Source organism: Myotis nattereri (assembly GCF_964212035.1).
Source record: "Myotis nattereri genome assembly, chromosome: 1".
Classification (NCBI taxonomy): domain Eukaryota; kingdom Metazoa; phylum Chordata; class Mammalia; order Chiroptera; family Vespertilionidae; genus Myotis; species Myotis nattereri.
Window position 1 is genome coordinate 103,564,076 of NC_138075.1, and position 1,153,433 is coordinate 104,717,508.

The following is a 1,153,433-nucleotide window of genomic DNA, read 5'->3' on the forward strand; positions in this document are numbered from 1 at the left end:
CTCTCCATAGTACTAAAAGCAGTCAACACTGTCTTTCCCACTGTTTTCTCTTGGCATCTGGGTTCTGGCATTCTGCTGGCTTCCCTCTTCCATCCTGGCGGGATCATTTCCTGAGTCCTTTTCTTCCTGCTCACACCCACTGAGCATGAGCGCACTCCAAGGTCTGGTCCACAGCCGGCTCTGTACCTATCCCCACTCCCTCTCTTCTCCCAACCACCTCTACTTCTCACTCTCACTCTTCCTGTCCTCTGCCTCTCTCCTCTCTATCTCCATTCCTCCTCCCTCCCTCTCTATCTCTGGCAATTACTAGAGTGCCTGAACCCACAACCACACTATTACCTGTGTACTTTGCTTCTGTAACTTCATCAACTGAAAATATATTAAATTTAAGATGATCCAACTCAACTCTTCACCAACCTGCCCCTTCCCCACCTCCTAATTCTTCTATTCCTTCATTTCCCTATTTTAAAACAGGAGGATAATTTTTTTTTACTTCTCTTTTGCTTCCTGCATTCAATCTGTTGAGAAAACACATCTACCTTATCTCCTCAATTTTGCTCACAACTTTCCCTGCCTTTGAGTACATACCCACCATTCTACTTTGGGCCATTCTTATTCTTTTTCAACACTAATACAGATTTCTGATCAATCATTTACATTCTGCCTCTTGAACATGCTTTATAATTGGGCCTCCCCATTGCCTATTAAAATAAGTGCAAACTTCTCTGATGTTCTTTTAGAGCTCTTCATAACATGATTTTTATACAATACCTTTCTAATTTATTGTTCCTTTCTCAGCTATAAGTCCCAAGCAAACTAGACTGCTCCCCTTTAGCAAATTAAAGTTACATTTTTCACTTGGCTTCTGTCCATCATTTTCCTCTCTGGAAAACCTTCCATTCCACGAGGCCCATCTCCAATGCCATCCCTGCCCACTACCAGCAACACACCCTCCCCCCTCAATAAAAGTTCTAATAGCATTTTTATGGTACTTTTTTGTGGCACTTACTATTTCTAGTTTAATTACAATTATTTAAGTCTTGAAATTACCACCCACTACTATAATCCAACATCTCTATAAGCCAAATCCATGTCTGCTAACCCAGGGCTTTTGGTGAGCAGGGATTGCCTATTGGCCCAAACTAATGAGATTCAATTGCCCATATGTAAGCATTTGTTAATAAGAGTTAATTTTTCCTTTTCTAGTAGAACAGAGGTCCCAAATTGGCAGCTGGAGGCTGAAGCTGGCCCACAGATGTATTTTGTTGAATCCAGTTTTTTTTGTATTGAGTCAACATTTTAAAATGGATTATTTTACATAAAATGCCAGATTATGAGCTTCTTTTAATGTAGAGAGTTCTTGCATCAGTGAGCTCATATTTACTTCTGACAGTAAATAACTGGGACCTGCATACTCCTTTTGGATGGAGAGAGTACTCCTCAGTTCATCTCAGCCCCCAGCTCTCCATACAGCCTCCTTGGTATACCTCCATCCTGATGTTACCAATACATCTCCTACAGGCATTAGAATTTGCAACCCCTGGTCTAAACTCCTTATGAAGGCAGTGTGTAGAATCTATGTTGACCCATGTTTCTAGCTTAGGACTGTTCCTAGAATAAAATTTGAAGTAAACAAACTGGATTATGGTATTCCTTTCCCTTCTTTCAACGACAGGCCTGAACCACCCCAATACCACATAATGTCCTCAGGTCTCCAGCTGAAAAACCATTTTGCATAATGAGCTGTGCTCCTTACTATCAAAATGTACCTGCTTTCTAATGCAAGTTGGATGATTAATATGTGTTCCAATATTAATGAATTAATAGTGATAATATTTCCTGCATGGGTATAATAAGTATGAAAAATCTGTGTCAAGAACAATGAGTATATGCACACATGCACACGCACCATGGCAGATGTCATAAATCAATCATAATTCTCTTTCCAACTCGGTGCAGATAGGCACTCAGAAACCATCTCAATATAATGCCATTGGAAGCTACCACCAATGGCTCGGAGCTGGCATGAACACAAGTACCCTGCATTCCCTCACATATATCTTCTCTTCATTCACTCAGCAGGAATGGGTGGTAGATAGAAGAGAAAATCAAATAACATATAGTAATAATAATAATCATTTTGAAGATGAAAAAGCTGATTGTGAAAAATCTGTCACTTGCTCAACATTGAGTAAAATAAAGGTATTTGAGATAAATTTAAAATCCTGCCCTGGGCCTCAAAATGTGCTCCTCTATGGGAAGGGAGGTTATAATAGCTTTCCAGGAAAAAAATTAGAAACTTTAGTTGATTTTAACTAAAAAGAAATGAAAATAGGATGGGGTCCCTAAATGTTAATGCAAAATTGGGCTTTCATATGTCAAAAGCAGTGATGTGCCTGCCCTCTCTATGCTTCTTAGGGCATGAGGAGAATGGTTGAAGGGGTTGAGAGTGTTTGAGTTGGAAAAGAGAAGAGGTGGCCATCACATGAAAGATACCAGAAAACTGATTTGCACTCAGTAAAGGCCATTTAAAGGAATACTGTTGCCCACTTTGTGACCCCTGTCATTGGAAACATTTGAGGAAGTTTTAGGGGAATTTCATACACGGGGTAGAAAGAATTACTATATGCCTCTAAGATCCCTTTTATTGCCCTAGTATTCTGTGCTTCCATATAAAGGTCAATTTGAGGAGGGGTTGAAGCCAAATTTGCTGATACCACTCTGGCACACTTTCATCGACATTAGGAACTTTCTCTGATAATATATTTGTATTTTAATAAATAATGTCAATGCCTTAGAGGAAAGAAATATTTAATTTAGTGAACTAGAACAACATAGCATGCCAGAGCAATACAATTTCAGCTTATTGTATGGGGTAAGTTATTGCTAGTCCTTATATCACACCTCATAGCATTGCTATCTTAACCCATACATAATATTAATCCTGCCAACAAAACTCTGTAAAATGCCGTGAGATATTTGCCTTCCAAAAGACTCCCAGACTATCTGGGCAAATCTTGCTAATAATCTGTATGAACTGCAACTTTTGAATGTTTGGTCCTGAGTTTTGTGTCACTAAATAACTCACCTTGGGAGATCTGCTCCACCTTTGTGGTTCCTGGGATTTGGAGGAGTAAAGTCCAGGGACTAGATGGGCTGTGCAGGTGGTATGACAAAATCAGATAACACACAGTAATAATAGAAAATGGCACCTTGGACAGTGCAGCAAGCCAAGGCCTCGCCCCAGATGGACAGGACTGAATTTGAAAAGAGCCGAGCCAAAGGGCAAAGAAAAGAACAGATCACCAGCAGTACCAATAACAATGCAGATTTTTTGTCTATTTTTCTATAAGTTGTTCCAATTGGCCATTTTATTGAGATATAACACAGTTTAAGATATACAACACAATTATTTAATATATAATTAAATAGATAGACAGAGAGAGAGAAAGAGAGAGAGAGATGATAGATAGATGATAGATAGATAGATAGATAGATAGATAGATAGATAGATAATAGATGGATGTATAAAAGATTACCACAGGTTTAGTTAACACCCATCATTTCACATAGTTACACATTTTTTCTTGTGATAAGAACTTTTAATATTTATTCTGTTAGCAACTTTCAATTATACAATATAATACAATTGAGCCTTAAACAACATAGGTGCACTCATCACGCCCACAGTCAAAAATCCAGGAATAACTGAAGCCAGCTCTCCACATATGCCATTCACAACCACGGAGAGAAAATACAGTTGACCCTTGGGCAATACAGGTTTGAACTGTGTGGGTCCACGTACATCACCAGCACTTATTTATCTTATAATTGAAAGTTTATACCTTTTGACCACCTTTACCCATTTCTTCCACCCCCAAACCCCACTTCTGGGAACCACCAATTTTTATTCTTTTCTTTTTAAATTTTTATTGAATTTACTAGAGGCCTGGTGCACAAAAAATTGTGCACTCGAGGGGGAGGGGGGCTCCTCAGCCCAGCCTGTGCCCTCTCACAGTCTGGGACCCCTCGGGAGATAACGACCTGCTGGCTTAGGCCTGCTCCTGGGTGGCAGAGGGCAGGCCCAAGCCCTAGGTGCAGCCCCTGGTCGGGCTCAGAGCAGGGCTGATTGGGGAGTTGGGGCGCTGCCCCCTGTCATACACCAAGCAGGGCAGATTGGGAGGTTGCGATGACACCCTCAGTCACGCTCAGGGTAAGGCCGATTGGGGGGTTGGGGCACTGCCCCCTGTCACACTCAAGGCAGGGTCGATGGGTTGCGGCACCCCCCCGTCACACACAGAGAAGGGCCAATCCGGGGGTTGGGGTGCTGCCCCCTGTCACTCACAGAGCAGGGCCCATCAGGGAGCTTGGGGCTCTGTACCCTGTCACACACAGAGCAGGGCCGATCAGGGGGTTGAGGAGCTCCCCCCTGCCACACACAGAGCAGGGCGGATCAGGGGGTTGGGGTGCCGCACCCTGTCACACTCAGGGCAGGGCCGATGAGGAGGTTATGGCTCTACCCCGTCACACACAGAGCAGGGCCTGTGGGGGGCGGTTGGGTCGTCGCCCTCTATCACCCACAGAGCAAGGCCGATCAGGGGGTTGGGGTGCCGCACCCTGTCACACACAGAGCCACAGGGCGATCAGGGGGTTTGGGCACTGCCCCCTGTCACACTGATCCCGGTGCCGGGAGGCCTCGCGGCTCCGCTGATCCCGGTGCTGGGAGGCATATTACCCTTTTACTATATAGAATAGAGGCCTGGTGCACTGGTGGGGGCCGGCTGGTTTGCCCTGAAGGGTGTCCTGGATCAAGGTGGGGGTCCCCACTGGGGTGCCTGGCCAGTCTGGGTGAGGTGCTGAGGGCTGTTTTCAGGCTGGCGGGTGACTGAAGCTCCCAACCGCTCCTTTTTTTCTTTTATTTTTTTATTCTGGGCCAGCTTTAGCTCTGAGGCTTAGCTCCAGTTCTTAGGCCTCCACTGCTGAAAGCAGGTATCTGGTTTGTTTGGGTTCTATAATCAAAACACTGTTTCAACTCCAGCTCTGAGATCCCGGCTGGCTGAAAGCAGGTTTCTGGGGTTTTGTTTAGCTTCTATATTTGTAACAATGTTTCAAACTGCAAGCTCAGAGGCCGGCAGTGGCAGGCGGGGAACGTTGGCTTCCTCCGTCACTGAAGCAAGCAAGCCTTATGTTCGCTTCAAGCTGCCTGGCTGCCGGCCACCATCTTGGCTGGCAGTTAATTTGCATATTGCCCTGATTAGCCCATGGGAAGGGTAGCGGAGGTACGGCTAATTACCATTTTTCTCTTTTATTAGATAGGATTGGGGTGACATTGCTTAATAAAATTATATAGGTTTTCAGATATACAATTCTATGATACATCATCTGTATATTGTATTGTATATTCACTACCCCAGGTCAAGTCTCCTTCCATCATCATTTATCCTCCATTTACCCTCTGGTAATCACCATACTATTGTCTGTGTCTGAGCTGTTGTTTTATCTTTGCCCTGTTCTCCATTTCTATGAGTATGTGGTGTTTTTATTTTTAGATTCCACATCATTAGTGAGATAATGCAGTATTTATCTTTCCCTGTCTGATTTATTTCATTTATTCCATTAAGGTTCATTCATGCTAACAAAATAGCAGGATTTCCTCCTTTTGTGGCTAAATAATATTCCATTGTATATATATGCCATATCTTGCTTTCCGTTCATAGGTCAATAGAAAAGTTTCCAAGTCTTGGCTATCCTATCTAATAAAAGAGTAATATGCAAATTAACCATCACTCGGCAACAAAGATGGTAGCGCCCATAGCAGTGGCATCACCCTGGCAATGTGAGCCCAGCAGGCATTACCTTGGCGACCCGCAAGCAGGTCATGCGGCCCTCGAGCAGGCAAGCATGGCCCGCAGGCAGCACCCAGCAGGGCCTGCTCACAGGTTGCCCTGATGATCCGCGAGCAGGAAAGCGCGTCCCACAGGCAGCCCCCAGCAGGCAAGTGTGGCCCGCAGGCAGCCCCCAGCAGGAAAGCGCGGCCCACAGGCAGCACCCCACCCTGGCCACAGCTCAAGGGAGAGAACAACATGCAGGCGAGGCCAAGAGCCTGAGAGATCAACACAGAGGGGCTCTTACTCCAAGCCTCCGTGGTGTGGCTAGGGGCAGACCCCCAGCAGACACACACACACATACAGGGCAACTGCTTCGAGCCTACGTGGTGCGGCTGGGGGCAGGCTCCCAGCAGGGACACACACACACACACACACACAATCACATACACAGACACACACACAGGGTGCCTGCTCCGAGCCTCCGATGAGGCTCGGGGCAGGCCCCCAGTGGACACACACACACACACACACAGGGCGCCTGCTCCAAGCCTCCATGGTGTGGCTGGAGGCAGGCCCCCAGCAGACGCACAGACACACACACACAAACACACACACACACAGGACACCTGCTCTGAGCCTCTGCTGCCAGACTGTGGCTGTCACTAGGATATCCACTGAGGGCTCCCGGACTGTGAGAGGGGGTAGGCTGGGCTGAGGGACTCCCATCCCCCAGTGCACAAATTTCGTGCACCAGGCCTCTAGTCCTATATAATAAAAGGCTAATATGCAAATCAACCAAACGGCAGAACAACTGGTCGCTATGATGCACACTGACCACCAGGGGGCAGACACTCAATGCAGAAGCTTCCCCCTGGTGGTCAGTGCACTCCCACAGGGGGAGTGTCACTCAGCCAGAAGCCAGGCTCACAGCTGGTGAATGCAGCAGCCATGGCAGGAGCCTCTCCTGCCTCCACAGCAGTGCTAAGGATGTCCAACTTAGGCCCAGGGAGCAGGCCTACTAGTAAGCTGTCAGTTGGATATCCCCCAAGGGCTCCCAGACTGTGAGAGGATGCAGGCTGGGCTGAGGGACACCCCCTCCCCCAGTGCATGAATTTGCTGCACCGGGCCTCTAGTAGTAAAAAAATCTGTGCTGAATGTGAGGATGCAGATAGTGACTTCATTTGCATGAGATACAGATCCAGAAATGAAATTGCTGGATTAAATGGTAATTCTATTCTTAATTTTTTAAGGAACTATTGTACTGTTTTTCATAGTGGCTATACCAATTTATATTTCCAACAGTGCACAAGAGTTCCCTTTTCTCCACATCCTCACTAACACTTGTGACCTCTTGTCTTTTTAATGGCAGCCATTCTAACAGGTGTAAGGTAATATATCTTTGTGATTTTGATTTGAATTTTCCTGATTAGTGATGTTGAGCACGTTTTCATGGACCTGTTGGCCATCTGTATATCTTCTTTGTAAATAATGTTTGTTCAGATTCTCTGCCCATTTTTAATCGGATTATTTGTTTGTTTGTTTTTTGCTATTAGGTTGTATCAATTTTTACATATTTTGGATATTGATTCCTTATTGGATATATAATTTACAAATATTTTCTATTACTCTATACTTTTCATTTTGTTGATGGTTTACTTTTCTATGAAGATCTTTTTAATTTGATGTAGCCCCATTTATATATTTTTGCTTTTCTTGCTGCTGCTTTTGGTGTCAAATTCAATAAATCATTGCTAAAACCAATGATTTCTTCTAGAAGTTATTATGGTTTTAGGTCTTATGTTCCAGTTTTTAATCCATTTTGAGTTTTTTGTATGGTATAAAATAGGGGTCCCTATTCTTTATTTTGCACGTGGCTTTCTAGTTTTTCCAATACCATTTAGTGAAGAGACTATCTTTTCTCCATTTTATATTCTTGGCTTCTTTGTTGTAAATTAATTGACCATATATGCATACGTTTATTTCTGTGCTCTCTGTTATCTTCCATTGATCTGTGGGTCTCCTTTTACATCAATATCATCAATATCATACTGTTTTAATTACTATAGCTTCATAATATGGTTTGAAATAAAGAAGTCAGATAAATAAGCCAGTCAGAGAATTACAAGAATCACATGATGTCACTCATATGTGGAATCTAAAGAACAAAATAAACTGATAAACAAAATAGATCAGAGACATAGAAACATGGAACAGACTGATCAATCTCAGAGGGAAGGCATGGGTGGGTGGGTGGGAAGAGATTAACTAAAGTACTTACATGCATTTATGCCTAAGTGGTTCTCAACCTTCCTAACTCCACGACTCTTTAATACAGTTCCTCATGTTGTGGTGACCCCCAACCATAAAATTATTTTTGTTGCTCCTTCATAACTGTAATTTTGCTACTGTTATGAATCATAATGTAAATATCTGATATGCAGGATGTATTTTCAGGGGTCGCGACCCACAGGTTGAGAACCGCTGGGACACAGACAATAGTGTGATCAAGGTCTGGGGCAGGGAGCCAGGCGTGGACTAGGAAGGGTCAATGGGAGAAAAAAGTTTACATCTGTATTACTTTCAGCAATAAAGATAAATTATTTAAAAGTGAGGTGCTTTCAGCATTGTTTTTCTTTTTCAAGATTGCTATGGCTATCTGTGGGATCTTTTATGGTTTCATACAAATTTTAGAATTCTTTTCTATATCTGTGAACAATGCCATTGGAATTTTGATAGGGTTGCATTGAAACTGTAGACAGTATGGACATTTGACAGTATGGACATTGGAAGTCTTCCAATTCATGAATAAAAATATCTTTCCATTTATTTGTGTCTTTAATTTTTTCATCAATAATTTGTACAGATCTTATTTAATCCTTGGTTAAATTTATTCCCGAGTATTTTATTCTTTCTGATGCAGCTGTAAATGGGAATGTTTTTTTTTAAATTTTCTTTCTGATAGTTTGTGGTTAGTACATAGAAATGCAACTGGCTTTTGCATCAGGATTTGGTATCTGGAAAATTTACTGAATTTATTAGTTCTAACAGTTTTTTGTGGAATCGTTAGGACTTTTTAAAATATATAATATCATGTCATCTGTAAATAGAGAAGTTTTACTTCTTCTCTCCTATTTTGGATGCTGATGCCTTTCTTTTTCTTGCTTAAATGCTCTGCCTAGGACTTCCAGTATGATGTTGAATAAATGTGGTAAGAGTGGGCCTCCTTATCTTGTTCTTGATCTCAGATAAAAAGCTTTCAGATTTTCACCACTGAGTATGATATTACTGTGGGTTTGTCATATATGGCCTTTATTATGTTGAAGTATGTTTCCTCTATACTTTTTTAAAGAGTTTTCATCATGAAAGGATGTTGAATTTTGTCAAATGTTTTTTCAGCATCTATTGAAATAATCATAAGATTTTAGCCTTCATTTTGTTAACATGGTGCATTACATTAATTGATTTGTAGGTGTTGTATTCCTTAAATAAAACCTACTTAATCATGGTGTATGATCTTTTTAATATATTGTTGAATTCAGTTTGCTAATGTTTTGTTGAGGATTGCTAATGTTGAATTCAGTTTGCTAATGTTTTGTTGAGGATTGCTAATGTTGAATTCAGTTTGCTAATGTTTTGTCTGGAGCACTCCAGGCCCACCCCTGTGTTAGTTGTGTGCACTGTCAAGTTTTCTGTCATTATTTTTTCAAATAGGTTTTCAATTCCTTGCTCCCTCTTTTCTCCTTTTGGTATGCCCATAATGTGAATACTGGTACACTTGAAATTGTCCCAGAGGCTCCTTACATTATCTTCATATTTTTAGATTCCTTTTTCTTTATTTTGTTCTGATTGGGTGTTTTGCTTCCTCATATTCCAAATCGCTGATTTGATTCTCTGCATCTTTTGCTTTACTGTTTGATTCCCTGTAAATTATTGTTTATTTCATTTAGTGTATGCTTCATTTCTGACCAGTCCTTTTTCTTCAGTCATTAATGTTCTCACTAAGTTCTCTAAAATTCTCATTAAGTTCCTTGAAGATCTGATTAAGTTCCTTGAGTATCTTTATGACCATTGTTTTGAACTCTGTATCTGGTAATTTTCTTGCTTTCATTTCACTTAGTTCTTTTTCTGGAGATTTCTCCTCTTCTTTCATTTGTGACATGTTTCTTTGTCTCTTCATTTTGGCTGCTTCCCTGTGTTCATTTCTATGTATTAGGTAGACCTGCTTTGTCTCCTGGTCTTGATAGAATTGCTTTGTGTAGTAAGTGTTCTTTAGGGCCAAGTCTCATCCTCCCCAGTTACCTGAGCTGGCACTCCAGGCCCGCCCCTGTGTTGGCTGTGTGCACTGTCATGTTGTAGTTGAGCCTTGATTTGTTGGCATCATTGGTAGGGATTGACCCCCAGGCTAATGGGCTGTGCAGACCAGCTGTGAATACAGCTGTTGGAAGAGCTGTTGTTCAGGAGATGCCCCTATGGAGCAGGACTTGCTTCAGTGGGGCTTTGGTGGTCACCAAGTTTGCCCTTTCAGTGTGTTGCTAGTGAATGTGGTAGGATTGTAAACTGGCATGCTCTGAAACTGACTACCAGGTATACTGGCTCAGTCTGGACCTCCCAGGAAGTGCAAAGTCAGTCTCTGCCCGTGCCCTGCCTGGGGCCACACAGTATGAGCTACAAAGCAATCTGCAACTGGCTGCTACTTCTGTTGATGTTGGATTTTCCCAGGATAGGCCAAACTGTGAATCAGAGAAGGCTTCTGCTAATGCTGGGCCTGGGGCCTTATGGAGAGGCACAGGGCACATTGATGCCAGTTGTTGCTTGTTTGAGAGATTTTAGGAAAGTCCAAAGCATGAGACAAGAAAAACCAGTTGTATGGAAAAACCACTGGAAATGGCTTGGATGAGCCTGCAAGTAGGGAGGGGTGGGGTCCCAGGGAGTCACCAGAGTAGTGTGAAAAGTGTGAATCAGGTTGATGGAAATTCAGATATGGCAAAGCCTGTCAATTCTGTGGTAGGGAGGGCTCAGTAAAGTAACACTGGCATCTGCCAGCACTTCTGTCTTGGAGAAAGCTGCCCCACCAGCTGTTGCCCTGATCCAGACAATCCATTTTGTCCCCTCCCTGAAATGTCCCAGGTTTCTTTTCAAGCTGCCACCCCAGTGTGGGAGCTGAAAGGGAATGAGTCTGAGTAAGTACATGTGTGGGCCTTTTAAGAGAAACTCCCTGGGACTCTCACAACATCATGTCACTCATCCACAATCTCTGCTTGTTTCATGCATTGTTCTCTTGACTTTGGTGAACATTTGTATGACCATTCTTTCTAATGCATTATCAGGAGGTCAAAAATTATCTATCTCCACTTCATTAAGATCTGTTTCTGGAATTTTATCTTGTTATTTTATTTGGAACACTAGGGGCCCGGTGCACAAAATTCGTGCACTGGGTGTGTATGTGTGTGTGTGGGGGGGGGGGTGTCCCTCAGCCCAGCCTGCCCCCTCTCACATACTGGGAGCCCTCAGGCGTTGACCCCCATCACCCACCAATCGCAGAATCGGCCCCTTGCCCAGGCCTGACGCCTCCGCCAGAGGTGTCAGGCTTGGACAGGGTACCCCCATCTCCCCCCAATCACTGGCTCTGGCCCCCACCCAGGCCTGAGGCCTCTGGCCCAGGAATCATGCCTGGGCAGGGGACCCCCATCTCCCTCTGATCGCTTGCTCCACCCCCCCGCCCAAGCCTGACGCCTCTGACCCAGGCTTCAGGCCTGGGCAAGGGGACCATCATATCCCCCCAATCCCCGGCTCCACCCCCCACCCAGGCCTGATGACTCTGGCCCAGGCATCAGGCCTGGGCAGGGGACCCCCATCCCCCCGCCCAGGCCTGATGCCTCGGCCAGAGGAGTTGACCCTCATCACCCTCTGGTCACCAATCACCGGATCGGCCCCTTGACCAGGCCTAAGGCCTCCGGCAGAGGTGTCAGGCCTGGGCAGGGGACCCCAGCTCCCTGCGGCTGCAGGCTCTGCCCCTGCCCAGGCCTAACGCCTCTGGCCTAGGTGTCAGGCCCGGGCAGCGGGGACCTGCAGTGGCAGCGGGGGGGCGCCACGATCACTCGGGCTCCACCCCTGCCCCTGCAGGACGCCTCTGGCTGAGGTGTCCGTCCCGGGCAGCGGGGACCCGCAGCTGCAGTGGCCCCACAATCGTAGGCTTCGCTGTAGGCCTAGGCAAGAGACCCCTAGCTCCTGGGACTGCCAGCTTTGACCGTGCCCAGCTCCCATCGCTGGCTCCACCCCTACTTCCTGCTATCACTGGCCAGGGCGGCAAAGGCGCCTGATTCTCCTATCATGGCTGGGGGGCAGGGCAACGGCGGCTCTTAGCTCCCCCCTGGGTTTCCGATCACTGTCAGTGGCAGGGGGCTTCTTCCTGCTTTCCCTTTCGCCTCCCTACATTGTGCCTCCATATGCAAATTAACTGCCATCTTGTTGGCAGTTAACTGCCAATCTTAGTTGGCAGTTAATTTTCATATAGCCCTGATTAGCCAATGAAAAGGGTAGCGTCGTACGCCAATTACCATTTTTCTCTTTTATTAGTGTAGATAATCCTTTGTTTCTACACTTTCCTTAACTCTCTATATTGTGTTCTGCACCTTAGATAGAAGTCATCTTTCCAGTCTTTTTGGAGTGGTGTCTTGTAGGAGATGAATCTTATCATGCAGTTTAGTTTTATCTTTTGGTTGCCTCTCACACATTTGTCATTGTCCAAGCCACCTTCTTTGGGGTTCCAGCAGTTGAGGGTATGCCAGTGTCCCAAAGGGGAAGATCTCAGTCAGCACCTAGATACAGGCTGATTGGAAACAAGATCCTCAGGTAGCAGCATTTGAAGTATGCAAATATACTTTTTTCAGGAGAAGACTTGGATATGGGAATTCTGTCTATTCGCTCTTCACTGAGCCTCGGTGGGGTTGTGGGTGCTCCCTTAACTGTTTCTTTGTTTGCTATAGTCCTGTAAGACCTGAAAACACAAACCCAACTGGCCAGCAGAAGCAGGTGATCTCAGGTACTGTGTACCTTGGATGGTAGCCACAAAAGTTGGAACACAAGATAGATGCACAAGCTCCTTTCAAGGAGATACCAGTAACCTGGAGCAGGGCAGGGGGAGAACAAGGAAGGAGGTAATGTGATAGCTCAAGGACAATTCTGACTCATTGTCATGAAGGCCATCCCCAAGATTCAGGGAACTTTTTTGCAGGTACCTAGTCACACAAAGTGTTGTCTAAGATTTTCAGAACTTAGTTTGGAGAATAGCAATTACTTTGTACCATTCTAAAGTTAAGACATAGTATGTTCATCATGACTACCGTATATGCACATGTTCGTGTGAGTCCCCATGCAGGTGTCTGCACACATATGGCTCAGCTATATAGCTTGAGAAGAACACAAATAGGAGAAATAGAAACAGAATATTCCTGCATATTACTATATGGCAATACCAATCTTACTCCAGTCTACCTCTCACCATCTGCTAGCTTTTTAAACGTGATTAAACAAAGCAAACATCCCCAAAGAGCAAATATTTCTCTGCTTCTTACATGGCCACATCATGAAAAGCCACACCATACCAAATTGGCTGCCTATTAAGTATCTTTTAATGATTCTGATGAGATACCAAGAATTATATAATCAACACAGAAACAAGGTGTGTGATAAGATGTATTGAATTCCTTTAGCACTGAAGGCTAAATCCGAGGGAGAGAAACGGTTTATAGCATCTACGTCCACTTAAATAGTTAACCAAGTAACTTTCTTCAAAGAAAAACTATAACTATAAATAAAAGAAAAACTTTGGTTGTAAAAAATTTTTAAATAGTGATTAATGGATATATTTAACAGGGTATTGCTTACATCCATCTCTGTCATAAGTTGCCTTGATAGCTTTTGGAGACCATTATCTGTTAATTTTGAAAGAGATTATTACAAGAACTATGTCTCAAGATGTCATCTTTCATTTTTAGGACTGGGTGGTGGGCTCTCTAAGAATGTGGCCTGGAGCTTAATGAGGGTGCCTCCTCTGTGCCACTTTAGCACAAAATATTGCCTGCTTCTCTCTGAATAGAAAATGCCTCTGTTTCTTTGAGTGCCACATTCAGGGGCAAGATCAATGTTTATTTCTATGAATGAAGCTGGGGTAATAACTCAATATTAAATGCTTGACTGAATGGGGTTCTTTCTAATCAGCTGTAGTAAATAATAATCTAAATCCACTTGATGGGAATACAGAGTCAGAAATAAAGAACAGTGTCCCAAATAATCTATACACTATGTAAGAAGGGATGTGAGGTTTTTATTAATAATATGGTTGGATTAGCTCTGCATGACCCTAAAGCCCTAATGAAGTTCTGCCATAATTTGGAGAAACTGCTAGTAAATGATAGGAGACTCTTACAGAAATGGAAAATTTTTATTTTCTAACTGAATATATTCTAAAGTAATAGAAATTTTGATATACTACAATTTAACTGCTAATATATAAGTAATCTTTTTTAAAAAATATGTTTTTATTGATTGTTTAGAGAGACAGGAGGGAGAGAGATAAAAATAAAGAGATATCAATCAGCTGCCTCCTGCATGCCCCCTTACTGGGGATCAAGCCTGCAACCCAGGCATGTGTTCTGACCAGGAATCAAACCATGACCTCCTGTTTCATAGGTCAATGCTCAACTGCTGAGCCACACCAGCCAGGCTATATTAGTGATCTTATTAAATAAAGGGCTCAGTTGAGATTCACTGGCCCACTTACAATCTATAAGGAAGTTACACAAGACAAGATACAATTTTAAAGAAAGAACTAAAAGAAAAGGAAAAATTAAGCATGTCTGGTGCCTTCCTGATGCTTGGCATTAGCGTCTGCCTCCACAGTACTCTGTGGTTTATGGAAAAGCTTGCAGTAAGTCTATCCACACACATCCGTCACCACACTGGTGGTCACTGTGCTGCTCAATCCAGATTCCTGGGTCATAGTCTAAGGCTGGCTTTGTAGAAATCAAGACAGATCCTTTTCCTGAATAGGACATTTTGAAAATGGTGTTTTCCACCCAAACAGCAAATGGCTATTATACAACTACTAGAGGCCCAGTGCACAAAAATTTGTGCAATTAGGAGGGTCCCTCAGCCCAGCCTGTGCCCTCTCGCAGTCTGGGACCCCTTGGGGGATGACCACCTGCTGGCTTAGACCCACTCCCTGGGAGATTGGGCCTAAGCTGGCAGTCAGACATCCCTCTGGCAGCCCGGGAGCCCTCTGGGGATGTCCATTTGCCAGCGGGGAGCAGGCCTAAGCCGCAGTAGGACATCTTTAGTGCTTCTGAGGAAGCAGAAGAAGCTCCCACCACCACCGCTGAACTGGCAGCCATCAGCCTGGCTTGTGGCTGAGCAGAGCTCCCCCTGTGGGAGCGCACTGACCACCAGGGGGCAGCTCCTGCATTGAGCGTCTGCCCCCTGGTGGTCAGTGTGTGTCATAGTGACCAGTCATTCCCAGTTGTTCTGCTGTTAGGGTCAACTTGCATATTACCCTTTTATTATATAGGATAGAGGCCTGGTGCATGGGTAGGGGACTGACTGGTTTGCCCTGAAGGGTGTCCTGGATCAAGGTGGGGGTCCTGCTGGGGTGCCTGGCCAGCCTGGGTGAGGGGCTAATGGCTGTTTGCAGGATGGTTACAGCCCCTTCAGGATAGGGTTCCCCGCTGGGGTGCCTGGCCAGCCTGGGTGAGGGGCTAATGGCTGTTTGCAGGATGGTTACAGCCCCTTCAGGATAGGGTTCCCCGCTGGGGTGCCTGGCCAGCCTGGGTGAGGGGCTGATGACTCTTTGCAGGCTGGCCACACCCCCTTCAGGGTGGGGGGTCCTGCTGGAGTGCCTGGCCAGCCTGGGTGAGTGGCTGATGGCTTTTTTCAGGCTGGCCAAGCCCCCCAGCAGGGACCCTCACCCCAAGGATGTGTGGCCATTCTGGGTGAGGGGCTGATGGCTGTTTGAAGGCTGGCTACAGCCCCCAGCCACCCAAGCTCCCAGTGGAGGCTGGCTGGAAGCAGGTATCTGGGATTTATTTATCTTCTATAATTGAAACTTTGTTGCCTTGAGCAGAGGCAACAGCCAGCCATAGCAGGCGGGAAGCTTGGCTTCCTCAATCGCCGGGCAACCAAGCGTCCTGCTTGCTCCAGCTCTGTGGCTGTCGGCCGCCATCTTGGTTTTGTTAATTTGCATATAGTCGCTCTGATTGGCTGGTGGTGTGGCTGGTGGGTGTGGCTTGTGAGTGTAGTAGAGGTACAGTCAATTTGCATGTTTCTCTTTTATTAGATAAGATTGCTTTAATTTAGATAACATCATAGTTATCTTTTCACTGTTGGTTCACAGTCAAGCCTGCTATGACATTTTATCAATTATTGATCCAATCCCTTAATGGAAAGCCCTGGTTGTATGTTGTTTACCACATGCAAGGAGCACCTACGAGCACTATAATGAAACTAAAGTTTTGTGATTTTACCTATGAAAGACCTGGGGCTCAAAGGGGTTAAGTATCATACCCAGTGCCCTAGGCAAGTAAATGGCTGAGCTTAAGAATGAAATTCTGATCTCCATGTTTGCAAAGCTCATGCTCTTTCCACATAGTGCTCATTGCCTTTAATTCTAAGTTGCTTGCTCTGAGTGGGGAAAGGGCTGGGAAAGAGAATGGAGAAGGGGAAGGAAACTTGGGCAGCAATGTATTTGGAGACTGAATAAGCAAAAAATGTTCAAGATAACAGGAAAATCAAAGCCAGAAATACAAAGGTCAAACAAAGATTGTCAGGGAAACAGACCATTGTCAGCAGTCCACATCCCTACAGGGAGAGCAAGGGCCAAATTAGCTGGGAACTCAAACAAGGGAGAGACAGAACTCTGACGCTGAGACAATGGACTGCCCCCAAGACCATATGCTTTTATTCTCTTCTCATCTTGGTTATGCCAATCCTCAGTAAGTCTGGCCTAATGCCCTACAGGTGAGGCAAATGGGAAACAGCTGGCATCCTAGTGCATGTGAGAGCAAGGGCAGATCCTCTTCTTTGGCAAAGGCATTCCCCTGACGGGTGGCAAGAGGAGACCTGTTCCTAATCAAACTGAGATGGGTGAAAAAAGCTAAGATTAAAAACAAACTCCATGCCATCCCTTCCACATTTCCACATTCAGTAAGAAGTGACTGATGAGCTGGACATTGCTGAGGGAGAAGGAAGCCTTCCCAGATGAGAAAGGACATAAATGCCTGTGGCCAGCTCCTGGCAGGCAGCAGAGTCCTAGATCCAGATGAAATCCTGACTCACAGTAACAGTCGTGATAATAACAGCAACAACATTGAAAACTCCTTCTGATAAAACACTCGGCACACATTTCCTTGTTTCATCACCCCCATCATCCTGGAGTTTCCCCATTTTACAGGTGAGAACTCAGTAATCCCTATTGGTTAAGTGACTCACCCACTGTGAACAGAAACACACACTCCTGTAGAAGAATGTCCCAAAGTCTCAATAGATTGTCATGTCCCAAAGCCTGTGTCCTTCTACTGCTACCTATGAAAGTATTCTTCCCCAACACAAACACCAGAACCTGGGCACAGGACTAGAGAGCATAGGACTCATGGGGACATCTGTCTATCCTCTGGGAAGGGACACACACTGCCTGTATCAAACTTTGCAGGTTTCAAAGGCACTCCCAGATATTTTTATTTTTAAAATGACTATAATCATTCCTTTTCCTCCCAGAGATATATCTTAAGCACATTTAAATGAAAATATAAATTTTAAACAAGAATATAAAGTAGTTTTTTCACATCCCTCTTAAGAGCAATTTGCTTGAAGATCTTTTTCCAGGATTTAACTTTTTAAAAAATGGAAGTCACTTTTTTAAATTCAAAAGAATTATATGTCCATTTAAAAAATTTTAAATACAATAGTATTTAAATTTCCTAGATACAATTTTTCTAATTTAATGTTTTTAAATTATCCAGCTGAATTCTGTAATAGTTAAGGGACTTGTGTGAATTTCTAACCACTCTGTATCTTTAGAAAATCAGTTTTATGGAAGTTGGTTTAAGTGCACATACTTATTAATAGTTGGCTGTTCTTATCTGTGATTTTACTACTTACCCCAACAAGACACTCCAAAGAAAATTCCCAGGGACTAGCTTGTCTAAAAGAGGTCTGTTTACTAACTTGTACTGTCCTTGTTCCCAAATGGGCTCTTCCTAACAAGCACAGAAGCTGAAAGAACACCAGAAAAATATTCTGGAAAAAATGTTGTCCAACATTCTAATGGGTTACAGATGGGTTGTGAACCTTCCTGCCATTTGTTATTGTTTGCTAGCTTCCTTTTTTTCTGTTCAGAGTTTTATTACTTGCTTTCCTTGTTAGCCTCCTGGATCCTTGATTTACCCCACTGAATCATTTCACACTCGTGGATGGGACCAATAGCCCTTTGCCATGAAGGTCTCCCTCTAGCTGTCTGAGAGGATCCTCAGGCTTTGGAGTGTATTTCCACACATTCTGTAACAGAAGATGCTCATATTAGTCAGGTCCAGCATGATGATTGGAAAGTATATTTCTGTAAATATATTAAACCTACTTTAATAAAAAAAAAATTTAATCCACACAGTTAGAATAACTCCTTGAGACCAGAGAAGCTTAACCAGGCCAGCTTTATTAGGTCAAATATAAGTTAGTAGAGCTCAGGCTGCCAGAGGATTATTATGCTCTGAAAGTAAGTCAGCATGTTAATGGTTCTGCCTGTTAGCAGTGTTAACTTGTTCACAAGACTGAGAAGAATTATTACCCAACACTGTATCCTTGCAGAACTTGGAATTAGACAGCTTAAATCCAACTAAAATTAACTATGTCAGACATCACTGATGTGAAAACCAAGATGGACTGAGACAAACAACAGAGAAAAAAGATGGAACTTGGGAAGTATAGTGGATCAGAAGTCAAAAAACTTGAATCAGTACTCAGCATCCACCCCCTGGTCTACAGGAGGCACCTGCTATATTTGCCTAGACTTCTCCCCTCTTCTTTCCCACTCCAGGAAGATCTGCCAGTGGGGCTGCCCAGCACATGGTTTACTTGCACATGACTCAAGCTTGCCAATCAGAACCTTACCCTAGGAATTTCTGACTTTGAGCTAAGAGAAAATAGGTCACTGTGCTCTGAAGTGGAATCTGGGTACCACCAGTGGCCATGGTTCCCACCCTGTAGAAGTAGCAGGTTTATAGAAGGAAAATAGGATGCTGACACACCAAGAGCAGCAGAGACAGGAGAATCAGATAACCCAGCAACTGTCCAGCTCCAATTCCATCATTCCAAGGCCCAGGTCCAACTTTGCCTTTCCCATAGTTTGGGTCCACTAGCCATTATGTCCCCCTTGTGCCTGAGCTTACTTGATGTGGGTTTCTCTCACTTGGCATAAAAAAAATTCCTGATGGACAAGAATGTTATGGATGAATCTCTCTTGGCTTCAGAATTTTTGAAAAAACTTTTAAAAGCACTGTATTTCTTGGGATATAGGTTTCTCTAATGTCTAAGGGACCTGAAATAACAGTTTCTTATTCACAAGTGAAATGTCAATGCTGGTTTGTCCCTCCACTCGGTGAATTTGTCAGGGTCTGAGTCTCCTTCTCACCAGGGGCTCTCAAGGGTGTTTACCAAGGAAATGACTGCATATCAGGGTAGGAGTTATTGCTATTTCTGCCTGGGGCGATTTGATCCTTGCTGTGGACCAATAATCATTGTATGTTTCCTGTTCTTCTCTGAATAGGGTTTTGTTTTGTTTTTTATCTTGATTTTATTGAGGTGACAGTGGTTAATAAAACCATACAGGTTTCAAGTGTACAACTCAACAGAACACCATCTGCATCCTTCATTGTGTGCCCATCGCTCAAAGTGAAGTCCTTATTCCTCTCCATTTATCCCCCTTTGCCCTCTTCCCTCTTCCTCCACTCTCTTTTCCCTCTAGCTATCATCATACTGTTGCCTGTGTCTATGTGTTATATATTTTTTCTTAATTCCTTCACCTTTTTTTTACTATCATCAAGTGAGTGTGCTCAATCCCACCCAAAGCATGATGACCTTATTAATGGTAGGCCCTCAGTATGTGTTTATGGAATCAGTGAATGAATGAGCACATGAATTAATTATGGTGCCAATCCATTGTTTACTAAATACTTTAAGTGAAGACCTGTCCCAGTTGATGTGGGACATGCACAGAATTGATAAGCATGTTGGCTTTTCCCAAAGAGTCTCCATTCTCTGTCCCTCAATATGATTGTTAGAAAGGACAGTATGACTCACTTGACACATCATCTCTTCACATCCACACTCCCAATAAAAACTATAGGAAGAGAATAACCATGAAGAAAGTTCATGTTTGCTTCTGAATTCCTGGGATTCACCCAATTCTAACACCATGGTGGCCTCTGAGGTAGACATGAGTCAGTTGAAGCAATCTGTGCTCCCTCTCCCACTGCGGGGCTGTCACTGTATGCACCTATGGAGGCCCACCCATTGCAAGCCAATCAGCAGGACAGAAAGGAGGTAATAAGAATGTGAGTGCCATCTCTCAAGTTCTCCTGCTAGGAAGGAATTTCCAGGACCTAGCATAGAACCCAGGAGCAGCTGCTTATACCCTGGGAACAGCACTGGCCTCTGCATAATAAAACTGAAGAAATATCAGAAAGGGAAAACTTCCCTGTCTACTGGGCCTATAAACATGCCTCCTCCCATGAACTATCACCTCAGAGCCTTGCCCGTTGGTAGTGTCAATGGGTTTAGAATAAAGAACAATGACTACAAGGCTATGCTCCAATGAACACCTTAGCCTTCCTTGCCTTGGGGTCCTGGGTACACAGATGAAAACCATCTCTGTTCCCTTTGTTGTTCTTTATTCTCAAGTATAAATATCAAGTCCTGAAAAATAGTGCCATCATTTTAAAAAGGGATGGGGATGAAAATAATGTTAGGAAGGGCTGGGGTAACAAAGAAAAAGCAAACAATTTGATGAAAGAAGGGTGAAGATCATGATATATGGAGGAAAAGCAAAAATTAATCCTGAAAGAACCAGCTGGTGATTTACACAACCAGAAACACACACCCAGCTGAGCTTATAATTGCAAGAAACTATTCACCTATAAACCAGCAAGTGACACAGATGATGGAACATAGAGTTTGAGTACATCATGGCAGTCAGAAACTTTATTCAAATATGTCACAATAATTTTCCTCTTACTGTTCATCCCATTACATCAGTAGCTACAAGCACAAGTAGTGTCCGCAGAGAGCTTCTGACCCATCAGGTGTGTGGCTGCTGCACTGCAGATTTTCCTCATGGACACCCTCTCCTTATATTTCTCTCCCAAATCTCTGGGCTTTGCCCTGGGAAGAGCAGATGTTACCACAGGACTATGTCCAGCAACATGGCCCTGACGATCTGATCAAGAGGGCAGCTGAGGCTAGTGGGCAGATAGGTTAGTTGTGGCTTAAGAATGTAGGCCTCCCTTGGGCTCTTGTTACCCAGGCCTGGATTTCCATATATTCCACAAGCCAAGCAAGTGATAGGAAGGAGGAAAGGACAGCCATTTATTTTGGCACTTAACTTGATTCATTGTGGTAGTTTATTAATTGCTGGTGCATATTAGCCTTTTTATCTGCATCAGTTATATAGACTCTTTAAGGATAAGGACCATGTTCTAGTCATGGTGTCAAGCAGGGTGCCAGCTATATGTTGGAACAGAGAGAGTCTGAAGGTAGACACCCAGGCTTTGAGTCTCTGTTTTTGAGCTTAGTTCACCTTTCTAACTGTCCTCTAGCTATACAAGTATGACTTTCATTTGCACCAAAGGAGCATGAAAATTTGCCATTTTTTCCTGCTGCAGAGTTTCTCTCTGGCCAAAAATGACTCAATCAGTTCTTAAGCAAAAGACCTGGAATGTGTGTCACTTCTAGAGGACTCATACCAAACATGGGATGTAAAAGCTCACTTCTTACCTTCGCTGGCCACTTCTTTTTCTGTAACATACAAATTTTCTCTCCACTCTCATATGACCTTCTTCACAGAAGCACAGGCACTAGCTCACTTTCGGCTTAGCTTTGCCAACAGTTACAGATTTCTGCACCATGGTGCTTTCTCTCTTTTTCTGGAGAACATCCCAAATTTCCTCTCACCTTGGAATATTTTGGGCACTGGTAACTCAATAAGAATGGCAAAAAGAAGGGTTCAGAGTAGTTGAGCTTCCTACATTCTGTTTTTCACTTCCTTGTTACCCCCTAACCTCTCTTTAACACAGTGGAAGAAGAACCAAAGGTAATCATGGGCAGTTTCTGGTGCAAACATGATGCTCTATAAATGGCTATTGAAATATTTGGCACAAAAACACAAACTGTGATGGATTTTCAAGCATCACTGAAAGACTGTTAGGGAAATACCTTCCCTATAGAATAGTTTCTGAAATCTTGTTAAAGAATACAATAAGTATCTCATATGTTATATATACCCATATAGGTTAGTAACCATCAAAGATTTATTTTCCTATCATTTAAATTAACTCAACAAACACCAATTGAGTGATAGCTATATGCAAATCTCTGTGACAGGTGCAAGACCAGAATGAGAAAGACATAGTGTCTGCTCTCTGGTATCACAACTCTACTGTGAGAAGGATAGATTTACAATTCATAAAGATGTTTGGAGACCCAAGTACTATAACACCCACTAGCATGATTCTCCCTGGAGGTGGGGTTGGTGAATGGAGGCAGGACAAGGCTGAATTAGAAAGTGTTGTTTCCCTAGGCTTTAAATGAAGGCTAAGATTTTCCTAACTATCAGATTAGGTGTGGTGAGATTGGAGGGTGTTGGGTGGGTGTGAGTAGGACAAATGAGAATAAGGAAGAACTGGCATTCCTGGCAGAGGAAGATCATGAGGAAAGGCATTGAAGGGTGAACTCTTGGGGAGCACTTTAATGTGCCTTCATGGAGGGTTTATAGGTGGTGACAAGTTACTAGAATGATACAGTGGGCCCAACTGTAAATGGCATTGCACTCCGTGCTTTAGCCATGTCCTGGAAACTCCTAAATGATTTTAAATTGGAAATGACTGATTAAATCTGCCTTTTTAGAAAAGCTAACCCTGGCGGAGAGATTTATTTTACCTGTTAATGAACTACAAGAGTGTGAATATCCACTATCTCATCTCTAACACTAAACTATTGATACAAAAATGACATCATGGTGAGAGAGGATCAAGAGGGCCATGTAGGTAAACAAGGCATTCACCTCCTCCCACACCACATCAAAATTACAACTAAAATACAGAACAACCATCATTTAGAACCACCTGAAATCTGACTGAATGGAAGCCTTACAACTAGAAAATTAAAGTAGTAGCCACATTGAGACTACTAGGAGAGGCAGAGGCATAGAATGAGCTGGTCTGACACCACATGTGCCATATTTTTCATCAGGAGAGATATTTTGATGGCAGAGGTCCCTCATGAAGAGCAAAGAGTACTAGCCCCACACCAGATCCCTCAGCCCAGGGTTTCAGTACTGGGAAGAGAAGTATCCATAACTTTGGACTATAAAAACCAGAGGGGATTGAGGCTGAGGGAGACAGAGGGCTGCTAAGATTCCCAGGCATTTCTCTTTAGTGCCCATGCACAGACGTACTCATACTCACTCCCTCTGATCTCCAGCACTGGGGCAGCAGCTTGAAAAGATCCAGGACATATGGGGAGGAAATAAATTGTCTAGCATCAGGGCAAGAACTGGGGAATAGCTTTCTCCCAGACAAAAGAGCTAACAGGGGTTATTGTTCCTTTTCTGAGACCTCCCCACGATAGAGCCAACTGGCAGGCACCATATCTGAGTCTCCATTAAGCCGGCCTACACTGTTCACCTGGTGATTCCCTGAGTCATCGCCCCACCCAACTTGCAGCCCCACCCAAGCTGTGACTTTTTCATATGAATGGCCTGCCCAGCCAAGTACAGGTGTGAAGAATGGCCTGTTCCCTTTTGCTGCTGGCTAAGTTAGGTGTTCAGAGCCCCATGTCTCTCTTAGATATTTTCAGGGATATTTTAAGGGAAGTTCTCCACCTGGAGTTAATCAGATTGGTGGACATCTGTGAAGACACAGCTAGTCCCCATCAGCTAAGTACTATGGGAGCAGTGCTGGCTGTACCTCATTCAAGGGGAGGCTGGGCAGTGTATGCATCAATCTCAGTCCCTTCTCCTTGTGAGCCCTCCAGCCTCTCACTCTGTCCCTTTCTATTAGTTTGGACATCTGTCCTCCTGCAGGAGGCCAAGGGAGAGGAAGGATAAGGTTAGGAGATAAGCGTAGTCGTGAGGTTCTCTCACAATATTGCTTAAGTTGAGTTTTTTTCTTTCCCATTAAAAGAAAAATAAATCCAAAAAGAGGTCTTTTTCTCTGCTTTCTACTCTCATTTCCCCTTCAAGAGCCAATGGTCACAAAATAGTCTAACAACCTGAATGGGAAACAGGACAAAAATGAAAAATGGGAAAACAGGGGGAAATTGCTTCATTGTTTCATATCTCAAAAACTATTATCCTGGGCAATGGAAACTAAGGAGAAAATAAACAAATGGGACTACGTCAAAATAAAAAGCTTCTGCACAGCAAAAGAAACCATCAACAAAACAATAAGAAAGCCCACTGCATGGGAGGACATATTTACCAATGTTATCTCTGATAAGGGTTTAATTTCCAGAATTTATAGGGAACTCATAGAAGTTAGCAAAAAGAAGGTACTAGTAAACAATCCAATAAAAAAATGGGCAAAGGACCTAAATAGATACTTTTCGAAAGAAGACATACAGAAGGCCATGAGACATATGAAAACATGCTCAAAGTCACTAATCATCTGAGAGATGCAAAAGAAAACAAGTTAACATCTCACACCTGTCAGAATGGCTATCATCAACAAATAACAAGTGCTGGCAAGGATGCGGAGAAAAAGGGACCCTCTTGCACTGCTGGTGGGAATGCAGACTGGTGCAGCCACTATGGAAAACAGTGTGAAGTTTCCTCAAAAAATTAAAAATGGAACTTCCATTTGACCCAGTAATCCCACTTCTAGGAATATATCCCAAGAAACCAAAAACACCAATCAGAAAGGATATATGTATCCCTATGTTCATAGCAGCACAATTTACAATAGCTAAGATTTGGAAACAGCCTAAGTGCCCATCAGCAAATGAGTGGATTAGAAAACTGTGGTACATCTACATAATGGAATACCATGTTGCTGTAAAAAAGAAGGAATTCTTAGCATTTGCAACAGCATGGATGGAGCTGGAGAGCATTATGCTAAGCGAAATAAGCCAGTCAGAGAAAGATAAATATCACATGATCTCACTCATTTGTGGAATATAATGAAAAACATAAACTGATGGACAAAAATAGAACCAGAGTCATAGAAACATCAAACAGACTGTCCAACCTATGAGGGAAGGTGGGGGGTAAGGGGGTAAGAGGTCAACCAAAGGACTTGTATGCATGCATATGAGCATAACCAATAGATACAGATGGCTGGGGGTGGACGTGTGTGGTGGTGAGGGCATGTGCTGGGGTTGGGGGTGGCCAGGGAGTGGTCAATCAGAGAAAAAGGGGACTTATGTAATACTTTAAACAATAAAGAATTTAAATTTATTCCTATATATTTTCTAAAGCAAAGGGATTCTTTTGGTGTTACTGGGCTTTACATCAAATTTTTAAAATTCATCAAATATTTTCCTACAGGCTTTTAAATGTATTCAAGCCACCAGAGCACAGGTATTTATGGACTGCTGGATATTACTTAATGCACAAATCTGAATTAATACAGTTATATTTCCACACAGACAAAACTTCAGATTGCTCATTACTATCATTCATCCAGCTGGCCAGTTCCTCCCAATGATATCACTATTCTGAGTAATTGTACATAGAAAATATTTTAGTAAATCATTTCTTTTTAAAAAAAGAACTCAAGATACAGAGATAATTCACTTCATCCCTCAACCATAAATTCTAATCTAGTCTAAGTATATTAATATCTCTTTTAAATAGTCTCTTTAGGTTCCTTAAGATTTCTAATCTCTTCTTCAAAAAAATACCTCAGTTCTGAAAAAATGTCTCTCCTGGCATAATACCTGCCCTATGTATCCTGCCGTAAATTCCTTCCAACTCTGAGAGCCTCACCACTGGGAAACCATATCTGTGAGATGCCGAATTTGTTGGAAAAGTCCTTGGGATCCAATAATACTGTTTTTGCACCATATTTCACCCCTGAAAAAGTGCTAAAAGGTTTTGTTTCTGTTCTGCAAGATGACATGGTCCAATATGTTTGAACAGGATCACTCTAAAGACAATATACCCAGGAATACCCAATGACACAAAAGCTGGTCTGTCTCAAGATACCCTCACAGCAGGGTAGACTATTGTTTCCAGCTTTAGGCAGCATTTTTATAAAGACCATGGAACCTTGTTAGGTCCAGAAAAAGCTTTTCCAGGAGTAACTGGGAGCCACTCAGTAGTCTATTAAATGTCCTTTCAAATTATATAAATATTAGAGGTCTGGTGCACAAAATTTGTGCATGGGGTGGAGGTCCCCTCAGCCCAGCCTGCACCCTCTCCAATCCGGGACTCCTCGGGGGATGTCCAACTGCCGGTTTAGGCCCAATCCCAGGGATCGGGCCTAAACCTGCAGTCAGACATGCCTCTCACAATCTGGGACTGCTGGCTCCTAACTGCTCACCTTCCTGCCTGCCTTGTTGCCCCTAACTGCCCTCCCTGCCAGCCTGGTCACCCCAACTGCCCCCCCACCAGCCTGGTCACCCCTAAATGCCCCCTCCTTTGGCCTGGTCACCCCCAACTGTCCCCCCTGCCAGCCTGGTCACCCCCAACTTCTCCCCCCAGCCGTCCTGGTTGCCCCCAACTGCTCCCCTTGCCAGTCTGGTCACCCCACACAGCCTGCTGTTCAGTCATCCATCCGGTTGTTTCAGTCATGATGGTCCCTGGCTTTTTATATATTAGGATATCCTATATCATAAAAGCCTAATATGCTAAGTGTCTGGTTGGCTGGTTGGCCATTCAGCCAATCAAAGCATAATATGCTAAGGACGCTCAACCGCTCACTATGACATTCACTGACCACCAGGGGGCAGATGCTCTGACTAGTAGGTTAGCTTGCTGCTGGAGTCTGGCCGATCTGGACTGAGCGAGATGGGCTGGACACGCCCTGGAGCCCTCTTGCAGCCCCTCCCCAGCTGGCCAACTTCCTGCATCCCTCCCCGGTGCCTATTGTGCACTGGTGGGGTCCCTTGGCCTGGCCTGCTCCCTGTTGCAATCTGGGACCCCTTGGGGGATGTTGGAGAGCTGGTTTCGGCCCAACGGCGGAATGACCAGTCATTATGACCGCACTGACCACCAGGGGCAGATGCTCAATGCTGGAGCTGCCCCCTGGTAGTCAGTGCGCTCCCACAGGGAGAACGCCACCTCAGCCAGAAGCCAGGCTCATGGCTGGCGAGTGCAGCGGCAGTGGTGGGAGCCTCTCCTGCCTCTGCAGTGGCGCTAAGGATGTCTGACTGACAACTAAGCCATCAGTCGGACATCCCCCAAAAGCTCCTGGACTGCAAGAGGGTGCAGGCCAGGCTGAGGGATCCCCCGAGTGCACAAATTTTGTGCACTGGGCCTCTAGTCCTATACTAATAAAAGACAAACATGCAAATTGACCATACTTTCGCTACGCCCACCAGCCAATCAGAGCGACTATATGCAAATTAACCCAAACAAGATGGCGGCCGGCAGCCATGGAGCTGGAGCAAACAGGAGGCTTGCTTGCTCCAGTGATGGAGGAAGCCAAAGTTTCCCGACTTCCACGGCCTGGCTCTGAGCTCCACTGAAAGCAACAAAGTTTCAATTATAGAAGGTAAACAAACCCCAGATACCTGCTTTCAGCCAGCCGTGGCCATAGAGCTGGAGCGAGCAGGAGTGGGTTGCCCCTGGCGATGGAGGAAGCCAAGCTTTCTGCAGGCCGCCGCTAAAGGCAACAAAGTTTTAATTATAGAAGGTAAATAAATCACAGAATAAAAAAGAAAAAAAGGAAAGGCTGGGAGCTTACGTCACCAGGATGCTTGGCCAGCCTGAAAACGGCCCTCACCCCTCACCCAGACTGGCCAGGCACCCCAGTGGGGACCCCCCACCCTAAAGGGGGTGTGGCCAGCCTGAAAACAGCCATCAGCCCCTCACCCAGGCTGGCCAAACCTCCATTTGGTGAGGGTCCCAACTGGGGTGGACATCCTCCGAGGGGTCCCACACTGCAAGAGGGCATAGGTTGGGCTGAGGGACCCCCCAAATGCACAAATTTTTGTGCACCGGGTCTCTAGTATATATAATAAAAGTGTAATATGCTAATTAGACTGGATAGCCAAACAACCTTCCGGACGACTTTCTGGACAATGCCAGGGCTACTGTGAAGCCTGAGGCAAGCCTCTGCAGCTGTGAGAGCCGAGCCCCTTACATGTATTTCATGCATCGAGCCTCTAGTATATATTTGAAAACTTTTCCTCTGCCTGATCATCCAGTCCAGATTTTTTCTGGTAATCAAAAGAGAGTGATCTTAGAAAGACAATCGTAACTTGGGCTTCTTTCATTCTCTTTTCATTAACTGAAATTAAAGAAGTCCATATTCCTTATTATTTTTCAGTATGTATGCTTGATTTTCATCTCACAGTGTAATTTCCAAAAGTATATGTAAGTGGAGCAGTTATTCACATAGTATTGTACAGGTAGGAAAGCCCTTAATCACTTTAAAACATTATCTCTGCAGAAGTGAGCAAGTGCCTGTGTATGTGTGTGTGTGTGAGAGAGAGAGAGAGAGAGAGAGAGAGCGAGAGAACAATTTTTTGCCTAAAAGCCCATCACTGGTGAATCACTCACTTGGAATTTAAAAATGTACATTCTTGACTGTGAAGGAATTATTTTTTAAGTATATCTCTAACAAGCCTGATCAGGTCATTCTTTCTTAAGTTTCAAAATCCCCTGAAATGTTCTTTAAAACTGCAGCTTTCTGAGCCTGACCAGTGTGCTTCAGTAATTGAGCATTGACCTATGAACTAGGAGGTCAGGTTAGATTCCAAGTCAGGGGTACATGTTCTGGTTTCCGGATCAATCCCCAGTAGTAGGTAAACAGGAGGCAGCCAATCAAGGATTCCCTCTCATCATTGATGTCTCTCTCTTTCTCTCTCTCTCTCTCTCTTCCTTCCTCTCTGAAATGAATAAAAATATATACTTTTAAAATTCTATTAAAAAAATAAAAGTATGCCCTAGCTGATTTGGCTCAGTGGATAGAACATCTGCCTGCAGACTGAAAGGTCCCAGGTTCGATTCAGACCAAGGGCACGTGCCTGGGTTGCGGGCTCAATTCCCAATGAGAGGCATGCAGGAAGCAGCCAATCAATGTTTCTCTCTCATTGTTGATGTTTCTATCTCTCTATCCCTCTCCCTTTCTCTCTGAAATACATATATTATTATTATTATTATTATTATTATTATTATTATTTTTAAAGTGCAGCTTTCTAGGCCCTTCTGAAGCAGGCCAGTGAAATCAGAATCACTTGGTGGGAGAGGCCAAAGATCTGTGCTTTTAACGAACATTTTAAGTCAGCGGTTCTCAACCTGTGGGTCGCGACCCCTTTGGGGGTCAAACGACCCTTTCACAGGGGTCGCCTAAGACCATCGGAAAACACATATATAATTACATATTGTTTTTGTGATTAATCACTATGCTTTAATTATGTTCAATTTGTAACAATGAAAATACATCCTGCATATCAGATATTTACATTATGATTCATAACAGTAGCAAAATTACAGTTATGAAGGAGCAATGAAAATAATTTTATGGTTGGGAGTCACCACAACATGAGGAACTGTATTAAAGGGTCGCGGCATTAGGAAGGTTGAGAACCACTGCTTTAAGTGATTCTTAAGAACCCTAAAGTCTGAGATCCACTAAATTAAATATAAAGAATAGCTACTATTATCCTAGCCTATGTAATCTCCCCACCAAAAAATAAGATGCTGGGATTTCTCGAGTCTTTATGTGGACTTGCTTTCAAAGAAACAGTCTGATGCTAGAATCCATAAAAATAATTTACAACAGATATCATCATAATATGACTCTCAGAATAATTTACACCAAAAGTATTCCCAATAATCTTCTTCAGGCATCTATCTCTCCCACTCCTTCAATTTTGCTACTCTCAAATTTATATATATATATATATATATATATATATATATATATATATATCTTCCTTATGCATACAAACTACAAAAGAAATCAGAAATCTTTGGAGAGTTGGAGAAATGAAAATATGAGCTATATATTAAATGTTATTATAGAATTATTAGTTTAGTTAGGTGAGTTAATAGTAGTATGGTCATTTAAGTGAATGTCCTTAGTCTCATGAGATGAATAAAGTATTTAGGGGTGACATGTCATGACATCTTTAACTTACTTTCAAATGTTTCAGTGGGAAAAAAGCAAATGTATGTGTATTTGTATTTATATACACATATATACATATAAGTACACACATGTATGTGTATACATACACCTGTGTGTGTGAGTGAAAGCAAATGTGGCTAAATTATGATAGCTGGTCAATCTAAATTATTTATTATATTATGTTCTAACTCTACTATAGATTTAATTTTCTCAAAATAAAGTGGGGTAGAAACAAGGTCCCTTCTGTTTTCTTGTGTTTTGTTGCTGCTCTCTCTCTACCTTCCATACCCATTGCAGGCTGCCCACATCCCAGCTGGAAGTGACCACCACCTCCTTGACCACAGCAAACTACCATACTTCCCAGGTTTCCCTTGCCAGCTGTGGAAGTAACTAGAATAACAGTTTTCAGGTCTCACTCTAATTTTCTTTCAAGAAATTCCAGCCTATATAATTCTCCACACTGTATTACATGGGTATGCTTATCACTTGGTTTCCAACTAACAGTTAACTGAAAAACTCCAGGATGGCTCACAGTTCTCGTGGCCTGGAGAAATAGAACCTTGCAGATGGTCCAAGGCACTGGTGGGTGTGTAGAGGGCACATTGGTATCTTTGGTCTGGACTGGCCATGGGAACCCTCAAGAACAAACATTTTTTACTTACCACTAAACCTGCTCATCACTGAAATTCTTTCTCCTCTAACCATTGTTGTCTAGTAAATTCTTAGTGCTGAATTATCTCCCAAAATCCTTTGCATGATAGGACCATCCTTGAATGGCCAGAGAGGAGATTTAACAATGTTCTAGGAAGTGTCATGTCTTTTGTATCTGCCACTGAAGGTCCCAACCTCCCTGCACTCACAGCACTTTAGAGATCTTAGGGATGACAGGTCCAGAGCCATCAGAATGAAAATGAAACTTGAGATGCTGCATCCAGCAGACATTCTGGGATATTAAGTAAAGCAGGCAGCTGGAATTTTGTAGAGCTTATTGGAGCTAAGCCAAGCCTCATTAGCAATACCATGATAAATGTCATTTCAGTTAAATGCACTCTGATTATGTGTGTAACACCCAGAAACCAACCCCTCAGTGTAGAGTCTCATTGAAGAGATTGGGTCAGGGAGCAGGGAGGCTGAGAATACTCCACTGAAGGACAGAAGGAAGAATCAAGATGCGACACAAAACCTAAAAGGGATGCTGGACCTGAGTATAACTTCTCTTAGCTGCATTGTGTTGACAGAATTGTCCACTGCCTTGGTAAGGAGAAAATTAGAAGTGAATATCAAAAAGTAACTGTGGCAAGCTGAACGATTACCCCTGAAGATAGCCAAATCCTAATCTCAGGATCTGTGATTATTACTCTATATGGCAAAAGAGACTTTGAAGATGTGATAAAATAAGGATCATGATATGGGAGGATGGGCCCTAAGTGTAATCTTGTAAGACAGAGGCTAGAGGATCAAAAGAAAGAGCAGGTCATGTGACAATGGAAGTAGAGATTGGAATGATGTGGCCACAGACCAAGAAGCTGGAAGCGACAAGGAACAGAGTCTCCCCTGGATCCTCCGGAAGGAACCAGCCTGCTCAAACCTTGATGTTAGTCTCTGGAGCTATAAAAGACTAAACTTGTGTGTTTTAAGTCACTAAATTTGTGGTGATTTGTTACAGGGGCAGCAGGGAACTAATATATCAATCATAGAAATGTTTATTGTATATGGTTATGCTTAAGTTAGCTAAACAGAAAACTGCAGCTCTCATTTCTCAGTGTAGATTCAGTATTACTCATTAACTCCCACTTTTAGTATCTTCATAAAATTTTAGATCAACAAATTCTATCTAGATTTATAGTAGAGTATAGACATCTATGGAGGATATAACCCTACCCACTGTAGCAGTCAAGGCCAACCCTGCTGACAAGAGGATGAAAGAGCACTGTCAGAACCTTTTCTATAAGGGTCACCAACGGGACAGCAGAGCCCAGTCCCTTTCCCAGCTCCCGTCTGACCACACCACCAAGGATGTCATGGGACCCTGGAACTTAGAAGCTGTTTAACAAAAGTCCCAAAGAGGCCAGCAGTGAGAGGCAGTTCAATGTAATAGGACAATAGCAGGCGCACAGGCATTTGATTCCTCGCTCCACAATGACCCACTATATATTCTGAGCTTCCATTTCATTTTAAAATTATAAATTATAACATTTGTTACTGAATAGCTTTCTTATGTGGATAAAATCAGATTATGGAAGTAAGACCCTAGCATGGTAACTATGACTGTTGTTATTAACAAAAAATTAATTTCCCAAGCCCATATAGAATGCTACTGTCAGGAAGAGGACTATTTCCCATGTCTATATATGATGCCTCTTCAGTTCACCAAACCTGTCACCATTTCAGGATTTCCCTGGGGCTCCTATGCATGTCACTTTCTGTCAGTTTTTCTGGCCGTTCCCCACAACTGCTGCCTGGACAGACCTCAGTTCATTGTGCCAACATTTGCACGACACCAGCTGCATGACATGTGGGGGATGACTCCAGCTGGGCTAGGGGAGGGAGGCACTAGGTGAGCCAAACAATGCCCCTTCCACAAGGAAATTATATTTTAGTGTGTCTAGACAAGAACAATAATGACACTTATGGTGTAGAGTAAGTGGAGAGCCATAAGAGGGGCAAAGCAAGGCCACAACACCGGTTCACAGGCAGATGAAAGCTTCAGTAGAGGTCCCTAAAGAGAGCTGTGATTTACACAGGCCCTGGAGATGCCTAGGGCCGTGACAGATGGTAAAGGGATGAGGAAGAAGTGGGAACATCTGGGGCCTGCTTAGACAAGGGCAAGCAGTCTGCCATTGTGGCACTTAGGGACACGGTAGAGATGCTTAAAGCTACTTGCCTCAAAATGCAAACACCATTCCTCATTCAGCAGAGTGCTGCTTTATTCTTTATAGCCAATGCAGGGTACTGAGAACCAATGCTCAGCTCCTTCTCTTCCCCTAGGTATAACCAACAAGTAAATTTAGAGCTGATTTTTACTATTATGAGGAATACCTTTGGCTGCTTTTCTTAGTTAAACAATTGTAGAGCCAGTAGGTGTCCGCTGGCATGAAGAAAATCCAGGAGAGACACTTTTCAGACTGAAGGAAGGCAGCCCCAGGATTCTCTTGGTGTAGTTCTGCAGCGGGGGCATGCCAATTTCAGGGAAGCCTGGACCCTTGCTCCCCAATTCTGGAAATCAGAGAAGCAGATCAATGTAGGATAGGGGACTCTGTGCTTTGTTGCCAGGAAAGAAGCCAAGGACTCCAACAGTAAGTTTACAAGAGTGGATGGGGTTTGTGCTGGTCATCAGAGCTCAGCCAAGGGCCTGGGGGTCATGGGAAAGGACTTGTCCCAGCAAAACAGTGGCCTACTGCTCAAGGCCCCTCCAGACCCACAAAGCCAGTGCAGTGCAGCATTCGGCACAAATACTTGGGGATGTGCCCATGATATTTCATTGAGATGTAACCAGGGAGTCCAGGCTGGGAGTCCCACCAGCAGAGGAGAAGCATCCATCAGACAGTGTGGGACCACTCTTCTGGGGGACAACTACTTTATTCTGAGTATAGAAGCAGCTGTGCTGGGCAGCTTGGAGAAACAGAAGAGTATCTATCACTTTGGTGCCAGCTGGCCAAAAAGGTCCTGCCATTGTCACAGGTGTTCATTGTTCAATCACAGATTTGGTTATGCCGATACATATGTGCATGCCAGTATCAATGTCATCATTTCACAGGGGGAATTCCTAGCAGAGACCCTGGCTGCTAAGCATGCATGTCCAGCCACCCAGCTCTGACATGCTTTCTGATGAGGACATTGATGAACAAGTACTTGTTAAAGATCATAAAAATCTATGTAGATTATATTAAATTTGTAAGTAAAGGCCTTGTCAATTTATCTCATTTATATTCAATTTTAGATAGCAGTCCCTTTCCTCCACAGTTTCCTGTCACATATTATTTTTTAATCAGGTAATTTCACATCAAATGACACAGATGTGGAAGAAAGCAGATGAATGTAAGGGAAAGAGGCTAACTGCAGTTGGTCTTCCGGAATTCAGCCAGGCAGTGGATGGAGCATCTGCTTACACTCATTGGAGTCTCGAATTCTCTGAGATCAATAACTACACTTTCTCACTAGCCCTCCAATCTGTCTCCCCGACTGCACCCTTAGTGTGCCCGCAGAGTGAAGGGTAGCTTCCCAGACCTAACAGTAAGGTGTTCTGAGTTTCTACTTTGCACCTTGCTGTCAGAAGGAAGTATGGATATATTGGGGGGAGGGGGGTGGTAATGGGTGTGACAATGACCGGGGCTGCTGACCTAGGGGGCCCTGTCTCCCATGCTGCCAGGGACAAGAACAGACAGCTGCCCAGGGCATGTTTGGGTATGTAAATATCCACATGTGAGCCCAAACTTGAGAGCAGTCTGGCCATCTGCCACACAGTCTATGTGCAAGGCCTCCACTGCAGTCAGTGTGGCAGATGGAGACGTGCAAGCATGGGCATCTCAAGCATTTATACATTCCCAGAGCTGAATTTCTGAGCTTTAGAGGTTTTCCCATCACTATTGCAATAAATAGAGAGCACAAGTCAAATAAAACATTGTGTTACTGTTTCATTGTTCTAAAATGATCCAGAAAAGGCCAAAGTGTTATTAACAAGATAAGGTTGAAAATGTCCAGATAATAGGATATCCAAGCATCCTTTCCTTCTCTTATCCAAGGTTGTTCTCTAAACATGACCAATAATGCTCTCACCCAGGTCCAAATCTACAGCCTGTTGAAAAAGTTCCTCCTTCAGATCACAGACATGAAAGTGAAGAGCCAAGTATAATCCCAAATAAACCCCGTTCTGCCTCCTCCTGCTCTCCTTCCCCACCTCAAAGCTGCACTGTCTTCCCTGTTCTTTCACTGGATTCTCAGCACTGCTGCCTTGTTGCCACAGAATCACAGAGCTCAAAGTTAAAAAAGACTGCATGGTTTTCCCTTCACATGAAGCCCCAAGGGCAAAATGTTATCAAACTCTTACTCATAGATCCACAACAAACTTTCCTGCTGGCAGCTAGCCTGAGCACAGAAAGTCACACATGTTTATTGAGTCCTGTCATACACATCAGAGAACGGCATTGGGCTTGGCAGGTATATGACAGCTTCGGTAACATTTTACCCTTCCAAAAGAGCATTCATCCCTCTACTCAGCTTTCATTTCCTGCTCAGGACTAGAAGCCCCAAGTTCATGTGTATTTTTAAGCTCTCTCATTATGCACTCAATCACTTCCATGCAGTCCATATGCCAAACCAAGCAGTATTCAGAGAGATGGGTGGGGCATGGAGGGGGGAGGCTGAGAATCAGGAGGGGGGAAGAAGGCAAACTTCGTGAAACTTTGTCTTGTCTATAGAAATGTAACCTGGGTGGAGGGCTGGGGGAGTGTTCTGGTTGCAGTGCAAGCAAGAAACTACCTGTTCCAATGACAATACTTCAAAGCATCTGCCTCTGAGGGTTGGCCTTCTATGACCCAGCTATAGGTTTTCTCTTCCTTTTCCACCCTGAAAGTGCCTGTCCCCTGAACCATTCTGTTGGGGCCTGCTTAAGCTGGCTTTACAGGGTTACTAAAGTATCAATATTTGATACATGACTCAGGTTTCATTTTAACATCAATATCTTAACATTAAAAATGTTACCTAATGATAGAAATATAAGGTATTGACAGCTAGCCAATGCTAGGAACATTTGTGAACACAAAACAATGATGGTAGATGACTATCAACTGCTTGGTGAGTTCTTGTGTTTATTCTGAAGCAATAGAATCGGGAATATTAAACTGATTTTCCACAAGTCTTCCCATTACATTATTTTCCCATCACAAATAGGAATGATAAAGCTCTAGGAGGTAAATCAACTAAGTGGGCAATAGGGATTTAAAAAAAAAAAATGTTCCTAGACCTTTCAGTCAGTCTGGAGATGTGTATATGTCACATGGCCAAGGATAAATTCTTCCTACTGACCAATTCACTAGGGCAGCTTGGTCCACTGGCCCTGTCCAACTACAGGGAGCAGGAGAATGACCACTTAATCATAAGCTATAGGAGTTTGCTCTCCACACCAGTCTGAAAATCCCCTGTTAAAAGTCATCATCAGATCATATTGATCACTTCTCTAAGCACCTCTTCAAAGGGTTCTCTAGATACACTTGACTGAGCTGGATTTAATTTAAGCACTTTACTATACATAGATTCTATCAGTTTAGCTTTGTGAAAATTATGATGTTAAGAACCCAGCTTCCCTGAGGAGGTCTGAGCACTGATGTTCTTGATGTCTTGCATCTCCCAACTTGAGGAAGGATTTGGGTAAGTCTGCCCCTTGTTTCCAGGTAAACCTGGCATTACTGTCACTTTCCTCACACTATCAGCTATGACATCTTGCCTCCCAGATCTCTCTCTCTGACAAACAGTGGCTTATAGAGTGACTCCTAAGACCACACCCCAATACAAACATCCCACCCAACTGGGAAAAGTGACTTTCCTATCTACATAGACAGAAGAATGAAGCATTTTGAAGGAACCACATTCCTCTCCTACCATGTTTTTAAAAAATCATCTTTGACAGTTACAGAGAAGGTCATTTCCTCTCAGGTCTGCTGGCCAGATTCTTTCATTCTGTGACAGTGGGGCAGAGTGGGAATTACAGGTGTGCAGAGAAGATAGATTTTTTAAACCCTTATTTTCTTGAAACTGTTTCCTCTCATAGTGTGAATGGAATTTTAAAATGATATCTAAAGCACAGCATGAACATAATGTAAATCTAGTGCTGAGAAATTCTTCCCTCTAGGCCAGCCGTAGGCAAACTATGGCCTGCGGGCCGGATCCGGCCCGTTTGAAATGAATAAAACTAAAAAAAAAAAAGACCGTACCCTTTTATGTAGTGATGTTTACTTTGAATTTATATTAGTTCACACAAACACTCCATCCATGCTTTTGTTCCTGCCCTCCGGTCCAGTTTAAGAACCCATTGTGGCCCTCGAGTCAAAAGTTTGCCCACCCCTGCTCTAGGCACTATTCAAAAGCCAAACTCATTTGAGAGAAGTTCCAGGGGTTCGGAACAGCTGGGAGGGCACTTGTTGGCCTTGCCTGATTACATAAAGGAGACAGAGGGGAGTGTGTAGGGAAGGCACGCGGAGCCCCTGAGTATAGAGCAGGGCGTGAGCATTCAGACATGTCAGGATGCTAATCTAGAGGCATGTGTAGGTGGATCTCGTGTTTCAGAGGCTTTCAAAGTATTTTGTCATGTCATTTGTTCCATTAAGATTTGTTTAAAAGAAAAAAGAAAAAAAACACAGGAAACTAACATTCACAACTAAGGATTTTGCAAATACCATTCCTCCCACTGCATGCAGTATTGCCTACATCAACATTTACCATGCATCAGTAATGCTTTTGAAAGAAATTATTAGAAAAATAAAAGTTCCTAATATTTCAGGAACCTTTTACCAAACATCTACTTTTATTTCACACTTCTGAACACAGTAGCCATGACCATACTTCCTAGTGGAAGCTCTGTCCTGAAATAAATGAGTGATGTTGCCATGAAACAAGAAGCTGGTGAGCAGAAAAGCACAAAGGTGACCTAGGAGAGTGCCTTCTGTCAGAGGTCATCCTCACACTCACTTAGTATGTAATGTGGGCCTAGCTGGAAGCTAATGTTACCCAACCAAAGGGGTGCAAACCTCTTAAATAGCAACAGCGGCCAGATGTTTCCCTAAGGATGGGCTGGTTGTAGTAATACGTAGAAAACACCAGAGATGAAGGTGAAGTTGAGTGAAATGGTAGTCTTTTGGGTAACACTCCAATTGAAAAAGGACTTTGGTGGGTTGTTGTTTTTTTACCTAATACCATAGGGTTATAATCCTTTCCCACTGCATCAGCAGAAGGCTTTAAAGATTGTGAAAGTTTTGTTTGTTGGATTTAGAAGCAAAAGCAAAGAACAGAGAACAGTGACAAGAGCAGTAGAAATGCAATTGATGAAAAATATGAAGATGGGGAAGGAAACCTTTGCTCCCAATGGTCAACTCAGTGGAAATGCAGAGCATGCTGTCCACTAGTACCACAACAAGACAATCCCAGAGCAACACTGAGTACCACCTTAATCTGGGGATGAGGTTGGAGCCAGCTCAACTTTGGACTGATTCAAACTAATCTTTCAGACAAAGAAAAGCTTTTATTCCAAATCATAATAACCTGGTATGGTCCTTCCTATTCCTTTCCTTTCCTGAACTCTTCAGTCCTAGAGCTACTGGGTGAGCAGAATAAGGGATAGAAGGAAGGGGCCACAGTATCTCCAAGTCGGATGAAGAAGCCAGGGAAGATGAAGGGGATATCCCCAAAGGAGGGTTGCTTGCCTATGGTGCCAGAGTTCAAGCAGGGCAAGGAAATTATCTACATGGGGTGAGGGTCGGAGCGCAGCAGTGGTCCAGCCCAGGGGATTGGAGCCCAAGTAGGGTGAAAGGGTGTCATGTGGGGATTGCTTCACTGGGGACTAGATACATACAAAAGAATCGAGTGAATAAGCAAACAGGCAAAGGCAATAGAGTTTAGGTTTTTCACTGTGTGAGAAGGGAGTTTCAGTAGGGAAAGAGAAAGAAACTAGAATGAACCCCATGGTATTATATTGGAATTGGAGGTACCAATATGATTCTTTGAGGTTTTCAAAACAGATGTCTAGCTAAAATAGACATAAATATTGATAGAGAGGTAAATGTGTGTGTATACAATGTATGTATTTCTATATATGTATGCATTAGTATATGGATATACATTTATTGCCTACACATATTTATACCCTATCTCTGTCCACTGACAAGGCAACTTTCTAGAAGCAATACATACACTTAGAAGCCAGATATTGGCTTCTATATACCCTTATCCACTGAAAGGAACCTGGGCTTCCTCAACACATTAATGATTCCATGTCTGGGGCAGGAAAAGCAATAGTCAGGCTAGAACATCTAGTTATTCCAGAAAAGAAGGAAGTGCTCAAGTAAGGATTGAATAGATGTCAAAGTGTCACAGAAACAAGTTGAAGGAGCTTCTGCTGACCAAATCTAGGAAAATTGGATAATCAAAGTAAATAATGTCAACAATAGATCATAACCCAATAAATTAAAAAGAAAAACATGAGTTCATATTGATATACATATACATAAATTGAAAGTTTATAGAGTAACCAGATATTTACATAGTTTCAAATTACACCCCCCCCCCTTAAAATGCATATGAATTACAAAGAGTAGAGGAATAAATTTAGTATGGAGAAGGCTGGCAGACACCATAATCAAGTGTCTAAGTGAATATCATCAGTGGAAGAAATTAAAGTTGTGTTCCACTTGGTAGGATAAATTGAGAAAAACACAGCATTACCTCAATATTTCTGTCAAAAGTACATGACTAAAATCTTATGAAAACCCATCCAAGAAACCCAAATGAAAAAGAGTCTATAAGACTTCAATCTTCAAAAGTGTCAAGATCTAGAGCAGGAAGCAAAGACTGAGAAAATGTTTCAGATGTGTGGCCTGACAAGCAAATGGGATGCATCATTTTGGAGTGGATCTTTTTGCTATACAGGCCACTACTGGGACAATTGGTAAAGTGGAATGAGATTACAAGATTAAATTACACACATGTACCATTGTTGATATCCTACTTTTGATGGTTGCATTGTGGTTATACAGGAGAATGTCCTTGTTTACTGGAAATACACACTAAAGTATTCACAAATGATTGCATCTTAAGTTGGCAATTTTATCTCAAAAAAGCTCCAGAAAAATAACAGCATTTGCCACTCTTCTTTAAGTTCAAGATTCATTCAAAAAATTGTTTACATCATGTAGGGAAGGTAAATTCTACAAAAACTTTGCATAAATTAATACAGCAATGGGTCTTTCTGAATAGTGATTCTAAGCCAAGAAGCAACAGAACTACCTAGGGAATTTTTGAAAACACACACATACATATGCATACACACATGTACATACATTCACATACACATAGAGAATCATCCCAGATTTAGCCACCAATACTACCTAAGTGGGCTCTAGAAAGGAGGCATTGATGCTGAACCACAGAACTGGCCTGTGGTTATATGTGCCTATTATTATAACACAACTGAAGTGTTCACAAGAAAGTTGGGTTAGTGCAAAGAAGTATGTTTTGTATCTCCTTCAATTGATATGATGCCAAGATAAGTACATAATGATGTTAACTCTCTTTGTAACCTATATGGTTAATTCCCAAAGTTTAGGTCAGAATCATAAGATGCTCAATAAATGACTATAATTGTCATTACTGTATGCCTGAAGTTGCTGTCCCGAATATTCACAATAACACAGTAAGGTGCATATCAAGGAAAATAAAATTACCCCGTAAGTGATAATATCTGTCCACCTGTGACTCAGAGAAGCTGAGGTTCTTGCTCAAGTTCACACAGCCAGAAACGTCCTTAGTGCTTTTTCTTCCTATCCCTGGATGGAGGCCAGAGCTGCATCCCTCCCAGGGACCCTTTACTCAGTTAGACAAGCCCCACTCCCTTAGTTGGAAAGTCCTAGAGAAAAAATATAGAGTTTTCAGTGGCCCGAGGATCAAAAAGAAATTCTTTCTCTCATCAGAGCACTAAATTGAGCATAGTCCCTTTGGTATCAAGACACATCGTTACTATCCCAACCTAGGAAGTAGATGAGGGTGTATCTCTCCACTTCCCTGCTAATGGAATCACACCATTACTCTGAGTCCTGCCTGCTTCCTAGCCTGTGTGCATCAGAAAAAGACACACTTGTCCCCACTGGCCTTACTGGATGCACTCTACCTTCTCTCTAACTCCTGCAAACAGTTCTAGCTACTGTCTCTGTTCCAGAGTTAAGTGTGACTGAGCAGAATTTGAGGCACTTGCCTTCTTATGTCTTCCTTATCCAAGCAATTCTAAAACCTCTTCACATAAGTCTTTATATAGCACATAAGCAGTGCTGAAAAGCTCTGTTAAATTGTGTGCAATTTCGTGAGATGTACTTATACTTACATTAAGTCTTAGCAAATTTCCAAAATAAAATGCCTAATAGCTATTGTTTAAAAGAAGTCTGTAAACTGCTTATAACTGGATTTCAGTTTCTATTTTTGTGTCCTGATTTGAAATACAAGCAATGACCCTTAACACAAGCATTAGTTTTGGATCAGCTCAGGTGTTGGAATGACCCCATCAAGTAAGCGGAGTAAAGAAGAATAGGGACTTGTAAGCAGTTTAAAATTAGCTGGTTTGGCTCAGTTGATACAGAATTTACCAGGCGACCGAAAAATACACAGGAGTACTCAGAGATTCAGGATAAGCCCATTTATTTTCAGATGTTTCACATGTACTAGTACAGTGACTCAGGAGAGCCTATTTCCAAATCCTGAGCCCATGGATATAGCACAAGTTCTCCTTTATACCCTTTGGTTTCCTTTATACCCTTTGTTCCCCAAATATGGATCAGACTTCTGGACCTTTCGCAGGCTTTGCAAAAAGCCCCGTGTGTCGGGATGGGGGACATGAGACCACACCTAAAGGTCTGGCCTGGTGCCAGCACTGATAACCCCCTCTTGGGGGGGTGTATGGTTCATGGTTTATGGCCTTTGTAAAATAGGAGTATTTAGGTAAATAGGTCTTGCAAGACCAGATAATTAAGGAAGGGGCAGTGACTTGATTATAGGCTAACAAGAATGTGCATTAGGGATACTGATTAACTAGGTACAGAGTCAGGCTGCTAGCCCCTTCCTCCCCTCCAAATGTATTTTTATGTTCCACATCACAGTGGACAGAGCATCAGTTTGATTCAGTCAAGGGCACATGCTTGGGTTGCGGGCTCGATCCCCAGTGGGGGGCATGCAGGAGGCAGCTGATCAATGATTCTCTATCGTACTTGATGTTTCTATCTCTCTCTCCCTCTCCCTTTCTCTCTGAAATAAAAAAATATATATATATTTTAAAATGAACAGAAATGCAAAAGGTTAAGTAAGCAAAATGGACTCGTTTCAACAGTTACCTCCCAGAGCTCCAATGGTTATTGAGAATCTGCTACATATCAGGCATTGGTCTTGCCTTTGAGTATACAGAGATGAGCATGACAAATAAATCTCTGTCCTTGTGGAGAGTCAATTGCTCAGTCATTCATTCAACACATGGTTATTTGCTCATACAATATTCCAAGCACTAGGCTGATGTAGTTTGTTCAAAGCCCCAGTTCTATCCAGCTCCTTCACTTTTCAGGCTGTGTGGGCCACCCACTCACCCCCTCCAGTCTATGAAAAGAAAACAGTGTGAGCCTCCCATCTTTCTTCCTCTTCCCCACCAATACAGAAGAACTAATCATCAGGGTTACCATTGCAGAGAGAAGCACAATAATATTGGGCTCTAGCCATGTAAATCTCTGGAAAGCTTTTTCACAAAGGGCAACTACAGAGGAGTTGTTCGGGTTCATTAATGGAAATTGGTCTGTCTCCTTTACTCTAGATGAAGACTAGCATGACCTAAATGTAAAGCTTTAAATGTCCTAAAAGTGAAGCTAAGTTTGGCCTCCCTCCTGCAGTTTGAGCAGAGGGAAACACACCACCCAGTGGTTCCCATGGCCAATTAACAGGCCAGCCTGTATCATGACTCGCTGCAGTGAGGCAGCTCTCAATGAATTCTACTATATTTATGGCGAAGACAAACTTCTAAGGTTGTCTGGGATTTATTTCAGGCCCTCTTTATGATGGGAAAGTAAAGCCTCTCTATTTGTACAAGCCACTGCGTGTTTACAGAGGGATTCTCAAAACACTGCCAACTGGATAGCGTGGCGCTGGCCTACTTTTGAAGAGAATCTTAATTAGTAACACCAGCAAAAACCCCATTTGGACAAAAATTTCATGTTCCAAAAGTTTTCATCTCAACTGCCTATGGCTTATGAATGACTATTTCTGGAACTGTCTAGTAAAGAGGGAGTAAGAGACTCCAACACCATATATTCATCTCATTATATCAAAGTGTAAAACTCAGGCAACTCTGAGGATGAGAATGAGTCCATAGAAACACCGTTGGATCCAGAGCTTTGGATTTTTTTGAGACGTTCTTCTGTCTTAGGAAAGAGCTTACCAAGAGCCTTTGTCTGCTTTCCTGGCCAGGGCACAGGGTGTTATCCAAAACTTGGTTGAGAAAGGAAATCTTACATTAGAATTACTTATCTGCTTTATAAGTTGGCATTTCTCAAACATTAATGTGCATATGAAGCACCAGGGGATCTTGTTAAAATTCAGATCTTGATTCAGGAGGTGTGGGGTGAGGCCTGAAAACCTTCATTCCTAAGAAGTCCCAGATGATGCTGATGCTGATGCTGATGCTGATGCTCACAGACCACACTTAGAGTGGCAAGGTTCTCTGTGAGTGTGACAACTTGGCACTGCCTCACTTAGAAGTGGCTCCCAAACAGGTTAGAGGGAGGGTGCAGTTCTGGAGAGCAGAGTGATAAAGTTCAGCAGCCAGGAAAAGGAATGCACTCTGGCTCCTGCAGCACTTAGCCTACCTCTGGCTTCTTCCAGACTTTCATGAGAGATGTCCCTCAACAACATGCCACCTAATCCCCAGAAGCACCATTTTCAACATCTTTTCTCGATGCTCACCCAAATCGTAGGCTGCTATAGGATGGAGAATCCCATGTATGGCTTCGATGTACTATTTAGAATCTCACTTTGGGTTTTCTTCACTGGTACAATTTGAGGAAGTGTGCCTATGTGTCACCAGTGTAGCAGAGCCTGTTAGGAAGAGTCTTCACCTAAGTCTTGAGGCTGCTGGAGTTATGGTTCTGAGATTTCCAGTATCTTTCCTGTTCTCCATATGTTATTGACTTGTACATCACTGATTGATTGGTCAGACCTGCAAATGATAGATCTAATTTTATATAGGAAGGAACCCCTCTTCAACCCTACCCCACACTCTCCTCCCCATCTAATTCTTAGGAGGAGGAGTTATAAAATGTTTATTACTAGCTAATTTAAAGCTGCTCATTCTTTTCTTTTTTCTCAGGGTCCACATGCTCTGCAAGATATACCTAGCATGCTCTTGCCCAGGGTTTTAAATAACAGAAGTGAAAAGATACTAAACCACTAAGCAAAATGCTCTCTTGCTTATTAAGATGCAGAAACAACCTAGAATGAAAATGAAGTATCGTTTTAGACCCAAGTCCAACTCTTCAGATGTGGCTATGGTTTGAGAACTAAAGCCACACACATCTGCACAGTCTAATGCCCAGACCTAGTAACCAAGCAAACACAGTTGTTTCATGTGAGTCTATTGAATGGTGTCAGTTCCTCTTCTCACACTAGCTCCACTTTCCTGAATCAGTTTCTCCTTCTAACTCTTTCCTTAACTACAAGATAAAGTTTTTCAAATGAACATCTTTTCTTAAGGAAGCAAGGATTGAAATGGAGAGTGTTGATTAAAATGAAAACAATAAAAGAAAAACAATAAAAATAACCATTCACTAGTATGTTCAATGAAAATAAAATGTGAAAACTACTGACTAATTTTGGTTTGAGATTGTGCTTCCATAGAGGATCATACTGCATTCTGCTTTATCCACATCCAGGCCTCAAGGAGATAATCCTGTGAGGAGAAAGGCCTGCTGTGCAGCTATAAACACTTAATTGCCAGTTGAGATGGCTCCTCTCTTGACATTTAAATTCTTATTAAATTCAATGAATTTTCTGTGCATAGGAAAGCCTGATATGGGGAATGAACAGAGATCCAGGTTCACTGAGGAATGTTCTGAGATATAGACCAGCTACTCAAACTGTGTTTTGGGAACTGTTGTAGGAGACCAAAGAAACCCAAGTGACACTTAGAGAAATGGAGTTACACAGCTTTATTACTCCAACGATCTTAGAGGAGTTGCTTCCAAAGTCTAAGCAAACCAATATGGTGGAAGCTCTTCTTTTATCCCCTTTGGTTTCTTTGTCCCCCAAATATGGATGATGCTTCTGGACCTTTCATGAGCTTTGCAAAAAGCCCCATGTGTTGGGATGGGGACCTTGAGGCCATATCTAAGGGCCTGGTGTGGTACCAGCACTGATAACCCCCTCTGGGGATTGTGTATTGTTCATGGTTTATGGCCTCTGTAAAATGTGAGCATTTAGTTAACAGGTCTTGCAAGACCAGATTGTGGAGAAAGGGGCAGTGACTTAATTATAGGTTATCAAGTCACTGCCCCCTCTGGCACAGATTTAGATTGCTAGCCCCCCAAACATCAGGGTTACATTGGAATTAGCCTTTTAGCCTTATTTCCCCCTCTTCTCCGCAAGATTTTCTTAGCCTTGTGGTACAATGACTACAGGATGTTACAATGAACTGGGACTGAAGTCACTCTTAACTGCTTCCTGCTAATAAGGGATGATGACCAAGGGGTTAGCATCCCGTTTCTTCCTCTCAGAGGGGTTTGTAGGACCATCTGAAGTTTAAAGGCATCTAGGCAAGATGAGTTAAAGTGAGTTAAGAAATTTAGAAGACATGGTCCTAATGTTACAGCTATTAACAGTGGTAGCATTAACTGTGGTCCTGCCAATGGGTGAAGCCATTTCCAAACCCCCTTCCCCTCAACGCCCCCCGCCCCCCCCCCCCTGCCCCCCGCCCACACTCAGGCAGCTCAAGACTCGGATAGCTCCTGTCTTCTTTTTGTTGCTCATCGATTAGATCCTTAGCCTTATCCCTGACAATGCCTGACTGGTTGGCATAAAAGCAGCACTCTTCTCCTAAGAAGGGGCAGATTCCACCTTTCTCTGCCGTTAGTAAGTCTAATCTCCTTCTATTATGTAGTACTACTGTGGCTAAGGAATCAACTTGATCCTGTAAGGCAATTAGAGTCTCAGCTACTCTCTCTATGTCTTCTGAAAATTCTTGGGTCATAACTTGATAAGAGGAGACAGAGTTAGCTATTCCCCCTATCCCAGCTCCTATGCTACCAGCAATTCTGAGCGCTATTAGAAGGGGGATTACTTGCAGAGCCCTCTTATATCCAGTTATTGCTTTAAGGGGGGTCTCAAGGGATTGGTTGTTGGGTACAATAGACATATCTGGGTTTAAGTAGGCAGGCGTGCACACTCCCGTCCAGTTTGCAGACAGGCAGACCATTTTAAGCAGTGGTCCCACACACGTAAAATGTTCCTGCAGGGGGGCACCAGGGGTAGGTGTTTTCAGCCTTGAGGGTAGAGTTGCATAGTTCATCTGAGAGATGACCTGTTGGATGTTGGCCCTGGATACTTCCACTCAGACTGATCGCTGCTTGGCTGATGAGCTGCCTTCACACGCAAGTGGTGGATCCAGGTGCTCAATCCTGCAACCTTGAGAGTTGTGGGTGTGGTTAATATGACTGGATAGGGTCCCTTCCAGGTAGGCTTGAGGGGTTCCTTTTTCCAATCCTTTACCCAAACCTGGTCTCCAGGTTTATAAGGATGTACAGCTGTTCCTAGAGAGATAGGTAGTCAATCAATAACCCACCTGTGGACCTCAAAGGCAGTTTTTCCAAGTCCTTGTAGTTGCTTCTGGGTTTCTAAGTTCCCTATTTCCCGCAAATCTCCCTTTGGCCGAATTAAGAAAGGAGGTCTGCCATATAGAATTTCAAAGGGAGAGAAACCTACCCTAGCCTTTGGGTCACAGCATACCCACAGGAGTACAAGAGGACAGATATCTGTCCAGGGTAAGGTTGCCTCTTGGCATAGCTTAGCAATAGGCTGCTTGAGAGTCCGGTTCATGCGTTCTACTTTCCCTGAACTCTGAGACCTGTAAGTTGTATGTAGGTTCCATTTAATTCCTAAAGCCTTATCTACCTATTGTATTATTTTTGCTACAAAGACCATTATCAGACCCTATGGACAGAGGCATTCCATACCGCGGAATTATGTCCTTCAGCAATGCCTTAGTGACTTTTCTTGCCTTTTCCGTGAGAGTGGGATATGTCTTGATCCAGCCTGAAAAGGTGCATACAAAGACTAGTAGGTATTTATTTCATCTGCCAGACCCTATTTCTGTAAAATCTACTTCTAAGTCCTCAAAGGGAGCTTTCCCACAGTACTGAACTTCTATCAGTCCTACAGGACCCTGTTTGGCATTGTTCTGTGCACAGAGGAGGTAATGCTGAGAGATTGAGGCACACAAGGAGGGAAGATGAGCAATTAGGTAGTATCTGCCTAACAGAGCTTCTAGGGCAGTCTTCCCTAAATGAGTAAGTTCATGCTGCTGGAGGACTACCTTATAGGCTAACTGTTCTGGGACATATACCCAATGATCTGGGAGTACCCACCAGCCTTCCATTGTTCTCTTGCCCCCTTCTTTCTGGGTCCATTCCTCTTCCTGAGGAGAGTATTTGGAGGTTCAGGTAATTCAGGGGCCAACATGATCCGTGACAGTGCTACTTGTTCTTTAGTAACCAGCTTGGCTGCAGCATCAGTACATTGATTTCCTTCTGACACAGTCTTTCCCCTTCTGGTGACCTGTACAATGGATGATGACTATTTTCTTGGGCTCCCAGACTGATTCTAGTAACTTTAAGGTCTCATTCTGATTTTTGATTCCTTTCCTCCAGCTGTCAGGAGCCCCCTTTCCTTGTATATAGTCCCGTGGATATGCAGGGTAGTGAAGGCATAGCACGAATCAGTGTAGATGTTGGCACGCTTATCTTTACCGAGTTCTAGGGCTCTGACTAGGGCCCAAAGTTCTGCCCTCTGTACTGACCATCCTTCAGACAGGGCCTGTGCCTCGATTGTCTCAAAGTTTGATACCACTGCATATCCGGCTCATCTTTTTCCTTCTTCTAAGAAGCTACTGCTTCTATGAACAATACCAAGTCTGGATTCTGTAGAGGCCTGTCTGTTAGACCTGGTTGGTTGGAGTAAACCTCCTTTAGGACTTCTAGGCAATCATGCTCAGGGGCTCCCTCATCAATGGGTAAAAAAGTGGCAGGTTTAAGAGTTCTCACTGCTTCTAGTCGTACCCGTGGATTTTCACATAGGAGCCCCTGATACTGGGTCATCTGAGCATGAGTCAGCCAGTGCTGCCCCCTAGCTTCCATTAGGGTAACAACAAAATGAGGTACTTTTACATTTAAGTTTTGTCCAAGGGTAAGCTTATCCACTTCTTTGACAAATAATGCCATGGGTGCAAAGGCCCTGAGACACAGGGGCCACCTGGAGGCAACTGGGTCAATCTGCTTGGAGAGATAGGCTACTGGTCTTTGCCAGGGTCCAAGTTCCTGGGTTAGAACTCCTAGGGCTACCCCGCTGGTCTCATGAATGAAGAGGTTAAAGTCCCATGTCACATCTGGTAGCCCTAGTGCTGGGGCCTCAGTTAGCTTTGCCTTTATGGTGATGAAGGCTTTCTCCTGCTTGGGACCCCAGTCGATGGGTGCCTTCTTTTCCCCTTTTAAAGCTTAATAGAGAGGCTTGGCCAGGTCTGAAAACCCTGGGATCCAAATTCAACAGAACCCTGCTGCTCCCAGGAATTCCCGAATCTTCCACCAGGTGCTAGGGACTGGGATGGCACATACCACCTGCTTTCTTTCAGTCCCTAGCCTTTGTTTCCCTTGGGTGATTCGGAAGCCTAGATACTGGACTTCTTTCTGACAGATTTGTGCCTTTTTCTTGGACATCCGGTAACCTGTTTTAGTTAAGAGTCTCAGAAAGGCTCATGTTCCTTTCCAGCACTGAGCTCGTGTGGAGCTAGCCAGTAGGACAGTGATGGCGAACCTATGACACGCGTGTCAGAGGTGACACGGGAACTCATTTTTTTGGTTGATTTTTCTTTGTTAAATGGCATTTAAATATATAAAATAGCCGAAACCGGTTTGGCTCAGTGGATAGAGCGTCGGTCTGTGGACTGAGAGGTCCCAGGTTCGATTCCGGTCAAGGGCATGTACCTGGGTTGCGGGCACATCCCCAGTAGGAGATGTGCAGGAGGCAGCTGATTGATGTTTCTCTCTCATCGATGTTTCTAACTCTCTATCTCTCTCCCTTCCTCTCTGTAAAAAATCAATAAAATATATAAAAAAAAATTATAAAAAATAAATATATAAAATAAATATCAAAAATATAAGTCTTTGTTTTACTATGGTTGCAAATATCAAAAAATTTCTATATGTGGCACGGTACCGGAGTTAAGTTAGGGTTTTTCAAAATGCTGACACGCCGAGCTCAAAAGGTTCGCCATCACTGCAGTAGGTCGTCTACATATTGAAGTAGAATGCATTCCAAGTCCTGTCCTGGGAACTTAGGTCATATGCTAGTGCTCCACTAAAAAGAGTAGAGGAGTTCTTTAATCCTTGTGGCAGTCTGTTCCAGGTGAACTTATCCTTGGTCCCCTAGTTGGGTTTTCCCACTCAAAGGTGAACAGGGGCTGACTGGAGGGTGCCAGCTGAAGGCAGAAAAAGGCATCTTTCAGATCTAGACATGTAAACCATTCTGCCTCTGATAGAATGCGTCTCAGAAGAGTGTAGGGTTTCGGTAGCGTAGAATGCAGGGTTATAACAGCCTCATTAACAGCCCATAGGTCAGGTGGCTCTGGTTGATAGCAACTAGGTGGAAAAGGGGACTCTGTTTTCTTACTTTGCCATTTGGGACATTCATTTTTCCAGTGTCTTGTTTCCTTACAATAGGCACACTGGTCTCGTCTCAGGCTCGCTCTTCCTTTTCCCCCTGATCTGTATTTTTGCTTCCCTTTCTGATCTGTCTAGGAGCCCGAACCTCTAAAAGTCATTACTATTATATTGGCCCTTCTTTGTATTCTCTTTTCTTCCTCCTTCCTTGCTGCCCTGTCTTGGTTGATGAAAACCTTGTTTGCGATTTCTACCAGCTTGCATTTTTCCCTGCAAATCCTTCCAGCTTCTGTAATTTTCTCCTGATGTCAGGCTGGGCTTGGCCTACAAGGGCTGCATTTACCATGGTTTGATTTTCTGGGGCCTCAGGGTTAAATGGGGTGTAGACCCAGTATGCCTCACATAATCTCTCAAAGAAAGCCGCTGGACTTTCATAAGGCTTCTGGAAGACCTCGGAGATTTTAGCCATAGTGGTTGGCTTCTTGGCTCCAGCCTTGAGTCCCTGGAGGAAGACTAGCCTATATCTTTCCAGCCTGACCCTCCCATCTTCTGAGTTCAGGGCCCAGTTGTGTTCTTCTTCTGGGAGGGCCTCCCTGGCCCACCTGTCTGTGTCTAAAATTCCAGCCAGGGCCTGGGTCTGGAGCCATTTCTGAGCTTTTATTACTATTCTCATGTGCTCCTCGGTGTTGAAGAGCAAGATAAGGAGCTGCTTACAGTCTCCCCAGGTGGGCTTGTGTGTTTGGAAGATCATTTCTAGGAGGTCTATCATGGCCTGAGGTTTCTCAGAATAAGCTGGGGTGTGATGTTTCCAATTCAGGATATCACTTGTGGTAAAGGGCTGATAATAATAGGCAGACCCTCCCTCCTGCAAGGTCCCATTCGCCAAGTACTTGGACACCCCGAATCTCCCTGAGGGGCATCTGACATGCCGGTTGTGGTTTGGGCCCTTGGTCGGCTGAATGCAAGTGCCACCCAACTGACTCTGGAGACCCCCATTGAGGAGAGATTGAGGGGGCAGTGTTTCTAGACTTTCTGGACCTTCCAGACCAGCGGGGGGAGCACTCGGTGCCACCTGTGGCACATATGGAGGTGGTAAAACTGGAAGGGCTTACTCAGGAGGTCCTTGCAGAACAGCAGGTTGGGTTCCCTTCTTCTCTGGCATCTGCTCCCTTCTTCCTATTACTAAAACCTTACACTGTCCCTTTTTATGGACGTAGAACCAGACCCAAGGCAGCAAGGTTTGAGCAATTTCTAACCGCTGTCTATGTAGGGAAACTGATCTGGGTGTCCGGGGTCTCCTGTGACTACATTCCAGACCACCCTGACCAGTCCTTCATCCAAAGAGCCTTCTGAAGGCCAGCCAACCCCAAAGGTTGGCCATTCTAATTCACGGAATTTCTTCAGTGTTTTGGGATCCATTTTAATACCATAATCCCTACTGAAACCCTTTTTAAAATTATTCAACATGCAATTGAGGACAGTGGCTTTACTTTGTCCCGACCCCATGATGATCGGTGGCAAGAAACAGACAAGGGAGGAGGTGACCTGTTTTCACAGATCCACTCAGATGCCCACCTGGCCATGTCCCTTGTGGGAGTCTTGATTCGTCTTAGCTAAGGTGCACCTGTATAAACCCTGGGCCTGGTTACCTCCAAGTGAGTCACCATTATGCCTTATGACGCATCATGGAACTGCAGGTGAGGGCCCACTCGGACTCCATAACCAGGGTCGTGGAGCCACACAATGGATAGGAGAGCACAAGCCCTCTCCTTCCACACACACACACACACTTTCACCAGACATTCACTCAGAGCTTAAATAGTCCACCTGATGCCTGACTAATTTACCTGACAAAATTGTATGACTTCCCAGGAGGTGATCAAGCTCCCCTTTCACTCTCTTGGAGTGGGCCTAACTTCATGGGACCCCTACCTTACCATTTCTGTCGACAGGTCCAGGTGTGTCGGTCCACTTTCTCCAGATGCTGGTCGGGTCCTAGGCTGAGGTCCGGTAGCGCCTGGAGTCCCCCGGTTCAATTCTGCTAAAATCAGCAGGGCACACCTTCCAGAGGCCTATCCCACGTCCCCAGGCCCCAAATCCAGTCCACTCACTGGAGGCCAAAAAGACCAGTGTGGTTGGGCTTCTCGGTCAGGGAACAGATGTTGTAGAAGACCAAAGAAACCCAAGTGATACTTAGAGAAATGGAGTTACACAGCTTTATTACGCCAGTGGTCTCAAAGGAGTTGCCTCCAAAGTCTGAGCAAACTGATATGGTGGAAACTCTTCTTTTATCCCCTTTGGTTTCTTTGTCCCCCAAATATGGATGACGCTTCTGGACCTTTTATGGGCTTTGCAAAAAACCCCATGTATTGGGATGGGGACCTTGAGGCCATATCTAAGGGCCTGGTGTGGTATCAGCACTGATAACCCCCTCCGGGGACTGTGTATTGTTCATGGTTTATGGCCTCTGTAAAATGTGAGCATTTAGTTAACAGGTCTTGCAAGACCAGATTGTGGAGAAAGGGGCAGTGACTTAATTATAGTTTATCAAGAATGTACATTAGGTTACTGGCACAGATTCAGATTGCTAGCCCCCCAAACATCAGGGTTACATTGGAATTAGCCTTTTAGCCTTTTCAGAACCAGAAGCCCCAGGACCATCTAGGAGCTTGTTAAAAAAGCAGAATCTCCTGCCCCACCCCTCACCTATGGAATCATAATCTGCATTTTAGCAAGGTCTCCATGGGATTCATAAGTGCATATTAACCTTTAAGAAACACAGCTGTAGGGTGCTTGTGTTTATGTAATATAACATTTTGGCAACTCCCATTTGAGCAAGTGTATTTGCTCAAGGAACCAAAGCTGGAATTGCAAATGAATTGGCCACATAGCTTGCAATGGCAGCTCACAGTCTCTAGTGTGGGAAATAAGACTAGGTGCCCCTCTTTTTGATAGAGTCTTTTAAAGAAAATGAGGGTTTGGTTTAATGGCCATGGAAATTCTACATTGTTTTTTAAATATTTTCTAGGACAAACTGAAAAATGTCTACAAATTCTCCTAGATGGACTGATGGATTGAATTTAACCCCATCTCATATTGCATTTGTAGCATGATGCTCAAGTGGCCCAAAGAGTCATGGGTAAGTAAAATTCCTCACTGCCTTTAGGGTCTTACTCCAATGAACTTTCTCTCTTACTGAAGATTCCTAAAGCACTTCTTAGACCAGTGATTTTCATGTTACAAATTAAGAATATTTTGAGGAATGGTAGGGCAGGTATTTGGACTATTCAGCCTGCTGAAAACAGCCAAAATTCACTAACTAAGTTTTTTAAAAAAACAACAAAATCCTACCTTCATAAAAATGTGATTAGAAAGGAATCTGCATAAGGGCACATATGTAATAACTTAATCAATAAAGAAATTAAAAAAAATAAAAATAAATAAATAAATAAAAGAAAGGAATCTGCAGTACAGCGAGGTAGGCAAACACAGAAGTGCTTTTGCCCTGAGAGCACTTGCCTATCTGGGCAAATATGAAATCTCATTCTGATAAGTTTGTGATGGAGGAAGACACAAATCATAGTCCAGAGTTTGCAAAAGGTGTGGGTGGCCCCCTAATTAACTGGTGCCCAAAAGAGGCACTGTCTTAGGGTAAGAGTCACCCAGAAGTATCCAAAACCTAAAGATTTGCACCAGGTTTATACTATCTCAAGTCTTACATTTGCTTCAAGTGTCTGAGAGAGGTGATACACACAAGCATTTAGAAGAAACAAACATAAACTCTTTGTGCAGAAAGGTACCTTCAGTCTAGACCGCAAATGATTCCCAAAAATAATTTTCATAAGCATGAAAATTTCATAAGCGGTCAGTCAAAGTTAACCAAGCAAATAAGGCAGCAAGATACCAGGAGCAGGAAATAAGAGGAGCAAGAGACATCAGCAAGAGACTTCAGATATTGAAATTATCAGACAATAATTATCAACATAGTATATTCATATGTTAAAAATTAGAAAGCATTATCCAGAATATAGCACAGGAAAACAAAAAGACGGGAAATACAGAAGTAAGGTTAAGAGACATAGTGAACAGACATAATATCTAATATACATTTTATTTGACATTTTAAAAGGGGAGAAGATTGGATTATTTGTCTTCCTTTTATTAAGTTGCATGGGTACTTTATATATTTTTGATATTAACCCCTTGCCAGATGTTTCATTGGCAAATATGTTCTCCCATACAGTGGGTTCTCTTTCCATTTTGATGCCAGTTTCTTTTGCTGTACAGAATCTTTTTCGTTTGATGTAGTCCCATTTGTTTATTTTTCCCTTTGTTTCTCTTGCCCTAGGCAATGTCAAAATTTTGCTACATGAAATGTCTGAGATTTTGCTACCTATGTTTTCTTCTGGGATTTTTATGGTTTCATGACTTACATTTAATTTTTTTATCCATTTTGAGTTTATTGTTGTGTATGGTGTAAGTTAGTGGTCTAGTTTCATTTTTTGGCATGTATCTGTCCAATTTCCCAGCAGCATTTGTTGAAGAGACTGTCTTGACTCCGCTGCATGCTGTTGCCTTCTCTGTCAAATACTAATTGAGCATAATGGCTTGGGTCAGTTTCTAGGTTCTCTGTTCTGTTCTATAGATCTGTGTGCCTGTTCTTGTGCCAATACCAGGCTGTTTGGGTTATAGTGGCTTTGTAACACCGATCAGAAAGAATATATGCACCCCTATGTTCATAGCAGTGTTATTTACAGAAGCCAAGATTTGGAAACAGCCCAAGTGTACATCAGTAGATGAATAGATAAAAACACTGTGGTATATTTGCACAATGGAATACTATGCAGCTGTAAAAAAGCTGGGTCTATTACCCTTTGAGATAGAATTAAGGGACCTGGAGATGATTGTGCTAAGCAAAATGAGTTGATCAGAGAAAGAAAAATATCACACAATCTCACTTATATGTGGAATTTAATGAACACAATAAATAAAATAGAACCAGAGGCATGGAAACACAGAACAGACTGACAAATCTCAAAGATAAGGGGTAGAGATTAACCAAAGAATTTATATGCATACTAGGAGCTGGGTGCACAAATTCATGCATGGGTGGGGTCCAGCTGGCCCTCCCCGATCACGGTTGCGGGGGCTGATTGGGGGCAGGACCAGCTGCAGGGAGGGGCTGCAGGTGGTTGGCAGGCTGGCCCCGCCCCCTGGTCAAACTCCTGATAGAACCCCCAGTTGAGGGGACAATTTGCATATTAGCCTTTTATGATATAGGATATGCATTACCCATGAACACAGACAATAGAGTGGTGAAGGCCTGAGGCAGGGTAGGAGCCAGGTGGTGGGGTCAAGGGGGAAAAAAGGGGCGAGACATGTGTAATACTCTCAACAATAAAGATTTTAAAAAATTAAATTTTAAAGGGAGGAGAAGAAAGAAGGGGAAGAACCAATATTATAATAAATAATAACTAAATAGCTTCCCAAATAATGAAAGATGTCAAATTATAGATATAAAGAGTACAACAAATCCCATGTAGAGCTAATAAAAGGACTCACAATGCCATACATCATGTGTGAAACTGTAGAAAACTAAAGGTAAAAATAAAATCTAAAAACAATCAGAAAAGAAAAAGGGTACAGTTAGACTGACAGTTGACTTTTCAAAAGTAACACTAAAAGCTAAACATCAATGGAAAATATTTTTCATGTACTGAAGAAAATTATCATCAACGTAGAATTCTATAGTGTGCATCAATACTCAAAATATGCAAGTAAAATAAAAAGAAAGAGATTGTCCACAGCATACTTTCAGTTATTCTAAAGCAGTACTTCTCAAACAAGAACTTCTGTGCTAAAGGACCAGAATTTTTATTCTGTATTTTTAAAAATTTCCAATCTGTCATGTCCTGGACCTTTGGTTTACACCTTGTTCATCAAGTTCAGTACTCTGATCATACACTTGGATATTACAGCAATGTCAAATTGCTGTACAAGGTTTAGATACTCACTTTCAGTACTTATTTTGTGGTGGACTGATAACTAACAGTTTATAGACTGGCAACAATTCTGTGGACCACACTTATAGTAGCACAGCTTTAAAGAATGCACTTTAGGCAGAAGAAAAGTAATCCCATATGGATTGTCTGAGATGCAAGAAAGAATAAAGAGCCAAGAAAGTTATTGATGTTGTTGAAGACACACTAGTAAAAAATCTGAATGTCAAATTTTACATGGGAACAATTTCACATCTCCTTTTAAATTAAGTGAAGCTAAATTAGCTGATGTGACTCATTAAGGAAGTTTTGCAATACAGCTTTTCCTATGGGGCAGGAGAGAGTGAATCTCATTACAAAGAGAATTTTTCTCCTGTTTTAAAAAATCAAATATATTGTGTAATGATGCACAGTCTTTTAAGGATTATTACACTTCCCTGATGATATAGGTAATTGTGAAAAAAAATTTGAGAAAATTGTTCCAGGAAAACCAACTAAGACAAATTTAAAAATCAACTATGTTTTCTCTTATACTACAATGAAGAGCAAGCTAAAACAAACTGTGGCTATATAGTGATGTAACTTCTGGAGTTCTCAGGTAGAGATCCACTTGGGACATTGGAGAATCAGAAGCAATGCTTCTGATTTTATTGCTTTAATAAATAATAATGTCTCCATATAAAAGAAACCTTTATTATTTAGTATTAGTATTCTTCAAAAATAATGAGTTTAAAATAGTTTAATATTAGTAGTCTTCAAAATAATGAGAGTTTAAAAATAAGATTCCTACTGCTGACTACCAGCTCATTCAGAAACTGGCATTCCACTATCTCCTGGAATATCCCCCTCCTAGTTCAGGGGACTCGGGCACGGAGCCCACGCCCTCTTGAAGGTGAGAGCGGCCGTCTAGGAACTCATCAACACCACAACCGAGACAGCCCTTGGACACTGCCCTCCAGCAGCCACTCCAGCCAAAATCCTGCAGCCACACCCGCAGACTCACAGACCCTAGGACCTCCATCTCCAAAGGAGCACCACTGCTGCAGCACTAAGTGCATCTCCCCCCTCCCCAGTGGCAGAACTCCGGGCACCACATTCGCGCGTTTCCAGCGTGCAAGCCTCTGGAGCCCACCACCCCACAGGCAGCCCCTGGGAGCCACTGCAAGTGCCCGCTGAGTGTGATATTGTGCAAACGGGGGTGCACTACCCCACAGTAAAAATTCTGAATTCACTCTTCCTGAATAACTGCCCACAGACACTGTCACACAATTTCAATGCCAGGGCCCTTTAAGGTGCATCAGAGCTCTGCGCACACGCCACAAACACTCTGCCAGAGTCGCACATTTCCAGCTGGCGGGTGTCCGGAGCCCACCACCCCACAGGCAGCCCCTGGGAGCCACTGCGAGCCCCCCACTCAGTGCGATATTGTACAGACAGTGGTGCACTGCCCCACCGTAGAAATTCTGAATTCACTCTCCTGAATAACTGCCAATAGACACTGTCGCACAACTTCAGCCCCAGGGCCTCTCAAGGTGCGTCAAAGCTCCGAGCCACAAACAGGGGTTTCCAGCAGGCAGGCATCTGGAGCCCAACCACCCCACAGGCAGATCTGGGGAGCCACTGCGAGCCTCGCTGAGTGTGATATTGTGCAAACGGGGGTGCACTGCCTCGCAGCAGAAATTCTGAATTCACTCTCCTGAATAACTGCCAATAGACACTGTGGCACAACTTCAGCCCCAGGGCCCCTCAGAGTACCTCGGAGCTCCCTCCGCAAATGCACCACGGGTACCCCTGTGAGCTGCCACTGGGAGCATGTGTATCCATCCACAGGCACAGCAGCAAAAACTGAGTCTTCCCACTCTACAGCTGCTGAACTCTGGACACTACAGTCATGCTTTTCCAGCGCTCAGGCCCCCTGAGCCCACTGCTCCACAGGCGTGTTCTTATCCTAACAAGGGTGCACTGCCCCAGCAGTAGAAATTATGAATACCCTCGTCCTGGATACCTGCCCACAGATGCCTCGATTGCTTGGCTTCCAGAAATAATTAAAATGTTAGAGCAAAACATGGGGAGACAAAAAAGTAATCCACAAAGGAAAGAAAAAGAGGATCACCAGAGAAGGCGTTAAATGAAACCGAGGCAAGTAACTTCTCAGCAAAAGAATACAGAGTAATGGTTATAATGCTCAAATGGCTGGATGACAAATACATGCAACTCAATGACAAATACACACAGCTCAATGAGAATTATAAGGAGCTGAATGAGAACATCACCAATATGAAAAGGAACCAAGAGGGAACCGAAGAATGACATAGCTGCAATAAAGAACACAATGGAAGGCTTAAACAGTAGACTAGAAGAGGCTGAGGACTGCATCAGCAAGCTAGAAGACAAGGTCGGAAAAAACACACAAACACAGCAGCACCTGAAAAGAAAAATTAAGAAGCAAGAGGAGAACCTAAGGGAGCTTTGGGACAACACAAAATGAAGCAACATCCACATAATACGGGTACCAGGAGTAGAGGAAGAGAAGCAAGGAATAGAAAACCAGTTTGGAGAAATAATGACAGAAAACTTCCCCGATATTGGCAAGAAAAAAACTACGCAAATCCAAGAAGCACATAGAGTCCCAAACAAGATGAACCCAAAAAGAGCAACACCAAGACACATCATAATTAAATTGGCAAACATCAACAACAAAGTATGAATCTTAAAAGCTGCCAGAGAGAGACAGAAAGTTACATACAAGGAATCTCCCATATGAATATCGACAGATTTCTCAACAGAAACACACCAGGCTAGAAGGGAATGGAATGAAATATACAAAGTGATGCAAACCAAGGGACTGAATCCCAGAATACTATATCCAGCAAGGTTATCATTCAAAATTGAAGGTGGAATCAGAAGCTTCACAGACAAAAAAGGACTAAGAGAGTTTATTACCACCAAGCCAGCAATGCAAGAAATGCTAAAGGGACTGGTGTAAAAAAAAGAAACAGAAAGGCAAGAAGAAACACAAATATTAAGAATAAAAATGACAAGAAAACAAGTACTTATCAATAATAACATTAAACGTAAATGGATTAAATGCACCAATCAAAACACATAGGGTAGGTGAATGGATAAGAAAACACGACCCATGTATCTGCTGTCTACAAGAGACCCACTGAAAACAAAGGATTCACACAGATGGATAGTGAAGGGATGGAAAAAATTTTTCAGGCAAATGGAAATGAGAAAAAAGCTGGGGTTGCAATACTTATATCTGACAAAATAGACCTTAAAGTAAAGGCCTTAACAAGAGATAAGGAAGGCCACTACATAATACTAAAGGGAGCAATCCAACAAGAAGATATAACTCTGGTAAACATATATGCACCCAATACAGGAGCACCCAAATACATAAAACAACTTCTAGGAGATATCAAGGGAGAGATCCATAGCAATACAGTCATAGTAGGGGACTTTAATACCCCACTGACATCACTAGATAAATCCTCTAAACAAAAAATCAGCAAGGAAACAGCAATCCTAAATGACTCACTAGATCAGAAGGAATTATTTGACATCTTCAGAACATTTCACTTCAAAGCAACAGAATATGCATTCTTCTCCAGTGCACACTGGACATTTTCAAAAATAGACCACATATTAGAACATAGGCAAAGTCTTTTCAAATTCAAAAGGATAGAAATCATAACAAGCATCTTCTCAGATCACAGTGGCATTAAACTAGAAATCAACTACGATAAAACAATGGAAAAAAATCAAACACTTGGAGGCTAAATAGCATGCTATTAAACAATGATTGGGTTACCAAAGAGATCAAAGAAGAAATAAAAAAGCATCCTGTAAACAAATGACAATGAAAACAGAACAATCCAAAATCTATGGGAAAAAATGAAAGCAGTCCTGAGAGGGAAGTTTATAGCTCTACAAGCCTACCTTAAAAAACAAGAAAAAATGATAATAAATTACCTGACCCTACAACTTAAAGAATTAGAAAGAGAGCAAAAGGAAAAGCCCACAGTGTCCAGAAGGAAGGAGATAATAAAGATCAGAGCAGAAATAAATGACATAGAGACCAAAAAAAAAATACAAAACATCAATGAAACCAAGAGCTGGTTCTTTGAAAGGATAAACAAAATTGATGAACCTCTAGCCAGGCTCACCAAGAAACAAAGAGAGAGGACCCAAATAAACAAAATCAGAAATGAAAGAGGTGAAGTAACAACTGATCCCACTGATATATAAAGGATTGTAAAAAAAAATACCACGAACACCTCTACTCCAACAAACTGGACAACCTCGACAAAATGGACACATTCCTAGAAAAATACAAGCTTCCAAAACTCAACCAGGAAGAATAAAAAAACCTGAATAGGCCGATAACTACTGATGAAATTGAAACAGTAATCAAAAAGTTTCCAGCAAACAAAAGCCCTGGACCAGATGGCTTCACAGGGGAGTTTTGCAGAACATTCAAAGAAGAACTAAAACCAATACTTCTCAGACTATTCCAAAAAATTCAAGAGGAAAGCAAACTTCCAAGTTCTGGCTTTACCCTAATCCCAAAACCAGATAAAGACACCACAAAGAAAGAGAATTACAGGCCAATATCCCTGATGAACATAGATGCTAAAATCCTCAACAAAATTCTAGCAAACCGGATCCAACATTACATTAGAAAGATCATACACCATGACCAAGTGGGATTTATTCCAGGAATGCAAGGCTGGTACAATATCTGCAAATCAATAAGTGTGATACATCACATAAACAAGTTGAGAGACAAAAATCACATAATCATATCAACTGATGCAGAAAAGGCATTTGACAAAGTCCAACACCCTTTTCTGATAAAAATGCTCAGCAAAGTGGGAATAGAGGGATCATACCTCAACATAATAAAAGCCTTATATGACAAACCTACAGCCAACATCATACTCAATGGGCAAAAACTAAAACCATTTCCCTTAAGAACAGGAACAAGACAGGGATGCCCACTTTCACCACTTCTGGGCTCCAGGGGCATGTCTGGCCCATCTCGCTCAGTTCCGATTGGCCGAACCCCAGCAGCAAGCTAACCTACTGGTCAGAGCATCTGCCTCCAGGTGGTCAGGGCACGTCATAGCAACTGGTCGACCAGTTGACTCTCTGCCTTCTGATGGTCAGTGCATGTCACAGCGAGCAGTTGAGCAGCCTTACCATATCATTAGCATATTATGCTTGATTGGTTGTTCGGTTGTTCTGCCATTCAGTCTATTTGCATATTACCCCTTTATTATATAGGACTAGAGGCCCGGTGCACAAAAATTTGTGCACTCGGAGGGAATGGGGGGTCCCTCAGCCCGGCCTGTGCCCTCTCGCAGTCTGGGACCCCTCGGGAGATAATGACCTGCTGGCTCAGGCCTGCTCCTGGGTGGCAGAGGGCAGGCCCAATCCCTAGGTGCAGCCCCTGGTGGGGCTCAGAGCAGGGCCGATTGGGGATTTGGGGCGCTGCCCCATCATGCATAGAGCAGGGCAGATTGGGAGGTTGTGATGCCACCCTCAGTCACACTCAGGGCAGGGCCAATGGGGAGGTTATGGCTCTACCCCATCACACACAGAGCAGGGCCCATGGCGGGGGGGTGGGGGTTGGGGAGCTCCCCCCTATCAGGCACAGAGCAGGGCTGATCAGGGGGTTAGGGCCCCGCCCCCTGTCACACACAGAGCCGCAGGGCGATCAGGGGGTTTGGGCACTGCCCCCTGTCATGCTGATCCCGGTGCCGGGAGGCATATTACCCTTTTACTATATAGGGTAGAGGCCTGGTGCATGGGTGGGGCTGGCTGGTTTGCCCTGAAGGGTGTCCTGGATCAGGGTGGGGGTCCCCACTGGGGTGTCTGGCCAGCCTGGATGAGGGGATGATGGCTGTTTGCAGCTGGTCACACACCCTTCAGGGTTGGGGTCCCCACTGGGGTTCCTGGCCAGTCTGGGTGAGGGGCTGAGGGCTGTTTTCAGGTGGGGGTGACTGAAGTTCCCAACCACTCCTTTTTTTCTTTTTTTTTTTTTTATTCTGGGCCAGCTTTACCTTGAGGCTTGGCTCCAGCTCTTAGGCCTCCGCGGCTGAAAGTAGGTTTCTGGCCTTTGCTTACAATGTTGCGAATCTGCTGGCTGAAGTCCGGCGGTATTTGTTACAATGTTTCTTAAACTGCCCGCTCAGAGGCCTGCAGCCGCAGGCGGGGAACGTTGGTTTCCTCCAATGATCCTCCGTCACTGAGGCAAGCAAGCCTCATGTTAGTTTCAAGCTGCCTGGCTGCCGGCCGCCATCTTGGCTGACAGTTAATTTGCATATCTCGCTGATTAGCCAATGAAAAGGGTAGCGGTCGGACGCCAATTACATGTTTCTCTTTTATTAGTGTAGATACCAAAAATTCATGTATTTGAATCTCATCTTTTTCTTTCCTCTGGCTCAACTAATTAATATAGTTATTTCTCTTTATTCTCATATACTATTCCTAGTTCCTAAGTCATTCAACTGCATTTAATGTGTATGTAATCTTACAAAATAGAGTTTCATAAATGCATACTATTTTATGCACGAGTATTTTTATTACATGCAAATAGTGTTGTATTATATGTTTTAAAAATATGAATATTCCTGTTTAATAAACTCACAGATTCATGTAGTTAAACTGACTTTTGATGTTAAATCCATCCTTCCTTCCAGGCTGGCTTTGCCCTTACATCATCCATGTGACAGACAAGGCTGGCTGCACACTCTGAGTAATGAGAATCTCAGTCTTGTAAAGGGGCCAAGGCCATGGTGTAGGTCAAATCTATAAGAGGACTTTTCATTCTCCTGAGCTAACATGCCACCTTCTATGCCATCCATCTTATTAACTCTGCACCAGGACTCATGGCAGCACTCTGACACAGTGGATGTCTTATTAGGGATGGTTCTGCCATCCAGTTTCCCAGGCTGAGACTTAGGAATTGGGTTTTTATGACCTACTGCTTTTAAAATCTCTGACATTTTTCTTAGCAATATTTTCTCTGATATATCTCCTTGGGCAAAGGAAACAAAAAACAAAATAAACAAGTGGGATCAAACTAAAAAGTTTTTGCACAGCAAAGGAAATCATCAACAAAACAAAAAGGCAACCTACTAAATGGAAGAACATATTCACCAATAATACATCTCATAAGGGGTTAAAATCCAAAATTTATTTATTTTTATCTTTATTGTTGAAAGTATTACATATGTCCCCTTTTTTCTCCCATGACCCCTTATAACTCATCCCTGCCCTCCACCCCAGGCCTTCACCCTATTGTCTGTGTCCATGAGTTATGCACATGTGTATACAAGTTCTTTGTTTGAAGAACCCATTCTATTCAACAGCCAGTAAAACAAACAATCCAATTAAAAAATGGGCAGAAGAACTGAATAGACACTTTTCCAAAGAAGATATACAGATGGCCAATAGACATGAAAAGACCCTCAATAATACTGTCAGAGAAATGCAAATTAAAATCACATGAGATATCACCTCACACCTGTCAGAATCAATAAATCAACAAGCAACAGTGTTTGGTGAGAATGTGAAGAAAAGGGAAGCTTCATACCCTGTTGTTGGAAATGCAGATTGGTGCAGCCACTGTGGAAAGTAGTATAGAGGTATCTCAGGGAATTATAAATGGAACTGCCTTTTATAGTCCAGCAATTCCACTTCTGGGAATATATCTGAAATCCAAAACACTAATTTGAAAGAATATATGCACCCTTATGTTCATTGCAGCATTATTTACCACTAGTGATCCAGTGCATGGATTCGTGCACATTGAAAGGATATTACTTAGAAGGTGGCCAGCAGAGCGGGACTGGGCAAGATGGACCGAACACACCCTGGAGCCAACCTCCCGTGGTCCCTCCCTGGAGTCTGCAGAGTGAACAAGGTCCCTCCAAGCAGGTGGGGTCCCTTGGCCTGGCTTGTGGGGATCGGGCTGAAACCATAATCCCCTGAGGGATCCTGAAGTACGAGAGGGCACTCTGCAATGTTGCTGTTGTATAGGGTGTGGAACGCAAACACAAGTGTGCAGTAAACCAGATTCAGGGCCAACCGTGTCCCAGCAATAACATAACCCAGGGCCAATGGTGGAATCACGCAGCACCACAAGGAATCGGGCTCCTTGCTCTCTAGTTTCAGAGTGCATCACCCGAGAACCACCACTGACAAGTCACTGCAGCTCAGCAGCTCCTGTGTTGAGTATCTGCCCCCTGGTGGTCAGTGAGTGTCATAGCGATTGGTCGGATGGTCAGACACTTAGCATATTAGCCTTTTAAATATATAGATAGCCAAAATATGAAAGCAACTCAAGTGCCCACAAATAGACAAGTGGAATATATATATATATATATATATATATATATATATATATATATCCTAAGTAACAGCTCAACCAGTTGACTGGTCGCTATGACATGCACTGACCATCAGGGGGCAGACACTCAATGCAGGAGCTGCCCCCTGGTGGTCAATGCTCTCCCACAGCAGGAGCGCTGCTCAGCTGACCAATGGACACCAGACACCGGGCTCACAGCTGGCAAGTGCGAGCCTCTCCCACCTCCACGGCAGCGCTACCAAGTGGCAGTGGAGGCAGGCACCGTGGGGCCAGGATGAGTGGGACCGGCGTGGCGCCTGGCCTGGGCTCAGGCTCCTCCCTGGCCACCTGCCACTTCACGCACTATTACATCCCCTGAGGGGTCCCAGAGTGTGAGAGGGCATAGGCCAGGCTGAGGTGAGGGACCCCACCAGTGTATGAATGCGTGCACTCGGCCTCTAATATATATATATATATATATATATATATATATATATATATATATATACACACACTATATATATACTATATATATAGTTATATATATAGTTATATATATAGTACTGGGGGCGGGGAGGGTTCCCTCAGCCCAGCCTGTGCCCTCTTGCAGTCCAGGACCACTTGCTCCTTACCATCTGCCCGCTCACTCCTTACCACTCATCTTGCTGTTCCTTAGCACTGCCACAGAGGTGGGAGAGGCTCTTTCCACAGCCAGTGCGCTTGCTAGCTGTGAGCCCAGCTTCTGGCTGAGTGGCACTCCCCCTGTGGGAGTGCACTGACCATGAGGGGGCAGCTCCTGCATTGATCGTCTGTCCCCTAGTTGTCAGTGCGAATCATAGTGACCAGTCAGTCTGGTTGTTCCACCGTAATGGTCGCTTAGGCATTTATTATATAGTTGGAACTACCTGACAGTCCATGTGCCCCCCTGAGGGGTCCTGGATTGCAAGAGGGCGCAGGCCAGGCCAAGGGACCCCACCAGTGCATGATCGGGGCCGGGGAAGGATGTGGGAGGTTGGCCAACTGGGGAGGGACCGTGGGAGGGCTCCAGGGCATGTCTGGCCCATCTCTCTCAGTCCTGATTGGCCGGACCCCAGCAGCAAGCTAAGCTACCAGTTGGAGCGTCTACACGCTGGTGGTCGGTGCACATCACAGTGAGCGGTTGAGCGGCCTTAGCATATCATTAGCATATTACACTTTGATTGGTTGAATGGATGACCGGACAACCTGACACTTAGCATATTAGGCTTTTATTATATAGGACTAGAGGCCCGGTGCACAAAAATTTGTGCACTCAGGCGGGAGGGCGGCCCCTCAGCCCGGCCTGTGCCCTCTCGCAGTCTGGGACCCCTCGGGAGATAATGACCTGCTGGCTTAGTCCTGCTCCTGGGTGGCGGAGGGCAGGCCCAATCCCTAGGTGCAGCCCCTGGTCGGGCTCAGAGCAGGGCTGATTGGGGAGTTGGGGCGCCGCCCCTGTCATGCACAGAGCAGGGCGGATCGGGAGGTTGTGATGCCACCTTCAGTCATGCTCAGGGTAGGGCCGATTGGGGGGTTGGGGCACCACCCCCTGTCAAACTCAAGGCAGGGTCGATGGGAAGGTTGGGGCACCGCCCCCTGTCATGCACAGAGCAGGGCCAATCAGGGGGTTGGGGCGCTGCCCCCTGTCACTCACAGAGCAGGGCCCATCAGGGGGTTGGGGAGCTTCCCCTGTCACTCACAGAGCAGGGTCAATCTGGGGGTTGGGGAGCTCCCCCCTGTCACACACAGAGCAGGGCGTATCAGGGGGTTGGGGCGCCGCCACTCTCACACTCAGGGCAGGGCTGATGGGGAGGCTATGGCTCTACCCCATCACACACAGAGCCGCAGGGCGATCAGGGGGTCGGGGAGCTCCCCCCCATCAGGCACAGAGCAGGGCTGATCAGGGGGTTGGGGCGCCTTCCCCTGTCATGAACAGAGCAGGACGGATAGGGAGGTTGTTGCCCCGCCCCCTGTCACACACAAAGCCGCAGGGTGATCAGGGGGTTTGGGCGCTGCCCCCTGTCACGCTGATCCTGGTGCCGGGAGACCTCTCGGCTCCACTGATCCCGGTGCTGGGAGGCCTCACGGCTCCGCTGATCCCGGTGCTGGGAGGCATATTACCCTTTTACTATATAGGATAGAGGCCTGGTACATGGGTGGGGGCCGGCTGGTTTACCCTGAAGGGTGTCCTGGATCAGGGTGGCAGTCCCGCTTGGGTGCATGGCCAGCCTGGGTGAGGGGATGATGGCTGTTTGCAGCTGGTCACACATCCTTCAGGGTGGGGGTCCCCACTGGGGTTCCTGGCTAGTCTGGATGAGGGGCTGAGGGCTGTTTTCAGGCTGGCGGGTGACTGAAGCTCCCAACTGCTCCTTTTTTTCTTTTTTTTTTTATTCTGGGCCAGCTTTAGCTCTGGCTCCAGCTCTGAGGCCTCTGCTGCTGAAAGCAGGTATCTGGTTTGTTTGGGTTCTATAATCGAAACACTGTATCAACTCCAGCTCTGAGATCCCGGCTGGCTGAAAGCAGGTTTCTGGGGTTTTGTTTAGCTTCTATATTTGTAACAATGTTTCAAACTGCAAGCTCAGAGGCCGGCAGCAGCAGGCGGGGAACGTTGGAGTCCTCCATCACTGAAGCAAGCAAGCCTCATGTTCACTTCAAGCTGCCTGGCTGCCGGCCGCCATCTTGGCTGGCAGTTAATTTGCATATCTCCTTGATTAGCCAATGGGAAGGGTAGTGGACATACAGCTAATTACCATGTTTCTCTTTTATTAGATAGGATAGTTTCATATATATATATATAAAACTTGGCCATAAAAAGGAATAAAATGTTACCATTTGAGATAGCATAAATGGACCTAGAGGGTAAAGTAAGTCAGAAGTCAGTCAGAAAGAGACAAATACCATATGACTTCCACTTATATGTGGAATCAAAAAAACAACATAAATAAAACATAAATAGGCTCATAAATGCAGAGAACAGACTGGATGTTGTCATAGGGAAGAGGTTTGGGGAACTAGGTGAAAAAGGTAAAGGAATTAAGAAGTACAAATTGGTAGTTATAAAGCAGTCCTGGGGATGCAAAGTAAAGCATAAGGAATATAGTCAATAATCCAGTGACGGCGAACCTATGACATGCGTGTCAGAGGTGACACGCAAACTCATTTTTTTGGTTGATTTTTCTTTGTTAAATGGCATTTAAATATATAAAATAAATATCAAAAATATACATCTTTGTTTTACTATGGTTGCAAATATCAAAAAATTTCTATATGTGATACCGCACCAGAGTTAAGTTAGGGTTTTCAAAATGCTGACACACTGAGCTCAAAAGGTTCGCCATCACTGCAAAAATCTATATATATAAAAGCCCAGCGACCATTATGGTGGAACAACCAGAATGACCGGGACAACCGGTGGCTATGACATCCACTGTGGCAGCCAACCAGCCTGATCCGGGTCCCAATTGCCACCCCAACTCCCACCCACCCCCAACCCCACTCCCCCACCAAACCCCACCCCCACCCCCATTCCTCCATCCCCCCACCCCCAACCTCTCTCAGCCCCCACTCCCTCACCCCTCTCACCCCCCCATCTCCAGCTAGCCTGGCCCAATCAGACCCCAACAGGAGGAGGAACTGAAGCAAGAAGCATGGCAGGCAGTAGCTTGGCCAGAGTTGTGGCAGCGGTGGCAGCAATGGCAGCAGCAGTGGCGCATACACAACAGCCTCCCAAGCCCTGAGTCTGGTGGGGATGGGCGGGGGGGGGGGGGGGGGGAGGGAGCAGCAGGGAGTGCCAGCCAGTCCAGCCACTGCACCTCCATACCCCAGCCACCATCGCTGTGGCCAGGGAACCGCCAGCCATGGCTGTGCCGCCCAATACCCAAGAAGAGCTGCTGCCACTGGCCGGCCCCAGGTCCCAGTGGTTTGGGGACCAGGAGGAAGGGGAGGATGAAGTGGTGACACCAAAAGGGGCGAGGCCAGCGCTGCAGGCAGAGGAGTCTGACTGGGCGCTGGGAGCAGGGGCCGCGGAAGCAGGGCCCTGGGAACTGGGCTTGGACCCCGCCTGGCCATTGCCCCATTGTCATGGAAACTGCATCCACAGGTGAGGCGGCCAGGTGGGTGCCACAGCCCCACAAATGGCATCAGGGACCTGGGTCCCCAGACTGCCCCTCCCTGCAGCGTGCCTCTGCACCTTCCTTGCACTGTCCACCTTGAGCACCAATCTCCCCCCAGCCCCCACACACACCACGCTTTGCCACAGGCAACTATAAATGTTAGTGGATCACTTAAAAACCTGAGTTTCATTTTCCCAAATATTTGGAAGAAAACAAAATATTATTAATTCTTTTATTTAATGATCATCATTATTCTGGCTTTTAAAATGGTCCTCAGAGGCAAATACAGCACTTGGTGCTGGGGTGCCTGTGTACAAGTTTCTTTCTTCTGCCAAGGGATTGGGGCTGTTAGGGGGCTGTTAGGGGTCTCTTGGTTGGTTGCAATGATTTTGAAGGGTGTGTTTGTGCGCAACATGCGCGACAGTGACTGGGACGCTGACAAAAAAGGGACAGGCAGGCCTGCTGCCCCTAAACCCGGCTCTGTCTCAGGCAGAAAGGTGACTTTAACCAGCCCTTACCCATTCCCTCCACAAATCGCCACAACCTACTCCCTTGCAGTCCCCCCCTGCCATCCTCCATTTCTCTCTCTCTCCACACAGGAAACAGAAATCCCAGGGTGTGAATGTCTAATTCAGAAGGTACAGAATTACCAGAGGGATGGGGGTTGCCTTTTGTTCCCAGCTGCCAGGACGCAGGGAATATCAACTCTGGCAGGGAGCACTGAAACTTGCAACCCCTTCAAGAGGCTGGCCTGGCTGTGGTGTTACAGGACATGGCTGGTGAGTGGGCAAGGTTCAGCTTACCAGCAGTATGGACTCTCCAGAGTGTTTGGGTACCCAGAGGGGACCAGGGGGTCTTAGGCACCCTGGCCCACAGTTGCAGGAGGCACATTCAGGGAGTAGCCACCGGCCTGGTAGTGTTGTCTTTCTAGGAACTTGGGAAGAGGATGCTGCATTGTGTGTTCCAAGAAAGCTTTGTTGTGGTGGAATGGGAGTGTGTAGTTTTGGAAATGTAGTTTTCCAAGGCCTAGGGTGGGGGGCACTTCCAGCAGAGGGGAAAGGCAGCAGGACTGGCCCTTGCACTCTTGGCAGCTGATTTGGGAGAACCCCTTTCTTAAGCCACCGCCTCTTACTGGCCATGTGGCATGGTCTTAAGCAGCTTTAACTCTGCTCCAGTACAAGATTTGAACTGAGAGAAGAAGGCTTGGGGAATGCATTGACTAAAATGGCAACATTCTGAAGGGAAGAGAAAAAGCAATCATCTTACAAGCAAAAATAGGAAAGAAAGACTTAAATCTGAAAAACCCATTTGTCCTATGTTAATTATTATATGAGAGGTTGGGGGTGGGGTTGGGGGGATGAGGGGGTAGGATAAGTCTAAGATGGCTGCCTAGCCTGTCTTTCAACTTCTTCATCTAAGTAAAATGAAAACAAAACTCTTTATCATTGCACATTAAGATAGCAGAAGATAATAGGAAATAAGGTACCTTTTTTTGTTGGATTACCATCACCATTCATTGATGAGGGTAGTTTATGGTTTAGAACCTTTAACCACCATCATCAAAGTAAATTATTTCTTTACTAGAGGCCCGGTGCACAAAAATTCATGCACTCATGGGGAGGGGGGAGTCCCTTAGCCTGGCCTTCACCCTCTCACAGTCTGGGAGCCCTCAGGGGATGTCCTATTGACAGCTTAGGCCCACAGTGATCAGGCAGGCAGATCAGGGGATGGCGCCACCCCCATCACCCTGCTGCTACTGCTGCTGCCAGCCTCCCTCTGTGGGAGGTGACTGGGCCAATCAGGGGAAGGCACCACCCCCATAACCCCTCTGCAGCTTGCTGGTCGCTGCCGCCTCCCCCCATCCCCATCGCCGTCCCCTCCCTCTGCCCGCTGGCATGCATGTTCGCTGGCCTGGTACCACCTGCTCACCGGTCCCGCGCCCCCCCCCCCCCACACCCGCCAACTGGTTGTTCCACCGTTTGGTCGATTTGCATATTACACTTTTATTGTATAGGATAGAGATGGCCTACCTCCCATTAGTGTCACCAGGGTCAAGTGGATTAGGGAAAGGAAGCCAAGTGCCCAGTGTTCAGTAATACTATTCACTAAAATGAGTTGCTATTTATACAAAGTTTACAACAACTCTGGCTGTCACAAAGCAGGCACTTGCAATTTTTAACATCATCATCATCATTATTATTTTAGAAATATTGTACCTTGTTAGCTATCATAGGGGTTTTCTATCCTAGGCAAAAAATCCTATCTAATAAAAGAGTAATATGCAAATTAACTGTCACTCCCTCACTCCGTCACAAAAATGGCTGTAGCCACAGAGCTGGAGCGAGCAGGAGGCTTGGGTTGCCCTGGCAATGGAGAAAGCCAAGCTTCCCACCTGCCCTGGCCAGCCCTGAGCTCTGCTCAAGGCTACAAAGTTTCAATTACAGAAGATAAATAAATCCCAGATACCTGCTTCCAGCCCATGGGTGTGGCCAGCCTGAAAATGGCCATCAGCCCCTCACCCAGACTGGCCAGGCACCCCAATAGGGCCCCCCCCCACACACTGAAGGGGCTGTGGGAAGCCTGAAAATGGCCCTCAGCCCCTAACCCAGGCTGGCCACACCCCCATGGGGTGAGGGTCCCCACTGGGGGGCTTCAACAGCCTGGAAACAGCCATCAGACCCTCACCCAGTATGGCCAGGCACCCCAGCAGGACCCCCACACACACACCCTGAAGGGGTTGTGGCCAGCCTGAAAATGGCCCTCAGCCCCTCATCCAGGCTGGCCAGGCATCCCAGTGGGGAACCCCACCCTGAAGGGGTTGTGACCAGCCTGCAAACAGCCATCAGCCCCTCACCCAGGCTGGCCAGGCACCCCAGCAGGACCCCCATCCTGATCTGGGACACCCTTCAGGGTAAACCAGCTGGCCCCCACCTGTGTACCAGGCCTCTATCCTGTATAATAAAAGGGTAATATGAAAATTTACCCTAACAGCAGAACTATTGGGAATCACTGGTCACTATGACACACACTGACCACCAGGGGGCAGATGCCCAATGCAGGAGTTGCCCCCTTGTGGTCAGTGCGCTCCCACAGGGGGAGTTCTGCTCAGCCACAAGCCAGGCTGATGGCTGCCAGCACAGCGGCGGTGGCGGGAGCCTCTACTGCCTCCTCAGCAGTGTTCAGAATGTCCAACTGCAGCTTAGGTCTGCTCCCCACTGGTAAGTGGACATCCCCCAAGGGGAGCAGTTAGGGGGTGATCAGGCTGGCAGGCAGAAGCAGTTAGGGGCAATCAGGCAGACAGGCAGGTGAGTGGTTAGGACTCAGCGGTCCCAGATTGTGAGAGGGATGTCCGACTGCCAGTTTAGGCCTGACCCCTGTGGGATTGGGCCTAAACCGGCAGTTGGACATCAGCTGAGGGGTCCCAGATTAGAGCAGGTGCAGGCCGGGCTGAGGGACACCCCCCACACATACGCACGAATTTCGTGCACTGGGCCTCTAGTACAAAATAATATTACATGTAAACTGTAATTAAAAAATGAAAAATAGGGATTCCAAAATGGCGACCAACAAGAAGGTAGGGAGGGAAAGAGTGTGAGAGCGCAAGGCAGTGATAGAGGAGTGTGTGGACTTGTGTGGTGTGTGTGTATGAGCTAGGGACAGTTAGATTCTGCAGGTCTTCTAAGGGGCTGCTAAACCGGGCAGTCTTAGGCAGCGGAGTCCCGCTCCCTGCGCAGACACTCCTGGGCGGCCAGCACAGGCACGGTGACCATGCCATCTTGGGAAACAAAGCTGCTTGAGACTGGGATCCTGGCCTCAGGACCACCCAGTCTGATCTCGGACGCACACCAGGACCCAGCAGCCACTGGGGACAGAGACCTGTGACCACAGCTACAGACCTGCGGACACCAAAAGTTCAGAAATCCCCGCGGCAGATCCCTGAGTAACAGAGCCCATCCCCCCTTCCCACAGGCTTGTGGGCAGCACCAGAGTAACTAACTGATAGACCACCCCTTGCCAGGGCCTTAGCGCTCCAGGAACTTTAGCCTGGAAGTGCTCAAGCACCTTGGAACGGATCCCGCCTAGGGCCGGCTTCTGAGCCCTGGTCAGGGAGCAAACTCGCGAACCCCAGGTACTGAGCCTGCATGCACTGCCGGCTTCCTAGCCCTGGGCTGGGAGCAACCCCACGAACACCTGGAATTTGTCCCGCGTAGCACAGGCCCTGAGACCCCGATTCTCTGGGCAGGAGGCAGCACCAAGCACCAGTGACTTGACTGTGTTTCTTTTCACCTGCGCCTGAGATCCTGATTTCCTCTGCATTCATACTAAGAGCCAGTGACTCCAATTCCTGGTGCAAGGGCACACAGGGACCCTGATTCTCAAGGCAAGGTCACGCGAAGCAACAGAGACTCTGATACTGGATTCTGGGGAACTCTGACTCCTGGCGCACGCTAGGAGGCTGTGATTTTCAACACGCTTCAGGGGGGTCTCTGTTTCAGCAAGGTGCAGGCAGGGTCCCTGGTTCTAAGGGCGCTTACAAGGCCACATTGAGCGCTGACAACACTGACTCTGAGCGAGCCTGGTTCCCACCAACCCACAACAACCACACATCTTACTGTCAGAGCTCTTCAGTGACACTAGGGTGGTCGGAGGCTCCCACTGCACACGGCCCAGGCCCACACAACTCGACATTTGAACCATCAGGAGATAATCAGAATGAAGAGACGACACAACACCCAGAGGAAAGACAATGACGAGTCACCAAGAAAGGACATTAATGAAGTTGAAGCATGCAACATGACAGAAAAAGAATTCAGAATAATGGTTGTACAATTCATTCACCGGATGGATGAGAAAATCAACAACCAATGCAAGAAACAGGAAGAAATGAAAAGTGATAACAGCTACAATCAAAAACAACATGGAAAGTTTCAACAGCAGACTAGAAGAAGCAGAGGACCGAATTAGTGAGTTAGAAGATAAGGCAGAGAAACAAGCTCAATCTGAACAGCAACTGGAGAAAAAAATTAAAAAGCAGGAGGAGAGCCTAAGGGAGCTTCGGGACAACATGAAACAAAGTAACGTACGCATAATAGGGCTGCAAGAAGGACAAGAAGAGCAGCAAGGATTAGAAAATCTATTTGAAGAAATAATGTCAGAAAACTTCCCAGATATGGGAAAGAAAAAAGTTACACAAGTATAGAGAGTCCCAGGCAAGATGAACCCCAAAAGACCAACACCACAACACGTCATAATAACGATGGCAAATGTACAAGACAAAGACAGAATCTTAAAGGCTGCAAGAGAGAAACAGAGAGTTACCTACAAAGGATCCCCCACCAGATTATCAAATGATTTCTCAACAGAAACACATCAGGCCAGAAAAGAATGGACAGAAATTTACAAAGTGATGCAAAGCAAAGGACTGAATCCAAGAATACTCTATCCAGCAAGGCTATCATTCAAAATTGAAGGGGAAATAAGAAGCTTCACAGACAAAAAAAGGCTAAGGGAGTTTATCACCACCAAGCCAGCATTGCAAGGAATGCTAAAGGGACGGGTGTAAAAAGAAGAACTAAAAAGCCCAGAAAGAAAACAGCCACACAAAAAAATAGAAATGGCTACAAACAAGTACCTTTCAATAATAACTTTAAACGTAAATGGACAAAATGGTCCAATCAAAAGACATCGAGTGGCTGAATGGATAAAAAAAACATGACCCATATATTTGCTGTCTACAAGAGACCCACCTCATTAGAAGGGACTCACACAGACTGAAAGTGAAAGGATGGAAAAATATCTTTCAGGCAAATGGAAATGAAAAAAAAGCTGGGGTAGCAATGCTTATATCAGACAAAATAGACCTCAAAGTGAAGGCCATAACAAGAGATAAGAAAGGCCACTTCATAATACTAAAGGGATCAATACAACAAGAGGATATAACCCTGATAAACATATATGCACCCAATGCAGGAGCACCCATATACATAAGAAAACTCCTGGAATATATAAAAGGAGAGATCGACAACAATACAATCTAGTAGGGGACTTTAATACACCACTGACATCACTGGATAAATCCGCTAGACAAAAACTCAGCAAAGAAACAGCAATCCTAAATGACTCACTAGATCAGATGGACTTAATTGACATCTTCAGAACACTTCACCCCAAAGCCACAAAATATACGTTCATCTCAAGTGCTCATGGGACATCTTAAAAAATAGACCACATATTGGGTCACAAACAAAATCTCCCCAAATTCAAGAAGATTGAAATCATACCAAGCATCTTCTCAGACCACAAGGCCGTAATATTAGAAATAAACTACAACAAAAACAGCTCAAAATACTCAAACACTTGGAAGCTGAATAGCACATTATTAAATATTGATTGGGTTAACAATGAGATCAAAGAAGAAATTAAAAACATCCTGGAAACTAATGACAATGAAAACACAACAATCCAAAACCTATGGGACACAATAAAAGCAGTCCTGAGAGGGAAGTTTATAGCTCTACAGGCCTATCTCAACAAACAAGAAAAAATGGTAGTAAATCATCTAAATCTACAGCTCAAAGAATTAGTAAGAGAGCAAGAAGAAAACCCCAGAGTGAGCAGAAGGAAGGAGCTAATAAGGATTAGAGCAGAAATAAATGACATAGAGACCAAAAAAACAATACAGAAAATCAATGAAACCAAGAGCTGGTTCTTTGAAAGGATAAACAAGATAGACAAACCTCTAGCCAGGCTCACCAAGAAGCAAAGAAAAAGGACCCAAATCAACAAAATCAGAAATGATAGAGGCGAAATAACAACAGATCCCACAGAAATACAAATGATTGTTAATAAATACTATGGACAACTCTACTCCAACAAACTAGACAACCTGGAGGAAATGGACATATTCCTAGAAAAATACAACATTCCAAAACTTAATCAGGAAGAATCTAAAAATCTCAATAGGCAAATAACTATGGAAGAAATTGAAGCAGTCATCAAAAACCTTCCAGCAAACAAAAGCCCAGGACCAGATGGCTTCACAGGGGAGTTTTACCAAACATTCAAGGAAGAACTAAAACCTACCCTCCTCAGACTACTAAAAAAAATCCAAGAGGAAGGAACACTTCCAAGCTCATTCTATGAAGCCAGCATCACCCTAACACCAAAACCAGGTAAAGACAACACAATGAAAGTGAATTACAGGCCAATATCCCTCATGAACATAGATGCCAAAATCCTCAACAAAATCTTAGCAAATCGGATCCAGCAGTACATCAGAAAGATCATACACCATGACCAAGTAGGATTTATCCCAGGGATGCAAGGATGGTACAATATCCGCAAATCAATAAATGTGATACATCACATAAACAAATTGAAAGAAAAAACCACATAGTCATATCAACTGATGCAGAAAAAGCGTTTGACAAAATTCAACACCCATTTTTGATAAAAACTCTCAGCAAGGTGGGAATTGAAGGATCATACCTCAACATAATAAAAGTCATATATGACAAACCCACAGCCAACATCATACTCAATGGACAAAAACTAACACCATTTCCCCTAAGAACAGGAACAAGACAGGGATGCCCACTCTCACCACTCCTGTTCGACATAGTACTGGAAGTATTAGCCATTGCAATTAGACAAGAAGAAGAAATAAAAGGCATCCAAATTGGAAAAGAAGAAGTAAAACTGTCCTTATTTGCAGATGACATGATATTATACTTAAAAAACCCTAAAGACTCCATCAATAAACTATTAGACTTAATAAAAGAATTCGGCAATGTAGCAGGATACAAAATTAATGCCAAGAAATCTATGGCATTTCTATACACCAATAGTGAATGTGCAGAAAGAGAGACTGAAAAAGCAATCCCATTTACCATCGCACCAAAAAAATTAAGCTACCTAGGAATAAACTTAACTAAAGAGGTAAAAGACCTCTTCTCAGAAAACTACAGGACGTTGAAAAAAGAGATAGAGGAAGACATAAAGAGATGGAAGAACATACCATGTTCTTGGATTGGTAGAATCAACATCATTAAAATGTCCATACTGCCCAAAGCAATCTATAAATTCAACGCACTTTCCATTAAAATACCAATGGCATATTTCACAGACCTAGAACGTACTCTCCAAAAATTCATCTGGAATAAAAAACGACCCCGAATAGCTGCAGCGATCCTGAGAAAGAACAAAGTAGGTGGGATCTCAATACCAGATATTAAGCTGTATTACAAAGCCACTGTTCTCAAGACTGCCTGGTACTGGCACAAGAATAGGCATATAGATCAATGGAATAGAATAGAGAGCCCAGAAATCAGCCCCAACCAATACTCTCAATTAATATTTGACAAAGGAGGCAAGAACATACAATGGAGTCAAGATAGTCTCTTCAATAAATGGTGTTGGGAAAATTGGACAGATACATGCAAGAAAATGAAACTAGACCACCAACTTACACCATACACAAAAATAAACTCAAAATGGATAAAGGACTTAAATATACGAGGGGAAACCATACAAATACTAGAAGAATCCAAAGGCAACAAAATCTCAGACATATGCCGAAGCAATTTCTTCACCGATACAGCTCCTAGGGCATTGGAAACTAAAGAGAAAATGAACAGCCGAAACCGGTTTGGCTCTGTGGATAGAGCGTCGGCCTGCGGACTGAAAGGTCCCAGGTTCGATTCCGGTCAAGGGCATGTACCTTGGTTGCGGGCACATCCCCAGTGGGGAGTGTGCCGGAGGCAGCTGGTCGATGTTTCTCTCTCATCGATGTTTCTAACTCTCTAGCTCTCTCCTTTCCTCTCTGTAAAAACTCAATAAAATATATAAAAAAATTAAAAAAAAATTTAAAAAGAAAATGAACAAATGGGACTACATCAAAATATAAAGCTTCTGCACAGCAAAAGAAACCATCAACAAAACAACAAGAAAACCCACTGCGTGGGAAAACATATTTGCCAATGTCATATCTGATAAGGGCCTAATTTCCAAAATTTATAGGGAACTCATACAACTTAACAAAAGGAAGATAAACAATCCAATCAAAAAATGGGCAAAGGATCTAAATAGACACCTTTCAAAAGAGGACATTCAGAAAGCCAAGAGACATATGAAAACATGCTCAAAGTCACTAATCATCTGAGAGATGCAAATCAAAACAACAATGAGGTACCATCTCACACCTATCAGACTGGCTATCAAAAACAAATCAACAAACGACAAGTGCTGGAGAGGATGTGGAGAAAAAGGAACACTTGTGCACTGCTGGTGGGAATGCAGACTGGTGCAGCCATTATGGAAGACAGTATGGAGTTTCCTCAAAAAACTACAAATGGACAGAAGCTCTCCCACTGCAGACACAGCTAACTCTCATAGCCAGTTAGCCTGGAGGTCAAATCACCCCCCATATTGCCGACAACAATCAAGGCTTAACTACAACAAGACTGCACACAAAGACCACTAGGGGGTGAACCAAGAAAAGATAAAAAATGCGGAGATTGACTGTCTAGGGCGGGGGGATAAAATGGACACCTATGTAATACCCTTTGTAATACTTTAAGCAATAAATTAAAAATAAAAAATAAAAAAGGGAAAAAAAATGCGGAGACAAAGAAACAGGACGCAAATGTCAGAAGAATGGAAGATATAGAGCTCAAAACCACACTTTTAAGGTCTCTCAAGAACTGTCTAGAAGCTGCCGATAAACTTAGTAAGGCCCTCGAAAAGACTGGTGAGACCGCCGATAAATGTAGTGAGATCCTCAAGAAATCTAATGAGACCCTCGATATTGTGATAAAGAACCAACTAGAAATTAAGCATACACGGACTGAAATAAAGAATATTGTACAGACACCCAACAGCAGACCAGAGGAGCACAAGAATCAAGTCAAAGATTTGAAATGCGAAGAAGTAAAAAACACCCAACTGGAAAAGCAAAATGAAAAAAGAATCCGGAAATACGAACATAGTGTAAGGAGCCTCTGGGACAGCTTCAAGCGTACCAACATCAGAATTATAGGGGTGCCAGAAGATGAGAGAGAGCAAGATATTGAAAACCTATTTGAAGAAATAATGACAGAAAACTTCCCTCACCTGGTGAAAGAAATAGACTTACAGGTCCAGGAAGCGCAGAGAACCCCAAACAAAAGGAATCCAAAGAGGACCACACCAAGACACATCATAATTAAAATGCCAAGAGCAAAAGACAAAGAGAAAATCCTAAAAGCAGCAAGAGAAAGAAACTCAGTTACCTACAAGGGAATACCCATACGACTGTCAGCTGATTTCTCAACAGAAACTTTGCAGGCCAGAAGGAAATGGCAAGAAATATTCAAAGTGATGAATACCAAGAACCTACAACCAAGATTACTTTATCCAGCAAAGCTATCATTCAGAAGTGAAGGTCAGATAAAGAGCTTCACAGATAAGGAAAAGCTAAAGGAGTTCATCACCACCAAACCAGTATTATATGAAATGCTGAAAGGTATCCTTTAAGAAGAGGAAAAAGAATCAAGTGAACAAATAATCTGGTGATCATCATAGAATCAGGGACATAGAAAGGGAATGGACTGACTATTCTTGGGGGGGGATAGGGGTGTGAGAGATGCGGGAAGAGACTGGACAAAAATCGTGCACCTATGGATGAGGACAGTGGGTGGGGAGTGAGGGCAGAGGGTGGGGCGGGAACTGGGAGGAGGGGAGTTATGGGGGGAAAAAAGAGGAACAAATGTAATAATCTGAACAATAAAGATTTAATTTAAAAAAATAAATAAAATTAAATTAAATTTTAAAAAAGTATGTCAACATTATATTAAATGCGAATAACTCTGAAAAAAAAAAAAAAAACTACAAATGGAACTCCCATTTGACCCTGTGATCCCACTTCTAGGAATATATCCCAGGAAACCAGAAACACCAATCAGAAAGGATATATGCACCCCTATGTTCATAGCAGCACAATTCACCATAGCTAAGATCTGGAAACAGCCTAAGTGCCCATCTGTAGATGAATGGATTAGAAAACTGTGGTATATCTACATGATGGAATACTATGCTGCTGTAAAAAAGAAGGAACTCTTACCATTTGCAACAGCATGGATGGAACTGGAGAGCATTATGCTAAGTGAAATAAGCCAGTCAATGAAGGAAAAATACCACATGATCTCACTCATTTCTGAATAATAAAGACCATTATAAACTTATGAACAAAAATAGATGCAGAGGCAGAGCTGCCTCGAACAGACTGTCAAACTACAGCAGGAAGGCCGGGGAGGGTGGGAGGACAGGAGGGGCATGGGGAAGAGATCAACCAAATGACTTGTATGCATGCATATAAGCATAACCAATGGACATAAGACACTGGGGGGTAGGGGAGGCCAGGGGAATGTCAAGGGCGGGGGGGGAAAAAGGAGACATATGTAATACTCTTTGTAATACTTTAAGCAATAAAAAATAAATAAATAAATAAATAAATAGATAAATAAATAAATAAATGGTTCAAACAAAAAAAAAATGAAAAATAACTTACTGCCTAACTTATTTATTAGTTTTGCTTCCCTCGGGTTATTTTCCCATTTAGAAATCTTCTTGGGCTCCTCAGTTTCTGCTGCTGTTTCTCTCCTGGCCACTTAGACACCCATCCCTCTTTTTCATACCCCCATCACCTGTCACTCACCTTGCCGGTTCCTGCCATCATGGCTTTGTTCACACTGCTTTTTTTTTCCTGACACCTTTCCCCTGTGTCCCCCAAGACCATGAGCAACTTTCACTTCCTCTAAGAAGTGTTAGAAACTAGCTCATGGTGAGAGAGGAACACAGTCCATGGTGAAGAGCAGCTGAGGAAGAAAATAGTCCCAATATAAAAACCCTAATGACAGTTTTTAGTTGCAAAGAACATATCAACTTTAGCTCATTTAAGCTCTAAAGGGATTTGATATAAGGCTACCAAAAAGTTCATGGACTCTGTAAACAAAACTAGAAAATAAGGTTTAGCAAATGGACTGTAAGGGAACAGAGGCAAGTACACCACAGGGCCTCTCCCATCACCCCTGCAGCACCACCAGAAGTGACACAGCACCATTTCTGGCTCTGTCGTGAGGCCAGTGCCACTGGACTCCTACCAGCATAGGTACTTTTTCAGTTCTTTCCCTGTGTTTGACTTGATTCCTCAAAGTTTGAAGCAAGAGTGCCTGATATCCAGGCCTGGGTCCTATAACTGCATGCATTTTCCAGGAAGTGGGGGAAAGGGAATAAATGGCCTTGAAACATTCTTAGTCAGAAATGAAGCCCTACCTCCCACCCAGCCTCTCAGGATTTGGAGGTTGGGAGTCTAGATAGTGAGGAACAAAATGTTTACTAGAAGTAGTTAGAAAATGAACTAATTCTTTTTTAACTAGATCCAATTTCCCAGCCCAATGTACTGCACATTGAAAACAATTTCAATCAGGATTCTTGGTGACAGATAAAGGACAGAGATACTAAGAGCTGTCTTGGTCAAACAGCCAGTGGCCAGCCCAATGAGCTGCTGTTCGAGAGGTGGCTTAGGATGGGACTGGACCCTGGAACTAGGTCTTTCCACTGCAGTGAGACAGGCTCAGGAGGTCACATTACCAACTGGAAAGGTGGAAGAGGAAAGAAAGCAGCTGGCACAGGGCCCCCAGGGTACAACTAGAGAGCACAGGTGGGCCTCCTGCCAGCGGGTCGGCATCAGTCTCAACAGGTGAGAAGAGTAAGATGCCACAGAGACTGCTGTGTGCTTACTCAACATCCAATCTCCCCTCTTCCCTGGTAACAGCACTCTAACCCTATTCAGTTAGGAGTTAGGAGTTGGCAGAGGAGCTATAAATGAAAACCATTGAATGGGATTTCTGGGAGTCCTTCTACAGCTGCTTGTCCTTTCCATTCTTCTTCTTGGCTAGAATATGGACATAATGGCTAGAGTTCCTGCAGCCATCTGAGAAAGCTGAAGACCTCAGAATCATCCTAAAGCCAAACAGACAGATAGATGGAACTTGAATCCTCCATGACTCTGAAAACACCATAGGAGTCCTGGACTGCTTATCTCCAAGCATTTCTTTAAGTGAGTGAACAAACTCTTATTCTTTTAATGTCATTTATTTAGGTCTGTCTGCCCAACAATCCTCACACACACCATGGACCAAAAGGAGCAGAGGGACAAGTGAAATTGAGAAGCCCAAGCAGAGAAGCATGTGCAGCTGTCAGAGGAGGTAAGAAGGTAAGTAAGAAGTTGGTTTTAGCCATCACCCTGAATGCAGCATAGGACTCCCCAGCCAAGCTCCCAGGGAACTGGGCTGCCAATCATGTTGCCCAGATGGAACTTGGTCTAGTTTTGAGAAATACACAACCAGAACTGAGTCTCAAGAACAATAAATGCACAGTTATCAGGACCAGATGTGTCCCAAGGTCAAAACTGCATGGATAGCAAAAGGGAGTTAATGCCAAGTCCTTAAATCCCTCCTGCCTGAGGTCAGGACTGGCCCAGAGACCAGGTTGAGGGCCAGTGTGAAGGCAGATGAGGAGTGGCTTTAGCTGTAGTGAAAGGTTATGAAGGACCTGAGACTGAAGGATAGGCCAAGCCAAAGAGTTGTATTTCTCCCACCCCACCCTCTGGGACAATGAGAAAGTAGTTCTACACAAAGGGACCAACTCACAATATCTCCTCCCATGAGAAACTCCTTCAACCCCCATTCCCAACTGGACCCTTCCTTCCAAGAGGTTTAGAACAGAGGAGAGATGCAACAAGAAGCTTCCAATTGCTCAGGGATAGTCAGAGTGTCCTGGAGGAAGAGGAGACTGCTGACTGTTCCTGGCCCTTGCTCTTGGGAGACCCATGGAGGAACCTCCATCTGTGAACCTTGTCTTCCTCTTGTACTTTATTTTTGCAACATTTATATTAAGATGCTTCAGCTGCACAAAAAGCTATACCTAATTAAAATGACTTAAATGTGAAGGGTATTTATTATTCCACTTAGCAAAAGGCCTAGAGATCTGTTTGTTTCCGGTTTAGTAAATTCAGCAGGACGATAAGTCACCAAGGACTTAAATCTTCCATGCTCAGCTCACTGACTCTCCAGTTCAGCCTTATCCCCACGACCCCAAAAGTGCCACACAGTTTACAGCATCATACCTATAGTATACTGAAGCCTTTCTCAAACTTCCCTTGTGTTTACTTGGCCAGAGTTAGATCATATAACTTGGCTTCAGGAAAGAATGCTGAAATAAATATTCAGCTTTTTTTTTTAAGTCTTTTGTGAGGAGTGGCTTCTGCCAGCAGAGAAGGGGTTGGAAATGGATATTGAACGACAATCAATGGTATTGCCATTGAGACAGCAGGCACTGCTTTAGATTAAAGGAATAGCTATAATTTGAGGCCCCAGAAACTGTCTAGAGACTTGAATGATGAGAATTTACCAAAACGCTTAACAAAGGTGGGACAGAAAGAATCTGTGTTCCCCTTTTTCCAAACTTGAAGGAATCATCGGTCAAGGTTCACTGTATTACCATGTGGGCATATAGTCTTGGCAGTGAGAAGTAACTTTGGGCGTTACAAGTCACTCAAAAACTCATCAGTCCCCTCACATCACCCCTCCACAAAATCACTGCAAGCTATGTGCTGCCCTAGAACATTCTGACCATATCACCCCATAAGTTCCTCCTACATATAAATTCTAGAGCATCTCTTAGAGCAACTAAACTGAAATTTGAAGCTTAAATGAAGTAATAAAAATACAGGAAGTGATTGAAGCTACTGGATTCAGATTTAGGTGTCCCATAAGGTACTTTAGTCCATGTTCTTCTGGATCCCTGGTTGTTCAAATGCTTTGATTGTTTTTTAGATATGAGCCCCTCAATATAATTTCAATAAACTCCTTTTTATATGAAGATCAGCAGAGCTTCTATTGCTTGCAGTCAAAGAATTCTGCCACAGATGGAATACCACCTGTTTGCAGGGGAACAGAGAGAAGATATAACTCTAATTTAAAAAAAAAAAAAAAAAAAAAAAAAAAAAAACCACACACACAAAAACAGATCTATTTCTATCCACTAAAATATTTTTAAATGCCAACTTTTGAATTACTTTCATGTTATTCAGGCCACATTTTAAACACTAAAATAAGCCCATCAGGGTGAAAAATAAATAGCTACTTAAAGCCTTGCACTAATAGACACCCTCAACTCAACCTGGGCCTATAGCCGACTTCTTAGTAAACAGATATGTACCCCATCTTCCAGCCCACTACATTAGTGTGCTATAAAATTGCCTAGCAAGCAATGTATAAGCCTCCTTCTGTGTCTAAGTAAAGGAGCACATTAATTTTATCAAGGCATTCAGAGCTGGGGTTATTTGCCTGCTTGTCTCACCTCCCTCTAGAGATACAGGGAAACAATGTCTCTCAATTGTGAAAAACAAAATGGAAAGCAATTACTATTAGGAATATTAAACTTTAATCTTAGCTTTCTAAATGACACTAAAGTCCTTTTTCCAAAGAGGTCTTCAATCAGGTGCTCACTCTTTATTACAGAAGAAACCAAGGGTGCCTCTGTTAAGAAGGGATTATGAGATCAGGTCCATAATCGACAGCCAGCCCTATTGAAGTAACAATATTTTATTACCCTGCATCAAGCTAATGCACATTACAATGATCTGATCATTAGGATAGTGGTTCATTCAAACTAATAACCCACAAAATATCAGCCTCTAAAACAAAGCTGAGTTTTGTTATAGGCACAGAAAGCACAGTGCAGGGCCATGTCACAGACCTGGGGAGGAAATCTTGCATTTGCAATTAAATATCAATGCCTCATCACCCTGTGAGGGAAATATGGAAATATACTTGTATATTATGACAAGCTCATTATGAAAAAGGTCCTGATTGTCACTGGGGACTGTGCTATTCTCCTGACATCTGCATGTGAATTATTGTAGTATAGCCACTCAACCCAATGTTCAATAAAAGAGGGTTTCTTAGCAACCAAAACAATATGATTGTGCAGCCAGAGAAAAAAACATTAGATTAGCAGAAAACCCAGATCCAAGTTCTGAATCAGGTCTTCCCTCCAGATACATGCTCTGCCCTTGACATGCTCTGCCCATGATAGGCTCTCCTCCTGGCCACTGAATGGCCAGCATCCCACAGGGGTGGGTGCTAGGAGTAGCACCACCACCAATGCTGGAAGAGAGCCTAAGGCAAGGTAGTGTAGGGAGTCCAGAAGGCATTGCTCCAGAAGGACCTGCAGCACTGTCATTGGCACAGAGCAACTTAAGGGCCCAGACTCCCTGACCCAATTTCTGGCCTTTTTGTACTTTCTCTGTTTCTGGAGCCACCTCCCACTTATGCTTCTAGACATCACTTTAGTGGGTATAACATGGTGTCTTCCGATTCTGCTCTTTCCACAGCTTGAGTCCCTGCCCTGGGGAGCTGGTGTTGAATTTGGGAATGACTCTGTCTAGGAGGAGGGACTTAGACTGGGATACTGCACGAGGACCCGTGGAAGCTCTGGGTGGGCTCTGCATGGAGGGGAAGGCTGCTGAGGAGTCCTTGCTTCCCTCCCTCCACCGCCACTTTTCAAAGTGTGTCCTTGCCCTCTTAGAGCGTGCAATCTAGGGAAAATGGATTATGGCCCAGAGTGAGGCAGGGACTCGGGATACTGTGCCCAGGGAGGAAAAGTGTCAACATGTTTATTGAAAGAATGAAGGGAGCAGGGAGGTAGAGTTGGGCTCATAGCAAGGCAAGTTCTGAAGAAGTGGGAACTAAAATGTACAGAGCAAGTGGACAACAAGGAAGCTCCACTCCAAAGTCAGCTCACCATGCTGGGCTCACGAAAATGCTGTGGCCGCTACTCAGACCGTGGGGAAATTGTCAGAGCTTTCCTTTTGGGCAGTGTGGTCTGTTGGCCCAAATGTGTCACATTTTGCTTTGATGGTGGATTTGCTCTTACCTCAGAGTTATTTGTGGCCAAATCTTATGAACATAATTTGTGAATCAACCACCTAAAGAAAATGGATGAACCTGTCACTGGGGTTGTTTTCAGATCTGTAGATCCCGGATTTGAAAAGACCTCCCTGAGGTCTTTTCAAGTGTTAACATTCTGTCACCATGATTTTCACATGTGCCTTTTCTTCCTCATTCCATCCAGACATGAAGAAATACAGGAACACTTTCCAGGAGGATGAGATCTCTTAAGAGACAGCTCTTGGAAAACTTGATGAAAACATACAATTTAGAGATAGCGTCTACTCCCTATGGCAATATAAGCCGATTTTGTCCCTTGGTCTCCCTGCCCCACCTCAGCTCTGCTCTTGACCCTGCATTGCAGGCTGCCCTTCTCTAGTGTCCCTGGCTCTCTTCTGGGCAAGGATGGTGAAGTTACTTTCCCCAGCATTTCCATGTGGGCTGTGAGACCAACATACCAAATTTCAAAGGGATACTGCACCAGGCAAACATCACTTTCAATTTTCTGATTTCCTCTGTTAGCCCATTTCCCCTAAGTGTAATCCCTGGAGATCCATGGATACAAAGACAAAAGCACAGATTGAACCAAAATTCCCCAGAAGGAAGCCAGGAAACTGTGGCTAGAATACCAAGAAAGTGATATGGGTTGCTCTGGGCAGTTGTGAAAAGAGAAAATAGAACACTGCTCCTGGGTCAACGCTTGGAAAACTCGTGCCCAGTTAGTTGGCAAATCCGACCAAGGCATTTTCTGGACAGACACATCCGGCATTGCTGTGTTTTCTTTTTAATCTTTGGTATTAGCTGTTCCCTCCTTTAAAGTTGGGGCTAAGAGTGGGGATTAGATATAATAATCTACTTTTTTGGAGGTATATTGTAGAGCACACATTTGTTCTCTCAATCACTACATTTTTAAATCTGGTAGGAAATGACAGGAAGAATTAGGTTAAAAAGGTTTCTGAAGTGAAGGCTGGTCAAAGAGAAACAGCAGGAGTCCTTTATTTGCCTGTCTGCTCTGCAAGACCACGGGAGTGTGATTATACAATTGGATCCAGGACAAAGAAAGGTGGGTGGCTGGCCAGCTTAAAGAGGAAAATGTATGCAAGGCAGGCTTTGGGACTTGTGAGCTATTTTCTGTAATCCTCCACAATGACAGTCGCATACATTTGGGAAGGATTTGAGTCCTGCAAGGTAGATGGAATTGAAACCTCTCCCGAGGAAAAATGATAAAGGGGCAGTGTCTATAGTTCTTCTTTTCTAGGAAGGGCTGTTTAACAAGATTACCAGCCTGGGCCCTACACTGTGACCGCATGGCCGCCAATGAACTCAGTAAGGCTGTCAGCACTAGCTCTCAAGTCTGCTCTTATTCTGCGGCCACCCAGCTGAACTGAGAGGAAGCCAGGTGGCCTGGTGGCCAGGCAGAGGCTTCAGTGACTGACTGCTCCAGTGACTCTGCTCTTGGAATCTTGGGTTCCCTCACGTCAAGTGCCAGACAGAAAATATATGCCCTTTACAAGGATGTAGAACTGTAATTCCCCTACATTGCTGGTAGGATGTAAAATTAGACAGCTGTTAGGGTCACCAAAGGAGGAATGCATGAGGCCAAAAAGGGTGAAGAATTATGAATTTATTAGGTCATCTGGATACCCAGATGGGCTGAGCCCTAAAATGGCACCAGCCTCCAAAGACGGAGAATCAGTTTTTTTAAAGAACCCTAGGTGGGCTTTCTCTGGGCAGAGGATTCTCTGTGCAGGTCCGGATTCTGGGAAACTCCAGAGGGGAGAGATAATGGTCTTAGCAAGTGGAATGTAGTCTAAGCAAGTGGAATGTCCATTGTGAAATGGACTAAAGGTCAAGGTCAGTTCCCAGGGGAGGGGGTATTGATTCAATTCTTTGATCAGACATAACAACTGCCATTTCGGAAACAATTTAGCAGTTTCTTAAAAAGTTAAACACCCACCTACTATAAAATACAGTCATTTCACTTCCAGATTGTTACTCAAGAGAAAAGAAAGCTACTTCCATGCAAAGATTTGTACATGAATGTTTATAGCAGCTTTATTTATAATAGCCCAAACCTGGAAATATCTCAATTGTCCATTAACAACTAAGTAAGCAAGTAATGAAATATTCATGCAATGTAGTAGTAGTCAACCAAAAAAAAAATGAACTATTGATACATACAACATGTAAGAATCACAAAATAATTATACTAAGTGAAAGAAGCCAGACTAGAAAAAGAATCCATACTATATAATTTAATTTATATAAAACTAGAGGCCCGGTGCACGAAATTAATGCGGGGTGGGGGGGCGGTCCCTTAGCCCAGCCTGCACCCTCTCTTCACAATCCAGGACCACTGGCTCCTAACCGCTCACCTGCCTGCCTGATTGCCCCTAACTGCTCCCCTGCTGGCCTGATTGATGCCTAACTGCCCCCCTGCTGGCCTGATGGACCCCCAACTGCCCTTCCCTGCCACAACCCACCTCCGCCACCAGGACCCACCTCCTCCGTGTGAGGCAACCGAGATGCCGGGACCTGCCTCCTCTGCGTTGCACAGAGCCGCGGGACCCCCAGACCTCACCACATGGAGCGGCCGCCGGGCCCCACCTCCACTGTGCGTGCAGCCATCTTGTGACAGCCATCTTGTGATGACGTGAGGGTGTGACGGCCACCTGGGCTATTATTAGTATAGATTCTAGAAAATGCATACTAGTCTATAATGACAGAAAGTATATCATTGCCTCAGGATGGCAAGATTACAAAGGGGCATGAGAAAACTTCTGGGGGTGATGGACATGTCTGCTGTAGGCAGTCAAACAGACATGAGCAGAGCAAGAATGCTGCACCAGATACAAAAGGCCACCAGGTTGTAAAGTCCCACCCAGATTCCTAGCAATAGACAATCAATTGTAGGGTGAGACCTTGCCCCTATGGTGACTTTTCATGCCTTTCCAAATCAATAATTGACTTGGAGAATATTCTATTTTGTTATGGTGCTGAATGGGGAAAAGTGGGATAAATTATTCCAGTCTGATGCCTTCTTTTCTTTCTAATAAACCCCAGTTTCCCAAATTATAATTAAAAGGAAAATATTAGAGCACAAACAGCATTTTAACATTGAATTATGATATTTGGTCGAGTTTCCTCTCTAAATCCATATCAATAGGCAATTTAACAAACAGGAATCTCAGTGGGAGTTCAGCAGATGAGATTAACACAACACACAGCTCTGGACTAAAATATTTCTTTGCCCATATAATTGCTTGCAGCCACCCTTGTGTAAAAAACCCATCAGATTACAGGATTTGTTGTGTGTAAGTTGAAGACTAAATGGTTGGTAACACCTTTCTGCTCTGCAATGATGGAAATTAGTTTTTTAATAGGAAATTACGTTAGTAATATTTTAGTCAACAAAAATGTGGGAAAATTCTGCATAAAGATGAAAAAAATCAATCATGCAATGAAACTTTTAGAACTAAGAGTGAACAATTGGCCCTGGTCAGTGTGCTTAGTGGTTAGTGTTGCCCCAAGCACCAGAAGGTCTCAGGTTTGATTCCAAGTCAAGGGCACGTACCTTAGTTGGAGGTTCCATCCCCGTTACAGGAGGCAACAAATGGATGTGTCTCTCTCACATCAATGTTTCTCTCTCTCTCCCTCTCCTCTCTCTCTCTCTCTCTCTCTCTCTCTCTCTCTCTCTCTCTCTCTCTCTCCTCCTACCTTGTCCCCTTCCACTCTCTCTAAAAAAATCAATGGAAAAAATATCTTTAGGTAAGGATTAACAAAACAAACAAAAAAAGTGAACAATTGTTGAAAATTTGTGAATGATTATTCACAAAACAATTTCTCTATACTTCTCCTAGCCAAAGTCCAGGGCAGAAAATATTTTAAATACCTTTAAGACAGAATTCAGCACCATCTGTGTCCTAGATCATGCCGTAGTAGTTTCTTCCTCCATAGAGACTTATAGTTTGTGTGCAACCTGGATCCTTAAATCAGCTGCAGAGCAATTAAACATTCTAATAATGCATGGATGTGTCTTAAGAACTTAGTACATGATCCCTAGAAGGCTGGGTAGGGGTAGGGGTATGGGGTGGAGAGAGTGGCAGGGAGAGGGAGGTGGAATCTGGGTGTCTGGCCTCCTTGTTCCAGCAAATGAACCTGGCTGAGTTCTAGGAACCAGAGCCAGGCAGGCTGTACCCGTTGTTCTAGGCCACAAGTAAAGGAAATTTGACACCTAGGTCTCATTCTCAACCCAGGAAAAGTGGTTTGGGAATACAGTCCAGAGCACACAGTCCTGGTGAAGAGGAGAGAACTAGGGCAGAGAGATAACCCATCACAGAGCCCTCAGTACAATGCTAATGAGGAAGTAGACTAGAGGTTTCATTATTGGAGGCAAGAAGGATTTCTTGGGCAAATCTAGGTCTTACTGCATGTGAAACTCATACAATTAGGGGAGCTCTCTATGAAAATAGACAATTATGAATATCCCACTGGGCAGAAAGTATTAGAAGGAGTGTTGCAAGGGAGGGGCCCTTGAACTTAAGCTTCATGAGCCTGCAAAAGAGGGGGAGCTGTTAACAAGCCTGAGACCCATGGCTGAGGAGAAAGACACCAAGGGACAGGTGCTGTGGAGGGAATGGGCAGAGTACTGGTGTCTCCAGCCAGTTCCAGACAAGGAACATAAAATCTGGTATAGGTGTCTTATCCAGCCCTCCTATCAAAGAAGGGGATAGGTGTTGTGTGCACTGCCATTGGGCACAGGCTTGTGAAAGCTGTGACACTCCCTCCACAATGGCTGTACAGAGAGCTGCATTGAGGCAGCAGGTAGAATTAGGTAGAAGCAAGGCCCTTTGCGAAAGGTTTCTTCGGGCCCTCCTGCTTCAGTTGTGCAACTCTTTAGCAATTGTTCTGCCCTGCATCCAAAGCTGAAATGGCTGAAAGGGGATAGAGGTGCCTAGTGGGACAGCCCAGGAGAGGGAATTTTAGCAACCAGAGCCAGTGATTAGACCTTGCGAGACACTCAACTAGTTTTCAGACTGTCCTGGTTTAGTACCTAATTTTGTCATAGTTCAGAGCACCAACTCTATGGAGCCACACTGCCTACATCTGAATCCTGGCCCTACCATTTTCTAGCTGTGTCCTTGGACAAAATAACAAATCTCTGTGTGCTTGGTTTTCACATCTGTAACATCTACCTCACAGGGTTGTTGTGCATTAATGTACATAAAGCACTTAGAACAATGTAATAGTGAATATTAGCTATTATTATTATCTACACCTTTTAAATGATAATTATACAGACTGATGAATCTTACCATGGTGTACTGTAGTATCAACTGACAAAATTTTTTTTCCTGGCAACACCTTGTAAAGTAAGCTTTTTATTGCTATACTAGAGGCCCAGTGCACAAAATTTGTGCACTTCAGGGGTGTCCCTCAGTCCAGATTGCAAGAGGGTGCAGGCCAGGCCAAGAGACCCGAAAAGTGCATGATCGGGGCCCAGGAGGGACATGGGAGGTTGGCCAGCCAGGGAGGAACTGTGGGAGGGCTCCAGGGTGTGTCCAGCCCATCTCATTCAGTCCTGATCTGCCAGACCCCAGCAGCAAGCTAACTTACCAGTCAGAGTGTCTGCCCCCCGGTGGTCAGTGCATGTCATAGTGAGTGGTTGAACAGCCTTAGCATATCATTAGTATATTACGTTTTGATTGGTTGAATGGCCGAACACATGACCATACACTTAGCATATTAGGCTTTTATTATATAGGATAATGTACATGTAGAAAAGTATTTAAATACTAGAGGCCAAGTGCATGAAAATTCATGCACTCAGAGGGGTCCCTCAGCCAGGCCTGCACTCTCTCACAGTCTGGGAGCCTTTGGGGAATGTCCACCAACCGGCTTAGGCCCATTCCCTGGGGGATCAGGCATAAGCTGGCAGTCAGACATCCTTCTGGCAGCCCGGGAACCCTCAGGGAATGTCTGATTTACAGCTTAGGCCCACTCCCCATGGGACATCCTTAGCACTGCTGAGGAGGTGGGAGAGGCTCCCGCCACCGCTGCTGCACTCACAGATGTCAGCCCAGCTTGTGCCTGAACGGAGCTCACCCTGTGGGCGCACACTGACCACCAGGGGGCAGCTACTGCGTTGAGTGTTTGTCCCCTGGTGGTCAGTGTGCATCATAGAGACCAGTCGTTCCTGGTTATTCCACCTTTAGGGCCAATTTGCATATTACCCTTTTATTATATAGGATTACTCCATAACATATTATTGCTGAACAATATTTATTACCTCCATTCCTGTAGGTTAGGAATCTAAGTAAGACTTAGCTGGGTTCTCTATTTCAGGGTCTCACGAGGCTGCCCTGGTGATGTCAGCAGAAGCTGTGCTAGCACCTGAGAGCAAACCTGGGGCAGGACCTGCTTCCTCACACACTGCCAGCAGTGTACAGTTCCTCAGATGCTGTACTGAGGAGGCCCTCCATTACTTGCTATGTGGGCCCCTCTATATGGAAGCTTATCATATCAGAGCAAATGTGGAAAGTGAGCCAGAGAGAGAGTACCAGCAAGTGGAAGTCACTATTATAACCTCACTAGAGGCCCAGTGCACAGGATTTCTGCACTGGTGGGGGGTGTGGCCTGCAGGGATCGGCCTGCTGTGGCAGCGCCACTCATCCCGGTCAGCTGAGCAGCTGTGGGCCCGTCCTCTGAGCTGCTGCTCCCTGGTCCGGCATCTTCCGTGGAGCCAGAGCACTTGCCTCTCCAGGGAACCTGGTTAGGGCCAGGCCCAGGGACAATAGCACTGAGAGGCAGCGGAGTAGGCCTCAGTCCCGTGGCAGTCATGAACCCGCCTCCCAGCCTCCAGGGTCAGCTCTGAGAGCCCACTGGCACTGCACAGCCTGCAGGCAACCAGAGGAGGTGGCAGGGAGCAAGGAGGAAGAGCCTGGGGCAAGGAAGTGATGATTACAGCCCGGTTCCTGCCTGTCGGCCCAGGGTTCACAGCAGGAGCAGCCACTCATCCTGATCAGCCAAGTGGTGCTCCCGCTGTGGTAGCGCACTGACCACCAGGGGCAGCTCCTGCATTGAGCATCTGCCCCCTGGTGGTCAGTGCACATCATAGTGACTGGTTGACTAGTTGTTCTGTTCGTTCCACCATTTGGTCGCTGGGCTTTTATTATATAGGACTAAAGGCCTGGTGCACAACATTTGTGCACAGAGAGGCAGTTCCTCACCCTTTCGCAATCCCGGACGCCTTGGGGGATGTCCGACTGCTGGTTTAGGCCCGATCCTGTTCGGGCCTAAATCGGCAGTCAGACAACCCTCTTGCAAACCATGACCACTGGCTCCTAACCACTTGCCTGCCTGCCTGCCTGATCGCCCCTAACCACTCACCTGCCTGCCTGATTTCTCCTAACTGCCTCTACCTGCCTGTCTGATCACCCCTAACCACTCGCCTGCCTGCCTGATTGCCTCTAACCACTCGCCTACCTGCCTGATCGCCCCTAACTGCTTGCCTGCCTGCCTGATCAACCCTAACCACCTCTGCCTTGGCCCCCACCACCATGGCTTCATCTGGAAGGATGTCCAAATGACCTTCATCTAAAAGGTCATTTGGCTGTCCGGTCTCATTAGCATATCATGCTTTTATTATTATAGACTAGTAGCCCAGTGCACGAAATTAGTGCACATTAAAAAGGAATTAATTGCGCTAACCGGTTTGGCTCAGTGGATAGAGCATCGGCCTGCAGACTCAAGAGTCCCAGGTTTGATTCCAGTTAAGGGCATATACCTTGGTTGTGGGCACATCCCCAGTAGGGAGTGTGCAGGAGGCAGCTGATTGATGTTTCTTTCTCATCGATGTTTCTAACTCTTTATCCCTCTCCCTTCCTCTCTGTAAAAAATCAATAAAATATATTTTTTTAAAAAAGGGAATTAATTAGCGAAGATATTTTAATATTGCTATTTTCCCTTTCTCTATAATAGAAGTGTGAGAAGTGAAAGGATATTAGTAAAATGAATATGAAAATAATATATAAATTTATTAATAAATAAACAGCAACAAAAGGATATAACAACAATAGAGGCATGATATAAAAACGACAAAAACATGATATGAAAACAAAAAAATATGATGTGAAAACAACAAAAACATGATATAAAAACAACAGTGATGCAATGACTGATAAAATGATTAAACGTATTTTAATATCTCCCTGTACACCACAGTAAGAGTGAAAACACTTTCAGAGTGCTTGACTAATTTCCCTTGTGATGAAGTATTTAGAACTTAAACTGTAATGTCACATGCTCTTCAAACTCGAGAGAAAGCAACATATAACTGACCATGTGCGAAAACGGGTTCAGGTAGGAATATGCCTACTCTGTCTAGAATTTGTCCTTGTGATTTATTAATAGTCATCACAAATGCTGGCATCACAGGAAACCATCATTGAATCAATTGAAATGGGAGGCCAGTGTCAGATGGGGACAAATTAATTCTTGGAATCAGAACAACCTCTCCCTCTGCAGATCCTGTTAATACTTCAGCTTCAATAATGTTAGGTAGTAATCTTTTGATAATAAATCTGGTACCCTTACAAAGACCCCATTTACTATTGAGATTTCTCAATAGCATGATGATTGCACCCACTTTCAATTTTAATTTATGACACGGCATTCCCAAAGGAGTAACACTATTCAGAAATTCGATGGGAAAATTTTCCTTTTCAGCATTATCTGTGGAATCAATGGAATCATCACTCAAATATGTGTGAAAATCTCCATTGAGTATATCCAAATTTTCTTCATTTAATTTTTGAACATGCTCATTTTTTGGACAAAGAATTGCATATTTAGATATATTTTTAATATTATCTATAGCAGTGGTTCTCAAACTTGGCTGCACATTAGAATCACCTGGGAATCTTTTTAAAATCCTGATTCCTGGGCCTCATCCTCCAGAAATTGTTTCTTTGTTATGGGGTGGGGCCACAACATTAGTAACAAAGAAACAGAATTAAAACTTTATTGTGGGGAGTCACTACAGTGTTTTGGACAGGTTCAAGCCTTGGACTGAGGAGAGGGCACAGTCCTCTCATTGCCACGTGCAAGTCCCAGCATGGAGGGCAGGGCCCTCCCAGCACAATTACAGCCAACAACTGTGGTTGTAAGCTTGAACCTGTGGTCCGAACACGTGGCCCCACATGCCTGAGTGATGTAGGCTTGATAGAGTTCAGGTGCATGTAGTTGAGTAAGATTGAAACCCAGGAGAATGTTGTAAACATCTTGGTCACACCCTTACTTTGCCTTGTAGCATCTGCTATAAAATAAAGGCATGGCTGTGGGCATGGTCGCTGTCTCTCAGAAGCAGCATCCCACCGAGACCTGGCTTTCATTCTCTTGTCTGTGTTTTCTAAGCCTTTCAGCCACCCCCACTCAGGTTTACCCCTGACTGTGCTGGCACAGCACACTTTAGAAAGATATGCCTCCACGCTCCCAAGGCGGGTTCCTGCCTCAAACCCCACCCTTACAGGAAACAGCTCAGGAGAGGGGGCAGCTTTTGCCAAGACAACCCCTGCAGGACTGAATTCCTCCCGCTTGGTCGTGGTGGTTGTGGTCGTGATGAACACCACCCATGGTTTTTATATAAGTAGATAGTGGAAGAAATATCCTTCACATTTATCCATCAGAAACAGCTCACTAGATGCAATCTGCAGACAAGAGGAGAGGGCCACATGGGGAGTGAATACTAGGATCAGGGCAGGCCATTGTAGGAGCAACTAAAACAGGTCTCATTTCTAAGTTGAACACCTTCTTCCTAAACTGCATCTTAGGAGAAGAGAAGAGTGAGTCCTGCCACCTGGGGCTGTTTCAATATAAGCATTCTCTCTCAGTTCGGCCTTCACAGGGCCCAGTGATGGGCAGTACACAGGCTGGGTTTGGAACCTGTGTGTTGAGCAAGTTGCTTAACCTCTCTTATTGAGCCTTCCTCTGTGTTAGGAAGATAAAGTTTGCTTTGCAGGGACTGCAAAGCATAGATGAGTTGGAAATATAATGCCTGATCAATAACTGACACTTAATCATTTCATTTTCCTTACTCATGTTTGAGGTATTTGTTGTTTCTCTGACAGAAAGCATTGCCGTCCTGTCTCTTCCCTAAAGCCATTTTGGGCTTGTAACCCCCTTCCTGACCTACCCCTCATCTTGGAACCCACTCACTTCTTATCTGTTCCACACATCTTGATGTTGGAGTTCAATCAATTTAGCACTTTAATGGGTATGGCCTTTTGTTTGGGCTTGTTTCCTAACTCTTTCATGTTGAAAATAACATCTCCTAAACAGTTAGTTGTTTGAAGGTAGAAACTGTGCCTGAGATATTTTCTTTTCTTAAACATCTGGCCTAGTGTTCAGCCTGTAGTACCTGCTCAATACTTACTGAATGGATTTAAACTAGTTCTTATCCCTTAATCAGAATGAAATTGATTCTATTATGTCTTTCTGCACTACTGTTAGCAGGAAATTACAGGATTGACAAGCTGACTGGTTCCCAAAGAGTCTGGACTTGCTTTCAATTAACCAATGAGTAAAGGACACTTCAGAGAAGCTACCATGAGGAAAGCACCATGGAAATATGAAGAGACACAAAGTACAATTTTTTCCACTAGGCAGCTGACAGACCAATGGCACCAATAAGATGTGAGCACACGAAAACATTTCCAATAATGAAAAACCAAGTAGGAGAGTTCTCGATGGATAGAATATATAACGGAAGAGCTCTGCATGGAGAGAAGTCACAACATTGGAGTGGCCCAGGAGAGCTCTACAGGAGGGAGATAGAAATTGAGTCAGACTTCAAAGGGTGAATGGGCTTCAGGCTGAGGGTGAGAAGAATGGAGAGAGAAACCTTTCAGCCCAGAGTAATGTTAGGGACCCAAGAATCAGACAGGAATGAAGGATATGATTTTCTAGAAGTTTAGAGATGGGACATGACAAAGAAAAGGCTGGAAGGTAGTCTGGGTCATGGAGAGCCTCAAAGCCAAGCAAAGGAAGTCGGACATTTTGCCATAGATCACCAAGACCTGAGAGACTCTTGAGCTGCAGAATGACTTGAGAATGTTGGCTCTAAGGCAGGTTGGTCTTGCTTCATGAAAGAGCCCAAACTGGAAAATCCAGTGCAGACAGCACTGGACAGCCGGGTTCTGACCACCAGGGATTGTTCAGAGTCAGTGTGGCTGTGTTCCTCAGTCCTTATGTGTCACCTGCACTGAACACTCCTCACGCATAGTTTGGCATTGCTTCTACATGCTGTTTTCATGGAGGGGGCCCTTCTTGTTGCAAAAGAAACAAAGTAAAAACAAAATTAAGGAGTCATTTGGGAATTCCTATAACATCTGTGCAAGCTGGTAATGGACCAATTTTCTCATACCTGGATCCACAGCCTCATTGAACTGTAGAATCAGGAAAATTAAAGAATAAATTAATAGGGTTTTTGTAGTGTGTCCCCCCAGACCGTTCCCAATTGTTCCCCACAGGTTGGAATTAAATTACTCTAAAACACTTCTTCCCAAGAAGCCAGATAATTTTCATAATTTATGAAACTTAAAGAGAATAATATGCTTCAAAAATAAATTATGATTTTGAAGTGACTTAAGCAACTACCATATAAATATGCTGGGAAATTCCCTCAGAAACAACAAAACTAAAAATGAGTAAAGATCCTAACCATGTCCCCCTGGTCCTCAAGGAGCAATGGTGCTAGCAGTCATCCACAGGCTGGCAAAGTGAGAGGCTCTTCTGGGAGCAAGGGTGGTCTCTGCTCATGAAGAAAAATTGAAATCCACAATACCGGAAAGATAGTTGGTTATAGCATCCCAGCTGGGTTCAGGAGCTCTGAGTATGTGATGAATTAGAGGCCAAAGCACTGAACAGTCAATTTACATAAAAGGCTTTTGCTGGAGAAAAGGGAACGGGAAAGCAGGGCCAATGGGTTGGAGATGAAGAGCACAGTGACTGTCTGTTTAGAATCTAGTTTTTCTGAACATTTCTATCAACTCCCTTCTGAGCCGAATGCTAAAAGAACTTAAGGAGATGCTTTTAAAAAGGAATCTGTAAGGAAGAAAAACAACTAACATTTTCAGTGTACTTATTTTGTTCTAAGCATGGAATCAAACAGTTGCTTTATCAAATTAATTATCTTAACTCTATGAGATAGATACAATTATGGTCTCCATTTCACAGATGAGGTTACTGAGGCTTGGAAGAGTTAAAATCCAAGATTACCCAGTGAGGAGGTGGCAAAGCTGGGATTCAAACTAAGGTCAGCTGACTTAAACCCATGCTCTTTGACACCATACTAAATTGTGTCATAAGCAAGGCTGAGAACAATACTACCCAGAACATTGGGCAATGGGAGGGACACAATGAGCTCCAGTGAGGCCCTTAGGGTTCTAGAAAATCAAGGCTTTGGCACAGAAGGCAGCAGTAACAGAGACAGTGACTCCTTGGCCCATAAAGAGGAGCAAGACAGGCCAGACCAAAGACCAAGAGAAAATTGAGGGAGCCAGAGACATTGGGGATGGAAGTCTTTAACATGTAGATGGCAGTGGAAAAAAACTGTGCAGAAAGGGGACAGAGAGAAGAGAAGATGGGCCAGGACAGATCCCAGAGGGACACCAACATTTCTGGATTAACAAAGGGGTCTCAAAATCAAACCCAAGAGGGAGGGGGTCAAGATTTCATCAAACCAATATTATTAAAACATGTTGAATTTCATTAGGGATAATTCCCAAATAAAATCATCTACAAGTATTTGTCTTTTTAAAGTTTTTCTACTTCAAACTCACATTAACATCTTTTTTACCCACCCCCCTTGTAGCCCCCCTCTCATTGTTTATAGAAAATTCAAGTAGAATATGATTTCGCTCATATGTGAAATCTAATGAACAAAGTGAACCAACAAGCAAAATAGAGACAGACTCCAGATAGAGAGCAGGCAAACAGCTGTTGGGGTCAGGATGGAGGGATTGAGCAAAAAAGAAAAGAAAAAACTCAGGGACACAGATAACAGTGTGGTGATGCAGGATTGGGGGAGGTAGAGGAGGGCATGGGGGACAAATGGTGATGGACAGAAACTTGACTTGGGATGGTGAACACATAATAGTGTGTACAGATTATGTGTTGTAGAATTGTGCACCTGAAACCTGACTAATTTTGTTAAACTGTGTCAGCTCAATAAATTCAATAAAAAAGAAGAAAAAAAGGAAAATTAGAAAGAAAATACAGCAAAAAAGTTTGATTCCTTTAAATAAAGTTTCACACAAAACATTCACTCAATAAACATTTATGGGTGCCTACTATGAGAAAAGAAACAAACAGGAGGAGCCAGTTTAATTTCATGGTCAACTATTTTCACAAAGTTAACCTATCAGAGTGATAGGTGTAGTATCTCTGGGGACAGCAGAGTGTGATCCAAACTTGGAGTACATTTGGAAAGATAAAGCTGAGATCTTTGATCAAACCAAATTGTAGTGGAGCATAAAGTAACCAAAGAAAGACTTGTTTAGGGTAGAAGTAAAACCAAAGGCAGAAATAAGCCTAAATCAAAATACTGGGATTAAACAAATCCTTGAGGTTAACTGGTTGTGGGAACCACACCAGAGATGCTGGACAGTCAGGGCCTTGCTCTTAATATGCTGGATGGCCAAGGCCACTCTGAACATGGGAATCTTAATCAGAATGTTCAAGGCTAAGATACCATAAGCAGATGCAAGGCCATAGCAATCTCATGGTATACTGTGCCCTTCTATGACCCAAATGATTAATGTCACTGTTGGCAATTGCCCTCTTTTGTCTAAGGGGTATAGTACATTACTGACCAGCCAGTGTATGGCTGCTGCTGTGAGAGGAGTTCAGGAGTGCAGGAAAAGCTGGAGAGGGGAGAGGCCAGAGAGGCAAGAGTAGAGAGCTCAGGTGCTACTACTATATGAGGCAGGGAGTCTAGGGGCACCCTGTGGCTGCTCAGGTAATAGCTATCGGTACAAAGACTAACACTGCTTATGGGAAAGATGTATTAGTTTATTAGCCGGTGTGCGGCTTCTTATATGGGACTTTGCTGTGAAGACTGTTTTGTCTGATAGCTATCTGGCCACTAATCTTCTACAATAAAGGCTTTCTTATATACACCCACAACTTCTCATGGGTTCTCCATCTACCACCTGGCATCTAAGAAGGTCCAGTCCCTGGCAGAGGGGTTTGGCCCTGACAGTGCAATGGGCAGGATTTGAGAAGGAACCTGCTCTGACAGTTGGTGTAGTCAAGCAGAATTCAGAAGAATATATGGACTCAGAGCAACAGCTCTGGCTGTTCTGACACTGGTGAAAGGATTAATATGCATATTAAACACCAGAATTGTGCCATACGGCTGAGATTAGGGATTCAGGGTGCACTAATGGTATTTTTTTTCTTAATCCTCACCTGAGGATATATTCATTGATTTTACAGAAAGAGGAAGGGAGAAGGAGAGAGAGAGAAACATCAGTGTGAGAGAGAAACATCAATTTGGTATCTCCCATACCTGCCCTGACTAGGTATGTTCCTGACCTGGTATCAAACCCACAACCCTTCTGGTTGGTGCATAGGATGATACGCTAAACAACTGAGCCACCCAACCATGGTAAGGACTCCAATTATTTTTTAAACACTTACTAATAGTCCTGCAGCATGTGGATGAGTCACTTTGGAAGGTGCTGCAATCTCACTTTCAGTTTCACCAAAATGGGACTTAACATGTGTGTTCCTAAAAATCCTAGTATTCATGGTGTGTTTTTTTTCCAGCTGATGGTTCAATTTTCAAAGTAAAAACCAAAGAAAAGTTGGGCAAAGAAAAGTTTATAAAGAAAATGGCCAAGAGAAGATGAATGATGATTAAGTTGGCCTAAAGAAGGAAAAGAAGAACAATAGTGGATCCATTGAAGTTCCACTGTGGTGACAATCACAATGTGCAATCCTTAATGTAAAGATTTCTTTAATGTAGGCTGTTAACCATGCCCACCACTTTAGGCCTTTGTTCTCCTTTGTAAGAAACTTTTAATCAGAGATGGAGCAGCATTTCCCTCCCTTCAAGGGTGATCAATACTCCCACATTTGCCAAAAGGCCATCAGCCTGAGCCAGCATTATTGCTAGTCTCTCTAATGCTCAACAAAAGGAAAGTTGGCACTTCTTAGCAGAACATGAATCTTTGATGGTCCCCTAATAGCCAATATTATTAAATAGTAAGCATATTGCTCTAGACTTTTCAGCTTCTTGTCATCTCTAGAACCAAAAGACTGCATAGGACCCCCAGTCCTCCCTTCTCTCTTATCCCCTCAAGGAGGAACTTAAAAATGTGTATCCCAAATCTCAGTATGTTACATGAGTTATCTTTGTCTCTGGCTCACCATCAATTTTAGCTCTAGTGAAAAATAGTCATCTTTTAGGCACATTCTGAAAAAGTTGTGATTTGGGCCAAAAAAGGTGGGAAGAGAGAGCTTGGGGTGGTCTCTGTGCTGCAGAGAACCACTGTCCTCACTGCTGTTTTTCCCCTAGAATCCTATTATCCATCCTAGAGGTTCCCAGCAGGTAACTGAGACCTCTTAATTCCGGTATTTGCAAATGCTGAGCTTTTAAACAATTCTCCTGCTAATCAAACTTTAAAAATCTTTCCATATGGCCAGTCAGAAATATAAGGCCAAGAGTTTATCATTGTAAGAAAAATTGTCCTACCTACTCTATCAATTATTAAGAAAAGAGGCAAACAGGATGTAAGACTTTTGTTTCTGAATCAACCTGAGGGTTTTAAAAACTTCTTGGGTTCTTTTGAAAACAAGAAAAAAAAAAGAACTCTTTCAAACCTATCACATGCACTGAGTGGCAGGTAGTTTATCTGTTACCTTCTCTAGTTTAAGTCACTGGTAAATACAAACAAACTGCCACTGAGCAAATAGATTTGCAGAGCAATCAAAGCAAATTTGGTTAATTTTACTTACCCATAGGACACAGAATGGTTACTAATAAGAAGAGATTACATTATTCCTAGATAGAAACTAATAGGCAATAACCTGGGGTGGGAAGGAGCACTGAGGAGAGCTATTTCACGTACAGAGTAAATGAAACTATTACTGTAAATCTATAAGTAAGAAAACTCAAAGTTTTGTCAAAGGTCACCCATTTGGGGATAGTATTAATACTCATCTTTCTTTGGGGCTTCTTATAACCTACCACAGTATAATATGACCCTTAAGAAAAGGAACTGATTAAAATATGATACATTTTTACCCTGGCCAGCTTTGCTCAGTGGTTAGAATGTTGGCCTGTGAACTGAAGGATCATGGGTTCAATTACAGGTCAAGGGCATGTAGCTCAGTTGCAGGTTCAATCACAGCCCCAGTTGGGGCACACATGGGAGGCAATCAATTGATGTATCTCTCTTATATTAATGTTTCTCTCTCTCTCTCTCTCTCTCTCTCTCTCTCTCTCTCTCTCTCTCTCTTTCTCTCTCCCCCTTCTTCCCTGCCTTCCACTCTCTCTAAAATAATCAATGGAAAAAAATAGCTTTGGATGAGGATTAGAAAAGGAAATAAAATAAAATATGACACATTATTATTCTACATCAATAATATTCCCAACTTTGATTATTACTCCTAATATTAAGTGGCATATTAAAGTGAATCAGAGAAGAAAAAAATGGCAACCAGCAGGAAGGTAGGGAGGGAGAGAGTGTGAGAGTGCAAGGAAGTGATAGAGGAGTGTGTGGATGTGTGTGGTGTGTGTGTGTATGAGCTGCAGGGGTGGGCAAACTTTTTGACTCGAGGGCCACAATGGGTTCTTAAACTGGACCGGAGGGCCGGAACAAAAGCATGGATGGAGTGTTTGTGTGAACTAATATAAATTCAAAGTAAGCATCATTACATAAAAGGGTACGGTCTTTTTTTTCAATAGTTTTATTCATTTCAAACAGGTCGGATCCGGCCCGCGAGCCGTAGTTTGCCCACGGCTAACTAGGGACAGTTAGATTCTGCAGGTCTTCTAAGGGGCTGCTAATCCAGGCAGTCTTAGGTGGCGGAGCCCCGCTCCCTAAGCGGACACTGCTGGGCGGCCAGCACAGGCACAGCGACCACGCCATCTTGGGAAACAGAGCTGCTTGAGACTAGGATCCTGGCCTCAGCACCACCCAGTCTGATCTCAGATGCATACCAGGACCCTGCAGCCACTGGGGACAGAGACCTGTGACCACAGCTACAGACCTGCAGACACCAAGAGTTCAGAAATCCCCGCGGCAGATCCATGAGTAACAGAGCCCATCCCCGTCCCTGCAGGCACGCAGGCGGCGCCATAGTAACTGATAGACCCAACCCTTGCCCCGGCCTCAGTGCAGCCACAGGAACGATAGCCTGAAAGTGTGCGAGCACCTTGGAACTGGTCCCGCATAGTGCCCGCTTCAGGAGTCCTAGGCTGGGAGCAAACGCGTGAACACCGGGAACTGGTCCTGCACGCACTGCCTGCTTCAGGAGCCCTCGGCTGGGAGCAATCGCGCGAACACTGGGAATTTGTCCCGAGTAGCTCGGGGCCCAGGGACCCCGATTCTCTGGGCAGGAGGCAGCACCAAGCACCAGTGACTTGACTGTGTTTCTTATCACCTGTGCCTGAGATCCCTGACTCCCTGTGCATTCATACTAAGAGCCAGTGACTCCAATTCGGGATGCAAGGGCACACAGGGACCTTGATTCTCAATGCGAGGTCCCATGAAGCACCAGAGACTCTGATACTGGGATCTGGGGAACTCTGACTCCTGGTGCACGCTAGGGGGCGCTGATATTCAACACGCTCCAGGGGGATCTCTGTTTCAGCAAGGTGCAGGCAGGGTCCCTGATTCTAAGGGCATGCACGAGGCCACATTGCATGCTGGCAACACTGACTCTGAGCGAGCCTGGTTCCCACCAACCCACAACAACAACACATCTTAGTGTCAGAGCTCTTCAGTGACACTAGGGTGGTCGGAGGCTCCCACTGCACACGGCCCAGGCTCACGCAACTCGACATTTGAACCATCAGGAGATAATCAGAATGAAGAGACGACACAACACCCAGAGGAAAGACAATGACGAGTCACCAAGAAAGGACATTAATGAAGTTGAAGCATGCAACATGACAGAAAAAGAATTCAGAATAATGGTTGTACAATTCATTCACCAGATGGATGAGAAAATCAACAACCTATGCAAGAATAAGGAAGAAATGAAAAATGATATAGCTACAATCAAAAACAACATGGAAAGTTTCAACAGCAGACTAGAAGAAGCAGAGGACCAAATTAGTGAGTAAGAAGATAAGGCATAGAAACAAGCTCAAACTGAACAGCAACTGGAGAAAAAAATTAAAAAGCAGGAGGAGAGACTAAGGGAGCTTTGGGACAACATGAAATGAAGTAACATACGCATAATAGGGCTGCAAGAAGGACAAGAAGAGCAGCAAGGATTAGAAAACCTATTTGAAGAAATAATGATAGAAAACTTCCCAGATATGGCCGAAACTGGTATGGCTCAGTGGATAGAGCATTGGCCTGTGGACTGAAAGGTCCTAGGTTTGATTCCGGTCAAGGGCATATACCTGGGTTGCGGGAACATCCCCAGTAGGAGATGTGCAGGAGGCGGCTGATCGATGTCTCTCTCATCAATGTTTCTAACTCTCTATCTCTCTCCCTTCCTTTCTGTAAGAAATCAATAAAATATATTTAAAAAAAGAGAAAGCTTCGCAGATATGGGGAAGAAAAAAGTTACACAAGTACAGAGAGTCCCAAGCAAGATGAACCCCAAAAGATCCACACCAAGACATGTCATAATAACGATGGAAAATGTACAAGACAAAGAGAGAATCTTAAAGGCTGCAAGAGAGAAACAGAGAGTTACCTACAAAAGGATCCCCCATCAGATTATCAAATGATTTCTCAGCAGAAACACATCAAGCTAGAAGGGAATGGAAGGAGGTATACAAAGTGTTGCAAAGCAAAGGACTGAATCCAAGAATACTATATCCAGCAAGACTATCAATCAAAATTGAAGGGGAAATCAGGAGCTTTGCAGACAAAAAAAAGGCTAAGGGAGTTTAACACTACCAAGCCAGCACTGCAAGAAATGCTAAAAGGAATGCTGTAAAAAGAAGAAATATAAAGGTAAGAAAGAACACAGGCACGAAAATAGAAATGAATCCAAGCACGTACCTTTCAATAATAACTTTAAATGTAAATGGATTAAACGCTCCAATCAAAAGACATCGAGTGGCTGAATGGATAAAAAGACATGACCCATATATATGCTGTCTACAAGAGACCCACCTCAGAAAAAGGGACTAACACAGACTGAGAGTGAAGGGATGGAAAAATATCTTTCAGGCAACTGGAAATGAAAAAAAAGCTGGGGTAGCAATAGTTATATCTGATAAAATAGACCTCAAAGTGAAGGCCATAATAAGAGATAAGGAAGGCCACTTCATAATATTAAAGGGATTGATACAACAAGAGGATATAACTCTTATAAACATATATGCATCCAAGGCAGGAGCACCCAAATACATAAAAAACCTCCTGGAAAATAACAAGGGAGAGATCAACAACACAATCATAGTAGGGGACTTCAACACACCACTGACATCACTGGACAAATCCTCTAGACAAAAAATCAGCAAAGAGGAGATGGAAGATGGCGGTGATATAGGCAGACGCATCCCAGGTCGTGTCCCGGAGCAAATGGAGTGAGCAGCTGAAACTAATAACACCCACCCCAAATTGGCAAAATTACTCAGCTGGTGAGACGGTTTGCAGCCGGGAAGGGCAGAACTCCCCTAGAAAGCAGACCCAAGCAACAGCAGCCTCCTGAGCACCACACCCTCTGTCTGAGGAACAGTAGCTGTACGTGAAGCCTCCCCCCACCAGCCAGAAGAGCCACCACAGCTGTGAACAGCACCCACCAGAGCAGCTGCTGCCAACTGAGGAGCAGCTGCTACCACAACCGCCCGAGGAGCAACCACAGCCCAAGGAGCCACTGCCACCCAGGGAGCAGCCACTGAATGACACAACGTCTAGATAAGTCAGTGAGATCAAACATGGGTAGACAAAGAAACCCCCAAAGGAAAGAGAAGGAGGACTCTCCAGAAAAACAGCTAAGTAATACAGAGGCATGCAACATGACAGAAAAAGAATTCAGAATAAGGGTCCTAGAGTGCATAAACCGGATGGAGGAAAAAATCAACAACCTCTGCAAGAAGCTAGAAGAAACACATGAAAAAGTCAACTACCTATGCAAGAAGCAAGAAGAAACAGATGAAAAAATCAATAACATATGGAAGAAGCTAGAAGAAACAGATGAAAAAATCAACAACTTAAGTAAGACCCAAGAAGAAATGAAGAGTGATATAGCTGCAATAAAAAACACTATTGAAAGTATCAACAGTAGACTAGGAGAAGTGGAGGACCGAATTAGTGGATTAGAAGACAAGGAAGCAAAACACACCCAAAATGTACTGCAATTGGAGAAAAAAATTAGAAGACAGGAGGAGAGCCTAAGGGAGCTTTGGGACAACATGAAACGAAACAACATACGAATAATAGGGGTGCCAGAAAAACAGAAAGATGAACAAGGATTAGAAAACCTATTTGAAGAAATAATATCAGAAAACTTCCCTGAGGTGGGGAAGAAAAAAGTCACACAAGCCCAGAGAGTCCCAAAAAGGTGAACCTGAAAAGAGGCACACCAATACACATCATAATTACCATGGCAAATGTTCGGGACAAAGAGAGAATCTTACAGGATGCAAGAGAGAGACGGAAAGTTACATACAAGGGATCTCCCATTAGATTATCAACTGATTTCTCAACAGAAACACATCAGGCCAGAAAAGAATGGACGGAAATTTACAAAGTTATGCAAAGCAAAGGACTGAATCCAAGAATACTCTATCCAGCCAGGCTATCATTCAAACTTGAAGGGGAAATAAGAAGCTTCACAGACAAAAAAGTCTAAGGGAATTTATCACCACCAAGCCAGCAATGCAAGGAATGCTAAAGGGACTGGTGTAAAAAGAAGAAATAAAAAGCTCAGAAAGAAAACAGCCACACACAAAAAGAAATGGCTACAAACAAGTACCTTTCAATAATAACTTTAAATGTAAATGGACTAAATGGTCCAAACAAAAGACATCAAGTGGCTGAATGGATAAAAAAAACATGACCCATACATCTGCTGTCTACAAGAGACCCACCTCATTAGAAGGGACTCACACAGACTGAAAGTGAAAGGATGGAAAAATATCTTTCAGGCAAATGGAAAGGAAAAGAAAGCTGGGGTAGCAATACTTACATCAGACAAAATAGACCTCAAAGTGAAGGCCATAACAAGAGATAAGGAAGGCCACTTCATAATACTAGAGGGATCAATACAAAAAGAAGATATAACCCTGGTAAACATATATGCACCCAATGCAGGAGCACCCATATTCATAAAAAAACTCCTGGAAGATATCAAAGGAGAGATCGACAACAATACAATCATAGTAGGGGACTTTAATACACCACTGACAGCACTGGTAAGTCCTCTAAGCAAACAATCAGCAAAGAAACAGCAATCCTAAATGACTCACTAGATCAGATGGACTTAATAGATTTCTTCAGAACACTTCACCCCAAAGCCACGGAATATACATTCTGCTCAAGTGCTCATATGACATATTCAAAAATAGACCATATATTGGGTCACAAACAAAGTCTCCCCAAATTCAAGAAGATTGAAATCATAAAAAGCATCTTCTCAGACCACGATGGCATAATATTAGAAATAAACTACAATAAAAACAACCCAAAATATTCAAACACCTGGAAGCTGAATAGCATGTTATTAAATATTGATTGGGTTACCAACGAGATCAAAGAAGAAATTAAAAACATCCTGGAAACTAATGACAATGAAAACACAACAATCCAAAACCTATGGGACACAATGAAAGCAGTCCTGAGAGGGAAGTTTATAGCTCTACAGGCCTATCTCAACAAACAAGAAAAAATGGTAGTAAATCAGCTAACTCTACAACTCAAAGAATTAGAAAGAGAGCAAGAAGAAAACCCCAGAGTGAGCAGAAGGAAGGAGATAATAAAGATTAGAGCAGAAATAAATGACATAGAGACCAAAAAAAAAAAAATACAGAAAATCAGTGAAACCAAAATCTGGTTCTTTGAAATGATAAACAAGATGGAAAAACCTCTAGCCAGACTCACCAAGAAGCAAAGAGAGAGTACCCAAATCAACAAAATCAGAAATGATAGAGGCGAAATAACAACAGACCCCACAGAAATACAAATGATTGTTAAAAAATACTTTGGACAACTCTACTCCAACAAACTAGACAACCTGGAGGAAATGGACAAATTCCTAGAAAAATACAACATTCTAAAACTCCATCAGGAAGAATCTAAATATCTCAACAGGCCAATAACTGTGGAAGAAATTGAAGCAGTCATCAAAACCCTTCCAGCAAACAAAAGCCCAGGACCAGATGGCTTCACAGGGGAGTTTTACCAAACATTCAAGGAAGAACTAAAACCTATCCTCCTCAGACTACTACAAAAAATTCAAGAGGAAGGAACACTTCCAAGCTCATTCTATGAAGCCAGCATCACCCTAATACCAAAACCAGGTAAAGACAACACAATGAAAGAGAATTACAGGCAAATATCCCTCATGAACATAGATGCCAAAATCCTCAACAAAATCTTAGCAAATCGGATCCAGCAGTACATCAGAAAGATCATACACCATGACCAAGTAGGATTTATCCCAGGGATACAAGGATGGTACAATATCTGCAAATCAATAAACGTGATACGTCACATAAACAAATTGAAAGAAAAAACCACATGGTCATATCAATTGATGCAGAAAAAGCATTTGACAAAATCCAACACCCATTTTTGATAAAAACTCTCAGTAAGGTGGGAGTAGAAGGATCATACCTCAACATAATAAAAGCCATATATGACAGGCCCACAGCCAACATCATACTCAATGGACAAAAACTTACACCATTTCCCCTAAGAACAGGAACAAGACAGGGATGCCCCCTCTCACCACTCCTGTTCAACATAGTACTGGAAGTGTTAGCCATTGCAATTTGGCAAGAAGAAGAAATAAAAGGCATCCAAATTGGAAAAGAGGAAGTAAAACTGTCCTTATTTGCAGACAACATGATATTATACATGCAAATCCCTAGAGACTCCATCAAAAAGCTAATAGACTTAATACATGAATTTGGCTATGTAGCAGGATAGCAAATTAACCCCAAGAAATCTGAGGCATTTCTATACACCAATAGTGAACTTTCAGAAAGAGAGATTATAAAAACAATCCCGTTTACCATAGCACCAAAAAAAATAAGCTACCTAGGAATAAACTTAACTAAAGAGGTAAAAGACCTCTACTCAGAAAACTACAGGACATTGAAAAAAAATATAGAGGAAGACATAAACAGATGGAAGAACATACTATGTTCATGGATTGGTAGAATCAACATCATTAAAATGTCCATACTGCCCAAAGCAATCTATAAATTCAACGCACTTCCCATTAAAATACCAATGGGATACTTCAGAGATCTAGAACGAACTCTCCAAAAATTCATCTGGAATATAAAAAAAGACCCCGAATAGCTGCAGCAATCCTGAGAAAGAACAAAGTAGGTGGGATCTCAATACCAGATATCAAGTTGTATTACAAAGCCACTGTTCTCAAAACTGCCTGGTACTGGCACAAGAATAGGCATATAGATCAATGGAATAGAAAAGAGAGCCCAGAAATCGGCCCGAACCAATATGCTCAATTAATTTTTGACAAAGGAGGCAAGAACACACAATGGAGCCAAGATAGTCTCTTCAATAAATGGTGCTGGGAAAATTGGACAGATATATGCAAGAAAATGAAACTAGACCACCAACTTACACCATACACAAAAATAAACTCAAAATGGATAAAGGACTTAAATATACGACAGGAAACCATAAAAATTCTAGAAGAATTCAAATGCAACAAAATCTCAGACATATGCTGAAGCAATTTCTTCACTGATACAGCTCCTAGGGCACTTGAAACTAAAGAGAAAATGAACAAATGGGACTACATCAAAATAAAATGCTTCTGCACAGCAAAAGAAACCATCAACAAAACAACGAGAAAACCCATTGTGTGGGAAAACATATTTGCCAGTGTCATATCTGATAAGGGCCTAATCTCCATAATTTATAGGGAACTCATACAACTCAACAAAAGGAAGATAAACAATCCAATCAAAAAATGGGCTAAGGACCTAAATAGACACCTTTCAAAAGAGGACATTCAGAAAGCCAAGAGACATATGAAAACATGCTCAAAGTCACTAATCATCCGAGAGATGCAAATCAAAACAACATTGAGGTACCATCTCACACCTGTCAGACTGGCTATCATCAACAAATCAACAAACGACAAGTGCTGGAGAGGATGTGGAGAAAAAGGAACACTTGTGCACTGCTGGTGGCAATGCAGACTGGTGCAGCCACTATGGAAGACAGTATGGAGTTTCCTTAAAAAACTGAAATTGGAACTCCCATTTGACCCTGTGATTCCACTTCTAGGAATACATCCCAAGAAACCAAAAACACCAATCAGAAAGGATATATGCACCCCTATGTTCATAGCAGCACAATTCACCATAGCTAAGATCTGGAAACTGCCTAAGTGCCCATCAGTTGATGAATGGATTAGAAAACTGTGGTACATCTACACGATGGAATACTATGCTGCTCTAAAAAGGAAGGAACTCTTACCATTTGCAACGTCATGGATGGAACTGGAGAGCATTATGCTAAGTGAAATAAGCCAGTCAATGAAGGAAAAATACCACATGATCTCACTCATTCATAGATAATAGAGACCATTATAAACTTTTGAACAATAATAGATACAGAGGCAGAGCTGCCTCAAACAGATTGTCAAACTGCAGTGGGAAGGCCGGAGAGGGTTGGGGGTCAGGAGGTAGGGGGGTAAGAGATCAACTAAAGGACTTGTATGCATGCATATAAGCATAACCAGTGGACATAAGACATTGCGGGATAGGGGAGGCTAGGGTACTGTCTAGGGCGGGGGGATAAAATGGACACATATGTACTACCCTTTGTAATACTTTAAGCAATAAATTAAAAAACAACAACAACAACAACAACAACAACAAAAACATAAACAAACTGAAGAAAAAAAACCACATGGTCATATCAATTGATGCAGAAAAAGCATTTGACAAAATTCAACAACCATTTTTGGTAAAAACTCTCAGTAAGGTGGGAGTAGAAGGATCATACCTCAACATAATAAATGCCATATATGACAGGCCCACAGCCAACATCATACTCAGTGGACAAACCAACACCATTTCCCCTAAGAACAGGAACAAGACAGGGATGCCCCCTCTTACCACTCTTGTTCAACATAGTACTGGAAGTGTTAGCCATTGCAATTAGGCAAGAAGAACAAATAAAAGGCATCCAGATTGGAAAAGAGGAAGTAAAACTGTCATTTGCAGACGACATGATATTATACCTACAAAACCCTAGAGACTCCATCAAAAAGCTACTAGACTTAATACATGAATTTGGCAGTGTAGCAGGATACAAAATTAACCCCAAGAAATCTGAGGCATTTCTATACACCAATAGTGAACTTTCAAAAAGAGAGATTATAAAAACAATCCCATTTACCATCGCACCAAAAAAATTAAGCTACCTAGGAATAAACTTAACTAAAGAGGTAAAAGACCTCTACTGAGAAAACTACAGTACGTTGAAAAAAGATATAGAGGAAGACATAAACAGATGGAAGAACATACTATGTTCATGGATTGGGAGAATCAACATCATTAAAATGTCCATACTGCCCAAAGCAATCTATAAATTCAACACACTTCCCTATAAATTCCAACGGCATACTTCACAGATCTAGAACGAACTCTCCAAAAATTCATCTGGAATAAAAAAAAGACCCCGAATAGCTGCAGTGATCCTGAGAAAGAACAAAGTAGGTGGGATCTCAATACCAGATATCAAGCTGTATTACACAGCCACTGTTCTCAAAACTGCCTGGTACTGGCACAAGAACAGGCATATAGATCACTGGAATAGAATAGAGAGCCCAGAAATCGGCCTGAACCAATATGCTCAATTAATTTTTGACAAAGGAGGCAAGAACACACAATGGAGCCAAGATAGTCTCTTCAATAAATGGTGCTGGGAAAATTGGACAGATATATGCAAGAAAATGAAACTAGACCACCAACTTACACCATACACAAAAATAAACTCAAAATGGATAAAGGACTTAAATGTACAACAGGAAACCATAAAAATTCTAGAAGAATCCAAAGGCAACAACATCTCAGACATATGCCGAAGCAATTTCTTCACTGATACAGCTCCTAGGGCACTTGAAACTAAAGAGAAAATGAACAAATGGGACTACATCAAAATATAAAGCTTCTGCACAGCAAAAGAAACCATCAACAAAACAACGAGAAAACCCACTGTGTGGGAAAACATATTTGCCAATATCATATCTGATAACGGTCTAATCTCCAAAATTTATAGGGAACTCATAGAACTTAACAAAAGGAAGTTAAACAATCCAATCAAAAAATGGGCAAAGGACCTATATAGACACTTTCAAAAAAGGACATTCAGAAAGCCAAGAGACATATGAAAACATGCTCAAAGTCACTAATCATCCAAGAAATGCAAATCAAAACAACAATGAGGTACCATCTCACACCTGTCAGACTGGCTATCATCAACAAATCAACAAACGACAAGTGCTGGAGAGGATGTGGAGAAAAAGGAACACTTGTGCACTGCTGGTGGGAATGCAGACTGGTGCAGCCACTATGGAAGACAGTATGGAGTTTCCTTAAAAAACTGAAATTGGAACTCCCATTTGACCCTGTGATCCCACTTCTAGGAATATATCCCAAGAAACCAGAAACACCAATCAGAAAGGATATATGCACCCCTATGTTCATAGCAGCACAATTCACCATAGCTAAGATCTGGAAACAGCCTAAGTGCCCATCTGTAGATGAATGGATTAGAAAACTGTGGTTCATCTACACGATGGAATACTATGCTGCTGTAAAAAAGAAGGAACTCTTAGCATTTGCAACAGCATGGATGGAACTGGAGAGCATTATGCTAAGTGAAATAAGCCAGTCAATGAAGGAAAAATAGCACATGACCTCACTCATTCATGGATAATAGAGACTATTATAAACTTTTCAACAATAATAAATACAGAGGCAGAGCTGCCTCAAACAGATTGTCAAACTGCAGTGGGAAGGCCGGGGAGGGTTGGGGGTCAGGAGGTAGGGGGGTAAGAGATCAACCTAAGGACTTGTATGCATGCATATAAGCATAACCAATGGACATAAGACACTGAGGGATAGGGGAAGGGAGGGGACTGTCAAGGGCGGGGGGGTGGGGGGGGGAAGGACACATATGTAATACCCTTTGTAATACTTTAAGCCATAAAAATAAATAAATAAATAAATAAATAAATAAATAAATAAAGAATGAGTAGACCTGAAAAAAAAATCAGCAAAGAAACAGCAATCCTATATGATCCACTAGATCAGATGGACTTAATTGACATCTTCAGAACATTTCACCCCAAAGCCACGGAATATACGCTCTTCTCAAGTGCACATGGGACATCTTCAAAAATAGACCACATATTGGGTCACAAGCAAAGTTTCCCTAAATACAAGAAGATTGAAATCATACCAAGCATCTTCTCAGATCACAAGGGCATAATATTAGAAATAAACCACAATAAAAACAATCCAAAAAACTCAAACACTTGGAAGCTGAATAGCATGTTACTAAATAATGATTGGGTTACCAGTGAGTTCAAAGTAGAAATTAAAAACACCCTGGAAACTAATGACAATAACAGTACAACAACCCAAAATCTATGGGACACAATGAAAGCAGTCCTGATAGGGAAGTTTATAGCAATACAGGCCTACCTCAAAAAACAAGAAAAAATGATAGTAAATCATTTAACTCTACAACTCAAAGAATTAGAAAGAGAACAACAAAAAAAGCCCAGAGTGAGCAGAAGAAAGGAGATAATAAAGATCAGAGCAGAAATAAATGACATAGAGATCAAAAAAAACAATACAAATGATCAATGAAAGCAAGAGCTGGTTCTTTGAAAAGATAAACAACATTGATGAGCCTCTAGCCAGGCTCACCAAAAACAACAGACCCCACAGAAATTCAAAGAATTGTTAAAAAATACTATGAAAAACTCTAACAAACTAGACAACCTGGAGGAAATGGACATATTTCTAGAAAAATACAATCTTCCAAAACTCAATCCAGAGGATTTTAAAAATCTCAACAGGCCAATAATGATGGAAGAAATTGAAGCAGTCATCAAAAAGCTCCCAGCAAACAAAAGCCCGGGGCCAGACGGCTTCACAGGGGAGTTTTACCAAACATTCAAGGAAGAACTAAAACATATCCTCCTCAGACTATTCCAAAAATTTCAAGAAGAAGGAACACTTCCCAGCTCATTCTTTGAAGCCAGCATCACCCTAATATCAAAACCAGATAGAGACAACACAATGAAAGAGAATTACAGGCCAATATCCCTCATGAACGTAGATGCCAAAATCCTCAACAAAATTCTAGAAAATCGGATCCAGCAATACATCAGAAATATCATACACCATGACCAAGTAGGATTTATCCCAGGGATACAAGGATGGTACAATATCCGCAAATCAATAAACGTGATTCATCACATAAACAAATTGAGAGATAAAAAACCACATAGTCCTATCAATTGATGCAGAAAAAGCTTTTGACAAAATTCAACACCCTTTCTTGATAAAAACTCTCAGCAAGGTGGGAATTGAAGGATCATACCTCAACATAATAAAAGCCATATATGACAAGCCCACAGTGAACATCATAATCAATGGACAAAAACTAAATTCATTTCCCCTGAGAACAGGAGCAAGACAGGAATGCCCCCTCTCACCACTCCTGTTCAACATAGTACTGGAATTACTAGCCATTGTGATCAGACAAGAAGAAGAAATAAAATGCATCCAAATTGGAAAAGAAGAAGTAAAACTGTCCTTATTTGCAGATGACATGATACTGTACATAGAAAACCCTAAAGACTCCATCAAAAAATTATTAGAGTTAATAAATGAATTTGGCAATGTAGCATGATACAAAATTAATGCCAAGAAATCTAAGGCATTTCTTTACACCAATAGTGAACTTACAGAAAAGGAGACTAAAAAAGCAATCCCATTTACCATCACACCAAAAAAATTAAGATACCTAGGAATAAACTTAACTAAGGAGGTAAAAGACTTATATGCGAAAAACTACAGGACACTGAAAAAAGAGATAGAGGAAGACATAAACAGATAGAAGAACATACTGTTTTCATGGATTGGTAGAATCAACATCATCAAAATGTCCATACTACTCAAAGCAATCTATAGATTCAATACAATCCCCATTAAATTTCCAATGGCATAGTTCACAGATCTAGAACGAATGTTCCAAAAATTCATCTGGAATAAAAAAAGACCTCAAATAGCTGCAGCAATCCTGAAAAAGAAGAACAAAGTAGGTGGGATCTCAATACCAGATATCAAACTGTATTACAAAGCCACTGTTCTTAAAACAGCTTGGTACTGGCACAAGAACAGACATATAGATCAATGGAATAGAATAGAGACCCCAGAAATCGACCCAAACCACTATGCCCAATTAATATTCGACAAAGGAGGCAAGAGCATTCAATGGAGTCAAGACAGTCTTTTCAATAAATGGTGTTGGGAAAATTGGACAGATACATGCAAAAGGATGAAACTAGATCACCAACTCACACCATACACAAAAATAAACTCAAAATGGATAAAAGACTTAAACGTAAGACGGGAAACCATAAAAATACTAGAGGAATCCATAGGCAGCAAAATAGCAAACATATGTCGAAGGAATTTCTTCTCTGATAATGCTCCTAGGGCAATGGAAACTAAAGAGAAAATAAACAAATGGGACTACATTAAAATAAAAAGCTTTTGCACAGCAAAGGAAACCATCAACAAAACAACAAGAAGACCCACTGCATGGGAGAACATATTTGCCAATGATATCACCGATAAGGGTTTAATCTCCAACATTTACAAGGAACTCATGAAACTTAATAATAGGAAGATAAACAATCCAATCAACAAATGGGCAATGGACCTAGATAGACACTTTTCGAAAGAGGATATACAGAGGGCTGAAAGACATATGAAAACATGCTCAAAGTCACTAATTATACAAGAAATGCAAATCAAAACGACTATGCGGTATCACCTCACACCTATCAGAATGGCTATCATCAACAAATCAACAAACAACAAGTGTTGGAGAGGATGTGGAGAAAAAGGAACCCTTCTGCACTGCTGGTGGGAATGCAGACTGGTGCAGTCACTGTGGAGAACAGTATGGAGCTTCCTCAAAAAACTAAAAATGGAACTCCCATTTGACTCAGTGATCCCACTTCTAGGAATATATCCCAAGAAGCCAGAAACACCAATCAGAAAGGATATATGCACCCCTATGTTCATAGCAGCACAATTCACCATAGCTAAGATTTGGAAACAGTCGAAGTGCCCATCAGCAGATGAGTGGATTAAAAAACTGTGGTACATCTACACAATGGGATACTATGCTGCTGTAAAAAAGAAGGAACCGTTGCCTTTTGCAACAGCTTGGATGGAAATGGAGAGCATTATGCTAAGTGAAATAAGCCAGTCAGAGAAAGATAAATACCACATGATCTCACTCATTTGTGGACTATAGAGAACAACATAGACTGATGAATGAAAGGACAAAGCAGAAACATACTTCCCTCCCTCTCCCCTATCTTGCCTTGTAGGGCTGGGCCCTCAGCCCAAGCCCCCTCCTTTTCTGAGTGACCACAAGAATGCCGGTATTGACCTAACTCCCCCAACCACCAGCTGAGTGGACCAATGAAGCTCCAGGAATGCAGCTAACATCCTGATAAGGCTATAGTGAAGGACGGCCCAAGCCTCAGAATGTGCTGGTCACTTCCTGACCTTTGTGCTGTAAGACCCTGATGAAAAACCCTGACCTAAATGACCAATCTCTGTAACCCACGTCACCCCCTAAGCCCACCCAAATGACTAGCCCTATAAATTCTTTGTTCTCTTGGGACTCGGGGCTCTCTCTTGCATCCAGTAATGGAGGCGGGGGGGGGGGGGAGACCAAGAGATCTTATATAAAAGACTCTCTGCTTTTGTATCGGACTGACTGGCTCCCTGGTGTGGTCTTTTGGGGATCTTGAAATCTGGGCATAACAATGAACAGGGACAGAGAAACAGCAATCAGACTATTAATCCCCAGAGAGAAAGTAGGGGAGGGTGAGGGTAATGGGAAGAGATCAACCAAAGCATTTGTATGCATGCATATAAGCCAAACCAATGGACATGGACAACAGGGGGATGAGAGCATGAGTGGGGGGGGTGGGGGGGGAGGATGGGGGTTAATATGGGGGAATGAGGACACATTTGTAATTCCTTAACTAATAAAGAATTTAAAGATAAAAAAAATAAAGTGTATCAGAGAAAAGATCCTCACTTGTAAGAAACTTCATGATCTGTATGGTATGATTCAGTAAGGAAAAAATTAAGCAAGATCCCAACATGGTGGCCAGTAGAATGGCAATGTGGGAGAGTGTGAGGGAGTAAAGGAGTGAGAGGGGAATGTGTAGACATGTGATGTGTGTGTGTGTGTGTGTGTGTGTGTGTGTGTGTGTGTGACAGTTAGATCTCACAGGAGTCTCAGGGACTGGCAGATCGGACTCTCATGGAAGGGGAGCCCCTGCTACTGCCACAGGCACTCCCAGGCCAGTGTGGCTCAGGTACAGAGCCCATGCCATCTTGAAGGGGGTGAAGTGGAGGCCAGGAGCACAGCCACACCAACACCCAGACTGCCCTCAGACACCACCCTGAACCCACTCAGTGAGCTGCTCACCAGCTATAACTGGTGAGGGACCACCACATCCCCCTGCAGTGAGTGGTGCCCTACCTCACCGCTGGCTCCCAGATACCTGCAGTGACCACAGGCCAGAGAGACCTCCTGCATCCTGCCTCCCCACCCAGGCTCCTGGACCCCATGATCCTGGATCCCGTGCTTCTGGACCACTCACTCCAGGATCCAGTGCTTTGAGTGCAAGCCAGAGGGACCCCAAACCCCTCCCTTCCCAGGCTGCAGGAATGCAACAATAGGTGAAAGCCAGGAAAACCTAGAGCAGTGACCTTCTCAGCCCCCAGGACCAGGCTGACCTGCTCAGCCCCCAGGACCAGACTGATAGAGAAAGCAAGAGGGTCCGAGGGAACCACCCTGTTGCGGACACTGGGGCACACAGTCAATTGCATGCCAGAGGGCTCTGGGACCTCACAGGGAGTTGAAAACCAGAGGAAGTGTGCACATGCCCCTGCTGATCCTGAGCTCCTTCAGCAGATAATTGAAGGAACATATCCATGGGGGAAAGAAATACAACTCAGCAGAGACAATAAAGGTGTGAAACACAAGGCAGATCAGCCTCTGGGCTAAAGATTCCTGGACCATTGGACTGCTAGGGGTCTCAACTTCTTTGACCTCTAGCAGGTTGCCCAGGGCCAGATGCTGACAGTAACTCACATTACATAGAAACAAATACAAAGGGACAGCAAAAATGGGGAGACAAAGTAAAATCCCCAAGGAAAGAAAAGAAGGCATCTCAAGAAAAGGAACTAAATGAAATGGAGACAAGCAATTTGTCACAGAAAGAATTCAGATTGATGGTTATAAAAATGCTTGTGTCTGGATAAGAAATTCACCAACATGTGTAAGAATCAAGAGTAAATGAAGAATGACATAGCTGCAATAAAGAACACAATGGAAGGTTTCAACAGTAGATGAGAAGAAGCTGAGGACCAAATCAGCAAGTTAGAAGACAGGGTAGTAAAAACACCCAATCTGAACAGCAATTAGAAAAAAATTAAAATTCAGGAGGAGAGTTTAAAGGAGTTTTGGGATAATATAAAAAGAAGCAAAATCTGCATAATAGGGGTGCCAGAAGGAGTAGAAGTTGAACTATTTGAAGAAATAATGACAGAAAACTTCCCTGACTTGGGAGGCAGTGACACAAGCACAGAGAGCCACAAACAAGATGAACCCAAAAAGATCCACACCAAGACACGTCATAATTACAATGTCAAACATTAATGACAAATTCCCTAATCCCAAAACCAGGTAAAGATACCACAAAAAAAGAGAACAACAGGCCAATATCCTTGATGAACATAGATGCGAAAATCCTCAACAAAATCCTAGCAAATCAGATTCAGCAATATATTAGAAAGATCATACACCATGACTAAGTGGGATTTATTCCAGGGATGCAAGGATGGTACAATATCCACACATGAATAAATGTGATACATCACATAAACAAAATCAGAGACAAAAATCACATAGTCATATCAATTGATGCAGAAAAAGCATTTGACAAAATCCAACACCATTTCTTGATAAAAACACTCAGCAAAGTGGGAATAGAGGGATCATACCTCAACATAATAAAAGCCCTATATGACAAACCTACAGCCAACATCATACTCAATGGGCAAAAACTAAATCCATTTCCCCTAAGAACAGGAACAAGACAAAGATGCCGACTTTCACCACTCCTGTTGGACATAGTACTAGAAGTACTAGCCATTGCAATCAGACAAGAAGAAAAAATAAAAGGCATCCAAATTGGAAAAGAAGAAGTAAAACTATCTTATTTGCAGATGATATGTTATTATACATAGAAAACCTCAAAGACTCCATCAAAAAACTATTAGATCTAAAAAATAAATTAGGCAATGTAGCAGGATACAAAATTAACACCCAGAAATCAATGGCCTTTTTATACACCAATAATGAACTCACAGAAAGAGAAATGAAAAAAAATCCCATTTACCATTGCATGAAAAAAATTAAGATACCTAGGAATAAACTTAACCAAGGACGTAAAAGACCTGTACTCAAAACATTAGAGGACATTGAAAAAAGAGATAGAGGAAGGCATAAACAAATGGAAGAACATACCATGTTCATGAATTGGTAGAATCAACATTATTAAAATGTCCATACTACCTAAAGCAATCTATAAATTCAATGCAATACCTATTTAAATACCAATGGCTATTTCAAAGATCTAAAACAACTCTCCAAAAATTCATCTGGAATAAATAAAGACCCCGAATAGCCATAGCTATCCTGAGAAAGAAGAACAAAGTTGGAGGGATAACAATACCAGACATCAAACTATATTACCAAGCCACGGTTCTCAAAACTGCCTGATACTGGCACAAGAACACACATATAGACCAATGGAACAGAATAGAGGACCCAGAAATTGACCCAAGACATTATACTCAATTAATATTCAACAAAGGAGGCAAGAGCATACAATGGAGTCAAAACAGCCTCTTTAATAAATGGTGCTGGGAAATTTGGTCAGATACATGCAAAAAAAAAAAAAAATGAAACTAGATCACCAACTTACACCATACACAAAATAAACCTAAAAATGGCTAAAGGACTTGAATGTAAGATGGGAAACCATAAAAATCCTATAAGACTCCATAGGCAAAAATTGCAGACATATGTTATAGCAATATCTTTACAGACACAGATCCTAGGGCAAAAGAGACTAAGGAGAAAATAAACAAATGGGATTACATCAAAATAAAAAGCTTCTGCACAGCAAAAGAAACCATCAACCAAACGACAAGAAAGCCCACTGCATGGGAGAACATATTTTCCAATGTTATCTCTGATAAGGGTTTAATCTCCAACATTTACAGGGAACTCATACAACTCAATAAAAGGAAATAAACAATCCAATCAAAAAAAGGCGCAAAGGACCTAAATAGAATCTTTTCGAAAGAGGATACTCAGAAAGCCAAGAGACACATGAAAACATGCTCAAAGTCACTAATCATCCAAGAGATGCAAATCAAAACGACAATGAGGTACCACCTCGGACCTGTCAGAATGGCTATCATCAACAAATCAACAAATGACAAGTTCTGGAGAGGATGCAGAGAAAAAGGAACCCTCCTTCACTGCTGGTGGGAATGCAGACTGGTGCAGCCAGTGTGGAAAACAGTATGGCATTTCCTCAAAAATTAAAAAATGGAACTGCCATTTGATCCAGTAATACCACTTCTAGGACTATTTCCCAAGAAACCAGAAACACCAATCAGAAAGGATATATGCATCCCTATGTTCATAGCAGCACAATTTACAATAGGTAAGATTTGGAAACAGCCTAAGTGCCCATCAGCAGATGAATGGATTAGGAACTATGGTACATCTACACAATGGAATACTACGCTGTTATGAAAAAAACCTAAACAAAAAAAACGGAATTCTTACCATTTGCAGCAGCATGGATGGAACTGGAGAACATTATGCTAAGTGAAGTAAGCCAGGAAGTGAAAGAAAAACGCCACCTGATCTCACTCATTTATGAATAATAAAGAACATTATAACCTGATGAACAAAAAGATAGATAAAGAGGTAGAGAAGCATGGAACAGACTGTCAAATTACAGTGGGAAGGCTGGGAGTGTTGGGGACGGGGGGTGGGGGGGCAGTAAGAGATCAACCAAAGGACTTGTATGCATGCATATAAGCATAACCAATGGACACAAGACACTGAGGGAGGGGAGATTGAGGGCATGTGCCAGGGAGTAGGGGAGGCCAGGGGAAGGTCAATGATGGGGGGAAAGGAGACATATGTACTACTATCTTTAATACTTTAAACAATAAAATTTTAAAAAAATTAATGACAAAGAAAGAATCTTAAGGGGTGCAAGAGAGAGACAGAAAGTTACCTGCAAAAGATCTCCCATTAGATTATCAGATTATTTCTCAACAGAAACACATCAGGACAGTAGGGAATGGAATGAAATATACAAAGTAATGAAAAGCAAGGGACTGAATCCAAGAATATTCTGTCCAGCAAGGCTACCATTCAACATTGAAGGTGAAATTAGGAGCTTCAGAGTCAAAAACAGGCTACAGTAGTTTATTGCCACCAAACCAGTAATGCAAGAAATCCTAAAGGGGCTGGTATAAGGAGTAGCAATAGAAACAGAAAGAGAAACACAGACATAAAGGATAAAAATGGCAACAAACAAGTACCTACCAATAATAACCTTAAATGTAAATGGATTAAATGTCCCAATCAAAAGACATAGGGTGACTGAATGGATAAGAAAACATGACCCATATATATGCTGTCTACAAGACCTCAGAAAAAAGGGCTCACACAGATTGAAAGTGAAGGGCTGGAAAAAAAATTCAGGCAAATGGAAAGGGAAAAAAGCTGGGGTAACAATACTTATATCTGACAAAATTGACCTGAAAGTGACGGACATAATAAGACATAAGGAAAGCCATTTCATAATATTAAAGGGATTGATTCAACAAGAGGATATAACTCTGGTAAACGTATATGCACCCAATACAGGAGCACCCAAATACATTAAAAAAAAAAAAACAACTTCTGAAAGATATCAAGAGAAAGACCGACAGCAATACAACCATAGTAGGGGACTTTAATACTCCATTGACATCATTGGATAAATCTTCTAGACAAAAATCAACAAAGAAACAGCAATCCTATATGATCCACTAGATCAGATGGAACTGACATCTTCAGAACATTTCAACCCAAAGCTATAGGATATGCATTCTTCTAAAGTGCACATGGGACATTTTCAAAGATAAAACACATATTAGGACACAGGTTAGATCTCTTTAAATTCAAGAAGATTGAAATAATATCAAACATCTTCTTAGGTCACAATGACATAAAATTAGAAATCAACTACAATAAAAACAATAAAAACCAATCAAACATGTGCAGGCTAAATAGCATGCTATTAAACAATGATTGGGTTACCAAAGAGATCAAAGAAGAAATATGAAACATCCTAGAAACAAATGACAATGAAAACACAACAATCCAAAATCTCTGGGACACAGTGAAAGCAGTCCTGAAAGGGAAGTTCATAGCACTACAGGTCTACTTCAAAAAATAAGAAAAACTGGTAGTAAGTTATCTAACTCTACAACTAAAGAATTAGAAAGAGAGCAACAAGAAAAGCCCAAAGTATATAGAAGGAAGGAAATAATAAAGATCAGAGTAGCAATAAATGACAAAGAGACCCCAAAAACCCACACACACAAAAAAAATACAAAAGATCAATAGAACCAAGAGCTGGTTCTTTGAAAGAATAAACAAGATTGATGAACCTCTAGTCAGGCTCAACAAGAAGCAAAGACAGAGTACCCAAATAAAAAAAAAATCAGAAATGAAAGAGGTGAAGGAACAACCAACCCCACAGAAATACAAAGGATTGTAAAAAAAAATAAATAAATACTATGAACAACTCTATTCCATCAAACTGGACAATCTAGATAAAATGAACATATCCTTAAAAAAATAAAATCTTCCAAAAATCAATCAGGAAGAATAAAAAAACCTGTATAGGCAGATAACTACTGATGAAATTGAAGCAGTAATCAAAAAACTTCCAGCAAACAAAATCCCTGGTCCGGACAGCTTCACAGGGGAGTTTTACCAAACATTCACAGAAGAACTAAAAACCTACCCTCCTCAAACTATTCAAAAAATTCAAGAGGAAGGAAAACTTTCAAGCTCTTTCTAGGAAGCCAGCATTACTCTAATCCCAAAGCCAGATAAAGACACTACAAAGAAAGAGAATTACAGGCCAATATCCCTAATGAAAATAGATGCTAAAATCCTCAACAAAATATTAGCAAATCACATCCAGCAATACATTAAAAAGCTCATACACCATGACCAAGTGGGATTTATTCCAGGAATGCAAGGCTGGTACAATATTCAAAAATAAATAAATGTGATACATCACATAAAAAAATTGAAAGATAAAAATCACATGATCTTATCAATTGATGTAGAAAAAGCATTCAACAAAATCCAACACCATTTTTTGATTAAAACTCTCAGAAAATTGGGAATAGATGGATCTTACCTCAACATAATAAAACCATTATATGACAAACCTCCAGCCAATATCATACTTAATGGGCAAATACTAAAACTATTTCCTCTAAGAACAGGAGCAAGATAGGGATGCTCATTTTCACCACTCCTCTTTGACATAGTACTGGAAGTGCTAGCCATAGTGATCAGTCAAGAAAAAGAAATAAAAGGCATCCAAATTGGAAAAGAAGAAGTAAAACTGTCATTATTCACATTAAAACTGACATGATATTGTACATAGAAAACCACAAAGACTCCATCAGAAAACTACTAGATTTAATAAATGAATTCAATAACATTGCAGGATACAAAATTAACTCCTAGAAATCTATACATCAATAATGAACTCACAGAAAGAGAAACTAAAACAAAACAAAACAAAGAAATCCCATTTACCATTCCAAAAAAAATAATTAAGATACATAGGAATAAACTTAACTAAGGAGATGAAAAACTTATATTCAATAAACTACAGGATATTGGAAAATGAGATAGCAGAAGATATAAACAAGTGGAAGAATATACCATGTTCATGGATTGGTAGAATCAACATCATTAAAATGTCATTGATTCAACACAATCCCCATTAAAGTACCAACAGCATATTTCAAAGACCTAGAAAAAACTCTCCAAAAATTCCTATGGAATAAAAAAAGACCCCAAATAGCTGCAGCAATCCTGAGAAAAAAGAACAATGTTGGAGGGATCACAATGCCAGATATCAAGTTATATTACAAAGCCACTGTTCTAAAAACAGCCTAATACTGGCATAAGAACAGACATGTAGACCAATGGAACAGAATAGAGAACCCAGAATTCGACCTAAGCCATTATTCTCAATTAATATTTGACAAAGGAGGCAAGAGCATATAATGGAGTCAAGATAGTCTCTTCAATAAATGGTGCTGGGAAAATTGGACAGATACATGTCAAAAATGAAACTAGACCACCAACTTATACCATACACAAGAATAAACTCAAAATGGATAAAAGACTTCCATGTAAAATGGGAAACCATAAATATCTTATAAGAATCCATAGGCAGCAAAATATCAGACATATCTCCTAGCAATATATTTACCGTTACATCTCCTGGGACAATGGAAATTAAGGAGAAAATAAACAAATTGGATTACATCAAAATAAAAAGCTTCTGCAGAACAAAAGAAACCATCAACAGAATAACAAGAGAGCCCACTGCATGGGAGGACATATTTGCCAATGTGACATCTGATAAGGGTTTAATCTCCAAAATTTATAGGGAACTCATACAACTTAACGAAAGGAAGATAAACAATTCAATAAAAAATGGGCAAAGGACCTAAACAGACACTTCTCAAAAGCAGACATACAGAAGACCAAGAGGCACATGAAAAAATGCTCAAAATCACTAATCATTTAAAAGATGCAAATCAAAACAACAATGAGGTACCACCTCACACCAGTCAGAATGGCTATCATCAACAAATCAACAAATGACAAGTGCTGGTGAGGATGTGGAGAAAAGGGAGGCCTAGTACACTGCTGGTGGGAATGCAGACTGGTGCAGCCACTGTGGAGAACAGTATGGAGTTTTCTCAAAAAAATTAAAAATGGAACTGCTATTTAACCCAGTAATCCCACTTATAGGAATATATCCCAAAAAAACAGAAACACCAATCAGAAAGGACATATGCACCCCTATGTTCATAGCAGTACAATTTCCAATAGCTAAGATTTGAAAACAGCCTACATTCCCATCAACAGATGAGTGGATTAAAAAACCATGGTACATCTACACAATGGAATATTACACTGCTGTAAAAAAAAGAAAAGAAAGAAAGAACTCATTTGCAACAGCATGGATGGACCTGGAGGTATTATGCTAAGTGAAATAAGCCAGTCAGAGAAGGATAAGTATCACATGATCTCACTCATTTGTGGAATATAATGAACGTAAATTGATGAACAAAAATAGATCCAGAGACATAGAAGTATCAAATAGACCCTCAAACCTCAGAGGGAAGGCAGGGGAGGGTTGGTGGTGGTGGGCTGGGGGGGATAAGAGATCAACCAAAGAACTTGCACACATATAAGCATAATCAATGGACACAGACAATGGTTTGGGGGGAGGTGGGGGAAGGCCAGGGCTGGGGGGTTGGGGTTGGGGGTAGGCTGGGAGAGGACAATGGAGGGGGGAAGGGGACATATGTAATACTTTCAAAAATAAACAATTTAGTTTTGTTTGTTTTTTTGCTTGTTTGTTTGTTTTTAAATATATTTTATTGATTTTTTACAGAGAGGAAGGGAGAGAGATAGAGAGCTAGAAACATCAATGAGAGAGAAACATCGATCAGCTGCCTCCTGCACATCCCCTACTGGGGATATGCCCGCAACCCAGGTACATGCCCTTGACCGGAATCGAACCTGGGACCTTTCAGTCCGCAGGCCGACGCTCTATCCACTGAGCCAAACTGGTTTCGGCCAATTTAGTTTTTAAAAAAGAAAAGAAAAACATGAAGGCCAGCCAGCATGGCTCAGTGGTTGAGTGACAACCTATGAACCAGGAGATTGTGGTTCAATTCCTAGTCTGGGCACATGCCCATGTTTTAGCCTCCATCCCTGGTGGGGGGTATGCAGGAGACATCCTACCAATGATTCTCCCTCTCCCTTCCTCTCTGAAATCAATATATATATATATATTTTAAAGAAAAAAATTAAGCTTCTATACACAGTACATTTAAAGTTTATTTATTGTACTGTTGAGGTATTGCTATACTATAAAATTTATAATGAATATTTTTAAAAAATCTTAAGTCACACATGATAACATAGTATCCTATCCCTATGTCCTGTAGGCAGTCCCAACGATGTTCTAAGATGTGTGGACCTAACCAGGCATGAGGGCTTGGTTAAGTCCACACAGTCTATTGGGTGATAGACAAAATGCCCATGGTCCAGGCAATCATCCTGAATGGAGAGTTAACCTAAGACCTGGGTACTATAAAGGGGAGCCTCTAGGATCCTCTACAGAGTGAGTGTAGTTGACTGAGAGTCCTGACTGCTGCATTCTGAAGTTCATCCCTGTCCTTGTATCAAGGCAGTATTTTCCATGATCTTCTCTCAGGCAGCAAGGCAGCAGGATACTAGGGCAGACTTGTTCCCGGGCTCTTCTGAGGGGTGACTTTGACTCAAAGCCTCCCTACGGGCCTTATCAAGCTTTTTTAGATTCATTTTAGTCTGTGGCTTTTCTTCCTTTCCTCTCTCTGCATAGCAAGTAGAAATACATGATCAGATGTCTCTTCTAGATTCCTCTGGCTCCATCCCTATTATACCTCACCAGCTCTCCCCAATTAATCTAACATACATCCAATCTCATCTTGGTGTGTGCTTCTCAGAGACCTAGACTAATGCACATATTATTCCACTGAGAAAAGATGAAAAGATCATGTCCACATATCCAAGACAAAGTGCACAAAGGCTTTGTTACCACCACCAAATAGCTTCAGCAGGTAATTCCTTAAATCTCGAGATAAACCAAGTTGTCTTCCAAGAACTGCAGTGGAATTTCTTAGGGTTTGTGCACTTCCTGATACTGTATGGCCTCCCAACTTTTAGCTACTCTTCCTATCCTTTCCATCTGCATATGTAGTATAGTTAATTTTCCTGAAATGCTGCTCTTATCCTATCTCTCCCTTGTTTGATCCTTGAGAGCAGTGGTTCTCAACCTTCCTAATGCCGCGACCCTTTAATACAGTTCCTCATGTTGTGGTGACCCCCAATTTCATTGTTATAAGTTGAACATAATTAAAGCATAGTGATTAATCACAAAAACAATATGTAATTATATATGTGTTTTCCGATGGTCTTAGGTGACCCCTCTGTGAAAGGGTTGTTCGACCCCCAAAGGGTCACAACCCACAGGTTGAGAACCGCTGCTTTATGCCCTTCCATAATCTTAGTTTCTACATGGCTCACCAACCTGCTTTCTAGTCTTTGCACAAATGAGGTATTAATGAGGCACCCCCAGGACTAGCCTATTCAATACTGCAACCAGCCCCTGGCCTTCATTTAATACTCCTGCGCATTCTTACTTTGCTTGCTTCTTCCCAGCAAAGCATCACTTTTAAATGTTATACTACCAGTATAACATTTACTAATTGAGCTGGTTGCTTATTGTCTGTCTCCCTACACTCCCCCAACACATACTCAAATGTAAGCTTGATGAGGGCAGGGATTTTTATCTGATTTGCTCACTAGTATATCCCAAGCACCCCAAACAATGCCCGATCCAGTCAATGAGCAGGCAGTGAATGAATGAATAAATGAATGTTCAGGAGCCTGACCCTTGGGATGGTGATTACTAAAGGCTGGGGTAGCTGTGGCAATTTCTTAAAATAAGACAACAATGAAGCTTGCTGCATTGATGGACTCTTCCTTTCACAAATGACTTCTTTGTAGCATGTGATGCTGTTTGATAGCATTTTACCCACAGTGGAGCTTCTTTAAAATTGGACTCATTCCTTTCAAACCCTGCCACTGCTTTATTTTTACAACTTGGTTAATTGTTTGGCACACAGGGCCTAGTCTTTGGCCTGCCTTGGCTTTCAACACACCTTGTTCACTAAGCTTGATCATTTCTAGCTTTTGATTTAAGGGAAGGTGTGAGACTCTTCCTTTCACTTGAACAGATAGAGGCCAATGTGGGATTCTTAATGAGTCTAATTTCAATATTGTTTTATCTCAGGGAATATGGAGGCCCAAGAAGAGGGAGATAGATGGGAATGGTCAGTTGGTGGAGCAGTCAGAGCACATACAACATTTATCTATTAAGTCTGTTATCTTATATGGGAGTGGTTCATGGCACCCTAGACTAGACCAATTACAATAGTAATGTCAAAGATCAGTGATCACAGGTCACATAACAAATATAATAATAATGAAAAGTGTGAAATATTGTTAAAATTGCCACAGTGTGACATGGAGACATGAAGAGAGCAAATGCTGTTGGAAAGATGGTGCCAATAGACTTGCTCCACACAGGGTTGTCCCAGACCTTCAATCTATAAAAAACACAATATCTGCAAAGTACAATAAATTGTATTCATATATTTATTTAATTAATGTTTGCTTCTGCCTTTGTACTATAATTTTTGTGTGAATGTCAAGGTCTCTAGTTCACATTGAATGAGCAGTGACAGCACATTGTCTGGTCTATATTAGCCCCTGAATGAATGAATGAATGAATGAGCATATGCATATGTCTATCATCAAGACACAGACACACATGGCATGAAGTGGGTTTGGGATATTTGGCTGCTATGATGAAGGAAGTCATAGCAGCCTGTCCCTAGGCAAAGAGTCCCATCGTGCTCCTTGCAAGACTACCTCTCAGCATCTGGGGAGTAGGCAATGGTTAGAACTGAATTTCTGCCTCCCCTTAGAGACCACAGAACTTTATTGTGCTCTGAATCCCTTTGTACTTCAGATCTCAAAAGAAGCCCAAGACTACGAGGTCACCCTCATTTTGTGGCCTGACATCCCTAAAGGGTTTTCCCTATTTCCCACTCATTTCTTGCTCAAAATGCACCCACACCCTTCTCAGGGATGGCTACTTTTCACTCAAACAGCACATATTTCAGTTTTAGAAATGGGGTAGGTGTCTCTCTTACTTCTCTTGCCATCATTCCTCTCTTTTCCCTAACCCCCTCACTTTTTTGAACCTGTTAATTAGCTACAATCTGTATTATTTCACTTTTTGTTGTAATCTTCTGAAGATTATCATTTTGTGAAGATCTTAATACTTGAATAACTGTATTACAACCATGTTGTTGTTGATTTCAATACCCACAAACAAGATCCTCCTAACATACAGGTCTCTCTGTTCCTTAACCACCTACCTCCATTGATCTTGTCTTCCCTCACGTCAAGTCAACCACCTTCTCAACATGGTCACACCTATCAATATCCCCCCATAATGTCTATTTAGAGAACTACTCAGTGACCATTCTATCCCCCAACTCCAACTATTCTTTAACTCCAAATCATTGACCAAAATTGTTTTGTGCCCTTACCTGACTCTTGTCCTCATTTTTTTCCTTATCCAGCTGTGATCATTATGATAATAAACTTTCTTGTTCCTCATTTCCTCAGCCACATTCATCTGACAGAACACTAAGCCTGTCTTCCTTACTATTTGAATAGACCCAGCACACTGCTGCCTCAGGCATCTGCATCTGCCAATCCTTCATCAGTTTTGCTCTTCCTTCAAATAACCACAGGGTACCACCACCCCCCTTCAGATCTCTGCCCAACTTGATCTCTGTCCACTCTGCTTGAAATAGCAGTCCCCTCAGACCTTTTCATTTTATATCCCCTAAACCTACCATGTTTTCTTCATGCCAAGTCTCACCCTCTTACTGTTATATAGCGACTCCCCATTAGAATAAGACTTATTCACTAGAGTATTCCCAGTATCTAGTACACCTGTCATAAAGTGGGAGCTATGAATGAACGAATGATTGAGTGAATGAATATGAGATCCTTATTTTTCCTAAACTGACTCCTCATTTCAGGTCAAACAAAGTGACATCTTCATTAAAAATCAATATTAGCCTCTCCATGGCCTTACAATTACCTTGAACAAATCATACAAACAGGATAGCCATGATTTTCAATTAATCCAGGGGGAAACCTAAGAGGAATGAAGCTAGGCAGCAGAAAAATACCAGCATAGTATATGCAGTAACCAATCAGACATTAGAAGTCCCTGATGAGCCATCCCTAATGAGCGGGAGAACATTTCCTGGCTTACAGGAAGGAGAGCTGGAGCCAAGGGAAGTGCCTCATTCAGCTGGATTTGTTACTGGAAACTCGTTTCCTTAGGCCAGCCAGTTCTTGCAGACACCGAGTCTGTGACTGTCTGTATCTCTTCTCTGGGGGCATGAGATCAGCGAAGAGGGGCCTAGAGCATCAGCTCCTGGCTCCTGACTCACAACTCTGCAGTCCACTTAAAGGAGGGGGGAGGAGATGCACCCATGCCCACAGAAGATAGACACAGCCCTGTGTCAGCCCCTTGAGCTGCCCAAACTCTGCTTGCAGCTCTAAAACACAAACCACACTCAGGAACTGCCAGTGTTTCTCTCTGAGATACTGTAACTGTGTTTGATTAGGATCTTGAGTGAAATAAAACAGTTTTTTCACTGGAAATGTTTTAAAGCTGGGTTTCCTTCCACATATAATTCATATTCTGCCTCTTTGAATTTTATTTATCCAATTCTGCAAATGGATCATTTCCTCTTGGCTAGTACTATGTCATCTCCTGACAAAAAATAAAATACAAAGAAAAATAATAGGTAAAGAAAAAAATCCTCACAAAAAATTATTTACAATTTTTTTCCCAAAGTGAAAAGCTTAAGAGTTTTTTTAATGCATGTCCAGCTTGAAACCTGCTGCAAATGTCTTACAACATTTTGTAACATGGTTTTCCATCTGTGCTAAATACAGCTTATGATTTAATGTAAATTTTATTGTTTCACAATCTACCTGCAGTCATTTCTATTTTGTATTAGCATTTGGTGTCTCTTTTGCATCTGCTTTAGAAATTGACCTACTAGGACTGGTTTTCTTCTTGCTGTGGCCACTCTGCATCCATTGCAAACTACTTTCCTCATGTTATAGATCCTACTCAATTTATATAGTTGTTAATATACAAATGGCTTTCATATAATATGACTCTTTTCTCAACATGAAAGCCTGGCTTAGAAATGAATGCCTTCTTGTCTAAGAGGTTTAAATGATGAAGCAAAGGATCTAAAACATGGAACAGTGGTTACCAACAAGGGACCCACTGGGTCTGCAAATCCACATGGAAGCCTGGCATTGTCAGTTTCAATAGGCATTTTAAATTTACAACACACTGAGCCTAATGTGTGAATAAACCATTACATATATATCATATAACACACATGACATATATATAATATACAAAAGTGTAATTTTCTAGTGTATATAAATAGTACTGTGGTTAATATAATAAAATTTATTTTCAAGGCATTGAAAATTTCATAACTCTTTATTCATTATATTGCATTTATTTTCCCAATCAATATATTACCATCAAATAAGAAATTTAAAATTGTTATAAATGAAAAACTTGTCTTATGATAAAACCTTTAAACCACAAGGGTGGACTGCACTCAGGAAAACAGGTGTGTGTTCTGATTGAGCTGCTCACCAATCGGCAAGTCACAAATTCTTGCAGTCTCAGTTTCCTTGTGTGTGAAACTGGGCTACCGTGGGGAGAGGTTTAAGATGGCAGTGGAGCATGTGGATCTTTCTGGAACTTCCTCCCAGAACCAAACAATGAATTAAAACTAAATTGGGGAATATTCACCCTAAATTACCAGCTGCAGAGGAAACTTTTAAACAAAGAAGGGCAGAAACCACTGGTAGAAGGGTGGGGGTCTCAAGAGGGGCTGGTCCAGCTCCCAGAAACAGCAGGTCAAGGGTGAGGAGGGGTCCCCCTGAAAGAGCGAGGCCTGGACCCCAGACTAGGCACCCTGGCCCAGGTAACCAAAGCCGGGAAAAACCACCCACACAGTAACTAGCCATAGGGCTTCTATCTGCCAAAGAGAGTCTGAGCCTCCTGGAGACAAAGCCATTTCTTATAAAGTGCTCGTGCACAGGATTTTTGTTCCTGACCGCTCACGTGAGGTTTCCACAGAGAGATGGTGGTCAGACTGGAGTCACCTGAGGTAAGACTGGGGTAGAAGGAGTAGGGGAAAGTTGCAGGAGGGGCAGCTGCCAAGATACATGTGCTGGGTTATCGCCCCTCTCCCCCCATGATATCACAGTAGCCATTTTTCCTGAGAGCCTCAAACCCCATTCAGTAACAGAAACCTGGAGAAAGGCAATACTCCACCCTCACCCCTATGGAATACATCTGGACCCACCCTAAGAAATCTCGAATGCCATACCCTCTAAAATCCAGCATGCCCCACCCTGCATCTCAACCCCTGCTAAGAAGACAGCTGTCTCAGGGAGCTTCAGTGACTGGCTTTGGGACAGGCCATTCCCCCCACATTCTGGGGAAGCAGGCTGGAATTTCCCTCTCATGGGAGAACTGATAGAAATTCCTTGTTTCCAGCAAGCCATATTGGCCTGCCTAAGAGGGACTCCACCCTGCCAAGGTCAGGGAAATATTCCAGGACAGACTCAGATGAGTGGTTCTGGGATGGGGACCACACCTACCATCTTCTCTGAAGTCTGAACAGGGTCCCATGCTATTAAAAAGCCAGCCTAGGGGCTTAGCAGCACCACTCTGTAGGCAGCCAAGCCCAGTCGAAGCAGCCAGAAGCTGTGGATCTTCTGAACCTTCAAACAGTGTGCTGAGATACAAACATGGACAGCTTTTGACATTAACTAGCACCAAAGTACCTCCTTAGGAGGTGCAAAATCGGCATATAAAACAGCCTCAGACAACATAACAGCAGGATCCAAAGGGAAATCCTAGCAGGCACTAAAATCCTCCAAGATGAACTTCATTTGGTCTTTTGTTGTTGTTTTGGTTTGGTTTTCCATTATTTTCTTTAACTGCTTTGTTATTATTATTTATTATTTTTTTTCTCTTGCGTTTTTTTTTTCATATCCCTTATTTGCCTCTTTCCTTTTTTTACTCTACTTTTTTCATTTATTTTTTTTAAATATATTTTATTGATTTTTTTACAGAGAGGAAGGGAGAGAGATGGAGAGTTAGAAACATAGATGAGAGAGAAACATCGATCAGCTGCCTCCTGCACATCTCCCACTGGGGTGTGCCCGCAACCCAGGTACATGCCCTTGACCGGAATCGAACCTGGGACCCTTCAGTCCACAGGCTGATGCTCTATCCACTGAGCCAAACCAGTTTCGGCCATTTTTTTTGCTTTATCTTTCTGTCTCTTCTTTTTACCTTTTTCTAATTTTTTCTCTTTCTTCTTTTTTTAAAAAACATTTTCCTTTTCCTATTCTTTATTCTTACTTTTTCTCTCCCTTCTTTCCTTTCATAATCCTTTTTTCCCCTTTTCTCTTCAAGTATTATTTTCATTTTTATTTTATTTTATTTTTCCTTTATTAATCTTGTTTTCTTTTTCCTAACTCTCCTTTCTTTTGTGGTTGTTTTTTGCTATTTCTGTTAAGTTATTTTGTATGTTTTTTATTTGTTTCTTGTTTTGCTTTATTTTTTCCTGTCAGCACATGTACCGCAGCTCACATGATGTGGTTGGGGTCTGAGTTTCACAGTCAGCCAACCTGAGAGGAGACCCCATGTACCAATGGGACGAAAAACATCAACACCCAATTACAATAGGAGAGCCCAAATAACCCAGAAAAGGGATACTCCTAGAGCATAGAGCTCAGGAATTTAAGGAGACTCAGATCTGGGTCCCAAGGACATTTACTACAAAAAGCCACACCATGAAGGCTGGGAGTCATAGCAGTTATATATAATACATAGAAACAAACACAGAGTCAACTAAAATGGGGGGACAAACAAACAACCTCCAAATGAAAGAAAAGAAGGAATCTCCAGAAAAAGACCTAAATGAGATAGAGGTAAGCAATGCATTAACATAGAGTTCAGAGTGATGGTTATAAGGATGCTCAATATACTTACTGAGGGATACATGAAACAATGGGAACTACAAAAAAAAATAATGGAAACTACATCAGCATTAAAAAAATGACATAGAAACAAAGAATAAGAACCAGTCAGCAATGAAGAATACTATATCTGTTATCAATAATACACTGGAAGGAATTATAAGCAGGCTGAATAAAGCAGAGGATTAAATCAGCAATTTGGAAGGCAAGGTAAAAACAACAACAACACGACACTCAATCAGTGCAGCAAAAGAAAAATCACTTTAAAAGCATGAGGAGAGTTTAAGGGAATTTTGAGACAACATAAAACAGAACAACATCTGCATCATAGGGGTAGCAGGGGGAAAAGAAAGTGAGCAAAGGATAAAGAACTTGTTTGAAGAAATAATGACAGAGAATTTCCCTAATCTGGTGATGGAAAAAATCACACATGCTCAGGAAGCACAGAGTCCCAATAAAGATGAACACAAAGAGATCCACACCAAGAAACATCATAATTAAAATGGCAAATGTTAAAGCCAAGAAGAGAATCTTAAGGCAGCAAGAGAAAGAGAGTCAGTTACTAAAAAGGAGCTCTTATAAGGTTATCAGCTGATTTTTTAAAAGAAACACAACATGCCAGAAGGGAATGGAATGAAGTATTCCAAGTAAGAAAAGAAAGGATCTGAAAGCAAGACTACTCTATTCATCAAGGCTATCATTCAAAATTTAAGCTGAAATAAAGAGCTTCTTAGACTAAAAAAGTTTATAGGTGTTTATTACCACCAAACCAGCATTGTAAGAAATGCCAAAGAAACTGCTTTAAGAAGGAAAAGAAGAAGAGAGAGAGAGAGAGAGAGAGAGAGAGAGAGAGAGAGGAATATAGGTGCACAGAATAAAAAGGGCAATAAGTGAGTATGTATCAATAATAACCTTAAATGTAAATGGATTAAATGATCCAATCAAAAGACATAGGATAGCTGAATGGATAAGAAAACATTACCCAACTATATGCTGTCTATAAGAGACCCACCTTAGAATAAAAAACTTGCAGAGGATGAAAGTGAAGGGATGGGAAAAAAAATTTCCATGGAAGTGGAAAGCAAAAAAACGCAGGGAGAGCAATACTTATATATGACAAAAGAGACTTCAAAACAAAGGCCATAAATGAGACAAATATGTTCACTACATAATGCTAAAGGGATCGATCCAACAACGGGCTATAACCCTGGTAAACATATATAGATCCAATATAGGAGCACCTAAATATATTTTTTAAAAAAACTTCTGGAGGCGTTTAAAGGAGAGATCAATAGCAATACAATCATAGTAGGGGACTTAAGCACCCCACTGACTTCACTGGATAGATCTTCTAGACAACAAATCAGCAAGGAAACAGCAACCTTAAGTAACACAGTAGATCAAATGAACTTAATTAATAATTAAGGAACATTTAATCCCAAATCTTCAGAATATACATTATTTTCAAGTTCACTTGTAACATTCTCAAAGATAGATCAGACATTAGGAAACAAAATAAGTATTGACAAGTTCAAGAAGATTGAAATTATATCTAGCATCTTCTAGGATCACAATGGCATGAAATTAGAAATCAACTACAATAAAAATACTCAAAAACATTTAAACACATGAGGCTAAAAGCATGTTATTAAACAATGAATGGGTTACCAATGAGATCAAGGAAGAAATCAAAAACTTCCTGGAAACAAATTAAAATGAATACACAACAACCTAAAATCTCTGGGACACAGCAAATGCAGTCCTGAAAGGGAAGTTCATAGCACTATAGGCCTACCTCAAGAAATGAGAAAAATTTCTAATAAACTATCTAACCCTACAACTGAAAGAATTAGAAAGAGAACAACAAGAAAAGCCCAGAGTAAGTAGGAGGAAATAAAGATCAGAGCAGAAATAAATGACACAGAGACTATGAAAACAATACAAAAGATCAATTAAACCAAGAGCTGCTTCTTTGAAAAGATAAACAAGATTGATGAAACATTAGCCAGACTTATCAAGAAACAATGAAAGAGGACCCAAGTAATTAAAATCAGAATAAAAAAAGTGAATTAACAACAGACACTACAGAAATACAAATGATTATAAAAAAAAAAAATACTACAAACATCTATTTGCCAAGAAGCTGGACAACTGGGTGAATTGGACAAATTCCTGGAAACATACAATCTTCTACTACTGAATCAGGAAGAATTAGAAAACATGAATAGTCTGACAGCAACTAATGAAATTGAAGCAATAATAATAAAATAAAAAAACTCCCAGCAAACAAAAGTGCTGGACCAGATGGATTCATGGGAGAATTTTACCAAATATTCAAAGAAGAATTGACACCTATCCTCCTCAAACTATTCCAAAAAAAATTCAAGAAGAGCAAAAACTTCCCAGCTCTTTTTACAAGTCCAGTAGTATCTTAATTCCAAAACCAGATAAAGGCACTACAAAGAAAGAAAATTATGGGCAATATCCTTGATGAACATAGATGCTAAAATCCTCAACAAGCCCTGGCCAGTTTGGCTCAGTGGATGGAGTGTCGGCCTGCGGACTGAGAGGTACCAGGTTCGATTCCGGTCGGGGGCATGTGCCTTGGTTGCAGGCGCATCCCCGGTAGGGGGTGTGCAGGAGGCAGCTGATCGATGTTTCCCTCTCATCGATGTTTCTAATTCTTTATCCCTCTCCCTTCCTCTCTGTGAAAAATCAATGGAAATATGTTTTTTAAAAAAAACCTCAACAAAATATTTCCTCAAGAAAATTGGACCCAGCAATACATGATAGATTATACACCATGACCAAGTGGGATTTATTCCAAGATGCAAGCTGGTACAATATTTACAAATCAATAAATGTGATACATCATATAAACAAAATGAAAGATAAAAATCACAATATCATATCACTGGACCCAGTGATCCCACTTCTAGGAATATATCCCAAGAAACTAGAAACACCAATCAGAAAGGATATATGCACCCTTATGTTCATAGCAGCATAATTTACCATAGCTAAGATTTGGAAACAGCCTAAGTGTCCATCAGCAGTGAGTGGATTAGAAAACTGTGGTACATCTACATAATGGAATACTACACTGCTAAAAAAGGAAGGAACTCCTACCATTTGCAACAGCATGGATGGAACTGGAGAGCGTTATGCTAAGGGAAATAAGTCAGTCACAGAACAATAAATATCACATGATCTCACTCATTTGTGGAATATAATGAACAACATAAACTGATGAACAAAAACAGATCCAGAGACAGAGAAGCATCGATCAGATGCCCAAACCTCAGTGGGAAGGTAGAGGAGGGTGAGAGTAAGGGGGAGAGGTCAACCAAAGGGCTTGTATGCATGCATATAAGCATAACCAACAGACACAGACAGCAGGGGGGTGAAAGCATGAGTGGAAGGGTGGGGGGGAGTGCAATGGGGGTATAAGGACACATATGTAATACCTTAATCAATAAAGAAAAAAAGAGATAGAGGAAGATATGAATAAGTGGAAGAATATATTGTGTTCAAGGATTGGAAGAATTAGCATCATTAAAATATCCATACTACCCAAAGCAATCTATAGATTCAATGCAAACTCTATTAAAATACCAATGGCATATTTCACAGATTTAGAAAAAATATTCCAAAATTTATATGGAAACAAAAAAGACCCCAAATAGCCCCAGCAAATCTTTAGAAATAAGAACAAAGCTGGAGGTATCATAATACCAGATATCAAGTTATACTACAAAAGCACTGCAATCAAAACAATCCGGTACTGGCACAAGTACAGGCATATAGATCAATGTAACAGAACAGATAACCCAGAAATTGACCCAAATCATTGTGCTCAATTAATATTCAATAAAGGAGGCAAGAGCATACAATGTAGTCCAGTCTCTTCAATAAATATTGTTGGGAAAATTTGACAGATGGATGAAAAAAAAAAAAAAAGGAAATAAGACCACCAACTTACACCACACACTAGAGTAAGCTCAAAATGAATAAAAACCTTACAGGTAAGTTGTGAAACCATAAAAATCATAGACAAACCCATAGGCAGCAAAATCTCAGACATCTCACATTACAGAATTTTCAGATACATCTCCTAGAGCAAGAGAAACAATGGAAAAAATAAACAAGTAGGACTACATCAAACTAAAAAGCTTCTGCACAGCAAATGGAACCAGCATCAAAATGAAAAGGGAGCCCACTTTATGGCAGAACATATTTGCCAAAGATACAGCTGATAAGGGGTTAATTTCCAAAATATATAAAGTACACATACAACTCAACAAAAGGAAGACAACCAATCCAATTAAAAAATGGGCAGAAGAGACCTTAATAGACACTTCTCCAAAGAGTACATACAAATGTCCAAAAGACATGTAAAAATGCTCAACATCACTAATCACAGAGAGATACAAATTAAAACTAAAATGAGGTATTATCATCTCACATGTACCAAAATTGCTACCATGAATAAATCATCAAACAAGTGCTGGCAAGGATGTGGAGAAAAGGGAACCATAGTAGACTGTTGGTAGAATGCAGACTGGTGCAGCCACTGTGGTAAATAATAAGGAGTTTTCTTAAAAAATTAAAAACAGAAAATGCTGTTTGATCCCGTAATCCCTCTTATGGGAATATATTCTAGGAATCCTGAAACACCAATCAGAAAAATATATGCATCCCCATGTTCATAGCAGAGTTATTTAGAATAGCTAAAATCTAGAAACAGTCCAAGTGCCCATCAGTAGATGAGTGGATAAAAAAACTGAGTGAAATGCTTTGTGGCGGTAACAAAACAAAAAAAAAAAAGGACGTCTTACCCTTTGTGACAGCATGGATGGACATGGAGACTATTATGCTAAGCAAAATAAGCCAATCAGAGAAACACAAATTATCACATGATCTAACTTATATGTGGAACCTATTGAATAAAATAAACTGATGAACAAAACAGGTCCAGAGGCATTGAAACATGGAACAGACTGTCAGATTTCAGAGGAAAAGTGGTAGAGGGAGGAGTGATGGGTGGGAAGAGATTAACCAAAGAATTTATATGCATATATGCATAACCCATGGACACAGACAATAGTGTGGGGAAAGCCTAGGGTGGGGCAGGGGCTGGTCGAAGGGGAGCAAAGTGGGGAAAGTGGGTCACATCTGTAATACTGTCAACAATAAAAATAAATTTTGAAAAATTGGACTATCGCTTCTCTATCCAGTTTCACAGGGTTTATTGGTTCAAAAACAAGAAAGAGGGTGTTGTACAAATTGTAAAGTGCTCCATGAATAAAGCAGCCAGGGGCAGCTGTGCAGTCTTATCCCAGATTTTGTGAAAATGCTTTGGGTTCTTGCACCAGAGAGGAGATCTGTGGGCTCAGATGGGAGGCAAGCCAAGCAGACAAAGTTAAGAAAAGTTTGGAAATTGAGTAGCAGGTCAAGGCATGTGCAGGGCAAATTCCCTTTGAGGTTTCACAAGACAAGTTCAAAGGTTTGCAGTATTCCAAAATACCCCACATTCATTGGCTAATCCTAATCTGACCCATCTCTGGGTTGTCGAGCTGATGTTTTCACCCATTTCATCTCAACATTAACAATTGTGATAAGTATGTTGCCACTGACAACTAGAGCTGAATAAAAGCAAGTCCAATATGAACTGAACCCCGAAACCAGATCATTAGCCAAAGTTAATACTGGTTTAGAAATTTGTGATGTTCTCTTGCCTATCACTTGCCAGCAATACGTGGCACTATTCCCCCCTTGTAGCTTGCAGTAGGCTGGGCCCGGAGCCATGTGAGACTGTTTTTAATGGCAAAATCTTCAGAGTTGTACTTAAAATATTTGCATCATAAAACCCCTTATGGAAGCCAAATTTCAATTTCAGGAGGAGCCTCACAGCAAGCAGCAAAGTTACCTCAGAGATGGAGGCTCCTGCCCCCAGCACCCGCTCCAGCAGTTGATCCTCTTGGGCTGGTGACACAAAGGAGACAGCCTCAGTGTCTTGGGACAAAGTCCAAATGAGTTTTATAAGCCAACAAGAGTGTGAGGTGACAGCAATTAGTTGAGCAATTCAGAAAAGCGTGTTTTCACACATTTAATTGATCCTGTGAGCAAATAAGTGCTAAGGAGGAATGATGAGTAATTGTTCAACCTCATGGAAAAAGGACTTTGTCTTGTTTCTTGCACTTTTCTCCTGTGTCCAGGCTAACATGCATATATCTTGCTTTAAAAAATTAAAAATGAAGAAAAATGGATCCTTTAAATCTAAACTCAGAAAGGAAAAAATAACTGTGAGAAAAGGTAATTATCTTCCTTAGCAAAGGATGATTGATCAATAGAACCAAATGGAATCCTTTAAAAATGAAATTTTCTATTACAGGGTTTAACCTGAAGGAACTAGATCTATGGATAAAGGACACCCATAGGTTTTTACTTCGTTGAATGGGATATGAAAGCCAAGAGAAAGGGAAGAGTAGGGAGATGAGCGCAGGCTCAGAAGGTGATGAGTTTTGGAGGGAAGAACACATCTGACAGGAAACAAGTTCCTTCTTTGTGGAGTGCAATGATAACCTTTCCCTTTTCGCCATGAGATTGAAACTAAAATTATCAGTTTCTTGTTAAAAAAAAAAAAAAAGGAAAGAAAAGATTATGCTCAGAATTACACCCTCCTCCTCCACACACTAAAAAAAAAAAAAGTCATTTAATTCAGTGAGCTTTGTGATCTAATCATTACTCAGAGCTGAAGGTGGTTTTCCATTAAAGCACTGCATCACTCTCACTTTCTGACCTGTGAAGGCTCTTATTAGCTGCCTTATTACGATGATATCCTGTCTCTGAAGTAAAAAAAATAAAATTTTCTCCTTACCTGACATGTCATCATTAGAGTAATCTTTGTTAGGGTGATGGGAGAAGGCTGTTAAATAGACATTTAAATTTATGGCGCACTCTGCCATGCAGCAGGACATCAGTGATGGAGTGGACCTAGAGTACACTAGTGCACACTCTCCATGACTAGCAGAGCTAGAAACAAAGGACTACCTGCTTCGTCTAAGTTGGTTCTGACTTGGGCAAAACCTGGGTTTTAAGGACTCAGAGGAAATGAGGAACACATTAAACCAGACAAATACAGACACATAATTATAGAAATACTAGAGGCCCAATGCACGAAATTCATGGAAGAGTAGGCCTTCCTTCCCCCGCTGCCAGCACCGGCTTCCCTCTGGCACCTAGGACCCCGGCTTCCCTCACAGCCCCGGCTTCGTCTGGAAGGTCATCTGGAAGGATGTCCGGAAGGATGCACAGTCTAATTAGCATATTATACTTTTATTATTATGGACTAGAGGCCCAATGCACAAAATTCATGCAAAAGTAGGCCTTCCTTCCCCTGGCTGCCAGCACCAGCTTCCCTCTGGAACCTGGGACCCAGGCTTCCCTCCGGCCCGGCTTGTCAAAAGGACATCTGGTCTAATTAGCATATTACCCTTTTATTATTATAGATGATATATATGTTTCTTATATGTCTATACAAACATGTACTCTCTAACAAAAGCAATTGAAGGAAAGGGAGCAATCCCCAAGATGACCAGGATATCTAGCTAAGTCTCGAGCAATGACATGGACAGAGGAGCCTCAGCAATCTCTAGTCTTACATGGCGACAGTCACTAAGCACACTGCTGATAAAGTGATCAGCTCCATTTGCCTATTTTCTGCCCCCTTTCATACAGGGTTTTCAGAGAAACAAATTTCTCCTTCCTGTTCATGGACAGCAGTGCCATTGTGGGTGCTTTGACCTCTGAGCAGCCTGTGTTCTAACCGACCACAGGGAGAGGGGGTGGGTGGTGTTGCTTAAATTACATATAACATAGATACATTATATAATATTATTTCTATAATTTATATATACATCTTTTAAAGACTATATAGTCTTAATGGACTAAAGTGGTGATAATAGTGAGGCCATCTTTTCTGAGGGACAGTTGAGTGACTCCTCGTCCATCCTCATCCAAGTGTGGCTGCCTGCCCATTTCATGACTTGGGGCATCCCCTGTGGGTATGGGCAGAGCATAGTGCATGTGCAGACCATCCCAGCCTGGCCTTCCATAGCCACACTCTCCCCATGATTCCTGCAAGGCCTGGAGCCACAGGTCATCAGTTCATTTGGACAAGACTGCCTCATAGAGCATAGTCTCATTTCTGTGATGACCCATAACAATGCCTACTTCTCAGTATGGCTCACATTGCCAGTTTTAACCTACAAATTCCTTAGTGATTTTGGTCCCCACAATGTTCAATATTACCTCTCCTGCTCTATTTCTCACTGCCAGTTGAGATAAAGAACCTGCCAGTTTGGGCATTTGCAATGGATGGGCTTCCTGGTCAGTAAGAAAATTAACAAATCTGTCCATCTTGCTTTTCTACTTTCCATGCCTTGCATGCATATAGGAATCAAAAACATGGTATTACTTGGCTTGCTATACATCTCTTATTAGAATCCTGAGGTGATAGAATTTGGATCTGGTGACACAATGAGGGCTGATGTGACAACCAACTAACTGTTGCCAGGCACTCCACAAGAAGGCATTTTTGACAGGATTTAGCAAAACTTGCTCTTTGGGTAGGTACCACATCTACATTTCTGCGTAAGACATACCTAGGATCTACTGCCCTTCATATCATCAAAGCACCATACAAATGTTGACAAGTGTCCATCTGAAAGATTTAGCAAAACCTTATTTCATAATTTGGGAAATATAAAACAGGTTAATATTGGAAGTGAACTAGAATTTGGACATTTCTCTGGGCTCACTGTATACAAGGCTAGAACTTAATCAAAACATTTGGTTTGCTGAAATGATGCAAAGCGAGCAAAGGGCAATAATAGAAATATTTATGTAGTTTTCTGTCTTATTTTTTAAAATTTAGTTCTAATGTATTGGTTCTTTCAATTCAGAATTCCCCAGGCTTCTTTTGGCAGCCTGGGCCTTCCAAGGGATTCATTAAGAAAGTTCCCCCAATAATGCCAAGGTTGTGGGTTCAATCCCTAGACAGAGCACATACGAGAATTAACTAAGGAATGCGTGAATAAGTAGAACAACAGATTGATATCTGTCTGTCTGTCTGTCTCTCCATTCCTCTCCCTCTCTAAAAATCAATTAAAAAAATGTTTTAAAAGAAGGTTCCTTTTTCCTGTGCCCTCTCTCCTCAGGTGTTCAAATTAGCAATCAATCACTCATTTCTGTGTTTGTACAGACAAATATGAGGAAATTTCCAACTTTCACTAAATATGAAAAAACCCATGTCTGCTAATATACAGGGTTCCCCCCCAAAAATGTATACACACTTTAATAGCTGATATCTCAGTTTTGAAAATGAAAAAAAAATTAATAAACACTGCCTGTATAATTATTCAAAGTGTGTGTATACATTTTTTGGGGGACACCCTATATATTAAAAAATAACTCCAGCTAGGAGAGTTTCCACAAGAATACTACAGACACCACAAACAACAGGAAGAAATATGCCTTTTATTTAAAGTTTCATATGTACAGAGAAAGTTCTTTCTCAAGCTCAGGGTATGCTGTGAGAAAGAGCCCTGTCATTCAAGGTCACTGCGTTTACATTGGTAAGAACACTGAAACGTCACTGCACATTATGAACAAATAGAACATTACACAGAAATGCAAAAGAGACATAGGTACATGTATGGACACTTCACACACATTTTCTAAAAACAAGTAGACACAAAATACAATGTGCCAGTAAAAAAAAAAAATAGGCATATCAGTACATGTCTCTTTTTTTCCTTTTTTGTTAATATGCATGTGGAGCTTTCATCTCAAGCGTTTTCACATCGGGATTCGCAGGCACTTTAGCAACTCAGCCATGGTTTATAATACATGAGGTTGAGACCAAAAGATGAAAACATGAGAGCAGATGAGGTCCAGTGACCCACATGTATGTGAAAATATTGGCATGAGAAGCACTTTTGTCACCACTGCTTGCAGACACCAGAATGTTCTCCTTGTGAAGTGTGATGGGTTTTCCCTTATTTGTCTTTTCTGTTTCATAGCAGAATTATTTAGTAACACGGATGGCATCACCAGGCAGACATATAGCATGTGGATGCGCCAGACACATGTCAATTCCTATTGACTTGGGAACGGTAGAAAGCAGATGAGTTTTTAGAATCTCCAAATGAATGACCTATCTTTGTCCCACTCTATGCCCTTCCTGCCAACCTGTCAATCAAAAACTAATTAAAATAATTACTTGGATGTAATGGATCAGAAGCTCATCCTGGGAGAATTGTTTCCTTAGCTACCACTTCCCACACCATGATATACACAGGACGATGGGCAGCTCAGTCCTTCCCTGCCAGGGGTCCCTCCCCTCTCTCGCCTTCCCTACACAGTGTGGTGACTTGACACATGTATTAGGAATATGACCAAACAAAAGCATTTGTAATCTCAGAATAGATGATCACTTTATTGGTAATGTTTAGGTATAAGGCAGTTACAAAAGAAGCCCCATGAAAACTCGACAGTGATGGAATATGGCTTAACTTCTTTATAACATGAAGGAACTTTGCTGTTATGAGGAACAGAGAATGAAAAGGAAAAACCATACCAATTATAAATGACTGTGCTATGAGGTACTATAAAACCCCAATTTCTGGAGTATGTCACTCACTTTCATCCACCAGAAACTGAGAGGTGCCTCACATTGCAGGAAACTTAAAGGGAATAAAGAGAAATCAACATTACCTCAGCTTCAAGGTAATTTGTCACCACTAGTTGTATGGGGCTCTGACACAAAGCCATGAACATCTCTTGAGTCAGGCCAAGAATTCCTGGTCCTCCTGAGAGATGCTGTGACAAATGCTTCGAGCAGATGATTGTCAGAGAGTGGGAAATCCTTCCATGAAATACACTTGAGACATACTGGCAAAGACATTAAGGCCTTCCATTTCTTTGCCCATACTGTTTAAAGGCACTGATACCAACAACAGAAATATTCCATAGTACCATGGAGGTTTTTAAAAAAACTCCCCAAATCAAGTCTCCATAAGAAAATGTCCTTTATTGCATGAATGAAGCATCCGCTCTTCTGCTCAGGAATAGAAGGGTCTCCCTTTTTCAGGAGTCTGGAGTCTGCTCAGCCTAGCGACCTGAGAAGGGGATGGGGGCACATCCTGCCGGAAGGGCCCCTTAGGGGGAGTGTAACTGGGGTCCTGGACTTTCTTATACGAGTCATAGCTGCTGAGCCCCTCGGGAGCAGGCTGCTTCTTCATCTGCTGCTCTTTCCGTCTCTGTTCCTGGCGAAGGAGCTCCTGGGTCTCGAGCATCACCCTGGCATTGAAGCCGTGCCCGCCCAGGTAGCCGTTTCTGGAGCCTTGGTAGCTGGAGTACCTGAGGCTCTCCTTGGCACTCTGGAAGCCTTCCCCAGGCGAGTAGTTCTGCTCCCAGGAATCCTGGGAGACAGAGCTGGCATTTTTCCTGCTTTGTCTAGAAAGCAAAGCCAAAGGTCAGTGTGAGATTAGGAGAAGGGGAGAGCAAAAAAGAGGAGGGGAGGGGTAAGAGGGTATATGCATTTCAATATTTCAACAAATAGTATTGTGCTCCAGGCACTGTGATGGGGGCTGGAGGAAGAAAATGTGACTGTCAGCAAGCTCAAATCTCAGACAAGTGAACAAACAAGGGCTAAACAGGAGAGAGAACTAACTGACAGCTATTCAGAAACAGAGTCCCCTTCTGTGTCTGGGGAGGTACTGTCTATTCTACTTAAGGAACATATATCTCCTGCAATTCAGACACATTGGCAAAATGCTTTAGAGGAGGATTAGAGATTTGGCAGCATCTACTCTAGCAAAAATTGCTTGCTTCAGAACATTACAATTCAATTCTAAACAAGCAAAACAAATACTTTACACAGCTGCCACTATGGTGCCAGAGATGCTAGCTAATAGGAAGTACATGTAATGGATTACAATGTGAGTTCAGCTATGAAAGATTTAAGTCTCGACTCCTTTATGATTAAAAATGCAACAGGCAGTCCCTTACAGCCCTGGCTTTTGAGTTGTATATGTCAGAACACATGCTCATCAAAACTGTAGACCTGGAAGTCTGCAGAGTAAGCACTGCTGTTCCGTGCACTGTGCCCTCACCAAAGGCCAGGACAGCTTACTAAACTCATGTTTGTTCACCACAGGACAGGGGAATAAATCAGTCATACAGAAATTTCAAATTATCATCATTTGTGCAATAAAGTTACACATCATTTTCAGGAAACATTACTGTTTTGAAATATCTTTAATTTATTATCTAGTCTCTAGATGCTTTTATGAATTTGCAATAAGATTGGATATGATAAAGTAAAACAATTTTTTGTTAGAAAGGGAGACAAGCCCTAATATTTAGCCTTGAAAATGGGAGAGAGGGAGAGAGAATCAAGTAATAAAACAAAATCTATTGCTCCATGTATCAATAAGAAAACCATATGGTGACAGTATATATTCCTCAGCCTTTTGCATCAACACACACATGATGGAATGTTCAAAAGGGCCCTGCAGAGGAAAAACAGGGCCTATGCAGTCACTGGGTCTTCCACAGGGATGAAGCAATTTGCATTTTTGAACATTCAAAAGTGTCATTATTAGGGCTTTGGATCAAATCTGCCTATTTTTCCTATGACCTAAAATGTAGTCAGGGATATTTTCAATAAGGAAATGAACTAATAATGATCAGCATCATCTCTGGATATGACTATGATTAATTGAGCAGTCTACAGTATATCTATCTGGTTCTCTTCTAACCAGTTAACTGCCACGCATCCAAAACAAAAACCATCCCCACACGCCATGATATTTTGAATTTAATTTAAAAAATTAATTTGCAGCCGAAACCAGTTTGGCTCAGTGGATAGAGCGTCGGCCTGCTGACTGAAGGGTCCCAGGTTCGATTCCGGTCAAGGGCATGTACCTTGGTTGCGGGCACATCCCCAGTGGGAGATGTGCAGGAGGCGGTTGATCGATGTTTCTCTCTCATCGATGTTTCTAACTCTCTGTCTCTCTCCCTTCCTCTCTGTAAAAAACCAATAAAATATATTTTTTTTAAAAAAATTAATTTGCAATGAATATTATAAAAATAAATATATTATATTACTCATAATTCAGGTGTTCTTGAATATTTTTAGTTGAAAATTCTCACAAAAAAATGATTTTAAAGCACCTAAGACACTTATGGCATACAAAGGGTTAATGGGAATCAGACCATTTGTACAATCAGCCCAAGCAAGAATCCTTCCATTTGGTGGAATAGTTTATTTGCCTAAAGCACTGATTATCTGTCATACATTAATCTGCCCAGAGACAGGAATGTTGGAAAGTGCCCGTATAAACTAGGGATTTGACATTAATCATGAAACTTTAATTAAAACAACAAATTTGTTACTGAAGTTACAGTAACAAAAGTGGCACTCCTTCATAAGTTGGTTATCAATCTAAAGATAATCAGAAATAGGCTGCAGACATTTCACCTCTTTCTCATCCTTGACCTACTGAGACCCATGAACCCTCTTCATCCTGTACTCCCAACTCTGGAAAGCCTGAAGATGTGCTCTGTGGAGGTCATGTACCATAAGCTGAATTTTTAATCAATCCAGGAACACACTGAGAACTCACTAAAGGCTTGTTAGGAATGGAAACTCTGATGATGTGGAAGAATTTCTTTAAAATTTTCTTCAAATTAATCATATATAGAGAGGGAAGCAGACCTCCCTGAGGTTTAAAGTAAGGTATGTGGGGAAAGTACATACATGTAGATACATACACATGTATACACACACACACAGACATATACACACGCTTCCTTGGTAAGAAAGCTAGTGGTACCCACAACTCTTAATTAAGACACAGGAAATGAGCAGGTCACAGAGAAACATAAGAGTGCAGCAGACAATAAGCGTTTCCAACACCAGGAAACTCATCACCTGGGTACTCGGCACAATGGGGGAATGGCTTTGGATCAGACAGACATAGATTCACATCTGGAACCTGCCATTTGCCAGTTGGGGTTGCTGAGAGGGTAATGCTCTCTGGGCCCAACTTGCCTCATCTGTGAAATAGGTATAATAGCTAACCTCATAGGGTTATGAGGCAGAAATGAACAAAATAACGCGTGCAAAATGTTTAGGAAGGTATGGCACAGAGTAAATGGCTGACTAATGGGGGTTGGAGGAGTAGTTTGAAGGCAATGTCACTTTGCCTTCAAAGAATAGGCTCTGGGTTTTGGAAAGCATCTTTCTGACCAAAGAAGAAAAATATTAGCTTTCTTTTCTTTTGTCAGAGAAATTGGGTAGAAACAAAGAGGAGAGAAAGGCACTAGAGAATAACTGAAGAACCCTCACTAAATGAGGGCAAGTCCACCCAATTCCACAGAGATGAGAAGGAAGCTTTCCAATGTCCCATGATTGCCCAAAGGCCACAATAACAACAGCAGCAAGAAAACATCAATGTCCATCAATGTGAATTTCTTTGTAACCAACATGCAGGCTTGTTTGGTCTTGGAATGAGCCCACTAGAGATTTCTGAATCCGCTGAAAGCACACACCCTGCTTTGTCTATGATTACAATTATCTCCAAAGTGGCCTGAAGGCCATCATCATGCAGAGGACTCACACCTTGCGGAAAGCCAGTTAGCCACCGAGATGAGGAGGATGCAGAAGGATGACTAAAGATATAAAGACCAAGGCTAACAAGTTGACAAGCAGCTCAGAGACATAATAAATGGGCCTGGTAGGGAAGACTACGTCAGGGTGTGAAGACATAGTGGAGAAGTGAGACATACAAAGCAGAGAAGTGAGACACCAACAGATGTGAAACCAAGGGAGAGGGAAAAATGAAGAAGAACTGGGGAGACAGCAGGACAATTTTAAAAAATTAATAAAGGATCTTAAGTTTTTCTATCGGTGACTGAACATTCTTTACCGTTTGAGCGTTGCCTTTTGGAAACTAAATGAAGGAACTAATTTAGGACTAAAAATATAGATTTAAAAAAAAAGAAAGTAAAAATGAAAACTGATTTAAGAATTTAAAAAATAAAAAAGAAGTCTTAGTATGATTGAGAATTGAGTGTGGGGTCACTCAGGTCCCCTTTCCTTCAGAACCAGTGTTACTACCTGGCTAATGTTTCCTACTGACATTTCAAAATGAAACTTGAATTCTGCCGTTTGGTTTCCTTAATTACAGTTAGAATTTCAAACTACTCTGGCTCACATATATCCCTCTAATTCAAACCACCTTATCTACTGTGACTGAGAAAAGTCTTGACCATTTGCTTTACTTTATATTCCACTTTGTAGCTGAACTATTTTTGTTTGTGTGTGAAATCTTTTTGGGATCAAATGCCATACCAACTTGTTTAGATAAAACCCTGCTAATTGTCAACATCTGAAAAGCAGAGGTCAGTGTCTCTGAAGAATATCACATGTCAGAGACGTGGACTGGACTCAAGCTCATACAAGCTGCTGCAGTCCTCCTCTGACCTCCTGTTTGGGTTCTTTACTGAGTTCAGGTTTCTGCACACAGCTGCTGTGGAGTGCAGCCGCTCTGCCAGCAAGCCAGTGGGGCACAAGGCTCCGCACTCCTAATCCTCCTCACACGTGTGAAGATTCACACTGGGAATGATTCTCTAAAAGAAGAGCACATGACCACCCCAGTTGCCTAAATGTACACAACTCTTTCATTTTGGGTTTTCTATTTTTTTCTATCTGCGCAGAGTAAAATGGCTAATAATCAGGGAGTCACAATACCCAGATGGAAAGTTTTAGTTATTTAGGGAAACACTAAATGACACCAGTAGTACCAATAGAAGCAATCATCTTCTACATGGAAATACAGATACTTCTACCAGGGTGCTTCAGGAGGACAGGGAGAGAGAGAGAAAGGGAGGCAGGGTGATGTGGTGGAAAAGGACAGGTAGCAAGTGAAGAAGGGGAGAGACATGCCAGGACAAAAAGATATGTTTGGAATACTGAGCTCCTATGGAATGTGACCAGGAGAAATTCCATGGAAGCATTGATCTGTGTCCTCTTTCTGGGGAACAGGGCCCTAGTCTCTCTTCTGCCAGGCAATCCACCCCTCTAGGCCCTCCGGCCACCATCTCTCTCACATCCCTTCCTTAGTTCTGTGCATGTCAACCCACTCCTCTTCTTTATACACTATATGATAGTTCTCTTTCACTTCTTATAAATACTCTCAAACACAAGTAAAATACAGAAAGCCAAACTATTTATCAACAGATTAAGAACCTGGTCCATGCACAGACAATATATACCTAAAGCACGTTGTAGCCACACACACAGGTCTTGATGTGCTACGGGCCACCTACGTGGCTGTGGCAGCAGGACCATACCCGGTGTGTCAATTCATCTATGCTCATCTTTCTGATGACTGCAAGCCAACCGGCTGGGAGAAGGCACTCACATGGAAGAACCTTTATGTATAATCCGCAAGGCGTCCAGCAGCTGATGCACTGGGCTGAGTCATACAGGGGCCTCCTTCCAAATGCTAAGGGCATAGAGCACAGAAGGGGACTTTACACCTACATCTGTCAGTATTCCAAACTTAGGAACAAAAGTTTTGGTGGCAATGATATATGGAAATTAATGATTATAAAGGGCATAGGCAGGTTTGCGTTTGAATTCCGTGCTAGCTGTGTGGTCTTAGGGAAAGCTGCTTAATCTTTCAGAGCTGTTTCCTTGCAAGACAATATGATCTCCAGGTCTTGCCCAGACCTAAACTTCAATGACACTTACTTAGAATGGGCCAAATAACTGTTAGTTATCCTCCTATTTAAAAGAGAAGATAATTCTGTATAAAAGAAAAAACATAATTTATTACTCAAAGGAAATATAATTTTATGAACTGAAAAAAAGAACTGAATGAACAAGTTACTATAGTAATGACACTCACCCCAGTATAGATTCTCATTCACATCCACATTCCCATGGTGACATGGGTCAATATAGTCAAATACCTCACAGTTAATATAGTGATTATTTAACATTTAAAGGGACTCATCTTTATTAGAAATTGAATCAAGATCACTTTTATAATGGTCAGTTAAGTTTACACAGATAAGCATTTGTTCCCTTCCCTCTCCCCAAATAAAAGTTGTTCTGCTCAAATTCGAAACAGTTGATAAAAACAAGGTAAGTGGATTTTTTTTGTACCCAAAATGTTTTTGTTACCTGGTATGAAGTAGAAAAACAAATGCCTGTAAGATTGTGATTACTAGGAGTGACTTATTTTGGGAAGTTGGAAAGCTGAATATTTTAAAATATTTTTATTCTTTACTATGTATATATGAAATACTCAGATGGAAAAATGGTTGTTGTTCCATGTGTGAGGGCTCAGTCACCTGAGCAGTTTCTAGGCCTGACAGAGCCCCCAGAACAGAGGTACCTCCATGTGGTTGTCAGATAATGAGGTTGGCACACTGGAATGCTCTGAGGATCTACACAAGCGAACACAAAGCTGGCAGTAGAGCAATAGGGGGAGATTAGGGACCATGGAGCCCACTTAAGTATAGAGCATGAAGCATTCACTCCACCCATCTACAGAGCTCTAGATATCTGAAGTAGCAGTTATTCTAGTTACCCTAGGAACTAAGCAAAATGAGAGTTATCTTTCCATTTTTCAGAGGAGGAAACTTTCTCCCCATGGCCACATGGGAGGGCAGAACCAATGGTATAACCCAGGTCCAGTCCCTAAGTACTCATCTGTCAATGCACTGCCTTTGCATTATTCAGTATTTAAGTGATAATGTTGGCATGTCCTGAAACAGCTTTCTTTCTAGTCTTCTTGCCACATAGTAAGATGGCCTTGAAGCCAGACAACAACCCCTACCATCCACTGCGGTTCCTCTCTGACCACCGTGGGTAAGGTGGAGAAGCCAGGGCAATTTTGGAAGGACAGAGTGTAAGTGAGTACTGTACCTAGGCAGAGAGCTGTACTGGCGCTGGGCCTGCTGGAAGCTCTCACGCTCCTCTTGCCGCTGGCGCTGCATCTGCACCTCCACGGACACCGAGTGCCTGCCACTCTGCGCCGGAGGTCGGGAGCTGGGCTGCAGGAGGAAAATGCAAAATAATTCATGAGAAGGGAATCACATCATTTCTTATAGACTGACTTAGAAACATTTGGAAAATTCTGTGAAATTAAAATAAAACCAACTGCAATTTTCTCAAGTTTGATAAAAGAGACATTTATCTAATTGCTCTTATGAGCCCCAAATATTGAATCATCTTAAATTTTAATTATGGCTTTAGAATGGTTAGAAATTGAGAGGTCAATCTTTCTAAGTCTTCCTAATGAGGCTTGACAAATTAAATGCCAAGTAAATAAATAAAATTGAAGGTTAGCTATGCTGGCAAATGTTTTCAATGGTTATGTATTTTAGTTTAACAGTAGGACGCAATAAAAGCTGATCCCCCTTTTCCTAAAGAATGACAGTTAAGCCCTGGCTGGTGTTCCTCGGTGGTTAGAGTCTCGGCCCAGCGGACTAAAGGGTTGTAGGTTCGATTCTGGTCAAGGGCACATACTTGGGTTGCAGGCTTGATCCCCAGCCCCCAGTTGGGACACATAAGGGAGGCAACCAATTGATGTTTCTCTCTCTGTGTGTCTCTCTGCCTCCCTTCCACTCAAAAAAAAAAAATCAATGGAAAAAATATCCTTGGGTTAGGATAAAAAAGAGAGAGAGAGAGAGAGAGAGAGAGAGAGAGAGAGAGAGAGAGAGAGAGTTACATTTGAACCAAGTTTATGTGTAACTACCTATTGTTAATCACATACAGGTGTCCTCTAGTCCAGGGATGGTAGCCAAATGGGGAATAAAAATGCTTATCAAATTAATAAACCTAAAAGCTAATAGCTACTTGAATTGGTTATAAGACAAGACATTTTGCCTTAGTGATTAGGAAATGGCATTTTTACCTAGGCAAATTGTATCCTATAGAGCAGTGGTTCTCAACCTTCCTAATGCTGCAACACTTTAATACAGTTCCTCATGTTGTGGTGACCCCCAACCATAAAATTATTTTCATTGTTACTTCATAACTGTAATTTTGCTACTGTTATGAATCATAATGTAAATATCTGATATGCAGAATGTATTTTCATTGTTACAAATTGAACATAATTAAAGCATAGTGATTAATCACAAAAACAATATGTAATTATATATGTGCTTTCCGATGGTCTTAGGCGACCCCTGTGAAAGGGTCGTTCGGCCCCCACAGGGGTCGTGACCCACAGGTTGAGAACCGCTGCTATAGAGAAATGTTCAATCCTGCTGGCTAAATACTTTGGTCAGCAGTCATCTGCTGATTGTGCCTCTTGCTCAAATCAGATACTGGATATATATACTGTGTTGCATAGATCTAGTCCTGTGGATGCTCCGGCTTCTCACTGGTTTGGCTTTTTGAAAAAATAGACAACAATGCCTCTAATGCTACAAACACCCCACGATGGTTTATCATAGCATCAGTGGCTCACACTCTTAAATAATCCTTTTGGTGCATGCTAACCTCTGTTCCCCTTGGCGTCATGCAACAGGCATATTCTGAGTGAAGAATGTCTGTTAAAAACACATTATCAATTTTCTTTTAGAGTTGAAAGCCAATGGCAGACTTTGACTTCATAATAATTTTCTAAAATAATAGAGTTATAGCATTCATTTGGAGACCTGTAAGAAAACATGTGGGCCTGTTACTTAAACAATGTCTCTTGTAGTTGGCTTTTGTATGAACAGAAAGCAAGCATCATCTAGTGTTCGCTCTCTGCCTGGCCAGCATTATCTTATTTATTGGTAAGCAACAATATGGCAATATACAGGACAAAATTTTCAAAGCATATTCGCACAGCCACTGAACATATTAAAAATATCCTGATACCAAAAAATGTGTGAAGATTACCCCAATTTCAACTAGTGGGTATTTACAGCCATACTCATAGGAACAAATGTGTGTCCACGGACCCTCTCCACAACATGGGAGTCAACACATCAATGGTGCCTTTAGCAAGGAAAACACTTCACTGAATGAGTTCTGCTTATGCAAACAAAGCATCAACCAAGTGTTCATCAACTGCATTAAAGAAGACAAATATTTTCTTCCATTGCACTTGAAGAGGCTGGCCAAATAGAAAATCGAGCTGTTCTAGTGTTCACAGGGAATCCTGAGAGAAGCCACTGGACAGAGGGAAAGCAAAGCAAGAAAATACTACACAATATGCCTTCAAAAACATATTTCCCTTTTCTTTTCACTCAGAATAAGTCATATACACATGTCAAGAAGCCTTGAAAGAGTTGGCATTCTGCAGCAAGATTTAGTAACCAGTTTCATAAGCTCATGCTGTTTGTAACACACGGCTGTAGAGATGTGAAAAGAAAATGCAAGGTCTTGTAGAAATTTCAGGTGTATTTTTTTTTTTAATCTTCACCTGAAGATATTTTTCCCCATTAATTTCCAGTGAGAGTGGAAGGGAGGGGAGGGTAGAGGGAGAGAGAGAGAGAGAGAAAGAAATATTAAAGTGAGAGACATATTGATTGATTACCTCCTGTATGCCCCCCAACAGGGGCTTGGGATCAAACCTGAAACCAAGGTACATAACCTTGACCAGGAATTGAACCTACTACCCTTTAGTCTGTGGGCCAATGCTCCAGGGCATCAGGTGTACTTTTAAGTTGTTTCTACCAGAAGCCTGAAAATTTGATTCTGATAGAGGAAAGAAAAAAAAATTGAAGGGCTTTTGTTTCCTCAAATGTGTGTTTTTGATACCATTCATCTCAAACATTATGAGCAGCAAGCATCTAGTTGGATCTTGATGAACTTCAAACTGAAATTATTATGAGATGGGATCTGAAAACTTAAAAAAATGAGTGAATGAGTTTGGTATCAATATATTGACATATTTCATACTATTGTGCTCAGTATGATGAAATATGAATCTCAGGCTTACCATAATGTTTTACTCTATTTCTCTTTTCAGAGTATACAAAAGGGTAGGTTATTAAAAAGAATCACCCATATCTTTAAGATGAAATTTTATTGGGCCAGAGATTTCAAGGAAGATTGTATACATGACCAGCTTAAAGCAACAACTTACTAAGTCCATCTGGAAAGTTTTATACTTGGCCTGAATAAAAAATAACCTCATTCATTATTTCAATGAAGATCTCATAAAAATGTAAATTGTGGGAATAAAAGTACAATCTACAATCCTGATTTTTCAATACTGTAGTTTTCCATGTGTAAGGCAGAAACAGAATAATGTATCGGGAGTCCCAAATTACAAAAACATAGACTAACATGAAGAGATATTTTATAACCCTAGAGAGAAGGGTCTGTGTTCAAAAAAACAGCATTAACAGCTTTAACAAAAAAGTGACATCTATACAGGGAAACATTCAGGTAAAGCATACTTGGAAAAACTCTGGAGATTCATCAGATAACAAGGCAATAACTCTATTTCAAGAGAGCAAATTACAAATAACCCTGGTCTTCTTGCTGATGATATTGATGACAAGGTTGCCAAGACAATATGATAGAGGTTGCAAAATGAGATAATCCATGATTATCTACTACATAGTGTGCTGGAGGAGCATTATATGTGAATCTCTCCATTGCTGCTGTTTAAACCCCAGTGAAACTATGCACATTTTTTTTATAAGTTAGCTCCAAACTATTAGTCTTTATCATGATTATTAAAGAGGTACTATTTATACTATATAAAAATTATATAAAGCTTGAGAAAGCTACATAATTTTGGTGTCACTTACTAGTGTGAAACAAAAAAATATCTTCCATATAGTGTTTCACTAAATTAAGTCATTAACAAAGTATTCCTCTCATTTAAATAAAATCCCATTTTTCAAAATAAAAATAAACAATACAAAAAATTAAAATACAAAATCAAAACTGCTAATTCTTAGCACAAACTTACAATGTAAAATTGATCCTTTTATGACCTGGGCAAGATGGCTATGGATTAAATGTCAGAGCTACACTGACATTTTCCCAGGACCAAACTGGAATTACAATGAAAACATAGAAAAATTATCCTGAATTCTTAACTGGAGACTAGCTGGACAGAACCCCTATTACCAAGGACGTTGTGTGTAAACAGCATAGAGACTGGTAGGAAGTGCAGATGTGCGAGGGCTGGTCAGGCTCCCACAGGCAACACCTGAATTTCTGGAGGGATATCACAGCTGTAGGAGGTTCTCCTTGAGAAGTCTAGGGTCTAAATGCCAAGATGGGCTTTCCAGCTGAGAGCACCAGAACTGAGAAAGGTGACCATGTAACATCTGACTGTGAAAAGTAGCAGGGTTGCTTTCTACCAGGGAGAGACAGCTGGAAATGTAGGCACCCCCTTAAAGGGGCAACATACAAAATTTCATGAGCTGTCATTCAACTTGGGCTCTGGCAGAGTAAGGGAAGAGTGGAGTAGAGCTGTGTGAGGAGAATCCAGGGTGAGTGGCACTGGGGATAGAGCTTGGAGGACAGTTACCTACATTCCTGTGCTGAGTCATTCCCCCATGCTGCAGAGGACGTCATTTTCAGGAACCCCTTTACTATCCATGCAGCTTGTGTGTGTGGAGGCGGGGGGTGGGGAGGGAAGGGGGCGCAACTGCCCTACCCATTGGAAAATGTCTTGCCTCACCATGTGAAGTTTTGGTTCCACTGTGCTCTATAACTTGAAGCTCATTAAATAACTAAGAATAACAATTGCCCTACAGGCAGAGGAGGAATCTCTGGGAGCTTTGAGTCTTTGCCTGATCTGCTTTTGGACCCAGGGATAGGATAAGCAGATCATAATGTACTTCTTGGTCCTTTCCAAATGCAGCCAGCCCCAGCATAAAGAGCCACAAGCTGTAATCCCAAACAGGGTACTCAGGGCCAGTCACAACCAGTGTCTGACATTGTCCTGCACTAGATACCCTCCTAAAAGACCAGGAGTCAAAGCAGATCTACCTAATACATAGAAACAAACCCAAACAGTAGGCCAAAATAGGAAGACAAAGAAACAAGCCCCAAATGAAAGAACAAGAGAATTCTCCAGAAGAAGAGCTAAATGAAATGGAGATAATCAATTTATTAGATATACATTTCAGAGTAATGATTATAAAGATGCTTAACAGCATGAGAAATGATATACAAAGTACGAAAAATACCCAGTTGGAAATGAAGGATGACACAGCAGAAGTAAAGAATACACACTGGAAAAAACAAACAGAAAATTAGAATAAGCTGAGAATCAGATCAGAGAATTAGCAGACATGGCAGAAAAAAAAAAATCATTTTCAATCAGAGAACCAAAAAGGAAAAAAAACACACACACAATTTAAAAACAGGAGCACAGTCTCAGGAAGGAGTGGTATAACATGAAATGTAACAATATGTGCAACACAGGAATACCAGAAGGAGAAGAAGTGAGCAAGGGATAGAGAACCTATATGAGAAAGTAATGGCAGAAACCTTCCCTAACCTGGTGAAGGAAAGTCACACAAGTTCAGGCGATACAGAGAGTCCTAAGAGAGAAGAGCCCAAAAAGATCACACTAAGAAGATACAAAGATTAAAATGCCAAAAAATTAAAGACAAAGAGAGAATTTTAAAGCCAGCAAGAGAAAAGCAAATTGTTCTTACAAAGGAGCTCCCATAAGGCTTTCAGCTGATTTCTCATAAGAAACTCTAGAGGCCAGAAAGGAATGGTATAAAGTATTCAAGGCAATGAAAAGCAAGGATCTGAATCCAATTCAACTCCATCCAGGAAGGCTATCATTCAAAACAGATGGTGGAATAATGATATTCCCAGAAAAAAAAAAGTCTAAAAGAGTTTATAACCACCAGACCAGCATTGCAAGAAATGTTAAAGGGACTGCTATAATAAGATATATATATATATATATATATATATATATATATATATATATATAGAGAGAGAGAGAGAGAGAGAGAGAGAGAGAGAGAGAGAGAGAAATATAGGTAAAAAGAATAAAAATAGCAATAAATAAGAACTTATCAATAATAACCTTAAATGTACATGGATTAAACGCTCCAATAAAAAAACATAATGGGTAAAATAAAATGAGCAATATATATGATGTCTACAAGAGACCCACCTCAGAACAACAGACTCACAGGGGATGAGAGTGAAGGGATGGGAAAAATTTTCCAGACAAATGGAAAAAAAAAAAAAACAAAATGCTGGGGTAGCAATACTCATAATCAGACAAAATAGACTTAAAAATGAAGGCCATAACAAGACATAATAAAGGTCACTACATAATACTGAATGGATCAATACAACAATAGGATAAAACTCTAGTAAACATATATGCACCCAAAATAGAAGCACTTAAACATATATTAAAAAAAAAAATTTCTGGAGGACTTTAAGGGAGTGATTGACAGTAATACAGTCATAGTAGGGAACTTTAATACCCCATGATATTGATGGAATAGAACTTTCAGACCAAAAAAAAAAAAAAAATCAACAAGAAAACAGTGAGTCGCCGAAACCGGTTTGGCTCAGTGGATAGAGCGTCAGCCTGTGGACTGAGAGGTCCCGGGTTTGATTCCGGTCAAGGGCATGTACCTGGGTTGCGGGCACAGGATGTGCAAGAGGCAGCTGATCGATGTTTCTCTCTCATCGATGTTTCTAACTCTATCTCTCTCCCTTCCTCTCTGTGAAAAATCAATAAAATATATTAAAAAAGAAAAAAAAAGAAAACAGTGAGTCTAAATGATACACTAGATCAGATGGATTTGACATTTATAGAACATTTCACCCCAAATCTGCAGGAAATACATTCTTCTCAAGTGAACATGGGACATTCTCAAATATAGATCACATGTAGGACACAAGACAAGTCTCCACACGTCCAAGAAGACTGAAACCATATCAAGCATTTTCTCAGATAACATTGGCATGAACTAAAAATTAACTAAATAAAAATACTCAAAAACATATAAACATATGGAGGCTAAATAGCATGCTATTAACCAATGAATGGGTTACCAATGAGACTAAGGAAGAAATGAATAACTTCCTGGAAACAAATAAAAATGAACACACAACAACAACAAATCTAGGGGACATAGTGAAAGCAGTCCTGAGAGGGCAGTTCATAGCACTATAAACCTACCTCAAAAAAATAAGAAATTAATAATAAACTATCTAACCCTATAAATTAAAGAATTAGAAAAAGAACAATAAAAGCCCAGAATAAGTGTAAGGAAGAAAATAATAATAAAGAGCGGAAATAATTAACATAGAGATAAAAAAAATGCAATACAAAATATCAATAAAACCAAGACTGGTTCTTTGAAAAGTTAAACAAGGTTGATGAACCTTTAGACAGACTCATCAGAAACAAAGAGAGAGGACCCAAATAAATAAAATCAGAAACAAAAGAGGTGAAGTAACAACTGATGCCACAGAAATACAAATGATTGTAAGAAAATACTATGAGCAAATATATGCCAACAAATTGGACAACTTGGATGAAATGGACATATTCCTAGAAAAATACTGTCTTCCAAAACTGAATCAGGAAGAATTAGAAAACCTAAATAGGTCAATAACAACTTAGAAAATTGAAGCAAACAATCCAAGAGAAACACTTCCAAGCTCTTTTTACAAGCACTATAATAATTCCAAAACCAGATAAAGACATTACAAAGAAAGAAAATTACAGGTCAATATCCCTGATGAACACAGATACTAAAATCCTCAACAAAATATTAGAAAATTGGATCTAGCAATACGTTAAAAAGATCACACATCATGACCAAGTAAACTTTATTTCAGGGATGCAAGGCTGGTACAATATTCACAAATCAATAAATGTTGTACATCAAACAAATTGAAAGACAAAAATTCACATGATCATATCAATAGATGCAGAAAAAGCATTCAACTAAATCCAACTGCCATTTTTTTGGTAAAAACTCTCAACTAAGTGGGAATAGAAGGATCAGGCTTCAATATAATAAAGGATATATATGACAAATCTACAGCCAAAGTCATACTCAATGGGCAAAAACTAAAACCATTCCCCCTCAGAACAGGACCAAGACAGGGCTGTGCACTTTCATCACTCTTATTCAACATAGTACTGGAAGTTCTAGCCACAGCGATCAGAAAAGAAGAAAAAATAAAAGGCATCCAAATTGGAAAGGAGGAAGTAAAACTGTCATTATTTGCAGAAGACATGATATTGTACATAGAAAACCCTAAAGACTCCACCAAAAAACTACTAGATTTAATAAATGAATTCAGCAAGGTTGCAGGATACAAAATTAACACCCAGAAATTGACGGCATTTTTATACATTAATAATGAACTCTCAGAAAGAGAAACTGAAAAAAAAATCACATTTACCAGTACAACAAAAAAATTAAGATGCTTAAGAATAAACTTAACTAAGGAGGCAAAAGACTTGTACTTGGAAAACTATAGGATTTTAAAAAAAAGAGATAGAGGAAGATATAAACAAGTGGAAGAATATACCATGTTCATGGATTGGTAGAATTAACATCATTAAAATGTCTATACTACTCAAAGCAATCTATAGCTTCAATTCAATCCTAATTAAAATACCTACCACATATTTCACAGATCTAGAACAAATACTCCACAAATTTATATGGAACTCAAAAAGACCCTGAAGAGCCTTAGCAATCTTGAGAAAAAGGATAAAGTTGGAGGGACTTTAGACTGATCTGAAAAATGGCAGCCAAATAGGCGGACCTGTTTTGTACCTAGTCTCAGAGCCAGATTGGAAATGCAACTGAATTGGAGAACATTCACCTGGAATTACCAACTGAGTTCTAGCTGAGGAGGAGACTTATATCAAGGAAAACAACTGCAGACTGATTGGAAGGTTGAGCTTGCCAGAGGAGCTGACCCAGCTACCAGGGGCAGCAGGCTGGCAGGCTGAGAGGTTGGAGGGAACTCCAGGCTACAGGAGAGTCTGTCCCCTCAGAAAATAGAGGCCCAGAACACAGAGCACCAGAGTCGAGACCCGTAGTTCCTGTAACACCCAGATGTGAAAGGAGGCAGGGCTGCTGGCCACAGAGCCTGTTGGAGAGAAAGCTGCAGTTTTGTTGTTGGTAGTGGTGGTGGTGGTGGTGGTGTGTGTGTGTATGTGTGTGTGTGTGTGTGTGTTTTCTCTAAACCCAGAGCCCAGGATTTTTCATTTGCAACTATTCACCCAAGGCTTTGGTGCAGGGAGGGAGATATGGACCTGAGGTACCTCAGGAGAGGCTGGGATGGGAAGCATTGTGGGGAGACTTGGTAAAACAGCAGCCAGGAGCATTGGATCATAGGCCCCCAAATGGAAAAGGCCACTTTTCCTGAGAGGACCTAGCCTCTCCCAACAGCCGGAAGGAAAGTAAAGAGACAAACCCTAGGTGATACAGCCCGCTCCACCTTCAGGAGCCCTGCATGCCACATCCTGCATTTTGAGCTTTTCAGAGGAAACAAAAGCAGAGGCCATACTTATGGCTTTGAACAGTCTTAGGGAGTCCTCAGTGAGTGAATTGGAGGAGGGGCCATCCACTCCACCATCCTGAGAACTAGACTGATATTTCTATCACACAGAAGAACTAATAAAAACTCCAGGTTTCCAGCTGACCCCATTGGTCTCCATCCAAGGATCCCTGTGCAGCCAAGGGCAGAGTAATATTTTTGGGCCATTTGTGGAGGAGTAGCTCTGGATAGGGAAACACACCCACCATCTTCCCTGAAAGCTAAACAGCACCTCCCCCACCTAAAGCCCTTTCAGAAACAGACTTTTGAGTGATTAAGATTGACAGAGGCAGGCAGAGGTGGAGCTTGGGGAGTCAGGGGAAGTTTGCTGACCCAGCCCTAGCCCCATGCTGCTAACAAACCTACTTAGAGGGCAAATTGGCCCCTCCTGCTTGCACCCAAGTCCTGTGGAGACAGATACAGCAGTGGATCACTTGGATCTTCAAGAAGGTTGCTAAAAGCCAAAAGACAGTGGTTGACAATGGTTAGCACCTAAGTACCTAATAGAAAGCCCAGAATTGGCAGACAACAGAAGAGTGGGATCTAAGCGAACTCCCATGGGGCATTAAACTCGGCTGAAACAAATGCCACTTCACTTTTTTTTTTAACTTAAAAAAAATTTCTCCTTTTTTTCTTTCCTTTTCATCCCCCCCTTCTTTTGCTTTTTCCCACTTTTTAAATTTATCTTCATTATATAGCTGCTTTATTAATTTGTTATTATTCTAGTCTCTGTTGTTTTGTTCATATGTCCCATTTATCACTAAAACAAAAAAAAATTAAGATACTTAGGAATAAACTTAACCAAGAAGGCAAAAGGCTTGTACTTAGAAAACTACAGGACATTGAAAAAGAGACACAGTAAGATATAAACTGGAAAAATATACCATATTCATGGATTGATAGAATTAACATCACTAAAATGTCTGTACTACGCAAAGCAATCTTATAGATTCCCCTATTAAAATACCAACAGCATATTTCACAGATCTAGAACAAAAACTCCAAAATTTTATATAGAATAAAAAAAGACCCCAAATAGCCATAATAATCTTGAGAAAGAAGAATAAAGTTGGAGGAATCAAAATACCAGACATCAACTTATACTACAAAGACACTGTACACAAAACCACCTGGTACTGGCACAAGGACAGGCATATAGACCAATGGAACGGAACAGAGATCCCAGAAATCGACTCAAGCCATTATGCTCAATTAATATTTGACAAAGGAGGCAAGAGCATACAATGGAGTTAAGACAGCCTCTTCAATAAATGTTGTTAGGAAAATTGGACAGATACATGAAAAAAAAATAGAACTAGACCACCAGGTTACACCATACACAAGAAAAAGCCTGAATGTATATCATGAAACCATAAAAATCATAGAATAAGACATAGGCAGCAAAATCTCAGGCATCTCACGTTGCATAATTTTCACAAATAAATCTCCCAGGGCAAGAGAAACAAAGGAAAAAATAAATAAGTGGGACTACATCAAACTAAGAAGCTTCTGCACAGCAAATGAAACCAGCAACAAAGTGAAAAGAGAGCCTACTGTATGGGAGAATATATTTGCCAATGATACATCTGATAAGGGGTTAATTTCCAAAATATATAAAATATACATACAACTCAACAAATATACATACAACTCAACAATCCAATTAATAAATGGACAGAGGACCTGAATAGATACTTCTCCAAAGAGGACATACATGAAAAAATGCTCAGTGTCACTAATCATTAGAGAGATGCAAATTAAAATGACAATGAGGTACCACCTCACACCTGCCGGAATGGCTTCCATCAATAAATCAACAAACAACAAGTGCTGGTGAGAATGTAGAGGAAAAGGAAACCTAAGTACACTGCTGGTGGGAATGCAGACTGGTGCAGCCACAATGGAAAACAGTGTGAAGCTTTCTTAAAAAAATTAAAAATGGAACTGCATCTGACCCAGTGATCCTGTATCTGGGAATGTATCCTAAGAATCCACAAACACCAATCAGAAAGAATATCCACACCGCTATGTTTATAGCAGTGCTATTTACAACTAGTAGCCCGGTGGACGAAATTCGTGCACATTAAAGGGAATTAATTAGAGGAAATATTTTAATATTGGTATTTGCCCTTTCTCTATAATAAAAGTGTCAGAAATGAAAGAAAATTAGTAAAATGTATATGGAAATAATACATAAATTTATTAATAAACAGTAACAAAATGATACAACAACAGAGGCATGATATAAAAACAACAGTGATGCAAACAATGACTGATAAAGTGATTAAACTTATTCTAATATCTCCCTGTACACCACAGTAAAAGTGAAAACACTTTCAGAGTGCTTGACTAATTTCCCTTGTGATTAAGTATTTACAACTTTAACATCACAAGCTCTTCAAACTCGAGAGAAAGCAACATATAACTGACCATGTGCGAAAACGGGTTCAGGTAGGAATATGCCTACTCTGTCTAGAGTTTGTCCTTGTGATTTATTAATAGTCATCACAAATGCTGGCATCACGGGAAACTGTTGTTGAATTAATTTAAATGGGAGGCAGGTGTCAGACGGGGACAAATCAATTCTTGGATTCAGAACAATCTCTCCCTCTGCAGAGCCTGTTAATACTTCAGCTTCAATAATGTTAGGTCGTAATCTTTTGATAATAAATCTAGTACTATTCCAAAGACCCCATTCACTATTAAGATTTCTAAGTAGCATTATGATTGCACCAACTTTCAATTTTAATTTATGACACAGCATTCCCGAAGGAGTAATACTATTAAGAAATTCAATGGGAAAATTTTCCTTTTCAGCATCATCTGTTGAATCAATGGAATCATCACTCAAATGTGTGTGAAAATCTCCATCGAGTATATTCAAATTTTCTTCATTTAATTTTTGATCATGCTCATTTTTTGGACAAAGAATTGCATGTTTAGATATATTTTTAATATTACCTATAGATATAGTATTTCCAAAGGTAGCTTCAATAATAGATCCATTACAAATCATTTCATAGGGGATTTCAATAATATCCATTCCTAAATGAAAATTGCTATCAAGTTTGCCATCTCCAAGTTTTACTAACTATCCACTATAAGCAGAATCCTCTGATCTCATATTTGTTTTAAGAGACAACTTTCTGAAACATCCTCAAACACTACAGTACTTTAAACTCATTTGTACTACAGCATAGCATGCAGTACAATACTGACACATTGTCGAAAATCCCCTCTGAGAAGGAGAACTTTCCCACCAAATGCAACATTCAAATTCACAATTTCTCTTAGTAATCTGTCTATGGCATTTATAGCATGACTGGATGCTATGGTGCATTCATCAATAATGAGAAGTTGGGCCTTTTTAATAGTTTTAGCAACTTCACTCTTTATATCAAACCTAGAAATTGAAGTTTCATTTAATGGAATTAGTAATTTATATTGGGAATGAAAGGTGCTTCCACCGAGAAGTAAATTTGCGGCAATTCCTGTAGGCCCTGTGGGTAAAACAGAACCACCACAACCTCTAATACAATGTATTAAAACTTTATAAAGATATGTTTTTCCACTACCACCTGGACCATCCAAGAAAAAGCATTTGGGTTGTACAGTTTGATCTTTGATGGCTGAAGTTATAGTCTGAAAGGCAGCTTCACCTCAGCACTGGGCAGGCCCGGGAGTGCCTCCGTTGGGGGCAGAAGTCCCCCCGCCCCAGCTCCTGTGCATGCACAAGCCATTGACTGGGCATGACTCGGACACTGTATTGCCTGCTTCACCTCAGCGCTGGGCACGGACACAAGCAGACAGGGTTACGTCCCAGGTCAGGGATGCAGGCAGGCAGGTTCACCTCAGTGCTGGGAGAGACATTAGCATTGGGCAGGCCTGGGCATGCCGCCACTGGGCGCAGAAGTCCCCGCCCCCGCCCCCCAGCTCCTGTGCGTGTGCAACACGTTGATCGTCATGACTCGGACACCATCATGGACAAATTAGCATATTCCCTCTTTATTATATGGGGTAGCTAAATTCTGGGAACAGCCCACGTGGCCATCAGTTGATGAACAGATTTAAAAAGCAATAATACGTTTACACAATGGAATACTGTGCAGCTGCAAAAAGGAAGGATCTCTTATCCTTTGAGACAGCATGGAGGGACCTGGAGGGTATTATGCTAAGGGAAATAAGCTAGTCACTGAAAGACAAGTATCACATGATCTCACTCATATGTGGAATCCAATGAACAAATTAAACTGATGAACAAAATAGATTCAGAGATCTGTGTACATGGAACAGACTGACAAATCTCAGAGGGAAATGGATGGGGGACAGGAAGAGATTAAACAAAGAACTTACATATATGCATGTATGAATAGTCTATGGACAGACATTAGTGTGGGTAAGTTCTGAGGAGGGATGGAAGTGGGGTGGAGGAGGTCAATGTGTTGAAAAAAGGGAACAACTATAATACTTTCAACAATAAAGATAAATTTTTAAAAATCTGCTTACAGTTGATAGATTAAAGAAAGAACAAAAATAAATACAGTACAAAGTTTCAGTACTAATGAGAACTAGGTAATATAAGATTTTTAAAGGTTAATATAAAAGTATACATGTCCCTTATGAAATAAAATCCATTACTGTTTTATTAATATTTACATAAAATATTCAATAATTTTAAAATACTCTGAATAACAAAAGATGTTCAAGTTTCCACATATGTGCAACAGCATGTATAGAAAACAAAAATAGAATACACAGAGTGCATGTGCTTTGCATCAACACCTATTGTGAAGGTGATGATGAGAATGATGAGACTGGCAATAGCAGAAAGAATATTGATATCCCCTTGAGATCCATAATCTTTATTTTAGCAATTCAAATGTGCTGTAACCCTAATATTCTGATATAATAATGGTAATTTAGAGAGGGTAAAAATAATTTTATGCCATTGAATCATATAAAGAGTATAAATAGTTTACTCTGTTTAAAAGTGGGCATTGCTATCATAGGTCATTATTTCCTATAGTAGACTCTTTTTTTTATCATTTTAGTCCAACATTAACTTTTGTCTATCAATCTTATCTTCCCAGCCCACATCTACTCCATTATCCACTATATTTAGACAACTATTGATTGAACTCTTATAGGTTCTGAATGTTGAAAAGCTTATTTGCTACTAATAATGTAATGGTTGAGAAATCTGCAGAGCGTGCCAATTTCCCTCATAACGTTTTTATAAACACATGTTTTGGTTTTAATATAGTACTACTGTCTTCATCTCATCTTTCCCAACCAGTGTTTGGATCTATTTTCCCCCATCTTAAGTAGCAGCTGCATGGAAAACAAAGAGATGGCTCTACACATACAAATATACCCACTCTGGTGCAGCAGGCTCACAGACTAAAGCAGCCTCTGAAGGCTCTGCCACTGGCGTGGCCCACGGGTTTTGGAGGCTTTGCCCAGCTGGATGGGGTCAGGGCTACAAGAAGAGGGGACAGCTTTGCAGCAGCACAGAAATTTGTGCCATGACTAAAGGGTACCCCTTTGCTGCAAGAATGGCTTTCTCCAGGTCAGTTTCCAAGGGAGGTGACTTGCACCCAAACTGAACTAGAGCAATACTACTGCAAAGCTGTCAACCAAAAAGGCATTTTTTGAGTTAAAGTATGGATACTCACTGTAAGGAAATGAGAGCACATACATTTGAAGTCTTAAAAAAGATGAAAACAAAAAGGAAACCATATTTTTTCAAATTCCCCAGGTGTAGGGAAGGCAATCTAGGAGTGCTGGGTGGCTATTGGCTGTGTACTGTAGATTGGCTCTCTAATTTCAGCAGGCAAAACTCTACAATGGTAAGAGAAGCCATTAAAAGTCCAAGAAGATTTTTAAAAATGTATTTAAAGACAGACAGCTAGGAAGAAAGCTTGGGGAGAAGAGGATATTCACATCGCATTGGATCAATTTTCTATCTGAAGGACTAAACTACTCTCAGTCATTACCAACCTGGGATGGGAAGGATTTAGCAACATAGCTATTAAAGGCTCCATTATCCCATCTATCAGTGCTCTCAGCCAGCAAGTCTCCTTGTGGGCAGTACTCAAGTGTCTGCAAAGTTGAACAGCATACTATACTTATGTCTGCAGCCTGGAATTTAATTCTTTTAAAAGCAACACTAAGTCCTGTCCCTATCTGAGCTCTGTGATAATAACCCTAACCTCGGCCACTGTTCCATTAACTTAGAAAAGATTTAAAGCAACTTGCTGCCTTACTTAAGTTGCACCTGGCACTACGTGGGGAAGAAGTTGCTTTTTCTGATCCTTCTCTTACTCAGCTTGGGAGAGAATTCAGTTCAATTATGGAGCTAAGGAAATTTTCTGGGCCTCTGCTCCTCTAAAGACCTTTTGTGCCACAAATCAGCTCCCTCAGGCCCAAACATTATTTTGAACAAAAGCCCAGAAACAGGTGCATTCCATAGAGTTTAGAGAGAACATTTTGAAAATGGTTGAATTGAAAAAGGCTCCTCGGATGAATTTTCCACATATCTCTCTCTGTATGTAAAGTAATCGGCTTGGATATTTTTCTGTGTGACACATCTGGTTGCACTTTGTGTGGGGGCATTTCTAACAAGCATGGCAATTTCAACTAATATGGTTTAAGCTGTACACAGTGTGAAGAAGAGCTTGTGGTTCCTTAAAACTAAAATGACTCTCAACCTTTCCAAACATAGTGACCTGTCAAGGTCAAAACACATACGGGAAAAGAAAAAAGATTCAAAATACTCAAAGCTCAGTTTGTAAAACACATAATAAATACCACATACTAAGCTACATTTAGAATAAGCAAGCAGCTCTTATTAGGGTAACAATGAGAATTGGTATGAAAATTAATACATGAAGTAGAATTATAGTCACTTGAAGCTCATTTATATGACAAGTAAAATGGAGAGTATACTGCAAAATCCCAATTGTTTGAAAACAAAATAAATAAATAAAAAGAAAAGGTTAACTTCTGACCCCACAATTTAGGAAAGTATTCCATTCCTAAAGTAATCAGTCTGTCATCCAAATAATTCCCTTCTCATTAATTACAGGAAGTGATAACTACAAGCCAAATTTTCTGTCTAAAGTTGCTATGGCATTTTCCTATACAATAATTTGACTCATGACTTTCAGTAGTTGCATTTCTAAATCCACAAGATTTTGTCAAACATTTTTCTTAATATGATTGTTCATATTAAGTAGATAATACAGAAACATACTCACAGTCCCCATTCAAACAAATAAAAAAAACAAAATGAATATCAAATCTTTTCCACATCTCCCAGTGAAAAACATCTAGAGCTAAGAGTAGGAAATGTTCCTTTAGCCTAAAACAAACTTGGAGGTGAAGCATTTGGATACAATGTCACCAACCAGAAATAAATCCAATTAATCTTGGTTACCAAAGAGACCTTTCCCTATTTCTCAAAGTTATCCATTTAAAATGTATTCTAACAGCCCAAGTGCCCATCAGCAGATGAGTGGATAGAAAAACTGTGGTACATTTACACAATGGAATGCTACACGGCGGTAAAAAAGAAGGAACTCTTACCATTTGCAACAGCATGGATGGACCTGGAGAGTATTAGGCTAAGCAAAATAAGCCAGTCAGAGAAAGATAAGTATCACATGATCTCACTCATATATGGGCTCTAATGAACAACATAAACTGGTGAACAAAATAGATCTAAAGACATAGAACCATGAACAGACTAATGAATTTCAGAGAGAAGGTGGGGTGGAGAGGACTGGAGGAGGAGAAATTAACAGGATACTTATGTGCAAATATACATGGCCCACAGACATAGACAATAGTGTGGCAAAGGCTTGGGAGTAGTGGGTGCAGGCTGAGGGGGTCAATGGGGACAAAAGAACCACAAAACGGACATCTGTAATACTTTCAACAATAAAGATAAAATTTAAAAAATAAAGTAATTATTGACAGATATGTAAAAAAATAAAACAGCTGAAGAAAGAAAAAAAAAGTATTCTAACTTCAAAGAGGTGTTATTTCAGGTCTCCCTGATCACCCACAACTTATTTGGTGTGGTTGCTCTGTGCTTAATAGTCTGTGCATAACCTTATCACAAACTGAACAAAGAGTTCTAAGGGCATTCTTTTTTCTCATCTTTCTGTTCCAGCACCAAACCCAATGACCAGAACACAGGAAGCACTCAAGAAACTTCATGAATTACATAATCTATCTATATACATATCTATATATCTATATATCTATATATACCTACATCCTATATAATAAAAGGGTAATATGCAAATTGACCATAACAGCAGAGCGATTGGGAATCACTGGTCACTATGACACACACTGACCACCAGGGGGCAGATGCTCAATGCAGGAGCTGCCCCCTCGTGGTCAGTGTGCTCCCACAGGGGGAGCTCTGCTCAGCCACAAGGCAGGCTGACGGCTGCCAGTACAGCGGTGGTGGTGGGAGCCTCTCCCGCATCATCAGCAGTGCTAAGGATGTCCAACTGCACCTAGGCCTGCTCCCCGCTGGGAAGTGGACATCCCCTGAGGGCTCCTGGGCTTCCAGAGGAATGTCTGACTGGCAGCTTAGGCCTGATCCCCCAGGGAGTGGGCCTAAGCCAGCAGGTGGTCATCCCCAGAGGGGATCCCAGACTGTGAGAGGGCACAGGTTGGGCTGAGAGACCTCCCTGAGTGCACACATTTTTGTGCACTGGGCCTCTAGTATATATATAAGAGGTAATATGCTAATAGGTACTAACGGTGTCCCAGTCACGACCATTCAACAGGCTGCACAAACACAGGAGCTGGTGGGTGGGGGCGGGGACTTGCACCATCAGGACATGAGGATGCCTCCAGGGGTGGCCCCCATGGGGGAAGTGCCTGCAGGCCCACCGCACCACCCGCCCAGAGGGGGGCATCAGGACAGGCCATGGTGGCCCCCCTGGCAGAGGCACACGCAGCCCTGCGGCACCACCTGGCCTGGAGGGGGGCGTCAGGATGGGGGCGGGGTCTTGGTGGAGAGCTCTCAGCACTCCTGTGCCTGGGTCTGAAGGCGTGGAGAGGAAGGGAGAGCAGATGGGCAGTTAGGGGGGTTAGGCCAGGAGGGGAGAGCAGATAGGCAGTTAAGGGGATCAGTCAAGGAGGGAAGAGTAGTTAGGGGCATCAGGCAGGCAGGCAGGTGAGCGCTTAGGAGCCAATGGTTCTGGTTTGCAGGAGGGATCCCAGATTGGAGAGGGTGCAGGCCAGGCTGAAGGACACCTCCCCCACCCCCATGAATGAATTTTGTGCACTGGGCTTCTAGTTAAAGAATAACTGATGTGAATGTATTGGTTTGAAATCTGCATTCCAAAGTAAAGTAAAATGGTGTCATACTGCTCCTCATGATATGGGGTGGGGAATGAGAAACCCATGAGGAATTCTGTGAGTTCAAACAGTGTGGGTAAGAACGATTTCCATATGCAGTTGCTGTTTTCTCCTTCAAGTTGTCCTGTTCTCATTATTCTTTTCAAATATACACAGTTAAAGATATTTGAGCAAATATACACAGGTAAGGATGTTTTCCAAATATCACAAAAGAAACCTGCTTTAAGAAACCTAGTAGGAATAGATTGAGTCAATTATGCCAAACATAAATAGATTAAAAAATTCTGCTATGTTGTTACATGGAAATGACTCAATTTACTTGATCAGCTAGAAAAATAAACTATAAACTTTATTAAAAATATCATTAGTAGTAATCTTGTTGTAGAGGACAATTTGAGATTTTCTTAGATATTAGATCAGCTGGACTTTTCGCATAACATCCCAAAATTGGGTTAGGGTTGATTTCAGGAGTTTTTACTAGTGGATGCTGGCCTCATATTGCCAATTGCCTGTTCTAAGGCCCAATCTTCCTCATCTGAGTTACACCAAAGTCCTTCACACTAGTAATGGTCTTCCCATTGTTTGGTCTTGTCCTTGCATTCACAAAATTCATCTTCCACCAACTCCAATTTGATCACTAAATCCCATGATAAAAAAAAAAAAACCTTTATAGCTCTCTGGCCTTGTGTAAGAGCATATTGAAGGTGTTGGGTTTTAGGACAAAAGAGAGATGATATAAACTCTACAGTAGTGCTTCTCAAAGTTAAACATGTTTCAGAAGGACTTGGAGAGCTTGTTAAAATACAGATTCCTGGGCCGCACCTATAGAGGTTCAGATCTAGTAGATCTGAGGCAGAATAGGAAGGTATATTTCTAACAAGCTCCCAGCATCAGGGAAGGTGCTGGTCTGTGGACCACACTTGGAGAAGCTCTACTTCCATCTTCTTTACTTTACACACTCAGTTTCCTCTCAAACAAAGTTTTCATTCAAACAAAGGGTTTATTTAATAACAGACACCCAGTCACCTACTCTAATGCTCTGTCTGGGTCTACAAATAAGAAAACTGACACCTGGAGAACCAGGTCACCTGCTTAGTGGAAGACTGTTCTGTCCATTCTTCTTCAAACCTTCAATCTCACATTAAAGGCTCCCACTATATTTCTACTTTTCTCTCTTCTCTATATCACCAATCTCTCAGTTCTGTGTTAGCTGGGTCATTTATCCTTCCCCAAACAAAACAGAATCATTTTCTTTTTTACTTCAAATCTTTCCTACCACCATTCTTTCTGCCCCCCCCCCCTTCTCAAAAATATCGACTGTAATGATATTTCCAACACTTTGAATTGAACTCATTAACTTTTTTGACCCTAATATCTACTGTACTTCAGGAACTCACATGCATGGATGGCACATCTTGGACCTCAACATCACCCAGAATTGGGCCACCTCCAAGATTCTGGACTCCCAATAACGGATTATCTTGACAATAGCCTCCTAGGTTTTATGACTCCTTACCTGCTGTCCATTCTTGCTTCCTCCTAGGCAATCAAGGTAATCCTTCCTTGAGCTATACTTACCAACCTACCCAGACTGGATGATGCATCCTCACCAGAGTTCTAGAGTGCCTGCCTCGACTTTCTGCCAAGTCTGTCTTGCCAATCTCCTTCACAGAATTAATCTAAAAAATTGTTTTGTTTTCTATTCCTAGTCCTCTAAGCATTGTTGGTTATGGTCACATTACTATGTTGATGGAACCTTACTAATACCCTCAGCTAGATTTTCTTGCCTCAAGCAGACAATTTCTTCACCCCCAATTAACTCTTCATCAAGCTTCCAAAGATATTCCTCAACATTTCCATAATCTTGAACCCCCAAGTCTGCTCCAATACCTCCCATTCCCATTGTCACTAAAGCAAAACACAAGATGGGAGCCCAAGTCTGGGGCAAGACTGAAGAGGGTTTATTAGCATGCCACACTGTGTCTTGTGGGCACTGAGAGGCCATTCAAAGTTTTACTTTAGAAAGATCACTCTGGTGGTCGTGTGGAGGATGAATTAGAACAGGATAGAAGCAGATAAATGAGAGGGATTCAGCAAATACACAAAGAGGCCATGGAAGAATAAAGAAATAAGAATGACTAAACACTGTACTTTCATATAGTAAGTACACTACAGGCATGCGTTGAGCTAATTTATTCTGTCTCTGATTCTGAGGAAAATATGTATAGAAAAACATTTCCTGAACTTAAAAAATGTATAATTGAGACCAAGAATAGTTTTGCTATGCCTTGTCATAAGGCAAATGTAAGCTATTGTGCAATGGACAGATGGTGCAATGAGATGTAAAATGAAATTAGCAATGATGAAACCCACATGGAAATGAGGGGAAGGTCGATATGTTAAAAGTCAAAGGAATTTGGCTCCATCTTGTCTCGCTTCACAAAAGACTGAGGTCATAGTTTAGTGGCTTTTATTGCAGAAAGTTGCAGGACTATCCATTGTGCCAAAGAACCAAATACTCACCCAGGGTTGTTCAAAGCTGTAAGTGCGTCGCCGATCTTCTACATCTTCATCCTGCTTTGCTTGCTGGAACTCCTGTCGTAGACGCTGTATCCGATCATGGTTGCTAGTAGTTGACCTGTTGCTAAAAGAGAGAAAGGGCAACAATGAAAACCCTTCACAAATACAATCTGTGCCTTGCAGTTACTGGAAAAAAGGGCATCTTGCTGGCAGATGACACTATTTAAGAGGAAGTGAATTTTAAAAATAGTATCTGGGCATTTGAAATATATTTTCATTTTGATTAAGACTTATTGAAGTTATTTCAGACAAATATTCAAGAGGGAGAATAGTATTTTTAGACATTCCTTTTCACAGGAATGTAAAACCTCATTTCCTTTCTGTAATCTGGCAAGGTGTCCACAGAAAAACTTTTTGGAGAAAATATTGCTTTAAAAGTCAGAAATATCAGGGTCCATTCCTAGCCCATCCACCTTCTTAGACTAAGGAACTTAATGCTGCTAAGTTGCAGTTTCTTTAAATATATGAAGTGAACATAATAACCATTTTTTTTTGCTCTAAATATCATGCTGTTAAAAATCAAGTGAGATAATACCATACAATGTAGTCTTACAGTATCATTTCATAATGCCATTATATAAAGTTCCTACTTATGCAGTATCAGAGGTCTATGCACAAAATGCAACTCTCAGAGCATAAATGAAAAGCATTTTTAAAAGTAACTTCAGGTGCTAGCTTGATGTGATCAATTAGTTCATAATGATGTTGCCTTCTTTTTTATAGCAATGAATTTGACTTTATTCTCACAAATGCTTATAACATAGGCTCAGAAGGCAGTATTACACCCCTACACATACACACATACCAATGTAGAAACTGTCATTCAAAGAAGACAAGTAACTTTTTAGAAGCCTCCCAGCTGCCCAGTATTGAAAGTAAGACAAGAATCCAGATTTTTCTGGATTCTAGAGTCTAGTCCCCATCCCACTGTGCCATGTCTCACTTAGAAAAACACATATTGTATTCCAAAACCCCTCCTTTACAAAGCCATACAAATTTTAAAAACAGTATTTTGAAAGAGTAATAGAGATGACCAAAAGTAAATCAATCTTACACCTCCTGCCACTTTTGGTTTATTCCATTCCCTGAGCACTATGTTGCATCCTACCAGAAAAGCTATTCAAGCACACTAGGAATATACTGTCTCCCCAACAAGACTTCAGACCTGTTAAGGATAAGGACCAAGTCCTGTATTTATCACATTTACCCTTCAAACTGCTAGCAGAATGGTAAGCGGTAAGTTATTAGGAAGATGAAGTCTCTTCACTGAAAACAGGTTGCCCTGGATACTCAGTGTGTTACTGAGTTCCTTTGGCTGCACACACTCCTGAGTGATGAAATTTATGAGGTAGCTTGGAAAAATAAAAGTCTGTTACGGTAGAGTACATACAATTCTCAAACCAACATGTTTTGTATAATTCCACATATTTTGAAGAACTGCAAAGGCTTAAAAATCTGAAATTGAAAATGTTCATGTATAGGACCAAAGTATTAACATCTTCCATGAATACAAGATAGTCTGTCACCATTTAATCTACTGGGTTGATCCCTATCACCTTTATGTTTTCGTCAATTTCATTAGAGCTTCTGGAATATCTTGCTAATATGTTCAATTTGGTTATTTTCCCAGTCAATAAAAGGTTGTTTTTCTTCTGACAAACCTTTTGAATTGATTAGCCTGAGAACATTAAAGGTGAGTAGGTCTGTAAAATGTGCTACTTGACAACATGAGGCTTCAGCCCATATTTATGTACAGCTTTAAAACTTGAACTCCACACTCTTGAGCCAGGCAGATTACTTTTCCTATTGGCTTTTAAAACATTTGTTTGAACAGATAAATTCTCAGTACTGTCTTCCCAATGTGATGCCCAGTTTCTCTCTGTGAAACTGTGATGGTGTAGGCATGAGAATCATTACACTCACAGACAAAGAGATAGAAAAGTGAACATTCATTAATCTCATTGCCATCTTTCCAGCTGTACCTTTTTCTGTTCTGGGCATACTTCATAGCTTTCATAGGAGGCTTGACCGACAAATATAACTAGAAATATTTCTCTATTATTTTCATGTAGCACAGATAGCTTTAATCCAATAATTATTAGGTTCATGAAGTCCACACCATTGATGAAAATTGACTTCTAACTATTTGCAAATAATTGAAAGTGTATCTCCCAACACGAATTGACCCAGTATTCTTCATTTGAAATTCTGGCAACTTCAGTGTTTTTCATAGTATTAGATGAGTTCTGGAAGTCACCTCACTCTTATTTCTGAATCTGAGCAGCTGGTGAGACCATTGTTGCACATTCTTTTCCTTTTCTCCTATGCCCTAGAGAATGCCAACCAACTTGCCTAACACTAGGAAAGCCCCCCTCTAAGGGTTGAAATTAGAAAGCAGGCTGCAATGGTTTTCATGATTGATGAGGACTTCCAAAGACTGGAAGGCCATTCAGCATCCTTGGGGAATAACATTGGCATCTGAAGGTAAAATCCTGGCTTCAAGCGATGAAACCATTGCAGCTGCTCACTTCTGTTTCTCAGCCTCATCTATAATGATTCAATAATTCATACTTAGACTTCTAATGTTCTCGGTTAGCTCTTCTGCCAAGAAAGCCAAAGGAAATTTTAAATTTTCATTAGTACTGATGGCTACCCAACCCAAACTTATATTTGGGTTCATTGACAACTTAAAGTTGCTCATTATATTTTTGAGAAGAGTAGAATAAATATACCACCTGAGTCAATCTGATGGGTGAGTGAGACAATAAAACTCAATGAGGAGTCAATAAATCATCTATATATATAAAAGCCTAATATGCAAATTGTCCACTTGGGAGTTCAACTGGGAGACGGGAGTTTGACATGTGCTGACTACGAGGGGGCAGCACGGAACGAAGGAAGGCCCCAGCCGGCAGCTGGCAGCAGGGGAAGTGAGGCCCCGGCCGCCAGCCAGGAGGCCCCAATTGGCCCTGATCCCAGGCTGGGCCTAGGGACCCTACCTGCGTACGAATTTCATGCACCAGGCCTCTAGTAACTTAATAATAGTTAACAGAAAGGAAGGGTGAGGACAGTAAGACAGTAGAGTCCAATACTAAACAGTTAGTTTCCCCTTATAATTGGTACTTATAGCCCAACTAAAACTTAATTTTACACACACACACACACACACACACACACACACATACATGTCCCAAAAATAAATACATACTTTAACAGGTGATAGCTCAATTTTGAAAATAAAATGTCTTTTAATTAACACTGCTTTTATAATTATTCAAAATGTGTGTATGTATTTTTTGGGACACCCTATCTGTTAGCTAAATAAAGAGGGTTAGTTTTGGTTCAGAACAGTCTTAGTTAAGAAAGGATACACTGGATCACACACTCTGGAGATTCCTAACCTGGCATGCATGTCAACACCCTGAAATATATGGAACTCTAAGTTTTCCCAGCCGTAATTATCATGGGATGTGTCCTCTCCAGTCAGAGGCAGACCACACAGTGTACTAGGCTTTAGAACCTTCAGATTTGCCTACTGCAATGTACTTCACAAAAGGGGCTGAATGTACCAATTCCTGCTAACTGCAGCCATGGTACCGGTCCTGTATCTGTGCTCCACAGATGGCAATCCAAGCATCTCTTTAGGAAGAGTGAATGGGAAAAAATTTATGGCAGCGGTCCTCACGTACGCACATTATACATGAGAGCCGTCCCGAGTGCTTGTTAAAAAATGCTGACTGACTGAGATTGCCCTGGATATTTTCTGACTCAGTAAGTCCTGTGCAGGGCCCAGGAATCTGCTTATGTTCAAACGCACTGCAGGTGCTATGTGGTGAATACTTTGAAAACAATGCCCACAGTCTTCATAGTCGGGACAAATTCCAATGCTTGCGGGTCATTAACTAAAGAGTGAAGGAGACCTCATTGGAAGCACCAACGTGTATTCTGTGACAAATTTGAGTAATATGCTTGGTCTAGAGGGGAGGCTCTTACTTGGTTCTAGTAAGTTGCTGCCCTGAAGGGATATAGGTCTGGTGATGGGTCCTAATTTTTTTTCAAAAAAGTCAGAACTACAATTTTCGCCCCAAATTTTAAATGTTGGCTTTTTTTAAGATCCTAGATAAGCCCCCACCCCAAAAATGTCTGTTGTGTACTATCTTGCAACTTCTACTTTATATTCTGCAGCTGCTGCTGACTTGATAGTTGCTTTTCTAGGCTATTTACTTTTACTGTATCAAGACAAGGCCAGTGGTCCCCTAGTCACAGTCCCAAAAAACAAATGTTAAAACAATGGGCATTGTAGTATAGTCTTGTCTCTTGTAAAGTGCCTGCTCCCTCTGATCTGTCAAATCCTGATTACACTGACTGCCCTGCAGGCTTGAGTTCTGGCCTATCTTTTCAGACCTGTATGTGCTGAGAGAGAGGAGTTTGTGATGTGACTAATTCTTTATGGAGTAAAAGTACTTTCTTTCTTTTTTTTAATATATTTTTTATTGATTAAGATATTACATATGTGTCCTTGTCCCCACATTAACCTCTACCCTCCCCCCCCAACTCATGCCCTCACCCACCCCCCGCCCCCGTTGTCCGTGTCCATTGGTTAGGCCTATATGCTTGCATGTAAGTCCTTTGGTTGATCTTTCCCCCTTACCCCGACCCTCCCCTACCTTCCCTCCAAGGCCCGACAGTCCAATCAATGCCTCTCCATCTCTGGATCAGTCCTTGTTCATCAGTTTATGTTGTTCATCATATTCCACAAATGAGTGAGATCATGTGGTATTTATCCGCTCTCCAGTTCCATCCATGCTGTGGCAATGGTAAGAGTTCCTTTTTCTTCTTCCTCTTCTTAAAGGATACCTTTCAGCATTTCATATAATGCTGGTTTGGTGGTGATGAACTCCTTTAGCTTTTTCTTATCCGTGAAGCTCTTTATCTGACCTTCCATTCTGAATGATAGCTTTGCTGGATAAAGTAATCTTGGTTGCAGGTTCTTGCTATTCATCTCTTTGAATATTTCTTGCCACTCTCTTCTGGCCTGCATGGTTTCTGTTGAGAAATCAGCTGACAGTCGGATGGGTACTCCCTTGTAGGTAACTGACTGTCTTTCTCTTGCTGCTTTAAAAATTCTCTCTTTGTCTTTTGCTTTTGGCATTTTAATTATGATGTGTCTTGGTGTGGTCCTCTTTGGATTCCTTTTGTTTGGGGTTCTCTGCGCTTCCTGGACTTGTTAGTCTATTTCTTTCACCAGGTAGGGGAAGTTTTCTGTCATTATTTCTTCAAATAGGTTTTCAATATCTTGCCCTCTCTCTTCTTCTGGTACCCCTATAATTCTGATGTTGGTACGCTTGAAGTTGTCCCAGAGGCTCCTTACAGTATCTTCATACTTTTGGAATCTCTTTTCTTTTTTCTTTTTCGGTTGGGTATTTTTTGTTTCTTTGTATTTCAAATCTTTGACTTGATTCTTGGGATCCTCTTGTCTGCTGTTGGATCTCTGTAAATTATTCATTATTTCAGTCAGTGTATGCTTAATTTCTAGTTGGTCCTTTTTCATGTCCTCCAGGGTCTCGCTATACTTATTGAGGGACTCACTAAATTTATCGGCGGTTTCCATAAAATTCTTGAAAAACCTTATAAACGTGGCCTTGAACTCTATATCCAGTTGTTTGCTTTCCTCCATTTCTGCCATTTGTGACCTGTTTCTTTGTCTCCGCATTTTGGCTGCTTCCCTGTGTTGATAGAGTGGCTTTGTGTGTTAGGTGTCCTGTAGGGCCCAGTGTCTCAGCCTCCCCAGTTACCTGAGGTGGACACTCTTGGTGCACCCCCTTGTGGGCTTTGTGCACAGTCTTGTTGCAGTTATGCCTTGGTTGTTGTAGGATCACTGGGAGGAATTGACCTCCAGACCAACTGGCAGTGAGAATCAGCTGTGTCTGCAGTGGGAGAACTTCTGTGCTGGAGACACCCTACTGGGGCAATACTTGCTTCAATGGGGTTTTGGTGCTCACTGAGACTTCACCCTGAGTGTGTCCCTTATGGATCTGAGGAGTTGTGATCTGAATGGTCCACCTATGACCACTGGGTACAGTGGCTCTTGGATCTAAGGAGGTGCTAATTTAGCCTCTGCCTGAGGTTACACAGCAGGAGCTACGAAGAGAACTGCAGATTCTCCTTCCTTTTTTGGAGTTTGGAGGTGCCCTGATGAGGCTCAGCTGTGAAGCAATGCAAGCCGCTGTGGGGCCTTGGGCCTTCTCTTGGAAGTTCTGGGTCTGTCTGGCCTGGCTGCAGTTAGGTAATTATCAGGTTGCAAAGGGCTGGGGCATTCATATGCAAAAGCCTCTGCCACAGCCTGGGTGGGGCGGGGTCTCAAGGAATCAAAGGGCGGAGCAAGCAGCTATGGTGGATCCTTAGCCCTGCCCTAAGGAGTCGCGGGTCTCAGTGTCCCGGTAATGGCTGCAAGCACCTCTGAGGGAAAGCCGCCCTCAAGTTCGCCTGCTGCCAGACAGTCCAGTTTCTCCCAGTATGAGTCCTGGGTCCCCAGAGACTTCCCGGAACCGGAGTTCAGAGCCGTCGGGAGCTTGTGACTCCCTCCGAATTCAAAAAGAAGCCGCGTCCTCAGGTGCCAGCCCCTTTCCGCGCATGCGAGCCCCCGTACCTCTGCACTTTACTTCCGCAGCTCCTCTGGCTCTCAGTGTGCTTTTCTTTCCTTCTAGTTGTAGAATTTACACTCAGCCAGCCTTCCTGTAGTTCTGGATGATGTCCGTTTTGTATTTTTCAATTGTTGTGGGAGGCAGCAATTTCCCGGTGTTTATCTATGCCGCCATCTTAGTTTCTCTGAGTAAAAGTACTTTCAAATATACATTTTTAATTAGGGAAAGGAAATCTGAAAAATTGAACTAGAGGGCATAGCTTTAAGATCCAGAATTCAATGGAAGGGAAAACAGCCACTCATTTTTTTTAAAAGGGAGGTACCATCTTAGAATACACTCTCCTTCCCATGGAAGAAAAAAAGGGGGAGGGAAACAGAGGGAGGTAATAAATCTTGGCAGGCTTTCGATGGTGCTCCTAGGGGGAGATAATTATAATCTCTATAATAAGAGAAGAGAAATTACCAAAGAAAAGGGTAAGATAAATCTGTTCATATCTTTCTGTAATAACCTCTCCTTTTTCTTTCCATTTTTACAATTCTACTAGTAAATCTAAGACATCAAATTCCACTTCCTTAAAGCCTTTCCTAAGGCTTCCTTCCTGTTCTTTTCAATTCGTCAATAATACTAGTAAGTGTCCTCTGACCCGAATACTGTTTAACAGTTTTATAGAACTTACATGTATGTTTCTCTTTCTTAAATTTTTATACCTTTATCACAACCACTTAACATGTATATATTTTGTATGTCGCATCCCTGTGGCAGGGAAAATTGTTCAGCAAATATTTGTGATGGACAGACTGTAAGGTGGGGATGCATGATTTCCACCTCTTGCTATTCACACCTTTGTGCAAAGCCCCACCCTTGAGTGTGGGCAGCCTGTGACTTGCTTCTATGCAGTGAAATGCAACAAAGGTCAAGGAATATACATGATCACATTGCTGTGCTTATATAAGAACAGTGTCCATCTTAATAGTCCATCTCTGTCTTTTCTGGCCTTGAAGATGAAAGCTGCCATGGATCTCACAGCTGCATAAAACAGAATGCTGCCAACAGCTTCAGGAGAAGGAACATTGCTGCCTCCTGGGGCCTCCAGGTGAGAACCCAGCCTGGCTGACACCCTGAATGCACTGGATGAGACTTTGAGCAGAGGATTCAGCTAAGCTGTTGCCAGACTCCAGACCCACAGACACAGATATAATTAACGAGTGTTTTAAGCTGCTAAGAATCTGTTAGTTTGTTATGTAGCAATAGAAAACTGTACCCATTACACAGACAACAGGGGGGTGCGGGCATGAATGGGGGGTAGGGGGTAACGTGGGGATAAGGACACATATGTAATAACTTAATCAATAAAAAATAAAATAAAATAAAACAATGGACAAAAGCCCAACCTGCATGCCAACCTGCAGCTTTATTTGCAATTACTAAAACTTAGAAGCAACCAAGATGTCCTCAAAAGGCTGTCTTCCCAATTGGCAGTACAATTTTGCCAAGATCTGAGCAGAAATTTCGTCAAAGAAGACATATAGATGACAGATAAGTATGAAAAAATGTTTAACACTATTTGTCATTATGGAATTACAAAATGAAACAAAAATGAGATGCCACTATATACCTATTTGAATGGCTAAAATATGGACTTAATAAGAACATGTCATCATCGGTTCACTAACTGTAACAAAGATGCCCTACTAATGTAAGATGTTAACAGGGGTAGCCGGGTATAGGGCATTTGAGAACTTTGTTTTATCTTCACTGATTTTCTGTAAATCTAAAAGTGCTCTAAAAGAAAGTTTACCATAACAAAAAGTAAATAAATCATACCTGGCACATGGTCATGTTATATAATTTAAAAAAAGAAAGAAAAGAAAACTGTAGCCATTGATGCCAATGTCAGCAATGTGACTTGACTTGGCTAATAGGATGTCAGGGGATGTGACACAAATAGGGGTTTAAAATGCAATGGCAAGGTGAGTCTGCTCTCTTGTGTTTCATTACAACAAAAGATATCAAACTCCCTACACCTTCCTCCCTTGAATACACACGTACATCCCCACTACACTACATTACACTACTACCACCACATCGCTTTAAGAAATGTTAGGGAGTTATACATATTACATGAAAGAAAGTAGTCTAGAAGCACACAGACCTATGCCCTACCCACAGTTGCAACCAAATTTTACCTGTTGCAAAAGCATGTTGGCGAGAACGGAATAAGTGAGAGGAACCATATTTGAAGAATAAATTTTACCACTGTCATTTATATAGTTAGTTATGCCAAAGTTCTGGTCTCAGAGAAAAACTGCACAAAGTAAATACAGGGAGGGGCAAAAGTAGGTTTACAGTTTGCATAGAAAATAATACAATGATTAATAAATAATAGTACAAGAATGAACTGTATTTCATGTAGCGGTGACTCCTTTTGTTAATCTCCCAATCACTTCACCTAAAACACACCACTCTGGTTCTGTGATCTCTGAAAATTAGCCTTCATGAGACCAAAGCAGAAATGTGGATGTTTTCCCAGCGTGTGGTGAAACTAGACCTGCCAACCAGGTCATTAGGTAAAACTGAACTCAAGGGCTCACTCCTGGCAGAGACTGGTAACCTGCTAGAATCTCAAAGGAGATATATTCCTGGTTAAAACTGTCTATTAAACATAGGCGCCAATTTAGTGCCAACAGGAATTCACCATTTGGGGTGCAGTGAAGAAGGAACTTTATTCAACCCAAAACAACCTTCTTGGGTTGACAGCTCTGCTCTGCCTTGCACTGCACTGTGCTGTTCTATTCTGGCCTGCACTGCCCTGCTCCAGTGAGGCGGTCTTTGGTGTTTCAGCTCACCCAGGGAAATACAGTCCTAAGTTTTCAGTGGAAAAGGAAAATATGCTCTCAGAGCCAGAGGGGAGCTGGCTTATACAGACAGAAGTCCCCACTTCTGTGTCCCTGACTGGTCTGTCTTCATGCAACTGAGGACTCTAAATCCTGGCAGTTTGAGTGGTCCAAAAGGCACTATCCTGATTGATCAGTGATAATGTTGATGGAGATATAGCTGCACAGCTCTGATTGGATGGAGAAAGCCTCAGTCCTATTGGTTGAAATGCAATTCCAGGACCTCCTCTATACCAGCTAGCTGAGCTAGCAGAAACACAGTGCAGTCAGGCAGTTCAGTGCAGGCTTCTCCCTGAAGAGCAGTTTGCATGAAAGGTCCTTATGCAGAAATGGCTGCTGGGCTCTGTTTTTTTTAAAATTTGAGCCCAGTTAACCATCCGAAGCCCTGCTCTCTCAGAGTCTACAAAACTTAGTTTGGTTTTAAAACTGATTTTACTTATTTTGCCAAGGGTCCAGGCATTAACAGATGTCCTCCAAACCCCCAATTTACAAAAAATTGGTACACAGTAAAGATTTGGGGTAACCATATCAGCTTATATCTTTAGCCTTTTCATTTTTGAGATGTAATTCTCAGCCCAAGTAATTTATTTTTGGACCTAAGTACAAAATTCTATTCCAAATGCTAGTGAATTTTACACCGGCAATTGGCATCCAATTACTGGGGATACAAAAGGGCATTATTCTTTTCCCAATTAAAAAATACAAAAATAAATTTCCGAATTATATCGTGAGATCTTGGAAACAATGAATCTCCACACTTGATGCTTTTTCCTATTGTATTTCTCTTACTCACTCAGGTATTCCCACACAGCCCGGAGGGACAATGCTAGAATTCTGCTAACTGCCAACTTCGCTGCTTAAGGAGCTCTTTCTCCTCCGCTTGCCAGAGCGTCACAGTCCTACGGTCGCAGAGGCTCTGGGATTCCCAATCAAGACTTCTGAACATCAGTACAGTCTATCCCAGCACTCTCAGAAAAGAGAAGGCAGTATACTAAAGCTCCAAGGACTCCATTTACACTCAAGGACTGTGACTTCTCCGCGCCTTGATGATGCATTTAGGTAATGATGCAAACCTGCACAGGAGGTTCCCATGGTTTTTTAGTCACTTATTTGAAGTAAAGATATCTCTTTATTGACTTCCTTGGTAATTACACAAATGGAAGACTAAAGATTCAGCACATTATGTAAACATTCCACCCTAAGATTACTATTCTTTTTGAAAGATTTTCATTGAAAAAAAATTAGAGTACCTTTCCCTTCCTTGTCCAATTACTAATTCTTCTTGCATCCTAAGAAAGAGAAAACACTCAGTCCCTTTATTTAGGCCAATGAAAAATCTAAAATTCAGCTAATTCATAGATATCACTTAAAACAGACACCAGGACTGGATTAGGCAAAAAAGTGACACCAGGAAAACATGTAGGACAGGCCTGTCACCTAGCTTTAGAAACAGGCAGCCAGCAACGACCAAAAATGTCTCAGATCATTAAGCAACGTTTCACTGTGATGTCATGCATGGATGTGCAGAGTTGTAATCCTTTCAAAACAGACAGATTGTCAGCATGATAAAGTGGATACAAACAAGTTCTTGAACAGGGATGACTAAAGCATTGGGAGCAGAATGTCACTGAACTAAAACGTGATTCCAGCACAACCCCCAGGAACTGACACCATTCAGAGACTATAGGTAAACAACACGCTCCTCACTGAGATGCTCTCCTATACTGATGAGCAGTTCCATAAAGTATTCCTGATCCTATAATCACCAAAGAGTTAAAATCCACAGATGTCAGAACTGAGTTTGTAATTGCTATAAATTAGTGAGCGAACACAGGTTTCTCATTTAAAGACATTATAACTGTACGGTAAAATGGAGTACTTGCAACATGTTTTTGTTCCTGGCACTCAAATCAGTAGCATTTTTTGTAAAATCCTGGGTGTGTGACAGGTTCCTCTCTCTGAACATGTGCTTATTCTTGGGGAGAAAAACCGCTAAATGGTAACGAATTTGTCGCCTAAATTGTTTTAGTGAGCTACATTGTGACTTCATCTTTGCTTACTTAAAACAGAGTGAAGTGATGTCACCCTCCCTGAGAAAGCTTTTGCTTCTCTTGGAAGAACCTGGAGTACTTCCCCCGAGAGTGCATGGGTTTGCCTCCTGTCACCTATTCAGGCAAGGAAGCATAAATTGCTAAATTAAAACAGAAAGAAGAAATAGACTCAAATGCTGTGAAAAAGCAAACTGAACTTTCAGATTAGTTAAGCATTAGAGTAGCCTGGCTTAGACTGGGGCTTTCTACTATGGATGGCTCAAACTAGAAGATTTATGAGCAATACGGGGAAGGAGTGGGAAGGTTAAACCAAGAAATGTATCAATTACCAAAGTACAAATAAAAATAGCTCCTCTGCACAAGCTTCATTAAGTTTTATCAGCAAGTTTCTTGGGGTTTTACACTCAAACCACAGGTCATAAATTCACAGTAAATCCCCCATATGTTCACTAAACACCTGAATTCAATTTCTCTTCTGCTTGTGAAGTAGGAATGTGATGCTCAAATTAATTATGCATGCAAAGTTAGTTTCTAACTAGGGCAGCTTTTTCATCAATCTTAGCATTTTTATATTGGTATAGAGGTATAAATTCTCTTTCAAGTTTGAACAGTGAAAAACAAAAGTTAGTAAAAACCTTGTTACAATGTTTGCATTTTTCTATAGACATGTTTGAACTACAACAAATGGTATTCATATTTACTTTAAAGTTTTTAGACAAATATTTCTTTGGATATGTACAAACTACCTTGAATTATAGACAAAGTCTAAACTGAAGCTAAATGCTATATTTATGTGTTTGTATACATGTGAAATTAGCTACTTAGGAAATATGCCATTGTCAGTTTATTTTCACAGTTTTACTCATCATTTATACTAGGAAAAGAATTATGAGAAACTTACACAAATCCCAAAGGCACTCACGTTCCTCAGCTGATAAAATTCATTTTCAGATTCTGACACCCAAGATTTGTTGTCCATTTCACACCAATTTCAGTGTGATAAATCATCACAAATTAAAAACATGCAGCTATGTTCTGGGTTAAAAAGATAGTCTCCACACCGTTAATACTGCATTGCTTCTGATGTGATAAGTAACCGGGATGGTCGCCTGTCTCCTTCAGGAAGACTCAGGACTCGATCTCACCTAGTCCCTCCGTGGTCATTCAGTAACAGGGCCATCATTTTATCAGCAGGAAAATCTCAGGAATGCAACCCTTACCCATTTTTTGAATAATATCATCATTCTTCCTTACTAGCCTGTCATTGGTCTCAGGCAGGAGTGAGACAAATTTAGCTTTACTTTTTTGAGGGGAATTACTTCAGCTACAAAGAACATGTATATGTGCACAGACATACATACTTTCAGGAAGCAACAACAAACACACTCAAAAAAAACATTCTGTTATGAGCCTGTGGTGGCTTTTCCTGACTACAAAATCTCACAGAAATAGTCCAAGTCAGTTTCTAACCAAAAAGATTATAAATCTATTGCAGTCACACCTCCAATGAGGCATTGGCTTAAGATGGCACAAAAGTAATATTACTTAGCAAGCTTTAAAAAACTATCATTACAAAACTAATTATCAAAGTTGTTTCAGAAACTGTATTCTAATAAAAATTTTTAAACAAATGACTTTTGAATATTGTGAGAGTGAATGTTAGAGCTCAAAACCCAAGATAGTGGGAAAATCCAGACTGAACTTCTGCAGGCCCCTGAAGGAGGACAGGTACAGAAGCAGAGTTTTCTGTGCCTCTGTCTTCCCAAATTGCTAGCTGGCTAGCCTGTGTAGCTTTATATGAATAAATGATGAGAGAGAAAATGTTTTCCAGGTATCCCGATGAATTTAAGGGCATTCTTTTTTAAAATTTATTTTTATTGATATTTACAGAGAGAAGAAGGGAGAGAGGGGGAGAGAGAGAGAGAGAGAGAAACATCGATGTGAGAGCATAACATTTGATCAGCTGCCTGCTGCATGCCCCCCACCAGGAACTGAGTCTGCAACCTGGAATTGAACTAGCAACCCTTTGGTGCACAGGCTGACACCCAACCAACTGAGCCACACTGGCCAGGGCTAAATTCTTGAAAATTAAATGTTACTGCCTATAAGAAACTGCATCTGTCGTCTTTTTTAACAATGCGAGAAGCAGTTATAATTTGGGGTTAATGCTTATAGTGTGTGATTTTCATGAACTGTTTAATAAATGGCAAGGATATATAAGATATTCTAATAGGTTAGAGCTGAAGAAAGTTTATGCATTTTACTATTTCTTCAATAATACCACTGGGAATATAAAGGTTAGCCAGTTGTGACTCACAGTTAAAGTCTGTGCTTCAAACAAAAATATACATTTGGGTGTCTGAATAAAGAAGAAAAGGAATTTAATATTACAGGTGAAAATCTTGAAAAACTAAAAGAAGAGCAAAAATCAGGAATACATTATAAAAATTTGAAATAAAAAAACAGTGAAAATTAAATTACAAAACCTGATAGATTTTAATGATAAAATGAAAATGATTACCATGTTCTTTTGTTAATATTAGAGAGGGTTTTTTTGTTTTTTTTCTGGGGGGGGGGTTTAATTTATTTATTGTCTAAAGTTTTACATGTGTCTCCTTTTTCCCCCCAATTGAATATTAGAGAGGTTTTATCATGCAAACATAGAAATATAGAACCATTATTTTAATTCTTTAATCATGAACCAATTATAGAATTCAAGGCTAATATTTTCATTGTTTTTGCAATCTCTGTCTTTAATGATCAGTATAATGCAGTGCTTAATGCTCATGTCATAATTCTAAATCATGGCTAAATTCTATATGGCTTTCCTGAAATGACTTAAAATGGAAAATAATGTACATTTTATGAGTGGCTACCTCTGAAATGTTTTTGAGAACTAGAATAAAAGTTGAAACATACATTGATCAGTTTTTTGTTTTTGTTTTTTAAACCAGAACACTGGATGTGAGAACCCTGAGAAAGGAAATACCTAATAAGAAAGGCTCTCAGTGGCCAACTGGATTCAAACTTAAAAACATACAAAAATACCCCAGAGCCCAGCAGCCATTTCTACACAGAGGCCTGTCACACAAACTGCACTTCAGGGAGAAGCCTGCACTGAACTCCCTGTCTGCACTGTTTCTGCCATCTGAGCCAGCCCTTGGAAAGGAGTTCCCTTTGAAAGGAGTTCCTGGAATTGTCTTTCAACCAATAGGACTGTGACTTTCCCCATCTAATCTTAGCTGTGAGCTATATTAACATCAGCATTTTCACTGACCAATCAGAACAGCTCCATTCTACCAATCAGGACAATGCTCTTTGGACCAATCAAACTGTTAGGATTTGGAGTCCTCATTTGGACAGACTAACCAGGGATTCAGGGGTGGGGACTTCTATCTACATAAGTCAGTTCCCCTCTGGCTTCAAATGTGCACTTTTCCACTCAAGACTGAAGACTGCTTTTCACCAGCTGGAGCTGAAACAACAAAGATAATCTTGTCAGAGGAGAGCAGCACAGGAGCAGGGCTCAGCAGACCAGAGCAGGTGAAGCAGACCGGAGCAGAGCTGTCTAGCGGGAGAGCCTAGGCCACCTGGCCCTGGGAGGCACAGTCATGCTGCCCTGTTTTATAACTGAGCTGAAACACTATTGAGCTGTTACACAGTTGTGCTGTTTTCACAGCCATGCTGTATCACAATTGAGCAGTTTGTACTGAATAAAGTTTCCCTCTTCGCCACAACCCAATTTGGGGATTCCTGTTGGCATTGAAATGATGGCAACTACCACTGGTTGACAAATGTGACCAAATGAAAAACTGGTATGTGTTACTGATTTTTAAACCCTTTTTAGATCATTGAAATATTTTTCTTGACAAATAATTTTTAACCTCCATTTATGCTCCTAAATTCATAATTAGTAGTTAATAATTTTAATTAATAATTTTCTAGGCTTTTCTTCTATTCATAATTTGGCCATGTCCTGATGTACTAATAATCTACCCGGAATGAGGAAATAAAAGAGTTAGAAATGCCAATCAATTTAATTTCTCATTTCATGTTTAGCTGAATTATAATGAGAAAACACAAAAAGTGTGACATATTGGTTTGGAATTATTGATGGATTTGAAAGTGGCTTGCATCATTCTTTTGTAAATTCCATGTTTTCAAAGTAATACCTATTATGTGCAGTTTATATTTTAAAATGCTAACTAAAAGGTTTAAAATAAAAGAATCTCCTGCTTCATCAGGCATTGTCCCAAAAGACCTTTTGCTTTCTCACTGATTTATTTTTACAAACTCCCAACAGCAGTACTTTTGTATGCAACTACCTTTTTCTTCTAAAAGTGTAATTAATTTTCAAACACATTGGTTACCTGTGGGTTTGCTTGTAGTTAATAGAGATTTTACTGTATCAGAGTGCTTCAACATGACTTTAAAATTAAGCTATAGTTAAATAAAATGAGAAAAAAAAACCCTTTACTTATTTTGTGAGCATGATATTCATAACAGAAGAGATTTTTTTCCTCTGGTTTGACATTTTTCTCTCTCAATTTCAAAGATTTTCAAACTTCTAAACAAAAAAATCAACAATACTGAATTCCAGACACAAATTGTTTAAATTTAAAATTTTGATGAAAAACTTTTGACCTTTATAAGTTGATTGATATGGTAAAATTTTCAAATCTCTATGTCTAAAATGTTCAAAGACTTTAATTTGACACTACTAACTTAACTTTCTTTTGGGGGAAAAAAGTCATTTAACATGTTTAGGTTTTAATGAAGATTAGTTTTGCTATAAGAAACACAGGATTCTTGATCTTTCCATTAACAAAGAAGAGCTGGAAAACAGGAAGAGTAGCAGCCAGCCAAGGTGCTACTAAACCAAGAGAAGAAGCAAAGGTCACAGGAATTCAGGTGCACTTTTCAAAACCGGCCTTCGTGTCTGAAGCTCACCAAGGCCGGATCTGTGCCAGCCTATACCTGACCACAAAGGAGAAAGAATGGAGCAAAGCATCTGTTAAAACTCAGAGTGATCCTTTCCAAGCAGACTGTAACACTGCTTTTCTTGTACTTTTATGTTCAACCAATGTCCAAGTAGTAGTGTACAAGGAAGCTAAGCCAAGATCCATCCCTTTATTCTATTGATGAGGCAACTGAGATCTAGAGAGATAAAATAACATGCCAAGGTCAACAAAGTAGGAGATGGCAGGCTTAGGGCAATGCAAGTATGTGGGTTCTTAGCTCAGGGCTACTCCAGGGGGGCACATGTGTGAACACTCTGTTGTGGGCTACATCTTCCTGATGCATAGACATTGGAGAGAAAGATTTCTCATCTGTGACATACTTGAATTAGGATATATCAAGAGTGTGCACGCCTTCTATCTGTCTGTCTCTCTCAGAATATACTTTTAGTTAAAAATATAAATTTAAAGTAAACATGATACTCTTATTTATTCCACATTAGATCAGCAATTGAAGTCTTTGAAGTACATCATTCCTAAAAGAGTATCATATTTGAGGTATAATAAAAGCAAAAATAAGAAAACCAGCCTTTGGCCGTTTTAATTCATATCCTCCAGAAGTCAGTCAAATTTATATAATTCCTTTGCCCAAGATGTATCTTTTATTAGCAATCAGTTTCATTCAAAGTCTTATAGGAAAGAAGAATTAAATATTAAGGTCCAGAGAATTTTAAGTATCTATTCCATTATCTTAAATATAACTCCAGACAAACCAAAAAGCAAACCTTTTTCTCCCCCTTACCCTTCAACATAAATAAAACTTTTAGTATTTTCCCTTATGGTGTAATTCATACCAAATGATGACAGTATTTACAGTGTCTGCTTTGAAAGGGCATAGTTCCTACTTCAATTAAAGCCCCTGAGCAACTATGTTTTCCAGAAACAATTAACAGAGGAAAACACCATTCCCTTGCTCTAGCCCTTTTAGAGTAGGGTAGCAAGTACCCTTTCTTACCACTAGTGGCATTGAAGTAATTATTTAATGTTAAGGTTCACTTCCTCTGGTGTAAATTTTGGGTTTAGTTGACAGTAAAAAGAAATATCAATTTATTAGAAGATAAACTTGTTCTCCAGTAATGGAGCAGCTATTACATAAATTTATTGCAGTTTAATGTTCTCACATATAAAGCAATTGGAGTTTTCTGACAAACATGCTTGCCACTGAAATGACAGTGTGTATCTTGTGGGATGATCTGTTGATGGGAGACTATAATGGGAGGCTTCAATGAAAAATTATCTATGGGAACATAATAATTTGTGTTGGGCAAATACAAGTGAAACTTTCTCCTCGGTGAGTTTGAAAGAAAAGAAATGCTGTAAACTCTATAGCCACGTGAACCCCCTTAGTACCCACAGGGTGGCCTTCCTAGCAATGGACTCAATGAGAGATGCCTGGATTCTGAGCAAGGAATGATGTAGACAATCCCAGATGGGCATCACTTGATTCTCCTCATCAATAAGGAACAATAGTAGACAAATGAGCAGGTACAATTATTTTCAAAGGCCCGGGCCACACTTGCCTTGTGGAAACTAAAGCACATTTACTCAAGAGATTGTTTATTCCCAGACAGTGCCCCCATCTTCCATAACTCCTCTCATTCCTAATGAGAGAGAAAGAGTGGCTAAGGCGGCAGGAGATGGTAGCTTATTTCTTTGTATCCCCTCCCCCCTCCCCCCCCCCCCCCGCCACCCCACCCATCCCACAACACACATAGCACCATGCCTGCTGTTGAAGTAGCTTCCATCAGGGTTGGTACTCATTACTTGTGCTTGAAAATGTTTTTCTCCAATTCATATGGGAAGATTAGTTGAGACTTAAAACTGGTATAAAATATTTCTTTAATTTGTAATATGTAGCCACAACTACCGTCATTATTTATTAAGCACCTATTAAGTGACAGGTACTACCACTTAAATTGTTCAGAATACAAAGATGTGATAAGTGGTTCCTATACTCAACAGTCAGGTAACATAAAAATAGATAAGATCTTAAGTGATACAGGTAAAGCATACTTTTTTTGTGAAAATAAGAGGAGGGGGTGATCAATTCTTAAGGTGGTCTTGGAGTGAGGAATAGGTATCAGCCAGGCTGAGATATGGGACCACATGTATGTGAGGCAGGTTTAAGAAGCAGTCAGGGGTTCTGGGTCCCTGTGTGGATGCTGATTATTCCTAAAAAGGGGCTGCTGAGACCTCCAATCAAACACAACATATTGACCAATTAAAAAATGGGCAAAAGACTTGAATAGACACTTCTCCAAAGAGGACATAGAGATGGCCCATAGACATATAAAAAGATGCTCAATGTCAGTAATCATAAAAAAAATGCAATTAAAACCACAATGAGATACACCTCACACCTGTTAGAATGGCTATCACCAATAAATCAACAAACAATGTGTTGGTGAGGATGTGGAGAAAAGGGAACCCTCATGCACTTTTGGTAGGAATGCACATTGGAGCAGCCACTATGAAAAGCAGTATGGAGTTTCCTCAAAAATTAAAAATGGAACTGTCTTATGCCCCATAGAAATCCAAAACACTAATCCAAAAGAATGATGCCCCTCTATGTTCATTGCACTGTTATTTACAATAGCCAAGATTTGGAAGCAGCCCCAGTGCCCATCAGTAGATGAGTGGATAAAAAAAAAAAAAGAAGCCAGTCAGAGAAAGACAAATACCATATGATTTCATTTATATGTGGAATCTAATTGAAAAAGAATATAGAAAGGCTAGCATCCTGACTTTGTTAATCAGTATCCTAGTGTACATTCTTGGTAGCATATGATTAAGTCAGTGCCCTTTCTTAACAAGCTGGTCTTGCAAGACCTGTTTTCCTAATTACTCCCAATTTACAAAGGGCCATAAACAAAGAATGTAACAGCTTAGCTGGAGGCACTACCCAGAAGAGGCATTTAGATACAATCTAACTTCCCCATTCTAACTGACTCAGGAGGGGCTGTGAAGCCCACCACAAAAGCCCGGTAGTTAGGAAACAGATAGAAAACAAAGAAACCTAGGAATATACATATAGGGCAATCTCATTGTATCATTTGTTCAGGCTTTGGATCTTCGAATTCCCTGAGCCAGCAGTGCTGCTTGAATAAAGGTCTCTCCTGATACCTCAAGAGCTAAACTGTTGCTTTTCTGTGCCAATTCCACAACATAATAAACAAAATAAACAAACAAATAGAAACAGACTCATAGATACAGAGAACAGACTGATAGCTGTTAGAGATTGGGAGGCTGGATAAAAAAGGTCAAAAGATTAAGCAAAAAATCCCCTCACAGACACAACAGTATGGTGATTATCAGAGGGAAAGAGGGGTGGGAGAGGTAAAGGATAAAGGGGAATAAATGGTGAAGTAAAGATATCTGACTTTGGGTTGTGAACACACAATACAATATACAGATGATGTACTATAGATTGTACACTTGAAACCTATATAATTTTTTGAAACCTATATAATTTTATTAATCAATGTCACTCCAATAAATTCAACATTTTTTTAAAAAGACTACCAGAAGAAAAGAAATCAGACTGAATACATGTATATGACTCAGCTAACTTCTAAAACCCTGCTAAAGCATGAACAAAGAAATAATGAGCCTTAAAACTACAAAGATAAAGAGAATGACAAGAAGAGACCACAGTAAATGAAAGACAAGACTTTAGAAGCTGGAAGGTTAAGGAATGAGACTCGGCATACTGGAAAAGGCAGAACCTAAGCCTGCATCAGGGAAAATGCTGAGAGGCAGTTTCAGTTCTGCAGGGCTCAGGAACTGAAAGGGTTAACTTGAGAACACAAGCCTTGAGCATTACAAAAATCTAACAAATGTCAAAGGGAAACTCATTCTGTAAGCCCGAGCCTTGTAAAAACATGTTCCCCTTGAGTGAATATCTTACAGGAAATTCTAAGACCACAACTCTTGCAAAGCCCAGATACATGCTCAGCAGAAGCTGCCTGCAGCCCAGCCCAGATACTACGTCAACAGAAGCCTCCTGAAGCCCAGCCCAGATACAGTACATGCATTAACATGAAGCCACCTACAGCATGGTCCAGATACCAGTGTCAGCCGAGCCTGCAGCTTTCCCTAGGCACAGAAAAAGCCTGCTTCCTCCGCATTTGCCACTGACTCCTTTCTCAGATTCAGTCCACCTGCACCCAGGTGCCTTGAATAAATACCACTTTGATTACCCTGAATCTTGAGTCAGTTCTCTGTGACCCTGGCCTAACCTGGAACATTTCAGAACAACTCGGGAACTGAGACACAGGAACCTCTGAACACCCACAGCCAGATACACATGGGCTAGAGCAGATGAATCTTTGGGCATTTTTTAAAAAATATATATTTTTTATTGATTTCAGAGAGGAAGGGAGAGGGAGAGAGAGATAGAAACATCCACACTAATAAAAGACAAACATGCAAATTGACCTTCCCTTCCCTATGCCTTAAGCCACGCCCACCAGCCAATCAGAGCGACTATATGCAAATTAACCCAACCAAGATGGAGGCCGGCAGCCACGGAGCTGGAACAAGCAGGAGGCTCGGTTGCTCCAGTGATGGAGGAAGCAAAGCTTCCCGCCTGCTGCGGCTGGCTCTGAGCTCCACTCAAGGCAACAAAGTTTCAATTATAGAAGATAAATAAACCCCAGATACCTGCTTTCAGCCGGCCCTGGCCACGGAGCTGGAGCAAACAGGAGGCTTGGATTTCCCCTGGTGATGGAGAAAGCTAAGCTTCCTGCCCTCCCTGGCCAGCTCTGAGCTCCACTAAAGGCTACAAAGTTTCAATTATAGAAGGTAAATAAATCCCAGAATAAAAGAAAAAAAAGAAAAAAAGGAGAGACTGGGAGCCTCCATTGCCGGGGGGCTTGGCCAGCCTGAAAACGGCCCTCAGCCCCTCACCCAGACTGGCCAGGCACCCCAGTTGGGACCCCCACCCTGAAGGGGGTGTGACCAGCCTGCAAACAGCCATCAGCCCCTCACCCAGACTGGCCAGGCACCCCATTGGGGACTCCCACCCTGATCCGGGACACCCTTCAGGGCAAACCAGCCAGCCCCCACTGGTGCACCAGGCCTCTATCCTATATAATAAAAGGATAATATGCAAATTGACCCTAACAGCAGAATTACTGGTCACTATGACACATACTGACCACCAGGGGGCAGATGCTCAATGCAGGAGCTGTCCCCTGGTGGTCAGTGCATTCCTACAGGGGGAGCTCTGCTCAGCCACAAGCCAGGCTGATGGATGCCAGCACAGCGGTGGTGGTGGGAGCCTCTCCTGCCTCCTCAGCAGCACTAAGGATGTCCGACTGCAGCTTAGGTCTGCTCCCTGCTGGTAAGTGGACATCCCCCGAGGGCTGCGGGCTGCCCGATCCCCCAGTGAGTGGGCCTAAGCCAGCAGGTGGACATCCTCTGAGGGGTCCCAGACTGCAAGAGGGCACAGGCCAGGCTGAGGGACCCCCCTGAGTGCAAAAATTTTTGTGCACCGGGCCTCTAGTCAATGATAAGAGAGTATCACTGATTGGTTGCTTCCTGCACACTCCACACTGGGGATTGAGCCCGCAACTGGGGCATATGCCCTTGAGCAGAATTGAACAAGGACCTTTCAGTCCACAGGCTGACTCTCTATCCACAGAGCCAAACCGGGCATTTTTGCTTCACACAGTCTTTCCCCTTCTCGATCTTAAGAAACCCTTTAAGAACATGTATGTGTGTGTGTGTGTGTGTATACACATATATACATATATTATATATACATATATATACATATATTATATATATATAAAATAAAGAGGTAATATGCAAATTGACCATCACTCCAACACACAAGATGACCACCCTCATGTGGACACAAGATGGCTGCCACAAGATGGCCAGCAGGGGAGGGCAGTTGTGGACGATCAGGCATGCAGGGGAGGGCAGTTGGGGGCAATCAGGCTTGCAGGGGAGGATAGTTGGGGGTGATTAGGCTGGCATGGGAGGGCAGTTGGGGGTGATCAGGCCGGCAGGGGAGGAGAGTTAGGGGTGACCAGGCTGGCAGGGGAGGGCAGTTGGGGGTGATCAGGCCGGCAGGGGAGGAGAGTTAGGGGTGACCAGGCTGGCAGGGGAGGGCAGTTAGGGGCAATCAGGCTGGCAGGGGAGCAGTTAGGCATCGATCAGGCTGGCAGGGGAGTGGTTAGGGGGGATCAGGCTGGCAGGTAGAAGCCACTAGGGACAATCAGGCAGGCAGGCAGGTAGGCAGGCGAGTGGTTGGGAGCCAGCAGTGCTGGATTGTGAGAGGGATGTCCAATTGCCTATTTAGGCCTGATCCCACTGGGCCTAAACGGGTAGTCGGACAACCCTTAAGGGGTCCCAGATTGGAGAGGGTGCAGACTGGGCTGAGGGACATACCCCCCCCCCACACACACACACACACTGTGCACGAATTTCATGCACCAGGCCTCTAATTATATATATATATATATATATATATATATATATATAGAGAGAGAGAGAGAGAGAGAGAGAGAGAGAGAGAGAGAGAGAGAGGAACTTTAGGAGAATATAGGCAGGCTAAGACAATTTTAGAATTGGGGTCCATGGAGAAACACAGGGGTACAGATTGGGAGAAGGTATATCTCCATAACACAAGGAAGCCAGGTGTAGCTACATTTCCATAAGACAAGGGAACTGGGAATAGCCAAGAAAGGTCTATATTTACAAATAAAGAAGGAGGAAGAAAGCCCAGAAGGAATGGAAGGACTGAGGGAGGAGGGCCTCAGGAATAACAAAAATAACCAATTCAAAAGGGAATATTGATCAATCAGAAGGGATATCAGGACACAGAATCTGCAGCCTTTATAAACCATGGAAACAGGAAGTCTGTGGGACTCTTTCCCTCTCCCCACGTGGGAGTCTGTACTTGTTCTTCAATAAATCTCCACCTTTGCTATACTACCCTCTGTCCGTGGATTCATTCTTTGACTCTGGCAGACAAAGAATCCGGGTTCCAGTCCAAAAATTCCATTTCATATGTATTCTTTACATATTAATTTTGGGGGTTCTCATGGCAGCAGTAACAGGGCCCATGAAAGGAGCTCAGTGGAGAAGCCGGGCACCTGTGGACACACAGGCCCTGTGAGAACTGAACGTGTGCTGCTGGGACAATGTACTAACCATGATGCTCACAAGCAGGAGCAGAGGCTACACCGCTCATTCACAATGAGCACTTGGCTGTGGAACAAACAGCAGTTTAGCAGAGTCCAAGAGGGCTCTGGCTCACACTTGGGACCTGGAAGCTGCTTTCCACTCTGATAATGGTGAAAGAGTACTTTGAACAGGAGGGGGGGCAAGGCTATGCAAGCCACATGACCTAGGAGCAACAAATAAGTATTAAATGGAATGATTAAATTTCATATTTTTATAGAATAGTCACAAGTCCTGGATTTTGCTGGATATCCACACTTTCAAATAGCCTATAACTATGACAGGCTGCTCATAGTGAAGCTACATGTCCTAATTTTTAAGTTGGAATTAAATGGTCAACATGAGGGAAGGAGTTAAAAGGGAAGGACTTAGCTGCAGGCGCTCCCTCAAGAAAACTCAGAAGTGACAGAAGAGAGTTGCCAGTTAAGGTTTCTGCTTAAGAAGGTCCTACAGGCTTCCAGCCCCACACAACTCCTGGGCTGGAATGCAGCTGCTGGAATTGGCTGCTTCCATTTGGGTGCAGAGCAGCCTCCCAGGACAGTGTAGGCAAGGCTCAGCCAGGCTCCAGCTCCCCAGGAAGCCATTAGTAAACAAAAGCACCACCTAGGTACTTACTAAATTCCAAATGCCTTTGGTTTACATGAATGAGAAGAACACCTCCTGCACATTTAATCCTCTTACTATAAATACCTAAGTGACAAAAGGTGACAATAAAGTCTCATCCCACTCAATTTATTCCTGTTAGCATTCTTTCAGTGGAAAAAGGGAGGTGAAAAACAACAACACCCACCACCACCAGCCTTTCAGTATGAATCCAACATAAAAAAAAAAACCTGTGCTGAATAATGAACATAATTATAATATGAAAAGACTCAAACTGAATTTTAAAATCTCATTTTATAGCTACTTATAAATTCTGTGAATGTCATTGATCTCAGTGGCAGGACTTGGTTGGGACAGTGAGGGTGATGTGGTAAGAAGGCTAACAAGCTAATTCCAATGTAATCCTGATGTTTGGGGGGCTAGCAATCTGAATCTGTGCCAGTAACCTATTGTACATTCTTGATAACCTATAATTAAGTCACTGCCCCTTTCTCCACAATCTGGTCTTGCAATACCTGTTAACTAAATGCTCACATTTTACAGAGGCCATAAACCATGAACAATACACAACCCCCAGAGGGGGTTGTCAGCACTGGTGCCAGGCCAGGCCTTTAGATGTGATCTCACAGCCCCCATCCCAACCCCCCGGGGCTTTTTGCAAAGCCTGAAAAAGGTCCGGAAGTATAATCCATATTTGGGAGACAAAGAAACCAAAGGGGATAAAAGAAGAGCTTCCACCATATTGGTTTGCTCGGATTTTGGAGGCAACTCCTCTGAGACCTCTGGTGTAATAAAGCTGTGTAACTCCATTTCTCTAAGCGTCGCTTGGGTTTCTTCGTTCTTCTGCAATATCAGGGCATCAGATTCTGGGTTTGACAAAGCAAAGTCTCCAAGATGAAAATACCCTTCTGTCTTATGCTCATGCTCTTTTATAAGTATAGGTAGGTGGATTTGTCTCTCTCTCGGCAAACTTTTTGAGGGGAGGGACCTTGTCATATTCATCTTTGTTTCCTTAACCTTAATCCCAAGGCAAGGCAAATAAGTATTACATGAATTTGTTGAATGAATGAAAATTTCTGATCACTTTCCAGGCATTTCCTCCAATTAAAAAAATTTTCTTTTACAAAAATTTATATTCTATGTCTGCACTTCACAACACAGAACATCAGGAAGGATTCCCTTTACTCAAATCTACAAAGTTCATTATAAAATTCTTTCTACTATATATTTCCAAGATTTCCAAACTCATGACTCATGTTTAAAGATTTGAGACCATCATCTTCTTCCTATCCAGTGTTCTCCCTCCTAAATACACATACCAAAATGAAGCACTAATTTTTCAAGGTTCTGATACCCATACAAGGATGACCTAAAACAAATGACAAAGTTTAATACTATGAAGGACATAGGCATTGGGAAATTAGAAAAAGAATTCTATTTATTGTGTTAACTATAATTCTAACCAGTATTAGTCAGACTTGACCACAACCCATGATAAAAAGTACATTTTGCATAGCAACCAGTACAAATGCACATAAATATATAACTGAAATAGAGACTATAAAATGAAACTATTTGTACTCTAACATTTTCTATTCTATTCTATAATATTCTCTTTAAAAATTGTAGATGCCAACCTACTAAGATGATTGCATAACCTGATGGGAGGTGGTTCATGGTTTATAACCTCAAAGTTTCCATCTCTCATTTCATTTCAAAGAGAAGTTTTGCTGTGATTCAAAGGCAAAATTTAGTCATTAAATTCCATAAGGTTGGAAATAACTTTCATGAAAGAAGCTAAAGAACTTAGAACCTCTGGGGAAATCCCTCTCAGGTTTATTCTCTCTTTGCATCTCCACCTCTATGGCTTTTGTTTGTTTGACTCTTCCTTCTCTTCCATTTCATGTTGCCTGCATGGTAAGAACATCAGGAAGCAGGCAGGATCCAGGAGAAACAGAAGGGTAGGTCCTGCTCAGCCCGGACTCTGGTCAGTCCAGGCTTTACTGTGAAAGGGCAGAGGAAGCCTTGAAGCTCACCTGGGATCCTGTCTTGTGCACAACAGTGCACCAACAAACAATGAAGCCCCAAACCTTAGCTAGTCACAGTGTGTGTGTGCCATGGGTCTCTGTGAATGTATATTTCACTGTCCCACAGATCTTCCTGCTATGCTGGAAATGTTCGACATGTGTGTTACAGTATGGCCACCACTAGCTTACATGTGTCGACTGAACACTTGACATGTGGCTAATTTAATGGAGAAACTGAATTTTAAATTTGGTTTAATTTTAATTAATTGAAAGTTAAAGAGCCAAATGTGTCTGGTGGCTTTCATACTGAACAGTACAGCCCTTATACCTATTAAAGATGATAGAGACATGAGGTCAGAAAGCTTAGGAACAGATAAGAATTTGGAGATACTTATTCTGGCTCTTTTATTCCACCAGGTATTTCCAAGATTCAGGATTGAATTGAGGCATTTGGCATTCTCAAAGCTTGAAAGAGAAATAGTTTATGGAACAAAAAAAAAAAAACAAAAAAACAAAACATACTAGTAGAGTTTTACTGCGGGATTCAATCATTGGTAATTAGCAATCTCTTCCAACTAGGTCTGCAGTGAAGGGTGTTGTTACAAACAGCTGAATGTTCTTTGAGGGGAAGAGGAGGCAAGAATCTAGTTAAACTGTAAGGTTTGGAAAGGCCTAAGCTGAGATTGGCTGTAAGACCTGGAGTGAATTACAAATGATCTTTTTAGCCTTCCCAACTACTGATGAGCTCCTCTAAGAAGCAAATGAGCAGGTGGAAGGGAAGCACTCAGTGCTGAGGCTTAGGGTAGGTATATGTGCAGTATTCACAATACTCGATAGTGTGTGCACAGGCAGATGTGCAAACAATTCTTACTCTAGTTCAGGATAACTATGGATTTAAATCACACAACGAGAGAAAGCTGACTTTACATATGTGTAACTCCTAGGAAAGGGTAGGGAAATCTAGAAATTCAGGAGATAAAATAATTTCAATAGCAAATTTCCAGTTTACAATCTGTGCTCTTGGTAAACCCCAAACCTAGAACATGGCAGGCCTAAATCAGGCCTGTGAGCTAGCTCATTCATTAGTGTAGCCACCACACATTAGTGTAGCCACCACAAAACAGCTGGCACAGCTACTTGGCACTGTGCTATGCACCTAATCCACACAATTCTAGAAAGTGAGTACTAGTATGCCCATTCACTAGGTGAAGTAAGTGAGGAGAGAAATGGAAAAATTAAGAACCGTCCAAGACTCTGTCAGTGCAGAAATAAGCTTGTGCTCTTACAGATGTGCATGAGTTTGTGCTTTTCACATTGCTGTAGACTAATTCCAATGCCTCTGTGAGTATTAGGTAATTGTTATGTTTTTAATTTAGTAACAAGTGTTTTATCACCCACTAGACTGAAGATGGGGATTTAAGCCCAACATCCAAGACCAGCAGCCAGTAGGAAGCAGAACTTAAATTAAAACAAGTGCACATTTTAATCGCTACACACATTGCCTATATACAAGTAGTAGGTCTACATGGAATATACTCATCTTAACAGACTCACCCAGAAACTTGTATATGAAATGAGGTAGCATATTAAACAACATCAAGGGCACAACAGCAGCAGTTGAAAAATCATAGATGACTACAGAGAAGTTTCATAAAAACAGACTAAAGTATTTTAACTATCTTAAGTTAGTTAATATAGGTGCAATCAGTCCTTTATAACTTCATAACCCAAGAAAATGATCAATGCAAATACAGGGCTTAGAGCCATCAAATAAAGTTCAATTATCATTTGAACATACCGCTGAAGAAGTTAGGGAGTCATTAGATAGGCTTTAAGAGAATCCCCATTAAATACTAAAGATAATATAGGAAGAAATGTTGGTTCTTAAAAGTAGTAAGCCTTGGGTATTTGGAAGACTCACTACACTGAACATATGACATAGTTATGTAGAACTAATAAGGCTACAATCAACACAACAGATTGACTCAGTGTCCTGTAAGTGCTTATGATGAAAAAAGAATATACAGGTTGGTACAACAAGAAGGCACCAGATCAACAACTTCAAGAGAACTGCAACTTCAACACTGCTTTTGGGTACATTTTAAAAAATGTGCTAAAATAACGGGCAAGTGAGGTGTTCTTAAATTAGATCTAACAAGGTGCATAATTGCTGTGCAAGTCACACTACATTTTAGAGATCGTGTTCTTATACTGAACAAGATGCAGAGATTGCCTTTAAAAGTATAATCGCCTGTAATCATGTTTTGGTGTTCAAAGCAATTGCTTTCCAATAGAAAAAGAAAGCAAGAGAACATGCTGGGTAGCCCTGATTTCTTGCCAACATGCAAACTCTGACTATTCACAGTGTGTGGTTACTGACCAGCTGGACTAAAAGACAGGGGAACCAGTAACTTACTGCTACACTCATCGGAAAAGGAGTCAAGTGCCTTTGAGGCCTGTTTCTAGTACATAGGCTCAACTGAAGGAGAATAAGGAGGAAGATTTCATCATCCCACGGTAGGTTCAGTCTTAGGCCATTGCAAACGAGGGAGGAGCATCATGAAAGAGAGACTAGAGTGAGCATGAATTGAGAGGAGTATTTAATTGAAATTCAATGCCAAGAGGGGAGAAATGGGTTTACTCAAACATTTCTACAGTGTAGTGAGTGAAAGGCACTATGAAACACTTATTGGTAATAAAGAGATGAATAAGATAGTCACTAAAGTAGGAGAGACATGAGATTACAAATTCATACATATGTTTTGGCATGCCTTTTGGCAGAGCCTATTATGTTATATGCTGGGCATAAAGTGATGACTAGAACAGGCATGTTTCCTGTCCTCATGGAGCAATTGTGCTGATGATAAATTTTAACTATAACTGTGTTATGTGCTAGGATGGAGAAAAATGAGGTGTACCTGGATTGAGTTAAGCTTACAACATTGACCCGAATTCTTGAAATAAATTAAAATGATAGTAGAGAAATTTCACTGAAAGTTGACCTGATAGACTAGGCAGTCCTACAAGCAACGAATGTGCCCTTTGATGGGCATTTAAAGTGACCAGCCTGGACACACATTTGTGACAAGAGTATGAGGATTCAAACTCATCCCCCAAACTCTGGAGTGAGTTGCTTGCATAGAGGCACTATCACATGGGAACCCCATAATTTCAGAGCTAGAAACACTTCCAAAATCTGGCAAGCATAGTCCTAAGGGAACGCACAGCACACATAGCTAAGAACTGTCCAAGACTCTGTCAGTGCAGAAATAAGCTCATGCTCTTACAGATGTGCACGAGTTTGTGCTTTTCACATTGCTGTAGACTAATTTCAATGCCTCTGTGAGTATCAAGTAATTGTTAGGCTTTTAATTTAGAAACAAGTATTTTTATCACCCACTAGACCAAGGGTGGGCAAACTTCTTGACTCGAGGGCCACAATGGGTTCTTAAACTGCACCGGAGGGCCAGAACAAAAGCATGGATGGAGTGTTTGTGTGAACTAATATAAATTCAAAGTAAACATCATTACCTAAAAGGGTACGGTCTTTTTTTTTTTAGTTTTATTCATTTCAAAAGGGCCGAATCCGGCCCGCGGGCCGTAGTTTGCCCACGGCTGCACTAGACTGAAGATGGGGATTTAAGCCCAATACCCAAGCTGGGACTCAGAGCAGCCACGCCAGTGAGGGGCTGAGCCCTTATCTGGAAAGTTAAGTCTAAAGGAGAGACCCATGCTTCTAGACAATCTAGACCAGGATAGAAAGTACCCACAAAATGCAGAATAGAAAATTGGATCGAAAGTAGAGAAATTCTGCCCTAGCTGGTTTGGTTCAGTGGATAGAGCATCGACCTGTGGATGGAAAGGTCCCGGGTTTGGTTCCAGTCAAGGGCACATGCCCAAGTTGTGGGCTCAATCCCCAGTGGGGTGTGTGCAGGAGGCAGCCAGTCAATGATTCTCTCTCATCATTGATGATTCTCTCTCTCTCTCTCTCTCTCTCTCTCTCTCTCTCTCTCTCTCTCTCTCTCCTTCCTCTCTGAAATCAATAAAAATATATTTTTTAAAAAGCAGAGAAATTCATGCTGGCGGAATTAGGTAAGACTTCTTAGGTGAGGAAGCATGTGTGTTAGATCTTAAAACAGAAGTAGAATTTGAAAAGATAAAGAAAGGGCAGGAGATGAAAGATAGCATAGGCAAGATGTTGTGGTTAGATTTTTAAAAAAAGTAAGATCACTTTGGCTGGGACACAGGATGCCCTACTGAAGAGTGGGAGATGAAATTATAAAGAAATGGGAGTCAAATAATACACAGTGGGATGAAGAACCACTAGTAAACTTTTTCCATAAAGGGCCAACTAGAAAATATTTCTGTTTCAACTGTTCAGCTCTGTCTCTGTAGTTCAAAAGCAGGCACAGGCAATACCTAAACAAAGTTTAGTTTGCACACCCCTGTGTGCAGACCCCACAGTTTACAAACCCCTGCTTTAGTGGATTTCAGGAATATATGATCTGCTTAAGCACTGTGGTCCGATAGCTACTTGGACAGTAGAATCAGAATCAAGGGTCTGGAAGAGAGTAGTCCAATGAATAACATTAACACTCTGGAGGAATGGATTCTCGTTATTTATACCAAAGGGTTCCAAAAACAATAAATACCCAAGGGAAAGAAGTAACAAGGGGTAAAGTAACTAAACTGAATTATTATTCCATTTTTAATTTATATACTTATTATTTTCTTAATACATAATGAGTAAACATAGGCCAAAAAATGGCTCAATTACACACACACAGTGGTCAACTATGGAGGGCAATGAAGCAAATCACTAACACAGCCTCTGCCTAAAGCAGCCAAGTACCATGGACGGCTGGGAATTTGAAACAAAGAGCTACCAAATAAAAAAAATAAATGACCATAAAAATTTCCTTTTGACTCACTCATGAGAGATTAGTAGAATAGTCACCGTTTTTCTTAAATGTGGACTTTTTTTCACTGAGCTGTTAACATTATTAAATATGTCAAAGATGATCACAATATACTTTTGCAACAGGCAAATGCATACTACTTCTGCATGCAACTGTTGTAATTCCTGTAATCTCTAGGAATTAACCAAAAATGGATAATTTCAGGTCATTCTATACTATAATAATACACTTCTTGCTAATATATTCTATAATGCAGCTGTATATTCGAGAAAATAATATTTCAAAGCTTTCATGGAAGAATAGTACTTGTTGGATTATTCTTATCAGACCAGTAGCCCTGCGCATGAATCCATGCGCCAGTAGCTCTCTGCGGGGCCTGGCCGCTCCGCGCCCGCTGCCCAGAGGCTCTCCGTGGCCCGAAGGTCCTCTGTGGCCAGGGTGGAATGCTTGCCTCATCGCCACGATGACAAAGCAAGCATTCCGCCAGGCCGCTAACGCTACCCACTCTCAGCAGCCGCTCCCCCCTCCCCCGGGCCTGGGGGACTTCAGCGGGGCTGAGAGGACTGAGCACTGCCATCTTGTGGCTATGGGCGCCACCATCTTTGTGACAGAGTGATGGTTAATTTGCATATTACCCTTTTATTAGATAGGATCATAAAACAGTGAAAGACAACAGAGGCATGGTCAGAAGCAAAGGTCTGGAGAAACAAGAACCAGTACTTTTTTGTTTACTTTGAGAAACATTTAAGCAAATTCCAATGACTAGTTTTGCACACTCTTTCTATAGCGACTGCCAAAGATGACTTGTAGTTTTACTGTGTGCAATTTAAAACTGACTTACACTTAAAGATGTTGCTCCTTTTTCAAAATTTAGAAAATACTACTTTTAGTTTCCCTCCTAGTTGGATGGACACACACAGTAATTATCTTCATAGTCCCTTGTTTGAGTTTTAAAAAGCAAGTAGTAGCATTTCTGAAACAAACTGACTGAATTAATCCATAGACGTTATCAAGTCACTAACAGGAAAATTTTCAAGAAGTCACCTGCCCTTGATCCTGACTTCAGCCAACTGAACATAAGTTATTTAAAACAGTTTTTTTTTTTAAGTTCATTATAGCCCCTATTAGAATACTTTCCTAATATTTTCATGAAATTCTTTTTAAACCACAGACAAAAAAAGTCTTCTTTAATTTAAACTCATTTCCCCTTGTTTGGCTCCAGAAGAGTAGGGGAAAAACTGGTCAGACTCCTCTTCATAAAACCCTTTGTGTTTCAAAGAATAAGAACTAGGTCTCCAACCAGTTTTATGTTTTACAAGCTGAGTGAATCTCAATTCTCTAACTTTCCCATAGAGCCTCTCTTCCATCTCTCAGCACTGCTTGTTAAGCTTGCCAGATTCTCCACTTCCCTTTCTATATACAGATACCAAATTTTACCAATATTTAAATCAGGAAAATTTAGAAATTTTAAAAGCCACTCTTGTGTGTGCTGAAATATTACTGAATATGTAGCACTTTGCAAGGTGATATATGGGGACAAACACCATCATGGCCCAAAAGGAAACACTGTTCTTGCTTTTTCTCAAGGATAACTCTATCTTTGTGTCTCCACCCACCTCCCCCTCTATCCTTACTCATTTTGGATGAGTCATTAGGACTTTACTGCCTGAGTTATTTTCCCCTGATACCATCAATGCCTCTTTCGTTGCTGGTTGATTTAGCTCAGGTTGATTAATCTTTCCTTGAGTTTCCTATTCAATCGAGTTATAAATACTAACTTCTATATCTACTCCCTTATACCCAACATTGCATGAGTCCTCACACACCCCTCCCTCACTTCACACTGTCTTCTCAACATCCAGGAATTTGGCTTCAGGAGCTCCCTCTGCATTCTCAAATGAGTTTTTAAGACCGTAAGGCAGTGAGTGGCTTCTTTCTGGTCTTCCTATTTCTTGCAAAAAGTGACCCTGCTGACTCTCCGTTGGCTAAAACATGAATTCTTTGTGTTTGCCAAGGAGTATCCCCAAACTGTTAATCATCTTTAATCTCTCTCTGTTTGTTGCATCTATAGGCTAGCCCATCAGTAATCATTTTCATGCAGTGAAACCTACAAATCCAGCTCTGACCTTTCTTCTAAAGACCACATTCATTATTCTAATTGCCTGGATATCAATCTCACCTGGATATGCTGGCAACATTGTGAACCTTATATACAAAAATAAAATCTCTCTCCCTTAAACTTCCCCTATTTCTTTTTTCTTATATTGGTTAATGCTATAACCATTCTGTCTTTACTTTATTTTTAAATATGTTGTTCTTGATGAGAGAGAGAAAGACAGAGAGAGAGAGAGAGAGAGAGAGAGAGAGAGAGAGAGAGAGAGAGACAGACATTGATGAGACAGACATCAATCATCTGCCTCTTGCATGCCCCCGAATGGGGATCAAGCCCACAACCCTGACATGTGCCCTGATCAGGAATTGAACCAGTGAAACTCTAGGTACAAGGGATGACACTCAACCAACTGAGTCATACTGGCCAGAGCACTGTTCTATCTTTAAAATCTTTAAATTATTTCTCTAATCCCTCCCTCAAATTCAATGAGCTGGACTCAAAGATAATAAGTAGGAATAAGAGAGCTTACTTTATTGTTGATAAAAATTAAGCTCTGAAAAACAGTTGTTCTATTGAATAAAATTAATTAGAAGAAAAAAAATAAATTTAGTAATAAAGCCTGGTGTGTTTGAAAGCATGGACTCTGCTCTTCCTTAGAGTTTTAATGGATGTTAATTCTTCTGGAGTCTCAAGATAAAATTCTATTTGACCCTGACAGATGGAAACACCAGAAATATGGTTGACCCTTGAACAATGCAGGGGTTAGTGGTGTCAACCTCCCCCAGCCTAGTTAAAAATATGCATATGACTTTTGAACCATGCCAAAGTCAACTACTAACAGCCTACTGTTGACCAGAAGCAATATCGATAAAACAGTCCATTAACACACATTTTGTAAGTTATATGTGTTATACGCTGTATTCTTATAATAATGTAAGCTGAAGAAACTGTTATTAAGAAAATCATAAGGAAGAGAAAATAAATTTATTATATTCATTGAAAAATTCCACATATAATTGGACACACACAAAAAAATGTGGTTTTTTTCCTGCAAAATTATGTTAGTATAAAACATGCCATAGTAGACACTAATTTTAAAGTGAGTTTCTGGCCCTAACCAGTTTGGCTCAGTGGATAGAGCGTCGGCCTGCGGACTCACAGGTCCCAGGTTCGATTCTGGTTAAGGGCATGTACCTTGGTTGCGGGCGCATCCCCAGTGGGGAGTGTGCAGGAGGCAGCTGATCAATGTTTCTCTCTCATCAATGTTTCTAACTCTCTGTCCCTCTCCCTTCTTCTCTGTAAAAAAAATCAATAAAATATATTTTTAAAAAAGGATAAGGAAGTGTCGGGACATTTTTAAAAATAATAGTAAAAAAATAAAATGAGTTTCTGATTTTTTTATTTACTTTTCCTTCATCTGCATAATGAAGAGCATGTTTTGAGGTATGCCAACACAACTTGCCAAAGCTTGATTTTGATGTTACACATTCAGGCTCACACATAGCTAGCTTTGTGGTTTCACGTAGTCTTAGACTTTCTGAGACATTGGGGGACATCTCCAGGACAGGCATGCGATCTGGTAAGTCACTGTGAGGGCAACACACTCTTCTCAGATTGTCCTGACAGGCTTTCCCTGCACAGGGTTCCCTGGCTCTGAGGTAGTTACCAAAAAGAGCATCTATTACCAACAGCTGTGTCCTGATGTCCTGACAATCTGTGCTCATAAAACGTGATGTTTGGTAACTTCTTTCAAACACAGTTTGCTTTTGTCTTTTCAACACCAAATCTCCCACTTCTGTGTCTTCTTTCATCTAAGAATTTCTCAATAGTTGGAGGGCATTAATTATGTCATACAAAATCCTTTCACAGTAATTATTGGTGTCACTGTTATCCTAATTATCTGTAATACTAATGAATCCACTTTCTATATTGAATTGCACCATGGAAATGCACTTAATGGAATATGCTTTAATGCTACCTAGAATGTCTGCTGCCTGTTAATGAATATAGAACTCTGGAATGTATACTGCAGAATTTTCTCTGTTCCATATTGTGTTTTTCATACTCAATTTTGGTGAACTTCCTTTCCTAAAATGCCTCTTCTTTCTACAAACTTTCCCCTAAGAGTAGGAATTAAGTTTACCAGCTCCATTTTGTGAATAATTTTAGGCAAACTGGGGTTGGTTGCAGCTGTTGAAAATTCCATTTCTAAGTACCATGCTTTGCAGGAAATACAAAGAAGAGTCATGAATCTTTGCTTTCAAGAAGCTTATGAGCTGCAGAGGAAGACCAAATGCAAACAGAATACAGTTGGGTTCCCATGACAATGACAAAAGCAAACAGAACGTAGCCTGGGAGAAGACGCAGAGCAGGAGGCGACAAAGGGAGCTGGATTTTCTAATGATAAACTTGAAGTTGAACATCCGAGTCTTTATTTTTACTAACAGACATAATGAGAAATTTTGGAAACCCTAAGGAAATGATACATAATCCAAGAGATGGATAGAGAAGAAAACTTTGAGGGGCCAGCTGTTCCTCCGCCCTACTGGGGACTGAATGGAGGAAAATGGGCATTTGGGGATTTAGATAAGAGAAAAAGAATACAGTTCTGACAGTGAGACTCAGTAAACAAATAATAGAATAGGATATAGAAGGAAAATAAAAATGTCATCTGTGAAAGTCTTTAAAACTGGGATGTATTTTCAACAGCTTAAAAAATGGAGCAGGTGAGGTATACTAGCCTAATGGAAACCTCAGAGCATGAACTTCCAAGGACTGAACAAAGTACATCTTGGTATATCTGCTTCTTGGTACATCTGCTTGGGATTCTTTTTTCTGGCCTTGATGGTCATAGTGAACCATCCTGTTCCTTCACAAAGCCTCGCTGACCCACAGTGGGTATCTGTGGGGTGGCCAGCGAAGAGGAGCCCAGACTAAACTCCGAGAAGCAAAGCTTCCTTGTGACAAGAAACTACAACATTAGATTCATTTACACAGTCCTTAACAGACTCAATCCACAAGCTTAGATTTTAAGTCTGGCATCATTAGAAAATGTTCATCTTTTAGAGCTGGCTTAGACTATTATGTAAGTCACAGGTTTATTCACTCAACCGCTCACTGAGGGCTTCCTCTTGTGTTTGGTGGTAGGCATACAGCTACACGAGACAGAGTCACTTACCCTGGGGAAGACAGGCACATAACCAGTTATTCATGCACCAGAGGAACAAATGTTAGGACAGAGGTAAGCCCAGAATGTGTGGGAAGCACAGATGGTGGACACTGACCCTAGACAGGGGGTACAGAGAAGGCTCACAGACTGATTTTGGGTGAGGCTGGAGGGTAAGAGTCAGGCAGCTGATGACAGAGGAGAAAGGCTTTCTCTCTAAAGAGTGGGAAGGGCATGTTTGAATGCATTACATGCCACAAAAAAAGATAATCATGCAAAGCCCATAGCAGGGGAAAACTGGCAAAATCATAATCTCCACTAGCATTCTATTTGCCTTCTAGCATGAAGGCTGCTTTTTTAAAATACTTAAGACCTTCAGCCTTGATTAGAGCATCTGTCATATGAATATGTATTTGTTGGCTGCCTGGGATAATGTGTTAGACATGGAATTCAAATGCCCTTTGATTTACCAACGGCTACTAAGAACTGTAATCAAGCCAAGTTCTCTTACTTAAACAAACGCATGAAATGTAGGGATAGATGTCTAAATAGAAAACATGATTAATTTGATCACTGTTTTCTTCCACCATAAACACTCACTATATATTCATAACATATATTCTCATATGTATACACATGCATTTATACATTCTATCCATCAATCAATAAAAAATGTCACATTGAGTGTACAATTTGACAAGCTAGAATTCAAGCTTTATCGAGAGGCAAAAAGAAGCTTAATGAATTTTTCCAATTCTCTGGTTATACATCAGATCAAATTATAACACTCAAAGTAAAGACAGTGAAGGTTGCTTTTTTAAGTTCGTCCCCCACCGAGGTTCCCAGCAGCTATATGCAGCACTTGGTCCTCTCGCCTGTCAGCATCGTTAAGAGGATGGCTGTTACTAAATATGGACAAGGTCTTTGAAGGGGTCAAAATACAGAACTTTCACGAAGTGATATAAATATAAGTTATAGAAGAAAGGAAGAGAAACATTAATGTGTGGTTAAAAAAATATGGCTTTTGTCTCTGCTGCATGAGCTACACATCTTCCTGTTTCTTTTCAGCACATGAGACTCTATATTGCCCTCTCCTACCCCTGCCAAAGGTGTGTACAACAGAAGCTGTCCACAGATGGAATCTTTACAGACCTGTTTCCAGGTTCAGAGTCCTGAACTCAAATCCCAATTTCTCTGGGTCTTTCCAATGTCTTCTCCTCATTTCTCTTTCCCCCATCTCTCTGCCCCTATGAAGGATTTACTAAAAGACTAAGATTTTTTTGGACAGGCAATTGCTGTTGTAACAAACACAAGCTTCTCAAGGGTTAAGTACAAATGAATCAGAAACATGTGGCTTAAATTTCCCACAAAATTGAATTCATATGGACTTAGATATAAAAGGGAAAATAGTGTTTTCCAAAACATGGTTTGAATTTTTAAAAACTCCAAGTGCTGGGAAAATAGTTTGGGTATTCACTTAACCTTTAACTATGGCCAGGATCATTCATCCCTAATGCTACCAAACTTTATTCTGTTAAAGAATGTATCCGTCTCAGGGGAGACTACATACGTAGTGATTAAACACCCACTTTCACAATTGGTAAAGAGTGTCAACAGAATCAGATGAGAACGGAACACTAAATGCCCAGTGTGAAGAGCTGAGAAAAATGCTTCCCACCACTGAATGTGTACATGTGTTATTTGGGGATCTTGTGAAAATGAGATCGGATTCAGCAGGTCTCAGGTGGGGCCTGCGATTCTACTGTGCTTATAACAAGCTCCCAGGTGATGCTACTGCTGCTGGTCCACAGGCCACATCTGAGCAGCCAGAATCGATCTAGATCACCCGTCACCACTCAACACATGTAATTTATACTGTTAGATATCTCTGAGCTTTCTGAGATTCCAATTGAATTGACCAGAGAAAAAAAAATCTAAGTAAAATGACATCAATGGGAATTAAAATATTCTGCTAAACAGGTATAGATAATTGCTATGGAATTTACATAACAATATCTACTGATTAGAAGTAATGAGTAATGTATTCATTATTACACATGAACAATGAAAAAAAAACACAAATAAAAAACAACAAATATTCATCATCACCAGCTCTGCTACTGTTTTATATCCTACTGCACTGGGAATCCTTTCAGAAAACCTTCCAAATCAATCCAGACTTCAGAGATATGGCCTGTTTTGAATTCAAGCACTTTTTGTTTACCACATGACTAACTAGTCAGGAATGGTTAGTCCTATTGCACACATTAATTTTTTCACCACAAGATTTTAATCTCTGTGATGGTGTGTACTATGTCTTCTTCCTTCTGAATTCCCAAGAGTCCCTCAACATGCTTTCTTAGTTGACTATGAAATAAACTGCATGTCCTATAAAATCAGTACTGGCAAACCGAGGCCATACAACCAGCCATACTCATTTACACAATGTAAGAATTCATGCTGTTCTAATTGTAACAAATCCAGTTATATTTGTCACCTGGAATTAGGGGTTGATGGCAGGGGATGGATGTCGAAGCTAGGTAAGGAAACCTCCAATGTTCTGAGCAAACATTCAATACATAACTACAAGGCTTGATAAAAAACCTGGAATTTCTTTCTTTCCCAGGGGCTGAATGGACCCACTTTTTATTCACACAACTTCACAGGAAACTTGTTAAGATGAAGAATGCTGTCATTTTCTTCTGGGTAAACTAAAGCAGAGAAGCAGCTTACCAGCATAATAGCAAAGCTATGAGAAGTGTTTATCAAACCCTCCAACTTCCACACCATTATTCTCACTCTTCTGGCAGGAAAACATATATTTGATTGCCTCTCTAAGGGCAACGTCATTCCCAGGTTCTGAAAAGCCCCTTCACACAGCTGCCCAGTCACTGCCGTCCCCTCCCCCACCCCAGCTATTTCCACATTTGAACTCCTGGGAAAAGAGACACAGAAGGTTTTCTTATCACAGCCAATGGAGTCCTACTAAGATTCTGCTCACTCCCTCTCAGGCAAGGAAAGGAAGCCTTTCCTTCTATAACCATGCTACATAACTGGTCCTGGAGCAATGTCATATGTCCTGGTTGGGTGGGCTGACCAGAAATGTCACCAAGCATAATAATGCTCTCCACGAAAATGTATCCAGGCTTACCTATGGACAAATAGAAATAAACTTAGGTGCTATGTATTTGAGTAGGACTGCTCAAAATAGATTTTGAAAGATATGACTGCCATAAATTCACTCTTCAATATTAAACAGTGACTAGCACAGCATCATGCTAGGCTAAGTCTGGGAACAGTGCAGGGTCCCCCCGCCCCCTTTATTTTTAAAGCAAAGAAATTTGCAATCTACTTGGGAATACAAGACATGCACATATAAGCAGATAAGTGACTTTACAGAGCTAAGGGTGTCAATACAAGTGGTGTTTTGCAATGGCACCAACTATAAGCAAGAAATGCTTAAACTATATCCTGAAGGTCAGGAAACTGTGTAAAGAGAGGAGAGGAATAGCATTCCAGCTAGGGACATGCTATCAGGAAACCCTGATGCTCAGGGCAAGTGAGGCAACCTGTCTGGCTGGTGCAAAAAGGACAGGCAGAAATTTAGGTTGTGGATAAAGTAAGAAAATCACCAAATCAAAGAGCTTGGATACCATCCAGCAGATGGATGTTTTTCAAACAATGTTTCTCAGAAAGCTAAGATGCTACAGAGATGACTCAATATTCTTAAAAATGTATATTAAGAATAAAGAAATGTAATACCTTTGACCTTAAAACTAAGTTTATTCTAATAAAATTGTTTTGATCAGTTTTATTAAGAAAAAAGAATGACACAGATGATGGAAAGCTACCTTCTTAGTTATCACAGGAAAGAGCAGTATTGATTAATTTAAAGCATCTTATTTTCTTTTAAATACAAGTTCACTTCAAAATTAATTTAAATATCACAGTCTTGTTAAAACAATGTAAATACTTAACTTGAAACCCGGAGTTTCTAGTATCTATAATGGCAAAGTTCTTGTCAGCACCATCATTGTTAATTACATCAGTCTGGCTGCATCACATTATATGAGAACTAATTAAATCATAGCATGCACCATTATGGATTTAACTGCGCATGGTCAAAGGAATTGCTTGCGTCCCCTGGTCATGTGCCCTTATGTACAAAATCCACATTAACTTCATGGAGAGTTAAGCATCAGGCAGGGATAATAGATGATGGGCTTTGTCCTTGATGACTCTAAAGAAAGATATTAATTTCAGTTTCGCAGCTCATTCAGAAAATTGCCTTGATAGCCTGGAAAAGCCCTGTTTATGCTTTCTGCATGTGTGTTTATGTATGTGTGTGTGTACGCACACATTTATACAAGTGAATATGCATAAAGTGTCTGAATCAAAAGAAACCATGACCAATCATAAAAGAAATAAAAAATAAATTTAAGTATACTTCCATATGCCAGTGCATGGGCCAAGACTTGATCATAAACTTGTACATTTAAATTGTCTACAAGAATTTTTGATTCAAAAGTATACTAAGCAATTTCATCACCACAATCACATAGAACATTTGCACTTGAGAAAAAATATTCCTCAGGCAAACAATGGGATATTTTATTTAGACATTCAAGTATCAGACAATTTATAATAAATGAACACTCTGAATTTTAAGAACGTTAATAAAGCTACTACTTTCTCTTGAATTAGAAAGTAATAGAGTGAATAATATAGGAGATAATAAGAAAGGGTATTTAAAACAGTGAAGGCCTGCGGTGAGGACGGGCTAGAAGGGGTTAATGGGGAAAAGGGGGGATATATGTAATACTTTCAACAATAAAGATTTAAAAAATCAGTTTTAAGGGATGATTAAAATTTTTTAAATAAAATTATTTTAACATTTTAAGTGTTAAATCTCTCCATATCAATTCATTTAAAACACCTTATATTGCTAAACAGAAAACAGGGGTTTAAGTTCTGAGACTATATTTTTCATACTTATAGCATTCTCTTCCTCTCAATGTATTAAGATGATTTCCAAATAGTGATTTCAGTTACTAAGTATCATTCATACACTGGTTGAAAACATTCCAGAAATAATTAGTAGGTAATTCAAATACTTAACAAATATGTTTCTCTGAAACTTTGTTTCCTATCTTTGAACTAGAAGTAATCATTGTAATCTGATAATTTTAAAATAAGCTGTGATTATTAAAAAGGAGGCTATTGACTTGCTCTTAAAATGACTAGGTTTACATGCCCATGGGCTGCAGTGACTGCCACTTCCCTTCCTTGATTTATTACAGCCAAGAAAATAAAATGAGTTGAATCGATTTAATATTAATTCCAATTTAAAAAACAACTGTGCCATGCAATCAAATGACAGTCATGGACTTTAAGTCAAGAGGATGCAAAAATAGGGATACAGTATTAAGTATTACTAAGATGTAATGTAATTTTAAATAATTTCAGTGAGCCATGGCCTGTGCCTTTCAGTGGTTAGAGCCTCAGCTGTGCACCCAGGGGTCACAGGCTCAATTCCAAGTCAAGGGCACATATCTGGGTTGCAGGTTTGATACCCAGTCCTGGCCGGGGTGTATGTGGGAGGCATCCAATCAATGTGTCTTTCTCACATCCATGTTTCTCTCCTCCCCCCTCCCCTTTCTTCCTGCCACTCTCTCTAAAAATTAATGAAAAAAATATCCTTGGGTGAGGATTAACAAAAAAAAATACAGACAAAAAAATTTTCAGTGAGAATAAGTAAGTAAAATGGGGGGAAGGCAGAAGAGCACTGGAGGTTAAATTCACAAAAGTATTTGTTAGTAGAAAATCCACTTGTTTATTGAGAGACAGTTTCAATTAGCTGATTGTGGAAGTGGATAATTTGTTTATTGTTTCTACTTTGAGGAAAGGTTTTCTTACGTATTTCCAACCAAAATAATGGGCCCAGTGGTGTTGTATTTTGTCTCTGGTGCACCTTCTGCCACCTGTACCAGTCTCTGCAATTCCCTCCTGCCCCCATTCAAGCTTGCCAATCACTCTCCAGCACCATCAGAAGCCATGAAGAAAGCCTGGACTTCTGGGGTAAGGGACTTGGGTGTTCCAAAGGCTGGCGCAATCAGATTCGAAAATGACTACAATAAACACACACACACACACACACACACACACACACACACACTTGCAAATGGTAAGCCCTGCTACAGGTATTAGTAAAGTCAACCAATATAAAACTCTAAATGACAAAGCAACACAATTCAAAGGGCTTTCCTGGGTTAAAAGACTGTCAACGGGAAGTGACTTGCAATTGTGTACAAGTTGTTTTTCTGTAAAAATCCTTCCTTAGGAGGAGTGGGGTTGAAGGAACCAGTTTACTATTTGTTTTTATTATAAATATCTTGATCTTAAAATCGAAGGCTGGCATATATAGACATGCTGAAGGCAAGAAAGTAGCAAAAGGTCTTGTAATTTTTAAAGAATATACCAGATATTTAAAATCGCACGCTAGCACAGCAGATGATGTTGGAGGCAGCAGCAGGAAATACCACAAGCCCCAACCGCACAGCTTGGCCCTGTGCCCTTCCTCTCACCCACTCCCCGCCCTTCATAGCTCCTGTGCTCTTTATTACCCCTTTTGTGGAACAATCCTTGGTCTCAACCTCTTTTGGAGCTGTGATTTTCATTAATGATCTGACAGAATAAGATAAAAGGTAAGACAAACACTCCCCCCCCCCCATCAATTTGACAAGTATTCATCAAGCAGATTTCAAAATGTTTAAGAAAGAAAACCTCTATCTTAGACAAAATAATTTTTTTAAAGAGTCATCCTCCATTCTCTCTGATTTGGTCTGCTCACTGGGTTGCCAGCTTTCAAAGCTGACCCTTCCTTGGTATCCACTTATTGTCCCCAAACTTCAACCCACTGGGCAATTAGAACACAAGAACTGCTTTCCAACTGCCTCCTTTTAGTCTAATGCATGATCAAGGAGTCCCCTTGAAAGGACAGGAAGCCGGCACCAGTCTCTGGAACATCACAGATGCTTTAAAGATCCTGTGACATCCGCCCTCACAGTTAACACAGCAACACCAGAAAAGAGTGCTAGCTTCCTTGGCGCTCACCCCTTAATCTGTGCCTGCCGTGTGTTTCTTTTCTGAAGGGAATTTCTAGCCCTCAGCCATTCAGACCTTATGAAGTTAATTTACACAAATTATTATCATTGTCCTGAGATATATTATAATAATGAAACATAACCTTAAGTATACATATCCATGTCTACAGAGTATTTTGTACTGTCTTTGCTATAAAAAATAACATATAAGTGAAATTTTTATGTTTGATAAAAGGGATCTAATTAGAACACATTTTTGGCTGCAAATCTGTAAACTGCATTGATAGAGATGGGGGATAAAAGATGCATTGTGAATAAGCTGAGCCTTCTCTAATGAAATGAACAGTGACACTAGTAAACTCTCTTCTAACATAATTACCTACAGCAAAGTTGGTTTCTTTTATTTATATTCCCAGTTCAGCAAATGGAAATCCTAAGATTTCAGCACTGAAAGGGGAGATTAATTTAAGTCAAGACATTCTGAGAACAAGTCACCTAGGTCAACAACAGCTCACACAGCCCTCAAAGATGCTGTTTACCAACATTTTTTTTCCTTAAGATAAGACAATGAATTTTAATATCCATGTAAAAGAAAAAAAGCACGCTTCACAAACACTGACCTTTATTGTGAGAATTTCTCCTAAAGAAAAAAAGGGATAAGTAGACCCTATGGATCCTTCTGACTAAATGGCCTCTCTTGTATTACCTGCAATCACAACAGACCAGCTCTGCACTCATCCTGAAACACTGGGCCTTGAGGCACGGGGGTTGGAGTCTACAAAGAAATGAACATTTGCCAACTCCAAAAAAAGAATGGTTTGTGGTAAAATGAGGGGGAAAATTTTTTAGTGATAATGGATATATAATAATTTTAACTTCCCATAATTTGCATAGTGATCAGCTAATACAATGCTTTTATAATTTAAAGAAGAGCCCAGTGTATTATCCTGTATAATAAAACCCTAATATGCAAATTGACCAAATGGCGGAATTACCGACAGAACAACTTCTTGCTATGATGCACACTGACCACCAGGGGGCAGATGCTCAATGCAGGAGCTGCCCCCAGCCCACAGGCCCCGACCAGCGGCGGTGGCAGGGGGCGATGCCAGGCTGCCAGCCAAGGGGGGGTCCTGTGGGGTGCCCCCACCCCCTCCATTGTCCCGCAGTGGGAGGCCACCGGTGGCAGTGGTGGGGGGTAGGGCTGGCAAGAGGGCATGCCAGGCTAGCCAAGGTTGGTGCCAGCGGGGACCCTGGTCACCCCACAGATCAGCCCTGATTATCGGCCAAGCCTAGGGATCCTACCCATGTAGGAATTTCGTGCACTGAGCCTCTAGTTATAAATGTTTTACTAATAATGGAATTGAAGTTCAAAAAAGATAATGATTTGGTGAGGATGTGATAGGAAACAAGCAGCAGAGTCCAGACTCCATGCCTGTGCCTGAGGCTGGTCAGTGGCTGATGGCTTCTGCATACCACTCAGACAGTCAGGCAAACACACACTGCTGCCCCCGAGCCTCATCTCTCAGGGGAACTGGTAGAGAGGTAAATGGAGGGAAAACACCAAGATGGGGCAGGAGTGTTGTGGGAGATGTCAATATTTCTCCCTGCCCTTCTAACACAGAAATAAGGCAAAGGAAATTCATGTGCAGTAAGCACACTGCGCGCACACGCACAGACACACACAAACACACACACACACACACACACACAGATAAAGACTGTATTTTACAATTTACTGCAGGTCACAGAGGTCTTAAGCAGAGGTATCTATAAGTAGTATGAAGATCTGGAGGATAGCCCTCTGGTGGAACATTTCGGCTCTGTGACTGCTGCCGCTTCGCAAAAATATGGGTGAACACATTACCATTCTTCAACTGGGAAAGCCTTTGAATGCAGAAGGCATGGAGCAGAGAGAATGATTTCTATGACTGGAGTAACGAAAAACCTGAGTATCTTAGTGGTGAAAAAGCAAAACTTCATATAAATCAATTCAAAATGCAAACATACCACTTAAATATCAATCACAGTAATTATAAAAAAAAAGAGTCCAGAAAAACTCTAACAATCCAAGATAAATAAATGTCCCACATTAGAAAGAAACTCAGAACTCATTTGTTCATAATGAAACTTGACTTTCTTCACATAATGCATACCAAATGCCATATGCTTGGCTATACCTGTTCTAAATAAAATTATCTTCTAGTTGATATCTAGTTCTAATCCAACAAACCTGCACAAAACACATATTTAAGGCTTCTGAAAAGGGAAGGATAAATCTAAGGTAAAAGCAATGAGAAAGCAATATTCATCAAACAGAACCACATTACATTTTTAATAGGGCCTGTTTCTCAATTGTTTCCTTGAGGAATATGTAAAATGGGGGTGGGGAATCATTCTTCTGCCAAGGGCCATTTGGATATTTATACCATCATTTGCAGGTCATACAAAATTATTAACTTAAAAGTTAGCCTGCTAGCCCTAACTGGTTTGGCTCAGGGGATAGAGCATCGGCCTGCGGACTGAAGGGTCCCAGGTTCGATTCCAGTCAAGGGCATGTACGTTGGTTGTGGGCACATCCCCAGTAGGGGTTGTGCAGGAGGCAGCTGATCGATGTTTCTCTCATCGGTGTTTCTAACCTCTCTATCCCTCTCCCTTCCTCTCTGTAAAAAATCAATAAAAATATATTTTAAAAAAAGTTAGCCTGCTATATTTGGTCAAACATGTAATTAACTCACCCCTAATGCCTTGGGAGGGCCAGATCAAATGATTTTTCTGGTCTTATACAGCCTGTGGGTCAGATGTTCCCCATCCCTGATGTAAAGGAGAAGAAGAGGCACATGTGCAGGGTAGGTATATACAGGCCAGATTGATTAATAATCAGGATGCCAATAATTCAGGGAGATAGAGAAGTAAGAGAGGCTAGTTCTCAGTATCTGCAGGGAGTCGAGTCTCTCTTGAGTGGTTTGAGATATAATTTTGTTGAGGCAATGTGATTAGATGGGCTCTCTAAGGAAGAGGGGGTTGAGTTCAAAGTGACAAGTAGTACTTCAATATTATATGGTGATCTGGAGAAACAGGATTGTAGACAGAAGAAATACTAAGTTCAAAGGCCCTGAGGCAACAACAATGTATTTGTCGACCAGAAGAAAAGCCTTCGTGGTGCAAAGGGGATTATGATTAGCCCAGTGCATGGTAAATCACTCTGCATGTTCAAGGATATTAGCTTCCTTTCTATCCTCTGAGCAATTTAGAATATGGAGGAGGGGCTAGGCTAAGAAATCCAAGGTTACTACCTACGCTCCAATACATTTTTGGTTACCAGGGAAGCAACTAACATAGGCACTTACTAGCTGTGCAACTTGGAGCCAGGGGCTTTACCTCTGAGCCTCAGTGTAAAATGGGGATAATTACTACCATATTGATAGGATTATTGTGCTGGAATATAATAGGTGTGCAACATTACTGCTGGCACAATATAAATAGTCCTGGCTTTTATCAGTCTCTTTAAGAAAAACTTTCTCATTAACTTCAAGTTAAAGTGCTAAGACCAATGACAACAGCCAACTAATTATAAACACTGATTGGTCAGCTCTGAAGTCTTAACTCAGTGGGGTCTGTATACTGCTGCTCAAAGGTATGAATCTGTGTGGTGGCAATTTTGGAAGTTAAAAACCATTCATATGCTTAACTCAGAGGTACAATTAAATTAAGCTTCAGTCTTGAAATTTCTCTACCAAGTCATGTAAAATGGGGCAGAAGAAACGGGCTACAAAATCATAAAGGATGCTTTCAAAGGGTAAATGCAACCACGAGTCCCAGCACCATAATTTGCACCTGTTTTTCAGTCTGTATCTAGTAGATAAGAATGGCTTTTCTATTATTTACACATTTTCTTTTCTTTATTTCCTCAGAAATCAGTTAACACTAGACATCTAATGCTCTTAACAGCAACAGGTCACAAGTCCTTTTTGGAACCTGCTGACATCTGGTTACATGGGATTGCTCTGAATCTTCCTCATTCAGGAAGTTCCTACAGGAAACATTGTGTGTGACCTCTATGCAAATAACTTGGTACCTTCAGACATCACTACTGACATTGCATTTGAAAGCCCCAAATAAAGGTTTATGTCCATATTTTAAAATGAAGATTCTTCCAAAGGCAGAGTAAGGATAGATGATGACAATATTCATCCTCAGAAATTGCCCCAACTTATTACATTTAAGTCAAGTAAATATGTCAGATAAGAATTTGGAGAATTTATTTTGGCTAATACTGCTCTCTTGCTGGGTACACAAGGCCAATGAAAAACCAGGTGTTTTCAATCTATAAAGGTTAACACTACCCACAGCAAAACCAGCTGGTAACAGTCTAAAAGAAAGTGTGTGTCTTGCTGGGAGCAGTTCAGCCTGGTGTGTTTGATCTCTCACACACACACCACACAGAGCACTCCCTTCCTGAGGCCATGCCTGGGTAGCTGTCCTGACAGCCAGCTCCAGCTAAGACTTTGGGAGCAATTGCATAATCTCATTCTTTTTCCTAGTGTTCCAAATTATTTGAAAGAAATAATACACATTGTTTTCCCAAGTAGATCTCTCCCTAGTTAACCTGAAAGTAACATCTTATCTGACTTGCACCACAGTATGTGAACATAGAGTACATCCCAAGAATTCACATACCACTAATTCTTATAACTTGGGAAGAGCTAGGTTGAAGTTGGCTTTTGAACTGATCTGTAAAAGGTTATTGTGCAAATTACTTGAATTTTTAAAAAAATCTAACACAATGGGAATCTATTATAGGAAACGACTGCTATCAGTTCTCAACACCTCAGAACGACCACCCATTCCACATGACACTAGCCAAATCATGCACAAATCTTACCTATTCAGCACAAGCAAATTCCCTAAGTACCACCAGTAAGTAGCACTTTGTTGGTCTAGCACAGGGGTGGGCAAACTTTTTGACTCGAGGGCCACAATGGGTTCTTAAACTGGACCGGAGGGCCGGAACAAAAGCATGGATGGAGTGTTTGTGTGAACTAATATAAATTCAAAGTAAACATCATTACATAAAAGGGTACGGTCTTTTTTTTTTTTTTAGTTTTATTCATTTCAAAGGGGCCGGATCCGGCCCGCAGGCCGTAGTTTGCCCACGGCTGGTCTAGCAACAAACTATCTATAATAATAAAAGTGTAATATGCTAATTAGACCAAACGTCCTTCCAGACAACCTTCCGGACGAAGCCGGGGCTACAAGGAAAGCCCAAGTCCCAGGTGCCAGAGGGAAGCCAGAGCCGGCAGTGGGAGGAAGGAAGGCCTACTCTTGCATGAATTTTATGCATTGGGCCTCTAGTACTTCATAAAAAACACACACACTTTCTTTAAAAAAAAAAAAGTTAATATTTGAACTTTTCACAAATTCCAACAGGCCTTCTAACAGGTGGTGAGATTTAAGTACAGAGAGAAGTGGGTTATTTTATGCCACATCATTACAATTTTCTATGCAGTATCTCTTTCTCATAAGAAATTAAAGTACATAATGTTCACTGGTAAATTACATCCAAAGTGCAAAAACATTCCAATGATCCTAACACCTATATCAGATACAAACTGGGGAAACGGAAATGCTTCCGTAACATGAAGAGAATAAAGAAAATAGCTCTGAGCCCTACACCAGGAGCAGAGAAATGCTTTTCTCACATATAAGTTCTTGGGGTACCTCAATGTCTAAAGGGGAGCAAACTCAAAAACCTGTGCTTGTCAAATAAAGTAGCGATTGAGTAAATAAGTCAATCAATGAATGAATCTTTGAATTCACCGTTAAAACAGCTATAAAAATGCTGATTTCCAGTATGGTCCGGCTGCTGCTCATCCTCATATACTGGGCCCAGATCTTTACACTGGGGTTTGAAACCCTGTACAAGCAGAGCTTTGGAAATGAAGAGAGAAAGACCAGAGACAAAAGAGTCACAAAGCACACTTCATGACAAATGCCTGGTATCAAAGGAGAGAAACTAAATAATTAGATGTTAGAACTTCATCCATGGTCATAGTATCCAGGTTTATTACCCACATAGGCTGATCAACATTCAACCTTTGTTGTTTTTTTCCTCATAAAAATTCCACTCACCCTCCTGGCTTCTGGAGCCTGTGGTGTTTTCTAAGTGCATATCCACTCTGGCTAGGATCACTGGCCTGCCTTCCTGAGAGTTACCTATGACACTCCTGCCTCACAGGGGGTTTAGAGAATTAATTAACGTTTGCAAAGTTCTTGTAGAGTCACAAGCCAAGGGGTATTATATAAATGCAAATTATCAGCCTTATTCTGTTTTCCAGTGGGGCAAACTGCCCAGAGCATTTACTCCTGCCTTATAAAAACACCAGTCTCTTTAAACCAGATCTTCCTCTGTTAACAGAATTGTCGATTTACAACCCCAGATCACCGTTGTCTGCACATCAGCCGGTGTTCCAGGCCTCTGGGGTTTTGTTTTGTTTTGTTTCCCTCAAGGAGCTATTTTTGAACTCCTGGTTCTATGCTCAAAGCCTGCAAAAGAGATCAGAACCTATCATTAAAAACAAATACCACCTCCAGAAAAGGGCTTCACATCTCACTTTTTCATCTTCGGGAGGAGATAAGACAGAGGTCTTTGACTTTTTAGAAAGTGCACTGTGTCCTAATGGGACTCAGGAGGCCCTGGCCAAATTCCACTTTGAGTGATTGCATTCTGCTCACCTCCAGGTCCTGCTGCTCCAACTGCATATCCTACCCATTGCCACTTCCTGCCCTTGAATATTTTATAGTCTTCCTTTGTTTAAACAAGTGCTGTGTTTCACCACCACAGCCCTATTCTCTGGAATAAAGGTGAACAGGATATTTGATGCCATGGCTATCACTTTTAGGGCCTAGAACCCTGGTTTGTTTTGTTATGTAGATTGAATCAGCTATTAATATGTCATGTTTAGACATGTTGTTTCGGCCTTTATTTTCACTATAAACCTGGGAAAACAGTTGAGAGGTTATGTAAGCATTGCCCTGAGTCCTGATCCACATGTCTTTGGCAATTTTTACTGGTCTTTGAAATTCCATTCCTTTGTCCTAAAGAACATTGTCTTTCATATGCTGTCATTAGTATGACACTAGGTTAGGAGCAAAATTGTCATATAGGTTTCTAAACATATTTAGAAGGAGAAATATTTTAAATTAGTTTTCTTGTATATAAAAAAACTGAAACAAAAACAAAAAACAAAAGGAAAAGAAGGAACCATTTTAAATAATCCCTTCATTTACTAGGTATTTGTTGAAATACTATATGCAACAAAGACATGGAATTTATTTTTAGGATGTTTTTACCTCTCATACTTCAGCTCTAGAACATTTAAGTCACTTTGGATAGAAAAGGATAGGGCAAACAGTGACCAGAACAACTAAGGGCTCCATCTCTGAACTAAAACAATTACAGGAATGTTGATGGGCCCCAGAGTAGGCAGTGGGTAAGGAGGAATAATAACATTGAAAAAGTAAAATAAACTTACTAATCATGTTACATATGTGTATACATATTATATATTATACTGCAGGGTTTTATAGTTTATTTAGAAAGTTCTTTAAAATTTGCCTCAAAGAATTTTCACAACCATCCCATGAGTAAAGTATTATATCCATTTTACAGACAGGAAAACTTTGCCTCAAAGTAGTTGCGTGACATGTCCAAGATTCACACTTCCAATCAAGGTGCACAACCTGCACTTGAGCCTAGGGAACAGCCAATCCATGGAGAAGGTTAGCCTTCTCAACACTTGCTCAACTTATGAGCAAGGTGGGAGGCGACTGGTGAGGGAAGAAATACAGGAGGAGTGGGGTGGGAGGAATGTTCTAGGAAAGGTGACACACCAGCTTCCAAAGTGCCCACTGGTCAGAAAAATTTCCAAACACTGTGATTTGCATCTACGAGCTGGAATATGAGTTATTCCCCAATGGTTCTGACACTCCGTCTCTACTCTCTGTTACAAGGTCCCCTGGACTCCGTCTGCAACTCAAAGACAGTCACTTGAGAAGTCATCACAAAGACCATGGCTGGCCCCAGGTTTTATGCCGCAAGTTCCTTCTGATCAGCCTGGAGTTAGCTGCTATTCCCAGAGAACAGAGAGGGGGACAGGGAGAGGGAGGAGGAGACACCGCAGCGGTGCCCTCGGGGCTCCTGGGTGGTATCAGCCAGTCTTGTCCATCAGCCTCTCCTTCTCCGGACATCAGGGCCTGTCCACCTGGTATCAGCCCCTTCTCTACTGTATTCTTAGGGTCTGATGTCTCACTTCTCCACTCCAACCCTCCCTAACAGGACTGTGACTTCCTATAGACAGAAGCAGGACCTCATATTTCCTGGTCTTCCCTGCAGTTCTAATTCCAAGCCAGACATCCTCTGAATTAGCTCTGTTAAACCCCAAGTGTTGAGTAAGACTCCCTCCACGTTCTGTGTGGAGTAGGGTTCGGTATCTGGAAGAGGAGCCGCACAATAAATGAGAGAAAAAGACAGGAGATAATTTTGCAATATTGGGGGACCAGGCGGCAAGTCCTGAAGGACTTCCTCTGTGCTCAGGCCTCACGGAGCTTTTATCGATCTGGGATGCACCCATAGCATAGCCCTTAGGCAGGTGACCCCCTAGTAACAAGCAGACTAGCCCATCAGCAAGGATTTACATAATAATAAATGGGGGAGTAGTTTCAGCTACCACTGTCTGGACAAACAGAGGTGGCGCCTAGCTCTGACCTTTGCTAGGGCTTCAAAGGCACCCAGCCTTGGGGGGAGGAGGGGAGGTTTCGGGGAGTTCTGTCTATGCTTATCAGATAGTGAAGGCAATAAACAGTTTCCCACACCAAGTCTGTTCAGAACCCACCTTCCCTCTCTCTCATTGTTTAATTGATACTATAAGCTCTATTCCAGTGATGGCGAACCTATGACAAGCGTGTCAGGGGTGACACGCGAACTCATTTTTTTGGTTGATTTTTCTTTGTTAAATGGCATTTAAATATATAAAATAAATATCAAAAATATAAGTCTTTGTTTTACTATGGTTGCAAATATCAAAAAATTCCTATATGTGACATGGCACCAGAGTTAAGTTAGGGTTTTTCAAAATGCTGACACGCCAAGCTCAAAAGATTCGCCTTCACTGCTCTATTCAATGCTTAAGAACATTACCTTTGGAGACATGACACCAGGTCAGCTGTTAACAAAGAGTTGGAATTTTAGTTTATTGGTATGTGAGGCTTTGGGCCCAAGCTTTGGGTGTCCCAGAAGTGCATGGGGGTAGGGAGTGGAGGCACTGAAGAACTGACCTTGAAGGCTGCTGGACACCTTAATGTTTTGCCATTTTATCTGCTGCAATAGCAAGAAGCACAGTATTGGTCAAGAGGTGCGACAGAGCATCTCAATGCTGGTTGAAGTGCTTCTACAATGACAATTCAGGGAACTGACGTTTAGAATTCCCATCTGTTAAAATCATGCCTGGACGTCTCCGGTCAAGGCCCACACATTCCTGTACCCTCCACAAGTACAATAAGAACAGATGCTTGGACACTCCACTCAGGGACAAATGCAGGCTCATTCTTTGTGCTGATTATTTTCTTCTGCATCTTTTCTCACAAAAGAAAAAAAATCAAACTACAACTTTCAAGACATTTCCTGGCAAAACACCAACTCCCAGGTGAGAACGCCTTACCATAAGGAAGCCACAAGCATCTTCAACAAAAGCAACAATGTGGCGAGTACTATACGCTTAGCCTATAAAATGCTTCCTACCTTAATTTCCTGTGATTCTGGTCTCCCTGTGTTTTCAGGGTAAACTGACTTCCACAACACTCACTATTTACACTAGTAAACTGCTTTCCAATGGGCAATTTGTTCCTTCTTTTTCCAGGGCAAAGCTAACTGTACTCTCCAAAGCAATGCCACACAACACTTTGTTTTTAAGACATTTAACTAAATCACTATAAATCAACTTAGTCAATCAAAGATGAACTATATATTATCTTTCCATCATGGCAATAAAAACCTTCCTGTCACCCTTGCCAGAAAGTGACAGCAAGCTACCTGGGTAAATATGGCTGAGAAAGGAATAAGGAACTACAGATAATTAAAGTGCTTTAGACCACTTGCCAATTGATTTTCCTCTTGTAAAGTTAGCTCAAGTGAAATGTTCAGAATAAATCATGTGTTAGAATTATCTCCTGAAGTAAGAGCTGAGAGCATATTGATTAATAATTATTTGCACTAACAGACTCAACTAAGGCAAAACCATCAATTACCTTAAAAATTGGCTCAGATCAATCACAATGAAATCAGCTGAGCTTGAAGATTCATTGTCTTTGCTTAGTATCAACAGAGAGGCAAGGGTCCTGAATGGAGTTCTAAGCAAGTACTGCTAGCCGGTCAGAATGATTTGTGATTACTTCTGAATATCATATAGACCTAGACCTTGTAACTAATGAGTTTCCCCCACTTCTACTGAGTGGGAGGTCTCCATGGTAAATAAATGTTTTCCACATATGATCTGTGTATCATCCAGGAAATGTGTTGATGATAAAGCACAACGACAAACTGGGGCTAGAAAATAGCAACCTGGGAGGCCAATGAGCCAACGATGCACATCCAAACTTCATGTACATACATGTGTACACATGCCTGAGATTCATCCCTGAATACCCCACAGAGTAGAAATAAGAATACCAAGAAATATCTTCAACTTACTATATGCATACAGTTAAATGTGTTTAAGAGTTTGTGGCTTACTCAATCTTATACAGTCATCTGGCAACACACAAAAAAACATGGCTAGTTTTTGGCAATGATGTCCAGTTCCAATTTCCAACTTCTTTCCCAGAATGCGTTCCACTTTGCTGCTACCACTGTCACCCTAAGGTACAAATCTTAACATGCCACTCCTTCCACACCCTCCCTGGCCCACCACGGACTAACTCTAAAGCCTCGGACAAAGGGCCTCTGCCTGGCTCTCGAGTCCTCTTGCACTCAAAGTGTGTTCTGTGGACTCCTGGAGGTCTCCAAGATCTTTAAAGGGTTCCCCAGATCAGAACTGTTTTATAGTAACATTAAAACATTACTTGCCTTTTTCACTAGATTAACATTTGCAGTGATAGTGAAAAGACACTTTGACCCCAAACAATACTGGTGGTCACTACTTTTCCCCTCCAAGCATGTGAAGGAAAATAAAGTCAGTTTCACCTCAGCACACCACTGTAAGGCCATAAACATCAACTTTAATAAATCTTGACCCTGAGTACACTTCTTTATAATATTCTGTCACAAGAAAGCAAGTATACATCAAGCAACTCTGTACACACCCAAGTCTGATGTTTGTCTCAAGGAAAAGCACTGGTGTGATTGGGTTGTAGCTGAACCAGTCATTTTTCCCCCGCGTAACATCGTTTTTACTTAAGAAGAACGACTGGCAAAACATGTTATCAGACTTAAGTATTCAAAAGGCATTTTCTTGAAAATGAACAAAAGGGAACTGTTCTTCTGAGGAAAGCTACTGACAATATTTGTTGCCAATGATAAAATTTGAGCTATCAAGTAAATATTAGAACTTTGGAAAACTTATATCTACCACCATGAGTTTGATAGCTTCTTAACACTTAGAGGTCTCTGTTGTCTTTTTTATTTTTTGTATAAATGTATCATCATTTGGAAAATCTTTACAACTCAGTGGACCCATATATTCCCAGTGACCAATGCTTGGTATAACTCAATCACATGGATAAAAAGATTTTCAAGCAGGAGATTTCATAGTTTAAAGGTAAAGATAAGTGGTTTCAATATAATAGCAGGTAAGAAACTATCACTCATCAAGTCTTGAGACAGAAAACTAGTCCTAACTGAGGTGCATCATCTTCATATACTGAAAACAAAACAACCCACTGAAACCAGAGTAAATGTAGAGGCAGTTATGAGAATCTAGCTGTCTTCTTAATAAGCCAGATACTAAAGAGCTTCTTAAAAATGTAGATCTTCTGACTCCCCATATCAGACACAGACAGAGGAATTGCAGATGAGGGAACCCAAGTCTAAGAGAGTTTTGTACACTACATGTGGTCAAAACTGTTTCATCTCTGAAGCCATGAAATAGATACTTTGGGCTAAAACATGGGCTCTGTTGAAATCAGAAAACCCAGTCTGAACACCAATTTGGTAGAAAACAACAACTCTCCCCATGTGAAGTGGAACTTTGTGGACACTTTCAAAGTTGAGCATTTGGAAAACTAGCATAAACCACTTTCCTGTCTGTTTTTCTGTCTGGGGGCGGAAATAGCACCAATCTTATAAGATAGTTTACATCTTCTGAACAGAGATCTTAAATTATTCAATAATTTCCTTGTTGCTTTATGCCTTGCAAAAATGTTTTCCATTTATTTAAACTAAAGGCCAAGTTGCTCTTCTTCTGTCCCTGGCAGGGCTGGCAAATGCCCAATGCTGCCCTGAGAGTGAGGTGTCTGCCTGGATGGAGGGTGGCAGGTGCTGTCAATGGCGTGGGTGGAGTCCTTCCGGTATCGCACAGAAAACCTTCTTAGGGTCTAAGGTTAACTAGCTGGCTGTGGTCTGAGTATGAAGGTTTTCTATGAACCCATTACATGGGAGAACCATGGGAATGGGATAGAAAATGATCCCTATTCCCACCATCCTCACTCTCAAATGATCACTTCTGAATCCCTTGTATGTGCTGATGGTATAAGCATTAAAACTAGAATGTATTTTTATTGCATTCTAACTCTTAGGTTAAACTCAATTTTTAGTTTAATGGAGCCAGCGCAAGCTCCTAAAACTGATTTTTAAAGAAAATGGAAACACTACTGAGGACAAGTCTTCCTTAAATTATATAAAACACCTTTTGAATTAAACAGCTAATATTTTCCACTGAAGTATCTAATTTGAATTTAAACATTTCTTTACATGCTACCTTAATTAGATGCATGTTTCTCTCAGCATCTTAATTTTATGCATCTTATACTTCTCAGAAGCTTGGTAGTGAAAATTGCTTATTTGCATTCATTTACATACAATTTGCAAGAAATGCTGAAAAATAGAGAAAGGGAGATACTGTAAATTCAAAGATTTTTTCTCCCTAAATAAAAATGTCATTTCTATGAGGAAACAAACAGGGCATTTTTCCTTGCTTACCTATACTACTTTCAAGACTATTTCTAATATTTGTATATACAGAGAGCAATAGGAAGTCTTTCCCCTGCATGTTAATAATGATGATGAAAAAGGCTTCAAACTTCTGATCATCTTCTTAATAAGAAATGAAATACCCTTAAGCAGATGATGCTTCCTGAAAAATATTACTTGCAAAGCGCATCTTTCTTATGCAATAAGGACATTTTATCAATTCTAATCTAAATATTCATCTACTTTAAATACTATTTCTTTTAGTGATGAGTAGTTCATTCTGTATGACCTTCACTGTTAATTGGATTTTCTCCACATCCCTCTCTTCTCGAGCATGAATTTATATGAGGATAATTCCTCCATCCCTACAAGAGCACTGTCTGAAGCTGGAGAACGAGCAGGGGCCATTCTTTGTTGCTTTGTTGTAGTTCTACTTACAACACAGAATACGGGTGCTCCTCTCCCTGGGACCTTGAGCCTGGGCTCAGACAGGGTTCTGGGAATAGGTTTCCTGCAGCAGCCATTTCTGCAAGGACTGCAGAGGGAGCAGTGGTAGAAAACACTTAAAATATTAGTGCTTTCAACATTAACATTTTATCTCTCTAATTTCATTGGAAAATGGCAAGGGACTTCACCCATCATTCACGCTTCACAAATAACCATTGCTCTTACAGAAAGCGGTCCGCTCTACAAATTGAAAGTAATTTTAGGTTGATGTTCTGAGTTTCACAGAAGAAAGCTGCTCGTTGAAAATTAGACAAACCTAAGCAAAATTAGAGTTTTGACATTCTTTTAGTTGTAAAATAATCTTATCTGGCAGATTGAGTTTATCTTTGCTAGACAGCTGAAAAGCTAGATATAAACTTAAGGGAGGCCAAGGCACCATTCTTTGAAGGAAGTTCCCAACACAGCACTTAGAGGAGCTTCCTATGTGGGCCCAAGCTAGTCACGCGGCTTGCCTGTGCCTCAGTTCTACCAATATAAAACCAAGATTTCACAGAAAAAGCAAAAACAGATGCTGAGCTTGAGCTGATCTCTCTAAAGTAAACAAATTAGAGAATTTATGTATCAACTCTGGTCTCTGGAAATCAGTGAGAACTGAGTTTCCTAAAATAATTCATGAGATCACTATTTTTATTTTATTTTGTTTTTTTTTCTTTGTTTTACTGTATTATTATTTTTTCCATCACCATTTATCCCCCATATGCTCTCTTCCACCTCCCCCACCCTCTTCCCCAACAAATACTTTTCTCCCTCTATTGCCAAGGCACTATTAGGTGGATTGTGAAGGATGGACTTTGGATTAAAGATTACATGCATCTAAATTATTACCTTTAGTTCCTGAAGAATACCATGGAATTGTAGCAAAAGACAAACATCTAAGTGCTTAAGAAAACTTTGTCTTTGTACACTTAAATTTTACTGCAGGTGTGGTCACATGAATTAAAGACACTAAAATTTGATGAGCTAATCTATTGAGTTAAAATTTCCACATATGCTAATTTGTTAAACAGATTTGCTACTTTTGGTCTAGCAGAATAATGGTATGATAAGTTAACAGGAGAATCCAAATTGTTTTATTTTACAAGTAAATATGCTGAACAATGTCTCTTAAGGGAAAGCATATTGATAATTAATCAGATGTAATAAGTTGCAAAAAAGTTAAATAATTTATCCAATGTTTGTGGTTCCCTCCTTAAATTTTCATCATAAAGGAACTTAATATTTTGTGTCTATTTTCACACTCAGGCAAATAATAAAATCCTTGGCATTGACAGTGGACATCCTTCACCACATTGAACAAGGTGTCTGCTCTTTTCTTTGCTGTTCAAGAAGTGTCTGGCACTTAGAACAGGCATTCTGTGAATATAACATATAACACACACATTCACAGAATGCCTGCTGTGAATACACACACACACACACTAAAGTCCTAAAATGAACATTAACTGAGAGTACACAGCAATATGCTAGGTTCTTGTCAGAGAAAAGTTGTTTAAAACAGACAAATCATAAATACACACATCAAAAACAAACATTTATAGAATATGGATTGAGACAGAAGTCACATTTATCACTCCCAAGAAATTAGCTTTAGCTTATGAGACAAGATATATTTATATAGCTGAGAATATAAAGCATTGTATGTTACATGAAATCCAAGAAGGGTCAGAAAGTACCATAAGAAGCATCACTTAAAATGTATTTAAGAGTCATGTAGATGGCTCAGACATCCCAAACAAAATGTTAGGAAGAGTGCATGGTGCTGGCAAACAATGCGAGAGATTCTTAAGGTACAAAGAGGAAAGCTGGCTACTCACTAGCTATGGAACCTTGGTAAGCTCATTTACCCTCTCTCTAAACCTATTCCTGATGTATTAAATGTGGACAAGAATAGGAACTCACAGAGTTGTGAAATGTTGCAAAACCTGACTGGATCCACGTAAAGTGCTTATGTAGTGCCTGGTGAACAGATTACACTTTCAAGTGATATGAGCTATAATAGAACTAATCTACATTAAAGGTACCTCACTCTTCTTTTTAGCCCAGTTACTCATTCTTACATCATTTAATTTGTCCTCATCACAACTCTTCCCATCTCCTTAATCAATCTGGTTCTGGTCTGGAAGGCCCCCTCCTGTTGTCTACACTTTCTAGAAATAAGTGACCCAGACAGAGTCCGTTGCCACAGTGCCCCAGGGCTGACACTGTGTGCAATGGTTACATCTCAGCTTTTGGGGCATAATGCTTTGTACAGAGTCACTGAATTGTTCTAGTGTATACCCTACAAAATCTAATGAAAGTCACTTTTTATCACCTTTATTCTTAATATCTCTGTATCTCTTTGTATCATGGGCTAGTTCTTGTGTTTATGACAATTTTTGATAAATAGAGGTATGACCCTACCTCCCATCTTAAACCAAACAATGTGAAACAAACAGATTATTCAAGGAAGCGCAGAACTTATTCTGTCAGAGATTTTCATGATTGTGACTTTTCTTGTTATTTACTTTTGAAAGTTATTATCCTATAAGTTACAAATACTTTGTACTCTTTCTGTTCTGGTTAATAAAGAAATTAAGAGGAAGACCAGAACTAAAACCAATATCTGCCTGCCACCCTATGTGGTGCCTCCCTAGGCTAATTCTGCTGTTACTGATGTTACAGGGTGGGCTTTGTATGTCCATGTTTATAAAATGGCTGGCTGTGTCTGGAAGCAGAAGGATATTACTTTTTATCACCTATGCTTTCCCATCTGCACTCCATAGATGAGAAAATTCTCAGTTCCAAACTAAGTTAAATTAACTTAAATAGTTCAAGGTCTTGAAACAATGTATTTTGTTCCAACATTAAAAGAATATGCATGTACACACAGAGACATCTAGCTCATAATCTTAAACAACTTATTATAGTTACCAAACACTATGTATGTATTCTTAGGAAAAACACTTGTTTTTAAGATTTAGTTGGCTTCTGAGTATTCACAGATGGTCTTAGTGTTTTAATTACTCAGTCTGAAGAACTGATTAGACAAGAAGTGGGAGGAAACCTTCAACCTTCCAGTTTTTGTCCCATTGGTGCTCAGTTAAGACTGAACTCCTATTATTTTCCTCCAAGAAAAAACACAGACCACCTGCCCACCTCCACCAACCAAATCAAACCAAACCAAACCCCTCTCCAACCTCCAAGTTCCTGCCATATATTCCGTCGTCCAACCTTCAACGATGCAAAGCAAACACTGTTAATTTGTGTTTAATGACTTTGGGACATAAAAATCTCTCTTACTAGGTGTATACTGAGTGAACTAGCAAATTCAGGACTTCAGGTTAACACATAAAAGTATTTTCTAACAAATTAACTAGTTATTTGCTTGAATTCTCCATTATAGTTTACTGTGTAACCTTAACTCCAACTTTAGAATATGAATCTGTTATTAGTATTTTAAAAAAAGATGAGAAATGCTCTTAGACCTCAACATTCACAATACAGCTCTTAACATTAGTAATGATAGCAGCAAGTTTTTAGAAGATGGTGCAGTAAATATAACTGTGAAAAAATTATATCTATAAGCCAAATGCATGCATAATTTCTAATCAACTTAAAATTTAAAGCCATTGTATTTTTAAATTAACTTTTAAAATTATGTTTTTATTGATTTTAGAGAGAGAGGAAGGGAAAGAAAGATTGAAACATTGATGAGAGAGAAATATTGATCGGCTGCCTTCTGCATGCCCCTTACTGGGGATTGAGCCTGCAACCTGGGTATAAGCCCTGACCAGGAATCAAACCAGTAACCTCTTAGAACACGGGGTGACACTCAACCAACTCCGACACACCAACCAGGGCTGTTTTCTTCTTTTTACATAGTTGTATTATCTAAATTTATTGTAGTTCTTTGATAATAAAAAAATAAAATGGTTTTTGGCTCAGTGGTTGAGCATGGACCCATGAACCAAGAGGTCCCCAGTTTGATTCCCAGTCAGGGAACACAGGTTGTGGGCTCGATCCCCAGTATGGAGGTAACCAATCAATGTTTTTCTTTTTTTCCTCTTTCTTTTTTTCTAAAAATCAACACACACATATTAAAAAGAAATTCATTGATAATCCTGGCAATTATGACTTTGTTTTGGTCTTTTTTCCCCCTCATAGTTAACATTCAATTAGTGATCTAGTGAAAGATTTATCTTAGTAAGTTCTACATGAATATTGATTTTAACTCAAATTAATTTAAAATCTAGAAAAATGCCCATTTGAAACCACTGACTGGCATGTGTATATCCACACGAAGAGCTATTTGGAGAAAGATCCTAGAAGGCTACTGGTAGGACATGGAATCATCTTTTCTTCTTTATCTGTAGTTTTGACTTTTTATAATTAACACTATTCCTTTTATCATTAAAAAAGAAAAATTATTCTATTTTGATTGAAAATATTCATTGGCTGCCATTTTGCTTTACAACAGGCAACTGAACCACATAATCACCCCTGACATCTCTTTACAGATTACACAATTGTCAACAGCAGTTAATTCCTTCATAAAATAGGCAATATAAAGGGAAAGCACAATTGCCAGATTAAATCTCAGACTTTGAATTGATTTGGACTGTGACTTGATAGCTATACAGGTTGGTGAAAAAGTAGGTTTACCATTGTTTGTATGAAAAATAGTACAGTAATGAATAAGTAATCTCATATAAAAGGCCCGTGGCCATCATGACCAAATGAGCAGCGGCTCTTGCGGCGGGCGGGGTGGGGGTGCGAGCTACTAGCGGCAGAGAGCTAGGAGCAGCAATGGTCGGGCGTCCAGCTGAGGCAAGCGGAAGCGAGCTACTCGCGCTGGGCCTCTAGTAATACAATAATAAACTCTTTGTTTTGCTCACAACTGTAAACCTACTTTTGCCCACTCTGTATAATGTGTGTGTCTCTGCTCCATGTGCAGGGGGATGGCTTAAATTAAGTAAGAACTGACTTAAGCCTGGAGAAGTCACAGACACACCACACACAGAACTGGAGGAAGGACCATCCCAGGAGTACTGGTGTGAGGACCAAGCGATAATAGCTGACAATCCCCTGTGGCTGGTTAGCGCAGGCAGAGCCCAGAGTTAATGAGGCCAAGGCCAGGGTTTCCAACTGGTGACTAGGGAGTTTTGCTCTGCTCTGAAACCATTGAAAGTGCCCCTAACTCCAGTTCACTGTCAGCAAGGCTGGTCTGTTATGTTGAGGAAACATTAATAAAACAAAACAATTAGGGTGTTAAAAATTCACCTTTCTGCCAAGTGTATAGCCATCGCTTCTCCCTCCCACTTTCAAGAATAAGGATGCAGCCTTCTACTTCTGCACAACTAATCAGCTGGGCCAGAAGTAAGGAATGAGTGCTTACTTCTAGCTTCATTCTACTTGGCACTCTCCTAGGTGCTTTAACAGCAAAGCCTATTCTTGAAACATGAGTAGCAACTGCATAGCCCAACAAAGGGCAGAATACGACATCCAGTGATTCCAGGATTTTGTTGAGCCATGAAATGGGATTGCTAAATAAAGGCCTGCTCAGAAAAAGTGGAATTGTGTATGAACTATCTTTGGAAAGGGACTATCTTTGAGGTTATGATTATATGGGTTTTTGTTACAAATAGTGAGAATAAAGTACTGATCTCTAACTATGGTAAGCAGTTTATATTTATTGTGTCAATTCCAAAACCATCCCCATGAGAGAGGGAGCACCACGACTCTTCTTTTGCAGAAAAGTACAGCTTAGAGACGGAAAGTAACTGGACTAATGTCACCCCGCAAGTTAGAGTTAGGATGAGCAAGACCCCAAAAGTTTTGATTTCCAAAACCTCTTAACAACAGAGAAAGTAAATAAATTTTCTGCTGACAGTTAACTTACTTAGGGATGTGTGATAGTCGCTAAGTATGAGAGGAGGTTAAAGGAAGACGGCTGCTGCCCTGTGGAGAAACTGAGGGAGTTAAAACCTCCCGGGAGGGAAGAAACATGTCAGGAAATGAATGTGTGGCAGCGCATAGGACCAATCCACCTACTGCTCATCTGCAGTGGAGGAGTCAGTCTGTATCAGAAAAAGAAACTTAATTGCTCTCTGCCCATCCATCACAAGGGTTAGTACTTACTCAATTCTGATAAGGTATCGATAGCTCATGGTGCTGGGACTTGCTGTGGACTGAGCATCAGTGGACACAAGGAGTGACAATAGGAAGGAAGGGACAAAGTTTTAGTCGCTAGGCTATCACTCTTCTCACACTGGGCTATTGCTGCAGCATGGATGGCAAGCTCCCACAGGACACCAGAACTACAAGAGCAGGTGGTTTGTTGGCTGACTCAGGTGGTCAGCACAGGCATCTAGAGGAGAGTGGCTTGTCCCTACATCAGCCTTCACCATTTCAGAAACAGGGGCAACTCAAACAAAATCTTTGGCACAGTCTTGGCAAACCTCTCCTTTTACCCCCTCCAGGGTATCTATGAGCGCCTTGTGTACATGGGATTTGGAGACAGAGAGCGCTGGGTTCCACAGTCCTGTCTCTGTCCCCATGCACGGCCCTCTCTGTGGCTGCTCTGTCTCTCATTTCTCATTTTTCCAAGAGGGTACGCCCACCTCCTTCAAGGGAGTTCTGAGGATGAAGTACAGTAACCCAGGCTACAGGACCAGCAGTCTAGACTTGAGACACTCAGTGAATGCCATTCACTAACACTATTAGTAGCTGCTTCTCAGGAAAGACCGATAAACCGTATTTAATTTCCACACTGAGACCCTTGGAAGGAAACAGTATTCTCTCATTATTTAAAAACAATATTTTCTAACAAGAAAGATCCTTATCTCAGCATAAACAAAAGCTTACTTAAAAATTATTAGAAAAACCAAAGAGAAATATAATTAAAAAATGGAAAGAAATGAAATGCCATTTATATTAGAAAAGCTAGCATATTTGGGAGAGAAATTCCAGTTGCTAGTCCATCTCTTCAGTGTGCCAACAGTGATTCTTTCAAAAGGGGAGACTTAAAAATTTTTTTTAAATCAACATAGAGTAAACTTGACTTTTTTTGTGGTTCTGTATGTTAAAATCCATAGAGCTGTACAACAAATATGTCCATTTTACTCTTAATAAATAATAACAAGTGTTGGAGAGGTTGTGGAAAAAGGGGAACCCTCATTCACTGCTAGTGGGAATGTAGACTGGTACAACCACTGTGGAAAGCAGCCTGTTGATTCCTCAAAAAATTAAGAATAGAGCTGCTACCTTATGAATCAGCAATCCCTCTCCTGGGTATATACCTTGAAACCATGTATTCGCAAAGATATATGCACCCCTATGTTCATTGCAGCATTATCCATGGTGGTCAAGACATAGAAACAACCAAAGAGTCCTGTGATAGAGGACCGGATAAAGAAGATGTGGTACATATACACAATGGAGTACTACTCAGCCATAAGAAAGGATGAAATGACGCCATTTGCAAGAGCATGGATGGACCTTGAGAACATTATGCTAAGTGAAATAAGTCAGTCAGAAAAAGGTAAGAACCATATGATATCACTCATATGTGGGATATAAAACTGAAACTCGTGAATTCAATCAGCAGTGTGGTGGTTGCCAGAGGGAAGGGGGTGGGGGAAGAAGGGAGTTTTAATATGAGGTGACAGGAAAAGATTTGACTTTGGGTGGTGGGCACACACGGTGCAATATACAGATCTTGTAACATAGAAACCCACACCTGAAACCTATATGATTATATTAGCCAATGTCACCCCAATAAATTTAATAAAAATAAAATAAATTTTAATATATCTAAAATAATTTTTTTAAAGAACAAATGAATTTTAATACATCAAAAGACTCATGTAAGTATCTTACAACCAGGATGCAGAGCTTCCATTATCCCAAAAAACAAAGCGAGAAGTGCAGTTCCATTTAACAAACACTCACTGAGTGCTTATTTATGCCGATGGGCATACTGGGCAGCAGGGAGACAAAGCTGGAGGCCAAGATCCCCACCCCAGAACCTGGATGTTATTGGAGAGAAGGATCAGAGAGCTTCCAACATATTTTTAAAGACTTTTAAGCATATTCATTGCATATCCCTTTACCATTTTACTGATGAGAAGTGTGAAAGAGCTCACTAAAATGGAGATCTGTCTTTTGGAAGAAGAAAGCATCATTTCTTATGCAAACACCACATTGTATATGAAGAATACAACAGGTACAGAGAAGCCCAGTAACTTCACCATATTGCACAGCAGACCCAGAACCAGGGCCAGAGCAGGCGACCAAAACTATTTCCCAATAGATCTGGAAACTCAATGAGAAACTCTCTCTGTTGGTCCAAGTGATGTTTTTCTTGCATGTGGTGGCATTCCTTATCAATTAAATTACATTGTAGAATTTGTTCTTTTTATGAGTTTGTCTCTAAGTTAATAACAGAAGGAAAAAGAAAAATAGGTCTAAATTGTGTTTAATGTTATTTTTCCTGGCAATATTTAAGGCACAACATGAATCTATTTCTCTTACTATGATATACAAATGAAAGATAAGTGGCTTAGATCCAGGAAACAATAAAATAGTAATCCACTCTGTAACAATGGCCATCCTGAGCTGGCTGTCCTGAGAATGGCTGGTATCTGAGGGGACAGAGCTTGGATCCCTGAGGTCTGCATTTGAATATAACTGAGTGGGCATGATAACCTTTTGCTAACATTGACTTCCCCACCATCCAGAACCTGCTGCCAGCTGCAGTCCCAGTGTACACATGTTATTTCTTCCTCTGCCTATGCCAAGACATCATGACAGTTTAATTCTGAAGATCATTTTTTGGGGGGGGAGGCGGGTGGTTATAATGCAAAAGAGCTATGTTTCTCTCTACTTTTATCATGAGATAGGATAACATAACACTTCCATGTATAAACCAAGCAACTTAAGAATGAAGGCAAATGGATGAATCACCAATAGCGCCTATAAAGAAATTCTCATTCCAGACACAGATGAGTACTAGCCTTCTGCTAAGCTTCTGAAGAGCATCCCCAAATATAGTCGGAGAAATCACCTCCTGAATTCCCACACTTGAGTTCTGCTGCTGATATGTCAATAACTGGTTTTGCTAGAAAATATTCTCAAGTTATGAAATCAGAATGATGTGAAACATTTTATTCATGTGCAAGAGAAGTCTGAGAGATGTCTGAATGAGTCCAAAGATGTCTCTTAAGTTATGATTAAAAACAGTGGTACCTAGATTGTAGTTAGGATATTCATAAGAGTTCTCCAGCAGTCACCAACCTTTCAGACCTCACAGACCACCAGTGGTCTGAGGACCACCGGTTGGCAACCGCTCTATCCCTTCATTAGAGGTTTCTGAGTAGTAAATGTATTGACTAAGTCTAGATATCAGAAAATGGAAGGTATACAGTATATAAACATATCAACATTTATTAATAGTACTGTTTCAATGATGATGTTACCTTTTCAATGAAAGTTACAAGAGGATATGAATTAATTTTTAAATTATATTTCTTTCTTTTAAAAAATAGTTTAAAATTGATTTTAGAAGAAAAAAAAAAGGAGAAGGAGAGAGAAAGAAACATTGATTGGTTGGTTCCCATATGCATCCTGACTGGGGACCGAACTGGAAAACCTGGGCACAAGCCCTGACCAGGAATGGGACCAGCAACCTTTTGGTATATGGGATGACATTCAACCAACTGAGCCACACTGGCCAGGGCTCAAATTATATTTCTTGATGTGGACATTAGCCAGAATAAGATTTTTCAATGCATGCCATCTCTGTTATGGTTTCATGGTCAGTTGTAACTTTAATAAGTAGAACAATTATTGGGCAAATTTTGGATTTGCTTCTCTGAAATCTAATTATAAGCCTATTAATTTTTATAATCATACCAAAGAACTCCAATAAAACTTTCCTATGACTCAAGGAAAAGGCAGTTTTAGACAGTCAACCATAATTAAGCAAAATAATTATACTGGCATTAATACAGCAAATGTAAGGTATAATTTGAGTCTGGGGACAATCATCTTTAAAAAATTGGAAAACAACACACTGTAAACCTTTGCATCATAAGCACATTTCATCAACAGCAGCCTCAGGGCTCCAGTGAAATCAATTAGGTGTGTTAGTTAACAATGGAAAAAAAATCTTTGATTTTGTGTTTCTCAACTAAGAAACAGCTGATGCTGAAGTCATTGGAATTTTCAGGTGAGAATTAGCAAAAGCTGATATCTTAACACCTGATGTTAAACTTGCCTAATCTGACTATATTTAGTCTGTTGTTGATATCTGAACTCAATTTTAAAATATCCCTATGTTGGCCTAAAGTCTCTGAAAATGCTACTCAGGTGTTGGAAGCACAGCTCCTCGGATGCCGGGTATGAGAGGAAGACAGGAGAAGTCGTAGGCACATATAGGAGAGACTTTATTGTAGACCAAATAGCCATCACACAAAGTAGTTCTTCAAAGTAGCCCCACAAAAGCAGCTGCATAAAGCGGCTGGGCACCGGCTGGTCACTGGCAACTTATATATACACTCAAACAAAAGGGGCCTGGTGCCAGTTAGTGACACACGCTCGTGCTATAGTAACATAAACAGGTTACATAAGGGTGAGCTTGCCCTCATACCTGCTGTGTCCTCGCCTGCAAGCATGCATATGGCAAATTGGCCTTGATGATTCGGCATACTCTGATTAGGGTTCCTACAATAGGCCAGGTGTAAAGAGAAAACTTTTCAATGTATTAGAAAACAAATTAATTTAAAGTATTGAAATTTTTTGTAGTATTTTTAAAAATTAAAAAAAAACACATTCTTCCAAATTTATTCTCTTGATCAATTTTCAGAAGTGAATCTTGAGGTGTCAAACACAAAGGCAAGCAGAGGGGCCTCGATGTGGGAGAGGGTGCCCAGTCCACCGCAGTGAGTGGGGAGGAGAGGGGAGGAAAAGAGGGCGCAGTTTCAGAGAAGATGAAAGCCCGGCGATGAAGGAAGCAGAGGCCAGATCTTTCTATATATATATTTGATTTCAGAAGGGAGAGGGAGAGAGAAATAGAAATATCATTGATACAAATCATTAATTGGCTGCCACTTGCACACGCCCCCACTGGGGATTGAGCCCACAATCAACCTGGGTATGTGCCCTGACTGGGAATCAAACTCTGATCTGGTTTCTAAGTTGACGCTCAACCACTGAGCCATGCCAGTTGGGCAAGGTCTTAATGAGAACCAAGGGTCAGCTCCTGAGGCTATTCCTCAGGGCTCTTCACTTTTCAAACCTCATCTGGGGTCCAATAAACACAACAGATCCCAAGGATGCTATGGCTTGCTTCAGCAGTGGCTATTTTGACTGGGAGCAGGCAGCACACGGTGGTGGTGTGTGCTCTTCATAGGGTCCCTCCAGCCCCTGGAGCTTGGCATCTGTGAGCTGCTGTCACCATGACCCAGTGGGTCATGGCTGAAGACTAATGCTGAAGGTGGAAGAAGGAGCAGCTACATTGTGGAGGGAGGGTTGAGAGGGAGGGATGAATGATGTAAAGAACTCTTGCACAGGTATGCAATTTGGTGGTCAACACATGCATTATTTCACCGGACCTAACTTCAGTCTCATGGAAGAGAGAACGAGGGTGGGAGGCTCCAGAGCAGATGTGACAGGTGGCTGCTGGGTGAGCTGGAGCCAGAACTGTGCCTGACAAGACGGCACAGAGACAGGGAGTGAAAGAGCACATGGTGGCTGGTCAAGAGCTCTATTGCGCACTGGCTACTAATTCCAGTCTTTAGCACATTGGGGTATCAAAATAGTCGACAGGTCTCATGTGTCTGTCATGAGAGAGTCCCAGCAAATCCAGTGCTCTCAGTAAACAGAAAATAGGTGACCTTTACCTTGAGTGAACTCCCAAGTCCCCTTTTATGGTCCTCCTTTTGCTATCGAGACTTGTCAAGCCCCTGCTGGATCTAGGCTTGTCCCATTTGTATGTTTCTGGAGCAAGTTTTCTTGAATATAGTTAGAGAAAAACAGTGTACTCTCCCTACAATTCAAAAGGGATAATATAGTTTCATCAACCAACAGTCATCTGGTTGTCAGTTACCCAGTGCCTAGCCTTAAGCCACTACCTTCCACAGTGTGTGCACGCCTTCAGTACAGTAGCCTGTGTGTTTGGTGCACTGGGGCAGGAATGTCTCCCGGTTTACAATTTAACCAGAGAAACAAGACTTATTAAGCTTACAGTATGAATTCCCTCCTAAAATATATTCTCCCTTTATCTTATAGAGGGACACATGATTCAGTAAGATTCAGTCTTCTAATTATCTCTCATTCAAATGCCTGGTTGCTTTCCAAATCTTGGGTAAATAAAAAACAGCGATGAAATAAATAAAAATAAGCACAGCAGCAAGTGTTTTCAATAAGCACTCCTTTCACTAACTGCTGGGAGATATCGCTGTTCTCCTGCAAGCTAACTTAATGTAAACAAGTTAGGAGGAAGAAAAGTGAAGCCCCAGACGTGGGGCTCCTGGTAAAAACATTTCCAAAGTGTGTGGAGCACAACTGCCCTTGGTCCTCAGATGGAGGGTCAGAGGTCACTGCAGGCTAGAACACCAAGGATTGAGTTTCATTCACTCCTGACAAAAGGCTAGTTACATAAATACGGCCTAGAGTCACTGAAGGTTAAATGCATATACCACCTTTTTTTTTTTTTTACCAAGAAAAGATGATTTCCCCCCTTTTTACAAATCTCCCCCACAAAATACACACTAGTAAAAACACAGTAAATCTTATGAGATTCCCAGTTGATATTTACCAAATAGGTTTCATGTTAAATTTCTCAATCTCAACTTTAAATAGAAATAACCAGTATGATTCTACTTTTTATGGTGGACATTGACACTTTATTAGAAAAGTTTAAATGGCTGATTTTAAACAAAAAAAAGTATGCCTCCTGTCCTTTTTCAAAAATAGAAATTTTATGTCAAAAGAGGCAGTGATCTAATTTTTTGTAAGAGAGGAAAAAGTAATCAGCTCTCTCTGAATAAAATATGCCTGAGATTCTCATGCAAAGAATATACTTTTTCAGTTTTTCAAAGCTTGGATATTCTCTCTACTATAAAACAACTAGAGGCCTGGTGTACCAATTCGTGCACCAGTGGGGTCCCTTGGCCTGGCCTGCGAAATCAGGCCAAAACTGGCTCTCCGACATCCCCCGAGGGATCTCGGATTGCAAGAGGGTGCAGGCTAGGCCAAGGGCCCCCATCGGTGCATGATCGGGGCCAGGGAGGGATGTGGGAGGTTGGCCAGCTGTGGGGGTGTGTGTGGGGGGGAGGGAGAGGACCACAGGAGGGCTCCAGGGTGTGACCAGCCCATCTCACTCAGTCCTGATAGGCAAGCTAACCTACCGGTCGGAGCATCTGCCCCCTGGTGGTCATTGCATATCATAGTGAGTGGTTGAATAGCCTTAGCATATCATTAGCATATTATGCTTTGATTGGTTGAACGGCGGACCAGACAACCAGACACTTAGCACATTAGGCTTTTATTATATAGGATTGTAAGTACTTTTGCTAATTAATAAGCTGGCTTTTAGCCATAAATCAACAGAATTGCATTTTCTAGAGACACATAACCATGAACATAAGATTTATTTTTTTTCTCATATGTATCATTTAAAAAAATCAGTCTGTCATGTCAAATCAAGTGCAAATAATAGAATTCATTAAAGAAGAACTATTTTAGCAAAGAAAAGTTACTGATAGTAAGGTTAATTCATAAGGCAGATTGCCTATAGGTGGCCTGAATTCAGAAAGCTGAACTAAATGGCACAGATTTTGCATGACTATTTATTCAGTTGTTGAAGATGAGAACTCCAATATTAGTGAGCTCTCATCTAACATTACTATAATATCCCTTCTGTCTTGAATCTTCAAAATCCTTGCCACACCACCAGGGGAATCAGAGCCCTTTAATACATTTCTTGTTTGTTTGTTTGTTTTTTCTTACTTTTAAAACTTCACCCAAGGGTATGTTTTTTATTGATTTTTAGAGAGGAAAGGAGAGAGAGAAACATCTTTCGGATGCCTCCCATAAATGCCCTGACCAGGAAATGAACCTGCAACCGTCGGTGCATGGAATGACAATCCAACCAACTGAGCTGCCTGGCCACGGCCCTTTAAATGGGTTTTTAACAAAGCTGTTGACAATATAGCACCCCTCATGCCCTAGGCACATCTATAACTGATTTCTTGTGAATCTTACTTTGCACAGTGTAAAAGATAACAGTGAAGGCAGGGAAGAGAGGCAGCCAATGTGTGATGCATGACAGGATGGTTCCCTGGTTCCTCAGTCATGCCAACAGCATGCTGAGTAGGAGCTGTGTACCCACCTTCAACAATGGCCACATCAGACTATGTGCACAAAGCTGAAAAGACAATGGCTATCAGAATCTGCAGATGCTCTGAGAGTTCAGGACATGGTCTCTAAGGACCCTGCAGACACTTACTCATAGGTTTTGATATATTAAAATAATAGTATAAAGGGAGCCCACAATTCTTTAATAAATGCTGAACATTGGAAACCTCTATAAAAAACAGACATTTTAAAACTTCCTCCCCAAATTTAAATATCTCAAGTTCTTTAAACGTTCAGAAATATACTTGTCTGATTCATATATGAATATTCTGACTAGAAGGGAAAAGTAATATCATTTGAGGATAACCATTTTAATGCAAATTAAATTTTCACAAATGATATTTTGATAAAAAATAGAACAAAATAAGCTTTAATCCTGTGGTTTAAAATTAGATAGAAGGAAAAAAATGACTTTATATTTTTCTACTTTTTTAACCTAACAATTCCCAGTTCCTTTAAATTCCATTTCTTGGGCCGAGAGATGAACAACATATTAATGCATTAGCTGTTTTAATGAGAAACAAACTTCATTTCACAGGAAACATATCTTCTCATCAAAAATCTAGCAGAACATTTAGTAGGAGAATTATTTGGTTTTCAGGAACCCAAATAATTCAATAGTATTTAACTTCTTTTCATATCATACCACTAAATATTCTAGATGAAAGAGGGGTAGAATTGACATGGAGACATCATCAGGGCCAGTATTAGAATTCGGGCAGTAAGAGAAGTGTTCTAAGAAACAAAGCATAGTGGATTCTGTTCTTTGTGAGATAAAAGATATTAAAATTACTGTAAAATATTAATGTGCTGTGGAAAAACTACTACCAAAGTAAAAATTTAACGTCTTTTATAAACAGGGAAATATTTCTTAATTCAGTTTTCTTAACCAAGAGCCAAGAAAATGGAGTCTGAGAGATAGGGGTTCAAATGCTGGTTCCACCACTTCTTAGCTCTGGGATCTTGGCTGAGGAAATCTCTAAGTCTCTGTAAGCTCTGAGTACTGTAAAGTGGTTTAAAAAAATGCCCACTTTACAGAGATGCAATGAAAACGAAGAGAGAAAATGCAAATTCTTGCAAGAGAAAGTACTTAAATGTCAGCTATTATTGGTTATCATTAACATTATTATTTTTATAACTATTGTGCAATGATAAAGCTATTCAGGTAAGATATTTATGGATAGAAATAAAAAATAGGTATCCAGTTTGATTATCACTAGTATGTAAACTTCATCCTCAGTTACCAAAAATCCTACCAAGAAATATTAAATTCATTGCATTTTTAACATATATTTTTCTAAAATTATCCACAGAGGTGTAGTAAACACGATACTCAAACCTCCTACAACTACATCAAAATTACAACTAAATTACAGAACAACAATCATTGAGAGCCACTGAAATCTAGGAGAATAGAAGTCCTACAACTAGGAAATTAAAGAAGAAGCCACAACGTGACTGGTAGGAGGGGCGGAGATGCAGAAGGAGCTGGTCCCACACCTACATGTGGCAGATAAAAATTAGGAGGGATATCTTGGCTGTGGAGGTCTTCCCTGAGGACCAAGGGGTCCCAGCTCTGCACTAGGCCCCCCAGCCCAGGGTTCCAGAACCAGGAAAATATGTCACCATAACTTGCGGCTATAAAAAACCAGCAGGGATTGTGGCTGAGTGAGACAGAGGCTGCTGGAGTCCGATGCATTCCTCTTAAAGAACCTGCACAGACCTACTCAAACTCACTTGCTCTGAGCTCCAGCAACTGGGACAGTAGCTTGAAAGGCACCAGGGACATATGGGGAGGAAATGAGTTGTCTGGCATCAGGGTGAGAGCTGGAGGGGCAGCTTTTGCCCAGACAGAAGTGCCTGCAGAGGCCACTATTCTTTTCCTGAGCCCTCCCCCACAGAGCTGGCAGGAGGACACACCATCCGAGTCTCCATCAACCTGGCTAACTAACACTGTTCACTGAACCCTGGTGTTTCCCTGTTACCCCACTCCATCCAACTTTCAAGCCCACCAAAGCCCTTTCCAGTGGCTTTTTCATTTAAGCAGTCTGTATTGGCTCATGCTTCAAGCTTTCCTGAATTTCTCAAACAAATAGCATCTAGCCTCAGTGCGCCCTACACCTCTTGCTGAGTGGCCTCAGGCTCGACATTAGCAGCAGCACACCTTGGGTTACAGCTTGGCCTCTCCTCCAGTCCATCTGCAGATCTCTTTGCAGCTCATGCTGGGAAGCCTGGGCAGGGCAAAGGTGGCAACTGAGTTTGGCCTGCACCTTCCAAGAGTCCCAAAGCCAGTGCAACTAGTGGCCAGCTTCAGACCATGTTGAAACACCACCCAACCACCTCCACAAGTAACACACTCAAGGGGCAAACTCAGCAGGCACCAGAGCCCCACTAAAGTTAAGTCCTGCTCCATAGGGTCAGCCCCTGCACAGTTGATCCACATTGGTTGTCTAGTGCTTGCAACCAATCAGCCTGGGGATAAAGCCCTCCCATTGAGGTGCCAACAACAATCAAGGCACCACTATAATAGGAGGGTGAACATAGCCCACATGAGGGTGCACCTGGAGGATGTACCACTGGACCCCATAGGACAACTATTATCTAAGTCCAATGTACCAAGTCTGAGAGAGGTAGCAGCTGTTCCTAATACATAGAAACAAATACAGGGAGGCAGTCAAAATGAGGGGACAAAGACATATGTCCCAAATGAAAGAACAGAATAAAACTCCAGAAAAAGAAGTAAACAAAATGGAGACAAAGCAATCTATTAGATGCAGAGTTCAAAACACTGGTTATAAAGATGCTCAAACGAACTTAAGGGAAGAACAGATGAACCTAGTGAGAACTTGAACAAAGAGATAGAAAACATAAAAACAGGTCTAGAAAACAAAAAAGAACTAGTCAGAATTGAAGACTACATTAACTGAAATGAAGAATACATTACAGGAAATCAACAGTGGAGTAGATAAAGCAGAGGATCAAATCAGAGACTTGGAAGATATAGAAGCAAAGAACACCCAATCAACATAGCAAAAAGAGAAGAGAATAAAAAGGAATTAGAATAGTATAAGGAGCCTCAGGACAACTTTAAGTGTACCAACATTCACATCATGGAAGTGTCAGAAGAAGAGAGGGAGCAAAGAATTGAAAACCCATGTGAAAAAATAATGACAAAAAAAGCTTCCCTAACCTGGGGAAGGAAATAAACATACAAGTCCTGGAAGTGCAGAGTTCCACACAAGATCAACCCAAAGAGTCCCACACCAAGACACAAATTTTAAGAGAATCTTATAAGCAGCAAGAGAAAAGCAGTTAGTTACTGACAAGGGAGCTCCCATAAGACTGTGAGAAAATTTCTCAACATAAACTTTGCAGGCCAGAAGGTATTGGCAAGAAATATTCAAGGTGATGAAAAGCACAGACCTCCAACTCTACCAAGCAAATCAAGAATTGAAGGACAAATAAAGAGTTTCTCAGACAAGAAAAAGCTAAAGGAGTTCATCTCCATCAAACCAATAATACAAGAAATGTTGAAGTGTCTTGTTTAAAAAGAAGAAAAAAGGTAAAAATCTTACCTAATAATAGACAAACATGCAAATTGACCATATCTTTGCTATGCCCCAAGCCACGCCCACCAGCCAATCAGAGTGACTATATGCAAATTAACCCAACCAACATGGCAGCCGGCAGCCAAGCAGCTGGAGCAAACAGGAGGCTTGGTTGCCCCGGCGATGGAAGAAGCCAAGCTTCCCAGCCAGCTGCTGCCTCCTCTCAAGGCAACGAAGTTTCAATTAGAGATGGTAAATAAACCACAGATACCTGCTTCCAGTCGCCATGGCCACGGAGCTGGAGCGAATAAAAAAAAAAAGGAAAGGCTGGGAGTTTCGGTCGCTGGGGGGCTTGGTCAATCTGAAAACAGCCATCAACCCCTCACCCATTCTGGCCAGGCACCCCATGGCGGCCCCCACCCTGATCCAGGACACCCTTCAGGGCAAACCAGTCTGCCCCACCTGTGCACCAGGCCTCTATTCTATATAATAAAAGGGTAATATGCAAATTGACCCTAACAGCAGAATGACTGGGAATCACTGGTCACTATGACACACACTGACCACCAGGGGCAGATGCTCAATGCAGGAGCTGCCCCCTGGTGGTCAGTACGCTCCCATAGGGGGAGCTCTGCTCAGCCACAAGCCAGGCTGATGGCTGCCAGCACAGCGGTGGTGGCAGAAGTCTCTCCCACCTCCTCAGCAGCACTAAGGATGTCCGACTGCAGCTGAGGTCTGCTCCCCGCTGGCAAGTGGACATCCCCCAAGAGCTGCCGGACTGCCAGAGGGATGTCTGACTGCCAGCTTGGGTCCGATCCCCCAGGGAGCAGGCCTAAGCCAGCAGGTGGACATCCTCCGAGGGGTCCCAGACTGTAAGAGGGCATAGGCTGGGCTGAGGGACCCCCCCCACCAAGTGCACAAATTTTTGTGCACCGGGCCTCTAGTATGAATAATAAAAGGGCAATACATATCTATCAATAATTAAGTGCTAATAGATTAAATGTTTCAATCAAAACACATGTGAAGGCTGAATGGATAACAAAACAAGACCCTTATATATGTTGTCTAGAAAGACACAAACTGAAAGTAAATGGATGAAAAAAGTATTTCATGAAAATGGAAATAAATGAACAAAAGCTATGTGTAGCATGCTATACTTACACTGGACAAAACAGACTTTAAAACAAAGGATATATATATATGTAATATATATATATATATATATATATATATATATATATATATACATACACACACACACACACACACACACACACAAAGAAGGATCAGTAATTCCACTTCTGGGTATTTATCTGAAGAAATCCAAAACACTAAATGGAAGATACATATAATACATCCATCCATATGTTCATTGCAGCATTATTTATAATAGCCAAGATATGGAAGCAACCTAAGTGTCAATCAATAGATAAATGGAAAAAGAAATGGTGCATATATACATATATACAATGGAATATGATTCAGCCACACACACACAATAAATCTTGCCATTTGCAACAACTTGGATGGACCTAGAACATATTGTGCTGAGGGAAAAAATAAGTCAGACAGAGAGAAAGACACATGCCAGATGATTTCACTTATATGTGGAATCTAAAAAGCAAAATAAATGAACAAACAGAACAGAAACATGCTCATAGGTACAGAGAACATTTTGATGGTTGGCAGAGATGGGGGGCATATTTAGGGGGATGGCTGAAAAAGGTGAAGGAATCAGATTAAGAAGTACAAATTGGTAGTTACAGAATAGTCATGGGGATGTAAATTATAGAATAGAGAATATAGTCAATAATGTTGTAATAACTATGTATGGTGTCAGATGGGTACTAGAGTTATCAAGGTGATAAATTAGTTATATAATGTCTAATCACTGGGTTGTACACTCAAAACTAATATAATATTGTACACACAAAACTAATATAACATTGTATGTTAACTATAATAAAAAATTTTTTAAAATTATTTAAAGTAGATTGAAAATCTGATTTGGGGAAACCAAGATGGTGGCATAGGTTAATGCCGGAGTTTGTTGCCTCGAAGAACCACTTCAAAAATACAACTAAAAGACGGAACGGACATCATCCAGAACCACAGGAAGGCTGGCTGAGTGGAAATTCTACAACTAGGAGGAAAGAGAATATCATACCCAGACTCAGAGGAGGCGCAGTGTTGAAGTGAAATACTAAGGTGTGGAGTGCATGCTGAGCGGGCTGGCGGCAGAGGGCGCGGTTGTTGTTTTCAATCAGGAGGGAGTTTCAGACTCTGAGCTCCAGATCCGGGCAAGTCTCTAGGGACCCAGACTCAAACTGGAGAAGCGGGACTGTCTGGCTTCGGTCAGAACTCGAAGGCAGCTTTCTCTCTGAGGTTTGCAAAGGTTGCTGGGACTCTGTGAGGCAGAGCCCCTGGGGACGGAACTGAGAGAAGCCATAACTGCTCGCTCCGCCCACCCTGTAGATCCCCGGGGACCCGCCCCACCCAAGCCCTGCACTGAGGCATTTGCCGGATAGCCTCAGGCAAATGCTAGATTAGCGCCGCCCTAGAGATCCAGCACAGAAGCTCTCCCACTGCAGACACAGCTGACTCTCATAGCAAGTTAGCCTGGAGGTCAAATCACCCCCGGTATTGCCGACAACAATCAAGGCTTAACTACAACAAGACTGCGCACAAAGACCACAAGGGGGTGCACCAAGAAAGCATAAATAATGTGGAGACAAAGAAACATGACAGAAATGGAGGATATAGAGCTAAAAAACGCACTTTTAAGGTCTTTCAATAATTTGCTAGAAACTGCCGATAAATGTAGTGAGATCCTCAAGAAATCTAATGAGACCCTCGATGTTGTGATAAAGAACCAACTAGAAATTAAGCATACACTGACTGAAATAAAGAATATTATACAGACACCCAACAGCAGACCAGAGGAGCGCAAGAATCAAGTCAAAGATTTGAAATGTGAAGAAGCAAAAAACACCCAACTGGAAAAGCAAAATGAAAAAAGAATCCGAAAATACGAAGAGAGTGTAAGGAGCCTCTGGGACAGCTTCAAGCGAATCAACATCAGAATTATAGGGGTGCCAGAAGATGAGAGACACCAAGATATTGAAAACCTATTTGAAGAAATAATGACAGAAAACTTCCCCCACCTGGTGAAAGAAATAGACTTACAAGTCCAGAGGCGCAGAGAACCCCAAACAAAAGGAATCCAAAGAGGACCACACCAAGACACATCATAATTAAAATGCCAAGAGCAAAAGACAAAGAGAGAATCTTAAAAGCAGCAAGAGAAAGAAACTCAGTTACCTACAAGGGAATACCCATACGACTGTCAGCTGATTTCTCAACAGAAACTTTGCAGGCCAGAAGGGAATGGCAAGAAATAGTCAAAGTGATGAGTACCAAGAACCTACAACCAAGATTACTTTATCCAGCAAAGCTATCATTCAGAAGTGAAGGTCAGATAAAGAGCTTCACAGATAAGGAAAGCTAAAGGAGTTCATCACCACCAAATCAGTATTATATGAAATGCTGAAAGGTATCCTTTAAGAAGAGGAAGAAGAAGAAAAAGGTAAAGATACAAATTATGAACAACAAACATGCATCTATCAACAAGTGAATCTAAGAATCAAGTGAATAAATAATCTGATGTACAGAATGAACTGGTGATCATAATAGAATCAGGGACATAGAAAGGGAATGGACTGACTATTCTTGGGGGGGAAAGGGGTGTGGGAGATGCCGGAAGAGACTGGACAAAAATCGTGCACCTATGGATGAGGACAGTGGGTGGGGAGTGAGGGCGGAGGGTGGGGCGGGAACTGGGAGGAGGGGAGTTATGGGGAGAAAAAAGAGGAACAAATGTAATAATCTGAACAATAAAGATTTAATAATAATAAAAAATAATAATAAAGTTAAAAAAATATCCACAGATTGCAAGGATAGAAAGATTTTCTTAGAATTCATATCAAAATGTAAACATTTGCATGATATAGTCTTTTTGTGATATGTGCAAGGCCAGGACTAAGGATTTCCCAACATATAAGAAAATATCTCATATATCTCCTCTGTTACCATAAATGTAAAAATGAGTCATGGGTGTGTGCACTCATCTGTGTTGTGCATTTGTGAACATGTTGTGCATATGTGAGTGTTGTATGTGGTGGAGAGAAGAGCAATTGGAAGAATATGAGGGGCATTTAGGTTTTATTTCTTTCCTCTGTTCAATAAGGTCATGGGTTAATTCTTCCATGACATATTAACACACATCACAACTGCTCTTTCACAGGAATATTGCCCCAACATATTTTGTGTTTGAGTATTGGATGAGCATTTGAAGAGACCAGTAGAGATGAAAAGTATTTCTTGTAGGACATACCTCTGCATTGAAGTCGAATGCCCTTGTAGCACCTGAACTCAAATTGTTATGCCTCTTATATATACAACAAGAAAAGGATATACCAGTGGTACGAAGTGGAAATAATTTATCATTCTCTCTTGACTGTCATAATAGATATTAATTACCACCAATTTGCTACCTGTAAAAATGCCTCAACTTTAAAACATTGCCATCCCTGTTACAACTTAGATTCACTTCTCAGGGCATGTGGTGGTCTGGGATTATCTCAACCATCTAATTCCTAAGAAAACTAGAATTCAGTCCACAGTGGCCATTCATAGACAATTTTTTATTGACTTAATTCTTCAACGTAGTGTGCTAGTAAAGAGTACGGTGTCATACCCTGTTGTGATTCCCTCTCCCAATATTAGGAGAAGGTGACAATGTACTGCTTCTTATGTACTGTATCAAGCTATTTATGGGTGCTGTCTCATTTAATCACACCTACTTCACTGGGTTGTCATAAGAACTGATACACAGCCCTATAGCTTGTGACTGGTGCATTATAAACACTGACAAATGTTGGTTCTCTTCCCTTAACCTTTAATTCTTACATTTCTCTGAGGTCAATGTAATCACCCCCAACCAATAGATGCAGAAACATGTCTTGAGTAAGAATACAGGCCAATACAGCCCTTTCCTCTCTGCCATTCACCTCCTACAAAGTGTGTTTCCTCTATAGAATCAGTCATGGTAACAGGGGAGGACTATAGACTAGAAATGCTCAGCATATGGGGAGGGCGTAAGCAGAGAGGAGAGAGACAAAGGCAAAGACAGAGGTCAAAATAAGGAAAAGGAGCAGGAAGCAAAGTGCCAGTTGGAAAACTCAGTACAGATGTCTGTCCCTTTCGCTGAGAGCCTCATTCTCTGTCGGTGTGAGTGTTGCTACTCTTCGTCTTTCGTCAACACTCTCCCATGGCTTCTGCTGTCAGGCACTTGGAGACACTGCCTTTCCTCCTTCCATCAACAGAAAAGGCTTTTTTTTTTTTTTTTTTTAGTGTACCATGTAATATCTCATTTATTCAGAATCTGACTACCTTTCTTTTTTGCTCCCATAATTTCTGCTCTATATATTGCCCTCATGTGTATTTCTGCCCATTCCTCCCATTCTTGTTTCTACTTACTTAAGTATGTTCAGTTCACTATTATCCAAACTAAATATATGATGGTATCAGATGAGTCATATTGGGAAATCTGACACTCATTATTATTATTCCTCCCCTCATGCTTTTATTTTCTATATTCCCACAACTTTGCCAATATATATTTTAAAACATCTCTAATAAACTCATGATAGAATTTGAAGTCCTGCTATCTAGTCCCATTCTTCTGGATGCTGTGGATGTCAATACCTCCCTAAGCAGCCTTCCATCTTCCATACTGTCTTAGCCTGATCCCTGATGGCAATATCTTTTAGCCCAAAGTAGCACCATTATTTTGTTTTCTCCTTTTTTTCCCCCAGCTTTATTTCCATCACTCCGAAGTCAGAATACTCTAATATAATAGGCTGTGATAGCTACTGAGAGAGATATTCAGAAAAGGGCCTCACTTAGGGAAATAATTTCCAATGTGTAACCATAAATATTACAAATATAAGGAGAGAAGACCAAAACATGTTTTGTTAGTCTTTTAGCCTCTCATGGGGTACAGAATGATGGGAAGGTTGATGGGAGACTTTGGATGGGGTGCAAGATGATGCTGTGGGGGGACTAGGAGTTAGGCTGCAGCAGTGGGATGAGAGGATAATGGATGGATCCCAGTTCATTGTAAGATTGTAAGATGCCTGGATATAACCATTTAGCTAATGGGAGGGGGTGTATATTAAGAAATGATGTTAATAAATCAGGAGTGTGACCTCATTTGAAACCATCCTATTGAGAATGGATTGGAAAAAGGAGAAAGCTGTGGAAAAAACAACAACAAAACAAAACAAAACAAAAAAACAGCTAGGAAGCTCTTGCAAGAGTCCAGAAAAGATTAAAAAAAAAAAAAAAAACTCACCTGAGGATGTTTTTATTGATTTTTGAGAGAGAGAGAAAAAAACAGAGAGAGAGATGTAAGAGTTATGTTGCCTCCCATATGCACCCCGACTAGGAATAGAACCCCCAACATAGGTTTGGTATACAGGACATACTTTAAGCAACTGAGCTACCCAGCCAGGGCCAGGAAAGAGATGTTTTAACTTCATCAACACTTCCACCAACCCTCAGGCTCATAAGAATAATCAAGACATGCTTCTTGAAAGCTCCTTAATCTCCAACATCTTTCTTATCCTATTCCACTCTTAAAATCATCTTAATGAACTTCAAACTTCACTGGCTTTTCTTTGTTGTTCATACTACCTCAGGTCTTCACAAACTCCTTGAGTCTTCTCTCCAATGAAACCAACCTTTATTTCATCCTCACTCCCTACATCTCACTCAGTCCTAGAAAACCTATTGGCCTAACTTGATTCAGTCACAAGTTTACTGAGGATTGCAAGTGTATGGCTTTCTATGCCATTCAGTTGTGTGGGGGATGTAAAGAGAGAGGCCCTCAAAATGTTTACCATCTGGTAGCAGAGATCGGATGTTACTAAGTAACAGGGATGAGGGGCAAACAAGCGCCCAGGATGGCAGGTGAGGCAGCCAATGCTGCTTCCATTTTATAACTATTACATTTGATGACAAAACAAAAACCAAAAAAAAAAAACAAAAAAAACACACCTGACTTTTATTCTGTTACACATTTTTCAACTATTCTGATTTTTTTAACGGGGTAACTTTTCATGTTAATTTTTATATGTGGGCTCTTTTGATTAAGTAGAGTACCTTAATTTATAGCTCTTCAGGGTCCACATATTGGGAGCAGATGGATCTTTGTGGTTTCAGAGAACTGTCCTGAAGTCACTGTCATTATTAATCTGGCTATACATGCAATTCTTATGAAAGAATTCAGTACTTCTTCCTTTCACATCATCAATGACAAGGTAAACAGACCTCAAAGGCCTTACAGTTTCAAGCACTGTTCTGTGACTGTTCTGTGCACAGAGTAGAGAAGAACAGCCATGGGTCTCCCATTGGCCCTTTTTTCTGGTTGCCACCACTTCTATGTAAATAGGGGAAAGCATGGTTGTTTATATTGAACTTGTCGTATAAGGAATGCCTGAAAGTATCATATAGAAAGGGGACTTTAACAACTCTTTCTCAGGAGAAGTCTAACATCATAAAGTGACAATTTGAAGACAAAAACTTTACTAGAGGGAAAAAGGGATGGGGGAAGGTAGAAGAGGATATAGGGAGGATAAATGGTGATAGAAAGAGACTTGTCTTGGGGTGGTGAACACACAATACACTATACAGATGATGTATTATAGAATTGTATACCTGAAACCCATATAATTTTATTAACCAGTGTCACCCCAATAAATTCAATAAAAAGTAAAGAATAAAAATTAAAAATAAAAAACTTTACAAAGTCAGGACTTTTTAGTAAAGGAAGACTATGAAATGAGTTTTCAGCACTTCAGAGAGTAGACCACTTGAAAAGCTTAAAATGATCAGGTCTTGTTTCCTTTAGAATCAGACCTAGTCAGGAAGTTAACATGCTAGCTTTGCTAACAGATGCCATATTAGCATTAATTGTAATGGCCCATTTTACTTATTAGGTCTCTCTTGTCTACTTGTGTTCCAGGCACCTGGTATAAATTCTTCAAAAAAAATCAATTAAAATCTCATTAAAAGATAAAACCTAAAACTAAGCCAATAAATGCTAAATACACTTTGAATACATTCATTTTGCATCACTTTTAGGAAATAGAATAGTGTGAATGTTGCAAAGCCTTATTGAGGATGGTATCAATCTCAGCAGGTCAATCTGGAAAATATGATTAAATGAATAAAATGTACTCAGACTTGCCAAATTTCCAGGTCTGGTTTCCATCAGTACTATATTTAAGGGATTTTCTAAGTTTTATAAGAAGCTCTGTTTCTACCTGCACTAAAGGAATGTATCTCTAAGATAAATGTGTATTGAAAAATACATAAAATGTCATGACAGGCAAGCTGAAATGTCACTTTCAAAAATTTATCCTTTTATCCATAGCACATTTGTCTCATCAGAAAACATGGAATTTACTCTGTGAACATTTTTTATAGGAATAAAAGGAGTTACATTTTAAGCATGAAACTTAACAATTTGTGTGAACAGACCTAAATAGTGGATGCACCAAGAATTTTTTAGGAGTTCCAACTCCATGGATTATAATACTGCCTTTCTGATAGTCTCTACAGAAGTATATCAATACAGGCTCAACTTCCATCCTTTCTGTCAAGTGTGAAGCAAGGTAAATAGTAAAAACTGTCTAAGGAAAGGCATATTTTCTTTAACCAAAAATAAATAAACAAGTTATATTCACAATTAAATGAGCGTTTAGTAAAGAATAAGAATGTACACATGTGTGTATACAGGGGTGGTGGAGAGATACATATTTAAAATAATACCTGAATTACCTGTTTCCAAAAACACATAATAATTATCATTGGGTGGTGACATCTGTTTTTCTCATTGTGCTTTCCTGTATTCCCTATGGTTTTTGCATTAAAGATGTAGTATTTTGCATTTAGTAAAATAGTGGTCTCTAAGAACATATGAGTGAGTATTAGCACAATAAAGATGGCAGTTGACTGAATCTATTCAATCGGTCTCAGAAGAAAAGAAATCAAAATATCCAAATCAAATGGCTGACATTATTTAGTCTAAGGTGGCTCTGCAATATTCATGATGTCCTGACACCCAGTTCAGTATCTTTACACAAATACTTAAGAAACAGGCATGAAAGTGAGGAAGTGGGTTATACTGTTTTAACAATAAGCATTCATAAAGTTATTTGTATTTCTGCTTGCAGAGAGTAATAGTGGATGATCTCTTTTATAAATGGAACACTGTCAAATTTATAAGCAACATTTTAGACAGCAAATATGTTGGTTGGATTTTAGTAGTTTTAAACACTGTGAGCAGCTTAGCCTTATCTCCCAGTGCCACTGCCTTCCTGGAGTAATTGATGCTGGAGTCCCTCCACATAAACCAGGCCACTGTTATTGCATACAGCAACCCGACTGCTGGCACAGACAGGAAGCTGCTCTGAACCCGGATCAATAGACACGTCAACAGGAAGCTGCTTAATCTAATTCAGCCTATCTCATCTCGGGAACACAGTTTGCAATTTTGCTGTTGTGCCCCCCAAACCCACCCCCCCCCCCCGCCAGGAAATAGTTTGGGAAGTTTAATCTTAAGAAGTTTGAGTGGTATGCTTATCCTTCAGACTTCTGAATGTTTATTCAGCAGAAGAGCTGTTTAAATGTTTTATAAAGGGCAGTAATGTAAACAAGGCCTGTTTAACTTCCCTCATATATGAAAACTACAATGGTGATTTCCTTAACTATGGTCATAGAGATTAACACTATAGCCACTTACACTTTAGAAGAAATTGTTTTGATACACATGTTTTGAGCACTGTTATCTTTAAATGGGGGATAGCCACCCCCATGCAATGGCATCCTTCTGAAAAAAAAAAAAAAAGAAAAGAACAGAAACTATTCATTTCAAATATATTGATTCTTGTTTAACTATATTTTGAACAAATGGCTTCTTTATTTGTGACACCTTAAATGAGTACCCATCAAGACATCATTCTTCTTCCTCAGACCAGTGTGGGTGATACGAATTGGTGGGCTGGAGGAAAGGTAACTATTTCTAGCACGGAAGATTAGAGACTAAAATCCATGAATTCTGGCGCTGCGAGATATCACCTTCAGGCGGGGTAAGTTGCCTCACTGCCAGCCTGTCCCTGAGCCTTTGCTTACTTCTCTCCAGGAAGGCAGAACCAAATACTGTCCTTACTTGGAAGATAGGACCTAATACCACCCACAGTACTGATGCTAGTTGTCCTTTAATTATGAAAAAGGAAGGTCACAGATCCTTCTCCATTTGTAAAAGTCTCCATACATTTGTAAGCCTTTGGAAAGGACAATTCATTATCATTCATTCTTAAAAGGACCTTTAACAGAGGTGTAACAAGTGATTTAATCCCACCTTATGGGTGGAGAGGGCAGCGGAGGCAGATGAAGGCAGAGGGCCTGGAGGACATGGAGGGAGGAAGGCATGGAGGAGTAGGATGCAGAAGGACACAGAGGAAGGGGAGGGGCAAAAATGTATTTGTTCTGCAATCAGTGGCACGAGAATGACAAACATAAGGGTATTTTAAGATCAGGTCTGCTTTTGGAAATTAAATTAGATCTCCTCTGCTTAACTGAAACTAGCCCAGCATTTTCTAAAGCAAGAGAGCGAGAAAAATGTGCCAAATATAGGCAAAAAAAGGAAGCTCACAGAAGAACCAAAGCATCCAAGAAATTTCCAACCAAAAGACCTAAGAGCCCAGCTGGAAGAACTGGAGTCAGTGCTGGTGCCCAGTGGCAAGAGCACCAAGAAACAACTGTTAGGGACCGACTTTGACTCAACAGCACTGCATGAGGGCCCGCAGTGTGCGAACAGAAGACAGAAAACACAGGGGACCTGTGAACAATCTATTTCCCAAATCATAGTCCTCAGATGCCTCATTCGGAGCTTACGCTGACACACAAGGCTATGCCTTCCCTGAACACATCCCAGCCCACTGGTGATAGAATGACTCTTAAATCATGGACACTAATACTAAAGAGTTTTGCCTGAATTTCAATATTTTAAGATGGATATTTATCAAAATTTCACATGTTTAACATCACTTTTATTAATCTTAAAAGAATATGGTGGCAAGCTAGGATTAACAATGACAAATTTTCTTACAGGAAGAACTCAGAATAACAACAAAAACCCCTTATATTAGAGATATCAATAGAAAAAATATAAAAAAGAAATGGTCATTTTCAATGGAGACCATCACAACCTGAGGTGGTTCTTTATCCACTCAGGAATACAAGCATGACAAAGTTCATGAAGTATGTTGAAAACGACAGAAAAGACAGAAACTAATATCACTCTGTGTGTGTGGCACTGTACACACCTGACAGGAAAGTTCTGTTCTTATTCCTAACAGACAAGGAAACAGTGTCAGAGTTCGGATAGTTTGCTCAAGGCCATGTGACTGGTGAGTGGCAGAGCCATGACTGATACTGAAGCCTTTCTCACAATCCCTCGGGTTTTCCTCACACAGCTGCCCAGGCTGCACAGTGCATACACGGGCTATGACTGTGTGGGCACCACTGCAACAATGTCAAACTAATTGTGATGACAATTTTATGGCAAGTGACAGTAAGTGTCCCATGTTACTAAAATGCCACAGAGAGAGAAAACAATGAGACTGGAGAAAGGGGTGCCTTTTCTAACTGGTGAAAAAGTGCTATATTGGCTACTGGCGGTTCTGACTACAGGTGCATCCCATTCAGAAGGTGAAAGAACAGAACTGGCCCAGGGAACCCAGGGTGAAGCTGTGGCTGCCACCCCATTCTCAGTCCAGCTCAGCTTGTCAGAGTGTGCACTCCCGAGTCCACCCACTAACACTGAGTAAGCAGTTCAGACACGGCGGGAGGAAACTGCGGGCATGGGCCAACAGTACTCTGGTATTCAAAGGCCAGGAGAAGGAGGAAGAGCCCATTTTCAATGTTCACCTTAAAAATCAAAATCCATTGATGCCTTAGGAATTATGAGTTCCCCTCTTCAATTGGGTCTGCCAATTTAAATTATTAAAATCAAAATGAAATCAAGTAACCTTCCTTCTGGATTTCTAGATAACCATCGCCTCTCTTGCTTTTCAAGATTATTCCCTCCCAGCTGCAGGAAGGGCCCAACAAGAGGAAGTGTTGCTCAATACTTCCTGAGAAACTGAGCAACAAATACAGCAGGTCCTCGAATAACACCACTCAGATCAACACTGATGAGATGCCCTAGGGGAACTTCACTCTTATTTCTATCAATTAGCTTGCAGTAAAACTGCTTCCTTATATGTATGTTGTTTTGCTTTGAGTCACAGAACCCATTGACAACATTAAGCAAGGACTTACTACACTGACAAACCCCAATACCAGAAATAAAATAAAAATTCTAGAAAAAAACTGGTTCCATTTATTATGGTACATATTCTTAATTAAAGACAAGGAAGATTCCCAAAGAATTGTTCCATTACCACTTTCACCTTAGCTGGAATATGTACCCCCCGGCCCCCCACTCCCCTGCCAATCATGAAACAAAGCCTTTATGCACCTGGTGATTTTCTACGCAATGGTGTAGTATAATGCTCAACAGGGATTGTTTTAATAGGGTTGGTAATGAAATCTGGGTGATAAACCTCTCTGTTAATTTAGCCATCCTTCTGAGATGTTAAAATTCCACTTTGCAAGTGTTTTAAAGTTCCTCACCAAGCATGGCCCCAGCATGCCCCCTAGTTTTGACATTAGGTTTTAAATATCACCTGTAAGTCTTGTTCCCACCAAAAATCACCTCTGTGTTCTCCTTGCCTCTATGCCAGCATAAGTTTTTTCTGATTTGCTCAGAACTAGAACATTATTAAATTAATAATTTGACACCATAATAATCCATAAATTTTGAAAACAAGCCTCTACAACATTTAAACTTTAAGATCTTTCCCATCAAAGGCAGAGCAACCTCAAAGAAGCAGAATGGAAGCCAGTGCTGCTGACCTCTATGTGAAGGGACACATCAGGCCCCACAAGCGGACTTAAAGAAATCACTTGCAAATTAAAAGAAACACTTTTATGATTCACTGCAGTAGCTTGCTTTTGGGGATGATACAAGGTTAAAACTGAACAGTAAACCTTTTAAGGTTATTGAAACTAAATTATTAACACTGCATTTCACCTTCCCTGTGTCCTTTGTGTGGCATTCTCCCTGATTACTCACTGCAACTCCACTCCTACAAGTTGTAAATCAAATGAAAAATCTTTAAAGCACAAAACAGCTGATTAAAATGTTAAACCACAGGGGAACTACAGAGATGATGGGGAGTGACACATTGCTTTTTAAAAAATATGAGGTTTCTGATAGCTTTTGAAAAAATATGTTGAGAGAATTGTGCACTTTCATTTCCAGAAGTAAGCAAAAGGGACAGTCCCACTTTTGAAATCCATTTGCAACCTTCAAAATAATGAGTACTTTCCTCCACTTGAATGGCACCTTGCACCTCCTAGTGTGCATTTTACCCATACAGTTTTATGCTCAAACATGAACTACTTCAGAGAGGACTGATGACTCTTGGCAGAAATGGAGTTTCCTTTAGCCCTCTGATCAGGGAATGATTGACAAAGCTCTGGAATCAGAACCTGGGGGACTGTAATGTGGCTGAGGAATGCCAAAATCCACCCTACCTACTTGGGGCTTCAATCTCATCAGCTCTTAAATGGGCTGACGATAGCTTCTTCTTAGGTCACAGCTGTGAATATTCTTTGCCCCTCCAAGCACATATTCAATAAAATATTCATTATGTAATTAATGTTTTATACATTTGATAAAATTATAGTTATTTGGTTCACAAAACATTTTGAATTAGTTAAATGTATTCTGATGGATAAAGCAAAGCCAACTGCACCTCTTGCTGCATTAGTTCTGGGTTACCAGGGAAACGAAAGAGGGTGGGAGCAGGATGTAAAGTGGTGAGACTGAAGGGGCTCCCCAAAGTCGTGTGGTCTCCAGTTCCTTCCCTTCCTGCAATGCTGTGCAAAGTATCTCCCATGAGCAAGGCCAGCTTCACAGATGCGACCTGGGCAATCAGTCACATAGGCAGCCATGTACAGAGGCCTCTGCTGTCGCCGTCTTGAAGTCTAATTTATCCAGGAGTCAATGACGGCTGACAGGACAATGGAGGTGGCGTGAGGAGAGGAGGTCCTGGCACTGTCCCTGCGCACCCTGCTCCTAGTCCTCCATCAGCACTGTCCAGCCTCGATGCCCATAGCACAGGGTTCAGGAGGGCCCACTTCATGTGCGGGTGCAGCAGAGCTGCTGACAGCCCCAGTGGCCACTCTTTCCATTCTAACCAGAACTAGCTTTGAAAGCAGAAAGAGGGCAATGGCATTCCAAGAAATAGGAATGACCAAGGAGCCCTGTGGTACTCTTTTTTATTCATGTCAATTCTCATAAATAGTCCAACACACAATGTAAAGGATGGAATAGAAGCAAAGGGAAAGATAGGACTACACCAAGTTCCTTCTCTTTTGAGTCCTTACTCATTGGAAAGACAAAACTAGAGAATGCTGGTAGAAACTGCAACTATCAAGAGATGAAATAAAAACAGTAGAGCTAATTCTGTACAGTTTTCACTACTCTACTGACAATGCAACACATACGGATATATGAGCTGCTACGAATTATGAATGAGTTAAATACTCTTATATTTGAATTTCAAACTGGCATTGATCACAACAATGTGAATGTACTTAGCACTACTGAGCTTAAAAATGGTTAAGATGAGCCAAAACCGGTTTGGCTCAGTGGATGGAGCATCGGCCTGCGGACTGAAGGGTCCCGGGTTCGATTCCGGTCAGGGGTATGTGCCTGGGTTGTGGGCACATCCCCAGTTGGGGATGTGCAGGAGCAGCTGATCGATGTTTCTCTCTCATCAATGTTTCTAGCTCTCCGTCTATCTCCCTTCCTCTCTGTAAAAAATCAATAAAAATAAAAAATAAAATGGTTAAGATGGGAAATTTTATGTAGTTTTTACCACAATAAAAGACTGGCATTGCACAATCTAAAAATGAACAGTAAAATTCATGTTAATAATTTAAAGTTTCAATGTTTATTGACTTAAGACAACATTAAAAGAAAATGAAAAACATCATGACAGATGAGAAAAGAGACCACAGAAGAAAAAAAACAAGCTTTTCATTTTTGTAGCTTTAATGGCACTTTTCTTGCATTTTGCACAAGAGCCAGCATCTCCACTTTGTACTGGGCCAAGTCTCTGTCCTTGGTGTGACCTAAGAAAACCTGAGGCTTGTCCAAGGAGGACTAAGAGCTGGCCTTCTCGCAGAAAGCAGCATGAATAACAGGGATCCTAGGGACCAATGACTTGAAGCTCCAAATGGGAAGACACTTTAAAGATTTAGGAACCCTCCATATACCCTACTGCTTTTGCAATAAATGTGCTAACAGAAGCAACACTCACAGCACCAGCTTCCTGGCAGCACCAGCCTGACAACACACTGAGAGGCAGAGATCCATCTGGAGGTGGTGAAGGGAGACAATGGGCTTCTCGGCCGCATTTCAGCTCGGGCACACCAGCAAGGTCTTTACTACCTTCCACCTTCAAAGGGGGCTCTTCTGCTCTAGCAGCCCCTCAGTCTCCTGGTCTAAAGCCTCAGCTTCACTGCTCCTTTTGGACCCCACGTCACAGCGGGATAAATGCCAGAAAGGAAAACAAAAACCCCAAGCCTCTCAGATATTTGTTGGTGCTGTCATTTAGGATGTGCTTTGTCTACTCCCATCCTCTCCAGGCCTGGGGGCCTCGCTCTCACTGATACCTTCTGCTACCTGGCTGCCTCTTTGCGGGTTGACCATGTACCTGCATTAGGCCTTTCCATAAATCACCTCATTTGGAACTCATGACCATCTTCTGTGGTGTACACCATGTTTTAGATGAGAAGCAGGTTCTGAGAGGTCAGTAGTACATGTGGCCTTGCAGATGAAGCAAGGGCAGAGTGGGGAATGCACCTGCATCTGCAGACCACACGTGCCAGTCCTGTCACAACACTCCTGGGCACGAGGAAACAACCAGGCACACCGCAATACGGGACAGCATAGGAGACAAATGGCCTGCACTCTGCACAATGGCACCGTCAAGAAAGATATGCAAAGGGGATGAGGGGAGAGAGAGAATGTTCCAGATGAGAAGAAGCTAAAAAAGACATTGCAACCAAATGCAGTACATAAAACTCATTTGGATCGTGGATCAAAAACAAACTATACCAATAGGGAAATTGACTATGGATTATACATTAGATACCACTGAATCAATTTTAATTTATTAGGACTGAGTATTTTTTAAAATTAAATGGATTGGGGTGACATTGGTTAATAGGATCATATAGGTTTCAGGTGTGGGTTTCTACATTGCAAAATCTGTGTATTGCACTGTATGCTCACCACCCAGCCAAATCATCTGTCACCATATATCAGGAAGGGCTGAGTATTTATTTAAAAATGGACTAAGAGACAAAGACAAACTTCAAGAGACAGCTTACCTCTTTGAGGAGGGAAGGTGAATGGAATGGGAGATAAATTTGACCACATCTGTAATATGTGATTTCTTTAATAAGAAATCTAAAGCATAAAAAACAAACAAACAAAAAACCCCCACAAAGCAAGGACACTATTTAAGGCACAGAATGCTATGAAGAGATGATACAGACTTAACATAAAATTCATGTCAGCACAGAAATAGTTTAAAACTTTAGTAATGACAGCCATTTATTAAGAACTTATGTGTGAGGCTTAGATCTACACACCATCTATATATTCCTTAGTTAACCTTTATAATCTCTTTGTGAGATAGGTGTGAACACCATTTTTAACGAACAGGAAACTGGGGCTCAGAGAGGCCATGTAATATGTCAGGGACACACAGCCCAAGATTCCAACCCAGGTCTTTATAATTCCAAGTCCCAGCCTAATTATTATCCTAAACTCTATGCTTTAAACTGGATGAGCGGTAAGGAAATAAAAGTGGATATTAAGTGCTTGTTGTTAAACCTTGAGAATATATTTGATCCCTACAGTTTGATATGGTGCAACTCCTGCACAGGTCAGCCTCAGGAGGAACAAGTCTCATTCTGAGAGCCTATGCCAAATCCTGATCATTACTGTTTCAAAACAATGAACCTTAAGAGATTGACTTAAAAGCTTTCCATAAGACATAGTTAAGAAGATCAATATCCAAATAGATCACTCATTGAATCCTGCTTAAGTTGACAATATGGAAAGATTATTTCTCAGTCAGATTTGGGAAAATCTCACAAGATTTTACAGAGGCACATAGGGGAATTGGGGCAATGTTTCTTTCTCTTTCATTAATGCTCTAAACTTATTGAACCATGCCCTGCCTTGGGGGAAGGGCCAGATCTCACTCAAGTAAGTGTTTATGCAGGGCACGGGGCAAAAAGCTTAGTACATACTAAATCCTCAATAAATAGGTATGGAAAAAATAAGCTGAACTTTCTCTCATCTGATTATAAAGAAATACTATAACAAATCTTTGTTGGTACGAGTTTAAAATAAATCCCAAGGTACTGGTTGTTGTCTCACCTTGTGGACTAAGACAATGGTGTCTCAAAGCCACAGCAGGAAGTGTGATGGGATGGGGAGAAAGAAAAGGGCATGTCTTTGTGATCAACAGGGACAAAGAAAGTCCTGAGCAGAACAGAGCACAGAAAGACTGCAAGTAAATCATAGAGAGAGAACTGTGTGCATGTCTGCTGTCATCCGAGGGCTTCCAGGTTTCCTTAGCTGTGCTATTTCATTAGGACTGTGGCAGCTATCCATCACCATGTTCAAGTCCCATCAAATCACTGTCTCTTTTCATATGTCTCTCTCAGAAAGCTACCAAGCAGCTCTGCAGAAATCTGGGTACTGTCAGCTAGAATGACTAATTCCTTTTCCTGAATAAGCTGGTTCCCTGGACTATTGTCATTGTTGCTGTTGTTTCTAATGCTAGCCTGTTTTACATTTTGAAGAGAGAGAGAGAGAGAGAGAGAGAGAGAGAGAGAGAGAGAGAGAGAGAGAGAGAAAGAGAGAGGGATTTTCAAGGATCATAGAGGTTGAAATTTACCAAAATTAAACCAGAAATATTTTGGGTCCAAATATGTTTCAAACACTGAAAATACAGAGATGAAGAAGTTCATATTCTGACAAGAAAGACAGACATAAACATATCATGACAATACAGGGTCTTACATTCAACAGTAGTATAAAGAGATAGGAAAGGAGTAAGTTCTATCAGAATGGAGAAGAGAGGACATGGAAAACATCATGGAGAACTTAAATATCCAAGATGGGTTATGAAGGATGAATGGAATGTTGTCAGGCAGACTCTTGTCTATCTTTTATGTAATTATTGGTTAGGATATCCACATTCAAACAAAATAACTTCAGTTCCTTACACACACACACACACACACACACACACACACACACACACACAATGAATCAAAGACCTAAACAAAGAGCTAAAAATAAAACTTCTAGAAGAAAACATGAGAAAATATACATGGCCGTGGGTTAGGGAAAGAATTCTTAGATATGACACCAAAATCATGATCAAGAAAAGAAAAATTGATCAATTGGAATAATTAAAATTAAGAACTTTTGCACTTCAAAACACATCATTAAGAAAATTGACAAGCTGGATTGTGAGAAATATTGTATCATATATCTGTTAAAGCAGTGGTCGGCAAACTGCGGCTCTTTGGCTCCTTGAGTGTGGCTCTTCCACAAAATACCACGTGTGGGCACGCACGTACAGTGCGATTGAAACTTCGTGGCCCATGTGCAGAAGTCGGTATTTCGTGGAAGAGCCACACTCAAGGGGCCAACGAGCCACATGTGGCTCGTGAGCCGCAGTTTGCAGACCACTGTATTAAAGTATTTATATCCAGAATATGCAAAGGACTTTTATAACTCCGTAATAACAAGATAACCAATCTTATCAAACTATAGGCAAAATGTATGAATAGTTTACCAAAAAGATATGTAGATGGCTAAGTACATGAAAATTTGTTCAACATCATTAGTCATTAGGGAAATACAAATTAAAATAATAAGATATTACTTTACACCCAAAAGGATGGTTATAATAAAAAAGACCATAACAAGTTTTGGTGAGGATGTGAATAAAATAGAAAAAACTCTCATATTGCTGGTAAAAATATAAAATTGTACAGCCACTCTGAAAAACTGTGGCAATTTCTTGAAACATTAAATATACAGTAAGTGTATGACCCAGCAATCCCACTCCTGGGTATCTGCCCAAAAGAAATGAAACATGTCCACACAAAATCTTGTATGTAAAAGTTCTTAGCATTATTCATAATAGCTCCACACTGTAAAAATCTAAATATTCATCTACTGGTGACTGAACAAACAAAATAGAGTGTATCTACACAGTGGAATACTATGAAGGAATAAAAATAAGCTATTAATATATGCTATAACATGGATGAACCAAAAAACATTAAGTTAAAGAAACCAAATGCAAAATATCATGTATTATAGTTCAAGTTATATGAAATGTCCAGAAAAGGCAAACATATAAAGACAGAAAGCAGATAAGTAGTTGTCTGAGGTTGGGGCTGAGCACAGAGAATAACTGCCAATAGGCATAAGGGATCTTTTGAAGAAGATGAAAATTGTCTAAAACTGGATTGTAGTTGTTCAATGCTATAAATTAACTAAAAATAATTCAATTATACACTTAAAACAAGTGAATTTTATGGCATATAAATTATATCTCAATAAAACTGTTAAAATTGTTGGTTAGGATAAAAATAGGAGGGAAAGATAAGAATTTTTAGGCAGCATGGTAGCTGAATTAGTCTAGTGCATGATAAAATTTTTGAAACAAATGCATAAAGAATGAACATCATGCCCCCAACATATGCTGATAAATATCTTCAATTGTGCAGAACTCTTTTCACATGTACTTTTGTGCTTGAAGAGTAACTGAGAGTTATTTGGAATTCTCTCTCCTTCATTTCTATAGTCACCTTATCTTGCCTGTGACTGCTTTCTTGCTCTTTGTATCTAAACTAGAGGCCCGGTGTATGAATTCCTGGTTGAACTCCTGGTCGAGGGGACAATTTGCATATTAGCCTTTTATTAAAGAGGACTAGAGGCCCAGTGCACAAAATTCATGCACTGGGGGGGGGTGTCCCTCAGCCCAGCCTCCACCCTCTCCAATCTGGGACCCCTTGGGGGATGTCCGACTGCTAGCTCCCAACCGCTCGCCCGCCTGCCTGCCTGCCTGATTGCCACTAACCACTTCTCCCTGCAGCCTGGTCACCCCCTAACCACTCCCCTGCTGGCCTGATTGACGCCTAACTGTTCCCCTGCCGTCCCGGTAGCTCCCAACTGCCCTCCCCTGCTGACCAGCTTGTGGCAGCCATCGTGTGACCACATGGGGGTGGCCATCTTGTGTGGGGGCATGACAGTCCATTTGCCTATTACCTCTTTATTAAAGAGGATTACTTAAGTCCCCTGGTCCCTGTTTCTTATGAAACAGAAGAGATGAAGTGTTTCCTGATAATTCTCCTCAGCCTTAAAACCTCCAGCAACCAGCTCTTCTGTATCATTTGGTTTAAAGCTGCATCCCCCCAAACAGCTACTCCATTTCACTAACACACCTGGCAAGTGGGCTCTCAAGCTCAGCTTCTCGGCATCAGCCACAGGACTCTCTCTACCTGGACCACCCCTCCTAGTTTCCAGAGCACCTATGTCTGTTTCTCCAAATGTGGCTTAACACTCTTCTTTCAGAACATATCTCACAACTATTAAGCCAAAAATGCCTCTTTAATTTTGCTCTTATTCATATGTCCCATTGTCGTTATTTTCTAGTTGGTGTGTGTGTGTGTGTGTGTGTGTGTGTGTCTACAACCAGATTAAAAACTAAAGATCATAAACAATGCCCTGCACATAATGCATTTTTGTTATTTGGAAATAAATGAACAAATGACCAAAGGAATGAATAAATGAACTGCTGATGCAACAAGAAACATTTCTTTCTTTTTAAATGATTAATCCAATTTGTCTGTTTAAATACTTTTAGTTACATAAGAAAAGTCTTCAGTGCAAACTATTCATCTACTAGTCCTTTCTTATGTGGCTCTAATGTTAACTATTTACATTTGGGTAGTTTGAAAACAACATAGCTTTAGTTCATATTTATGCCTTTGGTCAGCTATGAGGTGAGACAGAAAACTCATATACATTAATGTCAAATATGAATAACTTTTCCTTGCTCAGCTCAGGGTAGGCCCTGAGCTGATGAAACAACTTGGCCTTTTGGCTCTATTTAATACATTGCACAACCACAAATCAAAGACTGCAACCAGTAAAGAAATACATACAATAGAACATAAACAAACCCAAACACAGAAACCAGGAAAGCCTCAAGCTGTCAATTTCCAGACCAAAGAAAAATACAGCAGGCACTGCCCAGCCCATTCCACAGCCCCAGCTGGCCTTTAAGTGCTGCACACCCATCCATTCTTGCCCACTCCTTCCACCCCATGCTGCTATCTGAAGACAGGTTTCCTTCTAAATTCATGTTGGTAAGGCTAAGCATTCTGTTACATTTATCACATTCTGTTTACATTTATCAAAAAGCAATAGTAAAACAACATTTCAATATAGCCAATATCTAGATGTTGGTTTAGGGAAGAAACAGACTGGAAGCTTTCCATGCTTAGCAAATCCCTCTAAACACTTAGAGAACTGGAATGGCTCTATTAATTCCAAGTGATGCATCTTTCAGTCAACTTAATACTGGGGATGTCTTGCTCCATTTTGGCCTTTTACAATGCAAACCAGTCACCTGGAACACAAGAACTCTTTCTCTATTCTCCTAAAAATGACAAGGTCAGAAAGGAAAGTGTACAAGCAATAACTTAAAAGAAAACACCAATTTCCCCTAGGGTTCCTTTCATTATTAAGTTACTCTAGCTGTCCCCAAAAGGCTCATCCAGCCACGAAAATCCGACAAGACTTGTCCAATTAGATTAGATATCCACATATACACAAACAAACGACATTTCTTGAAATGAAATTATAAACTCCATGCTTATGGGGAAGTATACACTGAGTGGCAAGATTATTATGACCAGCCAGATTATTATGACCACCCATCAGTACTTCGTTGGGCCACCTTTTGCCTTCAATACTGCAGCAATTCTTCTTGACATTGACTCCACAAGATGTTGAAAGGTGATGCGAGGAATCTGACACCATGCCTGATGTCAGATAGCACTGTCCAGTTTTGTGAGATTTGATGGTTGTGGAACCAGCTGCCGGATGGCTCTTTTAACTTCGTCCCACAAATGCTCAATTGGATTGAGATCTGGTGATTGTGGGGGCCACCTAAGCAAGGTAAAGTCTCCCTCATGTTCTTGAAACCACTCCTGCACAATAGGAGCACCGTGGCATGGTGCATTGTCTTGTTGGAAGAAGCCATCTCCATTGGGATATGCCATTAACATGATAGGATGAACTTTATCAGCAATGATACTTAGTTATGTTTTGTTATTCAGACGTTTATAATGATCTGGCCCTCTAGCAACTTCAGCACAAAATTATAGCTAATTTACCTACAAACATCAGGTGGTTGAAATAATCTGGCCACTCAGTGTATATATTATATGAGTTTTTTTTTTCCCTTTTGATACATATTTTAGTGTTATAAAACAAAAGAACTGCATTCATGTACTATTTGCTGTGAAGAATCAACTTTTGTTGGCTGAACTTTATTATTTCCAGAAGTCACACTAGCTGGAAATATATTAGTTACCTCTGAAGGTCATAAAATTTCAATCAGTTTTAGAATGTCAGGGCTGTCTGCAGCATATTCCGAAACCCCACATTCATAGTGGCAGCTGTGGCTTAAAGAGGCATCTTCAGGTCCATCACTGTCTTACACAAGTTTAACACGGCAGAGATGCACAGAAAACATGTCTGAGGCAAATGCGTTTCCTGGAAAGTCTCCACCACTCTCCTCTAAACAGTCGCCAATTGTCCTCTGACAAGGACAGACTTTGCTTTAAATCTTCATCTTTTTTCTGAGGCTCTCTTGCTTATTAATGCCCTGACCCAGGCATCTGTGCTTGAATGACAGCTAATGTGATCTGCTCCAACAATGCAGACTATTGGCAAGGAACATGAGCACGCTCGCTGATGTCATTGAACTCATTAGGGATAGATTTGACATTTTGGTCCAACAGAACATACTTATTAAACACAACCTTAGTGAATAGCAGTGTGGCCTGGTGATAAGTAAAGTAAAACAATGCATGTTTTGTCCTGCTATAAAAATAGCACTTTGATTAAGAAATAGGATTTCTGCTCTCATCCCTCTAATTATGGTAGCAAAGCAAAATGAAAGATAACTTATGCAAGAAGAGGTAATAGTCCAGACCTCTCAGTGCTATGTCAGGCATTCCATGGAAATCTAATAAAGGTTCAAATATTAATCAATCATTTAGAACAATCCCTTTTCCAATGCTGGCTCCCAGAGCAGAGGCAGATGCTACTGTCACTGACACAATGTTACTAGAAAAAAAGTCTTATATGTAGACAATAGCAACACCTAAGGCAGGGATGGCGAACCTATGACACGCATGTCAGAGGTGACACGCGAACTCATTTCTTTTGATTTTTCTTTGTTAAATGGCATTTAAATATATAATTGCAATCCCTGATCCCCATCACGAATGGGGTTCAACGGGTTACCCACGCCTGCCAGCGTAGGGTAGGCACACGCTGAGCCAGTCAGTGTAGCGCGCGTGCAGCCCTGGACATCCTCGTTCATGGGGAATAATTGCAATCCCCGAGAAATAGATAAAATAAATATCAAAAATATACATCTTTGTTTTACTATGGTTGCAAATATCAAAAAATTTCTATATGTGACACGGCACCAGGGTTAAGTTAGGGTTTTTCAAAATGCTGACACACCGAGCTCAAAAGGTTTGCCATCACTGACCTAAGGTATGTTTTTAGTCCAGATGGGATATTTGAGGACTGAATAAAGTTGACAAAATATTGATTTCCAAAGACTCCAATCAACTGCAGTTTTATCACCCTCTCTTTTCAGTTGAGATGGCTTGACCTGGATATGACAGATAGGAAGAAAAGCTTAGAAAGATTACAGTAGCACTGATCTTTGGCATCCAGAGAAGACCTACAGAATTCCAAAAACATGCAAATGCTGCAGTGTGACTTCACTTTGGCACTTAGAAAAGGCAAGCCTCTCATTAGACTTAATTTCCAGTCCATATGTCATATTTGAAAATTAATACTCTGTTAATTTTTAAATGCTTTTAACCAAGATTTGCTTATAATTAAATCAGCAGGTTATTTTTTGTTATTAATTCACTATTATTTTTAACAAATTTTAGCAAATAGTTCATATGTTGGAAAAAACACTGTAATTTTGCCAACATAAATAAACAATATATATCGACAACTATAGTCTACATATTGAAATCCAAGAGTTACCCCTTTTAAACAATGTTTGGTGAATTACTAGCATGTGTTCACACTGAATTGCACTCAGTACTTGGTTCTATGGTCTGTGGGTGACTTTCTGCAGCAGTTTTATTAATTTATTTTTATTTTTTGATGTCTGTCTTTTTTATCTTTATTGTTGAAAGTATTACATTACCTAAGTCCCCCCTTTTCCCCCATTGACTTCTTCCAGCCTGCTCCCACTCCCCACCCCTCACCACCCCATTGTCTGTGTCCATGGGTTATGCATATGCATACAAGTTCATTGGTTGATCTCTTCTCACCCACCCTCCCCTACCTTCCCTCTGAGGTGTGACTTTCTGTAGCAGTTTTAAGGCATGCAGGCCAAGATTCTGATATGTGCTGAGCCACGCCCCAGAGGTGCACATTTGTTTCCTCATGGTGACTGATGAATACATGCATTTACTAGACCTATTCAGTATAAATTAAACATTATAGTAATACATATAGAAAACTTTTCTATAAAACTAAACTTTTCATACATACCTAATTTTAATTATGCAAATGTGCCTACATAAGTAAAAACAGGTAAGCTAGCTAATTTGTTGATTTTTAAACATATGCATTTGGAAAACCTACTTTATTACATACTGTACTTTCAGCTTTAACGAATACCCCCTCGCCCGAAATAGTCTGTTATATGGAGGTTTTTCTGTAATGGATGCTGTGTAGTGTAAATAACCACTTGGTCCCCAGATTATAATGTAGAGGCAGCGACCTGGAAGAGTAGATGGGATCTCTGACTGATAGCAGGTATAGAATTCATGCTAGGGACACTATCAGAATGCAACACATCAGGGTCAAATATGAATAACATTTTTTCCCCAGCTCTGGCTGGGACCTAAGCTGAAGATACAATTTGGCTTTTACATCCTCTAGGACTCTTGTGTCAGGATGGAGTGCCCCTGACTTCTGTAAACTCTTCCACCTTCCACCTCATCAGGAATGTAGCCAAATTTCGTGTTTCTAAATGTAGTCACATCCTGTCCACATCTTATTCCACTTTCTGAGCACAATTAGAAACTGTGAGAATAAACAAGTCATCTTTTCTGTGGAATCGTTTAGACAGCCGCTATTTTGGCCTGCGTGACTTGCAGCTCCCCTGGGGGCTGCCATCTTGAAACAGCAAAGGCCAACCCCTCCCTTTGAATTAGCCAATCAGAAAGACTGTGCGCCTGAGCTCCAATCAAGAGTGAGGGACAGGTCATGTGCATCAGAATTAAAAAGCCCAGCAGACCAGCTGCTTGGTGTGCACACCCTTCTACTTAGAAGTAAAGATATTTGCCTTGCTGCCTGGCTCCTGAGTATGCTTTGTGTTCTACCAGGACCCCTGAATTTGGGGACTCGCCTTATTTCTTACAGAAACACTGACCACTGCACCCCTCCTGTCGTGGTTTCCACAGTCCCATACTTTCTTGACTTCCCTCCTATCATCTTTCTATCCTGTGTTGGTTCCTTTTGCTCCCTCCCACTCCTGCATTGACCTCTCAACACAGGCGATTCACAGCACTCAGAAATAGCCCCTCTCTTCATCTTCTCCCTAGATGCTATCAGCATTTCCATCGTTTTCAGTACCATCTGCAAGTTGATGATTTTCACACTTGTATCTCGGCCTACACATCCTGACATCCATACTCACATATCAAATGATTCACTTGACATCTCACACTTCCCATGTTCTAAACTCACCACTAAATTTCCCATACCTGCTCCTCATGGTTTCCCCACTTCAATAAGCAGTACCACCATACATTCAGTTGTTAAAGTCAATCTTGATTTCCTACTCAATTACACCAATTGTCACAGCAGGTCCTCTTGAGTCTATCTCCAAAATCTCTTTCAAATCTATTAATTTTCCATCCCACCACCTAGTCCCAGCTTGCCTTGTTTCGTCTCTAGACCAAGTGCAACAGTTTTCCTGTGCCTGCTACTGTCCACAGAGCTGGTATTTATCTATCATCTCTGGGCTCCAAAGCCACCCTTTCCTACTCTGCTCTGTGTTGTTGGAGCTGCTTCCTACACTTATTATCTCTAGATACTTCTGTCCTACCTTTTCCCTCTCACAACACCTTGGTAACCAAGCCCCTATACTAAGTCCCACCTGTCAAAATACCTAGTGTAGTTTCTGTTCTCCTGGCTGACATAGCCACCTTATAATCTATTTCCCACCCAGCAGTCATTGGGATATTTTAAAATTATAAACCAGACTGTGCTTATAATCTACAGAATACTATAATGGCTCCTCCATGACACCCTGAATAAAACTCATTTTGTAAGCTTTGCCCAGGTAGGTTCAATGTACACATTTCTCTCCGATTTCATCCCATACAAACTGGTTTCTTCTAATTTCTGGAACATGCTGAATTTTCCCTTGCCTGTCACTTAGTTCATGCAGCTCCTCTGCCTAAAATGCTCCCCCCGCCCCCATCTGACTTCTACACATCCTTCAGAGGCCAGTCCAAATAGAACTTTCTTTTAAAAATCTCCTTCCTATTAAAGTATTTCTGTATATTGTTTACATTCTTATCATAACTTGCAATTAAATGTTTATTCATTTTTTAAATGTTCATTAAACACCAACCCCAGGATACAAGAGGCAGGGACTTTGTTGAACTTACTACCGTGTGCCCAGTAAAATGACCTCTGCATATAAAAAAGGGCATGAATGAATAAATAAATGAATGACTACCATTCCTAAGTTTCTGTAAATGAATGACTTCCAAACACCACAAATAATCTAAAAGTTAGAAATATTTCTCCTTATTTCTTATAAAGAAAGATTTTGCAAGGCCAATTAATAACATACTTACACTCCAGGGAGGAAACCACTTAAAAATACTAGTCCTTGGTGGATTCTATAGAAATATTGCTTTATTTACCAACTGAAATGCTGTTTTTCTTATCTACTTACCAAAGCAATTTCTCCAAGGAACTCCACGAATTGGAAAGTCATTCAATTACTATTAATTTCTTTTAAGATTCTATAATTCAGGCCAATAATTTAGTTAGGTCTTGCTCCTACTTAATGTGACTATATTAACTTTTGCTGTATTTCTTGCATTCATTTTTTAAAGTAAGATTATTATGTTATAGAACTATAAACACTCCTTCAATTCCATAGGTTGGAATGTCACACAAGTTCTCCTGAAAATATAAAATGTGTTGTTTTGTGAGAGAGGGAAGGAGCATATGAGAGCTCTGCAGTGTCAGCCCACTGCTCTTGCTGGGCACAAACGAGCTGGTTCAGAACTGGCTCAGGGACCGGAAAGGTTCTAGGCATCCTTCTAGAGTCTACACTTTGACTTTCTGTAAACCCTCACTCAAATTGTTCACCTTTGTCATGTTTTCTCCTACTTACAGATGTTGTTCTGATGGATAAGGCATTATTTACAACTGTTCACTATTTACTACGTCTAATTCATCTACAGTGTTTATGCCACATTTACTACCACTGCCATTTACTGGATTCTGATGACTGACATAAAGGAACGTGTGTGTGTGTGTGTGTGTGTGTGTGAATGTGACTGGCATAAAGTCAGGTTTTGCCAAGTTCTGACTAATGATATTCACTTGAGGTTTTGTTGGTCTAAGTATCAATTAGTTATGCCTATTTACACAATTGAGGGTTACAATAATTGCATCTGTTTGTGCATGTCTTTGATATTTTACATAGTATTAAATGATTTTTATTTGTTCTAAGAAAATGTCTTACAATATTTACTGCAATGCATTTTCCAGCTGAAATTCTTCCAAACACAATATTTTCTTCCAAAAGTATGCAACCAGATATGAACATTCATATATTTTTTATGGTGTCTGTATCATGGAGACAGAAGATATCAAGAAAATCCTGCACAACTAAAGGGTGCCAGTATGACAATGTCATCTGTTCCATAATTGGTGAATACTCAACATGAGAGTCAGAGTTAGAAAAACTTTGAAGACTGTGTCCAATCCAACCATCTACAAAAAGTGCAGGGCTGGTGTCAGGGTCTGTGATGGCGAGCATATAAATAATCCATGGTTTATGTTCTAGAGAAATGGAGAGAGAGCACTTTCTGGAAGGTTAATGATTAGATTCCACATCTAGACAGCCTGTGGTCCAGTTACAGAATGTCAATCAAAGAAAAGTATCCAGTAATAGATATTACACTGAGTGGCCAGATTATTATGACCACCCCATCAGTACTTTGTTGGGCCACCTTTTGCCTTCAATAGTGCAGCGATTCTTCTTGACATTGACTTCACAAGATGTTGAAAGGTGATGTGAGGAATCTGACACCATGCCTGATGAATAGCACTCTCCAGTTCTGTGAGATTTGATGGTTGTGGAACCAGCTGCCGGATGGCTCTTTTAACTTCGTCCCACAAATGCTCAATTGGATTGAGATCTGGTGGTTGTAGGGGCCACCTAAGCAAGGTAAAGTCTCCCTCATGTTCTTGAAACCACTCCTGCACAATAGGAGCACCGTGGCATGGTGCATTGTCTTGTTGGAAGAAGCCATCTCCATTGGGATATGCCATTAACATGATAGGATGAACTTTATCAGCAACGATACTTAGGTATGTTGTGCTATTCAGACATTGTTCCACACGAATTAAAGGGCCCAAATCATGCCAGGAAAACATGCCCCAAACCATAACACTGCCCCCACCAGCTTGAGGGGTTGTACTCATGCATGTGGGGTACATGCTTTCATGCTGTTTCCGCCAAATTCTCACTCTGCCATCTGCATGATGCAACTGGAAACATGATTCATCAGACCACATGACTTTTTTCTAATGCGCTACTGTCCAAACCTTGTGTTTCTGTGTGAATTGGAGACGTTTTTTCTTGGTAACTGCAGACAGCAAAGGTGTTCGAACAGGCCTTTGGCTTCCATATCCCATACAGTGCAGTGTATGGCTAATTTGCCTACAAACGTCAGGTGGTCATAATAATCTGGCCACTCAGTGTATATTTATTTTTCCACTCAGACACTGAAAGTTACTTTTACTCCCCACCCCCACCCCCCTTCAGTTTCCAGGGCTGCCTGGTCAGTACAGTTGTATTGCCATTTTTACTAGAATTTTTGCATAATTATAATAAAGAACAAATAATTTACTTAACTATGTCAAATATAAGACTAAAAATAATGGCATTTTCCTACAATGAGTATCTATACTAATAATAGTCTAGGTCAGTGGTCGGCAAACTGTGGCTCGTGAGCGACATACGGCTCTTTGGCCCCTTGAGTGTGGCCACGAAGTTTCAATCACACTGTACGTGCACGCCCGCATGTGGTGTTTTGTGGAAGAGCCACACTCAAGGGGCCGTAGTTTGCCAACCACCGGTCTAGGTCAGAGGTTCTCAACCTTCCTAATGCTGCGAACCTTTAATACAGTTCCTCATGTTGTGGTGACCCTCAATTTCATTGTTACAAATTGAACATAATTAATGCATAGTGATTAATCACAAAAACAATATGTAATTATATATGTGTTTTCTGATGGTCTTAGGAGACCCCTGTGAAAGGGTTGTTCGACCCCCCAAAGGGGTCGCGACCCACAGGTTGAGAACCGCTGGTCTAGGTGGTCATCACGCCCTCATGCATCACGCCCTAACGTCATCACAAGATGGCCGTCACAAGATGGCCATCAAAGATGGCCGTGTGCACAGTGGAGGTGGGGCCCGGCAGAGGAGGCGGGTTGCAGCAGGGGAGGGCAGTTGTGGGTTATCAGACTGGCAGGGAAGGGCAGTTGGGGGCAATCAGGCTGGCAGGGGAGTGGTTAGGTGTCAATTAGGACGGCAGGGGAGTGGTTAGGGGGCAATCAGGCTCTCAGGCAGAAGCGGTTAGGGGCAATCAGGCAGGCAGGTGAGCAGTTAGGAGCCAGCGGTCCCGGATTGTGAGAGGGATGTCCGACTGCTGGTTTAAACCAGCAGTCAGACATCCCACGAGGGGTCCCAGATTGGAGAGGGTGCAGGCTGGGCTGAGGGACAGACCTTTTCTGTGCAAGAATTTCATCCACCGTGCCTCTAATATGATAAATAATGAAAAGCTTTAATTATGGAAAATATAATTTCACCTCTAGTAAAGAAGGTGCCTTTGTTGCTGTTTTCCTGGTTAGTGTTATATAGAAGTTGTCTTGCAGCACTTGTTGACAAGAAGTGGCTCTATCCCATGCTGATGCTCTAACTGCCAATGTTCCTGAATGACAAAATCTTTGAGCCAAGGTTAAATTTTCAAAAGTTTTAGAGGGATTTAAGAAGGAATAATGTGGGATAAAGGCCTTCACCATTCTCTTAGCACCAATCAAGTCTATTCTCCAATAAGGCTCACAGACTCCAATTGTGCCAATAGGTCACTGGCACCTATCTGTGGTTCCTTTCATCACGCAGGCAGTGGGTGGGCTGAGAAGTATGATTCTCAAAGCATTTGGAAACTTTAAGAATAATTTACCTCTTAAAATATTATTGCCAATATTTATAACAGTTTGTGTTAAAAATAACAGAGATTTAGATGTTTTATGAAAAGAATTTTTAAAACCCTACCAAGAGCAGAGAAGCTGTAATTGACAGATGCTGAGGTCAAGCCATATCACCTTTTACTAGTACAGCTAATACAAAACTATTACAGCACCAGGAGCCCTGTGCTGGTTGTCAGAAGGAGCATGTGTCTTTAAACTCTTAACCACAGATTAGAGGCTTACTTCCTGAAGGTTTTTAGTTTCTTTTAAACAGATGGTCCAAAGTGAGAATGAAGGAAGCTGTTTTGATCCATTGTGTAGGTACAGAATGTTATCTTTGTTTTGTTGAAAGCATTACACTGCCTAGAGTTAAATAATTGGGTGAAAATTCTCAGCTTTACTTTGAAGCTGGAGTACCACATGGAGAAAAAGTGTTTGATAATCTTTCTTAGTATATTTGTATAAATGTTTACTCTCCTGTAAATATGACCACAAATACAACCATTCTTAGTGCTTATATAGCTATTTAAAGGATAGACATACTTTTATGTACACTGTTTATTTATATATAGATGATATAGATATAGATATATTTTAAGCAAATAGAATCCTCTTTTGTAGAAATAGAAGAAATGCTGCTGTTTAACAAAGTTTAACTAAAGACAGGAGGATATAGCCTAGTTTAAGTTGCCATATAATATCTCAAACAGCTTCCACATGCAGAAAGCAAATCTTCCTGACACATCTTTTGATTTTGCAAACTATGAACATATCCATGTTCTGAACTGAACTCTGAAATTTTTATTTACTTAGGAGCATTTGCAAACGGCATTACTCTGATGTACACTGAAATCCATGGCTAAAATAACATGGCTCAGACTAGTGCTCCTCCGCATACACGGGACTGGGAAGGAATAACACTGCCTTTTTATGCTTAGCATTTGAATGTGGTTTTATATGCCTCTCCTGGCTTGGCTTCATTCTGGTAAATGGTGTTTCATCAGCCCAACTAATTGGGAAGATGGTCCATGAGTTTAGTTTATGAATACTGACACATTTCAACCACAAATAGGGATGCAACACTGCAGCAAATGGAGCTAAAAGAGGACAAAGGCTACAGTATCCAATAAGAAAATCCAGATGAACTTAACAAAGCCACTTAATTTAATAATAAAAACCACTTCAACCTACAATGTACTGTACTATACCTCTAGCCATTCCATTATTAAAATAAATGCATATTCAGATGTTTCCCAAAGATACTTTCCTTCTCTTTCAGATTCAAAAGAATGCCTTTCTAATCCAATACAATTCTTTTCACGCTGCATTTCAGCAGCTGTCTTTCGTGATTTCTAATCAAAGCTGATGATAACTGGCTTTGGCAACAGACTGCAGTATCCCGAATGAATAATTAAAGCTATAAATGTGCTCACTTCTTCAAAACCCAGGGTGCATTTCAGAGCCTAACAGATTCAGGCTTAACAAGATTCTCCTGGATTATAAATTTGGTCAAGATCTTTAATGCATGAATAAAGGAATGGATGAGGTTTTGTGTTAGCATTTTTCAATAGCCATTTCCACTTAGATAATACAAATGTTCATAGGGCTAACAAACTCCTACAATCTCACATATCTCCCAAACATAGGGGCCCAGGAGCTGGTAGCCAATAATTGGTTTAGAATGATTAAGAAAGAGAAATATGAAAAAGATGATATGGCATTTTAAAGAGAAACATAAGAAAATATTTTCCAAAGCAGGGAAAATGCTTTTAAGAAAAACCTATGCAGTGCAGAACACATTAAATCCCTGAGAAACAGTCATCAAGGGTAGAGACGCTCACTTTACTGGCTCTACTGTGAAGGAATATATCTCTCTACCCTACCTTAGCCTCTTCTAGAAAGATTTGAGTAATTCATAAAAATGGAGAAAAAGTAACAGATATACTGTGTCAACTTAAAACCTAAATAACACTTTCTTTCCAGTTCTTTATAACTGTATCATGAAACTATGAAGATAGATTTTTAATATATATAAATTCAGACCAAAATTTAACTTTGACATATTTTAAAAGGGAAATAGATCTTTATTAGAAATAGAGATGGGTATTTTTTAAAATAATGCAAAATAACAGAAACAGTTCAACATTTCTAAATTTGTTTACTTATATGCTTAACCCAATGATAAAAAAGATTCAAATAAGAAGGTTCACTTTAAATAAAATCAAACAACTTTTTAGTTACGGTCACATGCACTCTTAAAGACTGTTGGTGAATTACTCACACTAACAGACAATGTTTTAGTCTAATCCCACTCTGAGGCTGGAGCCTAGAGAGGGGATAAGAAATAAGAGAACTAAGGAGGAGAACCACTGAGCTAAAGGGAGAAACCAAGATGGCGGCATAGGTAAACACCTGAAATTGCTGCCTCGCACAACCATTTCAAAAATACAACTAAAAGAGAAGACAGAAATCATCCAGAACCACAGGGAGGCTGGCTGAGTAGAAATTCTACAGCTAGAAGGAAAGAGAAAAGCACACTGAGACTCAGAGGAGGTGCAGAAGTAAAGTGCAGAGGTACGGAGGCACACGCGGAAAGGGATGGCAACTGAGGACGCAGTAGTCTTTTTCAACTGGGAGGGAGACACAAGCTCCCAATGGCTCTGAACTCCAGTTCTGGGCGAGTCTCTGGGGGCCCAGACTCATACCGGGAGAAACTGGACTCTCTGGCAGTAGGTGGAACTCGAGGGCAACTTTCTCTCAGAGGAGCTTGCAGCGATTACCTCGAGACACTGAGACCTGGGAACTCTTAGGGTAGGACTGAGGATCAGCCATAGCTGTTTGCTCCACCCTGTTGATTCCCTGAGACCCCACCTCACCCAAGCTGTGCACAGAAGCTTTTGCATATGAATGGCCTGGCCCTTTGCAATCTAAAATTACCTAACAAACTGCACCTGGGTCAGAGAGACCCAGAACATCCAAAAGAAGGCCCAAAGCCCCCCCAGCAGCCTGCATTGCTACATAGCTGGGCCTCATCTGGGCACCTCCAAACCCCAAACAAAAAAGAGGAATCTGCAGATCTCTCCGTAGCTCCTGCTCGGTAGCCTCAGACAGAGGCTAAATTAGCACCTCCTTAGAGATCCAAGTGCCAGTGTAACCAGTGGTCAGAGTGGGACCATCCAGATTACAACTCCTCAGATCCATAAGGGACACACTCAGGGGGCAGACTCAGTGAGCACCAAAGCCCCACTGAAGCAAATCTTGCCCCAGAAGGGTGTCTCCAGCACAGAAGATCTCCCACTGTAGACATAGCTGATTCTCACAGCCAATTGGCCTGGAGATCAATTCCTCCCAGTGATACCAACTACAATCAAGGCTTAACTACAACAAGACTGTGCACACAGCCCACAAAGGGGTAAACAAGAGTGTCCACCTCAGGTAATTAGGGAGGCTGAGCCACTGGGCCTTATAGGATACCTAGCACAGAAAGCCACTCTATCAACACAGGGAAGAAGCCAAAATGAGGAGACAAGGAAACGGGTCACAAATGATAGAAATGGAGGAAAGCAAACGACTGGATATAGAGTTCAAACCACGGTTATAAGGTTTTTCAAGAATTTTCTAGAAACTGCCAATAAATTTAGTAAGACTCTCGATAAATCTAGTGAGACCCTTGAGGATTTGAAAAAGGACCAATAAGAAATTAAGCATACACTGACTGAAATAAAGAATAATATACAGAGATCCAACAGCAGACTAGAGGATCCCAAGAATCAAGTCAAAGATTTGAAATACGAAGAAGTAAAAAACACCCAACCAGAAAAGCAAAAAGAAAAAAAAGAATCCAAAAATATGAAGATAATATAAGGAGCCTCTGGGGCAACTTCAGGTGTACCAACATCCGAATTATGGGGGTGCCAGAAGAAGAGAGAGAGCAAGATATTGAAAACCTATTTAAAGAAATAATGACAGAAAACTTCCCCCACCTGGTGAAAGAAATAGACTTACAAGTCCAGGAAGCGCAGAGAACCCCAAACAAGAGGAATCCAAAGAGGACCACACCAAGACACATCATAATTAAAATGCCAAGAGCAAAAGACAAAAAGAGAATCTTAAAGGCACCAAGAGAAAAAAAGTCAGTTACCTACAAGGGAGTACCCATACGATTGTCAGCTGATTTCTCAACAGAAACTATGCAGGCCAGAGGGAGTGGCAAGAAATATTCAAAGTGATGAATAGCAAGAACCTACAACCAAAATTACTTTACCCAGCAAAGCTATCATTCAGAATTGAAGGTCAGATAACGAGCTTCACAGATAAGAAAAAGCTAAAGGAGTTCATCACCACCAAACCAGTATTATATGAAATGCTGAAGGGTATTCTTTAAGAAGAAGAAGAAGAAGAAAAAGGTAAAGATAACAATTATGAACAACAAATACATATCTATCAACAAGTGAATCTAAAAATCAAGTGAAAAAAAATCTGACAAACAGAATAAACTGGTGAATATAAAGAATTAGGGGCATAGAAAGGGAGTGGACTGACAATTCTTGGGGGGAAAGGGGTGTGGGAAGAGACTGGACAAAAATCGTACACCTATGGATGAGGACAGTGCCGGGGTGGGGGAGGGTAAGGGCAGAGGGTGAGGTGGGAACCGGGTGGAGGGGAGTTATGGGGGGGAAAAAGAGGAACAACTGTAATGATCTGAACAATAAAGATTTAATTTTAAAAAAAGGGTAAAAAAAAGAGAACTAAGGAGAAGATCATGTTGAGCCATCGTGGAGGGCCCAGAGCTGTGTTCTGAACCGGCCTGGTGGGAATCTGCAGTGAATTGGCAACTAACCTGTAGCTGGAGGTCAAAGGTCAAAGTTTGGGTGGAAGAGGCAGCAGAAGCCAAGGATGAGAGAGGATGAGGGAAGTGGGAGGACCTTCTACTCGCTGATGGAAACCCTGGAGGCAATCCTTTCTATAAAACCAAAGTATTTTAAATTTGGGATTAGCTTTCATTGAAAATGCTCTATCATTTTTGATAATATTATTTGAAAATAAAGAAAATTTTTATTTTTAGAGTTTAAAATATTTTACTGATAAAATACAAGTAAACATTTGGATGTATAAGAAACAGTAGGCTTGATGAAATGCATTTCAAGTTGTAAAAGATAGTAGAAAATGAATCAATAGAAACCACAGGGACTGATCACTGAGCACTTACTATGTGACAGGCACTGTTCTCAGTGCTTTATATGCACTTTCTCCTTTAATTCCCTGAGACTACTGAAGGCACGATCATTAAGCCCTCTAGGCTAGAAAACTGGTTAAGCATTTAAGCAAGATAAAGCCATAAAATAAATATCACAGCCATTTAAAAAATACTTTTGTAAGAGAATGCTTACTGGTATGAAAAGATGTCTGTGGCATATTAAGTAAAATGGCAGGTTACTGAAGGACTATGTACAGTACAATGCTATTTTAGTTTTGAATAAGCTCACTATACAAATATCAACCTGTGTGTTCGTGTAAGAATATACTTTAAAATGTTAACAGTTATTATTTTGGGGTGGGATTGAAAGGGCGAGTCATCGCGGGGCCTACGTGGGCCGGCCGCCAGGCCCCATGAGGCACAGCCTGGCCACGCTGCTGGCGGCCTCGGGCACCGACGCCCCAGCCTGCAGCGAGAGCCCCGCGCAGGCCGCCACCCGCCCGCCGCCCTCGGACCGGACCAGTGCGACAGCGGCGGAGGAAGAGCCGGCGACCTCCAGGTCTCCCTGCCGGGAGCAGCCGCGGCAGCGGTGGTGCGCGCCTGTAGTCCCAGCTACTCGGGAGGCTGAGGCTGGAGGATCACTTGAGCCCAGGAGTTCTGGGCTGTAGTGCACTATGCCGATCGGGTGTCCGCACTAAGGTCGGCATCAATATGGTGACCTCCCGGGAGCAGGGGGCCACCAGGTTGCCTAAGGAGGCAATCGCCGGCGCCCGCGGGGATGAGACGGAGGACATGGACTTCCTGTCTAGGCTGGAACTGGCCGATCTGCTGGACCCCCGGCAACCGGACTGGCCCCTGGAGCCCGGGCTCAGCTCGCCCTGGGGGGGGGGGCCCTAGGACTGCGCCCTCCATCTTGCCCTGGGTTCCGTTTTTAGACAGAGCCATGTGCTCGGCAGGGCTTTTTCCCGGAAGAAGCCTCTGCTAGCCACACCCAGGATTTCTCTGGACTAGCCAATGATAATCAAGGGAACTGCACGCCATCACTATGACAACATCCTGTGTAATGAAACACCGACTAGCGCCTGGCCAATTGGCGGGGCCCACAGTCCCCTCTCCTGCCCTTACTACACCCCCCTATAAAACCCACAGTCCCATCAGGCTTCGCTCTCTGCCACTGGGCTTACCGTTGCATTGGTGAGTGTGGTCGGGGAGCCGAACTAGTTCGAAACGAAGGACTCTTTGCTTTTGCATAGGACTCACTGGCTCCCTGGTGGGCTCTTGGGAATCTTGAAATCTGGGCATAACAGGATGATCATTTCCTTTTCTATATTTTCTGTTTTATTTTAAAAGCATGACTTTAATACTAAGTTAATTTTAAGGTTTAGTTAAAGGAGTCATACTAATAATGTATGTTAATTAAATGACAACAAATTCCAGAAGCTCTCCACTAAATGTGACCCAGGAATTTTTTTAGAAGGCACTCATGAAGGGTTTAAAGCAAAATCTTTGATGAATAGGCAGATAGCTAGATAGATGATAGATAGATAGATGGATGGATAGATAGATAGATAGATAGATAGATAGATAGATAGATATATCTGCCTTAAGGCTTGTAGAATTTTGGACTTGGTGAAAAGGAAGTACTCTAAAAACAAGGAATGGAAAGCACCATAGAGGTGTTTTGCTTTTGGTAGGGGTATCTTCTTGGTGGCACACCCAAGAGTCAGCCAATCCCACCCAGCAGTGTTTTCTGAGGATAGACAAATAGTCCCTCCCACCAGGCAGTGTTCAAAACTGTAAACTGAGGAACTAGAGCAGACAGCACAGAGGACTGCCTGAGAGAGCTTACCCAACAAGGAAAGGAAAGGGTGCACGGGCTGGAAGCCCACACCCCACAGACATATATGTACACATACACCACACATACAAACACACACACACTTGCAAACACACAGAGATACATACAAACATATATACATACATGCAAGTATATACACAGAAACATACAAATATACATATGTACAACAAACATCCATCCATATAAAATATACATGCAAATATAAGCATACACGCATTCATGAGAGTATGCAAACATGCAAACATACAGATATGAACACATACATATGTACACAAACATCCATAAATACAGACACACACACATACATACATACATTCATACATAAACAAATATCAAGTAGCACCTACTGCTTGCCAGCCACTGTTACGTTTACAGACACACATGTAGACAGGACAGATGGGGTCTCTGCTCTTGTAGACTAATAGTCAAGAGGGCAGAATTAGACATAATAAAACACATGAATGAAGAGGGCAATGTGAGATAGTGATACACGTATGCAAAGAATTGAAGAAAGGAACAGACTAGAGAGGGTTGAGAGGAGGGCAGCCTGCTGCTTTAGACTGGGTGCCAACAAGCCTGCTCCGCAAAGGGAACTCTGAGCCAAGCCTGGCTGACAGAAGAAGCCATCATGTCAAGATCCAAGGCAGGCCATCCAGCAGATGAAAAGACTCTTGCAAGTGACCACTCCTCTTGGCCTGGTCCAGGAGCCCTGAGGAGGCTATTATTGCTGGATAAAGAGAGTGCTGGGGAGCAGTGGCCCAGGACAGGGCAGTGGGTGGCCCGGGCCAGAGCAAAGAAAGCAGGAAAAGTGAGCACTTAATGGAGAACAGGGTTAACACGTCAGTAACACTGCAATGAAGGGACATGGGGATGTTTCACAAGAATCTGTAACAACCTGAAAAATGGCAACAGCAAAGGGTCCCACAACCACATGGGCCAGTGGAAGAGTCAGGATGACATGGAGTTCAGAGGAAATGGACCCAGACATCCCAAGCCAGAGCATCCTTACCAAGTTCAAATGAGAAAGGATGGCAAACATTGAAATCACACTGCATTGTTTACTCACAAATAGTTCTGTTGATTTAACTTTGAACTAAATCTGGTTATAACTACCTATATTGTGCATTTTAAGTTCTTTTTTAAAAAATCCCTTCTCATTTGAAGTTCATTAAGACCCTTGCCTGGGTATTACTTATTACAGAAACATCTAGTATTCCAATAACCTGCTGGCATGGGAAGGCATCCTCTAATTCTTAAAGTTGCTATCACGTACATCTACTCTTTGAATCAACTCGCTCCACAATTCCAGAGGTCTGGGAAGAGGTCAATCGGCAGGGTAATTATAATAGCATATTTTATATTTTTAAGTATGCTCTCACACAAACTTTATTTGATCAGTATTCCCTTCCTTGTGTGATCATTCCTATTTGATAAATGTGTAAAGAGGTGACTCACACAAGGCAGCACACCTATTTGAAGCCCCGAGGTTTCCTGACTCCAGGTCAGGTATTCTTTCTTGCTGTGGTACCAATACTTCCTTAAAAGTAAACACAACATAAGCAGCAACCACCTTCATCTGCACCCCCATCCCTCTGCTCCCACTTCTGTAAGATAAGGCCTGTTAGATCAGGTTCCTTCCAGCTATAACAAGGTAAAAATCTCTGATTCTAAATAAGTTTTTAACATAAAATTTAATGAAAACAAATATTTTATCACCAACAAAAGCTGTCAAAGCATTGTTACTCCGCAATGGTGGAATTCAGGAAATGATTACCACTTTAAGGACCTTGTTAAAAAATGTGCACATTAAAAATAATTTACAGAACCAATTCTCCATTTGCAGCACAGTTAAAGAAACAAGGAAATGTATTCGCATTTCTATCTTGCTAATTCCTGTGTTACACTGATGTTACTAATAACATAAAATATTTAAAATTTATGTTACACACAGAGCTGACTATAATTATCTAATGAGAAAACAATTTTATATGGGAATCTAAAAATAATCTATTTTACCACTAGAACAGATCATACACATGAAATAAATTCTAGTGCCAATTAATGTTATAGTGGTTCATCTACAGACAGAAGTTTGAAATGCTCTCATTCAGCTGATGCCCACATTCACAACAGTATCTGGATAACATTACAATAGGTAGATACAAAGTGTTATTATGCATGTGCAGTACAGAGTAAGTATGTTGCAAAATATGTCATGTTCATAGATTACTTCATTTTGCTTACACACAATTTGGCCAGGAGTTTGCATAGATTAAATTGCATTTAAAATTAAGTCCAAGACCAGCGGCATGGACAAATGGAACAGACTGACAGATCTCAGAGGTGAGGAGTGTGGGGAGGTTGGAAAGAGTTCATCCAAAGAACATACATGCATATATGCATAACCCATGGGCACAGACAATAAAGTGGTGAAGGGCTGCGGGGGAGCAGGGACTGGGTGGAGAGAGAATGGGGGACGCCTGTAATAGAGTCAACAATAAAAATTTTTAAAAAGGAAAAAATTAAGTCCACAAAGTTGTCCAAAATTTTACAATGTGCTAAAACTGAATGCTGCTTCAAGTAAATATGCTACTTATTGAATTTTCAAGATCTACTCATTAGAAGGATTTTTTTATCATAAAATAATTTTGTTCTGAGACTTGAACTGCACCACAAGTAAATATATTTATGATACTGTAAGCAGGCACTATGCCAAATACTTTACCTATATTATCTCATCTATCCTATACAATGCTACAAGATAGTGATTTTTATTTATTCATATATAGTATTTCATTTTACAGATGACAAAATGGAGGTGTTAAGCTTCCCAAATTCAGTGTTTCAGAGGGGAAAAAAAATCCTTATGTCAGCATATAGTCCTTGTATGTGGTTGATCAATTAAATTGATAAGCGTGCTAATAAGCTTAATATTATTTCTACTGCACCTCAACTTCAATATTGCAGTACACTAACAAGATGTTCCATCAGATAATGTTTAATTACCAGAGCTTTTGCTTAGAACTTGAAACTAATTGGAATAGGATTTTGTTTAGTGTAAACAGATATCTCAAAAGATACTGATTAAATAATGTTTCTTTTCAGGAAACATTTAAAGAAAATCAGCAAAATGTTGTGTCTAGTTAAACATAGTGCCCAATAATATCTTAATATCTGCACAGAAAGAAAACATAGACAAGAGTGAAGATATTGGAGGATCTCCAAATAACATACACTCTTTGTTTCCTTCTGATGCCTGGTCTTTAATCAACATTATCAGTGAAGGATATATCATGATCACTGGCTTAAGAAATTTACACATATCTATAATAATAAAATTATTCAAATAATCTAAAAAGCTTTCCATTTCCAGCAATGAGAAAATAATGTAGTTTAGAGTTACTTTCTTACAATAAGCAAATAGAAAAATACAGGATAAAACTACTTTCAGGAATAGGGGGTGAGAAAGCCTAGAAATGAAATATCTGAGAAAAGGAAACAAAGGAGTGATCCATACCATCACCGAGGCTTCTTTCTGGTGGTACTTTCCAAACTGTGTGCAGGGAGGTGAACACAAAACAGCATTGCAGTCACATGGGGGTGAGGAGACAGAACTCTGAATTTGGGAAGGCTAAGGTGGTCAGAATTTGTGGGACAGATTACCTGAAAGGAAGTATCTACAGAGAAAGATCCAGAAACCTGTAAGGATCCTCTTTAGTCTTTAACACCAAAGTGCATGTGAGTAAAACTCAACCAGCCCAGACAGGAACAGCTTCTGTGAAAAAATAACTTCCAGGCAGCAGTAAGAGGAAAAATTGTAGGCACTTACAGTGCCAGAACTGGGCACGTTTGTTCCAATCAGAAGAGGAGACCTCATGGAACAGGTACGCTGAGCACACCGGGCATTCATTCAGTCAAGAAGGGCACATTTTGGAAATGGGACTAAACGAGGCCTTTGCATGAAGGCTACTCTGGACCTCGCCTCAAAGAGATTAAAAAGCCCCCTAATAATAAAAATAAGTGTCCTGTACACCACAGGGTCTCGGGTTCGATCCCCAGTTGGGCTTTTGGGAGGCAACCGATCAATGTTTCTCTCTCACATCAATGTTCTCTCTCTCTCTGTCTCTCTATCCCTCCCTCTCTCTCCTCACTCTAACCCCCCCCCCTTTTCTCTCTGTCTCTCTCCCTGTCCGTTCCTCTCTCTCTCAAGTCAATAAAAGCATATCCTTGGCGGAGGATTTAAAAAAAAAATAGCAACACAGAAAAATAAGAAACAATCAGCCCGTAATTAACCAGTAATTTAATGGCCTGCCAGGAAAGATACAACACTCTTACAAAACACAACAAAACCCAGCCTCAACATCATAAAATTCAAAATGTCTGACATCATATAAAAAAATATCAGATATAAGAAGGAGAAAAAAATGTGATCCACAACCAGAAGAAAAATAAGACAATAGGAAAGATTCAGGAAGGGTCATTATGATGGAATTAGAGGGAAAATGACATTTTAGAAGGGACTTTAGATTCAGTATATATGCTAAAGGATGTAAAGGAATACATCAACATGAGGAGATAAATGAAAGGTACATATACTGTGATTGTACCAAAGAGGCTAGGGATGCAATGAATACTTAAGAACTGATTAGGTTAGAAGACAACCTAATGCTGCTATAGTATTTCAATACTATACACAGGAATTAGTGGTGTTCTGATTCAGAATGATTTGTCTACCGAGCCCATTGTAAAAATGAGAAAAAAAGTCTTTCTGCTTTAAACTTTAATTATCTTTTAAAAAATGTTACTGTAAGTACTTCTCAACTCTCATGTTTTACATTCTTCAAGTGTTACAACACCATTTAAAGAAAGCAGTCTGTCCTGCATACTCACAATCAACTGATTTCAGGTAGTTTTATTACACTTGTAGTCACCCCAACTACATTCATTTCTAGCTCATTTCACATACTGGTTGCCTACAGTTCTTTGGTGCAACAAATTTCCGACAACTGATGAATGGTAATCTGCATTTTATCTCTTAAGTTGGGTGCTTATATCACCAAGAGCATGGATCAATTCAAAATAAAACATTTTGCTAACAATTTTCATGGTTCGTTGTCAGAGAAAAGAAGGCTTATTAGCTTGGCACTCTAGATATGGCCTTGTCCATATGGTAAAAAAAATACCAGATTTTTAAAAAGTCAATCAAACCATTCTGGTCTAGCTATTAAAATAAACAGCATGGTCAATAAAACTGGTTGTGCTATTTAAGTCCATCTGTTATTCTCCCAAAAGACTGGAAGAGCATTACTATCAGAGATTGGATCTGGGTTTCTCTTTTCAGCCCCAATACTTTCTAACACAGATCATGAAGCATAGTTATAAAGAACATATTTTCTGCATATAAAACACAGCTGACATATGGTCTAACAATGGGGCAAAAAATTTAAAATACAGATGAGTTTAATGAAGCTCACAGAAGTTAAATAACTTGCCAAACATCCAAGTAAGTGTCAGAGCCAAGACATGAATATAAAGCCACATGGGTCTCCTTGATCACCTGGCTGCACTTGCTCCTACACCGGAACAAAGGCTGCTGAGATCACAAAGATAAAGGAGAAGTCCAGAAAAGAAATATTATACACTGTCTTAAAACTTCTTCCTGGAAACCTGAAAAGTATCGTAAGCAAAGAACAGAATTATTGAGACACAAGCAAGCAAGTCACAGTAATGCTAATATGTAACAAAATGTATGTATTTTATGGAAAGAGTTATCAACACAGATTCCAAAGCTAAGCAAAATGTAAAGAGTAGCTCTGGGTGAACAAGGACTTATAAATTTTAAGGGTGGCTAATATTTCCTCACACACATTAGTGTTCTTTTAATTCTCCATAAGTAGATATTTATATATCTACCGGTGGTTTACTAATTTCTTAAACATGTTTCTGGGATAAAAATCTGGGACATGAGGAAAGTAAGCATTGAGTTTTCTGGGAAATATTAAACAGGGAAGAAAGGTTCCTGTCCAATGAAAGTATGTATAGTTCTGATCATATACACATTTTCCAAATGTTTAAGTGTACACATTTTTATTTCTTAATGTTTAGCAATTTTTACCCAGCATCAATACTGGTATAGCTAGTGAAAATTAATAATATGTACTTTATACAAACTGTCAAACATGGCTGTATAAAATACAGACATGGTAGTTTATAATCTAGAAAAAAGAAAATATCTATCTTACTCTATTCATTTTTTTTTTCATTGCCAGCGTTAGATGTCAGGATCGCAGTCTGTACTGGGTGTGTTTCCAGGTTCTAGATTAGTTACTTCTAAAAACCTAGACTAAATCTGTGCATTTAAGGAGAGGTGCTTGGAATTTTGGTTTTGCAAAGGTTCCAATCAGATTCCCTACCCTGCCTGGGCTATCTCTAGCTGTGGTCATTCACATCCAACCAGTGGACAGTCTAAGAAGAGAAATGGCTCTTTTCTGCACATGCATCATATGAAAGTGAGGGCAGGCTCTGGACTTCACTGTGATGAGCAGCGCTCCCTAGGTGGCAGCACAGAAGCCCAGGACAGTGACGCTACCTGAGGATACACAGGCACAATGAACATCTGAGGGCAAATGTGAGGCTGTGTCTGCAGCAGCCAGAGAAAGGCTGTGTCTGCAGCAGCCAGAGAAAGGTTTTGAAAATGAGGTACATGCACAGATATGATCTCATCTGCTGGTATGCCACACACAAGATGCTTTGTTCTTGTAAATTGATGGCATACTCTAAGAATATGACCAAACTATTTACTTCCTGACTTTTGCATATGATAAATCAGTACATACTCTCAGAACTTATGAAACAGGAAGTGTGCACCTTACTACCAGTTGTTCAAATGATGAAAGAAAATTGCCTGGACACACACACACACACACACATACACACACACACACACACACATTTCTACAGCCTAGAACTCCTAATTTTAAGTACAATTTTTAAAAAGTTGGATCATTAGCAATCCTGTGAATGTTAGAAACATCTTAACAGTGTCTCAGAGGCAAAAGGGTATAATACAGAATGAGAAAAAGAGGGAAAGTTAAATTATGTCTGCCATTATAATAAATCTAAACCCAGAAGGAGGTCTGCAAATCAGCGGGTTCTAATGAAATATTAAGGTAAGTGATTATTGATGAAAAATGAATAAGCCTTTTTTATTTCAGCAACCTTTAAATCACACCTAGCTACTTAAAACAACTCAAACGCATTCATTTATTCCTTGACGGGCATTTAGCTGTCCTTGGGTATAATGAGACTTCATTTTGTGAAGTATGTATATAGTTGATCCCAAGTGATGGACAAAATGTGCCAGAAAAAGATATATTATATAAGAGAAAAGTCTAGCATCTTTCAAATATTGGATGTATCATGTCCAAGCTGGGAATTAAAAAACCAAAAACAAACAAAAAAACCCCACTTGAGCTATTTGTTGTTTACCATAAATATAACATCAATAATACTCTGTACTATATATTTATTAACAATGACCCTTATTTTAATTAATTATCATATAATGCAGTGATTTTTCAACCAGTGTGCTGTAAGAATTTTTAAAACATGCAATATCAGACTATTTAGTCAGGGGCATTAACCTCTTTTTCCTTAGATTGCCAACTTAAAAATGACAACAGCCAACACAATAATAGCCATCCAGTGTGAATGAATCAAAATCATCATATATATATAATTTATATATTTCAAACCCTCACCTGAGGATATGGTTGTTGTTTTTATCTTCACCTGAGGATGTTTATTGATTTTAGAGCAGTGGTTCTCAACCTGTGGGTCGCCACCCCTTTGGGGGTCAAACGACCCTTTCACAGGGGTCACCTAAGACCATCGGAAAACACATATATAATTACATATTGTTTTTGTGATTAATCACTATGCTTTAATTATGTTCAATTTGTAACAATGAAAATACATCCTGCATATCAGATATTTACATTACGATTCATAACAGTAGCAAAATTACAGTTATGAAGTAGCAACAAAAATAATTTTATGGTTGGGGGTCACCACAACATGAGGAACTATATTAAAGGGTCATGGCATTAGGAAGGTTGAGAACCACTGTTTTAGAGAGAGAGGAAGGAAGGGAGGGAGAGAAACATCAATGTAAGAGAGAAAACATTGATTGGTTGCTTCCAATATGTGCCCTGACCAGGGATCAAACCCAGAACCTGAGTATGTGCCCTAACTAGGAACTGACCCTGAAACCTTTTGGTGTACAAGACAATGTTCCAACCAAATGAGTCATCTGGCCAGGGCTAATATATTTTTTGGTGTGCTGCAGAATTTTGGTAATTAGTTTATGTGTGCCATGAGATGAAAAGGGTTGAAATTTGTTGAGATAATGGATACAAGGCATTTATAATACTAACTAGAGGCCCGGTGCACTGGGGGGTGGGGTTCCCTCAGCCCAGCCTGCCCCTCTTACAGTCCAGGAGCACTCAGTGGATGTCCTACTGATGGCCACAGTCTGGCAGCAGAGGTTTGGAGCAGGCGTCCCGTGTGTGTGTGTGTGTGTGTGTGTGTGTGTGTGTGTGTGTGTGTGTCTGTCTGTCTGCTAGGGCCTGCCCCCAGCCGCGCCACATAGGCTCGAAGCAGTTGCCGTGTGTGTGTGTGTTTGTGTGTGTGTGTGTGTCCACTGGGAATCTTCCCCCAGCCACATTGGAGGCTCAGAGCAGGCAGTGTGTGTGTGTGTGTGTGTGTGTGTGTGTGTGTGTGTCTGCTGGGGGCCTGCCCCCAGCCACACCATGGAGGCTTGGAGCAGGAGCCCTTCTGTGTTGATCTCTCAGGCTCCTGGTCTCCACTGCATGTTGTACTCTCCCTTGAGCTATGGCCAGGATGGGGGTGCTGCCCACGGGCTGGGCTTTCCTGCCCCCAGGTCTCCATAGCAACTGGGGAGCAGGCCCAGCTTGGGGCTGCCCACAGGCCAGGCTTGCTTTCCTGCTCCCGGATCACCATGGCGACCGGGGAGCAGGGAAAGTTTGGGGCTGCCCGCACACCAGGCTTGCTTTCCTGCTCACAGATCCTCATGGTGACCAGGGAGAAGGCGCAGCTGGGGGCTGCCTGCAGGCCGGGCTTGCTTTCCTGCTCCCGGATCAGGCCCAGCTGTGGGCTGCTCTCAGGCCAGGCTTGCTTTCCTGCTCCCAGATCACCATGGCAATTGGGGAGCAGGAAAAGTTTGGGGCTGCCCACAGGCCAGGCTTGCTTTCCTGCTCCCGAATCCTCATGGTGACCAGGGAGAAGGCGCAGCTGGGGGCTGCTCGCAGGCCGCACTTTTCTACTTACCGATGGCCGGATCACCACAGTGACCCAGGGCCCAGCGGCACTTTCCGGCTCTCCAATAGTCATAGGGTCCCAGCTGGGGGCAGGACTTAGCAGTGTGGGGCTTAGGCAGCACGGGGGTCCCGGCTGGGAGCTCAGGTGGCACACAGGAGTCCCGGCTGGGGGTGGGGCTTATGCCCCGCTGCCCAGGGCTGCACATGGGGCCCGGTTGGCAGCTCGCACTGTCCCGCCCTGCCTGTAGTATAGGATAGAGGCCTGGTGCATGGGTGGGGGCCGGCTGGTTTGCCCTGAAAGTGTTCCGGATCAGGGTGGGCGTCCCGCTTCGGTGCCTGGCCAGCCTAGATGATGGGCTGAAGGCTGTTTGTAGCTGGTCACACCCCCTTCAGGGTGGGTGTCCCCACTGGGGTGCCTGGCCAGTCTGGGTGAGGGCCTGAGAGCCGTTTTCAGGCTGGAGGGCAACTTAAGCTCCCAGCCTCTCCTTTTTTTCTTTTTTTTTTATTCTGGGATTTATTTACCTTCTATAGCTGTCATTGGAGCTGAGAGCTGGCTCCAGCTCTGAGGGCTGAAAGCAGATTTCTGGGTCTGTTTGGCTTCTATAATTGAAACTCCGTTGCCATCACAGCAGCTCTAAGCTCTGAGGCTGAAGCTGGCTGAAAGCAGGTCTCTGGAGCTTGTTTAGCTTCTATGATTGCAACATAGTTGCTTAGAGTGCAGCTCAGAGGCCGGCAGCGGCAGGCCAGGAACATTGGCTTCCTCCATCACTGGAGCAAGCAAGCCTCCTGTTCGCTTCAGCTGTGTGGCTGCCGGCTGCCATCTTGGTTGGCAGTTAATTTGCATATCTCACTGATTAGCCAATGGGAAGGGTGTTGGGTTATGGTCAATTTGCATGTTTCTCTTTTATTAGATAGGATATTACACAATTACATGGTAGTTTTTATTTCAATATATCAAAGAGCTATCAATTTATTTTTGTGTGTATTTTATTTTAATTTTTTAAAGTTTATCTTTATTGTCATTATTCCACCACAGGCCTCCCAGAGGGAAGCAGCAAATAGTTCCTCCCAAGGTGGGAACATGCACAGGCTGCATCGCAGGCTGTGGCAAAACCGACTGCAGCCTGGGCCTGCACCAGCTTCATCCGTCCTCTAATGCCACAGCCCTCATTCACCTTAGTCTCCTGCTCTGAAACAAATCTATGGCTGTTCAAGTTAAACACTCCATCAAATCCCTGTAGATTACAGGGGAGGGCAGTTGGGGGTGACCAGACCGGCAGGGGAGGGCAGTTAGGGGTGACCAGGCTTGCAGGGGAAGGCAGTTGGGGGTGACCAGGCCTGCAGGGGAGAGCAGTTGGGGGTGACCAGGCCTGCAGGAGAGGGCAGTTGGGGGTGACCAGGCCTGTAGGGGAGGGCAGTTAGGGGCAATCAGGCCAGCAGGGGAGCAGCTAGGCATCGATCAGGCTGGCAGGGGAGTGGTTAGGGGGTGATCAGGCTGGCAGGCAGGTCAGCGATTGGGAGCCAGCAGTCCTGGATTGTGAGAGGGATGTCTGACTGCTGGTTTAAGTGGTATTGGGCCTAAATGGGCAGTTGGAAATCCCTCGAGGGGTCCCAGATTGGAGAGGGTGCAGGCTGGGCTGAGGGACACCCCTCCCCCAAGCACAAATTTCATAAACTGGGCCTCTAGTCATCATATAAAATATATCATTCACATGCAACAAACTGAAATTTCCAAATGTCCTGGAGCTCAAGAATATAGATGATGATGATGGTGGTGGTGGTATCCTATATAATAAAGAGGTAATATGCAAATTGACCCTCACGCCATCGCATCACAAGATGGCTGCCCCACGTCATCACAAGACGGCTGTCCCCATGTTGTCACAAGATGACCGCCCCCACATCATCACAAGATGGCCATCACAAGATGGCCACCCCCATGTTGTCACAAGATGGCCAGCAGGGGAGGGCAGTTGGGGGTGACCAGGCCTGCAAGGGAAGGCAGTTGGGGGGGTGGGGGACCAGGTCTACAGAGGACACAGTTGGAGGCGATTGGGCCAGCAGGGGAGCAGTTAGGGGGCAATCAGGCAGGCAGGCAAGGGAGTGGTTAGGAGCCAGCAGTCCTGGATTGTGAGATCGGGCCCTAAACAGGCCCCTGTGGGATCGGGCCTGAACCGGCAGTCAGATATCCCCCAAGGGGTCCCAGATTGGAGAGGGTGTAGGCTGGGCTGAGGGACACTCTCCCCCCGACACAAATTTCGTGCACTGGGCCTCTAGTAATAATAATAATAATAATAATAATAATAATAATAGTAATGGCAGTCACTAATACCTCCTGACCTCTCCCTATATGTAAGACAGTATTCAAAGTGACTTATATGTAGTTGTTCATTTAATCCTTACATAAAACCCGATGAAGTAAGTACTACTATTATCCCCATTTACAGATTCAAAAAGTGGAGCACAGAAGGTTTATTGGCAGAGCTGGGCTGTGAACTCAGGCTGGCTCCAGAACCTGTGTTCTTAACCATACTTACATCACATCCTATTAGCATGTCATGTTGTATGGTACCCTATCACATCTCTCTCCCTCTCTCTTTCTCAAAATTATATAAATTTCAAGAAATCTATAAGAATCATGGACTTGACCTGTAAGTGAAGGGGATTTAAACAATGAAAATGTTTAACAATATTTTGCTGAAATTCCACATTTCTTTTCTAAAGCAGGCACTCTGTACTTAAATACAGATTCCAGGGAGGAACCAAGATGGTGGCATAGGTAAACACTTGAACTTGCTGCCTCGCACAACCACATAAAAACTACAACTAAAAAACAAAACAAATATCATCCAGAACCATGGGAAGGCTGGCTGAGTGGAGTTATATAACTAGAAGGAAAGAGAAAATTGCACTGAGACTGGGAGGACGTGTGGAGGTACGGAAGTGTGGAGGTATGGAGGGGTGCGTAAATGGGCTGGCAATTGGGTACACTGTTGTCTTTTTCAATTGGGAGGGAGATACAAGCCCCTGACTGCTCTGAACTCCAGTTCCGGGTGAGACTCTGGGGACCCAGACTCATATGGGGAGAAACTGGACTGTCTGGCATCAGGCTGGAACATGAGGGCGGCTTTCTCTCAGAAGTGCTTGCAGCGATCATTGTTCCTGCATGGTGCTGCAGGACACAGAGACCCAGGGACCTCTTCGGGGTAGGGCTGACAGGCAGCCATTGCTGTTTGCTCCGCCTTGGTGATTCCCTGAAACCCCGCCCCACCCAATTTATGATCCCACCCAAGCAGTGCACAGAGGCTTTTGCATATGAATCGCCTGGCCTTTTGCAATCTAAAACCTAACAAACTGCACCTGGGTCAGAGAGCACCAGAGCTTTCAAAAGTAGCCCCAAGGCTCAACAGTAGCCTGCATTGCTTCACAGCTGGGCCTCATCTGGGCACCTCCAAACCCCAACAAAGAGGAGGAATCTGAAGATCTCTCTGTAGCTCCTGCTGGGTGGCTACAGGCAGTGGCTGACTTTGCACCTCCTTGGAGATCCAAGAGCCAGTGTACCCAGTGGTCAGAGTGAGACCATACCAGATTACAACTCTTTACATCCATAAGAGACACACTCAGGGGGCAGACTCAGTGAGCACCAAAGCCCCACTGAAGCAAGTCCTGCCCCATAAGGGTGTCTCCAGCACAGCAATTCTCCCATTGTAGACACAGCTGATTCTCACAGCCAGTTGGCCTGGAGGTCAATTCCTCCCAGTGATACGAACAGCAATCAAGGCTTAACTAAAACTACAATTTTGTGTGCACACAGCCCACAAAGGGGTGCAACAAGAGTGTCCACCTCAGGTAATTAGGTAGGCTGAGCCACTGGGCCCTATAGGAAACCTACTACACAAAGCCACTCTATCAACACAGGGAAGCAGCCAAAATGTGGAGACAAAGAAACAGGTCACAAATGAAAGAAATGGAGGAAAGCAAACTACTGGATATAGAGTTCAAAACCACGATTATAAAGTTACTCAGGAATCTTCTAGATACCTCTGAGAAATATAGTGAGACCTTCAAGGATATGAAAAAGGACCAATAAGAAATTAAGCATACACTGACTGAAATAAAGAATAATATACAGAGATCCAACAGCAGACTAGAGGATCCCAAGAATCAAGTCAAAGATTTGAAATACGAAGAAGTAAAAAACACCCAACCAGAAAAGCAAAAAGAAAAAAGAATCCAAAAATATGAAGATAATATAAGGAGCCTCTGGGACAACTTCAGGTGTACCAACATCCGAATTATGGGGGTGCCAGAAGAAGAGAGAGAGCAAGATATTGAAAACCTATTTAAAGAAATAATGACAGAAAACTTCCCCCACCTGGTGAAAGAAATAGACTTACAAATCCAGGAAGCGCAGAGAACCCCAAACAAGAGGAATCCAAAGAGGACCAAACCACGACACATCATAATTAAAATGCCAAGGGCAAAAGACAAAAACAGAATATTAAAAGCACCAAGAGAAAAACAGTTAGTTACCTACAAGGGAGTACCCATACGATTGTCAGCTGATTTCTCAACAGAAACTATGCAGGCCAGAAGCGAGTGGCAAGAAATATTCAAAGTGATGAATAGCAAGGACCTACAACTAAGATTACTCTACCCAGCAAAGCTATCATTTAGAATTGAAGGTCAGATAAAGAGCTTCACAGATAAAAGAAAAAGCTAAAGGAGTTCATCACCACCAAACCAGTATTCTTTAAGAAGAGGAAGAAGAGGAAAAAGGTAAAGATAAAAATTATGAACTACAAAGTGACAACAAATACATATCTATCAACAAGTGAATCTAAAAATCAAGTGAATAAAAAATCTGGTGAATATAATAGAATCAGGGGCATAGAAAGGGAGTGGACTGACAATTCTCAGGGGAAGGGGGTGTGGAGGGTGCGGGAAGAGACTGGACAAAAATTGTACACCTATGGATGAGGACAGTGGGGGGCGGGGGGTAAGGGCATGGGCTAGGTACCGGGTGGAGGGGAGCTATGGGAGGAAAAAAGAGTAACAACTGTAATAATCTGAACAATAAAGATTTATTTAAAAAAAATAAAAAATAAATAAATACAGCTTCCATTTTTCTTTATCATATACTACACTCCATAAACGGTGTTTGCTATGCTGATGAAGACTTGGGTTTACACATTTGTTCATATAATTAACATAATTGAATACCTATGTGTCAGGCTCTGGAATATAGCTATGGATGAGAGACAAAAAGTCCTACATTAAAATGGAACTTCCTTCTAGTTGTTGGAGATGACTGGCAAACAAAACTTTAAAGTGTGAAGATGCCACACCATCACATCATAAGCACTAGTAAGAAACATAGCAGGAAAGGCAGTTAGAGAGTTCAAGGAGAAGGAAGGCAAAGTTGAGATTTTAAATTATTTGTATTTCCTCATATCAATTAGCTTTAGTCACTGCTGGTGGCATTGCCTGCACCACCCTCCCCCACAGCTGCTGTGAGGACAAAGCCAGGTCCCCTCAGAGGCAGCTGGGCTCTTCCAAGGTGAGTGCTCCAGACAGCATGGCATTCCACCTAGAAGCATTGTGACTCTCCCTCCTAACGGCTGAGGCTCCTGCAATAGTTGGCCCAGAATTTGCTTGGAATGCAAACCAACTTGTCACCGGGCCCATCTTCCTCTCCCTAACCAACCATCTTCTCTGCTGCCCTCCTTCCCACTGTTGGTAGAGAAGGGGAAAGCAGGAAGCCCACATAAGAAAAGTCACCCTGGTGGCCATGTGCAAGCATGGCCCAGAGCCCTGAACGCACTAAAGAAGGGCCTCAGTTTGTAAAAATAAGAGACACCTGACTCCACATACCTGTCCTGTGATAGGAAAGTGGCAGAGCCCTGGCTTGTATCTGTCTCAGGCCCAAGTTCTCCCTTGATGGTGGAGCTTATCACCAGTGCCTACAGGAAACTTTGCTACTTTTTACCACAGTTTCTATCTCTTAGGAATGCAATCTCATCCAACCCATTTGTACATACATGTGAACTGTATTGGCATTGTGACTTTACTTTTAAACATTTTCAAAATCTCTCTCTCTCTCTCTCTCTCTCTCTCTCTCTCTCTCTCTCTCTCTCTCTCTCTCTCTCTCTCTCCTGTGTGTGTGATGCACATGCCATTTAGTCAGCTCTGATTCCCGGAGACTCTATGAATGAGTGACATCCACAATGTCTAATCTCAGCAGCCCTGATCAGCTCCTGTAGACTTATGCCTGTGGCTTCTTTTATGGATTGAATCCATCTCTTATTTGTTGTTCCTCTTTTCCTGCTGCCTTCTATTTTTTTCCCCCAGTATCACCATCTGTCCCAAAGAACCCTACCTTCTCAGGAAATGCCTGAAGTAGGACAGTTCCATTTTTGTCATTTTTGCCTCCAGAGATGTTTCAGGCTTAATTTGCTCTAGGACCCACTTGTTTGTCTTTCTAGTATCCACAGAACTACCCTCCAACAACATATTTCAAGTGAATCCATTTTTTCCCTCTCAGCCTTCTTTACTGCCAGCTTTCGCATCTGTACACAGTAATTAGAAATAGGAGGGTGGATGATCTTAGTCTTGGTTTCTAATAACACATCTTTGCTCTCGGTGATCTTTCCTAATTCTTCATTTACTGCCTTTCCAAGTCTCAGCCTTCTTTTCATTTCTTGGCTGCAGTCTCCACTGACATTGATGACTGAGCCAAGGTAAAATCTTTAACAATGTCAATATCTTCACTGTCTGGGTTAAAGGGTGTATTTCTTCTGTAGTCATGATTTTTCTCTTTTTCATGTTCAAATGCAGCCCTGCTTTGGCACTTTCTTCTTTCACTTTCATCAGAAGTTTCAAATTACTTACTTTCCACAAGTAAGATGATGTCATCCCATATCTTAAATTATTGCTATTCCACCAATTTTCACTCCTCCTTTCTCTGAGTCTAGCCTAGTTTTTCCTATGATATGGTCTGTGTACAGATAAACAGATAGGGAGATAAAATGCACCCTTGCCTGACACCTTTGCCTATAGGAAACCATTCTGTTTCCATATTCTGTGACAGCAACTTCCTGTCCACAGTACAGGTTACACATTAGGACAATCAAGTGCTGAGGCACGCCCATTGCTTTCAGAGCAGCCCAGAGCTTTTCATGATGGTCATAGTCAAAGGCTTTACTATAGTCTACAAAGCATAGACTAACCTTTTTCTGAGAGTCTTTGCGGCACTCCATTATCCAGTGAATGCTCACAATTAGATCTCAAGTGCTTTTTCCTTCTCTGAATGCAGCTTGACTGTCCAGCATTTCTGGCTCTCTCTAAGGCAGAAGCCTTTGTTGCATCACTTCAAGCGTCACTTCACTTGTGTGGGAAACTAGAGCAATGGTCCTATAGTTACTGCACTCCTTAGCACCTTAGCATCTTTTTTTGAAAATCAGGATGTATATTGGAAAGTTTTATGGGATTTCAGCAAGTAAGGCACGCTCAGCTTCTAGAGCTCTTGGTGTCTTGAATCCTCCAGCAGGCCATATTCTTGTTACAAGATTTATCCAGATATAAAAGTGGGAAAGTAATACCCTCACACAATAATAGTAAACAATCAGAGCACTGCCTGCCCTTTGAAAGTCAACCAACATACTGTGTCAACTATAAGTATGCCAGGATTATTGGACAGTGTAAAGCCACTCAGTCAGCAAGGCCACACTACGCCTACAACCAGTTTGCCTTGATCTAATATAAAAGCTCTCTTCTATAACAACCACCACAATTCAGATGTTCTGACTTTATAAGAAAATAGGATGGTGCTCTTTGAATTCACCCATTACAAAGAAGATTAATGGGACTCTCCCAGAAGCAAATGAGATTCTTTAGAATTAACATTAGAAAGAAGAGGTTGACTAAATCATGACTTTATGAGTTCCACCAAGGTTTCTGAACTGGCGTGGTGAGTAGGTTGTGTCTAGCAGATGCTCAACTGATAACTGCCAGTGACCCATGTAGTTCCCTCTCCCTCTCTGCTCCAGGGAAGCCTGCAGGCCATAGCAATGCTGCAATTCGCATGTCATTTATAGTCATGAATACCCAAAACAAGAATTTTAACAAGAATTTTAAATTCCTCAAATGCTTAAAGTGATACCATATTAAAGACATTAATATTCTCACATCCCTACTTTGGAACTGATCCATAAAGACAGTATCACCAACTACAGCTGTCACTTATGGCACCTGAATCCTGGACACACGGTACCCCCCAGCCCAAACCAGATGCTACCTAATGGGGTTGTAGCATCTCCTTGTGTCTGCCCCACTTGCTTGAGGGTTTAAGACACCAAGAGCTTCAGAGGCTGAGCATGCCTTACTTGCTGAAATCCCATAAAACTTTTCAAAATATCAGACACTCAAGAAAAGTCATACCAGTTCTGCCAATGACTTAGGGGCTGGAGGTATTAAGGAATTTACAGAGTAAAGTGTTCACCATAATTTAATAATCACCAGCAGTACATAAATCCAGCACCTTAATCAAACTATACTGTGAGTTCAAGTCAAAAACTAGGCATATTATATATAGTATACAAAACACAGCTCTGACCCTTTTAGCTCAAGCACAGTACCTCTTAGAAGCCCCTTCTTCTCTGAGTCAATATTCTCAGAATCCTATTTCATTCCTATTATTCTTTGTACAACATATTGCATGTGATCTGTCATGTGGCACCAAGTGAGTGGAACTTGGGAGGTGAATCAGATCTTGTTCATTCTGTGACCCAGACACCTTCTGCAGCAGCCGCCGAATACCTCCCAGGACAGTCACAGAGGCTAGAATACAAACATGCACAAGAACTTTGGCCTTGTTGAAAGAGTTTAAGCCTTTGGTTATTTCACAAAGCTTAAATATACAAACTGTAGAAAAGAAGGAAATGGAAGAAAAAGAGAACAATTAGAAATAAGTATCCTCAGTTTTATTTTGTTACAAAGTAGGTGCTTTTTAAAAATTTTGCAACTGCAGCTTGCAAAAACAAACAAACAAACAAAAAAGGTCTTCTGTGCCTGAATTATAAGTATATAGAATTTAAGTCACTTATCTAGGTCCTCCTCCTTTCCCCCACAGACCACACAATGACTTGGTGAAATTTAAAGAAAACCCTCACTGACTTCCATCTGACACAAAAATCACCATAACTGTCCAAATTCATAATAATTAGTAGTTCTATGGAAATCCCTAGAGTTGTGTAGTCCATAACTTGTTCCACTGATAGCCTATGTTCCCCAGCATTCCCCAATTCCATTTGCATGCCACCCACCCTCTCTTGCAAACTTCTTTAAGAATTCAAAGTGACACTAGAATTTAAAGCAAACTTGGAGTTAAAATTTTACTTTACTACTCTAAGTGACTGATTCAGGTCCAGTTTATTAAGGTAATATTTTCCGTTTCGTGAGGATAGCCAGGGTTTCATTATGAGCTGTACTAGTATTCTGTGGCCTATTGCTCTTTGGTTGTTACAGGCTCAGTCGGGCTCCACCTTGGGAAGGTTCATATCACCTGAGGCTGAGCCAGGTGGGCCTCTTGGGGAGGTAAACAAGATTTCAGTTAATACAAGGGAGATAAAGCAGCACAAATTCAGGCCAAGATTTTTTTTTTTTTTTTACCCAATGATATCTGTTTAACTTTTAAAATTATTGTAAATTTATTTTATTTTTTAAAAATATTATGATTCTTTTAATAACATTTTTTAAACATCAATTTTTTGTTCCACTTACTTATGCACTCATTGGTTACTTCTTGTATGTGCCCTGACCAGGATCAAACCCACAATCATGGAGTATGAGGAGGATGCTCTAACCAACTGAGCTATGGGCTTAATAACTTTTCTGATTACCAAATACAGATATAACACCCGGAAGATACAGAAAGTATAAATTAAAACACTTAAAAAATAAATAAAAGAGAAACACTGTTTTTTATCCAAGCTCTTATATTGTACTCCCGTATGACAAAAGGAATCTATCGATTGTGTATGAGACTGTTTTAAATGAGCCAATTCCTTCAGTTAGAAGTAACCTAATCCAATTTTGAGTCACATTTTTTTATTTTTATAAGGGCATAAAAAATAACTAATTTAAACGCCTAAGTAACACGTATTCAAACAAAACGCAAAAGTCCCATTTCCTTCAAATGGCGTTTGGGCACCAATAATGCAAGTAAACTTTGATTAGGATCAACCTGCCCCCCATGCCCCACCAAGAAATAAGTACCATTAAAATCTCAACAGTCAATCAAAACATTTAAATTATCCTCACTTACAGAGCTATTTTTAAATTCCTTTTGATTTAACCCCTTGGCCATTTCTTAACCACCTGAAATGCCAAAGACACTAAATCTAACATCATTCAGTTTTTCTCCGAGTTTTGCAAGCACAACACAAACCTACTGGCCTCCTCATTCTCTTAATAACTCAGTTTGACACTTGGAATACCCGATTTAACAAACCTTGAATCTATAAGCTTTTATCTCTTTACTCAGCCTGGTTGCCAAAGCAAATGAACTTACTGAATACTCCTGAAATGGCTAGTATTTCCAATAGTTTAAGTTGGTGTTGAGACCTACAAAAATATTACCTAAGCTTTACAATGAATTTATATTCATTCTTACTAGCTTTGGGGAACCTGAAGAAATGATTTTCCCACCCTTTTGGCTTTCCTTTAATTAGAGACTCATACAAAAGGTAAAGTGAAAAAGAAGGTAGTGACACCCTTAAGACAATTTCAAATTTTGAACCTAAACAACATGAAAGTGCAAAAGAATTGGGGGTGTCTCCCAGCAGAGTCCAAAACCATCGCCCCGTTGCCCAGCTCCTCCAAAGCTTCAGCAGGGCTAAGAGGCTCAGGATCCCACTGAATGGTGATGCCCGGTGACTGGAGAGGCTTGACAGTTGCTGCTTCACACACAGCAGCTCTCAGGAAAGCAGAGCCACCACCAAAGGCCTCAGCTAGCACCCAGAGCCCCAAGGAGCCATCAGCATCCCATCCTGTCATACTCCTCCCAAACATTTCCCTTCCAAGGAGGGACACTGGGCAATCACTAGGCAAAGCCCAACCAGTCTCCAATAAGCCCACCCTAGCTCCTGTGGGGAAAATGGTGATAGTCACCCCTTCTACCTCCCTCCCAGTTAGTCACTGTAGTAAATTAATTTGTAAAACAGTTAAGCTCAAAGAGCTAGCCACCTACCCTGCCCCTTGCCAAAGGAATCATCTTGGAGACAATTATCTGGCCCCAAAGTATTTTGAGAACATATATTTTTAAAACTCTGCATTCCTAAGGATTCCACAATATAACCCCTATATAGTTTATTGGGTAGAACTAATAAGGAAAGGCATAAATTGGTACTGAAAATTAAAAATACTTGTGAGTACGACCGGCATGGCTCAGTGGTTGAGCATCAACCTATGAACCAGGAGGTCACAGTTGGATTCCTGGTCAGGGCACATGCCCGGGTTGTGGGCTTGATCCCCAGTAGGGGACATGCAGGAGGCAGCACATCAACGATTGTCTCTCAACATTGATGTTTCTATCTCCCTCTCCCTCTACCTTTCTCTCTGAAATCAATAAAAATATTTAAAATAAACAAACGGCCTGAGGAATGAAGGGTCGTGGGTTTGATTCGCAGTCAAGGGCACATACCTGGGTTGCAGGTTTGATCCAATGCCCTGGTCGGGGCTCAAGCAGGAGGCTACCAATTGATGTGCCTCTCTCACATTGATATATATTCATCTATCTTTTTCTCTTTCTCTCTCTTCCCCTCCCCCTCTTCCATTCTCTATAAAAATCAATGGAAAAAATATCCTCGAGTGGGGATTAACAAAATAAAAATAAAAATGGATTTTAGATTCAAGTCTTGACAAAGTCTCCCAAGAAGTTGAAAATACATCTCACAACGGGGCTTCACATAAATCCTCAGGAATTTAAATTTGTACTTGATTGATATTTCATCCTTGTGCAGGAGTAAGAAAGAAAATAACACCAACCTAAGACCACTATACCAGTAAGATTGGTACTTGAATCTATGGGTTTGGCCTGTGTAATGGAAGAACCAGGTGGTTGGGTCAGATAATAATAAGATGAGTTATCATGCCAAGCTTCAGATAAGCAGGATCTTGGCATGTCTGTTAGAGGCTAAAGTCAAATGAAATACCAAGCAGCTGAAGGAGACTTTGATCACAGTGTGGTCAGCTCATCATCAAATACCCAAAAGTTCAGTGCCCTGAAGAGGAAAAGACTCTAAAACAAAAACTAAAACTCTCTGCTGGAAGACTATTTGCCTGATGACTGCTATCAAGGTCTAAAGTAGTTTGCTGTTATTCTCATATTTCTACAGAACATTTAAACTTTCCCTAAGGTTAAAATAAATATATAAAAAAAACAACCCCATTACACATTTCTTCTACAAACAAATTGTGGTTTTAGGCAATGTTAATCAACAAAAAGAATTAAACAAGAAGGCTTTACAATTATCCATGACCTTATTAATGGTGTCATTACTTTTAAGATTTCATTTGTTGGGTTGCTTATGTCACCTCAGCCTTTAATTTCACTGATGCATCTCTAACTATATTAGAATAGCTTAATGAATGGTGATTACTTGTTTTTACTCACCAAGATTTAACATTTGCAGAACATATAACACCAGAGCCATTTAATTCACACATGTATAGATTTACACTTTAAAACTGAGCCTTTATTAGAAAAGTACGACATGAACCAATATGACATAGTCTGATATAATTAGGGCTGACTCTGAAAAGGGGTGTCTTAGAGCCCACAAACACCATGCTGAGGGCTTAGACTGCATCGTGGAGACAATAAACTACCATAGGGAAATTTAAAACTAGGGAATCAGATGTCATATCTCTATTTTAGATAGAAAGTTTCAGCTATTGGGTGAAGTAGGGATTTGAGGAGAGCAGGGATAAAGGCAGGGAGGAAAATTAGGAGACTACTTCCAGTATCCATGTGTGGTGGTATGAAGGAGAGAAAAGATTTGGAGTGATTTAGAATGTAAAATTGGTAAGCCTTGTCACTGACTGATCCTGTGGGGGGGAGGGGGAAAGCCGGATGCAAATAAAGGCTTATGGCTTGAGCAGATGTGTAGGTGGTGATAGCATTCTCTGACATTAGGCTCATAAAACTACAGGAGGTTTGGAAAGAAAATGATGACTCTGGCTTAGAATTAAGTTTGGTTTAGGCATTCAGGTGCCTGAGAGACACAGGAAGCACACTTTCCCAGCTGGTCCTTAGCTCCAGGAACCTGGGGCTTCAAGGAGAGGGCTAGGATAGTATCAGTGCCACCTGGAAGCTAAACCAACCCAAAAGAACACCTAGGGCAGTGGTCGACAAACTGCGGATCTGCAAACTGCAGCTCACAAGCCACATGTGGCTCTTTGGCCCCCTGAGCGTGGCTCTCCCACAAATACTGGCTCTTCCACAAAATACTGTCTTCTTCACATGGGCCACAAAGTTTCAATCACACTGTACGTGCGTGCCCGCACATGGTATTTTGTGGAAGACCCACACTCAAGGGGCCAAAGAGTGGCATGTGGCTCGCGAGCCACAGTTTGCCAACCACAGACCTAGGGTATAGCAGTAGTATGCAGCTATTTTCCTAGGGAATTCAACATTAGGGGGCAAGTGGAAGAGAATTTTAAAGAAATGGTTAAGAAATAATCAGAATGGAAGGCAGAAGCAAGAGAGGGCAGTAGCACCCACGGAAGCTAAGAGAACAGTTTCAAGAATGCCAAAGAGAGATCTGGAATGAAAAGAATGGCAGTGCTTACTGAATTAGGAATCAAGGGAGCATTAGGAAACTAACTGCTATAACCAGCTCCCACAAACTAGTGCCTTATGATAATACACATTTATTATATTACAAGGGGCCCAGTGCATGAATTCGTGCACCTTGAAAGGAACTGTGGGCCACGAGGCTGCGGTGAGCACAGGGCGGGTCTTGGCCCATCTTCCATGCCCCCGCCAGGCCCCTACCCCCATGGCCACTGGTCCCCTGTCTTCCTGCAGCCCAGCTCCTGCCACTGCTCCCACGTGCTGACGGCACCTGTCCCGCTCACACCCGCTGACAGCGTGGGGTGACTGGGGCCAGTACCAGCACTGGGTGCAAGCAGTGGCTCCAGCACCAGCTGCAGGTGCGAGAGGTGGCTGCAGGCCCCAATCACTTCTCAGGAGCAGGGGGAGGTGGAGAAGCCCTGAGGGGTGATTGGTGCCAGCAGCTGCCGCTTGCACCCGCTGATGGCTCTAGCAATCAGGGCCAGCGCCGGGCACCGGCAGTGAGTGTGAGCAGCAGCTCTGGCACTGGCAGCCGGTCAGAGTGGGGCCGGTGCTGGCAGCAGGTGCGAGTGCTGGGCGGGACCATGGTACATGAGAGCAAAAAATGTTCAGTAACCACCAGAGGCTTGGCCCAATGACACTGGCGCCCTGCCTTGGTCTGGCGCCCCTGCTTATCTGCTCTATCATTCCACCACAGCCGATGCCCACCATGTTCCGTGCTCTGCCACCTGCTGCTGATGCCCGCCATGTTCTGCACGCACCCCCTGGTGGTCAGTGCATGTCATAGCAACTGGTTGTTTGGTTGTTCCACTGTTCGGTCTATTTGCATATTAGCCTTTTATTATATAGGATAGTTCTGGAGATTGAAGTCTAAAATGGGTTTCTCTAGGACCAATCAAAGTGTGGGCAGGGCTGAGTTCCTTCTGCAGGCTCTGGGAATCCAGGCCTTTTCTAGTTTCTAGAATCCACTTGCATCCTTGTCTCAAAGCTAGCAGCTACCTCGCATCTCCAAACCCTCTCTGACTTTGACTCTCCTGGCCCCTTATTCACTTACAAAGATTCCAATGGTCCCATCTGGATATTCCAGGAAAATCTCCCCATTTTAAGACCTTTAACTTAATCAGATCTGCAATGTCCTTTTTGCTATACAAAGTAACACATTCACAATTACAGGGATAAAGGTGTGGGCATCTCTGGGGAACTATCATTCTGCCTACCAAAGTAAACAAGATGTGGGAAAGAAGATGCAGCAGTCAATATCAAATCTAGATTAATCTTTCAAGAAGTTTGGATTATAAGTGAAGAGGAAAAATTGGAGGAAAATAGAGGATAAAAAAGGATTTTCTTAACATGATAAAGACATTAGCATGTTTACCAGCTATGTGGAAGTGTCAGCAGAGAGGCACAGGCTGAAGGAAGGGCTGAGAGGCAGGAATAGGGTTGAAATCTGGCAGTGTTCACAGAGCTGGTTCTGAAGCAGGGAAAGATGTAGCCCAGGTGCAGATGTTGGTGGGTGGTAGGTGTGAAGATGCGACGTATATTGAAAGGAACAACAAAGTTTGGAACATTTGCTGAGGTGAATGGAGCTGGCCACGATAAGAAATGGACAGCTAAGGATCTGGACAGGGGCCAAGGTAGAGTACGTTGATCAGCAATGGCAATAGCTCCAACATGCAAACCTCATGCAACAATGAGATTGACTACATTGAGAATTACTTTCTTACATTTCAAGAAAAGCAGAGATAAATAATACCAAGTAAATATAAGTAAATAAAGTGGTATTTGACTTTTTGAATAGCAAATACAACTTTGTTATATGACCCAACATTTTAAAAGAGCACGCATTTAATAGCTGTCTGTATCTAAGGAAAGTAATTTTGTTCTGTGTTTGGCAGAATTCCTTTTGACACAGCTGAATTCCAGTTTTAATGATGGAAAAACAAGTTCACAAAGGTCTTTTCATTTAAAATCATCATTTTTCTCTTTAGTGGTAAAAAGACATGTAAAAAGCATATGATTATGGTATTTACGTTTCCATTAAGGTGCCCTCAACAAGCAGGGGGAGTGTAGCCTACTATTTTCCTGCTCTTTAAATTTATAGCAGCACAGTACCTATTTCAATTATATGTGAGGACAATGCACTCTTGGTGGCATACGATTGTATAGTGACAGTTAGCAAATGTCTACTAGAGCTGTCTTTCTGTGAGGTTTTTAACTACACACTCTGGTATTTGGATATAAAAATATGAATTACATGGTATCCTCAAGTAAAAAAAAAAAAAGCATTATTAACCAAAATTTATTTCATCATTTCTTTGTTAGAATTCAAAGCATACTAAAATTTTTAATTGAAATTGTATAACTCATATGAAAAGAAATTTTTTGGTGTCAAGAAATACTCAATAGCCCTGCCTAGTTTTGTTCAGTGGTTAAAGCATTGACCCACAGACTGAAGAGTTGTGGGTTCAATTCCCAGTCAAGGGCACATACTTCGGTTGCAGGTTCGATCCCAGTTAGAACACAAGCAGGAGGCAACCAAGCCATGTGTCTCTCTCACGTTGATGTTTCTCTCTCTCTCTCTCTGCCCCTCCTCCCTCCATTCTACTCTCTCTAAAAAATCAATATCCTCAGGTGAGGATTAAAAATAAACTAATTAATTTAAAAAAGGAAATACTCAATAATGTTTACAAATATTACGACAGGCTGATCTTTTAAATAAAATAATTATGAAGTCATAGGTGAACAATGGAAATTTATTAATGCCAAGATAAAGCTGTGTCCAATATGGAAATTATAATTTACTAGAGGCCTGGTGCACAAAATTCGTGCATGGGTGCAGTTCCTAGGCCTGGCTGGCAATCGAAATGCGAGCATCTAGCATGGAAGGACAGGTCCCAGTTGACCTCTGGGCCCTGGACAGCCCTGGGTCCCCAGACCCTCACGTGCGCCCCCCCCCCCCCTCGGCTGAGTCATTGTGCCCCCACCTGGCTCCCTCAGCACCTGGGAGCTGGGCGGTGGCCCTGTCCCCCTCCGCAGCTGCTGGTCGCCATCTGTGGGGCAATGGGGCCCCGTTCGTACCAGCCTTGGCCTGGCACTGCCCACTCACCTGCTCCACCATTCTTCTGCAGTCCTGCTCTCATCAGGGCCCATTGGGACCAGCAGCACTTCCACTGCCCCCTGCTGCCAGCTCCGCATCGCGGACGCCCGCCATATTTTGTGCCACCTCCTGGTGGTCAGCACATGTCATATTGAGCGGTCAAACTCCTGGTTGAACTCCCAGTCGAGGGGACAATTTGCATTTTAGACTTTTATTATATAGGATTTAACAGCTTCACTATTAAAAGACCTTAATAAACTAACTTACTTTGGAGTCCCAATTTATTTTTTCATTAGCCCAAGAGCAGTGCTTTTCAAAGGGTGTATGGGCTGGCGGTATCACGATCAGTTGAGGAGCTTGTTGAAAAGGTGGGTTCTAATAAGAAGATATAACTCTGGTAAACATATATGCACCCAATATAAGAGCATCCAAATACATAAAAAAAACTTCTGGATGATATCAAGGGAGATATCGACAGCAATACAGTCATAGTATGGGACTTTAATACTCCACTAACACCACTGGATAAATCCTCTAAACAAAAAATCAGCAAAGAAACATCAATCCTAAATTGACTCACTAGATCAGATGGAATTAATTGACATCTTCAGAACATTTCACCCCAAAGCCACAGAATCTACATTCTTCTCAAGTGCACATGGGTCATTTTCAAAGACAGACCACATATTGGAATAGAGGCAAAGTCTCTTCCAATTCAAGAAGATAGAAATTATATCAAGTATCTTCTCAGATCACAATGGCATAAAATTAGAAATCAACTACAGTAAATACAATGAAAAAAATCAAACACTTGGAGGATAAATAGCATGCTATTAAACAATGATTGGGTTAAGAAAAAGATCAAAGTAAAAAACATCCTGGTAAAAAAAGACAATGAAATCACAACAATCCAAAATCTATGGGACATAAGCAAGTGGAAGAACATACCATGTTCATGGATTGGTAGAATCAACATCATTAAAATATCCATATTACTCAAAGCAATCTACAGATTCAATGCAATCCCCACTAAAATACCAATGGCATATTTCAAAGACCTAGAACAAACACTCCAAAAATTCATATGGAATGAAAAAAGACCCCAAATATCTGCAGCAATCCTGAGAAAGAAGAACAAAGTTGGAGGGGTTACAATACCAGATACGAAGCTATATTACCAAGCCACAGTTCTCAAAACTGCCTGGTACTGGCACAAGAACAGACATATAGACCAATGGAATAGTACAGAGAACCCAGAAATCAACCCAAGCCATTACGCTCAATTAATATTTGATAAAGGCGGAAAGAGGGTACAAAGGAGTCAAGATAGTCTCTTCAATAAATGGTGTTGGAAAATTTGGTCAGATACATGCAGAAAAAATGAAACTAGATCACCAACTTACACCATACACAAAAACAAACTCAAAATGGCTAAAAGACCTAAATGTAAGACAGGAAACCATAAAAATCCTAGAAGAATCCATAGGTAGCAAAATAGGATACATATGCTGTAGCAATATCTTTACAGACACAGCACCTAGGGCAATGGAGACTAAAGAGAAAATAAACAAATGGGACTACATCAAAATAAAAAGCTTCTGCACAGCAAAAGAAACCATCAATAAAACAACAAGAAAGCTCACTGCATGGAAGAACATATTTGCCAATGTTATCTACAATAAGGGTTTAATCTCCAAAAGTTATAGGGAACTCATACAACTTAACAAAAAGAAGAGAAACAATCCAATCAAAAAATGGGCAAAGGACCTAAATAGACACTTTTCTAAAGAGGACATACAGAAAGCTGAGAGGCATATGAAAACATGCTCAAGTCACTAATCATCTGGGAGATGCAAATCAAAACAACAATGAGGTACCATCTCACACCTGTCAGAATGGCTATCATCAACAAATCAAGAAAAGACAAGTGTTGGCCAGGACGCAGAGAAAAAGGAACCCTTGTGCACTGCTGGTGGGAATGCAGACTGGTGCAGCCACTGTGGAAAACAGTATGGCGTTTCCTCAAAAAATTAAAAATGGAACTCCCATTTGACCCAGTAATCCCACTTCTAGGACTATATCCCAAGAAACCAGAAACACCAATCAGAAAGGATATATGCACCCCTATGTTCATAGCAGCACAATTCACCATAGCTAAGATTTGGAAATAGCCTAAGTGCCCATCAGCAGATGAGTGGATTAAAAAACTGTGGAAGATCTACACAATGGAATACTATGCTGCTATAAAAAAGAAGGAACTTTTACCATTTGCAACAGCATGGATGGAACTGGAGAGCATTATGCTAAGTGAAATAAGTCAGTGGGAGAAAGATAAATATCACATGATCTCACTCATATGTGGGATATAATGATCAACATAAACTGATGAACAGAAATAGATCCAGAGACAAATGGCAGGGGATGGGAGGGGAGTTAGAGAGCAACCAAAGGACTTGTATACATGTATATTAGCATAACCAATCGACACAGACACTGGGGCAGCAGTGGGGGCTTCCACTTGGGGGTGGGAGTGAATGGGCGGGGGTCAATGGTGGAGGGGGGGGGGCAGGGAAAGGAGATATATGTAATACTTTAAACAAAAAAAAAAAAAGAAAAGAAGAATGTCCTGACTGGTTTGGCTCAGTGGATAGAGCATTGGCCTGTGAACTCAAGGATCCCAGGTTCCATTCCAGTCACGGGCACCAAAAATAAATAAATTTAAAAAAAGAAAAGAAAAGGTGGGTTCTTAGCCCCCAAGCAGATCTACTGAATCAGAATACTTCTTCTGAGAGGAGGTCAACAAAACTGCATCTGTGCAAAGCATGTCATCCAGGTCCTTTGTATACGTGCTAAAATTTGAAAAGTCACTATTTTGGAACACTGTCTGTGACAATTCTTAAGATCGTGATTCCCGCCAAGGCAATAGTTTTGGTTATAAGACCTCTGTAATATAGTGTGAAGTCAGGGAATGTGTTCCCTCCATCTTTATTCTTTTTCCTCAGGATTGCTTTGGCTATTCAGGGTCTTCTGTGGTTCCATACAAATTTGAGGATTTTTTGTTGTTTTTGTTCTATTTCTGTGGAAAATGCCATTAGGATTTTGACAGGGATTGCATTAAATCTGTATATTGCTTTATAGATATGACCATGTTAACAATGTTTTTTCTTCTAATCCATGAGCATAGAATATATTTCCATTTCTTTGTGTCTTCAATTTCTTTCTACAATGTCTTATAGTTTTCAGTATACAGGTCTCACTTCCTTTGTTAAGTTTATGCCTAGGTGTTTTATCCTTTTTGTTGCAATTGTAAATGGGATCATTTTCTTCAGTTCTTTTTCTGGTATTTCATTTTTAGTACATGGAAACACAATGGATTTTTATAAACTGATTTTGTATCCTGCAACTTTACTATATTTGTTTATTGTTTCTAATAGTCCTTTAGTGGAGCATTTAGGGTTTTCTATATATACAATCATATTATCTGTAAAAAGTGAGTTTTACTTCTTCATTCCCTACATGGATACTTTTCATTTCTTTTTCTTGACTGCCCTGGCTAGGACTTCTAGTACTATGTTGAACAACAGTAGTGAGAATGGACATCCTTGTCTTATTCCTGAGAGGAAAAGCTTTCATTTTTTTCACCACTGAGTATGATATTGGCAGAGAGTTTGTTATAGATGGCCTTTATTACATTGAGGTACTTTCCTTTTATCCCCATTTTATTAAATGTTTTAATCACAAATGGATGTTGTCAAATGCTCTTTCTGTATCTATTGATATAAATCATATAATTTTTATCTTTTATTTTGTTAAGGTGGGGTATACATTGATTAATTTTTGTATGCTGAACCATCTTTTCATCCCTGGCATGAACCCCACTAGATAGTGATGTATTATTATCTTTTTAATTTATTGTTGTATTTGATTTTGCCAGTACTTTGTTTAGGATTTTTGCATCTGTATTCATCAGAGATACTGGCCTATAATTGTCTTTCTTTGTGTTGTCCTTGCCAGGTTTTAGTATCAGGATAACGTTGACCTTGTAAAATGAATTGGAAGTATTGCCTCCTCTTTAATATTTTGGAAAAATTTGAGATGGATAGGTATTACATCTTTTAATGTTTGGTAGAATCTGAGCCCAGAAATAAACCTACACATATATAGGTAACTAATTTTTGAAAAAGGAGGCAGAGAAAACAATGGAGGCAAGAAAGCCTCTTGAATAAATGGTGCTGGGAAAACTGGAAAGTCAAAGCAAAAGAATGAAACTAGACTACTGTCTGACACCATACACAATAATTAACTCAAAATGGATAAAAGACTTGAACATAAGACCTAAAACAATTAAATACGTAAAAGGAAATATAGGCACTAAACTTATGAACTTTGGTCTCAGAGGGGTTTTTGTTAACTTGACCCCAAAGGCAATGGATGTAAAAGAAAAATAAATGAATGGAACTACATCAAACTAAAAAGCTTCTGCACAGCAAATGAAAAATAAACAAAACAAAAAAGCAGCCCTGGCCAGTGTGGCTCAGTTGGTTGGAATGCAGTCCCATGCATCAAAAGGTTTTGGGTTTGATTCTTAGTTGGGGCATGTTTGGGAGGCAATTGATCGATGTTTCTCTCTCTCTCTCTCTCTCTCTCTCTCTCTCTCTCTCTCTCTCCTTCCCTCCCTCCCTCCCTCCCTCCCTTCTTCCCTCCCTCCCTCATATCAATGAGAGCATATCTTTTGTGGAGATTTTTAAAAAGCAACTAACTAAATGGAAAAAGATATATGCAAATGATACCTCTGATAAGGGGCTAATATCCAGAATATATAAAGAACAAATACAATGCAACAACAAAAACACAAACAATCCAATTTAAAAAATGGGCAGAGGACCTGAATAGAGAATTTTCCAAGGAAGACATAGAGACAGCCAGCAGATAAATGAAAATATGTTTAACATCACTAGTTCTATGGGAAACCCTAATCAAAACTTCAATGCGATACCACCTAACATCTGTTACAATGGCTATTATCAATAAAACAAGAAATAAAAAGCATTGGAGAGGAATATAAACTGGTGCAGTCACTATGGAAAACAGTATAGAAGCTACTCAAAAAAAGAAAAAAAGAAATAGAGATATCATAGGGCCCAGCAATCCCTCTTATGGTTACCCGCAAAATTTGAAAATACTTATTCATAAAGAAAATATGTATCCCTATGTTCATTCAGCATTATTCACAATAACCAAAACATGAAAATAACTGAAGTATCCTTTGATGGATAATTGGATAAAGATATGGTACATATATACAAGGAATACTACCCAGCCAAAAAAAGATGAAATACTGCTATTTGTGACAACATGAATGGATCGTGAGAGTGTCATAAGTAAAATAAGTCAGATAGAAAAGGACAAGAACTATATGATTTTACTTATGTGGGATATAAGACAAAAAGCAACAAGTGAACAAACTCATAGACACAGACAACAGAATGGCAGAAGGATGGTTACCAGGGGGTAGGGATAGGACAAAGAGGGTAAAAGGGGTCAAACATATGGAAGGTTATTAGATTTTAAGTGATGGGAGACACAGTGGAGTGGATGTTGTGTGATAAAGTTGTACACCTGAAACTTATATAATATTAACCAATATTATCCAAATATATTTAATTTTTAAAAATCAAGATTCCTGCCTGCCTGCCCTGCCTAGAGATAATGATATAAATAGGAATATCAACATTTTAGACAAGGTTTGAGCTGTTTAAGCCTCCATATCTCCATTGAGCATTACAAGCTTGGAATCAACAAGAATTTTATGAAAGTAGAATATGAAGAACTTCAAATAATTCCATAAAAGTACAAAATGGAGACTTCCAAATTGTCAAAGGACAGATGGACATTGATTGAGATCATGTTTTTACACCACTATCCCCTTAGTCACTCTCCGATAAGCCATTTGCAGCACTTTTATTCCAAACATTTATACTGTCAAGGCATTTGTTCTACCGAACTCAGTAACTCCTAAGTTAAAGAGAAAACTGTTCAAGATATGATGTGATTTATGGAGAACACTTAGAGGTCAAGCTATTTAATGACTGAAGAGGTATCCACTGAGTTGCATCCCCAAACTTTGTAAAGTATAAGGAATAAAACCTATTTTTATTCATTTCTGTTTTATTCCTTGCTTGTTTCTGCATCCAGATAAGAGTGCAGTGCTTTCCTGAGACCAAATGCCTGTTTCTTAAGTAACAATAGCAACATCAAACACTTCAACAGTGCTTACTGTGGACAAGGTACTATGCTATGCTTTATGCGTGCTAACACACTCAGTCCTCCCTAAGCTCGAGAGGCCTGAGTCTGTTATTATCCCATTTTGCAGATGAGGAAAATAAAGCATAGAGTTCACACAGCTGATGGTGGAAAAGCCCAGAATCAAATGCAGGAAGTGTGGCTTCATAGTTCATGCTCTTGTACTTCACACTCAGCTGTCTCCTACTTTAGAACAGAATTGTTGCTAGCGGGAGGAGTTGCCTGCAGATAGTAGTATATCAGAGTTAAGGATCTATGCTAGTAAACCTGATTTATAACACTTCTTTAAGTAAAAGCTAAACAAAAAAACGAAAAATTGAGCAGCAATGGAGAGTTCTGACCATTATTTGATTTTACAAAATACTGTGGAGATGTTTTGACCAGGGCATAGTTCTCCAATATGTAGACAATTCTTTTTATCTAAAAATGATAATTTCCTTTGAGCTCCTATGTGCATGATTCACTGCACTCAGATTGGTTTTGGCTCCATGAAACAGTTAGCTAATGGAGGGTGATTTAAAAAGTAAGGGGCTCATATCCAGCAGGTGTGGCTCAGTTAGTTGAGCATCATCCCATGAGCCAGGAGGTTGCCAGTTTGATTCCCAGTCAGGGCACATGCCTGGGTTGTGGGCCTGATACCCAGTTGGGGATATCATGTTTCTTTCTCATTGATGTTTCTGTCTCTCTCTCCTTCTCCCCTCCTGTCTCTGAAATCAATAAAGACATACTTTAAAAAAAGTAAGGGGCTCAGTTCCAAAGATAATAAGGAATAGAGGCTGCACCTGCCAGGAATAGATGAGGCTGTTTATTTCTTGCTCCATGTGGCCTTCATGTGAACCCCACCTTGGAGCACCCATCAAAATTCCAGGAAGGGAGAAGGAAGAATGGCGAAGGGAAAAAGCTGAATCGGAGCCACTTTAATCAGAAAAAAAGCTTTGTAAGGAAGTCCAATCCTAGACCCACTTCTAACTCATTAGTCACATGGTCACCTTTTACTACAGGGGAGCCTGGGATATTGAAATTTTTAGCTGGGCACATTGCCAGCCTGAACAAAATTAGGATTCTATTAAGTAAGGAAGAAAAGAGAAGAGGTATAAGATAGGCAACTAGAAGTGTCTTCCACAGTGGAGGAGAAAGAGGGGAAAAGAGAGAGTACCGTATCAGACTGCTTCTCACCAGCTGAAGACACAAAAACGAAATAGAAAATGCACTCTTGCCAAAGAAATACAGAATTATGAATTATTTACAATAGCTAAATCTTTGAGATCTCTGGTTATGAGCAAGATAAAAGATAAGTACACCAACAATTCTGTGAGTTTCAGCCTTGTTATTCATATACAACAGAAGGGCAGGGTCAGCTTCTCTTGGAAAAATCAAAATGTTATCAAGGGCATGAAAAATACAAAATACTGGCAACAGTGACATTGTGACCAAAGCATACAGTCAGATAATAGCTCATGAGTCAATCAGATTAAACAGGCATGAAAATATTTCTAGACATCGTATGAAGCTTTCCTATAAAAAGTATTTTATAAATAACACATGAAATCAAGAGAGTGTCCTATTTCAACATTAAATTCATAGTATTTAATACATTATCCCTGGCTATTTCCATGTGGGGCTACCAGGTCCACATTTCTGACTATAAGATTAATCAAATTGATTAAGCAATGAAATTCAGAATACTGCTTTCTCACCGAACAAGGAAAATCTCAGAACAAATTCAGGCTATGCTTCAGATTGTCAACTGACTGCCTAGACTCCCATAAAATAAAAAAATCTGAATTATAAAGTTCATCAGACACCAATTGCAAATTTGGGTGAAATTTAGTTAATTGATAGGAATTTCTTTGTCATGTATATTCTTCATATAAGCTATACTCTCTGAGGACCTTTCAGTTTTATTTTCCATTTAAATAATTATTTTTTAAAGAGTTAACAGAAGCATATTCTAGGTCATCTTATTGGTATGTTATTTCACTGTCTCCATTTGAGTTTACAAATATGAGGCATCAAGAAATGTTACTTTCACTGTCTATTCACTTCTACATCTTTTAATGAAAATAGAAGCAAGTTGGACTTGCTGCATAAACGATGCATTGATGAAGCATACACAGGTCGAAGATCACCACATACAGACCTGCAAAGGAACTGCAAGACCGGACTAAGAAAAGTAGAGGCAGCCCCTGGCTTGTAGATTCAGGCAAATAATCTCAAAGGAACCTGCCACACAGCAGCCACCATATTTACGATTTGTGAAAGAGTTTAGATTAAAAACACGCACATTATTGACCATATTAAATTAATGTCGCTCATTTGGATGTAATGGTTTTGCTGTTATGTTTATATTTAACTTGTAAAGATGTTTGGTTTTACAGTTGTACAATGGCTGTAAGCAGAATGAGTTTAGTCCTATTTTATTTTTATACATTTAAGTAACATTTTAATCAAAACAACTGAATTCTATACGGCAGTATCGAAAGACTTTCCTTTTAAGAGTCTCTACACTACTCAAGTCTAAGAAACACTTTTCTACAGTTTTCTCTCTGACAGAAAAAGACAACAGAGGTGATGCCATTATTTCTAAGTCAAATTTATATTAAATTCCCAGTTTGTGAAGAAGTACTTCACAGATGCACTAAGTCCCCACTTTTTGGATTAGAAATATAACCATTTAATGGCATCTTACTCTCTGCAAACAAACAAACAAACCTAAATGTACATTTCTCTGATCCTTTTTTTAAAAAATTATCTCTCCCTTGAGTTGTAAATGTCTTAGAAATGCTCTAGGATACAATTGCAGGAGGGAGAGGCAGGGTGGATGGAAGCTGAAAGTGTATAGAGGGAATGAATAGTGATGGAAAAAAATAAAATGAAAAAAAGTGTGTATTTTTTAAAAATAAAAGAAATGCTCTAGACCAAATACCTTTTGGGTGGACAAATGCATAGAAGTGTACAATCCCAACCACTCGCCTGCCTGCCTGATTGCCCCTAACTGCTTCTGCCTGCCAGCCTGATCACCCCTAACCACTCCCCTGCCAGCATGACTGATGCCTAACTGCTCCCCTGCTGGCCCAATCACCCCTAACTGCCCTCCCCTGCTGGCCCGGTTGCTCCTAACTGCCCTCCCCTGAAGGCCTGGTTGCCCCCAATGGCACTCCCCTGCAGGCCTGGTCCCGCAACTACCCTCCGCTGAAGGCCTGGTTGCCCCCAACTTCCCTCCCCTGCCAGCCATCTTCTGGCTGTGGGTGCCACCATCTTTGAGGATGTGGCAGTCAATTAGCATATTTCCTCTTTATTGGCTGTGGGCGCTGCCATCTTTGTGACAGTGAGGGTCAATTAGCATAATCCCTCTTTATTAGATAGGATGAATGAGTTAGCAATGAGATCAAGAAATAAATAAAAAACTTCCTGGAAACAAATGAAAATGAACACAGAACAACCCAAAATCTCTGGGACACAGCAAAAGCAGTCCTGAGAGGGAAGTTATTAGCACTACAGGCATTCCTCAAAAAACAAGAAAAATCAGCAATAAACTATTTAATCCTACAAATTAAAGAACTAGAAAGAGAACAACAACAACAAAAAGCCCAGAGTAAGTAGAAGGAAGGAGTTTTACCAAACATTCAAAGAAGAACTAACACCTATACTCCTCAAACTATTTCAGAAAATCCAAGAGGCAGGACACTTCCAAACTCTTTTTATGAGGCCAGCATTAGCCTCATTCCAAAACCAGATAAAGACACTAAAAAGAAAGAGAATTATAGGCCAATATCTCTGGTAAACATACATGCCAAAATCCTCAACAGAATTTAGCAAATCATATCCAGCAATACATTAAAAAGATCATACACCATGATCAAGTGGGATTTATTCCAGGGATGCAAGGCTAGTACAATATTTGCAAATTAATAAATGTGACACATAACAAACAAATTGAAAGACAAAAATCACATGATCATATCAATAGATGCAGAGAAAAATTTCAACAAAATCCAACACCCATTTTCGATAAAAACTCTCAGCAAAGTGGGAATAGAGGGAGCATATATCAACATGACGAAGGACATAAATGACATACAGCCAACATTATACTCAATGGGCAAAAACTAAAACCATTTCCCCTATATCCCCTAAGAACAGAAACAAGACAGGATGCCCACTTTCACCACTCCTGTTCAACATAGTACTGGAAGTGCTAGCCATAGCGATCAGACAAGAAGAAAAAATAAAAGACATCCAAATTGGAAAAGAAGAAGTAAAAGTGACATGATATTGTACATCGAAAACCCTAAAGACTCCATCAAAAAACTACCAGATGTTATAAATGAATTTGGCAATGTAGCAGGATACAAAATTAACATCCAGAAATCTACGCCTTTTTTATACACCAACTAGAGGCCTGGTGCACAAATTCATGCACTAGTGAGGTCCCTCAGCCTGGCCTGCAGGATTGGGTTGAAACTGGCTCTCTGACATCCCTGAGGGGTCCTGGATTGTGAGAGGGAGCAGGCCATGCCGAGGGACTACACCAGTGCACAATTGGGGCCAGGAAGGGATGCAAGAGATTGGCCAGCTGGGGAGGGATCACTGGAGGGCTCCAGGGCATATCCGGCCCATCTTGTCAGTCCTGATCGGCCAGATTCTAGCAGTAAGCTAACCTACCAGTTGGAGTGTCTTCCCCATGGTAGTCAGTGCACATCATAGTGACTGGTTGACTGTCTGCCCCCTGGTGGTCAGTGCATGTCATAGCAAGCAGTTGAGCAGCCTTAGCATATCATTAGCATATTATGCTTTGATTGGTTGAATGGATGACTAGATGACTGGACACTTAGTATATGAGGCTTTTAGTATATAGGACTAGAGGCCCATTGCACAAAGAGATTCGTGCAATAGGACTTCCCTTCCCTTGGCTGCCAGCACCGGTTTTCCTCCGGCACCCGGGACCCAGGCCTTCACTCCAGCCAGAGCCTTCAGTCTTCGTGGCTCCAGACGGAGCCTTCAGTCTCCACTCCGCTGCTTCGCCCCTATGTATGCAAATTAACCGCCACCTTTGTTGGGTTAATTTGCACACTCACCTGATTGGCTGGTGAGTGTAGTGGAAGAATGGTTAATTTACATGTTTGTCTATTATTAGGTAAGATATTGAACTCACAGAAAAAGAAAGTAAAAAAACAATCCTGTTTACCATTGCACCAAAAAAATTAAGATACCTGGAATAAACTTATCTAAGGAGGTAAAAGACCTGTACTAAGAAAACTACATGATGTTGAAAAAATAGATAGATGAAGACATAAACAAATGAGAGAATATAGCGTGTTCATGGATTGATAGAATCTACATCATTAAAATGTCCATATTACCCAAAGGAATCTATAGATTCAATGCAATCCCCATTAAAATACCAACAGAGTATTTCACAGACCTAGAACAAACTCTCCAAAAATTCATCTGGAATTTCAAAAAACCCAAATAGCTGCAGCAGTCCTGAGAAAAAAAGAATAAAGTTGGAGGAATCACAATACCAGATATCAAGCTATATTAAAAAGCCACTGTTTTCAAAACTGCCTGGTACTGGCACAAGGAAATACATATAGACCAATGAAACAGAAGAGACAACTTAGAAGTCGACCCAAGCCATTATACTCAATTAATATTTGACAAAGGAGGCAAGAGCATACAATGGAGTCAAGATAGTCACTTCAATAAATGGTATCAGGAAAATTGGACAGATACATGCAAAAAAATGAAACTAGACCACCAACTTACAACATACACAAAAATAAACTCAAAATGAATAAAGGACTGAAACGTAAGACAGGAAAGCATAAATATCTTAGAAGAAGCCATAGGGAGCAAAGTAGCAGACATATGTCATAGCAATATCTTTACTGATACAGCTCCTAGGATAATGGAAACTAAGGAGAAAATAAACAAATGGGACTACATAAAAAAAAAATCTTCTGCACAGCAAAAGAAACCATCAACAAAATAACAGGAAAGCCCACTGCAAGGGAGAACACATTTGCCAATGTCACTCCCGATAAGGGTTTAATCTCCAAAATTTACAGGGAACTTATACAACCTAACAAAAGGAAGAAAAACAATCCAATCAGAAAATGGGCAAAGGACCTAAATAGAATCTTTTCGAAAGAGGACATACAGAAGGCCAAGAGACATATGAAAACATGCTCAAAGTCACTAATCATCTGAGAGATGCAAATCAAAACAACAATGAGGTACCATCTCACACCTGTCAGACTGGCTATCATCAACAAATCAACAAACAAGTGCTGGCCAGGATGCAGAGAATAAGGAACCCTTGTGCACTGCTGGTGGGAATGCAGACTGGTGCAGCCACTGTGGAAAACAGTATAGTGTTTCCTCAAAAAATTAAAAATGGAACTTCCATTTGACCCAGTAATCCCACTTCTAGGACTATATCCCAAGAAACCAGAAACACCAATCAGAAAGGATATATGCACCCCTATGTTCATAGCAGCACAATTTACAATAGCTAAGATTTGCAAACAGCCTAAGTGCCCATCAGCATATGAGTGGATTAGAAAACTGTGGTACATCTACACAATGGAATATTACACTGCTGTAAATAAGAAAGAACTCTTACCATTTTCAACTGCATGGATAGACATGGAAAGTATTGTGCTAAGCGAAATTAGCCAGTTGGAGAAAGATATATATCACATGATGTCACTCACTTGTGGAATATAATGAATAACATAAACTGATGAACAAAAATGGAGTCACAGGAAAAAAAATATTTTAGAATATAATACAAGTAATCCTGTATTTGTAGATTTTTAATATTTCCTACAACTTTTGTAATATTATACTATGTTAGTACAGTTTGGTAACATTATTATATTTAAATTATTTTTCTTGAAATATTAATGTTTATTATATATAATACTAGAGGCCTGGTGCACAAAAATTTGTGAACTCAGGGGGAAGAGGGGGGTCCCTCAGCCTGGCCTGTGCCCTCTCGCAGTCTGGGACCCCTCGGGAGATAACGCCCTGCTGGCTTAGGCCTGCTCCCGGGTGGCAGAGGGCAGGCCCAATCCCTAGGTGCAGCCCCTGTTTGGGCTCAGAGCAGGGCCGATTGGGGAGTTGTCGTGCCACCCACTGTCATGCACAGAGCAGGGCAGATTGGGAGGTTGCGATGCCACCCTCAGTCACGCTCAGGGTAGGGCCAATTGGGGGGTTGGGGCACCGCCCTCTGTCACACTCAAGGCAGGGTCGATGGGGAGGTTGCGGCGCCACTCCCTGTCACGCATAGAGCAGGGCCAATCGGGGGTTGGGGTGCTGCCCCCTGTCACATACAGAGCAGGGCCCATCAGGGGGGTTGGGGCTCCTTACCCTGTCTTGCACAGAGCAGGGTCGATCAGGGGGTTGGGGAGCTCCCCCCATCACGCACAGAGCAGGGTCCATCAGGGGGTTGGGGAGTTCCCCCCTGTCATGCACAGAGCAAGGCCCATCAGGGGGTTGAGGAGCTCCTCCCTGTCACTCACAGAGTAGAGCCGATAGGGGAGTTGGGGCACCGCCCCCTGTCACACACAGAGCAGGGTGGATCAGGGGGTTGGGGCGCTGCCACTCTCACACTCAGGGCAGGGCCGATGGGGAGGTTATGGCTCTACCCTGTCACACACAGAGCAGGGTCTGTGGGCAGGGTGGCGGATTGGGGCACCGCACCCTGTTACACACAGAGCAGGGCCGATCAGGGGGTTGGGGCGCTGCACCCTGTCACACACAGAGCCGCAGGGCGATCAAGGGGTTGGGGAGCTCCCCCCTATCAGGCACAGAGCAGGGCTGATCAGGAGGTTGGGGCGCCTTCCCCTGTCACGAACAGAGCAGGGCAGATAGGGAGGTTGTGGCCCTGACCCTGTCACACACAGAGCCACAGGGCGATCAGGGGGTTTGGGCACGGCCCCCTGTCACACTGATCCTGGTCCCGGGAGGCCTCTCGGCTCCGCTGATCCCGGTGCTGGGAGGCATATTACCCTTTTACTATATAGGATAGAGGGCTGGTGCACGGGTGGGGCTGGCTGGTTTGCCCTGAAGGGTGTCCTGGATCAGAGTGGGGGTCCCCACTGGGGTGCCTGGCCAGCCTGGGTGAGGGGATGATGGCTGTTTGCAGCTGGTCACATACCCTTCAGGGTGGGGGTCCCCACTGGGGTGCCTGGCCAGTCTGGGTGAGGGGCTGAGGGCTGAAGCTCCCAACTGCTCCTTTTTTTCTTTTTCTTTTTTATTCTGGGCCAGCTTTAGCTCTGGCTCCAGCTCTGAGGCCTCTGCTGCTGCTGAAAGCAGGTATCTGGTTTGTTTGGGTTCTATAATCAAAACAATGTATAACTCCAGCTCTGAGATCCCGGCTGGCTGAAAGCAGGTTTCTGGGGTTTTGTTTAGCTTCTATATTTGTTACAATGTTTCAAACTGCAGGCTCAGAGGCCGGCAAGGCAGGCGGGGAACGTTGGTTTCCTCCATCACTGAAGCAAGCAATCCTCATGTCAGTTTTAAGCTGCCTGGCTGCCGGCCACCATCTTGGCTGGCAGTTAATTTGCATATTGCCCTGATTAGCCAATGGGAAGGGTAGCGGTCGTACGCTAATTACCATGTTTCTCTTTTATTAGATAGGATTATTATATTTAAAATTGGTGGTTTTTTTTGGAAAAAATAGCTGGCAGTAAATAAATAAAACAGACTCCTTGCAAAATGCAACAGCTAAATAACACATAGATGCTATAGATGACATAACTGCAGTACATGTGTCATCTTACACGGGTATTGTAGACCAACTGTACCAGTGTGAGACATGGAAACTTATTAGAAATGCAAATTGTAGGCTCCACTCCAGACCCACTGTATCAAAATGTGGGGGAGGGTTAATCAATCTGTGTTCAGGTGATTCTGATGCACGCTAAAGCTTCAGAAACACTAATTTTAAACTTGTTCCAAGTCCAGCTTCCATATAGATCAATGATGATATAAAACCATTATAAGCAAAAGCAGTAACAAGAGGGAAATTTATTACAGGCAATCTCAAGAAACAAGAGAATTCCAAGTAAATAACTTAACATTACATCTTAAAGAACTAGAAAAAGAAGACATCCCAAGTCAGCAGAAGAAAGGAAATAATAAAAATTACAGCAGAATTGAATGAAATAGAGAACAAAAAGACTATACAAAATATTAATAAAACAAAGATCTGGTTCTTTGAAAAAGATTATTAAAATTGACAAACCCCGGCTAGACTAAGAAAAAAATGTGTAAAGTCCCATATAAACAAAATCAGAAATGAGAGAGAAGTCACTACAGACATACAAAGGGTCATACTAAAATATTATGAAAGACTATATGTCACCAAATTCAATAACCTAGAAGAAATTGGTAACTTTTAGAAATATATAACCTTCCTAGACTAAATCATGAAAAATTGGAAAATCTAAATAGACTGATCAGCAGTGAGGAAACTGAAACAACCATCAAAAACTTCCCAAAAAATAAAAGTTCAGGAACAGATGGCTTCACCAGTGAATTCTACCAAATGTTCAAAAAGATTTGAAACCTATCTTTCTCAAACTCTTCCAAAAAATTGAACAAGAGGCAATGCTTTCTAACACATTTTATGTGGCCAATGTAACCCTGATACCAAAACCTAGCAAGGATAACATAAAAAAATGAAAACTACAGACCAATATCTCTGATGAGTACAGATGAAAGAAATCCTAAACAAAATACTAGCAAATCAAATACAACAGTACATTCAAAAAATAATACATCATGATCAAGTGGGGTTCATTCCAGGGGCAAAAGAATGGTTCAACATATACAAATTAATTAATATAACATACCACATTAACAAAAGGAAAGATGAAAATAATATGATCTTATCAATAGATGAAGAAAAAGCATCTAATAAGATAAAACATCCATTTATGATTCAAACACTCAGCAAAATAGGAATAGAAGGAAAGTACCTCAACATAATAAAGGCCATAAACCCTCAGCTAATATTATATACAATGGTGAAAAACTGAAAGCTTTCCTCTTAGATCAGGAACAAGATAAGGATGTCCACTCTCACCACTCTTATTCAACATAGTTCTGGAAGTCCTAGCCAGAGCAATAAGGCAAGAGAAAAAAATAAAAGGCATGCAAATAGGGAAGGAAGAAGTAAAACTGTCACTTTTTGCAGATGATGTGATTCTGTATACAGAAAACTCCAAAACTTACCAATAAAACACAACTATTAGAAATAATAAACAAGTACAGTAAAGTTGCAAGTTACAGAATCAATGTACTGCCTTTCTATATAGTAACAACAAAATTTTAGAAAAAGAAGGGGGAAAAATTCATTTTGCAATTGCAACCAAAATAATAAAATACCTAGGAGTAAACTTAACAAAGAACATGAAAGACCCATATACTGAAAATTACAAAGCATTATTAAGAGATTGAAAAAGACACAACAAATGGAAAAATGTCCTGTGTTCATGGATTGGAATAATCAGCCCAGTTAAAATGGCCATATTACCCAAAGCAAAATACAGATTTAATGCAATCCCCATCAAAATCCCAATGTCATGTTTAAAAGAAATAAAAAGAGAAATAATCAGATTTGTTGGAACCATAAAAAAAACCCAAATAGCCAAAGAAATCCTGAGAAAAAAAGAATGAAGGTGGAAGTATCATACTACTTGACTTCAAATTATACTACAGAGCTACGATAATCAAAACAGCATGTTATTGGCAAAGAAACAGACACACAGAGCAATGGAACAGAATAGAACCAAATGTATATGGACAAATAATTTTCAACAAAGGAGCCAGAAATACACAAAGGAGTAAAGATAGTCTCTTCAATAAATGGTGCTGGGAAAACTGGAAAGCTACATGCAAATGAATGAAACTGAATTACAGTTTGTCCCCATGTTCAAAAATTAATTCAAAATGGATCAAAGACCTAACTATAAGACAGGAAACAATAAGTTACATAGAAGAAAATATAGGTACCAAACTTATGCACCAGGTAATAGAGAACATTTTATGAATTTGACCTCAAAGGCAAGGGAAGTAAAAGCAAAATTAAATGAATGGGACTATATCAAACTAAAAAGCTTCTGCACAGCAAAAGAAACTGAAAACAAAACAAAGAGGCAGCCAACCAGATGGGAGATGATATTTGCAAACAGAAACTCTAACAAAGGTTTAATTTCCAAAATATCTAAAGAACTCATAAAACTCAACACCAAACAAACAACCAAATCAAAAAGTGGGCAGAGGACCTGAAAATACACCTCTCCCAGGATGTGGAGAAAAAGGAACCCTTCTGCACTGCTGGTGGGAATGCAGACTGGTGCAGCCACTGTGGAGAACAGTATGGAGCTACCTCAAAAAACTAAAAATGGAACTCCCATTTTACCCAGTGATCCCACTACTAGGAATATATCCCAAGAAACCAGACATGCCAATCAGAAAGGATATATGCACCTCTATGTTCATAGCAGCACAATTCACCATAGCTAAGATTTGGAAACAGCCTAAGTGCCCATCAGCAGATGAGTGGATTAGAAAACTGTGGTACATCTACACAATGGAATACTATGCTGCGGTAAAAAAAAAAAGGAACCCTTGCCTTTTGCAACAGCATGGATGGAATTGGAGAGCATTATGCTAAGTGAAATAAGCCAGTCAGAGAAAGATAAATACTACATGATCTTACTCATTTGTGGATTATAGAGAACAACATAGACTGATGAAAAGAAACAGATCCAAAGACTGAGAAACAGTGATCAGGCTATCAATCCCCAGAAGGAAAGTAGGGGAGGGCGGGGGTAAGGGGAAGAAATCAACCGAAGGACTTGTATACATGTATATAAGCCAAACCAATGGACATGGACAACAGGGGGATGGGAGCATGAGTGTGTGGGGCGGGGGAGCGGGGAGGTTGGGGGCTAATGGGGGGGGATGAGGACACATTTGTAATACCTTAACTAATAATAATAAAAAAATAATAATAAAAATTAAAAAAAGTACACGCGCTAAAAAAAAAATACACCTCTCCCAAGAAGACACAAGGACAGCCAATCCTATCTAATAAGGATGGAATATGCAAATTGACCATCACTTCACAACAAAGATGGTGACGCCCACAGGCAATAAGGAGGGAATATGCAAATTGACGCAACAAAGATGGTGGCAGCTGGGTCGGGAAGCTTGCATTGTTGCTATGGTGACAATGCAGGCATTCCACCTTGCCCCAGCTACTCTGGGCCTCTGGGCAGCGCACGAAGGCAGAAGGTGGCTCCAGCCAGAGCAAAGGTGGTGCCCGCAGCCAGGGGAAGGAAGGCCTATTCTTGCATGAATTTTCGTGTGTTGGGCTTCTGGTAGATATATGAAAAGATGTTCAACCTCACTGGTAATTAGGAAAATGCAAATCAACACTGCAATGAGATACCACCTCGCACTTGTTAGAGTGGCCATTATCAACAAAATATGCAATAACTAGTGTTGGAGAGGTTGTGGAAAAAGGGGAACCCTCATTCACTGCTAGTGGGAATGTAGATTGGTGCAACCACTATGGAAAGCAGTCTTGCAATTCCTCAAAAAATTAAGAATAGAGCTACCATACAATCCAGTAATTCCTCTCCTGGGTATATACCCAAAAAACTCAAAAACATGAATGTGAAAAGATATACCCCTATGTTCATTGTAGCATTATTCACGGAGTTTAAGACATGGGAACAACCAAAGTGTCCCGTGACAGAGGACTGAACAAAGAAGATGTGGTACATATACGCAAGGGAATACTAGTCAGCCATAAGAAAAGATGAAATGGCGCCATTTACAACAACATGGATGGACCCTGAGAATATTATGCTAAGTGAAATCAGTCATGAAAAGCTAAGAATCACATGATTTCACTCATGTGGGATATAAAACTGAAACTCACGAAAACAAACAGCAGTGTGGTGGTTGCCAGAGTGAAGGGGATAGGAGGTCCCAATATATACGGATAGGAGAAGATTTGACTTTGGGTGGTGGGCACATAGAGCAATATACAGATCTTGTAACACAGAAACCCATACCTGAAATCTATATGATCATATTAACCAATGTCACCTCAATAAGTGTAATAAAAAAAGGAAAAATAAAATAAAACCATTATAAGATGTGATGGGATTAGCACATTATTTATGACAATAACATGCATATGCATAATGGAAAAGAAATTAAGATTATTTTCTTTGTGAACTAAACGTTATATGGTGTTTGAATATATAACTGAAGGGTGTTTAAATATATAAATGAAGGAATTTAAAAAGATCTGTGTTTAAACTATTTCAGATAAAATCTGAAATAAGTATATAGCCATTAACATGTAGTCAGCATTATACTACTTTGAGATACACTGATACATAAACAGACATGCATCTGTGGCTATTAACAAACAAGTTGAAAATTGGCTATACTGTACACCTCATTCACTAATTGTTTCATCATATAAAATCATGTCACCAAAAAAAGTGGCCCTTCTAAACAAATCATAATTAGAACAAGTCATGTCAGTCACCATCTATTTAATTACCACAACTAGAGGCTCTCCTAATAATAAAGGCAAATACAGCTTTAGTACAAGAGCCATCATTTCAAGTTTGCTTTTTATTTGAGTTATAAACTAAAGGTTAGTTCTCTGGTCTAAAACCATTTTAAGAACAAGATGAAATATGTTGGCATTATTAGAAAGCTATCAAAATCTCTGCTGCTCTTTCCACTAGGCTTCAATTTGTGTAAAAATACTTTCAGACACAACAGCTTTTTTAAGGTCATTAATAAAAGGCAGTCCTGATTTAGGAACTGATGAGCAATCTACTCCCTTGTCAAAACTGTATCAGATTGATTTGAAAGCAATATCCTGATTGCTCCTAGAACCTACCTGTCTACAAGTGAAGGTTTGGAATTCCGCGACTTCTTTACTTGGGCATACAAAGCATCCATCATATGTCCTTCTCTTGGGCTTTGGGGTCTGGCATTGAGAGCCATGGAACCCTCATAGGAAGAAATTCCCCCATACATCAACTCATCATCACAGCCAAGTGTCCGATGATAATCTTGAATTTCAGCATAGTCACGTTCCCGAGCTTGCCGTTCTCTAAATTCTCGAGTTTTGGCTTGAATCCTGTAAAATTAGAGCAAAGTTGAAATAAGAAAAGTTATGTCTTCTCTAAGAACTGCATATAGAAACATTCATCAAACTATGTTGTAAAATACATTTTATTTTATGAAGTATATGAAAATTTATGGTATAAACAGTGTTATATTCATTTCAGACTATCATGGATGTTCAAAAATAATGTTAGATAGCTTTTGTTAATGTGAGTACTGTATAGTCATGATGTGCACCTTAATTTAAATTGTCCCTTATTAAGAAGATTTAAAAATCCACAAAGAACAGAGAGTTTTAGGCATCTAATTAGGTTTTTCCTCATGAACTTCTGTAAGGCAAGAAGTGATTCTTCAAAAGTTACTGCCCCTGCCACAAACACAAACTATCCTATCTAACAAAGAGGGAATATGAAAATTGACTGTCACTCTGTCACAAAGATGGTGGTGCCCAAGGCCACAAGATGCTGTGGTGTCCAGGCCCCTCAGCCCTGCCAGAGTCCCCCAGTCCTTTCAGCCCCACCTGGGGGGGGGTGGCAGGCACACGGTGTGGGCATACCCAACCTCAGCCCCCCAGCCGCCCAGGACCAGCCTGAGGTGCAGGCAAGCCTTGGATGGAGGCTGCCCAGCTGCCCAGGATGGGTCCAAGGCACAGGCAAGCCTTGGATGGCAGTTGCCCAGCTTCCCAGGGCCGCCCGAGGCTCAGGTAACCAGGGCCGGCCAAGGCTTGCGCTGCCAGCAGTGGCAGCAGCAGAGGTGTGATTGGGGGCGTTGCCATCCCCTGATCGCTGGGTTGCCTCCCCCGCTAAGGGTTACTGGACTGTGAGAGGGCGCAGGCCAGGCGGGACCCCCCTCCAGTGCATGAATTTTCATGCACTGGGCCTCTAGTACACACACACACACACACACACACACACACACACACTAGGGGCACGGTGCACAATATTTGTGCATTGGGGTGGGGTCCCTCAGCCTGGCCTGTGCTCTCTCACAGTCCAGGACCCCTTGGGAGATGTCCGACTGTCGGGGAGCAGGCCTAAGCCAGCAGTCGGACATCCCCCGAGGGGTCCTCAGTGCTGCTATGGAGGTGGGAGAGGCTCCCGCCATGTTGCTGTGTTCACCAGCTGTGAGCTCCGCTTCTGGCTGAGCAATGCTCCCACAGGAGGAGCTCCTGAGTTGAGCATCTGTGCCCTGGTGGTCAGTGCATGTCATAGCAACTGGTTGTTCCACTGTTCGGTTGATTTGTATATTAGCCTTTTATTATATAGGAGATATATACATATATATATATATGTATGTATATATATATATACATATATATATATGGACATATATATATGCATACATTTATGTCTGAGCACAATAATGTATATGTCTTACTCATAAATATATCATGCACATTCAATATAGTGATAGGAGCTTAAACATGAATCTACAACATGATTATTAGGAGCAAAAGATCAATAAAATTTGGCTGTGTTATAACTACGAAAGTGACCTTAAATGACTATTTCCATTTAGAATGAATTAAAATATTTCCTAAGATTTTATTAAGCTACTTGGTATAAAGTTCTCTTCAACTAAGGAGATATTGATATAAGTTATTCTAAGTCAATCTTACTTAGCTAAAAATAGAATTTTGATAATTTTTCATTATTTTTGCTGCAAAAATATTTGATAATGTTTAATGGGGAAAACACAAATGTAAAACTATATTTTAAAATGATCTCATTTAATAAAACAATATTTTAGACTGAGTTTAATGTTTTATTGCAAAATTATTTACTTCTTTCATATCTGAAATAAACCACTGCTTGCATAAATGACACATAAATATATACTCAAAATAATACAGAAAAGATATAAACATGAGATAAAGACAGTACATAAAAGAAAAAAGGAAATCACAGGAGAGAACCCTGATACCTGAGGTCTGAAAATGGAGACTGCATAGAGACTGGTAGGAGGGGCAGGGGTGCAAAAGGGCTGGCCAGGTGCCCACAGACAGCAAGTGAAATCCCAGAGAGATCTCAGCTGTGTGTGTGTGGGCGGGGGGGTGGGGGGGTGCCACTGAGAACTCTGGGATTTAATCCCCAAGCTGGGCTCCCCAGCAGAGCACCAAATCTGAGGAGGGTACCCACATAACATCTAGCTGCAAAAAGCAGCAGAATGCTGTCTGCCAGGGAGTGGCAGCTGAAAGTTCAGGCACCCTCTTGAAGAGCCAACGCACAAAAATGCCCTGTGGAGCCACCCACCTTGTGCTCTGACAGAGGGAGGGTAAAGTGAACTGGAGCTGTGACAGCAGAACCCAGAACTGGGGAATCCAGGAATAGAGCTCAGAAGGCAGACACACCAAGTTTCCTGGGCTAAGTCATTCCCTCATGCAGCGGAGGACATCTTTCCCACATCGACATTTGCCTTGTTGGGGGAAGACAGTTGACAAACCCTACTGGAAAACACCTTGCCCTGAGGCTACTTAAGAGATTAAAAATAACAATTATCCTCCAGTCAGAAGCAACTGTGTCACTCTGTTGAAAAAACTCTAGGATGATTGCCTAAGGGAACTCAAGTCAGGATCCTATTTGTCTGTAAACAGAGGCAAGCTGTTTACAGGCAAGCTTGGAGGTTTTGAGTCTTTGCCTGATCCAATTAGTCAGCAATAGTCTTTAACACTGTCCTGCACTAGAGATTGAGAGGTGTAGAGGATGTACCTAAAACAGTGACGGCGAACCTATGACACGCATGTAAGAGGTGACACACGAAATCATTTTTTTGGTTGATTTTTCTTTGTTAAATGGCATTTAAATACATAAAATAAATATAAAAAATATAAGTCTTTGTTTTACTATGGTTGCAAATATCAAAAAATTTCTATATGTGACACGGCACCAGAGTTAAGTTAGGGTTTTTCAAAATGCTGACACGCCGAGCTCAAAAGGTTCGCCATCACTGACCTAAAACATAGTCACAAACCCAAAAAGACAACCAAAATAAGGAGACAAAGAAATGACCCCCAAGTGAAAGAACTAGAGACCTCTCCAGAAGAAGAGATAAATGAAGCAGAAATAAGAAATTTATCTGAAACAGAGTTCAGAGTAATGATAGTAAAAATGCTCAACAGTATGAAAAAAGATATAGTAACTATGAAAAAGAACAGTCTGAGATAAAAAAAAATGACATAACACAAATAAAGAATACATTGGAAGGAATACACAGCAAATTAGGGGAAACTGAGCACAGACTCAGTGTGTTAGAACACAGAGTTGAAAATATCACTCAATCAGAGAACCAAAAAGAAGAAATAATTTAAAAAAACAGGAGGACAGCTGAAGGGAGCTGTGGAACAACATGAAACATAACAATATTAGAATAGCAGTGGGTCAGAAGAGGTAGAAAGGGAGAAAGGAATAAAGAACATGTTTGAAGAAATAATGGCAGAAAGCTTCCCTACCCTGGTAAAGAAAAAAGTCACACAAGTTCAGGAGGCACAGAGAACCCCAAACAGACCCATGCCCAGACACATCATAATTAAGATGCCAAAAATTAAAGACAAAGAGAGAATCGTAAAGGCAGCAAGAGAAAAGAAAACTGTTACCTACAAAGGAGTTCCCATAAGGCTGACACCTGATTTCTCATCAAAAATTCTACAGGCCAGAAGGAAATGGCATGAAGTACTCAAGGTAATGAAAAGCAAGGATCTGAAACCAAGATCACTATATCCAGCAAGGCTATCATTCAAAATAGACAGTCAAATAAAGAGCTTCCCAGACAAAAAAAAAAAAAGAAAAAAGAAAAGAAAAGGCTAAAGGAGTTCATCACCACCAAGCATCATCACAAGAAATGCTAAAGGGATTGCTGTAAGGGGTTGCTGAGAAGAAGAAACAGAGAGCAAAACCTAGCCATACAGAATTAAAATGGCAATAAATAAGTACCTCTTAATAGTAACCCTAAATGTAAATGGATTAAATGCTCCAATCAAAAGGCATAGAGTAGCTGAATGGACACAAAAACATGACCCAACTATATGCTGTCTACAAGAGACCCACCTCAAAACAAAAAAAAATACCCACAGGATGAAAGTGAAGGATGGGAAAAATATTTTCCATGCAAATTGAAAAGGTAAAAAAAAAAAAAAAAAAAAAAAAAAAGCTGGAGTAGCAATCCTTATCTGACAAAATAGACTTTAAAATGAAGGCCAACACAAGTGACAACAAAGGTCACTACATAATACTGAAGGGATTGGTACAACAAGAGGATATACCCTGGGTAAACATATATGCACCCAATATAGGAGCACCTAAATATATAAAACACTTCTAGAGTGTTTTAATGGAGAGGTTGACAACAATACAGCCACAGTAGGGGATTTTCACACCCCATTGACTTCACTGGAAAGATCTTCCAGACAAAAACTTAGCAAGGAAACAGAGACTCTAAAGGACACACAGGATCAGATGGATCTAATAGACATTTATAGAATATTTCTCCCAACACAGCAGAATATACAATCTTCTGAAGTGCACATGTATCATTCACAAAGATAGACCACATGTTAGGACACAAAACAAGTCTCTACAAGTTCAAGAAGATTGAAATCATCACAAGCATCTTCACAAATCACAGTAGAATGAAATTAGAAATCAACTACAATAAAAACACCCAACAACATACAAACACATGAAGGCTAAATAGCATGTTATTAAACAATGAATAGGTTAGCAACAAGATCAAGAAAGAAATAAAAAAAATTCCTGGAAACAAATGAAAATGAACACACAGCAACCCAAAATCTCTGGGACAAAACAAAAGCAGTCCTGAGAGGGAAGTTCATAGCACTACAGGCCTACCTCAAAAAACAAGAAAAATCAGCAATAAACTATTTAACCCTACAACTTAAAGAACTAGAAAGAGAACAACAAGAAAAGCCCAGAGTCACGAGAAGGAAGGAAATAATAAAGATTAGAGCATAAATAAATAACATAGAAACTAAAAAAGAAAAAAAAAATCAATGAACCCATGAGCTGGTTCTTTGAAAGGATGAACAAAATTGAAGAACAGTTAGACAGACTCATCAAAAAACGAAGAAAGAGGACCCAAATAAATAAAATCAGAAATGAAAGTAGAGAAGCAATCATAGACACCACATAAATACAAAGGATTGTACGAAAATCCTATGAACAACTACATGCCAACAAGCTGGACAATGTGGATGAAATAGACAAATACCTAGAAAAATACAATCTCCCAAAACTGAATAAGGAAGAATCAAAAAACCTGAATAGGCCAATAACAACTGATGAAATAGAAGCAGTAATAAAAACAAACAAACACTCCCACAAAAAAAAGCCCAGGTCCGGACAGCTTCATAGGGAAGTTTTTCCAAACATTCAAAGAAGAACTAACACCTATACTCCTCAAGGTATTTCAGAAAATCCAAGAGGAAGGAACACTTTCAAACCCTTTTTATGAGGCCAGCATTATCCTAATTCCAAAACCAGATAAAGACACTAAAAAGAAAAAGAATTACAGGGCAATATCCCTGATGAACATAGATGCTAAAATCCTCAACAAAATATTAGCAAATCATAACCAGCAATTTATTAAAAAGATTGTACACCATGATCAAGTCGGATTTCTTCCAGGAATGCAAGGCTGGTACAATATTCATAAAACAATAAATGTGATACATCACATAAACAAATTGAAAGACAAAAGTCACATGATCATATCAATAGACTTAAAAAAAGCATTCAACAAAATCCAACACCCATTTTTGATAAAAACTATTAGCAAAGTGGGAATAGAGGGCGCATATCTCAACATAATAAAAGCCTTGTATGACAAACCTACAGCCAACATCATACTCAATGGGCAAAACCAGAAATCATTTCCCCTAAGAACAGGAACAAGACAGGGATGCCCACTATTACCACTCCTGTTCAACATAGTACTGGAAGTGCTAGCCATAGTGGTCAGACAAGAAGAAGAAATAAAAGGCATCCAAATTGGAACAGAAGAAGTAAAATTGTCATTATTCCCAGATGACGTAATATTGTGCATAGAAAACCCCAAATACTCCATCAAACCTACTAGACTTAATAAATGAATTCGGCAATGTAGCAGAATACAAAAGTAATACCCAGAAATCTACAGCTTTTTTTTATACACCAACCAGAGGCCAGGTGCACGAAATTTGTACACTCAGGGCGGGGGGTCCCTCAGCCCGGACTGTACCTTCATGCAGTCCAGGAGCATTCAGGGGATGTCCGATTGATTGCTATCAGTCAGACGTCCTTAGCGCTGTCGCAGAGGCGGGAGAGGCTCCCACCACTGCTGCTGTGCTAGCCAGCCATGAGCCTGGCTTCTGTCTGAGCGGCGCTCCCCCTGTGGAAGTACACTGACCATCAGGGGACAGCTCCTGCATTAAGCATCTGCCCCCTGGTGGTCAGTGTGTCATAGTGAACAGTCATTCTGCTGTTTGGTCAATTTGCATATTAGCCTTTTATTATATAGGATAATGTCTTATTATGGGCAAGGTCTCTAATACAATTTTTTTTAGGTAGTTAAAGTAAGGGGCAGAATTTTCACTTGAGCCTGAAGCTAAAATTCCCTTTAGCTCAAAAATCTACATACCACTGAGACACATCTTGGTGAGACTCATTCTGAACCCCCACAGTGTTCTATTATGTGTATAAGTATTGGGAACCATCTTATCTCTTTAGTGAAAGGAACCTTTTGTTATGTTACAATGACTAATTTTATCTCATGAGTTGTGTTTTGGCTTCAAGCCTGTATCCAGTATTCATGCAGCAACTTCAGCTCTTCTGTTCAATATTTACCTGGCATATCTTTTATCTTCTTTTCTCTAAATCTTTCTAAATTTTTATGTATTAGATAGGAATAGCCCATGGACACAGACAATAGTCTGGCAAAGGCCTGGAAGAGGCGGGTGCAGGGTGGAGGAGATCAATGGGGGAAAAAAAACTAAAACAAAGGGACATCTATAATACTTTCAACAATAAAGTGCCCATCAATGGATGAGTGAATTAAAAACCTGTGGTACATCTATACAATGGAATAGTACGCTACTATAAAAAAGAAGGAACTCTTACCATTTTCAACAGCATGGAATTACCTGGAGAAGATCGTGCTGAAATAAGCCAGTTGGAGGAAGATAAATATCACATGATCTCACTCATTTGTGGAATATAATGAACAAAATAAATTGATGAACAAAAATAGAGCCAGAAATAAAAAAATTAGAATATAATAGAAGTAATCCTGTTATTTGCAGATTTTTAATATTTCCTACAACTTTTGTGATATCATACTATGTTAGTACAGTTTTGGTAATATTATTATACTAAAATTCTTCTTTCTTGAAATATTAATGTTTATTTTATTTATTTATTTATTTATTTATTTTTAAATATATATATTTTATTGATTTTTTACAGAGAGGAAGGGAGAGAGATAGAGAGTTAGAAACATCGATCAGCTGCCTCCTGCACACCTCCTACTGGGGATGTGCCCGCAACCCAGGTACATGCCCTTGACTGGAATCGAACCTGGGACCCTTCAGTCCACAGGCCGATGCTCCATCCACTGAGCCAAACCGGTTTCGGCATATTAATGTCTATTACATGTAATATTATTATAATTAAGATAATTTTTCTTTAATAATTGGTGTTTATTGCATGTAACATTATTATATTTAAAATAGCTTTTCTTGAGATATTAAAAAAAAAAATAAAGAATAAAGCCCCAGCCGTTGTTGCTCAGTGGTGGAGCATTGACCTATGAAGCAGGAGGTCATGGTTTAATTCCCGGCCAGAGCACATGCCCAGGTTGGGGTAGATTACAGTGTGGGGTATGTGGGAGGCAGCCAAGCAATGATTCTCTCTCATCATTGATGTTTGATGTTTCTATCTCTCTTTCCCTCTCCTTTCCTCTCTGAAATCCATAAAAATATATTTAAAAAGAAAAGAAAACTACAGGATGATATTCCTCATGAATATGTTAAGGATGTAAAAATCCTTAACTAAATATGAGCAAATATAATTTAGTAATATATAAAAAGAATTATACAGCATGACCAAGTGATGCTTATGTAGGGATGTAGGGTTCAATATTCAAGAATCAATCAATATAATAGGATAAAGAAGAAAATCACATGCTTTATTAGTTGATGCAGAAAGAAGTATTTAATAAAATTCAACACTCATCATGACAGAAACTCTCAAAAAAATTAGAAATAGAAAAGGACTTCCTAATCTTGATAATAAGCATCTACAAAAAACCTTTGGTAATATCATACACATTAGAGAAAGATTGAATGTTTTCTCTTAAGATTAGAAAAAAGATAGGAATATCTGTCCATACCACTGTAATCCAGCAATAGCACTGGAAACTCTAGAAAACGCCATAAGCTAGAAAAGGAAATAAATGGCATACAGATTGGATAGGAAGAAATAAAACCATTTTATTTACAGATGCCACGATTATCTATACAGAAAATCCTCAGGAATCTATAAAAATTTCCTAGTACTAAAAAGCAAATTCAGTAAGATAACAGGATAGAACTTCAATGTACAAAAATCTACTGAATTTCTATAAGCTGACAGAAGCTGAAATGAAAAATACACTGCAATTTATAATCACTTATAATGAAACATATAGATACATAAATATAAAGGCTGATATATATATATGAATCTAACAAAACCTGTACAGGACTTGCATGCTGAAAACCACACAATACTGATGAAAGAATCAAACACCAAAAAAGGAGAGAGGCCCTAACTGGTTTGGCTCAGTGGGTAGAGCGTCAGCCTGCGGACTCAAGGGTCCCAGGTTCGATTCCAGTCAAGGGCATGTTCCTTGGTTGTGGGCACATCCCCAGTAGGAGGTGTGCAGGAGGCAGCTGATCGATGTTTCTCTCGCATCGATGTTTCTAACTCTCTATCTCTCTCCCTTCCTCTCTGTAAAAAATCAATAAAATATATTTTTAAAAAAGGAGAGACACATATTGTGATCAAGGATGACTCAACATAGTAAAGAAGTCAATTCTCCCCAAGTTGATATATAGGTTTAATGTAATTCCTATAACAACCCCAGCAAGATTCTTGTAACTATAGACAAGATGATTGTTAAATTTAAATGAAAAGGCAAAGAATAGAATAGCTAAACAACTGTGAAAAAGAACTGTGAAAATAAAGTGGGAGGAAACAAACTCATGATTGAAAGACTGTAATACATCTGTAGTAATCAAGACTGTGTGGAGGATAGACACATAGATCAATGAAACAGAATTAAGAACCCAGAAACAGCCAACAAGTACAAGCAACTGATTTCTCACAAGTGTGCCAAAGCAATGCATGTGATAAGATGACACAGAATTATATACACAGATGGTGCCTGGCTATGATATTGTATTATTGTCACGTAAGTTGAGGAAAACTGAATGAAGAGCACACAAGACCAATCTGTACCATCTTTGCAACGTCCTGTGAACCTAAATTATTACAAAATAAAACGTTTGTGTGTTTTTATTAAATGGTGAAAAATTGTCCCATAGCACTGCAAGCAAAATTTGCATTTTTCTACCTTTTTTCTTTTATCACCATCATGACAGGCTTGCTTTCTCAATTTTGGACCTACAGGGTCAAATTTCTCTAATTTCCCAGCTATAAAATAGAAGTACTTAAATTCATTTAGCTCAGAGTATCTCAGCAGGGGTCCAGTGACATTTGAGAAAGAGCAATTTGTTGTGTAGAACTCCTTGCACAACTGGTTTCAGCCACCTCCCATCCATCAGTGTACCCAGTGGTACACAGGTACCCAAAATTTCCCTGGGAGAACTTATTTCCTGAGTTGAGAACCAATGACTTTCTTAATAAGAGAATGTTGGGAAATTTCAATTTTTTATCAGGAGAGTCCTACATTCTAATAAATATAAGTCCCATAGAAACAATATTTGTAACAGAAATATCAATTCAAAATCTAATGTCAAATTAGCTAAATTTATAGATTTTTTTTATTATAGTCTACTTATTTAGGAGCATGATGACAGCCACGGATATTATATAAGCTGATTACCACTAAATACTATCTATCCATATGAAATGTTTATAAAAGTTAGATAATTTTATTCTTTGCACTATACTTTTTGACTTTGTATTCAGCCAGAAAAACTACAGAGAAAGAGAAATGATTTCTTCAACACAATGGGATATTAATTTGAAGCTCAATTATGATCACTTATCTGACAACCCACTTTACTACTATATTCGGTTATATCAGATAATCACCTAATATTATAGGTGTTAAGAGTAACTGGACATTCACATAAGTCTTGAAATTTGGGAACCTGAAGAAACATGAAGGACTATAATAGAAATAAAGCCAAAAGCTCTGAATTTGTAGAGAACACCCTGAAATCAAAGGGAGTAACTTAGATTGGTTTATAAATGAGTGAACTATATGGTGCTCACTTCATTAAAAGTGTGACAATCTAGTTTATGTTGGAAAGTGCAGTCCTGTTAACACATTGTTTGCGGGTAGTTTTTATCGCGCACTAACAGGTGGCGTGGGCCATTTTTGCTAATTTTTTGCGCAAATGGCAACGTTCAGTAAAATTACGATAACTTTAGTTTACGTACTTATATGTTACCCGCATTCTACCGCTAGTCTATAAAAAATGTATTAATACGTGTCCCGCGCTCTACTACCAGTCAACATAAAACGTATAAATATGTTTCCCGCATACAATGTGTTAAGAAAGGAAGCCATCAGAAAAAGAAAATATGGATATTCTCTTCTCAAGGGAAACATGAACTAAATAATCTACCCAAATTTACTGGCAAATCTACACTAATAAAAGACAAACATGCAAATTGACCATACCTTCGCTATGCCTTAAGCCACATCCACCAGCCAATCAAAGCGACTATATGCAAATTAACCAAACCAAGATGGCGGCCAGCAGCCACAGAACTGGAGCAAGCAGGAGGTTTGGTTGCCCCAGTAATGGAGGAAGCCAAGCTTTCCGGCCGGCTGCTGCCTCCTCTCAAGGCAACAAAGTTTCAATTATAGAAGGTAAATAAACCCCAGATACCTGCTTCCAGTTGCCATGGCCACGGAGCTGGAGCGAATTAAAAAAAAAGGAAAGGCTGGGAGGTTCGGTCGCCGGGGGGCTTGGTCAGTCTGAAAACAGCCATCAGCCCCTCACCCAGGCTGGCCAGGCACCCCATGGGGGCCCCCACCCTGAAGGGGGTGTGGGCAGCCTGAAAATGGCCCTCAGCCCCTCACCCAGGCTGGCCAGGCACCCCAGTGGGGACCCCCACCCTGACGGGGGTGTGACCAGCCTGCAAACAGCCATCAGCCCCTCACCCAGGCTGGCCAGGCACCCCAGTTGAAACCCCCATCCTGAAGGGGGTATGACCAGCCTGCAAACACCCATCAGCCCCTCACCCAGGCTGGCAAGTCACCCCAGTGGGACCGCCACCCTGATCCAGGACACCCTTCAGGACAAACCAATCAGCCCCCATCCGTGCACCAGGCCTCCATTCTATATAATAAAAGGGTAATATGCAAATTGACCCTAACAGCAGAATGATTGGGAATGACTGGTCACTGTGACATACACTGACCACCAGGGGGCAGACACTCAATGCAGGAGCTGCCCCCTGGTCGTCAGTGCGCTCCCACATGGGGGAGCTCTGCTCAGCCACAAGCCAGGCTGATGGCTGCCAGCACAGCAGTGGTGGTGGGCGTCTCTCCTGCCCCCTCAGCAGCACTAAGGATGTTTGCCTGCAGCTTAGGTCTGCTCCCTGCTGGCAAGTGGACATCCCCCAAGGGGTCCCAGACTGCAAGAGGGCATAGGCCGGGCTGAGGGAACGCCCCCCCATCCCCCAAGTGCACAAATTTTTGTGCACCGGGCCTCTAGTCTATATAATAAAAGCCCAGCAACCAAACAGCTGAATGACCAGAATGACCAGTCAACCTGTCGCTATGACGCACACTGATCACTAGGGGGCAGATGCTCAACACAGGAGCTGCCCCCTGGTAGTCAGTACGCTACTTGCAGAGCTGACCCTGAAGGTTGGGAGGTGGATTCGTGGCTGCCATGGGACTGAGGCGTACTCCACCGCCTCTCAGTGCTATTGTCCCTGGGCCCAGCCCCAACTGGATCTTCTGGAGCGGTGAGTGCTTCAGCTCCATGGAAGATGCTGGACCATGGAGCAGATGCTCAGAGGGTGGATCCATAGCAGCTCGGCAAACCGGGATGAATGGCGCTCCCACAGCAGGCCAATCTCCACAGGCCAAACCCCCCACCAGTGTATGAATCCCATGCACCGGGCCTCTAGTGTCATTATATTATTGACGAGTTCTGGATTTGAATGTTCCTTTGTGCCAAATCACTCAGAAACAAATGTTCATTGGTGGGTCAATTTCTACCAAGTCAATTGCTCAGAAGAAATGCTCAGCAGCATGAAATACTATTCATAAAGCTCTGTTCTTAATTGTTTTCTCTTACTCAAATTGACATAATATTACCAATTGCTACTAATCATCGAATCCAATAAACATTACAGTCACATCTATAGTAGATTCCAATAAACTCTGATTTTTTATAAGCTCCAATAACGAAAGAAATTATATTTTTATTGTTAACATTGTCATCACCAATGAATTTAGTTATAAATTTAGTTATAAAAGTTGTATGCACCCCTCCTTTACCCTGGTGGCTCATACTTGTAATGAAAACATTAAACTAAAACTATAGCATGCCTGCAGCCCACAAAGGTGAGAGAAGTGTTGCATAAGGCTACCAAATCTGATGGTTAGCCTGAATTACTGTACATTTTAAACTTCACTGTAGAAGGAAACACTAAGGAAGCTTGCTCTGCAAATGTCACTCAAAAGTAGATTTTAAAAACTAGGAATGTATTGTAGATTGGGGAATTTTAGTGACAATTAAGTCAAAGTAACAAAATACACAAATGGTTTTATTATATACTTTTATATTTGAATGTCTTGCTTATTATGATTTGATTTGAGAAAATAAACTTTGTAACCCAACCAGAGTTTTATTTACATGTTATATATTTCCCTTCTTTGTGGAGAAACTTACTTCAGGAAAGCAATAATTGGTTGAGGGAAGAAAATATTTTTGGGACCTAATAAAAAATAGTATAGTTCCTTAAGGAAACTTTTAAAAAAGATAGTGTCTTACGGTTGAGCCCACAATGGTTCCAGATGGTCAATAACATAAACAAACAGTCCCATCTTTTTTTGTGTGTGTGTGACCCTGAAGTCACAAATTATCTCTAAGATATGAGAGTCATTTCTTTTTCTGAAGTGTCAGGTTACTGTTTAGCATTCATCTTATTTATCTGAGGCCAAACCTCAACAATGACAGAAGAAACTGATTAGCCCAAAACTTAGCAAAGGAAATAAATATATATTGCTTTCAGAAACTCCTTCCTACTTATAAACAACAGAGCTATTCTGAGATTTAAATGATCACAGATAGCTATACTGACTAATGTTGCTGGGCAGCACCATCATGGACTATTTCCCGAGCCTTGAAAGGTAAAGAGAGAAAGAGAGAAAAGAAGGAAGGAAGGAAGGAAGGAAGGAAGGAAGGAAGGAAGGAAGGAAGGAAGGAAGGAAGGGAGGGAGGGAGGGAGGGAGGGAGGGAGGGAAGGAGGGAGGGAGGGAGGGAGGGAGGAAGAAAGCTTAAAACCTTTAATGTTTTTACTAAAATTTAAAAGAATTTATCATTTCAATTTGTAATTGGAAAAAAAAAGAGTCTTTTCCATGATGGTAATGAAGTGGCCTTGAACCTGCATAGAAAATAATACACAAAATAATGTAATATGCTAAATAAAGTAATAAGGTTAATTTCTGCCCCGCTGTCACTAAATTTGTACTAACAGTCTCTCCTGCTTGACATCAATTAATGACTTTCATTCCAGACTCTTGTCACAGTGTTCACCACCCTTTTTCTCTAATTAAGATGGATGATGCATGATGAAGATAAAACACACAAGACTTCTGTTCCTGTAACATTTCTATTCATGAGGATTTTTGCTTTTATAATAAACTAGAGGCCTGATGCATGAAATTCGTATAGGAGTAGGCCTTCCTCACCCTGGCTGCCGGTACTGGTTTCTCTCTGGCACCCAGGACCTGGGTTTCCCTCACAGCCCTGGCTTAGTCTGGAAGGACGTCTGGTCTAATTAGCATATTACTCTTTTATTATTATAGATGGTTTTATCACTAATTGCAATGGAGTAAGATAAGAATAGCTATTTTATGACTATGAAGTAAAATCTTTTTATGTCCAAAAAAGGAATGATCAACTCCTAAGGATGGAAAATCAATTGCATACTTAAATTACCCCATTATACCCCAAATACTTCAATCTCTAAAGCTTAAGAAGCTTCAATACATAAAACTATCAATGTTACATTTTTTCGAAAGACTCAAAAAGAGAGAAATTGACCTTAAATGATTTTAATTTTTAAAAATGCTGTTAATGTCTACAGAAGATAAAATGTACTAATATTAGTGTACCAAAAATTTTAAAGATAAATTTCAGATTGCTACATATTAGATATTTGTTAATCAATCACCTTCAAAACGATGTTGAAGATCGTACAATCAACTCTTTTGGAAAACATTTTACCCAAACTTATTGTACTGCCACCCAGAAACAATAAGAAAGTTCCTGTTGTTTCCTGTGTGTAAAAATCAGTATTACAAAAATTCATTAAATAAAACCTAAATTCATAGCAGAATGAATTTTATGCTACAAGACAACTGGAAAAAACAGTTCAATATAGTTTTTAGTCAACTAGTTAAATACTCTATATGCTCCTCAAAACACTTCTGCAAATGACAGAAATACTGTGGCTCAACCCATCAAAGCTTTAGCTTACCCTGCTAGGGAAATCTAAACAACGCCATCCACCAATATGCAAGCTGCCAACTTGGTGTCTATACTGAATTCCCAAATGAGGGACAATATTTCACTAAATTTCTTACTTTAAAAATATGTACAATATGCCATTTCAGTAGCAATAACAGTAAAAACCATCAATAGAAAAAAAGTCATAATTTTAAGTGAGATTTTTATTATTTTTGTATTATTGGAGTAAAAGCTCATTGAAAAGACTTACATAGTATTCAAAATGGGTCCTAAAATTTTTTTCTCAAGTAGGAACAACTGTTTTAAAGACACATTTCCAATTCAAGGGATGAACACACATTGAAATCAATAGTGCTACCTGTTAAAGAGAAAACCACAGGCCCCAAATGGAGGTCCTATCATGCTAAAGCCCATAACACCAAACCTAGACTTGATTCACCTTGATACCAACTGCGGTTTCGAACCTTCTCTGGAAATGTAGTCTCAATCAGTGAGTCTGAATTTTCTGGTCAACACTAATGAGGTAATCTGTCCTGTGGGCCTCTCCATCTCCCCCAAAGGAAGCTGAGACCATCTGCCTGAGAAGACCCCAACCTTCTTTAGGGAAGGTGACCTTGCCTAAAACAATCCTTTCTTTTCTTTCACTAATGGCTTTCTTGTCCAGCCTAGTTTCCTACAAAAACCTTCTATTTTTCATGGTTCCTCAGAGTACCTGTTTACTTGCTAGATGAGATGCTGTCTGATTCATGAATTGTTCAATAGGGATAATTAGATCTTCAAATTTCTATGATTGAAGTTTTGCTCTTTAACCTATCTTATAGATATGAGGAAAAGTTGTTTCATCCCTTAATGCTAAAATGAGGTGATACCAGATAAAATAATTAAAATTTTTAAAGAAATAGAAGAAAAGCATTCATAGAGATTCTACTAACCACTAATACAACCAAAATGTTTAAAGAATATAAGCATTTAAAAGATTGCCCACTCTCCAGGACCCTTGTGTGGTGTGAAGGATAGGGAGGAACTGGCTGTGGGTACAGAATTTTTCCATTTTTCTAAATGCATAAGCTCTTGGGAGCTAAACCTAGATCCAAATAACCATTTCTATAAAGCACTTATTATTAACTTTAGCCCCACCAATCTCTTCCCTTCCCCAAACTCTACAGTCACCTATTTTCACAATTGATTAATTGTCTTATATCAATTTGTTAATGTTAAAAGCTTTTCCTTTTCTTAACAAAGGTAAGAGATTCCTGAGAAAGGGAATGTTATAAAAATAAACATTTTATATTATACTAGAGGCCAAGTGCACAAAACTGGTGCACTGGCAGGGTCCCTAGTGGCTGGCGGCAGCCGGCTGGGGCCTCCCTCCCTTCCCCTGGCTGCCTGCTGGCACCAGGGCCTCCCTCCCTTCCCCTGGCCGGCCGTGCCCCCTGGTTGAACTCCCGGAAGAACTCCCGGTAAAGGGGGCAATTTGCATGCTACTCTTTTATTATATAGGATTCTGTATTTAATATATGGTGAAACAACAAAAACTTCCTTTTTACACTTACTAATAAAATACTAGAATAATATTTAATTAACCAAAATACAGGCGTGAGCACACATACACACACACACACACACACACACACACACACTCATGGACACTCATTTGTGTCCATGTTATGTTTGGGCTTTCACAAGCATCAAAGCACCTAGTTTTTTCCAACTCAGAGATGGTACAATTCCAAATACACCTAAATCAGCTCTCATGAAAAATAAGGCTGAATTGGCTCAAGTAAATAGTAAATGCTTAAAAATTTTTGTTACTCTTCATGATAAACATATACATTCGTGTGTGTGTGTGTGTGTGTGTGTGTGTGTGTATAAAATGCTTGATGAAACTAATCCCATTTAGATTTGCTTCTTCTGATTGAAGAGGTCAGAGGAAATATGAAAAACTCTGCTATAAAAAAATATATTTTTCTATAAAAAGATTAATTTTTAAAAGTCAAGCTGTTTCAATGACAATGTGTGACCTAAATGCAAAGGTTACCTGAATTACATGGATTCTGATTCTGATGTCAGAATTCTGGGAACTTGAACACTAAATTTGAAGCCAACTGAGTAAACACTCTTTATTTCTTCCAGATGCAAGCATGTAATGCCTTACTACTTCCTGTGCAAAATGGCTTAACTAAAACCAATAAAATCAATTTTAATACCCTAAAAAAAAGTGTAAGTTTTTCTTTCATTTGAACCTTTTTTGCATTGTATTCATCCCATAACCATCAGTATTTGGATTCATGCAGAAAAAATAAAAATCAATTGAATGTAAATTCTTTATAATTATTATTTTTTAAAAAAATTATAGATTTTAGAAAGAGGAAGGGAGAAAGAGAGAGAGAGAGAGAGAGAGAGAGAGAGAGAGAGAGAGAGAGAGAACAATATTGATCAGCTGCCTCCCGCACAGACCCCCACATATATCAAGGAGTGAACCCACAACCTGGGTATGTGCCCTGACTGGGAATCAAACCGGCCACCTTTTGGTATATGGGACAACGCTCTAACCAACTAAGCCACACCAGCCAGGGCCAAATTCTTTATACTTAAAAAAAATAAGAAAGAGTAGAAAGAAAAGAAGAACCTCTATCTAATGAGGTTTAATCAAATAACTGATGTCTACCTCTCCTGCTCCTGCTTCATTCGTATTCTCTCCTCTTCTGAAGTAAGGGAGTCCTGTATTTTTATTTTACTCATTTTCTCAATCTTGTCATCTTTTCGATGTTTGCCAAACCTGTTGACAACAAAAAATTCTAACTTGTCAATATATCCAAAACGAGTTCTTCTTTTGTGATAAAGACATATGTACCCAACAAATGTGAGCTCCCTAAAAATCAGGGCCAAACTGTCTCCTGTGGTTTGCTAGTTTTGCCCAGTATTAACATATTTAACTTGATTATTTTATTACTTATTCATTAAAACTTCCCCGGGAAAACCATTTTGGAAAATGGCCTCAATACCGATTTTTCTTTTGCAAAACAAAAATAAACAACAACACAATAATAGAACCCTTAAGTTCATCCTTATTAAACAAATAATTAATAAATGTGTAGAACTGAGTGCCCAATACTTCAGATAATGGAGGATAAAAGTCTGCATTGGAGTGGGTTTTTCTTAGGATAAGAGAATGATAATGCACAATCATCTGTTTAATAACCTCTCCATAACAAAAGTTCTTTATTTTCATAATCAGGTTTATTGGAAACATTCATCATGGTTTAAAAACTGACGAACCAGACCATGTTTGCAAAGTTTAAAGTACAAAGGATAACTTACAGTGCTAAAATACTTTTAGCTTACAAAACTGAAAGCTTTAAGGCATTCTCAACAAATTCTTTTCCTAAATCTGATGGAAAGCAATTGCTGAAGGTGGACTCTTTAACTTGGAAATCTATATCTGATAAAAAACAACACACATGCATGATTCAAAACAGTCCAAACAAACTTCCACAGATAGACATTGAGCTTGAGGCTCTCTAAGAAAACACTAAGAGACATCAGACTTGGAATCAGTTTTTTTTCCTGCTCTGTTATTTTCTCCAATAAAAGACATGTTGTCTGAAACACATGTGCTCCATACCCTCAGATAATCTTCATCTATAGTGACTTGCTCTCCAGATGTTTCAGAAAAGAAATATTTTAGAGACAGTTACTCATAAGCATTCATAAATATGTAAACTGTACTGATATTTCTATCTGAGGACAATGTAGAAACCTGGTTTTGGTGACAATCATATGAAAAAGAGAGGAGTGAAGGGTAGGTCCAAATTTGAAATAAAAGAGAGAAAAATATTTCAATTAATGCATTGGTTAGTAGAATAGGTCATTATTTTATTAACTAGAGGCCCGATTCATGAAATTTCTGCAAGAGTAGGCCTTCCTTCCCCCGGCTGCCGGCACCTGTTTCCCTCTGGCACCTGGGACCCGGGATTCCCTCGTAGCCATGGCTTCATCTGGAAGGTTGTCTGGAAGGACGTCCGGTCTAATTAGCATATTATGCTTTTATTATTATAGCTATAAATGTGATGTCAAATATTGGTTGATGTGTGAAGTGTGCATGACAATATCTCATACGTTAATTGAAGTAACATTCTGCAAAGGTATGTAAGGAAGAGAAAGCATCCTTAAAGTGTTAAAATAGAAAAGTTAAAACAACGCCACCACCATTATTTAAAAAGTATGTAAAGTACTAGATAGCACAAAAATGGCTGTAAAATTAACTTCTATAAAATATATCTACACTTAAATGTTAATGTTATTTAGAAATTAGAAGATCATTTCAACTGAAAAGAAAAAAATAATCCCAATAACTTAAGTCCAGCATCTAACCAATTCTAACAAGGGATAAAATATACTTTTGAAAGTATTAAATTAAAAGCATTTTTTAGCTTTAAAATATATTTTATTACAGTAATGTAACTAAATTGGAATATATCAAATACTAGTATTTTAGGATGACTAGCAAGTTTGCCCCATTTACTCCTTATCCCCAGTTATATTTCCTGGTTAGTTTCTCTATTAACTTTTTTTTCTTTATTAATTAAGGTATTACATATGTGTCCTTACTCCCCCATTGCCCCCACCACCCCACTCATGCCCTCACCTCCCCCCACCCTCCCCCCGTGACTGTGTCCTTTGGTTAGGCTTATATGCATGCATACAAGTCCTTTGGTTGATCTCTCCTCCTTACCCCTACCCTTCCCTCTGAGGTTTGACGGTCTGATAGATCCTTCCCTGTCTTTGGATCTGTTTTTGTTCATCAGTTTATGTTGTTCATTATATTCCACAAATGAGTGAGATCATGTGATATTTATCTTTCTCTGTCTTATTTCGCTTAGTATAATGCTCTCCAGTTTCATCCATGCTGTTGCAAATGGTAAGAGTTCCTTCTTTTTCATAGCGGCATAGTATTCCATTGTGTAGATGTACCAGTTTTTTAATCCACTCATCTGCTGATGGGCACTTAAGCTATTTCCAAATCTTAGCTATGGTGAATTGTGCTGCTATAAACATAGGGGTGCATATATCCTTTCTAATTGGTGTTTCTAGTTTCTTGGAATCTATTCCTAAAGAAAAACTTTCTCTTTCTTTAATTTTTGTTTTATTAATAATGTTTACAAGTTAAGCATAACGATTGAGTTTCTAAATTAATGAATATTTTAAAATGTATACATCTAGTACAAGTCAATATCTAAAACACAATGTATGTTCATTTGACAAAAATTTATTGAACATCCACAGAGCATTAAAGAGAAAAACTTTATTTTTAAAAAATAGTTCATGGGAGAGGATAGGGCTAGAGAGATTAACTCCAGTGTCATCAACATGTAGACAGTATTTAAAGCCCATGTGAATTCCCATCCTAAAAATTCTGCAACAATGAGGCATCCAGAAATATATAATGTATTAATTTCTTGGATTTTTTGTCAAGTCAAGATGGCGGAGTAAGTAAAGGAGGTGTTCACCTCCTCCCAGTCCTATAATCACACCAAAATTACAATTAAGCTACAGAACAACTATCATTCAGAACTGGCTAAAATCTGGCTGAATGTAAGTCCTACAACTAGGGAATTAAAAAAGAGCCACATGGAGACTGGTAGGGGGGGGTGGGAGTGAGGGCAGAGAACAGGCTGGCCCCACACCCACTTTTGGCAATTTTTAGTCAGGAGGGATATCTTGGCTGCGGAGGTTCCCTGAAAAGGAAGGGGTCCCAACTCCTCATCAGCCCCTTCATCAGCCCAGGGTTCCAGTACCAGGAAGTGAAGCCCTTGTATCTTTATACAAAAGGTTAAAGTGTCTTCTTTAAGAAGAAGAAGAAAAAATAAGATAAAAAATAAGAAAAGAACTTATATGCATATATGCATACCCCTTGGAAACAGATAATAGTGTGGTGAAGGCTTGGGGGGAACATTGGGTGTGGATGGAGAGAATCAATGGGGGGTAAAAAAGGAAAAATCTGTAATACTTTCAGCAATAGATATAAATTTTAAAAATATGAAAAATAAATGGCAATAAATACATGTATCAAAATTGAATCTAGCCTGGCCACTGTGCTCAGTGGTTGAGTTTCCACTCATGAACCAGAAGACCACGATTGGATTCCCAGTCAGGGCACATCCCCAATAGGGGGCGTGCAGGAGGCAGTCAATCAATTATTCTCTCTCTTCATTGATGTTTCTAGCTCTCTCTCCCTTTCCATTCCTCTCTCTGAAATCAATAAAAACATTTTAAAAAATTAAAAAATCAAAATAAATGAGCAAGCAGAACCGAAATAGCTCAGAGATACAGAGAACATTTTTTTTAAATTTACCTTTATTGTTGAAAGTATTACAGATGTTCCCTTTTCCACCCCCACTGACCCCTTCCATTCCACTTCCGTCCCCTCAGCAGGCCTTTCCTGTACTAATGTAAGTTTTTTTTTAATCTACCCCCCCACCCCCACCCGCCGCCTCCCTTCCTTCTATGTCAGTCTGTTGCATGCTTCAATGTCTCTGGATCTTTTTTGTTCATCTGTTTATTTTGTTCATTAGCTTCTACATATAGTTAAGATCTTGTGATACTTGTCTTTCTCTGACTGGCTTATTATATATATAATGCTCTCCAGGTCCTCCATGCTGTCTCATAGGGTAAGAGATCCTTCTTTTTTACAGCTGCATTGTATTCCATTGAGTAAATGTACCGCTTATTTAATCCATTCATCTACTCATGAACACTTGGGCTGTTTCTAGATCTTAGATATTATAAATAATTCTGCTATGAACATAAGGGTGCATATATTCTTTCTGATTGGTGTTTCTGGCTTCTTAGGATATATTCCTAGAAGTGGGATCACTGGGTCAAATGGCAGTTCCATTTTTAATTTTTTTGAGGAAACTCCACACTGATTTCCATAGTGGCTGAACCAGTCTGCATTCCCACCTGCAGTGTACTAGGATTCCCTTTTCTCCACATCCTTGCCAGCACTTGTTTGTTGATTTGTTGATGGTAGTCATTCTGACAGGTGTGACACAGAATACATTATATATCCGTACCAAAGGTATAATTTCATCTACAAGAAGATCATGAGTTAATAATAAAATGAAAATCTGAGAGTGAATTTTCCATGTATCAAAACAGTTTATATATTTTCAGCTGTAAATCTAACAGTGAGTTTAATTAGCTGCATTACATTTCTTTTATAGTGGTCTTGGTTGTACTGTAAACAAAGTTTTAGTTTTATATCTAAGTCTGCCAACTTTCAGCCTTTTATCTTAGAGACACATGATTAAAAAGAAAAAAAAATAGAATCCTGACTCACATTTAAGAATCACATTTTTCTCATTGTATTGTATTAAAATATTAGTTTGCTAGACTGTTCCATAATCTATTTTATTATTTGTAAATTTGTTATCAAACTGTTACAATATACTTTCCTTTTTCAAATTATAAAGTCAAGATTATTGTATGAAAAAGTAAAGAAATTATTACATACAAAATGTTTATACATTGGCACTGGGGCATTTCCCTTAGTACCACTTTAATTAATAAATTATGTAATTTCTTTAAGCATACTATGAAATCACAGAATATTACTTTAAAATTGTGATAAAAATGAATCCCTCAGCTATAATTTTTTTGAAAAAGTGAAAAAAGACTAAGTTAAAAAATATACCAACCATTCTAGAATATGAAAAGGAGAAATTATATAGCTATACCCTCATTCACTCTATTTCCCAATATATTCTAGTGCTCTTCTTAATTTATAGTTGCTTAACTCTTCCTGAAAAAAAAAAGGGGTGGGGTCATTGAAAATTTTCAGCTGCACATACTCAAAAAGTCAGTTTCACAGCTGAAATCAGTAACCAACCTCTGAAGACAATCACTTAATACCAAGGATACTTAGAAGATATCATTTATATTTATTTTATCTTGTAAAAGCCACTGGTGAATTTCAAATGAGTCACTTCCCAAGGAACAGAATAGCTGAAAAATACTTAACTAATAGTATGTCCAGGAAGCAAACCCATTCTCAGCAGAGAATCAGTTTCATGAATTGCCTTCTGACTAACCCACACAAATGTTCACATGGGAAACCACCATCTAGCACAGGGGTCCTCAAACTATGGCCCGCGGGCCACATGCAAATACAAATATTGTATTTGTTCCCATTTTGTTTTTTTACTTCAAAATAAGATATGTGCAGTGTGCACAGGAATTTGTTCATAGTTTTTTTTTTAAGCTATAATCTGGCCCTCCAATGGTCTGAGGGACAGTGAACTGGCCCCCTGTTTAAAAAGTTTGAGGACCCCTGATCTAGCAGGTATGATGCTGAAATAGAAAGTGGTCACATATGCCCCATGACTTTTTTTTTTTCAAATAAAGAAAAACAGCTTGTAAAAAAAGTTGATAGAAAAAAAATGCTTTAGAGGTACTGCTGCATAAAGAGAGAAGGTTCACTGAAAAAATGCCAAAAAGCCACTAAAGACAGTAACAGAAAGATACAGATGAGCCATGTATCATCAGAAGAGAACTGATTGTAACATCTCATAACTGTATGGCTTTCTTAATAGAGAATACAGCAATGTTTTATTCAGCCAAAGTGTCTCAAAGTAATTTGTTAAAGGGGTTGTATTGTGATGCCTCACAACTGAGATCACTGCCATCTGCCAGATCAGCCACAGACTGAACAGTACAGGATGATGGGTAAATGTGCACGGGTGCATGGGAAAAGCAAACACACAGCAGCAACAAAGGACTGGAACGAAATCCTATTGCTTTTATATAGAGAGAACTTTTAGTAAAAATTAACTATTGATAAGAGTTTCATGCTATTAAACAATCATTTTGGTTTTTAGTAAGCCTAATTCTCTCTGCAGTGTAAATGACATTAAAATGTTTTACCATATTTAATAAAATTAGAGATCTTTAGAAAAAATATGCTAATGATAACATAAAAATGCAATTGATTTCATAATGAAAGGACTTTTCTTAATATCACATTTAAAAACAACGCAGCAAAAGAAAAGTCTTGGAGAAACTAAGATGGCGACATAGATAAACACCGGGAAATAGTCGCCTCCCACAACAATTGAAAATTAGCCCAAAGGACGGAGCAAACATCGTCCAAAACAACAGGAAGGCTGGCTGAGTGTAATTTCTACAACTAGAAGAAAAGAAAAGCACGCTGAGAGCCAGAGGAGCTGCGGAGGCTGAGTGCAGAGGTACGCGGCGGCTCGCGCGCGCGGAAAGGGGGTGGCACCTGAGGACGCGGCTGTCTTTTTGAATCACAAGCTCCCGACTGCTCTGATCTCCGGTTCCGGGAAGTCTCTGGGGACCCAGGTCTCATACGGGGAGAGGCTGCTCTCTCAGGCGGCAGCGGGCGAACTTGGGGGCAGATTTCCCTCGGAGGTGCTTGCAGCCATTGCCGGGACACTGAGACGCGCGACTCCGGGTGCGGAGAATCAGCCATAGCTTCTTTCTCCGGCCTTTTGCCTCCCTGAGACCCCGCCCCACCCGGGCTGCTGCAGAGGCTTTTGCATGTGAATGCCCCAGAACTTTGCAACCTGATAATTACCTAACTGCAGCCAGGCCAGCCAGACCCGGAACTTCCAAGAGAAGGCCCAAGGCCCCGCAGCGGCTTGCATTGCTTCACAGCTGAGCCTCTTCATAGCTCCTGCTGTGTGGCCTCAGGCAGGGGCTGAATTAGCACCTCCTTAGATCCAGGAGCCACTGTACCCAGTGGTCAGAGGGGGACCATTCTCCCACTTCAGACACAGCTGCTTCCCACAGCCAATTGGCCTGGAGGTCAATTCCTCCCAGTGATCCTACAACAAGCGAGGCACCAAGAGTGCACCAAGAGTGTCCACCCCGGGTAACTGGGGAGGCTGAGCCACTGGGCCCTACAGGACACCTGGCGCGCAGGCCACTCTATCAACACAGGGAAGCAGCCAAAATGCGGAGACAAAGAAACAGGTCACAATTGGCAGAAACGGAGGAGGCCAGACGACTGGATATAGAGTTCAAGGCCACGTTTATAAGGTTTGTCAAGAATTTTATGGAAACCGCCGATAAATTTAATGAATCCCTCAAGGAGTATGGTGAGACCATGGAGGTCATGAAAAAGGACCAATTAGAAATTATGCATACACTGACTGAAATAAAGAATACTTTACAGAGCTCCAACAGCAGACAAGAGGATCCCAAGAATCAAGTCAAAGATTTGAAATGCAAAGAAACAAAAAATACCCAACCGAAAAAGAAAAAAGAAAAGAGATTCAAAAAATATGAAGATAGTGTAAGGAACCTCTGGGACAACTTCAAGCGTACCAACATCAGAATTATAGGGGTACCAGAAGGAGAGAGAGGGCAAGATATTGAAAACCTTTTTGAAGAAATAATGACAGAAAACTTCCCCCACCTGGTGAAAGAAATGGACTTACAAGTCCAGGAAGCGCAGAGAACCCCAAACAAAAGGAATCCAAAGAGGACCACACCAAGACACATCATAATTAAAATGCCAAGAGCAAAAGATAAAGAGAGAATCTTAAAAGCAGCAAGAGAAAGACAGTCAGTTACCTACAAGGGAGTACCCATCCGACTGTCAGCTGATTTCTCAACAGAAACCATGCAGGCCAGAAGAGAGTGGCAAGAAATATTCAAAGAGATGAATAGCAAGAACCTGCAACCAAGATTACTTTATCCAGCAAAGCTATCATTCAGAATGGAAGGTCAGATAAAGAGCTTCATGGATAAGAATAAGCTAAAGGAGTTCATCACCACCAAACCAGCATTATATGAAAAGCTGAAAGGTATTCTTTAAGAAGAGGAAGAAGAAAAAGGAACTCTTACCATTTGCCACAGCATGGATGGAACTGGAGAGCGGATAAATACCACAAGATCTCACTTATTTGTGGAATATAATGAACAACATAAACTGATGAACAAGGACTGATCCAGAGACAGAGAGGCATTGATTGGACTGTCGGGCCTTGGAGGGAAGGTAGGGGAGGGTGGGGGCAAGGGGGAAAAATCAACCAAAGGACTTATATGCAAGCATATAGGCCTAACCAATGGACACGGACAACGGGGGGGTGAGGGGGTCAGCGGGGAGAGGGGGGGTAGAGGGTACACATATGTAATATCTTAATCAATAAAAAATATTAAAAAAAAAAAAGAAAAGTCTTAAAAACCTGCGGTCATATTTAAAAGTAGATGAAGAGACTATCCAGAACTAAATATCTTAGAAGTTCTGAGTAATAATATTTAAAATTGAGATTTAAAAAACCAACCAAAAACACACACAAAATGTCACCTAGAAATCTGTATTACCGAGGTCTTCATGTGCAACAAAGGCTTTTCTACAATACTTGTCTTACTATTTATTCTAAGATGTATAGGTTCAGTGATACTACTTGGCTGAGGAAGGGGACTGAATATGGGTCAAATGTAAATTCATGTCATCTACCAGAAGCCATCTATCTTTCCCCCAAATCCAGCTCCAGCCTTGAAGTAGTCAACATAGTCATTTAACTCAATGCCCTGCCCTGAATGTTGCCCATTTCTGCATATTTGATCATCACATGATTCAATCGCTGCCATTCTCCATTTTTCTTATCTCTTTCTGTAACCTTCCAGTTACTTTTGGTGGACACACATGTGTGAAAGCCACTGTGCTAATCTGTCTTTGACTACTGCCTGCTGTGATAATTCTGTCATTTGCCCTAAGGATCCTTGAGAGATACTAGCTGCCCAATGAGCTGAGTTCAAGACCTTGTACAGCAAAATCCCATACTCTGTATTGTGTCTGTCCTGTGTCCTAACCCCTCTGCATGCCTTGGGAGCACACTGTCCACTCAAATCAAAGCAATACCATGAGCTTTTAACATCATTATTCTCTAGTCCTTTGAGTCCTACTTTTTCTAAATGGCATTAGATCCAATTTTCTCTAGAAAATCTTTTTCAATTCCACATCTTGGTGTGAGCTTTCACTCTCCTCAACCCATCACTCTGATTTCTAATGCAATTATGAACTTACCTTTGTCTTAAAGCTCTAAAAGGTAATTGCTCTAAATTTTATATAAAGAAAAAAAAATTTGCCCTAGTTGGTTTGGCTCAGTGGATAAAGCGTCAGCCTGTGGACTAAAGGGTCCTGGGTTCAATTCTGGTCAAGGGCACATGCCTGGGTTGTGGGCTTGATCGCCAGTAGGGGCCATGCAGGAGGCAGCCAATCAATGATTCTCTCTCATCATTGATGTTTCTCTCTCTCTCTCCCTCTCCCTTCCTCTCTGAAATCAATAAAAATATATTTAAATCAATCTAGCCATATATCTTTTTTTTTAAATCTTTACCCAAGGCTGGTGCCATTCTGGGGCTCAGACCATCTGGTTTTCCAGATGATGCAATAGATTCATAATCCTTTAAATAAATAAATAAAATTAATCCTCACTCAAAGATTATTTTTTCATTGATTTCCATAGAGTGGGAAAGATGAAGGGAGGGAGGGAGATAGGGAGAGAGAGACAGACAGACAGAGAGAGAAACATCAATGTGAAATACATTGATTGGTTGCCTCCTGCATGAGCCCTGACAGGGTCTTGGGATCAAGCCTATAACTGAGGCATGTGTCCTTAACAGGGAATCAAACCCTTTGGTCCAGGGGCTGATACTCTAAACACTGAGCAACTGGACAGAGCTAACCTTAAATCTTTGTAGCTTGTTCTATTGTACTTTTGTCCATGTGCATTGAAGGTATAAGTACGCAAGTTACAGAAAATCAAAGTCTAGAGAATAGTCACCTTGTCCAATGTCTTTGGCAAACAAGGGAATGAGGCCCAGGAGGTATGCAGAGGTGCCCAAAGTCACAATGTGAGCTACAAATTGCACTCGGGTCACCTCACAGCTAGTTTAGATATCTCAGAGGCTCTGAACTTGGATCCTCCTAGAGGAAATAAAATTCTCCGACCTCTGAAGTTCACTTTCTGTAAATCCTGAGACATATAATTGAGCACTTACTGAATGCCCTTTTGATTATTTAATTACACTTAACCAGAATTTATTGAATTCTTATTATAGACTTCATCTCACTGATTCCCACAAACACTGTGTGAAGTGGGCACTATCATCCTTCTATTTAAGGGCCACCTCAAGAATTAGAGGGCAATTTAATAATCTAACAGGTTCTTACAGCAAGAAATCACAAATGTAGATTTCAGACCCAAGACTCTCTTTACCACACCCAGACACCTCAAAAACCAAAACCTTTAGGAACCAAAACAGTCAGCCACTCTGTTCTTTTTACTGAAAGCAGATGGTTAAAACATCTTGGTTGAAGTAAATGAGATAAATCTTGCACTGCCTGTAGCAATGAGATCCAGGGGACATTGTTCCCAAATGGAATTTATCTATAAAGGCCAGCAACTGTATGCAACCAATCCTACCATTGGAAAGAATAGTAAAATCTGTCCACAACACCATTCCAAGGCATGGCCAATATTCCTAAATGCAATGACACTCTAAAAGTCAAAACTGTCTTTACTGACATATGCAAATACTGCCAGGTAATAGCAGAAACATGTTAAACTGCCAAACCCAATCACAGGATAAGAAAGCAAAAATTCACTGCATGCATTTATCTGTTATAATGATATGCTCATGGTTTCTGGCCATATCTTTTTTTGTTGTTGTTGTTCCTCAGACTCCATTTCATAAGGGAGACAAAGAAAAAAATAAGCAATGTCTAATATGTTCTTCCCATACAGAATCTTACATATTTTAGTAACGTTTTAAGAAATCATGGCCATGATTGAATACTAATGTGCTTAGCAATACATTGTGGCAATGCTGGGTGAATCAGGGAAGAGCAGGCTGATTATAAAGAGCAGAGAGCTCCCATTTAGATAAAAAAGAAAACTCCAACAACTTGGTAATCAACAGTATGAGAAGGGAGCCTTAGAAAAAGGTACATGACAACTCAGTAGTGCTTTTGCAAAATGGGATGCAGTTCTAAATTGACAGAGTTTAGCAGGGGTTCTCTTTAAACAAAAATTCACAAACCTGAGAATCATTGATTGTGTGCAGTTTTCATCAGTGCTAGTCTGATTAGATTTAATAAATTAAATTTCTGTTGATTGGCATTCAGGGAAAAGGAAGTGATTTTTCTTTTTCTTTAAAAATATATTTTTATTGACTTGAGAGAGAGAAAGGGAGAGGGAGAAAGGGATAGAAGCATTGATAATGAGAGAGAATCATTGATTGGCTGCCTTTTGCATGCCTCACACTGGGGATTGAGCCCACAACCCGGGCATGTGCCCCAACCAGAAATTGAACCATGACCTATCGGTTCACAGGAGGATGCTCAACCACTGAGCCATACCAGCCTGGTGGAAGTGACTTTTTCTAAAGAAAATATTGCTTCTACACAGCCAAGCTAGAACAGCCTTTAGAGGTATAATGTACCCTTTAAAATTTTTTCTAATTGATTTCAGAGAGGAAAAGAGAGGTAGAAACATCAATGATGCCCCGACCAGGAATTGAACCGTGACCTCCTGGCTCAACCACTAAGCAACACCGACAAGGTGGTACAATGTACCCTTAATGAACATATTCTTCTCAGGACTCCCATTAAATGTCCATATAAGTGCACTTGTCCCCTTGCAGCCTGTCATATCTAAACAAAGGTGCACTGACATGCCTACTCACTCTCCACTTTAGTAGCCCTAGAAGGATACAAAACAATAAAATATTTAAAAATCAAATTTAACTGAACCAGCACATTATCAGTTTTTCTTTACAAGAATTATGATAAACTCCAAAGATCTCAAAAACAAAATAAAAAACACACACACACACACAAACACACCTGTGGGATCTAGGTATAAAGAAAAGAAAAACAAACCCAAGCAAACACAGTAATCCTTCACAACACAAGATATATACCTAAGTAATTCTAGAAATAACATTTATAATATATACTTAGAACTATTCAAGTAAAATGACAGAAAACTAGTGGAGGTATATCTTACTTATACTGTTATAGTTTTTCAGGCATCAGCTAGTTCACAGATCACATGACATATTTTCTGCACAATTAAATTCCCTCTTTGTAAAAAGGGGTCAATTAGTAACTACTGCTCTATACAAGATTTTTTATAAGGCTTGGTATACCTTATTTTTTTCACAAATAATCAAACCACACTAATAACCCTATAAAGCCAAACATACAAATGCAAGTAAATTGCAAATTATATTTTCTGTTTCCCCTCTACACTGACTTTATAATAAATAATATATATTATATGTAAAATTAAATATGTGTCTATACACATTTAAACACAGTTAAAACAACACGTAACTCTGATTTTTCTACATGTTCAATTTGGCACTGAAATCAGAGACGTCCACTTAAAATGATGCTGAGAGCGCCTTTCGCACAGCTCTTCTGGGTCCTTCTTTACCACCAACTCTTGCTCTGCTCATTTTACTACATAATTGTTTCAAAATATAATACTACAAATTGCAATTACAGTTGACTCAAGGAATGATTATGAAAAATACTATCACTACTGCCTTTGCTCAAATAACTCTGATAATAATGAGAGACTGATTGAGCTCTTAGCCCAAGTGATGAGAAGGGTCCATTTGAACATTTCTATTAAGCTTCTTTTATTAAACCCTGACTTTGTCAGGTCAGAGGCAAATAATCACACCCTGCATCTGGTTACCATGGTTTTCCTTTTCCTAAAGCATCACAACAATTTAGTAAGCAGTACTGGCAAAGGCAATCTCTGTGTGATATGCTAATGAGACCGAAGTAAAAAAACAACAACACATCATTTAAAAGGACAGTTGAAAGAAGAAAAAGTAAAAAGGTAGAACAATATTTTACACCACAGCTTCTTTCCTTTTAGGAAAAAGAATCAAGGGTATTTAGTAGCAATGATAATTATTCTAAAAAATTTCTGTTACCAGTTGCCTATCTGATAATCAAATTGGCCTCCAGTTTGTAAATGCTTATGAGGAAATTAATACATGCATACATTTGTTTAAAAATATATCTATTTTATTGATTTCAGAGATGAGGGGAGAGGGAGGGAGGGAAGGAGGGAGAGAGGGAGGGAGGGAGGAGAGAGAGAGAGAGAGAGAGAGAGAGAGAGAGAGAGAGAGAGAGAGGAAAACATCAATGATGAGAGAGAGTCATTGATTGGCTGCCTCCTATATGCCCTCCACTGGTGACCAACCCAGCCTTGTGCCCTTGACTGAATCAAACCTGGTACCCTTCAGTCCACAGGCCGACACTCTATCCACTGAGCCAAACCAGACAGGGCTATATGCATATCTTTTCGAGTTAGAAATATTTACCCTCAATTAAATACACATTGGGAATCAACATTCTAAGTACCTCTGTGAGACCTACTTACAAGCACAGCTAAAACACCCTCAAGTATGTTCTCATGCTTCTGTTTACAGAGTAAATGAAAATGATAAAGGCAGGTGGAAAATGGTCATTGACGTGGGAAGGGAGGGGAACAGATTATTTGTAAAGCTCCTGGAAACTAAAGATTAAAACTTCCCCAAAGACCTCATTATCTGTAAAGTTAAGGTGTTAGCACTTTTTTTTTCTGTAGATGACAGGAAACAAGTTTCTGTTGATTCCCATTTCTTGGAGAATGCTCTCTACAGAGTAAATTAAGAGGTGCAGATTTCCATGTTTTATCTTTCAGTTGATTCACATATTGGGCTCTGGGGGCAAGCTGCCCAGAGCTGGAGGCCACGCCTAATACTCAGAATAGGGAAGAGAGCAGATTCCTGCAGAGGCTGCAGACTCCCAGGCCTCCTTGCCAACACCACTGCCTATCTGAGTCACAGCAGCCTCTTGAAGAATGAGGGACTAAAGGGCACACACAGTTGGTTAAATTTTGTGTTTTCGCAGCACACCTGGGTCCTGGTAAATTTGATCGTGTGGCATTAAATATGGCAACCTCTCTTTTCCAGAAGATTCTTTACGCTTCTTTGCTGCAGTTTCACTAGACCAGGATGCACAGCTCTGCAGATTATTTATGACTCAACCGTGGTTAGAACCCAGCTGGTAACAAGGACCTGAAATATTGGGATGGTTTCAGGGACTGAGTGACAAGGCTTAGAACAAGGAGACCTGCTTAGTATCTCAGCTCCATTCAGCACACTCCTCATGTCAAGGGAAACACGAAATTCGATAAATGGTAAACCACCATATTCTTCCTTATCTGACTAAATAGTTCAGCAAGCATTCAAATATAGAACTTGTTGATCTGTGTACTGGCCTGGAATTCCTCTCATCCCAACTCATTCCCATCTCCTAAGAACTGTCACATCTGCACAGCCTGCTGTGTGGTCTGAGGCTCATGGACATGCTGGCAAAAAGTGGAACTCTGGAAGAGCAGACGTGTTTGTCCAATAAGCTGTCCTGCAACTGGAGCCAATACCACCAATATCAGTTTAAATCCTCAAGTCTCCCCAGTTATGGCTGCTTTTACAAGATATCATTATGTTGTTTTTCCTTGGCTAAAGTTTGAAGCTGTCTGGCTCAAGCTAGTATATATAATCATGGTGTATTAGCAAACCTCACTTCATTGAGGACAGTATGTCTATGTATCTATTTATAGATTTATATCCCAAAAGGTAGAAATAACCCACATATAATCTTTTATCAAAGCATAAAGAATACCTATCTACAAACTAATGCAGAAATAATTAAGAAAAGAAAGCTCATGTGACAAGAACTTAAATAAGAAGCTGACAGATGTACAATACTTTCAATTTCAAAAGCTTTACATACACATTATTTTAGTTCTTAAAATGAAATATGAAGAACATGAAAATGAGAAAACTGAGGCTGTCAGATTAAATGCCAGAGGTGTGGAGGTGGGTTGAGAGGCGAGAACTTCAAAGTCTAAATCCCAAATTCCTTCTATGACAGAACACTGTTCTCCCTCTCAGATTGGCCTCAATTTCTTCACATGCCTCATAGGTTCTTCATGTTACTTTACATGTTAAGAGTTCATGAATTAGTAAAATCCTTATTTATTACACTGAAATCATATTAAAAATAAACTTTAAAGAAGATCACTATGGCGAGAAACCAAGATGGCAGCATAGGTAAACACCTGAAATTGTTGCCTCGAACAACCACTTCAAAAATACAACTAAAAGACAAAACAGACATCATCCAGAACCACAGGAAGGTTGGCTGAGTGGAAATTCTACAACTAGAAGGAAAGAGAAAAGCACACTGAGACTCAGAGGAGGTGCGGAAGTAAAGTGCAGAGGTACGGAGGTGCACGCGGAAAGGGCTGGCAACTGAGGATGCAACGCATGTGGAAATGGCTGGCAACTGAGGACACTGTTCTCTTTTTCAATCGGGAGGGAGTCTCAAGCTCCCGACTGCTCGGAACTCCAGTTCTGGGCGAGTCTCTGGGGAACCAGACTCATATGGGGAGAACTGACTGTCTGGCAGTGGGCAGAACTCAAGGGCGGCTTTCTCTCAGAGGTGCTTGCAGCGATTACCACAGGACACTGAGACGGGACACTGAGACCTGGGGGTCTCTTAGGACAGGGCTGAGGATCAGACATAGCTGCTTGCTCCACTCTGTTGATTCCTTGAGCCCCACCCAAGCTGCTAGCAGAGGCTTTGGCATATGAATGGCCTAGCCCTTTGAGATCTAAAATTACCTAACAAATTGCAGCTGGGTCAGAGATACCCAGAACACCCAAAAGAAGGCCCAAGGCCCCACAACAGCTGGCATTGCTTCACAGCTGGGCCTCATCTGGGCACCTCCAAACCCCAAACAATGGAGAGGAATCTGCAGATCTCTTTGTAGCTCCTGCTGGGTAGCCTCAGGCAGAGGCTAAATTAGCACCTCCTTAGAGATCCAAGAGCCTGTGTACCCACTGGTCAGAGTGAGACCATCCAGATTACATCTGAGGAGTTGTAATACTCAGATCCATAAGGGACACACTCAGGGGGCAGACTCAGTGAGCACAAAAGCCCCACTGAAGCAAGTCTTGCCCCAGAAGGATGTCTCCAGTACAGAAGTTCTCCCACTGTAGACACAGCTGATTCTCACAGACAATTGGCCTGAAGGTAAATTCCTCCCAGTGATACCAAAAAAAATCATGGCTTAACTACAACAAGACTGTGCACACAGCCCACAAAGGGGTGCAACAAGAGTGTTCACCTCAGGTAATTGGGGAGGCTGAGCCACTGGGCCCTATAGGACACCTAGCACAAAAAGCCATTCTATCAACACAGGGAAGCATAAAAAATGCGGAGACAAAGAAAAAGGACACAAATGACAGAAATGGAGGAAAGCAAACTACTGGATATAGAGTTCAAAACCACAGTTATAAGGGTTTTCAAGAATTTTCTAGAAACTGCCGATAAATTTAGTGAGACCCTTGAGGATATGAAAAAGGACCAATAAGAAATTAAGCATACACTGACTGAAATAAAGAATAATATACAGAGATCCAACAGCAGACAAGAGGATCCCAAGAATCAAGTCAAAGATTTGAAATATGAAGAAGCAAAAAATACCTAACAGGAAAAGCAAAAAGAAAAAAGAATCCAAAAATGTGAAGATAGTGTAAGGAGCCTCTGGGACAGCTTCAAGCGTACGAACATCCGAATTATAGGGGTGCCAGAAGAAGAGAGATAGCAAGATATTGAAAGTCTATTTGAAGAAATAATGACAGAAAACTTCCCCTACCTGATGAAAGAAATAGACTTACAAGTCCAGGAAGCACAGAGAACCCCAAACAAAAGGAATCCAAAGAGGACCACACCAAGACACATCATAATTAAAATGCCAAGGGCAAAAGACAAAGAGAGAATCTTAAAAGCAGCAAGAGAAAAAAAGTCAGTTACCTACAAGGGAGTACCCATACAATTGTCAGCTAATTTCTCAACAGAAACTATGCAGGCCAGGAGGGAGTGGCAAGAAATATTCAAAGTGACAAATAGCGAGAGACCAAGATGGCGGGATAGGTAAACACCGGAGTTTGCTACCTCGCACAACCACTTCAAAAATACAACTAAAAGACGGAACGGACACCATCCAGAAGCACAGGAAGGCTGGCTGAGTGGAAATTCTACCACTAGAAGGAAAGAGAAAAGCATTCCGAGACTCAGAGGAGGAGTGGTGCAGAAGTAAAATAGTAATGTGAGGAGGTGCATGCGGAGCAGGCTGGTGGCTGATGGTGTGGTTGTCTTTTGCAATCAGGAGGGAATCTCAGGTTCTGAGCTCCAGTTCCAGGCGCGTCTTTGGGGACCCAGATTCATACGGGAGAAGTAGGACTGTCTGGCACCAGTCGGAACTCAAGGGCAGCTTTCTCTCGGAGGTGCTTGCAGTGATTACTGGGACACTGAGAAGCAGAGCCTCTGAGGACAGGACTGAGAGCAGCCATAACTGCTAGCCCTTCCCTGTGGATCCCGTGGGACCCGCCCCACCACGCCCAAGCCCTGCATGGAGGGTTTTGCTGGATAGCCTCAGGCAAAGGCTAGATTAGCACCTCCCTAGTGATCCAGGAGCGAGTGTCCCCAGAGGGCAGAGTGGGACCATCCAGTTTTCAGCTCCTTGGACCTTTAAAGGACACACTCAGGGGGCAGACTCAGTGAGCACTAAAGCCCCATTGAAGCAAGTCTTGCCCTGGAGGGGTGTCTCCAGCACAGAAATTCTCCCACTGCAGACACAGCTGATTCTCACAGCCAATTGGCCTGGAGGTCATTCCCTCCCAGTGTTAACTACAACAATCAAGGCTTAACTACAACAAGACTGTGCACAAAGACCACAAAGTGGTGCACCAAGAGTGTCCTCCTCAGGTAATTGGGGAGGCTGAACCACTGGGCCCTAGAGGACACCTAGCACAGAAAACCATTTTATCAACACAGTGAAGCATAAAAAATGCAGAGACAAAGAAACAGGACACAAATGACAGAAATGGAGGAAAGCAAACTGCTGGATATAGAGTTCAAAACCACACTTTTAAGGTTTTTCAAGAACTTTCTAGAAGCCAGCGATAAATTTAGTAAGAACCTCGAAAAGACTTGTGAGACCGCCAATAAATATAGTGAGGTCCTCAAGAAATCTAGTGAGACCCTCGAGGATATGAAAAAGGACCAATAAGAAATTAAGCATACACTGACTGAAATAAAGAATAATATACAGAGATCCAACAGCAGACTAGAGGATCGCAAGAATCAAATCAACAATTTGAAATACGAAGAAGCAAAAAACACCCAGCCGGAAAAGCAAAATGAAAAAAGAATCCAAAAATACAAAGATAGTGTAAGAAGCCTCTAGGACAGCTTCAAGCGTACCAACATCAGAATTATAGGGGTGTCAGAAGAGAGAGAGCAAGATATTGAAAACCTATTTGAAGAAATAATGACAGAAAACTTCCCCTACCTGGTGAAAGAAATAAACTTACAAGTCCAGGAAGCACAGAGAGTCCCAAACAAGAGGAACCCAAAGAGGACCACACCAAGACACATCATAATTAAAATGCCAAGAGCAAAAGACAAAGAGAGAATATTAAAAGCAGCAAGAGAAAAAAAGTCAGTTACCTACAAGGGAGTACCCATACGACTGTCCGCTGACTTCTCAACAGAAACTTTGCAGGCCAAAAGGGAATGGCAAGAAATATTCAAAGTGGTGAATGCCAAGAACCTACAACCAAGATTACTTTATCCAGCAAAGCTATAATTCAGAATTGAAGGTCAGATAAAGAGCTTCACAGATAAGAAAAAGCTAAAGGAATTCATCACCACCAAACCAGTATTATACGAAATGCTGAAAGGTATCCTTTAAGAAGAGAAAGAAGAAGAAAAAGGTAAAGATAAAAATTATGAACAAGAAATACACATTTATCAACAAGTGAATCTAAAAATCAAGTGAATAAAAAATCTGATGAACAGAATAAACTGGCGAATATAATAGAATCAGGGGCATAGAAAGGGAGTGGACTGACAATTCTCAGGGGGGAAGGGGGTGTGGGGGGTGCTGGAAGAGACTGGACAAAAATCGTACACCTATGGATAAGGACAGTGGGGGGTGGGGGTAAGGGCAGAGGGTGGGGTGAGAACTGAGTGGAGGGGAGCTATGGGGGGAAAAAAGAGGAACAACTGTAATAATCTGAACAATAAAGATTTATTTTAAAAAGGTTCAAAAAAAAAGAAAAAGAAGATCACTGTGGAAGCATCCTAAATGGTATTAATACTAACCAGACTGTAAAATACTTGAAAGTGGGCTATGTAATTTTAACTCTTAAGCGCTCACCCAAACGCATGGTGCAATATTCCTCCACACAGAATAATGATGGAGATGTGCTGCTGGTTGATGGACCTGAGGACAAGTAGGCATAAAATACTGAAAATTCAGATAACTTATGTGAAGATGAACAAAATTACATATCACACGGCAGCTGAGATGGAAAGGGCAGGGTTTTTCAACCTTGGCATCATTGACATTTTGGGACAGATAATCCTGTGTAGTGAGGGGAGAGCGGGGCTCTATAGTGCATCATAGAATATTTAGCAGCATCCCTGATCTGTAGCAACTACATGAGAGCAGTACCCCCTCACCACTGTGACAACTAAATAAATCACCGAAGACTACCAAAGGCAAAACCCTGATGGGTTGAGTACCACTGGGTTAGCGTTTAAGACAACTACGTTCAATGAGATATCGTCCATATTTTCAAAGAAGAAGAAGAACAGAATTCAAAGGACAGTGGGAGGTTTATTGGTCTTCACCCTCAATGCTCCAACTATTACTTTCTAAAAGCTGAAGAAGCAAGACTCTACTGAAATGGATAAAGCTGAATGCAAATGACCAGCTAAGTCTTAGATGACAAGCTCTAGCATACTGTAACCTAAGAATATATTTGGGGAATGTAGCCATAAAAACCAGTACATTAAAAAGGCATCAAAGTCAGTACATTAGAACACTGATTAAGAGCTTATACTAAAAAATCAGAAAGACAACAGTTATTTGATGTGTAACAACTGTCAATATTAAATACTAATAAAATATCTATAAAATAGTGGTATAAAAGATTAAATATGAGCATGTTTTTAAACATGAAGCACACTGCAGAAATCCTAACTCTAAGAAAAAAAGATACACTTTTCTAATAAAAATATCTATATAGTCATCCCTTCCCTCCTCCATTTTCAGGTAGCTCCTCTAGGTTCCCAAAGTTGGAAAGATCATGGACATTTTAAGTGGTAGATATGTTTCAGTACTGGTGGTCTATTCCCCATCTTTTTGGTTAAGCCAAAATGATCTGGCCAGTAGTGGTTGGTCTTGGCCAGCACAATAGAGTGTGCTATGAAGCAGTTACAATGTCAGAAGCCTGAGGCTACATGGCTTCAGAAACAGTGAGTTGGAGAGTCAGTTCCCAGGAGGAGGCACTCCACAACGGGAGCTCCTAGTTGCCTACCCAATATACTAGTACATTCTCCCCCTCTTCTTAGAAGTGGAGCCTTGATTTGGTAGAGAGAGGAAATATGCCTGGTTGAGATAAAACTACTCTTCCAGGTTCCTCTGAAAACAGGAAGAGAAGACAGAGCCAGATTCCTGAATCAAAATCCTAGCTTTGCCCCTTCTAGCTAAGTGATGTACAGACATGTGAATCACTGTACTCAGACAACTCATCCTCTTTGAGCCTCAATTTCTCTTTGATAAAACATAGCCATCACCATATCACAGGTTTATTTTGAGAATTAAATGAATTATACATTTACTGGGTGTTAGCACATATAGGCTTTCCATAAATATTAACTATTTTATTATCATTGTTATTCTTTACTTCTGGTTCATAAAAAATGATGATGGGACTCCTAGGAAAGATCCTAAAAAAGGGGGCCAACTCCACTAGAAGTTGCCATTTCCCCTTTCTGCTTAGAATTCTGACAAGATGGATAGAACTGTAACCATGAAGTGACAGTGAGGACAGAAATACATGTGAGGATACTTGTGTTCATAGTAGTAGTATTCACAATAGCCAAAAGGTAGAAGCAAACTAAGCGTCCATCAATGGATGAATGGATAAACAAAATATGGCATATACATACAATGGAATACAACATGGATGAACTTTGAGGACATTGTAAGTGATATAAGCCAATGACAAAAAAAGATAATTATTGTATGATTCCACTTACATGAAGTTTCTAGAGTACTCACATTCAGAGAGACAGAAGATAGAAGGGGGAATGGGTCTAGTGTTTAAAAGGCACAGTTTCTATTTTGCCAAATGAAAAGAGTTCTGGAGATGAATACACAACGATGTGAATGTACTTAATGCCACTGAACTGAACACTTAAAAATGGCAAAGGTGATGAATGTTATGTAAATTTTACCATGATTTTAAAAAAATAAAGGAATACATTTTAAGCATGGTTGAATCAAAAGGAGGCTCTAGGACAGTGATGGTGAAACTTTTGAGCTCGACGTGTCAGCATTTTGAAAAACCCTAACTTAACTCTGGTGCCGTGTCACATATAGAAATTTTTTGATATTTGCAACCATAGTAAAACAAAGACTTATATTTTTTATATTTATTTTATATATTTAAATGCCATTTAACAAAGAAAAATGAACCAAAAAAATGATTTCGGGTGTCATAGGTTCGCCATCACTGCTCTAGGACCACCACATAGCCTTGGAGTACCATCTCCAGATTTCTTTTAAATTAGAAAAAAAAAAAAAATAAGTGCTGTCATGTTTAAACCGTAATTACTTGGGTCTGTATTACAACTAAACAATTTTTCACAGATAAAATCACAGAGCTAAAAAGGCAAGAAAAAGTTATTTCCTTTTACATATTTGAACTCCCAGACAGAGAAAAGGAAAATATATTATTTATAACATCTTTGTAAGTGATTCCATCTTCACACCAATACTTCACTGGCTCAGTCCTATAGTCAAAACGTTATGCTCAAAGTCAATTTATGTGGCCAACAGGGGGCAAGATGGCACCTACAGCATTCCTGGAGTATAAGAGGACTAATTGATAAAGTAACCACGCACATGCAGCCCCACCTATTCAGCACAAGGTGCCATTCCAGCTGACAAAGCCTTCCAGTCTGAAGACAAGAAGAAAACAACATTACATGAGCCAGAAATGATTTTAATTTTATCTCCATTGTTTCTGATGCCAGTTAGTGAGTAGAGATGGCTTCACACACTTTCTTTTATTTTGGCTGTCAATGGGGTTTTTTCTCTAATTAGATGGCTGCCCATCAGCTGTATGTATACAGAACAGCAGAAGACATGTCTAATAGAAAGGTTCTTTTCTACTGCTGACAAGACTAATTGGAAATAGTATGAAAATTCTGCTTTAGTGAATTATATGACTTTTATCTCATAGGAGTTTGGCTCAACTAAATAGACTGGGGTCTACTCCATGAGTAAAACTGTAGAACTTTGACAGTAAAGGTAATAAGACCCATATGGATAAAACTATATTTAAATATGGGACTGTTCCAAAAAATAGTTACACAGAAAAAATGTTTTATAACTTATTTCTATTTGTCTATTAAAATTGAAAAGGCAGATCTAAAATCAGTAATAACCTATTTCTGTAATGGTATCTGACTAGGACCAAACAATTCTTAACTAATTATGTTTTCTACATTTTAAAAATCCAAAGTGTGTCACAGCAGGAAAAATATGTAATTCTACACTTTCCTGGGAAATATATTTCCAGGAAGAAAACTAGTTGAAATCTTTTTTAATGCAACAATTACCATAAAGTATATAATACATAGAATGATTCATGTTTAAAATGCATGTAAAAAGAGCAAAACGATTCTTTAAAATTATGCAGGTATGCAGAGCACAGCTAGGAACCCTTCTAAAAGGGCTGACTAACTAAAATCTTGGGCATGCTCAATAAACCAGTTTCAATAGCCTATTTGTAAAGCATTAATAGCTTGGACACACCCAACATTTTATACCCACTTCAACAGAACATAAAAAGTGCACAGTGTTGCCTTGAAAAACAACAACATCTGCAAAGCACAAATCATTCTTTTTCTTTTTCTTTTCTTTTCTTTCTTCCTTTCTTTCTTTCTTTTTTTTTTTTAGCCATGAGAATGAAAATACCCACAAACCTTGGGAAAACATAGTCTGAAATGTATGCAAGTATAGAGTGAGGACTCCTGATAAGGTATTATAATGGTTAAATGCAATAATTTTAAAAACATTTTTTTCAATGAAAGTAATTTTAAACAGTAATTTTGATGAAACAAGCTATACAGCTGACCTAAGTACTTATTTTATAAATATAAGCGAAAATTGGAACTAAGTATTATTCTAACTTAGAGTAGCTGATGTCATCAGGATCCACACCAACTCTGGTCAATACCACAACCGCCACCACATAAGACAAAAGAGAAACAGATAGGGGATGGATGATAGATTTTCTTGTCACTGAAGGTAAGAAGTAATCCCATATCAGTAAAAATAATCATTAAATTTATTTTCCCTCCAACTTATATTTTGGTAATAATTTACTTTAAAAAATTGCACCCTAATTTCTATAATCCTTTGTAAAAAACTACAATTGGGATTAATGTTATTTAAATTCCATTTAAGTAACAAATGTCTCAAAAATATGGGAATCTGGCACAGGTTTCTGTAGGGAGTGTTGTGGCGGGGGCGGTTGGGGGCGGGGAGGGAAGAGCTTTGCTTCTTAAAATAGGAATTAATATATGATATCCTTAACTTGGAAGAAACACTAGCATCAAGAAATTGTCTGTACTGGCATCATGCAGAAACAGTAAAGTGTATCACATAACAAGGAGTAACCATTCACAACTGGTCCAGTGATTCCTACTGGCATCGATAATTCCAATGCAGCTGAGACCATGAGTACCTTTTGACCTCTCTGCAGGAACACCATTGACCATATACTTAATTAATAAAAACATACCCTAGGGTTGGCTTTAATGACCATATTCTTGTCATTTTCTACCTCTCTCTACAGAAGCCTCTTCTCAATAATCAACATCTTCCACCAGCCCAGTCCACTCCTTACCCTGAGCTGCCCCCTATATTTGAAGAATCCTCAGAACTCTGGCCTCAGCCTGCTCCTCTTCCCCTGCACAGGCTTCTCAGACAACCCTCCACTAGTACTGCCATGGTGTCAATTATCAGCTTTTCGGGCCAGCCCCTACCCCTCTTCTGCCCATCAGGCACCTCCACTTGGGCAGACTGCAAACAAGTGAAAGTCAGATTCAACATATCATGATTCTCCAAATATGACCCTCCTTCCGTGTTTTCTAGTCAGTGTATTACTATCCAACCAGTTGATCAGGTCAAAACTGTGAGAATTACTTCTTACTCTTCCTTCTTTCTCATTTTCTTACATCTGTGGCTAAAAGGAGCCGTATGCTAATTTGAGAAGCTCAGGGGAGGCCTGTGTGGCAGTCTTGCAAACTCAGAGACCTAAAATAACCACAAAAGATGGTCTGAAAATTAAATATTTAACTACAAACAGGTTATAGTGGGTAATCATGTCCTAGGCCAGTATTTTCCCTAACAAAGATCAACTTAGATCTTTACTGAGCCCATCTGCCTCTAAGATAACATATCTGTGAGATGTCTGGGTAACTTGTAACTTCTTCCCCCCCCAATTCCCCACCCCTCAGGGCACAACAAATGGCACCAGGACATTCCCTCATTGTTATTGTTATCAAGTTAATTGTCAACTCTTATGTTAAACTATCCTCTATCCATCTATGTAAAAGAAGCACATGTCCATCAGTTCACTTTTTATCCTATCCCAGAGGTTTCCTCACTTTGCTTTATCCCACCTCCTTAATCTATCACCAATGGATTTCATGTAACCCACCTATGTCCCTCCTTTGATTGCAATGTATAAATACAGATGTAACCCGCCATTCTCCAGAGCATTATCTCAATTCATTGAGTTTCTGCTTCCTGGCATATGTCGACAGTTTGGCTCAACTAAACTCACAAAAATTCTTTATACGTCTGAATTCTTTTTTTGTGTTAACACATCTAACCAAATAACCAACACTCCTAGATTCCTCCTGAGAAATATATATGGAATCTCTGTACCCATAGCCACTACCATTTCTGGCCATGATTTTTACAATAACTACCCTAACAAAGTTCCTGGCATTCACTCTGGTTCAGCCCTTTAATTTATTCCACACACTGTAGTTACAGTAATCTTTTAATTTTCTAAAAAGTGTAAATTTTATCAAGTCATTCTTTTGAATGGCTTTCAATTGGCCTTAATATTAGGCCACTCTGCCTTTCAGGCCCATCCAGGCTCCTTCATTCTACCCTTGGCAAATCTAGAGGACTTCCACCACCTAAACAGTATATTTCAAACTGTGTGTTGCAGCCCACTATTTGCAACTAGTAATACAAATTACTCATATTTTTTTAAATGAATTACAGAATAATAATGGTAACAAATCCAGCAGCTAACATTTCACACAGTGCATTCTTTGTACCAGGAGGGGTTCTAAAGTGCTTTGTACATATTAACTCACTGTAGCTTCAAAACAACCCTGTGAAGCAGGCACCATGACTATTCATACTTTACAATTGAGAAAAGTAAAACAAAAGGATGTTTGTTAACTTGCCCAAACACACGGCTGATTAGTGTGCAGCTGGGATTTGGAGCTAGGTGACCTAACTTCAGAGTCCAGGCCTTTTTTAACCCACTGCCTCTCAGCAATACCCATCACAGCGCGTCACAGAGAGGAAGAACAAGAATTAACTTTGTGCAATGTTTTAGTTACTTGTGTATGTATGTGTACATAGGGTTGCAAGGTGGAAGTGATTTCTTACTGCAGATCATATCAAAAGAGTCTGAATACTCCCTTCCCCCAGAGCCCTCCTCAGACAGAGAACTCAAAACACCTTTTGGGTCTCAGTTTCAATAGCAGCTTCCAGAGGGAGGCTGACTCTCCTAGTCTGGGCACGGCCTTCACACAACCATGACCACAGGCCCTTTCTCAGCACCTGCTTGCTGAGTTACACCCACCACTAAAGTCCTCTCACTTAGCATGAGGCCTAGCATTTAGTAGGCCTCTGCTAAATATTGGTAGAATGTGTAAATTAATGGTTTTACCTTACAATTACTAAAGAATCATATACATTCCACAACCAGAATTGAAAAAATTCCACCTACTCATCACCAGAAACAATTTTTGCCAGGTGAACAGTAAAATCCTTAATTTACTTCACTGCCCAAGTGATTCTTTGTGTAAGACACATGCATGTATATACTCCCTGTGCTTGTCTTGGAGTCACATAGCCCTACAGTGGACAGGGGAACAGAAGCGGAGTTTGCATATGGTAAGGCAACGAAGCTGTTCCCTTGAGAGGTAACCAGGGCCACAAGTCCACACCCTCCCCACAGCAGGTTACTGGCCTTTCCCACGAGAAGCACCGAGTGGCCAACACGCTCATCAGGCTTCACTTCACAAACTGTAGATTTCTTTACCTCCAGATCTGCAGCTCTCACCTGCCAATTGGCAAAGGAGTAGTGCAAGCTAATCTTTAATAGGATACTTATCATTAAGTGCTGAAATATGATTGCCCATCAGGAGGTTTACTACTCATTTATACTTACCTGGGTGTTGAGACACGGCAGACCAAGTTTATGTCAGGGCAATAGCCTTCCCCCCAGTGTGTCTAGGACAATTCAGGTGTGCAGCAGAGAGTGTCCTGCGTGGATGATTACCCATGCTTCCCACTGTGCTCTAAGTAACACCAGGAACTGGCTGCTGCTGTGCTCTAGAAAAAACGCCAGAGGGAAATGTCCTTCCCGTGAGAGTGCCTACTGACACCTGGCCTAAAGTTCACTGTCTTCCAGTTGTTTCAGAATCAACCTATACTGAGGAAAAGCATGTAGATTATATCACTTACTCAATATAAAAAATGTTTTTATGACTATATTCTAAAAGGAAATAAAAAAGAAAGAAATGAAATCTGAAATTCTAGGAATTCACAAGTAAACTAACTGGAAATGCTTTCCTCATGACTAAAATCAGTTATAAAAACAGAAGTTAGATAGGAAGTTATTTTCCTATAAGCAGCAGTGGAAATTCACCAAGTCCAGGTCTGAGGATCCCAGACAGACATGTGAACAGAGGAGATCCCTAGAGGCAGGCAACTCCTACTGAGCCCCAGAGTGAGCTGGCCTCAGAGTCATCTGTAGGGTCAGGCAGGATTGCTGGTCTGGGCAGCGCTGACAGGGTTCAAGGGCGAGGAGACACAAGAAGCTCCAGACGGTTAGCAGGCAAAGCACAGACTTCCAACACAGCCTGAGGAAAAGAAGCGTGGCTTCACAATTATTTTAATGGGGGACGATAAAAGTACAGGAGCAGTGGAGCAAAGTTGAGGTACAAGAAGGTGTGTAGAAAGGGAAGGGAAGTGAGCTATCAAAACAGGCAAGGAGTCAGAGAATTTACAACAGCCACCTGAGAAAAGAGCAGGAGGAACGCTAGACTTGGCTGTTTCATCTCCCTTAGGGTTCCTGATCCTGTCTAGGCAGGTCTGTCAATCAGTTGTTGGTGAGGGAATATGGCAGTTGGTAGTTTTAAAATTAACAGTAAAATCCTGAGTCCTTAGGAATGATTTTGGCATAAGAAAGGACTCAGACACAGAAAGCTACAGAAATTAAATAGGACAGGAACACAAACAAAAAGTCAGCTTCAAAGGATACTAACTTCCTCACTTCCCAGCTAGCAAGCAGGATTTATATTTTTCCTAGCACACAGAAGCAATGCTGCCTCACATGCTTAACTGCATAGCAATCTTGGCTCCCACACAGGTTTAGGAGCAGCAAAACACAGTGGAAAAGGCTAAGAAGGCTCGGCTGTTTCAGCAGAGGGGGCCTGCATGTGCCTCAGAGGTGGACCAGTATTCCGAACCCAGAAGTGGGTTCAGTGTGGCTCCACATGCACCACTGTGTGAGCTTGGTAATTAGTTTACCTCTCTGAACCTTTGTGTTCAGTCTCTTCATCCATAAAATGGGACTAAAAGAGCACCTACCTGAGGGATATTACATGGATTGAGTGATTATTGCAAACGATAGTTTTAGCAGACTGTTCGGTAGTGTTAACTTTCAGTAAGTGCCAACCAGCAGCCCTAGTATTGAGGGGAATCACTGCATGCTTTTCTCCTTAGGGAAGAAATAATGACCAGCAGTTACCCAAAACATTCAGAAATGAGAACTGGTGACTTAGAAGTCACCTAGAGAAGCAGGCACTCCAGTACAGAAAGAAGGGACATTTTGCAGTTAGTTTGTGTTAGTTTAGTTCATTTCAAAGTCTCTATTTCTTTGTGTGGACAGAGAATGTAAAGTTATTCCTTTGTTTTCTTTTTTAAAGAACTGGAACTGTTAAATAACCAGAGAGAGAGAAATAATGTTTACAGAAGAAATACAAGTTATAATATAAATATTATAGGTGTTATGGAAGGAGAAGTTAAGGAGGTGAGGTTGTCTCTACCCCCAGTGAAGCCACACCTAAGAATCAGGAGGATTCCAGGCCCCAGGTGCTCAGCAATGCACGGGGCTGATGGGAGGAACGGGAAAGCTCCAAAGTATCAGTGAGGATGAGGATGAGCAGTCTGCTAACTGCCCAGCCTGGCCTCCAGAGGAGGAGTCCATTCTCCATGCAGCAGCTGCTCACAAAGCTTGTGAAGAATAAAGTCAAGGTTCTGACTTTTTAGAGACAGAATCTTACACCATCTCCTGGAGACTGGCATTGTGAGGCTTACAAATACATCAATAGGGAAAATTTAACATGTATTCCAGGTGTGACCCCTCAACTTAAACAACTCGCAGCCTGAAAGATGGCAACTGCTCGAAATAAATTTAACCTTGAAATCAAGATTTGCAAATCTGCTGTAATAGAAAATAATTAAATCATTTATGGCTACTAAGAGCCAAGAAAAAGGTAGCTTCAACAACAAACCAAATAACAAGCTGTGAATCTGTAGAGCAAGCATGTCAAACTCGCGGCCCACACGGCCCACAACAAATATTCTTGTGGCCCAGTCAATATCACGGTACATAAGAAACATTTTAATAAAAATTTCATAACTTAATTTTTACAATATCCTGTTATACATAACTATTAATAACAAACTACAACATGCACTAATGACTGATTACTATAATCGTGTTGCATTCATTTGCCTTATATGCAGGCCACATCATTAGTCTTGTACTGACTTGTTTAGTGTGCGCACCAGGATATATTTCGCTTTCGGAGTACAAGAAAAATAGGTTTATTTGCGTTATGCTTATTAATTTGTGCAGTTATTCAGTGTCAGGTAAGTTAATGTTCAAGAAAAAAAATATTAATTTTTATTAAAATGTTCTATTATTTCATGTTAATGACTAGAGGCCTGGTGCATGAAATTCATGCATGGGTAGGGTCCCTAGGCCTGGCTGGCAATCAGGGCCAATCTGCAGGTGACCGGTAGGGCGATGGGGGGGTTAGGGAGGGTAACCTGCTGGCACCTGCCTTGGCTGGCCTGGCACCGCCCACTTGCCAGCCTCGCCCCCCACTGCCGCCTCCACCGGTAGGGGCCTGCGGCCTGGGGGCAGCTCTTGCTGTTGAGTGTCTGCCCCTTGGTGATCAGTGCGCATCATAGTGACTGGTTGTTCTGCCGTTCAATTTGCATATTAGGCTTTTATTATACAGTGGGGCCTTGACTTACGAGTGCCCCGACTAATGAGTTTTTCGAGATATGAGCCGTCTCTCGGTCGATATTTTGCTTTGAGTTGCAAGCTAAAATTCGGGTTACGAGCCAGCTTCAGATACCCCACCGCTAGTTGGCGCAGTGAACGTCACAGTGAATGCCACAACATCAGCCCAGCATCACGTGTCTCACTCGTTCACTTTAAGATTTGACATACGAGTAATTTGAGTTATAAGCTCAGTCACGGAACGAATTAAACTAGTAAGTCAAGGCCCCACTGTATAGGATTACTTATTTATTTCAGCCCTTTGTATTCAACATGTCTCTATCAAAATAAACCTATGTTTCTATGAAAATTGAAGCTTTTGCTTTTTGTGGCCCACATAAACTTAAACCTTGTGTATTTGGCCCGTGTTAGCCTTTGAGTTTGACGTGCTTGCTATAGAGCATGACAAGGCCTGCTCTCCAGGAGATTACTTCTCCTTAGACAAGGCTGACTCTGGAAGTGCATCATCTTTCAAAGATGAGAACAAACACCAGCACTAGCACTGCCCAGGAGTGACAACTTGTCATAACTTATAAAATTACACCAGGTAGAAAATCCTCACATACAGGACCCCTCACTCTAGAAATTTTATTTATTTATTCATTTGCTTAAACAACACTTATCTTAGTCTGGATCTCGTGAGAAGGCAATCTTGAGACAGAGATTTAGGGCAGAGGTTTTATGAAAGCTGCAAGAATCATGGTAGGGAAGTAGAGATGTGACAGAGGGCAGAAAGGCAACCCAGAGGAAGTGTTCTCAAGCCAGCTACCACCGTGGGCCAGGAGAGCTCAACCCCACAGGCCAGCTCTCCACCTGTAACGTTCACAGACATACCCAGGGTTGTTACACTGTAGGTTCTGATGACAGTAGGTCTGGAGAGAGGCCTGCGTTTCTTCACCTCTGACAGGCTCCAGGTCCTTCCATGTTCCTAGTCGAAGGACCCACTTTCAGGGCTAAGGGTACAGACTTAAGCCCTAGCATTATATTCTGAGGGGCCACAGGGAATGGAGTAAGTACCTGGTTTTACACTGTTTTTCTTGGGTCATTGTTTGAGGACTGCTCTGTAAAGGTGTCATTCCCGGGCATACTGGCAGTCCTGCACAGAGAAGCAGAGCTTCCTTCTTAGGCTCCAAAGAGTTCTCGGGCACAGAAGCAGAAACTGGCCTTTGGAAGTCAGAGGATGCACTGAAGGGGTGCTGGTGACTTAGCATCTGTTACACTACTAGGTACTGACTATGCACCAGGGAGTTTGCTAGGGATACCGTAGGGGAAAAAGGGTTAACAAGCCCTGCCACTCTTGGCTTATTATTAACCTAAGTCAGGGGAATATAAGTATATGTTACCTGGTAATGAATGCAGAGGAGACAAACAATGCCAAAAAGTGGAGGCAGGAAGTATCAAAGTGGGAGGGAGCAAAGTCTGTGATGTTGGCTTGACTTCCAAAAGGCTGACATTTGAGTAAAGATGTTAAAGGCACAAGAGAGAACATGTGGTTATCTGAGAAAAGATTATTCTTAGCAGAGAGTGAGCAAGGACAAAGTCTCTAGTGGACCTGACAGATTTAGAAAAGAGGAGGCCAGTGTAGTTAGAGTGAAGTCAGCTAAGGAAAGAGTAGAAGGAATGAGGTCAGAGAGGATGGGGGCAAATCCTATAGGGTCCAACAGGTGACTCTAAAGATTTCAACTTTTACTCTGACTCAGAAAGCTACTAGGGAGTTGAAGAGAGGCAGGAAGTAATGTGTCCTCTAGCTGGTGTGTTAAGTTTCTGTTTGAAATCAGGGAGATTAAGGAGGATGAGGGCTTCATCAATGGTGGCAGCAGTGGGGGCACAAAAATGCTAAGATCAGAGATATGTACTGAAACCAGATCAAATGGGCTTTGGCTTTTGAACATTATTAATAAATTAAATGTGGGGTGTAAGTGAAAGTAGGAGTCTACGATTACTCCAAGGTTTTGGACCTAACCAACTGAAAACACAGCTGCCATTTTCTGAGACAGGGAAGACTGACAGAAGTTTGTGGGAAAATGTCTGGAACTGAGCTGGGAACATGTTAAGTTCCAGATGCCTGGTTGACATATGAGTGAATATATTAAGATGGTTGGACCTCCAAATCTAGAGTTCACAGTGGTTTCCCGCATGGGAGTCATCTGTTCATAAGCTGTATTTAGAGCCCTGAGGCTCTCTTTCCTAGGAGTATAAAAATTCTGTGTTACTGAAAGGAGAAAAAGAGATGAGACTAAGGACTGAGTCCTGAGGCACTCCAATATCAGGAGAACACAGCTAGACACAGAATTGGCAAAGGGGACGAAACAATGTGCAGAGAGGAAGAAGGAGAAACAGTAAGGGTGATCTCCAAGGAAAGTAACAGCTGATGTGCCAAGTGCACCTGCAGTCCTGGGGTTGAGGATGTACAGGGAAGACTCACCCAAGAAGGGGCCATGGGTGATCTAGATGAGAACAGGTTTTATGAAACCATGGAGGATGAAGGTTTCATTGCAGGGAGTTTAAGAGAGAACTGGAAATGAAGACAACAAGTACAAATGTATCCAAAGGTTTGCTCTGAAGAGTGGAAGAGAAAATGAGGTAGCAGTTGAAAGGGTAGGTAGGGGAAGAGAGACTTGTCTCTGAGATAGAGAAAATAACAGCTGAGTGTAGGACAACGTGAAAATAGTCTAGTAGAGAAGGGCAATCCCTGATGATGTGGGAGAGAGAAGAATGAACTGTGGATAGGCACAAGTTCTGGAATAGGCAAGAAAGGATCAGAATGGGTTTGGGGGCATGGCCTTAGCGTAGAACAGAAATTTTCAATTGGTACGCCACAAGAATTTTTAAAATGAGCAATACCTGACTATTTAGTCAGGGGCACTGAACTCTTTTCCCTTAGATTGTCAAATAAAAAATGATAACAGCCAACACAACAATAGCTGTCCAGTATGAATGAATTAAAATTATACCTATTGTTTGTCAGATTGGCAAAATATATATATTTTTGGTATGTCACATGATTTTAGTAATTAGTCTATGTGTGCCATGAGTTGAAAAAGTTGAAAATTGCTGGCATAAAGCATGGTGGCTCACCCATCTATAATAATAAAAGGGTAATATGCTAATTAGATCGGACGTCTTCTTCCGGACATCCTTCCTGAAGAAGCTGGGACCGGAGGGAAGCCAGTGCCGGCAGCCAGGGGAAGGAAGGCCTACTCTTGCACGAATTTTCATGCATTGGGCCTCTAGTCCTAAAATAAAATGTTAAGCAGAAATGTTAATAGGAGACATGGTTATTTTGCTATGATATGAAATTTAATCCAATTTGTCTTCTGTTTCTAAATTGGCTATTATTAAAGATAGGTCAAAAGAAAACCATCTTATATTTAATTATGAAAGAGGTCACTTCCCCAGTGAATTCTTCAAAAAACTATTTGGAAGGATCAAACAATTACCTTTATATAATAACTAGGTGCCCGGTGAACAAAGATTCGTGCACTGGGGGTGGGTCCCTCAGCCCGACCTGCACCCTCTCCAATCTGGGAGTCCTTAGGGGAGCCTTCTTCAATCTGGGAATTTCTGTCTGTCTTTGCAATCATATGAGCAAATTGTCTGAGACCCCCAACCCAGTTTGGTTTGTTACTCACAGAATAATAGAGGCATTTTTTTTTTCCTTTGCTTCATTGGTGGAGATTTCCTGGAAGTTTTAGGATATCTTCCCTTTAATTTTTCCTAGGCATTCTGATTTTACTTATGTCTCTCACCTTTGCTTTCCCTCCATCCCCCATGGCAACAGTAACTTGCTCCAGGTTCACTTTGCTCTAGTCCAGTGATGGCAAACCTATGACACGCGTGTCAGAGGTGACATGCGAACTCATTTTTTTGGTTGATTTTTCTTTGTTAAATGGCATTTAAATATATAAAATAAATATTAAAAATATAAGTCTTTGTTTTACTATGGTTGCAAATATCAAAAAATTTCTATATGTGACATGGCACCAGAGTTAAGTTAGGGTTTTTCAAAATGCTGGCACGCCGAGCTCAAAAGGTTCGCCATCACTGCTCTAGTGTCTAGGACACTGGAGGTGACACGCGTGTCATAGGTTCTCCATCACTGGTCTAGGAGATCCGTCTGCCACCAGAACTACGATTCCCAGCATTCCTGGTGCTGCCCCCCCCCCCCCGGGCTTCCGCTTCAGGTCCTAGGGCTGCCACCAGAACTACTCTTCCAAAAATTCCTGGTGCTCCCCGCGCTCTTGGTTTTCTCTTCCTGCTCTGTCTCTGTCCCACGGCCTCCCACTCTGCCAAGTCCTCCAAGCTGCCAGCTCTCCCTCTCTGCTCTCTGTCTGGCTGCTTGGGAAGTCAAGTTCCCCAAGCTGCTCCACCCTCTGCCGGCTGTCCTGCTCTGCTCTCTGCCCAGTGGCTTTGGGGGGGCGTGGCTCCCTCGGTCACTGGGAGCGACTGAAGGAGCCATGTCCCTCAAGCTCTGGCTCTCCTCTCCACCCAGCGGCTTGGGGGAGCGACCAAGGGAGCCATGTCCCCCCCAAGCTACTGGCTCTCCCACTCTGCTCTTCGCCCAGCACCTGTGTATGCAAATTAACCCACCATCCTTGTTGGGTTAATTTACATACTCACTCCTGATTGGCTGGTGAGTGTAGTGGAGGGACAGTCAATTTACATGTCTCTCTCTTATTATATCAGATTTGTGCCATGATAAAAATACATTTAGAAATAACATGTTTTTGATCTATTATTTGTAATGTAAAAGATATAGAACTTCTAATGGTAACAAATAAAAAACATCAGATATAATATTGCCAATATATGTTGTGGTAAATGTCATTAGCCAAGCCTGTCTTCTAGTACATTTTTCAATGGTGTGATAGTATTTATTTACCCTGTGCTATTAGAGAGTGAATAGTCACTAGCCTTTGATTTTCACATCAGTTGCAAAAAAAAAAAAAAAAAAAAAGAATTCTATATTTTATCCAGTCTGAAATTGAAATTGACTTAGCATCTCAGAACTGTCAAAAATTTCTTTTACAAGAAGGTTTGCTTTGCAGAAACTATAAAGTAAGTGTCATTCATGATACTTGCAATCTATATTCATGCTGCAGGTCTATGGAAAAGAAACGTTAAAAAGCGTCAGGAAGGCCTCAGAAAGGCCTAGCTGTCATGCTCTGTGCCCCTCCGGCTCCCTTTGCAGTCAGCTTCAGTGCTGTAGAAGTCAGAGGCTCTCTGGTTAAAACTGCCAACAAGGAAAAGAAGAATACTTGAAGAGTAGAATATCAGCTACTCTAGAACTTGTCTTTGCTAACAGGTCAGGCTGACACTTATTTTCCTGTGTTAAAAAAAGGGAACCTCTGTTTACATTCAAATTAAAAGAAGCATACAGTAAGTACTTGGGATTTACAAATTTGGAACTTATTCCAAGGAAACCTCCCAATAGGTGTACTTATAGAACAATATGTGTTCTATTCCAGATGAAATAAGAAAACAAGTAAGATTATGCAGAATCATTCCCTTAGAGTTCAGTCTTTTCCATGACACAGTATTGCTTCTGTACCTCATTTGGATGAATTAAACTGCATTCCCTACATCCCAGCAGGTTGTACCAGATGCCAATTGATTTTACCAACACGAAACTGGTCATATTAATCCACAAGGCCTGAGTCATAAAAAACTACAAGTCCCAACACTTCTGACACAAACAAATAAACCCTGTTTTGTGTGTGTTCTTCCTATAATATAGGTAAATTCCACTTGGCAGAGTGGGGCGAGGGTGGGGTAGCAAGCTGCTACTATGTCTGCAGAGTGAAATCCTTCTCACGGCACACAACCCAATTCTCCAATACCCTTTTATTAAATGGTTTTCTTTTTCATCATCACAGTCATTTCTAAGTGGAATATAGTAACCATAAGGTTTTCAGACAAACAGAGCTAGCTAAATGCAATCTGTGTGTGAAATCCTGAGAGGCCATGAAAAACAAAGCCTTCTTCCCAGTAGAAAACTTCATTCTAAAGTAAGGACACTGATCTACCTGGGCCGGCACTTGGATCTGTGATTGGAGCACTTACCCAGGCAGACTCCAGAAACATTTAAATCACTCCAGAAACATTTCTATAGAAGTGTGTGCCTCCATTCCCTATGGTCTCAGCAAACCTTGGGATTACTGGTCAAAGTATCTCTACTTTTCCCATTGGAAGTACTTGCTGGCTCAGCCATCCCTGAACACAGATATTTATTTTCTTAACCCTTCATTTTTTATCTAAATTCCGTAACCCATGAAGGCACTTTTCTTTGCCCAAAAGTCACTTTCTAACTGGCCCACTTGGTCATCAACTGATGAGTGACTATCCCAATGGACACACCTCCTTGACCTTGAACTGTTCATCCGCTGCCTGCCTGTGTCCCTAGCCACTGACCTATATAATGAAACCAAATCGGTACATTGCATACTCTTGAAAGCATTGATTCTTACATCTGATTAGTGTGTTCTGATGATCACTGAATACGCCAGCAGCTAGGACTATGGTTTTCCACTATGAAAAGGGGCTAATAAAAATGATAGGAAAGAAAAACACTTCTCTGCCTTTCCAAGCAGTGATTTAAACACCAAGATTGAAATCAAAATAAAAAAGTTCCAAATTAACTAATATGGAAATTACTAAACCATCAACACTGCTGATGTCGTAAACAAAATTTGTCAACAGCCACTAAGAATTCATTAAAAGTAAATTTATTGTTTAAAAACAACTGTGCAACATGTGCTTTTCAAGCCATTTTTGAATCTGGTTTGTTGTTCATCTCTTCTCAGGCTTCAGTTTGGCAAGGCTGAACAAGAAACACGGTATAGACACACAGTTAGTACGCACAGATAAGGGAAGAAGCAATAGTAAATTGTGTTTTTTATTCTCTCAACAGTCTAAAAGGTATAATCCAACTACAACATTAACTTTTTTAAAATATATTTTTTAATTGATTTCAGAGAGGAAGGGAGAGAGAGATAGAAACATCAGGGCATGTGCCCTGACTAGGAATCAAACAGTGACTTCCTGTTTCATAGGTTGATGTTCAACCACTGAGCCAATACCAGCTGGTGTAACATTAACTTTTAAAATCTGATCATGTTCACTGTGTTCTGAAAACAATTATATTCTAAACCAAACAAGATTTTAAACTAAATGATCTATTTCTTCTTACAGAACTGAATAAACAATGCCACAGGGACTCAGGTCATCATTTTAAATGTAATTGGAGGATTCTATTTTAATAATGTGAATATTGCAACATTACTTTTGCTTGAGCTTCCATTGACATAGCTATAGCTATCACAAAAGGACAACAGCACAAATAACCTCATACGTGCACAGTAAGGTCAGCTCTAAGAACCTTCAGTGTATGCAATTCTTGGACATTCAAATTATAATAATTCTGAGTTTTCAAGAAAAGCAATATCAAATTGCACTTACTCTAGGGTTGAAAAAAAAGTATTTTTAAATGCTTAATATCTTGTTGATTATTCAAGTTGGAGATGGAAACAGGCAAAAACATGTTGCTCGATAATGCTGTTATTGGAGGTCAAGGTTTGACCTCAGTCTGGGCACATGCCCGGGTTGCAAACTTGATCGCCAGTGTGGGGCATCCAGGAGGCAGCCAGTCAATGATTTCTCTCATCATTGATATTTCTATTTCTCTCTCTCTCTCTCTCCCTTCTTCTCTGAAATCAATTTAAAAAATAATAATGCTATTATTTTCATTTAAAAAGGAACGCATTTAAAACATTACACAATAGATACTTGTCCCTCTTTGGTGCCAATTTCATAAAATTGCAGAATTCTCAGAAATATTTTAGAGTATTAAATTTGAATAGCCAAACATCTGAGAATCAAACATATACAGACTCAACAGTACAGCTGGTCCCCCCACTCTGTACTTTGCACTCAGAATGATTGCATTAAAAAATCATGTTACCTGTTCAGTAAGTACACACAGCTTTCTGAGCTACTAAGCCTCTTTAATTAAGGCAATAGGAGCTCCATACATGCAAAAGAAGATGTTATATATTCAAGGAGAAATTCATACAAACATGACACACTTTATATTTGTTATTTGATTCCTTATAGATTTAAAACTTGCATTAGGGCAACTTTGCACTTTATATACTCCATAATTTATAGACAGAATTCATATGACACAACATTCTTTCCCAAAGTTATCAATAATTAAATCCTTTTTGCCCCGGCCATATGGCTCAATGGGTTGGAATGTTGTCCTGTACAACCAAAAGGTTGGGGATTTGATTCCCAGTCAGGGCACCTAGGTTGCCAGTTCAATCCCTGGTCAGGGCATGTACAGGAGGCAATCAACTGATGTTTCTCTCTGTCTTCTCTCTTATCAATAAAAAAATATCCTCAGATGAAGATGAAAAATATTTTAGACTAAAAACAAAAATAATTAAATCATTTTTGTGAGTATCATTCAGTGTGTGAAACAGAAAACAACGTCATTTGTATATACAAATGAACTAAAATACCTGCTCCATGTTCCACAGCTTCCTCTCGTAGATAGTTTTAAAAATATGGTCCATCTATTAGGCCCTCATCAAATTTAACCAAAAATCATACATACACCCTATAGGGGTAGGAACAGAGTGTGTGGTTTGTTTGTTTTTTTCCAAGAGGTGTAGGGTGGGGGTGGGGTTGAGGCGGGGGGGGGGGGGGGGGGGGGGGGAGAAAAGCCTGTGAGCCAATCTTCGAAGGAAAACACATTATTATTTTCTCAAGCAACTAAAGAAAAAACAAACAAACCTTTTTCTATTATCTGAACCAAAACGCAGAAACAAAATCATAACACACACACACACACACACACACACACACTCCTGCTTTGTAGTTTAGGCCAACTATGAGCAAGCTATACTTGAATCTCCTTACAAACTATTCTAAAAAATCTATAGGCACATACACATTTTTATTAAGCTATTTAAAACCAACCTTGCTAAGGAAATCACATACTATTTAAAAGAACAAAGAGAAGGGAAGCGACTAATTTTAAAATCTTACTATTTTCCCTATGTTATTAAAAACACATAAAAGCATCAATCTGAGAGTCTATTAGTCTAAATAATTAGATCCAGTAGGTATAAAAGGCAGTAAAAAATATTTTAAAAAAACTAATAATGCTTTAAAAGTCTTCTGAAATACTATGGTGATATAATAATGGTATAAAGAAATGACTGAGAGCCAATAGTAAAACAAAAAGCTTATTTTATGTTTAATAAATTATTCTCAACTCATTTCCAAGGAGAGTGTTTGGTAAGCTTCAACCATTTCCCAGACAGATGAAGCACTGGTTTGCAGTCAGAAAGAAGACAGTCACGATCAAGAAAAGTAGACAAGATAGAAGAACTCTGCTTAAGTCATATTTACATTCTCCATGGTGAGGGGAAGCCAAGTTTGCCACCCCAAAATATGCCCCTTTTTAAGACATTATTTTAAGCTAGTTATTTTTAAGGAATGACAGAATCAGGAAAAACCTTTGGTCTTCCCTCTAACTGTCTAAAAGAATTTAGATAGAGGACTTGCTCTAAAGGAGCAATTATCACAGATAACTATATTTTAATATGAACTAGTGTGATAGGGAGGAACCTATCAAGAGCCATTTAGTTAGTCCTTTCTGTGTCCCACTGTTAAAGAGGCAGGTTCCATGTTCTTAGGGACCTCATATGTGTATAGGTAATAAATCTGGTCATTTTCTCTTATTAATCTGTCTCATGTTAATTTTGTTCATTTCTCCAACTGGAAGAACTTAGAAGGGTAGCAGAGAATTTATTTTTCTTCCCCATGTGGTGTGGTGCTCTCCTGGGAGAAAAAGCTCAGTTTTGTGGAATTCACATACTTCCATGGTGTAAGTCCTCCCACAAGCTGGCAGCATGATGTCCCAGAGCTGAAGCCGAGAAGAGCACACCATATAGTACTAGCACCATGCCGACACAATCAGTGTAAATAACCTCAGAAGCAGAGATTATAGTAAAATGTAATAAAATAATTAGGAAGTGACAGTTTTTGAGTATTTTATAGAACTTATTTTTTTTGTAATGGTTGTATTTAACAACTGGCTGGCAAAAATCCCTAAAAATTGAACAACTGGCTTTCACAAGCCAATGTAGGCTGACTCTAGCAGACCATTTATATGTTATATACCCAGAAAAGTATAGACATCTCTCATTTTCTTAACAGCCATTCTTAAATACTGGAAGAACACAAACTTAATTCTTAGAAAAAACTCTCAGCCCTGGCACCTAAACACAGAAGTTGATTTTCAAGAATACCCAAGCCTTCAGAGTATAAATGGGTCCACTTCCTCATCACAAAGCTGGTTACAGGTATAAGCTATAATATTTGATCTAAAAAAAACATCGTATAGTATTTCACAGAACTTGCAGCAAAAAGAAGGTTGAACTGTGTTGTACTTCAGGGTCCCTTTGAAACAATATATATTTCCCCACGGCCCTGACACTCTCCACTCCTCTGGCCCTCAGAAGAAAACTCTACTATAAGGTCTCTCTGATTCTGGAGTTACAAGTTAAAAAAAAAAAAAGCATTTATAATTAAAATAATTTATAAACAAACTAAAAGTTTGCTTATTCTCTATTCCATGAGAATAACAGAGCACTGTGTCTATTAGATAAATGTTAGCTGATGAATAAAAACTAACAAGCCATTAGCTTTCAATAAGACTTAGGGATGAAACCCTGGAAATGTGACTGGGCTCTAAGTGGGCTCTGTAAGTCTAAGGGGAGACTTGCTCCCCTTTCATATTCTCTAATTTGAAGACAGTAGTATAAAATCCTCCATTTTTAATTGATAGGCACCACCTTATTTCTGTGTGTTATGTAGGTGACCATTTATGAGCTGTCAGTTTGCATATAAGGAATGAAAAAACCCCTGGCTAACGAAGAAACTGAAATAAAGTGGCAATTAAGGCAACTTCACCCCAAGTGTTCTTGGACATGGAATATAATGAAAAATGATGATCTGACTGAAAATGGATTCAGAAGAATCAGTATATAAGCAAGAAAAACTAATGTAAAACTAAGAAAAACCCAGTGTTATGAGGCACTGGAGATGGAAATCCAACTGTATTTAAATTAAAACTGACAGGGCGAATAGACCAGGTTTTGTGTTATCTCCATCTATAGCTTACTTCTTTCATGCAATTAACTTAATCAGACATCTACAGAACATATCTATTGTGAAGGCAGGATCCTAAGTCCTCAATTTTGTAGGCTTGACATATCTATAATTCCTTGAGTTACTGAGGGCAACTTCAGGATCATCAATAAAAAATTTCTGTGAAAAGAAAAGCTCATTCACATTTTCAATTAAAAAAGGAAGGGATTCATAATGTAGGATAACTACTTTTTGAAGAGTTGAATGATTATGCTGTATGTTTTCAAATTTAAAATATCATCATATGTTTAAGGGTTTAATTTATGCAACAATCAACTAATCTTTATATTGCACATTAAAGACCTGAATATTATTGTTCACATTAGATGAACAATTATGGAAGAGTTGCAGTGCAACTTAAGAAAAACTTGTCACTTTTATTGTGTGGCAATGATTTGTAAAGCATGATATGCTAAGTAATCCTATGATATAATTTAGGGACACAAAAACTTCTGTCAGAAAACAGCTAGAGACTACATTTAATTAAACTTTTACTATTGAAATAACATAAATTAATCAACACATTTTAATTAAACCTTTATTTGTAAGATTTTTTATTAGACTTGTTATTAATGAACGTTAAATGCTACCTCTAACTTGAACTCTATGTTAAATTTAAATAATGAACCATTGTTCATACTCACAAAAGAACAAACACTACTTTAACAGTCTTTTTTCTCAATGGGGCTGTTACTCTTATGCATAGCTAAGATATAGACTTGTCCCTCCTTCCTCTCTATAGTCATTTCCATAGTTGGCAAGATATCATCTTTAAGGTTGATAAAATGGTTTAAAATAACGAAAGTGAAACCATTAAGAATATAGCAATGAAGTAGCTAAGACTGAAAAGAATTTTGGTTAACCTCAAACAATGTTTTCAAATTTGTGTTTTAGTATTTCTTATTAACCTCATATATATATCTTGAGGAATGATCCAATTTGGGTTGGTAAAGACTTACCTGAACATGTCTCCTAGACCTTTCAGCATTCCCTTCTTGGCTTTCATTTTATCCTTTTCCTTATCTCTATCTTTTTTCTTCTCTTTTCCAGTTTTATCCTTTCTCCTATTAATCTTATCTCCTTTCTCTTGGTTTCCATTCATTTGTCTTTCCAGAGAATATGAAGGCTGGTCACTGGCTGTGGACACAGACTCTCTCCCTGATCTTGAGCTTTCTTCTGTGTCTTCTTCCACTTGGAAGGAAACAAAAACAAAAACAGATAAGGAATACCATGAACCAAAGGAACAAAAATAAGGAAGCTAAAATATATGTGAGGATTTTATTTTCCCACATGTTGTACTGTACAGTCCTGCTATTAACATGGGTTGCAGTGCTGTTTACTTTTGCATGGAATTAAAACTGAATATGTGATGTGGATGACTTCTATGCACATGTGTATCCCTACGGGAAAATGATGTGCCAATAGAGCTGCTTTTCAGTCAGGTGCTGATTTCCCTGGAGTAACATCTTACTTGACACAGAACATGTATTGCTGTGGGAACTGGCTGGTCCTCAGCACAGATCCGTAATGGTCCTTTTTACATATTTGCAAAATGAAAATAAGCAGTCCTTCCCCAAGTGCTTACACTCCTCCTGGGTAAGGATGAAGTGGATCCACTCTGGCCCCTCATTAATGGATTATACCACTCTCTAATTAGCACACCAATGGTAGCACAAGAAATTGTTTCCTCAGGCTCCCAAACATGTCTATTTGTCATTTCTACAAACAGGCTGGATCTTCATAGCCTCTGCAGCTTTTATTTATGTTTTTATTAAAAAGGCAACATCACAAGGAAATGGTACTACATCTTCTAATCCTAAATAATTTTGCATGTGAGTCTACACAAAGACAGGTAAACAATTGGATAGAGTCATGAAAAGGTGTGATTCAATAACCTCTTACTCCTCTGAACTTTGTAGATAAAAGCTGTACTTATAACAAGATTCCAATCTTTGAACCAACATTTCATAAGAATATGGTCCAATACCCCAAACTGTTTGCATTTGAAAGAATGACAAGTAACTCAGAGTGGGTTTCCACCTACCAAAAAACCTTTCAGAATTTAAGTTGGGAAGCAATAGATACACATATTCAGCCATTCTCATTAGATCTTTTCTGAGATTAATTGCCTATGGTTTGGGGCTTTGTGTTACCCCTTGAATTCAGAGGTCATCTTTTTTTTCTCCAGCAACAAACAAAGTATGAATCAATATTTTTAAGCTTCTTCTAATGTAGAGCCAAATAGAACAGTTAGGCCTCTTCTTTGTCTGTCACAAAGAACAGATCTCTAAATAAAGTTAATATATCTTCAAATAAATTCAGTGAGGGGCACTTAAGTTAGCAATACACAATAACAAGAGTATAATAAGACATATTAAAACAAACTCAATATCTTAGTGTTATGCTACTAAACCCCACACATCTGACAAGAGACTATCAAATGATGACATGAGTACAGCCAACTGATACTTTTATTAATGCCAGCTATTTACCATAATACTAAAATAATTCTTTTTGTTGACACATTTGGTTAAAACATGAGCCAACATATTTCCCATTCCAGCTGGTTATACCCTAGGTCTAGCCAAAGAGTAAGAACATCACCGAGTCTAAATCCAGGCGGTACTCTGGAGGTCATTTAGACCAACTTCTTCCTCTAAATGCTGAGGAAACAGAAAGATCTGGGTCCAGCACACTCCCCGCCTGGGGATCTTTCTATTATGATATCCTTGTACAGTTGTACTTTAGCAAGACCTTCATGAATTTTTAGTCAACTCTGTTTGTAATTGCTAGATTCTATGCTTCATTCAGCATATATTTCAACCAGTCATTACACAGTCTTCCCAGAAGATAATTACAGCAGTCAGAAATATATTTCAGAAACCTGTTGTCAATCCTATGGTAACTGAATACTGTGATTTGTGGCTCACATTGATGAAATCACTCAAGAAGCAAGGTCAATTGTGCAGTGGCTCTAGGATGGGTTAGCAACTGTAAAAATGACTTCAGAAAGATTGACCCTTTTCTGTACTGAGTTATCTAAATGTGAGCCACTCTCTTCTTCCAATGAAAATGGCAGGTTTTTTAAAAAAATTGTTTCTTTAACTCTTTTTCAACTAATGCATAAATAGAAATTGTGCAGATTTATTGGAGGAAGCCAGTTACAATTTTCAGATGGCCAATGCTAGTAAAAATCCATAGCCTTGCAAATAAATGCTGAGCTAAGGCTGTAATTTTTTGTGGTCTACATAGAGGAGGGAAAGAATATTCTGGCCTAGTGTCTCAAGAGCAGTGATGATGAACCTACGACACGCGTGTCAGAGGTGACACGCGAACTCATTTTTTGGTTGATTTTTCTTTGTTAAATGACATTTAAATATATAAAATAAATATCAAAAATATACATCTTTGTTTTACTATGGTTGCAAATATCAAAAAATTTCTATATGTGACACGCACCAGAGTTAAGTTTTTCAAAATGATGACACACCGAGCTCAAAAGATTCCCCATCACTGCTCAAGAGCTTGCTAATCATGTGAAGCTGTTTCAATGACAGCCCCCCAGGAGAATGTAAATATAGCTTTAGTAGGGCTGCAGCACCTTGTCAATACCCTTGATATGGCTATGCTCTGATTGGCAATCACTCCCTCAACCTTTTGGGAAATAGTTGTGGCCTCAACTTTGAGATAATTGACCAAATCACTATAAAACAATTCTCAAACGTTCTTGGGAGCTACAAACCTAGGTCGGTTGTTATACTTAAATTAAACAGATGGATGGTAGTGGATTTTCTAAACTTTACAACTTGCAAAACTCCTTTTACCTATACTTCCATATCTGTAACAAACTTTTATTGTCACACTTCACATATGTCTGTCTCCCACTCTCTAAGCTCCTAAAATGAGGAATGCCAGGCAGACAGCAACTGCTCATAAAAGATTGTTTAAATCAAAGATTACTGGTACCTGACTCATGACTTTATCCCAACCACACAAGCATTTATGCAGTCTCTGGGTATTGCCATTCCTCTCGCTTCAGAACAATGCCCACTCTTCTCTAATAAAGCCTGAAAAAACTGGCCAGACCCCAACTACAGTAACACCGGGAAGGCCCATTATACACTTGATTCTTGAACAACATGGGGTTTAGAGGCACCAACTTCCACACAGTCAAAAATCCACATGTAACTTTCACTCCCCCAAAACTTAACTGCTAATAGACTACTATTGACTGAAGCCTTACTGATACCATAAGCAGTCAATTTACAGCTTTTGTATAGCATATATTACATACTGTGTTACAATAAAGTAAGCTAAAGAAAAGAAAATGTTATTAAGAAAATCATAAGAGAAAATACACTTACAGTACTGTACTTATTTACTGAAAAACACCCATGTGTTAGTGGACCTGGGTAGTTGAAACTTACAATGTTTAAGGGTCAACTGTAATTGCTTCGGCTCTCATCAGTTTCTGGTATATTTTTATGATATTATTGCTAGTGCTGTATGTATTGTCTAATGGATTACACAACCTTCATCAATGTTCGAAACTATAAAAAAATGCGCCCAGTAAATGTAAACGACTTTGTCTTCCACAACAGCCATCACCATAACTCATGAATGCTAGTTCTCAGCCTGATAGTTGGCAGAAGTACAGGGCATATGTCTGCTCTTGGCTTGGTAATAGAATAAAGGCAGAGCCATCACAACTAACTGTGCACTGAAGTTACATTTGTTGCCAATTCTTCTCATAATCACAGTAATTTTCTGGTGTATGTAATACCAATTATTTTATAAATTGGGTGAAACAGAGAAAATTAGTATTAAATCATTTATTAACTTTGGGTTTTATAAACACATTTGATAAAATAAAATATCCTAGCTCAGTTTCCTGCCCCAAGCCAGTGAACTATTTAAGATGATACTTGGACATTTGAGAATTGTTTATACTTAATTTGAACATTCTAATTTTGATAATACATTATCACAGAAATTCTTCTGGGGGTGTACGTATTTCACTAATCCATTTGATGCTAACTAATTAAAAGTATTTAGCAATATGTAGCTTCATATGTACAAACATAAGATGTTCTTTTAAAGTATTGCATTACATATGTTTCAAAGTCTAAATTTATTTGATAGGGGGAAAAATAGGAATATCTCACTTTACCCCATAAGATTACTCTTTTAAAAACTTGAACTGGCTACACATGCTTAATTTATATATATGTGTAAATATATATAATCATACTCAAGGTCCCTGATATACTAGTCAGGTTATTTTAAAGTTTTAAAATTATTTCTGTACATTTAATACTAGCTTTATAATAAGATACAACTCAACATTCATAAAATAAGAAACCATATAAATAATTTTTCAAGTAAGAAAACTACTGAGAATATATTAGCAACAAATGGCTTGATTTATGTGTTCACACAGAAAATTACAGTGCAAGAACTAACCATAAACCTTTATTTAGATAATTTACTATTTTAAGTGGTATATAAATTTTACAATTTTTCTCTTTAATTTTGCTCATCTTTACAGATTATTACCTTTCCTTTTGCAGAGAGCCTACACAAAGAAATATGATCTCCTTCCAAACAAATAGAAATTTCTATTTTTGATGAACATTTATGCCTATTCTAACTAACTCTATGCACTGAACTATCAGCTATTTTCCCATGTGATTACCTATAACAGATATTCTCAAGTTTCTCTTTTTAAAGAAGTTATAATGTGAAGCTGCTTATTTATCTTTAATGCAGCACACTCATTGTACAATTAAGACATTTAATTACCATGTTTTCAACAAATGCAAATAAAGCTCAATTAAAATTCTAGTCTGTGTTACAAATTAAGCTACTCAATTCTGCAAGGTATCCTGTTAGGACTGAGTCACCAAGAAGTTTAGAAAAAACTGTTAATGATTATGGAAAAAATGACTTCAGATTTCAATTGAAACCCAAGGTTCTGTACCTTATGCCATAAATAAATATTTCTATCTAGTCATCACAAGCAGTATATTGTCAAAAGCTGACTATGAGCCACATGGTCAATGATCTTCCCCACACCCTCACCATTAAGAAGCAATGCTATTGTTGATCTCTGCTGGTTGCTTATTCAAAACCCAATTTCCCTTTCTTCTTCCTAATGGGACTCTGACTGTGTTCAGGAATGCAATCTAGCTCCAAAGGGTAAATCCATTATAAAGTTTACATGAGACAAACTTATTGATTTATTAGCCCAGTGTTATTATTACCCAGAATAACCCCATTAATCTGAACGGACATATTACATGCTTGGGAAGATGGCTCACTCCCTTCTGTTGGATATGAACAAGAAAGTAAAACACCTCTGCAGTTACCCTCTGGATTGTGAACAGTACAACCAAAGGGGCAGAAAGATGTTGGTCTTTGATAACAAAGTTAAGGCTGCGGAATCAATAATCCCTGAAACTGCCCAACTAACTCTAGAATTCAGTTATGTAAGACTGTATTTTCTAATGGTGCAAAGTGTTCTGAATTGGATTTTCTATTGAATGCAACTAAAAGCATCCTAATAAGTACATTATATAAATCAGACTTTACAGCAACTTTGAAATATCTACAATGCTATTTATCACAAGTGTAAGATTTAACAGTGCATGTCATTATAGGCAGCTCTGACAATTTTACTATAATTAAATAATTTGTTCAGATTTTTTACTAGAGTTCAATGAATTGTTCAATAGGTATAAACAGAAGAATACAAAATAAAAATGATAGCATTACTTCTTATTCAATAGTAAACAAGTACTCCCCTCTGCAGGCACAGCCCAAAGAAGCATCCTTAAATATTTGTTGAGTGAATGAAAGAGTGAATAAAAAGCCAACCATGTGAAAACTATTCTTTATTACTTCCGATTTATAAAGAACAGTGCATGAAATCCATGCACATTAGAAGGGGATTAATTAAAGGAAATATTTTAATATTGCTATTTGCCCTTTCTCTATAATAGAAGTGTCAGAGATGAAAGAAAATTATCAAAATGTATATGAAAATCTTCCTCCTGTTAGAGTCTGGGGCATGCTGTGGGACCCAAAGTCAAGTCCCCACCCACCCATGGCGCCTCAAAATTGCGTGAGATCCAGACCCAGCCGGCCCCACCCTTGTCAAGCCCTGCCAGGCAGAGGGGCGCAGCCTCAGGTCCCCTGGCCCAGCACCGGGCAGGGGGCACAGTCTCAGGTCCCCCGTCAAGCCCCACTGGGCAGGGGGCACAGCTTCAGGACCCCTGGCACTGGGGTGGGGGGCACGGCCTGAGGTCGCTCGGTCCGGGGTGGGGGGAGCAGCCTGAGGTCCCCCGACCCAGCACCAGGACAAGGGGCGCACCTTTAGGTTCGCTGTCAAGCCCCGCTGAGCAGGGGGCACAGCCTCAGGTCCCCGGCCTGGTGCTGGAGTGGGGGGCACAGTCTGAGGTCCCTTGTCAAGCCCCACTGGGCGGGGGCGCAGCCTCAGGTCCCCTGCCCTGACCCAGCGCCACGCAGCCTCAGGTCCCTATTGATTGCTCATTAAGGCTCGTTAAGGGAACTCGGCCTCTGCTGTGGGTGCAGTTATCTTGTGTTATGGAAACCCCGCCTCCACTGTGGGTACTGCCACCTTTGTGATGGTCAATTTGCATATTCCCTCTTTATTAGATAGAATTACCCCCAATACTGGAAATACTTAATGATAGAAACAAGTATTTTTTGAATAATTTATAATTTACTTTGGAAGACAAAGGATTGAACATAATAATTATAAACAGGATGACACAGTCTTCAGAATCTATCTTCATAAAACAAAACTTAAAATAATTTTAAGTTAAAATAAGACATTAGTAATGGAAAATTTCACTATACTTAGCAAATCCACTGATTACTACTAATTTCTATTGATAAGTGTTAAATAAAACACAATGTAACAAAAATAAGTGAGGACTAGACTTCTGGGCAATGCAAAGTCCTGTGTAGAATTTAAAAACATTGGAGATATATTACTATTTTTTTATTTTAGTTGAATATTTTGACTTTGGAAAAGGAGGAAAGATGTAGAAAATGAACAGCTAGTGATACAGATGGTGTCCGATAACAGGGTCTGCTTTTCTGGACTCTGACTTTTAATATTAGAATGATGAGCTACTGACAATGGAAAAACTCAGCTTTTTTAGAACACTATTAAAAAAAGAACCCATACACACAAACCTGGCATGAAATATGAAGAATTAAGAAGCTTTTCTACTTAAATGTGGGGTAGAAATAATAACTGAAGAACCAAGAGTATGAGCATGAAAGAAAAAAAAAAAGATATGAAAGAACTGGGTGATATTTATCCATTGATAAATATAGAAGAGGTTTCAGCAACTGGAGGAAAGTTCAAAAAAATAATTACTAAGACATTCTATTCTAAAAGTACATTTTATATATCTCAGTTTATGTTGGGGTGGGACTATGTGGGAAGATAAAAACAGTAAGATCACTCTCCCAAAGAATGTTACAGTTATTACCATAAACAATTCTTCACTTCTACTCTACAGTCTAAACTTCTCTATAATGCTTTCTCCAAATGAACCAGGTAAAATGCTCATGAAGATACTGGTAGAATAACACCTCCATTATTTCACCCTTCCCAAGAGAGGGCTGCAGAACAAGTACAATGAGGGTAACACCCTCAATTTTCTGAATCATTGTAAAATTGCTTTTGGTATCCAGCCAATTTTTATACTCAATGAAGGTCCACAATGGATATGGTTTCCAGTCCATGGGGACAATGTACAAGGAAGCTGAAGGCTTTCCTTTCAACAGACAGAATTGACTGGTTACATAATCAAAATGGTAGCATTCATAATAACCCTGCTATTGAAACTGAAATTTTATTTTATCAAAGGAGTGAGCTTGGTGTCAAATTTATGTTTTAACATTATACAAATATTAGTAATAGTGGCAAGGAAAGACATTCCAGGTTACTGCTATGACTTTGTTAAGTGAAAAACAAAACAAAAAATAAATAACAAAAATTTACAAATGTGATAAATAGTAAATGGTTAGCAATACCCTATTTTGATATTTATTGAGAATTCAAAATGGCTGTTCCCCCTAGTCCAATGCTCTTAAATCCCATGCCACCCAATCCATATAGGGCACTCACAAAAATTTCCTAATTAAAAAATGTGTATATAGTAAAATCTCAATATAAGAGACTAATTCTGGGAGGGAGAGTCTATTAAAGCTGAAAGTCCATTGTATAACAAAGTAGGCTTTCTGAATGCATATGTTAAATAATTGACAAGTTAGTATTCCTATTTTTACTTATGTAGACACGTTTGTATAATTAAAATTAAGTATGTATGAAAGTTTAATTTTACAGAATAGTTTTCTATATGTATTACTGTAATTTTTAATTTATACTGAACAATGCGTGCATTTACCAGTCATCATGAGTAAACAAATGCACACAACTGGGGTGTGGCTTAGTGCATGTCAGAACATGGGCCTGCATGCCTTAAAACTGCTACAGAAAATCACACCGACAACAGAACCAACTACCACGTGTGATGTGGTGTGATCACGTGCTAATCATCTGCCGAACATTTATGTATGTAGACTGTAGTTGTAGATATGGAATATTTATTTATGTCGGTGAAATTACTAGTGTTTTATCCCAACACAAGGCCTATTTGCTAAAATATGTTTAAAATAACAGTAATTAATAACAAAAAAAATAACCTGTTAATTTAATTATAAGAAAATCTTGTTTAAAAGCATTTTAAAATTAACAGGGTATTAATTTTCACATATGACATATGGACCAGAAATTTTATTCCTTAAATCTGAAGTTTTTAAAATCAAGATCCACAAAACTGAGGGCTTACTGTACTACTGTTTCAGACACTACATTCTATATAATCACTTAGGGCTTTAGAAAGTCAAGTGAACCCTGGCCAGTGTGGCTCAGCTGGTTGGGCAGTCTCCTGAGCCAGGACACATGCCTAGGTTGCAGCAAGGTCCCTGGTGGGGGCTATGCAGGAGGCAGCCTATCAATGTTACACTCTCACATCCATGTTTATTTCTTGCTCTCCCTCTCTCTAAAAATCAATTTTTAAAAAAGTCAAGGAAAAACTAGGTTATTTAGAAAAAGGTTCCTTGCCTTGAAGAAGAAGGTCTAATGTACACATGAAAGGAGGAAAGTTTGAGGGCAGTAAGAAGATACACCTCACTGAAAGCGCATGGTTTGGGCAAGAATGTGCATGGAAGCTTGGCGGACTGAGAATAAGAATGTGATTATAGCCCTAGCCAGTTTGGCTCAGTGGATGGAGCTTCAGCCTGCAGACCAAAGGGCCCCAGGTTCAATTCCAGTCAAGGGCACATACCTTGGTTGCAGACTCCTTCCTGGCCCAGGCCCAGGGCTCATGCAGGAGGCAACCATGTGTTTCTCTCACATAGATGTTTCTCTCTGTCTTTCCCTCTCTCCTCCACTCTCCCTAAAAAAATCAATGAATATCCGTGGGTGAGGATTAACAAAACAAAACAAAATAAAAAAAAATGTGATTATAGAGCTCACTCAGCAAATCTAAAGACAGTAGAGCCAGTTAGGAGATCCTAACCATAACCTCAGATATTATATAATGAGGAATTGGAGTAGATTGGACAGTAGGAGTGAAATTAGGGGGGAAATTTCAGAAAGCTTGGTAATGGAGTGACTACGCAATGAGATAATTATTCTAAGTTTCTGAGCTTGGAAGTGCTAATGAGAAAAATCACATCATCATCGTCCATCTTCGTATGAGAGATGCTAAGGGTGTAAATGCAGTTTCTCCCTTTCCTCCAGCATTGCGAAGCATCATTACTCACCTGGGTTACTGTATCACTATCATATAACTGATCTTGCCACCAACACTGCTACTTAACATCCCATCCTTGATAACCCATCCTTGATCTCATGGCCCCAACAATCATATTCTTTTACTTGATATTCTTCAAATGCTCTTTATCTTCCTTAGTGTAAAACAAATAATTTAAACTATGCCATCAGAGGTCTGTTCTCCACCTACATGTGAAATCCCATTTCTCACTATGTCTTCACCTGCACTATACACATTAACCTAATAGAACTGCAGAAGTCCAGAGACGCACCCCGTGCACCCTGTTGAAGACCACTCAAGTAACAGCACTCATCTCAGCCAACAACCTCTTCTAGGAAACATTCTCCCCTTACTTCCCTCTCCACTCTAATTCCAGAGGCTGAGCAGGTATGGAACCCTTTGGTGCCATGGTAACTGTGCATTACAATGTTCCTTAATTACACTGCTTCTCAATGTTGGTTTATCCACTGGGTTGAATCACCCCTGACCCCTCAGGAATGTAGAGGCTAAATATCAGATCTTAGAGGCACTTAAGCACATTTAACTAATTTAAAGTGGTTTTAATGTAATTGTCTTTCCCATTTGGAAGTTTAATATTGTAGAAAAATCATAGGACTGAGAATCAGAAGGTGTGCATTCTATGACTTAATTCCTAAGTAAGACCTTGGTCAACTATTTATATATGTTTTTCTTATCAAGAAAATGGTGAAGGTGAGGAGTCTGTAATTCATACACTTCAGATGTGATTTTTCCCTGTACGTTATAGCTTCAGTTACTTTTTACCTGCAAAAGGAATGGAACATACATACTGCATTCAAAAACTTCCCAAAACTAATCAAGGCTGCTTTTCTTAAACTGTAGATGATATCTAAGTATACAAATTGACATCAAAAGATAAAATAGGTTCTCTTATTCCTAACATTTCAGAAAAAAACCTTTTATAGATCAATATCCATCAATACTCATTAAAATAATAACCAAATAGAAAATATTTTACAAAGTTCTTTGACTTTGATACCTATTCCCTGATTTATTCAACATATTTGCTATATCTGAAGGCTCTGCTCAACATAAAATTAGACTTAGCTTACATTATTTTTGCTCAAATAGGTAGTAATCAAAGGTGGCTAGAAGTGTGCAGAACGCTGAGTAGAAAATCCGAGATATCAAATGCAATATGCTATCTTGTAGCTAATAAAACAAACAATAATTCACAAGGAAGCTATCATATTAGCTGATTTACTAATGTAGTAAATTTAATTTCTTGAAATCTCATACTGCTAACCTAAGTTATGTATATTATAGAACAATGCTTTTTCTTTCTCCTAATGAAAGTACCATAAGAAAGTAGGCAAGCTACTCAAAAGTAATTTATCTCTATGTTCTAAGGTATACAGGTTTTCACATTTAAAATTCTAAGATACATATATCTTAAAATCAATAGGTATAATTAATAGGATAGTATTGGGTTTTGTTGTGTTTCACCTCCTTGACCCCAACAAAAACAGTTCCCAATTTTTAATTGAGAAAAAATAGAACTACATATTTTTCTTTTTTAAAAATATATTTTTATTGATTTCAGAGAGGAAGGGAGAGGGAGAGAGAGATAGAAACATCAATGATGAGAGAGAGTCATTGATCAGCTGTCTCCTGGAGGCCCCCTACTGGGCATTGAACCTATAACCCTGGCATGTGCCCTTGACTGGAATCGAACCTGGGACCTTTCAGTCCGCAGGCTGATGCTCTGTCCACTGAGCCAAGCCAGCTAGGGCAGAACTACCTATTTTTCAAAAAGAAAACAAAGAAATGTTATTGCATGCATTTTCTCGGGAGCAACAGAAATTGATTAATTATGGGGGATGCGGAAGCCATTTGCTGAGAGCCAGGCAGGGTATGTAATTTGCATAAAAGAGGGAACAGATTGTATATGCCTTGACCTGTCAAACATGGCCACAGCCTTAGAGATAATGGGTCCCAGGGCACAAAGCTCCATCTTGATTCAGACGAACATACAACATGGAGAGACCAGATGGATTAAATGAGAGATTAAAACACTGACTTCTGCCATCACCACGGGAAGAGCGTAAGTGTTACAGAAGATGACAGATACCAGATACCACATGGATCCTGCCCCTGTCTTTTGGCCCCCCGTGTTGTGCCAATGCCATAATTTCAACACTGCTGAGAAGAGACAAGCCTGTTTAGAGCCATGAAATGTAGCCACCGGGAGATGCACAACCCAAGTGACAAGAGCAATCAATGGTACCCATGCCTAAGATGAAAAGGGCTCAGTGAGGGAAGAAAACAAAGTCTGCCTAACACCACTCAGCCTGGACCCCCTCCTTATGCAGCTTTTCAACAACTGGCCCTCCCCATCCCAATGTTTCCAAGGTGCGCTACCTTCATCCTTACAAGATGTCCTGGATAACAAAAAAATGCTCTGCTCAGACAGTGGTCCTTTCAAAGCAACCTTCAATAGTGATAGCACTTTCATTTCAACAGGTGGTTGCAGCTGTCATACCACCTTATAAGGAAGTACACTCTGCCAGAGTCCTACAGAGCACAGACAATGGCAGGACACTGGGCACACGGCAAGGGTCATGTTGCAAGGCAGGGATGCAGGAGCACAACCAGAAATGGGAACACAGATGGTGGCTAGGCCTAACAACAGGAAGTGTGCTGTGAGACTTTACAAGCCAGGTTCGGAAAAGGAAGAGCTAGCTGAGCTGACTTCTTTCTCATGATTGGAGCCATGAAACACCGTTTTCTTTCTAGTTACATGTGAAGGTGACAGCCTAATGACTACAAGCAGTAAAACAAACCTTGACAGATTATATATATATATATATATATATATATATATATATATATATATATATTTTCTTCTTTTTTAAGAAAAAAAGTTTGCTGAGGTATTGAGGTCAGTGACATGCAGGTCCAGTGTGGGAGCACAAACAGAAACAGCAAAATGTCACGACCATTCCATATACTGCATTCTGAAAGTGCCTCTCTCTCCCTCTCCCTTTCTCTCTCAGGCATACAATGGTGCTAGTTATATAGGAACTCACTTACTGATATAACAAATATGCACCGAATCCTACAATTTCCCAAGCCTTGTGCCTGGTTCTGCAGGAATAAAATAGACATAATGATGTTCTCCTTCATGGACCTTACAGAAGTGAGAGAGGATAGCAGGCAGGACTTAGGGAGGTAACTGACAAGTATACATAGAATCATGAAATGGGAAAACTAGAAGGGTCTTCAGAAACCATCTAAACCAGAGCTTTCCAAAATGTTTATGAATAACAGCAAACTACCTTTTATTAAAATTAAAATTTATAAAGAACCACAGTGTATTAAAAGTGGTTTAAAAAACCCACAACTGTCAAGAGAGAAGTGGTGGCAACAAGGGAGGCATGAAGCCTTAGTGACTTAGTTGTCCAAATCTTCAGTTTCACAAGTGAGAACATTAAAGCTCACGGATTTTAAATGGCTTGACCAAAATTCCAAGCTGGTTAGAAGAATGTAGACTAGGATGCAAATCATCTGAACTACAGGTCAGTGTTTGCACCACTCTATTAATTAAATTTCAAAAATTCAAACTGCAAATATTAGAAATGTATGATAGTTGCCTTTCATTTGCCATCCAAAGTTCAGAAGACTGGTCTGTTCAAATCAGACTTTGGAAAACAGGGTACTTTGTAGTTGTAAGTGCTCATGTTACAAGTATCATTGCCAGCCTTGTCCAGAACTTTACTTTGGGCTCAGAAATTGCAATTAATCTATTTACTTTTTTTGGTATTGATGATAGTTAGATGAATAAGCTTAATATAATATTCAAAAATATGTTATCTCCAATTTAAAAAGGAAATTAAGTTTATATAGGGACAAACTTAGATGTCCACTTTGGTGGGAATCTCTGGAGGCTGTCTCTATAGAATTAAGATTTCATCCCCTGTTGCATTTTAAATGAGTAATATAAATGAAAAAACTTCATTAAACAAGGGAATTTAAATAACATTTTAACAATATGTTCAGAAGCATCATAAATTGTAGATGCTTAAGAAACAAATACTGAGGGGCCAAGTACTACATCTGTTATTAACTATATACCCAGGAGAGACAGAGGCAACATCTACAGATAACACAGTTCCTGCCTTAGAAGAACTGCAAAAGTCATATTTGTTAGGATGCTAAGGAACCATGGTTACAATGGGGAAAAACTCAAGAAGGTTGAAAGCTCATATGACTCAGGATATTGGAGACAAGGCGAGGCAGCAAAAATAAAAAATATGTTCTTCGTCAAGCAAGAATAGGCCGCATAAATTTGAAATCACTGGCTGGGTGAAGTGAAAAAGAAACACCACAAACTGTCCAGATATAGACAGAGAATTGGGAGGGGGACGAGGTGGAGCAATCTTCTGAGTTTTGCTTTGCATGTTACATTATGGCAGCAATATTCATCTTCCAAAACACATTATATGCGACAGGCAAAAATTATATAATTTTGCTTTGAAACATATATATATATATATATATATACACACACACACACACACACACACACACATATATATATATATATATATATATATATACATATATATATACACACACATATATATATACATATATATTTAATCTGTAGTGTTGAGATTATTGTAGATGTCCCTCTTTCCCCCCCATTGCCTCCCTCTACCCAGTTCCTGCCCTGCCCCACGCCTTCACCACCCTATTGTCTGTGTCCATAGGTAGTGCATATAAGATCTTTGTTTAATCTCTTCTCGGCCCCCTAACCCACTTCTATCTGAGAATCGTTAGTCTGTTCCATTTCCATGTCTCAGATTCTATTTTATTCACCAGTTTGCTCTGTTCATTAGATTTCTTATTCATTTATTTTGATATTTAGATTCAATTGTTGATAGGTATGTATTTGTTGCCATTTTGTTGTTCATATTTTTGATCTTTTTCTTTTTCTTCTTCTTCCTCTTCTTAAAGAATACCCTTCAACATTTCATATAATACTGGTTTGGTAGTAATCAGCTCCTTAAGCTTTTTCTTATCTGTGAAGCTCTTTATCTGACCTTCAATTCTACATGATAGCTTTGCTGAGTAAACTTGGTTGTAGGTCCTTGCTATTAATCACTTTGAATATTTCTTGCCACTCCCTTCTGGCCTGCATAGTTTCTGTTGAGAAATCAGCTGACAGTCTATGGACATTCCCTTGTAGGTAATTAACTGTTTTTTCTTGCTACGTTTAATATTCTCTCTTTGTTTTTAGCCCTGGGCATTTTAATTATGATGTGTCTTGGTGTGGTCTTCTTTGGGTTCCTCTTGTTTGGGACTCTCTGTGCTTCCTGGACTTGTAAGTTTATTTCTTTCACCAGGTAGAGGAAGTTTTCTGTCATTATTTCTTCAAAATAGGTTTTCAATATCTTGCTCTCTCTCTTCTTCTGGCATCCCCATAATGCAAATGGCGGTACACTCGAAGTTGTCTCAAAGGCTTCTTACACTATCTTCATATTTTAGGATTCTTTTTTCTTTTTGTTTTTCTGGTTGGGTGTTTTTTGCTTGTTTATATTTCAAATTATTAATTTGATTCTCAGAATCCTCTACTCTACTGTTGAATCTCTGTATATTATTCTTTATTTTAGTCAGTGTATTCTTAATTTCTGAATGGTCCTTTTCCATTTTTTTGAAGGTTTATAGAAGATTCTTGATTAACCTTCTAATCGTGGTTTTGAACTCTATATCCAGTAGTTTTCTTTGTTCCATTTCTTTTATTTGTGACATGTTTCTTTGTCTCTGCATTTTGATTGCTTCCCTGGGTAGAGCTGCTATGTCTCCTTGAGTTGGTAGAGTGGCCTTGTTTAGTAGGTGTTCTATAGGGCCCAGTGGCTCAGCCTCCCTAGTCACCTGAGCTGGAAGATCTAGGTATACCCCTCTGTGGCTGTGTGCACAGTCTTGTTGTAGTTGAGATTAGATTGCTGTTGGTGTCACTGGGAGGAACTGACCTCCAAGCCAATTGGCTGTGGGGACCAGTTGTGACTACAGTGGGAAAACTGCTGTGCAGGAAAACACCCCTATGGAGCACAACTCGCTTCAGTGGGGCTTTAGTGCTCACAGAGTCTGTCCCTTGAGTGTGTCACTTATGGATGTGTAGAATTATAATCTGGTATGGTCTGACACTGACCACTAGGGTGTCCAGGGAGGTGCAAAGCCAGCCACTGCCTGGGGCTACCCGGCAGGAGCTATAGAGAGATCTGCAGATTCCTCCTCTTTGTATTGTGTTTGAAAGTGCCCAGATGAGGCCCAGCTATGAAGCAAGGCAGGCTGGTGCTGGTGTCAGGTCTTGGGCGTTTTATTGATAGGTTTGTGGCTCCCTGACCCAGATGCAGCTTGCTAGAGAGATTTTAGCCTGGGCAAGGACAGGCCATTCATATGCAAAAGCCGCTGCACACAGCATGGGTGGGGTTGTAAACTGGATGAGGTAAATTCTTAGGGAATCACCAGGGTGGAGCAAACAGAAAAGGCTGCCCGTCAGCCCTGCGACCATGGGGTCCCAGCATAGGAACAATGATCCCTGCAAACACCTCCATCAGGGAGAAAGCTGCCCCACTTAATTCATGCCTCAACGTTACACAATCTAGTTCCTGCTTATATGTGTCTGTGTTCCCAAGAGCCTTGCCCTGGTTCTGGAGCTCAGAGGAAACAGGATCTTGTAAGTTCAGTTTGTGGTGCTGGCCTTTTAAGAGGAACAGCTGGGTCTCCAGCAGTCTCTGTGTCACTGAGCCCCAATCCACACTGGTTTTTATAGCCCATAGTTCTTACTGCCCATAGGGACTTCTCTTCCCAGCTCTGGGATTGGGCCAGGGGTCTGGTGTGAGGCTGAGACCCCTTGCTCCTCAGGGCACCCTCCGCATAGATAATATCCCTCCTGATTAAAAAAGCAGCACACATGAGTGCTGGACCAGCCCGTTCTGTGCCTTCATACCGCCTACCAGTCTCAGTGTGCTTTCTTCTTTACTTCTCTAGTTGTAGCACTTCCATTCAGCCAGCTTTCCAGTGGTTCTGAATGATGGTTGGTCTGTATTTTAGTTGTAATTTTGATGTGGTTGTGGGAGGTAGCGAGTACAGGCGTTTGTTTACCTGTGCCACCATCTTCAAAATCAAGAATGTGATTTTTATTCAAAACTCTTCTTTCTTGTCCAGTCAGTGTGGCTCAGTTGATTGAGAACTGACCCATGCACCAAGAGGCTGTCGGTTGGATTTCAGGTGAGGGCATGTGCCTGGGTTGCAGGCTTGATCCCCAGTAGTGGGCATACAGGAGGCAAGCAATCAATGTTTCCTCCGCATTGATATTTTTATCTCCCTCTCCCTCCTTCTCACTCTAAAATCAATAAAAATGTGTTTTTTTGTTTGTTTGATTTTTTTTAATGATTTCAGAGAGGAAAGGAGAGGAAAAGAAAGAGAGAAACATCAATGATGAGAGCGAATTACCAATCAGCTGCCTCCTGCACAACCCCCCCTGGGGATCGAGCCAAAACCTGGGAATGTGTCCTTGACTGGCATCGAACCCGAGACCCTTCAGTCTGCAAGCTGATGCTCTATCCACTGAACCAAACCAGCTAGGACAAAACATGTTGGGGTTTTTTAAAAGAGATTATTACCACTAAGCCAGCAATGCAAGAAATGCTAAAGGGACTGCTGTAAAAACAAGAAATAAAAAGGCCAAAAGGAATATAAGCATAAAGAATTAAAATGGTGATAAGTACTTATCAATAATAACATTAAACGTAAATGGATTAAATGCCCCAATCAAAAGACATAGGGTAGCCGAAACCGGTTTGGCTCAGTGGCTAGAGCGTCGGCCTGTGGACTGAAGGGTCCCAGGTTCGATTCCGGTCAAGGGCATGTACCTGGGTTGCGGGCACATCCCCCATGGGGGGCGTGCAGGAGGCAGCTGATCGATGTTTCTCTCTCATCGATGTTTCTAACTCTCTCTCTCCCTTCCTCTCTGTAAAAAATCAATAAAATGTATTAAAAAAAAAAAGACATAGGGTAGCTGAATGGATAAGAAAACATGACCCATATATTTGCTGTCTACAAGAGACCCACCTCAGAACAAAGGATTCACACAGACTGATAGTGAAGGGATGGAAAAAATTTTTTTAGTCAAATGATAATGAGAAAAAGTTGGGATAGCAATAATTATATCTGACAAAATAGACCTCAAAGTAAAGGTCATAACAAGAGATAAGGAAGGCCACTTCATAATACTAAAGGTAGCAATTCAATAAGAGGATATGACTCTCTTAAACATATATGCACTCAAAGCAGGAGCACCCAAATACATAAAAAAAACTTCTGGAAGATATCAAGGGAGAGATAGACAGCAATACAGTCATAGTAGGAGACTTTAATACCCCACTGGCACCACTGGATAAATCCTCTAAACAAAAAATCAGCAAAGAGACAGCAATCTTAAATGATTCACTAGATCAGAAGGACTTAATTGACATCTTCAGAACATTTCACCACAAAGCTACAGAATATACCTTCTTCTCCAGTACACATGGGACATTTTCAAAGATAGACCACATATTGGACACAGACAAAGTCTCTTTAAATTCAAGAAGACAGAAATCATACCAAGCATCTTCTCAGGTCACAATGGCATAAAATTAGAAATCAACTATAATAAAAACAATGAAAAAAAAAATCAAACACTTGGAGGCTAAATAGCATGCTATTAAATAATGATTGGGCTACAAAAGAGACCAAGAAGAAATAAAAAACCATCTTGGAAACAAATGACAATGAAAACACAACAACCCAAAATCTATGGATACAATGAAAGCAGTCCTGAGAGGGAAGTTCATAGCTCTACAGGCCTACATGTAAAAAAAAAAAAAAGAAAAAGAAAAAGGAAGAAGAAGAAAAAATGGTAATAAATTATTTAACCTTGCAACTTAAAGAATTAGTAAGAAAGCAACAAGAAAAGCCCAGAGTAACCAGAAGGAAGAAAATAATAAAGATCAGAGGAGAAATAAATGACATGGAGATAAAAAAAAAAACAAAAAAAAAAAACAACACAAAAGATCAGTGAAACCAAGAGCTGGTACTTTGAAAGGATAAAGAAGGTTGATGAACCTCTAGCCAGACTCACCAAGAAGCAAAGAGAGAGGACCCAAATAAACAAAATCAGAAATGAAAGAGGTGAAGAAACAACTGACCCCACAGACAATCAAAGGATTGTAAAAAAATACTACAAACATCTCTATTCCAACAAACTGGACAACCTCAATGAAATGGACATATTCCTAGAAAAATACAACCTTTCAAAACTCAATCTGAAAGAATAAAAAAACCTGAATAGGCTGATAACCACGGATGAAATTGAAAGAGTAATCACAAAAGTCCTGGACTGGATGCTTCACAGGGGCGTTTTACCATACATTCAAAGAAGAACTAAAACCTATCCTTCTCCATCTATTCCAAAATATTCAGGAAGAAGGCACAGGGAGAAAAACCAAGATGGCGGCATAGGTTAACACCGGAGATTGCTGCCTCGAACAACCACTTCAAAAAACAACTAAAGACGGAACGGACATCATCCAGAACCACAGGAAGGCTGGCTGAGTGGAAATTCTACAACTAGGAGGAAAGAGAATATCATACCCAGACTCAGAGGAGGCGCAGTACTGAAGTGAAATACTGAGGTGCGGAGTGCTCGTGGAGCGGGCTGGCGGCGGAGGGTGCGGTTGTTGTTTTCAATCGGCAGGGAGTTTCAGACTCTGAGCTCCAGATCCGGGCGAGTCTCTAGGGACCCAGACTGAAACGGGAGAAGTGGGACTGTCTGGCTTCAGTTGGAAATCGAAGGCAGCTTTCTCTCTGAGGTTTGCAGCGGTTGCTGGGACTCTGCGAGGCAGAGCCCCTAGGGACGGAACTAAGAGCAGCCATAACTGCTTGCTCCGCCCGCCCTGTAGATCCCCAGGGACCCACCCCGCCCAAGCCCTGCGCAGAGCCATTTGCCGAATAGCCTCAGGCAAATGCTAGATTAGCACCACCCTAGAGATCCAGCACAGAAGCTCTCCCACTGCAGACACAGCGGACTCTCATAGCCAGTTAGCCTGGAGGTCAAATCACCCCCACTATTGCCGACAACAATCAAGGCTTAACTACAAGACTGCGCACAAAGACCACTAGGGGGTGCACCAAGAAAGCATAAAAAATGCGGAGACAAAAAAACAGGACAAAATTGTCCATGGAGGGTATAGAGTTCAGAACCACACTTTTGAGGTCTCTCAAGAACTGTCTAGAAGCCGCCGATAAATGTAGTGAGATCCTCAAGAAATCTAATGAGACCCTCGATGTTGTGATAAAGAACCAACTAGAAATTAAGCATACACGGACTGAAATAAAGAATATTATACAGACACCCAACAGCAGACCAGAGGAGCGCAAGAATCAAGTCAAAGATTCGAAATGCGAAGAAGCAAAAAACACCCAACTGGAAAAGCAAAATGAAAAAAGAATCCGAAAATACAAAGATAGTGTAAGGAGCCTCTGGGACAGCTTCAAGTGTACCAACATCCGAATTATAGGGGTGCCAGAAGATGAGAGAGAGCAAGATATTGAAAACCTATTTGAAGAAATAATGACAGAAAACTTCTCCCACCTGGTGAGAGAAATAGACTTATAGGTCCAGGAAGCGCAGAGAACCCCAAACAAAAGGAATCCAAAGAGGACCACACCAAGACACATCATCATTAAAATGCCAAGAGCAAAAGACAAAGAGAGAATATTAAAAGCAGCAGGGGAAAGAAACTCAGTTACCTACAAGGGAAAACCCATACGACTGTCAGCTGATTTCTCAACAGAAACTTTGCAGGCCAGAAGGGAATGGCAAGAAATAGTCAAAGTGATGAATACCAAGAACCTACAACCAAGATTACTTTATCCAGCAAAGCTATCATTCAGAAGTGAAGGTCAGATAAAGAGCTTCACAGATAAGGAAAAGCTAAAGGAGTTCACCACCACCAAACCAGTATTATATGAAATGCTGAAAGGTATCCTTTAAGAAGAGGAAGAAGAAGAAAAAGGTAAAGATACAAATTATGAACAACAAACATGCATCTATCAACAAGTGAATCTAAGAATCAAGTGAATAAATAATCTGGTGATCATAATAGAATCAGGGACATAGAAAGGGAATGGACTGACTATTCTTGGGGGGGAAAGGTGTGTGGGGGGTGTGGGAAGAGACTGGACAAAAATCATGCACCTATGGATGAGGACAGTGGGTGGGGAGTGAGGGCGGAGGGTGGGGAGGGAACTGGGAGGAGGGGAGTTATGGGGGGGAAAAAGAGGAACAAATGTAATAATCTGAATAATAAAGATTTAATTAAAAAAAAAAAGAAGAAGAAGGCACAATTCCAAGCTCTTTCTATGAAGCCAGCATTACCCTAACCCCCAAACTAGATAAAGACATTACAAAGAAAGAGAATTATAGGCCAATATCCCTGATGAACATAGATGCCAAGATCCTCAACAAAATTCTAGCAAACAGGATCCAGAACTGCATTAGAAAGATCATACATCATGACCAAGTGGGATTTATACCAGGGATGCAAGGCTGGTACAATATCCGCAAATCAATAAATGTGATACATCACATAAACAACTGAAAGACAAAAATCACATAATCATATCAATTGATGCAGAAAAAGCATTTGACAAAATCCAACACCCTATTCTGATAAAAACTCTCAGCAAAGTGGGAATAGAGGGATCATACCTCAACATAATAAAAGCCTTATATGACAAACCTACAGCCAACATCATACTCAATGGGCAAAAACTAAAAATATTTATCCTAAGAACAGTAACAAGACAGGGATGCCCTCTTTCACCACTCCTGTTTGACATAGTACTAGAAGCCCTAGCTATAGTGATCAGAAAGAAGAAGAAATAAAACGCATCCAAATTGGAAACGAAGAAGTAAGATTGTCATTATTCGCAGATGGCATGATATTGTACATCGAAAACCATAAAGACTCTATCAAAAAACGACTAGACTTAATAAATGAATTCGGAAATGTAGCAGGAACACCCACAAATCTATGGCTTTTTTATACAACAATAATGAACTCAGAGAAAGAGAAACTAAAAAAACAATCCCATTTACAATTACAACAAAAAATTAAGATACCTAGGAATAAATTTAACCAAGGAGGTAAAGGACCTGTACTCAGAAAATACAGGACACTTTAAAAAGAGATAGAGGAAGACATAAACAAATGGAAGAACATACCGTGTTCAAGGATTGGTAGAATCAACATCATTAAAATGTCTATATTACCCCAAGCAATCTATAGATTCCATGCAATCTCCATTAAAATACCAACGGGAAAAACATGCCTTGCGGAGAACCAAGATGGCGGCATAGGTTAACGCTGGAGTTTGCTGCTTTGAACAACTACTTCAAAAGTGAAACTAAAAGACGGAACGGAATCACCCAAAACCACTGGAACGCTGGCTGAATGGAAGTCCTACAACTAGGAGGAAAGAGAAACGCATATGGACACTCAGAGGAGGCGCAGTGCTGAAGTCAAATTCTGAGGTGCGGAGTGCGCGGAGTGGGCTGGCGGCAGAGGGCGCGGTTGGCGTTTTCAATCGGGAGGGAGTCGCAGACTCTGAGCTCCAGATCCGGGCAAGTCTTTAGGGACCCAGACTCAAACGGGAGAAGCGGGTCTGTCTGGCTTCCGTCAGAGCGAGTGCAGCTTTCTCTCCGAGCTTTGCAGCGGGTGCTGGGACTCAAGAGAGGCAGAGCCCCTGGGGACAGGACTGAGAGCCTCCATAACTGCTCTCTCCTGCCCACCCTGTTGATCCTGTGCGACCCGCCCCGCCCAAGCCCTGCACAGAGGCATTTGCTGGATAGCCTCAGGCAAACGCCAGATTAGCATCTCCCTAGAGGACAGAAGTTCTCTCACTGCTGACACAGCTGATTCTCATAGCCACTTGGCCTGGAGGTCAAACCCTCCCTGGAATTAGCTACAACAATCAAGATTTAACTATAAAACCACGAACAAAGACCACTAGGGGGTGCACCAAGGAAGCATAACAAAATGCGGAGACAAAGAAACAGGACAAAATTGTCAATGGAAGATCTAGAGTTCAGAACCACACTTTTAAGGTCTCTCAAGAACTGTTTAGAAGCCGCCGATAAACTTAATGAGATCTACAAGAAAACTAATGAGACCCTCGATGTTATATTGGGGAACCAACTAGAAATTAAGCATACACTGACTGAAATAAAGAATATTATACAGACTCCCAACAGCAGACTAGATGATCGCAAGAATCAAGTCAATGATTTGAAATGCGAGGAAGCAAAAAACACCCAACCGGAAAAGCAAAATGAAAAAAGAATCCAAAAATGCGAGGATAGTGTAAGGAGCCTCTGGGACAGCTTCAGGCGTACCAACATCAGAATTATAGGGGTGCCAGAAGATGAGAGAGAGCAAGATATTGAAAACCTATTTGAAGAAATAATGACAGAAAACTTCCCCCACCTGGTGAAAGAAATGGACTTACAGGTCCAAGAAGCGCGGAGAACCCCAAACAAAAGGAATCCAAAGAGGACCACACCAAGACACATCATCATTAAAATGCCAAGAGCAAAAGATAAAGAGAGAATCTTAAAAACAGCAAGAGAAAGAAACTCAGTTACCTACAAGGGAAAACCCATACGACTGTCAGCTGATTTCTCAACAGAAACTTTGCAGGCCAGAAGGGAGTGGCAAGAAATATTCAAAGTGATGAATACCAAGAACCTACAACCAAGATTACTTTATCCAGCAAAGCTATCATTCAGAATTGAAGGTCAGATAAAGAGCTTCACAGATAAGGAAAAGCTAAAGGAGTTCATCACCACCAAACCAGGATTATATGAAATGCTGAAAGGTATCCTTTAAGAAGAGGAAGAGGAAGAAAAAGGTAAAGATACAAATTATGAACAACAAATATGCATCTATCAACAAGTGAATCTAAGAATCAAGTGAATAAATAATCCGATGAACAGAATGAACTGGTGATTATAATAGAATCAGGGACATAGAAAGGGAATGGACTGACTATTCTTGGGGGGGAAAGGGGTGTGGGAGATGCGGGAAGAGACTGGACAAAAATCGTGCACCTATGGATGAGGACAGTGGGTGGGGAGTGAGGGCGGATGGTGGGGCGGGAACTGGGAGGAGGGGAGTTATGGGGGGAAAAAAGAGGAACAAATGTAATCTGAAAAATAAAGATTTAATTAAAAAATTAAAAAAAACAACAACAACAAAAAAATAAAATAAAATACCAACGGCATATTTCAAAGACCCAGAACAAACTCTCCAAAAATTCATCTGGAGTAAAAAAAGACCCCGAATAGCTGCAGCAATACTGAGAAAGAAGAACAAAGTTGGAGGGATCATAATACCAGATATCAAGCTATATTACAAAGGAACTGTTCTCAAAACTGCCTGGTACTGGCACAAGAACAGACATACAGACCAGTGGAACAGAACAGAGAACCCAGAACCCAACCTAAGCCATTATGCTCAATTATTATTTGACAAAGAAGGCAATAGCATACAATGGAGTAAAGACAGTCTCTTTAATAAATGGTGTTGAGAAAATTGGACAGATACTTGCAAAAAAAAAAAAAGAAAGAAAGAAAAGAAAAGAAACTAGACCACCAACTTACACCATACAAAAAAATAAACTCAAAATGGATAAAGGACTTAAATGTAAGAAGGGAAACTATAAAAATCTTGGAAGACTCCGCCGGCCGCAAAATAGTAGACATGTGTTGTAGCAATATTTTTACTGATACAGCTCCTAGGGCAATGGAAACAAAGGAGAAACTAAACAAATGGGACTATATCAAAATAAAAAGCTCTGCACAGCAAAAGAAACCATCAACAAAACAACAAGAAGACCCACTGCATGGGAGAACATATTTGCCAATGTTATCTTCGATAAGGGTTTAATCTCCAAAATTTATTGGGAATTCATACAACTTAACAAAAGGAAGATAAACACCCAATCAAAAAATGGGCAATGGACCTAAATAGATACTTTTTGAAAGAAGACATACAGAAAGTGAAGAGACATATGAAAACATGTTCAAAGTCACTGATCATCCGAGAGATGCAAATCAAAACAATGAGGTACCATCTCACACCTGTCAGAATGGCTATCATCAACAAATCAACAAACGACAAGTGCTAGAGAGGATGCAGAGAAAAAGAAACTCTTGCGCACTGCTGGTGGGAATGCAGACTGGTGCAGCCACTGTGGAAAACAGTATGGAGGTTCCTCAAAAAATTAAAAATGGAACTCCCATTTTACCTAGTGATTCCACTTCTAGGAATATATCCCAAGAAACCAGAAACACCAATCAGAAAGGATATATGCAAACCCCTATGTTCATAGCAGCACAATTTACAACAGCTAAGATTTGGAAACAGCCTAAGTGCCCATCAACAGATGAATGGATTAAAAAACTGTGGTACATCTACATAATGGAATACTACACTGCTGTAAAAAAGAAGGAATTCTTATCATTTGCAACAGCATGGATGGAACTGGAGAGTATTATGCTAAGTGAAATAAGCCAGTCAGAGAAAGATCAATATCACACGATCTCACTCGTTTGTGGAATATAATGAACAATATAAACTGATGAAAAAAAATAGAACCAGAGACACAGAAGCATCGAACAGACTGTCCAACCTGAGGGAAGGCTGAGGGATAAGGGGGTAAGAGATCAACCAAAGTACTTACATGCATGCATATGAGCAAAACCAATGGACACAGACAGTAGGGGGTGTGAGGGCTTGTGCTTATAGGTGGGAGTGGCGGGGGAGAGGTCAATGGGGGAAAAAGGAGACTCATGTAATACTTTAAACAATAAAGAATTTAAATTAAAAAAACAAAACAAAAAACTCTTCCTCCTCACCACAATTTTCCTTATATATGTATGAGAACGAATTCCATCCAAACATTAAATTGTAAGTAGTTTGCAATCCACTTTAATTATCTCTGGTCTTTGCTTTATCTTCAAGATGTGGTGTCTCCAACTTTTCTTACAATATAAATTAGTAGTTATGAACAATATAAGCTAATCAATAGTTTTTACTATTAAAACTCCTAAGCCCTTTCTTTTCTAAGTAAACTAGTAGAGTTCTTCCCTAACTTTTAAATTGAATGGTTATATTTATAGCATAAATGTTTGATAACTCCCTGAGGCATACGATTGTACATATTTATAAATGTTAATTTTTTTCTCAATATATGATGGAAAACATATTGCTCATTCATATTAACCTTTGACTTTTAATTGTCTTGGCTTAAAATATTTTGTGATTTGAAATACACACTCACAAAAATATCTTGTTAGTTTAGTTCAAGGAAAGCATGAGAAATTCATAAAAACAAAACAAAAATGTTTTTAAAATCATAGATCATTAATATAGTCATTGAAGACATCACATTATACATATACTGTGTTGCAGTGGTTTTCAAACATTTTGGTCTCAATATACCTTTATGATCCTAAAAATTATTATGAACTCAAAATAAAAATATTATGTATTATCAATATTGACTGTATTAAAACAGAAAGCTTAAAAATATTAATTACTTTATAAAAATAAAATTTCATGTTAACAGAAATTATATTTTTACAAAAAATACCTCTTTTTCCAAAAATAATAGTGAGAACAATGGCACTGTTTTATATTTTAGCAAATCTCATTAAAACCTGGCTGAAAAGACAGATTTTTCTACCTGATGTGCATTCATTCTACCACAATGTCACATGACATGTTGCCTCTAGAAAACCCCACTGTATACTTGTGAGAGAATAAGAATAAAAAGATAAACAACTTCTTATTATGAAAGTAGTTTAGACCTCCCTGTGAAGGGTACTGTGAACCCCAGGGTTCCCTGAGGTACACTTTAAAAAACTGCTGCTTTATCGAGCTATTTGCAACTGCTTTTCTTTCTTACATTATAAACTTACATGTCTCCATGCCTTCATCATCATCATCCACTGTGGGTTTATCGTAAGACTTGTCAATGGCAGCTCTGAAGCTCTCATTGCACCCCCTTCCTCTGATTATCCGAGGTCGTGGGCGATGGAAAGGAATATCCCCATTCAAAGTCACCTCAGCCACTGCTGTCTGAAGACTTTCTAATGAGCTTGACTTCTTCAGACCTAGGGAAGGTCCCACATCTCTGCTGGGGGAACCTTGGAGGGTTACAAAAATAAAATGTTAATTAGAATTAGTGGTGGAATTTATATTCCTGAACATTTATAAATTAAGGAAAAAATTAAGTCATTTTTATTTTTCCCAAATAGATATTAAATTTTGTCTATTTTCTTTATTTTCATGAGGTAAAACTTTAAGCTTTAAGTTATTAATTTCCATTTTTAGCCCAAGTGAAATTTTTGTCAAATCATCTGCTCCTAGTTATGTAAATAATCTAAAAGAACCAGAATAACCCAAAGGCTCACTAGTAGAGCACAAATAATGAGAAGGCTAAGGTAAGCAACCAAGAGTACTCTTTTTAACTTCATTGAGATTAGTTTTTGATAGTTCAAAATTTGGAAATATATTTCAAATTTTTAACAGAAGTTACACTTTCATATCAATGAGCTCCATCAAGTACAGTGCATGTTCACAACTTATACTTAAAGAGAGCACAAAAGACTACATGTCACCGATACCATTAGGGCACCCTGACACCAGGCTGAAACCTCGTTCTGGGCAGTATTAACATTCCATGGAAAGAATCAATACAAGACTTGAACAGAAACAAATTACATAAGGGCTCGCCCTAGATAGAGGTAACAAAGGAGAGACTGAAGAGCTGACATGAGGAGTTAAGACTTCCAGGCCTGGAAATAATATCTCCTTGAGAAATAAGTGCTAACCAATTAACAAAAAACTTTTCAGTAAGATGGAGGGAAGAACTCAGAGAATTCACAATTTGCCCCTATGTCTTGAGATCGAGGGCAGAAAGGCCTGAGATAACACCAAGAGTACCATGCTTTAGAAGGCAATCAACACAGATTTCTTTAAGTAGGTAAGCAAGTGTCATCCATCACTGCCTAACCTGGGGTTTAAAAGTAGATAAATTTAGGCTCTAGATTACTGAAGTACCTGCTTTGTACTACCACCTCGGAAATCCAAGTTACAGAATTAGTTCTTCACGTACATGATTAGAAAGACTCATGCAAACAAATGGGCAGGTAGGAGAGACTAGTTTGTCTCTACATGGGTCATCAGCCCCTAGATTGATTAAAAATTCAGGAGTAGCTTTGGTAAGGTATTACTAAAAGACATATGGTAATGACATAGGTTTTTTATGGCTCAGAGTGTAAAGCTGAGAAAAAATTGAATTCAGAGAGTCAAAACAAGAATTATCTTTGTAAGATTCATTTACATTACATATTCACCTAATTTTCACAATGAGATGGCAATTTTAAGTTTAAATATGTTAAAAATGTAACAGGCAGAAAGACAGCCAGATGATTCCAATGAAGAAATATTATCCCATAATTATTGTGCTTGGGAAGAAAAAGATGATTTATTTAACTTTCTCAATGTAGGTTTGCATATATATAGATTATTTTATGACAAAAATTCACATAAACTATTTCTTTCCAGAATGATCAATAATACTTTTTCTCTTGATAACATTAGTATAACTTTTGACAAGTTTGTGTTCTAAATACCCATAAAAGCTATGTCACAGGATGGAAACAAATTTTGTTCCAAGTAACTGAACAAAAAATTAAGAAATCAAGGAACCAAAATGAATAAAGCAAATATTTGGTGATTTCTTGGTTTCAAAAAATAAACTGATGAACATTTATAGATCCAGCGACATACAAGCATAGAACAGACAAGAACTTCAGAGGGAAGGTGTGGGTGGGGGGAGAGATTAACTGGGGAACTTATATGCATGTATGCATAGCCCATGGACACAGACAATTGTGTAGTGAAGGCCTAGGAGGGGCTGGTGTGGGGTTGAGAGGGTCAATGGGAAAAGAAAACAAAGGGGACGCCTGTAATACTTTCAATAATAAAGATAAATTTAAAAAATAAAATAAATAAAAAATAAAAACTTGGAAGAAATATCCTTGGGTGATCGTTAACAAAAAATAAATTTTAAAAATACATAAACGCAGGCAAATCTGGGAAGCAAAACAAAGTATAACTAAACAAGCAATAGATATTTTGTAAGTGTAAATCAGAGGTTATACTGTAGAATAACATTTTAACAAAATGTTGATAATTATCAATGGTGTGTATGGGATATATGACAGATCAATGAACTACTGTCTCTATATTAATATATGGTTAAAAATTTTCACAATAAAATATTATAAAAACAAAGCATCTATAATTTGTGAATCTATAACAGGGATCAGTAGATATGGGCCAAATCTGGAAAAAAATTTTGAAACAAGCCTTGCCTGTTTGTTTACATATATTTTATAGCTGCTTTATGTTACATCAGAATTAAGTAACTGCTATAAAGGCCTATGTAAATATTTACTAGCTGGTCTTTTACAGAAAGAGCTTGCTGATTCTTGATCTGTAACATTGTTATTATTCACCTAAGTATTATATTTGTCAAAGAAACTTTAACAAAGGTTTAGTTAACTAATGTGTTTAAATTCCTGGATGAGGGTTAGTGAGATCCCTAATATTAAAAATTCTACATTTACTAGTAAGGAAAATTGAAAATTTGTTTGGGCAAAGAATTAGTGGTATTTACAAAACACAAAAAAATCAATTATCTTTTCATTTTTAAATAATATTTAAAGCTTCTTATATAAATCTTTTAGTCCATTAGGATACTTTATTTTTTCTATTCAAGGATTAAACTGTTAGCAACCCAATTATCTTCTAATTCCTGTCCTCTCTTTTCTTTCAGAAAGTAAATTTACCTCCCAAATATCACAAAACCTGTAATTCCATGAATTAAATGAAAATAACAATCACACTGTTTTCCCTAGGTCTCGTTTTCTGTTCCTACCCCTCTTGCTGAAGAACAAGTAGAGAATGTCTTTTGCAAGGGCAAAGAGAAATGGAATTCAGTTTTCATTATAAAAGGCTTATGGCTAGACAGACAATCTATGCTAAAAATGTCACTATGACTCTACCAAAAAACTCTGGACTAAACTATAAAATCATGATAATCTTAAAAATTCAAGTGAAGTGAAATGAGAAAAATAACTGAAAATTTGTTGTCTATATAATAATTTATTTTTTGCCCCAGCCCAAGTTTTTCTAATTTAATTTGTAGGATGGACTGCACATCCTATATAATAATAATAAAAGGCTAATATGCACATTGGCTGAACGGCAGAATGACCGGTTGCTATGATGCCCACTGGCCACCAGGGGGCAGACACTCAATGCAGGAGCTGCCCCCTGGTCGTCAATGCACTTCCATATGGGGAGTGCCACTTAGCCAGAAGCTAGCTCATGGAGGGTCAGCGCAATGGTGGTGGCAGGAGCCTCTCCCACCTCCATACAGCACTAAAAATGTCCAACTAGCGGTTTAGACCCGATCCCTTGGGGGCCTAAGCCTTTAGTCGGACATCTCCTGAGGGCTCCCTGGCGGCTAGAAGGATGTCTGACTGCAAGCTTAGGCCTGATCCCCTGGGGAGTGGGCCTAAGTTGACAGGTGGACATCCCCCAAAGGGTCTTGGACTGTGAATGGGTGCAGGCCGGGCTGAGGGACTTGCTACCCACCCCCCCTCCGAGTGCACAAATTTTTGTGCTCCAAGCCTCTAGTAGTAAATAAAGAGAAAAAAAGCTCTTTATATCTAGGATGTTAAAACACTATAAACACGATTCAATTAAGGTGATAAAATTTCCCTTCTCACCATGAAAGTTATTTAATGTTTCCAGTTAAAATCTGAATATCATTATATTTTAATCACAATGAATTGTTCTATTCTTTTTTAGTAGTGGTGAGTTGTTTAAGTATTTTCCTTTACTTTACCTAATTGTCATAATGTAAAAATTCATGGTCTTTATTGAATTTTTTCATTTTGGTATTTATGAACATTAATTTGGACAGAAGTTACTTCCTAAAAGTACTGTAAAATAATATCTCCAAAAACTAATAATTATTTTATATATGGAAACTATCAAAAATGATTTTCTTTCACCTTAGTTCAAAATTTAAATGAATTTTGTTTAATAAAAGAAAAAAACTACTTACGAACAGCTGAGGCTATAGTCAATCACTTTGCACTACAGTGAATCCATGATTTATTGGATATAATTTTTACAATCTATCTTTTACTCTACAGATTGTGAAAACTCCAATTCACAATCATCTTTACATATATATGTGGGATACACATTTTCAAACCAATTACTACTATAGGTTAAAAAGGTGAATTGAACCTAATTAGTAGTAAGTGGTATAACTGCTACATCATACTGGACCTAGAATAATTAAAACATTATTCTCAATTGTACAAAGCACTTTAATTGTAAATAAAAACTTTCCTTTTATTATTTTCATGAAATAACATAAAAAGTAAAATATAATGCAAAATCCCAGTTCAATATAACCAACTGTTTCTATGGAATAATTTAGAAAGCATTTTGAAGTTATCCTAACTAGTTAACAAAACAAAACAACAACAAAAACTTTTATTATTGTATTTATTTATTTACTAGAGGCCCGGTGCACGAAATTCATGCACTTGGGGGGGGGGGGGTTGTTTCTCAGCCTAGCCTGCACCCTCTCCAATCTGGGACCCCTTGGGGGATGTTATTACGTCTTTATTATATAGGATTAATCCTCACCTGAGGATATTTTTCCATTGATTTTTAGAGAGAGTGGAAGAGAGGGAAAGACACAGAGAGAAACACTGGTTGGTTGCTTCCTGTATGCACCATAACCAGGGCCTGGGCCAGGGAGGAGCCTACAACCATGTGACCAGAATCACACCTGGGACCCTTTGGTCTGCAGGCCAAAGCTCTATCCACTGAGCCAAATAGGCTAGAGCACAAAAACTTTTAAACAGGTTCACAAAGTTAAGATAAGGAGCAATATATATTATACAGTCTAATTTCAATGTCAGGTAACTATGAGCTAATTCTTGCATTAGAAAAAAAAGGTTTTCTGAGTGAATAATGATAGCAATTATTAGACATTATCCTTCGATGACAAATATTTATACTTGTGCTATTATTACCCTTCAAATAAAAATCACCACATTGAAAGTATTTCTTTGGATGTTAATCTAGGCAAAAGAAATAACTTAAAAACAAGAATCTACCCAAGAGATCATGTCTTCAGGATTTTGATTTTTCTTAAATTGTTACAAAATATTCTTACACAAATATAATTTAAAAAATCTAGATTGTTTAAGCATTTTTGAAGCACTAAATTACATTTCCATTTAGATGTACTACACTGATAAATTTCTCCTAACAGAAACTTTTTCTTCTTGTATAATTTGATTTCCTACAATGAAAACATCCATGCAAGACTGAAATATTTATGTGTACATACAATATGATTGGCAGCTCTATAATTATGATAAGCTCCTTGGACCACAGTTTCTATGGCAACAGTTTAATGGTCCATTCTTACCTGCTTTCTGGTCATCCACTGTACTGAGTTTAGTCTCGTCAGCTACTGTTAAAAGGTAAATGTATAATGGTTAGCCCAGTTAGTCCCACACCCCAACATGCTTCAACCATTCCCAGATCTTTTCAGTTATGTGATAATTCTTAGGTAATATTTCATGCAAATAATATGAAAACTCAAGCAAATATATATAATCAAAAGGGCGGGGGGAAGCAGTGTCTCCATGCAATATGCCAGTCATTTCATTGCACAGACATGTAATGTTATTTATGTTAGCATATCATAATTAGCCAAAGCAATGTATTGCCAAATTTTTCTTTTATGCATGTAAAATTTAATTAATTTAAATTAATGCTTTTAGTCTTGAAGTATAAAAAGCCACCAAGGAATAGCATAAATAAGTTACAGTTGATGAACAAAGGGTTTAAAAATCATTCAATCAGTTTACAGGCATGATTATTTTATTTATTTGTTTGTTTGTTTGTTTGTTTTGGTAGATTAGAATTTAAAAAGAGACACTACCTGATTGGTGTTTGATTGAATAACTATGGTTATTTTCCTGCTCTCATTTGCTTCAAATACTTTCTACAATAGTCTCTCAAATTCTTATTCAATTAAATGCCTTTCTTATCAACACATGAGAGTTTCTATTAAATAAACCTTAAAGAATAGCATTAAAAGGAAAATATGAAGTACCCAAATTCTAGACATGGATTGAGATAATGATCTTTCTCCAAAACTTTTTTCTTTTAGTTCAGAATGCCAAAACCAAACAAATATTATTTCAATGAAATTGGTTTTAAACAGCCAGTGTTAAAACATTTCATTGCTTCAAATAAAGATACATGCATATATCTTTTCATGTATGATATGCACATGTGTTTGTTTCTTTTCTCATCAGAAAACATAAATATTAACATATTGCACATTATATAAACATGCCATTTATTAGAAATATTTTTATCTCAAACTCAGAGAAAAATTAATTTTTGCCAAATTATCACATTTAACATTTATTTTCGCTATTGCTCCAAGTAAACAACATGTATTTGGGACAATCAATTTTAATATGAAAGCATCTATTTAGATAAAGATTCATGGAGACTGTACTCACTACCTAAATCCATGCTTTTTGATTTTCGTGTTTTAACGATATCCAATTGACTGGCATCTGAAAATTGCTTTGTGCGTTTTTCTGACATACTCTGGCGTCCAAATCCTTCTCGTTGAAAAGCAAGAACTGGATCAACATCTGGACTCAAAGAGCTGGTGTGAAAAGAAAGAAAAACATAAACATATTTACTAAAAATAGAAGACATTCAATTTAGGAAAGTTCATATATACCTGTGTGTATGAGTGTATACATATGTATATTCCTCAAAAATATTTAAACTAAATTACACAAATATAATACATATTTTTTAAAAACTGTGGCTGTATAGTAATAGGAAAATGCAACATTAATTTACATTTAGTAATTCTTTCTCCATGTGAGTTCTCTCCTCTTCTACTTCCCTCTGACATTTTCCTCACTCTACTTGACAACACATTATTATTTTTAAGTGATTATCAAAAATAAGCCTTATATCTTTTAGACATTAAAATGATTGAAAATTTCAGGAAACTTTTCATATATTAATACAAATATTGGCAGCAAACAAGTAACTATATAAATTGAAAATGAATAGATGTTTTAAAAAAGATATATGTATTCTGGTCTTCTTATATATCCTTTATCTGGGGTTACAGAAAAGAAAAAAAAAGCACCTTATGGCATGTAGTTTCATAAGGATGTAGTTTCTCTGCAATACTTAATCAAACTGAGAAGGTCAACTCAACAATCTTTATTAGAACCTATTCTGATTAAGGCATCCTGCTGGGTACAAAAATTAAAAGATCTCTGATCTCACCTCGCCGGCGTGGCTCAGTGGTTGAGCGTTGACCTATGAACCAGGAGGTCATGGTTCGATTCGCAGTCAGGGCACATGCCTGGCTTGCAGGCTCGATCCCCAGTGTGGGGCATGCAGGAGGCAGCTGATTAGTGATTCTCTCTCATCATTGATATTTCAATCTCTCTCTCTCTCCCTTCCTCTCTGAAATCAATAAAAATATATTTTTTAAGAAAGAAAAATATCTCTGATCTCTGAGTTCCTAAGAAAAATACCAAACCAGAAGTATATAGCAGAAGCTGTGACTGCATAGATGAGAGAATGAGGAAGCCAGGAAAAGCATGACTTAGACTAGATGATATTTGATATGGTAATACCAACATAGTGACTGAAGCAGAGATGATGAAGTATATGGCAAACCATTGGAACAGGATACAGTTTGATGTATTTTCCCAATGGAAGTGGCAGGGATAATAGGAAATCACCCCTATTTGTAAAAACTTGTAAAGACTTTAAAAAGCATCTCAGGTTTTCTGAGCACAGTGCATACAATGAAAATCATTTTCCTCTGGGTACACCGAGAAAATAAATAGCTTTCCTATGTCAGTGCTGTGCCACCTTACCTATCTGACCAGGTAGCAGAATGTGCCTCCCCAGTTAACTAATCTACTGGAATGTGAGGGGGTCACTTCCACTATGTCAGCTGGGTTTATAACAACCTTCCTTATGCTCCTGACAGAAGCAAGCTTCACGAGCCTTTTTTGAGAATTATCCTCCATATTGGGAAAAGGATAGTGATCTAGTTTGGATATGTATCAGAAATTAAGTTACAACTTACTGAGCATAAAATAACTGGCTCTTACAGAGTAGCTAAACCAAAACTGATGAAAAGGAAGACATCAAGGAAAATGCTCTGATATCACGCTAAGTGAACTGAAATGTATTGCCCACATGTGAGAATACTAGTTGCTTCATCCATCTCACAAGGCCCATGAAAGAATTCAATGACATAGGTGAAAGCCCTTTGTAAATTGCAAAACCCTATACAAAATAACTTATTATTGCCCAACAAAGACTTTCTCAAATTATAAAGATAATACAAAATATGATAATGGAAATAGGATCCTTAAAAGCCACACAAAGGAATACTCTTTCTCAATCTTTTCCACCAAATACAAAGCAGGCCCGTAGAATGAGGCAAGGTAAGTGCCTAGGGCTCTGGATTTAAGGCAGCACTCAATCTCAGGGCCATGCAAGTTCAGGGTTGGAACCTGCGAGTGAGTGCCTCCTTACATTCTGAACCCTGGGCAACCACCTTGCCTCACCCTAGTCCTGGCCCAGGTACTGAAAAAGGACATACCCAGCGACTGGGAGGTGAGCCCAAGGCAATAACAATGTATTTTTGTTTTTGTTTTGTAAAACACCATCATATATATGCCCTAATGAAGTTATTTTGTTTACATTCTACACTAACTCTTTCCATTTTTAACATATATTTTCCTATAAAACTTTGAATAAATTCTTTTATCTTAAAGCCTTCTGTGCCCATTCACATCCAAGGATGCTTACAGGCACCTGATATTTGAACAACACTGGGGTTACTGGAGCCAACCCACCTCCCCCCGCCACCTAGCAGTCAAACATCCATATGTAATTTTTGAATCCCCCAAAACTTAAGTTGTCCCTCAGTATTCATAAAGATTGGTTCCAGGACCCTCCACAAGTACCAAAAATCCATGGATACTCAACTTCTCAATATAAAATGGTGTACAGCAATTATATTGTCAGCCCTCCATATCTGCAGACTCCCGATCACAGATGGAAAACAGTACAGTATTTATTGAAAAAAAAAAAAAAAACTATGTTAAGTGGACCCATGATGTTCAAGGGTCAACTGTACTGTGTATGTAGGTATGTACAGCAATAGTGAGCATTAGATATATAATTGTATATTATTTATGCATATTTCATAAATATATATGCTTGTATGTTATGCTTACATAGTAGTATTCAGATACTACTATGCCTACAATTTCCAGAGCACATACATCCCAACTTAATTACAGTCTTAGAAGTGAAAAATTAAAACCCATATGATAATTAAAATCCAATCAGTAATGAAAAACTCTAAACAGTACATTTTCAATAAAATTACTTTTTATATGTTGAAAGTTGATCTCTTCAACCATTCTGCATATGTTTGTTTGTTTTAGTATCATGTGGAATATTTTAAAACCTGAACTCCAATAAGGTATCAAATTGGTTAACAGAATGAATTTGAAATACAATTTTAATAAAATTACTAGTAAAAAATTTTTCAAAGAAATACAAATTGTTATTGCTAATGTTATTTGAAAACTACATATTATCATATTTCATAAACTAATTTTATCTCCTCTAAAGTTATGTTGTCATTAAAATTAGAATGTACTTTTTCCCCATATACCATTGTTAATGTTCCCTAAATCAACTAATGGATTGAAAAAAGTATATTCTATTAGTTAACAAATTAAAATTTTAGCCATTTGACATATTTATCCTTCCAGTACAGTGAACTGTAAACACACACAATTTAAAATGTCAAATGAGTTGGTGAATTAATGAGTCTTAATATAACTAAATATTCTTAAACCATGACATATTAATTCTTCCCTATCAATAGACCCATTAAACTACTTTCAGACACAATAAACAGTACAGTAGAATACTTAACAAGTTAGATTTCAGGACTAACAGCTGACTCTTTAAAGAATGTAACCATATCTTGACCCCCAATGTTATTAAAATTCCAGTTATTAATCCTGTCTTATTTCCCTTTTGTTTTCATAACATTTTCATCAAGGATTAGGGAGATATTGTCTGGCTGAAAAGCTTACATTTTCTGCTGTGATTCAGAACAGCTGCCATTCTTGTTTAGATAACCCTTTATTCATATTGTTTTCCTTGCCCCACTTCCCCCACAGAAAAATCATACAAGTCCTTGCCATTTCAGGAATCCCTTTGGGGAAGATAATGCCACAATTAATCCCTGCTAGTTATTTATTTACTTTCACCAACACAAAGCCCCCCATGGATCTATTCCTCTGCCACCTTCACAATTTCTCATCATGGTGGAGATTCAAAGGCTTTTGTCCCTAAGATGAATGCTTTTCCCTGTTGTTGCTCTCACTTCAGAAAGATAAAATCTGCAGCAGCAAATGTAAAGTCATCTGTGGAGTTCAAATGGGAGTTTACTTTACACTGGAATTTCCCCTCCAAGTTGAACCAAAAAACACATTCAGGTAAGTTATTATCATGGGGGCTCAATTGGAGGTCTATTTTTATTGATTTTGTTTTTTCTTAAAAGAGAGGAAGGGAGAGGGATAGGAGAGATAGAAACATCAATGATGAGAATCATTGATCAGCTGCCTCCTGCATGCCCCCTACTGGGAATCCAGACTGCAACCTGGGCATGTACCCTGATGGAGGAATTGAACCAGCGACCTCTTGGTCGATGCTCAACTGCTGAGCCACACTGGCTGGGGTGGAGGTCTATTTTTAAATCCTGTGTTTCAATAAGAGAAGAGAAGAGAAGAGAAGAGAAGAGAAGAGAAGAGAAGAGAAGAGAAGAGAAGAGAAGAGAAGAGAAGAGAAGAGAAGAGAAGAGAAGAGAAGAGAAGAGAAAGAGAAGAGAGAGAGAGAGAGAGAGAGAGAGAGAGAGAGAGAGAGAGAGAGAGAAGAAGAGGGAAAGGGAGGAGAGGAGAAGGGAGGGGAGGGGAGGAAAAAAGATAGATATGGACTTTTCAAGGGTGCAAATAAAAGGTAAGATTGTTCTCAAAGAACACTGACCCATGGAGAACTAACCCATGACCCGGCTGTGTTTTCATGAGCTCATGAGAAGAATGGGGGAAGAGGACTGTGGGGGTTGTTCATTTTGTTAAGGTCATCACTAAAGTGTTAACACAAATAAATGCCAGTCACCAGGACTCCTCCTATCTAATATTTAATGTTGATGCAAGTCTGAGGAAGAGGAGGAAACAGAAATGGTTAAGTGGTGAAGGAACGATACTACAATATTAAAATATAATTTTGCTGATGTATTCCATAAAGATCCCAGAGAAAGGGCAATGAGAAAATTCTGGTATAATGCTTCACACAGTTTGTGTTAATTATCACTACAATCTTACAAGGTCATCGAGAAGCAGCACTTTCCTATTGTTTATTGATTTATATAATTGCCAGGCATGCAAATTAAAACCCAAATCCACATTCATGGGCCACACATTCACTCAATAATATCAAAAGCTTACTTCAATTTTGAAAGATATAGGAGAAAAAAAATAGCATCAGACTGCCCCCAAAGTCACAATGCTACAAGCAAGAACTGGGGGACTGGATGAAAGAAGGTGAAGGGATTAGCCAAAAAATATATTTATACATAGACACAGGCAACAGTGGGAACAGCCAGAGGGAAGTGGGGGTGGAGGTGGGCAAAAGGTGATGGGTGCATGATGCAGTGAGCAGATCATGTTTTATTGAGTTGTACACTTGAAACCTGTATGGTTTTGTAAACCAATGTCACACCAATAAATTCAATTGGAAAGAAAAATAAAAGCCCATGAAAAATGAATAGTATAGCTACAGCACTCTTAAAATAAATCTTCCCATTCTCAGAACATATCAACTATTAATTTGGCCAAAGTAATCTAATTATGACAAATTTTGAGTTACCTTAGAGATTTGCTTAAAATTTATTTACTTAATAGAAAAACAATTCATCAAATTGACACTGATAAAATATAATAAATAGTAAATTAACAAATGAATAGGGTTTTCTGGTTAGTGGTAGTTTTGTTACTGTTTTGGCTAAATTATTATACAGCCCTGCAAAGGCTAAAACAATTGGACAAGTTTATAGGCTTTGAGAAAATTTTTTATTAAAAGAGTGATAATTAATAAGAGTATTCAAACCATGAAAACAGAACACTCCTATAAAAAAAAAAAAAGATTAACTGTGCTCAGTGATAGGGCTTTTAAAAACACAGATAAACTGTGACTGTAATTCACTAATGTCTTCTATTCCATGGAGTGTGAACTCACCAGTCTGCTGAATCACTGATTGCAGCCTTAGCCCAGGGGCCAGGGTCTGTTGTCATGAAGCCCACATCATCATGAGAGCTGGAAGATGACTGGTCAGAGAGATGTGGAGGAAGCACTGGTACCCTGTCATCTTCTATAATGACAGTATCATCTTGGGGCATATTCACTGTGGGGGACAGCTGGTATTTACCTGTCCAGTAAAAAAAAAAAAAGAAAGAAATTGTAGACTCATGTTAAGTGTTAATGTGCATTAATACTTTGCTACATCAGAAAAAAAAAAAAAAAACAACCCTAAATTTCCAAACATCTGTTCAACCTGATAGAACAAAATTTAATTAAGGCAATTTATTTTTCATAGATGAATGTCAAATGGAGACCTCAAGTTTATTCCTTCCTCTACCACCAGAGCTATGTAGCTCTGGTCAGAGTACTCAATTTCTCTGGTTTTAAGTTTCATAAAGCCAGAGATGATCTCCAGAATGTCTTCTAATGTGAAAATGCTACATAGTTTCTACATTATGAAAGTCCTTTGAAATTTTTTACCAGGAAATTTAGAGGGAAGCCCTGCAGACTTACATCAACCATTCACCCATTCATTCATGTAGTAGGTATGTAAGAAAGACTTAATTTCTGCCCCTAAATTGTTCAAACCCTAGAGAAGGAGATAGACATTTAAAAGTTGAGAACTGATTGGTGCTATGAGTGACGTGCCAGAAGTCCTGTGCCATTCTCTAGTGCTGTTACTGCCTGGGTAAGTAGAGACAGAGGATGCTCAGAATCTTAACAAAAGTTAACATCAGAGTTGGGTTTTGAATGATTAATAAGGTCTTTTTCATCGGCAGGATCATCATTCAATGCATGAAGCAGAAATGCCCATGGTACATTCAAGTGATGCTTCAAAGATGAGCACATGCAGAATCAAGGCGTTGGGGGAAGATGGCACAATTGATCTTGAAAACTAAAGGTTTATCTGAGCCCTAGCCGATTTGGCCCAGATAGAGCATAGACCTGAGGACCAAAGGATACCGGGTTCGATTTTGGACAAGGGCAAATACCTTGGTTGCAGGCTCCTCCCCAGCATGGGCCATGGTCGGGGCTCATGCAGGAGGCAACCATTCGATGTGTTTCTCTCACATAGATCTTTCTCTCTGTCTTTCCCTCTCCCTTCCACTCTCCTTAAAAATCAATGGGAAAATATCCTCAGGTAAGAATTTAAAAAAAAAAAAAAAAGAATCTGACTGCCCAGGGATTTTCAGCCCACGGCAGGGGAGACTATAGTTTTGATTTATTCAGTTAGGATATAGTGTTCTTGGTAAGGAAAGACCCAAAACTGTCTACAATGATCAGTCTTTTTCAGGAAAATCTGCTCAGGTTCACACATCAGCATGACAGGTATTTACATTTCTTAGGATAAAATTATGATTCCAGGCTCTAAATCCTTAAAGATAAAGCTAGGGTCCAAATGATGCCATTTTCCTCCCCAAAATGCCTACTTTTCTTCTGGCTAACTACCAAAACCTTGTGCCATAATTATGAGAAAGAACTGTGAACCAAGCTTTGATACACATGAATACTTTGTGGGAGGCCATGCGCACAGAAATCTGTAGCATGGATGATATGGACCCACTGGCCTGGCTTTTCCAACAAAGCAAGGAAAATAGACAATTTCCCTATCACCTTACAAGAGAATGAGAAAACTCTCATTTTAACTCCAATGTCCAAATCTGTTAAATCAGCTATACTAGTTCTTATTACCATTAAAATTGATTAGCCACCATTTTACAGAGAGTACACTTTTCCTGAATTATAAAGCATTGCTTAAAATAGCACAAGAGCAATGTGTAGAAATTCTATTAACATTTTAACATTGATCTTACGATTTAAATTTTAAAGTAAATGATAATTTTTGTTTTAATCGTATTATGGAAATTTTGGGATGACAAATATATGATCTTTAAGGATTTCTAAAATATAAATGATACTGGACATTTCAACAAAGGTGCAAAAATTAAATCACATATACATCTTTTCAGAATAACCCACAAAAGCAACCTTGCTAGAAATTTCAGATGCATTCATTATTTAGCATAAAGTACCCTATTATAGAAATACTACATGTTCACTAAAAGTTCTACTCGGCATTTTATTAAGAAAAACACTCTACTTTGATTTGAAATGCATTCATTTTGACAAACTATAAAAACTAGCAACCTCTTATGAATACTCATAATAAAAATGTAAATCATATTTAGTACTTAATTGTTTGCCTTTCCTGAATTCAAGTCACTCATTTATTCCCACTAGAGTTTTAGGATATTAGCAGAAAGACAGAAATCTGTTCACTAAAATATCATTCATAAATAAGGTCAGACAGTCTAGCACTATTCCCCAAAGAAATATTTCCTTCTCAAGACATACTCCCCCCCCCCCCTCAAAGTGTACAGAATGGCAAAACCAGAATTTTCCCTGACAGCTTGCCATTGACAAGGCATGTGTCAAAGCATTAAACGCCAAAACCCCACACAGGCAAAATACATTGGAAGGAAATATTATGGTGTAATTACAGTACACTCATTTTTAACACAACTGAAACTCCTGGGTTTACACAATATATTCTGAGAGACAGCCTAATAAGCAATATGGAACACTGAATGGTTCTTCAGATGACAATCCTTTTTCATAAGACATTTTTAGTAGCAATATTGTACCTTAGTGATCCAAAAAATACGCATAAATGAATGGCAAGAAATTTCCCTAATAGTGAGATAAGAATTTGGCTATTTTGTCTCACCCATGATTCTGGAGGCTAATATCTTTAAAAAATTGAGAATTCATATTTCCATCAATATTTTACTTTTTAACATGCTTGCTAGGAATATAGTTTTAGACTCTGACTCCAGAAGTATATTGGGGGCAATGGATGACTAAATTATCTAACTCCACATTGTACCAAACTCCACCTAGTCAATACCTCTTAATTACGCTTGCTGTACTTGGCACACCATAAATGTGAAACCTTTGAAGGATGACTTGAGAAGCCTTTGATCTATTTTTTGATGGATTAATATTCCCTTGTCCTCAACTAGTTAACTAACAACTACAAATTAAAATGTCAACCAGTCAATATCCTTAAGAGGAGGAAAACAATGAGATGCAGGATGATTGTTTACTAAACATTTATTCATTGGCACATGTACATAGAAGGCAATGCCATACATGATATTAAAAACAGATGAAATGAGGAAATTTTTCCAGTGATTGACTCACAATAAAATATTAATGTTCCATTTTTCTATATTGAATTTCTAACAAGATGAAATAATATTAACATAATTATTTTTTTAAACTCACCAGAAATGTGTGAAAATAAGATTAAATTCTAAAATGGATACAACAGACTTCGGTTTTACTTTAGATAGAAAAATTCTTCAGATTAAGACATTGTAAAAATTTAAGGTTCAATGCTCCCAAATGTCAGCTTGTAACTTTATGAAATGAATATACTGGTTAAATTAGCTATGCCTAGTACTGTTATTATTAATTAGTTAGGCTGGCCTAACAATTTGTAAAATATTTTTAAGGCTTTTAAAATAAAGAAATCCTATGCAGGCTCACTGCAGATTTCTTTGTGATGAAAGTTCAGGATGACTCTTTTAAAATGCACAATAGTGGAAAGTCAGCCAATACGAATGACGTTTGGAGACATCTTGCCTTTGGTGGCAAATATGGCTGACCCCATCAAAAGCTAAGGAGATGGAACAGGTTTGAGTAATGTGGGACTCATGACTCACAAAAATATACATCGTCATTTTGGTTCAGAAGCACAGAAACTTTGCAGCTTGTCACTAAATTTCTTTGGTCTACAATTCCTTGAACAGAACATAAGGATGTTGAACTACATGATTTCTAACATTGTTTTAAAAGATTAACTTCTTTGATTTTTAAATCACAGTGGTTGCCAAAATGGAATAGATTTTAGAGACTGTCTAATGCTTTTTGCTTAAAGATGTGAGTACTTATAAATTGATGGGAATAAAGAATGAATGTCACAAATTGTGTGATCTCAGTATTCCCCAGAAAATAAATAAAAACAAAATAAAAATCACAATGGTATCTTGGGATTTCATTCCTTTATTTGTTAATTGGGAAAGTGTGGCTGATGACATCTGACATCCTTCCATTTCTAACAATTCTACCTTTTTAAATCTATTTTTTAGTAGCTTCTTTCCTAGGATATGTTCCCATAGATATGAGTCAGAAAGTCTCAAAGCTCATTCTGGTCTAGAGTCAGGCCTACGTGAGAAATATTTTATGTGAAAATTAACCCTGTTTGCATAAAATAAATCATTTCTTAATGTAGTCAGCTGGAATTTCAATACCAAGTTCTAACTGAATCATAATTGATCATGAAGTAAACACCATCACCTCCACTGGTGTCTAACAGGAGTTAATCTAAAAGCATAGGAGACAAGCATTTACTAAGCAAGATCTGAGGAATTTCCATGTACCTAGATACTATGCAAATCAATAAATTCTATTGGAGATGAACAGAAATTGGTGGAGATGAATAGAAATTCAGTGCTCTAATATTTTATATTTGGTATTCTGTTTTGATGTTTTGTTGTAAGGTAACATCTTTTGCAAGATTTCTAATTTTAAGGGGAACTGACTTAAAGTGTATTTGTGTTTTAGGGTCAATAATATTGAAATAGGGGCTGACAAAGACTGAGGAATTCTCAGATTTTCAAAACTAAAAATGAATCACATTAAGTACATGTATTTCTCAGGGTAAAACTATATGGGATCCCTAGATTCCAGTACAACATGTAAAAATATGGTCTTAAGAAAATATCTAATCATTCAACATCAATTGGCCTATCATGCAACGTAAAGAATCTGTCACCCCCAGCCTAAAGGGCATGCACAGTATGTCACAAAGCACAGAGCTGGGAGGGAAGTTACTACCTTGGAGGAAGCATATAGAGTTTTAAAAGTCCATTACATCTCTAGCAGAGGGAAGGAAAAACAACGCCAATGACAAAGCAAAAGTAAGCAAACTAATGAATCCATAGCTAACAAAATCAGGGCAACAGACTATAATGAAAATGAAGGAATCCTCAACCCAAATATACAGCATTTCAAAAGGTTACTAGGTGAATTTTGTTTGGTTTTTGGTTTGTATTCTAGTTTAGTTTTTCGCCTTCCTCTGAAGCATCAGGGATTGGAGGCAGGACGCCGGTTACAGGAACTGGTGGACCAATGGTCTGATTCAGTATGGCAAGTCCTATGTTCCTATAATAGAGGGGAAATTACAGCGTATCACTTTGTATGCACACAGATCCAGGCACACATGCACTCTCTCTCTCAAGGGGTCTGAACTTTTATCAATAAAAAGTATTTAGCAAAGATAAAGTCTTATACCAAATCCAAGAAAGTATGGAAAATCCAACAGCAGTGATAAATTAATGTGATAATTACATGAGATACCTGTCACCTAAAAGGTGCACAATATCTTTACCATCTTCCTCTGCTTTCACTTATGCCAACCATGGGAAAGGAAGAATGGTGACAAAATAAAACTACAGTTAGCATGTCTAAATTCTATTTGTAACAAAATAAATGAGAATTTAGCAATTTTTCTTAACTAGAAAGCTAGAGGAATTAGAGAAAGAACAACAGAAAATTCTAGCAGTCATGTTTATGTATTTTTCCTATCATGCAGCAGAAAGTTCTTTGAAGGCACAGATTGTTTATATTCATCTTTGTATCTATAACAAAAGTGTATATACAATGTCTTGCCAATAAACATCCACTGATGAAGTAAATCCTTCTTCTAATGAAGCTTCATGATGGAAAATTTAAATGTACTAAATCTATACTTATTGTACTCAAAATAGAGTAAAATTTAGGGTTTTACTTTATATTAGCAAAATATACCAGCAATAAAAGTGTTTTATGTCAGTTGCTATTTTAATCAAAACAGCTTGCTGCATTTTAAATTTGAAAACTCCCAAGGTAATACCAAGATGAGCAACTCAGTACATCCAACCAGTCCTGTGGCAAAATAAGTCTTTATTAACTGGGTCTGTTAGTAGAAGCTATACTGCTACAGAGCAAGTGCACAAAACCTCATTACCCACTGTGGGCCTTGCATACAGCTCGGTGTTAAATCTAAACAATGGATGCAAAAACCTTGTTTCAGAATATTAAAATGAAGGCTTTGAAAAAGTAGAGATGCAAGAAAAAAAATGGTACTCTCCAATGAAGTGTAAACCAAATAAATGTGAATATCTTATATACACATACGTATTTTTCCTCTCACTCTGAACAGCGCTACTGCGAAGCCTCCTTGCCATAAATCACTAAATTTTGACCTTTTTAAAAACATGGCTTCATTTATTATCTCAAACAAGCTAAAAACACCTTGATCACTGGGAAACATTTCCATGGTATCCCTTTATTCTTCTTCCCACATCACAGGATCTAAAAGTCACGTTAAAAAAGCAATGTATTGATTTACTCTCTTCACATGAACACTTCCTGAGTGATTATAATGAACCTGCCCTTTTCCTCTTGAAAACATGGCCCTCTTTTACATTAATATTACATTAATAACCTCTGTGTGAACCAGTTAAAGCATAAAAATAAGATGTGATAAACAGCTTTACCTGACTCACCCATTATCCTACTGAGTGCAGAATTTCTTGTGGGGGATTCATCGAGCCTCTCAATCCCACTGTAGAGGGAATGGGAAATTCTTCGTTCTCTATCATCCAACACAGTTTCAATGGGCAGCTCAGGTGCTGAGGGGCTCCCAGGTGACCTCAGCTGTAGAGAAAGGGGACAGAGGAGAGTCAGGACTAGAGGCCTGTTAGTAGCATGGGGATATTATAACAACTTGCCCAAGGCTTGCATCCAATGGGGTACCAAAAAACTATAACTTTTCACCATATACCGTAATAATTTGTGATGGCAGCTCTGCCTAAGGACCAACTTTCTGGGCCACTTTACACTGTGCCTCCTATTAAGTTCTGACAGATTTCAACCACTAGAGGAAAAATATGTATATTAAAAGCTTTTTAAAAAGAACTTATCTTGTTGCTTAAGTTTTTCAGTTTGACCGTTAGTATCTATTTGAAGTCAATTTGTAAAGATTTAATTCAAGGTTTTTCATAAGATGTTGCTTTGCACAAGGCATGCAATATCAGAATGGAAGCTGGAAATTAAACTATACTTTTACACTTACAGTCTGTGTGTATGCTGGTAGAATTACTACTCATGCTATAAGACTTAAAGACCACTTGTCAGCTCATGTGTCTTGAACAATACACTGAGCCTGAATTTCTTCTGCTAGACATTAGGAATAATCATCCTATTCTCTGATTGTAATCTTAAGCATGAGACAGTGAATAACTGAGAAAAGCACTTTAATAGTATACAAATAATATTCTAACGAAATAGGCAAAGATGTGTATTTCACAAACATATACAATGTCCTAAATAAGGAAAACATGAGTCAATTTCTATCACTATGAATAAAATTACATGTGGCATTCTTTAAAACAGCAGTGCCTTGTAAGTCATATTCCCCATAAAGATAATATGAATAAAAAACCTATGTTAGTAAGGCCTTGAAACAAATCTGCTTCAATGAGGAACAAAGCACACTTAACTACACTCCTCCCAATGTGGGCTCTGAGGTTCACCCAGGGACCAATATCTTAGGATGTTTGGGTGCTGGCTGCAGCCAGAGGCAGAGAGTGCTTGGGAGGCAGGGCAGCCCAGCACAACACAGCAAAGCTGGAAGGAGACTGCATTTTCCAAACAGATGAAATCCGACTGTGGCAGTTCTGTTGCCTGAACAAATTATGGTTTCTATAAGAAGATATCATCTGTTTAATATAAATGAGATATTTAATGAAGTTCCGAATTGTAGACTTATCTCTCCCAGTCGGATAAGCAGTGGGGAGATTTAATGCATTGAAGGGTCAATGCAATTACAATTGAGGCACGTCAAACTGCAGGAGAAAAATAAACTCACAGCGCCAGTGAATTAGACTCAATAAGGTTTAAATTGTGAAATGAGCATTTGTTTTATTAGGGTTTTTTTTTTAAGTTGCAGATTACAACTGACAGCGTTTCTGAAAAGTAAATGAAACATTCAAGGTCTCTGATGTATAAGAATAAAAGAATATTTTCTGAAAGAATAATAAGGCTAAACTCCAAGGTACTTTGGGGACATAAAAACAAAAGCAAACGAAACAAATACTGGACAGCTTTAAGAACAAGTACATTTGAATTTTTAAAATGAGCACATACCTTAAAAAGACTTGCTATACAATAGATGCTCTACACATAAGACCCACTTGCTATGCAACAATTTATTTCATCATAAGACATCCTCAAGTTTGCTTAACCAGTATGTTTAATTAAACTATATAACTGCAGTTTTTTAGACGATAAAATCTTTATAAAGCTCTTATGAGAAAGTCCTAAATATACCAAGAGGCTACTTTAGAATTTTACAAAGTCAAATACAAATTAGATTTAAAAAAACTGTCCATGCGGGCTTTTTGAGAAAAACAGTAAGATGCCTGCTCAGATAGAACTTCCAACTTGACCACTTTCCTAGGAAAGAGTAGACACCTCCCCTGCCTCACTAACCATATCTAATTTGCATCTCAAAAGACAGATTTAAATGGAGAAATCAATGAACTACTATATCAATATTTAACAGAAGATACAATGCCTTTTTATTTAAAAAAAATACAAAAAACACAAAACAAAACCTGATTTAAAATCTTTTGATGATTTGTGTGAGCGTACTGGAAAACAAGCTTAAGAACAAGAAGTGTGGCACTCAGCTCTCAGGGGAGGAGGCAGAGCCAGGTGGCCCTGGGAGAGCAGTCCAGGCCTTTCTATAATTCAGGCTGCTCCCAGGCCCTTTCAGACTCCTTATATTAAAACATTATCAAAATTAAGCTTAATTAGAAAAAAAGAGAAATGAACTGCAATTTTCACTTTTTCCTTTGTTGTTTAAAGTGCAAAAATGTTACTCAAGCCAGCTTCATTCAGTACAGAGCTCTATCCCTACAAATGGGAAAGCTCGACAACTGCTGAAAACAAATAAGCTCCAGGTTGAAGCAAGATTAACATAACGTGTAGCAGTGTAAAGTGATGCTGTCTTTTCCTAAAGTATTGTGGAAATGTGTATCACGGTTCAAAAAATACCTTATACGTTTGACCAGGCCAGTTATTTCACTTTGTTTTCACTATCCTTACGAAATAATAAGCAAAGTGAATAATAAAGATTCAAGGGAATCAATATTTCTCAGAACTTTATTTACAAAGGTATAAAAACGGAATGATCTCAAAATCTAAAAATAATATAAATAATATGCTCCTTAAAAAGATATTCAAATGATCATATTTTGCTTTTATAATCAGAAAATAACATGATATTTAATAACAAAAAGCTAGATATTGTCCAATAAATATGCTTTTCTTTTTTTTGGTGCCCTTGACCAGAATCGAACCTAGGACCCTTCAGTCCACAAGCCAATGCTCTATCCACTGAGCCAAACCAGTCAGGGCAAATATTCTTTTCATTATATACTTGCCCTTCTCTTCTTATTAGGAAAAGTTAAAATCTTGGTTTCTTATATAAAACTAATACAATTTCTGTGGGGTTTAGTAAAATTTCATGTTGTTTAAAGTATGCATTAGCAGGTTGAATGTCTTTCACATTTAAAAAATGTATCCCACTATCTTGACTATAAACACTGAAAAGCTGGTATAGATATGGCCCTCACCCCTTTCCACAAATTTAGAAGTGGGTCCTACTTAGTACTTGGAATGATCTCATTATTCGATATTTCAGTCATCATGGACTTGACCTGTATCCCCAATGTCTGGCACAGAGCACACACTGATTGAATAATGAGATGAATAAAGTTAATTCGAAGTCAATGACTCAGAGATTCCTAAAAATGGTTAATAGAGATCTTACATACACTAGGCCACAAAGAAGTAGGCCTTTAAATTTGATGGAGTTCTTTTAATTTGAAATTAAAAGAAACTGACATAGATTTCAATTATACATTGAGAAAATACATCCAAAGAATACGTGAACAGAAAAAGAATAGACAGGGTTTATCTTTGGAGGACAGTGGCAGGACATTTAGGATCCAGATTTAGGTTCTGCTTTCATGCAGGACCAAACGTAATTTCCTTTCAATCCACATGTGGACAACAGCAAGGATCAGAGAGGTGAAGGAATCTCCCCAAGTTATTCTACCGGTATGTGGAAGACCCAGAGTGTAACTGACTCTGTGTGATAATATAGTCTGTGGTTGATGTGGCACAGTGGGTTGAGTGTTGTCCCATATACCAAGAGGACATCAGCTTGATTCCTGGTTGGGGCACATTCCCAAGTTGCAGACTCAATCTCCAGGAGGAGTATGCAGGGGATGTTTCTCTCTTCTCTCTTTTCTCTCTCTCTCTCTCTCTCTCTCTCTCTCTCTCTCTCTCTCTCTCTCTCTCTCTCCCGTCACCCTCTCCCTCTATAATCAATAAAAACATAAATAAAGTCTGTGCTTTCATTGTACACTACATCCCAATACAATCAGAATACAAATTGCCTGAACAACACATTCATAGTCAATTAGACCCACTTACATGCATAAGAGGAAGGAACACTAAATTACTTCATCAGTACTTTGGCCTTACAGCTATTAAATAAATAGTTTGACCTCTCCAGATTTATTCCTTAATACATAAAATGAAGAGAATCATAAATGATGTCTTACACCACTTTACATTTTAATATACACTGAGTGGCCAGATTATTATGACAACCTGACCTTTGTAGGCAAATTAGCTATAATTTCACGCTGAAGTTACTAGAGGGCCAGACCATTATAAATAGGGAAGCAGGTTGTTTACCACAACAGTAGAAGTGATTTTTTTCTGAAGATCTGGGTAAACAATGCGATTTAACAGCCTTTGAACGTGATATATATATATAAAATATATACACTAATAAAAGACAAACATGTAAATTGACTGTACCTTCGCTATGCCTTAAGCCACACCCACCAGACAATCAGAGCGACTATATGCAAATTAACCCAAACAAGATGGCAGCCAACAGCCACGGAGCTGGAGCCAGCAGGAGGCTTGGTTGCTCCAGTGATGGAGGAAGCCAAACCTCCCATGGCCAGCTGTAGCCTCTGCAAAAGGCTACAAAGTCTCAACTATAGAAAGTAAATAAATCCCAGAATAAAGAAAAAAAGAAAAAAAGGAGAGGCTGGGAGCTTCCCTCGCCGGGGGGCTTGGCCAGCCTGAAAATGGCCCTCAGCCCCTCACCCAGACTGGCCAGGCACCCCAGTGTGGACCCCCCACCCTAAAGGGGGTGTGGCCAGCCTAAAAACAGCCATCAGCCCCTCACCCAGGCTGGCCAAACCTCCATGGGGTGAGGGTCCCCATTTGGGGGTGGGGGCTTGACCAGCCTGCAAACAGCCATCAGCCCCTCACCCAGGTTGGCCAGGCACCACAGTGGGGACCCACAGAGGGGGGTGTGACCAGCTGTAAACAGCCATAAGCCCCTCACCCAGGCTGGCCAGGCACCCCAGCGGGAACCCCAACCTGATCTGGGACACCCTTCAGGGCAAACCAGTCTGCCCCCACCCATGCACCAGGCCTCTATCCTATATAATAAAAGAGTAATATGCAAATTGATCCTAACTGCAGAACGACTGGGAATGACTGGTCACTATGACACACACTGACCACCAGGGGGCAGACGTTCAATGCAGGAGCTTCCCCCTGGTTGTCAGTGCACTCCCACAGGGGGAGCTCTGCTCAGCCACAAGCCAGGCTGACGGCTGCCAGCACAGCAGTGATGACGGGAGCCTCTCCTGCCTCCTTAGCAGCACTAAGGATGTCTGACTGCAGCTTAGGTCTGCTCCCTGCTGGCAAGTGGACATCCCCCAAGGGCTGCCAGGCTGCCAGAAGGATGTCTGACTGCCAGCTTGGGCCCGATCCCTCAGGGAGCGGGCTTAAGCCAGCAGGTGAACATCTTCCAAGGGGTCCCAGACTGCAAGAGGGCACAGGCCAGGCTGAAGGAACCCCCTGAGTGCACAAATTTTTGTGCACCGGGCCTCTAGTACTTTCAAATTCTAAGAGGATTAAACCTAGAGAGAGAATTCATTTTAAAACAGTGCTTGACACAACTAAATCCTTCAGTATGGGGTCTAAGACAAAAGTTCACCTACTCATATTCTTTATTGGTACTAAGACAAGACTTTTTATAAAATCATGTCTTGCTCGGCTGGTGTGACTCGGTGATTGAGCGTCAACGCATTAACCAAGAGGTAGCCGTTTCGATTCCCAGTCATGGCTCGAAGCCCAGTTGGGGGAGCTTGCAGGAGGCAGCCTATCAATGATTCGCTTTCCTCATAATGTTTTTATCTCTCTCAAATCAATAAAAATATATATTTTTAAAAAGAGATCATGTCGCCAAAACCAGTTTGGCTCAGTGGATAGAGCGTCAGCCTGCGGACTGAAAGGTCCCAGGTTTGATTCCGGTCAAGGGCATATACCTTGGTTGCGGGCATATCCCCAGTAGGAGATGTGCAGGAGGCAGCTGATCGATGTTTCTCTCTCATCGATGTTTCTGACTATCTATCTATCTCCCTTCCTCTCTGTAAAAAATCAATAAAATATATTTTTTTAAAAAAAGAGATCACGTCTAACAAAGATATAATGAAATGACTAAAAGCTATGTTAACAATAACTTCTACAAATATTAATTTCATTAGAGCATTAAAAAGCATAATTGTGGAGAGGGACAAAATAGTGGTGGAATAAAGGATGTGTTCCAAGCCTTATCCCGGAGCAGAAAGAATGAGCAACTAAATTGAATAACATTCACCCCAAATTGGCAAAGTAGACACAGCTGGTGAGACAATTCACAGACGGGAAAGGAAAAGGACGCCTGGAGAACAGTAAAATCAAGGATATGGGCTGGAGAGAACTGCGAGACCTCGGAGCTCAGACGGTCAGACAGAAACCGCACGGCATCAAGGCCATGTCCCAAGCGTCTGACTATAGAAAGGAGGTCCACAGGACTGCTGGCAGCAGGGGATTCTAGATCTGGGTCCAAAGCCACGAAAGACTGAGCCTAGAGGGGGCTGCCCACGCCACTCTGTGCCAGTGGGAGAAGGGCTTGGAGCTCTTTCCCCTCTTTTTGATCTTTGCTTTTGTTCACTGAACCTAGTTCATAGGACCTTTCAAATACAGACACTCACCCGTGGCTGAGGTGCAGGTGGAGGTGCAGACTTGTGGAGTCTGGGGAGACCCGGGGAAAGGAGAGGGTCAGGAAGAGGTGGCTGCAAGTCTGGCGCTGAGTCATATCTGACATACTGGACCTAGGCAGCCATTTTCTCCTGAGGAGATAGCCCCTCCCTGCTGTCTCCAGGCAACCAATACAGCCTCACCCAGACTACACCGAGTGGCACAAAGGATACAAAAAAATCTGAATAGTTCCTGAGAGCCTACAGGGACTGGCCTAAAGAGAGGCCTTCAGTCCCAGCAAGAGGAAACTGAGAAGTGGCAGACAGTACAGAAGAGTGGGATCTTAAACCAGCCCTCATTTTTATTTTTATTTTATTTTATTATTATTTTGTTTATCTCTTTTTTTATTTTCCTTTTTTTTGTTTGTTTCTTTATTTTCTATTTCTTTTCACATTATTTTTGTCATCATTCTATTTTTTTGTTTTACCCTGCTTTTTAACATTTTTTAAAAAAATTTTAATTTCTTTTTTCCCTCTCTTTCTCTTTATTCTTATCCACTCATCCTCTTCCTACTCCCACTATACTGAACTGAGGTCCTCCCCATATTCATCAAATTCCTTAAACTTACTTTCTGTATATAAGATTCTGCCACCATCCTCTTTACTGGGTATTTGGTATTTGTATGTTTTGGTTTATTTGTTTGTTCTCTGGTGTTTTTCCCCATATATATATATATATGGGCTTTTTTTCCTTTTTCTTCATTTCCTTTTCTCTCATACCATTTTTTCTTTCTGCTATATCATTTGTGCTCTCTTTTCTCTCCCCTATTTCTCTTTTCTCTGGTGGTCGTTTACATTGAGGCTATCGGTGTCGTAAGTACATTCGTGTTTTGTTCCCTTTTGTGATGTGTCTTGTCGAAGTGAATTTTATCCTGTTTGGCCAATGTGGTAGAGAGTGAGCCACATAACCAGTCACCTGGAGAGGAGACTACATCCATGAACGGGTCAATAACACTCTAGACCAGTGATGGTGAACCTTTTGAGCTCGGCATGTCAGCATTTTGAAAAACCCTAACTTAACTCTGGTGCCGTGTCACATATAGAAATTTTTTGATATTTGCAACCATAGTAAAACAAAGATTTATATTTTTGATATTTATTTTATATATTTAAATGCCATTTAACAAAGAAAAATCAACCAAAAAAATGAGTTCGCATGTCACCTCTGACACGCATATCATAGGTTCACCATCACTGCTTTAGACCCAACTACAGAGGCAGGAAGAGGGCAGCAGTGAGGGAGAGAGCATGAGTAAGTGAAAGAGCAAAAGAGGAGTGTATGTACGTGTCACAGTTAGATCCCACAGGACCTTTGGGGGCAGGCTGACTGGGCTCGCCTAACCAGGCAACCTCTGCTTCCACTGCAAACCATCCCGGAGCAGCCAAGTCTTCCACAGAGGCCACACCTTTTTGAAGGGGAGAGCTTCTGTGACTGGGATCCCAGCCTCATCATCACTCAGGGTGCCCTCAGATGACATTCAGGACTCTACAGCCACCTCCACCAGGTACCTGCTACCTCAGCTTTGGTCTCACGGTCACTGAGACTCCAGTGACCATGGGTGCGGGCCCCTGTTACTTCATAAGTGTGCTCCCCTCTGGACAGCCCAACACTTTATCCCAGGGCACCGCGACCGTGCTAGCAGCAGCCATGTGAGCAGCCCGCCCCGGTCTGAGGAGCAGCAGCCTCACACGACCTGCCCCTGTGCAAGGAGCAGAAGCCCCACGAGCAGCCCGCCCCAGTCTGATGAGAGGCAGCCTCACGTGGCCTGCCCATGTCTGAGGAGCAGCAGCCTGCAAGCAGCCCACCCCAGCTGAGGAGTGGCAGTCCTGCACAGCCCACCCCCATCCAAGCAGCAGTAGTCTTGCAAGCAGCCCAACCCTGTCCAAGGGGCAGCAACTAAACAAGCAGCCTGGCCCCGCAGGCCAGAGGAGCCAACACTGCTGCGAGCAGTGCCCACAAGAGGAGCTGCCACCAACTGAGGAGCAGCCGCTGCCGCTACGGCCCAAGGAACAGCTGCCACACGAGGAGCAGCCCCTGCATGACTCGACACCTAGATCCTACAGTGAGAGCAAAAATGGGGACACAAAGAAACACCCAAAGGAAAGAAAAGTAGGAATCGCCAGAAAAGCCGCTAAGTGAAATGGAGGCATGCAATATGTCAGAAAAAGAATTCAGAATAAGGGTCATACAGTTCATAAACCAGATGGACGAAAAAATCACCGACTTATGTAAGAATCAAGAAGAAATAGAGTGGCCCTAACTGGTTTGGCTCCGTGGATACAGTGTCAGCCTGCGGACTGAAGGGTCCCGGGTTCGATTCCAGTCAAGGGCATGTACCTTGGTTGCAGGCACATCCCCAGTACGGGGTGTGCAGGAAGGAGCTGATTGATGTTTCTCTCTCATCGATGTTTCTAACTCTGTCCCTCTCCCGTCCTCTCTGAATAAATCAATAAAAATATATTTTAAAAAAAGAAATGAAGAGTGATATAGCTGCAATTAAAAAACACCATGGAAAATTTCAACAGTAGACTAGGAGAAGCAGAGGATCAAATTATCGAATTAGAAGACAAGAAAGCAAAAGAAACGCAAACTGAACTGCAATTGAAGAAAAAAATTAAAAGCCAAGAGGGGAGCCTAAGGGAGTGTTTGGGCCAACATGAAAAGAAGCAATATATGACTAATAGGGATGCCAGAATGACAGGAAGAGGCACAAGGGTTAGAAAACCTATTTGAAGAAATAATGTCAGAAAACTTCCCTGATATGGGGAAGTAAAAAAAAAATCACACAAGAACAGAGAGTCCCAAACAAGATGAACCCGAAAAAACCTACACCAAGACACATCATAATTATGATGGGAAATGTTCAAGACAAAGAGAGAATCTTAAAGGCTGCAAGAGAGAGACAGAAAGTTACGTACAATGGATCTACCATTAGATTATGAAATGATTTCTCAACAGAAACACATCAGGCCAGAAAGGAATGGAAGGAAATTTACAAAGTGATGCAAAGCAAGGAAGTGAATCCAAAAATACTCTATCCACCAAGGCTATAATTCAAAATTGAAGGGAAAATAAGGAGCTTCGCTGACAAAAAAAGGCTAAGGGAGTTTATAACTACCAAGCCAGCAATGCAAGAAATGCTAAAGGGACTGGTGTAAAAAGAAAAAAGAAAAAAGGAAGAAGGAACACAGACACAAAAAATAAAAATGGCTATAAAAAGTACCTATCAATAATAACTTTAAATGTAAACGGACTAAATGCTCCAATCAAAAGACATCGAGTGGCTGAATGGATAAAAATACATGACCCATATATATATTGTCTACAAGAGACCCACCTCAGAACAAGGGACTCACACAGACTGAAAGTGAAGGGATGGAAAAATATCTTTCAGGCAAATGAAAATAAAAATAAAAAAAAGCTGGGGTAGTAATACTTATATCTGACAAAACAGACCTCAAAGTGAAGGCCATAACAACAGATAAGGAAGGACACTTCATAATACTAAAAGTATCAATACAAGAGGATATAACCCTGATAAACAGATATGCACCCAATGCAGGAGCACCCAAATACATAAAAAAAAACCTCCTGGAAGATATCAAGGGAGAGATTGACAACAATACAATCATACTAGGGGACCTGAATACACCACTTACATCACTGGATGAATCCTCTAGACAAAAAATCAGCAGAGATACAGCAATTCTAAATGACTCACTAGATCAAATGGACTTAATTGATATCTTGAGAACATTTCACCCCAAAGCCATGGAATATACATTCTTCTCAAGTGCACATGGGACATTTTAAAAAATAGACCACATATTGGGTCACAAGCAAAGTCTCCCCAAGTTCAAGAAGATTGAAATCATATCAAGCATTTTCTCAGACCACAATGGCATAATATTAGAAATAAACTACAATAAAAACAATCCAGCCGAAACCGGTTTGGCTCAGCGGATAGAGCGTCGGCCTGCGGACTGAAAGGTCCCAGGTTCGATTCCGGTCAAGGGCATGTACCTGGGTTGCGGGCACATCCCCAGTAGGAGATGTGCAGGAGGCAGCTGATCGATGTTTCTCTCTCATCGATGTTTCTAACTCTCTATCTCTCTCCCTTCCTCTCTGTAAAAAATCAATAAAATATATTTAAAAAAAAAAAAAAAACAATCCAAAAAATTCAAACACTTGGAAGCAGAAAAGCATGCTATTAAACCATGATTGCGTTACCAAAGAGATCAAAGAAGAACTGAAAAACATCCTGGAAATGACAGACAATGAAAACACAACAACCCAAAATCTATGGATACAATGAAAGCAGTCCTGAGAAGGAAGTTTATAGCTCTACATGCTTACCTCAAAATACAAGAAAAAATGTTAATAAATCATCAAACTCTACAACGTAAAGAATTAGAAAGAGAGCAACAAGAAAAGCCCAGAGTAACCAGAAGGAAGAAAAAATAAAGATCAATGGAAAAATAAATGACATAGAGACCAAAAAAAAAAAAAATACAAAAGATCAATGAAACCAAGAACTGGTTCTTTGAAAGGATAAACAAGATTGATGAACCTCTAGCCAGGTTCACCAAGAAGCAAAGAGAGAGGACCTAAATAAACAAAATCAGAAATGAAAGAGGTGAAATAACAACAGACCCCACAGAAATGCAAAGGATTGTAAAAAAAAAAAAAAAATACTATGAATAACTCTATTCCAACAAATTAGACAACCTCAATGAAATGGACATATTCCTAAAAAATACAACTTTCTAAAACTCAATCAGGAAGAATCTAAAATCTCAACAGGCCGATAACTATGGAAAAAAATTGAAGCAGTCATCAAAAAGCTTCCAGCAAACAAAAGCCCGGGGCCAGATAGCTTCAAAGGGGAGTTTAACCAAACATTCAAAGAAGAACTAAAACCTATCCTCCTCAAACTAGTCCAAAAAAATTCAAGATGAAGGAACACTTCCAAGCTCATTCTATGAAGCCAGCATTACCCTAATACCAAAACCAGATAAAGACAACAAAATAAAAGAGAATTACAGGATAATGTCCCTTGTAAACATAGATGCCAAAATCTTCAACAAAATTCTGGCAAATCGTATCCAGCATTACATCAGTAAGATCATATACCATTACCAAGTAGGATTTATCCCGGGGATACAAGGATGGTACAATATCCGCAAATCAATAAATGTGATACATCACATAAACAAATTGAGAGATAAAAATCACAGTCATATCAATTGATGCAGAAAAAGCTTTTGACAAAATTCAACACCCTTTCTTGATAAAAACTCTCAGCAGGGTAGGAATAGAAGGATCATACCTCAACATAATAAACGCCATATATGACAAGCCCACAGCCAACATCATAATCAATGGGCAAAAACTAAAATCATTTCCCCTGAGAACAGGAACAAGACAGGGATGCCCCCTCTCACCACTCCTGTTCAACATAGTACTGGAAGTACTAGCCATTGCGATCAGACAAGAAGAAGAAATAAAAGGCATCCAAACTGGAAAAGAAGACGTACAACTGTTACTACTCGCAGATGACATGATACTGTACATAGAAAACCCTAAAGACTCCATAAAAAAAGTATTAGACTTAATAAATGAATTCGGCAATGTAGCAGGATACAAAATTAACGCCAACATCTCTGGCATTTTTATTACACCAATAGTGAACCTACATAGAGATTAAAAAAAACAATCCCATTTACCATCGCACAAAAAAATTAAGATATCTAGGAATAAATTTAACTAGGGAGGTAAAAGACCTGTGCTCAGAAAACTACAGGACACTGAAAAAGATATAGGAAGACATAAACATCTGGAAGAACAAACCGTGTTAATGGATTGGTAGAATCAACGTCATTAAAATGTCCATAATACCCAAAGCAATCTATAGATTCAATGCACTCCCCATTAAAATACCAATGGCATATTTCACAGAGCTAGAATGAACTCTCTAAAAATTCATCTGGAATATAAAAAAAGACCCCAAATAGCTGCAGCAATCCTGAGAAAGAAGAACGAAGTAGAAGGGATCTCAATACCAGATATCAAGATGTATTACAAAGCCACTGTTCTCAAAACTGCCTGACACTGGCATAATAACAGACATATAAACCAATGGAATAGAGTACCCAGAAATTGACCCAAACCACTATCCTCAATTAATAGTTAACAAAGGAGGCAAGAACATACAATGGATTCAAGACAGTCTCTTCAATAAATGGTGTTGGGAAAATTGGACAGATTCATGCAAAAACATGAAACTCGACCACCAACTTACACCACACACAAAAATAAACTCAAAATGGACAAAGGACTTAAATATAAGACAGGAAACCATTAAAATATTAGAGAAATCCACAGGCAGCAAAATCTCAGTTTCATATGCCAAAGCAATATCTTCACCGATACAGCTCCTAGGGAAATGGAAACTAAAGAGAAAATAAACAAATGGGACTACATCAAAACAAAAAGCTTCTGTACAGCAAAAACACACACAAAAATACCATCAACAAAACAACAAGAAAGCCCACTGCATGGGAGAACGTATTTGCCAATGTTATCACAGATAAGGTTTAATCTCCAACAGCAGGTGGTCATCCCCTAAGAGGTCCCAGACTGCGAGAGGGCACAGGCTGGGCTGAGGAACCCCTCCGAGTACACAAATTTTTGTGCACTGGGCCTCTAGTTGTAAATAATGCTGCAAAAAACATATGGTTTCTTACAATAAATACCCAGAAGTATAATTGGTGGGTCCTTCTTTATCTTTTGTTAGAGCCTTTAACATCTACTTTGTGTGATATGAGTACTGATACCCCACCATTTTTTGTTCTGTTTTTGTTTTCATGAAATATCTCTTTCATTCATTGTGTGTGTATCTTTGGTCTAAAGTAGGTCTTTTATAGGCAGCATATAAATTAATCTTGTTTTCTTATTCATTCAGCCACCTTATGTCTTTTAGTTGAAGCATTTATTCCATTTACATTTAAATAGCAAATACATATGTAATCATTGCCATTTTATTATTCATATTTGTTTATCTTCTTCTACTTAAAGTAGACCATTTAACATTTCTTGTAATGCTTGTTGGGTGATCATGAGCCCCTTTAGCTTTTTCTTGTCTGGAAAGATCTTTATCATCTGTCTTTCAATTCTAAATGACAGCTTTGCTAGGTAGAATAATCTTGGTTGTAGGTCCTTGCTTTTTATCACTTTGAATCTTTCATGCCCATTCCTTCTGGCTTGCAAAGTTTCTGTTCAGAAATCAGCTGGTAAGTCTTATGGAAGCTACCCTGAAGGTAACTAACTGCTTTTCTCCTGCTGCTTTTAAGATTCTCTGCCTTTAACCCTTGACATTTTAATTATGATGTGTCTTGGTGTAGGCTTCTTTTGTTTATCTTGTTTGGAACTCTCTGGACTTCCTGCACTTGTATGTCTATATCCTTCCAAAAGTTAGGGAATATAACAGTCATTAATTCTTCAAATAGGTTTTCAATTCCTTGCTCTCTCTCTTCTACTTCTGGTTCTCTATGATGTGAATATTGGTATGCTTGATGGTGTCCCAGGTGTGCCTTAAACTATCCTCATTTTTTGGATTATTTTTGCTGCCCTGTTTGGGAATATTCTGCTGCTACCTATCTTCCAAATCTGCTTCATCTATATACTATTGATTTTCATTAATATATTCTTCATTTCAGTAATTATATTCTTCATTTCTGGTTTTTTTATGTTTTCTATCTCTACTTTTATGATATCATTGAGCAACCTGATAAACAGTGTTTTGAACTTTGCATCTGGAAAATTGATCATCTCCATTTTGTTTAGTTCTTTTTCTGGAGTTTTGTTCTGTTCTTTCATTAGGGACATATTTGTCTCCTCATTCTAGCTGCCTCCTTCTGCTTGTTTCTATGTACTAGGTAGATCTGCTATGTCTCCCAGACTTCGTAGAGTAGTGGCCTTATGTAGTAGTTGTCCTTTTGGAACTAGTGGTGCAATCTCCCTGGTTACTCACCTAAGCTGTGAGGTCCAGATGTGTCCCTGGTATTTGTTGTATGTGTCCTCCTGCTGTAGTTGAGCCTTGATTGTTGCTGGCATATCAATGGAAAGGATTGACCCTTGGGCTGACTGGTTGAAAGGACTGGCCATGACAGTATAACAGTGGAGGAGCTGTTATAAAGGGGCCAACTCTATGAAGCAGGATTTGTTTTATTGGGGCTCAATGCCTGCTGAATCTACACTTTGGGTGCGTCATTTTTTGAGATGGTTGAGTGGTACTCTGATGTGGTCTGAAACTGGCCACCTGGTGTGCTAGTTCTGGGGCATCATGGGAGGGGCTCTGATGCAGGCCAAAGTCAGATGCCTGTCCTCTGCCTGGGGCCATTCAGCATGAGATATAAAGCAATCTGCAGGTGTCAGCTTCTTGTGCTGGACTTTAAGGTTCCCCAAAGAGGCCAAGTTGCAAACCAAGTCTGGCTGCCCCTCATGCAGGGGTTGGGGTAACTTAACAAGAAGTACAGGGCACGCTGAGGACAGATGCTGATGCATGGGGTTTGTGAGCCTTTGTGAGATTTTAGGAAAATCCTCATCAAGAGCTAAGATAGGTTGCTTGTGTGGAAAAGCCACCAAAAAGGGCCTACAAGTTGGGTGGGGCAGGGTCTCAAGGAATCACCAAGGTAGGTCAAATGTTATTAACCAGGTTATGGAGATTCAGATGTAGCACCCACCTGTGGGCTCTGTGGGGAGAGGGCTCAGCAAAGGAATAATGGCCTTTGCCAGCACTTCTGTCTGGGAAAAAGCTACCCCTCCAACCCAAAGCCATACAATTCAGTTTCTCCTTGCATGTCCCTGGTGACTTTCAAGCTGCCACCCCAGCGAGGTATCTCAGAGAGAGTGAGACCAAGTAAATGAAAGTGTAGGCTTTTCAGAGAAATACCTGGGACTCTGGAAACGCTCTGTCTCACTCAGCCAAAATCGTTGCTGGTTTTTGCAGCCAGAAGTTATTGGGACTTCTCTTTCCAACACTGGAACCCTGGGCTGGGGGTCCTGGTATAGAGCTGGAATCCCTTGCTCTTCAAGGAGAACCTCTGCAGCCAAGATATTTCTCCAGATTTTTAACCACCACAAGAGGTGTATGACTAGCCCATTAGGAGTCTGTCTCTCCTACCAGTCTTCACACAGCTTCTTCTTTAAAACCTCAGTTATAGGACTTTTATTCAGCTAGACTGCAGGTGGTTTTCAATGATACTGTTCTGTAGTTGAGTTGGAATTTTGATGTGGTCATGGCAGGAGGCAAGCAAAGTGTTTTCCTACTCGCCATCTTGACTGGAAGCCTGCTTTTTGTATTCTTTTCAATGAAAAAGAATGCCAGGGCTTAAGAAATTGTTCTTTAAAAAAATTAATCTATCCTTGATGTGCACAAAATAAGGGGAAGCCATTTCTTTCCCTCTCTCTCTCTCTCTTTTTTTTAAGAAACGATGATTGCTTAGAAAATGTTTGATGATATATTTAAGTAAGAGCACTAGATCTGAGGAGCAAAGAAAATCCAAATCTCTGTCACGATATTAATTTTATTACCTGCCTGATGGTTTTCTTAGATCTTCACTCTCTAGCAGTAACTAAGTCATCTTTTTCTTCTAAAATTGCCAGATTCTCTAGGATTGTCTCCTTTATCATTTCGTACAATGAAACGTGTCAGTCCTGGATTGGACACTAGTGACAGAAATACGAACCTGGCCTATGGATGAGGGCCCAGCCATCTCTGAATTTATAGTTCCAGCAAAGGAAAACCAAGAAGAAAATGATGACAGTCCTGAGTGAAGGTAAGTATCCAGAACTAGGGAAATACTTTTGAGAGAGAAAACTGAAATTTACAGGTTATCTTTGCCAGGATAAGAAGCAGGACAAATTCATGGCGAAAACCTGGAGGTAAGATAGAACACAGAACATTTGAGAAAATGCAAGTAGTGTAGAAGAGCTAGAGAAGAGATTGCACAGGGATAGGCTGGAAGGGGTACAGGTTTTACATGCCCTAATAGACATTGGGGAGTAGATTGGCACCAGTCCTAAAGGGTACAGAAAGCTCCTGAAGGGTCCTCAGCCGGGAGTGACATGGCCACTTTGTTTCTGTAGAAAAATCTGCCTGCCAGCAGTGTAAAGAATGGAGTGAGAGAGAACTCCTGACTGCAGGGAAACCCTTCAGGAGCAGCAGCAGTGAGCTCAGGGAAATAGTGGGCACAAATGTGGGCAGTGTCAGAGGAGGGAGAAAAAAATGGATTGAGAAGAGATAGTAAAGGTTTTTGAGAGATAAAGAGTATCCCAAATCTCTAGCTTCAACAACTGAAGGAATGGTGGTGTCATTTATGGGGACGTGGTGACTAGGATGAAGTACCTCAAGGAGGAATTGGTTTTGGAGGAAAAAGCATAAAGTTTGGAGCACCCTGGAATTAGGTGCCTGAGAGACATACCAGTGAATACCTCCATGGTCAGTTGGAACAAGACTAGTTCTGAGCTAGAACAGAGTTATGGAGCACTTATCTAGGTGGTACCTAAAGACCAGGAAGTGGAGATCACCCAGGGAGAATGTGCACAGGAAGAAGAAACAGCCCAGGAAGAGCCTTGAGGAACACTAACAATAAAAGGACAGGCAGAAAGAGGAAAGAGAGAAGAGCTGGAGTAAAGTAGGAGAAGAATAGAGAGAGAGCAGGTAACAAATGATTCAAGAATGAGGTGGTATTAAAGATTCCTGCAATGTCAAGCAAAACAGATTGAGAAATACCTTCCAAAGAAAACCTCCAGTGTGCTGTAGAGGGATAAATACTTGTGAAACACAGGGTAAGTTAATACCTAATATAGAGATGTGACAAATAGTTTATTTTAAAAAATACTAAAATAATATATGTACAGCACTTCCCACATATAAGGGCAAGGAAAGTTGTGACAAAGAAGATTTTCTTTTGCAAATTCTCATCTTCTCTAGCATGAAAGTAAGTATACAAACTCTTGATATAAGGAAGTGTTTATAAAATACAGTTTTATAATATTTCAAAGACTGGACTATATAGCTTTCTAACAGATCCAGAAGGAGAGAACTCAAGCACTTTGTTTAGCTTGAGGTTCATTCATGACAATACACCCTATGTTTATATCAATATTTACTGTAATATAATGTACACATACCCTCCCATTAATTGCAAGGGATGTTTTTCCAAAGGTAATATAATTACAAGAGCAGCAAAATTATGTCTTAAGCCTTATGGGAAGCTGAATGGGGCCCTTCTGTCTTTGCATAATGTTTTAGTTTAACCCTGTCGGTATAAAAGGCTTCTCCAGGACACTGACCTTAGTGTTTTTAAGTTTCCCTATAACACTCAACGTTTTTCTCTGATGGAGAACTTTACAAGGGGTTACTAATTTTAGTATCTTTTAAAGAGTCTAATAGCATAACAATTGTACAGTATAAGTTCTATGAGAGAAGGGTCACATCTATTTTATTTGCCTCCATATCCCCAGGATCTAACACGCTTTCTTAAAACAGTGGATATTCAATAAACATTTGTTTAACAATTACAGTGTGTCCTCAAAAATGTAAATATACTTTGAGTAATTATTAATTCCAATGGGTTAAATTTGAAAAGAAAGAAACATCAATTGAGTTATCAGCTGTTAATACATTTTTGGGACAGCCTACATGTACTGTTTGAGGAATGTGCACTTATAGTTTCAGGAAAAAAAAAACCTAATAAAGATCAATGTATCTGGTAAACTTACTGTTGAGAATTTTTCATGTAGCACTTTAAAGGGCTTCCATTAAAAAGACCAGTTAATTATTTGACAACCAAATAATTCAAGAAAACTAGTCCAGTAGCCTAGTATGAGGGATTAGCATTTATAGCTATGTAATAAAAGTGAATGTTTCTACATCACACTGCTTTCCACTACGAGATTTTTAGTTACAGTTACATTATTCTCTTATTGGTATGAAAATTAATTTAATTACTATTAACTCATTCTCCATTTAGAAATTAAAAACAACACAAAAGCAAGTCAATGGTCAATAACCTTTCAAAACGTGGTTGCCTCTACACTGACTACCCACTGAGCTCAAGAGTACATTTTTTTTTCAAAATATGATTGTATTATAGAATCAGATGAGTGATCATCACAACCTAGAAAGCTTGCTTTAGCTACTTTTTTAAACACGGACTTTAAAATTAAGAAAAACACAAGCTATTTTGATAGCATTGTCAATTTGCGTGATTTGTTAGTAATTTTTCCTTACTTTATTTAAAAATGTGGGAATTTTAGCATCAATAAAAATAAACCACATTTTCAGTAAGTTCTGTTCTTCATAAACTTATCCGGTCCCAACTATTGATGGCACATAATTTAGAATAGATCTATGAAATTTATTTAAGGTTCCAATATTAGTTTTTTATTACATATATATAATTTAGTTTTACCTTTAATTTTCAAATGCCCTGCTAAAAAAGAACATATGTTTTTATTTATTTGGGAAGACATGACCATAACATTCCTACTACCCCTAATTACATAGTACAGCATATATTTTCAACTAAGTATGTATTACATAATAGATAAAACTGAAAAAGCAGGCACTCAAGGGGAAAAACAGTTAACCTATAGTGAAGGAGAAAGAGGAGGTAGCAGATAGAAGTGGAGGCTCACACTTTTGACAATGCCAAGGGATAAAGGGGCTTTGAAAGAGGCATCCTTTTTTTGATAAACAACTGAACAACTCTAGTTTTGTGCATCTCCCCACAAGCTACAACACTGCTGAACAGAATAGAATTGTTGGCTCTGAGCAGAAAGGTGTGATCTCAGCTAAAGGTGCCTTTAAGGTCCCCATCTTATCTGTTAAGTTGGCAACAGAAATACGAATGAGCAAGTAAGAATATTTTGGGCACAGAACTAGGAAAACACATCACAACTCACTGATAATACAATAAAACCACAGCAAGCCAAGATAATTTATAGTGGTTCAAGGAAAAGTCCCAGGACTTGCCGTGCTCAGTCCAAAGTCAGGACTGAAACTTCGTCTTATTATGATTTCGAAAACTAGTGTCTTTGGTCTTTTCATTTATTTATTCTTTACCTCGCTGCACTTGCTTATTCGCCTTGCAACAATGAGCTGGATCATTCCTCGCTTGTTCCCTTCAGTGGACATGGACCTTCTGAGGGTTTCCATGGCATCTTGGTTTGTCTTGCCCAACAGGGATTCTCCATTCACTGCTATCAGCTGATCATTCACCCGAAGCCTTCCATCCTGAGAAGCAAACAGGTAAAAACAAGTCTGTTATAAAAGAAGTTGCTTTCATTTTAGTTAAAAAAAATAAAAACAACACCAAAAAAAAAGAGGGGGGGGGGCAGACTTTAATCCTAATGGACTTTGCCAATTGAATACTAGCATACTGTCCAGTCACTGTAGCCTTTGTCCATTTCAGTCATTTATACATTTGTAAATCAAGTCATTATCATAATCTGTTTACCAAAATAGGGTACTAATTCAAAGGATACAAAGTGATTACTTTCTTGCTTCCAGAGACACCCACAGAGGTTATTTACAACCCAAGATATGCCAAAGCTCAAGGCTATTAGACAAGTGCAGAGAGAGAAGTGCCCTCTTAACAAACAACCAGGAAATTTTCTCTAGACTGGGAAATAGGATAAGTGATCCATAGACAGTGAAGGGGAAAAAAAGATTAACCTTTATTATATGGAGCTCAGAGCCAGAACCTAAACTAGGTCTTTGCATAGATTATCTTCATTTAACTAGAATGATTATGGGTTGTAGAATCTATGAGACAAAAAATGGGGAGTTGAAGCCATGGACATCACCCCAAAATGAGAGATCACTGTTTTTTACACACACACACACACACACAAAATATTTGTTAAGTGTTATAGGATATCAGAATATGCCAACACAAAATATACCACTTTGGCATAAGAATGATTCTGAGCTGATGGCAACTGAGAAATGGCAGACACAGCAGGTGTTCTCTGCTCTCCCCTTTCTTCCTGAACACAGGACATGCATTTCCTTTATGAAGGTGTCCCCTCACTTTTCCCAAACCAGGGAAGGAAGGACAATGTTCAACACCAGAGACAGAGATGGCAAAGAGATTAGTCTGCATAAACAAACCTTACAAAATAAACCTTATCATTAGTTTCCCTGATATAATTACCTTCCCAAAATCTACAGCTCCTAGAAGCCCAAACCCTTTTTCCTTTTATTAAACACAATGTACTGCTCTTTGCTTAAATAGTATATAACCTTCCAAGTCTCGCTGTTTCTTCAGTTTACACTTTATTTCTGTGGAGCCCCAATATATGTAAAATTTAAAATATTAACTTCAATAAAATGTTAACCTTTTTCTCCTGTTAATCTGTCTTTTGTCTCCCAAGATTAACTAATAGGCCTCAGAAACAGAATCTATGAGGTATATAAAGTCTGTTCTCCTCTGTAGTGTATACATTTCCAAAATAGTTATAGGGGTAAAATTAAACATTTGTATTAATGGACATAAGCTCAATAAAGTTGACATTTGCTTACTTTAGATGCTGCTCCTCCATTAATAATGGACTTGACAAAGATTCCCAAATCCGCATGGTTCTCTTTTGACCGGTTACCTTTGACACTGACACCAAGACCTGCGGATCCTGAATCATTAAGTGGAACTTCAAATGTCAAAAATTCCCTGGTACCATCAGGTGTGAGAACAACATCCTCCTCGTCTGCTTTCTAATAGGGAACAAAATTGCAAAGCACATTATATTCCAGTGTTTCTTCCTCACAGATATGTTTAAAGGGCTAATGAGCAGTTCTTAATTATAACAGGCACAGTATCTCCACCAGAGTTCCATGACAAAATCCAGGATAGCAGTGCATCTGTACCCCTTCAAAGGATTCCTAGGGACAGCGATTATTTATATGCAGCATTTATTTAAATATTGAAACAAACCCAAAACAGATTATCAGAAAGATAGGGGTAAATATAGTGAAAAGGACTGAAAACATGTAGACTCCTAGAGATTGGGATTTTTTTGGGGGGAGTGGGGGCGGGAGAAGCAGGAGGATTTCTGTTTATACAGAGTGGGGCAAAAGTAGATATACAGTTGTGAGTACCTGGAACAGAGTTATTTATTAATCATTGTATTATTTTCAATATGAACAACTGTGAACCTACTTTTGCTCCACCCTGTATATATTCTAAACCACAGGAGAAAAATAATACATGAATCAAAATAAATATAACTCATTTGTCCCTTGCTTTTCATTAGGGATTTTCAATGTTATTAATAGTTTTATGCAGAGAAGATTTTTCACAATACTGTACCATACATAATGTTAGGACTATAGATACAATCCTTAACAGCCATTTTTTTGTAAGCTTCCTGCCACAGGAGAACAAAGACTAGGAAAAACTTGTTGATCACCAGGAGTCAGACCATATAAGGAATGGAAACTGTCCTGATGGCACACCTGCATTCCATCTGCATTCTAAGCCCACCAGCTCAGCCCTCAGACCCACTCACAAGCGCTTCCCACCAGTGACTGCACAGAATGATGAAACTCCAGCTCCTGGGTGCTTCCATCATCGACCAATGTTACCTTGGCTTAGTGCGTGCAGCCCTTCCCTTTGGATATTCCATCCTTTATCCCCTTTCTTTAAATAAATTCAATTTTCCTTTATCCACTGTCTGAGATGGCTATTTAGCCTGCCCGCATACCACCCATTGTTAACCTTTCACATACTATAGATGGAATTTTTCAGGTGATATTGTTTAATTAAGGAATGGAAACTATCCTGATGGCACACCTGCATTCCATCCACATTCGAAGCCCACCAACTCACCCTCAGACCCACTCACAAGCGCATCCCACCAGTGAATGCACAGAAAGATGAAACTCCAGTGACTGCACAGAAAGATGAAATAGCTATATATGCAAGCTTTAATGCCATAATTGCAGTCATCAAGGCATAAAAGACTGCTTTAGAATACAACATATTTTAACTTACATCAACTTTTGCCCATCTTAAAACAGCAAAGAAGAAATGAAAGCTTAAAGTCTAACCTAATTAAATGCAGTGAGATGACATATTCTATCAATAAAAATTGTCCATGCCAGTTTGGCTCAGTGGAGAAAGCATCAGCCTGAAGATTGAAGGGTCCCGGGTTCGATTCTGGTCAAGGCACATGCCTGGGTTGCAGGCTCAATCCAAAGTAGGGGGCATGCAGGAGGCAGCCAATCAATAATTCCCTCTAATCACTGATGTTTCTATCTCTGTCTCCCTCTCCCTTCCTCTCTGAATCAATGAAAATATATTGAAAAAAATGTACACCACAAGATGCAGCAGTGTGCCTCCTGTGCCCCTCCTCAGTAATCCCACCCATGGCCAAGACTTCAACCACCTAGATATCTACACCTGTCACCTCCCAATGAGGAAGGCTAGAATTCCTTTTCAAACTTAGCATTTCCAACCACATAATGAACATGTAGCAGGAGCTCCTCAAATCACAACTAAATGCCTCATCTAGTACTACATCCTATTTATCCTCCTTTTTCCCCAATTTTGAAATATTAGACCAGCATCCATCTAGTCCTGTGGTCGGCAAACCGTGGCTCACAAGACACATGCGGCTCTTTGGCCCCTTGAGTGTGGCTCTTCCACAAAATACCATGTGCGGGCGCGCACATACAGTGTGATTGAAACTTCATGGCCCATGCGCAGAAGTTGGTATTTTGTGGAAGAGTCACACTCAAGGGGCCAAAGAGCTCACGAGCCGCAGTTTGCCAACCACTGACCTAGTCACTCAAATTGGAATTATCAAATTATAATTGATGAATGGCTAAATATAGGGTGTCCCCCAAAATTGTATACACGCACTTTGAATAATTATAAAGGCAGTGTTTATTAAAGTACATTTCATTTTCAAAATTGAGCTATCAGGTGTTAAAGTGTGCATACATTTTTGGGGACACCCTGTATATAGCAGTACATAATTAGGCTGGAATATAATGCATCCTTTAAAGATTGTGCATTTAGAGAATGGTTCAATTACACACATGAAAGCAGACTAGTGTATAGTAATGGGTAGACTTCAATTATTCTCTTTGTATCCCAACAAACTTTTAAAATTTTCTAAAAACAATCAAAATTAACATGATTATAAAATACTTTTTAAAGGAATTTAGGGATTTAACATGCAAGCTGAAATATCTCAATTAGATGAAATAATTTTTGAAGTACAAAATTTATCAGTAAGAAACTATTTTTATAGCTTATCTTAACACTAGAAGCCCAGTGCACAAAATTTGTGCACTGGGGGGGGGGCGGCTGGGGGGGGGGATCCTTCAGCCTGTCCTATACCCTCTCACAGTCTGGGAGCCCTCGGGGGATGTCCAACTGACGGCCATCAGTCAGACATCCTTAGCACTGCCCTAAAGGCAGGAGTCTGGCTTCTGGCTGAGAAGCACTCCCCCTATGGGAGCACACTGAACACCAGGAGGCAGTTCCTACATTGAGCATCTGCCCCCTGGTGGTCAGTGCATGTCATAGCAACCGATCGTTCCGCTGTTCAGTCGATTTGCAAATTAGCCTTTTATTATATAGGATAAGATGTATGCTTAGGATAAGATGTATGCTAGTTTTACATAGCTAAATCCATAATAATGCAATTTGTAAAGTAGTGTTCCTAATTTACTAATATTCAATGTTAACATTTTATGGTAGGGCATTCATTGTGCCAGCTCAACAGACAGCTCATACTTATGAGAACAAGGTGCATTTCAAAGGCACAAAAGAATATTGCTTATATTAAGACAGGAAAACTATATAATAAAGATATAAAATAAGAATAGCTTTGTAAAGATACAGGGCAGAAGCTACATTAACTATACAAAGTAAATAAATTTTGGTATCACAGTAAATATAAAGCCTAAGTCAGCTCATTATAAGACTTTCTTATCTTTAAAACATTCCTAGAGAATAGGTATAGCTCAAACAAAATCAATATATTGGAGAGAAATAAACATTAAGTACTCACATCGAAATACTGATATCATTTAGAATATTGATATCATTATCACATATTTAGTATACTGATATCATAACCACATATGTATTATACTGACATCATTATCACATACTTATACTGACATCATTATCACATACTTAGTATACTGATATCATTACCACATATTTATTATACTGGTATCATTATCACATACTTATTATACTGATACCATTATCACATATTTATATACTGATGTCATTACCACATATTTATTATACTGATATTATTTATCACATATTTAGTATACTGATATCATTAATCACATATATCTTTATATACTGTTTTTCTCTAAAAGCTATTTTTGTCCATATCATCCAAACCAATTAAGAATACTAAATAATGACTTTGTGTGAATGAATATAGCTATGCGAAAATAAAATCTATTATAAAAACATAATATATAGGTAAATTTTCATGTTTAAAATACAAAATAGAAGTAAAATACAATCCTCTCCTCCTTTAAATTCCAAAGTAATTGAAAGATAAAATGTACTTTGTAAATCAGTATTGATATTCCTGGGAAACTTGCATTTGAAAAGATGAAAAACAGAATGCTTGGCTGGGACCATTTGGGTCTGATCAATTAATATGCTTATTTGCTCTTTAAAAACCATTTAAATGCTTCATTACAGAGAACTGTTACAAAGTCTTCAGAGTATAGGATCTCATCATTCTGATACAAAGAAGGAGCCAATTTTCTATCACCTTAATTATTATTCCATACAGATTTGGTACTTTATCAAGTTTCTTGAGTCAAATTGTTTCTACAAAATTTATCTTCAAACCATATACATAATTGTGTCCTTCATATACATACATGTACACTCAAAGTGATTTTTTTTCCATCATACACCCAGTGATTTTTTTCCATTAGTGCAACCAGACAGTTCTTCCTTTGCTCATTATTCTATTGACATTTTGCCCTTTTAATGCCCAGAAAAAACAGGGCATTTTTACTGAGCATATTAAAAGCAAAGAACCTGCGGGATGGGCAATATATAAGCTATTTACTTCCCCATTATCCTCAGAACAGCAGAAAAGACACATACTTCTATCTGCAGTGAAGACAGCAAAAGCAGACACAAGTCCCAACACAAAGGCTCAACTTTCCTTCCTCCCCAACAACAGTCTGACCCCCAGGTCACTCTGAGTCTGCAGTGCATCTGCTAACAGAGGGAATAAATGTTGCTTATATTAAGTAGCAAAAAAATAATCATGAGAATCTGAGATTCAACATATGGAAATTTTGATTAGTGTACAAAAATAGTAAAGAGAGGCCAAAGAAATATGATTTGATATTATCATGAGTCCATAAAATTATAGATATGAATAAAATAGCTGATATGGGGCACTGAAAAGAAATGAGTGACTCAGCACATATTTTATCACTTGTGAAATCTGATTCCTGTTAATATTTTAGCCTTTGGCCCTGACACAGAGCTCCTAAACTCCTTCAAATTTTTTAATTTTTAAAATTTTTTTAAATTAAATCTTTATTGTTCAGATTATTACATTTGTTCCTCTTTTTCCCCCCATAACTCCCCTCCTCCCAGTTCCCGCCCCACCCTCCGCCCTCACTCCCCACCCACTGTCCTCATCCATAGGTGCATGATTTTTGTCCAGTCTCTTCCCGCATCTCCCACACCCCTTTCCCCTCCAGGAATAGTCAGTCCATTCCCTTTCTATGTCCCTGATTCTATTATGATCACCAGATTGTTTATTCACTTGATTCTTAGATTCACTTGTTGATAGATGCATGTTTGTTGTTCATAATTTGTATCTTTACCTTTTTCTTCTTCCTCTTCTTAAAGGATACCTTTCAGCATTTCATATAATACTGGTTTGGTGGTGATGAACTCCTTTAGCTTTTCCTTATCTGTGAAGCTCTTTATCTGACCTTCACTTCTGAATGATAGCTTTGCTGGATAAAGTAATCTTGGTTGTAGGTCCTTGGTATTCATCACTTGGACTATTTCTTGCCATTCCCTTCTGGCCTGCAAAGTTTCTGTTGAGAAATCAGCTGACAGTCGTATGGGTATTCCCTTGTAGGTAACTGAGTTTCTTTCTCTTGCTGCTTTTAAGATTCTCTCTTTGTCTTTTGCTCTTGGCATTTTAATTATGATGTGTCTTGGTGTGGTCCTCTTTGGATTCCTTTTGTTTGGGGTTCTCTGCGCTTCCTGGACCTATAAGTCTATTTCTTTCACCAGGTGGGGGAAGTTTTCTGTCATTATTTCTTCAAATAGGTTTTCAATATCTTGCTCTCTCTCATCTTCTGGCACCCCTATAATTCGGATGTTGGTACGCTTGAAGCTGTCCCAGAGGCTCCTTAGACTATCTTCGTATTTCCGGATTCTTTTTTCATTTTGCTTTTCTGGTTGGGTGTTTTTTGCTTCTTCGCATTTCAAATTTTTGCCTTGATTCTTGTGCTCCTCTGGTCTGCTGTTGGGAGTCTGTATAGTATTCGTTATTTCAGTCCGTGTATGCTTAATTTCTAGTTGGTTCTTTATCATAACATCAAGGGTCTCATTAGATTTCTTGAGGATCTCACTACATTTATCGGCGGCTTCTAGACAGTTCTTAAGAGACCTTAAAAGTGTGGTTCTGAACTCAATATCCTCCATTGACAGTTTTGTCCTGTTTCTTTGTCTCCGCATTTTTTATGCTTTCTTGGTGCATCCCCTAGTGGTCTTTGTGCGCAGTCTTGTAGTTAAGCCTTGATTGTTGTCGGCAATACCCCCAATTTTTTTATTTTTTAAACTTTTTAAAAAATATATTTTTATTGATATCAGAGAGGAATGGAGAGGGAGAGATAGAAACATCAATGGTGAGAGACAATCATTGATCAACTGCCTTCTGCATAACCCCTACTAGGGATCAAGCTCACAATCTAGGCATGTGCTCTGATCTGAAATTGAACCACAACCTCCTGGAACAATAGGTCGATTCTCAAACACTGAGACATGACAGCTGGCCACCCTTAGAATTTTCTGAGTGATAAGAGCATCATTTGTTCTAATGAGGTTATTTTTGGTAGGTCACCAGAAAGACCAAGCCATGATTAGAAGCTTGGAAATTTCATACCTACCTCCACTCTCCAAAGAGAAAAGAGGGGATAGAAATGAAGTTAATAATCAATCATGACTACATGATGAAGCCTCCATATAAATCCCAAAAGTATGGGGTTCAAAGAGCTTCCAGTTTAATGAACATATCCACATGCTAGGAAGGTGACACATTCAAATGACCATTCATTCACATGATTAAAACATCCTTTGTAATAAAACAACAATAGTAAGTAAACTGTTTTCCTGGGTTCTGTGAGTTGCTCTAGCAAATTATTGAACTCAAGGAGAAAGTTAGAAGTTGTGTGTAACTTGGGGACCCACTCCTTGGCATTGGCATCTGAAGGGGGTGACAGTCTTGTGGGACTAAGTCTTTAATTTGTGGGGTCTACAATAACTCCAGATTAATGTCAGAAATACTTAGTGTAGAAAAGCTCACACATCTGGTAGGTGTGAGTAGAGAAATACAGCAGTTTGTTCCTGCTCATGGATTAACCTTAATTTACTGATTTCTGTTACTCTCTCCCTCTCCATAGAGTTATTTTTTAATTGTATAGTTTTACATATGCTCATTTTTCCCCAATTGACCGCCCCCCTTCCGGTCATTCCCACAATGGGCAAGCCCCCACTGCCCCAGTGTCTGGGGCCATTGGTTATGCTAATTTGCATGCATACAAGTCCTTTGGTTGATCTCGAACCCCCTCCCTCCCCTGACATTTGTCTCTGGATTTATTCTTGTTCATCAAATTATGTTGATCATTATATCCCACATATGAGTGAGATCATGTGATATTTATCTTTCTCCAACAGGCTTATTTCACTTAGCATAATGCTCTTTAGTTCAATCCATGCTGTTGCAAATGGTAAAAGTTCCTTCTTTTTTATAGTGGCATAATATTCCATTGGGTAGATGTACCACCGTTTTTTAATCCACTCATCTATTGATGGGCACTTAGGCTATTTCCAAATCTTAGCTATTATAAATTGTGCTGCTATGAACATAGGGGTGCATATATCTTTTCTGATTGGTGTTTCTGGTTTCTTGGGATACAGTCCTAGAAGTGGGATTACTGGGTCAAATGGGAGTTCCATTTTTAACTTTTTCAGGAAACTCTATACTGTCTTCCACAGTAGCTGCACCAATCTGCATTCCCACCAGCAGTGCAGGAGGGTTCCTTTTTCTCCACATTCTCACCAGCACTAGTCCTTGGTTGTCTTGTTGATGATAGCCATTCTGACAGGTGTGAGATGGTAAGTTGTTGTTTTGATTTGCATCTCTCAGATGATTAGTGATTTTGAGCATGTTTTCATATGTCTCTGGGCCTTCTGTATGTCCTTTTTCAGTGTCTAGTTAGATCCTTTGCCCATTTTTTGATTGGATCCTTTATCTTCCTTTTGTTAAGTTGTATGAGTTCTCTGTAAATTTTGGATATTAAACCCTTATCTGAAATAGCATTGGCAAATATGTTCTCCCATGTAGTGTTTTGTTGATGGTTTCTTTTGCTGTGCAGAAGCTTTTTATTTTGATGTAGTCCCATTTTTTTTTATTTTCTCCTTAGTCTCCATTGCCCTAGGAGCTGTGTCTGTAAAGATATTGGTACAACATATGTCTGCTATTTTGCTGCCAATGGAGTCTTGTAGGATTTTTATGGTTTCATGTCTTACATTCAAGTCCTTTAGCCATTTTGAGTTTGTTTTTGAGGATGATGTAAGTTGGTCATCTAGTTTCATTTTTTTGCATGTATCTAACCAAATTTCCCAGCACCATTCATTAAAGAGACTGTTTTGACTCTATTGTATGCTCTTACCACCTTTGCCAAATACTGAGCATAATGGCTTGGGTTGATTTCTGGGTTCTCTATCCCAGAAATCCCATTCTATCCCATTGTTCTTATATGTCTTTTCTTGTGCCAGTACCAGGCAGTTCTGAGAATCGTGGCTTGGTAATATAGCTTGATATCTGGTATTGTGATCCCTCCAACTTTGTTCTTCTTTCTCAGGATTGCTGTGGCTATTTGGGGTCTTTTTTTATTCCAGATGAATTTTTGGAGAGTTTATTCGAGGTCTTTGAAATATGCCATTGGTATTTTAATAGGAATTGCATTGAATCTGTAGATTGCTCTAGGTAGTATGGACATTTTAAAGGCCGGACAGCCTCTACTGCTGCTGAAATATCTTCTGGAGCAGCCGGCTCTACCACAGAGACCGTGCCATCTTGAAGGGGAAAGTGGCTGTAATCGGAAGCCCAGACTTACCTTCAACCGGGGAGACCTTGGATACCTCCTGGGACCCTACAACTCCAATGCCCAGGAACCAGCTGCCTCAACTGCGAACCCATAAACACAGGGAATCCAATCTGGGATGAACAAATAATCTGTCAAGGGGGAGACAAAGCGGTGCGAATACACAGAGGAGCCCTGCACCTTCTCACAGAGCAGATAGAAGGAACAGCTGAATCGAACAACACCCACCTGGAAATGGCAAATTAAACACAGCTGGTGAGGCATTCCGCAGACGGAAAAGTCAGATATCACCTAGAGAAAGGTGAGATCTGGGAGCGAGGCTTGAGGGAGAAACATGCACAGCGGGATCTAGAGTCCCAGAGGAAGACTGTGCCCCCACAAAATCCACGGTCAGTGGGGTCAGTGTAGCCTGCGAATGTGGAAGGGGTTCCACAGAACTACTGGCAGAAGGGGTCTCTAGAAATCAACCCACAGCTGGGCTGGGCCCAGAAAGGCAGCCTGAAGTTCTACCAGTATACTGGCTGTGCAGAACCAGGGGGAAAAGATGCATGCAGAGACGCGCGCAGTGCCAGGGGAAAAAGACGCGAGTCTGCATGCTTACTCTGGTTTTCCTTTTTAAATCCTTGCTTTTGATTACTAAGCCCAGTACATAGGATCTCCCAATTAAAAACACCCACGGAGACTGCAGGGGAAAGTTGTTTTTGTGGAACCTGGGGATCAGAGTGGGGAGAAGCAAACAGAAAACTAGCACTGGGGCAGTCCATCCTCTCAACCCAGTATTAAGTACATCAGGGAAAGCAATGTAAACACTGGGTAGAGAGGCCTTTTAGCCCTGGATATTAATACAAAAACACTGCCACCCAGGGGTTGTAACAGAAATTGACTCTTGTGTAAATACAACTAAAGGCAGGCTGAGAAACAAAGAGAACCAGCCCGCTTGAAAACAGGGTTGTGGCTTATGACACAGAGGAGCGGTAGATCGCACAGAACTTCAATACTGTCCTGACTATGTGACAGGAAGCATATGTGCCAAACAGAACAGTAGAGGAAGTGAATGACCTTCACTACTTCACATTTTTATTTTTTATCTTTTACTTAAGAAACTAATTTTTTCTCACTTGATTTTATCTTTTGTATTATTATACTTTTATTTTTAATTATTATTATTACTACAGTGGGGCCTTGACTTACGAGTTTAATTCATTCCGTGACGGAGCTTGTAACTCAAATTACTCGTATGTCAAATCAACAGTGAATGAGTGATGCTGTGCTGATGTTGTGGCGTTCACTGTGACGTTCGCTGCGCCAACTAGCAATGGGGTATCTGAAGCTGGCTCGTAACCCGAATTTTACCTTGCAACTCAAAGCAAAAAATTGGCCGAGAGATGGCTCATATCTCAAAAAACTCGTTAGTCAGGACACTCATAAGTCAAGGCCCCATGTATTATTTTACCTTTTTAAAAAGTTTTATTTTATTTTTTCTTTATTTTATTTTGGGATTAGTGTCCTACATTCTATTTTTATTTTTCCTTTAGCATTATTTTACTCTATCTCAATTATTCTTTATGCCAACACTCTATTCCTCACTTTTTCCCTTTTTTGTCCTGTTTCTCTTACCCTGTTCCTCCTTTAGTTTTCCCATAACCTTTCTTTTTACTCCATGTTTAAAAATTGATCTTACTTATATATCTAATTTCTGCTCCCCTGCTTCAAGTCCATACACACTTCTCTCTTCTCTTTCTTCACTATCCAAATTTATTTTCTCTTCCCTTTTTTATTTTTGTGTTGCCTTTTTCTTTCTTTCTGTCTTATTGTTGTTGTTTGTTTGTTGATTAGTTTGGGTTTTTTGTTTGTTTTTCTTTTTTTTGCTTGTTTTTCCTGTCCTCGCCTGTTATCTTCTTCTACTAATAGCTTAACTAATTCCAATCACCAATTCAGGCCTATCTAGTCTCTAGTCTCCTTTTCCAATAGTTAAGAAATACATATATAGATAGATTAAAGAAGGGGAAAACTTATATATATGTGTATATATAAATTTTCTTTTGTATATATATTAGAGGCCCAGTGCACAAAAATGTGTGCATTCGAGGGAAGTCCCTCAGCCTGGTCTGTGTCCTCTCGCAGTCTGGGACCCCTCGGGGGATGACCACCTGCTGGATTAGGCCTGCTCCCCAGGGGATTGTGCCTAAGCTGGCAGTCAGACATTCCTCTGGCAGCCCGAAGCCCTCAGAGGATGCCCATTTTCCAGCGGGGAGCAGGCCTAAGTTGCAGTCGGACATCCTTAGCACGCTGAAGAGGCAGGAAAGGCTCCCACCACCACCACCACTGTACTGGCAGACATCAGCCTGGCTTGTGACTGAGAAGAGCTCCCCGTGTGGGAGTGCACTGACCACCAGGGGGCAGTTCCTGCATTGAGCGTCTGGCCCCTAGTGGTCAGTGTGTGTCATATTGACCAGTCATCCCCAGTCTTTCTTTTGTTAGGGTCAATTTGCATATTACCCTTTGATTATATAGGATAGAGGCCTGGTGCATGGGTGGGGGCCAGCTGGTTTGCCCTGAAAGGTGTCCCGGATCAGGTTGGGGTCTCCGCTGGGGTGACTGGCCAGCCTGGGTGAGGGGCTGATGGCTGTTTTCAGGCGGGCCACACCCCCTTTAGGGTGGGGGATCCCCACTGGGGTGCCTGGCCTTTCTGGGTGAGGGGCTGAGGGCCATTTTCAGGCTGGCCAAGCCACCCCAGCGACGAAAGCTCCCAGCCTCTCCTTTTTTTCTTTTTTTTTTTAATTCTGGGATTTATTTACCTTCTATAATTGAGACTTTGTAGCCTTGAAAGGAGCTCAGAGCCAACCAGGGCAGGCAGGAGGGAAGCTTGGCTTCCTCCATCGCCAGGGGCAACCAAGCCTCCTGCTTGCTCCAGCTCTGTGGACACAGCCAGCTGAAAGCAGGTATCTGGGGTTTATTTACCTTCTATAATTGAAACTTTGTTGCTTTGAGTGGCGCTCAAAGCCAGCCGCGGCAGGGGGAAGCCTGGCTTCCTCCATCACTGGGGAAACCAAGCCTCCTGCTTGCTCCAGCTCCATGGCTTCCAGCTGCCATCTTGGTTGGGGTAATTTGCATATAGTTGCTCTGACTGGCTGGTGGGCGTGGTTTAAGGCATAGTGGAGGTATGATCAATTTGCATGTCTTTTATTAGTGTAGATAGTTTAATATATATATTTTCATTTTTGTATTTTGTTTTTTACTTTTCTTCTTATACAAACATTCTCTTTCTAGCTCCTCTACACTGAATTTTGGCTATTTCTCCATTCATTCAATTCTTTAACTTTAACTTCTGGAAATGAGCTCTGCCTCCTCAGCTTTATCTGTGTGTTTGTTGTTTGCATGTTTTGGATTAGTTGTATTTGGTTTGCATTCATCTCTGGGTGTTTGTTGTTTGCATTTTTGGGATTAGTTGTTTTATTGGAGTTTTCTCCTCACATACACATATGTGAAGGGAGTGGTGGTCAGTGCACTCCCTTTTTTCTTCTCATTCTTTTCTCTCTTACATTTTTTCCTTTTCTCAATATCATTTTTGCACTCTTTTTTTTATCCCCTAATTCTTTCTCTGGTGGTCACCTTTATTTGGGGTTATTAGTATCATGAATACATTTGTGTTTGGTGCCTTGTGAGTTGTGTCTTGTTGTGTTGTATTTTGTGACTTTAAGTCAATGCAGGAGAGAGCTACATAACCAGACACCTGGAGAGTAGTGATCATGGGGAGACAAAGAAACAACCTGCATACAAAAGAAAAGGAGGTATCGCCAGAAAAGAAAGTAAACAAAAATGGAGGCAATCAATATGTCAGAGAAAGAATTCAGAGAAATGGTCATAAAGTCACTGAAAAGGATGAAAGACAAATTCAACAATATGTACAAGAACCAAGAGGAAATGAAGAAGAACCAAGAAGAAATGAAGAATGACATCGCTGCAATAAAGAACTCAATAGAAAGCATCAACAGTAGACTACAAGAAGCGGAGGACCACATCAGTGAGCTAGAAGACAAGGTAGGAAAAAATACCCAAGAAGAGCAGCATCTAGGACGATTCTCATCCTGTGGGTCGCAACCCCTTTGGGGGTCGAACAACCCTTTCACAGGGGTCACCTAAGACCATCGGAAAACACATATATAATTACATATTGTTTTTGTGATTAATCCCTATGCTTTAATTATGTTCAATTTGTAACAATGAAAATACATCCTGCATATCAGATATTTACATTACGATTCATAACAGTAGCAAAATTACAGTTATGAAGTAGCAACGAAAATAATTTTATGGTTGGGGGTCAGCACAACATGAGGAACTGTATTAAAGATCGGGGTATTAGGAAGGTTGAGAACCACTGATCTAGGAAAAAAATCTTAAAAAAACAGGAAAAGAGCCTAAGGGAACTTTGGGACAACACAAAACGAAACAACATCTGCATAACAGGAGTGCCAAAGGGAGAGGAAGCTGAGAAAGGAATAGAAAACTTGTTTGAAGAAATAATGACAGAAAACTTCCCTGATGTTGGAAAGAAAAAACTCACACAAGTCCAAGAAGCTACAGAGTCCCAAACAAGATGAACCCCAAAAGACCGACACGAAGATACACTATAATTAAATTGGAAAACACCAATAACAAAGTAAGAATCTTAAAGGCTGCCAGAGAGAGACAGAAAGTTAGGCTCTTTTCCTGTTTTTTAAGATTTTTTTCCTCGATCAGTGGTTCTCAACCTTCCTAATGCAGCAACCCTTTAATATAGTTCCTCATGTTGTGTTGACCCCCAACCACAAAGGATCACCCACCAGACTATCTACTGATTTCTCAACAGAAACACATCAAGCCAGACGGGAATGGAATGAAATATACAAAGTCATGCAAAGCAAGGGTCTGAATCCAAGAATACTGTACCCAGCAAGGCTATCAATCAAAATTGAGGGTGAAATAAGGAACTTCACTGACAAAAAGGTCTCAGGGAGTTTATTACCACCAAACCAGCAATGCAAGAAACGCTAACGTGTCTGCTGTAAAAAGAACTAGGAAGGGAAGAAGAAACACGGCATAAAGAATAAAAATGGCGACAAACAAGAACCTATCAATAATCACTTCAAATATAAGTGGATTAAATGCCCAATTAAGAGTTAATATTTTTACTGCATAGTTCACGATAAATTAATAACAACATGTGAACATTCCCACAAAAAAAAATAGGAAAAAGATATGGATGAGAAATTCATTAAAGATGAGTGGACCAAAAAAATAACTAAAAGGTTCAATCTTACTTGCAACAAGACACACAATCAATGAAAGTTATCAAATTGCTAAAAAAATAAGTTATTTTAAGTAATGATATTCAGGAATTCAGAAGGTGTGGTAAATGGGAATGTTCTTCACTGCTTTCACTGCTAGTGAAAATATAAAGTTACACTATATATGGAAGTCAATTTGACAATGTTTATTGCTTAACCCAGAAATATAACTTTTAATAATATATCATTAAAAAGCTAATTGTGGTCAGGAAAAAAGATTTAACTGTTAGGGTGGACACTGCTATAATCACAATAGCTAAAAATTGAAAATAAGCTACATGTATGATATCAAGTGGATTAAGATACACCTACACAATGGAATACCATTCAACTATTAAAGTGTCCTTTAAAAACATTTAGTGAGACAAAAACATCTATAACTAAGAAATTGGGTTTTACCCCTGTGGACTATCATAATTTGCAGTACTTCACACTCACTATCAGCCTTGATATCCTATTCTTATAAATTGTTCAGTGTCTGTCTTTTCATATCAGTCAAAGTTGCATGAGGAAGGGATATATTCGTCTTTCATTGTGCCTAGGGCATAACACTTATAAGCTACATGACATATGCCTAGGATATGATATATATTACTTACATAGGTAAAGAAGAAAATCATTTTTTAAAATGCACATCAAAATGGTGGCACTGAAGTCACGTAATTGCAGGTGATTGATTGATATTTTTCTCTGCTTGACCTAATTTTCTACCATCAATATACATTACTTTTGTGTATTATAGAACCCCCATTCTGTACCATTCTTTAATACTCCTTCAAAAACACAGTGTGGGCCGAAACCGGTTTGGCCCAGTGGATAGAGCGTCGGCCTGCGGACTGAAAGGTCCCAGGTTCGATTCCAGTCAAGGGCATGTACCTGGGTTGCGGGCACATCCCCAGTGGCGGATGTGCAGGAGGCGGCTGGTCGATGTTTCTCTCTCATCAATGTTTCTGACTCTCTATCTCTCTCCCTTCCTCTCTGTAAAAAATCAATAAAATATATTTTAAAAAACCCAAAAAACAAAAAAAACAAAAACACAGTGTGGGAGAGAAGGAAATGGGCAGGGGCTTGTGCTGAGAAGGGGAACACTGACTTACAAAACAATTACACCATAGTGGCTACCATCACATTCTCACACCTCACAAAAGTTCTTATAAAAGTGAAAGGGAGAATTCATTCAACATACAAAAATGAAATATGTTGTTATCATAAATAGTAAACATTTCTGTTTTTAAGAAGATAATTTTTATAATTAAATATAGAGGTCATGTATATGTTTTGCATAAAAAAAAAACCCTCCAGTCATATTTACTCCCAAAGTTACTTAATGTTAAATATTTTAGTTTATCCTATATGTGAAATGAATGTTTATGCATGTTATTTGTGATGATATTTTAGGGTCAATTATCCTATTGACAAAGTTAACAATGTCACATCTGGCATTATTGTGCTCTTTTCTAATTCAAATAGTGGGTGTAAAATCTAAAGAATTTAGAAATGTGTTCCTTGATAATACAAATACTGAAAAATAAATGATTCATACAATTATTGATCTGTAATATTAAGCCAGAAAAAATTCTTATCCATTCAAAGAAATGTCACACAAACCGAAACTGAGGGACATTCTCAAAGTAACTTGCTCTTCAAAACTGAAAACCAAATATAAACTAAATATATGTTTCAGATTAAGGGAGACCAAGGAGACATGATTAAGTCCCATGTCTGATCTTAAACTTGAATCTGAACAAGATTTTAATGCTTATGCATTCATTCAAACATTCATTTCTGCATGTTATTACAAAATATAAAAGTAGGAGAGGGAGGAATGGAAGAAAATTATATATCAAAAATAGGAAAAAGCAGTGGAGGGAGGAATAGAAGAAAGTTATATATCAAAAATGAGAAATTAACAATTGAGGAAAGTAGGTGAAGGGTATACTGAAGATCTTTGGACAATTCTAAAACTTTTTGGAAACTTCTGAAATATCAGAATAACAATTATACCTACTAAATTATTCAGAATAGTTTTTCTGTATCTAATATAGTTATTTTTAAATCAGATATTACTACCAACATAATCTTTAAAATAATCTGAGTTCAATAGCAAAAAGAACCACTAAATTTTAGAGATATTAATTTTGTCACTATGCCACAAAAAGACAATAAAAAAGAACTAAGATATATTTCCCAAAGAAAAATATACCATACATTAAGCAATCCTTATCCTATCTAATCAAGAGGGAATATGCAAAATAACTGTCACGCCATCACAAAGATGGGGCGCCCATAGCCACAAGATGGCAGCACCTAGACCCCTCAGCCCTGCCAGAGTCCCCCAGTCCTTTCAGGCCAGCCGGGGGGAGGGTCGGGAGTGGGGGAGGGCTCGGCAGGTGCACAGTGTGGCTCTTCAAGATCCTGATTTCATTTCTAAGACCCCCAGCTGCCCAGGGCCGGCCCGAGGCGTAGGCAAGCCTCAGATGGCAGCTGCCCAGCCACCCAGGGCCGCCCAAAGCTCAGGTAACCAGGGCTGGCTGAGGCTTGCACTACCGACAGTGGCAGCAGCAGAGGTGCGATGGGGGCGTCACCTTCCCCTGATCACAGGGTCACCTCCTGTCCCTGAGGGCTCCCGGACTGTGAGAGGGGGCAGGCCGGCATGAATTTTCATGCACTGGGCCTCTAGTGTAACTATAGTAATAATAAGCAATTTCAAATGAAATCCTTAAACATTGACAGACCACTATATGAAGTCATTACAATTTTTTAATATCATGAAAATATTAATATATTCCAATTTTGCAAAAAGTTTTTTAAATAAGTTTGAATCATTTGAATTACATTTATCTAATTACTTCATAAGCTTAATATAAGTTTGAGCATTTAAAACACTAGAAATAGCACATTTTATAAAATTCTTTGTGACAATAGCAACATTGGATGCTCAAAAACAAACCTTAAGGTCCACATATTTAGTGTATAAATTTTCAACAAAATCTCAAATTATAAAGTTTTGTACACTTTCATCTATGTTCTCTAGAATATCAAAGTTAATTTACATTATAAGCCTAAAGAAATGTTTGATGAGGAGTTTATCTCAAAGAATTTGTACAAATTTTCAATAAAGATGTAATGACTCACAATTAATTTCCCTATTAGGTTCCCCATTTGCTTTGTCTGTCTATTTTCTCCACATCCCCAGCTTTATTGAAATATAATTGACATTGTGTTACTTTAAAGTATACAACATGCTGATTTCATAAACTTATACATTGAAAAATTATTACCACCATAGCATTAGCTATCACCTCCAACATCACATAACTATCATTTCTTTTTTTGGGTAAGAATATTTAGGAACTATTTTTTAGCAAGAACTATTTTTTAGCAAGCATACACACTTTAACAGCTGATAGCTCAATTTTGAAAATGAAATGTATTTTAATAACCACTGCCTTTATAATTATTAAAATGTGAGTATACATTTTTGGGGACACCCTATATATTCCAGTATTTGTAATTATAATCACTACGCTATAAATGAACTGTCCAGAGCTTATTCATCTTATAAGTTTATTCTCTTTGGCCAACATCTCCCCTTTCCCTCCAACCCCCACGCCCTGGGAACCACCACTGTATTCTCTGTTTCTATGAGATTGGCTTTTTAGATTCCATATGTAAGTTATACATGTATCAAACAGTATTTGTCTTTCTCTCTCTCACTTATTTCACTTAGCCTAACACCCTTAAGGTAGATTCATGTTGTTGCGAATGGTAGGATGTCCATCTTTTTCATGGCTGAATAATATTTCATTTTTGTTTAATATTCCACACACACATATCATATCTTTTTTTAACAATTCATCCATTGATGTACAGTTAAGTCTATCCATAACTTGCCTATAGTGAATAATGCTGCAACAAAAATGGGAGTGCAGCTTTCTCTTCAAGATCCTGATTTCATTTCCTTTGGATATATAGGATGTCCCAAAAAAATGTATGCATAACTTTGAATAATTATAAAGGCAGTGTTTATTAAAATACATTTCATTTTCAAAATTAAGCTATCAGTTGTTAGAGAGTGCACACATTTCAGGGGGGAGGGGTGCATGAACTTACATTTCTTCAAACAGTAAACAAGGATTCTCTTTTCTCCAGATGGTCACCAACACATTATCTCTTATCTTTTTGACAAGACATTCTTCTAACAGATATAAGATGATATCTTGTGGCTTTGATTAGTTGGGTACCCCTTCTTACCCTAGTGGCCATTAGTATGTCTTTTTTGGGAAAAATTGTATTCAGATCACTCTGCCCAATTTTTCACCAGATTATTTTTTTTTGCTAATGAGTTGTATGAGTTCTTTATACATTTTAGATATTAACCTCCTCCCAGATACATGATTTGCAAATATTTTCTCACACTCCACAGATTGCCTTTTATTCTGTTCATTGTTTCCTTTGCTGTGCAGAGCTTTTATATTTAATTTAGTCCCACTTGTTTATTTTTTCTTTTGTTGCCTTTGTTTTTGGTATCTAATCCAAAAAACCAACAAAAAATACATTGCTAAGACTGATGTCAAGAAGTTTACCCCAAGCCGAAACCGGTTTGGCTCAGTGGATAGAGCGTCGGCCTGCGGACTGAAAGGTCCCAGGTTCGATTCCGATCAAGGGCATGTACCTGGGTTGCGGGCACATCCCCAGTAGGAGATGTGCAGGAGGCAGCTGATCGATGTTTCTCTCTCATCGATGTTTCTAACTCTCTATCTCTCTCCCTTTCTCTCTGTAAAAAAAAAAAAAAAAAAAAAAAAAAGAAGTTTACCCCAAAAGTTTTCTTCTAGGAGTTTTATGGATTCAAGTCTTACATTCAAATCTTTAAGCCACTTTGAGTTGAATTTTGTATATAATGTGAAATCGGTGGCCAGATTCATTCTTTTGCATGCAGCAATCAAATTTTCCCAACATCATTTAGTGAAGAGACTGTTTTTCCCCACTGTTCTTTTGTCAATTAATTGACCATATATGCACGTGTTTCTCAGCTCTCTATTCTGTTTCCTTGATCTCTGTGTCTGTTTTTATGTTAATACTATACTGTTTTTATTACTATAGCTTTATAATATAGTCTGAAATCAGGTAATGTGTGCCTCCAACTTTGCTGTTCTTTGCTTTGGCTATTTGGGATTTTTTGTAGTTCCATGTACATTTTAGAATTTTTTTTTTCCCTATTTCTGTGAAAAATGCCATTGAAATGATAAGAGATTGCAATGATTCTGTATTATCATATGGGTAAAACAAACATTTTAACAATACTAATTTTTCAATTCCATGAATATGGACTATCTTTCCATTTGTTTGTGTCTTCAACTTCTTTCAATATTGTCTTATAATTTTCAGCATCTAGATCTTTTACCTCCTTGGGTAAATTTATTCCTAACTATGTATTTTACTCTTTTTTATGCTACTCCAAATGGAATTTCTTTCTTAATTTCTTCAATTGTTTTCTCAATTTACGGGGGGTGGGGGGATCAATTTGGTAGTATTTACTTGTTCTACCACAACCATTAGTCAACTGAACCTATTAATGACAATGCTTATTGCCTTGCTCATTAAATTTCTAAATCAAGTCTATTCATACCTTCTGAAGTTAGCTTATCAAGGAGCCTTCTGATTTTCAGGAAGGTTCCCCAAAATTCCCCAATAAATCCCTACAGTTTCTGTAAGAAGAACCCACTAACTCTTTCTAGAATTCATTTTGACATGATATTTAACCATGAAATAAACATATCTTATTTCTATGGTCTGGTATCATCTCTAAGTTGTAATATTTTCTAAAGCTCTACTTTAATCCAATAGCCCTGAATTTGTTTAACATACAATTATATTCTTACCTGGATCTTATTGAGTTCTTGGAGGGCTTACTTACTAGGCAGGTTTGCATTAGACCAGGAAGAAAGTGACATTTTGGGAAGTGAAGGCCTGAGCCAACAGGTAACTTCACTACCTCATTCTAATGTTAATTTTAGGTATCAATTTGGAGGGTATTTATGAATGAGATTAAATATTTAAATTGGTAAACTTTGAATAAAACAGATTGTCCTCCACAATGTAGGTGGACCTCATCCAATCAGTTAAAGGCCTGGGCAGAAGAACAAAAAGGTCTCTCAGAGCAAAGGGGAATTGACGAACAGACTGACTTTGTTCTTCATATGTACCACTGGTTCTCCTGGGTTAAAGCCTGCCAGCCTTTGGAATAGAACTGGAACAGGGCTCTCCTAGGTCTTGAGCCTTGCTGGCATCCACAATTACACAAGCCAATTCATTAGATTAAATATATTTCTTTATATATACATATCCTATTGGTTTTGTTTATCTGGAGAGCTCTAATATATCCATGAATATCTTATCCAAGTTGGACATTCACATAAGAGTGTCCTATATCAAGTGAATGAACTTTGCAAAGGCAAAGAGTTTGTTCATGACGTGGAACAAGTGACCTTGAGACTTCGCTGAGTAATTCAGCATTCTGTCCCATTCTGAATTCAGTAACCTAAAACCAGAGTTTCTGATTCCCCACTCTCATTAATTAATACAGTATTTCAACAATGTAATTGGAAATTTATATCACGAAAACGCAAAATGTCTATTAGCTACTATTATGCAATTACCCTAATCATCAACCTTAGTGCTTTTATTAATTTCTCAGACTAAATCAGTTATGGATCATGGTGAAAAATCAGTCAACAAACTAATTGAACTTTAAAACATAACTGTTCTCAAGGTACTTACAATAACATGACAGTTTAAATAATAGCAGAGAATTTCAAGACAAATTAATTTAATGGTTAGTCATCACATGGTATAAAGAGTGGGAGAGGCCCTGGAAGCCAGTTTGCTAAATTAAAATTTTAATAGAAAGCCTTTCACAACCCAAAATGGTACTCCATCTAGAGCAAGAGAGAAACAAAGGCAAAAATATGAGGACGCATTTTGAAAAGAAACATTTGAAAAAAGACTCTATGCTTTTTTAATTTACTTGGAAAACTCTCCTCAGAAAAAAAAAAATTCTATTTGTAATTGGGAATCCCAGACAACAAACATATGTATAGTACTAATTCTGTTTAGGTGACTGATTGTCATTATCTCTGGCATGCTCTCATGAATACATAGGGCTTATGGGTGAGGAATGGATTAGAATGGACCCTGAGATTCTCAAAGGAATAAATACCACATTAAAAGTCCATGCTGCTGCTACCCCTTAGTGATTGAAAAGTTCTGGGCTAATCAGCAATGCCCTCACTAGCACTGACCTACCTATCTTTATTGCTTACAGCATCATGTCCTATCTCAAACTCTCTTAAGCATTAACAGATGTACTTTATGTCTGAAGTCATTCTGTTTTCCAGAAATTTCTATGATATCAAGATTCTAACAACAAAGAGTGTTCTCTACCCAGGGATCACACTAGGAAATACTGTCCCCATGTAGCATTTATTTTGAAACTGATTCATGGTTTGGTTATTGCTATAGAGAAGTATTCAAATGCACACACTCATACACAAATAATCTACCATGCATTTATTATTTAAGGACATTGGCTTCTTCATGCTTGCACAGCATTCTTCCTCCAAAGTTAACAAAAAGATTTTCACATATTTTATCTTAAAATGTTTTGGTACTTTTTTAGGTTTAATTTCAGAATCAACTGGGATTTATTTTACTGTATGGTGAGAAAAAAAGAAATCTAACTTTTTAAATTGAATGGCGAATTAATTGTTTTAAACATTAAAGAAACCATCCCTTACCACTATTTTGAAATGCCACTCTTAACATACATCTACACAGCAGGTCTATTTCTAACATCTATATAATAAAAAGCCAGTGGCCATAACGACCAAAATGAACAAACAAATGGTCACAAGGAAGTGCATGGAGCACCTCTCAGTCCCTCCCCTGTGGCCCACAGGCTCCTATCATGGCAAGGCTGGTGGCCAGCAGGTGGGCGGGAGGGTGCGAGGTGGGCGCTGCAAGAGAGGCAAGGGCCTGATCCGCAGCTGCTGCGGAGACTGCGGATCAGGCCCAGAGATAGGCCCAGAAAGAGAGACAGTTGTCAGTGGGGCCGTTCTGGATTTCCCAGAAGAGCCAATGGCTGTCTAGGAGGTGGAGCTTTTGATACTGACGGGTATAGAAACCGACCAATCAGAACCAAATCTGGGTGAAGTGTGAGGAGCCAATAGCTGTCTAGGAGGCAGAGCTTTTGACACTGACTGGCATAGAAGCTGACCAATCAGAACCTAATCTGGGTGAACTGTGAAGGCAGAACCTAAGGTGGGGGCTGAGGAGGGGTTGAAGGGCAACAGCTGTTTGGTGTAAGGTGTAAGAAAGCAGTTCAATTTTTTTTTTTAAATATATTTTATTGATTTTTTACAGAGAGGAAGGGAGAGGGACAGAGAGCCAGAAACATCGATGAGAGAGAAACATCGACCAGCTGCCTCCTGCACATCTCCCACTGGGGATGTGCCCGCAACCCAGGTACATGCCCTTGACCGGAATCGAACCCGGGACCCCTCAGTCCGCAGGCCGACGCTCTATCCACTGAGCCAAACCGGTCTTGGCGGTTCAATTTTTTAATAACCAGTTTGGCAGGATAGTGCATATGGCTGGCTATCAGTTCTGATATAGGGGTTATGTATTTTTGTCTGATAAAGGCAACTCCTCCTGCTGAAAAATGCCCCCCCCCCTTTAAGCAATCCTATCCTACATAATCTAATAAAAGGATAATATGCTAATTAGACCACGTCAACCGGCCACATTCCGGATGTCCTACTTCCTTCCAGACAAAGGCATGGTGGTGGGGGCCAAGGCAGAAGCAGTTGGGGGCAAGATCTGGCTGGCAGGGGAGGGCAGTTGGGGGTGAACTGGCCTGTAGGGGAGGGCAGTGGGGGGACCAGGCCTGCAGAAGAGGGCAGTTGTGGACGACCAGGCCTGCAGGGGAGGGCAGTTGGGAGTGTCCAGGACTGTAGCGGAAGGCAGTTGGGGGCAACCAGGCTGGCAGGGGAGGGCTGTTGGGGGCATTAGGCAGGCAGGCAGGTGAGTGGTTAGGAGCCAGTGGTCCTGGATTGCGAGAGGGATGTCCGACTGCCGGTTCAGACCTGATCCCTAAACGGGTAGTCAGACATCTCCCAAGGGGTCCAAGATTGGAGAGGGTGCAAGCTGGGCTGAGGGACAATTCTTCCCCCTCGCCCCCATGCACTAATTTCGTGCACTGGGACTCTAGTCACTAATAAGTATTTTAGTTTTAGAGTACTTTTTGTCATCATTTTAAAATAGTATAAACATCACTCTTGTGCCCACTTTATTCTTTAGAATCAATCTGTTCAATTTCCCTCACCTTTCAACCAACCCCACCAAATACACATACATACACATACACACACACACCACCGTGATTCTGATTAGCTGCCACTGATCAATTGATTTTAGAATTAAAAAATTAAGACTATGAATTTTCTACAACCCATACTTATGAATGTATAATATTATTATGGTTGTTTACTGATTTTCCTCTGAGGTCTGATTTGTCATCCATCTTTGTAATTATGAAATCTTTGAGCACTGTTTCTAATTTATTCTTAATTTTTCCAACTAAATCTAAGTTATAAGTTATATTATAACTTGACAGCTAGAACAGATAATAATAGTGTGAACCACGAGCACTGTACTTTAAAATATTACATAGGTTTTATATATTTTGTTTGTTTGCTTATTAGGTTCAAATTTGCTTATTTATGAATCTGTAAAGAAAATCAAACCTAATTATGTTATTCAAATTCTTCATATCCCTACCATTTTGGGTCTACCTAATATGATAACTTTTGAAAATATGTATTAGCATCACCATGTGGATATGGTTTTGTTAAATTTTCTTTCTCCTTACAAGAGTTTGGGAATGATATGTTTTGTGCTATGTTGTTTGATGTATAAAAGGCCCTAACTGTTAGAATGTTACCAAATGACATTATATATCAATATAAACACCTTTTCTTTTTTCCCCCATGCAGGGCATCCATGCTAAAAAATTTTCAGAACTCATATGGCATGTCTTACTTTTACTGTGTTAGTACTGTCTGGTAGAATTCAACTTATTTCTTTACTAGAGGCCCGGTGCACAAAAATTTGTGCACTTGGGGGGGTGGGGTCCCTAAGCCCAGCCTGTACCCTCTTGCTGTCTGGGACCCCTCAGGAAATGACCACCTGCTGGCTTAGGCCTGCTCCCCAGGGGATTAGGCCTAAACTGGCAATCAGACATCCCACTGGCAGCCCGGCAGCCCTCGGGGGATGTCCACTTGCCAGCGGGGACGCGAGCAGGCCTAAACTTCAGTCGGACATCCTTAGCGCTGCTGAGGAGGCAGGCGAGGCTCCCACCACCACCGCTGTACTGGCAGCCATCAGCCTGGCTTGTGGCTGAGCAGAGCTCCTCCCATGTGAGAGCACCCTGACCACCAGGGGGCAGTTTCTGCATTGAGCGTCTGGCCCCTAGTGGTCAGTGTGTGTCATAGTGACCAGTCATCCCAGTCCTTCTGCTGTTAGGGTCAGTTTGCATATTACCCTTTTACTATATAGGATAGAGGCCTGGTGCATGGGTGGGAGCCGGCTTGTTTGCCCTGAAGGGTGTCCCGGATCAGGGTGGGGGTCCCGCTTGGGTACCTGGCCTTTCTGGGTGAGGGGATGATAGCTGTTTGCAGCCCCTTCAGAATGGGGGTCCCTTCTGGGGTGCCTGGCCAGTCTGGGTGAGGGGCTGAGGGCCGTTTTCAGGCTGGCGGGTGACTGAAGCTCCAAACCTCTCCTTTTTTTCTTTTTTTTTATTCTAGGATTTATTTACCTTCTATGCCTGTCACTGGAGCTGAGAGCCGGCTTTAGCTCTGAGACTCATCTCCAGCTCTGAGACCTTGGCTGCTGAAAGCAGGTATCAGGGTTTGTTTGGGTTCTATAATTGTAACACTGCTGCGGTCCTACTCGCTCCAGTTCTGAAGGCTGAAAGCAGGTTTCCGGGGATTGTTTAGCTTCTATAATTGCAACATAGTTGCTTAGAGTGCAAACTCAGAGGCCGGCAGCGGCAGGCGGGGAACCTTGGCTTCCTCTATCACTGGAGCAAGCAAGCCTCCTGTTCACTTCAGTTGCCTGGCTGCCGGCCGCCATCTTAGTTGGCATTTAATTTGCATATCTTGCTGATTAGCCAATGGGAAGGGTAGCAAAGTTACAGTTAATTACCATGTTTCTCTATTATTAGATAGGATTTCAAGTCTGTATCTATTAGGATTTGTTTTCTAACAGAACACAACTAGATTTGCATTTTAATCCATGTTGGGAATACTTACTTTTATTAAGTTACCCCTTTATAATAGGCTAATATCATTTATACTAAAATACCTCTGTATTTAGCCTAATGACTGACATTTTATTTTTCCTGATTATGATACATTTTTATTGTGCTTTTAGTCCTCCCTATTTTTTCTGTGTCTGACTCAAGTTTTGTTTTGTTTTTGTTTTTTTCACTTTGTAGCCACTTATAGCATTTCACAACTCATGAAGTTCTTCACATATATGTCAAACTACCAGACTCACCAACTTTTGGTCTCTCTTATGCAGTTAAAAAGACAAAGCTCTTACCGTTTCTTTTGGAATCTGCATCTGGCTTGGCTCTGCATTCTAGAAGAATTGAAGAAAAACATAAATACAGACTGACCAAAGCCATCTTTAACACAAAGGGACACAAGGTTTACTTGAAAGGAAATTATACTGGTTTTTAAAATCCACAAAATAAATAGAGTGTGATTATATTTTGGACGATGTATTACTCTGTCTTCCAAACTTTCACTGGGATGCTTATGTTATCTTGTGTGGGTGTGTGTTTTATGTTTTTCTAGATGTATGTTTTTAATTGCTCATTCACAGTACATCATCAATTTAGTAGAGAAAGAAAATCAAATCTCACCAAACAGCTCTTCTATTCATAGCACTATTTCTAATTTATTTTTAATTTTTTTAACTAAAGATGAGTTATGTTATATGATAACTTGATAGCTAGATCAGATAATAACAGTGTGAACCAAAAGTATTATACTTTAAAATATAACATATGTTTTAAATGTGATTTATTTCATATATTATAGAGTAGCTTTAATTACACAGTTACAAGGTTAATTTAAAATCTACATATTGAGAAAAGTATTTCATTGTAGACACAGAATTTATACACAGACACCCCAAACCAAGGAAGAGTTTGGGCATTGGATTAAAAGATCATTTTAAATGCACCCTTTAAGTTTTCAGAATTTTATTCTTCTAAATCTTGACAAGCAGATGCAACATTAGTAACAGACTGACGGCTTACTGGCTCACTCCTTAATGAAACGCTCAAAGGCAATAAATTAAATAACCAAGAAAAAAAACGTAGGTAGCAGAAGGGGAAAACAGAAGCATGTAATATCAAAATTGGACAAGAAGAACCTCAATAACCTTAAGCTGACTGTATGTTGGCACTAACTCTAGAAAGGCTGCTTAAGAGTGTGTGCAAGCTTTGGCAATCTAATAATGCTATTACCCAAACTCACATACTGAGTAAGAATTAAAGCTTCATCAAATCATATCTAAATCTTAGTTTTGCTTTAAATGCAAATTTACAACTTAATAAAGACATCTCCAGATTTAGGATCAGGTGGCATTTTAAGCACAAAATTAGATAACAGTGTGGGGGAAAGAGTAATGCATTAAACATTTTAAAATAGAAATTTTTCCAAAACCTACTTAAAACAAAAGTGCTCACTTTTCAGTTTTATTAAAACTGAAATTTCCACAAAATCATAAAAAAATTTGGATCTGTTAGTAACCATGAGATGGGACATTTTTATAACTAAAATTTATCTGACTTATAATAAAAGGGACATTTTATTCACCATGGCACATCCATACTTGAAGTATTAGCTTAAGACCATGGTCGGCAAACCACGGCTCGCGAGCCACATGCAGCTCTTTGGCACCTTGAGTGTGGCTCTTCCACAAAATACCACGTGCAGGCATGCATGTACAGTGCAACTGAAACTTCGTGACCCATGCGCAGAAGTCGGTATTCTATGGAAGAGCCGGTATTTTGTGGAAGAGCCAGTATTTTGTGGTAATATGAATTATTTTTTAGACAAAGCTATAAAGCTATCTGAAAGAGATGTCAAATGTTGTAAAATGACCCAGCTAGAATATTTAAAATACCATTTGTACATGAAGTAAAACAATTTTCACCACATCAAAAGTAAAGGTGATTCCTCCAATTATGTTGTTTTTATATATAAGTAAACTTTGCCCTTATTGCAGAAAAACACTTAGAACTATGTTAACTTAATATACATATTTCCTTTTCACCAATACTACATAAACACTCTTATTTAATATTTAGATGTGTTGATATATGCATAAAAACTGAAACAGTTTGCAAAAAAAGTTTTTTCATTTGATTTATGTTATTTGCCATAATGTTTATGTTAGTAACTAATGGTCATGGGGCTTACTGACACTCAAGTCTTTTTATTTTCAATAACAATATTTTAAAGGTATTCCTTTTCTTACAAGAAGCAAGCATCTTTATTTGCTTCCATGGAAATCTGAAATCTGAAGGTTTGTCATAGGTAGTAGAGAACACAGCAAACTTTCAACAAGAGCCTTTGAAGTGACAGTAATGAAATAATCAACATCTCTGTATTCAATCAGGCCATCAGAAATTATTCAGTAATAAGCATTTGCTGTCCTAGAAAATATCCCTGCAATCTGATTTTTAAATAACCCTACACTCAACATTGTAGATATCTATTTCCAGACCTGAAGAAATTTGAGAAAAGAATGCCTGTAAGGCTGAAAGACATATAAAATATAAAAACTACTAGGAAAATATCCCAATAAACATTGGTCGTCAGGTAGGTAGCCCAGACCAACCCTGGCTCATGTGCATCAGAAATCTTTCACGTGCTCTAAATTTACACACCAGTTCCCTTGGGTGGAAGGCATCTTCTTGGCGAAAGACCAGAAGGCTCACTGTCCCTTCCATCTTGGTGCTTCTCAACAGGGAAACAACTTCCTCTTGGGATTTGCCTGCTAAATCTACTCCATTTACCTAAAACAAACAAAAAGTTTTCAGCTGCAATCCTGTGCAAACAGATAACAGAAGAAAAGACACACATTGTAGAACTGATCATATCTGCTATAAAACATAACTCATTTCATGGTAAAATTCTGCATAATCTGATAACCACCAGGCTGTTGTGCTAATAAAGAAATGCAGATCAGGTTTCTAGAAGTGAGACATGAAGTAGTAAATCTTTCAGTGCTTATCAAAAAATCAAAAGCTACAGCCACCAGAGCATTAACAAGTAATAAACAAATTATATAACATGTCAAGTTAACACAAAACTTCCTGGCTGTGAACTGAGATATCTTGGTGGCCTGTGTAGCATAGGTTTTCTTATACCAAAATAAAAGTTGTATCTTTTATAGGGGGCAGTAAAAACACACTCAAAAATATTTTGAGCAAAAATATTTTAACTTTCAATGTAATTCTACTAACAACTATGAAGATAAACTTTTTCATCCCTAAAAGGCTAACATTAAAGAAGAATCTCCACAAAATAATCCTGGAGATAATTTTGGAGGAATAGCAACATTTCACCTCAATATTCTTCAATGTTTTAAGAAAATTCTACCAAAACAAAAAGATTTAAAACAGCCAAGTCCTGAGAATTACATCATTTTTATTTTGTAGGAAGTATAATAACATTATCAGAAAGCACTATGTATTTAACAGAAATGAGAGTGGAATTTTGCTTTTTAAAAGTACTATATCTCTGCCCTAACCAGTTTGGCTCAGTGGATAGAGCGTCGGCCTACAGACTGAAGGGTCCCAGGTTCGATTCCGGTAAAGGGCATGTACCTTGGCTGCGGGCACATCCCCAGTAGGGGGTGAGCAGGAGGCAGCCAATCGATGTTTCTAATGCTCTATCCCTCTCCCTCCTTTCTGTAAAAAATCAATAAAATTTATTTTAAAAAAAATAAAAGTACTATATCTCATTTTCTTACACAAAAATAGTATTTTGTCCAAGCCAATTAAGTATATTATTTAAATTGTAATACCGAAATCTTCCTGTTATTAGACTATGTTTTGGAACCTTTCCCCTCTATTAAAAACCATCTTACCTGTATATAGTTCAATATACTACTAAGGGATTGCAAGAAATAGATAAGTAATAATAGGTTAAAAGGAAGCAAAAAATTTCTAAGTAATAAAAACATCTTTGATAATTTTTCTATATGCTTCCAGATATCCAGATACTCATAAAAACCCACAGAATTACTGATATTGTATAGATACTAAACAATTAGATTTAAAACATGTGAAATGTAGTTTCAATTTTAAGAGAATGCTAATAGCTATAAAAAATAAAACCTAACTCAGAAAAAATACAGGTTGCAGGCCTTCCCATTGCTAAAAATAAAAAAAAATAAAAAAATAGTCTTTGTAATGTGGAAACAGTAGAGCAATTATGTGATGAAAGAGAGACTCAAAAATCAAATAAGGACCTTTAGAAAGAAAGAAGGTTACACAGGGACAAATTCAGGGAGAGGAAGAGGTCTGGGAAAGAAGGACAGATAATTTTTTTTTTTTTTGGACTTAGAGGCAAAGATTCAAGTCCCAGCTGAGATTCTTACTAAATAAAACAATCTACAAATACAGACTAAAAATAATATTCTAGTTGACCCTTGAACAACATGGGTTTAAACTACACAGAGCCACTTACAGACAGATATTTTTTTCAATAAATAAGTACAGTACTATAACTGTATTTTCAATTCCTTATGATTTTCCCAATAACATTTTATTTTGTCTAGCTTACTTTATTGTAAGAATACAGTATATAATGCATATAATGTTAAATATGTGTTAATCAACTGTTTATGCTATTGGTAAGGCTCTGAACAACAGTAGAATACCAGTAGGTGAGTTTATGGGGAATCAAAAGTTATACTCATTGGTTATAAAATGGACACAGACAGTAGAAGGGTGAGGGCATGTGCTGGGGGGTGGGACAATGGGGAAAAAGAAGACATATGTAATACTTCAAACAATAAGAAATTTAAATTAAAAAAGAAGTTATACTCAGATTTTCGACTGCGTTGTTCAGTGATCAATTCTACACAATTTATATACCAAGGACAAGTGGTCCCTTTTATAAACAACACCTTAAATATAATTTGTACTCAAACCTTTCCTTTTATTTAGCCTCTTCTATCAATGTCTGTTTAAAATATAGTGTCATGTGAATGAGAAAAAAAGAATAAGAGCTTAAGATTTAAGTAATCTAGGTACAAAATGTAGGCATGAAAAAAAATCAAGAAATGTTTAGGACAGTTAAATATGGAGAGTTCAAATGACCGAGTGATTCCTCTTCTGACACTTTACCCAAAGAAACCCAAAACACTGATTTGAAAGAATATATGCATCCCTATGTACACTGCAGCATTATTTAAGAGCCAAGAATTGGAAGTAGCCCCCAAAACCCATCAGTAGATGAGTGTATAAAAAATATCTGTGGTACATTTACACAATGGAATACTACTCTGCTGTAAAAAGGAAGAAAATGTTATCCTTTGTGAAAACATTGATGAACCTAGAGAGCACTATGCTAAGTGAAATAAGCCAGTCAGTGAAAGACAAGTACCATGTGATTTCACTCATATGTGGCATTTAATGAGCAAACTAAATTGCCAAGAAAAATAGAAACAGAATCACAGAGAGCAAGCAGACAGCTCTAGTAAGAGGGAGGAGCGGGGAGAGGGACTGAAAAAAAAAAATAAGAGAGAACTCATGGACATGGACAACAGTGTGGTGATTGCAGGGGTGAAGGGGGATGGATGGGTAGAGGTGGTAGAGGGCATACAGGGGATATAAGATCATAGAAAAATAAAATAAAATTTAAAAATGTATGAAAATACAGGAAAAGGGGTAATATGCCAGGTAAAAATGTTAACATTAGAATTTGAATACTATTTAATATCTGCTGCTAAGAATACAGAGTATGTTTTCTGAAGAAAATACTAAGAAAAAATGGCTAATAAAGTATACTTTTACTCACTATTTATCCCCTTTATTTCCATATGCACAAACATTCACATAAACAGAAATTCTGTATATTTATGGAAGTCAAAGATATTTCCAAAGACCAATGTGAACCGAAACTCATAAGGCATAGAAAGGAAAATTTGAAAACTGTTTTTGTCTTCTGACATTTGATTTTTATGTCTCAATTTATTTTCCATGCTGCCATTTAATAACTTCCAGTTCCTCTCATTAAAATATACCATTTCATTTACTTCAACTGTCTCTGTTCTGATTACAAAGTAGACAGCATTTCTATATTGCCAGACATAAATGTAAAGCTATCTAGAATATAACCTCACAGGCATTGTACTTATATAATATCAAAATGTTGTGGTACCTCATAAAACAAATGTCTGGGTTACTAAAACTTGAGTACACTAAACAAAAAAGGTATTTCTTATCAAATAACATGGGACAATGTAGAAGTAAAGCATAAATGCATTGTTTCGTGATGCATACTTCTGCTAAAATATAAGTTTTATATTTTATAAAAATATTTTAAAAAAATAACTTCTAAGAGTTATGGAACTTCTGACTTGGAAGCCTCTCACCTCTACCAGGCGGTCTCCTGCCTTCAGTCTCCCATCTTGGATGGCAGCCCCCCTGGGGAGGATGTTTTTCACATAAATGGGAGCTGAGCCACCTATTGTTACATCTCTGGAAGTGATGCTGAATCCCAAGCCTTCTGTACCTAAATATATAGCAGAAAATGAAAGGAAAAAATATGAGATGTGTCAAAGTTTACAAGTATATTATACATTTAAAATAATTGTTATTATTCTCTATACCAACTTAACGTTTTATAACTTTCACAGTGCCTACATGTCTTCTAGTATTTTAAAAGTTGCAACAGATTTTTCAAAATAGACTAAAATCTGAAAGGTTTAAATGCTTTATATATAAAAATTCATTATTTTGAGAAAAAATTGGAATCTATCTAAAGACTGACTAAAGATAATATACATATATAGAAATATGGTTGCTGAAAGTTATTAAATTGGTCTAAACCTTTGATTATGAAAATAAACTTAATTTCTTTATAATACAAAACAAAATTTCTGTTAAAATACACAGTACCTCCAATAGCAAGTATTATTGTGGAATAATGGTATCTAGATTTGACAAGTAGGAAGTGGAGAGGAAGAGAAATGTTCAGGGAGATAAAAAAAAAATAAATAAAGACAACTTTTTTGAGATACAGATAACAGAATCTCCCCAAACTATAATTAGTCACAGCAATTTGCCAACAGAATGAAACCCATTATAATTGCCTAGTTCTCTTCTAACTCACCTAAATCTGACCATGTACATTTGAAAAAAACAACCGATAAGGCAAAAATACCCAGTAAAGAATGATCACAGATCATAGATGGCAGGTCTGAAAATCAACATCATATTTAAAGGTGCTAAACTTAATGAGGCATTTAAAAATTACTATTCTGGTTTGTATGATTGAAATTCAAAGTCACTTGGCAGCTTTCTTGACAGGCACTCTTAAAAGCTCAATACAGTGTAGAAGGTGGTTATATGTCACCAGAACCAACATGCAATAAGCCAGAATAAGCCTAGAAAAAAATGTGAAGATAAAAAATTTCTTAATGAATTCAAGAACTTTTGTAATATTTTAATAATGATTAATTTCTACTAGAAGTTTTTAAAAAGTTACTTAAGATATTAGGTTGCATTTCAGTTAAAATGATATTCGAACACATACTTGCTCATTTCAGAATGAATAAGAGATGTGTAAAGGCGAAAAATTTATAACATTCATTCATTTGATTCAGCACTCAGTATAAAACTATGAGGAACAAAATATATTCTATAAGTAAACAAACAAATATGGGCAAATAAATATGAATGAAAAAGTGAGTTAAAGAAACATAAAGTAGAAATGAAGAAAATATCAAATAATTATACCTGCATCAAAAACTACTGTAAATATTTTCAAGTTCAAACAAAGCATTCATTTACTGCAAATCTAAAGTCACTTTAATATGGCTGGCCTATTCATTTCTTTTTTTTTTTTTAAATATTTTATTGATTTTTTACAGAGAGGAAGGGAGAGAGATAGAGAGTTAGAAACATCGATGAGAGAGAAACATCGATCAGCTGCCTCCTGCACATCTCCTACTGGGGATGTGCCCGCAACCTAGGTACATGCCCTTGACCGGAATTGAACCTGGGACCTTTTAGTCCGCAGGCCGACGCTCTATCCACTGAGCCAAACCGGTTAAGTCTTCTGTGCTGAAGACTTGAAGGGCACATTGTCTATATGAAATTTTCCTAATTATTCTGCTGGGACTTTTCCATATGTCTCCGTGCTGTCATGAAACTCTAATGACTTACAATAACATTTATTAAGAAAAAATTCTAAATTATTCTCCTTTGCAATATTAATTTATATGAATTACAAAGGCTGACTGAACCTTAATACTACTAAAATATTAGCAATAACCTCTAAATCTGTAAGCTAAAGGTTCAACCAATGGCCTTTAAAAGAAAGATAAATAGATATCAACTTTCATTTAGCAAAGCCAACAAAATATTTTGCGCTGACTGAAACAGATTACTGATCTTCCCTTCTGACTTTATTAAAAAGCTAATTTCTACAAAAGGGCGGGGTATTTGAGAATGCCAAAATGGCAATAAATATTAAGAAATCATAATTATGGAAGCAAGTACATAGGGGCTACTCTATTTTATGATATTATATGGCATAGTTCCAAAATTATGACAAAGAATTATAATGAAGGCTTCTTTTTTTTAAGTACTTAAAACTGATCTCAGTTTATGAAGAGCTTCTGTCAAAGCATGTCAGGTCACTTAGAAGTGAACTTAAAGTTTAACACTGACATACCCTAAGTCTTTTATGTACTTTTTTAAGATGTTAAAAGTGCCCTAGCTGATTTGTCCCAGTGGACAGAGTGTCCCACTATGGACCGAAGGTTCCCGGGTTCAATTCTGGTAAAGGGCACTTACTTGGGTTGGGAGCTCCTCCCCAGCAAGGGCCCTGGTCAGGGCGCGTGCAGGAGGCAACAAATCAATGTGTTTCTCCCACATAGATATTTCTCTCTGTCTTTCCCTGTCTCTTGCACTCTCTCTAAAAATCAATGGAAAATATCTTCCAGGGAGGATTAAAAAATAAATAAATTAATTAAAATGTTAAATGTAACATAGTTGGTAAAAAACATCTATTAACTACAATGAAAACTTGTTCAACTATCATGAAATTATTATTTAAATAGATGTATTTAGTATTAATCAAAGACAATCAGCATTCTTCACTGTTATTCACAGTAAACTATTTTTATGTAAAATATTTGTAAGTATTGGCAGGAACCCACAGGCAGTTTGAACATTTTATCATGGATTCTCACAGCAAATTAAAATCATGGTAGATCTATAAAGCTCTATAATATTTAGATTACTCAAGATCAGCAAAATATTTAAAAGAGAATCATTGTTTCTATTTTTCTTATGTTGATTGAGCACATTCTTTGTAAATTAGCTTGTATAAAATGTAATCATAGCTTTTAAAATGCTATTAAAATAAAAGTTTATTCAAAAAATGATTTTATTTACAAAGTTCATATATCATGAATTGCTAAAATATAAGAATTGTATCCAAAACTGTAATTAACTAAGTAAATATGCCTGTATCAGTGTAAAAAGGTAAAGATATTTGTGAACTAATAGCTATATGACAATGACCAGGTAAAATGTTTATCCTTTGTTGAGAGATCCCAAGCAGAATTTTATCTTTTTTACAACTCTATTTGTGTTTCTTTCTTTTTTTTTTAAATATATTTTATTGATTTTTTTTACAGAAGGAAGGGAGAGGGATAAAGAGTTAGAAACATCAACGAGAGAGAAACATCGATCAGCTGCCTCTTGCACACCCCCTACTGGGGATGTGCCCGCAACCAAGGTACATGCCCTTGACCTGAATCAAACCTGGGACCCTTCAGTCTACAGGCCGACGCTCTATCCACTGAGCCAAACTGGTTAGGACTGCTTAAAAATTAGGGCCTGTCATTTTAGTAGAGCAACAGGAAGAAAGAGGATCTGCCATTTCTCATTTAGGAATTAACAGAGCTTAAAGGGGTTTATGCTGATATGATTCTGTGTTTGTAATGGGTTTCAAAAGTGGAGTAAAGTTGTCAGTTCCTAATCATGTCAACTAAGTAGTTGGAGCTTAAAAGTCAATAACGAGAAATAAGAAATCTGTGGTTCACATGAACCTCAATGAAAGAACATGACTTAGAAAGTAACAAGGAATCTCAGAGCTTACAAGCTTGTAAACCTTACCCCACATAGAAAGAAAAATTGTCTAAATGTCAAGATATGGAATGTTCTAGTAGGAAACTAATGCCAGCAGCAGGCAGGTGATGTGAGGTAATCGCTCAACTTTCTGTTGGGTTCATTTCCATCTAACTACTGGAATTGGTTGGGCTCATAAAAAGAAAAATATCTATATAAATAAAAGGCTAATATGCAAAGTGTCCCCTCGAGAGTTCGACCAGGAGTTCAATCGCTCACTATGCTGACCACCAGGGGGCAGTGCATAATGAAGGAAGTCCCCAGCCGACAACCAGCAGCTAGCAGCCAGGGAAGGGAGGCCCTGGCCGGTAGCCGGAAGGCCCCAATTGGCCCTGATTGCCAGCCAGGCCTAGGGACCCTACCCGTGAACGATTTTCATGCACCGGGCCTCTAGTTTTTACAATAACACCATTTTGAAAGACAATTTAAAAACATATCAAAATGATCAGCTAAAATTGATCAGTGATAGCAAAAGTATATTTCAATGCCTGGAGAGGACAGTAATTGGTAATCAGAAATTCTAGCATATGCTTTAAGTCATGTATCCTGTACACAAGGATCCATAGTCTATAGGACGGGGATACTTAAAGAAATAAGTTGATATAAGGTATATGTAATAAAGAATTAGCAAGGCCCATTATAATCCTCCTGTCTCCTTAAGAAACAGAAGCAGTATAATATCCTGGAAAATTGGACTAGTTTCTCTTCATTCTACTGCAAGCCATTAAACAGTGTCAGAGGAATCAATCACTTCCAATAACCCAAATGGTAGCATTGAAATGGGAGGACCTTTCTAAAATCCTCATCAAGTGGAATGATCAAAACAGTCAAATCCTCACTACTGTTTTGGGTTTGAATGTAACATCCTGAAATTATTTTCCTTCATTGTTAAAAATTTTACTGCAGTAGTAACTGCTACCTTCATATGAAACTTATTTTTTAAAACCTTATTCTCTGATCATTTCAATTTTTATATAACCAAATTCATCTGAAAAGAATAAAAATACATTGTAAATACTTTTTTAAAAAAGTCATTACATTACTTCTTTCACATAATGGAATAAAACATAGGGTGTTTTGGGTTAGTCGGTTTAGTTTTAGAATAAATTCCATCAAACAAAAACAAGGTTTGTACCTTTCTTAAGCTGGATATTCAGCCTCTTGCCAATTTTTTTGGTGTTATAACCACTGCTTACACTTGTTCCAAATACACCTTGTGGTGCTGGGGCTGGAGCTGCCGGTGGCTTTCCAGAGGGCTGTGTACTCTGAGGTAGTCGTGGGTGCGAGTCCATCTGTTCGGCCTGGTGGGTCAGTCTGGGTACTCTCTGTGGTGCCTGAAGCCCTGCACTGTTCACACTCCTATTATCAATATACTGGCTATCAGGGCTGAAGCGGCCTGAATAGTCATTGTTCTTCTCACTTTGGGAGAGTTGTTCATACTGTTCTTTATTTGCTGCAGGAACCACATGGAACCAAATGATGGGTGTACGCATGGCCTGTCGAAACATATGCTGTGCTCTGGGTTTGAGAATGAATGGAAAATTAGCAAATTAAGACTTGCAGACTAGAAGATATTATGAGCTTAATTAAGTATACAAATTAAGCAACAAGAAATGATACACTTTGTTGAGACTGAAAACCGAAATTCTGATATCCCATTTATCAATCATGTTTGCAAGCTCTGATAGAAGCATAACTGTTTCTCCAAACTTAAATTTCTCATTCTCTAAATAAAAAGGAGAATATTATCATAACTACAGATAAAATACTGTGCTCTAAACTATAAATCATTAAATAATAGTTTAAAGTACAATGGCGGTATTATAATTTCAATATTAATAGAAATTAAATACAACCTCCTCTCTACAACCTCCAATACCACTTTAAAAAAATTATAGCCCAGCTGGTATTGCTCAGTGGTTGTGGGTGGACCTATGAACCAGGAAGTCATTGTTTGATTCCCAGTCAGGGCACATGCTCAGGTTGCAGGTTCAATTCCCAGTGTGGGGCATGAAGGAGGCAGCCAATCAATGATTCTCATCACTAATCTTTCTTTCTTCCTCTCCTTCCCTTCCCCTTCCCCTTCCCTTTCCCTTTCCCTTTCCCCTTCCCCTTCCCCTTCCCCTTCCTTCCCTTCCCTTCCCTTCCCTCCCCTCCCCCTCCCCCTCCCCTTCCTCCTTTCCTTTCCTTTCCTTTCCTTTCCTTTCCTTTCCTTTCCTTTCTTCCTTCTTTCCTTCCTTCCTTCCTTCCTTCCTTCCTTCCTTCCTTCCTTCCTTCCTTCCTTCCCTCCTCCCCCCTCTCTCCCCTTTCTCTCTAAAATCAATAAAAATATATTAAAAAAAAAAACAGAAAAAAATTTATAAATTATTTCCTTACAGGGAACCATTCGAGGTTTTAAAGAAATGTACTTAGAAATATACTTAGAAAACAATAGAAAGCACATTATGTATCAGCAAAATTAATTCAAGTCTGTGTGTACAAAAATCCTAAGAACAATACAGTCTCAATGACTCAGAATGTTAGGAGTCACTGGCCCAGTGCTACTCCATGACCAGTCCGGGAATTGCACTGCCTCATACTGATTGCCCAGTTCTTATTTCTGCTCACTCTTGCCTTATTTTATAAAAACTGAACAACTTTATTTTTGTATTTGAAAAAAGGACACATGAATCAGGATAAAGAAAATCTGGACAAACCATTCACTGTGGTTCAAAGGAGCTCTGATTATTTGTCCTGAGAAACATTATATGAGACAAAGTTGGACATGTGAGTTACAGTATAAAACAAACTGGTATCCTGGTAAATTTTCCAAAAGGTGAGAGTAGCAAAACTGTAAAGCCTAAATTGGGGCCATAATATTTTAAGAAGCACTCTACCAGTCAGAGGGCATTTTACATTTTTTAAATATATTTTTATTGATTTCAGAGATGAAGGGAGAGGAAGAGAGAGATAGAAACATCAAGGATAAGAGAGAATCACCAATTGGCTGCCTCCTACATGCCCCCCACTGGGGAACAAGTCCACAACCCAGGCATGTGCCCTTGACCTGAATCAAACCTGGGACCCATTCAGTCTGCAGGCCAATGCTCTATCCACTGAGCCAAACTGCCAGGGCCAGAGGACATTTTAAAATACAGTCTGATGCTGAAACCGGTTTGGCTCAGTGGATAGAGCGTCGGCTTGTGGACTGAAAGGTCCCAGGTTCGATTCCGGTCAAGGGCATGTACCTGGGTTGCGGGCACATCCCCAGTAGGAGGTGTGCAGGAGGCAGCTGATCGATGTTTCTCTCTCATCGATGTTTCTAACTCTCTATCTCTCTCCCTTCCTCTCTGTAAAAAATCAATAAAATATATTTTTTAAAATACAGTCTGATGGTAGTAATTAGCTCCAATTTAATTAAATGTTTAAAAGCAACATAAAGCAGAAAATACTACTCTCTAGTATAAAGACAGAGATCCCAGATGTGGTGTGGAAAGCATTTTGATGACTGCACTCCATCATGCCTAAAACATGGAAGCACAGCAGTGTCTCCAGCACACACTTACTGTTCAAATCTTCTGTTTCGAAGGTCGCCATCATTAATCCTGACAATGCAATCATTCTCATGAAAAAGGTTTTCTTGTTCAGCTTTACCACCTTTCTCCAATCGTTTTACTAATAACCCCAGGGTTCTGGAACATTAAGAATGCAAATCATTACATACGTAATATTTTGACCATGTACAATGTCCCACTGCTTTAATGCTGGTATTATATTTATAGAGACTTCCTAATAAAGGGGCATATTAAATTGCTATTATAAAACAACACCGCAGAAAAAGTAAAATAGTATAAATGATGTGTAAAAAGGAATAATTTCAAAAAATATAACAAAACATTTCTGTTTTGTTAGTATTGTGTTTCTGGAACAAGAACTATATACCAATACTTCTCTCTATGCTTAAAAATGCTTCAAACAGAGCTAGCCTGATGGCTCAGTGGATAAGGCAGTGTGGATCATGGATGAGCATGCATTTGTGCATAGGTTTGTCAGTTTTCTGTTTTCCGCCACCTGGTATACTGCTAATGGCAACCTCCATCATACCATGAAAGTAAAGGTAGGGAGGAAACACTACCTGAGCACTTGGTACATTTGAGAAGCAAAACAGGAAAGAATTAAAAATAGAAGACATTCCATCCTGGCATCTGAATTTGATCTGACCTAATATTCTGAATTTTAAAACTTGTTAAATCTCCCTAAAGTAACTTGTTGCCATTATTCCCATTTGAAGAAAACCAGTAACAGGTTCAAATAATGCCACACACTCATCTCTTCAATATATACTCAAACATCAGGTTGAAAGAAAAGCCTGAATAAACTTTTAGAGACCAATCTGAAGGGGAAATAGTAAAAATTACTGGTGTACATGGCCTAGAACAGTAACTATTTGACTGACAAGGAAGGACAGTATTCACTCCCCAGAGCAAACAGCAGAACTTTATAGGATCACAGAATAAGGTGACCTAATTTTTACTTAGTTCTAATGCTGTGACTTACTTGATGGTTAGCATAAATTCTATATCACAATCATGTTAACATTTTTATTAACTTATTTTTGGCCTGTCCAAAGTTTGTGTTTTCTTTCATAATCATAACATTTAGAGAAAAAATGCCCATATTGATAATACAATTTAGAATCCTGCATAAATTAAAGTTGAAGACACCATCATTCCCAATGACATATATATATATATATATATATATATATATATATATATATATAAGTTGAAGACACCATCATTCCCAATAGCATATATATATATATATATATATATATAAATAATATATATATATGTTTTTTTCCAATAGCATACAATTTGTAGTACCCTACATATCTTTCCAGTAGACCTATTCCCAAATAGTTTCTTTTTTTACAGTAAGTGCTGTTATCTGTACTGTGGCCATTCATCTTACTCCTCTGTTATTGGTACTGACAGACACATTTTCTTTCTATAAGCTCCTAGAAGATGGAGAAGATGGGATTCAATAATATAAGCTCAAGCACTTAGCTAGTAGTAAATGATAAGTGACTGGAATGAGTGGGTGACTGAGTGTAGCTGAGGCAAACAGCTTCATATTTCTAATTAGCTTTTTGCAAAATAAAATACAAGTGAAATGAAACGGAAACTCAGATCCTTTCTTTCATGAAGGTATCATTTATACCAAATATATAATTGAACTGAAATAAATTAAATTGCAGCAAAGGCCCTTTTTCAATTATTTTGCCATTTAATCTTGTTTCTTTCATGAACATTTACAGTCATCATTTAACTTCATTCTAATTTTTATTATTAAATATAGTAAAGAAGCAATGTGTTTCACTAGGCCAAGTCTACCAACTAGCAAGAATAACAAGAGGAGATAACATTTAAATTGCCTATTTCAATTTTACCATTTGAGGATTAGCATCTACTAGTGTAAGAGTCTAAAAATTTAGTGAGTGATGTAAGCAATTTTTAGTTGCTTATTACCATATATTGGAAATAAGTCAATATAAAAATTCCCTGAGCTCAAGGTAAGAATAAAGTATACTGGTATAGCTGCATGAGCAACTTAACAGTCTTAGTCTGTATTTGCTGGGTATGAAAGAGATTTCATAATATGCCACACCAATGATGAAGTTATTGTTAAAATATCATCATACCCACAGTCTACCTCCCTATGCTTCTCTATTGTTTAAGTTGTTTCTATGTCCAATGGAACAGTATTCTAGAAGAGGAGTCAAGTTAAGATATCTCTATGATTCTGTTGAATGGGACAAAATAATTTGAGAAATCATATTAAATCTCAGTTACTGATAATAGTGGAACAGGTAAAAGACATTTAGCTACTTTACCATCAAAGGAAAAGGTGACTCAACCATATACAGACCATCTTGACATAATCGCAAATGTGGTGCCACACCTGCTGCTACAAGCTACTTGTACAGACTGAGACTACTTAAAAAAAAAAATACAGCAGTGGCCAGGGGGCTCACTTGGTTGAAGTGTTGTCCCATAAGGTTGCAGGGTCCATTCCTAGTCAGGACATTAACCCAGGATGCAGGTTTAATCCCAGGACAGGGAACATGCAGGAGGCAACTGACTGATGTTTCTCTCACATCAATGTTTATCCCTCTCACTCTCTCTCCCTTCCTTTCTCCCTAAATATCAATATAAACATATCCTCAGCTGAGGATTAAAAAACAAAACAAAACAAAGCAGAAAACTAAACAAAACATGGTTTCTGCAGTAAAAATACAGGCTACCAAGAGTCGCTCCATTAGTTTTTAATTGGTGAAATCATAATTACAGCATTTCTTCAGCCTAAACTGAGTAATAATGTTTTCATATATTCTCAAATAGTTTGTGTATTTTAAAAGATTTCACAGAATATTTTTAGAAAAAAAAATATAGACGTTTAACAGAAATTACTTAGCAGTTAACTAACACTGATAATTTATGTTTATAAATTTATCTCTAATAGTATTAATTCAGTATTTATGACAGTTTAAAATAATATAACTTGGAAATCTATAATTTAACTCTATAGGTAGCATCAATATTTTTCAGATGAACAGGTGTATGGATTTATATTCATTTAAATAATTATTTTTCTTTTAAAATTTACTTTTTCTTTCTGGGAATCACTCTAGATGATAATCTAAAGTAAAAAGGCATGGCATTCTTCATTTACGGCCAAATGCATCAATAATCCTTGAAAGGGCGAGGGCTACGCCCTCCATCTTATCCCGGATCCTCCATTTTTGGGCAGCAGCCTTAGCCATGTGCTTGGCAAGGAGCTTCTTCCCGGAAGCCCAAGCCTCTGCTAGCCACACCAGGGATTTCTTTAAACTAACCAATGACAATCAAGGGATGTGCACGCCATAGATATGACCACATCCTGTGTAACAAGACACCGACTTGCGCCCGGCCAATCGGCAGGGCCCACAGTCCTCTCTCCTCCCCTTACTCCAACCCCCCTATTAAACCCCTCTTCCCACAGGGGCTCGGGCGCTCTCTTGGCTGCTTGCCGCTACTCCGGCGTGTGTGGCTAACGGGGAGCCCAAGCTAGCTTGAATAAAAACTCTCTGCTTTTGCATCGGACTCGGCTGGCTCCCTGGTGGTCTATTGGGGATCCTGAAATCTGGGCATAACAATCCTAACAGAAATTAAAAAATAAACCACAAAGAACAAAACTACAAATAATAAATAAACTACCACACTTACATAAAATATAACTGAGGTTTACTAAATGAGGCTTTAAAATTCAACTTTGTTAAAATAGTCACAAAATATCAGAATCCTATTTCTCAGCAGATAAGAGATAAGAGAAAGGATGGGTGGGGGTAGTCAACAGAGGAAGATTGTCACTCTGAGTGACATGGCAAGTAATCAGGGAATGAAAGAACAGACTGAATTAAGAAGTTAGTAGCCTGCTGATTTCTAAGTACTTGACCACACTATTAGAATCATTCTCTCAAAAAGAATGGATTCACTTAAAAGTAAAGTAGCACAATCTGCAAAAATTATCTCATTAGCTTCACTAGGTGAAAATGGTTACAAAACAATGGGAATGAACTATCAAAAAAACTTCACAAGAAAATTAAACTGATAACATAACAGCTAGACTGAGAATGAAAAGTACCCTCTGAAGGGAAATCAACAGGAAGTAATAACAGATGCTTCCATCTTCCTGAAAATTTGTGTGTGCAAGCAGGCATATTTCTATTCCTCCCACATTCAATCTAAAGGTATCTCAAGTAGTATATATAATTAAAAACAATTAAAGTATATATTTTGTAAATTCAACCAGGAACTAGAACTTGACCTGAAGTAATAAAGAATTGACTACCTCTGGTATTGTGGTCCCTGTAACACTTTTAGTAAAGAAAATAACTCAAGGTAATAAACATTTTGGCATCTCAATATGCTGGAACAGAGAATAGTTTTTCACCTTAGCAATTACCAGGATTCCTCATTAGGAGCAACCATTTCCATAAGAAGAAACCACTTTGCAAAAAAATAAGAGACAGAGAGGGAAATGAGGAACTGGTCAAACTTTGTTTGGGGGAAATAGTCCAGGAACAGAAACAACCACCCAGATGGAAAGAAGACTCAGTGTACTGGTTACTGGAACAGCAGAATTATGAAGATGTGGCCACAGGGTTCCAGGGTATGTGATACAAAACCTCCTTGCCCTCCCATATGAATCTAATGTAAACCCAACATGGCACATGCTTTTTGAGCAAATAAATATTTTTTTCTTATAAATCTGAAACATCCAGAAAAACACCTCTCTTCTACTGTTCCTTATACCTTATTCAAAATTGTGTGTATGTGTGTGTGTGTTGCGGGAGCTAGGGGGGGAGAGACCGAGGGGGGAAAATACTACATCCACTGTGTGTGTGTGTGTGTGTGTGTGTGTGTGTGTGTGTGTGTGTGTCAGGGGGAATATTATATCCACAAATCTCACTTCTGAATAAACTTCTTTTAAAAAATGCTAATGAAATAGGAATTTTTTAGGGGTGAAATACGCAGGTTTAGGGTTAGGGTTAGGTCTATATTTAAAAAATAAAGAAGGAGGGCCTCACATGTCCTATGTGAGGTTTGACCTTTGAGCTCAGAGTTGCTATACTGACCAAGTCAAAGGGGAATAGTGGCCAATCAGAGGGGATATTGAGGCACAAAAAACTGCATGCAACCAGGAAAAAAGAAACTCAGTGGGACTCTTTCCCCGTCCCCACGTGGGAGTCTGTGCTGTAAGATTCATTCTCGCTCCCCACATGGGAGTCTGTACTTCTTCAATAAATTTCCACTTTTGCTATACCATCTTCTATTTGAGATTTCATTCTTTGACTCTGACAAAGAATCTGGGGAAGCCATCCTGCCCGGGGGAACACTTCATGTTCCAGTCCAAAAATCCCATATCATAATGGTGCAACCCTCTTCACGTTGAACTGTGAGTATACCCACAGATTCTGTCCCTTTTTTGTCCCATGTATGATCTTGAGCCTGATGGATGCCTGCCAGCCACTTAAACTTGGCTGTCATCTAAAAAGTGGGCATTTCTCTCTCTCTTTCACTGCTCCTTTCTGGATATATTCTCCAGGGCCAAAACCACAGCGGGCATGAGTCAGTCAAGTAAAAGCCACTAGGGCGACTGCCACTAAAAGAAAAAATCTCCCTAGTCAGGATAAACTGGTGCCAGGTCAGATTAGCATTAGGCTGCCACCAGTCTGAAGACAAAGCCCGGCCATAGGCTGAATGAGTGAATGGGTCCCTTCCAAAGCTCCAAAGAACCAAAGAGGCAAATTCCTCCCCTGGGTTCAAGAATCTCGAATGTCTTTAAGTGAGTAAACGACCTCGCAGGGGCGCTGGGAGAAAGGTCTCCATGGCGTGAAGGCAGCCTCATAGAGACAACACCTGTAATTAAACTCTGACCCGTCCAGGGGATGCATACAAGGGTTGGTCACCCAGCATCCTGGGTCCTCGCAGCTGTCTAGACACCAGGAGAGAAACTCAGACATGTTTCCAAAAACATCATATTTCTGAACCACTACATATGTCCACTCCTCTGGCCCAGATCCCAAGCAGGTTTTATTGAAGAATCATCTGCCTTTTTCTTCTGCTCTCTATCTCAGTCAGGTCAAATAGCATCTAGCCAAGACCACTGCCTCCTCGGTCCAGATCCCACTAAGCTTAACTCCTCAGTCTCCATTTGTGCAGGCCTCTCTAGTAAGGGTCCTAAGAGAAGACTTTTAGGCGAGAGTTAACATAAGCAGGGGCAGCCAACTGTTTTCCACTCCTGGCATATGAGTATGGCCCTAAGATCAGGGGTGGGCAAACTTTTTGACTCGAGGGCCACAATGGGTTCTTAAACTGGACCGGAGGGCTGGAACAAAAGCATGGATGAATTGTTTGTGTGAACTAATATAAATTCAAAGTAAACATCATTACATGAAAGGGTACGGTCTTTTTTTTTATTTTTTTTCGTTTTATTCATTTCAAACGGGCCGAATCCGGCCCGCAGACCGTAGTTTGCCCACGGCTGCCCTAGATCTTCCCATCAGGCGTAAAAGAAGTTAATCACAGCCCTTAACCACTTCTGCCACCACCCTTGTAGAAGTTTTAGCCTTTCAGAGAATTCAGCATTATAGCCAGACACAACTGTTAAAGTAGCCCATTAATTACTAGGTTGCTTGTCTCTTGCCTTTATTGTGATCCTGTAAAAAGGGCACCCACTCTCGGGAGTGTTATTAAAAGTCTCATTTTCACCATGTTTTTGTTTCCTGGTCTGTCATTTGAAATTTGAATAGGTAAGCCATTTCTCACAATTTGGGGATGCGTCCGAGACTTCTGTACGCATGAAGAGGGAAAGGCTGGTTTAAGGGGAGACCCACACCACCCAACTTTGGATGTCCTCTTGGCCTAAGCCCCATCTCTTCACAGATGCTACAGAAAAGGCCCGAGACTGTTTGTCTTTGGAAGATGGCGAAAATGACACAAGGGGGATATACACGAGGCAAGCCACATGCATGGGCCAAAATGGTAAAATGGACTAAGTGTCATTTTGGTGATTAAGTATCCTTGGAGGTCGGGTACATGTGACTGGGAAATGTCTGGGACATAAAGTGAATGCGGAGTTCTGATTTGCGGTTCTGTTCTCCCGCAAGGGAAATGGTCAGAGAGAGAGACAAAGCAAATCTCAGAGTTTGCAGGAAAGGTCAGAAAAGACCTGCTGAGGATGGAAAACAGAAATTCTAGACCTAGGGAATGCATTCCCCAAAACAGTCCATTGGGAAAATGCTGAGGTTCTGAGGAGGGTCAGTCCCCAAATCAGGGACAGGAGACATTGCTCTGCGTTGGTACTTTCTTTTAACACGTTAAGCGCCCTGTCAGTCACCAGTGACTGGCACTATACTTTCTGTCCGGAAGACAAAACAGGCTGGGCGCTTAATGTGCTAATGAAAGGCATTCTGAGGTGACTGTGGGTTGTGCACACTTGTAAGTCTTGTGTATAAGAGTGTCTCTGTTGATATTTTGTGTCTTTGTTGTTTGGATCAATCTGTTTAAAGAGGGGGCATGTCACGCTTTGCTGGGGGCCCAGCTGCTTGTGGACAGGTTGCACACATGGCAGGGATTTCAGGAACTTTAAGGCATCAGTGGCCAAGAATTCAGGGTTTGAATTCTGAGAGACTTTTTGTTTGTGTGTCTGTAATGTAACTTTGGTTACTGATGTTTTTTGCTAGTTTCGTTTGCTCTTCACCGTTTTATGAACATAAGGAACCTTCTGTTTCTGAGCTGTGTGGGCTTTGTGCCCTTCAGAACCAAAGGTCACTTTGCTGTGCTGGGTTAAGATTTTAAGATTCTAAGGCTAATTTGAAAGTATAAAATTTGTGAAGGTTGCGTATGTGATAAGGTTGAAAAGAAATGTGTTAATCCAGGGAAGTTTAAACAAAGGCCTGACCACTAGCTAAAGTTGTAGCCTGCCTGTAACTAACAAACCATTATCTCCCATACCTGAGGCAAAATGGGTGGAGGAAGAGGAAAAGGGGGCAGTTTTAACCTGAAAAGCAGCTTTTAGGTTTCAAAGCAGCAGAATGAGAGGCAACACTTACAAAACCCACACAGGCGCTCTGGAGGGGCCAGGGCAGGGAAATCTTCAAAGCCCTGCCAGAATCATGCCTGGTATGCAGTCATTACACAGCATCAGTAGTGCCAGAACGGGGTGGTTGGTGCCTGCCTGTGATGTCCCAAACCACGCAGGTCGGCTGAAGCAGAACTGAGGTTGGCTATGTGGTGGTCACAGCTTGGTTGCTTCTGTGCTCATGGGGGCATAGCGGCGAGGGAATAGGCGGGCAGTAGGGGTGTCCTCCCAGCCTTTCTACGCAAAGGATAACAGTCCAAAAACATATTGTATGTGTCTGTGCTTCTGTGGCATTACTAGAATATAAGAATTTATTAGCCAGAATGAAAAGGGCTAATTCCGCCCTAACTGGTTTGGCTCAGTAGATGGAGCTTTGGCCTGTGGACTGAAGGGTCCCAGGTTCGATTCCAGTCAAGGACATATACCTTGGTTGCAGGCACATCCATGTTTCTAACTCTCTATCCCTCTCCCTTCCTCTCTGTAAAAAAAATCAATAAAATATATTTTAATAAAATAAAATGTATATATAGAAAGTGGTACCCCCTTTGAGCATACCTAAGTGAAATATATAGATGAATACTAGATATTCAGGGGTAAATTTAAGCTTAAAAGGGGGAAATAAAAATCTCTTCCACCAGTACTCACCATTAATAAAAACTAAGAAGGTGTGCATTTTTCCAAAACTATTCCCTGCAAAGTCAACTAGCATGTCCCTCTCCCAGGCATTTTTTTGGGGAGCAACCAAGTTGGTTGACCAGTTTAAAAGAAAATTATATCTCTGAGGTGGCATTTTTAAGGATTGGAAGTAAAACAGCAGAAACTGAGGTTCAGTAGAAACTAAGAGTTAAGCCAGTGAGCAGGGAAGTTTAAAATTCTAAATTTGGCTAGAAATAGATTCCATCCTTTCTTCAGAAATCAGGCAGAGGATAAATCCTTTAATGACGAAGGGGATACAAGGGTTGGCAACCGGAGTTGTTTATACTTTCCCTGGATACTGGCTGAACCAGGGTTCCGGGTATTGTGGAAATTCTCTTAATTCCTCATCCTAGAGTAGATCCCTAGGAAATTGAGTTCAGCAGGTACTTCAAACACATTACAGCCATCTCAGGCCCTTTTTAATCAAAGACAAGGGCTTGCCTGAGAGCAAGACATGAGGTACACTTCCCCCACAAGATAGGGAGGCAGGAGGGCGGCTTGTGTGTGAGCTTGGGTGGCCACGACAGTGGTAAGTGAGGTTAGTCCACCCGGCAGCCTTGTTTGCAACCTTCCGTGGGCAAGGTACCCCTCACTCCTAGATTCAGAGTAGGAACTCCCTTCAGCCTTGGCCAGGTGGGGGATGCCCCACTGGCAAGGACATCATTGTGAGCACAATGGATACAGGAAACATCCTTATGCGAGTACAATGGATACAGGAATCACCCTTGTGCACTTCTTTTTCTTTCTTCTTCTTTCTTTCAGATGGGAAACATGTCATCCACACTACATAAAGACAGCCCCTCGGATGCATCCTCAAAAATTAGGATAATTTGCCCTAACCGGTTTGGCTCAGTGGGTAGAGTGTCAGCCTGTGGAAGGAAAGGTCCCAGGTTCGATTCTGGCGAAGGGCATGTGCCTTGGTTGCGAGCACATCCAGTAGGAGGTGTGCAAGAGGCAGCTGATCGATGTTTCTCTATCATCGATGTTTCTAACTCTCTATCCATCTCCCTTCCTCTCTGTAAAAAAATCAATAAAATATATTTTTTTAAAAATTAGGATAATTTGACCCACAAATCTTAAAGAAATAATGCCTGATTTTTCTCTGCACTAAGGTTTAGCCTCAATACCAACTAGCAAATGGGGAAAGTTGGCCCCCAGAAGGAAGCCTCAAGTATAACACCATCCTACAATTAGATCTTTTCTGTAGGAAAAATGGAAAATAGTTGGAAGTCCCATATGTCCAGACTTACTTTACTCTAGGGCAGTGGTCAGCAAACTGCGGCTCGCGAGCCCCATGCGGCTCTTTGGCCCTTTGGGTGTGGCTCTTCCACAAAATACCACGTGCGGGCACGCACGTACAGTGTGATTGAAACTTCGTGGCCCATGTGCAGAAGTCGGTTTTCGGAAAGGAGATAGACGAAACAAGTATACAAGATGAGTGTGGATGGGAGAGTTGGAAGGGGTCGACCTCAGCGAACGTACCTCAATCAGATTGAGGAAGTTTTTAGCAAAGGCTAGCTTAGGAGTACTCTAATTAAGTTAATAACAATGCACCTACCTATATAGTTTAAGTTTTAAAAATTTGGCTCTCAAAAGAAATTTCAATCGTTGTACTGTTGATATTTGGCTCTGTTGACTAATGAGTTTGCCGACCACTGCTCTAGGGGACAAGCCAGAGGCAGGTGGAAAACCATAAACTTGTTCCTTCGCTCCTGGCAATAACAACCCAAAGTTCACCAAGGGAGAAGGCGGAGGCCATGCCCCCACCTAGGAATAAGCCAAGATTAACTTGCCCCAAGACAGATGAAGGATCTGATCATACTTTAGCCCAGATCCCCTTCTCACCCTGGGACATGAAATAAATTAAAAGTGATTTAGGAAAGTTCTTGGAAGATCCTAATATATTAAGATCTTCCAAAACCTCAAATGTTTGACCTCTCATATAGAGTCATATGCTCATATTAAACCTGACCCTCTCAGCTGCTGAAAAGCAAGGTCCTGAAACTGAGAGGTGGAAAAGAAAGCACTGCCAGTTCCATATTAAGGAAGGCCTCGGACGTAGTAAAACAAAGCCTATTAATTACTCTAAATTAACCACCATTCATCAAGGGGCTGACGAAAACCCCCTCAGCTTTTTAGAAAGGTTCAGGGAGGCTTTGGTTAAGCACACCAACATTACCCAGATTCAGAATTGGGACAACTAATTTTAAAGAACAATTTTATCACTCAGGCTGTCCCAGACATCAGGAGGTTGCAAGAATTGGCTATTGGTCCCAAGACTAATTTAGAGAATCTCCTGAAAGTTACAACCGCTGTGTTCCACAACAGAGACCAGGATAAGGAAAAAAGAGAAACAAGAGAAGCCAGGCCAAAACCAAGGCTCTTGGTCTGTGCTTTGGGAGTAGGAGCCCCAGGCAGAGCCTGGAGGAGAACGGTCAGTCCAGCTTATCTGCTACAAATGTGGCCAGGTCAGACATATACGCCCAAGCTGCCCCAAAGGGTGTGGTAAACCCCCAAAGCCCTGTCCTGTCAAGGAAACCACTGGGAGTGGGACTGCTCCCAGAGACTGAGGTCCCTTGGGGTGGGGCTGGCCACCCAGCTGGCCCCACAGGACTGACGGGGCTGAGGGACCCCAAACCCGGCTCCTCAGAGGACTGCCACCTCCACCCAGGAGCCCTGGGTAAGCCTGATAGTGGGGGGCAAGGAAACTAATTTCCTCCCTGACGTTGGAGCCCCTTCTCTGTACTCCTCCCAAACCCTCAGTAAATCATCCTCAGAGGCTGTAGTCATTACAGACATGTCTGGAAAGGCAATAAAGAAATATTTTTCTCCGCCTTTAGGGTGCAGCTGGGGTGAGTTGCCTCTTTCCCATGCCTTCCTGATCCTGCAGAAAGTCTCACATCCACTTCAGAGACAGTATCCTCTCAACCCTGAGGCTCGAGAAGGACTCAATATTCTAATAGTCCATCTATTTCAGAAGCCCAAGGTTTATCAAAACCTGTCATAGTTCTTACAATACCCCCATCGTAGGGGTATAAGAGCGTAATAGAGGAGGACTAGTTCAGGACTTATAACTAGTAAATAAGGCAGTGATTCCTTTCCACCCAAGGGTCCCTAACCCTTACACTCTACTTGCCCAGATTCCGGAGGACACAAAGTGGTTTACAGTACTAGATCTCAAGGATGCCTTTTTCTGTATGTACCCCTACATCCTAACTCACAGTCCCTATGTGACTTTATTTTTTTTTTAAATCTTTTTCCATTTCTACTTTCTCTTTAATATATTTTATTGATTTTTTTACAGAGAGGAAGGGAGAGAGATAGAGAGTTAGAAACATCGATGAGAGAGAAACATCGATCAGCTGTCTCCTGCACATCTCCCACTGGGGATGTGCCCGCAACCCAGGTACATGCCCTTGACCGGAATTGAACCTGGGACCTTTCAGTCCGCAGGCCGACGCTCTATCCACTGAGCCAAACCGGGTTCGGCCCTATGTGACTTTAGAACAGCGGTTCTCAACCTGTGGGTCCCAACCCCTTCAGGTGTTGAACGACCCTTTCACAGGGGTCGCCTAAGACCATCAGAAAACACATATATAATTACATATTGTTTTTGTGATTAATCACTATGCTTTAATTATGTTCAATTTGTAACAATGAAATTGGGGGTCACCACAACATGAGGAACTGTATTAAAGGGTTACAGCATTAGGAAGGTTGAGAACCACTGCTTTAGAAGATCCCTAATAATCAAAGCCATCAGCTAACATGGTCAGTACTGCCTCAGGATTTTTGGGAATTGCCCTCATTTATTTAGGCAGGTCTTTAAACAACTCAAAAGGCTCCTTTTACAGGCCCCGGCTTTAAGTCTCCCAACAGGTCAGCAGCCTCAACTCCCAAATCCATCTGTTTCAAGTGAGCCTTGAATGCCAGCACAGGAGGAGGACGAAACTGTACTGTCATCAACTGAATCACCAGATTCCTATTTGTGTGAGCCTCTAGGACCAGAAACTTCTCTTTTGATGGGATCCTAAAGAGTTAATGAGTACCAGATAAGTAACATACTCTGATATTTCTAGATAAATCAATCTTTTCATCTTTTTAATAGTTCTTATTCTGTCTTTTTTTAAGTATCACCTAAACCCTCAGCTGGTACCTGAAGAAGACCTTTTCTGCCCTTGCTGGGACCTAGAAACCCCATAAGATGTTCCTACTTATAGCTCCTTTTTGTATCCCTGACATAGCAAATTTTTCAGCCATTCTGGCTTCCCAAATCCCTGACCACTAAGTATGTTATAAGCAGCCAAATTCAGGGTCAAATAATCTCAATTGGATATTTATCTCCCATATCCCTAGAATAAAATGTACTAAATCTTAGTCTATAGGACAACGTATGCTACCACTACCACCAACCAAATCAGGACTACTTCTCAAATTTCTGAGAATACTGACCAGAATTTTAAGGACATCCACAAGTCTATAGTCTCTAACACACATGGTCCTTACTCACAGACAAGCCCTTGGTTAGCTGAACAGAGCAGAGTCTGTGCTATGGATAACACTTCTTGCTGCAAGCAGCTTAGCGAAAGGCAAGACCTCACAATCCCTTTCCCCAGATGTCCAGGTACTAATTATATGATGCCATCCCTATTAGCTAGCTCCCCTTCTCAGACTCTTGTTCATGCTGTTTTTTATTATTCATCTTTAACCATTACCTGTTTATGTTTCATATCCTCATATTTAGAAGCCCTAAAGCTAAAATGGTCCTTCGCATGGAACTGCCAAAAAAGGCCGCTACATGCATTGTCCATGGAACCTTACACTGCCCACTTCCAATGGGACCCTGACTGCCAACCCCAAACTACGACCCCTTTGCCAACAAGAAGCAGCCAGAAAGACCCAGCATCCCCTGTCTTCAATGGTAGCTGGAGCTTTCTAATTGAAGGGGGGGCCTGGAATACGAATTTTTAGGGGTGAAATAGGCAGGTTTAGGGAATTTTTAAAAATTAAAAGGGTCCATAGAAAAAGCACAGGCTATGGAGCTGCAAAAAGTTACATTTCCATAAGACAAAGGAAAGGCAGAAGTTACATTTCCATAAGACAAGGGAACTAGGAGTTGTCAAAGGTCTATACTTACAAAATAAAGGAGGGCCTTACCTATGTGAGGTTTGACCTTTGAGCTCAGGAGTTGCTATACTGACCAAGTCAAAGGCGAATAGTGGCCAATAAGAGGGGATATTGAGGCACAAAAACTGCAGCCTTTATAAACCAGGGAAAAGGAACTCAGTGGGACGCTTTCCTCCTCCCCATGTGGGAGTCTGTATTTGTCTATAATAACAAAAGCATAATATGCTAATTAGACCGGATGTCCTTCCAGACATCTTTCCGGACAACCTTCCAAATGAAACCAGGGGTGCGAGAGAAGCCCAACGATAAAACTGAAAATAAATAAGGAATGTTTTATTGACATCTAAATTGCTGAATAAGTCTGAGTTTTGTTTTGATAATGCAAATTCCCACAACTGCCACCCAGCTGTGTGAAAATTATCACAATTCATCTTAATAAAAACTGACATAGTATCAACACCACAACTTTAGTGAAGTCAGAGTAGGAATGGATACAATGGATCCAATCAACTGATCCTCTCACCTCACTGAATGAGAAACAGGAGGGGCTGGCAATTAACTACAGTGGATCACTGAGAACCACAGCCACTGTCTTAGCCTACACAAACAAAAAAAGTTTAAAGGAATTCCAAGTTAAAGGAGTATCTTGATTTAAAATTTTTAATGGATGAGATGAAATAGATACAAAAAAGAGTAAGTAAAAATAGAGAATTTCTTCAGATTAAGGCACAAATGACAAGGCATCATACTACTACATTTAAGAAATAAGATTTAATCTAAATGTAAAATACAACTTTTCTCTCAAAAACAAATGCATTTACTATGTCCTTTATTGGAACAAACAAGTCTACAGCTGAAAATGTACAATTAAAAACTTTCAGACAAAAATCAACAGGTACAGTCAAGTTAAATTGGTTTTTACTAAAGTAAATAAATTAAAATTGAGTATTCAAGTTCAAGAGCATATTTTTTTTTCTTTTAAAGGGACTATTCCATTTTAAAATTCTATAGTGAACTGAAACATAAAAACTTCAAATAAAGCTTTCTTTAACACCTGAAGTAGTAGCATACAATCCAAATTGGCTATATTTTTTTATTAACATAACTATAGGCACAGTGCACAAAATTTGTGCACTCGGCGGGGGTGGGGGTGAGGGGGGGGGCTCAGCCTGGCCTGAGCCCTCTCACAGTCAGACATCCTTAGCGCTGTTTCAAAGGCAGGAGAGACTCCCGCACCACCGCTGACCTTGCCAGCCATGAGCCCAGCTTCTTGTTGACCAGTGCTCCCCCTGTTGGAGCACATTGACCACCAGGGGGAAGCTCCTGTGTTGAGAGTCTGCCCCATGGTGGTCAGTGTGGGACATTATGACCAGTCATTCTGCTGTTCAGTCGATTTGCATATTACCCCTTTATTATATAGGACGAGGGGCCCGGTGCACGAAATTCGTGCACTGGGTGTGTGTGTGGGGGGGGGGGGGAGGAGTGTCCCTCAGCCCAGCTTGCCCCCGCTCACATACTGGGAGCCCTCAGGCCTTGACCCCCATCACCCTCCAATCACAGGATTGGCCCCTTGCCCAGGCCTGACGCCTCTGATAGAGGCGTCAGGCCTGGGCAGGGGACCCTCATTTCCCCCCATCACTGGTTCTGCCCCCAGCCCAGGCCTGATGCCTCTGGCCCAGGCGTCAGGCCTGAGCAGGGGACCCCCAGACCCCTCCAATTGCTGGCTCTGCCCATTGCCCAGGCCTGATGCCTCGGCCAGAGGCGTAGACCCCCATCACCCTCCGATCGCCTGGTCGGCCCCTTGCCCAGGCCTGACGCTTCCGCCAGAGGTGTCAGGCTTGGACAGGGTACCCCCATCTCCCCCCGATCACTGGCTCTGACCCGGGCCTGAGGCCTCTGGCCCAGGAATCATGGCTGGGCAGGGGACCCCCATCTCCCTCTGATCGCTTGCTCCACCCCCTGCCCAAGCCTGACGCCTCTGACCCAGGCTTCAGGCCTGGGCAAGGGGACCATCATATCCCCCCAATCCCTGGCTCCACCCCCCATCCAGGCCTGATGCCTCTGGCCCAGGCATCAGGCCTGGGCAGGGGACCCCCAGCCCCCCGCCCAGGCCTGATGCCTCGGCCAGAGGAGTTGATCCTCATCACCCTCCGATCACCAGTCACCGGATCGGCCCCTTGACCAGGCCTGAGGCCTCCGGCAGAGGTGTCAGGCCTGGGCAGGGGACCCCCAGCTCCTGGCAGTTGCAGGCTCCGCCCCTGCCCAGGCCTAACGCCTCTGGCCTAGGCGTCTGGCCCGGGCAGCGTGGACCTGCAGTGGCAGCGGGGGGCCCCGCAATCACACGGGCTCCGCCCCTGCCCCAGCAGGATGCCTCTGGCTGAGGCGTCCGGCCCGGGCAGTGGGGGCCCGCAGCTGCAGCGGCCCCGCGACCGTGGGCTCCACTTTAGGCCCAGGCAAGGGACACCTTTGCCCTGCCCCCCACCTCTTAGCTCCCCCCTGGGTTTCTGATCACTGTCAGTGGCAGGGGGCTTCTTCCTGCTTACCCTTTCGCCTCCCTGCATTGTGCCTACATATGCAAATTAACCGCCATCTTGTTGGCAGTTAACTGCCAATCTTAGTTGGCAGTTAATTTGCATATAGCCCTGATTAGCCAACGAAAAGGGTAGCATCGTACACCAATTACCATTTTTCTCTTTTATTAGTGTAGATAAGTATGTATTGATATTCTCAAATTTATGATATAACAGTAAAACCTCATATTAGATTCATTATAGAAAAGTGATTATTTTCTATTATTATATAAACTAATCAGCACTTACCTGAACACAAAGCAATAAGGAGGGAGTTTTAATGCACATACAGAAAGATAAAAATCATTCTTTTTTATTTTTAAACTAAATTTACTGGGCGGACAATGGTTACTGTAATAAGATCACATAGATTTCAAGTATACAGATAATGTATCATAGAATATATGATATATATATATGTGTATATATATATATGTGTGTGTGTGTGTGTGTATATATATATATATATATATATATATATATATGTCAAATATATGGTGATGCAAGAAGATTTGACATTGGGTGGTGGGCACACGAAAATTTCATTCTCATTAATGGCCAATGCCAAGTACCACGTTAAATGTATTTTAATGTATAATTATAAGTCCTTTCTTATTTAAACCATACAAAGTCATAGGAGTCTCTATCTCATTCCTCAGGTGTGAAGAGTAGGGATAAGTGAAGTTAACTTGCCCAGGCCACACTTACTAAAACGAGAGAGCCAGGCTCCATTCAAAGCTATCCCTGGCCTCAAAGTGTGGACTGTTCTAATGATAACATAGAAACTTAGCATCTGTTCAAGTAAGAACTAATTGACACAAAGAAGTAATACATTTCTAACTAGAAATTCTGAAAAGAAAAATGAACATTCTGTTTTTGATGTGCTGTAACTAATAAAGTATAGGTTAGATGAGCTAAGTGTTATAAGTAAGAATAATTATGACCATGTTAATCTTAGAAGGGAAGGCCAAGCTCAGATATTGACTAAATAATTAAGTAAATGGTATGGAATTTTCAAGACCTTCAAAAGATAGTTGCTAACTACTTTTGAAGACAGGCTAGTTAAATACTTTATGAAAACTTTGGTTTTTATTTGAGAGGAAAATTAATCAGTATGTGCGTCTGATGCAAAAAACAAGCTTTATATTTCAATGATTTTTCTATATTAATGTGACAAAATAAATACATATTTTCCAAAGAGGTCTCTTTTATTTTAACTCTAACCTTTATTTATTTATTTTTTTTGGTTAATCCTTACTGGATGATATTTTTTCCATTGAGCTTTATTTTTTTAAATATATTTTTTATTGATTTCCGGGAGGAATGGAAGGAGAGAGAGATAGAAACATCAATGATGAGAGAGAATCATAAATGGGCTGTCTTGTACTCAACCCCTATTGGGGATGGAGACCACAACCTGGTCATGTGCCCTGTCTGGGAATCAAACCATATGACCTCTTGGTTCATAGATCCACACTCAACCATGGAACCACAGGAGCCTGGCTCCATTTAGAGAGAGTGGAAGGGAGGGAGGAGAAAAGGAGAGTGATAGAGAGAGGGAAGGGGAGGGAGAGAATAGTGAAGGAGAGGGGGAGAGAGAGAGAGAGACAGACAGACAGACAAACAGACATTGATGTGAAAACAACACATAGATTGCTTCCAGAATGTGCCCTACCAGGCTGAAGATACAAATAGCAAACCAGGTATGTGCCATAGGAAATAATTTTTTCTTCTGAAAGTAGTAATAATTGTGATTTAAATAAGGAAGTTATATTTGACAGTTAAATACGGATGAATTGAAAATTTATATGTATGAAGTGAAAATAGGTTTCTAGGTGATAAAAATTAATAGTTCTGCTTGCAGATCAATTAACAATTTTCGAATAACAAAAGATGATGACTAAAGAGAAACAGCATCAAGGGGAAGATAAGACTTCCTTTTCTATGCATCTATAGGGTATCCCCCAAACATGTATACATACTTTAACAGTTCATAAGTTACTTAATTTTCACTTCTTGGTTTAACTGATTTGAAATAATGGGTGTAGCCAGACTAAGCTTTGAAGAAAAAAATTTATCCCAAAGTGCCACTAGACTATTTTTATGGGGATACATAAAAAAGTTTAAGGTACAAAACCTGCAACAGTGGACGAATTGAGGGTACACATATACTGAACAAAATGGTTCCTGATGTTTGTAATTTCATTGCTTCGAGTTATCAGCAGTGCCTGGACCAGAACAGTTATCAGTTTGAAATCAGGCATAGATTCTACTAAATTTTGAAAATGAACTGTATGTTAATAAACACTGACTTTATAATCATTCAAAGTGCATATATATTTTTGAGGGAACATCCTGTATTTGTCTCCATTTCTGGAAATAAGCAGTGGTTTAAGGATGAGCAACTACATGCCAATTGTCACTGGTGCCCCATTCAAAGACCAACACCTAACCTACTCTAGAAAACAGCCTTTTAAAATAGGCCCAGTGAGATCTTTATTAAAAAAAACCAAAACAATTTCATTATACCTCAGGCCATAATTATACCTAAGTGGATTTAAAATTTTCTCTAACACTGACTTCACATTTTTCCTATTTTCCTAATTATATTTTACTAGAGGCCCAGTGCACAAAATTTGTGCACTGGGGGTGGGGGGGTGGGGGGGTGGGGGAAATGTCCCTCAGCCCAGCCAGCACCCTCTCCAATCTGGGACCCCTCAGGAAATGTCCAACTGCCGGTTTAGGCGGCAGTCGTACAACCCTCTCAAAATCCGGGACTGCTGGCTCCCAACCACTCATCTTCCTAACAGCCTGATCACCCCCTAACCACTCCCCTGCCAGCCTGATTGACGACTGACTGCTCCCCTGCCGGCCCAATTGCCCCCAACTGCCCTTCCCTGCTGGCCTGGTCGCCCCCAACTGCCCTCCCCTGCTGGCCTGGTCTCCCCCAACTGCCCTCCCCTGCTGGCCTGGTCGCCAATAACTGCCCTCCCTCCCCTGCTGGCCTGATCGCCCACAACTGCCCTCCCCTACCGGCCATCTTGTGCAAGGGTGTGATCGTCAATTTGCATATTATTTCTTTATTATATAGGATATGAGTTGTTCTGCATTGTGTTGTGGTGTTTTTTTGTGATACATAATTCCAATCTGTATTGTTCCTTAGACTCCTTGACTTTGAAATCTAAACCAGAAAGCAACACGGACATATGTGTCACTTTTATAAAACTAAGTACAGACCTCAGAGATACTGTAGGGTCAGTTACAATCAAAGCAATAAAGCAAATATCACAATAAAAAATGAGTCACATAAATTTTTTTAGTTTCCAAATGCATATAAAAGTGATTACACTGTATTATAATCTAGCATATATACAATAGCATTTATGTCTTAAAATGTACATAATTTGCCCTAACCAGTTTGGCTCAGTCGACAGAGCATTCGGCCCTCAGACCAAAGGGTCCCAGATTCTATTCCAGTCCAGAGCATAAACCTCAGTTGCGGGCTCAATCACCAGCCCTGGTCAGGGCATGTGCAGGAGACAACCAATTTATGTATCTCTCTCACATGGAGGTCTCTCTCTCTCTCTCTCTCTCTCTCTCTCTCTCATTTCCCCCTCCCACTTTCTCTAAAAAAAATCAATAGAAAAATATCCTCAGGTTAACAGCATATCCTTAGGATTAACAACAACAAGAAAAATGTACATACCTTAATTCAAAATACTTTTTATTGCTAAAAATGCTAACATTCACTTCATCCTTCAGTGAGTCATAAATTATTTGTGGGTGGAGGGTCTACCTTAAATTTTAAGGAATGCAATAGTCGCAAAACTCAATAAAGTAAAGTGCAACAAAACCAGGTATAGTAAGACTTCACTTAACATCATTGATAAGTTAATGGAAATGTGATAAAAACAACACATTTACCACAGGCTAATTGCTAAATATGAGTTAAGTTCCCACCACATCTCATCAACATTATAACAAAACAAGGTTGAACAAAACTATCCTATATAATAAAAGGGTAATATGCAAATCGACCAAACAGCAGAACAACTGGTCAGTATGACCCGCACTGACCACCAGGGGGCAGATGCTCAATGCAGGAGCTGCCCGCTAGTGGTCAGTGTGCTCCCACAAGGGGAGTGCCACTCAGCCAGAAGCCCAGAAGCCGAACTCATGGCTGGTGAGCGCAGCAGCAGTGGCGGGAGCCTCTCACACCTTCGAGACAGCACTAAGGATGTCCGACTGACAGCTTAGGCCCCCTCCCCACAAGGATCGGGCCTAAGCCATCAGTGGGACATCCCCCGAAGGCTCCCACACTATGAGTAGGCGCAGGTCGGGCTGAGGGATCCCCCCCTTCCCCGAGTGCACGAATCTCGTGCACTGGGCCTCTAGTGTTATATAAGGACCTGCTATATTCCTATAATTACTTGGTGTTATTCAATTGGTTTTATCACCAAAATTGAGATGGCCCAAGTAGAATTGGAATTTCGTAAAAGGGAAGTTATTCTTGGAAATTCCACCTTACATCCTATGAATATGCAGTTTTGCATACACACTAGATAATGAGCAATTTCTTCACAAGTTCCACTCAATTTCTTCCTTTCTCCTATACTGAATTGCCTAATTTGCCCTTACAGCCACCATGAAGATGATGAAGTTCCCTTTATAAGCAATCATCACATTTAAAATCATCTTTTCCCACAAGCCAGTTTCAATAACCTAATTTAGACAATACTTTATCAGCTCACAGAGTAGCTATTATATAACTATATCAACATGTATCTGTGATTTCTATTATAATTCTGTAATTTCTTAGTTATCACTCCACCATGACTACAAATACGTGAAAAAAAGATTTAACCGTTGAGATAATTTAAAAGAGAAAGACTTAGTCCTGTTCATCTTTGTTTACTTTCACTTAAAAAAGGAATTACCACAGCCTAAATGCTTGGTAAGGTATGTAACTGAATGAGAAGAACCCACTGGCAAACATTTCTGAGAACAAGGAAGATGGGTGTTTCTGAGCACCCTGCCTGTGCTTTCACTCCCATTGTCAGCCTACCTCTATGAGGCCATTACTAGGTCGAAGAGGAAGCTTAAAAATACAACACAGGCTTTGGAAAAACAACATTAGTTCTGTTGTTTCCCAATAGAAAAACCAGTAATGCCTATAGGGTTTGTAAAGAGTTTGATTTTATTAATCCCTTTGTCCCTTATATAGGAAAGCTGCAGGAGAATTTCTTCACTGATTGTCAAATTAACAGGTTTTAAAAATGATGTGGCTGAAAAATAATTTCTAGTTCTGCAAAGGGATACTTGTATACTTAAATGCATTCTATATATCAAAACTAAACACCATGGTAACCAGTAACTGTAGTGGATTCTGTGAAATGCCTTCCATTGAATTAATCTAGAGTATGTTTATTTTTCTCTTATTCCCCTTTTGCTTTAGGCTTTTCATCGATTTATTTTATCCTAATATCCTTTCACACTGACATAGGAAATATATGATGACAGAAAATAACATGTGTGTCATTGAGATACTGGTTCAAAGTTGGTACATAAACAATTAAGTCTCCTTTGTAATAAGTTATATTTCACAGGTGGTTAAAGACACATTAGTATTAGGAAGCTATAAATCATACATTTTATATTATTTTTCTAGTTATGATATAAGTGAAAAAATGATTTAACTCTGAGATCATTTAAAATTATATATTTTAAAGGAAAACAAAAACATGAGCCATTTTGAAAACAACAAAGCTTGTTTAACTGAAAGTTCTTTGAAGAAATATCAATGCTTCTCCAACATTTAAAAGGTAAAAGAGAAGAGGAGGAAAAAAGTGAAAGCAGTTACAACTCTGTGAATATAACACCACCCCCAAATTCAAGATGAATTTCACAGCTTGTTTTAAAACACTAACATTCAAGCCTCAGACTCTGGGCTTGAGCTCCGGGTAAATTAAAGTTTCAGCATCCAGACATTCCCTAAAGAGATGAAATCTGGACGTGCCGCAGTTAGGAAGATACAACAGGAATGTAGTACAATTGTTCAAATACCCATCACATGCTTGTATTTAAATTACATCTGTTTTTTACAACACATGATGCTTGTAATTCCTTAGCCACAGTTTAAACCATGTTCTAAGTCCTCAGTCACTGGTCTAAGGCAACTTTTCAGCTTTTCCTTCTCACAGTGTAAACAAAGTTAAAATAGCCCAGCCTATATTCTTCAGTGGTTGGGCATCGCCCTATGAAACAGGAGGTTCCAGTTGGGGCACATGCCTAGGACAGTGATGGTGAACCTTTTGAGCTCAGCATGTCAGCATTTTGAAAAACCCTAACTTAACTCTGGTGCCGTGTCACATATAGAAATTTTTTGATATCTGCAACCATAGTAAAACAAAGATGTATATTTTTGATAATTATTTTATATATTTAAATGCCATTTAACAAAGAAAAATCACCCAAAAAAATGAGTTTGCGTGTCACCTCTGACACGCATGTCATAGATTCGCCACCACTGGCCTAGGATGTGGCCTCGATCCCTAATAGGAGGCCTGCAGAAGGCAGCCAATCAAAGAGTCTCTCATTATTGATGTTCCTATCTCTTTCTCCCTCTCCCTTCCTCTCTGAAATAAATAAAAATATATTGGAAAAAAATATTGCTGGTGGGTCACTAGGAATAATAGTGAGTGGCACCACTACTACATAAAATAAATACTTCACCATGTAATCATTAGGTGGGTAAATAAATGAGAATGTGGTAAAACTTCCACAAGTTAAATGTGTATGGTTAGTGTCCCTGGGAAGGACCTGACGCACTTTGCCTATCCATAGCAGAAGCCCATAAACCACTAGCTGCAAAATCAATTCATAATATGTATTTGAGTATATTAAAACAAAACAATTCTTTCACAGAAAAAAGCAGCAGAATGAGAGAAACTCATATAACATTTTAAGTTTTTAAGGATATATGATCTCTAAAAGGATGAAGCCATATTAACAAACAATATAAAATTTTCACATCTGAATGTGCAGATATTGAAGAGAAGGAACCATAGGCCACAGAGTAGGAAGTAAGCTATAGCTTGTCTTACTTTTTAAAATACCAAACATAGTCATAAAAATCCTACAAAATTAAGGAACTAAATAAACATAAACAATAAGCTCTTGCCCTCAACTTTGCAAATTCATCTGGAGTTCTGACACTAAAGTCTATCATTGATTTATAGCAAAGTAAAATGCCTGTACAGATGTAATGAACAATAAATTTATTTGGATAATTTGAATGCTTGATTTCTTCATCAGCCTAAGTGCCTTCTGTGATTATGATATATACATATGAATTAAGTGGCAGTTGCCACAAATGAAAATATTTCCATTAAGCATATGCTAAATCAACACCACTCTATATCTGAGCATAAATGAAGATAAAACACTCCACATTATGATTCAATTAAAAACCTCCAAGATACATTACCTGCCGCCTCGAGCACTGAAAGGCACTACATGGATTCCCAGAGGCCCTCCATCGTTGGGGACGTGTACGAGCTTTACCATATCACTGTGAGACAATGATGAATGAGGGAGCATGAACATGGACTGTAAACAAACCAAACCGAAACAACAAAACATAACAACAAAAAAAAAAAAACCAGACAATAACACAGACACACAATAAACAACAAAAGAGAACAACAACAAAAAAATCCCACCAAGCACACAAGCATGTACATACACATTCTGGAATATAAGCATGGTGATGAAGGCAACATTAAACACTACATACCCGAACACTAGTCTGACGGCATGGAGGGAGAACAATCATCAGAAATAACTACATTAAAAATGACACAGAACCATTTCTCTGGGACCATACTCTTCTGTGTAATACAAGTACGCATTTTCAAGTCAAATCTCTAGATTTCCAATGAAAAATTTCCATCCCAATATCTACTTCAAGGGCAATGAAGATTAACTGAATAAAGGTGTTCCAAGCTACAGAGCACTTTATAATTTACGAAGAGCTCGTAAATATGTCACATCATTGACCCTTCCAATAATCCAATAAAGTTGAAGTTTTTACTCCTGTGGACTGGTGACAGTCCAGATGTAATCCAGCAATCCTGACTTCCCACCATTCCATAACAGTTTAAGTTGCCATTTCTTAAACCACTGCAAGTGCAGGTTATGAAACTCCTTTTTCAAAGCCAATAAATTTCCAATAAAAAACAAATCATTTTCATAAAAGTGTTTGCAAATGGACATTAAAGTAACAAAGCTATTTATATAAAGTAACTTCTATTATATGAAGTTACTTCTATTATATAAATAATTTACTATTAATAAAATAAGCCCAAGTTTAATGAAAGCTGGTATAATTTAGAGAATGTAAACTTTCCAAACCATTTAAACGAGATTTCACTTTCTTTGTAGATTTTGTGTGCGCGTGCGTGTGTGTGTGTGTAGGGGGGGTGGGGTGGGGGTGGGGGGTACTGCATAGAAATCTAAGCAGTACTTATCTAACAAGCAATATTTGGAAATAGTATTTTAATTAAATATCTAGTTTAAATAACACCAACAACCATAAATGATTATCAATGGATTTGACAAAGGTCACAATATAGTTCTTATATATATAATGGAAAATGCCAATTCTTAAACTTCCTAAATAAAAGCCTGAGGTCATCCTATGTACTATGTATGTTCTGGTTATATAAGACAAAGGCTAAAGAAAAATAAAGATAGGAATATTGAGTAAAAACAAAATTGAAAATATGTGCATAGATTTAATCACATATACTAATTAGGACAAAATAAAAAAAAATTAACCATATTAAAGTAACACTAAATGGATTTTTATTTTAAAAAATATTTTCATAGAATTTTATAACATCCTATTTTAGATACTATTTACAATTTACACATTTTTTAATGATTGGTTTGTCCACTAGAAATAGTGTAGTTACTCTAATAATTATTGCTATTCTACGTTTTCTCTAAAAAGAACTATGACATGGCAAGTATTTCTTAAAAGAAAATACTTAGTGCTGGTTTCTCTATATCCAAACATAATCTGATTCTAGTGCCTAATCTCACTGAGGAAGTTCTTAGAAACTTCTCTTGGAAGACCCAAAGAAGAAAGAGTTCAAATGTTAATGTCTAGATCCCCTAACTTTTACTGATAGTCAAAGAAAAAAATTCAAAATGACTGACCTCCCTGATAACCCCTTCCATTTAAACATGCCAATATTTAAGATAATTGTACAGTTGTGATAATAATATAAGAAAATGTTACTCTGTCCTTTCATACTTAAAATCATGTTCAGGTCCCTAACCTATGACCTATAATTTTTCAAATGCCTTTGAGAGATTCTATTTTTTCAAATCAAAATATATATGCTAAAATAGCTAATGCTTATATGATTCAAATAGTTTTTCAGTTAAAGTATGTTTATAATTTTTTTTAAATTTAGCTAAGTTGCACAACAAATGACCAAAATACTGACATACAAAGCAATCAAAATTAACAGTTCAAGTGCTGTAAACTCAGCAAACATTTTTAATCAAACACTATTTTATATTATAACTTAAGAGTATTGGCTAAGGCATGAAACTCAGGACAGAGACATGTGAATTTCCATGCTATTCTTTTTAGATTAGATAATAACACAATCGATGAAAGATGCTCTTTGGAAAACAAACTAATGCAAGGCATGTTTTTAACTCAGCACAAACATCCTACACATGCCATATGTTTTTGGAACACTTTCTACTATCAGTGATGCTGCAGGTATATTACATATTTAATTAAAACCATCAGTAACTTACTCCAGAGAAAAGTTGGGAATGTTCTCCAAACCACTGTCAGCATGTCCAACAGGTTCAACACGACTGTTGTCTTCTGTCCCATCCTCATCCTAAAAACACGACACAAAGAGAAGCACACTCTGTGTTAGATCTATTTCTAAAATGTGAAAGAAAGCTGGATAAAAGTGGAGTTTGGCAGGCATTATGATCATATTATAATTAGGTGTTTTCTCTACTGAAGGTGATTTTTAATAATAAGATGGGTATGTATATATGAAAAGTTGCATTTCAAAGCAATAGTCAACTTATTTAGCATTTCCTGGGAGGTGAAAAAGATACCAATGCAATAAGAAAACATTAGAACTTCTATTTAATGTTAACTTTATCATTTTTACTTCACTTTCTGGTGTATATTTTAGGAAGTAATTACATGTTACTACAATGTTATAGTATATTAATATATATGTACATGACACTGAGTATGTATGTTTAAAATTCTTACTAATCTAAACCAGGAGTCCTCAAACTTTTTAAACAGGGGGCCAATTCACTGTCCCTCAGACCGTTGGAGGGCCAGACTATAGTTTAAAAAAAAACTATCAACAAATTCCTATGCACACTGCACATATCTTATTTTGAAGTAAAAAAAAAAAACACGGGAACAAATACAATATTTGTATTTGCATGTGGCCTGCGGGCTGTAGTTTGAGGACCCCTAATCTAAACAGTTGAGACCATTATAATGCTTAATGACTACCAAAATTTGCAAAGTCATATTTGTCAGTCCCTAAATTCCACTAACACAGCTTGGCAAAATGAGTGTGCAGTAAGTACAATACTTGACTTGAATCCTTCATCCTATGAAATATCACTTAAAATTACTGAGCCAACTGACTAGAGTTACCTGAAAAGGGATTAAGACCTTAATTTTAAAGAATCACTTCTGCTTACTTCTGTTAATGAAGGACCAAGTAAAAGGTAAAGCACACAGAGCAACATAATCAACACTCACCTTGGTATCCTTACTTTTACAAAGGCAGTATCATGTAAAAATTATGTTCCAACATGTTGTACAAATTGGGATTGGGTAAGATACTGATACTCCAAAAGGTGCCATGTGGAATAAATGTGATGGTTTATAAAAACAAATGAAACATCACCCAAGACTATACCTTTTTTTATATAATCGTGGTCATTGTTTTTTCACTAGGGAGTTCACTAACAGTTAAGCCGCCTTCTCAGGATCATTTTGAATAATGATAAACATGCCTGACTGACATCAGTGGTCTTCTTAACCAAATTAGAATTTTTAGGAAAGACTCAGAGTTCCAAACACAGTGGCTAATAGGCTCTTGTGGGCTTTACCTTGGACCACAATGTTTTGGGCACCTACTAGATACTCTGTAAATACTTTGCTAATAGAAACAAAACCATACCTAAATACAATTTACTTAATCGACTGGTATTTCTTGGAATTTTATGTATATAATTAATGTATACAAATAACATGTGAAGTTTCTCCTTTCAACTATATAAATTAGATAACAGTAATTTTATACATGAACTTATACAACCACCTATATGAGATTCCATCATTAGCAAAAACTTTATATGTTTAAACATGTATTTGAGAGACCCATAATAGAAATGTGAATGCTGTCAACAGAGACATCAATCAACAAAATGATAAGCAAAGCTTATATGTTCAATTCACAGTGTCAAACAATACTACAGATTATTGAAGCAATATTAAGGCAAAGTAAAGCAGTTGATAATGTCCAACTGACATTTCCTCTGAGAATAGAATTTTTCTGAGTTGTACATGGGCCCACATAGCCTCACTGGTAGGTCACTGCATAAAGCTAAGCTACTTCAAGATATGATCCTGGCCGAAATCGGTTTGGCTCAGTGGATAGAGCGTCGGCCTACGGACTGAGAGGTCCCAGGTTCGATTCCGGTCAAGGGCATGTACCTGGGTTGCGGGCATATCCCCAGTAGGAGATGTGCAGGAGGCAGCTGATCGATGATTCTCTCTCATCGATGTTTCTAACTCTCTATCTCTCTCCCTTCCTCTCTGTAAAAAATCAATAAAATATATCAAAAAAAAAAAAGATATGATCCTGTGCTTTTAGAGGCTCCAATATGCACTTCTTAGTCCTTTACCTCTTTTCAGCACCAGCTTACATTTCAAAGTTAACCAACATCTTGAACCTGCCTAAGAACCACACTTTAAAATAAACAATTCCCAAAAGTATGCTTTTCCTTTGGGATTGAAAATAGGGGAGGAGAGCAAAGTGACTAAATCAGATTAAAAACATAAAGATAATCCTACAATTCAAAGACACTTTGTTTCAGTATTTATGAATAATTTAAGCACCACTGAAATACCACAATATATGAGCAACTGAAACACCTATGTTACACTATGAAAAGCAGTCATATAAATGAAATGCCCCAAACGACAGTGGTAAACAGTTACTGATAGTCTACACACTCATTGTTCCCACAGTGGCCATTATCAGGCCTCCAAGAGTGAGTAGAATATTATTTCATGAAGCTGCATATGATGTTCAGTTTAGATTGCAATACTCACTGATCTGAGGCTGGGCTGCAATTATGGTGGGAGCCACAACTTAGAATTTCCCAATTTCTGGATGTGGAAATATTAGCTCCTATATTGCTTTAGTTTTTGTTTTATACTTTTAAAAAGCAGTGACTGAACATAGTTAATTTTAACAAGAGTTATACACTGAATTCCATTATAAGCAGTCCAGTAGTCCTCCCTGATCTGAAGGGGGTACATTCCAAGACCCTCAGTGGGTGACTGAAACCACAGAAAGTTCCAAACACTATATATACTATGTTTTTTGCCTATAAATACATATCTATGATAAAATTTAAGTTATATAGTACAGTAAGGAATTGACAAATATAATAAAATAAAATAATTAAAATATACTGTAATAAGATTTATGTGAATGTGGACACCCTTTCCCCTCACATGAGGGATCTGATAAGTGCCTAATGGGCAGGGTGAGTATACAGCCTAGAGACACTGGACAAAGGAGTGAGTCATGTCCCAAGGGGGACAAAATGTGAAGACCCACAACTTAAAACTTATAAATTGTTTATTTATAGAGTTTTCCATTTAATATTTTTGGACTGCTATTGACAGCGGATAAGTGAAACCATAGAAAGCAAAACCATGGGTAAAGGAGACTACTGTAAATGAATATTGGTGTTATTTATGTCAAATTAATAATGAAGGCCCATAGTATTAATGCAAAGTACACAATGTTTTAAAAATCTCCAGGTGAGTCAATATACTTTTAAATTCTTTCCCTTTTCTCCATTTCATAGGAGGCTGTAGTGGTTAAGAGCTCAGATTAGAGAATTAAACAGATCTGGGTTTCAATGCCACCTCTACCATATGCCAATTTTATATCCTTAGGCAAGTTATACAGCCCTTTATATTTCTATCCCTCCTTCTTCTGTAAAATGGGGGGGGGGGGAATCTTCTTCATAGGACAATTGGGAGGAATAAGATGGTGCCTGACATACAGTAATTGCCCAATAAATGTTAACTATTATTGAAAAGAAAAATAGATTACATATAAAATATACCTCAATAAATATTTTGTAGTAACTTTACACAACTCCAAGATATTTTAAGAATACATATTCATCCATTCATACTCTGTGCCTTGCAATACAATTTAATATTAAACATATTACCTATTCAAATATATCATGTAGCATGTATATTCTAGAAACTTGCATAAAACCTGATATTTGTTGTACTTTACTGCACACAAAGTAATTTCATTATAAAATGCCCTGGCTGGTTTGGCTCAGTGGATAAAGCATTGGCGTAGGGACTGAAGGGTCCCAAGTTCAATTCTGGTCAAGGGCACATGCCTGGGTTGCGGGCTTGATTCCCAGCAGGGGAGTATAGGAGGCAGCCGATCAATAATTCTCTCTCATCATTGATGTTTCTATCTCTCTCTGACTCTCCCTTCTTCTGTGAAATCAATAAAAATATATATTTTTTAAAAAGCCTTTGGAATAAAAAAACATATTAAAAAATATAAGCAAACAAATACAGTATACAATCAATTAAATGGCAGGAGGGGGAAAACACTATTGGTGACTGGTTGAAGAAATTTTCAAACAGAAAACAGATGCCAAGGGCTGAAAAGGGTCTAGGATCTCACCCGACTTGAAAAGTCCTAAGTTAGCTTGCCATGGTTCCATGTGTGCTAGCTTAAGAAACAAGACTCCTTGTTTGAGACAAAGAACTGCTTATTACAGCAATAGCATTAGTTAGAGTATCATCCTTTATGCACCAGTTCTTCAAGCTAAAATTTTCACAGGGTGATTTGAAGAGGGCCAGGGGACACTGGCACACATAGAAGAAATATGAGCTTATAGAATGAGAATCTCTTATATACTCATTAAGAACTAGAGGCCCGGTGCACAAAATTCGTACACTGGGGTGGGGGTGGGGGTTGTCCCTCAGTCCAGCCTGCATCCTCTCCAATCTGGGACCCCTCGGGGGATGTCCGGCTACGGTTTTAGGCCCGATCTGATCCCTGTGGGATCAGGCCTAAACTGGTAGTCGGACATCCCTCTCACAATCCGGGACTGCTGGCTTCAAACCGCTCGCCTGCCTGCCTGCCTTATTGCCCTTAACCACTTCTGCCTGCCAGCCTGATCACTCCCTAACCACTCCCCTGCCAGCCTGATCGATGCCTGACTGGTCCCTTGCCAGCCCAATTGCCCCTAACTGCCCTCCCCTGCAGGCCTAGTTGCCCCTAACTGCCCTCCCCTGCTGGCCTGGTCACCCCCAACTGCCCTCCCTTGCCGGCCATCTTGTGGTGGCCATCTTGTGAGATGGTGTGACAGTCAATTTGCATATTACCTCTTTATTATATAGGATGCTTGCTTATTGCTATGGAGGGAGACACTGCCTATCTTCCAAGGCTGTTTGCTACGTAATGCCATATGGCAGCATTTATATGATTAATAATGAACTAAATAAACCTAGTAATATCATTAAGAAATGCCCTAAGATAATGTCTTCATTGTTAGGAACTAACAATAATATTAAATTTTATTAGATAAAAGAACCATCCCTCTTATATCAAGAAAAAAATTATCTTTCAGTTAGAACTCTACAGCATCCTTCAAAGAAATAAAATCAGTAATTGCGTAACATAATTTTACTTCATAGTCATTATATTCCACTAGAGTAGCAATCCTATCTAATAAAAGAGAAACATGGTAATTAGTCATACGTCCGCTACCCTTCCCATTGGCTAATCAGGGCGATATGCAAATTAACTGCCAGCCAAGATGGTGGCCGGCAGCCAGGCAGCTTGAAGCGAACATGAGGCTTGCTTGCTTCAGTGACGGAGGACTCCAACGTTCCCCACCTGCCGCTGCCGGCCTCCGAGCTTGCAGTTTGAAACATTGTTACAAATATAGAAGCTAAACAAAACCCCAGAAACCTGCTTTCAGCCAGCCAGCCAGGATCTCAGAGCTGGAGTTGAAACAGTGTTTCGATTATAGAACCCAAACAAACCAGATACCTGCTTTCAGCAGCAGAGGCCTCAGAGCTGGAGTCAGAGCTAAAGCTGGCCCAGAATAAAAAAAAAAGAAAAAGAAAAAAAGGAGCGGTTGGGAGCTTCAGTCACCCACCAGCCTGAAAACAACCCTCAGCCCTTCACCCAGACTGGCCAGGCACCCCAGTGGGGACCCCCACCCTGAAGGGTGTGTGACCAGCTGCAAACAGCCATCATCCCCTCATCCAGGCTGGCCAGGCACCCCAGTGGGGACCCCCACCCTAATCCAGGACACCCTTTAGGGCAAACCAACCGGACCCCACCTGTGCACCAGGCCTCTATCCTATATAGTAAAAGGGTAATATGCCTCCCAGCACCGGGGTCAGCGGAGCCGCGAGGCCTCCAGGCACTGGGATATGCATGACAGGGGGCAGCGCCCAAACCCCCTGATGGCCCTGTGGCTCTGTGTGTGACAGGGGGCGGGGCCACAACCTCCCTATCCGCCCTGCTCTGTTCGTGACAGGGGAAGGCGCCCCAACTCCCCCATCGGCCCTGCTCTGAGCCTGACCAGGGGCTGCACCTAGGAATTGGGCCTGCCCTCTGCCACCCGGGAGCAGGCCTAAGCCAGCAGGTCATTATCTCCCAAGGGGTCCCAGACTGTGAGAGGGCACAGGCCAGGCTGAGGGACCCCTCCTTCCCCCCAAGTGCACAAATTTTTGTGCACCGGGCCTCTAGTATCCTCTAAAATAAAAGGCTAATGTGCAAATAGACCAAATGGCGGAACAACTGAACAACCGGTTGCTATGACGTGTGCTGATCACCAGGGGGCACACACAGAACATGGTGGGTGTTGGCAGCAGGCAGCAGAGCATGGAATATGGCAGGCATCAGCTGCAGCAGGATGGTGGAGCAGATGAGCGGGGGTGCCAAACCAAGGCGGGGTCCCAGTCACTGTCATCAGGGTGAGCCTCTAGTGGTTACTGAAAATTCTTTGCTCCTGTGCACTGTGGTTCCACCTGGTGCTCGCACCTGCTGCTGGCGCTGGCCCCACTTGCACCCACTGCCAGCGCCTGGCACCGGTCCCAATCGCCTGGCACCGTCGGCATGTGCGAGCAGTGGCTGCCGCCCAATTGCCCCTGAGTGCTTCTCCACCTACCCCTGCTCCTGAGGGGCAATCAGGGCAGCAGCTGCCACTCACACCCGCTGACAATGCTGGCCCCACTTGCACACACTGCGGGCAACGGCCCCAATCGCTCCGTGCCATCAGCGGGTGCGATCGGGGCTGGTGCCAACAGCACGTGGGAGTGGCAGCAGTGGGAGTGGGGCTGGCTGCAGTCTGGCGACCAGGGGAGGTGGTGGAAGGGGCCAGGCGGGAGCGCGGAGGATGGGCCAAGACCCGCTCCTGTGCCCACCGCAGCCTCGCAGCCCCACAGTTCCTTTCAAGATGCTCGAATTCGTGCACTGGGCCCCTAGTATACGTATAAAAAAATAACTTAATTCAAATACTTTTAAGGACAGATAATACTAGATAATAAACAAGACCTTTAAAAATAAAAATACTAAAGAAGAGAAGGTAGCAGCTGAATAGGCAAAGCTTTCTAACATCTCTCTCAAGGCCAGACTAGAAATAAAATTAAATTACAATTCATCTGGAATTACCAACTGAGGTCCAGATGAGGAAGAGACTTATATCAAGTAAGGACAGAAAACAACTGGAGACTAGTAGGAAGGGCAAGGTCGAAAGAAGAGCTGATCCAGCAGGAGGCCGAGAGTCAGGAGGGATAACTTGGATTCCTGAGGGTTAATTCCCAGAGAAGACTGAGGCTCAGAACCCAGGCTGGGCTCCATAGCCTAGAGCACCAGAACCAAGACCAAAGTCCCAAGTAACATCCAGCCATGAAAGGCAGCAGGGCTTCTGGCTGCCCAGGAAACATGCTACAGGAAATTGGAGCCAGTAGATCTGAGCTGGTCAGAGAGAAAGCCTCAGGGTTTTTCTTTTGTCTTGTTTTTAAACCCAGAGCACAGGAGTTTTTCTTAGCTACTCACCTGAGGCTTTAGGCTTTGGTGGGGGAAGGGCAGTACAGACTCTAGGTGTCTAAGGGGAGGCAGAGGTGGGAAGCACTAGGGAAGAGGAGGGGAGGGGCGGTGGAAGGGGGAGACCTGCATTGATCTGCAACCCAAAACCAAAACAGCCATTTTTCCTGAGAGGCACTAGCCCCTCACAGAAGCCACAGCTCAGGAAAAGGAAAAACCCTGCACATACCACTCTCAGGAGCCCTGCCTGCCACACCATGCATGTCCACCTTTGCAGAGTAGACAGCCACAGAGGCCAAGCTTAGAAGTTTGAACAGTCTCAGGACACATCAGAGACTTGGGGATGGGCCATCCACTATCCTGGGAACCAGACTGGTGCTTCCCCTACATATGGGAGAGTTGATAGAAACTCCAGTTTCCAGATGATCCTACTGGATCTCCACCCAGCTGAGGAGAGGGTAATATTCTGAAACACTTTTGGAGGGACAGGAAAACATACCTACCACTTTCTCTGAAATCTGAACAGCACCTCCACCACATGGGAGAACCCAGATGGCTGTACTCCCAATTCCACTTAATGCCCTTTCAGAAATAGGCTTTTGAATGATTAAGATTGACAGCTGGCTGGCAGGTGAAGGCAGGCAGAGAGCCCTGGGAACATGGGGAAGTTTGCTGGCCCAGCCCAGGGCCCTATGCTAACAAACCACCCTAAGAATGCAGCAAGCCCCCTTCAGCATGCAGCCAAGGCCTGTGGAGACAGACAAAAACTGTGGATTGCTTGGAGCTTCAAACAGGTTGCTGAAAGCCAAAGGAGGGTTGTTTCTACCATTGGTTAGCACCTAATTACCTCCCAGGAAACCAAAAATTGGCAGACAGAAGAGTCAGCTGCAGTCATCAAAAGAGCAGGATCCAAAGGGAACTCTGAGGAGGGACTGAGCTCTGCTGAGATGAACACAACTTCACACTTTTCTTATTTTCCTTTTTTTATTTATCTTCTTGATCTATCTGCTTTATTTATTTATTATTTTAGTCTATATTGTTTCTTTCATATATATAATTGTTCTCTTCCATTTTCCTACTCTATTTTTTTCTTTCTCCCACTTGCTCACCTTTCTTCCTTATTTTGTGCCTATCTACTGACTCCTCTATTTCTCTTTTCCATTTTTTTCCTGTTTTCTAATATACAATTTTCCTCCCCATATTCTTTATTTTTATTTTATTAGTTCTCTGCTCCTTCATATTCTATTTTCTTCCCTCTTTATCCTAGTACTTTTCTTTTCTTTTCTTTTCTTTTCTTTTTTCTTTTCTTTTCTAATTCTTGCTCTCTTTTCTTTTTCCTAAGTCTTTCTTATTTTGTGGTTGCTTTTGATGTTGTTGTAGGAACCTTCTGTATGTTTTCCTTTCGTTTCTTGTTTCGTATTATTGTATTCTGTTCTGTTCTCTCAGCACCTCCATAAAAGCTTGCAGGACATGGTCAGGGTTGAGCCTTTCAGTCAGCCTGAGGGAGAGGAGATTCCATCCACAAATGGGACAACATTCAATACCCAAAAATAACCCAAATAACTCAAACAAAGGCATTCCTAGAGCACCTAGCTCAGGAGATCTAAGAGACTCTAACATTGGGTCCCACAAAACAAGTGCTAAATAAGATGACCCCTGGGAGCCATAGCAGTTCCATCTAATACATATAAATAAATACAAAGGAACAGCAAAAATGGGGAGAAAAAAACAACCCCAACATTAAAGAATCTGAGCAAGGAATAGAGAACCTGCTTGAAGAAATTATGACAGAAAACTTACCTAGCCTAGTGAAGAAAAAAGACACTGAAGTTCAGGAAACAGAGATAATCCAAATCAAAATGAAGCCAAAAAGACCCCACATAGACACATCATACTTAAAATGGTAAACAAAAAAGACAAACAAAGAATCTTAAAGGCTGCAAGAGAGAGATAGAAAGTTACCTAAAAGGGAGCTCCCCCATTAGACTATCAGCTCATTTCACTTCAGACCAGAATGAACTGGCATAAAGTACACAAAGTAATGAATACCAAGGGACTGAATCCAGGATTACTCTATCTAACAAGGCTATCATTCAAAATTAAAGGTGAAATAAAGAGCTTTGCAGACAAAAAAGGCTAAAAGAGTTTATCACCACCAAAAAAGCTAAGAGTCTATCATCACCAAACTGCAAGAAATGGTAAAAGGACTATTGTACAAAGAAGGAATATATAGAGAGAGGAACATATGCATAAAGTTTAAAAATTGAAACAAACAAGTACCTATCAATAATAACCTTATATTTAAATGGCTTAAACACTCCAATCAAAAGACATAGGGTAACTAAATGGATAAGAAACCATGACCCACATATATACTGTCTATAAGAGACTAACCTCAGAACAAAAGACTAACACAAAATGAAAGTGAAGGGATGGAAAAATTTTTTCATGCAAATGGAATTGAAAAAAAAGCTGGGGTAGCAATACTCATATCTGACAAAATAACTTGGATGCTCAACAGTATGAGAAAAGATACAGTAATTATGAAAAAAAGACCATGAAAAATGGTTTATGAAGAATGATATAGCACTAATAAAGGACACATTGGAAGGAATACGCAGTAGATTACGGGAAGTCAAGGATCACGTCAGTGAATTAAAACACAGGGTAGGAAAAAATCAGTCAGAGAACCAAAAAGAAAAACAAAAGAAAAGAAAAAACAGCAAGTCAGCTTAAGGGAGCTGTGGTACATCATGAAACTTAACAATATTGCAAGAAGGTGAAGAAAGTGATAAAGAGATAGACAACCTGTTTGAAAAAAATAATAGCATACCTGGTGAAGGAAAAAATCACATAAGTTCTGGAGGCACAGAAAGTCCCAAGCAAGAAGAACCCAAAGAGGCACACACCCAGATACATCATAATTAAAATGCCACAAATTAAAAACAAAGAGAGAATCTTAAAGGCAGCAAGAGAAAAGCAATTAGTTACCTACAATGGAGCTCTAGAAATATACAATCTCCCAAAACTGAATCAGGAAGAACCAGAAAACCTGAAGAGGCCAATAACAATGGAGGAAACAAAAACAGTAATCAAAAAATGCCCAGCAAACAAAAGCCTGGGAGTAGATGGCTTTCCAGGGGAGTTTTACAGCTACACTCCTCAAACTATTCCAAAAAATTAAGAGGAAGGGACACTTCCAAGCTCTTTTTTATGAGGCCAGCGCTATCTAAAACCAGATAAAGACACTACAAAGAAAGAGAATTACAGTCCAATAACCCTGATGAACATATATGCTAAAATCCTCAAAAAAATATTAGCAAATCGGATCCAGCAATATATCCAAAAGATCATACATCATGAACAAGTGGGATTCAATCCAGGGATGCAAAGGCTGGTACAATATTTGCAAATCAATAAACATGATATATCGCACAAATTGAAAGACAAAAATCACATGATCATATCAAAAGATGCAGAAAAAGCATTTGACAAAATCTGGGTTCCTAAATTCTTATCTCCAGCATATACTGACCAAATGGGATGGCAAACATAGTATTTAATACAGTCCATATAATTTCCATTTACCACAGAAATTAAATATCGCCTATTTTGAAAACATACACAATATGACCCACACAACCAAAGGCAAGAGAGGAGTCTTTAAATGCAGAAAATGAACCAAGCCATTATGCTCAATTAGTATTTGACAAAGGAGGCAAGAGCACACAACGGAGTCAAGACGGTCTCTTCAATAAATGGTGTTAGGAAAATTGGACAGATACATGCAAACAAATGAAACTAGACCACCAACTTATACCATACACAAAAATAAACTCAAAATGGATAAAGGACTTAAAACATAAGATGGGAAACCATAAAAATCCTAGAAGAATCCATAGGCAGCAAAATAACAGACATTTGTCATAGCACTATCTTTACTAATGCAGCTCCTAGGGCAATGGAAACTAAGGAGAAAAAAAACAAACGGGACTACATCAAAATAAAAAGATTCTGCACAGCAAAATAAACAATCAACAAAACAACAAGAAAGCCCACTGCATGGGAGAACATATTTGCCAATGTTATCTCTGATAAGGATTTAATCTCTAAAATTTATAGGGAACTCATACAACTTAACAAAAGGAAGAGAAACAATCCAATCAAAAAATGGGCAAATGACCTCAATAGACACTTTTCAAAAGGGGACATTCAGAAGGCCAAGAGACATATGAACACATGCTCAAAGTCACCAATCATCTGAGATGCAAATCAAAACAACAATGACATACCACCTCACACCTGTCAGAATGGCTATCATCAACAAATCAACAAACGACAAGTGCTAGCAAGGATGCGGAGGAAACTGAACACTTGTGCACTGCTGGTGGGAATGCAGACTGGTGCAGCAACTATGGAAAACAGTATGGCGTTTCCTCAAAAAATTAAAAAGGAAACTTCCATTTGACCCAGTAATCCCACTTCTAGAAATACTGGTATATCCCAAGAAAACAGAAACACCAATCAGAAAGGATATATGCACCCCTATGTTCACGGCAGCACAATTTACAATAGCCAAGATTTGGAAACAACCTAAGTGCCCATCAGCAGAGGATTGGATTAGAAAACTGTGGTACATCAACAGAATAGAATATTATGCTGCTGTAAAAAAGAAGGAATTCTTACCATTTGCAACAGCATGGATGGAACTGGAGAGCATTATGCTAAGCGAAATAAGCCAGTCAGAGAAAGATAAATATCACATGATCTCACTCATTTGTGGAATGTAATGAACGGCAACTGATGAACAAAAATAGAGCCAGAGTCATAGAAGCATCGAACAGACTGTTCAACCTATGAGGGAAGGTGGGGGATGGGGGGAGGGGTAAAAGATCAACCAAAGGACTTGCATGCATGCATATGAGCATAACCAATGGACACAGACAGGGGTGGAGGGAAGGCAGGCGGGGAGAGGTCCATGGGGGAAAAAGGAGACTTATTTAATACTTTAAACAATAAAGAATTTCAATTTAAAAAAAAAATTCCCTAGTGAGGAGAAAAAAGCAGATGGTGCTGATTTATGGCAGCTATCTTACAGAGACTAACAAATATTATGCACCTTTGCACCTCTTACATGCAGAGTGGAATCTCAAAATTAATTTTCCAAATGTAAATCTGCTTCTCATAAATAGAATTTCAGGACAAGAAGTTACCTTATTAGAAGATATCTATTCCAATATTCAATCATATAGCAGAATCTCCTTCTTCCCTTCTTCCATCTTTTCTAGATGCTTTACATATTAATGCTTACTGAAAATGGCTGAGTTCAATAGCTAGCTAACACCAGCAGGCCACCTGGCATCATCTGCCTCACTCCTACCCATATTTATCCCAAACAGATGCATATGCAAGGATCACGACTTCAGTAATACTATGGCCACTTGTTTTGCATGAAGTGCCTGTTGCAAATATTCATAGGTCCCCCACCACACTCTAATGACCAAGTGGTGACCCATTAGATTTTTAAATTCAGATTTTTATCAGTCCAATTAATTTGTTTCAGATGTGGCTTGTTACCATAATAACACCAATTTGTTGTTGTTTTGAAAATTCCTAAAAAATATTGACTTTTGAATTGTTAAAATGTACAGATTTTGTAATCTGACCCATCTTTCTTTTCTAACAAAATTCTAATCCTTATTGAAATGACATTTTAAAATATTTTTTTAATTTTTATTTTTTATTTAAGAGAGGAAGGAAGAAGGAGAGATAAAAACATCAATGATGAAAGAGAATCAAAGATCAGTTCCCCCCCCCCCCCCCAAACCTCCAGACTGGGACAGAGCCCCACCCTGACTGGGAATCAAACTGTGATCTCCCAGTTCATAAGTCCTTGCTCAACAACTGAGTAATGCCAGCCAGGCTAAACTGTTTTGTTTTTGAGGTGAAATAAGTAATACATGGGTAAATAAATAATACTTATCTTACTAAGTGGTCTAAAGGACCATTATTTTAAAAAAGCAATGTAGAACTTTTCCTTCAATTTCCCTTTGGCTTAAAAAAAGACTTCAAAATTAATAATTGATTCATTAAGGTAGGAACTAAAATAATCTCTATATAAACATTTAAATCAATAAGAAACACATAAAAATTAAATATTTATTGCTAGTGATAAGTGCAAATCACTTCTTAAAAAGGCAAGATATGTACAAATTTTAAAATGTATAACAACATGTAATTGTTGTATATATTGAGGACTTATGATGTAGAACCAGCTTCTTTACTCCTCAATACAACCACACTTTTGTTTTTAATCCTCACTCAAGGATATTTTTTCCATGGACTTTTAGAGTGGAAGGGAGGAAGGAGGGGATAAGTTGAGAGAGAGAAAGATATCACCATGAGAGAGATACATTGATTGGTTGACTCCTGCTCATGCCCAGACCAAGGTTGAGGATTGTACCTGCAACCAAGGTACATGGACTAGGAATCGAACCCAAGACCCTTTGGCCCACAGACCAATACTCTAACTACTGAGCAAAACTAACTAGGGCTACAACCTCACTCCTCACTTTCATTCTCAGCGCAATCTTTAAACATATTTCATTAAATAACATATATGGGATTTTTAATGTATTAAGTATGTACAAAGTTTTTTTCTAAACATAACTGAGTAACATAACCACATGACAGGTTTCCAATGATTTGAGCACAATGTTCTTTGGATAACAGAGCTGTATTGTTGACATGCAAAATATAAGTTTACCAGGCTTATCAAACATTTTCCATGAAATTACATCTAGAAATGTACTGGACCCACCCAGCATGTGCAGAGGCATTAAGAACAATTTGCCTCTGCCATGTCTTTATTTCTCTCTCCAAGTCTTATTTTCTTAATCTGGATTTTAAAAATTATTTAGTTTGACATAGTCCCATTCATTTTTTGTGTGTTTTTACTTCCCTTGCTTTTGGGGTCAAGTTCATAAAGTGTTCTCCAAGACCAAGGTCCATAAGTTTGGTACCTATATTTTCTTCTATGTAACTTATCGTTTCGGGTCTTATAGTTAGGTCTTTGAATCATTTTGATTTAATTTTTGTAGATGGGAACAAACAAATCCAGTTTCATTCTTTTGCCCATTTAATTAAAAAAAACTTATAATTTTATAAATGACTTAATCAATCTAATAAGCTTACTGTCATGTTCTCCTGGATATCACTGTATGCAAAGCACCTTACTTATAAAAATAAATCACTGAGGGAAAATAAAAAGAACCACTTTTACTAAACATCTAGAATGCACCACAAACTATATGCATTGTTTCATTTAATCATCACAAAAAGCTAAAATTCTTATTATGAGGAAATTAGGCCTAAAAAATATTTCACATTTCTCTCTAGTGTAATAGTTGGGATTTTGAAAAGCTGCATCAAGGCCTGTGGTCCTTCAGTTTCACCATGTCTGTTTCACTGAATTTTACTCAGAAAAGAGTAAGCCAGATTATCCTATACTAGAGGCCCGATGCATGAAATTTGTGCAAGGGTAGGCCTTAGCAGCCCTGGCTGCCTCGCAGCCCCCCCTGCCCACACCTGCCTTTGTCTGGCGCTGCCTCCGTCAGCCACCACACGAGCCCGGTTCCCCAGTTCCCCGGAGCCCCCTGATCGATCGCCCCACAGAGGGTGGACTGGGCCTCCCTCTGCGGGGCAATCGTGGAATCCCCCCATTGATTGCCCCCTCCTGTGTCCTGGGCCTCCCTCTGCAAGGCGATCAATCGCAGAGCCCCCCCCACCCCCCCGTCAATCACCCAGCAGAGGGTGGCCTGGGCCTCCCTCTTTGTGGTGATTGCAGAGCCCCCCAATTGATTGCCCTGTTGGCCAGTGGCCTGGGCCTCCCTCTGCAGGGAGATTGTGGGACCCCCGACCAATCACATCCCACCCACCTTGGCTGGCCTGGCGCCAGAGCATGTCATAGCGTGGCAGTCCGGACGGTTGTTCTGCTGTTTGGTCATTTGGTCGATTTGCAAATTGACCAAACAGAGGAAGGACCAGTGGAACGACTGGTCACTATGACATGCACTGACCACCAGGGGGCAGACACTAAACGCAGAAGCTGCCCCCAGCCTGCAGGCCTCAGGCCAGCCAAGACGGGTTCCAGCGGGGTCCCCCAACTGCCCGGCCAGTTACCCAGCATATCGGCCCTGATTGCCGGCCACGCCTAAGGACCATACCCATGAATAAATTTCGTGCATCAGGCCTCTAGTTAAGTAATAAAGCTGACCCTAACCAACTAGTACATGTTAGGGACAAAATTTATGAGAGGAAAACATAATAAAATTTATGTTGTAAAAACATATATGATATAATAAATGTACTTTCATATAGGGTAAAAATTACTATTTAAATATTTGTTTTGAAAATTGTCATTTTAGAAGAAACATCAGGAAATCTCACCAGTGGTTATATTTGGGTGGCAGGACTATAAGAGATTTTTACTGTGTGTTTATAATATTTATTACTTACACACTAAGCATAAAATATTTTAGAAATAAAGGCTATTTAAAAAACACACACCTTACAATACTTTTATAAATTACTTTCTTTTAGATAATATCATTATATCATAATTTCTCTAAAATGTAACTGTGCAAGGAACCAAAGACCTAGAAAGCAAATAGAACATTATAGGGAAGTACAAAGATGGAACTATAATTATTAATACTGATGCATTATATCATATTCAATTTGTCCTAGAAGTCAAGCAGAGTGATTTTTTAATCAATATTTTGGTATAGTATTCAGATAGCAAAAAAGTTTAAGACAAAAAAAATAAGGTAAATTGCCATATCAAATAAATTAGATAACTGGAAGAAATTTCAATTCAACAGAATCAAAGAAAGAATAAATTAAAGTTAAGAGTGAAGAAACATCACACAAGGCAAGTTCATCATTGAGCTCTGTGGTCCACATAAACATAAGGAGCTTTCAAAAGGCATATATTTTTAGCATTTTCCTTTCTGATAAAAACATATTTCACCATTATTAATTTTGAAGGGCCTTATAAGAAAACATTTTGCAGGAGAAACCAGGATGGCGGCATAGGTAAACACCAGAGTTTGCTGCCTTGAACAACCACTTCAAAAACACAACTAAAAGACGGAAGGGACATCATCCAGAACCACAGGAAGGCTGGCTGAGTGGAAATTCTACAACTAGAAGGAAAGAGAAAAGCATACCGAGACTCAGAGGAGGTGCGGTGCGGTGAGGAAGTAAAATACAAAGGTGCAGAGGTGCATGCTGAGAGGGCTGCCGGCTGAGGGTGCGGTTGTCCTTTACAATTGGGAGGAAGTCTCACGCTCTGAGCTCCAGTTCCGGGCGAGTCTCTAGGGACACAGACTCATACGGGAGAAGCGGGACTGTCTGGCATCGGTCATAACTCCAGGGCAGCTTTCTCTCCAAGGGGCTTGCAGCAATTACCAGGGCACTGAGAAGCAGAGCCTCTGAGGGCAAGACTGAGAGCAGCCATAACTGCTAGCCCCGCCCTGTTGATCCCCTGGGACCCGCCCCACCCAAGCCCTGCAGGGAGGCTTTTGCTGGATAGCCTTAGGCAAAGGCTACATTAGTACCTCCCTAGAGATCCAGGAGCCAGGAAACCCAGAGGTCAGAGTGGGACCATCCAGTTTGCAGCTCCATGAAACCATAAAGGACACACTCAGGGGGCAGACTCAGTGAGCACCAAAGCCCCATTGAAGCAAGTCTTGCCCCAGAGGGGTGTCTCCAGCACAGAAGTTCTCCCACTGCAGACATAGCTGATTCTCACAGCCAATTGGCCTGGAGGTCAATTCCTCCCAGTGATAACTACAACAATCAAGGCTTAACTACAACAAGACTGTGCACAAAGACCACAAGGGGGTGCACCAAGAGTGTCCTCCTTAGGTAATTGGGGAGGCTGAACCACTGGGCCCTAGAGGACACTCAGCACAGAAAACCACTTTATCAACACAGGGAAGCGTAAAAAATGCGGAGACAAAGAAAAAGGACACAAATGACAGAAATGGAGCAAAGCAAACTACTGGATATAGAGTTCAAAACCACACTTTTAAGGTTTTTCAAAAATTTTCTAGAAACTGCCGATAAACTTAATGAGATCTACAAGAAATCTAATGAGATCCTCGAGGTTGTGATAAAGGACCAACTAGAAATTAAGCATACACTGACTGAAATAAAGAATACTATACAGACTCCCAACAGCAGACTAGAGGATTGCAAGAATCAAGTCAATGATTTGAAATCAAAGAAGCAAAAAACACCCAACCAGAAAAGCAAAATGAAAAAAGAATCCAAAAATACAAAGATAGTGTAAGGAGCCTCTGGGACAGCTTCAATCGTACCAACATCCGAATTATAGGGGTACCAGAAGAAGAGAGAGAGCAAGATATTGAAAACCTATTTGAAGAAATAATGACAGAAAACGTCCCCCACCTGGTGAAAGAAATAGACTTACAAGTCCAGGAAGCACAGAGAACCCCAAACAAAAGGAATCCAAAGAGGACCACACCAAGACACATCATAATTAAAATGCCAAGAGCAAAAGACAAAGAGAGCATCTTAAAAGCAGCAAGAGAAAGAAAGTCAGTTACCTACAAGGGAGTACCCATACGAATGTCAGCTGATTTTTCAACAGAAACTTTGCAGGCCAGGAGGGAGTGGCAAGAAATATTCAAAGTGATGAATGCCATGAACCTACAACCAAGATTACTTTATCCAGCAAAGCTATCATTCAGAATTGAAGGTCAGATAAAGAGCTTCACAGAGAAGAAAAAGCTAAAGAAGTTCATCACCACCAAACCAGTATTATATGAAATGCTGAAAGGTATCCTTTAAGAAGAGGAAGAAAAAGGTAAAGATACAAATTATGAACAACAAATACACATCTATCAACAAGTGAATCTGAAAATCAAGTGAATAATCTGATGAACAGAATGAACTGGTGATTATAATAGAATCAGGGGCCTAGAAAGGGAGTGGACTGGCTATTTTTAGGGGGGAAAGTGGTGAGGGGGATGCGGGAAGAGACTGGACAAAAATCGTGCACCTATGGATGAGGACAGTGGATGGGGAGTGAGGGAGGAGGGTGGGGTTGGAACTGGGTGGAGCGGAGTTATGGGGGGAAAAAGGGAGGAAAAAAGGTAATAATCTGAACAAAAAAGATTTAATTAATAAAAAAAACAACAACAGGAAAACATTTTGCAGTCCAGAAGTCCTACACCTCATTAATTTAAGTTGTTAAATATCAATGAGTAACACATGGCTTGCATAACAAAATCCACTCATGTAAATATTTATTCAAGTTTGCACTGGTTTATTACTTTTCAATGCAATATTATAATTTCACAAACCAATCAATAATTTGGATAAAGTTAAATGGCTTTTAAAAAAATCTTGATTTCATTCAATTTTCTAGTTGAATTAATGAAGCAAAAGCCAGTTGATAATTTCCCAAGGTTCAAAGTTGTATTTTCTCGCCCTAGCCAGTTTGGCTCAGTAGATAGAGCATTGGCCTGCAGCTGAAGGGGCCCAATTCGATTCCTGTCAAGGGCACATGCCCAGGTTGCGGGCTCCATCCCCAGTAGGGGGCATGCCCATTAATGATTCTCTCTCATCAGTCATGTTTCTATTTCTATCTCCTTTTCCCTTCATCTTTGAAATCAATGAAAAATAAAAAAATGTTTCCTTAAGAAAAAACGGTTATATTCCGTCAAACAAAATGGAAGTTAATAATATGTTTGACACAAAGTACATAGCAATGATAATAGTCTAAAATGCTCAATCTTAAATCATAAGTCTGAATGCTAAATTTTTAAATCATGGTTCAAAAATTTAAAATAAATTTAGAGGTTAACATTAATAAAACTGATTTGCTGTGTATTATTGCACTGTCCCTAATATCCAGAATGTGATACAAATGCCAAACAAAAATGAAGATATTAAACAAGTGCACTAACTTAAAGTATTAAACGTGTTATATTTGGTATGGCACGGTAGCCTAGGTTAAAAAAAAATGGATTCTGCCTACTGAATGATTTTGAAAAATTATGGAACCTTTCTGTCTCAGTTTACTTATTTATAAGCTGGGAAGAATAATAGCATCTATGAGTTTCTATGAGGATCTTAGAGTTAACTAATGTAAAATACTTGAACATTGTCTCAGGGCTATTAGGTGATACATAGGTGTTCAATACTGCCTTCTACATGAATTATAAAGAAAGAAACACCTTGCCTGGCTGGTGTGACTCAGTGGTTGAGCATCAACCTATGAACCAGGAGGTTAGGGCACATGCCTGGATTGCGGGTTCAATCCCCAGTAGGAGGCATGCAGGAAGCAGCCAATCAATGATTCTCTCTGATCATTGTATTTCTATCCCTCTTCCTCTAACTTCTTCTCTGAAATCAATAAAAATATATATTTTTAAAAACCTTAAGTATAACATGTCATTTGGTTTTAAAAATAAGGTCTACACCCTAACCAGGTAACTCAGTTGTTTTGAGAGTCATTCTATGTATGAAAAGGTTGTGGGTTTGATCCCACAGTAGGGGCGCATACCACAGGCAACCAGTTGATGTTTCTTTCTCACATCAATGTTAATCTCTCTCTAAAACATCCTTATGTAGGATCAAAAATAAACAAACAAACAAACAAATAAATCTATGTCCTATTTTACATGGAACAAAAGCTTGATTACAGTAATGTCTGCCATGTTAAGACAACAATGTGCTGATATCAGATGATTCCTACCTCTTCTACCTTACCTTTACATTCCTTTCAGTCTTTTCAAATCATATAGGTTTTCATTGTTTATATAGTAATAAAATATAAATATTTTAATTAATGTGTGATTTTATTTCAAAGTTTGCAGAAAGAAACTACTTTTAATGATTTACTATTTCACGAATTCACTTATCACAACACATGTTTAAAATTCAGTAACCATGGATTTCTAAATAAAATATTTCAATATTTAGGTTATTTTCCTTGAAAAAAGTAAAAAATAGAATGTTTTAAGTGATGATTATTTTAAGGTACTAAGTGCAAAATTATTCTTTTTTTTTTTTTTTTTTTTAATCCTCACCCAAGGATATTTTTCCACTGATTTTCAGAGAGAGTGCAAGAGAGGGAGAAAACAGAAACATTAATTGGTTGCCTCCTCACATGCACCCAGACCAGGGCCAGGGCCAAGGAGGAGCCTGCAACCAAGGTACATGCCCTAAACCAGAATCAAATCACAGGCTGACGTTCTATCCACCGAGCCAAATCAGGTAGGGCCCAAATTACCTTCTAAAAGGACCAAACCATTTGGTATTACCATAGAGCCTCATATCAAACTGTCCATTTCACAGCTTTTATTATCTGTATTGGAAGACAATTTTCCATCAAACTCTTGCATGTTTGTATGTCTCAAGAACAGAGATAGTATCTTCCTCTCAAGTCCCAAGCAAAGGGCAGGCATCTTAATAGTGCATTGTAGCAGAGTCAGGTTTCCTCAGTGAAAGAGCGAGGGCTATGCCCTCCATCTTGCCCCATATCCTCCATTTTGGGGCAGCAGCCATGTGCTCAGGAAAGTACCTTCTTCCCAGAAGCCCAAGCCTCTGCTAGCAACGCCCAGGATTTCTCTAAACTAACCAATGACAAGACACCGACTTGCACCTGGACAATCGGCAGGACCCACAGTCACCTCTCCTCCCATTACTCCACCCCCCTATAAAACTCCTCTTCCCATCGGGCTAGCTCTCTCTCTGCCACTTGGATTACCGTTGATTCGGTGAGTGTGGTCGGGGAGCCGAACTAGTTCAAATAAAAGACTCTCTGCTTTTGCATCGGACTTGCTGGCTCCCTGGTGGGCTACTGGGGATCTTGAAATCTGGGCATAACACGCAGCTCATGGTTCCTCTTCTGTAACATAACCCACAGAGTGTGCAGGCCTCCATCTGCACTCACGGGTGACACTTCCAAGGGTTTGGGGTAAAAGAAATGGAATGAAATACAGAGGCTTGTGCTTCTTACAGTGCTGAAAGTAATGAAATCTTTTGTCTCTGACCCAGAAGTCTCGTGTCTTTTGAAAGCTTCCAACACAGTAATACATCAGGCACAACCTCTTTGTAACATAAGGTTGGACCAACAATTACAAGGCATAGTATACAAACTAGTGATCAACCTAGAGGAAAGAGAAAAAAACCATCTGCAAGATTTCTATAAAGAAAGACGTCTAGAAGTTCCTACACCACAGCTAACCCTTCAAGCAGGAGAAGATCTAAGAAAGTCTTGGATTCCACCTGAACTTGATATGTCTTTAATACTACAGTTTATTGGTGCTAATGAAGGCATGGGATATTTTAAGCCATTGGAAAAGAAGTTTGTCAGAGTTTCAGGAAAAGCAACTATTGCAACTATTTTTCTCAGAAGAAAAATGGAACTTGATCCAGCTTGTCAGGTAGATATCATCTGTGGCGATCACTTGTTGGAGCATACAGTATCAAACTCTAAGAGAAATTTGATGAAGGTGAAGTAGCAATGCAGGATGGTTTCTGGTCCTTTGTTATGGTCTTCTGGTTTCTCCTCTGAAAATTACTTGAATATTCTAAGAATCTTAGGAGGGAGGAGGGAAACAAAATAAGGTGACTTCTACAGGATTGCGTCTCACCAAAAATTTTTAGGAAACTTAATTCCTACCACTTTGCACTAAAACATAACATCTATTTTCAACACCAAGCATCATTTCTAAGTACAACTTCCAATGATGGAATGCATCCATTTTACTAGCAACCAAACAGACAGTCCTTGGGTTACATTGGACTTGACGTACGTCCTTTAGTGGTTACGTTGCCATCTCCATTTATAAAAAAAAGAAAAAAGTTCTGTCACTTTGATGTATGTATGTATGTGCTTTAGGTTTTTTATTATTTATTTACCACAAGTAAAGGTCAGAAATTGTTATCTTTCTTTTAAATTTTTTTTACTGTTTCACTTCATAACAGCTGGGCATGTGCTCCATGTGAGTGATGTAGGTGCTTCTGTAGGTGGGTTCTGACTTACGGCAAAAATCGCCTTACTTTGCGCTGTAGGAACGAATCTCCAATGTAACCCAAGGACCTACTGTATATAAAAAGCATCCATAGCTCTGGGAGATCATTTCAAAGTACCAAATTTTTAAATTCCTTGTGATTTCAAATACTTTGATAATGACTTTGCTTCCTAATCTTTGATGTAAATTGGTTACTATTTTCTTCATTGAACCATATCTCATCTAAGTTGGTTTTTAATCTGCTATCTGGAATGGTATCAGGAAAGAAGTATGGTTTTTGAAATTAAGATTCAAAGCCAGTCTGTTAAATTATAGACTGAAACTCCTCAGAAAAAGACCAAAACTATTGGCCACTTTTGTGTGTTGCCATTATATATTGAACTTGTGTGTGTGTGTGTGTGTGTGTGTGTGTGTGTTATACACACACACACACACACACTCTAGAGGCCTAGTGCATGTAATTCATGGGGGGGAGTAGGGGGGCGTACTCTCAGCCCACCCTGCACCTCTCAAATCCAGGACCCCTCAGGGGATGTCTGACTGCCGGTTTAGGCCCGGTCCTGGCCTAAACCGACAGTCGGACATCCCTCTCACAATCCGGGACCACCGGCTCCTAACTGCTCACCTGCCTGCCTGCCTGATCACACCTAACTGCCCCCCTGCTGGCCTGGTCACCCCCAACTGCTCCCCTGCAGGCATAGTCACCCCCAACTGCCCCGCCCCCCCATAGCCTGGTCACACCTTAGTTGCTCCTATGCTGGCCTGGTTGCCCTTACTGAACCACCTTCTACCATGGTCGCCCCCAACTACCCCCCCTGCCAACCTGGTCACCCCTCACTTCCCCCCTCTGCCAGCCTGGTCACCCCTCACTTCTGCTCCCTGCTGGTCTGGTCACCCCCAACTGCCCCCCAGTGGGCCTGGTAGACCCACACAGCCTGCTGCTCGGTCGTTTGGTCGCCCCTCAATAACCCCCTGCCGGCCTGGTCGCCCCACGCAGCCTGCTGTTCAGTCATTTGGTCATCCCTCACTAACGCCCTACTAGCTTGGTTGCCCAATGCAGCCTGCTGCTCAGTTGTCTGGTCATCCCTCACAAAGCGCTCTGCCGACCTGGACGCCCCACGCAGCCTGCTGCTCAGTCATTTGGTCGTCCCTCACTAACCCCCTTACCGGCCTTGTCACCCCACGCAGCCTGTTCGGTCGTCCAATCGGTTGTGATGGCCCCTGGCTCTTTATATATATAGATATGCCTTTTTTTTTTTTTTAACCAGCAACACTACAAAGAGATGTTATTTACTTCTAAAAGTAATAAATTACCATTATTCTGTGTGCAGAGATTGTCTCCTGTACAGTTTATGGCTGGCACCATATTCTTCAGTATAATAAAGATTTCTTTAACATAATAAGAGGTTCCTCTTTGGAGCAGTATTTTTATTCCTAGAAAGTTAACCTGATTAACATTCATTTTATTTGAGTACATGATTATTGATACCTTGCAATGACACTGCCTCTAAAAGTATTAAAAATTTGACAAGTTTATGGAATACTTATCCATTATTTCCTCAGTCAGTTTAATGTTCATTTTCCCATTACATTGTCACTGGGATAAAGAATAAGGGTGTTTGAAACCTCACTCATTTGCATACAGAGGTTTCAATTTTAAACATAATTTTGCCTAAGATTAGTTTTAAAGCTTTCTTTTTTTAAAAAAAAAAATATATTTTATTGATTTTTTACAGAGAGGAAGGGAGAGAGATAGAGAGTTAGAAACATCGATGAGAGAGGAACATCGATCAGCTGCCTCCTGCACATCTCCTACTGGGGATGTGCCCGCAACCCAGGTACATGCCCTTGACTGGAATCGAACCTGGGACCTTTCAGTCCGCAGGCCGACGCTCTATCCACTGAGCCAAACCGGTTTCGGCTTAAAGCTTTCTTAAAAAAGTATTTTGTAGACCCTCTTTCACTACAAAATTTCCAAGACTCTATAGAAACAATTACAACTGGATAAGATTGGCAATTGTTTTATAAAGGATCTGTTAATTGTGTATAAATCTCTGACATTTAAAAAAAATTTTAAATAAAAATTAAAAAATAGAAATCATGTTGCTATTCTCTTTAAGATTATTAGTGACATTGAATATATCATATTTGTGAAATGGTTCATTTTCATCTTATGTAAAATGGAAGTGATAATACCAGAAAACAGTACTTTACGTAAGCAATTTGCTTCTTTCATTGCTTTCCTTATGGCTTTAATAAGGACACAAATGCACTTCCTACCACCTTTCCTTTCATTGATGTCCCAAAGGATAGGGACTATCTCATTTTAGATGTAACCTTTAAAAATATTTCCAACCAAAAATGGTCTAAAGGAAAGAACTGTTAAGGAATGGTGATTGCTTAGAATGTCCACTTCAACACAGTTTATTATTGCCAAAGTTTCTTGAATCAAAGAAATGAATTAAATGCTGGGAAATCATTTCATTAGATTTAATAACTCCATCATTTGCTTTTGATTACACAATCTGATCTAATTATGTCAGTACTCTTGGTTTCCTTAGGTTGTTTCATTGAGATATAATTAAATCTGGAATTCATGATTTGCAAATGCACTAAAAAAATCTCAGCTCATTTTATATGAAAGATTGTCTCATCAATATTTATCAGAAAGTGATGCCTTCAAAGTAAGAGATTCGTTACAATTTTTAGTATAAATGAATACAAAAGTTATATATAGGACAAATATAAAACACAACAGATACTAGTTACTTTCAGATACAAAAAAAAAGAGATTTGAAATATTTATTCAAGGTTATACTCAGGCATAGGAACTGTTTTACTCTTGAAATATTTATTCCTGAAATGAGTATCTTTTTATCTGCATGTTCTTCAAATAGACCAGGTTAAACTGGACTACTAGTAGTGGAAATTTTCTCTCTTGAAAAAGTTTATCCATCAATACATCAATTCAGTAAGAAAACAGGCTTTGTAACTAATAACAAACTAAAATAAATTTTTACATATTAGACAGTAAGCCTAGTTTTTAAAGCCACAACACCTAGCCACTTAATGCCATCACTCCAGAGAATGGATGTGTTTAATGTGTATGAACAATGCATAGTATCTGCAAATAATGACAAAGCAAAGAGAAATGCACTTTCCCAGTAAAGTCAGCTCAGCCTCTGTTACTCAGATTAGCTTTTCAAGGGCCAGAGCAACCTCTTTTCTCTTATTTGAGAAATGTTTTGAATAACAAATACTATTTCCTATTCAATTCCCGGAATCTGTCATTAGGAAATTTCTAATAAAGTCTCCCAGCTCTTTCATCCTGGTTCTGCTTTCTCTCTGTGACCCCTGTTGCTTGATTAACGCATCTGTATCAGCTGGTTGGATTTCTCCATCACTGGCAATCCCTTAGACATCCTATCTAATAAAAAAGAAACATGGTAATTAGCCGTACATCCGCTACCCTTCCCATTGGCTAATCAGGGTAATATGCAAATTAACTGCCAGCCAAGATGGTGGCCGGCAGCCAGGCAGCTTGAAGCGAACATGAGGCTTGCTTGCTTCAGTGACGGAGGACTCCAACGTTCCCCACCTGCCGCTGCCGGCCTCTGAGCTTGCAGTTTGAAACATTGTTACAAATATAGAAGCTAAACAAAACCCCAGAAACCTGCTTTCAGCCAGCCGGGATCTCAGCTGGAGTTGAAACAGTGTTTCGATTATAGAACCCAAACAAACCAGATATGTGCTTTCAGCAGCAGAGGCCTAAGAGCTGGAGCCAAGCCTCAGAGCTAAAGCTGGCCCAGAATTAAAAAAAAAAAAAGAAAAAGAAAAGAAAAAAAGGAGCAGTTGGGAGCTTCAGTCACCCGCCAGCCTGAAAACAGCCCTCAGCCCTTCACCCAGACTGGCCAGGCACCCCAGTGGGGACCCCCACCCTGATCCAGGACACCCTTTAGGGCAAACCAGCCGGCCCCCACCTGTGCACCAGGCCTTTATTCTACATAGTAAAAGGGTAATATGCCTCCCAGCACCGGGATCAGCGGAGCCGCTAGGCCTCCCGGCACTGGGATCAGCGTGACAGGGGGCAGCGCCCAAACCCCCTGATCGCCCTGCTGCTCTATGTGTGACAGGGGGCTGGGCCACAACCTCCATATCTGCCCTGCTCTGTTTGTGACAGGGGAAGGCGCCCCAACCCCCTGATCAGCCCTGCTCTGTGCCTGATGGTGGAAGCTCCCCAACCCCCTGATCTCCCTGTGGCTCTGTGTGTGACAGGGTGCGGCGCTCCAACCCCTCCCCATGGGCCCTGCTCTGTGTGTGATGGGGTAGAGCCAAAACCTCCCCATCAGCCCAGCCCTGAGTGTGACAGTGGCGGCACCCCAACCCCCTGATCCGCCCTGCTCTGTGTGTGACAGGGGGGAGCTCCTCAAACCCCTGATCAACCCTGCTCTGTGCGTGACAGGGTATGGAGCCCCAACCCCCCTGATAGGCCCTGCTCTGTGAGTGACAGGGGGCAGCACCCCACCCCCTGATCAGCCCTGCTCTGTGCGTGACAGGCGGCAGTGCCCCAACCCCCCAATCAGCCCTACCCTGTGCATGACAGGGGGCGGCGCCCCAACTCCCCATCGGCCCTGCTCTGAGCCCGACCAGGGGCTGCACCTAGGAATTGGGCCTGCCCTCTGCCACCCGGGAGCAGGCCTAAGCCAGCAAGTCGTTATCTCCCGAGGGGGTCCCAGACTGCAAGAGGGCACAGGCCAGGCTGAGGGAACCCCTCCCCCCAAGTGGACATATTTTTGTGCACCAGGCCTCTAGTCCTATATAATAAAAGGATAATATGCAAATTGACCTTAACAGAGGAATGACCAGAACGACTGCTCGACTAGTTACTATGCGGCACACTGACAACCTCTCAGTCACTTTCCCCTGCCGGCAGGCTGCGATCGCCCAATGGCAAATGTGGATCTGGGGTGGGTGACAGTGGGGGGTGGGGGTGGGGCCGGGAAGCGAGCGGCCAGTCCCTTCCCCAGGACGTCAGGTTCCAATCGCCTGATGGTGAACGGGGAACCGGTGGTGAGTGGCGGGGCTGGCCCTGATCGCAGACCAGGTCTAGGAACCATACCCATGCACAAATTTCATGCACCAGGCTTCTAGTTAAATATAAAACCCACTTCTCATTGGCCACACGACTTTGTCTCTCTCATCTCTTATCATTTTGAAAATTACTTCTACATGAGAATTCTTTGTAAAAATACAATTTCAGGATTCTTTTTTGTGCCTATAAATATCCTTGAGGGTAACATGTCAGATGGTTTGAAATTTTGTGATATTGGTAATAATGTTGCTATAATCAACGTAGTTGAATCATGCGACTGTCTAAGTCAGAGATATTAGATACAGAGCTCATTTCTTCTGATATTGTAGAGAAATACCAGCAAGATACAAATCACAGGTTAAAAATAGAACCACATATGCCACATTCCACATGTCTAAGGAGATATTCTATGGTGCAGGTGTCCTCTCAGCACTTAAAACTCTGACACTGCTAACACTAAAAGACCCCAAAGAACACTCAGCCCTGCCTTGCTTCTCTTGTAGGACTGGAAATTCTGAAAGGGTCACTTGTAAATCACATCCTCAGGTCAAGATCCTAGGATTTGTATCAAAGCAATGTCACTAACAAAACACTGGGAAAATGTAGCGTGAAAAGACCTAACAGAGCACCCCTCCTAATCAGAATTCTTCTAGGGCAGCGGTTATCAACCTGTGGGTCACGACCCCTTTGGCGCTCGAATGACCCTTTCATAGGGGTCGCCTAAGACCATCCTGCATATCAGATATTTACATTACGATTCATAACAGTAGCAACATTACAGTTATGAAGTAGCAACAAAAATAACTTTATGGTTGGGTGACAACATGAGGAACTGTATTTAAAGGGCCAGAAAGTTGAGAACCCCTGTTGGGGGCTCCTGGAGAGAGGGCTGGAGGTGAGCGATTAAAGCAGTTGTTCATAGACATACAGAAATCCATTTAAGATAACCAGAAATTTTTTACTTAGAGGAATAACAAAAAACTTCTAGGAACTGGTGGGAAGATGTAATACAACCAGGTCTGCACTGACAAATAATCTAACCACTGGCTCTTGAAAAAGAAAATAAAAAATATGAATGTGTAGCACTTGTCAACACCTGGGATACAAATTCCTCCCTCCCCATGCATATTTCAAGCTACTGAGATGTCACTAAACAGTTAAACTGAAAGCCATATAAACCATCAGGTAAGCGCCAGCTTTGTAACAATTACTAAAGTTGCATTGAGTACTATTAGAAGAACAAAAAGAGCTCTTAAAAGAGTAATAAAGGAAATTAAGAATATAAAGTATCTTATGAATATCAACCTATACACACATGTATATGTGTGTTTATATGAATATATACAATTTATAAAAGAAACCATACTGTTTTATCTTGAACTTTTAATAAAGCAATCTTTTGTTTAAAAAAAAAGTATCAACACTACCTCTGACACTTAATCATACTGTATCAGATCATTGCTTAGTTTTATTTTATATCTTCATAGGATTATTCAGATATTGGGTGTTTAAATATTATTTAAATCAACTAATAAATAACTCTCAACCCATGAATTTATAACAACCACCACCATTCTAACAACAAAGGACAGTTCTTATTTAAAACTGAACCTGAATTGCAAAAGGCTCATTAGAAAGAGATTAGGCACTGCAGTGCATTTGCTACCTCTGAGGCAAATAAGTGAGACTACAGAAAGGCATCTCCTTGAAGGATTCATAGCTTGGGGTACAGAGCACAGGTTGCATTTTACCTAATTCTCCCCTTCACCAAGACACCTAAAAGCAGTGGCATAAAGCATAAAATGGCTTTTTGGTGTTTAATAATAATTATACCTGTTAAGTGCATACATTCTAGAGAAAGCATTTTATTTTATCTTACAGATATTTTAAACACTGAAAAGAACTTTATATGGAGCAATTGCCTCAGAGGATAAAGATGGGCTGAAAGAGAGAAAACAAGAGTGGTATTAACTTTAAACATCTTCATGAATGTACCAGAGACTATGTGTGTGCTGTTCCTGTTTACAAATAGAGAACTTCAGCCCCGAGTGGCTAAGTAACCTATTCCTCATCACACAGCTACCAATCATCTGAATCAGGTGTGCATGTGAAAATCTACCATACTCAAAGGAAAGCTCCCTGAGAGCACACACATGACCAGTACCACCAGGTATAAATGCAAAATGAGTTTACTGGAGAAGATCTCACAGGCAGGTAAGGAGCAGAGCACCCACAATCACCTTTCTTGTCCTTTTGCCATTTCAGTCAGCTATGCTCTGAGCAGACATAACTAGAATAGCTGCACCATATAAAGGGGTCCAGGAGAACACTCCTATCCTATGATACTTTACACATTTACAAGGAGGGCAGGGGGAGAAGTTGAAGAAACTGTCATTACTAATGAACAACAAGAACTCCCTGGTTGAATGAGGCCAGGTCAGAAGGAAGCAGCCTGCATAGATCAGAAGTACTTCCACTGAGCACGCTCAGTGGAAGGATCAGGTCAGGCCCCGACTCCAGTGTCCTAACTTGAAGTTTAGTTCTCCTAGAATGCACAGCATTATGAAGGTAACAACCTGATGGGGAAAATGAGACATTTTGGGGGGCAAGCACTCTGAACCTGTGCCATTACCCTAATGCACATTCTTGTTAGCCTGTAGTCTAGTCACTGCCCCTTTAATTATCTGGTCCTGCAAGACCTGTTTACCTAAAGTACTACTCCCATTTTAGAGAGGCCATAAACCATGAACAATACACAATCCCCAGACAGAGTTATCAGTGCTGGCGCCAGGCCAGGCCTTGAGATGTGGTCTCACTGCCCCCATCCCAGCACATGGGGCTTTTCGCAAAGCTCATGCAAGGTCCAGAAGTATAATCCATATTTGGGGGACAAAGAAACCAAAGGGGTATAAAGGGAAAGCTTCCTCCATATTGGTTTGCTCAGGATTTGGAGAGAAATAGCTTCCCCTGAGTCCTGTACATGTGAAACGTCTGGAAATAAATGGGTTTTTCCCGTGCCTCTCATATTCCTGCGTATATTTCAGTTGCCTGGTAAATTCTGTAACAAACATAATGCAAAATGAAGCTGAAAACATGGCTGGATCCTTACAGACATTAGCATTAGCATCCATTTGGTGGAAACAGAATGTGGAAGGTGAGACTACAGACAAGTTGAAATAGCACCTAAATTTGAGGCTTTATATTCCTTAAAGAAAGATCATAAGTTGGGATGGTGAAATACTCTTTATTTCATGTGCTGCAACGGTCAATATTCAGATAACGATGAGTTTACATTGCAATTTAAAAGAAAATAAAAAGACCTTGAATTACATACAATTTCCTTTACCCAAAATTTTTATTTTGAAAAATTTCAAACCTCAAGAATTTTGAATATACTCAAAACAACATACCCTTCACCTAAATCACTAAGGGCTAATATTTATCTGTACTCTCTTACATGTTTTATTCTTGAACCATCAAGATTAAGTTGTCATAGATATTTCTAAAGGTGATTTGAAGATAAATTATTTTCAAAAATGAAATTCAATTTCTTAGGTTTATTTTAAATTTGGAGAAATTTGTGTAAGGAAATGATAGGCGCATATATCTTAATGGTTTCCAACTGCATTTATTTCTGTTCAACTTTTCCAATGTTTGAGTGAGGTGGGGGAGGGGGAACAGAGACCTATGAGAGAGAGAAGAGAGGAGAAAGAAGAGAAAGAGGGAGAGAGAGAGAGAGGGAGGGAGGGAGAGAGAGAGAGAGAGAGAGAGAGAGAGAGAGAGAGAGAGAGAGAGAGAGAATATTAAGTTTAAATTGTGAAAGATTAAAAATTTAGGCCCAGATATTCCATAGATACTTTTTCAATACAGTAAAAATAAAAACATCCTTGGTTTAACAGAATATAATGCAATTTTATAAAAGTTTCCACAGAGGAAAATGACCAATCTAAAAAGGATTAAGGTTTGGTTTTTCAGAGAACATGGAAAGTAGCAAGGCAGGTCTAAAATCAAATAATAGAGAATAAATATGTAGCTTTTATTTAGTAAAAGTATATTTATAGCCAAAACCGGTTTGGCTCAGTGGATAGAGCGTCGGCTTGTGGACTGAAAAGTCCCAGGTTCGATTCCAGTCAAGGGCATGTACCTGGGTTGCGGGCACATCCCCAGTAGGAGATGTGCAGGAGGCAGCTGATCGATGTTTCTCTCTCATCGATGTTTCTAACTCTCTATCTCTCTTCCTTCCTCTCTGTAAAAAATCAATAAAATATATTTTTAAAAAGTATATTTATAAAAAATTTTCTTAAGTCTATAAAAATTAATGTTCCTTAATTGTACATTTTCAAAAATTTAGATGTACTACTTCCAAAAAAGTATAATTCTACATGCAAGATGAATAATGAACACCAGAATTAAAAAGTAAATTTTTAGTGCTTACCATGAAACTTTTCAAAACAGTGAAGTACAATGAATGGTGCTTATTATACACTAGAGGCCCAATGCACAAAATTCTTGAAAGGCTGCCAGCACCGGGTTTCCTCCCTCTGGTACCCGGGATCCAGGCTTCCCTCCGGCTGCCAGCAGGCACCCGGGACCCGGGTTTCCATCGCAGCCCCAGCTTCGTTTGGAAGGTCATCCAAAAGGATGTCCAGAAGGACGTCTAGTCTAATTAGTATATTATGCTTTTATTATTATAGATTATTTATTTTGGACATTATCTACATTCTTAATGGGAATATAAAATGTCATTGTACCAGAATGATATTTGCTCCCATTTATGACATGAAACTTCATGTCGTAAATGGGAACAAATAAATTAAAGATCTATTGAAATAGACATGATTATTGCTCTTTGGAAAATTACTTTAATCTGTCTTAGAAATCTTTAATTTACTAGTCTTTATTGAGTGACCACCTTCAAATGATGGCACAAGACACAATGATGATTATCAGGGGGCATGTGATTCCAATCTGGTCCCCTGAGAGTGCATTAAACTATTTGACAAAGTGTCCATCAATAGACGAGTAGATAAAAAAGCTGTGGAATACCACTCAGCCGTGAAAAAGGGGAAATCTTACCTTTTGCAAAAGTGTAGATGGACCTGCAGAGTATTGTGCAAAATGAAATAAGCCAGTCAGAGAAAAACAACTTCCATATGATTTACAACAAACAAGACTCATGGATACAGAGAACAGACTGCTAGCTGTCAGAGGGAAGGGGAGGGAGCTGGGTGAGAAGGGGAAGGGATTAAACAAAGAAATAAAAGAAAGACTCATGAACACAGACAACATTATGGTGATTGTCAGAGGGCAGGGGGTTGGGGGTAGGTTAGAAAGGGTAAGGGGCGGGAAAATCATAATGGAAGGAGACTTGACTTGGGGTGGTGAACACACAATATAATATGCAGATGATGTACTGTAGAATTATATACCTGAAACCTAAATAATTTTATTAACCAATGTCACCCCAATAAATTTAACAAAAAATGAGAAAAAGACACTACACATTTATAAAATTGAATATATAAGAACTAAAGTTTTTAGTTAATATATTAATTTAAAATTGATCAAATAATATTTAAAGATGTTGGGTTTTGAAGGAAAAATGGGAAAGAATACAAAGAAACATTATTTAAACCAGAGGAAACCAACCCACCTCAGTTTTGAGGTGTGTGTATGTCTCTTCAGTAATTATTTAAAGTTATAGGAGTGTTTTCCCACCACTAATGTCATTTCAGAGAAGGTCAAACTAGTGTCACAGTATATAGAGTAAAATTTAGAAGCTCCATTTCACCTCTAAATTCATTCCAAGTCCCCTCTTTAGAATTAATCATGGTTACAACTTAGAAAACATCCCCCCAATTAACTTTTTATGATGTCATATATTATGTCCATATACTCAAGTATAATTTTTATATGAAATGACATATATTATACATACTCTGTGAAATTTGTTCTTTTTACTTAACAACACGTCTTGGAAATCTTTCAATACCTATACAGACATTGATACCTCAATTGCTTTAATGACTGCAGGGTAACCCAAGGATCAAATATAAAATAATTGAGGGAGCCACCCCTTCATTGACAAACAATGGTATTGTTTTCAATATATTTCTACTGCAACAAATTAACATGCTTATTTATGTGCAAATATTTCTGTAGGTAACTATCTTCCCACTAACAATATTTTAAAATCAAAGAAAGATATTACTAAATATGCTTTCTGAAAGGCTTCATAATTTTAACATTGTTCAACATGAATTGTTACTCTTCAATCTATAATCTTAAAATCTGAAATTTAACTTTTCAAAATTATCCCAAGGAAAAGTTTAATCAGATCTAGTATATACCAGTTTTTGCTATTATCAATTTCAATGAATAATATACAACTGAAAACCTGGCATCCATGTTTTTTAATTTAGATATAAGTGACACAACATTATAAATGTCATATATATAACATAATGATTCAATATTTGCATATATTCTGAAATAATTAGCAAAACAAGTCTTGATAGTTAAAGGCCATCACCCCAAATAGTTATGAAATTTTTCTTCCTTGTGATGTGAACTTTTAAGATCTACCCTCTTAGTAACTTTCAAATATACAATACAGTATTATTAACTATAGTCACCATGCTGCATAGTACATCATTGCCAGGACTTATTTATTATATAACTGGAAGTTCATAGCTTTTGATCGTCTTCACCTATTTCTCCAACTCCTACCCCCAATCTATGGTAACCAGCACTCTGTTCTCTGTATCTATGAGTTCAGTTTTTGTTTGTGTTTTGTTTTTTTATTCCACATAAAAGTGAGATTACCGTATTTGTCTTTCTCTGACTTATTTCATTTAGCATAATGGCCTCCAGGTCTATCCAAATTGTTGCAAATGACAGGATTTCCTTATTTGTTTTATGGTTGAATAATATTCCAATGCGTGAGTGAGTGTGTGTGTGTGTGTGTGTGTGTGTACATACGTAATTAAGTTAGTCACTTAAGTTGCTTCCAAATTTTGACTAATATAATGGTACAATAAACATGGAAGTACATATACCTTTTTAAGTTAGTGTTTTTGTTTCATGGTTTTTAGTTCAATTTAGACCATATAAATCACTACTCCTTGAGGTAGACACTGGGTACAAACTTTAAAATGAGAACTTGGTAAAGCCATGAACCCTTTTCCTAGGAGCAAGCTCATAAAACAAGATATCGTCCACATGAATTCAGGAGTTCTCTTCTATCCATCCACTTATTTATTTGATTACTCAAAGCCTATGATGTGCCAAGAATTGTCCTAGGCACTTGAGAGCCCTAGTGGGGCTCCCTCTTCTCAAATCAATAATGAACAAAACAGATGGTATTTTTGCCTTCCTGAACTTATGTTTTAATAGTCAGGGACAGAAAATATACAGTTAAGTATAATAAGTAAATTATATGTGTGTAAGAAAGTGCTATTAAAAAACAGAGTAAGGAACATAATAGATCCATAGATCATACTGATGACTGCCAGATGGGAGCGGGTAGGGGAAATAGGTGAAAAAGGTGAAGGGATTAAGAAGTACAAACTAGTAGTCACAGAACAGTCACAGGGATGTAAAGGATAGCATAGGGAATATAGTCAATAATCTACACTAATAAAGATGCAAAATGACCATACTTTCACAATGCCCACCAGCCAATCAGGAGTGAGTATGCAAATTAACCCAACAAAGATGGCAGGTTAATTTGCATGTGCAGGCACCAAAAGGCCAGAGATGGGGCAGGACACTTGTGTCGTCACCATGGTGACGATGAGGGCATTCAGCGCCGCCCCAGTGGCTCTGGGCCTCTAGGCAGCGTGGAAAGGCAGAAAGGCAGCTCTGGCCGGATTGAATGCGGGAAGGCGGCTCCGGCCAGAGCTAAGGCGGTGCCGGCAGCCAGGGGAAGGAAGGCCCATTCTCGCATGAATCTTCATGTATCGGACCTCTAGTATTGTAATAACTATGTACAGTGCCAGGTGAGTACTTGAAATATCAGGGTGATCACATTGTAAAGTATATGATTGTCTAACCATAATGCAACACACCAGAAAGTAATAAAAAATAATATTGAATATAAACTGTAATTTACAATTTAAAAAAATAAAGTAAATTAGATAAATAGGGAGTGCAGAAAGTGGGGATGTAACAGAGGCAGCAATTTAAAATTGTAAATAGAAGTGTCAGAAGGTGAAATTCCAGCAAAGAAGTAAAGGGCTGGAAGTGGTAAACAAGGAGAAGTGTGGAGAAAGAGTATTCCAGCAGAGGACCAGAACAATGACCCCACAGAGCCTGAGCATGCCCAGAATACTAGTAGACTTCATCGAATTCCCAAAACACATCCAGTAACACCAACCCCATCCCAGAGAATCTTACTTTATAGAATCTATCTTTTTCTATGCAAACTAGATAAAAACATGGGTCTTCCAGCCAAAAAGAACTAGATTTGAATGCAATGAATTCAACTTACTGTGCGACCTTTAACAAGTTATATAACTTAAAATTCATGTTTTGCATTCACAAAATGGGTATAATAATGCTAAACTCTGCCTCATAGGTTATGTGTAAGGACAATGCATATAAAGAGCTTAGCAATGGGGATCTAAGGCACGGAATAATGATTTTGGCAAACAATACTGTATTATGAACTTCAAAAATGTTAAGAAACTAGATGTTAATTGTTCTCACCACAAAAATGAAATAATAATTATGTGATGTGATATAGATGTTAGCTAATGCTATAATGGTCAGCCTATTGCAATATATAAATGTGTTAAATTAACACTTATATACCTTAAACTTACAAAATGTTATATGTCACATATCTCAAAAATATAAAATAAAGTAAGTTTTAAAAAATTTAGCGGAGTAAAATTCAAGAAATGGTAGTGGGTTTTAATCTCTGTCTATGGGTTATGCATATATGTTCTTTTTATTTATTTATTTATTTTATTTATTTTTCTTTATTGATTGAGCTATGTGTCCTTATGCCCCCATTGCCCCCCCCCCATCCCTCACTCATGTCCTCACTCCCCTAGTGTCTGTGTCCATTGGTTAGGCGTATATGCATGCATATACAAGAATTTTGGTTGATCTCTCCCCCTTACCCCTACCCTCCCCTACCTTCCCTCTGAGGTTTGAGCATCTGATCAATGCTTCTCTGTCTGGATCTGTTTTTGTTCATCAGTTTATGTTGCTCATTATATTCTACAATGAGTGAGTTCATGTGATATTTATCTTTCTCTGACTGGCTTATTTCGCTTAGCATAATGCTCTCCAGTTCCATCCATACAGACACAAATGGCAAGAATTCCTTCTTTTTTACCGCAGCATAGTATTCAATTGTGTAGGTATACCACAGTTTCTTAATCCGCTCAACTGCTGATGGGCACTTAGGCAGTTTCCAAATCTTAGCTATGGTAAATTGTGCTGCTATGAGCATAGGGGTGCATATATCATTTCTGATTGGTGTTTCTATTTTCTTGGGATATATTCCTTGAAGTGGGATCACTGGGTCAAATGGGAGTTCCATTTTTAACTTTTTGAGGACACTTGATATGGTTCTCCCCAGTGGCTGCACCAGTCTGCATTCCTACCAGCAATGCACGAGGGTTCCTTTTTCTCCACATCCTCTCCAGCACTTGTCATTTGTTGATGATAGCCACAGTGACCGATATGAGGTGGTAACTCATTGTTGTTTTGATTTGCATCTCTCAGATGATTAGTGACTTTGAGCATGTTTTCATATGTCTCTTGGCTTTTTAAATGTCTCTTTCGAAAAGTATCTATTTATGTCCATTGTCAATTTTTTATTGGGTTGTTTATCTTCCTTTTCTTAAGTTGTATGTGTTCCCTGTAAACGTTGGCGATTAAACCCTTATCTGTGATAACATTGGCCAATATGTTCTCCCATGCAGTAGGCTTTCTTGTTGTTTTGTTGATAGTTTCTTGTCCTATACAGAAGCTTTTAATTTTGATGTAGTCCCATTTGTTTATTTTCTCTTTAGTTTCCATTGCCCTAAGAGCTGTATCGGTGAAGATACTGCTTTGGCATATGTCTGAGATTTTGCTGTCTTTAGATTCCTCTAAGATTTTTATGGTTTCCTGTCTTTTGTTTAAGTCCTTTATCTACTTTGAGTTTATTTTTGCGTATGGTGTAAGTTGGTGGTCTAGTTTCATGTTTTTGCATGTATCTGTCCAATTTTCCCAACACCATTTATTGAAGAGACTGTCTTGACTTCATTGTATGTTCTGGCCTCCTTTGTCAAATATTAATTGAGCATACAGGTTTGGGTCAATTTCTGGGTTCTCTATTATGTTCCATTGGTCTATATGTCTGTTCTTGTGCCAGTACCAGGCAGTTTTGAGAACAGTGGCTTTGTAATACAGCTTGAGATCTGGTATTGAGATTCCCACCTACTTTAATCTTCTTTCTCAGGATTGCTGCAGCTATTTGGGGGTCTTTTTTTATTCCAGATGAATTTTTGGAGAGTTCGTTCTATGTCTGTGAAATATGCCATTGGTATTTTAATGGGGAGTGCATTGAATTTATAGATTGCTTTGGGTAGTATGGACATTTTAATGATGTTGGTTATACCTATCCATGAACATTGTATGTTCTTCCATCTGTTTATGTCTTCCTCTATCTCTTTTTTCAGTGTCCTGTAAATTTCTGAGTACAGGTCTTTTACCTCCTTAGTTAGGTTTACTCCTAGGTATGTTAATTTTTTTGCTGCCATGGTAAATGGGATTGTTTTTTTAATCTCTCTTTTGTAAGTTCATTATTGGTGCATAAAAATGCCACAGATTTATTGGCGTTAATTTTGTATCCTGCTACATTGCTAAATTCATTTATTAAGTCTAATAAATTGTTATGGGGTCTTTATGGTTTTCTATGTACAGGATCATGTCATCTGCAAATAATGACAGTTTTATGTCTTCTTTTCCAATTTGGATACCTTTTATTTCTTCTTCTTGTCTAACTGTTATGGCTTCAAGAACATAGATGCCAAAATCCTTTAAAAAATTCTGGCAAATTGGATCCAGAATTACATCAAAGATAGATTATACACCATGACCAACTAGGATTTATCCCAGGGATGCAAGGATGGTACAATATCCGCAAATCAATAAACGTGATGCATCACATAAACAAATTGAGAGATAAAAATCACACAGTGATATCAATTGATGCAGAAAAAGCATTTGACGAAATCCAACACCCTTTCTTGATGAAAACCCTCAGCAAAATGGGAATAGAGGCATCATACCTCAACATAATAAAAGCCTTATATGACAAACCTATAGCCAATATCATACTCAATGGGCAAAAACTAAAACCATTTCACCTAAGAATAGGAACAGAACAAGACAGCAATGTCCACTTTCACCACTCCTGTTCGACATAGTAATAGAAGAAATGGTAGTTTTTATAATTATTATTAACCAAAAATTACCCTAACTAAACACAAAATAGAGATACACACACACACATGTTCCTGCGGTTAAAAAATATAAAATAAAGCCAGCCCATGTTTTTATTATATTTAAAATTGTTTTTATGAGAACTGGAGTATCAAGAAATTGAGTTAAGCCCTAGCTGGTTTGGTTCAGTAGATAGAGCACTGGCCTGCAGACTGAAAGGTCCCAGGTTTGATTCTGGTCCCTCAGTGGGGAGCATGCAGGAGGCAGCTGAAAGGTGGTTTTCTCTCATCATTGATGTTTCTATCTCTCTCTTCCTCTCCCTTCCTCTCTGAAATCAATAAACATATATTTTAAAAATAAAAGGTTAAGAAAAAAGAAATTAAAAAAGAAAAGAGAAATTGAATTAAATTATGTAACAATTACCCAGGTTTTCCAGACCACCTTAAAATCACAATGATTTTTTAAATTCACAGAATCATAATTATAGTTCAAACATTAACAACCTGGCAAATTTATAATCTCCTGGGAAATTGAAGAAAAATAACCATAAAACTCTGGTAAAATTTCTATCTTCTTATTCACAGGAAGTCCCTAAGCAACATTATTCTAGCAAAAAGCAGCTAAACACAGATTGAATATTAACCTTTAAATCCCTCTTATTTTAAAGCTCATGTATATTTTTATATTTGCAAGTGTTACATGTCATAAAGTATAATGATTTATAAATTAATGTCTTACCTAATAGAAAACTTGATGATAAACAGTTCCATAATCTCATAATAAAAAAGCTATACATGCAGAAGGTAAAAAATAAAATCTCCAGCTATATCATATTTTCTAACAAACAGACATAAAAATAAAAGTTGCTAAACATGAGCAGAGATTTAAATAGTCAGAATCACTTCTGATGAGAATCGAGCCCAATGTTGTTCAGTATATGCACAGAAATGTGATGAGCCAGACAGCAAGATAAACACCAGCAACACAAAACTATTGAAGTCAGTAGAAACCAAAAAGATATTAGAAAACCTGCAGAAGGAAATAAATAATCAAATATGAAACATGACAAAATTTGGCTTATTAATGGAAGGGAATCAAGGTTCTCCTTAGATTTAAATTTCAAGCAAATAGCCCTGTCAAGGAGTAAGTCGTTCATTCCCATCAGCAGGCAAGTCATTTAAAAAACTAAATACTTTCCTCATTTCTCTTTGCATTACATGTTTTATACTTCCCATTTATTCCTCAACTCCCCCCTCCTAGAAATCTGATGTATGTCCTTCCATTCTACTCTGATTGCTGTGAGCTTTTTCTTTTTTTTTTTTTAATTGATTTCAGAGAGGAAGGAAGAGGGAGAGAGAGATAGAAACATTAATGATGAGAGAGATTCACTGAATGGCTGCCTCCTACACCCCCCCCCCCACTGGGGATTGAACCCACAACCCAGGCATGTGCCCTTGACTGGAATCAAACCTGGGAGGACCCTTCAGTCCGCAGGCTGATGCTCTATCCACCAAGCCAAACAGGCTAGGGCACTGTGAGCTTTTTTTTAAAAATCTTCACCTGAGGATTGATTGATTGATTGATTGATTTGGAAGAGGGAAGGAGGTAGACAGAGGGAAGGAGAGAGGGAGAAGAGAATAGAGGAGGGGGAAAAGGAGGGAGAGGGGAGGGGGAAGAGGAGAGGGAGAGATGGTAAAGGGGAGGGGGAGGAGGAGGGTAAGAGAGAGGGGGAGGGGGAAGGCAAGAGCAAGAGGTGAGAAACATGGATGAGTTCCCTCCCATATGTGTCCTGACCAGGGATCGAACCCACAACCGTTTTGGTGTACAGGACAAAGCCCAACCAACTAAGCCACCTGGCCAGTATTGTGAGCCAATTTTAATGTCTCAATCATAGAAAATCACATCCTAATTATTGACAAAACCAATGGATTCTACCTCTTATTATCTATCCCATTTATTCTTTCTGTCTCCACTGGGTTTAGGACATTACTTTTTATACTCCTAGTGGGGGCTCTCTCTTCTCAAATCCACTTTCAGTATACTTTAATGGTTTAAAAAAACATGTATTTTGAACCAATGTAATAGACTACCCCCTTCGCTCCACCACCAATATTGTCTCTGCATATTACATATTTGTATACTTTTACAACCTGAGCACTATTTAAATTCTAATATCCATCTTCTCCACACATGAACACTAAATTCTCAATGCACCACATTATTCACAAACAAGAATACATCTGGTTCCAGGAGGTTATCACTGTAATCCCTCAAAACCCAAAGTGAATACCATCTATTTACCCAAAAGTCCTAGTGCTTCGGTAAAGATCCCAAATATCCCAAATACCCAACTGTCAAATCCACTGAAATGGTCATATGATGCCTTTCACTCGCCTCTATTACTTCATCACAGGCACAAAAATAATCCTAGTCCTCTGCTGACTCAGCAGACTCTAAGGTATCTGAGAGCAGGGGTGGAATTATTTTGGTGAATACTGAGCACCAATGCCTACAAGCAGTATTTCAATACTACAGAAAAAACTGGACAAAAACAAAAGGGCAATTTTAATACTACATTTTCAACTGTAGAATCAACTGGCTTAGGAATCAAACTCAACTACTTTTAAATGTTAAATAGGAATGCACCCTTTGCATGCGCTTTTGGCTTACTCTATACTAAAAATATCCTTTGTTAAAAGTATTCGTTTGCAGAAAAGAAATAAGGAAAAGAGAATAAAAATTTATCTCTATATATAAAAGCCTAAACAACCGTTACAACCGAACGACCAGAACAACCAGTTGACCAGTTGCTATGACGGCACACTGATCACAAGGGGGCAGATGCTCAACCCAGTTTATTCCTTCCATGCCAGGCCCAGTGACCTTCGCCTCCTCTCCCAACCCCGTCAGGGCCTTTGGGCCCCAGGCTGGGATGGGGAACCAGAGGTGGGTGGCAGTAGATGCAGCCCCTTTCCCAGGGAGGCTGAGGGCCAGCTCCCTCCTTGGGGCTGGCAGTGGCCAACCTCCTGTACGCTGTCCCTCCCCACAGCTAACAGGCTCTGATCAACCAAGCCCTGATCGTCCCTGATCACCAGCCAGGTCTAGGAGCCCCACCTGTGCATGAATTCGTGCACCAGGCTTCTAGTAGTACTATAAAATCTACTTCTATAAGTTAAAAAAGGCAACTTAAACATCAATAATTACATTATTATTATATTAAAGTGTTTAATTTTATAGCCCTGACTTGGTGGCATGGTTAATTAGAGCACTGTCCCATGCACCTTAAGGTTGTAGGTTTGATTCCCAGTCAGGGAACATGCCTGGGTTTTGGGTTCAATCCCTAGTTGGGGCGAGTGTGGGAGGTGCCTGATTGGTGTTGTTCTCTCACACTGATGTTTCTCTTTCTCTCCCCTTCTTCTCTCCCTAAGACACTGGGAGCATGTCCTCTGGACATTTTTTTTTTTTAAGTATAAAATGTTTAATTTTTTAAGTAATTTAAATAACAATATCATATCACATTAATTTTAAGAACTAAATTTAATAAATGTATGTCGTTCAAATGAATGCTCCTTTTTACAAATGTACCTCCCTTGCAGTGTAAAGAATGTGGAAGGCCCTCACTAAGTTCTACTTTAAAAATTACTCATAACAACCATGAAGGAGAATCAAATGAAGTCAATCTAGGGTGTCTTAGGGGCTGGAGGGAGCAACAGTACGGCATAGGAAGGAAAAAATAGTCAAGCACCTTATATTGGCATGTGGAAGCAAGGAAAACCTGGGTAAGGAGTTGGAATATAAAATGGCAACCATAAAAAGCTATGAAAGGGCAGTTGTTCCAAGGTTCCTGCAAGGTGGGCAACTCCCCAGTACATGACTTCAAACAATAAAACCATCTTTCAGTGCACCTCTATGAGTGTCCCAACTTTCAAAACAGGAAGCTTCATTGAGTAAGAACCTCTCCCATCTCCACTTGCCCCCAGTTATCATGAACTTTTAAATCAGTGTGTCTTACATACTAGTAATTGTTCTTATGAATAGGCCTAGGAAGTTCAGAGACAATGCAAAGAGTCCCGAGTCAACAAAATTTCCTTGTCTACTCACAAATAAACATGATTGTTTCATTGTTGAAAATGCCTAATATTCTACACATTGCTTTTATTTCAAACATTACACTTGGATGTGAAGGATAGCAATCCACAAATGAATTATTCATATATAGACTATTACGCTGCTATAAACAAAATTAAGCCTTAGTATTTGTAATAGTATAAATGGACCTAGAAGGTATTATACTAAGCAATCAAAGACAAATACCACATGATTTCACTTATGTGTGGAATCTAAAGAAGAAAATAAACAAAAGTTGGAAGAGATTCAGAGAACAGACTGATGGTTGCCAAAGGGGAGGGGAATTGGAGGACTTGGTGAAAAAGCTGAATGGATTAAGAAGTACAGTTAGTAGTTACAAAATAGTCATGAGGATGTAAAGTGCAGTATAGGGAATATAGTCAATAATATTGTAATAACTATGTATGGTCCCACATAGGTACTGGAAAAAAGTGTTTTCAGTGCTAGTAGAAAAATATACTAATTGTCTATTTTGGCTATATATTTTTAATTATCAAAGGATTTTAACCATACATATAAATATATGAAAAGCATAACTGCCTAATACTTATGGAAAATACAAAGAGAATACAGATTATATACTATAAATGTGTTTCAAATACAAAAAATCAATACCTAGAATTTTGACAGTAGAATAGACTGTTGTATATAATTTGCTTATTACTCTATCCAACAAGGCCTATATCTAAAGATACAAAACAGACTGGGTTCCTAATGAATAGAACATGAGTATAGAAAATGCTTAGCAATCACCAGGACAGGATGAGTGGCAGAGAACAACAATAAAGTCTATAATAGGTTTTGATTAGCACATTATATAATTAAAATTATGAACATTTATTGAATATTGTGTTACATGACTTAATCTTACCCTCACAAATGCCCATGAGAAAGGTTCTATTATCTATCGTGTTTACAAATAAGAAAATCGAAACAGGAAAAAGTCAAATCAATGTGACCAAGGTCCCACAGCTAAAGGCAACAGAAATCTAACTTTTTATGGACTGAGAGAATAAGATGTTGACCACTATGGTATGATCTCAAAAAAAACTACTAGGAAGAAAGAGGTAATTTCCCCAATTGTTCAGGTGAGGAAATGGCAGCTTAGGGAGGTTAGGCCAATAAATCCCTCAGAGGAAGTAGAATCTAAGCCTCGAATTATGGGCAGAAGACACCACTCCCTCAGAGAACTCCCCACACAGAGGCAACACGAGAAGAGGTTTTACTCATTGTCATAAAAACATTCAAGTAATGAAATAAAAACTGATTGGTATGTTGTGGAAAAATCACTAATTGAAATAAATAATTTGGATTTCCACAAGATTTTACCACCATCAATTTTTCCAGAGAAGTTTTTGAAATATTCATTTTCATTAAGTAACCATTTCAAACCAGGTTCTGCTTTTCCAGGAAGCTAGAGAGTAAGTAGTTTACTCAAGATTCCAGTTAAGAAGTATGAGCTAGGATTACATTTGGTCTACCTAACATCTCTGTCTAACCACTTTATCTTCAAGCATGCTGATGTCTTAGAGCAGTGGTTCTCAACCTTCCTAATGCCGCGGCCCTTTAATACAGTTCCTCATGTTGTGACCCAACCATAAAATTATTTTCGTTGCTACTTCATAACTGTAATTTTGCTACTGTTATGAATCGTAATGTAAATATCTGATATGCAGGATGTATTTTCATTGTTACAAATTGAACATAATTAAAGCACAGTGATTAATCACAAAAACAATATGTAATTATGTATGTATTTTCCGATGGTCTTAGATGACTCCTGTGAAAGGGTCATTCGACCCCCAAAGGGGGCACGACCCACAGGTTGGCGACCCACAAGTTGAGAACCGCTGTCTTAGAGCAAGCTGCTTCAATACGCCAATGATTAGAGATTGAATTAAGTAATGACACACTGCTGATTCCACAGGTAAAGGACACATGAGGCAAAGGAACAGAATATTTATTTAAAAGAAAAGAAAATATTAGGCCCATAGAGCATGTGATATGTATAAGATTACCATAGGAGATGAGGCCTAAAAGAGTTCAGTTGGAATTTGTATTGCAAAGTACATAGTATACCAAGCTGATGAGTTTAATCTTAAGACAGTGCAGTAGGAAGTTTCTTTTAAACTTAAAGATGATGCAATATAAGTTGTGGTTTGAAAAATTAAGAAAAGAGGAATATGCAGAATTGATCAAAGAAGGAACAGATGGTAGAAGAAGACAAATATTACATCAGTCTAATTAAAGGAATACTGCTGAAGATAGGTGTTTTGAAAGTAGAAAGATACATACACATAAGCAAGAACATATAAAGGCAAAACATATAATACTTGGCAATAGGTAAAGCATGAAGAAGTAGAAAAAAAATAAAAGAAAAAAATTTGAAACCTGGGAGACTCGTGTCAAAATTAAAAGAAATTTCATAGGGGGTGAGGTCATTCTGACATAGAGAGGCTGCAATGTATTGCACAGAGAGAATCAGACCCAGAACAAGGGGTTACAACTCACACTGTCCTACAGACTAGGGACCACTCCCCCTCTGTTACACTATGGAGAAGTACAAAGATAGTTCAAAGACTTATAACAGAAGTACCCAGCTAGTATTTGTAGCTAAGTTCAAGACTGGAGGGACAGGAACAGAAACTAAAATGTCACATCAAGGAAGAAAATAGGAAACCCCAGCTACAAAAACAACCTGCACACACAGAGGCAAAACAGACAAAAAAATGGTTCTGTAAATGATAAAATGAGTTAGCTTAGAAAAAGGATGTCAGAGAAGCAAAGAGGGAATTTTTTAGGGATCCAGTAGATTTAAAGTGCTAGGTTAGCCGCTTACTAACAGCAGGAGAAAAACTTCACATGTACCTTAAAGAAATATTTTCACTGTCAATGAGAATTCTTTGCACATTTTACCAATTTCAATATATTTAAGAAAATAAGACATAGGATTCATCCTTTTATTAAAACCCAGAAAAAAAAAAGTTAACCATTAAACAATAATATGTACACCAGGCGTCCTCAAACTACGGCCCACGGGCCACATGCGGCCCTCCAAAAACATTTATCCGGCCCACTGGGTGTTTTTGCTGCTGCTGCCTGTCCTGCTTAGCAGCCGACTCGTCCTGGGCCCGCAGTATGCATTTGTGGCATGTCTGAGGGACAGTGAACTGGCCCCCTGTTTAAAAAGTTTGAGGACCTCTGATGTACACTAACAAATCTTACTCAAGTCAAAAGTGAAAATTGAGCCACAGAAAATAATTTAAATCACTGCCTAAGTCATGTCCAATATCAGAAAACTAAATTAGCAAGAAGTTTAATGCATAGCTCAGTGGAAAAAAACATCTTTAAAATAACAAACATATTCTTTTTTACTTGAATTGAGACCTATTTTTCTTGGCCAACCTACAAAAATATGTTTCTTTTTCTAAGAGTTCAGGACATTAATACCAAAGTCTTAGCCAAGGATTAATAAAAGTATTATTGCATTGGGTCTGTTTATGATTACAATACAAAGTTCTCAGAAAATCAGTTCCTCAAGGGACTTAAAATATGAAGTCCAAAAACCTAGATTTCTGTTGATATAGTCTAACATTCCTTGCCCTCCCCTCAAACTTTCTCAAATTTAATCTAGAAGAGATTCTTGAAAAGTTAAAGATTCAATATAAAGGAAGATACTTCCATCTATGGAATAAGGTACATTTTTAAATCAAAATGCTTGCTATAAAAATGTTCTAAAAGAACATTTTTACATACACACACTACAAGCACATGAACACATCTTTACAAGTGTGTTCATAACAGTATGGTATGCTTAGAAGCAAAAGATATAAACGAGATTTAATGCCACCAAGAGTTTGGTCATGCCTTCCACAAAAATAAACAAACAAAGAAAACCCCCGAGAAACAGACATGGCTCATGTCCTCATTAAAAGGAAAAAAACAGATAACTAAAACGAAATGTGTTAAGTGCTATGATGGAAAAAGAATAAAAAGCGACCACTTGTTGCCCAACAGGCATGGCTCAGTGGTTGAGCATCCGACGCAGGAACCAAGAGGTGGTGGATTTGATTCCAGGTCAGGACACATGCCTGGGTTGCAGGCTCAATCCCCAGTGGGGGTGCATGCAGGAGGCAGCCGAATGATGATGTTTCTCTCTCATCCATGTTTCTATCTCTCTATCCCTCTCCTTCCTCTCTCTCTCTAAAAATCAATAAAAAATTATTTTTTTAAAAAGAAAAAGGACGACTATTTGCACCTTTCTCTGGTTTTCGCAGGGGGAGGAGTGTGAAAAACTGTAGCAGGCTATACGTAGCTGTCAAGAAAAGTACCCTGAGGGTGGAGACCTCAAAACTGAGACCAGAAAAGTAGGATCAGGAAGAGAAAAGGGAAGAGTCTGCCAGCACATGTAAAGGCCAAATGTGCAAGAGCAAGATGAATCTAGAGACCAGAATGAGTTCAGTATAGTTGGGATTGCAAGGGAGAAGCAGCTGAGCTAGTCAGTGAAAGAATGACAGGAGAATACAACCACAACAAAATACCACATCAAAGCTAACATTATTGTTTCCTGTACTGTTTGTTATGCAGTTTTTAAAGTTTTACATAAATCGATTCATCTAATTTTCACAATCCTCTGAAATAGGTCTTAGAAAATTATGAAACCTGATCTCAGACTTAGAAACTTCAGAAATTTGCTTAGCATTTACACATGCTATGAAATTCCAACCCACATAACTCTGACTTAAGGCAGCTATTAACCACTTGGCCTCTGATTGCTCAGGAGGATAGTGAAAGCCCTAAGGTGCATGGTTCTTCATCACATGTCACTGACCTCAGTGGAAACACAGACAACAGAGAGAATGCTGCTATGCTCTCCTAGTGACCACATTAGGACTGACTGCAACCTGAACTTGGGAGGGGGAAAGGAGAATGGAGAGGAAGGAGTAGATTCAAGGACATTTTGAAAGAAAACCTCCAGGAATAAAGGTACAAAGAAAAGAAATTGAAGAAGTGAGGAATAATACTTAAAATATCACTGGTTGATAGAAGATGCAAGAAACAGGAACCTAGGCTATATTTTCTTTAGTAAAAATAGCTTCTAGGTACGGTAATTACAACAACATTCATACACCTACATATATGCATATTTATACAAGACTCTACTCTGAGCCAGATTCTATATCAATTTTTATCAACCACAGCATTTAATACATTAGAACTACTTTAATCTATGTGTAAGGAATAGGAAAACTGATATAAAGTGCCCATGGAACGTCTACACTAATAAAAGACAAACATGCAAATTGACTGTACCTTTGCTATGCCTTAAGCCACACCCACCATCCAATCAGAGCGACTATATGCAAATTAACCCAACCAAGATGGCAGCCAGCAGCCACTGAGCTGGAGCAAGCAGGAGGCTTGGTTGCCCCAATGATGGAGGAAGCCAAGCTTCCCAGCTGTCACGGCCGGCTCTGAGCTCCACTTAAAGCAACAAAGTTTCAATTATAGAAGGTAAATAAACCCCAGATACCTGCTTTCAACAGGCCATGGCCATGAAGCTGGAGCGAGCAGGAGTGGGTTGTCCCTGGCAATGGAGGAAGCCAAGCTTCCCTCCCGCCCATCCAGGCTACAAAGATTCAATTATAGAAGGTAAATAAATCCCAGAATTAAAAAAAAGAAAAAAAGGAGAGGCTGGGAGCTTCCATCACCGGGGGGGCTTGGCCAGCCTGAAAATGGCCCTCAGCCCCACACCCAGGCTGGCCAAGCACTCCAGCGGGACCCCCACCCTGACCCAGGACACCATTCAGGGCAAACCAGCCGGCTCCCACTCATGCACCAGGCCTCTATCCTATATAATAAAACGGTAATATGTAAACTGACCCTAACAACAGAAAGACTGGGAATGACTGGTCACTATGACACATACTGACCACCAGGGGGCAGATGCTCAATGCAGGAGCTGCCCCCTGGTGGTCAGTACACTCCCACAGAGAGAGCTCTGTTCAGCCACAAGCCAGGCTGATGGCTGCCAGTACAGCGGTGGTGGTGGGAGCCTCTCCCACCTCCTCAGCAGCGCTAAGGATGTCCGACTGCAGCTTAGGCCTGCTCCCCGCTGGCAAGTGGACATTCCCTGAGGCCTGCCGGGATGCCAGAGGGATGTCTGACTGCCAGCTTGGGCCCAATCCCCCCAGGGAGTGGGCCTAAGCCAGCAGGTGGACATACTCCGAGGGGTCCCAGACTGCAAAAGGGCATAGGCTGGGCTATGGGACCCCCCCGGGTGCACAAATTTTTGTGCACTGGGCCTCTAGTCTTATCTAATAAAAGAGGAACATGCAAATTGACCATACCTCTGCTACTCACAAGCCATGCCTACAAGCCACACAGACCAGCCAATCAGGAGCAAGTATGCAAATAAACCCAACCAAGATGGCGGTGGCCATGGAGCTGGAGCGAACAGGAGGCTAGGGCTGCCCCTGGCGATGGAGGAAGCCAAGATACCTGCTTCTAGTCACTGTGGCCTCCACTCAAGGAGGGTCTGGGGGCCTGGGTTGCCCAGGGCCGTGGGCAGCCTGCAAACAGCTATCAGTCCCTCACACAGGCTGGCCAGGTAACCCAGTGGGCACCCTCACCCTGAAGGGGGTGTGGCCTGGCTGCAAACAGCCATCAGTCCCTAACCCAGGCTGGCCAGGCACCCCTGTGGGGACCCCCTCCTGAAGGCAGTGTGGCCAGCCTGAAAATAGCCCTCAGCCCCTCACCCAGGCTGGTCACAAACCCCCCGAGGGGACCATCACCCCATGGGGGTGTGGCCAGCCTGTACACCACCACAGGCCCCTTGCCCAGGCTGCCTCACACCCCAAGGGAGCCCCCACCCTCATCCGGGACACCCTTCAGGGCAAACCAGCCGGCCCCCACCCGTGCACCAGGCCTCTATCTATACTAATAAAAGGGTAATATGCTAATTAGACTGGGAGACCTTCCGGACGTTCTTCTGGACAAAGCCATGGTGGCGGGGCGGAGGTAGAGGAGGATAGAGGTGAAGAGGGGAGGGCAGTTGAGGGTGATCAGGCTGGTGGGGGGTGGGGCCATTGGGGGTAAGCAGGCCAGCAGGGGGGCCAGTTGAGGGCAAGCAGGCCATCAGTGGGGGTCAGTTGGAGGTGATCAGGACAGCGGGGGGGGGGGCAGTTTGGAGTGAGCAGGCAAGCTGGGGGGCAGTGGGGGCGAGCAGGCCAGTGGCGAGGGAAGGTGGGGGCAAGCAGTAGGCCAGCGGGGGGACAGTTGGGGGTGATCAGGCTGGTGGGAGGGGCATTTGGGGGGAAGCAGGCCAGCAGGCAGAGTGGTTAGGGGTAATCAGGCAGGAAGGCAGGCAGGCAGGTGAGCGGTTAGGAGCCAGCAGTCCCGGAATGCGAGAGGGATCCCAGATTGGAGTGGGTGCAGGTCGGGTTGAGGAACCCTCTCTCCCCCATGCACGAATTTCGTGCACCGGGCCACTAGTGGAATTATAAAGGGCATTTAAATGGGGACATATATTCCATCTTTCTAGAACTTAAATGCAATTTTAGAAATTCCGTATTTGATATCTATAATTACTGTAATATTAATTCTTATTGGTGTGTGTTGTTGTAACCATTTCTGGTCTATATTTTAATGCTATAAATACCAGAAAAAAATTAAGAAGGAAATCACTGCATTTGTAGCTATCACTGATACTTTCTTTTGAAATTGCAGGTACCATTACCTTACCACCTCAACTTTCTAAGCACCAGAATGGGAGATGTTTGGAAATAACAATGATAATCTAAACCAGTTACTCTGCAGGCAGTACATCCACAGGCAGGGGATTTAATCAGCCAGGATTACTCAAACATTTACATAAACCATGAAATGTCAGAACAATGAGAGAAAGAGAAAGAATAATACCTGGTCCTAATAAGGTGATAAAAGAATAAGTGAATCTAAATTGGTAACAATCCTTCATGGGACGAGAAAGGTTATAAGTAACATGCTAATATCTGTTGGCCAACATTCTCAAACCCCAAACAGGCCAATTCCATCAACACAAATCCTTTATCTCAAGAAGCTGAGCCTTTTCAATATATCTCAGTGATTGAGGACAACACAACATATTTAAATTTGAGAAGAAATTGAAGTCTTTCAAATAGTTCAAGGCCTAACAGGGGGAAAATGTTAACATAGAAATAAATCTCAATAACTCTTCACAGTGAGCTACATTAAAAGGAAAAACAACACTGATTCTACTGTAACAATTGATGTGTACAAGTTACTATTTTGCAAATTGAGCATAAACTTATTTTTCAAGAAGTACTTAGTGAACCACTAATTTTAAAAAATCTTGTCCTTTTCCTGTACCATCAATGAACTTACTTGTATTAAGAGCAAATTATGCAAATAAGAATAATTATTGACCAATTGTCCTCAACTAGGAGATTTGGGATGGGGGGACCTCTGGGAGGATATGGTAATTCTAATTCATAATAGAAAATATATATATGTATGAAACACCTGAGATTTAAAATATGAAAAGAATACAAAGTTATGTAAAAGGTAAAAAAAAAAAAAATTCAGAAAATATCATCTGACTTCTGTGAATTTTATGTATTTAATAGTAATAAAAATGTTATTTAAAATTTTCCAAGTGAGGCAACTGAAGAAAATCATTTCTTACACTCAACCTTATCAATTTGTTCCCATAAGATTACTGATACAAACTTACAAATATATTGCCCTCAAGTAAAAAAAAAAATCTTAATAAATTAAATATTTATAACTTAAAAATAGATATTTTATAAGGTTTGAATGTTCCCCTACACTTAAGCTCTGACAGCGATCACTCAGCTGCCAAATAATTTAGGGGTTTGGGAAGAAAAAATAGAGAAATTAAAGTTAATTAAGGAAGAAAAAAATTAAGCCCTTGACGGTGTGGATCAGTTGGCTGGAGTGTGATCCAATATACCAAAAGGCTGCCAGTTTGTATGTTTTCAGTTCCTGGTCAGGACACCTACAGATGGCAGCCGACTAATGCTCTCTCTCAAATCAATGTTTCTCTTTCTCTCTCTCTCTCTCTCTCTCTCTCTCTCTCTCTCTCTCTCTCTCTCTCTCTCCATCCCTTTCCTTCCTTCCCTCCCTGCCTCTCTAAAATCAATAAGCATATCCTTGTGTGAGGATTAAAAGAGAAAGAAAAATTGAGACAAGCGGAGGTATTTCTGAGCACAAATGTGCAAACACTAAAGAACTGAACAAAACTCTCTAAAACAAGAACTCCACCCCCTCCCAAATTCTTCCTTTTCCTTAGAGAAAGAAGGAAAATTGAGTAGCTTGTGCTTAAGCCATTTTCAGCTCATATACTGGCTGTGTCACCAGCCTTTTGCTTTAGATAATGCTTAAAAGGAACTAATTTAAAGGCACATCTAGTAAGTTTAATAGATTTCATGGAACTTCAGGATACAATGTGAAGTGACAAAGTGACAAGTGAACTTGGGCGTTGCTGGTGGGTAGGAGTGTAACTTAGTCCAACATCGGTTTGGAAACATCCATCAAAGTTACAAATGTACATCCACCAATGTATAATTTAACTGTTAGGTACCTATCCAAGAGATGCTCAATGCAAAGGCTTATGTACAAAGGTCATTAATTGCAATATTGTTTGCAATAGCAAATCACTATAAACAATATACATGCCCACCAGAAAACAATGGTGTATCTACACAAAAGAAAATTATCAAGTATTCTAAATGGGCACTTTTCAGATTTTAATATGGGAAAGACTGCCAAGCCATCTTCAGCAAAAATAAAAATAAAACACAAACACAGTAGACAGTATTTATGTAAAGATGTGAACAGAGTATACTTTCACATTTTCTCATTAAAGAATGGTACTATTTGAAAGGATTCAAAAGTTATCAAAATGGTGAGAGGAGCCAGGACTGGGAGGCAGTACTTTGCATATCTGTGTATATGTTTGATTTTGGAACTATGAATATATTACCCATGCAAAAATCAAATAACATTTTCCACAAAATAAAATAATTGTGTTATCAAACTATTATAAATATCCCCAAATAGTCCAATGTCTTCCAAGGTAACAGGAAAGACCCCCTCATTAAAAATCACTCATCTCATGTAAATCTCTAAAGAGACCAGAGAAAAATAAGAAAGGAATAGGGACAACTATCATTATCAACTTAGAAAAACAGTAAAACTCTCTACAATCAGGGTGGGGTCATCTTGAGATCAAAATCAATTCCTATATCCAAAAAATTTTGGTGCAGCTCTATAAGAAAAAAAGGATATTATTTTTCTCTTTGAAAATAATTTCTAAAACTCAATTTCATATCAAATATCTAATTCTACCAAATGTCCATGTGTAAAAAGAAAAGCTTTATTCAAGGAATGAATAAAGACAGTAATATCAAAACTCTATAAACTACATATAAAACAATGATAGATGAGAATTAATAAAACCCATATATTGTATATTATACACATGAACACCAAACATCAGTGTTCTAAAATGAAAAAATTCATCTGTAAAAGAAAGTAAATTTTTGTAATCTTGGGATCCCAAGAGTAACAGTATAATTTGTCTTCATTCTAATAAAAATAAATAACCTCAAAACCTCTCTGAAAAAAAAAAAAAAGCTCTCAAATAAAATATATAATATATCCAGGAAGTAATATTTTAACTATACTGCTCTCAACTCAATTGTTCACAAAATATAAACTATAATAAAATGGTTTGTTCAAATATTATTTTTCCAATAAAACAAAAAATTATGTCACTTTAGTTATAAAGAATAATGTAATATTTTATAACTAAATATTTTTTAACATTTAAGTAATAAAATATTTTTAGAACTAACAGAATTCATGACTATCCCGGTCCAACAAAATTTGGGGGGTCTTTTTTTTTAATCATATCCCACTAAAACCTCAGTTATGGAAGTCACAGCAAGTCCTACCCTCTCATTACCTCCTCAGTAAAGCCTTAAAAGACTCAGTGGCTTTCTCAGGGTTACTTCATCAATTGGAATGCAGCAGGAATCAAGATGATGCTGAGAGGTTGTAGGGAATAGCCTGACAGTCTATTAACTCACCTTTTAACACTTGAATCCAGGTTCAATTACAAGACACTCTCAGAGAAAGATCCGAAGTGATTAAATAAACTTTTGGATAAGGAAGGTTGTATTCTCCACCATTACATCAAGTTATCTGAAGTAAAACATTGCTTTACCTTGACTAAACTTAGAAAATTTTTCCATGTTTTGATCCTTTAGTCTGAAATCATTTTCCAATCTTTTTGCCAAGTACAGATGCTAAGTGACAAGCAATGATATAAGCAAACATCAGTGACTCAAATGTGTGACTGTGTTTTATAAGCTTTACATATGTATATGTCTTAATATTTAAGTGTTTTCTTTGAATTACCTATATCTGCAGATTTTACTTCATAATTAATAAAAATCACATCATATTATAGGGCATTATAAAATAACTGCGCAATCTCATCCACTGGACAAAGATCCACCCATCATACATAGTATCAGAAAAAGGGAGGGCATGTTGGATGTTTTCCTTTGAATTTATTCACCTCAAAATACATGGGAGCTTATTAGGAGCTACAAACAAACAGTAAACAAAACTACTCCTGTACCATTTTAGCTTAAAGGAAGAGACATAAGAAAAGACAAATTTAAATTTTTAAATATAAATAGAAAAGGGTGGTGAGAGAAAAGACAATATTGGAGGGCAGGGATGTCACTCCCCTTCAAACACCAAGGTTAGGGAAGGTATTGGGGGGGATCAGATATGTGACTTGATACACAAAAGATAAGAAGAAACCAGATTTATGAATTGGGAGGGACAGCAAGCCAGGCAGAGGCAATGGGGAGGCAAAGCCTTCTGATGGAGTGGGGATGTGTTACTTGAACATATATTTGGTGATCTGAAAGATCTAATACACACACACACACACACACACACACACACACACACACACACGGTACTGTGTAGAGAGGAACTGGGGAATAAAGCAGTCCTAAGACTGAAAAGGGATGGTTGACAGAATATAGGGGAAGTCAGTTGCCCCGTGAAAGGTGAGGAGAGTTTTTCCAAGTACTAGCAGGGGCAGGATGAGCACAACTTGTAAACAAGATAGTGGGAATACAGGATACTACTATTATATTGCTTCTATGTCTTCAGTGGAGTATGAACAAGAGGGCCAATTAATGAATTAATTCAGAGAATTAGGAATTATTAATAGTAGGAAGCGACTATGCTTCTCAAAGGATTTAACTTAATTCCAATAAATATCAATATTGCTATTTCATCTTACAATTTGGGAATTATAGCATTTGTAGGAAAAGGAAAAAAAATGCTCACTCTTCCAATCTTAGGCAGTCAGATTTACTGAAAATTAAAAAATTTAAAAGTATTAATACATGCTTATTGTAAAAGAACGTAATAAGACAATACATGAAATGAAACCCAAAAACTTACCCCAAAACATCCCCATATATCATCAGGAGTTTATTGTGGAACCTTCATGCTTATTTTCAGTACTTTAATTTCTTTATAATTTGTTCAACTATTAAAAGCTGATGTATAATCTCCTTTCAGCCATAAGAGCACAGAAAAAAGAAAATGTGAAAGAAAAAACAAACAAAAAAATAGCTCTAAGAATTACCAAATGAAAATAATATAGGGCATATATACCTAGGCCTCAGTGAGGGAACAAAGAGCATAAAACCATTGGGTACAATGTCTTAGCACTTAAAATAGCAATTTTTTTTTATGACCATTACAGAACCATGTTAAAGGCAACTGGAAAAAGCTGGTATAGCACTGATTATATGCATCATATTATTTCAAAACTAAAAGTGGCTTATGAGTTGGTTATATTTTACAGGCAGGCCTCATGAAATTAGTGAGAACAACATACTGTAGGCTGAAAATGTTCATGCAATTTCTTAACCAGTATTTTTTAAAGAACAGCAGCTCAACTGCTCACTGAACGTAGAAGAAAAAATTTTCTAAAACAAATGGCATACAGATAAGTGAGAATAAAGAGAATTAGTATATAAAGTATGTATTATTTTCATCATCAGATTCAGTTGCACAGCTTAGAACAAAAATCTTTATGACTGCCTGCAATGAAAATATAAAAAGGCATCTGGGGGTCATGACTAACAATGAATGTAGATATCTTTATCTACAGTGCAAGCTCTTAATGCCTAGTTCTAGCAGCTGTGTTCTCAAGCAAGAAAATCATGAGCTACTAAGAGATTCCACATGCAGCTTAATCCACACACCACCAAAGATTTTTCACTCAGTAGAATTTCTGACTCATTTCCCTGCTGTTTTTAGTCTTTTAGCTACACAGGCCAAAGAAGCAATAATATGGCCAGTCATAAAGGAACAGGAGAACTGATGAGTACACCTTAAATTACATAAATCACTCCAAAAGCCAGTAAGTAGCATTGTGACTCCCTAATGCCATTTATATTAGAAAGGAATCAGATGTTTAGCAAGTAGCCAAGCATAGCCTTTTTTAAGAAACTCAACATTCTTAAACAGTATCCTTAGATTTAATTGCATTAAAATCATGTATGCTTGCCAAAACCAAAAGTGAGTATTAAAAACGGACACATAGAGATGAAAACTAATGGGTTTGTGTGAGTTTATATTATTGAGAAATGATTTTAAAAGATTACATTTTATTCTAATTATAGTAAGACTAGAGGTTCAGTGCACAAAATTCGTGCGGGGGGGGGGGGGGCGGGGTTGGAGGTCCCTCAGCCCGGTTTGCACCCTCTCCAATCTGGGACCCCTTGGGGAATGTCTGACTGCCATGCCAGGCAGTCAGGCATCCCTCTCGCAATCCGGACTGCTGGCTCCTAACGGCTCACCTGCCTGCCTGCCTGATTGCCCCTAACCCCTCTGCCTGCCTGCCTGATCACCACTAACTGCCTCTGCCTACCTCCCTGGTCGCCCCTAACCGTCCTCCGCTGCCAGCCGGATCACCCATAACTGCCCTCCCCTGCCAGCCTGACCACCCCTAACTGCACTCCCCTGCCATCCTGATCGCCTGTAACTGCCCTCCCCTGCCGGCCTGATCGCCCCTAACTGCCTCTGCCTTGGCCCCCACCACCGTGGCTTTGTCCGGAAGACCAGACAACCGGAAGATGTCCGGTTGACCCAGTCTAATTAGCATATTACCCTTTTATTAGTATAGATTCCATAGAAACTAGAATCCAATTCTGAAAGGATGATGAGCACATTAAAAATACACCAGGGATGAAAAGGAACCAGCCCAGAATACCAAATGGTACTTCCAATAAGGAAAGAGGAAATATTACTTAAGGAAAAATATTAGTTCCTTAATACTAGAGAGCTCTTGAGGAATAACCACTAAACCTATACTTACCGAAAATTAAGAGGGAAAGTAGGATGCAATGAGTGCATACAACACTACACCAGAAACAGGACCCACATTTTCACATGTGCTACATAACTTATTTTCAAAAACAAAGCCAGTATCTGCCCAACAGGTATTATTTTCCCCCTTTCACACACAGTGAAAATGAGGTTTGTGGAATTTACAAAACCTTGACAAGGCCACACAGCCAGTGAATGAGGGGCAGACAACAGGGCCCGCTCCTTGGAAGGGCAGGTTTCCAACTTTGGTACACATGCGCCAGGCTCACACTGTCTTCAATGCTGAATTTATGTAAGGGTGAAATGCTGCTTATAGCTCTCAGGAGAGCTACCCAAAGGAGGTACTACCCAAATACTACCCAAATACTACCCAAAGGAGGCCTTGCATGTGGCTGGCAAGGCTCCCCTGGAAATGAGTATGTACTCTTCAGAAGAATTTCTACCAGGCCCCTAGGTCTCTTCACTTGATGTTTCTAGTCCACAGTTCATTGATAATAAAAGTAGAAATATGTAAGGCTAATGGAAAATAATTTTGTGTTACATCCATATGGGATGCTTTAATCAATATGTTTTAAAATTCAGCTAAAGTTTAAGATATGTAGCAGTCATCGTATTATTGAAGATCAACAAAATAATCTGTTATTGGCATTAATATAGCCAGGTGAAATGACAACTCTCTTCAAAAGTTTTGTGTTGCCCTAACCAGTTTGGCTCAGTGGATAGAGCATCAGCCTGTGGAATGAAGGGTCCCAGGTTTGATTCCGGTCAAGGGCATGTACCTGGGTTGCGGGCACATCCCCAGTAGGGGATGTGCAGGAGCAGCTGATCGATGTTTGTCTCTCATCGATGTTTCTAACTCTCTATCCCTCTCCCTTCCTCTCTGTAAAAAATCAATAAAATATATTTGGAAAAAAAAAGTTTTGTGTTTTACTGTGAACATGAAACTGGTGAATAGAATAGAATCAGGGGCATAGAAAGGGAGTGGACTGACAGTTCTCAGGGGGAAGGGGGTGTGGGGGGTGCAGGAAGAGACTGGACAAAAATCGTACGCCTATGGACGAGGACGGGGGGGGGGAAGGGCATGGGTTGGGGTGGGAACTGGGTGGAGAGGAGCTATGGGGGGAAAAAGAGGGGCAACTGTAATAATCTGAATAATAAGGATTTATTAATTTTTTTTTTAAAAAAAGAGTAATCTGCCGAAACCAGTTTGGCTCAGTGGATAGAGCATCGGCCTGCGGACTGAAAGGTCCTAGGTTCGATTCCGGTCAAGGGCATGTACCTGGGTTGCGGGCACATCCCCAGTAGGAGATGTGCAGGAGGCGGCTGATCGATGTTTCTCTCTCATCGATGTTTCTACTCTCTATCTCTCCCCCTTCCTCTCTGTAAAAAATCAATAAAATATATTTTTTTTAAAAAAAGAGTAATCTGTAGTGCTCCACCTATCCATGGGCGGAAGCCCCCCCCCCCCCCCCCCACACCAGAAAAGACTGGAGGAATGCAGTGAAGAAAGCAGAAGTACATCCCCAGTGAGAGGCAGCTTCAGGGACACAGAACCAGGCTGCAAACAGCACGGACGATGCTAATGTCTCCATGGACAGAGGCATCCAAGAGGAGTTTTGAAGAGCACTTGGTGGGAACACCTTTAACTGCATGAGGACCTTAGTGCTTCAAGACCTTACGGCTTAAAATTGGCAGACCTGGTATCCCCAAAAGAATCAAAAGGAGGGACTTGAAGAGATCTTTGTCACATTCACAGCAGCACTATTCACAACAGCCAACAGGTGGAAACAACCCAAGTGTCCACTGAAGCATGAGTGGACACTTGGGTTGTTTCCACCTGTTAATTAAAGTGGGATTTAGCCATACATGGAATACTATTCAGCCTGAAAAAGGGAAAATTCTGGCCCATGCTATAACATGGATGAACCTTGAAGACATTATGCTGAGTGAAAGAAGCCAGTTACAAAAGGCCAAAAACTATATTATTATATTTACATGAAGTATTTAGAATAGTTAGATTCATAAAAACAGAAAACAGAATGGTAATTGCCAGGGGCTGGTGGGAGAGAGAAATGGGGAGTTCTTTAATGGAAACAGAGTTTCTGTTTGAGGTGATATAAAAGTTTTGAAACTAGAGGTGATGGTTGCATAATACTGTGAATGTAATTAATGCCACTAAACTGTGATTAAAATAGCATGTTCTTTGTTATCTATATCTTACCATAATAAAAGAAAAAAGGAAAAAAAATTTGTAACTTAATTTTTACAATAGCCTGTTATACATAATTATTAATATCAAACTACAACGTTTCCTAATGACTGATTACTATAATCGTGTTGCATTCATTTCCCTTACATACTTATGCGCAGGCTCACCATTTCTCTCCACTAATAATAGCAGCAAATATTTTAGCAGCCGATTGCCACATCATTAGTTTTGTACTGACTTGTGTGGTGTGCTCAACAGGAAATATTTTGCTATCGGAGAACAAGAAAAATAATTTTATTTGTGTTACATTTAATTTGTGCAGTTATTCAGTGTCTGGTAAGTTAATGTTCAAGAAAAAGTATTAATTTTTATTAAAATGTTCTATTATTTTATGTTAATGATTACTCATTTATTTCAGCCCTTTGTATTCAGCATGTTCTATCGAAATAATCCTACGTTTCTATGAAAATTGAAGCTTTTTTGTGTGTGTGGCCCACATAAACTTAAACTTTGTTTATTTGGCCCGTGTTAGCCTTTGAATTTGACATGCTTGCCCTAGGTTTTCAAAACCAAGGCCTCAAATTATCCTATCTAATGAGGAGGGAATATGCTAATTGACTGCCCCATCCTCAAAAGATGGCAGTGCCCACAGCCAATAAGGAGGGAATAAGCTAATTGACTGCCACGCCCTCAAAAATGGTGGTGCCCACAGCCAATAAAGAGGGAATATGCTAATTGCCACACCCTAAAAGATGGCAGCACCCACAGCCACGAGATGGTGGCGCCCAGTCCCCTCAGTCCCGCTGGGGCGCCTTCTTCTGGAGTCCCCCAGTCCTCTCAGCTCCCTAGCCACCCAGGGCCGCCCAAGGCTCAGGTAACCAGGGCCGGCCAACATTTGCGCTACCGGCAGTGGAAGCAGCAGAGGTGTGATGGGGGCATCGCCTTTTCCTGATCACCAGGTTGCCTCCCACCCCTGAGGGCTCCCGGACTGTGAGAGGGGGCAGGCCGGGCTGAGGGACACCTTCTATCCCCCCCCACCTCCCATGCACGAATTTTGTGCACCGGTCCTCTAGTAATAAATAAAATAAAATTGAAACACTTCCATAGAAGCCTACCATTCCCAGGATTTGTGAATATGTAACAGGGAATAAAAATTCTATGCTACTCTGACTAACCATTAAATGGAATTAGAATAAAATGTAGTAACAAATTGATAAAAGGAACTCACATACTAACAGTTTCCTTAAAGGCCATGACCATAACTTCAATTGATGCAGATCACCCAACTGCCGGAATTGGCAGGAGGTGACCAGCTCCAGTATGCTGACATTAAAGGTCCATATGGGGACGAGCATGTCCAGAGCCCCTCCTCCTGACCTCTTTGTTTGCTTACCCTCTCCCTCCTTACAAAAACCCCTGCCTGCACTGAGAATGCTAAGATGGGGTTTGGATAAAAGTCCCCCATCTTCTCAGGTGACCAGCAGTTAAATAAACCTCTTTCCTTTTGCTTACCAGCAGCTGTCTCATGTGTTTGGTTTTCATGGAGGCAGGCAGCCAAATCTGCCTCCATGAAACCCAAATATACTCATTGTGTATTAAGTAAATATTCATTACAATGCATAAATATTTTCAAACGTTTAAAAAGTATCAAAATAATACTTTTAGAATAGTTTAACTATTCTTCTTTGAAAATAAGAGAAATAAGCATTCATTCTGTAGCAAAATTTTACTTAAATATGTTCTCTATTTATCCAACACTTAGCTATTTTGTAATCCTAATATCTAAGGACTCAACAAATACAGGCTAATGAAAAACAGACAGAATTCCTATTTAGCCATCTTCATCTCAGAAGGAATAATAAGCAGGTCAGGAATGCTTTGTTCAGCATGAAGAAGGATGAAGTAAAAGCATCATGGCAGGAGATAGTGAAAAAAGTGCATAAAATAAGAAAAAATATACTGAGATTGCTCCTAAAACTCCTTGTATCAAGACTGTGAGACTTGACCTGAATGGAGGGATTTGCAGGCAATTGTACAAAGGCGAATTGTGTCATCACCAAACATTTAAAATAGTTTTCCTAAAACAGTTTGTCTCCTTTAGTATAATCTGCCAATTAGATAAAGGTTTTGCTTAATGAAAAAGAAACCTAGAGCATGGATTTTTCTCTAAAGGTTAGGGCAGTCATTCCCCTATAACAGAGCTTAAGCTGTGGCTGGAAGGTGACTAGCACCTCTTTGCTATCTTTGTTAATTGGTTTCAGGCCTGTACACCAAGTCAAGTTAGTGAAAACAGCAGGATCCCAATTAGCTTAACTTCCTTTAAAGTCCATCTACTTTCTGGTCCTTAATTCTTCTAATAATGTATTGTAAAGTTCCTGACTCTTCTTTTGTAGAATTTATTAGTTGTAATAAACAGTGGGGATATAAGAACAAGTTGGCATGTAATCTATTAACTTCCAACATTAAATTATAGTCTACATATAGTCAGAGAAATGGTAATGGTTAAAAGGAATTCAGATTTTGTAAAGTATATTAAACATCAAAATTACAAGGCTTGTTACTTTTATAGTTGCTTTGGTCTGAGAAATCAAAATTGTAGAAGCATTAACACTTTTTCAAGGCAATACAACAACCACTTACTTATTCTTCAAATCCTTTGTGCTTCCTCTGAGATCTCTCAGAAAAAGGAAGTCACAAGGTTGACATATGGAAAGGATTTTCTTTGAAAGATACACAATCCTCTACCTTCTGAAATGAACCTGATATAGGATTCAGCTTATAGGCATTTCTGAGCAAAGTGAACTACTCACTGAAAAGCAACACTACTATTTTTGGGAAAAAATGTTGAGCTTGATGCCAAGTGCTTCCTGGTATAGAGTTCTAGTAATATACATCATTTATCTTTGGTTACAGAGGCATAACTTACCAATATTTTAACAGAGGGAAAGAAAATTCAATATTGCCTTATGTAGGACCAATCCCACAAAAATAAAAAGACATGTTCAGCTTCCAGAGGTGCCTGGCAACTCAGCATTCTATACACTCTTTTGTCCTTTTCATCCCTACTGTTTATTCCCACTGGCAAAGCTGATGTGGTTATAACTGTCTTCGAACAAAACAGAGATAATGAGAGACAAGCTCTCCAGTAGGAAATAGAGCAAAGACAAAACCATTTGACACATATAAAATCTAGAACTCTATTAACCTCTTTAGTCCAGATGGCATAAGGAAGGCAGCGATCAGTTCTACCCTGGTGATCCCAAATTGTACAGGCAGAGGGTTGATTTTTTTTTAAAACCATATAAAACATTCTTTTATCTATGTGATACCATTCTCTTTAGTATATTTACTAGAGACCTAGTACACGAAATTCATGCACTCAGTGGGGGGGATCCCTCAGCCTGGCCTGCGCCCTCTAGCAGTCCAGGAGCCCTCAGAGGAAATGTCCAACTGCCGTGGAGGTTGGAGAGGCTTCCGCCACCACCGCTGCACTTGCCAGCCGTGAGTCCAGCTCAGGGCTTCTGGCTGAGTAGTGCTCCCCCTGTGGGAGTGCACTGACCACCGGGGGGCAGCTCCTGCATCGAGTGTCTTCCCCCTGGTGGTCAGTGTGCATCATAGCAACCGGTCATTCCACCATTCAGTCAATTTGCATATTAGCCTTTTATTATATAGGATAATGGTAAAAACTAACTAGACGCCCTAACCGGTTTGGCTCAGTGGATAGAGCGTCGGCCTGCGGATTGAAGGGTGCCAGGTTCGATTCCGGTCAAGGGCATGTACCTTGGTTGCGGGCACATCCCCAGTGGGGAGTGTGCAGAAGGCAGTTGATCAATGCTTCTCTTTCATCGATGTTTCTAACTGTCTATCCCTCTCCCTCCCTCTCTGTAAAAAATCAATAAAATATATATTAAAAAAACACACAAAAAAAAACTAACTAGAAAAAAGCCACAGAGGAGATATCAGGCCATTAAAGTCAGGTGACTACAGGGAACAGTTAAAAGAATAAATCCACAAATGAGAATAGCTGGAAGAGATTTCCAGTGCATGCAGCATAACCTATTAGTCCTCTTCTGCACAAACAATTGTGCTTACTTTCAGCCTAAGGTTTAATATAGGTTAGATTAGTTTTTGCTGTTATTGTCCAGTTAAATAGATTTCAGTCTAATTAATTATCCTGCTTATGTAAATTTAGTGAATGGATCATCATTTTTTAAGCTTAAGCCACGGAAAAAGATGTTTTAGGCTCAGGAATCATAGCTAATGTCATCTATATTAGATTCCATAGACTAAGAAAGCACTTATTTATAACAAAGCTCGCTTATTATGAAAAAAATACTTCAAATAGCTTCAAGAGAAACAAATCAAGAGTTTTTGTGGGAAATATGTTAATGTGGCTTCTACATGCAATCCCTTTTGCTTTAAAAAGAAACTATTTTATACCAAATTTACAAAGACAAACACTATTACTTCCTTTAGAGGTCTACAACTGCAGTAGTAAGATAAAAGTTATGCTTTTACTAGTAGAATATAATTAAATGTATAATATTTTTAAAACTCTGGGATGAAAATTTTTTCTCCTAATCTTGCAATAAAAATGGTCATATTTACTTATTTAGCTAACTGTACATTCCTCCTTGTTTAACAGAACCCTGATTACATTCATTGATGAGCAGCTGTACTTCAGGGAAGAGAATTGGCTACACCTCACCCCCAGCTCTAGGAGGTCAAGCTCAGTTAGTCTAACTAAACCAAGACTGATACTCTTACTCCCTTTGATTTAGAACTGAACAGGCAAATAATGCAAGTCCCCACATCTTAGAAAGCACTGTTCCCCTTCCTTTATGCAAGGATATGATGGTTGGGTCCTTGGCAGGAAAGGACAAGCTTGAGAGCACAGCATGGAGCCTTGTGAAGGCTCCTGGAAGAGATGGAGAATCCAGATTCATAGTGAGGTCACTGAGCTGCAAATGAACATTCTCACTCTCCACTACCACCTCTGCCTCCCCCTTCCTTTCCTCCAGGCTTCTTGTTAATGAGTAATGAATGTTTCCTTATTATATAATCTAAATTTTCTAGTATCGGCAGATAATTTTAACCAGGCATGATTCCAGCTCCTTGGCAAGTATTACATTACTCGATACAGCAACCATCTGAGGAAGGTTCTATGATTACCCCCATTTGATAAATAAGTAAACGGATGTATGGACTAATTTACCAATGTGACAGAATCTCATGTCAAATCTCGTATGTGGTAAAAAGATAACAATCAGCAGGTCTGACTCCAGGCCCATACTAAACAATCTAAGTCTTAACAACATTTTCTTCAATGTGATAATGAATTAATACCAATTAGTTTAAAATCTGTATTATTTTGAGAAAATTATGTTTTTCCTAAATAGAACTTCCAAAATTATTTCAATCACACAATGTTTTTGTATGCTAATATTTACTTAGGATAAAAATCAGTGCATGTGCTTTACCATCAGTGATATCAAAGTCAAACTGTTCTTTCTAATAGTTTCATATTAGAACATCCTACATTCAAAAAATATTTTAGGTTTATCCTATAAAACATAGACTTGGATTAATTAAAACACTTAAGTATTTCTTTCCACTGATATCATTAATCTGAATTAAAAAATAGCTATTCCAGTATCTAAACAACAAAATTAATAATTTTAGAAATTACTGAATTGGATAACAAAACATTCTCTCACTGAGTACTCCCCTAGTTTTCCATCCATATTAACCTCTTAAGAAAATAACTAAATGAAGAAATAACCTAATAAGTGAATTTTTAACATTAAAACTGTAAAGAAAACGGGCATTCCCACTGCAAAGAAGTCACTGTGACTAACAATAAATAAAACTTTAAAAAAAAAGAAAACTGAAAGAATTTTTTTAAAATATATATATTATTGATTTTAGACAGATAGGTACAGGGAGAGAGAGATAGAAACAACAATGATGTGAGAGAATCAGTGATTGGCTGCCTCCTGCACGCTCCCCATTGGGGATTGAGCTCACAACCCAGGCATGTGCACCGACCTCCTGGTTTATAGGTCGACACTCAACCACTGAGCAACATCAGCAGGGCAGAATTTTATTTTTATACAACAAAAATAACCAGATAAAATTTCAGTCTTCATATGAAGAATATACCTCTCTAATACTGATATAAAAACTTTGCAAACAATCCTTCCCAAAACAAGAAGCTGTTATTTATACTGAGTGGTAAACAATGCCGATTTCATGAATTATATGTGGTGATCATGCAAAGTGAACTAAGCACTTCTAAAAAGTATAAAACTAAAATAGTTCCTTGACATAAGAAAGGATAAATCCACAAGCATGGCAATCTAAATTCTGAAACAACACAATAGCATATATTTCTTTCATAAAGTTAAGTCAGGTATAATGAAATTTTAATTTGCCTCTTCAGATCCTTTGACTTACTGCCTATAGAAGAAGAGAAGAACCCATGAGTGGTCTTAAAAGCCTACTTATAAATTGCATTATTCACTGCCAAATATCTGTGCCTCAGCCACATAACAAAACCCAAAGTTGTGATGTTTCAGAATCACAAATATTAATAACTCCTTATGAGAAACCTGTGCTCAGGAACCACCACAGAGATATTTTACATTAATGTTAGACAAACTCTGACATACAGCCTGTTACTTAACTAAAGTCTGTTAGAATAATTTACCTTTAATCATTATTGAAATGGAGGAAAACATATCTTGGTGTATGGGTTAGGATATTATACCAAAAATGCATGGTAAAGGATTTCTTATGTTACCTGTTCTTGCTTCTCCAGCCATTTGTCCACCATGGGGTGACTAGCACTCAGAGATGATCGAGCATTGTCTCTCTGAAATTGGTTAGACCAGTGACTAGTATCTCGTGGGAGGCTTCTGTAATTTTCATCTTTCTATTCAAAAAGAAACAAAAAGTTGTTTTGTAAAAGACAGATTCTGCAAATTAATGATGCACCTGGTTTGCACTTGCTCCCAAATCAACCTCCCCAAGCCAAATATATGCACCAAAAACAACAACAACAAAAAAAAAACTTTCCATACAAAACTTCTACTGGTTTTTTTCTCTTCTTCTTTCCAATCTCATAATAATATTTTGAGGTATTTTCTATAGTTATAAAAAATGTTTAAAATAAGAAAGACTAATGAATTTGGCTCCCTATTTAGATCTTTGTAGTTTTATGACTTTGAGAAAGAGATGTAAGACCCTTTTGCTGTTCTGAGCTTGTAATATTCACTAGCTATTTGTAAGCATTATTTCAAACATTAAGTAAAGAAAAAACTAGTCTATCCCAATACATGGTACATAATCCTATATAACAACAGCCTAATATGCAAATTGTCCCCTCGGACAATTGTTCTAAGGGGAGTTCAACCACTTGCTATGACATGTGCTGACCACCACGGGACAGAGCGAAACGTGGCAGGCATTGGTGATGAGCAGCTGCCAGCCCTGATGGGAGTGGGACCCTGGTGGGATGATGGAGCAGGTGAGCAGGCGGCACCAGGCCAAGGTGGGTGCAAGAAGGGGCCCGATCACACCAGCTGATCATCCTGCAGACTGTGACCAGTGGCGAGGGGCGGGGCCGCCGCCTGGCTCCCAGGCATTGAGGGAGCCTGGTTGGGAGTGGGGGGCAGGGGAGGGGTCCGGCCCCAATCGATCACCCAGCAGGCGAGAATGTGGAGCAGGTGAGGGGGCAATGCCAGACCAAGGTGGGGTGCCAGGCAGGGCTGCAAGGCTGTGAGGCTGGGGGTGCAAGCTGGGGCCTGATCTCCACAGGCCACCCCAAGGAACCCCATCCATGCAAGAATTCGTGCACCGGGCCTCTAGTAGACACATATTTGTCCACAGTGACATGACAGTGATATCTTTAAGTTGTTGGAGACCAAAGCTGTTTCCATTGCTAGAGTGATAACTTGAATCTTTAATACTCTTCTATGACAATGCACAATTGTCAGTTTCAATCTGACTTATGATATTCATCCTCTGTATCCATTAACCCTGACCAAATGTGATACAACCTGAAAAACTGACTGTGTAAGGAAATAGTACTGTGAGAAAAAACAAATCATCTTTTCTATCAAAGAACAGCTTAGACAGCCACCATTTTGGACATAACTTGGCAGCTGCCATGTTGGCCACATTGTTTGCAGCTCCCCTGGGGGCCACCATCTTGAAACAGCAAAGGCCAACCCGTCCCTTTGAATTAGGCAATCACGCAAGATTGTGCACCTGAGCTCCAAACTAGAGTGAGGGACAGGTCACATGCGTCAGGATTAAAAAGCCAAGCAGACCGCCTGCTCGGTGTGCGTGTGCTCCCAGACCATGTGCTGTGCACCCTCCTGCAGGAGTAAAGGTATTTGCCTTGCTGTCTGGCTCCCGAGTATGTTTTGTGTTCTACCAGGACCCCTGAATTGAGGGGCTAGCCTTATTTCAAATAGTATTAAACATTTGATTTCCTTAAAAACATAAAAAAGAAAGGAAACACACACAAACTAGTCAGTTAATAAATACAGTGGGACCTCGGTTCTCAAACTTAATTTGTTCTGAAAGGCTGCTCGAGAAGCAATTTGTTAAAAACAAAACAAACAAACAAAAAAAACCCCACATAAATCAGTGTTTCCCCATTAGAAATAATGTAAATTGAATTAATCTGTTCCAGACCCCTAAATGAATCCCTGTTTTAACTTTTCTTATATACAGTACATGTCTAATGTACAGTATAATCTATAAACAAACACTTCTTTTCATCAATATATCAAACCACTCCCTACTAGCCTTAAACAAGTCACCTTCAGTGGTCCTTCCAGGAGCACAACATCCTCCTTTTTTCTTATATCACTGCCTCCAAAATGCTGTCATTGGCTAACTGCTTTTCCTTTATCCAAATCAACAGTTTTTCCATCTCTTCCATAGCCAGTAATCACTGTTTTGTGAGCACTTTCCCACCCTTAGCAACATCAGCACACTTAATGGCCTCTTTATGTTTTAAAATTGGCTTATCATCTATTTTACCAGCAACAAAAGCAAAAAACAAACAAAACAAAAACAGGACAATATTCACAGCACAATTTCCTTCCTGAGATGCTAACAACTGGAGGTTAAGTGACTGGCATTTTCTCCTTTGTTTGTTCCCTGAGAGAAGCTTTTTGTCATATTCATGTCTCAGCATGTAAGGGTTAAAATGTCAAAAGCAACCACAAGCTATTGAGTGATTGCTTTGAATCACAGCTTAAACAATTCTCTTTGGCTATCAGGCTGTAAAACTTAATTTCAATGCTCTAAAAAGAAATGAGAAGGCTAATACAAGGTCGGAAACGCAAACATTTTAGTGCAATATCTAAATAGCTCCTATACAAACAAATTAGAAATGTTAACCTGACTTCACCCCACTTACATCAATACCCCACTTCAAGAGAAGTACTGAGACATTCTCCTTAATAACTTTGTGAAGGGTAGGCTATCTATACATCTTACATACATGACTGATTCTTCTTTGCTACTTAAACCATGAACAGTGAATATAAACATAGAAAAATAATTATTTGCAAGGTTTGCATTGTCTAGAGTCTAGACCTTAGCAAAGTTTAGGATATTGTTTGTGTTCCTTCATGAGTCCCATCCTATATAATAAAGAGGTAATATGCAAACTGACCATCACTCCAACACACAAGATGGCCGCCCCATGTGGACACAAGATGGCCAGCAGGGGAGGGCAGTTGTGGGCGATCAGACCAGAAAGGGAGGGCGGTTGGGGGGAACCAGGACTGTAGGGGAGGGCAGTTGGGGGGAGCCAGGCCTGAAGGGTAGGGCAGTCAGACATCCCTCGAGGAGTCCCAGATTGGAGAGGGTGCAGGCTGGGCTGAGGGACACACACACACCCTGCACGAATTTCGTGCACCGGGCATCTAGTCAGATAATAAAACTTAAAAATAAATTTATAGCCTTGGATCTATGCCAATACTGTAAAATGAAAAAAAAAAAAAAACTTTTAATCTATACATATTAACCAATGTAAACTTTAACATGAAATTTTTTAAGGTTTTTTAAATTAACCTACGAAAATAAACTATTTGTTGTTGTTGTTAATCCTCAAAGATATTTTTCCATTAATTTTTAAAGAGAGTGGAAGGGTCGGGGAGAGACAGAGAGAGAGAAACATAGATATGAGAGAGACACATCAATTGGTTGCCTCCCACAGGTACACTGACCAGGTTCAGGGATCAAGCCTATAGCCTAAGTACCTGCCCTTGACCAGAATTGAACTCAGGACCCTTCTGTCCCCAGGCCAATGCTCTATCCACTGAACAAAACTGGCTAGGGCCAGAAAATGAACTTTTTAAAACTCAATAGCAGCATTAAACATTAGCAACAAGTACTTTTTACTAGAAAATATTGGTACATTTCTGGTCAGAGCAGCTCAAGAAAGCTGTGCCAGAACATAAATGTGAGTGCAGAAGAATGCTGGTAGGAGTTGGATGCTGCTCCTGGCCCAGAGACTGGGGACTGACCTTGCCTATAGGAAAACAGAAATGGTAAAATAAACAGAGGACAGAGACAAAGTACAAAAAAAAAAAAATGAAGCAAATAAAAACACTAAAGCTCGTGTATTCCTAAATACTAAGAGCCCCTCCTTAAAACGTGAACATGTTAACTTCAAAACAAAGCAAAACTATCAGTTTCACGTGATAGTCCATACTCATGAGAAATTCAAATAAGTCATAAAGGGCACATAAAATTACTAATGACAGCACCTTAAATGTCCAGGAAGACAAGAGGGGTTGAAAGTATAGAGAAACTCAAGTAGAATTTTTATGTCAAGGATTTTGGGGCTAACTACCATGGGATAGGAACCTGGCTGTTCTATTGATTTTCCTCCACTAAGGAGGAAAAAGTATTAAAGAAAAAGTATTAAAAACATATTCTGACTTTCGATAGAAACCATATTTCAGAGAAGCCAAAAATGTCAATGGAAAAGGGAAAAAAGCTTGTCTTTTCAGAAAAATGCCAACTAGTGCAAGTAGAATAATAAAATTACAAAAATCACAATTTTTAACTCCTAATGAAATAACTCATTTGGTCAAAGAAAATCAATGGATGCTAAAACTGTTAGGTAAAAAGTGAATACTGACCCAGATGTGTGCACAGTGACAAAATACCATTTACAAAGAGAAAAATATATATTTAAAATAGAGAGACCAGATGCCACAAACTGCTTCCTATTCTTGGTGTCGAGAACACAGTATGCTACTAGTACTTCCATTAAATTCCTTTTGATTCTCTGTAATTCTTTTTTTTTTATATATATATATTTTATTGATTTTTTACAGAGAGGAAGGGAGAGAGATAGAGAGTTAGAAACATCATCGATGAGAGAGACATCGATCAGCCGCCTCCTGCACATCTCCTACTGGGGATGTGCCCGCAACCCAGGTACATGCCCTTGACAGGAATCGAACCTGGGACCTTTCAGTCCGCAAGCCGACGCTCTATCCACTGAGCCAAACCGGTTTCGGCTGATTCTCTGTAATTCTTGTTCTTCCCTTTAATGACTCTTATTGACTCTTTCTATAAATTGCTTACTACTGCCTCCACGGACAAGCTCAAAAGTGTACAATATGAACGCCTCCTCCCTAACAACTTCAAGGCAAAGGTCACCAACCCTAAAGTTTTTCCTGAATTCATGATCTAAATTTCCAACAGATGTCGCAAAGATATCTCAAAATTAACAGATTCAAAATGAAACTCACCTATCAATGAAAAATATTCATAATCCTCTTCAATAATTTCCTTCCTCTCTAATCCCCACAGTTGCTAGGTCTTGGTAATCTGCTGTTCTTTGCCAACATTTTACATTTTGACTATCACCCATTCAGGACCAATTTGTCTCTTATCTGAAATTACTACAGCCTTTGACCTGGGCACTGGCTAAGTCTTATGCTCTCTTACAATGAACTATGCCAGTGTCCCACAGAGCGCGTTTCTACAAGGTATATTAGGTCACATCACACCTAGCACAAGCACTGTATGTTACCAGAGGAACCTACAGGCAAGTGAGTTGGTCTGCCTGACCTTCAATCATCTTTCTGAACCTAGACTCTCAGAAACATTTATTCTGTAAAAGAAAAACAAAACACTAACAAAACAAACAAACAAACAAAAATAACCAAACCACTTTTCAACCCCTAGTTCAAAGTCTACCTTTTCTAAGAAGCACTCCATGATTATCAATAGAACTGATAATGTCATGCTTTTTATTAGCACTATATTATAATTTTACTTCTAATTATAGTTCTAAGTTATAATTTATTTCATTTTTTAAATAACTATTTCCACTATCACAGTGAAACCTAGGCAAAATATCAGCATGCATCTTTCCGCTCAAGGACTCAGCTCAGTGTCTACACCAACTCAAATGACTTTCCTTAAATACAATGTTTTCTATTTTCAGATGATTTCATAATACTAATATTTTAAAAGAATATTTCTATAAGTTCATTAAAAAAATTGATAATGAATTGCCTAAAAGACACAGATAAACTTCACTGAAATGTAATAAGAGAATTTTCAGATTTACACTAAAAGACATAAACCATTGTTATGTGCCTATTTCAATTGAATGTCATACCTCCAGTATATACAATATCTGTGGAAAACGCAATTATTTCCAATTGCATCTAAACAGCAGTGTGGAATATCTCCAGTTACATTAACTATGGCATGTAATTCATGCAGCAGACCACTACAGGGTAATCAGATAAATGTTGAAGTCCACCTGAAACAGTCACAGTTTTATATTTTTAGAATCAACTCTGAGAAGTTAATTGGTAAAAAAAATAAAACTGACATTAAGCCTTCATAACAAAAATGTTTTCCTAATTTTCTTTGTGATGGTAAAGTCAATGATGAATTCATATATTAATTTATTTGTGATGTGTGTGTGTGGAAAAAAATTGCAGTAGTCTTCAGTCATTTTCAGGCAAATGAAGAATTTATAACATATATTATTAATCACTATGCAACATACATCATTTTGTTGATAACATCATGCAGGTATTACTAGCCAGCAATGATCTTGCTGACAATTCTGTCTGAAGTGTGGATCAAGTACATACAGAGAATATAGTCCTATAAAGCTATGAAACCGTATGTACGATGTGAGTGCATCGCTCACATCATAACTTTCCATAAATTTTCTAATTCACAATATATGTTTGGAAATTAACTGTATCCAATTGAAATGTACATAGTATGTTCTATTTTTCAATCTGGAAACAGTTCTTTTTGTGTAAATGATTTTTAAAATGTGGTAGTATTAACTATGAATATGTAAGACTATCTATATTATTCAATAATCAAACTGGAGTCAAATATTTTTAGAAAGTCGACAGTCACAGCCGGTACGGCTCAGTGGATAGAGTGTCGGCCTGCGGACTGGAAGGTCCCGAGTTGGATTCCAGTCAAGGGCATGTACCTCATTAGCAGGCTCCTCCCAAGCCTGAGCTTTGGTCTGGGCACATGCAAAAGGCAACCAATCAATGTGTTTCTCTCACATCGATATTTCTCTCTGTCTTCCCAGCTTTCTTCCACTCTCTCTAAAAATGAATGGAAAAATATCCTCGGGTGAGAATTTTTTTAAAAAGTCAACATTTTTTAAGTTAAATGTATTTGAAAAACTTATTTTTCATAACCTAAAGAAGGGAAAACCAAACCAACACAAATTTTTGCCATCATGCTGCCTCGAACAACCACTTCGAAAAACAACTAAACGACGGAACGGACATCATCCAGAACCACAGGAAGGCTGGCTGAGTGGAAATTCTACAACTAGGAGGAAAGAGAATATCATACCCAGACTCAGAGGAGGCGCAGTGCTGAAGTGAAATACTCAGGTGCGGAGTGCACGCGGAATGGTCTGGCGGCGGAGGGCGCGGTTGTTGTTTACAATCGGGAGGGAGTTTCAGACTCTGAGCTCCAGATCCGGGCGAGTCTCTAGGGACCTAGACTCAAATTGGAAAAGCGGGACTGTCTGGCTTCGGTCGGAACTAGAAGGCAGCTTTCTCTCCGAGATTTGCAGCGGTTGCTGGGACTCTGTGAGGCAGAGCCCCTAGGGACGGAAGTGAGAGCAGCCATAACTGCTCACACTGGCCCGCCCTGTGGATCCCCGGGGACCCGCCCGGCCCAAGCCCTGCGCAGAGCCATTTGCCGGATAGCCTCAGGCAAAGGCAAGATTAGCACCTCCCTAGAGATCCAGCACAGAAGCTCTCCCACTGCAGACACAGGGGACTCTCATAGCCAATTAGCCTGGAGGTCAAATCACCCCCGGTATTGCTGACAACAATCAACGCTTAACTACAACAAGACTGCACACAAAGACCACTAGGGGGTGCACCAAGAAAGCATAAAAAATGCGGAGACAAAGAAACAGCAAAAAACTGTCAATGGAGGATACTGAGTTCAGAACCACACTTTTAAGGTCTCTTAAGAACTGTCTAGAAGCCGCCGATAAATGTAGTGAGATCCTCAAGAAATCTAATGAGACCCTCGATGTTATGATAAAGAACCAACTAGAAATTAAGCATACACAGACTGAAATAATGAATACTATACAGACTCCCAAAAGCAGACCAGAGGACCGCAAGAATCAAGGCAAAGATTTGAAATGCGAAGAAGCAAAAAACACCCAACCAGAAAAGCAAAATGAAAAAAGAATCCGAAAATACGAAGATAGTGTAAGGAGCCTCTGGGACAGCTTCAAGCGTACCAACATCAGAATTATAGGGGTGCCAGAAGATGAGAGAGAGCAAGATATTGAAAACCTATTTGAAGAAATAATGACAGAAAACTTCCCCCACCTGGTGAAAGAAATAGACTTACAGGTCCAGGAAGCGCAGAGAACCCCAAACAAAAGGAATCCAAGAAGGACCACACCAAGACACATCATAATTAAAATGCCAAGAGCAAAAGACAAAGAGAGCATCTTAAAAGCAGCAAGGGAAAGAAACTCAGTTACCTACAGGGAATACCCATACAACTGTCAGCAGATTTCTCAACAGAAACTTTGAAGGCCAGAAGGGAATGGCAAGAAATAGTCAAAGTGATGAATACCAAGAACCTACAACCAAGATTACTTTATCCAGCAAAGCTATCATTCAGAAGTGAAGGTCAGATAAAGAGCTTCACAGATAAGGAAAAGCTAAAGGAGTTCATCACCACCAAACCAGGATTATATGAAATGCTGAAAGGTATCCTTTAAGAAGAGGAAGAAGAAGAAAAAGGTAAAGATACAAATTATGAACAACAAACATGCATCTATCAACAAGTGAATCTAAGAATCAAGTGAATAAATAATCTGGTGATCATAATAGAATCAGGGACATAGAAAGGGAATGGACTAACTATTCTTGGGGGGGCGGGAGGAGGGGAAGGGGTGTGGGAGATGCGGGAAGAGACTGGACAAAAATCATGCACCTATGGATGAGGACAGTGGGTGGGAAGTGAGGGCGGAGGGTGGGGCGGGAACTGGGAGGAGGGGAGTTATGTGGGAAAAAAGGGGAAAAAATGTAATAATCTAAACAATAAAGATTTAATTAAAAAAAATTTGCCATCAACATTTTTAAAAAATCTTTATTGTTAAAAGTATTACATATGTCCCCTTTTTCTCCCCATTGACCTCTTCCAGTTCTCCCCTGCACCCAGCCTGACACCTTCACCAACCTATTGTCTGAGTCCATGGGTTATGCATATATGCGTACAAGTTCTCTGGTTGATCTCTTCAGATCCACCCACCCTCCCCCGCCTTCCTTCTGAGGTTCAACAGTCTGTTCCATGCTTCTATGTCTCTGATTTATTTTGTTCATTAGATTACACATATGAGTAACATCATGTGATACTGATCTTTCTCTGACTGGCTTATTTGGCCAAGCATAATACTCTCCAAGTCCATCCATGCTGTTGAAATGTAAGAGTTCATTTTTTTTTTTTTACTGCTGCATAGTATTCCATTGTGTACATGTACCAAAATGTTTTATCCACTCATCTCCTAATAAGCACTTGGTCTGTTTCCAAATCTTGCCTATTATAAATTGTGCTGCTATGAACATAGGAGTACATGTATTCTTTCTGACTGGTCTTGTGGGATTCTTAGAAGTGGGATCACTGGGTCAAATGGAAGTTCCATTTTTAACTTTTTGAAGAAACGCCATATTGTCTTCCACAATGGCGGCACTAGTCTGCATTCCCACCAGCATTGTACTAGGGTTCCATTTTCTCCACATCCTCACCAACACTTGTCCATGGTTGATTTGCTGATGATAGCCATTCTAACAGGTGAGGTGTGAGGTGATACTTCATTGACATTTTTATTTCCATCTCTTGGAGGATTAGTGAATTTGACCATATTTTCATATGTCTCTTGGCCTTCTGTTGTCCACTTTGGAGAAGTATCTATTTAGTATTTTTGAAACAAGTTAGAGCTATATTTATAATAAACAAGAGGCCCAGTGCACAACATTCATACACTGAGGAGGGGTGGTGGTCCCTCAGCCCAGCCTGCACCCTTTACAGTCTGGGAGCCCTTGGGGGATGTCCAACTGATGGCTTACTAGTAGGCCCACTCCCCAGCTGTCAGTTGGACATGCCTAGCACTGCAGTGGAGATGGGAGAAGCTCCTGCCACCGCCACTGTGCTTGCCAGCCATTAGCCTGGCTTCTGGCTGAGCAGTGCTCCCCCTGTGGGAGCTCACTGATCACCAGTGGGGCAGCTCCTGTGTTGCGCGTCTGTTCCCTGGTGATCAGTGTGCATCATAGCGACTGGTTGTTCCACCATTCAGTAGATTTTATATTATCCTTTTATTATATAGGATTGCCAAATGTGATTTTATTTTGCTCATTAGAATCCACATATGGGTAAGGTCATGTGATACTGACTGGCTTATTTCACTTCAATTTCATTCTGTGAAACAAATATTTCTAATTCGTATATTGATAAACTTCAAAGCAAAAACACATATTTTCCTTTAGACTTATAGAAGTTTATTAGGCAGTGCCAATATGCAAAATCCTAAAGATTATATTTGCAATGACAAAAAATAATCTACTACAATAAAGCCAGTACTTTTTATCTAAAAGATTATTTAAGAACATAATCTACTTATATAAAAACCCTGGGTGTGACATCATGGCCAGAACCACGACCAACTGGAAGGAAGTCAGTCCTGCAGGCGTCGTCTTGGAAACGGCTGTGCCCTCCCCCAGCTGTTTCCTGGAGGGCGAGGTTTCAGGCAGGAACCCGCCCTCAGAGCGAAGCGTGGAAGTGAAATGATTTGTAATGGATCTATTATTGAGGCTACCTTTGGAAATACTATATCTATAGATAATATTAAAAATATATCTAAATGTGCAATTCTTTGTCCAAAAAATGAGCATGTTCAAAAATTAAATGAAGAAAATTTGGATATACTCAATGGAGATTTTCACACATATTTGAGTGATGATTCCATTGATTCCACAGATAATGCTGAAAAGGAAAATTTTCCCATCGAATTTCTAAATAGTATTACTCCTTCGGGAATGCCGTGTCATAAATTAAAGTTGAAAGTGGGTGCAATCATCATGCTTTTGAGAAATCTCAATAGTAAATGGGGTCTTTGTAATGGTATCATATTTATTATCAAAAGATTACGACCTAACATTATCAAAGCTGAAGTATTAACAGGATCTGCAGAGGGAGAGGTTGTTCTGATTCCAAGAATTGATTTGTTCCCATGTAACACTGGCCTCCCATTTAAATTGATTTGATGACGGTTTCCGTGATGCCAGCATTTGTAATGACTATTAATAAATCACAAGGACAAACTCTAGACAGAGTAGACATATTCCTACCTGAACCCGTTTTCACACATGGTCAGTTATATGTTGCTTTCTCTCGAGTTTGAAGAGCATGTGACGTTATAGTTAAAGTTCTAAATTCTTCATCACAAGGGAAATTAGTCAAGCACTCTGAAAGTGTGTTTTCATTCTTAATGTGGTGTACAGGGAGATATTATAATAAGTTTTATCACTTTATCAGTCATTTTTTGCATCACTGTTGTTTTTATATCAAGTTTTTGTTTTCATATCATGTTTTTGTCATTTTTATATCATGCCTCTGTTGTTATATCCTTTTGTTACTGTTTATTTATTAATAAATTTATATATTATTTTCATATACATTTCACTAATTTCCTTTCATCTCTCACACTTCTATTATAGAGAAAGGGCAAACAGCAATATTAAAATATCTCTGCTAATTAATTCCCTTTTTTAAAAATATATTTTATTGATTTTTTTTACAGAGAGGAAGGGAGAGTGATAGAGAGAAACATGGATAAGAGAGAAGCATCAATCAGCTGCCTCCTGCACACTCCCCACTAGGGATGTGCTCTCAACCAAGGTACATGCCCTTGACCAGAACCGAACCTGGGACCCTTGAGTCTGAAGGCCGATGCTCTATCCACTGAACCAAACCGGTTAGGGCAATTAATTCCCTTTTAATGTGCATGAATTTTGTGCACCAGGCTACTAGTATATAATAAATATCATGAGGAATTACTCTTTTTTATTTAATTATAACTTTAATTGTCCACATTCAAGACTGCCCATTAAGCTTTGCTGTCGAGTGGAAAACTTCCTTTTACCAGAAAAAAACGGGTTTTCCGGACATGATCAGGGATTTTTTTTTTTAATATATTTTATTGATTTTTTACAGAGAGGAAGGGAGAGAGATAGAGAGAGTTAGAAACATTGATGAGAGAGAAACATCGATCAGCTGCCTCCTGGCACATCTCCCACTGGGGATGTGCCCGCAACCCAGGTACATGCCCTCGACCGGAATCAAACCTGGGACCTTTTAGTCCACAGGCCAACGCTCTATCCACTGAGCCAAACCTGTTTCGGCAAAGGGATTTTTCTTATCATCTAAATGTACCCCCACATCGTCAGGTGTCAAAAGCTACCCAGGCTGAGAAGTGCATATTGATTCGCTATTTCTTGGTAACAGAAACCTGGTTGTCGAGCACATTTTTTCCAGAGTAACAAAAGTAAATGTCCTCTCTCCACCTAATCCCTACCGAAGCCAATTACAATTCAGTAAAATTACACATAATCTACCAATGCCTTGGAATAGAAACATATCCTTGCCTTGCTAAGCTGCAACTCCAAGGCTTTCTCTCACAGAAAAAGCTATTTACCTGATGGTCAAATGTGTTGGCAAGCTCACATTCCTATGTTGCAGAAATATAGAATATTTCATGAAAATTACAGGAGTAATGGATATTTCCATGCTAGCATAAGAAACCCTTTGTTTCAATGCAAAAACTCCAAACACTTTTTAAAGTGTCATATTCTGAAATACTAAATATTCTATGCATATAAACTTCAATTTTACAACTTCGACACATCCTGTACCTCCAAATATTCCTTGTGGTTTTCAGATTTTAAAGTTACAATATTTTTCACTCTTCAATTGTGGCTACAGAAAGCGGTTTACTGATTTATCATTTCCCCAAAAACAAAAGAAATATTTTCTTTTCTTATGAGACTGAAGTGAAATTAATAACTATGGCTTAGGTAAATATTTTTTTAATTACATGAAGCTTGTGAAAATCATCAGTAATCATATTGTTGATTCATGTAACAGACCCATTCTCCTCTCTGAGGAGCATGACCTTGGAAGCAATGCCAAGACTAAAGTTTAAAGGAAAATAACCATAAATGTCCTGTAAATAGGGTAGTGCTCAATGAATTTTTCTGGTCTTGAAATCATACTTTAAATAATACATGAGGCCCTGGCCTAGTACCTCTGTTGGTGGGAGGGTCGCCTGTATGCCAAAAAGGCTGTGGATTCCCAGTCAGAGCAAGTGTGGAAGGCAAGTGATTAGTGTTTTTCTCACATTGATCTTTCTCTTTCTCTTCCTCTCTCTCTCTCTCTCTCTCTCTCTCTCTCTCTCTCTCTCTCTCTCTCCCCCCCCCCTCTCTTTCTCAAAACATATCCTTGAGTGAGGATTAAAAGTAATAAATGAGAGAGTTTGAGAATGGTGGCTGCTGCACAGACATTCTAGGACCAAACTGGAATTACAACTAAAATACAGAAAATTTTCCAGAATAATCAATGAAAGACTCAATAGAGGGAACCCTGATAACTGAGGATCAAAACTGGAGAACACATAGAGACTAGTAGGAGGGGCGGAGGTGAAAAGGGCTGGTGGGCTACCACAGACAGCAACTGAAGTTACAGAGATATCTCAGCTGTGGAGGGTTGTCACTGGAAAGACTGGGGTCTAATCACCAAGCTAGGCCCCCCAGCAGAAAGCATCAGAACTGACAATGGTACCCACATAAAATCTGGCTGTGAAAAGCAGCAGGATTGTTCTCTGCCAGGAAAAGAAGCTGGAAATTCAACACCCTCTTAGAGGGCCAACATGTAAAATTCCCTGTGGAGCCACCTACTCTGTGATTCAACAGAGGGAGGGCAGAGTGGACAGGAGATGTGTAAATAGAAGTCAGGATAGGGGTTCTAGAGTTAGAGCTCAGAAAGCAGACACCCCAGTATCCTGTGCTGGGTCATTCCCTTACACAGTGGAGGTCATCTGTCTCAGGCACACATTTACTAACTACACAGGCAAACTTGCCGGGGGGGGGGGGGGGGGGCAGTTGATCCACCCTATTGGAAAACACCTTTTCCCACAGTCCAGAGTTGCTCAGGCCCATTAAGAGATTGAGACTAACAATTAGCCTCCAGGCAGAAGTAACTGCCCCACCCTGTTGAAAATAACTTTTGTGGCACCTGCAAATGATTGTCTGAGTGCAATTCATGAAAAAATACTACCAGTCTGTAGACAGAGGCAATATTTGGAGGCTTTGAATCTTTTCCTGATTGAATTCGTTAGAATCAGTGTTTGACATTATCCTATACTAGAGGTTGAGAGGCATAGCACATCTACCTAATACACAGTCACAAACCAAAACAGGAAGCCAAAATGAGGAGACAAAGAAAAAAAACCCAAATGAAAGAACAAGGGAATTCTCCAGAAGAAGAGATAAATGAAATGGAGAGAAATAATTTATCTGATACAGAGTTCAAAATAATGATGGTAGCCCTAACTGGTTTGGCTCAGTGGATAGAGCGTCGGCCTACGGACTGAAGGGTCCGGGTTCGTTTCCGGTCAAGGGCATGTACCTTGGTTGTGGGCACATCCCCAGTAGGGGGTGTGCAGGAGGCAGCTGATCGATGTTTCTCTCTCATCGATATTTCTAACTCTCTATCCCTCTCCCTTCTTCTCTGTAAAAAATCAATAAAATATATATTTTTTAAAAACAACAAAAACAAAATAATGATGGTAAACATGCTCAACAGCATGAGAAAAGATATAGTAACTATGGAAACAGAAATAAAATGATATAGCACAAATAAAAAAAACATTGGAAGGAATACACAGCAGATTAGGGGAAACTGAAGATCAAATCAGTGAAAAAGAAGACAGGGTTGAAAAAAATTACTCAATCAGAGAACCACAAATAAAACACAAATAAAAAAAACCAAGAGGACAGCTTAAGGGAGCTGTGGGACAATGTGAAACATAACAATATTCAAATAGCAGGTGTTTCAGAAGAGGCAGAAAGGGAGAATTGGATAGAGAATGAGTTTGAAGAAATAATGGAAAAAAACTTCCCTAACCTGCTAAAGGAAAAAGACACTCAAGTCCAGGAGGCACAGAGAACCTGAAGGAAAAACAACCCAAATAAGTCCATACCCAGACACAACATGATTAAAATGTCAAAGATTAAAGACAAAGAGAGAATCTTAAAGGCAGCAAAAGAAAATCAAACTGTTATCTACAAAGGAGCTCCCATAAGGCTGTTAACTGATTTCTCATTAGAAACCCTACAGGCCAGAAGGGAATGGCATGAAGTACTCAGGGTAATGAAAAGCAAGGATCTGAGACCAAGACTAATGTATCCAGCAAGGTTATCATTCAAAATAGATGGTCAAATAAAGAGTTTCCCAGACAAAAAAAAAAAAAAAAAAAAAGGCTAAAGGAGTACATCACCAACAAGCCAGCATTACAAGAAATGATAAAGGAACTGCTGTAATGAGAAGAAGAAACAGAGAGAGAATCCTAGGCATACAGAATTAAAATGGCAATAAGTAAGTACCTATCAATAATAAACTTAAATTTAAATAGATTAAATGATCCAACCAAAAAGCATAGGGTAGCTACATGGATACAAAAATATGACCCAACTATATGCGGTCTATAAGAGATCGACCTCTGAACAAAAGACATACACAGGATAAGAGTGAAGGAATGGAAAATAATTATCCCTGCAAGCGGAAAAGAAAATAAGCTTGAGTAGCAATACTCATATCCAACAAAACAGACTTCAAAATGAAGGCCATCACAAGAGACAACAAAGATCATTACATAATACTAAAGGGATTGATCCAAAAAGAGGATAAAACTCTTATATTCAACTGATATAGGCGCACATAAATATATATAAAAAAAACACATCTAGAGGACTTTAAGGATGAGATTTACAACAATACAGTCATAGTAGGGGACTTTAACTCCCCACTGACTAAACTGGATAGATCTTCCAGACAAAAACTTCACAAGCAAACAGTGATTCTAAAGAACACACTGGGTCAGATGGATTTAATTGACATTTATAGAAAATTTCACCCCAAAGCTTCAGAATATACATTCTTCTAAAGTGCACATGGATCATTCACAAAGATAGAGCACATGTTAGGACACAATGAAATTAGAAATCAACTACAGTAAAAACACCCCAAAACATATAAACACATGGAGACTAAATAGCATGTTATTAAACAATGAATGGGTTACCAACCAGATAAAAAAAAAAAATTTTTTAAAACTTCCTGGAAAAAAAAGAAAATGAACACACAACAACCCCACATCTCTGGGACACAGAAAAAGCAGTCCTGAGAGGGAAGTTCATAGCACTACAGGCCTACCTCAAAAACAAGAAAAATCCACAATAAACTATTTAAACTACAACTTATAGAATCAGAATGAGAACAAGAAAATCCCAGAGTAAGTAGAAGAAAGTAATAAAGATTAGAGCAGAAATAAATGACATAGACTAAAAAAAAGAAAAAAAAAATCAATGAAACCAAGAGCTGGTTGGTTAAAAGGATAAAGAAAATTAATGAACCATTAGCCAGAATCATCAAGAAACAGAGAGAGAGGACCCAAGTAAATAAAATCAGAAATGAAAGCAGAGAAGTAACCATTGACACTGCAGAAATACAAAAGATTGAAAGGAAATACTATGAACAACTATATATCAACAATCTGGACAATGTGGATGAAATGGACCAATTCCTAGAAAAATACAATCTCCCAAAACTGAATCAAAAAAAATCAGAAAACCTGAATATGCCAATAACAACTGCTGAAATAGGATCAGTACTTAAAAAACTGACAGCAAATGAAAGCCCAGGTCTGGATGGCTTCACAGGAGAGTTTTACCAAATATTCAAACTATAATCATCAAACTACTCCAAAATATACAAGAGGAAGGAACACTTCCAAGCTCTTTTTATGAGGCCATCATTATCCTCAATCCAAAACCAAATACACTACAAAGAAAGAGAATTACAGTCCAATATCCTTGATGAACATAGATGCTGAAATCCTCAAAAAAATATTACCAAATGGGATCCAGCAATATATTCAAAAGATCATACACCATGACCAAGTGTTATTTATTCCAGAAATGCAAGGTTGGTAGAATATTCACAAATCAATGAACATGATATATCACATAAACAAACTGAAAGACAAAAATCACAATGTCTTATCAATATCTATTCATTGTTCAATAGCATGCTATTTAAATCCCATGTGTTTGAATTTTTGGTATTTTTACTAAATCAATTAGTAATTGATTTCTATTTTCATTCCACTGTGATCTGAGAAGATGCTTGATATGATTTCAATCTTCTTTAACTTTTGTTCTCAAGCGGGGTTTTTTTAGACAGTATATAATTGGGTCATGTTATTGTATCAATTAAACTACCCTAGGCCTTTTGAGTGGAGCATTTAATGCATTAACATTTAAGGTTATTATTGATAGGTACCTATTTATTCCCATTTTATGCCTATGTTTCACTCTCTATTTCTTCTTCTCATTACAGCAGTCACTTGAGCATTTCTTATAGTATTGATCTGGTGGTGATAAAATCCTTTAGCCCTTTTCTGTCTGAAAAGCTCTTTATTTCCCCATCTATACTGAATGATAGCCTTGCTGGATATAGTAATCTTTTTTTTCAGATCCTTGCTTTTCATTGCCTTGAGTACTTCATGCCATACCCTTCTGGCTTATACAGCTTCTAATGAGAAATTAGCTGACAGCCTTATGTGAACTCCTATGTAGGTAACAAATTGCTTTTCTCTTATTGCCTTTGAGATTCTCTCTGTCTTTAATCTTTGGCATTAATTATGATGTGTCTGTGTGTGGGCCTGTTTAGGATCTTCTTACTTGGGACTCTATGTGCCTTAGGAACTTGAGACATTTTCCTTCACCAGGACAGGTAAGTTTTCTGCCATTATTTCTTCAAACAGGTTCTCTATCCCTTGCAAACATTCTTTTCCTTCTGGCACACCTGCTATTTGAATATTGTTACATTTACGTTGTCCCACAGCTCCTTAAGCTATCCTCACGTTTTTTAATTGTTTTTTCTTTTCTTTTTGGCTCTCTGATTGATTTCTTTGTACCCTGTCTTCTAATTCACTAATTCAATCCTTGGCTTCCCCTAATCTGCTTTGTATCCCTTCCATTTTGTTCTTTATTTGTGCTATGTCATTCTTAATAGTTACTATATCTTATTTCATGCTGTTGAGCATGTTTACCATGATTATTCTGAACTCTATATCTGATAAATTTCTTATCCCCATTTCATTTAGGCGGTCTTCTGGAGAATTCTCCTGTTTTCATTTAAGGGTTGTTTTCTTCTTTTCTTTTTTTTTTTTTTAATATATTTTATTGATTTTTTACAGAGAGGAAGGGAGAGAGATAGAGAGTTAGAAACATCGATCAGCTGCCTCCTGCACATCTCCCACTGGGGATGTGCCCGCAACCCAGGTACATGCCCTTGACCGGAAACGAACCTGGGACCTTTCAGTCCGCAGGCCGACGCTCTATCCACTGAGCCAAACCGGTTTCGGCAAGGGTTGTTTTCTTATCTACTCATTTCAGCTGTCTGTCTGGCTTTGTGACTGTGTATTAGGTAGATGTGCTACACTTCCCAATCTCTAGTGCAGGACAGTGTCAAACGCTGTTTCTGACTAATTATATAAGGTAAAGACTCAAAGCCTCCAGAGATCCACCTCTGCCTGCAAACAGACTGCATCCAGTATTGAGTAGCATAAGGCAATCTTACACAGGTAGGGCGAGAGGTGTTCCAGCAGGGTGTGGCCAATTGCATCCGCCTGGATACTAATTGTTGTTTTTCTTTTTTTATTGCTTAAAGTATTACAAAGGGTATTAGATATGTCTTCTTTTTTCCCCTGCCTTTGACAATCCCCTGGCCTCCCCTACCCCCCAGTGTCTTATGTCCATTGGTTATGCTTATATGCATGCATATAAGTCCTTCAGTTGATCTCTTACCGCCCCCCCTTCTGCCCCCCTACCCTCTCCGGCCTTCCTGCTGTAGTTTGACAGTCTGTTTGAGGCAGCTCTGCCTCTGTATCTATTTTTGTTCATAAGTTTATAATGGTCTTTATTATCCATGAATGAGTGAGATTATGTGGTATTTTTCCTTCATGGATACTAATTGTTATTCTCAGTTTCTTAATGGGCCTCTGAAACACCACAGGGTGTGTCAAGGGGTTTCCCAATAAGGTAGGGCAACTGTCTTCTCCCAGAGTCAAAAATCGCCTGGATAGCCAAGGTCTGCCTGAGAAAGATGTCTTCGGCAGCATGAGGGAAAAACTCAGCACAGGAAACCGAGGTATCTGCACTCCAAGCTCTAACCCCAGAGTCCCAATCTTGGCTTCTGCTCACAGCTACTGTCCACTCTGCTCTCCCTCTGCCGAAGCCCAACATTAGTAGCTGCACACAAAATTTGTGGGTTGGCCCTTTAGGAGTCTGCCTGCATTTCAAGTCATCTCTCCCTGGCAAATAGCAATCCTGCTGGTTTTCACAGCCCACCTTTCTCAGGTCTGGTGCTCTCTCCTAGGGGTACCAGCTTGGAGTTTAGATGCCAGAGTTCTCAGTATCAACCCCCCACAGTTGAAAATACACTGAGTGGCCAGATTATGACCACCCCATCAGTACTTCGTTGGGCCACCTTTTGCCTTCAATACTGTGGCGATTCTTCTTGGCATTGACTCCACAAGATGTTGAAAGGTGATGTGAGGAATCTGACACCATGCCTGATGAATAGCACTCTCCAGTTCTGTGAGATTTGATGGTTGTGGAACCAGCTGCCTGATGGCTCTTTTAACTTCATCCCACAAATGCTCAAACTGGATTGAGATCTGGTGATTGTAGGGGCCACCTAAGCAAGGTAAAGTCTCCCTCATGTTCTTGAAACCACTCCTGCACAATAGGAGCACTTGTGGCATGGCTCATTGTCTTGCTGGAAGAAGCCATCTCCATTGGGATACGCCATCAACATGATAGGATGAAGTTGATCAGCAATGACACTTAGGTATGTTATGCTATTCAGATGTTGTTTCACACGAATTAAAGGGCCCAAATCATGCCAGGAAAACATGCACCAAACCATAACACTGCCCCCAACAGCTTGAAGGGTTGTACTCATGCATGTGGGGTGCATGCTTTCATGCTGTTTCTGCCAAATTCTCACTCTGCCATCTGCATGATGCAACTGGAAACGTGATTGATTTGACCACATGACTTTTTTCCAATGCTCAACTGTCCAATCCTTGTGTTCCTGTGCGAATTGGAGACGTTTTATCTTGGTAACTGCAGACAGCAAAGGTGCTCGAACAGGCCTTCGGCTTCCATATCCCATAGGATGCAGTGTACGGCTAATTTGCCTACAAAGCTCAGGTGGTCATAATAATCTGGCCACTCAGTGTATATCTCCAGAACTTCAGCTGTTGTCTGTGGGAACCCGGCAAGCCCTTTCATTGCTCTACACTTACTACCAGTCTCTACATAGTCTCCACTTTCCATCCTTGGCTATTAGAGTTCTCTCCAGCCAGTCTTTAGTTGATTATTCAGTATTGTATTTTTTGCACTTCAGTTTTAATTCCAGTTTGGTCTTGGAAGCATGTCTGTGTAGCATCCACTTACTCTGCTACCATTTTTAATTTCTCTTAAAACAAGTTCTTAGTATTAAGTCCTGTTATGTTTAAAATGGCTACTGTGCTTCCCTTTGCTACAACTGAAGCTGATCCACACACCCAAGATATTTAATGAGTTATAAAGAAAACAATGATTATTTTCAATGATTTCTGACGCACTATACTTCACCTACCTTAAAACCTATCTAGCCCTAGCTGATTTGTCTCAGTGGACAGAGCATTGGCCTGTGGACTGAAGGGTCCCTGGTTTGATTCCTGTCAAGGGCATATGCCCAGGTTGCATGCTCAATCCCCAATAGGGTGAGAGCAGGAGGCAGCCAATCAATGATTATCTCTCATCATTGATGTTTCTACCTCTCTCTCCCCCTCCCTTCCTCTCTGAAATCAATAAAATAATAATAATTTGTTTAAAGTAATGAAATTTTTTTCCCATCACCATTTATTCCCTCTAGGCCAGGGGTGGGCAAACTTTTTGACTCGAGGGCCACAATGGGTTTTTAAACTGGACCGGAGGGCCGGAACAAAAGCATGGATGGAGTGTTTGTGTGAACTAATATAAATTCAAAGTAAACATCATTACATAAAAGGGTACGATCTTTTTTTTCAATAGTTTTATTCATTTCAAACAGCCGGATCCGGCCCACGGGCCGTAGTTTGCCCACGGCTGCTCTAGGCCCTCTTCCACCTCCTCAACCACCACACTGTTGTCTGTGTCCATGAGTGCTTTCTCTTTTTTTTTCTTTTTTCCCCTCCCCACCCCCACACCTCAATCACTTCACCTCTTCAACTCACTGCCTAACTTTTTTATACATTTATGAATATCCACGGAAATTAGATCTATTCTGAACACAAGTTAAATGTCATGAGGTCTATTCATAAACTGGATTCTATATCTTTGGATAGTCTACTGCATGATAAAGCATTCTAAAACTTCAAGCTAATCTCAATAAAAAAAATACTCCTAATTCCTCATCAAATGTATAATTAACTGTTCCAGAAGAATGGGCCTTACAGTTAAATACTTAATCCAAAAAAATCAGAGACTTCAGTACACTGTTTTTTCCTGGTAGTTGCTTTGCAGTTTACAGTAATGTATTACAGAATTGTTTTCTTATTTGAACTAGTACAAAGAAGTTTGTAGAAATGCAAAACCAAATTAAAAGAAATATGTAAAATGGGTGTTTTCACATAGATGCAACAAACAAATAAAGCAAACCTCAAGCCACACTCATTTTTATATTAAGATGTGATTAGTATAGTTCCACATTTCTCAATATATACTATATATATATATACATACATATATGTGCACACACATGATACATAATATGCTACCATTGAAAAAGGTTGATTAATTCACTCAACAGATGTTAACTGAACATTATTCTATAGGTTCAATAGGGAAAATGACTAACATAGGTTAAAGCTCACTAAGTAAAGGGTCATAACTGTAACGAAATAAGATGATAGGGCTCTGTAGAAATATATGACAAAGAGCATTAATAAAAAAATTAGAAAAAATAAACTAAACAGACTAAAAAAATTAGTTCAGGACTAAAATAAATTAGATCAAAAAAGAAATTTTAATTTTGTAGACAAGCAGTGGTCGCCAACCCTTGGTCTGCAGACCACTAGTGGTCTGTGAGGTCCGAAAGGTTGACAAACGCTGGTTTAAGGAAACCTTTGGAGCAGTGGTTGCCAACTGGTGGTCCGCAGACCACTGGTGGTCCATGAGGTCCAAAAAGGTTAGCGACCATTGGACTAAAGAAACTTCCATTTTGGAGAGAAATAAAGTTATCAATTGAGTAGTTAGAATAAATGACCATAGAGTCCATTTTCATCCTTCAAAACCCATAATGCTATAATTTCTTTAATGTATCATGTGTGCCAACATGAGTATCTGTGTATACATGTGTAAAACATACCTGTAAAAACATGAAAAAAACCTAATAAGGGCATTGCCCTTGAAGAAAAAGAGGGGTAAGACAGGAAACAAGGTAGGAACTTTACTTATACACACTTCATACTAAATATCAAAAAGTTTTCATTTTTAATCACATGAACATATTATCTATTCAAACATGGAGAAATAAATGTAGATCATATATAGCACAAGTGTTATCAGAAAATGCAAGGGCAATATAAAATAGAAAGCTATCTGAACTTTGAGGTAAAATTCATTAAGCACATACACTGACTATCATGAAGAAACTAAGAAGACAAAATAGAAGTGGTTACCTTCCTGTCACGGGTTTTAGGGCTACCAGCAGTGTTTTGCTTAAGGAAGCCAGCAGTTGTTGACCAGCGTGTGGGGTTTTTTCGTGAAGGCTCTTCAGAGGAAAAATTACTATCACTGACAGAAGCTGAGAGGCCAGTTAAAGCTGGGTCACTGCTTCGTCGGACATGAAGAGGCATATCTACAAATATAAAAAAGCATATTTTTAAAAAGGGTAACTCATGACAGAAAACTACATGTTAGGATAAAAGTACTTAAATCCAAAATATTAAAGAGCAAAATAACTATTTAAGATGGATCAGTATTCTAGACAGAAATTCCATTAGTTCCCTTAAAACAATTTATTGAAAAAGAAATGTGGTATGAGGGAAGACCTGTTCTGAAGTAAAATTGTCTGGGCTTGAATTTGTGTTTCACCACTTGTGTAGTTCTGGGCAAGTTGTTTATATAGGCTCTGTATCTAGTGCATTCATAGGCAAAATACCAAAACAGTATTTCTTTCTGTGAGGACTAAATGATATAAAATGCTTAAAACACTGCCAGATACACAGCGTATACTCGGCATAGAGTAATAATGACCATTACTGTCATTATTATACTAATATTTCTAAATAAAATATATATTCTAAAAATAAAGTATAAATAATAAATCTAAGCCATGAAACAAATTTCATGCAAATCTAAATATCTACTGGATTAAAAATACAAAATCTAAACAGTGTTTTTCTAGACTATTAAAGAATTCTGTTCAATAAATATTTATTTTGGTCAATAAATTATTGTCAGAAAATTAATCATATTTCATGTCCTTAAGATGAAAAAATATTAAAAATAATATGCTAATAAGGTGGTAGTATCTGGCATATACACATAAAAAATGACATAAAAGACAGTATGTTAATAACTGTATTTGTATAAGAGCAGAGTTTGCAAATGCTGTAACAAAATCAATTAAGACACCCAAGTTAACGTTTCTTATCAGTAGCATTAAGAACATTTTAGCAGATATAATCACTGTTACATAGAGAAGAAACAAAGAGAAAAATGAAAACACGTGAGTCTATAATATTGAGAATCAGAACCAAAAGTCCTACTCATCAACTGAGCAAAATCACTTAAAAACAAGGCAAAAAAATTAGCTTGATATATGCTAAGTCTGTTTATAAAAACCGGGATGCAGGTTAAATATTTATAAAAAGTCTCTAAGAAAACACCTTTAACAGTTTTGTAAACTCATCATTTACACTATATAAGAAACATTTTTAGAACACTAATCCTTGAGGATGCTAAATTAAAGACATCTAATTACAGGCACTACAGGTTATATTGCACTGCTATGAATATAGGGGTGCATATATTCTTTCTGATGGGTGTTTCTGAATTCATGGGATATATTCCTAGAAGTGGAATCACTGGGTCAAATGGTAGTTCCAGTTTTAGTTTTTTGAGGAAACTCCAAAATGTTTTCCTCGTGGGTGCACCACTCTGCATTCCCAAATGCAGTGTATGAGAGTTCCCTTTTCTCCACATCCTCACCAGGATTGGCATTTGTTGATTTGTTGATGAAGCCATTCTGACAGGTGTGAGGTAATACCTCATTGGTCTTTTGATTTACATCTCTCAGATGATTAGTGGCTTTAAGCATTGTTTCATATGCCTTTTGGCCTTCTGTATGTCCATTGTGGAGAAGTGTCGATTTCGGTCTTTTGCTTGTTTTTTAATTGGTTTGTCTTCCTTTTGTTAAGTTGTATGAGCTCCCTGTAAAATTTGTATATCAGATGTATCATTGGCAAATATGCTCTCCCATGCTGTGGGCTCTCTTGTTATTTTACTGATGGTTTATTTTGCTCTGCAGAAGCTTTTTATTTTGATGTAGTCCCACTTGTTGATTTTCTCCTTAGTTTCCATTGTCGTAAGAGATGTATTTATAAAGAAACTGCTACAAGAGATGCCTAAGATTTTGCTACCAATGGATTATTCTAGGATCTTTATGGTTTCACTTCTTACATTAAAGTCCTTCATCCATTTTTAGTTTGTGTATGGTGTAAGTTCGTGATCTAACTTCATTTTTTGCACATATCTGTTCAATTTTCCCAGCACCATTTATTAAAGAGACTATCTTGACCCCATTGTATGCTCTGGGCTCCTTTGTCAAATATTAATTGGGCAAAATGTCTTGGGTCGGTTTCTGGGTTCTATGTTCTGTTCCATTGGTCTATATGTCTGTTTGTGTGCCAGTACCAGGTTATTTTGAGTATAGTGGCATTGTAATCTAACTTAATATTTGACATTATTATCCCTCCAAATTTTTTCTTCTTCCTCAAGATTTATGTGGCTATTCAGGGTCTTTTTCAATTCCATATATATTTTTGGAATATTTGTTCTAGGTTTATGAAATAATCCACTCGTATTTTGATAGGGATTCCATTGAATCTATAGATTGCTTTTGGTAGTATGGCCATTTTTTGATGCTGATTCTACCAATCTATGAACACGGTACAGTCCTCCACTTACGTATGTCTTCCTCTCTTCCTCTATCTCTTTTAACAATGTCCTGTAGTTTTCCATGTGCACGTCTTTTACCTGCTTGGTTAAGTTTATTCCTATGTATATAAATTTTTTTGTTTCAATGGTAAATGGGGTGGTTTGGTTTCCTTTTCTGAGTGTTCATTATTGGTGTATAAAAATGCCACAGATTTCTGGATGTTAATTTTATAACCTGCTATATTGCTGAATTCATTTATTAAATTTAGTAGTATTTTATGGAGTCTTTAGGGTTTATATGTACAGAATCATGTCAAATGCAAATAGTGAATTTTACTTCCTCCTTTACAATTTGGATACCTCTTATTTCTTCTTCTTGTCTGATACTACAGCTAACACTTCTGGTACTATGTTGAACAGGAGTGGTGAAAGGGAGCATCCCTGTCTTGTTCCAGTTCTTATAGGAAATGGTTTAACTTTCGTCCATTGAGTATGATGTTAGCTGTAGGTCATTCACATAATGCTTTTATTATGTTGAGAAATGATCCCTCCATTCCCACTTTGTTGAGAGTTTTCAGCAAAAAAAGGGTGTTGGGTGTTGTTGAATGTTTTTTCTGTTATCTATTGATATGATCATGTGGTTTATATTTTTAAGTTTATGTGATGTATCACATTTATTGATTTATGAACATTGTGCCAGCCTTGAATCCCTGGAATAACTCTCACTTGGTTGTAGTGTATGACCTTTCTAATGTATTGTTGGTTCCAATTTGCTTGAATTATGTTGAGGATTTTTGCAACTCTGTGCATCAAGGATATTGACCTGTACTTCTCTTTCTTTGCAGTGTGTTTATCTGGTTTTGGGATTAGGGTAATGCTGGCCTCTTAGAAAGAGCTTGGAAGTGTTCCTACTCTCTGAATGTTTTGGAATAGTTTGAGGAGGAAAGGTGTTAGTTCTTTAAATGTTCGGTAAAACTTCCCTGTGAAGCCATCCAGATCAGAGCTTTCGTGTGCTGGGAGTTTATTACTGCTTTGATTTCATCAGTAGTTATCAGTATATTCAGGTTTTCTGATTCTTGCTCATTGAGTTTTAGAAGATTGTATTTTTATCAGAATATTTCCATTTGGTCAAGGTTGTCCATTTTACTGGAGTAGAGTTGTTCATAGTATTTTTTTTTAGGATCCTTTGTACCTCTGTGGGGATTGTTGTTATTTCATTTCTTTCATTTCTGATTTTATTTGGGTCCTCTCTCTTTGTTTTTGGTGAGGCTGGCAAGATGTTCATCAATCTTGTTTACCCTTTCAAAGAATCAGCCTTTAGTTTTATTGATCTTTTGTATTTGGGGGGGGGGGGGGGCCACGGGGATCCCTACACCACTTATTTCTGAGCTTTATTATTTCCTTCCTTCTACTTACTTTAGCTTTTATTTTTGCTCTCTTTCTAGTTCTTTAAGTTGTAGGGTTAGATAACTTTTTACCAGTTCTTCTTGTTTTTTGAGGTAGGACTATAGTGCAATGAACTTTCGTCTCAATTGCTTTCACTATGTTCCATAGATGTTGGTTTGTAGTGCTTTAATTGTCATTTGTTTCCAAGATGTTCTTTTATTTCTTCTTTGATCTCTTTGTAATCCATTCATTGTTTAATATCATGCTATTTAGCCTCCACATGTTTAATTATGATTGTTTTTATTGTAGTTGATTTCTAATTTCATGTCATTATGATGCAAGAAGATGCTTGATATAATCTCCAACTTCTTGAATTTGTACAGACTTAGCCTATGTCCTAACATGTGCTCTATCTTTAAAAATGTCCCATGTTCACTTAAGAAGAATGTATATTCTGTAGCTTTGGAGTGAAATGTTCTGAAGATGTCCATTAGTAACATCAGATCTAGTGAGTCATTTGGGATTGCAGTTTCTTCAATGGGGTATTAAAGTTTCTTACTATGATTGTGTTGCTGTCAATCTCTCCATTGTTATCTTCCAGAAGTTCCTTTTATGTATTTGGATGCTCCTGTATTATGTGTGTATATGCTTACCAGAGTTATATTCTCTTGTTGTATTGATGTCTTTATTATTATGAAGTGGCCTTCCTTGTCTCTTGTTTTGACCTTCACTTTGAGGTCTATTTAGTCAAATATAAGTATTGCTACCCCAGCTTTTTTTCATTTCCATTAGCTTGGAAAATTTTTTCCATCCCTTTACTGTCAGTGTGTGTTAAGTCCATTGTTCTGATGTGGTTCGTGATTTTTTCTTCCACAATTCTGGGAAGTTCTTTGTCATTATTTTTATAAAACAGGTTTTCTATTCCTTGCTCAACTTCCTCTCCTTCTGGCACCCCTGTTATGAAGATGTTGTTTCATTTCAAGTTATCCCAAAGCTCGCTTAGATTCTCCTCCTGTTTTTAAATTTTTTTTTTCCACTTGCTGCTCTGCTCGTGTGTTTTTTTCTACTTTGTCTTCTAACTCACAAATTTGGCCCTCAGCTTCTTCTAGTCTACTGTTGAAACCTTCCATTGTGTTTTTTATTGTATCTGTCATTCTTCATTTCCTCTTGGTACTTATTCATGCTGATGTAATTCTCACTCAGATCCTTATAATTGTGTATTGGTCATCCAGATGTTTGAGCAACCTTATAACCATTACTCTGGATTCATTCTCTGACAAATTACTTGCATCCATTTCATTTAGTTACTCTCTGGTGACTTCCTTTCCTTTCCTTTGGAGATTATTTCTTTTTCTCCCCACTTTTCCTGTCCCATTGTAATTGTTCCTATGTGTTAGATCCAATTGCTATGTTACTCAACTTTTTTTGTGGGGTTGTCCTATGTATTCAGTGATTTGTGTGACCCAATGAGGCACTCGCTCAGATCTACTGAGCTAAGTGTTCTAGAGGTGCCCTCTAATTGAGTTATTTGGGCTCTCCTGATGTAGTTGGGCCTTAAATGTTAGTTTCTCGTTTGTGGATGCAGTCTCCTCACAAGTTGTCTGACAATGTGACTCAACCCCAGCCTCCTCGTGCAAGCTGTTGTGGATGTGCATGTGGTTCTGGCTCTTGTGGCAGGGGTTGCCTGATATCTCACTATGGGGTCCTGGAGCCCATGGCAGGCTGGTGTGGGAAGAGCTCAAGAGATTTATCTCAGTGCTGTGGCCGATGCAATGCTGTGAGCACACTCCAGCAAACACGCTTCCTTGGCACACCAGGAAGTGGCAACGCCCGCCTGACAAATCTCCAAGAGCTACTCTTAGCCCTGACCCTCACGCCAACTGGATAACATAGCAAGCGTGTCCCTGTTTTATTGGCAGCTTACCCCTTTTTATACGATTATATTTCCCTCAATAAACTTAGATCTGTGTCTCTGAACCTGGTCTCTGGAGTCGTGCATGCAAAGGCCCTAGCGTAGTGGGCTCTGTCATCCTCACCCCCAAGGGACTCCCTATTTCAGGCTGGCATGGGATGGGTCCCGGGGCCCTGGATGAGATTGTGCTACTCTGGCCAGTGTGGTGTGACTGTTGCTGGAGTGGCATCACTCTGTGAATCCCTGCAGGGATCCCAGAGCCCATTGCCAGGAAGGTGGACATCCTGGAGTCTGCCAGGGAGGCAGCAGGATTCCAACTGGGGTGGTTTCACCCTGTAACTCACGAGGGGTTCCAGATCCCAACAGCCAGATATGGGGGGGTCACGGGGTCTGGGGCTAAAGCAGCTGACACAGGTGTCCAAGAGCTGGCAGCTGGGGAGGCGGAAATCTCTGGGTCTGCAGTTGAAGCAGAGGAGTCTTGGCCAGAGAGGCATTCCTTTAGTGACTCAAAGAAGGCTGCAGGAGCTTGACAGGGGTCTACATCTGAGGAGGTGTGGTCTTGGCCAGAGAGGCACACTCCGTGACTCACCAAGGGGTCGAAGAGTGGGCGACCGGGGAGGCAGGAGTCCCAGGGTCTATGGGTCTGCAGGTGGTTGCAGGGCAGGGAAGGTGTCCTAGGCCAGTCTGGATGGTAAGAACACATAGTTTGGCCAGAGCGGTTGCAGGGCAGGGAAGGTGTCCTAGGCCAGTCTGGATGGTGGTGAGCCTAGGCTCCTAGTTGCAGCAGCTCTTCCCTTCAAGATGGCATGGTTTCTGTGCCAGAGACAGGCTGCCCATGCAAGTCCACATACTTCCCTTTGACTACCTTACTCACTTATACTCCCTTCCTCACTCCCGTCCTGCCGGCCGCCATCTTTTGTCTTTCAACAAAAATACATTTTTAAGAAACAATGTACTTCAGTGCTCTCAATATAAAACAAAATGTTTTCTAAAATATTAACAAAATTCTTCCTGGATGCTCCAAATTAAAAATGTAATTAAAAAAAAAAATGGGGAAGGAGAGAATACAATATTTGTGGAAAATTATAATACTGCTTCTTGGATATGTGGTCTGTTACTTCTTTTATATAGGGTCCTTGTGAAGTTGTTAAAGAACTCTGTACACCTCAACTTGTCTCTGTTTGTCTCTGTAAGTCTAAAAGAAGGACTATTAGTTGACAAAAGAAGATCTCTAAAAAAATTATACAGAGGCAATGACCTTAAAGTACTATCCACAGTAATAAAACAACCATATAAGATTATAGTTCAACTGCAAAATGAATTTTCTTAGACACAATAAAACAGCTTACTCTATTTGTTTTTGAAATTTTTCTCAGAAGAAGTAAGTTACATGCATGATTCAGATTATATAAATAATGAGAATCATCATCTGTGGAACATGATCATTGATTGTGTTAACCTGTTAGTATGAAACAGACAAAAATAATCAGCATTCTATCTTTTGGTAGCTGTAAATATCAGCAGTGTAGATGCAGGAAAGAAAGAGGAAGGAAGGTTACAGCCAAGACTCAGACCCTGTGGGCAGACCCTTCTAGGTACAGGCTGGGGCAGTCCACCGGGCAGCATTTACTGCACAAACATCTATGTAGAAGACACCCAGCAGATGTGCTATTTTTCACACACTCAAATTTTTATTTTCATTTTAGTTATATCTATAAAAAATAATCAAGTAAATATAACTTGGATCTTTCATTTGTCCTACCTCATCACCATGTATCCCCAAGTAAAATAGGGCTCATGTTTACATTTGTGTCCACTTTCAGATTTAGGAAGGTGTCTAAGTTTTGATTACCAGGTTTATTAAAAAGAACATAATTCAATTTATAAAGTAAACTATGTGTTCTCACCAAAAGAAGTCCAGATGGTATCATAATGATCTTAAAATCAAAGTTTTCCTGCAGTTCGATGTGCAAAAAGAACTAAGTCACCACAGAGGACACAAGGAGCATGACCAAGTCTAAATGGTAGAACCCATGCCACAGGACCTCGGCCTACGTTCATGCTGCCTACAATTCAAAACCAGCAATACATCACTGTTTCCCACACTGCTGGTTTAAACTACATTTTTATTGGTTTATCATTTCTTCTTGGTTGTATGATTGCATGAAAATTGTAAGGTATGTTCATATTGTTTATACACATACATGCACACACACCCGTTTAAGTCGAGTACAGTATTATAATGATTTAACTAGGAGAAATCTAAATCTTTTTGCTTTAATTAGCCTCTACAGTTGTCACAGTGAAGAAACATGTAACTCCACAGATAAAAAAGCTGAAGCACAGAGACGACAAGAGGAGCATAGGGGTGATTTTCTGGCCAGAACTTCAGCCTACTGGGTCAGTGCTCAATCACTACCCAAATTATAAAATCAGTTCCATTATTTGACAAATTTTATTTTTATCTACAAGCAGATAAAAGTATTAGTCTAAATTTTATAGAAGGGATGAATTTTACTGTTTTCAAAGTAAAATTATATATTCACTAAGAAATCATATAGTGGTTTTAACTAACAGCAACATTTGCTTTGGGTGAATTAAAGAAATATTACATTAGCTATACATACATTTTAAAACAACAGGCATCCCAATTTTGGAAATGTTAACATAGGAGAAATAAAATAAAAACAAAAACAAAAAACAATCAAATTAAGTACTGGTTAAACAGAGGAAGTACAATGTGTAAAATAACAAGAATGCCCCAGAAAAAAAGAGACTGCACCAGATCTCTTCAACTTTCATCTCAGGATCCATTCACACCATGAAAATTACTGAGGACCCCAAAAGCTTTTGTTTATGTGGGGTATAGCTAAGAACAATTACCATATTAGAAGTAAAAATGAAAATTATTTTTAATATTTATTAATTCATGTTTAAGTTAATAACAAAACCATTACTGTTAACATAAAGAACAGAATTATATGAAAATTCCATTTTAAAAAACAGAAAAGTTAAGGGGAGTTTTACACATTGCTTAATCAAAGACATCTGGTTTCTCATCACTGATTCTGCATTCAATCTGTTGCAATATGGCAAAGTATTTTTAAAAACTTCACAAATATTTAGCTGGAAGAATAAACATCATTTTTTAAAATTCTTTATTGTTTAAAGTATTATAAATAGTATTACATATGTCTCCTTTTTCTCCCAGTGACCTCTCCCCGGCCCCGCCTCCCCTGTACATGCCCTTACTCCCCTAGTTTCTGTGTCCATTGGTTATGCTTATATGCATGCGCAAGACCTTTGGAAGAAATAACCAGCATTTTAATAATTCTTCTAGGTAATTATGAATATTCTTTTTTGATACCACACCAAACTTAAATTTCCCAAAGATTAGCTGCAATAGGAATGTAAACTTTCATTCTTTGTTACATTAAAATCTATTTGTCTGTTATACTTTGAATGGATCATAAACCCATGAAAAAATTATAATATTTATTATTTGGAATATATTAGTAATTGGGTTATGCCAGTTTTCCAAATGGTGATATATTTCTTCCTATCAGAAAATTACATGTGTGAACAAACATCACTACCAATTTCATCAGAAAAGTCACTAAGCATTGGGAAGTTGTCATGCTCACAGCAGGATATAAGTTTTCCAAAATCTAATTTTCACTAGAAAGCTTACTGGTTATTTGTGACAACAAATGCTGTCAGTTGTTAGCCTTGTAATGACAGGCTCACTTCATTCGTTTTCTAGATCTTCCAGACACTAAAGGCTAAATAACCATAGTTTTTTTGTCCTTCTTTCAAATATAAATAGCTACTTCAATTACAATTCAGGCCATCACATAAAAGTTTTTCTGAAGACAACCACTAATCTTTAAAAGAAACTGTGTGCATGCTGGGTAAAGACATATGATGCCATTGCTTTGATATGTCCTAAGGGCCTGCATTTTACCCATCAGTGCCGAGGAATCATTGATGCAGATGACAACCCAGCAACACAAAATGTATCTTAGTAAGTTTATGAAAAAAAATTTTTGCCCTCACTATCTCCTTGACATGGTCTTTGTGACTCGCAAGGACCCACAGACTACATATGAAGAACCACTTGGCTAGACTTGCAACCCTTGCAATTTTGCTCACCACTCCAAGCCTCAGTCTCCTAAACTATAAAAACAGAGGCTGGGCTGTTGGGGTCAGATTTTTTTATGCTAAAATGTGTGATTTCATGTAAGTTTATACTAGCACACACCTACACCAGTGATCACTTGCCAAGCCTCATCCCAGAACTTACAACAATTTATGAAAAATGTTCTTAAAAAATAATAATAAAAGCATTTCAATGCCTTTTCAGCAACCATTATCAGGTGCCTCAAAACAGGTTAAAGTATTACAAGCAACACCAGAGCTATAGGTAGTGGTGCAGATGCAGCCACAAATGGCATGAGGCCTTGTACCAAGTTGAGTCCAATTTTATAGGGAAAAAAAATACTATAAACATTGGACCTTAATCAACAAAATGAATCATAAAACCCTACTGCCTGGTATATCCGACAGGTTTCTCACCTTTCACTGTCCTGATGATACATACTAGTATGCTGCATATAGAATGCACATTTGTCTTGGTCTCAGAGGAATAAAATGTGAATACAGCCTTTTCCTCTATGATTTGTTCATATTTCTGGGACAAACAGTGTATGTCAGCATTACTAGTATTCTGATGTAATTAGTGTTCTTTACTGTAATTAAAAATAATAGGACACCCTGTCAGCATGGCTCACTGTTTGAACATGGACCTATAAACCAAGAGATCATGGTTCTTTTCCCGGTCAGGGTACATGCCTGGTTTGTGGCCTCAATCCCCATTGGGAGCTATGCAGGAGGCATCCAATCAATGATTCTCTCTCATCATTTATGTTTCTATCTCTCTCTCCCACTCCCTTCTCTGAAATCAATAAAAATATATTTTAAAAAATGTGTTGTCTCTGTACTGAAACACTATTTAAAAAATAAAAATAATAGGAGTTTCTCATTTAAGGTAAATTGGTCATTACTACTACCATTCCTCATCCTCAATTTTAAGAAAGTCAATGTATTTAAAAACATGATAATTCCTGACCCGTAATATATTTATATAAAATATATAAAAAGTATATTCTCTGAAATATTAAAAAGAAAATTCAAAGATGAGGCTTTTCAAAATTAAGCTGCTGGCTAAAGCACATAGGCACTGGTGCAATGACACTGGGTCCTGGAGGGTGGTGGTGATGGTTTGATGTGTGCATTCCTTTGAAGAGTGGATAAAACAGCAATTAACCCTCATCACAAGATTTAACATTCTCTGTGGCACTAGTTCACTGTGAGCACTGATGCTTCTCTAGGTAGGATGGCTTTTCAATAAGAGGGAAATGGCAAATCAAATAATGAATTATAGCAAATACTAAAAAGGCAGATATATCTTTTTTAACTGTTAAATATCCCAAACTTACTCCTAATCAGCATTGTCATTGCTTCTCTTCTTTCATTCTTCTAGTGATTTCCAAATTATTTAACTACTCAACGCAATGAATAAACCATCTCTAACAAGAGAGGTATCTAATCAAATCTAGAAATGATATAGTTTCACATGTTCTATTAGAAGTTATGATACCAAAAGCAAAATTACTTTTTATGCATAATGAACACTGCATCCCCAATCTTTGGGGATATTATACATTTCCAAAGACATATCTCCCAGTGAGAAGAACCAAGTTATTAAGACATACCATGAGATAAAAACCTGTCATCAGGATTGCAAAACTGACCTTCCAATATATATTGTCCCTTTTTATAAAGGTATTTACCAGTATTTAACTTACTGGGGTAAAATCCTTGATAGAAATTTCTGAAAAGCAAGGTAAGAAATAAACTTTAAAAAATAGTGAAAGATTCTGAGAGAGGATATAAAATGAGTTTTATCACCCTGATTCTATTTTATATATAAGCAATAAATAAATAATACTGTAGTTGGAATTTGCCTTAGATATAAATTAAAATATCTCATTTACAGATGAGTGTATTAAGAGCCAGACAGATAAATTCAGGGATGAGTCATCAGTTACACTGCTCTGTGACCCAACTGTAAATGGAAAGTTTGTTACTGACTCCCTGCCCTTACAATTTGGATTTGACCACACTGCTGTCTCGGAAGAACTAAAATATGTCAAGTTCAGAGTATGCTTACATTTCACTGGACATAACAGGTGATTTCTTGAAAAGGTTGAATGGAAAACATTTCTATAGATAATAGGATAGCTTCAATGGTTCACTGAATCTTAGACACTTAGGAGGGAAAAGAAAGTCAAGGGGAAAATATATGTGTGATAGTCTAATGTCATATAAATGTTTTCAAAGAAAAACCAAGACCTTTTCCAAGGCATATTAAATTTATAGCACTAGAATTCTCATTCTGAAACTGAAAATATAACTACTCTGATCAAAAGCCCTCCAAATACTCAAATGAGTACAAGTAAAAGTGGGGAAATCTGAATAGGATTGGTAAGTTGTAGAAATGTTAATATTGTTATTGTGATAAAATATTAGTTTTTTAAAACCTTACCATTAAGTAAAATATAAAAGGAATATCTCTACAGTATTTCTTATAACTGGACTCGAGCAATAAAATATGATAATTCTACAATTATCTCAATTAAAATACACACAAGCCCAGCCGGCGTGGTTGTGTTTGAGCATCAACCCATGAACCAGGAGGTCACAATTCAATTCCTATTCAGGGTATATGCCCCAGTTGCGGGCTTGACCCCCAGTAGGAGACATGCACAATACAGTGGATCAATGATTCCCTCTCACCACTGATACTTTTATCTCTCTCTCCCCCTCTGTGAAATCAATAAAATGCACTTTTAAAAAATGCACACAAACAAAAAAAAACCCTCCAAAAGTTAAATAGAAAATCCCAGGTGAGAAGTCAATGTCAAGGCCTGGAGCAATGAGGACAATGGGATTTTATTAAGGTACTAGAGGCCTGGTGCATGAAAATTCATGCACTGGAGCAGGGGGAGGGGGAGTCCCTCAGCCTGGCCTGCCCCCATCACAGTCCAGGAGCCCTCAGAGGCAGGAAGCGACCCAATGATCAGGGGAAGGTGACGCCCCATCATACCTCTGCTGCTGCCACTGCAAGCAGCGCAAGCCTCAGCCTGCCCTGGTTACCTGAGCCTCGGGCCATCCTGGGTGGCTGGGCAGCTGCCCTCTGAGGCTTGCCTGCATCTCGGGCATCGGATGGGCAGCCCTCCATCCAAGACTTGCCTGCACCTCGTGCCAGTCCTGTATGGCTGGGCAGCTGCCATCCAAGGCTTGCCTGTGTCTTGGATGTCAGCAGGGCAGCCGCCATGTGAGGCTTGCCTGTGCCTCAGGCCGGCCCTGGGTGGCTAGGGGGCTGAGGGGACTGGGGAACTCCAGAGGCAGGCGCGCAGAACAGGTGGGCCCTCCTGGGGGCAGGCTCAGCCTTGCTGCGTGCCTGCCGCCCCAGCGGGGTTAAGGGGACTGGGCGCCACCATCTTATGGCTGTGGGAGCCGCCATCTTTGAGGGTGGGGCAGTCAATTAGCATATTGACTTATTGGCTGTGGGTTCTACCATCTTTCCAACAGCATGAGGGTCAATTAGCATATCCCCTCTTTATTAGATAGGATAGGATTTCCTACAACAGTCTTCTCATGGCCAAAGCTCAACTGCTATACACACTGTTTGCACCCTGTAGACCAAGCATGTCAAACTCACAGCCGGCATGCCCCATGTGGCCCACAACAAATATTTTTGCAGCCCAGCCAATATAACGGTATGTAAGAAACACTTTAATAAAAATTTCGTAACTAAATTTTTACAATATCCTGTTATACATAATTATTAATAACGAATTAGAACGCACGCTAATGACTGATTACTATAATCATGTTGCATTATTTCCCTTACGCGCCTTACACACAGGCATACCAGTTAGCAGCAAATATTTTAGCAGCCAATTGCCATGTCATGATTCTTGTACTGAATTGTTTGGTGTGCCCAACAGGAAGTATTTTGCTTTTGGAGAACAAGAAAAATAGGTTTATTTGCATTATGCTTATTAGGTTGTGCACTTATTCAGTGTCTGGCTACTTAATGTTCAAGAAAAAAATATTAATTTTATTAAAATGTTCTATTAGTTTATGTTAACGATTACTCATTTATTTCAGCACTTTGTGATCAGAATGTCTCTAACAAAATAAACCTGCGTTTCTATGAAAATTGAAGCATTTGTTTTTTTGAGGCCCCCATAAACTTAAAACCTTTTTTATTTGGCCTGTGTTAGCCTTTGAGTTTGGCATGCTTGCTGTAGAATATCCACTCTGATGGCTTCCTTAACATGCCTAACAATAGGACAACTCCACACCTTACCAATGACAACAAACTAGCCAGCATATAGTCCTCTATTCCACTTACAACCTTTGCTGTACAGTGTCTTATGCTCTATGGGTTTTCCTCAAAACGTACCAATTCCTCAAATTTGTCAGCTGCAATATTAGTATACCAGTAGCAAACAGTTGGCTAATTCAGAAAGGGGTATTAGAGGAACATTTCATGGAAGGACTATTGAAAAATATATGGCAGGATTAAGAAAAAGCAACAAGGGATGAAGTTCCCATGAGGCCTTCACCACCCCCAGGGCAAGGAGAGCTATGGCTGTGGTTTGCAGGGACATAACTACCAGCAAACCACTGCCAGGCAAAGAGGGGACCCAGAAATGAGACCTGTCTTTGCTCTTTTCCCACTCTCAATCAATGCCCTGCAGATGCATCCCCAGGACTAAGCCAGGCACAAACTAGAGAGCACAGAACCTGGTTGATGCCACGTGAGAGGTCAGCCCTGACCACATGGGATAAAAATGGACAGTGAATCTGGAGGGGCACAAGAAAGCTATGTAGCTCATGATGTTAGTGGAACTCCTCTGTTCCTTTCTCCCAACGCACATAGTTTCTGCTTCTAATAGCATCAGCTAGTCATTTAACTGGAGGACAAATATTCACTCTATTCACTGTCACCACCCTTTTCCCTCCCTACACACACACACACACACACACACACACAACAGGAACTAAAATTGTTAGAAGTTGGTTAAAATATATCAGTCAAGCCCTAGCTGGTTTGGCTCAGTGGATAGAGCGTCGGCCTGCAGACTGAAGGGTCCCAGGTTCGATTCCGGTCAAGGGCACATGCCCATATTTTGGGATCGATGACCAGTAGGGGGCATGCAGGAGGCAGCCGATCAATGATTCTCTCTCATCACTGATGTTTCTCTTTCTCTCCCCCTTCCTCTCTGAAATCAATAAAAAAATACATATTTTTTTAAAATATATCAGTCAAGAACAAAATATTCCCCAATTGTGAAAGATCCTTTCTAATAAAAGAGAAACATGCAAATTGACCATAACCCCAACACCCTTCCCATTGGCTAATCAGCAGGATATGCAAATTAACTGCCAACCAAGATGGCGGCCAGCACCCAGGCAGCTGAAGCGAATAGGAGGCTTGCTTGCTCCAGTGATGGAGGAAGCCAACGTTCCCCGCCTGCCGCTGCCGGCCTCTGAGCTGCAGTCTACGCAACTATGTGGCAATTATAGAAGCTAAATAAACTCCAGAAACCTGCTTTCAGCCATCTGGGCTTCAGCCAGCAGGACTGCAACAGTGTTTCAATTAAAGAACCCAAACAAACCCAGTACCTGCTTTCAGCAGCTGAGGTCTCAGAGCTGGAGCCGGCCTCAGAGCTAAAGCTGGCTCTCAGCTCTAGTGACAGCCATAGAAGGTAAATAAACCCCAGAATAAAAAAAATAAATAAATAAAGGAGAGGTTGGGAGCTTCAGTCACCCGCCAGCCTGAAAAAGGCCCTCAGCCCCTCACCCAGACTGGCCAGGCATCCCACTGGGGACCCCCACCCTGAAGCAACAAACAGCCATCATCCCCTCATCCAGGCTGGCCAGGCACCCAAGTGAGACCCCCCACCCTGAAGCAACAAGATGGCGGCTAATTTGCATACTGAAGGCGGGCGGCAGCGGGCAAGGCTGTCCGCGGGCCGGGACCCGGATCTGTGACCCTGCTGGGCGGGGGGCAACGTGGGAGGCTGTCCGCTGTCCTGGGTCCTGATCTGTGACACTGCCAGGCGGGGGGCAGCGCTTGAGGCTGTCCGCGGTCTGGGACCCGGATCCATGTCCTGGCAGGCAGGGGGCAGCGCTTGAGGCTGTCCGTGGTCACGGGACCCGGATCTGTGACCCTTCCCAGCAGGGCGGTAGCTCGCACAGGGACGGATGGCTGGGGTTGGGCAGGGCAGGATGCCTGGCTTCCGCCCAGCCCCAGTCACTCTGGGCAGGTGAGCAGGGCAGATAGCCTCTGGACAGGGGAGGCAGGCCGGCGGATGGCGGCCTGTATTCCCCACATGGCGGTGGTCACAGCTGTGAGTGCGCCAAGAGGAGCCTGCAGGCTGAGCTGAAGTAGCGCCTGCAGGCCATCAGCGCCCAGGAGTGGCTGTGCAAGATCCGCCTCCTGGCCCAGAAGGTGCACGATCGCAGGGACAGCCACCGTGCTGGGCCAGACTGACATCCTCTTGGCCACATCACGGGGGTTTGCTGATCTGCAAAGTCAGAGGCCTCTGGTGTGCACATCCCGCCCCTGGCGTGTGAACATCCCCCAGCACACTGTCACCCTCCCACGCCTGCAAAGTTGCAAACCAAGGCGTGCACAAGTTCCCCCTGCCTCTCCACCACACTTTCATCAACCCAGCATGCCTAACACCCCCACAGGATGTGCACACATCCCCTCTGATGCCCTCATGTCCTTTGGAGAGTGTCTGGGTGTTCTGGGTGCTGAGGGTGGGCGCCTGTGAGATGACAGTGAGAGGGCGGAGTGGTGATGCCCTGTTCCCACAGAGGCCAGTGCAGCTACGAGATCACCTCTGGGGGGTTAATGCAGGTGCTGAGGCAGGAGCAGATGCAGACAGTCACACCTGGTGGGCGTTGGCGGCCCTCGCTGAGGTGCCTTCGGTCAGTGTTCAAGATCAAGAACCCAGAGGCGGAGAGGAATTCCGTCCTCTCAGTGAAACAGTGGGATAGTCGGGGCAACTGTAGAGGAGGAATGTGCACTTTGGGTGCCAGCACCCATGAGCGAAGGCTGCCCTGACTGAGCCTCGCTTGCTTGGGGCCTAGCGCACTCCTGCTGGGCAGCGGGTGACAGGACATGCTTTTCCGAATTAATGGGAGAAAACGTTGATTCTCCTGCTGCCCACGAAGGTGGAAAGTGAAGTGGGGAGACATGTGGGAAGTGAGCGAGGTTCCCTGTCTGGGGGTTCCAAATCTGCTGTTGGTTTTTTTCACCACTGACTAGAGATATACAGGGTGTCCCCCAAAATGTATACACACTTTGAATACCTACTAATTCCAATGGTTTTAAGCATAAGAAAGAAACAACAATGGAGCTGTTATCTGTTAAAAGTGTGGGCACAAACAGGTAGTTGGACATTCCCTGAGGGGTCTCAGATTGGAGAGGGTGAAGGCCAGACTGAGAGGCCCCTTCCCCATCACCCCCTCCACCCCAGTGCACGAATTTCGTGCACTGGGCTACTAGTACAATTATAATCCAGGGATTCCTTTCTTATCATTCATTCCCCTGAGGGTAGAAAACAGTGTTTAAGCCCTAGCTGGTTTGGGTCAGTGGATAGACCATTGGCCTGCAGACTGAGGGGCCCCAGGTTCGATTCCAATCAAAGGCACATGCCCTGGTTATGGGTTTGATACCCAGTAGGGGGCATGCAAGAGGCAGACAATCAATGATTCTCATCATTGATGTTTCTATCTCTCTCTCCCTCTTCCTTCTTCTCTGAATTCAATAAAAGTACTTTTTTAAAAAATAAAGAAAACAGTGTTTAAGGTGTATAAGAATATAAGATAGGCTGTAGAGGTGAAAAGTCTTTCACTTTTATCTTCCAGTCTCCTGGTGAGGAGGGGAGGGCCAGGCCTGAGGCAGTTATGTAAATGACCACCTGCTTATAAAAATATAAATCGGCTACTGAATCCTGTACATAAAAACTTAGTGTCTCCAAATCCTCTGATAAGAAAGCCATAGCTCAGGGAAAATGATCCATTAGTCAGAACCCTAAGCACCTATCTGGACCCACCAGGGAGTGCTCAGACCTCCCCAGAGCAAAGCCAGCAGTGCTATTAAGTTTGGCTATAGCAGGTATAAAGTCTGGCTACTTCAATCAACGGGCATCTACTAAACACTATGATTATTCTATAGATTTAAAAAAATAATGGCTAAAGGGTCTTTGGGAATCACTGATTGTCCAAGAATCCCTCCAAATCAATTTCACTCTGAATATTCAAAAGTGGGCAAGTACTCTAACAGACTACCATCTGTTCAGTGATGGGCTTGGGACAGATTTTTTTTTTTAATTTTAGTGAAAGAAAGAAGTTTAAGAAGAGTAATAAATGCAACAAGGTACGCAGATGAAAATAACCATAGGTGGATGAAATAAACTATTAGAACAGCTGGCACTAGAAACTTTCTTTAGGAGAATATGATGGAAAAAAATTTTGGTTTTCATTTTCAGAAAAATACCTTAATGAGCAATGAGAGGATTGAAATTGAGAACATGAGAATGTGAACTGTAAAGAAACAATGACAAGAACAAGACAGAATGAGAGTGTGCACTTGGGAGCATGTGAGCAGGCAAGAGCACAGAAACTGGTTGATGCTATGTGAGAAACCGGCCCTGACCACATAGGGCAAAAATGACCTCTAGTTAAATGACTAAGCTATTTTCCTTAATGAACAAAATATTTGGAAATGAGAAAGAATAAAAAGTGTTAGGGGAGGGGGGTCTATATTATTGTTATTGATAGCGTTTTTCCAACAGATATATGTTGAGTAGTATATTGTTTATTTCCATATGGGCAAGAGGCCCAACTAGAACATAAGATCCACCAGGGGAGAGATCACATCTGTCACCATTACTTTTTGACCAATCAGACCCAGAACAGTACCTGGAAGAGTACATATAGTTGAATATCATTATACACTATAATTACACTCTACAAAGTGGCTGCAACTCTGAATTTAGCAAATACTAACACCATTGCTCCAGGAGGAATTACAAAGTTAGGGCCTCTGACACCTTATATAAACACCTTATATAATAGAGACTGTTGATTAATTAGCATTAAACTCATGGTCAAAAGAACAAAAAACAATGCCTGGATGAATCTTATCTAACATGAATAATTTCTCCATAAGGCACATCATGGACTTGCTGTGATTAAGTACACGAAACAACATTTTATGTTCAGGGTTCATTTTAAACAGCAAAATGATCCTAAAAAAAGTTTTAAAAAAATGTGCAAACCATGGCACCAAATAGAGCAGGGGTCCTCAAACTACGGCCCACGGGCCACATGCGGCCTGCTGAAAACATTTATCCGGCCCGCCGGGTATTTTTGTCCCCGCTGCCTGTCCTGCTTAGCAGCCGACTCGTCCCGAGCCCGCAGTGCGCATGTGTGGAATGTCTGAGGGACAGTGAACTGGCCCCTGTTTAAAAAGTTTGAGGACCTGTGAAATAGAGCATGAAGAGGACACTTGTTTACAATATGAGTGGTGACCCTTCTTCAACCTCAAATTGGAACAGGCACAACAGTGGTTCAATAATATTTGTGGGAACCTCCACAGAGGTTCAACTGTACCTCCCTCAGTAGATATTGTTGAATGAATAATTGACTCATAAATTTTTAAAAAAGAACCACTAGTTCCTCCTCCAGGTTCCTCTCCAGATACTGTCTTCTTACTTTTTACATTTTTCTCAGTAAGCAATCTTTTAAAAAGCAGAGTTGGCTGCTTCAGCTTTCCCTAATTTATTAACCCATTATTATTTAGAGTCCTCCCCACTAGTCCACTAATACAGCTTTGACGAAGAGAACCTTAAACTTCCCTCTCTTTATCAAGTGATATTTTGAGCACCAGGTTCCCGGAGATCTCAGTGCAGCACAGATATGTCCTCTGTCCTGGTGTAGTCTGCAGTGCCATGGGGATGGCAGAAAAAGTATCCAGCACAGTGTGATCATGGTGCTTTGGAAGACCAGAGCACTACTAGAACATTTGACAGAGGCACCTTCTTTTGCTCAGATGCCAATTAAATGATCTAAGGTAAGCAGGCCACAGACACCTCCAAACTTTTCTCCTTTACTCCCCCATTGCTACCTCTCTTGACCACACTGTTGTTTAGTGTGTTTTTTAAATTCAGTGGTAAATATATATTTATTGCCATTTTATTGTTCATAATTTTCATTTTCTTCTCCTTCTCCTCTTCCCCCTCCTCCCTCTCCTCCATCTCCTTCTTCCACCTCAAGAAGACCCTTTAAAATTTCATGTAATACTGGTTTGGTGGTGATGAATTACTTCAGCTTTTCTTGTCTGGCAGCCCTTTATATTTCTTAAATTCTAAATGATAGCTTTGCTGGGTAAAGTAATCTTGGTTGTAGATCCTTGCTTTTCATCACTTTGAATATTTGTTGCTAACCCCTTCTGGCCTCAAAAGGTTCTGTTGAGAAATCATCTGATAGTCTTATGGGAGCTCTCTTGTAAGTACCTAACTACTTTTCTCTTGCTGCTTTGAAAATTCTGTCTTTAACTGTGTTGTGTCTTGGTGTGGACCCCTTTGGGTTTATCTTGTTTAGGACTCTCTGACCTGCTTGGACTTGTATGTCTATATCCTTTCACAGGTTAGGGAAGTTTTCAGTCATTATTTCTTCAAATAGGTTTTCAATTTCTTCTTTTCTCTTCTCCTTCCAGCAACCCCATGATGTGACTGTTGCTATGCATGACATTGTCTCAGAGGATCCTTATACTATCATCATTTTTTTGTATTCCATTTTCTTTTTGCTGTTCTAATGGGGTATTGTTTATCTTCCTTACATTCCAAATTGCTGATTTGATTCTTGGTGTCATCTACTCTTACTGTTGAGTCCCTATAAATTATTCTTCATTTTAATTAGTTTACCCTTATTTTGTGTGTGAAAGAATTTTTTTATTATTTTTTAATTTTTTTCTTTATTGATTAAGATACTACATTTGTCCTTATCCCCCTATTGCCCTCCAGGCCCCCACTCATTCCTTCACGCCCTGGTGGCTGAGTCCATTGGTTAGGCTTATATGCATGCATACAAGTCCTTTGGTTGATCTCTCCCTATTAACCCCGCCCTCCCCTGCCAGCCATCTTGTGGCAGCCATCTATTAACCATATGGGGGTGGCCATCTTTGTGTGAGGGTGTGACAGTCAATTTGCATATTACCTCTTTATTATATAGGATTGTAAAGTTTTTATCTACACATTTGAGGAATCAGCTGTCCCAAAGCAGTACACAAATTTTACAAAATGATTTTTTTATTAAAGTGCTATATTTAGAACTAAACCAATGCAACCGTTCAAATTTTACTGTATATTTGTATACAAAGCAAAAATTTCAATAACTATCAAGGGAGGGAAATCCTTTTTTTATTGTTAAAAAAAAAACCAAACAACTGCTTGACTGTTTTTTTGAGGTGATAAAGCACTTTAATATAGTTACTAAAATATTTCTAATATTTAAGAAGCACTTTCACAACTAGATAACCAAAACTTTACCCATAACTCCGAGAGCTAGACAAAGAAGCAAACAGAATAGTGGTTTCCTAGGCAACAAGCTCAGCTAGTGGAAAAACAAAAAGATAAAAATAAGCAGCATTTCCAGTAGGCGCGAAACCACATTTTACTTGTCAAAATGTCACAAAGACAATAATATTGAAAATTATTTCATTGAAACAGATTCAAAGCAAAATGCCATTTTCATTATGGCAAATGAGTCATGGAAAAATTAGATTTCTTTCCTTGGCTCTGAATTATGTAGGGATGGTACTGCATCTTGTTTGATTTTACAAAATTTAGCTAGATTTAATATGCAACCTTAGTTTTCTCTGAAAATATGACTATACATTGATTCAACATACAACAGAAGTAAGTCACCTTCTGTTATAGAGACAAACTCATACATGCTTAAGTCTTAATTCTACCAGTAAACCACACATTTCAAAGCACAAAGAAAATAGCACTGGGCTGTCCACCTTCTCATGTGGCTACAGTCTCCTTTTCTGTAACAAGAAGAGCTTAGATTGCATCTTAAAGACCTTTCTGACTCTACAGCTTTTTGTTTTTAGAAATAAATATAGAAGGGCTATTTTGTCTAGAAACATTACATGTTTCTAGAACAAAAATAAAAATTATGTTCTAAACCACTTGAAAACTGTTTCTTCATAAGATATACACTTTAGCAGTTAACCTTTAGAAGATATTATTTGAAATGTCCTACTACATGGGTATTAAAATGCCTACACTTTACACCAGCTTTTGTAACCATGATAGCATTTGTTGTTATATCTATACCAGGAATACTTACTTGGATTAACAGAAATATGCTGGATGCCCTTAATCTATATTCTCACACAATGTGTCACTGCAATCTTGTGAAATCTTGTGAAACAACCTATAGTTTCACCAAAGTAGTCCTTTCATTCACATGCTTTATAAATTTAGTAAGTTAGGTAGAAATAATTAAGCAATTCAGACAAAACTACCAATTTAGTAGCTGCAAGGCAAAGAGCACTGTAGTGCTTTTCTGGTAATTCACCTCGCAATGATTGGTAAATTAAAGGAATGAAAAGCAAAATGGGGCTTTCCAAGAAAGAGAGTTCACCATTTTTCTGCTATTTGTCTATCCCAAAAGGCTAGATTAATGTGTTGTAATTCATTCCCCAGAGATAATCAGCTGCCATTCGACTCCACTGGATCTATGTTTCTTTCAAGAATCAAGTACTCCACTGGTGCTATATACTCATTCTCATATAACAGCTATTATAATGCAAGATTAGCAGCTTGTAGCAAAAAATAAATTCCATAAAATAGCAGCATATGTATGAGTGAGTACCTTCTTGCACATTAATTTCAATTCACTTATATTTGTTTTCTGGGTTTGTTTTTTGGGTTTTGTTTTTTATTTGTTTTTACCTAACTCTGTATATTCTCTTACTATTTAATATTCAGAACCAAGATGGTGGTGTAGATAAATTCCTGTACTCGCCACCTCCCACAACCACATCAAAATTACAACTAAAGTACAAAACAACCATCATTCAGAACCACCTGAAAGCTGGCTGAATGGAAGTCCTACAACTAGAGAAGTAAAAAAGAAAGCACATTTTAAAAAAAATTTATTTTAATTAAAAAAATTTTTAATTTTGTTTTATTGCTTAAAGTATTACAAAAAGTACATATGTCTCCTTTTTTTCCCCCTTGACCTTCCCTCAAGCCTCTCCTACCCCCCAGTGTCTGTGTCCATTGGTTGTGCTTATATGCATGCATACAAGTCCTTCGGTTGATCTCTTTCCACCCCACCCAACCCTCCCCAGCCTTCCTGCTGTAGAAGAAAGCACATTGAGAATGGTAGGAGGGGCGGAGGAGCGGACCTGGCTGGTCCAACACCCACATGTGCCTTTATTTTTATTGGGATGGAGATTGTCTCTGCAGAGGCCATCTGTGAGGAGCAAGGTGTCCCAGCCCCACACCAGACCTCCAGCCCAGGGTTCCAAAGCTGGGAAAGGAAGAGAATCCCCGTGACTTTAGACTGTAAAAACCAGCGGGGATTGTGGCTGAGTGACAGAGGCTACTGGAGACAAGGGTGTTCCTTGTAAAGGGCCGGCACACAAATTTACAAGGTCCTACTTCCTCTGAGCTCCAATACCTGAGGGTGGCTCTGGGAGACCCAGGCACATATGGGTAAGAAGTCTGGCATTGGGGGTGGCATTCTCCTAGAATGGGGTGTTCACATGGGTCACTGTTCCTGTGCTGAGACCTCCCCTGTTGCAGGGCTGACTAGAAGCCATATCTGAGTTTCCACCACTGTGGCTCACACTGTTTGCTCTTCCCTGATGGCACCCTGAGACCTTGCACCATCCAATTTACAGCCCTACCAAAGATGTTTGCAGAGGCTTTTCCTTGCTCAGGCTTTAGGCTTTGCTAGAATATATCAAACAAACTGCAACTGGCATCAGCATGCCCCAAACATATCAATAAAAGACTCAAGATCTGGCACTAGCACCAGCCTGCCTGATTTCACACCTGGACCTTGTCTGGGCACCTCCAAGCCCAATACAAATAGCTCCTGCAGGGTGGTCCCAGGCAGTGGCTGACTTTACACCTCCCTGGAGGCCCTGGAGACAATGAACCCAGTGGACAGCTTCAGACCAGAGCAGATTACAACTCTACATATCCCCAAGTGACACACTCAAGAGGCAGACTCTGTGAGCACCAAAGCTCCACTGAAGCAAATCCTGTTCCATAGGGGTCTTTTCTGTCCAGCAGCTCTCCCACTACAGTCGTCTGAGACACCAACAGTAATCAACTACAAGACTGTGCACAGAGCCCACACAGGACACACCTAGAGTAACCAGCTCAGGTCACTGGGGAGTCTGAGCCACTGGGCCATACAGGACACCTGCTACATTAAATAATTTTATATGACAGCTAAGTCACTAGAAAGGAACAAACAGGAAAAGAACCCTTCCTTTATTTCTCACCAGGTTAAAATTTCAGATGGCTGATATGTACCATAACATACAGCCAGTGATGCTACTGCATATCCTAGGAAAGGTAATTACCAAAAAGAGTTTGGGAAAATAGAAAGTCACAGCACATGTTGACCTTCACTAGTATACACCTATAGGCATAGCCTCTCAACAATGATATGAAAATGAAAAGCCAAGTGGGAGGGAGATTATACACAGTCTGAATAAAATTATAGTCAAAACTGTTTGAACATTTTCTTCCCTTACCGCCTTTACCCACAACAGTCAGTGTCTAAATGTTGATAACCTATAGATCAATCTACCTTTAAAATTATCTCTTTCCTCAATTGATTTGTTTTAAAATTGATCCAGGTACCTCACAATTTGGAATTTTCTGTAATAACTTCCTATCATATTTGATTCATTCCACTGTTTTTAATCAATTCAAAAAATGTGACTTGTTTACACACAGGGGATTTCTAAAGCTGGCTTATACTATCTCACAAAAACAGATTAAGATTTCAGGAGTTGGGGGAGGAATGGAAAATACCTGTAATATTATCAACAGTGAAAATATATTTAATAAATAAATAAAAAATAAAAATAATAAAAGAATTCAGAAATTTTTAAGAATGGGTTGTTAAATAGTCATTAAAATTAAATTATATAAACTTACAATTAAACAAATTATACTTTAAAAAAAGGTAATACTCAAAACAATTCACTTCCCAATTATTTTACTACATTTTATTAGTATTTATGCTCATGATGCATCTATTGCATCTGTACTGTACAAATACCATATAATGGGGTGCCAGGATATATCTCTTACCAACTGTATTCAGTGATATGACATTGATAACTTGAAACTGGCCACTGTGAGAGTATTTATACCAAGGAAATGGGCAAATGCTACAAACCAAGTCTTTTCTGGTTTTTAGCTATTTAACATTTACCAGTACCCCAGTAGATCTAGAGACCCAGACAAATTCCCTCTTCTCCAGCTATCACCAAAATGTATGAGCACTATCAGGAAAGGCTTTCCAAAGAAATGGTTACTTATCCCAAGGAATAAGTCAAGGTTAGCTATGTAGGTAATGAAGACAGAGAATAAGCTAACAAACACAAGGGAAAACAAGGTTCTTAGAGCTAGGCAGGCCTGAAGCCCATACAAGAAATTCATCCAAGGGAGCTAGTTATAGGATAGAAAAAGTGGATGCTGAGAAGACAGACACAAGACAGGTCTTGCATACCTTAACAAACACACTAATATTCTTAGCTGTATTAAAAAATAATGGGAAGATATTGAAAGTTTTTAAGCACTGGGAGTAGAAGGAAGATATGTGGATTTTCAACGATCACTCTTGCTTCACAGCAGAACAGACTGAAGAGTGGCGCCAAGAGAGGATGCAGAGAGACCAGCAGATGATGGGTCTAGTAGCCCCACACCCTGCCTGTTAATATAGGCCTCTTAGCAAGAACTTTTTGAGCATGCAACAGAATAGCAGTTTTATTTATTTATTCATTTATTTATCATTTATCAGTTAAATACATGCTCAATTATACTAACATAAATATTATTCAACTCATACAAAAAATTGTAAATCTTAAAATGAGATAATAAAATAAAGATGAATGCAAAGTTCTAATATTCTTTAACACACTTCAAAAATTGTGCATCTTACCTCAGAGACCACCAGTGCTTCAGATTTCTTAGGATATATTCCTAGAAGTGGGATCTTTGGGTCAAATGGCAGTTCCATACTTCATTTTTTGAGGAAACTCCATACTGTTTTTCCATAATGGTGGCACCAGTCTGCATTCCTACCAGTAGTGTACTAGGATTCCCTTTTCTCCATATACTCGCCAGCACTTGCCATTTGTTATCTGTTGATGGTAGTCATTCTGACAGGTGTCAGGTGATACCTTATTGCATCTCTCTGATGATCAGTGACTTTGAGCATTTTTTCATGTCTCTTGGCCAACTGTATGTCTAATTTGGAAAAGTGCCTATAGGTCCTTTGTCATTTTTTTATTGGATTCTTTTATCTTCCTTTTGTTAAGTTGTATGAGTCCTTATATATTTTGGATAATAACCCTTTATCAGATGTATCATTGACAAATATGTTCTCCCATACAGTGGACTCCCCTTTCATTTTGTTGATGGTTTCTTTTGCTGTGCAGAAGCTTTTTTATTTTGATGTAATCCCATCTGTTTATTTTCTCCTTAGTTTTCTTTGCCCTAGGAGATGTACCCATAAACATACAGATACGAGATATGTCTGAGATTTTGCAGCCTATGGTTTCTTCTAGAATTTTTATGGTTTCCCGACTTACATTTAAGTCTCTTATATATTTTGAGTTTATTCTTGTGTATGGTGTAAGTTGGTGGTCTGGTTTCATTATTTTGCATGTATCTGTCCAATTTTACCAACACCATTTATTGAAGAGACTGTCCTGACTTCGTTGTATGCTCTTGCCTCCTTTGTCAAATATTAGTTGAGCATAATGGCTTGGGCCAATTTCTGGGGTCTCTCTTCTGTTCCTTTGATCTATATGCCTTTTCTTGTGCCAGTACTAGGCTGTTTTTATTACAGTGGTTTTGTAGTATAACTTGAAATCTGGTATTGTGATTCCTCCAACTTTGTTTTTCTCTGTCAAAATTGCTGCAGTTATTTGGGGTCTTTTTTGGTTCCATATAAATTTTTGGAGTATTTATTCTAGCTCTGTGAAATATGCTGTTTGTATTTCAATAGGGAATCGCATTGGATCTGTAGAATGCTTTGGGTAGTATGAACATTTTAATGATTTTGATTCTACCAATCCATGAACATGGTATATTTTCTTCCACTTCTTTATATCTTCTTCTATCTCTTTTTTCAACGACCTATGGTTTTCCGAGTACAGGTCTATTGCCTCCTTGATTAATTTTATTCCTAAGTATCTTAATCTTTTTGTTGCAATGGTAAATAGGATTGTCTGTCTAGTTTCTCTTTCTGAGAATTCATTATTTGGTGTATAAAAAAGCCATTGATTTTTGGGTGTTGATTTTGTATCCTGATACATTGCCAAATTCACTTATTAAATCTAGTTGTTGTTTGGTAGAGTCTTTAGGGTTTTCTAAAGACTCTACCATGATGACAATATCATGTCATCTGTGAAAAATGAGTTTTACTTCCTCCTTTCCAATTTAGATACCTTTTATTTCTTCTTCTTATCTGATCAGTGTGTCTACCACTACCAGTACTATGTTGAATAAGAGTGGTGAAAGCGGACATTCTGTCCTATTTGTTTTTAGGGAAAATGAGTTTTGTTTTTGCTCATTGAGTCTGATGTTCATGTAGGTTTGTCATATATGGCCTTTTTCATATTGAGATATGTACCTCTATTCACAATTTGCTGAGAGTTTTTATCAAAAATGGGTGTTAGATATTGTCAAATGCTTTTTCTGCATCTATTGATATGATTATGTGATTTTTGTCATTCTATTTGTTTATGTGATGTATCATGTTTATTGATTTGCAAATATTGTGCCACTCCTGCATCCCTGGAATCAATCTCACTAGTTCATGATGTATAATCTTTTTAATATATTGCTGGATCCAATTTTCTAATATTCTTTTGAGGATATTAGCATCTATGTTCATCAGGGATATTGGCCTGTAATTCTCTTTCTTTGTAGTGTCTGTATCTAGTTTTGGAATTAGAGTAATGCTGGCCTCATAAAAAGAGCATGGAAGTGTTCCTTCCACTTTGAATTTTTGGAACAGTTTGAGAAGTATAGGTGATAGTTCTTCTTTGAATATTTGGTAAAACTCCCCTGTGAAGCTAACCAGACTCGGGCTTTTGTTTGCTGGGAGTTTTTTTGTTTTTATTGCTTCTATTTCATCAGTTGTTTTCTACTGGCTTATTCAGGTTTCCTGATTCTTTCTCATTCAGTTTTAAGAGATGGTATCATTATTTTTAAAATGTCAACTGGGCTTCCAACTCTGAAAGCTAGCTTAGCTTAAATAAAGGAAAAAATACAAGAGAGGGAGAATATGCAAAACAAGCTCCATGCAACAATACTAAGTGGCCTGACCAATAATTCACTTAATTTTTATTGCAAACACAAACAATCTGAATTTAATTTAAAAATGTTCAATTCAGGAAGTTTTTCTAAGTAGGGCAGAGGTGACAAGAGAGCAGATAAGAGAATTACTCTTCCAATTGGATCTCACCCATCTAACCTTTACTATAGTTCTGAAAGGAGAGTACTCCAATTTATAAATAAACAATAGAGGTAAGGTGGAAACAGGACAAAAAGGTAGCTGAGAGTACCTCTCTGCTATCTGTCTTTGCCTGCTTCTACTGATCCCTGAAAATGAGCACTATGACATTCAGAGGCAGATTGATACACACACACACTCACTCTCTCACTCACTCACACAGAAGAGAGAGAGATACCTGTGGGCAACAAGCACCAAAGATATAAAACAAAATGTCTAAACCCCCATAACACAACTTCTGATGGAATACTGTTGTTCATTTTGCAGTAGTAAAATATTCACCACCAACCTTGCAATTAGCTAGAAAATTACAATAATTACAGCAATTTTGTATCCCATCTCCAATCCAATTAATAGATATATGACCCTGTCAACATGTAATAATCAGATTGCATCTATAACAAAACTGGATGAGTTTTATATGCTGAAAAGAACTTGCACAGTAAGAAGGTAATTATTTGAAATACTGAGAATATCATTTGTATGCCATGCTCCACTTCACGAGTTAAAAGGAAACACAATAGGAATATTAGTTCTATTTTCAATATATATTTCAATCAAATCCAGAATATATTATTCTAATACCAGTAAATGTTAAGAAGAGAGATCTCTAAACCACAGATCTTGGATATGCTAGCAAGACAAAATCAATCTCCATATTCTTGGGTAAGAAAAAAAATTAAGAGATGAAGGGAAAGAGTGCTCACTTTATAACACAATCCTTCTATAACAATTATTGATATCTTTTTACGTTTTAAACGTTAGGAGGCTAGTAAATCTTATGAATTAATTAAGTAGCACCATTTCAGAAAAATTTAGCTCATAATGGATAAAAAGTAACTGGAATATTAACACAGCTTAGAGAGTTTTAAAATGTAAAAAGACAGTAAAAAAAAAAAAAAAAAACCACAATAAATCAGAACATTAGTCAAAAAATTTATAGCAATACTATTTCCAGAAATTTTACCATCACTAAGGGCATATGCCACTTCCAAATGAATCTTGAGTCTGCAGCCTGGATCTTCCAGCGCATACATTAAAAAAAAAAAAAAAAAATCAGCATTCTGAGTTAAAACAAATCCAGCCACCATTCTAAGGCAAGGTTACCCGGAACTATCTGACCTCTATAAAAAGACCTTGATAATTAAAAAAGAAAAAAAATGAGCGAAAAAAACATTCACTGAACTTGGACTCAATGATTTCATAGGATATGTGTGCCCTGAGCACATTAGGTTTCTCTAAGTCTGGATTTGTGAACACTGAAATTGGAGACAGTTAAATGTATAACACAGAATTGTGAGATTAAAAGAAAAATGGGTCCATTCGACTCTGCATGAAAGTACTACAAGCCACCTACCTAAGATGAGCAGTATGTCCTTTTCAAGAATACATGTTCTGCTCTGGCTGGAATGCTCAGTGGTTAGAACGCTGGCCATCAGACTACTGGTCAAGGGCATGTACCTGACTTGCAAGTTAGATCTCCAGCCTTGGTCAGGGAATGTGAAGGAGGCAACCAATGTGTCTCTCACATCAATGTTTCTCTTTTTCCTCTCTCTCCCCATCTCTCTCCCCAATTCCCTCCCTTCCACTCTCTGTAAAAATTAATGAGGGAATATCCTTGGTTGAGGATTAAAAAAAGAATACAAATTCTAGTTGTTTGGTTTCTGTGACTTCCCAACCCTTTCAAATAATACAAAGTGGCTCATACAAGAGATATTATCATCCTCACCATTCTACAACCTTCTATTAATCTATTGCTTATGTGTCAGGCAATGTATCAGTATACTAAGCATCTCATTTACTATTCACAATAATTATGAGGTAGGTACTTAAGAGATTAAAGAATTGAGGCTGGAAAGATTACTAATCTTGTCCAAATGTTCAGACTGCTGTGACATCTATAGTACTCTTTCTGAACTATGAATACTCTTTACTACTATCCTAGAAAGGAGTGACTGCAAAGTAAACTCATATTAAAAAAGCCTAAAGTCGAATATACTCCCACTCAAACTTATCAAAAGTCTGGTTGAACACAATAACATTTATGTAGGTTATTTGGTAACCAATTAGCTTTAAATTTAAATATGATTATGCCTGGGATGAGGCAAAGACTTTCCATAACATATGGGGGAACATGGAAGTTTATGGATTTGATGTCAAAAGCTTCACCTTCCATATGCATCATTCCCTAAAATGGCTCTACTTGCCTGCAAACTAAGGGGTCAGATAAAACGCTGGTTCTTCCTACCCAGTTCTCCATTGTCAACAGCCCTATGCTAACATATTCATGAGGCAGATGAGGCACAGTGCTAAGGCCAATAGTACTTTTAAAGGTTCAAATGTTTTCCAGTGTTGCTCAGTGGTTGAGCATCGATCTATGAACCGGAGGTCAACAGTTCGATTCCAAGTCTGGGTTGCAGGCTTGGTCCCCAATGGGGGGGGGAGGGGGGGGGCGCGTGCAGGAGGCAGCCAATCAATGATTCTCTCTCATTATTGATGTTTCTATCTCTCCCTCTCCCTTCCTCTCTGAAATAAAAGAAAATATATTTTTTTAAAAAAAAGGTCCAAATGTTTTATTTTCTCTTAAAATCAGAAGGAAAAAAAATGAACTTTGAAAGTTAAAAAAAATTGTTTTAATTTTTTCTCACATCATACAAATATAGTAATTTTAGGGTATATTAAAAAGTATTAAATTTAGCATAGGACAGAAAAAAATAAAATATTGAAATATGTAAAGTCATATGACATGTACTTTTTATTATTGATAATATGAAGGGAGGAGGGGTCTGTGAAGATCTAGGCACATCCTTCTACTTCACAAAATTAAAATAATAATAAAAAAACATTAAAAATTATAAGATAAAGAAATAAGCATTATCTAACCTGCATCTTAGAATTGATGCAATGTACAACAGCACATAAAATCTTCCAGGATGCCAAACAAAGGGACATTTTGATACAGTTGAGAAAATAAATGACTCAGAGTAACAAATCCTTTTGCCAGTCCTTTCGACATTAGCCAATTGGTTGTCTGTTCTCTGATACATCAATAAAAATAATTTGTGATGAAGAGTAACTGATACTTGGCATTCCCTCCTTGGCAGGAGTTAGAAGAATTAGGCAATAAAGTTATAACAAAACTCCATCTACTCCCTTCTATTTATTTCTATAAAAAGGATTTCTCAGATAATGATTTCTTAATCTAAAAATATTTAATATTTTTCACTGGATGAGGGTACTAATTAAGGAAACAATGCCATCTTAAAGAGATACATTTATGATAAAAACCATTTTTATAATTTATCAGACTGAATATAAAAATGGACAATGTCCAATCTATGTAAAAGACGGAAATCTACCCACAATCTGGAGAAACCAGCCCAGGAAGCCAGCCTACTACCTACAGTAACCAATTCAGGGTGTTAGACTACTATTATCTGCAGCAATCAGCTCAGAAAGCCAAACAATAGCCCTGTAATAATCAGCTGAAAATAGCCAGGACCTTATTTATAACTGACAACTTCCCTAATTTTTTACCCTTCTAAATTAGGAACAACCTGAAAAATGCACCCTTAACCAATCACAAAAAATACCCCACTTCTAGAAGGCCCACTTACAGGTTCCAGTCAGGGCACACCTGAAACCTACCCCCACCCCCTTCTCTTTTTCTCCCAATACCTTTCCCATTCCTCTGCCTGCCTTTGAACCTCTGCCAAATGCAAGTAATAGTGCCATGGAAATCTCTGAATAACAAGTAGTTCTCATTTGAATGCTCTTCATTTATTCCCATATTAATAAGCAAAAATTTTAAATTATATACTTATGCAATTTTGATCATTTATACACTAATAATGATCACACAGTACATTAACATTTTATAGAAAATTTATGAGTTAAAAATTGTAATGTGTATTCTTTGTTTTATACAAATATGAAAAGATGGCCAATAAAATACATTCAAGCTTAAAAATATATTAGGTTAAAATTCTGAATTATGTAAAATGAAAAAAAATTCAAGAAGGACAAAGAATAAATTTTCAAAGTGTTAAAGAAGTGTTTTATATCTATGTGTTTCCTAAAACAAACAAACAAAAATCTTTATTAACAACTAGAGGCCCCTCCTTGTTTTACTGTCCCCAGCATAGTCACCTGGACTATTATGGTAAAATCTTTCTTTCATGAAGTTAAGAATCCATACACTACCCTAGGCAGACCTGCTTAGGGCCAGGACCCATGTCCCATAAGATTCTATAAAAAGAAACCTCTTCTCATCTACCATTTGGTTAGTCAGTAATACCATTGATAAAGGAAATGCACCATAGATGCTGATTTTATGTTTTCCAAATAATAAAAGTTGGTTCACTAGCATCCTTTACATTACTTACTAATTTACTATCATTATGAATGCATGAACTTTCTGCTGTTACTATCTTTATTGATGTTCCAATTGCCCCTCTTAGTCTAGTGAAAGCCTCAACTTGACTACAGGGCCCTATAGGTAACTCTAGTAAAACTTCCTAGCTTCTTTATTTTCTAACTAGAGGCCCGGTGCACGAAACTTGTGCATTTGAAGGGCTAGGGGGAGTCCCTCAACCTGGCCTGTACCCTCATACAATCCAGGAGCCCTCAGAGGATGTCCAACTGATGGCTTAGGCTCAAGCCACCACCACTACACTCGCCACCCGTGAGCCCAGCTCAGGGCTTCTGGCTGAGCGGAGCTCACCCTGTGGGAGCGCACTGACCACCAGGAGGCAACTTCCACATTGAGCGTCTGCCCCCTGGTGGTCAGTGCACATCATAATGACTGGTCGTGCCACCGTTTGGTCAATTTGCATATTAGCCTTTTATAATAAGAGCCTATATAATAAAACCCTAATATGAAAATCGAACAAACAGCAGAACAACTGGTCACTATGATGCGCACTGACCACCAAGGGGCAGACACTCCGACCAATAGGTTAGCTTGCTGCTGGGGTCCAGCCGATTGGGACTGAGCTAGACTGGCTGGTCACGCACTGGAGCCCTCTCCCAGCTGGCCAACTTCCCACATCTCTCCCCAGCCCCAATCATGCCCTATCGCAATCTGGGACCCCTCGGGGAAGTGTTGGACAGCTGGTTTCGGCCCAATCCTACAGGCCAGGCCGAGGGACCCGCCCCACTGGTGCACAAATTTGTGCACCAGGCTTCTAGTGACAGGATAATCCAGAACTATCTCATACATTTCCTGCGAGACCTGAATTCAACCTTCTCTCCAAGAAGCTCTGATCCTTTTTAGTGGAAAATGCTATTTCCAGAGCTCAGTCTAGATCAGCCGTGGGCAAACTATGGCCCACAGGCCGGATCCGGCCCGTTTAAAATGAATAAAACTAAAAAAAAAGACCGTACCCTTTTATGTAATGATGTTTACTTTGAATTTATATTAGTTCACACAAACACTCCATCCATGCTTTTGTTCCGGCCCTCCGGTCCAGTTTAAGAACCCATTGTGGCCCTCAAGTCAAAAAGTTTGCAAACCCCCGGTCTAGATATTAGAAATGTTCGGTTGTTGGGTTAGTCATTGGTGCAAGATCTTTTCAGTGAACACATAAAGGATTTCCCCTTCTTTCTTCCTTCCTTGTCTTTCCGTGGTGTGTGCATGTGTGTGTATGTATGAAATAAAATATACCATGATTCATTATGATATGTCCTATTCAAACTGAGCCTTATAGATTTCCATATATTCCCCTCAAACATATATCTGTATTCCTTTTCTTCTATACGAAGTATCCTGGGTCCTCAATGGCAAGAGGTATAAAAAATTAGAATATTATTATAATTCCTATTTGTCTCATCTCACAAAATCCTTCTGACATTCTAAGATTAACAATACCAACATTACCAACTACAATTTTAGGGTTCTTGTTTGATTGGCAGTTCTTTTATTCTATGTCCCCTTGGTTGTTCAAATTATTATGTCTTATAGTTATTCAAAATATAGGGTGCTCCAAAAAAATGTACACACATTTTGAATAATTATTAATTCCAATGGTTTAATATGAAAAGAAAAAAACATCAATTGGGCTATGAGAAAAAAGTGTGTATACGTTTTTGGGGATATCCTGTAGTTACTCTTGGATGATTAAGCCATCAATTTAATTGAGCCATCAAGTTATGTTGGTTGTGACATATCATTTTTTTATTTTAATAATTAAGTTTTTTATTTATATTGTTATTAAGAATTTTATTTTAAAAATTAAAATATGATGGTCTTATAATTATGAAACTTAAGATGTGATTCCAATAAAAGTCTAGCTTCTATCCCATTTCCTCTATCCTATCCCTTCCCTTTCCCATAGGCACTTATTTTTTATATAAAATAGGTTAATGTTAAAATTTTATTTTATTTCTTCAACATCAGAAGCTTTTATATAAGTAGTATTTCATGCGTTGCTTTTATTTACTTTCTCAGTTTTTAAAGCACGTTATGCTTAGGAAAATTTATATTTTTGCTCTATTATACTTATACTACTATTTTAGTGTAATACTACCCTGTTTGTGGGTAATATGGTCTTTTGGCTAAATACTATGAGCGATATTGTTATTAGCTAGTCATTATTTCTTTTCCCTTCAGTTTAAGGCAGCGGTTCTCAACCTGTGGGTCTCAAACAATGTACATCCTGCATATCAGATATTTACATTACGATTCATAACAGTAGCAAAATTACAGTTATGAAGTAGCAATGAAAATAATTTTATGGTTGGGGGTCACCACAACATGAGGAACTGTATTAAAGGGTCATGGCATTAGGAAGGTTGAGAATCAATGGTTAAGGGTTTTATTCAGGACATTGGGCTCAAGAAATTTTTTCTCAAGTTTCAATTTTAGCTTCTCTTAGGTAACTGCTATTTTGACCTTAAGGACAATGACTCGTTGGTTCAAGATTTTTCCACCCCAGCCCTATTGACACTTTGAGCTGAATAGTTGTTTGATGTGGAGGACTTCCTGTGCCTTGTAGAATATAACAGTATCCTTGTTCTTAATCAGCTAAGAATAGCATCCCCTAATTTCACCAGCTGGGACAACCAAAAATACTTGCAGGCACTATCAAAAGTCCCTGGAGAAAAATATCACTTCCAGTTGAGAGCTACTGATTTAACTAACTTTGTCTCTACTTTAAGAAAGCTCAAGGAAAAATTAGTGACAAGATCCTAGGTTTTATCTTAATACCAACACTTAATATCCTCTCTTTATTGAAAAAAAAATTGAATTTCTTTCTCAGTTTCTATTGGTTCTTTATAGAGCAAAGGGAATGGGTAAATTCATTTATATAAACCTTGGGAAAGTTATCACTTTCCTTCTTCAAGACAAAAATTCGAAGTTTATTTATCTAAAATCCTTTATTAACCATGTCCCAACTAGAGGTGATTATTCCTCAACTGAGCAAAGCTCTATGATGTATTTTTGGCTTCTTTATTTTCAAATCTGTAAATCAGGAAGACTACTAAACAAAAACCTCTTGATGACAAGATCAATGCCTTATTTTAACTCAACTCTGGACTCATCACCTAACACAATGTCTGGGCAGCATAAACTCTTGTTTTATTTTTGAATAAGTAATATGAATATAGTATGAAAAATCTTCTTACTAGACTGATGACTCCAATGGATTGAGTAATTTTTACATAATCACCAAACCTTATAGTTACAAAATGCTTAACATGCACTAACCTAATACCTGCTAAGGCCACAACATATAAATAACTTTAGCATATAAAAGTCAAAGTATGAAAATAAGACTTGTATATCTTCCCTCTAGTGGCTGCAAGACAGCACATAAACTTCAAATATAACTCACTTTCCTCAATAAAATTAAAGTAAAATAAATATTTTGTGTTGAAAATAGCATTTAAATTTTAACACATAGAGAAGTCAAATGTGGGTGGTAGTGTTTTAGAATTTCTGTTGAGTCCAGAGAAGTCAAAAAATTAAAACTGATGGGAATCATGCCATTCAAATTCTTCTTAACATAAAGGTAGGATTTACCATTCCTACAACACTATAAGGTATAGCTAAATTAAAGGTGCATCTTGTTTTATAAAATACATGAGTAAAAACCTATAACAGTAACAAAAAAACTCTGTATTTAATAATATACATTAGAATGTAATTACATACAACCATTATATTCTAAACATCAGGTACAATATGTATAATTAAATTTTTATTTAACTTAAACGCAATCTACTTTATACACATGCTTATTCTAAGCAGATAAGGATTAAAGCAAAGACTTAATGATCTGGTATATCTATAATAATAAAAGTGTAATATGCTAATTAGACCAGACATCCTTCCCGACGAAGTTGGGGCTGCAAGGGAAGCCCGGGTCCCGGGTGCCAAAGGGAAGCCAATGCTGACAGGAAGGCCTACTCTTGCACAAATTTCGTGCATTGGGCCTCTAGTAATAACAGAATGCCCAAATGGTATGGCTACATGGTTAAGTGACACCCCATGCATCAAAAGGTTCTGGTTCAATTCCTGGTCAGGGCACATGCCCACGATGGAGGCTCAATCCCTAACAGGGGGAGTGCAGGAGGCAGTCAATAGATGTTGATATTTCTCTCTTATCGATGTTTCTCTATCCCTCTCCCTTCCTCTCTAAAATCAATAAAAACATGTTTTTAAAAACAGGAAAGAAAATAAAGTAACCTTATACTATTTACATATTATCTTGTATACCATACGTAGTATAAGCCTCACCTTTTAAAAAATTTTGCCCCAAGTAAATCCAACACAAAATTTTTAAATAGCATTATTCAAGTAATATAATTAAATGTTATTTCCACAAAATACTTCAAAATATATTTGTGCACTTAAATCGCCTGGACATAAGGAAATGTTCAATTAAAATACCTATCATGTCTGTTCCCACTCTGAGCTTCCTTGGAAACATTTTTCATTGAACCTAGCTCTAACTTATAATTGTTTCTTGTTCTGATGATGGAAAGCAATTTTAAAAAGTGTTTAACAATGGCCTGCATCCATATATGATCACTAGGGCATCACTTACATATCCCATCATGCAAGTGTACCTTCTCAATTTTCTATATCTCTATATGACACACTATTCCTGTGGTTTCTGATGCATCATCAGATTTAACTGTTAAATTGATTTTCTTTCTTGTTCTCCTCACATGTACTTTCAAGGGTAGTAGAAGCGGAAGCAGTTTATGAACATCTAGATGTAAACTGGCAAAATACTATAGATTGCTATGAACACAAAAAGTAGAAGAATGCATTTTTTATTATCGATATGAGAGAGAGAGAGAAAGAGAGAGAGAGAGAGAGAGATATGGAGAGGGAGAGATGGAAGGAGGGAGAGTGGAACCTCAATTTGTTGTTCCACTTATTTATACATTCACTGGTTGATTCTTATATGTGCCTTGACCCAAAATGGAACCCACATACTTGGTGCATCGGAATAAGGATCTAATCAACTGAGCTACACGGCCAGGTCCCAGGATGTATTTCAGAGGAAGAAACTATACATTCTAAATATTATCTACTTTATTCTATACATTATTTTTTCATGTTATAGATATTATATTATTTGCTATCTATTTGTGAAGATCTACGTAAGACTATCAGTAAACAGCACAAGACAATTTTATACTTCAAAAATTTTAAATGTTTCTAAATAGATGTGCTTAAAAGATAAATGATTTTTAACTTTTAAATTGCTTTAAATAAACCTTCTTACTCTTGACAACTGCTCAATTATAACGTCATACAATTACAGAAACTAAACATGATTTCCAGCAAGGTAACTCACTCTTCTGAGTAACCTTCTAGGAATGGCTGACAGAATTCTTCAAGCAAGTATACTGGAACTACAGTATTCTGGGTCCTAGGATTCCTAATATAAACTCTCTCTATCCTATATTTTCTTTCCTTGAGATGGCATTCTAATAGCATCTCTTCCAGATCCCTGAAGATAATTATGGCCTTGAGGTCTCTCCTCCTGTTCAACAGATAAAATTCAAGTAATGGTTATAACCAAATTGAATGGCAATCAAACATGCTATATTTTATTTCAATGTAAAGCCCTTTAATTATTTCTGTTTGAAATATATGGAAAGAAAAATTCAGGAAATTAACTCTTATCCTAACACTAGAGGCCCAATGTATGAATGCATGCACATTGACAGAAATTAATTAGAAGAAGTATTTTAGAGGCCTGGGAGGGACCGTGGGAGGTTGGCTCCAGGGCATGTCCGGCCTCTCTCGCCCAGTCCCAATAGGCTGGACCCCAGCAGGAAGCTGACCTACTGTTGGAGCATCTGCCTTTTGGTGGTCAGTGTGCATCATAGTGACTGGTTGAGCGGTCGACTAAAGGGTCAGACACTTAGCATATTAGACTTTTATATATATACATTTAGTGAGCAATTAAAAGTCTACCGGTACCAAGTAAAGTAAGCCCAATCTATAAAATGTAAAGAACCTTGCCTATCTCTTTCGCAAAATACATTTGTCCTGATTCTAAACTTTTTATAAAAAAATTTTTATAAAAACAGATGATAAAATACCATTCACAGCATCATGGCTGGATAATAAAAGTTGGCATCCCTATAAATTAAGATAAAATGTGCATTAAAGAATGAACTTTCGCTTACTTGCACGAAGGACTGAAGGTGTGACCTCAATTTCACTTGTTGCTTGATAAGGCTGAAAGGCTGAAACATTGTTGGTGCCAAGCTCACTGCCAAATAACTCTGGACTCTGGGTGCCTGTGGAGCTAGCACTGGTGCCATCACCTCCATGATGTGGATCCTGTTCATCAAACACTGCTACCAGCTAGAAACAAAAGGTAAAGGGGAAATTATACACAAAGGCATTTCAATTACTCTGACAGAGCAACAGTACTGATATTTATGCAACCAGCAATGTTATGTTTTAGGAAGCAAAACTTCAAGAATTTATCTTTCTCTGAGTTTTGATGCTTTACTTTTTTCCTTTCTACATTTCATATCCAAAATTCTATGGGGAAAAACAATAAAAATGTTTTAATATCATAGAATGCTAAGGGAGATAGAAATATAGGAAAGAGATTGAGAGGGAGAAACCAAGATGGGGGTATAGGTAAACACCTGAAATTGCTGCCTCGCACAACCACTTCAAAAATACAACTAAAGGACAAAACAGACATCATCCAGAACCACAGGAAGGCTGGCTGGGTGGAAATTCTACAACTAGGAGGAAAGAGACAAGCACACTGAGGCTCAGAGAAGGAGCAGAAGTAAAGTGCAAAGGTACAGAGGCACACAAGGAAAGGGCTGGCAACTGAGGACACAGTTGGCTCTTTCAATCAGGAGGGAGTCACAAGCTCCTGACTGCTCTGAACTCCAGTTCTGGGCGAATCTCTGGGGACTCAGACTCATACGGGGAGAAACTGGACTGTCTGGCATCGGCGGAACTCAAGGGCGGCTTTCTCTCAGAGATGCTTGCAGCGATTACCTCGGGACATTGAGATCCCGGGCCTCTTAGGGCAGGGCTGAGGATCAGCCATAGCTGTTTGCTCCACCCTGTTGATTCCCTGAGACGCCACCCCACCCAAGCAGTGTGCAGAGCCTTTTGCATATGAATGGCCTGGCCCTTTGCAATCTAAAATTACCAAACAAACTGCAGCTGGGTCAGAGAGACCCAGAACATCCAAAAGAAGGCCCAAGGCCCCACAGCAGCTTGTGTTGCTTCACAGGTGGGCCTCATCTGGGCACCTTCAAACCCCAAAAAAAGAAGAGGAATCTGCAGATGTCTCCGTAGCTCCTGCTGGGTAGCCTCAGGCAGAGGCTAAATTAGCACCTCCTTAGAGATACAAGTGCCAGTGTAACCAGTGGTCAGAGTGGGACCATCCAGATTACAACTCCTCAAATCCATAAGGGACACACTCAGGGGACAGACTCAGTGAGCACCAAAGCCCCACTGAAGCAAGTCTTGCCCCAGAAGGGTGTCTTCAGCACAGAAGTTCTCCCACCGTAGACACAGCTGATTCTCACAACCGACTGACCTGGAGGTCAATTCCTCACAGTGATACCAACAACAATCAAGGCTTAACTACAACAAGACTGTGCACACAGCCCACAAAAGGGTGCACCAAGAGTGTCCACCTCAGATAATTTGAGAGGCTGAGCTACTGGCCCTATAGGACACCTAGCACAGAAAGGCACTCTATCAACACAGGGAAGCATAAAAAATGCAGAGACAAAGAAACAGGTCACAAATGACAGAAATAGAGCAAAGCAAACTACTGGATATAGAGTTCAAAACCACGGATATAAGGTTTTTAAAGAATTTTCTAGAAACTGCCAATAAATTTAGTGGGACCCTCGAAAAATCTAGTGAGACCCTCGAGGATATGAAAAAGGACCAACTAGAAATTAAGCATAAGATGACTGAAATAACAAATATTATACAGAGATCCAACAGCAGATTAGAGGATCGCAAGAATCAGGTCAAAGATTTGAAATACGAAGAGGCAAAAAACATCCAACTGGAAAAGCAAAAAGAAAAAAGAATCCAAAAATATGAAGATAGTGTAAGGAGCCTCTGGGACAACTTCAAGCAAACCAACATCCGAATTATGGGGGTGCCAGAAGAAGAGAGAAAGATATTGAAAACATATTTGAAGAAATAATGACAGAAACCTTCCCCTACCTGGTGAAAGAAATAGACTTACAAGTCCAGGAAGCACAGAGAATCCCAAACAAAAGGAATCCAAAGAGGACCACACCAAGACACATCATAATTAAAATGCCAAGAGCAAAAGACAAAGAGAGAATCTCAAAAGCAGCAAGAGAAAGACAGTCAGTTACCTACAAGGGAGTACCCATAAAACTATCAGCTGATTTCTCAACAGAAACTATGCAGGTCAGAAGGGCGTGGCAAGAAATATTCCAAGTGATGAATATCAAGAACCTACAACCAAGATTGCATTACCCAGCAAAGCTATCATTCAGAATTGAACGTTAGATAAAGAGCTTCACAGATAAGAAAAAGCTAAAGGAGTTCATCACCACCAAATCAGTATTATATGAAATGCTGAAAGGTATTCTTTAAGAAGAGGAAGAAGAAGAAAAAGGTAAAGATAAAAATTATGAACAATACACATTTATCAACAAGTGAATCTAAAAATCAAGTGAATAAAAAAATCTGATGAACAGAATAAGGTAGCGAATATAATAGAATTGGGGCATAGAAAGGGAGTGTGACAATTCTTGGGGGCAAAGGGGTGTGGGGGATGTGGAAAGAGACTGGACAAAAATCGTACACCTATGGATGAGGACAGTGGCGGGAGGGTGGGGGGTGGTAAGGGCAGAGAGTGGAGTGGGAACCAGGTGGAGAGGAGCTATGGGGGGGGAAAGGGGGGGTACAACTGTAATAATCTGAACAATAAATATTTAATTTAAAAAAAAATGAAATGTAGGAAAGATATAAAAGAAATTTATTGCCTACAGGGAGTTAGTAGAAATAGGGTTGAAAGAGAGAGGCAGAGAGAGAATGTGATTGATAATGGAGATACTAGTGCAGTGATACTTCTGTAAGCGACTCCTAGAACCATAATAATAATCCAAATACTAAAAGGCAATTAAATAATTGAAATCAACCACAGGGCAGGATAATCTAAAATGGAACACAAATAAACCTAAATGTGTTACCCATCAAAAATGCAACCAACTGAAGGTAGTAGGGAAGATAAAAACTAAGTGACTTCGAAAAACTTTTTCACTGTTTAATGTGAGGCTAATGACAAAAAGAACTGCCCAAGAAATACTGTATTCTGGTTAGGAAATTTATTTCTCACAAGTGTATACTTTATAAATTCTCACCCTACTATTACCACCACCACCGATACCACACACACACACATACACACACACACACACAAACACACATACCAGGAACGAATGAGAAAGAAAAATGTTTGGGATAATGAAGTTAATGGGAGCCAAATTCTTACTGTCAAAACAGAAGATACAAGTAGAAAATGCACTCAATGCTTTAGATTAGAACTGGAGGCATTAATATGAACTCATGGTTTTTACAGGTAGGTAGATAGGTATGTAGACCGACAGATGAGTATAAATGAATGTTAATGGGTATGTGGTAAACACACATATATTTCTTAGTTCTATCCACTGACAGGATGGAACTCCACAGTAATACCTTTTGCAGGTAAATCTACCAATGGATGCCAAAATTAATGGGTGAGAATATAATGAGAAATAGTATGTTTGCATAGCTCAAAGTATCTCTCTATAAAATATTTTAATTCAAAATAAAAAATAGGCCCAGCCAGCGTGGCTCAGTGGTTGAGCATTGACCTATGAAACAGAAGGTCATGGTTTGATTTCCAGTCAGGGCATATGCTGCTCGATCCCCAGTGTGGGGCATGCAGGAGGCAGCTGATAAATGGTTCTCTCTCATCATTGATGTTTCTATCTCTTTCTCCCCCTCCGTACCTCCCGTGGTCCCTCCCTTTATTTATATATATATATATATATATATATATATATATATATATATATATATATGAAAAATCGTCTCTTTGCAGTGGAGAAATATGACAGGCACCACTTTCCAAAGTTAGCATCAGCAGTAATAAGACATCAAATAAACTCTGATAAAATGTACTGAGAAGTGTAACGGGACATCTGTAATATTCCTGCCAAAAATATATAACTTTGATCTAATTATGAGGAAGCATCAGACCAATCCAAATTTGTAGACATTCTATAAATAACTTATATCCTGCAGGGAGCCGGTCCATCCTTGCTGTTTCAAAGGACCTGGCATATATGGCATACTGTTCTTAATATGTTTGCTCACCTTCTTGGCACTATGTGTTTTAACCAAGGTCTCCTCTCTGAGAAAGATTGTTTCCCCAGGTAGGGATTTTCCCCTGAAGTTACGGAGGGAATAAATCCCCTCAACTAAGTGCCAGGCGGGTAATTAATCACTTTACGAACAATCATGCTTAAGCTACATAATCTTTACTCCCTGGAATGGAGATAAGAAACGCCCTAACTTTTGTAATAGAGATTGATAGGATTGAATCAACTGGTATAAATACAGATGTAACAAGACAGCAAGAGACAGAACTTAGAAGACAGAACCAGGAGGCACAGAACCTAGACACAGAACCTAGAGAAGAACCTAGAGACAGAACATGGCAAAAGATCCTGGACAGAAACTGGCCTCAGAATCTAGAGACAGAACCTAGCGAGAGAACATGGCAAAAGATCCTGGACTGAACCTGACTACAGAAATTGGCAAGAGAACCTGACTAGAACCTGGTGACTGAACCTGGCTGGAGAACCTGGACAGAACCTGGCTGGAGACCCTAGCGAGGGAACATGGCTACAGAACCTGGCTGGAGAACCTGGAGAACCTAGCAAGAGAACATGGACACAGAACCTGGCTGGAGATCCGAACCAGAACTTCACTGGAGATCCAGACCAGAACTTGGCTAGAGAAACTGACTGGGCTGCTGATCAACTGAACGCTGTCTCCGTGTCGTTCCTTCTTCGCCGACTCCATCCACACCTTTTGGGACCCCTGGACCTGCTGGGGTTGGACCCCAGCAATATCCTTTAAAACTATCAAGATTATGAAAGTAAAAAAAAAAAAAAAGAAAAAGACTCATGAACTTGTGTGAACTGGAGGAGACTGAGGAGAAATATGAACTGCATGCAACGTGCGGTCCCTGAGTGGATCTAGGACTAAAAACAAGAGGACATTAGTGGAAAAGAGGCAAAGTCCAAATGAGGGCTGTAGACTAGTTTCCTACTTCAATAATTGTATTATGATTCTGTGGTATAAAGGCATAGATGAAGGATATATGGAAACACTATTATTTTTGCAGCTTTTCTGAAATATAAAATTATTTCATAATGAAAAATTTCTAAATTTCATAATACAGTATTGCAAACTACCTTAAAAATTAAAATTCGCCCTAACCGGTTTGGCTCAGTGGATAGAGCGTCGGCCTGCGGACTCAAGGGTCCCAGGTTCGATTCCGGTCAGGGGCATGTACCTGGGTTGCGGGCACATCCCCGGTGGGGGGTGTGCAGGAGGCAGCTGATCGATGTTTCTCTCTCATCGATGTTTCTAACTCTCTATCCCTTTCCATTCCTCTCTGTAAAAAATCAATAAAATATATTTTAAAAAAAAATTAAAATTAAATCAATTTCTTCTTATAACTAAACAGTGGCAGCACTTCTTTAAAACCTCAAGAATAAAAAATTAATAAAGTTTGAAGGAACAATACCACCTTGGTGATTCACCCAACAATCTTAGGCCTAGCAAACAAAGGTTAGCATTCCAAGTAAAGAAAAGCCATGACGCCCTAACCAGTTTCGCTTAGTGGATAGAGCGTTGGCCTGCGGATTGAAGGGTCTTAGGTTCAATTCCGGTCAAGGGCATGTACCTTGGTTGCAGGCACATCCCCAGTAGGGGGTGTGCAGGATGCAGCTGATCGATGTTTCTCTCTCATTGATGTTTCTAACTCCTATCCCTCTCCCTTCCTCTCTCTAAAAAAATTAATAAAATATATATTTTTAAAAAAAACCATGACTATATCCCAAACAAAACATGCTTTCTGCCTCCAAGTCAAGCTCTTTCAATGCCAATATTCCAATCCTATATATTAAAAGCCCAATATGCTAAGTGTCCGGTCGACTGGTCGGCCGTTCAACCAATCAAAGCTTAATGTGCTAATGATATGCTAAGGCCGCTCAACCACTCGCTATGATTTGCACTGACCACCAGGAAGCAGACAGTCAACCGGTCGACCAGACTGTATGATGAGAACTGATCACCAGGGGGCAGACGCTCCGACTGGTAGGTTAGCTTGCTGCTGGGGTCCGGCTGATCAAGACTGAGCGAGAAGGGCTGGACATGCCCTGAAGTCCTCCCATGGCCCCTTCCTAGCTGGCCAACCTGTCACGTCTCTCCCCAGCTCCGCTCATGCACTGGTGGGGTCCCTCGGCCTGGCCTGCACCCTCTCATAATCCGGGACCCCTCGGGGTAATGTCAGAGAGCTGGTTTTGGCCTGATGCTGCAGGCCAGGCAGAGGGACCCCGCTGGTGTACCAATTCGTGCACTGTGCCTCTAGTCAGTTATAAATGACAGCAAGATAAATTTACAGCATACGAGAAGTACTTATCATTGCAATCATTATTTCATTAACAGGTGTGTTTTTTTTTAATATATTTCATTGATTTTTTTACAGAGAGGAAGAGAGAGGGATAGAGAGTTAGAACCATTGATGAGAGAGAAACATCAATCAGCTGCCTCCTACACACTCCCTACTGGGGCTGTGCCCGCAATCAAGGTACATGCCCTTGACCGGAATCAAACCTGGGACCCTTCAGCCCACAGGCCGATCCTCTATCCACTGAACCAAACCGGTTAGGGCAGTTTTGTCATTTTGAACAAATGCAATTTGTATCAACCTATCTATATATATAAAAACCTAAGCGACCGAATGACCAAACGACTGGTCGCTATGACGCGCACTGACGGCCAGAGGGCAGATGCTCAATACAGGAGCTGCCACCTGGTGGTGAGTGCACTCCCACAGGAGGAGAGCTGCTCAGCTGTCTGACGGGCACCAGACGCTGGGCTCATGGCTGGCGAGTGCAGGCGCAAACTTCTCCCATGGTCACTCCCCCCGCATGGGATGTTGGATACAAGTTTCAACCCAATCCCCGTAGGCGACACCGAGGGACATCCCCCTCCCCCCAGTGCACAATTCCATGCACTGCGCCTCTAGTTATCAATAAATTCATAAAACAAAAAAGAAAGCCTTCCTAAGGTCATAAAGACATGTAGACACACAGGAGTTCAGAGTTCTGTTGTGGTATCATATATAATGAACTAATTAAACAATCTGTAAGAAATCTAAGTGGTAGGAAGATATCAAAGTAGGATGAATAGTTGGGCAATTCAACCTTATAATAAGCAACATAAGTGGGAAAAGAATTCATTAGCAGTTATAAAAAATGAAAAGGTGTTTCTATGTATACACAGAAGTTCCCATATACAGTAATAAAATTAGCCTGAGTATTTAACAACTGACTGGCAAGCATCTCCCTATATTAGTTACACAGACATTCTACCACATCAAGGGTCAGTAAACTTTTTCAGAAAAGAGCCAGAGAGTAAATATTTTTGGAAATGTGTAAGCCATATAATCTCTGTCACAACAAATCTACTCTGCCATTGTAGCATGAAAACAACCAGATAGTACATAAATAAATGAACATAACTATGTTTGACAACCCTGCAACAGACTGCTCATCCTTTTAGTAAATTTCAATTTGAGATATAAAACTAAAAGTCAAGGTTCCTTGGTAACCCTGATAAGCTTAACAATATCCACTGCAGGTTCTTCATCAGGATTTAGAATGTCTATACTTGATTTTAATGTCATCAGACTTCTCACAAGGTGTGTGGCCTAAAATGCATTTTGAGCCCTGATTAGGTGGTTCAGTTAATTAGAGCATTGTCCCATACACCAAAAGGTGGCAGGTGTGATTCTTTGTCAGGGCATATACCTAGATTGTGGGTTCAATACCCAGTCAGAGCGCATATAGGAAGGAGGCAACCGATGTGTCTCTCTCACCTCTCTATCTCTTCTCCCACCTGCCCCCACTTGCTCTACAATCAATAAACATAACCTTGGGTGAAGTTTAAAATTTTAAAAAAAAACATTTAGTGCATTTTGAAGATACTAAGTTTTGATATTTTGGTGCTTAAATGGAAGCAAATGAAATTAAGATGTTATTTACTTTTCACAGTGATGTATTCTCTCTCAAGAATAAACTGAAAATAAAAATTGTAATGAATGATCTTTAAATGCCACACATGATGGAAGAACTTCTACATACATAATAGTTTTAATAATTATCTTCAGGAATTTTAGAAAATATAAGTATTATGAAATCTGGACTGTGTCAGGAACAAATGCTGTTCGAATTTCAGAGGCAGAATTACAGTTGGTGATTTGCAATATGCCAATAACATACAATTCTACAGCATTCTTTTAAACCAAAATTTAAGTGCCAGGTGAAGATATGAAATTGTGTTAAAATGGGAAGAGTATATCATTTTAGAAAAATCTACTCTACAAGCATACATATAGTAATATAGCAAGAAAAAATGAGACCTTCAAAAAAAATCACATATTAAAAATCTCTATCATGCCCTTCAAAGCAATAAAAAAAACTCTGCTTTTATTTTTGACACATGACTCAAATCCAAATTTTAACAGATACATTCTACATTGCTGCCTATGAAGATGATTATTTTTGAAAGTTCACTTTTACTTTCAATAGTTATTACTTAATCTCTTCTGATCCTTGTACGTATAAGTCTCCACAAGAAAAGACAGGCTGACCTTGTGGTAACACCCCTAATCACCCACATGTAAATAAACTCCAAATTGGGCCACACATTTCCTACCTGTCTCAGGATGAGTCATTTTAACTCTGAAACATCAGAACTTGCAACAGAAAACTTGTTTATAAATATCACATTCAAACACATATAAACCATTTAGTTCAAGGGTGTCCCTTTTAATGGGTAAAATGATGAGCTGAAGGCCCACAAGTGCTTGTAGCAGAGTGGCTAAGACTATAGAATTCAAAATCCTAAATTCAAAAACAGCTCTGATCTTACCTCCTGGATGGCTTTGGTTAATACAGTGGTCTCTCTACCATCTCTAGGCCTACTTACTGATGTCAAAAAAGAGCATGATAGTGGTGGCAGGCAGAATAATGCCCATTACTGTCCATGCCCAGATCCCCAGAATTTGTGCGCATTATCCTTTCATGGCAAAAGGGACTTGAAGATGTGATTCAAATTAAAAATCTTAAAAGGGGAAAATTGTCCTGGATAAAAAAAAAAAAAGACTCACAGACATAGACAACAACAAATACTCAGTTTGAACAGTACAGAATGAATGCCAGAGGGAAGAGGGCATGGGGGAAGGTCCAAGATGGTAAAGGGGGGATAAATTGTGATGGGAGGAGACTTGACTTTGAAGTGGTAAACATAGTGCGATATGCAGATGATGTATTGTAGAATTGTATACTAGGTGTACCGGTTGGTAATGCGGATGTTTTTCAATAGATGGAGTTACACATATGTTGATATATGGGATTTGATATGTATGCTACTTTGTTGTATTGACAACAAGTTTCAAAACTTCATATGTCAAATTTGCTAAAGGTGTTAATATCATAGATATTTTTACACTTAAAAATGTCGAATTTCGTGCCAAAAAAAGAGCATTTGTGGGAAGTTTTAATTCATTATTTTGAAGAAAAGCGCTGCTGAGTACTTCAGGAAGCTTATGGTGAACATGTTCCATCTCAAGATTCTTGTGAACGCTGGTTTAAATGCTTTAAAAGTGATGACTTTCATGTGAAAGACAAAGAACATCCAGGTCAACTGAAAAAGTTTGAAGACCAACCATTACAAGCATGATTGGATGAAGATGCATGTCAAACTCAAAAACAACTTGCAGAAAGATTAAACGTTGCTCAGCAAACAATTTCCGATCGTTTACAAGCAATGGGAAAGATTTTAAAGGAAGGAAAATGGGTACTATATCAACTGAACAAAAGATAAATGGAAAACCGAGAAGTCATCAGTAAAATGTTGCTTCAACGGCACAAAATAAAGTCGTTTTTGCATCGAATTGTGATTGGCGATGAAAAGTGGATTTATTTTGAGAATCCCAAACTCAGAGAATCATGGGTTGATCCAGGTCAACCATCAACATCTACTGCAAGGCCAAATCGCTTCTGAAAGAAAACAATGCTCTGCATTTGCTGGGATCAGGAAGGTGTGTATTATGAGCTTCTAAAACCAGGCGAAACAGATAATACTGATTGCTACCAACAACAAATACTCAGTTTGAACCACGCTTTGATCGTGAAACAACCAGAATGGGCCAGAAGACACGGCAAAGTAATTTTGCTTCATGATGACACACCATCACACACTTCAAAACCAGTTAAAGACACGTTAAAAGATCTTTCCTGGGAAGTATTAACCCACCCGCCATCTTCACCAGACCTTGCTCCTTCAGATTACCACTTATTCCGATCGATGGCACATGCACTTTCTGAGCAGCACTTCAAAACGTGTGAAGAAGTGGAAAATTTGGTTTCTGAATGGCTTGCCTCAAAACAAGGAAAGTTCTATGGGGACGGTATCCAGAAATTACCTGAAATATAGTGGAAATGTGTAGCTACCGATGGACATTACTTTGAATAAAGCACTTTAGATCAGGGGTCCTCAAACTTTTTAAACAGGGGGCCAGTTCACTGTCCCTCAGACCGTTGGAGGGCCGGACTATAGTTTAAAACAAAACTATCAACAAATTCCTATGCACACTGCACATATCTTATTTTGAAGTAAAAAAACAAAACGGGAACAAATACAATATTTGTATTTGCATGTGGCCCGTGGGCCGTAGTTTGAGGACCACTGCTTTAGATGTTTCTCTTGAAATTATTGGGTTTTCTTTATTTACAAAATCTGCATTATTAACTGGTACACCTAGTAACTGAAACTTATATGATATTATTAACCAATGTCACCGTAATATATTCAATTAAAAAAGAACCTTAAAAGTGGGAGATTATCCTGGATTATACACTGAGCCCATCTCATCACCTGAGTGGAAAAGTAGAGAACCTTTTCCAGTGGAGTCAGAGAGGTGTGACAATGGCTAGGGAGATACTACATTGCTGACTTTGAAAATGAGGAAAGGAACCATGGGACAAAAACATAGGGGCCTTTCTAGAAGAAAATGCAATGGTTCTCCCCCAGAACCTCCAGAAATTAACACAGCTCTGCTCACACTTGATTTTATCCTGGTGAGACCCAGGCCAGACTTCCATCCTACAGAACTGTAAGGTAATGCATTTGTGCTGTTTTAAGCCTCTAATTTGTTACAGCAGCAACAGGAAACTAATATAGTGTCAATGCCTACCGTCCTAGCTTTGAAAGCTATATCAACTTTCAGAACAAGTACACATGTAATATTAGTTAGTATTAAGTTATATTGGGGTGGGTGACAAATATTTTTGTAAGTTTGAGATCAGTTTCAATAGTAACTAAAGATTGATGCAAAGCTTTTCTACACACCAATAATAAGAGGGAGGAGAAACAGGAAAAGGAAAGGAGGCCTTACTAGAAAAACCAAAAAACATAATAACCACAAAATGAAGTTCTTTTGAAGACCCTAAAACCTCCCAATTGCTCACAGATCAGAGCAGCTTTTATATTTAACTAGTGACCCGTTGCGCGAAATTGCTCGAGACCCGGGGCCCCGCCCCTGCGCCATGGGACTGCCCCAAGTCCAAGAGTCCCACCCCATGTGGCCAGAGCACCATGGGAAAGCCCCAAGTCCTGGGAGAGCCGCCCTGATGTCCCGCCTCCAGGCCACATGCAGTGGCCGCTGGGCCCTGCCTCCACAGCACGCACACAGGGCCATAAAAACCCCGGCAGAAGTCACACAAAGTGGCTGCTGGGCCCCCGGGGCCACAGGAACCCCAGCGGAAGCTGTGCAGAGTGGCCCCTGACCCAGCCCCTGCTGCCCTGACCCTAATGTGTGCACTGTCATCTTGTAACAGCATTACAGCATAAAGGTCAATTTGCATATTACCTCTTTATTATATACAAATGTACAGGAAACTGAGGCTCAGATTAATCTGACCAAAGCTGAATTATAAATAAGTACAAAATGAATCTGAGATTAGAAATCAAATATATCTTCTCCCCAATGTTCTTGCTCCTGAACATCTAACATATCGACAGCACAGCCCACTTACAAAACTGTAGACTGTGACCATATACAAGTCTTTGAACAGAATTCTGTTCATTCTTGATTTACCAAAGGCAATTAACCCAACTTACGAATTTGATACCACCACCTAAAACTTTCTGAACACATTTGAGGGTAACTCAAACAAATACAAACAATTCCATGCTGGAGATATCAGAAGAGCTTTTTATTTATCTATTTATTTTTATTTTTAAGTATTTCATCATTTTGACTCTATGGGAGCACAAATTTAAATTTCTCTATAGTTTAGAGAAATACAAAAGCATGGAAATTAAATTCATTTCTGTTTTTCCACTGGAAAAGAAAAGTATCTTTGCACTTTGCTGTCTGTAACTCGGAATTATTCAATACCTCTATAGACCCTCCAAATTTTTCTAAAGAAGTATAAGGACCACAAATTATCTATAGTAGCTACTAGTAAAGGACACATTCAAATAACATTGCAAATGCCTTCATAACCATGAGTGCTTGCTTAAAGAGATTATAAAATTAATACTGCATTCAAAATAAAACTCTGAATTTAAATTATTCAGCTTTTCATCTACTAAGAATTTTCAATATTCTCTAGTTTCTGTTATATAAAGCGATCAAGAAATTACAAAATGAACAACCAAATACTCATTTAATCATTTGGTTTTTTTCCCTAGCAAAGGCAGTCAATGGTGTTCTAGCATTCATAAATATTTATGGGCTGTGGCTCTTATAAAATACTAGAGGCCCAGTGCACAAATTCGTGCATGGGTGGGGTCCCTCAGCCTGGCTGGAGATCAGGGTCTATTGGGGCTGGCTGGCCGGGGGCAGGGACCATGGGAGGTTGGCCAGCTGCTGGAGGTTGGCTGTGAGAGCACACTGACCACCAGGGTGCAGCTCCTGCATTGAGTGTCTGCCCCCTGGTGGTCAGTGTGTCGTCAGAGCAACTGCCGACCAGTCTTTTGGTGGACAGGTCCTAATGGTCACTTAGGCTTTTATATGTATAGATTCCAAAAGAAAATTCATGTAATCTTGCTCTACCTCTTTTTTTAAAAAAAAAAATCTTTAGTGTTGAAAGTATTACATATGTCTCCCTTTTTCCCCCCTTGACCCTCTCCAACCTGCCCCTACCCCCCACCCCAGGCCCTCAAAGCCCCATTGTTTGTGTCCATGGGCCAAGCATATATGGATACAAAGTCCTTGGTTGATTACCTCCCACCTACCCACCCATCCTCCCTCAATTCCTCGCTCTGTTCCATGCTTCCATGTTTCTGGATCCAAGAAGAGCTTTTTAAAAGAATCAGAAGATCTTATAGATTCTTTCTTTATACAGGAAAATGGCAGGTGAATTAAGTCAACTAACTGTCTAAGTGAGATCTCAAGACCTCTAGACTCAGATTCATACACCTCAGAAGCCACTTTGCTGACACCACCCTTGAGCCATCTTTCTTTCTGTCTGATTTATTCATGTACAGGCTAAACATACCCAGAGAAAGATTATTATTATGGGTAACATGAATGTCTTTTGCATAGTAAGATAACATATGGAATTCTCGGACTTTGAAATAAAGACATAACTCTTTAGAAAGGCTTCACATTTTTGGCCCTAGAGAAGGTCCAAAGCATGTGGAGAAATACTAAAAACAAAACAAAACAAAACAAAAAAACTAAAGATACCTTTAAGATACTCTCTTCACCTTAAGGAACAATGAGTAAGACAGACTCCACTCAATCATTTGGTTTACAATATCAAAACAAAAATCAGCAAGAAACACAAAAGAGAAAGAGCACTTAACTATGGTTATGGCAGGGAGCTCTGTTTGCCATATTGTCAATATTCTTACTAATACAGTACTTTTGAACCCCAAAATAATGATGGCATGAAGTAACATAGATCTTTGAGCAATGGCAGGAAGATTCCATGGGCAGATTTGCCTATAGAGAATAAATACAGAAAAGTCAGTAAATGTGAGAGTTACAGACAGCAGTGCGATGTTTCCAAAAAAATTAACAGTAAAAATCAAGTAGTTGAAGAACAGCTATTTTATAATTGATGTGAGGTTGTTCCATAACATATCCTAAACTACCACTATTTCAAAAATGGCTTTTCCTTCCTATAAGTCAATCTCTGAATTTCTATACTTAGGATCACAAATATCAATACCTTTACATTTTTCTGCCCTTTCACTCAGGGATATTCTTTCAAATATCTGATGAAGTAGGTCAACTATTTAGGTTCCTAAATTCCCCTTTAGCCATCCCTCTTATAAAAGAAAATTCATTTTCATCTGTCTCCCATAAAGCACACTAGATAACCTGTGACACAAAGGAAAGAGGAAAACTAACAGACACTCGCATAGTTATGTAGATGAGCATACTATGTCATCTACTCAAAATGCAAGAAATATTTACCAGTGCCATTTCAAACAATATCACACATAACAGAGGGTAAAACAGCACTAACTCAACAAGCTTGCTAGGAGATCATCACCATCATAAGTTTCCACCTGTTGCTAGTCAAAGCCACCTGTCTCACAAGAGCTAGTAGCGTCCTTTAAGAAGGTAACTACTGGGTCACAGATCCCAAATGAAGGTATTAAGCTCCATGTGGAAACCACTGTGAAATATATTCACCTAAGACCACAGCACAGATGCTTACATTGCAGAGCTGGGATTTAATTATGCCATCTCTCAGGGTATAACACTCTATTACCATTCAGCCTTCAGGCTGATTAGATTCCCAATCTAAGAGTTATGATCAACTAACAGCCTTGAGTATGTCAAATGAGAATCACAATGAAAATATATAAATGCTGTACTCATAGCTAGCTGACCCACTTTCTAAATCTAAGGTAAATCACTCTCTCTCCCTTCACCATCAACAAGTACCAGTGTTCCATCTGTACCCATCTGTGAGGCTACAACTGCATTATACCACTGCTGAAGTGTTAATAAAAAGCAAGATTTTACAGTGAGATAAAATAATTCTAAAATTGCCTAATCACATATAGACAGGTTGACTCTAAATTGGAGACAGTGGCATTTACTTTGATTTTATACTGAACACACACAGCTTTCACTCAGAGAGACAAAGAAGAGACAAGGCGAGAAAAAAGCGATATGAACCTCATAATCAAATGTAATGATGTAATAACGAATTACTATGTTGACATGAAAAATCTTTAAAATCAATTTTTAAGCTTTATGATGACTGAAGTTATTTTAATGACATAGAGATAATACTAAATCCTTAGTCACTCTCTGAGCCTTACTTGCTCTAATGGTTCATTAAAAACTCATTTAAATACAGCTACTGTTTTACTGAATGAAGAAGCAAAACAGCAGTAAAAGAATATATTTAAACCAATGATGTTTTGTAATAGTAGTAATACAAGCTATACCAATAAAACCTCACTCACTACAGGAGAATCTCAAGCTTGCCACTGAAAAACTTTAAATGCTACATATGCAAGACTAAACTCTGTGCTTCATCAGCATTTTAAGAATTAAGTATATTCTGCTCATTGCAAAAAAATAAATAATAAAGACCCAAAGATTAGAACGGAACTCTAAAATGCCACAAGCATACTAAAGGTTAGTCACTTTTCTACTGGCTAAGCTAAGAACAGCAACAAGAAAGGAATCCTTCCCTGTACTATACCAAGTAACTGGACCTCAAATCTGCTCAATGTCTAGCTTCAGGGCTTGAGATTTTAGAGACAGTTGGTGCTCCCACCTTGCGACTCTGCCAGCCTTCAAACATACATCTATCTAAAAGTGAATAGGATGTGAAAATGGGCTTCAACAGCAAGGTGTTTTAACCTATAGATAATTTAGCTTGGCAATCAATATGTACTACATATTAATTCAGAAATAGCTGTTCAGAATTAATACTCAAAAATAAGCTGCATTGATGAATAGTAAATAGACTCCCTCAAGAGCAACTCCTTCAATGAATGTCACAGTCTGGGGATTAGGGACCTAAATTTAAAAAAATATTTTATTAATCAAAAGTCCACCATCATGTAGGAAATAAGCCATAATAAGACAAGCCAACAGCACACACACACACACACACACACACACACACACACACACACCCTTTCAATACCTTACTCTAAACTGTAATTAAAAGTACACTACCAAAACCCACAGTGCCAATCATGATGTTACTTGAGCTTTGGTGAGCAAGTATGTGTGAAGTGATACTCCTCATCTTTGTCTAACAAAAACATGCCATAGCCCCCTTCATTCCCAAGTCCATGTCACCATCCTCAACTCTCCCCAGACCTTGAGCCACAGACCTAGGGATGAGAAACTGCCAACGTGATTGCTCAGCCCATAAATACAGCACTTAATTACCACCAAGCAGGATCACTGAGTCTTGTACGTTAAAATCTCATGCCCTTTTATCATGTGTCTGGATTTTGCTTCCATCTGGTAAATTCAAGGTAGAGTTGGTAGAGTTGAGCCCCTGGGTTAGGAAGGCCCCTTTGAGTACCTCGAGTACCTCACCAGCCAGACAGGCAAATTAAGCTAGGACCTGTTATATTGATCTAAAAACTTTGTCTCCATATGCCCATGCCACCCTCAATTCCACCTCCCACCCTGCAACCAGCAAGATACAAATGTTTAAATGAGGGGAAGGTAGTAGGAGTTTTACATGAGAGGAAGGTAAGCCTCAAGTAGCAATCATTCTCCTACCAGCCTGAATCATAGAGCTCTGTGCTGGAGTTTGCATCAGCACGTAGTCACTCACATATGTCCCAAATCAAACCATCTCTAATTCCATTATTGAATATGTGACAAATAACTCAGCACACAAAATTTCTTGCCTATCAAATCTAGTGAACTATGATACTTTTTTTTTGGCAATCAGTGGTGGAAAACTTCCCATCCTAAAATAGACAACTGAAGAATCACTTTTGTACTTCTAAATTTTGCAAATTATGTTTAAAATTTAAAGCTCAAGAAAAGAAACTCTGGCTATGGCTCCAGTCAGTCAATCAGTACTAGGAAGTAGTTAAGCAGAAAACAGCTCAATGCTAGGCCTAAAGATGATGGAACAAAGGTAAGCAAATCATCATCTGTGGCATTTAAAGACAAGACAATATTTTCAACGCAAAGAATGAAGCTGTTTCCAGGACAACTTGTCATTTGTATAGGGGACTCACTTGGAAGTTAGTAATGCCTTTAACTATTGACTTCACAATGTGAACCAGACCCCACTGGTACCTTAAATTCCATCTAAAAGCATATTCAGAAAAAAAGAGAGTTTAACTGCTTTAAAAGAATAAATAAATTAAAATGGTTCTGTAAAGTCTTTGGGGAGTAAGAGGAGCAGAAAAGAAAAAAAAGTGGTCTAAGAAAAGCAGGATAGACACTGAGAGTTGCTGCTTAACAGTAATTTCTTTTCCAATGAAGACGCATCAAACCCACTACTTCTCTTCACTCCATTCCGAATGAAAGCTCAGTTTACAGTGATAGATAACATAAAGTCACTATTCATTCAGACAACCACAAGCCAATATTAGCAAAAGATCAAAGTTCGATAACTTTGTTTTATAAAATATAGCGCTAATGTTATATTACAAAATGCCTTTCAGTTTAATCTGCATGCAAAAAGGAAAAGTGAGCTTTTCAATATCCCAGAGGCAGAGAAGAAAAACATCAAACATTTTCTGGCTTCTTTTTTTTGTGACACTCATTATTTCAATACCGTCTACAAAGACAGATAAAAGTGTCCTTGACATTAGCCTAAATTACCTTCAGTATGGAATACAATACTGATTAAATTAGGCTAATTTTAATCAGCTGGCAGGGATATTCAAAAAACAAATGATTAAATTCATTATAACAACTCTTCAACTGTATAACCTCTTTAGCAATGTCTTTTCAAAAAAAAAAAACAACAACACAGAATAAATACTAATTGTGTGCCAATCATTTATCCCTTGTATTTCACAAGTAAAAGAAATAACTTACAAGTTAAACATTTCCCCCAATTCACAAATTGCTTTAACAGTGAAATTTAATGCAAATCTTTTGAAATTAAGTGCCATCTAATGGGTTAAGCCAAGCACAAAAAATTTGGAAACTAATTTTTAGGGAAATATACCTGAGGAAAGCCAAAGCCTGTGCTTTCCTGTCATTTATTATCTCACAGAAAAACAACTCCATAGATGACCTGGAACAGTGGAGGTAGAGTCACATGTATCTTGTCACCTGCAGTACATTCCACCATAGGGTTGCTAATCTTGAATTGGTTCCCCAAGATGAGTCCACGCTCAGAGAAGTGACTCACCAGTTGTGTAAACCTGAGCAGTTTCTTTAACAGTCTATGAGGTCTTAGTTCTGGACAGCATAGGATAGTCATGTGTGTTATCTTCTTTAATTACCACAAATTCCTCAGAATAGTTCCTGAAAATAGCAAGTACTCAATCAATGTTAGCTAGTACTATTACTACTTGAGAGGATTTCAAGAGAGTGAGGTTATCCAAAAGAGTGTGCACCCTTGAATGTTTCTAACTTTCTATCCGTTCTCCCTTCCTCTGTAAAAAGTAAATAAAATATATTTTTTAAAAAATGCACACAAGTTTAACTTGCATTTTTTTCTGCAGAAGGTTTCAAGAATAAAGGGCAAGAAGGTAAACACTTCTAGTTCATTTGTGTAATAATGAAGAAGTCATGAGGGTCTAAATCAGGGGTCCTCAAACTGCGGCCCACCGAAAACATTTATCCGGCCCGCCGGGTGTTTTTGCTGCCGCTGCCTGTCCTGCTTAGCAGCCGACTAGTCCCGGGCCCACAGTGCGCATGTCTGTAATGTCTGAGGGACAGTGAACTGGCCCCTGTTTAAAAAGTTTGAGGACCTCTGGTAAATTAATGGAAAGCCAGTTGAGTGAAAAGACAATTAAAATGTATAATTGTTAAAATGCAGACAAGCCGAAACCGGTTTGGCTCAGTGGATGGAACGTCAGCCTGCGGACTGAGGGGTCCCGGGTTCGATTCCGGTCAAGGGCATGTACCTGGGTTGCCGGCACATCCCCGGTGGGGGATGTGCAAGAGGCAGCTGATCGATGTTTCTCTCTCATCGATGTTTCTAACTCTGTCTCTCTCCCTTCCTCTCTGTGAAAAATCAATAAAATATATTTTTAAAAAAATGCAGACAAGAGACTTAGTTAAAAGAGTTTGGTACATGGTGGGTGGGTGGCAGTGTGAAAGAGGGGATGAATCTGAGATGTCTAGGTTTGTGGTATGGGTAATTGGGCAGAAGGCAAGCACAAGACGAACTTTGGGACAAAAAACAATGTTCAGTTTCAGATAAAACTACCAGATATCCAATATATATAATTCCCAGTAGACAACTGGGAATGAAGGGAAGTTCAAGGCTAAAGAAATGTAACTGAGTGGCAGTGACTAGTTGGTGGTTCTTGCAGCTATGAGTTTAGAAAAGCTCTCCAGTCTAAATCCGGATCAAGTATGGAAATCAGGAGCAAAACCTAGAGAGAGCTGAGACTGCAGGTTTCTCTTCCTTTCGGAAAAGGGAAGGTATCTTGGAGCAATGATCAGTGGTGTTACCTTAGACCAGCCGTGGGCAAACTACGGCCTGCGGGCTGGATCCGGCCCGTTTGAAATGAATAAAACTAAAAAAAAAAAAAAAAGACCGTACCCTTTTATGTAATGATGTTTACTCTGAATTTATATTAGTTCACACAAACACTCCATCCATGTTTTTGTTCCGGCCCTCCGGTCCAGTTTAAGAACCCATTATGGCCCTCAAGTCAAAAAGTTTGCCCACCCCTGCCTTAGACACTCAGAGCAACAGGGAGTCTCCCTAAATGACCAAGATGGCACAGGGGGAATTCCTTACACCAAGCTGCCAAAAGCTAGAAAGATGAATGGATAGGGCCCCTGCACACCAAAAGCTAGAAGGAATGGATAAGACCTGAGTGCGGGAAAACTAGAAAAATGAATGGACAGGAACTCAATGTGCCAGAAGCTAGAAAGATAACTGGATAGAAAAAAAGCCCTCCTCCCTCTATTTCTATAAGAACCATGGACTTGAGCAGGAAGGGGAGACAGTCTGTGAGATGGGAGCCCACCATTCTCCCAGGTCTTATGGCACCTGGATAAACCTCATTCCTTTTGCACCAGTATCTGCCTCAGGAGTATGGCTTTTGTTGCAGCAGGCAGCCAAACCTGTGGTTTCAGTTACAGTAGCATTTAAATAACACAGGAGGCTTGTCAGAATTTTATTGAGGAAAGTTATATCAGTACAGATTTCAACAAATGGGACCTACAGTTATTTCACATCAGTGCTAAAATAATTTCAATAATAGAGGAGCAATATTAAAAGAATATAAATAAACTTAATTTTAGACACTCAAATATTTGTTCAAGTAACAACAAGCAGATAAATTCATCTTCCCAATATGCTTGTCTTAACAAATGCGGATTCAATAAAAAGTTCTTGATTTTCTTAGGGAAGGGTCTATTTCATTAATCTTTGTGTCCTGCCATGCTACTGGCTAAAAGGTACCCCAATAAATACATGGTGGATTAATATCAATTATCATAATTATTTTTCAATCCCTTTGAAAAGTGTAGGCAAGATAATATCCTACAAAACTTCTGGGCATCTTTCACTAACCTCAACCCTTTGCTTACACCCAGAAAATAAAGTTTCTTTCACAGCCTACCACGGAAGAGAAAAAAATGTTTCAAAGATAATCCATCCCAAGTTCCTCATTACTAACTCATGTTAGTGTCTATCACACCTTTCATCTCAACCTGTATTTAATACCTATGTTCTACAAATTAGAGCCAGTGATTAGGACTTCAGTATAGCAAAATAACATTTAAAATACGTGAAGTTTTCACTCCCCTTTTCATATATATAAATATAAACTAAAAGTATTTAAATCATTGAGTGTTATGTCTCCAACTCTATAGTGACTCTGGAAAAAAAGCCAGGACTGTGTTAATAATCATTCCTATAAATCATGGAAAGTGTAATGGAGTGGTAGAGAACTTCTTCTCAATACCAATATGTCTCAAATACCAAAACATGTCAAGGACCCAAGGGGAATAAAGACTAAGCTCTTTGTGTATATGTAAATTTAGTTTTCTAAAACTATATAAAGACATTATAAGGAAATAAACTACAGAACCATTGTTTCTCATTCATTATCACATTTCTTTGTAGAAGGTCCTGAAAACATCTCATTATCTTTTAGACAGTGTGTATGCCAGAAAACCAACCACCACAGTAGAATCCTAAATTCTGGATTCCATCGTCTTGGTTGGCCTTTGTAGTGACCCTTCTGGTCCCTCTGCAAGGGCACAGTGATCTCAGCACATCACCTTGCTCCCCTCTGAAAAAGTCAACATAGTCAATACCTTGAACAGGACATAATGAATTTAAAATATAATAGGATGAATGACCAAAGGTTTAAAAGAAAAGGTGGGAGAAACAACAGTGTAACAGACAGTAAGAATAGTACCAGAAGACTGACAACAGGGAACTATCTGTCAAGCCAAGGAGATTTACAGATAAAAGCGCAGACCAACTCAGACCATGAATGCCGTGAGGACCACACTGCTCATCAACAGTTTTATCTCTGAAACCATAGAAAATGCTGGAACGGTCTTAATGACCTAGAAGCTGGAAACCACTCAGACAATAAAATCAGTCTCACACACGAGACACCACAGACCGTACTACTATAGCAGCACAATGGCAAATGCAGAAAAGGCCATTTCTGGGACATTTAAAAAGCGTTCTTATCTATGGGCGTATTAGCCTTAAAAAAAGGAAAATAGAAACTCCAAAACTGGCCAAATCAGTGTTTAAAGTAAAACACAAATCTTATTAGACAATTAACATCAAAATTGACAGAAATGGTTCATGTAAACAAACCATTAATAGGCTATTACTTTTTCCTTGAAAAGAGAAAAAGTGTAATAAATGAATAAAATATTGCTCAACAAGAGGTAAAATCTTTATATATAAACTAGAGGCCCAGTGCATGAAAATTCATGCACTGGAAGGAGGGTCCTCAACCTGTCCTGTCCCCTCTCACAGTCTGGAGCCCTCAGGGGCGGGAGGTGACCTGGCGATCAGGGGAAGGTGACACCCCCACCACACCTCTGCTTCTGCCACTGCCGGCCCTGGTTAACTGGACCTCGGGCCAGCCCTGGGCAGCTGGGGGGCTGAGGGGACTGGGGGTCTCCCGAGGCAGGTGCACAGCAAGCCACATGCCTGCCACCCCAGCAGGGCTGAAGGGACCATATTGTGGCTGTGGGCGCCACCATCTTTGAGGGTGGGGCAGTAAATTAGCATATTCCCTCCTTATTGGCTATGGGTGCTGCCATCTTTGAGGGCGGGGTAGTCAATTAGCATATTCCCTCCTTACTGGCTGTGGGCACAGCCATCTTTGCAATGGTGTGAGGGTCAATTAGCATATTTCCTCTTTATTAAAGAGGATTAGCCCTAGTTGGTTGGGCTCAGTGAATAGAGCATCGGCCTGCAGGCTGAAGGATCCTGGGTTCAATTCTGGTCAAGTAAATGTACCTCAGTTGCAGGCTCCATCCTTGGCCCTGGTTGGGGCACGTGCAAGAGGCAACCAATCCATGTGTCTCTATCACATTAATGTTTCTCTCTCTCTCTGTTTCTCCTTTCCATGCTCTCTAAAAATCAGTGGAAAACTATCCTTCGTTGAGGATTAACAAAAAATAAATTTAAAAAGAAAGGCTAAGTTAAAATTCTATACAATGTGATTAATATATAAGTTCACTCATTGGTTTCCCCTCTTAAAAAGATAATATTAATGGGAAATGCCTGAGGTTAGTAACTCAGAGTTTCTAATGTCAAATATTACCAGTGGATCTAGAAAAACAAGCATATACAGGCATTCCAGGAAGACTGACTCATTGCCTCCCGTTCCCTAATGAGCCTTCATTTTTCTTTGGATGCTACCAACGGCTGAAATCCCTCAGATATATGCTCATTGATAAACAAGACACAACAGGTGGGCAAAGAATTGGGCTATAAACTATTGGGATCTAACTGAAGTTGTCTCAATCATAGGACTTGAAAGAAAAGCTTTGCAAAGGTCTAAATGTCAATAACTAACGCTTTGGGAAATGTACTTTACTACTGCTAGAATCTGCACCCCAGGGGTAGCTGTAAGCTCCATTCCACTTCCTGGAGTCTGAGCTCAGGGCCTGGATATGAGATCTTTGTAGCCACAGTCCCATCAGTACTTGGCAGCAAATACCAAACAGGGTATAGGAGGAGGAAGAATCAGCTCTAAGGCAGTAAAGCCCTGGGGGAGGTGGGGCCAAGAAGCTGAGCAGAAAGAATGAAGCACTGAATGCGTCTGAAAGGGTGAAAGGACTCACAAGGGAGGGGGCTGCTAGGAAGAAGATCAAGCTGAACAAATGCAGGGGCTATGTGCCTCTCCTGCAGGTATGATCCCAGTAAGAGAGCATGCTATTTCTGTTCTCTTTCATATTGAGAAAGCAAACACCCAGTTTCTTCCAGTCTTGGAATAACAAAGCTTGATTTGCAGCAAATAATACAGCTTTACAATGCCTTATCCACAATTCCAAAATCAAAATGTCCCGAAAGGGACTGTGTTTTCTTCATAAGTGTAAGAAGCACATGTGCTGGCAAAACCTAACCTAAACTGATGCAAAGTTACTTATAATATGGATTTACACACATGTCTTCCTGCAGAAGTATCTGTGAACCCTGAGGGGAAAAGACACCTACTAAGAAGGGCTCCTGGTAGCTAACTGGGTTCAAATACTGCTGGGGTCCAACCCCAGCAGGTCCAGGGGTCCCCAAAGGTGTGGACGGAGTCAGCGAAGAAGGAATGACACAGAGACAGCGTTCAGTTGATCAGCAGCCTAGCCAGGATCTCTAGCCAAGTTCTGGTCAGGATCTCCAGCCAGGTTCTGTGTCCATGTTCTCTTGCTAGGTTCTCCAGCCAGGTTCTGTCCAGGTTCTCCAGCCAGGTTCTGTAGCCATGTTCCCTCGCTAGGTTCTCCAGCCAGGTTCAGTCACCAGGTTCTAGTCAGGTTCTCTTGCCATGTTCTATCCAGGTTCTGTAGCCAGGTTCTGTCTCTAGGTTCTTCAGCCAGGTTCTCTCGTTAGGTTCTGTCTCTAGGTTCTGTGTCCAGTTTCTGTCCAGGATCTTTTGCCATGTTCTCTCCAGCGAAGTTCTTCTGTCTCTAGGTTCTGTGTCTAGGTTCTGTGTAGGTTCTGTGTCTAGGTTCTGTGTGTAGATTCTGTCTTCTAAGTTCTGTTGTCTTGTTACATCTGTATTTATACCAGTTGATTCCAATCCTATCAATCTCTATTCCAAAGGTTAAGGCGTTTCTTATCTCTGTTCCAGGGAGTAAAGATTATGTAGCTTAAGCATGATTGTTCGTAGTTAAAGTGATTACCCGCCTGGCACTTAGTTAAGGGGTTTTATTCCCTCCCTAACTTCAGGGGAAAATCCCTACCTGGGGAAACAACCTTTCTCTGAGAAGTGACCTTGGTTAAAACACATAGTGCCAAGAAGGTGAGCAAACATATTAAGAACAGTATGCCATATGTGCCAGGTCCCTTGAAACAGCAAGGATGGACTGGCTCCCGGCAAAATACATGTATGTATTAAAACAACAAAAACAACAACAAACACCTAGCAGCCATTTCTGCATAGGGTCCTCTCACACAAACTGCACTTTACAGAGTGGCCTTTGCTGTACTGCCTGCCACTGTGCTGAACTGTTTCTGCCATCTGAGCCAGCCCTTATAAGGGAGTTCCTGGATCTTATTTTAACCAACAGGATTGAGGCTTTCCCCATCCAATCAGAGCTGCACAACCCCAACCAATCCAAGTGGTTCTCTTCTGACCAATCAGGACAGTGCTTTTTGGACCAATCAAACTGCAAAAATTTGGAGTTCTCATTTGCATGAGGACAGACCAATCAGAGATAAGCGTGGGGACTTCTATCCCTCTGGCTTTGATGTTGCTAAGGATATGCTGACAAAACTGCTCAGGAAACAACAATCACAGCAACTGAAGAGGTAGGAAATTTGTTGTTAATATGGTAAATGAAAAGCAGTTAGCCAGTGATAGCATTTCGGAGGCAATGATAGGTGAAAAAGTGAAGATGCTGCATACTGACCTCCTGAAAAACATCCTGGAAAGAGTGCTGAAAGTGATTCGTTTATGGCTAGTAGGGTCATTTAATTAATTTAAGAAATGTTCATTTACAGATTAAACAGTACAGTAGACATGTAGTGTATATAAGAAAGGTTAAAATGGGGATCATTTGTAGGTCTGAAACAGATTAATTAAATTTACATTATTTCTATCTTGAGGACTGATGCACAAAATTCTTGCATGGGTAGGGTCCCTAGGCCTGGCCGGCAATCAGGGCTGATCTGTGGGGTGACCAACAGGGTGATCAGAGGGCCCCTGCTGGCACCCGCCTTGGCTGGCCTAAAGTCAACAGCTCACCCGGCCGGCCCCACCCCCTGCCCCACCGCCAGTTGCCTCCCTCTGCTGGGTGACCGGTGGAATGATCAGGGGGCTCTGCCTTGGCTGGCCTGGCGTCTAGCTCTAGCCCCTGGTGGTCAGTGCACGTCATAGCAACTGGTCGTTCCGCCATTTGGTTGATTGGCATATTAGGCTTTTATTATATAGGATGGGGAAAATTATTCTGTTTTCAAACAAATTGCTTCCAGAAAGAATTAAGTTCAAGAACCGAGGTTCCACTGTATTCCTAAACCCCTCTGAACCTTGCTGTTTTTGCCTAAGGTGAGTGGAAAAGCAGAAACCTCTTGTTAACTGTTCCAGGATCCCTGGGAAAGGGCTGACCACATGAAACAGTTCTCCAACAGATGAAGCATAAACCAAACCCAAACAGCCTTCCAGAATGAATTAAGTTGGAGAACTGAGGTTCCACTGTACTGCATAATCATTTATAACTGTGTGTTCCCACACTCCACACTCAGTGATGTCACACTGGTTTCTTGAACTAGATCATAGTGGAGTACTTACATAATACAATTGGGAAACATTACCAATCAGTGAATTATTAAACATTTATAAGCCCATCAATGCGTTAGGCTCTCTTAAAACTATGGAGACAAAAATGAATTCAAGACTATCTTCAGGATCTTATAGTTTAGAAGAAGTGTCCCAGTACATTACAAACAGTATTTCTCTCTCTGTCCCTCTCCCTTCTTCGGTCTCAAAAAAAAAAAAAGAAAAGAAAAGAAAAAAATCAATAAATATCACATTTAAAAATACAAAAAATTCAGAAGCTGATTTTTTTTAGAACATAAAGTTAATATTTCTTTTCTAATCTTAACACAGTATTGATAAGGTACTTGGAAGATATCTTATTGCCCAAGAGAAACCTTCACCCTGTACAAACTGTAGTATAATTGATATTTCACATATAGTATTTGCATAAGAAACACAAATGCAAAGAAAATAGAAGACTCCCAATGCTTAAGCACCTAACTTTATAAAAGTTTCCTTTAAAGAAATGAAAATTTAAATATCAAATCTGAAGTATTCAGACTCAAAAAACTTTATGCCTCAAGATCCATCTATATTCCTAAAGGTATAATAAAATTCTCTCATTCTATGAATCCTCTACAGATTAATTCTGGATTCACAGAAAACCTTCATTTTGAAGCCTGTATAAACTTCCCTGTAGCCCAAGATGGCACAACCTTCTCATGCTGACAGCATAACCTCTAGCTCCTAAACAAAGGCAACCACAACTTCAGACCATGCCACTGACAGTCTGCCGTGTACTAGGCATCAGATCACAGGAAGGAAGGCAAATCGGCAGTCTGGGAACTCAAGGGTAGCTCGTTTTCAGAATCATTACCATACATAGCATCTACAGAAAGCCCAGAATAAAAATGTTGTTCAACCTTGGTGTGCCTCACTTTAAGAAAATCCATATACTAGTATATATAAATAGTACATCTTTATCATACATAGAATTTTAAGTGAATACTAAATGCTAAAGGGACCCACTCTATCCAGAAAAGAAAAAAAAAAAATCCCTACAATACTTTTAAATAAAATGGTATGGAATAAACAAAATGAAATAAAATAGAATACAAAATATCAAAATACATTTCAAGCAGTGAGGCTATTTGGGTCAGGAGGAGGTAGGTACATTTACACATTTGCTCACTGGGCTACCAACTCAAATGTACTTCTTACTCTGGGGCAACGGTTTTCAATGAGGGGCAATTTTTCCCCAGGGAACATTGGTAATATCTGTAGACACTTTTGCTTGTCACAATGAGGGAGGGTGCTATTAGCATCTACCTATAGAAATGAGATACTGTATAGATCAAAGAAACTATTAAGCACCCCACAATGCATAAGACAATCCCCATAACAAAGAACAATTCAGCCCCAAATGTCAGTTAGTGCCAACATTGAGAAACCCTGTTATAGGAGACAGTTGAAAGTTTACAGGCCAGTTAACTGATCCTATGCATCCTATCGGATGATCACTCTGATAGAAATATATAAATTTACATATGCATTGCCTTAAGTGGAGTCAGCTAATAAAAAGTGAATGTAACAATAGCCTCTCAATGGACACTGTTAAAACTTGGTTACAAATATTTTTTTCCTAATCTATAATAATAAAAGCGTAACATGCTAATTAGACCAGATGAAGTTCTGGACAAAGCCAGGGCTGCAAGGGAAGCCTAGCTCCCGGGTGCCTGCTGGTGGCCTAAGGGAAGTCCGGGTCCCGGATGTCAGAGGGAAGCCGGTGGCGGCAGCCAGGGAAAGGAAGGCCTCCTCTTGCACGAATTTCGTGCATCGGGGCCTCTAGTTATAAAAATAATTGACCTTCACTACAGGTAATTTTGGAACAAAAGATACTAAAGTATTTTGTAAGAAATTTTTAACAACTAGAGCAAGGCAGGACTGTCTCAAATTCTATAAACCTTTTACCAGAAATTAAGAAATTCCTATGATAGACACACTGTGAATAAACCATTGGTTTTCAGATTTTTCGTGGTTTAAATATACATTTTTACACAAAAACTTTTAACAATAAGGTAACTCTCACTCACATATCAGAAAATGCCAGTTAGACTAGAGTTAAGCAAAAAAATAAAATAAAAAAATAAATTAAGATGGTAAGAGAGAAAGGAAGGAACAGAAAGTAAAATCAAGAAAAAAGACCAACACCTGACCGGTTTAACTCAGTGGATAGAGCATCGGCCTGCAGACTCAAGGGTCCTAGGTTCGATCTGGTCAAGGGCATGTACACTGGTTGCAGGCACGTCCCCAGTGGGGAGTGTACAGGAGGCAGCTGATCGATGTTTCTCTCTCATCGATGTTTCTAACTCTCTATCCCTCTCCCTTCCTCTCTCTAAAAAATCAATAAAATATATTTTTTAAAAAAAGAAAAAGAAAAAAGACCAAACCAGGAAAACAAGCAGAAATCTACTTCCTATTCACCATGCATGTTTCTCAAACCACAGTGCAACTTAAGAGTGTTTTTTTAGCCCTAGCTGGTTGGGCTTGGTGGATAGAGCCTGTGGACTGAAGGGTCCCAGGTTCGAATCTGGTCAAGGGCACATGCTCAGGTTGTGGGCTCGATCACCAGTTGGGGGGGGGTGCGGGGGTTACAGGAGGCAGCCGATCAATGATTCTCTCTCCCTCTTCCTTCCTCTCTGAAATCAGTAATAATAAATTGCTTTAAAAAAATGGGTTTAAATTGCTTTAAAAAAAATGGTGTTTTTTTTTTTAACAAACTTCCCACTTGCAACCTGTTCACAGACAGACCCATTACTATGGAGAACCACAGACTGGTGAAGAACTAAACACAGACAAGTTCCTTTTTGCTGTTAAAACTGCTGAGAAAGACAGGCTACACAACAGAATACAAACTGCAAAATTTTAAGTAAAGGATTTTCTTTAAAATAATTTTAATCACACTTTCATAAATTATAGTCACGATATTTATAAGAATACTAATTACACTGAAATAAAAGTGAATATGCTTGCTGTCACTAATAAAATATCAGAGCATGTGAATTATTTCAGAAGCAAAACTAGTGAAAGGGAAAATGGGGATGGGGGGGCTTGCAACTTAGTTCAGTATCTATTTAAAACTGTAGTCTTAAAAACTAGCAGATCTGCAAAATAAAGGTTAAACTTCCTTCCCTTAGAGTGCTGGCTGATCTTACTCGCGTGCATTCTGCCACAACATTTGGTGCATTGGCTGAGAAACGTCAGTTGATCTGGTTCTTAGGCCGCTGCTGACAAGAGCAGACTTCAGGGCACTCCTTAGGGCTCTGGGACCCAAGGAAGGCATGCCACAGGCACATTCAGCACATTCGCAGTTTCCTGAACTTGCAGGGCCCAGAGGGACTGCAGTGACTCAGGGCTCTGGTGGATCCAAAGGAGGCAGGAAACACCTTTCTGGGACTTCCTGGGAGGGAAGTCAAAATCAGAAGTCTGAAACTCTAAGTTTTTCCCGGGAAACGGTCCGAGTTCTGGCCTGTCCCATGGGAAAGAAGAGGAAGGTGGCCCCTCCCTAGGTAATTATTTACCTTAGGATAGCTCCTACCATCTGGAGGAGTGGTCAGCAAACTGTGGCTTGCAAGCCACATGCGGCTCTTTGGCCCCTTGAGTGGCTCTTCCACAAAATACCGACTTCTGCGCATGGGCCACGAAGTTTCAATCGCACTGTACATGCGCCTGCACATGGTATTTTGTGGAAGAGCCACACTCAAGGGGCCAAAGAGCCGCAAGTGGCTGGCAAACCGCAGTTTGCTGACCATGGATCTGGAGGAACAGCTTCTAGACGGCATTCACTGTCTCTGGGACTTCCCGGGAAGGAAATCAAAACTCGGACTGGCTAACGGTCCAAGTATGGCCTGCCTTTTAAAAAGGCAGAAGAGGAAAAAGAAGCCAGACTCAACAGACGTCACACTGTATGATCCCATTTATATGAGGTTCAAGAACTGCCATAATGAGTCTAAGAATATTGACTAAGATGGCGGCGGTATAGGCAGACGCGTCCCAGGTCGTGTCCCAGAGCAAATGGAGTGAGCAGCTGAAACTAGTAATATCCACCCCGAATTGGCGAAATTGCTCAGCTGGTGAGATGGTTTGCAGCCGGGAAGAGCAGAACTCCCCTGGAAAGGTAAAAAAACCAGGGATTTGGGCAGGAAAGTTTGCCAGACTTCTGAGCCCAGAGAGTCAGAGGGAGACCCCATGGCAGACAGCCGCGTCCCTTGGGACAGGCACAGCCCCTGACGGGGGAAAGGAGAACCACGGGATTCCTGGTGCCACCAGGGGAATTGAGAGCTGGGTTCTGTGATCACAGAGGACTGAGCCTAAAGGGGGCAGCCTGAAGAGCTGACCAGACCATGCAGTCCCGGTAAGAGAAGAAGCTTACAGAAACCAAGCCTGTCCCGTTTCCGCGGTCTGTGTTTGTTTGTTTGTTTTTACTGAATCCTGTTCATGGGACATTTCGGATACAGACACTCACCTGTGCTGAAGAGAGGGAGAGTGTGCGGAGGAGTGGAATCTGGGGAGAGACTGAGGAGAGAAGGGGGGCCGGGAGAGGTGGCAGCGAGTTGAGTGCTGAGACACCCCTGAGCCCAGGACTGGGGCAGCCATTCTCTCTGGAGAGTGAGACACCTCCCCCCAGCCCCCAGGCAAGGAGCACAGCCACACCCAGATTCCACCCTGAAGGAGATCAAGGATTGACATAATCTGATCAGTCCCTGGGAATTAACAGGGTCTGGCCTATAGAGGGATTTTCAATCCCAGCAACAACACAGCCCCCTTAACTAACTATTACGCAGCCAGTTCTGGGCAGTGAACTTCCACTGGACAGAGAGGCCCTATAGCCTCAGAGGCCAACCCCAGAACACTGCCACCCAGAGGCTGACCCACAAACTGACTCTTTGCTAAACACAAAATAAGGCAGTCTGAGAAAAAAATGCGGCTTGCTTTAAAATAAGGACTGTGGTTTACAACACAGAGGAACAGTGTATCGTAGGGAAACCCAACACTCTCCTGAATACCTGGCAGGTCTAAGGCGAGCCACACTGAAGAATAGAAGAACCGAAGGACCTTCACTACTGCATTTTTTTTTCTTTTTTCACATTTTAACTAAGAAACAAATTTTTTTCTTTCCTTTTTTTTTCTTCATTTTTTTCTTTTTTTTTTCTTCTTTTTCCATCACCTGATTTTACCCTTTTAATTACTACCTTCTTATTTTTAACCAGTATTATTACTACTACCATTTTACCATTTTTTTTAAAGTGCCATTTTATTTTCTCTTTATTTTATTTTGGGATTAGTGTTCTCCATTCTATTTTCATCGTTATATTATTGGTTGTTTCTAGTTTGCATTCATCTCCAGGGAGCTATTGCTGGAATTTGTGGGGATTAATGGCTGTTCTATAGGAGTATTCTCCTCATATAAAAAAGTCTCTTCCCCTCTTCCACTTCATTCTCTCTTTTCGCTCTTTTTTTTTTTCTTTTCTTTTCTTTTCCGGCTTTTATTTTCCACCCTCCTTTTTCCCAATTTCATTTTTGCACACCTTTTTTTGGTCCCTACTTTTCTTTTCCTTTTTCTCTTTTATCTTTTTCTCTTCCTTCTTCCTTATCCCCTAATGCTCTTAATTCAGGTGGTCACCTTTATTTGGGGTTATTAATATCATGAATATATTTGTGTATAGTGCCTGGTACGTGGTGCCTTGTTGTGTTGTATTTTGTGCCTTTAAATCAACAGAGCAGATCCAAGAAACAACAGCCTCCTGAGCACCACACCCTCTGCTGAGGAACAGCAGCTGTACGTGAAACCTCGCCCCACGAGCCAGAGGAGCCACCACAGCTGTGAACAGCACCCACCAGAGGAGCTGCTGCCAACTGAGGAGCAGCTGCTACCGCAACCGCCCGAAGAGGAACCACAGACCAAGGAGTTACTGCCACCAAGGGAGCAACCACTGAACGACTCAACGTCTAGATATGTCAGTGAGATCAAACATGGGCAGACAAAGAAACCCCCAAAAGAAAGAGAAGGGGGACTCTCCAGAAAAGCAACTAAGTAATACAGAGGCATGGACCATGACAGAAAAAGAATTCAGAATAAGGGTCCTAGAGGGCATAAACCGGATGGAGGAAAAAATCGACAACCTCTGCAAGAAGCTAGAAGGAACAGATGAAAAAATCAACAACTTAACTAAGACCCAAGAAGAAATGAAGAGTGATATAGCTGCAATGAAAAACTCCATTGAAATTATCAACAACAGACTAGGAGAAGCGGAGGACCGAATTAGTGAATTAGAAGACAAGGAAGCAAAACACACCCAAAATGTACTGCAACTGGAGAAAAAAATTAAAAGACAGGAGGAGAGTCTAAGGGAGCTTTGGGACAACATGAAACGAAACAACATACGAATAATAGGGGTACCAGAACAACAGAAGGATGAACAAGGATTAGAAAACCTATTAGAAGAAATAATATCAGAAAACTTCCCTGAGGTGGGGAAGAAAAAACTCACACAAGCCCAGAGAGTCCCAAACAAGGTGAACCCGAAAAGACCCACACCAAGACACATCATAATTACCATGGCAAACGTTCAGGACAAAGAGAGAATCTTACAGGCTGCAAGAGAGAGACGGAAAGTTACATACATGGGATCTCCCATTAGATTGTCAAATGATTTCTCAACAGAAACACATCAGGCCAGAAAAGAATGGACAGAAATTTACAAAGTGATGCAAAGCAAAGGACTGAATCCAAGAATACTCTATCCAGCAAGGCTATCATTCAAACTTGAAGGGGAAATAAGAAGCTTCACAGACAAAAAAAGGCTAAGGGAGTTTATCACCACCAAGCCAGCAATGCAAGGAATGCTAAAGGGACTGGTATAAAAATAAGAAATAAAAAGCTCAGAAAGAAAACAGCCACACAAAAAAAGAAATGGCTACAAACAAGTACCTTTCAATAATAACATTAAACATAAACGAACTAAACGCTCCAACCAAAAGACATCGAGTGGCTGAATGGATAAAAATCATGACCCATACATCTGCTGTCTACAAGAAACCCACCTCATTAGAAGGGACTCACACAGACTGAAAGTGAAAGGATGGAAAAATATCTTTCAGGCAAATGGAAAGGAAAAGAAAGCTGGGGTAGCAATACTTATATCGGACAAAATAGACCTCAAAGTGAAGGCCATAACAAGAGATAAGGAAGGCCACTTCATAATACTAAAGGGATCAATACAACAAGAAGATATAACTCTGGTAAACATATACGCACCCAATGCAGGAGCACCCAAATTCATAAAAAAACTCCTGGAAGATATCAAAGGAGAGATCGACAACAATACAATCATAGTAGGGGACTTTAATACACCACTGACAACACTGGATAAGCCCTCTAGACAAACAATCAGCAAAGATACAGCAATCTTAAATGACTCACTAGATCAGATGGACTTAATAGACATCTTCAGAACACTTCACCCCAAAGCCAGGGAATATACATTCTACTCAAATGCTCATAAGACATATTCAAAAATAGACCATATATTGGGTCACAAGCAAAGTATCCCCAAATTCAAGAAGATTGAAATCATAAAAAGCGTCTTCGCAGACCACGATGGCATAATATTAGAAATAAACTACAATAAAAACAACCCAAAATACTCAAACACCTGGAAGCTGAATAGCATGCTATTAAATATTGATTGGGTTACCAATGAAATCAAAGAAGAAATTCAAAACATCCTGGAAACTAATGACAATGAAAACACAACAATCCAAAACCTATGGGACACAATGAAAGCAGTCCTGACAGGGAAGTTTATAGTTCTACAGGCCTACCTCAAAAAACAAGAAAAAATGGTAGTAAATCATCTAACTCTACAACTCAAAGAATTAGAAAGAGAGCAACAAGAAAACCCCAGAGTGAGCAGAAGGAAGGAGATAATAAAGATTATAGCAGAAATAAATGACATAGAGACCAAAAAAACAATACAGAAAATCAATGAAACCAAGAGCTGGTTCTTTGAAAGGATAAACAAGATTGACAAACCTCTAGCCAGACTCACCAAGAAGCAAAGAGAGAGGACCCAAATAAACAAAATCAGAAACGATAGAGGCGAAATAACAACAGACCCCACAGAAATACAAATGATTGTTAAAAAATACTATGGACAGCTCTACTCCAACAAACTAGACAACCTGGAGGAAATGGACAAATTCCAAGAAAAATACAACATTCCAAAACTCAATCAGGAAGAATCTAAAAATCTCAACAGGCCAATAACTATTTAAGAAATTGAAGTAGTCATCAAAAAGCTTCCAGCAAACAAAAGCCCAGGACCAGATGGCTTCACAGGGGAGTTTTACCAAACATTCAAGGAAGAACCTATCCTCCTCAGACTACTACATAAAATTCAAGAGGAAGGAACACTTCCAAGCTCATTCTATGAAGCCAGCATCACCCTAATACCAAAACCAGGTAAAGACAACACAATGAAAGAGAATTACAGGCCAATATCCCTCATGAACATAGATGCCAAAATCCTCAACAAAATCTTAGCAAATCTGATCCAGCAGTACATCAGAAAGATCATACACCATGACCAAGTAGGATTTATCCCAGGGATGCAAGGATGGTACAATATACGCAAATCAATAAACGTGATACATCACATAAACAAATAGAAAGAAAAAAACCACATGGTCATATCAATTGATGCAGAAAAAGCATTTGACAAAATTCAACACCCATTTTTGATAAAAGCTCTCAGCAAGGTGGGAGTAGAAGGATGATACCTCAACATAATAAAAGCCATATATGACAGGCCCACAGCCAACATCATACTCAATGGACAAAAACTAACACCATTTCCCCTAAGAACAGGAACAAGACAGGGATGCCCCCTCTCACCACTCCTGTTCAACATAGTACTGGAAGTGTTAGCCATTGCAATTAGGCAAGAAGAAGAAATAGAAGGCATCCAAATTGGAAAAGAGGAAGTAAAACTGTCCTTATTTGCAGACGACATGATATTATACATACAAAACCCTAGAGACTCCATCAAAAAGCTACTAGACTTAATACATAAATTTGGCAATGTAGCAGGATACAAAATTAACCCCAAGAAATCTGAGGCATTTCTATACACCAATAGTGAACTTTCAGAAAGAGAGATTATAAAAACAATCCCGTTTACCATCGCACCAAAACAATTAAGCTACCTAGGAATAAACTTAACTAAAGAGGTAAAAGACCTCTACTCAGAAAACTACAGGACGTTGAAAAAAGATATAGAGGAAGACATAAACAGATGGAAGAACATACCGTGTTCATGGATTGGTAGAATCAACATCATTAAAATGTCCATACTACCCAAAGCAATCTATAAATTCAATGCACTTCCCATTAAAATACCAACGGCATACTTCACAGATCTAGAACGAACTCTCCAAAAATTCATCTGGAATAAAAAAAGACCCCGAATAGCTGCAGCAATCCTGAAAAAGAACAAAGTAGGTGGGATCTCAATACCAGATAACAAGTTGTATTACAAAGCCACTGTTCTCAAAACTGCCTGGTACTGGCACAAGAATAGGCATATAGATCAATGGAATAGAATAGAGAGCCCAGAAATCGGCCCGAACCAATATGCTCAATTAATATTTGACAAAGGAGGCAAGAACATACAATGGAGCCAAGATAGTCTCTTCAATAAATGGTGTTAGGAAAATTGGACAGATATATGCAAGAAAATGAAACTAGATCACCAACTTACACCATACACAAAAATAAACTCAAAATGGATAAAGGACTTAAATGTACGACAGGAAACCATAAAAATTCTAGAAGAATCCAAAGGCAACAAATTCTCAGACATATGCCGAAGCAATTTCTTCACCGATACAGCTCCTAGGGCACTTGAAACTAAAGGGAAAATGAACAAATGGGACTACATCAAAATAAAATGCTTCTGCACAGCAAAAGAAACCATCAACAAAACAACGAGAAAACCCCCTGTGTGGGAAAACATATTTGCCAATGTCATATCTGATAAGGGCCTAATCTCCAAAATCTATAGGGAACTCATAAAACTTAACAAAAGGAAGATAAACAATCCAATCAAAAAATGGGCAAAGGACCTAAATAGACACCTTTCAAAAGAGGACATTCAGAAAGCCAAGAGACATATGAAAACATGCTCAAAGCCACTAATCATCCGAGAGATGCAAATCAAAACAACAATGAGGTACCATCTCACACCTATCTGACTGGCTATCATCAACAAATCAACAAACGACAAGTGCTGGAGAGGATGTGGAGAAAAAGGAACCCTCTCATGCACTGCTGGTGGGAATGCAGACTGGTGCAGCCACTATGGAAGACAGTATGGAGTTTCCTCAGAAAACTGAAAATGGAACTCCCATTTGACCCTGTGATCCCACTTCTAGGAATATATCCCAAGAAACCAGAAACACCAATCAGAAAGGATATATGCACCTCTATGTTCATAGCATCACAATTCACCATAGCTAAGATCTGGATACAGCCTAAGTGCCCATCAGTAGATGAATGGATTAGAAAACTGTGGTACATCTACACGATGGAATCCTATGCTGCTCTAAAAAGGAAGGAACTCTTACAATTTGCAACGGCATGGATGGAACTGGAGAGCATTATGCTAAGTGAAATAAGCCAGTCTATGAAGGAAAAATACCACATGATCTCACTCATTCATGGATAATAGAGACCATTATAAACTTTTGAACAATAATAGATACAGAGGCAGAGCTGCCTCAAAGAGATTGTCAAACTGCAGCAGGAAGGCCGGGGAGGGTTGGGGGGCAGGAGGTAGGGGGGTAAGAGATCAACTAAAGGACTTGTATGCATGCATATAAGCATAACCAATGGACATAAGACACTGGGGGATAGGGGAGGCTGGGGGACTGTCTAGGGCGGGGGGATAAAATGGACACATATGTAATACCCTTTGTAATACTTTAAGCAATAAAAAGAAAAAAGAAAAAAAAAATAGGGCAAAGGACCTAAATAGACACCTTTCAAAAGAGGACATTCAGAAAGCCAAGAGACATATGAAAACATGTTCAAAGTCACTAATCATCCGAGAGATGCAAATCAAAACAACAATGAGGTACCATCTCACACCTGTCAGACTGGCTATCATCAACAAATCAACAAACGACAAGTGCTGGAGAGGATGTGGAGAAAAAGGAACACTTGTGCACTGCTGGTGGGGATGCAGACTGGTGCAGCCACTATGGAAACAGTATGGAGTTTCCTTAAAAAACTGAAAATGGAACTCCCATTTGACCCAGTGATCCCACTCCTAGGAATATATCCCAAGAAACCAGAAACACCAATCAGAAAGGATATATGCACCCCTATGTTCATAGCATCACAATTCACCATAGCTAAGATCTGGAAACAGCCTAAGTGCCCATCAGTAGATGAATGGATTAGAAAACTGTGGTACATCTACACGATGGAATCCTATGCTGCTCTAAAAAGGAAGGAACTCTTACCATTTGCAACGTCATGGATGGAACTGGAGAGCATTATGCTAAGTGAAATAAGCCAGTCAATGAAGGAAACATACCACATGATCTCACTCATTCATGGATAATAGAGACCATTATAAACTTTTGAACAATAATAGATACAGAGGCAGAGCTGCCTCAAAGAGATTGTCAAACTGCAGCAGGAAGGCCGGGGAGGGTTGGGGGGCAGGAGGTAGGGGGGTAAGAGATCAACTAAAGGACTTGTATGCATGCATATAAGCATAACCAGTGGACATAAGACATTCGGGGATAGGGGAGGCTAGGGGACTGTCTAGGGCGGGGGGATAAAATGGACACATATGTAATACCCTTTGTAATACTTTAAGCAATAAATTTAAAAAAATAAAAATAAAAAAAATAAAATAAAAAGGCAGAAGAGAAGCGTTCTTACGCAGTTTTCTACTGCCTCTGTTCAGGGACTTGTTCTGTATCTCTGAGCAATTGAAACTGATTTGGTGAATGCAGGGTATTCTATGGTGTAAATGTGGTGTGGACCAGTTGATGTTTGTTTCTGTTTTGTTTTTTTTAAAAAAAACCTTCTAAACCTCTCCCGAGTTTCTATAGTGATTCAAAGTTTTAATGGGGAATGTTATCTGTCTTTATTGTTTAAATATGTCTTTTTGTTGTGTGCTTAAATTGTTTAGCTACTGAAATTTCTGTTTGTGTCTCAAAAAAATATGAATGTATTGCTAATCTGAAAAATGTTCACTACTTACATGTCACCTAAAAATTAAGGTTAAGAATTCTAACTAACTAGAAGGAAAGTATGGCTTTGCTGCAATAGAGAAAGCATAGGCATAGAAATGCATTTTGAAGGAAAAAGAAGTTAATTTCTAAAGCTGGTTATTTCTGAAAGTTATAAGAATGTTTGTGTCTAATACACTTTGATATCTAATCTTTTGGTAAAGTTAAGTCTGACAACCTTCCTGGGGTTTACATCTTAAGAAACTCTTCTCATGACCTTTAATTGGCTTTAGATCATCCCAATAGGCTTTGAAATGCCTCAAATGTTTGTTTTCTCTCTCACGAAGGAAAATTTTATACTGAAAGTACATAGGAGCCTCTGTCAAATACAGTAATAACTAACAGTTATTAATTATAATATTACTAGAGGCCCGGTGCACAAAAATCTGTTCACTTGGGGTGGTCCCTCAGTCTGGACTGTGCCCTCTCGCAGTCTGGGACCCCTTGGGGGATGACCACCTGCTGGCTAAGGCCCGCTCCCTGGGGAATTTGGCCTAAGCTGGCAGTCAGACATCACTCTGGCAGCCCGGGAGCCCTCAGTGGATGTCCACTTGCCATCGGGCAGCAGGTCTAAGCTGCAGTCGGACATCCTTAGTGCTGCTGAGGAGGCGGAAGAGGCTCCTACCACCACCGCTGTACTGGCAGCCGTCTGACTGGCTTATGGCTGAGCAAAGCTCCCCCTGTGGGAGCGCACTGACCACCAGGTGAAAGCTCCTGCATTGAGTATCTGTCCCCTGGTGGTCAGTGTGTGTCATAGTGACCAGTCATTCCCAGTCTTTCTGCTGTTAGGGTCAGTTTGCATATTACCCTTTTATTATGTAGGATAGAGGTCTGGTGCACAAGTGGGGGCCGGCTGGTTTGCCCTGAAGGATGTCCCGGATCAGAGTGGGGGTCCCGCTGGGGTGCCTGGCCAGCCTGGGTGAGGGGCTGATGCCTGTTTGCAGGCTGGCCACACCCCCTTTAGGGTGCAGGGTCCCGTTGGGGTGCCTGGCCAGCTTGGGTGAGGGGCTGGTGGCTATTTGCAGCTGATCACACCCCCTACTGGTTGGGGGTCCCCACTGGGGTGCCTGGCTAGCCTGGGTGAGGGGCTGATGGCTGTTTGCAGGCTGGTCAAGCCCCCTGACCCTCAGTGGGGACCCTCACTCCATGGAGGTTTGGCCAGGGTGGGTGAGTGGCTGATGGCTGTTTTCAGGTTGGCCACACCCCCTTTAGGGTGGAGGGTCCCCACCTGGGTGCCTGGCCAGTCTGGGTGAGGGGCTGAGGGCCATTTTCAGACCGGCCAAGCCCCCTGGCGACGGAAGCCCCCAGCCTCTCCTTTTTTTTTCTTTTTTTTTTTACTCTGGGATTTATTTACCTTCTATCATTGAAACTATGTTGCCTTCAGTGGAGCTCAGAGCCAGCCGGGAAGCTTGGCTTCCTCCATCACTGGAACAACCAAGCCTCCTGCTCGCTTCAGCTCTGTGGCTGTCGGCCGCCATCTTAATTGCGTTAATTTGCACATAGTCGCTCTGATTGGCTGGTGGGCGTGGCTTAGGGTGTAGCAAAGGTACGATAAATTTGCATGTTTGTCTTTTATTAGATTAGATAGCTTATTGGGTTTTACAGAAAGAATTTGCCGGGGATTATAGTGTGAAACTAGTTCCCTGGAAGTTAAGAAAATTCTGTGAATTAGAATGGCCAGCCTATGGTGTGGGTTAGCCCTCAGAGGGAACCCTAGATGTCCCAACTGTCAGGGCCTTCTTTAAGATCATCACGGGTGACCCTGGTCATCCTGATCAGTTTTCTTACATAGCTCAATGGCTTGAAATAGCTCGGCACAGGGCTTCTTGGATTCAGGTCTGCGTGTGTAAGAAGGGACAGAGTAAGGTTTTAGTGGCAGGAGAACAAAAGCAGGTCCCTCAGAAAGAAGCTCAGCTCCCTGTTCTACAGGACCCCTTTCCGCCCCCCCCCCCACCCCCCCAGGAAGTGCCGTCAGTTTTACCATCTCCACATGTGCCTCAAGTGGTACCCAGGGCTCCTTTGCCTGGTCAGGGAAGCTTAGATACACCACCTCCTTCCATCTCCCCACAACTGCACTTTCCAGAGCCAGTTGGACGGCGCTTGCACTCAGCTGATCAGGGAACCAGGCCATCCCCAGCTTTCCAGATGCCTCTCTGAGAAATGCAGGGTCCCCCATTACTGGGAGAAGACGGGACCCTACAAGAGGGGGATCAGTCTTTTACTACCACTCTTTCACTATGACCGATCTCTTAAATTAGAAGCATCACACCTTGGCTTATTCTGAAAAATCTCAGGCCATGGTTGACCTCCTGGAGTCAATTTTTCAGACCCATAAGCCCACTTGAGTAAACTGCAAGCAACCCTAATCACTGCGGCTGTCGAGCACTCGGTAGTTACTCAGAAAGTAGCTCCCCTCTCAGGACGGGAGGTCACCATTATTGGAGCTACCAGTGACCACACCTGCAGACCATTCTGCCGCCCCCACCGTTGTCAGCTAGGTGACCACCAGGTGGTTCATGAATTCCTGTATGTGCCAGACTGCCTGGTCTCTCTAATGGGCAGAGACCATTTGGTCAAGATGGGAGAAGAAATCACCTTAGCCCCAGATGGCTCAGCACAACTGCACTTAGGTGAGGAGACCTCTCCAATGATCCTGTCTTTAGCAATGCCTAGGAAGAATGGAGACTTTATACCTCCCAGTCAAAGGACTCACCATTAGAGCCTGAATTAGAGAAGGAATTCCCACTGGTCTGGACAGAAGGCCTTTTTCTGCCTTCAGCTGGCACCCTCCAGTCACCACTGCTTGGCTTTAAGTGGGAAAACCCAACCACGGGGCTAAGGAACAGTTCACCTGGACCAGACTGCCACAGGTTTCAAGAACTCCCCAACTCTTTTAGTGGAGCACTAGCATCAGATTTGCCCAAATTTCTAGGACAGGACTTGGGTGTGTTCTACTCCAATATGTAGATGATATCCTACTGGCTAGCTCCACGCGAGCTCAATGCTGGGAAGGAACAGGAGCCCTTCTAAGACTCTTAACTAAACAGGGTACCGGGTGTCCAAGGAAGGCTCAAATCTGTCAGAGGGAAGTCAAATACCTAGGTTTCTGAATCACCCAAGGGAAACGAAGACTAGGGACTGAAAGAAAACAGGCAGTATGTGCCATACCAGTCCCCGGCACCCAGCGACAGATTTGGGAATTCCTAGGGGCAACAGGGTTCTGTCAAATTTGGATCCCAGGATTCTCGGATCTAGCTAAGCCCCTATTATGAAGCCTTAAAAGGGGAGGAAAAGGCACCCATTACTTGAGGCTCTAAGCAGGAAAAAGCCTTCACAACCATAAAGACAAAACTCACTGAGGCGCCAGCCCTAAGGATCCCAGATGTGACCTGGGGACTTTACAACAGGGTAGCCCTAGGAGTTCTGACTCAGGAGTTGGGACCCTGGCAGAGGCCAGTAGCCTACCTCTACAAACAGATTGAACTGGTTGTCTCTAGGTTGCCCCGATGCCTCAGGGCTTTTGCAGCCATAGCCTTATTAGACAAAGAGGCAGACAAGCTCACTCTAGGACAGAACTTAAATGTTCAAGTGTCTCATGCTGTTATCACCCTAATGGAAGCTAAGGGGCAACACTGGCTGACTCATGCTTGGATGACTCAATCAGAAGGAACCCCTGAGCATGATTGTCTAGAAGTCCTAGAGGAGGTTTACTGCAGCTGGCCAGATCTAACAGACAGACCGCTACAGAATCTGGACTTAGTATTACCCACGGAAGGCAGGAGCTTCCTGGATGAAGGAAAAATGACTTATGCAGTGATATCAAACTTTAAGATAATAGAGGCACAGGCCCTGCCTGAAGGATGGTTAGTGCAGAGGGCAGAACTCTGGGCCCTAGTTAGAGCCTTAAAACTCAGTAAGGATAAGTGTGCCAACATCTACACTGACTCGCTCGTGCTATGCCTTCACTACCCTTCATATCCATGGATCCATAAACAAGGAAAGGGGACTGCTAATGGCTGGAGAAAAACAAACAAAAATCAGAATGACATCTTGAAGTTATTAGAAGCAGTTTGGGAGCCCGAGGAAGTAGCAGTCATTCATTGTAGAGGACACCAAAAAGGAAAAGAATCAGTGTCAGGAGGGAACCATAGCACAGGCACAGCAGCAAGGCTAGCTGCTAAGGAGCAGGTGGCACCATCACAGATCATGCTGCTTTCTGAATTACCTGAACCTCCAAAACATACCCCTCAAGAAGAAGAATGGGCCCAATGAGAAGGTGGTAAAAGGATGAAGGAAGGTTGGTGGATACTCCCAGGTCACAGGGTCTACGTTCCAGAACAGTTAGCTCATAGAGTAGTCCTCCAGCAGCATGAACTTACCCATTTAGGGAAGACAGCCTTGTTAAGCAGATACTATCTAATTGCCCATCTCCCCTCCTTACGCACCTCAGTCTCTCAGCACTGCCTCCTCTCTGAACAGAACAATGCAAGGCAGGGTTCTGTAGGACTGATAGGAATTCAGCATGGTAGGCAGGCTCCTTTTGAAGATCTAGAGGTAGACATTACAGAAATAGGGCCTAGTAGAGGAAATAAGTATCTTTTAGTTTTTGTCTGCACCTTTTCAGGCTGGGTTGAGGCATATCCACCCACATGGAGAAGGTAAGAGAAGTCACTAAGGCGTTACTGAAGGATATGACTCCGTGGTATAGAATTCCATTAACCATTGGGTCAGATAATGGCCCAGCCTTTATAGCTGAGGCAGTACAGCAGGTAGCTAAGGCCTTAGGAATTAAATGGAACTTACATACAGCCTACAGGCCCCAGAGTCCAGGGAAAGGAGAATGCATGAACCGGACTCTCAAGCAGACTATGGATAAGCTATACCAGGAGACGAATTTACCCTGAACAGATATCTTACTACTTGTGCTCCTGCGGGTATGCTGTGCCCAAGAGCCAGGGAAGGGTTCTCTCCATTTGAAATTCTATGGAGACCCCCTCCTTTAATTCGGCCAAAGGGAGATCTCAGAGAAATAGGAAACTTAGAAATTCAGAAACAGCTACAAGGACATGAGAAAACTATCCTTGAAGTCCACAGATGGGCTACTGATCGATAGCCCATATCTCTAGAAATAGCTGTGCACCATCATAAGCCTGGGCACCAGATTTGGGTAAAAGATTGGAAAAGGAACCCTTTAAGCCAACCTGGAAGGGACCTTATCCAGTCGTTACTAACCACCCCTTCAGCTATCAAAGTTGCAGGATCCACCACTCCCAAGTAAAGGCAGCCCACCAGCTAGACAATCAGCATCCAGAGTGGAAGGTGACCTCTGACCTGAACCACCCCCTGTGAATCATCTTCAAAAAGACAGCTGATCCTGCTGACTGACATAAATCTCCTTATCCCCTCCTATCTGGATAATTATTGTTTTTGTTTTTTTCTAACAGTGTTCTATCTTCTTACAAGGGTTGCCTGAATCTCAGACTGGTTCTGGGAGGAGAAATTTTTTGCCCTTGCTACTCCAAAGACCCCCTTGAGGAAGATGATGAAGACTCAGTATACTGAACCCCCTTTTTCATCAGCCCCCCTCAGCAGGAACTAGCTAGAGCGGTCTTCGACCTTATCCCCAATTCCTGAGTCTTTTGTAATCCCCAAAGCTAAGAATAGCTTGTAGAACAAAAAGGGGCAATGAAAAGGAAAATGGAGGGCAAGGGGAGGGGGCTTGCAACCTAGTTCAGTATCTGGTTAAAACTGTAGTCTTACTTCCCCACTTTGACTAACTTGGGCGGAATGGTGGAGCATGCCCGCAAGGCCCCACCAAGACTGACTTGGGCGGAGCTGCGGGAATCCTCAGGGGCCGACCACAGGCCTATATAGGTCAGAGTCCCCACGAGTTCAATTCAGGCTTTGGATCCAGAATTCCCCAGGATTGGCAGATCTGAGAAATAAAGGTTAAACTTTTCTCCCTTAGAATGCTGGCTGATCATTCTCGCATGCATTCTGCCACACTAGTATCCTAGGATGCATTGTTTTTTCAACATTTGCATTAAGTGGAAATTTCATTGTAAGGTAAATAGTCAATTTAATAGCTTTGTGGAAGGAGTACTAAATTAAGTGTGTCAACACCATCTATTCGGTGATTGCCCTGTCTTGCACTCATCAAGAAAATTACATAGTGAGGAAGCTTTACTCTCCCAGAATATGGTGATCGGGCAGAAGTAGAATATTGGGAGCCAGCTATAATTGTAAGAAATATTAATCATGTTCTGTTAACTGTGATTGTTTTATTTTGATTAAAGAAGACACATTCTAACCTGGCTGGCAGTTGCCTATGCGCCTGGGAGCTCACCTGGAAATGCAGCACATATTCTCATGGAAAGATTAACAATCTTGTTGCAGGAACCAGAGCAGTGAGCCCTTGAAAACCCCTAGCCTTTGCATATCACTGGCCCTTAAAAGACCCCCAGGTTCTGCATACCTGCAAGCCTTTGGAAATCTCCAGTCCCCATTATCTGTAAACTGCCCATTTGACATCCCCTTTTGACTACTTCCTCTCATAATCTTTGTCCTTCTACCCAATATAAGCAGCTGGCTTATGGTGGGGGCAGAGCAGATTTTTGTGGATGACCTGCTGCTCTCCCATATTGCCAACAATCCTATCTAATAATACAGAAACATGGTAATTAACCGTAACTTCACTACCCTTCCCATTGGCTAATCAGCGAGATATGCAAATTAACTGCCAACCAAGATGGCGGCCAGCAGCCAGGCAGCTGAAGCGAACAGGGGGCTTGCTTGCTCCAGTGACGGAGGAAGCCAAGGTTACCCACCTGCTGCTGCCGGCCTCTGAGCTTGCACTCTAAGAAACAACTTTGCAATTATAGAAGCTAAGCAAACCCCAGAAACCTGCTTTCAGCCAGCCGGCCTCGGAGCTGGAGCTGAAACAGTGTTTCAATTATAGAAGCCAAACAAACCCAGATCAGCAGCCAAGGTCTCAGAGCTGGAGCAGAGCCTAAGAGCTAAAGCCGGCTCTCAGTTCCAGTAACAGCCATAGAAGGTAAATAAATGCCAGAATAAAAAAAAAAAAAAAAAAAAAAGGAAAAACAGAGGTTGGGAGCTTCAGTCAGCCGCCAGCCTGAAAACGGCCCTCAGCCCCTCACCCAGACTGGCCAGGCACCCCAGAGGTGGACCCCCACGCTGAAGGGGGTGTGACCAGCTGCAAACAGCCATCATCCCCTCATCCAGGCTGGCCAGGCACCCAAGTGGGACCCCCACCCTGATCCAGGACACCCTTCAGGGCAAACCAGCCAGCCCCCACCCGTGCACCAGGCCTCTATCCTATAGAGTAAAAGGCTAATATGCCTCCCAGCACCGTGATCAGCGGAGCCGCGAGGCCTCCCAGCACGGGGATCAGCTGAGCAGCGAGGTCTCACTGCCCCGGTGTCAAGCGAAGCCGCGAGGCCTCCCAGCACTGGGATCAGCGGAGCCACGAGGCCTCCTGGCCCCTGGAGCAGCATGACAGGGGGCAGCGCCCAAACCCCCTGATCGCCCTGCGGCTCTGTGTGTGACAGGGGGTGGGGCCACAACCTCCCTATCCGCCCTGCTCTGTTCATGACAGGGGAAGGCGCCCCAACCCCCTGATTGGCCCTGCTCTGTGCCTGATGGGGGAAGCTCCCCAACCCCCTGATCAGCCCTGCTCTGTGTGTGACAGGGTGAGGCGCCCCAACCCCCCCCCCCCCCCCCGCCATGGGCACTGCTCTGTGTGTGACAGGGTAGAAACACAACCTCCCCATCGGCCCTGCCCTGAGTGTGACAGGGGGCGGCGCCCCAACCCCCTGATCCGCCCTGCTCTGTGTGCGACAGGGGACAGTGCCCCAACTCCCCTATCAGCCCTACTCTGTGCGTGACAGGGGGTGGTGCCCCAATTGGCCCTGCTCTGAGCCCGACCAGGGGCTGCACCTAGGGATTGGGCCTGCCCTCTGCCACCCGGGAGCGGGCCTAAGCCAGCAGGTCGTTATCTCCTGAGGGGTCCCAGACTGTGAGAGGGCACAAGTGGGGCTGAGGGACACCCCCACCCCGGCCAGTGCACAAATTTTTGTGCATCAGGCCTCTAGTATTGGAATAAACACTGTTAACATAAAAACATTCAAACCTGTAAAGAATTTTTGTGAGTTTATTTGAGCCAAACTGTCAATAATTGCTGGGAAGCAGAATCTCAATGGATTGGGATAATGCTCCAGAGAATGGAGGTTTTTCACCTGTTTTTATACATTGCAATCAAAGGAGATGTAGTTGGGTTACATGAAATTCATAGGTGATAGATTAGAGAGGCGGAAGAAAGCAAAGTAGGGCGGGGGGATTATGGGATTGCATAAAAAGTAAAATGATAGACACATACTTCTTTTACTTAGGTGAGTACAGGATAGTTAACAGTGAACAATTAACATGGTAACAATAACAAAAAAACCTGTGGTATCTGTCCTGGAGCCCAGGGCATTTGGTTGTGCCCTGAGGAGTCCAGAAAAAGTGGAAGTTACAAGTTACCCTGACATTTCAAGGGTATGTTATCATAGATTCAAAAAGACAATGGGCTCAGTTAAGGTAAAGATCGACTTTGTCAAGAAAGATATTGGCCTAGGACAGTGGTCAGCAAACCGTGGCTCACGAGCCACATGCGGCTCTTTGGCCCCTTGAGTGTGGCTCTTCCACAAAATACCACGTGCGGGCACGCACGTACAATGCAAATGAAACTTCGTGGCACATGCGCAGAAGTCGGTTTTCTGCCTGGGCGAGTCTATTTTGAAGAAGTGGCATTAGAACAAGTGGGGGGTGTCGATAGGTCAGGAGACCTGGTGCAGGCGGGCTGCGGGATATGCAGCGCGGGGGAGGCGCGGGATTCATGCACGAGTTGAGTGAGCCACTCAGTCACCAGTCTCATTGTGCAGTGGTTAGTGCTAGTCATGTCCGCAAATCGCGCGTGGGTGACAAAAGTACCTACTTGAAGCATAAAGTTACCTGTATTTTTCCAACCAACTGCAAATCCTACAGGTATTTTTGTCATCAATTTAAGAATTGTAATTATTTTGTGTTGGTGGCTTTATTAGTATTTTAGCAAAGGCCAGCTTAGGACTACCCTAATTAAGTTAATAACAATGTACCTACCTATATAGTTTAAGTTTAAAAAATTTGGCTGTCAAAAGAAATTTCAATTGTTGTACTGTTGATATTTGGCTCTGTTGACTAATGAGTTTGCCGAACACTGCCCTAGGATGATTACCCACTATAACTGCTTTTAGTTAAAGTTTTAATTTCAGACCATCTTTTGTGGTTACTTTAGGTCTTTGAGTTTGCAAGACTGCCATGCAGGCCTTTCATAAGCTCATCCACAACACTCATATATTATTCAAACCTGTATCTGCTTAATTGGCTCAAGTAGTGACAGGCAGCAGGGACCCACTGATTGTATATAGAGTCCACATAGAAGGAAAACAACTTTTATTTAAAAACTTGAAAATAAAATTAAGCCAATATTATATCCATATATCTTGAGTATATAGTTAAATGCTATCAAAATCCTCAAAACTCTAGAAAATTCTAGCTCTTAGGACAGTAATGGAGAACCTATGACACGTGTGCCAGAGGTGACATGTGAACTCATTTTTTTGGTTGATTTTTCTTTGTTAAATGGCATTTAAATATATAAAATAAATATCAAAATTATAAATCTTTGTTTTACTATGGTTGCAAATATCAAAAAATTTCTATATGTGACACGGCCCCAGTGTTAAGTTAGGGTTTTTCAATATGCTGACACGCCGAGCTCAAAAAGTTCGCCATCAGTGTCTTAGGAATTCTAGCTTTAAATTTCCATAAGTGGATCTAAAAATCAAGTGAATAAAAAATCTGATGAACAGAATAAACTGGTGAATATACCAGAATCAGGGGCATAGAAAGAGAGTGGACTGACAATTCTCGGGGCAAAGTGTTCTGGGGGGTGTGGGAAGAGACTGGACAAAAATCGTACACCTATGGATGAGGACAGTGGGGAGCGGGGGTAAGGGCAGCGGGTGGGCTGGGAACTGGGCGGAAGGGAGCTATGGGGGGAAAAAGAGGAACAACTGTAATAATCTGAACAATAAAGATTTAATTTAAAAAGAAAAGAAGCTATAGATCCTCAAAAAAAAAGATTTTACCTCATTTAATCATAATAATTTTATGACATAGGAACTATTATTCTCAAACACACGGCAGTATTTACTACATGTCCCAGCCAAGAGGTGTTTCTCTCCCTTTCTGCTGTCATAATACTGAGTTCATCTACTCAATAAGTTACATATGATTTTAGGAAATGAGTATTTCCTAAATGTAATTTAGGAAGTAAGTTCAGTCTCTATTATATGTGCTTCAAAACCCTACAATGTAATTTAGGAAGTAATTTCAGTCTCTATTACATGTGCTTCAAAACCCTAATGCTAATCCCTTCCTCAAGAAATAGGCAAGGTGTTAATATTAGTTGGTACTTGGTTCCTCTTTCAGCTCTTCAAATTTTAATTTAATTGCTTCACCGAAGAATAACTTACGTAGCCCATCTAAACTTCTTTTTTTTTTAAATACATTTTTATTGACTTCAGGGATGAAGGAAGAGGGAAAGAGAGATAGAAACAACAATGAGAGAGAATCATCGATCAACTGCCTCCTGCATGCCCCCCATGGGGGATTGAGCCCGCAACCAAGGCATGGGCCCTGACTGGGAATTGAATCAGATACCTCCTGGTTCATTGGTCAATTCTCAACTACTGAGCCACACACCAGCCAGGTTAAGCCATTTATTTATTTATTTATTTATTTATTTATTTATTTATTTATAATTTTTTTTTTATTGATTTCAAAGAGGAAGGGAGAGGGAGAGAGAGATAGAAATATCAATAATGAGAGAGAATCATTGATCAGCCGCCTCCTGCACGCCCCCTCTTAGGGCATGTGCCCTTGATTGGAATCGAATTCAGAACCCTTTATTCCACAGGCCAATGCTCTATCCACTGAGCCAAACCAGTTAGGGCCACCTCAACTTCTTTGCAACTGATCACCTGTTCCTGAATCAAAGCAAAGTTTCCACAACAGGTTCATCTCTAACCAAAATTCCAGCTTCCCCATTCTGAAGAGTCTAGGTAGAAGAGACAGAACTTAACTCTATGAATCAAGATTTTAAGGTGGCATCTTCTCAAAGTGGCATTTCCTCATGGAAATGAGAGACATAAGGGTCAAACACCACTGATGCCCAAAGTACTTGGCAGGATAAACATATGGACAAGATGTCAGAAAGAAGCTATCAAATAGACATGAAATAAAAAATATTTGTAATAATTCCATTAAAACTTTTAAATACTTTAAATTAATCACTATACATCCATAAGATCTAAAATTTATACAGGTATTACAATATATAACCAGCCCCAGCCAGTGTTGCAAGATGGTTAGAACATCGGCCCACAATTCCTGGTCAAACGCACATACCTAGATTGCAGGTTCAAACCCAGGCCCCAGTCAGGGTACATGCGAGAGGCAACCAATCAATGTGACCCTCTCACATCGATATTTGTATCTCTCTCTCAAAATCAATGAGAAAAATCCTCAGGTGACAATTAATACACACACACACACACACACACACACACACACACACACACACACACACTAGAGGCCTGGTGCACAACATTCATGCCCTGGCAGGGGGAGGGGTGTATCCCCTCAGCCCTGCCTGCGCCCCCTCACAGTCCAGGAGCCCAAGGGGGATGTCCACTGAGGGGTCCTTAGCGTTGCTGCTTCTGCGCTCACCAGCCATGAGCCTGGTTTCTGGCTGAGCGGCACTCCCCCTGTGGGAGCACACTGACCACCAGGGGTCAGTTCCTGCATTGAGAATCTGCTCCTTGATAGTCAGTGCACATCATAGCTAATGGTCAATCCAATGTTCAGCCTATTTGAGTATTAGGGTTTTATTATATAGGACATATATAACCATAGGCATGAAACAAAATCAAACAATATAAACCAAAATATGAAAATATTTTATCAAATATTTAATGCTGTTAAAGAACAAGAAATTTTTCTTATCTACAATAGCTAATGAAACTTTCAAAAATCATGCAAAATTTATAGAGGATATATTTTCTGTTTTGCACTTCTTTGGTTTTTTATTCCTTACACTACATGCATGGTTGTAATACAGAAAATTGCATTTGTAATAAAATAAAATTAGAAATAAATGCCATGTTCTATACTTTTAGAAAATAGTAAATTTTGAGAATATATTAATATTAAAATAATGATGAAAACTGATTTTAAATTTTGAATTTATCATTTTATGTTAAATGTTAAAATGTGACACATTTAAATGAACTCACTATTGCAAAAAACTGAATAAACTACATGAATACATTTTGTTAAAAAGAAGAAAAGCAAGTAGTTTGCAGACCATAGCAATTACCAATACACATCTTATTAACAAGTTTCAGGGTTCCATTGGAAATAAATATAGAGCTTTAATTTTCACTGGAATTAACTAAGCTGGTTCTCCTCCTCTTTTACGTTGTTTTAGATATTTAATGTACAGGGGTGGGCAAAAGTTTACAGGTTTTTGTATGTAAAATAATACAATAATTAATAAATAATAATATGAGAATAAGCCATTTCATGTACTCACAATTGTAAACCTACTTTTGCCCAACTCTGTATTCTTTGGGCTCAACACAATGAATGAGCATATTAGAATTTAAGACCATCCCAGAAAGACCCCTGACAGCCAGATAAAACACAGTCATTTCTGTCAGAACACAAATAATAAAATCAGAAAAGTCAAGATATTACTAGTCTGCAATCTAGTTTTCAAACACACAAAAGCAGAAAATATTTTTAAAAATTTTACCTTACTGAAACAAGAAATCACTTTTCAGCCTTCTGGCTAAGATCAAGTATAGTACCTTACTCAAACAAGGTAATTTAATGAAATTTAGTTATTCAATGTTTGATAATAAGAACAGAATTTTTCCTCATCTACAATGGCTAATGAAACTTTCAAATCCTCATGCAAATTTATGGAACAGATGACATTATTGAAGAGTTGGTCAAAAAGTTAGAGTGAAGATCCTATTGCCAGCCAGTTCCAATAACAGGTCAATTCAATGAACATTAGCAATATATAGTAATTTATAAGAGGAAAATGTACAAACAAGATTACTTGCTCTGCTTCATTTTTTTATTTTCACACAGCCATTTGAAAATAGAACAGTGGGGAAGATTCCAATATGGAAGCAGATTAAGTGGAAGCTACACTGACATTCTCCCAAGACCAAACTGTAATTGCAACTAAAAAACAGAGAGAAATGAATATGATCAAATGCTGATTGCTAAGTATGGTTTTCTCTTAAAAGCAAGCAAATAAATAAATAAATAAATAAATAAATAAATAAATAAATAAATAAATAAATAATTATCCTATATAATAAAGAGCTAATATGCAAATGGACATCACGCCCTCACGCTGTAGGGGCTCAGACACTCAACACTGGAGAGAGGGGAACGGGGACTAGCCAGCCACAAATGAGCTCCTGAGAGAAGAAATGGGACCAGTCAGGCACAAATGAGCTTGCAAGAGAGGAACGGGGACCAACCTGGCTGCGGCCTGGGAGAGGGACAAACCGGCCGCACCGCGGTCCCGGGTGCCAGCAGCTGCGCCTGTGCCTGTGCCTGCGGCTGGGGAGGAACAAGCAACATGCCTCACTGTCCCAGGCGCCAGCAGTTGGGGCTGAAGCCCAGGAGCAGGATTAGAAACCCACCGCGCGGTCCCGGGCGCCAGCAGCTGGGTCTGAGGCCCAGTAGAGGGACAAGGCGCCTGTCGTGCGGTCTGGGCGCTAGCAGCTGGGGCTGCAGCCTGGAAGAGGGACAAGCCACCCACCCCATGGTTCCAGGCACCAGCTGGGGCTGCGGCCTGGGAGAGGGACAAGCCACCTGCCCTGTGCTCTCGGGCTTCTGGAGACCAAGCAAAGCTGCCTACCCATGGTCCCCTGTGGCTGTGGCTGGCCCGGGCGATGCCGGCCCAGGTCCTGGGTGCCTGCGGCCAGCCAGAGGGAGGGAAGCCCGGGTCCTGGGTGTCTGAGGAGGGAATCCTGAGTCCTGGGTGTGGGGCAAGGCAGAGGGATTAGGGGCAATCAGGAAGGTAGGCACGTGAGCGGTTAGGAGCCAGCGGTGCCGGGTTGCAAGGGAAGTCGGACATCCCCCAAGGGGTCCTGGACTGGAGAGGGTACAGGCCAGGTTGAGGGGACCCCACCCCCCCCTCTCCTGTGCACGAATTTCATGCACCAAGCCTCTAGTTTTCATATAAAAAACTTATCTGAAAGCAATAACATTTATTAACACTGGAACTCAGGGTTCTGTAAGTCAAAACTATTTCTACCTCCTTTTCATTTTTCTACTTCCTACAGAAGTTTCTCTACTATTTAAAGTAGCATGAAATACACTACTCGAATAACATTGGTTTTACCCTATAGTAGTCTGAATGTGGTTTATGAAGAACATTCCTCAACACTAGTCTTCTAAATGGGAAGTGCCAGTCTTCTCACTGTTTCCTATATGTAAGGCAAGAACTAAAGAAAGAGCCACAGAAGAGGCAGGCTGTGATGGGCTTTACTTTTGTAAATACCTTGAATGTTTGTCACTTCCAACAAGTATTCCTTTGGTCTTTATCACATTCCTAATATAATTTCCTGATCATCATTCTCAAAAGTCAACCTTGGCCCTGGTTGGTTTGGCTCAGTGGATGGAGTGTTGGCCTGTGGATAGAAGGGTCCTGGGTTCGATTCCAGTCAGAGGAATACTCCTGGGTTGAAGGCTCGATCCTCAGTAGGGGGCATGTAAGAGGCAGCGAATCAATGATACTCTGTCATCATTGATGTTTCTATCTCTCTCTCCTCCTTTCTTCTCTGAAATCAATACAGCCCACACATGGAAGTCAATTTCTCAATGATTCACTAACTTAATCAAATAATTGCAATACCTTAAAGCAGGGGTCCTCAAACTTTTTAAACAGGGGGCCAGTTCACTGTTCCTCAGACTGTTGGAGGGCCCGACTATAGTTTAAAAAAAAACTATCAACAAATTCCTATGCACACTGCACATATCTTATTTTGAAGTAAAAAAAGAAAACGGGAACAAATACAATATTTGTATTTGCATGTGGCCTGCGGGCTGTAGTTTGAGGACCCCTGCCTTAAAGTTACATGCATCATATATAAGTACTCATTTTTTAACCATCTGAGTAAATTCAGTCACTCAAATGTGTATGGGTAACAGGTCGTTTCAGGATGAAAGAGCCTAGGAGTTATTCTCCCACTGTGATTTTCAATTCCTCTAGCCCTAGCCTTGAGGAATAACAAGAGGGCTCAAAAATTTGCCCCTGATGCATCTACAGACACATTTTAAAGCTAAACATCAAGGAGAAATGCTGGACATGAAGGCCTGATGAAGTGGGAGAACACATCCACTCTGGCTCTGGATTAAGATATAGAGACCAAACAAGAAATATTTCGCCAGGACAAGATGAACAGGTGAGATGGGGGAGAGGAGGCACAGAACATTCCCCAAAATAAGCAAAAGTGCATGCAGAAATATAATTTTGTCACCCCTCTCCTTTTTTTGTTTAGATCCTGGCTACAAAAAAGAGCTGATCAAGACCTGAGGCAAAATAAAGACCTCACTGTGAAACCCTATATGTTCAAAATTGTGTTTTGAGGAGCAGAATCTCTAAAAATAACTATAACCACATTTTGAAAATAAATCAAATTTTTAAAAAATCCTCAATTTATAATTTAAATCTAAGTTTACTTTTCAAGAATCAAATATTTTAACTATTACATACAACTGATTTTAAGTTTTAAGGGAGCTTTAACAAATGGACTAAAAAAGCCTTTAAAATGTCAACCTAACTACCATCTACACTAATAAAGACAAAGATGCTAATTGACGGTACCTTCGCTACGCCCAAGCCACACCAACCAGCCAATCAGAGCGACTATATGCAAATTAACCCAACCAAGATGGCAGCTGGCAGCCACAGAGCTGGAGCAAGCAGGAGGCTTGGTTGCCCCAGCAATGGAGGAAGCCAAGCTTCCCGCCTGCTCTGGCCGGCTATGGCCTCCGCAAAAGGCAACAAAGTTTCAATTATAGAAGCTAAATAAATCGCAGATGCCTGCGTCCAGGCAGCCTCCACTGGGAGCTTGGGTGGCTGGGGGCTTGACCGGCCTGCAAAAAGCCATCTTCCCCTCACCCAGACTGGCCTGGGACCCCAGCAGCGCCCTCCACCCTGAAGGGGGTGTGGCCAGCCTGAAAACAGCCCTCAACCCCTCACCCAGGCTGGCCAGGCACCCCAGCGGGGACCCCCAAACTGAAGGGGCTGTGGCCAGCCTGCAAACAGCCATCAGCCCCTCACCCCGGCTGGCCAGGCACCCCAGCGGAAACCCCCTCCCTGAAGGGGGTGTGGCCAGCCTGAAACAGCCCTCAGCCCCTCACCCAGGCTGGCCAGGCACCCCAGTGGGACTCCCACCCTGATCCAGGACACCCTTCAGGCAAACCAGCCGGCCCCCACCCATGCACCAGGCCTCTATCCTATATAATAAAAGGATAATATGCAAATTGACCCTGACAGCAGGGCGACTGGGAATCACTGGTCACTATGACACACACTGACCATCAGGGGGCAGACGCTCAAGGCAGGAGCTCCCCCCTGGTGGTCAGTGTGCTACCACAGGGGGAGCTCTGCTCAGCCACAAGCCAGGCTGACGGCTGCCAGTACAGCGGTGGTGGTTGGAGCCTCTCCTGCCACCTCAGCAGTGCTAAGGATGTCCGACTGCAGCTTAGGCCTGCTCCCCACTGGCAAGTATACATCCCCCAAGGGCTCCCGGGCTGCCAGAGTGATGTCTGACTGCCAGCTTAGGCCCAATCCCCCCAGGGAGCAGGCCTAAGCCAGCAGGTGGTCATCCCACGAGGGGTCCCAGAGTGCAAGAAGGCACAGGCTGGGCTGAGGGACCCTCCCGAGTGCACAAATATTTGTGCACCGGGCCTCTAGTCTATATAATAAAGAGACAGGGTCGTAATGACCTAAGGCTCGACCAGACCTGAAGTCAATGCTGGGTTTCCGTGCCACCCAGCACTGACTGTGGCTGCTGTGGGTGCCCTGACCCATCACTGACTGCCTAGGGGGCTGCGATCAGGCCTGGAGAGAGGCCTGGAGAGAAAGAGGTAGGGTCTGATCCATAGCCTCTGTGGCAGCCGTTGATCAGAACTTGCCTCTCTTTCTCAACTGACCTGGCCAACAGCCACACCTCCATTTCTCTCCAGGCCTCCACCGGGGCTATTGACCAGCCCCGCCTTTCTGATCAGGCCCCATTGATAGGCTTGGGCCTAGCATAAAACTGACCAATCAGAACCTGTTTTATGTATTTTACTGCTAGACTACTGATGCATTTAACACACAAATGCCAGCAATTCCAGGTCAGGATACAAAAATTTATTATGGATGTGCTTTAAGCTAATGTTTCGGTCAACTGTGAGGAGCCAATGGCTGCCTATGAGGCGGAGCTTTTGGCGCTGACTGGCATAGAAACTGACTAATCAGAATCAAATTGGCCGGCGGAGGAGGGCAGTTGGGGCGAGATCAGGCCTGCAGGGGAGGGCAGTTGGGAGCGAGATCAGGCCGGCAGGGCAGTTGGGGGCAACCAGGCTGGCAGGGGAGGGCAGTTGGGGGTGATTAGGCCTGCAGGGGAGAGTAGTTAGGGGCAAGATCAAGTTGACAGGGGAGGGCAGTTGGGGGCAAGATAAGGCCGGCAGGGGAGGGCAGTTGGGGGCAACCAGGCTGGCAGGGGAGGGCAGTTGGGAGCGAAACGAGGATGGCAGGGGAGGGCAGGCCTCTAGATAGAATATAACAGTGAAACCTACTGAAATTTTTGACAGTGATGACTTGAAGTGACTATGCTGTTAGGTAAAGCAGAACTTCAAATACTAAAACACCCCACAAAATGACACTACATAATACAGATCCTGGTGGTGACTTAGAAGAATGTGTAAATCACCATTAATCAACTCTCAGTCTTTCGCAGCAGCCATGAAACAAAAAACAAGCGTGAGATACAATAGCTTACATTAATCAAATTTTTGGGTTTTAGAAGAAGTTTTTTTCTTAACCCCACTGGACCACATATATAGGGAATGTTTTGTTCAAAAATAAAATGATAAGACCCTCATCATAACATTTACAATACTACAAAAGACTCTTATCAAATTCTATCAGAGCCAACAGACCCAGGGGCTGGCATCCTGAGGCTCTGGTGATGTAAATACTAAAACTGCCTACTCCTGTTTTATGTATTTTACTGCTAGACTACTGATGCATTTAACACACAAATGCCAGCAATTCCAGGCCAGGATACAAAAATTTATTATGGATGTGCTTTAAGCTAATGTTGATCCCAAGAGTTTACCAGCCATCAGTTATTCTAGTGCCAATTAGCACCTTAAAAATAATTTGTAAATATTTGAAAAACATGTTAGCAATTAAAGGGAGGAAATACTCCACATTAAAATAAGGAAGAGACTTCAGGTTAAATGCTAAAAGGTTACTGCAATCTCAGAACATCAAGTTTCACAGCATAACAAAAAATACCTTATGCACTCTAAACCAAAAGTCAACATGTAGATCCTATTTAAAATTCAGTAAATGCCAATTATTATTATTTACTGCTTTCAAAGCTAATAGGTCCTCTAGTTGAACATAAGAGGTTTAAAACTTTCCATATCATTAACTTACACCCCATGATGGTAATGAAGCGTTGATGAATGCTTTCCGTGACCTAAGAATGTGAAAAATTCTGAATGAAAGTAGCTTAAGAACTCTCTTTATACGTTTTAGTGCTTGCCTTTCTTAGATAAAAAAATGGTGTGTCTAGTACATGGCTTAAAATCAAGCTTTATTTTTATGTAATATAGAAAGGGGAACATAAATTTCTCAGAATTTAAAGACGTTACATTCTAAACAGAATAACCCTAAATAGTTTAAAAAGTTAAGATAAAGTGAAAGAAACGTAACATACCAAGTTGCCTAGGTATAGTTAAGGCCCAATGACAACTCAATAGTCTTTCATCATGAATTAGAATTTCACAATATTAGGGATATTTTTTAATTATTGAGCTTTAAAACTTTTGATAACAGGAATTGATATATTTTATTAATAACCTTGCCAACTCTTCACAATGAGAAAGGTAGCCAAAAGCATTCATTCATGCAGAAAAGGCTAGAAAATTAATAATAGGATATTGAGAAGGCACTAAGTAAAGTATTTGGGGTTCTAGTAATTGTTGAAAATGAATAAATGGCTAGTCTTTTAATAACAGTAATTCAAATGTTAGCTTGGCCTATGTTGTCCCAATCCATTCAAATAGAATAATTTGGCCACTATCCTATTCAACAAACATATTGGAAAGTTTTACTGCTATTTAAAAATTCAATCAGGCCCTGACCAGTTTGGCTCAGTGGATAGAGCGTCAGCCTGCCGACTCAAAGGTCCCAGGTTCGATTCCGGTCAAGGGCATGTACCTTGGTTGCAGGCACATCCTCAGTTAGGGGGTGTGCTGGAGGCAGTTGATCGATGTTTCTCTCTCACCGATGTTTCTAACTCTCTATCTCTCTCCCTTCCTCTCTGTAAAAAATCAATAAAAACTCAATCAGAAGACAAAATCTTATATATAGCACGTATGGGAAAATGATCTAGGAAAAATTTATGTCAGTAATAACGGAGAAACTAAACAAAGAAAATGTGTAGGATCACAAAATAATGAATACTTTAATTTTTGTTTTAATTGTTAGAAAGCCTTGAACCAAGGAGATGGATCATGTAACTTCCACACCTGAATGTTTATCACACATTTTTACTACCCTTATTTTTTCTAATGCTCTCATATGTTTTAGACTTTGTAATATAGGTTATCTTATAAGGCAATTCCATCCAGTTCAGGTGCCATCCCCCATTCTCTGAGAAATATCTCCACTCCACTCACCTTCCTATCTCCCACCCATCCAAAGGGGTGAGCCCTAGGTAGAAAAGGGTGTCCTCAACGATTATTTCATCACCCACAGCCACTGCCATCATCACTGCTACCAGCCTGAACTAGCCCCCCATTTCCTGCCACAACAGATGAGAACAGGGTTGGACCTCTGATCTAAACTATATCAATTTAATTATCTCTCCAGAGAACTTGGAGGTGGGACTGAGGGACCAAAGAGGCTGGAATTATCATGAGGAAAATTTAATGATGTTTGATAGACAAAGTATAACATGGAAACAGAGAGGCAAAGAAAGGTAATCTAGAGAAGGAAAAATAAAGCAGAATTCTAGAAGAAAGCAAGAAAGCAGGTACTGAGCAGGGATACTTAGGGGTCCTAATACCTTTTTAATTACTGTTTTAATTAACTTCCTATGCTAGTTAAGGTAATGAAGAGTCCTTGTAATATCATTACAGTTTCACTGTTTTCTACTTAAGCTAACTTTATTTGGTTATTGTTATGTGGAACATCATGAAACTCAGCTGAATATACCATAACATCCTATGTGCAACAAAGATTTAATATAAAACTGCCACTTGCAGTGACAGTGCACCACCGCAAGGAACAACATTTCACGGACAGCTAAGTTGGCATTCAAGAGCAAGACTCTTGGTTTCAGGTTCAAGATGGTGAGTAGCAAGATCCTGAACTCACCGCCTCTTGGTGACACCAAAACTACAACAACATATGGAACAGCCTGAAGACTAGCAGAAGAGATCGAATACAACTATGGATGGGTAGGAGGGGGAGAGACCCACTAGTCAGGGCCCACACGTAGGAGGGATATCCAACTGCAGAGGTACCCCATTGGGACCTCTGCCTAAGGATCCTGCACCAGGAAGAGGAGCCCTCATAACACCCGGCTTTGAAAACTAGCAAGGCTTACATCTGGGAGAGTGAAAAGGCTGTAGAAAACTCTGTCCAAGTCCCAGCACAGAAGCAGCAGTTTGAAAAGACCTGGGTCATACGTAATGACTAATCTTAGGGCGTGTGTTGGAGGAAAAGGGATCTGTTGGAACTTTCTCCAGAGTCGTAAGTGCTGGAGAGCACCATTTCCCCCCTTTCTTTACTTTCCTTCCACCTAGTTGGTTTGATGCTGGTGTTTCTGACACTCACCATTCACATTGCTAACGCTGTTTACCCCAACCTGGCATTCCCCTGAGGACCCATCCAGTCTGGCTCCTATCCTGCTACTGCCAGTAGGCAGCTTTAGTCAGCACCAGCACACAGCAGTGTGTCTACTACAGTTGAGGACGGGCCTCCCAGCCAGCCACACTAAAGGACTACCCTGCCTACAAGTAGTCCTCAACAGTTATGGCCAGGCCTCACAGCCAGCCAGGCCAGAGACCAGCCTCGGCTGCCAGTGTGTTTAAAGCAGTTGTAATCCAACCACAACAAGAGGCCACACTAATCCACACAGGAAACATCTCTGGAGCACTTGGTTCTGGTGACAAGGGTGAATCCACCATTGGGCTCCACAGGACAGTCTAAATAAAGCCAACTTTTCAAAAGCAGGAGACTTGGGTGATCTACTTAATACATGGGGGTGGGAGTAGGGTGGGAACAGACAAAATAAGGAGACAAAAGAATATATCCCAAACAAAAAGATAAGTTAAAAACCCCAGAAAAAGTACTAAATGAAACAGAGGTAAGCTGTCTACTAGATAAAGAGTTTAAAGTAATAGTCATAAAGAAGCTCATCAAACTCTGCAGACATGTAGATAAATTCAGTGAGAACAACAAAGAAATAAAAATTATAAGGGAATAAAATATCAGAACTGAAGAATATAACAACTGAAATGAAAAATACAATAGAGAGAATCAAGAGCAAATCAGATGACACAGAAAAAATAAGCAGAAAGTCAGAATAGTGGAAATCATCCAATTGAAAGATCAAAAAGAAAAAAAGAATTTTTAAAAAGGGCAGCATAAGAGACCTCAGGGACAACCTATAGGAAACCCAGAAGGAGAAGAAAGGGAGAAAGTGATGAAAAATCTATATTAAGGATTAATGGCTGAAAACGTATCTAACCTGGCAAAGAAAACAGACATCCAAGTCCAGGAAGCACAGAAAGTCCCAAACAAGATGAACCCAAAGAGACACACACCAAGACTCAGCATAATTGAGATGTTAAAAGTTAAGGAAAATAAGAGAATCTTAAAGGCAGCAAAAAACCAAAAAAGCAAGTTACATACACTGGACTATAAACTGATTTTTCAACAGAAACTTTGCAGGCCAGAAAGGAGTGGGACAATATATTGAACATGATTAAGTGCAGAAAACCTACAACCAAGAATACTCTACCCAGCAAGGTTATCATTCAGAATAGAAAGAGAAATCAAGAATTTCCCCAGATAGCCCAGCCAGTGTGCCTCAGTGGTTGAGTATCAAACAATGAACCAGGATGTCATGGTTTAATTCCTCGTCGGGGTACAGGGCCAGGTTGTGGGCCCGGTCCTCAGTGAGGGGTGTGAAGGGGGCAGCTAATAATGATTCTCTCTCATCATTGATGATTTTATTTCTCTCTCCCTCCCCCCTCTCCCTTCTTCCCTGAAATCAATATTTTTTTTAAGAAATTTCTTAGACAAACAAAGGCTAAAGGAGTTCAGCACCACTACACCATCATTGCAAGAAATGTTAAAAGTAATTATTTAAGTGGAAAAGAAAAAACCAAAACTAGAAATAAGAAAATATATGAAAGGGGGGAAAAATCTCACTAGTAAAGACAAGCATATAGTATAGGTAGTAGACCGAAGACTTAAAAAACTAATATAAGAACAATTAATATGACTATAAGTATATTCCTATCAATAATTATTTCAAATGTAAATCAACTAAGTGCTCTATTCAAAAACTACAGTGTGGCTGACTGGATAAAAAACAAGATCCTTCCATATGCTACTGCATGAGACTCACTTCAGATTGAAAGACACACACAGACTGAAAGTAAACAGATGGAAAAAGATATTTCATGAAATGAAAAAAAAAAAAAAAAAAAAAAGCTGGAGAGCAATACTTATACCCAACAAAACAGACTTTAAAACAAAAGCCATAACAAGGAACAAAAACATTATTTACAACTAGAGGCCCGGTGCACAAAATTTGTGCACAGGTAGGTTCCCTAGGCCTGGCCGGCGATCTGGGCCAATCTGTGGGGAAATCCGCAGGGTGAATGGGGCACCCCCCTCGCACCCGCCTTGGCTGGCCTGGTGCGGCCCACTCACTGGCCCTGCCCCCCACCCCCACCTCCCTCTGTGGGGCAACCGGCTGGGTAATCAGGGAGTCCCTGCTCACACCCACCTTGGCTAGCCTGGGGCCTGCAGTCTGGGGACAACTCCTGCGTTGAGCATCTGCCCCCTGGTGGTCAGTGCACGTAATAGCAACTGGTCATTCCACCGGTCATTCTGCTGTTCGGTCAGTTTACATATTAGGCTTTTATTATATAGGATAGCCATGATATGAAAGCAACCTAGGTGTCCTCAGATAGATGAATGGAAAAAGAAGCAGTATATATGTATGTATGTATGTATATACATACATACTACCACACACACACAGGGGAATATTAATAACTCATAAAATAGAATAAAATATTGCTATCTGAGACAACATGGATGGATCTAGAGGGCATTATGCCAAGTGAAATAAGTCAGAGAAAGACAAAGACTGTATCCTTTTACTTATATGTAGAATCTAAAATATTAAACAAATGAAAAAACAAAACAAACAGACTCATAGATACAGAGATCAAACTGATATTTGCCAGAGGGTTAAGTAGTGGGGGGATCGGCAAAAAGGTGAATAAGATTAAGAGGTACAAACTTTTAGTTATAACAAGTAAGGCACAGGATGTAAAGTACAGCATAGGGAATGTAGTCAATAATATCACAGTAACTTCGGTGACAGATTCTCATGGTGATCTTTTCGCAGGTATATAAATGTTACATCACTACTACATTGTACACCTGAAACTAATATAATATTGTGTGTCAACTATACTTTATTTATTTCTTTTTTTACTTTTTTTATTGCTTAAAGTAATACAAAGGGTATTACATATGTGTCCATTTGCCCCCCCCCCCGCCCTAGACAGTCCCCTAGCCTCCCCTATCCCCCAGTGTCTTATGTCCATTGGTTATGCTTATATGCATGCATTCAAGTACTTTGGTTGATCTCTTACCCCCCTACCTCCTGCCCCCCAACCCTCCCCGGCCTTCCCGCTGCAGTTTGACAATCTCTTTGAGGCAGCTCTGCCTCTGTATCTATTATTGTTCAAAAGTTTATAATGGTCTCTATTATCCATGAATGAGTGAGATCATGTGATATTTTTCCTTCATTGACTGGCTTATTTCACTTAGCATAATGCTCTCCAGTTCCATCCATGCCATTGCAAATGGTAAGAGTTCCTTCCTTTTTAGAGCAGCATAGGATTCCATCGTGTAGATGTACCACAGTTTTCTAATCCATTCATCTACTGATGGGCACTTAGGCTGTTTCCAGATCTTAGCTATGGTGAATTGTGCTGCTATGAACATAGGGGTGCATATATCCTTTCTGATTGGTGTTTCTGGCTTCTTGGGATATATTCCTAGAAGTGGGATCACAGGGTCAAATGGGAGTTCCATTTTCAGTTTTTTAAGGAAACTCCATACTGTCTTCCATAGTGGCTGCACCAGTCTGCATCCCCACCAGCAGTGCACAAGTGTTCCTTTTTCTCCACATCCTCTCCAGCACCTGTCGTTTGTTGATTTGTTGATGATAGCCAGTCTGACAGGTGTGAGATGGTACCTCATTGTTGTTTTGATTTGCATCTCTCGGATGATTAGTGACTTTGAGCATGTTTTCATATGTCTCTTGGCTTTCTGAATGTCCTCTTTTGAAAGGTGTCTATTTAGGTCCTTTGCCCATTTTTTGATTGGATTGTTTATCTTCCTTTTGTTAAGTTTTATGAGTTCCCTATAGATTTTGGAGATTAGGCCCTTATCAGATATGACATTGGCAAATATGTTTTCCCACACAGGGGGTTTTCTCGTTGTTTTGTTGATGGTTTCTTTTGCTGTGCAGAAGCTTTTTATTTTGATGTAGTCCCATTTGTTCATTTTCTCTTTAGTTTCAAGTGCCCTAGGAGCTGTATCGGTGAAGAAATTGCTTCGGCATATGTCTGAGATTTTGTTGCCTTTGGATTCTTCTAGAATTTTTATGGTTTCCTGCCGTACATTTAAGTCCTTTATCCATTTTGAGTTTATTTTTGTGTATGGTGTAAGTTGGTGGTCTAGTTTCATTTTCTTACATTTATCTGTCCAATTTTCCCAACACCATTTATTGAAGAGACTATCTTGGCTCCATTGTATGTTCTTGCCTCCTTTGTCAAATATTAATTGAGCATATTGGTTCGGGCCGATTTCTGGGCTCTCTATTCTATTCCATTGATCTATATGCCTATTCTTGTGCCAGTACCAGGCAGTTTTGAGAACAGTGGCTTTGTAATACAACTTGTTATCTGGTATTGAGATCCCACCTACTTTGTTCTTTTTCAGGATTGCTGCAGCTATTCGGGGTCTTTTTTTATTCCAGATGAATTTTTGGAGAGTTCGTTCTAGATCTGTGAAGTATGCCGTTGGTATTTTAATGGGAAGTGCATTGAATTTATAGATTGCTTTGGGTAGTATGGACATTTTAATGATGTTGATTCTACCAATCCATGAACACGGTATGTTCTTCCATCTGTTTATGTCTTCCTCTATATCTTTTTTCAACGTCCTGTAGTTTTCTGAGTAGAGGTCTTTTACCTCTTTAGTTAAGTTTATTCCTAGGTAGCTTAATTGTTTTGGTGCGATGGTAAACGGGATTGTTTTTATAATCTCTCTTTCTGAAAGTTCACTATTGGTGTATAGAAATGCCTCAGATTTCTTGGGGTTAATTTTGTATCCTGCTACATTGCCAAATTCATGTATTAAGTCTAGTAGCACTTCCAAGCTCATTCTATGAAGCCAGCATCACCCTCATACCAAAACCAGGTAAAGACAACACAATGAAAGAGAATTACAGGCCAATATCCCTCATGAACATAGATGCCAAAATCCTCAACAAAATCTTAGCAAATCGGATCCAGCAGTACATCAGAAAGATCATACACCATGACCAAGTAGGATTTATCCCAGGGATGCAAGGATGGTACAATATCCGCAAATCAATAAACGTGATACATCACATAAACAAATTGAAAGAAAAAAACCACATGGTCATATCAATTGATGCAGAAAAAGCATTTGACAAAATTCAACACCCATTTTTGATAAAAACTCTCAGTAAGGTGGGAGTGGAAGGATCATACCTCAACATAATAAAAGCCATATATGACAGGCCCACAGCCAACATCATACTCAATGGGCAAAAACTAACACTATTTCCCCTAAGAACAGGAACAAGACAGGGATGCCCCCTCTCACCACTCCTGTTCAACATAGTACTGGAAGTGTTAGCCATTGCAATTAGGCAAGAAGAAGAAATAAAAGGCATCCAAATTGGAAAAGAGGAAGTAAAACTGTCCTTATTTGCAGACGACATGATATTATACATACAAAACCCTAGAGACTCCATCAACTATACTTTAATTAGTAAGAACTTTACATTCTAGAATGAAAACCAGAAAGGAGAAAAAAAACTATGCTATCACTCTTCAATCCTTTGGCTTAAGATAATTTGGATGAACAAAGTTGCAGTGTGTTTGTTTCTGTCCATATCTGTTCCAAACATAAACTTCAAAGGTTAACTAAAAATACCCCATGTATCTATAAAAGAGTATTTCTGATTCACAGATTGTTTATATTCTAGACAAATAGATATACTTAACACATCCTACCACCAAGCATGGGTAGGAAATGAAAGTATAACGGTTTAATTATCTACCTCAGCCCACTACAGTAGATCCAGGGTAGAAGAATATCAATCACCAAACACCAATGACTCCATAGTCCCCTTTCTGCACCTTTTCCAAAGTAGGTCACACTTACCATTAGAATGCATTTCCTTGTTTTTTATCTCTGAGGGGTTTGAGGGAGAAAAATAGGTTAGATTCTCCTAAACTATGTGAAAAAGTGGGATTGTGCTTTATTCAATTCTGTATCCACAATGCCTAACACATCATACAGGATACAGTACATGCATAAAAAATTATGATCAATCAGAAAAAAACAGAATATTTAAAAGTATGACAGAATTATCCTATATAATAAAAGCATAATATTCAAATTGTCCCCTCGACCAGGAGTTCGACCTCTCCCTATGACGTGTGCTGTCCACCAGGGTGCAGTGCGGAATATGCTGGGTGTTGGCGAAGCAGCGCTGGCAGTGGGGGAGTGTCCCTCAGCCTGCCCTGTGCCCTCTCACAATCCAGGACCCCACAGGTAGGGTCCCTAGGCCTGGCCAGCGATCAGGTCCTATCAGGGCTTTCCTTCCCCGGTTGCCGGCAGCTGGCCCTGCCCCCACTACTGCCATTGCTTGCCATCTGTGCAGCGCTGTCTCCCTCTCCCTGCCACCAGTCGCCTCCCTCTGTGGGCAACAGGCATGGGGTGCCATCACTTGGCTGGCCTGGGCCTCCCTCTGCAAGGCACACCTGCCATAGTGTCGCTGGCTGGTGGCCTGGGCCTCCCTCTGTGGGGCAATCTATCACAGGGCTCCAGGATCAATCACCCCGCAGAGGGAGGCCCCACTCACCCACAACAGCATCGTTGGCCTGGTAGCCAGGGCCTCCCTCTTTGGGGTGATTGAACCTCAGGCTCTGCGATCAATCCCCCAGCAGAGGGAGGCCCTTCCCACACAGCTGGGGCTCCGCGATTGATCACCATGTAGAGGGTGGCTTGGGCCTCCCTCTTTGGGGCAATGGCGGAGGCCCCTCTCCCCCAATGATCGCCCTACCAGCCGATGGCCTGGGCCTTCCTCTGTGGGGCAATCGTGGGGCAATGGCGGACCACCCGACCAATTGCATCGCACCCGCCTTTGCTGGCGTGGCACCAGTGCATGTCATAGCATGGTCGTCCAGAAGGTGGTCAGGACAGTTGTTCTGCTGTTCGGTTATTTGGTCGATTTGCATATTACACTTTTATTATTATAGATATGCAGGAAAAGAAAAAAAAAAAAACAGAAAAAAAAAAACCTTACATGTAGGGTACCAAAGAAAGAATGTGCTTTTATTTAGTAAATAGTTTTGGTTTCCTATGTCACTGAACTAGGCTTATGTCCTTTTATAGTATTAAGTTCTACATATACATAAGCCCTTAAACTCTTTAGGCATGAGAATGAGAATGAACATATATAAAAGTATTTGCTTTTACTGAGTATCTGTAGTTTCTTTAAGTTTTTGTGCATGGCTTTGGGTTTAAGAAATATCAATATGTGCCAATACCCTAATATATTGAGCCTTCTAAAAAATATTCTGAGTACAGTAATATCAGCATTCTAAAGTCAATGAAACGTCTCCGAAAAGATTGTTTTGGGGCTTTGATTCCATCTTCAGAATCATGACTAGATAGGGTTTCTCATATTTAAGCCTTAAAATTTATTTCTTTCTCTGCATGAGAATGTGGCCTCTAGTTAACTTTCTGGTTCTTTTCTTCTAGAAAACAGAAGTATATCCAATATGTAGCTAGGCAGCACATCTTATTGGGAAAACTGACTGGTAAGCTGCATCTGAATTGGGAAGAACTATATATGAATTACAAATACCTGATGGAGAAACGTAGCTTTAGGTTTTCCTAAGTGGGACATGATATGTCCCTTGTGGGAAACCCTGAAGATAGTCCGTAAAGCTATAAAAAGAGATATTCAGAGACTCAAAAATGGCAGCCAAATAGTCAGACGTGTCCTGCGCCTTGTCACGGAGCAGATAGAAGGAACAACTAAATCGAATAACATCCACCCAGAATTAGTGAATTACACACAGCTGGTGAGATGATCCGCAGCCACAAAGGGCAGAAGATGCCTGGAGAATGGTAAGATCGGGGATCTGGGCTGGAGAGACATGCAACCACTGGGTTGAGAGGGTCAGGAGGAACCTGCGCTGCACCAAGAACATGTCCTTTGGGGACAGGCGAAACACCCGACTGAAGGGAGGTCCACACGGTGCTGGCAGCCCAGGAATCTAGATCTAAGTCCACAGCCATGAGAGGCTGTGCCCAGAAAGGCAGCCTAAAGAGCTGCCTGAGCCATGCAGTGCTGGGGGGAGAGAAACTCACAGTCCAGTGGTTGTTTTGCCTCTGTCTGTTCCTGTATTTTATTCATTAAATCCAGTTCATAGGACCTTTCAATTACACTCACTCACTGAGGCTGTGGTGCAGGTAGAGGTGCAGTTTTTTGGAGGCTAGGGACAGGCTATGGAGGGGAGCAGGACAGGGAGAGGTGACCAGGAATCCATGAGACATTCATGACAATCCAAACCTAAGCCATTTTTCTCCAGAAGAGCCAACCCCTCCCAGCAGCCTCAGGGCACCTAGTGCAACTGCATCCAGACTACTATACCTTTGCAGAGAAAAAGACTCTGAATAGACCAAGGGAGTTCTTGGGGACTGGGCTGAAGAGGGGTCATTCTGTCCTTGAAGGCAATACAGCACCACCCTCAAAGCCCTTGTCAGAAACAGGCGCTTGAATGATTAAGACTGACAGCAGGCAGACAGGCAAAGCAGGCAGATTGGTCCCGCCTGCTTGTAACCAAGGCTGTGGGAAACAGACACATAGAAGCAATGGATCCCTTGGAAGTTCAATACAGGGCTGACTACCAAACAGGAAACTGAGAAGTGGCAGACAGAATAGAAGAGTAGGGTCTTAAAAAAAACCCTCATGGGACAATAAAACTCGGCTGAAGTTCCAATCAAATGACACAGGGAATCTAAATGGATAAGAAAACATAATTCATATATTTGTTGTTTGCAAAAGACCCACCTCAGAAAAAAAGGACTTACACAGACTGATAGTGAAAGGATGGAAAAGAAATTTTTCAGGCAAATGGAAATGAAAAAAACATTGGGGTAGAAATACTTGTATCTGACAAAATAGACCTGAAAGTGAAGGCCATAACAAGAGATAAGGAGGGCCACCTCATAATACTAAAGGGAGCAATTCAACAAGAGGATATAACTCTGGTAAACATATATGTACCCAATAAAGAAGCACCCAAATACATAAAAAACTCAAGAGAGAGATTGACAGCAATACAATCATAGTAGGGATATCAATACCCCATTAACACCACTGGATAAATCCTCTAAACAAAAAATCAACACAGAAATAGCAATCCTAAATGAAATCACTAGATCAGATGGAATTAATTAATATCTTCAGAACATTTCACCCCAAAGCTACAGAATATATATACTTCTCAAGTGCATATGGGACATTTTTAAAGATAGACCACATACTGGAACACAGGAAAAGTCTCTGCAAATTCAAGAATACCAAAATCATACCAAGCATCTTCTAAGATCAAAACGGAATAAAATTAGAAATGAACTACAATAAAAACAATGAAAGAAATCAAATACATGTAGTCTAACTAGCATGCTATTAAACAATGATTGGGTTACCAAAGAGATCAAAGAAGAAAGAAAAAGCATTCTGGAAACAAATGATAATGAAAACACAACGATTCAAAAGCTATGAGACACAGTGAAAGCAGTTCTGAGAGAGAGGTTCATAGCTCTATAGGACTACATACACAAAAAAGAAAAACTAATAAAAAGTTATCTAACCCTACAACTTAGAACAAGAGCAACAAGAAAAGCCCAGAGTGAGTAGAAGGAAGGAAATAATAAAGATCAGAGCAGAAATAAATGACATAGAGACAAAAAAAAAACAATATAACAACAAAAAAAAACAACAAAACCAAGAGCTGTTTCTTTGAAAGGATAAACAAGATAGATGAACCTCTAGCCAGGCTGACCAAGAAACAGAGAGAGAGGACCCAAATAAACAAAATCAGAAATGAAAGAAGTGAAGTAACAACTGGCCACACAGACATACAAAGGATTGTAAAAAATACTATGAACAACTCTATTCCAACAAACTGGACAACCTACACAAAATGGACAAATTCTTAGAAAAATATAAGCTTCCAAAACTCAAACAGGAAGAATAAAAAACCCTGAATAGGCCAATAAATACCAATGAAACTGAAGCAATAATCAATAAGATTCCAAAAAAAAAAAAAAAACCCTGGTCCCAACGGCTTCACAGGGGAGTTTTACCAAACATTCAAAGAAAACCTATCTTCCTCAAACTATTCCAAAGAATTCAAGAGGAAGGAACACTTCCAAGCTCATTCTATGAAGTCAGCATTACCTAATCCCAAAACCATATACAGACACTATAAAGAAACAGAAATGTAGGCCAATATCCCTGACGAACATAGATGCTAAAATACTCAACAAAATTCTAGCAAATTGGATCCAGCATTACATTAGAAAGATTATACACCAAGACCAAGTGAGATTTATTCTGGGAATGCAAGGATGGTACAATATCCACAAATCAATCAACTTTATAAACCACAAAAACAAACTGACAAAAATCACCTAATCATATCAATTGATGCGAAAAAAGCATTTGACAAAATCCAACACCCTTTCTTGATAAAAACTCAGCAAAGTGCGAATAGAGGGGTTGTATCTCAACATAATAAAAGCCTTATATGACACAACTACAGTCAACATCATACTCAATGGGCAAAAACTAAAACCATCTTCCCTAAGAACAGGAACAAGACAGGGATGCCCACTTTCACCACTCCTGTTCAACATAGTACTAGAAGTATTAGTCATAGCAATCAGACAAGAAGAAGAAACAAAAGGGAATCCAAAATGGAAAAGAAATAAAAAAGGTCATGATTTGCAGATGACATGATATTATATATAGAAAACCCTGAAGACTCCATCAAAAAATTACTAGACTTAATAAATAAATTCGGAAATGTAGCAAGATACAAAATTAACATCCAGAAATCTATGGCTTTTTTATACACCAAAAACGAACTCACAGAAAGAGAAACAAAACAAAAAAAAATCCCTTTTACCATTGCAACAAAAAAATTAAGATACCTAGGAATAAGCTTAACTAAGGAGGTAAAAGACCTGTACTCAGCAAACTATAGGACGTTGAATAAAGAGATTGAGGAAGACATAAACAAATGGAGGAATATACTGTTTATGAAATGGTAGAATCAATATCATTAAAATGTGCATACTGCCCACAGCAATCTAGAGATTCAATGCAATGCCCATTAAAATGCCAAGGGCATATTTCACAGACCTAGAACAAACTCTCCAAATATTCACCTGGAACAAAAAAAGACCCTGAATAGCCACAGCAATCCTGCAAAAGAAGAACAAAGTTGGAGGGATCACAATACCAGATATCAAGCTATATTACAAAGCCACTGTTCTCAAAACTGCCTGGTACTGGCACAAAAACAGACATATAGACCAATGGAATAGAACAGAGAACCAGAAATTGACCCAAGCCATTATGCTCAATTAATACTTGACAAAGGATGGAATAGCATACAATGGAGTCAAGACAGTCTCTTCAATAAATGGTGTTGGGAAAATGGGACAGAGACATGCAAAAAAATAAAAATGAAACTAGACCACCAACTTACACCATACACAAAAATAAACTCAAAATGGAAAAAGGACTCAAACAAAAGACGGGAGACCATAAAATATTAGAGGAATCCAAAGGCAGCAAAATAATCACACATATATCATCTCAATATCTTTACCGATATAGCTCCTAGGACAATTATACTAAGGGAAAATTAACAAATGGAACTACATCAAAATAGAAAGCTTCTGTACAGAAAAAAAAAAAATTAACAAAACAACAAGAAAGCCCACTGCATGGAGAGCATATTTGCCAATGTTATCTCTGACAAGGGTTTAATCTCCAAATTTTATAGGGAACTCATACAACTTAACAAATGGAAGATAAACAGTCCAATAAAAAATTGGGCAAAGGACCTAAAGAGAAACTTTTTGAAAGAGGACATACAGAAGGCCAAGAGACATATGAAAACATGCTCAAAGTCACTAATCATCTGAGAGATGCAAATCAAAACGACAATGAGGTACCATATCACACCTGTTGGAATGGCTATCATCAACAAACAATAAGTGTTGGCAAGGATGCAGGGAAAAAGGAACCCTTTTGCACTGCTGGTGGTAATGCCAACTGGTGCAGCCACTGTGGAAAACAGTATGGTGTTTCCTCGAAAAATTAAAATGGAACTCCCATTTGACCCAGTAATCCCACTTCTAGGACTACATCCTAAGAAATCAGAAACAGCAATCAGAAAGGATATATGCGTCCTCCCACCCCCATATTCATAGTAGCACAATTTACCATAGCTAAGATTTGGAAACAGCCAAAGCGCCCATCAGCAGATGAGTTAATTAAAAAACCTGTTACATCTACACAATGGAATACTAGGCTTCTGTAAAAAAGAAGGAACTCTTACCATTTGCAACAGCATAGATGGACCTGGACAGCATTATGCTAAGCAAAATAAGCCAGTTGGAGAAAGATAAATATGACATGATCTCACTCATTTGTGGAATATAATGAACAACATAAACTGATTAACAAAAATAGATCCAGAGACATAGAAGCACCAAACAGACCATCCAACCTCAGAGGGAAGGCAGGCAAGGGGTGGGTGTGTAAGAAAGCAACCAAAGGACTTGTATGCATACATATAAGCATAACCCATGGACACGGACAGTAGGGGGGTAAAGGCATGTGCAGGGGGTTGGGAATGGGCAGGGAGAGGTCAATGGGGGGAAAAGGGGGCATATGTAATACTTTAAACATTAAAGATTTTTTAAAAAGAGAGATTTACTTCTACAGGGTATGTTTTCTAAGGCAGAGTATCTACTATGAATCTTGTTATCTTGCATCTAAGCTAACACTTATGGCTAGTCAAAGAAGATAGTTCCCAGATGGCCATGTTGGCAGCTATAACTCCTCTAAGAAGAAACACCTATTGCTGGTATGCTGGGAAGTTATGGTTCCTGTGGCTAAGATAGTCTTGTGAGTCTGAATGTTTAGGTGAACCTAGAGAGATACTATGGTAGGCGTTGCAACTATCTTACCTTTATGTTGTGGTTTAGACATCAGTGCCTTCATGCCACACTCAAGACCTCTAGATTGACTTATTAATCAAAATATTTTCCAAAAATGTTTTTGCTGACAGGGTAGAGAGATGAGGAATCCATTCTCTTGTCCCCATGATCTTGTGTATCCAGAATAGTATATTCTTTCTGTGGTGGAAATTTTGCCTGCATCAATACGAGCCATAATTCTCATATTACTGATTTTAGCTATAGGTGGATTAACAATGGAATCAAAGGATTTTATATTATGTCCTATTAAATCTGGTAGGGAAATGTAATTTCTTCCAAGAGTCACATGTGGCTTTATTCTTTTTAAACTTGCTCTTATTCTAGAGCAATGCTAATATATAAAAACCCTGGGTCCATCACACCCACAACAACCAGAGACTCAACCTAACTCCCAGGCTTTATGCACAGCAGGCTCTGGTGGGTGGAGACTTGTGGCAGTGGAGATGGGGACTGGGGAGGTGGGGCCGGCACTCACACTCACAACTGCACACACGCACATACACACACAGCACCCACCAGCTCACAGCCTTTTCTCCCTTTTTTTCCCTCCCTCCCTCCCTCACAACTCGCTCTCGGAGCGGCTCTCAAAATGAGGAAACAAACCAGACTGGGCCTGAAGAGGCTTGGATGGAAGGGAGAGCAGGCAGAGGGTGGAGCGGCCCCCACTGGCCCCGCCCACTCTCAGCTGGGAAAGAGGAAGAGGGAGACAGGGAGGCAGGGAGGCCTGGAGGACTGCTGAGGAAAACAAAGAGAGACAGAAACTGATCGAGATCAGGTCAGCAGGGGAGGGCAGCTAGGGATGAGATCAGGCTGGCAGGGGAGAGCAGTTAGGGGTGATCAAACAGCCGGATGCAGTTGGAGATGAAATGATGAAATCAGGCTGGCAGGGAAGGACAGTTAGGGGTGATCAGACAGGCAGAGGCAGCTGGGGGGCGAGATTAGGCCGGCAGGAGAGAGCAGTTGGAGGTAAGATTAGGCCGGCAGGGGAGAGCAGTTAGGGGCGATCAGGCAGGCAGGCAGAGGTAGTTAGGGGCGATCAGGTAGGCAGACCGAGAGGTTAGGGGCAATCAGGCAGGCAGGCAGAGGGATTAGGAGCAATCTGGCTGGCAGGCAGGTAGGCAGGCAGAGGCAGTTAAGTGCAATCAGGCAGGCAAGTGGTTAGGAGCCAGCAGTCCCAGATTGCGAGAGGGATGTCCGACTGCTGGTTTAGGCCCAATTACACATGGATTGGGCCAAAACCGGCAGTCAGACATCCCCCAAGGGGTCCCCAATTGGAGAGGGTGCAGGCTGGGCTGAGGGAACCCACCCCCCCCCCATGCACGAATTTCGTGCACTGGAACCCTAGTATATATTATAAATGTGCAAGCTGGCTATTTTATTATGATTCACTGAAAATATCCTCAAATTGGACAACATCCTGGCCCTCTAAACTATTATTGTCTGGTACCCAGCTGCATCCAGGAGGCTTTTTCTCTCCATGCTGTTCAGAGTAGGAGGTCCAGGCCATGTCAACATCTGCAGAGGCCTCAAGTCACAACATCCACCTATATCAGTTAAGGACATTTTTTTAATTCTTGAATCAGTGAGGACAATATTTTGCTTTATATGGGTATAAAAGAGCCCTGTCCTAGGTATGCAAAAGTATATATATACATAAATCAGTAATATCAGCTACAGTGAATTTGCTTTACTAGACAGCATAGCAAAGTGGGCTTAACAATATATTTAATAAGAAAATACTTTAAAAAACATGAAGTCAATAAACATTTGACTCTACAACTTACTCTATCAAAATAAACATAGCTTATGTGTGTGAATTACACTAAGTCAGCCTCGATACAACCATTTGCTTAGGAATGTGTGGTACAACTCATTAGCATTTCCCAAAGGGGTATAGTGTACTATACCCAAAAGTACCTCCAAATATCTGGTCATAGATAAGAAATTTTTATTTTAATAAACTAGTGGCCCGGTGCATGAAATTCCTGCACTCAGGGGGGTCCCCCAGCCTGCACCCTCTAGCAATCCGGGAGCCCTTGGTGGATATCCAACTGCCACATAGGCAGGAGAGGCTCCGGCCAAGACCACTGTGCTTGCCAGCTGTGAGCCCAGCTTCTGGCTGAGAAGCACTCCCCCTGTGAGAGTGAACTGACCACAAGAGGGCAACTCTTGCATTGAGCGTCTGCCCCCTGGTGGTCAGTGCACATCATAGCCACCGGTCATTCCACCATTTGGTCGACTTACATTATTAGCCTTTTATTATATAGGACTAGGGGCCCAGTGTACAAATTCGTGCACCTTAAAAGGAACTGTGGGCCGTGGTGGGCACAGAGGCAGGTCTCAGCCCATCCTCTGCATCTCCGCCCAGCCCCTCCTGCCACGGCCCCTGGTCCCTTGTCTGCCAGCAGCCACGCTGACGGCACCGGCCCTACTCGTACCTGCTGACGGCACAGAGCAACTGGGGCTGGTGCCAGCAGCGGGAGCAAGCAGGGCCGGCGTCATCAACGGGTACAAGTGGCAGCTGCTGCCCCGATCACCCCTCAGGAGCAGGGGGAGGTGGTGAAGCCCTGAGGGGCAATTGGAGCCGGCAGCGGGTGCAAGCAGGGCTGGCGCCAGCAGTAGGTGCAAATGCCAGGCGGGACCATGGTGCACAAGAGCAATGAATTTTCAGTAATCACCAGAAGCTTACCCCAATGACAGCGACCAGTGCCCCGCCTTGGTCTGGCACCCCGGCTCACCTGCTCCAGCATCCTGCCACAGCCAACGCCTGCCATGTTCCGCACTCTGCTGCCTGCTGCCGAAAGCCGCAATGTTCCCTGGTGGTCAGCGCACGTCATAGCGAGCGGTTGTTTGGTTATTCCGCGGTTTGGTCTATTTGCATATTAGGGTTTTATATAGAGAGACTAGGGGCCCGGTGCACGAAATTCGTGCACGGGGGGGGGGGGGGGGAGTGTCCCTCAGCCCAGCCTGCCCCCTCTCACATACTGGGAGCCCTCAGGCGTTGACCCCCATCACCCTCCGATCGCCTGACCCGCCCCTTGCCCAGGCCTGACGCCTCCGCCAGAGGTGTCAGGCTTGGACAGGGGACCCCCATCTCCCCCCGATCACTGGCTCTGGCCCCCGCCCAGGCCTGAGGCCTCTGGCCCAGGAATCATGCCTGGGCAGGGGACCCCCATCTCCCTCTGATCGCTTGCTCCACCCCCCGCCCAAGCCTGACGCCTCTGACCCAGGCTTCAGGCCTGGGCAAGGGGACCATCATATCCCCCCAATCCCCAGCTCCGCCCCCCACCCAGGCCTGATGCCTTAGCCAGAGGAGTTGACCCTCATCACCCTCCGATCACCAATCACCGATCGGCCCCTTGACCAGGCCTAATGCCTCTGGCCTAGGTGTCTGGCCCAGGCAGCGGGGACCTGCAGTGGCAGCGGGGGGGCACCGCGATCGTGGGCTTCGCTTTAGGCCCAGGCAAGGGACCCCTAGCTCCCGGGACTGCCAGCTTTGACCTTGCCCAGCTCCCATCGCTGGCTCCACCCCTACTTCCTATCACTGGCCAGGGCGGCAAAGGCGCCTGATTCTCCAATCATGGCTGGGGGGCAGGGCAAAGGCAGCCCTGGGGACCGCCTTAGCTCTTGGACAGGGGACCCCCATCTCCCCCCGATCACTGGCTCTGGCCCCCGCCCAGGCCTGAGGCCTCTGGCCCAGGAATCATGCCTGGGCAGGGGACCCCCATCTCCCTCTGATCGTTCTTAGCTCCCCCCTGGGTTTCCGATCACTGTCAGTGGCAGGGGGCTTCTTCCTGCTTTCCCTTTCGCCTCCCTGCATTGTGCCCACATATGCAAATTAGCCGCCATCTGTTGGCAGTTAACTGCCAATCTTAGTTGGCAGTTAACTGCCAATCTTAGTTGGCAGTTAATTTGCATATAGCCCTGATTAGCCAATGAAAACGGTATCGCCGTACGCCAATTACCATTTTTCTCTTTTATTAGTGTATATGGCTCTAGTATTAACAATAATACCTATGCTTGAAAGTTAGTGTCAACAGATGTAAGAATTATTTTAAGAATTCCAGGTAAACAAACCCTTTCAAGATTGGGGGCCTGCACAAGGTAAACTGCTAGGGAGAGGGGTTTTTTTATTATTTTTATTATTGACTTTTATATAGAGAGGAAGAGAGAGAGGGAGAGGGAAACATCAATGTGAGAGGTCAAACATTGACCGGCTGCCTCCTACATGCCCTCACTGGGTAACGAGCCTGCAACTCGGGCATGTGCCCTGACCAGGAATCAAACCCACATCCTTTCAGTACACATGATAATGCTCAACCAAGTGAACCACACGGGTCAGGGCTGAGGTAAGGTTTTTAAAGAAAAAAAAAATTCTATTGGTGAAAACTGGTGTCACTGCAGCTCAACATTAACTGTGCAACAGTTGAGGTTCCAATCCTGAGAGGGAAGCGGGGCCAGGAAATACCATTTTGATCACTCAAATTTCTAATGCACAATATTGGGGTGTGGTGGTGGAAAGAGGAATGATAACAAAGAAATCCCCTTTGTCATCATCCCCAGAACATTTTGTGTTGTAGGAATTAAATTACTCTAGCTTGAGGCAGTCTTCAGCATGTAATTATAAAGGTGAAATGATGGGAATTTTATCTTGCTAAAATGTTACCAACTGCATTGCCTTTTGCTTCTAATTTCAAACACACGCTATTTCATTTGTAAGTTTCAATTTCCATTTACCCTTATCCACAACCATATTCATTAAAATCAGGTACAGTGAGAAAGCCCATTAAAATGTCATTATCCCCTCCAGACATTCTAAGCATCAGTGAAGCACATTTAGGACCATAAACTGCTGTGTTTCTTCTCTTACTACAGGCATCTATGGCTACACCAGCTCAAACATGTGTTTACTCTATAGGTCCTTTCTAGTTTTCTGTCTTCCAAGTCTCTATCAGCAATTTTATAAAAGGATTACCATTTTAATTTTTTAAGTCCATCACTTATATAAATGTTAAAATCAGCTTTTTAGACCTCACTGGTTTGGCTCAGTAGAAGGGTGGCAGGTTCATTTCCGGTCAGGGGCATGTGCCTCAGTTACAAGCTCCATCCCTTGCCCCAGTTGGTCTGGGAACATGCAGGAGGCAACTAGTCTATGTGCCTCACATTGATGTTTCTCTTTCTCTGCCTCACCCTCTCCCTTTCACTCTCTCTAAAAATCAATGGAAAAATATCCTTGGGTGAGAATTAACAAAACAAAACAACAACATCTTTTTAAACCAAGCAGAACATAAACAGTTTTACCCAAATGAATCATGTATGTTTTGGAGGGAGAAGGAGAAGTACAGAGAAGAATATGGTCTTTTTACTAAAAGTAAAAATTTTTTTTAAACTAAACTATCTTTCTAGCTCCATGAACAACAGTTAATTCTACTCTATACTAGCCATAACACTACAATTATTCAACCTTCTAAATACAACCATATTTCATATCTCCATTCTTTCAGTTACCCAGGTTATAAACTTAATAATGTACTAACCATAGACAGACTTGAACTTTCTTTGGGTTTTTATTTTAACATCTTAGAAATCAGAGCTTAAAACGTGTATTATAATGGAGTCACGGAGCTACATGTAAGTACTTAACATAGTTCTGCCATATGATATCATGAAGTATTGCACAAATTCTACATCCAATTTATATTTAATGAAAGATTAATCAATAGAAAAATTTGCTAATGTGAGATTATGGAACACTGTGTCTTAGATACAGAATCTGTCCACACATAAAATTATACCTGTCTTTAAAAATAACTAAGGTAAAATCAGTATTATAATAAAGTAACATTGAGAACAATCTAATATCATGATGCCTGTGTGTTATAATGAAAAAGCTTAAACTTCAGAGGTTCACATATCTGTCTAATCACCTTGGACAACTGAAGTTAATAATTTATATCTCATAGGGTTTTAATGAGGAGAAATTATATATTGCAATTTACTCATCCTCTGGTAGACAGGTTATTTATATACAAATGTTAGCCTTTTTAATCATACATAAATAAATGTTATTTTTCTATTTTAAAAATATAAATATAAATGATACAACAATTTTTTGTTAACTCAACATTTTTCCATCTTCTTTCAAAGCTAACTGAACCCCAATTTTTTTCAGTATTTTTCTTTGATTAGCTATGCGCTCATTATGATTTCATTTCATTTTCAAGGATTTGCTTAAGAAGGGCAAGAGTCTCAATTCTAGCCCACAAGTCATCACGTTGAAGTAAGTCTGAGGGCTTTGAGGATTGGATTCCAACACAAAAGGGGCTGCTACAACCCTTTTGTAATTCTGAGAACTAGACTACATGCTGAGGATGGCTGAGAGAGAAGAAAGAGTTAACAAATCCTCACACCATATTTTGGGATCAATGATTATGCCAAGTACAGATTCTCTATTTTTTTAAACTCTCAAGTAAATTTTCTATTATATTCATATATACTGATTAGACATTGGGGACATTTATGTTCTGAGAAAAAATGTAAACACATTTTATTATCTCTGTATATAACTTCAAGTCATGAATATGATAATTTTCAGGTATTTATGGAATAAAAATGACACTTTTCAAATGCTGACTGTAATTCATTGATTTCTTAAAACAAATTTACAAGGTAAGTATATTCCTTATTCCTATTTTAAAGTTAGGTCTACTAAGGCTCATAAAAGCCAAGTAACATATCCAAGAGCACAGAACTATTAACTTGGAGAGCCAAGATTAAGTTCAAGCAAACTGGATCTCAAGCCCATTCACATAATGTTAGGCAATATGGTCTATCAAATGAATAACATTAAAATAAATTTAAAACATCAGTAATATTGATTGCTGGCCAGAAACCTAAGACAATTTATTATCCAACTAGAGGCCCATTGCAGGAAGATTCCTGCAAGCATAGGGCTTCCTCAGGCCTATTCCTGTAAGAATAGGGCTTCCTGAGGCCAGAGTGAAGCAGTGGAGAAGGGAGCAAAGCCCGCCAAGGTGGGCTTCACGCCCTTCTCCACCGCCTCGCTCCCGCCATCTCCGCTGCTGTCCCACCCGGCCGCCCCGGGTCACACACGGGAGGGCCGGATGGTGGCCGGGTGGGCAGCGGATCACTGCTCTCCCACCCGGCCACCCCAGGTTGCACACGGGAGGGCAGCAGATTGCTGCTGTCCCGCCAGGCCGCCCTGGGTCGCACACGGGAGGGCCGGATGGCGGCGGGGCAGGCGGTGGATGGCACTGTCCCACCCTGCCTGCAGTATGAAAGTTAATGGCCATCTTTGTTGGGTTAATTTGCATATACTTCTGATTGGCTGATGGGCGTAGCAAAGGTATGGTCAATTAGCATCTTTGTCTTTTATTAGGGTAGATTAGATCTAATTATTAGAGCTAGTTTAATTATATCAAGACAATTCATCTAGTCACTATTGCAGACCACACAGCCAGATAAAAGACAAATTATTAAAACATTTACATTTTTCTTAAATAACTTATTCTTTAACAACTTAATGTTTTTGGTCACTTATTCCCAATATTTAAAATCTGAGTTCTTAAAGGGTGATTTCGAAGTATACTATGCCTAGAAACACCTTTTTTTAGGCAATTAGCTATTATATCCTTTAGGCATTCACTTTTTATGCATTAATTTTTTAATGCTATTTTTAACATACATAAAATTCCCTCTTTCTTGGTGTTTAGTTCTGAGTTTTGACAAATGAAGTCCTGTAACTACCACCACAATCAAGAAAACTTTCAGATTTCTGAAAACAAATCAATAAGTTTTAGAAAATGGCAGTCAAATGGACATACCTGCCATGCACCTCCACCCAGGGCCAGACTAGAAATACAACTAAATTGAAGAACATTCACCTGGAATTACCAACTGAGGTCCAGCTGAGGAAGAGACATTTCAAGGAAGGACAGAAAACACCTGAGGACCAGTAGGAAGAGTAAGGTCGTGAGAGGAGCTGACTCAGCTCCCAGGGGCAGCAGGCCAGCAGGCGAGAGGAAGGAGGAGGCTACAGGAGGGTCTGTTCCCTTAGAACAGTGGTCAGCAAACTCATTAGTCAACAGAGGCAAATATCAACAGTACGACTGAAATTTCTTTTGAGAGCCAAATTTTTTAAACTTAAATTATATAGGTAGGTACATTGTTATTAACTTAATTAGGGTACTCCTAAGGCTTAGGAAGAGCCACACTCAAGGGGCCAAAGAGCTCCATGTTGCTCATGAACCACAGTTTGCCAACCACGGCAGAAGATAGAGGCCTGGAACCCAGGTGGGCTCCACAGCCCAGAGCACCATGAACCAAGATCTGCAGCTCACGTAACATCCAGCTCTGAAATGCGGCAGGACTGCTGGCCATGCAGACTGAAGCCCAAATATGGGCAGTCTGGAGCCCATAGACCTCTGCCAGTCTGAGAGAAAGCCTCAGTTTCATGATTTTTTTGTTTGTTGGTTTGTTTTTGTTTTTTTTTTCCTAAGCTCAGAGCACTGGAGTTTGCATTTGCAACTACTCACTTGAGGCTTTGGTGCAAGGAGGACGTGTGGATTTGAGGTACCTAAGGAGAGGCTGGGGTGGGAAGCAGTGCAGAGAAACGTGGAAAAGCAGTAGCCAGTACCACTTCACACCTGTCAGGATGGCTACCATCACCAAATCAACAAATGACAAGTGCTGGCAAGAATGTGAAGAAAAGGGAACCCTCATGTGCTGCTGGTGGGAATGCAGACTGGTGCAGCCACTTTAGAAAACAGTATGGAGTTTTCTCAAAAAATTAAAAATGGAACTCCCATTTGACCCAGTGATCCCACTTCCAGGAATATATCCTAAGAAACCTGAAACACCAATGAGAAAGAATGTATGCACCCCTATGTTCATAGTAGCACAATTTACAATAGCTTAAGATTTTAAACAGCCCAAGTGCCCATCAACAGATGAGTGGATAAAAAAAAAAAAAAAAAAAAAAAAAAAAAAAAAAAAAAAAAAAAAAGGCTGTGATACATCTACATAATGGAATATTACGCAGTGGTAAAAAAAAATAGGAACTCTTACCATTTGCAATAGCATGGATCATATGCTAGGCCAGCGGTTCTCAACCTGTGGGTCGCGACCCCTTTGGGGAGTTCAACGACCCTTTCACAGGGGTCGCCTAAGACCATCGGAAAACACATATATAATTGCATATTGCTTACAGTAGCAAAATTACAGTTATGAAGTAGCAACGAAAATAATTTTATGGCTGGGGTCACCACAACATGAGGAACTGTATTAAAGGGTCACGGCATTAGGAAGGTTGAGAACCACTGTGCTAGGCGAAATAAGCCAGTCAGAGGAAGGTTAAGTATCACATGATCTCATTCATATGTGGAATCAAATGAACAAAATAGATCCAGAGATATAGAACCAGGAACAGACTGATGAATTTCAGAGAAAGTTGGGGGTGGGAGGTGGTTGGGGGTTGAGATTAACTGGGGAACTAATATGCATATGTGCATAACCAAGGGACACAGACAATAGTGTGGCCAAGGCTTGGGGGGTGGGGCTGGGGGGGGGAGGCGGACAATGGGGACATCTGTAATACGTTCAGCAATAAAGATAATTAAAAAAAAAAAACCTACCAGCGTCCAGCAAAATCCACGCATTCTGTCCATTTATAGTAAGCCTTCCCCCCAGCACTTAGCCCCTGACACCACTGGTTTGATCTCTATTACTATAGTTTTGTGTTTTCAGAATGTCATATTAATGAAATAATACAGTATATAGCTTGACTCTTTTTAATTATTAAAGGAGAGGAGCCCTTCCCTTTAAGATTATGTGTAAGCTTACAACATTGATTGAACTACTTCTGGGTTCATATGAACATTTGGTTTCCTGAAGTCTATTTTAGGGGTTCTTAGGGTCATAACTATTTTCCTAATAATACTTTCACTTCATTTGTTTTTACTCTTTCTCTCTAGAACAGTGGTTCTCAACCTTCCTAATGCTGCAACCCTTTAATACAGTTCCTCATGTTGTGGTGACCCCCAATTTCATTGTTACAAATTGAACATAATTAAAGCATAGTGACTAATCACAAAAACAATATGTAATTATATATGTGTTTTCCGATGGTCTTAGGCAACTCCTGTGAAAGGGTCGTTCAACCCCCAAGGGGTCGCGACCCACAGGTTGAGATCCGCTGCTCTAGAATGTACAGTGCATTTTTCTAGAAGCTGTAGTCTTGAATAAATAAGAACCAGTATTAAGGAGTAAAAGGTAAATCTCCCCAAATCTCAAGTCATTAATTTCAATGGGAGTCCTTGATAAAATGTATTACGGCAAAAGACACTATGTCTTAAATATACAAGCTGGCTTAGTTGCTATGGAGGACAAGAGCTACAGACCCAAAACAAAATAATATTATTTGCTTCCCTCTGGCCTCTCTTCTTACCCCAAATCTACCTGTCCCTATGTCAGAAGGATGTTTGTTTGCTTGTCTTAACTTGCTCTCATCTGCAGTGTTTCCATTTCTTTTCAGTTTGTAAGAGCTGCAATATCCAAATCAGAGAATCATTAAAAATGAATTCAAGTCAAATCAAATCATCCATAGACAAAAAACTGTATTCATCACGCTACATTTTAGGGCAAGAAATTTTTTAAGACAATTATCTGACTAGAACAGAGGGGAGGAGAACAGAAAAAAAGAGACAAAGGCATTGTTTTAAGCATATAAAATTTGAGTTAATCAGATGGCTGGTTTTCATTTCACCCTTCTAAACAGCCTGCATTCTATGTGTCACTTCTTGACTGCAGTAATCAGAACTCTACTAAAGGAGACAGTTATGTGAATTTATTAGAAACCAAAGAAATCACTACAGAAACAGTCCCTAAAACCCAAAGATAATCCTGTAGGCTCACCATTGTCAAGATCTGAATACTAAAATATACAAATCTACGATTAGATACCTCTATGATAATTTTAGTTACAGTATAATGTGTTACTGTATCATTTCTCTGCATCTACTGCATAAAAGTGAAAGAAAATCTAGTTTTCAACATCATACTCCCACTAAAATTTGCACTCAATTAACGTTGTCAGAAGCAAAATTCAATTTTCTCCCCCGTGTATAGACGTGAATGTACCAAACAGATTAATAATTCCCATTGAGAGTGTGGCAAAGTGTTTCTAAGCAACCTTGCTCCATCATCTTCTCTGACAAAAACAAGGAAATAGAGTTTTAACTGCAGATTGATGGAGCTCTGAATACTAATGACGAGGCAAGAAGGAATGTTCATTACTGACTCTTGGGAAAAAAACATAGGAGAAGATTCTAGCTATAAATAAATTCTAATTAAAATTAGTGTGTAGCTCATATAGCTGGACCCAAGTCTAGAGATGAAGTTCCTTTAGTGACTGTCCATTCATGTGAGCTTGCCTCACTAATATACCTGCATATTTAGTTTTAGTGAATGATTCGTGTATGTTTTCTGGAAGTTACTTGAGGGAAAAATCTTCCAAACGTCAATTTATTTACTGTGGAATTTTTTTAATCCTTAGGAATATTTAAACTGATTACATTCTTAAATTAGTATCTTTGCCCAAGAGACCTTTCCGGTCTCAAGCACTGAACTATTATGACAACCCAGACTCAAAATTGAAAAACGTCTCAAATGGCTGCCCTTGCTGCTGAACACATAGCACAGCATAATGAATCTAATTTGAATGAGGATCCAGGATGTTCTTCTCCACACACCCTTTTCCTGCTCTACCCAGATTCATCACTGATGCTCTAGTAAGATGAGTTATCATATGATTCATCTTCCCTACCTATAAAATAGGATGAGAATTAATTTTTTCCAATAAAAACTGTATAGACTACCAGAAAATAATGTATTTTATTTTTTAAAATTTTAAATCAATAACAATAACAACAAAGCCCAGAAGAAGAAGAAGGAAGGAAATAATAAAGATCAGAGCAGAAATAAATGAAATAGAGACCAGGACTTGCTCTCTCTTGGTATAGAGTTGAACTTGATGAAAACAAATTATGGGAAAGAACCAGAATGCTGGAGGGCCTACAAAAAGTAGTGGTAGAAAGAAGGGATTTCACTGGTGATGGATATGAATTAGAATCTCACAATAATATTATGGGCATGCCTGACAACAATGGAAACACACAGGAGCTGATTCATTGGCTAACTAGAAGGCATTCTTTATAACATAGCAAGCTAATTTTACATTAGCTCTGCAACTTAAGAAATAGAAAGAACATAAAGCTTATATTAACTATTTAAAAATTTACACCAAAATCCAATGAATTCCCCAGTAGAAATATAAAGACTTGCTGGAAGTTTTATTATGTGAATTTAATACCACTTCAGTTGTCTTAAAGGTTGTGGTATAAATATATTGTCCTTTACTGCTCCAAATCACAATTGAAAGAAATAATAACGTTCTTAAGAATGTTTCTGGAGACGGTGGGGAAGATGGCGGCGATATAGGCAGACGCGTCCCAGGTCGTGTCCCGGAGCAAATGGAGTCAGCAGCTGAAACTAGTAACACCCACACCGAATTGGCGAAATTGCTCAGCTGGTGAGACGGTTTGCAGCCGAGAAGAGCAGAACTCCCCAGGAAAGGTAAAAAAAAAAACAACAGGGATTTGGGCAGGAAAGTTTGCCAGACCTCTGAACCCAGAGAGTCGGAGGGAGACCACGCGGCAGCCGCGTCCCTTGGGACAGGCACAGCCCCTGACGGGGGAAAGGAGAACCGCGGGATTCCTGGCGCCGCCGGGGGAATTGAGAGCTCAGTGCTGTGATCACAGAGGACTGAGCCTAAAGGGGGCAGCCTGAAGAGCTGACCAGACCATGCAGTCCCGGTAAGAGAAGAAGCTTACAGAAACCAAGCCTTCCCCGTTTCCGCGGCTGGCGTTTGTTTGATTGTTTTCACTGAATCCTGTTCATGGGACATTTCGGATACAGACACTCACCTGTGCTGAAGAGAGGGAGAGTGTGAGGAGGAGTGGAATCTGGGGAGAGACTGAGGAGAGAGGGGGAGCCGGGAGAGGTGGCAGCGAATTGAGTGCTGAGACACCCCTGAGCGCAGGACTGGGGCAGCCATTCTCTCCGGAGAGTGAGACTCCTCCCCCCAGCCCCCAGGCAAGGAGCACAGCCACACCCAGATTCCACCCTGTAGAAGATCAAGGATTAAAATAACCTGATCAGTCCCTGGGAGTTAACAGGGTCTGGCCTATAGAGGGATTTTCAATCCCAGCAACAACACAGCGCTGGTAACTAACTATTACGCAGCCAGCTCTGGGCAGTGAACTTCCACTGGACAGAAAGGCCCTATAGCCTCAGAGGCCAACCCCAAAACACTGCCACCCAGAGGCTGACCCACAAACTGACTCTTTGCTTAACACAAAATAAGGCAGTCTGGGAAACAAAAGCGGTCTGCTTTACAATAAGGACTGTGGTTTACAACACAGAGGAACAGTGTATCGCAGGGAAACTCAACACTCTCCTGAATACCTGGCAGGTCTAAGGCGAGCCACACTGAAGAATAGAAGAACCAAGGGACCTTCACTACTGCAATTTTTTTTTTCCACCTTTTAACTAAGAAACCAATTTCTTTTCCTTTTTTTTTTTTTCTTCTTTTTTTCCTCTTTTTTTTTTCTTTTTTTTTTCTTTCTTCTTTTTCCATCACCTGATTTTACCCTTTTAATTACTACCTTCTTATTTTTAACCAGTATTACTACTGCTACCATTTTACCATTTTTTAAAGTGCCATTTTATTTTCTCTTTATTTTATTTTGGGATTAGTGTTCTCCATTCTATTTTCATCGTTATATTATTGGTTGTTTCTAGTTTGCATTCATCTCCAGGGAGCTGTTGCTGGAATTTGTTGGGATTAATGGCTGTTCTATAGGAGTATTCTCCTCATATAAAAAGTCTCTTCCCCTCTTCCACTTCATTCTCTCTTTTCGCTCTTTTTTTTTTTTCTTTTCTTTTCTCGCTTTTATTTTCCCCCCTTCTTTTTCCAAATTTCATTTTTGCACTCCTTTTTTTTTTTTTTTGGTCCCTACTTTTCTTTTCTTTTTCTCTTCTATCTTTTTCTCTTTCTTCTTCCTTGTTCCCTAATTCTCTTAATTTGGGTGATCACCTTTATTTGGGGTTAATATCGTGAATATATTTGTGTATAGTGCCTGGTATGTGGTGCCTTGTTGTGTTGTATTTTGTGCCTTTAAATCAACGCAGCAGGTCCAAGCAACAGCAACCTCCTGAGCAACACACCCTCTGCCGAGGAACAGCAGCTGTACGTGAAACCTCGCCCCACCAGCCAGAAGAGCCACCACAGCTGTGAACAGAACCCACCAGAGGAGCTGCTGCCAACTGAAGAGCAGCTGCTACCACAACCGCCCGAAGAGCAACCACAGATCAAGGAGTCACTGCCACCAAGGGAGCAACCACTGAACGACTCAACGTCTAGATATGTCAGTGAGATCAAACATGGGTAGACAAAGAAACCCCCAAAGGAAAGAGAAGGAGGACTCTCCAGAAAAGCAGCTAAGTAATACAGAGGCATGCAACATGACAGAAAAAGAATTCAGAATAAGGGTCCTAGAGTGCATAAACCGGATGGAGGAAAAAATCGACAACCTCTGCAAGAAGGAAGACGAAACAGATGAAAAAATCGATAACATATGGAAGAAGCTAGAAGAAACAGATGAAAAAATCAACAACTTAAGTAAGACCCAAGAAGAAATGAAGAGTGATATAGCTGCAATGAAAAACTCCATTGAAAGTATCAACAGTAGACTAGGAGAAGCGGAGGACCGAATTAGTGAATTAGAAGACAAGGAAGCAAAACACACCCAAAATGTACTGCAATTGGAGAAAAAAATTAAAAGACAGGAGGAGAGCCTAAGGGAGCTTTGGGACAACATGAAACGAAACAACATACGAATAATAGGAGTACCAGAACAACAAAAGGATGAACAAGGATTAGAAAACCTATTAGAAGAAATAATATCAGAAAACTTCCCTGAGGTGGGGAAGAAAAAAGTCACACATGCCCAGAGAGTGCCAAACAAGGTGAACCCGAAAAGACCCACACCAAGACACATCATAATTACCATGGCAAATGTTCAGGACAAAGAGAGAATCTTACAGGCTGCAAGAGAGAGACGGAAACTTACATACAAGGGTTCTCCCATTAGATTGTCAAATGATTTCTCAACAGAAACACATCAGGCCAGAAAAGAATGGACTGAAATTTACAAAGTGATGCAAAGCAAAGGACTGAATCCAAGAATACTCTATCCAGCAAGGCTATCATTCAAACTTGAAGGGGAAATAAGAAGCTTCACAGACAAAAAAAGGCTAAGGGAGTTTATCACCACCAAGCCAGCAATGCAAGGAATGCTAAAGGGACTGGTATAAAAATAAGAAATAAAAAGCTCAGAAAGAAAACAGCCACACAAAAACAGAAATGGCTACAAACAAGTACCTTTCAATAATAACTTTAAACGTAAAGGGACTAAATGCTCCAAACAAAAGACATCGAGTGGCTGAATGGATAAAAAAACATGACCCATACATCTGCTGTCTACAAGAAACCCACCTCATTAGAAGGGACTCACACAGACTGAAAGTGAAAGGATGGAAAAATATCTTTCAGGCAAATGGAAAGGAAAAGAAAGCTGGGGTAGCAATACTTATATCGGACAAAATAGACCTCAAAGTGAAGGCCATAACAAGAGATAAGGAAGGCCACTTCCTAATACTAAAGGGATCAATACAACAAGAAGATATAACTCTGGTAAACATATATGCACCCAATGCAGGAGCACCCAAATTCATAAAAAAACTCCTGGAAGATATCAAAGGAGAGATCAACAACAATACAATCATAGTAGGGGACTTTAATACACCACTGACAGCACTGGATAAGCCCTCTAGACAAACAATCAGCAAAGATACAGCAATCCTAAATGACTCACTAGATCAGATGGACTTAATAGACATCTTCAGAACACTTCACCCCAGTGCCACGGAATATACATTCTACTCAAGTGCTCATGACACATAATCAAAAATAGACCATATATTGGGTCACAAGCAAAGTATCCCCAAATTCAAGAAGATTGAAATCATAAAAAGCATCTTCACAGACCACGATGGCATAATATTAGAAATAAACTACAATAAAAACAACCAAAAATACTCAAACACCTGGAAGCTGAATAGCATGCTATTAAATATTGATTGGGTTACCAATGAGATCAAAGAAGAAATTAAAAACATCCTGGAAACTAATGACAATGAAAACACAACAATCCAAAACCTATGGGACACAATGAAAGCAGTCTTGAGAGCGAAGTTTATAGCTCTACAGGCCTATCTCAAAAAACAAGAAAACATGGTAGTAAATCATCTAACTCTACAACTCAAAGAATTAGAAAGAGAGCAACAAGAAAACCCCAGAGTGAGCAGAAGGAAGGAAATAATAAAGATTAGAGCAGAAATAAATGACATAGAGACCAAAAAAACAATACAGAAAATCAATGAAACCAAGAGCTGGTTCTTTGAAAGAATAAACAAGATTGACAAACCTCTAGCCAGACTCACCAAGAAGCAAAGAGAGAGGACCCAAATAAACAAAATCAGAAACGATAGAGGCGAAATAACAACAGACCCCACAGAAATACAAATGATCATTAAAAAATACTATGGACAGCTCTACTCCAACAAACTAGACAACCTGGAGGAAATGGACAAATTCCTAGAAAAATACAACATTCCAAAACTCAATCAGGAAGAATCTAAAAATCTCAACAGGCCAATAACTATGGAAGAAATTGAAGCAGTCATCAAAAAGCTTCCATCAAACAAAAGCCCAGGACCAGACGGCTTCACAGGGGAGTTTTACCAAACATTCAAGGAAGAACTAAAACCTATCCTCCTCAGACTACTACAAAAAATTCAAGAGGAAGGAACACTTCCAAGCTCATTCTATGAAGCCAGCATCACCCTAATACCAAAACCAGGTAAAGACAACACAATGAAAGAGAACTACAGGCCAATATCCCTCATGAACATAGATGCCAAAATCCTCAACAAAATCTTAGCAAATCGGATCCAGCAGTACATCAGAAAGATCATACACCATGACCAAGTAGGATTTATCCCAGGGATGCAAGGATGGTACAATATCCGCAAATCAATAAACGTGATACATCACATAAACAAACTGAAAGTAAAAAACCACATGGTCATATCAATTGATGCAGAAAAAGCATTTGACAAAATTCAACACCCATTTTTGATAAAAACTCTCAGCAAGGTGGGAGTAGAAGGATCATACCTCAACATAATAAAAGCCATATATGACAGGCCCACAGCCAACATCATACTCAATGGGCAAAAACTAACACCATTTCCTCTAAGAACAGGAACAAGACAGGGATGCCCCCTCTCACCACTCCTGTTCAACATAGTACTGGAAGTGTTAGCCATTGCAATTCGGCAAGAAGAAGAAATAAAAGGCATCCAAATTGGAAAAGAGGAAGTAAAACTGTCCTTATTCGCAGACGACATGATATTATACATACAAAACCCCAGAGACTCCATCCAAAAGCTACTAGACTTAATACATGAATTTGGCAATGTGGCAGGATACAAAATTAACCCCAAGAAATCTGAGGCATTTCTATACACCAGTAGTGAACTTTCAGAAAGAGAGATTATAAAAGCAATCCCGTTTACCATTGCACCAAAAAAATTAAGCTACCTAGGAATCAACTTAACTAAAGAGGTAAAAGACCTCTACTCAGAAAACTACAGGACGTTGAAAAAAGATATAGAGGAAGACATAAACAGATGGAAGAACATACCGTGTTCCTGGATTGGTAGAATCAACATCATTAAAATGTCCATACTACCCAAAGCAATCTATAAATTCAACGCACTTCCCATTAAAATACCAACGGCATACTTCAGAGATCTAGAACGAACTCTCCAAAAATTCATCTGGAATAAAAAAAGACCCCGAATAGCTGCAGCAATCCTGAAAAAGAACAAAGTAGGTGGGATCTCAATACCAGATATCAAGTTGTATTACAAAGCCACTGTTCTCAAAACTGCCTGGTATTGGCACAAGAATAGGCATATAGATCAATGGAATAGAATAGAGAGCCCAGAAATCGGCCCGAACCAATATGCTCAATTAATATTTGACAAAGGAGGCAAGAACATACAATGGAGCCAAGATAGTCTCTTCAATAAATGGTGTTGGGAAAATTGGACAGATATATGCAAGAAAATGAAACTAGACCACCAACTTACACCATACACAAAAATAAACTCAAAATGGATAAAGGACTTAAATGTACGACAGGAAACCATAAAAATTCTAGAAGAATCCAAAGGCAACAAAATCTCAGACATATGCCGAAGCAATTTCTTCACTGACACAGCTCCTAGGGCACTTGAAACTAAAGAGAAAATAAACAAATGGGACTTCATCAAAATAAAAAGCTTCTGCACAGCAAAAGAAACCATCAACAAAACAACAAGAAAACCCACTGTGTGGGAAAACATATTTGCCAATGTCATATCTGATAAGGGCCTAATCTCCAAAATTCATAGGGAACTCATACAACTCAACAAAAGGAAGATAAACAATCCAATCAAAAAGTGGGCAAAGGACCTAAATAGACACCTTTCAAAAGAGGACATTCAGAAAGCCAAGAGACATATGAAAACATGCTCAAAGTCACTAATCATCCGAGAGATGCAAATCAAAACAACAATGAGGTATCATCTCTCACCTGTCAGACTGGCTATCATCAACAAATCAACAAACGACAGGTGCTGGAGAGGATGTGGAGAAAAAGGATCACTTGTGCACTGCTGGTGGGAATGCAGACTGGTGCAGCCACTATGGAAGACAGTATGGAGTTTCCTCAAGAAACTGAAAATGGAACTCCCATCTGACCCTGTGATCCCACTTCTAGGAATATATCCCAAGAAACCAGAAACACCAATCAGAAAGGATATATGCACCCCTATGTTCATAGCAGCACAATTCACCATAGCTAAGATCTGGAAACAGCCTAAGTGCCCATCAGTAGATGAATGGATTAGAAAACTGTGGTACATCTACACGATGGAATACTATGCTGCTGTAAAAAGGAAGGAACTCTTACCATTTGCAACGTCATGGATGGAACTGGAAAGCATTATGCTAAGTGAAATAAGCCAGTCAATGAAGGAAAAATACCACATGATCTCACTCATTCATGGATAATAGAGACCATTATAAACTTTTGAACAATAATAGATACAGAGGCAGAGCAGCCTCAAACAGATTGTCAAACTGCAGCAGGAAGGCCGGGGAGGGTTGGGGGGCAGGAGGTAGGGGGGTAAGAGATCAACTAAAGGACTTGTATGCATGCATATAAGCATAACCAATGGACATAAGACACTGGGGGATAGGGGAGGCTAGGGGACTGTCTAGGGCGGGGTGATAAAATGGACACATATATAATACCCTTTGTAATACTTTAAGCAATAAAAAAAAAAAAAAAAAAGAAGTAAAAAAAAAAAAAAAAAAAAAAAAAGAATGTTTCTGAAATTTTCTTCTATTCTCCAACGCCTAATCTTAGATCCTTTAAAAAAATGGTGAGCGGGCATTGACCCATTTTTCTCTAAACAATTTTCAATTCCATTAAAAACTAAGGGGGGAGTCACACAAAAAACTATTCCAGTATCAAGTTGTTTCCATTTCCTCCTAAAGACTTCGGAAATTATGTGGAAATTAGAAGCAGTACTGAAATCTAGTGGTAGTATTACTGGTTAGAAAATGACTTGTGAGAACACATGTGCTCTTCACTATCTTCTTGTATCCACTTGTTTAAGTGAATACAGTGGTTATTCTGATGTAGATGCACCTACAAATGAAGAGTAGTCAGTCATTCACAAAAACTAAAGCATTATAAACCACTGGGACAGCCCACAACAAATGAATTGATTGCCCTGAAGTGTTCTCACTGCAGGACTGTTGTGTTATAAACTCTCTGTGACAGACACTGAGAGGTGCTTACACCAACATCAATTTTCCTCTTCCTACTCAGTAAGGAAACTCTGGTTTTTAGCTGAGCAGGCATGTGCTTGCCTTGCAGCTATCTGTTTTCACATTAATCCTACAACTAAAGCATGATAAAAATTGAAATCTTAGTTGATACTTTAAAGAACCAGCCTAAAAGGTAGCCTTCCTCCTTTCTGCTGCTTCGAATGTGAACTCAATGGTGGACGTTCAGATAGCCACCTTGGGTCATCAGGTGATGACACCTCAGTAAGACAGGTGTCTGGTTCCCTGACATTAGGGACATCATACATAGCCGCCCTGGGCTGCCAACTGCTTGACCTCTTTTACATAAAAAAAAGAAATAAAATTTTTAGTATTTAAGTTGCCATTGTTATTTTTGGGTGGATTTAGAGTTATAAAATGCCATACTTAATCCTAACAACGTAAAAGGTTTACGAGAAAGAATTTACCAAATAATAAAAATAGTATGAAAAGAAAAATATAAAGATCTTAGTTTTTGTTTTAATGCTATGAAATTTATATCAAGTTTAAGTATATGCCAGTAAAACAACAAAACACTGAGAAGCAAAATAGTTGTTCTTGTCAGCAGACATCCAAAGTGCCCTATTCTCAAAAGTAAACAGTCAAGAAAGCTGCTACTCTGAGTAACAGCATCAGAGACACACAATCTCCCTGGCTTTGCTGTTTTTCTTTGGGTTTTGTTGTCTCCAGCTTTTGGAAAAACAAGATTTCTACTCTAATCATTTCAGAAGTAGTGTTTTTTTAATCCCTGTCTTTTCTTTTCCTCAGCCTTCTTGAATGTTCCATCAAAGAGTACATCCATTTCAGCCTTCAAAGTTGAGAAAACGGAGCTCAACCAATCTGCTTTCAGACACAGTTAAGAAAAAGACATTAAAAATATAATTAGGAAAAATTATCTTCCAGAGTCACTGCACAAATGAAATATGAGAATACATGTGACTCCATAAACTAAAGTACCATAGAACTGATATTAGCATTGATTCTATGTTAAAATAATAAAGGAAAACGAAACATGTTCCCGCCCAGAATGAGAATATACTTTGCAATTTTATCACTTTAATTCTCCAAAAGTTTCTATAAAATTGGTATTTTTTTAAAAATCAATGTGAATTAGAAATTAATTTTAATTCCTTCATCTCTACCTATTTATTAATTCATATCAATAATGTTCTCATATCTAGATATTTTATTAGACTTTGGGGTACATAAATCATTCAATATGACAAATTCTTAGCATCATTCAGATTATACAACATATGCCTGATACATAAATTTGAAGATATAAAGATGCCTAAGATGCCATACTGATTTTTGAGACCATTATTTTTCTTGGTCCAAAAGAGACATGCATTTGTGGATGTGAGACTCTTTAAGTCAAAGGGGAAACCCATCATTACTGCATTAGAGACTGTAATCTTATCCTCTCCTTTGCCCATGTAGACATAATATCCCTGACAACTTCCTAAAATGAACAATGAACTACTGATACTGTCTCAGAATGGTCCAATACAAAGGTTTTTTTGGTGTAGCAAGAAAAAAGTTCTGTGCTTGGAGAGTACAGACCTGTGGGTTTCGATTTCACTTTAGTCACTTACTATCAATAACATGTTTCATAAGCTAGTCCAAGTACGGTAAGGTTAAGCCTAAACAAGTATAAAATAGGGACAATATTTATGGAAACAAGAATTCAGATGCTGGTGCCTTGGTTCATTGGTTCCACTTCATCTCTTCTCCAGCAGGTAAATAGTGCCCAACTAATCAAAAAGTTGAGTATTCCAATCCTATCTAATAAAAGAGAAACATGGTAATTAGCGTACGACCGCTACCCTTCCCATTGGCTAATCAGGGCGATATGCAAATTAACTGCCAGCCAAGATGGCGGCCGGCAGCCTGGCAGCTTGAAACTAACGTGAGGCTTGCTTGCTTCAGTGACGGAGGAATCCAATGTTCCCAGCCTGCCTTGCCGGCCTCTGAGCCTGCAGTTTGAAACATTGTAACAAATATAGAAGCTAAACAAAACCCCAGAAACCTGCTTTCAGTGAGCCGGGATCTCAGAGCTGGAGTTATACATTGTTTCGATTATAGAACCGAAACAAAGCAGATACATGCTTTCAGCAGCGGAGGCCTAAGAGCTGGAGCCTCAGAGCTAAAGCTGGCCCAGAATAAAAAGAGAAAAGAAAAAAAGGAGCGGTTGGGAGCGTCCGTCACCTGCCAGCCTGAAAACAGCCCTCAGCCCCTCACCCAGACTGGCCAGGCACCCCAGTGGGGACCCCCACCCTGAAGGGTGTGTGACCAGCTGCAAACAGCCATCATCCCCTCATCCAGGCTAGCCAGGCACTCCAGTGGGGACCCCCACCCTGATCCAGGACACCCTTCAGGGCAAACCAGCCGGCACCCACCCGTGCACCAGGCCTCTATCCTATATAGTAAAAGGGTAATATGCCTCCCAGCACCAGAATCAGCGGAGCCGCGAGGCTTCCCGGCCCCAGGATCAGCGTGACAGGGGGCAGCGACCAAACCCCCTGATCGCCCTGGGGCTCTGTGTGTGACAGGGGGCAGGGCCACAACCTCCCTATCCACCCTGCTCTGTTCGTAACAGGGGAAGGCAGCCCAACCCCCTGATCAGCCCTGCTGTGTGCCTGATAGGAGGGAGCTCCCCAACACCCTGATCACCCTGCAGCTCTGTGTGTGACAGGGTGCGGCGCCCCAACCCCCCCCCCCCAAGGGCCCTGCTCTGTGTGTGATGGGGTAGAGCTATAACCTCCCCATCGGCCCTGCCCTTAGTGTGACAGTGGCGGCGCCCCAACCCCATGATCGGCCCTGCTCTGTGGGTGATAGAGGGCGACGCCCCTACCGCCCCCCACGGGCCCTGCTCTGTGTGTGACGGGGTAGAGCCATAACCTCCCCATCGGCCCTGCCCTGAGTGTGACAGGGTGCAGCACCCCAACCCCCTGATCCACCCTGCTCTGTGTGTGACAGGGGGCGGTGCCCCAACTCCCTTATCGGCCCTACTCTGTGAGTGACAGGGGGGAGCTCCTCAACCCCCTGATCGGCCCTGCTTTGTGCGTGAAAGGGGGGAGCTCCCCAACCCCCTGATCAACCCTGCTCTGTACGTGACAGGGTATGGAGCCCCAACCCCCCTGATGGGCCCTGCTCTGTGAGTGACAGGGGGCAGCGCCCCAAACCCCTGATTGGCCCTGCTCTGTGCGTGACAGGGGGTGGCGCTGCAACCTCCCCATCGAACCTGCCTTGAGTGTGACAGGGGGCGGTGCCCCAACCCCCCAATCGGCCCTACCCTGAGCGTGACTGAGGGTGGCATCGCAACCTCCCGATCCGCCCTGCTCTGTGCATGACAGTGGCGGCGCCCCAACTCCCCAATTGGCTCTGCTCTGAGCCCGACCAGGGGCTGCACCTAGTGATTGGGCCTGCCCTCTGCCACCCGGGAGCAGGCCTAAGCCAGCAGGTCGTTATCTCCCGAGTGGTCCCAGACTGCGAGAGGGCACAGGCCGGGCTGAGGGACCCCCTCTTCCCCTCGAGTGCACAAATTTTTGTGAACCGGGCCTCTAGTTTTATATAATAAAGAGGTAATATTTTAGCTCTCATGAGCTCATTTGTGCCTGGCTGGTCCCATTCCTCTCTGGCGAGGTCATTTGTGCCTGGCTGGTCCACATTCCTCTCTCCCAACTGTCATTTTACTACTTGTCTCCTAAAACAATCATGTGGTCACTAGGTTTTTCCCTACTTTGATCACATGGATTTGTTTTTTTCTCCTCAGATACATTAGTTAGCTATTTGCAAACTTTTGCTGATATACTAAACTTGAAAGTTTAACTCTGTGTTTGCTTCATTCTCACTAACACTCATAAAAAAAAGGGCACCCCATCCACCATTATCTATAAATTTCACTAATATACTGCATAAGTAATGATTCCAGATTATTAAAAATATATATACACATTACCCTGTGGTTCTATTCAATTTGACATTTTGCAATAATCATTACTTCTTTGAACAGTTTAGTACACATATACCATTTCTTTATCCAATTCAGTTAATTTGGTATGTAAGATTTCCCCCAAAAAATGCTTTATTAATATCATGATACTTAATACCTATACCCTTTTTGTAAAGCAAGTAATTCTATAAAGCTATCAAGGAAAGCAATAACATTTTTGTAAGATGATTACTACTTTAAAGTCCAGATTCCATTATCTTATAGATATTTACACATTTTCAAAAATGTTATTTCATTAGTCTATTAGGGATTCAAATTAAACTAATTGAATGCTAATTTTTCTTTTTAAAAACAATCTACTAAATTTCCGCTGCTAATTCTTTTATTATTTCTAGTAATAAGACCCATCATTTTTTCTAATAATTCTTCTTTTGTCAAAACTCTACGAACCTGGAGATGATAACATTATGGGAAGTAAAAAATGATAATCATGGACTGCAAGTGTGCTTTCAGATTATTGAGCACACATACTTCCCACCATTCAAATCATCTTTTGTAAATCCTATAACATTAGTTTACATAATTTTTTAAAATAAGGGAAACAGTAGAAAATAGCTTGTTGTTTCTGTAAAATGAAGGAGAGGTGCTTCCTTATGCTTGAATAAACTAAACTAACTGTAGGACACAAACACACACACACACACACACACACACACCACTGAAATTCTCCAAGGAAGAAATGAAGATAGCTTGGAGATGGTAGTGTTAGTTCTATCTTCTGAATTCTGAGCCATATGAATACATCACTTATTTTTAAAATGCATGTTATCATTATAGACCCACAGGACAAGAACCCTCACAAAATGTTTGCCAGCATTTTTTAAAAATCTTCCCTAAAATCCCATGATATTCAAATATCAATAAGAAGAAAGTAGATGAGTAATGTCAACTAACAACTACTACTTTAACACACATTCGTTCTCAGCCCCAATCTATATTATAAAAGGCCTGTGGACCTAACGCCACAATGAACAAAGACCAGCGTGGGTGGGAAGGGCTGCGAACTTGGCGAGGCGCATGCGGGTGGGCAAGGCTGCGTGTGCAGGTAGGCGAGGCCACGCAATTTTCCATGCTGGGCTTCTAGTTGAAACATAAAGAAATAGGACAACAGGAGATAACAGAAGATGGCAGCATAGGTAAACAACGGAAATTGCTGCCTCACACAACCACTTCAAAAATACAACTAAAAGACAAAACGGACATCATCCAGAACCACAGGAAGGCTGGCTGAGTGGAAATTCTACAACTAGAAGGAAAGAGAAAAGCACACTGAGACTCAGAGGAGGTGCGGAAGTAAAGTGCAGAGGTACGTTGGCACACACAGAAAGGGCTGGCAACTGAGGACACGATTGTCTTTTTCAATTGGGAGGGAGACATACGCTCCCGACTGCTCTGAACTCCAGTTCTGGGCGAGTCTCTGGGGACTCAAACTCATATGGGGAGAAACTGGACTGTCTGGCATCGGGTGGAACTCGAGGGTGGCTTTCTGTCAGAGGTGCTTGCAGCGAATACTGGGACACTGAGACTCGGGGCCTCTTAGGGTAGGACTGAGGAGCAGCCATAGCTGCTTGCTCCACCCTGTTGGTCCCCTGAGACCCCGCCCCACCCAAGCTGTGCACAGAGGCTTTTGCATATGAAACACCTGGCCCATTGCAATCTGAAAATTACCTAACAAACTGCAGCTGGGTCAAAGAGACCCAGAACTTCCAAAAGGAGGCCCAAGGCCTCACAGCAACTTGCATTGCTTCACAGCTGGGCCTCATCTGGGCACCTCCAAACCCAAAGAAGAGGAATCTACAGATCTCTCCATAGAGAATCTTAAAAGCAGCGAGAGAAAAACAGTCAGTTACCTACAAGGGAGTACCCATAAGATTGTCTCCGGATTTATCAACAGAAACTTTGCAGGCCAGAAGGGAGTGGCAAGAAATATCCAAAGTGATGAATACCAAGAACCTACAACCAAGATTACTTTACCCAGCAAAGCTATCATTCAGAATTGAAGGTCAGATAAAGAGCTTCACAGAGAAGAAAAAGCTAAAGGAGTTCATCACCACCAAACCAGTATTATATGAAATGCTGAAAGGTATCCTTTAAGAAGAGGAAGAAGAAGAAAAAGGTAAAGATATAAATTATGAACAACAAATAGACATCTATCAACAAGTGAATCTAAAAATCAAGTGAATAAATAATCTGATGAACAGAATAAACTGGTGAATATAATAGAATCAGGGGCATAGAAAGGGAGTGGACTGACTATTCTCGGGGGGGAAGGGGTGTGGGGGGTGTGGGAAGAGACTGGACAAAAATCGTATACCTATGGATGAGGACAGTGGGGGGGGGGGGGGGGGTTAAGGGCAGAGGGTGAGGTGGAAACCGGGTGGAGGGGCGCTATCAGGGAAAAAAGAGGAACAACTGTAATAATCTGAATAAAGATTTAATTTTAAAAAAATAATACAGAATATAACAACAAAAAAAGAAATAGGACAACAGAAAACAAAGGTATGGGAAATAAGGTAGAAAATAATCTATATATGTAAAACCCTAATATGCAAATAGACCGAATGGCAGAACAACCGAACAACCAGTCATTATGACATGCACTGACCACCAGGGGGTGCACGCAGAACATGGCAGGCATCAGCAGCAGGTGAAAGAGCATGGAAAGTGGTGGGTGTCAGCCATGGCGGGATGCTAGACAGGTGAGTGGGGGCGCCAGACCAAGGCAGGGCACCAGTCACTGTCATCAGGGCAAGCCTATGGTGGTTACCAAAAATTCTTTGCTCCTGTGCACCACATTCCTGTCCAGCAATCGCACCCGCTGCCAACATTAGCCCTGCTTGCACCCACTGCCAGCACCAGCCCCGCTTGCACCTGCAGCCACCACCAAAACCGCTGCTTGCACCTGCTGCTGGCGCCCAGCGCCAGTCCCAATCGCTCAGTGCTGTCAGCGAATGCAAGTGGCGGCTGCAGGCCCCAATCGCCCCTGAGGGCTTCTCCACCTCCACCTGCTACTGAGGAGCAATAGGGGCAATAGCTGCCTCTCGCACCCGCTGATGGTACCGGCCCCAATCGCTCCGTGCAATCAACAGGTGCAACCAGGGCCAGCGCCGTCAGCACGTGGGAACGGCAGCAGTGTGATCGGGTTTGTCAGCAGACAGGGGACCTGGAGCCATGGTGGGAGAGGCTGGGAGGGTGTTCAGAGGATGGGTGTTCAGAGGGTGTTCAGAGACCTGCCCCTGTGCCCACTGCAGCCTTGCGGCCCACCGTTCTTTTCAAGGTGCACAAATTCGTGCACTGGACCCCTAGTAAGAATATAAAAGAAGTAATGATGTGATTATTTTCTTTAAAATAATTACTTGATCAAAGAACTCAGTATCAAAAATTTGGAAAAGCATCAAGAGGCAATCTAGTCAGATGAGTAGGAATACACCTTAGACCGTTTTCATCAGACCTCAGGTTTTCCTGGGGCTAATCTCAAATAAAAAACGTTTGTCTTAGCTTCCAGAATTATCCACCTACACAGTTAAGGAGGGGAGGGGGAAAGTGGGGGAAATGAAGGCCACATCTGAAGATGTACATAGAAGTATGTGGTTTTTTGCAAAGACAAAATGGCAAATCCATGTGTATGTGTATCTAAAGCATTTTAAAATCAATTTTTGTACTATTATAGTTATTATAATAATCTCCACCTTGGGAAAATGGAATGAATTTTGCTCCCAGAGTTAACTACTACTATTAAAAAGCAGACACAGTGTAATCTCAAGGACAAACAGGAATGCTCATCATTTTAACAAAGTAATTCATGTGCCATGGCCTAGATTCCTTTGAAACTTCTCAAAGAAAGGATGTTATCTATGCATATATAAAAGGCTAAGCGACCTTCCAACTGACTGACTGACCTTATGACTGGTAGCTATGACGAGCAATGACCACCAGGTGGCAGATGCTCTGACAGGTAGCTATGGCATGCACTGAACACCAGGGGCAGACACTCAACACAGGTGCTGCCGAGTTGCGGTGAACTGCTCTCTCGCAATCCAGTACCGCTCAAGGAATGTCAGAGAGCCAGTTTCGGTCAGATCCCCACAGGCCAGGCCTAGGGACCCCACTCACTCCGCAGACACCCTTCGAGCTGCGACACCCCCACAGTGCGGCCAGCAGGGGAGGAACTGCGGGAGGTTGGCTCTAGGGCATTTACAGCCCGTCTTGCCCAGTCCCACCCCACCGGGAACCTTCTAATTAATTACCTTTCAATGTGCATGAATCCATGCACCGCGGCACTAGTATATTATAATCACTGGTGTTAGTGATGATATTGTTTTATACATGAAGAAATTTAGAGTGCTAGGAGGAACTCGTTTTATTTACACCTCCTGCATGCTACTGTCAGAGGGGGGTTATATACAGACAGAATGTAAAGGCATGATTAGTTAAAAGGCTCTGATCACCAGCCAAGAAAAGTAAGCATTTGACAAATCAGTGTAAATAAGTATCCTGTAACCATTCCCATTAGCACTCTGAAACCAGCTCAAGGCTTGCTCCTGGATGTGCCAGGCCACGGGTAAATTCACAAATGGCCCCATGCACTCGCTATAATGCTCTGCTACTGCAGCCTTAAAACTCATTTTGTTTAGTTTTTTTAAATATATTTTTATTAACTTCAGAGAGAGAGGAAGGAAGATGGAGTAAGAGATAGAAACATTAATGATGAGACAGAATAACTGATCAGCTGCCTCCTACAAGCCCCACAGTGGGAATCTTCCCAAATGAGGAACTCAGATGAGACCCAAAGTCAGAAGACAGAAGGGCCAGGCTAGAGAGATACTGACTGGCCTTCCTCCAGGGGCCCAGGGCCAAGGCCAATAAGCCCACCAATATGGCCAAGACCTCTGAGGTCTTCCAGAAACCTGATGAAAGTCCAGCAGCCTTCTATGATAGACTCTGTGAGGCATATCAAACCTATGCTCCTTTTGACCCTTGAAGCCCCATAAAATCAAACTATGGTCAATGCAGCCTTTGTAGGTCAGGCTCAGCCTGATATAAGGAGGAAGCTACAGAAGCTCGAAGGATTTGCAGGGGGAAAATGCACCCGTGCTGCTAGAAATAGCAAACAAGGTTTTCATCAACCAAGACAGCTAAGAAGGAAGCGAAGGAGAGACTGAAAAAGAAAGCAACCTTGATAGTGGCGGCTATTAAAGAGTCAAGCTTCCAAGCCAGGAGGAAGGAGGACAAACGTTAAGTGGGATCAGTGTGCCTATTGTAAGGAATCTGGACACCGGAAGAATGAATGTCCAAACCACCAGAAATGGAAGTCAGGGTTGTCCAACCCATCCAACTGCTACCGGCTGGAACCGCCTGAGTCAGATCTCATTGGGCTGGCGGCAGCCAACTCAGACTAGGACAGACTGGGCTCTTTCCAACTGGGCCCCCACAATCCCATGGTCAGAATGAAAACTGGGGGCCAGACTGTGAACTTTATGTTGATATGGGGGACTGAGCACTCGATAGTCACTTAGAAGGTAGCTCCTCTCTCAGAAAAGGAGGTCACCATTATTGGAGCTACTGGAGACCAGACCCCGTAGACCGTTCTGCCACCCTTGCCCATGACAACTTGGGAGCCACCAAGTGATCCATGAATTCCTGTACTTGCCAGATTGTCCATTGCCTTTAATGGGTAGAGAACTTTTAGCCAAGATGGGAGCAGAAATCACCTTTGCCCCAGATAGCTCAGCACAGTTGCACCTAGTTGAGGAGACCTCTCCAGTGATCCTGTCCTTAGCAGTGCCCAGGGAGGAAGAATGGAGACTTTATACCTCCCAAAGGACTCACCATTAGAGCCTGAATTAGAGGAAGAATTCCCACTGGTCTGGGCAGAAGGAAATCCCCCTGGCATGGCCAAAAACCACACCCCAGTACTAACTGACTTGAAGCCTGGGCACAGCCTGTCAAAATCTGCCAATATTCAATTCCAAGGGATGCACACCTAGGAATCTAGGTCCACTTAGACCGGCTGGTTCAGTGGGAACTTCTTAAAGGGTGTTAGTCTCTATGGAACACCCCTCTCGTGGCCGTAAAAAAGTCTGGGACTCATGATTACCACCTGGTGCAGGACCTACGGGCTGTTAATGAGGCTGTTATAACCCTGCATTGGTGCTGCCGAACCCCTACACTCTTCTGGGACTCATTCCATCAGAGGCGGAATGATTTACATGTCTAGATTTGAAAGATGCCTTTTTCTGCCTTCAGTTGGCACCCTCCAGTCAGCCCCTGTTTGCCTTTGAGTGGGAAAACCCAACTACGGGGGCCAAGGAGCAGTTCACTTCGACCAGACTGCCACAAGGGTTCAAGAACTCCCCGACTCTTTTTAGCGGAATGCTAGCATCTGATCTGTTCAAGGACAGGACTTGGAGTGCATTCTACTCCAATATGTAGACAATCTCCTACTGGCTAGCTCCAGGCGAGCTCAGTGCTGGGAAGAAACACAAGCCCTTCTGAGACTCTTAACTGAAACAGGTTATCAGGTGTCCAAGAAAAAGGCACAAATCTGTCAGAGAGAAGTCAAGTACCTAGGTTTCCCAATCACTCGAGGGAAACGAAGACTAGGGACTGAGAAGAAGCAGACAGTATGTGCTATTCCAGTCCCTAGTACTCGGCGGCAGATTCGGGAATTCCTGGGAGCAGCAGGGTTTTGTCAAATTTGGATCCCAGGGTTTTCAGATCTAGCTAAGCCCCTCTATGAAGCTTTAAAAGGAGAGGAGAAGGTAACCATTGACTGGGGTCCTGAGCAGGAAAAGCCCTTCACCACCATAAAGGCAAAGCTCACTGAGGCCCCTGCACTAGGGCTACCAGATGTGACACTTGACTTTACCCTCTTCATTCACGAGAACAAGGGTAGCCCTAGGAGTTCTAATTCAGGAGTTTGGACCCTGGCAAAGACCAGTAGCCTCTCTCTCCAAACAGACTGACCTGGTTGCCTTTGTCTGTCTCTCCAAACAGATTGACCTGGTTGCCCCCATGTCTCAGGACCCTCACAGCCAAGGCATCAGTCAAAGAAGCAGATAAGCATACCCTGGGACAAAACTTAAATGTAAAAGTACCTCATGCTGTTATCATCCTAATGGAAGCAAGGGGGCAGCACTGGCTGACTCATACTCGGATGACCCAGTATCAGGGGCTCCTATGTGAAAATCCATGGGTACAACTAGAAGCAGTGAGGACTCTTAATCCTGCCACCTTTTTACCCGTTGCTGAGGGAGCCCCTGAGCATGATTGCCTAGAAGTCTTAGAGGAGGTTTACTCCAGACGACCAGGTCTAACAGACCAGCCTCTCCAGAATCAGGATCTTATATTTTATACAGATGGGAGCAGGTTTCTAGATGAAGGGAAAAGACGAGCTGAATATGCAGTAGTATCAGACTTTAAGACAGTAGAGGCACAGGATCTGCCCGAAGGATGGTCAGTACAGAGAGCAGAACTTTTGGCCCTGGTCAGAGCTTAGAACTTAGCAAGGAAAAGCGCACTAACTTTTACACCGACTCAAACTATGCCTCTGCCACCTGCATATCCACGGGGGTATATGCAAGGAAAGAGGACTCCTGACCACTGGAGCGAAAGGAATCAAAAACGAGAATGAAATCCTAAAATTACTAGAAGTGGCCTGGGAGCCCAAGGAAATAGCCTGTATTTGGTGACTGTAAAGGTCACCAAAAAGGGAAGGATTCAGTGTCAGAAGGAAACTGTTATGCAGATGCAGCAGCCAAGCTGGCTGCTAAAGAACAAGTAGCACCTTTGTAGATCATATTGGCCCCTGAATTACCTGAACCTCTGAAATACACTCCTCGGGAAGAAGGTTGGTGGACACTCACAGATCATAGGGCCTATGTCCCAGAACAGTAGCCCACAGGTAGTCCTCCAGCAGCATGAATTTACTCATTTAGGGAAGACTGCCCTAGAGGCTTTGTTAAGCAGATACTACCTAATTGCCGTCTTCCCTCCTTATGTGCCTCAATCTCTTACTCAATCTCTCAGCGCTGCCTTCTCTGTACACAGAACAATGCAAGGCAGGGTCCTGTAGGACCAATGGGAGTACAACGCTGGGGGCAAGCTCCCTTTGAGAACTTAAAGGTAGATTTTACAGAAATGGGGCCTAGTAGAGGGAATAAATACCTCAGTCTTTATCTGCACTTTTTCAGGCTGGGTTGAGGCATATCCTACTCACACAGAGTAGGCAAGAGAAGTCACTAAGGTATTGCTGAAAAACATAATTTCGCAGTATGGAATGCCTCTAACCATAGGATCACATAATGGCCTAGCTTTTGTAGCCAAAGTGGTACAGCAAGTAGCGAAGGCCTTAGGAATTAAATGGAACATACAGCTTACAGACCCCAGAGCTCAGGGAAAGTAGAGCACATGGACCAGACTCTCAAGCAGGCTATGGCTAAGCTATGCCAAGAGACAATCTTACCCTGGACAGATATCTTGCCTCTTGTACTCCTGCGGGTACACTGTGCCCCAAGGGCCAGGGTAGGTTTCTCTCACTTTGAAATTCTATATGGCAGACCCCTTCCTTAATTCTGCCAAAGGGAAGTTTGGGGGAAATAGGAAACTTAGAAATTCAGAAGCAATTACAATGACTTGGGAAAACTATCTTTGAAGTCCACAGATGAGTTACTGACTGATTGCCCATTACGGCTGTGCACCCTCATAAGCCTGGAGACCAGGTTTGGGTAAAGGACTGGAAAAAGGAGCACCTTAAGCCAACTTGGAAGGGAACCTATCCAGTCATGCTAACTACCCCCACAGCTCTCAAAGTTGAAAGACTGAACACCTGGATCCACCACTCCTGGGTGAAAGCAGCCCACCAGCAGAGTGACGCCCAGCCTGAGAGGAAGGTGACCTCCGACCAGAAACACCCCCTGCAGATTATCCTCAAGAAGATGATGGACTTGGCTGACTGACCTGTTCCAAGGAATTCAGATAACACCCTGCTGAATTCTTCCTTACACTAATATTTTTCTTATGGCCCCCTAAAAGTAATATGCTCTGATATTTCTGGATAATATTGTCTTTATCTTTCTAATAACTCTTATTTTGTCATTTTATGAGTGTCGCCAGAACCCTAGACTAGTACCAGGAGGAGAACTCTTCTGCCCCTGCTGAGACACAGAAACACTATAAATTACTACCTCCTCCATAGCAAAGGAATTTATTGCTGTCCCCAACCAAGATGAGACTGATTTTTTTTTTACTGTTACTTTTGGCCTCCCCTCTCTATATACAGGTATTACAGGTACCGGAAACCTCTCCACTCATCCTGTAGCCTGGAAGTTACAAGTAAGCAAGCTGAGTGGGGGACCAAAAAGTTTTAAATTCCTCCTCTCCGATAAAGGAAGTTAATCAAGCATTGGTTGTATTCCATGTATGCCAGACAACTGATCCCTATGACTTTATAACAGGCTGTGGAAACCTAGGCTGGCAGCAGGAATACAGCCACAATAATAAGTATATCTGTTAGGAACCAATACCAAATCTATAATAATAAACGTGTAATATGCTAATTAAACCGGACATCCTTCCGGATGACCTTGTGGTTGAAGCTGGGGCTGAGAGGAAAGCCTGGGTCCTGGTTGCCAGAGGGAAGCAGGTGCTGGCAGCCAGGGGAATGAAGGCCTACTCTTGCATGAATTTTGGTGCATCAGACCTCTAGTAAGGTAATAATAGGATATCCAGGCTGCCCTGAATTAAATGAGTTCTACTGTTCTAAGTGGAGCTGTGTCACCTGGGCTACCTGGATATCCACAGGGAGGACAGGGAGATTAGAAAAACTACCAGCCCCCACCACCTGCCTGCCTGGGAGTTGCAATCCTGTGTGTCTCACCATTTTCAATGTCACTGAGACCAGATTTATCACAGGTTTAACTATGGGCATCCAAATTGACAGAAGAGGGAAAGATCCTGGAAGAATAATTCTAGTCACAGCAATCCCCTTCTTCCCAGACACCCCTAAGGTTACTAATCAATCAGGAAAAAGACTCTCTGCCCACCAAGGATTAAAAACAAAGCTACAGACCCCCACCCTGCACAAAAAAACAGATGCACAAATTACTTAATCAGACCTAGCCAGTCCTAGCAGAATCCTGCTGGCTATGCTTTCCTCTACCATCTCACATCTACCCTGACCCTTATGAAAATACCAATGTTACCATGAATCAGACCACTGACCCAGACCAAACTGAGCGTCTGCCAGTCCAGATCCCCAGACCTGCTATAATCTAACTTCTAGCAAACCAGGCACCAACCCAATAGGAATATCAAATTGTAATCTAACACCACCAATAAACCATACAACTTGTGCTCCAAATGAAACTATATGGATCTGCAAGCCAAATGCTTACAAATGCTTGCCCTCTGAAGGAAGTGGTACTTGTTATCTAGCTTGGCCCTTACCAGGCATCACTCTATATGGAGAAGAATTATCACAAAGACCTCCAGGCCCTAGCCCTCATACAAAGCGGGAGATACAGTTGATCCCCTTAATACTTGGGGTCATAGGAAGCCTATCCCTTTCAGGTGCATCCTGGGGTGTACATCAAGCAGCAATACAAAATTTAGCGTGGGACACTGCACAAGACCTCCTCCAGGTCTCACCAGCTCTAGAGAATCTACAGGACCAAATTAACTCCCTAGCAGAGGTAGTATCATAAAACTGGCAAGGACTGGACCTCCTTGCTGCCAAGGAAAGAGGAATTTGCCAGGCACTGGGAGAGGCATGTTGTTTCTATGCTAATCAATCTGAAGTAGTACAAGACATAATAAAAAAAACCCATAGGACAGAGCTAACGACCAAATGACTAGCCAGAAGTGAGCAAGCTACTGCTTAAGGACTTCTACTTTGTCATCTCACCACATGGTTACTTCCTTTCTTACCCTTGCCTCAGCATTCCTCTTAGTAATCATCTTTGGGCCATGCTTACTCAACTGTTTAACCCGATCTATCTCCTCCAGATTAGAGACATTCAAGCTCCAAATGGTGCTACAAGCCAGGATGCAGAATTACCATTATAACCCCCTCAGGGAAGACGAAGAAGACTCAAGCTGCTGAACCCAATAACAACGTCCCTCCTCAGCAGGAAATAGGTAGAGAGCAGTAAGTGACCCTATCCCCAACTCCTGAGTCTTCTATAATCCCTAAGGCTATATGGCTAGCTTGAGGATCAAGAGGGGAGAATGAAAGGGAAAATAAGACATGGGGGGGGGGGGGGGTGGCGCACGGAATGTAGCTATCTGAATCTGTGCCAGTAACTTGCATTCTGACTCACACTCTTGCTAACCAATAATTAACTCCATTCTTATGCCTGTCCTGCCACGCAGAACCTGTTCCTGGAATACTCCCATTTTACAGAGGCCATAAACCATGAACCATATACAATCACCGGAGGGGGTTAGCAGCACTGGCACCAGACAGGCCAAGCCTCTGAGTGTAATCGCACTTCCCCATCCCAAATCACAGGGGGCTGTAAAGCCTGGAAGCCTGATCCATAGTTGGGGGACAAAGAAACTAAGGGTATAAAGGGAAAGCTTCATCCATATTCATCACTCAGGATTTGGAGACTGACTCCCCTGAGTCACAGCAATAGTGCATCTGCAATAAAGGCTACTTTTCTGAATACCATCTGAGACCCCGGCTGATTAATCTCCCATGCCACCTGGCAGCTTTATCAGCAACAACACCATGACCTGAAATGAATAGCCAGCCCCTCTAACTTCATACCTCTGCACACAAATCTTATATTAACTTTTATTTAAACTCTATACTTTCTGAAGAAGCATGCATAAAGTTTTTATTTTCTAGAAGTTTAGTGACAGGCTATTCCAATAAGGACAAATACAATCATATTATGCACAGACTTAATTTTTTTTAATGTCAAATTTTTCTCTTCTTACACCTACATGGTACCAAAACTGGAAAAGGATTGGGAATCTAAGTATATTTTCATTTAAAATGCAATCTGATAAGTATCAAACCCACAGAGCTCAGGTTTACATAACATTCTGTGCCAGCTGAAGAAAGAGTTCTCAACACATGAATCTCAATCATTTATTTATTATTTAATTTACACACATTTAGTAAAATTCAGTAAAAGAACCAGGTTCTCCTAAAGGTGGCCATTCCTATAGTTGTTTCAATTAGAGAATTTTACTTAACCCCAATCAAGCTCATATTACATCTGACCACATTCTCTGCTGAAAGCAAACAATAGAACTCCTCTAACAAGGCAATATACACACCTATTAGAAATATACTGAAGGAAAGATACATTTATAGAACTTAATTTGGAAAACATTCCAGGAACAAAAATCCAAGATCATCATTTATTCAGAAGAACTTCATTTTTATCATATTTTGTATAAATTGTACATAAATATCAATTTTGAATTTGCAGGCTAATGTTTTAAATTAAAACTCAAAGCCTTCAGATATCATGAATTAAATAAAAGGATATCAAAAGAGAAAAATGGTATGTTTGGAAAGAAATTATGTTTTCTTCTTTGAAATTTCTGAAAATAATCCTACAATATAACTTTTAAGTCAAGCTAGTCATTTCTATCATAACACAAGAATGAGTTAGATATTTGTCACAAGAGAATGTTTTCCTCCTTCTGTGGTTGGGGGAAAAGTCACTTAGAAATAAAATGAGTTTGTATCTGTAAGGAAGATAGATATCAATTGTAATTAGCCCCATCAGACTTCATAAAAACACTGAATAAATTAATAAATTATGGTTGAATGAATTTATTGGATAAACTTCAATCAGGTGTTTAGTTTCCTTTACAAGATTCTTTTTCTAGACAAAAAAAAAATGCATGACAGGACAGTACTGCCTGGGTTGTGATTTTTGTTGCTTTTTCTGTAATTAATTTTAGAGAGGAAGGAAGGAAGGGGTGGGGGGGGGGGGGGGTTGGAGAGAGAGAGAAACACCAATTGGTTGCTTCCCATATGCACCCCAACCAGGGATCAAAACTGCAACTCAGGTATGTGCCCTGACCAGGAATTGAACTCATGACCTGCCGGTGCATGGAAAGATGTTCCAACCTACTGAGACCAGGGCTTGTTGTTTTTTAGTGCACAGGGCATATTTTACATTAATATTATTTCTTATAATCTTCCAAAATGACCACTGGGGAAGAGTGTTAATAAGCTTTTTCAGAACCTTTTTGCATTGATTTCCTCTTTTTCCTGACAAATGGTGTAGCTTTCTTCTAGCTCTTCAGCCATTTATGAGAGTTTAAGAGTTTGCAAGTCACATGTAAAACCTGTGTTTCTGGCCCTTGAAGGTAGAGTAAGAAAAGTGATAAAATAGCAAAAATCTACCCCAATAGTGCTCTACTAAGACACACAAAAGCATAAAGGAATATAAACTGAGCTTTAATAGCCCAAAAGTGAAAATTGATACTTTCACACGCTGTGTCGATAACACCTACCTATGAGGCATGGAACACCACCGAAGGCTGCTCCCACGTGTGAAGGCATAGCATTTCACCACGTCTGACAACATCTCCAGGTTCATGACTACTGATGCACATCAGAGATGCATTATTTAGTAGGGGTGCTACGAAACCAAAAATTTTCTATGCATCTTTTAATAGGCTATCAAACTTTTTCCCCTAACTAATCATGTTCAGTCTTAAATAATGTAAAATCTTCAACTTTTATCAAAAGCAAGGCATTTGAATTTAAAACCTCTGGAACAAGAGTGTTTTACCATCTTAACAAAGCAAGTGGTTAAAAGAAGGGGGTGGGAAGATGGGAAGAGATCAACCAAAGGACTTGATATATGCATAACTCATGGACACAGACAATAGTGTGGTGAAGGCCTGGGGTGGGGGTAGGGGCTGGAAGGGATCAATGCGGGGGGGGGGGGGGGCATATGTAGTACTGTCAATAATATAGATTTTTAAAAAGGAAAACTAGGAGAAACTAAGATGGCGGCATAGATAAACACCGGGAAATTGCCGCCTCCCACAACAATTGAAAAATACCGCAAGAGACAGAGCAGACATCATCCAGAACAACAGGAAGGCTGGCTGAGTGTAAATTCTACAACTAGAAGGAAAGAAAAGCACACTGAGAGCCAGAGGAGCTGCGGAGGTGAAGTGCAGAGGTACGGCAGCTCGCGCGCGGAAAGAGGATGGCACCTGAGGACGCGGCTGTCTTTTTGAATCACGAGCTCCCGACTGCTCTGAACCCCGGTTCCAGGAAGTCTCTGGGGACCCAGGACTCATACGGGGAGAAGCTGGACTGTCAGGCAGCGGACGAACTTGAGGGCGGCTTTCCCTCAGAGGCGCTGGCAGCAATTATCGGTCACTGAGACGCGCGACTCCTTAGGGCTGGGCGGAGAATCAGCCATAGCTGCTTGCTCTGCCCTTTGACTCCCTGAGACCCCGCCCCACCCAGGCTGCGGCAGAGGCTTTAGCATGTGAATGTAGCTAACTGCAGCCGAGCCAGGCAGACCTGGAACTTCCAAGAGAAGGCCCAAGGCCCCGCAGCGGCTTGCATTGCTTCACAGCTGAGTCTCTTCGTGACTCCTGCTGTGTGGCCTCAGGCAGAGGCTGAATTAGCACCACCTTAGATCCAGAAGCCACTGTACCCAGTGGTCAGAGGGGGACCATCCAGATTGCAACTCCTCAGATCCATAAGGGACACACTCAGGGGACAGACTCAGTGAGGACCAAAGCCCCACTGAAGCAAGTCTTGCCCCAGAAGGGTGTCTTCAGCACAGAAGTTCTCCCACTTCAGACACAGCTGATTCTCACAGCCAATTGGCCTGGAGGTCAATTCCTCCCAGTGATCCTACAACAACCAACGCACCAAGAGTGTCCACCTCAGGTAACTGGGGAGGCTGAGCCACTGGGCCCTACAGGACACCTGACGCGCAGGGCCACTCTATCAACACAGGGAAGCAGCCAAAATGCGGAGACAAAGAAACAGGTCACAAATGGCAGAAATGGAGGAAAGCAAACGACTGGATACAGAGTTCAAGGCCACGTTTATAAGGTTTTTCAAGAATTTTATGGAAACCGCCGATAAATTTAATGAATCCCTCAATAAGTATAGTGAGACCATGGAGGACATGAAAAAGGACCAACTAGAAATTAAGCATACACTGACTGAAATAAAGAATAATTTACAGAGATCCAACAGCAGACAAGAGGATCCCAAGAATCAAGTCAAAGATTTGAAATACAAAGAAACAAAAAATACCCAACCGAAAAAGAAAAAAGAAAAGAGATTCCAAAAATATGAAGATAGTGTAAGGAACCTCTGGGACAACTTCAAGCGTACCAACATCAGAATTATAGGGGTACCAGAAGGAGAGAGAGGGCAAGATATTGAAAACCTTTTTGAAGAAATAATGACAGAAAACTTCCCCCACCTGGTGAAAGAAATGGACTTACAAGTCCAGGAAGCGCAGAGAACCCCAAACAAAAGGAATCCAAAGAGGACCACACCAAGACACATCATAATTAAAATGCCAAGAGCAAAAGACAAAGAGAGAATCTTAAAAGCAACAAGAGAAAGAAAGTCAGTTACCTACAAGGGAGTACCCATACGACTGTCAGCTGATTTCTCAACAGAAACCATGCAGGCCAGAAGAGAGAGGCAAGAAATGTTCAAAGTGATGAATAGCAAGAACCTGCAACCAAGATTACTTTATCCAGCAAAGCTATCATTCAGAATAGAAGGTCAGATAAAGAGCTTCACGGATAAGAAAAAGCTAAAGCAGTTCATCACCACCAAACCAGCATTATATGAAATGCTGAAAGGTATTCTTTAAGAAGAGGAAGAAGAAAAAGGAACTCTTACCATTTGCCACAGCATGGATGGAACTGGAGAGCGGATAAATACCACAGGATCTCACTCATTTGTGGATATAATGAACAACATAAACTGATGAACAAGGACTGATCCAGAGATGGAGAGGCTCTGATTGGACTGTCGGGCCTTGGAAGGAAGGTAGGGGAGGGGAGGGGTAAGGGGGAAAGATCAACCAAAGGACTTATATGCAAGCATATAGGCCTAACCAATGGACACGGACAACGGGGGGGGTGAGGGCATGAACGGGGGGGGGGGGGGGGGAGGGGGTAGAGGGTAATGTGGGGATAAGGACACATATGTAATATCTTCATCAATAAAAAAAAAATAAAGTTGATACTTTAAAAAACAAAAAACAAAAAAGAAAGGAAAACTAAGAGACTACACTTTCCACAGTTAACCAAAAGTGGCTAGAAAAACTTTAATTGGGCACATCTCATCAAAGGTAATAATCCAATCCATTCTTTGACCTACAAATCCTCCTCCAAACAGGCCTGCTGGACAATCTCAGCCCAAACTCATGTGTCCTTCTTACCCTTCTTACCCTACTGGCCACACGCTGTCTGGCCCACAGAACTCGCACAAAATCATGTACCCACTGCTATCATCTGCACAATATTTTCGTCGGTATTTTCTGTCATCTCCCATGGCAAACATACATTCTCAGGGAAAAACTGTAATGTTTATGTGATGTGTCTCCCACTATAATGTTTATGCCCCTCTGTTTTAGGCAGGAAAATGTGCATAAAGAGCTAGAAGGCCCCCTCTATTAGGAAACTAGCAGTTGGAATAAAAGCCACAGCTTTTACATAAAAAGCATTATATTTTGACTCCTGTCACATAACTGTGAGAAACGAAGAACTTTCTGAAAAGAAACTGGATAGAAACCACAAAGGAAAGTACCTGTGGTGACTAAGGGCAGAATGGGGGCAGACAGGTTTATTTCTGCTTAAAGCTATAAGACTGGATTAAATGGACCCAGTTCATATACTCAAAGCAGAAAGAAAGTGAGCCCTGTCACCCCAAAGTTAGGTGAGCCCTCTGAGATATCACAGGTGTGCCCATAGGCCAACACAGTCAGCAAGACCCACCCTATGATGACCAGAGCAGCCTGAGAAGAGGGCAGGTCTTCATTATATTTGCTCCTTTAGACCCTCTGCACACAGAAGACAAAAGGCTGGAAGTCTGACACCCCACCCTGTGCAGGACCCTCTAGAAAGCTGGTACCCAAAGAGACCCCCCTTCCTCTCAGGGCCAGGGCTGCTCACCTGACTCTGGTGTCAAAACAAGTGCAACCTCCAGGCCCACATTCTGCCACTGCACATCAACACTCCTGCCAGGCTGGGATAAGTCTCCCTTGTGGCATTACCCCATTGCCACCTCAGCAGAGGCCCAGGGCACCTTCTGGGGACATCAGTTTTTCAGGGCTCAAACCAGGGGCATGAGTAACCAGCTTTCAGCAAACACATGACAACAGCTCTAATCTCTTGGCTGCAAAGATGTATGAGAGCCATGAAGGGTTATACTGCACAGAGTCAACAGTCCTTGGCCGTGCTCAGCCACTGAGACTCTGAGGAGACCTCACTGAGTATTTCTGAATTTGGGAAGTGATTCATGTGCATGTGATATTTTACAGTTCTCATAGAGGCTCCTAGTAACTCGTAAGGGTAGGTCAGTCAGGAATTACAGTTCTCACATAACAAGATCAGGCAAAGGAAGAGCAGAAAGAAGCTTAAAGAACACATTTACCGGCACACTTGGTATAAGCCTTGGTTACCAATGAAACCCAGGTCAGGGAGAGTGCCATTCCGGTGCAGACCCATAAAGGTGTTTGCGCTCATGGTGGTGCTCTAAAGAAAGCTGACATTAGAGATATCTAAGCTTAGTTATCTCTCATTAATGAGACCCGAATGGGAGTGGAGGGTGCAGGGGCTTAATGGAATTGAGGAGATTCAAGGAAAGATTAAGTCAACTTTACCAGAACCCTATCATAATTTGGGGATAAGTTCTTAAGCCTAAATCCGGACAGGTGGCCAAGACCTTGCTTATTCAATATTATTTTTTTAAATAGCTTAAAACTGCCCACTAATGGAATAGGTCACTCTTGGTTTGGTTGCCTAAAACATGAAGCCACTGACCTATGTTGAAGGACCATAACAGACCATTCTCCTATTCAAATAAAATTAGAAAATACGTATCACAGATTTTTAAAAAAGGAAAAAAAATAACCAGAAAGATGTGTAAACATTGGAATTACATTCAGCAAGATGCTGACACTGGGCAGCCAGAAGGAGTAGGGTCGAAGGGAAGAGCAGACTCAAATCTCCACTGAAAGCTCCTTCTCAGAAGTGTTCATTGAGTGGGATGGCAGGTGCACTGGCAACCCTTTTGAAATCTCTCTCTCCTTGCATGTGCTTCCTTTCTTTCTCCTCCTCCTCTCTGTGCGTGGAAAGTACCTTGTCTGTCTATCCATATTTCTCTAACTCTCAACCTCTCCATGACAATAATGCATGTCCTTTTTAATTTTCTTTCTTTCTAGGGAGGACAGGGGAAGGAAACAGAAACAGAGAGAAAAATATATGTAGACATTATTCTGTGATTAACTTACAACTCTGTATTTGCCAGTACAGACTCTTTGAAACAACTCACCAAGTGTGCATTATATATGTTATTACTAAAATATAAAATCAAGAAGAAAATTCTGATTGGTTTGAGGGCTCTAACTCATATTTGCATACAAGTATCTGAAAATTAGCCAAGGCAATGACAAAACACGTGAGAAGAACACAATTCAGATTCTCCCATCTAGCATTCTTGTGTGTACTGCAATTACAGGGCAAGCTTTCAAAAACAATTCCTTCTTTCTCACCACATCCAAATGTGACTGAAAGTGCACATTCAAAAGGAGACGTCATAACCAATGTGATCTACATGTGAGCCAACTTATGACGCCTAAGCAATCATGTCCAAGACTGTCTGGGCTTAGAGAATGACAGGTTGCCTTCTCTGGGCCATATTTTTATAAAAATGCACTTTTGAATCCAAACACCCTTTTGAATTATTTTGACCTGAGATACCCATGTATTATGCATTGAATTGTGTTTCAAAACACACACACACACACACACACACACACACACACACAAAAAAAAAAATGTTGAAGCCCCAGTAACTCAGAGCATGACCTTACTTGGAGCTAGGAACTTTACAGAGGTAATTACTTAAAATGAGGTCATTAGTGTGGGCCATAATCCACTATGACTGGGATCCTTATAAAAAGGGCAGTTCACACAATGTTTGCATACAGTAATGATGTGATGGGACCATACATCTGTGTGGATTAAATTCAAGTGCATATTCTGATGCATCTTTGCTACATACAGGGTGTACAAGTAGTCCAAGCAGCAGGGACTGGGGCTTCTTTCCATATTAAGTAAAACTTGTCATACGTTAATTCATTCAACATTTACTGAATACAATGCTGTAACTTATGTCAGGGATTGGCAAACTTTTCTTGTAAAAAGCCAGAGAGTAGGTATTTGAGGCTCTGCAGGCCATGTAGCCATTGTCACCACTACTCAACAATGGCCACTGCTGTGGTTGTGAAAAGCAGCCGCAGACAGTACATGAAGGACTGGGTGGGCTGTGCCAATAATAGGGCCAGATAAGGCATAAGGGTCATAGTCCACTAACTTGATTTAGACGATGTAGGTATCTGGAGCCCTGCCCTAAAGAGGCTCACTAGGGCCTAGAGTGTGAAGGTGAAAAAGAGGGGCCACACCGGCATCCTAAATATATAATCTTGGCAAAAAAGACAGTGAAAAATTGGAGGATGACAACAACAACAAAAATAGAACAAAACACACACACATACACACACACACATTAAAAAAAAAAAAAAAAGGAAAGAGAAAAATAAAGAGCCAGAAAGAAAATCCATCACTGGTGGTAGGGTTCACAAGCCAACATTCAATATCACAGCTGACACTAATATTATCCTATCTAATAAAGAGGTAATATGCAAATTGACCATCACTCCAACACACAAGATGCCATCCCCATGTGGACACAAGATGGCCAGCAGGGGAGGGCAGTTGTGGGCAATCAGACCAGCAGGGGAGGGCAGTTGGGGGCGACCAGGCCAGCAGGGGAGGGCAGTTAGGGGCAATCGGGCAGGCAGGCAGGCAGGCAGGCAAGTGGTTGGGAGCCAGCAGTCCTGGATTGTGAGAGGGATGTCCGACAGTACCGTGCCAGTTTAACTATATGTTTCAAGTACAATTTTTAAAAATCCCTGTGAAAAGCCAAATAACCTACAAATGGGTAAAATAATAGGTCTTTAAACCTTGCCCCAAAATGGGGAGAGAAGGTGTTAAATCCCCACTTCAGCACAGGCTCTATGAGCCATCTAATATTGCAAAGTTATAAGGTGAGAGTAACGGACAGATTGGTGCAGTCATGAAAAGTCCCTGGGCAGAAACACGTGGTCCTTGCACCCATACACTGTGCACATCAATTTTAACAAGCCTGCGTGTGATTTACTGCCCCTGATTCTTGCATTAAAGATTTTCAATATCTTTTAGCAGTTTGATAAAAGCTGTTAAAATTAAATTCCAAGCACAAGGCACTCATCCACACCTTAGGAGGCAAACGTTATACTAATGTGGTCTCTCTTTATAGTCTTACCAAAAAGCAGAGGAAGTCTTTCAGACTACTTATACAAAAGTACTAATCCAAAATCACAAAGGGGGATTTTCCTCCCTTATTTCTCTCTCTCTCTCTCTCTCTCTCTCTCTCTCTCTCTCTCTCTCTCTCTCTCTCTCTCTCTCGTTAAGTTCAATCAGTACAGATATGGCAGTATGTTTGTTCTGCTGCTTAGAACATCCACTTATTGCAACCCCAGAAATAAAACCACCCCCAATCTGCTAAAGGAAAGCCCTCAGTGGGCCCAAATGCCCATATATCATATCTATGCACAAAGATTGATCAAAATTAATATTGCACTGCATTACTGGGAACCCATAAAGAGACCACCCAGTAGCTCAAATACTTGAGATAAAATACCTCATCTGGTTGTCATACCTGTGTAGTTGTTTAAAACAACAAGCACCAAAATATTCAAGACCCTCAGCTTTCATTCAGAAATTTTAAGATTATTTCTTTAAATAATTTGTCATTTTCCTGAGGTCAATAGTCCATAGTGCTTATTTATTCACTAAGAAAATACTATAAAGGATGTTTACATACTGAGTATATGTAGTATGTAGACATTTAGTTAAATATATAATGCATAAGATATATGAAGGCACATACAGCTGTCCCCACTGTGGTCAACTGAACTTGGTCAGTATTCCCCACATAAATGAGCAGCTCTTATATACTAGTAAGTTACCTAAACACACACACCATCAAACTAGAAGAGTGCGGGGAGGGAAGAGGTGGGACAGATCTAAAATGACAGCCACAGCAATGATAACTCAAGATTTTAGAAAATAAAAAAATATTTCCATTCCCTATGGGCTTTGAGCTTACTCAGCACAGAGCTGGTCCCCAATCAACAAAACTGGAAAAACAAACCCATTCCTAGGTCTTGTTTGCCTTTATGAATGTTTAAACCATGATCACATCACCATGCCCGAGACTGGCCCAGGCCCCACCGCAGGAAGCAGCTCATCCAGGTGTCCTGGTTCCTCCTCTTCAAATGGATGACCAGCCATGGCCGCTGTCCCACCTGGACATCTCCATCCACATGCAACCTCTCTCTTTAAGGACACACACACACACACACACACACACACACACACACAGGAATTTCTGTGAACCAAACAAGACCTTTTTATTTTCCAAAATTATAAATCTACAAGTTATCATAACTGGCTGATGTAAGTAACCAGTGAGGCAAAATGTCCATGTGACCAACTTCCCCTGCTACCGTCCAACAATCAATCCAACATGCTTTCTGCTAAATTTCGTACAAAAACATAATCATTAATGGCCTGCAAATGTAGATGTCAAGGCAAGTATATTGACCAGGGTAAGGTGAGAGACAAGGCACAAGTACAGAGAGAACATTCTCCAGGCCAATAGTCAGCCTCAACCCTGGATGGGATGGATGGTGGTTATAGGGGGTCTGGGAGCCTCATTCTCTATTTGTGTGGTGCCAGTGAAGGACCTGACCCTACTACCTTCCCCCAGCTGTCTGCTCAGATAACTGACACCTGTAGCATTAGAGGAACTGCCAAAACACAGAACAAATCCTACTGCTCTAACTTCACATAACACAGGACTGGCAATTGTGCCTGGAATAATCGGGCACTTATATGTATTTAAACATAAATATAAGAGACTTAAAAAGTCACAGTGCTATTAGCTAAAAAAGAAAACAAACTGTTCTGTTAAGACCACAGCATCTGGCTCTTTGCTGATTTTACCTATTCTACTTCCTAAGTCTCCCTCCTCCTGTCCGTAACATGCTCATGCCCAGAATCTAACTCCATAATCTGTGCCAAACAAACCACCACCGCCATCAAGTGATATCAGTTAGGAGCCTGAGGGGCTGCTATGCATGAGGCTTACTTAGCATAAAGGAATTAACTTTTAAAGGTTGGCACAAAACATACAGAAACAAAAGTAAACAAGGGAGTTATGAGTAGTCTGATATAGATAATCATAGATAATGCTGCCAACCCCAGCTTCTATGGCATTTACTCCAGGTAGAAAAACTCAGAATTGCTGTGTCTAATTTAGAGAGAAATTAAAAAGGGATTAGGTAAAGGTGTATATTTTGAAAATGAAAATCTTATCCAGTTAAAAGCTAATTAAACTGATTATACACAAATATAAATTGTTGGTAGCATACAGTTGTAGAAAATGAACCTAGCAAATTATAATATCAAAACACTTATAGCATTTACATTGGTTCAAATATGAGTCAATTATAATTTTGATCATGGCTTTTCTAATACACTGTTTGAGCATCTTTTTTCTTCCTATTAAATCTAAATGGTTGCCGGGGTCCAACCCCAGCGGGTCCAGGGGTCCCCAAAAGTGTGGACGGAGTCGGCGAAGAAGGAATGACACGGAGGCAGCCTTCGGGTGATCATCATAGCCAGGTTCCTCTAGCCAGGATCTCCAGCCAAGTTCTGTTCATGATCTCCAGCGAAGTTCTGGTTAGGATCTCCATCCAGGTTTTGTGTCCATGTTCTCTCGCTAGGTTCTCCAGTCAAGTTCGGTCGCCAGGTTCTGTAGCCGGGTTCTTCAGCCAGGTTCTGTCTAGGTTCTCCAACCAAGTTCTGTAGCCAGGTTCTGTCCAGGATCTTTTGCCATGTTCTCTCGATAGGTTCTGTCTCTAGGTTCTGAGGCCAGTTTCTGTCCAGGATCTTTTGCCATGTTCTCTCCAGCGAAGTTCTTCTGTCTCTAGAGAACGTTCTGTGTAGGTTCTGTGCCTAGGTTCTGTCTTCTTAGTTCTGTCTTCTTCTAAGTTCTGACTGGTTACATCTGTATTTATACCACTTGATTCCAATCCTATCAATCTCTATTCCAAAGGTTAGGGCGTTTCTTATCTCCATTCCAGGGAGTAAAAGATTATGTAGCTTAAGCATGATTGTTCATAGTTAAAGTGATTAATTACCCGCCTGGCACTTAGTTAAGAGGTTTTATTCCCTCCCTAACTTCAGGGGAAAATCCCTACCTGGGGAAACAACCTTTCTCAGAGACTTTGGTTAAAACACATAGTGCCAAGAAGGTGAGCAAACATATTAAGAACAGTATGCCATATGTGCCAGGTCCCTTGAAACAGCAAGCATGGACCGGCTCCCGGCAAATGGTAACTAGAGCCTGTGGACAAGGGCAACTCAGGAAGGAACCCAGGAAGCAGTAGAGTTCTGGCAGAGGAGCCTGGATTGTCAAACAAATAACCAGGCAGAACTTTCATCCCTAGAAGTTCTCCTGAGTCAGAAGCTACCGTTTTGAAATTTTGGTTATTATTAAAAGGTTATTATTGCCTGTGTTGACCGCACCCCCCACCACCACCAGTTCCACACTCAATGCATTTGCCTGTGTAGCTCCAGCTCGAGTTCTGTACCTGCCCCTTTCTAATTAAAAAGGTAGTAGTTAACAGCCGGGCAATCGAAAACTACAAAATGATAGGTGAATAATAGTAGTAGACGAGAAAAACTCTCCCTAAAGGAAGCAGAACAGGAAGAGCAAGATAATATGAAGTGGAGTGGGAAAAACTGTGGGAATATGTCCAAAGCATGTTGTTTTGGAACAAACAAACAAAATAGGGGAGTTATAAGAAACTATCCCCTAAATACTAAGGAGCTATTAACAGATGAAGCCAATCTATATTTGCTGATGCAGAAATATATCCAAGGTGCACTGGCAGAACAGTATGTATAGTAAGAAATCTTTATGTAGGGGAGTGAGAGGGGGTGTTTAAAAAGCTCATATATGTACAGAGGTTTCTGGAATGATGTCCACTCCTAAAAAAAAGATGATTGTGTTTTCCCTCCATGGGAGGGAAGGGGAATGGTATTCAGGGCATTTCTTTCTTTTATTTTATACTTTACAGATTTTCTTTTTCCAGGAGCATGAACTAGACTTATAATTTTTAAAAAAATAAACAGAAAAAACTGAGGCTGTAATGGAACAGAAAACTTTCAGAGCAGGGCAGGTGCAAGGCTTTCAAGAATTGTTCTTTTTAATAAGAAGGAAAGAAACAAAACATGGCTAAAAGTCCCCTCACTCACAGTGAGTAAGTACACTCCAAATGTAACATGGAGAAGCTTTGTTTTTCCGGATACCATTACATATTGAATGAAAGCTACAAAATATCCATAATAATAAAAGCATAATATGCTAATTAGACCAGACATCCTTCAGGGCGACCTGCTGGACAAAGCAGGGGCTGCCAGGGAAGCCCGGGTCCCGGGTGCCAGAGGGAAGCCAGTGCCGACAGCCGGGAAAAGGAAGGCCTACTCTTACACGAATTTCATGCATTGGGCCTCTAGTAATTTCCATAATTGGAAGCCTTTCCATTTGTTAGGTGATTTCTAGTTAAGATGGAAGCTGTAGTGCTGGTAACAAAAGGCATCAAAAGGCAAAGAGGTGACATCCTGAATATGAATGACGAGAGGGCCAGCTGGCTGGCATTAATAAAGGCAACATACACAACACTGTTTAATGCCCAGCACCAGCTTGAAGAATGAGGTCCTCCATGAGATCCCCCAAAAGTTCCAGATCTTTGACAATGTCCCGATGTAAAACACTGCACCAAACAGGAGAACTGTGGCCTGCAGGCGTGACATGACTTGCTCAAGCTTAAGTGTCATGCACTAAATAAGGCTTTCCCCCTGGTTGCTTGTACTGACGATATTGCCTATACTCATCATGTATGCATGGAAATGCTAAAGGCATGGTATTTCAGCTGCAGTACCAGAAAGGACTAGTAAGTCAATTTTTGCTAAGGTCAGCTCTGGGCTACCTTTGTGAGAGGAACTGGGCATGATGGTTGGGGCTTGGGCACTGGGGCCAGACAATGGGCATGAGTCCTGATTCTTTCTTTTCCCAACATAGAAAAGTTAGTTAATCCTTTCTGTCTGTCCCTAGTGACCTCAGGGGTAAACTGAGGCTAACAGTGATAAGGATTCCCAACTTGACAGAGGTATTAAACTGATAAGAACAGATATTACACTTGGTCTTAGCCAATAGTCCGAGAAGCGATTGACAGAGTTATTAAAAGGACTAAGATAATAAAGCACTTAGTACAGTAGCTGGTATAGAGCCAAGGCTCAAAATTATGTCACCTATTATCCTAAACACATCCATCAAGTCTGCTACACTGTTCATTTCTTGAGGTCAGCAACCAAGGTGTAGAAAATACTCAATATATTTGTTTTAATTACTATATTTTCTATTAATTCAATTGGAAAGGATGATGTGGAAAGGGAAACAGATGTGTGACACCTGCTGGAATTTAGAAAATACTGTGCTGGACTTTTCTAAATGTAATCTAACAATCTCCACATGAGCTGTGTGAGTAGACATTACACAGACCAATGGACCAAGTTTGGGCAGGTTCTTCCTCCCAATAACTCATTTTATTTTTATGACTCATAAATATTCAAGCGATAAAAAAGAACTCACTATCAGAGGCCTGCCACAGATTTTGGAAGTTCCACAATGAAGCATCTATTAACATTTAGCTCAATCCCATCCACAAGTGTTAAATTACAAGCGATTGTGTGTACAGGCCTTGTGGTGGAGACCAGTCACAGGGACAGAGAATTTCCTAATTGTGTGTTTGAATTCACTACAATGCTTTGTCACTAGGATTTCTGCCCTTTAGAAATAATGTGCTTTGTTCTCACAAGTGCACCTGCCAACTGGAAAGAAAGCCAAGCAGACCTTTGCTGCAGAGTTGTGCTGCCCTCTAGTGGACTCTGCCAACACAGTATTTCTAAAGAAGCACAGAACAATTGGGGAGGAAAAAAGCATGTGAAATAAGCAAGAGAGAGAAGGCCAGAAACAAATTAATGTAAGGAGAAGAAACAGAAAAAGTTAACCTAAGAAAATATAAAATGATTCTCTCCTAAAAAATGCAACTGTATTTTATGGGCATCAAATATTCAAGTTCACAGTCATGAAATACTCAAATCCCATAAATGTAGACATGTCTACACATATCTAAAACTTTTACCTACTGAAAAACTTTGGAAAAATGTATCTGTATCGATATGTGCACAATATGACACACACACACACACACACACACACACACACACACATTTATTGCACCCCACCATTCTTATACTGAAAAAAACAGTGGCAATTCAAAGTCCACAGAATACAATGGCTGTATTAATCTAGTAGACAAAGAAAACAAAAAAATAATTTGAACATTGTGGGGAGGAAAGATGGAGAGTAAACATAACTAGGCTATATGATTCTTCATTTAAAATGCAGTCATTTACCAGAATTCAGAACTGATTAAGAAATATTTGACTGAAATTTAAGAACAATTAAAACTCAACAGGAAGTCATGAAGCTACCATTAAGGACTTGTCATGCTTTCTTTTTTACTACATATTAAAATTATACCAATAATTAAGATAAAATATGAATAAAATTTCAATAAATACATATCTATCAACATTTGAATCTACAAACAAAATGAACAAGCAGAACAGACTCATAGATACAGAGAACTTTTTGTTGCTTGCCAGGTGGGAAAGGGGTTGGGGGGAGGGAGGAGTGAAGAGTTTAAGAAATACACATTAGTTGTTACACAATAGTCATCATGGGGATGAAAATACTACATAGGGAATATAATAAATAATATTCTAATAACTAGGCGTGGTGCTGGATGGGTGCAGGATTTATTGTAATGACCATGTATTAAGTTATGTAATGTCTGGTCACTGGAGTGTACAAAAAAAATAAAATAAAATTTTACCAAAAATTAGATTTGCTCCCTAAATTCGTAAGTAGTAAAATTTCATTTATAAAACTCAAATCAATTTTTGGGCAGGGATCAAAATAGGGAAATCAAGCCATGCTTTAGGATTATTCCCCATATTGATAAGTGGCTAACTATAAAATGTTCAGTACATCTACATAGTAGGAGACAGTTATGTCATCTGAGATACCTTACAAATGCTATTATGACACCTTTAATAATTGTAATGACCACATTCTAAAATAAAATATAACTATTTTCACATCACAGACCTATTTCCTCTGGAAAGCACCACAGCCACAGTCTTGCCCTAGGTTCCTGCAATTATGCTCAATCACAACCTGGCAGTGACCTCTGCTGGATATTCTGTGAATAACACCCTAAAAATACAAAAGTATTGACTTTCATTTCTGAGTATTTTGAAATAAAAATACTACAAGACAGCTCAATTATTTAGTCTTATAACAGCCCCCTCAACCTGGTTTTACAAAACAGTTGAAAGAAAAGCTTAGGCTTTCAGTGGGTTGGTTTTCTTTGATTTGGAAATCAGTTATAAACTGATTTATAACAATCCACAAACATCTTTTTCTTTGTATTCATGATTCAGAATTCTCCCTCCAGGGAAAATAAAATAAATTATTTCATAATTCTTAGAAGAGAAATATGAAATATTAAATATGATTATATTGCTATTTTAAATAATATTTCTTACTAGGCTTAAAGTCCTCATGCCTTTTAGCATATTTAAAATGTTCCCTGGTTTCAAATTCATTCTAGTTATGAAACAAGATATAATTAGGCATAAAATGGTTAAATAAAGTTGATACAAAACCTCTGAAGAAATGTGCACAGGAAAATAAAGTATATATTATGACCACCACTCCTTTTAATACTCATAGGAACATGCTTTTCAACCAGTGATGTTCAACCATTTCATCTCATGGCACACACAAACTAATTACTAAAATGCTAAAGCACACTAAAAAATATATTTTATGACAGTCTTACCAAAAAATAGGTATAATTTTGATTCATTCACACTAGACGGCTATTGTGTTGGCTGTTGTCATTTTTTTATTTGACCATCTAAGGGAAAAGAGGTCAGTGCCCCTGACTAGCCAGATACTGCATGTTTTAAAAATTCTTTCAGCACACTGGTTGAAAATGGCTGTTTTAAATAAACAAGACTGAAGCAGCCCATCTGTGTGGGGGAGGGTGCAGAGTGAGATGAGATCTAGGCTTCTCCACTCAGCAGGAGCCTCTGTTTCCTCAACTGTAAAGCAGAGGAAACAACAGTGACAGATCAAGTTGTTATGAGAATCCACATATATACCTCGCCAAGCACGTATCTCAAACTTGACAAACACTAGACTTTATATGAGAACATCCATATGGAGAGACGACAAACGACAGACAACAGACGCCCCTCCACTTACCTCCACAAAACATTCCAAGGTTCTATGTTGAGGGCCGAAGTCAATCCTAACCTCTTGGACTAGCATTCTTTGCCTTCCTCTTGTCCAATTTAAGAAAGAATAAGGTGAGTTGCAGCAATTAGCATAGATACTGCTCAAGACAGTGATGGACCCAGAAGTATCCCTGCCCCATCCTGGCCCAGGAGGTTTCATAATTCTAGGTGCCCTCAAAAATCCTCCACTAAAAGGCATTTGTAGTGAGGATAATTTGAGAACATCAATCCAGATTTTAAATGTACACTCCCCTTGATCCAAAAATTCCATGGCCAGTTATATATTCTGCAAAATATATTCAAACAAGTTCAATACAGTGTTGTTTTTTACGGAGAAAAAAGAGGGTGAAGACAGAAACCGGGACATTGCATAAATACGGAATACTCTGTGATCATTGAAAAGAACAGAATGTGCTCATCAAGAAAGAGACCCAAATTACGTATTAAATGCAGTTTACCTGCAGAAGCCTTTCTGTAAACTTAAATTTTCTATAGCAATGCACCATGAAAAATGTTATTCATGATTAATTGTGGGGATTGAAATGGAAATGGAAATGGAAATGGTAGGGCACTTCTATCTTCTTCCTTACCTTCTCCAGTGATGTATGACTTCGTCATCATGAGCACACTGTATTTTATAATTACACAAAGTCCAAAACTGAATTCTTACCTGTGTTAAAAATATCTGAAGCCAATGAGGAAACAACAGAAGCCGAAGCTGCCATGCAATGAAATCAGCCAAGCTGTACTCAGGCCCGCCAGAGCTCAGAGAGGCTGTGTGGTAGTAAGGTTTGGGCCAGTCTTTGCCTCTTCAGCAGAAGGCATAGTCCTCCCTGGGCTAACTTCTGAACAGGAGGAATCTAAGAGTACTTGAGTTCTATATTCTAGTCCAATCTTTCACTTAACAGTGGCAGGTTAAGTAATGATAACATGCACTACATAAGAGTCTCACGGCCTCTAGATTCTCCTTAGAAGATCGTGTCCTGGAGAAAGTGGGCATGCACAGGAAACAGAGGACAGCAGGGCCATTCAGAAAACATACTGCCCTCCCCCTTCCTCCCGCACCCCTGGCTCCAAGGGCCTTGGGCCTTGTATGTCCATGGGTGGGTGGCCATGAAAAGTGCTGGGCAAGCTTGGATGCAATTCCTCACCTCTGTGTCTGCCACCTTGTCTATAAAACAGAACAATGAAACACTGCTGGTAGGCAGGTGCCTCCTGGGAACGGCTCAGCAGGTGATCACTGACTGAACCTTAATCCTGCCCTGTGTAACATTAAGAGTATGTTTATGGTGTGTTGAGAGGAGGGGAAAGGAGGGCAAGATGTGCTGGTCATGTGCTCAAAAGAAACAGAGAAGTACTGAGGTCCCACCTACAGCTGGGCAGACACCTACAGGAGCAAGTGTCCTTGGCTGGCAAGCATATAGAAGCCCTTTCCCACACAGCTGTGAAAAAGATTGAATGGCACTGCATAAGTTCCATACAAATACCAATCGTTTCTTGAGAGACCTCTGTGCCTAGGCCCCAGCACCCACCCAATGGTCCCAGCCTTTCCGGCCTCCTCCAACCCTGGCACTGAGAATTGTCTCTCACTGCCTCTGTATCATCCACCTGTCTCTCCACCCATCTTTCCAGCTACCCTGTAAATACGTTCAGCTATCACCAAACTTCCCAAAATTATTCTTTTGCTTTCAACTCCCTCTCCCAAAACCAAACTGGGCTGGATCCTCTTCCCTCTTCAGCCACAACCCTACTCAGCCATATCCCACTCTGCAATTTTGAATTCCTCACCTGCCCTTCCCTCTGCAGACATGTTGCCATGGCTTGTTCTCCCCTTGTCCACTCCCAGCAGAGGATCCAGCTCTCCACAGGACCTCCATCCTCAAGAACACCTCAGCGGGTGCCCACCCACAGGGGCTGGCCTTGAATGCTAGAGGCCCTCTTACCTTCATACCCCCTACACTCTCCCTAGACAATTGCTTCTGTTCCTTGGTCACACCCAAGGTAATTTCTCCAGCCCAGATTTCTCCTCTGAGCCCCAAATCTAATGACCTGCTCAATATAGAAATTTGAGGGCCACACGGCATATCCACTCACAGAGTGTCCAAATCTCCCCTTGTGATCACCCCCAAAGGTTCAATCTCATCCCCTTCTCTGTTGCACCAGCCAGAACCTTGAGGCCAAAAAGGCCGACACCCTTCTCTCCTAAGCCCTGGAGGAGTCATTCACCAAGACCTGTCAATTCCCCTCCTGAATGGCATCACTCTCAAATCCATCCTCTTCCCTCTCCTCTTCTCTCTCTAGATCCAGGAACCTCTTAATTGGCTTAATGACCTGCAATGGAGTTGCATGTTAAAACACACATCTGGCCACTCACTTATAAACCCCTCAATGGCTTCCTGCGATCTTATAATTGATCCAGAAACCTTAATATGCCTAGAAGGGCCTGAAATGTGTTACCAGCAGAGAAAACAGAATCAGCCTATCTAAAACAACATTCCACACCTCTGGCCACTATGTCCCTACCCTGTTTACTCAAGTCATCCACACTTAGCACCTCCTGATGTGCTGTTGTCTATTGCATTAATGCTCATTGTCCACCTTCATAATATAAATATCACAAGCACAGAAACTTGGCTTTTTCACTGTGCTGAGCAAAGCAGGTGCTGAGTGGATGGACTACCTCAGCCACAATCACTACCTCACCTGGAGTCTCCAACTCTGCTGCCCTTCCCAGCCCCAACAGGACAGAACCTACCCTCTATCCTCCCTTGGACACCTCCCGCTTCCAGGCTTCCCTTCCCTTGTCCTTCACCTGGCAACTACTTTCCAATACTTTGGTTTAAAAATAGCCAACTTGAGGACAGCTTTGCTGACGAGCCAGGATGAAGTTGAGTGTGCGTTTACCTGTCCTAACTGTACAGCTTCAGCTACATATAAGCAACACTCGGTTAGCGATGGTCACGTGTGAGCTCCATTATGTCAGGGGTTATGTGTCCTCCATACTGACTGGGGTTTATCTGGTGTCCCTTCCCCCAACCCCCTCCCTCACCACCACCACCACACACACACACACACACACACACACACACACAGACACACACAGCTCATATACAGGAAGAGTTCAGGGCAATTAGGCAAGAAAAAGAAATAAAAGACATCCAAATTAGGAAGGAAAAAGTAAAATTACCTCTGTGTACAGATGACATTGAAAGGAATTTGAGACAAGGATAGGCAGGTTTAGGGAATAAAGAGGGTCCATGGGAGAGCAATGCATATGTGAAGGGCAGAAATACCTCCAAGCTACCAAAATGCTTATCATACTCTCACAGAGGATAGGGAAAAGTCACCGGATATGGGAAAGGGAAACATATTTTCACAGAGGATAGAGGAATATTGCAAGAAGGAGAGAGAAGGAGAGGAGCACCATGTGGGTTTTGGACTTTGAAGCTGATGTCCTGCAAAAGAGTGACCAATTAGGAAAGCACAGGGTCATAAAATGGGGAAGAGGTCTAATTAGAAGGAAGCATAGACTGACAAAGAACTTCCAGCTTTTAAAACCTTAGAAAAAGGGGCTTAGTTGGTTACCCCCTTGGGAACCCCTCCCTATGTGGGAGTTTGTATTTGCTTCCAATAAATTTCCACACTTTTAGTAACAAGTCGTGAGTTTATTCTTCAAAGTTCATGAGGACAAGGACCAATGAAAAAATCTGCACCCTGAACCCCACGTTTCAACATGATACTATATATACTATATATAGAAAACTTTAAAGACTTCACAAAAAAAAACAGTACAAATAAGCAATTCAGTAAAGTTGCAGGATACAAAATCAACACACAAAAATTAGTTTTATTTCTATACAGTAACAAGCTATCTGAAAAAGAAATAATCCAATTTATGATAGCATCAAAAACTTTTAACCAAGGAGGTGAAAGATCTGTACACTGAAAACTTTAAGACAATGATTTTTTTAAAAATTGAAGACACTAATAAATTGGAAGAATGAATACAATTAAAATGTCCATACCACCCAAAGCTGTCTATAGATTCAATGCAATTCCTATCAAAATTCCAATGATATCTTCCACAGAAATAGAATAAACAATCCTAAAATTCGTGTGGACCCACCAAGATCCTGGATAGCCAAAGCAATCTTGAGAAAGAAGAATAAAGCTGAAGGTGTAGGAAATGGACCTCTATGAGCCATCTCCAGCATGGTCTGTTTTTGATGGAATTTGCTGGATTTCCCGAGGGCAAAGAGAATGTAGGGGGGAGGGGAGAGGAACTAAGAACTGTGCACATGGGCCAGCATCATGATGGAAACCCCTGAGGCATCTGCCACAGCTAGGCAGGGGAAGTGGAGGCAGCTAGAAAGGCCTCAGCCCAATTTTTTTAAATGGCCCAATGGAAGGCAACCCCATAGTGCTCAGCTAATGAGCAACCGGAGGAGGGACTAAATAAATAGACTATGTTCTCTGCCTCAGGAATGCCTGTTTAATGGGATGGACACCCACTCTCGAGAACGTATTCAAAGTCTCGTTTTCACCATACTTCTGTCTCTGAGTCCGTTATTTGAATTCTGACGGGTGATCTTTTCTCCCAGAGGCATCACACCTCTTGATATCAAACTATACTATAAACCTATAATAATCAAGACAGTATTGTAACTGCATAAAAACAGACACATAAACTAATGAAACAGAATCAAGAGTTCAAAACTAAACCCTCATATATACAAGGTAATATTTGACAAGGGAGCCAAGAATTCACAATGGAGGAGACAGTCTCTTTGATAAATGATATTGGGGAAACTGAATATTCACATGCAAAAGAATGAAATTGGACCACTACCTTACATCACTCACAAAAATTAACTCAAAATAGAATAAAGACTTAAATATAAGACCTCAAACCATAAAACTACTAGAAGAAAACATAGGAAAAAATATCCTTGTCATCGGTCCTGGCAATGATTTTTTTTTTTTTTACACCACAAGCAGCAAAATAAAAATAAGTCGAACTACATCAAATTAAAAAGCTTCCACAGAGCAAATGAAATAATCAACAAAATAAAAGGCAATGTATAGAATAAGATAAGATATCTGCAAACCCGGTATCTGATAAGAGGTTAATATCCAAAACACATAAGGAATTCATACAAGTCAATAATAAAAAATAAAATAATAACCCGATCAAAAATGGGCAAAGGATAAGAACAGACATTTTCCCAAAGAAGACATACAAATGACCAAAAGGTACATGAAAAGGTGATCAACATCACTAATCATGGGGGAAATGCATACCCAAACTACAATGAGACATCATCTCATCCCTGTTCATTAAAAAGAGGAGAGAGAAATGCTGATGAAGATGTGGAAAAAGGGGAAGCCTCGTGCACTGTTTGTGGGAATATAAATTGGTTCAACCACTAAGGAAAATAGTATGGAGATTTTTTAAGAAATTAAAACTAGAACCACCATGTAATCCAGCAATTCCACTTCTGGGTATATCTCTGAAGATATGGAAACAATCTAAGTGCCTGCCAATGGATAAAGTAAATATCACACACACACACACACACATATTATTCAACTGTGAAAAGGAAATCCTGCCATTTGAAAATCCATGAACCTTGAGGGCATTATGCTAAATAAAGTAAGTCAGACAAAGACAAATAGGTTTCACAGATGTAAAATCTACGAAATGGGAACTAACAGAAAAAGAGTTGACAGATGGTTGCAGAGCCTCAGAAGTGGGGACAATGGATGAAAGAATACAAAGCTTTACAAGATGAATAACTTCTGGGGATGTAATGTACATGGTGACTATAGTAAACAATACTACAGGAGTGGGCAAAAGTAGGTTTACAAATTTTATTATTTATAATACAAATTATTTATAATACAAATAAATAATACAATAATAAATAATAATACAAGAATAAACTGTTTCCCATATTGGCAACTGTAAATCTACTTTTGCCCACCTCTGTATATTGTATACTTAAAATTTGCTAAGTGAGTAGATCTTAAATGTTCTCACCACATACACATAAAAACGTCATTCTGTGAGGTAGAAAAGTGTGAATTAAACTTTTCGTGGTAAACATTACACAATACATACATGTATCAAATCATCATGTTGTACACCTTAGACTTACACAATGTCGTATGTTAATTACATCTCAATAAAACTGGGCTTGGGAGAAAAAGCTCAAAGAACATCTGTACAGTGAATGAATAAGACATTCTATGACTTTACAGTCTAAATAAATAAGTCAAATGTGCACAAAAGCTTTCTCTTCTTCTGTTTGTGCATTGATATTTATAAATATACTACCACTGGAAAGAGCTTAATTCAGGGCCCTATATTTTAAAATAACATCATTTCTCTTGTAAATCTAAAAAAGGACTACAGAACATACAGAAGTAAAAGACTCCATGCAGGGATGTACGTACGTGTGTGTGTGTGTGTGTGTGTGTGTGTGTGTGTGTGTCAGATTTTATTCCATTCACTGCCTACATAATTTTTTTAGGCAGCAAAACATTGTAAAGCTGTCCACGGTGTCTGAATATTGAACTCTGAAACAAACAAACAATATTCAAAACCATGTCTCTGTGCCTTTTGAGGCTTCCAGAGTCAAGCCTAAGAGTGAAGCCCAGAGGAGACATCTGCCTTCCAGCTGAAAACGCATAAACTATGGAAGGACCCAAAGGACACGAACAAGAATATTTTTCCCCATTGATTTCTAGAGAGAGTGGAAGGAGAGGGAGAGACAGAGAGAGAGAAACATGGATGTGAGAGAGGCACATGGATTGGTTGTCTCCCACATGAGCCCTGACCAGTGCCAGGGAATCAAGCCTGTAACTGAGGTACATGCCCTTGACCAGAATCAAACCCTGGATCTTTCAGTCCTCAAGCCACTGAATAAAACCGGCTGGGGCAGGACACAAAGTCTTTACCCAGCTCAGTGGGAGTTTATCAAGCTTAATATTTTAAAACTCCTTTGTACAAGTAGCAGCTAAATGCCGATGGCCGAGCTCTGACTGTTCACATCTCTGGTGAACAGGTGTATTCTCTGGTGTCACAGTGCGGACATGGCCAAGAGCAGCTAAAGAGAGGAGTCATTTTCAAGGTTCTAGGCACACTAAGTGCTTCACACATCACTAGTGCACATGGGATCCTGAGATTCTTCTTGGCAACTTATTTCAAGAACAAATCTACAGTCTGGCTCCAGCTTTTGGAGGATGTCATTTAGCAAGTATGACAACAACCATGCAGTCTTAGCATGTGGCCACATTAAATTCATTCAGCATGTGCAGCTCAGTTGCACTAGAATTCACAGCGACAAGGAAATTGAAATTAAATTTTATAGTTTACTAGAGGCCCGGTGCACAAAAATTTCTGCACTCACTGGGGGGGGGGGGGGGGGGCGGCATCCATCAGCCCGTCCTGTGCCCTCTCGCAGTCTGGGACCCCTTGGGGGATGACCACCTGCTGGCTTAGGCCCTCTCCCTGGGGGGATTAGGCCTAAGCTGGCAGTCAGACATCCCTCTGACAGCCCAGTAGCCCTCGGGGGATGTCCACTTGCCAGCGGGGAGCAGGCCTAAGCTGCAGTCGGACATCCTTAGCACTGCTGAGGAGGTGGGAGAGGCTCCCCCCACCCACGCTGTACTGGCAGCCGTCAGCCTGGCTTGTGGCTGAGCAGAGCTCCCCCTGTGGGAGCGCACTGACCACCAGGGGGCAGCTCCTGCATTGAGCGTCTGCCCCCTGGTGGTCAGTATGTGTCATAATGACCAGTCATTCCCAGTCATTCTGTTGTTAGGGTCAACTTGCATATTACCCTTTTATTATATAGGATAGAGGCCTGGTGCATGGGTGGGGGCTGGCTGGTTTGCCCTGAATGGTGTCCCGGATCAGGGTGGGGGTCCGCTGGGGTGCCTGGCCAGCCTGGGTGAGGGGCTGAGGGCCGTTTTCAGACTAGCCACACCCCCTTCAGGGTGGGGGTCCCCGCTGGAGTGCCTGGCCAGCTTGGGTGAGGGGCTGATGGCTGTTTGCAGGCTGGCCACAGCCCCTTCAGGATGGCGGTCCCCACTGGGGTGCCTGGCCAGCCTGGGTGAGGGGCTGATGGCTGTTTGCAGGCTGGCCATAGCCCTTTCAGGATTGGGGTCCCCTCTGGGGTGCCTGGCCAGCCTGGGTGAGGGGCTGATGGCTGTTTGCAGGCTGGCCACAGCCCCTTCAGGATGGTGGTCCCCACTGGGGTGTCTGGCCAGCCTGGGTGAGAGGCTGATGGCTGTTTGCAGGCTGGCCATAGCCCTTTCAGGATTGGGGTCCCCTCTGGGGTGCCTGGCCAGCCTGGGTGAGGGGCTGATGGCTGTTTGCAGGCTGGCCACAGCCCCTTCAGGGTGGGGGTCCCCACTGGGGTGCCTTGCCAGCCTGGGTGAGGGGCTGAGGGCCATTTTCAGGCTGGTCACAACCCCTTCAGTGTGGGCGGTCCTGTTGGGGTGCCTGGCCAGCCTGGGTGAGGGGGCCAGCCTGGGTGAGGGGCTGATGGCTGTTTGCAGGCTGGCCAAGCCCCCCAGCAGGGACCCTCACCCCATGAGGGTGTGGCTATCTTGGGTGAGGGGCTGATGGCTGTTTGCAGGCTGGTCACAGCCCCCAGCCACCCAAGCTCCCAATGGAGGCTGGCTGGAAGCAGGTATCTGGGATTTATTTATCTTCTAGAATTGAAACTTTGTTGCCTTGAGCAAAGGCCACAGACGGCCAGGGAAGGCAGGAAGCTTGGCTTCCTCCATCACCGGGGCAACCAAGCCTCCTGCTTGCTCCAGCTTCGTGGCTGCCGGCCACCATCTTGGTTGGGTTAATTTGCATATAGTCGCTCTGATTGGCTGGTGGGTGTGGCTTGGGGCGTAGAGGAGGTTCAGTCAATTTGCATGTTTCTCTTTTATTAGATTAGATGAATTTTCCCCAATCCTCACCTCAGGACATTTTCACTGATTTTTATAGGGGGGAGGAGGGATTTTTATAGGGGGGAGGAGGGGAGGGCATCGCTGTGAGAGAGAAACACTGACTGGTTGCCTTTCATACACACTCCAACCAGGGACAAAACTGGAAACCTAGGTATGTGCCCCTACTGGGAATCAAACCAGCAACCTTTTGGTGTACAGGATAACACTCCAACCAACTGAAACACACCAGCCAGGACCGTAGTTTATGAATTTTAAGAAATTGATCTGCTGAAAAAGTGTGGGGCCCTGACCAGAGTACGCCAGATACTAAAGGCCCATTTGCCATATGCATGTGCAAGGGCAATGACTCAGCAGTAGCAGTATACACACTGCATAGGCACACCCTTATACAACCTACTTATTTTAATGTAATACAGATGTTACTAATGGGCATGAGGCCTCTTTTGTTTGAGTGAGTATACAAAGTGCCACTGACCAGCCGGTTGTTGGCTGCTTTGTTTGCAATAAATAACCCACCTGCCTACAGCCACTCACGTCTTTTTCCAATTCTCGGCATCCAAAGAAGGCAAGTCCCTGGCAGAGGAACTTGGACTCAACAATAAGGGTAAAAAAAATACATATTTTAAATGAGTAAAATGAAGACTAGATATTACACTAAGTTTTCTTGTGGTTTTGGGATGCTCACCTAATTTTTCAAGAGAGATGTCAGATAAGCAGATAGTATAATTTGAAGAAAATTATACTGCATAAGGAACCAAGATAATACGCCCAGCCAGTGTGGCTCGATAGTTGAGCATTGACCTATGAATCAGGAGGTCACAGTTCAATTCCCAGTCAGGGCACATGCCTGGGTTGCAGGCTCGATCCCCAGTGTGGGGTGTGCAGAAGGCAGCCAATCAATGACTCTTTCTCACACATCATTGATGTTTCTATCTCCTTTCCCTCTTCATTCTCTGAAATCAATAAAAATATATAGGAAGGGAGGGAGGGAGGGAGGGAGGGAGGGAGGGAGGGAGGGAGGGAGGGAGGAAATGGGATTCTAGAATCAACACTGCCACTAAAAGCAACTAAGAATTTTTTGGAAACACATGCTCTCGCAAAGAAATTAATAAACCTAGCTTTAAAAGAGTAGAAATACTGGCCCTGGCAATGGGCTTGCCATGGGCTCCAGGGTTCTGTCCCTGGAGCTCTGAAGTGACTCTGTGCAGCTCTCAGTATTCCAATGTCTCTGTCCTCCTAAGGATAACAGAGACAAGGCTGAAGAATGAGTGCTGGAACCACTCAGCTCTCCTGCCACACCAGCTTCCTCAGCCTCTGCAAGGGACTTGGGGGGGGGGGGGGGGGAATGGAGGGGGTAACCCCTGGGTGTGAACAGCAGGACCAAGACAACCACTTAGAGTCCCCATGTTCCCAGAACTGATGCCAAGGGGTAACGAGCACAGCATAGCCTCTGGAGCTTGGGCCCCAAATATAGCCCCATGGCCTCTGCCAGATGGCTTTGAACTTGATCTAGACAGGCCTCTTATCATGGGGGAAGCGGGGAAGGGGAATGGCTGGCATGGCAGCTACCTCTCTCTGTGCTGAGCACAGCCTGATTCCTGAAGCCACAGTAAATATTGGATCAGTGAATAAATAAAAATTCTAAGACACTGGGGGTGAGGGAGATGGGGAGGAGTCAAAATATAGGTAGGAGAAGGTTACCAACTAATTAACAGATCTTTAGAGCAAACTATAAAAATGTGTTATTATAGCACGGCCAGTGTGGTTCAGAAAGGCACAGGTTCAATTCCCAGTCAGGGCATATGCCCTGGTTGTGGGCTTGATCCCCAGTAGGAGGCAGGTGGGCAGGAGGCAGATAGATGTTTCTCTCTCATTGATATTTCTTTTTATCCCTCTCCCTTCCACTCTCTCTAAAAAACCAATAAAAACTATTTTTTAAATGTGTTATTATATTTGACAAGTCCTAATTTTTCTCTGTTATGTAGTTAGTTAGGTAGTATTTTATTACTAAGAATAAAACTTTAGGCAAAAATCAGAAATGGAAAAGAATTCTCCAACTGATTACCTTTCAGGACAGTCACTAGGATAATACTGAACCTTGACAAAGTAAACATTATAGGAACTAGGAAATTATCCCCCAAAAACATAGTGACAGTGCAAAAGTATGGGTTTTTATGAAAGAAGCAAGTTAGAAATACTAAGAATGTGGTTATAAGCTCTAAATGCTTACAGTGGAAAAATAAATTATGTTTTTTGCTGAACCATTATTAATAACTTCTTGTTTTTTGATTAGTGCAGATAAGTGACTACTATTAGCTAAACATTTTATTTGTAACCATATTCAAGTCCAGCAGGTACATGAAAAGAAGACTCTCTTCCCACCTGAAGAGTTTAGAAAATAATGTACTTTTTTATTAAAATTTTGCCCTAAAGCTTTCTCTGCTGTCCAAATAATTTCCCAACTCCTAAGTTTCATCTCTCTCTCCCCTGGGTGTTCTTCCCCATTAAAACATATTTTAATATGTTTACATAATAGCAATGCTATAAAGTGTTATTTCTTATTGAAAAAATGATCATTAATCTCACTTCATACCTCAGAGAGCATAACAGTAACTTGGCAATAAGTTACACAGTATGATCATCGTCCACTCACAGCCTGAGAGGAAAGTCCTGTTAGTGTTTTATGTCAATCACAGAACAGTCTTCACAGAAGCACACAGGATTGTTTCTTAGAGAGGAACAGTCCCCAGGTCACATCGCTGATTCTATAGCAGCATGTTCTCTTATATAATTACTGTCTTCCTCTCCAAATTCCCATGCACCTCTTATCTTTGATATTGCCTCCCACAGAGGTATTTAATTTTTGCTTTTATTTAAGCAGAGAGCTTTAATTTACTAGAGGCCCCGTGCATGAAATTCGTGCACGGGTATGGTCCCTAGGCCTGGCCTGCGATCAGGGCCCACAGCTGGCCCCACCCCCCGCCGCCACCCACCCCCAGGTCACCATCTGCCATCGGGTGATTGGTGCTCGACAGCCGGGGGAAGGGACCGAAAGGTCAGCTGTTCCCACCCACTCACAAGCCCTAGCCCTGCAGCGGGTGGCCATCAGGCAATTGGAGCCTGCCAGCTGGGAAAAGGAACCAAGAGGTGGTCAGTGCGCCTCAGTGACTGGCCCAGCGGTCATTCTGCCATTAGGGTCAATTTGCATATTACCCTTTTATTACATAGGATTACTATATAGGACTAGAGGCCCAATGCACAAAGATTCGTACAAGAATGGGCCTTCCTTTCCCTGGCTGCCGGCACCACCTTCACTCCGGCCCAGAGCCACCTCTGTGACTTCGTTCCAGCCCGGAGCTGCCTTTCCGCCTTCCCACACTTCCCAGAGGCCCGGAGCAGCTGGGGCAGTGTGGAACACCGGCATTGTCACCATAGCAACGACTCAAGCGTCCCACCCTGCCCCTGGCCACTGGGCACCTGCGTATGCAAATTAACCCGCCATCTTTGTTGGGTTAATTTGCATACTTGCTCCTGATTGGCTGGTGGGCGTCACGAAGGTACGATCAAATTGCCTCTTTCTCTTTTATTAGTGTAGATTATTTCACCTTGATTGCTATCATTCACTTTATGAGGAAGGAGGGGAGGGTAAATTGCTTTCAATAAAGCAAGTCATCTTTTTATACACAGAACTTCAGTATGTCCATACCTAATGGGAATCACATTTTGAACAACCACTCATTACTCATCCCTTCCTGTGAATAACCCTCACACACTGGTGAGCAACAAGCTGAGGTACAGTCTCCTGGGGACAAGGCCCTGTCTTGACCTACTCTTTGCCCAGATTCTGGAAGAGTGCATTATAAGCATTCAACATTCATGTACCAATGGAAGCGTGGATGAATTAAATAAAAAGGATGACTTCGAAAACTGTTGAGCAAAGCTTTCACAAAGCCAATAATCCTACTAATACTGATGAGGAAAATGAGACATTCTCCCAGGAGCTAGCAATCTGAATCTGTGCTAGTACCCTAATGTACATTCTTGTTAGCCTATAGTCTAGTCACTGCCCCTTCTTTTATTATCTGGTCCTGCAAGACCTGTTTACCTAAGTACTACCCCCATCTTAGAGAGGCCATAAGGCATGAACAATACACAGCCCCCAGAAGGAGTTATCAGTGCTGGTACCAGGCCAGGCCTGAGATGTGGTTTCACTGCCCCCATCGAGCACATAGAGCTTTTTGCAAAGCCCGCAAAAGGTCCAGAAGTCCCAGCCCATATTTGGGAGACAAAGAAACCAAGAGGGTATAAAGGGAAAGCTTCCTCCATATTGGCTTGCTCAGGATTTGGAGAGTAATTGCCTGCCCTGAATCCTGTACTAGTACATGAGAAACATCTGAAAATAAATGGGTTTTTCCTGTACTCCAACATATCTTTCAGTCACCTGGTAAATTCTGTAACAATACAATTCCATAAAATGTAAGTTATTTTGTATTGTTAAGACATAAATAGTACCAGGGCAGTAAAAATGGAAGCTTTAAAGACTTCTCTTCAAGCCCACAGAAGCACGTTTGTACCTGAAAGAAAAATAAAAGCTCTGAAAATTCCTTTTCTTGCAGCTATTAGTGTACCAGAATGGTTTGAATGCTAGTAGGCACAACACAGTTTCACTTTTTAGTAGTTGCTAACAACTATTTGAGAGAAATCCTAGGGCATGTCAACTTTTGAAAATATTTAGTCAAGAAACAATAAACCTATTTGGAATCCTAGCTTCAAAGTGTTTGAAACTAGCAGTCAGGGTGGGAGCATTTAAGCACAGCTTCAGGGGCCTAAAGAAAAACCTCAAAGAACAGGGTCAAAGAGTAGGGTGCAATGAGACCCTGATGTTTCATTATCCTTCTCTGTGCTTGTGGAGAAACCAACCCCAGACAGAAACCCAACATGCAAATCACATCTCAAATACTCATGAAAAATCTGTAATAATAAAAGCATAATATGCTAATTAGACCAGACATCCTTCCAGACGAAGCCGAAGCTGTGAGGAAAGCCCGGGTCCCAGGAGCCAGAGGGAAGCCGGTGCCGGCAGCCGGGGGAAGACCTATTCTTGCACGAATTTTGTGTATTGGGCCTGTAGTCTGTTTATAAATAAAAATACTTTCTTCATCCTAATGTTGACATGTGGCATGCACCTGGATCTGAGAACTACATTTGACTTTTATAAACGAATTGAAACTTAATGTAATGCTATATCATCTTAAAAAACAAGATTAAAAACATATAAAGCCAAGTTGAGCTGCAGAGTGACTGTTATAAATGCAACAATGTTAAGTCAGCTTCAAAAGAAATTCTTAAAAGGAATGCTAAGAACTTTCATGAATGTTTTGTTTAATTCTTAATACTGATGTATTTCATCTTAAAACAAATCCAAGAGCTGTTGTGAATGTTCCTCTTTTCATGTTGGTGATATTGTGAGGAGTCGTTGATAAGACCAAGAGCACCTTGTAATAATGTGAAATCTAAAGAACACTATGCAAACCTGGCAATATATGTCGCTCCAAGCAATGGCTTTAAAGAGGCCTGGTTATCTCACACAGCCTATCATTTAACATTTCCTAGATGGGCTGAGATTCCTGCTGCCCTTTGGGGAACAGCCAAGATAAACATACTGTAGTCGCTATGAATGAGTCCTATTTAAACACAGCTGTGGAGCTGTGTATGTTAAGTATTAAATGGACCAAATTCAGCAGGTTCCTGAATTTCTAAGATTTAGTCTCCACCAAGTCATCTCTGATGGAGGACTGCACTTAAGCATTGTGTGGAGGCACTACCTGGGCACCTGCATTTGCAGTAGCTATTTTGAGTTCAGTGTGTTCTGCTTACAAAGGAAGGCTTTTTTTAAACAGATAAGCTGTAAATTGTGATTCTGACTTAAAGCTTTTAAGGTTTCTTTTTGTTGAATTTTAAAAATGGTGTAATTCTGAGTCAGTTTGTTTCCCACCATTAAGTTACCCTGTGGAAATGTATCATTCTGCTGACTTCTACATGCACCATTTTCTATATAACCAAGATTGAGAAATCGGCATCTAGATACAGATATATAGGTAAGTAATCACAGTGTTGGTATTAAAGTAAATGACTGAAATCCACTCACTGAAACATTAACACATCCTGATACATGAATTTCAGCCATTTACTTCAAAAACTATGTTGTTTTTGCTGAGGCAGATTTTTTGATCATACATGCTTAAAATTAAAGCCCCTGCATTAGCCCAGCAAACTGTCCAATATTAAACATTTCAGCTTCTCTGCATTTTTTTTCATTTAGATATTATATCAACTCTCTTGACAACTCTTGGAAGTAACACTATACTCTTGTTCTAACTATCATCCTCCTAACCCTCAAAGAATATACAAAACAATGATTTTGAAACTTGTATTTTCTATGGAAACCTTTCCTCAAAGTGATGCAAAAACTGAAATTATATCACTGCTTAAATGTCACACACTAGCTTGTAGCAGAGAAACAATGCTCCAAAGAGGACATATATCTTGCTTGAGGAAAATACAAAAAAACAAAAAAAAAAAAGTATCTTTTTCATCAGTACAAAATGACCCAGGCATGTAGGAGGTTTGAGCTCTTCTCCTGCACCACGTCTTTGTGCATCCTCCAAAAGACCACATCTCATCTTTAGGGTGAGAAAAAGTATCATTTTACCTGATAGCTCAGAACTTAGTAACTTAGAAGCATGTTCATTACCACCACTGGAACTACAATCAAGTAGAAGTAGTTTAGGGCAAGGAGTTCAAAATTATCAGAAGAATTTAATCAAACAAATTGGATTTGAGCAGAGAACCTGACTTCTATAAACAATGCTATGAAATCCTTAATGGCAAAACATGGCATTCATTTCAATGCCAACACATAAGGCCCCCCCTCCTCAAGTTAAAGCAGTTTTAAAAACTTCATGCTTCTTCAAAGGAACAGAAGAAAAGATTTTGCCAACTGAATCAGCACCCTTAATTACCTCATTCATTGCTGGTATTACTCTTTGTATATTCTATATAGAAGGTATAAGTTCTTAAAAACAGGTTTTTACTGTCTTTAACTAAAATTACATTGATCTGAACATAAATCCTGCCACACTGAAATAATTCAGGATTGTTGAGATTTCTTGGCCACAAATATCTATTATGGATGTGATTTCTGCTGGAGAAAATATTAGAGATTAGGAACTTCTCAGACTTCACTTGTTTCTGATATGACTTGTTCTCCATAATAATAAAAACAGAAAAAGAAGATGAAAGTAAAAGTACTCAGGATTTAGCACACATGTGAGGACAAAAATACTGGGGTGGGCAAAATTAGGTTTACAGTTGTTCATATGGAAAATGATATAATAAACCTATATAATAAAAGCCTAATATGCTGAGTGTCCGGTTGTCCCGTCAGCCATTCAACCATTCAAAGTGTAATATGCTAATGATATGCTAGGGCCGTTCAACCACTCGCTATGACATGCACTGAACACCAGGGGGCAGACACTCCAACCCGTAGGTTAGCTTGCTGCTGGGGTTCAGCTGATTGGGATTGAGCAAGATGAGCCGGACATGCCCTGAAGCTCTTCCACATCCCTCCCCGGCCCCGATTGTCCACTGGTGAGGTCCCTCAGCCTGGCCTGCACCCTCTCACAATCTGGGACCCCTTGGGGGATGTCAGAGAGCCGGTTTCAGCCCAATCCCGCAGGCCAGGCTGAGGAACTCCACTGGTGCATGAATTTGTGCAATGGGCCTCTACTTAATGAATAATAATACAAGAGCCCTGCCAGTGTGGCTCAGTACTTGAGGCTTCAGCCCACGCACCAAAGGGTCATAGGATTGATTCCTGGTCAAGGGCAAGTATCTCATTTGCAGGTTCATTCTGGAGCTCTGCTCAGGGCATGTGCTGGGGGCAACCAATCAAAGTCTGTCCATCTCTGTCTGCCTTTCTCTCTCTCCCTTTCTCCCCCTCCCTCCTTTCCTTCCTCTCTCTCTAAAAATCAATTGAAAAAAATATCCTCGGGTGAGGACTAAAAATAATAATACAAAAATAGCCGAAACCGGTTTGGCTCAGTGGATAGAGCGTCAGCCTGCAGACTGAAAGGTCCCAGGTTCGATTCCGGTCAAGGGCATGTACGTTGGTTGCGGGCACATCCCCAGTAGGAGATGTGCAGGAGGCAGCTGATCGATGTTCCTCTCTCATCGATGTTTCTAACTCTCTATCTCTCTCCCTTCCTCTCTGTAAAAAATCAATAAAATATATTAAAAAAATAATAACAAAAATAAACTCTGCTTCATATACTCATAACTGTAAATATACTTTTTCCCACCCCTGTAAGTGTAAAACTGATATGTATTAATTTTCATTATCCAATTCTACAAACCACTGAGAGATATCCCACAATATATAACATTCATAAAATTGCCAGATAAATACCAGCAATTTGAGTTGTTTTTAAATTATAATAAGGAAGTAGTTCTAAAGTGTTTCACTGTTGTAAGTACAATTCTTCACCCAGTAATGATATGGATATCATGATTAATCTATCTATACTAATAAAAGGATAATATGCTAATTAGACCGGACATCCTTCCTGACAAAGCCGGGGGCTTGGCTGGCCTGCAAACCGCTGTGGCCCTTCACCCAGGCTGGCCCCACCCCCAATGGGGACCCCCACCCCGATCAGGGTGCGTGGCAGGCCTGCAAACTGCCCCTGGCCCCTCGCCCAAGCCACCCTGCCCCCAAGAGGGGACACCCACCCTGATCAGGGGTGTGGCTGGCCTGCAAACTGCCCTCAGCCCCTTGCCCAGGCAGGCCCTGCCCACAGCGGAGACCCCCACCCCGATGGGGGCGTGGCCAGCCTGCAAACCCCACTGCCAATGCCCTGGCGGCCCCACCTCCCAACAGGCTCCTCCCACCCCAATCCGGGACCCCCTTCAGGGCAGGCTAGCTGGCCCCCACCCATGCACCAGGCCTCTATCCTATATAATAAAATAATATGCAAATCGACCCTAACGGCAGAACGACCAAAATGACCGCTGGACCAGTCACTATGAGGCACACTGACCACCTCTTGGTTCCTTTCCCTGGCCAGCAGGCTCTGATCGCCTGATAGCCACCTGCTATGGGGCCAGGGCCAGCAAGCGGGTGGGAACAGCCGACCTCTCAGTCCCTTCCCCTGGCTGTCAAGCACCGATCACCCGATGGCAAATGATGAACCGGGGATGGCTGGTGGCAGGGAGTGGGGCCGGCTATGGGTAGCTGGGGGAAGATGGCCCTGATTGCAGGCCAGGCCTAGGGACCATACCCACACACGAATTTCACGTGCTGGGTCTCTAGTATATATACAAAAAGCCAGCAACCAGAACGCTGTAAAGACCAGAATGACCAGTTACTATGACGCCCACTGCGGCCAGCAAACTGGCTGGATCGTGTGTGGAGCTGGCAGGCAACCTACCGCAGCACCTCCCCCCTACCATCCCCACCCCCACCACTCCCCCTACCCCAATAGGGGACAGGGCCAGCCAACCTCCTGCAGCCCCTCCCTCTTCCCAGCCGGACCCCAGAATGGCCACCCCACCCCGATTAGGGGCAGGCAGGCCAGCCAACCTCCCGCCATCTCCTCCTCCCAACAGGCCCAGCCCGGATCTACCCCAATCAGGGCTAGGCCAGCCGGACCCCACCCATGCATGAATTTGTGCACTGCGCCTCTAGTTCTTAATAAAGATCAAAAATAACCATTCTACCAAAAGACCACTAGGAGGCGACACAATCCATGACACTTGTCCAAAAATAGATTACAAAGGGAGAAAGAAAGAAAAAAATCACACCTTATGTGATTTTCGTTTTACTTTATACCTATTATTGTTGCTGTTAGGAAACTAAAAGAATAGCTCTATTAAGAAAAGGAATCTTCTCATTTCTAACAGACAATACTATTATAAGACATGCTATATAACATTTGAACAGCCAAAAATTACAAATTCAGCACATAAATAATAGACCCAAAAAGTTAAGAAAGCATACAACCAGAATCTTATCATTTATACTAGAGGCCCAAGGGGGGGTGGGGGTGGTGGGGGTGTTCCCTCAGCCCAGCCTGCACCCTCTCCAATCTGGGACATCCCTTTCCCAATCCAGGACTGCTGGCTCCTAACCGCTCCCCTGCCGGCCTAATTGACACCTAACTGCTCCCCTCCCAGCATGATCACCCCAACTGCCCTCCCCTGCAGGCATGGTTGCCCCCAACTGCCCTCCCCTGCTGGCCATCTTGTGACGATGTGGGGGTGGCCATCTTGTGACACGAGGGTGTGAGGGTCAATTTGCATATTACCTCTTTATTATATAGAATTTCCATTTAGTAGCCTCAATGTATTTTTTTTAATATATTTTATTGATTTTTCACAGAGGAAGGGAGAGGGATAGAGAGTTAGAAACATTGAGAGAGAAACATTGATCAGCTGCCTCCTGCACAGCCCCTACTGGGGATGTGCCTGCAACCAAGGTACATGCCCTTGACCACAATCGAACCTGGGACCCTGCAGTCCACAGGCCGACGCTCTATCCACTGAGTCAAACCAGTTAGGGCTCAATGTATTTTTTTAGGCAAAATAAATTTAAATCCAAACAGCCCCATGGAACAATAATTCTATGTATTTATAAAAACACAAATTAGCTTTTATTCTAATAGTAAAGGCCCGGTGCATGAAATTCATGCATGGGGGGTGGGGGGGGGATGTGTCCCTCAGCCCAACCTGCACCCTCTCCAATCTGGGAGCCCTCAGGGGATGTCCCACTGATGGCTTGGGCCCGCTCCCCATGGTTCTCTGCTCTCTGCGGGGCCTGCCTGCTCCACACCATGTTGATTGGTAAGCATGCCCTGCTGGGTGCTGTCTGCAGGCGTGCTTGCCTGCTCCCGGGCCGTGCTTGACTGCTCATGGGTCACCGCAGTGACAGCCAAGCAGGCCCAGCTGGGTGCTGCCTGCGGGCTGCACTTGGCTACTCCCGGGTTGCCATGGCAATGGCCAAGTATGCCCTGCTGGGTGCTGTCTGCGGGCACGCTTGCCCGCTCACAGGTCGCCACAGTGACAGCCAAGCGGGCCCTGCTGCGTGCTGCCTGAGGGCACACGTTGCCGGGATGATGCCGCCAGTGTCCTGCCCCGGCCGCTATGGGCTCCACCATCTTTGTCGTGGAGTGATGGTTAATTTGCATACTGCTCTGTTATTAGATAGGCTTTTGTTTACACATAAAAGTAAACTAGTTCTTTCAGTAAGATGTTTGAGTAACATGAGGGTACTGATTAAAAATAGTGTTTTGGGCCGAAACCAGTTTGGCTCAGTGGATAGAGCGTCAGCCTGTGGACTGAAAGGTCCCAGGCTCGATTCCGGTCAAGGGCATGTACCTGGGTTGCGGGCGCATCCCCAGTGGGAGATGTGCAGGAGGCAGCTGATCAATGTTTCTCTGTCATTGATGTTTCTAACTATCTCTCTCCCTTCCTCTCTGTAAAAAATCAATAAAATATATTTTTTAAAAAATAGTGTTTTGGAAGATTTCATATTAATCAGAATCTTCTGATAACATTACAACTGTTTATTTTGTGACACACAGTAATTTAAACCCAGGTAATAAGTGAATAAAGACACATAAAAATAAAAAAATAAACATCCACAAATTGACTGACAGCACAGAGAATGTCAATATGGTTTTGAACTATAAAAAATGTTCAAATTAATCAATAAACTTTTCCAAAAGAATATTAAGGAATAAATACAAAAAAGATAACACTTTCTTTAACTCCAAACGAAATTTAAAGGGGAGAAATTGTTACGCCAATTTGCTTTTGGCTGATTTCTGAAGTGGCCCTTTTGAGGTTCAATGACCTTGCAAATCTCAGAGCCTTCAATAAATAAGTCCTTTAGAGAGGAACCTGAAAAAAGTAATACCTCTTGTAGTTTCCTCTTTACTCTGTCTGCCCCCTCAACCTATGAGGAAGGCAAAATCCATGGGAAGTTGATTCTAAAACTAACTACAGAATAAAATGATCCCCAAATAAAAAGCCCCCAAATCCTGATATTTGACCTGCATTAGGTGAAGTCCTGAAGAAAGTAACAAAGTCAAAATCAGTGGGAAATAAGGACAGAGCCCAACCCACGGTAAGTACCACTCCATGAACTCAGGACGTTGCATATCGCAGCACTGATCCAGGCTTACTAGGAGACCAGGGACGGGCTCCACTGCACTAAATGAAAGCAATCTTTACCAATTAAATAGGGCAGAGATAGTTACTCTGGAGTAAAACAGGGTGTAGCAACACACCTTCTGTCAGCAGGGTGAAAGTAAACACATCAGGTTCAAAGGTATCAACTCATTCTTTGCCAAAATAGACAGAGGTTACAGGATAGGATCATAACATAACTCTTACTCCAAAAACAGGATTCCTCTTAGCAAGACCATTCTTTAGACTCCTTAAACATTCTCTGCTTCCAGTGAATGAGAAATGGAGTGATAAAATGCTTAAATATACATCTTTTACTCAGATAAATATAGGACAAAATATTTACAAGAAAATGAAATAGGAATCTGAAACACCTCTCTGTCCCAGAAAAGAGAAGAAGGGTGTTTGTGTGCCCTCTCAAAAGGCAATAAAAGCACCTTCCCTTCACTTCATTTCAGATCTAACTAAACTGAGGCTGTGTATGAGGAGAGAACATGAAAATAAGATACGTGAGAAAAGGGAGAACTAGGCTTCTAGTGAGCATTGAATACTATGAATATTTACAACACAATTAATACTCAGGTACTATTAAACTAGAGCCCACAAAACTCAAAGCTTTGGGACACACATAAGCATAACCCACGGACTGAAAGGTAGTATATTCAAGAAAATGTTTTTTAATTTAGCTAATAATCTTAAAAGTTTACTACTTGATAGTAAGAGCCATACCATTATTATTTTAAAAAACACATACAGCAATCATTAAAGAAACTACAAAACTGAAGAAACTACATAATCAAACATTAGTGTATACCAGAATATCTACTGATAAATAATACAAGCATGGAAGTTTAAAGGCAACAAAGTGTTGTTATATATTTTACTACTGTTAAAAATGTTATCCAATCTCCAGTGAAGTACAAAAATAGAGTATGCTTTTGGAAATGCTTATATCAATTTGACAGAATAATTTTGTCTGTGCACTCTAATTATATATGAAATAAAAGTAAGCAAACCACAAGTCAATTTTTCCTTGTAATTAATTTACAATGTGTTTTACAACATTATTTGTCTGCCACAGACTAGAAATAGAAAACAACTCTAGTCCTTCACCAAGACAGTTCAAGGAGCAGTGAGCTACTGTGGTGACTAAAGGTCAATCATCTTCACACTGCCTTTCTAGGAGAGAGGAAAATTCAGAACTGGAACAAGAATGAGGAAGCATTTCTGGTATGGAGGCTAACCTGAACATACCTCCTCATTTACCCAACTTGAATATTCCCACCTACACATGGAGAATTTCTTGATTTAAAAATACTTGGAATTACTTTCATTTATACTAATTTTAAAAGGGTAAAAGACAACTAAGTTATAGTACATGGAACAAAATTTCTGTGCCTGAGAAAATATTTTATTAGCATTTTCACCTTCCTATTTTATAAGGGCTCCCTAAAGGTAAGCAATTTCTCCTCACTTCAATATTTCCAGTTCTGCCTGTAATGGAAGAGATGCTCAATAAGAATGTGTGGGCTAAATTAATGAAAATGATGCTGTTACAAAAATGTAACTGCAGGTTCGTTTCATTCTGAAGTTCCTAGAACTGAGAAATCTCTGCTGACTCTACACATTACTGCTAATAACAAAATGCCTTACAGCAGTCATCACGTGACTATCCCCTAAGAAGAGGTATTGTTTATCAATTTTTGTAAGAAAATAAGTCAAGCAATATATTAGACATTCCAATGCAAGGAATATCAGAATTCTGAAATACAGGGTACAGATTCTATAATTCCCTATTCCACGTGGATTTCTGATGTTATACTATGTGCCTTTATTATATTGAACTAGAGCAGTGATGGCGAACCTATAACACGCGAACTCATTTTTTGGTTGATTTTTCTTTGTTAGATGGCATTTAAATATATAAAATAAATATCAAAAATATAAGTCTTTGTTTTACTATGGTTGCAAATATCAAAAAATTTCTATATGTGACACAGCACCAGAGTTAAGTTAGGTTTTTCAAAATGCTGACAAGCTGAGCTCAAAAGGTTCACTATCACTGAACCAGAGGCCTGGTGAACAAAATTTGTGCACTGGGGTGGGGAGGGGTCCCCCGGCCTGGCCTGTGCCTTCTCTAATCCAGGGCCCCACAGGAGACGTCCGACTGCCAGTTTAAACATCCCTCTCGCAATCCAGGACCGCTGGCTCCTAACTGCTCACCTGCTTGCCTGCCTGATCGCCCCTAACCACTCTGCCTGCCTGCCTGATTGCCCCAACCACTCTGCCTGCCTGCCTAATGCCCCTAACCACTCTCTCCTGCTGGCCTGATTGCCCCTAATTGCTCTCCCCTGCCAATCTGACTGCCCTTAACTGCTCTCACCTGCCGGCCTGATCACCACTAACCACTCTTCCTGCCTGCCTGATCACCCCTAATTACCTCTACCTTGGCCCCTGCCACCGTGTCTAGAAGGACATCTGGTCTAATTAGCATATTACCCTTTTATTAGTATAGATGCATTCTGGTTGGCATTCAAGTGCTTGCCATCTAACATCAAACAGTTATAACAATCATAAAATTTCTAGGGGTTTTCTTAGTGTGATTATCTGTACATATTTTATAAATAATACTACCAGTGCCTCATATTTGAGGATTAATCTCCCAGCACTGTCACTTTTTAGTCTCTTAAATTCCGTTGTTTTGCTCAATCTAAATTTTATTTTACTCTAATTCAAATGTTTTGATGCAGGAGAACTTCAGGCGTTCCTTTTCTACATTTTATACTAATTTCCTAATTAAAATGTAATAGTATTTTCCATCACAGACAAGGCAAGTATTAAGGTAAGGGTGTACACCATCAGAGGAAGTAATAAAGATTATTAGGTTAAGCTCTCTTTTTCCTCCTGTTCATCAGACAGCCTTGTCTCCTGCACAGTGCCAACCATAACACTGAGACACGATGGTGAACGTCAGAGTGAAGGGATTTGGCTGCACTGGGCGCCTGGTCACCAGGGCTGCTTTTAACTCTGGCAAAGTGGATATTGTCGCCATCAATGACCCCTTCACTGACCTCAACTACATTGTCTACCTGTTCCAGTATGATTCTACTTATGGTAAGTTCAAGGGCACAATCAAGGATGAGAACAGGAAGCTTGTCATCAATGGAAAGTCCATCTCCATCTTCCAGGAGCGAGATCCCGCCAACTACCCCCAAGAGAGGTGGGGCACACTTGAAGGGTGGAGCCAAGAGGGTTATCATCTCTGCCCCTTCTGTGGATGCCCCCATGTTTGTGATGGGTGTAAAACATGCCAAGTATGACAACTCCGTCAAGATTGTAAGCAATGCCTTCTGCACCACCAACTGCTTGGCCCCCCTGACCAAGGCCATCCATGACAACTTTGGCATCATGGAGGGACTTATGACCACAGTCCATGCCATCACTGCCACCCAGAAGACTGTAGATGGCCCCTCTGGGAAGCTGTGGCGTGATGGCTGAGGGGCTGCCCAGAACATCATCCCTGCTTCTACTGGCACTGTCAAGGCTGTGGGCAAGGTCATCCCTGAGCTGAACAGGAAGCTCACTCACTGACAAGGCCTTCCATGACCCACCCCCAATGTGTCAGTTGTGGATCTGACCTGCCACCTGTAGAAAGCTGCCAAATACAATGGCATCAAGAAGGTAGTGAAGCAGGCATCAGAGGGACCCCTCAAGGGCATCCTAGGCCAGTGATGGTGAACCTATGACACGCGTGTCAGAGGTGACACTCGAACTCATTTTTTTGGTTGATTTTTCTTTGTTAAATGGCATTTAAATATATAAAATAAATATCAAAAATATAAATCTTTGTTTTACTATGGTTGCAAATATCAAAAAATTTCTATATGTGACATGGCACCAGAGTTAAGTTAGGTTTTTCAAAATGCTGACACACCGAGCTCAAAAGGTTCGCCATCACTGTCCTAGGCTATACAGAAGACCAGGTTGTCTCCTGTGATTTTAATAGTGACACCCCCTCCTCCACCTTTGATGTTGGGGCTAGCATTGCCCTCCGTGACCACTTTGTCAAGCTTGTTTCCTGGTATGACAATGAATTTGGCTATAGCAACAGGGTGGCGGACCTCATGGTCCACATGGCCTCCAAGGAGTCAGAGCCCCCTGGACCACCAGCCCCAGCAAGAGGAAGAGAGGGCCACAGCTGCTGGGGAGTCCTTGCCCCAGATCGATCTCCCAACACACTGAGGATCTCCTGGCCACAATTTCCATCCCAGAGCCCCTGAAGAAGGGGAGGGGCTTAGGGAGCCCTACCTTGTGCACCACCAATAAAGTTCACTGTACCCAGCCAAAAAAAAAAGAAAAGAAAAAGAGAAAACATTATTAAGTTAGACTTATTGCAAACTTTTACAATGTGGAAACACTATTTGTTGCATGCGTTTACCATACATTCTACATACAGGGGTGGGCAAAAGTTTACAGTTGTGAGTACACAAAACACAGCTTATTTTTGTATTATTTATTTATTCAATATTGTATTATTTATTACTAGAGGGGGAGGGGGGTTCCCTCGGCCGGGCCTGTGCCCTCTCGCAGTCTGGGACCCCTCGGGAGATAACGACCTGCTGGCTTAGGCCTGCTCCCGGGTGGCAGAGGGCAGGCCCAATCCCTAGGTGCAGCTCCTGGTGGGGCTCAGAGCAGGGCCGACTGGAGAGTTGGGGCGCCGCCCGCTGTGATGCACAGAGCAGGGCGGATTGGGAGGTTGCAATGCCACCCTCAGTCACGCTAAGGGTAGGGCCGATTGGGGGGTTGGGGCACCGCCCCCTGTCACACTCAAGGCAGGGTCGATGGGGAGGTTGCGGCGCCACCCCGTCACGCACAGAGCAGGGCCCATCAGGGGGTTGGGGAGCTCCCCCCTGTCACGCACAGAGCAGGGCCCATCAGGGGGTTGGGGAGCTCCCCCCGTCACGCACAGAGCATGGCCCATCAGGGGTTTGAGGAGCTCCCCCCTGTCACTCACAGAGTAGGGCCGATAGGGGAGTTGGGGCACCGCCCCCTGTCATACTCAGGGCAGGGCGGATCAGGGGGTCGGGGCGCCGCCCTCTATCACCCACAGAGCAGGGCCGATCAGGGGGTTGGGACGCCGCCACTGTCATACTCAGGACAGGGCCGATGGGGAGGTTATGGCTCTACCCCGTCACACACAGAGCAGGGCCTGTGGGGGGGGTGGGGGGGGGGGTGGCGCCGCACCGTCACACACAGAGCAGGGCCAATCAGGGGGTTGAGGCGCCGCACCCTGTAACACACAGAGCCGCAGGGTGATCAGGGGGTTGGGGAGTTCCGCCCTATCAGGCACAGAGCAGGGCTGATCAGGGGGTTGGAGCGCCTTCCCCTGTCATGAACAGAGCAGGGTGGATAGGGAGGTTGTGGCCCTGCCCCCTGTCACACACAGAGCCGCAGGGCAATCAGCGGGTTTGGGCGCTGCCCCCTGTCACGCTGATCCAGGTGCCGGGAGGCCTCGTGGCTCCGCTGATCCCGGTGCTGGGAGGCATATTACCCTTTTACTATATAGGATAGAGGCCTAGTGTATGGGTGGGGCTGGCTGGTTTTCCCTGAAAGGTGTCCTGGATCAGGGTGGGGGTCCCCGGCCAGCCTGGGTGAGGGGATGATGGCTGTTTGCAGCTGGTCACACACCCTTCAGGGTGGGGGTCCCCATTGGGGTGCCTGGCCAGTCCGGGTGAGGGGCTGAGGGCTGTTTTCAGGCCGACTGAAGCTCCCAACTGCTCCTTTTTTTCTTTTTCTTTTTTATTCTGGGCCAGCTTTAGCTCTGAGGCTCCAGCTCTTAGGCCTCCGCTCCTGAAAGCAGCAGGTATCTGGTTTGTTTCGGTTCTATAATCGAAACAATGTATAACTCTAGCTCTGAGATCCCGGGCTCGCTGAAAGCAGGTTTCTGGGGGTTTGTTTAGCTTCTATATTTGTTACAATGTTTCTTAAACTGCAAGCTCAGAGGCCAGCAAGGCAGGCGGGGAACGTTGGAGTCCTCCGTCACTGAAGCAAGCAAGCCTCATGTTAGTTTCAAGCTGCCTGACTGCCGGCCGCCATCTTGGCTGGCAGTTAATTTGCATATCTCACTGATTAGCCAATGGGAAGGGTAGCGGTTGTTCGCCAATTACCACGTTTCTCTTTTATTAGATAGGATTATTAACCACCTATTTTTGCCCATCCCTGTAGTGTGATTTACAAATTCATATCTGCAACTCTAAACTTTTCCTTAAGCTAGCTTCAGACCTATATATCTAATGACCTACTTGACATCTCTTCTTAGATGTCCCAAAGGCATTTCAAAATCAGTTTAAATATCTCAATAGGATGAAGACTGACTATCCCCAGCCCTGTACCCTTATCCCACTTCTTAAATCTTCTACTTAAACGAACCTCCCACAGTAAACAGAATCTCCCTATTCCCTTCAACAATATATGGAACGTTCATATGCTCCACCCGATCTCCTCCAGTTAAAACTTCCTCCAATTAAAAAGTCACCTTTTTATCTGCTTTGCCCTCATTCTTCACAGCCTGAAATTCTGGAAAATCTAACTCCAAAACATATCTCAACTCAATTCATAGATCCCCAAGTCTATACTAGGCTCAGACACCACCATCTCTTCACAGGATGACAGCCTTCTCAATGGTCTTTCTCCCCTCTCCTACCCATTTACAATATATTTTTCACAAAGCAATCTTCTAAAACTATGTCACTCCATAGTTTGACAGTTCAGTGGCTTTTTGTTGCATTTAGTATCAAATCTCAAAATTGCTTAATGTAATCTTTAATAACTCCCCCTTACCTCCTTCCTCTGCAAACGCACCTCTTTCCCCTCTCCCAATTGCTCACTGCATATCAGCAACACTAATTCCCTTTGGATCCAATAACACACCTCATCCTTTTCTCTACTTCAGATTGTTCTACCAGTTGCTCCCTCTGCCTAGAGTCCTCTGGCCCCAGATGTTCCCAGATCTGGTTCCTCATTATCCAATTAACCAACTCCACACCATTTGTCTTCTCCTCAGAGATGTACTTTTCAACAGGCTGCAGGTACCAATTTCCACCCACCCATCTATTCTATATCCCATCCCAGACTTACTTTGTATCCTCATTGCAAGGAAAGCTCTAGGATATGAGAGAAGTTCTTCCACCCACAAACATCCTCCGCACTTCCAGCTGTTTCTCAATTACATTAAAAATGAAAAGGAGGAGAAACTAAGATGGCGGCATAGATAAACACCGGGAAATAGTCGCCCCACACAACAATTGAAAATTAGCCCAAAGGACGGAGCAAACATCGTCCAAAACAACAGGAAGGCTGGCTGAGTGTAATTTCTACAACTAGAAGAAAAGAAAAGCACGCTGAGAGCCAGAGGAGCTGCGGAGGCTGAGTGCAGAGGTACGCGGCGGCTCGCGCGCGCGGAAAGGGGGTGGCACCTGAGGACGCGGCTGTCTTTTTGAATCACAAGCTCCCGACTGCTCTGATCTCCGGTTCCGGGAAGTCTCTGGGGACCCAGGTCTCATACGGGGAGAGGCTGCTCTCTCAGGCGGCAGCGGGCGAACTTGGGGGCAGATTTCCCTCGGAGGTGCTTGCAGCCATTGCCGGGACACTGAGACGCCCGACTCCGGGCGCGGAGAATCAGCCATTGCTTCTTTCTCCGCCCTTTGACTCCCTGAGACCCCGCCCCACCCGGGCTGCTGCAGAGGCTTTTGCATGTGAATGCCCCAGAACTTTGCAACCTGATAATTACCTAACTGCAGCCGGGCCAGCCAGACCCGGAACTTCCAAGAGAAGGCCCAAGGCCCCGCAGCGGCTTGCATTGCTTCACAGCTGAGCCTCTTCGTAGTTCCTGCTGTGTGGCCTCAGGCAGGGGCTGAATTAGCACCTCCTTAGATCCAGGAGCCACTGTACCCAGTGGTCAGAGGGGGTCCATTCTCCCACTTCAGACACAGCTGCTTCCCACAGCCAATTGGCCTGGAGGTCAATTCCTCCCAGTGATCCTACAACAAGCGAGGCACCAAGAGTGCACCAAGAGTGCACCAAGAGTGTCCACCCCAGGTAACTGGGGAGGCTGAGCCACTGGGCCCTTCAGGACACCTGGCGCGCAGGCCACTCTATCAACACAGGGAAGCAGCCAAAATGCGGAGACAAAGAAACAGGTCACAATTGGCAGAAACGGAGGAGGCCAGACGACTGGATATAGAGTTCAAGGCCACGTTTATAAGGTTTGTCAAGAATTTTATGGAAACCGCCGATAAATTTAATGAATCCCTCAAGGAGTATGGTGAGACCATGGAGGTCATGAAAAAGGACCAATTAGAAATTATGCATACACTGACTGAAATAAAGAATACTTTACAGAGCTCCAACAGCAGACAAGAGGATCCCAAGAATCAAGTCAAAGATTTGAAATGCAAAGAAACAAAAAATACCCAACCGAAAAAGAAAAAAGAAAAGAGATTCAAAAAATATGAAGATAGTGTAAGGAACCTCTGGGACAACTTCAAGCGTACCAACATCAGAATTATAGGGGTACCAGAAGGAGAGAGAGGGCAAGATATTGAAAACCTTTTTGAAGAAATAATGACAGAAAACTTCCCCCACCTGGTGAAAGAAATGGACTTACAAGTCCAGGAAGCGCAGAGAACCCCAAACAAAAGGAATCCAAAGAGGACCACACCAAGACACATCATAATTAAAATGCCAAGAGCAAAAGATAAAGAGAGAATCTTAAAAGCAGCAAGAGAAAGACAGTCAGTTACCTACAAGGGAGTACCCATCCGACTGTCAGCTGATTTCTCAACAGAAACCATGCAGGCCAGAAGAGAGTGGCAAGAAATATTCAAAGAGATGAATAGCAAGAACCTGCAACCAAGATTACTTTATCCAGCAAAGCTATCATTCAGAATGGAAGGTCAGATAAAGAGCTTCACGGATAAGAAAAAGCTAAAGGAGTTCATCACCACCAAACCAGCATTATATGAAATGCTGAAAGGTATTCTTTAAGAAGAGGAAGAAGAAAAAGGAACTCTTACCATTTGCCACAGCATGGATGGAACTGGAGAGCGGATAAATACCACAAGATCTCACTTATTTGTGGAATATAATGAACAACATAAACTGATGAACAAGGACTGATCCAGAGACGGAGAGGCTTTGATTGGACTGTCGGGCCTTGGAGGGAAGGTAGGGGAGGGTGGGGGCAAGGGGGAAAGATCAACCAAAGGACTTATATGCAAGCATATAGGCCTAACCAATGGACACGGACAACGGGGGGGTGAGGGGGTGAGCGGGGAGAGGGGGGGTAGAGGGTACACATATGTAATATCTTAATCAATAAAAAATATTTAAAAAAAAAAATGAAAAGCATTTGTTGAAATACTATCAAAAGATGGAATGAATGAAGAAATGAGTGAATCCATAAGATCTGTTTAAGTTGTGCTCAAGTAAATGTTGTAAATTGAATATGATATACGAGCAACGGACATCAATAAATGTGAACTGTGATAAAATTATATATGACACTAATAAACAATGATATAAGAAGACAAAGTAATGTGGCAAAATTAAAATTCACATGTTTTACTAGCCAAAATAGCTTCTTTCTGCAACCCTAACCAACAGTTAAAATGTCTGTTATTTGGGTCCAGGCAGAAGCCCAAAGAAGTAAAAAAGATCTATAGGTTTGGAAAACATATTTGGTTCTCCCTTTATTTTAAAATGGGGACACTATACCTGGCCGGCATGGCTCAGTGACTGAGTGTCAACCTGTGAACCAGGAGGTCACAGTTCAATTCCCAGTCAGAGCACATGCCAAGGTTGTGGGCTTGATCCCCAGTGTGGGGCATGTAGGAGGCAGCCCATCAATAATTCTCTCTCATCATTGATGCTTCTTTCTCTCTCCCCCTGTCCCTTCCTCACTGAAATCAATAAAAAATGTATTTTAAAAAGAAAAATTCCAATCATCTGCTAAACCCTAAAAACACTTTTAAAAATAAAAACAATACCATCACCCAAAAAAAATTAAGATACCTAGGAATAAACTTATCTGAAGAGGTAAAAGACCTCTACTCAGAAAACTACAAGACTTTGAAAAAAGAGATAGAGAAAGACATAAACAGATGGAAGAACATACCATGTTCATGGATTGGTAGAATCAGCATCATTAAAATGTCCATAATACCCAAAGCAATCCCCATTAAAATACCAACGGCATATTTCACAGACCTAGAATGAACTCTCCAAAAATTCATCTTGAATAAAAAAAGACCCCAAATAGCTGGAGCGATCCTGAGAAAGAAGAACAAAGTAGGTGTGATCTCAATACCAGATATCAAGCTGTATTACAAAGCCACTGTTCTCAAACCTGCCTGGTACTGGCACAAGAACAGGCATCTAGATCAATGGAATAGAACAGAGAACCCAGAAATCGACCCGAACCACTATGCTGAATTAATATTTGACAAAGGAGGCGAGAACATACAATGGAGTCAAGACAGTCTCTTCAATAAATGGTGTTGGGAAAATTGGACAGATACATGCAAAAAAATGAAACTAGACCACCAACTTACACCATACACAAAAATAAACGCAAAATGGATAAAGGACTTAAATGTAAGACGGGAAACCATAAAAATACTAGAGGAATCCAAAGGCAACATAATCTTAGACATATGCCGAAACAATTTCTTCACCGATACAGCTCCTAGGGCAGTGGTTCTCAACCTGTGGGTCGCGACCCTTTTGGGGGCCGAACGACCCTTTCGCAGGGGTAGCTAAGACCATCAGAAAACACATATATAGTTACATATTGTTTTTGTGATTAATCACTATGCTTTAATTATGTTCAATTTGTAACAATGAAAATAAATCCTGCATATCAGATATTTACATTATGATTCATAACAGTAGCAAAATTACATTTATGAAGTAGGAACAAAAATAATTTTGATTGGGGTCACCACAACATGAGGAACTGTATTAAAGGGTCGTGGCATTAGGAAGGTTGAGAACCACTGTCCTAGAACATGGGAAACTAAAGAGAAAATAAACAAATGGGACTACATCGAAATAAAAAGCTTCTGCACCGCAAAAGAAACCATCAACAAAACAACAAGAAAGCCCAATGCATGGGAGAACATATTTGCCAATGTTATCACCAATAAGGGTTTAATCTCCAACATTCATAGGAACTCATACAACTTAACAAAAGGAAGATAAACAATCCAATCAAAAAATGGGCAATGGACCTAAATAGACACTTTTCAAAAAAGGACATTCAGAAAGACAAGAGACATACGAAAACATGCTCAAAGTCACTAATCATCCGAGAGATGCAAATCAAAACAACAATGAGGTATCATCTCACACCTGTCAGAATGGCTATCATCAGCAATTCAACAAATGACAAGGGCTGGAGAGGATGTGGAGAAAAAGGAACACTCGTGCACTGCTGGTGGGAATGCAGACTGGTGCAGCCACTATGGAAGACAGTATGGAGTTTCCTCAAAAAGTTAAAAATGGAACTCCCATTTGAACCAGTGATCCCACTTCTAGGAATATATCCCAAAAAACCAGAAACACCAATCAGAAAGGATATATGCATCCCTATGTTCATAGCAGCATAATTTACCCTAGCTAAGATTTGGAAACAGCCTAAGTGCCCATCAGCAGATGAATGGATTAGAAAACTGTGGTACGTCTACCCAATGGAATACTATGCTGCTGTAAAAAAGAAGGAATTCTTACCATTTGCAACAGCATGGATGGAACGGGAAAGCATTATCCTAAGTGAAATAAGCCAGTCAATGAAAGAAAAATACCACATGATCTCACTCATTTATTGATAATAAAGACCATTATAAACTGATGAACAAAAATAGATAAAGAGGCAGAGCAGCATCGAACAGACTGTCAAACTACACCGGGAATGCCAGGGAGTGTTGGGGGGCGCGGGGAGGTAAGAGATCAACCGAAGGACTTGTATGCATGCATATAAGCATAACCAATGGACACAAGACACTGGGGGGGGGGGGGGGAGACTGCGGAAAGGTCAAGGGAAAAAAAAGGAGACATATGTAATACTCTTTGTAATACTTTAAGCAATAAAACAAAATTTTTAAAATTAAATAAATAAGTAAAAATAAAAATAAAATAATAATAATAAAATGGGGACACTAACATCTATCTTGCAATGCTGAAACAATGGCATGACCATAGCCTGATACAGTGTATAGCACACATGACTGAATGAAAATGTAGTTACTATATTAGTTGACTCATTCTGACTTACAGAAAGATCAAAAGGTATAGAACTTGCTTCTTTTCCTACAAAACAAAAATGAAAAAAAATCTGCTACTTTCTACATGATTTCTGTCCTGTGTGAATAAATAAATGTATCATTTAAAATTCTTCTCCACACCTCTGGGACAGCTTCAAGCGTACCAACATCAGAATTATAGGGGTGCCAGAAGATGAGAGAGAGCAAGATATTGAAAACCTATTTGAAGAAATAATGACAGAAAACTTCCCCCACCTGGTGAAAGAAATGGACTTACAGGTCCAAGAAGCTCGGAGAACCCCAAACAAAAGGAATCCAAAGAGGACCACATCAAGACACATCATAATTAAAATGCCAAGAGCAAAAGACAAAGAGAGAATCTTAAAAACAGCAAGAGAAAGAAACTCAGTTACCTACAAGGGAATACCCATACGACTGTCAGCTGATTTCTCAACAGAAACTTTGCAGGCCAGAAGGGAGTGGCAAGAAATATTCAAAGTGATGAATACCAAGAAACTACAACCAAGATTACTTTATCCAGCAAAGCTATCATTCAGAATTGAAGGTCAGATAAAGTGCTTTACAGATAAGGAAAAGCTAAAGGAGTTCATCACCACCAAACCAGTATTATATGAAATGCTGAAAGGTATCCTTTAAGAAGAGGAAGAGGAAGAAAAAGGTAAAGATACAAATTATGAACAACAAATATGCATCTATCAACAAGTGAATCTAAGAATCAAGTGAATAAATAATCTGATGAACAGAATGAACTGTTGATTATAATAGAATCAGGGACATAGAAAGGGAATGGACTGACTATTCTTGGGGGGGAAAGGGGTGTGGGAGATGCGGGAAGAGACTGGACAAAAATCGTGCACCTATGGATGAGGACAGTGGGTGGGGAGTGAGGGCGGAGGGTGGGGTGGGAACTGGGAGGAGGGGAGTTATGGGGGGGGGGGGAAGAGGAACAAATGTAATAATCTGAACAATAAAGATTTAATTAAAAGAAAAAAAAAATTCTTCTCCACAATTATTCAGAAAATATTAATGAAAAAGAAACAGTTACCTACCCTACACCTTTTTTTTCTTTTTTCTTTGCATGACAACAATGCTTTATTATTTATGTGTTTCATTCAAGATATGAGACAAAGAAAAATTTAAGCTGAACATTTTTCAAAGATGCAATTTATTATAAAGCAGCTTTTGGTACTATTTATTCTGGACCACTTGTTTTGAGATGTGCTGTTTTCTAGAGAACTGTCATTGTTTACCAGATAAGATTTTAAAACTCTATACAAAGTCTACCCTCCACCCCCTGCCCAAACTTTATTAAAATATAATGGACATATGGCATTGTGTAAGTTTAAGGTGTACAACAGGGGTGGGAAACATCTGGCCGATAGGCCATACAAGGCCTGCAAAGTCATTTAGTGTGGCCCTGCCAAGGCATTAGGGTTGAGTTGATTAACCATTAACTGCCACGCGTCCAAAATGGAAACCATCCCACACACCACAATACTTTGAATTTAATTTAAAAAATCAGAGTCCCGAGACAAAGGAAGTGCCGAGCCGCCTCTGTTGCCGGGCTGCGGCCTCCCTAGGACTTTGAATATGTGGGGATCGCCCTCAGCAGACTCGCCCAGGAGAGAAAAGCTTGGAGAAAAGACCACCCATTTGGTTTTGTAGCTGTCCCAACAAAAAACCCCGACAGCACGATGAACCTCATGAACTGGGAGTGTGCCATTCCAGGGGAAAAAGGGATCCCTTGGGAAGGAGGCTTGTTTAAACTACGCATGCTCTTCAAAGATGACTATCCATCCTCACCTCCGAAATGCAAATTTGAACCACCATTATTTCACCTGAACGTGTACCCTTCGGGCACTGTGTGCTTGTCCATCCTCGAGGAAGACAAGGACTGGAGGCCAGCCATCACAATTAAGCAGATCTTATTAGGAATACAGGGACTTCTAAATGAACCAAATATTCAAGATCCAGCTGAAGCAGAGGCCTACACAATTTACTGCCAAAACAGAGTGGAATATGAGAAAAGGGTTCGAGCACAAGCCAAGAAGTTTGCACCCTCATAAGCAGCGACCTGCGGCAACATCAAAAGGAAGGGATTGGTTTGGCAAGAACTTGTTTACAACATTTGCAGATCTAGCGTTGCTCTATACAATGACTAGTCACGGAGGGGAGGTGGGCGGGCACCATTTTCCATTTCCGCCACTGGTACACAGTTCTCCACTTGCTGAATTGCCCAGTTTTTCATACAGGGTCGCTTCCTTCAGTCTTATGTATTTTGATTGTTATGTAAAACTTGCTTTTATTTTAATATTGATGTCAGTATTTCAACTGCTGTAAAATGATAAACTTTTATACTTCAAAAAAATCAATTTGCAATGAATATTATAAAAATAAATATATTACAATTGTGGTGTTCTGAAATATTTTCAGCTGAAAATTCTCACGAAATATGATTTTAAAGTTGGACTATAGACGCTTATGGAGTACAATGAGTTAAATGTTTGGCCAAATATAGCAAGCTAATTTTTAAGTTGATAATTTTGTATGGTCTGAGAATGATGTTATAAATATCCAAATGGCCCTTGGCAGTACATAGGTTCCCCACCCCTGGTGTATACATGTCAATTTGCCACACTGATATATTTGAAAAATGATCACCACCACAGCATTAGCTAATACCTAAATCATTACAACACAGAATTAACATTTCTTCTTTGTGGTGAGAACATTTAAGATCTACTCTCCTAGCAACTTCTAAGCAAATAAAAAAGTATTATTAACATAATCACTATGCTGTACATTAGAGCAGGGACAAGCAAAACAGGGAAAGTAGATCTAGACATTCTATATTTTAGAAAATTAAACCTACAAGAACCTAACACAACCCACACAAATTTTGAAGAAATTTTGGTAAATCCTGGTCATTGGGATTATATAGGCACTAAAAGAAAATTTTCCCAGTGCTGTGCATTGAACTCTAATAATTAAAGAGTAATGAGCAAAATTATGATTAATTAAGTACTTCAATATTATTTTGCTATCATTTGAATTAACTGCTTATTAATCCTAATTTCCCTCTATATAAAATAACTTTTCATAATTTCACAAAGTCACAGTGATCAAGTATCAGATTTGCACCTTTGAGACAATTTTCCCCATTATAAAGATTGATGGCAGAACCATTAAACCTATAGTTTCAAAGTTTAGTGAGCCTCAGTGATACCTGGAGAATTATAATGCAGATGCGCAGGCCTGTCTCACAGAAATCCTACTCCCTAGGCTAGGTATTTGGGTTTTAAACAAGTGACCATGGTTTTTTCATAAAACAGAACATTTTTTAGAAGGAATTTTATTGTTTAGAAGATTTGTAATGCTTTTTTTTAACCCAAAAGCAAAACAGGTGTCAAGATCTTTACTCAGAGTAGCTGTTGAAAGCCTATTAGAAGAAATCATGACAGAAAACTTTCCCTACCTGATGAAAGAAATAGACTTACAAGTCCAGGAAGCGCAGAGAACCCCAAAAAAGATGAATCCAAAGAGGACCACACCAAGACACATCATAATTAAAATGCCAAGGGTAAAAGACAAAGAGAGAATCTTAAAAGCAGCAAGAGAAAAACAGTTAGTTACCTACAAGGGAGTACCCATACAACTGCCAGCTGATTTCTCAACAGAAACTATGCAGGCCAGAAGGGAGTGGCAAAAAATATTCAAAGTGATGAAAAGCAAAAACTTACAACCAAGATTACTCTACCCAGAAAAGCTATCATGTAGAACTGAAGGTCAGAGAAAGGGCTTCGCAGACAAGAAAAAGCTAAAGGAGTTCATCACCACCAAACCAGGATTATATGAAATGCTGAAGGATACTCTTTAAGAAGAGGAAGAAGAAGAAAAAGGTAAAGATAAAAATTATGAACAACAGAGAGGAGAACCAAGATGGCGGCATAGGTTAACAACGGAGTTTGCTGCTTTGAACAACTACTTCAAAAGTGAAACTAAAAGACGGAAGGGACATCACCCAGAAACACAGGAACGCTGGCTGAGTGGAAGTCCTACAACTAGGAGGAAAGAGAAACGCATACGGACACTCAGAGGAGGCGCAGTGCAGTGCTGAAGTCAAATTCTGAGGTGCGGAGTGCGTGGAGCGGGCTGGCGGCGGAGGGCGCGGTTGACGTTTTCAATCGGGAGGGAGTCGCAGACTCTGAGCTCCAGATACAGGCGAGTCTTTAGGGACCCAGACTCAAACGGGAGAAGCGGGACTGTCTGGCTTCGGTCAGAGCGAGTGCAGCTTTCTCTCCGAGCTTTGCAGCGGGTGCTGGGACTCAGAGAGGCAGAGCCCCTGGGGACAGGACTGAGAGCCGCCATAACTGCTCTCTCCAGCCCACCCTGTTGATCCTGTGCGACCCGCCCTGCCCAAGCCCTGCACAGAGGCATTTGCCGGATAGCCTCAGGCAAAGGCTAGATTAGCACCTCCCTAGAGGACAGAAGTTCGCTCACTGCTGACACAGCTGATTCTCATAGCCACTTGGCCTGGAGGTCAAACCCTCCCTGGAATTAGCTACAACAATCAAGATTTAACTATAGGACTGCGAACAAAGACCACTAGGGGGTGCACCAAGGAAGTATAACAAAATGCGGAGACAAAGAAACAGGACAAAATTGTCAATGGAAGATATAGAGTTCAGAACCACACTTTTAAGGTCTCTCAAGAACTGTTTAGAAGCCGCCGATAAACTAAATGAGATCTATAAGAAAACTAATGAGACCCTCGATGTTATATTGGGGAACCACCTACAAATTAAGCATACATGGACTGAAATAACGAATATTATACAGACTCCCGACAGCGGACCAGAGGAGCGCAAGAATCAAGTCAATGATTTGAGATGCGAGGAAGCAAAAAACACCCAACCGGAAAAGCAAAATGAAAAAAGAATCCAAAAATGCGAGGATAGTGTAAGGAGCCTCTGGGACAGCTTCAAGCGTACCAACATCAGAATTATAGGGGTGCCAGAAGATGAGAGAGAGCAAGATATTGAAAACCTATTTGAAGAAATAATGACAGAAAACTTCCCTCACCTGGTGAAAGAAATGGACTTACAGGTCCAAGTAGCGTGGAGAACCCCAAACAAAAGGAATCCAAAGAGGACCACACCAAGACACATCATAATTAAAATGCCAAGAGCAAAAGATAAAGAGAGAATCTTAAAAACAGCAAGAGAAAGAAACTCAGTTACCTACAAGGGAATACCCATACGACTGTCAGCTGATTTCTCAACAGAAACTTTGCAGGCCAGAAGGGAGTGGCAAGAAATATTCAAAGTGATGAATACCAAGAACCTACAACCAAGATTACTTTATCCAGCAAAGCTATCATTCAGAATTGAAGGTCAGATAAAGTGCTTCACAGATAAGGAAAAGCTAAAGGAGTTCATCACCACCAAACCAGCATTATATGAAATGCTGAAAGGTATCCTTTAAGAAGAGGAAGAGGAAGAAAAAGGTAAAGATACAAATTATGAACAACAAATATGCATCTATCAACAAGTGAATCTAAGAATCAAGTGAATAAATAATCCAATGAAGAGAATGAACTGGTGATTATAATAGAATCAGGGACACAGAAAGGGAATGGACTGACTATTCTTGGGGGGGAAAGGGGTGTGGGAGATGCGGGAAGAGACTGGACAAAAATCGTGCACCTATGGATGAGGACAGTGGGTGGGGAGTGAGGGCGGAGGGTGGGGTGGGAACTGGGAGGAGGGGAGTTATGGGGGGGAAAATAGAGGAACAAATGTAATAATCTGAACAATAAAGATTTAATTAAAAAAAATTATGAACAACAAAGTGACAACAAATAAATATCTATCAACAAATGAATCTAAAAATTAAGTCAGAATAAACTGGTGAATATAATAGAAGCAGGGGCATAGAAAGGGAGTGGACTGCCAATTCTTGGGGGGAAGAGGGTGTGGGGGGTGCAGGAAGAGACTGGACAAAAATCTTATACCTATGGATGAGGACAGTGGCGGGGGGTAAGGGCATGGGGTGGGGTGGAAACCAGGTGGAAGGGAGCTATTGGGGGGGTGGGGGGGGGGAGAGGAACATCTGTAATAACCTGAACAATAAAGATTTATTTAAAAAAATATATATAGGTTGACTAAATCACAATCAAATTTCAGAGCCATGGAAGAGGTCATACAACTGACCACACATAACCCCTCAATCTGAACAATGCACCTGACAATACCTGTGGGATTTGGATGTTACAATTCTGGATTATTCAATATACTTTTTACAGTTACAACATAAAATAGGCCCTTTAATCTAGAAAGCTCATTCAAAAATTTTTAATTGATCATGTATATTTTTAAGTAGTTCTGGACAAATATAATAAGTTATTTCAGTCTGTAGTACATTATACTCTCTAACACTTTTCTATTTGGAAACTGAATTTAATCTGCATCATAGCCAATTATCTATAAATGTATTTCACTTAATAATATTTAAAACATTTTCCCAGTTTAAACGATATTTTAACTTGTGTAGGAAATATAAAAGATTCTAGAAAACATATTCATCATCAAATTTGCACAAAAAAATCTAAAACACTATTAAATAACTTATGAATTTAATATGCAACAATTTTAGAAGATCAATTTGCCTTATCCTTAGTTTTTGTGTGTGATCTAATAGTTAATTGTGTTATAGAAGAGTATATTATTTTCAGTTACTGAGTAACAAATTATCCCAAAGATCTAACAAGAATATCAACCACCTTAACCTAATTCATCTTTATAGAACACTGAATCCAACAACTGCAAGATATACATTATTTTCAACTATATATGGAACATCAGCCAAAAATGTCATCTATGGGGGATAAAATAAGTCTCAATACTTTTCAGAAGATTTTTATAATCATACTGCTGCACATCTTCATCTTAGTATTTTACCTACCCACCTTGCAGACTCTATTTAAGTGTGTATGTTGACTGGAGGTGCAGGGAAGAAGGGTAAGGAAGCATAATCTGTACTTTGTAAACCTACAAAGCATTACTGCATGTTGCTGAACGTAATGAGTCCATTTAGCTCATTGTTCTCAGAAGCACTGGTCACAGTCCCACCAACCTTATTCATACAACAACCCAACATCCACAGTAGGTTACTCCAAGCAATACAGCAGAGCTAAACATACCTCAGAGGCAACCGTATACACTGGTTCTCATTCCCTCTATTGAAAGGCAAAAAGTCAAAACAGAAAGTATGAATGTGTCTATATCTCAAGGTAAAGAAAGGTCAGAAAATAAAGGCCACTTAAATACCAACAGTGATGAGCTCTGAGTAACAATGGGATTACAGGTGATTATTTCCTTCTTTACATTTTATTTTTCCTGATAAGGAGCTATTTTATTTTTATAGAAGAAAAAAATACAAGAACAGAATGAGGGAAGAGGGGTGGGGGGAAAAAAGGGAAGGGGAGGAGGAAGAAAAGAAAAGGAAAAATAAAAACAGAGAGAGACAAAGAAAGAACTAACAAATAGGAAAAGGAAGGGAAAAGAGGAAAATAATGAAAGATCAACACAACATTACTTCATCTCTTATTATATCTGGGGAAGGGTACCTGTTTAAAACCTCCATAAATCTCTGTAGTTGCCTTAAGCTTTGGAGCTGAACTGCACAATAAATTGACTATAATTTAAGTCTTAATGTGGAATGCAGGCAAAGAATTTGGGAGTCACCTATTCCTGGGCTCACTGGAAAGCCCAAAAGAGATAAATGACAGAAAATCACAAATGGGCAGGAAATTTCTGCATTTCTGACACTATATACTCCTGGCCCACAGAAACAACAGAATCAGATATCCCTCGATGTGCATAGTATTTGGTACCAGAAATTTTTCATTTTTCTTAAGATTTCAAGAAAACATATAAGACACCCGCCATTTCTGAGGCAAGAACCATGTTAATGTAGGAGTAAACAAGACATAACAGCTATGCTTACCCAGCTCACAGCCAAGCAAAGAGGAGTATGGAGGATGAGGCAAAGGACCAATAATAAGAGAGAGCTCTCAGCAGGACCAGGGCCCAGACGATTTTACCATCAACCCGAGGACATATCCTCGCTGGTTTTATCTAACTTGTGCTATTACATGGCCATGATGACACAACTGTGTATGCACTGAGCCTTTCTATAATTTGTTATAAGTAAACTCAAAAGAGGGTGTGGCCAAAGCCTATTCAAGTCACACCACCTCATTACAATAAAGAATTTGCTGATGCACAGCCTGCTTGGCTCAGTGGTTGAGCGTCAACCTATGAACCAGAAGGTCACAGTTCAATTCCCTGTAAAGGGACATAACCAGGCTCAACCCCCATTGGGTGGTATACAGGAGGCAGCCAATCAATGATGCTTTCTCATCAATGTTTCTATCTCTCTCCCTCTCCCTTCCTCTCTGAAATCAATAAAATACTTTTTAAAAAATTGCTGACGTTTATATGCAGAGACAAATATCCTCTCGCAAAGTCTTAAAATGTTGAGTCATTATTCCTCTCTTGCTTCCCCCTCCTTCCCTTAGAGTGCAGTCAAAAGGGTGAGTACAAGCAAATGATGAAGTGCCTGTGGGTGGCCACATTCAACATGCCAAAATCAAAGTCTTCGTTAAAAACAGCATTCCAGTAAAAGCACCCAAGTAACATGAAGGAAAAGATGGCTTTCTGAGAGCCCAGGACACAAGGGAGATGCCAGGGATGCACACTGGTTTTATAGCCAGGTAGTGTATCACACAGGCCAGCTATTGGGGTTGAGCCAAAGTGGGGATCAGAACTCAGAAACCTGCGTACCGCACACTGAAACACATAATGATCACAATGAGGGACTTGAGTGGTCAGGAAAGACGCCATATTTGGTTAAAATGGCGGGGGGGGGGGGGGGGGGGGGCGGGGATGGGGAAAAAACACCTTTTAAAGATCTATCCATTTAAAAAGTTGCAATTTTAAAATTCCAAAACTTAGTACTGCATCCCAGGTATTAAGGAAAGCATTATACCTTAGGGTTCAGGGTAGTAAAAATTCACAATACTTAAATAACAAACATCCAAAGTGAGTGGCCCAAATGTTCTTTAAAATATGTGTGTCTAAAACAGGAAGGAAAGTATTCCCACCTACCCACTCCCTCCCCAGTCTTCATAATTGGCACTCAGAGCAGCTTCCCTGGACTTGAACTCACTCTGTCTTTATCATCTGCTACATCACAGAGGATGTCATCAAGATCCAGTATTCCTCCATCTCCATGTTCCAGTCGATGCACCTGTATCCAGTAGCTTGGATCCTGTACAAAAGAACACAAATATCAAATGCATCAAGTTAGCATCACAAAAAGGAAATCCAACAATTTTAACTGCAAGAACTTCCTGTCATAAAAAAAAACATCCTATCTAATAAAAGAGAAACATGGTAATTAGCGTACGACCGCTACCCTTCCCATTGGCTAATCAGGGCAATATGCAAATTAACTGCCAGCCAAGATGGCGGCAGGCAGCCAGGCAGCTTAAAGTGAACATGAGGCTTGCTTGCTTCAGTGACAGAGGACTCCAACGTTCCCCACCTGCCGCTGCAGGCCTCTGAGCTGCAACTCTAAGCAACTATGTTACAAATATAAAAGCTAAACTAACCTGCTTTAGTCCGTTGGGCTTCAGCCAGCAGGATCACAACATTGTTTCAAATACAGAAGTTAAACAAAGGCCAGAAACCTGCTTTCAGCAGCGGAGGCCTAAGAGCTGGAGCCAAGCCTCAAAGCTAAAGCTGGCCCAGAATTTAAAAAAAAAAGAAAAAAAGGAGCGGTTGGGAGCTTCAGTCACTCGCCAGCCTGAAAACAACCCTCAGCCCCTCACCCAGACTGGCCCCAGTGGGGACCCCCACCCTGATTCAGGACACCCTTCAGGGCAAACCAGCCGGCCCCCACCCGTGCACCAGGCCTCTATTCTATATAGTAAAAGGGTAATACGCCTCCCAGCACCGGGATCAGCGGAGCCAAGAGGCCTCCCGGCACCTGGATCAGTGTGACAGGGGCAGCGCCCAAACCCCCTGATCGCCCTGCAGCTCTGTGTGTGACAGGGGGCGGGGCCACAACCTCCCTATCCGACCTGCTCTGTTCGTGACAGGGGAAGGCGCCCCAACCCCCTGATCAGCCCTGCTCTGTGCCTGATAGGGGGAGCTCCCCAACCCCCTGATTGCCCTGCGGCTCTGTGTGTGACAGGGTGCGGCTCCCCAACCACCACCCCCCCCACGGGCCCTGCTCTGTGTGTGACAGGGTAGAGCAATAACGTCCCCATCGGCCCTGCCCTGAGTGTGAGAGTGGCGGCGCCCCAACCCCCTGATCGGCCCTGCTCTGTGGGTGATAGAGGGAGGCGCCCCAACCCCCACCCCATGGGCCCTGCTCTGTGTGTGATGGGGTAGAGCCATAACCTCCCCATCGACCCTGCCCTGAGTGTGACAGTGGCGGTGCCCCAACCCCCTGATCAGCCCTGCTCTGTGGGTGATAGAGGGCGGCGCCCCAACCCCCTGATCCACCCTGCTCTGTGTGTGACAGGGGCGGTGCCCCAACTCCCCTATCGGCCCTACTCTGTGAGTGACAGGGGGGAGCCCCTCAACCCCCTGATTGGCCCTGCTCTGTGCGTGACAGGGGGTGGCGCCGCAACCTCCCCATCGACCCTGCCTTGAGTGTGACAGGGGGCGGTGCCCCAACCCCCCAATCGGCCCTACCCTTAGCATGACTGAGGGTGGCATTGCAACCTCCCAATCCGCCCTGCTCTGTGCATCACAGGGGGGCGGCGCCCCAACTCCCCAATCGGCCCTGCTCTGAGCCCCACCAGGGGCTGCACCTAGGGATTGGGCCTGCCCTCTGCCACCCGGGAGCAGGCCTAAGCCAGCAGGTCGTTATCTCCTGAGGGGTCCCAGACTGCAAGAGAGCACAGGCCGGGCTGAGGGACCCCTCCTCCCCCCCAAGTGCACAAATTTTTATGCACCGGGCCTCTAGTATTCTAATAAACAAGCAACATATAGTGTATGTTGAAACACTAATGTCACAGCATATTTGAATAAAAAGAGGTGGCATACCCTGGTTGCCCAAAGTACTTCCTAATAACAGGCCTGAATACACTGGAATAATATGGAAGACTATAAGTGAGCAAGCTCAGACCAATGTGTGTGGTTTGAGCCTATTTTTGGAAGGGAAAAATTGCATCACTTGTATATGTGCATATAAAAATGACCAACAAAAGTCCTGGCCAGTGTGGTTGGAGCACTCGTTGGTTGGAGCATTGTCCTGTACACTGAAAGACTGAGGTTTTGATTCTCAGTCAGGGCACATACCTAGGTTATGGGTTCGGGGAGCATAACCAATAGATGTTTCTCGTTCAAATCAATGTTTCTTCCTCTCCCTGTCCCTGTCTCTCCCTCCCACTTCCCCTCTCCCTAAAATCAATAAACATACCTCATGTGAGGATTAAAAAAATGTCCAAAAAAAAAAAAATACACACCAAAATTTCCAGTGGTTATCTCTGAAAAGTGGAATTGGAAGTAAAAAATTTTCATTTTAAATCTTATACACTTCTACACAGGATATGTATTGTGTGTATACATATATACATATGTATACTGTTACAAAATACATGTTTTGAAATTATTTACAGAACATAATTCTTTGGTTTTGGGGTTTGTATATTTTTAATCCTCACCCGGGGATATGTTTATTGACTAGAGAGGAAGGGGAGGAGATAAAGAGGTAGGGAGGGAAGGAAAGAAAAAGAGAAACATCGATGTGAAAGAGAAGAATCAACAGGTTGCCTCCCACATGCACCCCAATCAGGGACAGAACCCACAACCTAGGTATGTGCCCTAACATGGAATTGAACCTGCAACTTTTTTGGTGTATGGGACAATGCTCCAACCAACTGAGCTCCCCCAAGCCAGGGCATAGTTATTTGTTTTTAGAGTTCCACAATCATTCTCATTTGTATACTCAAATAATAATGTACTAAATTGTTATCTTTTGCCTTTAACTACTGAATTATCCACAACACGGAATTACTAATAAAAAGTTCAATTCAAGTTAACAGTCCATTTTTCCAATGTAAAGTGATGTTAAGTACTATTCTTTTTTAAAGGAAAGGCTGGGAGGGAAAAGGCAAAAGATTAATCATAGTTATATACACATTCCTGGACCCCACCCCAGATATCCTGGCTTAGACAGACCTTCCAGGGTTGAGGCCAAGGAATCCATATCCTTAAAAAGCCCTCCAAGAGAATCTCTAACAAAGCTATGCCTAAGAGTTAGTAAAATGGAACAGTTGTAAAAACTGTATAATTAACAATCCTCGTCATTTTTTAACCAGTACAGAAAGCAGCTCAGACCCTAATTCTCAAAGTTACTAAACATAAAAACCACCATGCAAATAACCTATACTTACTCTGCTCCCAGATCTGGACTTCCTTAAAAGGAGATTCAGGGCTCAAATCAACTGTTCATCCAAAACACAGATTAAGTTTATAAAACACACATGCAACACACCACATGCCACACATACACACACATACCTTGGCATCCCCTGAATTCACAGAGCCTCTATATGATACCCTAAGTCCAATGTCATCCAGACAGCCCTTAGGAAACCTGTTGTGTGAGTCTGAGATGCTCCAGAATTTGTCATTTCTAGATTCGTTGAACCATCAAAGAACAAAGGCCCAAACGAACCATACTCCTACTCTTCTATACCAAACTAGAGGCCCGGGGATGGGGGTGGGCCCAACCTTGCCGTGCGCTTGCCACCCTGGCAGGGCTGAGGGGACTGGGTGCCGCCATCTTTGAGGGCGTGGTAGTCAATTAGCATATTCCCTCCTTATTGGCTGTGGGCACTGCCATCTTTGAGGGTGTGGCAGTCAATTAGTATATTCCCTCCTTATTGGCTGTGGTTGCTGCCATCTTTGCAGTCTGCTGCTCAGTCATTTGGTCATCCCTCACTAACCCCTCTGCCAGCCTGGTCGCCCCATGCAGCCTGTTCGGTCGTCCATTCGGTTGCGGTAGTCCCTTAGGCTTTTATATATATAGATGGTATTAACTCTGCAGGAGAAATTAATATCCTGGGGGTCCTCAAAGAAAAGGTGTCTCCTAATCATCATTCCCTAGCCTCTTTAAAACAGCAGTCACCAACCAGTGGTCCGTGGATCACTGGTGGTCCGTGAGTCCAAAAGGTTGCCGACCACTGGTTTAAGGAAACCTTTGGAGCAGCGGTCGCCAACGGGTGGTCCGCAAGGTCCAAATGGTTGGTGATCACTGTCTTAAAACATCCATCCTGCCCTCTTTTCCCCCAAGCAAGCTGTGGATTACCTAATCAACTAACAGTAACTTTCATTTCTGAAACACTTTTATACCCACAGAAGCAGAATAAAGTCTAAAATGGGGTTTACAAAAAAGAAAAACTTTAACGTTCCTCATCCTCCTCATTCTCTCCATGAGAGCATAACCTATAGCCTTTATTTAAAATTTGGAACTTCTCTTTTGAAATAAATTTCCACCTAAAGATTTTTTCAACCTCTGAACTATATAAATATAAATATAAATATAAATATAAATATAAATATAAACATAAACATAAACATAAACATAAACACTTCAGAACTTGCTCCAGACTTTTCCCCATCACTTTACCTTTCACAGCCGGTATTAAGCCCTGCATAACTGTACCCTCTCCACCATACCGAGTGCCCAGAGCCCCACTTGAACCTCCAAGCTAATCCTTCCCATCCATCAAGGCTACTCAGTCATCTGCCTCTTGAGCTCTGCCTGACTGGAAAACCCCAAACCAGGTTAGAAGTCTATCTCTGACTTCACTATATGGAAAATAGTACTCAGATGTCAACTCTGAGCCATTAAAAGGTGCTAAAACTTCATTTTTACACATGCTAAACCAGCCATGGGCAAACTACGGCCCGCGGGCCGGATCCGGTCCGTTTGAAATGAATAAAACTAAAAAAAAAAAAGACCGTACCCTTTTATGTAATGATGTTTACTTTGAATTTATATTAGTTCACACAAACACTTCATCCATGTTTTTGTTCCGGCCCTCCAATCCAGTTTAAGAACCCATTGTGGCCCTGGAGTCAAAAAGTTTGCCCACCCCTGTGCTAAACTAACAGTACAAAGCCTTCTGTTGACACTACTTTACCATCTAGTTACTATACCAATTTTCTGATCCTCTTTACAGCAAAATTTTTTAAAGATTCTTGTCACAGATTCTTCTCCCAAAACCTCATGCCAATCAGGCTCCCTCCCCACCACATTCCCAAAACTGTCCATCAAGGTCACCAACAGTCCCCCCATGTTGCTTAAGCAATGTTCCTCACATGAGACATCTTCCTGATCTATCACAGAATTTGGTACTACTGACCAATCCCTCCTCCTTGAAACACTCTATAAATCTGGCTTACAATCCTTCAACTATCTGATCAAGGATTGTCTAATTCAAGATTTAGATGTTGAGGGGACCAAATAGCCATGACAACACCACGCCAACACATATTATAGGCTAGCATTTACTAAATGCCACTTCATAATACACACTGAATAGATTAAAATGACTATTTGGAAAGAAGGAACCAAAAGGGAATCATCAATAATCCCAGCAGAACATACTACATAGACAAAAGTTAGAGTTGAGCAGGCCATATAAAAATGACCTCCTCCCACAAGAGCATAAAAACCAGAAAGGCTTTTTGCCACTGAGAAATACACTCCTTGGAACAACAGTCTCTTAGGAGATTTTAATTGGCAGCTTTCATTAACACAATTTTCTTTCAAATGACAAAGGACTTGCTGTATTTTCAAGGACATAGTCAAGTACCCATCAGAAGAAAACTCTTCTCCATGTTACAGCATACTCGTTGATTGCACTCTGTGGTAGTTTACACTGAAAAGTTTAAAATAATAATAGCACAATCATTGCTGTTTTGAAACTTAGAAGTGTAACTGAACAAAAAATTGTAGCGCCACTTTTGAAAATACCAAAAGCACTAATTCTACAATCAGTATACTTGTCATTGGGTTAAAAAACAAACATGATACAACACTCAATAAAAAATATTATGTTACTCACTTAGGATGTGTACATATATAATAACCAAAGATTTGAACACTAACAATAATTTTACATTATGATGAGCAAAAAATCTATCAAACAGAAGCAACAAACAAGAAAAGTTCAGCCCTCAAGCAGGTAGAGAGAAGTCTACCAAGAAGTAAATGTCCAAGTCAGTCAAGGTTCCCCAAAGATGGGTCATAGCCCAGAGAGGGTATCTGGAGACAAAATCACTGAGTACACTGTTCTTCACCCAGATAGAGAACCAGGGTTGAGAAAGGGTAGAGGGAAGATTTCTAAGACCTACTGAGAAGGAAAGCATGGGTGATTTGATTAGCTGCAAGTTGTAAGGAATACTGATGTCTAGTTTATTGCAGGATATCCACTCTATTGCAGGAGACAAGAGAAAACAGTACAGAAAAAATCCTAATGAAAGATGACTCCTAGCTCACCATCAAGAAAGCTCTCATTACTCCATAAAGAGAATCCTCACATTATGCAACAAGATAATGAGCTTTTATGAGTTGTGACCTGATCATATAAAAGCTCTGCATACTTTATGCCCAAGCAAGTTTCAAGAAAAGTATCTTCAATTAGAAACAGTGCCCTACTCTTGCATTACCATGGCATACAGCAATGATCTATAGCAGTGATGGCGAACTCTTTGAGCAAGGCATGTCAGCATTTTGAAAAACCCTAACTTCACTCTGGTGCCGTGTCACATATAGAAATTTTTTGATATTTGCAACCATAGTAAAACAAAGATTTATATTTTTGATATTTATTTTATATATTTAAATGTCATTTAACAAAGAAAAATCAACCAAAAAAATGAGTTCGCGTGTCACCTCTGACACGCGTGGCATAGGTTCGCCATCACTGATCTGTAGCCTGACCAATTTTCAAGTGAAAATATATGTGTTAAATAAGACCAGAAAAGATAATTGAAAATCCATGCCAATCAAAAACCTGAGTATTGCCCTAACTGGTTTGGCTCAGTGGATAGAGCGTCGGCCTGCGGACTTAAGGGTCCCAGGTTCGATTCTGGTCAAGGGCATGTACCTTGGTTGCGGGCACATCATCAGTAGGGGGTGTGCAGGAGGCAGCTGATCGATGTTTCTCTCTCATCGCTGTTCCTAACTCTCTATCCCTCTCCCTTCCTCTATGTAAAAAAATCAATAAAATATTAAATTAAAAAAAAAACACACCTGAGTATTAACTATGTGCAAAGCACTGACTGAGCTAAAGCAGCAAACAATACTTACTATGAGACATTAAAATTTAACAGATGACACATAAGTAGTTTAAAAGAGGTAGACCATGTGTCATAAGAGAAAGACACTAAAATGCTGTGTGAATTCAGAAAAGGGGAAGATTATTTTCACTTGGAAAGATACAGGGCCCAGCCCATTGTGGCTCATTGGTTGAGTGTTGACCCATGAACCCAGGAGGTTCTGGTTCAATTCCAGGTCAGGGCATAAGCTCAGGTTGTGGGCTCAGTCCCCAGTGGGGGCTGTGCAGGAGGCAGATAATCAATGATTGTCTCTTATCATTGATGTTTCTCTCTCTCCCTCTCCCTTTCTCTCAGAAATCAATAAAAATATACTTTTTTAAAAAAGAAACAATATAAGCAATTTACACAGAAATATGAAGGTAAATATGGAAAGAATTAGGCACAAGAGTTGGGAAAGGTGACCTCTCAGGGTAGTGTTTTTTCCTAACTGACTATGCACATACATAATGGTTGGAAACAATACGAATGAAGAGGAACAGTTTGAAAATTCTTAAAATCATAGACGTGCCACACAGTTTAAATTTCAGAATCTGTCAATTAGCCAGAGGATAATTATGTAGTGTAGACAAATTAAGTCATTGTTAATGAAATAACAGAAAACATTTCATTTTTAAAGTCAATAGAAGAGCACAATCAGTATGAAGGGTGTCTCATTCTAGATTCTCTTATTACTCTCCAATTTACTTGAACCCAAAACAAAACAATTTTAAAATATGTTCTAAAGTTCATTTTTAAATAAATAAGTGGCATTTCAATATAAACGTAATGCATACAATTTTAACTTTACCTACTTTGATCAATTTTCAAAAATGCCTATTTTTTAGTCAATTTTGTTGTAGCAATACTGTTGAATGTTAAACATATTGGGGTGATGGGTGCTTCTGAATAAAGGCAGAAAATACATATGGTCAGTAATTATGGCTGATGTTCAACAATAAAAAAAATAACCTCAGAGAGGAAGGGAGAGGGAGAGAGAGATAGAAACATCAATGATGGGAGAGAATCATTGATTAGCTGCCTCCTGCATGCCCCCTACTGGGGATCAAGCCGGCAACCAGGCACATGCCCTTGCCAGGAATCAAACCCGGGATCCTTGCTTTATCCACTGAGCCAAACCACCTAGGGCCTGGCATTCTTTTTTATTACAGCTAGCATGAGAGCTCTCCTAGAATTCCACACTGGCCTAACAATGTGGAAAATCAGCCCATTATTGACCTCCAGATCTGCATTCACTTTCATAATATTGAGATTGCTTTAGTCAGGGATGCTTCTCAATATCCTGCACCACTCCAGGTAAATCAAGAGGTAGGTCTCAGATCACAGAGCTGGCCCTAGACAGAGCCAAGGCAAAAATGAGAACTATGCCTACCAGTTATATTTGCTTTATGTTTTACAATTTTAAAAATGTGCACTATCTATTGTGGTGGGAGGATTTATAATCCCTATTTTCCAATGAGAAAACAGACTCTAGAGCAGGGGTTCTCAACGTGTGGGTCGCGCCCCTTTGGGGATCGAACGACCCTTTCACAGGGGTCGCCTAAAACCACCGGAATACACATATATAATTACATATTGGTTTTGTGAATAATCACTATGCTTTATGTTCAATTTGTAACAATGAAAATACATCCTGCATATCAGATATTTACTTTACGATTCATAACAGTTGCAAAATTACAGTTATGAAGTAGCAACGAAATAATTTTATGGTTGGGGGTCACCACAACATGAGGAATTGTTTTAAAGGGTCATGGCATTAGGAAGGTTGAGAACCACTGCTCCAGAGTAAGTTGCTGAAAAGAGGATCACAGTTAATAAATGCTGTAATCCAGGACTCCAGCCTAAGTCTACAAGATTCATTACCCACACTTTCTCAGACCGACATGGATGGTTGTACAATAGCGTCATAGCTACTGGAGTTCTCGGTATAACCCCTCTTTATATTTTGCATAATGGGGAGGTACAAAAAATACTTCTTTTAATAATGAAGATGTTGACTTAAAAAATCAACTCACCCAAATATTATATTACATGTTTTCATCTCATCCTTGATTTAAAGCAGTGGTTCTCAAGTGCGATTCCATTCCAGCATCAGTATCACCTGAGAACCAGTCAGAAATTCTAATGCTTGCCCTCCACCCTCGTCTTGCTGAATGAAAGATCTCCCAAGAAGAAGCTGAGAAATCGGTGTTTAAAACACCTTCTGGGTAGTCCTGATGGACACCAAGTTTGAGAACTCAAAGTTTGTGATGGGAGGAGATAGGATAAGGGGTTGTGGGGGGAGGGGATGCAGCACTGAAATACTTTGCATTTCTTATATGTATTATTAGGTACTAGAGGCCCAATGCACGACATTCGTGCACTCGGGAGAGGGGAGGGGGCGATGTCCCTCAGCCCGGCCTCCGCCCTTTCGCAGTCCAGGAGCCCTCAGGGGATGTCCGACTGACAGCATCAGTCAGTTGGACACCCTTACGCCGTCAGTTAGACATCCTTAGTGCTGCCGCGGAGGCAGGCCACCCGACAGCCCAGCTTGTGGCTGAGCAGTGCTCCCCCTGTGAGAGTGCACTGACCACCAGGGGGCAGCTCCTGCATTGAGCTGTGCACATCATAGCGCCTGGTCGTTCTGTCGTTTGGTTGATTTGCATATTACCCTTTTATTATATAGGACTAGAGGCCCGGTGCACTCGGGGGGGGGGGGGGGGGGTGCGTCCCTCAGCCTGGCCTGCACCCATTTGCAGGATACCCCTTGGGGGATATCCACCTCTTGACTTAGGCCCACTCCCTGGCAGCCAGGGAGCCCTCGGGGGATGTCCGACTAAAGGCTTAGGCCCCCATGGGATCAGGTCTAAACCATTAGTTGGACATTCTTAGTGCTGCCACGGAGGTGGGAGAGGCTCCTGCCACCACCTCTGCACTGGCCAGCCATGAGCCAGCTTCTGGCTGAGTGGCACTACTCCTCGGTCTGACCTAAACCCTAGAGATTAGTACTTCATTTTACAACTTTTTCTCGGTTTATAGGCAGCAGCAAACTCAGACCACACAGTCGGGTGTGCAAGAAATGTTGCTTTCTTTATTGTTTAGTAACCAAACCTAACTTCACCTTCAGCCCCCATTCTGCCAAGTGAAAAAACAAAAACAAAATATCATTTAACTTAGGTTCCCCACCCCTTCTCTGGAGTTGTACTTCCATGTCAGACAGTGTGTGTCTCAGGCGGAGGTGCCAGAGAGCCGAGCAGGTCAGGACATCTGGGCCTCAGGCTTCTGTCTGGGCTGCCCCACCCGCTGCCCTTGGCCCTCACCTCAGAGCTCAGTCCATGCTGATCCCGGTATATTCTCCTCATCTGGGCCTGGAGGCCTCGAGTCCAATTCGCTCTCTCCCTCCCTCCCTGCCCCCTTCTCTCTCTCACACAAAGAGCTGTTGGGTTTTCCGGGGTGAGGTCCTCTGACACCTCCTCAGCCCCGTTGCATGGACACCATCTTGGTGCCTGGATCACGGCCACAACGCTGTGTGGCTGCTCTCAGACCCTCTGTCTCCTGCTGCCTTAGGGAGTGACTCAGTGGGAGGGGAGGGTCACAGTCTTTTTTACATGGCCGCCAACAAACACTCAGAGTTCCTTCCCTCTAGTTCTCCTTCTCCTCCTCACCCCAGTCCAGGCACGTCTATGTGCAGGGCAGGGGAGGGTGGGAGGCAGGCGTGTCTCTGACCCAGCACACAGGCTTCCAGATCCACTGCTCCCCCAGGAGGTCTTCCACGCTCTGGACCTCGACACCCAGAACCTGCCCCCTCTCAGCTTCAGGTCTTTGCCCGCAGTGGTCAAGTCTGTTTAGAGCAGTGGTTCTCAACCTTGGCTGCACATTAGAATCACCTGGAAATCTTTTCAAAATCCTGATTTCTGGGCCTCATCCTCTGGAAATTCTGTTTCTTTGTTACTAATGTTGTGGCCATGGAGATCGCTGGGCACAGGCCAGCCGGCAACCCCACCCCGGGGGAACTGGGGTTGCTGCCTGGCCTGCTCCCGGGCCCTCCTGCCCTCTGATCACCATGGCGATCTTGGGGCCACAGGCCAGCCACCAGCCCTGGGAGTCCAGGGTTGTCGCGTGGCCTGCGTCCTGGCCCTCCCGCCCTCCAATCGCGGGCCAGGCCCTCCCACCCTCCAACGCCATGGCAATAGCTCCATGCAGGCCAGCCAGCAACCCCAATCGGCTTTCCGATGGCGATTACCGGCTGAAGGCGGCCTTTGCCCACCCCCCAGCTCTTGCCTGCCGCCTGGGTTGCCGATCACCATTCTTCAGTCCTTCCCCTTTCGCCTCCCAGCACTGCAGCTACGTAGGCCATCTTTGTTGGTGGTTAACCGCCATCTTGGCTGGCAGTTAATTTGCACATCGCCCTGATTAGCCAATGGGAAGGGTAGCGGACGTACAGCTAATTACCATGTTTCTCTTTTATTAGATAGGATTATATTTCAGATAATCAATCCATGGCTTCAGTGCTTTCACCCAACCTCTTAAATTAACCGGATATTAGTAATTACACCTTAAAAAATGGTGTAATCATTAACATCATAAACACATCTATATATCTAAAAGCCCAGGGACCAAACGGCAGAACAACTAGAACGACCGATCAACCAATCGCTATGACACGCACTGACCACCAGGGGGCAGACGCTCAACACAGGAGCTTCCCCGTGGTGGTTATTCCACTCCCACAATAAGAGCGACGCTTGGCTGACAAGGATGAGTGGTGCGCCCACAGCGGGAGCCGCCGCTCAGAGGGCAGGTCCACAGACACTCAGCTGACTGGGACGAGCAGCACTCCCACAACAGGCTATCCCCGCAGGCCACGCCCCCGAACAATGCACAAATCCGTGCACTGGGCCTCAAGTACATACATATATTTGTCTCCTATGATAACTGTATGGATAAATTTTTGTGTTGACTGTCATTTATAGTCTCTTTTTCAGAATTGTTTCAACTCCAAGAATTGCAAAAACCACATCTCTAGACCAAAGCCCTCTCAACACGCCAGACTTAAGTATCTACCTCTCAGTTCACATCACCTTGGGACTTGTTTTTAGAGCTTGCTGGGAAATTTTAATGCAATGAGTAAAAGGACATGTGGGAATAACTGATGACTAAACAATGTTGTTTTTTCTTTAAAGTTGGTTTATTGAGATGCACATTACATACAGAAAAACTTATTTTGACAAATGTTGAAAAATGTTTTTATCAAGCCCTATTTAATTCAAATTGATTAAACCTATTTTCCTTATCTTCCCCCTAAAACCAACCTCCTGTTTTTATTCCTACTGGCAACCCCACCCCCCTCTAATTTAACCTAATCAAGTCATAAACCTAACTTCTGTATAGGAAATACAGGGGATAGAGAACAAGTTAAATGACACCACAAGGAAACAATCAGAGGACTCCAGAATGTGAGCCTTTTAAAAACACAACTTTACTAATCTCTATATTTTTAAGTCTCTGGTATCTGCGTGCAATGTATGATCCCAGAGTGGGTCCTGCATCTGGAGGGAAATAATTGTGAAATAGGACAGTACTGGGACAGACAACTGAAGAAATCTGTCTTCTTAGGTGACAGAATTATATAAGTGGGACATTTCCTGCATGTGATCACTGCAGTGGTTATATTTTAAAAATTATTTTTAGAGGATGAATGCTGAAGTGTTTTGGTGGTTGAAAAGTATCACAATATCTGTAGTTCAATCTGAAATGGTTCATAAAAAAATTAATATTACTAATATATATTTATGTGTGTACATATATATGTAAATAATTCAAATGTAGAAAATTTTTTTAAATTGGTGAATCTAGATAAAGTGTTCAATCTTCTATTCTGTAGTCCAGAAATATTTCAAGGGAAAATGTTAAAATATAAGTCATTTAAAAAACAATAACTGGGGGACTGGTCTAAACAAGCGGGCGCCAATCTTTTGGATCTCACGGACCACCAGTTGGTGACTGCTGCTCCAAAGGTTTCCTTAAATCAGCGGTCGCCAACCTTTCAGACCTCACAGACCACCAGCTGGCTACCACTGGTCTAGATCAAAGAGCCTAAGGAGTCATAGCCAAATGCAAGGTAAGTCTTGATTTAATCCCTAGTTTTAAAAAAAAGCAACACAAAGAGGGAACCAAGATGGCGGCATAGGTAAACACTGGAGAATGCTGCCTCGCACAACCACTTCAAAAATACAAATAAAAGACGGAACGGACATCACCCAGAACCACAGGAAAGCTGGCTGAGGGGAAATTCTTCATCTAGAAAGAAAGAGAACAGCATACTGCGACTCAGAGGAGGCGCAGTGCGGAAAATACAAAGGTGCGGAGGTGCGCGCAGAGCAGGCTGGTGGCTGAGGGCACAGTTGTCGTTTTCAATCGGGAGGGAGGCTCAGGCCCTGAGCTCCAGTTCTGGGCTAGTCTCTAGGGACCCAGACTCATACGGGAGAAGCGGGACTGTCTGGCATCGGTCAGAACGTGAGGGCAGCTTTCTCTCCGAGGTTTGCAGCGGTTGCTGGGACTCTGAGAGGCAGAGCCTCTGGGGACGGGACAGAGAGCAGCCATGACTGCTCTCTCGGCCCGCCCTGTTTGATCCCTTTGATCCCGTGAGACCCGCCCCGCCCAAGCCCTGCACAGAGCCATTTGCCGGATAGCCTCAGGCAAAAGCTAGATTAGCACCTCCCCAGAGGACAGAAGTTTTCCCACTGCAGACACAGCTGACTCTCACAGCCAGTTGGCCTGGAGGTCAAATCCCCCCAGTATTAACTACAACAATAAAGGCTTAACTACAACAAGACTGCGCACAAAGACCACTAGGGGGGGTGCACAAAGAAAGCATAAAAAAATGCGTAGACAAAGAAACAGGACAAAATTGTCAATGGAAGATACAGAGTTCAGAACCACACTTTTAAGGTCTCTCAAGAACTGTCTAGAAGCCGCCGATAAACTTAATGAGATCTACAAGAAATCTAATGAGACCCTCGATGTTATGATAAAGAACCAAATAGAAATTAAGCATACACTGACTGAAATAAAGAATACTATACAGACTCCCAACAGCAGACCAGAGGAGCACAAGAATCAAGGCAAAGATTTGAAATGCGGCCGAAACCGGTTTGGCTCAGTGGATAGAGCGTCGGCCTGCGGACTGAGGGGTCCCAGGTTCGATTCCGGTCAAGGGCATGTACCTGGGTTGCGGGCATATCCCCAGTGGGGGATGTGCAGGAGGCAGCTGATCGATGTTTCTCTCTCATCGATGTTTCTAACTCTCTATCTCTCTCCCTTCTTCTCTGTAAAAAAATCAATAAAATATATTTAAAAAAAAAAAAAAAAAAGATTTGAAATGCGAAGAAGCAAAAAACATCCAACCGGAAAAGCAAAATGAAAAAAGAATCCAAAAATGCGAGGATAGTGTAAGGAGCCTCTGGGACAGCTTCAAGCGTACCAACATCAGAATTATAGGGGTGCCAGAAGATGAGAGAGAGCAAGATATTGAAAACCTATTTGAAGAAATAATGACAGAAAACTTCCCCTACCTGGTGAAAGAAATAGACTTACAGGTCCAGGAAGCACAGAGAACCCCAAACAAAAGGAATCCAAAGAGGACCACACCAAGACACATCATAATTAAAATGCCAAGAGCAAAAGACAAAGAGAGAATCTTAAAAGCAGCAAGAGAAAGAAACTCAGTTACCTGCAAGGGAATACCCATACGACTGTCAGCTGATTTCTCAACAGAAACTTTGCAGGCCAGAAGGGAGTGGCAAGAAATATTCAAAGTGATGAATGCCAAGAACCTGCAACCAAGATTACTTTATCCAGCAAAGCTATCATTCAGAAGTGTAGGTCAGATAAAGAGCTTCACAGATAAGGAAAAGCTAAAGGAGTTCATCACCACCATACCAGTATTATATGAAATGCTGAAAGGTATCCTTTAAGAAGAAGAAAAAGGTAAAGATACAAATTATGAACAACAAATATGCATCTATCAACAAGTGAATCTAAGAATCAAGTGAATAAATAATCTGATAAAGAGAATGAACTGTTAATTATAATAGAACCAGGGACAGAGAAAGGGAATGGACTGACTATTCTTGGGGGGGAAAGGGGTGTGGGAGATGCAGGAAGAGACTGGACAAAAATCGTGCACCTATGGATGAGGACAGTGGGTGGGGAGTGAGGGCGGAGGGTGGGGTGGGAACTGGAAGGAGGGGAGTTATGGGTGGGGGGGGAAGAGGAACAAATGTAATAATCTGGACAATAAAGATTTAATAAAAAAAAAAAAGAAAAAATGAAAAAAAAACCAACAACACAAAAAACACTGTGAAAGACATCTTGGAGACACTTGGGGAAAATTTAATATGGATTCAATGTTAGATAACATGATAAATTTTTCTTAATATTCCTAGGTATGATCATTGTTTTGTGGGTATGTAAGAGAATATCCTTATTCTTAGGGGATATATGCTGAAGTATTTTAATAAAGTGTCATAATGTCTGCTACTTACTTTAAAAGAGCATATACTGTGTTGTGTGTGTGTGTGTGTGTGTGTACACAAAAGTAGGTTTACAGTTGTTTGTACTGAAAATAATAAAATTAATAATAATACAAGAATAAACTGTTTCACATAATCACAACTATAAACCTACTTTCACCCACCACTGTGTGTGTGTGTATATATATGTGTGTGTGTGTGTGTGTGAATATACATGTACTAGTATATATAATCACATGTATATATGAATGAATAAATATCTATCATTCAGAGTGCAACCAGGAAAATACAGATCATCCCAACTATTTTAAGCAGAGGAAAATTAATATAAAGAATTGGTTATTAAGATGTAAGACTTGAGACTCAAACAAAGATAGCAGTGGGGTGGGGACAAGCCACAGATTAGCTGTAGAAAGAAGCTACCACCACCTCTTGGCTAAAGGAATAAAAAGAGGTGGCTCAGAACTCAGGGCTGGGGTGCTGTAGCAGAAGCTGGTTCTTCAGGTTAGTCACTGGAATTTGGAAAGAGACAGGACTAGCAGAGAGGGAGCAGAATCTGCTCCAGGATTATCTCATTGTGGGACTCCCATTTCCCATTCTACCTCCTCCTGGCCAAATCCAACCCGAGGTCAACTAACACAGCTGCATTTTGTATGATTCTCTCGACCAATGTTTGAGGTTTTCATAACAAACTGGGAAAACAGATTAATTTTAAACAAATTTAATGACCTAACATTCATAAGAATATAGTAATCCAGCATTCTAGTGTCCTGCTCCTGAGCTGTAATAAGTCATACACATGGCCCTGAGTGGTGTTACTCAGTGGTTAGAACATCAACCCACACACCAAAGGATCATGGGTTCAATTCCCAGTCAAATGCACGTACCTGGGTTGCAGGTTTGTTTCCTGCCCTGGTCGGGGCGCGTGCAGGAGACAACCAATAGATGTGTCTCTCTCGCTTCTCTCTTCCCTCCTCTCTTTTTCCCTCCCCTCCCTTCCACTCACTCTAAAAATCAGTGGAAAAAATATCCTCAGTTGAGGATTAACAAATTGTCTATCACACATTTTGATTGGGACCCAAGGGGGCAGGGGGAGGTAAAGAAAGGTGAATTTGGTACCAGGCATCAAAATGCTTAAAAATGAACATACCCACCAACCCAGGAACTTAAAATGTTGGTATACCCAGTCAAGATGTTTAACTGGATGTTTTAATAAACAATAACAATAGGAAACCAGCTATATATCCAACAATAATTGGTTGAGTACATCAAATCAATGGAACACTGTGCACAGAACTATGAAAGATATCATCTTTAGTTTGAAGACAATGCTACCTACAGGTATGGACACACACTTGACAGTCACTGTTTATATTTTCTGATTTTCCATAATAAGTGAATATGTATATTTTTTAAAGTTTATTATCTTAAATAAATAGTAAATACATGTCTTCCTTTCCCTTTCCTTCATCTTTTGTTCTCAATAATGTGATTAACTTCTAACTTATCTACTACTTCTAGACGTTCATATCTTTTCCCACATCTAGATGTTGTATGGTCCTGCATTTTGCTGATACATCCATATTCACAAAATACCCATTTCATTATGTCACTCTCCTGAGATATGAATCATTTTCAGTGACTCACTATATTCTAAAGGGCAAAATCCAACATCCTTGGCCAAGTACTCAACACTCTTCTTAATTTGCTTTTCCTGACTTTCCATGGTTCCCATCACGGTTCTTCTACCCTCCCAGATAGGCCTCGATGTTGCCTTAGCATATCTGGGTCTTCAAGTGTTCTATTTACTGAGATATCCCAAGCACCCAGATTAGTACCTGAGGCAGATTAGATGCTCAGTAAATAATGGCTCTGGCATTCATTAATCCTCATGGGGGTTTTTGTTGAATATATTCCACACATCGGGAACACTCTTATCCCTACAGTTCCAACTACCCAAATTGTATGTACTTTTCCAAATCTAGATCAAAACCACAACTTTCATGAAATGTACTCCATCCCCAAAGTATTTATCTACACCACATATTTGTCAGCTAATAGTCTATGTCCAAAACATGTGTGATGTTTTGTTTCTCTCTAGATAAGTTCCCCCAAAGGCAGGGGCCATCTTCTCTCTTTTTTAGTTTAGAATAAAAAACAAAGCAGCATATTGTATAAATTATGAGTGAAAAAGAAAACAGAAGTAGCAACCCCATTGAATAAAGGAAAAATGTGAACAAGAGCTTCTCAGAGAATATAATCACTAACACAAAAGTACCTCTGGCTGCCAAAAGAATGCATCCTCATCACTCCTTACCCTCTGACTCCGAGAGCCAGCTCAAGAAATGCTGTGTGATTATTCTAGCTGACGTTCCATATAACATCTTATATGTGAGGAAAGAAGACGCCCAGATAGCTCTCCTTTACAATAAAAAGAACTCAAATTCCAGTATTAACACCTTCCCTGCCACCAACCGAGGTTGAGTCTCCAGCATCACTGACCTGGAATGCCAGGCAGAAGTTTAAGCTTGGATAAACCCAGGAGAAAGAAGGCAAGACAAAAGATCACAATGGCCAACCCAGTTCTTCCTGCTTCAGTCCTAGTAGGAACATGCAAGGGCATAAAGATGCTGTTACCTGATGAGCCAGAGACAGTGAACAGAAAGCTTTGCTAAAGGAAGGGAAAATGTGAGGTAGTGCCTATGCAAAATATCCAAGTCAAAGGTCCTAAAAAACAAGGTGGACCTACTGGATATTCTACTAAGGAACTCAAAATCTCTATAAGCTCTATGATACCAGCACTATGAAAGTAGGCACCTGGCCCTGTACCCTCCTCCTGACCATTCCATCCCTGAAGTCTTCTCTACAAAGGAAACAGTGGGGGCCACCAGATACAGAACACTTTCTTCTCTTATATTCATAGGTGAGTGTGTTCACAAAAATCAGGCCAGGTGAATGTTTTCAGCTCCATCTGCGGATGAGAAGACTAAAGAGCAGGAAATGTGTCTGAGATCATCACAAATGTAATTACAATTGAAGAAGAAAGGGAATTTCAGCTCAGATACTACTCCAACTACTAAAGTCATGCTATGTCCTTTCGATGCATTTCCTATTGCAGGAAGATCAAACAGCTTTGTCAGGGTACAGATTTGGAAGGGGAAAAAAAATGATATAGTCCCTTCTTTTTTTCTTAGAATGAAAAATATACCACCACTAATTAATATATTTCACTAACTTCAATATCAGGAAATAATCATTTATACCATGTTACCTATCAAAGACACACAGATTTAAGAAGCATTCATTCCAGTCTTGCACTAGACTAGATAGTGCTAGGTCCAACTCTGTAGAAAAAACAATCCATGAACATTAAAATAGGGCCTCGATGCCTGAAGGGACAGACTCACCCTCTGGCCTAACACAGACCATGTGCAGCTAAGACATTAACTACTGTATGGTGTGAGATCCTTTAAAGCTAACTATAATGCTGAATACTTTTCTAGTATCTATAAAAGAAATAAGCAACCCAAGAGATCCCTAAGGTTAGTCATCCAACCTCACAAAAGAAAAACCTACCCTCACATATCTTATACTCTCCAATTAGCAAACAAGAAAACCAAGTTAGACGAAAAGGAATTTCTCTGAGCTGTAAAGAAAACCTCACTGAAACATGATAAACTCTAGTTCAGAATTTTAAAATGAACCAACAAAAAGTTGACCCCAAAGCAGATCTTCACTCCCTACTCATATTACTTTATCCAAAACCACCTCCCAATTTTTCTTAAAGAAATTATCTCAAATTACTTAAAAATACATAGTTAATTCCTTACACCTAGCAATATTAAACATGACTGTATCAAAAGAAATATTCTTAAGCTCATACAGAGGAGAAGACTGTACAGAATTAGTGAATTTTGTCAGAGGATTTGCACCTACCTTGGATTTCCTCTTTTGAAGCCTGAGCAGTTACCCAGCTGTACCTTGTGGTTCACATACTCAAATCCAGCACCACACTATGTGGGGTCCAGCTGAGAGTAACACAGACCATAACATTACAACGTAAGTGTGGCCCAAGGCAGTGGACACTCAGACGGAAGTGCTTAGAATGTGGCTCAGACCATACCCACTTGGGAAAATGAAGAAACATGTCTCCTGAGGATTGCTGATGCCAGAGGTAGGGCTCCCTTTTCCTCCAAGGACACTCCTACCATCAGTCACGAAAGAGCCACAGTATCTTCAAAGATTTGCCAAAGACCAGAGTGCACCTGAGTCTTATTACCAAGGATATCTCTGCAGGCACAGATTACATGTCAGCTTTTAGAAAAGGTTTTCAGCCGGGAAAGGAGCATTACAGACAGACAAAGGGCATATATGTATATATTCATATACACCAAGATATGAGCTAGTCATCTATGGGATCTCCTTGCCCCTCAAATTTGTTACTGCGTATTTGTGCCCTCCTGAAAAGTTTTCCCCATCTCTTCACTTGGGAAAGAAAATCTTATCCAAATTTCAATTCCTAACATCTACCTCTTTGCAACATCAGTCTGCATTCCCACTTTATTTTCTACCCTACACCTCCACAGCACTTGCAACAATGTATTGAAGATGTACATGTCTATCATTACAATTTATCACCCTAATGGGGCTGTGGAGATTATGCATTAAATCAAATATTTATGGAGCACCTATTATGTGGCAGGCACTGAACCAGACACAAAGATGACAAGTATATGGTCCCTACCCTCCTAGAATATTTAGTCTAGCATATGAAAGCACAAGTACTTTTTCTTAAACAAAGACCCACACCCGCAAAGAATGCTTTGAAATATGTTATTGGTTATCTCAAGCCAAAGAGCAATCTGTATTCTTTTATTAATCTGTTTCCAAATTTGTTGGCACTCAGATTTTTCCTGAAAGTCCCTAATGTGGCTCAAAAGTCCTTAATGTGACTCAAGATTTTACCTAGGCCAGTCTGGTCAATTTCAAATGCCAATGAAATAAGGACTGTTTAAATATGAGCTCAAAGATACCTTATTAAATACAAGTAAAGGAGATTATATACGTTAGTGCCACATAATTCTTTTTTTTTTTAAATATATTTTATTGATTTTTTACAGAGAGGAAGGGAGAGAGATAGAGAGTTAGAAACATCGATGAGAGAGAAACATCGATCAGCTGCCTCCTGCACATCCCCCACTAGGGATGTGCCCGCAACCAACGTACATGCCCTTGACCGGAATCGAACCTGGGACCTTTCAGTCCGCAGGCCGATGCTCTATCCACCGAGCCAAACCGGTTTCGGCCGCATAATTCTTAATTCCTTAAATATATGGTTAGTTCTCTGCCCTTATAAAGTTTTGCCCTATGAGATACTTGAAATCTATATACCTGTGCCTTCAATTTATTCCTTCTAAAAACTATAGTACATACTATCTCGGGGGGGGGGGGGGGGGGGGGGAGAAGCACAACAATCTAAGCACTAAAACAAAAAACACAGCAAGTACAATACCACAGTCTCTACTATTACTATTCTGTAGCATATTTTAAAGTAAAATGTCTGACAAAAAAATCCTGTATGGAAGCAAAGAAACAAATTTACTCTATGAGAACTTAGGCACAACATAATTACATAACTAGTAATTCAAGTATGAAATGGACTACCTCAAACAACAGTAAAACTTGTAACTTGTACCAGAGAGGGTTGGTTACAAAAAGAGAAGCAAAGCTAATTTGTGAAGCTTTAAGGATACACAGATAGCCCTAGCCCGTTTGGCTCAGTGGATAGAGTGTTGGCCTAAGGACCCTTCGGTTCCGGGTTCCATTCTGGTCAAGGGCATGTACCTCGGTTGCAGGCTCCTCCCTGGTCCTAGTCAGGGCTCATGCAGGAGACAACCAATCCATGTTTCTCTCACATCGATATTTCTCTCTGTCTTTCCCTCTCTCTTCCACTCTCCCTAAAAAAATCACTGGAAAAATATCCTTGGGTGAGAATTAAAAAAAAAAATGCACAGATAGAGTAGATGCAACAAGAAACAAGGGCTTTAATGACAAAAGCATCTAGTGGCACAAACTCTATCAGGAGTCACACAAAAAAGGACAATAAAATGTCTCTTTGGGAGGAAAAAACTCATAGACACAGACAACAGTATTGTGATTACCAAGGGAAAGGGGAGTGGCAGGATGTAAAAGAGGGTAAAGAGGGTGATGGAAGGAGACTTGACATGGGGTGGTGAACACACAATACAATATACAAATGATGTATTATAGAATTGTATACCTGAAACCTATATAATTTTATTAATCAATGTCACCCTGATAAATTTAATAAAAAAATAAAAATATATCTTTGGGTTAAGTGTCCTGACACTGCACAAGTCATTTCCTCTATGTAGGCACTGATGCCTTATGCGTACAATGAAGGCATTATATTATCTCTGAAGGTCATATATTGCTAAGACGGTCTATGATGTTATATCATGAAAATTAAACACACTCCAGGCAACTTTCCTTTTCTAAATAGAAATAAGGTAACCATTCCCATGACCACCCCATAATGTGATCTTTTTTCCTTTTACACTTTTAATTTATTGATTTTAGAGAGGGAGGAAGGGGGGGAGAGAGAGAGAGAGAGTGAGAGACATCAATTTGTTGTTCCACTTACTTATGCATTCATTGGTTGATTCTTGTATGTGCCCTGACCAGGGATCAAACCCTCAACCTTGATGTATCAGATGATGCTCTAACTAACTAGGCTACCTGGCCAGGGCTAACTTGCTCTTAATACTAAATTAAAACTGCCTAGCCCTGGCTGGTGTTGCTCAATCAGTTGAGTGTGGCGAGCCGGCACGGCCATTGGCATACTCAGCCCCAGGGCACCTATGTGCCATGCCAGCTCAGCCTGGTTCAGTGACCTTGAGTGGCGGCGGCTGAAAGGCTTAGAAAAGACAGACAAGAGAATGAAAGCTGGGTCTCGGTGGGACGCTGCTTCTTGATGGAGAGAAAGCGCCAGGGCCCACAGCCATGTCCTTATTTTATAGCAGATGCCACAAGGCAAAGTAAGGGCATGGTCAAGATGTTTACAACATTCTCATTGGTTTCGATCCTACTCAACCACATGCACCTGAACTATATCAAGCCCACATCACTCAGGCACATGGGGCCACGTGTTCGGACCATAGGTTCAAGCTTACAACTACAGTGGGGCCTTGACTTACGAGTTTAATTCGTTTCGAGACCGAGCTCATTAAGGAGCTCGTTAACTCAAATTAGTCTATCAACTCAACGCAAAAAATCGGCCCAGAGACAGCTGGTATCTCAAAAAACTCGTTAGTCAGGACACTCGTAAGTCAAGGCCCCACTGTATAGCTGTTGGCTATAATTGTGCTGGGAGGGCTCTGCCCTCAAAGCTGGGACTTGCATGTGGCCACGAGAGGACTGTGCCTTCTCATCAGTCCAAGGCTTGAACCTGTCCAAAACACTGTAGCCACGCCCCACAGTTGAGCATCATCCCATGCATCAAAAGGTCATCAGTTTGATTCCTGGTCAGGGCACAAGCCAGGGCACATGTGGGCTCAATCCCCAGTAGGGGGCATGAAGGAGATAGCTAATGGATATATCTCTCTCACTGATGTTTCTCTCTCTCTTTAAAGGTCAGGAAGACCTTTCTCTCTCTAAAAATCAATAAAATAAAACTGCCTAACCTTCCCTACAATGTGCTCTATTAAACATATGTTGGTAAACAAGTGTCCTTGCAGTAGCAGAGTTCTGAGCTCTGTACACTCCATCTACCCAAAACAGCTTTCCAAACTAGAGAGTCTGGTGAAGCTGTCAGAAGCACGACACCATCCCCATAGGAAGCAAGATCATGGCCCCATGTGGATTGCAGGACAATCCTGTCAGTAGAAATAGCCAAGGATAGGAAAGACCATCCACATGGAGGTTCATGACTGAAAACATCTCCACTGTTAGTGCACACTGTAACAAGCGGAGGTCGTTGACTGGCACTGTGCATACAAGCAGCCAACTAAGGAAACAAAACTTGTCTAACAGCTGAGGCCACAAATATGTTAGTAAAAACGCAAGAGAAACAGCAACCCACCTTCTTAGTCTGCAAGTAACTGGGAATAAAGGAGGTACAGCCAAGTCTATGATAATTCTGTTCTCTAAGACTTTAAAATCAATTTTGGGAGGCAACCCATAGGTATGTGGAAAGTTCACTAACAATACCCAATTACAAAAACAAAATAACAACCATTACAAAAATTCAGAAAACACTGAATAGTTCAGGAAAAAATTACTTCATTTCAATCCGGAGAAATCTTAGCACAAGGCGAGGAGGCCAAAACATGCACGGCATGTCAAAAGGACAGGGAATAAAGCTTGGGCATGACATCCCTTCAGCACTTGGCTCTCACTGTACTCTTTCCCCCAGTACCATGATAAGGTTTAGCTGAACTGGCCACGCACAGGATCCATGCTAGGGCTGTACTACAGGAGAGACTTTTTAGATCTGGGTGAAAACTGATAGCACTCAAGCTCTAACCTTAACATCACCTCAAGTGTCACATTTGTTCTAAACAACTAGGAAAACAACTATTTGCTGCTTCTGCAGCAAATTTGAGATTTGAAGAGGGGGAAAAAAACATTTTAAAAGACTCCAATTTTTTTATTCTAAATATTAAGAATTATGAGATTATCTTGATTCTCCCCCCAACTCCCCCTTTTTAAAGTTAAATCCTTTCTGGATAAAACTCTCATTCCTCAAATTTGTTTAACAGTTTCTTCAAACATTCCCTCAGAGTATTAACAGCAGCTATTCCTGTTTATCAAAGGCCTAAAATAAAACAGGACTAGACAAGGAAAACAAAACTCATCTGACAGCTGAGGCCACAAATGTGTTAGTAAAAATGCAAGAGAAACAGCAACCCACCTTCTTAGACCTGCTTGATGCCATGTAGCAATCAGGCATTTCCACATAACCCTCTTACCTTCTCCTCACTGCTAAGGCATTTCAAGGCAACTTGAGATTAGAAAAACTTTTAACTTACACATCACAGCTGAACTAACGAATAGCAAATATATGACTTAATTAGCATAAAATTATCACCACATATGTGAAATATAAATACCAGAGCCCATTCTTGCTGAAAATATATTGTGGGGAAGCACGGGACTTGGTTGGATTCTCTGAAAGTTCGGGGGCCTCTGAGGTGGCAGCCCCTACCTTTGACTTTTCCAAAAAAGTCCGATCCGCCAGGGTGTTTTACTAGAATCTCTATGTTTAGTCTTTAAAGACCCGACCTTGTAGGAGCATATACTTTTCCAAGGATACTTACCCTGCTGATTGTATCTAGAGGTTAATTTTAGTTCAATCTGTTATGACAATAAATGCCAAAGGAGGCAGGCAAACAGGGCTACTTGGCAGCAATAGCCAAGTAGTGCCTTAGCCCTCTCTTTCACAAAAACGTGTGTTAAAGTAATCATTCATCTGTCTGCCAGTCAGCCCCAGCAATATATGATACCACAGGAGAGGCAAAGCCTGAATAGTTTTGATGCAAAGTCTCTAGTTTAATTTCATCACCTGCCTGCCCCACAGTCATCTGATATTCCTGCAAAAACTTGTCTCTAATTTGGATGGACTAAAAAATAAGGGGACAGGCACCAATATTTTAGTTCACGGTACAAGTGTGTTAAGAAATAATTTCTCCCTCTAGTAAATAGATGTAGTGTGGATTACTGAAACTTGTTTTTTTAAATAAAATTTTAAAACCTGCCTTGGAAATAATGCCATTTTGCATTGTGTCAAGAATTCTTCTCAGCTAAAATCATAAAAATGTTCCAATGTTTAGTAAGGCAAAATTTTCCATATTTTTCATAAAATAACTTGCCAGAGTGGTTCAGTTAGTTGAGCATTGTTCATGCATGGAAAGGTTGCCAGTTCAATTCCAGATAGGGCGCATGCCTGGGTTGCGGGTTTGATCCCCAGTCAGGGAGCACAGGGAAGGCAACTGACAGATCTTTCTCTTCTTTTTCCCTCCCTCCCTCCCTCTCCCTCTCCCTCTCCCTCTCTCTCCTCACCCCACTCTCTGTCCTCCCACCACCATCATCATGTCCCCAACAAGGATTTAAAATTTTTTAAATGTGTACAATTTAAAACAAAAAAAAAAAAGGAGCTATCACTCTTATTTAATGAGAAGTCACAATATTATGAAGTAAAAGGAAACACTTTTCAGACTAATAAGAGGGCATCTGATAAAACTTTGTGCTGCATAATGCTAGAAAGGCAATATAAAAATCCTGAAAAAGTAATTACTTTATTGTAGATCTATACCAAATATTCAAAGTACCCTTGAAAAAGCTTACCTAAGGAAATAGGATAGAGAAGCAAACTTGAGTTTGTTACATATAAATCTTAAGCAATGTCACACTCTTTACAAAGACCAATAGCCACCTAGAGATATCAATTCCAGAGTTGAGATTGCATTCTAAAAATAACAGAATTCTAATCTTCAAATTAAGTTATTTTTTCCTCTATCTCCATGCTGTCTCTGAAAAGAATTAAGTGCCCTAGCCATTTTGGCTCAGTGTATAGAGCATTGGCCTGAGGAATGAAGGGTCATGGGTTCGATTCCGGTCAAGGGCACGTGCCTCGGTTGTAGGCTTCATACCCAGGCCCCAGTTGAAAGACAACCAATCAATGTGTCTTTCTCACATCAATGTTTCTCTCTGTGTGTCTCTCCCCTTCCTTTCCACTCTCCCTAAAAATCAGTGGTAAAATATACTAGGGTGAGGATTAACAAAGGAAGGGAGGAAGAGAGGGAGGGAGGGAGGGAGGGAGGGAGGGAGGGAGGGAGGGAGGGAGGGAGGGAGGGAGGGATTAAGCAAATGTGGAAAGAATAGAGTACAAAATAAACCATGTGAAAAGAGGAAAAATAATAGAGCTAACAATGCAGGAATGCTTCAAAGGCAAGTGGATCTGCTGGGACAGTGAAGAAACCTGACCCTTTTCCTCCAGCTTCATCACCCCCTCGAAGACACTGAGCTGGACTGAGAGGAGGACAGTAAGGAGGAAGTTCTCCCTGCAAGTGCCTAAAGTCCACAAGTTATGGGTTAAATGACCAGGGTCACTGTTCTCAGGGTCACCAGGGGAGCAAGGCATCACTGCTCCACACCTCAAAGCATAAACATACTGCTGGACTGGCATTTCCTAGAGTTCTAAAACTGCAAGCTTTTACCATTAGGACAAAATTAAAGGAGAAAGTAAGAGATCTCTTAAGTAAGTTGATTCAGTCTCTGGTAGAAGATATAAATAAAGCATTTAAGTATCATTGCTAACCTGAGTTACATGAAAACAATGTATATTTGGATTATACCAATTAAGCATATATTAAATTGCAAACATACAAACTATAATTCTAGAAAACACTGCCTTTATTATTCTCTAAATAGTAGCATTTTACACACCACCATCCTGTCATTCACCTTGCACTTTCCACTGGATATCACCTACACATAAAACAAATGAGTTTACCTACTCTAAGTTTTAACAGTAAATTAATTCAATACTTTTCACACAGGAACTGTAAACTATATTCCTAGGAAGCATCCATGGAGGTGCAATGACTAGTAAGGACTGAAAAACAGGCTAGCTGCTCAATTTCAAGTGGGAGCCTGTTAACTTAGACTGAGTGCTCCCCTGGTCACTCATCTCCCTCTTCATGCGGGGACACAAAGGGCCTCATACTGCCTATCCAAACTTGCTTAACAAATCTTGCCCAAGCTCTAAAAACTGTCTAAGTCCTCAATTTCAAAAACTTTTAAATTCATAGTTTGGCCTGGCCGGTGTGGCTCAGTGGTTGAGCACCAACCTGTGAACCAGGAGGTTACAGTTCAATTCCCAATCAGGGCATATGCCCAAGTGTGGGCTCAATCCCTAGTGTGGGGCATGCAAGAGGCAGCCAATCAATTCTCTGTCATCATTGATGTTGCTATTTCTCTCTCTCTCTCCCTCTCCCTTCTTCTCTGAAATCAATAAAAATATTTTTTTCTATATATATAAAAGCCTAAGCAACTGTTATGACCGAACGACTGGAACAACCAGTCAACCAGGCGCTATGACGTGTACTGACCACCAAGAGGGCAGATGCTCAACACAGGAGCTGCCCCTGGTGGTCAGTGCGTTCACACAGCCAATCTCCTGCAGCCAGCCAACCTCCCATGGCCCCTCCCCGCGGCCGGTCCCCCCATCAGCCCCAATCAAAGGGGCCAGCTGGCCAACTGCCCACAGCCCACCGCCCCCCAGGACAGCCAACCTCCCACAACCCCTCCCCCAGTCGGCCAACCTCTCATGGCCCCTCCCTGCTGCCAGCCAGACCCCCCCAATAGGCCTCGATCGCAGGTCAGGCCAAGGGACCCCACTCATGCACGAATTCATGCACCGGGCCTCTAGTAAATAAATAAATTCAGAGTTTGCCCCTGCATTTAGGATATCACAAAGCATGTTTAAAACCCCCTTCCAAAACACAGAATCATCTTTACAAAATATGGTTATGAGCAGAGTGCTGATCAATATTCTCATTTGCCAAATACATACATTAACTTGAAGGGATAGAAGATGCCCTTGACTCACAAGCATCTAATAAAACCTTCAGAGGAAAAGTCATCAATGCAGCTGAATCTCTCTCTCTCTCTCTCTCTCTCTCTCTCTCTCTCTCTCTCTCTCTCTCTCTCCTCTTCCCACCCCCAGCAAAGTCATTATGTCAATTATGACTTTCAGGAGGGTGCCCCCTTAAAGGAACATGGTACCTGTCTGTCACAGATAACATGATAATCTTCTTTCAGCTCACTACTGTTATCTCAATCTTTTAAAAACCAAAATGTATTAGCAATGATATCACAGTAATTAATCTCAGCTTTATGTCAGACAACTTTCAAACTTCCCATTTTCCACAGATAGTTCCCTGCTTGGGGGAGAAACTCAACCACCTCATAAATTTTGCATATTTCTAGCACACTGTGTTTTAAAATATGCTCAAGTATTGATCATAGTGATGCAGCAGAGGGACCGAAGGCCCTAAGGCTTAACAACTCCGCAAGGATGCAGGATCAGGGATGGGGACCAGCTTTTTCCTCCAAGGCCTTCTTATGCTCTGGACCACACGTCCTATGGCTAGGAGTCAGGCTTTGGAGGTTCTTATCTCTCAAGTTTATGTTCCTACTTCTATACTTACACAGTGATGGGTCTGCAACCACAGTTAAAAGCCAAAGCTGCCAGCAGAGAGCACCTATGAGCAGGGAGGTTAATGCATTTTTAATTGAAACTTCATATCCAGGATGGGGACAATTTAATCAGATACTAGAATTAACTCATGTGTTCATGAGAAACTAAACAATTGAAAATGCTACAAAATTAATCCTATATTATTTTAAATGTTTTCCTATATAAAACACTTTTTAAAAGAAAATCAATGCAGTGCAGTTAGAAGCTACATTGAGATCTATAGCTTTCTCCACACAATGTCAATGACCTTCCAAATGATACCTGTCCATTATTAAAAGCTTGTACAAGCACCCACCGTCTTGTAATGATGGAGTTATTTCCCATCAGTTCTCTCACATGGTGGTTAATTTTTTTTAAGTTCATATATTTGTAAATTTGCTAATAAAAATTAAATTATATATACAAACCACAGAAAGTACAACAGTGAAATATATATACTAGTTAAACTGGACAGTTTCCATCAAATCCACAAATCAGAAAACCAAACAGACCATGAGATATTTTTGGTTTTCTCTTTACTGCTATGCTGTATTATTGATTCTGAAAACAAAATACCAAAGGGTGGGGGTTAGTGGTGGGATGAGCTCTGTGGATAAGTCAGCTCCGCTGTGCTACCAATGGCAGCAGGGGTTTCCAGAATTCCCCCTCGTCACACTGTCTACACTGAATGCCGCCAGGTAATGCCAATGCTTTTAAAATCCGCTTCATGACCTGTATTACTCATAAATATGAAGGAAGCATGAGCTCAATGATTACAAGAAATAGAGCCTAAGGGTTAAAATGAAAGCTCTGGACCTTATCGGGGCAAATTAACTGCTCGCTGTTTTAGTGTCTTCATCTGAGAAATGTAACAAGAGTACTCAACTCACAGAGTAGTTAAAAGAATGAAATGAGTCAAAACCTTTAAAGTAGTTAAAATGGCATAAGGTATTGAGTCACTGCTCAATAAGTATTATTTACTGCTGTTATTATTAGCCAGAATTTTCAAATTCCGTCAACTGTGTAAAATTACCATTGTCCATTGTAAAATCTATTCTTTGAGGGACACTAATACATAGTGTCCATCAATATCAAGATGGAATGAAAGTCTACCCAGGTGATTCTCAAATCTGACTTCATCAGATCTAGGTACCACCATCCCAGCCTAGCCCCACTGATCAGAAACTCTGGTGAGGTTACTGTGCCACCAGAGCTGGGAGCTCCTACAACACCGACACCAGGATCACGTCTACTGAATAACAGCAAGTTCCTTTGCAAACCTAAAACATTATTTGCTTGATAGGAATGATTGTCTTAGGTGAGTACACTCATGGTCTTAAAAAACAAAGACAGTAATAAAAATAAATGCTGGTGCTAAGACATGTAGCAGCTAAAAACAGTATCTATAATAATAAAAGCATAATTTGCTAATTAGGCCGAACAACTACACTATGACACCCACTGGCGCCAGACCAGCCAAGACAGGTGTAATGCGATTGGTCAGGGGCCCGGCCATTGCCCCATGATCGCCCTGCAGAGGGAGGCCTAGGCCACCGGCCGGCAGGGTGATCAATTGGGGGTGCTCCACGATAGCCCCAAAGAGGGAGGCCCAGGCCATCGACAGGCGGGCTGCAGCAGGTGGGCGGGGCCATCCTCTGCGAGGGAAGCCTGGGTCCCGGCTGCTGGTGGCCAGAAGGAGGTCTGGGTTCCAGGTGCCTACTGGAGGCCACAGGGAAGCCCAGGTCCTGGGTGCTAGAGGGAAGCCAGTGCCGGCAGCCGGGGGAAGGAAGGAAAGCCTACTCTTGCACTAATTTCATGCATTGGGCCTCTAGTCTAAGCATAAATTTCTCTAGCCTGGGACTGGGTCAAAGTATTTCCCAGCTGATAGGGGTTGGATAGGTAATCAATTAGCACTGTTTGATTTCTGCCTAAATGTGTTTGAACCATTAGCAGTCAACTGTCTCTGAGGCAGATGCATCACTTCCTCAAGCTTTCAGTGATGACTGATGCTGTCTGTAAGAGTGCAGTGGCTTTTAAAACAAGCTTCTGTCTCTCAGACACTTACTAAAGGCCAACACTGCATCTGTACTCTCTCGTCCCTGAGCACAGTCCTAAAAGGGGCTTCTCCACAGTGTCTCAGAGCCCAGGATGGTCGGCACAGGAGTTTCTGTGACCAGGGAATCAACCCTTGGCCAATTACTAGCTGTGTGAGCTTGGTAATTAAAGATCTTGCCGCCTGACTGGTGTGGCTCAGTGGTTGTGTGCTGACCTATGAATCAAAGGTCACAGTTTGATTCCTGGATGGGGCACATGCCTGGGTTGTGGGCTCGATTCCCAGTGTGGGGCATGCAGGCGGCAGCAGATCAATGATTCTCTCCCATCATTGATGTTTCTATCTCTCCTTCCCCCTTCCTCTTTGAAATCAGTAAAAATATATTTAAAAATAAATTTTAAACATTTTTTAAAAAGCTCTTGCCATTTCCCCATCTGCAAGATTTCCCCTTAACACTGTACCAGTCTCTGAGCCCACAAAACACAGACCACAAATTCCATTTCACACAGTGTGGTGGCTATTCCATCATTCTGAGAAGTCCAGTTTAACACTTAGGCACAGGAGTCCCAAACTCACATGCCTACGGGAACCAAGAGAGTAAATGAAAAGGGGCAGGATGGGTGAGTTCCCACAAACTGGAGAGCAAAAACTACTTCTAAGGAGCAGCTCCTCCAGGCAAGCAAGGGTGTGAGCTTGCTCCCATCTGACACCCCAGGCCTCAGGAAAAGCTGCACCCTGTGATGTGGCATATTCTCATTTGCTCTGTCTGGTGATGATAAACAATGTTAAAGTACACTGGCCAAACCACCCCTCTGCAAGCAGAGTCAACCCCACGGGACCCCAGGCAGGTCCCTTATCCCAGGCAGCCAAATCCTGAAAGCAAAAAGAACTACCACCTTGTACTTTGAAAGAGGTTGAAATTCATTTCACTGAAGCAAGTCTAAACATAGCAACAAGGGAGATTGCTCTGTGTTTTTTCTTATCAAAAACCACCCAAGTTGCCCAGCCTGTGTGGTTGAGTGGTTGAGTATCAATCTATGAACCAGGAGTTCACAGTTCAATTCCCAGTCATGGCACAGGCCCGGGTTGCAGGCTTGATCCCCACTAGAGGCGTGCAGGAGGCAGCCAATGGATAATTCTCATCATTGATGTCTCTCTTTCTCTCTCTCTCCCTCTCCCTTCTTCTCTGAAATAAATTTTTTTTTTAATTTTTTAAGCTATCAAAGTTTAAGAACATGATGATTTGGGGGCAATTTGAAGCCTCTTAGACTTTGTCCCTGGTCTCTCATTTCTCCATTCCTAGTCCTACACACTGTTGCCAGAATAAAATTCTTTCAGCCATGTTGTTAAACACTCTGTTGTTTGAGAATTAAGTGTCTCCTACTATGTATGACAAAAGTATTCAACCCCATCCCTCCAGCTTCATTCACTATCATTTACTGGGCACAGTTCATGGGAGCCTGACATCTAACAAATGCTGTTCAACAATGTTAATATTGAAACCCTTGCAATGCACTGTGGATCAAAGACCAAATTCATTCATTGTATATTTTATTAGATTCTAGGCATTTTGAGGCTTAGTAGAGTATATGATTGATCTGGAAGAGAGAAACATACAGAGCACAAGCCCTTCATCCTCCATTTCCTCAGTATAGTTAAGAAATTATCATAGTTAATAAAAGTTTTTAAAAATAGCTCTAAAACTTCAATTCTCAAATACTTTACAAAATTATCTAGTGCTTCAAATACATGCAAATACCCTTTAGGACAAGTAAAATGTCTAAAAAAAAATGACACGGAATAAGTGTCATTCTGAACACTTTCACAGATTAGAAAAATAGTCACATTAGTAGCCAGGTAACCCATCATCTTAAATATAATCTAAAAGATAAGAGTGAAAAACAGTGCATCTATACTTTTGCTTCCATTTGTTCTAATGCTACTAACCAGTTAACAGTAAATATGTCACATGTTCCTTTTTCTTCTTTAATTGATTTTAGAGAGAGAGGAATGAAGAGGAAGAGAGAGAAACATCGATTGGTTGCCTTCTGTTACATACCCCAACCAGAGATTGAACCCACAACCTATGTATGTGCCCTGACCGGCAACCAAACCCTCTTTGTGTAGGGGATGACGCTCTAACTAACTGAGCCACACCAGCCAACGCTGTTGCCTATTTTTAAGTTTTCCCAAATCTGATGATGTCACTGCAGGCTACGTAAAATGTTTTTATTATCCAGCAGAATGCAACCATTTCTATACTTGTCTCATCTTTTTCATTACTTAGAAGAAGCAATCAAAGATTCCAAATTCTCAGAAGGGACATTAATTTCATTAATGTTTAGAATACTTACACTTTGTCATATTTAGGTTTTCACATTAGGCACCATTATCAAATTATGCTCACATGAAAATCCTTAAAATGCTGAAAGTAGCCTATGTTTTTAAGATACCATGCTATCAATTAAAAACTCCTGTGAAAATCTAAAGCAGTCTACATGTAAAAGTAAAGCTAAACATTTTCAAATAGTATTAACTTGATTCAATGCAGAAGGATCTCCTACAAGAAGCCCATCTGACAACTTGCATGCACAAATAAAGTTCCCACTTAATTAAAAATACATTAAGGAAACCCTAGCTGGTTTGGCTCATTGGATAGAGCATCAGCCTGCAGACCAAAGGGTCCCAGGTTCAATTCTGGTCAAGGGCATGTACCTTGGTTGCAGGCTCCTCCCCAGCCTAGGCCCTGGTCAAGGGCGCATGCAGGAGGCTACCAATTAATGTGTTTCTCTCACATCGATGTTTCTCTTTGTCTTTCCCTCTCTCTCTTTCACTCTCTAAAAATCAATGGAAAAATATGCTCAGGTGAGGATTAACAAAAAAATAAAAATAAAAAATAAGAAAATAAACTAAGAAGATGCACACAACAGATTACCCTCATTATGCAATGAATGTTCTCCTTGAGGAACCAGAAAGTAATCTGACAGCAGCCCAAGCAGCTCACTGTGCTTCCCTTCTGGCTGTTGTGGACTCATCTGCAATCCATCCTCAGGGAGAGAATGGGGAAAATAAGGAAAAATCATCCTGATAAAAACTACATTCTGCCCTGGCTGGTGCGGCTCAGGGCAGAATGTACCTCCCATGCACCAAAAGGTCACCATTTCGATTCCTAGTTAGGGCACATGCTTGGATTTTGGGTTCAATCCCCTTAGAGGGCATTTTGGAGGCAGCTGATGATGTTTTTATTTACCCCTCCCTTCCTCTCTCTCTAAAATCAACAAAACATATTTTTTAAAATAATAAATAAGTAAGTAAGTAAATAAATAAACAAATAAAACCATATCCAACATATCCCTTGCCTCCCTTTTGTCAAAATTAGGGGCTTTTCAATGTGTGTTTTGGAGATATTTAATCAGTTTTATAGCATGAATCAGAACTAAAGAACAAGTTGTAAAGAATTTTAGTATGTTTCTTAAAATGCTCAATACAATAATTTCTCACAGCTATAACCTAATCTCAGTGTTATGACTAACAGAGCATCTTATAACATATGGGAACACCATGGTTTATCATACGAAATATGAGATATTTCTGACCTGTGTACCATCACTAGCATTTTAGCTCATCTATTAAACACTATGTCCTTTGGGGGGAAAAATGTATATGTGTAAAAATGACAGACTGTTAAAAGTGAGAATTTCTGAGCGTGAAAAATACGCCAAGAAAATAAATAAATAAATAATTTAAGTTGCCAAGCTTTCCAAAAGATATAGTAAAGACTTCAAAACTTTCATCTATTTAATAAATCAATGAATGGTTGGAATCAAATTTTCACAGCAGTGTTGCTTTTGCTTTTCATTGATCTTAATGTGTGCTGAACAATATATTAATATTATTAGTCTTGAGGTAATTGATAATTTTTGGTTGTAATTGTGATTTGTCATGATCTTAAATTTATGACAATCCAGTAAAGGAAAAGTGTTTTTTATAAACCCAATGTTTAGGAATTAGAGAAATTCAGTTGGGTTAATGTTCCTAGAAAAAAAAAAATTAATTTGGTTGTATTTATTTGATAGAGTCCTTTGCTGGTCTAAGTTCTATAAGGGAATGTGATAAGAATTTTGTCCTGACTAATCCAGAGTGTTTTATTCTACCTGCTGTACTCCAGCTACAAAATTCTAAGTTAAGATAGAAAGGGCTCAAGGCAGCAAAACTTTGTACTTATTTTAATGGGAAAACATATAGTGCATAAACTGTCATTTTACAACAAAATTAGTTCATCCACCTATAAAATTATCATCCTTAGAATATGTATACATATTACAGAAAGACCTACTGCTGAAAAGGAGAATTTCAGTAACACAAATTATACGTATTTCCATCACTTTGTTAATTGCCCAAAGAATGAGTAAATCTGCAATTTGAGGAAGGAACCAATTAGCAATCTTCCTTCTATAGACTATAACTGCCTCCTGTTTCATTATTACAGCCTTGCAGTCAATCACACATGGAAAGGGACTCCCAGCCTCCCTTCCCACAATACAACAGCAAAGTCACTGTGAACACAAAAGCTTGCATCACTCCCACACCTCAGCCAGGTGAAAAATCCCTTTTTGTTTTCCTTTTCTAGCTAGAATAAGAAGCAAAAGGGTTCCCAAGAGCACCTGGAATACTCAGACAATCATATGCTAAATCATAAAACAAGTCTCAGTAAGTTTCAAAAGACTGAAATAATATAGCATAAATTCTCTAGCCTCAGAATAGTGAATCAATAATAAAGATATTTGGAAACTCTCCAAATGTTTGCATACTTGAAAATAAAGGAGCAGACTTCTAAATAACCCATGGGTTAAAAAACTCACAAGGGCCCTGACTGGTTTGGCTCAGTGAATAGAGCGTCAGCCTGTGGACTGAAAGGTCCCGGGTTTGATTCCGGTCAAGGGCATGTACCTTGGTTGCCGGCACATCCCCAGTGGGGGGTGTGCAGGAGGCAGCCAATCGATGTTTCTCTCTCATAGATGTTTCTAGCTCTCTATTCTTCTCCCTTCCTCTCTGTAAAAATCAATAAAATATATTTTTAAAAAAAAACAACTCACAAGGAACATTAGAAATATTATGAACTCAATGATCATAAAAATTCAACATATCTCAATTTGTGGATTGCAGCTATAGTTTGATGGGAAATTTATAGCTCTAAATACTTATATTAGAGAGAATAAAAGCTTAAAAACAATTATTTAATTTCTGCCTTAAGAAAATTGAAAAAAGACTAATTAAATCAAAGTAAGTAGAAAGAAAAATAATATAGCTACATAAGAAATCAATAAAATAGAAATTGGACAAATAAATAATATCAACCAAACCATAAGATGAACCCACAAAAATTAAGAAAACTGATAAACCCATAGGTAAACTAATCTAGAAAAAAGAAATCACAAATTAGATGATATGACAAATTCCTTGAAAGACACAAGTTACCAAAAGTGATACAAGAAGACATAGAAAATTTATATAACCCTATATATATTTTAAATAAAGATACATAATTTAAAACTTCCCACAAGGAAAACTCCAAGTTCAGATGGCTTCATTGTTGAAATCTGTTATAAACATTTAAGGAAGAAGGAAGGCAGATTTCACATAAACTCTTCCAAGAACTAAGAGGGAACACTTCTTAAATTCATTTTGAAAGCATAAACCTGATACCAAAATCAGTCGAAGACATATATACACATACATGTATACACACACACACACACAGAGGGCTGGGCAAAAGTAGGTTTATGGTTGTTCATACCGAAAATATATATGATACAAGAATCTACACTAATAAAAGAGAAAAATGGTAATTGGCGTACGGCGAACCGTTTTCATTGGCTAATCAGGGCTATATGCAAATTAACTGCCAACTAAGATTGGCAGTTAACTGCGAACAAGATGGCGGTTAATTTGCATATGTAGGCACAATGCAGGGAGGCGAAAGGGAAATCAGGAAGAAGCCCCCTGCCACTGACAGTGATAGGAAACCCAGGGGGGAGCTAAGAGCTGGGGGGCAGGGCAAAGGTGGCCCTGGGGGCGCCTTTGCCCTGCCCCCCAGCCATGATCGGAGAATCAGGTACCTTTGCCGCCCTGACCAGTGATAGCAGGAAGTAGGGGTGGAGCCAGCGATGGGAGCTGGGCACAATTGAAGCTGGCAGTCCCAGGAGCTAGGGGTCCTTTGCCTGGGCCTAAAGCGGAGCCCACGATCCCGGGCCGCTGCAGCTGCGGGTCCCCGCTGCCCGGGCCGGACGCCCAGGCCAGAGGCGTTAGGCCTGGGCAGGGGCGGAGCCTAAAACCGCGGGGAGCTGGGGGGGCGGAGCTGGGGATTGGGGGGATATGATGGTCCCCTTGCCAAGGCCTGAAGCCTGGGTCAGAGGCGTCAGGCTTGGGCGGGGGGTGGAGCAAGCGGTCAGAGGGAGATGGGGGTCCCCTGCCCAGGCATGATTCCTGGGCCAGAGGCCTCAGGCCTGGGCGGGGATCAGAGCCAGTGATCGGGGGGAGATGGGGGTCCCCTGTCCAAGCCTGACACCTCTGGCCGAGGCATCAGGCCTGGGCAAGGGGCCGATCAGGCGATCGGAGGGTGATGGGGGTCTACGCCTCTGGCCGAGGCATCAGGCCTGGGCAAGGGGCAGAGCCAGCAATGGGAGGGGTCTGGGGGTCCCCTGCCCAGGCCTGACGCCTGGGCCAGAGGCATCAGGCCTGGGCTGGGGGCAGAACCAGTGATGGGGGGAAATGAGGGTCCCCTGCCCAGGCCTGGCGCCTCTGTCAGAGGCGTCAGGCCTGGGCAAGGGGCCAATTCTGCGATTGGAGGGTGATGGGGGTCAACGCCTGAGGGCTCCCAGTATGTGAGAGGGGGCAGGCTGGGCTGAGGGACACTCCCCCCCACCCCCACCCCAGTGCACAAATTTCGTGCACCGGGCCCCTAGTAAATAATAACAATAACCTCTGTTTCGTGTACTCACATCTGTAAACCTAGTTTTAACTCTCGAGTATATAATCTCCATCATGAACACAAGCACAAAAATCCTTAACAAAATAATAGCAAATTAAATCCAGTAAAATATAAAAAGGCATTCTGTTCACCACAACTCTTAAGAGCCCCTCCTTCTCTCTCCCCAGAATCCAAATCTTTGTTGGTTTTCTAAAGAATAAATTAACTGGACCTGAAAATTAATGAGTTAGCAGTTTGAAAACTTTTCCCTAACATTATATTGTACTATACAGCTACAAATGTGCATGATGCAGCAGGATTTTGAAATCAAGAGTAGAGAAACTTGGGGGCGGGGGGGGGGGGGGGGGGGGGAGGAGGCCGCAATGGGAAGATAAGGACACATATGTAATACTTTAATCAATAAAGAAATTTTTTTAAAAAAGAGAAACTGAATTTAGAAAAATATGATGAAGCTAAAGGCAATATTCAAAAGTTACTCCATGAGGTCTCCAGATTGGCTGTGACAGCACTAGCAGCCTAGACAAGGAGGGGATCCCTTTCACTGAGCACAAGAAGAGAACTACAACTACATTCACTACCAGGAAGAAATTCCTCTGTGGATTCTCAAAGAGAATGCTGTGTGAGACATAGTAAAGCATATTTTCAAAATCATTCTTTCATAAATCCTGCATTAAGTTTCAGGCATGCTTCTTTTAACATTTTCTCATTAAAGGGAAATGAACTAATGCCACAAGCAATGGAGGAGGGGACAGCTACATAACGATAATTTGATCTGGTCACACAGCTCTAGTTTTGTAAATTACACAACTTTGTTCCCCAAACTTAAGAATTTTATAGCTACAAATTTCCATAGGCGGGGTATCCACATTCTAAAGATATTTGTATCTTTGTGGATGTATACATGAATAAAATATCGATATAATAAGCTGTGACATATCTCTTTATACCACTGTATTTTCCCTCAGTTTTTTCATGGCCTTCTGACCCAGAAAAATGTCAAAATATTAAATTATGACTGATCACCTTGTTTTAGAAACTCTTCTATAGATTACGGCTGTTTTAAACTGTATGTAATCTGGTATGAGATCCTCCTCAGTTGCCCTATAAATTTCATTCAACTCTCATTTAGAGAGCTGTTCTTTTACCTTAATCTTTCACATTCGTCCTTTACACTAATTGCTAACACTGACAGTTGTTAAAGTCAGACTTACTACTCTAACGCTGACTACAATAGGTGCCAAGCAGAAATCACAATATCTCAACTACTGTTCAAAGTTTCATTGGAAGGAACACAAAAACCTAGAGCTATATTTTAGATACAATTGTGTTCTTCATAAAACAATAATATCTAGGCCATAAAAAAATATAAAACAATCAATTGCCATTAAAATCACTGAACTTGTTCATAGCAGCACAATTCACCATAGCTAACATCTGGAAACAGCCTAAGTGCCCATCAGTAGATGAATGGATCAGAAAACTGTGGTACATCTACATGATGGAATACTATGCTGCTCTAAAAAGGAAGGAACTCTTACCATTTGCAACGGCATGGATAGAACTGGAGAGCATTATGCTAAGTGAAATAAGCCAGTCAATGAAGGAAAAATACCACTGAACTTTAAGTGAATCCTAACTACTAGTGCAATATATTTTTCAGCATGCCACAAATGTTTTGCCTAAATCTTTATCTTAAAAGTAAACCACAAGAAAAGTAAATGCTGTAATGAATTTGCAAATATTTAATAGAGGAGCAAAGTAAATATTTGAGACAAGTAAAATGGGAAATGTTTCCCAAAACAGTTTCCTCAACTTCTCAGAATTGATAGGTTAAGAATGTAAGGAAGCCCTAACTGGTTTGGCTCAGTAGATAGAGCGTCAACTTGCAGACTCAAGGGTCCCAGGTTCGATTCCAGTCAAGCGCATGTACCTTGGTTGCGGGCACATACCCAGTGGGGAGTGTGCAGGAGGCAGCTGATTGATGTTTCTCTCTGATCGATGTTTCTAACTCTCTATCCCTATCCCTCACTATCTGTAAAAAATCAATAAAATATATTTTTTTAAAAAAAGAATGTAAGGAAGAGAAAAATTTTGCAATACTAAATATAAAAAGAAATTTAATCCTATTAATCCTTTTTTTTAAAAAATAGACAATAAGTTATTTTCCATATCTCTAACTCTAAAGACCCCCACCAAAAGGGCTCTTCATATTTTATGCCCAAGCTAATTTCAAGAAAAGTATCTGCAATTAGAAACAGTGCCCTACTCTTGCATTACCATGACATACAGCAATGGGCTATATCCTGTCCAGTTTTCAAGTGAAAATATATGTATAAGACCAGAAAAGATAACTAAAACATCCATGTCAATAAAAAAACTGAGTATTTACTATGTACAAAGCACTGAGTTAAAGCAGAAATCATTACCTACTGTGAGAAAATAAAATTTATCAGATATCATAAATAGTTTAAAATAGGCAGACCACGTGTCATAAGAAAAATAGACATAAAAATACTATATGAGTTCACAAAAGGGAAATGTTATATTCACTTGAAAAGATACAGGACTTGGCCAGTGTGGCTCAGTAGTTGAGCCTTGACCCATGAATCAAAAGGTCACTGGTTTGATTCCCAGACAGGGCACATGGCCAGGTTGCAGGCTCAATCCCCAGTGGGGGATGTGCAGGAGGCAGCTAATTAATATTGTCCTTTCTCTCTCATCGATGTTTCTCTCTCCCTGTTCCTCTCCCTTCTCGCTCTCTAAAATCATTTTTTAAGTATTAAATTTAAAAATATAGAATATTTTTGCATGTGAGCAAATAAAGGCTTTTCAAGCAAGACTCTGGATGTAAAATCCAAAACCCAGAAGTTAAAGTATCCCAGAGTATGATATACACCAGCAGTCGCCAACCTTTCAGACCTCACAGACCACCAGTGGTCCGCGGACCACCGATTGGCAACTGCTGGTATATACCATGCAAAAAAAGTTAAACAACAGGGAAAAGACAGAAAATATCTTTTGAATATGTATTTAAAAGTTACTATTATAAAGGGCTCATCATAAAACAATCCAAAAGAAAAATAAATAAAAAATTCTGAGAAAAGATAAGCATTTAAGAAGGGAGACTCACAAGTACTAAGGGAAATAATGACAGACCAATCTCTGACTATCAAATAGACAAAAAAAATTATAGGTAATTATAGGTAACGTAATATTCACAAAAGGTGGAGAGCATAAATTATCTTTTTTACTGTAATTTGTCAGTATCTTCAACATACAATGTGCATTCTTTTTGAACCAAGCGATTCATCTATATTCTATAGGAAAAGCTCCCATACACGAAATACATCTGTAATTATTCTGTAGCAGCAATTTTTAATAGAATATTGGACAATATATTAATCGTTATCATTAGAGAAGTAGATACATAAGTTAGGATACTTCCATACAATTAGATAATATGGGTGACTTTCCAAAATAGTGGCAGATTAAGTGGAAGCTACACTGACATTCTCCCAGACCAAACTGAAGTTACAACTGAAATATAGAAAAACCATCCAATCTAATAACAGACAAACATGGTAATTAACCGTAACTTCGCTACCCTTCCCATTGGCTAATCAGAGCAATATGCAAATTAACTGCCAACCAAGATTGCGGCCGGCAGCCAGGCAGCTGAAGCTGAGGCTTGCTTGCTCCAGTGATAGAGGAAGCCAAGGTTCCCCACCTGCCGCCGGCCAGCTCTGAACTGCAGTCTAAGCAAATATGTTGCAATTATAGAAGCTAAACAATCCCCAGAAACCTGCTTTCAGCCAGCCGGGATCTCAGAGCTGGAGTCGCAACAAAGTTTCAAATACAGAAGGTAAACAAACCCAGATATCTGCTTTCAGCAGCCCAGGTCTCAGAGCAGGAGCGGGCTCTCAGCTCCAGTGACAGCTATAAAAGGTAAATAAATCCCAGAATAAAAAAAAGATAAAAAGGAGAGCTTGGGCGCGTCAGTCGCCCGCCAGCCTGAAAACGGCCCTCAGCCCCTCACCCAGACTGGCCAGGCACCCCAGTGGGGACCCCCACCCTGAAGGGTGTGTGACCAGCTACAAACAGCCATCATCCCCTCATCCAGACTGGCCAGGCACCTCAGTGGGGACCCCACCCTGATACGGGGGACACCCTTCAGGGCAAAGCAGCCGGCCCCCACCCGTGCACCGGGCCTCTATCCGATATAGTAAAAGGGTAATATGACTCCCAACACCAGGATCAGCGGAGCCTCGAGGCCTCTCAGCACCGGGATCAGCGGAGCCGCGAGGCCTCACAGCACTGGGATCAGCAGAGCCGCAAGGCCTCCCAGCACCGGGATCAGCAGAGCAGCGAGGCCTCCCAGCCTGGGATCAGCAGAGCCGCAAGGCCTCCCAGCACCGGGATCAGCAGAGCAGCGAGGCCTCCCAGCCTGGGATCAGTGGAGCCGCAAGGCCTCCCAGCCTGGGATCAGCAGAACCGCGAGGCCACCTGGCCTGGGATCAACAGAGCCTCCCAGCACTGGGATCAGCGGAGCCATGAGGCCTCCTGGCCCCTGGAGCAGTGTGACAGGGGGCAGCGCACAAACACCCTGATCAACCCTGCTGTGTGTGTGACAGGGGGCAGTGCCGCAACTCCCTTACTGGCCCTACTCTGTGCGTGATGGGGGGAGCTCCCTAACCCCCTGATCGGCCCTGCTCTGTGCATGACAGGGGGAGCTCCCCACCCCCTGATCAGCCCTGCTGGGAGGCATATTACCCTTTTACTATATAGGATAGAGGCCTGGTGCATGGGTGGGGCTGGCTGGTTTGCCCTGAAGGGTGTCCTGGATCAGGGTGGGGGTCCCCACTGGGGTGCCTGGCCAGCCTGGGTGAGGGGATGATGGCTGTTTGCAGCTGGTCACACACCCTTCAGGGTGGGGGTCCCCACTGGGGTGCCTGGCCAGCCTGGGTGAGGGGATGATGGCTGTTTGCAGCTAGTTACACACCCTTCAGGGTGGGGGTCCCCACTGGGGTGCCTGGCCAGTCTGGGTGAGGAGCTGAGGGCTGTTTTCAGGCTGGCGGGTGACTGAAGCTCCCAACTGCTCCTTTTTCTCTTTTTCTTTCTTTTTTTTTATTCTGGGCCAGCTTTAGCTCTGACTCCAGCTCTGAGGCCTCTGCTGCTGAAAGCAGGTATCTGGTTTGTTTGGGTTCTATAATTGAAACAATGTATAACTCCAGCTCTGAGATCCTGGCCAGCTGAAAGCAGGTTTCTGGGGTTTTGTTTCACTTCTATATTTGTTACAATGTTTCAAACTGCAGGCTCAGAGGCCAGCAAGGCAGGCAGGAACGTTAGTTTCCTCCGTCACTGATGCAAGCAAGCCTCATGTTAGCTTCCAGTTGCCTGGCTGCCAGCCGCCATCTTGGCTGGCAGTTAATTTGCATATCGCCCTGATTAGCCAATGGGAAGGGTAGCGGTCGTACGCTAATTACCATGTTTCTCTTTTATTAGATAGGATGATGGGTTACCAATTAGATCAAGAAAGAAATAAAAAAACTTCCTGGAAACAAATAATAATATGGAATATACAGTGATGATTGTAAGACTGCTCACTAGATGCACCCTGAAATCCAAACTCAATCTGAAATTGAACCCCAACATAACTAACAAGAATCTAAATCCTCTGTGTTATCCCCACTCTTCCTCCTCCTGAAAGGATCTGCTACAACACAAGCAAATCTGGCTTCTATGTCAAGTATTCCATCTCCATAATTTCATCAGCAACGCCTATCAAAATGTCATCTTACCATACCAAAGAGGCTTCAAAGATTTTGCCTAAGAAATTAAACATATGTATTTATTCAGAAAATTTCTCATTACATCCTTTACAATAGAAAAAAATAAATTCACCTTATTCATTTCAATAGAAAAAATGAAATAATTAATCCACCTTATTCATTTCAAAGTAAGTGGCAGATGTCAGTATACTTTGTCTGAATTCATTTCAGCTGGGCAATATTGTAGTATAATCCCAATTTTTTTTTTTGCGTTTTCTAATTCTTTTTTTCTTTTTCTAAATTAAATCTTTATTGTTCAGATTATTACATTAGTTACTCTTTTTACCCACCATAACTCTCCTCCACCCAGTTCCCACCCCACCCTCCGCCTACACTCCACACCCACTGTCCTCATCCATAGGTGCACAATTTTTGTCCAATCTCTTCCCTCACCCCCACACCCCTTCCCCCCCCCCCAAGTATAGTCAGTCCATTCCCTTTCTATGTCCCTGATTCTATTTCAATCACCAGTTCATACTGTTCATCAGATTATTTATTCACTTGATTTTTAGATTCACTTGTTGATAGATGTGTATTTGTTGTTCATAATTTGTATCTTTACCTATTTCTTCTTCTTCCTCTTCTTAAAGGATACCTTTCAGCATTTCATATAATACTGGTTTGGTGGTGATGAACTCCTTTTCCTTATCTGTGAAGCTCTTTATCTGGCCTTCACTTCTGAATGATAGCTTTGCTGGATAAAGTAGTCTTGGTCGTAGGTTCTTCGTATTCATCACTTTGAATATTTCTTGCCACTCCCTTCTGGCCTGCAAAGTTTCTGTTGAGAAATCAGCTGACAGTCGTATGGGTATTCCCTTGTAGGTAACTGGGTTTCTTTCTCTTGCTGCTTTTAGGATTCTCTCTTTGTCTTTTGCTCTTGGCATTTTAATTATGATGTGTCTTGGTGTGGTCCTCTTTGGATTCCTTTTGTTTGGGGTTCTCTGCGCTTCCTGGATTTGTAAGTCTATTTCTTTCACCAGGTGGGGGAAGTTTTCTGTCATTATTTCTTCAAATAGGTTTTCAATATCTTGCTCTCTCTCTTCTTCTGACACCCCTATAATTCGGATGTTGGTACGCTTGAAGTTGTCCCAGAGGCTCCTTACACTATCTTCGTATTTTTGGATTCTTTTTTCATTTTGCTTTTCCGGTTGGGTGTTTTTTGCTTCTTCGTATTTCCAATCTTTGACTTGATTCTTGCGATCATCTGGTCTGCTGTTGGGAGTCTGTATAATATTCATTTCAGTCAGTGTATCCTTAATTTCTAGTTGGCTCTTTATCACAACATCGAGGGTTTCACCAGTCTTCTTGAGGATCTCACTACATTTATCGGGGGTCTCACCAGTCTTTTCGAGGGCCTCATTAAATTTATTGGCGGCTTCTAGACAGTTCTTTAAAGTCCTTAAAAGTGTGGTTTTGAACTCTATATCCAGCAGTTTGCTTTCCTCCAATTCTGTCGTGTGTGTCCTGTTTCTTTGTCTCAGCATTTATTATGCTTCGCTGTGTCGACAGAGTGCCTTTCTGTGCTAAGTGTCCCAATTACCTGAGGTAGACACTCTTGGTGCACCCCCTTGTGGGCTTTGTGCACAGTCTTGTTGTAATTAAGCCTTGATTGTTGTAGTTATCACTGGGAGGAATTGGCCTCCAGGCCAATTGGCTGTGAGAATCAGCTGTGTCTGCAGTGAGAGAACTTCTGTGCTGGAGACACCCCTCTGGGGCTAGACTTGCTTCAATGGGGCTTTGGTGCTCACTGAGTCTGCCCCCTGAGTGTGTCTTTTATGGTTCCACGGAGCTGCAAACTGGATGGTTCCACTCTGACTTCTGGGCTTCCTGGCTCCTGGATCTCTAGGGAGGTGCTAATCTAGCCTTTGCCTGAGGCTATCCAGCAAAAGTCTCCCTGCAGGGCTTGGGCGGGGCAGGTCCCAAGGGATCAACAGGGCGGGGTTAGCAATTATGGCTGCTCTCTGTCTTGCCCTCAGAGGCTCTGATTCTCAGTGTCCCAGTAATTGCTGCAAGCCCCAGGGAGAGAAAGCTGCCCTAGGGTTCTGAGCGATGCCAGACAGTCCCGCTTCTCCCGTATGAGTCTGGGTCCCTAGAGACTCGCCCAGAACTGGAGCTCAGAGCCTGGGACTCCCTCCCGATTGAAAACGACAACCACGCCCTCAGCCACCAGCCCTCTCTGCATGCACTCCTCACCTTAGTATTTTACTTCAGCACTGCGCCTCCTCTGAGTCTCGGTATGCTTTTCTCTTTGCTCCTAGTTGTAGAGCTTCCACTCAGCCAGCCTTCCTGTGGTTCTGGATGATGTCCGTTCCGTCTTTTACTTGTATTTTTGAAATGGTTGTTCGAGGCAGCAAACTCCGGTGTTTACCTATGCCGCCATCTTGGTTTTCCTCGTATAATCCCAATTTTTAAAATGAAATATTTTATATATGGTATACTCCCCATTTGTGTAATAAAAACTTGTTTGGATAGATAAAATTACAGATTTTTTTTGCTTCATGTGAGTTTCTCCCAAATGATTTACATAAGAAATTAAGACTTTTTAAGTCATACACAAAATTGATCATTTTGAGGGGAAGAATATTCTAAAATATAATCCGAGACTTGCTTTCATCTTCTTTTCCTTTCTTCTCTTTACACACACACACACACACACACACACACACACACACACACGATATTTTCAAAGGGAATCCAATACTTATGACTGCATATATACTTTTTTTTTCTTATTTTACCCATCAATAAAAGGTTTCTGTCTTTTGCCTAAAACTAAAAACAAAACAAGAAACAAGTATTGCTGGTGCTGATGGTATGAACTAATTCTTAAGCTAAATTCTTCAACAACATCAATTCCTTGAACAAAGATTCATTAATCCAGACCCTTGGAATATCATCTACTTAACTGTAGGTCTTCTTTACTATGCAGAGGCTGAGAGGTGCAGATTGTGATAAATCTTTCTAGAGCCTCATACCACCATGCTCTGTAATACACCAAAAGATGCCTGAGGCTAGAGTATTCAAATCGTAAAATATATATTTTTACAGCATTATACACAAACACAAATTTTAAAAATTCTACTGAACAGTCCTATTATCTGTGTACACAAATATTTGACTTTTTAATGCTAGTTTGTATCCACTAATAAAATACATCCCATGTGTTTTATCCCACTACTGATTAAGAAATGATTCAAACATAGGGAATATTTAAAGAACTATATTATCAATACCTGTGTACACAATATGTAGATTCTACTTTAACAGTATGCCATGTTTGCTTTACCACAAATCTATGTATCCATGCTTCTATATACCCATTATTCCATCTGATTTTCTGATGCATTTCAAAATAAGTTGCAGATATCAGCACACTTTTCCTATAATCACTTCAGTATGCATATCATTAACTAAATATCAATATCTAAAACACTAAGTTTTTTATTCAGACATGTTTTCTTCCTTTTAGCAAGAATGATAACAGAAGTTAAAATTTCATGCGGAAAGAAAAGTCCCTTGGCCCCATAACAGAGTTGGCCCTGGGAGGATGCATTCTCCTCAGGAAAAAAACAAAACAGCCTTTATGTACCTAACCAGCCATGCATACTGAGGGGCTGCTCCCAGATGCCACCCAGGCTCTGGTTTCCATCCAGCCACACAGTCCTCTGGCCTAAGCCAAGCCACGGCATAACAAGAAGATGGATGGGTCACCTGCTGCTCATCACTGGCTTATGTCACTCACATGATAACTGTATATTTTGTGATACTGTAATTATCTGTGCATTTACCACTCCAAATAGTTTACTGCCTTCTTAAATGTAGGAATGAGCCCTGGCCAGTGTGGTTCAGTTGGTTGGAGTGTCATTCCGTACACCAAAAGGTCGCAGGTTCTATTCCTGGTCAGGACACATACCTAGATTCCAGGTTCAGTCCTGGGTTGGGTACGAGAGGTAACCACAGGATATTTCTCTAGCACATCAATGTTTCTCTTTCTCTTTCCCTCCCTCACTCTCCCCCTCTCTTAAAAAAAAAAATCAATATACTCTCAGGTGAGGATTAAAAAAATTAGTGTTCCTGATTGGTATGCAGTGTTCTCCTCCCCTGGGCTGTGAATGTATGTGTCTGGCCATCCTCATAAGCCAGAGCAGAAATCCCTCTCCCATCAATGGGGTGAAGAGAAGACAATCAAAATAAAATATTTACTTTTATTTAATGCATACATGATGACTGAAGAAAGAAATACAGATGACCATTATATTGGTCAAAATAGAAAACTTTTAAAACTTACAAAATAGAACAGTAGGAGGGTATAATGATTTTCTTTGGTCATGGGAAAATAAGTACAGAATTTTGGGCTTTACAAAAACAAAAAAATATATACTACTGGCATCTGAAACTCAATATTGGCCAAATGCAGCCTTCTGAGCCCCTCCAAGCCTGCTCCTGCCCAGACATCCCCACTTCAGTGACAGATACCACCATCCACACAGCTGGACAGTAAGCCAAGTGCATGAAATCAGGGGCCATGTTTCCCATTCAGTGCTATAGCCCCAAATTAGAATGGAATTCAGTCTGGAGTATAGGATTAGTAAATGTGGAATGAATACTAGTAAACAGATAAATGGTTTTCTCTAATAGGTTAAGTTTACCTTTCATGCACCACATGCATTTATAATATGTGTTTGGTTAAACTCAATTTAGAGTTGATTTTTTTCATTAACAGTGTTATCTTACCTAATAACAGACAAACATGTAAATTGACCATACCTTCACTACACTAACAAACCAATCGGGAGAGTATGCAAATTAACCCAACAAAAATGGCGGTTAATTTGCATACATAGGCTCCAGGCGGCAGAGCAAAGCGCAGCGAAGTCTGATGGCCCAGGGGCTGGAGCAGCGAAGCCTGACGGCTCTGGGGCCGGCTCCGGCAGGAGCCCGGCCAGAGCGAAGGCCTGGGTCCTGGGTACCAGAGGCAAACCAGTGCTAGCAGCCAAGGGAAGGGAAAGCGTATTGCACGAATCTCTTCATGCAACAGTTCTCTAGTTTTAAATAATAAAAAGTTGGTTACTTAAGTAATTCTGCACTATTGTCTATATTCATGTAAAAGTGACAATTAGCCCAGGACAGTTTTGCTCAGTGACTGGACTGCTTGCAGGTTTGAACTAGTCAGGCACGTGCGGGAGGCAACCAATAAATGTGTCTCTCCTCCCCACCCCCACCCTTCCACTCTGTTGGATAAATCAATGGGAAAAATATCTTCAGGTGAGGATTTTTTTTTAAGTGACTATTAGATGTACCTTTTTTTTTTTTTTTTTTAAGAAAGGGAGGGAGGAAAAAAGAGAAAGAAACATCAGTCATTTGCCTCCTGTATGTACCCTAACTAGAGATCGAACCTGCAACCTGGATGTGTGTGTGCCCTGACCAAGAATGAACCCACAACCCTTGGTGCACGGGACGACCATCCAAACAACTGAGCCACTCTGGCCAACGGGGGGGGGGGGGGGGGGGGGGGGGAGTGTCAATTGCAGAGAAGAATGCTTACAAACTATTTTAAAAGTTTAGAAATAGGTTGTTTTTGCCCTGGCCTGTTTCCCAATGGTAAGAGTATCGGCCTGGGCACCAATGGGTCAAGGTCCAATTCCCTCTCAAGGGTACATATCTGGGTTGCAGGTTCAATCCCCACCCTAGTCAGGGTGAGTGTGGGAGTTAATGGATGGATGTGTGTGTGTGTGTGTCTCTCTCTCCCTCTTTCTCTCTTTCCTTCTCCCTCTTCCCTCTCTTCTTCCCTCCTTCCCACACCCTCTAAAAATCAACAGAGCCCAGCCAGCGTGAATCAACCATGGCGTGGATCAATGGTGGAGCATCAACCTATGAACCAGGAGGTCACAGCCCAGTCAGGGAACATGCCCGGGTTGCAGGCTCAATCCCCACTGTGGGGTGTGCAAGAGGCACCCAATCAATGATTCTTTCTCATCACTGATGTTTCTATCTCTCTCTCCCTCTCCCTTCCTCTGTGAAATCAATAAAAATACTTTTTTTTTTAAATCAAGGGGAAAAAATATCTCAGGTGAGGATTAGAAACAAAGAAAGTGGTTATTTTAGACATTCCAGAAACAAGTCTCTCCCTCCCCTTTTATTGATGAGATACTGCACAGTCCCAGCTGGATTATCCAAATCTGGTCAGAAAAATGAAGGAGGTAGGGATAGGAACAGGGGTGCAGGGTATTGACCTGGTTCCAATAATTCGGTGTAAGGTCAAAGGTATCTCACTCATACAATTTGCTTTTCACTTTTTAACAGAAGCCAAAGTTTATTCTGTGATTACATGGTCAGGCAAGGAGGATGTTCTGTTTCTGCAATAACATCAGTCAAACGCTGAAAGCTCTTTTGGAGGTACTGGCTACATTTTGCCTTCAGGGACAGGTGAAGTCATGCCCCATCATGGACTAGGAAGACATCTGCCATAAACATTGCTGAGTAGAACTCACCCCAGGGCCAAAAAGGTAAAAGTCATTTCCCCGTCCTCAACAAGCTTATATTTGGGGAGGTAAAATCAGAGCAAGGCAGCCAGAGCCAGAAAGCCTGGGACAGAGAGCAAGTGGTGAGCAGAATACTGATCGGGGTAGAGAATCCAGAATACAGGATGCATCTCAGCAGAAAGCCCAGGAGAAAGGAAAGATCAGATGTAACATCTTCTTGAATAAGCTGGAACTTTGAACTTTTTCTCCTAAAGGCTATGGGTCTTACTGCATGCAACATTCTCAAATATTTTCTAGTTTATTCTTTTTTTAAAAAAAAATTTTTTTTATTTTAGAGAGAGGAAGGGAGAGGAATAAAGAGATAGAAACATCAATGCAAGAGAAACATCAGCTGCATGCTGCAAGCTGCACACAGCCCACTGGGAATCAAGGCCACAACCAGGGCATTTGCCCTGATTGGAATCGAACTGTGACCTCCTGGTCACATGGGATGACATTCAATCACTGGGAGACATTGGCCAGGCTATTCTCCTTTTTTTTAATGCCAGGTTTAACTCACAAAGAACACAACCTCTCCCCCCACGCACACATTGGACTAACCATTCTATGTGATACACACATCTATAATTTTAAGAAAAATACTTTTATCAGATAGTTAGAGGAAATGATCACAGACTTTTACAAGTACCACTGGGAAAGCTGGTACTAAACCCACCTGTGCCGAGGGGAAGAATACTATTTTTAATCAGGTCAATGGCACATCAAAACTGCTATGTATTCAAAACCTCATTAAGTGGAAGAGAACCCACTGCTAATTTTATTGGTAAACTAGAGGCCCGGTGCACAGAATTCATGCACTGGAGGGGGGAGGGAGGTCCCCTCAGCCCAGCCTGTGCCCTCTTGCAGTCCAGGACCCCTCAGGGGATGTCCAGATAGGGCCTAAGCCAGCAGTCAGACATCCCTCGTGCAGTCTGGGGCTCTCGCAGTCAGGGACCCCTCACTCCTTACCACCCACCTTCAGCAGAGGCGGGAGAGGCTCCTGCCACCGCCACTGCGCTTGCCAGTCATGAGCCTGGCTTCTGGCTAAGCGGCACTTCCCCTGTGGGCGCACACTGACCACCAGGGGGCAGCTCCTGCATTGAGTGTCTGCCCCTGGTGGTCAGTGTGTATCACAGTAACTGGTTGTTATGCCAGTTGTTCTGCCATCTGGTCTATTTGCATATTAGAGTTTTATTATGTAGGATATAAAGTGTTTAAAGTACACAACACTACAAAACATAAACATAGAACAAGTACAAATGGGGCTTTTCAACAAATGACTATGATGATATATCTGAACGAAATATTTACAAATGGAAGGAAATAATAGAAAATATCTCTCTCCCCACAATCCCCTTAAACAAAACTATCAATCATTAAAATATATGCAAGTTTTTAGTTAAAATACAGTTGTCAACTAAATGTAATGTGATATCCTGAAGTGGATCCTAGAATACAAAGAGGACATTAACAGAAACACTAGTGAAAACCAAATAAAGTCTGGAGTTTAGTTAAGTAATACACCACTGCTGGTTTCTTAGTTTTGACAAATGAACCGTGGTAAAACCAAGGAGGGCTAGGTGATAGGTATAAAGGAACTGTCTGTGCTCTCCTTGCAACTTTTCTATAATCAGATAGCATTCCAAAATTAAAAGTTTATTTTTAAAAATGGAATTAGTATTATACCACGTCTGTTCAGAAAAATAGAAAGTAACCAACCATTTCAAGTACTGCTGAGGAATCTAGCAAGATAAATGTCCACTGGCCCTATGTTAATTAAAATTTTAAAATCCCACAGGTGCCAGGAGAGAGGGGAAGCAGGGAAAGAATAACAGGGATTGTGTTGGGGAGCTGGGAAAGACCTCAGAACCTCTGTTCCAGAACCCCAATTACCTTGACAACCCTCTTCATGTGCCAGACTCCTAGAGATTACTCTGCAAGCACCACCTTCCACTTCTCCAAACACCACATCTGACAGCTTTTCCTAAACTTAGGGAAGCATCTTGAACAGTTGATTTCACTAGTGCTATGATATTGAAGTGAGAGCAGAAAACAGAAAATATCATTCTCTTAACTGATATCCTAGAACTAAACACTAACTGACACACAGAGGGTCTCTTTACATATAACACAAAACATTTTCATGAATCTAAGGGGGAAATACTCTCTATCTTTTTTCAGAGAAATTGGAAAAAGATAAGAGCAGAACAAGATCTCAGAACTGGCACATGATAATCACAGAAGGCAGGGACACTGGCACCACTCCCTCCTGCTGGCACAGCAGGCATACTCACAGGGAAGTAAGTGGGAGGGAGGAAAGATATCAGATGACTTTAAAGAGAGAGAAAAAGTAAAAATAGCAGTTGTTGAGAGCCTAACCCTATCCCAAGAGGAAAAGTGAAGGTAATATGAAACCACTACAGAGGTAAGAGAAAAAGGTTCCCATTGTCACTGACGATTCCAACATTATAACCAGTGCATATCAGGCTGGGCCCGGCAAAGCTCTCAGATGAGCGGTAGGAGATGACTTGAAGAGCTCTCCTAGATTCTGTGATAGTAGTTAATTCAAAGAGACACGGATGCTCTGAATGCAAAATGATTTTTTTTTTTTAAGTATCAAGGGATCCGGTCTCCCCATACGCAAATTTACCATTAGGATTCAGCTTCTTTCATCATCCAAGTATCTCAAAGTCACCAGCCTTTTGAATCAGTGGCAGTGACACCAAACATCTTCCTCTGTCAATCACCTTTGCCAGTCATAACAAAACTAGAGGCCCAGTGCACAAAATTTGTGCACTCAAGGGGGTCCCTCAACCCAGTCTGCACCCTCTCACAGTCCGGGAGCCCTCGGGGGATGTCTGACATCCTTAGTGCTGCTGCGGAGGTGGGAGAGGCTCCCACCACGGCCACTGTGCTTGCCAGCCATGAGCCCGGCTTCTGGCTGAGCAGCGTTCCCCCATGGGAGCTCACTGACCACCAGGGGGCAGCTCCTGCCTTGAGCATCTGCCCCCTGGTGGTCAGTGTGCATCATAGCAACTGGTCATTCCGCTGTGCGGTTGATTTGTATATTAGCCTTTTATTATATAGGATTATATAGGATGGAGATTTATCATTAGTTCCTGACAGGACTATAAAAAGTGTGTTCAGAACTGACCTGTTCTTTTGGCTCCTGCCCCATTCTCACACCTCCCACCTCCCACTCCTTGTACCTGAAATGCCCCCAGGTCTTCTCTATTTCCACATCAATCTGTTCTAAAGCTTCAAAATGTTTCCCCCACCAGCCTCTTTTCTACTGTAATGTTCCCTCCCCTCTCTTAGTAATTCAAAAACAGAATCTTTGAAATTTTAAAAGAAATTTGCATATATTTTTTTAGATCCCGACTTCATAGAATAAAAAAAAACAAATTAAATCACCAATTATTGCAAGTATAATTAGTATACAGTGGTTTAAAATGTGAAACAACTTTAATAGTCTATGTAGAAACATCACTACATCAACAATCTGGTAGACACATAATATTGTAGATATCTCACATCACTGAATCTTGAAATCAACTTTTAACAAAACATATGAGAGTGCAAATGCAAATTATTTATTTATACGAAGCTTGTTCCCAAAAATGAATATCGTGGCTTAATAAAATTGGTATATTTCCAGATGTGCAGACCTTATCAGCAAACCTAAAAATAAGGTTACTGCCTATCGAAAAGCCTATTACTATGCTTTTATAAGGCCAGAAATATTTATTTCTATTTTAAAAGAAAATCTTCGAAGAACCAGAAGAATGGCTAATTCCAACTTGTGTCCTTTTTGTTGTTGTTGTACACGAAAAATTCTAATAGTTCTGAATGGCCCCAAACATGCAGAAATGCAGCCCCAGTACCGATGAGGACATCGAGCTACAAGTGGACCAGAGAACAAAGAGAATACCCACCTTATGCACAGAAACTCCTCCATGCTATCAGTGCCATCATGGCACTCGGTACTCTTGAGGGGAAGATTCTGGGATCATATTATCCCTGATCATGTATGAAATCAGTATGCTATCCACTTCACTGAGAAATCACTCAGTATCATAGAAGTCAATGAAGCACATACAACACAGAGAAGCTTTAGTTAACAAAAGTTGACTAAAATGCTTCAATCCAGAAAATAATGACTGGGCTTTATTTATAAACTTACAGGATGATTCTTAATATTTTGAAATCATTAGAAATATAAAAGTTTAGAAAATATATTTGGGAGGATGGAAATGCATGTGATATCCCCATTTCATGGAGAAACAGAGTGAGGAACCAGGAGATTAACTGCATCTACTAAGACACCAGATCTCCTGATCCCAGCCAATTCTTGGCTTGATGGCCTCTAAACAACATCACCCTCATGGACAGTTTCCATCTAACAGATCCTACAGCCCAAGTTCTTTACTTTTTTTTAGTTTCCCTGTCAGGTTAAAAGTAAAACTGTATCACACAATCAAGGGTCATTACTTGCACCTAAAAAATACAAAAAAGCCCACTGAACTGCTGAACAATCTCTTCACATCACCATTTCACTGTGTGAACAGGCTTCTTTCACTCTTAGAGAAGAGAATGGAGGCTCTATCACAGCCTGCCTTTACACCTCTGTTTTTTCTGTCAAGTTTTTATAACTGCTAGTGCCCAGCCACTAAGTCAGCATAAACAGACATCTGTTACCAGCATATCACTAGAATCTCATGTTTAAGCCTCCAAGTTACTTGGCTTTGATAACTGCTTTTAACAACAAATGACAAAAAACTATAGTCTTATCAAGACACTGATGGGAGCAGGGCCAGGTCTGGACTGACACGAGTGGTACCTGCCTCTGAGACAAAATTTAAGGGGGTGCCAAAATCTCAGTAGTCATAAGTATTTTAAAATTATATTTGAAAAGATCAAAATTAATGCAAAAAATCCATGAAAAATGAAATGTCAAAATTTTAAATAAAAATGGGAGTTTGTAGGTCCTGTCTGATAAGAAGGGAGTTTAAAAATTCCTCTCCAAAATGTTCATCATAATCACAAGCCACACTACTCCCCTCAGATATCAGAAGAGCATAAATAGGCTTCAGGAAATTAGTGCACACCTAGGAGCACAGTTGCCTCCGGTTAGAGACACAGCCAAACCTATCACTTGTTCTTCTCTTCACCCTTCTGCTCAATTTTCCATCTCAAAACAGGATGAAGAATTAGCTGGAGAAAGCGAAGGTAAGGATCCTGTGTGTCCTCCCAGGCATTAAGTGTCTGACCTGACCCCAGAAAGTGAACAGCAGTAACCAAGAAACCAACCCTGTATTTTATACAAGTGAGAAAAATGAGACTCAAGGAGATAAATTTCAGAAATGAATACTGTCTTGCAAAGTGCTGGGGTCCCAGAAAACCTCAGTGTATTGTTCATGGATGCCAAAGAAATAAAGAAATAACCTAGAGGATTGCTGTGAAAGAAAATGGGTTTATCAGGACTTAGTGGGCACCAATGGTGGCAGATCAGCTATGTTTACCACCACACCGCTGCCGAGGAAGTTGTTCGGCTAAGTCCCATCTGGACAGCCACACTAAGGGCAGCCAGCCCAATGGTATTGTTTTGCAGCCACCCAGACTAGCCCTACACAGGTTTTATAGAGTACAGAAAACAGAAAAACAGGGCATTCAGGGGAAGGACACAAGCTGTGTGAGATTAAAACACTATCAGTGGTTCTCAACCTTCCTAATGCCGCGACCCTTTAATACAGTTCCTCATGTTGTGGTGACCCCCAACCATAAAATTATTTTCGTTGCTACTTCATAACTGTAATGTTGCTACTGTTATGAATCGTAAAGTAAATATCTGATATGCAGGATGTTTTTTCACTGTTCGCGACCCACAGGTTGAAAACCGCTGAAGAGCATCGACTTATGAACTGAAAGGTCGTGGGTTTGATTCCCGGTCAAGGGCATGTACCTGGGATGGGGCTCACTCCCTGCCCCTAGTTGGGGAGTGTGTAGGAGGCAACCAGGAGATGTGTTTCTCTCACATCAATGTCTGCTCTCTCTCTCTCTCTCTCTCTCTCTCTCTCTCTCTGTCTCTCTGTCTCTCTTTTCCTTTCCCTCTCCTTCTCCCTCTCCCTCCCTCTCTCCCACTCTTTCTGAAAAGCAATGGCAAAAAAATATTCTCAAGTGAGGACAAAAAAAAACTAGCTGTTTACAGTCCAGGCTCACATCAAAAAGCAGTTTCTCTTGGACACTTCTTAGGGTCCAAGTTGTTGGCCAGGTTCCCAAGGTCTCACAGTCCACTTACAGATGGCCTTGACTATGTTTCCCTGCCGGGGGAGTTGGAGCATGGTAAGGGGCCCATCGATTTGTTGACCCGAGAAAGAAGATACTTACAAAGAAGGGTTTCTAGTGAGTAACTGGAATTAAATTAACAAACAGAACCTAGCAGCCATACTTCAGAGAGAAATCAGCACTGAAGTGCTTGCCTGCACTATTAATACCTTCTGAGCCAACCCTTATTAAAAAGTTCCTAGAATCATATTTCAACCAATAGGACTGAGACTTTTCCTATCCAATCAGACCTGAGCCACTCCCATTAACATCTTCACTGGCCAATCAGAGCAGCCCCATTCAGACCAATCAGGACACTGTTTTTTGGACCAATCAAACAGTGAGGATTTGGAGTCATCATTTGCATGAGATGGACCAATCAAGAATCAGGGGCAGCTTCCCCTGGCTAGGAGAGTACACTTTCCCTTTCCATGCAAGACTGAAGACTATGGTTCCCAGGCTAGAGTGAAACACCAAAGATCTCTGTCTAGAGCAAAGCAGGTAAAGCAGGCTAGACCAGGACAGAGCAAGGCAGAACAGAGAGAAACAAACTGCTGCAGAATGAAACAGCTGTCTACCTGGAGAAGGGCCTCGCCCAAGGGCCACCTCATGGCTGTGTTGTTCCACAGCCATACTGTTTCATAACTGAGCTTTTTGCACTGAATAAAGTTTCCTCCTTCACCACACCCCAAACTGGGGATTTCTGTTGGCATTGAATTTGGTGTTGCTAGTGGAAAGGCTAGAATGAAAACCTACACCTCCAAGTCCTCCCCCAACCAGGGTTGCAAGCACACTTGGCAATCCCAGGATGAATTGTGCCATTTAAGGCAACTCTGCAATCCTGGTCATGCCTTCTATTTTTATCTTTAAATTTTTTGAATATGTAACTGTGTTAAAGACCTTGAAATTTTTCTATACAAGAAGCTCTCATCTGTCCTTTTGGGATTATTACTCTGCAAAAACCAACACTAGAGCAATAATAAAAGTAATATTCTCCAATATAATAGAATGTCTAACACATTTATTCACCATGATCCAAAAGGAAAAGCCTGGGAATTCTTACATGCAACTTTTTAAAACTTAATTTTTTCAAACATAGCTAATATTTTAATACACTGGTAGTCATGTTTAATGGCCATTCCATATTATACTTTTAGTTCAAAAATAGAGAACTAAAGCTTCACATCTTTGTAAAAAGTAGATTACAGGTTTTGCAATGTCAGCAAACCTTCCTAACAGGAATTTATCACCAAAACCCACAATTGCTCTCTCTATCCCAATATGACCATAGGGTGAACCAATATATTTTTCTTCAAGTGGCAACACTTTTTCCTTTTTGTTGCCCATTAGAAGAGATGACTACAAAATGCACTATATTTTGTTTAAATCACTTCGGAGTTAGCAATCCATATTCCCATTTTACAAAGGTTTGGAAGTTCCAACACAAATTGTTTGCTAAAGTTATTTTAATAGTGTAGATCATGTGTGATCTATAATTCCTCTGATAAGCTCCCATAAATGTTATCCTTGGCACATAGTATCTCATCTTGGGGGAACAGATAATAAAATCTTGAATTTTCTAAATAGGAAGAAATCTGAGCTCCCACTCCCTCTCAATATTAGCAGCCCCCTCTACACAATGTGCTCTCCACTAAGTAGTCAAATCACCTCACAGCCCAGAGACCTGACTTCCTCCAGAAGAACTCCAGAGTCAGGCATTCTGAGTGTCAATCTTGCCTCTCTCACCTACAGACCCTGAGAGATTGTGCAAGCTACTTAACTTTACTCGACTTCAATTCAGTCTATTATTAAAATGGGGATAATACCACCTACCTCAGAGAATCAGTGTTAGAACTTAATAATATAGACAAAACCACTACACTGTGATATAACTGAACAAAAAATACCAGAGTCCTTTCCATAACAACCTATCAAAAATTTGTTCAGTAAAGGTAGTTCTGTAAGCAACTCGGTACTAAAAATCCACACCAAAATGAGATACACTCAGAGACACTTTTTGATAAGGATTCTAAAAGTATGCTATACCCATACTCATAAACTTCATGGTAAAACATAAAGTAACTTTAACGGTTTCTTCTGACTTAGAATAGTGCAGTGGGCTTCTTTTTCCCCCCACAAAGCTAGGATCTTACATGTAACTGCTTTTGATGAACTTAGTGACCCTGTTTGTATAAAGGAAATAGCACAGCATACTCTAAGAATAACTCTCTGAAATAATTTCTCAATCCTACTTTCAAAATATTGGCAACAGAATTTACTTTTAAAACTATGGAAGTTAAATGTCTCAAATTTAAGTTTCTAAGTACCTCTGTAAATATGCCCACAAGTAGTCCAACATTTTAGCCAACTTAACTATTTTTAAAAGGTGAAAAGTTATGAAAGAAACCCAAAAGAACAGTTATTTACATACCCAATTTTCTTTCAATGTTAAATTTCTAAGTTTCCAGGAATCTCTTCTTAGAAACAGGAATTTATTTACTTCAATTAATGAATCACTTGGAAATTAAGTTACAAAATATTATTAAATTTCTGTGAAATTTTTGCTAAAAAAGGAACCATATCCTCTTCCAGAGATAAAAAGAATAATCTCTTAGCCATGTTCAGGCAGAACACTCTGCCTTCTGCATGAAGACCTAGAGTTCTGGGATTCACATATCTGCCCCTCAGCACTTTGCTGCAGGAATTAGAAGGTAAGCACTGGGTGGTCTCTGCTCCTCTGCGCTGTTTTGTTGAAACCTTCCTTGTAGTGGAAATTAAGTATCTTCAACTAAAGAGAATTTGGTTCTCACTCCTGCTTTTGCTGATACTGTGAGGACAGAAAGTTGTTCACTGTAAATCAATATTTCTTATGTCTACATTTTCTAACTAACTTGCTGGGTTCTTTTCCCTTAACTTTAAAAATCAGGAAATGGATTCTAGGAATATCACTTGAGCCATGATTCTAAGAGCTGCGGCGCCTGAGTGTGACCATGGCTACAGAAAGCAGAGAGGACTTAAGAGACAGGCACTATCTTTGGAGAAGATTAAAGTGCCAATTCCTTTGCCTCCTGGACATTCTTCTTCAGGATCTACCACTAGTCCAAGCCCTGCAGCGTTTTGTATTTCAATAAGGGAGGCCATTTATAAATACTGCAGAACATATTATTATCCTCCTTTTAAAAAATAATAGCAAAATATTGCAAGCTATGAATGTAGAGTCAATCTCCCTAATTTCTACTGCCACCTTCTAGGTCACTAAACGAAAAGTGGAAAATGTTCTTGTCACAAATACTCTTTGCTAGCATTCTTGCTGAGCTTTAAGGGGCTTCCATAATAGCCAGCCCATATCCCTCACCTCCCTCAAAGTCCCAGAGAGGAGATATTATGGTTAAATGGGTGGTCTTAGCTCTTTTCCTCTCAACACCTTCCCCAAACACAAAGCAGTTATTTTTGTAATAGTCCATTATACCACGATCCCTCACAAGAATTCATTTCATCAAAGGCTCCATGACCAACGATAACTAAAACACCACTCATGAAAGATGTTGAAATGTATTCACAATATAGTGGATGAAAGAACAATAGTTACAAAAACAGCTTTTTAGGATAGTTCTGCGTCAGACATTGCTAACTGATTGCCTCAACATCTACAGTCAAACCTCAGTTCTCAAACGTCTCCCATCTCAAACAATTCAGTTCTCAACCAAGTTGTTCATGAAAAAAATATCTCGGTTACTAAACAGAACTTCAGCTCTAGACCTGACAACCCTTTCATGCTGATACATCAAAAAGTGTCTCCCAGGCCACAAACAAAGGAGAAAATGTGAGTCAGTTTATGGCTAAACCTCACATTGTTAACACCTCAGGAAATTATGCTGTGAATATTTTTGTGGGTTTTTTTTCCTTTTGTTGCTGATGAAATGGACAATTAGCACAATTTTAAAACATAAAGAGTACATCAAAAATGCTAATGTTGCTAATGATGTGAAAGAAACAATGCTCAGAGGCAATTGAAGAGGTAGACAAACTGTTGTTGATTTGGATAAACAAAAGCAATTAGCTGGTGACAGCATTTCAGAGCAGTGATAAGTGAAAAAGTGAAAATGCCATATACTGACCTCCTGAAAGACATCCCTGGAATTAGTGCTGAAAGTGATTCATCTAAGGCTAGTAGGGGTGGTTCGATAAATTTAAGAAAAGTGTTTATAGATTAAACAGTATGTTAGACATGTACTATATATAAGAAAGGTTAAAACAGGGATCATTTGTGGGTCTGAAATGGATTAAATTTACATTATTTCTAATGGAAAAAATTTATTCAGTTTTCAAACAAATTGCTTCCAGAAAGAATTAAGTTCAAGAACTGAGGTTCCACTTATATTCCTAAACCCCTCTGAACCTTGCTGTCTTTGCCTAAGGTGAGTGGAAAAGCAGAAACCGCTTACTCACTGTTCCAGAATCCCTTGGAACTGGACTGACCACAGGAAACAGTTCTCCAACAGATGAAGCATAAACCAAACCCAGTCGAACAGCAGAGATGGCATGCAGGAATGGATGGAAAGGTACCACCTGGACAATCCTTTTGAAAAACACAGATAAGTGCCTAAGCCAGCCTACAGTTGTGATCTAGGCCACCAGACACCTCCACCCTGCAGCAGTTAGAAAGCTCTACTCTGCCACTCTGTGCCCTCACCTCCCACACCTGGCTCCCTGCAAATACTCTATAACTCAAACAGAACAGATCTGCTCCTCCACTCTTTTTCTGATAGTTCACTTGCATCAAACTCTTCCATTTCTTCCTCTCCATCCACTCTCTCTACCAGCAAAAACCTAGCTCACCTCCTCCATGACACTGGCTAAAAACCATGAGTAGTGATTTCTGTCCTCTATTAATATATACCTGAGAACTTACTTTTTGCCAAGCACTGTTCTGGTTGCAGGGAATGCAGGAATAAAGGTGGACAAAGTGCCTTGTTGTAAAATCCTATGACAACTGTTCCCCTATGACACATTTACAACATCCAGGATTCTACTGCACCCAGTCACTAAGAATTCCCTCTTCATGTATTCTTTCACAAACTGTTAGAGCACCCCCCATGTCTGGAACACTTCATTGAAGGAAGTTACTTCCTGATCTTCACAGCAGCTGCCTGACATTTAACTGACTACGAAGCACTAATGGAATCCATAGGTAGTAACCATCAACTGCAACCCATCCATTGGACTGACTTTCATCTTCTTCCATTAGATTTTCCCATTATTTAGTCCTCACAAACTCTTTCCTGTTCCCGTATCTCCCCCATGTACTTTTGTGGTAATTTCTTTTGCTCCAAAAACTATAAGTAAGATAGTCACATGTTTTTATGGTAGACCTTGAGAACCTTACACGTAAGCACTATTATGTAGTCCAGCATATAAGTTACATTGATTCTTATTAACACCCTATTATTTAACATGATTCTGGAAGTGCTAGCCAGCACATCTGAACAGAAAAGTAAATATATGCTATAAATACAGAAAGGAAGCAAATTATCATTATTTCAATGTAATAAAATTGCACTATAAAACTAAGATAATTCATAAAGATCACAGAAATTATTTTAATAAAATTGCTTTCCTATATATAAATTGTAACCTATCTAAAAATATAACAAGTTGACAATAGCAATCAAGAGGGTTAATTAAGTACCTAGGAAACAATAAATGTATTGAACTTACATGATATTTAAACTTTAAGAATCTAAGTGACAAACAGGAAGACATAAGTAAAAGGGAAATACATATCCCTCCCCCCTTGGATATTTTTTCTTGATTAATTAGAATTATTTTAAAGATGTCAATTATCCCTACAATAATTTATAATTACACTACATTCAGAATTAAAATTTTAACAGGATTTCTATTTATTTTATTTTTGTGGAATTGTTATTAGTGGGGAGTGCTCCTTATCCCCACCTGTTGCTGGTGGATGTGGGTTTATTGTGATGTCACAAGAAAAGGCATTTTCAGAGACTTGCATGGGAGCATTAGATATTGTAGAAAGCTTTATTTCTATGGAATTACACCCTTGAGTTTCCAAGGTCCCATTTCCCTTCATCCGCCAAGGAGAAAGTCCAGCTGTGTCCACAGCAGACCTAAGATTAAAGCCATTGCCCAGAGTTTCCATTCCATGTTGGAGCACAGTCCAATCCAGCATAGTTTGTGTTCCCAGTTGTAGTCCATCAGTCCATTGTGTATGGGGTCTGCATGGCCATGGACCATGTGGCTGAGGGGTAAACATGGGCAAATGCAAGAGAGCCACAAGGGCCAAGTTCTAAGACAGTCAAGTGCCAAGAGAGCCAAGAGCTAAGAATATGAACTCCTTTGCTTGGTATTTCCAATTTTTCATGGGCTTCCATTGGCTCCACTTCCCTTAGCTAATGATCTCTGTTGAGGTTTGACCGGACAGGCACCTTCCGCACACCCCACATCACCCTGATTTTACTGTGCATGCATCCATCTCCCCTTTGTCTCTACCCCCAGTGATCTGCAGGGAATGTACCAGTGGTTCCCTGAGGAGTGCAAAGCTGTAGCTTCCTGGTGAAGCTGCCCAGAGGCCATACCTATAATGTTTGGCCTCCCTTTTGCTTTGTTCCTATTATTAATAACTAGCTAATTGCAATGGTAACAGAATGAGTGACTTCAACAAAATAAGTCTAACGTTATAATCTTGAAAAACAGCAAAAAAATTCAAGAAAATTATGAAAACAAAAAGCCATGTGGAAGCACCTTATCAAAATTTAAAAGTTTGGGACTGAAGAGAGAAAAAATAAGCAAATGGAATAGAATACAGAAACAGAAATAGAGTCAAACATATCTTGATTTATAAAAGATATGACACTTCAGCCCTGACTGTTTTGGCTCAGTGGATAGAGCGTCAGCCTGCAGACTGAAGGGTCCCAGGTTCGATTCCAGTCAAGGGCATGTACCTTGGTTGCGGGCACATCCCCAGTGTGTGGTGTGCAGGAGGCAGCTGATCGATGTTTCTCTCTCATCGATGTTTCTAACTCTCTATCCCTCTCCCTTCTTCTCTGTAAAAAATCAATAAAAATATATTTAAAAAAAAAAGATATGACACTTCAAGCAAAAAACAGTGGTTATTAAAAGAAAAGTGACCCAGCAATCCCATTTCTAGAAAGCTACAGACATACTTGCTTATTACCCAAACTGAGATTATATTCTCTATCATAAACTAGCTTGATGCTGGATTGGACTATGTTCCCCCTCCCCCTATTTCTCTCTCTCTCTCTCTCTCACACACACGCGCACACACACACACACACACACACACACACACAACTGTGCACGCACACATGTACACACACTGGAAGGCTATACAGAAGGCACAATTAACATGTTTACATGTAGAGGAGAGGAGCAGGGGCACAGAGTCTTTACTTCTTGAATGTTCTGATTAAGTTGTCTAATGTTTATACATTTTCTCATGCCAATTTGGATTATTCTTGGTAGTGACAGAGAATCATTTTTCTTTTCTCATTTATACTCTTTTGTACTGTAAATTGGGGATGGGCGGCACAGAGAGAAGTACAGGCTCTGCTATCAGACAAGTGAGGCTCAAAACCCGTCACTGCCACACAGTTGACATGATCTTAGGGAAGTTGCTTATTTTCTGTAAGAACATCCCTTTATCTGCAAAACCTTCAGTGAGTTGTTGTATTAAATGCAATAAAAATTCTCAGCCTCATACCTGGTACATAACGCCACAATAAACGGTATAGCTGCTGTACTGATGAGGACTATGGTCACAACAGCAACACCACCTCTAATTTCCATAGTACTCTGCTTGTAAGACAGGGAGGTAAAGTGGGTTATACAACAAAGACATGTAGTTCTCCTAATTTAATATTATGCTTTTCCAAGAACACTATATTTTAGTCACATTTTCCTAGCAAATAACTGGTTTTTAAAGGATTTTAAAATTGATTTTTAGAGAAAGAGGAAGGGAGAGGGGGAGAGAGAGAAACATCAATATGCGAAGGAGATATTGAGCGGCTGCCTCCTGCTGCCCCACTCCCACCACAGGGATCCAGCCCACAACCCAGGCATGTACTGACCGGAATGGAACTGGCAACCTTTCGGTGTACAGGACGACACCCAACCAACTGACCCACACCAGCCAGGTCAATAACAGTTTATTTTTGTGGGGCATTTTCCTGTGGAACAACAGCAAAAAAAAAAAAACAGCTTCTAAGGTGCCTGTAAACTATAATGCACTAGTGGAGATGAGTAAATAAGAAGAGAACAACTCATAACTAGTCAGAGAAGAAATGTATGATAAAGGCTATCTTCTTCCCATCCTAAATTCAAACCTTAATGAGACAACTTGAAAATAACTTATCCAAGTCAGCATGTTGTGCAGACAGCTTTCCCAATTTGGCAGTAAGCACAGATCACTGTACTACTAACTTAAATCAGCCCTCTTAATTATTTATGTAATAGCTTTTTAAGAAGAGTCATGCAAATGCTCCTGAAGCCACAGAAAAAGCTAACAAAGTCTTGCAAGCATTTCATATATATTCAGATATATTCATATCTGAAGCTAACTGATAGGAAGACCAGTTGTGGCATTTTAGAGTGTTTTATGTGATTAGATGTAATCACTTTCATCAAATACTGACTGTCCCTCAATTCAATGAAATCTCAAAAAAATTCAAACAAAATGCAAGTGTCAGATTGTGCACATGATGTCTTATAACAGACACCTGTTCTTAAGGGGAAAGGGATGCTATTATCTGTCACACTAAAAAGACAGGTATTTAGTAATTGCCAGAATACAGTGCGTTGATTTGTGGTACTTTCTCCAAATGAAGAGCGAGGAGCTGTCTCAGCCAAAAGCTTTTGTTTCAAGGAAGTCTATCCTCACTACACCAAAATATTAACAGGAATTATCTCAGAGTGAGAGTGGAAATTCTTTCTTCTTCTACCACTACCTCTTTTTCCAAATGTTCCATCCTGAGATGTTTGAGGATGGAAGAAAATAGCCAAAATAGCAGGTATACCCCCTCCTTGATACACTGGGTGGCTCAGTCTGTTGCCATCTCCAACCCCAAGGGACATGTCCTCAGCTTGGCTTGGATCCTCAAAGCTGTGTGTACAGATGAAGTGTCTCCTCTTCACATACACCCAACTGAGGAGCAGAACTGGATGGCACAATGTTCACAACCCAAGAGCACTTGGACTGACAAATGGAAAAACAAACCAAGAGTCTAGGACACCCTGGGAGAAGCTGGCAGCCAAGCTTCAAGCAAACCTCAAAGAAGAGGGAAATTGGTGCCAACTGTGAACTCACCGGTTGGCACCAGATGCCACAGCTGAATGAACACACCAGTTAATTTTACTTTTATAATGCTCCTATGGAAGAGCAAACCACTACAAATGATACTTGGAAATGTAGTCACTTAAAATGTCAAAGGCACAGACAAATATTTCTAAGACCTTACCACATGAAATGGTAAATAACACATAAAATAGCTCATACTCTGGTCTAATAATACAACTTTATAATTTACTGCTGCATGTCAAAATAGCAAGTGGGATAAAAGTAAATACTTAGCTATTTACAATAGTTGTAATAGGATACTAGAGCATGATAAATTTTTCAAAGAGAATTGGAAGTAAAGTTTTAGACCAAGATTGAAAATTAAAAGCAAATTTTTAATTTTCATTAATTTGATAGTAAATTTTCTTCTCCTCCCTTCTCCCTTAAATCCTAACCCATTTGAATGAAGTATACACATCGATTATTTCACACCATAAAATACAAGTGCTATTGAATATGGTTACAGCATTCTTTTAAAGTATATGGATTTCCTGAATGGGCATTTTGTTGTTTCCAACCTACAAAATCCTCTACTAATCCGTGTGATATGGGGTGAATTACTTAGTGGCACACTTCACCTGAAAACAAGATTATTTTCCCTCCCTATTCAGTGCCTTTATTGTTTTCCATGACAAGTATCTCAGTCTGCTTCCAGACTCCTGAGAACTCCTTGAGAAGAGAGAACATCCTCCAGGCAGCCAGACGGTCTCCAGAGAGCACCGCAGAGAGTTGTGTGAACTCTGGGAATTCCAATGTTTGATTAATAAAATCCAAGAGGACATTTCCTTCAAATCTTCTTCTACTAACTCTAGACCAGCAAATCCAGCCAGAGAAAAGCAGAGAATCACAGGAAAGCATGCTGTGGGAAAGAGGAGCCACAATAGTGATCTCAAAGTGTGCCAAGCAAGAAGGGTGTGTTGGGGGACAACCTCAAAACACAAATGAAGCATATATTGCTAATCTAGCATGCTTCAGAAAATATCTGAAAATAGGAGTGCTTGTTAGGCTTATAGCATGTTAAGAAAACAAAAATGGTGATGCCTATAACAACCAAAAGTTTGAAGAACATACTATATGTAAGTGATTTTTAGGATATTGTGGGAAAATGAAACAAAAATTAGTTGTCAAAGAAAAGACAGCATAGTTTATTAATTTTGCTTGGTCTTTGAGAAATATATAAACATTTGTTCACAAAACCAATAAAAACTTCCAAGTCATAATGGCTATTCCTACAACTCTGCCTTAGGTGACATCTTCTATCTTGTTCAGTATTTCAAAAAAAGCCAACTTCCTTGAAAGCAAATACCATATTTTAAATTTATCCATTTTCTATGCATCCACATGGCTACACAGGGCATACTCAAATACCTTATTTGCAATAAAGAATATTCTGTTACGATGAATCAGTCCTTTTCATATCATAGATGCACAGTTGTTAAAAGTCACTGACTTCAAAATCAGGCAGATTTTCCATCTTCTAGTAACATCTATAAATTCTAGGCTTCTCTGAACAAGTTAGGCAAAACTGAAACCATGCCAACTTCCAAAACTATAGAGTGTCCCCACAAAATATATGCACACATTTTGAATAATTATAAAGGCAGTGTTTATTAAAATACATTTCATTTTCAAAATTGAGCTATCAGATTTTAAAGTGTATATACAGAGGGACACCCTGTATTTCAGACTGAGTTAGATTACAAACTTAAATACACAAATACAAAAATTTCTAGAAGAAGCAATTCTATCTTGATAAATGGCATTTATGAGTAGTTAATAGCAGGAAGAGATATTTAAACAAAGCGAAAGATATCAACAGTAATGAGAACATGGATTGGGTTAATTAGCAAGAAATCCCTTGAGAGACTAAAAAAAAAAAAAATGGCGACGAATAGGCAGACCTGTCACACACCTCGTCCCAGGGCCAGACTGGAAATACAACTAAACTGGAGAACATTCACCTGGAATTATCAACTGAGGTCCACATGAGGAGCAGACATATCAAGGAAGAACAGAAAACACCTGGAGACCCATAGGAAGGACAAGGTCAAAGAGATGAACCAGCTTCCAGGGGTCACAGGCCTGCAGGCTGAGAGAGGAGGGAGCCATTGGGCTATGAGAGGGTCTGTTCCCTCAGACAATAGAGGTCTGGAACCCAGACTGGCTCCACAGCCTGGAGCAACAAGGCCAAGACCCACGGCCCACATAACATCCAGCTGTAAAAGGAGGCAGGGCTGCTGGCCACAAGGGAGACTGGAGCTGGTTGGAGAGAAAGCTGCTGTTTCCTTGTGTGTGTGTGTTTGTGTGTGGCAGGGGGTAGGGGGGAGATGGGGGTTGGGGATGTGTGTGTGTGTGTTTGTTTATTTGTTTGTTTGTTTGTTTAACCCAGAGCACAGGAGTTTTCATTTGCAGCTACTCACCCAAGGCTTTGTGCAGGGAGGGAGACACAGACTCAAGGCGCCTAAGGAGAGGCTGGGGTGGGAAGGATTGTGGTAAAACTTGGAAAAACAGCAGCCAGGAACATTTGGTCAAAGGCCCCCAAACCAAAACAGCCGTATTTCCTGAGAGGAGCTAGCCACTCCCAGCAACCAGAGGGCAAGTAAAGGGAAAAATCCGCCCCCTATAGGTGATACAGCCCACCCCACCCTCTGGAGCCCTGCATGACACACCCTGCATTTTGAGCTTTTCAGAGGAAACAAAAGCAGAGGCCAAGCTTACTGGTTTGAACAGTCTCAGAAGCCCTCAATGACTGGATTGTGGAAGCGGCCACCTACCCCACTATCCTGGGAACCAGTAATTTCCCAGCACAGGTGAATTGATAAAAACTCCAGGTTTCCAGACGACCCCATTGGCCTCCATACAAGGATCTTTGTCCCGCCAAGAGAAGAGTCATACCTTGGGCCACTCACAGAGGAGTAGCTCTGGGACAGGGACACACACCCACCATCTTCCCTGAAAGCTAAACAGCACCTCCCCTGCCTAAAGCCCTTTCAGAAACAGACCTTTGAATGATTAAGATGGACAGCTGGCTAGCAGACAAAGAAGGGCAGAGGCAGAGCCCAGGGAATCAGGGGAAGTTTGCTAACCCAGCCCTGGGCACCTTGCTGCTAACAACCCAACTTTAAAGGGCATATTGGCCCCTCATGCTTGTGGCCAAGGCCTATGGAGACAGACACAAACGGTGGATCAGTGGATCACTTGGAGCTTCAAGCAGGTTGCTGAAAGCCGAAGGATAGTGCCTGACAGTGGTTAGCACCTAAGTACCTACCAGGAAGCCCAGAATTTGCAGACAGAACAGAAGAAAGGAATCCAAAGAGACTTCCCATGGGACACTAACCTCGGCTGAAACGAATATCACTTCACTTTTTTTTTACTTTACTTTTTCTCTCCCCCTTTTTTTTCTCTTTTTTCCTCCCTTTTTTCTTCTATTTTCTATTTTTAGAGATCAAAGAAGAAGAAAGAAACATCCTGGAAACAAATGAAAAGGAACACACAACAGCCCAAAATCTATGAGACACAGTGAAAGCAGTCCTGAGAGGGAAGTACAAGCCTATCTCAAAAAAACAAGAAAAACTTTTAATAACTTATCTAACCCTACAACTTAAACAATTACAGAGGCCCTAACCAGTTTGGCTCAGTGGATAGAGCGTCAGCCTTGCAGACTCAAGGGTCCCAGGTTTGATTCTGCTCAAGGGCTTGTACCTTGGTTGTGGGCACATCCCCAGTAGGGAGTGTGCAGGAGGCAGCTGATCGATGTTTCTCTCTCATCGATGTTTCTCTCTATTCCTCTCTGTAAAAAAATCAATAAAATATATTTTAAAAAATAAAAATCAAACCCAGTCAATGAAAGAAAAATACATGATCTCACTCATTTATGGATAATAAGGACCATTATAAACTGATGAAAAAAAAATAGATACAGAGGCAGAGCAGCCTCAAACAGACTGTCAAACTACAGCCAGAAGGCTGGGGGGGCGGGGGGGGGGGAGCAGGGGGAGGGGGGTAAGAGATCAACCGAAGGACTTGTATGCATGCATATAAGCATAACCAATGGACATAAGACACTGGGGGGTAGGGGAGGCTGGGGGATTGTCAAGGGGGGATGGGAGGAGACATATGTAATACTCTTTGTAATACTTTAAGCAATAAAAAAAAAAATCATCATAAAAAAAGAATTAGAGAGAAAACAAGAAAAGCCCAGAGTAAGTAGAAGAAAGGAAATAATAAAGATCAGAGAAGACATAAATGACATAGAGACTAAAAAGTAAATAAAAATAAAGAAGATCAATAAAAACAAAAGCTGGTTACATGAGAAGATAAACAAGACTGATGATCATCTAGCCAGACTCATCAAGAAACAAAGAGAGGGGACCCATATAAACAAAATCAGAAACGAAAGAGGTGAACAACTAACCCCACAAAAACACAAAGGAGCATTAAAAAAATACTATGAACAACTATATTCTAACAAACTAGACAACCTGGGCAAAATGGACATATTCCTAGAAAAATACAATCTTCCAAAACAATCATGAAGAATCAGAAAACCTGAATAGGCTTATAACTATCGTTGAAATAGAAGCAGTAATCAAAAAACTCCCAGCAAACAAAAGCCCTGGTCCAGATGGCTTCACAGAAGAGTTTTACCAAACATTCAGAGAAGAACTAACACCTATCCTCAAACTATTCCAAAAAATTTAAGAGGAAGGAACACTTCTAAGCTCATTCCATGAGGCCAGGATTACCCTAATTCCAAAACCAGATAAAGATGCTGCAAAGAAAGAGAATTACTGGCTAAATCCCTGATGAACATAGACGCTAAAATCATCAACAAAATAGTAACAAATCAGATCCAGCAATACGTCAAAAAGATCAGCCCTAGCCAGTTTTGCTCAGTGGATAGAGCATCAACCTGTGGACTGAAGAATCCAACGTTTGATTCCAGTCAAGGGCACATACCTCAGTTACAGGCTCCTACCCAGCCCAGGCCATGGTCAGGGTGAGTGCAGGAGGCAACCAATCAATGTGTCTCTCTCACATCAATGTTTCTCTCTGTGTGTCTCTCCCCCTCCCATTTTCTCTAAAAATCAATGGAAAAATATAGTCGGGTGAGGATTAAAAAAAAAAAAAGATCATACACCATAACCAAGTGGGATTTATTCTGGGGATGCAAGTCTGGTACAATATTTTAAAATCAATAAATGTGATACATCACATAAACAGATTGCAAGAAAAAAACCACATGATCATATCAATTGATGTAGAAAAAGCATTTGACAAAACCCAATACCCTTTTTTGATTAAAAAAAAAAAAAACTCCCAGCAAAGTGGGAATACAGGGATCATACCTCAACATAATAAAAGCATGGAGGGACCTGAGGAGTATTATGCTAACTGAAATAAGCCAGTCAGAGAAAGACAAGTTTCACATGATCTTACTCATATGTGGAACCTAGTGAACAAAATAAACTGATAAACAAAACAGACCCAAAAATACAGAAGCATGGAACAGACTATTAAATCTCAGAAGGAAGGCAGGAGAAGGTGGGTGGGTGGGAAGAGATCAACCAAAGAACTTATATGCATATAAGCATAACCCAAGGACATAGACCAGCCGTGGGCAAACTACGGCCTGGCCCGTTTGAAATGAATAAAACTAAAAAAAAAAAAAAAAAAGACCGTACCCTTTTATGTAATGATGTTTACTTTGAATTTATATTAGTTCACACAAAGACTCCATCCATGTTTTTGTTCCAGCCCTCCAGTCCAGTTTAAGAACCCATTGTGGCCCTCAAGTCAAAAAGTTTGCCCACCCCTGACATAGACAATAGGATGGTGAAGGCCTGGTAAGGGGCGAGGATGGACTAGAAGAGGTCAATGGTGGAAAGGGGAGACATATGTAATACTCCCAACAATAAAGCTTTTTAAAATAAAAACAAAGAAATCCCCTGAGCTTATGAACAAACTGAAGATTTCAAAAATGGTGGCATTGTCATTTTTCCAAGGTCCATAAACCAGGTGTGGGAAGCCAAAGACAAAAGTTTTCAGAGGCAAAGGAAGGACTCACAGCTTCAGTAAAAACTACAGGGCCCAGCACCAGGGGACACCTGATAGAGGGAATCCTCCTTTCAGGAGGTCCAAATGGTAGCTCATAAGGTACTATCTGAAGAGTGTATCTGGGCTCAGAGCCACTGTGAACTGGACCTGCATCTCTGGTGATAACAGATAACCTAAGCTGGTCTCTGAGATCAGGAAACCAGGTTCAGAAAGATTACTAATGTTTCCAAATTATCAGCTAGAAAGTGGCAGAACATCATTCCAAAGCCTCTCCACCACACTGCACTGTATCTCATTAGTGCAGGAGATGAGCTTTGAAATAAAGGCTATTAAGGGAGCAAAGTGAATTATAAGAGTCACCTGCAATTTCCTTTCTCCTGTATCATGTGATGCTTTCTACAGAACTACACCTAAGTATGACTCATTTTCTAGTTGAGGCAATCAAGTACTATGGACCTTTAACTTATAGACAGTGTAATATGTAAATACATTTTAATCCTAGGAGTACTGAGTTTGAATTAATTTCAGTTATTCATTCATAAAACAAAAAAATCCCCAAGATCATGTCCTAACTACAATGCAAGAACTAGAGTTCCGGCCCCACCCCTGGGGAAAGCACACCTGAACCCTGATAACTTCAGTTTGGTGATGAGTGACAAGGAAGGCTTACAACACTGTAAAATCCCCCATTGTATAAGCTGCAATGGGTGTGACTGAAACAGCTTAACCAAGTCATGATGGAAGGCTGTGTCAGAACAGATTATCAAATACAGGATAAACGAAGGATGACTTCAAATACTCACTGCTGCCCAAGAAGAGCAGAAAGGGAAAAAAATAGAAAAGAAAATCTATAAAAGCATAGGCATTGAAGAGAAATGAAAATCAAAATAAATGAAGAAAATACTTTACTGCTGTTTCTATTAATCAAATCGCAGTACTGAGAATAGAAATAACTCATCGAATACTAAAGACTATGCTATTTTTTTCTAACGTATGTGCCTTGAACATTTATGAATTTTAAAAATACATCATTTTCCTTAGAGTGAGGAAAGTGGCACTGCATATCTTGGCAGAGAATTTTTTAAAAATATGTTTTTATTGATTTCAGGGAGTGGGAGAGAAACAGAGAAACATTCATGTGAGAGAAACATTGATAAGCAGTCTCCTGCTCACCCCTTACTGGGGATCGATCCAGCAACCCGGGCATGTGCCCTGCCCGGAAATCAATTGTGACCTCCTGATTCATGGGAAGATGCTCAACCAAATGAGCCACACCCAGCCAGGCTTGGCAAAGGATTTTTTCAGTCACACTTTTAAATCTCGAAACTTAGTACTAATGTGGTCTGATTGCCTAAAAAAAAAAAAATAAAAAAAAAAATAAGCAAAAACAAACAAAAAAAAACACCTACAGCCTCTCTTGCTTGCTTCCCTCAAGGAGCATACATGAATTTTCTTTCTCCTAAACTCCAAGGACCCTTCTTTTGCCGCTATAACTTGCTTCCTGAGTCTACATAACCCAGCTGGCTCACTATTTTCATGGCTCATTTTTTTCTGCTTCTATGACCTTCTAAATAAGCTTTTGCTTGTACATTCAGCCAGAGACCAATGCATAACAGCATTAGCATGAAAGTGCAGAAGAGACACTGGAAGACCAATGGACCTTTATCTCAGCAGGACTGACATCGGCATGGGATTGCTCCTGCTGTAACTGCGATGACTCAGGTGAGTTCCTGACCTGATCATCTGTACATTGTTTACTAAACTTTACTTTTGATTCTATCTGATCTGCCTGTTTGCACTGCTTAAGGGCAAATGTGTAACCAACTGAATAAAAAGCAGGCAGGACCCGGACTCGTGGTTCCTCTTCTTGCAAGAGGCTCCATCTGCCCCCATGCCTTAAAAATTCATACTTCTTGGGTAGTATCTTCATTGTCCGTCGGCCCTCCTACAAGTCACCCTGAACTCGCTGTGCAGGTCACAGCAAGTGGTGCCCTAACCAGGACTTGAGGAGAAGGTTCGCCTGAGAGAAAACGAAGTGAAAAGTGGAAGTTCGCCGGATGCACAAGCCTGTGCCTGCTGTGGAAATGCGACTGTTAAGTAGACAAGGACTTTTCTGAAATCAGCCAGGTTACAATGGGGCAGAATTCGAGTAAAAGGCAAAAACATTATTGTAGACCAGCGGTTCTCAAACTGTGGGTCGCGACCCCTTTGGGGGTCAAATGACCCTTTCACAGGGGTAGCCTAAGATCATCAGAAAACACATATATAATTACATATTGGTTTTGTGATTAATCACTATGCTTTAATTATGTTCAATTTGTAACAATGAAAGTACATCCTGCATATCAGATAGTTACATTATGATTCATAACAGTAGCAAAATTACAGTTATGAAGTAGCAACGAAAATAATTTTATGGTTGGGGATCACCACAACATGAGGAACTGTATTAAAGGGTCGTGGCATTAGGAAGGTTGAGAACCACTGTTGCAGACTTTTGGTTTGCATGCTCAAGGATAAAGGAATTCATGTGTCAGAATGTATTCTCTTACAGTTTTTGCATATTACCATAGGATATAATTCTTGGTTCCCTGATGCTAGAACATTAGACCTTGATCTCTGGGAACAAGTAGGTAGGAATTTAAGGAGAAATCAGGCTCAAGGAAAACGGATGCCCTTGTCATCTTTAACTATGTGGGCTCTTGTTTGAATTGCACTGTGCCCACTTCATATTGAGGATGAAAAGCCTACAGAACACCAGGAGGATTCACCACCACCCCCTCCTCCTCCTGAAGTAGAGCCTGTAAAGCCTGTAATACCTAAGGCCCCCGATCCTCTACCTCTATTGAGGGAAGGCTCATCAACTAGAGAAAAAAGGGGCTAACAGTTCTTTTACAAAGGGGCTTCATTACCATATGACGCCTTGGGACTGGCAGATTTTGGTTAAAATGACTTTAGATGCCAGTCAATATTTGCTATGGAGAGCAGAATATGATGAAATCTGTGAACAACAGGCTGTTTGTGGGTGTTCACTGGCCACCCCACCTGGGAGCCCTCTGGGCTCATTCTGGCTATAAGTCCCAGGCACTATAAGACATCTAAAAGATCCATGAAAAGAAGTCTGATTTATTAAGTCTTATCTATATGTTATGTGCACTTGTAAATATCGTATATAAAAGTGCCTGTTGATTATTGTTTTGTCTTTGTTGTTTGATTTGTTTATTGTTAGTCTATTTAAATACACACACACACACACACACACACACACACACTAGTGGCCTGGTGCACGAAATTCATGCAGGGGGGCGGGGAGGGGTTCCCTCAGCCCAGACTGATTGCCCCTAACTTCTCTGCCTGCCTGCCTGATCACCCCTAACTGCTCTCTCCTGCAGGCCTGATCTCGCCCCCAACTGCCCTCCCCTGCCAGCCGGTTGCCCCAACTGCTCTCCCCAGATGGCTTGATCTCATCCCTAATGGCCCTCCCCTGCCAGTCTGATCTCACCCCCAACTGCCCTCCCCTGCCAGCCTGGTTGCCCCCAACGGCCCTCCCCTGCTGGCCTGATCTCACCCCCAAATGTCCTCCCCTGCGGGCCTGATAGCCCTTAACTGCCTCTGCCTGCCTGATCACCCCTAACTGCCCTCCCCCTCCCGCCCCCCTCGGCCTGATCTCGCTCCCAACTGCCCTCCCCTGCAGGCCAATTTGGTTCTGATTGGTCAGTTTCTATGCCAGTCAGTGTCAAAACCTCTGCCTTCTAGGCAGCCATTGGCTCCTCACAGTTCACCCAGATTTGGTTCTGATTGGTCGGTTTCTATGCGAGCCAGCCAGCGTCAAAAGCTCTGCCTCCTAGGCAGCCATTGGCTCCTCACATTTCACCCAAATTTGGTTCTGACTGGTCAGATTCTATGCCAGTCAGCGTCTCCGGGCATATCTCCGGGTCTGATCAGAGAGGCAGGGATGATGAGCAGCCCCCTTGGAGGCCCGGAGAGAAAGAGAGAGGCAACAGCTGATCAACAGCTGCCACAGAGGTTGCGGATCAGACCCTGCCTCTCTCAGGGCCTGATCCGCAGCCCCCTAGGCAGTCAGTACTGGGTCGCCACAGCAACCTAGCACTGACTGCAGGACTGACTTATAGTGTTCAGTCGAGCCTTCGGTCATTACGGACCCTGGGGTGTGTGTGTGTGTGTGTGTGTGTGTGTGTGTGTGTGTGTATTCCAGAAAAGATGGAAATTAGTAAGAAATTTTAAAGACTGTCTCAGAACTATTCTCAAGTTAATAAATGCCTACACCCTGTTGCTCCCCCTGTAGCAAGCATCCCTCTGATTTATCTTCATAGAAAAAAAACAATAGGTGGCCAGGCCATTACTGAATTTCCCCAGAGCAAACAGGATGTGGGAATGGGGAGAAAGAACATGAGTAGTACACATGGTTGATAGTACAAGTCCTAGTAAGATTCTCCTAGACCCATGGTTGGCAAACTGCGGCTCGCAAGCCACATGTGGCTCTTTGGCCCCTTGAGTGTGGCTCTTCCTAAGTCTTAGGAGTACCCTAATTAAGTTAATAACAATGTACCTACCTATATAGTTTAAGTTTAAAAAATTTGGCTCTCAAAAGAAATTTCAATCGTCATATTGTTGATATTTGGCTCTGTTGGCTAATGAGTTTGCCAACCACTGTCCTAGACAAAGGAAGGTAGAGGCAACTAGAAAAGGCCCCAGCCCATTAAATTACTAGGTTACTTGTCTCTTGCCTTTATTGTGATCCTGTAAAATGGGCACCTGCTCTTGGGAGTGTTATTAAAAGTCTCATTTTCGCCATGTTTTTGTTTCCTAGTCTGTCATTTGAAATTTGAATAGGTAAGCCATTTCTCACAATTTGGGGATGCATCCGAGATTTCTGTACGCCTGAAGAGGGAAAGGCTGGTTTAAGGGGAGGTGCGCCCCACCCAATTTTGGGTGGCCTCTTGGCCTAAGCCCCATCTCTTCATGGATGATACAGAATAGGACCAAGACTGTTTTTCTTTGGAAGATGACAAAAATGACACAAGGGAAATAGACACAAGAAAACCAGACAAGCCATATGCATGGGCCAAAGTTGTTAAGATATAAGAAATAGATGTAGCTAAAATGAAGGGTTTATGATAAAGCCTTTCAGTGATAATCCAAGGAATATTAAAATTACATTTTGTCACCAATAGTTGGCCTCACATCTCAAAAAAAAAACAAAAAAAACCTGGAAGAATAGAAGTATAAAAAAGCTATTTAAAAAGGCTGCAGGGCCTGCTCCCTTTCCCCCTCTGCCTTTTCTCCAGCCTCATATGCCTAATTGGTAACTTAAACGCTTTGGAGCATTACTGGGTTAAATAGTAAAAAAATAATGATAATACGAATTTTTAAGACCTAGGTATTTTGAAATAACAGATTACTGAAACATAAATTAACCTGAATTTGACTTCTATGAAGAATCTAGAGCAGCGGTTCTCAACCTGTGGGTCGCGATCCCTTTGGGGGTCGAACGACCCTTCCACACGGGTCGCCTAAGACCATCGGAAAATACATATATAATTACATATTGTTTACAGTAGCAAAATTACAGTTATGAAGTAGCAACGAAAATAATTTTATGGTTGGGGGTCACCACAACATGAGGAACTGTATTAAAGGATCGCGGCATTAGGAAGGTTGAGAACCACTGATCTAGAGGATAAATTTGAATTTATTAATTGAATGTTTTGTATTTTATTTGAAATATATCCTTCAAAATGTGAATGTACTACTAATCTGAGAAATACTAAGTATTTAACTTTCCACCTAAAATTTAAGGCTTCTAAAAAGCTCGAAGTTCAAAGTTCAAAAAGCTAAAAGTTAAAAGAAATTATATGGTTGTAATAATAAAATACAAAAACTATATTCATTTTAAGGAAAATAATTCTTGTGTTTTCTCGGGAAAAATTAGTAGTTCAAAATATAGTCTTTAGGTGTGTCTGTGAACTACATGTGGTAAAATTTCAACCTAGAATATAATGTTTTATTGGCCTAATTTTAAAAAAAAGAATTAATTCTACGGTCCAGACAAAATTTTTAATATTAAAACCAGTTTAGCCGAAACCGGTTTGGCTCAGTGGATAGAGCGTCGGCCTGCGGACTGAAGGGTCCCGGGTTCGATTCCAGTCAAGGGCATGTGCCTGGGTTGCGGGCATATCCCCAGTGGGGGATGTGCAGGAGGCAGCTGATTGATGTTTCTCTCTCATCGATGTTTCTAACTCTCTATCTCTCTCCCTTCCTCTCTGTAAAAAATCAATAAAATATGTTTAAAAAAAAAAACAGTTTAAGTTTAATTAATGCCCTTTAGAATAATTATAAAAAGTTTGTGATATAATCTTTAAGTTAAATATATTTGAAAATCTTTCTAAGTGTAAATTTCAAGACCTTGACCAAAAGATGACTTTGGAACATTCTAAGGGCCCTGGAATGATTCAAGGATTTATTCTCTCTTCTTAAAAGAAGTATTTTTTTAAACTAAATTAGGCCAATCTAATACAAACAGTCCTCGGGTTAGTCGGAGTCGACGTACGTCATTTCGTGGTTATGTCACCATCTCCCATTTATTTATTAAAAAAAAAAAAAAGTTTCATCATTTCGATGTATGTACATATGTGCTTTATGTTTTTTATTATTTATTTACCACAAGTAAAGGTCAGGAATTGTTATCTGTCCTTTAAATTTTTTTTACTGTTTCACTTCATTACTGCTGTGTATGTGCTCCATGTGAGTGACGTAGGTGCTTATGTAGGTGGGTTCCGACTTATGGCGAAAATTGCGTAACGTCGCACCATAGGAATGGATCTCCGATGTAACCCCAGGACATACTGTATACTTAAAATCATATGGGAAGCCTTGTCACATAAAAATAACTGTGTTCTATTTACATACATGTATTTTAAATGTTATAGAGGTTTCAGCCTATTTCAGAAAGTAACTTACACAAATTCAAAGCCAGGTTCAAACAGAAAACTTTCAGGTATAGTATATATCCAGTCAGGGACACCAGGCAAGCTTAGTGGTGATTCTCTGCATCTACCAGTGACACTCTGGGTATTTACATTTCATATATTGGGGTTTTATAAATTATTTTCAATGTTTAATAAACCATTTGCAATAAGCCATGTGCCAGATGTTATCATTTATATACAAATTTTTGTTGTTCTCTCTGTCATTTTACTGGGATTATTATTTACCAAAAGGCTGCTGTCTCAGAATATCATAGAAAAACAAGGTTTTTCATCAATTCCATTTTAATCAAATCTATAACCATGCCACTTTTGAATTTTGTCATTTATGGACAGCCACTGCTCTACTTTAATGCATTTATAGGTATAGAAAACCCATGAAAAGAACTCTGACTTACTCTAAATTGCAGACTTCTAAAAAAGTCATATCTTTAAACTAGATAAAAATTTGTAAAACTTCAGAAAATTACTAATTAAAGTTAATATATATATATATATATATATATATATATATATATATATATATATATATCTACACCAGCCGTGGGCAAACTACAGCCCGTGGGCCGGATCCAGCCCGTTTGAAATGAATAAAACTATTGAAAAAAAAAGACTATACCCTTTTATGTAATGATGTTTACTTTGAGTTTATATTAGTTCACACAAACACTCCATCCATGCTTTTGTTCCGGCCCTCTGGTCCAGTTTAAGAACCCATTGTGGCCCTCAAGTCAAAAAGTTTGCCCACCCCTGATCTACACTAATAAAAGAGAAAGATGCAAACTAACCGTACCTTCACGATGCCCACAGCCAATCAGGAGTGAGAATGCAAATTAACCTCATCGCCTCCATGGAGACTGACAACAGGAGGAGACGGCCCCAGCACAGCACGGCCTGCTTGGCTGTTGCCATGGCGATCAGAGAGTAGGCAAGCCCAGCCTGCAGGCAGTTCCCAGCACGGTAGGCCGTCACCGCAGTGATCTGTGAGCAGGCAAGTGCCGCCTGCAGGTGGCACCCAGCATGGCCTGCTTGGCTGACGTCTCAGCGACAGGGGAGCAGGCAAGTGCGGCCCGCAGGCAGCACCCAGCACAGCCTGCTTGGCAGTCGCTGTGGTGTGGAGCAGGCAGGCCCCGCAGAGAGCAGAGAACCACAGGGAGCGGGCCTAACCCATCAGTAGGACATCCCCTGAGGGCTCCCAAATTGGAGAGGGTACAGGTCAGGCTGAGGGACACACACACACACCCCACACCCCCTGTGCATGAATTTCATGCACCGGGCCTCTAGCATGCATAAAAATATATATATATATACATACACACACATACACACACACATACATACATACATACATTGGTATATACAAAAGTTAATACTCCCTTCATAGCATGCCTAAATGAAATATACAAATGAACACTAGCCAGAAAAGAATAATATTCAGAATTTAAACCTAAAATTTTTTTTAAATCTCTTCCACCACTATTTACAAAGTAAACTAAAAATTATTATTCAAGCATTAAATCTCACCATTAATAAGACACTATAAGTAAAAAGAAAGTTACTTTTACTTAATATGTATACATTGCAAATGTATACATTGCAGTATTGGCCAGCATGTCTCTCTCCTACTTGTTTTTCTGGAAAGCAACCAAGTTGGTTGTTCTGTTTGAAAGAAAGTAAAAGTCTTAAATATAGCAATTCATGGCAAGCCCAGGGGGAAAGCAGACTTTAACAATGTTTACCCAATTAGAAAAAATACTCCCTAAATGGGGCTTAAGAATTTCTCCGGGAAAAAATACAGAAAGGAACGCCCTTCAAATATCTAGGAACCATCACTGAAAACCAATGTATTAGGCCTCAAAAGGTAAAAATACAAAAGAATTGCCTCAGGACCCTAAATGACTTTCAAAAATTATTAGGGTACATTGGTTAAGACCTTCTCCAAAAATCTCTATGGAAGAAATGACAAATTTATTCAATATACTTAGGGGTGATTCTAATCTTTCCTTGCCCCGAACATTAACAAATGAAACTAGGAAGAAGTTAGTAAGAATTAAACAGGCAATCTCCTCAGCCCAAGTAGCATGGGTACAACCTAAGTTGCCTTTATTAGGACAGATTAATCCTACTACAAATAGTCCACTGGGGTCATCTTCCAAAATAAGGACTCTGCTACTATTATTTAGTGGGTCCACTTAGGGCATCAATCCTCTAAAACTGTGGTTACATGGCTCAATTAATAGCTCAACTCAGAAAGCACTGCAGGCAGATTAAAGAATAAAAACCACAATGCATTTATCTTCCCCTTACCTGGAAGCAAATAGAAACCTTATTTCAGACTGATTTGAATTGGCAAATTAGAATAAATGAATATTTGGGGGAACCTACTAAAAAACAAATTACTACAGTTTTTATATTACACCCCTATTATTATACCAAAATATACTAGGCAGGAACTTATTCCTGGAGCATTAACTATTTTTACTGACAGCTCCTCTAATGGCAAAGCTGCTTATCATACACTAAATTCAGACCAAGTCATCCAGATGAGTCACACCTCTGTACAAAGAATTAAATTAAAAGCCATCAAGGCTGCATTGCAGAATTTCCGGAAGCCTCTCAATGTTATTTCTAATTCTGCCTATGCTGTTGGCCTGGTAAACAAAATTGAGACTACTCAATTAAAATGACTCAGTGACTAAAGTCTATTTATACTATTTAAACAGGTACAACAAATTGTACAGCAAAAACAATATCCCTTTTATATTACTCACTAGAGGCCCGGTGCACGAATTCATGCACCAGTAGGGTCCCAAGTGGGGTGGGGAGGAGCCAAGACCCGATCGGCCCTCCGGGCAGACAGTGAGAAGCCCTTGCTGGCCTGGGATCCAGATCCGTCCCAGAGACGTTCCCACCAGTTGTCAGGAGCCAATTGCCAGCTGCTTTTTTTTTTTTTTTTTTTTGACACTTCAACTGTTTATTCCATAATCAGAAATGGATCTATGTTACCACAGAGGATGAAACCCCACTGTAAATAGACTGAAATCAGAAAATAGGTAATTTCACACAATGTCCCAGTTATCAACCCAGATGGGTGCACAGGTACAATAACACATGAAAGGGAAATCTAACAGGCTGAGGGGTTCAAGAATGTCACCGACATGGAAACAAAATCTAAGTGCTCTAGAAACCAACACCAGGCCGGCCACAGGCCTCACTTCACAGGACGGCCCTACCGTGCACAGGGTGCTGGACTCTATGATGGCTGCGTATCTTTCTGTGTAGTTGTATGTGGGCCAACTGCTCTCTTCCTTCTCATTTAGGGCGAGCAGCATGTGAGGGCAGAGCACACTGTCATGGAACACAGAGGGCTGCCCGGAGCTGAGGGGAGCGGCCAGGACCACAGGGTGAGAGGTGAACACAGAGGACACCATCTCACCCAATTGTGGGGCGGGCTGGCTGGCCTTCATCTGCCTGACCCAGGGAGGGACCGAGCAGGGTGTCCACCTCTCCATTCTCCAGCCTTCCATCTGTGATACCTGTCACCCTTGCCAAGCCTCCCCCAAAGTGAGTTCAGCTGAATCCCTGAATGTAAAAGGATCCGGGGGAGATGCCTCCATTCCAGTGCCTCCTGATTCCCAATAACAGGAACCTGGTCTCAGGACGGTGGTCACAGCTGCAGAACATAGATCTGTTTCAAGAAAAGTTGGAATGCAGACTTTCTTATGAGCCCCTATTCCAAATGTTTATTCACATTGTGGCAAAGACACGTCCAAGAGTAACATAAGTGGGTAAAGTCAGGGCCAAACCCGGCCATTTCCTCGCCCAATCATTCTGAGGCACGTGGACAGAACCAAGTCTCAGCTCTTCACAGGACACTTCCGGGGGTTTTGTAAGTCTAAAGGACAGTAGTCTGTCTCCTCCAGTCTTGTTCTTTGGGATTTTTTCATCGTCGGATAAAAGGATACGTACATTGGGACAATCCTCTCAAGATACAATATTTCACTTGCACCCCACGACAACAGCGCCCCACAGAGGGAGGGAGCCGACAGATGAGGAGCAAGGAATTCTGAAAACCAAAGTGATGACAGAGATGCTAAGCCTTTCCTTCACCCATCTGACACCCCTTCTCAGGCAGCCTGCAGGCCGGCGTCTGCTGGACCTTTACCACTCGATGTCCTGTCAGGCTGCCCTGGGCCCTGCTAGGTGGTGTGCAGGGCCGCCTGAGCCCAGGGGGAGTCGTGCCCCACCCCCCCAGCCACTCCTAGTACAGCTCCTGCACATGGGCGCTGGTCTCCAGGGGCCACACTGGGATGGCAGTGTAGATGCCTTCCATCTGCCACAGCAGTGCCCTGTCTGCACGTCCGTCCTCCACCTAGGCCTGGCCACTGCCGCTTAAGCATTCCTGGTGCAGGCCAGGACCTCCACAAAGTGGCAGAGGAACTTGCCCCTCTACAGCTTCAGGACCACTTCTGGATGTTCCAAAAGCAGTAAGCAGCCTCAACGCGTAGCAGAACCTCTCCGTCCCTTTCAAGGGTGACCTCCTGGAAGTCTTTGTTTCTCAGGGTGTGGTAGGTGAGCAGCCCCACGTCCTCAATAAACAGCTCCTTGGCTGTGTGCCTGAAGATGTGCACCAGGTACCCGTCGGAGCTGGCACCCTCGTGGAGCCTCACCACCTCCTCCTTCATGTCTCCAAACAGAGCGTCCACGGTAGCGTTCAAGGCAAGGTCACTTTGCTCCATTATCTGGACAATTTCACCTGAGCCTAACATGCAGTCAGCACCCCGGGAACTATGCAAAGCTGTGGGAACATCTTCTCGAAGGGCCTCCAATTTCTTGTCATAACACGGGGCCACAATGACGTGGAAAATCTTGTCTGTGGACAGGTTCTGCCATCTGGCGAAGTAATCCTTCACCAGAGAGCCCATGATCTGCTAGGGAGACTTGGCCATGCAGAAGTGGGCGGTGATGGGGTGACCCAGCACTCTGCATATCGGACGCAGCTGGGGCAGGCGGAGGTCCGCATGGGTACCCGGGGCTCTTCCTCACGGTGCTGGCGGTACCCACGCACAAATTCTTTCTGACTATCTAGGATGCTGAAGTCCGCGGCTATTGTCATGTCAAAGACAGTGTGCCCCAAAGGCTTTTGAGGAAGCCGCAGAACCATCTGGATGCATCAGTGACACTAAGGCTGAATTTAGCAGCAAAATAAGGCAGAGACTGAGGACACACTGACACTGCCAGCACTTTGTGCTGTGAGGTATCACATTTCTTATTAAGGTTCAGAACACAGAAGAAGTCCTTGGCATTCTGCTGAGAAACTTGGACTCCTTCCTCTGTGGTCGCACAACTGTCACACGCCAGGCAGTCACTCAGAAATATCTTGGCATCGGCCAACTTATGAAATTCTCCCTTCTCTCTCTTCTCCTGAGCCAGACTCCGGACGCTGACTGTGGCATTCTCTTAGTCATCGGTTTTTGTTTCTTTACTACATTCCTTCCGTGTGCAGTGATCACACTTCATCTGGAGCGGGGTGGACGGGGGCCGGCTTGAGTGACCTGGAGGAAGCACGGGGAGAGCAGTCACCACTGGTCTCCCCTGGTACTGCTGGAGGTATCCTTTCTTCCCTATGGAATGTCTAGGGAAGCGGCCACAGTGCCCGAGGCCGAGTTCGAGGAGGCCTGCAGCGCTGTTGGGATCATGCTGGCAGCACTGGTCCATTGGGGACTGACCCGTCCTCTGGAGCTTGAACCTGCAGGACTACTGAGGAAGTGAGTGGCTGCCGCTGGGCTGGTGGGCCTCCTGAATGGGTCGGTCAGAACCGGCACTCCTGCTGTGGGAGCGCACTGACCATGAGGGGTCAGCTCCTGCATTGAGCGTCTGCCACCTGGTGGTCAGTGCGCTTCATAGCGACTGGTCTACCAGTCGTTCTGGTCATTCTGGTCACTGGCTTTTTACATATATAGATATCAGGACTCATACCACTCTGCCTGGTCCTTTAACAAAAGAAAATGCATATGCTGATCAATTAGTTACTTTATTACAACAGGCCACAGAAACTCACCAGCTTTTACATCAGCCTGCCAAAATGTTATCTAAACAATTCTCAATCAGTCAACAGCAGACTAAACAAATTATCAAGGAATGTCCCACTTGTATGTTACATCTGCTTCAATGGCCTCATACAGGAATTAACCCTCGAGGATTGATAAGGGACCATATCTGGCAAATGAATGTAATACATTATACTCCTTTTGGACACCTTGGGGCACTGTATGTCTCTGTAGATACCTTTTCAAAAGTCCTTTGGGCCACCACATCTACAAGGGAAACAGCGAAACACATCATTAATCATTGCCTAGCTACTTTTGCTATCATGGGAATTCCAAAAATTATTAAAACTTATAATGGACCTGTATACACAAGCTGTCATTTCCAGCAATTCTGTACAAAATGGAAAATTCAACACATTGCAGGAATACCATAAAATTCCCAAGGACAGGCAATTACAAAACGGCAACATCAGCAGCTAAAATCCCAACTTGAAAAACAAAAAGGGGAAATACTAGAGAAATCTCCTGTAGGTAGACTACACCAAGCCTCAATTACCTGAAATTTTTTCACTTATAACGCTGATGGCAAGACACCAATGAAGCCTCACTGGTGTCATGATGAGCCAAAGAAAAAAGGCTTAGTCAGATGGAAGGATCATGAGTCTGGTTTATAGAAGGGTCCCAACCGACCCTTTATTAACCTTTGATTGAGAATATGCTTATGTATTTCCATAAAACTCCTCCAAGCCCATGTGGATTCCTGCAAGGAACATCAAACTTAAACATGGATCTGTGGAAGGAACTGACCAAATTAATGAGGACCTTGCACCTGGAGCCTCAACCTGTACCTGTGGCTGCACACAATGGAATACTCCAGCCCCAGATAGCAGCAGCCCCAGGCAAACTTACAGACTAATTCCTTAGATGCCTGGCAACTATTTTAAAAGGACATGAAAGAATTTGATCCTTTTCACTGGATCTCCCCACATTTGCCTCTTAGCATAACCACTATTGTCTGTCTCACTCTGGGTCTTATATGTTTATTTCTAGTCTGCAAAGTGTCTTAAAAAGATAAGCCCTACAGATGGCATACACTTTTCAAGATTTATTAAGAAAACAAAAACAGGGAGATGCCGGAGACTAACGCATAACAGTATTAGCATGAAAGTGCAAAAAAGACACTGGAATATGGATGGACCTTGACCTCAGCAGGGCTGACATACCTCAGCAGGGCTGACACCAGCATGGGATTGCTCCTGCTGTGACTGCTATGGCTCAGGCGATTTCCTGACTGATCATCTTTACATTGTTTACTAAACTTTACCTTTGATTCTATCTGCTCTGCCTATATGCATTGCTAAAGGGCAAATGTGTAACCAACTGAATAAAAAGCAGGCAGGACCTGGACTCATGGTTCCTTTTCTTGCAAGAGGCTCCATCTGGCCCCATGCCTTAACAAAGAAACAGAATTTCCGGAGGACGAGGCCCAGAAATCAGGATTTTAAAAAGATTCCCAGGTGATTCTAATGTGCAGCCAAGGTTGAGAACCACTGCTCTGTGTAGTCCCTTAAGAGGGGAAAATCACCAACAGCTGAAACAAGCAGGTCAGAAGTGGGTATTTGCTGAGGGAAACACTTCACGGTACAAGAGCAGATTAAAAAGATCTGATTCAACACACATCTGTTCTGCCACAAACGACCATCTGCTTCAATCCCAAACAGCAAAACATTTCAGCAGGAAGTGTCAAATCTGACTCCTAATCAAGAAACAATTATCCACATTTGCTACTAGCCCCAAAGATTCTTTGAAAGTCCTAGAGCAAAAGTTAACAGAAAAACACAGATACACATTCTAATGAGACTAGATCTTGGCCAAGATTCCTACCAGCTTTAAGTAATTAATTGGAAAAGAATTTAAAGACAAGTAAAAAATTGAGTTGGATACTAAAGACTCAACATTTCTTCAGACCTAGCCTCAATGTGAAAGGATGCATTCCAAATAAAGGACTCCCAAACTCCCACCCCATGCAGCAGCACACCTGGAACCAGAGAGAGCAGCTCATGGATTTAGAAAAGTGTAATTCATGAAGACAGTCTGAAAAGGTAGCACATGGCAAACTGAAGATAGGGTCAAAGTCTGCACTTGTTTTCACAGGCAACAGAAAGCCTCTGGGGTTCATTCAATGAACATATACACTGAGTGTCCAGATTATTATGACCACCTGAGCTTTGTAGGCAAATTAGCCGTACACTGCATCATATGGGATAAGGAAGCCAAAGGCCTGTTCGAACACCTTTGCTGTCTGCAGTTACCAAGATAAAACGTCTCCAATTCGCACAGGAACACAAGGATTGGACAGTCGAGCATTGGAAAAAAGTCATGTGGTCCGATGAATCACATTTCCAGTTGCATCATGCAGATGGCAGAGTGAGAATTTGGCAGAAACAGCATGAAAGCATGCACCCCACATGCATGAGTACAACCCTTCAAGCTGGTGGGGGCAGTGTTATGGTTTGGGGCATGTTTTCCTGGCATGATTTGGACCCTTTAATTCGTGTGGAACAACGTCTGAATAGCACAACATACCTAAGTATCGCTGCTGATCAAGTTCAATCTATCATGTTGATGGCGTATCCCAATGGAGATGGCTTCTTCCAACAAGACCCGTGGTCAGCAAACTGCGGCTCACGAGCCACATGCGGCTCTTTGACCCCTTGAGTGTGGCTCTTCGTAAGCCTTAGGAGTACTCTAATTAAGTTAATAAAAATGTACCTAACTATATAGTTTAAGTTTAAAAAATTTGGCTCTAAAAAGAAATTTCAATAGTTATACTGTTGATATTTGGCTCTGTTGACTAATGAATTTGCCGACCACTGAGTTATAAGACAATGTGCCATGCCACGGTGCTCCTATTGTGCAGGAGTGGTTTCAAGAACACGAAGGAGACTTTACCTTGCTTAGGTGGCACCCACAATCACCAGATCTCAATCCAATTGAGCATTTGTGGGAGAAAGTTAAAAGAGCCATCAGGCAGCTGGTTCCACAACCATCAAATCTCACAGAATTGGACAGTGCTATTCATCAGGCATGGTGTCAGAATCCTCGCATCACCTTTCAACATCCCATGGAGTCAATGCCAAGAAGAATTGCTACAGTATTGAAGGCAAAAGGTGGCCCAACGCAGTACTGATAGGGTGGTCATCTGGCCACTCACGTTCAAATACAGTGGGGCCTTGACTTACGAGTGTCCCGACTAACAAGTTTTTTGAGATACGGTCTTGGAACGAATTAAACTCGTAAGTCAAGGCCCCACTGTATATCCCACGTTCAAAAGCTGTTAAATCGCGTTGTTTACCCATATCTTCAGAAAAAAAATCACTCCTATTGTCATGGTAAACAACATACTTCCTTATTTATAATGGTATGGCCCTCTAGCAGTTTCAGTGTGAAATTATAGCTAATTTGCCTACAAACGTCAGGTGGTCATAATAATCTGGCCACTCTGTATATTCAGCACCTAATGTAGACCAGGTCCTGGGGAGCCAACATGAATAAGAAAAACTGAGTTCTTGTTATAAGAGACCTTGGATTCTAAAGGAACAAGACAGAATCAAAGATATAAGCTAATTTCAGCTGATGAAAGTGCGCTGAAAAAAAGAAAACAGGATAATGAGATAGAGAGGGGCAGGTGTGCTCCCCTAGCTGCTGAACCTTGTTCCTCTGGAAAGGTGGCTTCAGGGAACAGGAAGAGAGGAACACAGCTCTGGAGGCATAAGTAAATAACAAGCCTTCACAGGGTGCTCCAGAACACCTGTGCAGCCTGAGAAGGCTCAACTGACTCTGTGTCTTTTAAATTCAACCTCAAGGCGAATTCAGTAAACAACTTCTTGTTAATACAAGTAGAAGCACCTTGAAAAGTGGCATTCAATTCTCTTTGGGGTTCTGGTTGACAAATAGTCCCAAACCTGTTACTGTTGCAATCCAAATCATTGATGAATACAAATTCAGTAAATTTCCAGAAAGCATCATACTTTATTTAATTGCAATTTTTAACAAAGTTAGCAAAATTTTAAAAATTATATCATTAAATTGATAAATGTGGAAGTGTGTACAATACTAGTATGCTGGTGGAACTATAAAATTACAGCCTTTCTAAAAAGCAACATGGCAAGATATATAAAATTCCTTTTCTTTAACCTAATAATTCCTCTTTTGGAACCTCAAGATAATATTGGATATTTAGATAAGTATTTGCATATAAACAAATTCATCACAGGGCTATTTCTACAAACAAATTATGTGTCTAAGAAGAAAAGTTATATAAACATATATCCATACAAAGAAACATATAAGCTCTCCTGGCCAGTGTGCACTGCAGGTCATCCTGGCCTAGCTGATATTCCTGCAGGAGGCAGCCAAGCTATGTGTGTCTCTCTCACATTGATGTTTCTCTCCCCATCCCGTATCCTGCTTCCTCTCGCTCACTCGCACTCTCTCTCTCTCTCTCTCTCTCTCTCTCTCTCTCTCTCTCAAAAAATAAAAAAGTAAAAAATATCCTCTGGTTAAACATGTAAAAAAACGTAAGCCATTAAGAAAGTCTGAAACATTTCTAACAAGAAAACTTTAACTTTTTTATTTTACTTGTCAATTATGTTCTTGTTTTGTTTTCTAAATCTTCACCCAAGGATGTTTTTTTATTGCGCTGAGTGAGAGAGGAAGGGGGAAAGAGAGAGAGAAAAATCAATGTGAGAGAGAAAAATCAACTGGTTGCCTTCTATACTCACCCGACCAGAAATCGAACCAAAACCTAGATATGTGACCTCACCGGAAATCGAACCTACATCCTTTTGATGTACTGGATGATGCTCCAACCAACTGAGCCACCTAACTAGGGCAAAAATATGTTTTTAAAGCAGGAAATGATCATACTTACTATGACCTCCAAATTAATAAAATATGAGAGGAAAAAGATGAAAATTTAAATGTTAAGTTACGAGATTCGAATTTCTCTATAAGAGGCATTAATTTCTTTTTTAAACAAATGGGCAAAATTTTTCTCATTCGTCTCCTTATATTGTCAGTTCCATCTAAGGATCTTCTGAAGATCCATGTTTACCAAATATAGGCCTAGAATTATTATCTGAGAATGTCACAACACAGTGAAAAAAAAAAGAGACCTGACTTGGCACTGGCCCACTTTTATTCTCTGAACACTGGATGGTGAAGCCAGGAAAATGGCTTGGTCCCTGGCTCCCAGCCCTGGATGAAGCCCTGCAAACATGCCATCACCTGCTGAGAATAATTAGGATGTGGCCAGATCCTAGGTCACTAATGGCGAACCTTTTGAGCTCGGCGTGTCAGCATTTTGAAAAACCCTAACTTAACTCTGCTGCTGTGTCACATATAGAAATTTTTTGATATTTGCAACCATAGTAAAACAAAGATTTGTATTTTTGATATTTATTTTATATATTTAAATGCCATTTAACAAAGAAAAAACAACCAAAAAAATGAGTACGCGTGTCATAGGTTCGCCATCACTGTCCTAGGGAGATAACATAAGTTAGAAAAACCGAGTGCAAGGAGAAAGAGCTCTGATGGGTACAATTCACTTAGGTATAAACAGGTAAATATCCAGTTCCCAGTACTGAACTCTAGTTCACTGTCAACCTCAGTGCACATAATACTCACTCATGTTCAACACCTCCCCTTTCAAGGATTCCATCAACAAATTCCTTTAATTCTGCCTCTTGCTAAAACTGAATACTATTATCCCATCCTATGTCAACTTCAAATTGATGTCACTGTCAATAAACCTTCACTCTCCATATAATCACATTTGGCCCACATAATGCTCACTGCCCTGTGTCATGCTTTTACAGCTATGTGATAAGTGCTGAGGGCACAGCTAAATCTCAGAACTTCTGTATGCTCAATGCTGGTGGGCTTTCAATAACACCACATATGCAGCCACTGCTTTCAGACCACCACCCTGAAGAAATCTGTCACCATTCATTTACCCACCCTACAAACAAGTTTTCACATAAAATACTGTCTTCAACTGGCTTAATTGAAAGTCTCTGAAGGAACATTAAATTTAGCATCACCGAAGAAATACAGTCAGCCCTGCATTCATTCTGCTCGCCTCCCACCACAGTCACCATTACAGCCTCCATTCTGTACTGGTGAACAAGAATTAGGTCCACCTTGGCCCACCCTCCAAATTTTTAACAATTTGTTTTCAATTAGACAAACTCCTATATTACTATGAGTTCTACATTTGTATATTCTGCTACAGTTTCAATGAAAGCCCCTTGAGGTCCAGAACATGACTAACCCTCAAAGGCTTCATACAGTACTATGTACTCAAAGAGTGCTTTGAATTAATGTATCTGAAGGCTTTCCACAAGTATTAAGATATGAAAATGAATAGGTCATCTGAGCTCTTTCCATAGCTCTCTGCCATTTTCTGGATGATGCAGGCTAGTTACTTCACTTCTCTAAGCTTTCCGTTTCTAATCTATAAAATGGGTGAGGGATGGGAGATAGTATCTACCTCCCACATAGGGTGATTGGTTGCATATATTAAAGAAATTAACATAGTTTTCATTTTACTCCCAAAAACCTACCCAAACTTCATTTCAGACATATATTGGTTCATCTATTTATCTGACATCCGTTAGAGCACACACAGGAAGAGCTGGAGCTTTGCTCTCAAGAAGTTCGTAGCCTGATAGGGATAAACATAGGTTAAAGTACACAGAACACCACATTATAGTATAAGCATGCTGGGCTTTTCTTGTTGCTCTCAGGTGAGGATTAAAAATAATAATAATAATTAAATTAAATTAAAATACAGCCTCAATCACTTAATTCTACTCAAAGAATAACTAAAACCTACCCTCCTCAGGCTATTCCAAAAAATTCAAGAGGAAGTAACACTTCCAAGCTCCTTCTATGAAGCCAGCATTACCCTAATCCCAAAACCAGAAAAAAAAAACCCTACAAAGAAAGAGCATTACAGGCCAATATCCCTGATGAACACAGATGCTAAAATCCTCAACAAAATATTAGCAAATCTCATCCAGCAATACATCCAAAAGGTCATACACCATGACCAAGTGGGATTTATACCGGGGCTGCAAGGCTGGTACAATAAACACAAATCAATAAACATGATACATCACATAAACAAATTGAAAGAGAAATGCCACATGACTGTATCAATTGCTGTAGAAAAAGCATTTAACAAAACCCAACACCCTTTTTTGAGAAAAACTCTCAGCAAGGTCAGAATAAAGAGATCATTCCTCAACATAATAAAAGCCTTATATGACAAACCTATAGCCATCATATTCAATGGACAAATACTAAAATCATTTCCCCTAAGAACAGGAACAAGACCGGGATGCCCACTTTCTTCTCACTCCTGTTTGACACATTGGAAGTACTAGCCATAGCAATCATACAAGAAGAAAAAAAAAGGTATCCAAATTGGAAAAGAAGTAAAACTGTCCTTATTTGCAAATGACATGATATTGTATATAAAAAACCCTAAAGACTCCATATCAAAGAACTACTAGATTTAATAAATGAATTCGGCAACGTAGCAGGATACAAAATTAACACCCAGAAATTTATGGCATTTTTATACACCAATGATGAACTCAATGAGAAACTAAAAAAACAATCCCATTTACCACTGCAAAAAAAAAAATTAAGATACCTAGGAATAAACTTAACTATAGAGTAAAAGACCTGTACTCAGAAAACTAGGGGACGTTGAAAAATGAGAGAGGAAGATATAAACAAGTGGAAGAATATACCGTGTTCATGGATTGGTAGAATCAACATCATTAAAATGTCCACACTACCCAAAGCAATCTATAGATTCAATGCAATCCCCACTAAAATACCAACGGCATATTTCACAGACCTAGAACAAACTCTCCAAAAATTTATATATAATTAAAAAAGACCATGAATAGCTGCAGCAATCCAGAGAAAGAAGAACAAAACTGGAGGGATTACAATACCAGATACCAAGCTATATTACAAAGCCACTGTTCTCAAAACAGCCTGTTACTGGCACAAGAACACACATTTAGACCAACGGAACAGAACAGAGAACCCAGAACTCAACCCAAGCCACTACGCTCAATTAATATTTGACAAAGGAGGCAAGAGCATACAATGAAGTTAAAACAATCTCTTCAATAAATGATGTTAGGAAAATTGGACAGCTACATGCAAAAAAATGAAACTAGACCACCAACTTATACCATATACAAAAACAAACTCGAAATGGAAAAAAGACTTTTAAATGTAAGACGGGAAACCATAAAAATCTTAGAAGAAGCCATAGGCAGCAAAATAGCAGACACATCTCAGAGCAATATGTTTACCGACACATCTCCTAGGACAGTGGTCAGCAAACTGCGGCTCGCAAGCCACATGCGGCTCTTTGGCCCCTTGAGTGTGGCTCTTCCTAAGCCTTAGGAGTACCCTAATTAAGTTAATAACAATGTACCTACCTATATAGTTTAAGTTTAAAAAATTTGGCTCTAAAAAGAAATTTCAATCATTGTACTGTTGATATTTGGCTGTTGACTATTGAGTTTGCTGACCACTGTCCTAGGACAATGAAAACTAAGGAGAAAATAAACAAATGAGACTGCATCAAAATAAGAAGGTTCTGCACAGCAAAAGAAACCATGAAGAAAATAACAAGAAAGCTCACTGTATGGGAGAACATATTTGCCAATGTTATCTCCGATAAGGGCCTAATCTCCAAAATTTATAAGGAACTCGTACATCTTAACAAAAGGAAGATAAACAACCCAATCAAAATATGGGCAAAGCACCTAAATAGACACTTCTCGAAAGTGGACATACAGAAGGCCGAGAGACATAGGAAAAAAATGCTCAAGGTCACTGATCATGAGAGATGCAAATTAAAATGACAATGAGGTATCACCTCATACCTGTCAGAATGGCTACCATCAACAAATCAATAAATGACAAGTGCTGGTGAGGATGTGGAGAAAAGGGAACCCTAGTACACTGCTGATGGGAAAGCAGACTGGTACAGACATTATGGAAAACAGTATGGAGTTTCCTCAAAAAATTAAATGGAACTACCATTTGACCCAGTGATCCCACTTCTAGGAATATATCCTAAGAAACCCAAAACACCAATCAGAAAGAATGTATGCAGTCCTATGTTCACAGCAGCACAATTTACAATCGCTAAGATCTGGAAACAGTCAAGTGCCCAGTAGTAGATGAGGGGGTAAAAAAGTTGTGGCACATTTATACCATGGAATATTATGCAGCAGTAAAAAAGGGATCTCTTACCCTTTGAGACTGCATGGAGGGGCCTGAAGAGTATTATGCTAAGCAAAATAAACCAGTCGGAGAAAGATAAGTATCACATGATGTCACTCATATGTGAAATCTAATGAACAAAATAGATCCAGAGACACAGAAGCATATAAGACTGTGGAATCTCAGCGGGAAGGCAGGGGAGGGTGAGTGGGTGGAAAGAGATCAACCAAAGAACTTGTATGCATATATGCATAACCCATGGACACAGACAATAGGGTGGTGAAGGCCTTGGGCAGGGGTGGACTAGAAGGGGTCAATGGGGGAAAGAGGGGGACATATGTTGTTAATACTTACAACAATAAAGATTTAATTTTTTTAAAAATGTATCGCCCTGCTGGCATGGCTCTGTGGTTGAGCACTGACCTACAAACTAGGAGGTTGTGGTTCGATTTAGGTCAGGGCACATGCCTAGGTTGTGGGCTCGATCCCCAGGAAGGGGCATGCAAGAGGCAGCTGTTCAATAATTCTCTCTCATCATTGATGTTTCTCTCTCTCTCTCCTTCTCCCTTCCTCTCTGAAATCAATAAAAATATACTTTTTTTAAAAAAAAAAGTATTACATTTTTGCTTGGTATTCTAATAATTCCTGAACTAAATATTATACCTTTGGCCCTTTGCTAATCTGTAAACTCCTGAAGACAGAACTCTAAAATGTGATTTCTCCCATCACCCTTACTAACACCTAGCACATACTAGGTTATCTGGATTTGATAAAGTGTCTTTCACCCAACTTTTCATTATAGAGGCACTGAGTGTCAGGAAGAACCATGGACTTTTATGAACAGATGAATTATGTGATTAGAACTGCATTCTAAGGAGATCAAGGTGGCCAACCACAATAAAAAAGCACTGGACCTGAAATCCAGACTCGCCTACTACATGCTAGGCATGTAACTTTGGACAGATGACTCACATCCCCCACCCCAACACCGGACCACAGGAACCTAATTTAGAATTTTTGCTGAGAGAGTAAATTAGATCTAGTGACTACATTATATCACAACTTGCAATTCCAATCTCCTGGTAGTGACTATCTGCAATGACTGAGGCTACATGGGACACCTGGTAGAAAATGTGACCCCTTCTCAGTATCCACCACAGACCTGGAAAGCTGGAAGGAAGCAACAAGAGGCCGTGGATTTGCCATCCCAGGCGCTATGACCTTTAAAGTCTAACATCATTAGATTTGGGGAAGTTTTGTGATGGTCCTCTAGGAACTCAAAACCCCAAAAGCTTGTTCTGGAATGAAGTTCAAGTGCTTCTCTTAGAGATAAGGAAGGAAGAAAGGAAGAAGGGAAAGGAAAGGGAAGAAAGTAAGGAAGGAAGACCTAGTTTTAAAAGTTTGCAATTTTAAACAGGCACGCATCCATGATTTTCATGAGGAAACTACACCAAGTTAATTCATCGTGTGTTTTTTTAAAACTTTATACTCCTTTAAAATGTTCTGGCGTTTGAAAACAAATGCAGACAAAGAACTGTGGATGCTGAAGCCTTTCAACAGGGCTGTTACAACACTAAGGTAAGTCGGCTCAGTTCTGTCCATCCCAACTGTGTGACTTAACATCACTCAGCATCCTCGGATCCTTTTCTGGGGACAAACAGCACATTTGCTATTGATGCAGTGGCTAGAGCAGTTATCAGAACTGAGACAAAAGGAATTTCTTCACCATATTAAACAACTGACATTCATGTGGCAACTAGGGTGGATGACACAACCTGAGCCAATAACTCTTTAAAATAACTAGGACAAACATAACTATACTAGACGTCTGAACAAAGTAAATTATACTAAAGTTGACATAAATCAAGTTGTTCACTATGAATGGAAATCATCCCAGTGATTACATTACCAAAACTTCAAAATGTTTGACTTCTCATTAAGAAATGGATCTACAAAGACAAAGCTTAAGCATACACCTTAAGAATACTTAATACAATGAAAATCAGAAACCAATTAATTTAATAAAGTCAGCCTTTTTAAGGTAGATTACCAATACATAAAAAGTATATAAAGTACCATAAATTTTTTCAAAAATGACAGGCAATATAATGAAAATTGGACTAATGTAATGCTTTTTTGGCCTGTTCTTAAAATTGACTTCTCTGTATTTCCCTTGCTTTATTTAAAATGCCTCTTTATAGACATTTCTCTAAAAGAGATATAATCAGGAACCAGCCTCCCAAAGAAAGAGAACTTTCATTCACTATCCATGACTACCTTCTTAAGCATCTAAAATCACTTTTGCTTCAAATCATTTGGCACAAGCCCTAGCAGTGGATAGAGCGTCAGCCCACAGCTAAAGGATCCTGGGTTCGATTCCGGTCTTGGTTGCAGGTTCTTGGTCCTGGTTAGGGTGCATGCAGGAGGCAACCAATCGATGTCTCTCTCTCACTTCGCTGTTTCTCTCTGTCCTTCTCCCTTCCACTCTCTCTAAAAATCAATGGAAAAATATCCTCGGGTTAACAAAACAAACAAACAAAAAAATCATTTGGGACCAAAATATGATAGATACACACCAAAGTTTAAAATTTCACTAATCTAATTCCAATATTTTTCATAGCATATTTTATTGTACTGTACTGTTATGATTCAAAATAAAATGAACTATGTTTTGAAACTGCATTATTTGAAACTATAAAATAAACCCTGCTAATTTTTATTGGGGTCTACTTTGAACTGCAGCTTGCCAAAAGTCATTTGTAAACATACCATACTTAGCGGATATTATCAAGCAATGTAGGTTTCTTCAACCTTAGAAACTATCAGAATTCAAGCGTCAAGTTTATTTTAATACATAAAACTTTTTCTAAATATTAATATCTCTATTAATATTTCAAGAAAGGGAAGGGGGATTCCTTTCTATGTTTCGGCAATATGGAAAGAATGGTGCAAAGAAAATCCGACTTCAAAGCAATATTAAAATAGTACTAAAAACCTGAGCAATGAAGTTCCTTCCCACCACCAAAAATAAACTATTTTTCAAAGAATGTAATTCAAAGAGAAGTGTACTTCCTGCAGAGTCCGACTACCCCTCAGCATTAAGGCCCAGAGGCATCAGCATCATCTGTAAACTTATTTGAAACTAGAGGCCTGGTGCACAGATTCGTGCACCGGTGGGGTCCCTCAGCCTGGCCTGTGCTCTCTCGCAATCTGGGACCCCTCAGGGGATGGTGGACTGCTGGTTTCAGACCTATCCCCACAGGCCTAGCGGGAAAGGGCTGAAACTGGCAGTCCACCATCCCCTGAGGGATATAATGTGTGCAAAGCGGCAGGCAGCCAGGGAGGAGCCCAAGCCCAATCCCGGGCCAGGCACCACTCCTGCTAATCCAGGCCCCGCTGCACCTGCCACCGCAACTCGGTAGTGCTGCGGCGGCGGAGGCAGGAGAGGCTCACGCTGCTGCAGCAGCGCTCGCCAGTCGTGAGCCCGGCATCTGGCGCCCATCGGTCAGCTGAGTGGCGCTTCCACTGTGGGAGTGCACTGACCACCAGGAGGCAGCTCATGCATTGATCATCTGCCCCCTGGTGGTTAGTGCACGTCATAGCGACTGGTCGACCCGTCGTTTGGTCATTTGGTCACTTAGGCTTTTATGTATACAGATGGAGACTCACAGGCCCCACCCCAGACCTGCTGGATCAGAATTTGCATTTCCACAAGACCACAATGTGCACTTCCAAATTTGAGAAGCACTCCTCTAGAAGAGCATGGCATGCGTGCGTGCGTGCGCACGCACAAACACATATACACAAACCTTTAAATAAAATATCAACAGAAAAAAACTCATAAAACCAGGCCACCCACATGGAACAATGATCAAATCCCGCCTTACTATAATATCCAATTGACAAAATGTGTACACCAAAAATAAGAATTTATGGGGCCTGAAATTATCCTCAGACTTTAAGCCAAGACTGTCCTCAGAAAATAAGACATGAATACATAATAGTGGATAATGATAACACTTTCAAGTTTAAAGAAACTTGCAAGTTAATTCTGTACTCTAAAAGATAAGAAAATTGGCATGCAAGGTTACAAAAATGATTGCTAACCTGGAACTAAGTTGTTATTGAATAAATCTTTATCTCTGTCTCTCAACCCAAATTCTCCACAGCTTCCTTGCCTCCTTCCTCATAGGTTGCATCCAAAGAAGCATCCATGCTGGTGCACTGGCCCTTTCTGTTCGCACCAGTACCTCTGCTCAAATGCCCACCACTTATTCCCTGACATAAAAGTACCAACACCCTAGGTCCGCTGCCTGCCGCCTCTCAAATGAAATTCATTCTTACAGGTCCCTGCCAGCATGGTCTTCCCAAAATATCATCTGAAATCTCACCTGTTTAAAATGCTTCTCCATTTCTTAGAGAAGTTCCTAAGTCTGCATGTGAAATACACACACCTTACCTTCCATGACTGCCTACACAACTACCCTCTGTGCCACATCCCACTTCCTTTGTGTCCTCAAAAATCCTGAGAAAATTCATGCTCACTGACAAACTTTTTGTCGTCTTCTGGAATTGTTAGTTCCATCAGGGTAATGACTATATTTTAAATCATTTTACAATAACAAGCCCCTGGAGAGAAGATGGTGCGATAAAGACTGGGAGAGAACACAGGTGGGGAGGGTAGAGACTTTCTGGGTGCAGCTCTATTCCTGGCATACTATCGTATTTCTTGATCTACATGGTGATTCCACAACTGTGTTCACTTTGTGTGATTTCATCAAGCTGTATACTGACGACTTGTGTGTCTCCCTATACCTATACTTCAATTTTGAAAAGTTTATCTTAAAATTGAAAAATAAATAAAATAAAATGACAAGCCCAGAAAATCAGTAAGTACACTGAGGAATAAGTAATGACTGCTTAAGCCTACAACAAAAGAAATTTCTTCTGAATTGGTACCAACCCATTCAAGTCCCAATTAGTAAACTATTTCTTTTCTGAAGGGGAGAGAAAGAGATTCCTCATTGAGATTTTTTATATCAAATGTTTTATTTATAAGGATAGTATATCCCTCACTAACTTTTAAAACTTAGGTCTTATAATATGCCAGTTAGTACATTATAAAAGCACAGAATAATCTTATTTTCTAAACTATACTCTAAAATACACAAGTGCTAGGACACCATGGATCTCTAAGCACTTTGTAAAGTGCTTGGTACCTAGTTGTTGAATCAATAGATAGGTGTTTCCTTTTTTTTTTTTTTTTTTGGTCATTTATCACAAAAGAAACTCCAATAAGTCAAGAATCAAGGAAGGCAAATAAAAAAGGAAGAACTGAAGAGACTCAGAAAAGTATCTCCCCTAAGCAGAACTTAGATCCTCGCCCATTTCCTTTCCTAGTCTCCCAAAAAAAGCAAATTTCATGCAATGATGATGTTCTCTAGTAAGTGTAAATTTAAGTGGAAAAACTGTCACTATACCGTGAATGACCACTATGCCTGCTGTCTCGAGCCTGGCCCTAAAATACACACACATAAGCAAACAAAAATGGAGAAAATGCACTGCTAATGGTTCATACCCTGTTTTCTCACTAAAGGAAAAAACAACTATCGAAAGTTTCCATATGTTTTTATCAAATAACAATTTCTCTATAAAGCAATTTTAAGTTTCTTGCAGATCAAGAAGAAAAATATGTACAAATAAAAAATATAACTGGGAGGTCACTAGTGCATGGAGAACATATGCCTCGTTATTGGCAAAGATCTATCTGTACTATAAAAATATGCATTTGTGTAAATTTCAACCTTTATCCAAAAGTATGTGAATCTTAGTTGTTTAGTGAGGATTTGATATCTTTGAGAGATGTATATTATAGAAAAAATATAGTAAATACACTCCCTGAAAACATGAACCATTAACATATCAATTACAAATCTGTGTTTACATGTTGATATCAACTGACAATATCAAAAGTAGGACAGTACCTTTGCAAAGGAAGTAAATAAAAGTGATCCGAAGCCTTCAAATACAGGGTAGCAATCAAAATATTTGATGATTCAAAGATTTACTGTAAAATACAGAAGAAAAACATCTATTTCTGCATGGTCCTATAGCTTATATTCTCCACAGAGCAAGCAAGGTTGCAATAATTACCTTTGCAAATACAGACACACTCAGCAGAGGGAATTGGAGTAGCCAAAAAAAAAGACTGAACAGGCAAGAAGAATGCAAGGCTGCCAATTAAAGGAAACATTTAAAAATTCATCACCTGTTGTATATACAGGTGACAACATTAAGAAATTTGGGTGCAAATAAAGAGGAAAGCAAAATAGGCAAAGCATTGTGGTAAAAGTTTGCCACTTATATCCAGAGAAACCAAAGATATGTACATAACATTTTTTTTATTTTTTAACCACAAATTTGCATAGAATAAAGATGGAAGGGGAAAATTCCAAGTATCATTCCAGAATTTTAAAAGCATGTCATTAAGAACTAGATCTGCGTCTGAAGAAGCCATATGAAAAGCTATCATCCTCAACTACATTTTTTAAAATAACACTTTGTTTTTTAACAAAATTAATACAGGCTCAATGTGGAAATTGTCCAAAAAAAAAAAGTGTGAAGAAAATCACATTCATTAATAATTCAGACCAAAAAAGAACTAATCAGTCAAGAACCCTGGACAAAAGTGAGAATTTTGAAACTAGTAATAACAAGACAAGGGAATAAGCACAACATGCCACCATCTCTAGGTTCCAGAGAACTAATTTTGAGATGTCTAAGAAGGAATTATACACCTTAAAGAGATTACTGCTTTTGTGGCACAGGAGACACTTAAATATGACAATCTGAGAAAGATAAGACACGGCTCTCTCACTTTGCATTTTGGGAAAATGTGCTCATTCCAAAGAAATTCCTACACACAGGTAAATTCTCCTGTGGTCCCTGTCTTCTTTGAATATGTTCTAGATGAGGATTTAGATTCTTAGACATGAACAATGACATTAATACTACTGAATGACATGTGAAACCAACATTCTTCATCACTCTGTCCTGCTTCTCTTCCTTCTCTCCATCATCTCTTTTCCACAGAAGATGCTGCCTTACACCTGTTGGTAATCCCCATGGAAACACCATGAAGTTTATTTATATGCTGTAACCTTTTTATAAATGGTTTCTAAGTTGCTATTACATATTTTATAAGATATTTATTTACTCTTCACCTGACCGAACTTCAAAAGCCAATCATCGAATCCTTTCCTGGTTTCCCATTTCTTCCACCAAACCTGGATGCTTTTCAACAATGGAAGTACAGGTATAATTTCCTAGGTACTTTGAGAGTATTCTCTGTTTACACCCAGGTATTGGTTTATGGTGGAACTCTAAGGGATTTAGCTCAAAAACCCTCTCAGAACAATCTGGAACAATGTAGGCCAGCGGTCGCCAACCGGTGGTCCATGAGGTCCCAAAGGTTGGCAATTGCTTAACTGTAGGCTATTAAGTAACAATTACTAGTACACAATAAGGTACATTAGCACTTCCCTTGCACTGTTAATAAATTTTATGGCAATTTTTTCTGGGGATAAACATCTAATCATTACAAGCCTAAAATCAGAAAGGTGTCATAGAAGTACTATCCTAAGGAAACAGTTCTTGGAGGCCATCGAGAATCACAATAGAAGGAAATCTTGCTGTTAGGGCTCTACAGTGGGTTCATTAATAAAATCACTGCTAAGTAAGAAGGTAGTCTTCTTTGGTCTCGTGCCTATGCTAACAACAGTATATCTCTTTTGCCACAGTTTTTACAGACGCTGTATTTTTTTTTTTAATAAAAAGGGGAGAGGCAACTCCAAACTGCTGTTATTTTTCTGTTCTGTGTATCTGTAATTAAACATGACTTGTAAAGTAACAAAGAACACCAATCAAAGCAGATGTGAGATATAATATGTTGTAATAAGGAAATATTAAAAACTAACATTCACCACGCCACATATAAAAAGAAGCTGAACCCCAATGTTAAGGCTGAACTGCAAGATATTTCAGCTGTGAGGGGAAACAAAAATAACAGGATTTCCTGTATTTGAAGGGATGTATTTCCAGATGTATTGCACCCATTTCTTCTTGAACTTGGGGCAGTTCACTCTTCCATCCCAAGCTTATCAGCTCCAGCCAGGTATCCAAATCTTTGGGAACTAGAGCATCCCTTAACCACCTAGTCAGCCCGAGTACCATGTTTAAAGGCTCACATGAGCACAAATCAAGGAATCTGGGTGACACCAAGCGTTTCTGAGAGCCTGCACAGCTGCAGAGGTTGCTAGTCATGTAGCAGAGAAACCCTGTGCAGAAGGCAGCAGTGGTTATCTTACTTGCATCTCCTGCCCAGGACCACAGTCCTTGGTCAAGCTGTTGTGCTTCTTGGGAGGAATTGGTATTTTCTGTTGGCTCCTTAGTCACTTACCATTATTTTTTATTGGTTTCTGATATTTTCCACATTTGGGGAAAAAAAGAACAAGATTTCAGCTTTCTTTCACGGCTAATGCGTGACTCAAAAGGAAAAGTAACTAACAAAATCTTATAAAACCAAGAATTGAACAGTGTTCTTAGGAACAGGTTAGTATGACTCTGAAATAGAATGGTAAAACAAAGTTTGATCTGATTCTTTAAACATACCTAGCCTTTTCCTATGAGAAATCTAACTCCAGTTATGTGTTCTCAAACAAACAAGGGCTTCTGAGAGGAAAAGTTGGGGAAGAGGACAACAGAACAAAAATTAACTATTTCAATTTCAACTGCTCAGCACCATATATACTACATGTAGTGTAAAAAATACAAAATATCACCCCTAACCTGTGGGGTAAAAATGTCAACACCTGAACCAATGGGAGAATGCTAAGCTATACTACATAATCCAGAACTGAATGGTATGGTCTGAACATCACAAGATATCAGTGGAGATGTTTTAAACTTTTTAGAAAAACAAAACTGTATAATTAACGGAATTTTCTTCTCATCGTATGTAAGCACTCTAAAAGGTGATACCTAAATCTGGCGCCTACGAAGAAATTTTGACACAGTTGCTATAATTTTTAGATTTTTTTAACTTATAATGAGAACAGAGTAAGGGAATGCACCTTGACTCAACTATATATATATATATATATATATATATATATATATATATAAATAAACCTAAGCAACCAAACCAAACAACTGGTCGCTATGATGCGCACTGACCACCAGGGGGCAGATGCTCAACATAAGAGCTGCCCCCTGGTAATCAGTGCGATCCCACAGCCAACCTCCCGTGGCCAGCCAACCTCCCGCAGGACCTCCCCCCAGCTGGCTGGCCCCGATTGGCCCCAATAGGGTTGGCTGGCCAATCTCCCATGGTCCCTCCCCCTGGTCGGCCGGCTGGCTGGCCCCATCAGCCCCAATCAGTGCAGCCAGCCAACCCTCCGTGGCGCCTCCCCACAGCCGGCTGGCCCTGATCAAAACCTCCATTGTCCCCTCCCCCCAGCCAACCGAACCCCCCACGGCCCCAATTGGCCCTGATTGCCGGCCAGGCCGAGGGACCCCACCTGTGGACAAATTCGTGCACCGGGCTTCTAGCCCTATCTAATAATAGACAAACATGGTAATTAACTGTACCTCTGACACGCTTCCCATTGGCTAATCAGGGTGATATGCAAATTAACTGCCAACTAGATGGAGGCCGGCAGCCAGGCAGCTGAAGCGAACAAGAGGATTGCTTGCTCCAGTGAAGGAGGAAGGCAAGGTTCCCCGCCTGCCGCTGCTGGCTCTGAGCTTGCACGCTAAGCAACTATGTTGCAATTATAGAAGCTAAACAAGCTCCATGCTTTCAGCCAGCCGCCAAGCTGGAGTTACAGCAGTGTTTCAATTATAGAAGCCAAACAAACCAGATACCTGCTTTCAGTAGCCGAGGTGCAGAGCTGGAGCCGAGCCTCAGAGCTAAAGCCGGCTCTCATTTCCAGTGACAGCCATAGAAGGTAAATAAATCACAGAATAAAAAAAAAAAAAAGAAAGAAAAAAAGGAGAGGTTGGGAGCTTCAGTCACCCGCCAGCCTGAAAACAGCCCTCAGCCCCTCACCCAGACTGGCCAGGCACCCCAGTGGGTACCCCCACCCTGAAGGGGGTGTGACCAGCTGCAAACAGCCATCATCCCCTCACCCAGGCTGGCCAGGCACCCAAGCGGGACCCCCACCCTGATCCAGGACACCCTTCAGGGCAAACCAGCCGGCCCCCAACCGTGCACCAGGCCTCTATCCTATACAGTAAAAGGGTAATATGCCTCCCAGGACCTGGATCAGCGGAGCCGCAAGGCCTCCCGAACCCAGGATCAGCGGAACCACGAGGCCTCCTGAACCCGGGATTAGCGGAGCCGTGAGGCCTCACACCCCGAGATCAGCGGAGTCGCGAGGCCTCCTGGCACTGGGATCAGCAGAGCCACAAGGCCTCCTAACACCGGGATCAACAGAGCCTCCCAGCACCGGGATCAGTGGAGCAGCGAGGCCTCCCAGCACCGGGATCAGCAGAGCAGCGAGGCCTCACTACCCCGGTGTCAAGCGGAGCCGCGAGGTCTCCCAGCACTGGGATCAGCGGAGCAGCGAGGCCTCCCAGCACCAGGATCAGCCCAGCACCGGTATCAGTGGAGCAGCGAGGCCTCCCAGCACGGGGATCAGCAGAGCAGGGAGGCCTCATTGCCCCGGTGTCAAGCAGAGCCGCGAGGCCTCCCAGCACTGGGATCAGCGGAGCCGCGAGGCCTCCTGGCCCCTGGAGCAGCGTGACAGGGGGCAGTGCCCAAACCCCCTGATCGCCCTGTGGCTCTGTGTGTGACAGAGGGCGGGGCAACAACCTCCCTATCTGCCCTGCTCTGTTCTTGACAGGGGAAGGCGCCCCAACCCCCTGATCGGCCCTGCTCTGTGCCTGATAGGGGGAAGCTCCCCAACCCCCTGATCGGCCCTGCTCTGTGTGTGACAGGGTGCGGCGCCCCAACCACCCCATGGGCCCTGCTCTGTGTGTGACGGGGTGGAGCCGCAACCTCCCCATCGACCCTGCCCTAAGTGTGACGGGGGGAGTGCCCCAATCCCCTGATCGGCCCTATTCTATGGGTGACAGGGGGTGGCGTCCCAACCCCCCGATCCACCCTGCTCTGTGCATGACAGGGGGCAGCGCCCCAACTCCCCAATCGGCCCTGCTCTGAGCCCAACCAGAGGCTGCACCTAGGGTTTGGGCCTGCCATCTGCCACCTGGGAGCGGGCCTAAGCCAGCAGGTCATTATCTCCCAAGGGGTCCCAGACTGTGAGAGGACACCACAAGTGGGGCTGAGGGATACACGCCCCCCGCCAGTGCACAAATTTTTGTGCACGGGGCTTCTACTCCTACGTAATAAAAGACAAACATGGTAATTAGCGTACGTCCGCTACCCTTCCCATTGGCTAATCAGCGAGATATGCAAATTAACTGCCAGCCAAGATGGCGGCCGGCAGCCAGGCAGCTTGAAACTAACATGAGACTTGCTTGCTTCAGTGACAGAGGACTCCAACGTTCCCCGCCTGCCTTGCCGGCCTCTGAGCCTGCAGTTTTAGAAACATTGTTACAAATATAGAAGCTAAACAAAACCCCAGAAACCTGCCTTCAGCCCGCCAGGATCTCTGAGCTGGAGTTGATGGAGAGTTTTGATTATAGAACCCAAACAAACCAGATACCTGCTTTCAGCAGCAGAGGCCTCAGAGCTGGAGTCAGAATAAAAAATAAAAAAAGGAAACAAGGATCGGTTGGGAGCTTCAGTCACCCGCCAGCCTGAAAACAGCCCTCAGCCCCTCACCCAGACTGGCCAGGCACCCCAGTGGGGACTCCCACCCTGAAGGGTGTGTGACCAGCTGCAAACAGCCATCATCCCCTCACCCAGGCTGGCCAGGCACCCCAGTGGGGACCCCCACCCTGATCCAGGACACGCTTCAGGGCAAACCAGCCGGCCCCCACCGGTACACCAGGTCTCTATCCTATTTAGTAAAAGGGTAATATGCCTCCCAGCACCAGGATCAGCAGAGCCGCGAGGCCTCCCAGCATTAGGATCAGCGTAACAGGGTGCAGCGCCCAAACGCCCTGATCGCCCTGCGGTTCTGTGTATGACAGGGTGGAGCACCCCAACCCCTCCTCCCACACACAGGCCCTGCTCTGTGTTGGACGGGGTAGAGCCATAACCTCCCCATCGGCCCTGTCCTGAGTGTGAGATTGGCGGCTCCCCGACCCCCTGATCGGCCCTGCTCTGTGGGTGATAGAGAGCAGCGCCGCAACCCCCCCTCCACGGGCCCTGCTCTGTGTGTGATGGGGTAGAGCCATAACCTCCCCATCGGCCCTGCTGTGAGTGTGACAGTGGCAGTGCCCCAACCCCCTGATCAGCCTTGCTCTGTGGGTGATAGAGGGCGGCGCCCCAACCCCCTGATCCGACCTGCTCTGTGCGTGACAGGGGGGAGCTCCCCAACCCCCTGATGGGCCCTGCTCTGTGAGTGACAGGGGGCAGCGCCCCAACCCCGATTGGCCCTGCTCTGTGCATGACAGGGGGTGGCGCCGCAACGCAACCTCCCCATCGACCCTGCCTTGAGTGTGACAGGGGGCGGTGCCCCAACCCCCCAGTCAGCCCTACCCTGAGCGTGACTGAGGGTGGCATCGCAACCTCCCGATCTGCCCTGCTCTTTGCATGACAGGGGGCGGTGCCCCAACTCCCCAATCGGCCTTGCTCTGAGCCCGACCAGGGGCTGCACCTAGGGATTGGGCCTGCCCTCTGCCACCCGGGACCAGGCCTAAGCCAGCAGGTCGTTATCCCCAGAGGGTCCCAGACTGCGAGAGGGCACAGGCCGGGCTGAGGGATCCCCCCCTCCCCCCCAATGCACAAATTTTTGTGCACCAGGCCTCTAGTCTATATATATAAAAGCCTAAGCGACCTAATGAGCAGTTGAACAGTTACTGTGTCGTACATTGACCACCAGGGGGCAGATGCTCAACGCAGGAGCTGCCTCCTGGTGCTCAGTGTGCTCCCACAGCAGGAGTGCCAATCAGCTGACCGACGGATGCCAGATGCAGGGCTCACGGCTGGCCACCGCAGCCCAGATACCGCAGCAGAGTGGCAGTGAGCCTATTGAGCAGCGGTGGTGGCTGGTGCAGCGGGCAGGGATGAGCAGGAGTGGCAGGTGCCATTGGGATGCCAGTTTGGGCCCAATCCTCACGGCTATGCCGAGGGACCCCACCAGTGCACGAATCTGTGCACTGGGCTTCTAGTTACCATATAAGTTTCCTTCAAATATCATCCTGACTAGCTTATGGACCATACTGCATCATAGCAAAAGAAGTCCTCAACAAATTATGGAGACCTGGTTTAAGGAAAGTGTGTAACCCAAACACATTTTGACCAAATTGTATGAGAAGAGCTACACTTGTACTTATTAAGGATTTTTAATGTAAGAAACATTCAAACCTGTGAAGGATTTTTGTGAGTTTATTTGTGCCAAAGGCAGGGAAGCAGAATCTCAACAGACTGAGATAATGCTCTGGAGAATGGAAGTTTTGCACCTTATTTTATACATTACAATCAAAAGAGGAGACATAAGTGGGTTACATGAAATCCACTGACGATAGATTAGGGAGGCAAAAGAAAGCAAAGGGCAGGGTGGAAACTCTAGGGTGGATAAAAAGTAAAATGATAGACATACTTTTTTACTTAGGTGGATGCAGGATAGCTGACAATCAACAATTTATTCCATAAAAATGCGGGGATTTATGGTCTCCACAGAGCAATGCCTGTGCTTTGAGGGGTCCAAAAAAAGAAAAATTACTTTGACATTCCAATGACATGTTGTCGTAGATGCAAAAAGATAATAGGCTCGGCTAAAGTAAAGATTGCCTTTAGCAGGGAAGATACCAGGATAGGACATGATTACCCTCCATAAACTGCTTTTTACTTTAAAAAGTTTTATTTCAGATCATCCTTTGTGGCTACTTTAGGTATGTGAGGTTGCAAGGCTGCCACACAGGCCTCCCCTGAGCTACTCTAACTCAGGTTAGCACGTGACCCCTTTTTGTCGCAAGCTTCTGAGATATTGTAGGAAAGCAGCACCCAACGTCACTGGAGTCAAGTTTTAGAAAGACTACCTATGGAATCTTAAAGGGGGACCCAGATGTGCTCTACCAACCCTAGGGCACACAGAAAAATCATCATTGAGGAACTCTCCATCTTTCATAATCTCAAAATGCCAACACTAGCTACACATCTCCCCCATCTTTCAGGTAATTTGTGGATACCGTCCCAATAGAACTTTTTTTGTTTTGAGGCAAACCATTCAGAGACCCAATTTCCACTTCTCCGTACGTTTTGAAGTGCTGCTCAGAAAGTGCATGTGCCATTGATCGGAACAAGTGGTAATCTGAAGGAGCAAGGTCTGGTGAATACAGCGGGTGGGTTAATACTTCCCAGACAAAATCTTTAACTGGTTTTGAAGTATGTGATGAAGCGTATCATGAAGCAAAATTACTTTGCCGTGTCTTCTGGCACATTCTGGTCGTTTCACGATCAAAACGTGGTTCAAATTGATTATTTGTTGTTGGTAGCAATCAGTATTAGCAGTTTCACCTCGTTTTAGAAGCTCATAATACACCACACCTTCCTGATCCCACCAAACACAGAGCATTGACTTCTTTCAGAAGCGATTTAGCCTTGCAGTCTATGTTGAAGGTTGACCTGGATCAACCCATGATTCTCTGAGTTTGGGATTCTCAAAATAAATCCACTTTTCATCGCCAATCATAATTTGCTTTCATGCCATTGAAGCAACATTTTACTGATGACTTTTCGGTTTTCCATTTGTATTTCCTTCAGTTGATGTGGCACCCATTTCCCTTCCTTTAAAATCTTTCCCATTGTTTGTAAACGATTGGAAATTGTTTGCTGAGCAACATTTAATCTTTCTGCAAGTTGTTTTTGAGTTTGACACACATCTTCATCCACTCATGCTTGTAATCATTGGTCTTCAAACTTTTTCAATTGACCTGGACATTCTTTGTCCTTCACATTGAAATCATCACTTTTAAAGCATTTAAAACAATGTTCACAAGTATCTTGAGATGGAGCATGTTCACCGTAAGATTCCCAAAGTACATTATAACTTTTTCTTCAAAATAATGAATTAAAACTTCCCGCAAATGCTTTTTTTTGCACAAAATTCATCATTTTTAAGCATACAAATATCTATGATATTAACACCTTCAGAAAAATTAACATATAAAATTTGAAGTTTGCTATCAATACAACAAAATAGCATACATATCAAATCGCATTTATATCAACATATATGCAACTCCATCTATTGAAAAAAATCTGCATATTAACCGATACACCTGGTATTTTAATCCAAGGGACAACAAGTTTTTTTTTAAAGCACTAATTTGGGAATATAGCAGATTAAATGATGCAAATCTCATGCAGAAATTGGATTCTAAATGTTCTCTCTAAAGTACACTCATTTGAACTTATAAATATTTCTGCTTGACTTCAGATTTTATTTGGAATAACTGCCTCAGGATATATGTTATTATTTAAGGCTATAATAAGTCCTGTAGTACACTTAAAATAAAAGAAATTATATGATTTTAGTTTATCACAAAAATATAACCGATCACATTATTAAAACTTTACGAAGAAAAAAAATGGACTTACCATATCTCATATGCCTAAAGTGAATAGTAATATTGATGTAGCATCTTTCCCAAATCATTTATTATATACTTTAAACTATTTGGAAGCATATTATAAACAACACTAGGGGCCCAGTGAACAAATTCGTGCATCTAGAACTGCGGGCCACTAGGCTGCGGTGGGCACAAGGGCAGGTCTCGGCCCACCCTCCGCGCCCCCACCCGACCCCTCCTGCCACAGACCCCGGTCCCCTGTCGGCAGTCCCACTCCCGCCACCATCGCTCGCTCACACGCACTGACGACACCAGCCCCATTCACACCCAGAGCCAGCACCAGCAGCAGGAGCGAGTGGGGCCATCACTGGCAGTGGGTGCAAGAGGCGGCTGCCGGCCCCGATCGCCCCTCAGGAGCAGGGGGAGGTGGAGAAGCCCTGAGGGGCAATCAGGACCAGCAGCTACTGCTCACACCCACTGACGGCGCCAAGCGATCAGGCCAGTGCCAGGTGCCGGCAGCAGGTGCAAGCGGGGCTGGAGCTGGCAGCAGGTGCGACCACTGGGCAGGACTGCAGCACACGGGAGGAATGAATTTTCAGTAACGACCAGAGGCTCACCTTGATGACAGCGACCGGCGCCCTGCCTTGGTCTGGCGCCCCCGCTCACCTGCTCTACTATCCCACTGTGGCCATTGCCCACCATGTTCCACACATGCCCCCTGTTAGTCAGTGAATGTCACAGCAACCAGTTGTTCAGTTGTACTGCCGTTTGGCCTAATTGCATATGAGCCTTTTATTATATAGGACCAGAGGCCTGGTGCACAAAAATTCATACACTCAGGGGGTCCCTCAGCCCGGCCTGTACCCTCTCACAGCCTGGGAGCTCTCGGGGGATGTCCAACTGATGGCTTAGGCCCGCTTCCCACAGGGAGCGGGCCTAAGCCGCAACTGGACATCCTTAGCGCTGCTGAGGAGACAAGAGAGAGACTTCCGCCACTGCCACTGCGCTCACAGCGGAGCTCCCCATGTGGAAGCACATGGACCACCACAGGACAGTTCCTGCATTGAGCATCTGTCCCCTGGTCAGTGTGCGTCAGAGCAGTTGGTCGGTCGTTCCACTATTAGGGTCAATTTGCATATTACCCTTTTATTATATAGGATGTGCATCTTGTGTTTTTCAAACTGCCCAAGTTTGCACTCTGATATTTGAAGTGTTGTAAAAAGTTAATAGCAATCTAAGTTATAGAATATAAATATCAAGAATTAAAAAAGAAAACTCCAGCCCCCTATGAGGTGGTAGGAGTAAGATGACTCAATGAATTTTAGATGTTTTACTTTACCCAATAAAGATCTGGACAACAAGCAGGTCAAAGTAAAAGTAAGCTTTCTCCTGGTATTTTTCAAGTAAACCTTCTAAAATATTTTTCTTCCCTTCTTTCTTCCTGTCTCTTCATTTCTATCTAATCTAAAACCCTCTTAAATACATTACAATAGTTTTTTTGTTTTGTCTTTATTTGTTAATCCTCACCCAAGAATTTTTTCCATTGATGTTCAGAGAGAGTGAAAGGAGGGGAGTAGTAAATAGGCTTATCAGGGAATGGTAGATGTCCTCTGAGAATCTGACAGGCATTGCAAACACACTGCTACCTGGGAGTACTGACCAACCATTTTATGAATGGCGATTAGAAGTAATGACTATAGTCAGAGGCATCTCATCACATCTGGGTATTAGAAAGGAATGGAGGAGAAACAAAGATGGCGGCATAGGTAAACACCTGAAATTGCTGCCTCACACAACCACTTCAAAAATACAACTAAAAGACAAAAAGGACATCACCAAGAACCACAGGAAGGCTGGCTGAGTGGAAATTCTACAACTGGAAGGAAAGAGAAAAGCACACTGAGACTCAGAGGAGGTGCAGAAGTAAAGTGCAGAAGTATAGAGGCGCATGCGGAAAGGGCTGGCAACTGAGAACGCAGTTGTCTTTTTCAATCGGAAGAGAGACACAAGCTCCCGACGGCCCCAAACTCCAATTCTGGGCAAGTCTCTGGGGACCCAGACTCATACGGGGAGAAACTGGACTGTCTGGCATCGGGCGGAACTCGAGGGGGGCTTTCTCTCAGAGGTGCTTGCAGCGATTACCGTGGAACACCGAGACCCGGGGCCCCTTAGGGCAGGGCTAAGGATCAGCCATAGCTGTTTTCTCCGACCTGTTGATTCCCTGAGACCCCGCCCCAGCCAAGCTGTGCACAGAGGCTTTTGCATATGAATGGCCTGGCCCTTTGCAATCTAAAATTACCTAACAAACTGAAGCTGGGTCAGAGAGACCCAGAACATCCAAAAGAAGGCCCAAGGCCCCACAGCAGCTTGCACTGCTTCACAGCCGGGCCTCATCTGGGCACCTCCAAACCCCAAACAAAGAAGAGGAATCTGCAGATCTCCGTAGCTCCTGCTGGGTAGCCTCAGGCAGAGGCTAAATTAGCACCTCCTTAGAGTTCCAAGAGCCAGTGTACCCAGTGGTCAGAGTGGGACCATCCAGATTACAACTCCTCAGATCCATAAGGGACACACTCAGGGGGCAGACTCAGTGAGCACCAAAACCCCACTGAAGCAAGTCTTGCCCCATAAGACTTCTCCAGCACAGAAGTTCTCCCACCATAACCACAGCTAATTCTCACAGCCAATTGGCCTGGAGGTCAGTTCCTCCCAGTGATACCTACAACAATCAAGGCTTAACTACAACAAGACTGTGCACAAAGTCCACAAAGGGGTGCACCAAGAGTGTCCACCTCCGGTAACTGGGGAGGCTGAGCCACTGGGCCCTATAGGACACCTAGCACACAAAGCCACTCTATCAACACAGGGAAGCATAAAAAATGTGGAGACAAAGAAACAGGTCACAAATGACAGAAATGGAGGAAGGCAAACTACTGGATATAGAGTTCAAAACCACGGTTATAAGGTTTTTCAAGAATTTTCTAGAAATCGCCAATAAATTTAGTGAGACCCTCATAAATCTAATGAGACCCTTGAGGATATAAAAAAGGACCAATTATAAATTAAGCATACACTGACTAAAATAAATAATATTATACAGACTCCCAACAGCAGACTAGTGGATCGCAAGAATCAGGTCAAAGATTTGAAATACGAAGAAGCAAAAAAACACTCAACCGGAAAAACAAAAAGAAAAAAGAATCCAAAAATATGAAGATAGTGTAAGGAGCCTCTGGGACAACTTCAAGCATACCAACATCCGAATTATGGGGGTGCCAGAAGAAGAGAGAGAGCAAGATATTGAAAATCTATTTGAAGAAATAATGACAGAAAACTTCCCCCACCTGGTGAAAGAAATAGACTTACAAGTCCAGGAAACGCAGAGAACCCCAAACAAAAGGAATCCAAAGAGGACCACACCAAGACACATCATAATTAAAATGCCAAGAGCAAAAGACAGAGAGAGAATCTTAAAAGCAGCAAGAGAAAAACAGTCAGTTACCTACAAGGGAGTACCCATACGACTGTCAGCTGATTTCTCAACAGAAACTTTGCAGGCAGGAAGGGAATGGCAAGAAATATTCAAAGTGATGAATACCAAGAACCTACAACCAAGATTACTTTACCCAACAAAGCTGTCATTTAGAATTGAAGGTCAGATAAAGAGCTTCACAGACAATAAAAAGCTAAAGGAGTTCACCACCACCAAACCAGTATTATATGAAATGCTGAAAGGTATCCTTTAAGAAGAGGAAGAAGAAGAAAAAGGTAAAGATAAAAATTATAAACAATAAAGTGGCAAAAAATACATACCTATCAACAAGTGAATCTAAAAATCAAGTGAATAAACAATCTGATGAACAGAATAAACTGGTGAATATAATAGAATCAGGGGCATAGAAAGGGAGTGGACTGACAATTCTCGGGGGGGAAAGGGATGTGGGGGGTGCGGGAAGAGACTGGAAAAAAATCGTACACCTATGGATGAGGACAGTGGAGGGGGGGTAAGGGTAGAGGGTGGGTTGGGAACCGGGTGTAGGAGAGCTATGGGGGATGGGGGGAAGAAGAGGAACAACTGTAATAATCTGAACAATAAAGATTTAATTTAAAAAAAAAAGGAATGGAGTTCACCTGCCAACATATGACAGGGACCAGCATATGAAATCCACACACTGATCCAGTTAATGTTTCTATTTTCATAACATGCTCTAAAGACCCACTTAAAATTTATCCATTTGACACCATTCACTATAAAGATTTTAAAATATTAAAAATTAGTTTTAGGGTCCTACATATATGTGTTTTAATTGTTCCCTCAACTAGAGTTCTTCCGGGAGTTTGTCCAGGGGGCGGGCCAGCCTGGGGAAGGGAAGGAGGACCTGGACAGCGGCAGATAGATGAAGGAAGGGGGGGATGCCCTGGCACTGGCAGGAGACTGGGGGAAGGGAGGGAGGCCCTGGTGCTGGCAGGCGTCCAGGAGGGAAGGGAGGGAAGCCCTGACCAGCAGCAGTGGCAGCAGCAGGCGGCTGGGGGAAGGGAGAGAGTACCCAGCAGCAGCTGACTGCTGCTAGGGTCCCTACCAGTGCACGAATTTCATGCACTGGGCCTCTAGTGTGTGTATATATATATATATATAAAACTAATATATTAAGTGTCCGATCGTCCTGGTAATGACATCACTTAGCAACGCCCAGCTTCCTCTCCCTGGCGACAACTAGCCTCCTTGCAGTTTCTTCAGCCCAGGAGCACAGCTTACTTTATAGCCAGGTGCAAACATTTCATACTTTAACCAAATGTCTGTGAAGCGTTTTCCCATGCCTCATCTCATTTGATCCTCACAGAAGTCCTGGAGTAGGTAGATAGGAGACTCCGTAGAATCCTATTTTCTTTTCATTAGCCAGAAAACGGTATTTAGAAAGTTTAGAAACTTGACCTGACTGAAAAGAAATAGGAAATGATGGAACTTGAAAATGACTTCAGGTTTTCTCATCGCGCAGAATATAGTCAAACACTGCTACAGTTAAATATTTTACCCTTTGATCTCCCTGCGTGATCTACAATAATAATCTGCTTCGTGTTGATATTTACTGCTGTGTTGCTGACAATTACCTGAAAAAGAAGTTAGGGTGCTTCACTGGGCTGAAAAAGATTTAGCTAAATCAGAAAGCAGGTCTAATTAAGCAAATTTATTCTATATATATAAAAGGCTAAGTTAACTCACACATGTGCAATACATAAAAAGCTCTCACTGCCAATTACATGGGTGTGTTTCCATCTGTCATTGTCGGTCGTGAATTTGGTTGACACTTCTATTATAGAGAAAGGGCAAATAGTGATATTAAAATATTTCTTCTAATTAATTTCCTTTCAATGTGCACTAATTCATGCATCAGGGCACTAGGGCACTAGTTTGTTTATAAAAGTCCAAAAATGTCATTAAGACTGCAAGGAATAAGCAACTAATACACATTATTATTTCAGACAGATAAACCACCAAAAACAGTAGACACAGTTGCAAAACTTTTTAAAAGTTCTCTAAAGCGCCCAGCTGGTGTAGGTCAGTGGTTGAGTGTCAATCTATGAACCAGGTGGTCACGGTTCAATTACGGTCAGGGCACATGCCTGGGTTGCAAGCTGGATCTCCAGTAGGGGGCATGCAGCAGGCAGCCAACTGATGATTCTCTCTCATCATTGATGTTTCTATCTCTCTCTCCCTCTCCCTTCCTCTCTCTGAAATCAATAAAATTACTTTTTTTTAAAAGTTCTCTAAAGCAATTAGTCTAAAAATTAGCATCACATCCAGCTCAAAGTCAAGTAATCAAAAACACCTCAGGGTCTTTCACATCTTTCCTTAATCCTTGAAGACTTAACAAAAATCTACCATTCACTTAAAAAATACAAAGATAAAACCCAGTTCATATGAATAGTACTAAACAAGTACAGATTAATCCAAGCACAACAGGTAGCAAAGACACATTCTTCACATAAAATGGGGGGAACAAGACACGCTCAAAAGAAAAGGAAAACAAAATAGCAATGATTCAAAAATGGCAGACTCTTAACAAAAGACAAAATGTTGATCGGATAAGCAGATGAAGTTACCACCTCAATGAGAAGGTGAGTCACCAAATAAGACTGTCAAGAAAACTCATAAGAGTATATGTACAACTGGTCTAAATCAAGTTGGAGAACATTTAAGCAGTTGGATAAACAATGTTGCAGATACTCAGCATTTTTATATCACATTAAAGTTGAAAAAAAAAAATAACTGAAGGCCAAAGAGGCAAATGAAATGCATCTTAAAGTCTATGTACCAGAGAAAACCTTCATACCCATAATCCAGTTGTGAAAAATGTCACCCCACACCCAAAGCACAGAGCAGAGGGGTCAGCTGACATTCAGTGACCCAAGCACCAACAGCCAGTCTCACCCAAGAGTCTTGTAAGACACAGTGGTCATGTGAACAAATGAGACATTATCTATACACAAGGAAATCTTTGAATTCCATTCCACATAAGATTCTCAGAAAGGAAAAGTTTCTGAGTATTAAATAGTGGTTTTCAAACTGTTTTACACAAAATCCCTGTTCCAAGAAACATGTGTCTTCCTGAAAGTGTTGAACAAGGAAATATAATCACCTTTTATTTCCCAACCCATCACTCTGCCCATTAACACAGAAAAATGTAAAGAGGGGACATAAGATCTACCACCAGAACTATCTTGCATCAACTGCCTACCTTGGGCCAAACTCTAGGTCAGGAATTTTATATATACATCTCTTATTTGATCTCCAAGGAGAAGCTGGTATTACAGCTCAGCTAATATGATCAAAATGAATCTGGAGACTTCATTCCTGGGCCCAGGGATGCACAGCTACAAAAGAGCAACAGCACTGTCACCCACTGACCCAGGAGTTCTCCCTGGCAGAAAGAGGCAGCAATCTCCCAACCAGGCCAGGTATACACTGGTGCAACTTTCCTGGAAAGCAAGCTGGCAAAATGCATAAACTGAGAGCCTTAAAAATATTCATGACTTTTCACCCAATAATTATATACTTAATTTAAATAAATAATACAAACTGTGGACCAATCTTTATGCACTAAGAATATCACAATATTTTTAACTGGAATAAAAGGGGGGGAAACAAACTAAATGTCCAATAACACTCAAATAGTTAGATAAATAAATTTATGTGTGTGTATATATGTAACATATTTATTTCCATACAATGAAATATACTATAGTCTTTAAATTTTATTATGACAATGTTTTTAAAGGACATGAGAAAATGCAAATATGTTAAGTACAATAAGTAGGAACAATTGTATATACATCATGATTTCAACTATTTAAAAAAGTATCTATTTTACAGACACACAAACATACAGAAAGAAAGACTGAAAAGAAATGCTCAAATTTTATATTACTCTGGGTGGCAAGATGAGTGACTTCTATCTTCTATAAAATTATCACTCGTATATTCCAAATTTCCTGCAATAAGACTATTTATTTTATTGTAAAAAACTAATGCTTAACAGTTTTTCAAGAAAATGTTCATTAGCCTCACTCAAACCAGTATTTCTAGAACAGTGGTTCTCAACCTTCCTAATGCCGCGACCCTTTAATACAGTTCCTCATGTTGTGGTGACCCCCAACCATAAAATTATTTTCGTTGCTACTTCATAACTGTAATTTTGCTACTGTTATGAATCGTAATGTAAATATCTGATATGCAGGATGTATTTTCAGGGGTCACGACTCAGGTTGAGAACCGCTGCTCTAGAAGAATCCTTGCTCTGGCACACTGACCTTTTGGGTTGGGATTAAACTTGTCATTTTCCTGATTAATTATTAATGAATCTAGAATTCATCTCATTTATTAAATACGTGCTTTCAAGCAACACACTCTGAAGCCTGTAATCTGGTATGAGCAAGCAGTTTCTAAATTGTAATAGGATTTCTTCTGGTGTTCTCATTCAGAGGACAGAAGTCCAATAAAGTAAGCTATAGAGTGTATCTGTTTAAATAAAACACACTTGCACATTGTCTTCCTACTTCCTCTGCCAGCAATAATTACCAATGGGCCATGCACAATAATGATGCCGCTGCATAAACAAAGGGGAGAAAAGTAGCTAAAATAATTTCACTGGTAATAGCATAGTGCACACATGGTAGGTTGGCTGAAAGTGACAGAGAACAAAACCTTAGAAGCTGTGCCCTCCCTGAAGGATAGCAAGCTCTTCATCACTCTGGTTTCAATACCCACCCCCATCAGACACTCACTTCTCTCATAGCCAGCACCCATGCAAGAGAAGTTGGATTACCAGGAAATTGAGGGGATGGGGGGGGGGGGGGGCGGGGGGTGACTATCCTCTTTAAAATGAACTAGGAAAAATCAAGTGGTAGCCAAGTTAATTCCCCAAAAATGAAAAGGATGGAAAGTTTTGTAGTAAATATTCCAGCAATGTATCCCAATACAAGTAGATTTTTCTAAATCTGCTGAGCCACACAAAAACTGGCTGAATTTTTTTAATCCATAGAATTACATAAGAGAATTACTTATTATTTAAAAACAGCCTCTGACTGTAAAATAAATTCCAAGTCTTTCACTGGAAAACTCACAGTTCAGTAGCAACAATCCCTTGCATCTCAGCCTCCCACATACACACATACATGGGCACACATGCACACAGACGGAGTGCACATGGACACACTCCCACAGATGCACACTCCGGTTATATTTTGAAGTCATCATAAACTATAAAATAATTCCACTAGAGGAACGAAGACAAATGAGAGCCTCACTATTTAACGTGCTTCTTCCTCTATTCAGTTAGGCAATACAAAATACAACTCCTACATCCTAAAGCTGGCCATACAGACATCATTCTATTATATTCTACTAGAGGCCAGGTGCACGAAAACTCGTGCACTCGGGAGGAGGTCCCTCAGCCTGGTCTGCACCCTCTCACAGTCTGGGACCCCTTGGGGGATGTCCATCTGCTCCCTGGGGGATCGGGCCTAAGCTGGCAGTCAGATATCCTTAGCACTGCCGCGGAGGCGGGAGAGGCTCCTGCCACCGCCGCTGCGCTGGCCAGCCATGAGCCATCTTCTGGCTGAGCAGCGCTCCCCGTGTGGAAGCTCACTGACCACCAGGGGGCAGCTCCTGCATTGAGCATCTGTCCCCAGGTGGTCAGTGCGCGTTATAGCAACTGGTCGTTCCGCCATTAGGGTCAATTTGCATATTACCCTTTTATTATATAGGACTAGAGGCCCAGTGCACAAAAATTTGTGCACTGACAGGGGAGGGGGGTGGGGGAGGTGTCCCTCAGCCCCACTTGTGCCCTCTCACAGTATGGGACCCCTCGCAAGATAACCACCTGCTGGCTTAGGCCCGCTCCCTGGGTGGCAGATGGCAGGCCCGATCCCTTGGTGCCTGCCCCGCATCCCCGGGTCGTGCACATAGCAGGGCCGATCTGGGGGTTGGGGTGCCACCCCGGGTCATGCACATAGCAGGGCTGATCTGAGGGTTGGGATGCCGCCCCGGGTGGAGTCGCACACAGAATGCCTGGGTGGGCCAGCCGATCGCTGCTGCACGCCCTGGCCGCCCCGGGTCAGGTCGCACACGGACGCCCACCGCCCGGGTCACAGATAGCAGCCCCGGATGGTGGCAGGGCAGGCGGGATGGCGCTGTCCCACCCCACCACCCCAGGTCACAAATAGCAGGCCCAGATGGCAGCGGGGTAGGCAGGATGGCACTGTCCCACCCTGCCTGCAGTATGCAAATTAGCCGCCATCTTTGTTGGCAGTTAATTTGCATATCGTGTTGATTAGCTGATGGGAGGTGTAGCAAAGGTATGGTCAATTACCGTGTTTGTCTATTATTAGATAGGATGCTACTGAGTGAGAAAGACAGAGCAGCAGCCACACCAGAGGCCACTGAGAAAGAGAGAGAGAGAGAAAGAAAGAGAGAGAGAGAGAGAGAGAGAGAGAGAGAACCAGTGATGACAGAAAGGAGTCCAAAGGGCCTAGCGAGTTCTTAGAAGGAAGGCAAAAAAAGATAAATATTTCCAGCCTCCAGTTCTCCTTCCTCACTCAATTCAAAAATGTTCCCATTTATATAGCAGCACCTATTCTCCCATTATCAACTTTCACAGATTCCCCTCCTCAGAATATAGCTAATGCAAAAACAAGAACAAAACAAAAAAAAATCAAACCACCCTAAGTTAAGTTTGGCAACCTAACAGTCACAGGCAGAAGCAGCTTGCCTGCGTCTTCACCACTGAGTCAATGCTCCACTGCGCTGCTGGCAACCATCAAGCCAATGCTTGCAAAGCTCTCAAGACATGGAGCCTGTGCCAGCAACAAGCACACCGCCCTGGGAGCAGTGAGTGACGAGTGCAGCCCAGCCCCTCACCACAGGCAGGCATCTTCAGCACAGGAAGTTGTGAGCTAAGCCAATGCTGTGCTCTGATTGAAAGGACAATTTCTTTAAAAAAACTTCTTCTCCTTCTGGGTTAGAGACAAGAATGAAGAACACATGCTGAGGTGGGGCAGCAATAGACAGAATAGCACAAGTTCCCACCTGTCAGTAACAGCCCCCCTCCAGCACCTCCTTGGGGAGCTAAAATGGTGATGTCACCTCGTCTAACTCCAGAGCCTGCACACTCTGAGATGCAGTCCTTGGTCTCCACATGGAATCCTTCGGATGCTGCCCACCTTCCCAGCTTTCTCCAACTCCCTTGAGCCTCTCCAGGCACCTCCAGAATTGCCAGGTCAACCTCTGGGCAAGGTGCATTTACACTCACATGCTCTGCACAAATCTGTTTTGCCCAACACTGAGAGAGAGAGAAAACCAGTGATGACAGAAAGGAGTCCAAAGGGCCTAGTGAGTTCTTAGAAGGAAGGCAAAAAAAGATAAATATTTCCAGCCTCCAGTTCTCCTTCCTCACTCAATTCAAAAATGTTCCCATTTACATAGCAGCACCTGTTCTCCCATTATCAACTTTCACAGATCCCCCTCCTCAGAATACAGCTAATGCAAAAACAAACAAACAAAAAAACCTTAATATTCATTCAGGCTTAATTATAAAACATTTAATTTAAAAAAAAAAGTCTGCTTCTTCAGAAACAGAGGAGTATTTCTTAATTAACTATATCATTAGTCATAATTGCCCTAAAGTTTTCAAGGACTCTGTTTTTCCACAATGGATACATTTCACCCTCTTTTACCCATTTTATAGGCAAGTCATCCACCACTTGCAACTTGCATATCTACCCATAATTTTTATGGCAACATCTGAGCACAGTAAATCCAGTGTGTCGAGCCACAGTTGTCATCAGAGTAAGGTGGAGGATGCTGTGGGTTTCTTGTGGAAATGCCTGCTGGAATGATTACGCACTAAAGAAAAAACATTTATAAAAATTCCTTCTCACTTGGCCAGTGTGGCTCGGTGGTTGAGTGTGAACCTATGAACCAGGAGGTCGTGGTTCAATTCCTGGTCAGGGCATACGCCCGAGTTGCAGGCTTGATCTCCAGTAGGGGACGTGCAGGAGGCAGCTGATCAATGATTCTCTCTCATCATTGACGTTTCTATCTCTCTCTCCCTTTCCCTTCCTCTCAGAAGTCAATAAAAATATTTTTTTAAATCTTTTTCAATGGTATCAGCTTCTTGTCTCTTAAAAGTTCATCCAGTTTTAATTATTTCCAATTATTTCCATGTAATAAAACACGTGGTAACAATCAAAATTATTGGGGTAAATTCCTTTTAAAAAGTACATGTTTGCATAGTGATTCTTTATATCCCTTTAACTCAGCATATCTATTTTTAAATTTCAGGACTGTGGGTGAGGTGCTGGGAAAGCACCATTTGAGCTATGCCTAGGACTGTGGAGAGAAGACCCAGTGTGGGCTTGGGAAATGGCACATGGTGCCCAGGCAGAGAGAAGCCCCCAGAGCACAGCCTTGAATGCCACTGGGAGGCAAGGGAGGCACAACTGCCTTGGTGGCAACAGGAGGCCTCTTAAACTTTCTAAGTAAAACAACCATAGCTCTGGCAGCAGTACAGAGGAAAGACTTGAAAAAACAAAGTGAGAGAGAGAAAACGGGGGAAAGAATTTCAGGTGAAGGGACATGTACACAGTAAAGGGAACTGAAAAACTGAGCAGTATCTGTGGGTCAGTTCTGTCATGATATAGGACAGAAAGTGAAAAGTGGTGACTTGAAAAGCCGTGCAGAACCATGGGTTTCTCTGTCCTGGAAAGACTATGAGGAAAACTGTCCTTAGGAACTGTGTAGGGCAGCGGTTCTCAACCTGTGGGTCGCGATCTCTTTGGGGGTCCAACAACCCTTTCACAGGGGTCGCCTAAGACCATCGGAAAACACATATATAATTACATATTGTTTTTGTGATTAATCACTATGCTTTAATTATGTTCAATTTGTAACAATGAAATTGGGGGTCACCACAACATGAGGAACTGTATTAAAGGGTCACGGCATTAGGAAGGTTGAGAACCACTGGTGTAGGGGGTTCATTTTAATGGGGTGGATGTTCATGAACCAGGAGACAGCCATAACAAATTGGGGCTGAAGATAAGTTTATTCCCAAACTTGATACCTGTCAATGACATGTAAAGTATCTCATTTTAAGCAGAACTGAATGGATGTAAGCAAGACCACTAAGAGATGCTCCACATGGGAGTACTGAGGAGCATTCCATACAGGAAACAAGGATTTCCCCCTTCAAACGTCACCATCAGCCCAGGCCATACACTCGGGGGCAGCCACATCACTACCTTTAACCTTTCCACCATCTCTGCCTCTGCTGAGCATGTAAAATTTAATCCACTAAAGGGAAGCAACCCTGTGATGAAATACTCATAAGCCTCTACCAAAAAAATTAAAACCACATTAGAAAAGTAACTGTTCTTTAAACATGACACTTCTTGGCAAATAGTGTATAATTTAAAATATCACCAGCTGTACAAAAGTTGATCTCCGCTAAACACTATTCATTAGCAAACTAATAGAATTACCTCATTTCTTTGTGTTGTATAAACTTAGGGGTACTATGGCTTATTTACCCCACAGGACATTCTGATAAAGGGGTCATGAGTGGCACAACCACTTTGAACCTCTGAGAAAAAGATGCCACATAAATCTAAGGTTTCCATGCTGGTGACACCATGCGTAGACACTACAGTCAACAGTCCCAGCTGAGCCCAGGTTTCTAGCCACCCCCACCAAGCACCAGGCATCATGTGAAAGGCCCTATCTAGCTAGCACCTTTCAGAGCATGTCATCTGCCAGCTGAATATCCCCCAGTAACCCCAAGTGGAGCAAAAGAATCACCCAACTGAGCCCTGCCCAAATTCTCGACCCACCAAATCATGAAATATCATTAAATAGTGACTGATGTAAGCCATCAAATTTCACATGGTCTGTTATGCTGAGTTAAAGGGATATAAAGAATCACATCTGACCCATGTTTAGGTCCAAGAGGCCTCAGACCAGAAGCACATATTTGCCAGCATCGGCCAGGCCACCATGGTGGTCTGATGCAGGAGTGGAAGTTGTTTAATGGCAATGTTCTACAAAGTTGAATGAAAAGTAAATAAAATGAACCCTATGGGCTTCCTTTTACAATGCCCACAGTCTTTTCTCACAGTACTATTTCCTCAACACAAGGATGTATATCCACAAACAAGCTAAAGAAACTCTAGCAAGAGGCATATGTTTAGTCTATTACAAGCCCTCCTCCTTACTCTACCTCAAACCAAAATCTTAGTTGTCCTGTTTCTCTATATTACAGGCACCCAGAGGCTATCACCTGACTCACGCCATCACTCAGGTATTTTACTCATCTTGACCTTTCCCTCTCCCATTCACCACCCTCCCACCCCTCTTTTTACTATCTCTCCTGGACCCCTTAACATATTTCTGTTAATAAAGTGGTCATTAAACTCAGATTAGAATGACATTAAGTTAACAGATAAAACCTAAGAAACACCTAATACAGCTGTTGTCAAATGTTTCCCCAAATAAAATTCAAAATTAACAGGGAGGAGAATTGACTTCAAAAGTCAGAAATAAAAATGTACAGACTGCCCTGACCGGTTTGTCTCAGTGGATAGAGCGTCGCCATGCGGGATGAAGGCTCCCGGGTTTGATTCTGGCCAAGGGCATGTAACTTGGTTGCAGGCACATCCCCAGTCAGGGGTATGCAAGAGGCAGTTGATGAATGTTTCTCTCTCATCAATGTTCCTACCTCTCTATCCCCTTCCCTTCCTCTCTGTGAAAAATCAATAAAATATATTTTTTTAAAAATGTACAGACTGACCCATCCTATATAATAAAAGCCTAATATGCCAAGTGTCCAGTCCTCCGGTCAACCAATCAAAGCATAATATGCTAATGATATGCTAAGGCCGCTCAACTGCTCACTATGATGTGCACTGACCACCAGAAGGCAGAGGCTCCAACCAGTAGGTTAGCTTGCTGCTGGGGTCCAGCCATTGGAACTTAGCGAGACGGACCAGACACTCCCTGGAGCCCTCCCACAGCTGGCCAAACTCCCGCATCCCTCCCCAATCCCAATCGTGCACCAGTGGGCCCGTCGGTCTGGCCTGCGCTCTCTCACAATCCGGAACCCCTTGGGGGATGTCGAGAGCCAGTTTCAGCCCCCTGCGTTGTCCTGGCTCACAGCTGGTGAGCACAGCAGCAGTGGCAGGAACCTCTCCCAGCTCTGCAGCAGCACTAAGGACGTCCTACTGACAGTTTAGGCCCACTTCCCATGGTGAGCAGGCCTAAGCCGTCAGTCGGACATCCCCTGAGGGCTCCCCGACTGCAAGAGGGCACAGGCTGGGCGGAGGGACACCCCCGCCTTCACCGAGTGCATAAATTTCGTGCACCAGGCCTCTAGTTACCACATAAAGGACCAGCCCTTGAGCACCCTAGCTGATCCTCCAAACTTGTATTCTGGAAATTTCTGTGTACAGCAGGATCCCACATCACTTAATACAATAACCCCAAAAGATCTAGAAGTTGTTCTAGACCAGCAGTTCTCCACCCAGACTGTAGAGAGAACCACTGAGAAGCTGTGTAGAAATACCAATATCCAACCCCTACTCAGAGATCTACTTCCCTTGCTCTGTGTGGAAACTGGGCATTGGTTTTTAGAAAAGCTTTCAAGTGTTCCTATTTGCAGTCAGGGTTGAGAGCAACTGCTCTGGTATCATCTATGGATTTGGTTAAAACCCAAATTCTAATACAGAGTCTGGATGAGGTCCATGATTCCATATTTCTAATAAGCTTCCAAGTAATGCCAATGCTGCTACCTGAGTAGCAAGGGTCTTCAAGAGCTAGCCCAGCCTTTCACCCTCACCAACTTGATCATCCCAGAGATGCACTTCTTCCCCAAATTCACGAGCCATACAAGCAAATGCAAGTCAGGACAGAACCTGTCTCCTCCTATGGGCACTCACTCTTGTGGTTGCACATACTAACATATGAGCCACACCAATGTGCCATGGGGTGGTGGTCACAGTGCAGGCTCTGCAGTCAGAGAAGGCCAAGCCATGCATCACATGTATCTTTCTTGTCCTTTTGCAATTTTCTTATTCTCTTTAGCCCAAGTGTTCCCACCTGTAAACTTGGGATTGCATCAACACCACCACCACTCCATGGAATTTAAGAATACACAGAAAGCACTGAACCCAGTACTTATTACCTAATACACAAAATGCTCCATAAATGTAAACTATTACCAGTAATAATGGGATTACCTCCACTATTTCCTGACACCACTGTTTCTAGTTTCTCCTCCTACCTCTCTGAAACCCTGCAAAGAAGCGGGACTGAGAATCATGATAGGCATCTGGTTAAAGGTACTTCTTCAACAACTCCCAACCTGATAGGCAGGTACCCCTGATATAGCATCCCTTGTGCAAGAGCTTTCAATCATCAGTCCTGACCCAAAAAATGTAATGGCACCAAAAGCAAAGACTGAACTAAAAGTACCCACACCTCCAGGACCAAAAACTCTTCTGCTTCAGACTAAAATCTCACATATCAAAACAGACTAGAGCAGTGATGGCGAACCTATGACACGCATGTCAGAGGTGACACGCAAACTCATTTTTTTGGTTGATTTTTCTTTGTTAAATGGCATTTAAATATATAAAATAAATATCAAAAATATAAATCTTTGTTTCACTATGGTTGCAAATATCAAAAAATTTCTGTATGTGACATGGCACGAGAGTTAAGTTAGGGTTTTTCAAAACTCTGACACGCCGAGCTCAAAAGGTTCGCCATCACTGGCCTAGAGAGAACTGAAATGTTCTAACCAATAAAATAAAATAAAACAAGGTAAATATGTGAGGTGATAGATGTGTTCATTAACACAATGGGGAAAGCACTTCACAATGTGTAAGCAGTATATCAAATCACCACATTGTACACTTTAAATATCTTCCTGCCCAGCCAGTGTGGCTCAGTGGTTGAGTGTCAACCTATGATTCAAGAAGTCATGGTTCGATTCCCAGTGAGGGCACATGCCCAGGTTGCAGGCAGGCTCAATCCCCAATGGGGGGGCATGCAGAAGGCAGCTGATCAAATAGTCTCTCTCATTGATATTTTCTATCTCTCCCTTGACTTTCCTCTCTGAAATATATATTTATTTAAATATCTTACTATTTTATTTGTCAATTATACCTCAACTAGAGGCCCAATGCACAAAATTCGTGCAAGTGTAGGCCCTCGCAGCCCCAGCTGCCTCACGGCCCCATGGCCCTGCTCCCAGCCCACTGGTTGTTCTGGAAGGCCGTTCCACCATTTGGTCTAATTAGCATATTAGCTCTCTATTATATAGGATAAACCTGGAAATAAAAATTCCCCACCAAGTTATTTCTCTACAGTTTTGTTATAAAATACTGGGGTATTCTGGAAAGTGTTTTTCCACTAATTTTTAGAGAGAGAGTGGAGGGATGGAGTGAGTGAGGAGCAGAGAGATAGAGAGAGAGAGAGGGAGAGAGAAACAGCAAGGTCAGAAAAACACATCAATTTGTTGCCTCTCACATGTTCCCTGACTGAACCGGCATGTGCCCTTGAACAGGAATTGAACCCACAAGCCTTCTATGCACGAGACAACACTCTAGCCACTGAGCTACACTGGACATGGCTGGAAAATTTTTGAAAACACCAATCATCACTTTCATTAGCAAAGCACAAAACACAGGAAGTTGTGAAAGAAAGAGCTAGATAATTTCAGTCTCCCATGCTGCTCTATCTCTTTTTCATGTCCTGTCTTAAACAAGTTTTGGATTTCAACTGCACTCATGTGAAACAATGTTTACAAACAAATACTAGAAGGGATCAAAGTCAAAATATGAGCACTGCACAACTAGATGAGCTTTATTATTTTAATCACTACTTAGCAACTTCCCTAAACACATATGGAGAGAGGGGGAAAGCATAATTTTAATTAATAAGATGTTTAAGATCTACAAAGAAAGGAAAACAACTTTAAATATTTTGGCATGGAAAATATGAATGAGAGGAGTTAGTCCTCTTGAACATGAAGCCAGTGCATTGTTGATAATTTGGCAAGTCTGACATAAGAACACTACCATGCCCAGAACCTGAGCAAGCCTTCAAGACACCACTCCCTATTTAGTATGATAAATAGGTCAATTCTTGGGTGAAGTCTTCAGGTGACTAGCATTGGGTGCTTTTAGCTGACCCAAAAGTATTAAAAGTTGCATCAATGTGTCAACCATTACAACCACCTATCTAAGCAGATGATGTTCTGTGTTCATTGAATGCTGCCTTAGCTGCCCAAAATCATCGTGAGATCCAGAGAAGGGTAAAGTGTTATGGACACATGAATTATAGAGGCCTATATAATAAAGGATTAAGGAGTTCACAAATGTTGACTTTCCCATTTATTTTATAGTTCAGATTATCTCTTTGAGCGCCAGGATATTCTCAGAACTACTAGTTAATAAATACTAAAGGACTTTAAAATATCTGTGCATTTTACAAATATCAATAGTATTTACAGTTCCTAGTTTCATTCTTTCCAAGTTTCAAAAGACGTTTTAATGTAAAATGTGTAACCAATGTCTTTTAAAATATTTAAATACAGCAAATAAATTTTACATAATTTCATTTGATCTAGCAGTATGGCAGATTTTGTAAAGTAACAAGGGGTAAGAATAAAAGCAAAAGGGCACATAACTACTAGTAAGACGGTTGGACAAATACAATTCTCCTCAATCTATAATAAAAGAATCATCTTTAACTACTGGGTAACCAGAACATGCTTTTTCCTGTATTTCCAGTTGATTTCTTAGTACTAACACTTGAACTTCTGTACGTAATACTTTTAGTGGGGAAAATGATCCTTTAACAAATCATCTTGAAAAATAATACTTGGCAGCATAAACAAAATAAAAATCAAGATGATGTTATGATTAGCCATTAAAATTGTACCTGATTATGCTTAAAACTTGAAGAGAAAGAAAAAGATCTAATATTGACTAAGAGCCTATTACATGACAGGGGCATTCTCTACATTAAATCACTTATGTCAACAAAATAGAGCATAACAGATGGGAAAACTGAGGCTCACAGAACTTACAGAACTTGCCAAAGTTCAAAACTACTAAAGAAAAAAAAACTAGAAAAGCTCTGCTGTTACACTCATCTTTGCAGCATCTAAATCAATGGCAGTCGGATTTCTTAAAAATTCCTTTTAATTCCCTTAAATTGTAGAAGAATGGTTCTGTGATTTTTTAAAAATCGTTTTTATATTTTAAAAAAACTTTTTAATTTAAGCTAAATTTTTTTTATTTTTAAATAATTTTTTATCCTGTGATTTTTTTTTTCAGGAAGAACAGTTTTAGCACACATTTAGTTTCACACATCTAGAGCCAGTTCTTAAGATATGAGAACAAACAATTTAGAAGAGTTTATTCCAGTGAGCCTAAATCACTGGCAACCATTCCTAGCAAAAACAAAAGAACAGTACTGCTAACATCACTTTTACTTCCTACAATGCTTTCTTTTTTTTACATCCTCTGTTTGAACCCTAACAATAGTCCCATGAAGAAGGAGGTATTTTTGCAGCAAGGATCCTAGGCTTACAGGATTATCCTTCTTTGCTCTCAGACACACAAATGATGGAAATATGCTTTTCTGAACCCTGGTCCAGAACATGTCATCTTACACGCCTGCCTCCTAGGAGAAAAAACATCCACCATCAAACTTTCCACCTTTAGCTAATTGCGTTTTTGCAAGCATCTGTATTTTAAAAAGTGGGTCATCAAATACCAATGATAAAACTGAGCCCATCATAGGAAATTCAGAGTTTTCTTGAAAAAATAAAATAAGTAATCCTGATAGTATGTGCCCTTGTAATTTAAAATACAATCATATTGTATTCCTCAGACAGTACAAATGCTAAAAAAGTATCATCTTCCTATTAGCTGCTTACACAGTTACCAATCTAAATGATGCATTTCACTTTCAGAGAAATTCTTGATTTATCTGAAAGCTTTTTCCCAGATTTTGAACCAAGTGTACAGGTATCAAATCCTGCATTCGACTTGAATGAGTTTAGAGATTAGGTGCCCTGTGTGTTGGTACACCAGGAACTAATATCACCTCCCTCTTCCGAAGGTGCTGCTGGCTACAATGAGAAAAATCTCAGTGCAGAGTATCAGGTTGCTGGGCAGGAACCTGACATATGACTTTGCACAAGGGCTTCAGAATTATAAATTATATACCTTAACTGCCTTTGCAGGAAAACAGTTTACTTTTTAATTCTGAATTTAATATTGATTTAGAAAATTAAAATAGAGACATGAAAAGTTTTCCCAGGTTTTTTTTAATACTATATTTTTATTGATCTCAGAGAGGAAGGGAAAGGGAGACAGAAACATCAATGATGAGAGAGAATCACTGATCAATGAGAAAAAATCATTGCTCAATGATGCTCTCAGCTGCTCCTGCATGCCTCCTCCTGCACGCCCCCTACTGGAGATCGAGCCCACAACCTGGGGAATGTGCCCTAACTGGAATCAAACTGTGACCTCCTGGTTCATAGATCGACCCTCAACCACTGAGCCTCACCAGCCAGGCATCCAGTTTTTATTCTATACTTAAAAGAACAATAAAACCTCAATATAATGGACTAATTCAGGCAAGGGGATGTCCATTAAAGCTGAAAGTCTGTTATATAATACAGTGGGTTTTCCAAATGCATACGTTAAAAAATTGACAAATTAGTTAGCTTACCTGTTTTTATTTATATACACACTAGTGGCCCAGTGCATGAAATTCATGCACATTAAAAGGGAATTAATTAGAGGAAATATTTTAATATTGCTATTTGCCCTTTCTCTATAATAGAAATGTCAGAGTTGAAAGAAAATTAGTAAAATGTATATGAAAATCTTCCTCCTGTCAGAGTCTGGGGCGCGCCGTGGGACCAAGAGTCAAGTCCCCACCCACCCGCACGCATCACAAAATCACATGAGTCCCAGACCCGGCCGGCCCCACCCGTCAAGCCCGCCGGGTGGGGGGCACAGCCTCAGATCCCCTGTCAAGCCCCATCGGGTCGGGGGGCGCAGCCTCAGGTCCCCCATCAAGCCTCACCAGGCAGATGGTGCAGCCTCATGTCCCCAGGCGCACTCTGGGCAGGGGGCGCAGCCTCAGATCCCCCGGCCCAGCACCGGGGCAAGGGGTGTGGCCCCATCAAGCCCTGCCGGGCAGGGGGTGCAGCCTGAGGTTCCCTGGCCCAGCGCTAGGGCGGGAGGCGCAGCCAGAGGTCCCCCAGCCTGGGCTGGGGCAGCAGGCATGCTTTGAGGTCCCCCGTCAAGTCCCGCCGGGCGGGGGGCGCAGCCTCAGGACCTCTGCCCCGGCCCAGTGCCATGCAGCCTCAGGTCCCTGATGATCACGTGTTATGGCTTGTTACATGAACCCCGCCTCCACTGTGGATGCAGCCATCTTGTGTTACAGGAACCCCGTCTCTACTGGGAGCAGCCATTTTGTGACTGCATGATGGCATGAGGGTTAATTTGCATATTACCTCTTTATTATATAGGATTTGTGTAATGAAAATTAAGTATGTATGAAAAGTTTGTCACAGAAGTTTTCTATTTATATTCCTGTAATTTTAAATTTATACTGAATAGGTCTAGTAAACAAGTGTGTTCACCAGTCACCACAAGTAAACAAATGCACACCGCTGGGGCGTGGCTTAGCGCACCTCAGAATCTCAGCCAGGACACCTTAAAACTGCTGCAGAAAGTCACACCACTGACAACAGAACTGTGAGATTCGGTGTGATCATGTGCTAATCATTTGCCCAACATTGTTTACCAATGACTCTTGGAGGCTCAGCAGTCAAGAGCTTACCAAACAGCAATAAGAGGGAATGGGCAAGTGAAAGAAAGTAGGTTAATGCATTGTATGGAAAACTCCTAAAAACAACCAGTTTTCATTTGAGGTTTCTGAACATCTCTGACATAGAAACAATGTTCTATGAGACTCTCAGAACTATAAAATACCTAAAAGTGAAGTTTATTCACAGTGGCTATGTAGCCTATTTTTAAAAAACATCTTTATTGATATTACATACCATAAAATTCACCCACTTAGAGTATACAATTCAATGATTTTAATAGTATATTCACAAAATCATACCACAAAACCATATTCACTATTTAAATTTAGATTTCCCTAAAATCAAGCCCCATAGCCATCAGTAGTCATTCTTCATCACCCCCAAACTCCAGTCCTAGGGGAACCACTACTCTGATTTCTGTATTTATAGATTTGCCTATACTGATCATCTATGCTAATAAAAGGGTAATATGCTAAGTAGTTGGGGGCCATCACGCCGGCGGGGAATGGGGGGGGGGCAGTTGGGGGCGAGCATGCCAGCAGGCAGAGTGGTTAGGGGCGATCGGGCAGGCAGGCAAGTGAGCGGTTAGGAGCCAGCGGTCCCAGATTGCGAGAGGGATCGGGCCTAAACCAGCAGTCGGACATCCCCTGAAGGGTCCCAGATTGGAGAGGGTGCAGGCCAGTCTGAGGGACACACACCCCATGCACAAATTTCATGCACCGGGCCGCTAGTTTCATATATATGAAATCATACAATATGTAGGCTTTTGTGACTGGCTTCCTTCATAAAGCATGTTCATCCACATGGTAGCATGTATCAGTGCTTCATTCTTTTCTTGTGACTGAGTATTATTCTAATGTATGGATATACCATATTTTGTTAGGTTGATAAATATGAGTTGTTTCCATTTTTGACTACCTATAATAATAAAAGCATAATATGCTAACTAGACCAGACAGCCAAACGACCTTCCAGATGTCCTTCCAGATGAAGCTGGGGCTGCAAGGGCTGAGCCCCTTGCATGAATTTCATGCATCAGGCCTCTAGTTATGAATAATGCTGCTATGAACATTCATGTACATTTTTTGTGTGAACACAGGTGTTTTCATTTCCCATATCTATCTATACTAATAAAAGGGCAATATGCTAATTAGACCAGGAGACCTTCCAGACATCCTTCCGGACAAAGTCATGGTGGCAGGGCTGAGGCAGAGGCGGTTAGCAGCGATCAGGACAGAAGGGGATGGCAGTTGGGGGTGATCAGACCAGTGGGGGTGGCAGTTGGGGGTGAGAAGGCCGGGGCGGGGGCAGTTGGGGGTGAGCAGGCCAGCAGTGGGGGGCAGTTGGGGGCAATCAGGCCATCAGGGGGGGCAGCTGGGGTCAAAAAGGCCAGCAGGAGGGGTAGTAGGGGCAAGCAGGCCTGCAAGGGGTGTAGTTGGGGCGAGCAGGCTGGCGGGGTGGGGGGGGGAGTGGGGGCAATCAGGCCAGTGGGGGAGGAAGTTGAGGGCAAGCAGCCAAAGGGGGGGCAATCGGGCTGTCAATGGGGGAGAGTTGGGGGCTATTAGGCCAGCAGGCAGGTGAGCAGTTAGTAGTCAGTAGTCCTGGATTACGAGAGGGATGTCCGATCCCTGTGGGATCAGGCCTAAACGGACAGTCGGACATCCCCCAAGGGGTCCCAGATTGGAGAGGGTGCAGGCTGGGCTGAGTGAATTTCATGCACTGGGCCACTAGTGTGTGTGTATAAAAGGCTAAGCGACCATCCAACCATCTGGTAGGTATGACTCGCACTGACCACCAGGGGGCAGACACTCAACACAGGAGCTGCTGAGCTGCGGTGACTTAGCAGCAGTGGTTCTTGGGTGATGGACACTGGAACCAAAGAGGAGGGAGCCCAATTCCAGGGTGCGTCACCCAAGAACTGCCCTCTTGCAATCCGGGACCCCTTGGGGGATATCAGAGAGCTGGTTTCGGCCTGATTCCTGCAGGCCAGGCCAAGGGACCCCACCTGCCAGAGGGACCCTAATCACTCCACAGGTTGGCTCCAGGGAGTGTCCAGCCCGTCTCGCCCCATCAGCCACCTTCTAATTAATTTCCTTTCAATGTGCATAAATCTGTGCACCGGGTCACTAGTATAATGTATATGAGAAAAAAATAAATAATTGACATTTCACATCATTTAAATATGAAGCTTGAAATTTTATTTCTAAGTTCCAATATCAATTAATGGAGAAAAAAATAAGCAAAAGTTTTTATTTAATGGCATAAACCACATACTTACCCCATACACAAGAATAAACTCAAAATTTAAATGGAAGTCATGAAACCATAAAATCCTTGAAGAAAACATAGGCAGCAAAATATCAGCCATCTCATATAGCAAAATTTTCACTGATAAAATGCCTGGCGCAATAGAAACAAAGGAAAAAATAAACAAATGGGACTCTATCAAACTAAAAAGCTTCTGCACAGCAAAAGACAACAGCATCAAAATGAAATGGGAAGCCACTGTATGGGAGAACATATTCACCAATGATACATCTGATAAGGGGTTAATATCCACAATATATAAAATACTCACACAAATCAATGAAAATAACCCAATCAAAAAATGGGCAGAAGACCTAAATAGACACTTTTCAAAAGCAGACATACAATTGGCCAAGAGACATATGGACAAATACTTAACATCACTAATCATCAGAGAGATGCAAATTAAAACAACAATGAGGTACCACCTAAACCTGTCAGAATGGCTGCCATTAACAAACAAGTACTGGCCAGGATGCGGAGGAAAAGGATTCCTTTTAGTGCACTGCTGGTGGGAATGCAGACTAGTACAGCCACTATGGAAATCAGCATGGAGTCTCCTCAAAAAATTAAAAATGGAACTGCTATTTGACCCAGCAATCCCACTTCAAGTAATATATCCTAAGTAGCCAGAAACACCAATCAGAAAGAATACATGCACCCCTATGCTTATACCAGCACTATGTACAATAGCTAAAATCTGGAAATAGCCCAAGTGCCCATCAGTAGATGAGTGGATAAAAAAGCTATGGTACATTTATACCATGGAATACTATGCAGCTATGAAAGAGAAGGATCTCTTACCCTTTGAGAGAGCATGGAGGGACCTGGAGAGTATTATGCTAAGCAAAATAAGCCAGTCAGAGAAAAACAAGTACCACATGATCTGACTCATGTGGAATCTAATAAACAAATTAAATTGATAAACAAAATAGATCCAGAGACACAGAAGCATGGAACAGACTGTTGAATCTCAGAGGGAAGGCGGAGATGGGTGGGTGGGTGGATGGGAAGAGATTAACCAAAGAATTTGTATGCATATATATGCATAACCCATGGACACAAACAATAGTGTGGTGAAGGCCTGGGGTGGAGATTGGGGGGTGGGGCGGGCTAGATGGGGTTAATGCGGGGGGGGGGGGGACATATATAATACTTTCAACAACAAAGACTTAAAAATAAAATACAATAAAAAGGTGGCAGGCCAGACACAAGAAAACACAGAGTATGAAGAAAAGTCATTTTTATATAATTCCTCCAAATGCAAAAAAATTTAAATAGTGTAAAATAATGCATAAAAAGATACCAAAAGTGACTAAAACTGTATAAATTTACTGACCCCCTGGCGTAACTGTCTTGACATTAGTCCCACCCAGGACTGTTGCATGGGTGGCCACGCAGGAGGAAAGCACACCATGTGGGCCTAACCTACCACCTCCCTCTCCTACCTTGAAAATGAACCTGTGGAAAGCACCTTCCTGAACCAATCTTACATATTTCTATCCTTGAAAAACTGCAATCATCTACTGAGTGTTCACCATCACCAACCTGCATCCAACTCCACAGGAGGTAAAAGCTCCCAGGACAGATGGAGGATCTGTCCATGGGTTAGTGGTGTAAATGTTACCTCCATGACCAATCCATGCATGTTCACCCTGAACCAAGAAGCACTTCACATCAGCCAGACTCTCCCTGCAAATCTCAGATCCTAAACTTTTCTATTTACTCCTGGCACCTTCCCAAAGATCCCAACTGACAGAATCAGAGGCGCCAGACAGAGCAAAGGTGTGCTTCAAGCCAGATTCCCACATTGCACTGGCCACCTGCCTTGAACCTGGTCCAATGCAAACCCCAGGGCTATCCTCTGCTTGGTCTGAAAACAGACTGAGCTCCTTCAAAATAGCTGACACAAAAGAATAACTCCAGGAACTTCAAATCACACTAAAGCTTCGTTTCAATTACAAGCTCTTTGTGGTAATATGCCAAATACAACAAATATTAATGTCCTTAAAATTAGCAAGTGCTGGTTATCATCTCCTAAGTAAAAGTGTATATTTTTTGTGGAAAAATATGTGTGATGTATTTATTCTCAACTTTGTATTTACTCAACCTCTAAGACAACTATGTGGCAGAGGCCTTCACACGTTTCACCTGGAGGAAGGAGCACAATTCTTCTGTTCCGTAGACAAACACACTACAGTACCACACAGTAAAGCACGTTCATCCAGGTCAGTGCAGGTGCTGAGAGGAGGTCCCAGGAGGAGCTTGAAGAGGGGAGAAGTTCAGCCAACCTTAGGAGCAGAGATGGCTGGTCTGAGCTGTGGCTCAACAGATAAGCAGTCATGGGAGGAGCAAGCAAGCATTCCAGGCAGAAGAAACAGAAAATGCCAGAGCAAAGGTAGAAAAATGCAAACAAGTCCAAGGGTGTGGGGTTGGGTAGTCTGGAGAGGGAGAAGTTGCAGTTAGGAGGGATTCCTGCGAGGACAGGCTGTGCTGAGACAGCAGGGCTTGCCTCTGGGGAAAGGGGACAGGCACAGAGGTACTTAAGCAGAAGAGTATAATAAGATTTGCATTTTAGAAAGACCAGCCTTTCAAACATATTTACTTTTTTTCTTTTTTGGGGGGAAGGAAGACAAAAAAAAAATGTTAATAAAATATAATCTATTTTATTTCACTATTGTTATGCTTGCCTCTATTGTCATTCAAACTCTGAAATAATGTAAGTATTTTCCTAAAAGTCTCAATAAGCTTTTTAAGGGTATAACAATATGCAGTTGTTCACAGAAAAATCTCAAACTAGACACAAGATTTTTCATAAAACCGTGACTTACATGATTTAGTAGTCAACAGTCCTCTCTCGGCAAAAAAAAAAAAAAAAAAAAAAGAAAGAAACATTTTCGAACATTATGTCCCTGCCCCACTGGAGTGGCTCAGTAGTTGAGCATAGACCTATGAACCAGGAAGTCACCTTTCAATTCCCAATCAGGGCACATGAGGTTTCAGCTGGATCCCCATTGGGGGCATGCAGGAGGCAGTCAATCAATGATTATCCTCATCACTAATGTTTCTATTTCTCCCTCTACCCTCCTCTCTGAAATCAATAAAAATAAAGAAAACATTTTTTAAAATAAGTTACTGTCCATTAACTCAAGTTGTTTTTTAAATAGCTCTAACGTTTCCATGCTTGAGGGGCAGATGCAGTGTCGGAAAAAAAACACCAGATAATCAAGCTATGATACAGCCAATACCTGTGGCTTTTATACTCCTTGCCTCATACTAGTACACACACTGCACACTCAATTTGCGCTTCTGATTGTGATGCTGCTGGGACAAACAGTAACATTTGTTACCTATTCTTTAAAATACACACTACCTTCTTAAGCAATGAGGAAAAACCCAAACAGGAATAGCATACTTGGGAAAGTTTCCCATCGAGTAAAACTGTTTGGTGAGTAAAAACATATTCATGATTCAGATCCAGGACTGAGTTTCACATTCACCATCCTGTTTGGTACTCACCTTGACCCTGCAAGGGAGTGTCCCATTTTAGACATGAGGAAAGTGAAGCTCTGTGGGGTTGGTTTGCCCAAGATTAAATAGTGAAAAAAAACTAGGTCTCCACACCCAATCCAGAGAGCAGTGAGTTAAGAGGTTCCCACAACTCCCACCCCACCTCCCTCTCTTTCAGCACCTCCTTCCCCTTTATGTTGTTACTCAGCAGTCAGCAGCAGAGCTGAATCCCACACACAGTCCTCTGCGCAGAGGATCACTTGTCCACACTGCTGCCCTACCCAAATACCCGAGTTTTTCCCGAACCACCAGACTGTATAAAATGCTGTCTTGCCCTGGCATTCAGTCCTCCTCAGCTTGATCCTGACCCACCACCTGACATAGATGCTCCACAGGAACCACAAGAGCCCTGAAAGCCTGGCACACCTTTGTTCAAACTGCTTCACATCCTATAAAGCCCTCCCTCCTACTTCTCAGAATCAAAGCGGACACTTTCCACATACACATGCCTGGACTCCACTACAGGCCTACAGAACCAAAATGCCCTGGCCATGCATGGGCTTTATGAGGTCCCAGTTAGGGAGCATGCCTTAAACCAAGGCAAAACTTCCCACGCACTATGCCCAATGCAAACCCAGTGCCATTATGACCACTCCCATCTCTGAATCCAGAAGCAATTACCATCTGTACCACCCTGCTGCCAATTAATGCTAAAGCCTACTGTTATTTATAGTTTTCTATAATTGTCCTGACTCCTACATTGTATGTTTCTTGAGTGCAAGAATTGAGTCTATTTCTTCATAGAGCATGACATTTTGTACACAGCAGCCTTTTTTAAAAACAAGCATAGCGATTTTCTTATTTCTAACTTTGGAAGCACAGCAGGAAAAATGGGAAGCCTCACTCAGTGCCACCCTTGATTCACTAAGAATTAAGGAGTCCTCAACAACGCCCTACACACTACACTAAAAGCCACTGCAGCTAGGACTCCACTCCCTGTGTTCACTGGAAACCAAGGATGAGTCAGACCATAGGCAAGAGTAGGACAGACATATACACAGGCAAGTCAGTCCTCCAATTCTAAGCACTTGAGAAAAATCCATGGATGGGGATGAACAGCCAAAATATTTTCACCAGTCAGTGATCATAAGCAAAAAAAATTTTTTTCACTAAACAAAAAATGTTATGACTAAGTGTAAGATTTTAAATATCTGCTTATTGAGGATATTTTTGGTATTACGTCACACCACTCCACTGTCAGAAAAACTGATTTAACCTGAAGAGAAAACAGCTCAAATATAATGCCAAAAACTTAGCCCCCCACCCCCACCCCAAACACACACACCACAAAATGCTTACTGCAGAGAAAACCTCAGTAACTTGGGATCTTTCTTTCTCTTATCCTTCTTTTCCCTTCTTTGGTTTAGTTGGTGTTTATACAAAGCCATAAACATGATCTTCCCACTTTTTTCCCCACCAGATGGGAGTTTGTCATGCATGTCACCTAGCAACCTAAACACCACTCTACAGCTTCCCAGATTTCCAATTATTCATACAAAATGTATCTTGTTCTATCTATATATATAAAAGCCCAGCAACCAGAACAGCAGAACAACCAGAACGACCAGTGGCTATGATGCGCACTGCGGCAACCAGCCAACCTGATTCAGGACCCGATCTGCCCCCACCCTGGCCGGCCTGGCCCCCAAGCGCCCCCCAACACTCTCACTGGGGTGGGCTGACTGGACCCCACCCATGCACAAATTCATGCACCAGGCCTCTAGTTAAACAATAAGGGTAAGAAAGAGATAAAAAAATAAAAGTTGAAACAGGTATTAATATGTATTGCTTCATACTTATTTTAAATGGGGTGGGAGAAACAAAAAAGTTTCATTGTAACCATTACCTGATAATTTAAGAGAAAAAGATACAAACAGACCTAGAAGATCCTCAGGTTCTTGAAACATTTGAGAGTCAACGAGTGTTATAATCCAATGGCTGAACTTTATATACTACAAAGCCCAACAGAAAATTCACCTTCTGAACTATGAGTTGCACTTAAAGAGCATTTAAATAATTTTGCAAACCTCTAAATCATCTCTGACTCCTCCCTCTCATTTTATCCAACACCAATACTACCATCACCCTGAGAATTACCCTCACTTCCTTCCCAATCTGGCAATCTACCTTCCTTCAAAACTCAGCTCATATGCCACTTCTCTTTGGGGTGCATTCCCAGACTCCCTTAAGATAATTGCACTTACTTTTCCACACTCCTAAGTTACGATGAAATAACCACCGTTAATATTTTTTTAAAGGTCCACCAGGGCCTCCCAATTCCAGCTACCCAACATCCGCAGGCCTCCTTTTCTCACCACTGTACCACACACCAGTCCACACCACGGAGGACCACGGAGACTCTGGTCCTACCAGCCGTGGGCAAACTATGGCCCGCGGGCCGGATCCGGCCCGTTTGAAATGAATAAAACTAAAAAAAAAAAAAAAAAAAAAAAAGATTGTACCCTTTTATGTAATGATGTTTACTTTGAATTTATATTAGTTCACACAAACACTCCATCCATGCTTTTGTTCCGGCCCTCCAGTCCAGTTTAAGAACCCATTGTGGCCCTCGAGTCAAAAAGTTTGCCCACCCCTGTCCTAGACTCTTACAAAACAATTTCCACAAAGCAGCCAGTGGGTCCCCTAAACATCCAGCACCCAGAACAATGCCTTGAACATACAGCAGATGCTTAAAAATTTCTGTGGAATGAACAAATGACTCAAACAACTACATCTGTATCTCCCAGACTATTCAACCAATGTACATTGTGTACATAATGAAATATGACTCATTTTAAGCATGTCAATTGTTAATCATATAAATAATTTAAGCATGCAAATTACAAGTATGTAAGCAAGGAAATGTGGATCACCTTTCCCTACTCAGGAAACTAGGCACACCACGAAGTATATATTATTGTATTTCTCTTTCCTTTCAGGATTCCTTTTGTTGGATGATTGCTGCTTTAGAAAAGTTAGATCATAAACTGTCACTCACAAACAATCCTTTAAAATACTAAATGTAGGTGTAGAAGGTACATTACACCACCACCACTCCCCCTCCATTGGCACTGCAAGATAAACAGATGCCTATTTTCTGCTAAATTTATTTGACTTTCAGTAAACAGTTCAATTAACTGTAAGGAACATTTTAGAACTGTTAAAGTCAACATCTTCATCACTGTGTCAGGCTCTAAACGTCTCCAACATTATCTTTAAAAGGCCAAACTTATGCTATTTTTCCAATATACTAGTATACTAAAAAAATAATAATAATAATGTAAAAAGATGTGGGGTTTTTTTTCTTAATTTCAGAGAAAGCTAGGGGATGCCACCTGGAGCATCCCGTACACACTCAGGCTGATGAAGCTATTGTCCCCCTCACCTGCTGACCCAAATCTCAAAGGAGCCATCACTATTGGGAACAAATGAGAAATTTTAAATGTAAATATGCTTTCCACCAAACGTTACTCTACTGCAAAGGAAATATCCTCAATTGCTTGAGAGAAAACTTTGATGGCTGGCCTGTTGTCAGACACAGCAGATAAAACAATTTAACAAAATGCCTTTTCACTTCTGACACATTGTAGAGGAATGCAGTTAAGTGGAGACAATGTTATCATTCCACCACGAAAAAGGGAAATCTACTCAACTCCGAAATCAGACACAGGCCCCGCGGCCTCGACACCATATGAAGCTGGTTCCACTCTGTCCACGCTGAGGCCTTGGAGGAAAACTTTTAATTCAGTGACTGATTTCAGGCTTGTGCTTTACCGCATCTCCCAGCTCCAGAGCTCAGCCGCGCTCATGAGCTGGCGGAGACCGCGTCCCTCTCCCGGCCGCCTTCTGACCGCGGGCCCGCGACCCCACCAGCTGCCCGCAACGCCGGGCGCCCGCGCGGGCGGGGGGGTTCGCTCGTCGCCGAGGTCCTTCCCCGACGGACACCGGGAGTGGAAGCAGCAGACACGCAGCCACTCTCCGGCGTGAATGGAATAATGAAACTCTCCTCCCAACAAAAAGTTGCCTCCCCCAGCTTCGCCCGGGGCCTGGGAGTGGGAAGAGGCCTGGGGCTGGATTTCAACCGCAGCAGGCGGTTGGGGAGAGGCCGGGGAGAGGCTCCGCTCCTCCGGCCGCTCGAGGGACGCCGGTTACCACGCCGACCTCGCGGCCGGACCTCTGGGGAGAGACGTCCGGCGTCCGGCCCGGGGGCGCGGGGTCCCGCGCGGTCACCGGGGCTGCGCTCGCGACCCGGCCACGCGGAGAACTTTGCGGCCAGCAGCCCGGGACTGGGGACGCCGCGAGGCCCGCGCGGCCGCCGCACTTTCCCTTTCCCCGCCTCCCTCGCCTCCCTCCTCCTTTTTCCAGGAAGCGCCATATTGATCCCGGCGCCTGCTCAACCCGCCTCCCCACGCCCCAGCCCCTCACCTTGGCGATGGCCTTGCGGTAGCGGGTCACTGCTTGCTGGATGAGGCTGAAAACTTTCATGTGGCCGTCTCCGCACGGCACGACGACACGGGTCCTTCCGAAACACACGGTCACTTTCATGCCGCCGCCGCCGGGGCCGGCCCGCGCCCGCGCCCCTCGCTGACGGCGGCCGAGCAGCCCTGGCCGGGGGCGGAAGGCTGGCGCGGCAGGGCCGCTGACGGGCGCGTGGCTGGGGGGCCCGGGCAGGCGACGCCAAGAAGTCACTCGGCTCACATGCCCGGCCTGGCTCCCTCACCTCCGGGGCTCGCCTCGCCTCTCCCCGCGGCGCCCGCGGCTCGGGCCACCTGTTCGGCGTCTCGCGCGCTCCGCGGCGGCGGCCCGGGCTTGGCGGCGCTCAGCTCGGGCTCGCGCTCCGGCGGCGGGGGAGGGGACGGCGGCGAGGAGAGGGAGGGAGGGACTGAGAGAGGGGAGGGAGGAGTCGGGACACACAACACCGCGCACGTGCGGCGGGAGGCGGTGGCTCCCGGCGAGAGGCGGAGCGCGCCCCGGGGACCCCCGCCGCCGGAGCCGGGCTCCGCGTCCTCCAGCCCCTCGCCAGCCTGGCGCGCGGCGGGCTGCTCTCGCCCCACCCCCAATCCTCCTCGGAGATCCCCGCTCCACGCCCCCGAGTCTCTCCGGAGCAGCGCCCCCTCTTTCTTTGTCGCTTTTAATCCCTTTCCTTGAACTGGAAGGGTACGGGTGATTTCGCCCCCAGAGAGAGAGGTTTACTCCAGGAGCCTAGACCTCTGGAGAGGAGCGGTCGCCGCCTCCCGGGGAGGTAGGGACGGGGCTGGGCCGGGGTAACCCACAGCCTGGCAGGGTTTGGCACTGGCTCTCTCGCTGGGCTGCAAGGCCTAGCAGACCTCATTATTCTTGAAAGCAAAAATTAATCATATGCTCTGGAGAGAGGCTGGTGAAGCTTTGACTCGATCTGGCCTTTCTCTTGAGGGCCACTATTTACCTTCAAGTTTCCTGTGTGACCTTGTGGTGATCCAACCCACTTCTACAGGTAGACCTTAAATATCAGCAATTCAGATCATTTTATTTCTTAAAATTCTGCAACATAAGCATCCCTAATGCAAACTTATGACCAAATTCAAGAATGCGACAGGGGGAAAGTTCGAAGGGATTCCCACAATGCACCAGCACTTAACACTGGTGCTGACCCACCCACCCCCTCCACCACCACTGCCACCGCCCCAGAAATGCGACTCCAGTGCGTTCTTTCGTGCTGGTGGGACCTGAGACATTTCAAAAGAAAGTGGACCAAGTCAAGAAAAGTGACTGACTTTCATCTCTGCCTTAGCTCTGAACTGTGATTCCTTAATAACTGGATGCTATTGTGTTTAAAGAATGGCAAATGTCCGCAAAGAGTCCTTGGCCCATGTATGTCCCAAAGGATAGTCAATTCATTTTTGCCAATTATTTCTAGAATACATGAAAGCTGTTAACAGCTCCTGTGAGCTCAAGTAAAATTTCAGCATTTTGAGCAGGAAGGGCTGGTGACCATACATCCATTCCACTCCACCTCACATCTATAATAAATAACCAATAATAATAAAAGGATAATATGCTAATTAGACCGGACAACTGGACCACCTTCCAGACAAAACTGGGGCTGCGAGGGCAGAGCCCCTTGCACGAATGTCATGCATCGGGCCTCTAGTCCTATATAATAAAAGGCTAATAGGCAAAAAGACGAAACAGCAGAACAACCAACCAGTCACTATGATGTGTGCTGACCACCAGGAGGCGTGCACAGAACATGGCAAGCATTGGCTGCCGCAGGATGGTGGAGCAGGTGAGCAGGGATGCCAGACCAAGACGAGACCCTGAGCACTGTCATCAGGGAGAACCTCTGGTGGTTACTAAACATTCTTTGCTCCCATGCATGGCGGTCCCGCCTGGCGCACCTGCTGCCGGCGCCAGAGCTGCCGCTTGCACCTGCTGCTGATGTCTGGAGCCAGTCCCAATCACAAGGCGCCATCAACAGGTGTGAGTGGTAGCTGTCGGCCCTGATCCCCCCTGAGGGCTTCTCCACCTCCCCCTGCTCCTGAGGGGTGATCAGGGCAGCAGACACCACTCACACCCGCTGACTGAGCCAGCCCTGCTCACACCCACTGTTGGCACCAGCCCCAATCGCTCTGCGCCTTCAGCAGGTACGAGTGGGGCGGGCACCGACAATGTCAGCAAGTGGGAGCAGCGGCAGTGGGAGCAGGGCTGCTGGAAGACAGGATCAGGGGCCATGGCAGGAGGGGCCAGGCAGGGGCGCAGAGGATGGGCCGAGACCCGCCCCTGTGCCCACCGCAGCCTCCTGGCCCACAGTTCCTTTCAAGGTGCATGAATTCATGCACTGGGTCCCTAATTTTAAAATAAGAAAACATGAGGAAGAGATCCATCTGCTCCCCAAAATCCCTGCAGCCTTCCCCACTGTCTCAGAGATAGTGCAGTTTATCATATGAAATATTGTACTTCCTCCCATCTACTCACTCATGTCCTAGCTATAAGCAGGCGCTGTTTGTAATCATCTCCACCCTACCCCAGGATATTGATGGGAGGGTGAAGTCACTTGCCTAAGACCAGATAGAAAACTTGAGACAGACCCAGAAATGGAACCCAGGTTTCCTTCCACACATTCATGGTTATCATAGTACTCTCCCATGTTGCTGCAACATTCAATCTTTCTACCCAATGATTAAGTTTGTGACAACTATGACTACTCCTGTTAAGGTCTTCTTTGCTTCTTGTTTTAATACTTGGATTCACAACAGTTGCTGATAATTATAGATGTTTCTGTTTTAATGTATTTGGAGTGGGAGGAGTATACCAGCTTACAATGGGACTTTTTCAAAATAATTCTGATCAAAAGGCAATAGCCACAGTACATCAGACATTACATAGATCTAGGTTCAGATCCTGATTCTACCATTAACTAGTGCCTTAAACATGGCTTTCAATCTCACTCCAAACTCAGGTTTGTTTGTTTTTCATCTTAAAAGTGGAGCTGATGATCTCCATCTCAAATTATGAGGATTAAATAAAACAATGTATTAAGGCACTTAGTATATATGCTGCCACATGGAAATGTGTAGCGTAGTAGAGTCAATCCAATTACCATAAAATAGGTGAAAGGTAACAAAGTCAGGACAGAATGGCATATTATAATGTTAGTGGAAGGAAAACCAGGGGAGCAGGAGCCAAGGCTCAGGAAGAAACTGGATTAGAGATAAGGCTGTTGAGGGACTAGACCAGGACTCATGACTCTCGGGCCTGTACTAAAATCACTTCAATTAGATTCTACATGCAGTTACAGAAGATCCCTCATGTGGAAAACACTGGCTAACCATTACAGAATTATAAAAGTAAGAAAAGATAATATAGAGCTTAGAATAAAATAGCTTCAATAATTGTAATTCAAGACATTAAATATTAAGTTCCAGCAAAATGTTAATGGTACTTCTGGGGATGGAGGCCTATCTTCATAAAAGAGTGTATGCATACCACTTATTGACATAAATTCCTCCACTATTCAATAGATAATAAAGGTTTAGACAATTTTTTTTAAATATGATCTATAGGATTAATAATTATAATATCCAACTAACCAGATAAAGCTTTTATAGCTTTATGCAAATCTACTTATTTTATCTAGATATAGTGATTCCCTTCATATTAATAATTGATGAAAAACTAATGCTGTGTTAATTTTAGATATCAGACACTTCGGTGTTTTGAGTCTAATTCATAAAATTTCCTCACAAATAATGAATCTACTTTCACTAATATATTCACCCAACATCTTCTAGCCATCAAACTTCGGGGCCAGGCTACCTTCACATCTGCAAAGTATTCAGCTTAAATTGCTCTGGCCTGAGATGAACATAAAAGACAACCCAGTCCCAGTAAGAAGCAAAATCATGGAAGTAAAGTGACAAATGTTACATAAATATTTTCCTGTGTGTTTACTCAAAATCTGCATGTTTCAGGTAAAAAACGTATGACCCTTATCTTACATGCATTTCTCTTTTACAGTTGATTAGTTCAATTGGTTGCATAAACCCCAGAACATTCCAAGAATTAATTAGGATCCACCTAGCCTTTATGCCTATCTGCAAATGAGCAGGTGTGACCACATGGACTATAATTTCAACTATATCCAACAGCATTCATGTGTACCATAAAATAAAAGCACACCCCAAGTGTGTAGGAATGGTATTGTATTACCCAATATCTTCACCTTATAGGAGTTTTTTAAAAGTTTGTCATACTTTGAAAATTGAAGTTATCTCTGGGGTATTTCACACACATATATATTGAGTGCCTAATCAAGAATGTTATACTTAATATCAAGTTAACAATCTTGTATGCTTCACCTCACACAAGTTCAGTCTAGTAGGAGAATTGGATCACTAGTCACCAAATAATTATTAATCATCTATGTTATACCAAGCTCTGCACTGCAAGCTGGATATGTAAGTTCCTCCACCAAGAGGTGTCCACTCTGGCAAATGTTTCAGATGTGAGTACGAAGCCAATAGAGCATGATAGGTACCTTGTATTACAGATGGTGCTGGTACTCTGAGGAGGAATTCACTTCTGCGACAGAGGAAAGGGAGAGAGGTGGAGCAGGCCATCTAGAGTAAAATTGTCTAAGAATCACATTGGTAACTTTTAATCCTCTAATAACTACAGATTAAATAATTTAATAACATTTAATTTAACCCAATATAGGGTGGCGCAAACGTAGGTTTACACTTGTGCTTTTGTGAAAGTTTATTCTTGTATTATTAGTTATTATTGTATTATTTTCCATAAGAACAACTATGAACCTACTTTTTCCCAACCCTGTATATCCTAAATATTATCCTTTCAACATGTAATCTACTTTAAAAAAGTACTAAGGAATATTTTTCATACATTTTCCCTATAAATTCTTTATTATCTTATGTGTAGTTTATACTTTTAGCACATCACTGTTGGAACCAGCCCTCCATATTTATTCACTCTTGCACTCAGTTATCAAACACTCCCTGAGAGCTCCATGGCTGCTTAGAGCTAGTGGCTACCATATTGGATAGCACAGCTCCAGGACAGGGATTTTCAATTTTCTTCATCACATAAGTTAATTACTAAAATTTTGTAGCACACCAAAAAATATATTTTTTGCTGATCTGACAAAAAAATAGGTATGTTTTTTATTGATTTACAAAAAATAATAATAGTAGTAATTACCCTTTTTGCTCCACAGTGACTTTGTATCTCTGTTTCTACTAGTATGAGTCTATTTTTGTTTTGTTTGTTTTTAGGTTCCACGTATAAGTAAAGTCATAAGGTATTTAAAAAGTGACTTTAAAAAAAAATCAGGTGCCTAAATTTGTATATAGTTACCTGGAACCAAGAATTAACCAAATCAGACACAACCTTACTATGTGATGTGACCAATAAGATGCAACTCTATTATATGACTTATATATTATGGTTCAAGACAGGGCATTCACACCAGATGGCTGTTGTTGTGTTGGCTGCTCTTGGTTTTTTGGGTGTGTGTGTGTGTATGTGTGTGTTGTTGTTGTTTTTACAATCTAAGGAAAAAGAGGTCGATATCCCCGCCTAAATAGTCAGGTATTGGATGTTTTAAAAACTCTTGCAGCACACCTGTTGAAAATCACTGCTCTAGGGGATGAGATTGTTGATGGCTAGAAGCCACTTGAACTGCAGAGGAACTTAAAAATATGTATATTGAGCTCCTTTAGGGAAGAGATTGTGTTGTTCACAGCACTTCCCCAGAATGGTTCTCACAAGGTCAAACACATGGTAGTTACCTAGTAAGTGATAAGTGAATGCCTGAGTGAATGGACATGGAGGGGTGGAGTAAAGTTGGCTTCTTGATATCGATGTGAACCATAAAATAATACAGCTGTGTTTAGTATACAATGCAAAGATAGAGGGAAATCAGAGCTGTACTCGGGCTCAGTAGAGCTTCTCTGTTGTGCAAGATTAAGCATAAATCTAAAAGCTGGGGTTTTTCTAATGAAACATGAGCTGATAGGATTTGTATGGGTGAGAGTAAAGCCAATAAAAGAAAGGAAAGAATAAGAGAGAAGAGGAGACTGAATCCTGAAAGCAGTCATCAGACAGGGAGTGACTTGGTTCAAAACAGGAGTGAATTGTATAGGACAGACTTCCTCAGGCCATCTCCTTTCCCCTACACCCAGCACTTTACCCTAGAGCAGTGGTTCTCAACCTTCCTAATGCCGCGACCCTTTAATACAGTTCCTCATGTTGTGGAGACCCCCAACCATAAAATTATTTTCGTTGCTACTTCATAACTGTAATTTTGCTGCTGTTATGAATCGTAATGTAAATATCTGATATGCAGGATGTATTTTCATTGTTACAAATTGAACATAATTAAAGCATAGTGATTAATCACAAAAACAATATGTAATTATATATGTGGAAATATAATTATATTTTCCAATGGTCTTAGGTGACCCCTGTGAAAGGGTCGTTGGACCCCCAAAGGGATCGCGACCCACAGGTTGAGAACCGCTGGTCTAGAGGCTAATGTGATCCAATGGCTCCTGACTCAACAAGTGGTGATTACAGGATGGGGTAGGATTTACTTTTATGCCCTAACTATAAGTATCCAAGTCCCCACTTTCAGAAGGGTTGCCCTTATCAGTACATCACCTACAGTCACCAAGTGTCCCCCACATTCTGGTTCTCTTTTTCCAGTTCCCAGAATTGGCAGGTAGGTATGGCAACACTACCCTAGTGAGAGAGCCCACTTTTTCAGGGTGGAGGCTAACACAGCTGGGATGTTAGAACTCAACAAATCTTCAGGAGAGTTAAGCAAGCTGCTAAGTCACTTACTCTCTGAATCCTGCAGGGGGATTCAGAGCATCCAGAGGTGTGGAGAGGTGTTTCCACAGGATTCTTAATAAATGCCAGTTCTTTTGTCTGAATCTTAGCAAAGTTCAAGGTCAAGTTCCCTAATGAGGCCTAAAGTGCTTACCTTCTAATTTGTTGGAGAAACCAGAGGTGTAGCTACTGAAATTACTGCTGTTGATGGAATTTCAGTGTCTAAAACTGAATTCTCTGCTGGATAGAAGACAATTCCTGCAGGGTTCTACCAGGAACATAATGTACTGAGTCTTGCTTGCTTGTTTGTTTGTTTGTTTGTGATTTTATACTCTAAAAAACTAAGAAAATGAGGTGATCAAGGAAATGATTTTAATAATTTCTTATGAAGTGAAATTCTCTTCACCCAGAGGACATTTAACCTTTGATGATTAAAAGAAAAGGGATTAACATAAAATCTCACACCAATGCTTAGATAAATTTGAACTCTAAAGGACTTCTGGTAAGGGGATATGAATCAGTTTTTTGTTTGTTTGTTTATATATTTGTAATTTTAATTTTTTAATTTTTTTTTTTATTGCTTAAAGTATTACAAAGGGTATTACATATGTCTCCTTTTTTTCCCGCCCTCCCTTGACAATTCCCTGGTCTCCCCTACCCCCCAGTGTCTTATGTCCATTGGTTATGCTTATATGCATGCATACAAGTCCTTTGGTTGATCTCTTACCTACCCCCCTACTCCCCTCTCACCCTCCCTGGCCTTCCTGCTGTAGTTTGACAGTCTGTTCGAGGCAGCTCTGCCTCTGTATCTATTTTTGTTCATAAGTTTATAATGGTCTTTATTGTCCAGAAATGAGTGAGATCATGTGGTATTTTTCCTTCATTGACTGGCTTATTTCACTTAGCATAATGCTCTCCAGTTCTATCCATGCTGTTGCAAATGGTAAGAGCTCCTTCTTTTTTACAGCAGCATAGTATTCCATCGTGTAGATGTACCACCGTTTCTAATCCATTCATCTACTGATGGGCACTTAGGCTGTTTCCAGATCTTAGCTATGGTGAATTGTACTGCTATGAACATAGGGGTGCATATATCCTTTCTGATTGCTGTTTCTGGTTTCCTGGGATATATTCCTAGAAGTGGGATCACAGGGTCAAATGGGAGTTCCATTTGTAGTTTTTTGAGGAAACTCCATACTGTCTTTCATAGTGGCTGCACCAGTCTGCATTCCCACCAGCAGTGCACAAGGGTTCCTTTTTCTCCAAATCCTCTCCAGCACTTGTCGTTTGTTGATTTGTTGATGATAGCCAGTCTGACAGGTGTGAGATGGTACCTCATTGTTGTTTTGATTTGCATCTCTCGGATGATTAGTGACTTTGAGCATGTTTTCATATGTCTCTTGGCTTTCTGAATGTCCTCTTTTGAAAGGTGTCTATTTAGATCCTTTGCCCATTTTTTGATTGGATTTTTTTATCTTCCTTTTGTTAAGTTGTATGAGTTCCCTATAAATTTTGGAGATTAGGCCCTTATCAGATATGACATTGGCAAATATGTTTTCCCACGCAGTGGGTTTTCTTGCTGTTTTGTTGATGGTTTCTTTTGCTGTGCAGAAGCTTTTTATTTTGATGTAGTCCCATTTGTTTATTTTCTCTTTAGTTTCCAATGCCCTAGGAGCTGTAGCAGTGAAGAAATTGCTTCAGCATATGTCTGAGTTTTTGTTGCCTTTGGATTCTTCTAGTATTTGTATGGTTTCCCGTCGTATATTTAAGTCCTTTATCCATTTTGAGTTTATTTTTGTGTATGGTGTAAGTTGGTGGTCTAGTTTCATTTTCTTGCATGTATCTGTCCAATTTTCCCAACACCATTTATTGAAGAGACTATCTTGACTCCATTGTATGTTCTTGCCTCCTTTGTCAAATATTAATTGAGTGTATTGGTTGGGGCTGATTTCTGGGCTCTCTATTCTATTCCATTGATCTATATGTCTGTTCTTTTGCCAGTACCAGGCAGTTTTGAGAACAGTGGCTTTGTAATACAGCTTGATATCTGGTATTGAGATCCCACCTACTTTGTTCTTTCTCAGGACTGCTGCAGCTATTTGGGGTCGTTTTTTATTCCAGATGAATTTTTGGAGAGTACGCCCTAGGTCTGTGAAATATGCCATTGGTATTTTAATGGGAAGTGCGTTGAATTTATAGATTGCTTTGGGCAGTATGGACATTTTAATGATGTTGATTCTACCAACCCAAGAACATGGTATGTTCTTCCATCTCTTTATGTCTTCCTCTATCTCTTTTTTCAACGTCCTGTAGTTTTCTGAGAAGAGGTCTTTTACCTCTTTAGTTAAGTTTATTCCTAGGTAGCTTAATTTTTTTGGTGCGATGGTAAATGGGATTGCTTTTTTAGTCTCTCTTTCTGCACATTCACTATTGGTGTATAGAAATGCCATAGATTTCTTGGCGTTAATTTTGTATCCTGCTACATTGCTGAATTCTTTTATTAAGTCTAATAGTTTATTGATGGAGTCTTTAGGGTTTTTTAAGTATAATATCATGTCATCTGCAAATAAGGACAGTTTTACTTCTTCTTTTCCAATTTGGATGCCTTTTATTTCTTCTTCTTGCCTAATTGCAATGACTAATACTTCCAGTACTATGTCGAACACGAGTGGTGAGAGTGGGCATCCCTGTCTTGTTCCTGTTCTTAGGAGAAATGGTGTTAGTTTTTGTCCATTGAGTATGATGTTGGCTGTGGGTTTGTCATATATGGCTTTTATTATGTTGAGGTATGATCCTTCAATTCCCACCTTGCTGAGAGTTTTTATCAAAAATGGGTGTTGAATCTTGTCAAATGCTTTTTCTGCATCAATTGATATGACCATGTGGTTTTTTTCTTTCAATTTGTTTATGTGATGTATCACGTTTATTGATTTGCGGTTATTGTACCATCCTTGCATCCCTGGGATAAATCCTACTTGGTCGTGGTGTATGATCTTTCTGATGTACTGCTGGATCCGATTTGCTAAGATTTTGTTGAGGATTTTGGCATCTATGTTCATGAGGGATATTGGCCTGTAATTCTCTTTCATTGTGTTGTCTTTACCTGGTTTTGGTATTAGGGTGATGCTGGCTTCATAGAATGAGCTTGGAAGTGTTCCTTCCTCTTGGATTTTTTGTAGGAGTCTGAGGAGGATAGGTTTTAGTTCTTCCTTGAATGTTTGGTAAAACTCCCCTGTGAAGCCGTCTGGTCCTGGGCTTTTGTTTGCTGGAAGCTTTTTGATGACTGCTTCAATTTCTTCCATAGTTATTGGCCTATCGAGATTTTTAGATTCTTCCTGATTGAGTTTTGGAATGTCGTATTTTTCTAGGAATATGTCCATTTCCTCTGGGTTGTCTAGTTTGTTGGAGTAGAGTTGTCCATAGTTTTTTTTAACAGTCATTTGTATTTCTGAGGGATCTGTTGTTATTTCGCCTCTATCATTTCTGATTTTGTTGATTTGGGCCCTTTCTCTTTGCTTCTTGGTGAGCTTGGCTAGAGGTTTGTCAATCTTGTTTATCCTTTCAAAGAACCAGCTCTTGGTTTCATTGATTTTCTGTATTGTTTTTTTGGTCTCTATGTCATTTATTTCTGCTCTAATCTTTATTATCTCCTTCCTTCTGCTCACTCTGGGCTTTTCTTCTTGCTCTCTTTCTAATTCTTTGAGCTGTAGATTTAGATGATTTACTACCATTTTTTCTTGTTTGTTGAGATAGGCCTGTAGAGCTATAAACTTCCCTCTCAGGACTGCTTTCATTGTGTCCCAAAGGTTTTGGATTGTTGTGTTTTCATTGTCATTAGTTTCCAGGATGTTTTTAATTTCTTCTTTGATCTCATTGGTAACCCAATCAATATTTAATAACGTGCTATTCAGCTTCCAAGTGTTTGAATATTTTGAGTTGTTTTTATTGTAGTTTATTTCTAATATTATGGCCGTGTGGTCTGAGAAGATGCTAGATATGATTTCAATCTTCTTGAATTTGGGGAGACTTTGTTTGTGACCCAATATGTGGTCTATTTTTGAAGATGTCCCATGAGCACTTGAGAAGAACGTATATTTTGTGGCTTTGGGGTGAAGTGTTCTGAAGATGTCTATTAAGTCCATCTGATCTAGTGAGTCATTTAGGATTGCTGTTTCTTTGCTGAGTTTTTGTCTAGAGGATTTATCCAGTGATGTCAGTGGTGTATTAAAGTCCCTTACTATGATTGTATTGTTGTCGATCTCTCCCCTGATATCTTCCTGGAGTTTTCTTATGTATGTGGGTACTCCTGCATTGGGTGCATATATGTTTATCAGGGTTATATCCTCTTGTATTGATCCCTTTAGTATTATGAAGTGACCTTCCTTATCTCTTGTTATGGCCTTCACTTTGAGGTCTATTTTGTCTGATATAAGTATTGCTACCCCAGCTTTTTTTTCATTTCCATTTGCCTGAAATATATTTTTCCATCCCTTCACTTTCAGTCTGTGTGAGTCCCTTCTAATGAGGTGGGTCTCTTGTAGACAGCAAATATATGGGTCATGTTTTTTTATCCATTCAGCCACTCGATGTCTTTTGATTGGACCATTTAGTCCATTTACGTTTAAAGTTATTATTGAACGGTACTTGTTTGTAGCCATTTCTATTATTTTTTTTTGTGGCTGTTTTCTTTCTGGGCTTTTTAGTTCTTCTTTTTACACCAGTCCCTTTAGCATTTCTTGCATTGCTGGCTTGGTGGTGATAAACTCCTTCAGCCTTTTTTTGTCTGTGAAGCTTCTTATTTCCCCTTCAATTTTGAATGATAGCCTTGCTGGATAGAGTATTCTTGGATTCAGTCCTTTGCTTTGCATCACTTTGTAAATTTCTGTCCATTCTTTTCTGGCCTGATGTGTTTCTGTTGAGAAATCATTTGATAATCTGATGGGGGAATCCTTTGTAGGTAACTCTCTGTTTCTCTCTTGCAGCCTTTAAGATTCTGTCTTTTTCTTGTACATTTGCCATCGTTATTATGACGTGTCTTGGTGTGGGTCTTTTGGGGTTCATCTTGCCTGGGACTCTCTGTACTTGTGTAACTTTTTTCTTCCCCATATCTGGGAAGTTTTCTGACATTATTTCTTCAAATAGATTTTCCAATCCTTGCTGCTCTTCTTGTCCTTCTTGCAGCCCTATTATGTGTATGTTACTTCGCTTCATGTTGTCCTGAAGCTCCCTTACGCTCTACTCCTGCTTTTTAATTTTTTTCTCCAGTTGCTATTCAGATTGAGCTTGTTTCTCTGCCTTATCTTCTAATTCACTAATTTGGTCCTCTGCTTCTTCTAGTCTGCTGTTGAAACTTTCCATGGTGTTTTTGATTGTAGATATATCACTTTTCATTTCTTCCTAATTCTTGCATAGGTTGTTGATTTTCTCATCCATCCGGTGAATGAATTGTACAACCATTATTCTGAATTCTTTTTCTGTCATGTTGCATGCTTCAACTTCATTAATTTCCTTTCTTGGTGACTCCTCATTGCCTTTCCTCTGGGTGTTGTTTCGTCTCTTCATTCTGATTATCTCCCGATGGTTCAAAGGTCGAGTTGCGTGGGCCTGGGCTGTGTGCAGTGGGAGCCTCCCACCACCCTAGTGTCACTGAAGAGCTCTGACACTAAGATGTGTGGCTGTTGTGGGTTGGTGGAAACCAGGCTCGCTCAGAGTCAGTGTTGTCAGCGCTCAATGTGGCCTTGTACGCGCCCTTAGAATCAGGGACCCTGCCTGCACCATGCTGAAACAGAGACCCCCCTGAAGCGTGTTGAAATCCAGAGCCGCCTAGCGTGCGCCAGGAGTCAGAGTTCCCCAGAATCCAGTATCAGAGTCTCTGTTGCTTCGCGTGACCTTGCCTTGAGAATCAGGGTCCCTGTGTGCCCTTGCACCAGGAATTGGAGTCACTGACTCTTAGTATGAATGCACAGGAAATCAGGATCTCAGGCTCAGGTGATAAGAAACACAGTCAAGTCACTGGTGCTTGGTGCTGCCTCCTGCCCAGAGAATCGGGGTCCCTGGGCCTGTGATACGTGGGACAAATTCCCGGTGTTCCCATGATTGCTCCCAGCCCAGGGCTCCGAAGCCGGCAGTGCGCGTAGGCTCAGTTCCTGGGGTTCGCGCGTTTGCTCCCAGCCCAGGGCTCAGAAGCCGGCATTGCATGTAGGCTCAGTTCCTGGGGTTCGCGCGTTTGCTCCCAGCCCAGGGCTCAGAAGCCAGCAGTGCGCGTAGGATCCGTTCCTGAGGTTCCCGTGCTTGCTCCCCGCCCAGGACTCCTGAACCCGGCCCTACGTGGGATCAGTTCCAAGGTGCTCGTGCACTTCCAGGCTAAAGTTCCTGGAGCACTGAGGCCCGGGCAAGGGGTGGGTCTATCAGTTAGTTACTCTGGCGCTGCCCGCAAGCCTGCGGGAAGGGGGGATGGGCTCTGTTACTCACGGATCTGCTGCGGGGATTTCTGAACTTTTGGTGTCCGCAGGTCTGTAGCTGTGGTCACAGGTCTCTGTCCCCAGTGGCTGCAGGGTCCTGGTATGCGTCTGAGATCAGACTGGGTGGTGCTGAGGCCAGGATCCTAGTCTCAAGCAGCTCTTGAATCAGTTTTTAAAGACTATTTAACAAAGATGGTTAAGCAGTTTCGTTCAGAAAAGAGAAAAAGGGGAAAATGGATTAAAAATAATTGAAACAAAATACTTTTTCTTGACCCTGTCAAGATTAAATGGTTGCAATTCTCAAATCCTGAAACAATAAGGAGAGTGAGAAAAAAGTTTTAACTGCCATGATGAGTAGTTCAGTTGGTTAAAGTGTCATCCTAATACCCCAAGGTTGCAGGTTTGATCACGGGTCAGGGCACATACAAAAATCAACCAATGGGTGCATAAATAAGTGGAACTGCAAATCAATGTTTCTCCCTCTCTCTCTTCCTGTACTGGGGCTGTGCTGTCCAATATGGTAGCCACTAGCCCTAAGCAGTCATTGGCCTGATGACTGAAGGGTCTGGGGTTCAATTCAGATCAAGGGCACGTCCAGCACTGCTGATCCTCTGTACCTGACTTTAAATGGCTCACTCATTCTTACCTCCTCTGTCAAGTTACTCTGTTAAACTAAGAGTTCAATTTCAAAAGCTTGCTCTGGTGCTTTGGAATTTCATCTGCTCAGTGTCTAAGCAGAGGCTACAAGCTTATGTCAGCTGGGAAGGTTTACTGCATGAACATGATGAAGTAGGACTCAGTCCTGCAGCTAGAACCCACAGAAGCAAGAAATCTATGCTGACAAAGCAGTCACAGATCTCCATGCCCCACCCAGCCCTTCTCTCAAATGGGTGATCTTGTGATGCAGAACATGTCGTTTCTCTGCTCAGCACCCTGCAATGCTCTCTATCACATTCAGAGATAAAAGCAAAGTCCTTAGAATGATTTACAAGGGTCTATGTTATGCATTCTTTATCCCCATCCTTTTCTACTACCCTTCCTGTTCACTCGGCCCAGGAGCCATATTCTCCCTATTGGTCTTAAAGAGGCTCAAAGGGCACCTTCTTGGGGCCTTGTACTTGCTGTTCCCTCAGCCTGAATACTCTTCACCCCAGTATCTGCTTAACTCCCTCCTTCACTTCCTTGAGCCTCTGCCCAGTGGTACTTTTGCATTTCCTGACCAGGTAACATAGAATAATAATTTTTCTCCATAGCACATATCATATGTTAACATCATAGTTTACATGCTTATTAATTAGTTGCCTATCTCTTCCAAAAGTGTGTAAGCTCCCTGAGCAGAGACCTCTGCTACTTTGTTACACACTATGTCCTCTGTGTCTGATTGGAATTGTGCTTAGTCTGTAAAGGATTCTCCATACCAGTCCTATATAATAAAAGGCAAATATGTAAATAGAGCAAACGGCGGAACAACTGAAAAACCAGTGGCTATGATGTGCTCTGACAACTAGGGGGTGCATGCAGAACATGGCGGTGTTAGCAGCAGGTAGCAGAGCACCGAACATGGTGGGTGTCGGCCACTGTGGGATGGTGGAGCAGGTGAGCAGGGGCTCCATACGAAGTCGGGGCACCAGGTGCTATCATCAGGGTGAGCCTCTGGTGGTTACTGAAAATTCTTTTGCTCCCACCTGCCGCAGTCCCGCCTGGTGCTCGCATCTGCTGGCTCCAATTGCCCCTAAGGACTTCTCCACCTCCTCCTGCTCCTGAGGGGCAGTCGGGGCAGCAGCCACCACTCACACCCTCTGACAGTACCTGCCCCACTCACATCCACTGCTGGCACCAACCCCAATCACTCCATGCCATCAGCAGGTGCGAGTGGGGCCAGCACCATCAGTGCATGGGAGCGGCAGAGGTGGGAGCAGGGCTGTCAGCAGACAGGAGACCTGGGGACCACAGTGGGAGGGGCTGGGTGGGGGCACAGAGGATGGGCCGAGACCCGCCCCTGTGCCCACCATAGCCTCACAGCCCACAGTTACTTTCAAGGTGCATGAATTCGTGCACTGGGCCCCTAGTCCTATCTAATAAAAGAGTAATATGCAAATTAACCATCACTCCGCAACAAAGATGGCGGCACCCATAGAGGCTGGGCAGGACGCTGGCGGCATCACCCCAGCAACGTGAGCCCAGCAGGCAAGCGGGGCCCACAGGCAGCACCCAGCAGGGCCTGCTGGGCAGTGGTGGCAGCGACCTGCAGACAGCACCAGCAGGGCCTGCTGGGTGGACGCTGCGGCAACCTGCGAGCAGGCAAGTGGGGCCCACAGGCACACCCAGCAGGGCCTGCTTGGCAGTGGTGGCAGCGACCACAAGCAGGCAATCGGGCCCTCAGGCAGCACCCAGTAGGGCCTGCTGGGTGGTGGTGGCAGCGACCTGCAGATAGCACCCAGCAGGACCTGCTGGGTGGTGGAGGGAGTGACCTGTGAGCAGGCAAGCGGGGCCGCAGGCAGCACCCAGAGGGCCTGCTTGCCTATCCAAGTGGGGTGGAACATGCAGGCCCCGCAGAGAGCAGAGAACCATGGGGAGTGGGCCCAAGCTGTCAGTAGCACATCCCCTGAGGGCTCGCAAATTGGAGAGGGTGTAGGTTGGTCTGAGGTACCCCCTTCTCCCTCCCCCCATGCATGAATTTCATGCATCAGGCCTCTAGTTTGTTAAATAAATTCAGTCACTAATGGCCAGCAAGACACTTGTCACTTGGGATTTTTTTTTTTTTTCACTTAGAGGATCTGTGGCATCATCTTTGCTTCAAAGCACAGCCTTGTGAGGTAGATGTAATTATGATTCCTAAGTTATTATTATTTTTAAAATAGTAAATGCCATCTGTGTGCATGGCTCTGTGCTGCTCAGATGTACCTGTGGTGAGTGGGCCTGCCCTCTCCTGAAAGCATAGTTGTCTGTTTAACCCACAGGCCAAATCTACTCCACATCTTTTTTTAAATTTATCTTTATTGTTGAAAGTATTACAGATGTCCCCCTTTTTGCTTCTCCATTGACCCCCTCCACCCTGCATCCCCCCCCCAACCCCCAGGCCTTCACCACACTGTTGTCTGTGTCCATGGGTTACGCATATAGGTTCTTTGGTTGAACGCCCCCTCCCCCCCCAACCTTCCCTTTGTCTGTTCCATGCTTCTGTGTTTTTGGATCTATTTTGTTCATCAGTTTATTTTGTTCATAAGATTCCACATAGGAGTCAGATCATGTGGTACTTGTCTTCCTCTGACTGGCGTATTTTGCTTAGCATAATACTCTCCAGGTCCCTCCATGCTCTCTCAAAGGGTAAGAGATCCTTCTCTTTCATAACTGCATAGTATTCCATTGTGTAGATGTACCACAGCTTTTTTATCCACTCATCTACTGATGGGCACTTAGGCTGTTTCCAGATCTTAGCTGTTATAAATAGTGCTGATATGAACATAGGGTGCATATGTTCTTTCTGACTGGTGTTTCGGATTTCTTAAGATATATTCCTAGAAGTGGGATCACTGGGTTAAATGGCAGTTTCATTTTTAATTTTTTTCCCCCTATGATGAAGGTTTATATTCACCATCAAGTCAACACATCAAAATGGAAAATGCCTTCAGGCTTTATCAACTGCTTTGTATATTTCCAAAATTATTATCTGAAGGGAATAACCCATGTTTTATTACACTTAAACCAACTTCAGCTCAGCTATGCATCTTACTACTTTAAAAAATAAACAGTACAAAGTTCTAGATAAAATTTTATCTTTGCTAATATTTAGGTTTGAGCTCAAATTCCTACTAACTGCAGAAAGAATTTTATTTAAAACACACACACAACTCTTCTGTTCGCCATTGAAAAGTACACTTAAGAACCCTAGGTGGTTTGACTCAATGAATAGAGTGTCGGCCTGTGGACTGAAGGGTCCCAGGTTTGATTCCAGTCAAGGGCACATGCTCAGGTTGCAGGCTCAATCCCCAATATGGGGCGTGCAAGAGGCAGCTGAGCAATGATATTTTTTTTCATCGATGTTTCTGTCTCTCTCTCCCTCTCCCTTCCACTCTGAAACCAATAAAAATATATTAAAAAAAAAAAGATGAAAAGGACAGTTAGAAGACCCAGAGACAGCAAGCCATGATTTCCTAATGATTACAGATCCGGCCTCAAGTCATTGTCTACACACCACGGTATTGACTGTGAGGCCTTCTTCCTTACATCTATCATTTTGGGAAAATAAAAGAATTGAATTCTTTGCAGCGTAAATATTATCTGCTTTCATAGCTATTATTGCATGAATTATTTTTGTCTGTATGTTTACTTGCAACTGGTCTGAAACCTTTTTTTAAATTTAAATTCTTTGTTATTTAAAGTATTACATGTCTCCTTTCCCCCCATTGACCTCTCCCTGGCTGCCCCTACCTCCACCCCTAGCACATGCCATCAACCTTCCCCCCTGCCACTGTCGGTGTCCATTGGTTATGCTCATATGGATGTATACAAGTCCTTTGGTTGATCTCTTATCCCTTCACTCCCCACCTGCCCTCATAGGTTGGACAGTCTTTTCAATGCTTCTATGACTCCGGTTCTATTTTTGTTCATCAGTTTATGTTGTTCATTATATTCCACAAGTGAGTGAGATCATATGATAGTTATCTTTCTCTGACTGGCTTATTTCGATTAGCATAATGCTCTCCAGTTCCATCCATGCTGTTGTAAATGGTAAGAATTTCTTCTTTTTCACAGCAGCATAGTATTCCATTGTGTAGAAGCCCCACAGTTTCCTAATCCACTCATCTGCTGATGGGCACTTAGGCTGTTTCCAAATCTTAGCTATTGTAAATTGTGCTGCTCTGAACATAGGGGTGCATATATCCTTTCTGATTGGTGTTTCTGTTTTCTTGGGATATAGTCCTAGAAGTGGGATTACTGGGTCAAGTGGCAGTTCCATTTTTAATTTTTTGAGGAAACTCCACACTGTTTTCAATAGTGGTTACACCAGTGTGCATTCCCACCAGCAGTGCATGAGGGTTCCCTCTTCTCTACATCCTCACCAGCACTTGTTTGTTGATTTGTCGTGATAGCCATTCTTACAGGTGTGATTCCACTTCTGTTTGTGTGATCTATGACCTATTATCCCAGTAATATGTCTATATAATAAAGTCCTTGAATTGTATTTTAAAAATACCTTGAAATTTTAAGGTTTCTCTTAAGCAACCTTGAGATGCTAAGAATCACCTTGGCTTGATGCTAAGAATCACCTAGGATGCTTCTAAACATATGGATTTTGATTCAGTAGATGTAGGGTGGAGCTTGAAATCTGTACTATTAACTATAATATTGATTGATTCTTATCACTAGTTTAAGTCATCAAAGCACTAATTTTGTTGTCCTAAAAATAAAAGAAGAAATGTCACCATGCCCTGAAGTGGTCAAAAATGAAGTGACCAGGGAATGGGTGAATGGGGAATGAGTGCCAAACATACCATGTTCTTGCACCTCCACAACTACATGTTGTGTTCTCTGGCTAGAACATGCTCCTCTCATTAAAAATCCCTGCCCTGTGGCTCAGCAGTTGAGCATTGACCCAGGAACCAATAGGTTCCTGGTTTGATTCCTGGTCAGGGCACATACCTGGGTTGCAGGATCGCTCCCCTAGGGAGCGTGCAGCAGGCAGCCAATCCATGATGTTCCTCTTTCATCAATGTTTTTTTTTTAATCTCTGTATCCCTCTTCCTTTTTCTCTCTCTTAAAATCAATAAAAATGTATTTTTTAAAAAATTCCTATTCATTTTCTAATATGACCTCCTCTGTGAAGCTATCATCAAAATCCCTTGGCCAGGACAGCCTCCCACTTCTAGATTCCCATAACATTTTGCATTCCATTCTATCATTCATTCAAACAATGTTCATTGCATGTCCACTATGTGTCTAGTAGGCCATAAGGATATAGCCATGAACAAAATGAGAACACTCCTCTCCCTTTACTCAGCTAATGTTCTAGTGTCTCAAAGTAGACTCTTAGAATGAGAGTTAGTTTACAGCAGTGGTTCTCCAAGTGGAGCCTCTGGACCAGCAGCATGAGCCTCACCAGGAACTTGTTAGAAACGCAGACTTTCAGGTCCTATTCCTGACCTACCAAATCAGAAACTCTGGGAAAGGTACCCAGCCATCTGTATTTTAAGAAGCCCTAGTGATTCTGATACACATGGAAATTTGAGAAGCACTAGTTAATCTGTCTGTCTCCTAGGACTTCTAGAGTATTACAAATCCTCCTCACCATTAGCCCTTAGAAAACAGCACAGAAAAAGTTCTTCTTTTGTATGTTGAATAAATTATGTAATGAATGATTGGATTTAGGGCCATGTTAGGATGGTATGGGGCCCATAGTACTGAAGAACTAACCCAAAATAAATTACACTTAAATTAAAATTAATGTCAAGACGTAGAATAAAGTATCTCAAAAGTTTCAAAATGAACATTTTATACCACTTGAGAGGTGACTCTAGAAAAGGGGAGTGAGAATCTCCTTGCTTAGGACATGCCAGAAGCTGTTGGATCTCTGTGTGTGCATGCATTTGCAACCACCCTGTGCTGCCCTGGGTCCCTGCTCAGCTCTGCGACAGTGTAGAGACTCCCTTCCCTGCATCCCGAGAATGGTTTCCAAGTCATCCAGCAGGAGGCAGGGCCACAGGAGCCTTTTGTGAAGCACAGAGGACCAGATAAGCCCGAGAAAGTGGAGGATTCTTAGAAGTCAGTGGCTGGAGGTAGAGGGTGAAAGCTTGGTTAGGGCACCAAATTGTGGCTGGCTTTTCATGCCAAACTTTCCCTTTTATTCATTAGTCAGAGAGGAGTCTGAAGGATTTGGAGTACAAGAGTGGAATCATGAAAGTGTCTGGTAGAGAAAGGAGGCAGATCGTCTCCCTGCCTCACCATCCTGACAAACAGTAATGAGAAGTGATTGCAGTGAGGAGTTGGGAAGGCACCCTCCCCTGAATGGTGAGCACCTCCCCTCTGCAGGGCTGCCCATCAACAGGGCTCACCAGCTCACCATACTGCCCTCTTGGACACAATCACTTAAGGTCACTGCCTCTGGACATGACCACAGGGTCCCCCTGCACTGCTGCAGCTCACCTCTCCCAATTCTGATGCTCACCACAACCTCTACAGTGAACCCGAGCTGGCTCACTCACCTCCCTTACCCTTAGCTAGAGATGTGGCAGCCATGCTTTCTCCCAGGTCCCTCCAAAACGTTCCCATGGGTTGCCCAGACTCAGAAGTGACTTGAAGGGCAGGGGGAAAGAGGGTAGGCCATAGCATGAAGACAGCTCCTTTTTCCAGTGTAAAATGATACTGAGGCTGCCTCTCTTCTCCTTCAGCATAACTGGATCATAGCCCAAGTTCCAGATGCCTTGGTCATCTCCCTCCCTCTCCTGACATTTAGCATCCCTGTCCCCACTTCTGCACAACCTACTTCATATGTTGCGAAGGTGTCCTTGTAGATCTTTGAGTCTTTTGTGAAAAAATTTATTCACTCATTCAAATTTTATTGGGAAGTTAGAATTTTTCCAAGCACTATGCTAAGTAATGGTAATAAGAAGGTGAGATGTAATCTTTGTCTCAAGGATATACTTTTCTTGGTTGTGGGGGGTGGTGGCAGGAGATTGGTGTAAATATGCCATCAGAATGCAGTGTTCAGGTCCCACAGGAACAAGGGCTAGAAACATCTGTGGCCAGAGGTGGTCAGATAAATCTTCCAGAAAAAGGTAATTTTTAACAATGAATGATCATCAGCAAGTCACTGAATCATGTGGGGAGGGTCCAATCCATGGAAATGGACTATGGACAGATCTGTGAGTTCCTATGAAAGAGAAGCAAAAATGACTTAAAAATGACCAATTATGGAATAAACTGACAAGGAGAAAGGAAAGAAAACTGAAGTTTAAGCCTATACTACTAAAAAATGATGGGGTCATAGATAGGTTTGGAATTCAGCACAAATGTCAGTTAGAAGGTGAGGGCAAAGGTGAGGTGTTAAACACATCGAGATCCCAACATTCACAGAGGGAAGCGAAATATGGTTCAGAAGAGTGTTGTCAATGTGGCTGTGGTAACATAACTTTGTTATGTCATGTCCATGAGGGCACCAGGTACAGTCCATTGGGAGTAGACCAGGTTCCTGACAACTAAATATGTAATAAACATGTAAATATTTATTGTATCTTTGTAATACAATGCTCAGTGTTGTGAAATTGGAAGAATGTGGGACTTACAGCCAGAAAACTTGAATTTGAGCCTTCACTTCACTAGCAGTGTCATTGGTCAAGTGATGTAACCGACAGTTATGACACTCTGTTCCTACACCTACACAATGTGAATGATTAAAATGCATAACTCTAGGGTTGCTGTAACAATCAAATGAGATCATTAAAATGATAATGTTTTGTAAAATGCAATGCATTCTACAAATGTTAGTTATGATGATTGCTATTTTGTTTTTCAGCTTGCTCTCTTTCTTATCAATAATATTTTACTCATAGCAATGATTTCTTTCCCTTAATATTTTAGGAGGTCACACTTATTATCATGGTTTTTTATTATAAAAGTAACCATGTTCTGCTCCTATAATCCTATATAATAAAAAGGTAATATGCAAATTGATCCTCATGCCCTCACAAGATGGTTGCCTACAACCAGGCAGGGGTGTTAGTGAGGGACAACCAAACAACTGAACAAGCAGGCTATGTGGGGTGACCAGGCCAGCATGGGGGGCAGGGGGAGGGCAGTTGGGGGCAACCAGGCCAGCAGGGGGGGCAGTTATGGGAGACCAGGCCAGAAGTGGGGGGCAGTGGGGGTGACCAGGCTGGCAGGGGGGCAATAAGAGGCAACCAGGCCAGTGGGGGAGCAGTTAGGGGTGACCAGGCCGGCAGTTGGGGGTGATTAGGCTGGCGGGAGGGCAGTTGGGGGCAACCAGGCCTACAGGGGGCAACAGTTAGGGGTGACCAGGCCCGTGAGGGAGGCAGTTAGGGGTGATCAGGCCAGCAGGCAGGTAAGCGATTAGGAGCCAGGGGTTCAGGATTGTGAGAGGGATGCATAACCCTAGAGTTATGCATTTTAATCATTCACATTGTGTAGGTGTAGGAACATACTAACTTCCCAATAAAATTCTAACTTCCCAATAAAATTTGAATGAGTGAATAAATTTTTCACAAAAGATTCAAAGATCTATAAGAACACCTTTGGAACATAAGAAGTAGGTTGTGCAGAAGTGGGGACAGGGATGCTAAATGTTAGGAGAGGGAGGGAGATGACCAATGCACCTGGACCTTGGGCTGTGATCCAGTTATGCTGAAGGAGAGGGGTCCCGGATTGGAGAGGGTGCAGGCTGGGCTGAGGAGACCCCTCCCTCCATCCATGAATTTCATGCACCGGGCCTCTAGTTCGAACATAATGGAAATAGATAAGAGAAAAAGTGAATTCCTCCCCTGTCCCTGCCTCCAGAGATAACTAGTGTTTGGCACATCCTCTTTCTGGACATCTTACCTTGTTTGTGAAAGTAGTCTTTCCATGAAGCACAACAAAGTAATGTAAGAAGAACTCCACTGGGGGGAGAAACTAAGATGGCGGCATAGATAAACACCGGGAAATAGTCGCCTCACACAACAATTGAAAAATATCCCAAAGGACGGAGCAAACATGGTCCAGAACAACAGGAAGGCTGGCTGAGTGTAATTTCTACAACTAGAAGAAAAGAAAAGCACGCTGAGAGCCAGAGGAGCTGCGGAGGCTGAGTGCAGAGGTACGGCGGCGGCTCGCGCGCGCGGAAAGGGGGTGGCACCTGAGAACGCGGCTGTCTTTTTGAATCACAAGCTCCCGACTGCTCTGAACTCCGGTTCCGGGAAGTCTCTGGGGACCCAGGACTCATACGGGGAGAGGCTGGTCTGTCAGGCGGCAGCGGGCGAACTTGAGGGCGGATTTCCCCCAGAGGTGCTTGCAGCCGTTACCGGGACACTGAGACGCGCGACTCCGGGCGCGGAGAATCAGCCATAGCTTCTTTCTCTGCCCTTTTGACTCCCTGAGACCCCGCCCCACCCAGGCTGCGGCAGAGGCTTTTGCATGTGAATGTACCTAACTACAGCCCAGCCAGGCAGACCCGGAACTTCCAAGAGAAGGCCCAAGGCCCCGCAGCGGCTTGCATTGCTTCACAGCTGAGCCTCTTCGTGGCTCCGGCTGTGTGGCCTCAGGCAGGGGCTGAATTAGCACCTCCTTAGATCCAGGAGCCACTGTACCCAGTGGTCAGAGGGGGACCATTCTCCCACTTCAGGCACAGCTGCTTCCCACAGCCAATTGGCCTGGAGGTCAATTCCTCCCAGTGATCCTACAACAACCAAGGCACCAAGAGTGCACCAAGAGTGTCCACCCCAGGTAACTGGGGAGGCTGAGCCACTGGGCCCTACAGGACACCTGGCGCGCAGGGCCACTCTATCAACACAGGGAAGCAGCCAAAATGCGGAGACAAAGAAACAGGTCACAATTGGCAGAAATGGAGGAGGGCAGACGACTGGATATAGAGTTCAAGGCCACGTTTATAAGGTTTGTCAAGAATTTTATGGAAACCGCCGATAAATTTAATGAATCCCTCAAGGAGTATAGTGAGACCATAGAGGACATGAAAAAGGACCAACTAGAAATTAAGCATGCACTGACTGAAATAAAGAATAATTTACAGAGATCCAACAGCAGACAAGAGGATCCCAAGAATCAAGTCAAAGATTTGAAATACAAAGAAACAAAAAATACCCAACCGAAAAAGAAAAAAGAAAAGAGATTCCAAAAATATGAAGATAGTGTAAGGAACCTCTGGGACAACTTCAAGCGTACCAACATCAGAATTATAGGGGTACCAGAAGGAGAGAGAGGGCAAGATATTGAAAACCTTTTTGAAGAAATAATGACAGAAAACTTCCCCCACCTGGTGAAAGAAATGGACTTACAAGTCCAGGAAGCGCAGAGAACACCAAACAAAAGGAATCCAAAGAGGACCACACCAAGACACATCATAATTAAAATGCCAAGAGCAAACGATAAAGAGAGAATCTTAAAAGCAGCAAGAGAAAGACAGTCAGTTACCTACAAGGAAGTACCCATCCGACTGTCAGCTGATTTCTCAACAGAAACCATGCAGGCCAGAAGAGAGTGGCAAGAAATATTCAAAGAGATGAATAGCAAGAACCTGCAACCAAGATTACTTTATCCAGCAAAGCTATCATTCAGAATGGAAGGTCAGATAAAGAGCTTCACGGATAAGAAAAAGCTAAAGGAGTTCATCACCACCAAACCAGCATTATATGAAATGCTGAAAGGTATTCTTTAAGAAGAGGAAGAAGAAAAAGGAACTCTTACCATTTGCCACAGCATGGATGGAACTGGAGAGCGGATAAATACCACAAGATCTCACTTATTTGTGGAATATAATGAACAACATAAACTGATGAACAAGGACTGATCCAGAGACGGAGAGGCTTTGATTGGACTGTCGGGCCTTGGAGGGAAGGTAGGGGAGGGTGGGGGCAAGGGGAAAGATCAACCAAAGGACTTATATGCAAGCATATAGGCCTAACCAATGGACACGGACAACGGGGGGGGGGGGGGGGTGAGGGGATGAGCGGGGGGGGGGAGGGGGGGGTAGAGGGTACACATATGTAATATCTTAATCAATAAAAAATATTAAAAAAAAAGAAGAACTCCACTGTGTTTTCTTTCTCTCTACCCTTTAAAATTTATTCAATATGGCCCTAACAAGTTTGGCTCAATGGATAGGCCATTGGCCTGATGACTGAAGGGTCCGGGGTTCAATTCAGATCAAGGGCACATACCTTGGTTGCAGGCTTGATCCCTGGCCCCCATTGGGGCTCATACAGGAGGCAATCAATCAATGTATCTCTCTCACATCGATGTTTTTTCCTCTCTGTCTCTCCCTGTCCCTTCCACTCTCTCTAAAAATCAATGGAAAAATTATCCTTGGGTGAGGATTAACATAAACACACACAAAAAAGTTTATTCATCATGGAACTTTTTCTCTGCCACTAGATGAAAATTGGGCAGGCTCCTCAATTTTCTTGTTCAGTTTTTAGGTTCTAAACTATCATGCAATCACAAAATATAGTACCAAATCATAAATTTGATATCTAGCCCAATATTTTATTCATTGATTCAGCCTTTGTTCAAAAGAGACTTTTCCATTCTTGAAAGTAATGGGGTATGGGTTTCTTTCTCTTTTCTCCTCTTCCCCACTTCCTCACTTGGTAAAGTCAAGAAGGGTGAGAGGATAAAGAGACCTCCTGCCGAAACCTGTTTGGCTCAGTGGATGGAGCGTAGGCCTGCGGACTGAGGGGTCCCAGGTTCGATTCCGGTCAGGGGCATGTACCTGGGTTGCGGGCACATCCCCAGTGGGGCATGTGCAGGAGGTGGCTGATTGATGTTTCTCTCTCATCAATGTTTCTGACTCTCTGTCTCTATCCCTTCCTCTCTGTAAAAAATCAATAAAATACATTTTTTTAAAAAAAGAGAGAGACCTCCTTACTTGGCTAACTGGCATTCTCTAGGCCAGCGGTTCTCAACCTGTGGGTCGCAACCCTTTGGGGGTCCAATGACCCTTTCACAGGAGTCGCCTAAGACCATCAGAAAACACATATATAATTACATATTGTTTTTGTGATTAATCACTATGCTTTAATTATGTTCAGTTTGTAACAGTGAAATTGGGGGTCACCACAACATGAACTGTATTAAAGGGTTGCGGCATTAGGAAGATTGAGAACCACTGCTCTAGGCAGACAAATGCTTACAGTCAACACTTCCTCTCCAGGGTACTTCTGAGGCCCTAGGGCCTGGTGGTGACGCTTCTCCAACTGACTATCCTCACTTCTTTCCTCAGGTCTCTCACCGATGGAGCTCCTAGCCCTCTCCTGTACTCCTTTTGGAATTAAAATGGACTTCAAGTGGCTGCAGCCTGGCTCTCTCTCCCTCTTAGGCTAGGATCTGCAAGAAACTGTCATCCATTCCAGGTCCATGAACAAGATCCATGGGAGTCTAGTTACTTTTCAAATGCAGCTTCCACTCTCTCTGCCTTGCCACAATACCCTTCTGCTTCCTCAGGTGTGAATTGGGCACCAATGCATGGCAGCCCTACTCCAAGGAGCGCAAACCAAGCTCTGTGTTTGTAGATAGCCATCTTCTTCGGCTTTAGACCTGACACTCCCCCACTCTTGGCCTGCAGAACTCTTAAAATAGATTTCCTCGCAAAGCCCTCTATTCTCCACTTTCTTATAGTCTCAAAATGGGTAAGAGGATCCCAGAACCAGTTTGCAGTGTTTACTTTGAAAATTTCTCCAGGGTGGCCTGTGTCCATTTGGTGTCTGATATTTCTCATCCCTGGACAATTTGATTGAAACTTCAGTTTTAAGATCCAGTTCCATAAATTACTATATAGGTAAATATAAATAAGCTAACAAAATGTTTTCAAATTATGGATACAGTTTTGCAATTTTTTTTTACTTATTATATCTTGAACATCTTTTCATATCAGTACTAATAGATCTACCTCATTACCACAGATTGTTATAGTCTAGATAGCATATAACCTATAAAAGTAAAGGAATTCAGTTTTAGTTTAAGACAGTGCTTCTGGACCAAAATACTCATCTAACCTAGATTTTGGCCTTGTTAGTAATGTGGCTAACACTGAAGCAGGAAGGAAGCTGATATTCTGGAGAAATATGGAACAGCAAAAGACCTGAATGGGGTGACTTGGGAAAGCAAAAGCAAATACTTTAAATTATTCTAATTCTTTACACTCACTTTCTTTCTCTCCCTCCACCCCAAGATTTCAAACAGGGGTGGGCAAAAGTTCTTATCCTAACTCCCAAATTACATAGCTTAGGGAAGCAAAACAAACAAAAAATAGGCCAATAATGCACCATGCATGACCAGTCTAACATCTTTCTATTAAAGGTTCATGTCTCTTTTGCCATGACTCCCATCAAAGTCATATTTGTTTAACTATCTGATTGCCTAAGATGTAAACATCTGGTGCAGATATGCACAGAGTGGAATTGCAATCTCATGAAGAAGGTGGGTTTTCATAGAAACAATGCTGGAGAATGGCTCTTGTCATAGGCAGAGCTGTGCCCAGGGAGGACCAGCTTAAAACTGAAGAAAAATTCTGCAAAGGTGATGGAAGGTAAGTGCTTCAAATAAGAGTGATTTGAAGATCAAAAGATTAAGAAAGGCCCTTGGGAAAACTGATGAAGCTCGAGGATTTTTTGAAAAAAAAAAAAAAATTCTTAAAATCAGCTATGAAGCAAAGGATGTCATGTTATACAATTGTGTCAGGAAAGTTCACCCCCTCCCCAAATAAATAAATAAATAAATAAATAAATAAATAAATTGTTCTTAGTCTATTCTAAGACTCAACTCATATTATAATGTGACATAACCTAAACTTTATTAACCTAGACTCTCTGAGTCTCAACTTCTCCATTTGTAAAAACTAATGAAATTTTTATCTGAGTATTGTGTGAGCAATAAAGTAAATAAAGCAGCAGAGTACATGACTTACTGGGTAAGTTTAATAAAACCCACTTAATAAAAATAGTATCTTACCATTGTCATTTTCATTATTGTAATACTTATTTTATAGTCCAGAGTGATGGAATAACTCAATTTTTTTCCAAAATGAATTATCAATAACATTGTTGACAAGAACTCTTATTCTATATTCCCTATCTCCTCTTATCTCAAGAACTTTGGTCTCCAAATTTTTCATCATCAATATTACCCTCTCTATTAAATAATTCCCATTAGCATACAAACAAGTTCTAGAATCTCAAATCTTTTTAAAAAATACATTTTTATTTACTTTTAGAAAGAAAGCAAAGGAGAGGGATAGAAATACAGAAACATCGATAAGAGAAAAACATCATTGATCAGCTGCCTCCTGCACACCCCCTACTGGGGATTAAGCCTTCAACCCAGACATATGCCCTGACTGGGAATCGAACTATGACCTCTTGTTTCCTGGGTTGACGCCCAAATCACTGAGCCACACTGGCTTGGCTAGAATCTCATATCTTGGACAAAAACAAAAACCCAAACACCTTCCCTTGTACCCACATCTAACTCCAGAAAGCACGATCACTTCTCTACTATCCTTTAGAGCAGTGGTCGGCAAACTGCGGCTCGCGAGCCACATGCGGCTCTTTGGCCCCTTGAGTGTGGCTCTTCCACAAAATACCGACTTCTGCACATGGGCCACGAAGTTTCATTCGCACTGTACATGCGCGCCCGCAAGTGGTATTTTGTCGAAGAGCCACATTCAAGGGGCCAAAGAGCCGCATGTGGCTCGCGAGCCGCAGTTTGCCAACCACTGCTTTAGAGCAAGGCCTTATAAAGGACTTGTTTGGGTCTGCCATCTTCACTCTCACCCCTATTTTCTTGTAAACCTTCTCAAATCATGTCCCTGTCTCCACAATTCCACTTAACCCTCTTGTCAAGGTCACACATAACTTCCATGTTCCCAAATCCAATGATCTTTCTTTCTTTCTTTTTTTTAAAAATATATTTTATTGATTTTTTACAGAGAGGAAGGGAGAGAGATAGAGAGTTAGAAACATCGATGAGAGAGAAACATCGATCAGCTGCCTCCTGCACATCTCCTACTGGGGATGTGCCCGCAACCCAGGTACATGCCCTTGACCGGAATCGAACCTGGGACCTTTCAGTCCGCAGGCTGACGCTCTATCCACTGAGCCAAACCGGTTTCGGCCCAATGATCTTTTCTTACTTGCCCCTTCTGCAACACTTCACGCTGTTGCTTCCTTTTTTATATATTTTTTTCATTGTTGATAGTATTATAGATATCTACCATTTCCTCCCCATTTCCCCCTCCTCCTCCGAGCATCTCCCCCAGGTCTTCACCACCCTATTGCCAGTGTCCATGGGCTATGCATATAAGTATGTAAGTATTTTGGTTTATCTTTTCTCGTCCCTCCAACCTCATATTGAGGTATGTCAGTCTGTTTCATTCCTCCCTGCTTCTGGTCTTATTTTGTTGGTCAATTCATTTTGCTCATTAGATTCCACAAACAAGTGAGATCATGTGATATTTGTCTTTCTCAGTTTGGCTAATTTCACTTAACATAATATTTTCCAAGTCCATTCATGATGTCCCAATGGGTAAGAGACCCCTCTTTTTTACAACTGCATAGTATTCCATAGTGTAAATGTCCCACAGCTTTTTTATCCATTAATCTACTGATGAGCACTTGGGCTGTTTCCAAATTTTAGCTATTGTAAATAATGCTGCTATGAAATAGGAGTGCATATATTCTTTCTGATGGATGTTTTAGGATATATTCCCAGAAGTGGGATCACTGTGTCAAATGGAAGTTCTGTTTTTATTTTGTTAAGGAAACTCCGTAATGTTCTCCATAGTGGCTGCACCAGCCTGCATTCCCACCAGCAGTGAACTAGTGTTCCCTTTTCTCCACATTCTCACCAGCACTTGTTTTTTGAATTTTTGATGATTGCCTTTCTGATGGTGTGAGGTGATATCTCATTGTGGTTTTAATTTGCATCTCTCTGATGATTAGTGACTTTGAGCATTTTTTCATGTGTCTCTTGGCCATTTGTATGTCCTCTTTGGAGAAATGTCTATTCTGGTAGTGTGCTTAATTTTTTTAACTTTTTTTTTATTGGCTAAAGTTTTATATATATCACCTTTTCCCCCAATTGACCTCCCCTCCCAGCCGTTCCCACCCCAGAGGGCAAGTCCCCACTGCCCCAGTATCTATGTCCATTGGTTATGCTAATATGCATGCATACAAGTCCTTTGGATGATCTCTAACTCCCTCATCTCCCCTGCCATTTGTCTCTGGATCTATTTTTGTTCATCAGTTTATGTTGATTATTATATCCCACAAATGAGTGAGATCATGTGATTTTTATCTTTCTCTGACTGCCTTATTCACTTAGCATAATGCTCTCCAGTTCCATCCATGCTGTTGCAAATGGTAAAAGTTCCTTCTTTTTTATAGCCGCGTAGTATTCCATTGTGTAGATGTACCACAGTTTTCTAATCCACTCATCTGCTGATGGGCACTTAGGCTGTTTCCAAATCTTAGGTATGGTAAATTGTGTTGCTATGAACACAGGGTGTTTCTGGTGTCTTGGGATATAGTCCTAGAAGTGGGATTAGTGGGTCAAATGGGAGTTCCATTTTTAACTTTTTGAGGAAACTTTATACTGTTCTCCACAGTGGCTGCACCAGTCTGCATTCCCACCAACAGTGCATGAGGGTTCCTTTTCTCCACATACTCACCAACACTTGTCATTTGTTGATTTGTTGATGCTAGTCATTCTGACAGGTTTGAGATGGTATCTCATTGTTGTTTTGATTTGCATCTCTCAGATGATTAGTGACTTTGAGCATGTTTTCATATAGCTCTTGGCCTTCTGTATGTCCTCTTTTAAAAAGTGTCTATTTATGTCCTTTGCCCATTTTTTGATTGGATTGTTTATCTTCCTTTGGTTAAGTTGTATGAGTTCTCTGTAAATTTTGGAGATTAAGCCCTCATCTGAAATACCATTGAGAAATATGTTCTCCCACGCAGTGGGCTTTCTTGTTGTTTTGTTGATGGTTTATTTTGCTGTGCAGAAGCTTTTTATTTTGATGTAGGCCCATTTGTTTATTTTCTCCTTAGTCTCCATTGCCCTAGGTCTAGAAGCTGTATCGGTGAAGATATTGCTAGAACATATGTCTGATATTTTGCTGCCTATGTAGTCTTGTAGGATTTTTATGGTTTCCTGTATTACATGTAAGTCCTTTAGCCATTTTGAGTTTGTTTTTGTGTATGGTATAAGTTGGTGATCTAGTTTCATTTTTTTTTGCATGTATCTGATCAAATTTCCAAGCACCATTTATTGAAGAGACTGTCTTGACTCCATTGTATGCTCTTGCCTCCTTTGTCAAATCTTAATTGAGCATAATGGCTCTGGTGAGCCTGGCTAGAGATTCATCAATCTTGTTTATCCTTTCAAAGAACTAGCTCTTGGTTCTGTTGATCTTTTGTATTGTTTCTTTGGTCTCTATGTCATTTATTTCTGCTCTAATCTTTATTATTTCCTTCCTTCTGCTTAAGCTGGGCTTTTCTTGATACTCTCTTTCTAACTCTTTGAGTTGTAGGTTAGACTATTACCTTTTTTTCTTGTTTTTTTGAGGTAGTCCTGTAGAGCTATGAACTTCCCTCTCAAGACTGCTTTCATTGTGTCCCATAGATTTTGGATTGTTGTGTCTTCATTGTTGTTTGTTACCAGGATGCTTTTTATTTCTTTTTTGATCTCTTTGGTAACACAATCATTGTTTAATAGCATGCTATTTAGCCTCCAAGTGTTTGATTGTTTTCATTGTTTTTATTGTAGTTGATTTCAAATATTATGCCATTGTGATCTGAGAAGATGCTTGATATGATTTCTATCTTCTTGAATTTGAAGAGACTTTGCCTGTGTCCCAATATATGGTCTATCTTTGAAAATGTCCCATGTGCACTTGAGAGAAAATATATTCTGTGGATTTGGGGTGAAATGTTCTGAAGATGTCAAATAATTCCTTCTGATCTAGTGAGTCATTTAGGATTGCTGTTTCTTTGCTGATTTTTTGTTTAGAGGATTTATCCAGTGGTGTTAGTGGTGTTTTAAAGTCCCCTACTATGACTGTATTGCTATTGAACTCTCCCTTGATATCTTCCAGAAGTATTTTTTATGTATTTGGGTGCTCCTGTATTGGGTGCATATACGTTTACCAGAGTTATATCTTCTTGTTGAATTGCTCCCTTTAGTATTATGAAGTGGCCTTCCTTATCTCTTGTTATGGCCTTCACTTTGAGGTCTAATTTGTCAGATATAAGTATTGCTACCCCAGCTTTTTTTTTTTTTTCATTTCCATTCGCCAGAAATTTTTTCCCCATCCCTTCACTATCAGTCTGTGTGAGTCCTTTGTTCTGAGGTGGGTTTCCTATATACAGCAGATATATGGGTCATGTTTCCTGATCCATTCAGCTACCCTATGTCTTTTGATTGGGGCAATTAATCCATTTACATTTAAAGTTATTATTGATAGGTACTTGTTTGTCACCATTTTTATCCTTTATGCCTGTGTTCCTTCTTCCCTTCCTATTTCTTCTTTTTATAGCACTTCCTTTAACATTTCTTGCTTTGCTGGTTTGGTGGTGATTACTCCCTTAGTCTTTTTTTGTCTGTGAAGCTACTGATTTCACCTTCAATTTTGATTGATACCCTTACCCGGTATAGTATTCTTGGATTCAGACCCTTCCTTTGCATGACTTTGTATATTTCATTCCATTCCCTTCTGGCCTGATGTGTTTCTGTTGAGAAATCAGTTGATAGTCTGATGGGAGATTACTTGTTGGTAACTTTCTTTCTCTCTCTGGCAGCCTTTAAGATTCTTACTTTGTCGTTGGTGTTTGCCAATTTAATTATAATGTGTCTTGGTGTGGGTCTTTTTGGGTTCATCTTGTTTGGGACTCTGTGAGCTTCTTGGACTTATGTGACTTTTTTCTTCCCCAATTCAGGGAAGTTTTCTGTCATTCTCTCTTCAAACAGGTTTTCTATTCTTTGCTCAGTTTCCTCTCCTTTGGCACCCCTGTTATGCAGATGTTGTTTCATTTCGTGTTGTCCCAAAGCTCCCTTACACTCTCCTCCTGTTTTTTTTTTTTAATTTAATTTTGTTTTATTTCTTAAAGTATTACAAAGAGTATTACACATGTCTCCTTTTTACCCCCCCCCCTTGACATTCCCCCGGCCTCCCCTACCCCCAGTGTCTTGTGTCCATTGGTTATTCTTATATGCATGCATACAAGTCCTTCAGTTGATCTCTTACCCCCGCCCCAACCCTCCCCAGGCTTCCCACTGTAGTTGGACAGTCTGTTCAATGCTGCTCTGCCTCTGTATCCATTTCTGTTCATCAGTCTATAATGGTCCTTATTATCCATAAATGAGTGAGATCATGTGGTATTTTTCTTGGCTTCCTAGGGGCCGTCGCAGCCTCGTAGGGGCCGTCTCGGCCTCACAGGGGCCGTCTCAGTCTCACAGGGGCCATCCAAGCCTCACAGGGGCTGTCTCAACCTCACAGGGACAGTCTCAACCTCTCAGGGGTCATCTCAACCTCACCGGGGCCGTTTCAACCTCACTGGGGCTGTTTCAACCTCACTGGGGCCGTTTCAACTTCACTGGGACCCTTTCATCCTCACCAGGGCCGTTTCAACCTCACCGGGGCCGTCCCAGCCTCACAGGGGCTGTCCCAGCCTCACAGGGGCTGTCTCAACCTCACAGGGGCCGTTTCAACCTCATGGGGTAGTCTCAACCTCACCGGGGCCGTTTCAACCTCACCAGGGCCATTACAACCTCACCGGGGCTGTTTCAACCTCACCGGGGCCGTTTCAACCATACCGGGGCCGTTTCATCCTCACCAGAGCCATCACAGCCTCACAGGGGCTGTCCCAGCCTCACAGGGGCCGTCTTAGCCTCACAGGGGCCATCCCAGCCTCATAGGGGCCGTCTCAGCCTCACTGGGGCCGTCACAGCCTCACGGGGGCTGTCTCAGCCTCACGGGGGCTGTCACAGCCTTACAGGGGCCGTCTCAGCCTCATGGGGGCCAGCTCAGCAACACGAAGTTTGGCATTCTGTCTTTTGTTGGGCGGCTACTTGCTGGACAAAATCTCCAGGCATTCTTGCTGGCTGAATTTCTGGTATGCTTGCTTGGATTTTGTTTTCTACTAAGTGCACAGACTGCTTGTCTGCCATCTCCTGGCGTCCCATGTGAGACTGGATCTGGTGGACCTGTTTGTGCGTTTGCTGGTACAGCAGTTCCATGTTGCTGGCCCAGCCAGGTCCGGTTCCAGCTTCCTCCGAACCTGATTCTGCTTCTTGAGTGTGTCCCTTATGGGTGTGAGGAGTTGAAATCTGTAGCTTTTTGGGTTAAGCTGCAAAAGCGCATGTGGTTCCTTTTGTCTCTCCTCCTGTTTTTAAAGTTTTTAAACCAGTTGCTGCTCTGCTTGGGTATTTTTTCCTACTTTGTCTTCTAGCTCATTGATGTGGTCCTCCGCTTCTTCTAATCTGCTGTTGATGCTTTCCATTGTGTTCTTTATTGCAGCGATGTCATTCTTCATTTCTTCTTGATTCTTCTTCATTTCCTCTTGATTCTTACACATGTTCTTGAATTTGCCTTCCATCCTTTTCAGAATCCTTATGATCTCTGAATTCTTTCTCTGACAAATAGCTTGCCTCACTTTTTTTTACTTCCTTTTCCAGTGATTCCTCCTTTTCTTTTATATGGGGGCTGTTTCTTTGTCTCCTCATTTTTGGTCCTCTCAGGGTGTCTGGTTATATTGCTCACTCCTTACTACGTTGACTTAAGGGCACAAAATACAACATGGTAAGACACAACACCGAGGGCACCAAACACGAATGTATTCATGATGCCAATAACCCCAAATAAGGTGACCACCAGAGAAAAAAGAATTAGGGGAGAGAAAAGAGTGCAAACATTATATTGAGAAAAGGAAAAAAGGTAAGAGAGAAAAGAAAGAGAAGAAAAAAGAAGGAAGGAAAATATATGTATATGGGGAAAAAACTCCAAAAAACCAACAACTAATCAAAAAAATGCAAACAATAAACACTCAGAAAAGAAGGAGGGAAGCTGAATCTGAAGAGGCAGACATTATTTCCAGAAAGTAAGGTCAGGGAATTGAATGGGTGGGGAAATGGCCACGATTCTGTATAGAGGAGGTAGAAAGAGAATGAGTGTATAAGAAGAAAAGGAAAAAAAATTTTAAAAATTGAAAAATATATATATATATTAAATATACATATAAAAGAAAAAAATACACACACACACACACACACACACACACACTGAGTGGCCAGATTATTATGACGTTTGTAGGCAAGTTAGCCTTAATTTCACGCTGAAGTTTCTAGAGGGCCAGACCATTATACATAGGGAAGCAGGTTGTTTACCATGACAGTAGAAGTGATTTTTTTCTGAATATATGGGTAAACAATGTGATTTAACAGCCTTTGAACATGGGATATATATATATATACATATATATATAATTTCCCTTTCCTTAATCTATGTATTCATCTATTTTTGGAAAAGGAGGATAGAGAGTAGATAGGCCTGAGGTGGTGATTGAAACTAATTAAGCTATTAGTAGAAGAAGAGAACAAGCAAGGAGAGAAAAACCAGAAGCATAAAAAATTAAAAAAAAAACAACAGAAAAAAACAAACAAACAAACAGCAACAAGACAGAAAGAAAGAAAAAAAGAGAAAAAATTGGCTAGTGAAGAAAAAGAAAAGAGAAGTGTTCATGGACTTGGAGCAAAGGAGAGGAAATTAGATATATGAGTAAGATCTATTTTTAACAGGGAGTAAAGAGAAAGGGTAGAGAAAAACTAAAGCAGAAAAAGGGTAAGAAAGACAGGATGAAAAAGGGGAAATGTGAGAGAGAAAGTGTTGGCATAAAGGAAAAATTGAGATAGAGTAAAATAATGCTAAAGTAAAAATAGAATGTAGAACACTAATCCAAAAATAATAATAATAAAAATTTTAAAAATATATTTTATTGATTTTTTACAGAGAGAAGGGGAGAGGGATAGAGAGTTAGAAACATCAATGAGAGAGAGACATCAATCAGCTGCCTCCTGCACACTCCCCACTGGGTATGTGCCCGCAACCAAAGTACATACCCTTGTCCAGAATCGAGCCTGGGACCCTTGAGTCCGCAGGCCAACGCTCTATCCACTGAGCCAAACCGGTTAGGGCAATAAAAATTTTTTTAAAAAATAAAAGAAAATCGAGCCCTGGCCGGTTTGGCTCAGTGGATAGAGCATTGGCCTGTGAACTGAAAGGTCCCAGGTTCGATTCCAGTCAAGGGCATATACCTTGGTTGAGGGCACATCCCCAGTGGGAGGTGTGCAGGAGGCAGCTGATTGATGTTTCTCTCTCATCAATGTTTCTAACTCTCTATTCCTCTCCCTTTCTCTCTGTAAAAAATCAATAAAATATATTTAAAATAAAAGTAAAATAGAACTTAAAAATGGTAAAATAATAGTAATAATAATACTTAAAAATAAAAATCTATAATAATAAAAGCATAATATGCTAATTAGACCAGACATCCTTCCAATGTCCTTCCAGATGAAACGGGCTATGAGGGAAGCCTGGGTCCTGGGTGCCAGAGGGAAGCTGGTACCAGCAGCCAGGGGAAGGAAGGCCTATTCTTGCATGAATTTTATGTATCAGGCCTCTAGTACAATAATTAAAAAGTGAGAAAAATAATAATAATAATTTAGTTACTTAAGAAACTAAAGTGAATACTTTAGTTTCTTTTGTTTTTTTAATATATTTTATTGGTTTTTTACAGAGAGGAAGGGAGAGGGATAGAGAGTTAGAAACATCGATGAGAGAGAAACATCGATCAGCTGTCTCCCGCACACCTCCCACTGGGGATGGGCCCACAACCAAGGCACATGCCCTTCACCGGAATTGAACCTGGGACCTTTTGTCCGCAGGCTGATGCTCTATCCCAGCCATGGGTAAACTACGGCCCGCGGGCCGGATCCGGCCCGTTTGAAATGAATAAAACTAAAAAAAAAAAAAAGACCGTGCCCTTTTATGTAATGATGTTTACTTTGAATTTATATTAGTTCACACAAGCACTCCATCCATGCTTTTGTTCCGGCCCTCCAGTCCAGTTTAAGAACCCATTGTGGCCCTTGAGTCAAAAAGTTTGCCCACCCCTGCTATCCACTGAGCCAAACCAGTTAGGGCTACTTTCGTTTCTTAAGTAAAAGATAAAAAAAATAAAAAGAGTGAAGTAGTGAAGTTTGTTTGCTTCAGCGGACCTTCAGTGGCCCATGGGGGCTGGTTTAAGACCCCTCTCTACTGTTCTGTCTGGCACGTCTGTTTCCTGTCAGATAGTCAGCACAGTGTTGAAGTTCCCAGTGATCCACCGCTCCACTGAGTCATAAGCCACAACCTTGGTTTCAAGCAGGCAGAATCACTCTGCTCACTTTGTTTCTCTGCCTGCCTTCAGTTGTATTTACACAAGCATCTATTTCTGACACAACCCCTGGGTGGCGGTGTTTTCAGGACTAAATGGCTTCTCAACCCAGGCCCCCAGGGCTCCCTGTGGGTGTTTAGACTTCCTCTCCCTGCCGTACTCAAGACTGGGTTGGAAGGACAGACTGTCTCAGAGCTTGTTTCCTGCTCATCTCTCCCTATTCTGCTCTCAAGTTTTCACAAAAACCACCTTCCCCTGCAGTCTTGGTGAGTGTTTTTAATTGGAAGATCCTATGTACGGAACTTAGCAAACAAAAGAAGGAAGTCAAAAAGACAAAGCAAGCATGCAGCTTTGCATCTTTCTCCCCCCAGCACTGTGTGGCCGGTATAAAACTTCAGGCTGCTTTTCTGGGTACAGTCTCCCACGGCTGTGGGCTAAGATCTAGAGTCCCCCGTTGCCAGCTGCCTGGTGGACCCCCTTCGAGGATACATTCGAGGGCTACACTAACCCAAAAGACCATGGAATTGGTGCAACACACTCTCCCTGTGGGATTCTAGTCCCAGCTGCATGCGTTTCTCCCTCCAGCCCTGATCCCAGATCACACCTCTCTCCAGGCAATCTCTGACCTTTCCATCCATGGATTGCCTCACCAGCTGTGTTTAATTTGCCAATTCCAGGTGGATGTTATTCAATTCAGCTGTTTCTTCTATCTGCTTTGTGAGAAGGCGCAGGACCCATTCATGTATTCGGCCGCCACCTCGTCATCCCCTGGACAAACTTTTTAGGCGCCCGTGGCCAGGGAGGCTGGAGTCTCAGTGTTGGTAGATTCACAGCTGAGGCAGCTGGTCCCTGGGTGTTGTGGCTGTAGGGTCCTGGGATGTATCCGAGGTCTCCCCAGGTGAAGGTCCATATGCCTATTTTTAAATTGGATTGCTTATATTGTTGAGTTGTATGAGTACATTATATATTTTAGATATTAACCCCCTATCAGATGTATCATTGGCAAATATGTTCTTCCATTCAGTGGGTTCCCCTTTTAATTGGATGGTGGATTCTTTTGCTGTGCAGAAGTTTTTTATTTTTATGAAGTCCCATTTGTTTACTATCTCCTTATTTTCCTTTGCCCTAGGAGATGTATCCATAAACATATTGCTATGTTATATGAGATGTCTGAGATTTACTGCCTGTGTTTCCTTCTAAGATTTTTATGGTTTTATGCCTTATATTTAAGTCTTTTATTCAACTTGAGTTTATTCTTGTGTATAGTATAAGTTGGTGGTCTAGTTTTATCTTTTTGCATATGTCTGCCCAATTTTCCCAGTACCATTTGTTGAAGAGACTGTCTTTACTCGATTGTATGTTCTTGCATCCTTTGTCAAATATTAATTGACCATAATATGTGGGTCAATTTTTGGAGTCTCTGTTCTGATCCACTGGCCTATATGGCTGTTCTTGTGTCAATACCAGACTGTTTTGGTTATAATAGCTTTGTAGTATAGTTTGATATCCAGTATTCTGATCCCTCCTACTTCGCTCTTTTTTCTCAAGATTGCTGCAGCTATTTGGGGTCTTTTATGGTTCCATATAAATTCTTGGAGTATTTGTTCTAGCTCTGTGAAGTATGCCATTGGTATTTTAATAGGGATTATGTTGAATCTGTAGAATGCTTTTGGTAGTATAGACATTTTAATGGTGTTAATTCTTCCAATCCATGAATATTGTACATACTTCCATTTGTTTGTATCTTCCTCTTTTTTTTTTTCAATGTCCTATAGTTTTCCAAGTGCAGTTTATTCCTAGGTACCTTGTTTTATTTTTTTGTTGCAGTGATAAATGGGATTGCTTTTTTCATTTCTCTTTCTGAAAGTTCATTATCCTATACAATAAAGAGGTGATATGCAAATTGACCATCACTCCAACACACAATATGGCCACCACAAGATGACTGGCAGGGGAGGGCAGTTATGGGCGATCAGGACACCAGGGGAGGTAAGTTGGGGGGACCAGGCCTACAAGGGAGGGCAGTTGTGGGGGACCAGGCCTGCAGGGGAGGGCAGTTGGGGGTTACCAGGCCTGCAGGGGAGGGCAGTTGGGGTGACCAGGCCTGCAGGGGAGGGCAGTTAGGGGTGACTGGGCCGGCAGTGGAGGGCAGTTAGGAGCAACCAGGCCTGCAGGGGAAGGCAATTGGGAGGGACCAGGCCTGCAGGGGAGGGCAGTTGGGGGTTACCAGTCCTGCAGGGGAGGGCAGTTGGGGGTTACCAGGCCTGCAGGGGAGGGCAGTTGGGGTGACCAGGCCTGCAGGGGAGGACAGTTGGGGGGGGACCTGGCCAGCAGGGTAGGGCAGTTAGGGGCAAACAGGCTTGCAGGGGAGGGCAGTTGGGGGGGACCAGGCCTGCAGGGGAGGGCAGTTAGGGGTGACCTGGCTGGCAGGGTAGGGCAGTTGGGGGCAACCAGGCCAGCAGGGGAGGGCAGTTAGGGGCAATTAGGTCAGCAGGGGAGCAGTTAGGCATCGATCAGGCTGGCAGGGGAGTGCTTAGGGGGTGATCAGGCTGGCAGGCAGAAGCAGTTAGGGGCAATCAGGCAGGCAGGCAGGTGAGCGTTTGGGAGCCAGCAGTCCTGGATTGTGAGAGGGATGTCCGACTGCCCGTTTAGGATGGGATTGGGCCTAAATGGGCAGTCAGACATGCCTCAAGGGGTCGCAGATTGGAGAGGGTGCAGGCTGGCCTGAGGGACACACCTTCCCCATGCATGAATTCATGCACCAGGCCTCTAGCATATCTATAATAATGAAAGTGTAATATGCTAATTAGATTGGACACCCTTTTGGATGATCTTCCGGATGAAGCTGGGGCTGCAAGAGAAGCCCGGGTCCTGGGTGCCTGCTGGTGGCCAAAAGGAAGCCCAGGTCCTGGGTGCCAAAGGGAAGCCAATGCTGGCAGCCAGGGGAAAGAGGGCCTACTCTTGCATGAATTTCATGCATCGGGCCTCTAATTGGTGTATAAAAACGCCATGGTTTTGTGGATGTTGATTTTGTATCCTGCTACAGTGCCGAATTCTTGTATTAAGTCTGGTAGTTTCCTGGTGGAGTCTTTAGGGTTTTCTATGTACAATATCATGTCATCTACAAATAATGACAGTTTCATTTTCTTCTTTCCAATTTGGATACCCTTTATCTTTTCTTCTTATCTGATTTCTGTGGATAGGACTTCCAATACTATGTTGAATAAGAGTGGTGAAAGCCTGTCGTGTTCCTGTTCTTAGGGGAAATTGTTTTAGTTTTTGCCCATTAAGTATTATGTTGGCTATAGGTTTGTGGTATATACCCTTTATTATGTTATGATATGATCCCTCTATTCCACTTAACTGAGAGTTTTTATCAAAAAAAAGTGCTGGATTTTGTCAAATGCTTTTTCTGCATCTATTGATATGATCATGTTGTTTTTATCTTTCAATTTGTTTATGTAATGTATCACATTTATTGATTTGTGAATATTGTACCAGCCTTGCATCTCTGGAATAAGTCCCACCTGATCATGGTGTATGATCTTTTTAATATATTGCTGGATCTGATTTGCTAATATTTTGTTGAGGATTTTAGCATCTACATTCATCAGGGATATTGGCCTGTAATTTTTTTCATTTGTAGTGTCTTTATCTGGTTTTGGAATTAGGATAATGCTGGCTTTGTAAAAAGAGCTTGGAAGTGTTCCTTCCTCTTGAATTTTTTTGGAACAGTTTGAGGGGCATAGGTGTTAGTTCTTTGAATGTTTGGTAAAATTCACTTGTAAATCCATCAGGTCCAGGACTTTTGTTTGCTAGAAGTTTTAAAATTACTGCTTCAATTTCCTTAGTTGTTATTGGCCTATTCTGGTTTTCTTGTTTTTCCTGATTGGGTTTTAGAAGACTGTATGTTTCTAGGTATTTATCCACTTCCCCCAGGTTGTCCAGTTAGTTGGCATTTAGTTGTTTGTAGTACTAGTATTTGCTTACAATCCTTTATATTTCTTCAGTGTCCATTGTTATATCACCTTTTTCATTTCTGATTTTATTTATTTGCGTCATCTCTCTTTGTTCCTTGATGAGTCTGGTTAGGGATTCATCAATCTTGTTTATATTTTCAAAGAATCAGCTCTTGGATTTATTGATTATTTTTTTTACTTTTTTAGTCTGTATGTCATTTATTTCCGTTCTTATCTTTATTTACTTATTTATATTTTTATTTACTTCAGAGAGGAAGGGAGAGGGAGCGAGGCATAGACACATCAATGATGAGAGAGAATCATTGATTGGCTACCTCCTGCACAACCCCTATTGGTGATTGAGCTTGAAACCCAGGCATGTGCCCTTGACTGGAATCAAACCTGAGACCCTTCAGTCCACAGGCTGACACGCTATCTACTGAGTCAAACCGGCTAGGGCTCCACTCTGATCTTTAGTATTTCCTTCCTTCTACTTCCTCTGGGCTTTTCTTGCTGTTCTCTTTCTAATTCATTTAGCTGCAGGGTTAGAAAATTTATTAGTCCTTTCTCTTGTTTCTTGAAATAGGCCTGTAAATGCTATGAACTTCCCTCTCAGGACTGCTTTCACTGTGTCCCATAGATTTTGGGTGGTTGTGTGTTCATTTTAATGTGTTTCTAGGAAGTTTTTTTTTTTTACTTCTTGCCTGATTGCATTGGTAACTCATTCATTGCTTACTAACGTGCTATTTAGCTTCCATGTATTTGAGTAAATACATGGAGTTTTTGAGGTTTTTTATTGTAGTTTATTTCTAACTTTATGCCACTGCGATCTGAGAAGATGCTTGTATTGTATCAATCTTCTTGAATTTGTGTAGACTTGTTTTGTGCCCTAACATGTGGTCTATCTTTGAGAATGTTCCATGTGCACTTTAGAAGAACATATATTCTGTTGCTTTGGGGTCCAATGTTCTGTAAATATCTAGTGTGTCATTTAAGGCCATTGTTTGCATGTTAATTTTTTGTTTGGAAGATCATCCAGTGATGTCAGCGGAGTGTTAAAGTCCCCTACTATGACTCTATTGCTGTCAATCTCTCCCTTAAAGTCCATGAAGAGTTTTTAATGTACTTGGGTGTTCCTAGATTGGGTGCATATATGTTTACAAGATTTGTATTTTCTTGTTGAATCCCTGAGACCCACCCCATCCAATTTGCAGCCTCACGTAAGATATTTCTAGCAGCTTTTCCATATGAATGTCCTATCGTGGCTCAGGCTTTAGACTTTCTTAAAAACTCTTAAATGAGTGGCAGCTGGCATCAGTGTTCCCCAAACTTATCAATAAAAGGCCCAAGACCCTGCAGTAGCCCCAGCCTGCCTTGCTTGACAGCTGGGCCTTGCCTGGGCAATTCCACACCTAATACAAGTAGCAGCCATCTGCACATCTCTCTGAAGCTCCTGCCAGGTGGCCCCAGGCAGTGGCTGACTACACCTCCCAGGAGGCCCCAGAGCCAGTGCACCAGGTAGACAGCTTCAGACCATACCAAATTACAACTCTACCCATGCACAAGCAACATACTCAAGGGGCAGACTCAGTGAGCACCAAAGCCCCACTGAAGCAAGTCCTGCTCCATAGGGGGTGTCTCCTATACAGTAGCTCTCCCACTGTAGTTGCAGCTGGTCCTCACAGCCAATTGGCCTGGAGGTCAACTCCTCCCAGTGATGCCAACAGCAATCAAGGCTCAACTACAACAAAACTATGCACACAACCCACACAGGGGTGCACCTAGAGTGCCCAGCTCAGGTGACTGGGGAGGCTGAGCCATGGGGCCCTACAGGATACCTAATATACAAGGCCACTCTACCAATTCCAGGAGACATAGCAATTCTGCCTAATATATAGAAACAAACACAGGGAAGCAGCCAAAATGCAGAGACAAAGAAACATGTCACAAATTAAAGAATGGAAGAAATCTCCAGAAAGAGAAATAAATGAAATGGAAGCAAGCAAACTACTAGATACAGAATTCAAAGCAGTGGTTATAAGTTTACTCAAGGATCTTAATGAGAACTTCAAGGGACTCAAAGAAAGCATCAAGGGACTTACTGAGACTTTAAGGATCTTAGTGGGAATGGCAAAGACATGAAAAAGGACCAATCAGAAATTAAGCATACAGTAACTGAAATAAAGAATAATTTACAGAAATTCAAGAGTAGAGACAGAAGATCCCGAGAATCAAATAAACAATTTGGAATATGAGGAAGTAAAAAAACACCTAATCAGAAGGGAAAAAAAAGAATCCAAAAATATGAAGATAATGTGAGGAGCCTCTGGGACAACTTCAAGCATACCAACATTTGCATTATGGGAGTGCCAAAAGGAGAAGAGGGAGAACAAGATCTTGAAAACCTATTTGAAGAAATAATGACAGAAACTTCCCCTACCTAGTGAAAGAAATAGGCTTATCAGTGCAGGAAGCGCAGAGAGTCCCAAAGAAGAGGAACTCAAAGGGGCCCTCACCAAGGCACATTGTAATTAAAATGCCAAGGGTTAACGTCAAATAGAGAATCTTAAAAGCAGCAAGAGAAAAGCAGTTGGTTGCCTACAAGGAAGCACCCATATGTCTGTCAGCTGATTTCTCAACAGAAATTTTGAGTGGCAAGAAATATTCAAAGTGATGAATAGCAAGGACCTACAACCAAGATTACTTTTCCCAGAAAAGCTATCATTTAGAATTAAAGGTCAGATAAAGAGCTTCACAGACAAGAAAAAGCTAAAGGAGTTTATCACCACCAAACCAGTATTACATAAAATGTTGAAGGATATTGTTGAAATAGATGAAAAAGAAGGAGAAGGAGAAGATTAAAAATATTAAAATATAATGGCAATAAATACATATATATCAACAATTTAATCTAAAAATCAAAATAAATGAGCAAGGAATCTAATGAACAAAATAAACTGATGAATAAAATAGAAACAGAGGCATGGAAACATGGCACAGACTGACGAATCTCAGAGGGAAGTGGGGAGGGGCAGGGGAGTTTAACCAAAGATCTTACATGCATTACCTATGGACACAACAATAGTGTGGTGAACGCCTGGGGCAGGGCAGAACCAAGTGGACAGGGGCAAGGAGGGAGAGGGGGAGAAGAGGGACATTTGTTATACTCTAAACCAGCTGTTCTCAGCCTGTGGGTCATGATCCCTTTGGGGTCGAACAGCCCTTTCACAGGGGTCGCCTAAGACCATCCTGCATATCAGATATTTACATTATGATTCATAACAGTAGCAACATTACAGTTATGAAGTAGCAACGAAAATAATTTTATGGTTGGGTCACAACACAAGGAACTGTATTTAAAGGGCCAGAAGGTTGAGAACCACTGCTCTAAACACTATAGGTTTTTAAAAAATAAAAACAAATTTAAAAAGTATTGGATTCTCAGGTCCTCCCAGTCCCCTTGCAATATCCAGCACAAAAGACAAACAGAGAATGTCAGTTTGTACAAGACCTAAGAGCAGTAAATGAGTCTGAAATTCTGGTATATCCTATAGTTCCAAACCCCTACACTATCTTAACTCAAATCCCAGGAGAAGCCAAATATTTTACAGTATTGGATTTAAAGGATGCCTTTTTCAGCATTCTCCTTCATCCTGACTCCCAGTACTTAATTGCATTTGAATGAACTAACCCCCAAACTAGGGAGATTTGTCAATATATAAATGGACTGTGCTCCCTCAGGGCTTTAGGGACAGTCTCCATTTATTTGGAAATACTTTAGCCAAAGAATTAAGAGAACTCCAACTGACCAACAGGACCATTCTACATTATGTTGAAGACCTATTAAGTTCTAGTACTAACAAAGAGGACTAAGATAAAAATTCTGTTCTGGTATTAAACTTTCACACAGACAGAGGATATAAAGTCTCTCCCAAAAAGCCCCACATAATCTCCCAGAAGATCTAATACCTAGAGTTTCACTTACCAGGTAGCAGCTCAATCCCTGTGATGCCAAAGAAAACAGTCCATACTCCCTCTTGGGGTCCCACAAAGTAAACAACAGCTTTAAGGATTTTTAGGAATAGCCAGCTTCTGCTGCCTGTGGATACCAGGTTTTGGGGCTAATTGCTAAACCTCCATATGAGGCTTTAAAGGGAGATAATAAAGAGCCTATTGACTGTACCCCTTAATGCCACCATGCCTTTGAGTAGGTAAACGTCAAACTAGCCCTGGCCAGTGTTGCTAAGTGGTTAGAGCATTGGCCCACAACAAAAAGGTTGTGGGTTTGATTTTTGGTCAAGGGCACCTACCTGGGTTACAGGTTCACTCTCTTCCCCCCTACTGCCCCTTCCTCCATTGGAGGGGAGTGGTAGGCAACCCGTTGATGTGTCTCTCACATGGATGTCTCTCTCTCTCTCTTCCCTCCTTCCCTTACTCCCTCCCTTTCACTCTATAAAAATCAGTGGAAAAAATATCCTCAGATGAGGATTAAAAAAAACAAACAAACTAAGCAGTGCACCTGTCTTAGGGCTGCCAAACCTAGAAAAACCATTTACCGTATATATAGCAGAAAGACAAGGAATAGCACTTGGAGTCCTCACCCAGAAATTAGATTGACTCCAAGGCAAGTAGCTTACTTCTCAAAGCAACTAGATCCTATAGGAGCCAGCTGGCCATATTGTTTACAAGATGTAGCAGCCACTGCTCTCCTAGTAGGAGAGGCCCATAAACTCATGCTAGGGCAGCCACTAGAAGTACAGCCCCTGCTGGAGGCTAAATCCAGTAGGTCATAATAAATGCTAGAAGTCCTCAAAAGGTTGAATGGACTTTTTCAGCAGGGCTGAAAATCTGCATGTTATTACAGCCAAAGGCAATTCCCCCAACCTGATGGTCCTTTACTGTTTACCAAACCTTACCTTTGATATGTATATCTGCTTTGATAGAGGGAAAAATGTGTGACTAAAAAGCCCTGGGTGTGGAGATTCGAGGAGATTAGTCACTAGAACTAAGTTTCCATTTGGCTCCCCAAAATGCCTTCCAAATTCATATTCTTCTCTAGTGTCTTCATTCATTAATGACAGCCCTTCTCCAGATTTCTGAACCCTTGTAGATGCAGAAAAGATCCTGGCAAACCCCCATCAAGCATAAGTTTTATTAGAAATGAAAGGACAATAGCTCACAGGGGGCTCTCTTTATACTCTCCTGAATTAACCCTGAAGGTGTGTCAAAAAATCCCTGCCACCCTTCTACCAATAAACAAAGAAACCCAGGTTATACACCAATGCATAAAAACAATTGAACAAATATATTCAAGCAGGCCTGACTTAAAAAATGAAACGTTACTTAACCCTGAAGCACAATGGTTTAGAGATGGCAGCAGTTTTTTACTACAGGCCTGGTGCATGAATTTGTGCATGGGTGGGGTCCCTTGAGGTGGCCTGCGGTGATCAGGCTGAAACCTGCAGTCCAAAACCGCCTGCCACTCCTGCCTGCTGCTCCTGTTCATCCTGGCCCTGCTGCCCCACCACAGCAGCGCTCACCAGCCGTGAACCCTGTGTCTGGTGCCCATTCCAAGTGGGGGTGGGCTGGGATGCAATTGGCCCTCCGGGTGGGCAGTGGGATGCCCTTGACAGCTGAGGATCCGGATATATCACACTGACTTTCACACTGATTTTTGGGAGCCACCTGGCTGCTGCTTATATATTGTTTCTTCCTTGCAGAGCATCTAGGAAGGGGAAACAGCTGCCATGACCACGCTGACTTCCAGGAGGCTGGCGATGCTGTTGGGATTGTGCCGGCAGCGCCGGTCCTTTGGTGCCTGGCCTGTTCTTTGGAGATTGAACCTGCAAGACTACTGAGGGAGTGAGTGGCTGCCGCTGGGCTGGTGGGCCACAGGGATGGGTCAGTCAGCTAAGCAGCACTTTTGCTGTGGGAGTGCACCGACAACCAGGGGGAAGCTCCTGTGTTGAGCGTCTGCCCCTTGGTGGTCAATGTGCATCATAGCAACTGGTCAATTGGTCATTTGGTCATTCAGTCACTTAGGCTTTTATATATATAGACTAGAGGCCCGGTGCACAAAAATTTGTGCACTCGGGCGGGGGGTGACGGGGGGGGGGTCTTTCAGCCCAGCCTGTGCCCTCTCGCAGTCTGGGACCCCTCGGGAGATAACGACCTGCTGGCTTAGGCCTGCTCCCAGGTGGCAGAGGGCAGGCCCAATCCCTAGGTGCAGTTCCTGGTCCGGCTCAGAGCAGGGCCTATCGGGGAGTTGGGGCACCGCCCCCTGTCATGCACAGAGCAGGACAGATTGGGAGGTTGCAATGCCACCCTCAGTCACGCTCAGGGTAGGGCCGATTGGGGGTTGGGGCACTGCCCCCTGTCACACTCAAGGCAGGGTTGATAGGGAGGTTGCGGCGCCACCCCCTGTCATGCACAGAGCAGGGCCAATCAGGGGGTTGGGGCACTGCCCCCTGTCACACACAGAGCAGGGCGGATCAGGGGGTTTGGGTGCCACCCTCTATCACCCACAGAGCAGGGCCGATCAGGGGTTTGGAGCGCCGCCACTGTCACACTCAGGGCAGGGCCGATGGGGAGGTTATGGCTCTACCCCGTCACACACAGAGCAGGGCTCGTGGGGTGGGGGGGTTGGGGCGCCGCAGCCTGTCACATACAGAGCCACAGGGTGATCAGGGGGTTGGGGAGCTCCCCGCATCAGGCACAGAGCAGGGCCAAACAGGGGGTTGGGGCGCCTTCCTGTCACGAACAGAACAGGGCCGATAGGTAGGTTGTGGCCCCGCCCCCTGTCACACACAAAGCCTCAGGGCGATCAGGGGTTTTGGGCGCTGGCCCCCTTCACGCTGATCCCGGTGCCGGGAGGCCTCTCAGCTCCGCTGATCCCGGTTCTGGGAGGTATATTACCCTTTTACTATATAGAATAGAGGCCTGGTGCATGGGTGGGGGCTGGCTGGTTTGCCCTGAAGGGTGTCCTGGATCAGGGTGGGGGTCCCCACTGGGGTGCCTGGCCAGCCTGGGTGAGGGGATGATGGCTGTTTGCAGCTGGTCACACACCCTTCAGAGTGGGGGTCTCCACTGGGGTGCCTGACCAGCCTGGGTGAGGGGATGATGGCTGTTTGCAGCTGGTCACATGCCCTTCAGGCTGGGGGTTCCTACTGGGGTGCCTGGCCAGTCTGGGTGGTGGGCTGAGGGCTGTTTTCAGGCTGGCGGGTGATTGAAGCTACCAACTGCTCCTTTTTTTCTTTTTTCTTTTATTCTGGGCCAGCTTTAGCTCTGACTCCAGCTCTGAGGCCTCTGCTGCTGAAAGCAGGTATCTGGTTTGTTTTGGTTCTATAATCGAAATACTGTATCAACTCCAGCTCTGAGATTCCGGCTCCCTGAAAGCAGGTTTCTGGGGTTTTGTTTAGCTTCTATATTTGTAACTATGTTTCAAACTGCAGGCTCAGAGGCCATCAAGGCAGGTGGGGAACATTGGTTTCCTCTGTCACTGAAGCAAGCAAGCCTCTTGTTAGTTTCAAGCTGCCTGGCTGCCAGTCGCCATCTTGGCTGGCAGCTAATTTGCATATTGCCCTGATTAGCCAATGGGAAGGGTAGCGGACGTATGCTAATTACCATGTTTCTCTTTTATTAGATAGGACTAGTGGCCTGGTGCACAAAAATTTGTGCACTCGGGGGGCATCCCTCAGCCCAGCCTGCCCCCTCTAACAGTCTGGGAGCCCTCACAGGATGTCCTACTGATGTCCCTGTGGGGAGCGGGCCTAAGCTGCAGTCTGGCCTCCCTCTGTGGAAGGCAACTGGCCAATCAGGTATATAGATACTTTCTGAAGGCAGCACAGACTCCTTCCTTATTTCTTTCCTCTGCAGTTGGAGAATAGGGGACTAAAAGGTGGACACAGAACTGTGGCCGGGCCTGGGGCTCTTGTAGGCAGCAGAAAGAAGGAGAGGGCTGGGGAAAGCCTAGACATGGTTTTCTTCATTGTCCTCCCTTCCTCCGGGCCCCTCACTCTGTTCTTTCCTTGTCATGCTGGACGCTTGGGCCTCGGACTGACAGGAGCCCAGCGATGGTGGAGTTCAGCCCCTCACTTCTCAGCTGAACATACAACCGCCTCACATTCCAAGTGGAGCTGTTTTCAAGTGGCTAAAGTGCTGGCAATTCATGCCTCCCGGCCTTTCCCCTCTCGGGTTTCCTCCTTGGGTCAGTTGCAAACTTCACCAAGACACCGAAGCAACTGTGCCCTGGTGGTTCTGCACTGGCCCCTGCCCAGGCCCACACCAGGAGGATCCCAGCTGAGGTCCCCTCCCTGCACCCAGCACTGTCTTCCCTGTTCTACCACTGGGGGAAGGAAACAGCTCACCTTCTCTGGACCCAGCCAACCGGGCAGGCTGAGGCACAGGCCAGGCAGTGCAGCCTAGGGTGCTGGTGGCTGCAAGCTTTCTCCCCCTCCCTGAAGCGTGTGGTGGGGTTACAGCAGCTTACAGCCACCCCTGGGCACCATGCATGGAGATACCACTCTCCACTGAGCCAGGACCTATGGGGGTTATTGTGGCCTCGGGCTCCCACTGGCCCCACTGTAGCCAGACTCGGCTTGGCTGGCCACCCACACCGCTGGAGGGCTGTGCATGCCCCATGGGCCTCATCACCCTCATGAATCCCTGTGGTCTGGCCATCCCATCCCAGGAAGTGGCCATCCTGATTGCCATGGCTCACTCCCCGGTGCAGTTGGGCCTGCCCAGCAAGCATGTAGGCGGGAGCTGGGCGTCTGAGGGGAAGGAGGAGGGATGTGGGCCAGGGCAGAAGTGGGGAACTTGGTGGTGTAAACAGAGCCTCCTCCCCCGCCCACCTCCTGCCGGCCCCTCGCTGCACTGCATTCCGGAACCACTGGGTGCCTCTGCCCAGCACTGTGCTCTAGGGCCTGGGGTGGGGATGAGGGACCTGGAGCTGTGGCCTGAAGGCAGCCCTCGCTGCCCGGAATCACAGTGGTTGATCAGGGAGGGATGCGGGGTGCCAAATTCCGCCTCTCTCTCTCTTCTCTCTCTCTCTCTCTCTCTCTCTCTCTCTCTCTCTCTCTCTCTCTCTCTCTCAGAGGGCCCTGTGTCCCTGACGGGCGGGTGGGGCTCAGGCCCCGCTCACCATTGTATTGCTGCCTGCTCTGTTGCTGCTGAGGCAGCAGCGGCGGCGGCGGGGGCTGCTGACCTGACCCAGGCCCCTGGCCAGCCTCCTGCGCCTGGACCCCAAGCAGCAGTGGAGCTTCCAGCAGCCAAAGCAGCAGCAGTAGCCAGTGCACCAAATTCCTGGAGCCAGCTGGGGGGTGGCAGCGGTGGTGGCCAGAGTCCCAGCTCCCCTCTGCCATGGCCACTCCGGGACTGTCCCGGCACCAGCGGCTGGGGACTTCTTAGGTGCCTCCTCCTCCCCACCACCCTGCTGCCCGCTGGGGAGATCTCCTCCTTGCCAGTGCCCTCCATCAAGCCCAAGCCAGAGCCGCGCTTGGCCCTCTCCCCTGTCTCCCGCTCTGGGTCCTGCAGCCGTTGCCTCCGCGGAAAATTGGGATTCATGAAGCGTGGACAGCTGGGAGAGCCCGGTGGCTCCAGCGCTCCAGGGTCGCCTCCTGCCTTCCTGGCCCTGGGCTGGATGGCTCCCAGTGGGAGGGCGGGGCTCATGCTAAGGCAAGCGGTGCTGCTGATCCCCCGCCCACCCCCAGGTCACACACAGGAGTGGGTCCCATGTCTCTGGTAGGTGGTAGAGGTGATCGGAACCACTTGCCTTGGCCCCAGCCCCCGCCTGCCCCGATGGCACATGGGGGCCTGGATGGTGGCTTGCGCTGTCCTACCCTGCCTTCAGTATGCAAATTAGCCGCCATCTTTGTTAGCGGTTAACCGCCATCTTAGTTGGCAGTTAATTTGCATATCGCCCTGATTAGCCAATGGGAAGGGTAGCGAAGTTACGGTTAATTACCATGTTTGTCTATTATTAGATTGGATGGGATCAGAAAGGCTGGATACATTATTATCAGTCTTCAGGAAACAATAGAGGCAAAACCCCTGCTTCCTACTATTTTGACCCAAAAGGCTGAGCTCATAGCACTCATTAAGGCTGTGCAATTAGTAAAAAACTTTTGAATTAATATCTATACTAACTCAAAATAGAGGTTTTCTAATATTGCATGCCCATGATGCTTTTTTGAAGGAAAAAGTACTTTTGAAAGCAAAAAAAATTTCCCCAGAAAACACCGTAAACAAAATTTAAAACCCTGATAATCAAGGATGGAAAGTGGGGACTGCATAGAGGCTATCATTCAAAATAGATGGTGAAGTAAAAAGCTTCCTAGACAAAAAAGGCTAGTGAAGTTTATCACCACCAAACCAATACTGCAAGAAATGCTAAAGGGACTGCTGTAATGTGAAGAAGAAACAGAGAGAGAAACCTAGCCATACAGAATTAAAATGGCTATAAATAAGTACCTATCAATTATAACCTTAAATGTAAATGGATTAAATGCTCCAATCAAAAGGCATAGAGCAACTGGATACAAAAACATGATCCAACTATATGCTGTCTACAAGTGACCCATCTCAAAACAAAAGACCCACACAGAATGAGAGTGAAAGGATGAGAAAAAAATTGCCATATAAATGAAAAAAAAAATAAAGCTAGGGTAGTAATACTCATATCTGACAAAATAGATTTCAAATGAAGGCCCTCACAAGAGACTATAAAGGACACCATAAAATACTAGAGGGATTGGTCCAAGAGGATATAACCCTGGCAAATATATATGCAACTGATATAGGAGTACCTAAATATATATATAAAAAACTTCTAGAGGATTTTAAGGAAGAAGTTGACAGCAATACAATGATAGTAGTGGACTTTAACACCCCACTGACTTCACTGGACAGATCTTCTAGACAAAAAATTAACAAGAAAATAATGACTCTAAAGGATACACTGGATCAGATGGATTTAATTGACATTTATAGAATATTTCACCCCAAAGCTGCAGAATATACATTCTTCACAAGTGCACATTGGTCATTCACAAAAATAGACCACATGTTAGGACATAAAACAAGTCTCTACAAGTTCAAGAAGACTGAAGTCAAATCAAGCATTTTCTCAGATCATGATGGAATGAAATTAGAAATTACCTATAGCAAAAACACCCTAAAACATTCAAACACATGGAGACTAAATAGCATGTTATTAAACAATGCATGGATTACCAATGAGATCAAGACAGAAATAAAAATAAAAACTTTCTGGAAACAAATGAAAATGAACACAAAACCACCCTAAATCTCTGAAATACAACAAATGCAGTCATGAGAGGGAAATTTATAATAAACTGTTTAACCTTACAACTTAAAGAATTAGAAAGACAACAACAAGAAAAGCCCAGAGTAAGTAGAAGGAAGGAAATAATAAAATTTAGAGCAGAAATAAATGACAGATTCTAACAAAAAAATACAAAAAAAATCAGTGAACCCAAGAGCTGTATCTATGAAAAGATAAACAAGATTGATGAACCCTTAGCCAGACTCATCAAGAAACAAAGAGAGAGGACCCAAATAAATAGAATCAGAAATGAAAGTAATGAAGTAACAATTGACACCACAGAAATACAAAAGATTCTAAGACTATACTATGAATAACTATATGCCAACAAGCTGGACAGTACAGATGGAATGAACAAATTCCTAGAAAAACACAATCTCCAAAAATTATATTGAGAAGAATCAGAAAACCTGAATAGGCCAATTACAACTGAGGAAATAGAAGTAGTAATCAAAAAACTCCCAGCAAACAAAATCCCTTGTCTGAATGACTTCACAGGGGAGTTTTATCAAACATTCACCTCTTAAAAGAACTAACACCTACACTCCTCAAACTATTCCAAAAATTCCAAGAGGAAGGAACACTTCCAAGCTCTTTTTATGAGGCCAGCATTATCCTAATTCCAAAACCAGATAAAAACATTACCAAAAAAAAAGAAAATTACTGGCCAATATCCCTGATGAACATAGATACTAGCATCCTCAACAAAATATTAGCAAATTGCATCCAGCAATACATTAAAAAGATCATAACCTTGGCCAAGTAGGATTTATCCCAGGCATGCAAGGCTGGTACAATAGTCACAAATGAATAAATGTGGTACATCATATAATCAAATTAAAAGACAAAAATCACATGATCATCTCAAAAGATGCAGAAAAAGCATTCAATAAAATCCAATACCCACTTTTGATAAAAACTCTTAGCAAAGTGAAAATAGAGGAGCAATCTCAACACAATAAAGACTACATATGACAAGCCTATAGCCAACATCATACTCAATGGGCAGAAACTAAAACCATTTTCCCTAAGAACAGGAAAAAGACAGGGATGTCCGCTTTCACCACTCTTATTCAACACTAGAGGCCCGGTGCATGCAATTCGTGCATGGGGCGGGGGCAAGGGCAGGGTGTTTCCCTCAGTCCAGCCTACACCCTCTCCAATCTGGGACATCCCTCTCACAATCCAGGACCGCTGGCTCCTAACTGCTCACCTGTCTGCTGGCCTGATAGCCCCCAACTGCCCCTCTCTGCTGGCCTGGTCGCCCCTTACTGCCCCACCTGCCAGCCTGGTCTCCCCCAACTGCCTCCCGTGCCAGCCTGGTTGCCCCTAACTGTCCTCCCTCCCCCGCCCCCCCCGCCAGCCTGGTTGCCCCCAACTACCTCTCAGGCTGGCCTGGTCGTCCCACACAGCCTGCTCTTTGGTCATTACTGTTACTGTGACAGCATCCCAGACAATTTGCATATTCCTCTATTATTAATATAGATAGTACTGGAAGTCCTAGCCACAGTGATCAGACAAGAAGAAATAAAAGGCATCCAAATTGAAAAGGAGGAAGTAAAACTCTCATTATTTGATATTGTACGTAGAAAACCCTAGAGACACCACCAGAGTTAAAAGAATTCGGCAATGTAGCAGAATGCAAAATCAACACCCCCAAATCGATGGCTTTTTAATATGTAAATAATGAACCCTCGGAAAGAGAAACTAAACAAATAACCACATTTACCATTGCAACAAAATAAATTAAGATACTTAGGTATAACCTTAACCGAGGAGGTAAAAGATTTATACTCAGAAAACTATAGGATGTTGAAAAAAGAGATAGAGGAAGATACAAACAGGTGGAAGAATATACCATGTTGGTAGAATTAACATCATTAAAATGTCCATACTACCCAAGGCAATCTACAGATTCAATGTAATCACTATTCCAATACAAACAGCATATTTCACAGATCTAGAACAAATAACCCAAAAATTTATATGGAACCAAAATGACCCAAACATCTACAGCAATCTTAAAAATTTTTTTTTCTTTATTAATTAAGGTATTACATGTGTGTTCTTATCGCCCCATTACCCCCCCCACACACACACACACACACACACCCACTCCTGCCCTTACCTTTCTGATGTCTGTGGTTAGGCTTATATGCATGAATACAAGTCCTTTTGTTGATCTCTCCCCCTTCCCCACTCCCTTCCCTGCCTTTCCTCTGAGATTTGATGGTCTGATCCATGCTTCTCTGTCTCTGGATCTGTTTTTGTTCATCAGTGTATGTTGTTCATTATATTCCACAAATGAGTGAGATCATGTGATATTTATCTCCCCACCACTGACTTATTTTGCTTAGCATAATGCTCTCCAGTTCCATCCATGTGGTTGCAAATGGTAGTAGTTCCTTCCTTTTTACAGCAACATAGTATTCCATTGTGTAGATGTACCACAGTTTTTTAATCCACTCATCTGCTGATGGGCACTTAGGCTGATTCCAAATCTTAGCTATGGTAAATTGTGCTGCTATGAACATAGGGGTGCTTATATCCTTTCTAATTGGTGTTTCCAGTTTCGTGGGATATATTCCTAGAAGTGGGATCATTGGGTCAAATGGGAGTTCCATTTTTCATTTTTTGAGGAACCTCCATACTGTCTTCCACAGTGGCTGCAACAGCCTGCATTCCCACCAATAGTGCATGAGGGTTCCTTTTCCTCCACATCCTCACCAGCACTTGTCCTTTGTTGATTTATTGATATTAGCCATTCTGACAGGTGTGAGATGGTACCGCATTGTCATTTTGATTTGCATCTCTCGGATTAGTGACTTTGAGCATATTTCCATATGTTTCTTAGCCTTCCTTATGTATTCTTTCAAAAAGTATCTATTTAGGTCCATTGCCAATTTTTTCATTGGGTTGTTTATCTTCCTTTTTTACGTTGTATGAGTTCCCTGTAAATGTTGGAGATTAAACCCTTATCGGATATAACATTGGCAAATATGTTCTCAATGCAGTGGGTTTTCTTGTTGTTTTGTTGATGGTTCCTTTTGTTGTGCAAAAGCTTTTTATTTTAATGTAGTCTCATTTGTTTATTTTCTCTTTAGTTTCCATTGGCCTAGGAGCTGTATTGGTGAAGAAATTGCTTTGGCATATGTCTGAGATTTTGCTGCCTGTAGATTCCTCTAGTATTTTTATGGTTTCCCATCTTATGTTTAAGTCCTTTATTTATTTTAAGTTTATTTTTGTGAATGCTGTAAGTTGGTGGTCTAGTTTCATTTTTTTGCATGTATCTGTCCTATTTTCCCAACACCATTTATTTTCCAATTTGGATGCCTTTTATCTTTTCTTCTTGTCTGATTGCAATGACTAGTACTTCCAATACTATGTAGAACAGGAGTGGTGAGAGTAGGCATCCCTGTCTTGTTCCTGCTCTTAGGGGAAATACTTTTAATTTTTGCCCATTGAGTATGATGTTGGCTGTGGGTTTGTCATATATGGCTTTTATTATGTTGAGGTATGAGCCTTCTATTCCCATCTTTCTGAGAGTTTTTATCAAGAAAGGGTGTTGGATTTTGTCAAATGCTTTTTCTGTATCAATTTATATGAATATTTGATTTTTCTCTCAATTTGTTTATGTGATGTATCACGTTTATTGATTTGTGGATATTGTACCATCCTTGCATCCCTGGGATAAATTCTACTTGGTCATGGTGTGTGATCTTTATGATGTACTGCTGCATCAGATTTGCTAGAATTTTGTTGAGGATTTTGGCATCTATGCTCATGAGGCTATTGGCCTATAATTCTCTTTCATTGTGTTATCTTTATCTGGTTTTGGGATTAGGGTGATGCTGGCTTCATAGAATGAGCTTGGAAGTGTTCCTTCCTCTTTAATTTTTTGGGATAGTCTGAGGAGGATAGTTTTTAGTTCTTCTTTGAATGTTTGGTAAAACTCCCCTGTGAAGCTGTCAGGCCCTGGGCTTTTGTTTGCTGGAAGCTTTTTGATGACTGCATCAATTTCTTCCATAGTTATCGGCCTATTGAGATTTTTAGATTCTTCCTGATTGAGTCTTGGAAGGTTGTATTCTTTTAGGAATACAACCTAAATTTCTTCCAGGTTGTCTAGTTTGTTGGAATAGAGTTGTTCATAATATTTTTAAACAATCCTTTGTATTTCTGTGGAGTCTGTTGTTATTTTGCTCCTTTCATTTCTGATTTTGTTTATTTGGGTCCTCTCTCTTTGCTTCTTGGTAAGCCTGGCTAGATGTACATCAATCTTGTTTATCCTTTCAAAGTACCAGCTCTTGGTTTCATTGAACTTTTGTATTTTTTTTCTTGGTCTCTATGTCATTTATTTCTGCTCTGATCTTTATTATCTCCTTCCTTCTGTTCACTCTGGGCTTTTCTTGTTGCTCTCTTTCTAATTCTTTAAGTTGTAGAGTTAGATAATTTACTACCATTCTTAATTTATTTATTTATTTTTTGAGGTAGACCTGTAGAGCTATAAACTTCCCTCTCAGGACTGCTTTCATTGTGTCTCATAGATTTAGGATTGTTGTGTTTTCATTGTCATTTGTTTCCAGGATGTTTTTAATTTCTTATTTGATCTCTTTGGTAATCCAATCATTGTTTAATTGCATGCTATTCAGCTTCCAAGTGTTTGCAATTTTTATTGTTTTTATTGTAGTTTATTTGTAATATTATGGCATTGTGGTCTGAGAAGATGCTAGATATGATTTCAATCTTCTTGAATTTGGAGAGACTTTAGCTGTGACCCAATATGTGGTCTATCTTTGAAAATGTCCCTTGTGCACTTGAGAAGAATGTAAATTCTGCGGCTTTGGGGTGAAATGTTCTGAAGATGTCAATTAAGTTCATCTGATCTAGTGAGTCATTTAGGTTTGCTGTTTCTTTGCTCATTTTTTTTTTGTCTAGAGCAGTGGTCGGCAAACTCAGTCAACAGAGCCAAATATCAACAGTACAAAGATTGAAATTTCTTTTGAGAGCCAAGTTTAAGTTTTTAAACTTAAACTATATAGGTAGGTACATTGTTATTAACCTAATTAGGGTACCCCTAAACTGGCCTTTACTAAAGACATCCTCAATCTGATTGAGGTACGTTCGCTGAGGTCGACCCCTTCTAACTCTCCCATCCACACTTGTCTTGTATACTTGTTTCAGATAGACGAGTGTGAATGGGAGAGTTGCAAGGGGTTGACCTCAGCGAACGTACCTCAAAACAATGTACCTCCCTCGTGCTGCGTATCCCGCGGCCCACCTTCGCTGAGTCTCTGGTCACCTGACCGACCGACACCCCCCACTTCTTCTAACCCCACTTCTTAAAAATAGACTCGCCCAGGCTGAAAACTGACTTCTGCACATGGGCCACGGAGTTTCAATTGCACTGTACGTGCATGCCTGCACATGGCATTTTGTGGAAGAGCCACACTCAAGGGGCCAAAGAGTCGCATGTGGCTCTTGAGCTGCGGCTTGCCGACTACTGGTCTAGAGGATTTATTAAAGTCCCCTACTATGATTGTATTGTTGTTGATCTCTTTCAGGAGTTTTTTATGTATTTGGGTGCTCCTGGATTGGGTGCATATATCCTCTTGGGTTAATCCTCTTGTTGTATCAATGAGGATATTGGCCTGTAATTCTCTTTCATTGTGTTGTCTTTATCTCATTTTGTGATTATCTGGTTTTAGTATTATGAAGTGGCCTTCCTTATCTCTTGTCACGGCCTTCACTTTGAGGTCTAATTTGTCAGATATAAGTATTGCTACCCCAGGTTTGTTTCATTTTTCATTTCCATTTGCCTGAAATATATTTTTCCATCCCTTTACTTTCAGTCTGTGTGAGTCCCTTTTTCTGAGGTTGGTCTCTTGTAGAGAGCATATATGGGTCATGTTTTCTTATCCATTCAGCCACTTGATGTCTTTTGATTGGAGCATTATTTCCATTTCCATTTAAAGTTATTATTGATAGGTATTTGTTTGTAGTCATTTTTATTTTTTGTGCCTGTGTTTATTCTTCCCTTTTTATTTCTTCTTTTTACACCAGTCCCTTTAGCATTTCTTGCATTGCTGGCTTGGCCTTTATTTTTGTCTGTGAAGCTCCTAATTTCCCCTTCAATTTTGAATGATAGTCTTGCTGGATAGAGTATTCTTGGATTCAGTCCTTTCCTTTGCATCACTTTGTAAATTTCCCTCCATTCTTTTCTGGCCTGATTGTTTCTGTTGAGAAATCTTTTTAAAAAATTTTTTTTAATTGATGTTTTTTACAGAGTGGAGGGAGAGGGATAGAGTTAGAAACATCGATGAGAGAGAAGCATCGATCAGCTGCGTCCTGCACACCTCCTACTGGGGATGTGCCCACAACCAAGGTACATGCCCTTGACTTGTATCAAACCTGAGACATTTCAGTCCGCAGGACGACACTCTATCCACTGAGCCAAACTGGTTAGGTCGAGAAATCATTTGATAATCTAATGGGAGGTTCCTTGTACATAATTTTCTGTCTCTCTCTTGAAGCCTTTAAGATTACCTCTGTGTCCTGAACATTTGCCATCGTAATTATGATGTGTCTTGGTGTGGATGAATTCAAGGCCCTTTGGAATAAGCAATAAAAATACTGAATAATGTATGCTTTTAAAAAGCAAAATAAAGGTTTTCTTTCACATGTAAAGAAGACCTTGGTACAAAATAGTTTGACATGTTAGAAAAGTGTTATAGTCTTATGACCCTGCATTTCACTTCTGGTTATCTATCTGAAGAAACCCAAAACACTAATTCAAAAGAATATATGCACTTCTATGTTTATTGCAGCATTATTTACAATTAGAGGACTGGCCTGTGCCCTCTTGCAATCCGGGATCCCTCAGGGGATGTTGGAGAGCCAGTTTCAGCCCGATCCCCACAGGCCAGGTCGAGGGACCCCACTGGTGCATGAATCCATGCACTGGGCCTCTAGTATGCATATAAGATCTTTGATTAATTTCTTCCCATCCTCTCCCCTTCCTTCTGAGATTCATCAGTCTGTTCCATGTTTCCATACCTGTGGTTTCCACTCCTGCATTGAGCATCTGCCCCATGGTTGTCAGTGCACATCATAGCTACCAGTTGAACAGTCGGACGGTTGGCTGGTCTGATGGTTGGATGGTCACTTAGGCTTTTATATATGTAAATAGGCAAGATATAGAAGCAACCTAAGTGCTTCGATAGACAAGTTCATAAAAAGGCAGTGGTGCAGCTCTGTCCTGGTGGTTCAGTTGATTGGAGTGTGTTTCCTACACCAAAAGGTGGTGGATCCAATTCCCACTCAGGGCACCTACCTAGTTTTCGGGTTTGATTGCCGGTTGGGGCATGTACAGGAGGCAACTGATAGATGTTTCTCTCTCTCTCTCCCTTCCTCTCATTCTCTAAATCAATAAAAACATATCCTCGGGTGTGGAAGGCAGGGGAGGGTCTGGGTGGAGGTAGGGGGTAGGAGGTAAGAGATCAACGAAAGAACCTGTATGCATATAAGCATAACCAATGGACACAGACAATGAGGGGGGTGAAAGCCTGGGCTGGGGGGCGGAGGTGGGCTGGGAAAGGTCAGTGGGGGAAAAGGGGACATATGTAATACTTTCAACAATAAAGAATTAAAAAAAACAATACAACAGAACATAACAGATTGGATGCAGGAGTACATATGTCTTCCATTAAGCCAAACATGAAAGAGATTTGAAAAAATGTAAAAAAAAAAAAAAAAAGAATTAACCTCCCCCCCCCCAAAAAAAACCCCACAGATATTTATATCTTGTTCAATGATCTTAATGATTTCTAGTGGTTTTATTCCACAACACAAATTTAAGTTGCTTTTAATAAATTTTATAAGTCAGTAAAACACACAAACAAATATATTGGGATATTACTCTGCCATAAAAAATAATAAAGCCCTACCATTTGTGACAACATTGATGAACCTAGAGTTTATTATGCTAAATGAAATGTCAGACAAAGACAAATACCATGATTTCACTTATATGTGAAATCTAAAAAGCAAAATAAACAAACAAACAAAATAGCAACTCATAGATACAGAGAACAGATTTAAGGTTAAGGTTGTCAGGGGGCTGGGTGAAAAAGGTGAAGGTGGTAAGGACAAATTGGTAGTTACAGAATATTCTTGGGGATATAAAGTGCAGCATAGGGAATATAGTTCATAATATTGTCATTACTATGTATGTGCCAGGTGGGTGCTTGAAATATCAGGGAAACACTTTAGAAAGTATATGATTGCCTAACCTCTATGCATACACCTAAAACCAATACAAAATAATATTGAATCAATTTATATAAAAACCCTGGGTGTAACACCCATCACAACTGAGGCTGACCAACCAGAAGGAAGTCAGTCCTGCAGGGGTCGCCTTGGCAATGGCTGCGCCCTCCCCTGCTGTTTCCCCGTGAGGGCGAGGTTTGAGGCAGGAACCTGCCCTCAGAGCGTGGAGGCACTGAGTCCTGGGTCATTTGGCAAGGGCTGTGCCCTCCCTGAGCTGTTTCCCATGAGGCCTGAGGGAAGAACCCACCCTCGGAATGCCAGGAGTGCCCAGCGGCAGTCAGTCCTGGGTTGCTGAGGCGGAGGCCATGGTGTGGTAGAACTCTGGGTCTGGCCCAACAGGGGAGTGGCCGGCCTTCAAACCAGACCCTGACAGGAGGGAGGGGGGAGCCCCATTCCTCACAGAATGGACAGGTGGCCAGCTTGCTGTCAGGGGCCTGCCAGCTAGGAATCCTATTCACCTGCATATCTGTATAAAGTTTTAATACATTATATTAGAGGTCGTGATGGTACTGTTTTACCCACAGCATCTACAGGAATTGCTGCAAATTTACTTCTCGGTGGAAGGACCTTTCATTCCCAAAATAAATGACCAATTCCATTAAATGAAACTTCAATTTCTAGACTAGATATAAACAGTGAAGTTGCTAAAACTATTAAAAAGGCCAACTTCTCATTATTGATGAATGCACCATGGCATCCAGTCATGCTATAAATGCCATAGACAGATTACTAAGAGAAATTATGAATTTGAATGTTGTGTTTCGCGGGAAAGTTCTCCTTCTTGGAGGGTATTTTTGACAATGTCTCAGTATTGTACCGCATGCTATGCGATCAGCCATAGTACAAATGAGTTTAAAGTACTGCAATGTTTGGGGATGTTTGAGAAAGTTGTCTCTTACAACAAATGTGATTTCGAAGGATTCTGCTTATAGTGGATGGTTATTAAAACTTGGAGATGGCAAACTTGATAGCAGTTTTCATTTAGGAATGGATATTATTGAAATCCCCTGTGAAATGATTTGTAATGGATCTATTATTGAAGCTACCTTTGGAAATACTATATCTATAGATAATATTAAAAATATATCTAAATGTGTGATTCTTTGTCCAAAAAATGAGCACGTTCAAAAATTAAATTAAGAAATTTTGGATATACTTGATGGAGATTTTCATATTTGAGTGATTATTCCATTGATTCAACAGATGATGCTGAAAAGGAAAATTTTCCCATTGAATTTCTTAATAGTATTACTCCTTCAGGAATGCTGTGTCATAAATTAAAATTGAAAGTGCATGCAATCATCATGCTATTGAGAAATCTTAATAGTAAATGGTGTCATTGTAATGGTACTGGATTTATTATCAAAAGATTACGACCTAACATTATTGAAGCTGAAGTATTAACAGGATCTGAGAGGGAGAGGTTGTTCTGATTCCAAGAATTGATTTGTCCCCATCTGACACTGGCCTCCCATTTAAATTAATTCAACGACAGTTTCCCACGATGCCAGCATTTGCGATGACTATTAATAAATCACAAAGGACAAACTCTAGACAGAGTAGCCATATTCCTATCTGAACCCGTTTTCTCACATGGTCAGTTATATGTTGCTTTCTCTCAAGATTTAAGAGCATGTGACGTTAAAGTTAAAGTTCTAAATACTTCATCACAAGGGAAATTAGTCAAGCACTCTGAAAGTGTTTTTACTCTTAATGTGGTGTATAGAGAGATATTAGAATAAGTTTAATGACTTTATCAGTTATTGTTTGCATCACTGTTGTTTTTATATCATGTTTTTGTTGTTTTTATGTCATGCCTCTGTTTTTATGTCCTTTTGTTACTGTTTATTTATTAATAAATTTATATATTATTTTCATGTACATTTTACTAATTTCCTTTCATATCTCACACTTCTATTATAGAGAAAAGGCAAATAGCAATATTAAAATATTTCCTCTAATTAATTCCCTTTTAATGTGCATGAATTTTGTGCACTGGGCCACTAATCTAATCTAATCTAATAATAGACAAACATGGTAATTGACCATACCTCTGCTATGCTTCCCATTGGCTAATCAGCAGGATATGCAAATTAACCCAACCAAGATGGCGGCCGGCAGCCATGCAGCTGAAGCAAGCAGGAGGCTTGCTTGCTCCAGTGATGGAGGAAGCCAAGCTTCCTCCCTGCTGCCGCCGGGCTCTGAGCTCCACTCTAAGCAACAAAGTTGCAATTATAGAAGCTAAAGAAACCCCAGATGCCTGCTTTCAGCAGGCCCTGGCCTCGGAGTTGGAGTGGCAACAAAGTTTCAATTATAGAAGGTAAATAAATCCCAGAATAAAAAAAGAAAAGAAAAAAAGGAGAGGCTGGGAGCTTCCATCGCCGGGGGGCTTGGCCAGCCTGAAAACGGCCCTCAGCCCCTCACCCAGACTGGCCAGGCACGCCAGTGATGAACCCCCACCCTAAAGGGGGTGTGGCCAGCCTGCAAACAGCCATCAGCCCCTCATGCAGGCTAGCCAAACCTCCATGGGGTGAGGGTCCCCATTGGGGGGGCCTTGACAAGCCTGCAAACAGCCATCAGCCCCTCACCCAGGCTAGCCAGGCACCCCAGTGGGGACCCCCACCCTGAAGGGGGTGGGACCAGCCTGCAAACACCCATTAGTCTCTCACCCAGGCTGGCCAGGCACCCCAGTGGGACCCCCACCCTGATCCGGGACACCCTTCAGGGCAAACCAGCCAGCCCCCAGCCAGGCCTCTATCCTATATAATGAAAGAATAATATGCAAACTGACCCTAACAGCAGAACGACTGGGAATCACTGGTCACTATGACACACACTGACCACCAGGGGACAGACCCTCAATGCAGGAGCTGCCCTCTGGTGGTCAGTGAGCTGCCACATGGAGGAGCTCTGCTCAGCCACAAGCCAGGCTGATGGCTGCCAGTACAGCGGTGGTGGTGGGAGCCTCTCCTGCCTCCTCAGCAGCGCTAAGGATGTCCGACTGCAGCTTAGGTCTGCTCCCCGCTGGTAAGTGGACATCCCCCAAGGGCTGCTGGGCTGCCAGAGGGATGTCTGATTGCCAGCTTAGGCCCAGTCCCCCAAGGAGCAGGCCTAAGCCAGCAGGTGGTCATCCCCTGAGGGGTCCCAGACTGCAAGAGGGCACAGGCCAGGCTGAGGGGACCCCCCCCCCCCCGCCAGTGCACAAATTTTTGTGCACCGGGCCTCTAGTAATAAATAAATAATAACAAGAAGAGCATTATAGGAAATTAAATGTAGGGAGATAAAAGAAAAACTAAAAGTGAAAATATGAAACTTTAAGACCAACAGTGTGGAGAAGTGGATTCTGGAGTCAGCCTGCCCAGGTTTGATTCTGCCTCTCTGCCCCTTACAACCATGTGACCTTGGACAAGCTAATTAACTTCTCTGGAACTCCGTTGGTTCATCTGTAAAACAGGACTAATAGTAAAACAGGACTAATAGTAAATCCTCATAGGATTGTGATGGAGACTAAATATATCAATAAAGCACTTAGAATGTTGCCTGCCAAAGTGCAACAGGTATTTGTTTACCTATTCCATCATTCACCAAACATTTACTGAGCATCTACTATGTGCTGGGCACTATTCTAGGTTCTATAAATACATTAGTGAATAGAATAGATAAAACTCCCTGCCTTTGTGGAGCTTATATTCAGAGAGACTCTGATATATTTTGAAGGTAGAAAGCTCAATATATATTAGTTGTTGTTCAAAAAACCCCATAAAATATATAAAGTAATCATGTAAAGAGATTTGTACTAATTGAGTTAATGAAAATAATAAAGCATAAAATCTAATAGAAAAAAACACTCCGCTGCCTGTTTTCATGGTGAACAGAGTGCACATTAAGAGCAGGTGAAGGCAGCTTGTGTACCAAATGCAGGGGAACCTGCCATCCTGGGCTCCCAGATGCTCTCAGACTCAGATCATCACACTCTGCCAGCTTTTCAGAACAAGACCGCCTCTTGGAATCTTTATCCCCTCTTTCATCCTGGGCTCATTCCATGTGGTTACTTCAACTTCCATGCAGGGACTTGACTGCTTTGTGCTGGGTTGTTTTTAATGCTGCTTCCGTGCTTCCAGGTTTCTGCCAGCAATCCAGTTTTACAAATGACTTGGCTGAGATTTGTGTTGTTGTTTCCCTTTGAAACTGTGATTCACACTGTACACCCTCTAAACAGAATCCTCTCAGCCCGCAAGACTGAAGAGCTTGTTTTAAAAACAAATTGCAGAACAGGCTGTTGCCCAGGGTTTTCATGCAGCCCGCTCAAATGGTCAAATATAATTAAAAAAGCACATTTGAGGTCTCTATTTTTTAAAAATCGGCCAACATATTTTCAGATGCTGCTCAGATAGTGATGTCACTTTATACCTCCAGGGTGCCCAAGACAGGTCCAGTCCACTGAGAAAACAAACTTCAAATTATAGAAGAAAAGGAGAACAGGCTGACCATTTGCAAAGTAGTCTTAGAATTTTTGTAAGATATATTCGAATTGGACTTTCCAATTTAATAAGAAAGGGCGGTGATCACATGAAGCTTGTAGAACCCTTGGTCCATAAACTTTTAACTCAGGAAAAAACTTAGGGACCTCTTCTTTTGTCCATTCTCTCATGTGTAATATGGGACAGTAATAATATTGACCTCTCGGTATTATTTTGGAATTAAATCAGAGAATGAATCTAAATACTAAATACCACACCTGGGGCAGAATCAATGTTTAGCAGGTGCTGGCCATTCTTGTTGTTATGCATTGCACAGCTCCTGCCACCTGCTCTCTCCTGAGAGAGAGGCAGTTACAATAGCAAAGCACTGAGTCCATGACACTGCACTGGCAGAATTGGAAGGACCCAACCTATGGTAGATTATTCCTCACTGGTTCAAAGAAGCCCCCAGGAGTGCCTTGGGTCTGTTTGAAAAGTGAACCTTTTTGCCTGTTACAAAAGAGACCTCATTTTCCTTGGCTGACCCCTGAAACCATATGGGGTGATACTTAAAGGTCCAAATACCCTGATAAGGGCCACAATGTTACTATCCACCATGTACCTCAAGCCTCCAATCCCCCAAGGCCTCCAATATGTTGTACCCTTCCCCTGCCTCATCTTCAGTGTCTTAAGGAGACCCATGAAAGCAGACCTTTCATCTTTACCATCTGCTCTATTCAATGCATCCAAACAAGCCCCTGGGGAAAGTGTGGCTGGACTTCATGAAATCACAGCCTCTCCTATCTGGGGCCCTTTTCTCTCACCCAATGTCTTCCCCCAGTTAATTATTTGCCTGGGGTTCCTCAGTCACTCATGCAGATTCCAATGGTTCTGCCCAACTTATCCTCCAAGGTCATGGAGTTATTTTGGCTTTCACATTGGGATGACACCTTGATTTTCTGGGAAGGCAGCAAATGCAGGTCCCAGCTCCAGCTTGGCATTTCCGATTGTGCAAGCATGGGCAGCTGCTTTAACTTTCGGTGCCTCTCAGGGTTGCAGTCAGGACCGATTGTACTAACCATGAAAAGTGGTGAGCTCGGTCCCAGGAGCAAAGGCAGCTCTTTATTGCGGCTTGTAGCTATTTTCAGTTCCGTGCCAAGATCCCTGCTACCAACAGGAAACACATTTCCCTCCAGCACCATCCTAGACAGAATTCTTCCTCCTTCTTCCCCTTCATCCAGCAGCATTAAGACCCTGCTATTTCTGGACCAAAACCCCTTCTAGATTATACATATACTAGAGGCCCAGTGCACAAAATTCGTGCATGGGTGGGGGGGTCTCCTCAGCCCATCCTGCACCCTCTCCAATCCGGAACCCCTTGGGGAATGTCCGACTGCTGGTTTAGGCCCGATCCCGGGGATCAGGCCTAAACTGGCAGTCCGACATCCCTCTCACAATCCTGGACCTCTGGCTCCTAATCACTAACCTGCCTGCCTGCCTGGTTGCCCCTAACTGCCCCCGCCGCCCCCGCCAGCCTGGTTGCCCCTCATTGCCTCTGCGTGCTGGCCTGATCGCCCCTACCCCCTTTGCTGGCCTGGTCGTCCCTAACTGCCCCTTGCTGCTGACCAGGTCATTCCCAACTGCCCCCCTCTGCTGGCCTGGTCACCCCTAACTGCCCCCCCCCACTGGCCTGGTTGCCCCCAACTGCCCCCCACCAGCCTAGTTCCCCTCACTGCCCCTCTGCCAGCCTAATCACCCCCAATTGCCCACCCCCGCAAGCCTAATCACCCCCAATTGCCCCCCCACCAGCCTAATCACCCCAAACGGGCCCCCCTGCCAGCCTGGTTGCCTCTTACTGCCCCCCCCTGTTGGCCTGGTTGCCCCCAACTTCCCCTCTGCTGGCCTGGTTGCCCCCAACTGCCCTCCCACCAGCCTAGTCACCCCTCACTGCCCCCCTGCCAGCCTGGTTGCCTCTTACTGCTTCCCCTGCTGGCCTGGTTCCCCCAGCTGCCCCTGCTGCTGGCCTGGTTGCTCCTAACTGCCCCCCCTGCTGGCCTGGTCGCCCCTCATGGCCCCCTCACCAGCCTGTTTGCCCCACGCAGCCTGCTGTTCAGTCATTTGGTCGTCCCTCACTAACCCCCCTGCCAGCCTGGTCACCCCATGCAGCCTGCTTGTTCAGTTGTTTGGTCGTCCCTCACTAACCCCCCTGCCGGCCTGGTCATAGGCAGCCATCTTGTGAGGGCATGAGGGTTAATTTGCATGTTACTTCTTTCTTATAAAGGATATCCCTTTCCCCCTCCTCACTACCACCATCTTCCTTCAGACCTTAACAGGGTCAGGGAAGCACTGAAACAGCAACTTAATTAAACATGAATTCTTGTCTTGCCCCTTTTTCCCCCGCCCCCCCCCCCCACCAACTTGTTAATATTCTCCACACTGCAAAGGTGTAAAGAGAGCCTACCAGTTCCCCCTGCCTGCAAGAAAAGGCAAAACTCAACACCTTGGAAAGACATGAAAGACACTTCACAATCCCCAAACCTGTGGTTCTCTGGCCCCAGGGCTTCTTGTTAACATGTATCTACACTCGCCTAGGCCCTTCAAGAGACTCTTGTTGGTTCCTGCAAACATCTTCTCTCTGGCCCACCATCCCCTTGAACGGTGCAGAGTTTATGCCATGACTGCTTACACCAAGCATGTCAAACTTAAAGGCTAACATGGGCCAAACAAACAAAATTTAAGTTTATGTGGGCCACAAAAAAACAAAAGGTTCAATTTTCATAGAAATGTAGGTTTATTTCGATAGAGACAAAGGGCTGAAATAAATGAGTATTAGTTAACATAAAATAATAGAACATTTTAATAAAAATTAATTTTTTTCTTGAACATAACTTACCAGACACAGAATAACTGCAAAAATTAATAAGCATAATGCAAATAAACCTATTTTTCTTGTTCTCTGAAAGTGAAATATTTCCTGTTGCACACACCAAACAAGTCAGTCCAAGACCAATGATGTGGCAATCGGCTGCTAAAATATTCGCTGCTAGTATTAGTGGAGAGAAATGGTGGGCCTGCGCATAAGGAGCATAAGGCGCATAAGGCGCATAAGGCACATAAGGGGAATGAATGCAACACGATTATAGTAATTAGTCATTTGTGAACATTGTAATTCATTATTTTTTTTAATTTTGTTTTATTGCTTAAAGTATTACAAAGAGTATTATATATGTCTCCTTTTTTTCCCCTTCTTGACATTCCCCCGGCTTCCCCTATACCCCAGTGTCTTATGTCCATTGGTTATGCTTATATGGGTGCATACAAGTCCTTCGATTGATCTCTTACCCCCCCTCCTTCCCCCCAACCCTCCCCAGCCTTCCTGCTGTAGTTTGATAGTCTGCTCCATGCTGCTCTGCCTCTGTATCTATTTTTGTTCATCAGTTTTTAATGGTCTTTATTATCCATAAATGAGTGAGATCATGTGGTATTTTTCTTTCATTGACTGGCTTATTAGCATAATGCTCTCCAGTTCCATCCATGCTGTTGCAAATGGTAAGAATTCCTTCTTTTTTACAGCAGCGTAGTATTCCATTGTGAAGATGTACCACAGTTTTCTAATCCATTCATCTGCTGATGGGCACTTAGGCTGTTTCCAGATCATTGCTATGGTAAATTGTGCTGCTATGAACATAGGGATGCATGTATCCTTTCTGATTGGTATTTCTGGTTTCTTGGGATATATTCCCAGAAGTGGGATCACTGGGTCAAATGGGAGTTCCATTTTTAACTTTTTGAGGAAACTCCATACTGTCTTCCATAGTGGCTGCACCAGTCTGCATTCCCACCAGCAGTGCACGAGTGTTCCCTTTTCTCCGCATCCTCTCCAGCACTTGTCGTTTGTTGATTTGTTGATGATAGCCATTCTGATAGCTGTGAGATGATACCTCATTGTTGTTTTGATTTGCATCTCTCGGATAATTAGTGACTTTGAGCATGTTTTCATATGTCTCTTGTCTTTCTGAATGTCCTCTTTTGAAAAGTGTCTATTTAGGTCCTTTGCCCATTTTTTGATTGGATTGTTTCTCTTCTTTTTGTTAAGTTGTATGAGTTCCCTATAAATTTTGGAGATTAAACCCTTATTGGTGATAACATTGGCAAATATGTTCTCCCATGCAGTGGGCTTTCTTGCTGTTTTGTTGATGGTTTCTTTTGCTGTGCAGAAGCTTTTTATTTTGATGTAGTCCCACTTGTTTATTTTCTCTTTAGTTTTCAATGCCCTAGGAGGAGTATCAGTGAAGAAATTACTTCTGCAACTGTCTAAGATTTTGTTACCTTTGGATTCCTCTAGTATTTTTATGGTTTCCCATCTTACATTTAAGTCCTTTATCCATTTTGAGTTTATTTTTGTGTATGGTGTAAGTTGGTGGTCTAGTTTCATTTTTTTTGCATGTATCGGTCCAATTTTCCCAACACCATTTATTGAACAGTCTGTCTTGACTCCATTGTATGTTCCTGCCTCCTTTGTCAAATATTAATTGAGCGTATTGGTTCGGGCTGATTTCTGGGTTCTCTATTCTATTCCATTGATCTATATGTCTGTTCTTGTGCCAGTTCCAGGCAGTTTTGAGAACAGTGGCTTTGTAATATAGCTTGATATCTGGTATTGAGATACCACCAACTTTGTTCTTGTTTCTCAAGATCGCTGCAGCTACTCAGGGACTTTTTTTATTCCAGGTGAATTTTTGGAGAGTTCATTCTTGGTCTGTGAAATATGCTGTTGGTATGTTAATGGGAAATGCGTTGAATTTATAGATTGCTTTGGGTAGTACGGACATTTTAATGATGTTGATTCTACCAATCCATGAACATGGTATGTTCTTCCATCTGTTTATGTCTTCCTCTATCTCTTTTTTCAATGTCCTGTAGTTTTCTTAGTAGAGGCCTTTTGCCTCTTTAGTTAAGTTTATTCCTAGGTAGCTTAATTTTTTTGGTGTGATGGTAAATGGGATTGCTTTTTTAGTCTCTCTTTCTGTAAGTTCACTATTGGTGTATAGAAATGCCATAGATTTCTTGGTGTTAATTTTGTATCCTACTACATTGCTGAATTCATTTCTCAAGTCTAATAGTTTTTTGATGGAGTCTTTAGAGTTTTTTATGTACAATATCATGTCATCTGTGAATAAGGACAGTTTTACTTCCTCTTATCCAATTTAAATGCCTTTTATTTCTTCTTCTTGTCTGATCACAATGACTAGTACTACCAGTACTATGTTGAACAGGAATGGTGAGAGTGGGCATCCCTGTCTTGTTCCTGTTCTTAGGGGAAATGGTGTTAGTTTTTGCCCATTGAGTATGATGTTGACTGTGGGTTTGTCATATATTGCTTTTATTTTGTTGAGGTATGACCCTTCTATTCCCACCTTGCTGAGAGTTTTTATCAAAAATGGGTGTTGGATTTTGTCAAATGCTTTTTCTGCATCAATTGATATGACTATGTGGTTTTTTCCCCTCAATTTGTTTATGTGATGTATCATGTTTATTGATTTGTGGATATTGTACCATCCTTGCATCCCTGGGATAAATCCTACTTGGTCATGGTGTATGATATTTCTGATGTACTGCTGGATCAGATTTGCTAAGATTTTGTTGAGGATTTTGGCATCTATGATCATGAGGGATATTGGCCTATAATTCTCTTTCATTGTGTTATCTTTATCTGGTTTTGGGATTAGGGTGATGCTGGCATCATAGAATGAGCTTGGAAGTGTTCCTTCCTCTTGAATTGTTTTGAAAAGTCTGAGGAGGATAGTTTTTAGTTCTTCCTTGAATGTTTGGTAAAACTCCCCTGTGAAGCCGTCTGGCCCTGGGCTTTTGTTTGTTGGAAGCTTTTTGATGACTGCTTTAATTTCTTCCATAGCTATTGGCCTATTGAGATTTGTAGATTCTTCCTGATTGAGTTTTGGAAGGTTGTATTTTTCTAGGAATATGTCCATTTCCTCCAGGTTGTCTAGTGTGTTGGAGTAGAGTTGTTCATGCTATTTTTTAACAATCCTTTGTATTTCTGTGGGGTCTGTTGTTATTTCTCCTCTATCACTTCTGATTTTGTTTATTTGGGTCCTCTCTCTTTTCTTCTTGGTGAGCCTGGTTGGAGGTTCATCAATCTTGTTTATCCTTTCAAAGAACCATCTCTTGGTTTCATTGATCTTATTTTTTTTTTTGTCTTTATGTCATTTATTTCTGCTCTGATCTTTATTATCTCCTTCCTTTTGCTCACTCTGGGCTTTTCTTGTTGTTCTCTTTCTAATTCTTTGAGTTGTAGAGTTAGATGACTTACTACCATTTTTTCTTGCTTTTTGAGGTAGACCTGTAGTGCTATACACTTCCCTCTCAGGACTGCTTTCATTGTGTCCCATAGGTTTTGGATTGTTGTATTTTCATTTTCATTAGTTTCCAGGATGTTTTTAATTTCTTCTTTGATCTCATTGGTAACCAAATCAATATTTAATAACATGCTATTCAGCTTCCAAGTTTTTGAGTGTTTTGGATTGTTTTTATTGTAGTTTATTCTAATATTATGCCAGTGTGGTCTGAGAAGATGCTTGGTATGACTTAAATCTTCTTGAATTTAGGGAGACTTTGTTTGTGACCCAATATGTGGTCCATTTTTGAAAATGTCCCATGTGCACTTGAGAAGAACGTATATTCTGCAGCTTTGGGGTGAAATGTTCTGAAGATGTCAATTAAGTCCATCTGATCTAGTGAGTCATTTAGGATTGCTGTTTTTTTGCTGAATTTTTGTCTAGAGGATTTATCCAGTGATGTCAGTGTTGTAATAAAGTCCCCTACTATGATTGTATTGTTGTCGATCTCTCTCTTCATATCTTCCAGGAGTTTTTTTTATGTATTTGGGTGCTCCTACATTGGCTGCATATATGTTTATCAGGGTTATATCCTCTTGTTGTGTCGATTCCTTTAATACTATGAAGTGGCCTTCCTTATCTCTTGTTATGGCCTTCACTTTGAGGTCTATTTTGTCAGATATAAGTATTGCTACCCCAGCTTTTTGTTCATTTCCATTTGCCTGAAAGATATTTTTCAATCCCTTCACTTTCAGTCTGTGTGAGTCCCTTCTAATGAGGTGGGTCTCTTGTAGACAGCAAATGTATGGGCCATGTTTTTTTATCCATTCAGCCACTCGATGTCTTTTGATTGGAGCATTTATCCATTTACGTTTAAAGTTATTATTGAAAAGTACTTTTTTGTAGCCATTTTTATTTTCTGTGCCTGTGTTCTTTCTTAGCTTTTTATTTCTTCTTTTTACACCAGTCCCTTTAGCATTTCTTGCATTGCTGGCTTGGTGGTGATAAACTCCTTCAGCCTTTTTTTGTCAGCGAAGCTTCTTATTTCCCCTTCAATTTTGAATGATAGCCTTGCTGGATAGAGTATTCTTGGATTCAGTCCTTTGCTTTGCATCACTTTGTAAATTTCCGTCCATTCTTTTCTGGCCTGATGTGTTTCTGTTGAGAAATCATTTGATAATCTAATGGGAGATCCCTTGTATGTAACTTTCCGTCTTTCTCTTGCAGTCTTTAAGATTCTCTCTTTGTCCTGAACATTTGCCATGGTAATTATGATGTGTCTTGGTGTGGGTCTTTTCGGGTTCATCTTGTTTGGGACTCTCTGTGCTTGTGTGACTTTTTTCTTTCCCACATCAGGGAAGTTTTCAGACAGTATTTCTTCGAATAGGTTTTCTAATCCTTGTTCCTCTTCCTGTTGTTCTGACACCCCTATTATTTGTATGTTGCTTCGTTTCATGTTGTCCCATAGCTCCCTTAGGCTCTCCTTCTGTCTTTTAATTTTTTTCTCCAATTGCAGTTCATTTTCGGTGTGTTTTGCTTCCCTGTCTTCTAATTCGCTAATTCAGCGTTCTGCTTCTCCTAGTCTACTTTTGAAACTTTCCATGGTGTTTTTTAATGCAGCTATATCACTCTTCATTTCTTCTTGATTCTTACATAAGTTGTTGATTTTTTCATCCATTTCTTTTTGATTCTTGCAGAAGTTGTTGATTTTTTCCTCCATCTGGTTTATGCACTCTAGGACCCTTATTCTGAATTCTTTTTCTGACATCTTACATGCCTCTGTTTCACTTATCAACTTTTTTGGCAATCCATCCTTTTCTTTCCTTTAGGTTTTTTTTTTGTCTACCCATTTTTGGTCTCCCCCACTGATCTAGATTTTGAGTCGTGCAGGGGCTGCTCCTTGGGTGGTAGTGGTTCCTCGGGCTTCAGTTTCCCCTCAAGTGGTCGCAGTGGTGGCTGCTCCTCAGTCAGCAACGGCTCCTCTGGTGGGTGTTCTTCGCAGCAGTGTTGTCTCCTCTGGCTGGTAGGTGAGGCTACTCGCCCCGCTGCTGTTCCTTGGACAGGGGTGGGCTGATCATGAGGCTGCTGCTCTTCAGGTGGGGGCGGGCTGAGCACAGCTGCTGCTCATTGGACAGGAGTGGGTTGTTCACGTGGCTTCTGCTCCTCGGATGGGCACGGACTGCTCATATGGCTGCTGCTCCTTGGATCGGGCTGGATGCACGCTGCTGCTGTTCCTCAGATGGAGTGGGCTGCTCATGAGGCTGCCACTTTTTGGACAGGGGCAGGTTGCTTACAGGGCCACTGCTCATTGTACGGGTGAAGGCTGCTTGAGCAGCTGCTGCTCCTCAGATGGGGGTGGGATGCTAACCCAGCTGTTGCTCGTTGGACAGGTGCAGGCTGCGTGAGGCTGCTGCTCCTTGGACCAGTGTGGGCTGCGCAGGGCTGCTGCTCCTTAGATGTGGTCAGTCTATCTGTCCGTGTGGCTGCTACTCTTCATACAGGGGCGAGCTTCACATGCGGCTGTTGCTCCTCGGACAGGGGATGGGCTGCTTGCGTGGCTGCTTCTCTTCAGGTGGGAGCAAGCGGCATGTGTGTCTGCTGCTCCTTGGATGGGGATAGGCTGCTCACCTAGCTGCTGCTCGTCGGACAGGTGCAGGCTGCATGTGTCTGCTGCTCCTTGGACCAGTGTGGACTGCACAGGGCTGCCGCTCCTCAGATATGGGTGGTCTGGTCATGTGGCTGCTGCTCTTTGGACTGGGGGAGGCTGCTCGGGTGGCTACTCCCCCTTGAATGGGAGTGTGCTGCTTGTGGCGATGCTGTTCCTCATATGGGTATGGGCTGCTCACACTGCTACTGCTCCTCATATGTGGGCAGGCTGCACGTGCAGCTGCTGCTCCTTGGATGGGGGCAGGTTTCTCACATACCTACTGCTCCTCAGACAGGAGGAGTGTGTGGGCTGCGCAGCTGCTGCTCCTTGGATGGGGGCGGGATGCGTGGGGCTGCTGCTCCTCAAATGGGGCAGGTTGCTCACATGGTTGCTGCTCCTCGGATGAGGGAGCGGACCGCACACACAGCTGACAACTGCTGCTCCTTGGAGAGAGGCGGGCCACGTGAGGTTTCTGCTCTTAGGCCTGGGGCAGGCTGCTCGTGCGGCTGCTGCTCCTTGGACAGGATTGGGCTGCTCACGTGTCTGCTGCTTGCGTGGTTTCAGTGCCCTGGGCTAAGGCGCTGGGCTGGTCAGAGGGGAGCATGCTTCAGAACTCACAGGAGTCTGTGCCCAGGGTGGCTGGAGACTCATTGACCATGGGACCACAGCCCAAGTAGCAGGTCCCTGGCAGGGGTGTCTGTAGAGTCCCAGGTGTTATCTGAGGCCACCCTGGGTGGGGGTAAAGCCTGGCTCCCAGTTACAGCAGCTCTCCCCTTAAAAAACGCTAGGCTTCTGGGGATGAGTCATCCTCCTGGAACTGTTTACACGCTCACAAAGGCTGCCTAGTTAGGCGAGCCCATTTAGCCTCACCCCGATGGCCCTGCGGGATGTATCTGTGCCTCACTCACATACACACACACGTCCCACCTGACCACACACTCCTCTTTTGGTCCCTCACTGACTCACACTCTCTCCCTCACTGCCACCTTCTTCCTGCCTCTGTAGTTGTGTCTGGGGTGTTATTGACCCGTTTGTGGATGGAGTTTCCTCTCCAGGTGACTGGTTATGAGGCTCACTTTCTAGCACCTGGCCAGACAGGATAAAATTCACCTCGACAAGACACAACACAAAGGGACCAAAGCATGAATGTACTCATGACAACAATAACCCTACTATAAGTGACCACCTGAGAAAAAAGAATTAGGGGCGAGAAAAGAAGCATAAATGATATCGAAGAGAGTGAAAAAGATAAGAGAGAAAAGAAGAAGGAAGAAAAGGAGGTTATATATATATGGGGAAAACACCACAGAAACAATACATAAACAAACAAACAAAACAAACAAACAAAAAATAATAATAAAATTAAAGAAAAAAGAAAAAAAAATACAAACATCAAACCCCCAGCAATGAGGGTGGGGGTGGAGTCTGTAGATGCTGAGCTTATATATAGAAGATAAGGTTAAGAGTTGGATGAATATGGGGAGGATCTCAGTTCAGTATAGAGGAAGTAGAAAGGGGATGGGTGGATAAGAGGAAAGAGAACGAGAAAAAATAAAAATAATAAATTTACAAAAAATTTGATTTCAAAAATGGTATAAAAATAGCAAATAAATATAAAATAAAATAGAGTGATGGAAAAATAATGTGAAAAAATAGAAAATAAAGCAACAAACAAAAACGGGAAAACAAAGAAAAAAGGAAAAAAAAGAGATAACAAAGTAATAAAAAAAGAAATAAAATAAAATAAAAATGAAAAAGTGAAGTGTTCCTTTGGCTGGCTTAAGATCCCAGTTTTCTGTACTGTAGTGTTCCTCAGGTTCCAATTGCTGAAATTGAAAGTCTCTAGTCCAGCCCCTTTGTGCTTTCGAGGACTATTTAGGTTTTTGTTTTTTTAATCCTTTTACCATTCAGGGTGGAATCTGGGTGTGGCTGTATTAGGTGCCTGGATACTGGAGGGGAGGGGCCTATCTCTTTAGGGCAGAATGGCTGCCTGGGACCCAGGCTTGGGCATGACTCAGCACCACACTCGCTGCCACTACTCCTGGACCCCCCTCTCTCCCCAGATTCCACAATTCCACACCTTCTTCCACGCTCCAGCCACGGGTAAGTGTCTGTATCCAAAAGGTCCTATGAACTAGGCTCAATGAAGAAAGGCACAAGCCTCAGAGGCCAGAGAAGCTGCCCCTCTGCGCACTCCTCTCCTGCTGGCACTCTTCAGCCTTTACTGACTGTGGACCCAGATCTAGAATCCCCGGCCAACCAGCAGTTCTGCATACCATTTTTTCCACTGTGCCCGTCCCAAGGGACGGCCCAAGCCAGTGCTGTGTGGGTTCCCTCTAAACCTCAGGGCTCAGAATTCTGGTTGATTATCCTTCCCAGAGCCTTGACTTTACATTTCTCCGGGAGTCCTCTGCCTTTCCTGGCTGCAAACTGTCTCCCAGCTGAATTTCCTCTGCCAATTCGGGCTGGATATTACTGGTTTCATCTGCTCACCCTATCTGCTCCGGGACAAGGCACAGGGCACGTCGTCTATACTGCTGCCATTTTGTCTCTCTCCTGTAGTTCATTATTAATAATTATGTACGGGGTTAGAGATCAACCAAAGGACTGTGTGCATGCATATTAGCATAACCAATGGACACAGACACTGGGGCAGTGGGGGCTTGCCCTCGGGGGTGGGAGTGGTGGGGGGGGGGGTCAATCAGGCAAAAGGAGACATATGTAATACTTTAAACAATAAAAAATTATATATAACAGGATGTTGTAAAAATTAAGTTACAACATTTTTATTAAAATGTTTCTTACATACCATTATATTGGCTGGGCTGCAAAAATATTCATTGCAGGCCACGAGTTTGACATGTTTGACTTACATAGACCAGTCATTTACAAAATTCTAGTGTCTGACACCTGGTGACCACTTTAGAAATGAGTTAGTGGCTCCTATGTAGGTCTGACTATCAGAGTTGTGGGTATCACTATTCTCACCTTCTGAGGAGTGTGGCTTGGACCTACCTAGCAGAGAGAGAGAGAGAGAGAGAGAGAGAGGATACCATGCCTAGTCATCCCCAACTTCTCACCTATCTGCTCAATAGATCCAGGGTCTTTGCTTTTTTTACCATTTGCACATACTATACCATCTTTTTGGAATGTACTATATCATCTTGGCAAACCCTTATTCATCCTTTAAGAAATATATCACCTTTCAGACCCTCAGATCTGGCTCACATCACCATATGCTCACAAAGCTTCTCCCCTAACTCACTTTAAGTTCCTCAAAATTGATTATGTCTTCATCTTTTTAAAAATTAATATATTTTTATTGATTTCAGAGAGGAAGGGAGAGGGAGAGAGAGATAGAAACATTAATGATGAGAATCATTGATTGGCTGCCTCCTGCACACCCCCTACTGGGGATTGAGCCTGCAACTCGGGCATGTGACCTTGACTGGAATCGAATTCAGGACCCTTTTGTCTGCAGGCCGAAGCTCTATCCACAAACCAAACCAGCTAGGACATGTCTGTTCATCTTTGACATCCACCTCCTAGCAAATGACAGTAAGTTCTCAGCAAATATTTGATAAGTGGGTAAATGAGTGAAAACTAGAGTGATTTTCTTTTTCTTTTTCTTTTCTTTATGGGTAAGCCACAGTTTCAAGACCTAGAATTCTGGGTAAGAAGAAAATAGTTCTTTTCCAAAGGCAAATTCTCAGGCATTTGAAACAATTTCCCAGGTAAATCTCATACTGGAAACCTAAACTGTATAAAAGTTTCCTTAATTCTCTATTTGGCTTTGTGTGTGGGAACCAAATCTTTGAGCATTTGACAAGAAGGACCAGCTGCATCAGAGCCTCGGATTGTTGTGTAATGGGAATTTAGAGCTCTGGACTGACTCAATAAAATGCTAAACTTCCTGCTATTTTAGAGCTTTAGTGAAATAAAGTGAAACCTTGAAAACAAATCTTTGGGGAAATGTAGAATAATTCCTAGCTGTGGCTTTCTCAACAGAGTATAGTAATGTGGGAAGCCACCCACTGCCGATACTATCATGAGAGTGCACGAAGGAACGCAGAAGGCCAATGGACCATCGGCATTAGCAGGGCTGATGCTAAACACTTCATCTGTTGAGATAGTGGTGGCTCAAGACAATTCCCTGACCTGATAATCCTTTTACTGTTTACCAAACTTTACCTTTGATATGCCTGTATGCATTGCTAAAGGGCAAAAGTGTATTCAAGTAAATAAAAAGTGGACCGGCCAGAGGTCAGTGTGCTCTTAGCTAAAGAGGCACACCCTGGCCCCCAATACCTTCTAAATTCATATTTCTTGTATAGCATTTGCATTTGTGCATCGGCCCCTCCTTCAGATCCTGAATCCCACCATGCAGGTCGCAGCATAGTAAGACAGTGCAGAGCAAAAGGTTTTAAACCTCATGGCAAATGAATGATATTAATAGTAATAAATTAATGTAACATGCAGTTGATGCTTGCATGGAGACAACTCTGTGAGTGCTTTATATTCATTAACTCATTTGCCCTCACAGCAATCATGACATGTGATGAAAGTTCTGTTATTAATCCCACTTACAGTTGAGCAAACTGAGCACAGGATTTGATCCCAGTCAAATCTCTAGTGCCTTGGCTTATACAAAAAAAAAAGGTGGGGGTGGAGGAGGAAGCCTTTTAAAAAACTACATTTAAAATCAGTCTTTTTTTTTTTTTAAGGGGAATTCCAAATAGTGGTAGAGTTTCCATCCTAGAGTTGAGAAGTCTAAAATTTGACAAGGCTGACTCCGCACAAATGCAAAGGTGGAGTGAGTGCAGGCTCAAGTTGTCCTATAACCTGATGGGTGTCCTCCCATGACCAAAACAATACAACCCAGTGTCTATGTGCAGAGTGTGTGAGGAAAGCACAACCAGCATTTCTGGGTGCTCTGAGGACCACTCTGAGGACCACTGTTTCATGACAGAGGGTCTGGTGAGACACCCAAGTGCCCACTGTCCAAATTCTATGGAATTCATTTAATTGAATATGCATGTTTCTTTCTTTATATTCAATTCCTTTTTGGGCGAGACTCTCTACCTGCTTCTATTATCAGAGAAATGTGTGGATGGTTTTTCTCTGTGGCTAGTGGGAGTGGGGTTCTTGAGGTGCCCCTGGAATAAGCATTTTTAGGAGAATGAGATATAATAGAAAGCTTTATTTGCATGGGGCGTTATATCCTGGGTTTGCAAAGTCCCATTTTCCTTAACCCAGTCCTGGAAGATGGGCAGTTGGGGATTTAGCAGAGCTAGAAGCAAAGCCAGAGTCCAAAGTTCCCATTCCATCATGGAGCTGGGTCCAGGTTAGCATCAGGGTAGTTGCAGTCCATTAGTCAGTCCATTGTGTGTGGGGTCCACATGGCTGTGTGCAATGTGGGTGAATGCAGGAGAGCAGGAGCGTGAGAGTCCCAAAAGCAAGAGTTCAAACCAAGAGAGAGAACTCCTTTGTTTAAGATATTAAATATCTGAGATCTTCCTGAGTTTTCAGTGGCCACACCTACTCTGGCCAAAATGACCTGTTCCCAGGTGTGACTGACAGGCAAGTACCTTCCCTATCTTGACAGCCTTTACTGGACATATGTCTATTCTTGCCCTCTCTAGTCCCTTCCACCAGGATCTTCAGGGAACTGACTGGTGGCTTCCTGGAGAGTGTTAAAATGTAGCTTCCTGGCAGAGCTGTACAAATGACATGCCTAAATTATTTGGCCTTCCCTTTGCTCCTTTCCAGTTATTCATACTGGGTTCATTACAATGGTATCACTTCTTCAATTCATACCTACTGATCTTAGCAAAAAAGAGGGAAACATTCCTTGTGATTCAGTTCAGTTGACTCAGATTTGGGCTTTCCAAGTCATCTTACTGTCTGTTGCATGAGGTCTCCTGAGGGATGGGAATTTGGCTCCGGAGTCTCATGGGTGAGAATGAAGACATAAAACTTCAGTGGCCTCTGTAGTGCAATAAGACTGCAGATGCTAATGGGTAGAGGAGCTGAAATAATAGCACTATCAACAGCTAGATTTATCTTAAACTAGTGGCCTGGTGCACAAAATTCATGCACATTAAAAGGGGATTAGCCGAAACCGGTTTGGCTCAGTGGATAGAGCGTCGGCCTGCGGACTGAAAGGTCCCAGGTTCGATTCCGGTCAAGGGCATGTACCTGGGTTGCGGGCACATCCCCAGTGGGGGATGTGCAGGAGGCGGCTGGTCGATGTTTCTCTCTCATTGATGTTTCTGACTCTCTATCTCTCTCCCTTCCTCTCTGTAAAAAATCAATAAAAATATATATATATATAAAAATGGGGATTAATTAGAGAAAATATTTAATATTGCTATTTGCCCTTTCTCTATAATAGAAGTGTCATAGATGAAAGAAAATTAGTAAAATGTATATGAAAATCTTCCTCCTGTCAGAGTCTGGGGCACACCATGGGACCCAGAGTCAAGTCCCCGCCCACCCATGTGCTCCTCAAAATTGCATGAACCCAGACCCGGCTGCCCCCCTCACTGGGCTAGATCCAGACCCAGCCGGTCCCAGCCTTGTCAAGCCCCGCCAGGTAGGGGGTGCAGCCTCAGGTCCCCTGGCCTGGTGCCAGGGTAGGGGGGCGCAGCCTGAGGTTTTCCAATCCAGGCTGGGGCAGGGGGTATGCCTTGAGGTCCCTTGTCAAGCCCCGCGGGGTGGGGGATGTGGCCTGAGATCTCCTGTCAAGCCCCACCAGGTGGGGGGGCATGGTCTGAAGTCTGTTAAGCCCTGCCAGGCGGGGGGCACACCTTGAGGTTCCCAGTCAAGCCCCACTGGGAGGGGTTGCAGCCTGAGGTCCCCTGGCCCAGGGCGAGGGGAGCAGTCTGAGGTCTCCTGGCCCAGTGCTGGGCTGGGGGATGCGGCTTCAGGTCCCCTGGCCTGGTTCTGGGCGGGGGGCATGGCCTGAGGTCCCCCTTCAAGCCCCGCCGGGCAGAGGACATGGCCTGAGGTCCCTTGGCCCGGTGCCGGGGCAGGAGGCTCGGCCTGGGGTCCCCCAGCCTGGGCTGGGCCTGGGGGGGCACCTTGAGGTCCCCCATCAAGCCCCACTGGGTGGGGAGGGGTTGGGGAAGGAGCGCAGCCTCAGGTCCCTGCTGATTGCTCCTTAAGGCTCGTTACGGGAACTTGGCCTCCACTATGGGTGCAGCCATCTTGTGTTACAGAAACCCCTCCTCCGCCGTGGGCGCTGCCATCTTTGTGGCAGAGTGATGGTCAATCTGCATATTCCCTCTTTATTATATAGGATGGTGTATATTTATCACTATCTCAACAGTATGTGTTTAGAGCTCCAGAAAACCCAATTTTCCCATTGGATAAAAACCAAATAGGACATAAGTGCATGAAGAGTTCAGCAGCAGACCCCTTATCATATTTTCAAAATAAAAAGTACCACATTTAACTTGGTTTAGGAGGGCAAATATGGCTCTTAAAGCTGCCTCTAAAACCAGCAGGGTGTAGCAGGCCCTGACTTCTGTGCTTACATGTCCCAAGAGGCATCATTTTGCTCCCTGAAAGCCACACAATGTCGACGCACAACTCAGTGTAAATATTTGCCCGAGAAAAAATATCTTAAATGCCTGTACAACCAATTTCCTAGCAGGTGGTGAGATCAGGAGAATTAATGGACATATTAAAAGAGTTTTTAAAAAGAGCCCTATCAATTGCCTGCATCACAATACACTTAATGGCTTTTCCTCCCTCCAGTCTTCCTCCCACCCAGCTCTTCTAATGAAAAGCATTCTAAGTCTTTAGCTCTGTTAGCAAAGAGAATTAAATTGCAATTTGTCAGCAGGTGTTGTCTTACCTAATGTAATAACAGATTGCTCTTAAATCTCCCTTTTGTATTCTGAGTATAAATACTAGAAAAAAGTACAGGGAATAAGAAGAAAAGAAAACAGAAAAGTGAGCAAATTTATATCACTTCTGTCAGCTTTCTTTTGAATACATTCTAGTCTGTTTTGCCTCTCTTTGCCTTCATCTTCTCTCAACATTCATCTTTTTCTCCTCCTTTTAATTCTCCACAATTTTATTTAAAAAAGAAACACGTTTTCTCTGTGACAAAATCATAAACATGCTCAAAATGTTTTAATTAAATTTGATCCCAGAAGTGCTGAGATCCTGGCCATCATAACCCTGTTTTTAAAATTTCAAGGCTCCTTTTCTCTTTTCATTTATTTATTTAAAAAATTTTGCTGAGAATCAATTCTTGCCTGGCACTGTGCTCTCTTCTTTTCCGACTATTTTCAGACTTATTTTTATCTCATTTATCAAATACCAGGAGTGAGTAAAATAATAAAATTAAAAAACTGCCTCAACTTAACAAAAGTCTGTTCTTTCTAATTGTAGGACACGCTTCCCTCTGCAGCTTTCAGTAATAAATGAGGAATTTTAGTTAGCAAAGAGTTCTATAAGAGTTATCAAGTTATAAATAATTATTTCTACTAAAATGAGTTTTTAATTTAATTTTTAATATTTTAATTACAGTTTACATACAATATTCTATTAGTTTCAGGTGTACAACATAGCTGTTACAATATTATTGACTACTAGGGGCCCGGTGCATGAAATTCGTGCACTGGGTGGGGGTGGGGTGTCCCTCAGCCCAGCCTGCCCCCTCTCACATACTGGGAGCCCTCAGGCGTTGACCCCCATCACCCTCCAATCGCAGGATTGGCCCCTTGCCCAGGCTTGACACCTCTGCCAGAGGTGTCAGGCCTGGGCAGGGGACCCTCATTTCCCCCCATCACCGGCTCTGCCCTTGCCCAGGCCTGATGCTTCGGCCAGAGGGGTCGACCCCCATCACCCTCTGATCGCCTGATCGGCCCCTTGCCCAGGCCTGACGCCTCCGCCAGAGGTGTCAGGCTTGGACAGGGGACCCCCATCTCCCCCCATCACTGGCTCTGACCCCCGCCCAGGCCTGATGCCTCTGGCCCAGGAATCATGCCTGGGCAGGGGACCCCCATCTTCCTCTGATCGCTTGCTCCACCCCCCTGCCCAAGCCTGATGCCGCTGACCCATGCTTCTGGCCTGGTTAAGGGGACCATCATATCCCCCCAGTCCCCGGCTCCGCCCCCCGCCCAGGCCTGATGCCTCGGCCAGAGGAGTTGAACCTCGCGGGTTGAGGGCGTGAGTGCAGTTGGACGCCGCAGCCGCCCCGCCGGCCCGCGTCCGGGTCTGCCGGCAGGATCGGGTCTGGGTTGGGGGCGTGAGTGCGGGCAGATGCCGCAGCCGCCCCGCCGGCCCGCGCCCGGGTCTGCCGGCGGATTCGGGTCTCGGGCCACTGCTGGCACTCACACCCCCAACCCGCTCTCGGATGGCGCTGTACCATCCTGCCTGCAATATGCAAATTAGTTGCCATCTTTGTTGGCGGTTAACTGCCATCTTAGTTGGCAGTTAATTTGCATATCTCGCTGATTAGCCAATGAAAGGGGTATTGGTCGTACGCCAATTACCATTTTTCTCTTTTATTAGTGTAGATATTTCTTTTTTTTATATTTTATTGATTTTTTTATAGAGAGGAAGGGAGAGAGATAGAGAGTTAGAGACATCGATGAGAGAGAAACATCGATCAGCTGCCTCTTGCACATCTCCCACTGGGGATGTGCCCGCAACCCAGGTACATGCCCTTGACCAGAATCGAACCTGGGACCTCTCAGTCCGCAGGCCGACGCTCTATCCACTGAGCCAAACCGGTTTTGGCGATATTTCTTATGATGTACTTTATTTACATCCTCATGACTATTTTGTAACTGTCAATTTGTACTTCTTAATCCCTTCACTAAAGTTATTTTTAAGTGGTAGGACTGAGTCATCCTCAGCAACCACTTAGAGGAATATTTTCATTCTAAATGGGCTTCTATTTGCTCTCAGAGACCCTTGGGAGCTATATTTCATTTATTATAATAGTAATTTCCTGACCTTAAACAAGAAACAAGGAAAAATTTATTTTACAAATCAATAACAATAGCAGAATCAATTTTAGAGTCCCTAAGGAAATTTATAATCAGAGAAAAGATATGATTGTACCCACAGATGAAAACCAAACATACTTCACCAATGGATAGCCTAGTCGTGTGCATAGGCCCAGCTGTGGATGTACATCATGAAGATAAACCAGAATTTCCACAATAACTGTCCAGACTTCAGGGTAGGAAGGACATTTCTGACACATTTGAACTCATTCTGTTTGAGGGAAGTTTAAGATGTTTAGAATTCAGATACTTTATTCAACGCAGAGGGACAATTAAGTGCAGACAGATGAAGTGCCATTTCTGTGCTTCTCCCTAGAGGGCAAATTGGTGTTAGTCTAAACCAGGGGTGGGCAAACTTTTTGACTCGAAGGTCACAATGGGTTCTTAAACTGGACCTAAGGGCTGAAACAAAAGCATGGATGGAGTGTTTGTGTGAACTAATATAAATTCAAAGTAAACATCATTACATAAAAGGGTACGGTCTTTTTTTTTTTTTTTTTAGTTTTATTCATTTCAAACTGCTGGATCCGGCCAGCAGGCCGTAGTTTGCCCATGGCTGGTAAACAATGATGATTAGGAGAAAAGAGTCCTCAGTGGGGCTGCTGTGAAAAACCAGAGAAAAGGCTTGAGTGCTGAGAAATGCTTGGGGCATTGAGGCTTTTGGCAAGGAGCAAGGAAATGTTCAAAAGGTAATATCTGTATTGTAACTAGCAGTGAGTACAGGTAGAACACATGGTTCAGAAACCATACAAACAACCTGGGTTGGTCTGTAGGTGGAAGAAAGACCTTAATACGTAGGACTGACAAGACACTAGAATAAACAGCTCATTAGTGTTTTCATTTCTCTTAGCACTGCTTTATCTAGATAGTTTGGGCATTAATGAGAAAATGGCTTATGTATTTTTATCTAAATGAATAATTTCTTTGAATAAAATACTTGTAATGTAATGATTGTGCATTTCTACTCTCTACATCTGCAAAGAAATTTAATCTCTGCCAGGAACTATCAATAAAATAGAGGCAGCTACCTGTCTAAAAGCTATATAGCAGTATATATACATTTTTTTTGAGGAATCCTGTGCCATGTAAGTTTTCACCATGAAAATATTACCTTATACAAATGACACTTGGTAAAATTCAGTAAACAGGGATCAGTTCATATATAAAAGTCAATTCAAAACATGTCAGCAGAAATACAACAGTAAAAGTTTTATGCAGTTAAAGACACAGTTATGTACAACCTGATAGACCAGTGGTTCTCAATCTTCCTAATGCTGCGACCCTTTAATATAGTTCCTCATGTTGTGGTGACCCCCAACCATAAAATTATTTTTGTTGCTACTTCATAACTGTAATTTTGCTACTGTTATGAATCGTAATGTAAATATCTGATATGCAGGATGTATTTTCATTGTTACAAATTGAACATAATTAAAGCATAGTGATTAATCACAAAAACAATATGTAATTATATATTGTGAAATATTTATTTCTAATTACAAATAAATGAAATTTTGTCTTGAAGCATGGTGTAGCATGGGTAACAGTCTTAATATAACAGCAGTAAACTACATTGCTACATTTTGCAACAGTTTGCGTAAAAAACCAACGTTAGTGCAAAGGTTGAGATTGCTTCTTTCTCACCAGATCAGAAATTCTTGGGGCAGTCTTTGCAAGAGCACAACGAAGACCATCTTCCACAGCAAGTCTACTTCTGTATTTAGACATGATAACCAACAAACTGGAAAACCCCGTTTTACAAAGATATGTTGTTGGAAATGGAAGGAGAAGGCGCAACACAGTCTCAGACAGGACAGGATATGACGGCAAACACTTGATCCAGAATTTTATAACTGGCATTGTAGAGAAATCAGTTCTCGCTGCATTGTTGTTAATAAGTTCAATGAACTCCTCTTGTGCTGTCTCAGGAACATCTTCAACTTTGTCTGTGAATGGGCTTCTAGCAAGTGCAAATGGGGTGTCAGGTAGATTTGGAAAGTACGATGAAATTTCATCTGCAAGCATGTGCAAATGTTCTTTTACAGAAATTATCATCATAATCCTTTTGTCTGGTTCAATGTCATGTTCCTCAAAGAAAGCAGATAAGGTAGGCAACATGTAAATTTTATTTTCACCCAGTGTTTTTTGCCAAAGCTGAAGTTTCATTTGGAATGATTGGATCTTTTCAGATAAATCGAGGCATGTTGCATTTGGTCCTTGCAGTGATAAATTTAACTCATTCAAGATGGCAAAGATGGCAACCAAGTAAGCTATTTTCTGCAGTTCACTTTTATTGCTGAAAAGTGCTTCGAACTGCGGTCTTGCTTTCTGATTAAAAAACGGTTTGAGTTCATCACGAAGCTCAAAAACACGTTTTAAAATGTTTCCTCTCAACAACCATCTCACTTCAGTGTGAAATAGCAGAACATTGTTCAGCGCATCCAACTCATTGCACAGTTGCGAAAACAGTCAACTGTTTAAAGTGCTCTCCATTACAAAATTGACACAACTTATGACACTTTTCATTACTTTTTGTAACTCTTGTGGCAGCGTCTTTGTTGCTAATATTTGCCAATGAATCATACAGTGAGTTCCGATGACTTTTGGTGACTCATTCAGTACCAAATGTTGAAATCCAGATTGACATCCTAGCATAGCTGGAGCACCATCTGTGCAAACACCACAAACCTTTTCCCAAGAGATCTTATGCTCTTTCAGAAATGAACCATCTGTGTCAAATACATCACATGCAGTAGTTGTCATTTCAAGAGGTTTGCAAAAAAGAAACTCATCTTTAAAGTCGCCATCATTAATAAACCTCATGTAAACCAGTAACTGTGAACAGTTTGCAACGTCTGTAGATTCATCAAGCTGGATACTAAATATTGGAAGTGGAGCAGATTTAATTTCCTGAATTACCTGATCAAGAATATCAGCAGACATGTCACCTATTCTTCTGTGGACAGTGTCGTTAGATAAGGAAATTGCACTCAATTTCATAACAAATTCGTCTCCGATCATAATTCAAACAATGTCTTTGGCCGCTGGCAACAGTAAATCCTCAGCAATGGTGTGAGGTTTCATAGCTCTGGCGATTCTGAGTGCCACCAAATATGAAGCTTCAACAGCTGTTACATTTTGTTTGTGGTACTTGCCACCAGTGTCAAGTCTGGCTTTCTTGAGTACATCAGCTTTGCTTCTAAAATAGTTGGTATCCTTGCTGGCAAAGCTCAGATGCTTGCTATCAAAATGGCGTTTTAGTTTGTTCGGCTTCATAGATGCGGCTGATAGAACTTCACAACAAATAACACATTGTGGTTTCTCAATTCCTGCTGTAATTATTGAGGGAAAACCATACTGTAAAAAATCCTCACTATATTTTCTTTTCTTAACGTTCTTCTCTACACGATCCATTGTCATGGGATGGTTTGCTAATGAAAATAATATATAACAGTAGCTTTAATAATACAAAAGATGATACATAGCATAGTTCAGTCAATACAGTTCATCAAAGTTTCCTATAATTTACCATTCTCTGTGTTGTTGTTTTTTACAAACTTGTTACTATCACAAGGGGGCAGTATTCACATCAACCACAGCTGAATATAAAAAGACCGATCGCCATCCAGATTAAGTTCCCATGGTACAAATATTTTTTTTTTTTGCAGTAGTTGATGATTTTACAGTACATGATTTTACATTTACCCAGTAATTACAATTCATGAAGTGTCATTTTTACCTTCAATACTGCTGCTTTCAACACAGTAGCTGCTTTTAACAGAGTAGGTGCTTTCAACACAGTAGCTGCTTTCTACACCATAGCTGCTCTCTACACATGTGTGACTGGTCCGCATAAGTACATTATGGCACCAACCCTGTCACATACATCTGTATTTGTACCGGGTGTATGTGATGGGGTTGGCGCGATGATGTCATCATGCCCAGTACTCTCGTATGTGGGCGTATCTGCATGTTGGCGGACCTGCCTGGGTTTTGTGGCTCTGGGAGAGAGCTGAGGGGACAACCACCAAGCCCCTTGTGCTGACTCATTATTCTATACTACAGATACCATCTTTCTAGGGTAGAGCTTGCCCCTCCTTATAGTATCAGCCTGGAGAAATCCAATAGCCCCACCCTCTGGACTCACTGTCATCCCACCCCATTCCCTGATGAGGAATCAGCTGCCTGGGCTGGTGTGTAGAGTTCTGAGAAGACTCAGGGGTTGTTAGTGACTGAATGGGGTGGCTTTGTGGTGGGGGCCATTGCCCCACTTTCCTGTGAACCTGACTTGTGCCTCTCCCTCACCGGAGATCCTCTAGTTCTACCCTTGGGGCTCCAGGTGGCTCCACCCTCTCAACTCTTGGTGGCCCCTCCCTGTGGATGTCAGGAAAGAATCCAGGACTGACTGAGTTATGTGGCTCTAGGAGAGGGGCCTTTATTCCCTCACATGTTGGACTGGTGCAGAGCCATACCTTCAAATGGCCAAATTGTGATCTGTTTGGGCCTAACAAACTCTGCTGACCTTACCCTGATGATTCCCTGAGACCTCTACTCCAAAGGTTTGCAGGCACAAGCTAGCCTTGTTATATGCTGGGACATTTATTGAGTGGCCTCAGACACGATATTGGCACTGAGTTTAAACCTGTATTAAACTGGTGAACACCACTCACCCTGACCTGGTGACTCATTGAAAACCTACCTCATATAACTACAGTACCACTAGAAGCTCTTTCAATGACTGGGCCTATCAGGCAGACAGCAGGCAGAAGCAGATCTCAGGTGGATCTCAAGGTGCCTAGGGACATTTTCTGACCTGTCCCTGGGCATGATGCTGGTAAAAGCCAATCTTAGTAGACAGCTTGATCCTTCCTGCACACACTCAGGTACAGCAAAGGCAGCCACAAACTTTGGATTGCTTTGTAGCTCCAAAAACATTGCCCAGAGCCAATCACAGATAGCATCTGACATTGGGCTGCATCAAATAACCTCCCCAAAACCCTCCCAATAGCCAGCTTTAGATAACATCAGAGCAGGATCCAATTAGCTTCATAAGTGGTATATCCAAAGGGAGATGATGGCAGGCACCAGACTCTGCTGAAGTGAATTCTACTTCATGTGGTCAGCATCTGCATAGTAGCTCATATACTGTGGTCAGAGTTCATCCTCACCATCAGCCAGCCTTATAGTTGACCCCATGCCTGAACTTGCCAATGACAATAAGAGGGTCCACATAATTCACACAGGCAACATTTCCAGAGCACCCAGATCAGAAGATCAATGAGACTGTCACTGGGTCCCACAGGATACCTACTACATAACCCTACCAACACTCGGAGACACAGGAGATCTACCTAATACATAGACAAACACAAAGAAGCAGCCAAAATAAGGAGAAAAAGAAACATGCCCCAAATGAAAAAATAAATCTCTGTAAAAGGAGTTAAATGAAATGGAGACAAGCAATTTACCAGATATAGAGTTCTAAAAAGTGGTTATAAGAACGCTCAAGGAACATAGTGAGAACTTCAGCAAAGAGATAGCAAGCATGAAAAAGGACATAGAAACCATAAAACAAACAAACAAAAATAACCAGTCAGAAATGAAGAATACAGTATCTGAAATGAAGAATACACTAGAAGGAATAAATAGTAGGTTAGATTAAGCAGAGAAATGAATCAGCAATTTGGAAGACAAAGTAGCAGAAAATACCAAATCAGAGGAGCAAAATTAAAAAAAAAAAGAATTTAAAAAATGAGGATAGTTTAAGGGACCTTTGGGACAACATGAAGTGTGACAATATCCACAACGTAGGAGTACTAGAAGGAGAAGAGAGAAAGCAAGGGATTGAGAACCTATTTGAAGAAATAATGACCCAAACTTCCCTAACCTGGTGAAGAAAAAATACACACAAGTCCAGGAAGTGCAGACAGTCCCAAACAAGTTGAAACTCAAGAGGCCCACATCAAGGCACATCATAATTAAAATGGCAAAGGTTAAAAACAAAGAGAGGATCTTAAAAGCAGCAAGAGAAATACAATTACCTACAAGGGAGCTCCCATAAGACTGTCAGTTGATTTCTCAACAGAAACATTTCAGGCCAGAAGAGATTGGCATTAAATATTCAAAGTGACAAAAAGCAAGGACCTACAACCAAGATTACTTTACCCAGCAAAGCTATCATTTAAAATTAAAGGAGCAATAAGTAGCTTACCAGACCAGAAAAAGCTTAAGGAGTTCATCACCATCAGTATTACAAGAAATGTTAAAGGGTCTTCTTGAAGGAGGAGGAGGAGAAGGAGAGAAGCAGAGTTAAAAGAATAAAATGTCCAGAAAAAAGTACTTATCAATAATAACCTTAAAGATAAATGGATTGAACACCTCGATCAAAAGACAAAGGGTAGCTGAATGAATAAGAAAATATGACCAATATATATGCTGTCTATAAAGGCCCACCTCAGAATGAAAGATACACAGAGACTAAAGTTAAAGGTATGGAAAAAGGTATTTTATGCAAATGGAAATGAAATAAAAGCTGGGGCAGCAATACTTATGTTTCACAAAATAAACTTTAAAACAAAGGCTATAGTAAGAGACAAAGAAGGACACTACATAATTATACAGGGAGCAATCCAATAAGAGGATATAACCCTTGTCAACATTTAGGAACCCAACATAGAAGCACCTAATTATGTATGTGCAGCAAGTCTTGATGGGCATAAAGAAAGAGATCGACAGTAATAGTCATAGTAGGAGACTTTAATGCCCCATTGACATCAATGGATACATCTTCCAGACAGAAAATAAACAAGAAAACAGTGGCCTTAGATTATCCACTAGATTGATTTAATTGTTATCTTCAGAGCATTTCACCCCAAAGCAGCACGCTTTTCAAGTTCATATGGAACATTTTTCAGGATACACCACCTGAACATTTTTCAGGTTATACCACCTGAACATTTTTTCAGGATACACCACCTGTTAGGACACAAAACAAGTCTCAATAAATTTAAAAGACCGAAATCACATCCTATATAATAAAATCCTAATATACAAATCGACTGAACAGCAGAACGACTGGTCACTATGATGCACACTGACCACCAGGGGGCAGACGCTCAACACAGGAGCTGCCCCCTGGTGGTCAGTGTGCTCCTGCAGGGGGAGTGCCACTCAGCCAGAAGCCGGGCTCGCCAGCAGGCTCACCTAAGCCAGCAGTCAGACATCTCCCGAGGAGTCCTGGACTGTGAGAAGGTGCAGGCCGGGCTGAGGGGACTGCCTCCACCCCCCAGTGCATGAAAGTCGTGCACCAGGCCTCTAGTAATGGTATAAAATAAGAAATCAATCAGACACAAAAAACAAAACTGAAAAACACAGACACGGAGGCTAAATAACATGTTACTAAACAATGAATAGGTTAACAATGACATCAAGGAAGACATTAAAAGATACCTTAAAACAAATGAAAATGAGAACACATAAATCCAAAATCTATGGGACACAAGAAAAGTAGTCCTAAGAGGGAAATGCATAGCATTACAGGCCTACCTCAAGAAACAAGAAAAATCTCAAATAGACATCTAACTTTGAAGGAATTAGGAAAAGAACAACAAACAAATCCCAAAGTGAGTAGAAGAAAAGAAATAATAAGGATCAGAGCAGAAGTAAGTGAAATAGAGTCTAAATAAATATAAAAGATCAATGAAATCAAGAGCTGGTTCTTTGTAAAGATAAGTCTGACAAACCCTTAAACAGACTCATCAAGGAAAAAAGAGAGAGGACCCAAATAAATAAAATCAGAAATGAAAGTGAAGAAGTGACAATTGACTCCACAGAACACAAAGGATTGTAAGAAAATATTGCAAACAATTATATGCCAATAAATTGGACAATCTGGATGAAATAGATAAATTCCTAGAAACATACAATCTTCCAAAACAGAATCAGGAAGAATCAGAAAATCTGAATAGATAAATTACAACTAATGAAATTGAAGCAGTAATAATAATAATTAAAAAACCCAACAAACAAAAGTCCTGGACTGGATGGTTTCACGGGTGAATTTTACCAAACATTCAAAGAACTAACAACATCCTTCCCAAACCATACTTAAAAATTCAAGAGGATGGAAGACTCCCATATTCATTTTACAAGGCCAGCATTATCCTAATTCCAAAACTAGATGAAGACACTACAAATAAAGAAAATTATAGGACAACATCCCTAATGACCATAGTCCAAAATCCTCAATAGAATATTAGCTAACTGGATCCAGCAGTACATTAAAAATATCATACATCATTATCAAGTGTGATTTATTCCAGGGACGCAAGGTTGATAAAAAATCCTCAAATCAATTAACGTAATACTCTACATACAGAAAATGAAGGTTAAAAATCATGAGATCAGTCCTGGCTAGGTTGGATTTAGCATCATCCCATGCATGAAAGGGTTGCAGCTTCAATTCCCCATCAAGGTACATACCTAAGTTGCGGGTCTGATGCCTGGTCGGGGTGCATACTGGAGGCAACCAATCAATAGTTCTCTCTCACATTGATGTTTCTCTCTCCCCGCTTTCTTCTCTGTCACAAGTCAATAAAAACACACCTCAGGCGAAGATTAAAACAAAAATCACAAGGTCATGTCAATAGATGCCGGAAAAGCATTTAATAAAATCCAGCACTCATTTATAGTAAAAACTTTGAGCAATGTGAGAATAGAGGGAACATATCACAACATAACAAAGGCCATATATGACAAACCCAGAGCTAACATCATACTCAAAGGGCAAAAACTAAAAGCTTTTCCCTTAAGTTCAGGAATAAGACAAGTATGTTCACTTTCACCACTCCTATTCAACATAGTACTGGAATTTTTAGCCACATCGATCAGAGAAGAGGGAGAAATGAAAGGCATCCCAATTAGAAAGGAAGAAGTAAAACTCTCATTATTTGGAGATGACATGATACTGTACATAGAGAATCCTAAAGTATCCACCAAAAAACTACTAGAACTGATAAATGAATTCAGTGAAATGGCAGAATACAAAATTAATAGTCAGAAATTGGTTGTTTTTTATATACCAACTAGAGGCCCGGTGCACAAAAATTTGTGCACTGGCTGGGGGGGGGGGGGGAGATGTCCCTCAGCCCCACTTGTGCCCTCTCACAGTCTGGGGCCCCTCGGGAGATAACGACCTGCTGGCTTAGGCCTGCTCCTGGGTGGCAGAGGGCAGGCCCCGTCCCTAGGTGCAGCCCCTGGTCAGGCTCAGAGCAGGGCCGATCGGGGAGTTGGGGCACCGCCCCCTGTCATGCACAGAGCAGGGCGGATCAGGAAGTTGAGATGCCACCCTCAGTCACACTCAAGGCAGGGTCGATGGGGAGGTTGCGCCGCCACTCTGTGTCATGCACAGAGCAGGGCGGATCAGAGGGCTGTGGTGCTACCCCTGTCACATACAGAGCCGGCCGATCAGGGGGTTGGGGCGCTGCCCCCTGTAACGCACAGAGCAGGGCCTATCAGGGGGTTGGGGAGCTCCCCCTGTCATGCTGATCCCGGTGCTGGGAGGCCTCTTGGCTCCGCTGATCCCGGTGCTGGGAGGCATATTACCATTTTACTATATAGGATAGAGGCCTGGTGCATGGGTGGGGGCTGGCTGGTTTGCCCTGAAGGGTGTCCTGGATCAGGGTGGGGGTCCCCACTGGGGTGCCTGGCCAGCCTGGGTGAGGGGATGATGGCTGTTTGCAGCTGGTCACACGCCCTTCAGGGTGGGGGTCCCCACTGGAGTGCCTGGCCAGCCTGGGTGAGGGGATGATGGCTGTTTGCAGCTGGTCACACCCCCTTCAGGGTGGGGGTCCCCACTGGAGTGCCTGGCCAGTCTGGGTGAGGGGCTGAGGGCCGTTTTCAGGCTGGCGGGTGACTGAAGCTCCCAACCGCTCCTTTTTTTCTTTTTTATTTTTATTTTTTTATTCTTAGATTTATGGCTGTCACTGGAGCTGAGAGCCGGCTTTAGCTGTGAGACCTCGCTGCTGAAAGCAGGTTTCTGGCTTTGTTTACTTTCTGTATTTGAAACTTTGTTGTGACTCCAGCTCTGAGATCCTGGCTGACTGAAAGCAGGTTTCTGGGGTTTTGTTTAGCTTTTATATTTGTAACAATGTTTCAAACTGCAGGCTCAGAGGCTGGCAAGGCAGGCGGGGAATGTTGGAGTCCTCCGTCACTGAAGCAAGCAAGCCTCATGTTAGCTTTAAGCTGCCTGGCTGGCAGTTAATTTGCATATCGCCCTGATTGGCCAATGGGAAAGGTAGTGGACGTATGGCTAATTACCATTTTTCTCTTTTATTAGATAGGATAATGATCTATCAGAAAGGGAAAGTAAGTGTACAAGTCCATTTACAATTGCATCAAAAATAATTAAAATACCTTGGAATAATTTTTATTTTATTTATTTATTGTTTTAATCCTCACCTGAGGATGTTTTCTCCATTGATTTTTAGAGAGAGTGCAATGGGGAGAGGAGGGAGAGATGGAAGTGAGGGAGGGAGGAGGGGGAGAGAAAGAAAGAGAGAAACATTGAGGTGAGAAAGATTCATCAATTAGTTGCCTCCTGCATTTGCCCCTACCAGGGCTTGGGAACCTGCAACCGAGGTACATGCTCTTGACTGGGAATTGAACTCTCAACTCTTTGGTCTGTGTGCTGATGCTCTAACCACTGAATAACCAGTCAAGAGCCTTGGAATAAATTTAACCAAGGATGCAAAAGACTTGTACTCAGAAAATTATGAGACACTGAGAAAAGAAATTGAAGAATATACAAATAAATGGAAGGATATATCATTTTCATGGATAGAAAGAATTAACATCATTAAACATCCATACTATGCAAAGCAATTTATATATTACATGCAATTTTTATCAAGATACCAACAGCTTATTTCATAGATCTAGAACAAATAATCCAAAAATGTATATGAAGCCACAAAGACTCCAAATAGCCACAGCAATCTAGAGAAAGAAGAATAAAATTGGAAGAATCATGCTACCCGATATCAAACTATATTATAGGCCATAGTAATCAAAACAGCATGGTACTGGCATAAAAACAGACATATGGATAAATGGAAAAGAATAGAGAGCCTAGAAATAAGTCCACACCTTTATGGTCAATGAATATTGACAAAGGAGGCAAGAATATACAATGGGGTAAAGATAGTCTATTCAATAAATGGTGTTGGGAAAATTGGACAGATGCAAAAAAATGAAATTAGACCACCTTCTTGCATCATACATACGAATAAACTCAAAATGGATTAAATACTTAAATGTAAGACTTGAAACTATTGAAATCTTAGAAAAAAACACGGACAGTAAAATCTTGGACATTTCTCCTAGCAATATTTTTTCTGATATGTCTCCTCAGGCAAAGGAAACAACAGAAAAATAAATACATGGGACTACATCAAACTAATAAGGTTTTGCACAGCAAAGAAAATCAACAAAATGAAAAGACAACCCACTGAATGGGAGAACATATTCTCCAATGATGTATCTGATAATATCCTAGATTTATAAAGAACTTACACAACTCAACACCAAAAATCAAACATTCCAATTTAAAAAATGGGCAAATGACCTGAATAGTCAATTCTCCAAAGAAGACATACAGATAACCAATAGGCATATGAAAAGATGCTCAGTGTCATTAATCATCAGAGTGAAACAAATTAAAACCACAATGAAATACCACCTTACACCTGTCAGAATGGCTATCACCAATAAATCAAGAAACAACAAGTGTTGGTGAGGATATGGAGAAAAAGGAATGCAGATTGGTGTAGCTACTGTTGGTGGGAAGCAGATTGGTGCGGCTGCTGTGGAAAACAGCATGGAATTTTCTCAAAAAATGAAAAATTGAATTGCCTTATGACACAGCGATTCTACTTCTGGGAATATATCTGAAGAAACCTGAAACACTAATTCAAAAGAACATATGCACCCTTATCTTTGCTGCAGCATTATTTATAATAGCTAAGATTTGGAAGCAGCCCAAGTATCCATCAGTAGATGAGGGGACAAAAATGCTGTGGCACAGTTACACAATGGAATACTACTTAGCCATAAAAAAGAAGGAAATTTTACCTTTTGTGACAGCATGGATAAACCTGGAGGGTATTATGCTAAATAAGCCAGTTAGAGAAAGATAAGTATCATATAATCTTACTCATATGTGGAATCTAATGAACAAAATAAACTAACAACAAAATAGAAACAGACTTATAAATACAGAGAACAAACTGACAGCTGTCCGAGCGGTCAAAAGGTAAAAATCTCCACCTCACAGACACAGACAACAGTATGGAGATTACTAGAGGGAAAGGGGGTGAGGGGAAGCAGCAGTGGATAAAGGGAGGATAAATGGTGATGGAAGGAAACTTGATTTTGAGTGGTGAACACACAATACAATATACAGATGATGTATTATACAACTGTACAACTAAAACGTACAAAATTTCATTAACCAATGTCACCCCAATAAATTTAATGAAAAAAAAAAATAAACTAAATGTTATATGCTTCAAAAGCATCTTAAAGTTTGAGATCAGAATAGAGAAAGGGAAGGGTTTTGTGAGGGAGGTAACCTTTCATTCAGATCTGGTCTTATTTTTTGGTTTAAAAAATGTACTCCGCAGGAGGATTTTGGTAATTTTTCTATACGAGCATGTCCTACTCCAAATGCTTTCCCTAACTATATTCTTTATTTACAGGCAATAAAGTTTATAAATATAGTTAATGTAAGGCATGGATTGAGGAATTTGAAAACTGGGAGATTTTTGTCTAGAGAATTCCCTGAAATTACCGTAACTAAAGTATAATTAAGGTAGAGTGAGTTCTTAAGCTATATATTGTCGCCTACTAGGATTTGATCCATTTTTTTAACTTGCTAAAACACTTGACAATATATAGGTATTTTATTTATACCTTTAGTTATTCTGCAGGTTGTTAAATTGATTTGCAATGTGCTCATGGTAACAAAAAGACATGTTAGTTTGGTATTTGATAGAAAATTTTTTTTCAGTTAATTAGTTAGTGGTAGTTCTTTACCAAGCAATACTGAAAATTTTTTTTTAATTAAATCTTTATTGTTCAGATTATTACATTTGTTCCTCTTTTTCCCCCCCATAACTCCCCTCCTCCCAGTTCCCGCCCCACCCTCGGCCCTCACTCCCCACCCACTGTCCTCATCCATAGGTGCACGATTTTTGTCCAGTCTCTTCCCGCATCTCCCACACCCCTTTCCCCCCCAAGAATAGTCGCAATACTGAAAATTTTTATAAACTTTGTAAAACCAAAACTGAAAATGATGAAAAATTAATATAATTCAAGAAAGAATAAGAAACCCAACTTTGTATTAATTATCCCTGACACTACTATTTCTCTTTGCAATTTGCACAGAGTCCTCACAAGGAAGTGACACTTTCTTGCAGCATGAATAGGGCACTGGCGACTGTGCAAGCATGGCAGTCAGAAAAGACCCTGGCATTCAGGAAAGGGGTTCCAGCATCAGGTTGTGAGTCCCCCCTGTCTCTGTTGGGGACACTGGTTGTCCACCCCCCAGGGCTTACAAGAACCCTGTGAAAAGACAAAAACAATGTTTATTATTTTAAAAAAAAACACCTTTTCCCTGCTTTGTTTTTCTCTATAGTTCTTATTTTTTAATTCTGTTTGGTTTGCTGCATTATCCCCTATGCAGCAGTGCTTGGCACATAGTGGGAACTCCATAAATATTTGTTGAATAAATAAATGATTGAATGAATACATGAGTAATGACAAGTAAAGAAAAAATACTCCCAACACATATCATGATTGTGCTGTGGAGATTAGAATAGGGAGAGGATTATAGGAGTAAAAATGAGCCAAGATTATATATATTTACAAACTGAACAAAGAGATTGCATCAACAGATGAGGATAGTGTTTACATTATTAAAAACAGCATTTTTAAAAGGAAATAATATTTACTAAAGGAAATGTAATGGGATAAAGTGGAATAATAAAAAAGTATCTTTATTCTGCTAAAAGACTATGTTAAAATAGGCTAAAATAATAATAGAAAGTAAATTTGGGGACAAACTGAGTCTTTTGAGTAGAGAGAAGCAGATAACCAGCAATGTTTCTGCTTGAACAGTCCCTAAGAACACCAGTCTCTAGAGAGTAGGACAGTCTCACTGAGGATAAGACAGACAAGTGTTTTTATAAACAGCCTGGCAAAACTTGGAGATTATAATAAGGGCCTTTATGTAACAATCTGTGGTTTAAAAGGAACTTGGTAGACAATATTTCTTTTGATCCTCAAAGAAACTCTGATATGTCTGGAGGTTTGAAAACTGGTTTTCAGAGCAAAGACTTGATTGGGTCATCAACCATCACCAACTACCACTTGCATCTCCATCATGGAAGCCCTGGCTCCCATTCTGTGCTTTCAGGACCCTTCCCCCTCCCTCCGTGCAGGAGGATCACCTTTCCAAGAGCATCCAGTGTCTGGGCTTTGGCTCCTCTCCCCTAACACTATGCACAATCATTACAGCTATTTATTGGGCATGTTCTACTTCCAGGCACTTTGCTAACCAATATGTGTAGAATCCCATGTAATCTGACAACTTTTCAAGGCCCACAGGTACTGTTATTATCACCATTTGACAGATGGAGACACTGAGGTTCAGAGACATTAAGTAACTAGTTCAGGTCACTCAGCCAAGTAAGTGCCAAAACTGAGAGACACTGCATGAACTTGCTCTGCTTTGGCAACACCAGACTTTTCCTCTTCCATTAAAACCTACCTGTCTCCCTTCACTCTTCTGCAAGTACATGTTGAACACCTATTGTTCTTGGCTCTGTAGATACAACAGAGAGTCACAGAGATAATGTCCCTGCTGTCATGTAGTTTACCTCCTAATCGGACAGGGGAAGAGACTAAACAAACAGAAGCTATTTAATAGAAGACGATAAATGCTGAGAAGAGGCATGATGAGGGACTAGAGAATGGTGGTTGTGGGTGCTATTTTAGAGAGAGTGGCCTGAGAAGGCTTTCATGAAGGTGCTATTTAAACAGAGACGTACATGAAGTTCGGGAGTAGGTTATGCAACTCCCCAAAGGAAGGGGAGTGCAGGCAGAGGGTTCTAAGTGCTTTGACTTGAACATGAAACAAACATTTTTCATATTCTCTCCAAAAGTTTGTTTTGTTAAATGAGTCAAATTTGAAAATGATGTAAATGTGCTTGGTCTGTGAGTTTAGAAAAGTGCAGTGTAGCCGCTGCTTTTTCAGACAGTGCATTCATCTCAGGTAATTGGTTCCCACAGCTGCCTGTGGCCACTTGTTCCTCTCAGTCCTGTTAGCATTGGATCCCTCTCTCTTGCAGAATTTAGTCCTTACGACATTGTATTATATTTATTGGCATTCAGGACTCCTCTCCCCCACTTGTCTATAGACCAGAGGTTTTATGGGTGTGTTTGGTGAACAAATGGAGGAGTTTTGCTCACATGTACTGATAACCCCTTTGGGATCACTTGGTTAAAAAAGGGGGGTCTCAAAAGCCCCTCAAAAGAAGAGACTGGTATAGGCACCACCCCAGCGGGATTGTTGAAGCCTGGGAAGCACCCTATTTGTGTCTACTCTGGGGTGGGCAGTAGATAGATAACCAATCCAGGCCTAAATTATAGCACACTCCTGGTCAGAAAGGAATAAGTTTTAACACTGAAAAAAAAATGTATTATAAGGGAAGAATCAGGGCAGAATACATCAGTAGAAACTATATGAAGATGGAATTAACCTCAGCAAAAAGAACTTCTTAGCCATTGAAGTGTAGCCAAATGCTTGTGTAATATCAACAGCTGGGAGACCAATAAGGGACATTGTAGTAGGGTTCCTACTTTGGTTGCAAATAGTGCAACTCAACGCCTCACTTCACCCAGTCTGAGGTGGTTTTCAGGGCGTAGCACTTTTAGTACTAAAACTGGAACAGTTCCCACAAACTGAGCCCAACCTAGTTGGAAGGTTGGACTGAAGATCTGTACAAAGCCTGGTATATACAGGGTGGAGCAAAAGCAGGTTTACAGTTGTTCTATGGAAAATAATATAGTAACTAATAAATAATATAAAAGTAAACTGTGTGTTTTGAGTGTTCACAACAGTAAACTGACTTTTGTCCCACTCTGTAGTAGGTGCTCAATAAAGATCTGTCAAATGAATCAAATTGTATGATTCTGAACATTGCCCACTTGTACTGGTGAATAAAATTTCTTTCTTTTTTTGTGGAAAAAGCTTATCTTGAGGATTGTTTAATTAAAAGTAATAGAACCCACCCAAACTAGTTTGAGTACAATGGAGATCATGGGAAGGTTATAAAGAACTTTCACGAAACTAGGAAAAGCCTTAGAAGGCTAGAACAGGGAAGTGGAAAAACTATTTGGAAATAAGGCAAAAGGCTCTTTCCCTCCCCACCCCATTACTTTTCCTCCTCTTTGTCTTTTCATCCCTCCACACTTTTCACACTCTTCTTTTTGCCCAGGGCTCACCATGGCCACACCCCAAAAAAGTCTAAGCCCCTAAATTGGCATAACAAATTTGATCAGATTCTCAATTCTAAATTCCTGAGAAGCAGCAGCAGATTAACCTAGGTGTGTCAGGCCACCTTTGCTTCGTCACCTGTGACTGGAGGGGGCGGGGCAAGCCCATGCCTTAGTGATTGTTTGAGGTCTGTGGAAGTTCCTAAAATTCAGGACAATGGTCACCTCTAGTGGGAAGAAAAAGGGGGGGGGGGGGGAGCAGGTTGACTTTAACTACTTTACTTCTGGTTTATTTCCTAAACTTTAGGGTGGATTTCCTAGTGTTTGCTATATTATTTTTTTATACCATCTTGAATGTCTGAAATCTTTCTAGAAAGTTTAAAATAAAACAAGGGGCTCTTCTTTAAATTAAGAGTATAAAATTGCAAGTATATAGACATATATCTGGCCATGATCAGCTTTTAATAAAATAATTAGATAATTATCTGTTAATCCTTTAGTTCTCGAACTCTTCATCCTTAGACACTGTTTTATTCAGAAGTTGATGATTCATTTGTTCATTTATTCATTCATTCAACAAACACTAATTGAATGCCCGCCAGATACCAGGAGTGGTGGGAAGCCTTGGGCTTACAGGAAAGCAGAGAATCTGAGGCGTAAACAGGGAGAGAGATGTGCAGCTAGGATGAAGTTTGAATTTTTTTAAAATCTGAAATGAGCCTCTATGTAAAAGTTTCTCACAATTTCTATTTAGGAAAAATCCTCAGTTTGGGGGAGTAAATTGTCTTTGGGTTGGAAGAAATCACTTGAGTGACCCTGCTTAGTGATGGGAGGGCAAGTGGCACCCATTACTTTAGGACAGTGATGGCGAACCTATGACACGCATGTCAGAGGTGACATGTGAACTCATTTTTTTGGTTGATTTTTCTTTGCTAAATGGCATATAACAGACCCTAACACTTGCATCCAGCCTGTGACCATAGGTCCTAGCACTACACCCTCTCACCAGACAGCTAACCCGTTTGTGGCATTTGATGACAGGGTTCTGCTAAGATTCATTAGGACCCCTTCCTCCCACTTCAGAGTGTAGACAGAGCTCCCTGTGGAACCTGCTGAAGCCACCCTCTGGGAACTGTGCTGGGAGCACATCCTCCTCACTCCCACAGTTCCTTTTAAATATATAAAATAAATATCAAAAATATAAGTCTTTGTTTTACTATGGTTGCAAATATCAAAAAAATTTCTATATGTGACACGGCACCAGAGTTAAGTTAGGGTTTTTCAAAATGCTGATACACCGAGATCAAAAGGTTTGCCATCACTGCTTTAGGACAAGGAGATAAAAAAGCACTTGATGTGTATGCCCAATAGACTGCTTTTCCCAATCTTAAATAAGCTGGGGAGGTGAACTAACGCAGACAGGGGCCAAGGAACTTCCTGGAATGAAAGGGAAGGAGACTTTGAGATGGGTGCAGAGTTTTAGAACTGTTAAGATGACAATGGCTTCAAGAGATCTGCTGGCAGAAAGAATATCAAGAGTGCTGAAGAGGGGCTCTCAGTGACAGAGGAGTGTCTTTAATCCCTTCCAGAAGCAGACCCTGAGATGAGTGAGGATTCATCAGTAAGTGGTTTCCTGAGGTGGCTGACCCAGGTAGAGGCGTAGGGAGTGGGGGAGCAGAACTGACAAGGAGCAGGAGGATGTGCTCCCAGCACAGTTCCCAGAGGGTGGCTTCAGCAGGTTCCACAGGGAGCTCTGTCTACACTCTGAAGTGGGAGGAAGGGGTCCTAATGAATCTCAGCAGAACCCTGTCATCAAATGCCACAAACGGGTTAGCTGTCTGGTGAGAGGGTGTAGTGCTAGGACCTATGGTCACTGGCTGGATGCAAGTGTTAGGGTCTGGGAGCAAATCTTAGCCTAGCCTGGGGCTAATGCCCACCCTAGCACAAAGAGCCCAAAGAGTGAGCTCTGGACCAACAAGAGTGTATTAAGACCACTGGACACTTGGCCCATCACAGAATATAGGGTCAGTTTTTAAAACTAAGGGAAGCAAGCCCTAGCAGGTTTGCTTAGTGGATAGAGCATCAGCCCATGGACTGAACGGTCCTGGGTTCGATTCTGGTCAAGGGCACGTACCTTGGTTGCAGACTTGATCCCCAGAAACCCATGGATGTGTCTCTCACATTGTTGTTTCTTTCTCTTTATCTCTTCCCTTCCATTCCATTCTCTCTAAAAATCAATGCAAAAATATTCTCGGGTAAGGATTAACAAAAAGCAAACAAACAAAAATCCAAATAAAACGAAGGGAAGCAATAACACTTTAAAAAACTACAGTGAACTACTGAATTAATCAGAGGTACCAGCTTACTTGGGACTGGCCCCTTAGAGTTAAATGTAAATCCCTGAAGTTACTGGATAACTTGATGGGAGAAGAACCTCCCACAAACCCGAGAAGGGAATAAGCTTCCTGTAAATCTGGCTAGTGGAAACTAGAGCCAGTTCTGACTTGTAGAATAAAGTGTTGTGACTCAATTTTCACCCCAAGCTGGTAAAGCAGGTCATACCAGTTATATACAGGAATAGAAAAATAATTTCAAGTTGTGATAAGTATTATGGCTGTAAAGCATAGGCAAAAATGAGAATAATTAGGAGACATGGTTGGATTTGGAGGAGAGGGTGTCAAAGAAGTGTCACCAATGATGTAGGGTAGGGGAGAGGCAGAGCTTCTCTGTAATGACAATAGCTGTGCTAAGGTCCTGAGGCAGGAAACCATTTGATGTACCTGGTAAGTATGGCCAAATAAGGTGAGTAGTAAGTGAGGAGAAAGAAGCGCCAATGAGACTGAAAAGAATGGCCAGGGGCCAGGTCATGCAGGGCCCTATGAACTGTATCAAATTTTGTTTGTTTGGCTTTGTTTTTGTTTGTTTGTATTTTTCCCTAAGGGTCATGAGGATCCATTGAAGGAATTACAGCAGAGAACTAACCTGATAAAATCTACCTTGAAATAATTATTTAGTCTATTGTGTGGACAATGGACTGGAGCCAGATAAGAACTGAGGCAGCTATGGATAAGACCATCATATTGGAATCCCATTACTTGGATTCAAAATCCAGTTCTGCCACATACTAACTGTGTGACTCTGGGTGAGTTACTTAACTTCTCTGTACTTTGACTTAATCAACTCCCAAAATGCAAATAAAAATAGTATCCTTTTATCAGGTTATTATGAGGGTTTAAAGATATAATGTTTGATAAGCATTTTCACACATAGCAAACCTGAATAAACAACAACCCCATCTTTCCCTTATGAGTTTGGAACCAGTGGAAAAGTAAGACAAAGATAACAAGTGGACATCTATTATATCTTACTGACACCAACTATGTGCCAGGCACAAGAGACAAAAGCAGATAAAAGCTTATATTCTAGAATGGGTGAGGAATGGGGTCAGAAATAAATAAGTGTTTAAATCCTTAAGTTATATTGTGCTTTAGAAAATATCTCTTTTATTACTGATAATGAGAATATGTGGCTTAGATCAGCAGTCAGATCAACCTCCTACTATTTCCCCCTAATAAGACAGACACACTCATCTAGTCACAGAGCTGGAAAACCAATGCTTCTCCCTCCCCCGTCACTTCAGGGTGAGAGTTTCTCCTATAGTTCATCAGACAACAGAAGGAAGACCAGATCAAAACCTGGTCATCTTTCTTAAATCAACTATAATGAAATGCACCCATTTAAACTGTGCAGGTAGATGATTTTTGAATGATTTATACATCTGTGTATTTATCACCGCCACAATCAAGATGTAGAATATTTCCATTACTCCAAACAGTTTCCTCATGCCCCTTTGCAGAAAAGTCCTATCCCCATACCCCAACAGCAACTATAGATTAGCTTTGCCTCTTCTGGATTATTTTTATAAATGTAACCATATAGTATGTACTTTGCATCTCCTTGGTTTTGCACAGGGTGTTTGAAACTAATCCATGTTGTTGTGTTTATCAGGAGTTTTTTACGTACTGTTTCCAGGTAAAATCCTATTGTATGAATATTCCACAATTGTGTATCCATTTATCAGTTGATAGATATTGAAGTTGTTTCCAGTTTTTTACTATTACGAATAAAGCTACTGGGAATATTCATGTAAAAGTATCTATAGACATATGTTTTTGGTTTTCTTGGTTAAATGCTTAGAATTGGAATTGCTGGATCATGTGATAAGTTATTCTTAACTTTCTAAGAAATTGCTGAACTGTTTTCCAAAGTGGTTGTACCATGTTTTACAAGAGTTCCTGTGTCTCCACATCCTCCTTAACATTTAATTTGGTCAGTACTTTTAATTTTAGCCATTTTAGTGCGTGTGCAGAGGTATTTCACTGTGTTTTAATTTACATTTCTCTGATATGGAGCATCTTTGCCTCTAGTTACTGACTCCTATGTCTTTTTTTATGTGAAACATTAGTTCAAATATTTTGCCTATTCTAAAATTAGGGAATTTTTATCTCATTATTGAGTTGTATAAATTCTTTATGTACTCTGGATCTTGTTCTTTGTCAGCTATATGGGTTGCAAATATTTTCTCCTCTCTATGAATTGGCATTTCACTTTCTAGCAATGTCTCTCAAGAAAAAGAAGGTTTTTATGTTGATGAAGTATAATTTATCAGTTTCTTCCTTTTGTGGTATGTACTTTTTTTCCTTATATAAGGAATCTTTGCTTATCCCAAGTAACCTGGGTCTTTCTCCTATGCAGTCTTCTAGGACCTTAATAGTGTTGGCATATATATATATATATATATATATATATATATATATATATATATGTCTATGATGGATTTCAAGTTAATTTTTGTATATGGTAAGACTTGAGGTTCCTTTATTTCCATATGGACATCCAGTTTTTCTAGCACCATTTATTGAAAAGACTACCTAGTCCATGTTGAATTAGAATAGCACCTGTGTCAAAAACAAATTAGCCATGCATGTATGGATCTGTCTCTGAATTCTCAATTTTGTTGCATGGATTTATATGTCTATCTTCATGCCAACACCACATTGCTTTGACTGCCTTATAGTAAGTCTGAAATGAGGCAGTATAAGTCCTCCAACTTATTCTTTTCTTCAACATTGTTTTGTTTATGCTAGCTCTTTCACATTTTTCTAAAATTTCAGAATCAGCCTGTCAACTTATATGAAAATGGCTACTGGGGTTTTATTAGGATTACATTGAATCTATAGATCAATTTGAGGAGAACTGACATTTTATCAATACGGAGTTTTCTGAACTCATGGATTATCTCTCCATTTATCAAGGTCTTTTCTCTCAACAATGTTTTTCTTTCAGTGTACACATATTTTGTCAGATATATATTCAAGTATTACATATCTATCAATACATGGTATTTTTCCTTCTTTTTTTTTTTTAATTGATTTCAGAGAGGAAGGGAGAAGGAGAGAGATAGAAACATCAATGATGAGAGGGAATCATTGATTGGCTGCCTCCTGCACACCCACACTGGGATCGAGTTTGCAACACAGGCACGTGCCCTGACCGGGAATCGAACCGTGACCTCCTGGTTTGTAGGTTGATGTTCAATCACTGAGCTACACCAGCTGAGCCATACATGGGATTTTTAATTTTATTTGTCTGTTGCTAGTACACAGAAATACAATTGATTTTCACATCTTGATGCTGTATCCTGCATCTTTGAGTGCTGTGTGCATGCTAAAGTGGGAGTATGCCTTTCCCTAGTTCCCTATGTGTGCTTCATTCCACACACAATCACTTAGTAATGTGTTTGGTTAAAAATTGAGAAAGTCTCACTGTAGTAACATAAACATATAATAGGTGTTGACTATTAAGTAGCAATGATTTCCAGGGGAAATTTTCAGCCCACTGTATGTTTTTTTCCTCGTAGGATAGCTATCAGAGTTGTAATTCTTGCATCCTTGGTCAAAGCAAAAAAGAGAGAGAGGAAGATGCAGGCACATTGGTTCCCTTTTATCAGCAAAGCAAGATCTTTCCTCTAAAACAGTATTTTTCAACCAGAGGTGGTTTTACTACCCAGGAGACACTTGCCATTGTCTGTAAACATTAGGGATTGTCACAACTAATGGGGTGCTATTGACAACTAGTGGGTGGTGCCAAGGATGCTGCTAAACATTTTACAATGCATAGGTTAATGTCCCACAACAAAGAATTATCTGTCCAAAATGTCAAAAGTGCCCAGGTTGAGAAACCCTGCTGTAAACCACCCCTGCAGACTTTCACTTAGATGTCATTGGCCAGATATGGCCATGTGGTGGCCATCCCTAGCTTCCAGGAAGACTAGAATGGTAGGGAAACATTGATTGGAATGATTTAGTCTCTGATGCTCCATAATCTGGGCTGGGCATATTGGTTTCCCAACAAAATTAGAGTTCGGTTAGTAAGGCAGAAGGCAGGAATGAATGAGTAAGCAGCTTTGGGAGAGGCAAGATGGCAGCAGCTAACAGGAGGCTGAGTGCCCTTGCCCCCAGCCAGGGCCTGGATTTATACTAAGATCACGTGATCAACTTGAAAAAAAACAAGAGAAGTGTAGCTGATTGGACAAATTCTACCTAAGGAGCACTGAAGGAACAGCATACTGTAGGGTAAGGGAAGGGGAATCATGGAAAGTGGGAGCTCCCCTGGAGCTGGAGCTCCAATGAGAAGCCCTAGTTATATTGGTGGCAAAGCTCCCTCCCCTTGAGAGTGTGGGCTTCCACCCCACGCAGGAATCCCAAACCCACAGCAGCAGAGCCTGGAAGATGAACCTGCGGGCAGAGGGAAGCAGGGGCATTCTGTCTGCCTGGGAGGCTGGGGCCACACATTCCCAAGGAAGGCTTGCACCTATGGTTAACAGCCCCAGCCTGGGAAGTTCGCCTGGGCTATGACTGCTGGAAAGGCTGTGTTGCTGTTTGCGGGTCCAAAAAAGGGGCCTGGAACCTGCACCCAGCAGTGACTTGGAGGGAAGCCGTACTTTCCTGGAAGGCATTGTGCAGAGCTCCAATTAGTGACTAAACAGTTTGGTTAGGGCAAAAGGAGAAGGATTCTTCCTCCTGCACTGCAGGGTTGGAACTCCTCCCCCACCTATGGAGGCTCACGAACTGCTCTTTCTCTATGGGGTTAGCAGCACAGCATGGAAGAGCAGGGCAGATAGGGGGGTTTGGGCCTGAAATACGACAAGTTGAGAGCACCAGCAGAGCTGTGGTTCTTGAGAGACCTGAGTCATGCATAGGCCTGATTTTGTAACCCCCCTGCTTGGATCTGTGGTGTGAGGGTCCTTACAGAATCGAGATTTTAGGTCTGTATCCCCTGGGAGGGCTCCTATTGGGGAGACAGATGAGCTAGAGCTGGGCTATGTGACTGCACCCAAGTTCCCTGTGAGGTCAGCTAGCCACTCCCAGGAAGGAGAGGTAGAATTCTTCTCCCCTTTCTGCAGGCTGGGAACACCACCCCCAACAGGAGACAAGTTTCTATCAGCTCTGTGAAGGCTGGGCCAGTTTGGTGGGGTACTGGAGAACAGCTCAGAGCAGGACATTCCAAGTGTGAAACACGCAGGGGCCATTGTTTGGGGCCAGGAGGAAATGCTTAGCCCCTCCTACAGGGAGGGCCAGCAACATCCGTCCACCAGACTCTTGATGAAGCCCACTGAGCCCTGGGCAGCTGAAACCGCTCCTGCAGAAAAGGCACCTCGGCAGAGCTCAGCTGCAGAGAGAGCTGATCAGTACACCTACCAGTGACTCTGAAAGGGCCTCCAATCCTGGTAAGACATTGGGCAGAGAGCCAGACAGGGCTGGTCTGTGTGCCTAGGGAAAAAAGTGAGATCGGACTTCCCTACTTCACTTCAACCTCAAGCGCACTGATGGCGCCCTGCTTCCAACCGTGAATCTGCTAGATCTGCCCCCTTCTGCTGTGATCCAAGCCAAAAGAAAATGGCACAGAGCTAGAAATCTGCACCCCTATGGTGGGGGACACGGACATCTAGCCAAATGGAGCCTGGGCGGAAGTCCTGCCCGAGGGTGGCTGGCTGCACAAAGATCGAAGTACCAAGAGGGGCTGGTTTTTGGATTTGGATTTTTTTTTTGCTTTTTGACCTCCTCCTACATTGAGTGGCTGGAAGGGAATGCAAGAATGCTAAACTGAGCTGAGGTGTTGCAACAGTGCCTCCCAGGTGGGTTTCTGTGTGGGTTGGGTTTCTGTCCAGGAGACAGGGGCAAGTGCTGGGCCCTTCAGCAGCATTACAAGGAAGCAGATCCTGGCTGTACTCCCCGTGAGTACAGCCAGGGCAGCTTTGGGAAAAAGGGAAGTGCTCACCCCACTTCTACAGGTTACCAGCAATACCCCTGACAGGAGTCTGCTTAAACCAACGCAGCCAGGTACAGGATTCCCCCACAGAGTGAAGATCCCTGAGGGAAGGGAGAGCAACCCAGAGTAGGGATATTCAAGGGACAAGACCCAAGGCAGACCCAGTCTCTGGGCTTCAGAGGACCTGACCCCCTGACTGTTTGGGGCTCTGCCCTACCAAGTGTTAGACTGGTGGCCAAAAGCCAGCCAGGGATAACAACTGACATTAATTGCACCAGAGAACCTTCTGGGAGGCTTATGACTGGCACAGCAAGGGGCCAGACTTGGACAACATTGGAGCAAAATTCAGTGAGCGCCTAAAATAGCAGATCTAAAGGGTGAACACAGTAGACACTGAAATCTGTGGAGCTGAAATCCACTTTTTCCTTTATTTCTTTAACATTATTTTGGATATAATCTTCCCTTTATTTTTTAAAATTTCATTTTGTTTCTGCTTCTCTTTTTTCTCACTCATATCCCTTATTTCTCTTTTTCTTTTTCTCCATCTATATTTCTTTCTCTCTGCTTTTTTATTTTTAATTTCTTCTCTACTTTCTCTTCCTATTCCATATATTATTTTATTCATTATTATTCTTTAAAAATTATTATTAGAAATATATATATACTAGAGGCCCGGTGCACAACAATTTGTGCGGGGGGGGGGGGGGGGGGAACCTCAGCCCGGCCTATGCCCTCTTGCGGTCTGGGACCCCTTGGAGGATGTCCATCTGCTGGCTTAGGCCCACTCCCTGGGGGATCGGGCCCAAGCTGGCAGTCAGACATTCCTCTGGCAGCCTGGCAGTCCTCGGGGGATGTCCACTTGCCAGCGGCGAGCAGGCCTAAGCTACAGTCAGACATCCTTAGCGCTGCTTAGGAGGCGGGAGAGGCTCCCACCACCACTGCTGTACTGGCAGCTGTCAGCCTGGCTTGTGGCTGAGCAGAGCTCCCCCTGTGGGAGCGCACTGACCACCAGGGGGCAGCTCCTGCATTGAGCATCTGCCCCCTGGTGGTCAGTGTGTGTCATAGTGACCAGTGATTCCCAGTTGTTCTGCTGTTAGGGTCAGTTTGCATATTACCTTTTTATTATATAGGATAAAGGCCTGGTGCATGGGTGGGGGCTGGCTGGTTTGCCCTGAAGTGTGTCCCAGATCAGGGTGGGGGTCCAGCTGGGGTGCCTGGCCAGCCTGGGTGAGAGGCTGATGGGTGTTTGCAGGCTGGCCCCACCCCCTTCAGGGTGGGGGTCCCCACTGGGGTGCCTGGCCAGCCTGGGTGAGGGGCTGATGGCTGTTTGCAGGCTTGTCAAGGCCCCCCCAATGGGGACCCTCACCCCATGGAGGTTTGGCCAGCCTGGGTGAGGGGCTGATGGCTGTTTGCAGGCTGGCCACAGCCCCTTTAGGATGGGGGTTCCTCACTGGGGTGCCTGGCCAGCCTGGGTGAGGGGCTGAGGGCCGTTTTCAGGCTGGCCAAGCCCCCCGGCGATGGAAGCTCCCAGCCTCTCCTTTTTTTCTTTTATTCTGGGATTTATTTACCTTTTATAATTGAAACTTTGTAGTCTTGAGAGGAGCTCAGAGCTGGCCAGGGTGGACGGGAGGAAAGCCTCCTGCTCACTCCAGCTCTGTGGCCATGGCCAACTGAAAGCAGGTATCTGGGGTTTATTCACCTTCTATAATTGAAACTTTGTTGCTTTGAGTGGAGCTCAGAGCTGGCCGCGGCAAGCGGGAAGCTTGGCTTCCTCCATCATTGGGGCAACCAAGGCTCCTGCTTGCTTCAGCTCTGTGGCTGCTGGCCACCATCTTGGTTGGGTTAATTTGCATATAGTTGCTCTGATTGGCTGGTGGGCATGGCTTAAGGTGTAGCGAAGGTATGGTCAATTTGCATGTTTGTCTTTTATTAGTGTAGATGAAATAATAATATATATATTTCTCTTCTCTTATAGTCCTACTAGAGGCCTGGTGCACAAAATTCATGCATGGGTAGGGTCTCTAGGCCTGGCCAGCGGTCAGGGCCGATCAGGGTCTTCAGGCTGCTGGCCGGGGCCTTCCTTCATTCTGTGCTGCCCCCTGTTGGTCAGCACACATCATAGTGAGCAGTTGAACTCCCAGTTAGTGGAACTCCTGAGGGGACAATTTACATATTAGCCTTTTATTATATAGAACTAGAGGCCTGGTGCATAGATTCATGCACGGGTGGGGTCCTGGGTCAGGGGAGGAGGACACAATTAGCCCTCTGGGTGGTCAGTGGGATGCCCTTGCTGGTCCGGGATCTGGATCCGTCCCACTGACGTTTGTGCCAGTTGTCAGGAGCTACCTGGTGGCCGCTTTTATATCCTTTCTTCCTTTTGGAGCGTCCAGGGAGGGGAAGCGGTCACAGTGCCCGAGGCCAACTTCCAGGAGGCTGTGGTGCTGGTCCATCAGTGCCTGGCCCGTTCTCTGGATATTGTACCTGCAGGACTACTGAGAGAATGAGTGGCTGCTGCCGGGCTGGTGGACTGCCAGGATAGGTTGGTCAACTGAGTGGCATTACCTCTGTGGGAGCGCACTGACCACCAGGGGGCAGCTCCTGCATTGAGCGTCTGCCCCCTGGTGATCAGTGCACGTCATAGCGACTGGTCGACTAATTGTTCTGGTCGTTCGGTCGTAACTGTCACTTAGGCTTTTATATATATACTAGAGGCCTGGTGCACAAATATTTGTGCACTCAGGGGGGAAGGGGGGGTCCCCTCAGCCCAGCCTGTGCCCTCTTGAAGTCTGGGACCCCTCGGGAGATAACGACCTGCTGGCTTAGGCCGGCTCCCAGGTGGCAGAAGGCAGGCCCAATCCCTAGGTGCAGCCCCTCGTCAGGCTCAGAGCAGGGCTGATTGGGGAGTTGGGGCGCCGCCCCCTGTGATGCACAGAGCAGGGCGGATTGGGAGGTTGCAATGCCACCCTCAGTCACGCTCAGGGTAGAGCTGATTGGGGGGTTGGGGCACCGCCCCCTGTCACACTCAAGGCAGGGTTGATAGGGAGGTTGTGGCGCCACCCCCTGTCATGCACAGAGCAGGGCCCATTAGGGTGTTGGGGAGCTCCCCCCTGTCACTCACAGAGCAGGGCCCATCAGGGTGTTGGGGAGCTCCCCACTGTCATGCACAGAGCAGGGCGGATTGGGAGGTTGCGATGCCACCCTCAGTCACGCTCAGGGTAGGGCCGATTGGGGGTTGGGGCACCACCCCTGTCACACTCAAGGCAGGGTCGATAGGGAGGTTGCAGCGCCACCCCCTGTCATGCACAGAGCAGGGCCGATCAGAGGGTTGGGGCGCTGCCCCCTGTCATGCACAGAGCAGGGCCCATCACGGGGTTGGGGAGCTCCCCCCTGTCACTCACAGAGTAGGGCTGATAAGGGAATTGGGGCACCACCCCCTGTCACACACAGAGCAGGGCGGATCAGGGGGTTGGGCCACCGCCCTCTATCACCCACAGAGCAGGGCCAATCAGGGGGTTGGGGCACCTTCCCCTGTCATGAACAGAGCAGGGCGGATAGGGAGGTTGTGGCCCCGCCCCCTGTCACACACAGAGCCGCAGGGCGACCAGGGGGTTTGGGCGCTGCCCCCTGTCACACTGATCCTGGTGCTGGAAGGCATATTACCCTTTTACTATATAGGATAGAGGCCTGGTGCATGGGTGGGGCTGGCTGGTTTGCCCTGAAGGGTGTCCTGGATCAGGGTGGGGGTCCCCACTGGGGTGCCTGGCCAGCCTGGGTGAGGGGATGATGGCTGTTTGCAGCTGGTCACACACCCTTCAGGGTAGGGGTCCCCACTGGGGTGCCTGGCCAGTCTGGGTGAGGGGCTGAGGGCTGTTTTCAGGCTGGCAGGTGACGGAAGCTCCCAACTGCTCCTTATTTCTTTTTTTTTAAATTCTGGGCCAGCTTTAGCTCTGAGGCTCCAGCTCTTAGGCCTCCGCTGCTGAAAGCAGGTGTCTGGTTTGTTTGCGTTCTATAATCGAAACAATGTATAACTCCAGCTCTGAGAACCCGGCTCCCTGAAAGCAGGTTTCTGGGGTTTTGTTTAGCTTCTATATTTGTTACAGTGTTTCAAACTGCTGGCTCAGAGGCCGGCAAGGCAGGCGGGGAACGTTGGTTTCCTCCATCACTGAAGCAAGCAAGCCTCATGTTAGTTTCAAGCTGCCTGGCTGCCAACCACCATCTTGGCTGGCAGTTAATTTGCATATCACCCTGATTAGCCAATGGGAAGGGTAGCGGTCGTACGCTAATTACCATGTTTCTCTTTTATTAGATAGGATATTTTCCTTTCTTCTCTCTGCCTTCTTTTCTTTCACATTCTCCTCCTTCATTTCCTTCTTTCTACTCTAATTCTTTTGGTCTCTTGATTATACTATTTCTTTTTATTTCCATTTCTTTCTCTTCTCTTTTTTTGTTGTTGTTGATGGTGGGGTGGTTTTGGTTCTTGTTATAGTTTTTATTATGTGTGTGTGTTGTTTTTGCACTGGTCCTGTTTTGTCTTGTATTATTCTGTCAGCACCTATATAACAGCTGCCACAATGTGGTTGGGGTTGAGTCTCATAGACAACCAGTCTGAGGACCAAGCCCTCCCACAAAAGGGACAAAAATACTCAAGAGCCAATTGCAATAGGAAGGCCCCAAAAACAGAATGGACATTTCTAGAGCATTGAATTTAGGCCAAAAAAGTGATTAAGCAAGACCAATAAAAGCTCCTTATAATGCTAAAGGGTGTAATTCACAGTAAAGATATAACAGTTATAAATTGCTAACCACCAAATAACAAAGCAATAGCACACATAAACTAAAAATTATAGGAGATAAAAGGAGAAATAAATAAAAACATGCTGGATTTATTCCTGTTTCTATAGTTTATGACAAATCAAGTGGATAAAATATATAATGTAGAACTCTCATATAACATATTAAATACAATAGCTCTTATTAAAATACAATAGCTCTTATTAAATACAATATCCTTTTATTAAGAGGCCTGATGCATGAAATTTGTGCAAGAATAGGCCTTTCTTCCCCCAGCTGCTGGCACCAGCTTCCCTCCAGCACCCGGGACCCGGGCTTCCCTCTGGCCACTGGCAGGCACCCAGGACCCGGGCTTCCCTTCGGCTGCCAGCAAGCACCCGGGACCCGGGCTTCTCTCACAGCCCCAGCTTTGTCCAGAAGGTCGTCTGGAAGATCATCTGGTCTAATTAGCATATTACGCTTTTAGTAGTATAGATGTATCAAACTCTCTTAGACAGTTTTTATTTTCAAGAATATTCAAGAATAAAACATTCAGGAAAACTGACCACATTATTAGACCACAAAGAAAACAAATAAATTCCCAAAAGTCAAAATAACATAAGCAACATTTTATGATCACTATGTAATAAAGCTATAGAATAATTTTAAAAATCAGATAACAAAAATTCCCTTCCACCTAGAAATTTATTTAAATTTTTTTAAATATTTTAAATATTTTTAGATAAAAATTTCAGAACTCCTAGAAAATGACAATAATACAAAATAATTAAAAATTTTTTTCTACATATTAGAATCTATGAGATAGTGCTAAAACAGCACTCAGAGGAAAATTTATAGGTTTAAATAAATAAATAAATAAATAAATAAGAAAAAATAAAAGTAAATAAAAATAAATCAAGTATCTAGCTTTAAAAAAAGTATGACAAAATAATTTGAAGGAAAGTAAAAAGAAGGAATTAATTCGAGAAAATGCAAAACTTTCTAACTTAAGTTAGAAAACAACAACAATGAAAGAGTTAAATAAATAAGCAAGCGCGATCTTTGGAGAAAGAAAAACAAAGCAATAGATAAGACACTAACTTAATAAGGGAATAAAACTAGAAATGAAATTTTTTTATTAGTTAATATTTTGTATTGTTGACAATATTACAGATGACCCCCATTTTTCTCCCCTTGGTCCCCCTCCACCCAGCTCCTACCCCATCCCAAGCCTTCCCCACACTATTGTCTGTGTCCATGGACTATGCATATATACATGGTTAATCTCTTCCCCACCTCCTGAGATCTGTCATTCTGTTCTATGTATCCATGCCTCTGGACCTATTTTGTTCTCAGTTTATTTTATTTATTAGATTCCACATATAAGTGATATTTGTCTTTCTCTAACTGGCTTTTTTTCATTTAGCATAATAAAGATCAAAGTGGAAATAAATGATATAAAGACTAAAAAATACGAAAGATTTTTTATTTCCTTTTTCTACTTATTATTTCCTTTTTCTACTTATTCTGGGCTTTTCTTTTCTTGCTCTTTTTCTAATTCTTTTAGTTGTAGGGTAAATTGTTTATTTGAGCTTTTACTTATTTCTTGAGGTAGGCCTGTAATGCTATGAACTTCCGTCTCAGGACTGCTTTTGCTGTGTCCCATAGATTTTGGATTGTTGTGTGTTCATTTTCATTCATTTCTGGGAAGTTTTTAATTTCTTCCTTAATATCATTGGTAAGACATTCATTGTTTACATACTATTTAACCTCCATGTGTTTGAATTTTTTTGAGGGTGTGTTATTTATTGTGGTTGATTTCTAGTTTCACAGTATTGTGACCCAAGAAGATGCTTGATATGATTTCAACCTTCTTAAATGTGTTAAAACTTATTTTGTATTCTAACATGTGGTCTAATTTTGAGAATGCTCCATGTGCACTTGAGAAGAATGTATATTGTGCCTCTTTGGGATGAGATGCTTTGTAAATATCAAGTAATTCCATCTGATCTAGTGTGGTGTTTATGGCTGCTGTTTCCTTATTAAGTTTTTGTCAGGAAGATCTATCCAGTGATGTCAGTGGGGTGTTAAAGTCTCCTACTATGACTGTATTGCTGTCAAACTCTCCCTTAAAGTCCACTAAGAGTTCTTTTTTGTATATTTGGGTGCTCCTAAAATTGGGTGAATATATGTTTACCAGGGTTATATCCTATTGTTGGTTTGATCCCTTTGGTATTATGTGTGACCTCATTTTCCTCTTTTATGGCCTTCGATTTATAGTCTATTTTATCAGATATGAGTACTGCTGTCCCAACTTTTTTGTTTCCATTTGCATGAAATATTTTTTTCCATCCCTTCACTCTCATCCTGTGTGAGTCTTTTGTTCTAAGGTGGGTCTCTTATAGACAGCATATATATGGGTCATGTTTTCTTATCCATTCAGCTACCCCATATCTTTTTATTAGAGCTTTTAATCCATTCACATTTAAGGTTATTATTGACAGGTACTTATTTCTTGCCATTTTTATTCTGTATAGATATGTTCCCTCTTTTTATATTTCTTCTTCTTCTTACAGCAGTCCCTTTGACATTTCTTGCAGTGCTGTTTTGGTGGTAATGTACTCCTTTAGCCTTTTTTTGGTCAGGGAAGTTCTTTATTTCACCTTCAATTTTTTTTTAAAATATATTTTATTGATTTTTTACAGAGAGGAAGGGAGAGAGATAGAGAGTTAGAAACATCGATGAGAGAGAAACATCGATCAGCTGCCTCCTGCACATCTCCTACTGGGGATGTGCCCGTAACCCAGGTACATGCCCTTGACCGGAATCGAACCCGGGACCTTTCAGTCCGCAGGCCGACGCTCTATCCACTGAGCCAAACCGGTTCCGGCTCACCTTCAATTTTAAATGATAGCCTTGCTGGCTAGCGTAGTCCTGGATTCAGGTCCTTGCTTTTCATTACTTTGAATACTTTATGCCAACCCTTTCTGCCTGAAATGTTTCTGTTGAGAAATCCACTGACAGTCTAATAGGAACTTTCTTGTAGGTAACTTTCTGTCTTTCTCTTGCTGCCTTTAATATTATTTCCTTGTCTTTAATATTTGTCATTTTAATTATGATGTGTCTCAGTGTGGGATTCTTTCTGTTCATCTTGATTGGGACTCTCTGTGCTTCCTGTGACATTTCCTTTTACCAGGTTAGGGAAATTTTCTGACATTATTTCTTCAAACATGGTCCCTATGCTTCGCTTGCTTTCTTCTACTTCTGGTACCCCTATGATGTGGATGATGTTACGTTTCATGTTGTCCCCAAATTCCCATAAACTATCCTCCTGCTTTTTAATTCTGTTTTCTTGTTGCTGCTCTACTTGGGTTTTTTTTTCTTTCTACTTTGTCCTCCAAATCACTGCATTGATCCTCTGCTTCATCTATCATACTTTTAATTACTTCTAGTGTATTCTTGATGTCAGAGATGGTATTCTTTTTTTCTGGTTCTTGTTCATGGTTTCTATTTCCTTTTTAATGCTGTTTTAGCTTCCACTAAGTTTCTTGTAATTCTCATGTTGTTTCTTGAGCATCCTTATAACCATTATTTCAAACTCTATATCTGATAATTTGCTTGCCTCCCTTTCATTTAACTTTTTTACTGGAGCTTCCTCCTTTTCTTTCACTTGGGGGTTGTTTATTTGCCTCCCCATTTTAACTGTCTTTTTGTATTTGTTTCTCTGTATTGAATAGAACTGCTATGCCTCCCAGTCTTTGTGGGGTGGCCTTATGTAATACGTGTCCTTTGGAACCCAGTCTCTTTGATCTCCTGAGATGGATGTTCTAGTCTCTTGTGTTGGTTATTTGGGTCCTATTGTAATGAAGTCTTGATTGTTACTGTCCCATTCATAGGTGGAATCTCCCCTCAGGCTGGCTGACTATGAGGCTCAACCCCAAACATGTCATGCAAGCTATGTGCAGGTGCTAACAGAACAAAAGAAAACACAACTAAACAAAACAAGAAAGAAAACAAAAATATGCAAAAGACTCCAACAACAACAACAAATACAAGCACAAAAGGAAAAGAGAATTAGGAAAAAAGAACAAAAATAATAAAGTAAAAGAAAAAATATGAGAGGAGAAAAGGAAAGGAAAAAGAATGTAAAAGGAAAGAAAGGGGGAAGAAAAAAGAATAAAGAATAGGAAAAGGAAAATGATATAAAAGAAAAGAGGAAAGAAAAAGTATAAAAAGGAGAAGAGAAATAGGAAAGAAAAAAATTAAGAAAGGGAATAAAGAAGAGAAGGAGAATGAAAGAAATAGAGTAAGAAGAGGAAAGAGAAAAATAAGAGACAAAAAAATAAGGACAAAAAGAATAACAAAGCAATAAAAAGTAAAAAAATAAAGAAAACAATGCAAAAATAAAGAAAAGAGAAACAGAATTTGTCTTGGCAGAGTTTAGTGCCTACTAGGATCTCCCTTTGGATCCTGCTCTTATATTGACTGATGGAGATTGTTTTGTATGCCAGTTCTGGGCCTCCTGGTAGGTACTTTGGTGCTATCCACTGTCAGAAGCTGTCCACATTTGACTCTTGGCAACCTGTTGGAAACTTCAAGCAACCCAGTTTGTGGCTGCCTCCATAGGGCTCGGCTGCACATGGGAAGGACAAAGCTATACTCTAGGGCTGGCTTGTTAGCAGCATGGTGCTCAGGGGTGGGTCAGCAAATCCTTCTAGGCACTTCAGTATCTGCCTCTGCTTGCTTCTGCCTCAGTGAAAAGACTTTCTGAAAGGGCTTTTTGCAGAATCAGGAGGATGAGACCTCTGGGTCCCCCATGAGGGGAAGGTGCCATTCAGATTTCAGGAAATATGGTGAGTATATTCCCCTGTCCCATAGCCATACTTCTGAGCCTGTCCCAGAATATTTCTCTGACCTGGGCAGGGCTGAGTCCCTCGTATGCAGTCCAGTGGGGTCTGCTGGAAGCTGGGAATTTCTAACAGCTCCCCCATGAGGAAAAAGCACAAGTCAGGTTCCCAGGAAAGTAGGGGCGATGGCACCACTAAAGCCAGTCCCTGATGCCACCATACCCATTGGCTTGGCCTCTGCTGCTGCCTCCTTAGCAGGGGTCCAGATATAGGATGATGTGAGCAGGGTGGGGAAAGCTGTATCGCTGAGGACAAGGTAATTGCCTTTCCCAGGCTGTTGCTGCTGGGAAGGGCTTGTGCCTCTCTGTGGTGGTATGCGGGGATGACCGAGTCCAGGTATCCCAGCCAACGCACTTCACATATCCCCCAGTGCTTCCCACCCCTGACTCTCCTCAGGTGACTCCAGTCCGCACTGCCCTCTCTCCAAGGAAGCCTCCATTGAGTAGCTACAAATGAAAATCCTGTGCTCTATTGTTTGTTTTACAGGCTTTGTCTCTCCCTGGTGGATAGAAGCCCCACTGCCTTTCACAGCTGGATGTTAAGTGAGCCACTGTTCTCTGTTCTGGTCCTCCAGGTTGGGGAGTTCAGCCTGGAATCTGAGCCTCACTCGTCTCAGGGAAAACCTTTCTGCAGCTGAGCTATCCCTCTTCACCCTTGGCCTGCTGCCTGGGAGATTTGAGCTCTCCCCTCTCTAGATCCTGCCTTTCCTACCAGTCTCAAGGTGGTTTCTGCCCTTCCTTGTTAAAAGTCTCCTCTTCAACTAATCTTCAGTTGGTAATTGAGGGTAAATGTTTCCCAATTTAGTTTTATTTCTAGTTTGGTTCTGGAAGGAGGTGCAAGAAAGATCCACCTACTCTGCCACCATCTGGAAGCACCTAGAAATGCAATTTACAAAATAAGAAACAATAATAGCAAAATAACCACAAAAATATATTAAATTAAAATAACCAAAAAAACACACCTACTTTACTTAACACCATGAAAAGATATTTGAAAATGTGAATGAAACACAATTTTCTAGGAAAATGTAATTTGTCAAAACTGACCCCTAGCAGAGAAAGAAAGTCAAAACAGACTGATTTTCATACATGAAAGAGAGAAAGTTAAAGAGTTCCCTCAAAAATACCCAATAAGTTTCACAGGACCAGTCTACCAAATCTTTAAAAAGCAGGTAGTACTTAATTCTGCTTAAATTGTTCCAAATCTTAGAAGAAAACTCTGGAATTATTTAATGAAATAAAACATTGATTTTGAAAACTGAGTTTGCACACTTTTACAATAAAAATTTCAAATTGATATCATTTATTAATGCAAAAATCATAAAACAAATAACTTTGAAAATATTATATATCTATAATAATAAAAGCATAATATGCTATTTAGAATGGATGTCCTTCTGGATGAAGCTGGGACTGCGAGGGAAGCCCAGGTCCTGGGTGCCAGAGGGAAGCCGGTGCTGGCAGCCGAGGGAAGAAAAGCCTACTCTTGCACGAATTTTGTGCATCGGGCCTCTAGTATAGAATATTTAGGGATGATTTTGTTGTCATTCTTAAGAAAATGCAACCTGGGTGTGGCCAGTGTGGCTCAGCAGTTGAATGTCAACTCAGGAACCAAGAGGTCACTGGTTCAATTCCTGGTCAGGGTACATACCCAGGTTGTGGCTTGATCCCCACTAGGGGGTGTGCAGGAGATAGCCAATAGATGATGTTTCCTTCTCATCAATGTTTCTATCTCTCTATCCCTCTCCCTTCCTTTCTCTCTAAAAATCAATAAAAACATCTTTTAAAAAATGCAACCCGGCACAAGACTCCACTCTGGACCAGATAGCAGGTGCGCCCTGAGCATTGGTTCTGGACAAGATGATGGCCCCTTGCTCTCCCAAGTGCCTTAATGAAACTCTCAGGAAGCACAAGGCACTGGTCCTACTGCCTCTTTTTAGGTGGTATCAGAAGTTCTAGACAGTTCTACTATCTTCCCTCAAACCGAGTGATTTCTGGTCCTCATTCATGAAGCCCCTTCTCTGACAGGCTGCCTACTTAGACAAACAAACTTTCTGTAATGGGTGATTATGGGTGATACAGTGTCTGCATCATAATGCTCTTCAGGGTAACAAATTTGCGTTTTAGTTTTGGATTTTCTTGACTTGTAGGCCAAGACTCAGCAGGCATCTGAGACACTAAGACCTTAAGAAAAAGGACATCTGGGGGTCTAGTAAGCAGCTGGTGTCCCTCATATTACACAGCATGAGTGACTTTCTACAATGTTACCAGGCAGCCTAGTCTGTTAGTGCTGGGGGCAGGGATTGAGGTAGCCTAGTATTTCTACCACAGGAAAATGTAATTTGTGGCAGTTGTAAAATCAGCTGGTTCTTAGGAGCAGCTCACCTACATTATAACTATCAGGTTCTCAGCCCAGACCTGCTTGTCCAGTATTTCACCGAATTCTCCTCTTTTTGTCTATACCTGATTGAGTACCTGCTTGTGAGCCTAGGTCTCCATGACAAGAGGGCCCACAGCCTTCTCCCCACTCTGTACCTGACCCATGGGCTCAAAAGAAACCCTGCAGACAGAACTAACAGTCACTACCCTTTGGAAGAAGCCTACTCAAGCAGTTCTGTTTCAGGCTGGACTTGCTCCTGGGTAGGTTGGATCCAGCTTCAAGGAAGTACTGTAACCCGAGTGTCAGCCCTCAGCCAGGCATGGGTGTGGACAAGTGTGAAAATTCAAATACTTGCCAGGAAAGGATATTTGAATTTGTCTGTTGGTGTTTAAAGTTATTCTGTCCATCTTTCCTCTTACCAGAGCTGTGGGCTCTTATACAGCACAGAGGCAGAGTTACTTGTGTTCAATGTGGAAAGGAGAAAAGGGAGAAGCATGTGGTTTCATGGAAAATTGGGGAGGGAAGTGGAATTTCAGGTTTATATATAGAAACAAAGTAGAAAGCAAAGAATTGGGAGATTTTCAGCCTTGTGTTGTAACCCCTTATAAGATCTCAGACATGCCAGGATTAGAGGAGAGAAGATGCACCCTAATTCACTGCAGTCAGGACATAGAATGAAAGCCAGCCTGCAGAGGTCAAGCCCAGAGTTGCCCAGGCCTTCCCTAGATGATGCTGCCAGATGACAACAGCCTCTGCCACTTAGGATAAAAGAAGGAAGACATGCAAATTATAAAAACAAGAGATCAGATAATCCTTAAAGAACAATTTTCAAACTTTTTCATCCCATGGCACACATAAACTAATTACTAAAATTCGGCAGCACACCAAAAATATATTTTTTGCAGATTTGACAAAAAAATAGGTATAATTTTGATTCAATCACACCAGACATCTATTGTGTGGGCTGTTGTTATTTTGTTTGTTTGAAAAGCTAAGGGGGAAAAAAGGTCAGTATCCCTGACTAAATAGCCAGGTATTGCATGTCCTAGAACATCACTTTTCAAAATTGGGAGAGGCATAAACTGGAGTTACAATCCCATCAGAATACCTAGGGCTGTGGCAGGAAACAAATTCCAACAGGAGAGTGGCTTTATCTCTGAGTATTTAATGGTTCATACCACCTTTATAACAAAATCCAAAGATAATTTAGGGTTAGTGGGTATGTATCAAAAGTCAGTACTGTCTTCATCTCATCAATATACTCAAGATAAAAAAAAATGTTCACCTGAGCCCTAGCCAGTTTCGGTCTGTGGACTGAAGGGTTCCAGATTCAATTCTGGTCAAGGGCACATTCTTGGGTTGCGGGCTTGATCCCCAGTAGGGGACGTGCAGGAGGCAGCCCATCAATGAATCTCCCTCATCATTGATGCTTCTATCTCTCTCTCCCTCTCCCTTACTCTCTGAAATGAATATATATATATATATATATATATATATATATATATATATAAAGAAATGTTCACTTGAATTTAAGCCATAAGAACAAATATGTCTAAAATTGATTTTATTTCACTGGAACATCCCAAGTACAATTCAAAAACATAGGGAACCATGTTTGATTTAGGATAAACCTTGTCTGATTTAGGATAAACCTATCCTCATGAGCATTTATGAAACACCTTGGCATTTTTCACTGGTGCTGGGACTCCAAGTCTCAGGGGCATGGGAACCTGACCTGTGACACTGGAGTAGAGTAGAAGTTCCAACCCACAAACCAGGCAGGGTGTATAAAGCATGTAGAAGAGGAAGAGGCAGATGTTAGATGACACAGTGCGACCAGTGGACCAGAGGGAGCCCTCCAAGGCAGCTCTCACATTCCTAGGATTGAAGAGGCCTCATTTTGTCCTTTGTGAGACTTGTGAAGTAACAAGAATGGGGTCCCCACACTGTCCGTGGAAGTTGAGAGTCACAGTCCGTCAACACCATCTCAACAAGGCTTCAAAAGCAAATTGGGCAAATGTCACCCAATGGAACACACAATGCTGCTTGGCTAGCCACCACCACTCTGCATTTCTTTTTGCCAGAAGAGCCCTAATTTTGAGACAGTGTCCACACATCTCCTCTGTGACTCATGTTTTAAACTAATCCTAATCACAGTGATTTATCTAGAGATATCCATATGCCCATTTCTGGCCAGGTGTGATGTGAGGGGAAGTTTTCTGGGGATAGAGAGATAATTTTTTTCATTACAATTTATATTCAATATTATTTTATATTAGTTTCAGATGTACAGCATAATGATTAGGGAGAGGAAATTTTAAGAAACACTTTCTTGTCTATAAAAAGAGGCAAAGAAAAAATGTTCAAAGCAGCCAGGGAAAAGAAAAAAGTAATCTACAGAGAAAAACTCATAAGAATTTCATCCAACTTCTCTGCAGAAACTCTATAAGCCAGAAGAGAGTGGAACCAAATATTCAACTGTCAGACAGAGAGAAATTACCAGCAAGGAATAATATATTCAGCAAAATTATGCTTCAAGGAGAAACCAAGATGGTGGCATAGGTAAACACCAGGAATTGCTGCCTCGCACAACCACTTCAAAAATACAACTAAAAGACAAAATGGACATCATCCAAAACCACAGGAAGGCTGGCGGAGTAGAAATTCTACAACTAGAAGGAAAGAGGAAAGCACACTGAGACTCAGAGGAGGTGTGGAAGTAAAGTGCAGAGATATGGAAGCACACATGGAAAGGGCTGGCCAAAAGAAGGCCCAAGACCCCACAGCAGCTTGCATTGCTTCACAGCTGGGCTTCATCTGGGCACCTCCAAACCCCAAACAAAGAAGAGGAATCTGTAGATCTCTCCATAGCTCCTGCTGGGTAGCCTCAGGAAGAGGCTAAATTAGCACCTCCTTAGAGATCCAAGAGCCAGTGTACCCAGTGGCCAGAGTGGGACCATCCAGGTTACAATTCCTCAGATCCATAAGGGACACACTGAGGTGGCAGACTCAGTGAGCACCAAAGCCCCACTGAAGCAAGTCTTGCCCCATAAGGGTGTCTCCAACACAGAAGTTCTCCCACTGCAGACACAGCTAATTCTCACAGCCAATTGGCCTGGAGGTCAATTCCTCCCAGTGATACCTACAACAATCAAGGCTTAACTACAACAAGACTGTGCACAAAGTCCACAAAGGGGTCAACCAAGATTGTCCACCTCCGGTAATTGGGGAGGCTGAGCCACTGGGCCCTATAGGACACCTAGCACACAAAGCCACTCTATCAACACAGGGAAGCATAAAAAATGTGGAGACAAAGAAACAGGTCACAAATGACAGAAATGGAGGAAAGCAAACTGCTGGATATAGAGTTCAAAACCATGGTTATAAGGTTTTTCAAGAATTTTCTAGAAACCGCCGATAAATTTAGTGAGACCCTCAAGAAATCTAGTGAGACCCTCGAGGTTATGAAAAAAAACCAACCAGAAATTAAGCATACACTGACTGAAATAAAGAATATTATACAGAGTTCCAACAGCAGATTAGAGGATCACAAGAGTCAAGTCAAAGATTTGAAATATGAAGAAGCAAAAAACACCCAACCGGAAAAACAAACAGAAAAAAGAATCTAAAAATATGAAGATAGTGTAAGGAGCCTCTGGGACAACTTCAAGCAAACCAACATCCGAATTATGGGGGTGCCAGAAGAAGAGAGAGAGCAAGATATTGAAAACCTATTTGAAGAAATAATGACAGAAAACTTCCCCTACCTGGTGAAAGAAATAGACTTACAAGTCCAGGAAGTGCAGAGAACCCCAAACAAAAGGAATCCAAAGAGGACCACATCAAGACACATCATAATTAAAATGCCAAGAGCAAAAGACAAAGAGAGAATCTTAAAAGCAGCAAGAGAAAGAAAGTCAGTTACCTACAAGGGAGTACCCATACGACTGTCAGCTGATTTCTCAACAGAAACTATGCAGGCCAGAAGGGAGTGGCAAGAAATATTCCAAGTGTTGAATAGCAATAACCTAAAACCGAGATTACTTTACCCAGCAAAGCTATCATTCAGAATTGAAGGTCAGATAAAGAGCTTCACAGACAAGAAAAAGCTAAAGGAGTCCATAACCACCAAACCAGTATTATATGAAATGCTGAAGGGTATTCTTGAAGAAGAAGAAGAAGAAGAAGAAGAAGAAGAAGAAGAAGAAGAAGAAGAAGAAAAGGTAAAGATACAAATTATGAACAACAAATACACATCTATCAACAAGTGAATCTAAAAATCAAGTGAATAAATAATCTGATGAACAGAATAAACTGGTGAATATAATAGAATCAGGGGCATAGAAAGGGAGTGGACTAACTGTTCTCAGGGGGAAAGGGATGTCGGGTATGCAGGAAGAGACTGGACAAAAATTGTACACCTATGGATGAGGACAGTGTGGGGAGGGGATAAGTGCAGAGGGTGGGGTGGGAACCGGGTGGAGGGGAGCTATGGGGCGAAAAAGGAGGAACAACTGTAATAATATGAACAATAAAGATTTAATTTACAAAAAAGAGAGAAAATGATAGGGGAAAAACTGTCACATTGTCAAAAGCACATAAAATGAGGAAATACTTTTTCAGTATTTATAAACTATTATTCAGTTGAGCAAATAAATCACTCATGTCATTGATGAACTGAATGAATGGGGCTCCAACATACATCTTTATTGTTTCACTTTCATCTTACCTGTTAACTGAAAGAAAATGCAACCAACATTCATAATGGAACCATATTTGTTCATTAGTCTAACATTGGGTTGCCCACAGAGACAAGAGTTTAACAAAAATCAATAATGCTTCTCTCCAAATTAATTGGCTATATGCAATTTACAATTAAAATCATGAGTATAGCCCTAGCTGGTTTGACTCAATGAATAGAGTTTCGGCCTGTGGACTGAAGTGTCTTGGTTTGATTACAGTCAAGGGCACATGCCTAGGTTGTGGGCTTGATCCCCAGTGGGGGGTGTGCAGGAGGCAGCAGATCAATGATTCTCTCTCATCATTGATGTTTCTATCTCTCTCTTCCTCTCCCTTACTCTCTGAAATCAATAAATATATATATATGTTTTTAAAAGATGAAGGATTGGACTGATATATCTACAAACCAGTGGACACCAAATAGAGCCAGCCAACCACCAGAAGTCAGGAAGAGGCAAGGAAGGATCCTTCCCTACAGGTTTCAGAGGCAGTGTGGTCCCTTTGACATCTGGATTTTGGACTTACAGCCCACAAAACTGAGACAATAAATTTCTGGCATTTGTTACACCAGTCTTAGCAAAACATCACAGATTTTGCTATTTTATGCCCTCTGACTTACACCAGACATGAAGCATAATGTCAGATATCAGTAACCCACAGTCGGGTAACTTTGAATACTGTGTTGGTGACCATCAGTTGCAAAGACAGGCTATTCACATGGCCACTCATTCAAAGGTCACATCACAAGGCACAATTGTGAGAAAGTCACTGATTAAACATGGGCTTCCTGGAGCTAGCAGGGCATCTGGCAGTGCGAAGTGAGTCTAATTTGAATTCTGTTTTCTCAGATGACAGAGCTCTTTCTGAGGACTCTGGTCCAGACTCTACTGGAGACTTAGCTACTGAGCCAGCTCGAACTTCAGGAAGTACATCCCCATCACCACCTGCCCCAGAGAGACCTAGCCCAGCAGAGATGATGCTGGGTGGAACTCAGAACAGTTGCATGTTACTCCTGCCTCTGATTCCACCCACAGCTTCAGATAATAGGCTTTCAATAAAAGCAACTGGCTTTATGGAAATAGGGACTCTAGTCTGATAGTATTTTACCATCTCTTTCTCTGAGCTGGATCCTGACACCAAGGACTCATCTTAAGAGGAATGGACACATCTAAGCTGGAGTCAAAGGGTCTGGGGGCTGCCTTGACTCAGGCTGAATTATTATTTAGAGTGGACACAGAAGACACTCAGAGAAAATGTGGGTATGTTGCTGAAGGATGAGTGAGGCAGCCCAGACGAGCTATATGGGATGGCAATGAGTTCCAGGCAGAGCGGGATCCTGCAGAAAAACCTGGGGCTAAGACAGCAATTAGGAGTTCCTGTTCCGGATACTGTTCTGGAAACAGAGTGCTAGACAGGGTGAGGCACAGTGCTAAGAGAGAGTGTGTGCCACAAAGCAAGTGAGCTGGAGCTTTGCTCCTTTTGGGTTCTGATCTGTGGCCTAGGGCTGAAGGACTAGTTTAAAGGAATAGGACAAGGCAAGAGAGCAAGAGAAATGGGCTTCCTGGTTCCTCTGTAGAGCTAAAGAGGATTTGCCCATATCCCTCACAGACAGTGTTGCCAGATAAAATATAGGACACTCATTAAATCTGAATCTCAGATCAACAATTAATAATATTTAGTATTAGTATAAAAATATTTCATGGGACATAATTAAACTAAAAAAGTGTTCATTGGGTATCTAGAACTTTTGTTTAAGTGCCCTGTATTTTTATTTACCAGAGCTGGCAGTCCTATCCCAGGTACCAAAGAAAGTACCTCCTTCAGCATCACACTTCTCATCAACACTCAGTAAATATTCACAAATAAGAGAGAAAATCCACTGGCTGCATAGAAAAGCAGGAGCAGCTAACCCAGCAGAAATATGATAAATTAAGCTCCTCTTTCTGTCTCAAACAGTTAGAAGGCCATGACAGGTCATGTGTTCAGTGGTTAGAGCATTGCCCCATATACCGAAGGGTGATGGGTTCAATTCCCAGTCAAGGGCACCTACCTGGGTTGTAGGTTCCCCAGCCACACAGTTGGGACCATGTGTGAGAGCCAATCAATTGATGTGGAGGAGGAGGAGGAGGAGGAGGAGGAGGAGGAGGAGGAGGAGGAGGAGGAGAAGAAGAAGAAGAAGAAGGAGGAGGAGGAGGAGGAGGAGGAGGAGGAGGAGGAGGAGGAGGAGGAGGAGGAGAAGGAGAAGGAGAAGGAGAAGGAGAAGGAGAAGGAGAAGGAGAAGGAGAAGGAGGAGGAGGAGGAGGAGGAGGAGGAAGAAGAAGAAAGGAAGAAGCAACGACAGCCTTTAGAAATTCAATCCAATCCTTTTTTCCAGATCAAGCCCTAGAGAGTCTCAGGAGAGTTTGACTTTTTTTATGATTATTACCCAAGACCCCATCTTGAATGGATCTTGCAAAGCCCAGGAGCAGGGTTGGGACTAGGCACAGTTCAGTTTTTCTCAGACCTATTATAGGAAAGTTGTGATGAAATAAAATGAATCTGTTTGGTTGCAAATTATAGTGATGACCCAAAATATTTCTAATGTGTGGAACTAGCTGGCAAGCTGAGAGCCTGAGGAAACAAAAAGAGCTGTTTGCCTGCTTTGAAATACCCAGATCCTCGAAATGTTGCTCTCCCTTCCTGCTGTTGGCTGTGTTCCAGCAGGCAGGGCACCAGGCTAGGCAACTCCTGAAGGGGATATGTTGGCAGACACAGGGTTTGGCCTTGACAGCTTCATTTGCAGGCTGAGAAGGAGGGAGGACTGGGTGGAATTGGAAGGCCAGAAGCCTTGTCCTTACCATGGTGTGGTGCTGCGGGGTTTCATCATGCCAAGAGTGGATGACACACTACTGTGTCATCCACTCTTGGCAATGACCCTGTGAGGCTAGGATGGTCTTCTCTATTTTACAGATGGGGAAAGTGAAGCTTTCTAAGTTATCCAGTGGGTTAGAATTCAAGCTCAGCTATTTTTAATTGACACTTTAGTTATTTTTTATTTTTTGCATAGTTAGTATAGTCACATGGCTCTAAATCCAAAATGTACATAGGGATTTGGTGTAAAGTCAGCTCCCCAGGCCCCAACTTCCTAGCTGCCCCCTCAGGAGGTAATTGACATTTTCCATTTCTTATATGTCCCTTCAGAAAGGTTTTGTAAATATATGTTTTTCTACTTTTCTTTATTTAGACATGACAGTTTATACACTATTCTACTATTTTGACTGAAACCAACCTCTTTCAGTCTTGGCCTAGTAGTCTTTCTTTTAAAAAAGAGAGTTTCCCATTATAAAATACAAATAGAGGCCCAGTGCACGACATTCATGCACTGGGAGGTGTGGGGGTCCCTCAGCCCGACCTGCAACCTCTCCAATCTGTGATTCCTCAGGGGAGCCCTCTCCAATCCAGGAGTTTCTGTCTGTCTTTGCAATCATATGAGGCATTTTTTTTTTCTTTGCTTCATTGGTGGAGATTTCCTGGAAGTTTTAGGATATCTTCCCTTTAATTTTTCCTAGGAATTCTTATTTTACTTATGTCTCTCACCTTTGCTTTCCCTCCATCCCCCACCACAGCAGTAACTTGCTCCAGGCTCACTTTGCTCTAGTGCAGCAGTTCTCAAACTGTGGGTCACGACCCCTTTGGCGGTAGAACGACCCTTTCACAGGGGTCGCCTAAGACCATCCTGCATATCAGATATTTACATTACAATTCATAACAGTAGCAACATTACAGTTATGAAGTAGCAACAAAAATAATTTTATGGTTGGGTCACAACATGAGGAACTGTATTTAAAGGGCCAGAAGGTTGAGAACCACTGGTCTAGTGTCTAGGAGATCCATCTGCCACCAGAACTATGATTCCCAGCATTCCTGGTGCTCCCCACGCTCTGGCCTTCCGCTTCTGGTCCTGGGGCTGCTACCAAAACTATTATTCCCAGAATTCCTGGTGTTCCCTGCAATCTTGGTTTTCCCTTCCTGCTCTGTCTCCGTCCAATGGCCTCCCACTCTGCCAAGTCCTCCAAGCCACCAGCTCTCCCTCTCTGCTCTCTGCCTGGTGGCTTGGGGGGACGTGGATCCCTTGGTCGCTGGGAGTGACCAAGGGAGCCACGTCCCCCCAAGCCACTGGCTCTACGCCCAGCACCTGTGTATGCAAATTAACCCACCATCTTTGTAGGGTTAATTTTCATACTCCTGATTGGCTGGTGAGCGTAGTAGAGGGATGGTCAATTTACATGTTTCTATTTTATTATATAGGATGATAAATTTAATAAATTAAAGTAAAATAGAAACTGGTCTCCAACAACCCCGTCTGCTTCTAGTTCGACCATCAACCAACCAAGTCCAGGGGACCTGGGTTGGGTTGAGGCCTCCCTTCCGCCTCTGGATGCTGCCCAGCATTTTTTGACATATGTGCAGAAAATGTAAAGTTTTGAGGGAGAACCAAGATGGCGACATAGGTTAACGCCGGAGTTTGCTGCCTTGAACAACTACTTCAAAAGTGAAACCAAAAAACGGAAGGGACATCACCCAGAACCACAGGAACGCTGGCTGAGTGGAAGTCCTACAACTAGGAGGAAAGAGAAACAAATACGGACACTCAGAGGAGGCGCAGTGCTGAAGTCAAATTCTGAGGTGCGGAGTGCGCGGTTGGCGTTTTCAAACGGGAGGGAATCGCAGACTCTGAGCTCCAGATACTGGCGAGTCTTTAGGGACCCAGACTCAAACGGGAGAAGCGGGACTGTCTGGCTTCGGTCAGAGCGAGTGCAGCTTTCTCTCCGAGCTTTGCAGCGGGTGCTGGGACTCAGAGAGGCAGAGCCCCTGGGGACAGGACTGAGAGCCGCCATAACTGCTCTCTCCGGCCCACCCTGTTGATCCTGTGCGACCCGCCCCGCCCAAGCCCTGCACAGAGGCATTTGCCGGATAGCCTCAGGCAAAGGCTAGATTAGCACCTCCCTAGAGGACAGAAGTTCTCTCACTGCAGACACAGCTGATTCTCATAGCCACTTGGCCTGGAGGTCAAACCCTCCCTGGTATTAGCTACAACAATCAAGGTTTAACTATAAGACTGCGCACAAAGATCACTAAGGGGTGCACCAAGAAAGCATAACAAAATGCGGAGACAAAGAAACAGGACAAAATTGTCAATGGAAGATCTAGAGTTCAGAACCACACTTTTAAGGTCTCTCAAGAACTGTTTAGAAGCCGCTGATAAACTTAATGAGATCTACAAGAAAACTAATGAGACCCTCGATGTTATATTGGGGAACCAACTAGAAATTAAGCATACACGGACTGAAATAAAGAATATTATACAGACTCCCAACAGCAGAACAGAGGAGCGCAAGAATCAAGTCAATGATTTGAAATGCGAGGAAGCAAAAAACACCCAACCGGAAAAGCAAAATGAAAAAAGAATCCAAAAATGCGAGGATAGTGTAAGGAGCCTCTGGGACAGCTTCAAGCGTACCAACATCAGAATTATAGGGGTGCCAGAAGATGAGAGAGAGCAAGATATTGAAAACCTATTTGAAGAAATAATGACAGAAAACTTCCCCCACCTGGTGAAAGAAATGGACTTACAGGTCCAAGAAGCGCGGAGAACCCCAAACAAAAGGAATCCAAAGAGGACCACACCAAGACACATCATAATTAAAATGCCAAGAGCAAAAGACAAAGAGAGAATCTTAAAAACAGCAAGAGAAAGAAACTCAGTTACCTACAAGGGAATACCCATACGACTGTCAGCTGATTTCTCAACAGAAACTTTGCAGGCCAGAAGGGAGTGGCAAGAAATATTCAAAGTGATGAATACCAAGAACCTACAACCAAGATTACTTTATCCAGCAAAGCTATCATTCAGAATTGAAGGTCAGATAAAGTGCTTCACAGATAAGGAAAAGCTAAAGGAGTTCATCACCACCAAACCAGGATTATATGAAATGCTGAAAGGTATCCTTTAAGAAGAGGAAGAGGAAGAAAAAGGTAAAGATACAAATTATGAACAACAAATATGCATCTATCAACAAGTGAATCTAAGAATCAAGTGAATAAATAATCTGATGAACAGAATGAACTGTTGATTATAATAGAATCAGGGACACAGAAAGGGAATGGACTGACTATTCTTGGGGGGGGAAAGGGGTGTGGGAGATGCGGGAAGAGACTGGACAAAAATCGTGCACCTATGGATGAGGACAGTGGGTGGGGAGTGAGGGAGGAGGGTGGGGTGGGAACTGGGAGGAGGGGAGTTATGGGGGGGAAAAAGAGGAACAAATGTAATAATCTGAACAATAAAGATTTAATTAAAAGAGAAAAAAAATAAAGTAAAATAGAAAGAACAAAATATCATCTCTTGTCCTTCTCTCAGAGATCATTACTGTTAACTGTTTGGTATTTTACTCCAGTTTCTGCCATAGCTATTGTTTATAAAAGACTCTGTGTGCTCTTCTACTGCACCACAGTCACCTCTTTGGACAGAAGGACAGAAAAACAATAGGAAGAAGAACAGAAGAAGAAACAAGAGCAAAAATTTGTCCAGTGGGCATGGAGGCTGTGGGGGACAAAAGAAGTCAGTCAAAAGAGGACATGGCCCTTGCTGGGTGGCTCAGTTGGTTGGAGTGTTGTCCCATACACCAAAAGGTTGCAGGTTCGATTCCTGATCAGAGCATATACTAGGTTGTGGGTTTAATCCTGGTCAGGGTGGGTATAGGAGGCAACCAATTGATGTTTCTCTCTCACATTAATGTTTCTTCTCTCCCTCTCTCTCTCTCCCCACCCGCCCCCCTCTTCCTCTGTCTCAGGTGAGGATTAAAAAAAAAAGAGGAAGTGAGCATTATTCATCTTTTTGATGACTTTTTGTTTGGAGCTCCAGGAACCTTCCCTGTGGGAACACGGGTCATATAGTAAAATAGAGAGCAGGGGAAATACATCAAGAGACAATTTCAACACTTTGTGAGGAGTGCTAGGTCAATAGGAAGCACATGCAGCAGGAGAAGCCAGGGGTTGAGAGTCAGACCTGGGTCCCTGAGACAGTGACACCTGAGCTAAACCTTGATTCACCAACCTGGAAGGTTCAGCCAGGTGATGAGTGAGGGGGCAATCCCATTGAGAAAGAGACTGCAGAATTAGTATCATTTAATATGCTGGCAGATAGGTGTATCATAAGGAAGGAGTTTTTACTTTATCCCAAGGGTAAAGAGAATCTCTTGAAAGTCTCCAAGCAGGAAATTCACATGATTAGATTTGCACTTTGACAAAGAAAACACATTAGAAGTGGATATGCTTGAGGGGAATCTGGAGGCTAGTCATGGTGCTGTTGCATCATTCAGGTGAGAGGAGATTGTGGCATAAACAACTTCTGTGACACCCTAGGGAGGAGAGATTTGGGAAGATTCTAAAGAGGTTATGAATGTAGATTTGATGACTGACTGGGGATATGAATGACTTCCAGTTTGAGACTAGGGCATTTCTTCACTCAAAATTCTTAGCTTACGTCCTTTTATCTACAAAAGTGTAAGCTTCTGCCCTGACCGGTTTGGCTCAGTGGCTAGAGCATCAGCCTACGGACTGAAGGGTCCCGGGTTCAATTCCAGTCAAGGGCATGTACCTTGGTTGTGGGCACATCCCCAGTGGGGTGTGTGCAGGAGGCAGCTGGTTGATGTTTCTCTCTCATTGATGTTTCTAACTTTCTATCCTTCTCTGTAAAAAATCAATAAAATATATATTTTTTTAAAAGTGTAAGCTTCTGAGCTTGACATGAAGACCCTAAATGACATTTCAACCTTCCTTTGCAACCTTCCTATCTCACTTTCTCTCTCACCTGTCCCTGAGCCATAGCAAAATGCTGGTGATTCCTCAAACATGCCCTCTCTTTGTCTACTGTCCTTGTCCAACCATCTTTACTTGCCATCTTTCAAGCCCAGCTCAATGCCACCTCTTCTAAAAAGCCTTCCCAGGTTTACCCTTCCGTTCTTCCCTCTACTCATTTGGAAATGATCTCCTTCTCTAGGCTCCAGTAGCCATTTGCTTCCCCACCTGCTGAAACACTCACCACATTCTGCATTTTGCTTTTTGTAGAAGTGTCTTATTTTCACTAGGTAACCTAAACTTTATATATAGAGCCTTGCAGGTAGCCTAGCAGAGCCTAACTATTTTTGTGTGTGTTATAGAATCTTAATATATACATATACAGTTCCATATATATACTATTACTAGAGGCCTGGTGCATGGATTTGTGCACAATGAAAGGAAATTAATTAGGAGGTGGTCAGCGGGACTAGGCGAGATGGGCCGGACACACCCTGGAGCCAATCTCCCACGGTCTCTCCCCAGCCAGCTGCACCTGGGGCAGCACCAGGGCTTGAAGGGCATCTGTGGATGAGTGGGGTCCCTCCAGCAGGTAGGGTCCTTCAGCCTGGCCTGTGGGGATCAGGCTGAAACCAGCAGTCTGACATCCCCGGAGGGCTCCCAGAGTGAGAGAGGACACTCCGCAAAGTTGCTGTCGCTGGGCAGCTCTTGCATTGAGCGTCTGCCCCCTGGTGGCCATTGCACCTCATAGCTACCAGTCAGACAGTCGGACAATCAGATGGTCACTTAGGCTTTTATATATAGATATTCATGTATATTCATATTTTCCCATAAATAAGCAATACGCACATTATCCATGATTTTTTCAAGATTAGGCACTCTAAATCCATTAAGAGATGATTCACAACAGTTCCAAAATAACTTTTTGAAAGTTTCCAAAATAACTTCATACTTTTTATTTCAGAAACCTAGGATTAAACATCAATCTGGCTCAGAATTTAACATTATTCCAGAAATTAGTTAACCAAAAAAGTAAGAACTCTCACAGCACATAGGTAGAGATTACAGGCTCTGAAGTCACACTTGCCCTGGGGGCAAATCTCAGCCTTACTATTAGGCCTTGGGCAGCTTATTTGAGGTTTCCTTTCTTTCTTTCTTTTTTCTTTTCTTTTGTTTTCTTTTTTGTTTTTTTTTTGTTAAAAAAAAAACACAAAACACCACAACAGACTAACTTTTATTTAGAATTTATAACTTTGCTTAGATTAACCTGTAAACCCATTTAGATCACCCTAGATCAGGGGTGGGCAAACTTTTTGACTCAAGGGCCACAATGAGTTCTTAAACTGGACCGGAGGGCCGGAACAAAAGCATGGATGGAGTGTTTGTGTCAACTAATATAAATTCAAAGTAAACATCATTACATAAAAGGGTATGGCCTTTTTTTTTCAATAGTTTTATTCATTTCAAACGGGCCAGATCCGGCCCGCGGGCCGTGGTTTGCCCATGGCTGCCCTAGATGTTATGAGGTTTGTGTAACCACAACCTATAATTTGCTAAAACTTTAACAGAAGGGCTAGTTAAACTTCTTTTCATACCTACACCATCTCTGATATTGATGGCTGCCAAAGCTGTCTTTTCAGGAGCAAGCCTAGGATGAAATTTGTAGGACCAGGGGCTGATCCGACTTGAACCACCAGGGCTGACCAAAGAACCCTCTACTAACCTCCCCATGAGCTTTTCTCACTGTACCTTCATTATAATACCAAAATCTCCCAAGGGCAGAAGTTTTCCACCATTTTTGAACATGTGATGTATGAATAGATATGTTTTCTAACTGCAAAGTCACAGAAATGCCCCTACCTATGCATTCGATGACAACGCTACCCTTGTTTATGCATGATATCCCTGAATAACGACAAATCCAATCCTTTGGTCAGAGACACAACACTGGAAACACTCTCTCTCTCTCTCTCTCTCTCTCTCTCTCTCTCTCACACACACACACACACACACACAGTGTGCTGCCAATAAAGTTTGTTCCTTCTAAAATCATAGTCTAGGAGTTGTCTTTTGACTGGCAACTGAGTAATTGGACTCTGTTCAGTAACAACTACAAAGTTAAAGACTCCTTGAAGGCAGAGACCAAAATCTCAGGGAATTTTTGTTGATTTCAAATAAATGCCCTCTGGGGAAGTTCAGAGCCAAGAAGTTTTATGAAGTAAGGAGAATTCGGCAGGCATAGGGTTTCCATGGGATAGATAGAATTAAACCTGTGGGAAGACCCTAAAGGCAGAAAGGATCAGCAAGGGCATAGTTAATGTAAGGCCCGAGCTCCAGCCCAGGATAGAGGTGGATGCCCCACTTTTAGGCTCCCTCCTGAGTGCTATAGGTCCTCAGGATGTGGAAGCCTCCATCAAGAAGCAGACTTACAAACACTAGTAGACCCTGAATAGAGCAGGACCAGGGGATGAAGTCTTTTGGAGGTTCTTGGAGTCAGACTCTCAACCCCACGAGTTAGAAAATCCAGATGGGAGGCTGAGGATTGACTTAGCGATAAACCAGTTCACGCCGGAGCCTAGCGAGGCAGCGTCTCGGGTTGGACCGGGCCGCTCACTCGGCGGGACTCTAAGGAAAACTTACCACCAGGTGGACACAGTCTGTCATCATGGGTAAAGGAGACCCCAACAAGCCACAGAGCAAGATGTCCTCGTATGCTTTCTTCATGCAGACCTGCCAGGAGGAGCACAAGAAAAAACACCCCGACCCTTCCGTCAATTTTTCCGAATTCTCCAAGAAATATTTGGAAAGATGGAAGACCATGTCTCCAAAAGAAAAGTCAAAGTTCGAAGATATGGCAAAGAGTGACAAAGCTCACTATGACCGGGAGATGAAAAATTATGTTCCCCCCAAAGGTGACAAGGAAGGGAAGAAAAAAGATCCCAATGCTCCTAAAAAGCTTCCATTTGCCTTCTTCCTGTTTTGCTCTGAACATCGCCCAAAGATCAAAAGTGAACACCCTGGTCTATCCATTGGGGATACTGCAAAAAAATTGGGTGAAATGTGGTCTGAACAATCAGCCAAAGATAAGCAACCATGTGAACAAAAAGCAGCTAAGCTAAAGGAGAAATATGAAAAGGATATTGCTGCATACCGTGCCAAGGGCAAAAGTTAAGTGGGAAAGAAGGGCCCTGGCAGGCCAACTGGCTCAAAGAAGAAAAATGAACCAGAAGATGAAGAGGAGGAGGAAGAGGAAGATGATGATGATGAAGAGGATGAAGATGAAGAATAAAGGCTGTCCTGTAATGGTGTGTGCGGAGTATGTGTGTGTGCTCTTCAGGCAATTGTTTTGCTAAGAATGTGAATCCAAGTGCAGCTCAATATTAGCTTCAGTATAAAAACTGTACAGATTTTTGTATATCTGATAAGATTCTTTGTAGAGAAAATACTTTTATAAAAAAATGCAGGTTGTAGCTTTTTGAGGGGCTACTACATACAGTTAGATTTTAAGGCTTCTGATGTTAAATGTTTCTAAATATTTAATGGTTTCTTTAATTTCTTGTGTATGGTAGCACAGCAAACTCATAGGAATTAGTATCAATAGTAAATTTTGGGTTTTCTAGACTGTTGCATTTTGTTTTTTAAAAAAAATTTTGTAATAAAATTATGTATATTTAAAAAAAAGAAAATCCAGATGGTATCTACAGTCATTAGATATGCTTATTCCCTCTCCCCAGAATTAGAAACATGCTCCCTTCTCTTACTCTCCCGGAGCCCTGACTGCCAACTCACAACTCGTTGGGATTCTGCAGCGACCACAAGCCAGCCTGACACTGCTGGGGCGCTCCCATAACTCAGCCTCAAAATACCTAGAAAGCTGAGCATTTCCTTTTTGGAACTGAGGTGGAAGAAGAAGAGAACTGCAATGAGGAAATATCCTGAGGACATTCTTGGCCTGAGCAGAGACCCACTGTTCTGAGCATCAACTTATATGCAGGTGCTCACAGACTGGGTACACTTTTGTTCTCCCTAGATTATGCCTTCTGATTGGAGAAACAGAGACCCATATAGGAAAAAAGAGCAACTCTACAACATCTTCTCTAAAATATAGTGGAAGAAGGTTTGGGAGTCAATTCTTAAGAGTAAATGCATTCCAGATAAGCAGTATAAATGGTTCTAGTACTCCACCTCCGGAGGTCTAAGGAAAAAGACCAGCTGGAGAATTTTGGAATCCCCCATGCATGTTACTAGGCCACTGTCTTGGGCCATGAGAAGGAAGAAGAGGAAAGAAAAATTGAGAGAAAGGAGCAAAGAGCAGTAAAAAAATGCTTAAATTTCATTTCAAGTTGATCAGTAGCAGAGGAAAGGAATGAAGACCATCAAATTCTTTAGTCATTCTCTTATTCACTCACTCAAGCATTTATTGAGGGCTCAGTATTGGAGGTGACAGAGACAAATGCCCTTAAGGAGATCACCATCCATGTGTAGAAACAGAAACCCACAGAACTCTGACACAAATGCCATAATAAAGGTGGGAAAGGGCATCAAAGGATTTAACTTGAGTTGAAGAGATTAGGGAAGGTGGCCAAGGGTTATACTTTGAAAGATGAGCGGGATTTTGATCTGAAGAGGCTGAGAGAACAGTATAAAGAAATTAGAAGAGAGGAGGCCATAGCAGCAGTCTGCAGAAGAGTTCATAGCTTGAAGGAGTAAGAATGAAGACCTTTTTGTGAAAACTTCAGCCTCTCCAGAATAAACAAGACTCAACAGACAGGTATTTTCTAAGGTAGAACTTAAGAAGATGGTACAAATGGGCCCGAGGGTTAGAAGAGGGGGACTTTGGCCCTGACCAGTTTGGCTCAGTGGCTAGAGCGTCGGCCTGTGGACTGAAGAGTCCCAGGTTCGATTCCGGTCAAGGGCATGTACCTTGGTTGTGGGCACATCCCCAGTGGGGGGTGTGCAGGAGGCGGCTGATCAATGTTTCTCTCTCATCAATGTTTCTAACTCTCTATCCCTCTCCCTTCCTCTCTGTAAGAAATCAATAAAATATATTTAAAAAAAAAAAAAAGAAGAGGGGGACTTTGTAGTGTCCAAAGTACTGGAGCAATGTCCTGCAACTAACACATCACACATGTCAGGTGGTGACACTTAGGGGTTGGCACTTAGATGGCACTACAGACCTGTGGACTCTCTGATCCTTCCGTGGAGTTTTCAGTGCAAGTGAGGTGAGCCTTCCCTCAGAAACCTGCTGCCCTTGAGGTATCCATTATTTTGGCTCCTCTCAGACTTAGAGACAGGACAGAGCAGAGGTTGAAACACACCTGAACTCCTGGCCTGGTGAAACCGACCCAGAGCACAGTGCTCACCTGCACCTCCCCAGGGCCAAGTGAATACCCATCAGGCCACAGAGATCTTGTCCCATTTGCCCACTTTACTGGTGAGGAACATGAAGCTCAGAGATGTTAAGTAAACTGCTCAAGACATCACAACCTAAAGAAAGTAGAAGTCTATTTCAAACTTAAGACAGAGGCTAATAGCACAACTGATACTCTTTCTACATATTCTACACCCTCTGATTAGACCTGGGGAGGCAATAGAACGAGCAGAAGGACAGGAACCCTGCAGTCAGTCTGCCATATAATCTGATGACTCTGCAAATTGTTCACCTTTTTGAAACTTCAGTTAACTCACCTGTAAAAAAGAGATAATGGCAACCACTTGAAAGGGTTGTTTTGATAATTAAATTATTTTCAAGTACAAGAGAAAAAAATATGGGGAGCCCATCACAGACCTTGGCACTCAGTTAAACTTTGCTTACTCCACTTTGCCGTTTTGCTTCAGATCTTTTCCAAAGCTCCTCTGAGAAAGATGGAGGAGGAAGGAAGTGAAGGAGAATATTTCCCTCTTCATCCACACCTAGCATGCTGGGTGGCATGTCACAGAGGTCAGTACCACAGGTCAGAGAATTGTCAAATTCTGGAGTAGAGCTCATTCACAGAGGAAGAGATTGGAACCCAAGAAAAAGTAAGATCATTGCTAAATGTCACTTTGCCAGTCAAGGCTAAGGTGGGACCAAGTTTTAATCAGACAACTATAGTCACTGAGCCTCTTCTGTGAGACTAGGCCCTCTGAGGCCCTGGCCATGTGAAATGGTCCATACAGATGGGGAGTTTACATGTTAGTAGAGAGACTAATAATAAGCTAATGAGGAACCCTGAGAGAGAAGGGGACTCCCATCAAGACAGTGAGTTGGCACTGGTTAGGTGGCTCAATTGGTTGCAGGTTCGATTCACAGTCAGGGCACATACCTAGGTTTCAGGTTCTATCCCCAGTCAGGGGGCATGTAAAAGGCAACCAATCAGTGTTTCTCTCTCCCATTGATGTTTATTCCTCTCTCCCTATCCCTTCTTCTCTTTCTTAAATCATTAAACATATCCTCAGGTAATGATTTTTTAAAAAAAAAAAATGAGTTGAAGATTCTGAAATGAGAAGGGATCTAGAGCACTGCAAGGAGGAGGGGGAGTAGTGGAGTAGGGAAGCAGATAGGACCTCAGACTTGGGAACTGAGGGCATCTCCAATAAAGGGCTTCTCTGTGTGGTGTGCTTACTTTTCTCCAGCTCAGGGTAGGGTCTTCCTTGTCCCTTCAATTGTTACTTGAGCCCATTCATTCATGTTGCTGCACATGTTGTAGTTCATTATCATCGCTTTCAATGAATATCATTTTTATTGCACTTTTTACATGACTATACCACGGTCTATCCATTCTGTTGTTGATAGACATTTGGGTTCTTTTCAGCCATAGGCTATCTACACTAATAAAAGACAAAGATGCTAATTGACCATACCTTCACTATGCTCGAGCCATGCCCACCAGCCAATCAGAGCGACTATATGCAAATTAACCCAACCAAGATGGCGGCTGGCAGCCATGGAGCTGGAACAAGCAGGAGGCTTGGTTGCCCCGGCGATGGAGGAAGCCAAGCTTCCCGCATGCTCTGGCTGGCTGTGGTCTCTGAAAAAGGCAACAAAGTTTTAATTATAGAAGCTAAATAAATCCCAGATACCTGTTTCCAGCCAGCCTCCACTGCGAGCTTGGGTGGCTGGGGGCTGTGGTCAGCCTGAAAACAGCCATCAGCCCCTCACCCCGGCTGGCTAGGCACCCCAGCGGGGACCCTTACCCTGAAGGGGCTGTGGCCAGCCTGCAAACAGCCATCAGCCCTCACCCAGGATGGCCACACCCTCATGGGGTGAGGGTCCCTGCTGGCGGCCTTGGCCAGTCTGCAAACAGCCATCAACCCCTCACCCGGACTGGCCAGGGACCCCAGCAGGACCCTCCACCCTGAAGGGGGTGTGGCCAACCTGCAAACAGCCATCAGCCCCTCACCCAGGCTGGCCAGGCACCCCAGTGGGGACCCCCACCCTGAAGGGGCTGTGGCCAGCCTGCAAACAGCCATCAGCCCCTCACCCAAGCTGGCCACACCCTCATGGGGTAGGGTCTCCACTGGGGGGCTTGGCCAGCCTGCAAAAAGCCATCAGCCCCTCACCCAGGCTGGCCAGGCACTCCAGCAGGGACCCCCACCCTGAAGGTGGTGTGGCCAGTCTGAAAACGTCCCTCAGCCGCTCACCCAGGATGGCCAGGCACCCCAGCGGGACCCCACCCTGATCTGGGACACCCTTCAGGGCAAACCAGCTGGCCCCCACCCCTGCATCAGACCTCTATCCTATATAATAATAGGGTAATATGCAAATTGACCCTAACAGCAGAGGGACTGGGAATCACTAGTCACAATGACACACACTGACCACTAGGGGGCAGACGCTCGATGCAGGAGCTGCCCCCTGGTGGTCAGTGTGCTCCCACAGGGGGAGCTCTGCTCAGCCACAAGCCAGGCTAATGGCTGCCAATACAGCCGTGGTGGTGGAGCCTCTCCCACCTCCTCAGCAGCGCTAAGGATGTCCGACTTCAGCTAGGCTTTTCCCCGCTGGCAAGTGGACATCCCCCGAGGTCTCCCGGGCTGCCAGAGGGATGTCTGACTGCCAGCTTAGGCCCAACCCCCGGGGAGCGGGCCTAAGCCAACAGGTGGTCATTCCCTGAGGGGTCCCAGACTGTGAGAGTGCACAGGCTGGGCTGAGGGACCCTCCCAAGTGCACAAATTTTTGTGCACCGGGCCTCTAGTTTATAATAATGCTGTTATGTACATCTTTATATACCTCTTTTAATTTCTATGAGAATATACCTCTACGAATAGAATTGTTGGGATACAGGGTATTGGTATTTTAAATTTTGGGAGACAGTGCCACAGTTCCCCAAAATAATTATCCTTATTTAATCCCACCAGTAATGCATGCAATTTTCAGTAGCTTCACAACCTGGAATAGTCAGTCTCTAAAATTTTAGCCAGTTTGGTGAGTGGGAAATAGTATTATCATTGTGATTTTAATTTTCATTTTCCTAATTACTAAAGAGGGTAAGCCTCATTTCATGTTTATTGTCCATCTGGGTTTCTACTTTTGTAGAGTTTAATCAATCTCTTGCCAATGTTTCTGTTGGGGTATTTGTAGCACTTCTTTTCATATTCTTTATGTAGCCTCTTCGTCAGTTCGACATAGTGCAAGGATCTTTTCCCAATCTATGGCTGGCCTTTTGTATTCTCTTGGTAGTATCTTTCAATAAACTTAATTTTAATGTATGCTAATATATCAATTTTTTAAAAAAAGTTTAGTATTAATGCGAGATCATGAAGATACTTTTATATTGTTCTCTACAAGTTTTATTATTTTGCCTTTCAAATTTAGTCCACAACCTACCTGAGGTTGACTTTTATGTATGGTATGAGGTAGAAGTCAAGTTTTATTTTTTTCTTATGAATGACCGGTTGTTCTGGGACCATTTATTTAAAAGTGCATCTTTTCCCCCACTGCTCTACAGTGACATCTTTGTCAACATTAATGTTTACATATTCAAAGATCTGTTTCTGGGCTCTATATTCTATCCTACTGCTGATTGTTATATCAACAGAGAGTTGACTTAATGTTTTGTGACAATAACTCTTGGAACTTAGAAGAGTAAGACTTTCCACTTTGATTTTCTTCAAGGGACTGTCTTGATTATTTTTGGTCCTTTGTATTTCCATAAAAAGTTTAAATCAGATTATCAAAAATCTGTTGAGCCCTAGCTGGTTTGGCTCAGTGGATGAAGCATCAGCCTGTGGACTGAAAGGTCCCAGGTTCAATTCCAGCCAAGGGCATGTACCTTGGTTGCGGGCGCATCCCCGGTGGGAGGTGTGCAGGAGGCAGCTGATCTGTTTCTCTCCCATCGATTTTTCTAGCTCTCTATCCTTCTCCCTTCATCTCTGTGAAAAATCAATAAAATATATTTTTTAAAAAATCTGTTGAGATGGAATCACATTGAATCTATACATCAATTTATGGAAATTTGGTATCTTTAGTACTGAGTCTTCCAATTCACAAACATGGTATAACTCTCACTTTATTTAGCTCTTTTTAGTTTCTCACAATATTTTGTAGTTTTCTACATAGAGATCTTACACATCTTTTGTAAGTTATTTTTTTAAAAAATATATATTATTGATTTTTTACAGAGAGGAAGGGAAAGGGATAGAGAGCCAGCAATATCGATCAGCTGCCTCCTGCACACCCCCCACTGGGGATGTGCCCGCAACCAAGGTACATGCCCCTGACCGGAACCGAACCCGGGACCCCTCAGTCCGCAGGCCAACGCTCCATCCACTTAGCCAAACCGGTCAGGGCAATTTTGTAAGTTATTTTTAGGTAGTTTATCATTTTTATGTCATTGTAAGTGATATCCTTTATTTTCAGTCTTCAAATATTTTTTTATTTGAAGGCCATGCATTGCCATCATTTATTGTATTTCAAATAACTGTACATTTACTTTTGTGAAAATATTGCCTGCATTTTTTTAAAATATATTTTATTGCAGAAGCAGAGTGGCGCAGCGGAAGCATGCTGGGCCCATAAAATATATTTTATTGATTTTTTACAGAGAGGAAGGGAGAGAGATAGAGAGTCAGAAACATCGATGAGAGAGAAACATCGATCAGCCGCCTCCTGCACATCTCCCACTGGGGATGTGCCCGCAACCCAGGTACATGCCCTTGACCGGAATCGAACCTGGGACCTTTCAGTCCACAGGCCGACGCTCTATACACTGAGCCAAACCGGTTTCGGCAGCCTGCATTTTATAGTACAAAAAAAACCCCCCACAAAAATTGTTTCAGGAATGTAGAGAAATATACAACTTAAATAGGGGGAAAGTGCACCATAATTACTACTGCACTGCAGTCATTTCTGCATTACCCATGTTTTTTTAAAAATATATATATTTTATTGATTTTTTACAGAGAGGAAAGGGGAGGGATAGAGAGTTAGAAACATCGATGGGAGAGAAACATCGATCAGCTGCCTCCTACACACCTCCTACTGAGGATGTGCTTGCAACCAAGGTACATGCACTTGACTGGAATTGAACCTGGGACCTTTCACTCCGCAGGCTGACACTCTATCCACTGAGCCAAACCAGTTAGGGCTGCCCATGTTTCTTAAATAACTATCTTGTCTGATAACACACAATATAAAATTCAATTATGAAAAACAGACATTCACATATACTTTTAGAGTCTTAATAAGAATATATCATAAAACCAAGATGGCAGCATAGGTAAACACCTGTACTTGCTGCCTCACACAACCACATCAAAACTACAACTAAAAGATAAAACGGATATCATCCAGAACCACAGAAAGGCTGGCTGAGTGGAAGTTCTACAACTAGAAGGAAAGAGAAAAGCGCATTGAGACTGGTAGAAGGTGCGGAGATGCAGAAGGCAGAGGTACGGAGTCATGCGTGAAATGGGCTGGCAACTGGGTGTGCTGTTGTCTTTTTCAATGTGGAGGGAGATACAAGCTCCTGATTGCTCTGAACTCCAGTTCCGCTTAAGACTCTGGGGACCCAGACTCATATGGGGAGAAACTGGACTCTCTGGCATCAGGCGGGAACACGAGAGTGGCTTTCTCTCAGAGATGCTTGCAGTGATCATTGTTCCTGCACGGGGCTGCGGGACACAGAGACCCGGGGACCTCTCTAGGCCAGAGCTGACTGGCAGCCATCGCTGTTTGCTCCAACCTGATTATTCCCTGAGACCCCACCCTACCCAATTTACAACCCCACCCAAGCTGTGCGCAGAGGCTTTTGCATATGAATGGCCTGTCCTTTAGCAATCTAAAACCTAACAAACTGCAGCTGGGTCAGAGAGCACTAAGGCTCGACAGCAGCCTGCATTGTTTCACAGCTGGGCCTCATCTGGGCACTCCAAACCGCAAACAAAGAGGAGAAATCTACAGATCTCTCTGTAGCTCCTGCTGGGTGGCCTCAGACAGTGGCTGACTTTGCACCTCCTTGGAGATCCAAGAGCCAGTTTACCCAGTGGTCAGTGTGAGACCATCCAGATTGCAAATCTTCACATCCATAAGCAACACATTCAAAGGCATACTCAGTGGGCACCAAAGCCCCACTGAAGCAAGTCCTGCCCCATAAGGGTGTCTCCAGCACAGAAGTTCTCCCATTGAACACACAGATGGTCCTCACAGCCAGTTGGCCTGGAGGTCAATTCCTCCCAATGATACCAACAGCAATCAAGGCTTAACTACAACAAGACTGTGCACACAGCCCACAAAGGGGTGCACCAAGAGTGTCCACCTCAGGTAATTGGGGAGACTGAGCCACTGGGCCCTATAGGACACCTAGCACACAAAGCCACTCTATCAACACAGGGAAGCATAAAAAATGCGGAGACAAAGAAACAGGTCACAAATGACAGAAATGGAGGAAAGCAAACTACTGGATATAGAGCTCAAAACCACAGTTATAAGGTTTTTCAAGAATTTTATGGAAACTGCCGATAAATTTAGTGAGGCCCTCAAGGATATGAAAAAGGACCAATTATAAATTAAGCATACACTGACTAAAATAAAGAATAATATACAGAGATCCAACAGCAGATGAAAGGATCCCAAGAATCAAGTCAAAGATTTGAAATATGAAAAAGCAAAAAACACCCAACCCGAAAAGCAAAAAGAATCAAAAAATATCAAGACAGTGTAAGGAGCCTCTGGGACAAATTCAAGCAAACCAACATCCGAATTATGGGGGTGCCAGAAGAAGAGAGAGAGCAAGATATTGAAAACCTATTTGAAGAAATAATGACAGAAAACTTCCCCTATCTGGTGAAAGAAATAGACTTACAAGTCCAGGAAGTGCAGAGAACCCCAAACAAAAGGAATCCAAAGAGGACCACATCAAGACACATCATAATTAAAATGCCAAGGGCAAAGGACAAAGAGAGAATCTTAAAAGCAGCAAGAGAAAAACAGTTAGTTACCTACAAGGGAGTACCCATACGACTGTCAGCTGATTTCTCAACAGAAACTATGCAGTCCAGAAGGGAGTGGCAAGAAATATTCAAAGTGATAAATAGCAAGAACCTAAAACCAAAATTACTCTACCCAGCAAAGCTATCATTTAGAATTGAAAGTCAGATAAAGAGCTTCACAGACAAGAAAAAGCTAAAGGAGTTCATCACAACCAAACCAGTATTACATGAAATGCTGAAGGGTATTCTTTAAGAAGAGGAGGAAGAAGGAAAAGTTAAAGATAAAAATTATGAACAACAAAGTGACAACAAATACATATCTATCAATAAGTGAATCTAAAAATCAAGTGAATAAAAAATCTGATGAACAGAATAAACTGGTGAATATTATAGAATCAGGGGCATAGAAAGGGAGTGGACTGACAATTCTCGGGGGTAAGGGGGTGGGGGGTGTGGGAAGGGACTGGACAAAAATTGTACAGCTATGGGTGAGGACAGTGGATGGGGGGTAAAAGCATGGGGTGAGGTGGGAACCTGGTGGAGGGGAGCTACGGGGGGCGGAGGGGGGGGGAAGAGGAACAACTGTAATAATCTGAACAATAAAGATTTATTTTAAAAAAAGAACCTTAAAAAACAAAAACAATATCTCATTGGCATTGGATAACCAATCATAGGTGTAGCTGTAGTAGCAGGATATGCATATTCCTATTGGTTCATACCACTCTGCATATTTGGAACATTACTTCTATATTATGGCTTGCTATCGTAGCCATTCTGATAAGTACTAAAAGTGGTCTGTATCCCAGCAGACATACAATTATTTCCAAAGCTCCCATTGGTGTAATTTGCAGCACTATAAACACCATTTTGGGGTTTTGCCCAAACATCTCTCTTAAGCAGACTAGAGTAACCTCTGTCATAATTTTCTCTGTCTTTAAAAGTATTAAACCACTCCTTTTATCCACAGAGTATCTGTCCTGAATGTCATCCTTCATGCTTCCTCTACTCCTGGAATGACCTGAACCTCTCTCATCCCAGATCTTATCCTTGTACTCTTCACTATCTTTCTAGGTCTTTGATGCTTTCAGACAGGCTTTTTTTATTTTTTAATATGCTGTCTAAGTTTTTTTGTTGGCTTCAGCAAGAGGATTGGAGTGCTATGTAGTTCAGCTCAGACCTCATGGTAGAAATGGAGTCATCACTTATTTTTTTACTAAAAACAAAGTCTTGACTATGAACACTCATCTTCACTCCTCATAATACCCTTTGCATATTCAAGTACCTTTTATAACTAGACTGTGAGTTACTTGAGGGCAAAAATTGTTCCATATTTATTCTTCATAGTTTTGGTGTCTATCATGGTGACTTGCACATAGCAGACATTCAATAACTGCTACATGAATGAGTGAATGGTTAATAAAGGCTTTATCCTAATTTCTTATATTTTTGACATTTCCTCCAAAAAGTTGATCTTATCTTTGGGAATAAAAGTTTAATCTGTCCATCAAGGACTGAATCTTAACGAATACCTGAGTGACTTGCTCAGGCTTGTTATAGATGCTTGTTTTTCTTCCTCTTTCTCACAGAGCTAATCTCTGCTTCACTGAGAGCTTTCTTTCCAGGTATTCATGTTTCAGCAAGTCAGGCAGCAAATAAGTAGACTAACTTGGTGTCAAAAAAAGTCAGCCCGGGGTCCCAATACATTTTTTTTAAATCCACACTATGAGAAATCATTTACTTTAAAATGCTGTAACTTCCTTTAAAATATTTGCAAGGAAAATATGATCTCTCTCTCTCTCTCTCTCTCTCTCTCTCTCTCTCTCGTTTTCTTTTAAAATACACGTAAGCAGAATTCTTATTTTTCATCAGGAACTTGCTCTTCAAGAATGGTCAGTTAACATTTAATTTAAAGCCACACAGCAGAGTCAGCAGTCAGTTACTACAAAGGCTTCAATAGCAGAGTCTTTTTACTAACAAAATGAGTGTCATTAATAGATTTTTGCTTATAAAATTAGTGTTTTGGGTTAGGGGAGGGCAACAAGGGAATAAATGTTGGCAGAAAGACTTTTTTCTTAGGAGAGAGAGGAAGGGAGAGAGAGAGAAAAAAACACACATAAGTTTGTTGTTCCACTTATTTATGCATTCATTAGTTGATTCTTGTATGTTACCTGACTGGGGTTTGAACCCACAACCTTGGCATATTGGGATGATGCTCTAACCAACTGAGCTAGTGGGCCAGGGCCAGAAAAACTTGACTTTGGATAGTGAGTGCACAATGCAGTATGCAGATGTGTTGTAGAGTTGTACACTTAAAACCTGTATGGTTTTATCAACCAAAGGCACCCCAATGAATTCGTCAAAAATAAAAAATTTTCTAGAGTAAAAAAATAAATGAATAAAATTGGTGTCTTGCTAAATTGCACGATGAATGTCAGAGATGGGCTCCACCTCCACAGGCAAGTCTACCTAATGAAGGAATAGATCATTCTAACTTTATAAAGACTTTTGTAGAGAATGGAGGAAAAAAATTACCCCAAACTCATTTTAGGAGGCAAGTATAACTCTTATTTTAAAATTAAAAGGAATAGTAATCTTTAAGATCAGAAAGAAGACAAAGATGTCCACTTTTATCATGTTCAGTCAACATATCCTAGCCAACACAATAAGTCAAGAAAAAGAAATTCAAGTCATAAGAGTTAAAAGACAAAAAATAAAATTATAATATTTTATGATGATATGATTATTTTCATAGAAAACTGAAAAGAATGAACAAATAAATTAGCAGATATAAAAAAGAAATGGAGTTTGACAAGATGATAGATATAAACATATAAACAATAGTTGCACTCTATTTATTAACAACAGCCAATTAGAAATTTTAGTTTTTAGAAGACACCATTGAATAGTAACAAACACTTTGATGAACCTAGAAATAAACCTAATAAAAAATATACCAGCTTTATAATAGAAAATATTATAACTGTATTTAAAAAAACATTTAAAAGTTCCAGATAAAGATTATATATTTATGGGCAGGAAGGTTTAACTTAAAAGTGTCATGTTTCACATAATAATCTATACAGATTTACTGAAACTCCAATTAAAATTCTCAACAGAGTTTATGTGTTTATTTTTGTGAAACATGACAAATGTATGAGGAAGAGCAAAGAATATCCAAGACATTTCTGAACAAGAAGACTAAAGAGACAGACTAGCTCTGTCAAAAATAAAGACTTATGGTAAAGCTAGAGTAATCAAGACAATTATGCTATTAGCAGAGAGACAAGGTAACCAAAAGAATGAAAGGAGAGCCCAGAAACAGAACTATACATATGGGGAACATTAATATATGACCAAGAGGTCATGGCAAATCTTTGATGACTGTTCAATGATCAAAAACTGGTTATCTACATGAGAGAGTGGGGGCTAAACCTTGATCCCTATCAAAAAATAAGTCCTGAATAGATTAAGGACTGACATGTCAAAAGAAAAATATTTTAACTTTTATAAGAAAACATAGGTGACTTCTTCTAACTTTAGAGTAAGGAATAATTTAAAAATAAGACCTAATCTACAAAATACTTGGCCAAAACGTCACAAAACTGTCAAGGTATAAAAAAGAAAGAAAGAAAAAAAAGACCCAGAAACTGTCATAGACCAGAAGAAACTAAGGAGACGTGACAACCAAGTGCACTGGCTGAGATCCTGGAACAAAACTGGGAAAAATAAAGTCTGGAGTTCAGTTAATAGTATTGTATCAATATTGGTTTCTTAGTTTTAATAATCTAATATAAGGACAGCATAGGTAAAAACAGTACTTTCCTCCTCCCACAATCACATCAAAATTACAACTAAACTACAGAACAACCATCATTCAGAAGAACCACCTCAAATCTGGGTGAATGGAAGTCCCACAACTATTAAAAAAGAAGCCACATCGAGGCTGGTAGAAGGGGCAGAGGGGTGGAATGGGCTGATCTGACATCCATGTGTGGCAGATTAAAATCAGGAGGGATGTCTCAACTGTGGAGATCCCCCCTGAGAAGGAGGGGTCCCAGGCCCACACCAAGCACCCCAGCCCAGGGATCCAGTGCCAGGAAGAGAAATCACCATAACTTCTGATTGTAAAAAATAGTGAACAGAGGGCAGCTGTAGCCCCAAGCAGTTCCTCTTAAAGGGTCCACACATGGACTTACTCAGATTCACTCCATCTGAGTTCCAGCATTGGTGCAGCACTTGAAAGCCACCAGAAATATATGAGGAGGCACTGAATTGTCCAGCATCAGTGTGAGAACTGGTAGGGGTGGGACAGCTTTCTTTCAGACAGAAGTGCTGGCAGAAGCCATTGTTCCTTTTCTGAGCCCTCTGCCTACAGAGCCAGCAGGCTTGTGCCATATCTAAGACTCTATCAACCTGGCTCACAAAGTTTGCCCAGCACTGATGATACCCTGAAGCTCCATCCTAGCCAAATTTCATGCCTACCCAAGCTATTTCCAGTGGCTTTTTCATACAAATGGACTGTTCGAGCTCATGCTTCAGATTTTCCTAAAATCTCTCAAACAAGTAGCATCTGGTCTTGTCCTGCTTGGAACCTCTTGCTAAATGGCCCCAGGCCCAGTACTAGTGGCAGCTGGCCTTGGTTCACAGCTTGGCCTTCCCTGGGCACCTCCAAGCCCAGTACAAGTAGCAGCCATATGTAGATTGCTTTATAGCTCATGCTAGGTGGCCCCAGGCAGAACACAGGTGGTGGCTGACCTTGGCTGGCAAGTCTCAGGAGGACCCAGAGCCAGCTTACCCAATAGACAGCTTCAGACCACATCAAAGCACCACCACCACCTTTCTCTATAAGCAATACACTCAAGGGGTAGACTCAGCAGCCAGCAGAGCCCTGCTGAAGTAAGTCCTGCTCTATGGGGCAAGTTCCTGTACAACTCTTCCTCCACAGTAGTTGGAGGTCAGTGGTTGGTGGTCACAGCCAGTCCTTGCAGCTGATTGGCCTAGGAGTAAACCCCTCCTATTGACATGCCAACACCAATTAAGGCTCAACTACAACAAAAGGGTGTAAACAGCCCACATGGGGGGTGCATGTCCAGGGCCCAGATTGGGTGATCAGGGAGGCTGTGGCACTCTACCAAGTCTGGGAGTGCCACTACATTAGACCACTCTACCAAGCTGAGGAGATAGAGCAGCTCAACCTAATATGTAGAAACTAATCTAGGGAGGTGCGAAAATGAGGAGACAAAGAAACATGTCCCAAATGAAAGAATACAACAAAACTCCAGAAAATGAAATAAACAAAATGGAGACAAGCAATCTCTTAGATGCTGAGTTCAAACCACTGGTTATAAAGATGTTCAATGAACTTAGTGAGAACCTCAACAGCATAAAAAAGGACCAGTCAGAAATGAAGGCTACATAATTGAGATAAAAAATGATTCACGGGAAGTCAACAGTACAGTAGATGAAACCAAGAATCAAATCAGCAATTGGGAATATAAGAAAGCAAAAACAACCAATCATAACAGCAAAAAGAAAAAAAATCCAAAAACAATGAGGAGCCCATATGACAACTTAAGTATACCATCATTTGTATCATGGGGGTGCTAGAAGGAGAAGAGAGAGAACAAGAAATTGAAACGCTATTTGAAAAAATCATGACAGAAAACATCCCTACCCTGGTGAAGGAAATAAACATACAAAATACAGGAATTGCAGAATCTCATATAAGATGAACCCACACCAAGACAAATCATAATTAAAATTCCAAAGGTTAAGGACAAAGAGAGAATCTTAAAAGCAGCAAGAGAAGCCGAAACCGGTTTGGCTCAGTGGATAGAGCGTCGGCCTGCGGACTGAAGGGTCCCAGGTTCGATTCCGGTCAAGGGCATGTACCTGGGTTGCGGGCACATCCCCAGTGGGAGATGTGCAGGAGGCAGCTGATCGATGTTTCTCTCTCATCGATGTTTCTAACTCTCTATCTCTCTCCCTTCCTCTCTGTAAAAAATCAATAAAATATATTAAAAAAAAAAAAAGCAGCAAGAGAAAAGCAGTTAGTTACCTACAAGGGCGCTCCCATACAACTGTCAGCTGATTTCTCAACAGAAACTTTGCACAGCTGAATGGATTGGCATGAAATATTCAAAGTCATGAAAAGCAAGGGACAACAATGAAGATTACTCTACTCAGCAAAGCTATCATTTAGAACCAAAGGACAGATATAGAGCTTCCCAGATCAGAAAAGGCTAAAGGAGTTCATCACCACCAAACCAGTATTACATGAAATGTTAAAGGGTCTTCTTTAAGAAGAGGAAGAAGGAAAAAATAACAAAATTATCAATAATAAAATAGCAATAAACATATCTGTCAACAAGTGAATTGAAAAACCAAAATTAAAGAACAAGCAGACTAAAATCAGACTCATAAATACAGAGAACATTTTGACAGTTGCCAGATGAGAAAGGGTTGGGGAGATGAGTGGGGAAAAAAGGGGTGAAGAAGTACAAATTGGTTGTTACAGAATATTCATGGGGATGTTAAGTACAGAATAGGGAATATAGTCAATAATATTCTAATACTATGTATAATGTTAGGTGGGTGTGAGTTTATCGGAATGATCACTTAGTAAATTGTGCAATGTCTAATCACTGAGATGTATACCTGAAACTAATATTATAATGTATGTCAACTAGAATTGAAAAATTACAAAATAATTTTAAAATTAATTAAAATGTCAATCAATGGGGGAAAAAAACTGCAAAACCTATTCTTCAGGGCATTTGAGATATTGCTCCCTGGCATATGTCCTCAGTTTGGCTCAAACAAACTCTTACAAAATTTCAAAAAAAGTAATGTAAGATAACATTAGAGAAAATGAAAACTGGTGAGGGGGAAACAGGAACTCTGTACTTATCATCCTTGCAACTCTTTTGTAAATTTGTAATTATTCTAAAATAAAAACTTTAAGAGTAAATAATACCAGCCCTGGCTGGGTAGCTCAGTTGGTTAAAGCATTGTCCCCATACACAAAGGTTGTGGGTTCAATCCCTGGTCAGGAACAATCAACCAATGAATGCATAAATAAGTAGAACAACAAATCTCTCTCTGTCTCTCTCTCTCTCCATCCTCTCTTTCTAAAAATCAATAAAAGAAAAAAAGTTAAAGCATAAGTAAATAAATAATAACTGAAAATCTTTATTAATGAAACAAAATATTGATAAACTTGACTAATCTACAATTAATAACCTTTTTCATCAAAAATACCTTGAATCGCCAAAACCGGTTTGGCTCAGTGGATGGAGCGTCGGCCTGCGGACTGAAAGGTCCCAGGTTCGATTCCGGTCAAGGGCATGTACCTGGGTTGCGGGCACATCCCCAGTAGGAGATGTGCAGGAGGCAGCTAATCGATGTTTCCCTCTCATCGATGTTTCTGACTCTCTCTCTCTCTCTCCCTTCCTCTCTGTAAAACATCAATAAAATATATTTTTTAAAAAAAATACCTCGAATCACTTACTGATAATTGTTAAAAATTGGGTATCTGGGGATTCATTATATCACACTTTCAACTTTTATGTGTCTAAAAATTTTCCAAAATTGAAAGTAAAAAAATTAAAACCACACACAATTAAAACACAAACAAAAAAGATACTCTAAAGAAAGCAAAAAGACAAATTACAAAATAGGAGAAGGTATCTGCAGTACATGTCACTGACAAAAGATTACTACCAAATATACATAAAGATCTCCTAAATATTAATGAGTGAGAAAACTTAATCTAATAGAAATAGGCAAAGGGTATGAAAAGGCATTTCAGAAACACAGAAAGCCATGAAAGCCAGTTATGACTGAGGAACTGCAAGCCCCAGTGTGTGTCTGGGAAGCATTCTGAACTGTGTGGGGAGAGTTTCCTTATCAGAACAAATTCCTTAGCACTGATTTCTAAAACCAGTCACCGAATTGAGAACATGTCTCAGCCATATCCTGTATAATAAAAGGGTAATATGCAAATCAACCAACCGGCAGAACCACCAATCACCGTGACATGCACTGAGCAGGCAGGCAGGCAAGTGGTTAGGGCAGGCAGGCAGGCAGGCAGGCAAGCGGTTAGGAGCTAGCGTCCTGGATTGCGAGAGGGATGTCCCAGATTGGGGGAGTGCGTAGACTGGGCTGAGGGAACCCCTCCCCCCCCCACATGCATGAATTTTGGGCCTCCAGTCTATTATATAAAAGCCCAGCGACCATTATGGTGGAATGACCAGTTGCTATGATGCACACTGACTACCAGGGGGCAAACGCTCAATGCCCCCTAGTCCTCAGTGTACTCCCACAGCGGGAGTGCCACTCAACCAGAAGCCAGGCTTATGGCTGGCAAGTGCAGCAGTGGTGGCAGGAGCCTCTCCCACCTCCACAGCAGCACTAAGTAGCTTCAAGCCAAGCGGTAAGGAGTGAGCAGGCGGGGAATTAGGAACGAGGGGTCCCAGGTTGCAAGAAGGCACAGGCTGGGCTGAGGGGTTTCCCCTCCCCGGCCCCTGCCCAAATTCCGTGCATCAGGCCTCTAGTTAAAATATAAAACTCTGTTTAAGATGGAAATTCGAGGAAGAGTTTTCTGGACCAGGCCCTCTGGAAGTGCCGGCCCTGCCAGCAGAGGCTGTTCTCTCATGTGACATTGTCCTGGAATCCAGATATCCTGACAGTGGTGATATCAGTAGCCGACAAATCTAGGCCTGTCTCCATTGGCTCCAGGAGGCTACAGCATAACTCCTGAGAACACCCTGGCACAGCACCTGCTGCCATCCACTGCCTAGGGCTAGTTTCCACAGGACCAGCTTACACTGAATTTGCATATAATAAGATGGTCCAAGGATGACCAAACTGACTGAAGGGTCTCTCCAGCCCACGGTTTGGGTCCATGAGATCTCTTGGACCATATTTAAGGGAGATATATTCAAATGTTTGTTGAAAAGCCACTCCAAGCCAAATTATTTCCCAAAACTAAATCAAAGTCCATCCTAGACCTACCAATTGTGTATTCCACACATCAGAAAGATGCCTGCATGGCTAATTCTGATTCAGTTATGGATCTGTTGACTCAGTTCTCTCTCCCCACCTGTGCCTTGCAATCACTACATTGGAGCATACCATACTTGGATTTACTTTTGGCTTTCTCTTTATTCTTTTCAAAATATAACTGGAAACTTCTAAGCCAACATGAGAATTCAGTGCAAGGATTGGAATAAAATGTCATATTCTCTTTGTATAAGTGGCTGGTCCAGGACTGGAGCTCATAAAGTACAGATGAGTCTGGACTGTCTTGTCCAGGAAAGTAAGAAAGTGCTATAAATACTAAATAAATAAATAAATAAATAAATAAATAAATAAATAAAGCATGTCAAAAAGATACAGAGGGCATTTTGGAGGGATTCACCCTGGCCAAATCTGGGACAACTTGAGCATACAAATAAATGACAGTAATGAATTATAATCCTTTGAGTAGAAGGGGAAATCACAAGTCCATATTGATATAAGTAAAGAATAAATGAAAGTTTAGTGAGGAACAGGATATTTACATATTTTCAAAATACCACCCCACAATATGCTTTTAAATTCTAATGGGAAAGGAATAACCTTAAAGTGGAGAAGTCTGGGAGGCTTCTATAACAAAATACCATAAACTCAGTGGCTTATAAACCACAGAAATTTATTTTTTAAATCATTTTTGTTTTCAATTACAGTTGGCATACAATATTATGTTAATTTCAGCTGTATACCCCAGTGAATAGACATTATATAACTTATTAAGTTACCATCATGATAAATCTAGCAGCCATCTGACACCATACATAGTTATTAGACTATTATTGGCTATATTCCCAATGCTGTACTTTACATTCCCATGACTATTCTATGACTACCAATTTGTACTTTTTTTTAAATCCTAACCCAAGGATATGTTTTGTTTTTTTATTTTAGAGAGTGAGGAAAGAGAGGGAGAGAGAGAAACATCAATGTGAGAGAGAAACATCAATCAGTTGCCTCCCATACCCACCCTGACCAGGGATCAAAAGCACAACATAGGTATGTGGCCTGACTAGGAGTTGAATCTATAATCTTTTTCTGGCATATGGGATGAAGCTCCAACCAACTGAACCATCTGGCCAGGACTCAGTGTGTACTTCTTAGTCCCTTTACCTTCATCACTCATCCTCCAAGTGCCCTCCCAACTGGCAACTATTAAAATGTTCTTTGTATGTATGAGTCTTTTTTTCCTGCTTGTTTGCTTATTTTATTTTTTTATTCACTTATTGACATACATGTATTTATTATCATTTTATTGTTCACAATTTTTTTTCTTCTTCTTAAAGAAGACCCTTTAATATTTCATGTAATACTGGTTTGGTGGTGATAAACTCCTTTAGCTTTTTTTTTTTTTTTGTCTGGGAAGCTCTATATCTGTCCTTAGATTTTAAATAACAGCTTTGCTAGGTAGAGTAATCTTGGTTTTAGTTCCTTGCTTTTCATAACTTTGAATATTTTGTGCCAATCCATTCAGGCCTGCAAAGTTTCTGATAAGAAATCATCTGACAGTTGTATGGGTGCTCTCTTGTAGGTAAATAACTGCTTTTCTCTTGCTGCTTTTAAGATTCTCTCTTTGTCTTTAACCTTTAGCATTTAAATTATGATGTTCAGGGGAGAACCAAATGGCGGCGTAAGGTACAGACCTGTGAGTGCTGCCTCCCACAACAACATCGAGACTACCAACTATAAAACAAACAGTTGTCATTCAGAACCAAAGGGAAAATGATGGAGATTTGTACAAAATTTCAGAGCTATAAATAAACTTGCTGTTCCCAGACAGCCTATGGTTCCAAATTCACATACCTTATTAGCAGTCATTCCCGTGGACTGCCAACATTTTTCAATAGTAGATTTATGTAGTGCCCTCTTCAGCATTTCAGTAGAAAGAGTCAATATTTCTTTGCTTTAACCTGAAAAAATTACAAGTTTACTTGGACAGTAAATGCCTCAGGTATATAAAAAGAGTCTCACCTATTATCTTAGATACTAAATGCTGGCTTAAATGTTGTTAAATTTCCTAGATATTCCACTCTAATCCAATATGTGGATGGTTTTATTTTATGTTCTAGAAAATAACTACACTCACAAAAGGACACAATATACCTATTACAATAGCTAGCTACAGAGAAACATGGCTATCCAAGAGCAAGCTCTGATTCTGCTTACCACAGGTAACATAATTTGGTTACCTAATACCTATAGATGGGCTACTCATTAACCTTGAAAGACTCAGGGGAAGCTTTTCCTTTTCCAAAAATAAACAAGAAAGCAGCTTATAGGATTACTGGGTTTGACTGAATATTGTCACAAATGGGTTCCAAATTTTTCATTAGTGGCCAGCCTCTATGTCTTATTGAAAGGACTGGGAGGGGTTGACATTTGCAATTTCAAAATGGCAGATGCTTAAAACGCCCTTCTTTGACAGAAAAGATTACTTATTTATTCTCACAATATCTCCCTTTTCTTATTTAACTGATTACTCTTTTCTTCAAACTCAGTCAGCATTAGCTGACTTTTATGCTCTGCAGTATCTAGGAGAAAATGATTTTGCTGTTTGGTCAATGTGGTTTCAATTAACCTTTGGATAAGACCTCTCATACATGGGATGATATAACATCCCATCACTGTAACTCCTAACACAATTATCAAAGAGGTGAATATGGATACCATCATCCCCTTCCATTTTCTGAACCATTGCTCTTGTGAATTAGAGAAAGGATCCTCAATTCCAGAATTCTCAGCTCGCTCATTATTCATCCTTGTAGGGCCTTAGTAATGGTTCCATCTGGAGCTGTGTTGTCTGGAACAAATGTACAACATTGGCCCCCCAACATTATACAAACTCATCCTTTTACTGCCAGAATCCTTCCCAAAGCCAACTTATTCTCCCACATCATCCTGCTGGTAGCATCTAGTTGTTTAGCTATACCTTTAACTGCATATTGAGTATAGTTAACAAACCTTTGCTGGTTAGAGTAAATATAATTAATCCAATCCACATTCTTATTTACAGTGGACCACCAAAACAGGACAGATTCAAATCCTGCAGCAATCTGATCTCTAGTCCTAAACTCATTTGGCAGCTCTCTTGGAACCCTAATGGAATCTATGTAAATATGGGGATCAAAGGAGCCCCCTGGACTCTGTCTGTTCATTGAAAAAGGTTTACGATATGTCGAAGTGAAAGGGATAGCCAATTTTATCAGAGCACAAGTTCTGCTCCAATTGTGGGCAAGGCCACAAATAATGGTCCCCTGCAATACCACTAGACATCAGCATGGGGTGTCAACAGTGCAGAATGATTGGCTTCTGAGGATACTTGGCCATTTACACATCAGATAAATTTCCCATAAACTCTGAGTACTGTTTCCCCAACCCTGAGAGATAGGACGTATAGTTTACATTGGAGGATGGAGGCCAGATCGTTTTGGGGGGTCCTTGCTCTTTACCTCTGTTGGGTGGGAGCAACAGGGAGAGAGTCTTACAGGAAGTGTTTCCCCCAGGTGATTTCCTTCTTCAGGGTTGGGGAAGCAGTACTCAGAGTTTATGGGAAATTTATCTGATGTGTAAATGGCCAAGTATCCTCAGAAGCCAATCATTCTGCACTGTTGATACCCCATGCTGATGTCTAGTGGTATTGCAGGGGACCATTATTTGTGGCCTTGCCCACAATTGGAGCAGAACTTGTGCTCTGATAAAATTGGCTATCCCTTTCACTTCAACATATCGTAAACCTTTTTCATGGCAAGCATACATTCCATCCCGTTACTGTCTCAGGTCTATCCACTTGGGCCTCTAGCCTTCCTGCCGCGCAAGCGTAAACAGTCACTTTTATTTAGGGAGTGTACAGAATATTTAATGCACTCCACCCAGGCATTCATTTCTTATGTCCTACTTCTATTTGCATGGTGGTGGCATTGGCCAGGGGTTCTTGTCCTGTGACATCTACTCCTAAATCTAGTCCTAGCCAATCTTTTGGCCTAAAGGCTGAAATATCCAAGTCATTCAAGTTATCTATAATCAATAACTTAACTGGGTAAGTATGGATTGTACACATTTCCCCAGCCCACATTGTAAGCCCTGCAATTTGCCAGAGCACTAAAGCAAATAGACAGCTTACAGTTTCTTTAGCGTTAATTACAAGGGGCTATGTCCTGGTATGGCCATCCAAGTTGAGGTGTTCCCACCCGGAGAAGCTGGTGGTCCGCCCTTAACCCATATGTGATGAGTCCAACTTCATTCTGCAGTCCGAACAGCAGTCTCAGTGGTAAGCAAGATGAGGTAGGGTCCTTCCCAGGATGGTTCCAACTTGTTTCCCTCTAGGTCTTGACCAGAACGTAGTCTCCCGGTCCCGGTCAATGACAATGAGCTAGGAATTCAAGAGTAGGGCCTTGGGTCAGGAGGCCTTCTAACCTGAGAGAGATTAAAGTAGAAGAGATACCCAGTACATAGTTCTTAAGAAATTGGTCCATAGTCTCCATTGTAGTAAGATCTTGAGGCATTCCAGGGCCTATTGGAATAACCTGAAGCCAATTCTAGGTCAAAAAAGAGTTTAACTTCTTTTGTCCTTGGACAAATGACACTAATTGGATTTCTGCTATCTGTCTCCCTGGGTACTTTGATATAAGCTATTTGTCCTCTGGTTAGGAAGGCAAAATGCAAATCATTTACTCTTAAATGCCCTTGGTTTAAGGAAGATGGGATTTACTAAAAGGCTCCAAATTGCTGCTTAATCATCTCAGGTTCCTTACTCTACTTACCCTGGCTTACTGGCATGGGTCATTTATATAACTTCCTTTTAACATTTCTCTTTACAAACATTACCCTCCTCACAAACCTTACAACTTCCAGAATCCACTTTTTTTCCCTTCAAAAAAACACAGCTGATTCTCATAGCCACTTGGCCTGGAGGTCAAACCCTCCCTGGAATTAGCTACAACAATCAAGATTTAACTATAAGACCACGAACAAAGACCACTAGGGGGTGCACCAAGGAAGCATAACAAAATGCGGAGACAAAGAAACAGGACAAAATTGTCAATGGAAGATCTAGAGTTCAGAACCACACTTTTAAGGTCTCTCAAGAACTGTTTAGAAGCCGCTGATAAACTTAATGAGATCTACAAGAAAACTAATGAGACCCTCGATGTTATATTGGGGAACCAACTAGAAATTAAGCATACACTGACTGAAATAAAGAATATTATACAGACTCCCAACAGCAGAACAGAGGAGCGCAAGAATCAAGTCAATGATTTGAAATGCGAGGAAGCAAAAAACACCCAACCGGAAAAGCAAAATGAAAAAAGAATCCAAAAATGCGAGGATAGTGTAAGGAGCCTCTGGGACAGCTTCAAGCGTACCAACATCAGAATTATAGGGGTGCCAGAAGAGGAGAGAGAGCAAGATATTGAAAACCTATTTGAAGAAATAATGACAGAAAACTTCCCCCACCTGGTGAAAGAAATGGACTTACAGGTCCAAGAAGCGCGGAGAACCCCAAACAAAAGGAATCCAAAGAGGACCACACCAAGACACATCATAATTAAAATGCCAAGAGCAAAAGACAAAGAGAGAATCTTAAAAACAGCAAGAGAAAGAAACTCAGTTACCTACAAGGGAATACCCATACGACTGTCAGCTGATTTCTCAACAGAAACTTTGCAGGCCAGAAGGGAGTGGCAAGAAATATTCAAAGTGATGAATACCAAGAACCTACAACCAAGATTACTTTATCCAGCAAAGCTATCATTCAGAATTGAAGGTCAGATAAAGTGCTTCACAGATAAGGAAAAGCTAAAGGAGTTCATCACCACCAAACCAGGATTATATGAAATGCTGAAAGGTATCCTTTAAGAAGAGGAAGAGGAAGAAAAAGGTAAGGATACAAATTATGAACAACAAATATGCATCTATCAACAAGTGAATCTAAGAATCAAGTGAATAAATAATCCGATGAACAGAATGAACTGGTGATTATAATGGAATCAGGGACATAGAAAGGGAATGGACTGACTATTCTTGGGGGGGAAAGGGGTGTGGGAGATGCGGGAAGAGACTGGACAAAAATCGTGCACCTATGGATGGGGACAGTGGGTGGGGAGTGAGGGCAGAGGGTGGGGCGGGAACTGGGAGGAGGGGAGTTATGGGGGAAAAAAAGAGGAACAAATGTAATAATCTGAACAATAAAGATTTAATTAAAAAAAAAAAGTACAACTAAAAGACAAAATGAATGCCATCCAGAACCATGGGAAGGCTGGCTGAGTGGAAATTCTACAACTAGAAGGAAAGAGAAAAGCTCATTGAGTCCGGTAGGAGGTGCAGAGGTATGGAAGTGTGGAGGTACAGAGGAGCACGTGAAAGGGGCTGGCAGCTGTTGTCTTTTTCAACTGGGAGGGAGATACAAGCTCCCGACTGCTCTTAACTCCAGTTCTGGGTGAGAATTTGGGGTCTCAGACTCATACAAAGAGAAACTGTACTGTCTGGCATCAGGCCGGAACATGAGGGTAGCTTTCTTGCAGAGGTGTTTGCAGCTTTCATTGTTTCTGCACAGGGACGCGAGACAGAGACCCAGGGACCTATCCGGGGGAGGGCCAATAGGCAACCATTGCTGTTTGCACCACCCCGTGATTCCCTGAGACCATGCCCCTCCCAATTTACATCCCCACCCACAAGCAAGTCCTGCCCCATAAGGGTGTCTTCCATGAAGTTCTCTCATTGTAGACACAACTGGTCCTCACAGCCAATTGACCTGGAGGTCAATTCCTCCCAGTGATACCAACAGCAATCAAGGCTTAACTACAACAAGACTGTGCACACAGCCCACAAAGGGGTGCACCAAGAGTGTCCACCTCCGGTAATTGGGGAGACTGAGCCACTGGGCCCTATAGGACACCTAGCACAAAATCCACTCTATCAACACAGTGAAGCAGCCAAAATGCAGAGACAAAGAAACAGGTCACAAATGACATAAATGGAGGAAAACAAACGACTGGATATAGAGTTCAAAACCACGATTATAAGGCTACTCAAGAATCTTCTAGACATAGCAGCACAATTCACCATAGTTAAGATTTGGAAACAGCCTAAGTGCCCATCAGCAGATGAGTGGATTAGAAAACTGTGGTACATATACACAATGGAATACTATGCTGCGGTAAAAAAAAAGGAACTCTTGCCTTTTGCAACAGCATGGATGGAACTGGAGAGCATTATGCTAAGTGAAATAAGCCAGTCAGAGAAAGATAAATACCACATGATCTCACTCATTTGTGGATTATAGAGAACAACATAGACTGATGAAAAAGGACAGACCCAAAGACTGAGAAACAGCGATCAGGCTATCAATCCCCAGAAGGAAAGTAGGGGAGGGCGGGGGTAAGGGGAAGAGATCAACAGAAGGACTTGTATACATGTATATAAGCCAAACCAATGGACATGGACAACGGGGGGATGGGAGCATGAGTTTGTGTGTGGGGGGGGGAGGTTGGGGGTTAAAGGGGGGGATGAGGACACATTTGTAATACCTTAACTAATAATAATAATAATAATAATAAAAATCGCCTTGGGAAACCTGCCTGTATTTCTTTGTTTAAGACCAAAACAGTCTCGGGTTTTTATTCTGTACACAGCAAAAGGTCAAGTTCAGCTCAAAACTATGTGCACTCGTTTTTAAACTGGCCTTTTCCCTTTACATGTGCACAGAAATCCCGGATGCATTTATAAATTTGTAAACGCTTTTCAATTACAAGAAGGATTTTAATTTTAGAATACTTGGGGAGGGGCTGACCTGTTTCCACAGACCCTCACTCAGGCGGCCGCCCGACCGCCACACAAAGGAGGGGCTGAGAGCAGTCCCCCTCCCTCCACATTCATACACTTTCACCAGACATTCATTCAGAGTTTAAACAATCCATTCAATTCCTAACAACTTCCCCATTCCTGAGGGAGCTCTAAAGCCTCCCCCAATCTCCTTGAAATTATTAATCCAGCAAGTCCACAAAATAAAACGAAACACAAACAACTAAAGGGCCCAAAAAAGTACAGCCTTCCAACTCCATGGAAGCAAAAAAAACCAAAAAAAAAACAAAACGAAAGCCAGACGTTGGCTGCGCACCAACCAGCAGGAGCGACCCGCCTTTTCTCAGATTGAGGGGTTCCTACAGACCTTCCGACTCCGCGGAAGCAAAATTTCCCCTCTTCAGATGGAGGATCGGGGCGCCCCCCGACTCCTCCTTGCCTGTCTCAGATTAAGGGGATTCTTACACACCTTCCGACTCCGCGGAAGCAAAGCTATACCCCTTCAGATGGAGGAGCAGAGCGTCCCCCGTCTCCTCCCGCCTGTTGATCCCGTGCATCCACTCAGATCATTATTACAGGCATTTACAGGCATTTACAGATTTCAGAAGTGAGCTCACACTGGATAGATACAAAACAAAACACACGACACAAACAAAACAAGACCTACCGCGGTCAGTCAGGCCCTCCGGACTGGGGGTCCCATCGCTGGTGTTGGGGATCCCGGACGAGCCCCCAAAATGTTATGCCCAGAATTCAAGATCCCCAAGAAACCACGCCAGGGAGCCAGTCCAATGCAAAAGCAGAGGGTCTCTTATACAAGCTCGCTTGGTCCCCCCCTTGCCTCCATTACTGGATGCAAGTGAGAGCCCCGAATCCCAAGAGAACAAAGAATTTATAGGGCTTGGGGTCGGGGGTTCAGGCAGGGTGCAGCTAGGGTCTGGTTACACAAAGACAGGGGGGGTGGCCAGCATCCTTGGGCTAGTTTCCCCCGCTTTCCCATTGGCCGAGATAAGGGCAGGCTGAGTAACTGATACACCTTGCGGCTTTTTCTTGGAAAGAGGGGTTAAGGACACAGCCATCAGTCCTGCTCTGTCCTTTCATTAATATCAACAAATAGAGAGATTGAAAATGGCTGTATTTACATATAAACTTTAAAATAATATTGGAGAAATATTGCAGAATGAAAAAAACCTAAACCAAATTTTATGCCTTTACTTATGCAATTGTTGTTACTATCTGCCTAATGAAATTGCAAGCATTTTCCTAGTCCTAAATTATGAATTATAAATCACTTTCCAATATCATGGACTTTTTTTGAAGTGTACTTGTGTTTTCTGTAATTATTGGGGCTGCTTTACAACACCTCCCGGTGGCATTTTTTAAAGGTTACAACCCCAACTGCCACCTTAGCTTTTGAGTTAATACTGGTTTTTCTTGCTCATTTTTTTTTTGCTGTGATTCATATCCACCCCCTGTTCTTCAAATGATATCAAGACACTGCAGGGAAGCTAAATTTGCCACCTCAAATGTGTCTCTCTGGCATGAGGATTCTTTTATTTATTTATTTTTAAGCATTTTTGTAAATACTCACCCAAGGATATGTTTATTGACTTTTGAGAGAGAGAGAGAGAGAGAGAGAGAGAGAAACATTGATCAGTTGCCTCCCATATGGGCCCTGACCAGGAATTAAACCTGCAACATAGGTATGTACCCTGACTAGGAATTAAACACACAACATTCTATTGTACAGGACAACGCTCCAAATGAGCAACCCTGCCAGGGTGAGAATTCTTTTTTTTTTTTTTTTTAATAAACAAAAGACTCAGGAATAACCTTTGTCCTTCCCCAAAACTGCCTAAAATTTTTTAAGATGGAAGGACTGCTCCAGGTAGGGAACTATCACCATAGGTTTATACTATATAAAATGATATAGGTGAGGTAGACAGGGAGGGACCGGGTAAGGTCGATATGATCAAAGTCTTCTCTGTGACCCACTATTGCTAGATGGCCCAACAAACATTTGTTTAGTAAAATTTAAGTCTTTTAAATTCCTATAAATCTCCCTATAAATCACCCACTTCCCCTTCAAGTCCCAGACCCATACCTGCTTCTCCTTAGTCCAAGTGGCACATATACTTCATTTTGCCTTCCAGTCTTTGGGATTTTCATGCTTCTATAAATTCCCCACTTGTACATGTTAAAACTTGATTTTCTCCTGTTAATTTGCCTTATGCCACTTCAATTATTTGACCAGTTATAAGAACAAAGAGGGCAAGAGAGTAGTTTTCCCCACACGCAAGATACTACAAGTCAACATGACCTCATTCATGACAGTTCCCAGGATTATCTTATTCTGGATTTGGGCTTTTCCTTGTAACAAGGTACCAAACAATCCAGAATCACTTGCAGATCTTTTTGAGAAATTACAATGACTAGAATCACTTAATTAAAAAAAAAAAGTTAATTCCCTGAAAAGATTTGAACATGATTTATTTCCAGAAAGTGTCTTTGAATTGATTATGAAGGGGAGCAGAATTTGCTACCCCCAAACAATACCTCTGTTTGGCATAAGGATTATTTTAAGGTGACTGCTTTTAAGAAACAGCAGAAGCTTTGAAAACTGCGTGGAAGACATTTCCATTTATAAGGGAAATCTCCATTTGTAAGGGTGTCTTTCTCTGTACCAGGAAGAGAAGAGTGACTCAGTCTCCAGAAACTCTATTCAATGGAGAAGTCAAAGACCTAAATCTGCCTAATAAACTTGCCCTTGTTTACTGTGCTTTCCCTAGTCACCTCCCTTAACCACCACTGGCCCCCCAACAGCCCACCATCTTCTTTTGTCTTTAGATGGAGCTGATGTTTAAGGTGATGGCTTAAGCCACTTGGGAGAGTTACTCAGTTTTCCTAGGTCTCTCCTATGTATACATGAGTATCCATGTTACTGAACTTGTATGATTTTCTCCTGTTAATTATGGGTGTGTGTGTGGAGGGGGGGGGAGGGGAGCTCTCAGCCAAGAACCTAAAGGTATAGAATAGAATTATTTTCCCACCCCACAATTATATACTCTACCTTCCACCACTGTTAACAGCAGAAATAGAATAGTAGAAACTAGCTATAGTTAAAAGAAATATTAACCATACCCTGCTAGCCATGATTGTTTTGTTCTGATTAAAGAAAGTGTATTCTGATCTGGCTGGCAATTGTACTCTCCAGGATCCGGAAGTTAACTATGGAATTCGGTCCATTCTCATCTGAGTAATGTCTATTATCATGGAAAGATTAATAACCTTGTTGCCGAAACAATGGAGTGCAGAGGCACTCACCTTTGCAACCCCAGTCTGCATTGCCTATAATCTGTAACCATTTTACCCATTTTTATTCCTTTTGCCTACTTCACCATGACATCTTTGTCCTTCTACCCCATATATGCAGCTGGCTTATGGGGAGGGGGTGGAGAGCAGATTTTCATGCATGACCTGCCGCTCTCCCTTAATGTTGGCACTATTGGAATAAACGCTCATATGTGATTCAAAAAAAAAAAAAAGAATCTTCTAGAAACCTCTGAAAAATTTAGTGAGGCCCTCAGGGATATGAAAAAGGACCAATTATAAATTAAGCATACACTGACTGAAATAAAGAATAATATACTGAGATCCAATAGCAGCCTAGAGGATCCCAAGAATCAAGTGAAAGATTTGAAATATAAAGAAGCAAAAAACACCCAACTGGAAAAGCAAAAAGAAAAAAGAATCCAAAAATATGAAGATAGTGTAAGGAGCCTCTGGGACAACTTCAAGAAAACCAACATCTGAATTATGGGGGTGCCAGAAGAAGAGAGAGGGCAAGATATTGAAAACCTATTTGAAGAAATAATGACAGAAAACTTCCCCTACCTGGTGAAAGAAATAGACTTACAAGTCCAGGAAGCACAGCAAGCCCCAAACAAAAGGAATCCAAAGAGGACCACACCAAGACACATCATAATTAAAATGCCAAGGGCAAAAGACAAAGAGAATATTAAAAGTAGCAAGAGAAAGACAGTTAGTCACCTACAAGGGAGTACCCATACGACTGTCAGCTGATTTCTCAACAGAAACTTTGCAGGCCAGAAGGGAATGGCAAGAAATATTCAAAGTGATGAATAGCAAGAACCTACAACCAAGATTACTCTACCCAGCAAAGCTATCATTTAGAATTGAAGGTCAGATAAAGAGCTTCACAGACAAGAAAAAGCTAAAGGAGTTCATCACAACCAAACCAGTATTATATGAAATGCTGAAGGGTATTCTTTAAGAAGAGGAAGAAGAAGGTAAAGATAAAAATTATAAACAACAAAGTGACAACAAATACATATCTATCAACAAGTGAATCTAAAAATCAAGTGAATAAACAATCTGATGAACAGAATAAACTGGTGAATATAATAGAATCAGGGGCATAGAAAGGGAGTGGACTGACAAATCTCAGGGGGAAGGGAGTGTAGGGGGTGCGGGAAGAGACTGGACAAAAATCATACACCTATGGATGAGGATAGTGTGGGGGGTAAGGGCTTGGGGTGGGGTGGGAACTGGGTGGAAGGGAGCTATGGGGGGAAAATGAAGAACAACTGTAATAATCTGAACAATAAAGATTTATTTTAAAAAAAGATATTCCTCTTTGACTTCCCCTAAAATCTCCACCCTTAAAACCCTTAGGGTGGAGGATCCTGTGAGCTCCTGGTTCATAGGTTGATGCTCAAACACCGAGCCACACTGCCTGGGCTAATATATATATTAAAAAAATAAAGAAATAGATAAAAAAAATACTTGAAAATTAGATCCAGAAGAAAGTACATGTGAATAATAAAATTTTCAGAAAGAAATGCTAACACTTCTGTTTTAGGAATGAATACAAACATGAATGTGCTGGTTCTTGAGTAAATTCAGAGCCATCAAGGCCTTATCGTTGAAGCTGAAGTAAGGTTCAGAGTCAGGGCCCAGGCATCCCTTTACATCCTTCCTTCCAGTTGGAAAGCAACTTTCCTGCAAATCTTCAAATTAACAGGAAAGGAAGGAAAAAAGTTAAGAAAAGAGAATGTGATCATACCAGCAAATCTAAGGAAAAGAAAGATAGGAAACAACAACATAAAATAAATAGTAACATAGTATGGAAAGATTAATATCAAGTACTCTATAATCATTGTCACATTAAATGTTAAGAGGCTGAATGTCCTATTATATTAAAAGACAAAAATTATAACCTATATGTTACTTTTTAAAATATATATTTTTAATGATTTCAGAGAGGAAGGGAGAGGGAGAGATAGAAAGATCAATGATAAGAGGAAATCATTGATCAGCTGCCCTGTGAGAATAAATGCCAGGCCAGAAGGGACTGTTTTTCTCTTGCTTCTTTTAATATTCTCTTTGTCTTTTGCCCTTGGCATTTCCTGCACACCCCTATTGGGGATCAAGCCTGCAACCCAAGCATGTGCTCTGACTGGGAATTGATCTGTGACCTCCTGGTTCATAGGTAGATGCTCAACCACTGAGCCATGCTTGCCGGGCTCTGGTCCTTCAATATTTCCATCTGCCAGTAATTTTGTTCTATGTCTTAATAATTTTTTTTTGCTGAATCTTGTGGGCCACTAATGCAAATATCAACCACCCCCTACTTTAATTCATCAAATAAAATGTTAAATGCAAAAGGCATGTCTCTTATTTCTGCAAAGTATTTTTATGTTGTAATTGAGTTATTTTATTTTTACTTTTTATTTATTTATTTTACAAGGAGAGAGATAAAGGAAGGGAGAGTGAGAGAGGGAGGGAAAGACTTGTTGTTCCACCCATCCATGCCCTCATTGGTTGATTATTCTATGTGCTCTGACCAGGGATCAAACCCACAACCTCAGTGCATTGGAACAATGCTCCAACCAATGGAGCTACCCATCCAGGGCCCAATTTTATTTTTTTATTACTTTCTGGTTCAAGTGGCTGCATGTCTCTATTTATTCTGGCTTTTCTGTGGGCCAGATCCCATCAGGTGGGCTGTTATTTTCCTTCCTCCTCTCTCTCTCATGGCTACAAGGGGATCCTTTTGCATCCTATGAGTAGTGAGAGTCCAGCACTGGCTGCTCTGTTTTAGGTGTTTTGGCAGCTGGCAGGTGGCAAGGGTGCAAAGACCAGGGAAGCTCTTCTGACCCTGCTTTCCTCAGCTGCAAAACCAACCCTCTGCAGTTGCAGGACTAGGGGATCACTGCCTGGGAGAGGGGTAAGTGCCTGGGTTTTCTCCAGCCAAGCTCTCTCCAGATACTGAGTTCTAGTCATTGCCCAAGGCTCCATATTGCTTGTCCCACTCCCATTCTGCCCCAAAACCAGGGGTCCTGGTAGAAAACAAAGGATACTTGGGAGCCAGACTGTAAATATCCTGCAAAAGGATGCACACCAACACAGCGTCTGGCAGGATGCACACTGTCCCTCACTCTAAATTCTTGCACAATTGGCTAATTTATCGGAAAAAGGGAGAGGATGACCTTTGCAGTTGCCAAGTCACACAAGCCAAAATGGTGGTTGCCTAAACTCCCTTCTTTGACAGAAAAGATTACTATTTATTCTCACAGGGACCATAGTCCTGAGCTTTTCACCCTGGGCATGGTAGGAGGCTTCCCCTTCACCTGCCTGCTGGCCTCAGCTTCTACTATATCAGGAAAAGAAGTTGGTAGTTGAAAAAGGGTTAGAAATGAAAGCCAGCCACCATCGAATTGGTGTAACCTAGTATAAGCAACCATGACAATTTCCATGAAAGGACTTATTCTTTGGCTGCAGAGAGAAGAGAGAGAGATTTATATTTATTATTGGTGCCTTTGGAACCTAAATCTATAGGCAGGCAAATATTATTTATCAAACACTTAAAATGCTAGGTTCTTCAGATAAATTATCTCCTTTAATCCTCACAACAATGCTATGGTTATTGTTCATTGAAAAATATTAAATAACCTACTCAGGGTTACTGCAGGCAGCTAGTAGGGGGACTAGAATTATTCAGCATCTTCAGAGTGACTATAGTTCACCATTGGGCCAGGGACAGAAACACAGCCTTCCTGACAAACTAGGTTCCACAGCTTTAGTTCCTGCAGCCTTTATGTACATCATGCACTTGCACAGGTAAACACACCAGTTGTTATGAAAAAAAGGTGCCACCCTATTTGGGGAGACAAAACTTCATGTTTTAAAAGAGAATAAAACTCACCCCAACATTTAAATGTATTAAGTTACAAAGAATGCCTCTATTTGCCAAAACTCACACCACCAGAGGGAGACAAAGAGTTCTAGCTGCGAACAGTGGAAAATGTTTATTTTTCAAATCTGGGCTTCCTCTCAGTGTCTCTGCCTTTTCCACATCTCTGTGGGCTGATCCTCCCACTTCCAGAGCCCTTTGGATTGTCTCCTTCCAACCAGAGCTCAAGATTTGTGACCTGAATCCTTCAGGTGAACAGAAAGTTGGCTTGCTGGTTTGGAAAAGCATAAGTATTCCAAAATGTGTAGCATTCTTAGAAAATCAGTTTGCACAACTAAATCCAAAGGAATCTTGAATAGTTAAATTTTAGACACTGAGATCAGGATAATATTTGGAAGGTGTTTTTGGTCTGAGATTTTTCCAGACCCCTTGATTGACAGAGGCATAGAAGCCTGCAACCCTGCTTCCATTCTGGAGAACACATTTTTGGTTTCCCAAGCAATTTCAGCCTAGTGTCAGGGAATAAGGCGCCCTCAGTCATCTTCCTTATAAAAACACTAGAGGCCCAGGGCATGAAATTTGTGCGCTCCTGGTGTGGGGGGGGGCAGTGTTCCCCAGCCCGGCCTGTGCCCTCTCACAGTGCGGGAGCCCACAATTGATCTCCCCAAAGAGGTAGGCCCCGCCCACCCATCCAGGGCTCCTCGATGGATTGCCCCAAAGAGGTAGGCCAGAGCTGGGGGTCCTGCCCCCGGCGTCACCACATGGAGCAGCCAGGACCCGCCTCCACGCCGTGCAAAGCTGTGGGAGCCCTGGCATTGCCAGGCGGAGCCACAGGACCCACCTCCATGCTGCGCACACAGCATCAAATTCTCACCCACCTTTGTGCGCCCACTGTGCAGACAGCCTCCTGGTGATGGATTGTTATGGCGTGAGGGCATGAAGGCATGACGACCACTAGGCTTTTATTAGTATAGATAGGTAAAGCATTCATTGCATCTCATATATCCTATTCCTCTAGAGATCCTTTCACTTGGCTCTCAAAGGGAACACCTAGAACTTTATTCTCTAATTTGGAGAACTGAGGTGTCTCCTTGGGTATTTCTGCTGCACATGAAAGAAAAAGCTATTTCACTTAAGCCAACAACATAACTAGGGACTATATTTAAAAGGAAACTTTTTTTAACAGAGAAAAATGTTACTTAATAACATTATATAGGGTACTTATTTTGTAGTTGAGATAGAATTAACATATAACATCCTATACTAATAAAAGACAAACATGCAAATTGACCATACTTTCGCTATGCCTTAAGCCACGCCCACCAGCCAATCAGAGCGACTATATGCAAATTAGCCCATCAAGATGGGGGCCGGCAGCCACTGAGCTGGAGCGAGCAGAAGGCTTGCTTGCTCCACTGATGGAGGAAGCCAAGGTTCCCTGCCTGCCTCAGCCCGGCTCTGAGCTCCACTGAAAGCAACAAAGTTTCAATTATAGAAGTTAAACAAACCCCAGATACCTGCTTTCAGCCAGCCGTGGCCATGGAGCTGGAGCGAGCAGGAGTGGGTTGCCCCTGGCAATGGAGGAAGCCAAGCTTTCCACAGGCCTCTGCTAAAGGCAACAAAGTTTCAATTATAGAAGGTAAATAAATCCCAGAATAAAAAAAAAGAAAAAAGAAAAAAAGGAGAGGCTGGGAGCTTACGTCGCCAGGGTGGTTAGCCAGGCAAGCCCCTCACCCAGACTGGCCAGACACCCCAGTGGGGACCCCCCACCCTAAAGGGGGTGTGGCCAGCCTGAAAATAGCCATCAGCCTCTCACCCAGCCTGGCCAAACCTCCATGGGGTGAGGGTTTCCACTGGGTGGACATCCTCCGAGGGGTCCCACACTGCAAGAGGGCATAGGCCGGGCTGAGGGACCCCTTGAGTGCACAAATGTTTGTGCACTGGGCCTCTAGTTATGTATGTTTAAGATATGCAATGTATTGATTTGATAAATTTATATACTGCAATATGATTACCACCATAGTGTTAGCTAACAACTCCCTCACAGTTATAATTTCTTCATCCTGATGAAGACATTTGAAATGTAGTCTTTTAGCAGCTTTCTTTTTTTTTTAATTAATTAAATCTTTATTGTTCAGATTATTACATTTGTTCCTCTTTTTTCCTCCCATAACTCCCCTCCACCCAGTTCCCACCCCACCCTCCTCCCTCACTCCTCATCCACTGTCCTCATCCATAGGTGCACGATTTTTGTCCAGTCTCTTCCCGCATCCCCCTCGCCTCTTTGCCCCCCAAGAATAGCCAGTGCATTCCCTTTCTATGTCCCTGATTCTATTATAATTACCAGTTCATTCTGTTCATCAGATTATTCACTTGATTTTCAGATTCTCTTGTTGATAGATGTGTATTTGTTGTTCATAATTTGTATCTTTACCTTTTTCTTCTTCCTCCTCTTCTTAAAGGATACCTTTCAGCATTTCATATAATCCTGGTTTGGTGGTGATGATCTCCTTTAGCTTTTCCTTATCTGTTAAGCTCTTTATCTGACCTTCAATTCTGAATGATAGCTTTGCTGGGTAGAGTAATCTTGGTTGTAGGTTCTTGACATTCATCACTTTGAATATTTTTTGCCATTCCCTTCTGGCCTGCAAAGTTTCTGTTGAGAAATCAGCTGACAGTCGTATGGGTACTCCTTTGTAGGTAACTGACTTTCTTTCTCTTGCTGCTTTTAAGATTCTCTCTTTGTCTTTTGCTCTTGGCATTTTAATTATGATGTGTCTTGGTGTGGTCCTCTTTGGATTCCTTTTGTTTGGGGCTTGCTGTGCTTCCTGGACTTGTAAGTCTATTTCTTTCACCAGGTAGGGGAAGTTTTCTGTCACTATTTCTTCAAATAGGTTTTCAATATCTTGCTCTCTCTCTTCTTCTGGCACCCCTATAATTTGGATATTGGTATGCTTGAAGTTGTCCCAGAGGCTCCTTACACTATCTTCATACTTTTGGATTCTTTTTTCACTTTTCTTTTCTGGTTGGGTGTTTTTTGCTTCTTCGTATTTCAAATCATTGACTTGATTCTTGCAATCCTCTAGTCTGCTGTTGGGAGTCTGTATAATATTCTTTATTTCAGTCAGTTTATGCTTAATTTCTAGTTGATCCTTTATCACAACCTCAAGGGTCTCATTAGATTTCTTGTAGATCTCATTAAGTTTATCGTCAGTTTCTAGAAAATTCTTGAAAAACCTTAAAAGTGTGATTTTGAACTCTATATCCAGTCATTTGCTTTCCTCCATTTCTGTCATTTGTGTCCTTTTTCTTTGTCTCCGCATTTTTTATGCTTCCCTGTGTTGATAAAGTGGTTTTCTGTGTTGAGTGTATTCTAGGGCCCAGTGGTTCAGCCTCCCCAATTACCTGAGGAGGGAACTCTTGGTGCACCCCCTTGTGGGCTTTGTGCACAGTCTTGTTGTAGTTAAGCCTTGATTGTTGTAGGTATCACTGGGAGGAATTGGCCTCCAGGCCAATTGGCTGTGAGAATCAGCTGTGTCTGCAGTGGGAGAACTTCTGTGCTGGAGACACCCCTCTGGGGCAAACTTGCTTCAATGGGGCTTTGGTGCTCACTGAGTCTGCCCCCTGAGTGTGTCCTTTATGGTTCCACGGAGCTGCAAACTGGATAGTCCCACTCTGACCTCTGGGTTTCCTGGCTCCTGCATCTCTAGGGAGGTGCTAATCTAGCCTTTGCCTGAGGCTATCCAGCAAAAGTCTCCCGGCAGGGTCTGTTCGGGGCGGGTCCCACGGGATCAACAGGGTGGGACTAGCAGTTATGGCTCCTCTCAGTCTTGCCCTCAGAGGCTCTGCTTCTCAGGGTCCTGGCAATCGCTGCAAGCCCCTCGGAGAGAAAGCTGCCCTCGAGTTCCAACTGATGCCAGACAGTCCCGCTTCTCCCGTATGAGTCTGGGTCACCAGAGACTCGCCCAGAACTGGAGCTCAGAGCCTGAGACTCCCTCCCGATTGAAAACAACACCGCGCCCTCAGCTGCCAGCCCGCTCCGCATGCACCTCCACACCTTAGTATTTTACTTCCGTACTGCGCCTCCTCTGAGTCTTGGTATGCTTTTCTGTTTCATTCTAGTTGTAGAATTTCCACTCAGTCAGCCTTCCTGTGGTTCTGGATGATGTCCGTTCCATCTTTCAGTTGTATTTTTGAAGTGGTTGTTCGAGGCAGCAAACTCCGGTGTTTACCTATGCCACCATCTTGGTTTTCCCCCTTTAGGAACTTTCAAGTATATTATCCATTTGACCCTTGAACCACATGGATTTGAATTGTGCGGGTTCACTTATGCATGGATTTTTTTCAATATTATAAATGTATTTTCTCTTCCTTATTATTTTCTTAATATTTTTCTACCTTAATCTATTATAAAAATACAGTATATAATACATATTATATACAAAATATGTGTTAGTTGATTATTTATGTTATTGGTAAGGCTTCTGGTCAACAGTAGGATAGTAGTAGTTAAGTTTTAGGGGAGTTAAGTTATATGTGGACTTTCAACTGCATGGCGGGTCAGTGCCCCAAGCCCTGCATTATTCAAGAGTCAACTGTACAATAATATTAACTATAATCACTGTTAGGGTTTGGCCAGTGACTGGGCTATGAAAGAACTCACAACTAAAATAAGAGATGCAGAGAGGAAGTTTATTTTATTTACCAAAGGAGGAAAGGGCTGGTGTATTACTAGTCAATACAGAGCAGGGAAGAAAGAGTGGCTTCTGTTTTTAAAGAGCAAGCAATTGCAGATGCTAAGGAAGGAAGGGAGGAGGATTTTGTTGAAAATGAGCAGATATCAGGGGGTTGTCTTGAAAAGTTACAGTTTGTTTGCTTTCCAGGATACAGTCCAGGAGATGTCCTAAGGAGGTGTCTTATCAGTATTTTCCCAAGCCTGTAAAACATGCTTAGAGCAAAAGTTATAGAGTTCAAAAGAGGCTTGTTTGAAAGGGAGTGGGTAGGGAATTTTCTATTAACTAGAGACTCCTTGGTGTGAATTATCCTTGAGGTAAAAAAACATCAGGAAGGAGGGGATACAAGAATGCAACCTTGAGAGTAGTTTATATTGTCCCTCAGTTTGAACAGAGGAGCCAACAATCTCAGGGTTTATTTACCAGGTGCTTCTCATAAATTGTGAAAGAAAAAGAGAGGCCTTTTTATGTCCATACAATTACCATGCTGTGCATTAGATACTCAGAACTTATTTATCTTCCAACTGCAGGTTTGTACCCTTTGACCAACATCTTTGCAATTTCCCCACCTGCCAGGGTACATATTTTTTGGTAAGCCACTTCCTTTGCTCGAAAAATTATTATCAAGACTCAATTTCCAGTTTAGTGTAGTTATTACTATTATTTTGTTACCTATTACACCTGTAAGAGATGTGGACAAGGCTGACCAATAGTAGTCAAGCCCTGCAAGCCCATGGTGAACATGTTACTAAATCTATTTTCTTCCTTTCTGCTCTCTGTACAGGATCAGTAAATCTCTGGATTTCTAATGGGCTACTCTTTAAGGGATAAATTACTGACTCCAAACCACTTCCTAGATCAGCGGTTCTCAACCTGTGGGTTGCGACCCCTTTGGGAGTTGAACAACCCTTTCACAGGGGTCGCCTAAGACCATCGGAAAACATATATATAATTACATATTGTTTTTGTGATTAATCACTATGCTTCAATTATGTTCAATTTGTAACAATGAAATTGGGGGTCACCACAACATGAGGAACAGTATTAAAGGGTTGCAGCATTAGGAAGGTTGAGAACCACTGTCCTAGATCCTTTGTGACCTTTGGTTAACTCACTTGATCCCTGCTCATTGGCTGAAGCTTGGGAAGGAAAGAAAACTTATGAATAGGTAATAACAGCAAAGAGTGAAAACATGGGTTCTGGCTACTTTTTTACATCTCATTGATCTTTCCTCAGTAGCAACATTATGTTGAACTGACCCAATGGTCCATTATCATTCCTCCTCTAATAGAAATCATTTGCTCAATTTTTATTCTAGACCACTTCTGACTCTTTTCTCTAGTCTTCACTTAATCACTGAGCACAACAGGTACAAAAGGCTGAAAGACAAGATTTCTTATATTCAAAGTCATTTTCTTAGGGTTGGCATTAGTGTTAACTCTTTTTTAAAATCGTTTTTAATCTTTCCATTATAGTTGACATACAATATATATTAGTTTCAAGTGTACACTTCAGTGATTAGACATTATAAAACATATTAAGTGATCATCCCAAAAAAATCTCATACCCATCTGACACCATACATTGTTATTAAAGTATTATTTACTATATTCCTTATGCTGTACTTTACACTGCTGTGACTATACTATAACTACTAATTTGTACTTCTAAATCCCTTCACCTTTTTTACCCATACCTCCAAACCCCCTCCCATCTGGCAACCGTCAAAATGCTCTCCGCATCTATGAGTCTGTTTCTGTTCTGCTTATTCATCTATTTTGACTTTTAGATTAAATTTTTGATAGATATGTATTTATTGCCATTTTATTGTTCATACTTTTATCTTTTTTCCCCTTCTTCTTAAAGAAGACCCTTTAACATTTCATAAAATACTAGTGTGGTGGTGATAAACACTTTTAGCTTTTTCTTGCCTGGGAAGCTCTTTTCCTGACCGCCAATTCTAAATTAAAGCTTTGCTGGGTTGAAGCAGGGGGTCCCTCAGGGGTGAGGACGACGGAGCCCCAACGTGCTAGGGCGTCTGCATGCATGACTCCGGAAACCAGGTTCAGTGACGCAGGTCCGTTTTATTGTGGAACTACACCGGTATATATAGCATGAGGGGACCAATCAGAGGGAGACATGTTGCTACAGGCAACCAATGGCTGAAAGGCTGGGGTACTGTGCACGTGGCTCTAGGAGTTCGTTCAGGTGGGCGTTCTACTTCCTGGTGTGCTGAGGAAGCATGTCATGGTGGAGTGTGCTACACCATTGCATTAGCCGCAGTGCTGAGACATACTTCCTGAGCTCTACATACATCTCCCCCTTCCTTTCTAATTAGTGCCAAAGCAAAGGAGTTGTCACTACTCAGAAGGAGATAGAAGGGTGGCCTTATAGACGGGTAAAAGGAGTAGCAGAGGCACATGCCACTGGAAACTGGGTACTGTCTATACCAGCTGGCATGAGAACGCCAGGGTGAGGTATCACAGTCCACAGTTCTTATCTGTGCGCCCCCGTGCTATTAGCTGTGATGATAGCACACATTGATTAGAATAACGTTCCTGAGAAACTAGGTGGCGGCATAGATAAACACCGGGAAATTGCTGCCTCCCACAACAACTTCAAAAAGACAAAACGGACATCATCCAGAACAACAGGAAGGCTGGCTGAGTGGAAATTCTACAACTAGAAGGAAAGAAAAGCACACTGAGAGCCAGAGGAGCTGTGGAAGTAAAGTGCAGAGGTACAGAGGCTCGCGCACGCGCAGAAAGGGGCTGGCACCTGAGGACGCTGGCACCTGAGGACGCGGCTGTCTTTTTGAATCGGGAGGGAGTCACAAGCTCCCGACTGCTCTGAACTCTGGTTCCGGGAAGTCTCTGGGGACCCAGGACTCATATGGGGAGAAACTGGACTGTTTGGCAGCGGGAAGAACTCGGAACTTGAGGTCGGTTTTCACTCAGGGGTGCTTGCAGCAATTACTGGGACACTGAGATGCGCGGCCCCTTAGGGCAGGGCTGAGAATCCACCATACCTGCTTGCTCCGCCCTTTGATTCCCTGAGACCCTGCCCCACCCAGGCTGTGGCAGAGGCTTTTGCATATGAATGCCCCGGCCCTTTGCAACCTGATAATTACCTAACTGCAGCCGGGCCAGACAGACCCATAACTTCCAAGAGAAGGCCCAAGGCCCCACAGCGGCTTCCATTGCTTCACAGCTGAGCCTCATCAGGGTACCTCCAAACTCCAAAAAAGGAAGGGGAATCTGCAGTTCTCTTCGCTCCTGATGTGTAACCTCAGGCAGAGGCTAAATTAGCACCTCCTTAGATCCAAGAGCCAGTGTACCCAGTGGTCAGAGGGGGACCATCCAGATTACAACTCCTCAGATCCATAAGGGACACACTGAGGGGGCAGACTCAGTGAGCACCAAAACCCCACTGAAGCAAGTCTTGCCCCATAAGGGTGTCTTCAGCACAAAAGTTCTCCCACTGCAGACACAGCCGATTCTCACTGCCAATTGGCCTGGAGGTCAATTCCTCCCAGTGATCCTACAACAATCAAGGCATAACTACAATAAGACTGTGCACAAAGCCCACAAGGTGGTGCACGAAGAGTGTCCACCTCAGGTAACTGGGGAGGCTGAGCCACTGGGCCCTATAGGACACCTGGCACACAAAACCACTCTACCAACACAGGGAAGCATAAAAAATGCGGAGACAAAGAAACAGGTCACAAATGACAAAAATGGAGCAAAGCAAATGACTGGATATAGAGTTCAAAACCACGGTTATAAGGTTTTTCAAGAATTTTATGAAAACCGCCGATAAATTTAGTGAGACCCTCGATAAATCTAGTGAGACTCTCGAGGATATGAAAAAGGACCAACTAGAAATTAAGCATACACTGACTGAAATAAAGAATAATATACAGAGATCCAACAGCAGATAAGAGGATCCCAAGAATCAAGTCAAAGATTTGAAATACGAAGAAACAAAAAAGACCCAACCGAAAAAGAAAAAAGACAAAAGACTCCAAAAATATGAAGATAGTGTAAGGAGCCTCTGGGACAACTTCAAGCGTACCAATATCCAAATTATAGGGGTACCAGAAGAAGAGAGAGGGCAAGATATTGAAAACCTATTTGAAGAAATAATGACAGAAAACTTCCCCTACCTGGTCAAAGAAATAGACTTACAAGTCCAGGAAGCGCAGAGAACCCCAAACAAAAGGAATCCAAAGAGGACCACACCAAGACACATCATAATAAAATGCCAAGAGCAAAAGATAAAGAGAGAATCTTAAAAGCAGCAAGAGAAAGACAGTCAGTTATCTACAAGGGAGTACCCATAAGATTGTCAGCTGATTTCTCAACAGAAACCATGCAAGCCAGAAGAGAGTGGCAAGAAATATTCAAACTGATGAATGCCAAGAACCTACAACCAAGATTACTTTATCCAGCAAAGCTATCATTCAGAATAGAAGTCAGATAAAGAGCTTCACAGATAAGAAAACGCTAAAGGAGTTCATCACCACCAAACCAGCATTATATGAAATGCTGGAAGGTATTCTTTAAGAAGAGGAAGAAGAAAAAGGAACTCTTACCATTTGCCACAGCATGGATGGAACTGGAGAGCGGAGAAATACCACATGGTCTCACTCATTTGTGGAATATAATGAACAACATAAACTGATGAACAAGGACTGATCCAGAGACAGAGAGGCATTGATTGGACTGTCTGGCCTTGGAGGGAAGGTAGGGGAGGGTGGGGGTAAGGGGGAAAGATCAACCAAAGGACTTATATGCGAGGACTTATAGGCCTAACCAATGGACACGGACAACGGGGGGGGGGGGGGCCTTAGCGGGGGGGCGGGGGGGGTTGAGGGTAACGTGGGGATAAGGACACATTTGTAATATCTTAATCAATAATATATATATAAAAGAATAACGTTCCTGCCAACGGGTTCCCCTCTGGCGCCATGCGCGCGGCTTGGTCTTGTAGAGCCTTGATGTCACCCCAGGTGATGGGGTGGGCTCGTCGGTGTCTAGGTCGTCTCCGCCGTCGGGGCTGGTTCTCTTCTATGGTCAGGTCCTCCATTTCCTCCACGGGGGGCGATGGTGGCGATCTACAGCTCATCGCTGGTGGTGTAGGGTTTGACGTCACAAGCAGGGATCCACGCGGGACTTTTGTCGCCTTCTGGAAAAATACAAGCAAACCCTCTCCCCTGGGTTAAGAGTGGGTTGGGACCTTTCCAGGCTCCAGTGAGTGGGTCTCTCCACCGGACCAAAGGAAGAGGTGTTGGTATGTCCCGGAGTCCTCCCCAATATTTATACATAGGGGTTAATCCATGCTCATCAAAATGAAAATAATTGAGGGTAGTTAAGGCTTGGGTTAGCAGTGTATGAGGATTTCTCCCTATCACTCCCCCTTTTTCTTTAATCAGTTGGGCCTTGAGTTCCCTGTGTAGTCTTTCAATAATTGCCTGTCCCTGGGGGTTATAGGGGATGCCCATGGTATGCTTGATGTCGTGTGATTTTAAGAAGTCTTGAAATAGAGTGCTGGTGTAGCATGGTCCATTGTCAGTTTTTACCTCCCACGGGAATCCAAGGATGAGAAAGGCAGCCTTGAAGGTGGCAATACTATGTTTGGCTTTTTCCCCCATTTGGGCCTGGGCGAACGTAGCTCCTGAGCAAGTATCTATGACTGTGTGGACATATTTCAATTTGCCAAATGCTGGGACATGCGTGACATCCACTTGCCATATGGCATTGGGCTGTAGTCCTCGGGGATTGGCCCCTCTGGGTTGTAAAGGCCCGAGGGGTAGTAGAGGGCTGCAAGGATTGGCAAGCACGAATGAGGTGCTTGCACTGAGCTAGGGGCAGATGGGGGAAGAGCTTATGGAGAGAGGAGGCTGACATATGAAATTTGGTGTGTAGGAGTCTGGCCTCTTCTATGGGTTGTAGGGTAAGAACTAGCTTGTCCGCTTCTGCGTTGCCTAGGGAAAGTGGGCCGGTAGGCCAGTATGAGACCTTAAGTGTTGGATATATCAGGGCTGTTTACGGTTCTCTAGGATGTCCTTTAGGAGTTGGAGGCTCTGATCTAGCGGGGTATCTTTAACTCTTAAGGTGGAATACCCTATATTTTTTGCCGTATGCACCACGTAAGCACTATCTGAGAATAAATTGACTGGACTATTTTGACAGTAGAGAAGGGCGTATATTATAGCTCTGAGTTCTCCTACTTGTGCTGAGCCTTGATAAGTATATCTAAGATAAGTGCGGTTGGTGGAAGTTTTAGGGGACTTTATTATTGCTGCACAGTAATGCTTCCCCACGTCAGTGAAGGCACAGGGTGCCCCAGGGATAGATTTACTAGAGGGGCGTACCAGACCTAGTGTCTCTAACGGTACCTTTTGGAGGGTTTGGAGGAGCCTATGATTGGGTAGGTGATTATCTACTTGCCCTGGGTAGTTTAGGAGAAGTAACTGTGTTTCTAGATCTATGGTTAATAGATGAGAGATTTGTTCCTGCGAATAAGGAAGTATGGGAGTGTCGGGTTCTTTTCCATATAGGGTAAGCGAAGCCTGCCTGAGCTTCCGTCCTATGAGGGCGTAGGCCGCTGTTGGGGGCATTACTTTAGCAAGCTGGCTGTAGGCCAAGTGTACCCAATAAAGAGGACCCTCCTGAAATAGTACTCCTGTAGGAGTCCCAATGGTGGCCAGTACTATCGCTTAGATTGGCTGGGTCAAGTGTATTCTGTGTAGCTCTAGCTCCCTTAGAGCCTGGTTGACAGCTTTTAAGACCTCTTTGGCCTTGAGGGTTAGAGAGCGGGTACTAAGGGGGTCTGTGTCTCCTTCAAGCAATTGGAAGAGGGGGTCTAGGGCCCCGGTGGAGATTGATAAGCTATTCCTAACCCAATTAATCTGGTCACATAGTTCCTGTAGTGCATGTAGGGAGATGATATCAGGAATTGCAAGCTGAGGAGCTATGGGTACTATTTGTTCATGTATTTTATATCCTAAAAAGGAGAATGGAGGAATGGTCTGGACTTTTTCGGGAGCTATTTGGAGGTTAAGAGCTTGTAGGTTGCTAATAAGTGTTTGGTAGCATGCCTCTAGCCATATAGGGTCCCTATGGGCAATAAGGATATCATCCATGTAATGAGTGATAAAGCATTGTTTGGCTAGAGGTTTGGTTGTCACTCCACCGTAAGCCTGGCACATGGTAGGGCTGTTCTTCATGCCCTGGGGGAGTACCTTCCATTGGTATCTATCTGCCGGTAGTTGATGGTTGGTAGAGGGCACTGAAAAGGCAAAGTAGGTCCTGTCCTCAGGGTGCAACGGGATAGAGAAAATAATATCTATGATTTTTATATGTGCTCCCCTTGCGATAGCCAAGGGGTGAGGCAGTCCCAGTTGTAGAGGGCCTAGTTTTTTCATGTGTCTATTTACAGCTCTGAGGTCCTATAGAAATCTCCGTTTTACTTTATCCTTCTTTTGTATGACCAAGACTGGTGTATTGTGAGGGCTGAGATAGGGTTCAACATGTCCAGCAACTAGTTGTTCCTGTACTAATTGCTTAAGGGCAAGTAATTTCTCTTGCGGTAAAGGCCACTGTTCTACCCATATGGGGTCAGTGGTGTCCCATGATAACTTTATCGGCTGTGGCGCTGGTGGGTGAACAGTGGCCCCTAGGATTGGGGGGGCGGTGTGGTGTATATGATTGCATTGACCGCCTCAAGGATGTCTCGACCCCACAAAGTGTGGGGGATGTCAGTGATGAAGAGTGGGCAGAAAGTCCCGGTATTCCCATCTGAGTCCACTCAGGAGAGTCCCCTGGCAGCTTGGGCAGCCCTCTTGTAGCCTCTTGTAGTATCTGCTAGCCCTTCTATTCTCTCTCCCTCGACCGTTAAAGTAAGGAACACCTTGCTCTGTGTAAGATGTAGCGTCCAATATACCCCTTGGGTCAGCTGCTCTCTTACTGGCGGGGCTGAGAGCTGCCCCTCTTCTCGTTTAAAGGGGGCAGTGGATTGCCATCTTTATCCTTATTGTATCTGCAGTCCCTGCGCCAGTGTAGTCCCTTTCTACAGCGGGGGCAAATGGAGGGGGGTTTTTCCCTTCCCCTCCCTGTTTTCTCTTCCTGTTAGGGCAATCCTTCTCAAAATGGCTGATCCCTTTACACTCATAGCATGCTCCTTTCTGTCCTCCCGATTGTCCTACTAGATTGATATGAGCGGCCAGCGCTGCCGCAAGGGTGGCGGCCGACTTACTGCCTACATCTCGACAGGGAAGCACCGAGTCATCTATACTGCCTGCTTTAACCGGAGCGATTGCCTGGCGGCACTCAGTATTAGGCCCCTCCCAGCCGAGCTCTCTGGTAAGGGCTTCCGCTGCCTGGGCATGAGTTACCTAACGGTCCACAGCTTCCCTGACTCTATGTAAAAATTCTGAAAACCCTTCATTGGAACCCTGTACGAGCTTGGAGGGATTATTGTTCGTGTCCCCAACAAGGGGGCCTGGAGCAGTCTGCTGCGGTGGACCTGCGCTTGGCTTCCTGCCCTGCACTGTTTCGGCCGAGGTAGCAGCTTCCCCTGTTTTAGTTTCGTTTTGTTCCGCTTCCTTCTGAGCTCTGTTGGTGGTAGATACTTCCCCAGGTCGGCCTCTGGGGACCCTCAGGTGCTGAGGGAGTGGTGGTAGTGACCGGGGGATTGTAAGGTGGCAAGGGAAGCTTAGGGGGAGGCTCATCCTTCACTGTGGCTGAAAAGGCTGTGGGTACTGGGAGTGGCGGTCCAGGCGGAGCGCCGGACAGGCAAGCCAGGACAGCCAAGATGGCCGGCGTCAGAGAAGGGGGCAACGATTCCCCCTCGTGGACCTCAGCGGATCGAATCCTTTTCAAGACCTTCTCCCAAGTGGAGGGGTCCCAAATAGGGGCCTCAATTAACCACGGATTGGACTGTAATAGATATTCCCAATGAGTTTGGAGTTCCTTTTCAGAGACTTTAACTCGCCTGCTCTGCAGGAAGGCATGGAGTGTGCGCGCTTGTGGCGCTCTCGCCGAAGGGGATAGGTTTCCCATTTTACTGTAGAGGGTTGCTCACCCATCCAGCCATTCCGGGGACCTCACATTGGGCGCCAGATGAAGCAGGAGGTCCCTCGGGGGTGAGGACGACGGAGCCCCAACGTGCTAGGGCGTCTGCATGCATGACTCCGGAGACCAGGTTCAGTAACGCAGATCTGTTTTATTGTGGAACTACAGGGGTATATATAGCATGAGGGGACCAATCAGAGGGAGACACGTTGCTACAGGTGACCAATGGCTGAAAGGCTGGGGTACTGTGCACGTGGCTCTAGGAGTTTGTTCAGGCGGGCGTTGCTACTTCCTGGTGTGCCGAGGAAGCACATCATGGTGGAGTGTGCTCACACCATTGCATCAGCTGCAGCGCTGAGACATACTTCCCGAGCTCTACATACACTGGGTAATCTTGCTTGTAGGTCCTTGCTTTTAATCACTTTGAATATGTCCTGGTCTGCAAAGTTTCTGTTAAGAAATCAGGTGACAGTACTATGGGAAGTCCCTTGTAGGTAACTAACTGCTTATCTTTTTTTTTCTTTTTTTTAAAAATGTATTTTATTGACTTTTTACAGAGAGGAAGGGAGAAGGACAGAGAGTTAGAAACATTGATGAGAGAGAAGCATCGATCAGCTGCCTCCTGCACACTCCCCACTGGGGATGTACCCACAACCAAGGTACATGCCCTTGACCAGAATCCAACCAGAATCAAACGTTGAGTCCACAGGCCAACGCTCTAGCCACTGAGCCAAACCAGTCAGGGCCTTTTTTAAAAAAAATTTTTTTTTTAAATCTTTATTGTTCAGATTATTACAGTTGTTCCTCTTTCCCCCCAACCCCCATGCTCCCCTCCACCCGGTTTGCACCCCACCCTCTGCCCTTCCCTCCCCCCGCCCCCCGCCCAACACCACTGTCCTCATCCATAGGTGTACGATCTTTGTCCAGTCTCTTCCCGCACCCCCCACACTCTCTTCCCCCCAAGAATTGTCAGTCCACTCCCTTTCTATGCCCCTGATTCGATTCTATTGACCAGTTTATTCTGTTCATCAGATTTTTTATTCACTTGATTTTTAGATTCACTTGTTGATAGATAGTACTTGTTGTTCATAATTTTTATCTTTACCTTTCTCTTCTTCTTCCTCTTCTTAAAGAATACCTTTCAGCATTTCATATAATACTGGTTTGGTGGTGATGGACTCATTTAGCTTTTTCTTATCTGTGAAGCTCATTATCTGACCTTCAATTCTGAATGATAGCTTTGCTGGGTAGAGTAATCTTAGTTGTAGGTTCTTGCTTTTCATCACTTTGAATATTTCTTGCCACTCCCTTCTGGCCTGCATCGTTTTTTGTTGAGAAATCAGCTGACAGTCGTATGAGTACTCCCTTGTAGGTAACTAACTGTTTTTCTCTTGCTGCTTTTAATATTCTCTTTGTCTTTTGCCGTTGGCATTTTAATTATGATGTGTCTTGGTGTGGTCCTCTTTGGATTCTTCTTGTTTGGGGTTCTCTGCACTTCCTGGACTTGTAAGTCTATTTCTTTCACCAGGTAGGGGAAGTTTTCTGTCATTATTTCTTCAAATAGGTTTTCAATATCTTGCTCTCTCTCTTCTTCCGACACCCCTATAATTCTGATGTTGGTACGCTTGAAGTTGTCCCAGAGGCTCCTTACACTATCTTTATATTTTTGGATTCTTTTTGCTTTTTGCTTTTCCAGTTGGGTATTTTTAGCTTCTATATATTTCAAATATTTGACTTGATTATTGGAATCCTCTAGTCTGCTGTTGGATCTCTGAATAATATTCTTTATTTCAGTCAGTGTATGCTTAATTTCTAGTTGGTCCTTTTTCATATCCTCTAGGGTCTCACTAGATTTATTGAGGGTCTCACTAAATTTATCGGCGGTTTCTAGAAAATTCTTGAAAAACCTTATAACCGTGGTTTTGAACTCTATATCCAGTCATTTGCTTTGCTCCAATTCTGTCATTTGTGACCTGTTTCTTTGTCTCTGCATTTTTTATGCTTCCCTGTGTTGATAGGGTGGCTTTCTGTGCTAGGTGTCCTATAGGGCCCAGTAGCTCAGCCTCCCAATTACCTGAGGTGGACACTCTTGGT

General features: G+C 41.2%; 3 protein-coding genes and 2 pseudogenes across 11 annotated transcripts; 3 read left to right on the forward strand and 2 right to left on the reverse strand.

The window, feature by feature from the left end:
• Positions 1 to 143,920: 143,920 nt before the first annotated feature.
• On the reverse strand, positions 143,921 to 967,258 carry PARD3 (par-3 family cell polarity regulator). Of its 7 annotated transcripts, none has more exons than XM_081109711.1 (25): positions 966,879 to 967,258; positions 824,955 to 825,056; positions 656,292 to 656,472; positions 616,915 to 617,093; positions 594,094 to 594,225; positions 527,313 to 527,401; positions 524,962 to 525,045; positions 500,961 to 501,086; positions 498,551 to 498,933; positions 493,647 to 493,786; positions 489,928 to 490,056; positions 487,566 to 487,604; positions 461,743 to 461,931; positions 460,282 to 460,452; positions 440,471 to 440,621; positions 433,794 to 433,983; positions 428,030 to 428,091; positions 426,829 to 426,873; positions 421,214 to 421,441; positions 394,219 to 394,450; positions 351,900 to 352,010; positions 334,067 to 334,309; positions 173,912 to 174,032; positions 152,411 to 152,538; positions 143,921 to 145,920 (listed from the first exon to the last, which is right to left on the reverse strand). In XM_081109711.1, exons 1-25 carry the CDS (start codon positions 966,996 to 966,998, stop codon positions 145,527 to 145,529), a joined length of 3,969 nt encoding a protein of 1,322 aa, XP_080965837.1. In that variant the 5' UTR covers positions 966,999 to 967,258; the 3' UTR covers positions 143,921 to 145,526. The 7 variants fall into 7 exon arrangements, with proteins under 7 accessions (XP_080965837.1, XP_080965835.1, XP_080965834.1 ...); XM_081109709.1 differs by having other exon boundaries at positions 427,943 to 428,091; XM_081109708.1 differs by having other exon boundaries at positions 427,940 to 428,091.
• Positions 760,526 to 807,662, forward strand: LOC308528133 (glyceraldehyde-3-phosphate dehydrogenase-like; annotated as a pseudogene). The gene is made up of 4 exons: positions 760,526 to 760,824; positions 762,650 to 762,702; positions 806,338 to 807,106; positions 807,349 to 807,662. The product of its transcript is annotated as a glyceraldehyde-3-phosphate dehydrogenase-like (transcript).
• Positions 815,351 to 817,789, forward strand: LOC308528142 (SUMO-conjugating enzyme UBC9-like; the record flags this gene model as incomplete). The annotated part of the gene is made up of 2 exons (XM_081103679.1): positions 815,351 to 815,380; positions 817,304 to 817,789. The coding sequence occupies 2 exons, from the start codon at positions 815,351 to 815,353 to the stop codon at positions 817,787 to 817,789; spliced, it is 516 nt and encodes a 171-aa protein (XP_080959805.1).
• Positions 908,181 to 909,607, reverse strand: LOC308528147 (nuclear prelamin A recognition factor-like; annotated as a pseudogene). The gene has a single exon. The product of its transcript is annotated as a nuclear prelamin A recognition factor-like (transcript).
• A 136,440-nt stretch (positions 967,259 to 1,103,698) lies between the features above and the next one.
• LOC308525092 (high mobility group protein B2) lies at positions 1,103,699 to 1,104,205 on the forward strand (the record flags this gene model as incomplete). Its single annotated transcript, XM_081099847.1, has 1 exon — positions 1,103,699 to 1,104,205. The coding sequence occupies one exon, from the start codon at positions 1,103,699 to 1,103,701 to the stop codon at positions 1,104,203 to 1,104,205; it is 507 nt and encodes a 168-aa protein (XP_080955973.1).
• Positions 1,104,206 to 1,153,433: the final 49,228 nt, after the last annotated feature.

Coding starts and splice junctions, on each gene's coding strand:
- PARD3 (XM_081109706.1), bottom strand. CDS start 966,998: ATGAAAGTGACCGTGTGTTTCGGAAGGACCCGTGTCGTCGTGCCGTGC. Junction 527,402..594,093: donor GGCTGGAGAAGCAAGAACAG/GTAACATAAGAA, acceptor TCGTGTTTTTAG/GATGAGGATGGGACAGAAGA. Junction 440,622..460,281: donor GAATAAGCAAGTGCAGCGAG/GTAAAGAATAAA, acceptor CTTTCTCTACAG/CTGAGGTCACCTGGGAGCCC.